Source organism: Microcaecilia unicolor, chromosome 2, assembly GCF_901765095.1.
Source record: "Microcaecilia unicolor chromosome 2, aMicUni1.1, whole genome shotgun sequence".
In the NCBI taxonomy this organism is placed as follows: domain Eukaryota; kingdom Metazoa; phylum Chordata; class Amphibia; order Gymnophiona; family Siphonopidae; genus Microcaecilia; species Microcaecilia unicolor.
This window is the reverse complement of record NC_044032.1, coordinates 60,059,989-61,213,004: the sequence shown is the minus strand read 5'-3', so window position 1 is coordinate 61,213,004 and position 1,153,016 is coordinate 60,059,989. Positions and strand designations below refer to the sequence as shown.

The following is a 1,153,016-nucleotide window of genomic DNA, read 5'->3' as shown; positions in this document are numbered from 1 at the left end:
CCAATGGTTCCCATGAATGGGATGCAAACATACCAGGCTATAATCTATTTAGGAAGGATAGAGATGGTCATAAAGGTAGAGGAGTAGCTCTGTATATGAGAAATGATATCGCAGTGACTGAAATAACAGGGGCCTGGGGAAAGGAAGAAGCGACATGGATCACCTTAAAAAGAGATGATAGAACCTCTGTCCACATGGGTGTTGGCTACAGACCTCCAACACAATCGGAGGAACTAGATAAAGATCTGATCACAGATATTCAAAAGTTGGGAAAGAAGAGAGAGGTGCTGTTGCTGGGAGATTTCAATCTGCCAGATGTAGATTGGAAGGTTCCATCTGCGGAATTGGAAAAAAGTAGAGAGATCGTGGATGCTTTTCAAAGTGCTCTGCTCAGACAAATGGTGACAGAACCCATGAGGGAGGGAGCGACGCTGGATCTGGTGCTCACAAATGGGGATAGTGTGTCAAATGTCCGAGTGGGTGCCCACCTGGGTAGCAGTGACCATCAAACAGTTTGGTTTGATATAACAGCTGAAGTGGAGGGCGGTCGCTCAAACTGCAAAGTCCTGGATTTCAAGCATGCTGACTTTAGTAAAATGGGGGAATACCTGAGGAAGGAGCTGATTGTCTAGGAGGACATACAAGAAGTGGAAGGACAGTGGTCCAGGCTGAAAGAAGCTATAAATATGGCCACAAACCTTTATGTAAGGAGAGTAAATAAAAGCAAGTGGGAGACTGGGCGTCTAAATGGCAGATGACGTTTAATGTGAGCAACTGCAAAGTGATGCATATGGGAAAGAGGAACCCGAAATATAGCTACATCATGCAAGGTTCCATGTTAGGAGTCACAGACCAAGAAAGGGATCTAGGTGTCATCGTTGATAATACGTTGAAACCTTCTGCTCAGTGTGCTGCTGCGGCTAAGAAAGCAAATAGAATTTTAAGTATTATTAGGAGAGGAATGGAAAACAAAAATGAGGATGTTATAATGCCTTTGTATCGCTCCATGGTGCGACCGCACCTCGAATATTGTGTTCAATTCTGGTCACCGCATCTCAAAAAAGATATAGTGGATTAGAAAAGGTGCAGAGAAGGGCGACGAAAATGATAAAGGGGATAGGACAACTTCCCTATGAGGAAAGGCTAAAGCAGCTAGGGCTCTTCAGCTTGGAGAAAAGGCGGCTGAGGGGAGATATGATAGAGGTCTATAAAATAATGAATGGAGTTGAATGGGTAGATGTGAAGCATCTGCTTATGCTTTCCAAAAATACTAGGACTAGGGGGCATGAAGCTACAATGTAGTAAATTTAAAACGAATGAAAGAAAATGTTTCTTCACTCAACGTGTAATTAAACTCTGGAATTCGTTGCCAGAGAATGTGGTAAAGGCGGTTAGCTTAACGGAGTTTTAAAAAGGTTTGGACGACTTCCTAAAGGAAAAGTCCATAGACCATTATTAAATGGACTTGGGGAAAATCCACTGTTTCTTGGATAAGCAATATAAAATGTTTTGTACTTTTTTGGGATATTGCCAGGTATTTGTGGCCTGGATTGGCCACTGTTGGAAACAGGATGTTGGGCTTGATGGACCTTTGGTCTTTCTCAGTATGGCAATACTTATGTACTTATGTACTGACCAGAAAAGAGGACCAAAGCATTGTTTAGACAACCACTCATCCCAATGGAAAAAGGGACTCTCTAGCTTGACTGTGGGAATGAAAAAAAGGCTTTGTGGTTACTGAGAAATTTCATTGGGGATTTCTTTCTTTCTTTCTTTCTTTCTTTTTAATCTCCTGGGGAGGAGTTCCAACTGTCTAGCATCTCCAATTGGAAGGAGAAAGAGTTGGACAGCTATTTCCTAGAGAGAAGGAAAAGTAGCTGGTGACAGTTCCCCACCTGGAAACCTAGGATAGAAGGGAGAGTCCCTGGAGGAACCCAGATGTCATTTTCTGATCAGTGGGTAGTATGCCACTTCCTGGCTAGCAAGGAATACATCTTATCAGGTAGTAGGGACTTACACTGTACCATTCCTGGCTGGCAAGGAATACATCATATCAGGCAGCAGGGACTTACACTGTACCATCAAATCAACCTGGATACTTTCACTGCCCTGCTCCAACACTTCCTCCACACCAGCAATTTGATCACTGATGGAAATTCAAGCAGCACTCTCCTGCACTGCTACACTCAGCAGCCATTTGCTCTGGTTTGCCCCTGCACCTGTAGCTGGAAGTCCCTCTTTGGGGCACGCTGGTCTGGGAACATGACCGAGCAAAGCCACCAGCATCATCGGAGGACTCCGTGCATCTGGACTGAGAAAGATGTCTGCTTCAAGTGGGGCTGTGGGGGGAGGAGTTCACCTCCCACCAATCCTGCCTGCAGCCCTAAATTTGTGCTTGGGACTGCAAATCGATCCATCGGTCCCGCCATGGGAGAAAGAGGAACTTTAGGGTAAGCGCTCTGCTTTCCCCTTCATTTAGCCATAGATTAAGGAAAAATTAGAAATAAAGACACCAAGAAGTTAAGGAGGGAGAGGAGTGACTTTTTTTATTTATTACATTTGTACCCTGTGCTTTCCCACTCATGGCAGGCTCAATGTGGTTTACATGGGACAACGGAGGGTTGAGTGATTTGCCCAGAGTCACAAGAAGCTACCTGAAGTGGGAATTGAACTCAGTTCCACAGGACCAAAGTCCACCACCCTAACCACTAGGCCACTCCTCCACTCCACTTGTGGTGCTTCCTACTTGGATACCTTCTTCTCTGTTCCAAATTTAAGAGCAACACCATGGAAAACTTCTCAGGAATGGAGAGGATGCGTTGGGAATACAGAACATCCCTCAAGGGTTCACTAATTTTCTGTTTACATCTCTGCACTGGGGACAATCATGGTGAGAATTCTAGAATTCTCAAACATGAAAGCATAAGAATGGATTTGAGCTAACCAATAATCCCTGATGCAGGTCCAAGTTGTATATTAGCCCTTATTTCCTACTTCAAAAAAAAACAAAAAAAAAACAAAAACAAGACAGTGGTCGGTCCAGCCACACTTCATTTCCCACTTCTGGACTTGCTGTTGGTTTCTCCATTGGATCTTTCGTGTTCAGTTACCTTTTGGATACTGTCTCTGGGAAAACATGACTAAAGTTGCCAGAAATAAACTATGAGGCTTTAATGAATTCCATTAGAGCAAACATTTTTTATACAACTGGAGGTTAGAAAATCATAGATTAGATAACAAACTAAGGGGCCCTTTAGTAAAAACAATAACATTTTTGGCTTAACACGTTTTGTATAAAAGGATGCCGCCACGTTTGTAGAGAAGGCCAGACGAATTTCATATTTAATATAAACAGTTTACTCATTTGTTTAGTGTACAAGCTGATTACCATCAATAGGGGTAGTCAGGAAGCATTTCTATACTCAAAGCATATCTACACACACAAGCAATTTACAGCAAGCTTAAGGCAAATCAAAATGCTATACACAGACAAAGAAAAATTCAAAAATGCTTACTACCTCTTTGTTTCCCTCTAGTTTTATACCGGGCCTCTGACTAATTCTCTCATACAACATTCCTGTGCAAGTCTCTGAATACCACAAACTGTTAATCATGTGCAGAACATCTGCTTTCTATTACCCCCCTACCTTTTAGCCCACAGACTTTCTGGAGCCTGCCTTTGGCTAATGTTTAATGTCCGTCAAATTTCTCATGCCTCAGGAGATTTGGTTTAGTGTTGAAACAGCTAGCTCTGCATGTTCTTTGAAGCTTTCCACTCCTATTTTTCATGCTTTTATTCAACAAATCTTTCATACTTTTGTTCAACAAATCCTCCCTTTTGAGGCCTGGTATTCCAGGACTCAAACATCTGTTTTAGCTCCAGTCTGTTTCCTTACCTCCCTTCTAAATTTCCTCCCCCCTTTGTTTGTGGCATTCAGTTTCTGCACGCTTTTTCAATATTTTTGGCTGACATATTAAAGTTTTATTTATTCTTGATTTCAGTTATCATTGTTATTTTAAAAGCATCCTGGCACATCTTTGCAAACATGCTAATACACATGTTACACAGCATTAAACAGATTCAATTGTACTAGGGTACAAAATTTATATCTCTTGAGGTATATAATTTATAGGACAGTGAGCTTCATCAAAGGGAAGTACACTGTCATTCATTCTTACTTTTCATTAGCTGATGTGGCATTAAAAATTACACAAAGTAAAAGCATAACATTCATTAAATCAGTTGTTACAACATTCTGCGTGTAAGTGCACTTTATCAGGGGAATGTGTTCAGTTGTCATACTATTAATCAGACACCAACATGATGTCTGTGGGCACTTGTCCATAAGCAATATAAATAGTCTCATTTGTCCAATGAAGGTTTTCATCATCCCTTACACAGGTATTATTGGGATCACAGTCATGGTGCCCACTCAATTTTATCATTGTAGTCCCATACATCATAGCTGGCAAGGACAAGGATGATGTCAATCAGTGGGCACATATGAGACATGATGTTTGTTTATTCTTTGTCCATTTCAATGTTATTAATTCGTCGAATATCTGCTAAATGTATCCAAGAAGTATGACCTTCCAGACGGGCAGCGGTCTGAGTAAGGGCCGTGATAGCAAAAGGCCCTACATACACAGGATCCTTCCATGTTTTATGTGTAAAGTTCTTTCGCAGTACTAGATCACCTACTTTAAAAGCACAAACATCATTAGTAGTCCCTGCCTGTGATGCTACATTTGTTCGGATCATATCACTTGTCAGGTTCAACATAGGTTGTAGCTTTTGCCAGTACTGAGTTGTGCTATCAGTACTTGCTGTCTGCATCGGGAAGAAATGACGTCCTGTCTAAATTTGGAATGGGGACAATTTTGAATCAGGTTATCAATTTTTAAAGTCCAAAATCTTTGTTCAAACTGTTGTCTCATTGTTTCCTTATTCCAATGCATGGTTGCATGCCAACCAGCCAATACCTTAATCGCCTGGCTCATTGGCATACAAGGTAATCCTTCTTCTGCATTAAACCATTCACTTCCCAATTTCATACATCCTCTCTTCAACCATTTTTCACTTTCCTGTCCCTCTGGCTGCCACATTTCAATCTTATCTACATTCGTAAGTGGCCCTTCCTGTGTCTGTCTAGTATTATACAAAATCTTTTCACTTTGCTTAACCACCTCCGTTGCTGCTGCATCAGCCATTGCATTACCTAGTGCTTCAAAGGTTGGCTTTTCAGTGTGGGCCGGGGTCCACACAACTGCAGTTTTTCTACCTTCACGTTCCCTTCTTGCCAAAATTTCAAACAGCAATTTCCAATATGTGTAATGTTGTAAATTTTTACCTGCACTGGTTATCATCCCCCTACGCTGCCATTTTAATATATGATACTGTAGTGAACTTGCAACGTAACCACTATCAGTATATATAGTGACATTTTGAGTCATATCAGTGTGTTGTAAGGCCGTAATAACGGCTAAAAGTTCAGCATGCTGTGCAGTCTGATCAGGAGGGGTTTTATATTGTACTTGCATTATCTTTCTTAGATTCTCATCTACCTGTACGCAGGCAAAGCCTGCAACAGTCCTTTCACAAGCTCCATCTGTAAACCATATTAACCCATCAGATAAAGGTTCAAAAGTAAGACAGTGAAATGTAGGGATTTCTATAGTATCGATCTCACCCTCTTGATCGACAGGAAAAAGCAGATCTATCTTATTTCTCTGTTCTTTAGTTAATGGTATTATTCTTATATCTTGTCCTAAAAGTACTGCTTGATATTTTCCAAATCTAGTGGCTGTCAATGCCGTCTGGCTAGGGCTCAACAGCGTTTTAATCGTGTGGTTGGTATGTATTACAATAGGAACAAAAGGCATTTGTGCTCTCCATTTGCCTACTGCAGCCACTATAGCTGTCAGTAACTTTGGTATTTCTTTCATTCCCTTCTCCACATGATTAAAAGAGCCTGACAAAAAAGCTACTGGTGCATTTACTTCATTGTTTTGATTAATCATAGCTGCCCAACTATTTCCCATGTCTTTTACCCACAAATGCACAGGTGATTGGATATCTATTACTGCTAACGGTCCTGGAGATAATAAATCCCTCACAATCTTAGCCAATACCATCTTATCCTGTTCTTCCAATACAATTAGTGTATTCTTTGGTGTGGCTGCGGGCAGTTTCAAATGTTTATAAAGTCTCATTACTTTTTGTGTATAATTTGGTATCCATTGTCTGCAGTAATTTAACATTCCCAAAACAGCACGTAACTGGGTAACTGTTTGCGGTACCGGAGTCTCATTTAAAATAGATATAACTTCCGGTATAATGACCTTATGTTCTGCTGAAACATTTTGTCCTAAAAAGGTGACAGTAGACTGAGCTATAACACATTTTTCCCTGTTACATTTATATGATTTCTTGTAATCTCATTTAGCTCTCTTAAATCATGTACTATCCTTACACTGAAGGTTCAATAATACCACATTTCAATAATTTATCAATGTGTTCCAGGGTTTTGGATACTAATTTAGGTCGTATGGGGTAAGGGTCTTGCTTCGGCCCCTTTGCCCCTTCTATTAATTCTATCTTATGGGGTTTTGCATTTATGGCTAGTCCATATGGTGAATCACTTGTACTCCAAATATGTTGTGGTAATTCTTCCATAACCCTTACTTTATTTTCATTATTCAACTGCTGGACCATGGTGAGCAAACTTGGTATTTCTTTATTTCCAAAATCTAAACACAATCCTAATTGAGACAATAAGTCTCTACCACACAAATTTACTGGGCAATCAGGTGCCACTAAGAAGGGTACCACAGCCTCCCTTGAACCGTGCGGTTGGCATTCCAAGCGCACCAGAGTCGGTTCTGTTAGCTTTTTTCTTTGTTCTATCCCCGTAAATCCCACTGTTGTTCTATACTGATTTGAAAGCTTAACTCCCTGTGGTTTTGCACACAATACAGAGGTACTCGCCCCTGTATCTATCAAAAATCTCACAGGAGTTCCATATTTGCCAATTGTCAATGTAATAAAGGGTTCCCTTGTGTCTAATCTGAAAATCATTCCCTCTTCCTGACACGGGTTTGCTTCCAGTCAATAGCATTGGTCTGGAATATTCTGCCAAGTTGGAAAAGCATTTACAGTGCCTTGTCTCTGTACTGCAGCCCCTGGTCCCTGTGATTGCATCGCCGGCTGCTGTAAGGCAGTCTGCGGGGCACTCACAGGCATCCCTACTACTTGTGGCATTAATCCTTGCTGCGTCTGCATTTGTACTTGGGGCATTCCTGCATTCTGATAACATTCTGAAGCATAGTGACCAAATTGCTGACAAATCATATTGTTCAGATGTTATTAAAGATTTTAAATCACCTCTTTCCCCTATTAGCCCTACACACAGAACTAGCTAGGACTGTGACTAATTTAAGCCAGATGATCTCTTAACACTGCAGGAATCTCACTTAAAAAAGAGTCAAACAAAGTTAAATTGCAAAGATATTCCACATAGAGAACTAGAAACAGAATAACACATATTTTAAAATAAACAGAGATCAGAATTCCCTATAAGACAAAGAACTTATTTAAATCTAATCTAAAACAATCTTTTAAAAGGAACAAAAAAAAATTTCAGTTCTTTCAGACCTTTCTAACCGTTAGCTTAGCAACAGCCAGACACCGAGAAATCAAAAACAGATGACATTCCTCAACCTTCAGGCTGAACCAAAGGCTGATTTTCCTGTTCTCGCTGTATTTTTTCTACATCTGCATGAAGAAGATCTGCTGCTACAGAAAATAAATTCCAAATTGTAAGATGTTGTTCTAAGCTTTTCTTCTTTTTCTTATTTTCTTGTAAGTAGCTCAGGAGAGATAATAATTTTGGACGATCAAACGATCCATCCTGAGACCAGCTCAAAACAGAATCTTTTCCTTCATATTTGACCCATTTCTCATGTATTTTTTCAATCTGTTTTTTTTCTAATGGGAATAATTCTATGACATGCTGCAAAGGGGAGCATTTTTTTGAACTATCTAAATCTAAATACATAGCATACACAGGAGGCTTTTCTTTCTTATCTGCCCCTTTCCCTTTCATTGTATTCTGACTATTACAATTTCTCCTATAAAGCCACAATCTACAAAAATATACTAGTGCACTTAAACAAAGAAAATATACAAAAAAGAAAACTACAAAGCTAAACAAATATATCGGTAATAAGGCCACAGTGTAAGCTTACTCACGCGTCTTCTTATTTCTCTTTTTAGCAAGCCCAGGAGTTATCACCTGTATGTCCACGTCAGTAGTTTGATCAATCCCACATCAGTGGAGCACAGAAATCATCAGGTTTAAACAACGCTTGCTTTACTTTCAATCCTGTAAAAAACTTCATTAACAACAACTTAATTTGTCCTTCGTCTCGCCTTCTCTTTTCCGTATGCGGCCTACTCCTGGCTGGCTCGCCACTTTTGTATAAAAGGATGCCGCCACGTTTGTAGAGAAGGCCAGACGAATTTCATATTTAATATAAACAGTTTACTCATTTGTTTAGTGTACAAGCTGATTACCATCAATAGGGGTAGTCAGGAAGAATTTCTATACTCAAAGCATATCTACACACACAAGCAATTTACAGCAAGCTTAAGGCAAATCAAAATGCTATACACAGACAAAGAAAAATTCAAAAATGCTTACTACCTCTTTGTTTCCCTCTAGTTTTATACCGGGCCTCTGACTAATTCTCTCATACAACATTCCTGTACAAGTCTCTGAATACCACAAACTGTTAATCATGTGCAGAACATCTGCTTTCTATTACCCCCCTACCTTTTAGCCCACAGACTTTCTGGAGCCTGCCTTTGGCTAATGTTTAATGTCCGTCAAATTTCTCATGCCTCAGGAGATTTGGTTTAGTGTTGAAACAGCTAGCTCTGCATGTTCTTTGAAGCTTTCCACTCCTATTTTTCATGCTTTTATTCAACAAATCTTTCATACTTTTGTTCAACAGTTTCAACCTGGGATTTTCCCATGTACTAAGCCCAGATTTAACATGGCATTTTTGTAGTGTTTTTTTCTTCTTTTTTTTTTGCAGGTCGTGCCCTAATGTTTCCGTTAGCACACGGTACCTGCAAAAAAATTAAAGTAGGAGCACTTACCACCTATTTGTTTGGAGGCAAATTTCCCTGAACCTTTAAAGGTCGTTGAAAATTGTGTGCACAAATTTAGGTATGGCGCTGATTTGCACACTCAATTAAATAACAAGCCAATTAGTGCCAATATTAACAAATTATTAGCACAAATTAAATGTAACTGAGTGTTAACATGTAAAGTTAGGTGCATGATCTGTGCCTAAAATTTACACATGGCCCAAAAAGTGGGCATGGAAAGGGGATGGTCATGGATGCTGCGGAGCAGAACAGGGCATGGTTTTGAGTTATGGGCAACATTACAGAATAAGGGTGCCTTGCGTGTAAATTTAGGCGTGGGCATTTGCATTATGTTTTCGTTGGTGCAAATGGAGTGCCTAAATTTAAGTGTGACCAAAATGCTTTATTCTTTATACCATGCCAAACTTTAGGCGCGGCTTACAGAATAACGCTTAAGCACTTTTTGGCGCCAATTTTTTAGACACCATATATAGAATCTAGCCCTTTGTGTTCCCACATTAACCCCAAGTTATCCAGTTAGCATGTGGCAATCCTATTGCACTAGCTGGATAATGTGGGGATGCCCACTCTCCACCCATGACATGCCCCGTTGCAAAAATATTTTTTTAAAAAATAGGTAACACACAGGTTACTGCATGCAAACAGGGAAAATACTGCAAAACATTTTAACACATACTGCGGTAACCTGTTAGTGTGTGCAAACCACATGTTAAGGGCTTAACGTCCTTTAATAAAAGGTCCCATAAGTGATATTTTGGACCCATGCCATGAAATCAGCCATTCTCAACATTTTAGATCTGCAAATTTAATCATGTTTTCCCAGAGATGGTTGCATATAGCCTTCACAATCCATTGGAAAACCAATAGTATAGCCCTGTTTTCTCCCTTTATTCATAATGAAACATGTAATTGTCTGGCCACGGATCTCCTGTCAAATGCTAGTTTAAATCTCAAAGTTCCTTTTCTAGGGCTACAACTGCAGTATCTGAATATCAGTGGGAAGGAATCTTATGAAAATAAGATATCACCCCTGCAACCCATCACTTTACCAAGGTGGAGTCTGCAATGACATGCACAACCATTATAGATACTTTTTTCAGCCCTGGATTAATCATTAAGCAAAATAAACACATGCTTAGGGCACCAAGGGAAGGGGGCACCACAGAGTTTTTTCCCCTAGTTATCATGCCCTGAGCCAGTATTTCCCAACTTCTTCAAGCCAAGTACTTCCTAACTCAAACAGATTTCAGCTGAGCACCCCTAAACTCTGGCCAGCAGAGATTTTGAAATGGGCATTTTATTATAAAACAGTAAGGGGTTAATTTACAAAGCATCAGTAAGCTCAACGCAGGCTTACAGCATGCTAAATCGGAACTACTGCCAGCCCAAAATGGTCACCGGCAGTAGTTCCAGTTCAAGTGTGCGCCATTTCCGGCATGCCGGAAATTTATTTTTCTAGCGTGGCGCTAACCTGGCCGCAGAGCTGAGCAGTAGCCTAGTGGTTAGTACAGTGGACTATAGACCAAGGGACCCAGGTTCAAATTCCACTTCAACACTTTTTTTTAAATTTATTATTAAATTGTAAGCCCCCCAGAAACAGAAAAATACCCACTGTACCGAAATATATAAGCCATCTACAAGTGGTATACATTTGAGTACAGTAGGTATTTTTCTGTTCCTGGAGAGCTCACAATTACAAAAACAGAGTTAAAGTGGGATTTGAACCTGGGATTTTTGGTTTACACAAACGTTACAGTTCACTCCACTAAACACTAGGCTGGCCCTCTGCTCTGCATGGATGTCTGTGAGGCCAGTTTCCAAGAATGCTGCTATACGAACATCCATGTTCAAAATTTGGCTGTTTCAGTTTGTAAAATGGATGTTCAAGCTGGACGTTTCCAGGTCATAGATGTCCATCTCACATATTTTCGAACAGGCTGTATGTATCCTGTTCGAAAATACATGTGAGATGGACATCTGCTTGGGTTGGGTGATGGAACAGCTCCACCCCACCTCCTCCTGTAAGATGATTGGTTCCCTTTTAAATGCAGGGAGTGGTCTAAGTAACTCAGGTGTCTGTTGCCTAAGTAATACTTTGGAAACTCCCTTCCCTGTTTCTGCAAGTGTTCTTTCACTCACTGTATGCTGTTTTTTTTTTTTTTTTACCTACTGGGGAGTTTTCCTCACTTCTACCTTTGCTTCCTCACATGGCACACCTACATTTACCCATATCATAGTAACATAGTAAATGACAGCAGATAAAGACCTGTACAGTCCATCCAGTCTGCCCAACAAGATAAACTCATTTTACATGGTATGTGATACTTTATACCCGAGTTTGATTTGTCCTTGCCATTTTCAGGGCACAGATGAAGCTAACGTCAAAACCCCTTAAAATTTACACTCCAGCCCACCCATATCTATTCAGTCACGATCGGGGCATAGACCGTAGAAGTCTGCCCAGCACCGGTTTTGCTTCCCAATTACCGGAGTCGCCACCTAATCTCCGCTAAGATTCCATAGATCCATTCCTTCTAAACAGGATTCCTTTGTGTTTATCCCACGCACGTTTGAATTCCATTACCGTTTTCATCTCCACCACCTCCCATGGGAGGGTATTCCACATAGCCACCACCCTCTCCTTGAAAAAATACTTCCTGACATTACTCCTGAGTCTGCCCCCCTCCAACCTCAATTCATGTCCTCTAGTTCTACCACCTTCCCGTCTCCGGAAAAGGTTTGTTTGCGGATTAATACCTTTCAAATATTTGAACCTCTGTATCTTGTCACCCCGTCTCTCCTTTCCTCCCAGGTATACATGTTCAGGTCAGCAAGTCTCTGTGGACTTATGTAAGGTATATGGATGTCAGCCTTGCCTATGCCCCACCCTGCTTCTCTCCTTTCAATGTCCCATTGCATTTACCCACTAAGGGTTCCTTTTACTAAGCAGTGGTAAAAGGTGGCCTGTAGTAGTGTGGGCACATGTTTTTGGCATGCGATGGGCCATATTTTACTGTGGCAGGTTAAAAGGGCATTTTTCAATGGACCAGGAAATGGGCATGCACTAAAATGATAAGTAGCGCATGCCTATTTACAGCCTGAGCCCTTACTGCCAGCCATTGACCTGGCAGTAAAGGCTCACTTACTACTCGCGTGGTAACCATGCAGTGTATGCCAATGTGGCCATGCTGCCGATTACCACCAGGAATGCCCCCCCCCCGTGGTACTACCGATTTGGCATGCACTACCCCCGCGTTAGCCCTACTGCTGCTTTGTAAAAGAACCCCTAAGCCATATGCATGTGTAAATGATGGAATAGCACTTAGTGCACTGCTATCATTTACACCTACACATGGGGGTGGCAATATTTTACAAATTTAAGCACACAGATGGTGCTTACATTGAGGCAACTTGTTATAGAATGAGAGGGAAAACCTTAAACAAAATTCTGGATTCTACTGGCAACCAATGTAATGCATAAAGCACCCGAATATACAGTATTACAATAATCAAGATGACTTAGTACAGTTGCCTGAATTACTGTACGGAAATCTTGAGATTGATGGTAGGGTTTCAATTATCGGGCAACCTTCAATTTTACCCAAGCCTTTCGTGTCACTCTTAGGTAAATGTAGCCCATGTTTTTGGTTTAAATAGGAGGAAAATGGAAAACCAAGGTGTCAGCTCTTCCTGCATTTCCATGTGGTTTCTACTGTTCGCATGAACAGAATGATTATAATGACTGCCTGATTCCTTACGTAATTGGGTGGTCACTGAGGAATACAATCTGTGACTTCATTCTAACAAATAGCCTAATAGAGGTTCAAGGACACAGGCCACCAAGGGGTCCTCTTACTAAGGTGCGCTGAAAAATGGCCTGCGGTGGTGTAGACGCATGTTTTGGGTGCATGCAGAATCATTTTTTAGCACACCTGCAAAAAAATGCCTTTTTAAAGTTTTTGCTGAAAATGGACATGCAGCAAATTGAAAATTGCTGAGCATCCATTTTGGGTCTGAGACCTTACTGCCAGCCATTGACCTAGTGGTAAAGTCTCACGCGGTAACTGGGCGGTAATGACCTACACGTGCCAAATACCACTCGGCGTGCATAGCTGACACGCGCCAGAAAATAAAAAATATTTTTCGGGCACACATAGCGGACGCGCACCAAAAATGAAATTACCACAAGGACCACATGGTAGCTGTGCAGTAACTCAATTTTGGTGCACATTAGGAGGAGGAATTTAAGCAAATACATTTAAACTCAAGCAGTTATATATATATATTGTTTAAAATGGGAGATAACAAAATAGTTTTATGTATCCTCTTTTAAAAAAAAGGGAGTTGGCAAAATCTCTAGATCAACCTAGGGAGGAATGAAGCTTCCCTTCCATGTTCTTTCATGGTGCAGTTACCACGAGATGGTGGTTTTTGGCAACATAGAATACCTATGAATCTGCTAATTCTGTTTGTAAATACCATCATGTTTGTAGTTTGAGACAGCTTTTCAGTATTAATATGTTTTAGGTTGTAGTAATTTTTATTCTTAAGGGTCAGCCAGGCCCAGGGATGCACATTTATCACTAGGGCGTGGTAGACTAATTCCTCAAGCTCCACTACTTTGCCTTTAGGTTTTCTCAGTCTTGTGATACCCTTGAACCTCAATAAACTCCCAAATACCTGGGTGTCCTCAGTGCATCCCAAGGACAGAATAGGAGAGAAAAAGAACACAAACTGTTTAGACAACACCTCCCATTTAGGGAGTGCCTGGGAACACTAAACACTTCTACTCTCTGACCTCATTATTCAGTGTCTGTAAGAATTCCGGCACCTCTCGTAAGGGATATGTGTGACACCTTTTTATTACTTACCAAAGAAAAAACCTTACTTCACAATATATAATATTAGTTTCATAGATAGCATTATAATATTATTGGATTCATCAGACTCGCATATTTCAACCCTCAGGCAATAGCTTAGCCATTAGTAATAGGGAGAATACGTAATTGTCATTGATCCAGGTGAATAAATGTCTAAGCTTATATTAAACTATCAAATTACTTAGCTTTATTTAGAACTCTTCATTTCTCTTTTCCTTTCTTTTAATATTAAAGGTTCAGGCAGGAGACACATCACACCCTTATACTATTATCATACAAGGGGATATTCAGCTGCCAGGGGAGGGGGGTGTAATTCTATAAGTAGGCACCTCCTTGTAGGTGCCCTGATGCCACGCAGTGAGAGTTTATTCTATATGGGCACCTAAGCAGCCAGTTGCCATTATAGAATACTAATTACAGTATAGAAGAAATACAACTTGTTCTGTTAGCAATACCCAGATATGCTATATCCATAAAATATACAAATATCCAGGAGTTCAAACTCAAAACACTCTAAAAATATTATGGTAGTGCACAGAAATAATCAGTGTCCCGTGTTAAAAACCACATCCAGACACCTTATCTCAATCATTGCAGAGAAGCAGCATTCATAATTGGTGTAATAGTATAATCATATAATACTAAAGTCTACACTGACGTGTTTGTCCAAAAAAACCGTTCGCCAAGAAAAAAATTATTTAACACTTATCTTGTGCATTGCTCCAACATCACAATGAGATTGAGAGGTGACTGTAAAAGTGCATTATCAGCCCCAACAAGGAAACTTGCATAAGCTGTCTGGATGTGGTTTTTAAATCACTAGCAGGCTCATTTTCGAAAGGTGAAACCTGTCTACATATAAAATAATGAGTGGAATGGAACAGGTGGATGTGAAGCGTCTGTTCACGCTTTCCAAAAATACTAGGACTAGGGGGCATGCGATGAAACTACAGTGTAGTAAATTTAAAACAAATCGGAGAAAATATTTCTTCACCCAATGCATAATTGAACGCTGGAATTCGTTGCCGGAGAACGTGGTGGAGGCGGTTAGCTTAGCAGAGTTTAAAAAGGGGTTAGACTGTTTCCTAAAGGACAAGTCCATAAACCACTACTAAATGGACTTGGGAAAAATCCACAATTCCAGGAATAACAAGTATAGAATGTTTGTACGTTTGGGAAGCTTGCCAGGTGCCCTTGGCCTGGATTGGCCGCTGTCGTGGACAGGATGCTGGGCTCGATGGACCCTTGGTCTTTCTCAGTGTGGCATTACTTATGTACTTATGTACTTATGAGAAGGGCACCCATCTTTCGACACAAATCGGGAGATAGGCGTCCTTCTCCCAGGGTCACCCAAATCGGCATAATCGAAAGCCAATTTTGGGCATCCTCAACTGCTTTCCATCGCGGGGACAACCAACGTTCACGGGGGCGTGTCATTTCTGAGATGGGCGTCTTCGGTTTCCATTATCACCGAAAATCGGGGACGACCATCTCTATGGACGACCATCTCTAAGGACAACCTAAAATGTGTGATTTGGGCATCCCCAACCGTATTATCGAAACGAAAGATGGACGCCCATCTTGTTTTGATAATACGGGTTTCCCTGCCCCTTTGCTGGGACGTCCAGTGAGGATGTCCTCAGGAAAGCTTGGGCGCCCCTTTCAATTATGCCCCTCCATGGGACACTAATTATTTCTGAGCAGTATCACAATATTTTTAGAGTGTTTTGAGTCTATACTCCTGCATATTTGTATATATTATAGAATACTAACATAAACCAGTATCAGGGCACCTACAGTTACACCGGCCATAGACCTAAATGTAGCAAAGGCATGTGTAACCTACAGTATTCTGTGAGTGGCACATAAGAAGCAGTGACACCTATGCCACCCATAATTTGCCCACATGAACACTCCATTTACATTTATATTCTATGCCAATTATGCACACCCTTATAGAATAGTGCTTAACTCTTTTGCTACCAGTTACATGCATAAATGTACTTTTGTCCATGAGAGTCCAGGTATTCATATTTGCACACACAAGTTGCTCTGAAATGTGGGCTCCCAGTTACAGAATTTCTTCCTTGAACTCCTCCAAAATGTCTTCTCTAAAACCCTCCAAGGGTTATTTGGAAGGCCTCAAATATATTTGAGTACACAAGGAGTTGGAACCTGCCTACATGTTCCAATGTCAGGTTCTTCTCTACCTCTCTTTCCACCCACACGTGACTCTTCACCCACTTATTTGTGTGGCTTTTATTTGCTTCCCTAAGAACCCTACCCAGACTATATTTACTCTAATTAAAAGCATGAGTTACTCCTGCCTACCTCCTATTTTCTCTACATTGCTATTAACATTTCCTATCAGAAAGACGCTGTAGAGAGGTTTTCTGTATGTTTTGCTAATTTTAAGAAAGTAGGCTTCAGAGAAGAGGCAAGAAGCGCGAGTGTCAGTTCCTGTGTGGTCTTCATACGTATCCATTTGTTCTTACATGGGGTAGCTACCACCATGAGTATGTCTACTAAAGACGGTATTATTAAATAAAATAAGCAATAAACCAGATAGCAAAAGCTGTGCAAGGAGTCTTAGGGCTTGATATTCAAGCCAGGCCTGAGTGACATTGGAGTGTGGGAATTCTGCCTATCTCTATAGATAGCTATGTAGATAAAGTTAGGCAAGGAAAATGGCTGTCCTAACTTAAACCACCTACTGTAGCTATCACCAATATATGTAGAGTTAGTGGCAGTTACCGCTGAACATATATATATATATATATATATTTAGGGATGCACACTATCCAGTTGTGGCACTGAATACATGGAATAAATTTAAATATGGCCTGTGTTTAAAAAACACATTGACTACGGCATTTGAATATTGACCTGTTAGTTTAAAACATGCATGATGGCTGTATTAAAAAAGGTGGGGATGCATGGAGGATTCTGTATTAGACCACTTATATGACACATGTGGGACTTCAGTGGCCGGTATCTCTAGCCTTGTTGACCAGTGTAGAAGGCGTTTGTAAGATGATAGGCCATGGCAGCATTGCAGGTGTTGAGGATCGCATGATGTGTAAGGAAATTGAGTACTTGAAACACTGTTTTTTCTTTCATACAAAGGCTGCAGAATAAAGATTGTGTAGTTAAGAACAAGGATTATTTTTATATGGATACATGCTGGCCTTAAGACATTAATCTAAATGTTAAAGAACATCAGAGAGTATAACCTAGTATTATGGCACCAGTATAAATCCCCACTATAATAGGATGGAATTAGTACAAATCCCCACTTTCTGTGCTGGCTTTTCATATAAATCTGCATTTTAAAGGCAGCATTATGCCAGGAATTTGTCCAACAAAACTCTTTTTTTACTTAAGGTAAATAGAAAAATAGCATGGAGCATCTCTGCCATTTTGCTGTGAACAAAAGCACTTTCATGTTGGAAATTTTGGTTGCACAGGCTGGAGTAGGGAGTGTGTGCATACATGAATTCTCCAAGACAAAGCTTGTGAAATAATTCTAAAGTAAAAGAGTAGAAAAAGCAATGGTTGCCATGCAACTTTGATTTTGCTGAGAGATTTTCTCCACGTGTTTCTTTATACAAAACACTCAAAACATAGCATTTCAATGATTATCCAGCCGTGGGCCAGAAATGTAGACAAACTTTCCAAAATTACACTTAGGTGGCAATTCTACAAACTGGTACCAAAATTTAGGATGCCCAATTGCTGTACACTTACTCCCAGATCATATACATGGCACCCAAATGTGTGCACAATCTTGAGATCTGCATGCAAATAAATTAGATAATGAGCCAATAACAAGCAATAATAATTGGCTGTTAACAAGCAATTATTATTCAATATAAATACAGAACCCAGTTATTAAATGTAAGGTTACCCTTCTCAAAAATGGAGGAAAAACGCCTCAAGAAAAAGCTTCTCCCAAAATTGTAAATGGGATAAAAGCTATCATTTCATCATCATGGGCGACACAAAAAACCTCCTTTAATTAATTATTTATATTTTTTACAATTTTATTTATACTTTTGCTATCCCCTTTGCCAAAAAATAGAACAAAAGATTTTTCACCCTGCCATCCAAATTGAAAAATTGAAAAATTTTTTACTTAGCTTGGGCAAACTTTAAACTCTCTCCTTTTGTGACCGAAATAGAACTGTGGTCAACGGGTCCCGTTTCACATTACGCTGCTTCAGGACCACAGCTATTCATTTATTTCTCAAAGGTCTTGTTTCAGCCCGTTCAGTACGCCGACATTCATTGATGCTCATTTGGATTTGCACGTGGATCTCTCTGCATGCAATCGAAAGAGGGGTGTAGCCATGGGAGGGGCATGGGCTGGTCAGGGCATTCAGAAAGGTTACACACAGTGTTACAGAATTCTTGAGATCTGCTCTCAGCTTGTGTGTCAGGATTTACACCAGGTTTTAGTTTGTGTAAGTCCCCGCACCCAAAGTTGGGTGCGTGAATCTCTGCTAGGCACTAAAGGGTGCTCATCCTGGAGCATCCTTTATAGACCAGCACCGAGGGCTGATTTTTCACAGTGCCTATTTTTCAGTACCATTTACTGAATCCGGCCCTTAGTGCCAATTCTATAATGTTATCTGTGCACCAAGATTCTGTTATAGAATACTAACATCAGTTGGCATGGACACACTAGATGCCTAGTTATGCCAAGTCAATGGGCATCATAATTGTTGGCTTCTTAGTTGCCTGTAAGTTGTTCCCCCTCCTGAAGCAGCGAATGTGAAACAAGGGGGCCCTTGGTCGAGGTCATCTGGATTGGAGTTATGAATCAAGTGGACATTGTCTCAGCGAGCGGGGTTGACTGATTCATCCATCGCAAGTTAAGTAAAGCTGACAGTGCATTGGTTCATCTTCCACTCTATTGAAACATATTTTGTGGTTCTGATTTCAATGCATTTCTTCTGTTACTTATTTAGAGACTGTCTGCTTTTTTCAACTGTGACTTTTTTCTCTCAACTACTAAGGGAGTTGTTTTTCCACCGTTGCTTTTGCAGATGCTCTGAAGCCAGTGATAATAACCCCATTGAGGTTTTGTTATAATTAGCCAATGTGGGCTTCCCTTGGGGTAGTTCAAGGCTTCTGTTTTTTAATGTTTCAATGCTTTATGCAACAGTAGCGGATTGCAAATGCTTTGTATCAGCTTCTTGAGCAAAATTCGTATTTTGAGTGGTGGTTTACATTATTTTGCTCTCCAACTGGTTGTTGCTTTAATAAAGCTTCTAAGAGTGCCACGAAGTGTGTGTAACTGATAGTATTTTATAAGATAGGCATTTAACTCAGAGGCATGCCACCAATCTACACAGTGCCCAAGTGTACGCTTCCTCACATTTATGCACTGAGGGGCCCTTTTGCTAAGCTGCGTTAAAAAGTAGCCTGCGCAATGATGAGCGAATGAGTTTCCCTGTGCATTGAGGCTACTTTTAATGTGGTTGTAAAATGGCTAATCTTTCATTGTCATTGATCCAGGTGAGCCCTTACTGCCACCTATTTTGTAGGTGGATAGGGATCACGCACTAACCATGCACTAATTGGTTGATGCATGGCAATGTAGCCGTGCTAACCGATTAGCACTAGCATGTTAACTCTCCGCCCTTAAACACCCCCCCCCCAGAGTTAAAAAATAAAAAATATCTTTTAGCGTGCGCCTGAGCGCACCCCATGGTAGTGCATTTTCCTGCATGGTAAGCACGTGTTAGTGCTTGCCACCACTTAATAAAAGGACCCCTAAGTGATTTTGGTGCATATGACACAGAATAGTACTAAAAGAGACAGAAGAGAGGGTTCAGGAGTACAAAAACACAAGGAGCAAAAGAAAAAAGCACAACTAGGCCTTCACAATGGTGACAAACGGGAATCTTTTATTCTTCAAGACACAACACAGGCTGTGTTTTGATGCAGCAGCACCTGCCTCAGGGGTCAAAAATAAAAGAAGTTCTTGAAGATAAAAACTAACCAGACAAAATATCCTTACGCGGTATTGCAGAGCTTTTAACTGCACATCAAATGACTGTGGTGAACACTGACCTGCCCATGCCCCTCCCACAGCCATGCCCCCTAGAAGCTGATTGTGACAAATTGCACACACATTAGCCAATATTCACAATGAGCTAATCAGCCGGGAATGGCTGCCGACAGATTAACTCGCATATTGGCTATCCGGTCATTTTCAGCTCACTTAGGGGGTCTTTTACTGAAGCTTAGCTCGAGTTCTCTGCAACAGGGCCCATAGGAATAAAATGGGCCTTGCTGCAGATAACTCAAGCTAAGCTTCAGTAAAAGACCCCCTTAACCAGTTAACTTTGCTGAAAATGAGAGGTTATCACCGAACTGCAAGCCCGCTATGTCAGGGGGATTTGGGGGCAGAGTCCGTTTAGCTCCTAATATTCAGAGCTAACCAGCCAGTGTTAGTGTATAAATAGGGCGACATAAATAGCTGTCCTATTTTTATGTGTTAACGAGTGGCAGTTAGCTCTGAATATCGAGTTAACCGGGCATGCTCTAGCTGGCCTTAAAAAAACGGCTATTCAATGCCAGCGACAGGATATGGGCCGGCATTTAATATCCAGTTTCAATGCCAGCAGCAGACATTAACCGTGCTGAATATGAAGGGGGCAGTTTCTAGAATAGTGACTAGGGTCAGTTGCATGTGCATGTGCAACTGCTAATTGTTGTCAGTTGACACCAATTTAAGCCAGTAATTGGCTGTTAACTCCAATTAACAGCCAATTATTAAATTAAGTTGTGCATGCAACTGATCTTTTTTTTTTATAAATTGAGCACTCAATTTTGTGCCCTAACCCCTGGATTCTATATAGCGTGCCTAGAGTTCTACGCTGAAATCTAAGCATATTCTATAACAACTCACGTAACTTAATTGGCTTAACAAGCAAATCAGCATTGTTAACAGCACTTAAAAAGCAATAATGAGCACTAATTGACAATAATTAAAATGTATGCGCTCAAATCGCTAAGTGTATTCTGTAATGCACAGCGCCTAAATTTTAAAGTGTGCAGGCAAAAAGGGGCATAGTTATGGGCGGGGAAATGGGCATTTCATGGGCATTCCAAAATTTACAGATACTGTTATAGAATATGCCTTCTGTGCCTAAATCTACACGCCGGGATTTACGCCATGTGTTCGCTGGGGTAAATGGAATCACATAGATTTAGGTGCTAGGGTGTCACCTAAGCATATTCCATATATCATGCTTAAATTTAGGCACTGCTTATAGAATATGCTTAGCGGAAATGCTTTCCAGGTGGATTTTTAGGTGGCATATATAGAAACCCCTCCAAGCGTAAATTTGGGTCCCCAATTTTATAGAATTAGGGAGTAAATGTACAATACATTTAAAATCAAGCCTGCATTCAAAGCATTATCTGACCATAGAACCACAACCCCACATAAAGCCACATAGCTCCCAGCTCTAGAATCCAAGCCTAGAACCCTAGACACATTATCTCAAACCAGACTTCAAGAAGCATAGCCCTAAATAAAGGAGCTGGATCTGTCTTACTAACCCAGTGGCCTATGCAAAGACCCCACAGCTGTTCCCCATGGTACAATTTCAGAGCCAATACTTGAAGTAAGGTGTCAGATTACTCGCCTCAAATAGAAGTTCCCTCATTATAGCTTCAAACCAAAAAACATGAGTCAAACTTCCAATCAAATTATTGACATGCTGGAGATAGTGGAGGAGTAGCCTCATGGTTAGAGTAGCAGGCTGAAATCATGGAAGCTAGGGTTCAGATGTCACTGATATTCTTTCTGACTTTAGGGATTGGTCTGATCCAGTATGGTTATGCTTATATTCACAGCTGGTCCTCTGGTATTTGCTGTCCTAAACTGGTGTTATTTAAGTGCCATAAATGTTGGTGACACTGGGGAGTCACAGGTCAGTGAAATATATACCTGTGACTGTAAATTACAGGGGAACATAAGAGGGTAAATATTGCTGTTATTAGTTAATGCTTCCCTGTCCTTCTGTAGCTACTCAGTCAAAAGCAGCTATGGCTATATTGTCACATTTTAAAAATTGAAAAAAGAGCTTTGATACAACATATTTGTCCAAGCATTCAAGACTTGATGGTCATAAAAAACATTTCTTATTTTAGAAATTAGAGGCGTCAACATTTTGTCCTTTTCTGTGCGAATAAAGAATTTATTTACATGTTATTTATTTTAAAGATGTGTTCTGTATATTTTATTATTTATTTATTTATTTACTACATTTATAGCCCGCCTATCACCTAAGGGGGTACAAGTAAACATATATAAATAAAATCACAAACTTATTACAACTGTCAATAAACTTACTTCTAATCTCATCCCGACATAACATTAAGCATAAACCTGTACAAAAAATGGTCTCATCTTCTTCCTAAACTATAACAAATTTATGAAAAATGCAGTAGTTTATTTTTAATTCTTTTACCCATCTTATTTATTGTCTAATGTAAATGTACCTGCAGCATTGAGTTACACGCAAAAACAATACAGATTGCAGTGCTTTTAAATAAAATATTCATTGTACTTTAAAACCTATAAATACTCAGACATAACCTTGGTGGAGTGAGTGTATGTGTGTGTAAGTGAGTGACTTTTTTTTCTTTTTTGGTTATTATTGTATCCAGTAATTGGAAACAGTCTGTATTTTACCTGAGTTTTAACTGCAGTAGCTTGAAAATTAAACACATAGGAGGTAGCATTCATTCGGCCACTGGGATTTAGGAAGTTACATTATAGCTGGCCCAGTTTAAGGGCATTGCTGGTTAAGCTAAAGCTGAAAATTGACTTAAATCTAGTTAACTGTAACTCTGCTGTGGATAGGCCCAACATACACCTTCACTGCTAGCATCTTAGGTCCTTCCTCCAACTCATCCTAACCTATCATCTGGATATATCCACTTTTTGAGTGCTAAATATGGCTGCCTTTTCCCCAAAACTATGCCTATTTAGCCACTATTACGGGCAATTTTCTTCCACATTAATCTAGTCAACTAACACCTCTGAAAGTTTCCCCTCTGCTATTTTAAGAATATATTGGGGGGCAATTTTAAAATTGGCTGAGGAACTTGCAGATCTCTGGGGACTTTCAGAGTAGTTTTATAAAGCGATGCCTAGATTTAGGTGCCTAGAGGGTGCCTAATAAGAGCACCTAATAAGGCACCTACTACCTTCCTCTATAGAAAACTAGCATAACTAGCATAACATATATGTGAGCACTTACACAAGTTATAGAGCTGGTATAAATGCCATAACCTAGATGCTGGAGATACACAGGTAATGTGGAGGGGCATTTTCGATATGACGTCTAAGTCTGACTTTAGACGTTTTGCAAAAACCATCCAAAATCTGAATAGAAAAGAAGGTAATTTTCAAAAAAGAAAATCATCTATCTTTTTTTTCAAAAATACTGTTTTGAACAAGGTTTTGTGATTTCAACATTTTGTTTTTTGGTCCATTAAAAAAAAATCTCCAAGTGCAAAACACACAGAATCAAGCCATTGGGATGTAGGAGGAGCCAGCATTTTTAGTAGAATGGTCCTCCAGACATCCCAGGAGATAAATGGGGCACCCTAGGAGGCACTACAGTGAACTTCAAAAATGTGCTGCTAGATACACATCTCACCATTGCTTCCTTATTTTCTCTCCTAGCCCCCCCCCCCCCCAAATGCACCCAAAACCCACTACCCCCAACAGTACACCACTACAGTAGCCCTTTTGGGTGAAGGGGGCACCTATATGTGGGTACAGTGGGTTTGTGGTGAGGTTTGGAAGGCTCACAGTTTGCACCATAAATGTGACAGGTAGAGGGAGATAGGGACCTGAGTCCCCCACGGTGTACTGCATTGACTGCTACACTACTCCAGGGACCTGTATGCTGCTCAAATAGACCTGGCTCTAACATCTGAGGCTGTCATAGAGCTGGGAAGTCATATTTTTATTCACATTTTGGGGGGTGGGAGGGGGTCAGTGGCCACTGGGGGGTATTGGGGGATCACCCCTGATTCCATCCAGTGGTTATCTGGTCATTTAAGGCACCCTTTTGTGCCTTATTCTTTATAAAAACAGGTCTAACTCAAAACATCGTAGTTTTAGTCCTAGACAGTTTTGTTCTACTATGGCTGTAAAATGTCCAAGTCTTAACACACTCCGACACGCCCCCTTGTGTTTTGAATGCACTTCTGATGGACTTCATAGAAAAACGTCTAACACTTTTTTTTTTTTTGTTACATTTGTACCCCGCACTTTCCCACTCATGGTAGGCTCAATGTGGCTTACATGGGGCAATGGAGGGTTAAGTGACTTGCCCAGAGTCACAAGGAGCTGCCTGTGCCGGGAATCGAACTCATTTGGTTTTGAAAATATTGATTTGGACGTTTTTGTGAGAAAAACGTTCAAATGCTGCCTTATGCCACTTTTTAGATGTTTTTCTCTTTTGAAAATGAGCTCCATAGTATTCTATAAGTTATGTGAAGGGCTACTTTAACTGCCTATGGGGCCCTGGGAATTCCAGATCCAGCAGCACCCATCCTGTCCCCCGATACAGCGGTGCCCGGTACAATCCCTTGGTCCAGCAGCACAGGTTTGTTACCCACCTACCAGCTATACTGTGTCCCATAAAACAAAATCAGCATTAAAGTTGTGGAGCCCTCACCTAGGCTCCTGCCCAACTAAATAGCACTCAGCACCCTGGCCAGCGATATTCAATGGTACTTAACTAGGCAGTACTACTAAATATCAACTCTCTGACCTAACTTCCAATTTCTGAGGAAAGACACTGGCAGAACCCTCAGTGGTGCAGCCTGGACAATGATGCCATGCTTTTAATGCTGATTATTTTCACTGGTGGGGTGGGGTGAGGAAGTCACCGTACCAGTGGAAGGGAAAGGTGAGAAGAAAGTGAAGAAGGGAAGGAAAATACAGGACTCCTTGCCCATAAGTAAAAGCAGCTATAATTATGTGTATATGAGTCCCGTCCATGCTCCTGCCAGACTCCATTCATGTGTATCACCACATGTAAAATACATGCTATGGGAAATTTGTGCATACTTATAGAATATTGCGTAGCTAGATTTCTGGCATTTACATGCATGCATATGTGCCAGTATTCTAGTTATTTATGGACACAATAAACACATAAATGTGAACACTTTCTTTATAGAATTACTCCATTGATACTCCAGAAATCCTCAAGTTAATTTCAGTGCGGAGTTTCCTTGCCTTTTGAAAATGTAAGGCTGCTAGGGATTTTGCTTTCTTTTGGGTATACAGTACATGTATAAATTAATTTCTCTTACTCGCTCCTTGTCAATACAGCCAAAAGTACACATTTGGTCATATTGAGGAACGGCAATTTTCACCCATGGCAATCCAGCCATATATTATAATAATAATCCACTTAGAATTTTTAAAAATGATTTTGCAGGATAGCAAATAAAAATGAAATGTGAAATGTGAATACATCCTTTTGAAAACTGCCTTCACTCTGCATACTAATTAAAACATGCTCAAGGGGTCATTTACGAACAATGCATACTAACACCTGTGGAGCAGTATTGTAGAAAGAACTTGCAAATCAGAATTGAGTCATCCAGGTTGGAACGTCTCATATTCTGCTAGTATTTACGCAGGATTTCTCTTCTAAAATACATGGAGAAATGAATGTTTATGCACTGGTTCCATGTGCCATGAACATCCACGATAGAAAAAAAATGTCTTAAATATCAACAGGTTAAAACGGGCACATGGCACATAAACATCTATGCTGTGGAATAGCAATGTACATGTTTACATGCCAGAAAGTTGGGCCTGATATTCAAAAAGAAGAGGAGTAGGGTAGGATAGTAAAAATCCACTAAAAGCCAACAGGAAATATCAGAGTTAAAAACAAGAGGTTTATTGATAAAGCACCACAATTGAACAGACCCGGCATGGGAGCCATGTTTCAGTGAGGCGAAGGTCGCCTGCCTCAAGGGTCACAAAATCTGATGGAATGCTGTCAAATTGTTTGGTGCTGTACTATTAAAAATGGCTTTATGTGCAATTCCAAATCTTATCCACCACAAAGCTGAACAAAAAAGCTGCCTTTCTGATGATGCTGAAGTTTTAAAGCATTCCCCTCCCCCTTACCACCACGCTTTACACCATCTTTACAGAGCAACTGTAAATTTGTTCATAAGCATTTGCATACTAATGAGGCTAGCTGTGGTTTCCTAGTTTTATAAAGGCACATAGACAACTCTGTTGCCCCTAGTGGAGAGTAATTTCATAACAGGATACCTAGGATAAGTGGGTGTGAAGACGCTTACTTAAGTGCTACTTAGCCAACTTAGGGACCCTTTTACTAAGCCGCATAGGCGCGCCAATTCAGAACTACCACCCGGCTACCATGTGGCCTGGGCATTAATTTCATTTTTTATGCACGTCCAATACGCACGCTGGAAAAGCTCCGGCGTGCGGAGCTAACTGGGCAGTAATCGGCAGTGCACACACACTGATGATTACCACCCAGTTAACATGTGAGACTTTACAGCTAAGTCAATGGGTGGCAGTAAGATCTCAGGCCCAAAATGGACATGCGGCAATTTTTATTTTGCCGCTCGTCAATTTTCGGCCAAAAAAGGCCTTTTTTGCAGGTGTGCTGAAAAATGGACCTGTGTGCATCAAATACATTCATCTACAACAGTGCAGGCCATTTTTTTTGGTGCACCTTAGTAAAAGGACTCCCTAGGTGCTTACTTTTCTTTAGAAAATGACTAGTAGACATGTCAGGCACAGACAATTACTAGCCCTAGGACAGGTATAAATGTCCACACCAATATTTGTCATGTACACAGGGAAATTATACCCACTATATAATCTATGCATGGAGTTATATGTTCTACCCAAACTTTCCCTCTGTGCATGCCTACTAGAGAGCGCACACCACCATGTCATGGTACATACTTTTCAACTAGTCAGTGTTCTGTAAGTTGTCATATATTTATGTATATTATCATACCCATGCATAAATGATTAAAACATCCCAACATAGGCCTGCAATTTACCACTTAAAATACTTGCCTCTTTACAGAATTATCCCTATTAAAATAGGAGGTGAATCGATTTTTCACTCATTCAAAAATTACAATGACCAGGGGACACTCTATGAAATTGCATGGAATCAAACATATAAACGGCGAGTGACTGAACTCACTCGCAAATGCGCAGTAAAGACACTCTCTGTCCCGCCCCCGCATCAGTACGTGATGACGGGGGTGGGACAGAGAGGGTCTCTACTGCGCAAGGGGAGGGATGAAACCGCCCGGAGTCGCCACCGCCACCCACCCTCCACCAAGGCCGGGCCCTCGCTCCGCTATAGAAACAGCGCGGGAACGCAGCACACAGCTCAGCTGAGCTGCCCTCGCCTTCCTTCCCTGCCTGTGTCCCGCCCTCGGACACTAGGGCGGGACACAGGCAGAGAAGAAGGACGGCAGCTCATCTGAGCTGTGTGCTGCGGTCCTGCGCTGTTTCTATAGCGAAGCGAGGGCCCGGCCCGGGTGGACGGGGGGACTGTAGCGGTGACCTCGGAGGGGCAGCGGCGAGCTCGGCGGCGGGGGGGGGGGGGCCTTGCAGCGGCGAGGAGAAGGGGCCTTTCAACCCCCCCCCCCCCCCCCCCGTCCTATACATTCCCGTTTTTACGGGCTCAATGGCTATATATTTATAAAACAAATAGGAGGAAATATTTTTTCACTCAAAGATTAGTTAAGCTCTGGAACTCGTTTCCAGAGGATGTTGGAATGGCAGTTAGTGTATCTGGTTTTAAAAAAAGTTTGAACAAGTTCCTGGAGGAAGAGTTCATAGCCTGCTCTAGGATTGGTAGCATGGAATGTTGCTACTAATTGGGTTTCTGCCAGGTGCTGGTGACCTGGATTGGCCACTGTTAGAAGCAGGATACTGGGCTAGATAGACCATTGGGCTGAGTCAGTATAGCTATACTTATGTTCTTAGGCTTAAAAAGGCACATTATAGGACTTTTCAAATAGGTGTTGTTTTATAAAATTGCTTCCTTTTTCTGTTTACATATTCAAATATGTCAGCTTTATGAATGTGAAAATGAAGCAATGTAACATAATAGATGATGGCAAATAAAGACCTGCATGGTCCCCAGTCTGCCCAAAAAGATAACTTATAACATATGGTATGATGCAATATAACATAGGTATACTTGATCTTAATCTGTTCCTGCTATTTTCGGGGCACAGACCATAGAAATCTGCCAAGCATTGGTCTTATTCCCCAGCTACTAAAGTTGCTGTTAAAGCCCACTCCAGTCCATCCAGATCTGTCTAGCCATAATTGGGGCACAGACCGTAGAAGTCTGCCTAGCACTGGTCTTATTCATCAACTACTGGAGTTGCTATCTTAAGTCCCTTAGCTTGTTTTAATCCCATTCTCTTTCCATGTACGAATCATTTGTGTTTATTCCATGCATTTTTGAATTTGGTTACATTTTCCATTTACATTCCAAGCACCTACCACCCTCTCCATGAAAATGTATTTCCTGACGTTACTCCTACGTCAACCCCTTTGCAACCTCAGTTCAAGTCCTCTAGTTCTACCACTTTCTCATCTCTGGAAAAGGTTTGCTTGTATATTAATACCTCTCAAATATTTAAATGTTTGTATCATATCACCCCTATCCCTCCTGCACCTCTGATTTCTTTATATTATCCTCAGTACAGGAAGGGAAATGTATTTCTGCACTGATGTTGCACTATTTATTTATCTAGGGGTCCTTTTACAAAGGCATGCTGAAAAATGGCTTGTGGTAGTGTAGGTGCGGGTTTTGGGCGTGCGCTGATCCATATTTTAGCATGTGCCTGTTAAAAAGGCCTTTTTCTGCTGAAAATGGACATGCGGAAAAATGAAAATTGCCACGCATCCATTTTGGGTCTGAGACCTTACTGCCAGCCATTGACCTAGCGGTAAAGACTCACTACGTGCACCTGAAAATAAAAAATATTCTTCAGATGCACGTATCGGATGCATGCAAAAAATGAAATTACCGCCATGTGGTAGTCAGGCAGTAACTCCATTTTGGCGCACATTGGGCACATGTAGATGTTTACACAGCTTAGTAAAAGGGCCCTTTAGTTATTTAGTTAAAATATTTATAATCCACTCAATCGAAAGAGTTCTAGGCTACTTACAATGAATACATTCACAATATTATAAATAACATGTTTAACACCAAATAAACAAACAATAATCACATTAAGGGCCTCTTTTACTACTACTACTACTAATCATTTTTATAGCACTACTAGATGTACGTAGCCCTGTACACATTATAAGCAGGTACTTTCTCTGGCTGATAGTGGGTTCACAATCTGTTTTTGTACCTGGGGCAATGGAGGGTTAAGTGGCTTGCCAAAGGTCACAAGGAGCAAGGTCACTTTGAATGGGCTTCATTGGCATTGCCGCACCGGAACTGCTAGCATGGCTTGATAAAAGAGGCCATGTGGAGGGGCATAATCGACGTCCCGGTAAAGGGGTGGGGAAACCTGTATTATCGAAACAAGATGGGCATCCATCTTTCGTTTTGATAATATGGTTGGGGACGCCCAAATCTCAACATTTAGGTCGACCTTAGAGATGGTCGTCCTTAGAGATGGTCGTCCCCGATTTTCGGCGATAATGGACACCCATCTCAGAAATGAACAAATCCAAGCCATTTGGTCGTGGGAGGAGCCAGCATTCATAGTGCACTGGTCCCCCTGACATGCCAGGACACCAACCAGGCACCCTAGGGGGCACTGCTGTGCACTTTAGAAATTGCTCCCAGGTGCATAGCTCCCTTACCTTGTGTGCTGAGCCCCCCAACCCCCCCAAACCCACTCCCCACAACTGTACACCACTACCATAGTCCTAAGGGGTGAAGGGGGCACCTAGATGTGGGTACAGTGGGTTTCTGGTGGGTATTGAAGGGCTCGCATTTACCACCACAAGTGTAACAGGTAGGAGGGGGATGGGCCTGGGTCTGCCTGCCTGAATTGCACTGCACCCACTAAAATTGCTCCAGGGACTTGCATACTGTCATGGAGCTGGGTATGATATTTGAGGCTGGCATAGAGGCTGGAAAAATATTTTTTTAATTTTTTTTGACGGTGGGAGGGGTTTAGTGACCACTGGGGGAGTAAGGGGAGGTCATCCCCGATTCCCTCCGGTGGTCATCTGGACATTTAGGGCACATGTTTGTGGCTTGGACGTAAGAAAAAAAGGACCAGGTAAAGTTGTCCAAGTGTTCTTTTTTCCATTATCGGTCGAGGACGCCCATATGTTAGGCACACCCCAGTCCCGCCTTTGCTACTCTTCCAACACGCCCCCATGAACTTTGGTCATCACTGCGATGGAAAGCAGTTGAGGACGCCAAAAATCGGCTTTTGATTATGCCGATTTGAGCGACCCTGTGAGAAGGATGCCCATCTTCCGATTTGTGTCGAAAGATGGACATCCTTCTCTTTTGAAAATAAGCCTGAAAGTCTCCTTTTTCAAATTAATTTTACTGTTAATTTCATTCATATAAACTGTCTCTATATTTTCCAGAGTAATTCAATTTATCTCCATCCAAAGTCACATCAGTCACCAAATGCTTCTTGAAACAATAGTTTTTAACCCCCGCTTAAACTGTTCCATTGATGTCATAATTCTGATATTCACAGGCAATTCATTCCACAATGCAGAGTCTGACTTTTTGGAGTTCCAAGTTCAGATTTTGTTTGAACATTTCTATTTCTTTTTTAAATTATTTATTTATAATGTTTTACAAATACATCACAAGATATCTTGGTGAAGAAATATGGATCAGATTCCAGCTTCAAAAATGTTTTAAAAAGCACCTGCCATAAAAAGAATTCAAACATACAGCTGAATCTAGAACCACATTATACAAGATTAAATGAAGTGGAGAAAAAAGCATTACAGAGTATATCTTAACACAGAAAGACAAAAGTTAAGGAAAAGGCAATAACCCTGGCATCATGTGGAATGCCCTCCCGCGGGAGGTGGTGGAGATGAAAGCGGTAATGAAATTCAAACATGTGTGGGATAAACACAAAGGAATCCTGTTTAGAAGGAATGGTTCCGTGGAATCTTAGCGGAGATTGGGTAGCGACTCCGGTAACTGGAAAACAAAATGGGAGTTGGGCAGACTTCTACGGTCTACGCCCTGATCGTGACTGAATAGATAGGGATGGGCTGGAGTATAAATTTTAAGGGTCTTCGACGTTAGCTTCAGAACTTAGTACAAGAACAGTACTGGACAGACTTCTACGGTCTGTGCCCTGAGAAAGGCAAGGAAAAAATTCAAACTCGGGTATACATATAAAATATCACATACCATGTAAAATGAGTTTTTCTTATTGGGTAGGCTGGATGGCCCGTACAGGTCTTTATCTGCCGTCATTTACTTTCACATTACTATGATCATTCAAGACACATTTTCAAACTCAGAAATGACAGAAAAAGAAGAAAAGATACCAGTAATCTTTTTTTTAATCAAGAAACCCCAGTTGTTCAAGGATGAAGAAAACATAGGGAATTTTTTTTTACTAAAATACACAAGAATCTGGGCTTATCATGCTATAATGCAAGATTTTACCATGTGCTTCGCCCAGATTTAGGGATCCTTTCATAGAGTGGCGTTAGCCCAACACGGGTTTACCACACTCTGATCTAGAACTACTGCTAACCCAATGGGGGCACTGGTGGGAGTTCCAGTCCCGGCACACACCATTTGCCACACTAGGAAAAATGTGTGCCTGGGATGTTATTACCCACTTGTGGTAAAAAGGGCCCTGGCATGCGGGAAAAACAGCCCCCGCCAGTAGCACAGGGGCCTTTTTCCTGCAGCTTGGTAAAAAGACCCCAATCTGAGGTATTTTTTGTATTTGGGGCAATGGAGGGTTAAGTGATTTACCAGGGTCAAAAGGAGCTGCAGTTGGAAATCAAAACCAGTTCCCCAAGATCTCAGCTCACTGCACTAACCATTAGGCTACTCCACCTTCAGCAATATCATTCAATATCCTCATTCTCAATATTTTAAACTCTCCAAGACAGGGCTATCGTAATTGTGTAAATTTTGTAATACAAACCCTTGCATACTGATACATTTCTACTGATATTATTGTTCATATATTATTATTGCTATTACTATTCTACCTTCATGTTATGATTTTGTTTCAGAAAACGCTGTGCATTAGCATTTCTCCCCCTCTTCCCTCCCTCTCTCTCTCTCTCCCTCCCCCCCCCCCTCCAAATTCATTCTCTCACCATTGTTGTTGTAAGGATTTTGATTAGTATTGTTTGCCATAACTTTAATGGACAATCCCGCCGGTTAATGTCATTGATTCCATGTTCTGCCTAGGATGGGTTCCTGTTGTGAAATGTATTGTGAGGGACTTTTTTTTTTTTTTCGTATGAACCTTTAGCCCCTACTCCAAAGGCTGCCCTCTCAAGGCCATTTCAGTAATTCATTTCTGCTGCTTCTTCTTTTTTTTAGGGCTTAATTTCAGCTTCTCTTCTCCTGCCAACAGAATCTGAAACAGGACACAACTGTTCCTTCGCTGAGCAGATATAAATTCACAACTTAGCAGATTTCAGGCTGATTGCTTTTTCTCATGTTGTCGCTGTGTGAATGAGGCATCTCAAAGATGACAGATAACATTGCTTCTCCAAAACATAAATTCTCAGCTAACTACTGTGGCAGCAGCAGAAGTTATAGTGTTTACCAGCCTCACTACCTTACCATTCAATATGTCAAGATTATACAGTCCCTTGGCTGATTACTGTCTTTTGTCATTTTCAGGAGCATTGGAGAATTCCAACATCATGTTACCCATATAGAATTCTGGAGTCTTGTTTTTATTCCTTCTGAATTAGAAACAAAAATGATGGCTTTTTGTGTGGATAAATGTTTTTAAAAAAAATTGCACAAAGCTTTTGGAGTGAATCCAATGACAAGCTACTGACAGCTGTAGGGTTTGGTTTTTTTTTGTTACATTTGTACCCTGCACTTTCCCACTCATGGCAGGCTCAATGCGGCTTACATATTGTATAGAGGTACTTATTTGTACCTGGGGCAATGAAGGGTTAAGTGACTTGCCCAGAGTCACAAGGAGCTGCCTGTGCCTCAAGTGGGAATCAAACTCAGTTCCTCAGGACCAAAGTCCACCATCTTAACCACTAGGCCAAGGAATGAGATTGCGATTAGGCCTTTCTACTTGTTTTGTAGATGTTAGTTTCTCTCTTGGAATGTATACTACTTTTGAAAATGCCTTTCACATGGTAGATACTTCATTTTCAGTGAAAACAAAATCTGCCTTGCAATAAAAATTATTGTATAATTGAAACTGAACATAATAAATTAATAAATTATGGTTTAATTACAACTAGCGTTACAGAGTAAAATGGGCAGTAACATATAGGGCTAGAGTCTACATATCACACCTCAATTTCTACGTGAAAATCAAAGCGTATTCTATAAAGTATACTTTAATTGAGGCAGATGTTGTAGTGTACGCTGAGTGCTGCTCCATGTGACTAAATTTAATCATGGTGAATTACGCCAACTAAAACCTGGTATAAATCCCGATGCCTAAATTAGGTGCAGAGCGTTGGTATTCTATAACAATGCGCATAGATTTTAGAAATGCTCACAACCCACCCATTCCACTCCCATAACCACACCCACACTTCAACTATGCGACTTAGAATTGATGGGTATATTGATATAGAATACACTTAGAAAGTAGTGTGCATAAATTATAATTAATGACAGTTAGTGCTGATAATTGCTTGTTAACACCCAATTATCAGCTCTGATTAGCTTGTTAACTAATTAAGTTATGCACAATGCTATGGAAGATGCTTTGATTTCCACGCAGAAATTAAGGCATGATATATAGAATCCCATTGTTAGGGGGACGTTTTCAACATGGGTTACTGTTAAGTTGGGTTATTTTACCACATCAGGTTATGTTAACACAGCGTCACTTTTAATGCAATGAGACCCTGTGCTAAAGTAACCCAACTTGTGGTAAAATATCCCGACTTAACAGTAGCCATGTTGATAACTTCCCCCCTTAATCTAAAATAAAGTTGATAGTTTTCACGATCCATTTTTATTTACTCTAGTGTCAAATACTGTATAATGAAATCTATTTCTCCTTTTATGTCTTCCAGAGTTTCAAGGTTATAAGAACTGTAACTTATTCATATTTCTGACCCCAAGAGAGGCAATATTCTAGGGTTAACCTGTGTAACCATATGCCAAAAGTAAAGTTTCAGTGCTTTGATTCTCCTCTGCCAGGTTCTAAATAATCACGGATAAACTAACCACTTACCTTTGTTGGTGGCAATTGTTCAATAACAAAGAGTTCTCTGGATCAGCAAAAATGACAGCACAGGAAGGGGGTAATTCTGTAAGGAGTCACCTAAAGCACTTTAATGGCAGTATTATCCTTACTTACATGTAAATGGCCACTTATAAGTGTAAATGACCTCTTATTGAATACTGACTAGTGGAAAAGTGTGTTTTGATGGGGTGTACTTTGCCAATGGGCATGGACATGGACATGTTGGGTAGAGCAGGGGCACGGGCCTCACCAATTTGCTTCATTTCTTTGAAGGTGTGAATAAACATGGATAAAGTAGAGCTGATTGATGTGGAGGGGCATTTTCAAAAGAAACATCCAAGTTGTGATTTGGACGCTCTTGCAAATGGACGTCCATCTTTCGTTTCAAAATACCATCAGAGACGTCCCAATCCTTAATTTTGGACGTCCCTAGACTTGGACATCCCTAGACATGTACGTTTCTGACTTTCGGTGATTTTCAAAACCAAAGATGTCCATGTCAAAAAAGTCCAAACGCAAGCCATTTGGTCGTGGGAGGAGCCAGCATTTGTAGTGCACTGATCCCCCTGACATGCCAGGACACCAACCGGGCACCCTAGGGGGCACTGCAGTGGACTTCATAAAATGCTCCCAGGAACATAGCTCCCTTACCTTGGGTGCTGAGCCCCCCCAAACCCCACTACCCCACAACTGTACACCACTACCATAGCCCTTATGGGTGAAGAGGAGCATCTATATGTGGGTACAGTGGGTTTGTGGTGGGTTTTGGAGAGCTCGCTGTTTCCTTCACAAATGTAACAGGTAAGGGGGGTATAGGCCTGGGTCCGCCTGTCTGAAGTGCACTGCAGTACCCACTGAAACTGCTCCTGGGACCTGCATGCGCTGTCATGGACCTGAGTATGACATCTGAGGCTGGCATAGAGGCTTTCACGACATATTTTTAAAGGCGTTTTTTGAGAGTGGGAGGCGGTTAGTGACCACTGGGGGAGTAATGGGAGGGTGTAGTCTGAGGTGGTTATGTTGGTGGGTTTGTTTGTGTTATATTGGGATGAGAGGATGAGCCTGTGTGTTTTTTCTGCGTTAAATTTTAGTTGAAATGCATTTGCCCATGAGTTCATGATGTTTAGGCTGAGATTGATTTCTTTGGTGATTTCTGTAAGGTCATGTTTGTATGGGATGTAAATTGTGACATCGTCTGCATATATGAAAGGGTTGAGGCCTTGATTGGATAAGGACTTGGCCAGTGGGGTCATCATTAGGTTGAAAAGGAGTGATGATAGTGGTGTTCCTTGAGGTATTCCACAGTCTGCTTTCCATGGTGGTGATATGTTCGAATTTGATTTCAATTGATATGTTCTATTGGTTAGGAAACCCTTGATCCAGCTAAGCACACTTCCACCAATCCCAAAATAATCTAGGATGCTTAGTAGTATGTTGTGATTTACCATGTCGAACGCACTAGACACGTCGAATTGTAGGAGAAGTACGCTTTTGCCTGTTGCAATCTCTGGTTTGAATTTGACTAAGAGAGTAATTAGAACTGTTTTGGTGCTGTGGTTGGAGCGGAATCGTGATTCGTGCAGTATTATGAATCTGTTTATGTAGTCAGTTAGTTGTTTAGTTACCATGCTTTCCATCAGTTTGACTACTAGTGGGATTGATGCTAATGGGCGGTAGTTGGTGATATCATTTGTTTTTTTTTTCTTGGTATCTTTTGGTATTGGGGTGAGTAGGATGTTGCCATTTTCCTTAGGGAAGAGACCATGTTGAAGCATGTAGTTTAAGTGGGATGTGAGGTCTGTTGAGAAGCGGTGGGGAGCGGATTTTAATAGGTGACTAGGGCAGATGTCCAATTTACAATGAGTCTTGGAGAACTTATTAATCGCTTGGTTGACTGCTTCAGCGGTGAGTGGAAGGAAGCTTGTCCAGAATCTGTCCGCTGGATATTCGCCTTGGACTGGCTCCATACAGTCGATGAAATTTCCGATATCGGTGCTGTTCTGGGGTAACGTGTTGTGTAGGTTTACAATTTTTTCTTTGAAGTATTTGGCAATTTTATCCGCAGGTGGGATATCTGTGTTGGTTGTGGTGACCGCAGTGGTGTCTAGTAGTTTGCCCACTAGTTGGTATAAGTTTTTCTTGTCTTTGTAGTCAGGCCCTATTTTGGTTCTGTAGTATTGCCTTTTGGCTTGTCTTATTGCGTATTTGTATTTTCTTTGATTGTGTTTCCATGTAGTGAGTGTTTGTGCATCTTTCATTTTTTTCCATGGTCATTCGAGTCTCCTGGATTGTGTTTTCAGTTTTTTTAGTTCTTCATTGTACCATGGTATCGCGTTGTGCTTACGTGAGGTTTGTGTTTGTAAGGATGCTATTTTGTCTAATATGTTTTTACATCTTTTATCCCAGTCCGTGAGATAGTGTGTGGAGTCCGTTTGTGCAGGCCATTCATTATTGTATATTTGTTGCCAGAATGTTTCCGAGTCTATTTGGCCTCTTATGCTGTAGGTTGTGTGTTCTTGTATACAATATGAGCCCTTTTTCTGCCAGAGTAGGGATAGGTTTAGTTTGTAGTGATCCGGCCATGGTATGTTTGTCCAATTGAAGTCTGATAATATTAGGTTCTGGTCTGTGGCCAGTTTGTGTGACATTAGGTCCAGTGTATGTCCTTTGACATGGGTTGCTTGAGTGTGTGGCCATTTAAGGTCCCATAAATGGAGGAATTCCTTGCATTCACGTGCGTTGGTGGAGTTTGGGTCTTCTAGGTGAAGATTAATGTCTCCCAGTACTAGTATGTTGGGGCTGGTTACACAGGTGTTTGATATGAAGTCCATGAAGTGTGATTGGCAGTTGTTCCAGTTGCCTGGTGGTCTATAAATCAGGACACAGTTTAGGTGGTCAAGAAGGGTGATGTGGTGGATTCTAATTCAGGTGATTTCAAGTTGGGGTGTTATGGACTTGGCGGTGGTTATGGTGGTGAAGTGTGATCGATGGATTAGTGCTAGGCCTCCTCCTTTCTTTTCCTTTCTGTTCCAGTGAGTGATTTTGTATCCCAGGGGGCATAGGTCTAGGATTATAGGGTCCTTTTGATCATGGATCCAGGTTTCGTTGATGAAAAGCAGGTCAAGGTTTTCTGATATGATCCAGTCTGTTATTAATTCTACTTTATTTACTATGGATCTGACATTGTGTACCCCACTTGAATTTTTAGGTACGGGTCATCTATGATTGGTGTTAAGTGGATTTTTGTCAGTTGACGTTTCTTTGTTGGTGTGGGTTTGTTGTGACCATTCTTTCCCTTGTGTTGAGGTTGTCTGCATGTTGATGTTCTTCCTTTGTTATGGTGGTTGTCAGTTTGGTATGGTGTTGTGTGTCTGGTTAGTCTTTGGTGGTTCTGTAGTATGGGTATGATGTTGTTATCAGTGAGTGGGGTGGTTAGTGTTAGGTGGATCAAGGATAGGGAGTAGATTGTTAGGAGCAGTTTGCTGGTATTCATTGTGGTATCAGTTCATTTAGGGCTGTTGGTGAACCGTGTTAGATGGGGTCTGGTCCTCTGTAGTGAGCCCTGGGGCATGGATATACGGGCCCTCTCCTCAAGTGTCTAACATGCCAATCCAACACGATGGACAGCATTGGAACAGTGTGAAGCTAGATCTATGGGATCCCTGGGATCTTCCGGAGCTATTGAGTGCTACCTTAGTACTGGAACGGCTCTTTGTTTTGACGGTCGCTGCTGCAGGGGCAACACCGGTAATTGGGAAGCAAAACTAGTGCTGGGCAGACTTCTACAGCCTGTGCCCTCACCATGACTGGATAGATATGGATGGGCTGGAGTATAAATTTTAAGGGGCTTCCATGTTAGCTTCAGAACTTTTAGTACAAACTTCTACGGTCTGTACTGAGAATGGCAAGGACAAATCAAACTCGGGTATACATATAAAGTATGGCATACCATGTAAAATGAGTTTATCTTGTTGGGTAGACAGGATGGACCATACAGTTCTTTATCTGTCGTCATTTACTATGTTACTATGGAGCTCATTTTCAGAGCACTTAGACTTACAAAGCTCCACACGATGAGCCCAAAGCAATGCCATCAGCCAAGGAGGAGGTGGAGGGCGAGGAAGACACTGTGGGAGAGCCATCACAGGACAATTTCCATCAGCCTGAGGAGATTGCAGAGGAAGACACAAACACTTATGACATCAGCAGCCCTGGGTAGGAGGATAACATAATATCAGAACTAGTTAGTCACATTCATCAGAATGATACCTTGGCCTCTGCATGGACATTCAGGGTCTGCAAGCCATGTAGAAGAGGGAATAGTTGGGCTGTAACAAGAATTGTGAGTTATCAGTGGTAAGCTCCAGACTCTGAATCATACCCAGCCCTCTCTGCCCCCCAGCTAGTTGCACACCATACAACGCTTGGTAAACCCTCATCTGATACCTCTATACCCTTGCACTCTTTGAATAATGTGAAGATGAGGCTATTGTGAAGATGAAGCTCCCACCTCAGGATCCCACGTCCCTCTTTCACTCAGGGTAAGCTGGTTCTCAGTATGCAGATTTTATGCAAATTATTCTACTACCCCTTTCTGCTCAGGGTGACCTGCTTCTCAAAGGCAAACACAGTCAGGTCTCACCAACAGGATATTCTCTTACAAATCTTTTATTCCCCCTTCCTGGGGCACACTTCTTCCAGCTTAAACACCTGGACACACAGTCCTTCCTTGTAACATGAACACCCCAGTCCTTCCTTGTAACCCGGACACCCAGTCCGTCCTTGTAACACACAGTGCTTATACCTGGCACTCTAGGGCCTTCTTACCCCAGCCAGCTTCCTTGCTTTGCACACAGTTCACCACCAGTCCAAAGGGCTCAGCCAGTACTTCACATGGGGACCTCCTGCTTCAGCTACCAGCTCTCTTCTTCCGCTGCTAGCTCTCCTCTCCCCCTCACCAAAATGGCCAAACAGGACCCAGCCCATAACCTGCTGCACCTGTTTCCACCTCCAGGACTCTCCCCGGTCCTAGCGACCTCCAGCTATACCTCCCCTTACTGGCTCCCTTCAGCGACTCACCCAGCCTTCTCCCTGGACATTTTAGGGGAACCGTGCCCTCTAGGGGCCTAACCAGGGTAGGACAGCCTCTCCCTTCTCACAATATCTTCAGTTCATCTCACCCCACCACAAAATGTGCCCCAAGTGGCATAATCATCAGTCTGAGTTTCCCTGACTTCCATGGGGATGCCTGGTTTTCCCCACTTTCATGGTAAGTGACTCTAGGGTGTGGTAACGTAGACCAGACTCTTCTGGTGATCCATCTTATCCACAACAGCCTTTGAATTGCATCACTTACCTGAAAAGTGTGGCCATGGCAGGGGAAAGAGCTTGGGATTGGGAAGCGGTCAGAGAAATGTTCACGGATCATAGGGAAGGTTGGGAAATTGGGGCAGAAAATACACATGAACACAGGGAAGGGAGGATATTTGGGGTGGCAAATTCGTACTATTGGATACACTATTTGTTTGAGGTTTTTTTAATGCACACTGGGGCATTTGTAATAAGTATTTCACTTATGCTCAAGAAATGCATCTGGATAAGTTCATTCCTTGCTACCATTACACACAGGTGGGCCTGTGGGGATGTCAGGTCTTTACGCTGCACAGCCTCCCTCTCTTCAGTGCATCAGTGCATTCTGTTTAGGCATCCATTAGTTGAATAGTGAGGTTGTGGAACATGCAGTAAGCAGAAAAATGTCACAAGCTTTGCCTGAATGTGTAGAAAAGTTTGCTTTCTGACCTGCCCAGTCACCTGAAGCCGGATTTCAAAATCCCAAATTTCCATTCAATGACAACCCTGGTCTTCCTGTGAGCCTCATTAGGCACTCTCTTAAGCTGGGACTTTGAGGAGGACTATGGAGGAAATCAGCCATGTCCTGAAAGGATAGCCTCTGTCATCTGCAAGAGAGAGATAAGAGGCTACATAAGTGCTAGTGTGCCTAGTGTTATGGGGGTTGGCACAGCACTGATGATCCCAGAGCCTCACAGGGCTGGTTGTTGCAAAAAGAGAGAATCATCTATGGGAAGAGAAAAGGCAAGTTAGTGACTAAGGTTATGGGTGGGTGTACTGAGCTCATTCAGAAGCCACTTTCAAAACAGTCATGGATGCCATACTGTGACAGAACGAGGCATCATAACAGAAGCCCGGATATCCAGGTCATACATCAGTTACTATGTTGCAGGTTAAGAGAATGATAGAACTTGCAGTTCCTATAAATTGCTCCTTGCAAGCAGGTGGTATAAAGGCAATGCATGTGAAGTCTATGGCCCCTAGAACTGAGGAAAAGTGTGCCAGCTCAAAGAATTCTATCATAGTTTGGTGTTGCTGCTCCTCTTTTTCAGGGAAGGTATACTGCTATGGATTTACAGCCTGCTTCACTAACACAGACTACTCAGTAATTACTGTGGATTCTTTTGGATTCGTATTAGGTAAATGAGACCTTTATTAGAAGTGCTAAAATCTACAATGATTAAGATATATACAATGATTAAGACATATATACACACAATGATTAGCTATATAACTAAAAAGAAACAATACCTATCTATAAATAATCATTACATCACTGGTCTCTACATCTAAGCAATGCTAAGAGTTTCTAGACTAGGAAAAGAAGCAATAATACACTATATACAATCATCACTAGTCCTTACATCATCTAGGCTCTTATCATCCACTGGGGGGTCCAGTTCACAGTGAAAGCCAGGAGCTTCTTTGATCAAGAAACAAGGTTCTCTGCGCAGTTCGTACGTTACTCACAGATGAGCTCCCGATTTCGCTGTTACAAGCTCCCCTTTTTATTAGGCTTAGAACTCATGTTCAGAGCTAAGGAAAATTACAGAATGCTTGAGAATAGGTAAACAAGCCATACTGTGGGAATGTGGTCACATGTTTCCAAATCCAGGTGGCCAGTCTGAACTTGAAAACAAGCGCCATCCTCCTCTTCACATACCAAATTAATTAGAGCTGTGTCTTATCTACTACATTCCAACTTGTTTTCACACAAAGTTAAACAATCATTTTTAAACAGAATTACTTCTAATCACAAATACAGACCCCGAGTGCACTTGTCGGTCAAGGCAGATAGAGTTGAAAAGCAATCTCTAAAATCCTCTTTATTACAGAAGAGAATGTATTTAGTGTCTCTCCTGAGAAAAGCTTGTAGACAGTTGTGAAGTGACTGGCTGGCTGATGCCTACTGTTGCACCAAAGGATGTCTGAAAGCAGGGGTGTGCTGGTAAATTGTTAACAGGGGGCTCTCTCTCGCCAGCAAAGTAAAAGAGAATTCAGGAGGGGCCCAAGCCCACATTTGGGATCCGTTTGTTAAAGTAGCCATGGAGAACTGGCTCCCAAAATTCTTAAAAACTTAACAAACAGCTCTCGAGAGCCTGTGAGAGCCTGCTCCAGCACACCACTGTCTGAAAGGCTCTATTGGCAAAAATACTATACTAGGGTTGTGATGACCTTCAAGTGCACTGGCAGGGCTTATCCTTTCCAGGCATAGGGCTCTAGGTTCTCCTTAGAGGCCAAGTGAATTTCAGTTTTGGTTTTGCCACCAAAACAAGCCTGAATCCATATTTGCCCTCATTTCGGTTTTGGCCAAAAATGCCAGTGCATTTTCAGCTGAAACAGAAACTTTTGGCTGTGTCCCTCCCTCTCACCCCAGAGGAGCCACGTCCATACCTCTGTCTCTCCTCACTCACTCACTGAACATGAAGAGCGGTCCCACTCTCCTGTGAGAACCTCTCCCCCCCCCCAACACACACACCTCGGGCTTACTTAAATCCTGATGGTCTAGTGACCTAACCAGAACTGGAGTGAATCCCATTCAATCCTGCTCTTGCCATCTCTGCTGCCAAAATGGTTGCCAAGATCTTTTTTTTTTTTTATTATTATTTCTTTATTCATATATTTCCATATATCATCACAATACGTGAATATGCAATCGGCATTTATACAAAAGGCAAAAATAAAGAGAAATATCATTAACAGCCTTTCTGTCCACAAGTTTAGGAAATTTTTGGTTGCCAAGATCTTTAGTGGCAGTCTCATTTTGAGATTGGAACTGGCATAGGCAGGATTGACTGTGAATCACTCTTGCCTATGCCGCCAGCTAAAATCTCAAAATGGCTTCTGTGACCTTCAGTCTCAGCATCTATTTTGATGGTGGAGACAGCAGGTGCAGGAGTGACTGGGGATAGCCCCTGCCTAGTTAGTCCACTAGACTACCAGGGTTTAAGTTAGGACTGGGGGTGGGTGGACTCATGGGTGGATCCAGGAGGAGGACTCTGGTTATGGGGGTAGAACGTGAGGCTCTGTGTGGTCAAAGGGGGGAGGAGCGGTAGGAAGCTCTATCTGGTCTCAGGGAGAGGGAATAGGTGCTGTTCGGGGGTGGGGGCTGGGCTGGTTTAGTTTTGGGTTTAGACAAAACTAAGTAGTGAATTTCAGACACAGATTCCGTTTCAGCTGAAACCGAAAAACCTGGTTTTGGTCAGCCTCTAATTCTCATCTACTTGATTGCATTGGTACACTATAATCTCCATATCAAACCTGAACCTGTGCATGCACTGCTCCTCAGTGGCGTTCCTAGGGGGGGCGGTGGGTGTGGTCCGCCCCGGGTGCACGCCGCTGGGGGGTGCCGCTCGCGCCTGTCCTTCCTTCGTTCCATGCTCCCTCTGCCCCGGAACAGGTTACTTCCTGTTCCGGGGCAGAGGGAGCTTGGAACAAAGGAAGGACAGGTACACGCGGCACTCCCAGCAGCGTGCACCTGGGGGGGGGGGGTTCGCGAGGGGGGGTCCTTTCACCGGGGGGGGGGGGGGTCGCACTGTATCCGGGGGGGGGGGGGGCGCTGCACCTGGGGGGCAGGGAGCATCTAACCATGACTCTCTTACTCAACACCCTCACTTATCACCCCTACCACTGCAATTTCCCCACCCCTAGCTGTCTGTTCATTTGTCCAATTTAGATTGTAAGCTCTGTTGAGCAGGGACTGTCTTTTTCATGTTAATTTGTACAGCGCTGCGTAAGTCTAGTAGCACTATAGAAATGTTTAATAGTAGTAGTAGTAGGTGGCAGCCCCCCTAGGAACGCCACTGCTGCTCCTCATTCACTTGTATGAACTAGGATATATCCTATGCTCAAGAGAGCTTACAATCTAACGGTAACAGACTACGTAGTCAGTGTAGGTAACAGGAATGGGGAAGGTGGTTAGGCGCCAAAAGCAAGGGAGAAGAGATGGGCTTTGAGTAAGGACTTGAAGATGGGCAGGGAGGGCGCATGGCGTATGGGCTCAGGAAGTCTGTTCCAGGCATAAGGTGCTGCGAGGCAGAAGGGGCGGAGTCTGGAGTTAGCGGTGGTGGAGAAGGGTACAGATAGGAGTGATTTGTCCTGAGAGCGGAGGTTACGGGTGGGAACATACGGGGAGAGGAGGGTAGAGAGGTAATGGGGGGCAGCAGATTGAGTGCACTTGAAGGTCAATAGGAGAAGCTTGAACTGTATACGGTAGTGGATTGGGAGCCAGTGAAGTGACATGAGGAGAGGGGTGATATGAGAGTATCGGTTCACGCGGTAGATAAGACGTGCGGCGGAATTTTGGACAGATTGAAGGGGGGGATAGGTGGCTAAGCGGGAGGCCAGCGAGGAGAAGGTTGCAATAGTCAAGACGAGAGGTGACGAGCGAGTGGACGAGGGTTCGGGTGGTCTGTTCAGAGAGGAATGGGCGAATTTTGCTAATATTATAGAGGAAGAAGCGACAGGTCTTAGCTGTCTGCTGGATATGGACAGAGAAGGAGAGGGAGGAATCGAAGATGACTCCGAGATTGCGTGCTGAAGAGACGGGGAGGATGAGGGTGTTGTCAACAGAGACGGAAAGTGGGGGAAGAGGAGAAGAGGGTTTGGGTGGAAAGATAAGGAGCTCAGTCTTTGCCATGTTCAATTTCAGATGCCGGTTGGACATCCAGGCAGCGATGTCGGAAAGGCAGGCTGAAACGTTGGGGCTATAAAGGGTTAGATGAGGGTAGAGAGGATGATGAGTGAAGACTGAACATGAACTAAGATGCCACCCAGCACCAGAACACATGAAACAATACTCTATTTATAAAAAGTGTACATTTGAGCATGTCTTTTACATGCCATCCACATGCCTGACATTTATAGAATTCATACTGTGCACATTGTTTGTGGTTCTGCCCAGTGCACGCCCACTCTCCACTTCAAATACACCACTTAAGTACATAAGTACATAAGTAATGCCATACTGGGAAAAGACCAAGGGTCCATTGAGCCCAGCATCCTGTCCATGACAGCGGCCAATCCAGGCCAAGGGCACCTGGCAAGCTTCCCAGGTATGCACATATGCATACCTGGTTTCCTGACATAGAACATGTCAGAGTGCATTCCCAGCTTTTCAGCAGCCAGATGTTGATCTTGGGTGCACACATGGTACTTAACATTTCTAGAATTGTCTCCTTAGTGGTAATATTCAGTCTGCTATCTGGATAACTTATCCAGATAACTTAGGACAGCATTCCACCTGGATAAGTACTGCTGACTGGGATAGTCTAGATAGTGCCTCTAAATATCCTTATAGATCACCTCTGCACTATGCAGGCAGTGCCTGGGCAAAGAACGGGCTGAGCCCACTGTTCCCTCTAAGCTGAGCAGGAGTCCTCCAACAGCACTGCTGTAGGGGGAGGGGGGGGTAGTGCTTCCATTTATGTGTTCAATTGCTAGGAAGAGGTAGGTTCCCTGGAGTCCTACAAAGCTTGCCTGTCCCTCACTATTGAAAAAGTGAGAGTGAAACAGCACTCCCTACTGGCAGGAATGTAGCTGGAGGGCTCCTGCTCAGTTTACAGAAAACAGTAGCTGAGCCAGGGCAATCCCAGAATTTATGTGGATAGTGAAAAGATTCTACGGGGTCCTTTTACAAAGGCGCACTGAAAAATGGCTTGCGGTAGTGTAGGTGCAGGTTTTGGGCATGCACCTGTAAAAGGGCCTCTTTTTTTTTTGCCGAAAATGTACGTGTGGCAAAATAAAAATTGTCGCACGTCCATTTTGGGTCTGAGACCTTACCGCCAGCCATAGACCTAGCGGTAAAGAATCTGGGCGGCAATGACTGTGCGTCAAATGCCACTTGGCGCGCATCCATTACGCGTGCCAGAAAATAAAAAAATATTTTTCAGACGTGCGTAGCGGACGAGCACAAAAATTGAAATTACCGCAATGGCCACATGGTAACCAGGCGGTAACTCCAATTTGGCATGCGTTCGGCACACGTAGGCACCTATGCGGCTTAGTAAAAGTGGCCCTACATGTCCCAAGTTCTCTTGATAAGTATAGTAATTTTGGGGACTGCTTTAGCTCCACCCACACTTTGCCCAACACTACCACATAGTGCAGAGGCAATCTGTAAGGATATTCAAAGGTACTCTCCAGATAGTGCCTCCATTAAATCCGGCCAGCAGCAGTGATCTGGGTTGAAGGTGCTGTTATCCAGATTAGTTCTTTTGAATATTGACCTCTATATTACTTTCCTGGAGATTTTAAATGTGTATATTTCATTTTTTTTACAGATCTCTTAGCAACTAAAATGGAGTAAAAGTGATAGGCTCTTAAAATAAAATATCTTCTGTTACAGGGAGGCAGTTATTATCATTCTACTTGAGAATGAGTTCACATCCTTTTTGCAGTATATAGTATGATGTTCATTGCCCCTCTCCCAGGTGAACAGTAAGTCTCTGCACCAGTGCTTACAACCTGTAATAATACTGCTACTCGCTCCACTACATGGTCCCTCCGTCATTTTTTCAATTAAAAAAGGACCAGTGCTCTATTAACCTTTTGCTTGCTACTCCATTCTTCATATAGCCTTCGGACTGAGATTGCAAGCCATGTATTAAGAAAGGCATATATTACAGTAAACCATTCCCAAGTTTCCTGTCATTAGAAAGATGAAGTATCATTTTTTCACTTAAAAATATGAGACAGTTTATCAAATTCACAACCTCTGCCACCCACTGAATCTCTTTGTTACTGGTGAAATGCAGCACACCTCTAATAAACTTGGCCTCACAATGCTTTGCAAAAGAGCAACACGCCCTCCCAGTGGTATAGCACTGTGGGGAACAGACTAACGTGCTTTGTGCCATGCTGTAGACTGTAAGAAAATTGCCCCTTTTTTTTGACAGCTGTTTATATGAGAATAAACTCATTCTAGCTGAATAATTTTATTATAGTTCTCTGCTTGGCACTAAATATTAGTAACCAGAACAAATACATATATTTCCACTAAGGAAAAAAAAAGTTCTTACAAGAATGTCTAATTGAGAACAACGCATTTTCATTGGTCCATTCCAGCTGCCCATTTTGTTCATTAAAGGACAAACCGAATATTTTAAGCTAAGCATTCAGTTGTCTAATTTGTGCAGGAAAATAGGCCTAAGTTCCCTTAATTTCCATGAAGCATCCTAAAAAATAAAAAGATGTATTTATCAAGGTATTTGATTCTAGTGTCCCATAATACCTAACGGGGGACATTCAGACATAAAATCCATCTTTGAAAAAATATTTACTATTATGAGTATTTTGTCCATTTTGTATGCAAAAACTGGCCTTTACGTTTTGATTTGTTTGGGCATACCTCCTATGCTCATTGATTTTAAAAGGTAAAGTGGCAGCAGAAAATCTGGGTGAAGGAGCTAGGCACAGGAGAAACACATTAGAAGCTGGGTATTTGATTGATTGCATTTCCTCATACCCCTTTGTACGTTCTGAAAGGAAAGAATTTACACATTTCCCCCCATACCTCAGATCACACACGAAAAAGAGGTCATCTATTTTTCATTCACACACAAATCAATACTCTATCAGGCTGTGTTATGTTCCCCAAGGAATGCACACATATGAAAAGGTTCATGTCATAACGAGGGGGTTTCTAATAGAAGTCAGGAATTTTGTGAACCAAAGGCAACAACAAAGAAAAAAAAAAAAAAGAGAGAGAGAATCTTCAGACTGATGGATTTTCATTGCTACTACAATAGCAGCAGTATAACAGTGCAGTTTCACTCCCACATCCTTCATTGTAAATCATGCGCACACGGGAAAGCTCCCTCACAAGGCATCTGTTTCTGAAAAGAAAATTAAGCAAAGATCTGTCACATGCTATTTAAAACTATTCATACTTGAATTTAATGTTGCTATTTAGTATTTCACAATGGGATCCTTTTACCAAGTGGTAATTAAAGGGGCCCTGTGGGGGCATCGGCGCGCAGGTTTGCCACGTGCCAAGGCCCCTTTTACTGCCACCAGTAAAAGGCTTTTTTTCTAAAAGAAGGAAATGGCTGTGAGTTATGTTAAACACTTGCCGTATGGCCATTTCCTGGGGGAGCCCTGCCCCCACTGCCAGAAAATACAAAAATATTTTCTACTGCCAGGTGCGCAGTGGGGGTCGGAACTACCACTGGGCTTCGTAGAGCCGAATTGCCACAGGCTTGCTGCACTTTAAGGTCAGAAAATATTGTTAAGGAGTTTCCTTAAAGAAAGAATCTGTGAAAAGCTTTTGCTAAATTGACTCCCCCTAACCCCTAAACCCAGTAGGCGTGCTGAAGGATGTTTCCTTCAAACCTGCCTTAGTAATAATGCTCTTACTTTAACTGCATGGAAAGTCTTTCCCTTCCCCCCCCCCCCCCCCCCCCCCCCCTTCATTCTGTTCTTACATGGAAATAACATTTTGGGTAAATTAACTCATTTGCTTCTTCAGAGAGCTGAATGTATTATCTTCTATTGTGAATAAACCAATGCAGTGGACTGACACAGCACGTACAGTATTTGTTGTTATGTGGAAATATATTTGACAATAGAGCTGATATTGCTTGGTGGTGTGATATTTTATTTCATTCACGATAATTTTTATATACAATTTGAACATAATATTAACTCAGGGGCCCTATTCCCAAACTGTGGCAAAAAGTGGCCTTAGCACGTGCATACGTGGGTCATTCCCACATGCTAAGGGCCATTTTTTCTGCATGGGTAAAATGGCTGAGTTTTCTATATTTTTTTTTAATTAATGGGCATGTGATAATTTTCCCATTAGCGCGTGACCATTAGCATGTGAATGCTTACCGACACCTATTTTGTAGGCGGTAAAGGCTCACACAATACCCATGAGCTAATCGGTTAGCATGCAGCGATGTAGCTGCTGTTCATAGCTACTCTCAGACCTGACCCGCCCCAGCGTTAAAAAGTAAGTTCTATCTTTTAGTGTGTGGGAAGCACACGTAGATGCCAAAATCATCATGGGACGCCTGTGCGCACCCTGTAGTAAGGCATTTTAAGCTGTGGTAAGCAGAAATTAGTGCTTACCATAGCTTAGTAAAAGGTCCCCTCAGATAGATTTATTCTTCTACCATTGCCACATTGGGCAATATAGTTTAATAGAAATATTTCACTATACAGCAAAATAGAAAAAAAAACAATACAAATAGAAAAATATAGTAATAAAGGGAAAGTGAACAATGTCTAGCCCTCATGACTTTGGGAAAGGAGAGAATTAACGATAAAAGCAAGAAAAATGAAAAAGCAATAAAGAAAAGGATAACAACCTTCTCATGTGTGCCTTCTACAGCCTAAGCAAATCTAGAAAAAATTACAAAACAACAAATTCTCAATTTGAAATGTAGGTCATAAAACACAAACCTATCCCTTTTAAGGGTGACCAAGTATTTACAGGGAAATCTTAAATAAAAGGTAGCCCCTAGGGCCAACACTTGCTCTTTAATTGCAAAAATGTTCTCCACCTCAGTTGTGTAGAGTGTGCTACATCTGAGAACAAGTATATCTTCTGATCACAACAAGGTGGCTGTTTCCAGGCTGCTCTGTTTGACCAGTGCAGAAATGATTTTCTTGCTTCCCTGTTTTTCACAAGTGTTTGTGCACCAGCATTCTATATACCTCTCTTTGCCTATAGAGTGTTTAATTGTGACCCCCCTGAGTCAGGCGGGTTGTTCCGCCGAAACACGGATCGTGTTGGGTCCTTCTACTGGTGCAGTAAATAAAGTGTTTTTAAGCAACATTTCTTATGGTGGATTTTTTTTGGCCAGCCTCTACGTTCTCCTGTTTGTGAAAACACTGCTTGCAGATTTGCTTCTCCTGTTTGTGAAAACACTGCTTGCAGATTTGCTTCCCCAATTGGTAGTTCTTATGTCAGAGCTACTGCTCTGGTCTGTGCTTCACCCCACTCAATGCTTGATGATGTTATCTGCACTTTGTAACAGGAGCAGCAGAGCACCTCTTTGGGTAGAGGGGTAATGTAACCTTCAATCTTGTCTTAAAAGCTCCATTTTTGTTGATGCCAATTGAAGAAAAAGTGGTTGGGCCAAAGCCCCAGTAGTCTACCCCATCCTAGTACTTATGCTTGGTAAGACAATGGCAAAGGGCAGCTAGAGTTTGCTATGGGCAATAGGGTCAAGCCAGCAATGAAACAAGAAGGCCTGAAGGAATAGGCAGTAGGGCAAGCATACACATGGCCAGAAGTAACACCAGCTTCCTGTGGCATCAAGCAGAAAATAGGCAGTTTATAGACCACAAATACCAGTACTAAGCTCAAGACACAGTATTTGATCCCTTGCTGATTTTGTAAGTTTGCCCACTGACAAAGACATGAGCAGCCCATAATTGAAGGGTAGGTTATTGGTAACAGTGAGAGATAGCACATCACAAATTAAATCCGGAAAATCACATTGTGGAAAGTATATGAATTTATTTGCATTCTGCAGAGGGAAATAAGTATTTGATCCCCCACCAACCAGTAAGAGATCTGGCCCCTACAGACCCAGGTAGATGCTCCAAATCACTCGTTACCTGCATGACAGACAGCGTCGGCAATGGTCACCTGTATGAAAGACACCTGTCCACAGGACTCAGTGAATCAGTCAGACTCTAACCTCTACAAAATGGCCAAGAGCAAGGACCTGTCTAAGGATGTCAGGGACAAGATCATACACCTGCACAAGGCTGGAATGGCTACAAAACCATCAGTAAGACGCTGGGCGAGAAGGAGACAACTGTTGGTGCCATAGTAAGAAAATAGAAGAAGTACAAAATGACTGTCAATCGACAAAGATCTGGGGCTCCACGCAAAATCTCACCTCGTGGGGTATCCCTTGATCATGAGGAAGGTTAGAAATCAGCCTACAACTACAAGGGGGGAACTTGTCAATGATCTCAAGGCAGCTGGGACCACTGTCACCACGAAAACCATTGGTAACACATTACGACATAACGGATTGCAATCCTGCAGTGCCCGCAAGGTCCCCCTGCTCCGGAAGGCACATGTGACGGCCCGTCTGAGGTTTGCCAGTGAACACCTGGATGATGCCGAGAGTGATTGGGAGAAGGTGCTGTGGTCAGATGAGACAAAAATTGAGCTCTTTGGCATGAACTCAACTCGCCGTGTTTGGAGGAAGAGAAATGCTGCCTATGACCCAAAGAACACCGTCCCCACTGTCAAGCATGGAGGTGGAAATGTTATGTTTTGGGGGTGTTTCTCTGCTAAGGGCACAGGACTACTTCACCGCATCAATGGGAGAATGGATGGGGCCATGTACCGTACAATTCTGAGTGACAACCTCCTTCCCTCCGCCAGGGCCTTAAAAATGGGTCGTGGCTGGGTCTTCCAGCACGACAATGACCCAAAACATACAGCCAAGGCAACAAAGGAGTGGCTCAGGAAGAAGCACATTAGGGTCATGGAGTGGCCTAGCCAGTCACCAGACCTTATCCCATTGAAAACTTATGGAGGGAGCTGAAGCTGCGAGTTGCCAAGCGACAGCCCAGAACTCTTAATGATTTAGAGATGATCTGCAAAGAGGAGTGGACCAAAATTCCTCCTGACATGTGTGCAAACCTCATCATCAACTACAGAAGACGTCTGACCGCTGTGCTTGCCAACAAGGGTTTTGCCACCAAGTATTAGGTCTTGTTTGCCAGAGGGATTAAATACTTATTTCCCTCTGCAGAATGCAAATAAATTCATATACTTTCCACAATGTGATTTTCCGGATTTAATTTGTGATGTGCTATCTCTCACTGTTACCAATAACCTACCCTTCAATTATGGGCTGCTCATGTCTTGTCAGTGGCAAACTTACAAAATCAGCAAGGGATCAAATACTTATTTCCACCACTGTACAACCTGAGAGCCATTTCAGGAACAACCAAAAATGCTGCATGTTAAGGATACAGGATTGGCATATTTTACAAGAGATACATATTGGAGCTTTGCCAAATTAAACATACCGCTTAATTGCATTCTACACAAAAAATTTCAGCCGCTATTCCTGCCCCTAGACCACTGTTTCCCAAGTCCAGTCCTGGAGTACCCCTTGCCAGTCAGGTTTTCAGGATATCTACAATGAATATGCATGGAAGAATTTTGCATATAATGGAGAGGCAGTATATGCAAATCAAGTTCATGCATATTCATTGTAGATATCCTGAAAACCAGGCTGGCAAGGGGGTACTCCAGGACCGGACTTGGGAAACACTGCCCTAGACTTCTATAGCTTATTAGAAGATATAACTGACAAGAAAAGTAGAATAAGGCCCAACTGGAGTGTAAATGTGTGAATCCACTTTTTGCGAAATAGGTATATAGCATCATAAAATATGTAGTACATGTTTATTTACATAGGCTGCCCAGTGTGGAGGTCATTCTATAAACAAGGCACTAAGATTTACATACTGAATATGTGCATAAATGATTAGAATACTGTTCGTGTGCACATATGCACAAAAATGACAAACGCACTATTCTGTAAATACACTCATATCTTATATAATGCGTATTTTACAAGTAGGTATAGATATGGGTGGACTCTGAGTTGAGCAGGGCAGAACTCACTTATATATAACTTATAGAATACTATAACTTACATGTGAATCTCCAGCATTTGGGCATGAGCATTTACACCAGCTCTATGGTTGGCGTAAGTACTTGTAATAAATTATAGGCACATATTTTACCTGTTACACTAGTATTCTATAAATGAAAGAAGGTATTTCCTTTTCTTTATAGAATATGTGCCCTCTAGGGGCCTAAGAATTGCCCCCTATTCAGACAAGTCTAGAACTAGGTGCCTCCATTTAGGCCCTCAGAGGATGCACAGTGGGAGCCTATGCTATAATGGCATCTGGGCAAATGTTGCAGCTAGACTAGTAGGGAAAGGGAAATGGGACTTGATATACCGCCTTTCTAAGGTTTTTGCAACTACATTCAAAGCGGTTTACATATATTCAGGTACTTATTTTGTACCAGGGGCAATGGAGGGTTAAGTGACTTGCCTAGAGTCACAAGGAGCTGCAGTGGGAATTGAAATCTGTTCCTCAAGATCAAAGTCCATGGCACTAACCACTAGGCTCCTCCTCCACTCCTACAGTAGAAGGCTGTAAGTGACATGACCACATCACGTCATTTTTGTAAAACGTTCGCTAACTACCAGTGCAATACAGGGTCAAAGTTAAAACTCTATGTTTGTCCTTCAAGGCCCTTAAAGGAAATGGCCCAGAGTACTTGAAGAACAGGATCTCCCTCTACATACCTCCAAGGTCACTAAGGTTCTCCCAAGGAGTATCCCTAACCATGCCTTCTCCAATGGACATCACACGATGTGATACCCACAAGTGAGCCTTCTCCAGAGTAGCCCCCATGCTCTGGAATGCACTCCTTGAAAGGCTTTGCTTAACACAAGAGTGTTGATATTTTCAGGAAGCAGGTGAAACCTTGACTCTTCAACCAGGCCTTTAACGGAAGAAGTAAATGACACATGTTTACTCACCCCTACCCTAGCTAAGATAATGTTCAAGCACCTTTCTGACATCATTTGCAACTTTCTTTAAATTAATCCCCTTATTTTCTTACTCCTCTTACTCTATTTTATCTATTTATATGTTCCATCTTTGCTTATACCCTAGGCTGTCTATGAAAGTGTTTATTATGTATTGTGTTGATATTGCGATGTAACATACTGTAATTGTCTATTGCTTATGTTTGACTTATTCTTGCTGTACACCGCCTTGAATGAATTCTTTCAAAAAGATGGTAAATAAATCCTATTAAAAATAAATAAATAATAAATTATAGAAGAGGTTCTCAATCAGTCCTTGGGACACACGTGGAGGGGCATTTTCGAAAGGTCGTCAAAGTATGAATTAGGACGCCCTCGTGAAGTCGGCCAAAATCAGGTAGGTATAATCGGAAAATAGTATGGACGTCCTTGGACATTCCATTATTGCAGTGCAAAACGCCCAAATAAGGGATGCCCAAAGTATAGTAAAAAGGACGCCTATCTTCCAGAACCGCAAAAGGACGTCCCTAAAGCATTCACTGTACTTGCCAATTTGTCATCAACGTCCTTCACCGGTTCTACGAGAAAGACGTCCTTACTTTGCACTTCTCTGATGTACTTGGTTGTTCCGCAAGTACAGTGCAAGTACTTGCGGACATCCAGGTACGGGAAATATAAGGAACATTCATAAGTGTAAAGTACGGTAACAAGGACGTGTTTCTCACAGAACTGCTGAAGGACGTCCATCTTACTAGGCCCACTGAAGGACAGCGGGCCTGTAAGATGGACGTTCTTTGGCAGTTCTGTGACAAACACATCCTTGTTACTGTACTTTACTCTTATGAATGTTCCTTATATTTCTCGTACCTGGATGTCCGCAACTACATGCACTGTACTTGCGGAACATACAGCTATGGGAAATATAAGGAACATACATGCTGCATGTTAAGGATACAGGATTGGCATGTTTTACAAGAGATACATATTAGAGTTTTGCCTAGTGAGACACTGCAGGTCAGTGAGGTCTAGGAAACTGCTACGGGGCCGGAAAACTCTGGGGCATGAGTACCTCCTGCGGTGCTTCCCCTCTTCCTCCAACCTGTAAGCCACCTGTGCATTTAGTGCCTCCATTTTCCCACACTACAGGTGCAATGCAGTGACACCAGTGCTCACCTCTCCCTACCATCTTGGTGAAACACAGCAGCAACAAACAGAATCTGACACTCTGTCTCCCACCACCGACAAACAATGCGGTCACACACAGCAGAGCCACACTGCAAGCACACTTTGACCCACTACAAACTCTCCTGCCATACCCTCTAGCCACTCACTCTCCAAGCAGCAAACAACAGTCTTCACAAACATGCTGCAGCAGTACAGGACAAAGAGACAAACAGAGACAACAAACAGGTAAGGGAATGAAATATGAACTTGGGGACAGTGAATGGAGAAGAATAGGGAGAGGGGATGGGGGAGATAAAGGAAGGAGTAGTGGTGTCTGGGTTTGGGGGCTTGAAGGGGTAGGGAAAGCTGAAAAGGTAAAACACAAATGAGGCAGGTGAGGGTGAAAACGTTCCAACTATGGCACACAGACAAAGGTAACAGGTACTGAACAAACTCTCAGCTTCCTCTCCAAACAACGATTTAGCTTTCTCTCCCAACAACGCTCTCGCCACTCTCCAACTGTACAAAATCGCTAATGGGTCAAAAGACGACTTCCCCCTTACCCTGGTCTCTTTTATTTCAGGTCTAACTAAGGACGCCCATGTTCCCACCCTTGCAATGCCATTTCGCTATCCGTTATACGCTGGGGGCGCCCATCTCTTAACGCCGCCCATAACACGTGCCTGACCCCCCCCCCCCCCCGTGGGGACGACCATAGATGGGCATCCTCACGCTGAGGGCGACCTTACTGCCCTGTTTCGATTATTGGATTTGGGCGACCTTCTTTCACGGGCACGCCCAATGTGCCTTTTGTGTCGCTTTTTGGACACCCTTCTCTTTCGAAAATGAGTCTGCTAGCCAGTTAGATGTTCAGGATATCTACAATGAATATGCATGACATAAATTTGCATGCATTTTCCCCATTGTATATAGATCTAGAGATGTCTTGAGGACTGGGTTGTGAACCCCTATATTATAAAACACTGGCATAACTCAGTATCAACACACCTAATATTTATGTGCCCACTGTTACAACAGCTATAGACCTGGCATAACTGTGAACATGTAAATGCAGCAAGGATGTGTGTGACTAATAATATTATGTAAGATGCACACGTAAGTAGAAGAACCCCCCCCCCCCCCCCCCCATGCTCTGCCTATGTGGATGCCTCCCTTGCATTTAATTGGCTTAACAAGATAATCAGCATTGATAACAGCACTTAATAATCAATAATGAGCACTAATTGTTAATAATTAGAATTTATGCACAAAACTCCCTAAGCGTATCCTGTAACACACTGCTCCTAAATTTTAATACACACAGGCAAAAAGGGGTTCTGGGCAGGGAAATGGCCATTTTGTGGTCATTTTAAAATAAATATGAATAAAATAAAAAAAATAAGGTGACACCTTTATATTGGACAATATACATGTTTTGACTAATTTTCGGACACCAAAACCTACTTCTTCAGGTCAGGACAGTATACTGCTGTAATAGTGTGTCTAACCTGACTTTAGGAAGGGGGTTTTTGCCTTTAAAAACTTGTCCAATAAAAATGTATCACCTTATTTTCTGTTTTTGTTTTATTTATTATTTTTTAATGTAGCAATTGTAATATGTAAGTTTTTGAAATTTACATCTGTTCTCTTTTTATTTTGCACAGTAGAAAGAGACATGTCCCTGTTTCTGTTTCTTTGGTTTTGCACTGTGTGCAGAGTATGGCTTCTTGGGGGTTCAGTTTAATTTTTGTCTACATATTTCTATTTTTAGTTTGTGGTTACTTATTCTATACTTCATGAGGGGCTACCTCATGTGTGAAAAAGGCTGGGTATTCTGTTAACATCAAGAGTCTGTGTAGGACTAATTGTCATAATCTCACATTTAGACTACTGTAACTCTCTTTATGCTGGTCTTTCTGGATACTCCATCATGCGTCTTCAGCATATCCACTTAACTGCAGTTAAACTTCTCCAATTTGTTCACTGCTTCAGTAATGTCTCTCCACTCATCTGCTCTTAACACTGGCTGCCTGTTTCTATGCATATCAAGTTTAAAATTATCTGTCTTGTTTATAAGTCACGTCTTCCGTCTGCTCCTGCATACCTTCACTCGGCTCTACTCCCTTATGTCCCTGTGCGCTCCCTTCGTTCCTCCACTGCAAACCTGTTAGTAGTGCTCTTTCTCCCTGCTTCCCACCTAATAATTTCTTGGGAATTGTCCTTTGGCTTCCTAGGTCTCATTCTTTGCAATGTCCTCCCATCCTATCTTTGCATGGAACCGTCTTATATAAAATTTAAATCACTGAGACCTGTGGATGACTGTTCAAGATGAGGGCACACCGGTAAATAGTTTGCATCCTGTCTCCAGTTGTGCAACCCCATCTCCTCCTCCTTCTTTATGACATATAGAGATTACCTAGTGCATTTGACTGTGTCCACAACTGGCACGCTATACTTTTACAAATCACGGCATATATAGGCTAGTGTGGTGTTAGCCTGGACCCAGTATACAGCACATGTAAAAAGTGGTTGGATTTCATTTTAAGGATATTATCAATGTGGGCTATCATTAATATGCATTACTAATAACCCCAGTTATTAGTAACTAGCCCTGATTGTATAAAATAGGCCCTGTGCAAAAATAGCAGTAGTTAGGGTAAATATTCAGCTGGAAGTGGTGAGCGTTTCCTGACTGCCACCAGCGTTATTCCCAGATATTCAAGGCTGGGCCATGTCCAGGCTTTGGAACTGAATACCTGGTGTATGCAGTGCTGGCTAACACATAGCCGGTTAAGTCAATATTTATTTATTTGTAGCATTTGTATCCCACATTTTCCCACCAATTTGCAGGCTCAATGTGGCTTACATTTGCCGTAATGGCGATTGCCATTTCCGGTTAACAGAATTACAAATGGTATTACATTAGGATGCATACATATATTGTAAAGAAGAATACATTATGGTATTGCATATAGGTTCCTGAGTGATAGATTGGATTGTAACATACGTTAGGTCATCAACTATAGGGAAATCATTTTCAACATGAGGATTAAAGTGGTAGTGCTTATTCATTAATAGCAATGTGATTGGTCAGATAATAATAAGAGTTCGGTTTTGTCTAGTTCATGTTCAGTATTATTATTTAGTATTTAGGATGGATGTTTATGGTATGCCTTCTTGAACAGGTCAGTTTTCAGTAGCTTTCGGAAAGTAGTTAGGTCTTGCGTTGTTTTTATGTCCTTCGGTAGTACATTCCATAGTTGCGTGCAAATGTAGGAGAAACTGGTTGCGTATGTGGATTTGTATTTTAGTCCTTTACAGTTGGGGTAGTGGAGACTGAGGAATGTGCGTGCTGATCTTTTTGCGTTCCTAGTAGGCAGGTTTATAAGGACTGACATATAGGTCGGGGCTTCCCCGTGAATAATTTTGTGGACCAGGGTGCAGACTTTGAACGCAATTCGTTCTTTTAAAGGGAGCCAGTGTAGTTTTTCCCTTAGGGGTTTGGCGCTTTCGTATTTCACTTTCCCAAATATGAGTCTGGCTGCTGTGTTTTGAGCGGTTTGAAGCTTCTTAATGATTTGTTCTTTGCATCCGGCATAGATGGCATTGCAGTAGTCTAGATGGCTTAGCACCATTGATTGTACCAGGCTGCAGAATATTTCCCTAGGGAAGAAAGGTTTGATTCTTTTAAGTTTCCACATTGAGTGGAACATTTTCTTTGCTGTATTTTTCGCATGGCCTTCGAGTGTGAGATTTCGGTCAATTGTGACTCCCAGAATTTTCAGACTGTCAGAGACCGGAAGGGTGTAATCTGGGGTGTTTATGGTACTGGGTTTGTTTGTGTTATATTGTGAGGATAGGATGAGACATTGTGTTTTTTCTGCATTTAGCTTTAGTTGGAATGCGTCCGCCCATGAGTTCATTATTTGGAGGCTCTGTTTGATTTCATTTGTGATTTCCGTTAGATCATGTTTGAACGAGATGTATATCTTGACATCATCTGCATAGATGTACGGGTTGAGTCCTTGGTTGGATAGTGATTTGGCTAAAGGTGTCATCATTAAGTTAAAAAGGGTTGGTGAGAGCGGTGATCCTTGTGGTACTCCACATTCGGGTTTCCATGGTGTTGATGTTTGTGATTTTGAAATCACTTGGTAAGTTCTTGCTGTTAGGAAGCCATTAAACCATCTTAGTACATTTCCTCCCATTCCGAAGTAATCTAGGATGTTCGAGAGTATTTGGTGACTGACCATGTCAAACTTAACTAGCCATGGTTTGCTGCAGTCCCATTTATTCGGTTACCTTGGCCAGTGAAGTGCTGAATATTGGCACTTAACCGACCAAGTGCTGACTCTACTCCTGAAATGCTCCCCAAATAGCTGGTTTTCACTTAGGTGTTAACTGCTCATTTTCAGCAGTGATGACCGGTTTAGTACTGCTGAAAATTAATGGATAGCCCTGAACAAGTGATTTAACTGGTCAGCGGTCATTTCTAGCTGGTTAAATCATTTTGAATATTGACCAGAGCATGTCTTAATGGTAGCCCACTTTGATAACTGCACCTCTTAGCCTGTTTTTTTTTAGTGTTTTGTTTAACTTGTTTTATTATCTGTTGCATTAATGGTATAAAGGCATAACTTGTCACCGTAGTGACTGTAACTGGATTCAACTGAACTTGAAAGAACAATGTTGCACTCAGACTTTAATTGGGATGGGTTGACTGTTTTACAATTAACACACCTTTAGGCTTGATTGTTTAGTTGGGAGGGAAGCTTTGAAAAAGCTCCTCTGACAGATTAAGCTGAAAAGACAAGGAATAGCTTTGATGGTTTTCTGATGAGCACAATAGTGAATGGATACTCCTGCTGCAGCACTGTTTAACTCACAAGATAGGCCAGACAAACTACAATTCATTTGCGGTTAAGAGGAATGCATTGTTCGATTGGAAGCTAGAAGTTTAATTCTAATCATGTTAGACTCTAGGTTGCGTCCTTAAATACACAACTTCTCAAAGTGGACTGCAGGTGTCAATTTGTAATTTTATTGGGTTAGTGAACTGTGTGAATGGGAGTGGCGACATGCCGAAAGATCTGTTTGAGAGAAAGGCAGAAAAATCCAGTGCAACCTCAGCCTACAATGTTTCCCAGGTGTAGTTCCTTCCACACTATCAAGAAGGCAATCAGAACAAATCCTCAGACCAGCAACTATAATTTAAGAACCACCACAGAATAGTTACCCATTAACACCGCCAACCCCCGGGAATACAGTCAACAGAATATTAAAAAGCTTTGTTCATGTGGCTGCACTAGATACCTGCAGGCAAACTGTGGGTGATCTGTTTGCATCTGTGGTAGCCCCCCCCCCCCCCCAGCAACACCATTAAATAGCAATGGAGTTGCCCACAGCTGTTTTAACTGCGTACTGCACTTCTGCAATTTTCTACTTATTTGCTTTGAAAAGAAGACTCTAATCAAAACCAGGAGTGCCTTTTGCCAGCAGGCACTCTTGCTCATGAAAATCCCAGATGCAGGCTCCCTGCGTTCACAGCCGCCTAACCCTAAACCCTGTATTCCACTGCTAACCTATACAGAGCAGCATTATAAAGCAACAACAAAACATTTTCCTTCTAATGCTGTGCTGGAGAGAAAGCATTAATCCCAAACAGACAATTTATAATATGACTTTAAAAGCAATCTTCAAAGAATAATTCCTAAGGGGGGAAAATACACAGATGATTTATATTTTGCAGGAGACAGCACTGAAGCGTTTACTCCTTCACCCTGTTGTTGCCTCTATAGCATTTTTTCAATGCTGTCTACCATTCCTTTCACTGCCTGTCAGTGCTAAATAACTCTAATAAACCAGGCGGCCAATTGCTACCTACACTCACCCTGGTTGTACTGTAATAAATATTATGTGATCCACTTGACACTCACTGCATGTTCGGTAATGACCTTGATTATTGCTGGGTGACCAAGGCTTAGACATTGTCTCTGTACATTTCCTTGCAGCTTTTTTTTCTTTTAAAGATATTTGTTTGCCCAACACTTGAAGAACCTCACCATTTGCAACAGTGAAGCAAAGCAGTGTACAAACAGGTCCACTTCTGTCTGCATTGCCATTCTACTTGGATGATGTTTTATTCATGCTTTGACAGTTTTTGATCCACTGTGCTAGGTAGATAGGATGAAAAGAAGGAGTGGGGGGGGGGGGGGGGGGGGAAATAAAAACAAAGTCCAGAGAAAGTCATAGATCCCTGGACTAAAAAATATTAAACATAAGTAATACAACAATGACAACAAATAATAACTCAGTTAAAAGAAAATCAGAATCATTTAATCAACAAAAATAAAACCAAAAATCGTTGCCTTCCTTTCAAATCTACCTCTTCAAAAACTACGGGGAGAAGAAAAATATCCAAATCGGGGGGGGGGGGGGGGGGGTTGTGACACTTTTAGGACATTTTTCTCTTTCGAAAATGAGCCCCAATCTAATGCTATTGTGGTGATGATGTATTTATTTATTTATTTCTCCAATTTTCTTGAGGATCCTTATTGGGATTGATATCATAACCTTTTTTTAGGTACAGACATTATTATTTTGTATGTGTGTTGACCACCACATGAAACAAGTGTTTTCTTTTTAAACAGTGTACCATGCTGTGACTCTTGGTCTGAAGCGTTTCGCTACTGCACCAGATATTATAAACAGTGTGAAAGCAACCAGAGAGGTAGGTTGTGTGCTGTCAGTCTCCACCTCAGGGCTTCTTACACTCTATATTATTGCTACCATTGTCATTGGGCTTTTCAGAATGCTCTGGTGTCATTTTGCATGATGCCTTTGGCATATTTGGAAGATTATTGGTTTTGCAGCTTTGAAAATGTGAGGCTTGGTGTGCTTCCCCATTCATTACTTAAGACTGTCCAAAGTCATCCCCATGAGAACGCTTGAAATTTCTCCATTGTTTTGTACTCCAGTTTGCTTTTTATTTAGTTTGACTAATATATATATATATATATATATATATATAATATATATATTATATATATATATATATATATATATATATATATATATATATATATATATATATATATATTTATGGGTAAGAGTTGAGCCTTTTTATGTTAGGTCATCAAATATTTTTTAAGTAAACACCCAAGACCCCCAACCATACAACCCTTCAAACCCCAGATATAACACATACACACCTACTCACCCCCTAAAAAAAAATATGTTTCCTTGTCCCTTTTCCTTCACTTCCTTTCTTTTCCTCTTCTCCATTGAGACATGGGCTGCAGTTCCTACAACATATACAATCTAACACAGTAAGAGGCCAGACAGTCCAGAAGAAGTAGTAGACAAAACCAGATCATCCTTGGACAAAAAGGTTCAGCAAGTAAGTCCAAAGTCTTCTTTGGGACAGGGCGTCACACCTTCCATACCAGGTCAAACATCAAATATGTTTAGTTTCAGTTTTTAATATCAGTAAATTTTTGTTTACACATTCAAATGTGTGCTTTTGTAGATTTGTGTTCAGTATGAACCAAACTCAGATCCGCTTCACTGAAAAATGCTATGAAACTACTCAGATCAAAACCAGTGAAGAACTCTCATTTCAAGGAAGAAAAAATATCTCATAAAACTGCAGCAATCAATCTTGAAAAGATACACTGCTCTTTTTTTTAGCGGTTCTTATGCCCACAGTACAACAAGTAATCAAAGACCAAAAACCTCCTGGAAAAATTATTTTGAACAAAAATTTTTACAAATTTTTTAAATGGAAAATTTTTTGAGTTTTTTAAATGGCACCTTACAAGCACTACTCATCAAAAACACATTGCTTCGAGTCCTGACAATAATGCACAAAGAATATAAAAAATGTGAAACTTATCTGAGTAGTGCAGTTTGTGCAATCAGTAGTTGGCTCAAAACAGTGCGGTCCCAATGGACCCGTTGCAAACAACAACAATTTTCATCTAAGTAACCATACTTGGACTCAAACTCCCTGGTCAGATCACAGTAAACTTGAGTTCTCCCTGTATTGGAGGAAAAATACAAAATCAAAGAAAAATAAAAGTATTATGACTCCTCACAAAACTAGAGGAAAAATACATACCACAACCTTCTGGTCTGATGTCTTGAACAATTCTGCTCTTCCTCCAGCAGACAATAACAACTTTATGATTAAATGGGATGACCTATGCGAAAATGTTTTAAATAACATAGTACCCCTCAAATCTACATCCAAACCAACCCAGAAAATTTCACCTTGGTTTCATCAATCTATCCTTATTCTGCTCACAGGTTTGACAGAATCACACCATTTTTTTCTTAGACTACATTGGCTGCTGATTGAGGCTACAGTAAAATTCAAACTGTGTATGTTAATATTCAAAATTTATATGGCACTATTCCACCATATAGGGTAGATCTTATATAAGTATTTAAGGGTGGTAATATGCACTCTGAGATCAGATGGGATTGCATTTTCCAGCTGTTAATAAACTTAGATCTCAAAAGTTATTAACATTATCTAATGTAATTCCCAAGATTGTCCAAGTCCAAGTCTTCTGGTATATTAGCCACATAGAACTCAATAGGTAATTGTGGACTACGAGAACTGTTATGTAACGCATATGCCCATGAATACATGACATGTGGGTGAAGGGGGGTACATTACTGTGCACAAGTCCTGGGGAGGGAGAAGAAATGATTTATCAAACATATAAAAGGCGAGTGTCGTACTCACTCGCAAATGTGCAATAGAGACTTCCCTCTCTGCCCCGCCCCTGCATCAATACGTGATGAGGGGGGTGGGACAGAGCGGTAAGTCTCTACTGCACATGTCGCAGATGTACTCGCAACCGCTCCGCCCTCCCCCCCCCACCCCCCGAGGTCACTGCTACCCGCTCCCCCCACCCGGAGTCGCCGCCACCGCCGCCTCTCCACACGGCCCGAGCACTGTCTTTCTTATTGAACTTACATCGCACCACGCAGACGCAGCAGGCACATCAGCAAAGCTGCCGTCGGGACGGGCTTCCTTCTCTGCCTGTGTCCCGCCCTCGCCGCGTTACGTCACACATTCCTTTGATAATAAAGATGATGGAAGTAATAGCAGCAGCACATACTATGGACTACCTTTTACATTTCTCCCTACTACACAAATCATAATCAGGTTTCAGACCATGCTATAGCACTGAGACTGTCATTACTACTCTAGTACCAAATCTCAGAAAAGAAATTAGCATAGATCTTAATAATTCAGTTTGATATGTCTAACGCATTCAATGTAGTAGATCATAATATCCTACTAAACATACTAGACAACTTTGGCAAATATAGAACAGTCCACAAATGATTTCAAGGATTCCTGGAATCAAGATCTTACAAAGTGAAGATGAAAGGAACCTTATTCTCTCCTTGGTCACCGGACTATGTCGTCCCTCAGGGCTCTCCACTATCGCCCATACTGTTTAATGTAATGAGGTCACCACTAGGTAACAGACTAGTAACAGCAGGATTCAAAACATTCATATATTCTGACGATGTTACCATATACATAACCTTCAAAAAGAACATTCAAGACATCTTACAAAAGGCAAAACTTGGCTTAAATTTGATGGAAACCTGGGCCTCAGAATCCAAACTAAAGTTAAATAAAGAAAAAACTAAATTTATGGCCATTGCCAATCTATTTGACCAAAATGACTACAACAGTTTCACAACTGACTACATTTCATTCCACATTGACAATAATCTGAAAATTCCAGGTATAATTATAGACAAAAATTTAGCATTTGGTACTCAAGTTTCCTCAGTAATCACAAAATCTTTCAGGTCTCTTTGGAAACTAAAAAGGATCAGACCATATTTCTCATCAGAAACATTCAGACTATTGGTACAAACATTAACATTATCTCAATTTGATTATTGTAATGCCATATATGCTGCCTGTAAGGAGTACCTGTTGAAAAAAAAAACCTCCAAACAGCTCAAAACACGGTTCATATACAAAATCTCTCTTTTGAAAGTGCCTCCCCCTTTTTAAAATCAAATTACACTGGCTTCTCATCAAAACGAGAATCACCTTCAAATTATGTACCTTTATCTTTCAAATCCTGAATGGCACTGCTCCAGACTATATGGTACCATTAATAAACTTACCTCAAAGAAACGCTAAATACGAGGCAAGAAACTATCTCAGAACACACCTCCCAAATTGCAAAAAAGTGATCTACTGTCCACTCTGCAGACATTACTTACCTAGGAACCAAATGGAGCCACTCCTTACCACCCAAAATAAGAAATATACTAGATTCTGCAAAATCCTCAAATTTATTTTATTTATTAAATTAAACATATATTATTATTATTGTTGTTGTTATTATATTGTATTTATATTATTTTAAATTTATAAATGTATTATTTTATTTAACATTCCTCAAATTGTTCCTATTTAAACAAACCCTCACAAAGAACAACCATATCTCAAACAACTAATTATTATCTCAATTGGTTATTACTCTATTTACCATGAACTTTCTCTTTGCTTCATGTACAATTTCTCATTCATAATAGATTTTCTAAATGTTAAATATCCATAGCTATTCTAGTACGTTTATGATACTGTATTGTAAAATTGGATTCTTATAACAAATTGCTTTCTTATGCATTATTCTTTGTTATGTATCCTATACTGTTTATTGTAAACCACATTGAACTCAAACTTTTTTGGGATAATGTGGGATGCAAATGTTAAATAAATGGTGCCCCCCCCCCAAAAAAAGCGCTATTCTATAAACCGTGCTTAAAGGTAGGCATGGTTTATAGAATAGCGCTTATGCTCAGGAATCACAGGTAACTTTAGGTGTGGCCAATTTGCACCAATTGAAGTGTGGTGCAAATGTACGAGCCTAAATTAGGTGCATAGCCCCCTCATTCTATAACAATGCACGAGAATGTTAGGAATGCCCCTGTTCTGCCCATGACCCTCCAATCTCTGTACCCACTTTTTGAACTTGCAATAAAAATTTAGGCGCTGATGTTGCACCAAAATTTACACATGTATATTTCAATCAAATCTAATTAGTGCCAATAATTGGTTGTTAAACCAATTATCAGCATTAATTATCTTATTATTCAATTCAATTACACATGTAAATTGGGCATGTGCCCAAATTTGCAAGCACAATTTTTAGTGACTTTTATAGAATTCGGTGGACTGTGCTTGGAAAAAAAAGTTTGTGAACAGATTAGGATTCTCTGTGTTTTAGCACAGTTTGAATTTTATAAAAAATGTATTGCGTGTATATGCCAGTCTATGTGTGTAATAATATGCCTCTTATAAAGTTACATCTGTGCAAATGTATGCATAATGACAATTTTATGTGTAATTTTACATGTCTCTGGTGCAAGTGTATTTGGGGGAGGATATCAGGTGGATCACAGATAAGGTCATGAGCGAGCCCACTATGAACAAAGAAAGCACTTACATTTAATAAATAGAAACCACTTTAGTTGTATGACAGAAAGACAGTATATCAAATCGATGACCCTTTACCATTGATTTACACACATTCTTTATAAAATAAACATTTTTGTACGTAATGGATTTGTGATAGTATTTTATAAAGACACATAGGGCCCTGTTTACTAAGCCGCACTGTATGGGTGCTAACTTTTTAGCACGTGCTAAAAATGAGCACACACTAATGCTAGAGACACCCATATATTCCTATGGGTATCTTTAGCGTTAGTGCATGATCATTCTTAGTGCGCGCTAAAAAGTTAGCAACCCTACAGTAGAACTTAGTAAATAGGGCCCATAAGCACCTATGGGGTGTTATTACAAAGGTGCGTTAAGCTAATGAGGGTTTCATAATCCATTACCTCCCGGATTCTATATAGCATAAATTATGTTGCGTATACAAATCTGGTCGTATTCTGGATTTGTGTGCACAACTTAATTAGTTAACAAGTCAATCAGCACTAATAATTGCTAATTAACAACCAATTATGATACTAATTGGCATTAATTAGGATTTATGTGCACAACCATCTAAGCATATTTTGTAATGTGATGCACGTAAATTCTCAGTCACATAGTTGAAAAAGGGGGGCATGACCATGGGTGTGGAATGGGTGTTTCTATAATCTATGCACATTAGTATAGATTAAATCCAGTCCATCCCTAATTTAGGTGCCAGCATTGCCCACAACTAAATTTAGTCATGTGGATGGGCACTCGGTGTATTCTATAAAGTATACCTAAATTTAAGTGTACTTTATAGAATACGTCTAGGTGTATTTGTTTCAGCGCCAATTTTTTAGGTATGATATTGTCACGTCTGTGGCCGTGACCCCTTTCAGGCTCACCTTAGTTCCTGTGGTCAGCTTCTGAGCTGGCTTCTGTCTGTTTTTTGTGAGTTAGTTCTGTCTCTCTGTGTGCTGGCTGCAGTGGATTGTCTGTGCTGTTTCCCATTCCAGACTTCAACCCAGTCCAGCCCAGATCTTCCGGCCTGCCTGACCTGCTTGTTTTGTTTGAACCTGCACAGCACCCTTAGTTGCCTGGTGATTGCTGCAGTTGAACCTCAGCTGCTACTGGGCTTATTAGCCATTTTGAAACCTTTCTGCTTTGCCTTTGCATCGCCTAAGGCCCTGGTATCTTGGTGCTTGTGGCACTTCTGCCTAGTTTACTTTCTGGTTCAAGTTCCCTGCCTGATTCTAGTTTAGTCTTTGTGTAGTTTAGCTTGTACTGTCCTAGTCTTGATTCTTGTTTTATTTCTGTGTCTAGTTCTTGGTTCTTTGTGTGTCTTGTTTGGTGGCTGCCTGGCAGTTTTCAGTCATCTTTCTTATCTGTTTGTGTTTTTTGTTTAGTGGCTGTGCTGGCAGCTTTTAGTCCTTCTCTGTTGTGTGTTGCCTGTTGGTATCCTGCCCCTGCCTTGTCCTGCAAAGCCCTGCCGGCCGTATGCACCCAGGGGCTCAACTCCTGGGGAAAAGCGGCTAAGTGCAGGCGAAGACTAGGGTTCCTGCTCTGCCTGTTCCAGCTTGTTTGCCTCTGCTGCAACTCCAGTCCACGGTTCCAGTCTTGTTCTGCCCTGTCCCTGGTTTGAGGGTGGTTTTGCCTGCCGCTGCCGCTCCTCGGCAGTGGCCCAAGGGCTCACAAACCTAGTTCCAGCTTGGGAAACGTGACAGATATATAGAATCTAGTCCTAAAAGTTAGTATGGGCCCACACTAATATTCCTTAAAACAGCCTTAAGAGGTGGCGCAGCCATTCAATGGAAAACAGCTGTAGCAATGTACACCCCAACACATCTCCAATATTCTGATGCCCCTCGACACACAGTTTCTCCAGATCATCCCAACAAAAAGGTCCCTTTCTGATCTCCCTTCTGATTCTCCCAACAAAAATGCTCCTGACAACAAACCCTGTCCCCACCTCAGAGCCCTACCCTCCCCCACCTTGATTCTCCTAGGACCTACCTGGGCATTGCTTTGATGGTCCAATGGCCAAAGGCTGGAGCACTTCACCTCCTCTCCCACTTGGATTTGTACCATGATTCCAAATGGTGCCAATGCCCCTAGCAGAAGTTCACAGTACTAGCACTAGGTGGTATCCTTCCAAAAAAAAGGAGAAATTCTCAGGTTGGAATCTGGGGACTTGCTTTCAAGAGCAGAATTTCTGTTGGGGGATTGGAAGGGTATTTGTATTGGGGAGGATTAGAAAGGGAGGATTGTAAAAGGGCTTTATATAAAGAGGATCGTAAAGGAATTTTGTGTCAGGAGATTGGACGGCAGGAGATATAATGGGAGGTGTGTCTCCAAAGCTGTTATTTATTTATATCAGTGGACCCGCACGTATTATATGCTGTGGCAGACAGCATGGGAGCACTCACACTATCTGCCACTGCATGTAATATGGTGCCCATCTGGTAAGTACTGCTCTGTGATCTGTTTTATTGCCAGAAGTGTTTGTTAAAATTTCTACTCAGGTGCGAATTTGAGAATTTTGATGGATTCTGCCTTGTATTTCAGGCCACAAGTGCAACTATTGATTTGTATTATATACTTTAGGCTGTGAATGTTGAGTAGGTTCAGATCCTTGTTGCCTTGAGCAGATTTTACTAGAGTCTTACAGGCACTGGTGATAAGTGGGCTGGACTATTGTAATGTCATCTATTTGGGATTACCAACCTCTTGTATATAATCGCTTCAAGTTGTCCAGAACTCAGCGGTGAGGTTATTATTTGGCCTACTGAGGACTGAGCATGTTAGCATATATTTGAAGCGATTGCAGTGGTTGCCTGTAGCCAGGGGTGTGCTGGTAAATTTTTAACAACAGGCTCTTTCTCCGGACGTAGCCAGCTCTGCAGTTGGAAGGGCCAGGGGTGGCCGGGGGGGAGCAACACTTGCCTCTCTCTCCTCCCTCCCTTCGTGCGGGCACGCTAGGCATTCCTTTGCTGGCAGCCAATAAATGGACTGCCACCACTCCCAACGTCTTGCTCTGAGCAGCATGCTGGAACTTCTCTCACATGCTCGAGAAGTCTCAGCCTGCTGCCCAGAGCTGGAAACAAGGAGCGGGGAGCAGCAGTAGTCTATTTACTTGGCTGGCAGGGCTCAGCATCCCCACCAGCAAAGTAAAAGATAATTCAGCAGGGGGCCCAAGCCCACATTTTGGGAGCCAGTTGTTAAAGTAGCCATGGAGGGCTCTACTTTAACAACCGGCTCCCAAAATTCTTAAAAACTTAACAACCGGCTCTTGCGAGCCTGTGAGAGCCTGCTCCAGCACACCACTGCCTGTAGCCTACGTATAAAGTATAAGCTGTTATTGATGATTCATTGTACTTTGTATCAAGACTCTTCTTTTTATTTGAAAAATGCAGTGCAGTGGTATGTACCAGCACAACCATTGTGGCCATCTATGGAACTTGACCTTATTGTGCCTTTATTACAGCACCTATGCTTGTAGGTACAATCTCTGTGATTGGTCCAGTTGAGTAGAACAAACTGCCTCTTAGAATAAAAAATGAGTCTAGGTTGCTTGTGTTTAAATGTCAGTTAAGAGACCACTTGCTGTGCCTGCCCTATTATGTTCCCAGTTGAAGAGGACTGTCCTGTGCCTGCATGGTGGTAATTTGAAACTACGCTGGCTGATATTATTGCTTTGTATGCTGTTGATGTGTTATTGTAAATATGATGTGTAGGTATATTTTTATGCATGTTTTATTGTGCTCCCTCTAGATAAGAGTAGATTATAAATAATAAATCTAAATGCACAGCAGATGCTGGGCATGCCCCTTGCATTTACCACATTGGTTTGCATTTACTGCACACTAGATTTTGCTATTAAAGCATGGTAAATGCAAAATGTTATCACACTTTAATATAAAGGTCCCTTATTCTAAAGCGTGCATTCCTTTCCCTTCGGCAACTTCGGGCTATAGCCAAATTCTTGACTTTTGCCTGATACATACTGTTATTCATGCTTTTGTGATGTCTAAGATGGATTACTGCAATGCTATACTTTCTGGTCTCCCTGCATATCAAATCCACCATCTTTAAACCCTTCAAAATACAGCTGTACGTATGCTCTGCAAGACTCGCAAATCTGATTCTATTTCCCCACTCTTAGCTCAGCTCCATTGGTTGCCCATAAAATTTCATATTCAGTTCAAAATCCTTTGTACTGCTCACACAACTCTTTATTTAGGCACCCCTTATCATATCCTACATCCCTTCCCATGCTTTGTGTTCTTTGGACTCTCATCGTCTTACAATCACACCCCCCAAACAGGCCCATTATGAGTTGACCCATCACTCAGCCTTCTTTTTTGTAGCTCCGAAATTTTGGAACCTACCCCATTATTTAAGGTTGAAAATTTATTTTCTGTATTTTAAAGTACCACTAAAGACATATTGTTTTTCCTTAGCTTTTCCGTCACTTACTGATACAACAAGAGATTCCTCCTTCAGCAGTTGGGAATTTGAAAGTATGCCTGCTCTCTTGGCCGTATGTGTCTGTTCTTTGAATTGATGATGTTCCTTTCTCATTTGAACTTTAGTTTTGTAAACTGCTGTGTCCTTTGATTAGTAACAGCGGTGTATCAAATGGAATAATAAATATAAACATAAACATTTATATCTTCTTTTGCAGGTTTAAGCTAATATTGTGTATCGTCATGATTGTTGATTTTGATTGATTTTCTTATTATATATTAGGGCTCTGAACACTGATTTGGGGATATAGCAGGCTATAAGAATATAACATAACAAAATAGGACCTACTTAGAGTCCCAACCTAGACAACCTGTTTTAAAACTGCACTCTTTGTGGAGTAGGGTCCACTTTTGAGTACATACCTTTTAGGGTGGTCATACCTAATGAAAATAGAGGAGTATGCCATTTTACTACTGTGTGGGATAAACACAAAGGAATCCTGTTCAGAAGGAATGCATCCACAGAAGCTTAGCAGAGATTAGATGGCAACCCTGGTAATTAGTAAGTAAAGCTAGTGCTGGGCATACTTCTACGGTCTGTGCCCTGAAAATGGCAAGGGCAAATCAAGGTCAGATATACATATAAAGTAATATATACAAGTTTATCTGCCTTCATCTACTATGTTACTATACTAGGGGGGGGGGGGGGGGCTTTACAGAGTTGCTGTAGTTTCCACCATTTTTACTTGGGTTTCAAGGGAGTAGGACAGATTAAGAGAAATAAAGACTGTAGGGGAGAGGGAGTTTTTTCCTGATCTTATGAATTTAAGGTTAAGGAACAGGCAGTTGTCCTTTACACTTGCTTGAAAGCTCTAAGGGCTGGAAACCTCTGAGTGGCAGAGTAAGAATTTTCATTTTCCTTTAGATTTTGGCATACCTCTCTGTTATCAAAGGCAAGCCTCTGAAGTCGTTTCTATGATCTTTTATCCATAGATCCTTCTATTCTGTAAGCAGTACCTGAAGCAGAGGGGAAAGGGATTTAGAACTTCCCAATGAAAGACTCTCCCAGCAGAGAAACTAGAGCAGATGCCCACCAGATACCAAAGTGAAGAAGTGGAGGAAAAGATAAAATTGAAGTCTGCACTGGATCCCAGGAATTCACCTAACAAGCAATCCAAGAACCAGTGAAGAGACACTGGATTCTAGGAACTAAATCAATTCCAGGGATTAAAAACACAAAGGCTTTAGGGAGTTAAGGTTTCCACTTACTAGACTGGCTGTAACTAATCCATAATATTATTTTTTCTTGTGCCTCTGCATTCACCTCATATGACATCAGTAAATTCATATTGGAATAGCACTTCTGCCTTCAGCATTGGTTCATTGCTTTACCATAAAAGGCCATTCAGGGAATAAGACCTGCTTATCTGTAAACTAATTTAAAGAGCTATATGCTACAGAGAAAGTTGCAGGCTAGTGGCTTGAGGAATTCAGAATTGCCCCCAGTTAAAGGATTTAGGTTGGTTTTGATGAGAGTGCAGTGTTTTTGGAGGGCAGTTCTAGGGTTCTGAAATACATTGCCAGAAAAATTGTAAAAACTTCAGGATTATCTGAGTTTCAGAAAGCAGATTAAGACCTGGGTTTTTTTGTTTGTTTTTTTAATATCATGAAGACGGAGATTGAATTTTAAATGGATATTGTTTTTTAGGTTGGAAGCGGTATGGGGGAGGGTTGTAGGGATTGTTTGTATGTATAACCCACCATCCAGCTTATTTTAGAAAGAGAAAGACGCCCACATTTCGACCCAAATTGGGAGATGGGCGTCTTTCTCCCGTGGGCGCCCAAATTGGTATAATCGAAAACCAATTTTGGGCGTCTCCAACTGCAATCTGTCGCAGGAACAGACAATGTTGACGGGGGCTTGTCGGAGGCATGGTGAAGGTGGGACTGGGACATGTTTATCGGTCGAGGAGAGATGGGCGCCCTCGGCCGATAATCGAAAAAAGAAGGGCGCCAGAAGTGAGAATTTGGGCCACTTTTTCTGGACCCTTTTGTCTCACGAACAAGTTCCCAAAAAGTGTCCCAACTGGCCAGATGACCACCGGAGGGAATCGGGGATGACCTCCCCTGACTTCCCCAGTAGTCACTAACCCCTCCCACCCCAAAAAAAGAACTTTAAAAACCTTTTTTCCCAGCCTGTATGCCAGCCTCAAATGTCATACCCAGCTCTATCACAGCAGTATGCAGGTCCCTGGAGCAGTTGTTAGTGAGTGCAGTGCACTTCAGCCAGGCGGACCCAGACCCATCCCCCCCTACCTGTTACACTTGTGGTGGTAAATGGGAGCCCTCCAAACCGCCCCCAAACCCACTGTACCCACATCTAGGTGCCCCCCTTCAGCCATAAGTGCTATGGTAATAGTGTAGAGTTGTAGGCAGTGGGTTTTGGGGGGATTTGAGGAGCTCAGCACCCAAGGGAAGGGAGCTATGGACTTGGGAGGTATTTTAATGTTTTTTTAACTTGTTGCAAGTGACCCCTAGGGTGCCCGGTTGGTGTCCTGGCATGTGAGGGGGACCAGTGCACTACGAATCCTTGCCCCTCCCACAACCAAATGCCTTGGATTTGTTCATTTTTGAGTTGGGTGCCTTCGGTTTCCATTATCGCCCAAAAAACAAAACCGCCCAGCTCAAATCCGCCTAAATCCGAAGCATTTGCCGGGCACAAACCGTATTATCGAAAAAAAAATGGACGCCCATTTTTTTCGAAAATACGGTCTGGCCCGCCCCTTCACGTACCCGTTCTCGGATATAGACGCCCATGGAGATGGGCGTTCGCGTTCGATTATGCCCCTCCATGTATAGTTGCTAACGAAAAGTGATTGGCTGTAAGTCGGTGTATTAGATGAAATTATATTGTACCTCTACACTGGGCTCTGGACAGTATTCTCTCACTCTTCTTTCCTCCCCATCAGATGACCAACAAATGGGATTGAGTGTATGAGTGAAAATAGAAAAGAGATTTATCCTGACCTTGAGAGATCCCTTGTCTAAAAGAGTTTAGCCAAGTCCAACAGTTGGGGGTAACCAGAGTTTTATATTTTGCCTAGGTGGCTGCTGTATATCCTCATAATCAGAGTATGTATGTGCCTGTATGTTTGGTCACTTGTCTTTTCCGTGGTCTGGCCATCACTGTATACATGTTTTGTGATACTGTTCTCTGTATGATTGAGATAGTGTTGAATGATAAGCATAGTTTTTTCTTTCCTATCTACAATTGGTGTTCCTTTTTGTTGTTTTTGTTTCTAATGTTTTTTATTGTAAACTGCTTTAATTTGCCTGCAGCGAAAGTGGTATAGCAAACTCAATAAATGACCAGGGCTGGGACTGCAACCCTCCAGGAAACTGAATCTCTGTAATCCTACTATTGTGGGGAACAATAGTTCCTTTCAGTTCTCTTAAAGATGTTAGAGGCTCTTCAGAAACTCTGTAGCTTTAGGCTTTGCTGGAAGAAATACACAGATAGACCAGTCACTCCTCAGTATGTCAACTAATAGAGCATATGCTTAAACAGCTTTCTGACACCTATATACTTCTGGGTAGTGCTTGACTTTACAGTACTGGCTTGAATAGCACTGTGTCAAGCCTACAAAATGTCTGGTTTATAAGGTTCAGGCTCAGGCTGGAAGATTCTCCCCATACAACTAGGGTCAGAGGCCGGGGCAGGGCGGTTCAGAAAATTCAAAGACAAGGCATGAAAGATGAATCAAGGTTTTATAGTCAGGAAGTTTCCTTCTGATACAGCTCCCTCCCACAGATTATAATAATACGTCTCTCCAAGGTTTTCTCTCTTTCTGGAAAAGATCAGAACATACACAAATCAGGCATTGTTCTGACTGACCACCAGTGAGGTCAGACAAGAGGTGAAATTCTATTGGTTAAGTAATGGCACTGAGATTCTAGGGAGGCATCCATACTGCCAGATTACCATGGTCGCTCATGATTAGATCTTAATCTAAACCCTGCTATGAGGAAAATGATAACTCTGTTTTATAAACAATTCAGACAATAAGGATATAGTTTGAAAATATTTGTGAACCCTTCACAGAGTGGTAGGTGTGGCTCTAGGCACCTTGTTGGGCAGACTGAATGGGCTGTGTGGGTCTTTATCTGCTGTCATTTACTGTGTTACTGTGTTTAGTAACTAGTGTTACCTTCTTGAGCAGGGAATCCCCTGGAGCACCAATAACTTAAATTAACAATTTCCTGTAAATGTTGATTAGTCACTCACACTATCCTTGATGACTTTAGATCCATTTTTCCATACAGTATTTTCTCAGCTCTGTGACATTTGAGGGTTTCCTTGAATGAGCAGCTCACATCAGGACCTGCCACAATATTTCAACAGAGCTTAAATCCAGATTTTGACTTGGATAATCCAAAGCACAAAACATTCTGCAGTCATTCTGTAGTAGATTTATTTGAATGGTTCCATCAACAACGATGTGCCATTTACTTCCTGATACACCAGAGTAGCCGTATACCATGATACTTCCACCACTATTCTTGACAGTTGCGATAAGGTTCTTACTTTGGTAGGCAGTGTTTGTTTTTTGCTCAACAAAACATTTCTTATTGTGACTGGCCCCTATGCCACTTTGAAAACCACTCCAAACGTTTCAGCTACCTTGAACTCATTCTGTCACGAGGAAAGGCATCTTTGTTCCACTCAATAGATTTCCCATGACTGGCACTATCTTTTGCTTACCCAGACAAGTCAGCTTTCATTAATATTTGAAGTTATAATTCCTAGGTCTTGCTGGAGCAGCAATAATCAGATTTTTCTAGAGATCTAACTGTCCTTAGCAAGGTTATGTAGCAGATTTCTCAAGAAGCCGGTCTTTTATGGTAATATCAAGGGTTACATTAGTGAAGGTGGAGTACTTTCTAGCTTTGGTCTTTGGATCTTGAGGGGGGTGGGGAGATTTGCTTTGAGGTCCTATCTTCACGAGCCTCACTTACTACTTCTTTTAGTCAAAAGGTTCAAGCTCTGGCCTGATTTGGCTGTGTATAGGAAAATATATACTTGAGAGATCAATATTAACACTTCACAGTCTGCATTTGTTTTAAACGTTGGCCATGGCATTTAATTAATACGGGTTTGATATTCAGCCAGTGGCGGTGAGCACTTTGCTCACTGCCAATGAAGCTATTCCTGGATAGTCAAAGCCAGAGCCTGTGCAGGCTTCAGCTTTGAATATCTGGCTATTTTTAAGCCAGCTAAACTGTTTTTGATATGATGTCTAAGTCCAACTTTGGATGTTTTGCTAAACCTCACATTACTTAAAAAACCTAATAGCAAATCATAACATAAATTATAATTAAAATATCAAACAATAAGCCCGTAATACTTCTGAAACAGCCATGTTTTCAAAGCTTTACAAAAAGTAATATAACTAGATATCTCATAAAATTTATCTAAAGAATTCCAAAGGAAAGAACCAGCATAACAGAATGCCTGTTCCTAGTTGTAGTCAATCTAACAAAATGCAAAGATGAAAGTTGCATCAGTTCATACATTTAACAGCTGGTTTTGTACTGTTGGTGCAATTCTATAAGGGTACATGTACTTTAAGCGGTAAAGTACGTACACAATTTGGGGTATTTTAGAGATTGGTTTACTGGAGGAGTGGCCTAGTGATTCGCGCACCGGTCTTGCAATCCAGAGGCAGCCAGTTCAAATCCCACTGCTGCTCCTTATGATCTTGGGCAAGTCACTTAACCCTCCATTGCCTCAGGTGCAAACTTAGATTGTGAGCTCTCCTGGGACAGAGAAATATCCAGTGTACCTGAATGTAACTCACCTTGAGCTACTACTGAAAAAGGTGTGAGCAAAATCTAAATAAATAATAATAAAGTGTGCTTGATTTGGCAGTTACTGTGTCTTAATGCAGAAAATTAATGCACAACAGCAGCAAATCTAACATGACAATTATTGGGTCATGTCCAGCATTTTCCATTGCAGGTCAGGTCATGCATTAATTGTTGCATTAGTATATGGTAATCAGGTTGCATTTAGCACAGATGCACTTAGCACCTCCTATTTCAGAGGCAGTAAGTGGTCCATCGCTGTCTGTAAGTTGGTGCATACATTCCCAACGCCCATTCTCTGACCATGCCCTGCCTAGTTCTGCCCAACACCAAATTCCTTTAACATGCAGCTTAGCACACAAATTTCAAAAACACTGCAAAAGTGGTTAACATGTTTGTGCGTGAGCTGTTACAGCACACTAAACTCAATGTTAACAGCCTAATGCACTTTACTAAAAGGACCTCTTAATTGTTTACACACAGATGTGGCAACATACGTGTTTAAATAACCGCTTACAGAATATAGACTAAACATAGTAACAAGCAGGTATTTTCAAAGTTCTTAGATTTACAAAGTTTCATAGTAACCTATAGAACATTATGAGTCTAAGTGCTTTGAAAATGAGCCCAGATAGTAACATAGTAGATGGTGGCAGACAAAGATCTGTTCGTTCCATCCAATCTGCCCAACAAGATAAACACTTAGCATAAGGTATGAAGTTTACTTGATCTTTATTTGTCATTGCCATTTTCAGGGCACAGACTGTAACAGTCTGCTTGGCACTGTCCTTGTTCTCCAACTTCTGAAGTTGTCATCGAAGCCCTTCTCCAGCCCATCCAAATCTGTTCAGCCACAATCAGGGCACAGACCATAGAAGTCTAGTTGACATGATGGTATGTACTTTGCTGGTAGGTGTGCAAAGGTGGGGTTTGGTTGGATTATGGGTGAAGCACACAAGTAAACATGTAGATTCTAAAATACTATAATTTAGGCATGTACATGACAACTATTTGCATGGACATTTCATCCACCCTGAGACTGGTATAAACTTCTGTGCCTGCCATGTAAGCTAGCATTTTATAAAGAAATGTAGGCATATAAATATCAGCTAAGTAGGCACCTTGTTACCCTCTTATCTGAGGTGTCCAGTTATAAAATTACCCTCCATATGTTGAAATATACCTATTTGTTTATAGCTATCTGTTCTATATCTTATGCATGTATGTGCAATAGCCTGTAAAATGTCAATTTCATGGAATTCCATAATTCAGTATAAAAGTATTCATCTCCCAATGCCATTAACACTTTTCAGCTAATGCGTTCCCATATGTAGACATGGTGTGCTGTCTGAAATAAATCCTCAGCTCCTCCAATTGTAAAGCTACTGACAAGGGGAAATAAGTTTCTATTTTTACACCGAAAAGAAATCAAGGAGATTGCAGTGCAATTTTGCTCCACAACACCAAGAGAAACTACGCAATATGTAATCAGCTGTGACAGGTTCAAGAGTGATCTGATAAAAAGGCAGTGGAACCAGCTATAAACTGAGCCCTGAGTCATGAACAGAAACTATTCAAAATAATTTTTTAAAAGACTCACACCGACTATTTGCTGTATTTCCATTTTTCTCTTCCTCCCCTTTATTTTTGTGGGTCACAGCTCTTTCCATTACTTCTAATAGGCTTTGTCAGTCCACAGATCTCAACTCTGGCATCTAGTGATGAGCGGTCCAGTGCTCTGACCAGGAATGAAATCTGAAGTCTTACATTAAAAGGACAATAAGTTTGCAGGAACTAAAAACTCACTTCCTGTTTTTATATATAATACCCCATGATATGGGTATTACTAAGGAGCTGGCGGACCCTGAGACCCAGGTTACATATATTATTATTATTTGTTGCATTTGTATCCCACATTTTCTCACCTCTTTGCAGGCTCAATGTGGCTTACACGGTACCGTAATCGTCGTTAACCGATTTCTGTATGAACAAATACAAGTTGCGAGTCATATCAAGGTGATATTATGGTAAAGTGAGATACGTGTATGGTAAAGACAATTGGGGAGAACTTAGTGAGGGAAAGGAAGAGTTAGGATATGTCCGCTACGATCTTTGGTTACGTTGTGTCGCAAATGTCCAGGTTTTTTATGTTGGGTCAGTGGGGTATGCCCTTCTGAACAGTTCTGTTTTTAGTGCTTTCCGGAAATTCATGTGGTCGAGTGTGGTTTTTACTGCTTTTGGAAGTGCGTTCCATAATTGTGCGCTCAGGTAGGAAAAGATGTAAGCATAGGTGGATTTGTATTGGAGTCCTTTGCTGCTTGGGTACAGAGGTACATAATGCAATTACATATTCCACTAGCCATTCTGTCTGGGAATAACTGGCAGCATGCCCTATACTGACTGTGTAAGACATCACAATGTCATCCTGAGTCTCTAACTATGGCAGAGGATAACACTGAAGCTTAAGCAAAGCTCATGCATCTTTGATATAAAAGCTCTAAAGTCAAAATACTACTTAAGTCCTTTCATTAGCATGTACTGAAAGTATGTTATTCATTTTGCAAATAATACTAAAAGAAAATGCCACTTTTTACCTTTTTGTGAATATTTTTAACCCTGGGAACATGCAAATAAACATAAGCTAGCAATACATTTTGGTAGAAAAGGGAAAACAGATGATGATGATGAGAGAGAGAGACCTGTCAGCCACAGGCCCTGGCTAAGACTGTGTTATCTGAACTAAAGAGACGTTTCATCTTTTGTTCATGGCCCTGTGATATAACAGGCCTCAGGTTTCTGTTAATAAAGCACTTGTTTCATTTTTACATCTTTGTCCAGCAGTGTTATTGTGCAGGCCCACCCTCGACTCAAGCTCGCTGTATCACATGTGGTGTCTGGAGTGGGATTTTGAGCTTATCCTGCCCAAGGAAGCTGGATTCTTGACCTCTAGTGCAGTGACGATCCTAGGTCGGCTGCCACCTGGGGCAGATTGCCGATGTGCACCCCCCCAGGTGCAGCACGACCCCCCCCCCCCCCCAGCGCATCAATCCCCCCCCCCCCCAAGTGCATTCTTGGCTGCTGGGAGCAGCCGCGCAGCTCTCGGCTCTGCTGGCTCCCTGCTCCCTCTGCCCCGGAACAGGAAGTAACTTGTTCCGGGGCAGAGGGAGATGGGAACCAGCTGAGCCGACAGGTGCGCGGCTGCTCTCTGCACCCCTCCAGCGGCGTGCACCCGGGGCAGACCGCCCCCACTGCCCCACCCTTGGTATTCCACTGCTCTGGTTCTATTGAAGATACCACCCCAGGACATTGTACAAAAGGGGTTAGCCCTGTTCTAGTTAGGGGGGGATGTATAGTTAGTGCTGGACAGGCAGGTTTTATTTTTGTTTTCCTCACACTGTGTTTCTGGCCAAGACTACTCCAGGCTCTAGTGGAAGGCCAGCAGCAGCTCAGCAAGTAGTACAGAGGCAATGGGAGCAACATCAAGTCTCCTGAAGATCTATGGAACCCAGCAGAGCTCCCTGACCCAGGTGACACAAGCTGTGGTGGTATATCAAGTCCCATTCCCCTTCCCTTCCCTTTATTTCCATATGTACCCTAAGTTTGACAGGATTCTTATTTGAGCTGTTACATGAGAGGAGACCTAAAGGAATCTTGGATGTGGTTTGAGAAGCTTGGGAAGAGGAACCCAGCCCGGAAAGGAACCTGGCTGAATATGTGCTCACCATGCAGAAGAGTCTGAAAAAAGCCAGTGGGGCAGCCAAGCTCTGCCTGGAGAAGCCTCAAGTGGGTCAAGTCCAAGCCTACAATCAGGAAGCAGTACAGAGAACCTTCCAGCCAGGGAATATAGTCTTAGTCCTCTTATCCTCCTCAGAAACTAAACTATTATGCAAGTGGCAAGGTCCTTATGAAGTTAAGGGAAAAGACAGAACCTGTCAATTATAAGGTAGCCCAATGGGACAAGAGGGACAAGGTGAAGATATTCAACATTAATTTGTTGAATAAGTGAGTCCCCATGATTGCAGCACTGGTCCAAAGAGATGACTGTGGGCCAGAGGTCCCAAAAAAAACCAGGCCCTTACAAGTTCCATTTGACAACCAGCTGTCCATCTCACAGAAGGCTGACCTAGTACAGTTGGTATGCCAGAATCAAAATTTATTTATTTTAGTATTTTATATACCACCTAGACCTAAGTGGTTTACAATTTTCTTTTTCAGATACTGGTACTGTCCCTAATGGGCTCACAATATAGTATTATATTGTACCTGGGGCAATGAAGGGCTAAGTGACTTGCCCAGGGTCACACGGAGCTGCAGCAAAAATTTGAACCTAGTTCCCCAGGTCTGCAATCCGCTGCACTAACCATTAGGCCACTCCTTCACTCCTCAAAGTGTGTTCTCTGTACTGCCAGGCCAGATCCACCTTGCAACTTGTGACATTCTCACAGAGCTGGAGTGGTAGTCCAGCAATGCACCTATCACCGTGGCAAAGGAGGTCACTGAAATGCTGGAACTGGGTGTCATCCAGAAGTCAACCAGCAACTGTCATCTCCCATTGTGCTGGTGCCAAAGCCAGACAGGAGTATATGGATTGCGTTGATTTCTAGAGGTCTGTATCCAATGCTGAGGGTAGACAAACTCATTGAGCGACTCGGTGGCGTACCAAGGGGGGGGGCGGTGGGGGCGGTCCGCCCCGGGTGCACGCCGCTGGGGGGATGCCACGCGCCTGTTGGCTCTTCGTTTTCATGCTCCCTCTGCCCCGGAACAGGTTACTTCCTGTTCCGGGGCAGAGGGAGCATGAAAACGAAGAGCCGGCAGGCGCGCGGCACCCCCCCAGCGGCGTGCACCTGGGGGGGTCTTTCGCCGGGGGATCGGGGGCTCTTTCGCTGGGGGGGGCATTGCGCTGTTCCGGGGGGGGGGGGCGCTGCACCTGAGGGGCGAGGCGCATCGGCGATCCGCCCCGGGTGTCAGCCCCCGTAGGAACGCCACTGGAGCGACTAGGAGAAGCCCAATTCATCTTGACCTTGGACCTGACTAAGGGATATTGGCAGATACCCCTCACCTTGGCTGTCAAGGAGAAAATGCCTTTTCCATGCCCCAGGGTTTGTTCCAGTTCATGGTGTTACCGTTTGGCCTTCTTGGGACTCCAGCTACCTTTCAATTCCTTTTGGACTGCCTACTTAAACCGCATGGAGATTCCACGGCTGCTTACTTAGACAACATTGTCATCTACAGTAAGGATTGGGGGACCCATCTCATCCAAGTAGAAGCAGTACTGGATAGTCTACGGACCACTGGGCTAACAGTGAATCCTAAAAAATACTTCTTCGGAGGACAAGAAGTCCAGTATCTGGGATACTCATTCGGGAAAGGACAAGTGAGATCCCAGATCCAGAAAGTAGAGGCAATCACCCAGGTGCCAGTACCCTAGATAAGGAATCAAGTACAAGCCTTCCTCGGCCTCATTGTTTATTACTGCTGGTTTATTCCAGGGTTTGCTGAGAAAGCAGAGCCACTAAGTCATCTGCTACAGAAGGCGACTCCAGTAAGGATAGGATACACTGGACTGAAGAGCTAGATGTTGCCTACCAAACCCTGGAGAAGGATATTTGCTCAGAGCCGGTGCTGGTCAGTCCAGACCTCAATCAGCCTTTCATTGTGCAAACCGATGTATCAGTTGTTGACCTCAGGGATGTTCTGACCCAGAAAGTGGACAGGAAAGTGCACCTGGTAACATATATTAGCCAGAAGCTGTTCCTGAGAGAGAAGAATTATGTGGTGACTGAGGAGGTTCTAGTTGTCAAATGGGCCCTTCTCACCGAGAAGTGGGGGAAGAAAGATAAAAATCAAGAGTGAGGGACCAGAGTAGAGGAAAATATGCCATACCAGGGGGAGCACAGAGGAGGTAAAGATGCCATGCTTATGGGGGGGAGAGTCACAGAGGAGGGAAAGATGCCATACTGGGGGGGGGGGGGGGTCACAGAGAAGGAAATGATACCATACCAAGAGGAGGGCATGGCACAGAGGAGGGAAAGATGCCATACCAGGAGGGAGCATGGTATAGAGGAGGGAAAGATGCCATATGAGATGGGGAGCAGGTGGAAAGATGCTGGCTACAGGGTGCAGGAAAAAGGGAAGAGAGGGGATAAGTTGAACATGGAACTATAAAGGTAGGGATTCAGAGGGGCAATGCTGAAAGAGGGGGAGAGAGGGGCACAGAGGGGATAATGCTGAAAGGGGGGTAGATAGGGACATGGAGGAGCATGCTGAAGGAGGCAGATAAGTACACAGAGGGAAATATTGCTAAAACAGGATAAATGGGGCAATGCTGAAAGGAGTATAAATAGGGACACAGAGGGGGCAATGCTAAAGAAGGGTAGATAGATACACAAAAGCAGACAATGTACCTGAATGTAACTCACCTTGAGCTACTACTGAAAAAGGTGTGAGCAAAATCTAAATAAATAAATGTGCCCTGATCAAGGCTGGAAAGATTTGGATGGGCTGGAGAGGGAATTCAATGGCAGCTTCAGTAGTTGAAGAATAAGGCTAGGTCCGAGCAGACTTCTATGGTGTGTGCTATGAAAATGGCAAGGACTACTACTACTACTACTTATCATTTCTATAGTGCTACTAGATGTATGCAGCGCTGTACACTTGAACATGAAGAGACAGTCCCTGCTCGACAGAGCTTACAATCTAATTAGGACAGACAAACAGGACAAAGAGATAAGGGAATTACTGAGGTGGGGATGATAAAATAAGAGTACTGAACAAGTGAGTAAGGGTTAGGAGTTAAAAGCAGCATGAAAAAAGTGGGCTTTTAGCTTAGATTTGAAGACGGCCAGAGATGGAGCTTGACGGACCGGCTCAGGAAGTTTATTCCGGGCATATGGTGCAGCAAGATAAAAGGAACGGAGTCTGGAGTTAGCTGTGGAGGAGAAGGGTGCAGATAAGAGAGATTTACCCAGTGAACGGAGTTCCCAGGGAGAAGTGTAGAGAGAGATGAGAGTGGAGAGGTACTGAGGAGCTGCAAAGTGAATGCACTTATAAGTCAATAAGAGGAGTTTGAACTGTATGCGGAAATGGAAAGGGAGCCAGTGAAGTGACTTGAGGAGAGGGCTAATATGAGCATAGCAACACTGGCGAAATATAAGTCGTGCAGCATAATTTTGAACAGATTGAAGAGGAGAGAGATGGCTAAGTGGGAAACCTGTGAGAAGCAAGTTGCAATAGTCTAAACGAGAGGTGATAAGAGTGCGGATAAGGGTTTTGATAGTGTGCTCAGAAAGGAAAGGGTGAATTTTGGTGATATTATAGAGAAAGAAACAACAGGTTTTAGCAGTCTGCTGAATACGTGCAGAGAAGCAGAGAGAGGAGTCAATGATGACCCCAAGGTTATGAACTGATGAGATAGGAAGGATGAGAGTGTTATCCACAGAAATAGAGAATGGGGGAAGAGGAGAGGTTGGTTTAGGGGGAAAGATAAGAAGCTCAGTCTTGGTCATGTTTAGTTGCAGATGGCGGTGAGACATCCAGGCGGCAATGTCAGACAGGCAGGCTGATACTTTGGCCTGGATTCCTGCTGAGATTTCTGGTGTAGAGAGGTAGATCTGGGAGTCATCAGCATAAAGTGGAGTGGAGGAGTGGCCTAGTGGTTAGGGTGGTGGACTTTGGTCCTGGGGAACTGAGGAACTGAGTTTGATTCCCACTTCAGGCACAGGCAGCTCCTTGTGACTCTGGGCAAGTCACTTAACCCTCCATTGCCCCATGTAAGCCGCATTGAGCCTGCCATGAGTGGGAAAGCGCGGGGTACAGATGTAATAAAAATAAATAAATAAATAAAATAAAGATGGTACTGAAAACCATGGGATGAGATCAGAGTACCAAGGGAAGAAGTATAGATGGAGAAAAGAAGAGGTCCCAGGACAGACTCCTGAGGTACACCAACTGACAGTGGGATAGAAGTGGAGGAGGATCCACCAGAGTATACACTAAAAGTACGATGGGAGAGATAAGAAGAAAACCAGGAAAGAACAGAGTCCTGAAATCCAAGTGAGGACAGCGCATCAAGGAGTAGGCTGTGATCAACAGTGTCAAAAGCAGCAGATAGATTGAGAAGAATGAGAATAGAACAGAGACCTTTGGATCTGGCCAGAAACAGGTCGTTGGAGACTTTGGCAAGCATTGTTTCAGTTGAATGAAGGGGGCGAAAGCCAGATTGAAGTGGATCAAGAATAGCTTGAGAAGAAAGAAAGTCAAGGCAATGGCGGTGAACTGCAAGTTCAAGTAGCTTGGATAGGAAAGGGAGGAGGGAGATGGGGCGATAGTTGGAAGGACAAATCAAGATCTCATCATATCTTATGCTATGAGTTTATCTCATTGGGCCGACTGGATGCATTATACAGGTCTTTATCTGCCCTCGTCTACTCTGTTACTGTGTTACATCTTCTCCCCTTGAAGTACCTTGGGCATGTCACTTTAAACCCCTTTAAACTCCTTAGGATAAGGTTTTGTACCTGTGTACACTTTATTGTAAAGCTTCCCAGGGTAGAACACATTAGGCCTGATTTTTTTCAGCAGCTTCAACCACTGCATAGAATAAAGCTGTGATGTTTTATTTTATTCGTACTTTCAGCAGTGCTGTTTATTTAAATAATGCCACTGAATATGCAGAGATGCCAAGTTACCCAGTTTCAGGCTGGAGATTTTGGGACAGTCCTAGATTTCTGACCACCCCATCCTGGTGCACTATGGGATTTGCAGCACTGATTTGAATGGGCAGGATCAGGCACTACAAATCGCACACTACTTTGGGATGTAAGTTTAAAACCAGGACTGGCCAAAAAATCTCCAGTCTGGGTAACTTGCATCTCTGAATACGTGCTTAAGTGACAAGTGTGTTGCTACTTCTACACGTTAGGTCTGTTTTGTTGCTGACTTAACAAGTATAGGTCATATGAAGAGAGTCAGAACTTCGCCATTCTGTGCATAAGTTTACTGCTGCCCCTGGCCTGCCCAAAGCTGCCAAGTTACTCAGTTCAAGTTTCAAGTTTATTCAACATTTACTACCCTGCTCTATGGGAGTCATCAGGACGGTTTACAATCTAAAAGAAAGCAGGGAATTGATAGTTAAAAGAAAAATGAGGACATTATGCAGTAGGAGCAGGGGCAGAACTACAATCAAGATAGTAAACTTCTTCAGACATGCAGGAAATGATTACTTATAAGCCTCTGCGAATAGGTGGGTCTTGAGTTCTGCTTTAAAATTAGGTAAAGTGGATGAAAGTCTGAGTGAAAGAGGAAGGGCATTGCACAGAAAAGATAGAATCTCTGATGTGTTCATGAATTAGAATGCGATAACTGGGAAAGACTAATTGGTTTTGTTGTGAAGAATAAAATATTTGGTTTGGACAATATAGGATTAGAAGTCGAGAGAGATGCAATGGTTCGTTAACAGATAAGATTTTGAAGACTAGTATAGTAGCAGAATTTTATAGCTAATGCAATACTTAATAGGGAGCCAGTGTGCATCTTTGAGGTGAGATGTGACATGATCAAATTTCCTAACCTTAGTTATTTGTCAGATAGCTGTGTTTTGTATAGTCTGGAAATGCGCATTTCTTTTACTCTAATGCGTTGGTAAGGGGAATTACAGTAATCCAATTGTGTTATGACCAAGGAGTGAATTAGGATACTAGGGTATTAAGTGCAGATGGTGATAACAAAGATTGTATGGAATGAATTAACTGTAGTTTGTAGAAGCAACCACGTACTACCCAAGAAATTTGAGGACGGAAAGAAAGCTCAGAGTCTAAGAGAAACTTGAGGATACGAACTGTATCCGTCGGAGGGACCAGAAAGCCTGAAAGAAGAATGTGAATGAGCAATTGTGGATTTTTGCTATTAAGAAAAGAACAAATTTAGATTTTGAAGGATTTAACACCAGATTATGAAACCAATCCGTAATCATTGTTAGCTTATACCAGTAACTTCTAGAGATGATCAAGTGTCCGGCGGAAAGAGATTTGGATATCGTCAGCATATACATACATTGTGAGTCGTAGAGTTTGTGCCAGAGTTAGAAGAGGGGCAAGAAAGATGTTGGAGAGCATTGGTGAAATAAGGGATCCTTGAGGGACCCCTATTCTGGACCATTAAAGGACTCAGTTCCTAGAGGGAAACGTTTTGCCCAGTCCTGGTTTTCAAATTAAATCCCAAAGAATTGTGGTTTTTGTAGTCCTTTATTCTACTCATTAAAATCAGTGTTGCAGGTCTCATAATGCATCAGGATGAGGTTGGCAGAAATCTAGGACTGGCCTAAAATCTCCTTCCTGGAATTGGGTAACTTGGAAGATCTGCCTGATCATCCTGATGCACTATGAGACCTGAAGCACTAATTTCAACAGGTAGAATCCAGGGACTACAAATACCACATAGTTCTGGAATGTAAGTTCAAACCCAGGACTGGCCAAAAATCTTCCCTACTGGAACTGGATAACTTTTTTCATCTCTTCAAATCTCACCTGCCTGTCCATGACAAACACATATATCCCCATCTCTCTCTCACCCACACACATGCATGCCCCCATGACACACATACACACCAACCCCAATGGCATACAGACACATGCACACAGTGGTGTACCGAGGGCGGGGCAGTGGGGGTGGTCTGCCCTGGGTGCACACTGCAGGAGGGGTGCAGGGAGCAACCGTGCTGCTGTCAGCTCCGCTGGTTTCCTGCTCCCCCTGCCCCGGAACAGGAAGTAACAGCAGAGGGAGCAGGGAACCAGCGGAGCCGATAGCAGTACAGTTGCTCCCTCCACCCCTCCTGCAGCGTGCACCCAGCTTGGAGGTGATGCGCTGGGGGGGGGGGTGTCATGCTGCACCCAGGGGGGATGATGACGCTGCACCGGGGGGGGGGATGCACAGCGGCGATCACACACACATCCCCACAGATACAGCGAAACTATCCTCTTGGTTATAGATATAGAAATCATACCATTGATAGCACAAAAATGCCATTAGTCACTACCCACTACCTACTCAGCCCAACACTCACTCACTCATCCCTTGCTTCTCTGCTGGGACACACTTTAGCATGGCTGTTCTAACTGAGTCCCGTATACAGATCTCCATGAATCTGCAAGCAGAGGAAAGAGGAAATGCACCATTGTGACACTCTGTAAATGTATACATTTCAGCTCATCTTCTTTAATTTTTTCTATCATTATAGCTTTGTGTTTCACTGTCCTGTTGATCAGGAGCAACTGGCACGAGAATCTTTCAGTGTTATGTAAAATTTATGTGTTCTAGTTTAACAATGGCAACATCAGGGAAAAGACAGAGGGGAAAAATTATTATAGAAGCTGCTGCACAGAGTTTTCTTCTAAACAAATGCAAGAAACCACATTGACTTGGAGCACAGACGGGATGCTCAAGAATAAGAAACAATGAGGGAAGAATGGAGCCAAGGCAAAGGCACATTTATGTTTTTGAGATCCATAAATAGAGCCTGCTGCTGGAAAGGGCGACATTTGATAGTGCTAAGCTCTAGGGGTTTTTGAAACTCACTAAACGGAAAAATCAAGAAAGACAGAGTTATCATTATGATTCAGAATGGAGAGACTACAATAATATGATATATAATATGTCTCTCAGCAGTAAAAGGGCCAATTCTCTTGGTAATGAGAATAGAACAAATGATTTGTTCCCTGTGTGGATGGGAGAATGGATAAAGATTCCCTCAGGACTTCCTGGTCATTGCTGAGAGGAAGATGTCTCATTGTTCAGTTTAAGTGTTGTCCTGGAGAGAGAAAAATGTTTTTCCTTTTTGTTCCTATACTATGCTGCATGTACCTGCTGCTCTGCTAACTCACATTTCTTATAAGTGTGCCCCATCAGGTGGGTACCCACAACAATTTATATATATTTTGGCAGTATTTAGAAGGGTTTTTTTTTCATATTTTTACTTCTCATTGTGCGTGTGTGTGTGTGCGCAGTTATTTTTACTATTTAGCAACTCAGAATAGTGAGCACTTTGGTCTGTTCACTTGTGCCCCCCCCCCCCATCCTTTCTTTTCTAGACTAAAAGCTTAGGTGGTCTTTTTATTTATTTATTTATTTGTTGCATTTGTATCCCACATTTTCCCACCTATTTGCAGGCTCAATGTTGCAGGCTCATTGTTCCGTAATGGCGATCGCCATTCCGGAATGAGAAATACAGAGTTATATTGCATTAAGGTTCGTAGGTGACAGAGAGGGGGATAATCGAACGGGAGCGCCCATCTCTAAGGGTGCCCATCTCGAAGGATGGCCCTGTAAAGAGGCGGGGCAACCCGTATTATCGAAACAAGATGGACGTCCATCTTTTGCTTCAATAATACGGTCGGGGACGCCCAAGTCATGAAATTTAGGTAGACCTTAGAGATGGTCATCCCTGGTTTTTGGCGATAATGGAAACCGAGGACGCCCATCTCAGAAACGCCCAAATCCAAGCCATTTGGTCGTGGGAGGAGCCAGCATTCGCAGTGCACTGGTCCCACTAACTGAATGGAAAAAGCTCTTCCCTTACCGATCCGGAAAGGAACGGGCATGCATGAAGGAAATTGCATGCAAATGAGCTGCTCGCACGATTTTAGTGCACGCTTAAATTGGGCACATGCTAAACGTTAGAGAAGCCAATGCATTCCTATGGGCATCGCTAACGTTTAGTGTGCGCCCAATTTTAGCGCGCGCTTAAAAACGTGAGTGCACCTTAGTAAAAGACCCCCTTAGTACTGTCCCACAGGTTATGAACTGGCAGGAAATGCCTTACGCATCTGATAACTGGACACAACTCCTCCCATGATCTCTTACCAACAATCAGAAGGATGTGATGTGAATCAAAATGGCACTGTATCACAGACTACGATGTCAAACATCTGCTTTGGTCAACACATTTACAGAGAAAATGTTTTTTAGTTTCATTATATATTTGAGAAATCAAAACCCACAGTAGCACAGCTTCCAGAGAGAAAAATTAAGAAAGACTACTATAACAATATGTTTTCTACTTATTCTCACTTGCTTAATCTTCGAAGATGCTACTTTCCATTTAACACTAACAGGTATCTCCTATTCCACTATCTACTAACAACGACACATTGTAAGCCACATTGAGCCTGCAAAGAGGTGGGAAAATGTGGGATACAAACGCAATAAATAAATAACATCATCTTCCCCACGGTAGTGGAGTCTGGGAATGAAGACCCCTTCAGATCTCTAGTAGGGGGGTATATTTGGAAATTGAGGGGTACCAGGGGGGTGTCTGTATATGGGTGGATATCTGGGGTCAGGGTTTGTGAGCGGACCAGGATTTTGGTGTATTGGGCATGGGGTACCTTGAGGTGTGCGAGGACATACCTAAGATAGTACAGGTATGTGTAGGTATTTGCTGTGGGTAAGATGCCTGGGATGTGGGGGTAGGGGCTTGTGTATGTCAGGGAACAGTGTTTGTGAGAGATTGCGAATTTGTACATGACACTTGTCAGCATGGGGTATCTCAGGCAGTGGTGTAGTGAGGGTGTATGAGACAGGGCATGTATGTATGTGCATGTTCTGCCCTTTCAGTGGATGTGATTGGCATACTGCTTACACCAGAGTATTGAATGTCACAATGAGAAGACTCAGAACTCTTGAACCAAAATCTTCTTTAATGCAGTAATCAAACAAAGAAAAATAACTTCTCCCAAAAAAGTGGCAGTGGCTGTCTGTTATCCAGCCATCAGGTCTTGAACACACAGAAAGAAAGAGAAAAGCCAGAAATTCAGAGACAACCCACCTGATCCCGAGTGCCGCAGCTGGCATTTCTTTTAAACTACTGGCTGTGGTAATTTCAAAAATCTATCCAGCACATGAAGGCGAATGGTGGCACGGTACGGAGACTGTCAGTATTCGGTCCACTGTCTGGATAACTTAGGCAAGTGCTTTTGCAGTCTGGATAGGTTATCTGGATGATGGACTGAATATCAAACACTATCCAGATAACATGCCACCAGCTTCTCCTTTATAGGCACACAACTTTGGAATTCACTACCCAAAGACCTGAAACTCACAGAAAACATATCTTTTCAAGAAGTCTTTCCCCCCTTGGATCTGCCTAATCCCACACCACCATACATCACGAAAAGTTCAGAAATGGAAAACAATAATATTAACTTCTTTCACAATATGCTAATATATCAACCTAAGCGTTTATTGTACTTCTGTATAATGTACTAGACTTCTACAAATCTACATTTTGTAATCGCCTTTTTAGCAATATGTAAGCCACATTGAACCTGCCATACAGTGGGAAAATGTGGGATACAAATGCAATAAATAAATAAATGTGCTAGACAAGAGTTTCTGTCTTGCAAACTGGTAGTCTGTTCTCCACCAGCTCTCTGTCCATGTAATGTAATAGAGGAGCTGGGAGTAATTCAACAACACGTTGAGTAGAGATGCTGTTTTATACTTTTTCACTGATAAGATGGGATGTTCTGAGGCTACATTGGGCTAAATTGCTAATCCCACTGCAATAGGAGTTTCTCTTTAGTTTAGGAAGGAGGTATGAAGACCCCTGTAAGAAAGGGCATAGGAAAGAACACTGGATGGGGTGGGGGGCATCAGAGTGGAGGAGCTGAGAAGGAAAGGAGAGCTTCCTCCATCCTTCTTCCACAAGAGGAATCAGAGGTGATAAGGGGTCTCCAACAGTGAAGCTCACAAAAGAGAAGTGTAGGAATTCGGTGTATATAGTGGGGTTTTTAAAAATTAATTAGTATTTTTGAGGAGCACTGTGAAAGAGAGGAGAGGGGTTTTTTTTTTTGGGGGGGGGGGAGGTTCCCCCTGGAAATTGAATTAAATAAGCACAACAACCAGATAAGCACTATGATAAAAGACTATTTTTGAGTATAAAAACACTGATTTAAAAGCAGTCTTTTGCAAATTTCCTCTTTATGAAGTATGCAAGTCCTTCATAAACAGATTACTATTTATGCCTCAGTACACGAAACACGATTTTATTTTAGGGATGCTTACAGTAATTATATATGCCTCCATTTATATCTATGCCTCTAAGACTAGCCCAAATTGCAGCTCATGATCACAGACCTGTAGTAGAACATCATCCTGTGCTTTCTAGTATACAAAGGAACATTCTGGAGTCTCTGCTTCTCTATCTGATCTTTCTTTTTGCAGTCATGAGTCAGCCTGCCACTCTTAGGCAGGGGGTGTCTCCTATGATTTTGGAGGGAAGAACATATAGGCCTGCGTGAAGAGAATGGCATTTTTTTTTCTTTTCTCCAAAGAACTCTGTGGAAGCTGGAGAGGCTAAGACGAGGAGACTCAAGTACAGAATCCAAATAAAGAGTTCAAGTTATTTTGCTATAAGCTACTGACTGAAGAGTGCTCATTTCAGAGTGAACTGTGTTTGGTTATCCCGTCAAGTCAGCGTATGTGTAACTGCCAGTTTTGCTCTTTCAGGGGGTTTGAACCTGAACCAGAGTTTCCTGGGGGAGAAGAGGGTTATCCCACCTATTAACACTTCTTTCTCAGGTGGAGGCACTGCGCGCCAAGTGAGTGGCTGAGCAGGGGTCTGATGGAGTCTGCCCGTGGAGGCTGCAGCCCACTTGGACCCCAGACTCAGAAAGTGCCCAGGCAAAGGGGTGTTACATATTTATTCATTTTTGTCTTTTTTTGGTTGGCTTCAGCTTGGGCCCTGAGCATTGCCTCCCTTATTCCCTTTCATCTATTTTGCGCACTGGTACTGCTTTTGCTGTTCTTTCCTATTGTTTTAAAGCACCAGTCACACCATTTTCTTTTTGTGTAGGACTTCCAGACTACCCTCATCTCCTCATGACAAGTTCCCTACAGAATGAATATAGGGGCCCTTTTACAAAGCTGCACCACCCCTGTGGTAATGTTGAAGTTATTTTCTACTGCAAGGGGTGATCCTGGTGGTAATTGGCAGCGTGGCCACATTGGCACATGCTGCATGAATACCGCATGTGTAGCGCTTGAGCTTTTACCGTTAGGTCAATGGGTGGCGGTAAGAGCTCAGGCAGTAAATAGCAATGTGCTACCTTTAATTCTAGTGCATAGCCATTTACTGCCTTCACTGAAAAAAGTCTTTTCTCACAGCCATTGTAAAAAATGTCCTAGCGCATACCAAAAACACGCACCCACACTACCGCAGGCCACTTTTTACCATGGCCCCATAATGATAGTAAACAGTGTATTGAACAAATTTGCATTTCATTAAAACAAAATTTGCCCAAGCTATCCATTTGTAGCAGAATTATAGTCTGCAGTTCAATATTAAAGGACTCAAAATAGGGGAAAACATGACTATATTGTATATAGTTTATTTTAAATTTGCTATGCCGCCTTAGCAGACGTGCAGGACAAAGCAGTGTACACATATGAAAAGAACTATAGTTTATGGATAGGACAGTAATAATACTCAATTGACAGATCAATCATTCCATAAAAGAGAGAGGAGGACGGGGAGGGAAAATAAAACTGAGAACAGAGAGGTGGTGGGAGCAAGAGAAGAAAGTGGTCACAGGCCTCTTATAATCCTTATTAAATACACTATGAACTGTCAAAGGAAGTTTATTCCAAGTGAAAGTCATAAAAAAGAAGGCACAATATCTTGTTGATTCAAATTGAGCAGCTCTAGGGCCTGAAAGAACTAGCCAATGATCATTGATAGAGCGGAGGACACAGGAAACTATGGAATGGTGATGGATGCTAAATAGGAGGAGGGGGGCATAAGTACATAAGTAATGCCATACTGGGAAAAGACCAAAGGTCCATCGAGCCCAGCATCCTGTCCCCGACAGCGGCCAATCCAGGTCAAGGGCACCTGGCAAGCTACCCAAACATACAAACATTTTATACAAGTAATTCCCGAAATTGTGGATTTTTCACAGGTCCATTTAGTAGCGGTCTATGGACTTGTCCTTTAGAAAACCGTCCAACCCCCCAAGCTAACCGCCTTCACTACGTTCTCCGGCAACGAATTCCAGAGTTTAATTACGCGTTGGGTGAAGAAACATTTTCTCCTATTTGTTTTAAATTTACTACACTGTAGTTTCATCGCATGCTCCCTAGTCCTAGTATTTTTGGAAAGCGTGAACAGACGCTTCACATCCACCTGTTCCACTCCACTCATTATTTTATATACCTCTATCATGTCTCCCCTCAGCCGTCTCTTCTCCAAGCTGAAAAGCCCTAGCCTCCTTAGTCTTTCTTCATCCTGAATGCTCTAAAAGCAAGCACCAAAATTTTGAAGGTAATCCGTTTTGGAAGGAGCCAGTGATAATGAGTAGAAGCATAACATAATCATATTTACGAGTAACAGCAACTCAAATTAATTTTTTGAATGTATTAATTACCCAAACGCAACAAACGTTCAATACGGAAGTTTATACCAAACCAACAGACCGTAATACTCTTCTGCATTATCAAAGCAATCATCCACAAGCTACTAAAGATAGTCTACCTTTTTCTCAGCTTCTAAGATTTTGCCGGATTTGTAGTGATACTATCATGACTTTCAAAAAACAAGCAAAAACATTAATACATAAATTTAGAGATAGAGGATACCCAGATAAAACTTTGCAAAACTCATATGTCAGGGCGAAGTACAATCACAGGAATTCTCTATTACAGCCCTGCATTAAAGATCAAGATATGAATCTACAAACTTGTGTCCTTAAATATATGCATAACACCAATGTTGGAGTTCGCATTTTTAAGCAGCACTGGAGAATCTTGCAATCCCATCTCGTCTTCCGCCCTCAGGAGCTTAGAATAGCCTACTCACGGAGAGCAAATTTAAGGGATATTTTACAAACAAAACAAGTCAATAGAAACACAGTAATAATAGGAGGACACAAGCAATGTGGCAAATATGATAAGAACAGACACATTTATAAATCCTAGCGACCAGAAAGAGTATAAATTGAGGTATGATACAGATTGTGAAACGACTCATGTAATGTATATTTTGATCTGTCCTTGTGAGAAACTGTATGTTGGAAAGACAACTCGCCCTTTAAAACAACGTCTTAGTGACCATAAATTTAATCTATGCCACCAGAGAATGGAGGCTCCTTTGGTGGCTCATAATAAAATCACTCCACATGTCTTTGAGGACTTTAAATGTATTGTAATCGATCATATAGCGAAATCTATAAGCGGAGGGGATAGAGATTGTAAACTCCACCAAATTGAACAACGCTGGATTTACAGGTTAAAATCACTATCCCCTTCGGGACTGAACAATTGTATTGAGTGGAATGCTTTCATTTTAAAAAGGTTTTCCTTGTGCCTTTTTGTTTCTAACTAGAGGTAGTTTATTTAGCACTGTCACTTTAAGAAATTAGTCTCTACTCTGATAGGCTAAAAATGGAAGGCATCAGTTTAAAAACAGGCAGCCATTACTCCAACTTGACCCATTTAAAAGGAAGGCAGGATACTAATCGATAAGTGAGAATTGGTGAGATAACGTTGCCATGTTCCGTGTTCCCCTCTCTAATACACAGCTGTATGTATATATATTGTATATATTGGTCTCCGCTCCTTAAGAAGCTTGAAGCGAAACAGAAATTTTCTGTAGAGCATCCCCAGCCGCAGTTGTTGCTTCAGCCCAGATAAGTGTCGCCGTTAAAGTGTGGTTCAATATATTAAAAAATAAAAATTAATTGAAAATATAATACATACTGGTAATAGACAATTAGACCTTGGAGGTTTTTTTAGACTCATGAGGAGCTCATACAATATCCACATCAGAAAGGAATTTCTATATATAGTGGTTACAAGCATTCAATCATTCACTGTTTATTAGATTCAACAGAGAATGTTGAGCATCTGAAGTCTTTTTCCTCCAAGTATAAACTAATTCATGAAAAAGAGAGATATACTTGCTTATTTTAGAGTTAAACTTTAGTTTGTCAGCGAGTACCGTTGTCATTTTGAATTTATAAATGATGTTGCAGCAATCTAGTCTCGAAATAAGAAACCAATGAATTTTGTTGACAAAGAATAAAGAAACTCCAATTATGATTTGATTTACAGATAAGTCATGCTTTGGTCTTTCGGGTTTATGGCATTACTGGCTCACCTTCTTTTCTCTTCAGTCTTCTTATTCCGTATGTTCCTTCTCATACCCTCCATTCCTCCAGTCAGCATCTTCATATTGTGCCTTCATTTCATCTTATCTGGCTTGATACTATCCCTCATTCCTGTTTTAGTCTTGTTGTTTGGTCCCTTTGGAACTCACTCCCAGCTCCCCTTAGGGCTGAATTATCCTACCAGAAATTTAAAACTGCTCATATTTATTTATTTATTTTATTTATTTATTTAACACATTTATACCCCACATTTTCCCACTAGTAGGCTCAATGTGGCTTACACAAGACCGTAGTGCAAGCTACAGTTCAGTAATTACAATTAAACAGTGTAAAAGAAAATAGTAAACGTAAGGAATCAAATAGGACAAAAAGATAAAAACAAGTATTTCCTATAACCTGACTCATGCTGTAGACTTTCCACATTTCTATACTTGCTTGTTGCAGTACACCTTTATGTTTTTATCTACATCAGCTTTCCCTTTACGTGTTTATTTATGGCTCTGTAATTTCGTTTAATTTCTTATCCCTTCTCTATGTCCCCATTGTTTGAGTTTTTGTTTTATTTTGTTCTTGTCTTCTTGTTTGTATTTTAATTATATTTTATTTCCCTTTTAAATATTTTGTTAACTGCTTAGAAGCATATTTTATATGATTTGCAGGATATCAAAAATAAACTGAAACATGAAACATGAAAGTTAAGGTTATGGAGCTCATTTTCAAAAGAGAAAAACACCCAAAAAGTGGCATAAATCTGCATTTGGACACTTTTGAGCCATAAAGGAACAATACAAAATCGTCCAGGACTAAGAGGTTTTGAGCTAGTCCTGTTTTCATAATGAATAAGGCACAAAAGGGTGCTGTACATAACCAGATGACCACTGGAAGAAATCAGAGATGACCTTTCCTTACTCCCCCAGTGGTCACTAACCCCCTTCCACCACCCAAAAATATGATTTAAAACATCACTTGCCAGCCTCAGATGTTATCATCAGGTCCATTAGAACAGCATGCAGGTCCCTGGAGTAGACTAGTGGTGGGTACAGTGCACTGCAGACAGGTGGACACAGGCCCATACGTTCTCCTACCTGTTACATTTGTGGAGGAAAATGTGAGTCCGCCAAAACTCACCAGAAACCCATTGCACCCACATATGGGTGCCCCCATCGCCTGTAAGGGCTATGGTAGTGGTGTATAGTTGGGGGTAGTGGGATATGGGTGGGTTTTGTAGGGCTCAGCAGATAAGATATGGGAGCAATGATGAGATGTATACCTGGGAGCATTTTATGAAGTCCACTGCAGTGCCCCCTAGGGTGCCCTATTGCTTTTCTGGGATGTCTGGGGGACCAGTCTAGTAAAAATGCTGGCCCCTCCTACAGCTTGATTTTTTTTTTTTGCATTTGGATGGTTTTTGGTTTTTTTTTTTTTTTCCGAAAATGGGCCAAGAAACAAAATGTCCAAATCACAAAACCTTGTTCAAAACAGTATTTTCGAAAAAAAATGTTTTTTCTTTTTTTGAAAATGATCTTTCCTATTCAGATTTTGGACATTTTTTTTTTTTTTTTGTAAAATATCCAGACTTAGACGCCATGTTGAAAATGTCCCTCTATAGGATCAGGAGTAATCTAAGGAAATACTTTTGCTATGGAAAGGGTGGTGGATGTATGGAATAGCCTCCCAGTGGAGGTGGTGGAGACAAAGACTGTGTCTGAATTAAGAAAGCGTAGGACAGGCATGTGGGATCTCTTATGGAGATGGGCAGACTGGATGGGCCATTTAGCCTTTGTCTGCCATCATGTTTCTATGCTTCTGTTTTATGTAGTTAACTTGCTCTAATCAATCTAGTAGAAGATGACTCCTGTAATGTACCACCCACATAAATAAATACCAGACCATTTAAAATTTTAAAGGCAAAAGTTTTTTTTTAAATGTGGGCTTCAACTGTCAATCAGTGCAAGCGTAGTAAGAATGGGGTTGCCTTTTCCAATCCTTGTCCATTCAAAATAAATTTCACTGTTACATTCTACATGTCTTGCAAGCCATGTATCAATTTATCAGGCAATCCTAAATAGCAAATATTAAAATAATTGACAGCCAATCATATCATAGCCTAGATTATTTGATGGAAACTAGCCTATGAGAAATAGGCTTTGATTTGTCAAAATAGTCTTAATTTATAATATACCTTTTGTACAACTTCATTATCAACCAAATCCATTGTTAAAGAAAAAGAACATTATCAAAGTCTTTGCTGAAATCCAAGTAGATCAAATCCAGTATGGGCTCCTTGAAACTCATGCATACAGAAACCACTCCTTATACCACAACCCATTTGTCTATCTGTTTGTACAATCAACCAAATAATATATATAAAATTACTATATTAATATATAATAGAAAAATAAAATATATAGCCAAACCTCCCCAATGAGGAGGTGAAAGACCCACCCCCTTACTCATGATATGATACATCTTAAACCACTAAAATCTTTCATACTACAATGTCCAAAAAAGTATCCTCAAATGCCTGCAAATCAAAACTGGAAACTACAAGCTGTAACCATGTCCCCTAGAGCTTTGACATTTGGACATGGTTATAGCTTGCTATTTCCAGTTTTGATTTGCAGGCATTGGCTACTGGTGAAAGTGTAATTTCATTTGAATATCACCCCTCCTATTTTACATTTTTATATACTACCTAAGCTGACGAGAATGCAGCTAAAGAAATTACTATAAGTTAAAATCTAAAAATCTGAATATTTGATCCTCAACCTGATATTCAAACATATTGCATGCATGGTCTTACCATGCATGCTCTGTGAACACAAGACACAAGTTTCTGTCTCTTTCAGAGAAAACTGCAGTGCTTAATATAGATGAAATGTTATGAGCTTTGACCTGTGCTTACTTAAACTGAGCTCTAAAGCTCAGCTGGTCTACAATGTAAAGCTCCTGAAGCTTAACTGGGTACCAGGCTAAATGAAAGATGCTAGCTAGCACAGTATACTCCAAAATTTAAATAAATAAATAAATAAATAAATAAATAAATAAATAAATAAATATATTTCTTTCATAGACATTATTTGCAACACAAGCCAAGTCTCCAGGGACCCAAATTAGCTAAATCCCTGTAAAAGTATTCAATAATAATGGGTATGGGAGTAAAATGAACACTGATGCCAGTATTTATTCACCAGTGAGTATTGCTAATTGTACCATAACACTCAGCCCTCACTGTGCTATACTCCAGTGAAATGCTAATGATCTAGGAAATGTTCTACAATTCAGAGGCCTCAGGAGGATATTAGACTATTGTCTAACAGCTTTGCAGCATAGGCTAATATTAATCACAGCAGATTTTTTTCAATGGACGACAAATTACAATGCTTTCTGACTTGTATTTATTCATTTGTATTTCATCTAACAATTACTTCTTGCTCTTTTGGCCCTCAAATTAAATCAGACCCAACTAGGTCTAATGCTCCTTGAGTCCTTCATTCACAGCTCAGTTGCGTAGCCACAGGTGGGCCTGGGTGTGCCAGGGCCCACCCAACTAGGGCTCAGGCCCACCTAACAGTAGTACACATTTAGTGGTAGCTGGTGGGGATACCAAATTCCGCTAGCTGAAGACTTCCCCCTGATGGTAATGAAAATGCTATTCTCCACGATACTGTGCATGCTCAGTTTTCAGCGCATCCTTGCTGCAGACTGCCAAGGCGGAAAGAAACATTTTCCCGCCATCTGAGATATTTTTTTGGTGGTGTGGGGGGGGGGGGGGGAGAGAACACATTCTGCCCACCCACTTCTTGCCTAGGCCCACCCAAAATTTGTTGTCTGGCTACGCCCCTGTCACAGCTACATGGAGTTTCTCCTATTTTTATTCTCTCTCTCACTCTCTCTTTAACCTACTTATCACAGCTACAGTCAAAGACCACATCTCTCTTTAGAACATGACACATGCTTTGGATACCTGAAAGCTCAAACCCTAGATCCAGTTCGAGGCTCTGATCATCTTGGAGACCATGGCTTTGCCCTCTGATGAAAGTAAGCTGAAAGAAAAAAGAAGTCCTCAAACTAAAGCTTGCTGGCAGAAACCATAATCCTGCCCTTCATAAACAGATTGGTCCTCAGGATTAGGAAAGAGGTTTCTGGGTATGAGCAAGTTGAAGGCTATTGAGCCATTATGGAGCACAGATCAAAGAGATCCATGATACCTGCATTGAAATTGAACAGGTTGTGGGTACTTACTGTCAATTATTTGAGATTAGAATTTAAGAACACTAGAATTTCAATTTGATCTCAGTGTTCAATAATCCACACTTTGGGAGAACTTGCATTTAAGGGAAGGGGAAATGGGACTTGATAATGCTGCCTTTCTATGGTATTTTGCAACCACATTCAAAGTGGTTTATATATGTACAGGTACTTATTTTGTACCTGGGGCAATAGAGGGTTGGGTGATTTGCCCACAGTCACAAGGAACTGCAGTGGGAATCAAACCCAGTTCCCCAGAATCAAAGTCAGCTGCACTAACCACTAGGCTACTCCTCCACTCCACTGAATCCTTGTTGTAAAGAGAACTTGTATACTTGTGCAGTCCTTTTGTTGGTTAAGTAATGTGGTCCAGCAGATTGTGAGTGGCTCAATTGAGGTACCCTTCAATGTGGAGGGCTGACCATATCCCGTTTGTGGTGAAACACTTACCTTCTAGTCATAGAAAATCAAAGGAAATGTTGCTTCATTTAAGGCTCAGACCCATGCTGGTGATTTCAAAGGTAACATAGTAACATAGTAGCATAGTAGATGACGGCAGAAAAAGACCTGCACGGTCCATCCAGTCTGCCCAACAAGATAAACTCATATGTGCTACTTTTTGTGTTTACCCTACCTTGATTTGTACCTGTCCTCTTCAGGGCACAGACCGTATTAGTCTGCCCAGCACTATCCCCGCCTCCCAAACACCAGTCCCACCTCCCACCACCGGCTCTGGCACAGACCTTATAAGTCTGCCCAGCACTAGCCCCGCCTCTCAACCACCAGCCCCGCCTCCCACCACCGGCTCTGCCACCCAATCTCTGCTAAGCTCCTGAGGATCCATTCCTTCTGAACAGGATTCCTTTATGTATATCCCATGCATGTTTGAATTCCGTTACCGTTTTCATTTCCACCACCTCCCACGGGAGGGTATTCCAAGCATTCAGTACTCTCTCTGTGAAGAAATACTTCCTGACATTTTTCTTGAGTCTGCCCCCCTTCAATCTCATTTCATGTCCTCTAGTTCTACCGCCTTCCCCTCTCCGGAAAAGGTTCGTTTGCAGATTAATACCTTTCAAATATTTGAACGTCTGTATCATATCACTCCTGTTTCTCCTTTCCTCCAGGGTATACATGTTCAGGTCAACAAGTCTCTCCTCATAAGTCTTGTAACGCAAATCCCATACCATTCTCGTAGCTTTTCTTTGCACCGCCTCCATTTTTTTAACATCCTTCACAAGATACGGCCTCCAAAACTGAACACAATACTCCAGGTGGGGCCTCACTATTGTCTTATACATAGGTATTCATAGAGTCAGAAGCATTTACGAAGTCCATGTCCACAGATTGTTTACAATGAAGTTACTACATTCAGATGTATTATGAGATAGCAGCAATTTGTTCCCTAGAGAATCTACTAATATGAGACCAAACTATCAGTGCAGTTATTGGACTTCACACCCAATGGCTGAAGTTCCAAACCCCTGAGGGCAAGAAACAGTTTTTTCTTTTCTCCTCAATTTTTCCACATCCAATAATCATAGGACTCTCTATTCAAAGTCACTTTTAAGTTCATGAATGTAGAGATACCCCCATATTCTGTATAGGTCACTGTGATAAGGAAGAGGCTGTCCTACCCTGGTTGGGCCCCTAGAGGGCGCGGACCCCCTAAAATGTCCAGGGAGAAGGGCTGAGTGAGTTGCTGAAGGGAGCCAGAAAGGGGAGGTATAGCTGGAGGTCGCTAGGACCGGGGAGAGTCCTGGAGGGGGAAACAGGTGCAGCAGGTTATGGGCTGGGTCCTGTTTGGTCATTAACCACTTAATACCCCACCTGAGAGGTGAGGGGGAAAAGAAGAGCTGGCAGCTGAGGAAGAGGGCTGGTAACTGAAGCAGTGGGATCCCCATGAGAAGTACTGGCTGAGCCCTATGGCCTGGTGGTGAAAAGACTGTGTCTAGAACAGTGAAGAGGTACTGTGTGTCCCGGATGAAAGGACTGTGTCTAGAACAGTGAAGAGGTACTGTGTGTCCCAGAGGAAGAGACTGTGTGTCTAGAGCTGTGTGCTACAAGGAGGGACTGTGCGTCCAGGGACTGAGTTAGTACTGAGCCCAAATGCCTGTGTGAGAGGGCTCAGGGGGAAGAAATCCATGGATATTGAACTGTGCAAGAAGAAATGTTTAAAAGGGAAGATTGCACTGAGTAGAAAGAAATGAAATGTTTAAGCTGGAAGAACTGTTTAAGCTTGGGAAAGTGTTTTAAGCTAAAAGAAGAAATGGTTAAGCTGGAAGAACGGTTTAAGCTTGTGAAAGTGTTTTAAGCTAAAAGAAGTGTGCCCCAGAGGCTGGAATAAAGAGGTGTTTGAAAATAGCCTGATTGGTGAGACCTGACTATGCTGACTGTTTGCCTTTTGAGAAGCAGGTCACCCTGAGCAGAAAAGGGTAGTAGATTAATTTGCATAAAATCTGCATATGTAGAACCAGCTCACCCTTAGTGAAAGAGGGATCTGTGATCCTAAAGTGGGAGCTTCATCATCACAATAGCCTCATCATTTTCACAATTGGTGGCAGTGGTGGGATCTGCACTGAACATCCACGTGGGAACAGTCGGATTCCAGATCAGACCAGATGAGGGGTTGGCGTGAGATGGAGGTGTCCCTGGAGGTTCCAGAGGCTGTGGTTCCAGAAGCCCGTCGAGGGGGCCAACACTAGCAAAAGCGCTTTGCTCACCTACCCCAGGTAAAGGGTATCTAGGGGGGAGGTGAGAATGGATACGTAAGTGAGAACTGGAGGCTTGGGAGTGGCTGTAGGGGATGGAGGAGGCCACAAACCCCTTCCCAGGAGGGGGGGGCAGACACACAGGGAGGTGCAGCACAAGTGAGGGGGCCAGGAGAGTAAACCGGCCACACTTGGATCTTGTTTTGTGTGATTGCAGGCTGCACCACATCGGACGGCCAGGAAGGATGGATGCCTGAGAAGCCGGGGACAAGTTCAAGCCGGAGAGGAGAAGGCCAGAGCACTCACCGGAGTCAACTACCGCTGGAGAGGATCTATTAAAGCTGGACATTAAGAACCAGGTTTTGGGACTTGCAGGGGGAGGGTCAAAAGGGACCTACTGCAGGAGTCCCAGCCTGGGGAAGCATGGTAGCGGCGGGCACCCTAGTGAGAGGGAAGGGCCCGGGCCATGTGAGGTGCTAAGAGAAGAGTCGTCAGGTGACCCCTTTCTCGGAGGGATCGTGGTGAGGTCGGATGCCCCAGGCGGTAGGAGGTGGCTGCAGTTGGAGGGTCAGATAGGACCTGCTGCGGTTAGGCACCTCAGGTCCCCAGGAATGGGGGGGAAGGGCCAAGCCATGTGAGGTGCTAAGAGAAAGATAAGGGACCTAGGCGAGCTAGGTGACCCCTCCCTCGGAGGGCTCATGGTAGCGTCGGGTGGCCCAAGAGGTGGGAGGGGGCTGCAGGAGAAGAGGGTCAGGTAGGGCCCGCTGCAGTGGAAGCCCCTCAAGGCCTGGTGAATGGGAAGGGCCCGGGGCCATGGGATATGCTAAGAGGGGGATGAGGAGCCTAGATGGGGGGGTTGGTGAGACCCAGGGATAGAAGAGGGATGAGCCTGGAAAAGAGCATGCCCCTGTGTAGAATTGCTGCTCCTCAGTGGAGAATGCTTAGAGAGTTGCTGAGGTTGAGCAGCAATTATCTTAAGGGTGGGGGTATGTGATAAGGAAGAGGCTGTCCTACCCTGGTTGGGCCCCTAGAGGGCGGGGACCCCCTAAAATGTCCAGGGAGAAGGGCTGGGTGAGTTGCTGAAGGGAGCCAGTAAGGGGAGGTATAGCTGGAGGTCGCTAGGACCGGGGAGAGTCCTGGAGGGGGAAACAGGTGCAGCAGGTTATGGGTTGGGTCCTGTTTGGTCATTAACCACTTAATACCCCACCTGAGAGGTGAGGGGGAAAAGAAGAGCTGGCAGCTGAGGAAGAGGGCTGGTAACTGAAGCAGTGGGATCCCCATGAGAAGTACTGGCTGAGCCCTATGGCCTGGTGGTGAAAAGACTGTGTCTAGAACAGTGAAGAGGTACTGTGTGTCCCGGATGAAAGGACTGTGTCTAGAACAGTGAAGAGGTACTGTGTGTCCCAGAGGAAGAGACTGTGTCTAGAGCTGTGTGCTACAAGGAGGGACTGTGTGTCCAGGGACTGAGTTAGTACTGAGCCCAAATGCCTGTGTGAGAGGGCTCAGGGGGAAGAAATCCATGGATATTGAACTGTGCAAGAAGAAATGTTTAAAAGGGAAGATTGCACTGAGTAGAAAGAAATGAAATGTTTAAGCTGGAAGAACTGTTTAAGCTTGGGAAAGTGTTTTAAGCTAAAAGAAGAAATGGTTAAGCTGGAAGAACGGTTTAAGCTTGTGAAAGTGTTTTAAGCTAAAAGAAGTGTGCCCCAGAGGCTGGAATAAAGAGGTGTTTGAAAATAGCCTGATTGGTGAGACCTGACTATGCTGACTATGTTTGCCTTTTGAGAAGCAGGTCACCCTGAGCAGAAAAGGGTAGTAGATTAATTTGCATAAAATCTGCATATGGAGAACCAGCTCACCCTGAGTGAAAGAGGGATCTGGGATCCTGAAGTGGGAGCTTCATCATCACAATAGCCTCATCATTTTCACATCACCCATATTTGGGCACAGATCCTATACCTGCATGTAAACTAATCAATTAGGTATTAACAATGAGTAATTGGTTTTTAGCAAGCACTTAATTGGCAGTAATTAGGAGTTATGCACAGATCTGCCCTGCTCTCTATTCTACTACATGCGCACTTAAATTTCATAGTGTACAACTGTCACTGTCCTCCTAAGTGAATTGCATTCTGTCTTAGAGAGAGCGCAAGTAGCCCTGGTAGTTTCTTTAGATTTATCTGCCGCATTCAACTTAGTGGACCGAGTGCTTCTTCTTTCTCTCCTGCAAAATTTTGGATTACTTGGTACAACCTTGGCTTGGTCTTGGATATTTTTAGCTGGCTGTACTTTATTTTGTTTCCTCTGCTTCTTCGGTTTACACTGATTTTCCTCTACAATGTGGGATGCCCCGAGGTTTGTGCTTTCGCCACTGCTGTTCAATATTTATTTGAGTCCCTTGGCTACTCTGTTGCAAGATTACAATATTTATTTATGCATTCTTGTATCCCACTGTTATCCAGAAACAAGTTTCAGCTCAAAGTGGCTTACAATTTACAGTTTGGTGAAATTACAATAGTGTTTTACAGTTAGGACATGGAACGGACATTGATACCGTATGTAGTTGGTTATAGAATTTTTTGAAGATGTAGGTTGTCAGTTCTTTTCTGAAATGAAGGTAGTTACTAATGCTTCTTGTAGCTTTTGGTATTGAGTTCCACCATTTGGAACCCAGGTAGTTAAATCCTGCTGAGTAGATGGTTTTATAGGTTATGTTTCTCCAATTGGGTAGATAAAGAAGTAGGTAACCTCTGGCTTCTGTGTTTGCATTTCTTGGGGATAGTTCAGTCATGTCTAGCATATATTTAGGTGCCATTCCAAATAGTATATTGAAAATGAGGGTGCAAGTTTTAAAAAGTAGTTGTGCCTTGATTGATACCCAGTATAGTGTTTTCAGCAGTGGGGTAGATCTTTCATATTTTGACTTCCTGAATATCAGTCTTGCTGCCATGTTTTGGATGGTTTGCAATGATTTTAGTGTGTTTTCCTTGATCAAAGCTTCATTCTGTTTCAGTGAGTCTGACGTCCTGCATGTACAACGTGCAGGACGTCAGAAACAGAATGAAGCCTTGCGTGGGAAGCAAGAGGACCTCGGCTGGCGGGGTTTGGGGTCCCTCGCCAGCAAAGGTAGGCGATGACAGCGGTGGCGGGGGAGGGTTGGCGGCAGGAGGGGGTCGAGAGGGTCATAGGCAGGGGGGGACAAAGTTGGTGGTAGTGGCAGCGGCGGGGGGGGTCAGCAATGGCAGGGGGGTCGGCGGCACCGGAGGGGGCTAAAATTTGCCCCCTCACCTGGGCTCTGGACCCCCCTCCCGCCGAAGTCTGGCTACGCCCCTGCTGTAGACAGGTGGACTCAAGCTTATACGTCCTCCTACCTCTTACACTTGTGGTGGAAACTCACCAGAAACCCATTGTATCCACATATAGGTGCCCCCTTTACCCATAAGGGCTATTGCAGTGATGTACAGTTGGGGGAAGTGGATTTTGGGTGGGTTTAGGAGGGCTCAGCAGACAAGGGAGCAATGGTGAGATGTGTACCTGGGAACAATTATATGAAGTCCACAGCAGTGGCCGCTAGGATGCCCCATTGTTCTCCTGGGATGTCTGGAGGACCAGTCTACTGAAAATGCTGGCCCGTCCTATATCCCAATGGTTTGATTTTGTGCATTTTTAACTTATATGGGGTTTTTTTCAAAATGGCCTAAAAAGATAATCACACAAAGCGTTGTTACAAATGGTATTTTCAAGAAAAAAAGATAGATATTTTTCTTTTTTCAAAAATGGGTATATTTCTTATTTGGATTATCTATGTTTATTTACTTATTTATTACATTTGTACCCCACAAAATGCAAAATGTCCAAAGTCCGACTTAGATGCACTATTGAAAATGCTTCTCAATGTGTTAAACTGGTTTAGGGGCTTTCTAGTGTCAAGATTTTATAGAGTTAAGCAGTATGGTGTACTGTGGAGTAATCCCTGTAATCCTCCTCTCTCCTACCCTGTTCAATATTTTTCTCCACACACTACGAGTAGAATTATCTCAAAATTGCTTTACTATCTATAGTTATGCAGATGATATATCAGTTTTAATTCCTGTATATTCTTCTGTAAAACAGGTTTCAGCTTTGGTAAATAACTGCCTAGAATTTATAAGTTCTTGGATGTTGAGATATAAATTAAAATTAAATATGGATAAAACTACCCCCCCCCCCCCCCCCCCCCGTTTACTAAGCTGTGCCAGCGGTGGCCATGCACTAATGCCAACCGTGGCCAATCCAGGAAACAGGATGCTGGGCTTGATGGACCTTTGGTCTTTCCTAGTATGGCAATACTTATGTACTTATGGGCTGTGTCGAGTTTTTGAATACATTTTTTCCTCCATATGCTGGCTCCGCCTTATTGTTTCATCTGTGGCCCTCTACACTTCTATTGCTTCACATTTATCATAGCCTATGCCTACCAAAATCCTAGATGTTGCTGAATGGGTCTGACTGTCATTGCTCACTGCCACAGTTCAGAGCAGACAGATGAGGCCGGCTGGAATGTTGTCATGCAGAATAACATATACTGTATACTATTCTTATTTATTTTCTGGGTCATGTCAGGTTGCCCGGTGCAATAAATAAACATATGATTTTGTCAAAGAAAAGTGGCAAGATTCTGTTTTGCAATCATTTGATCTTATGGTCTTTGACGTCCAAATTTTACCATATTAGAATAATGGAGTAAACTATCACCTACCTGATAACATCATAGTTAGATGTTTCGTCAAATGTCTGTCAGGGGTCAGGGTGTTGTATATGAGTTCCACAATCACAATGGTAAAAATTACACCAAACAAAGCTTCTCATTGCTTTCCTGGTGTGTTGATAATACTATGGGAAGCTTTGCTTGGCGTAATTTTTTCCATTGTGATTGTAGAAATCATATTACAGCACCCTGACCCCTGACGTAGGCATTTGCCAAAACACAAGCCATGTCGGGTCTTTGAATAAATTTGTTTCCTTCGTGTGCTGTCTCTGCCTTGTTGTTTCATCTGTGGCCCTCTACACTTCTATTGCTCCACAATCTTCTATGTTGCTGTTTCTTTCTGATCTACTTGCTATGGTAAATGTGAACCCATTATTTCCAACAAACATACGATCATCCCCTTATCAGCAATGCTAACATTAGTGATTTTACCAAAGCAAAACAAACAACAACAAAAAAACATTTTGCCAGAAATATTTTTTAAATTCTTCATTCAACTCATATGGCTATTCCTTCTATTTTTCAACTTTCAATAGTGAATTCTTTATAGCCATAGTTCAAAATGATTCTCTTTGTTAATATTGAACTGCTTCTTATGAGACTTGCACTTATCAATTGAAGTCACTAAGGGCCTCATTTACTAAGGATTGTTTCTCATTCTGTGTCCATGAGGAATAATGCAGTAAATCAGGCCCCAAATGCCTTCAATTTTCATGATACATGGTTATTTTTATTTATAGATATACCTTCCTAGCAATTATTAGTTATTTTCATTTTCTAAAATTATTCTTGCATTTCTGGGGATTGCCGATCTGAGTGCCATCACTACAGTTGTATACCCACCACTACCCACCCTTCTTATCAAGCCTGAGAACAAGACATTGAGTTAGCCACTGGAGAGAAGGGTTGCATCTTCCAGGCTTCCCCCAATGCTGTTGGGACTATGTGCCTCCCTGACTTCATTGTAACTGGCCTTTCTTTGTCAGCTCTGATCTATAGCTGCAAGCTATCCTGTTGTTCACTCCCCTGCTGACACTCTCCAGCTGATATTGGCTGACAGCATTTCAACCACAGTCCTCCCATTAGTGATTAAAGACTGCAGTAAAGGACAACACACTGAGTTAACTGGCATTTGCTGCAAAACATTGACTCAGGTTCCCAAGGTGATTTTTGTTTTGCTCCACTCCTCAGTCTCATTCTGCTAATTTCTTTTCTCTACCACAGTTTCCTGCTTTGATTCTGTTCTTTTCTCTTCTGCTTTACAATACCAGTCTTCAACACATCTTCTCCTTGCCGTATCTGAGTGGATGCATGAACCCCATCCTCCACTCATGAATTGTGATAGACTGTATATTTCACCATCTCCTTGGCATTCTTTTTTCTTTTTTCTATCGGTTCTCACCTCTTCGTTCCCTGCCTCTCCTGTTCATCATACTGTTTTTTCACCATACATTATTTTTTTTCTCACATGCCTCACCCTTTTAAACATACTGGTCTTATTGTTTTCAACTTATCGCTTGCTTTAATGCCTATCTCCATCCTGTTCAGGACATTCTGCATCAACTGTTATTTCTGGAACTTCAGCTGACATAATAGTGCTCACTAATGATTTGCACAAAGATATCACTGCTTCCCTTTTCTGCTGGTCATACTTATAATGCACCCCTGTGGTTCCCTGGCTTACCCCACTGTCTTTTTTTTTTTTCACTTTGATTACTTCAGGTGTGATCATTCCAAATTCTCTACATTACCCCCAACATGCATTACACTTCATGGTTTCAGCAGCCCAAAAACATGACTGTTTTTCTTTCATGAGGTATTAGTAGCCACACTCTTAACAACATCTAAAGTACAAGATATGTCAATAGAATTTACAGGCCTAGTCTATTAATATACAACCAACTCCTGGAGTCTGGAACACACATCCAAGTTCTATGACTTGGTTGCCCTATGTTCAATGATCTACAAATCCATCTGCAACAAAAAAAATACTGCACTAAATCCCCTGGATTCTATATATGGTGCTCAAAATTGCACATGTGCACAATTTCTCTGCACAATTTCATTGAATAACAAACCAATTAGTGCTGATAATTGGATGCTAATAATCAATTATCAGTGCAAATTGGCAGCAATTAGAACTTATGCACACATTTTGCTAGGCATATTCTATAATGATGTGCGTGTAAATTCTAGTGCGTGGATCTGAAAAGGGAACATGGTCATGGGAGGAACATGGGCATTCCAAGAATGTACACGCACTGTTACAAAATACGCCTGATCCATGCCTAATTTAGGCACAGGGATTTACAGCAGGTTTCAGTTGGGCGTGGCTCCTGGCACTAGGTACTATTCTATAAACAGTGCTCAGCTCAGAGAACCATTTATAGAATAAAGCTTAGCGCTTATTTTTTTCGGTGCCTATTTTATGGTACCATATATAGAATCTAGTTCAATGTGTATAACTGCAAATCTCAATAGGATGTAGAAATTTAGCACAATAGACCTTTGAAGAAATGACATTCCAAATTCTCTACATTCAATGATCTTATTCTATGGAAAATACTACTTTGATGTATATTGTAGATGCCTGCCGCTAGATGACCGAGGGGTAAAAGGGGAACTCGGGGAAGACAAAGCCATAGCAGAGAGATTAATTTAATTCTTTGCTTCAGTCTTCACCGAGGAAGATTTGGGAGAGATACCGGTGCCAGAAATGGTATTCAAAGCTGACGAGTCAGAGAAACTGAATGAAATCTCTATAAACCTGGAGGATGCAATGGTGCAATTTTACAAATTGAGAGTGGCAAATTGCCTGGACCAGATGGTATTCAACCCAGAGTACTGATAGAATAGAAAACTGAACTTGCAGAACTATTGCTAGTAATATATAATTTATCTTTAGTAGAGAGGTGTGGTAGCCGAGTTAGTCCACTTTTAAAGGTAATCAATAGAAATAAAACAAAATAAAACATGGAAAAGAAAATAAGATGAAACCTTTTTTATTGGACATAACTTAATACGTTCTTGATTAGCCTTTGAAGGTTGCCCTTCTTCGTCAGATCGGAAATAAACAAATGTTGGTAGATGACAGTATATATAATTGAAACATCAAAGCATTTTAGTGACAGTCTAACAGGATGGGGGTGGATAGGTGAGAGACCTGGAGATATGCATGGGAACATCAAAGCATTTCAGTGACAGTCTAACAGGATGGGGGTGGATAGGTGAGATATGCATGGAGGCAGAAGGGTGACAAACAGAGCGATACAACTTTATGGTTTACTAGTAAAAAAGGCCCGTTTCTGACACAAATGAAACGGGCACTAGCAAGGTTTTCCTCGGAGTGTGTATGTTTGAGAGAGTGTGTGTGAGAGTGACTCTGTGAGAGAGAGTGAATGTGCGAGTGTGTGTGTGTGACACAGAGAGAGAGAGTGAGACTGGGTGTGAGTGTATCTGTGAGAGAGAGTGTGTGTGAGAATGAGAGTGTGTGCCAGGGGCTCCCATCCCAGTTCCAGGGTCGTCTCCCCCTCCCTCCCGCTCTTCGAGTGCCAGGGTCATCCCCTCCCTCCCTCCGAGTTCCAGGATTGTCCCCTCCCTCCGAGTTTCAGCGTCCCTCCCTCCTAGACCTATGCACTAAATGACACGAAGACCCAAACCTTAGAGTGAAACAGAAAATGACGCTCTACAGTATCCAAAGAGTTGCAATATTTCTGCAGATGGCAAGAGGACCTAGAATAAAGGCAGCGTGGTTGGTTCCTGGGCTAGTCTAGTTGAATGCACGGAAATAAAAGTTAATGTAGTAACCTTTCTTTTCCTGTGAGGAGGCCTGAACAGGAAATTCCACACACAGCGACATCACCGTGGACATCAGAACAGAAAGGCCTCTTCCACCACACCTTGCCACTACTCCCAATCCCCAGCTACAAAAAAATTCCCCGACCCCAGCTGCATGTCTGCGGAGGACCCGTCACCTGGCTCGGCCCCGCCCCCAGGGGTTGTGGATTCTCAGATACTGCCCTGTCCCCTCCTCCATCACACGGCAATTCGGAGACACCTCCCGCCCCCTCCGTCCGGATGAGAGCATTCATTGCTGATGCAGAGGCACTCGCGGTCACCTCACCTTGGAGCGGAGGCGGGAATTGGGAGATCCTGCTTCGCACCCTTTGGCTGAGAGGGGTGGGATTCCCGTCCCTCTCGCTCTGGAGGCGGAGATTCAGAGGCACCGCCCAGCCTGTCCCAGAGCGGTGGGGGTTGGGGCAGAGCCTGCTGAAATCAGGCTGTGTTACGGAGTCTAGCAGACCAACTCCGAAGAAGTCACAAACACAGGCAGCAAGGCCAATAGAACGTTGGAGGAGAGAATTATTATATAGGATAATGGGCTAGAAAACCCAGATCTTTGTTAAGTCCTGTCTGGTGGGTGTCAAAATATTTAATCATTCTGACTTCAAAGGTCTTACGTTCCTGTATTGTTTTAAAGTTACCTTTCAGGATTCTTACTATGAAATCACTAGTACAGTGTTCTGGCTTTGTAAAGGGCAGCACTGTCACTGTCACTGAAATGCTTTGATGTTTCACTTATATATACTGTCATCTACCAACATTTGCTTATTTCTGATCTGACGAAGAAGGGCAACCTTCGAAAGCTAATCAAGAAATGTATTAAGTTATGTCCAATAAAAAAGGTATCATCTTATTTTCTTTTCCATGAATTAATGAGACAAACACAACATGGATTTAGTGAAGAGAATTATTACATTTCTTTGAAGGGGTGAACAAATATATGGAAGTGAGCCAGTCATTATTGTGTATCTGGATTTTCAAAAGACATTTGACAAAGTACCTCATCAAAGACTCCAGAGGAAATTGGAGAGTCATGGGATAGGAGGTAGTGTTTTATTGTGGATTAAAAACTGGTTAAAAGATAGAAAACAGAGAGTAGGGTTAAATGGTCAGTATTTTCAATGCGACCGCACCTCGAATATTGTGTTCAATTCTGGTTGCTGCATCTCAAAAAAGACATAGTGGAATTAGAAAAGGTACAGAGAAGGGCAACAAAAATGATAAAGAGCATGGGACGACTTCCCTATGAGGAAAGGCTGAAGCGTCTAGGGCTCTTCAGCTTGGAGAAGAGACGGCTGAGGGGAGATATGATAGAGATATTGATGATTTTGTGGGTTATAAGATTTGGTTGAGTGAATATCTAGGTCTTAGTGAGGTTGAGAGGAATAATTATTACAGAGAATTGAAGGTGCTTTAAATAGACCAAAAGAGTTGTAGCATACAGTTCGTTTTTTGTTAGATGTTTAAAAGGATTTGAAAGTAAATTCTGGACCAACTGCTGATGAGTTTGTTGATTTTCTGGACCAGAAGTTGAGGGCCTTAGGAGTATGGTTAAAGGACTGTGGGGTGACAGGAGATTCTGAGTCTGATGCTGATGTCACATGGTCAATAAATGTCACTGTTGTAACTGTTGTAGTAGAAGATGTGAAGGATGTTATTGCTAAAGTGACTCTGACAAGGTCACTTTTGGATCCTTGCTCTTCAGGTGTGATTCGATAGCTGGCAGATGCAGTTGCTTCAACTGTTGACAAGTATATTAATAAATCCATGTATGAAGGAGTATAGTATATCCAGATATTTGTAAAAGGGCGACTACTAAACCATTGTTGAAGAAACCGGGACTTGATGTTTTGGTACTGAGTAATTATTGAATGATTTCCGTAGCTCATTTTTTGGGTAAAGTGATGGAGAAAATTGTGTTGCAACAGTTAGAGCAGTTTATTGATGATGTCAGTTGTCTTGATTCTTATCAATTTGGGTTTAGGCGGGCACATAGAATTGAGTCTCTTTTCTATCTACTGTTGGTGGGTTGAGGAAAGGTTTCAATCAGAATATTTGCTTTTGTCTTCTGTCGTCAGATGTGTCTGGGGCTTTTGACTCTGTTAACATTCCATTGTTATTATCCAAGTTGAGTTGTTTAGGAATGAATGGAGATGTATATGATTGGTTTGTGTCTTAAGGCTAGGATCAAGGCATTGCAGATAGTGCAAAATGCTGCTGCTCATTTGTTGCCAGTGTATCAAGATCTACACATATATAACACCAGTTTTGAAGCATTTGCACTGGTTGTCTGTCCAGCATAGAGTACAATTTAAGACCCTGTACATCAGGCTGTATACTTGTCTGCTCCACTATATTTTAAGAAGATTTTCTCTGTTTATCAACCAGGAAGGCGTTTAAGGTCAGAGACTGCAATGTGGTTGTCCTTGGACGCAGTTGTTAAGACACATTACTGTGATACAAGAGTTGCTGCTATTTCCATAGCCAGGACTTTAATGTGGAATGCATTAGCAGGACAGTTACGTCTCTGTGCGGGTGCATCTCAATTTAAAAGGCTTTTAAAGACTCAATTATTTCTGGAAGTCTTTATGTAAAGATGCTATGGATTATGGGTGGGACTAACAGTGGCACTCTCTTTGTACTGAATGATTCTACTTTACATGAGATGATTAAGGGTAGTATTATTTTTTGTGTTTGAGTAATGTTATATCTAGTTATGTTTTTTTATGCTTTGTTTTTTTGTAAACAGCTTAGGTGTAGGCAGTATAAAGTTTTTGAAGATAATTAAAGGGACAGTAGGGACACTTTTGAACAGAGCATTGAAAGACCTCTTTGCTGTGTGTGGTGCATATGCACGAGATATCTTCCCCTAGTATCTGTATTACTAGTGGTATTATGCACACTGAATATACTCCAGGGAATTATATGCCAAAAATATCCTAATGTCCCAACAATAATACAAATTATTAAACAGAATGGTATTTGCAGGTACTTTACAGATAAAAAAAAAAGTGGGAAGTGGACCAATGACTCCAGGACGCAGAGACTGTGATGGTATATAAAGGAGCAAACTTTATTGTAAACTCTGATTCTAAGACCCCTAGGGATCCTTTTAGCTTTACAATAATTAAGCATGGTGTTAAAATGCATATCATTTCTGATAATGTTCTTTTTCAATTGAATAATATCAAACCATAAGTCCATAAGAGTAACAGGTGACTGTGCAGAATCATCTTCATCCTCTTCCTGATGTTGTAGTAAATGATTGAAATACTAGTAAAAGAGGCCCGTTTCAGAGCAAATGAAACGGGCGCTAGCAAGGTTTTCGTCGCCAACACCCCCCTCCCTCCCTGGCCAACCCCTTCGTTGTTCTGCCGTTGCTCCGCCCCCAACATCATGATGTTTGACGTGAGGGCGGGGCCCGGATCGATTTCCCACCCCCTCCCTCCCTGCCTGCCTGCCTGCCAACCCCTTCGTTGTTCTGCTATTGCTCCGCCCTCGAGGGCGGGGCCCGGAGCGATTTTGGTGGCTTCACCACCACAAACCTTCGAACCTTTTTGAAGGAAGTCAGGGCTTGGCTTCACTGACGTCAGTGTCCTCATACCATTGAGGGTGAGTTTTATTATAGTAGAAGATTCTTCGCTGTACAACAGTATATTGTCCCAGCCCTGGGAAGTCAGACCTAAGTGGATAGCCTACCCTGATATTTTGCTCCCTGTACTGGAGCATGACAAAAAAAGCACTGAAAATACTTTTATAGCATACTGTCCTGACCTGAGGAAGGTAGTTTTGGCCTCTGAAAGCTGGCCAAAAATGTACTAAGTTGGTCCAATAACAAAGTATCACCTAATTTTTCCATTTTTGTTTTATTTTTATTAACTTTTAGAGTGGACTATCATGGCTACTGCACTACTTTATCCTGAATTAAAAATAAAATTCTTGTTCTACCTTTCTTGTTTGGCCATTTAATTCTTCTAGCCATGTTGTCCCTAGTCTCTGGTTTCTGCTTCTTCTGCCTTCTCTTAGCTCTCTTGCCAGAGTTTCCTGTTCATTTTTCTATTTTCTCTCTCCTGTCATCTTCACTTTCTCCACTGCATCCTTCTCTGATCTTTCTCTTTCAGCTTTCTTCTATTTTTTATTCCTCTCTGTCTGTTTAGATTTCATTCATTCATTCTTTTTTCACTCAATCTACCTATGGCTTTCCATATCTTTCCCTTACCCAGGCTCACCTATTCCACTTTCTCTTATTCTCCAGTCTTTTGTTAACTGTTTCCTCTTTCCTTTTGCCATAAAACATCTCCTCTCTGTTTTTCTTTCCCCCTGCTATGCAGCATCTCCTCTCTGTCTCTGTCTCTTTCTCCCTTCTCCACCATGCAGCATCTCCTTTCAGTCTCTTTCTTCCCCACTTGACTGCCAAGCAGCATCTCCCCTCTGTTCCTATCTCTCCAACTGCCAATTAGCATCATCCTACTTCTTTCCCTCATTATCCAGCATTGACCTATCTTTCTCTCTTCTCCCAATTCTGCATTACAGCATCGATCTGTCTCTCTCTCTCTTCTCTCCCATACAGCATCATGATGCCTCCGTCTGTCTCTTTTCTCCAGCATCGCTCTTTCTCTGTCTCTCTTCCATCCACCCCAATTCAGCATATTCATTAGTGTCCGCAGCAGATGAATCCAGAGATTTATGGGTTGTGACATCTATCAGTAGGTGGAAATAGAGTGTTGAACTGAACTGTCTTATAACTGAATGCTCCTTGGTCAGTCAGCAGGTTGATGGACGGTCTCTCACAAGCTCCTGGTCTCATCTGATGGTGGCTCCTGTTCTGGGTCTCTCAATTCAGTGGAGCTTTGGGGTGCATGGCTGAGTGGTTCTGGATTTAGGGGGTAAACCTGGTGATACCAGGTCTATAAAGGGCTTAGTAGTGGAAAGGGTCTGAGACTAGCTGTCCTGGTGTGAGTGTATCTTTAAATTTTCTTTCAATTTCGGGTCCATAATGGTTTTACTTTTGTTTTCTGTTAATGGCTGCCAACGTTGTTAAACACTGCTCCAACTGTGGAAGCGGAGACCAGTGTCAGGGCAATGTCCAGGAGACTGTGCTGGCTCTCTTCTGGCAGAAGAGACCATGTTCAGGGAGGCCTCTAAGGTTTTAATCCTAATTGGATTCTACCTCTAGTAAATGCTTATTGTTGTTGACTTTATTTAAATAAGCAGCTAGAGAGATAAATTCACCCCATAGGGAGGCTTTAAAGGCTTCCCAATTAATTATTGAGTTTGTATCTTGAGGATATAAATATAAATATACACATTTTAATGTTTTCATCATTCATGAGTATATTTGAATTCAATCTCCAAAAAGTATTTTTAGTTGTAAATTGAGTTTTGAGTTGTAATTCATTGAGCCTGCAAAAAGGTGGGATAATGTGGGGTACAAATGCAATAAATAATAATAATTATTTAGACGTAGATGTGTGATCTGAGATAGTGATAGAATCTGTTTTGGCATTCAAAAGAGATTCTAATAGGGAAGCAGAGATTTAAAAATAATCGATTCCGGTGAAACTTTGATGAGAACTGGAAAAGAAGGTGAAATCTCTCATATCTGGATTCTTTATTCTCCAGGGATCGGCCAGGTGATATTGTTTAATTAAGGAGTGTAGCATAGAATGAGATTTAAAGAGAAGATATACTGATTTGGATTGTCTGTCTAACCAGGGATCTAAGGGGAGGTTAAAATCACTGGCCATAACAATAGGGTCATGTCCACATTCTGAAATTTGTTTGAATAGTTGGATGAAAAAATTGGGTGAAGTTAAGTTAGGAGAGTAAATATTAGCCAAAATGATATCCTGATTATAAATATGTATTTATAGTATGACTCATCTGCCCTCATTGTCTATATGCTTATCTGTAATTTGAAAAGTAAGATCTTTAATAAAAAGGATAGCTACTCCATTGCGTTTTCCAGATGCTGGAGAATTGAATGTTTGTCCTACCCAACCTGCACATTCAATGAAGGAATGCAGATCAGAGAGGTATGTTCCTTGCATAAAAATGACTTTTGCATCCTGTCTTTTGAAAGCCACATTTTGTTTTCCATTTTATGGGATGTTTCATACTAAGTACATTCCAGGACACTATTTTAAATTTATCCATAGTCAAGTAAAAGAGGAATTATTGAAAACCAAAACTCCAAAACTACATGCATCATAAAGCGCTTTAAAAGTGAAATTGAATGCCTAAAGAGCAGGTGAAAGGGGTAAGAGTTTTGTCACAATATGAGGTATGCACTAGCTAGCTACTTAAGAATAGACAAATAAAAAAAAAAAAACGAAGGAAGTTAATCTAGATATAAGCAGCACAAAGAGCCATAGGCTCTGCCTAAGGGAGGCAATAAATTGGGGTAGAGAAAGAAGACAGAGCACATTCAAGTAATAGTTCACTCCCCCATAAATATTAAAAGATCTCTGGTCTAAAAAAATAATTTAATAATAATAAGATAAGGAAAGGAAAGACCAATATTATAATTATGGAGTTCTTGAATATTTTTGAGAAACTTTCAACATATTAGACAAATTGCACAACATCAAAGTAATGTGCATTAAAGATAACAGAAGTGTTATGAAAACTTATAAACAATTAAGCTTATTAGGGATACTCTAATCTTTATAACTTTTAAATTCCAAAATTAAATTGCATCAAAAAATCTACATATAATTTTGTAGTTAAGAGTATTTAAGAGTTATGCATTTGTTTAACCCAGAATCAACATGGTTAGACAAAGATATTACTTGATTGCATACATTGTAAAAAGAACTAAAGGGTCCTTTTACAAAGGCACGCTGGAAAATGGCTTGTGGTAGTTAGATGCGGATTTTGGGTGCACTCCAATCCATTTTTTAGTGCACCAGTAAAAAAGGCCTTTATAAAATTTTTGCTGAAAATGGACATATGGCAAAATGAAAATTGCCACGCGTCCATTTTGGGTCTGAGACCTTACGACCAGCCATTGACCTAGTAGTAAAGACTCATGTGGTAACCGGGTGGTAATGACTACACGCACCACATGCCACTTGGCATGTGTCAATTACGCACGCCCGAAAATAAAAAAATATTTCTCAGACATGCACGCCAAAAATGAAATTACCGCAAGAGCCACACAGTAATCGGGCGGTAACTCCATTTTGGCGCATATTGGGCACGCATAGAGGGGCATTTTGAAAAGGTCGTCCAAGTCTGAATGAGGATGCCCTCAGGAAGTTGGCTAAAATCAGGTAGGTATAATGGAAAAATAGTATGGACGTCCTTAGACATTCTATTATCGCAGTTGAAAACGCCCAAATCAGGGTCGCCCAAAGTATAGGAAAAAGGACGCCCTTAGACATTCCATTATCGCAGTTGAAAATGCACAAATCAGGGAGGCCCACAAAGTATAGGAAAAATACTGCAAAAATGTCCTTAGTACAGTAACAAGGACAATTTTTGTCACAGAACTGCCGAATGACGTCCATCTTACTAGGCCAACCTAAGGACGGCGTCCCTGTAACAGGGATGTCCTTCGACAGTTCTGTGAGAAACATGTCCTTGTTACTGTACTTTATGCTTCTCAATGTTCCTTATATTTTCCCCGTAACTGGATGTCCGCAACAACATGCACTGTACTTGCGGAACATGCAGCTATGGGAAATATAAGGCGCATACATATTTTATTGTGTATATATGAAGAGGTTTGCACACTTGATAATGATCCATATAAGGAAGGCTCCGCACGTGTGAATACATATTCATTCAAATAAGGCCCCCACACGTGACAACGGTCCATGGACGTCCATACGTGACAGCTGTCCATGTGTGGAGCCATTATAGATGTCATGACGTGCACGTACTGACCCTTCCATATGTTCATGTAAGGATGTCCGTCACGCATGGGCATCCATATAAGGCGATGCACGATTTCCAACGGTTATTCACTGAGAAACATGTCTCTCTGCAGGGAGCCGAACTACAGCGTCGGTGAGAGTCTGCTCCTGGTGCAGCTGTGCCTGAGGCACAGGTGCAACAGGAAGCGGTACAGGCCCAATGTGATGTGATACAGCAGCTTGAACGGCTGGAGCACAGCATCGAGGGCCTACGCCATGACCTGAGAGCACCTAATACAACCCTGATGCAGCAACAACTGGCGTCAACTTCCACCACTGCACAGCAACCACCTGCTAAGAAGTGGAGCTTGAGATCCTCAGCCTCCCCAGCCACTGCTCCAGCAGCCACACACCAGCTCCCCTTCTGGTTCCTCTGCTCAGGTTGCAGGGCAAGCTACAGAATGCAAGGTGACCGGACTTCCACAGGGCAGCCGAGGCAGCAGGCTGCCTTGTAAACACAGAGGAGGAGAGGTCATCAGAGGACTCTCAACAGAGTTCCCCTGCAGCACTAGCTGCAAAGGAACACGGTGGGAGGGGTAGGAGGGAACGGGGCCAGGGGAGGGGGGCAGGGAAAGTGACGGGACATGCTGGAGGGTGAGGGTTGGAGGGAGGGGAATATGCACAGAGAGGGTGATGGTGGTGGAAGGGGGGGGGTGGTATTGGTGTTGGTGTGTAAATACTGTGTGTGCTATAAATAAATGTCAACTTACTCTCACACAAAACTTGTCTCGATCAGTCTTTGCCTGGCTCTGACCCCCAGCTGGTGTGCACTCTGCTCTGCTCTGTGGGCGGGAGGTGGTGGGGGCGCCTCATCTTGTTCATCTGGGGCCTGCTGCTGTGGTGGCTGTGGCTCTTCTGGGAGGGCCTGTCCTCTGCACATTGCCAAATTATGTATTATTATTAGATTGTAAGCTCTTTGAGCAGGGACTGTCTTTCTTCTATGTTTGTGCAGCGCTGCGTATGCCTTGTAGCGCTATAGAAATGCTAAATAGTAGTAGTAGTAGTATGTAGCATGCAGCAGGCCAGGAATATCTTTGTCACCTTTTGGGGGCTGTATAGGAGCTCCCCTCCAGAACAGTCCAGACATAGTAACCTGTTCTTAAGTTGTCCGAAGGTGCGCTCGATAATGCCACAGGTGGTCCGATGTCTACTGTTGTAGTTCTCCTCTGACCCTGTTTGTGGGTGCACTATGGGGGTCATGAGCCAACTCCGCTGTGGGTAGCCTCTGTCACCTTTGGGGAGAAGCAGGATGAGAAAGATGAGTGTGTATTATTTGGAGTGGGTACCTGGTGGGGGGGGGGGAATAGTGCATTGTAGAGTGAGCTGGAGGGAGACAGTGCTGAGGGCTGCCTGTTGGAGGAGGTATAGTTTGGGCAGATCCATGCTGCACTTACCTAGGTGCCATTCGCCGGTGATCTCCCCTCGGTCAAACCTGCGGAAGATTCCTGAGCGCTGCAATATAAAGGCATCATGAGTGCAACCTGGGTATCGGGCACACTAGAATCTGCCCCTGGGCATCACACACAACTTGCATATTCATGGAGTGGAATGCTGTCCTGTTCCTATAAGTGGCCTCTCATGCCTGAAAAGAGAGAGAAGCAGTGATCTTTAGGTGCACAGGGATGGGGTTGTTCCTACGGGTCCTGGGCTGCAGGAGGGGTTGGAGCTGGTCACAAAGGTTCTGAATGGCAGCCCTATCAAAGCAGTACCTAGTGAAACACTGCACGTCAGAGAGGTCTAGGAAACTGCTACGGGGCCTGGAAACTCTGGGGCGTGAGTATCTCCTGCGGTGCCTCCCCTCTTCCTCCAACATGTAAGCCACCTGTGCATTTTGTGCCTCCATTTGCCCACACTACAGGTGCAATGCAGTGCAACCAGTGCTCACCTCTCCCTACCAATTTGGTGAAACACAGCAGCAACAAACAGAAGCTGCCACTCATTCTCCCACCACCAACACACACCCACTACAAACTCTCCTGCCACACCCTCTAACCACTCACTCTCCAAGCAGCAAAGGACAGTCTTCACAAACATGCTGCAGCAGTACACAGGACAAACAGACAAACAAAGACTACAAACAGGTAAGGGAATGAAATATGAACTTGGGGACAGTAAATGGAGAGGGAGAGGGGATGGGGGAGAAAGAGGAAGGAGTAGTGGTGTCTGGGTTTGGGGGCTAGAAGCGGTAGGGAAAGCTGAAATGGTAAAACACAAACGAGGCAGGTGAAGGTGAAAACGTTCCGACTACGGCACACAGACAAAGGTAACAGGTACTCAACAAAGTCTTAGCTTTCTCTGCAAACAACAATTCAGCTTTCTCTCCCAACAACGCTCTTGCCACTCTCCAACTGCACAAAATCGCTAATGGATCTAAAGATGACTTCCCCCTTACTCTGGTCACTTTTATTTCAAGTCTAATTAAGAACGCCCATGTTCCGACCCATGTGAAACCATTTCACAAGCCGTTATATGCTGGGGGTGCACATCACGTAACGCCGCCCATAACACACCCCCTGTGGAGATGACCGTTGACAGTCGTTCTTGCGCTGAGGACGCCCTTACGGCCCGGTGTTGATTATTGGATTTGGGCGACCTTCTTTCACGGGGACGCCCATGTGCCTTTTGTGTCGCTTTTTGGGTGCCCTTTTCTTTCGAAAATGAGCCAGATAGTAAGTTATGGGTTAGATTTATAGATGATATTTTTTTTATTGTGGGATGGAACTGAGAAAGATCTTTTGGAGTTTGTGAATGATCTGAATAACAGCCCTGGTAAATTAAAATTTACATCTCACTGTGATTTCAGTTCCATTTCTTGTTCAGAAAGAAATTAGTGTTCTCTACAACTGTATACAGCAAGCCTAATGATAGAAACACCCTACTAGATTATAGAAGTTGCCACCCCAGAATGTTGAAGGACAGTCTTCCTTTTTCTCAATTCAAGTGATACCGTAGGATCTGCTTAGAAGATTTTGAATTTAAGCAACAAGCATGAGATTTACAGAGAAGATTTCTGTATCTTGGCAATCCTAATTTAGTGGTTAAGAATGCATTTCAGTGGGCAAAGATTAATAATAGAGACCTTTTGTTGTTACCCCAGATGACCCCAAAGGAAGAAGATGAGAAGTTTATATGTGTTTTTAAAACATACCTCTACAGCTTCCCATGTAGCTAAGGCTATTAAGAAATAATGGGGAATTTTGACGACATTGCCATCATTTCCTAAGACTTCTATTCAACTTGCATACAGCAGAATTACTTTCCCCGTCTGAACTCCCTAATAGGGAAGTTACTGGTTTACAAATGGGACCTTATGGAAGTTCAAGGTAACGTGGAGGGGCATAATCGAACAGAAACGCCTATCTCCATGGGCGTTTATCTCCGAGAACGGGTCCGTGAAGGGGCGGACCCAAGCGTATTTTCGAAACAATTAGACGTCCATGTTTTATTCGCCAAGTTGTGAGCTGGGCGTTTTTGCTTTTCAGCGATAATGGACAATGAAATCGCCCAGCTCAAAAACGAATAAATCCAAGGCATTTGTTCGTGGGAGGGGCCAGGAGTCGTAGTGCACTGGTCCCCCTAACATGCCAGGACACCAACCAGGCACCCTAGGGGGCACTTTTACAAAAACAGAACAAAAGGTAAAAGAGCTCCCAGGTGCATAGCACCCTTCCCTTGTGTGTAGAGCCCCCCAAATCCCCCTCAAAACCCACTGCCCACAAGTCTACACCATTACTATAGCCCTAAGGAGTGAAGGGGGGCACCTACATGTGGGTACAGTGGGTTCGGGGGGGGGTTGGACGACTAAGCATTAAGCAGCACAATTGTAACAGGTAGGGGGGGGGATGGGCCTGGGTCCACCTGCCTGAAGTCCACTGCACCCCCTAACAACTGCTCCAGGGACCTGCATACTGCTGCCAGGGAGGTGGGTATGACATTTGAGGGTCAAAATAAAAAGTTGTGAAACATCATTTTTTGTGGTGGGAGGGGGTTTATGACCACTGGGGGAGTCAGGGGAGGTCATCCCCGATTCCCTCCAGTGGTCATCTGGTCATTTAGGGCACTTTTTGGGGCCTTATTCGTGAAAAAACAGGGTCCAGGAAAAGTGCCCTAAATTCTAGCTAAAAACGCATACTTTTGTCCCATTATCTGTGAAATGCGCCCATCTCTGTTTGGCAGATAACCACGCCCCAGTTCCGCCTTCGCCACACCTCTGACACGCCCCCATCAACTTTGTCCGCATCCGCGACGGAGTGCAGTTGAAAACGTCCAAAATCGGCTTTTGATTATACCGCTTTAATCGTTTTTGTGAGATAAACGCCCATCTCCCGATTTAGGTCGGAACTTGGGCGTTTTTCTCGTTCGATTATAAGCTGGATAGTAACATAGTAGATGACGGCAGAAAAAGACCTGCACAGTCCATCCAGTCTGCCCAACAAGATAAACTCATTACGTGCTAGTTTTTTGTGTATACCTTACCTTGATTTGTACCTGTCTTTTTCAGGGCACAGACCGTATAAGTCTGCCCAGTTCTATCCCCACCTCCCAACCACCAGCCCCGCCTCCCACCACTGGCTCTGGCACAGACCGTATAAGTCTACCCAGCACTATCCCCGCCTCCCAACCACCAGCCCTGGCACAGACCATATAAGTCTGCCCAGCACTAGCCCCGCCTCCCAACCGTCTCTGCCACCCATTCAAGGCTAAGCTCCTGAGGATCCCTTCCTTCTGAACAGGATTCCTTTATGTTTATCCCACGCATGTTTGAAGGTGTGGGGACTGTGCAATTTGTAGCATCACCATTGAAACAAGGACTTTTGTTGATCCAAATACTTTAAATGAATATCATTTGAGAGCTAATGCATCTTGTAGAACTGGCTTTGTTGCGTACTGTTATCATCTGCCTTTGCAATAAATTGTATATAGGGCAGACTAGCAGACAGCTAAAGACACACCTATTAGAACATAAATGCCCTATTAAAACCCAGAAAATATCTTCACCTCTAGCTGCACATTGTGTACAACAGTGCCATTGTATTGAATAATTGCTGAGTCTGGCATTACAGAGGATTAGTCCTCTATGAACAGGGGGAGACTGTTATAAGCTTTTGCTTCAACAAAAACAAAGGTGGATCTTTCATTTGAAAATGCTAGAACCAGTGGAGCTAAATACCAGAATTGAATGATGCCACTTTTGATGAACATATTCTGATCCCGCTAAAAGGTTTTCCGATTAGTGGTTTGGTGGTGTCACTATATAAGGGGAAAACATTTTTCTTTGACTGTGTAAGTCTTTAATTAGGGAGTTAGGGTCATGGATTTGATATAGCACCTTTCTATGGGTACAACCAAAGCAATTTCCATATATTCTATGCAAGTACTTTCCCTGCTCTAGTGGGCTCACAATCTAAACTTTGCACCTTGGGCAATGGAGGGTTAAATAAGTTGCTCAGAGGCACAAGGTAGTGCAGTGGGATTTGAACCCAGTTCACCTGGATCAAAGCCCATTGCACCAACCATTAGGCTACTCCAAAGATGGTGTGTTTGTTGACTGACATAAGTTCTGATACCCTTTTATCTCTTCTCTTTTTTTAGTTTAGTTCATGGGCCCTGAAGCAGCTTACGTAAAACGCTGGCCATTGTTGGTCATGGTCTTGTCTTTTTGCAATGGGAGAAGAGCGCTTTGTTTATATTTTGAAGCTTAGTAGCTGATTTTTCATTTTATATATTGAACAGTTTTCTGATGGGAGGGTATTTTTATGCCTATGATGAAGAGTGTATAGCTCTAGGGATGGTTTAAATTTGGAGCTCTTTGAAGCTCTTCCCTCCCATTACTGTTATAAGCAACACTGTTATCTTTGTTTAAAAGATACCTTTGATGCTTTGATTGATTGGAGAACTGTTATAATTTCTTGTATGTGATTACCATTTATAATATCCCTGGACACATTAACAAAAATGGTTTCTTTTTCTTCTGAGTTTACCTCAAAATATCAAGGAAAACCCAAACTTTCAAGTTGAAAAACCTTTTTTTCTTGGTTCTTAAAATAAAGTTTCAACATCCATTCTTTATCCGCAGCTAAGGCAAAGTTACTAATAATGTGGTAGGAGAAATCACTTGTGATTCTGAAGGTTCTAATAAAGCAGATACATCTCCAATTTCAAGAACTTGTTCATTATCAAGACCTATCCAAGACTGACAATCAGTCCTTTTAGTAGGTAGATAACTAACTTTAGAACAAGGCAGCAACTTGTCAGCTGGAATTCTCAATGTATCAGTCATGTACCTTCTCCACAAATCCCTTGCAGATATAGAGGGGCATAATCGAAAGGGGTGCCCAAGTTTTACTGAGGACGTCCCGGCAAAGGGGTGGGGAAACCCGTATTATCGAAACAACATGGGCGTCCATCTTTCGTTTGTATAATACGGTCGGGGGATGCCCAAATCGCAAAATTTAGGTCGACCTTAGAGATGGTCATCCCCAATTTTCAGCGATAATGGAAACAGATGACGCCCATCTCAGAAATGGCCAAATCCAAGCCATTTGGTCATGGGAGAAGCCAGCATTCATAGTGCACTGGTCCCCCTGACATGCCAGGACATCAACCGGGCACCCTAGGGAGCACTGCAGTGGACTTTAGAAATTGCTCCCAGGTGCATAGCTCCCTTACCTTGTGTGCTGAGCCCCCCACCCCCCCCCAAAAAAAATCCACTCCCCACAACTGTACACCACTATCATAGTCCCAAGGGGTGAAGGGGGGCATCTACATGTGGGTACAGTGGGTTTCTGGTGGATTTTGAAGGGCTCACATTTACCACCACAAGTGTAACAGGTAGGAGGGATGGGCCTGGGTCCGCCAGCCCGAAGTGCACTGCACCCACTAAAACTGCTCCAGGGACCTGCATACTGCTGTCATAGAGCTTGGTATGATATTTGAGGCTGGCATAGAGGCTGGAAAAATATATATATATATTTTTTTTTATTATTTAAATTTTCCAATATATCATCACATAAAGTGAATATGCAATGTTGCCACGTCTCACAATGTTATCAAGATTTTCTACCTTTGCACATAATTTCCCCAATCTTTCAACTTCACAGATTGAAGATGTCTAAAAGATTCATATTCTTTCTCCAAGGTATCTACTTAACCAGGGAATTGTTTCAGTTCCATAAATTGCTTTTCAACGTTTCTGTGAATCATTTATACATTTTGAGTCAAATTAATTGAGGAACCAGCACTATAGCCAAGTCTGCAATTACATCCCAAATCACCTCCAGGGTTTACTAGTTAGTGATATCCGTTGGTCAGACCAAGTCAGAATTGTCATGTGTTGGACTGTTGTTGAAACTATATCACAAAATGAGCCTTCCTATTATTTTTCACAAGATGATTATCAATTCCCGGATGTTCTTTCTCTCTGGTTTCTAAATATCAAGATTCTTCAGTGTTATCTCTTGAAGAAGCTGTCTTATATTGGAATACGTCTGTAAATAATACTTTTGAAGAAGTTGCTCCTTTAAAAAAATAAATGTAAGATCCATAAACACTTTGCCCCATGGTTCTCCTCCTCTTTGAAAGTGGAAAAGGGGAAATTGAGATCTTTAGAACATATATGGTGCACTATTTTTATACATCTTTATTTTCTGGAGCACTTTCACATTTGCAGTCACTTTCTCTTTCAGTAAAAAAAGGAGTATTTTGATAAGAAGTTAGTATCCTCGTTTAAGATTTATTCTCTTTGTGAAGATGTTAACTAGTAGTAGTTCTCAAAAATTAGTAGAAATTTCTGCTCAAATTTTTGCAGATACCTTTGCTGCAAAACTACTAATATAATGAAGACTTTTGATTCTTTACTCTTCCCTGTCACTGAGCAATGTTGTATTGATGATCAAAAAAGTGGGAGAATTTTCTACCTGTTTCAAGGAAACAAGTGTCACAGATTATCAAAGGATTAAATAACATATTTGGTAAATTAGATCCCTGCCCGGTTTCTGGTTTTAAGGTGATAAGTGAAACATTGGCTGATTCCATAACTGGTCTTGTTAATAGATCTCTTACCGAGGGGGTGATGCCTCAACGTTTAAAAAGGGCCTCTATTACTCCGCTCCTAAAGAATGAAAAAATTGGATTCTTCTGCACCAAGTAATTATTGTCCAGTTTCTTCTATTCCATTCTTAGCAAAGGTTTTAGAGAATGTTGTTTTTCAGCAATTACAGGATTTCATTGATCAAGGTGAAGGGGCATTTTCGATATGATGTCTAAATTCAACTTTAGATGTTTTGCGTAAAATGACCAAAAATCCAGTAGTGAGCATGGCCATTTTCAAAACAGAAAAATGGTTATTTGCTAGATGTTGTTGTGCTCACTGCATCTATCTTTTTGGACCTTTAAAAAAAAGTCCAAGTGAAAAACAGAGAAAATCAAGCCATTTGGGATATGGGAAGAGCTGGCATTCTTAGCAGACTGACCACATAGACATCCCAGCAGATCAATGGGGCACCTTAGGGAGCACTGCAGTTGACTTCACATAAAATGTTCCAGGTACACATCTCATCATTACCCCTATATATTGTATGAGGAGCCCTCCAAAACTTACCAAACACCTACTGTACCCAACTGTACACTACTACAACAACAGGAAAAAAGTACTTTCTTTATATTATGAAGCTAAGTAGCTGATTTTTCATTTTATATATTGAACAGTTTTCTGATGGGAGGTTTTTTATGCCTATGATGAAGAGTGTATAGCTCTAGAGATGGTTTAAATCTGGTGTTCTCTGAGGCTTTTCCCTCCAATTATTGTTATAAGCAGCACTGTTATCTTTGTTTAAAAGACACCTTTGATGATTTGATTGGAGAATTGATATAATTTCTTGTATGTGGTTACCATTTGTAATCTTCCTGGACATATGAACACAAATGGTTTCTTATTCCTCTGAGTTTCCCTCAAAATATCAAGGAACCCAAACTTTCAAGTTGGAAAACTATTTTTGTCAGTTCTTAAAATAAAGGTGTCACCTATATGTGAATTTTTTTACTGGCGGTTTGTTGGAAGCCATTATCATGTATGGTCACGCTTGGTTTGTTTCGCTGCCAATCTTTACACAGTGCTGTCTTGAAGGACCTTTGAAGGACCTTTTTGGATTTTATTAGCCTTTACTGAGTGTACCAGTTTGACCCCTGAGGTAGGTGCATCGCCAAAACACGGTCTATGTCGAGTCTTTTGATTTAAATGATTCTCCATTGTTCCAGTCTTGGAGGCTCATTTGTGCTTTTCTTATTGTTTTTGTTTTTTGCTTCATTTGTTTGGACTCTCTCCTTTGCTACTTAATGAGTGTCAATTAACATCAATAATTGGCTGTTAGCACCTAATCATTGATGGTTCAGACTAGAGCTCATTATCCAATTTATTTGCGCACGCCCAAAGTTGGGCACACAACTTTGCATGCCACATATACAATCAGGGGGTTAGTGCCAATTCTATTATAATCTATTCATAATTTATACTCAGCCATATCTCCAAAAGGATTCATTGTGGATTACAAGAATAAGAAGCATCTCATACAGATAGAATTACAGCTAAGTAAAAATTATTTTAATTCAGGCTTATTTCTGAAAACCATAGGGCCTTTAACTTTTTCCTGAACAGAAAATAGGACCAAATCAACCTAACCTGCTACTGTACATCATTCCAGATCTTTATTGCTAAATATTGAAAAGAATTACTCAAATATCCCTTATATCTAACTCCTTTAAAATTAGGAAACAACGAAGTATTAAAATGAATAGTTCTAGAAGTTTACCAATGGTCAGTGCTTAACTCGTTGCACAAAGCTTCTGGTGGCATGCCAAAATTTAGGCATGACAACATACACCAGGTGAACGGCGCTCGTAAGCTGGCACTCCTAAGTGTGTCTTGCAATGCATGCATCTGATACTATTGTATAAGATGAACACATTGCTAGGTGGAATGCCTTGACATGCCCACACTCTACCCACTGATACAGACAATTTGCTGTTATGTGCCATGTGAACAGTGCATCAGTTTTATAGAATGGTGCCTAGCAGATACATGTGTAAATGCAAATATGTTGCACTTATATGGGCATGTGCCTACTCTATAAATTAATGTGTGCAATTGGTGGCTAAATTTAGGCATCCTGTATAGAATTATTCCTACATGCTTCTGATAGCGATCCTAGAATTGTAAATATATATGGCTAATCTTTGCCTATCTATTTAGGTTGTGAAACTCTTGACTTATTTCAAATGTACTACCTAGAATTTGAAATGGGTCATATTTGTCAGTCTTTCTTTCATGCAAATAAATGAAATCAAAACGTTTACCCGGCAAAGCTTTGCCTGTTGTTAGAGCTTGCATTAATGTGAATTGAACCAGTGGCTGAATGAGACAGAATGACATTCTTGTTTCTCCCTGGAGAATCCAAATCTCTTCCTCCCAGTATAAAAGCATACAACAGTCTCTAGATTTGCATTTTGCCCAACAACAGAGCCACTTTTTGCATCATCAAAATGTGTTGTCCAGAATGAAGATTTTTTGCAAAATTTCTGAAGCCTATTTGCAACATTATACAACGATAGGCATGAGAGAAGGCAATATCAGTCAGCATGCCTACTGTTCTTCTGAGCCCCTCTCCATGGGGGTCACTCTAGATATTGTTCCATAGTTTGGGTGTAGTTTCTGCTGTCTACTTTAGACAGGCATAGAATCCAGATTTGTGACCTTCCAATCTTTCACTTCTGGGACCATAACAGGGACTTGGGGATTTTTTTTTTGTCTGTTGTTTGGGACCCTTATTTCTAGCTGCTATGCTTTGAAAAGGTCAGCTGGATGTTCAAAAGCTGCAAACGGAATGCCTTTCAACTTAAATAATAAACTTCCTCCACAGTTATTACATCAATTGATTTTAGTACTTTCAAAATTGCAGTGGCTTCCACATTGCTTTATTAGAAGTAATTAATTCAATATTTGATCATTATTAGCTGGCATGTAATAATGAGGCTATATTTTCTTATTAATGTATCATTGAGAGATGTAACCCATATTTTTCTGCTTATTAATTAATCAGATTACTTTTGTTTGATCCAAAATGAAGATTCTCCTTGCGACTCTGGGCAAAACCATCTATTGCCCCAGGTATGTAATATGTAAACTGCTTTTGTAACCACAGAATAGCAGTATATCAAATCCCATCCCTTTTCCCTTTCCCTAATATTAAATTAGAAAACATTAATAGATTTACAATAAATTACTAATCCTACATCCATGAAATCTTTCTTGGTTAAATAATTGCAGTCAAGCTAGGCAATGTTTAACATGGTGGGAAAAAAGTCACATTGGTTAACTTTAAGAAATCTCTGGTACATCTTCCTCATAATTAATAAATGAAAAATGTTATTGCAGCTAATCAATAAAGTTGTTAAAGAGAATTGATCGGATGGGGAACTCTCTTTCGTGGGTACAATTTTTCACCTATTCAGAACAAAAGACTCCCAGGAGTGCTATCAAACTGATAGACATTTAGGAGTCTGACCCAAAAGGAAGAAAAAAAAATAGAAAGACAATTAATTAAAAATCCCTGGGAGTAACATCCACATTCATTTCTGCAGGAGGAAGATCCAAGTGTCTAGGCTGTTAATATTCTACTCCCTGGCTGTGTAATGACAGAATTTAGAAAGCTTTGGGATGTATACCTTGTTTGTCCTCTGATTATAGCAGACAAAAGCATCCTTTTGGTATACACTGGTACAGAAGAAAGTTAAGGAAGACTATAAATGATGCTGTCGTCATATATTTTCCTGTATGTCAAGCTATGAAGAAAGTAGAAAAAAAAAAACAGTAAACATCCTGAAAATGATGTGTTTTTCCATCCTTAATAAAAACAAATAATACATTCAGAATTTCTTCATAACAAACAAATGTCTTCACTGAATGAAAGTATGCTATAACAACACTGAGACATTTACTAAACTGCATTAGTGTTAATGTATGTTAAAGGTTTGAGTTAGTTAATATGATGTAAAACAGACAAGGCTGGTCTTAGGTAAGGGTGAGAGGAGAAGCCTCAAGCTCCCAGGGGACCCGTGATCCTGGCATGTCCCACTTTCTCCACTTTCCTCCCACCACTAGTCCCACTGCTGCCGCTGCTTCTCCAAACCAGCAGCAGTGGCTAAACAAGTTAAAAGCTATCACAGGGCTGACTCTGGATAGAAGCAGCTACTGGTTCCACCTCCCCTTCAATATCACTTCCTTTTCCGCAGCAGAACCGGCAGCTGCACCTTTGCGGAGTAAGCCCCATGATAGGTTTTAACTTATTTAGCTGCTCCACTTGCTGATTTGAAAAAAACAAGAAGAGCAGCAGTGGCAGGGTTATGGGGTGGGGTGGGGGGGGGGAAGAAGAAGCAGATGCTGGACAGAAGAAGGGGAGAGGGGTAAGTCGCTGAATGAAAGGGGAGAGAAGAGGCAGATGCTGATGGAAGAAAGAGAGAAGAGGCAGATTCTAGAAGAAAGAGGGGGAGAGGGGACAGATGCTGGATGGAAGGTTACAGAGTGGGCAGATGCTAGAAGGTTGGATGGAAGGGGGGGGGAGAGAGAGAGAGAAAGAAAGAAAGAAAGAAAGAAAGAAAGAAAGAAAGAAAGAAAGAAAGAAAGAAAGAAAGAAAGAAAGAGAACTTGATGGATGGAAGGGGTAGAAAGAGAGAAAGAGAGAAGAGGCTGGATGGAAGGGGTAGAAAGAGAGAAGACGCTGGATGGAAGGGGTAGAGAGAGAGAGAGAGAAGATGCTGGATGGAAGAGGTAGAGAGAGAGAGAAGACACTGGATGGAAGGGGTAGAAAGAGAGAGAGAGAAGTCGCTGGATGGAAGGGGTAGAGAGAGAGAGACGCTGGATGGAAGGGGTAGAAAGATATATATATATATATATATAGAGAGAGAGAGAGAGAGAGAGAGAGAGAAGAGCTTATGCTGGATGGAAGGGTTCAGAGGGAGAGAGGGAGAGAGAGAAGGGCTGATGCTAGATGGAAGGGTTCAGAGAGATAGAGAGAGAGAGAGAGAGTGAAGGGCTGACGCTGGATGGAAGGGGTAGAGAGAGAGAGAGAGAAGATGCTGGATGGAAGGGGTAGAAAAAGAGAGAGAGGACGCTGGATGTAAGTGGCAGAAAAAGAGAGAGAGAGAGGGAAAGAGAAGACACTGGATGGAAGCAGTAGAAAGAGAAAGAGAAGACGCTGGATGGAAGTGGTAGAAAGAGAGAGAGAGAGAAGACTGACGCTGGATGGAAGGGTTCAGAGAGAGAGAGAGAGAAGGGGCTGACGCTGGATGAAAGAAGGCAGAGAGAGGGTACAGGTGCTCAATGCAAAAGGGGGCAGACACTGGATGGCAGGGAGAAATATGAGTTAGTAAGAAACTGAGGAATAAGAGGAAGTAGAAGAGGGGAGCCAGTGTGAGGGAAAGAGCTGAAACGGCTGTAGTTAGACATGGTAAAAGAGTAAAATTGAAGACTGGATAATAGATGCAGAAAACTAATTTAAAGAAAGCTGAAAGGAAAAGGAGGAATGAGAAAAATGACAAATGAACAGGAAATCTTAGTAAGAGAGTTAAGAGATGACATGTAAAGCAGAAACCAGAGACTGGGACCAACACAATTAGAAAAAGAAAGTGGAGAGACAACAAAGGTAGAAAACATAATTTTATTTTTAGTTTAAAATACAGTAGTGTAGAAGCTGTATTAATAAATATTTATAATACAGTGGTGGAAATAAGTATTTGATCCCTTGCTGATTTTGTAAGTTTGCCCACTGACAAAGACATGAGCAGCCCATAATTGAAGGGTAGGTTATTGGTAACAGTGAGAGATAGCACATCACAAATTAAATCCGGAAAATCACATTGTGGAAAGTATATGAATTTATTTGCATTCTGCAGAGGGAAATAAGTATTTGATCCCCCACCAACCAGTAAGAGATCTGGCCCCTACAGACCAGGTAGATGCTCCAAATCAACTCGTTACCTGCATGACAGACAGCTGTCGGCAATGGTCACCTGTATGAAAGACACCTGTCCACAGACTCAGTGAATCAGTCAGACTCTAACCTCTACAAAATGGCCAAGAGCAAGGAGCTGTCTAAGGATGTCAGGGACAAGATCATACACCTGCACAAGGCTGGAATGGGCTACAAAACCATCAGTAAGACGCTGGGCGAGAAGGAGACAACTGTTGGTGCCATAGTAAGAAAATGGAAGAAGTACAAAATGACTGTCCATCGACAAAGATCTGGGGCTCCACGCAAAATCTCACCTCGTGGGGTATCCTTGATCATGAGGAAGGTTAGAAATCAGCCTACAACTACAAGGGGGGAACTTGTCAATGATCTCAAGGCAGCTGGGACCACTGTCACCACGAAAACCATTGGTAACACATTACGACATAACGGATTGCAATCCTGCAATGCCCGCAAGGTCCCCCTGCTCCGGAAGGCACATGTGACGGCCCGTCTGAAGTTTGCCAGTGAACACCTGGATGATGCCGAGAGTGATTGGGAGAAGGTGCTGTGGTCAGATGAGACAAAAATTGAGCTCTTTGGCATGAACTCAACTCGCCGTGTTTGGAGGAAGAGAAATGCTGCCTATGACCCAAAGAACACCGTCCCCACTGTCAAGCATGGAGGTGGAAATGTTATGTTTTGGGGGTGTTTCTCTGCTAAGGGCACAGGACTACTTTACCGCATCAATGGGAGAATGGATGGGGCCATGTACCGTACAATTCTGAGTGACAACCTCCTTCCCTCCGCCAGGGCCTTAAAAATGGGTCGTGGCTGGGTCTTCCAGCACGACAATGACCCAAAACATACAGCCAAGGCAACAAAGGAGTGGCTCAGGAAGAAGCACATTAGGGTCATGGAGTGGCCTAGCCAGTCACCAGACCTTAATCCCATTGAAAACTTATGGAGGGAGCTGAAGCTGCGAGTTGCCAAGCGACAGCCCAGAACTCTTAATGATTTAGAGATGATCTGCAAAGAGGAGTGGACCAAAATTCCTCCTGACATGTGTGCAAACCTCATCATCAACTACAGAAGACGTCTGACCGCTGTGCTTGCCAACAAGGGTTTTGCCACCAAGTATTAGGTCTTGTTTGCCAGAGGGATTAAATACTTATTTCCCTCTGCAGAATGCAAATAAATTCATATACTTTCCACAATGTGATTTTCCGGATTTAATTTGTGATGTGCTATCTCTCACTGTTACCAATAACCTACCCTTCAATTATGGGCTACTCATGTCTTTGTCAGTGGGCAAACTTACAAAATCAGCAAGGGATCAAATACTTATTTCCACCACTGTAAATGTGAAGACTGTTAAAATGTATCTCTGTTTTAGCATTCTGCTTTCCTATCCTCTTATCTTATTGGTGTGAATGTTTCTCCTGTCATTAATGGAGGTCCTTTTCTTTCTGTGAGTAGATTGTACACCATTCAGCTCTGCCATGATAGCAGGAGTGGTACAGCAAGTTTTAATGAACTATAAAATCAAATTGATGGGTATACAGTATACTGTCCTGACCTGAGGAAAGAGGTTTTGGTCTCTGAGAGTTAGTCAAAAATATATTAAAATGAGTCCAATAAAAAGGTATAACCTTATTTCTATTTTCAATTTATATTTATGGTTTATTAAAACTTGCTATACTACTCCTACCATCATAGCAGAGCAGAGTGGTATACAATCTACTCTCAGAAAGGAATGGAACGGCGGCCGGACAACCCTGGGTTTCACTGACCGCCGTTCCCCAGAGGTTGAGCCCCTAGGTGCGAGCGGCCTGCAGGGCTTACAAGATGGAGCAGGAAGCGGAGTGATGAACGTGACGGCCAGACAGGCAGCAGGCAAGAGAGTGATCCAGGTACAGGCAAGGTCAGTAGGCAGGCAGCAGACACAAGAGAAATCCAAGTACAGGCAAGGTCAGAAGGCAGGCAGCAAACACAAGAGTAATACAGGTACAGGAAAGGTCAGTAGGCAAGCAGCAGACACAAGAGTAATACAGGTACAGGCAGAGTCAGCAACGAAGAACAAAGTAGAGGAGAAGCACACTACTGAGCAAGTAACACCTACCAAAGTAGAAGCCGAAGCAAGGAGTCTAGGGAGAGCTCAGCTGATAAAGTGCTGGCATCTGACATCAGCAGGGAGAAGGGGCACAGCCATAGGACAAGAGCAGGGAAAGGAGGAACCGGAAGACCAATAGGAGAGAAGCAAAGGAAGCCAGGCAGAGGAACAGCAGACCCAGGTGGGTAGAAGCAAAGCAATCAAGGAGCCTGGAAGCCAGGCAGAGAGAGAGCAGAGCCAGGTGCATGGAAGCAAAGCAATCAAGGAGCCTGCCAGAGAATAACTACACACACATGGCTCAGGGTTGTGCCAGTCAAGTGTACGCATCAATAGGACCCTGTGCAGCCTGAGGACGCCGCTTGCGCTGACGTAGGGGACATGACCATACTGTTCCGTTCCCTTGGATTATTGTAACCCAAATGCATGACCCTACATTTCTTAGTATTAGCTCTTAGTTGACAATTTTCAGGCCATTCTTCAAGCTTTGCTGGATCCTTCCTCATGTCATCCACACCCTTTGGGGTGTCCACCCTATTACAGAGTTTAGTATCATCCACAAAGAGACAAACCTTACTAAATAACCCTTCCGCAATATCACTCACAAAGATGTTAGAAAGGGCCAGCCCAAGGACCGATCCCTGCGGTACATCACTGATAACATCTCTTTCCTCAGAGCAAGCTCCATTTACCACTACCCTCTGTCTCCTCCCATTTAACCAGCTTTTAACCCAGTTAGTCATTCTAGGCCCCATTCCAAGGGCACTCAGTTTATTTATCGGTTGCTTGTGCAGAACCATGTCAAAGGCTTTGCTAAAATCCAAGTATACCACATCGAGCACCCCTCCCACATCCAACTGTTTGGTCACCCAGTCAAAGAAATCAATCAAATTCATCTGACATGACCTGCCTCTAGTGAAGCCATGCTGCCTAGGGTCCTGCAGTCCATTCAATTGAAGAAACCTCATGATCCTCCACTTTAGAAGTATTTCCATTAGTTTACTCACCACAGAGATCAGACTGACAGGCCTGTAATTCCCAACCTCCTGCTTACTTCCACCCTTGTGCAGTGGGACCACGTCTACCCTTCTCCAATCCTCCGGGACTACTCCAGACTCTAAGGAGGCATTGAAGAGGTCAGCAGCAGAGGCGCAAGAACATCTCCAAGTTCCTTGAATACTCTCGGAAGTGTGGCCCCAGGGCAGAAATTAAGTAGAGGCACCCTGCTGCCCTCTCCTCCCTGCTTCCTTTCCTGATCTCTTCACCTATCATTCCTATCATACATAAAACAACTTTAAATGACTTCTTCACATAGAAAACACAGACAGACCTTCACCAAATACAGAACCAGAACATTGAATCACAAATAGAAATAGAAATATTAAAGAATAAAATTAAACTGGGAGCCCCAAGAAATTAAACTCGGCAAGAACTTCAACAGTGGAAAACTAAAAACAGAATGCATTTCTTTTTATACTGAACACAATCAGTTGTGTAGCCACAGTGGTCCCAGGTCCAGGTCCCCCAAAATAAGCCACCTCCCTTGCTGTGGCTGGTAGGGATCCCAAAGTGCTCCCAACTGAAGACCACCTCCTCCTCCTCCTCCAGTCTGGCAGACAGAAATTTCTAAGCTCTGCAGCCAGTGGCAGTGTCACCAAGAAGCCATTGACTGTAGAGCTAGAGAATTCTGGCTGCCGGACTGGAGGAAGAGGTCTTCAGCTCATGGGACTTGAGGATTCCCACCAGCTCAGGTATTTATGTTTTGAATTTGGTAAGGGGGCATTGGGGAGGCCAGGAAGAAATATTGGTGCCACCCATATGGGGCTCAGCCCCCCGCCCCTCCCCCCATTCAATAGCTGTCTGGTTATGCCACTGAACACAATATGAAGAGATCTGTGATGCAAATATCCCAAATCTAACATATTCTAGTTAATGAATTCAAAATAAAGCACTTTTTCTACCTTTGTTGTCTGAACATTTTATTTTTCCATCATGTTGGTCCTAGTTTGTCTTTTCTGCTTTCCTGGTTCTTCTGCTAATTTTCTTTCCAGTGGCTGCTGTCCATTTGTCTTTTCTCCTCTTTCCTGTCTACTTTCATTCCCTTACCACACCTGTCTCTGATATCCTGATCTTTCCTTTTTAGCTCTTTCTTCTCTTTTTTGCTTTTCTCCCTTTCTGTCCACTGATATTTCACTATCTTTTTCACCCTTCTTATTTTTACTTTTCAGCTACCTACCAACTTTCTGTTTCCTTCTCTTTGGCTCAAGCTCTCCTATTTCCCATCCTATTCTTTCTACCAGCCTCCTATTCCCTTATATCTTTTATCTACTCCTCATTACCACAACTCTACCTCTGTATTCACTATCCTCTTCTCACTCATCTCCTTGCCACTCCCAGTCTCTACCACATGATTCACCATTTCCAGTATCTCCCTTCCATCCATTCTTATAGTCCAGTATCTTCTCTCCCTGTCCTCCTCCCCCATGGCATGGCATCTCCATGTCCCTTTCCCTTCACTATCTTCCTGTCCCATCTCTCTATACCAGGCTATAATCTATTTAGGAAGGATAGAGAGGGTTGTAAAGGTGGAGGAGTAGCTCTGTATGTGAGGAATGATATCATGGCGACTGAAATGACAGGGACCTGGGGAAAAGAAGAAGCGATATGGATCACCTTAAAAAGAGAGGATAGAACCTCGGTCCACGTGGGTGTTGTCTACAGACCCCCGACACAATTAGAGGAACTAGATAAAGATCTGATCGCAGATATTCAAAAATTAGGAAAGAAAAAAGAGGTTCTGTTGATGGGAGATTTCAATCTGCCAGATGTAGATTGGAAGGTTCCGTCTGTCAAATCGGAAAGAAGTAGAGAGATCGTGGATGCTTTCCAAAGTGCTCTGCTCAGACAGATGGTGACGGAACCCACGAGGGAGGGAGCGATGCTGGATCTGGTGCTCACAAATGGGGATTGTGTGTCAAATGTCCGAGTGGGTGCACACCTGGGAAGCAGTGACCATCAAACGGTTTGGTTTGATATAACGGCTGAAGTGGAGGGCGGCCACTCTAAACTCAAAGTCCTGGATTTCAAGCGTGCTGACTTTAGTAAAATGGGGGAATACCTGAGGAAGGAGATGATGGGCTGGGAGGATGTACATGAAGCGGAAGGGCAGTGGTCCAGGCTGAAAGAAGTAATAAATAGGGCCACAGACCTTTATGTAAGGAGAGTAAATAAAAGCAAGAGAAAAAGGAAATCGATATGGTTCTCCAAGCAAGTGGCTGAGAAAATAAAGGCTAAAGAGTTAGCGTTCCAGAAATATAGAAAATCTCAAGAAGAGGAACACGGGGAGGAATACCGGATGAAACTGAAAGAAGCCAAGAGAGAGGTACGTCTGGCGAAGGCGCAAGCGGAAGAACAAATGGCTAGAAATGTAAGATGGGGCGACAAAAATTTCTTCAGGTATATTAGTGAAAGAAGAATGGCTAAAAAGGGAATTGTGAGACTAAAAGATACAGCGAACCGCTATGTAGATAATGATGAAGAAAAAGCCAATTTGCTAAATAGATACTTTTGTTCGGTTTTCACTGAAGAAAATCCTGGAGAAGGACCGCGAGGGACTGGCAAAAGTACACCTGAGAATGGAATGGATATAGCACCGTTCACGGAAGAGAGTGTGTATCAACAACTTGGAAAGCTAAAGGTGGACAAAGCCATGGGACCAGACAGGATCCACCCCAGGATATTGAGGAAGCTCAGAGAGGTTCTGGCGGGTCCTCTTAAAGATTTGTTTAATAAATCCTTGGAGACGGGAGAGGTTCCGAGGGACTGGAGAACGGCGGAGGTGGTACCTCTTCACAAAAGTGGTGATAGGGAAGAAGCTGGAAACTACAGGCCGGTAAGCCTCACTTCGTTTATTGGAAAAGTAATGGAAGCCATGCTCATGGAAAGGATAGTGAATTTCCTAGAAGCCAACAAGTTGCAAGATCCGAGACAACATGGTTTTACCAGAGGGAAATCGTGCCAAATGAATCTCATTGAATTCTTTGATTGGGTAACTGGAGAATTGAATCATCAACGTGCTATAGACATAATCTACTTAGATTTTAGCAAAGCTTTTGACACGGTTCCCCACAGGAGGCTCTTAAATAAACTAGATGGGCTGAAGATAGGTCCCAAAGTGGTGAACTGGATTAGGAACTGGTTGACGGACAGACGACAGAGGTTGGTGGTAAATGGAGTTCGCTCGGAGGAGGGAAAGGTGAGTAGTGGAGTGCCTCAGGGATCGGTGCTGGGGCCGATTCTGTTCAATATATTTGTGAGTGACATTGCCGAAGGGTTAGAAGGTAAAGTTTGCCTATTTGCAGATGATACTAAGATTTGCAACAGAGTGGACACCCGGGAGGGAGTGGAAAGCATGAAAAGGGATCTGAGGAAGCTAGAAGAATGGTCTAAGGTTTGGCAATTAAAATTCAATGCGAAGAAATGCAAAGTGATGCATTTAGGGAGTAGAAACCCACGAGAGACTTATGTGTTAGGTGGGGAGAGTCTGATAGGTACTGAGGGGGAGAGGGATCTTGGGGTGATAGTATCCGAGGATCTGAAGGCGACGAAACAGTGTGACAAGGCGGTGGCCGTAGCGAGAAGGTTGCTAGGCTATATAGAGAGAGGTGTGATCAGCAGAAGAAAGGAAGTGTTGATGCCCCTGTACAAGTCGTTGGTGAGGCCCCACCTGGAGCATTGTGTTCAGTTTTGGAGGCCGTACCTTGCGAAGGATGTTAAAAAAATGGAAGCGGTGCGAAGAAAAGCTACGAGAATGGTATGGGATTTGCGTTCCAAGACGTATGAGCAAAGACTTGCTGACCTGAACATGTATACCCTGGAGGAAAGGAGAAACAGGGGTGATATGATACAGATGTTCAAATACTTGAAACGTATTAATCCGCAAAAAAATCTTTTCCAGAAATGGGAAGGCGGTAGAACGAGAGGACATGAAATGAGATTAAAGGGGAGCAGACTCAAAAAAGATGTCAGGAAGTATTTTTTCACGGAGAGGGTGGTGGATGCTTGGAATGCCCTCCCGCGGGAGGTGGTGGAGATGAAAACGGTAACAGAATTCAAACATGCGTGGGATATGCATAAAGGAATCCTGTGCAGTAGGAATGGATCCTCAGAAGCTTAGCTGAAATTGGGTGGCGGAGCAGGTGGGGGAAGAGAGGTTGGTGGTTGGGAGGCGAGGATAGTGGAGGGCAGACTTATACGGTCTGTGCCAGAGCCGGTGATGGGAGGCGGGACTGGTGGTTGGGAGGCGGGAAATACTGCTGGGCAGACTTGTACGGTCTGTGCCCTGAAAAAGGAAGGTACAAATCAAGGTAAGGTATACACATATGAGTTTATCTTGTTGGGCAGACTGGATGGACCATGCAGGTCTTTTTCTGCCGTCATCTACTATGTTACTATGTTATCTTTTGCCCCCCCCCCCCCCCCCCATGGTCCATCACCCCTCCCCCCTATGGTCCAACATTGCTCCCTTTCTCTTTCCTTAGTACTTACGCACATAACTGCCAATTATTGGCACCAATCACATGAATAAGTGCTATTATTCTATAAATGTTTGCTCATTATTGGCACCTAATTTTAGGTGCACCTTATAGAATTACCCTTTTAGATAGACATAGTAAGTGATGGCAGATAAAGACCTGAATGGTCCATCCAGTCTGCCCAACTGCCACACTCATTATCAATTCATGATAACATCAACAATGAATGAATGATCATGGTCTTTCTTTGGCATTTCTGGGACATAGACCATAGAAGTCCGTCCAGCCCTGTCCTTATGCTCCAACTACTGGAGTTGCTGTTGAAGCCCACTCCAGCCTATCTGTCTTGTCATTTGCTGGATACAGACTGTAAAAGTCTACCCAACACTGTCTTCAGGTTCTAGCCACTGAGGTTGCTGTTGAAGTCCTTTCTAGCCCATCCTAAACCAGCTTGCCATATATGGGACACATACCGTACAAGTCTGCCTGGCACTGGACCTATTTCATCACAGCTGGAGACACCATCTAAACATCACCTGACACATCCACACACATGCAGCCAAGTTTAGGTTTTTTAATACCATATATTTTCTAATTAGAGATCCTTTGTGTTCATCCTACACGATTTTGAATTCCGTCACTGTTTTTGTCTCTACCACCTCCCTCGCGAGGCCATTCCAGGCTTCAAACACCCTTTCCATGAAAAAGAATTTCTTGACATTACTCCTAAGTCTACCGCCCCAGAACCTCAATTCATGTCCTCTAGTTTTACCGTTTCCCCTTCTCTGGAAGCCATGAGGAAGGTAAACATTCTACACCTTCAGGAAAGGGTAGAAATCCCACAACAGCCATGGGTAGGAGTCAGACTGGGAGACCTGGGAGACAGCTGTCAAAATGGGACCATGGTAACCTTAAGGTTCTGTTGTTCCAGCTGAGGAAATAAGTGCAGCAGAGCCCAATGTTAGTAATTTGATGTTTATCAGTGTGTAACTGAGAAGAGAGCTGACGATGTGGGCCAGTGTTTGGGGCCAATCTGTATGTAAACGCTTGTACATGAATGGTCTACTCTACAGTAAATGATCAGTGCTATATCACTGAAATGAAAACACTGTTTCTGCAAGATTTTCCACACTGTGTAGTTGTTTCAGCCTTTCAGGCAGAGATCTGTGCCAACTGCAAACAGTAGCTTGTCACAAGAATATTTTGCCAAGACTTGCATTAGCTGAGATGCAATCTGACAGTGTCCTGCTCAGTTCAGTAATCTGAAGAAAGTGATGTGAAGAACTCTTCCACTCCTGTCACTTCAGTTCTTTGACAGACATGTGCTTAGGGTACTATTATTTTTCACTGCATCAGCTGCAAAGCCAAATTTAAAAAAACAAACAAAAAAACTCCATTAAACTGACAATTTCATTTCTCAGTCACAGATGAACACATTCACTTCTTTCACAGCACAGGCTTCTAATTTGTTGATCTGTTAGCCACATTGAACCTGATCTGTTTGGGAACATATGGGCTATAAATGATATAAATAAATATATAATCAGAAATTTTGCATGGTAGAGAAGAGTTGACATGATTATTTGCTGTAAACCATGTCATAGCCATATAGGAAAAGGTGGTATGTAATATAGTTAAATAAATCAAATACTCAGATTAAGACAACAGACTCCACTGAGTGCAACCTGAGCCTAAATCGTCTACCCTCACTGGGGTTAGCAATAATACTTTGGTAGCACCCCTATCCTCTGCTATTCATTGAGTAGAATTTGAGCTTGGGAAATAAAACTACACCTGAAATACAGCAAAAAGCTGCCATTGAGTGTTTGAGTTAGATGGTATACATATTTCAATGTATCTAATGATCAATATGGAACGACATTTTAGAAAGGACAACCAACTCTGAATATGGACATCCAAGTCTGTAAATCATAAATAGATGTCTATTTCTCATGTATTTTAGAATAGGATATGCCAACATATAGCCTGTTCTAAAATACATGAACAATGGATATCCATGCACTGGTGACGTCCAGCATGAGCATCCATTTTACAAACCAAAACATCCAAATTTTGAACAGAGCAAAACCAGGGACATGAATGCCTTTGTAACAGCACCTAATGTATACTATTTCAATTATCTTCAGGCTTGAAGGTTTCCTATACGTTCAGGTACAGTAGGTATTTTTCTGTCCCTGGAGGGCTCAAAATGTAAAAAAAAAAAAAAAATCACAAACCACCAAAAATGGGATTTGAACATGGGCCCCTTCACTCTCAGCCTGATGTTCTAAATATTAGACTACTCCTCCACTCTGCAAGGAGGTCAAGTAGCTCATTTTAAAAGATTTTAGTACCATGAACATCCATACATCCTAAAGCTGTCATACAGTTCCGTATCTCTTGCTAGTTGAACATTCGAGAGAAGGAGGGTGCAGCAACCACTGGGGTATTAAGATGACTTGCCTTAATTCTTCCAGTTCACAGCTGCTCAATTAGAGCACCTTTCTGTAACCTGAAAGTGCCAAGTGCCGGGTCTAAATAACAATGTCCATCTTTTTGGACACAGATGTCCTTTCCCCTTCTAAAACTGGAATTGGACATCCATATTTTGGGTCCTTCCTAATCCCGTCCAAAACACACCCAGACCACATCCCTTGACATAAGGATGTACTGCAGTTTTAGTTGTCCATCCTTTAACACTGTAAAGCCATGTATAAGTGCCAGCACTTAGTTTTGGTTTTTTTTTAATTGGGCCATTACACATATATCTCCCCCTCCAACACACACACAATATTTAACCTCTAGGTCAGCATTGCTTTAAAATGCCAACCATGGTGTTTAAACTCATATTCGGAAATTCAGGACTGGACCATCTTTGGCAACCAGAGCTGAATATCTGAGTATAAAGCAGTTGTTAGAAGTTATCCAGATACTGCAGATATACAGTGCCAGTATCTAGATAACTAGCCAGACAATTTAGGAGAGTTATTTTGCATATTCAGGGGCAGATGGTGGGCAGAGTTGCAATTTATAAAATGCACATGATCGCCCATTCATTTACACCTGTTCTTCAGCGGGCATAATATCCACACCTTCAAACTAAGTGCAATTTCAAAGGGATTTGTGCTAATATTTTATTACAGTAGTTAGGTACCTATCTGCCTTATTTTCGAAAGAGAAAGACACCCATATTTTGACCCAAATCGGGAGATGGGCGTCTTTCTCCCGTGGGCGCCCAAATCGGTATAATTGAAAGCCGATTTTAGGCGTCTTCAACTGCAATCTGTCGCGGAAATGGCCAAAGTTGACAGGGGCGTGTCGGGGGCGTGGTGAAGGCGAGACTGGGGCATGTTTATCGGCCGAGAAGAGATGGGCGTCCTCGGCTGATAATCGAAAAAAGAAAGGCGTTTTTAGCGTGAATTTGGGTCACTTTTTTTGGACCCTTTTTTTTTCACGAACAAGTCCCAAAAAAGTGCCCTAAATGACCAGATGACCACCGGAGGGAATCGGGGATGACCACTCCTGACTCCCCCAGTGGTCACTAACCCCCTCCCACCAAGAAAAAAAAGTTTAACAACCTTTTTTCCCAGCCTACAGGCTCAAATTCCATCACAGCAGTATGCAGGTCCCTAGAGCAGTTGTTAGTGGGTGCAGTGGACTTCAGCCAGTGGACCCAGGCCCATCCCCCCCTACCTGTTACACTTGTGCTGCTAACTGGGAGCACTCCAAACCACCCCCAAAACCCACTGTACCCATCTAGGTGCCCCCCCGTCAGCCATAAGTGCTATGGTAATGGTGTAGAGTTATGGGCAGTGGGTTTTGGGGGGAATTTGGGGGGGCTCAGCACCCAAGGGAAGGGAGCTATGGACTTCAGAGGTATTTAAAAAAAAATTTTAATTGTTACAAGTGCCCCCTAGGGTGCCCGGTTGGTGTCCTGGCATGTGAGGGGGAACAGTGCACTACGAATCCTGGCCCCTCCCACGACCAAATGCCTTGCATTTGTTTGTTTTTGTGCTGGGTGCCTTCGGTTTCCATTATTGCTGAAAAACGATACCACCCAGCTCAAATCCGCACAAATTTGATGCATTTGCCTGGCACAAACCATATTATCGGAACAAAGATGGACGCCCATTTTTTTCGAAAATACGGTTTGTCCCCCCCCCCCCCCTTCACGTACCCGTTCTTGGAGATAGACGCCCATGGAGATGGGCATTCGCGTTCGATTATGCCTCTCTATGTATCTTTATAAAATAGGCTAAAATTTAGTGTGTGAGCACTTACTGACACATATTTTGTAGGCAGCAAGGGCTCATGTATTAAGTCTGCGCTAACCAGTTAGCGCAGTTAATGTTGTAGCTGCACTAACTAGGGCAGAAACACCCACTCTCCAATCCTGACACAACCCCTCCATGAAAAAAAATATTGTTTAGCACAGGTTTGTGAGCACAAATGTTAAACTTTCCACAGGATGCCTGAATGCATCCCGTGGTAAGCGCCTGCTAGCTCTTACTACCAGTGGCTTTTACCAAGCTTGGCAGACAGCAGCAATGACCCTAAGCCACTAATGCCGGCACCTCACACATGCTTACTACTACTACTTATCATTTCTATAGCGCTACTAGACAAACGCAGCGCTGTACACTTGGACATGAAGAGACAGTCCCTGCCCGACAGAGCTTACAGTTGCCAACTGCAGAGCTTGGTAGAAGGGAGTTCTGGCCATCTTTGGGGAGGTCCTTAGCTGGGGATGCTTGGGAATCCTCACCAGCTATACAGCAAGGGTCAAAACTGGTGTTAGACCTGCTTGGTCCCAGGTCAGAAAATAAAGGAGGGACCCATTCCCCGATTCCCTCTCCTCCCTGCCTCCTCTCTGATTTCCCACCTGCCATTACTATCACACCAACAGACCTTCACCAAATGCAGAACAAGGGATCACAAATTAGAAATAAAAATATTTAGACAAAAATTGAATGGGAACCCCAAGAAGTTAAACTTAGCATTACTGCAACACTGGAGACATAAAACAGAAATGCATTTCCTTTTCTACTGAACACAATACAAAGACATTTGCTATGCACATTTCCAAAAGCTAACATATTCCATTTAAAACATTCAAAATAAAATACTTTGTTTCTACCTTTGATGTCTAGACATTTTATTTTTCCATCTTGCTGGCTCCAATTTCTCTTTTCTGTTAATTCTTCTTCAAATGACTGCAGTCCATTTGTCTTTTCTCCTCTCTCCTGTCTGTTCCCGCATTACTCCTGCCTCTGACATATTGATCATTCTTTTTTTTAGCTCTTTTCTGCCTCTATCTCACCCTTCTTATCTTCCTTTTTACTTTTCAACTATCTATCAAATTTCCATCTTCTTCTTTCACCCACTAGCTCTCCCATTCCCCCATCTCACTCCTTCCCCAGCCTTACATTCTCTTTCATCTTTAATCTACTCCGCATTACCATATTTCTACCCTCTGTAATCACTATCCTCGCATTCATTTCCTTGCCATACCCCCTCCTGGCCTCTCCACAGAGTTCCACCATTCCCATCATCTTCCTCCCTCCACCATTCTAGCCAGCATCTGAGCCCTCTCCCCCATGGTCCAGCATTTTTACCTCTTTCTCCCCTCACCACCTCCTGTGTACCTCTCCCCCCATATCTGACATCTCCCCCTCTCATTCCCACTGTCCACCATCTCTCTCTCCCTCCTGCCCATGCAGAATCTCTCCCTTCCTCCCCTCTACCATCATGTCCAACATTACTTCCTCACCTCCACCCTTTGTCTAACATTTCTCCCTTCCCTCCACCCCTATGTCCAACATTTCTTCCTCCCTCCCCATGTACCATTTCTCCCTCCTCTCCACCCCTATGTTCAACATGTCTCCCTCTCTTGCCACCTATCCCCTCCACTCCACCTCAAATGCAAGATTTCTCCCTTTCTCACCCCTCCACCCCTTTGCTGCATATCTCCCTTTTCCCCCATGCTACCTCTCCCTCTCCCATTGCAGCATCTTTCCACCATGTTCCCTCCCCCATGCAGCATCTTTCCCCATGCTCCCTCCCCTATGTAGCATCTGTCCCCCATGTTCCCTCCCCCCATGCAGTAGCTTTCCCTGTCTTCCGTCCCCCATGCAGCATCTTTCCCCTTCTTCCCTCACCCATATGCAGCATCTTTCACCCCCTATCCCACCCCGCCCACAACTGTCCTATTGCGACTACGGGTTAGCAGCAACGAAAGCAATTTCTACACGCTGCCTGCTGCTCAACGACCTCCTTGCAGCCACTAAGCGCTAACCCAGAAGCCTCTCTTATGCCGCATCTTGACTGGGCAGAAACCGGAAGTTGTGGCAGAGGAGAGGCTTCCGGGTTAGCGCTTAGCGGCTGCAAGGAGGTTGTTGAGCAGCAGGTAGCGTGTGGGAATCACTACCAGCCTGCGACCAGCGGAGCTGGAAATTATATAAGGGACACCGCTGCTGGGTGGGCCTAGGCCCACCCAGGCCCATCTGTGGCTACACCCCTGCTTATCACAGCTTAGTGAAAAGATCCCTAACTTTGCTATCTAAACAACAATATTCAGCCACTAAGGACTACATTCCATATATGGCGCCTGAAAATCGGCACCAAAAATATTTCCACCCAGGTGTATTCTGTAAACCAGTGGCGTAGCTAGGTGGGCCATGGGGGCTTGGGCCCCCCAAATTTCTTCTGGCCCTGGTTTTGCTGGTGAGGGTCCCCACCCCTCTTCAGCTGAAGCCCTCATCAAGTGGTGGTCTCCGGCGTCGCCGCTTGGCTTTCCCTGCTCTCACTTCCCCTAAAAGGAGCGTGTAGGATGTGAGGGGGAGGGAGGGCAGGCAATGTGGCAGCACAGGAGACCAGCGTTGGATGAAGGCTTCAGCTGGCGGGGGTTGGGAACTTCCACCAGCCAAGGTATTTGCATTGGCGGAGGGGGGGCGGTGAGGCATTGGGGGGCTGTGGCGAGGCGACACACCAAAATGTGCCCCCCACCTCGGGCTCTGTCCCCTCCCTACCGCAAGGTCTGGCTACACCCCTGCTGTAAACTTTGCCTAGATTTAGGTGTGGTTTAAGAACATAAGAACATAAAAATAGCCATACTGGGTCAGACCAATAGTCCATCTAGCCCAGTATCCTGTTTCCAACAGTGACCAAGCCAGGTAACAAGTACCTGGCAGAAGCCCAAATAGTGGCAACATTCCATGCTATCAATCCCAGGGCAAGCAGTAGCTTCCCCATGTTTGTCTTAACAGCAGACTATGGACTTTTTCTCCAGGAACTTGTTCAAACATTTTTTTTAAACCTAGACATGCTAACCGCTGTTAGTACACCCTCTGGCAAAGAGTTCCAGAGCTTAACTATTCGTTGAGTGAAAAAATATTTCCTCCTATTTGTTTAAAAAATATTTCCATGTAACTTCCTCAAGTGTCCCCTACTCTTTTGTACTTTTGGAACAAGTAAAAAAATCGATTCACTTCTACTCGTTCTACACCACTCAGGATTTTGTAGTCCTCAATCATATCTCCCCTCATCCGTGTCTTTTCCAAGCTGAAGAGCCCTAACCTCTTTAGCCATTCATCATATGAGAGGAGGACCATCCCCTTTATCATTTTGGTCGCTCTCCTTTGAACCTTTTCTAATTCCACTATATCTTTTTTGAGATACGGTGACCAGAATTGAACACAATACTCAAGGTGAGATCGCACCATGGAGCAATACAGAGGCATTGTAGTATTTTTGGTCTTATTTACCATCCCTTTCCTAATAATTCCTAGCATTTTGTTTGCTTTTTTTGGCCCCTGGTTCACACTGGGAAGAAGATTTCAATGTATTATTTACAATAACGCCTAGATCTTTTTCTTAGGTGCTGATCCCCAAGGTGGACCCCAGCATCAAGTAACTACGATTCAGTTTAGTCTTCCAATGTGTATCATTTTGCATTTGTCCACATTAAATTTCATCTGCCATTTGGATGCCCAGCCTTCCAATTTTCAATGCTACCATGAGCCACTAAGTACTAATGAATATATGAACCAGCTATGGTTTAAAAAGTTGAGGCAAACACTGCCCCTCTTTCTGGCACCACACATCCTACTGGTGGACTTCTTTTTCTATTCTTGCTATATTGTCTACAGTGGAGGAGTAGCCTAGTGGTTAGAGCGCCAGGCTTAACATTCAGGGGTGCCTGGTTCTAATTCCAGTGCTGCTCCTTGTGATCTTGGGCAAGTCACTTAGGGGGTCTTTTACTAAAGTTTAGCTCAAGTTATCTGCAGCAGGGCCCATAGGCATAAAATAGGCCCTGCTGCAGGTAACTCGAGCTAAGCCTTAGTAAAAGACCCCCTTAACCCTCTATTACCTCAGGTACAAAACTAGATTGTAAGCCCTCCAGTGACAGGAAAATACCTAGTGACCTGGCTTGGCCAGGCCAGTGTACCTGAATGTAACTTACCTTGAACTAGTACTGGAAAAGGTGGCAGCAAATGCAAATAAATAAATACATTGGTGGTCTTCAATGCATGCAAATCTATCTCATGCATATTCACTGTGGGTATCCTGAAAACCCAATGAGACTAGCAGGCTTATTTTCAAAAGAGCAGGGCACCCATCTTTTGACACAAATCGAGAGATGGGCGTCCTTCTCCCAGGGTCGCCCAAATTGGCATAATAGAAAGCCAATTTTGGGCATCCTCAACTGCTTTCTGTTGCAGGGAGGACCAAAGTTCAAGGGGCCGTATCGGAAGCATAGAGAAGGCGGGACTGGGGCGTCCCCAACACATGGGTGTCCTCGGCCGATAATGGAAAAAAGAAGGGCGTCCCTGACGAGCACTTAGCCGACTTTACTTGGTCCATTTTTTTGTTACGAGCAAGCCTCAAAAAGGTGCCCGAACTGACCAGATAACCACCGGAGGGAATCGGGGATGACCTCCCCTTACTCCCCCAGTGGTCACTAACCCCCTCCCACCCTCAAAGAAAAACTTTTTAAATATTTTTCGCCAACCTCTATGCCAGCCTCAAATGTCATACCCAGTTCCATGACAGCAGTATGCAGGTCCCTAGAGTAGTTTTAGTGGGTGCAGTGCACTTCAGGCAGGCGGACCCTGGCCCATCCCCCTTACCTGTTACACTTGTGGTGGTAAATGTGAGCCCTTCAAAACCCACCAGAAACCTACTGTACCCACATGTAGGTGCCCCCCTTCACCCCTTAGGGCTATGGCAGTGGTGTACAGTTGTGGGGAGTGGGTTTTGGGGGGGTTGGGGGGCTCAGCACACAAGGTAAGGGAACTATGCACCTGGGAGCAATTTCTGAAGTCCACTGCAGTGCCCCCTAGGGTGCTCGGTTGGTGTCTTGGCATGTCAGGGGGACCAGTGCACTACGAATGCTGGCTCCTCCCATGACCAAAAGGCTTGAATTTGGTCGTTTCTGAGATGAGCGTCCTCGGTTTCCATTATCGCCAAAAATCGGGGATGACCATCTCTAAGGTCGACCTAAATTTTGTGATTTGGGCATTCCCGACCGTATTATCGAAACAAAAGATGGACGCCCATCTTCTTTCAATAATACGGGTTTCCCTGCCCCTTCGCAGGGATGTCCTGCGAGGACATCCTCAGGAAGACTTGGGCGCCCCTTTCGATTATGCCCCTCTAGGTGTGCCCCAAGGACTAGGTTGGGAATGGCTGCATTAGATTGTGCTAAGCTTTATTAAAAAGGTCCCAGAGAAAGTAGACATTGAAGGAAGGAGGAAAGGGAGAATAGACAAAAAATTACAAGTGAATAAATAAAGGGCCTTCATAAATAGTCACACATAAGAATGCAAATCGCTGTCAGTGTTATCTATAAAATATAATCATGGATACAAAACAAATATTCACACTAGATCAAGGTAGCAAATCAACTTATATATATGTTTTTTAAGGAGAGAATCCCTCAGAAACCTAACGGACAACAGTCCTAGGTTTACAACGAAAAAAGTAAAAACCGTTGTTGTGTTTCTATCATGGAGATTTGGTAAACTCTCCTAGTTTTTTTTTATTTTAACGTGCTCAATGTTAAATTCAAAAATGTAACTTGAATCTAAATGATCTATTTCAAAAGGAAAGCGCCAATTCTATATGTAATGCAACACTTAAGTCCAAAGGCGCCACCGTTTCACCACTGTGCGGCTTCCTCAGGGACTGGTGCTGCTCATTCGGCTTTCCATTTTCTGAAAGAGTAAGGTTCAGTTAGCGATATAATGATGCACTCGATAGAAGATATGCTTTAAGTCACCCATCCACATACTTTCAAGTTTGTAATCTTCAAACAAAATGGCACTCACATGTCACATGCCGTGTGAGCCTTATAAATAGTCCTTCTTGATCAGCTGATCATAGATGGCTGCAGTGTGAACCCTGAATTTCTTAATTGAAAAAGTGTTCAATAAAACGCATACCAGTCTATTTTATTGTTTAAACCATTTCATTATTTGGATTTATATATGTTCACTCATTATATATATATATATATATATATATATATATATATATATATATATATAGTCAATCTTCTTAATGGCTTAAAATAAACATTCATTTCAATCAAAAATCCTTTATTAACTTACCTTTTTGCAGACATAATATCATGTTTTGAAGAAAATCTCTTTGCTCTAGGGCTAATACATACAAAAACAAGGTCCCTGTACCTTCTGATTTTTTTTTATCAGGATATTTGGGGACCGATAATTATATTTTATGGACCACACAGAAAGTGATTTGCTTTCTTTTGTATGACTATTTAGCAAGATCCTTTATTTACTTACTCATGAGTTTAGGCCTATTTGAAATTCTTGTTATTGTTAGACTTTGTTGTTTCAATCGTCTGGAGTGCAGCACTCTACAATGTTCCCATGACTTTTTTGTGCAACTGACTGTGATTTCATTAATTTTAATAAAACTCAGTCAAGGTTTGGAAAAGGAGAGAATGAAGCAGTAGAATTTAACAAGTTGATAGGGATCCATTATTTTATCCTTTCTAATCCTATTAAAACTAGGGAACACTCAAAGAAACTAATTAGTTGCACATTTAAAACAAGTTCAAGAAAGTATTATTCCAGCCAATACATAATTAAGGGCCCCTTTTACAAAGTAGCGGTAAGCCCAACGCAAGCGTACCACTCGCTAAAAAGGAAATACCACCAGGCTACCACAGCAATTCAGCACTAGTTCCCATCCTCAGTATGCCGTCATATCCGGCGCCTCAAAAATATATTTATTTTTGTAGCGCCGGTGTATGCCCAGTGGTAATTGGGCATTTCTTAAAAAAAAGAAAGACCTACCTTTTACTGGCTGCGGTAAAAAGGGGCCTCGGCACACATCAAAAACAAATGCCAATGCCAGCTCAGGCCCCCTTTTGCCACAGCTTAGTAACAGGGGCCCTAAGGTATGAAACTGCTGCCAGAGAATGTGGTCAAATCAAGTAATTTACCACAGTGGAGTTTTAAAAATATTCAGGTAAGTTTCTAAAGGGAAGATCCATTAAATGTTATTGGAGTGGAGGAGTGGCCTAGTGGTTAGGGTGGTGGACTTTGGTCTTGGGGAACTGAGTTCAATTCCCACTTCAGGCACAGGCAGCTCCTTGTGACTCTGGGCAAGTCACTTAACCCTCCATTGCCCCATGTAAGCCGCATTGAGCCTGCCATGAATGGGAAAGTGCGGGGTACAAATGTAACAAAAATAAAATAGATACTATTGGAGATTCTACATGGAATGTTGCTATTCCACTAGCAACATTCCATGTAGAAGGTTGTGCAGGCTTCTGTTTCTGTGAGTCTGATGTCCTGCACGTAAGTGCAGGATGTCAGACTCGCAGAAGCCTGCGCGGCCACATTGGTGATCTGCAAGGGCAGACTTCTACATGGAATGTTGCTAGTGGAATAGCAACATTCCATGTAGAATCTCCAATAGTAGCAACATTCCATGTAGAATCTCAAATAGTAGCAACAGTGGAGGAGTGGCCTAGTGGTTAGGGTGGTGGACTTTGGTCCTGAGGAACTGAGTTCAATTCCCACTTCACGCACAGGTAGCTCCTTGTGACTCTGGGCAAGTCACTTAACCCTCCATTGCCCCATGTAAGCCGCATTGAGCCTGCCATGAGTGGGATAGCGCGGGGTACAAATGTAACAAAAAAAATAAATATTTAGGTAGATGGCTAATCTCCACCTCCTGCTTTTGGGGAAGGAGCAATATGAAATGGATTTTCCTATTTGGGATGTGACAAGTATTTCCAAATGACAAAGTGCTGGGCTCAGTGCACCTTTGATCTAACCCAGCTTGACACTTATGTTAGCTGGTGGGCGTTCAAGCAAGGACAAAACTGACTAACCTTTTTATAATTGATAGTGTAGCCATGAATTGACAGGATCAAGGAAGGGGACTATAGTAGTAATATTTACAAACATGTCCAGAGATGGGTCAGTTCATAATTCATGATCTATGGACACCTAAATATGTGATTTGTGAATTTTTTTTTTTCTAAATAGGCTTCCTGATCATGAAAGTCTGTGATTCACAAATAAAAGGTGCAGCAATTTGCACCTTCTGGATCAGTGGTTTGCAAGCCTGTCCTGGGGGAACCTCAGTCAGTCAGGATTTCTGGATATCCACACTGAATATACATGAAAGAAATTTGCATCATTGCAGATATCCAGGAAACCTGACTGGCTGGGGTTCTCCCAGAACAGGTTTGGGAACCACTATTAGATTGTTTTCAAGTTAGGAATCTGCGCCCTTGAAAACTAGGAGGTCAATATTTAGTGGTTTGGTGACCACATAATGATATATGGATAATTTTTCTATTTGTCTTTTTGTATATTTTTAGCCAGGCTATAGAGCTAGATTTACTAAAGTCTGCTACCATTTTAGCCTTCTCTAATGCCCATTTCCATGCCCCCTAAATCCATATAGAACAAAGAAAAATCATGGCAGATAAAGACCATATGGCCCTATCCAGTCTGCCCATCCATGTCATCTACTATTCTTTCCTCTCCCTTAGAGATTCTTTGTACTTGTCCCAAGCTTTCTTGAATTCAGATACAGTGTTTGTCTCCACCACCTCCATTGGGAGGCCGTTGCACAAATTCACTACCCTTACTTCTGAGTCTTTCCCCTTTGACCTTCATCCTATGTCCCCCCATTAAATTGAAAGAGACTTGCTCCCTGTGCATTTATGCCATGGAGGTATTTAAATATTTCTATCATATTTCCCCTTTCCCAACTTTCTTTGAAAGTATACATATTGAGATCTTTAAGTCTCTCCCCATACATTTTATGGTGAAGACCACTGTCAGTTTCAGTAGCCGCCCTCTGGACCTACTGCATCCTGTTAATATCTTTATGAAAGTGCACTCTCCAGAACTCTACACAGTATTCTAAATGAGATCTCACCAGAGTCTTATACAGGGGCATCATCACCTCATTTTTCTTACTGGCCATGGCTCTCCCTATGCACCCAAGCATCATTCTAGCTTTCAGTGTCACGTTTTCTACCTGTTCGGCTACATTAAGATCATCATATATGATCACACCCAAGTTCCGCTCATCTTTTGTGCACAAAAGTTCTTGACCTACGAAACTGTACTGTTCCCACGGGTTTTTGCAGCCCATGATGACCCTGCATATTTTAGCATTAAATCTTAGCTGTCAAATTCTGGACCATTCTTCAAGCTTTGCTAGGTCATTTCTCATGTTATCCACACCATTAGGGGTGTCTACCTTATTGCAGATTTTAGTGCCATCTACAAAGAAGCAACCCTTTCCAGACAGCCCTTCAACAATACCACTTAAAAAATGTTAAAAGGAACTGGCCCAAGAAATGAACATTGTGGCATTCCGCTGGTAACATCTCTTTCCTCAGAGCTCTGTTCCCTCTAAGCTGAGTGGGAGTCCTCCAAGTGCATTGCTTCAGTATTGTGTTTTCAATTGCCAGGGACAGGCAGGTTCCCTAGAGTCCTGCAGAGCTTGTCTGTCCCTCAGTATTGAAAATGTGATAATGAAGCAGCACCCCCCACTGGCAGGACTGCAGGTGAATGACTCCTGCTCGGTTTATAGGGTACAGTGCCTCAGAGTGAGCTCCATTTACCACTACCCTCTGTCACCTTCCACTCAACTAGTTCCTAATCCAGTCAGTCACTTTAGGGTCTATACAGAGAGCATACAGTAAGGGGCCCTTTTACAAAGGTGCACCAAAACGTGCCCTGTGGTAGTGTGGGCACATGTATTGGACATGCGCTAGACCATTTCTCCACCTCATCTGGAAAAAAGGGGGGTTTGGGGCTGGGAAATGGATCGTGCGGCCAAATGAAAACCCACGTGCATCTATTTATGGCCTGAGCCCTTAACGCCACCCATTGACTAGGTGGTAAGGGCTCATGTGTTACCCATGCAGTAATCGTCCAGCATGCGCCAACTGCCGATTTCTGCCAGGAACGTCCCTGCGGTAGACAATAGAAAATTATTTTCTACCACGGGTTTTCAGCATGCGCCAAACTTGGAATTACCACCAGGTGCATATGCTAGCTGAGCGGTAATGCCGATTTGACATGCGCTGCACATGCGTAGGCCGTTACGCGCCTTTGTAAAAGGGCCCCTTAATTTATTAGTTGTCTCAGTAAGCCAAATCTAGTGCTCTTCCTTGATCCAAACCTCTGGTAACCTAGTCAAAGAAATTAATCATATTTGTCTGAGAAGACCTGCCTCTCGTGAAAACATGCTGCCTCATGTTTTGCAGTCTACTATTCTGTTTTAAAACTGTTTCTATTAATTTACTTACCGCAGAAATCAGACTTATTAGCCTGCAGTTTCAAACAGTTTCCTTACTTCCGCATTTGTGGAGAGGGACCACATCCGCCCTTCTCCAATCCTCTGGGAGCACACCTGGCTCTAGAGAAGCATTGAAAAGGTCAACTAGCAGAGCTACCAGAAATTCCATGGCAGGTTTCTTGGATTTATAGAATTGTTGGGAAAATTTGACCTGTTAATTCAAGAGCATCTTAGACAAATTTCCAGTAAAGAAATTCATGATCACTAGCTTGGCAAACATTTTCAAAATGAGCTAATCCATATAATGGGAAAAGCAGTTCTAGATAACATTCTAGATAACATCAAATAGGAAGTAGTTAATGTGGTGCCGGTGGCCAGACCTGATGGCAGGTAGACATGCAGTGGCAATGAAAAGAGACGCTCCCATCATTCTACAACTGATTTTTAAAGGCAGGGCTAGAGGGAGGAGGGTGAAAAAGGGGAGGAGTTCAAACATTGGCACGCTGTCTGCGGCAAACCATACGCCAGCTCAGAGCTGACATTAGGGTTTGCAAACCATTGGGGAGGAATGGTGAGCCCTGTCCAGCATGTATTTGCATGCTAACAGGCTCCCATTTCCCCCAATGCACCAGCCCCCCACAGGAACCCTGACTTGACCCCTCCCCCAGCGACACAGGAACAGGAGGTCTGGTGGACCTCCGGTCTCCCGACCCCCCCTGACACAGATTCGGGGGGGGGGATGGAGATCCGGTGAGTCTCCAGTCCCCTAACCCCCCTAGCATCCCCTCAGATGACCCTGGTGTCCCACTGGGCCGTGGGTCAATCCCCCCCCCCCCCACCTGGTGGTCTAGCAGCCCTTCCCATCCCCTACCTTCATTGGAGGAGGGAGGTGGCCTCCCTCCTCTTCCATCGGTGCCCAGCCCTGTCCAGTGCATCCTGGGTGCACTGGGTCCTACTGCTAGTGGTGTTTCATGGTAGAGATGCTCTGGTTTCCAGTTACAGTATGGCACCTTGGAAGTCATCCAAGGCGGGACAGTGCAATGTGAGTAAGGGTTCTCCTAGAGTGGCGTGTCAAGCAGCAGCTGTCTGAAGACACAGTGTAGGTTCACTGTATGGTGCTGCTGGTTCTTCTGGACAGGCTAGTAAATGGAAGGGGAAGGGGAAAGAAAAGAGGAAGAAGGCTTCTGGAGTGGGTCGGGGAACTTCATGTGCTGTGTCCCAAGGTGCTCCTGGTGTGGTGGGAGTACCTCATGTGTCTGCTGAGTTGCCTGAGGCAGCTGTTAGGGCTGTTGCTTTGAGCACTAAGGGCCCTGTTGATGGTACTGGTCCATCTTCTGCTGTGCCCATGGTGCACACAGAGCTGACAAACTCCAGTGTGAACCTGTCTGGTGAGTTGACTGGGGTTTTACAGTCGATTATGCAAGGGTCTGGGAGACTGGATAGGGTGTTAGGCATTATCTGGGGAACATGGGGTGTAAGGTGTGAGCGAGTGACCTCATCGCTCTTGGGAAAACATTTGTGTGATAGAAAATTTATGAAACAGCTGTGCCATGTGGTGTGGAGGCAGGATTGTGAAAAATGGCAGTATGGGGGGGGGGGGGGGGGTTCATAGTGATCCTATGCAGGTGTGGGATTCATCTAAGTCATGGGGTTCTTTAGATTCCTTATCATCTCCCTCTTCTTTGGTCGGGCTATCACCCTGTGAGGCTTGTTTAGTTGTGCCAGAGGCTTTACTGTCAGTTGCTACTTCAGCTGCACATGTGCCTAACAGGGACATACTCCATGCGAGATTGCACTGTTTTCTAGCTCAATTTAATGGTGTGAGGGTTTGGCAGGGGGAGCCTGTATCAAATGTGCGTTTGGGTCTCTTTACTGATGCATCAGGAGGAATTGGTTTTGGTGCTTATTTAATGGGGCCTGGTGTGCTCAGACATGGCCTCTATGGTGGAGAGAGCATGATTGGTGTTCTAATGAGGCATTCCTGGAATTGTTCCCTGTGTGGGTGGCATTGGTTATTTGGAGTGAGCACTTACAGGATAGATTTGCATTATGGGAGTTACTCAGGGCTTTTTTTGAGGGGGTACTGAGCACTGGCACCTTTTCCATTGTCTGCTAAAATTGACCCATGGTCCCCCAGTTTAAATGAAAGAGCTCAGGCTCTACACATCAATTCTGCTTTGTCATAGATTCTGGCATTTGAGTACCGGCACCTTTTTTGCTAGAAAAAACAAACTGGACTTACTCATTCCACATCAGGGTAGCTACTTATGTTGCCCAGTGTGGGATGATCGCCTGATTTTATCAGGCGATTGGGGTAGTGGCATTTGGATAGATACTTGGGATATGTGTGTCTTTCCATGTCTCCTCAATATGATTAATTTTCTTTCTTTGTTGTTAGTTTGTTTTCCAGGTCAGCTGGTTTCTAATTTCTGTGTATGGTTATATGGGCACTCCTATATATTCTGGGCCTGGAAGAGGGTGATGGAGTCTCGGTGGGGAGTGAATCTTGGCTTGGCATTCGCATCTGCTAGCTTTGGATTTGTGGTATGTGGTGGGACCAGCTGCTTCCATCCCTTCTTCAGGCAAAGTGTTTTTCTTCACTGGAATTCATTTTGAGTCATCTGGTTGAGAATGAATTATGTAGGGTGGAAGGGGAGGGCTTAATTCAGCAAATGAAACAGGATTTCTTTTTAGCCAAATGTTATTTCCCTACTGACCACCTTGTATGGTCCAATATCATTCCTTGATTGGTCTGGAAGGGTGCTCTGAAGGTTGAAGCTATTGAGAGACTGAGGTGGTGGGTGAATTCAGAGCTAGCCAGGTTTGTAGTGGCCTTGGGAGCATGGTTCATCCATGATTTTTTGACTAGTGATTGTCTGGGAATATATCAGCCAGATGGTGTCCATCTGTTGGGTGTGATATCTTACTGTACAGGATTTATTGGAAGCAACCTTGGGTGGCAGGATTCGCAGTTTCTGTTTCTGTGGAGGCAATGGTGACAAACCTTCTGCTGTCACTGCTTGTGGTGGGATTTTGGGGGTGATTTAAAGAAAGTGAACTGGGAATAGGGGTATTGTGCAAAGTATGTAAGTAACATTTGTGCTTGTGTGACACTACCATGAGTAGTTGGAGGTCCTGCGGCACCGCGGACATCTAGTGAGAGGGGGTTGAGGCTTATATTGTAATTGTAGGGGACGAGGCTAGTTCGGCACTGACTAGCTCCAAGTGGGGAATGACATTATTGTATTGGGGAATTATTTATTTGTTATATTTGAGATAATAAATCTGTGGCCTAGTTATTTTACCACATTAGAATAATTATTGTGGTGTTAATTTGATATTTGTGAGTACGTGGTTTGCATAGCGGAGATGCAATTGCTGATGTTATGCATTTTTTATACTATTTCTAAATTTCAAATTAAAATCTATGCAATCAGTTTGACTTTTCTTTGTGCCATCGGGTGGTTCATGAATGTGTGAATGATATTTTTTATTTGATCCATGTATTCCTGATAAACAAATACATTGGTGGTTTTGACTGAGTTCTAATATCTTTTATTTTCTTTCCTGTTATTTGTTTCTCTTAGTTCAATTGCCCTCATGCTTTTGACATCCCTCTTTAACATTAAAATCACCTGCAATGATGTTTGTCCATATGTTTGTTTGTTTTTTTATTTTCTTTAATGACTTTTTTATAATTCTTCATAAAACTGTTCAGCTTCAATTCTTTCTGCAAAATGGTATCATGCCTGAAAATGAATTCATTTCTCTCCAGGATCAATACAATTTCTAGAAATGTGCACTCCACACAAGGTTATGAAAGGGGATGGAAATGGGGATGGGAAAATGCCAAAGCATCGGGGTAAACATTCCAAAGAGACTTTCATCTTTAATATCCATATAGTACAGGGGATTTCAGTTAAATATGTAACCTGAGTCCTTTTAAAATATAGCCTTCAGAATTCATGTGCTTAAGAGTAGCACTTGTAAATTCAAAAGCTAACCACTTTTGTTCTCTCATAGCTCTAATCCAGTTGTATTCAATGGATTTTCAGACTGCTACATCTTCAGCATACAAAACATGAGGGACCATCCCTGATATTCTGAAGCCTGTCACGACGTAAATAAAGATCCATAAGGAAGTGACAGCATGATTCCTGTGCATTTCTGCACAGCAGAGCTCAATTGATCATGTATATTTCTGTAAAAAATACATGATTGAAACATGAAATGTAAGATGTTTATACATTTTAAAAATTATTCACTGTACAATTATAGTTACACAATGTGATTTTCAAATAGAGTACGCACAGTGGTGCATGGCATTTTCAGACTTTGATGCACAGAAATCTTCCCAGTGTCTGCTTCAACCATTAATGTTCACCTTAATCTTCAAACATTAAATCCATGTAAGTACCCAAGAAGGCTTCTTGTCAATCTATGAGAATCAATGCACAATTAATTACGATCATCAAGTGGTACTCTACTCAAGGAAGACAGCACATTTATATTTATCAATTACTAATTAGTAGTTCTTACCATTTTGATGTCTTTCATGTCTATTAGCCACAGAAAAGAGGGAGGGGGTGGGTGGGTGTATACGTGTGTGTGCCAAAAGGTTGATTTCCCCCTTGTAAGCATGATGCATTCACAAAACATAAACAAAATGCCACTTTTTTATTTTACTGTCAACTGTTTACCAGACAAAGAACATCTCTAATGTTGTATTGCTTCTCTCTTTTTCTTTTCTGTCTTCTTCAGTTGAAGCTCAGATGTAACGGAGACTTTGAAGAAAAAATCCACAATCAAGCGAAGAACTCGAACGCCCCACGGGAAAACACAGATATAGGTAAAGAGTGGGATGTTTGCCCACGGGAAAACATAATCAGTCTGAAAATTTTTTGCACGTTCCATGCTGCGCTCCTAGTGACCCGCTACGGACAAGCTTACCACAAAAGGTCTTTTTCAAGACCCCTTTTGTAATATAGCCAATCACTTTACGTTTGGTTCGTCACACGAACCAAATCATGTTTCAGGCATTTCAGATTCACATACGCTACGTCATAGCGGGAGACTCCTGATGCAGGCCAGTAGGCCGAAACACAACAGTTGTGTCGAGTCTTTTCTTCAATAAAGACGTTTTTATGATATTGTCTCCAGGATTTGTATTTCCGTGGTCAAACATCCCACTTTTTACCTATAACGGAGACTTTGAAGGACATTTTCAATATGATGTTAAAATCTGATTTTGGATGTTTGCAAACAAATGTCCAAAAATCCAGTGCCAAACATGACCATTTTCAAACCAGAAAAATGTCTTTTTGATTCGAAAATCACCCTGTTTTAGACTTTTTTGTGCTCAGTGTGTCTTTCTTTAAGGGCCATTTTGAAACAAAAACATCTAAGGGAAACCCGCTCTAAAACAAGACATGACCACACAGGCATCCCAACAGACCAGTGGGACAGCCTAGGGGGGGGGGACTGCAGTGAACTTCACATAAGAAATCCCAGGTACACCTCATACCATAAACCCCTTATATTGTATGGTGAGCCCTCCATGAATAGTAAGCTAATGTACAGTAACATAGATTAAATGATGGCAGAAAAAGGCCTGTATGATCCATCCAGTCTGAACAACAAGGCAACAAAGGTTGTACCTGCCAGTTAATGCGAGTTACACCCCTGAATCCCCTGATAAAAGTGTGAAGGTCATTTAAGTTTTGTTTTGATTCCATCCTCATTCTATATAGGTATCCTGTGTTTATCCCCATGCATAATATAGGTTAATGTGTGAAGTGTCAAATAATATATGTTACCCCAACAGAGCTGCCAAGGGGGCCAGTTTTTTCAGTGGAAGATTTAGGGCATGTCCCCTGCCTGCCCATAACTTCATCCAGCCCATACAGCTGGAGCTGACTTTTTATTAAGGGGTCTCCTGCTGCCACTGGAAAGGAAAGCTGCTCAGTGGGAGATTTTGGCTCACCAGCAGGAGTCTGGGTGATGACCCGCAAAAGCAGGAGTCTCTGGCTTAATATGGGAGATTTGGCAGGTCTGGCACAACTTAGTAAACAGGCCTCTATATATCTATACCAAGATGCATAAAGGCCTATAATTATGCCTTCTTGCACTCTTTGTTCTCACATAGTAACATAATAACATAGTAGATGATGGCAGAAAAAGACCTGCACAGTCCATCCAGTCTGCCCAACAAGATAAACTCATATGTGCTACTCTTTGTGTATACCCTACTTTGATTTGTGCCTGTCCTCTTCAGGGCACAGACCGTATAAGTCTGCCCAACACTATCCCCGCCTCCCAACCACCAGCTCCGCCTCCCACCACCGGCTCTGGCACAGACCGTATAAGTCTGTCCAGCACTATCCCCACCTCCAAACCACCAGTCCCGCCTCCCACCACCGGCTCTGGCACAGACCGTATAAGTCTGCTCAGCACTATCCCCACCTCCCAACCACCAGCCCCGCCTCCCACCACCGGCTCTGGCACAGACCGTATAAGTCTGCTCAGCACTATCCCCGCCTCCCAACCGCCAGCCCCGCCTCCCACCACCGGCTCTGGCACAGACCGTATAAGTCTGCCCAGCACTATCCCCGCCTCCCAACCGCCAGCCCCGCCTCCCACCACCGGCTCTGGCACAGACCGTATAAGTCTGCCCAGCACTATCCCCGCCTCCCAACCACCAGCCCCGCCTCCCACCACCGGCTCTGGCACAGACCGTATAAGTCTGCTCAGCACTATCCCCACCTCCCAACCACCAGCCCCGCTTCCCACCACCGGCTCTGGCACAGACCGTATAAGTCTGCCCAGCACTATCCCTGCCTCCCACCACCGGCTCTGGCACCCAATCTCGGCTAAGCTCCTGAGGATCCATTCCTTCACAATGATAATAATACATTTATGCTGCCTCCTTCAAGATCTCATCATGAATCCACACATAACTCTGCATTTTACATTCTAGCTCCAAAGCTTTGGAATTCATTACCTAAATGTCTCTGTAAGGAACAATCCTTAGCTCATTTTGTTTTTGTATGTTTTCTATTTTTTAAAAATTGTGGATCATAAACCACTTTGTTAATTGCTTGTTTGTAATTATGGATCTTGAACCACTCTAATATTAAACTAAACTAACCCAGAATATATTGTTGATGCAGACATAAATCAATATGTTATCACTTTAACCTTCTTATCAGTTCAGAGAACAATGGCTAACTATGGCATGCCCTCCAAATCCTTGAGCTAAAATAACTTGCTGTTTGTAATTCACTTTAAGCAGTCAACAAAATGTATAAATCTATCAACTTTGACTTATAAACACATTTTAGTTAATTATTATCAGGTGGCTGATAAAGGCTGGCTCAACCATTAAGAATTTGAACTTTTCAGATAATTGAAAGGATTGCCTTAGGAAAGGCCTTCAGCTGACCCAAAAACCCTGAATTTTTAAACTTAGCCTTTTAAAGGTATCATCCCACTTTCTGCTCACCTAATGGTTACAGCAGCAGGCTGAGAACCATGGAAGCCAGGTTCAAATTCCACTTGGCCAAGCCACTAAGCCCTCCATTGCCATCCAGAATGTAACGTGCCTTGAACTTACTACTACTACTACTATTTAGCATTTCTATAGCGCTACAAGGCGTACGCAGCGCTGCACAAACATAGAAGAAAGACAGTCCCTGCTCAAATAGCTTACAATCTAATAGACAATAAATAAAGTAAGCAAATCAAATCAATTAATGTGTACAGGAAGGAGGAGAGGAGGGTAGGTGGAGGCGAGTGGTTACGAGTCAAAAGCAATGTTAAAGAGGTGGGCTTTCAGTCTAGATTTAAAGGTGGCCAAGGATGGGGCAAGACGTAGGGGCTCAGGAAGTTTATTCCAGGCGTAGGGTGCAGCGAGACAGAAGGCACGAAGTCTGGAGTTGGCAGTAGTGGAGAAGGGAACAAATAAGAAGGATTTATCCATGGAGCGGAGTGCACGGGAAGGGGTGTAGGGAAGGACAAGTGTGGAGAGATACTGGGGAGCAGCAGAGTGAGTACATAAGTACATAAGTACATAAGTAGTGCCATACTGGGAAAGACCAAAGGTCCATCTAGCCCAGCATCCTGTCACCGACAGTGGCCAATCCAGGTCAAGGGCACCTGGCACGCTCCCCAAACGTAAAAACATTCCAGACAAGTTATACCTAAAAATGAGGAATTTTTCTAGTCCATTTAATAGCGGTCTATGGACTTGTCCTTTAGGAATCTATCTAACCCCTTTTTAAACTCCGTCAAGCTAACCGCCCGTACCACGTTCTCCGGCAATGAATTCCAGAGTCTAATTACACGTTGGGTGAAGAAAAATTTTCTCCGATTCGTTTTAAATTTACCACACTGTAGCTTCAACTCATGCCCTCTAGTCCTAGTATTTTTGGATAGCGTGAACAGTCGCTTCACATCCACCCGATCCATTCCACTCATTATTTTATACACTTCTATCATATCTCCCCTCAGCCGTCTCTTCTCCAAGCTGAAAAGCCCTAGCCTTCTCAGCCTCTCTTCATAGGAAAGTCGTCCCATCCCCACTATCATTTTCGTCGCCCTTCGCTGTACCTTTTCCAATTCTACTATATCTTTTTTGAGATACGGAGACCAGTACTGAACACAATACTCCAGGTGCGGTCGCACCATGGAGCGATACACCGGCATTATAACATCCGCACACCTGGACTCCATACCCTTCCTAATAACACCCAACATTCTATTCGCTTTCCTAGCCGCAGCAGCACACTGAGCAGAAGGTTTCAGCGTATCATCGACGACGACACCCAGATCCCTTTCTTGATCCGTAACTCCTAACGCGGAACCTTGCAAGACGTAGCTATAATTCGGGTTCCTCTTACCCACATGCATCACTTTGCACTTGTCAACATTGAACTTCATCTGCCACTTGCACGCCCATTCTCCCAGTCTCGCAAGGTCCTCCTGTAATCGTTCACATTCCTCCTGCGACTTGACGACCCTGAATAATTTTGTGTCATCGGCGAATTTAATTACCTCACTAGTTATTCCCATCTCTAGGTCATTTATAAATACATTAAAAAGCAACGGACCCAGCACAGACCCCTGCGGGACCCCACTAACTACCCTCCTCCACTGAGAATACTGGCCACGCAATCCTACTCTCTGCTTCCTATCTTTCAACCAGTTCTTAATCCATAATAATACCCTACCTCCGATTCCATGACTCTGCAATTTCTTCAGGAGTCTTTCGTGCGGCACTTTGTCAAACGCCTTCTGAAAATCCAGATATACAATACATTTATAGGTTAGTAGAAGAAGTTTGAACAGGATACGAAAACGGATAGGGAGCCAGTGAAGTGACTTGAGGAGAGGGATAGTATGAGTAAAGCGACCCTGGCGGAAGACGAGACGGGACGATAAAAGGCATAAGCTAAATCCACAATCTAAATCTCCTGTAATCAGTTTTCTGACAGAGACAAAAAATTAGAATGATATTGTAAAGGACTGCTTGCCCTACACTCAGACTCTGCTTAAAACTTTAACTGAAAATTATAACCCCCCCCCCCCCCCCCCCCAGGATTGCATTATTACATGGATAACATGAGGAAGGACTTAGCAATGCCAGAGCTGGAATTTTGCAGCTTAGATTTAATGCTAAAAAATGCAGGGTCATACACATGGGCTTTAGAAACCTTAGGGAATGGTACAGTTTAGGGGGGTAAAGAACGTCTGAGCATTAAAAAGGAGCAGGACTTGGGTGTGATCATGTGTGATAATCTTAAGGTGGCCAAACAGGTAGAAAAAGCAATGGTAAAAGTTAGAAGGATGCTTGGGTACATAGGGAGAGGAATGGCCAGTAGGAAAAAGGAGTTGATGATGCCCCTGTATAAGACTCTGGTGAGACCTCATTTAGAATATTGTGTACAATTCTGAAGACTGTACCTTCAAAAAGATATAAACAGGATGGAGTCAGTCCAGAGGGTGGCTACTAAAATGGTCAGTGGCTGGTCTTTGTAAAAATCTCAAATTGTTTACTTTGGAAGAAAGGCAGGAGAGGGGCAATATGATAGAGACATTTAAATACCTATGTGGCATAAATGCACAGAAGAAGAGTCTCAATTGAAAGGAAGCTCTGGAATGAGGGGGCATAGGATGAAGGTGAAAGGGGATAGACTCAGAAGTAACCTGAGGAAATAATACTTCAAGGAAAAGGTGGTGAATTCATGAAACGGCCCCCCAGTGAAAGTGGTAGAGACGAAAACAGTATCTGAATTCAAGACAGCCTGGGACAACTAAATAGGATCTCTAAGAGAGAGATGGGGAGAATAGATGGCATGGGTGGGCAGACTGGTAGGCCGTATGGTCTTTATCTGACCACATTTTTCTATGTTTCTGTTAGTTTAGTAATAAGACTAAACACTTTATTATCAGTTTTGTTAATAATTTTATAAGTTACTCAGAAAACCCTTCGCCTTTCCTTTGTCCTGCCTATTGACACAGTATTCTGTCAACGCACAGATAAGGGTGAGGGTGTGATGGAGTGAGAACTATCCTGCTGTGGCAGTTTCATAGTTGATCCAGTGCCAGGTTCTTTGTTAATGATATGTAGTTGTGTCATGTCCATCTTTTGTCTTCTCTTAATCTGCTAGGTTTAATTGTGCTAATGCTCTACACGTTCCTACCTTGACACGGTGTATGGCTGTATTAATTCTGAACTGACATGTTTAATCCAGCTTTAATGCACTTGCAGCCTCTCCAAGCACATTTCTGTCGAGCACTAAGGGAGAATGTGTGTATGTGTATGTATGTCACGATGGAATAATTTACTACCCTGAGTGAAAAACTAAGACACCAATCTGAAACATGTAACATAGCATCTTACTCATAACAACCCATGGGTCATGTTACTAACATCAAATAATCAGTTACATTTATATCAGAAAACATTTGTTTCCCCTTGGATTTACTATGTGTTACGTATAGAATGTACATTGTGAAAAAATTAGTATATTTTTTAAAAGGCTTTCCACTTTGCGCAGCACACTATACACTGACATCCAGCAATCTATATTCTAACATGTATTCTACTCAGAATGAAATGGAGTGGAGGAGTAGCCTAATGGTTAATGCTGTGGCCTGAGAACCAAGGGAACAGAGGCCAATTCCCACTGCAGCTCCTTTCAACCTACCATTGCCCCAGGTACAAAATAAGTACCTGTATATAATATAAAAATTGCTTAGATTGTAACCAGTGGACAGTGCAGCCTATCCATTTGGCAAAGTAATGGGTCTTTCTGTAAATGTAGAATGTATATTCAGTACTGTGAAATTCACATGACTGCTGAACAAGCGTGTCCCTTGAAGTGATGGCAGCATCATCATTAGCATGAAAATGTGATGAGAATGGTCGCAGATCAGATAATTATTGGCCAGGCATTTATATCATTTTTTTTACTATACTGCAAGTGGACACACAAAATATTCAAGTTGGGCATGCAATTTAATTGAATGAGACATTAATTGGGCACTAACTATTAATTATTTATATTAATTGGCAACAATTTGGCTTTACATATGCATCTTATCACATAGCATTCTATAAAGATGCGGGCATAAATTTTATAGCACACAACTGAAAAGAGGATGTGGCCATGGGAGGGGCATGGGTGGGTCAGAGGCATTCACTAAAGATGTGTGCAGTATCATAGAATTCGGGGGATCTGCTCTTAATTTAGGCATGAGGATTCACACCAAGTTTCAGTTGGAAATTCAGGGGATCCGCGTCCAATTTAGGCGTGAGAATTTACAACAAAGATTCAATTGGAAATTCGGGGGATCCGAGACTAATTTAGGTATGAGGATTTACACCAGGTTTCAGTTGGTGTAAATCCTCACATCTAAAAGTTGGCACGGCACTGAGCGCCTTTTATAGGATATCACTCAGCACACATTTTTTTGGCGTCCAAATGTGGACACCATTTACTAAAGCTAGTTCTAAATGCTTTGTCATAAAAATAGCTATTCAAAATGTTCTTAAATTTCTTAAAAGAAGCTTCCAACCGAAAAGAATTAAGTAAATAGTTCCACAGAGTTGATGCAGTAATGCTAAAATAGTAGAACAAATCATGTTTTTAAGGCACCTATTTGCAGCCTAGTCTACAAAGAAAAGTAGGCATCCATGTAGAACTACAAATGTGTGTACAATTTAGGTATAGCCACTTATACCAGCCATACAGCTGGTGTAAATGTCATGCCTAGATTGCTAACAAATGTTAATAAATTATAGAATTCCATTGTTTGTTTGTTTTTTTAACTTTATTTATTGATTTTAAAGCAACATAATATTTATAAAAACATATAACAGCATATAATACGGAACAATGAAGAAAAAAAAACATACAGGTCAGTGAGCTGATAAAAATAAAACAGAACAGTATGCGCAACATACATTAGAGAGCTAATTCCCTTCACAAGATACATGGAGGGGCATAATCGACCAGAAACGCCTATCTCCATGGGCGTTTATCTCCGAGAACGGGTCCGTGAAGGGGCGGAGTGAACCGTATTTTTAAAAAAAATAGACGCCCATGTGTTATTCGCCAAGGTGTGAGCTGGGCGTTTTTGCTTTTCAGCGATAATGGAAAATGAAATCGCCCAGCTCAAAAACGAATAAATCCAAGGCATTTGTTCGTGGGAGGGGCCAGGATTCATAGTGCACTGGTCCCCCTCACATGCCAGGACACCAACCGGGCACCCTAGGGGGCACTTTTACAAAAACAAAAAAAAAGGTAAAAGAGCTCCCAGGTGCATAGCACCCTTCCCTTGGGTGTTGAGCCCCCCAAATCCCCCTCAAAACCTACTGCCCACAAGTCTACACCATTACTATAGCCCTAAGAGGTGAAGGGGGGCACCTACATGTGGGTACAGTGAGTTTGGGGGGGTTGGACGACTAAGCATTAAGCAGCACAATTGTAACAGGTAGGGGGGGGATGGGCCTGGGTCCACCTGCCTGACGTCCACTGCACCCCCTAACAACTGCTCCAGGGACCTGCATACTGCTGCTTGGGAGGAGGGTATGACATTTGAGGGTGAAAGTAAAAAGTTGTGAAACATCATTTTTTTGTGGTGGGAGGGGGTTAGTGACCACTGGGGGAGTCAGGGGAGGTCATCCCCGACTCCCTCTGGGGGTCATCTGGTCATTTAGGGCACTTTTTGGGGCCTTATTCGTGAAAAAACAGGGTCCAGGAAAAGTGCCCTAAATTCTAGCTACAAACGTATCCATTATCGGCGAAAGGCGCCCATCTCTGTTCGGGTGATAACCACGCCCCAGTTCCGCCTTCACCACGCCTCCGACACGCCCCCGTCAACTTTGTCCGCATCCGCGACGGAGTGCAGTTGAAAGCGTCCAAAGTTCGGCTTTCGATTATACCGCTTTATTTGTTTTTGTGAGAAAAACGCCCATCTCCCGATTTAGGTCGGAACTTGGGCGTTTTTCTCGTTCGATTATAAGCAGGATAGTTGTCTAGCAGCGACCATGCTCTATGGAAAGAGGAGATGCAACCAAATCTTATGGCAGCCATTTCCTCATATCGCCTATAAGAACACAGCAGATTCCACCATTCATGATATGAAACAAGCTGATTATTCTTCCAATGCAATGCAATCAGATGACGAGCAAGAGAAATCATTAAGTTAAACAGTTTGGCATATTTAGGAGGAATTGATACTATGTTCCACCCATGCTCTACCCAGACTCTGTCTATGTAAATGCCTTCCTTCAAACTATGTGTCATCACATTTTAGTGCTATTTTACAGAATAGTTTGTAGCTGGAATATTAGGGCTTTGGCACATGGACATGCACACCTATGCATATATATACCAATATTCTGGTCATTTACGTGCATTTTTGACACCTAAATGTTGATGACCTCTTTATAGAAATACCCCTTTGGAGGGTAATTTTATAACAGGGCTCCTGATTTAAGAGGGTAAGTAGTCACCTACCTAGGTATTATTTTATGAGTACACAAAGTACCGGATATTTATAAAATACTAGCATAATCAGTAGAAATTACATCCATTTTGCATGTGTCAACGATTATATCTGCTCCATCTGAATTTTGCCCTTGATTATGCCTACCATACAAGTACATACCAGCTTGTACTACATGTTTTTTAAGCATGATCTAATTTTATAAGAGCTCATGAATGAACAAGCTCTTTGACCATCCATTACCCCAGGTATAAATTTGAGATCTGTACACTAGGCTGCAGTAAATCAGCATGCTAGTGTGCCAGTTTATTGCACAAAACTTCCATAGTATTAACTAAACTGTGGAAGCATGTTGCTACAGCCAAGAAAACCATGGATATCTGGATATGACAGTACACAACGGCAGCCTCCCATTCTGGGGCTCCATTTTTTTAATGTGGCCACAAGGTCCTGTATAAACTGCTTCCGTCCCTGCGGGAATCCCACAGGATTCCAGCAAACCCCGTTCCCGTGTAGGTCTCTAATCAAGAAATAAGACCAAAACTAAAAAGCAATGTATAAAAAAGAGAGAGAACTACTCCCTGCTTGAACCGGTGCTCTTGTTAGTGAACAGAGTTTGGTTTAGCACACAGAGATGATGTTTTAACTTAGAATACTTTTCTTGGCTACAAACAGTATTTTCACTAGGGTGGGGGGGGGGAGGGTATTTTCTATTGCTCTTAAAAATAACTTTTTCCTTTAGTTCAAATTTATTCTAAAGCATTTTAAACAGTTATTTATTACCCCTGTTGTGCTGAGAGGAAGCAGATATCTGCTCCACACTAATTGAATGCACCTTGGCTTTCATTTTCACCAAATCAAAATGGACCTAATGATGTGAACAATTCACACAGCTGGATCCTTCTCACTTTCATCAAGTGCTCTGTGCTAGAGAGGTGTAATGAAAATATAATGGCGTCTTAGTGCTTTTATTAATATGTTTATCTCTTATCTAATTTGCTGGCCGTTCTTTGTAAGTAGGCCCCCTGGGATGGTAAACACATCTCCGTGCTCTACCTTTTAACCTCCTCTTAACCTCTGTCTTTAGGATTCTAGAAACCTCCAAAGACTAAGGCACCCATGCTCAAAACTCTGATGCTGTTCCAAATAGCACCTTAAAGATAGCACCGGAACAGCACAGAACAACAACTCCCTAATGCTCTATGCAAATGAGATGCAAATAGAGGCACGCTCATAACGTTGAGCATTAGGGAGTTCAGTGGGAGGATTGTGCTTGGTGCATGCACAGAAGATTTCCGTGGTAAGCTCAGCTCCTGTGTGCATGTGCCTGGTAAAGCACAAATGTGAAGCACACATTGGCATCTGTTTTCTATGGCCTAAATATTGCGTTTTTAATTTGTTTTAGCTTGGACGCTTGTATTTAGATGCAGGAATCAGACGCCAATGTGTGTTTTCACTTTGGGCATTTTTAATTTTTTTTAGCATGGAGGCTTTAAACTTAGACGCAGGATATGGACACCAATTAGCGCTTGGGCTTGGCTTGCACGGGCTTCCTTCTGCTTCCAAAAGCAATCAAAAGTGGCTGATTTTGCAGAAAGAATTATGAGAAATCCTCTTTTCCAACACCCTAACACCTGCTCTGACCTGGCGTTATGTTTTGTAGCTGTAAGGCAGTTTTATTTCAGGCGCTGTTTTCTGAGCATTGGGAAGGAATACAAAATGACCTCATTAACATGAACTTGACTACATTAGCATGCTACTTGTGGTATTCTTCTGTGCCCTCATTTCTGAAAGCTTTGATGCGGACACATTGTTTATCTCATCTAAGATATTTTTTAAGACCAGCTACACACTACAACATCTAAGTTATCATCTTTTGGAGATTTATCCACTCACATAGCTTTCAAGACTACTGAGGCAGGCCTGTGGCCGAAACACAGATCTGTGTCGAGTCTTCAATAAATTCCTTCAGATATTTGTTTGTTGCCCCGGTTTCTTGAGTCGTTGGCCCACTTCCCACTGTCTTTTATCTGTTGATCTTTCATGGGATTTTGGTGTTAGTCTACCTCTGGTAGACTCTGTACCAAATCCCGCCTTTAACATGCCTCTGACACACCCCCTTGAGATTTGAATGCACTGCAGATGAACTGCATAGAAAAACACTTGGAAGATGTGTTTCGAAAACACTGATTTAGACATTTTGGTGAGAAAAACGTCCAAATGCTATTTTATGCCACTTTTTAGACATTTTTCTCTTTTGAAAATGAGCCCCTTAATCAAAGATATCATGAAAATGCGGACTTAAGCTAGTATTCTATAACAGAAGTTCCACACAGAAATGCCGTCTACTTTAGGTGCTGTTTACTGAATATACCCCGTTGTGCAATATCATAACTGCATTACTTGCAATTACAGTATAAAAATAAAAGAATACAAAGATAGTTTCCCCCCCCCCCCCCAGGACTACCTTACATTTTTGAGAACAGTCAAAATAGTCAGATGTAACTGGGGATTGCTCCTGCTCCAACTACACTTCTAGACCACCAGGGATTGTTAGATAGGCCTGGAGGGGCCTATGGGTGAGGAGAGGCAGTCAAGGGGGTTTGGGAGGAGGGGTAACTCATTGTCAGGTGGGAGGGAGGGAGACAAATGGGACAATGCACAAATTTGTTGGCTTCCACCGGAAATACATGATTATATTCAGCCAAAACCAAAAACATGGCCAAAAATTAAAATATCATTTGGGCCAAAACTGAAACCAAGCAGGTAAAGGATTTTGGGCCAGTTTCAGTGCCGTAATGAAACTGAAACCGAAATTCGGTCGGCCTCTATTAGCAAGCCCAGTTATCTGTATCTGTATATGCATATAAACTATAAAGTGCTGGCTATGAAAATCAGAGTAAAAAGGCAGAAATGTACTTAAAACCATATCAAATTAAGTTAATGGTAATGTTTTCCTCTTGGAGACTGGTTTAGCCAAAGTTCGCACTGGGTGGTTTGTGAGCTACAATCTTCCAGTCCTGTGGTCCTTCAGTTATTACAGCCACCTCCTGGGGCTCATCCTTTAGGCCTGCATTTTGTGAATTGTGCTGGGAAGTACATGTCACTGTCTGCTGTCTTGGCAGCTACATAGACAGTGCCCTTGTACAGTGTCTGTCACCATTATTCCTGAAGGATGGCAAATGAAAAGTCTGGGTCACTCTCACTACAAGCTCATTCTGTGTCTGTCAGGGGCAAGCCAGCTTCCCTCGTCATGCTGTCTCACCAACAGCCTCCTGGGGTCTCATCCGCCCTCTCATCCTCTTCTTTATTACCCTTTTTTTTTTCTCTTTAATTTCAGTGGTTGAAACAACTAGTTTTGACAACCCTTTGAAAATAATTCTCAAAATGTGTTTTCTCCAGATAATATCCAAGAAAACAGAATCACAGGGTGGGGGCACTTGCTCATCAGTAATTATTTACAGCAAAAACATTAATAGTCATAATTAGTTAACAAATAATAATTTAAATTAGCTACACGTTTTATGACTCAGCTTTCAGTAAGACCCCTCAAACTGATATACAACCATAAAATCCAACACAAATGAAATCATAAAAACAATTTGAAAAAAAAGATATACTGTAGTAATATATAAGGCAAAATTAGCTGAAGGAATTAGATACAAATGAAGGGTAATTTTATAACAGGTTGTCTAGGTGGCAAAGTCAAATAAGCAACTATATTGGATTTCTTTTATGAAGACCCATAGGCACTTATCTTCATGCGTAAAAACAGCTAACATGCACAGGAGCAGCTGTAAATGAGTGCATATTTTGTAAACTACACACATTTCATGACTCCACCTACGCTCTACTCACACTCCTCCCCCCAAACATGCCTAAACTAGGTCACAAACTTGGGACATATGCAAAGGATCTGTAAGGGCATGAAAGGGAGAGTAGATGGCATGGATGGGCATACTGGATAGGCCATATGGCAGTGTGCATGTTTCAAACCTACCTCACCCTTCATCATCTATACACTCTATTTGCCTATACATCATGTTTGTCAATCTGTCACTCTTTGTATACTCTTTGCACTCTTTCTGGTCAACAATCTTTGGACACCTACAGACTCTTGTATGTAACTCATCAGATACTGTTGAAACCCTGTGTTTGCTGTCTATTGTGTAAACATCACACTTTACGTTACTCCCTGTACAAGTGTTTTTGCATTACTGATGCATGCATTCATTCTGCAACACCATTTTATTCACATTTAATACTTTTAGAGATTACTTGACATTATTTTAATATTACCCTTATGGATTTGAAATTGGTTATAATTTTGCTCTGTTTTTTACATCTATGTATGTTCATTTGGTTTTTATTCATGTATATGTTCTGAGATGTTTATTTAGTATATACGTACATTGATATATGTATTTTGTATGCAGTATTTATGTATTATATCTGTTATTAAATTTGTTTTTATAGACTCCTGAGGAAGGCGCTACGGCACCGAAACACGGCTGTGTTGAGTCACCTATTCATAATAAATACCATTGTTTTAACTAATCCTTACGTCTCCCCCATTATTTGAATAGTCTATTTTCCCCACCCCTTCTCTGTTTTCTCCCTTTTGTCCTGTGGGGATCAAGTGCACCTCCACACTCCGTGTGGTTTTTCTGTGACCTGCAGGCACTCCAGCCAGCCAGGCTTTCAGGATATCCACAATGAACATTCATGAGAGAGTTGCATGCACTGCCTTCACTGCATGCAAATCTCTCATGAACACTCATTGTGGATATCCTAAAAACCTGACTGGCTGGGGTGCCTCTAGGACTAGGTTTGGGAATTATTGTCATATGGTCTCTATTTGCCTTCATATGTATGCATCTGCTTGTACGTGTGGCATAGTTTTGAGGCATGTTATGTGAATATATAGTCACATACACAAGAATAATCCTGTATATAACTGCCCCCATTATGGGGAGGGGATTTGAAATTACCTGAGAGACGTTTTGTTCCCATGGACCTGCAGATTCACTAGGTAATTCCCTGTGGATTTATTTGCAGAGCACGTGGAGATTCATCAGGATACACAGATCCCCTGAAGAAGCTGGGAGGTGAAACGGATCCCCGTAAGTGCTTCCTCTTTTTCCTGCTTTGAGGCTTATTGCTGGAATTGAATAGGGAAGATATTAAATGAACATTGAGTTCAAGCAAGGACATAAAAATATTTTAACGATATAGAGACAGATTGAAAGCAAGCAGAGTTGCACAAAGAGTGTTAGTATGGACTTATATAAAAATTTTAAAAGAAAATCATAGCAGAAGAAAAAAATTAAGTTTTTAAAAGGAGGTTTTTTGACTGATGATAAAAACTCTCCTTTTATTATATTCTCTAAGAGATGCCCTCATGGAATACAGCACTTCTCTGCTCATTATGGGCAGAGACTTCAACCTTCCTCTTGACTGTATTCTAGATCGTCAATCTACATGCTCATTTTGTCCTTACAAGACATGGCAGGATTTACATGCTCTTATCAAGGACCTTGGCTTATGTGACCCCTGGAGATCTCTACACCCGACTAGCAAAGAGTTCACATTTTACTCTGCCTGAAATCAATCATATTCTAGAATTGACTACTTTTTTTTATCTCCAAATGCTTATTACCTATGACCAAATCCTCATGCATATATCTCTTCACTATATAGGATCATGCACTGATTGCTTTTCAATTGGATATACATGTCAACAAACCCTCTGGCAGTTGGAGATTAAACTCTGTCCTCCTTACTGAAGCTGACTTTGTGGAAAAGATTTATCTTTTTATAAAAGACTTTTTCTACATTAATACCATTTCAGTTCCATCATTCAATACCACCTGGGAAGCTTTCAAATCGTGCTTGAGAGGTGAGATCCTTAGTTATTCCATTTGGAAGAAAAAACAAGTTCAAATGTGGCTTACTACTCTCAAACAAGAAATTACCCAGCTGGAAGAAGACCATATCGCTTCTGGCCTGCATTCCTTACCTCTGCAGTTATTGACTCTTAAATACGAATTCAATAGATTATGCAGTCATAAAGCTCAACAAGATATTATACTCGAAAATCTGGTCACTATCTAGCCAGGTTCTTGGCCAACTGCAAAGAAAGTTCTAGAACTGCTAACATTATCCCAAATGATGGACTTTCATTAACAAGCTACATCAATTACAAGAAAATTTGAGGCCTTTTATCAGGATCTTTATACTTCCTCTCTACAGGGTTCAACTGATGCTGCCACTCAGTTCATACAACATTTAGATCTCCCTAAGTTCTCAAAATGCTATTTTGGATCCCCAAATATCCAAAGAGGAGATAGAATCTGCGATCAAGGCATTAGCCTCACATAAAGCTCAATGACCAGATGGATACACGGCTGAATTCTATAAGGTTTTTTCTTCTGTTTTATCTCCATATTTGTGTGAACTGTAATGTCCCTAAACTCCAGGTAGATTCACTGAAGCTGAAATCACTGTCAGGCTTATTTTTGAAAGAGAAGGGCGCCCATCTTTCAACACAAATCGCAAAATGGGCGTCCTTCTCCCAGGGTCGCCCAAATTGGCATAATCAAAAGCCAATTTTGGGCGTCCTCAACTGCTTTCCGTAGCAGGGATGACCAAAGTTCATGGGGGCGTGTCAGAAGCATAGCGAAGGCGGGAGTGGGGCCTGCTTAACACATGGGCGTCCTCGGCCGATAATGGAAAAAAGAAGGGTGTCCCTGACAAGCACTTGGCCGACTTTACTTGGTCCATTTTTTCTTGCGACCAAGAATCAAAAAGGTGCCCGAACTGACCTGATGACCACCGGAGGGAATCGGGGATGACCTCCCCTTACTCCCCCAGTGGTCACTAACCCCCTCCCACCCTAAAAAAAAAACTTTAAAAATATTTTTTGCCAGCCTCTATGCCAGCCTCAAATGTCATACCTAGCTCCATGACAGCAGTACGCAGGTTCCCGGAGCAGTTTTAGTGGGTGCAGTGCACTTCAGGCAGGCGGACCCAGCCCCCCCCCCCCACTTGTTACACTTGTGCTGGTAAATGTGAGCCCTCCAAAACCCACCAGAAACCCACTGTACCCACATGTAGGTGCTCCCCTTCACCCCTTAGGGCTATGGTAGTGTTGTACAGTTGTAGGGAGTGGGTTTGGAGGGCTCAGCACACAAGGTAAGGGAGCTATGCACCTGGGAGCAATTTCTGAAGTCCACTGCAGTGCCCCCTAGGATGCCCAGTTGGTGTCCTGGCATGTGAGGGGGACCAGTGCACTACGAATGCTGGCTCCTCCCACGACCAAATGGCTTGGATTTGGTCATTTCTGAGAAGAGCATCCTCGGTTTCCATTATCGCTGAAAATCGGGGACGACAATCTCTAAGGACGACCATCTCTAAGGTCGACCTAAATGTTGAGATTTGGGCATCCCCGACCGTATTATCAAAACGAAAGATGGATGCCCATCTTGTTTCGATAATACGGGTTTCCTCGCCCCTTTGCTAGGACGTCCTGCGAGGACGTCCTCAGGAAAACTTGGGCGCCCCATTCAATTATGCCCCTCTATATTACCTAAACCTGATCAAGACCCAATGAAAATCTCTATAGATCCATCTCCCTTCTAAACTTAGACTAAGATATTTGCTAAGATCTTGGCTTCTAGGCTTGAGAAAGTTGGGTGCTATTATAAACCCAAACCAGGTTAGTTTCATGAAGGGACAATGCTCGCAATTTTCAATCTCTCACTGACTTAGTGCCTAACTATAAGAAGCCTGTAGTAGCCATTTCACTTGATGCTGAAAAAAACATTCAACATGGTAGAATGGCCACATCTTTAATACTCAAGTGGTTTGGTTGTACTGATGATTTTTTAAGTTGGGTTAAAATACTATATACCTCCCCATTTTCTAGACTGAAAATTAATGATTCCCTTTCTACCCCCATTATTCTACACAGAGGCACTAGGCAAGGGTGCATTGTATCTCTGCTACTGTTTAACATAGGTCTAGAACCAACACACAACAGTGGTGGAGGTCAAAAACCTCACACCAAGGCAAATATCAAGACAAATATCATTTACTTGACTCAGAATTCTACCAATGGTGTTGAATCTGACATAGTCTATCCTCATTCTTCAAATCTCATATCACTTGTCCTCAAGTTTCTGAGTTGGTGAAATTATGTATTACTGGCTTGATACAGGGTCACACTACCTCCCTGTTTTATAAAACACTTCTGCCAAGAAATATACTCTTCAACATTACTCTCGTACATTATGGTTCAGTGAAACCTCCTGGTCAGGTGATGACGATTGGAGCTTCTTCTTTAAGAATATAACCCATTCCACAATCTCCACTAGCATTATGCAATCTATAATGCTGTTTAGACTCCCAGTAAATGACACAGAGCAAAATTATCCCCCACTACTCATCTCAACTGGGTGACTTATTGCATATGCTCTTTCATTGTCCCTACATTTGTCCCTTCTGGACCTCCGTATGGCATTAAATCAGGGGTGGACTGACCATTCAGGCAACCAGGCAGTCCCTGAGAGCCCAGAGGCTCTAGGGGGCCAAGAGGCTCTGCCCGGTTGCCTGCCGCCAAACACTACAGCCCCCACGGGGCCCCTGGTGGTCTAGTTGCCACTGCCGCTATTCTCCCTGGTTGCACCGCTGTGTTTACAAAATGACTGCTGATACTCCCGCAGTAGTCTCGGCAGCCATTTTGTAAACACGGCGCTGCGCTGGGCAGAGTAGAGGCAGCGGGTGGGCAGGAAAGATGGGATTTATTTCCTGCCCCCAAAGAAGCCACAGCCACTAGACCACCAGGGCCCTTCAAGGTAAGGGGGGGGGGACAGTGGCAACATGGTGAGAAGGAGGCAGCATGGTGGGGGTGGGGGCACTGGAGGTGGCGACAGCAGCATGGTGGGGGGGGGGGCCCAGGGTAGTCTCAGTGCGTGGGGGCCCAGAGTACTCTCAATCCACCCCTGCATCAAATCACATCTATTCTACCTATAACTGCTCCCATTTCTGCTGATATAATTATTTTCTGTTCATTAACTTTACCTAACATAGTAATGTGTAACATAGTAGATGACCTATCTTAATGAAATCTTAAAAATTCCTAATGAAGCTATTCCTCCAATAAATAAAATATATTATATTGAAAATTCCAAACGGGAAGTAGGAAAAACTGGAGACGCAGGAAATGTTCAAATTGATTTGAATAATATTTCACTTCTACTGGAACAATCATTGGAATATACTACACAAAGAGCTAAGCTTTTAGTCTCCTTCGTATTCGAACAAGACCTAAACTCTGTTATGAGACTATATTTCAAACATGCTAGCTCCCTCTTTGGAGGAGAGAAGGTCTGGATATATCCCGATGTCACTAAACAAATCCAGCAAAAGAGGAAGGCATTTTTGGCTTTGAAGAAGGGAACATTGGAGATCGGGGGTTCCTTTTTCTTAGCCTACCCCTGTAAATGCATTGTAAAAATGGGACTGACGAAATATGTATTTTATTCACCAGATCAGCTTAAGTCATTTCTTAGACGAGACAACTATAATAACACTTTAAACTTAATAATGGGAGGTATGCAGCCTTTCACGGAGAGGGTGGTGGATGCTTGGAATGCCCTCCCGCGGGAGGTGGTAGAGATGAAAACGGTAACGGAATTCAAACATGCGTGGGATATGCATAAAGGAATCCTGTGCAGTAGGAATGGATCCTCAGAAGCTTAGCCGAAATTGGGTGGCGGAGCAGGTGGGGGAAGAGAGGTTGGTGGTTGGGAGGCGAGGATAGTGGAGGGCAGACTTATACGGCCTGTGCCAGAGCCGGTGATGGGAGGCGGGACTGGTGGTTGGGAGGCAGGAAATAATGCTGGGCAGACTTGTACGGTCTGTGCCCTGAAAAAGGCAGGTACAAATCAAGGTAAGGTATACACATATGAGTTAATCTTGTTGGGCAGGCTGGATGGACCATGCAGGTCTTTTTCTGCCGTCATCTACTATGTTACTATGTTTATTAAATATATATGGATGTAATCTTCTCTTTTCATTTAGCCCCCCCCCTAAGAATTTGTGGTCTAAGGAAGCTTGAAAAATGTTTGATTGTTAAGGCTCCGTCTTTTTTTTTTTTCTTTACATATTATGGCTGTATTTCATAACAAGAGTGTTCTTGTTTTATTTTGCTGAAATAAAGAAATATAATTATCAAAAAAAAAAAAAAAAGAAAAAGACCTGCACGGTCCATCCAGTCTGCCCAACAAGATAAACTCATGTGCTACTTTTTGTGTATACCTTACCTTGATTTGTATCTGCCATTTTCAGGGCGCAGACCATAGAAGCATTGCCCAGCAGTAGCCCCGCCTCCCAACCATCAGCCCTGCCTCCCCCCACCGGCTCTGCCACCCAATCTCGGCTAAGCTTCTGAGGATCCATTCCTTCTGAACAGGATTCCTTTATGTTTATCCCAATGCATGTTTGAATTCCGTTACTGTTTTCATCTCCACCACCTCCCGCGGGAGGGCATTCCAAGTACCCACCACTCTCTCCATTAAAAAATACTTCCTGACATTTTTCTTGAGTCTACCCCCCTTCAATCTCATTTCATATCCTCTAGCTCTACCGCCTTCCCATCTATGGAAAAGGTTCATTTGCTGATTAATACCTTTCAAAAATTTGAACATCTGTATCTCAGTAAATTTTAATTAAATCCAATTAGCACCAATATTTGCTTGTTAAGGAACTAATTATCAGTTCTAATTGGCTCATTAGTCAATTAAATTGCATGCTGAAATTTGTGCACAAAATTTTTAGTGACTTTTATAGAATTTGGGTGATAATGTCCAAACTAAGACGTGTGCAATCAAAGCATTTAAAATTGTACATTATACAAAGGACCCAAAAAGTACAATTTCAAATGCCTTGTTTGCACACTTCTTGGTTTGGACATTTTGGGGCCTTTTACTAAAGGGTTGGCATGCAACAACAGGCTTGCTGTGCGCCAATCTGGAACTGCTGCAGGCGTCCAAATCACATAGCGCACAACTAGCATGGGAGGGGCATGGATGTGTGTCAGAAGCATTCTGAAAAGCTACACCAGTTGTTACTGAATAACTCCCTACTTGGGCATCATCATTTACACCAAGTTTCAGCAGCCATAAGTCTGGTGCCCAAATTTAGGGCCCAGGAAGCGTTACTAAGATGTGCACCCTTTATAGAATCGCACTTGGCACCAATCTTTTCCAGCACCCATTTTTGAGCACCATTTATAGAATCCAGTCCCTAGTACGCAAAGGTGCACGCCCAAGTTATATGCGAAACTTAATATGATTAGCTGATAATTGGTGTTAGCTACCAATTAGTCTATAATTGGTGTTACTTGGTGCTAATTGGCACTGATTAGCAGCAGGGGCTTATCTGGACTCTGGCGGTAGGGGGGCCAGAGCCAGAGAGAGGGGGCACATTTTAGCCCCCCCCCCCCAACGACCCCCCCCCTCCACTGCCGCCATTGCCAGAACCTCCCCACCAACGACTCTCCACCCTCCCCCCCCCGCCGTCAACCCTCCCCGTTGCCGTTGTTTACCTTTGCTGGCGGGGGACCCCAACCCCCCGCCAGCCGAGGTCCGCTTGCTGCCTTTTAAAGATATTTCTTCAGCTGGCGGGGGACCCCAACCCCCGCCAGCCAACCCGACGTCTTTAAAGTTCTTCTTCGGCCTCCGTGGCCGTGCTGTAGTTGACTGTTCAATCCAGTTCGGAGTCTGACGTCCCAGCACGTTGTACGTGCAGGACAACGTGCTGGGACGTCAGACTCCGAACTGGATTGAACAGTCAACTACAGCACGGCCACGGAGGCCGAAGAAGAACTTTAAAGACGTCGGGTTGGCTGGCGGGGGTTGGGGTCCCCCGCCAACTGAAGAAATATCTTTAAAAGGCGGCAAGCGGACCTCGGCTGACGGGGGGTTGGGGTCCACCGCCAGCAAAGGTAAACAACGGCAACGGGGAGGGTTGACGGTGGTAGGGGGGTCCAGGGCAAAATCTGCGGGGGCCCAGGCCCCTGTGGCCCCAAGCAGATACGCCCCTGATTAGCAGTTAAGCATGTAACTGCTCTTAGTAGGGATCCTGCAAATTGTGCACACAAAATCCTAAGTGCACACCTGCAGGGGGGCAGGTCAGGGGCATGCCTGACACACACAAGAGTGGTAGAATATTAACAGTATGCATTTAAGTGCCTACAATTAGGCATGAGTATTTACACCAGCCGTTGAGCTGGAGTAGGTGCTCACAACTGAAATTAGGCTGTGTAACCCGGGTCCCGCCAACCAGCTCAGTTGTTCTCCTATGACATTAATATCCTGGTAATTCTAACTCACTCTCCACTCAGTCAGGTTACCTTCCACATTGAGTTGAGCACAGGACAGGGCTGGATAAAAATCCGGAAGGCCTTAGGATTTTAAGATGGGCTTTTGGATGTCAGTCTCCTCAATAGTCTTGAAGTTCACTTTGTTCCTCATTCTCACAAAACATACTCAGCACACCCAAGGATTGTATTTTACGCAAAACTTTACTAAAAACTCTGCAACGCCAATAAATCCAAACTTTGAATTACTTTATATACAGTTAGCATTTGGTTTAAAATGTTTTGATCCAATCCAGCCAAGACTATCAGATCTAGACTTATTTACTGCTTAATGTTTCTCTTTGGGAAATCCAGAATTATGTAGAAATATACACCTCCTCCAGACCAATACCTATCCCTTTGGGCTTTATAATCCAAGGCTGCTCCTGATGCTTTTGATCACAATCCGTTTCCCTCAGGATCAGACATCCCTGTCTATCCTTCTTTCAGTGATGTACTTCTCAGGGCTACACCCTGGCCTTGAACAGGCTTCCCCTTCTCCAGCTCCAGTGCCCGCTCCCAGGCTGGGTTCTTCTTACCCACCCTTCTCACCCTCACAGTTTATGCTCTTAGGGGCAGGAACTCCTCATTATTTCAGTCTTAGATTTCTCTGCCTTTCCAGGATACCCCCTTCTCCTCCTAGGGTCCTGGAGGGGGTAAAGGCAACCAAAGACCATGTGCTTCAACAAACAGGCACTTTTATTACCTTCAAACTTCACCTTACCTGTCAATCATAAACTAGAACCATTTCTTTCTGCAACTTATTGCATGACACACTCCCCTTGGGCTGGACCTCCCTCCCATACATGTATATCCCACATGCTGCCCCCCAGTGACTCCAGGGAAAACCACACACCACTCAGTAATCCCCATATAGGAGGAGATTCTATATATGGCACCAAAATCAATGCTGACTAAGCGTATTCTATATGTGTTACCTAGATCTAGGTGCGGTATTCAGAATATGCTTAGTTGATATTTCAGTGTCTAAAACTACGCACCTTCATTTACATCAAAGAAAACGAGTCATAAATCCCGGCAAGTAGATTTAGGCATACTGGGCCATATTCCATAACTACACATGTAAATTTTGTAATGCCCATTTCCATGCCCATAACCACGCCCCTTTTGCCTGCGCACCTTAGAAGTTAGGAACCACTGCATTACTGAATGCACTTAGCAAGTTGTGCGTGTAAATTCTAATTACTGCCAATTACTGCTCATTATTGCTTGTTAACTATTATCAATGCTGATTAGCTTGTTAAGCCAATTAAGTTAAATGCATTGTTATAGAACATGCTTGGATTTCGACACGGATCTCTAGGCGTGCTATATAGAATCTGGGGGGATAATGGGGGACGACACTAGTATTCTATAATGGCAGTTACACAAGTAACTCCCTTAATAGAGCTGGTACTTAGTGCACATCATCCCAGAGCTTAAATTTAGGTGAGCTTTTGAGAATTACTTCCTATTTGGGGTAGTTATCAAGGTATATTATGATCATAACACATTATTTGCCCCTTAACTTGCTTCAAAAGGCAATGGCGTGTTATTTTACCATAACATGTTAGTTACCGTGAGATACATAATAATGAGATGCAACACTGCAAATGCATACAAAACAGAACTTTTTTTGTCTAAATCAAATAATGCAGTGTGCAGTGAACTCTACAGAGCAGTGATGGGCTATAAAACTTAAGGTGATGCAGAGTGTTGTAAGCAGATTTTTCCTCAGAACATTCCCCGACCATTTTCCTGAATCACAACAGCAAATTTGTTAAATGCTTGGATAGCGACGAGCATTGAAACAAAGTAAGCTTGCTATATAACACTGATTCCAGAAAGAAACCCTCTTAACAACACTATTCTGGGAAACATATTCTTAATTCATATGATTCTAGGGGAAAAGGGATTGTAATTTCAGGTCTTAGGGAGAGAATTATTAGGGTATAATTCACAAGAGCAAAATAGCCATTCTGCAGCACAGAAAGACTCTTTTTGGCTCAACCAGTCTTTGGTCTCGTTCACAACCGTAACACTTGATCATGCCATAGCTTCCTGGATTGTAAATTCAGGTTTCTTCTTGTCAGGAAAGATGTGCTCAATGACTGTAAGCAGTTATTTACTGGAAGTCTGCTGCTAGTCTCAGGAGGGAAATAAAAGTGATAATGGCAATGTGGTATGTTTAGATAATGCCCTATAGAAACTGTGTGGAAGGCCCTAGGTAAAATGCCAGTGGCTTAAGAGAGTGGACTGGGCTATTAAAAAAAAAAAAAAGAAAGAGAAACCACCCTTCCTTTCAGAAAAAGTACTGGTTTTCACTTTCAAATCTCAGCCTCCATTCTAGACCTGTCCTGTTTATTTTCACAAAGGAAGAAAGCTATAAAATACTAGAAGAAAGCAAAGCCTCAGATTATAAACCTGTATCTTTATCATTCCTCTCTGAGTATATAAATGCAGATATTCTGAATTTCTAGGTTAGCAGTTTTCATTAATTTTTATTCAGGGGCTCCCTTGGATCCAAATGGCTGAAGAACCAACAAAGGTCTTCCTGTATGGGGGCCATGATGACACTGCTGACTGGTGTGTTCCAGAGACTCATCACCATCAGTCTCTCCTCTGTTCCCCATCTTGAGCCACCAGTCTCTGACACTTCCTCTTCCTGATATAACCAGTCTCAGTCTCAGTCTCTCTCTTGATCTCAATTAATTTTCTTTGTACCATCATCATCACTCAACTCTTCACCTTTTTATGCCATTGGCCTCTTTTCGTTTTCTCATCTCCATGCTTTTCCATAGCACTACCAGCCTTTCAACCCTGACATACACTGAAGGGTTTAAAAAAAGGTTTGGACAAGTTCCTGGAGCAAAAATCCACAAACTGTGGGTTAAGGTAGACTTCAGGAAAGCCACTGCTTATCCCTGTGGGTTAAGTATCGTTCTACTTTTTGGAACTCTACCAGGTACTTATAGCCTGGACTGGCCACTGTTGGAAACAGGATACATACTAGGTGAAATGAATCATTGGTCTGACCAATTGGAACAACTCTCATATTCTTATGAAGCACTAGTAGCCACTTCTCTAAACTTCCACTCTCCCACTTAGCAGCAGTAGCCACCTCTCTCAACCACAATGTTCTCCCCCCCCCCCCCCCCCCATAGTACAGCAGCCCCTCTAAAGCCCCATGACTATCCCGAATAGCAGCAGCAGGCTCTTACTTTGGGCCTGATCCCTTGGCAGCAGCTTTTGTAGGTCCATGCGACTGCTGACAATGCTTCTAGTTGGTGCAGAACCATGTCTTCATTGCAGTTGCAGTCACCACTTCCTTTTCGCTCTCTCTCCCATTAACCTATCCCTACCTTTCTTCAGCTGACACAGACCCACCAACACCATGTCCACTGACACAACTCTTGCGCCTTCCCTGCTGGTTTTATTGACATGCCTCTTTTAGTCACAGGCATGTGTCTACCCATGGTAATGCTCCCTGTGCCTTCTGTGCTGACTACTGATGCTGTTAGTGAAAAGCACAAAAAGAAAAGAAAAAAAAGATAGTAATTCGGAACACAGAACAAAAATGTCATCAGTTGTGGTATTAGGAGTTTCCAAACTCCCACAGGCTCATGGGCTTATACTGAAAAAACTGCTCTAGATTTTCATTTTCACTTTTTCATTTCATTTATTAATTTTCTAATTTACCCATCTCTCCAATCTAATTACAATGGTCAAAATTCACACGTGGGGGTAATAATCCAAACAGACTTCTGCTGTTCATGCATATACTTGTATGTGTTGGGTTTTGAGTGACATCTCTCCAATCTAGGCAGCTTACAAAATATGTCCACTTACATAAACACCAAAACACTATACGTTAATTGCTGTTGTGACCAAACAATCCCCACAAATGAACAAAAAAGGATCTTCAGAGGTAGGCTTCCACTTAAGGCATCAGCTTTGAGAATAATGGAAGTAGGTGTAACACCCTATCTCTTCATCAATCCAAAACACTTTTGTTGACTTTTTTTCTATTTTCTTTTACTTTATACTTTTTATATACTTCTCTTGTTAATTTTCTTAATATTCAACATATACAAAATATTTTAAGAATAGTTCCAAAGCATATAAGTTGATAAGCTATTAAGCATTACTTATCTGAGCTATAGTTATTCTTTTTTTCTCTTTTCTCAAGTGTCCAAAAATGTGGGGATTATTTGATCACAACAGCAATTAACGTATAGTGTTTTGGTGGACATATAGCTGTTGATTATGCTATATTGTATACATAGAGAGAGTCAAGTATTTTCTTTATGAACACTTACATAAACAAACACATCGATATAAGTATAATACTGGGGTTAATATTTAGCCAATGGCAGTCAGAGTTTTTTTTAAAATACTGGCCTCCACCACCGAAATTATGCATGGATATTCAATGGAGGGCCATGTCTGGATACCGGCATTAAATATCCAGGTATATGCCAATGTTCAGCCCTTAATCAATTAAGTTAAACATGACACCAAGATCCCTTACCTGGGTGGTAACTTCTAGGAGATAATTCTATAAAGAAGGCATCATCATTTAGGTGCCAAGAATGCCATCATTTACAGGTGTATGTGTGCAGGAACTTGTCCAAACCTTTTTTAAACCCAGTTACATTAACCGCTGATACAACATTCTCTGGCAAGATTCCAGAACGTAACTATTCATTGAGTGAATAAATATTTCCTCCTGTTTATTTTAAAAGTAGTACCATATAACTTCCTCGAGTGTCCCCTAGTCCTTGTACTTTTTGAAAGAGTAAAAAATAGATTTATGTATACCCCTTCTACATCACTCAGGGGCCCTTTAACTAAGCCACATAGGTGCCTACACGCACCCAATGGGCATCAATTTGGAGTTACCGCCCAGATACCACATGGCCCGTGCAGTAATTTAATTTTTGATGTGTGTCCATTACGTGCGCCAGAAAATATATGTTATTTTCTGGCGGGTGGCAAATTGGGCGGTAACTCCTCAAATTTGATCCACCCTATCATTGCAATGTAATTTCTATCCTGTTAACAGTGTTCCATTGATTGTCCTCCTTCCACTAGGTCTCAGATGCCTACTATATCTACCTCTTCATTTAGTGCTGTATACTCTAACTCTCCTATCTTGTCTTTTAGGCTTCTAGCATTTGTATACAGACACCTCAGTGTGCTTTTTCTTTGCATCTACAAGTTGCTTAGAAGTTGAAACCTCTCTATTGGAATTCCTTGAACATCCTGTTATAATACTATCCTTCAAGGATACCTAACTCCGAACCATGCGCTTCTGAGAGATTGTGGCTCTCTCCCCCACCCCCACCCTCATTCTAATTTCAAAGCTACTGTATCTTCTTTTTAAATGTTACTATCAGCAGCCTGGTTCCATCCTGGTTAATAATGTGGAGTCCATCCTTTCAAAATAGGCTCCCCCTTCCCCAGAATGTTGCCTCAGTTCCTAACAAATTTAAATTCCTCCTCCCTGCTTTATTGTCTCATCCACACATTGAGATTTTGAAGCTCTGCCTGCCTCTTGGGTCCTACGCTTGAACAGGGAGCACTTCTGAAAATGCTACCTTGGAGGTTCTAGATTTTAGCTTTCTACCTAAGAGCCTAAATTTGTTTTCTAGATCTTCCCTCCCATGTCATTGGTACCCACATGTACCAAGTCAGATGGCTTCACCCCAGCACCGTCTAAAATCTTATCTAGGTGACACATGAGGTCTACCACCTTTGCACCAGGCAGGCAAGTAACTAATTGATCCTCATGTCCACCAGCCACCCAACTATCTACATGCCTAATGATTGAATCGCCAAGTAATACAACCATTCTAACCCTTACCTCCGGGGCAGAAGCTCCTGGAGACACATCTCAGTGTTAGAGGATATTACATCCCCTGGGGGGCAGGTCCTGGCTACAAGGTCACTTCCCGCCTCAGATCCTGGCTACAGAATCACTTCCTGCCTCTCCAAGGTGATGCTTTCCCTTCAGGAGACCTTTGTCCTCCATGGTAGCACAGAGGTTGCCAGACTGGAGGTGGGACTTCTCTACTATGTCCCTATAGGCCTCCTCTATATACCTCTCTGCTTCAGCTCCTCCAAGTCTACTACTCTAGCTTCCATGGATCAGACCCATTCTCTGAGGGCTAGAAGCTTTTTGCACCAAGTACACACATGACCTCTCATCAACTGGGAGATAATCAAACATGTGACACTCGGTGCAAAAGACTGGATAGCCCCAATCTTCTGCTGGACTGCTGTCTGCATCTTATTGATAATTTCTTAATTAAGTTTTTAATGGAGTAGGAATTTGTAGACTGAAGTCCTCTACAATTGTTAGTTATAATCTAGGATTTGCTAATATTTAGGGTTTTTAAAACTTTTTATTTCTATTGTTATTTGTAGGTTCCCCTCTATAGACCTAAGTAGATTATTTCTAAGAGCTAATTACCAGCTGGAGATGCCTTAATTAGCTTTATAGTCTTCTACTTCGTTTGAGGGTCTATAAATCAGAGATATGGCCAAGACTAAGGTTTCCTGCAACTATCAACTCTGCTCTACACTGATGCTATGGTAAACTCTAGAATAGTCCCTTAACTGCTAACCTATGAAACTGTAATAGAGACTTTAAAAACTAAACAAACAAAAAACTATTCCTTAAACTGCCTTTGCTAAATAAGCAGAGTAACTTCAAAATAAAGACACTGAGATTACCTATAACTCTAAGTCTAACTTTCCCCAAGTTTAAAAGCAATTTCCCAGCAAACAACTTACTAGTGAAGTTCTGTCCTGCTCTGGAAGTCCTCTCACAGCACCTCTTCTGGACCATAAGAATGTACTATATCCTTATAAGTACAACAGACTGGCTTGATTTAGTTAGGTATTCTTGATATGGACAGTGGTACACAACTTTAGAGGAGCTGCTGCTGAGATCCTAAATGAGTGACATAATTTTTTTGTTTACCTGTATAAGCTATTAAATGTGCTTTGACTAACATTCCTATTAATGTCACTGAGCAATTTATAAAGTGTTTGAAAGTTCTATCAAGGACCAGGGCTAAAGCAAGATATGTGCGAGTGATGTGGCCAAGAAGCTTGCAAGAGAGGTGGGGGCTTTGACACAGTGAGTGGGGCAGGAATGCGACACACCATGTTGCATAGGGCACATTTCCAGCTCAGGACTCTCATGTCATGGACAACCATTAAAGACATAGGTTGTAGCTTTGATTTGGTGTATACTTGGAGAACAGGTTTTACTTTTTATGCTACCTTTTGCTGATCTTACTAGGGAGTTTCATGGAATAAACCTTCTGTTCTGCCCATCTTTATCCTTTGACATCACTGTTCTTCCTAATATTGCTTACACATGACCTCCATTCAGATCCTATTAACTATTCAATAGTTTACTTTCGCTGAGACTAGTGTCCTTGTACATAGATGGCGCTTTTCATCCTCTGTGCAAAAAAGAAAATAGGGGAGGCCCAATACAGTTCCAACTCAAGGGTAAAAAGCAAATTTATTAGTCAGACTCGACACAGATCTGCATTTTGGCATGAGGTTACCTGCAAACAAATTCATTTGGACACTTTACAAGGCGTGTTAAACAACAGTGCCCTTGGTAATCCAAATATCAACTGAGTGAAATATTGTATGCTGCAACTAAATTGTTCAAAAGAACGTAGTCAAAAGGAACAGCAATGCTCTTCCTCATCTGACTGCTATAGAACTTTCTTTCTGCCTTGGAACTTCAATCCACTGTTAGTAATGCTGCTCTATCATTTCTGCATTGCTTTAGGGATATTTTCCACCTGCAATACAGAAGAGTCATGACTTCTGCATTCCCTAGTCCCCAATTATCAAGCACCCTACAGGATAACAATTCTTAGGCTAACGAATTTTGTACACCCAAGTACACAAGAAGACTTTTGGCTAATATTCATCTGGTTCCAAAAAGCACACATGCAAATGGTCTGCAATGTCCTGAACAGCAGAAAAGAGCAGACCCACGTGATAAAGTTCAACCAAATTTATTCAACACAGATGACTAAAATCAACATACAATTTACATATTGGAGCTTGGAGAAGAGACAGCTGAGGGGAGATATGACAGAGGTCTATAAAATATTAAGTGGAATGGAATGGGTAGACATGAATTGCTTGTTTATTCTTTTCAAAAATACTAGGACTAGGGGGCACGCAATGAAGCTACTAAGTAGTAAATTTAAAACAAACCAGAGAAAATATTTCTTCACACAACGTGTAATTAAACTCTGGAATTCTTTGCCAGAGAATGTGGTAAAAGCAGTTAGCTTAGCAGAGTTTTAAAAAAGATCTGGTAACTTCATGAAAGAAAAGTCCATAAACCATTAGTAGAATGGACTTGGGAGAATCCATGCTTATTTCTAGGATAAGCAGCATAAAATCTGTTTTACTGTTCTGGGATCTTGCCAGGTGTTTGTGACCTGAATTGGCCACTGTTGGAAACAGGATACTGGACTTGATGGACCTTTGGTCTGTCCCAGTATGACAACACTTTTGTTCTTAAATAATCCCAAAATAAATTGCAAGGCTGATTGATCCAAATGCAACTAATCCCCCCAAAAATGTCTGTGTACATATCTATCAAGTACTCATTGATCTTCGAATATCAACCTCACAATGTACAGCATATCCTTTCTTTTTTCAAAAGTAAACATCAGGCCCCTTCTTCTTTGGCCCCTTGCAAATCAAAAGTATTAAGAAGTATGACCTTAAATTAAAAGATTCAGAGGAGCAGAGGGAATGTAGGAAAAGACAAGAGTGATCACAGAAAGAATCAGCAAAAGAAGGAAAAAGGATCCTAGACTCAAATTCAGATTACAGTACACCAACATTAGTTATTAGTCATTCAAAGTATTTCAAATTTATTTCGGGATTTCTTGTTAGGCAAATCAATTTTCACTCATACTGACACTGCAGCATCATTTTAATAAATGATACTCTTGCCTCAGATTCTTTACCCTGAAGAAAAAATTGCTTCATTTATACGGTTAATAGATTCTCTTTTTTCTATATACAGTTAAAAAAAGACTTTCAGATTCTGTAGCTGAAATATACACACACACACACAAACACACACACTCTGTAATGGCCAAGTTTCCTGGCTGTTCAAGCATCATATGAAATGGTGATCTTGACATTTATCATCATTCAGTAAAATGTCTCTAAGGCTTTCCTTACTGGAAAATGCACAGTCAACAATCTCCTATGCAAAAAAAAAAAAGTTTAATGCACTTTCCCTTTTAAACATGAAGTTCCATGTAGAAATAATGGAGCCTACTCTCCAGGATGTATGCACACCCATCACTGTATTTCAGGTGAGGCCTCACTAACCACCTTTACAGGACCATCATCACTTCATTTTTACTGCTTATTATGCCTCTCTCTGTAGAGCCCAACATATCCCTGGCTTTGGTCACTGTCTTATTACATTATTTAACTACTGTCAGATCATTACACTCATGTCTCTCTGCTGGTGCACATCAGCCTCTCCCTACCTATCACATACTCTTTTCTGTAACCCGAATGCATAGCTTAGCTGTTAAGTATTTGACTAGTCTTCCAGGTTTTGGCACTCACTTGTCTATGGTCTCTGGGAGTGTCCACTCTGTTTCAGAGTTTTGTGTCCTCTACAAAAAGGCAAACTTGTAAATTTTCAGCAATATTGCTCACAAAGATATTGAATAGAACCAGCCTAGGACTTTCTTGAGGTTCTCCACTATTCACTTTTCTCTAAACCTTGGTAAAATAGGCATAACACATATGCCTGTGTGTCCTGCTATAAAATTGCCTTTTATTAGGTCGATATTCAACCAACAGCACTCCATGTTTTGCTGACCTCTGCTGGTGTTCAATGCTGGGCGATGTCCGAGCTCCAGCACTGAATTTCTGAATTTATGGAGTCAGCTAAACTATAGCCAATTAAGGAGCCCTTTTACTAAGCTGCAGTAGGGCTAATGTGCAGGCAGCACGTGCCAGATTGACACTACTGTCTGGGTGGCGCGGGCATCCATCAGTAATTTCGAAGTTCATGCACGCTGTTTCCTGCAGTAGAAAATGATGTGCTTAATTGCCCCGGTTTCAAGGTTAGCAAGGATTACCCTGCCTCTTGTACAGTATACTGCATGAATATATCCTAACTATCAGTGCTGACCACTGGCACGATATCGCTTCTTTTCCACTCAGTTTTTGTTTTCTTCTTCCTTGGTTCCTTGCAGAGTCAATGAAAACACAGCACCCTATATTCAAAGCAATTTAAGTGGGCACTCTGTAGCTCATCTGCCAATATTCAGTGGCACTTAACCAGGCAGTTTCACTGAATATTGACACAAATCAACCAGTTTTGTGTCAAGCTACACAGAGGTGTTATGGGGGCGGAGTCAGGGATGAGCTCCCTGACCTAGGCGGATGCTGGCACTGTATATCAGCTGGCACACACAACTTCCAGGTCCTGGTCTAAGTGTGCCAATCACCCTCCCTCCTTACCCCCCAAAGTACATGTAGACCCCCCTCCCTCCTATCCTTCCTGAGACACATGAAGATCTTCTGACCCTTCTCCCTCCCAAACCCTACCAATGTGGCAAGAGACCACCCTCCCAGGCCCATACCCCTCCTAACCAACCCCCACTCAGAATAGGCCCCCTTGGGCCTGAAGTCTTTGGTGGTCCAGTGGAGGTGACAGAGGCCGGAGTGAACCCCACTCACTCCTGCCCCTAGCAACTGCCTCTAGAAAATGGCTGCTGCTGTGACGTCTATCCTGAGGGAGGGAGGGTTCAGAAAGGGTATGGGCCTGGGAGCTGGGAGGGGGTCTCTTGTCATGTTGGGAGGGTGAGAGGGGCTATGGATCTCACCTGAGACGGGAGTAAGAGAAGTCTCTTGCCACATCAGTGAGGTGGGTGGGGGTTATGGATCTAGTCTGAGGAGGGTAGGAAGGGATCTCTTGCCATGTCAGGGGGGGGTATGATCTCAGAAACACAAAGGTACCTTTACAACATTATGTGGGTCCTGGCTGAATATCAGCCGGGAGCTGCATAGGCTCCAGGAGCTACTTCCATCTTAATTAGCCCTGGATATTTAGTGCTGGCACCCAGACATGGCCTGTCACTGAATATCTAAGGTTAATTCTGTCCGTGATGGTCAACGTTTTAAAAAATGCTGACCGCCACGGGCTGATTATCAGGCATACAGGATTCAATATTTAATCCAACACATAGGTCTTCCTCCATGCCTTACATTTCAGTTCTCAAATAATCTAAATATACTAGAGTCTGTGGCCTGAGCAACCAGCTTCCTAGGCTCTCATAGCTTTGTTGAACACTAACCAGCCACAATCAACCTGCTAGTACTAATATGGTTGATTTCTGGAGCACTACAGCCTGCTGGTACTAGGGAAGTATAAATTATATATACCTATAAAAGTGAATGTAAGAAAGAAAGTGGCAATCACTGAGGTTGGGAGAAAGACATGTGAGGAGTATGTTAAGCTGTTCTCTTAGGCTTCTGCAGCTGGCATCATGATTGTTGCCAGTGTCTGAGCCATGTCCGAATAAGTGGAACAGATGTTTACCATTGTGCTGTGGCTTTTTTGAGGGTGTGCTGTGAATTTGCAGTTTGTCTACATTGGCAAAACTGGACAGATCATAGAGGAAAGGCTACAAGAGCATATGAGACACCACAAACTCAGTAATACGAATAGGTCAGCTGTAATGCTCCATGCAATAAACAACTGGTCATATGAATAGATTTGAAGACACAAAAATCTTGGAGAAAGAAGATCATTGGGGTCTGAGAAGAATCAAAGAGGCAGTAGAGTTAGCAAGATACCCATATAACCTCAGTGGAGACAAAGGGCTCATCTTAAACAAAGCATGGCAGTTACATCTTGTAGAAATTAGATGGCCTACTTTTTTTGATAGCTGAACCTATTGAGTGGAGTAGTTTGCCAATTTGAACTAAAAACAGAGATAAACATAGCAAGAAGATCATCCATTTGTATGTAAGGTTTTGAAATATATACAGCCATTTTAAGTAGTTCTGTAAGTGACAGGTTCACTAAAGGAGCAATTCTCCAACAATATGCTTATATATAGTTACCTAGAGGGCACCTGTTCTATAAAGGAAAGTAGGGGCCCAATATTCACACTGTGGGAAGTAGCTGGGCTGCCTCCAATAGTCATCACTGAGCCTAGATATTCAATGCCAGGCCGTTATTTTTGGCCGCTAAGAACACTGCTGGCCAAGCCAATATTCAGCACTGGACGGCTATGTTCGTAGCAACCAAAGATAGACCTGCTATTCATGCAGCCACATTTGATTGCCAAACAACCAGCAATGCACTGAAAACTGGTAGATAGCCAGTTATATTGCACAATATAACTGGCTACTGACCAGGACTACTCAGCAGAAGATAGCCGGCTATCTCCCACTGAATATCGGTGGAGAACCAGCTAAGTGCCATTTAATCTGGAAGATTCAATAAAAACAATTTTGGACACCATCTGTGAGAGGTTCCTCTTTTTGTCTGCTCTGCTGTTTTGAACTTGTAGAACTGAAGCATAACAGGTCAAAAATGCACCTATATTTTATATGCAATCACTCACACCACCCATATGCTTGATGTAAATGCTCACACCTAGGTTGTTAAAGAATGCCTGTAGATCATAGTATTTTAAAATCTGCACAAGTAAAAGTACATCCATCCATGCTTCCCCTATGTGAATGCCCACCTGCAAAATACACACCATCAAATATTGGCATGAATTTACAGAACGTTGCTGGGAAAAGGTCATATAAGCATATATATGTCCATCTATGTGCATTCTTGCCTCCTAAATTTAGGCAGCTCCTCTTAGAATTACCCCAAACCCCCTAATTCTAGAAAGCTGCATGCCCAAATTTACACATACAAGTTACAGAATAAGGTCAGTTGCGTGCATAACTTACTGTAATAATTAACTGATAATTGGCGTTAATGAGCAATAGGCTGTAATTTGTCTTAATTGGCATTAATTGGCACCAATTAGGAGTTGCATGTGTAACTGTCCTTAGTCACTATAAAGTTACATGCTCAAATTTCAAAGTGCACAACTTCAAGAAGGATGTGGACTTGAGAAGGGCAAGAGCAGGTTGGGGGCGCATTGTGTATTATGCACACAGGTTATAAAATAATAGCATTTATGCACCTAACTGCCTACAGTTAGGTGTAAGAATTTAAGCCAGCCATTAGGCTGGTGTAAGTGCTCGTCCCTAAATTTTGGTGCATAAATGCTGACTTATACTAGTATTCTATAACAGCAGGTGCGCAGACAACTGCTGTTATAGAATTTGTGCATAGCACTTACAGAGTGGAGGAGTAGCCTAATGGTTAGTGCAATGGGCTGTGATTGTAGCAACTTGGGTTCAATTCCCACTGCAGCTTCCTGTGACCTTGGGCAAGTCACTTAACCCTCCATTGTCCCAGGTACAAAAACTTAGATTGTGAGCCTTCTAGGGACAGAGAAAGTGCCTGCATATAATGTGTACAGCACTTCATAGATCTAGTGGTGCTATAGAAATGATTAGTAGTATTATCCCAGCTCCTAGATTTTGGCAACCTTTTGAGAATTTACTGCAATGAGTCTAATTTTCATAGGAAATATTATTATCAAGGAAGATTTGCCTTTGAGTGTGTCTTCAAGAAAAGCTGATGTGATGTTATACTTGCTGTTTGTCATAGCAAAAACTTAGCCACTGGAACAGATCAGTTTCACTGAAAGAGTTACACTCATTAAAGTTTGATACTGGGGCATGACTTGAAATTAGTGGTCTGCCACCCCAGGGAGGCAAGAAACTAGCAATGCCTTCAAACTGGAAAATAAGTTCCAGCCCACTGGTTGTTTTCAAAACCGAATGAGTCTGAATTTACTCTGGCCAGTCAGGACACAGGAAGAATGCTACTGTCATTGCAAAATAATGGAAAAACATCTATCCATTAATTCTATACAAGGCTTTCTTAAATTTTTTTTCAGTTCCATTTTCTTCTTCCTAGACTTTTCTGATCTTTTTTTTGAAAACAATATTTCATGGTTATAGACAATGTATTATCTCCTGTCATGGCAGTGCACTGATGGTTTCCTTTCTAAATAAACAATAAGGCAACCTTTCAGAGGTCTGACAAGCTGTGCTGAAGGCAGTCTTCCTCTCCAGAATCAGCATGTCCTTTGGAGTATTTTTCACAGTGTGACTCACATCTCAGGGAAAGACTAATTAACCCTGAGGAAAATATTTCAGAAAGCTTATCAAGTCAACACTATGACCAGATAGTTCACACATGCAAATACAATGAAAATTAATGACATGCCATAACAGCTCATCGCCAACATACTGTTACCAGACTTGCCTTGGCACTTCCACAGACAAAGATCCCCCTGGTATAGACACTCATGGGTATATTGATTCCTAATTGTCCAAAGCACCTACTGTAATCATTAATATGGTGATATAATCAGATCACATTCACTCTTCAATGGAAAGAGAATGGTAAGAACAGGGAACGTGGAACACATCACACTTTTAGAAACAGAGGGAAGGTAGATAACCATAGCTTCTGAATAACAGCATTGAACGATCAAACAAACACATCACCTTACAACATATATTTCATGAGAAACTGGGATGAACTACGTGAAAACATACTGAAGAAAACAGCACCACTCAAAATGAAAACAAGAAGTAAATAAACCACATCCCTGGTTTAACAACAAACTACTAGAGATGAAAAAAAGCTGAAGAAAACAGGAAAGATAGTGGTCCAAAAATAAAACAGTCACGAACAAACTCACATGGAGAAAAGCCTTAAGAACGTACAAACAGAATATAAAGAAAGCCAAAGCAGAATATTATAGAACATATGTGAGCCCAGAACAGGTTAACATGAAAAAAATATATGAACTAATGAACAGTGCAACACCCAAGCTATACTAACATCAAACGAAACACCACCAACAGCAGACAAGCTCGCACAATATTTTGAACAAAAAATAATAAAAACAAGATCTTATCTTGCAGCAACACTTAAAACCCTCACAGATTTATTAAACAAATATGAAACCAACGCTGATCATATCAAGGCAGACAGAATATGGTCATCCTTTACGATACCTACAACCAATACAGTTAAAACACTACAGTCAAAATACACACATGCAAAATGCCTACTAGATAGCTGCCCTAACTACATGATGAAAAACCCAACGGACTGGTTCGTTGAATGCTTTACTGAACACATAAAATACATTTTTTCGAATGGTCACTTCTCGTCTGATAAGGGCAACATTATACAAACTATAGACCAGTGGCCTCAATACCAATACTGACCAAAACAATGGAGGGCCTTGCAGCACAACAATTAATACTTCCAATAATTGTTATGCTACAAGACACATTTCTCAGTCCTACATAGCTCTCAATCAGGTTTCAGACCACTCAACATTACCGAGACAATCATAACAACTCTGATAACAAAATTCAGAAGCCTAATATGGCAAGGTCAGACGATCCTACTACTACAATTTGACATGTCAAGTGCTTTCGATCTAATAGACCACACAACACTAATGATTGACAACATAGGAATAAGCGGCGCAGTGACAACCTGATTTAATGGTTTTCTAAGGACCAGATCCTATCTTGTAAAGATGTCCAATCAGTTTTCAGCCTCCTGGATCCCTGAATGTGGGATACCACAAGGATCCCCAATATCATTCAATATCATGATGGCTCCACTCGGTAACAAATTTGAAAAAATGGGACTTAACCCATTCATATACACTGATGATGTCACAATATATATACCTTTTCACAACATCACGGAAATATTGGATAAGGTTAAAAAGGGCTGTACCTTATGGAAAAATGGGCCACAATCTTCAAACTCAAACTAAATAGAAATAAGACCAAATTCCTGGTCCCATCTAGCTCACACACTCCTACTATCTATCAAACCTTCACAATCGACCAACAAACATACCCAATTGAAACAGAACTAAAAATATTAGGAATCATTCTTTATAAACACTTATCTCTTAATTCAGGTCTCTGCAGTCATATCAAAGAGTTTCAAAACCCTATAGAAATTAAGAAGGATCAGAGATTACTTTCCCAGACAATCATTTTGTCTTATAGTACAGTCGCTGATATTATCCCAACTATACTATTGCAACTCTGCTTATGGTGTGAAGCCCTGCCCAGCGCATCCCAGGATGCACTAGGCAGGGCTGGGTGCCGCCATTTTCAAGGCAGCACTGCTGGAAGAGGAGGGAGTGTACTACCTCCCTCCTCCAACAATGGTACAAGGCAGCAAAGAGGGCCACTAGACCACCAGGCTTTTTTAGGTGGCTGCAAGGTAGGTTAGGGGGGCTGGAGACCCACCAGATCTCCAGCCTCCCGTGAACTTATCTTGGGGGGGTTGGGGAACTGGAGGTCCGCAGGACTTCAAGCCCCCATGTCGCTGGCTTAGGGTGGGTGAGTCGGGGTTCCTGCTTCAGCAGGGGGCTACTTTGGGGGAATGGGGAGCCTGCTAAATGCAAATGCATGCTGGACAGGGCTCACCATTCTTCCACAATGGTCTGCAAACCGTAACACCAGCTCTGAGCTGGCATAGGTTTGTTGTGGACAGCGCGCCAATGTTTGGCACGCTGCTCGCTGATCATTGGAGAAGAATATGTTTAGCATGCATTTGCATGCAACTTGTGCTAAGAGCCCTGTTTAGCATGCGTTTGCATGCTAGTTGCAGTCAGAGCCCGCAAACATGTTGTTTCACACGCTCGGTGGCTTTGATCATGGGGCGGTAGCAAATGCAGGAGCTAGTATGGCGCTAATAGCCTCTTGCGCTTTTGTTTGCTTCTGATCATCGGCCCATATGTTTAGCTAAATACAACTCAACAGAAATAAATATTTCCTGAACTATAAGTCCTATCTAAATTTATTTATTTAAATTCTCTATGCTAACTAACAGGGAGTCTCCTGTTCTTCTGGAAGTTTTACAGCTGCAGCACTGCTCTTGCACAAACAGGCAGCCGCTCGCTCACTCACTTACTCAGTATTCTGAAGAAAATTATTTAAGAAAACAAAATTCAGTTTCCCTCACTTTGGGGCTCTTTTGCTAAGCGAAGAAGGCCTAACGCGGGCCTACCATGCACTAAAAGGGAATTACTATGGGACACACAAAGGCATCCCGCAGGTGTTTCCTGCTCAGCATCCGCTAATCCCGCACTGAAAAATATTTTTTATTTTCCAGTGTGAGAGGCGTGCCCATGGGCACAGAGCAGGCATGCCTGTGCTAATTGGGTACCACACACATATTATCATGCACCACCCAATTTGCATTGGAGTAGTGTGCAAGCCCTTACCACCTCCAAAATAGGTAAGGGGGAATTTAGCATTTGGCTATTACTAAAAAATATGGCGAGGTGGCCATTTTACCACCATGCTAGAAGTGGCTGTAGTACACAGAAAACCCATGTGCTGACATCAGTAGTAAAAGGACTCCTAGTCAGGAAACTAATTGTCTTTTTAATGCAGTTTTTACTTCTAAGAGCTTTCTTACTTGAGTTCTGGTACTTAATACTAGGTTCTTTTTTTCCCTTCTCAGAAAGTAATTAAATTTGCTGACGACACAAAGTTATTCAAAGTTGTTAAATCACAAGAGGACCTTACAAGACTGAGAGACTGGACATTCAAATGGCAGATAATGTTTAATTTGAGCAAGTGCAAAGTGATGCATGTGGGAAAGAGGAACCCAAACTATAGCTAAGTGATACAAGGTTCCACATTAGGAGTCACTGTCCAGGAAAGGGATCAAGATGTCATCAATGATGATACATTGAAACCCTCTGCTCAGTGTGCAGCGGCGGCTAAGAAAGCAAATTGAATGTTAGGTATTGTTAGGAAAGGAATGGAAAACAAAAATGAGGAAGATGTAATGCCTTTGTAGTTGCAAAAACCTGAGAAAGGCGGTATATCAAGTCCCATTTCCCTTTTCCTTTGTATCGTTCCATGTGCAACTACACCTTGAATAATGTGTGGATAACTTCCTAAAAGAAAAGTCCATAAGCTACTATTAAGATGGACTTGGAAACATCCACTGCTTATTTCTAGGATAAGCAGCATAAAATGTATTGTATTGTTTTGGGATCTTGCCAGGCAAGATGCTGGGGTTGATGGACCTTTGGTCTGTCCCAGTATGAGCTCCAGTGTAAAATGTCCAAATTCTGCTTTTTTAATATCGTGATTTTGAAGTTTTTTTTTTTGGCAGATGGTCATTTTGAGTCATCTATGTGCCTTGAAAATGAGCACCACAGTTATTTACACCTTCTCCACAGCAGATGTAAATTTGTGCAATAGGATTTGTGCACTGAAGGGACTGGTTCTGAGTGCCTATTTTATAAAGGTACCCAGGAATAACAGACACAGTTTTTTACATTGTACAAAGGCATCTTGTTATAAAATCAAGTCTGTAGAGTATACACACACAAACATTACTTCTTCAGAGTAGGTGTAAATATGTGCAAGAGCATTCGAGCATGATAGTCACTACTAAAACGCTGAAAAGTGCATGCTTAGTGTGCACAGTGGTGCATTTCCTCTTACTAAATTCATGAGGTCAGCAAGTCTGCCCAGCACTGTTGGGAAGAGAACTGGTAATGTATATCTCACTAGGGTAGCTGGGTGGGCAGTATGGGGGTTTGTGAGAGTGCTATGATGTAGATATTTGTGTCTATCTGGGGAGAGTAGGTGTGAATCAGTGGGGATGTGTGCACGTGAGGGTGTGCAGGGAAGGCATAGTGAAGGACGTTTGAAGGTATGTAACAGTGTGTGTGTTTGGGAGTGAGGATTATGAGAAGGGCTGTATGGGTGTGTAATGAGGTAAATGGAGTGTAAGGTGCATGGAGGGTACCATGTAGTTTATGTTATGGGCATTCTATCCCCCTCCTTCCATGCTCTCTTCTCTGAACCTCCCCACAATCGCCTCTGTTACCCCTGCTGTCATCTCCTCAGCCTCTTAACCATCTGCGTTCTTCTTTCCCCTTTATCACCCTCTCCTCCCCTCCTCCAACCTCTCTTCCATCCACCAAGGACGTGCACTCTCTCACCTCTTCTCCATCCTCTTACCCTTGCATTTTATTTTCTTCCCCTGCCCTCTCTCCTAACCCCTCTTCTATCCTCCTAGCACTAATAATCATCGCAACTACTTATCATTGCTATAGCGCTACTAAATACAAAGCACTGTACAAAAATAGGTAAGAATCAAGTGCTGCTCAATGGAGCTTTCAATCTATTCAAGGCAGACAAACAGAACAAATAAAAGTTTAATTTTCTTTGGGACTGATTAAAACATGTTTAAAAGCACCTCAGAAAAGATTGGGGTTTTAGACTGGCTTTAAATAGGGCCACAAATGGAGCATAATGTATTGACCCAGGAAGTCTATTCCAGGTGTACAATGCAGCAAGATAAAGGAATGGAGTCTGGAGTTGGTGGTGGAGGAAGAGGGCATACCTGATAAACAGAACTACTGGGGAGGGTTGTAAGGAGAGATAAAAGAGGAGAGATGCTGAGGAACTGCAGTTGTAAGTCAGTACGAGAAGTTGGAACTTTCCTGTCTGTCTCCTTCATACTAGCATAGTAAATGTTGGTTCCACTTCTTGATTAAATACATAAGCATGGCTGACATCAACTTGCCTTGCCAACTTTATACGGGCAGTTATACGACACAATCTTAGAATGTAATACCAACAGTATGAATGTCTTGCCCTCCCCCCACCACTAACTAGCATCATTTATTTGCAATTATCAACTTTATGTTTCTACCCTTCTCCCCCACAGAGATACACAGCACATGCAATGATATCATATGCTTTGAATGTGATATGATACATGCATACTTATCTCTCTCCCTGCCAATTTTGGGGCACAGACTTTAGAAGTCTGCCCAACACTGGTTCTACTTCCCAACTACTTGAATTGCCATCAAAGTCCATTCCAGCCTTGATCCTGATATGACTTTTTGCCATTTATGGGACCCAGACTGTAGAAGACTGCTTGGCATTAGTCTTACTTGCCAACCTCTTGAGTTGCTACCTCAATGTATTCTTCTTTACCATGTATGTATGCACCTTAATGCAACGACTTTTGTACTCTGTTACCTGGAAATGGCAACCGCCATTACGGCAAATATAAGCCACATTGAGCCTGCAAAGTGGTGGGAAAATGTGGGATACAAATGCTACAAATAAATAAATAAAGCTCACTCCAGCTATGAAGTAATTTAAGTTTTGTTTTAATTTGATTCCATATCTTTTCTATATATTTTTGAAAATTCTGTGAACAATATTTAAAAATTCTGCACTAAATTTCCCTGAAATTCCCTCCTACCTTTTCCCTCCTCAGGCTCCAGCTTCCCTGTTCCATCTGTCACTCCAAACTGCAATTACCTCTCCCTCTAACTCCCAGCAAAACCCCTAATTCTGTCAGCCCCCAAAGTCTTCTGCAATACCCCACTTCTCATTCTACTTCCCCCCCAGAAACACACCCATACCTCATAAGAATAGCCATACTGGGTCAGACCAATGGTCCATCTGACCCCAGTATCCTGCTTCTAACAATGGCCGATCAGGTCACAAGTACCTAACAGAATCCCAAATAGTAGCAAGATTCATGCTACTGATCCTAGGGACAAGCAGTGGCTTTCCTCATGTCTATCTCAATAGCAGACTATGGACTTTTCCTCCAGGAACTTGTCCAACCTTTTTAAAAATACAGATACATTAACCACTGATACCACATCCTCTGGCAATGAGTTTCAGTGCGTAACTATTCACTGAGTGAAAAAAATATTTCCTCCTGCTCATTTAAAAAGTAGTACCATGTACTTCTTATTCTTCCTCCTCCCCCCCCCCCACCCTGCACACATCCCCACCTCTAATTCTTTCTCCTCCTCTCCCCACCTATCATTGTATCTCTCCCCCATCCTCTCCCATGGTGCACCGTCAAGCTTGATGTCTCCCCACACCAGTGGCATTTCTCTGCCTCCTCCCATCCTCGTGATTTCTCTGCCTCCTCCCATCCCCGTGGTATACTCTCAACTTTCTCTGCCCCCCTCCAAAATCCCATGGCTCACACTCATTTTGCTCTGCCCCTCTCCTACCGCCCTCCTCATGGCACATTCTAAACTTGCTCTGACACCCCACCCTCCCTCCCTATGGCACACTCACTTTACTCTGCCTCTCCACAATCCCCCATGGCACACTTTCACCTTGATCTACCCACTTTCCCTGGCACACTCACTTGCTCATTTCCCACCCCCACCCTCCTCATGGCGCATTAACTATGCCCTGTCCCCTCTCCCTGCTCCTCATGGCACACGGCATCAGCTGTTCTCTTCCCTTCCCCCCCCCCCCCCCCAGAGATCACATGACAGGAGGAAAATGTAGCTGCTGAGGGTCCTGCGAGCTCTACCATTACCCATGGCTGAATACTTCAAGCTCAGAAACAATTAAACTAACCTCATCCCCCTAAAGCTCTTTGTGCTTCTTTTCTTCACCTTGCTTGACCGTTGGAGCTCAAGTTCTTTTCTTCCAGCTTTAGAACCTACTGCCTCACACTTTAAAACAAATCAATAAAAAAAGACTTCCTGTCTAACAATCAGGAACCACCTTAGCTAGTACATAGAGATTACTGGGGCTTTCTAGCTGGTATGTTAGAGTGCTCTGTGCACTGCTACCTTGTCCAGTTCAGTGTGAGTTTCTAGCTTGTTACTAGTAGCTTGGGCATAGCTTTTCTTGTTGGCTTGTGTACAGCTTTACTAGTTCTCCTGTGTGTTATGTTGTGCGAGTTCCTAGCGTGTGACTAGTTAGCTTGGGCTGCGTACACCTTGTAGCGCTATAGAAATGCTAAATAGTAGTAGTAGTAGCTTGTGTACAGCTTTTCTAGTTCTCCAGTGTTTTGCTTAGTGTGAGTTTCTAGCTTGTGACTAGTTAACTTGGGCATAGCTTTCTTGTTAGTTTGTGTACAGCTTTACTAGTTTTCTTGTGTTTAGCTTTCTGGTTTTCCCGTGTGTGTTTTCCTTTGCTTCTGGAGCTTCAGCCCTAGTCCCGTCCGCTGCCAGTACTCCTTGCTACTGGAGCTCAGCCATAGTCTTGCCACTTGACCTGACCATTGCCTGAATCTGACTACTCTCTGCCTGAACCCCGATATTCTCTGCCTGTGGCCAGACCTGACTATTTACGGAACCCGGACATTCCCTGCCTGTCTTCCTTGCTTTCGCCTAGGTGCCTGGGGGCACTTCTGTATCCTGATTCCTGTTGTTCCAGTTCCGGTTTTCCTGTAAGCCCTGCCGGCTGCCCAAACCTGAGGGCTCAACCCTCAGGGAACGGTGGCTAAGCGTAGGTGAAGCCTAGGTCCAGCGGGTTCCGGTCCCGTGTGTTCCAGTCCAGTGGGCTCCACTCCGCTGTATACCAGTCCAATGGGTTCCAGTCCAGTGCACACCCGTCCGGTGCATTCCAGTCCTGTGTATTCCAGTGCAGAACTCCAGTCCGGGGTTCCAGTCCAGCCTTGCCTCGACTCTGCTTTGAAGGTGACCTTGCCTGCCACTGCCGCTCCACGGTAGTGGTCCAAGGGCTCACAAATCCAGTGCTTCCAGGGAACAAGCCTGACATTGGCTCAGAAATCTTATCACACAGTCAGAGTTCCCTCACACACGTCTTCAGCCCCTCTCCCCACTCCCAGGCAATTGCTAAGGGAGATGGTGACTCTGAGACACCAGCTGATCTCCACTAGCCAATCAGGTCTCAGATCACAGGATGTTGTGAAGCATGGACCCTAACTAAATTTTTCGCAATCTCCATTTTGAAAAAGAAATTCTCCATTGAGAATAATAGAAAAGTTACTTTTTAAATAAGAAATACCACAAAAATTATGAAATTTGTTCAAAATGTTTTAACCATTTAACGGGTAACAGAATTCAAACATGTGTGGGATAAATATAAAGGAATCCTGTTCAGAAGGAATGGATCCTCAGAAGCTTAGCCGAGATTGGGTGGCAGAGCCAGTGGTGGGAGGCGGGGCTAGTGTTGGGCAGACTTCTACTGTCTGTGCCCTGAAAATGGCAGATACAAATCAAGGTAAGGTATATACAAAAAGTAGCACATATGAGTTTATCTTGATGGGCAGACTGGATGGACCGTGCAGGTCTTTTTCTACCATCATCTACTATGTTATAACCATTAGGGCCGTCAACCCACACATACTGTTCTGTTTTCATACATTTTAACACAAGATTTAAGGATGTTCACATATTTTTGTCATAAATTACTCTCAAAACCCCCATAAAACCAAAGACATCCACTCTTATAACATTCTGTATCTCCCCACACACACCCCTGAGTGACTCCAGCTCAAAAAAAACAAAAAAAACTTAAAGCTCAGAACTGGCCCAAATTAAAATCTTCTCATTTGACCACAAAAATCATTTTTTTCTTCAAAAAACTTCAAAGTACTAACCCACCTAAAGAGGTTCTCAGGAACCCCAAACTACCATTAGTTTCCCTAAAAAATTAACCCTTTATGCCTTGGCACAATAGGATTAAAAATACATTTAAAAAATAAACCAAAAAAATGTTTGGCCCACCAGGCCCCTTACCTGGTCCCCAGAAGGGTCAGGACATGATTTCGACCTCCAAACTGAGTCCCGGAGGACCCTCCGCGGTAATGGAAAAACACTGCAATTTACCACAGTTACCGTGGAACTCCGCCAGAGCACCTCTAAAATCTAGGCCCCGGCTTTACCTTGAGCCTAGTGCCGGCTTGGGACCACTACCACCCATTTGCAAAAAGTCACGCATGTTCAGAGCCTCCTCTTCACAGGCTGAATCTGGCCATTTCTTTGCTTGCATCCGGCCAGGAAACAGCACAACTCAGCTGGGCAGCATTGGGGGATGTCATGGACAGCACAACCTCCTCTCAGAAGACCCCAGTCCACCTCTGGAGCTGTGACGGAACCCCTCACTAGCCACCAATGACATCATTTGGACGCAAGGATAGTCTGGAATACCCCTGGAGCCAGGGAAGCAAAAAAAAATAAAATCCCTGGACCCCAGGTACATAACTTATAATAATTAACCCACCGAGATATAAGAAGGAAGTGAACCACTGCACATTGGGTCATTCCCTCCTCTTCTGCTGGCTAAAACACAACTGTGTAGGGGAACTATATTCACCTAAACAGTCAGGTGTAATCCAGCAGAGGAGGAAGTGACCAGATGTGCAGTGATTCATTTCTTCCCTCTCCACTCCTTCTGCCACACAATCTCTATGGGGGAGGGGGAGAGACTGAGTACAGACCTGATGACATTTTCTTTGCAGAATTCTACACATTCAGTGGGGATGGTGAATCCTGCACAAATTCTATGCTGTGCAGTTGAGCAGAATTCTCCCAGGAGTAACCAACGCTACTGCTTTTGTCCCACTAGCAGACAGCACACTCTTCACTGTACTGTTGCTTTATTTACCTTTTTCTACCCATGACCATTGGCTCCCCCCCCCCCCCCCCCCCCCAGAACAGACAGCAACACCTCTTCTCCATAACAATGACTTTTCTTCTGTCAACAGGGATCGGGGACCCTGAGAGCATGCCGAAACTGTTTCACCACAGAGCTTCTCTTTTTTGTGACATGGGCCCTGGTGTCTTCATGGTCCTGGCTTTCGTTGATTACCTAATCCTCTTCTGGTGGCAGCACCTAAATTTCCCATCACTCCACTGGCATCTGCTTTCAGCTTTTCCTGCCTTTATTGGTACACATAGGTTGGTTTGCAGTTGCACAAGCGCAAACAAACCTATGAATAGAAACAGACCAGTGGATGGACCCTCCCCAACAGGACCTTTTTCACTTGAGTAAAATGTGCTTATAAAACACTGATGTACCTAAGCACAGGGGCAGTGAAACATCTTCATAGTGGGGGCAAGGGTGCAAACAAACCAGTCTCTGACATGCCCCAAGTCTCTATTTACTGATGCTGTGTTGGGCAAAATATTGATGGGTCATGGACCCATTGGCCTATCTCACAATGTTCCATATTTTCATCCTGTTTCCAAGTCATTGAAAATGTTCTTGAGGGGCACAATTTGTAATTGTGAAGCAGTGACTGCAAAACATGTTAATAAGCACTGTACTAGATTCTGCCCACATACACTTCAAGCTGTTTCTTTAGAAAGTAAGGATTCCAGTATCGTTTAAACATCACATGCATATAATCATTTTTGCAAGTATTAGCAACTGGAAATGAAAACTATATTACACACTGGGAAGGTTTCACAGAAAAGAACACAATGTAAAAAAGATTATAAAATGTCTTTATAAAGGACCAGCTTTGAGGTCTGTCAAAATTGCAAAATAAGTACCTGTATATAATATGTAAACCGCTTTGATTGTAACCACCTGATGGTCTAGCGGCCCTTCCTAATTCCCTACCTTCAGTTGGAGGAGAGAGGTGGCCTCCCTCCTCTTCCATTGGCGCTGTCTTGAAAATGGCTGCGCCCAGCCCTGCCTAGTGCATCCTGGGATGTGCTGGGTGGGGCTTCACACCATATACGTACCTGGCAGAAACCCAATTTTTAGCGCCATTCCATGCTACCAATCCCAGGGCAAGCAGTGGCTTCCCCCATGTCCATCTCAATAAGAGACTATGGACTTTTCCTCCAGGAACTTGTCCAAACCTTTTTTAAACCCAAATATGCTAACTGCCATCACCACATCCTCCAGTAATGAGTTCCAGAGCTTGTGAAAAAATATTTCTTCCATGCAATTTTATAGTGTCCCCTGGTCTTTGTACTTTTTGATTGAGTGAAAAATTCTTTCACCTCCACTTGCTCCACACCACTCTGGATTTTGTAGACCTCAATTATATTCCCCTTCAGCCATCTCTTTTCCTGGTGGGAACTGTCACTACAATTACCAGCCTACCAGCCTAGGTGTGCTGGGGGGGGGGGGGGGGAAGAGAGGAGCATATAAAAATATGCAAAAACAAATCCCTCAATAGTTGCAAACGAAGGCTTATGGCAACAGATCCCAGCCCTACTTTCAATGGAAATGTATGCATTGGAGCAAAAGTAAACTGTCTGTGGTAAATTCTTTATCCATTAATTTTCAGCAACACTATTTCCGGCACTATTCATATCTAATGCGGGTGCCAAGAACTTGTGTACATAACCAGAGTACTAGCATATATGCATGTATGTATGTACATGTGCATAAATGCCAATATTCTGTCTACATGCCATTCTACAAAATGGCACCTAAATGCCGTAGTATGTAGTGTGAGGTGAGCGTACACATGGGCAGAGTCTGGGCACCAATGTGTCCTAAGTCCGGTCCTGGAGTACCCCTTGCCAGTCAGATTTTCAGGATATCCACAATGAATATGCATGAAAGAGATTTGCATATAATAGAGGCAGTGTATGCAAATCAAGTTCATGCATATTCATTGTGGATATCCTGTGAGTGTTGTTCACGTATATTTGGCACCACTGCCTATGCAGATAACATTGTTGAGTATATGCAGTGGTGTGCTGGAGCAGGCTCTCACAGGCTCGCAAGAGCCGGTTGTTAAGTTTTTAAGAATTTTGAGAGCCGGTTGTTAAAGTAGGGCCCTCCATGGCTACTTTAACAACTGGCTCCCAAAATGTGGGCTTGGGCCCCCTGCTGAATTATCTTTTACTTTGCTGGTGGGGATGCTGAACCCTGCCAGCCAAGTAAATAGACTACTGCTGCTCCCCGCTCCTTTTTTCCAGCTCTGGGCAGCAGGCTGAGACTTCTCGAGCATGTGAAAGAAGTTCCAGCATGCTGCTCAGAGCAAGATGTTGGGAGTGGTGGCAGTCCATTTATTGGCTGCCAGCAAAGGTATGCCTATTGTGCCCGCACGAAGGGAGGGAGGAGAGAGGCAAGTGTTGCTCCCCCCCACCCCCACCCCACCCCACCCCTGGCCCTTCCAACTGCAGAGCTGGCTACGTCCGGAGAAAGAGCCTGTTGTTAAAAATTTACCAGCACACCCCTGAGTATATGTGATATGCACTGGTATTTTAGGCAAACTTTACCATGCTTCTAAATACTGAACTGATAGAGGTTCACTGTTTTTCCGTTTTACGTATTTTTAAATTATCAGTTAAACATATATTACCTAAAACCTTTTTGCAGGGTTGTTTTAGCAAAAGAAGAAAACAGTATATTTCGCCTTTTGATTTATTGAGACAGAAAATGAACAAAAATTTAAAGATGTAAGATTGTTTGGGAGCTGAGCCAAAAATTTGGGTTAATTGCAAGATAAGCATGTTTTGTTTTGAGGGACTTTTTGTTCCATAAACTATATAGGCAAGCTTTCCTTTTGCAAATGTTTTATGTGTGTTGGCTTCCTGGGTTACTCAAAATGAGAAAGCATCACATGAATTAATAGCAGCTTTCTCAGCTGAAAATAGATGTATATTTGGCAAGCAACCAGTATTTTATCACTATGGATGTACTACATTGTTATGTTGCCTTAGGAGACCTGTCAAAGAGAGTGAGTTTGCTGGTTTCCATTATAGCAAAGCAAAGAAGCCATCTCTTATTTCAACTATCTGGGAATCAATCACTCTTACGGATTTCTTAGTATTTTTTTTTTTTTTTTGCTCCTAATCACCATTTTCCAGGAGTAATATTGTATCAAAGTGTTCTCTGTTTCTGTAGGACCATGCGAGATCTCCCAACGCATGAATATGATTATACTGATTCCAAAAAGATAGTAGTATCTTTGTATAAGTTAGGGATGCGCACTGCAAACATTTTCGATTTGGTTTGTATTCAGTCTCCAGAGGCTATTTGGTTCACCTACAGATGCCAAATTATTTGCCACTTTCATTTCAATTGAAAGTAAATGGAGGAAGCAATTTTTTTTACTATAAGGGTAGGGTTTCCATCCATTTGTTTAAAACTTACTAGCAGGCATTTGTAACAGAGGTAACATCATTGTCGCTACAAGACATCAAGAGTGGTACAAAGATCCCACAGCACCAATATTGTTTTTCTTACATTTGTACCCCGCGCTTTCCCACTCATAGCAGGTTCAATGCGGCTTACATATTATAGACAGGTACTTATTTGTACCTGGGGCAATGGAGGGTTAAGTGACTTGGCCAGAGTCACAAGGAGCTGCTTGTACCTGCAGTGGGAAACGAACCCAGTTCCCCAGGACCAAAGTCCACCACTCTAACCACTAAGCCACTCCTCCACTAGCAACAGTCTGTGTAGAATCTCCAATAGTAGCAACATTCCATGTAGAAGTGCAGATCAGCAACGTGCAGGACGTCAGACTCACAGAAACAGAAGCCTGCGTAGCTGGGCAGGCTTCTATATGGAACGTTGCTAATGGAATAGCAACATTTTTTTGTTACATTTGTACCCCGCATTTTCCCACTCATAGCAGGTTCAATGCGGCTTACATATTATATACAGGTACTTATTTGTACCTGGGGCAATGGAGGGTTAAGTGACTTGCCCAGAGTCACAAGGAGCTGCCTGTACCTGCAGTGGGAATCGAACCCAGTTCCCCAGGACCAATGTCCACCACTCTAACCACTAAGCCACTCCTCCACTCCAATAGTGGGACAAAGGATACTAAGGAGCTCATTTTGAAAGAGAAAAAAAAACACTTAAGAAGTGTCATAAAGCAGCATTTGGATGAAAATCCTCTCAAAATGTCCAAATCAGTATTTTAGAAACCTTTTTTGAAAACGCCTATCTATGCAATTCATCTGCAGTGCGTCCAAATCACAAGGGGACATGTTGGGGGCATTTTGAAGGCAGGATTAGGGCGGGCCTAACACTTGGATGTTTTACAGCCATAATGAAACAAAACAAAAATGTCCAGGGTGACAACCTAAACACTTTAGTCTAGACCTGTTTTTATTTATTTATTTATAACATTTATATCCCACATTTTCCCACCCACTGGCAGGCTCAATGTGACTTACATCAGACCATAAAGGCAATTGCCTAAACAAACAAACAAAGTATATTAAGGTGAATAGGAAGGAAAGTAATTACAGGGGGCAAGGGAAAAGACGGGGAGGGTAATAGAGTCCATGAGGTCCATAAATAAGTTGTATTCCAGGAATTATGCATGTAAGACGGGTCCATTAGGGTAAGCCTTTCCAAATAAACTGGTCTTAAGAGATTTTCTGAAATTCAGATGATCATGAATAATTCTCACAGTTTTAGGTAATGCATTCCATAGTTGAGTGCCAATAAAAGAAAAGGTGGAAGCATAAGTGGATTTATATTTTAGACCATTACAGGTAGGATGATGGAGGTTTAAATAAGAACGGGATGATCTGCAAGAATTCCTTGATGGCAGATTGATAAGGGTATCCATGTAACCTGGGGCTTCGCCATAAAGAAGTTTAGAATGAATAAGGTGCAATACATGCCCTAAATGACCAGATGACTACTGGAGAAAATCAGGAATGAACCCCCTTTAGTCCCCCAGCAGTCACTGACCTCCAAAAAAAAAAAAATACCAGCCTCTATGACGGCCTCAGATGTTATAGCCATTTGAGCAACATACAGGTCCCCAGAATAGTACAGTGGTGGGTGCAGTGCACTGTAGACAGGTGGGCCCAGGCCCATACCTCCCACTACCTTTACACTTGTGGTGGAAAATGTGACTCCCTCCAAAACTCACCAAAAACCCACTGTATCCACATATAGTTGCCCCCTTCACAGTTGGGGGTAGTGGATTTTGGAGGGCTCAGCAGACAAGATAAGGGAGTAATGGTAAGATTTGTACTTCAGAGCATTTCTATGAAGTACATATTAGTGCCCTCTAGGGTGCCTCATTGCTCTCCTGGGATGTCTGGGGAACCAGTCTACTAAAACTTCTGGCCCCTCCTACATCCCAGCGGTTGATTTTCTCTGTTTTTCACATGTACATTTTTTTTTTAAATGGCTTGAAAAGATTAGCACACAATGCACAAACACTTGTTACAAATGGTATTTTCCCCCCAAAAGTTAGATGTTTTATGGTTTTGAAAATGGTCATGTTTTCTATTTGGGTTTGGGATGTTTAGCGCAAAACTTCCGAAGTCCAATTTGATTGGAAAGAATCCTTAAGAGAGTGCAAAAATAAAATTAAAAAAGCCAAAATATCTCACTATCAGGCTTATTTTCACAAATCGCAAGATGGGCGTCCTTCTCCCAGGGTCGCCCAAATCGGCACAATCGAAAGCCAATTTTGGGCATCCTCAACTGCTTTCCGTCACAGGGACAACCAAAGTTCACGGGGGGGCATGTCAGAAGCATAGCGAAGGCAGGACTGGGGCGTGCTTAACACATGGGCATCTTCGGTCGATAATGGAAAAAAGAAGGGCGTCCCTGACGAGCACTTGGCCGACTTTACTTGGTCCATTTTTTCTTGCGACCAAGCCTCAAAAAGGTGCCTGAACTGACCAGATGACCATCGGAGGCAATCGGGGATGACCTCCCCTTACTCCCCCAGTGGTCACTAACCCCCTCCCACCCTAAAAAAAAAGACCTTTAAAAATATTTTTTGCCAGCCTCTATGCCAGCCTCAAATGTCATACCCAGCTCCCTGACAGCAGTATGCAGGTCCCTGGAGCAGTTTTAGTGGGTGCAGTGTACTTCAGGCAGGCGGACCCAGGCCCACCCCCCCTACCTGTTACACTTGTGGTGGTAAATGTGAGCCCTTCAAAACCCACCACAAACCCACTGTACCCACATGTAGGTGCCCCCCTTCACCCCTTAGGGCTATGGTAGTGTTGTACAGTTGCGGGTAGTGGGTTTGGGGGGGGCTCAGCACCCAAGGAAAGGGAGCTATGCACCTGGGAGCAATTTCTGAAGTCCACTGCAGTGCCCCCTAGGGTGCCCGGTTGGTGTCCTGGCATGTGAGGGGGACCAGTGCACTACGAATGCTGACTCCTCCCATGACCAAATGGCTTGGATTTGGTCGTTTCTGAGATGGGAGTCCTTGGTTTCCATTATCTCTGAAAACTGGGAACGACCATCTCTAAGGACAACCATCTCTAAGGTTGACCTAAATGTTGAGACCCATCTTGTTTCGATAATACCGGTTTTCCTGCCCCTTCGCAGGGACGTCCTGCAAGGACGTCCTCCGGAAAACTTGGGCGCCCCATTCAATTATGCCCCTCTATGCCAAATATATTGGCCAATTCTCTCTAAACACTAGAAAACTCTATGCCCTACTGAACAATCTACTAAACACACAACCCCTAACTTTTGGCAATGAATCAGCTCCTTCTGCTCCATCGTAAGACAGGTTAGTTTTACCCTACTAATGATGCGTCATTGCGATAGTAATCAGGAAGGTTCTACAAGTCTAATCACAATCTTTTCAATATCAAGTCTGCCACATCTCCCAATTGCCTTCCTACAGACAGAATGTGGATTTCCTTCTCCAAACCAACATTAGACTCTGTCAAGCACTACTTACTAAAATATGCATCCTCTCAATGTATATTTGACCCATGTCTCAGCTATCTCTTAAAATCAGCTCCTTAACATCTCAGGTATCCCCTAACTATTAGCTTTGGAGAAACCAGTTTCACTTATTGGCTCAATGGGAGGCTCAGGATGCTCAGGGATCCCCAAACATAAAAAACAATTTCTCAAGATATGGGAGCCTTAATTGAAAACCCTTCACTCCAGGGGCCGTAGTCTCTTGTTAAACACTTTATGAGTGCTGGCATAGAGTGTGATAGTTTAGCATGGGTTCATGACTACACTTCACTTCACGTGGGTGGGGGGTTCCCTTCTTTTTGAAGGCATGGGGGAGGCACAAGAACACCAGTTCTCTATGCCATCCTAGTTAGGCCTTTTGCTAAAGCCTGGGGGAGGGGGTCCCTGATGACTGATTTCTTACCTGTACTACCCATATAGGGAGGGAGAATTTGTAAGGGGGGGACGGGGGAGGAGGTTTGTACATGTAAAAATTAAAATGACTTGGATACTGTTTCTTAGTACTGTTCTGTTTTATTGATAATAAAAATTGTTTAAACATAAAACAGGCTGTTGGAAGGAGTACTGCTGAGTTAATGGGACTACTGAAGTTAAGATAGTCCTATAGTTGCCCTATATTGAAGGAGTACTGTTGAGTTAAAGAGACTGCTGAAGCTAAGATAGTCCTGTAGTTGCAAAGTATAGAAGGAGTACTGCTGGGTTACCCTGTCTGATGAAGCTAAGACTGTGTTTCTGTTGTAAAGTATAATAAAAACTGGTGGCTGATGATCAAAGAGTGATGTTCGCAAGTTGTGTCAGGGGAATATAAGAAGAGCATTAGCACCAAAGCCAGTCTACCCATGACAGTTAACAGACAACTGAAAGCCTGTTATCTTATTAGTACTGTACAAAACAAAAAGCTTTATCTATGTCATGTATTATTTCTCAGGTGGGTAATGAGTGTTTCAGAAAATAATCTACTTCACATTAAAAATAAGCTTATCATCACTGACTATTATTGATTTAAATTAATAACACTAGTACTGTCTAATCTGAGGTAAGGCTTTGTGCTATGCAGGGACATCTCCATGGAATTCCTGTAGGGTAATAGGCCACATTAGATACACACAGCTGAAGGGATACACAATAAGGGTTTTTGATAGTCAAGAAGTAGACACGAAACAAAGAAGTCAATATTCAGATGACAGGCTGCCACATAAAGATAAGTAGATGATTTATGCACTTATCTTTAAGCCCAATATTCAGGAGTCCTAGCCATTTGGTTAAGTCTGATGAATATACACTCCTAAACTAAAATGAATAACTAATCCATTTGAGTTAGGACTGCTATTTTGCAGTGTACTGAAATGAATAAATATATCTGGCTGAATATCGCTGCTATCTGAGTAATTTGTTGGCATGCTACTACTACTAAACATTTCTATAGTGCTACTAGATGTACGCAGCACTGTACACATTATATACAGGGTCTTTCTCTGTCCCTAGAGGCCTCACAATCTAAGTTTTTTGTACCTGGGGCAATGGAAAGTTGTGACTTGCCCAAGGTCACAAGGAGCTGCAGTGGGAATTGGAACCCAGTTCCCCAGGCTCAAAGTCCACTGCATTAACCACTAGGCTACTCCTCTCCAGCAATGCCCTTGATCCCTCCTTTTCTTAGATGATATCTTTTCACCAGACATCGACTAGTGCAGTCAAAAATTATGCATTTAGGGGTAAATTCAAGAAATAGCACTGAAATTTAGGCAGCAGGATGATGCATGCTGAACATGAATTCTATAACGGTGCAGAACTGCTCTTATAGAATACTAGTCCACATCTACACACTTACTCCCTAATTCTGTAAAATTCACCAAAAATTACATGTGCCCAGGATGCCAATACCGGAGCAACCTGACCCCAGTGCGACTGTGCTGCCATGCCTGGATTCTACCAGAGGGAGGAGAGCTTGAGGGACCCTGCTGCCGAGTCCTCGGCCTCTGGCAAGACTGGAGAGGAAGAGGAAGAGAAAGCACAAAGTGACCAGAGCTACATCTGGACATGGATCTTGGAGAGGAGGAGGAGGACCAAGTCCCCAGCTGTGAGCTCCTTGGGGGAAGGCCCCAAGGAGATGGAGGTGGTTGGACCAGAACCGCATAAGCAGGCAAGCCTGAAGATCTGTTCAGGACCTGGAGGCCCGTGTCCACTGGACACACCAAGAAAGAGTTGGGGAAGTGAAGGTAAAGGAGAGCTGAGTGCCAGCTCTCCCCAGATGTCATCATCTGAAACTGTGAGCAGCCCAGAGAGCATCTTGGAATGGATGTGAGGATAAGGGCGGAGGAGATCTGTCAAGAAGAAACTGGTGGTGCCCTTGGAGGGGGTACCACCAGAGGTGAGAGCAGCAGGGGACCCCTGTGCCAGAATATCTCCAGGGGAATATCCCTGCAAGAAAAAAAGACACTGTATCATATGGAAAGTGCTCAAGGGTTTGGAGACGGGCCTTCCAAAACCTGCCACTATGTTGGAGTACTTGTGCTTAGCCATTGGTGTCTGAGTGGGTGGTAAGGAGTCCGGCTCAGAAGCCTCCACATCCACAGAGGCCCAGCTGGTGGAGAAGGAGTAATTATGCTGAGACCTGAGGAGGTAGCTGGCTGTTGGCTAGGAAACCCAGTGCCAAAGGAACTACTGGAGAAGTCCTAGATTGAAAGAGTGAAAGCAGGTGGTGAGAAGCTCCCCAAGGTCAGCAGGGTGGAGAGACACTTAAGAAAAGTGGTTTGGGACATGTGGGGGCTGGGTTACCCATATGTACCCTTGCCTGTGATGTGCATTGTGGATGTGCAAACAGAAGCAATTTTCCAAAGAAGGAGGTTCGACCCAAGCAACCCTATAGAGCTGGAAGACCCCCCGAGTTTGTCACCACATTGATGTATAGTACAGAGACTGCACTATTCGTAAGTCCGTTCGGAAACATCATGTGGAGATTGTAGACTCTTAACAGAAAGCCCAGTTCTATAGTGTGACCAGAATACTGCATGGGGGTATACTGGTGCGCAAATCAGACCCTAAGTGGCACGGGTGAGGACACTGGACTAGAAAGACCCAGGGTCTATAGTTTGTTAAATTGAAGCAGAGTAGCATTTCATGCCTGTGAATAATGTTGAAGGAAAATGTTTACTGAGAAACATGGAGGCTGGCTGGAGAAGAAAGCAGATTATGTTTCAAAGTGTTGGAGTTAAAAATGGGTTTGATGTTATTCATCAGTGGCGTAGCCAGATCTGAATTTTTGGGTGGGCCCAGAGCTAATATGGGTGGGCACTATAGGTGTGAGTAGTGTTTCGTGGGATACTACAAAATAATACCTTAGAATGAACTTGATGATATATTTCTCTACTCAATAGCTGCCCAGCATCAACATAAACCACATACATACTTAAAAGGAAAAAATGATAAATATAGTTACATTATCCCATATCTTAAACTTGATCAGATCATTTGTGATACGTGGAAGCATCTTTTCAAAGGGTAAAGGAAAACATCATGGGAAACATGATGGGTTGGTAATAAAGTGTAGGTTGACTATGCAGAGAAGAAAAATGTAAAGGCTGAGCAGGTTGCTATCTTATCTAGATCCAAGGTATCCTGACTCATGCTGTGATAAAATGAATGGGAGTGTACAGAGAAAAAGGTTTAAGCCGGTTGCCACTCTTGTTATCACCTAGGTGTCCTATCTTAAATGATGAGGTACCAGTTGGGCTTGGCTGGCTGTCTCTGGGATTCCCTTTTTATACAGCCCCCCCCCCCCCCCCCCCCCCACTCTCTGGATAGGTTTGGCTGGCTGGCTAGACCCAGGCCTCCCCTTTTTTTTAGCCTCCATCTCACTCACCGTCTGGGCTTGGCTTGACTGACCTCATTAGGTCAGGCAGGAAGGAAGCCCTCATTGCAGTCCAATGCCACTGCCCTTCGCAATACCACCGCTTTTTCAATATGGCTCCTGAGACTTTAAGCAGCAGCCTCGCAAGGCTGCCGCTTGAAGTCTCAGCAGGAATTTTGAATGTGCCATAATATCAAGGAGAGCAGTGGCAGCAGGCAGGAAAAAGTGGGCTTCTTTCCTGTGAAAAAGAGGCCACCAGACCACCAGGGTACATAAAGGTAGGCTTGTGGAAGGCACACTGAGGCTGGGGGGGGGGGGGGGTGAACAGCCTGCCTTTTATTTTCCCTCCCTCTGCTTGAACCTGATTGGATGCTATGGTCCTTGTTCCCACGGTATCCAATTGGGTTCAAGCAGACACGAGGAAAATGCTTTTTATAAAAAATACTTTCCGTATTTGTACTTTGTTAAAAAGTACAAAAGTACTGCTTATTTGTAATGAGTTACAAGTAAAAAGTATTGCAAAAAAAAAAGTAACTCATTACAAGTAACAGTACTGAAAACTGTACTTAAGAATTGTAACAAAGTGCAAGTACTTTGTTACTACCCATATCTGGCTATAAGTACTAATGCTCATAGTCTGAGCAATAAAATGCCAGATCGCCAAACCTTAATACTAGAAACAGACTTGGAAATTATTGCATCATGGAAATATTTGGTTCAGTGAGTCCCATGGATGAGATGAGGCCATACCAGGGCTATAATCTGTTTAGGAAAGATAGTGATGTGAGAAAAGGCAGACAAGTAGCTTTTATGTAACAACAATGGAAAAGTAGGCAGTGTGGGGAATGGAAGAAGCGCAAGGTGTCATCTTCGAAAGAGAATTTGGCACTTCCATCTACATATGTCTTGGGAAGGATGTCAAGATCTAGTCAGGGTGCTTTATTGTGTGTACGCTCAACGAAGGAGATGGAGGAAGCAGTGCATTTTTTCTAGCAAAAAAGGTGCCAGTACTCAAATGCTAAGCCACCCTTCAGGGGCAGAGTAATTACTGAGGGACCCACCCCATAATAACCAGGCCCCCTGCAACCAGTCACAGAACCTATGACAAGGCAGAACTGGTGTGTAGAACCTGAGCTCTTTCATTAAAACTTGGGGTTCATGTGTCAATTTTAACAGACAATGGAAAAGGTGCTGGTACTCAGTACCCCCAAGTACCCTCTCAAAAAAAGCCCTGGGAGGAAGTATAGAATCATTAATACAGCTCTTTCAGTGACAACCCTCATTGCTACTGTTACTGCATCACAAAAGGAATTGTTTGATATTTCAGAGAACTATTAAAATTTTCTTGTTTCCAAAGGGACTGTGATGCTTAGATGTACCCATTGTGTTGATTGCAATGCGCTGTGTGGAGGAAGGGAGTGAAATGCTTGGTCTGTTTTATTATTTGTAAAGATGTTTGTTCTCTGAAGTGGCTGAAAAAGTAAAATGAAAAAGATTAGCTTTCAAAAAAATACAAAGGATCTCAAATTGAAGAAAAGAGGGAGAGAGATGTAGTAATACTGAAAGAGACAAGGAAAGAAGTCAGGGCACTAAAAACATGAGGAAAAATACTTTTCCAGGCCTGCCAGTGAGAGGGAAAAGACCAGAAGTAGAAAAGAAGAAATGAGAAGAAATGAGGAAAATACAGTAACAGTTCCAACCAAATGTCAAAAAATATGTCTTCATTTTAGAACATCGTATAGCCATAAATAAACTATCCAACAATGCAATAACTTGTATTATAGTAAAAATTAAAAAATAGTGGAGGGTTCTGATGTACCTTTTGATAATTTAAATTTAACTCTGATGATAGAAGACGAAACCATTGGAGACCAGGCTGCTACGTTAATTGTGGATTTTGTTTTGCAACCAGACCACATTGAATTTTGAGGATGTTTTTTTTTGTCATACACAAGAATTATTTTTGAACTATAGAATTTTTCCTGATATTTCTAGACAAACTTAGTGAGGCATCAATCTTTTTTAAAACTGCATCCGTGTGTTTTGCAGTTAGGGGGTATCTTCTGGCTTAATCTTCCTTGTAAATGTGTAATTAGACTACAGTAAGTTAAATATATTTTCTTTGAACTGGTTCATGTGGAGGGGCATAATCGAAAGGGACGCCCAAGGTTTGTTGAGGACGTCCTCGCAAAATATCCTGATGGAGGGGCGGGGAAACCCGTATTATCAAAACAAGATGGACGTCCATCTTTCGTTTTGATAATACGGTCGGGGACGCCCAAATCTTGAAATTTTGGTCATCCTTCGAGATGGTCATCCCTAGACTTGGTTGTTTCTGATTTTCGGCGATAATGGAAACCAAGGGCGCCCATCTCAGAAACGGCCACATGCAAGCCCTTTGGTCGTGGGAGGACCCAGCATTTGTAGGGCACTGGTCCCCCTGACATGCCAGGACACCAACCGGGCACCTTAGGGGGCACTGCAGTGAAATTCATAAAATGCTCCCAGGAACGTAACTCCCTTACTTTGTCTGCTGAGCCTCTCAACCCCCCCTAAAACCCACTACCCACAACTGTACACCACTACCATAGCCCTTATGTGGTGAAGGGGGGCACCTAGATATGGGTACAGTGGGTCTCTGGTGGGTTTTGGAGGGCTTGCTGTTTCCTCCACAAACGTAACAGGTGGGGGGGATGAGCCTGGGTCCGCCTGTCTGAAGTGCACTACACCCACTAAAACTGCTCCAGGGACCTGCAAACTGCTATGATGGATCTGAGTATGACATCTGAGGCTGGCAAAAAATATTTTGAAAGATGTTTTTTGAGGGTGGGAGGGAGTTAGTGACCACTGGGGGAGTAAGGGGAGGTCATCCCCGATTCTCTCCAGTGGTCATGTGGTCATTTCGGCCACCTTTTTGTGCCTTGGTCATAATAAAAACAGGACCAGGTAAAGTCATCCAAGTGCTAGTCAGGGACGACCTTTTTTTTCCCATTATGGGTCGGGGAACGTCCATGTGTTAGTCATGCCCAAGTCCCGCCTTCGCTAAGCCTCCGATACACCCCCTTGAACTTTGGCCGTCCCTGCAATGGAAAGCAGTTGGGGACGTACAAAATTGGCTTTCGATTATACCGATTTGGATGACCCTGGGAGAAGGACGCCCATCTTCCGATTTGTGTCGAAAGATGGGCGTCCTTCTCTTTCGAAAATGAGCCTGCTAATGACCTTCTTGGACTCTAAACAGGTCTTGAATCCTCCTCCTCCATTTTTGGCACCTATGGCTTCTATTCCATAATGTGTAATTAGCTTAGGGCCCTGTTTTCTAAGGTGTGCTAGCATTCTTGTCTCTAGCATTAGCGCACACTAATTCTTAGTGCACGATAAAAATGTTAGTGCGACTACAGAGCGGCTTAGTAAACACGGCCCTTGGTGTAGTCTTTCCACCTTTTTCTTTATTAACAATATTTCTTTGAATTGTGCCTTGCCTTTTACCCCTAATTATGGACTTTAGATACAATTATCACTTTATTGATTTTCCCCTTTTTTCTTATTTTCCTGCTTGTATGAAGAGGATTAAGATGGAACCTTAAATGTAAGTATAATATTTCCCTTTCTTTTTTTGAGTGTAATGTAATTCTTTGTTAATTGTAATATCGTCTCTTTTCTATTCAAGAATTTTCTTGTAACCTATATAAATTGTTAAAAAAAATTTTAATATCCAGAATCAAATTTTCAATGCAACTCTTCACATTTGTAAATACCACAACTAAAAATGTATGCCTGTGTCTTGTTTTAGCCATACTCCATGTTCCAAGCCTTGCTCCAGCCCTGTCTTCCAGATCCAGCCTTGTTTTCGGTCCAGCCTTACCCAGGTGTCTCACCTGCCACCTGTCAGGGCCTAGCTAGCCCTTGGGTTGGCTAGGTAGTGTCAATTCAGCTGCGGCCAAGGAGCCCTGGGTCATGGTATCAAAAAAGTTGACTAATTATTCAAGTCTAAATATATAATCAACCTTCCTACTTAAAAAAAAAACAGCTTTGAATGAAATCTGAGCTCAGCTTGACCTCTTCCTTACTGTTTATTGTTCTAAGGATTATATTTAGCAAGGAGATTATACAACAACTCAACATACTACTAACAACTTTCCAGCGGATTCAATTCCAACATACTACTACCTGTATCATAGGAGCCAACTTTTCAAAATTCTTGGGAGTGCTAAGCCCAATGAAAATAGCCCTCCTTGGACACATACAAGGAATTTTCTCAATATTGAGGGTGCTCAAGCACCCACAGCACCCACAGAGTCGGCTCCAATGACCTGTATCTAAGATAAGTTTTCTGTTTTTCATAATCGATATTTTTAGGCGAGCAATGATGACAAGTTAGTGCCCTCTTTGGTGTTAAGCTTACCTGCAAGCAGTGGCGTAGCCACAGGTGGGCCTGAGTGGGCCAGGGCCCACCCACTTAGGTCTCAGGCCCACCCAACAGTACATAAGTACATAAGTACATAAGTAGTGCCATACTGGGAAAGACCAAAGGTCCATCTAGCCCAGCATCCGACAGTGGCCAATCCAGGTCAAGGGCACCTGGCACGCTCCCCAAACGTAAAAACATTCCAGACAAGTTATACCTAAAAATGCGGAATTTTTCCAAGTCCATTTAATAGCGGTCTATGGACTTGTCCTTTAGGAATCTATCTAACCCCTTTTTAAACTCCGTCAAGCTAACCGCCCGTACCACGTTCTCCGGCAACGAATTCCAGAGTCTAATTACACGTTGGGTGAAGAAAAATTTTCTCCGATTCATTTTAAATTTACCACACTGTAGCTTCAACTCATGCCCTCTAGTCCTAGTATTTTTGGATAGCGTGAACAGTCGCTTCACATCCACCCGATCCATTCCACTCATTATTTTATACACTTCTATCATATCTCCCCTCAGCCGTCTCTTCTCCAAGCTGAAAAGCCCTAGTCTACTCAGCCTCTCTTCATAGGAAAGTCGTCCCATCCCCACTATCATTTTCGTCGCCCTTCGCTGTACCTTTTCCAATTCTACTATATCTTTTTTGAGATACGGAGACCAGTACTGAACACAATACTCCAGGTGCGGTCGCACCATGGAGCGATACAACGGCATTATAACATCCGCACACCTGGACTCCATACCCTTCCTAATAACACCCAACATTCTATTTGCTTTCCTAGCCGCAGCAGCACACTGAGCAGAAGGTTTCAGCGTATCATCGACGACGACACCCAGATCCCTTTCTTGATCCGTAACTCCTAACGCGGAACCTTGCAAGACGTAGCTATAATTCGGGTTCCTCTTACCCACATGCATCACTTTGCACTTGTCAACATTGAACTTCATCTGCCACTTGCACGCCCATTCTCCCAGTCTCGCAAGGTCCTCCTGTAATCGTTCACATTCCTCCTGCGACTTGACGACCCTGAATAATTTTGTGTCATCGGCGAATTTAATTACCTCACTAGTTATTCCCATCTCTAGGTCATTTATAAATACATTAAAAAGCAACGGACCCAGCACAGACCCCTGCGGGACCCCACTAACTACCCTCCTCCACTGAGAATACTGGCCACGCAATCCTACTCTCTGCTTCCTATCTTTCAACCAGTTCTTAATCCATAATAATACCCTACCTCCGATTCCATGACTCTGCAATTTCTTCAGGAGTCTTTCGTGCGGCACTTTGTCAAACGCCTTCTGAAAATCCAGATATACAATATCAACCGGCTCCCCATTGTCCACATGTTTGCTTACCCCCTCAAAAAAATGCATTAGATTGGTGAGGCAAGACTTCCCTTCACTAAATCCGTGCTGACTTTGTCTCATCAGTCCATGTTTTTGTATATGCTCTGCAATTTTATTCTTAATAATAGCCTCCACCATCTTGCCCGGCACCGACATCAGACTCACCGGTCTATAATTTCCCGGATCTCCTCTGGAACCCTTCTTAAAAATCGGAGTAACATTGGCTACCCTCCAGTCTTCCGGTACTACACTCGATTTTAGGGACAGATTGCATATTTCTAACAGTAGCTCCGCAAGTTCATTTTTTAGTTCTATTAATACTCTGGGATGAATACCATCAGGTCCCGGTGATTTACTACTCTTCAGCTTGCTGAACTGACCCATTACATCCTCCAAGGTTACAGAGAATTTGTTTAGTTTCTCCGACTCCCCCGCTTCAAATATTCTTTCCGGCACCGGTGTCCCCCCCAAATCCTCCTCGGTGAAGACCGAAGCAAAGAATTCATTTAATTTCTCCGCTACGGCTTTGTCCTCCTTGATCGCCCCTTTAACACCATTTTCGTCCAGCGGCCCAACCGACTCTTTGGCCGGTTTCCTGCTTTTAATGTATCTAAAAAATTTTTACTATGTATTTTTGCTTCCAACGCTAATTTCTTCTCAAAGTCCTTTTTTGCCCTCCTTATCTCCGCTTTGCATTTGGCTTGGCATTCCTTATGATCTATCCTGTTACTTTCAGTTGGTTCTCTTCTCCACTTTCTGAAGGATTGTTTTTTGGCTCTAATGATTTCCTTTATCTTACTGTTTAGCCACGCCGGCTGACGTTTAGTCTTTTTTCCCTTTTTTCTAATACGTGGAATATATTTGTCCTGAACCTCCAGGATGGTGTTTTTAAACAGCATCCACGCCTGATGCAAGTTTTTTACTCTGCGAGCTGCTCCTTTCAGTCTTTTTTTCACCATTTTTCTCATTTTGTCGTAATCACCTTTTCTATAGTTAAACGCTAGTGTACTTGATTTCCTAGTTTCACTTCCTTCAATGCCAATATCAAAACCGATCATATTATGATCACTGTTATCAAGCGGCCCTCGTATCGTTACCCCCTGCACTAGATCATGAGCACCACTAAGGACTAAGTCTAGTATTTTTCCTTCTCTTGTCAGCTCCTGAACTAGCTGTTCCATGAAGCTGTCCTTGATTTCATCAAGAAATCTTATGTCCCTTGCGTGTACAGATGTTACATTAACCCAGTCTATATGCGGGTAATTGAAATCCCCCATTATTATTGTGTTGCCCAGTTTGTTTGCGTCCCTGATTTCCTTTAACATTTCCGCATCCGTCTGTTCGTCCTGGCCAGGCGGACGGTAGTACACTCCTATCACTATCCTTTTCCCCTTTGCACATGGAATTTCAATCCACAGTGATTCCAAAGAGTGTTTTGTTTCCTGCAGAATTTTCAATCTATTTGATTCAAGGCTCTCGTTAATATACAATGCTACCCCTCCACCAATCCGATTCACCCTATCACTACGATATAATTTGTACCCCGGTATGACAGTGTCCCACTGGTTATCCTCCTTCCACCAGGTCTCAGAGATGCCTATTATATCTAATTTTTCATTTAGTGCAATATATTCCAACTCCCCCATCTTATTTCTTAGGCTCCTGGCATTCGCATATAGACATTTCAAACTATGTTTGTTGTTCCTAAGTACATCATGCTTAGTACTTGACAGTATTAATTGGCAATCTTTTGTCTGATTTTTATTGTTATTTAAAGATACCCGATCTACTACAATCTCTTTTGCAACCTCACTATCAGGATACTCTATCTTCCCTGTTATGGTGATATCTTTGAAAGATACCTTATCCCGAACCATGCTCTTTTGAGCGACTGTCGGCCTTCCCCCCATTTCTAGTTTAAAAGCTGCTCTATCTCCTTCTTAAACGCCGATGCCAGCAGCCTGGTCCCACTCTGGTTAAGATGGAGCCCATCCTTTCGGAATAGGCTCCCCCTTCCCCAGAATGTTGCCCAGTTCCTAACAAATCTAAAGCCCTCCTCCCTGCACCATCGTCTCATCCACGCATTGAGACTCTGGAGCTCTGCCTGTCTCTTGGGCCCTGCGCGTGGCACAGGTAGCATTTCAGAAAATGCTACCCTGGAGGATCTGGATTTCAGCTTTCTACCTAAGAGCCTAAATTTTGCTTCCAGAACCTCTCTCCCACATTTTCCTATGTCATTAGTACCCACATGTTTAGCGGTAGCTGGTGGAGATCCCAATCTCTGCCAGCTGAAGACTTTCCCCTGATAGTAACAAAATTCTACTCTCCTCAATATTGGCACCTGCGCATGCTCAGTTTTCAGTGCATGCCTGCTGCAGACTGCCAAGGTGGAAAGAAGCATTTTCCTGCTAGCTCAGATATTTTTTTTTGGGGGGGGGGGGGAGGAGAACATTTGGTGCCCACCCACTTCTTACCTAGGCCCACCCAAAATCTGTAGTCTGGCTACGCCAGGCACATATTTGCAGGCGAGGGTATACACAAGAGTGGAGGATGGGTGGGATATAGGCGGAGCTCCCACTTACTTGAGTAATTTACAGAATTAAGCACCTACATGTACACCAGCTCTAAGCGGGTGAAGCATGTGTGGAATTGGCATTTTTGTATATCTCACAAAATACACACATAAGTGCAATTTTTATGGATAGTTACAAGTACAGAGTTATTCCTGCCTCAGAGCAGGCCTAATGTTCTTTAGTAGCTTTTGGGGAGGCAATTTTACATAGGTACATTGGCACATATTTTGATTTTATAAAACAGAAGCAACATATGTAGTTATATATCGTCCCAGTCTAGGGTCTCCTTTTATAAAATTACCCTCTCTACGCACAGATACAACCTGTCTCTACCAGTTCTTTATTTTATATTATGTAAATAGAATTTTCTGGTTAATATTCATCCCATGGTTGTCAGCATTTTTTTAAATGCAGGATTAGCCTCGGATATTCAATGTTCGGCCATGTTTGGGCATCAAATATCTGGGGCTAATTTATTGTGTGCTATTCTCCAGACTTTATGTGGGTCCAAATCGATATTCAGCTAGAACCAATATAAGAATTATCTGGCCAGGTCCTGAACAGCCACCTCCACCCCCACCACATAATTTCAATCTCTCCTCCCACCTCACCCTCCAAGAATATCTAGCAACCCCCCAGGATTCCTCTCCCTCCCTACCAGAAAAACATGAATCCCCCCCCCTTCCAATCCCCTTCCCTCCCTCTCACCCTCAGAAGAGAAATGGGACTTGATATACCGCCTTTCTGAGGTTTTTGCAACTACAGAAGAATCTCCTTAACCCATTCTGGATCTCCTCCTTCTAAATGCTCTGAACATCCAGGCATGCCTAAGAGGATCCTGCTTCCTCCCTCCATACTGAAGTACTGCAAGGCAATTGCTATAGGACATGACAGCCATTTTGAAGAGGTAGCTGTGACAGGCAGGAGCAATTGGGCATCACTCCTACCCATTTTCCACCAACGATCAGGCAGGTGGGCTCATGGTGATCCTGGGGTGGGAGTTTGCATGTTCCAGGGGGTGGGAGGGAAGGAAGGGAATTCAGGAGGCTGGATATTCCAGGGATAGGAGGGAGGGAGAGGAGGAGTGGCCTAGTGGTTAGGGTGGCAGACTTTGGTGCTGAGGAACTGAGTTCGATTCCCACTTCAGGCACAGGCAGCTCCTTGTGACTCTGGGCAAGTCACTTAACCCTCCATTGCCCCTTGTAAGCCGCATTGAGCCTGCCATGAGTGGGAAAGCGCAGGGTACAAATGTAACAAAAAGACCTGGATATTTTGGTGGTGGGAGGGAGGGAGGGAGGGGGATCTGGGAGAGGTTCTCGATGTTCTTCCAAAGGGTGGGAGGTAGGGAGGGAGGAAAGAGGATCTAGGGGTGGGGTTGCTGGTTGTTTCAGGAGATAGGAAAGAGGAAGGAGGGGAGCAGCACACTTCAGGCCAAGACCTGGAAATTATGTGGGTGCCAGTCAAGATCCTAAGTTGGCACCCGCATAACTAAATGACCAAAGTTAGGACTGCTATTTATGTGGTTGTATTTGGTGATTCAGGTATGCAGACACTGCCACTGAATATTGTCGGCATCTGCATAGCAGTCAGCCCCTTCCCAATTCCACCCTCAGAACACTACTCTCCGGCCCACTTAAAAATGGCCAGTCAGAGTCAATATTCAGCATCACTGCCCAGTTAAGTGTTGCTGAATATTGGCAGCTGGCCCACTGAGTGTGATTTAAGGAGATAGGAGCCCCCTCCTGCTCACTTAAATTATTTTATATATAATGCAAGCAGTAATTGGATATCTCTTTCCTGACCTGGACACCTTATACAAAATTGAGTTTCATGTAGTCAAGTCTAAATGCAGAAATAACTTTACACAGATTAGTTACCCATTTAAAGTAATGCCAACATTTTCAGCATTTAGCTTTGAAAGTATTGCTCTGCTGAAAAGCCACATAAAGTTATTCAGATAAATTATCCAAATAACTTTCTGCAATTGCTATCCTGCTGAATATTACTTTCACTGTGACATGCTGTCCTCTATGTAGACTGTGCTAAACCTTAAAATGTAATACCTCTCTCAGACCAGGTGTTTAACTTTTTAGCTCACACACCAAGTCAAGGGCTCAGCTGTTAACACGCACTGTGGCTTTAAGGCGGTAATGTACCATCCACTAAACAGACGGCTTGTACTGTATCTAATAATTTCACAAGGTCATTTGGAATGGCACGATTCTAATGATCATTGCTATTATGGATGTGGTTTGCTTTGCAACCTTTGGCTAAGAACAGGTATAGTGTCAAAAACAACGCCTTGAGCTACGAACTGTCCTTTCTTGGCCTTTTGGCTGAGATTGAATGCTGTTGAATATTGCTGGTTAACACCCTGCACTCATCCCCATTGGGAACAAGTTAATGTAATGATGAGGATTAAAACCTCCTGCTCACAGAAGAGGATGTGGTTAGTTTAGCCAAAGACCACTGTAGCTGTTTTGAGACCTGGGCCTAAAGTTACCAGATTTTAAATGTGCAAATTTGGGATACTTGGATCAGGCATATTGGCTTCCACCTTGGCTCCTACCTCCCTGGCAACATTCTTTAGAAAAATAATAATCTACTCTTGTCGCCGCACCTCAAAAAAGACATAGTGGAATTGGAAAAGGTGCAGAGAGGCTTCCACCTTGGCTCCCTGGCAACATTCTTTAGAAAAATTATAATCAATTCTGGTCGCTGCACCTCAAAAAAGACATAGTGGAATCGGAAAAGGTGCAGAGAAGGGCGACAAAGATGATACAGGGGATGGGTCGGCTTCCCTATCAGGATAGGCTGAAGAGGCTGGGGCTCTTCAGCTTGGAGAAAAGGCGGCTGAGGGGAGATATGATAGAGGTCTATAAGATAATGAGTGGAATGGAACGGGTCGATGTGGAGCGTCTGTTTACGCTTTCCAAAAATACTAGGACAAGGGGGCATGCGATGAAGCTGCAGTGTGGTAAATTTAAAATGAATCGGAGGAAATTTTTCTTCACTCAACGCGTAATCTCTGAAATTCGCTGCCAGAAAAGGTGGTCAAGGCGGTTAACTTAGCGGACTTCAAAAAAGGGTTGGACGGCTTCCTGGAGGAAAAAGCCACAGAATGTTATTGAATGGATGAGGGAATACAGTATTTCTAGGATGGGCGGGACAAATTGCTTGATCTTTTGGCCGCTGTCAGTGACAGGGTACTGGGCTCGATGGACCCTTGGTCTGTCCCAGCATGGCGATGCTTATGTACTTATGTACTCAAAATATCCAATTCTTTCATATCTTAAAGTATATTCTTCAAGATTCACACCACAGCTCTCACAAGACTGGCCCCAAACAGCAAAGGAAACTAGCACACTACTAAATGCTGCTTGTGCTGCTGATGTGGAAGGAGGGAAGGGTAATCGAGAGGGCTTGTTCCACATTGGAGTGGCAAGTGAGAGGTGAAAGCCTGAATCTATGCCCCAGTGGAAACTGGGACAGGAGATTGTTGTAGACCACGTGGAGCCAGTAACACTGGTTCAAAATTGGGGCAGTCCCCAAAATCAGGAACATCTGGTAACCCTACTTGAGTCTGAGAGTATGTTCGAGGTCAACAATTCTTTTAGAATGACTGCATTTTGTTTTTGAGAGCTTTAAGGCTCTTTCAGGATGCCTCATCCTGCTGTCCTCACCTCACAAAGAGTTGGCACCATTTGGAAAATCCTCATGACCTGTTTTCCAAATGGTGCCAGCTTTTTCTTTTTTTTTTTTCTTTTTTGTTCTCTTAGAAGCAGGTACCACTGGGCTAATGCCAGGCCTGACCCTAATACTATAAGTTGCTTCCAGATTGTGTGGTCAAATTCAGTGTGCTTCTAAGCCAGAGTGAACAGACTGTCCCGAGGGCAGCCGAGAGACAAAGCCAGGCCCGGAGCAAACAATCTTAAGGGCCCAGTCGCTGCCCTACACACACACACACACCCACACACCCTCCCACCCCCCCATTTTTATAAAAATTGAAGCCCCTGCATACCTTTTAAAACAGCAGTTCTTCGCTGGCAACAACCACGAGCAGCCAGCAACTGTTACATACTGTTCCTGCCAATCCCATAGCCTTCCCTCTGGCGTTCCAGCCTATGTGGAAACAGGAAATTGCATCACAGGGAAGGCTCAGGCTGTGCAGCTGGCACAAGCAGTGTATATCAGTCGCTGGCTGCTCATGCTGAGTGCCAGCAAAGAACTACTGTTTTCAAAGATATGTGTGGTGGGGGGGAACCTCGATTTTTTACAAAAATGACTCAATTTGCTAAAAATAAATCAGTAAATCAATTCAAATTGTGAATCGGACAGCACTAGTGCCAGACCCTCCTTGAAGGCCGGGCCCAGGGAATCTCCCTCCCCCCCCCCCCCCCCCACTGCCTCCCTCTCAGTGGCCCTGTCTGTTCTCTTCCCTGCTATGCCCTCTCACTCTACTCTTTCGAGACCCATACTGAATCAAAAGCAGATGAAAAGAAATGTACAGTCAGGTCTAGATATCTGGTTTGTCCCATTCTGGAACTCCTTTGTCTTTTTAAACTTCTCTTCTGGGGTTTATTAGATCTCCCACTTATTCTCTCACGATTCACAACTTTATAGGCCAGGCTTACTTTGATCCAGTTATGAAGCAATGATATGATGCCATAGGGGAAAGAGAACTGCTTATGCTCCGTTTAATGTGCATGCACTACTTTGTATGGTTTCCTCATGCTGGTTAGTGATCAGATAAAAAGAGTACTTGCTAATATCATGCACATTCTATGAATGCTAATTCGTTTTCCATCTGTATGCCAAATGTTAGTATATCACCTCTTAACTGGTATTTTAAGTGTGCATGTCAAATGTTTACAGATGCACAAATCTTTTAGCATGAGTTTTTAGTGTCATAGGACCCATAGAGTTATCACTTCAAAAGACTGGCTAGGGAAGTGTTGCACGAAAACTATTAATACAGACCATATGCATTCTACAGCTACTGAGCAGCAAGAACAAATTTTGTCTACTGTGCTCTCTTAGGTAAATATTAGGGAGTAATATGCTCTAAGATTAATTTATGTCACAACTGTACAAAGTAATTATTTTAGAATACTGGCATTTTGTGTATTTTTCCCTTTAAAGGCCCTTTTTACAAAACTGCGCTAGCGATTCCCATGCAGCAAATGCGACAAAGCCCATTCAGATGGGCTGCGTTGCTTTTGCCAAGCTGGGAATCACTAGTGCAGTTTAGTAAAAAGGGTCCTGAATGAGTTGTACATCTTAGATTTAGATTTTGCCCACACCTTTTTCAGTAGTAGCTCAAGATGAGTTACATTCTGGTACACTGGCTATTTCTCTGTCCCTGGAGGGCTCACAAACTAATTGCATACCTGAGGCAATGGGGGGTTAAGTGACTTGCCCAAGATCACAAGGAGCAGCAGTGGGATTTGAAACGGCCACGTCTGGATTTCAAGACCGGTGCTCTAACCACTAGGCCACTCCTTTACTCCAACATAAGCCAACTTCTGAAACCCATTCTAACTATAAAATAGTATATATTTCTACATTAAAAAATTTAATTACACATGGTTGATTAACTTTCCTAAAGTTACATCTGTTGCTCCTTTAATAACTTTTAAGAAATATCTATCAGAGGTATTGAAGATCCCAGAGCAGGCCTATCCGCCAGTCTCTAAGATATACTATATTTCACCATATAAAAAGGATAAAAAAGAAAACATCAATCAAGTTGAACAAGGAGCAGAAGTCTCATTTTGATATGTTGAACCTTACACAAATAATTCAAGATGATGTGACGGGTACTATACCAGCAACCCTAATAGTGATTTTTGTATTGGAACCAGATCACGATTGGATTTTGAGACAATTTTTCCGTTATAGGGATGAACTCTTTATGAATTACAAGATTAGAATATTTCCTGATATTGCAAGAGCAACTCAAAAGAGGCATCAATTGTTCCTAAAACTTCGTCCCCGGGTCATACAGTTGGGTGGTTTATTTTGGCTTAACTTCCCCTGCAAATGTGTATTAAAAGTTAATTCAGTTAAATTATATTTTCTATTACCCTACTCATTTGAGTTCCTTTTTAGATTCGAGGGTTGCTTTCAATCTACAGCCAGCAGTAATATTAACATCTACTCCGTAATAGCAATTGATGGCACTTAAGTTCTCCTTTCTATTTCCTAGCTTTAATCAGTGGAAAACATATTTCATGGAATTGTACCTTGTTTTCTCTCCTATATTGTGGACTACAGACTGGAGGGAGGAATAACATACATCTTATAATTTGAATATTTGTATAATTTGAATTTATATTACCTAAGCCCCTCTATTTTCCAAATCAAGAGTTTTCTTGAAATGTTGTGAATATTGTCTTGAATTAAGGGGTCCCGAGCCCCCCCCAAGAAGGCTTAAATGACCTTAATCTGACTCCATCTCTGAATAGCCCTAGAACTGGGGCAATCAGGGGGTTGTGAAGTTCTAAGAGGAGTTGCCACTGAAAGAGACGTTAGATCTAAGAGACCCGCATTAGTCCGCCTCTCAGCACTGGCAAGGAACAGATACCAGCCTTATGACAAACTGGATTTAGGTTACAAGTTATATAATGCAGCGAGTGATAGCCTGATACAGCAGAAGCATTTATACTTACAGCCTTTCATCATTAAGTTAAGCCCACAAATCATCATTTCGAATAAGGATTTTATTTGTACATCAGACTTTAATCAGGTACATTCAGCAGACAGATTCTGGGTACAACCGGACAGAGCTTCGCCGTCTGACAGAAGCTTTGGAGAAGACTCTCAAACTGAGCCAAAATCTGCCATCTTTTATACTCTATCCTCTCCATAGAAGTGAATGGTGAGATACCTAGCTCCTAATATTTCGCAATTTCTGAGATCATACTTTCCCATGCGATCTGCTATCTGATGTGCCCACCTCCTTCCGTTCTCAGCTACTGCTAATTATCAACATGTTTTGGGAAGCGTTGAGATAACAGTTTCACATCTTCCGGCTGCAATACTTTTCATACCTTTCTCATGAACTCTGTATTACCTCTGTATCATTGTATACCAAAACTAATAAGCTCCATTTTATTCATCTGATCTTTCATTACAGATGCTATATTGGATTTAAAAATTGTACCAATTTGTGTCAGAAGTCATTATTCAGACCTGCTTTTTGCAGATTCTCAAATATTAAATCACTTGCTTGTTCTTTGGCCTAGTCAGTACTTTTTCAGTTGTTTTTAGGCTGCATAGCTTTGGCCATCACTATTCCAGTGGTAGCCTTAAAGCTAGGCCATATATTAACATTCCCCTCTTCACCCTATCCCATAGGGTGACACCAGGGTTAACGTACCTTGGTACCATCCATTCCAGAAGGTATTCTATGAGGCCATAAAATTATCTGAGTCTTAAGATCAGCTGGTACAATTTGTTTAGTTTTCGGTTGAGACTTACTCAAACCTGTAGCGAGAAATGTTTTTATGAATGGGACTAATCCATGAGCTCATTTACAAAATCCCATGAAATATAGGTATGCGGGTAATAGCAATTTCAGGTGGATCATACTAATAAACACTTTCAGGTCTTTCTATGGCTTCTATTGTATCTGTAGCATAGTGCATGGGGAGATAATCCAATGTATCTGTCTCAGTGGTCCTTGGAAGGAATAATGGTTTTGATTAAGCATTGTTATGGGCTCAACAAATAGTACTCAGATTGCAGGCTGTTTAAGGTTGTAGGTATTCAGAATCCTTAAACAGGTCGGGATTCCTGGACCTTACTAGTACTCATCATTGGCATCCAATCATGAGCACTAATAAGTGGATAGCAAGTATGAGGTTGCCTCATACAGCAAAAATGGTCAATCCTAGGAAAATTTATATTAACCAAGGTCATGCATGGATCTTGACATATGCATAATGACCTGGAAGTATGGGAAGCATTGTATATATCCGTTACCCCTCTTGGAGCTTAGTCAAACCTACAGAAAGACATGCAGCTTAAGTAAGCCTACACCAAAGTTAAACAATTGCATAACAGGTTGATACTAACAGGGTTTACATCTACATTATGATATCTTAGCCAGTATTAGGGTTTGATTTTACCCTTGTATCTGAGCAATATCAACTTCAATTTAAATTACATAAACAGAAATGACGGGGAAACTCGTGGAAAAACAATTAGAACAATTAAAGGAAATAATAGGAAAATAAAAATAAAACCTTTTCAATATCTAGACAGGATTGTTGCTAAACTGAAAATAAAACATAATATGAATTTATAATGTCCATAAACAGCAACAGTAATTCTCAAATTAAGTATCAGTTCTAAATTCTCTTTCATCGATCATGGTTGAGGCGGTGGAAGCGTTGAAGAATCTGGACGGAGTTCTGGAAGATCCAACAGGGCTGGGAAGTGGCCGGTCTTGAGATGGTTAGGCTGGTAACATCTGGTTCTGCGGCTGAGTAAACACATATATCTTTCACATGTGGTCCAGTAGTTTGCAAGGTGTAAAGATTATTGCCACAACCTTGGGGGATCTAACATCATTTGGACCTTAAAGACGTACTTATGGTGTACAAATTGGGATCTTTCCATGTCTTTATTCTACCATCAACTTAAAATTAAATAAAAAAAATTGGAATTGGGATTTGGAATTGGGATTTGCATAATATATCCCCACTTCTGGCTTGCATAATGTTCGAGACAGATTGGTAATTTTTAGAAAGACATGATCAAATAACAATGGTAAAGTATATGGAACAAAAGAGAAAAACAATTAGAATTTAGAGATGATGGTAAATGTTCAACTATTGATGTATGGAGGGCAATGCATCGCAATCTATCGCCAATAGATATGGAATCTTCACCTACGATGACTACCATTCACCAAGGGTTGAGCCCTCAGCTGCAGGAGGCCAGCAGGACTTACGAGCTAGATGATTCAGAAAGAAGGGTAGATTAGCAAATAGTCATAGTCAAAGTTGCAGACCAATGTGCAGAAATTTAAAACTCATAACTAGTCCAGGTATTGGAAGTATCTTGTGGAATCACGGTCGCTGTCTGTTGTAATAGAGAGCTCATACATAAAGTGCCATGTATGTTCTGGAAAAGATGAGCAGCATGCAAAAATATTTAATATAGCAGAATATTTAAGAGCATAACCAAGAAGGTCTAAATTAAGGACATCATTTGGACAAAAGAAAATTCTCATTGGAGAAGTTGGTGCTCTTTCTTCTTGTCAGAGGTCAGTTGCAGCAGAAGTACTAAACTGGAATAGAGGCGGTAGATCAGGAATTGGATTTGCAGTCTTCAGTCAACCTACAGTACTGATTAAATAGAGATGACATACGAGTAATGCCTAGTATTTAAATCTTAGTACAGGATCATTAGAAAGAAAAAATCAAAGAATGCATTGTTAGTTCCTTGGTGCACCAGTATGTGGAGTATAGACTCAATATATAATATCACAAATTACAAGTAGAAAACAAGTTTTCTCTGAAGAGTTGATGGTGCTGGCACAGGAAGTCAGCAGAGTCTGAGGAAACATTGTGGTCAGAGTCTGCTCTAGGAAAATACAACAGCCTTTAATATGATATTTAGAGAGATAGAGAAAAGCCAATATCAGAAAAGAAAGATGTAAAAACTATATATTTCTATGAGGCCTCCTCACGTGACCTTTACAAGGTTTAAATAGATCAAATGAGACAGACAGTTACCTATAGTCCTCTGTAACAGTTCAGAGCCAATTTGGAAATTGAAAATTATATTAAATTTTAAACTGATCCTTTCTATGCTTTCACAATTTGGGCCCTAAATTATGACAGCATATCAAGATTCACCTTCAGAGGGATAGCTAAAATAAGCTTATATATTCCCAGGAATCAATTTACAATTTAAAGTATATTTTAAATACAGAGGAGGAGCCAATTTATAAGCAGGAGACACGTAGGAGCATTTCTTAAAACATTTTAGTAAAATTCAAGGATATAATAATAATTTTTATTAATGCAATAAATGCATAAATTGACCCTTAGGGTATGTTCATATGGACCAGTATGATAAATGGAACAGCTTGTAAGCCTACATTGTAAATTGAATTCTAAACAAAGTCACAAGGATAACACAGAATCACAGAAAAACCCATCCAGTCATTAAAAATCTGAAACACGTAATGAATTTCTTTATCATATATTGTAAAGATGAACTTTAGAGAAAATAAGAACTACAAGGGTTAATCTCTATCATTCGGTCTTAAGGAAATCATGAAATAACGGTGCTTCCTGTGTCTAATTTGAGTTTACTGCTCACTGCAAGCATTGGACATAATGGTGACTGAAAATAGGTCTATACCTATACCTGACACCAAAGTGGGGGGGGTCAGGCAAAAACTGTAAGTTGAAATTTTTATATTAATACGTCATGCTGGTGTAATTAGTCTTCATAGAATTAATACTGCAGGAGAGGAAAAGGAGGAAAAGAAGGTTATTACTTTATCTGTTTTCCATAGGTACGGGTCTCAATAAAAAGGAAGTTGGCAATTGTAGCTAGTCTTTTCTGAACATAACTTTAAAATAATAGCAAACTGAATTTCTTTAGTTCTGATTTACCAGTTAGTTATGTTATGCAAGGGTTAATCTTTAAACCCTATTGAGAACCAGAAATGCTGGAACTCTGTCTTAAAACCATAAATCTTTAAGAGGCAGGGAAGAAAGTTTGAAAGTTGTAGATAAGACGTGAAAAGAAAAAATTAAAACAGTTAATTCATTCTTACGGAACACATCCCCAATAAAAAGCCTGGAAGTGAACATCAGCACTGGTTATTTTAAACAACATCACAAATAAACAGTGTGTTAGATGGCATATAATATAGAACCTTTTATAGTAAATATCTGGAATAATTATGCAATTTTCAAAGAACTCATACACGGACATACACTTATAAAATTAAAACTAAAGAGTGCTTGCATTGTTAGTGAAAGCAATTTACCAAAAATCAAAAACAATCAGGTATGTAACATCGCGTTATAAATCAAACAAACATTGCTTAAATGAAATAATATACAATCCTGGAAAAAACACTCCTTTGAGATTTACTACCACTGCAGTTGATAGGCAATCTCACAGAGTAACCTTAAAGCACTAATTTAAAACTAAAGAAATGATTCCTTAATAACTAGCTGGTTTAATATATGCTATAGGAAAATGAACTAGATTAGCAATATATATATATTGATTAGATCTAGAACCTAGTACAAGGTCAGTGGTTCACAAGGCAGCTTCAGGGATAGCAAGGAGATCTATAAATGATAATGTGCTAACAGTTTACAAAAACATGCAATGATTATCCTAATAGTAAAACATGCAGAGACATAACACAATCATACTCACGCATCTATTAATGTGCTCCAACAAAGGGATCCAAAATAAAAATTACTAATTGGCGGAAAGCTCAATGCTTTTGCCGCAGGTTAAATAAACAGACAATTGAAAGTCACAAAGGTGAAAGGAGAGTTTAAGAAAATAGTACAAAAATAAATGGTGTCAGCTATTATGTATCTATACTACTCTAATAAAAGAAAACTGTTCCCCAGGGTAGGCTTCTACAATTAGGATTCTGCTCTACTAGCTGCCAAGATGCAGCTCCATTGGCCATGATTCGCTCCAATGGTAGAACCCTCAAAGGAGGGGAGACTACTACCCCTGAAAGTGCTCAGGAAGCTGCGAAACTAGTTCCCTGAACTCGGAGAACAGATACCCTATGGATTTTCGCTGGTTAGGAAGATTCTGCTCTATTCAAATGAAGTTTCAGCTCAATTCGACTAACCTCCACCGGATATTTTAAATATACAGCTAAAATTTTAGACTGAAGATTCTGCTCAATTCAAACAACCAAAATTTAAGAATTTAGATACGCCCGAGTCACCTTGTATACAATCGCAACGAAAGTTATTAGACGTCTCTTTATTAACCCCGCGCTCATCTATACAGGTAACTCATAGGTGGGCAATAATGCCGAAACCGCAGGCCACTCCGAAAATGGAATGGAAGTCTGCTCAAAATCTACTAATTAAGATACTGTCATCCATTGAAGGATTTGTGACCCTCCAATAGGTGTAAGCCCCAGGCATCAGTATCGTCAATGGTTATAGCGTGACATTGGTAAAAGAAATAATAAAAAATTAGAAAAGGAAAAACAGAGAAATAAAATAAAAAGATATATGGTATGTTCCTAGAAAGAATCCCTGAAACCTATTCCAGAGATAGCAAGTAAAAAAAAAATAAAAAAAAGAAATAAAACACATGTAAGCTCTTCGGGGAAGGTACTACCATAAAAAAGTCATTAGTTGGAACACATTAGTCAGAACAAAAAATGTGAAAAATTACACGTTCATCATTCGCTAGACAATATGTTTTCCACTCAATAAACCACGAGAAGGAAACTCAAGAGCATTAAAGAGGACACAAGAAATTGAGCAAGGACGGGGCAAATAATAAAAATAAATTCATCCATACAGTTATACCTGTAGTACCACAGGAAAGTAATTTATATGTAAAGATAAAGTGGAGAAATAAAAAAAAAGTTGTGTAGCAATGACCATAAAATTAAAACACAAAACTTGAGCACAAGCATAAAAGTCTGAAAAATATCTGACATGCAGAATATGGGGAAGTGGGTGGGACTTAGAGATTGATGGACAGGCATTGCGGACCATTAATCAAGCAGCTTTATATTCTCCCTAGTACCGGGGAGTAAAGGAATGAGCAATAAACAAACAAAATAAACATATAGAGTATATATTAAAAAAAGAAAGGAAACAGACTGTGGGGATAACCATATATGTTACTGAAACACCGATTTCAACAAAAGGCAAGAAAGGCATTGTAACATGTGTAGTCCAGAGCTGTACCCCTAGAATAAATGAAATAAAGGAAAATACATATTAAATGCTTTTGGGGCGGGTACCAGATAGATTGGAAGTAGCATCTAAACAGGAAAATATAATAAATTGTGAAACAGGACACCAGAATCGTGGTGCAAATATCACAAGTTAATAGCCATAAATATGACAAATTAATAAACCCGAATGCGATGGCAGGAAACTTCTGTGCCTAAACAGGTGAAAGGGGGAAAAAACAAATTAAAGCATGTGATTCTTACACCAAGAACTTCCAATGATACGGCATAAAACATACATACTAGTCAGTGATTGGAATGATATGTATAAATGATGACAAACAGAACAGCTGCAGCATTAGAAGGAAAGAAAAGGTGGGTTGGGTTATAAAGAAACAACAGGAAATAACTTGAGATGTGAAGCAACGCTGTATTATCATGGCACGCAGCCATCATCTTCTCAAACGGCAATTTCATTACTACCAGCATATTGCTTGATTCTGTTAAGTAAGGGTTAATTTTTAGCTTCCGGACTAAGGCTTCCTAGACGATTACGACAGGATTTATGTGCTAAGAAGCATTGTAATGTGATCACAGGAAACCACACTAGGACAAAGAAGGAGAAAGCTGGTTTTTTTTAAAGGGGAAAGTCAAGTAATGTATGTTTGAAGGAAAGATACCCTTTTAAAACTTTGTAACCACATGGTGTAGCACAATAAGGTCTATCAAGCTGTCACTTGCAGCACAAAAATAAAGAAACCTGTCTCGGGGTTAAAATCATGGCTCAGAAACAGAATGAGAAAGCCTTTGTTTAAGGGAGATGGAATGAAATAGAGAGCAACACCCAAAAGTCAAAGCAGTATGAGCAGTGAATATTGGGGAGTGGGAGATAACGTCCTAATAAAATGACACAAAAGAGGAGAAAAAAGTATGCCCTGATAAAGGAGAATGCAGAGTAAGACTAAGATACAGTGAAAGCAAAGAAATACATCCGTACATTCTTACATGCTCAGAAGTGCACTTACAACGGACTTGGCAGCATGAGGCATGAAAAGATAAGTCATTTTACAATTATGGTGCCTGCTTAAGGAACCAATTTTGAGGGGAAACCGGAGTTGAAAGATATCTGTGTAAAAGACTGTTGTACCACTTCAGCATAGAACAGGGATAAAAACGAACGGAAAAGGGGGAGAGAAAAAAAAATCACTTTATCAAAAAATGTGAGAAAAAGGGGTTTAGAACTTACAACTCTTCGGGCAAGTTTAAATAGATTTACAAAGGCAGATTCGAAGCCCAAGAGGGAGTATATATTTACTAGTAATGTAATAAGCTTTGATCCGGAAAGAGAATCAAACCTCACACCACATGGGACTAAGAAGGAAAAAGAAAAGTTTTCTAGGAAATCAAAAAAATGATTTCTGGTTTGCACAAGAAGCCAAAAAGGTGTATGTAAGGTATCAAGTTACCCCAATTGGTACCGTGCGGGCCACACCCTTATAAATTTTACACGGACCACAGACATATAGTGTAGGAGTCGGTAGAGCATCAGAGAGGAGGGCAGGGAGGATTATTGTGGCAGAAAAAGGGGGACAAGAACAAAATGTTGTGGAGGAAGGGATTCAGATTGGACTTAAGGAAAGAAAAATGGCTATGAGGGTGGGGTAAGAGCACAGGACTGAGCAGCTGTGAAAAAGAGCAATCAGTTGAACTACGCAGTAAATAATAAAGATTTTGACAGGTGGAAATGAGAAATAAGAAAAGCAGAGACGGAACAGGATAGTTCACGCAAAAATACAATTCAGACAGAGTGCAAAGACACACACAAAGATGCAAAAGGAAAAAGAACGGAATAAGAGATACTACGCAGTTATTCATGCTGCACTATGAAAAAGAGCCGAGAAAAGTGTGGACAAGAAGGGGGGGTGTGGGCTGAGTGGTTAGAGAGAAAGCATAGTTCAGAAGACTGAAGGAACTGATTAGATAAGAGGAAAACAGCAGTTGGACGACGGTAAACAGCTACAAAGCTGAACACCGTAATTACTGTTTTTAGCTACAAAAAGAAAGAGAGTTGTAGGAAGTCCAACAGAAAAAGTGAGGAAGAATATTAAAAGGGACAGTCTCGAGACATTGAAAAAACAAAATCTCGTGGATAGCAGTTTCAGCACAAGATCTAGTGTAAGTGGAAGGCAATAGCAGATGTGAAAAGGTGGGGGCTGTCTGTCAGTTTTGAAGAGTGATTATAAGAACAGAGAAACCAGAAGGATTTTAAGGGAGAGAGCAATTTGAAAGCGTGCTGTTCTCCTAGAATAAAGGGACTTCCCCCGATACGGGAACATACAGAAGAGAAAAAGAGCAGGATTAGACCCAGGGGACTAATAGAAAGAGGATTTGAAAAGGAGGGATTCAGACAGAACACAGGGTGGGATTGGAAGCAGAAAATGCGCAATCTCTAAGGATTGTTAAGCGAGAATTGCTAGCATAAAGACCAATCCAAAGATTTTGAACATTGAAATAAACATACAGCAAACCCCAAATCGCAGTCGCCTGGATTCGTAGTTATGCACCAATCACACAACAAGCACAGTCTTGCGCACATCACGCAAATCAAAGAGATGGACAGGATGGGAGAAAGAAAAAGGGGGTGAGAAAGAACAGAACAGAATATTGAAAGACAGTGATGGGGCAAGAAAAGGCAAGAAAAGGACAGCAATCAATTGGAAGATAAAACAACAGAATTTTAGTCAAGAGCTAGAATCAATCCCCACTTTGACAAAAATTCGCATGGCGTGTTTAAATCGAATGCTGGGTCACCAATGTCTTGAATTAAGGGGTCCCGAGCCCCCCCCAAGAAGGCTTAAATGACCTTAATCTGACTCCATCTCTGAATAGCCCTAGAACTGGGGCAATCAGGGGGTTGTGAAGTTCTAAGAGGAGTTGCCACTGAAAGAGACGTTAGATCTAAGAGACCCGCATTAGTCCGCCTCTCAGCACTGGCAAGGAACAGATACCAGCCTTATGACAAACTGGATTTAGGTTACAAGTTATATAATGCAGCGAGTGATAGCCTGATACAGCAGAAGCATTTATACTTACAGCCTTTCATCATTAAGTTAAGCCCACAAATCATCATTTCGAATAAGGATTTTATTTGTACATCAGACTTTAATCAGGTACATTCAGCAGACAGATTCTGGGTACAACCGGACAGAGCTTCGCCGTCTGACAGAAGCTTTGGAGAAGACTCTCAAACTGAGCCAAAATCTGCCATCTTTTATACTCTATCCTCTCCATAGAAGTGAATGGTGAGATACCTAGCTCCTAATATTTCGCAATTTCTGAGATCTGACCAATTTGTGTCAGAAGTCATTATTCAGACCTGCTTTTTGCAGATTCTCAAATATTAAATCACTTGCTTGTTCTTTGGCCTAGTCAGTACTTTTTCAGTTGTTTTTAGGCTGCATAGCTTTGGCCATCACTATTCCAGTGGTAGCCTTAAAGCTAGGCCATATATTAACAATATTTACAAAAAATAAATTTTAAATTACACCATGAAGCTATCCAATGCCATTTTAAGTACAATATTTACAGTATGAATTCATTTGTAAAATAATGGTGCTATATTTAGCTATGCTCATGGGGAGGTAAAGTGTCATGTCAAAGGTTATGACCTTAAGGCCAAAGGTCTAGCTCACAAAGGATTAAGGGTGATTAAACATCTTTCCATAAAGGTGCAGCTTTTGAAAATTAATTTGCTGAAAGCTTTAATTTTTTATTCTCTCTAGAAGATATTTGCCCTTAATTATATCATGTTAGTTTCTTGCAAATGTTCCTTGAAAGTAAAATAAGTTAAAAGTAGGACTTTTTAATGTCTATATATTGTCTGCCTAAAAAAAGAAAAAGAAAAGCTACAGTCACTAGAAATGGGTCTTTTTCATCCACTTGGAGTCCAGGCTGCAGAGTTCTACAGGGGTCCCCATTGTCTACAATTTTATTTAATGTACTTTTTTCTTGGGAAAGAGTTTAAAGTCTTAGGTTTGTCTCATTTCATTTATGCATATGATATCCATATTATTTTCCTTTAACTAGTACTATTCAAAACCTTTTTGATAAAATGAATAACTGCTTTTTGATCATTTTTAACAGGGTGGCCAATCACTGCCTTAAATTAAACTCTGACAAGACAATACTAATATGGGTGAATGGCAAGTCCAGTACTGTACTAGCTGTTAACTCTGTCTTAAATGGTCAAAAAAAAAATTTTTTTTCCAAACTGAGGTTCATATTCTAGGGGTCTGACTGGATACAGAATTGAAAAAGGACCGTCAAATAAAATGATTATCTTTTTCAGGGGCCCTTTTACTAAGCTGCATAGACATGTGCATACGTCTTACATGTGTCAATTTAGAGTTACCACCTGGCTACTGCGTGGCCATGGCAGTAATTTAGTTTTTTTAAGCGCGACTGCTACGTGCGCTGTAAAATAATTTCCTTGCGTGCAGCAGAAACCAGGCGATAATCATCATTCTACACACATAGATGATTACTGTATGGTTACCGTGTGAGACCTTATCGCTCATAGGAGCCGACTGTGGGTGTTGTGGATGCTCGAACACCCACAATATTGAGAAAATTCCTTGTATGTGACCAAGGAAGTGTTATTTCCAGTGGGCTTAGCACCCCCAATAATTTTGAAAAGTTGGCTCCTATGTTATCGCTATGTCAATGGGTGGCGGTAACATCTCAGACCCAAAATGGATGCGCACCAATTTTTATTTTGGCGCACGTCCATTTTCAGCAAAAATTTTTAAAAAGGCCTTTTTTTTATAGGCGCACTGAAAAATAGATCTGCGCGCACCCAAAACAAGCGCCTACACTAGTGCAGCCCATTTTTCAGCGCACCTTTGTAAAAGGACCCCTCAGTGTTTTCCAAACTTCATGTGTTACATTGGATTAAGTCGTATTTTTCATTAGATAACATGCAAAAAATTACTCATGCTTTGATTTTCTCAAGAATCAGTTATTGTAATTCATTATACCTAGGTTTTGACTCCTGTCCCTCCTCTCCTCTAGGTTGTACATATTCAGGTCTTCCAGTCTCTTCTATATGTCTTTTGGTGCAGCCCCCATATCATTTTTGTCACCTTTCTCTAGACAGCTTCAAGTGTTCTTACATCTTTAGCAAGATGCGGCATCCAAAATTGAACACAATACTCCAGGTGGGGCCTCACCAACAACTTATACAGGGGAATCAACACCTCCTCTATACAGCCTAGCATCCTTCTGGCTACAGCCACCGCCTTGTCACACTGTTTCATCACCTTCAGATCCTCAGATACTATCACCCCAAGGTCCCTCTCCCTGTCTGTGCATATCAGCCTCCCACTGCCTAACACACACATCTCCATGGGATTTCTACTCCCTAAGTGCATCACTTTGTACTTCTTTGCTTTGAATTTTAATTGCCAAACATTAGACCATTATTCTAACTTTTGCAGATTTTTTTCATGTTTTCCACTCCCTCCGGGATGTCCACTCTGTTACAAATCTTAGTATCATCCACAAAAAGGCAAATCTTACCTTCTAACTATTTGGCAGTGTCACTCACAAATATATTGAACAGAATCAGCCCCAGTGTTCATAGAGTCTTTAGAGAGAAACTCTGAGGTTAGGGCTCAAAACCTTGGATAAGAGATGGCTGAGGGAGGGTTATGATTGAGTTCTACAAAATCCTGAGTGATGTAGAATGGGTAGAAGTGAATCGATTTTTACTCTTTCAAAAAGTACAAAGAATAGGGGGGGCACTTAGTGAAGTTACATGGAAATACTTACTATTTTTCACTCAAAGAATAGTTAAGCTCTGGAACTCATTGCCAGAGGATGTGGTAACAGCAGGTTAGCATATATGGGTTAAAAAAAAGGTTTGGATAAGTTCCTGGAGGAAAAGTGCATAGTGTACTATTGAAATAGACATGGGGAAGTCACTGCTTACCCTTGTATTGGTAACATGAAATGTTGCTACTATTTGGGTTTCCGCAAGGTACTTGTGACCTAGATAGGCCACTGTTGGAAACAGGATACTGGGCTAGATGGACCATTGGTCTGATCCAGTATAGCTATTCTCCAGATTAGATCAGGTGGAGACTCAAATATCAGAGATAAAATCTTTGGATATGCCTCAGATTAAAGAAAAGACCTTAATGCAGAGATGAATTGAATATTTGGAGAATCAAAGAAGAAATAATTTAAGATTTTTGAACTTTCCAAAATTACCATTAATTTCTCCAGCAGACATGATGAAACAGTATATGAGAGAGATATTGGGGTTACCATTTGATAATTTGTTACCTATAGCTAAGGCCTTTTATTTGACAACCTGCTGGAAAGGTGATAAACTTTGTATGAATGTCTTTAAGAAATGATGCAAGAACATCAAATATGTACAAACCCTTTAACCTTCTTAAAACTAGACAAGGAGGCTTCCTCTCTAAAGACTCGAATACAATGAACAGTCACCCCCAATATGATATTTTCCATGGGGATAACCAGCAGTCTGTTGTGGTAGAGACATATGTCTGTTCACCAAGAATTGCAGCCTGCTTCAGTTTCATCATCTCTTCAAATTGACCTAACTTATTACTGTTATGTTTGACTGGAGACCAGTATTCAGTTCAACAAACACAGGCAACTCCACTATTCACATAAGAAACATGCATTTTCCATGTTAAAATTTACATCTTTGTGAATTAGCCTCATAGGTACCCAAAACTAGGCCAAATTTAAAAACATAAGGGGTGTACTACTACTACTACTACTTATCATTTCTATAGTGCTACTAGACGTACGCAGCGCTGTACACTTGAACATGAAGAGACAGTCCCTGCTCGACAGAGCTTACAATCTAATTAGGACAGACAAACAGGACAAACAAGAGATAAGGGAATATTAAAGTGAGAAAGATAAAATATGGGTTCTGAACAAGTGAATAAGGGTTAGGAGTTAAAAGCAGCATCAAAAAGGTGGGCTTTTAGCTTAGATTTGAAGACGGCCAGAGATGGAGCTTGACGTACCAGCTCAGGAAGTCTATTCCAAACATATGGTACAGCAAGATAAAAGGAACGGAGTCTGGAGTTAGCAGTGGAGGAGAAGGGTGCAGATAAGAGAGATTTACCCAGTGAACGAAGTTCACGGGGAGGAATGTAGGGAGAGATGAGAGTGGAGAGGTACTGAGGAGCTGCAGAATGAATGCACTTATAAGTCAATAAGAGGAGTTTGAACTGTATGCGGAAACAGATAGGAAGCCAGTGAAGTGACTTGAGGAGAGGGCTAATATGAGCATAACGACACTGACAGAATATTAGTCGTGCAGCAGAATTTTGAACAGATTGACAAGATAGCTAAGTGGGAGACCTGTGAGAAGCAAGTTGCAATTGTCTAAGCGAGAGGTGATAAGAGTGTGGATGAGGGTTCTGGTAGTGTGCTCAGAAAGGAAAGGGCGAATTTTGGTAATATTATAGAGAAAGAAACTACAGGTTTTAGCAGTCTGCTGAATATGTGCAGAGAAGGAGAGGGAGGAGTCGAAGATGACCCCAAAGTTACGAGCTGATGAGACAGGAAGGATGAGAGTGTTATCACATGGACTAATGTGTTATTTTACCACACACTCATGTTATTTTAGCACAGTTCCCATTTTTATGAAATGAGACCTAGTTACTAATAACTGGGGTTAACAGTAAAATAATATTTATTTAACGGTAGCCCACATTGATATCTTTGCCCCTAAATTTTAGAAACCTAAATTTAGATGAAAACTTAGGGGTCAATATTCAATGCAATTTTAACCAACCAGTATTGGCTCCTGGCTGGTTAAATCATCTGTTCAAGGCTAACCAGTTAGCACTGAACTCTAAACCGGCTATTTTGGGAGCATTCTGGGGATGGAGTCAGAACTTGCCCAGTTACATGCTGATATTCAGAACTTAATTGGCCAGATTAATTGCATAAATAGGATGGAATAAACATCAGTCCTCTCTTTGGGCCCCTTTTACAAAGGTGCACTAGCATTTTCAGCGCGCTAAAAATAAGCGTATGGAAAACGCTAGAGACACCCATATATTCCTATGGGCATCTCTAGCATTTAGTACCCGCTAATCATTAGCACGCACTAAAAACGCTAGAGTGCCTTTGCAAAAGACCCTCTTTATGCGTTAACCCATAGCTGGTTAAGTGCTGAATATCACACTTAACCAGCTATGTGTTAGCTGGCTCAGCAACCCCAGGAATTCAGTGCTGGTGCCTGGACATGGCCCGGCAATGAATTTTCAGGTTTAGATCTGGCGGAGGTCAACAAAAAACTGATCATCGCCGTTTCAATATCAGGCCCACAGATCATCATGGAGCCTTTGTACTAAAGCAGGTTTTGCACTTGCTATGCATTAGTAGCAAAAACTAACACAGGGTATGTGCAAAGTTGCGTAGTGATTTTTGGAGGAGTGCCAGCAGGTCCCCCCCTGAAGTTACCAGAAGAAAGATTCTTTACCGCGCATTAACAGCACCCGTGTTAACTGCTCTGGTAACAGTGTGAAGTAACATGAGTAACATAGTAAATGACAGCACTTTGGGGTCCTTTTACCAAGCTGCGGTAAAAAGGGTCCTGTGGAAGCGGTGGGAGCCTTTTTTCCCCAGGTGCCAGGGCCCACTAAGTACATAAGTACATAAGTAATGCCATACTGGGAAAAGACCAAAGGTCCATTGAGCCAAGCATCCTGTCCCCGACAGCGGCCAATCCAGGTCAAGGGCACCTGGCAAGCTACCTAAACGTACAAACATTTTAAACATATTATTCCCGAAATTGTGAATTTTTCCCAAGTCTATTTAGTAGTGGTTTATGGACTTGTCCTTTAGGAAACCGTCCAACCCCTTTTTAAACTCTGCCAAGCTAACCGCCTTCACCACGTTCTCCGGCAACAAATTCCAGAGTTTAATTACACGTTGTTTTAAATTTACTACAGTATTTTTGGAAAGCATGAACAGACGCTTCACATCCACCTGTTCCACTCCACTCAATATTTTATATACAGTGGGGGAAATAAGTATTTGATCCCTTGCTGATTTTGTAAGTTTGCCCACTGACAAAGACATGAGCAGCCCATAATTGAAGGGTAGGTTATTGGTAACAGTGAGAGATAGCACATCACAAATTAAATCCGGAAAATCACATTGTGGAAAGTATATGAATTTATTTGCATTCTGCAGAGGGAAATAAGTATTTGATCCCTCTGGCAAACAAGACCTAATACTTGGTGGCAAAACCCTTGTTGGCAAGCACAGCGGTCAGACGTCTTCTGTAGTTGATGATGAGGTTTGCACACATGTCAGGAGGAATTTTGGTCCACTCCTCTTTGCAGATCATCTCTAAATCATTAAGAGTTCTGGGCTGTCGCTTGGCAACTCGCAGCTTCAGCTCCCTCCATAAGTTTTCAATGGGATTAAGGTCTGGTGACTGGCTAGGCCACTACATGACCCTAATGTGCTTCTTCCTGAGCCACTCCTTTGTTGCCTTGGCTGTATGTTTTGGGTCATTGTCGTGCTGGAAGACCCAGCCACGACCCATTTTTAAGGCCCTGGCGGAGGGAAGGAGGTTGTCACTCAGAATTGTACGGTACATGGCCCCATCCATTCTCCCATTGATGCGGTGAAGTAGTCCTGTGCCCTTAGCAGAGAAACACCCCCAAAACATAACATTTCCACCTCCATGCTTGACAGTGGGGACGGTGTTCTTTGGGTCATAGGCAGCATTTCTCTTCCTCCAAACACGGCGAGTTGAGTTCATGCCAAAGAGCTCAATTTTTGTCTCATCTGACCACAGCACCTTCTCCCAATCACTCTCGGCATCATCCAGGTGTTCACTGGCAAACTTCAGACGGGCCGTCACATGTGCCTTCCGGAGCAGGGGGACCTTGCGGGCACTGCAGGATTGCAATCCGTTATGTCGTAATGTGTTACCAATGGTTTTCGTGGTGACAGTGGTCCCAGCTGCCTTGAGATCATTGACAAGTTCCCCCCTTGTAGTTGTAGGCTGATTTCTAACCTTCCTCATGATCAAGGATACCCCACGAGGTGAGATTTTGCGTGGAGCCCCAGATCTTTGTCGATTGACAGTCATTTTGTACTTCTTCCATTTTCTTACTATGGCACCAACAGTTGTCTCCTTCTCGCCCAGCGTCTTACTGATGGTTTTGTAGCCCATTCCAGCCTTGTGCAGGTGTATGATCTTGTCCCTGACATCCTTAGACAGCTCCTTGCTCTTGGCCATTTTGTAGAGGTTAGAGTCTGACTGATTCACTGAGTCTGTGGACAGGTGTCTTTCATACAGGTGACCATTGCCGACAGCTGTCTGTCATGCAGGTAACGAGTTGATTTGGAGCATCTACCTGGTCTGTAGGGGCCAGATCTCTTACTGGTTGGTGGGGGATCAAATACTTATTTCCCTCTGCAGAATGCAAATAAATTCATATACTTTCCACAATGTGATTTTCCGGATTTAATTTGTGATGTGCTATCTCTCACTGTTACCAATAACCTACCCTTCAATTATGGGCTGCTCATGTCTTTGTCAGTGGGCAAACTTACAAAATCAGCAAGGGATCAAATACTTATTTCCCCCACTGTACCTCTAGCATGTCTCCCCTCAGCCGTCTCTTCTCCAAGCTGAAAAGCCCTAGCCTCCTTAGTCTTTCTTCATAGGGAAGTCGTCCCATCCCCGCTATCATTTTCGTCGCCCTTCGCTACACCTTTTCCAGTTCTACTATATCTTTCTTGAGATGCGGTAAGGGCTCCTGTGCTAACTCAGTGATAACCGGGTAGCGCATGGTGCTGCCCAATTACTGCCGGGTAACTGCTGTGCTAGAAAATAGTGCCTATCACGAAACTCCTAGCCAACTGTCTGGGGCTATCCCGTGGCCACTTAGAGGATCTATCCCCAGCACAGCTCAGGTTCGCCTGCACCTGCTGCTTGTGCTCTACACTAGCACCCTCCTCCCACCGACTGGGTCACAACCATCTCTGGGCGAGTCTCCTGCTCTCAAATTATCCCAACTGGGGACAGCATTGTTTTCCGCTGTTTTTTTTTTTTTGCGTGCATGCCTCACGGCTGCCTTTGCTGCCCTACATTCCTCTGAGCTGTCATCCTGTTCAGTTTTATAGTGCATAGTGCACTCCGAGGAATTACTACCTGATCCCTGATGTAGGCGCTTCATTGCACCGAAACACGGACCATGCCGGGTCCTACTGTATCAGCTACAATAAAAGTATTACTGCACACCATTTGCAGTGTTGGAGCCATCCTTTGGGCAGTCTCTACTCTGGCTTGCTGAAATTAAATTATTTTATCACAGGTTCCATTTTACGCAGAAACCTAGTTATTAATAACTTGGATTAACAGTAAAATAACACATCTTAATAGCAACCTATGTTGATAACTTCCCCCTAAATGTTGGTACCTTGCAGTATGGAGGAACATGGAAACAGCAAAGGACTGCTGACACCTTCTGATGGTTTTTTCCCCTCGTTATTGTAAAATATCTTTCTTTCCAAAGCTCCTACTTTTACCATGTTGCCCTATTCATCTGCTGTTATCAGTGTAAACTACAAAAAAGCATAATATGTATGTAAAACTCTTGTTATAAAGGCAATTACAAATTGTTATATGCTTATATCAACTTGTGAATGAAATATACCATGACACTGAAACTCTATATAGGCTTGTCATCAATACTGTATCTACCTCTTGAAATAATCACGTTTCCATTATCTTTGAGCAAGGAGCTTATAGGCAAGTAGAGGTTTTCTTTAAACCAAAAAAATATATATCTATATCTATATTTATATTTATATGGAACAAATGTCACTGAAAATCAGCAATCATGGCATTGCTGTCTAAAGGTTTCTTGTGCCTCTAGTTTTCCATAGTAAGCATTCCCCCAAGGACACGTGTGCCTGACCCTAAACTTTCCCCATTTTCCAAGTCAATGCACTTGATGAGCACTCATCTTCAGGTCCTCTATTTGATTACATACCCTGTAGATCTTTAGTTGCGAAACTGTTGCCAATTCAGTACTGGGTGAATTCATTTCACTTTGCAGTTTTAGAAGACCTGTCACTGCACTGAGAAGTTGGCTGGTAAATGATTTTCCTATGGCTTTTGGTTTCTTCTGCCACATTGATATTTATTTATTTTTATTTATTTATTTATTTCATTTTACAAAGCTGGTAGTGTTCCAGTACCTTCATGAAGGAAACGAGGCTTACCTGTGTGCTCGTAGAGTGACTTTTTTTTGTAGCGTTTTTATTTTACAATTTTTAAGAAAGCTTATAAAAATTGATTGACTTGTGTTCCCATCTGCAAGCCACCTGACATCTTATGAATGATCAATGGAGCCTATCCAGGAACAGGAAAGAAGAGCAGTCCAGCAGCCGACGCAGAAGGCAAAAAAATAAAAAAGAAAGAAAGAAAATGAAAATGTTACAGTTTATCTTCTAGTGATTTGAAGTTAGTTTCATGTGAAATACATTCTAGTTTCCGAAAAGTGTCCAACAGAAAAGAGTAAAGTCAAATTTAGGATAGTTATAAACTGGAGGTTGCATTTCATTTCATGAGTTTAGGTATTAAGGGCAGGGCCGCCAATAGACTAGGCCAGGCCTGGGGCAAGGCGGCCCCCCCCCCCCCCCCGCCGCTGCTGCCCCCATTGCTCCCCCCCCCCCCGCCCCCCCCCCCCCCCCCCCCCGTCGCTCCCCCCACTGCTGCCACCCTCGCCGCTGCAGTCCGCGGTCTCACTTGCCTGCCTCCACGGCTCCGGGCCCCCTGTATTCAATGTGGCAGTCGCAGATCGCCTCTCTTCTGGCCTTCCCTCCCTGTGTCCCGCCCTCATCTGATGTAACTTCCGGTTTCCGCGAGGGCGGGACACAAGGAGGGAAGGCCCGAAGGGAGGCGATCTGTGACTGCCACTTCGAATGCAGGGGCCCTTAGCTGAGGAGGCAGGCAGGTGAGACCAGGGACTGCAGCGCCGGTGGCCTGACCCTGGTGCCGGGCCCCCTCTTGGTAGCCCTGATTAAGGGGACCTTTTACTAGGCTCCATTAGGCACTAATGCATGCCTAACACAGCAAAAAAATGGCCTAATGAGGGATGCGCTAAAGTGTTCCACATTAGTTTTGCCATTAGCACACACTAAGGGCTGGATTCTATATGAGGCGCTTAAAATATCCACGCAGAAAACATTTCTGCCTAAGCATATTCTGTAAACTGCGCCCAGATTTAGGTGCAGTATATAGAATACGCTTAGTCGATATCCTAGCACCTAGAATTATGCGTATCCATTTACACCAATGCAAATGCAGAGTAAATCCTGGGGGCCCTTTTACAAAGGCGCATTAGGGCCTATGCGCATCCGGCGTGTGCCAGATCAGCACTATCGCCTGGCTACCGCGTGCCACAGGCGATAATTCTGAATTTGGTTCATGCCGAAAACATGCGGTAGAAAATGAAGGGGGTTGGATGGCAGGCAGAAGAGAGCAGAGGGTAGGTAGGTGGAGACTGGGAACTGCGGTGCCGGCAGCCTGGGAGCAGGAGAAGGAGGCGACAGAAGTAGCAATTGAGGGGTGGGGGGGGGGCGATCCTTGGGAGGGCGGGTGCAGCGGTGACCCTGGGGAAGGGCATGGCGATCCTGGAGGGGGCACGGCCTTGACCCGGGTCTGGTTCAGTCTCTGGGCGGCCCTGGGCTTGTTAAGTCAATTAAGTTATGCGCATTGTTATAGAATACGCTTGGATTTCAGTGGGGAACGCTAGGCGCACTATATAGAATCCGGGGGAGGGGGGGTAACTGCATGATAATAATTTTTTTAAATGTTTTTGGATGGGCATGTCAGGGGTGGAGAATGGGTGCACGCCAACTGAATTAATGTGGGATCCCTTATACTATACTATACTATACTATACTAGAGGCTTGAATCCTGTCAAATCCCTTACGAAAAGGTGCAAGGTGGGTATCAAGAAGACCCAAGCATAACAATCATATAGGTGCCAAAAGATAAAGTATAACATATGTATAACTATACAAATCAATCTCCTAAATTCACAAAACATACTTTGCAAAAAGACTTTTTCTGGTCATGCAAAACAATTAATACAGAAATCCTTTTATGTGATGCAAAGGTTAAGGGCAATTCGTACATATTTTGAGTTCACTGAATTCAGATTGCTGGTTCAGCCCTAGTATTGTCTAGAGTGGATTATTGCAACATTGTATATATAGGCCCTACTGGAACTTTAGTCAGTAGAATTCAATTGTTGCAAAACACTGCGACTCGAATGATATAGGTAAGAATCAGCAGTTCCTCTTCTGATAACGTTACATTGGCTTCCCATAGAGGCCAGACCCCAGTTTAAGCTTTGTACTTTTATTCATAAAATCTTACATGGGCTGACACCTTTTCATCTCTGTAACTGAGCTAGTGTACTTCATATTAATTCTCCTTATAATCACTCATAACTTGATGTTCCACAGCTTCCATCTGTTAGACAATAGAAAGTTAGGTCTATGTTTAATTCCTCTCTGTCATGTCCCCTATCTCAATGCAAGCGGCGTCCTCAGGCTGCGCAGGGTCCCGTTGACATGCACACTTGACTGGCACAGCCCTGAGCCATGTGTATGTGATTCTTCTCTGGCTGCAGGCTCCCTGATTCCTTTGCTTCCATCCACCTGGGTCTGCTCTTCCTCTGCCTGGCTTCCCTTGCTTCTCTCCTATTGGTCTTCCGGTTCCTCCTTCCCCTGCTCTTATCCTATGGCTGTGTCCCTTCTCCCTGCTGATGTCAGACGCCAGCACTTTATCAGCTGAGCTCTCCCTAGACTCCTTGCTTCGGCTTCTACTTTGGTAGGTGTTACTTGCTCAGTAGTGTGCTTCTCCTCTACTTTGTTCTTCGTTACTGACTCTGCCTGTACCTGGATTACTCTTGTGTCTGCTGCCTGCCTACTGACTCTGCCTGTACCTGGGTTACTCTCATGCCTGCTGCCTGCCTACTGACTCTGCCTGTACCTGGATTACTCTCACGTCTGCAGCCTGCCTACTGACCTTGCCTGCACCTGGATTACTCTCGTGTCTGCTGCCTGCCTACTGACTCTGCCTGTACCTGGATTACTCTTGTGTCTGCTGCCTGCCTACTGACTCTGCCTGTACCTGGATTACTCTCGTGTCTGCTGCCTGCCTACTGACCTTGCCTGTACCTGGATTACTCTCGTGTCTGCTGCCTACCTACTGACTCTGCCTGTACCTGGATTACTCTTGTGTCTGCTGCCTGCCTACTGACTCTGCCTGTACCTGGATTACTCTCATGTCTGCTGCCTGCCTACTGACTCCGCCTGTACCTGGATTATTCTTGTGTCTGCTGCCTGCCTACTGACTCTGCCTGTACCTGGATTACTCTCACGTCTGCAGCCTGCCTACTGACCTTGCCTGCACCTGGATTACTCTCGTGTCTGCTGCCTGCCTACTGACTCTGCCTGTACCTGGATTACTCTTGTGTCTGCTGCCTGCCTACTGACTCTGCCTGTACCTGGATTACTCTCGTGTCTGCTGCCTGCCTACTGACCTTGCCTGTACCTGGATTACTCTCGTGTCTGCTGCCTACTACTACTACTACTATTTAGCATTTCTATAGCGCTACAAGGCATACGCAGCGCTGCACAAACATAGAAGAAAGACAGTCCCTGCTCAAAGAGCTTACAATCTAACCTACTGACTCTGCCTGTACCTGGATTACTCTTGTGTCTGCTGCCTGCCTACTGACTCTGCCTGTACCTGGATTACTCTCATGTCTGCTGCCTGCCTACTGACTCCGCCTGTACCTGGATTATTCTTGTGTCTGCTGCCTGCCTACTGACCTTGCCTGTACCTGGATTACTCTTGTGTCTGCTGCCTGCCTTCTGACCTTGCCTGTACTTGGATTACTCTCATACCGGCTGCCTGCCTACTGACTCTGCCTGTACCTGGATCACTCTCTTGCCTGCTGCCTGTCTGGCCGTCACGCTCATCACCCCGCTTCCTGCTCCATCTCGTAAGCCCTGCAGGCCGCCCGCACCTAGGGGCTCTGGGGAATGGCGGTCAGTGCAGGTGAAACCCGGGGTTGTTCGGCCGCCAAGCAGAACCTGGTCCAAGTACCGGGCTTGGCAGCACTGTACTTGCTACAAGAACTCAAGGTCTGACACTCTCTTTATTACCAGTCTGTGCTTTTGTGGAATTACCTTTGGGAATGCGAATAAATCCCAGCTATTTGATATTTCATAAAACTTTAAGAACTTGGGAGCCCTTTTACTAAGGCACGCCGAAAAGTGGCCTGTGCTGGTATAGGCGTGAGTTTTGGATGTGCACAGGTCCATTTTTCAGCACGCCTGGAAAAAAAGCCTTTTTTTTGTGGCTGAAAAAGGACATGCAGCAAAATTAAAACCAGCACATGTCCATTTTCGGCCTGAGAACTTACCGCCACCCATTGACTTTGCGGTAATGTCTCATGCATTAACCGGCCGGTAATTGTCAGCACGCGTAAACTGCCAATTAACGCTGGGTAAGCACCACATATTTTCTACCATGTGTTTTGGGTAGTAGTTCCAATTTGACGTGTGCTGGACGCACGTAGGCACCTACGCACCTTGGCAAAAGGCCCCTTGATTATTTGAAAAGCATTTTTTTGGTTTAACCAAACACTTTTTGCTGTTTCAAAATATATAATTCCTGGATTTTGTTTGTACAATCTTTTTTATTGTAATCCGCATTGAACTGTTTAGGTATATGCAGACTAGAAGCAATATATAACATAACATAACATAAAGTTTTCAGCTTTCTCCAAAACAGCAAATGAGAGAAAAAACAAATACCCTGTGGAAAAAAGTTCTAAATTCTAAGTAAAGATTGACCATATAACAAACTATTCTTCCCCCCCCCCCCCCCCCCCACCGTTTACAAAGCTGTGCTAGCCACTGCTGAAGCGTATCTATAACTATATATGTAACTTAATTGACTTAACAAGCCAATACTACTACTTAACATTTCTAGAGCGCTACTAGGGTTACGCAGCGCTGTACAGTTTAACAAAGAAGGACAGTCCCCGCTCAAAGGAGCTTACAATCTAAAGGACGAAATGTCAAGTTGTGGCAGTCTAGATTTCCTGAGTAGAGGTATGGTGGTTAGGTGCCGAAGGCGACATTGAAGAGGTGGGCTTTGAGCAAGGATTTGAAGGTGGGCAGGGAGGGGGCCTGGCGTATGGGCTCAGGGAGTTTATTCCAAGCATGGGGTGAGGCGAGGCAGAAAGGGCGGAGCCTGGAGTTGGCGGTGGAGGAGGAGAAGGGTATTGAAAGGAGGGATTTGTCTTGAGAGCGGAGGTTGCGGGTAGGAACGTAAGGGGAGATGAGGGTAGGGAGGGGCTGCAGATCCAGTGCATTTGAAGGTTAGTAGGAGAAGCTTGAATTGTATGCGGTACCTGATCGCCAATCAGCATTGATAGCAGCACTTAACAAGCAATGATGAGCACTAATTGTCAATAATAGGAATTTACACACAGAACTCACTAAGCATATTCTGTAATGAACTGTGCCTAAATTCTAAGGCATGCAATTCAAAAGGGGCATGGCTATGGATGGGGAAATGGGTATTTTGTGGGCACTTCAAAATTTACACACGTAGTTATAGAATATTTATTTGTTGCATTTGTATCCCACATTTTCCCACCTATTTGCCAGCTCAATGTGGCTTACATAGTACCGTGATGGCAATCGCCAATTCCGGTAAGAGAAATACAGAGTGGTCAAGTGTTCATGATCATAGATGACAGAGTATGTAAGTATTCAAGGAGAGAGAGTTAAGTTTTGTCCAGTTCTGGCAGTAGTTTCGATTGTGTTGGAGGGTTCAGGTGTTTAGGTTGGGTCATTCTGGTATGCCTTTGTGAACAGGTTAGTTTTTAGCGATTTCCGAAAGTTTGTTAGGTCATGCATTGTTTTCATGACGTTTGGAAGTGTATTCCATATTTGTGTGCTTATATAAGAGAAGCTGCATGCATATGTTGTTTTGTATTTTAGTCCTTTGCAGCTGGGGTAGTGGAGATTTAGATATGTGCGTGCTGACCTTTTTGTGTTTCTGGTTGGTAGGTCTATACGCTCTGCCATGTAGCCCAGTGCACGTAAATTTACGTATAGGGATTTACACCACGTTTTCATTGGTGTAAATGGATGCATGTAGTTTTAGGCACTGGGATATCAACTAAGGATATTCTAATTACCATGCCTAATCTAGGCACCGCTTACAGATTACACTTCGGCACAAATGTTTACTGTGTGGATTTTTTTAGGCGCTATGGCTCTGATTCTATATGTGGTGCCTAAAATTAACACGTGATAGGCAATCATGCCTAAGCATATTCTAAATACTGTGTGTACATCTACGCAGGGTATTTTCAATATACCTAGGAGTAGTTCATGCACTAAATCTACGCATGTCCATTTACGCCAACAAAAAGCTGGTGTAAATCCCTGCATGTAGATTTTCATGCACTGGCCCATATTTTATAACAACATGCATAGATTTGGGAACGCCGCCCTCGAAACACCCATTTTCACACCCCTAAGCATGCCCCTTTTTGCCTGCTCACGTTAGAATTTAGGCGCAGTACATTACAGAATAAACTTAGCAATGTAAGTGCATAAATTCTAATTTTTGACAATTAGCGCTCATTAATGCTCGTTAAGAGCTATTAGCAATGCTTAATAGCCTGTTAAAACAATCAATCTACATGATTAGATTGATAGCTATAGAATAGCTATAGAATGTGCCCAGATTTACGTGGGGAACCACACAGAACTCTAAGCATGTTACATAGAATCCAGAGCATATATAGAATCTGGCCCATAATGTTTTAAAAAGTAAACAATAAAGTTTAAAAGATTACCTCATGCTTCTATGGGGAGCTAATGAAGACCAGCAAATAATGAGGTCACATGATCAATTCTACTTTTTCTAGAAATCAGCCTAGCATCTCTGACCAGAATAGGGTCATAGCTTCTGTGAAATACCTAGACACAGGACTAGATTCTATAAATGGCACCAAAATATTAGCACTGAGCACTATTCTATATAGAATCTGCGCTCTTTATAGAATAAAGCTAAGCGCATAAATAGCGACTAAATTAAAGCACCGGCAATTACACCTGCTGAAAAAGCAGCACCTAAATAAGTGAATTACAACATTCCAGAAACGACAAAATAACAGCCTGAACCAATAATCTGAAATGCTGAGGAAAAAATAAAGATTGAATTAAACGTAATTGCTTCAATTTAAACATAGATTTTTTAACTACAGCATTAATCTGAGGTTCCATCTTTAAAGATGTGTCTAAAAAAAACCCAAGACCCTGGACTACTCATCCAAAATGGGAGGCAGTAAGTGCTCCCACATTAATTTTTTTTAATGGCCACATGCTAATGCTAATTGTAAGTAGCTGGTATTTTACACCTATGATAAGTTTTATTAAACACTATCCAGCTTATAATCGAAAGACAAAAACGCCTATATTGCGACCTAAATCGGGAGATAGGCGTTTATCTCCCAAAAACGAATAACGCGGTATAATCGAAAGCCGAACTTGGACGCTTTCAACTGCACTCCATCGCGGAAGCGTAAAAAGTTGACAGGGGCGTGTCGGAGGCGTGGTGAAGGCGAGACTGGGGTGTGGTTATCACCCGAACAGAGATGGGCGCCTTTCGCCGATAATGGAAAAAAAGTATGCGTTTGTAGCTAGAATTTAGGGCACTTTCCTGGACCCTGTTTTTTCACGAATAAGGCCCCAAAAAGTGCCCTAAATGACCAGATTACCACCAGAGGGAATCAGGGATGACCTCCCCTGACTCCCCCAGTGGTCACTAACCCCCTCCCACCACAAAAAATGATGTTTCACAACTTTTTATTTTCACCCTGCAGTATGCAGGTCCCTGGAGCAGTTGTTAGGGCGTGCAGTGGACTTCAGGCAGGTGGACCCAGGCCCATCCCCCCCTACCTTTTACAATTGTGCTGCTTAATGCTTAGTCGTCCAACCCCCCCCAAACCCACTGTACCAACATGTAGGTGCCCCCCCTTCACCCCTTAGGGCTATAGTAATGGTGTAGACTTGTGGGCAGTGGGTTTTGAGGGGGATTTGGGGGGCTCAACACACAAGGGAAGGGTGCTATGCACCTGGGAGCTCTTTTACCTTTTTTTTTTGTTTTTGTAAAAGTGCCCCCTAGGGTGCCCGGTTGGTGTCCTGGCATGTGAGGGGGACCAGTGCACTACGACTCCTGGCCCCTCTCACGAACAAATGCCTTGCATTTATTCGTTTTTGAGCTGGGCGCTTTCATTTTCCATTATCACTGAAAAACAAAAACGCCCAGCTCACAAATTGTCGAATAAAACATGGACGTCTATTTTTTGAGAAAATACGGTTCGGTCCGCCCCTTCACGGACCCGTTCTCGGAGATAAACGTCCATGGAGATAGACGTTTTCGTTCAATTATGCCCCTCCACGTAGTAAACTTATGGAAATGTTATTAAGCACTCTGTTGATGGTGATCACAAAATGAAATACACTGGTGGAAGTTATAGTGGACAGTTTAGACTCTCACTGCTTTATTAAGAATATACACATGATAAGTTTTTCTCACATTCACAGGAGTATTTTTATGGTACATGGCACTTATAGTATTTTTCCACTGAGCATTTAATTATATTTTTCACTATAGGTCATTTGACTGTTTTACATTTTCTTGTTTATTGTTTAATGCTTTGTTTTTTGCCCAGCTTACTAACCACCCCCGCCCCCCCCCCCCCCCCCCCCCACTGTTTACTAAGCTACACTAGCAATTGCTGTGTAGCAATGCCAGCACACCCTATTCAAAGTGAATGGGTTGTGTCAGCATTAGTGAACGGCAGCCACTAGTGCGGCTTAGTAAACAGGGGTTAAGGATTTGTCTGCAATAGTCATTACGGAAGCTTGGAGGTTTTATTAGTAAAATAGGCAGCACTATTTGTAGTGGTTTATTTTAGCCTATATATATATATATTTTTTGTTTTTTAACTTTGTATTGATGAATGTACTATGGATTTATTTATTTGTGATTATGATATGTAAGTTTTAGAAGCTTTTTGGTGAACAGTATTAGATATTAGTTATTATTTATTTATTTTGACATAAGTATGTTTTTATGTTCTCTAAGTCCAGCTTTTGGTCATATGATGATATGTCTTTTAATAGTGACATGATTTCATAATTTATTTAATTATTTTTTATATAAGTAGAGTAACGTTTTAGGAAGTTCACCAAGTATGGATTATTTTAACAAAATGTAAATGTGATATGTTTATGATTTTATTATTGTTTGATCCGATTATTTAATGAATATTTATTTAATATCATTTATGTTATTTCAATAGACCCCTAACGCAGGCAGATTCTTGCGGAAACATGGCCTGTGCCGTGTCATTTTTGAATAAACAGTTTCTGATTGTCCAAGTCTTGAAGGCCCTTGTGTGCTTTTTTCTTGTTTTGCAAGTAATATACTAGCCATAATCCCCCGGTTCTATACAACACACATAGCATTCTGCACTGAAATCCAAGCCTATTCTGTAACAACGCACATAACTTAATTAGCTTAGCAAGCCAATCAGCATTAACAGCACTTAACAAGCAATAATGAGCACTAATTGGCAATAATCAGAATTTACATGCATAAATTGCTAAGCATATTCTGTAATGCAGAGCGCCTAAATTCTAATGTGTGCAGGCAAAAAGGGACATGGCTATGGGCGGAGAAATGGGCATTTCGTGGGTGTTCCAAAATTTATGCACGTAGTTATAGAATATGGCCCAATGCCAAAGTGGAGGAGTAGCCTAGTGGTTAGTGCAGTGGACTTTGATCCTGGGGAACTGAGTTTGATTCCCACTGCAGTTCCTTGTGACTCTGGGCAAGTCACTTAACTCTCCATTGCCCCTGGTACAAATAGTAAACCACTTTGAATGTAGTTGCAAAAAAACACAGAAAGGCAGTATATCAAGTTCCATTTCCCTTTCCCTTCCCTAAATCTACATGCCAGAATTTACACCACATTTTCATTGGCTTAGGCAAAAATGTTTTCCGCATGGACTTTCTAGAATCTGGCCCAATATGTACTGTTATTTGAATAATTTTTTTTCTTTAAATTGTTGACTATGTCCAGATTGATCTTGCTATACATCGCCTTGGGTGAATATTTTCTAAAAGGCGGCAAATACATTTTAAATAAATAAGGGGTCCTTTTACTAAGCTGCGGCAAGCACTAACACATTCTTACTGCAGGGTAAAGGAGAACCACTGTGGGATGCGCTCAGGCATACCACGGTAGTTTTGGGATCAGCGCACACTACCCAAGTGCTAAAAAATAAAATTTATTTTTTTTTAGCGCTGGGGGCATGTCTGGGGGCAGAGAGTAGGTGTGTTCTGCACCAATTAGTTAACGCAACTACATCACTGCATGCTAATTAATTTGGGCCCAATTCTATATATAAGGCGCCTAAAATTAATGCGCAGTAGGCAATCATGCCTAAGCGTATTCTAAATACCATGTGTAAATCTATGTGCAGTATATAGAATACACTTAGGCATAGTTCATGCAACTAAATCTACATGCATCCATTTATGCCAATGAAAAGCTGGTCTAAATCCCTGCGCATAGATTTATTTTATTTATTTATTTATTTAGAACATTTATATCCTATAGATTTCCACCATGACAGGCTCTATGTGGCTAACAACATTTATGAAAAGAACATCATACAAATTCAAGGACGGAACAGAGAATAAGGAACATCTTGGGAGGGGAGCAAACAACAGGAGGTACAAACAAGGGCCGGTAGGAAATTAAAGTCTTAAGGGACTTCTTGAACAGGTTGTGGTCGATAGTCTCCTTTAATGTAGATGGTAGAGCATTCCAGTAACGAGGACTCACAAAGCAAAAGGAGGAGGAGAAGAGCAATTTGTATCTCAGATTCCTGCAGCTAGGGTAGTGGAGAGTGAGATAGGTACGAGAAGGCTTTTTGGAATTCCTAGAAGGGAGGTCAATCAGGCTGAACATATAAGCTGGAGCTTCCCCGTAAACGATCTTGTGGGTTAGAGCACAGATTTTGAATTCAATACGCTCCTTTATCAGGAGTCAGTGAAGTTTCTCTCTAAGGAGTGTTGCTGCATCGGCCCATATTTTATAACCACACGTGTATGTTTTGGAATGCCCACGAAACCCCCCACTTCCTAAGCATGCCCCTTTTTGCCTGCGCACGTTAGAATTTAGGCGCAGTACATTACAGAATATGCTTAGCAATGTAAGCGTGAAAATTCTAATTTTTGCCAATTAGTGCTCGTTATTGCTTGTTAAGAGCTGTTAACAACATTTAACAGCTTGTTAAAACAATTATTCTACATGTGTAGTTATAGAATACACCTAGATTTACATGCATAACCGTGCGTAACTCTAGGCACGCTATATAGAATTCAGGCGTTAGCGCATGAGCCCTTACCACCTAGAAAATAGGTGTTAGTAAGCACTCACATGCTAATGGGGAAATTAGCATGTGACCGTTAATGGGTATAATGGAAAATGGAACCATTTTACTGCCATGCTAAAAGAAGCCTCAGTGCACATGAAAGAGCCTCTCAATGTGATGTAATGGTGGATTGTATAATATCTAGAACTGTGCAAGCATGTATTGTATTGATGTTAATAAAGATACATTTAAAAAAAAAAGAGCCACTTGGAATAGTACTGGACACTTTTTAGCGCAGCTTAGTGAAAGGGACCCTAAATAAAAAATTACCACACAGCTAAAACAAAACACAATAGAAAAAGGCTGAGTTTATGGCCATGCTAGAAATGTGCTTAGTGTGTGGGAAAGACCCACGTGAGCGAGCACTAAGCCCATTCGTAGCGCAGTTTAACAACAGGGCCCCTTTTATTACCAGTAGCAGCATGTAAGATAAGAAGATTAAATTGGGCCCTTTTACTAAGACACGTAGGCGCCTATGCGCATACAATGCACGTCAAATTAGAACTACCACCCAGCTACTGCACGCCCCTGGCGGTAATTCTAATTTCTACACACGTGCAAAATGTGCTACAGCAAATAACTTCTATTTTCTACCATGTGGCACTAACCGAGCGGTAATCGGCAGTGTACGCACGCTGACGATTACCGCCCGGTTAACGCCTGAGACCTTACCGCTAAGTCAATGGGTGGCAGTAAGGTCTCAGGCCCAAAATGGACGAGCACTGATTATTATTTTGCTGCACATTCATTTTCTGCAAAAAAAAGGGCCTTTTTTTTTTGCTGGTGCGCTAAAAATGGACCCGCACACATCCAATACACACATCCAATACACACATCTACACCAGCACACTTGGTGAAAGGGCTTCTTTATGCAATGTATCTAAGAGGACTGTAGCTCAGCAAAAAGGAATGTGGGAAGTTTTCATTTTCTATTTCTTTTTCCTCTTTTTCTCTTTTTATCCTGTCATAGGGCCTAACTGAATATTCTTGATCTTTCAACACATTTTACCAGTGTACAATTGACACAAAGCTTTTTCCTATGTTTATTAGCAGACAAGTGAACTAGATGTGAGGAGGCACATACCCAGTAGGAAATACCGTGCGAAAAGAAACAAAAAATTAATGACCAAACACAAAACTGAGGGGTTTTTTTTCCAAGGGTCACGGGGAGAAACTTATTGTCACTCCATGCGGCTAATCTTAGTTTTTAAGAAAACCTTTTCAAGACACACAAAGCAGCAGAGCCAGGCACAGCTATCACCACTGCCATCTGCCAAGCCAACCCTATCCTATAATCTCTTGGTTTGGCAAAAAACTTTCCTCTGCAGTGGTTCATGCTGTGCCCAACAAACAATGAACATTTTAGGCAGAGAAAAACAAGGCTCTGAGCAGCATAACAAAGTGGCACAAAATGCAACTTCCACTTACTTATTGCAAGGAAAGAACAAAGAATTACATATGCATTCCAAAAACAGTTTATTAACAGGAACCATCCAGGGTTATGGAGACTTCTTAAATAACAAACCAAATAATTCACAATAATTTTTGCTCATATCATCTATTTTTCAAAATTGTTTTTCTTATGTTAGCTGAGTAATCTATTTCTCTGTGTTCCCTTGTGAATGCACATGTTAAATAAATGCGTTTAGCAGAGCTTTTTTTGAGGGGGTACTTGGGGGTACTGAGTACCAGGGGCGTAGGCAGACCTGCCATTTTGGGTGGGCCCAGAGTTAACCTGGGTGGGCCCTTCCCACCCCCACCCCTACCCCGAACATAAATTCAATATACTGTTTTTTTTAATGATCCGACGTCTGCCCACTTCTGTCTGAAACCCCTCCCCCAGTCCTACCTCAGAGAGCCAATGCCTGTCGCAATTCCTATAAGCAATCTGTGCCAGCTCTGCAGGCTTCTCTACCACATTCCCACCAAAGAAACAAGAAGTGACATCATTGAGAGCAGGACATGCTGACTGGGTGGACCTGAGGCAAGACTGGGTGGGCCTGTGCCCACCCAGGCCCATCCTTAGCTACGCCACTGCTGAGTACCGGCACCTTTTCCATTATCTGCTAAAATTGACCCATGGTCCCCAAGTTTTAATGAAAGAGCTCAGGTTTTACACACCAATTCTGCTTTGTTATAGATTCTGTGACTGGTTGCAGGGGGGCCTGGCTATTATGGGGTGGGTCCCTCAGTGATCACTCCATCCTTGAAGGGTGGCCTGGCATTTGAGTACTGGCACCTTTTTTGCTAGAAAAAATGTACTGGCGTTTATACTTTGCATTTGTTTTTGTGTCACTGCTATCCAAACCTTTTTGTAGCTACAGGAAGATTGAGTTACCACATATATAAATGAATAAAAATGACACTAAGAGGGGAAGATATCAATTTGTGCAACTGTTAAGATGGATTCTTTTACCACGTCATGCTATTTTAGAGATTAACATACTAAGGGGTCCTTTTACTAAGGTGTGCCAAAAAGTGGCCTGCGCTGGTGTAGATGCATGTATTGGACGTGCGCAGGTTCATTTTTCAGTGCACCTGCAAAAAAGGCCTTTTTTTGGCTGAAAATGGACATGCGGCAAAATGAAAATTGGTGCATGTCTATTGTAGGCCTGAGACCTTACCGCCACCCATTGACTTAGCAGTAAGGTCTCACACGTTAACCAGGCGGTAATTGTCAGCACGCTTACAATGCCAATTAGCACATAAGCACCAAGGGTCCATCAAGCCCAGCATCCTATCTCCGACAGCGGCCAATCCAGGCTTCAAGAACCCAGCAACCCCCCCCCCCCCCAAAAAAAAAAATAATAATTTTTTAATAATGTTCAATGAACTTTTCCTTCAGGAATCTGTCCAAACCCCCCCTAAACTCCGTAAGGCCAGCTGCTGCCACTACATTCTCCGGCAACGAGTTCCAGAGTCCAACTACACGCTGAGTAAAGAAAAACTTTCTCCTATTTGTTTATCAATAGAAATCAAACAAAATAAAACATGGAAAAGAAAATAGGATGATACCTTTTTTTATATCAAGAAATGTATTAAGTTATGTCCAATAAAAAAGGTATCATCTTATTTTCTTTTCCATGTTTTATTTTGTTTGATTTCTATTGATAACCTTAAGAGTGGACTAACACGGCTACCACACTCCTCTCCTATTTGTTTTAAATCTACCATATTCTACCTTCATCTTGTGTTCCCTGGTTCTATTATTGTTTGAAAGTGTGAACAAACGCTTCACATCTGTCCGCTCTACTCCGCTCATTATCTTGTAGACTTCTATCATATCACCCCTCAGCCGCCTTTCTCCAAGCTGAAGAGCCCTAACCGTCTTAGCCTTTCCTCATAGGGAAGTCGTTCCATCCCTTTTATCATTTTCATCGCCCTTCTCTGCACCTTCTCCAATTCCTTTATATATTTTTTGAGATGCAGCGACCAGAATTGGACACAATATTCGAGATGCGGTCGCACCATGGAGTGATACAACGGCATTATAACATCCTCGTGTTTATTTTCTGCCCAATTAGTGCTACGCACTAGAAAATTTGCGGCTTGCCTACTGGACACACATACAAAATGAAATTACCACCCGGACCACGCAGTAGCTGGGCAGTAGTTCCAAATTGGCACATGTTGGGCTCGCGTAGGCGCCTATGCGTCTTAGTAAAAGGGCCCCTAAAGGACTTTTTTTTACTAAAGCTTAGCACGTGCTAGCAGAATTAGGGCACACTTGGTATAAATTCTACATAAGGTGAATGAAAAATCTGCACAGTACAAAAATACAACTAGGTATATTCTCTAAAGTATGCCTAAATTTTATAGAATCAGAATAAATTTCCATGCAGTGTATAAAATACGCCAAGCACCTCTCCACATGACCATATTTGGCCACATCCATTTAGGCCGTGTTTTATTTGGCCTAAATCCCAACACCTAAATTAGGCACGGAGTGGGTGTATTCTATAATAATGCGCATAGATTTTCAAAACACCCATGACCCACCCATTCCACACCCATAACCACGCCCCCTTTTCAACTATATGACTTGGCAAGTTGTGCATGTAAGTGAGGACGTTATAATGCCTTTGTATCGGTCCATGGTGCAACCGCACCTCAAAATTGTGTTCAATTCTGGTCACCGCATCTCAAAAAAGATATAGTGGCATTAGAAAAGGTACAGAGAAGAGCGACAAAAATGATAAAGGGGATGGGACGACTTCCCTAGGAGGAAAGGCTGAAGCATCTAAGGCTCTTCAGCTTGGAGAAGAGACAGCTGAGGGGAGATATGATAGAGGTCTATAAAATAATGAGTGGAGTGGAACGTGCAGATGTGAATCGTTTGTTTACTCTTTCCAAAAGTACTAGGACTAGGGGGCATTTGATGAAGCTACAAAGTAATAAATTTAATACGAATTGGAGAAAATTTTTCTTTACTCAACATGTAATTAAACTCTGGAATTCATTGCTAGAGAATGTAGTAAAAGGAGTTAGTTAGCGGGGTTTAAAAAAGTTTTGGCTGGCTTCCTAAAGGTAAAGTCCATAGAGCATTATTAAATTGACTTGGGAAAAACCACTACTTATTTCTGGGATAAGCAGCATAAAATGTATTGAGCTTTTCTGGGATCTTGCCAGGTATTTGTGACCTGGATTGGCCACTGTTGGAAACAGGATGCTGGGTTTCATGAAACTTTGGTCTGTCCCAGTGTGGCAATAATTATGTAATTATCTTAATTAATGCCAATTAGTGCTGATAAATTGCTTGTTAACATCCAATTAACAGCACTGATTAGCTAGTTAACCAATTAAGTCACACGCATTGTAATAGATTACACTTCAATTTCCATGCAGAAATTAAGGCACGTTATATAGAATTTGGGGGTAAAAGCTAAGAAGCCCATTTTATACCTAAGGGCTTCCAAGCATTTAGCGCACGTTAATTTCATTAGCACATGCCATGCTTTAGTGAAAGAGCCCATTACATTGCATTTTGCAAATGTGTTTAACATGCAAAAAAACCATCACATTCTTTATAAAACTTAGCGAATGCTATTTACCTCTTTGTGCCAGTAATTTAAATTTTGTGAAGTACAACAAATAAGGGACCTTTCCCCAAGTTGCATTAAGCAGGTAGCATGAGTTTTCCGAATGGTAGCCATTAGTGCACGCCCATGCTAAAACCAGACAACATTGTAGATGTCCCACTGGTCATGGATGAAGAAGAGGAGTGGTCACCAATGACATCTAGCATGTGGTCGGTGCCATATATAATTGTCACAACTGTCAATGGCTACACTTCATTCTGATAAGTGACACTCTAATGAAGGCCCCTCCCCCTGAACATGAACTACCCCTTAAGAACAGAACCCTCCAAGAGCTGTACCTTGCCAAATTTGATCCCCTGTCCTGACAGTAAATTCCCCCCTTTCATATAAGGCTGACACCCTTAGCACTAGTACTTCAAGACTCCTGCAAGGGGTCACTGGCACCATTTTGGAACTGGAGTCAGATGGAGTGGAGGCAGAAGGAGGCTGCTCCCACCCTGTTTCACTAGATGTCCATGGACTACTGGTAAGCACCAAGGGTGGTCAGGGAGTTAGGGGAAGGTCAGGTTGGAGCCAAATGTAAGGGGCTTTGTTCTGGGGAGGGGCTTGTAGAGAATTTATGATTGTGGGAGGGGATTGGGGGATCAGAAGGGAGGTAGTGTCATGGGTAATTAGAGTATGTGTGATTGGATCATGGTGGGTGGTACTCTCAGAGGGGATTGGAGAAAGCGGAAGATTGCATCATGTAGAAAGTACTGTTGTGGATTGAGAACAAGGGGGATCGAATCGGGAAGGAGATACTGTTGGGGGGGGGGGGAAGAATCAAGGGGGATAAAATCAGGTGAGAGGTATTAACACAACTAGGAGATGTTGGAGCAAGGGATTAGATTGGGTATGGGGTTAGCGTTTTGAGTGGTCAGCACTGGGTCCACATTATTTGCATGGACAGATAGCACTGGTGAACTCCCATGTGGCTGCCCAGACATGTAAATGGTGCCCTGCAGTGTCTCCCCTCTGTGCAGGGCAGATGCTGGGTGTGTCTTCTGCATTTACGACACAGTCTTTTCACTTAACTATTTGCAAAAAGGGTCTTGATTTCAAAAGAGTTTGCACACTTAACAACACTGCCCACAAAATGAAAACAAAGACTAGCCAAAATAAAACAAACAATGCTGCAAATAAAAGAAAATGAAAAATTTTGGGCTACCGATTCCTAATAGACAGATTATATGATAAAGTAAAGGAGCAGCAGGGGAGGAGCGAGAGAGGATACAGACCTTCAATACTTCCAAGGTATTCATGCAAAAGAACTATAGGACACAACAAGGCTGACTCAGAAACAACATTCAGAAATATTTTTTCCACAGTAAGGATGGTGGATGCCTGGAAAAGGTGGTGGGGTCATAAACTGTATTGGAAATTCAAAAAAGCCTGGGATAAACATAGAGCATCCCTTAAGAGTAGAATTCCGTAAATAAAACACTAGGGTCTTGGTCTTCACCACTCCCTCGTCCTGGAGGGCTGCCAACGAGTTAGGTTTCATGGATACCCCCTAATAAATATGCATGAGAGAGTTTTCCAGACAATGAAGGTAGTAGGTATGCAAATATATTTAATGAATATTCATTAGAGATATCCTGAAAACTTGACTTGTTGGTGGCTCTTGAGGATACTAGCGTAACCTGCCCAAAACAGCAATGGAATGACTTATGTTTGAAAAAGGCTAGGAAGTAAGTTGCATGGACCAGCAATTCCAACTCTAAATAAAGGCATGGTGTAATGAAGTGGCAGTTACAACCCTAACCACCATCTGGGCAGATTGGATGAGTCATTTCCGTCCTTATCTATCATCATCTCTTATATTATTATACTGAAGAAGAACAAATATATTAACACGGAATATAGTATCCAAGCATCATATCTAATCATACCAGCCATAGTCAGACTAAAAGATTTATTTATTTATTCATGTAAAAATTTATATCCACATTTATAAACAATATTAGACAATTGTAAATCAAAATTAAACTGAATGGCAGTATGGATAGTTCCAATCCTGCAGAAAGCTGGTTCCAAACCATACATATATTTTTGAATTTCTCTAAGCTGCAGTTCAGATTGAAATTGCAATGTCACAAGAAGCTTAAAAAATAAGGGAACTTATCTGGGTAAGAATGGCTGTTACCCAGATAAGTCCTGCTCACTGGGTCCATACCAAGATTTTCAGTGGCATTATCCTAATAATCGAAACTGGGGATACTTTGTCAAAATGGATGGGAAAGGAGAATACACTATACAGTTCTTATTCCTATCTAATGCAAAGGTGTAACACACAATACTGACAATAAACTTCCATAAATCAGTCCAAAAAATGTTTTTCATATAAATGTAGGGAGGACGTGCTCATATGTTTCCAAGGGACAATCACAGTCACTGGTCTTCAAAAGACGTCCAGGCATATAATCATAGCACGACTCTACTGTTTAAAGTAATGCCTCCAAATGCCAAATAAAATTTTTTGTGCAAAAAAGTTTAATAAAGCTCACACTTGCTAGGTGAGAACAGTAAAACAGTAGAGTCGTGCTATGATTATATGCCTGGACATCTTTTGAAGACCAGTGAGTCTGTGATTGTCCCTTGGAAACATTATCCTAATAATGCCACTTAAAATCCAGACAGACTGCTTTGACACTATTTGGGTACACAGCACAGTAGAGAAACAGCGATCTGTAAGACATTGTAGCAGGAAACAAACAGCAGACCAGCAATTGTAGAAAAGTGCAATTTCTATAAAACAAAACACCCTACATGGCCACGTTTTGCCTCAACAGGGTGCATCAGGAGTGGGGGCTAGAGGAGATTTTTCTGACCTGTTGACCATGGAAAGTGCTGTTGCTCTGTGTGATAAGCGCTGCGTCTGTTAAGGATTGAGGTCCCCTTTTACTAAGCCATGTAGGTGCCTACGGGCACCCAACGCATGTCAAATTGGAGTTACCGCCCAGTTACCGTGTGGCCCTTGCAGTACTTTCAATTTTGGTGCGTGTCCACTACGCGCGTCTGAAAAATATATTTTATTTTCTGGCACATGTAGCGGATGCACGCCAAGTGGCATCTGACCCACGCATGTCATTACCGCCCAAATTCTTTACCGCTAGGTCTGTGGCTGGCGATAAGGTCTCAGACCCAAAATGGACACAAGGCAATTTTGATTTTGCCACATACCCTTTTTTGGCAAAAAAAAGAGGCATTTTTTTGCAGGCGCACTGAAAAATGGATCTACGTGCGCCATTTTTCAGCACACCTTTGTAAAAGGACCCCTGAATTTGGCTTTAGGGGTAAGCTTTGGTTAAAATCCCCTCTAGCCCCCACTTATGATGCAGCCTGTTGAGGTGAAATGTGGTCACGGCAGGTGTTTTGTTTTAAATAAATTGCATGTTTCTGTGATTGCTGGTCTGCTTCTGGTTGTTTCCTACTACTATCCAGGTACAGCCAGGGCAGAATCTGGCATTTTCTCAGTTAACAGCAATACTAGCTCATTACTTATCTCATTACTTTCTGGATATTGGTCTGAATATAGCTGGTACCAGGTTAAGTAGTACATTCATACCTAGATATTCAGTGTCAGCTGGTACCCATATACTGGTACTGAATATTCAGATAATGGCAGCTGACATTTTAAAAAATGATGATCACTGTTGGGTAGGGGCGTAGCTACGTGGGCCACGGGGGCCTGGGTCCCTGTAAATTTTTGGCCATGGACCCCCCTGCCAACAACCCTCTCGACCCCCTCTCTCGCCGACAACCTGCCATCAACCCGCCGTCACCGTCGCCTACCTTTGCTGGCGGGGGACCCCAACCTCCGCCAGCCGAGGTCCTCTTCTTCCTTCGTTCTGTTTCTGAGTCTGATGTCCTACATGCAGAACGAAAGAAGAAGAAGAGGACCTTGGCTGGCGGGGGTTGGGGTCCCCTGCCAGCAAAGGTAGGTGATGGCGGGGGAGGGTAGGTGATGGGAAGGGGGTCAAGAGGGTCGTCGGCAGGGGGGGGTCAAAGTTGATGGTGGCGGTGGCGGCGGGGGGGGGGGGGCGGCAGCACCGGGGGGGGGCTAAAATGTGCCCCCTCACCTCAGGCTCTGGACCCCCTTCCTGCCAAAGTCTGGCTACACCCCTGACTGTGGGATGAATATGAGGGAAGGAATTAAGATTTTTAGAAACAAAATAACAATAGATTAAGATATCTGCAAGATGGGACACTTTATTTTACATCATCTCTATCTAAGATGTCATTGTAATTTAAAGTACAGATGGGGCAAAGGCTAGTCCAAATGTTTTATCACATTCCAACTCTGCCTCCCTCTTCCCCAAGCAGATGAGGTTTGCATTTAGAAAACCCAAACCAAAAACTACTACTACTGTTAATCATTTCTATAGCGCTACTAGACCTAAGCAGCGCTGTGCACATTATGGGTCCAATTTTATATATAACGCCTAAAATTAACACGCGCTAGGCAATTACGCCTAAGAATACGCTTAGGTGTAGTTCATGCGACTGAATCTATGTGTATCCATTTACACCACTGAAACGCTGACATAAATCCCTGCATGTAGATTTACACACACTGGCCCATATTTTATAACAACGTGTGTAGATTTTGGAACACCCACAAAATGCCTATTTCCACACCCCTAAGCACGCTCCTTCTAGCCTGTATACATTAGAATTTAGGCACAGTATATTACAGAATACACTGTGCCTAAATTCTAATGTATACAGGCAAGAAGGAGCGTAAAATTAGAAATTGCCAAAAATTAGAATTTACATGCATGCATTACTAATACACAATGCATGCATGTAAATTCTAATTTTTGGCAATTAGTGTTCATTATTGCTTGTTAAGAGCTGTTAACATCTTGTTAAAACAATTAATCTACACATGTAGTTATAAATTACACCTAGATTTACACACAGTATATAGAATCTGGGGGTATATGCAGGTACTTTCTCTGTCCTTTGAGGGCTCACAATCTAAGTTTTTGTACCTGGGATAATGGAGGGTTAAGTGACTTGACAAAGGTCACAAAGAGCTGCAGGAAGAATAGAACCCAGGTTGCCAGGATGAAATCCCGTTGCACTAACCATTAGGCCACTCCTAAAACAGAGGGATGAAGGCAAGAAGGGAGGGAGAAAGAGGGTGGATGCAAGACATAAGCAAAGATCAGGATGAAAGGAAAGGCTGCAAGAGAGGAATTCTAGAAGTCATTAGACTATAAAAGTTCATCAAGCCCAGTATCTTGTTTTCAAGATAATCCTGAAGAAAAATGGCATTCTTTTAAATTTTTACTGCTTACACTTGTGGTGGAAACTGTGAACCCCCCCCCCCCCCCCCAAAACTCACTAAAAACCCATTGTACCCACATATAAGTGCTCCTTTCACCCATAAGGCCTATTGAAGTGGTGTTCAGTTGGGGGTAGTAGATTTTGGGTGGATTTTGGAGGGCTCAGCAGACAACATAAGGGAGCAATAATGAGATGCATACGTGGGAGCAATTATATGAAGTCCACAGCAGTGCTCCCTAGGGTGCCCCATTGCTCTCCTGGGATGTCTGGGGGACCAGCCTGCTAAACATGCTGGTTCCTCCTACATCCCAATGGCTTGATTTTGTGCGTTTTTAACTTGTACATTTTAAAGGTAAATGCACAAAGCACAAAGCCTTGTTTGAAATGGTATTTTTGAAAAAATACTTTTCTTTTTTCGAAAATGGCTATGTTTCCTATTTGGATTGCAGATGTTTACTGCAAAACGTGCAAAGTCCAACTTAGATGTCATATTGAAAATGCCCCTCCATCTAACTTTGTAAGTCTCAGTGCTTTGAAAATACACCTCTTTGTGTTTTTATAGAATAACCTCAAAATCGGCACCTATTAGATCTCCCAACCTAGGTGACCAGTTATAAAATTATCCTCTATCCCCCACATTCTTTATAGGCTGCCTAAAATTGCGTGCACAAATCTGGCAGTGTGGCCAAATCACGCATGCAACTTAATTGGTTAACAAGACAATCAGCACCAATAATTGGCCACTAACAAGCAATTATTGCCACTAATTATTTATGCATTTATTTATTGGGATTTATTAAGCACCTTTATGAAGAGATTAACCCAAAGCAGTGTATAGCAGGTACAGTTCAACATAAAATTTGCTATTTTGTTAATAGCATAACGATAGTAAAATAACCAAGAATAAACTAAATACAATAAATAAGGTAAACGTGAAAACAGTAAATTGACATCTAATAATAGAACTACCGTGAAACAGTATAAAAAATATACACATTTAACAGCTCTTGAATTCAAATACCAGAGATATAATACAATGTTAGCATAATACTAATGATACGCCTACTAAGCATGCATTAGAACATTCAACTAACATAGATATGATGCTAAAGAATTTCTACGATACGGTTTACCGTATAGCTGAGGAACCAAGAGCAGATATATGATGGGAACAAGATGTGTGGTACAGTCAGTTGGGATAATTTGATGGTTAGCTAAACTCAAGAAAAGCTCTTTATCTAGTTAACAAGAGATAAGGAACTGATCTAAGTTACAGTGTATGTAGCAAGCTAGTCCAGGTGCAGAATGAGTGTATAGTCAGTCACCCTATGTATTAAAGGCTTCGCAGAAGAGTCAGGCTTTCACCTACTTCCTGAAGTAGAGGTAGACTCAAGTTACACGTAGCCCCTCTGGGAGTAAATTCCAGAGCATGAGGGCTACTCCTGAGAAGGCTTGCTGGAGGGTATCACAACGTACAATTTCTTTTGATGAGGGTACACATAGTGATAATCCTTGAGAGGACCTTACAGGTCTGAAAGGTGTGTAAAGGGATAACTTATTCTTTAAGTACTCTGGCTCATTTTGTCTGAGGACCTTGAAAATCGAACATAGAGTTTTAAGTTTAGCCCTGTAAGATACTGGTAGCCAGTGTAGCTTTTGCAGGAGGGTGTGATGTGGTCACGACACTTGCAGCCTGCTATCAGTCGTGCTGCAATCGAAATTAGAATTTACATGTGTAACTTTCTAACCGTATTCTCAAGCAGGCAGATCTCAAAAGGGGCATGGCCTGATATACTTCCTAATATGGCAAACAGGTCAAGGCTATTTACAAAATTTTATTGTAAAAATAAAGAAAGCAATGAAAATCTGTTTAAATAGGACAGGAACATTCAGTCATACTGACAAAGGAGACATTCAGACATAACACTTGGGGGGGGGGGGGGGGGAGAGGGTGCCCCAGAGAAAGAGTAAATGTATGCATGTACTCGTACCCCATAATTCTATAGTCTTAACCCCAAATTCTATATATATTGCCTTAGTTTCCGCATGGAAATCAAAGCATATTCTACATCAATACGCATAACTTAATTGATTAACTAGCTAATCAGATTGGATGTTAACAAGAAATTATCAGTGCTAATTGGTATTAGTTAAGATTTACGTGCACAGCTCTGTAAGGCCCCTGTTTACAAAGTCACGCTAGCGGCTGGTGGTACTGTACTGCCGACACAACCCATTCACTTTGAATGGGCTGTGTTGGCAATGCCATGCGGTTTTGTAAACAGGGGGGTAAGTGCATTCTATAACGTGATGCATGTAAATTCCAAGTCGCATCGTTGAAAAGGGGGCGTAGTTATGGGCATGGACTGGGCAGGTCATGGGCATTTCAAAAATCTATACACATTATTATAGAATATACCCACTCTGCACCTAATTTAGGCATCTGGATTTACACCAAGTAAAACATGGTCTAAATGGACTTAGCCAAATTTGGTTGCTTGGAGAGATGCTCGGCGTATTCTATATACTGTGTGGAAATTTAAGCTGATTCTATAAAATTTAGGCGTACTTTAAAGAATATGCCTAGGCATATTTTTTTACCGGGCAGATTTTTCAGGTTCCATATATAGAATTGCACTCGCAAATTGGGCGTTCAAATTTTTGGTGACTTTTATAGAATTTGGGAGTAAACGGTGTTCTACAAGCTTAGTGCATGACCTGCAGAGCATAAAACTGCAAGGAAGATGTACCTGTCGGCTCGCTAAAGTGCAACATTTACATGCTAACATTTACTCCTGGCTTTTATATGACATAAGTGGTAGAGCCTAAGTGTTGGCGCACAATCCCCCAAATTCTATCAATGGCACCTTCAGTTGTGCACAATAATTTGGTCACATGGCCAAATTGCGCACACAACTTAATTGATTAACAAGCCAGTCAGCACCGATAATTGCTACTTAAAAACTAATTAGTGGTACTAACTGGCTTTAATTAGAATTTATACACACAACATTCTAGGAGTATTCTATAATGTGGTGCATGTAAATTCTAAAGCGTGCAGCTGAAAGGCATGGAATGGGCTGGTTGTGGGTGTTTCAAAAAACTGCTCACTATTGTGGAATGCACCTGATCTGCGCCTAAGTTAGGCATAGGTGTTTAGGCCTGGTTTTAGGTGGCCTAAATGGGTACACCTAAATTTTCACCAAAAGAATGGCACGTGCGCATATTCTACAAAGTACACCTAACTTTACACATAGTTTGTAGAATCACGTTAACCACTTGGTTCTTTGATGCTGATTTTTCAGGTGCAATTTATAGAATTTGGCCCAATGTCACCTAACACTCTATTCTATAGTAGAATAATGGTGCCCAAATGTCATTATAGAATTTTGTGCTCAGTGCCCAGTATTTTGGACTCAAATTTGGGCAACCTTTATAAAATTGCTCCATTGTGTGTGTACATCATTTTTTATAAAATACATGTTTACATCACAACCCCGCCTCCACTCTGACATGTACAGATCACATAAAATTAAGTGCACACTTTCCATGTGCTTACTTTATACATGCGTACGTGGTCACACTATTGTATAAAAGCCCTATTCTACTTGTAAAACAGGCTTAACATTAATTCTTAAAGCGATAGAGCAAGTCAAAGGAAGTTACCTCAAACCTTACCCAATTTAGGGGTCCTTTTACCATGAGGTACTAGAAAGTGGCCGGTGCTGCAATTAGCTCGTGGATTTGCCGCACGTTCTGGCCACTTTCTAGTGCGGCGGGAAAATTCCAGAATTCTAATTTGGGTCAATAATGGCCGTGCGCTAATTTCACAATTGGCACGCGGCCATTCCCACCTATTTAGTTGGCAGTAAGGACTCACGTGCTAATCGTGTGGTAATCGGACAGTGCGCAGCGATGGCTGTGCGCTGCCCAATTACCGCAGGGTACGCCTACTCCCTGCCCCCTGTGCTAGAAAATTATTTCTATTTTCTAGCACGGGGATCACTGTGCACTGATCATAGTGCACCCAGCAGTGGTGCTGTTTTGCCACACACTACACGTGGGGTAGCCCTACCACCCTTTAGTAAAAGGGACCCTTAATGCATTTTCTTAAATCCCATACATGCATGGGCCGTGCATGCGTAGACTCCCTGGTAGACAATTTACCTGGAAATCTTTGCTTAGAAATGCACTTCCACTTGTAATTCCAAGCAGATATGTTCAATTGTATCTGTTAGTTAGAAGAACACCGCTATTGATAAAGACCAATTTGTCAATTAAGCACTCCAGCTAGATGACAAAAAGATAATTATTCACCTTAGCTGAGTCCCCATACAGAAGAGTGGGTCACCGGATCTTCTATTGGAAGATTAGTTATCTGGCAAGTTATTATGCAGAGCAAGTCTGAAAGTGAAGGAAGATCCTTCAGCTTCCTGTGCAATGTTAACTATTTAGCTCCAAAGGAAGAATTTATAACCTGCCCCTGTCTGAATACTAAACAAGAAGATCCATATTAAAATAATGTAATGAATGTCTGCAATGTGCTTTCTTTGCATTTTAACCAGTGGATGGGCAGTGCTAATAACCTTGAAGAGGGCGATTAATACTACAAGGCAAGCATTTTGGTGCATCTCACCAGAAATAAGTACATCTAATTGGTTGGTATGACTGGTTGTGCTGAATATTTTACCAAAATATATGGGGCAACAACAGGACTAAATTCTATAAATGGCACCTAAAAAATTGGCGAGGGAAAAATTGTGCTTAGCTCTATTCTATAAACTGCTCTTAAAGTTAGGCACCTTTATAGAATAGCGCTTAGCGCCGGGAACCAGAACTACATTTAGGTGTGACCATTTACACCAATGAAACCTTGGCCTAAAATAGGCGAGGATAGTAATGATAGTAACATAGTAGATGACGGCAGAGAAAGACCTGTACAGTCCATCCAGTCTGCCCAACAAGATAAACTCATATGTGCTATTTTATGTGTATACCTGACCTTGATTTGTATCTGCCATTTTCAGGGCACAGACCGTAGAAGTCTGCCCAGCACTAGCCCCACCTCCCACCACTGGCTCTGCCACCCAATCTCCACTAAGCTTCTGAGGATCCATTCCTTCTGAACAGGATTCCTTTATGTTTATCCCACGCATTTTTGAATTCTGTTACCGTTTTCATCTCCACCACCTCCCGCAGGAGGGCATTCCAAGTATCCACCACTCTCTCCGTGAAAAAATACTTCCTGACATTTTTCTTGAGTCTGCCCTCCTTCAATCTCATTTCATGTCCTCTAGTTCTACCGCCTTCCCATCTACGGAAAAGGTTCGTTTGCGGATTAATACCTTTCAAATATTTGAACGTCTGTATCTCAGTAAATTTTAATTAAATCCAATTAGCACCAACATTTGCTTGTTAAGGAACCAATTATCAGTGCTAATTGGCTCATTATTCAATTAAATTGCATGCTTAAATTTGTGCGCACAATTTTTAGTGACTTTTATAGAATTTGGGGGATAATGTCCAAACTAAGAAGTGTGCAATCAAACCATTTAAAATTGTACATTATTAATATAGCAAAGGACCCAAAAAGTACAATTTCAAATGCCTTGTTTGCACACTTCTTGGTCTGGACATTTTGGGGCCTTTTACTAAAGGGTTGGCATGCGGCAACAGGCTTGCTATGCGCCAATCTGGAACTGCCGCAGGAGCCTGACGGTAGTTCCCACCCCCAGCTCACATCATTTCGGTGCTACAATTTGTGGAGCACTGGTGCTTATCCAGCGGTAATCAGGCAACGCATGGTACTGCCAGGTTAGCGCAGGAGCCCTTATGCCACCTCAATGGGTTGCGGTAAGTGCTCCCCCCGAAATGGCTGTGTGGTAAGTGGCATGGCCATTTCTTTTTGGGAAATAAAGACAGCCTTTTACCCGTTGCGGTAAAAGGGGGCCTCAGTGCATTTCGAAAACACGTGCTGATGCTAGCACAGGCCCCTTTTTTACCACTGCTTAGTAAAAGGACCCCTGTGTTTGTTTTTCACTGTTGTTTTTCATTTAGATTTTTTTCTGTGGAGATTTTGTTTTCCTCTTCTGTTTGTGTGCAACACAAATACAAAAAAAAGGTCCCCAAACAGCCAAAATCAGTTCAGATAGTCTTCACTTTACAAAATGTTTATGTGACTCCTGTGGGTTTCATGTTCTTCTACATAGTGTGAGAGGGTAGGTGAAAGGGGATCCGGGAAGGCACGCAGAAGGGGGGTGCAGGCAGCCGGGGAACCCCAACGGGGCAGACTTCATGTGCACAACACCCACATTCAAAAAGCTGCGCTACCGGAGGCAGAGAGGTTGGCCGGGTTAAGGAAGAAGAGGAGGAACTACCAGTCCCAGAATCCCTCTCTTCCCCACCTGGCTGTGCAAGAATTAGGGGAGGAGATAGAAGATTGGGAAATGGTCTCTGAGGGAGATGATGAGGGCCAGCTGGAGAGGTTGGGGGCGGGGGAAGTTGAGGATAAAATGGAGGTTACTGAAGGACTAGAGGAGGAACAGATGGAGATTGGAGCTCTGGCTCAAACCCGAAAAGCGGCTGTAAGAGGGTGGCTAGCTGTGCCTTGGAGAGACTGGTGGAAGACCAGAGGAGAGAGACTGAGGCGCTGGGGGAGATCTCTACTAAAGAGGAAACAGGTGCAGCCCCTGGGAGAGAAAGAGGGCTGGGCACAATTGAAACCCCAGTCTGAACCAGGTGGGACCAAAGCTGTGTAGCTGTGCTGTAAGAAAGACTGTGTAAACTGTTTCATACTGGAAAAGTCTGGGCCTGCAACCTACCAAGCTATGGTGTTTTCTTTCTGATCATGTACTGTTCCCTAAAAGAAGTAATTTTGGCTAAAGTGAAGTTATATGGACTGTTTAAACCCTGAATGAGACTTTGGCAGCAAACCTTAACAATCTGGGAGTAAGGTGTTTTCCATTTGTGTCTTTGCTGAATGGAAGCAAGAAAATAAAGTTTTTTTTTCTATAAACGTTTTGCCTTGATTGAGCCTCTGTGGAAACAATAGAGAGAGGAGGAAGTCCTGCAAGCTCTCAGGGGGTCTGGCGCTGAGTTCCCAGAACAGACCAAGGTGGTGTGGAGCGAGGCAACAGTCGGGTGAAGAAGGAAGCTAAGCAGGGTTGAGCCTGGCTGGGTCCTGGAAGGGGGACCCAGCTACAATAGTCATGTTTCTTGTCATACTAAGCAACAAGTGGATAAGAAAAGGTGGACAGCCCCCCATTTCCAGCCAGGAGATCTAGTCTGGTTGTCTACTCAACATCTCCGGTTAAAGATTCCATCTGCTTGATTCGCTCTTCGCTTTGTGGGTCCTTACCCTCTACTGCGGCAGATAAATCCTATAACTTACCAAATCAAGCTATGCACTAACTTATGGATAGGTAACACCTTTGTATATCCCAACTGAAGCCTATGGTCCTAAGGAAATCCAGCCTGAATCCACCTACCTCATTACCCACAGTGACCTCATCTGATGAGGAGTATGAGGTACAAAGCATACTTGATTTTCAATGGGTACAAAGACAACTGCAATGCCTCATTACCTGAAAAAGGATTTGGACCTGAACACAACTCTGGACAACACACTGTACAAGTACATGCTACTGTGCTGGTAAAGCGCTTTCATTGTCTATTTCCTCACAAACTGAAACCCTATGTTCGGGGCAGGAGGGGCCCTAGAAGAGGGGGTTTTTGTCATGGTCTAACCTTGACCCCGGATCCAGTACCACCCACTGCCGGCAGGCGAATGGGAGAGCCTGTCCACTGCAGTCCAGGAAATGTCGAGACCCACACATATGAGCCACCAGTGTGCCCATCTGCAGCGAAGTCAGACACTGACCAGAAGAAGTAGGAGTGGAGCATTTAACCCCATCGGGCTCATGCTTTGGCCACCCTTGTTGCTCTCTTGCTTCCTGTAGGTCTTGAGATGTCTTCCTTCCTGCCTGCACAACAGATTGCTGACACAATTCCAAATTCTAGCTTCTGTGTATAAGTGGGTTCTTCACTAACCGCTACCTTCTTTGTATGAATGGATCTCTAAGAAGGCATTAGCTTCTATGTGTGAGTGGGTTCCTGAGAAGCCACTAGCTTCTGTGTGTGAGTGGGTTCCTGAGAAGCCGTTAGCTTCTCTGTGTGAGTGGGTTCCTAAGTAGCCGCTGGCTTCTGTGTGTGTGCGGCATTTTGCCATCTTGTTCCTATGCTATTTAGGCACTGCCCGCTTCTGCGTAGTTTGGTCTCTGTATTGTTACTGAATGTAAGACCTGTCTGGACCAGCCACGAATCACTGCTTACGAGAGATTGGTCAACTGTACTTCATATACCCAGATAAACCCAGAGTAAAACAGTTATTATGTAACTTTGTAAGTCTAAATGCTTTGAAAATATGCCTCTAAGTTATTAAAAGTGGGCTGTAACCAAACTCTGCCCCTCTATACCCACAGAGAATGTACACACTATGAAACTAAGCATGCACTTTCACATTAGTCAGTATTTCATAAAATGTCATTTATGGATGTAACTGACTAAAATGTTAGGATTTGCATGGTAGTACCTAAAACCAGGCCTACTCCTTATAAAATTACCCCCATATTGTACTGTAGTCCCAGGCTCTGCTCTGCTACAGAAAATACAATAAAATTTTAGTCCCAATAGGTTTTGTATTTATAAAGTAAAAATGAAGGAGTTTTACTTTTTTTTTTTTCACATAGCAAATTATAATGTTGGTAGACAAAGATTTTGATTGATATCCTCACTGTGGTTGGTGAGGCTTATTTGTATGGACTGTTCATATGTAAATGAGGAATGCTAAATTATAATAATTAAATCTCAGGCAAACTGTGTATTTTCTATGATGTGTGAGCTTCTCTGACTGCTGAACATACAGCTTGTTCCGTCTGTAATTGCTATAGCAAGATGCAGGAAAAAGAAATACAATAGACATTACATTTCCCTAGATAAAACCTGTCCAGTCCCCCCCCCCCCCCACTGCACATAAAGTACATTTATCCTTTCACAACATGCACGGTTTCAACTGGATTGAAAGCAGGCATTCCTAGGTGCGTGGTTAGACTGGGAGAGGAAACAACACATGAAAATTACATTTCCAAATACATACATCACAGTTTGACTCATTCCAATGCCTACAAGGGCAAAATGCATGAGTAGTTTGTACCTTTCTAATTTGTACGCAGGTAGTATCCCTTTGAAAATTAGCTAGAAGATCTGCAGGTACAAATGTAGCACATACTTTGCAGTGACATGGGCTAATGAAAAATTGTTCCACAAAGACTATTGGGTTTAGCCAATTGGCCTATCTTCTTTATCTGTGAAAACCCTACTTAATTCTTGGCTGTACCCAAGATCCCAGGTGTCCTGCATTATCATGGTCCACAAGAAGGACTTCAAAATCAGGCCCTTCCTGCAGGATTCCCCATTTCTTGCAGATTTAATATGGGAGGCCAAGGGATGGAGTGTGCCAGTGGCAGTGGTAGGAGTGGTGGCAGGCCTCATCTTTCTCCCTCTTTTATAGTTTCCTCCAGGGCGCAGAAGACCTACAGGCTTTTGATGGATGCACGAGACGAGCCTCCATTACATCACTCAGCAAAGAACATAATTGGAGCAGAGACCAGAATTTTCCTCTTTATAATTATTGAGGGAGCATATTTGAATTCTGATATATGTGGACAAACATAAGCCGGTTGATACAGTGTATTTGGATTTTCAGTGAGGTGATCATATCTGCAAATGACACAAAATTGTTCATATACTCACCATCCTCAGTGAATAAACCAGTCCCCATTCAGACCAGATTGGTTTATTCATTAAGGGGCCCTTTTATTAAAGGGTTGTCATGTGGCAACCCGGAATTACTGCCAGCCATGCATGTTCCATAGCCATGCCCCCTTTTGGGTTGCACGCAAAAGGATTTGGGCATGGATATTTATATGATTGCATGCAGCCAGATGGAGCACAAATCCAAATTAGAGCCAATTAATGTCAATAATTGATTATTAAGAGTCAATTATTGATTGTTAATGGGCACACTGGATGGACTGTGCAGGCCTTTATCTGCTGACATTTACTATGTTACTATGTAAGGGCTCCTTAACTAATTTATTTGTGTGTGGATCTCAGGATCTCATGCAATATTGGGTGCCCTAATTTGGGCACCCTTTACAAAATCCGGGGTTAGTTTTCATTATAGTTGCATTTGAGTAGACTAAGATCACACAGAATTTACAGCATAGTGTCAGGGTTCAGGGGGAGAAAGGATATTTGTCTGCTCTAGACTCAGTCAAAAAAATCCCAACCCTGGTTCTGAATGTCTGGCCCTATGAATCTTTAAGTTTCTTTACTCCAGTGGACAAGTTCTCAGGCCCTATAGCTTGGAGCGAAAAGATCCTTGTAATCATCTATTCTAGGCCAAAGCCTGCTTTTCCTGGAAATCTCTGTAAAACCGCTGCGATGTCAAAGGCAGATTACCGGAAGAGGTGGAGAAGGTCTGGAGAGTTTCCTGGAGGCCCTTAATGTGATAAAGCTGAAGGTACTTGGAGCAATTTGCTGAATGTTAGTAGAGATCAAGTGTCATTGGCTACTCACAATTTGATATCTTCTACTAGTTTTAATGATCTTAGCCCAGTTTAGACTCTTAAAGAATTGAATGATTCCTTTATTGACATCTTGCACTCCTTTATAACACAGGCTATACATGAACACTTGCTGCCTTCATTTTTAAATAAGAATATAATTTGCCCTGTATTGGGCAACAAATCTTATGTGAAAAGTTATCATCTTGTCACTAGACTACCTTTTTTGACCAAATCTTTTGAATCCCTTATTTACCAACAGTTGAAGGAATTTGTTGACTATAACAACACCTTGAATGAATACCAGCTTGGTTTTTGCTGAATTCTAATACTGAATCATCATGCTAGATCAGTGGTTTTTGAAGCTTCAAGCTAAGTAGCTCTATTTTTACTGTAATGTTATTCAAACAAAAAAGTCTTGAAAAATCATTTTGGATCAATGATGATTCACACTCGGCTGCTTAAGATAAGTTGATTCTACAGTATCTGTGTTGTTATATCTGAAGATCCATATTATTTAAATGATATGTTTGAAAAGTAGTTAAAGATATGTGAGTTGCGTAGGATGATGGGAACTGATGGGAACAATTTTGAATAAGCTCTTACGTCCCTACACAAGTAAGTACTAGGCATTATTTTGTAAAGTATGTGCCAAAGTCGCTTATGTATGTAACTGTGAAGGGGCGTACATATGGGCGGAGCATGGGCAAGCCTTATATAGGTCACCAAGCCATTTGCGTGATTTATAGAATACTATCAATTGTGCACTTTGCACTAAGGTGTGCCAGCTTACACCAGACATTGACCTGTCACAGGTGGGCACACCTAGAGTTTGGTAAATCAGCACAGCTTTGCACTAGTATTCTATAATAGCGATGACCTGTCATTAACAATATAACAACATAAAAAGGAGAGAGTCAAATTACACAAGTCCAGAAAAAAAGCACAATAGGCTCTCAAGAATGGAAAAAGTGTGCTTTATTATGACCCGACAAGGGCTGTGTTTCAGCGTAAACTAACGCATGTTGTTGGGAGCGGACGTTGTATTTTTTTTCTGAAGGGGGCATGTCATGGGTGGAGAATGGGCATAGAAGCATTAACCAGAAAGTGTATTTACATTAGCCTGCACTAACTGGTTAACAATGAATTAATAATGGAGCACTTACCACTTCCAAAATAGGTTCCGGCCAACTGTTGCGCCCCTGGCGATCTATTTCACCAGCGACATTTGATTATGCCCCTCCATGTGGCTTAGGAAAAGGGCCCCAGAATGTAAAAATGTGAAAGGGGATATTGTGTGCCCAATTATTTGTTTCATAGTGGAAATAGCATAAAGAGAGAATGAGAGCCTCTTCTGGCAGAGCAGTGCTGGAGTTAGAATGCTTCCAGTTTAGTACCAGTTACATATGCTGTGAAAATCATCACTATTCTCCAGTTCTGGATGACTGTGTATGTATAAAATTCACCATACTCACAGGCACACATTCTTCTGCATGTGCATTTCATTGCTTTTCATTACACCCATTCTTGAGAGTATCAATTCAAATGTTCTTAAGGTATTTCCATTGTTACAAGAAATAGGGAGGAAACCAAAATTTCCAGGGTCTGAAGACAATTTCTTTTACTTCCTGCCAGATGCAGATTTCAATCAATAAAATCAATGAATAACATTGGCTGGCTGTAAAATGGCTAAGAGGTTGCTTGTGAGTGACCATAAGATGGATGATCAGTGGCACTGGACTGCAGAAAGGTCAGAGGTGACTATCACCTTGAGATATAATCTACAGCTGACTTTCTTCATCCTGACCCCTGAATGTGCTCATATAGGATGCTTCTGTCACTGTTTGGACTAATCCCTTGGAAGTTCCCAAGTGTCTCTCTCGCCTATCAATTTTGTAGCTGTGCAGCATATGCATAAATATACTCATTCAAAATGAAGTTTTTTAAATTAACAATTAGCAATTAACTACACATGCATTTCATTTTGTTCTAATGTAATTCAATCATAAGAACGTAAGACTAGCTGAAATCTTAGTATTCTGTGAAAAAAAACCACTACGAAATACTCTTTGAAATCAGAATTATGTGTAGCTGAACATCAAAGTAATTTTAATGTAGGGAATGTTTCGTAAATATTAGTATGCAAAAAAAACCCAATACACTTGAATTATACATTATTAGTTTTTTATAAATCTTTTTTATTTCAAGACAATGCAAGACAGTTAAATATTCAAAAACCATTCAATACAATAATCATTTTGTCTGAAACATTTTAACATTTCAATCTGTCTCAACCCCCTCTTTCCCCCTCCTCTCCCCTCCCTCTCTTCCTAACCCTTCTAAGTAACTTATGTATTCAATATCTTGCTTCTTGTTACAGGAGTAAGAGTGTCCCAAAAGGGGGACCAGGTACAACAAAATTGGGCACCTCTTTTGGAGGCCAAGTCTTTAATTCCTTTTTTCTCTATAGCACATGCTTGAATCATTGCTGATCTCCAATGTGATATACTCGGCTGATCTGTTACCAACCACAATTGCAGGATGACACGTTTTGCCATTAAAACTGTTCTTTTCAGGAATGCCCTGAATCCTGCTGGAGCCGGCCTCTGTATCTCGAATAAATCAAACAGCTGCCTGGCGGTTGGTTGCCATGTGCAATTCCACATTTGGGATACATGTCTGCTCAACTCAGTCCAGAAAGCGCTAATTGGAGCACAAACCCAATACATGCGCCCCAAATGGGCAGGAGAGTGTATGCATTTTGGACATTCATCAGACTCTCGCATTGTAGCTTTAAATGCTCTGTGCAGTGATATGTGCAGACGCAGCAAAAATTTATATTGTAACTCCCACCAGGCGGCATTATCTGTTAAAGTAGATATGGATTTAAGGCAAGACTGAAATTGTTCCGGTCTCAGGTTAAGGCGCAGTTCCAAGTTCCAAGCTTGTACCACCAGGCAACAGTCCACAGGCTGTGAGGAGTCTCTCAAACCTCTGTGAAAGTAACTTAGAGGCACGCGTGATTGTGCTTCAAGTCCAAGTACGTCATTAAATTTTTCCCAGGAAACATTATTTAAGGAGGTTGCGGGCAGAGAGCTTACATAATGTCTCAATTGCGTATATGCTAACCAATCATTCACACCCAGTCCGTACTCTTCCTTCAGTTCCTCAAACGATTTTAACCCCCCTTGTTCATTCACTACATGATATATGTACTTTATTCCCGCTATGGCCCATCTCTGAAAGGGGATTAAAAAGCCACCCGCCGGGAATGCTAAATTACCCTCGAGCGGTAACAAGGCGGAGACCCTTGTATCCACCCGATAGTGTTTACCCAACCACCTCCATGTTGTTCTCAACGGTGAGAGGATATAGCGGTAGGGCCCCAACCCTGGCAACTCTCTGGAGGGCGCATGGAGCCAATAAGAAAAATGCATTTTTCCCAACAGTGCCACCTCTGCCTCCGTGCAGGAGAAGACGTTAGCAGAGCGGAACCAATCAGACAAATGCCTCATGCCACTAGCCAAAGAGAAAAGTTTTAAGTCTAAGAGCCCTAGCCCCCCTTTTGAACATGGTAAAGTTACTTTAGAAAAAGGTAACCGGGCTTTTTTCCCTTGCCATAAAAAGTATGTTAATTTTTTCCTCAACCAGTTTCCCTCTCGCGGTCTTAAATGAAATGGCAACATCTGGAACATATAAGTCCACTTGGGGAATAGGACCATATTATAAAGCGCAATTCTACCCAATAAAGTGATCGGTAGAGCATGCCACCACTGCAAAGATTCTTCCGCCCGGAGCTTTAACGGTTCCATGTTTATTGTATACAGCTCTGCTAAGTCTGTAGGAATGTGGACTCCCAAGTATTTAATGCTTGATTGTGCGCACTGAAATGGGAATTCCCCCTCCCACTGTTTTGAATTTCCTCTTGAATAGGGAGGGCCACAGATTTATGATAATTTAAAGAGAAGTCTGTCAAACTAAATTCCTCTAAAATTGCCATTAAATGCTGTATCGACGATGTCGAGTTTGTCAGGGTCAGCAGAATATCGTCGGCAAACGCCAACACTTTAACCTCCAGTGATGGCATGCTCACCCCTACAGCATCTGGATCCCTCATAATTGTTCGTAGAAGGGGTTCTAAATATAGCAGAAACAATAGTGGGGATAATGGGCAGCCTTGCCTCGTACCCCTCTGTAACTGAAAGGAATCAGACTGTATTCTATTCACAACTACCCGAGCTGTGGGCCTGTTATATAATGTTGAGACCGCCGCCATAAACCAGCCCCCCACACCTACATATTTTAACACTTGAAACAGATAGGCCCACTGCACTCTGTCAAGTGCTTTTTCAGCATCCAGGCTTACCAACATCAACCGTTCCCCCAGAGCATGGCTACGCGCAATAGACAGCAATACCTTGCGTACATTTACTGCAGCCTGACGGCCTCTAACAAAACCCACTTGATAGTTACCAACTAAGGTTGGCAGATGCTGCGCAAGCCTGTCTGCCAGAACCCAGGCCAAAATTTTTATATCCACATTAATTAAGGATATGGGCCGATAGGCTTCAATAAGATCTGGGGATTTACCCGGCTTTGGGATTAGAGTGATAAGCGCTTCATTTTCCCCTGGTGAAAAATACCCTCGCCCCACCACAGCATCGAAGTAGGAGGCATATTTTCAAAGCACTTTGGGAGGCTAAGTTCCATAGGTTTCTATGGAACTTTGGGAGGCTAAGTGCTTTGAAAATATGCCTCTGTGGGCCCTACCAAATCCGTGCCCAATATTTTATAGTACTCACTTGAAAAGCCATCGGGGCCCGGTGCTGAACCCAATGGCAATGACTTTATAACCTGTTGAATTTCGTGTGCCCTAATGGGGAGAGCCAAAGAGTCTTTAACTCTTGGCTCCAGACACGGCATACCCGCATCTTCCAAATAGTCTTGTATCATAGAGCCATGTTGATCCCCTAGTTGCGAATAAACTCCCTTAAAGTACTCTTGAAATGTGGTTAAGATCTTCACAGGCTGCGAGATCCAGGACCCATCCTGCAAGTGAATATGGGAGATAAATTGATTCGATTTTCAGACTCTAGCCGCCCGCGCTAACATTTTACCAGACCTATTCCCAAATCTTTGAAAATTAAGGCGTCTAGCCCTGAATAAGCTTTGATATTTCTCGTGAATCATCGTATTTAGTGCTACCAGGGCAGCTTCCATGTTCTCTTGGTTTTCCTTTGATGGGTTAGCTATATGGCGTCGCTTTGCCGTCCGATATGCCGACTCTAATCGAATAATACCAGCCGCCAAGTGCTTTGCGCATGCACTCATGAAAGCAATAATCTCTCCCCTGAGCACAGCCTTAGAGGCCTCCCAAAATATTGATGGCGATATATCAGGTTGATCGTTTATCTCTACGTAAAAACGCCAACGTTTTCGCACATGATCTACAAGTATGGAACTTATGAATTACACAGAGAAATGCACTTCTAACTCTACTGGGGGAGATGAAGGTGAGATGGAGTGGGAAGCCTCTTGAAGGACAAGTCCTAATCCTAAAAAGGGGTGAAGCAGGGCAGGCAGCACAGTGGCGAACGGCACTGGAGGAAGACTTCTGCTGGTGGAGCTTGGGACCCCTGCTAGCCAAACAAGCAGACCTTGGAGAACAGGAATTCAATTTGGTTTAGCCCAGCCCCCCCCCCCCATGGCTACACCATTGTTTTGAACTGGATACCCCTTGAAGGGGGGGGGGGCCCAAAGACTCAGAAATTGATTTTGGATTATGGGCTGTGCATTTTGTTTTGGCTTCTTTTGGTTGCTGGAAGTATCGTAACACTTTTTGTTTGAAATAAAGGGGGAAAACCCAGACCAGATCTCTTTATGGCCCTGACCTGGACTTGTGGAAAATACAAGGCTGGGAGAGTGGAGCTACTGCTCAGAGGGCTGAAAGGACTCAGGGTTATCAGAAGGTATAACATTATTCTGCATCATATTTTGTACAGAATATTTCTTTTGTTAAAGTTGGGTTTATGACAGACTTGTCACCATGCAACACTTAGAAATAGCTTTGTTTTTGTGTTCAGCTGAGTGAATTGCCATCTAGCTAACTTGAAGAGATGGTGAGAGGGGAAGAGTGAAGGATGTAATTCCCTTAGGTGAATTCTTCATTTCTTGCGAGAGACTATTCCATTGGGCGATGAATCCTCTATCCTTGAAAGCTTGAGACCAAACCAGAATGGGCTGGCTGGCATATAAAGATGGATTTTTTTTTTTTTCTAAAACTGTGCACTTCAAGATTAAGTAGCAATCCATAGTGCAGTATAATTCAGATACTTCATCTTTCTCTGAGAAAAGATAGTACAGGATTGCTTTATGGAAGCAGAAAGGTATTCTGAAGCAGGGGAGATGAGAACAGGGGTGGGCTTCCTTTCTGTTCAGAGAACTAACTGCAGCAGAACTGTGAAGACTAGTGTAATTTCTAAGACTATCCTCTCCCCATAACTATCAAGTGGACGTTCTGTAAAGGTGTCCTAGTTTAAATGGCTGCAGTAATTTCACTGGGAATGGTACATCTCTGATTTCAGTTTTACCTGTCAATAACTCTGTGACAGTCATTAAGTGGTTTTCATTCATTCAGGCTATTTCATGCTGCAGTTTGGAGATAATTATTGTGTTTATATATTTCTTTACACATGTTTAAACAGGGGAAGAGAGACAGCTGTGCTAAATGCCTGTATGCTTTTTGGTGGCAGCTTTTCTCATTTTCTTTGGAGATAGTTTAGCAAATGTCACGCTAGGCAATATTTCATAGTTTCATGTCAATATTAAGGACGTCTTTTAGCTCATGGTAGAAATCAGCTGGTGGTAAACGCTGAGACGCCCATAGGAACAAAATGGACATCTCATTGTTTACCACCAGCTGATTCCTACCACAAGCTAAAAATGCTAGTGCATCTTAGTAAAAGACCCCATAAACTAAGATTTCTATAAAATGCTCCCAGGGCTCAATTTGTATCCATTAGACTGAAAATGCAAGGTTTGGAACAGTTTTGAGTCTCTAGCTCTATAGAGAGGTTCTAGGGTTCATAATGAAATTGTGGTTGGACTTAGACCTATTTCTTGTTAATTTACTGCTTCTTGATGGCCTACTGGATTTCACATCAAGCAGTGTTGATACCTTAGAGAAAGCTAAACTTCCCAATATAACATAAAGCGTATTATAATTGTAACTGAGGAGGCGCACACACAATACTGCTCTGTGCAGTAAAGGCACGAGGATCCTTCAACATCCAAGTTAAGAACGTTTTTATAATCCTTCAAAGAAATATTCCAGACTCAGATGGAATAGGAGGAAAATGGCTGTAAGATGGCACAATTAAATTCTGAGAAACAGCACCGATCAAGGGGTTGATTACTATGTTTGACTACAAGAAAAATTAACTTTTTACTATGCTGCAAAACTAGATGCAAAGACCCAGAAGTTTTATCATTTTCTTTTTAATGTTATTATATTGATAAGGTCTATTCCCAGGTTGGACAAAAATTGGTGAGTAAAGTAAAAAAAAAAAAACCCTCTTCTAAAATTTCCTGGCTTTTAAAGTTTTCTTAAAACATTTTGGAAACAATGAACCAAACTCAAAATACATCTTTAGGATTAGTAATCATAACATTCAATTACATATTATGAATACGCTTTTTAACAGCAATGTATAGTTATTTGAGACAACATACATCCATCCTTGCTGGTGGTATATGTATGCATGTATACACATAGTCAAGCCCCTTCCTCTCTCTCTCTCTAATGGTGCAAAGATAAAGAAAGTCAATGAACAGAGGATTGGGGACGGAGGGGGGGGGGGGATAGATCTAGTCAAGGGTGACAATTCTGGATGTAAATGAAAGAGAGCAGGGAGAGGATTACAGAAAGAAAAATAAGCATCAGAACTGTTTCTCATTCTAAATGTACCCTCAACTGATTTTTGAGATCTAGTGAAAAAAACTGTAGATGTGAAAACCTATGAAGGCTACAAACTATAAAGAGAGATCCCATTTTGAAAATACTTTAATGATGTTAATGTACTTATAAGAAACATATATGTGAACTGTAAACAGTGCAACAAAGAAATGCAAGACCAGGTTGCAGAATGAAATATCATCATGAAAAATGCTCCTGCTCTGAAGATACCAAACAGAGCATGTCTAAACATGCAAGAATTTCAGGTTAGTAAGGGGTCCTTTTACTAAGGTGCACTGAAAAATGGCTTGCAGTAGCGTAGGCGCCAATCCATTTTTCAGTGCGCTTGTAAAAAAAAAGCCCTTTTTAAAATTTTTGCCTGTTCCCTGTTCAGTGGGTTTCTGAAAAATATATATTTGTTACTTTATGGTACTATACATCTTAGGGTTCCTTTTACAAAGCTGCGGTAAAAGGGGCCCTGTGGTAGCATTGGCACGTGGATTTGCCACGTGCTGAGGCTTCCTTTTACTGCAGCAGGTAAAAGGACTTTTTTTTTAAAAAATGGAAATGGCGGTATGGTAAGTGTAACACTTGTCACGTGGCCATTTCCAGGAGGAGCAATTTCCGCCTGGGGCTTACCCAGCGGGCTGCCCGATTACTGCCAGATAAGCCCCAGGCGATAAAAAAAACAATTTTTTTCAGCGCTAGAAATGGCACACATTGGGGGGGGGGTGGGGTGGGGGGGCAGGCATTACCGCCAGGTGGTAGTGCCGCTTTGTAAAAGGGGCCCTTAATGTAGTTAATAAAAAAACAAGCATTTATTCCTTCTGCAGTTCTACTTTCATCAGAACAAAATCTTCCTGAATAGCAATTTAAGGGGCATGTGGTAAGTGCTCAAAGCCAATGAAGTAGCTGTTGGCATCTCCCTTGCAGTTACCACACAGACATGTTCCCTATTGTGCGTTAATTTCAAGGGCAATTAGTACGGATGCACCTGATGCCAACATTTGACAGCATGTACTAATTACCATGTGCCAACTGTTATGTACCATCTACACCTGATTTCTGCCTACATCCTGCCCTATTCCACATTGAGGAGTTAGTATGGGACTTTTACACTGGCTGTTTTAGCACATGGTAACCACTGGCATGGTTCTGCACTTGCACTTGCCACACGTTAGAAACCTGCACTAACCCAACTAATTCTATAGAAGTCGTCAAAAATTGCATGCACAAATTTGGTTGCACGCCCATTTGAACATGCAATTTTACTGAATAAATAGCTAATTAGTGCCAATAATTGCCATTTTAATAAGCAATTATTGGCACTAATTAGATTTAATTGGAACTTACATGATTAAATTTAGGCACGGGATATGTGCCTAAATTTTACTCGTGAGTAAAAAAAAAGTGCTGAAATGGGAGGGTCCTGGATGGAACAGAGGCATTCCTAGCATTTACGTGATTATAGAAGACGGTGCAAATGGCCACGCCTAAAGTTCGGCGCAATTCCCGGGCGGTAAGCTCTATTTTATAAACTGTGTCTAACTTTAAATGTGGCTTACAGAATAGCGCTTTTTTCAGTGCCATATATAGAATCTAGCCTTAAGTACTTTGCGCACTTTAGTAAACATGTTCCTAAATGTATCTGATATAAATCAAATTCACCTGCTTTCTGATTAGGATTGAAATTGTGATTTAAATCAAATCTGTCCTGAATGTGCCTCAAGTAATTCTATAATTTTATATCTATTCTAAAAAAATGAGAATATACGTAGATATACATGGAAGAAAGAGTGACTGTGTTGCTTTAAGAATGTAGATCTTTTTTTTAAATGTTTTATGAGCAGGGACCGTCCCTCTATGTTAAATTGTACAGCGCTGCGTAACCCTAGTAGTGCTTTAGAAATGTTAAGTAGTAGTAGTAGATCTTTTTTTTTTAATGTTTTAAAGAAATGGTCAAATGTATGAGATCATCTAATTTACAAACAAATCTCTTTGTAAAATAAACAGTCAAAAATATGCCTTCATACACTACATCTAATTTTTGAAATTCTTCTGACTTTTCTATATGACCTTTGCTATTTGTATGTATTGACGCGTCTCTAAACCATTGTACAAAAACACCTTGAAGTGTCAAGCTTTAAAAATGAGTCTTCTTTTCTCTTTCTCCTGTGCAGCTCGGATTATCTTGGCCTTGTCAAAATACATTCTCTAGTTAGAGGTTGGAAATATTTCCCTCCTGGCTCCTAAGTATTGATTTTTCAACACTCAGCTCTGTCTGTCAACTGAAGAGGTGAAAGGTGAAAGTTCAGCCAGCACTGCCTAGCTTTACCTTCCTATTAAAGTCATGGATTGTCCACTTTTGATCAGTTTTTTTTGTGTGATTACTAGTCATACAATCCTGCTACTGAGCATCTTTTGCCTACACCAAAACAACCAGATGAGCAGCTAATATAACATCATAACACAACTCTTGGAATATGACTGTAATTACATCACAACCAACTTGTTTTGAGATGATCTCATTACTACTAAAAATAATTCTGTTACCGAACAGCTGTTTTAATTCAAACTCTTCTGGGTTTTTTTTCTGAACATGGAAAGCTGCTTACAGTTATTATTTAAATTGCAAACTCAGATATACAACGGTTTCAGGTTGTTGCTATAGCTTTAGCTGAAAAATAATCATAATTTCACCTTGGGGACTTCAGTACAAATGTTAATTGAAATGAGAAAATTAATTTAATGATTTCATCTTAATCTCTATATGGATGACAGTCCATGTCACAATATCTCCATGCATAATTAACAATTCTGTACCTATAAGAAAGAGAAAATGGTAGCAAAGAAGAAATGTCTTTCATATTCTGTAAAAGTGATGCTTATTGCTTGTGGTTAATAGTTAATTTTGCTGTGATCATGTAATACCTATCCCATAAAGTAAAACAAAAATTAATAACTAGCACTGTGTAAACACTGAGGCCACATTTTGACAAGACACTGAATTTCTTTAATGTACTTTCCCCATCTTGGGTAAAATTTACAGCCAGCCACATTGCAAAACTGAACCATTCTTCCAGCATCCAATGCAATTTCATATAACACAATATAGGAAAAAGTCATGTTAGTATAATTTTTTATTTCACTCACATTGTACACAGGACATTTAGTAGTACATTATGTATCTATTCAGTAGAATCAGCAAGTAATCTGAGAAAGACATTTCAATCATTTATGATACACAACAATTTCAATCATTTTAACATTTTCATACAGATATCGTATCATGTCATATTTTGCTTGTAAACTGCCAGTGAAGCCATATATGTCTTTACATTTACAAGGGCAAGCCCAAATACAGTATTAACAAATCAATAAAACACTAAAAGCTTATACTGGAATGACAACACAAATTTTACTGCAGCGCTGAAAGGTTTAAACTATGAAGTTTGGGATTATGGGGAAAATCACTCAAAGATTTGTGTCTAATCAATATGTAAATGCTAGTTTGGTAGTCAGATATGCATAAGAAATAAGCACTATTTCCAGCATACAGTCTAGTACAAGGGTTCTCAACCCAGTCCTCGGGATACACCTAGCCAGTCTGATTTTCAAGATACCCATAAATAAACATGCATAAGAAAAACTTGTACGCAAACCTATCTCATGAATATTCATTGCAGGTATCCTGAAAACCTGACTGGCTGGGTGTGTCCTGAGGAATGGGTTGAGAACCCCTAGTCTAGTAATAACATCTCCCAATGAGAATTGTAGAGTAAGTCATTTCTTTCATAATGTTGCTCACTTACTGCCAGATTCTATATATCACACCTAAATCTAAGCATACCTTAATTGGCTTAACAAGCCAATCAGTGTTGTTAATGGCACTTGAAGCAATAATGAGCTCTAATTGGCAATAATTTGAATTTACGCGCATAACTCAATAAGGGGCCCTTTTACTAAGCCGCATAAGTGTCTACGTGCGCCCGAGTGCGAAAATGGAGTTACCGCACGACTACCGTATGGCTTTTGGGGTAATTTCATTTTTGGTGCGTGTCCGATACGTGCAGCCTAAAAATAATTTTATTTTCTGCCGTGCGTATCGGATGTGTGTCAAGTGGCATTTGGCGTGCGTAGGTCATTACCGCCCAGTTACTGCGTGACACTTTACTGCTAGGTCAATGGCTGGCGGTAAGGTCTCAGACCCAAAATAGACGCACGGCAATTTTCATTTTGTTGCACATCCATTTTCGGCAAAAATTTAAAGAAGGCTTTTTTTACAGGTACGCTGGAAAATGATTCTGCGCGTACCCAAAACCCGCGTCTACACTACCACAGGCCATTTTTCAGAACACTTTGTAAAAGGACCCCTAAGCGTATGCTGTAACTTACTGCGCCTAACTTCTAATGTGCGCAGGCAAAAAGGGTTGTGGTTATGGGCGAGGAAATGGGCATTTTATGGGCGTTCCCAAATTTATGGGCGCTGTTATAGAATATAGCCCAGTCTGCCTAAATCTATGTGCAAGGATTTACACCACGGTTTAGCTGGTGTAAATGGATGCAAACAGTTTTGGGTGCTGGGATATCAACTAAGCATATTCTATATACCATGCTTAAATCTTATAGAATATGCTTAGGCGAAAATGATTTCTGCGAGATTTTCCAGTCGCCATATATAGAATCTTCCCCTTAATACTCACTAAATTTATATTTTATTTACTTATTGGCTGTATTTTCACATGCTACACTTGACATAAAGACCCAATCCAGAAATGTAATCTTGATTGACTTAGTTGACTGGTTCCATTACCAGCAGCTAGAATAAGGAAACTGAAATAAAACAGTGCATTCAGTTTTATTAAGTGGAAACTGATCAGCTCTCAGTTGATATGTCTCTTGCCCGAGCCTGGGGAAGGTATGATCAGGCTGTGCTGGTTCTCTTTTTTATCACAGTCTAAGTGGGGGGGGGGGGGGGGGGGGGGGGGGGAAGCAGGGGAAGAAAAGCAAAGTTACTCGCCTGTAGCAGGTGTTTGAGGAAAGCTGGCCAAGTATTCTCACAGCTGGATGGTCATCCAATGGAGACCAGTGCAGATGCTGACTAGCAAGATCAAGAACCTTCTAGCACTATCCCACTGCGAATGCACTGGTGCCTTCCTGCCTGATGTATGAACACGGGTCCCTCAGTCATTATAAAAAAGCTAAAGAATTCAACTTCAAGTGGAGTTGGGAGGGTATGTGAGAATACTTAACCGGCTGTCCTTGGAGAACACCTGCTACAGATGAGTAACTTTGCTTTCTCCAAGGACAAGCAGGCTGTCGTATTCTCACAGTTGAGAATCACTAGCTACCTGGCTCACCGAAAACAAGAATGCTAGGACAATAGGGACTCAAAACATCAAGGCCTAGTTTTCTTCTGTTCCAGGCTGCACATCCACAACTAGTAAACAAACAGACCTCGATGTCGGGCAGGAAGGCACCAGCACATGCTTGGTGGGACATTGCTAGGAAGTTCTTGATCTCGCTATCTCGCTAGTCAGCATCCGCACCAGGCTCCGTTGGATGATGTCACCCAGCTGTGAGAATACGACAGCCTGCTTGTCCTCGGAGAACCTCAGCTTCCAATGACTGTCCTCTCTCTTCCTTGGGAGAGGATCTCCCATCCAATGGTGATTTTCTCTCCACAGATGGCAGGGTTCTAGCAGTCATATTGGTCATGGGAAAACTGGAATCTTCATATGCTGTGCTACCTCTTAGTATGCCAACAAAAATAAGAGGGTGAGGTGAGGAAGGGTCTATATATCTCATCATTCTCTATAGTAGTCCAAGAAAGGTTTTCATACCCCACAAAAATTGTTATTGAATGTATAACACATTTGGGCCATCTGATTTAGAATTATTACAGTGCATTCTTATTTTGCTGAAAACACCACTTTGAAAAACTGAATGAAGGTTTCGTGCATTGAAGTTCAAGCTATTAAGATTAATCGTTTTCTTCTAATTTGTACTTAATTTATGAAAATTCCTCCTACTTGGTCATTGCCACCATTATGAATCTCAGTAAATTAGAATTCTGCTGTGCTGATCCTACTCAGAACCTCATGTAAGTGTTTCTCCTTTTAGAGATGAGGCTCAGTATAATATGAACTGTACTCTATGAAGAGTTTCAAGAAATGTGTTTTGTGTGGTCAAACAAAATATTAGGGCCAGCCCTACCAATGTGCAACAGTGTTTCTTGGAAACGGTCCCACTTCTCAGCTCCTACTGACTTATGCAAACAAGGCCCCACAGTGAGTCTCTGAACATGGCCCCACATTCCTCCATATCACCCACAGGCAGCTCCTGCAAATATATATACTTTTTATTAAAGAAAGCATGGAAATAGAAGACATGTAATACATTGGGATGTAAAAGAAAATGGTGTAGGATAAAAAGAAAACAAACCAACAGAGACCAAAACCAGGCATGTGACTGTAAGCAATCAAGCAAGTACAACTGCATTAAAAAGTCAGAAGTGAAACATCTAATTGCTTGGCTGATACTAGACTGCTAAAATTATAGTTTTCAAAATCAGTGATAGAAATGACTACTTACTGGAAGGCCAGTAGGCTTGGCTACATGGTTAACTGGAACGTTAAATGGAGAAATGAATATTTCTTGTACAGTAAGTTGCCCTCCATATTCAAACAATGCAGTATTTTATTACAAATATGTATTTGCATATGTATCGTAATGTTCCGATACATTTTCATAAATAAAATGTACATGCAAGTTTTATCAGTTTACTTTTTAAAAACCCTGTATTTTGCTACAAAAAGGTTTAACACCACCATACATTATGTCCTTGCAACATTTACCAAAATTACAATTTACAGAAATAAGAGATTCACATTCCTAAATGCTAGTTTATTTAACTTTTATTTCTAAAGGATTTTGTCTTAAGAACACACACTGTACATGTCACCAGAGCACTGGGGATCGTATTTCTCATGAACAGTAAGGTATTTAGCTCAATAATATCAGCTCATCTGAAATGCAAAGCAGAGTGTCTGTTCATTTGTTGCCATTCTTTAGAACCACGACATGGTTTAATTTTCTATTTCAGATTTTTTTGTTGTTGTTGCAATTTTTTTTATTACAAGTTCCTTTATTTTGTTAGTCTTCTGCTAAAAATAATAAAGGGAAAAAACAGCAGTACGCTCATTAGAAAATCAAATGTGATATTTTATGCATTTCTGCAATTCTGATCCCTATTCATGAGGGTGGATAACACCTTGACACAGATATGTTACTAGAAGACAGGATGTAAAGCTACTTTAACACTACTTGAAAGTTAGCAATGACTATCATTTACTAATGAACGAACATAGCTAATCTGTCAATTTCAACAGCACAATCAGGTTTGGGACACTTTCCAAGTCTGAATCTCATGCAAAACTATATGTCACTTTTACACAAATATCACACATGTTAATAACAGAATAGTTAAATGGTAAATAAAAGGTATTTCAGTCTTATTGCTAAGCATGAAATTAAAAAGCTGTTATATACAAGGGTTTAACCAAGCTCATATTAAACACTTGATATTTAATTAGGACAAGATAAGCATTCACTTAACTCTGGTCATTCAACCCTCTTTTCACTGGCATTTGGGGCCACAGATATATTGTTATGCAAATTAGCTTCATGCTGTTTTCAGTGAATGCCAAGAATTATGGTCACATTACCTGCATTTCTATACTAAGTAACAGGCTTTCTGAAGAAGGTTGTGAATATTCTGCCAGAGTTAAGCACCCTATTTTGTTCTATATCTTCCTCATTTCCATATGTATTCATATTGAGCCCATTTGAAATTGTGAAACCACATCTAAGACCTTGTTCAGCCAAATACAAACTAAAAAGATTAAATTGTTTACATAGTAGATACATTCCCAAGTGAAATGCAAAATGGAATATATCATGTCTCAGTTGGTCAGATGTGAGCATACTGCCCCTTTTGTTCCAATACAACAATCGAAAACCCAAGCCAAGGAGTATGTTTCGAAAAGATAAAAGATTGCTTTCTTAAACGTTCTCGTGAAAACTGGGTGAAATCCGATGAAGAGGTAATGACTAAACAGCAGGTAACCCCTAAACAACTGAAGTGCAAACAAAATAAATGTAAACAGAGACATTTTTAAAATTTTTGGTAAACATATCCTTTAAATGCAAAATAATAATGTCTATAAATAAGGGTTCTGTATTACCTTAAAGTAGCCGCTCAGCCCAGCTGATATAAGAGCTAGCAAGCTGGAAATGCTTCTTTAATGTTGTGCACAGTGCTAAGATGGAAGCCAGATCCATGGCAACTAGGAGGAGGAGACAGTACTATGGAGAAAATGTTCTCTTCAAAAAATACTTTCTCTTTAGAAAGGCATATAGTGAAACAATTTAGTGCCATATATTCATGGGCAAGCACTTCAACCTAGGCAACTTTTCAGGCACACAACGTGAAAGGCTGCTTTAACGTTCTACATAAAGTTACGCAGATTAAAGGTAATTTCTGAATTCTCCAATATCTAAAAATGAAGATCTAGTCAGTAACTGCAATCGCACAGGTCACATGATACTGACAACAAAACTAATCAAAAGTATTGTTCTCCCCTCTCCTCTGTGGTATTTCAAAATGACAGAGGGAGATCATGTGAGAATGAAAGTGGGTGTGGCCATTTTTTCTGTTCGTTGGAATGATACCATGGATCAACACTTGCCTTTAGGAAGGTAGACTATCCAGAAGCAAATGTTGGATTGCTTTCAAAGATGACTTTTAGCCATTGGTATGGAGAAACCAGTAATGAGAAAAGAAAAAAAAATTAGTCCAAAACATATTTAGACCTTAGACCATGAACCGATGCTCTTTGCCATCATGCGCCATAAGAATAACATTACGATTGGAAGTCCAAATGAGCCGTGCCAATCGGAGTGCATTGTGCGAGCCTGGTGATGCAGGTTGAACAGGTGGCACCTGATAGGTTTTAATACAGCGAAGTTGGGGTGCGGAATTCAGCATGCCAATGCTTCCCAAGAGTGAAGTATTCATCTGTAGTAAGTCAAAAAAGGAAACAACAGGATCAATCAATTTGCTCATTAAGACTGAAACACTGTAAAAAGCAGCATTTTCCCTTTGACAGCTACACTAAGGGCCTGATTTACTACGGGTTTTCACCCCATTTTGTGTCTGTGGGAAAAAAACCCCCTTAATGAATCTGTACCTACGCTTCAGAGAGACTATTCAACACAAACTATTTCACTCAATTCTCATTAAATTCAGCTATGCATCTTTTTTTTTCTGGATGCCAGAAGTATATTTGCATTGCTATTACTGTCATATTTTAAACACAATATTGCAAGAAGGATAGTGACACAATCTCATAATCATACAAAGCGAATGCTACATACCTGTAGAAGGTATTCTCCGAGGACAGCAGGCTGATTGTTCTCACTGATGGGTTGACGTCCTCGGCAGCCCCCTCCATCGGAAAGTTTACTAGCAAAGGCCTTTGCTAGTCCTCGCGCGCCCATGCGCACCGCGCATGCGCGGCCGTCTTCCCACCCGAAACTGGCTCGAGCCGGCCAGTCCAGTATGTAGCAAGACAATACACTTCAAGGGAAGACTCAACTCCAAAGGGGAGGCGGGCGGGTTTGTGAGAACAATCAGCCTGCTGTCCTCGGAGAATACCTTCTACAGGTATGTAGCATTCGCTTTCTCCGAGGACAAGCAGGCTGCTTGTTCTCACTGATGGGGTATCCCTAGCCCCCAGGCTCACTCAAAACAACAACCATGGTCAATTGGGCCTCGCAACGGCGAGGACATAACTGAGATTGACCTAAAAAATTTACCAACTAACTGAGAGTGCAGCCTGGAACAGAACAAACAGGGCCCTCGGGGGGTGGAGTTGGATCCTAAAGCCCAAACAGGTTCTGAAGAACTGACTGCCCGAACCGACTGTCGCGTCGGGTATCCTGCTGCAGGCAGTAATGAGATGTGAATGTGTGGACAGATGACCACGTCGCAGCTTTGCAAATTTCTTCAATAGAGGCTGACTTCAAGTGGGCTACCGACGCAGCCATGGCTCTAACATTATGAGCCGTGACATGACCCTCAAGAGCCAGCCCCGCCTGGGCGTAAGTGAAGGAAATGCAATCTGCTAGCCAATTGGATATGGTGCGTTTCCCTACAGCCACTTCCCTCCTATTGGGATCAAAAGAAACAAACAATTGGGCGGACTGTCTGTGGGGCTGTGTCCGCTCCAGATAGAAGGCCAATGCTCTCTTGCAGTCCAATGTATGCAGCTGACGTTCAGCAGGGCAGGAATGAGGACGGGGAAAGAATGTTGGCAAGACAATTGACTGGTTCAGATGGAACTCCGACACGACCTTTGGCAAGAACTTAGGGTGAGTGCGGAGGACTACTCTGTTATGATGAAATTTGGTGTAAGGGGCCTGGGCTACCAGGGCCTGAAGCTCACTGACTCTACGAGCTGAAGTAACTGCCACCAAGAAAATGACCTTCCAGGTCAAGTACTTCAGATGGCAGGAATTCAGTGGCTCAAAAGGAGGTTTCATCAGCTGGGTGAGAACGACATTGAGATCCCATGACACTGTAGGAGGCTTGACAGGGGGCTTTGACAAAAGCAAACCTCTCATGAAGCGAACAACTAAAGGCTGTCCTAGTCAGTGCTTTTCAGCTGTACAAAGCTATGTAGCTTGGCCCACCACTATTCCAGTGGATAGATCTTAAACTAGAACGCATATTAACTTGCAGGAAAAGCAAGTCCTTGCTCAGCCAGTCATAGATTTTTAAACCTAGCTGGTATTTTTACAGCCTGAGTCCTAAAATCTGGCCTTCCACCCTTCCGGTGGGCATCCAGTGAGGGCCTCTTGGAAGAAGTAACTTCTCTTAGTGGAGTCTTTCCTGGAAGCAAGCAAGATGCGGGAGACACCCTCTGACAGACCCAAAGAGGCAAAGTCTACGCCCTCAACATCCAGGCCGTGAGAGCCAGAGACTGGAGGTTGGGATGCAGAAGCGCCCCTTCGTCCTGTGTGATGAGGGTCGGAAAACACTCCAATCTCCACGGTTCTTCGGAGGATAACTCCAGAAGAAGGGGGAACCAGATCTGACGCGGCCAAAAAGGAGCAATCAGAATCATGGTGCCTCGGTCTTGCTTGAGTTTCAACAAAGTCTTCCCCACCAGAGGGATGGGAGGATAAGCATACAACAGGCCCTCCCCCCAATCCAGGAGAAAGGCATCCGATGCTAGTCTGCCGGAGGCCTGAAGCCTGGAACAGAACTGAGGGACTTTGTGGTTCGCTCGAGATGCGAAGAGATCCACCAAGGGGGTGCCCCACGCTTGGAAGATGTGTCGCACCACTCGGGAGTTGAGCGACCACTCGTGAGGTTGCATAATCCTGCTCAGTCTGTCGGCCAGACTGATGTTTACGCCAGCCAGATATGTGGCTTGGAGCACCATGCCTTGACGGCGAGCCCAGAGCCACATGCTGACGGCTTCCTGACACAGGGGGCGAGATCCGGTGCCCCCCTGCTTGTTGACATAGTACATGGCAACCTGGTTGTCTGTCTGAATTTGGATAATTTGGTGGGACAGCCGATCTCTGAAAGCCTTCAGAGCGTTCCAGATCGCTCGCAACTCCAGAAGATTGATCTGTAGATCGCGTTCTTGGAGGGACCAACTTCCTTGGGTGTGAAGCCCATCGACATGAGCTCCCCATCCCAGGAGAGACGCATCCGTGGTCAGCACTTTTTGTGGCTGAGGAATTTGGAAGGGACGTCCCAGAGTCAAATTGGAGCAAATCGTCCACCAATACAGGGATTTGAGAAAACTCGTGGACAGGTGGATCACGTCCTCTAGACCCCCAGCGGCCTGATACCACTGGGAGGCTAGGGTCCATTGAGCAGATCTCATATGAAGGCGGGCCATGGGAGTCACATGAACTGTGGAGGCCATGTGGCCCAGCAATCTCAACATCTGCCGAGCTGTGATCTGCTGGGACGCACGCACCCGCGAGACGAGGGACAACAAGTTGTTGGCTCTCGCCTCTGGGAGATAGGCGCGAGCCGTCCGAGAATCCAGCAGGGCTCCTATGAATTCGAGTTTCTGCACTGGGAGAAGATGAGACTTTGGGTAATTTATCACAAACCCCAGTAGCTCCAGGAGGCGAATAGTCATCTGCATGGACTGCAGGGCTCCTGCCTCGGATGTGTTCTTCACCAGCCAATCGTCGAGATATGGGAACACGTGCACCCCCAGCCTGCGAAGTGCCGCTGCTACCACAGCTAGGCACTTTGTGAACACCCTGGGCGCAGAGGCGAGCCCAAAGGGTAGCACACAGTACTGGAAGTGGCGTGCGCCCAACTGAAATCGCAGATACTGTCTGTGAGCTGGCAGTATCGGGATGTGTGTGTAGGCATCCTTCAAGTCCAGAGAGCATAGCCAATCGTTTTGCTGAATCATGGGGAGAAGGGTGCCCAGGGAAAGCATCCTGAACTTTTCTTTTACGAGATATTTGTTCAGGGCCCTTAGGTCTAGGATGGGACGCATCCCCCCTGTTTTCTTTTCCACAAGGAAGTACATGGAATAGAATCCCAGCCCTTCTTGCCCGGATGGCACGGGCTCGACCGCATTGGCGCTGAGAAGGGCGGAGAGTTCCTCTACAAGTACCTGCTTGTGTTGGAAGCTGTAAGACTGAGCCCCCGGTGGACAATTTGGAGGTTTTGATGCCAAATTGAGGGTGTATCCCTGCCGGACTATTTGGAGAACCCACTGATCGGAGGTTATGAGAGGCCACCTTTGGTGAAAAGCTTTCAACCTCCCCCCGACCGGCAGGTCGCCCGGCACTGACACTTGGATGTCGGCTATGCTCTGCTGGAGCCAGTCAAAAGCTCGCCCCTTGCTTTTGCTGGGGAGCCGCGGGGCCTTGCTGAGGCGCACGCTGCTGACGAGAGCGAGCGCGCTGGGGCTTAGCCTGGGCCGCAGGCTGTCGGGAAGGAGGATTGTACCTACGCTTACCAGAAGCATAGGGACCAGTCTTCCTTCCCCCGAAAAATCGTCTACCTGTAGCTGAAGGCTGCCGGCGGGAGAACTTGTCGAATGCGGTGTCCCGCTGGTGGAGAGACTCTACCACCTGCTCGACTTTTTTCTCCAAAAATGTTGTCCGCACGGCAAGGCGAGTCCGCAATCCGCTGCTGGAGTCTATTCTCCAGGTCGGCGGCACGCAGCCATGAGAGCCTGCGCATCACCACACCTTGAGCAGCGGCCCTGGACGCAACATCAAAAGTGTCATAAACTCCTCTGGCCAGGAATTTTCTGCACGCCTTCAGCTGCCTGACCACCTCCTGAAAAGGCTTGGCTTGCTCAGGGGGAAGAGCATCAACCAAGCCCGCCAACTGCCGCACATTGTTCCGCATGTGTATGCTCGTGTAGAGCTGGTAAGACTGGATCTTGGCCACGAGCATAGAAGAATGGTAGGCCTTCCTCCCAAAGGAGTCTAAGGTTCTAGGGTCTTTGCCCGGGGGCGCCGAAGCATGCTCCCTAGAACTCTTAGCCTTCTTTAGGGCCAGATCCACAACTCCAGAGTCATGAGGCAACTGAGTGCGCATCAGCTCTGGGTCCCCATGGATCCGGTACTGGGACTCAATCTTCTTGGGAATGTGGGGATTACTTAGTGGCTTGGTCCAGTTCGCAAGCAATGTCTTTTTCAGGACATGGTGCAAGGGAACAGTGGACGCTTCCTTAGGTGGAGAAGGATAGTCCAGGAGCTCAAACATTTCAGCCCTGGGCTCGTCCTCCACAACCACCGGGAAGGGGATGGCCGTAGACATCTCCCGGACAAAGGAAGCAAAAGACAGACTCTCGGGAGGAGAAAGCTGTCTCTCAGGAGAGGGAGTGGGATCAGAAGGAAGACCCTCAGACTCCTCGTCAGAGAAATATCTGGGGTCCTCCTCTTCCTCCCACGAGGCCTCACCCTCGGTGTCAGACACAAGTTCACGAACCTGTGTCTGCAACCTCGCCCTGCTCGACTCGGTGGAACCCCGTCCACGGTGGGGGCGTCGAGAGGTAGACTCCCTCGCCCGCATCGGCGAAGCTCCCTCCGCCGACGTAGTCGGGGAGCCTTCCTGGGAGGTGGCCGCGGTCGGCACCGCACGCGGTACCGACGTCGGGGACCTCAACCTGGGCGATGGGCCAGCCGGCGCCACGCTCGACGGTACCGGAGACGCAAGCACCGCCGGTACCGGAGGGGTAGGGCGCAACAGCTCTCCCAGAATCTCTGGGAGAACGGCCCGGAGGCTCTCGTTTAGAGCAGCTGCAGAGAAAGGCTGAGAGGCCGATGCAGGCGTCGACGTCAGAACCTGTTCCGGGCGAGGAGGCTGTTCCGGGCTGTCCAGAGTGGAGCGCATCGACACCTCCTGAACAGAGGGTGAGCGGTCCTCTTGGTGCTGATGCCTGCTGGGTGCCGAATCCCTCGGCGACCCAGAGCTCTCGGTGCCGACATGGGGAGGAGACCGGTGTCGATGCTTCTTCGACTTCTTCCGAAGCATGTCACCGGAGCTCCCCGGCACCGACGAGGAGGACGTAGAATCCATCCGTCGCTTCCTCGGGGCCGAGACCGAAGAGGGTCGATCCCGGGGGGGGGGGGGGGGGGGAACACAGACTGCAGTTCTGAGGGCGGTGCTGGGCCCCTAGACACTGAAGACACGCAGAGTGCCTATCAGTGAGCGAGATTACCCGGGCGCACTGGGTGCACTTCTTGAAGCCGCTGGAAGGCTTCGATGTCATGGGCGGAAAAATCACGCCGGCGAAGTCAAAAGCCGAAATGGCGAAAATTGAAGCACCAAAATTTAGAGGGAGAAAAATCTCGACCGAGGCCAAAAGAGGCCTACCCCGACAACGAAAGAAAACTTACGGGGCAAAAACTGAGAAATACGGGAAGGGCAGAAAACCCGAAAGGGTCTTCCGGAACACTACCGGAGCGCTTCCCGAACTTTTTCAAGGAAAAAAAAGGACAAAAACACGTCGAAAAGGACGCGCGAGGTCGACTCTCTGGGCACGAACGGCGTAACACAACCGTACCGAGTGCGGACAAAAGAAGACTGGCCGGCTCGAGCCGGTTTCGGGCGGGAAGACGGCCGCGCATGCGCGGTGCGCATGGGCGCGCGAGGACTAGCAAAGGCCTTTGCTAGTAAATTTTCCGATGGAGGGGGCTGCCGAGGACGTCAACCCATCAGTGAGAACAAGCAGCCTGCTTGTCCTCGGAGAATTCAGCTTTCCCAATCATTTTTAGTTTCATTATTGTTCAAAAGATGAGTTTATGATTTTCAGCTGTCTTATACATGATAAAGTGGGTATGTCTGTATCTTTCTCTAACACTATTTTTCACAAAAAATGTCTGAATCATATGTCTAAAGGTTTAATCATGTACAGCATTGTACATGAAAGAAAAAAAAGGTGAAGAGAAAGCCTCTACGGGATACGTCAACTATATACAAAGAAAGTAGAGGTGGGCCAATAGTCTTCTGGTATAATCAAAAAATGAGAACTCCAGAGGATAAAAGATGAAAACAATTTATTAATGTACAGAGGTCTAAATAAAAATTCATCAAGAAGTGTGCTCACAGAAAGATGTACTCAGATAAACTCATTTTTTGATTGCACCAGGAGACCATTGATCCACCCCTACTCTCTATCCAGCATTTTACATGATCAGAAACTGGCTGATGTAAATTTATAGTCTCCAACTATTTATTGATATTATATTGATGTATGTTTGCATACCTTATTTTATGTAGTGATATTTTTAGTGCAAGCAGCTGATTTGTTAGAGAGGAGTGGGATATCAAGCTGAATAAAAAGAGACCTTGCTGATTCTGAACCATCAGTTCTTGGTAGAAAAGAACTGAATCTTAAATACCAGGGGGGCCCTATTTACTAAGGGGGTCCTTTTAATAAGCTGCAGTAAAAGGGGGCCTGCACTAGTCATTTCGGTGGGAAGCCCTTACCGCCACCCATTGAGATGGCGGTAGGTGCTCCCATGCTAACCCGGTGCTGCTCAATTACTGCCGGTTAAAAAAATATAACATTTTTGTAGTGCCAGAAATGGGGCGCGCTAGGGGTGGGAACTACCGCTAGGCTCCTGTGGTAGCCCGGTGGTAGTTCTGCATTGGTGGGCCCCAAACTAGCAAGACTTTGCAGTTGCAATGGGTTAATGGTACTTGCAAAGCCTTGAAGCTGTTAGTGGAATTCCTACCATTGTACTATCGGGTAAATGCAGAGAAAAGTTCTTCATAATATGTTAAGTGAATAGCAGATAACATGATGCAGTTAGCTGAACCTATCCAGGTGGCATTAACTGAGCTTATTTATCTGCAGGGCTCAATTATTGCATGGAAGCTACTTCCACATTAGCTGTAAGGCAAATTCCCTGCCACCTTCCACACTAGGCAGATAACAGAGATTTAGCACACATTAACTGCTAAAGTGCCATGTTAACTGTTTGTATGCATTTGTTGCTACGTTAACAAGTAACATGCTTAGCAAACAGGCTGCAAAGTGAGATAAAATGAAGACAAACCATTATCACAAAAGAGCAAATATAATATAAAGCAAAAATAAAGCATCACTGGGACAAAACAAATTTTCTGATTTTAGCCAGTCTCTTTACTTCCTCCTTAGCCAAAAGATTTTCGTGAGTAGGCCTATTATAAGACAACACTGATGAAAATATTCCGCTATTATGAGTTCTTTGTGTACAATCCTTAAACTGGTTAGTTCTACTGGTGAATTTAGGTGCAATTCTGGAATTATAAATCATAACTGTATAGCTCAGTGATACATTTTCACATTTGATTTCTTTTACCAAAAAAGAACAGAAAAAAAAAAGAAAAACATACATTATTCTGTTTTCTCAAAACCTGATCACTGCTTTACAAGCTAAATATAGAGAAGTGAATATTTGGACACATCTTCTGGTACTCAAAGTGGGACCTACCTCTATACTTAGGGCAATTCTACAACTAGGTGCCCGAGGGTGGGTGGTAGGAACCTATTCTTAGGTTTCATTAACGAATACTAATGTAACCTGGATTTGGCATGCCTACTACTTAAAAGCTGCAGTTACACTAGCATTAGAGGTGGCATAAATGTGGGTGCCTAAATATGGTAGGGACGCATGTCACTTATAGTATTCTGTAAGGGGCCCTTTTACAAAGGTGCATAGGTGCCCATGCGCGTCCAACACGCGCCAAATTGGAACTATCATCCGGTTACCGCGGGCCCCCGGGCAGTAATTCAATTTTTGACCCGCGTCCAAAACACACGGTAGAAAATATTTTCTATATTCTACTGCGGTAATTGGCAGTTTACGCGCGCTGGCCGCTTACTGCCCGATTAGCACATGAGACCTTACTGCTAAGCCAATGAGTGGCGGTAAGGCCTCAGGCTGAAAATGGACGTGCGCTTAAGTTTTAATTTTGCTGCACGTCCATTTTCAGCCACAAAAAAAGCCTTTTTTTCCAAGCAAGCTGAAAAAAATGACCTGCTCGCATCCAAAACACGCGCCTACACTGGCGCAGGCCACTTTTAGGCGCACCTTAGTAAAAGAGCCCTTAAGTTATCTGTGTAAGTGGGAGTCACCCCTATCTTCTGCCTCTGTGTACACTCCCTTTGCAAACATACATTAAGAGCTCCTTTTACCACATGGCGGTAAAAGGGGCCATGCGGTGGCATTGGCTCGTGGGTTTGCCACGTGCCAAGGCTACCTTTTACCATCAGGGTAAAAGGCTTTTTTTCTGTAAAGGGGGAGCAAATGGCTGTGCGCTAAGCAAAAGCATTGGAACATAGCCATTTACTGGGACAGCCCTTACCAACTCCTATTTAGGAGGTGATAAGGGCTCCAGCAGTAGCCTGGCAATGGTAGAAAATAGAAAACTATTTCCTAGAGCCAGAAAAACTGCTGGGCTCCCCTGACAGCCCAGTGGTAGAGCCAAATCACCATGAAGCAAGCCGGCGCTAGGCCCACTGTGCTTTTGTAAAAGGGCCCCTATGTTAAGCAGATATTTACAGAATGGAGCTTTGGCGCCCTGCTGGCACTTACACGGGTATGTGTGCACATACACATGAAAGCACTAGCATTCTAAACATTAATGTATGTAGTGCGTGTAAACTTCGGTGCCTAGCTTACAGAATTGCCCCTTAGTCATTTTCTTATACAGAAATGAAAGCAATCTGTAGATAATCGTAAAACAATCCTCTCTCGTTAAAGCACTTCTTTGCCCTTGATAAGCCTCTTTATCTCAATGCATTGGGAGCTACAAATTTGTATCTAGTCTTACTGTATATCTTAAGGTTGACGCATGAAACCTGGCAAATCTAAGGACATTTAAGATGTGTTATAGCCAATATCATGTTCTGAATTCTGATCAGTATAAAATATAAGCCATTACTTTTTCTGGTCCTTCTCAGTAGCAGAATGGTGTCAGAGACTGTAAATCACTGCATCTCTAGCAGGGCGCATGCAAGCAACACTGACATTTTCACAATTTAAATCATCTTGAGTAATAACCCTTTTAAGATGACTAATGTTACTGATTTTCCTGCATTAATAATAGTGCCGAACACAACACAGAGGAGAAAAAGAATCACTAGTGCACGAGGTCACAATATAAAATTAAATGGGTAGGTACATTTAACTCTTTACATAGAACAGGTGAAACATTACTACTGTTTACCAAGTACTATCTTATGTAACGCTTCTCATTTTAACCAGTTTATTTCATTTTAGAAGCTGATTTTTGTCGGATCAAAATCAATACCACTGATGGCTTTCTAGATATTCCTATATAGGTAAACTAAATATGTTTGCTGATGGTTGTACACTTTTATAGTTCTCACTCATCCAGGGTTTTAGAAGTCACAATATATGATGATACTACACAGCATTTAGGAAAGTACTTTGTCTATTATGTACAATAGTTCAACTTAAAAAGCTGGGATTATGCTGAAAAGAGTAATCCCACACTGTAAATGCACAAGATGACAAGTGGATCTTTTTCAAGGTCTTGTTTTTGTTTTAGATTTTGTAGTAATAACAGTGTTGCCTTCAATTGCCAAACTCTACCCATTTGATCATCAGTGATCCCTTTGCATACTAACCAAATAATGTTTATGATGATGTGCTGTAAGACAGTTAAGCTAGTGACAAGGTCATTAAGATGTATTAGAGAAAACCACTTTGTGCTACTCCTCACTTCTGCTCATTTCATTATATTCTCTTCTTTAATTGAAACACTGCCCTTTCCTTTCAACTATGCCCCTACCTCTTCCTGCAAAGCTCTTTTATAAACATATGCTATTAATTTCATAGCCCGCCTTTCATTCATTAACATCTAGCCGGTGTACATAATAAAAATATAACTATTGGGTGAAATCAAGGAATAAAGGAGTAAAGAAAAAAGAGAAGAGAATCAGACACCAACATATAACTGAAACAGCAAAGGCATCAGGATTACATCTTGAGTACTGTGTGCAATTTTGGTCACCGCATCTCAAAAAAGATATAGTAGAATTAGAAAAGGTACAGAGAAGGGCGACGAAAATGATAGAGGGGATGGGATGACTTTCCCCATGAGAAAAGGCTAAAGCGGCTAGGGTTCTTCAGCTTGGAGAAGAGATGGCTGAGGGGAAATATGATAGAGGTTTATAAAATACTGAGTGGAGTGGAACAGGTAGATGTGAGTCACTCATTTACTCTATCCAAAAATACAAGGACCAGGGGAGCACACAATGAAGCTACTGAGTAGTAAATTTAAAACAAATTGGAGAAAATATTTCTTCACTCAATATGTTTGCAGGGTTTAAAAACGGTTTGAATAATTTCCTCAAAGAAAATCCACTGCTTATTTCTAGAAGCAGCAGCATAAAATCTGTTTCACTGTTCTGGAATCTTGCCAGGTACTTGTGACCTGGATTAGCTACTGTTGGAAACAGGATACTGGGCTTGATGAATCTTTGGTCCATTCCAGTATGGCAATACTTATGTTCCTTTTTTTTTGTTTTGTTACATTTGTACCCCGCACGTTCCCACTCATGACAGGCTCAATGTGGCTTACATATTGTATACAGGTACTTATTTGTACCTGGGGCAATGGAGGGTTAAGTGACTTGCCCAGAGTCACAAGGAGCTGCCTGTACCTGAAGTGGGAATCAAACTCAGTTCCTTAGTTCCCCAGGACCAAAGTCCACCACCCTAACCACTAGGCCACTACTTTTAGTACTATGCCTTTTAAACTATTAAAAAGGGTACTGCAGTAGTCCAGACAGTTTAGGACTAGTGATGGAGTAGGAGCTCAAGGCCCTTCCTCACCCCCAAATATCTAACAGAATGGACTTTCCTCAAGGCAAGGAAGGAATATATGACTATGGCTGTAACGTGTGGATTAAGCGTGAAAGAGGTGTCAAGATGGACTCAGAGAGTAGTGACATCTTCTTGCAAAAGGCTGCCATTCCACTGACTTTATAGCTAGAGAGTAGAAGAATTTCTCTTAACAAGCCATATGGCTTCAGATTTTTCTGGGATCAGTTTTAACTTATTCGGTTCCAGTCAGAAGACTACTGCATCTAGGAAGTAATTATGGATATCCAAGATCTTGCTTCCAGGGTCAGTATATGCTACAAGTTTGCTCTTCAGTGTAATAGTATCCACTCATCCTGAAGCCCTGTGAAAGAGTGGTAAGTTTAACCAAAAAGGAGTTGAACAAGAATGGGGTCTGGGTGGAATCTTGAGGAATGCTACAAAGGAGATGAGTGTCTGAGGTCAATGAATCCCAATGCACCCAAAAGGCCCTATTCGAAAGAAAGGATATAAACCAAACAGAGGACAGTACCGCAAGGTCAGGTTCTGACAAATGAAGCAAAAGAAGCAAGAGATCAAACAGATCAAAAATGGCACTCAAATCCAGGGTGACAACAATGGCATCTTTACTAGAATCCAGATTGGTTCGGATCTCATTCACCAAGGTGACTAGGGCTGTCTTAGTACCATATAAACTAGATGAAAGCCTCATTGCCTAGACAAATGACAGACATTTTATTCAAAATCAGATAACTGTCCTCCCTCAGGACAAATTTTCATAAATGTTATAAATAAATGGCACATTGGAGACTGGCAAGAAATGAAAGACAGTTGAAGGATCCAAGGAAAACCTATTAATTAGTATGCAGATTGTGACCTCTTTTCAGCTCTCCAAAATCAGACCATGAGCGAGACTCATATTGACAAATGACAGGATGTTATTAAACCCACCATTATTTCTCACAAAATTGGAGGTGAAGGGATCAGCAACTGTGGTGAATGCCTTTATAGATTGTAAAATCTTCTCTAACCTATGTGAGAAAGTGGCTTGGGGAAGAAGCTGGGCAAGTTATCATGGCGTATGGATGATCTCAGGGCTGGCAGAGGCAAAGCAGAAGTCATAGAAACAACATGCAGAAAGAATTCCTTTCTAAGATTAGAGAAATGAATATGCAAAAACATCAGTAGATGGGAAAACTTGACTCCTTATCATAAACTAAAAGGGAACACTGATTTTTACAACTGCATTGAAAAGTTGTTTGGGATAGTCTCATGTGTCTGAATCAATGCATAGTAGTAAGTTCTTTCAGACCATGTACTGTATTTTATCTCTCTAGGAAGCCTGGAGTTCCTTTCACATGTATAATTAAACCAAAGAATTGTTTTTCTACTTCTTGCTCTTTGTGAACTTGTCTTTTTGAAAGGACCCTTTATTCTTTCAAAGGGAGGACAAGGTACTATTCCAATAAGAAACCTGATCAACTAAGGTGAGATTAGGGAAGTCTGGGGGAAGACCTGATAATTCCTTATAAGGGATAGGGGAAAGGAATGGAACTTGACCTACTGTCTTTCTGTGGTTACAATCAAAGCAGTTAACATACTCTATATAGGTTCTTATTTTGTACCTGGGGCAATGGAGGGACTTGCCCAGAGTCACAAGAAGCTGCAGTGGGAATCCAACCCAGTTCCCCAGGATCAAAGTCTGCTGCACTAACCATTAGGCTACTGCTTCTCTTTCTCCAAAATCTGTATCATGTAGTTTCTTGGAAAATTTATATAGAATGGCTTCGGTGGAGGAATAGCGGTAGGAATGGACAGCTGGAGGGACAAGAGAATGGTCTATCCAAGAAAGGGAGGGTGACTGATGCTTTCTTCCTTATTATCAGTGAAGCATTTAGAAGAAAGCAAGACCCAGGATATGGCTGGATGTTTATGGGTCGATGCAAAAAAACAGAAGAAACCAGTCTTCGCAAAAATCAAATGACAACAAAACAGCAAAGATGACTCAAAAATTCGAGAGGACAACGCTTCAAATGTAAATACAGTAAAAACAAATGTATTGGTCGTTAAACAAAAAATAATTAAAACAGAAAAGGTTAAAAATTGCAATAAGAAGGTGAGTGAGACTTGACACAGCAGTGTTTCGGCCTATCAGGCCTGCATCAAGAGTCTTTTTACCATAGCAAAGCTCACTTCTTATATTTACATCATCTAATGCAGCAATCTTTATTTTCGTTTCTTAAAGATGGTTCATATAGTTGTACTGGAGCGTCTTTGCGATCAACTTCTCAATATTCTCTCGGCTAACGTCTAATCAAGAGTGTGAAGCTGGATCGGGAGATGTATACGGGGGCACAAACATAGTTACTGTGAAAAAGTCCAGATTATTAGCTTTTCTGATGTCTGAGTGACTAACTTTTGACTTGGTTGCTGATTTCACTGACCAGTTTAACTATCAACCTTTGTTGTACTTTTCTTATCTTACCACATTTTTTTCCAGTGCGTTTCAGAAAATACACCTTATTACCAAATATGTTAGATACACCACTTGCAGATCTATGCATAAAGACTAGACACTTCCTGTATCCAGCTCTGTGCAGCCATATACATATTCAGAAAATCAGATGTATTTGTGACACTTAAGTATGCCAGAAATGTCAATGCAAGCTTCATTTCCCTAATGGTTGCAGCTAGAAACAATAATTTCTTATATATGTAAACCACTTCAGATTCACAGAAAACCTGCAAAGGAATTTTGTTAAAAGAAAGTATCTGTGGTACTATAGATTCCATTACAGATTCCACTGTGACCTAGCCACTTGCAATTGGCTAAAAGGGAACATGATGAAAGAGAAGGAATGCTAGCCTAACGTTGTAACTACATTTTAGGATCCATGTATTTTCTTTACTGTCCATCTGTTCTCAATCTCTGTCTGTCCTCATTGTCCATCTGTTGACAGGACTATAAGCTTTATTAAGCAGGACTGTCTCTTTTATGTCTATATGTCTGCAAACAGATTGTAGAACTATATAAATGCATAAAAATTGTGAGTTCTACTGCTAGACAGTTATCTGTCTGTAACTATATAATCCACTGGTTCTCAACATTCTCTCAGTCAGGATACACCTGATGGGATATGCTTATATACTTGACACACTGCATACATAACTCTTTCGGCCCTTTGGTCTGACACAGTATGCCAGTTCTTATAAATTAAATGTAAACATGCTCTGCATCCACAGAAACTCTTTATCTCCCCCAACAGGTGCAGATCAGAACAAGCACATTTCTCAAAGGAAGTTCTCACACACACAAAATAAATTATGATTCTCATAGCAACATAAATCTCTCCACTACCAGGCACACTGTAAAACAATACAAACCTGAAAAAAATCCTAACTCAACATACATGTAGCAAACCTACCATTCCTATCATAATTTCCCTACCTGTGAATAGGCAGAACTATAGAATGAGGCAAAAAAAAAAAGTAATCCCCTAGAGTTTTTGCCATTTTCTCAGCAACCGCTTTGAATTTCAACAAGAAATTTTCCATACTTGTTTAGGCATAAGTACATAAGTAATGCCACACTGGGAAAAGACCAAGAGTCCATCGAGCCCAGCATCCTGTCCACGACAGTGGCCAATCCAGGCCAAGGGCACCTGGCAAGCTTCTCAAACGTACAAACATTCTATACATGTTATTCCTGGGATTGTGGATTTTTCCCAAATCCATTTAGTAGTGGTTTATGGACTTGTCCTTTAGGAAACCATCTAACCCATTTTTTTAATCTCTGCCAAGCTAACTGCCTTCACCACGTTCTCTGGCAATGAATTCCAGAGTTTAATTATGCGTTGGGTGAAGAAAATGTTTCTCCAATTTGTTTTAAATTTACTACACTGTAGTTTCATCGCATGCCCCCTAGTCCTAATATTTTTGGAAAGCGTGAACAGACGCTTCACATCCACCTGTTCCACTCCACTCATTATTTTATATGCCTCTATCATGTCTCCTCTCAGCCGTCTCTTCTCCAAACTGAAAAGCCCTAGCCTCCTTAGTCTTTCTTCATAGGGAAGTCGTCCCATCCCCACTATCATTTTAGTCGCCCTTCGCTGCACCTTTTCCAATTCTACTATATCTTTCTTGAGATGCGGTGACCAGAATTGAATACAATACTCAAGGTGCGGTCGCACCATGGAGCGATACAACGGCATTATAACATCCTTACACCTGTTTTTCATAGTTGATAGAGTCTCAACGAACAACTGGACAGCTGGAAAGCTAAGTTTTTCAAAAGTACTTAAAAAGTGATTTGAAGAGCTATAATTAATTAGCCAGGAAATTTTTTGCCAGTGATGAGTCTGCAGGCCTCCCTAAAGTTGATTTATTAACAAAGGAGTGCCATAGCGGTTCGTTTGAGGCTTTTTCCTCCGTTTAACACATATCTTTGCATATGTAGATATCTCGTATTTGATTGACAATTAACAATATGCCAGAATTTCACAGTCACTTTGATGTTCAAAGTGTCTACCCTCAGCTTTAACACAGGCCTTCAGTCATTTTGGGAAATTCTACAATCCTGTTGATTGGTCCCTGTGGTAGGCTGTCCCACATCATCTGCAGAGCTTCCTTGAGTTCAGCAATTGTTTGTGGCTTTGGGTGAAGCTTGTGATAAACCTCCAACATTGCTCCCCAGACAAAAGTCTACATTACCGTAGCATCATTAACAGTAAGCTGCCTTGATTTTCTCTCCTCGATCCGCTTCAATCCGGTTTTTGCCCTCTACACTTGACAGAAACGGCACTCACTAAAGTCTGTAATGACCTGTTCCTTGCCAAATCCAAAGGTCACTACTCCATCCTCATCCTCCTCGACCTATTTGCCGTTTTTGACACTGTCAATCATAATTTACTTCTTGCTGCACTATCCTCATTTGGGTTCCAGGGCTCTGTCCTCTCCTGGTTCTCCTCTTATCTCTCCCACCATACCTTCAGAGTACATTCTCATGGATCTTCCTCCACCCCCATCCCGCTCTCTGTTGGAGTTCCTCAGGGATCTGTCCTTGGACCCCTTCTTTTTTCAATCTACACCTCTTCCCTGGGCTCGCTGATCTCATCTCATGGTTTCCAATACCATCTTTATGCTGACGACACCCAGATTTACCTCTCCACACCAGAAATCATTGCAGAAACCCAGGCCAAAGTATCAGCCTGCTTATCCAACATTGCTGCATGGATGTCCAACCACCACCTGAAACTGAACATGGCCAAGACCGAGCTCATTGTCTTTCCACCCAAACCCACTTCTCCTCTCCCTCCACTCTCTATTTCAGTCGACAACACCCTCATCCTCCCCGTCTCATCTGCCCGCAACCGCGGAGTCATCTTCGACTCCTCCCTCTCCTTCTCTGCCCATATCCAGCAGACAGCCAAGACCTGTCGCTTCTTTCTCTATAACATCAGCAAAATTCGCCCCTTCTTCTCCGAGCATACCACCCGAACTCTCATCCACTCTCTCATCATCTCTCGCCTTGACTACTGCAACCTACTCCTCACTGGCCTCCCACTTAACCATCTATCCCCCCTTCAATCCGTTCAGAACTCTGCTGCCCATCTTATGTTCCGCCTAGACCGATATGCTCATATCACCCCTCTCCTCAAGTCACTTCACTGGCTTCAGATCAAATACCGCATACAGTTCAAGCTTCTCCTACTAACCTACAAATTCACTCAATCTGCAGCCCCTCATTACCTCTCTACCCTCATCTCCCCTTACGCTCCTACCCTTAACCTCCGCTCACAGGACAAATCCCTCCTCTCAGTACCCTTCTCCACCACCGCCAACTCCAGGCTCCGCCCTTTCTGCTTCACCTCACCCTATGCTTGGAATAAACTCCCTGAGCCCATACGCCAAGCCCCCTCCCTGCCCATCTTCAAATCCTTGCTCAAAGCCCACCTCTTCAATGTCGCTTTCGGCACCTAACCATTGTACCTCTATCCAGGAAATCTAGACTGCCCCCAATTTGATTGACTGCACTTTTTTTGTCCTTTAGATTGTAAGCTCCTTTGAGCAGGGACTGTCCTTCTTTGTTAGATTGTACAGCACTGCGTAACCCTGGTAGCGCTTTAGAAATGTTAAATAGTAGTAGTAGTAGTAGTACCCCAAGGGTTTTTTTCAAGTAATGGTTGTTTTATAGTGCAAATATTATGATAATGCTGAAAAACCTGTAACTTCAGTGTGTTTAAAGACAATCTCATTCCACTTGGCATATAAACGTAGACAGTAACAATAAAACTGTAAAATTTCATGTTGAAATTCCAACCAGTTGCTCAGAAAACCTCAAAAACTTCTAGGGGGGTTACTTTTTTTTTTTTGCCCTCACTCTGTACAAATATATTACATTGCACCTTAGAACAATACACCTACTACCAGTAAAACAGAATAAGTGGAAGGTTGCAGAGTTCTACACAGAAACTACATGCAAACAGAAATACCACACCTTGGTCACACCCAAAACAGACAGTCCCTCACCAAATACAGAACTAGGGATCAAAAATTAGAAATCTGAGGAAAACAATTGAACTGTGAACTCTAAGTAGTTGAACTTGGCACATACCACATGGTATAAATAAAAACAGATTGTTATTATTATCCCGCAAAACACTACAAAGTTCACTGCAGGTAACAATAAGCAACTGAACAAGCTTCACTACTTCTACTATCACTACTTATCATTTCTATAGCACTACCAGACGTACGCAGTGCTATACACTTGAACACGAAGAGACAGTCTCTGCTCGAGAGAGCTTACAATCTAATCAGGACAGACAAACAGGACAAATAAGGGATAAGAGAATTACTACGGAGGAACTGATAAAACAGACATGGGTACTGTACAAGTGAATAGGGGTTAGGAGTAAAAGCAGCATCAAAAAGGTGAGCTTTTAGCCTAGATTTGAAGACGGCCAGAGACAAAGCTTGACATACTGGCTCAGGAAATCTATTCCAGGCATATGGTGCAACAAGATAAAAGGAACAGCGTCTGAAGTTGGCAGTTCCTAAGTCAATAAGAGTTTAGAGTGGAGGAGTGGCCCAGTGGTTAGGGTGGTGGACTTTGGTCCTGGGGAACTGAGGAACTGAGTTCGATTCCCACTTCAGGCACAGGCAGCTCCTTGTGACTCAGCTCCTTGTGACTCTGGCCAAGTCACTTAACCCTCCATTGCCCCATGTAAACCGCATTGAGCCTGCCATGAGTGGGAAAGCGCAGGGTATAAATGTAACAAAAGAAAAAGGATACAGATAAGAGAGATTTACCCAATGAACGGAGTTCCCGGGGAGGAGTGTAGGGAGAGATAAGAGTGGAGAGGTACTGAGGAGCTGCAGAGTGAATGCACTTGTAAGTCAATAAAAGGAGTTTGAACTGTATGCGTAAATGGATAGGGAGCCGATGAAGTGACTTGAGGAGAGGGCTAATATGAGCTTAGCGACACTGGCAGAATATAAGTCGTGCTGCAGAATTTTGAACAGATTGAAGGGAAGAGAGATGGCTTAGTGGGAGATCTGTGAGAAGCAAGTTGCAATAGTCTAAGTGAGAGGTGATAAGAGTGTGGATAAGGGTTTTGGTAGTATGCTCAGAGAGGAAAGGACAGGTTTTAGCAGTCTGTTGGATATGTGCAGAGAGAGAGAGAGCAAGCAAGCAAGCAGTGAAAGATAACCCTAAGGTTATGAGCTGATGAGACAAGGAGAATGAGGGTGTTATCCACAGAAATAGAGAATGGGGGAAGAGGAGAGGTTGGTTTAGGGGAAAAGATAGGAAGCTCAGTGTTGGCCATGTTTAGTTTCAGATGGTGATGAGACATCCAGGCAGAAGTGTCAGAAAGACAGGCTGATATTTGGGGCTGGATTCCTGCTGAAATTTCTGGTGTGGAGAGGTAGATCTAGGAGTCATCAGCGTAAAGGTGATACTGAAAACCATGAAAAACAATTTTCTCAGTGGAGGAAGGTGAATAGTGGAGTGTCCCAGGGATCTGTACTGGGGACTGGTACAAGTGAGGTGATTAAATTTGCAGATAATACAAAACTATTAAAAGTTGTTAAAACACATGCAGAATGTGAAAAATTGCAGAAAGACCTTAGGAAATTGGAAGAACGGGCATCTGAATGGAAGATTACATTTAATGTGGACAAATGCAAAGTGACAACATTGGGAAGAATAAGCCAAATCATAGTTACTTGATGCTAGGATCCACCTTAGGAGTCAGCACCCAAGAAAAAGATTTAGGTGTCATCAAAGACAATACTCTGAAATCGTCTGACCAGAAAATAAACAGATGCTAGGAATTATTAGGAAAAGGAAGGAAAATAAGACAAGGAATATTATAATGCCTCCGTATCACTCCATTGTGCTATCTCACCTTCAGTACTGTGTGCAATTCTGGTTGTTGTATCTCAAAAGAGATATAGCAGAATTAGAAAAGGTTCAAAGAAGAGCGACCAAAATGATAAAGGAGATGGAACTCCTCTCATATGAGGAAAGGCTAAAGAGGTTAGGGCACTTCATCCTGGAAAAGAGTTGGCTGAGGGAAAATATGATTGAGATCTACAAAATTCTGAGTGGTGTAGAATGAGTAGAAGTGAATCGATTTTTTACTCTTTCCAAACGTACAAAGACTAGGGGACTCTAGATGAAGGTACATGGAAATAGTTTTAAAACAAATAGGAGGAAATATTTTTTCACTCAGTGAATAGTTGCTCTGGAACTCGTCAGAGGATGTGGTAACAGCAGTTAGTGTATCTGGATTTGGACAAGTTCCTGTTAGGAACAGGATACTGGGCAAGATGGACCACTGGTCTGACCCAGCATGGCTATTCTTATGTTCTAATGTTTATTAACACATTCAAAAAATATCTAAGGTGTCAATATTCAACATGATTTAAGAGGTCAAAAATGGCTCCTGGCTGGTTAAATCACCTTTGAGGGTTAATCGTTAATTTTCAGTGGCACTTAACTGGCTAGCGCCACTGAAATTAAAAAGTTAGTGCCTAACTACAAACTGGCTATTTTGAGGGTGTTCTGAAAGTGCAGTTGTGCCAGTATTCAGCACTAAACCGGCAAGGTTAACTGCATAAATGGGACTGTATAAAAGTTGGGAAGTAATCCATAGCCAATTAAGTGCTGAATATTGGAGCCAGCTCCACAAACCCAGATATTTAAGCTGAAGCCTGGACAGGACCTGGCACTGAATATCGACCCCTATGAGACTGGTTAAGTTGACTTACCTTCACTAAATTCATGATGGCTCTGCTAAAAAGAACACATCATCATCACCAATCAGCTTTTCAGTTCATTTGACCCTAACAGATTAGGGTTAGCAGTGACTAAGAGAACTTTATCAAACCGGATAGCCAAATGTATATTGCACTGCTATGATATGACAAGTGAAGAGCTAAGTTCATCAAACCAGAGCTGTGTGAACTTCAATTGCTCACCTCTGCTCACATTTCACTGAAGAGATCTACAGAGTGGCAACATGGTCTTCTAGTCACATTTTTAATTCATACTACTTGGAGAGACAGTGCTTTGGACATCAGTTCTGTAAGTACTATTCAATGAAACTGTCTACTCCCCTACTTCACTTTAAAATGATCCCCACTGCATTAAGGATCTAACAAAGAGTTTAAAATAGAACAACAATGTGATTCCTCACCTGTGTGGTGCTTCATCATTCTTGTTGATGAAGAAAGCATCTTTGTTTATTTGAAAGAGTTTCTCTAAAGACAGCATAATATATCAGATACTTGTACCCATCCACTGCTCCAGGGAATTGACTCCTAAGCTCTATAGACCTGAGGAGGCTCACAGGGCAGTGGATAAGCGGGAAGTCCTGTGCATTCTTAGAAAAACCTGGACGCTTTCTACGAGCTCTGAGAGAGCCCACATGAGTGCAGCTGAAAGGTGCTACTAAAAAATGTCATCCATTTGTGTGTTTGAATTATCCTGCTGTCTAAATATAACCTCTACTACAGGAAAGCAACTTTCTAAGATTTTCCACAATCTTACAGAAACACCCAGTGTTGGCATCTTATCCCATATGATTTTGAAGAATGCTGATGACTGTGTAGTAGAAACATTTTGTTTTCTAGTTTAATTTACAGTTTTAACAGCCAGCTAATGTCTTATGTTTCTCTTTCTTGAAGAAGTTCATTAACATATACTGAAAAGGACTGAAGGTCATTCAGAAAAAGAGAAATTAAGATGATTTCTTTACAGGGATCTCTATTACTCTCTCAAGGATAGAAAAACCATACTCGTCCTAAGTTTCCAAGGCAACCAGTTTTTTTTCCCCTTCCTCTTTAAAGATAGGTCAGGGCAAATAACTATTTTGTAATACTTTGTAAATACAAGTTGTCTAAACCAGTGCTTCTCAACCCAGTCCTCAGGGCACATCCAGCCAGTCAGGTTTCAGAATATTCACAATGAATATACATTTTAAGATCTGCACACCAAGGAGGCAGTGCATTTATTTTATTTTTGTTACATTTGTACCCCGCGCTTTTCCCACTCATGGCAGGCTCAATGCGGCAGTCAATGGAGGGTTAAGTGACTTGCCCAGAGTCACAAGGAGCTGCCTGTGCCAAGAATCGAACTCAGTTCCTCAGGACCAAAGTCCACCACCCTAACCACTAGGCCAGTCCTGGATATCCTGAAAACCTGACAGGCTGGGTTGAGAAGCACTAGTCTAAACAATAAGTACATAAGTATTGCCATACTGGGACAGACAAAAGTCCATCAAGCCCAGCATCCTGTTTCCAACAGTGGCCAATCCAGATTACAAATACCTGGCAAGATCCCAAAAAAGTGCAAAATATTTTATGCTGTTTATCCCAGAAATAAGCAGTGGATTTTCCCCAAGTCCATTTTAATAATGGTCTATGGACATTTCCTTTAGGAAGCTGCCCAACCCTTTTTAAAACCTCGCTAAGCTAACCGCCTTTACCACATTCTCTGGCAACGAATTCCAGAGTTTAATCACACATTGAGTGAAGAAATATTTTCTCCGATTTGTTTTTAAATTTACTACTTTGTAGCTTCATTGCATGCCCCCTAGTCCTAGTATTTCTGTAAAGAGTAAACAGATGCTTCATGTCTAGCCGTTCCATTCCACTCATTATTTTATAGACCTCTATCATATCTTCCCTCAGCCGTCTTCTCCAAGCTGAAGAGCCCTAGCCGTTTAGCTTTTCCTCATAGGGAAGTTGTCCCATCACCTTTATCATTTTCATCGCCCTTCTCTGCACCTTTTCTAATTCCACTATATCTTTTTTGAGATGCGGTGACCAGTACTGAACACAATATTTGAGGTGTGGTCGCACCATGGAGCGATACAAAGGCATTATTAACGTCCTCATTTTTGTTTTCCATTCCTTTCCTAATGATAAGTTAGACAAGTCAATTAGTTGCTCTGATATATACTGTCTTTTACTGGCAGTATTCCTGAGAAAATATTATTATGTTTGCTTTCTTGGAGATGATAGGGAATAAATGGCCAAATAACCCTACTCTTTTTATATTTTATTGCTCATTTCATGATGCTATGTTAATAATCACCGGTTTACCAAACACGTTACAACATTTCTTTACCTGATAAAATCCAAAGTCATAGTGGAGGAGTTGCCTTATGGTTAGTGCAGTGGGTTGTGGACCTGGGGAACTGGGTTCGATTCCTGCTGCTGCCTAATGGTCAGCATTGGGATGCTGGGAAACCAGGTTCAATTCCCTCTGCAGCTCCATGTAACCCTGGTCAAGTCACTTAGCCCTCCATTGCCACAGGTACAATATACTACTTAGATTGTGAGTCCATTAGGAACAGTGCAAAGTATCTGTGCAATTGTATGTAAACCGCCTCGACTTGTGCTCAAGAGAAGCAGTATATCAGATTAATAAACAATAATTCCATAACGGGACTGCAGTCTTAGTGTTTTCTTACCTGCCAAAATGAGATATGACTGTCCGTGTTTGAGTAAGTTGCAAGATATCGCCCATCAGGAGCAAAGGACACAGCAGTTATTGGGCCTTTATGTCCATGGATAGTCTGCAAAGGAAATGAAAGAAAATTATCTAGTTGAATTGTTATCAACTAGACCAAGGGTACTTACTTGAAAGATACTAGAAGTTCAGGAAATGTATTAACTATTAATGTTTAGATAAGACAATCATTGAGAAAAAATGCAATTAAAGATACAACTGTGGTCATTTTCCCCTGAATTCTATAAAAGTCACTAAAAATGCACTCGCAAATTTAGGTGTGTGCTCAATTTGTGCATGCAATTTAAATGAATGAGCTAATTAGTGCCAATAGGAACTAATTAGATTTAATTGAAATGTATGCATATAAATTTAGGTGCAGGATTCATGCCTAAATTTTACACACAAGTTCACAAAGGGACTGCGGAAATAGTAGGGTCATGGATGGAATGGGGGCATTCCTAACATTTACATGAGTAGTTATAAAATGAGGGGGATACGTGCCTCATTTAGGTGCATACATTTGCATCACCTTGCAATTGGTGCAAATGACTGCGCCTAAAGTTAGCCGCGATTTCCAGGTATGAACACGTCTATAAACCATGCCTAACATTAAGCGCAGTTTATAGAATAGAGCTTTTTCATCACCAATGTTTTTGCGCCATATATAGAATTCATCCCTTTATACTCTTCAGTATACTGTAAGAAATACATCAGTTTACAGCCAAAATTTCATGTTGCCTAGTAGCTCTTAATGTCCTGAGATGGTCTTTACAAGATTTGTTCCATGGAAGGGGGGGGGGGGGGGGGGGGAGGCAAACACCAACTCTGCATGAAAAGTCAAAATACCATCATACTACTGCATATTGCCAAGCATATCTTTACTCCAAATTTATCTCAGTAATTTATCTATCTAATGTTAAATATATACAGATGTGGTACCATCCATACTTAATCACTGAGTGCCTGCTCGTCTAATAAATCCCATTTACAGTTTCCAGAGAAAGGAACAATGGGAATAATTCTAATCAATATAACCAATTCTCCAATGGAATAGCTGGACCATATCTTCCAGTCCCTGATCTGGAGGGTAATTTTTAAAGTGCTAATAGTGTCCTAAACAATTCATAAAGCGTTTTGCAGACTGCTCCAAGAGCCTGAATCTGGTGGGAAATGCACTGGGTTCCCGTATGCTGACAATTCATTTCAACAAAAGTGCCAATTCTACTAACTGTTATTTTATCACAACTCTTGCAATGGCAGAAGGGAATGTCTTGAGGTGGCTCTCCCTAAAGCTCTTCCTGAAACAATCTATTTTCATTCTTCACTGTCTCATATCCACCAGGTATATCCTTGAGGCCCACCTCCTCCTTTCTCTAACTAGAAATGTGGCCTTTATAGAACAGCAACAAGGAAATGAGGTAACAGATTCAACCCATCTAGAACCCGACACGGCTGTGTTTCGGCGTGTGAGCCTGCCTCAGGGGTTAACAATCCTGGAAACGTTTATCAGTAGAAAAACTTAACATATGCTGATGAAATATGGTCCCATTTAAAATTGATCGCAGTGTCCGAAGGCACTCGTGCTTTGCTGAACAGGTTCAGAAAAAAATGGCAGCGTACTGTATGCAAATGATTTTAGAAGCTCTATTCAGGGTATACATTTGTACATACCAGAATTTACAAGTGCACATCAAATACACATGTAAAACTCAATTTCAGAAAGTTGGTATTTACAAGAACATAACTGTGCTGAATGTAGATTGCAAGAAAGCGTGGTTTGAGCGGGGCTTCGAAGGAACCAAAACCTTCATGTGCATTCTCCACTTCAAAAAGGGAATGCACACGTATGTCCCGATACGTGAATGTCAGGATTTATTATAAAGAATACCGGATGCAACTGAAAGAAGCCAAGAGAGAGATACGTCTGGCGAAGGCGAAAGTGCAAGCGGAAGAACAAATGGCTAGAAATGTAAGGAGGGGTGACAAATATTTCTTCAGGTATATTAGTGAAAGGAGGAAGACTAAAAAGGGAATTGTGAGACTGAAAGATGCTGTGAACCGCTATGTAGATAATGATGAAGAAAAAGCAAATTTGCTAAATAGATACTTTTGTTCTGTTTTCACAGAAGAAAATCCTGGAGAAGGACTACGATTGACTAGCAAAAGTACATATGAGAATGGAGTGGATATAGCACCGTTCACAGAAGAGAGTGTGTATGAACAACTTGAAAATCTAAAGGTGGACAAAGCCATGGGACCGGACGGGATCCACCCCAGGATATTGAGGGAGCTCAGAGGGGTTCTGGCAGGTCCTCTTAAAGATTTGTTTAATAAATCCTTGGAGACGGGAGAGGTTCCATGGGACTGGAGAACAGCGGATGTGGTCCCTCTTCACAAAAGTGGTGATAGGGAAGAAGCTGGAAACTACAGGCCGGTAAGCCTCACTTCGGTTATTGGAAAAGTAATGGAAGCGATGCTGAAGGAAAGGATAGTGAATTTCCTAGAAGCCAATATGTTGCAAGATCCGAGACAATATGGTTTTACCAAAGGTAAATCATGCCAAACGAATCTCATTGAATTCTTTGCCTGGGTGACCGGAGAATTGAATCAGGGACGTGCTATAGACGTAATCTCCTGTAGAGAACCGTGTCAAAAGCTATGCTGAAATCTACTTAGATTTCAGCAAAGGTTTTGACACGGTTCTCCACAGGAGGCTCTTGAATAAACTTGACAGGCTGAAGATAGGACCCGATGTGGTGAACTGGATTAGGAACTGGTTGACGGACAGAAGCCAGAGGGTGGTGGTTAATGGAATTCACTCGGATGAGGGAAAGGTGAGTAGTGGAGTGCCTCAGGGATCGGTGCGGGGGCCGATTCTGTTCAATATATTTGTGAGTGACATTGCCGGAGTGTTAGAAGGTAAAGTTTGCCTTTTTGCAGATGATGCTAAGATTCGTAACAGAGTGGACACCCAGGAGGGAGTGGAAAACATGAAAAAGGATCTGCAGAAGCTAGAAGAATGGTCTAAGGTTTGGCAATTAAAATTCAATGCGAAGAAATGCAAAGTGATGCACTTAGGGAGTAGAAATGCATGGGAGATGTATTTTTTAGGCGGTGAGAGTCTGATATGTACTGACGGGGAGAGGTATCTTGGGGTGATAGTATCTGAGGATCTGAAGGCGACGAAACAATGTGACAAGGCGGTGGCTGTAGCTAGAAGGTTGCTAGGCTGTATAGAGAGAGGTGTGACCAGCAGAAGAAAGGAGGTGTTGATGCCCCTGTATAAGTCGTTGGTGAGGCCCCACCTGGAGTACTGTGTTCAGTTTTGGAGGCCCTATCTTGCTAAGGATGTAAAAAGACTTGAAGCGGTGCAAAGAAAAGCTACAAAAACGGTATGGGATTTGCGTTACAAGACGTATGAGGAGAGACTTGCTGACCTGAACATGTATACCCTGGAGGAAAGGAGAAACAGGGGTGATATGATACAGACGTTCAAATATTTGAAAGGTATTAATCCGCAAACAAACCTTTTCTGTAGATGGGAAGGCAGTAGAACTAGAGGACATTAAATGAGATTGAAGGGGGGCAGACTCAAGAAAAATGTCAGGAAGTATTTTTTCTTGGAGAGAGTGGTGGATACTTGGAATGCCCTCCTGCAGGAGGTGGTGGAGATGAAAATGGTAACAGAATTAAAAAATGTGTGGGATAAAGGAATCCTGTTCAGAAGGAATAGATCCTCAGAAGCTTAGCGGAGATTGGGTGGCAGAGCCGGTGGTGGGAGGCAGGGCTAGTGCTGGGCAGACTTCTACGGTCTGTGCCCTGAAAATGGCAGATACAAATCAAGGTCAGGTATACACATAAAATAGCACATATGAGTTTATCTTGTTGGGCAGACTGGATGGACCGTACAGGTCTTTCTCTGCCGTCATCTACTATGTTACCTCTCAGCCCAGCCCTTTACTGAAGGGATTAAGGGAGCTCTCCTCCTTAAACATCCATTGCATATGTTCCCTTTTGGAATGTTGATATAGTAACATAGTAACATAGTAGATGACGGCAGAAAAAGACCTGCACGGTCCATCCAGTCTGCCCAACAAGACAACTCATGTGTGCTACTTTTGTGTATACCCTACTTTGATTTGTACCTGTGCTCCTCAGGGCACAGACCGTACAAGTCTGCCCAGCACTAGCCCCGCCTCCCAACCACCGGCTCTGGCATAGACCGTATAAGTCTGCCCAGCACTATCCCCGCCTCCCAACCTCCAGTCCCGCCTCCCACCACTGGCTCTGGCACAGACCGTATAAGTCTGCCCCGCACTATCCCCGCCTCCCAACCTCCAGCCCCGCCTCCCACTACCGGCTCTGCTATCCAATCTCGGTTAAGCTCCTGAGGATCCTTTCCTTCTGAACAGGATTCCTTTATGTTTATCCCACGCATGTTTGAATTCCGTTACCGTTTTCCTCTCCACCACCTCCCGCGGGAGGGCATTCCAAGCATCCACCACTCTCTCCGTGAAGAAATACTTCCTGACATTTTTCTTGAGTCTGCCCCCCTTCAATCTCATTTCATGTCCTCTCGTTCTACTGCCTTCGTATCTCCGGAAAAGGTTTGTTTGCGGATTAATACCTTTCAAATATTTGAACGTCTGTATCATATCACCCCTGTTTCTCCTTTCCTCCAGGGTATACATGTTCAGGTCAGCAAGTCTCTCCTCATACGTCTTGTTACGCAAATCCCATACCATTCTCGTAGCTTTTCTTTGCACCGCTTCGATTCTTTTTACATCCTTAGCAAGATATGGCCTCCAAAACTGAACACAATACTCTAGATGGGGCCTCACCAACGACTTATACAGAGGCATCAACACCCCCTTTCTTCTGCTGGTCACACCTCTCTCTATACAGCCCAACAACCTTCTAGATACAGCCACCGCCTTGTCACACTGTTTCGTCACCTTCAAATCCTCAGATACTATCACCCCAAGGTCCCTCTCCCCGTCTGAACCTATCAGACTCTCGCCACCTAACACATACGTCTCCCGTGGATTTCTATTCCCTAAGTGCATCACTTTGCATTTCTTCGCATTCAATTTTAATTGCCAGACCTTAGACCATTGTTCTAGCTTCTTCAAATCCTTTTTCATGTTTTCCACTCCCTCCGGGGTGTCCACTCTGTTACAGATCTTAGTATCATCCGCAAATAGGCAAACTTTACCTTCTAACCCTTCGGCAAGGTCATTCACAAATATATTGAACAGAATCGGCCCCAGCACCGATCCTTGAGGCACTCCACTACTCACCTTTCCCTCCTCCGAGCTAACTCCATTCACCACCACCCTCTGGCGTCTGTCTGTCAACCAGTTCCTAATCCAGTTCACCACTTTAGGTCCTATCTTCAGCCCATCCAGTTTATTTAAAAGCCTCCTGTGGGGAACCGTGTCAAAAGCTTTGCTGAAATCTATGTAGATTACGTCCATAGCTCGTCCCTGATTCAATTCTCCTGTCACCCAATCAAAAAACCTCAATGAGATTTGTTTGGCACGATTTCCCTTTGGTAAAACCATGTTGTCTCGGATCTTGCAACTTATTGGCTTCCAGGAAATTCACTATCCTTTCCTTCAGCATCGCTTCCATTACTTTTCCAATAACCGAAGTGAGGCTTACCGGCCTGTAGTTTCCAGCTACTTCCCTATCACCACTTTTGTGAAGAGGGACTACCTCCGCCGTTCTCCAATCCCTCGGAACATCTCCCGTCTCCAAGGATTTATTAAACAAATCTTTAAGAAGACCCGCCAGGACCTCTCTGAGCTCCCTTAATATCCTGTGGTGGATCCCGTCCGGTCCCATGGCTTTGTCCACCTTTAGCTTTACAAGTTGTTCATACACACTCTCTTCAATATATATAGATTGCTGCCTCACTTGACGATTCATGGTTTGTAAGAAGGCAGACCTACATGTATTAGTGCCAACATACACATGTGTATGCTGTGCAATACCAACTTACGTGTGTAAATTGAAACGGTCTCTCGGTTCAATATTTCACCATGTAGAATGGCTGCTCCTGCTGTACATCACAGCAAATACATGTGTACTCTCGTGTATTTTAGAAAAGGCTCTACATTAGAACATCCTTTTCTAAAATGCTACTGAAATTGTACGTATCTCAACCTGGCCATCTCAATTCCACTTTTTACATTCTATTTAAAATGGCTCTCTATTTCTGCAGCCACAAACTGGCATATAACATTAATGTACACATTCTCATTCATATTTGCTAGGGATATTCAAACTATTGGGTCCTTGCCTTCTCTTTCTAGATCCGAGCAAATTGAATGACAGTTCTTGTAAGACAACAAGGATGACAGCTCCCTTCAGAAGCCAGTCTGCATACATTCTGAATCTCATCTGTAGCTGTCTCTATTGTACAATGCTAGGATTTTCTTTGCAGTACGATATACTAATACTTAAAGGTGTTTAAAATGGTGAGCCTTCCTGAAGTTATTCAACATACTCCAACAATGAAAAATAGATAAGCTCAACATGTCAAACATTGTGGCTCATTTATTTGGGACTATGCAGAGTCCTTTTTTCTATATACCATCACTGGGGCTGCATATCTCTGGCAGCATTCCTGCTGTATTTGTGGCGCTGGATCATGTCGTTTGGCAATGCAATACAACTGCTAGTATTGATGGCACTCCATAGATCAAAGCTAAAATAAAGGCATGAAGACCAGAGGGACAGACTGCAGTGGGGAGAAAGAGAAAAAAAGAGGTATGCTTTGGAGGAGGAAGAGGAAGAGAAGATAGATTGGTTATATTAGATATGCACACATATAAATCACCCTAGCTTTGGAAAAATGATGAAAAACTATAGGATGAAACACTTATGCACAGCATTATTATATATACAGTAATAAATCCAAAGATTTCCCATTTCTAAACAAGGATGTAGGCAGTAAAAGATGAGCTATAATATAGTACTGCTTTACAAATCACAGATCTTCACATTCAGTTCAGTCGTGCAAATTTTTGAGAATTTTAACACAAGGGAATCTCAGCACCTTGAGCAAAGAACAAGTAAAAAGTAAAGCAACTGGGATGTATTTTAATCTCTATGAAAGTCAAACCGTCCATTACACAAAGATTTACTTTGTTCTGCAGCAGCTTAATAAAAATAAGTGACATTTTTCCATGAAAAAAGAGATATTGTGGCTGTAAATAATGTAATGCATATATATTTTCTAGTAACACCCCTATTTTGTGCATCTACTCCTCCTCGTCTTTACTATGGTTTTTGAACAATAGAAAATTACATGGATCTACGTTGATTAAGATGAGTGTTAGAATTCTACTACATATGTGATCCACCTGAAAGAAGGAAGGCAACTAAAGACAGCTACAAACATGAATGCTGTACAAATACTGAGGGAGAAATAGGCTGCAATGCAGCAAGGATAACAGAAGAGGAGATGTAGTATATACTTAAAGAGAGTCTGAGTATATTATTACTTATATCAAAAACAGGAAATAATGCTGGATTACACAAGCTCTTTTACCTAATATAACCACTATTACTTTATAATAAAAATACAATTAATTAGGGAATTCAATATATGAAACATTGGAATCTGTATTGAAATCTATAGCACTTAACAGGCAATTAATACTTGTTGTTGAAAAACCTTTGGTAATATGAAGGTGAAAATCAATAGCAACAATGCACTTGTAAGGCTTTATCACTGACATTTTACCCAACTACTCTATCTGACATTCCTAGGGGACCCAAATTACTTTGATGTTTTAATTCAGTGTTTCCCAAGTCCGGTCCTGGAGTACCTCTTGTGAGTCTATTATTGCAGGGTTCTGGAAGGAGCTCAAGTGCATGGCTCCTCTCACTACCTACAGGAGACCCAAATTAAGGTCTTCTGTAATGGTTATAAGCTGACCAAGTATAGGAATACTAGATGCCTTTGGTCATACTGGGATGCCTAGGACAAGGTATTCTGAAGATAACCTAATACCCTAAGAGCAGATGACAAACCAAAGGTGAGACCCTGAACTGGAACTGGATGGACCGAATGTAAGTGTAGGGTTCTACTGGTGTCAAGGATAAGGAAGTGTAGTTGCTGTGTTAGTCCACTTCAAAGGTTAATAGGAATAAAAGAAAACAAGGATGTTATGGAGTACTTATACCCATATGTAGTAGGTTATTAGCATACCTAGAATGGAGAGTATAGCGATCATTGTGAATTTTCATTCATTTTTTAGTTTATTACATTTATCCAAAACAAAATGTTGTAGGTGTAATTTTTGCAAGAAATGAGAGACATATATTAGTACACTAATGCATGATCTTCTTGAATGTCAAACTGTTGTAACTGGAATGGAATGGAGGAGTGGCCTAACGGTTAGTGCAGCAGGCTTTGATCCCAGATTCCTGGGTTCAATTCCCACTGCAGCTCCTTGTGACCTTTTTTTTTTTTGTTTGTTACATTTGTACCCCGCGCTTTCCCACTCATGGCAGGCTCAATGCGGCTTACATGGGGCAATGGAGGGTTAAGTGACTTGCCCAGAGTCATAAGGAGCTGCCTGTGTCAGGAATCGAACTCAGTTCCTCAGTTCCCCAGGACCAAAGTCCACCACCCTAACCACTAGGCCACTCCTCCACCTTGTGCGAGTCACTTAAGTTTCCATTGCCTCAGGTACAAAAACCAAGATTGTCAGCCTTCTAGGGACAGAGATGGTACCTGCTTATAATGTATGAACTTGATGGTTAAGCAGATTATAAATGCCAGAATTAAATTAAGGTTGTATCTCAACACAAAAAACCAAAACTGACATATTATTGGTGATTTATAATAAGCACATTAAACTTCAGGTCTCATTTTCTCTGTTTTGCATCATGCACATACAACACATTTCCTTTCAGGCAATGGATTATATACCAAACATACACTTGAAACAAACAAAAAAAAAAAAGCAATACCTTGCAGAATAAACAAGTACATAGGTAAAGAATACTGACAGACCTTCCGAATCATATACTAAAACTAATGCAACAAGGGTAAGTGAATTTTCCAAACAGAAGAACCAATTGAAATTTCAAAGACCTACTGTAAGACATATGGGGTAGATTCTATATATCACGCATAAAAAAATTGGCACTGAAAAAAAATATGCCTAGGTGTATTCTATAAACTACACCTAAAGTTAGGCACAATTTATAGAATACGCCTAAATCAAGGAGTAGTTTGCAGAATATGCCCAGCGCTCATTTTCTGCGACTATATTTAATCACAACCATTTAGGCCAATGAAAACCAGGTGTAAACGCCGATGCCTAAATTATGCCCGGAATGGGCATCTTCTATAACACTGAACTTTTATATATATAATCATATACTTCTACATTTTTAGCATTGATCTTTATACTAATACATGTATATTTCATCTTTTAAAGACTTTTTTTATTACTCTCATCTCACTGGAGGAATAGCCTAGTGGTTAATGCATCTGGCTTGTAGTTCTGAGGTGGCTGGTTCAAATCCCACTGCTGCCCTAGGTTTATTTATTTATTTTATTTTAATTTTTTCATTTTTATTTTTATCTTTTGGCATTTTGAAATGATATATCCATTTTGCTTGTCACTCTCTTTATCCATAGTACTGGTGCATCAGTTCTACATTTTAAAATTATACTGTCTGATGATTTTTTTCAAACTAGATACCTCTTACTGAGTGCTACTCATTATACTTTAAGCCTGCACAGCTGATTGCTCCTTTTGGCGGGCTTTTTCTCTTATAAAACGGACTTACTGTGAACACGCCCCTTTTGACTTCACAGAAGTGCAATTGAATACGCTGAGCTTTTTTCCTGCATGGGCAGTGGTAAGTCCTTCATTACAGTTTACTTATCCTGCAACTATACATCTAAAGAGTGGATTCTTTGTCTTTGTATTTCTATTTTTTAACATCAGGTGCTGCATCTATTATGATGTTTAGTTTTAAACAGCACAGGATAAAATCTGCACCATCTATTTTGGGTATTCGCATCACAGACTCTTTTATTTATTTATTTTTATCATATTTATATCCTTTCTGAGCACAGAATAACGGAGGTCCTGTGTGCTCACTAAATTATGCATTAATTTTTATAAATTAGTGTTTTTCAACATTTGTGCCATATTATATATTTTTTTCTTGAGACTTTTTTGAAATATTGGTGTATTTGTGGATAGGATGTGCGCAGATATTGTTTGATACTAAACTTTATGCATTGATTTTCTGATATATGCATATACACCCTTTTTATATATATATATTCAAAACATATTCTTTAAGCCTGCCATGTTGCCATAAATAACTGAGCGTTTTCTGCTTCATCTATAGGATTACAATTGTAGCAGAAGCCTTGCTTTCATTCTCTTTGAGCTTAATATTCGTATATTTATATATCACAAGGTCAGTTTATCTATGATACTTAACTTATATGGTTACATCATATATATCATATATTATTTATTAATTGGTTGTAAGTGTGTTTTATTTATTTATTTCACTGTATTTTGAGTTTTTTCTGCTAATTTTTAGATGTCATCCTTCTTTGATTGGTAATATACAACACCTTTATCGTATGTTATATATAATCTAATATTTTTTAATAATTTAAGTATTTATTATATATTTGAAAACTATATATGCATGTATGTTTGAGTATATGTATTTTTACATGTATGGATTTTATATGTCTGTGTATGTATACGTATATGTGTATATATATATATACATATACATGTATATATGTATATATATGTATATGTGTATATATATTATAGCATTTCTGCAATACTACTAATAATTTTTTTACAAAAAATGTTTTTTTTATAAAAAATGTTTTTATTAATTTTTAAATTCTACATGGAATTTATGTTTATCACACATTTAACGTTCTACATTTATTTTACTTTTGTTCTGCATGTTTGTTATATTACCATTGTTTGGTTTTATTTCATAGACTCCTGAAGAAGGCGTCTGTAGCGCCGAAACACGGCTGTGTTGAGTCGAGTGTATATTTAAATAAAGAGATTGTTCCTAATCTACGTCACCTACTAGTGTTGTTCAAGAGCCTACTCCTCCTACTCCCCCTTTCCTTAAATTCAAGGAACACCCATGGCCACACCCCCTTTTCAGATCTGCATCTTAGAATTTAATCGCTTCACTTTATGGAATGCACTTAGACAGTTATCTGTGTAAATCCTAATTAATGCCAATTAGTATCAATAATTGCTTAAGTGACTGGCTGATTGGCTTGTTATGCTTATCAAGGTGCGCACGCAAATCTAGAATACGACTGGATTTGTGCATGCAATTTAGGTCGCACTACATAGAATCCAGGAGATGATGCCCATCCCCCCCCCCCCCCCCCCCCCCCCGCTAAGTATGAGGAATGGAAGTTCTAGTTTCTCACCTGTACTGGAGAAAGATCATAAAGTAATGACCTGAAAGTGGATTCCTTTGTCCAAGAAGCTGTGATGGTTAGAGGAAAGTTGGGGTTATGATATAGGTACATCAGGAAAATAGCCAATACAATTAAAAGCCTAGTCAATATATATTATAGGAAGGAAACATGCCTCAACTATAGATCAATTCCTAAAAACTTGAATTCTCACAGGCAGGGCAGAGGTAAAAAGTAGTGACTGAGAAACCTGTTGATTTGATTAGGGAGAAACTACTGCTTTAAAAAGACCAGTTTGTCCTTACATTGTCTAATGTACATAAGTACATATGTATTGCCATACTGGGAAAGAACAAAGGCCCATCAAGCCCAGCATCCTGATTCCAACAGTGGCCATCCAGGTCACAAGTACCTGGCAAGTTCCCAAAACAGTACAATATATTTTATGCTGCTTATTCTAGAAATAAGCAGTGGATTTTCCCCAAGTCCATTTTAATACTAGCCTATGGAATTTTCCTTTAGGAAGTCATCCAAACCTTTTTAAACCCCACTAAGCTAACTGCTTTTACTAAATTCTCTGGCAACGAATTCCAGAGTTTAATTACACGTTGAGTGAAGAAATATTTTCTCTGGTTTGTTTTAAATTAGCTTTACTGCGTGCCCCTAGTCCTAGTATTTTTGAAAAGAATAAACAAGCAATTCATGTCAACCCGTTCCACTCCACTCATTATTTTATAGACCTCTATCATATCTCCACTCAGCCATCTTTTCTCCAAGCTGAAGAGCCCTAGCTGCTTTAGCCTTTCCTAATAGGGAAGTCATCCCATCACCTTTATCATTTTCGTCGCCCTTCTCTGTACCTTTTCTACGTTCACTATATCTTTTTTGAGATGCGGTGACCAGAATTGAACACAATATTCAGGGTGCGGTCGCACCATGGAGCGATACAAAGGCATTATAACATCCTCATTTTTGTTCTCCATTCCTTTCCTAATAATACATAACATTCCATTTGCTTTCTTAGCCGCAGCCGCACAATGAGCAGAGAGTTTCAATGTATCATCTATGTCGACAAGATCCCTTTCCCGGTCGGTGACTCCTAATGTGGAGCCTTGCATTACACAACTATAATTCGGGTTCCTCTTTCCCACATGCATTACTTTGCACTTGTTCACATTAAACATCATCTGCCATTTAGATGCCCTGTTTCCCAGTCTCGTAAGGTCCTCTTGTAATTTTTCACAATCCTCTTGTGTTTTAACAACTTTGAATAACTTTGTGTCGTCAGCAACTTTAATTACCTCAATAGTTACTCCCATCTCTAGATCATTTATAAATAAATATGTTTAAAAGCAGCAGTCCCAGCACAGGGAACCCCACTATCTACCCTTCTCCATTGAGAATACTGATCATTTAACCCTGCTCTCTGTTTTCTATCTTTTCACCGATTTTTAATCTACAATAGGACACTACCTGCTATCCCATGCTTTTCCAATTTCCTCTGGAGCCTTTCATGATGTACTTTGTCAAACGCCTTTTGAAAATCCAGATACACAATATCGACTGGCTAACCTTTATCCACATGTTTGTTCACCCCTTTAAAGAAATGTAATAGATTGGTGAGGCAAGATTTCCTTTCACTAAATCCATGTTGGCTTTGTCTCAACACATGCTTTTGAATATGCTCTGTAATTTTGTTCTTTATAATAGTCTCTACCATTTTGCCCAGCATCAACATCAGGCTCACTGGTCTGTAATTTCCCAGATCACCTCTGGAATTTTTTTTTTAAAATCGGAATTACATTGGCCACCCTTCAATCTTCCGGAACCGTGCTTGATTTTAAAGATAAATTACGTATTACTATCGATAGTTCTGCAAGTTCATTTTTCAATTCTATCATTACTCCGGGATGAATACCATCCGGTCCAGGAGATTTACTACTCTTCAGTTTACCAAATTGAGCCATTTCATCCTCCAGGTTTACAGAGATTTCATTTAGTTTCTCTGACTCGTCAGCTTTGAATACCATTTCTGGCACCAGTATCTCTCCCAAATCTTCCTTGGTGAACACCGAAGCAAAGGATTAATTTAATCTCTCCGTTATGGATTTATCTTCCCTGATCGCCCTTTTACCCCCTTGGTCAACTAGCGGTCCAAACAATTCTTTTGTCGGCTTCTTGCTTCTACTATGTGTTTTTGCCTCCAATGCAATTTTTTTGTCAAAAGCTCTCTTTGCCTTCCTTATCAGCACTTTACATTTGACTTGACATTCCTTATGCTGTTCCTTATTGTTTTCAGTCGGTTCCTTCTTCCATTTTCTGAAGGATTTTCTTTTAGCTCTAATAGCTTCCTTCACTTCACTTTTAACCATGCCGGCTGTCGTTTGGTCTTCCGTCCTCCTTTTAATACATGGAATATATTTGGCCTGGGCTTCCAGGATGGTATTTTTGAACAGCATCCACACCTGATGTAAATTTTTGACCTTTGCAGCTGCTCCTCTAAGTGTTTTTTCCCACCATTCTTCTCATTTTATCATAGTCTCCTTTTTGAAAGTTAAATGCTAATGTATTGGATTTCCTGTGTGTACTTACTCCAAAGCAGATATCAAATCTGATCATATTATGATCACTGTTATCAAGCAGCCCCAGAACCATTACCTCCTGCACCATTGATTTCGTCAAGGAATTTTACCTCCCTAGCATGCACTGATGTTAAATTTACCCAGACAATACTGGGGTAATTGAAATCACCCATTATTGTGTTGCCCAGTTTGTTAGCCTCCCTAATTTCTGATAACATTTCTACATCTGTCTGTTCATCCTGGCCAGGTGGACGGTAGTACACTCCTATCACTATCCTTTTCCCCTTTACATATGGAATGTCAATCCAAGATGTGTTTGTTTCCTGCAGAATTTTCAATCTATTTGATTCAAGGCCCTCCTTAACATACAAAGCTAACCCTCCACCAATTCTATCCACCCTATCGTTAAGATATAATTTGTACTCTGGTATAATAGTGTCCCACTGGTATCCTCCTGCTACCAGGTCTCAGAGATGCCTAGTATATCTAATTTTTCATTTAGTGCAATATATCCTAACTCTCCTATTTTACTTCTTAGGCTTCTGGCATTCACGTATTGACATTTCAAACTATGTTTGTTGTTCCTATTTACATCTAGCTTAGCAGTTGACAGTGTTAATTTGCAATTTTTTGACTGATTTTTATGTAAGGTCACCTGATCTACTATGGTCTCTTTTGCAACCTCGCTATCGGGATACCCTATGTTCCATTTTTTGGTTTTATCTTTGAGAGATACCTTGTTCCAAACCATGTGTTTTTGAATGACTGTTGGCCTTCTCTAGGTTCTTGTTTAAAAGCTGCTCTATCTTCTTTTTAAATGCCAATGCCAGCAGCCTGGTCCCACCCTGGTTAAGGTGGAGCCCAACCTTCCAGAATAGGCTCCCCGTTCCCCATAATGTTGCACAGTTAATTACAAATCAAAAAGCTTCCTCCCTGCACCATTGCCTCATCCACGCATTGAGACTCTTGAGCTCTGCCTGTGTCTTGGGCCCTGCGCATGGGTTAACAGTTTGGAAAATGCTACCCTAGTGGTTCTGGATTTGAGCTTTCTACCTAGCCTAAATTTGGCTTCCAGAACCTCTCTCCCACATTTTCCTATGTCATTGGTACCCACATTTAACAAGGCAGCCGGCTCCTCCCCAGCACTATCTAAAATCCTACCTAGGTGACGCGTGAGGTCCGACACCTTCACACCAGGCAGGTAAGTGACTAGGTGATCCTCATGTCCACCAGCCACCCAGCTATCAACATGCCTAATAATCAAATCACCAACTACAACAGCCATCCTAACCCTTCCCTCCTGGGCAGTAGCTCCTGGCTACAGGATTACTTCCAACTGCACCAGGGTGATGCTCTCCTTTTAGAAGACGTCCCTCCTCGAAGGCAGCACAGGGGCTGCCAGATTGGAGGTGGCACTTTTCTACAACGTCCCTGTAGGCCTCCTCTATGTACCTCTCTTTCTCCCTCAGCTCCACCAAGTCTGCTACTTTAGCCTCAAGAGAATGGACTTGTTCTCTGAGAGCTAGGAGCTCTTTGCATCAAACACGCACATATGACCTCTTACCAACTGGGAGATAATCATACATGTGACACTCAATGCAAAAGACTGGATAGCACCCCTCTCGCTGCTGGACCACTGTCTGCATCTTAGTATTATAGAGTTGTTTAATTAAAACTTCTTAAGGTACTTGGGATATCAGATGAATATAAAGAGCCTTAAGATTGGTGTAATTTATTTAGTGTTTGCTTCTCAGAAACTAATTAAGTAATTAAAACTCTAATGAAAACTCCCTTGTTGTTGTTGTCCTAATTAGAATAACTGACTATAAATGAAGAGTTGTGCTAGGGGTGGAAAGTAGTATTTGACAGTTAAATGATTATTCTTTGTAAGAACAGTTTTGCTTGGTAAGAATGGGTCTAACAAGGTAATGCTAAGTATATGGGAGTCGAAATCAGTAATAGAAATTAAAAATGCTGAAGAATTCTGTTTCATAGTTCTGTTGTTATAACTAAGTGCAAATAATGCTCTCACTTTCTTCTGTTCTTTTTGGGTTTCTTTGCATAAGGGCATACCCTCTTGGAATGACTATTCATATGGAAGGGAGAAACGGTGCCCAGATGAGTTTGTAGGGGTGCAAAATTCCACCTTCAGGTTTTCAGGCATCCTCTTCAGTTGAGACAAGGTGTGTATTGAATTCATCAGCACATAGCCTCTACTTATTTAGCAAAGTCAGTTTAGACAATAATGTAGCTGTTAAAATCTCTGTTAGTGTTTTAGAGTCTAGTTTAGTATTATAGGTTGCATTTTAGAACTTCGCATAACATCACTTTAGAGCACAGACACTAGTTGAGGGAAGCCTCTGTTTACTATTTAATTCCCTCCCTCACACCGCATCTCCTACCCACGCAAAAGCCGATCTTTGATTTATATGCTCTCTAGCCAATTAGGAGGAGGACATTGTAGACTGAAGTAGATTTGCAACAAGTGTTGTGCCCAATTTATTTATTTTAGGAAAGGATGTATTTAAATTCCAATTTTATTTTGCTGGGATAATTGTTGCTTTATTATTATTATTATTATTATTATTATTATTATTATTATCTTAGTAGAGATGACTTAGTTTAATTTTCTTTTTAAGGAGCTTCTTTGCTTGCTTGACCCAGGATTTCTTTTACCTCCATTTGAAAAGGAGAGGTGACTTAATTAATCTCTTTTGAAGTCCCCAGACTTCTGAGGGTTAGATCTCACACAAAAGAAGAAAGCTGCTTCAAACAGCTGAGAAAAAGTTTGGGACTTTGGTAGGGCTTATTCTGCTTTCTCTTTTCTTTTAACAGGTGCAAACAGTTCTGCAACTGCAATATGACTGGGAGTGCAAATACTTCTGCAAATTCAATAAGGCTGGGAAACCTTGTGTTTCTAAAGCTGTTGCCCTAGTTAAAACTTCTGTTTCCATGCAGACAGACAATGAGGCTTATTTTCAAAGCACTTAGCCTCCCAAAGTTCCATAGAAACCTATGGAACTTAGCCTCCCAAAGTGCTTTGAAAATATGCCTCAATGTGATCCAAGGAGAGGGGCTGGTTCCATGTGCAAGATGTCTTCAGGTTGAATTCCTCATGAAAGAGGTGAAAGAACTGAGAGAGGAGATGGCAAGGTTGAGAAGTATCCACAAAAATGAGAAGTACATCAAATATTTCCAGCAGTGGGGAAGCAGACGTTGTGCTGAAAGAGGACAACTAGACTCAGATCATGAGACCCTGCAGGATCGATACCATGACTTCATCTGCCCTCAAACTGAAGAACAGGTATGCAGCCCTGGAAGTGGAGGAGGTACGAGCATCCCATGGGGAGGAGGAACTGAAGCTTGAAATCGCCAAAGTTGCTGAATCAGTGACCACTAGGAGATGAAAGGTAGTGGTGTATGGTGATTTTCTTCTAAGAGGACACAACATCCATCTGCAGACCAGACATGATGTCCCGGGAGGTGTGCTGTCTGCCAGGTGCCAAAATTCAAGATGTTACAAACAGTTTACGATAGCCTAATGACTATTATCCGATGCTTCTCAAATCCATATTGGCACAAATGATGCTACTAGGTACCCCTCCAAATGTATCAAAAGTGACTTCATTGGGAGAGAAGGTGAAGAAGACAAGTGTGCAGGTATTGTTCTCAACAATCCTCTCTGTCGACAGTAAAGGCCAAGGCAGAAAAGCTTGCATCCTGGTGATGAATTATGTGGCTGTGCAAATGATGTTGTTGAATGCATTTTGGCTTCCTGGACCATGGGATGCTTTTTCAAGGGCTGCTGAGTAGAGATGATGTCCATCTATCAAAGAAGGGAAGAAGTGTCTTCAGCAGCAGACTGACTAACCTATTGAAGAGAGCTTTAAACTAGAATCACTGGGGCAGGGTGATCAAGGCCCCCAGGTAAATACAAGTCCTCAGGTAAGTGAAACGTTACATACTTTTACACAAATGGGAAAAAGGGGCAACATATGGAAAGCAGTATAAATCAATGGCCATAGTACGGGAAATAAGGTTTTGTATCTAGAGGCCGTGATGGAAGAGGTTGATTTGGACTTAGTAGTTATCATTGTGCCATGGTTCACAGAGAATCATGATTGCAATATAGTTATTTTGGGCTATAATCTGTTCTGGAAAGACAGGGTAGGAAGAATGGGAGGGGAAGTGGCCTTATATGTTAATGACAATATGAAAGCTACACAATTGCAGGACTTATAGGGTAAGGAAGATGCACTGTAGGTGAATCTGGAAAAAGGGAATGGAAAATGTATTTACATTAGTATGTTATACAGGCCTCCTTCACAGACAGAAGAAATGGAAAGAGATTTAATTGAAGACATTCAAAATATAGCTGTACATAAGTACATAACTATTGCCATACTGGGAAAGACCAAAGGTCCATCAAGCCCAGCATCCTGTTTCCAACAGTGGCCAATCCAGGTCACAAATACCTGGCAAGATCTCAAAAAAGAAGGTCCAAGAAAACAACAGGGTAACCGATCTGCAAACTCCAATATGGAAAACAACCAAAGCAGATACGTGGATGATAAAACAATATTTATTAAAAATAGGTGGTAATAAAATTAGAAAGCCCGACACAGGCCATGTTTCGCCCAACTGGGCTGCATCAGGGGCTACAAGACAAACAACTATATGTGCATTAATAACTTAAAATTGTAAATGTAATCTCAGCTAATAACAATAAACAGCATGAAAAAATATATATATCAAAATTAGTAAAATATCATCAAATCATATGTACATATATACCACAATATAATCATATTTATGTCATAAACTTAAATATGGAATGGATACATATTATGATAACCGAAATAGTCTTTAAAATTTTTTTGTATAAAAACTCTTATTAAATATTTAATGACATGATTATAATTTAAAATAATGAATTATTCCAATTATAACATCAAATTAACATCAAATTACATGTATACCGTTGATAAAACTAAATATGACCAACATACATATTAAAATACTAGAGGTAAGAGAGGAAACGTATACAGAAGGCAGGATAATGCAACCTCACGAATGGTCACTGAACATGGGCATAGTCCGCAAGATCTTCCGAGCGTCAGATGCCTTTCTCCTACAATGTAGGAGAAAGGCATCTGACGCTAGTCTGTCATGGGGCTGAAGCCTGAAACAGAATTGAGGGACCTTGTGATTGATCTGAGTGGCAAAAAGATCCACAGAGGGGGTGCCCCATGCTCGGAAGATCTTGCGAACTACGCCCATGTTCAGTGACCATTCGTGAGGTTGCATTATCCTGCTCAACCTGTCGGTCAGACTGTTGTTTACGCCTGCCAGATAAGTGGCTTGCAGAAACATGCCGTGACGGAGCGCCCAAAGCCACATCTGGACGGCTTCCTGACACAGAGGGTGAGATCCGGTGCCCCCCCTGCTTGTTGGTGTAATACATGGCAACCTGATTGTCTGTCTGAATCAATATGATTTGGTTGAACAGCCTGTCTCGGAAAGCCTTTAGAGCGTTCCAGATCGCTCGCAATTCCAGGAGATTGATCTGAAGACCTTTTTCCTGAAAGGACCAGGCTCCTTGAGTGTGAAGCCCATCTACATGAGCTCCCCAATCCAGGAGGGATGTATCTGTCATCAGCACTTTTTGTGGCTGAGGAATTTGGAATGGACATCCCATGGTCAAATTGGATCGAATTCTCCACCACTGCAGAGAATTCCGAAAGTCGGTGGACAGTTGTATTACATCCTCTAGGCTTCCTGCAGCTTGGTACCATTGGGAAGCTAGGGTCCATTCAGCCAATCTCATGTATAGGCGTGCCATGGGAGTAACTAGAACTGTGGAGGCCATGTGGCCTAGAAGCCTCAACATCTGCCGGGCCGTGACCTGTTGAGACGCTTGAGCTATGGACACCAGGGACAGGAGGTTGTCTGCCCTTGACTCGGGAAGATAAGCCCGAACTGTCTTTGTGTTCAACAGGGCTCCGATGAATTCCAACTTTTGGACTGGAGTGAGATGGGACTTGGAGTAATTGATCACGAACCCCAGTAGTTCTAGCACCTGAATAGTCATTCGCATGGACTGCTGAGTGCTTGCCTTCGAGGTGCTCTTTACTAGCCAATCGTCAAGATAAGGGAACACATGAACTCCCAGTCTGCGTAGCGACGCTGCAACTACTACTAGGCACTTTGTGAATACTCTGGGTACAGATGCCAGACCAAAAGGCAGCACACAGTACTGAAAGTGCTGAGTTCCCAGCCGAAATCGAAGATACTTCCTGTGAGATGGAAGTATCGAGATGTGTGTGTAAGCATCCTTTAAGTCCAGAGAGCATAGCCAATCATTTTCTTGAATCATGGGAAGAAGGGTGCCCAGGGAAAACATCCTGAACTTTTTTCAAACTAGAAATTTGTTCCGGCCCCTTAGGTCTAGGATGGGACGCATCCCCCCTGTTTTCTTTTGCACAAGGAAGTACCTGGAATAGAATCCCAGCCCTTCTTCCCCTGGTGGAACGGGTTCAACCACAGTGGCCTTTAGAAGGGCGGAGAGTTCCTCTGCAAGTACCTGCTTGTGCTGGGAACTGTAAAATTGAGTTCCCGGTGGGCAATTTGGAGGTCAGATTGAGAGTGCATCCTAACCGGACTATTTGAAGAACCCACCGGTTGGAGGTTACAAGAGGCCACCTTTGGTGAAAAAACATCAACCTCCCCCCTACCAGTAAGTTGTCTGGAATGGAAACTTTTACTGAGGCTTTGCTGAACTGGAGCCAGTCAAAAGCCCGTCCCTTGCTTTTGCTGGGGAGCAGAATGGGCCTTAGTCGCATGCTGTTGACGAGAATGAGCGCACTGGGGTTGAGACTGGGAAGGCTGCCGAGAAGCAGGAGTGTACCTATGCCTAGAGTAGGTTAAGGGGGCACTCCTCCTCCCTCCAAAAAACCTCCTAGATGAGGAGGCAGTAGCAGAAGGCGCCCGGTGGGAGGGAGAATCCATAGCATCATTATGCTTCTTAATTTGATCAACTAGATCCTCTACTTTTCCTCCAAAAAGATTGTACCCCCGGCAAGGAACATCGGCCATCCGCTGCTGGACAGAATGATCCAGGCCAAAGACACGCAGCCATGAGAGTCTGCGCATCACTATACCTTGAGCAGCGATTCTGGATGTCACGTCAAAAGTACCCCTGGCCAGGAACCTGCAACACGCCTTCTGCTGCCTGACCACCTGGCGAAAAGGCTCAGCCAACTCCGTAGGGAGTGCATCAACCAAACTGGACAGTTGACGTATCGAGTCCTGCAAGTGTACGCTCGTGAAGAGCTGGTATGACTGGATCTTGGCAGCGAGCATAGCGGCCTAATACGTCTTCCTCCCAAAAGAATCAAGAGTCCTAGCTTCTCTGCCTGGGGGCACCGAAGCATAAGTACATAAGTAATGCCACACTGGGAAAGACCAAGGGTCCATCGAGCCCAGCATCCTGTCCATGACAGCGGCCAATCCAGGCCAAGGGCACCTGGCAAGCTTCCCAAACATACAAACATTCAATACTTGTTATTCCTGGAATTGTGGATTTTTCCCAAGTCCATTTAGTAGTGGTTTATGGACTTGTCCTTTAGGAAACCATCTAACCCCTTTTTAAACTCTGCTAAGCTAACCGCCTTCACCACGTTCTCCGGCAAAGAATTCCAGAGTTTAATTATGTGTTGTGCGTTGTGTGAAGAAATATTTTCTCCGATTTGTTTTAAATTTACTACACTGTAGTTTCATCGCATGCCCCCTAGTCCTAGTATTTTTGGAAAGCGTGAACAGACGCTTCACATCCACCTGTTCCATTCCACTCATTATTTTATATACCTCTATCATGTCTCCCCTCAGCCATCTCTTCTCCAAACTGAAAAGCCCTAGCCTCCTTAGTCTTTCTTCATAGGGAAGTTGTCCCATCCCCGCTATCATTTTAGTCGCTCTTCGCTGCACCTTTTCCAGTTCTACTATATCTTTCTTCAGATGCGGCAACCAGAATTGAACACAATACTCAAGGTGCGGTCGCACCATGGAGCGATACAACGGCATTATAACATCCTTACACCTGTTTTCCATACCTTTCCTAATACCCAACATTCTATTCGCTTTCCTAGCCGCAGCAGCACACTGAGCAGAAGGTTTCAGTGTATTATCGACGACGACACCCAGATCCCTTTCTTGGTCCGTAACTCCTAACGTGGAACCTTGTATGACGTAGCTATAATTCGGGTTCTTTTTTCCCATATGCATCACCTTGCACTTGCTCACATTAAACGTCATCTGCCATTTAGCCGCCCAGTCTCCCAGACTCGTAAGGGCCTCTTGTAATTTTTCACAATCCTGTCGCGAGTTAACGACTTTGAATAACTTTATGTCATCAGCAAATTTAATTACCTCGCTAGTTACTCCCATCTCTAAATCATTTATAAATATATTAAAAAGCAGCGGTCCTAACACAGACCCTTGAGGAACCCCACTAACTACCATTCTCCATTGTGAATACTGCCCATTTAAGCCCACTCTCTGTTTCCTATCCTTCAACCAGTTTTTAATCCACAATAGGACATTTCCTCCTATCCCATGACCCTCCAATTTCCTCTGTAGCCTTTCATGAGGTACACCTTGTCAAACGCCTTTTGAAAATCCAGATACACAATATCAACCGGCTCCCCTTTGTCCACATGTTTGCTTACTCCTTCAAAGAACTGAAGTAAATTGGTCAGGCAAGATTTCCCCACACAAAAGCCGTGCTGACTTGACTGCTCTGTAATTTTGTTTTTAATAATAGCCTCTACCATTTTCCCCGGCACCGATGTCAAACTCACTGGTCTATAATTTCCCGGATCTCCCCTGGAACTTTTTCTGAAAATTGGCGTTACATTGGCCACCCTCCAATCTTCTGGTACCACACTCGATTTTAAGGCTAAATTGCATATCACTAACAGTAGCTCCACAAGCTCATTTTTCAGTTCTATCAGTACTCTAGGATGAATACCACCTGGTCCAGGAGATTTGCTACTCTTCAGTTTGCTGAACTGCCCCATTACGTCCTCCAGGTTTACCGTGAAGTCAGTAAGTTTCTCCGACTCGTCCGCTTGAAATACTATTTCCAACACCGGTATCCCACCCAAATTTTCCTCGGTGAAGACCAAAGCAAAGAATTCATTCAATCTCTCCGCCACGTCTTTGTCTTCCTTGATTGCCCCTTTTACCCCTCGGTCATCCAGCGGCCCAACCGATTCTTTTGCCGGTTTCCTGCTTTTAATATACCGAAAAAAATTTTTTACTATGTTTTTTTTGCCTCTAATGCTATCTTTTTTTTCGTAATCCCTCTTGGCCTTCTTTATCTGCGCCTTGCATTTGGTTGGACACTCCTTATGCTTCTTCTTGTTATTTTCAGACGGTTCCTTCTTCCATTTTCTGAAGGCATTTTTAGCCCTAATAGCTTCCTTCACCTCACTTTTCAACCACGCCGGCTGTCTTTTGGACTTCTGTCTTTCTTTTCTAATTCGTGGAATATGTTTGGCCTGGGCCTCCAGCATGGTATTTTTGAACAGCGTCCACGCCTGTTCTACAGTTTTTACCCTCTCAGTTGCCCCCATAAGTTTTTTTTTCACCGTTCTCATTTTATCATAGTCTCCTTTTTTAAAGTTAAACGCTAATGTATTTGACTTCCTGTGTATAGTTACTTCAAGGTTGATATCAAAACTGATCATATTATGATCACTGTTATCAAGCGGCCCCAGTACCAAAACGTCCCTCACCAGATCATGCGCTCCACTAAGGACCAAGTCTAGAATTTTTCCTTCTCTCGTCGGCTCCTGCACCAGCTGCTCCATAGTCTCTAGTACTCCTGGCTCTCTTGAGGGCGGAGTCCACAACCATGGAATTGTGGGGTAACTGAGACCTCATCAACCCAGGGTCACTGTGGATCCAAAACTGGGATTCAGCTTTTATCGGGACCATGGGGCCAGACAGAGGGGCTGACCAGTTTCACATAAGGACTTCCTTCAGTACCTTATGCAAGAGGAACTGTCACAGCCTCTTTAAGTGGAGAAGAATAATCCAAGACCTCGAGCATCTCAGTCCTGGGCTCATCCTCAACCTCCACAGGGAAGGGAACAGCAGTAGCCATTTCCCGGACAAAAGAGGAAAAGGACAGACTCTCCGGTGGAGACAGTCTCTTTTATAGCGGAGGGAAAGGATCAAAGGGAATTCCAAAGGACTCATCAGAAGAGAAGTACCTGGGATCCTCATCTGACTCCCACGAACACTCCTGCTCAGTGTCGGATAAAACCTGAGTTAAGGTGCTTCGACACTGGACCTGCCTCAATGCCGAGGAACGATGTCATCTATGGTGATGTCGAGAGGTCGATGCCCTGTCTGACTGCGGCAAAGCTCCCTCCACCAATGTCAAAGGGGAATCGACCTGGGTGGCAGGCTATGGCACTCACCACAGGTAAAGGGCCAGACACCGCTGCAGCAGATGGTATAGAAGGCGCAAGCACCCCCAACACCGAAGCTGACTGACGTAGCAGTCCCTCCAGAAGCTCTGGAAACAAGGCCCAGATGCGCTCGTCGAGAGCCTCCATCGGAGAAGGCTGCGGGGTCGGTGGGATAGGCGGTGTCAGAATCCATGGAGGCTCGGGAACAGGCATCGGGCTGCTAGGAGACCGACGCATTGGCACCTCCTGTATTGAGGGGGAGTGATCCTCTCGGCGCAGACGCTTCTTGGGTGCCGACTCTCTCTCGAAGAACGATGACAGTGCTTCTTAGCCTTCGCTCGACATCCGTCATCGAGACTCCTTGGTACCGATGAGGTCCCGGGGGGCCTGCATAACAGGAGGCCTCTAGGCAGGTGGAGACCCAATCGACGCCTCACTGCTCCCAGCTCTCATAGCAGCCATTACCTCTCTTCCCGATGTCGACGCCGACGACCTCGGTACCGATGTCAAAGGACCGGACCGAGCCCCAAAAAGTTTTCTCGTCGGGCCTCTCGAGACGCTTGGGTCCGTTTCTTCATACGAAGACACAGACTACAAGCTGCTGGGCTATGGTTGGGCCCAAGGCACTGGATACACCAAGCGTGGGTATCGGTACCTGAGATCGTTCTGTTGCAAAGAGTACAACGCTTGAAGCCGCTGGGTGTCTTCGATGACATGGAAGGAAAAACGGCTTCGGCGAAATCATACGACGCGATTGTGCCTAAAAATAGAAAAAGGCACAAAAGAAAAAAGAGGAGAACCTGACCTAAAGGCCTGCCGCGACGAAAAAGAAAGAAAACTTAAAATAGGTGAAAAAACTAAAGGAAAATACGGGAACCTTTTTTTTTTTTAAAATCTTGTAAGAAAAAATACGAAGGAAAAAAGCGAACGAACTCGCAACAAGTGAAGACTCTTCCTGGGCCTGAAGACGAGCAGAAATGAACGCTGCTGCACCTCAATGCGGAGAAAGAAACTGAGGAGGCACGCTCACGCGACGGGTGGGAAGTCATCCGTGCATGCGTGCCAGAAGACTCTAGCAAAACTTTACTTTTTTGCCTGCAAAAATTTGCCGATTGCTGGGCCAACACAGACGTCGACCCACATGTGAGAACAAGCAGCCTGCTTGTCCTCAGAGAATGCATGTAAATTCTGGGAATGCGCTTGTCCACACACCCTTGAAATTATGTGCTATACAAGTTCTGCACACAGCACAAACCGGCCATGCGTGCTGATTTGCACATGCATCTTTAGTTGCCTTATATAGAATCCGGGGGTAACAGCGTAATTTTCAAAACCCTTCTTTACATGCAGAAAAGGGCTTTTATAAAATTACACAACTACACATTCATGTAAAAAGTAGCCACAAAGAACGACTGTGCCTATGCAATCTGTGTGTATGTTTGTTTTGGGAGCCTATTCTATAACAGCACAAAGGCACCGAAGTTGACTTTATAAAATAGGCACCTTTTTGGACTTCTCATGTAGACTTCCTGTTATAAATTTATCTGCCTAACAGATCTCTGGATTAACTGATGCAAAACATGTTTCAGTACCCAGAGAACTTCAGAACACTGAGGGCCCTGTTTAATAAGGCACGTTAGCGTTTTTAATGTGTCTACAATTAGCACGTGTGCTAATCGTGTAAGCGCCTATAGGGATATTGTAGGCATGTACATGGTTAACACACATTAAAAACGCTAACGTGACTATAACATGGCTTAGTAAAAAGGGCCCTGAGTTACTAATTTCTTAGTTGGATCAATCCATGATGTCCTTTTTCGGAGCCCAGGCATTGAATACTTGCTTTAAAGGGCTATTCCATAAATCAACTGACTTTAACGGCAACTCTTTACACACTACCTCTAATTCCCCAACTGCTAAAGATAATGTCCCTTCTCTTCTGATCTGTCCAGCAAACGAGTTCAATGGTAATAGGAACAGAGATTATTTTTGCTTTATGTAATGCAAAAACTAGATCTATAGTACCTTTTTGCTGGAGAACGTGTATACTGATCTACAATCTGAAACAGACCTAGATCTTTCATAGCCATATAAAATTCTCTTGCCCAACTGAACTCTTTTCCAAAGGTAAATTAAAATCATCCAAAATAATAATATAGCCCTTCTTTGAGCTCATCTCTACAATATAACCTAATGTAAGATGTGACTATCAGATTTAGAAGGCCTATAAATCAATAGGAAAAATACTGGCATTAATTCAATAGATCCAAAAAGTAAATAACTATAAACACCCATTTAACATTGCACATATGATTTTAATTGGTAAGATGACTTAAAACTATCTGCTATGCCTACTCCCTTACTTACCAATCTACACTGATAAAGAAGATCGAAAGGACAGCTTTCTGAAAGTCTGACCTGCCATCTCTCTTTTGTCCTTGTTATACTAAAGCATATCTACCATGCTATTACAAAGCACGAGGAGAATCTAGTCAATCTGATACCTAGACTGCTTCTCTCTCTAGTACTACACTCAAGTTTACAATCAAAGGTCACAAATAAGGGAATTACAGCTACATATTTTACTTAAAAAAACCTCATCCTTCATGTCCCATAGTCCTTTTGCCTCAACAGCAAATATTATAGAAAGCACAATTATATTATGTCCCACCACACATGTCAGTAATGGGTTATTTGACATTTTTAGAGGGTAATTTTATAGTTGGCTTTAGACACTCAAGTAGGCACTTATAAAACAGTCCCTAGGGTAAGCGCACATAAAAGCGAGCACTGGGAACACACAGTATCTGTTTTATTGCAATACAGAAGCAGCCAATGTCAGAAGTGGAGAATGGTGGGGGGGGGGGGGGGGGGGGGGGGGGGAGGGTTGGTGGGCACTTGTATGTCAATTTTACAAAATATACATATATGCTGATATCCATTGGTATAACTATGTGCAGCAGCTTTCAGGGAGACAATTTTAGAGGGGTTACACAAGCACCTATATGTTTGTTTGTTTGTTTTTTTAACCTCTTAGGGACTAATTTTAAGAGGAGGCTTTATCAATGTCCAAAAAAGCACCTATAATATGTTTATTGGGGATTTGTGCATGTGTTAGAGTTGGTTATTTTATTAAAGCAACAAGCACTAATATGCCTTTAAAATGGGCTCTACAATGATCTCTAGCAGTGTACAGTTGCCCTTGCACTAATTTACAGCTGTTCCAAAGGTGTAGTTTATAAGACATGCATGTACATGACAATGCCACCTCTCCTTTTCCTAAACTAAGACCCCCGGAGCATCTACGTGTGGTGCATTTACAAGTACCTGTTATCTTGTTGCCGTGTGTAGTTATATAGCATATGCGAATGCTGCCTTGCAATTTTACAAGAGCCCTTTTCTGCATGCTTTACCCACAGAAAATGCTTTATTAAATCATCTCCTTAGTTTTGAGATTATTAAACTTACATACGAAGTCACACAGTTACAAAGCAATTTTCCTCTCTGAGTGCCACATTCACCAATTCATATTTTTAAAGCAGGCACATGTTGCCCACCTAGAGGGGCTTTGTGTGCCTCAAGTCCTGAATGGGCCACCTACGTCTTTTTGTGGCAAATAAATCTCCCAGACAATGAAAGCCTTCGACTGGTTCTCAAAGGACTCCTTCAATTACCCCTAGAAAAAACTACACAGGGCTCAATTCAGATCATCTAACTTGACACTTATATATATAAAAGCACAATACATGCAGAAATAGTTCCTTTATATAGGCGATATACGCTCTAAAATGGTATAAATCAGGTTCTTTGTTGTTTGATACTATCAAAAAATCAAATACTGTGGCAGCATAGGAAACAGTTACAGTACAGCATTTTTATAATAGTGCACGTGTTTTCAACTGTTTCCCCTCATTCCAGCAGAACAAAATATGTTCACGCAAACTAAAATAACCTAATGCTTCAAAAATAAAAAGAAATATATTTGAGCTCATACAGTAATGCGATTTGCAACAAACTTTACCACCACTTAGTATTACAATAGCACTCACATGGTTCTCACAGGCAGCATACAATGAGAAGCACAAAGTGACCTTGAACAGCAGTGTGTAAAAATACATTTATCACTGAAATGGCATGCTGGCTGTCAGTCAATATATGCCTCACATTTGTTAGGAAGTTCTCCTGCTGTGATTCCCTCATTACACTTTTTTTTTCTTACTTCCTAGTTAAATAACCATAAAATAAGGCAGAATCTTTCTTGACCAGACTTAATCTAGAAAAATTAGATGGCAGCTGCAACCAGTCAAGTGTTAAAAGATACCATTTAAAGGTTTCTACAGTGATAAAAGGTTACATGTTACTATCCTGCTAGCTAGGTAACTAATTTGCAACTTAAAACCTCATACTTATTTCAGTCCAATGTGCTATATAACTAGCAATAACTTTACCTGTAATAGCTAAGGGGTCTTTTTACTAAGGTGTGCCGAAAAATGGCCTATGCTGGTGCAGACGCATGTGTTGGGCACGTGCAGGTCCATTTTTCAGCACACCTGCAAAAAAGGGCTTTTTTTAAAGCCAAAAATGGACATGCGGCAAAATAGAATTGGCGCACGTCCATTTTGGGCCTGAGACCTTACCGCTACCCATTGACCAAGCAGTAAAGTTTCACACGTTAACCGGGGGGTAATCATCAGCGCGCATGCAATGCTGATTACTGCCCGGGTTAGTGGTGCATGCCAGAAATTTTCTGGGACGTGTAGTGGACGCGTGTAAAAAATGAAAATACTGCCCGGGCCATGCGGTAGCCGAGCGGTAATTCAAAATTGACGCGCATAGGATGCACATACGCACCTACATGGCTTAGTAAAAGGCCCCCTGAGTGACTAATTTGCAACTTGTTAAAACCCCATACTTATTTCAATCCAATGTGCTATATAACTAGCAATAACTTTACCTGTAATGTGTGTAAAAATTTCAGCTAGCATGAACTTGTTTCTCCTATGAACTGTAAGTACTAGATGTTCATATACTACTATTTATAGTAGACACACCTAAGAAGTAAGGTTGTTCTCGTCCCTACAAAGTGTTTTTAACAGTTGAAATACAACCAAAAAATCTTAGCAGAGTGAAACAGGTCCAAAGTGAATCTATATATAATGCACACAAGAATCCTTGGCTTCAATTGTTTAGAAGTTTAATTGTAAACTTTAATGGAGATCAAAAGGTGTACAATATTCTCACTGGGCTGATAACATTAAAATTTTTTTTTTTACACAGAGTGTCAAGAGAATTGAGATGTCCGGGTCCAGATGTACTCAATTCCAGAGGTATTTTACAAAGACTCTGCTGAATGTGAAGCATTTTGTAAAATACATGTAAGGACATTCAGAAGTACACATGCATTCGCCTGCATGTGCAGTAGGAGCTGCCACATGAAGTTGTCAGCTTCCTCATGGAAGTCCTGGCAATTCCACAATGAAGTGATTATTCAGCTTCCATATATAACTGATCTATTTTATAAATCTAGATGGGTAAATACAACCAACTAAGCAGTGTAGTTGCTATTTTTATTTATTTTATTTCCTTTTGGAGGCACAAATAAGCAAAGAGATTTAGGAGAACAACTCCCTTAATCCTCTGTAAAAAGCCCATGCTGAAACAAGTACTTTTGTAAGATCTGTGGATTGCCTTTGAGCCAGAGTCAAATTTGGTATGGAAATTTTCCCCCAATAAATGTGTATTTCCTTTTTAAATGGGGAATACACATGTAGGGCTAGATATTCAACCGGCAGCAATCAGCTGACTGCCGCCGGGGTCTTAGGCCTGGAAATTCAATGCTGGGCCATGTTCAGGCACTGGCATTGAATTTCAAGGTTTCTGGAGCTGGCTAATGCATAGCCAGATAGGACTGACTTTTATGTGGTCCTATTTATATGATTAAGCTAGTAGCACTATAGAAATGATAAGCAACAGTAGTAGTAGTAGTAGAATATCTGCATTTAACCAGTGCTTACACCTCCCCTGTAACGTCACCAAAATACCTGGTTTTGAGTTGGGCGCTAATCGGTTGTTTTCAGAAGCACTAACTGGTTAAGTGCCCCTGAAAATTAGCAGTTAGCCTTGAACAGGTGATTTAACTGACCAGGAGCTGTTTCTGGCCGGTTAAATCATTTTGAATATTGATCCCGTACATTTTTCTCCTAACCAAAGCATGTTCAAGGCATGCCCAAACCATGACTCCTGAAATCTCTGCATGGTGGGGATCTCCATGTGTAAACACAAGGAGATGCTTCTAACATAACCACCATAGTGAACTATAAGGTTGATGGACTAAACATTTTTTTCTGAAGACAGGGGACCTCATGAAAACTACTCCAGGTTGTAAATGATACTAAAGCACAGAATTTTAAAATGTAAGAGAAAAGATAAAATGAAAGACTTCAGTTTAAAGACGTCTAAAGATCTAATTTAGTAATTAAGGTCCACATTTTTTTTTAAAGCTAAACCTATTCAATGTATGAAACGAATGAAAATCTGAATTATTATTATTAACATTTGTATAGCGCTACCAGACGCACACATGATACTCTTTAAGATAATGAGGTTGATATTCATCACTCTCCTGCTGTATTTTGATCCACCGCCTCAAGCCATATATGGCTGCCCTTCTGAATTCTAGGAAGTTTTGTAACAATTGTACTGATATCAATAGGAGTATATGGTTTATATGTGTCCAATGGTGCTCCCCTATTGTCATGTTTAACCAAAATTGGAGCAGTAATCTTTAAAGGATTATCTTGTAAGCAATCCTTAGCCATTGTAAGACCCTCCATATAAAATTTGTAACCAGAGACTTGCTGCAAATTGGTCCTTATGACATTTTCTAACTGGAACAAATCTGAGAGATGATCCTATGTCATAAATCAGACTCTGCCCAGTTAAATAGCACTGTGCAGCTCAGGAGTTGATATTCAATGGTATTTAACTGGAGAGTGCCACTAAATATTTGCTCTGACTGCTATAGTATTATTAGGTTTGTGCCAGGGCATTCCAGGGATTAAGTCAGGGCAGTTCCAGAAGTTATACAGGCACCGCTGATATTCAGTACCAAAAACCTTGATAACTAACCTGGCAAGTAGGATGGCATACAAAGCTATCCTAGCTACGGATGGATAGTTGTCGTGGTACTAGAAATGAATATCTGAGTCTTTGTGGGCCACCAGAAGTTAAGTGCCAGTAGCTAAATTAGGCCCAGCACTAACTGCCGGATTCTATATGGTGCGCCTAGAGATCCACGCCAATTTCTAACAATGCGCATAACAAGCTTAACAAGCTAATGAGCGCTGATAACAGCACTTAAGCAATAATGAGCACTAATTGGCCCTGGTTATGGGCAGGAAAATGGTGTTTCATGGGCGTTCTGAAATTCACATGCCTAGTTATAGAATATGGCCCAGTGTGCCTAAATTTAAGCGCCGGGATTTACGTCACATTTTCATTGGTATAAATGGGTGCGTGTAGTTTTAGGCGCTGAGATATCAACTAAGCATATTCTGCAATTAGTGCCTATACAAAACGCTTAGTCAGCACTGATTTCAGGGCCAATTTATTAGGTGCCATATATAGAATCTCCCCTTAAATATTTGCATCTAATTTGGCTCCCAAATGGTTTATTTGATATATTTGCTCCAAAGTGCAATTTATAAAGCAAAAATATTTTGAACAGCTCCAAACACAGAATGTGGAATAGAAGCAGCATTTACAATATTGACTTAAATAAATCTTCATTCAATTAATTCTTTAAGGGCCAAACAAGTGTTCAACACTGCAAGTCAGTTTGCCTGCGAAGTTTTAAAACTCACATCTTCTGCTCAAGATGTTCATTTCTTGCAATTTCTGAATGCACAAAACTATTTAAAAGCAGCAGGATAACCATGCTTTGCGGAACAGTTTAACTATCCTAAAGTTGCAGGAACACAAAAAGATGCACACAAGTTGATCTGCACTTTTTTTTTTTTTTTTTACTTTTATTGCCTTTGCATTTATGGGTCCTTGGTTAGAGGTGCTCTTTGGTTTGCATATTTTTAATTTTTGTGTAATTCATAAAAAAATGAATGCTTTTCAGGTTTGTTTTTCAAACCATGCAGTATCAGTGGTCTGCCTAGAATTGGGTTATCACCCATGCATAAACCAAGGACTAGATTCAGTAAATGGTGCTCAAATTTGGGCACTTAAAAAAAAACAACAACCTAGAACTGTGCTATTCTATAAACAGCACTCTGTTTATACAATAGTGCATAGCACTGAGACCTGTGCCCAACTTTTGGATGCAAGGATTTACGCTAACTGAAACCTGGAATAGACCTTGCTCTTAAATTAAGCACAGATCACTCAAGGGCCCTTTTACTAAGCCACGTGTCTACGCACACCAAACGAGCATCAAGATGGAGTTACCGCATGGCTACTGTGTGGCTCTTGTGGTAATTTCATTTTTGCTGCACATCCGATACATGCGGCCGAAATTTTTTTATTTTCAGTCGTGCGTATTGGACGTGTGCCAAGTGGCATTTGGAGCGTGTAGGTCATTATCGCCTGGTTACCACACGAGACTTTACTGCTAGGTCAATGGCTGGCAGTAAGGTTTCGGCAAAAATTTTAAAATGGCATTTTTTACAGGAGTGCTGAAAAATGATTCTGCGTGCGCCCAAAACCCATGCCTACACTATCACAAACCATTTTCAGCGCACCTTAGTAAAACGACCCCTCAAATTGCACAATACTGTGCACATCTTTAGTGAATGCCCCGACCCACCAATGTCCCATGGCCACATCCCCTTTTCAGTTACACGCTAAAACATTTGTGTGCATGCCTTTATAGAACAGCACCTACCAAGATGTGTGCACAAATCCAAATTAATGCCAATAATTGATTTTTAGCAGCCAATTATTGGTACTATCTGGCTCATTACTTAATTAAATTCAACACACAAAATGGGCACACACACAAATTTGCTTGCACAATTTTAAGTGCCAGAATCTGGGGGCAGACACAAAGGAGAGCAGGATGAAAATTATAAATATGCAAGCTAAAGATAGTTTTGTCTTATATTTCTAAATTCTAGAAATAATGAGTGCCAGCTCTCAAGTGACTTTTTTTTCTTCCCAGTAATTCACAATATATTTCAACATAAAAAATAAAACCCGGCAAAGCCTCTGCACCTTTGACTTTTCAGCTCAATTGGACCTCTACTGTGTTCCATGAGCCCTTATTTTTAATTAAGAAAACTCATAAGATCAATTATGGGTGGATAATATTGGCATTGCTGCAGTAGTGCCTATATATATATTTTGTTATGGTGAAGGGATAAAAAAAACGGGTGGTGGCGGGGGAGATATATATTCGAAAGAAGATCATTTAATTATTTTGCAATAGAAGTCTTATCAGGTAAACATAATTTAGTCTCTCTCTTCATTCCTGCAGGTCAATGCAGATGAATAGCATGTAACAAAGCATTATAAAACATCCCGATGACCTTCTGATGTTTCCCTGGACCAATAGTTATAGCATCTATCTTTCTCCTTCCCTACTATTCCTAAAACAAATGTTTTTAATATCAGAAGTGATAATATTCAATGTAAAATTACCACAAAAAAGTGGTCTACTCTGACCATCACTAGTTCCCATTTGCAAAAAGTTATCAAAGATAAACCGTTGAGAGCAAATCTGACATGTTCCCCTTTTCATGAGTTGGCACCTTTCAAGACTCTGTTTCTCAATACTCTTACACATAGTTCCCTATATGACAAAGCCTACCATCTGACACCCTTCCACCACTTTCTGAGACAATGCCTTCTGTGTTGCCTATCTGAGGGGCTCAAATGGAGATCCTGATGGGGCTCTGAGAACTAAATTTAGGTCCCAACATTAAAGGTGCCTTTTACAAAGTGACACTAATGCTTTTAGCTGGCGGTAAATGCTGAGATACTCATAGGAATATAATTGGCGTCTAAGTGTTTACCGCCACCTGATTTTTACCATGAGCTAAAAACACTAGCGCAGCTAGTAAATGTCAGCTGATAAAAAAGGACATAATGTACTGCTACTTTTATGCTACAGGCCATATATTTAAAGTCCAATGGGTATACAAAGAGAGTCCGCCAAGGAGGCAGCTCTCTCTGGAACAATAAGTGTTGATGTGTGCATTAACAGTGAATTTGAGAGAATGAGATAAATCTCCAACATTCCCTGGCACAGAGATGATGATCATTCCTGTCATGATACACTCAAAATTAACCCATTTGGAGGCATTACTCCTGAATGTGGTTTTTTGGAGGGGATTAACAAAATATGTAGCTTGTCGCAGACTACATGCAAATATCTCTCATGAATATTCATTGTAGATATTCTGAAGAAAGCTCTCAAGAACTAGTTTGAGACTCATGAAAGCATAAAAAATAATAGATACAATAAATCACAGGAGCACCAAAAAGTAAAGGTCATGAGTAAGAAGCAAACCAAAAACAAAAGGAATCTACACATGGTTCAAATCTGGATCCTGAAATGACAAACTGAACAACAAAACAGTGGCTGCTGAACAGCAAAAATGTCCTCAATAAAGTTTTTTGGAGCATCTTATCTCTTGTCTTGGATTGATCCCTTGAAGTTGTTTTTCCACTTGTTTTTTTCTATTCTTTTATTCTTGTCAAAACATGCTATAATTTCAAAACGTTCCATAGTAAAGCAGACGTTCATTATTTGTCATTGAAGCTCATACAATGTTAATGTGAAGCTCATACAATGTTAATGTTTCCCAAAGATATTTTATCATACTTAGGAAAGGTTTCTTAACAAAACAAATAAGGGCATATATCATCAAATTATTCAGGCAGGAGATTTATACCGATTTATAAAGTGGGCCTAGCCGAAATAAAAATGAAATCTTCAGGTGGGAGGTTACTCACTTCTGGTCAAAAAAAGAAATCAAACTACAAATCAAAAATACTTAGGAATAAGTAGTGGTATCATAAAAGTAACAGACCCAGGAGGGAAAGAGCAGCTGCAGTAACCTTCCATCAAAATTTGTCTCTGCTGCAGCCAAGGCATCAAATTTATAAAGCTCTGTGAACACATGTAGGGGCATCACAAAAGCAGCTTTGTAAATTTTCAAATATGAGGTCAACCTATTTTCTGCCTATGACACTTCAACAGCCTTAAAAATTACTTTTTATTGAGGTATACTTCAAAAATAATGGATGATGTTTACTGAGAAACAGCAGGTTTAAGCAGCCTGAGGATGGAAGCAAGCAGACTAGAAAATAGTCTAGAAACATGGGGGCTTTAGTCATCAATATTTGACTAGCACAGACATACCCTTTCTTTTGATTTTTCTTAATGGCCTATTGGTTCATTTTTACATGCTATTTGTAAGAAAGTTTAAACAATGTTTAAAGTACCATTTACATTTACGTGAAGTGCACAAATGTAATGTAAGCACAGAAATGTTTTCACATAAAATATATGATCAAATAATAAAGCATAATATATACATTAAAAGCTGTTTATTAGCAAGGAATCCAGTTCTGTCGATGAACAGGAACAAGTTTTTTTTATGCAATTAAAGATTACAAAGACAAAAAGCATATTTGAAAAGAAGCTAGCCTAGAGATAGTCACACACATGATTGAGGAAAAATTATTTAACAAAACATTTAACTACTTCTAAACAAATTAGTCCACAAAATAAGGAGATCTAAGACAAGATCCCAGGGAAATTAGAAAAGAAAAGCAAAGAGAGCGGTCCTTTTACCAAGGTGTGGGAAAGAGGGCCCTGCGCTAGCGGTGGGGGCCATTTTTCCCACGTGCCAGGGCCCTTTTTACTGCAGTTGGCAAAAAGCCCCCAGACAAACATGGCCATGCGGTAAGAGAACTCTTACCACATGGCTGTGTGGCGGGGAGCTCGTACCACCACCCACTGAGGGTGGAAGTACAGCTGGGTTACCCGCCATGCAAGCCATTTCCAAGGGTTTTCTGTTTCCCCTGTAAGTGGCACACGTTCAGGGCGGAACTACCATCGGTAGCCGTGTTGGGCCGGTGGTAGTCCCGATTTAGCATTTGGTAAGCCCGCATTGGACTTACCGACACTTTGTAAAAGACCCCCAAAGAAAAGAAAGTTAAACCTTTCTCAGTGAGTTTGCTGGTTAGATTGTTTGGCAGACACAAAAGAGAGGGTAAAACAGCATGCAAAATAATACAGAAACAAAAAAGCAACACTAGGCCTTCAGGATTGAGATGATCAAAGTCTCTTGTTTATTAATTGACGGATAGACCCGACATGGGTCGTGTTTCGGCGCACTGGCGCCTGCCTAAGGGGTCTAGACATAAAATAACAAAAAACAAACCAATATATATCATCATACAAATCATACATTCATATATAGTGCACATATAAAGCGAACTTATTAATATAGATTACTTCACTCTAGACTTGAGTGTGACATATGTGTAACAAATAAATTAAAATTATACACCTAATAAGAAACATATGCATTCTAAAACATGTATATGTAAAAACATTAATAAGAATGTCTATTTGGTTTGAAACCACATGTGCACATAACAAAATAATAATAAATCAATTAGTTTAAACAACCAACACAATATATTTCAAAGACCGGTCATATCTCTAGGTAGTATAAGTCTGGAAAAAGGAAAGTGTCAGGCTCTCAGGTTCAGAGCCCGGGGGCCGGGCTCTGGAGCAAACGTGAGCCCTTGGGCTGCTGCCGAGGAGCGACAGCAGCAGGCAAAACCCACCAACCAACACTGGGCAAGCACACCGGCAGGGACTGCAGGCACTGCCCAGCGAACCAGAACACATGGACTGGAATCCCCCGGACTGGAGGACACAGGACTGGAACACACACCGGACCGGAACACACTGGACTGGAGCGCACCAGACTGGAACACACCAGACCGGAACACACTGGACTGGAGCACACTGGACTGGTCCGTACAGCTTCACCTGCACTTAGCTACTAAGCCCCCCAGAAGTTGAGCTCCTGGGTTCGAGTAGCCGGCAGGACTTACTGGATACCGGATGACACAGGGACCAGGACTGGAAACAGAAGTACTCCTAAACCTAAACTGATCTACGTGCTCCCAAGCCCTAAACCAGCAGGAGTGTTCCTAACAGTAAACTGACAAAAGGACTTCCTAAGCCCTAAACTAACAGAGAAGGGAACTAAACACAAAGCTAACACAGGTGCTACTAAGCACCAAGCTACAAGCAGAGCTTTACACTAATAAGCTAAACACAGAACTAACCAACTACCTAAGCACTGCTCTAGCAAGCTAGATACAACTAACAAGGTGCTTCCTAAGCACTACTCTGGCAAGCAACCAGAAGAGCTCCTAGCACTAAAAGGGAAGACAGGGGAGCCACAAGGAAAAAGCAGTGAAGCTAACACATAAGCCAAAAGTGCTTCTAAAGCACCAAACACCAACAGCAAAGACTGCAATGCTCCCAATAGCACAAACACCAGAAGTACTTCTAACAGCAAACTCTGCAGAGTTCCTAACAACACCAAACCCTGAAGTACTTCTATCAGCAACAGAGCTTCCAAAGCCCTACACACAGCAATGCTTCCAAAACCAAGAGGGAAAAGCAAGAAAGCTAAACACACAGTCACCAGTGCACACTGCACTAACACTAACCTGGCCCTTAGCAAAAGCAAGCAGGGAAACTAGACACAAAGTCAGAAGTGCACACTGCACCACCCTACCTAAAGCAAACAGCACCGTTGCAAAGGCCCTGAAGGAAACAACACCACTTCCTTATCAAGGCCCTCCCTGATGATGTCACACTCCCTAGACCTAGGCAAAAGCACACTGACCCAGAGAGGCCCAACCCACACCAATGCAAAACCGTGAAACACTTGAAGCCAGTACACCCAAAGAGAGTTAGAGCAACTCAGACTACCCACACAGGTGCAGTATAATGAAACAATTAGAGCCCTGCTGCTGGAAGCTGCAAGCACAGAGAGACAGCGCCAGCTCAGAAAGGACAGAGAAAGAAACAGAAGCCAGCTAAGAAGCTGACTCCCAGGAAAGAGGTAAGTTTGAGAGGGGTTCAGACCCCAATCATAACAGCAAGTTAAGTATTACTACTAGCAGCCAGAACTGGGCTAGAGCCCACACCCATCCTGGAATCTAAAGCCGGACAGGAACTCGAACAGGACTTCAGACTGGACCTTGCCTCTTGGCTGGAGCTGGAACTCAGGAGGGGTTCAACATCTTGGTTGAAGTGGGAACTCAGAGTAGACTCAGCATCTTGCCTGAGACTGCAATCTGATCCGGCCTCAGCCTCTTGGCCGGAACTGCCACTCAATTCGGACTCAGCCTCTTGGCTGGACTCGGTACTCAACGTAGACTCAGCATCTCGGCTGGCACTGGGACTTGCTCTGGACTCAGCATCTTGACCGGGACTGCAACTTGACCCAGACTCAGCATCTTGACTGGAACTACAACTCAATCCAGACTCAGCATCTTGACTGGAACTACAACTCAATCCAGACTCAGCATCTTGACTGGAACTACAACTTGATCCAGCCTCAGCATCTTGACTGGAACTACAACTCGATCCAGACTCAGCATCTTGACTGGAACTGCAACTCAATCCAGACTCAGCATCTTGACTGGAACTACAACTCGATCCAGCCTCAGCATCTTGACTGGAACTACAACTCGATCCAGACTCAGCATCTTGACTGGAACTACAACTCGATCCAGACTCAGCATCTTGACTGCCAATGCTGCAACTCGATCCAGACTCAGCATCTTGACTGCCAATGCTGCAACTCGATCCAGACTCAGCATCTTGACTGGAATTCAAACTCGATCCAGACTCTGCATCTTGACTGGAACTACAACTCTCAGCATCTTGACTGGAACTACAACTCGATCCAGACTCAGCATCTTGACTGGAACTGCAACTCGATCCAGACTCAGCATCTTGACTGCCAATGCTGCAACTCGCTCCGGACTCAGCATCTTGGCTGTCACTGCTGCAACTCGCTCCGGAATCAGCATCTCGGTTGTCACTGCTGCATCTCGCTGCGGACTCAGCATCTGGGCTGGAACTCAAAACAGACTCAGGCACTGGGCTGGAACTCAGTGTGGACTCAGAAGCTTGGCAGACAAAGCCCTTCAGGCTGGACTCAGAAGTTTGTCGGGAAAAATCAGGAAGCCACCTTCTTTCAGCTTGGGCTTCAGGAGTATCCCGTAGGGTTGGCTCCGAGAGGAGTTGGAAGTGATAAAAGAACAGCTTGGTAGAGGGATCAATAGCAGAAACTGGGTTTTCTTCGAACCCAAGCCAGGAGACACGCCTTCTTTCCGCTGCAGCTTCAGGAGTATTCTTCAGGGCTGGATCAGACAAAAGTGCAACCCGGTAATCCTGGAGTGTCAGAAACGGATCCAGATCAAAAATGGGGTTGGAACTGGGATCCAAACTGGTACTAGGAGGCTTGGTTTGACGCACCACTCGAACGGGACTCAGAGACTTGCCTGGAAGCACAGCTTGGACTGGACTCGGAGACTCAATTACCAGCCCCACTCGGACTGGAATAGGAGGCGCAGTCAGCGTTTCTCGGACTGGACTCCGAGGCTTGCGTGGAGGCGCCACCTGGACTGGCACCGGAGGCTCGGTGAGAAGCCCCCCCCCTTCGGACTGGAATCGGAGGCTTGGTCAGCAGCGTCCCACGGACTGGACTCTGAAGCTTTAGTGGAAGCGCCACTTGAACTGGCATTGGAGGCTCGGTCAGAAGCGTCCCTCGGACTGGACTCTGAAGCTTGGCTGTACGCGCTGCTTGACCTGGATTCAGAGGTTTGTCTGGGCGTGCTGCTTGAACGGGACTGGACCCCTGCTGGGCCCAGAGCATGGAATTCCCAAGACGTCTCCTCTCAGCGACAGCTTCAGGAGTATCCCACAAAGCTGGATTCAAGACAAGGCTGCGGCGATACTCTGAGAGCGTGATGAAAGGGTCCATATCTGAAACTGGGTTTTCAGCGATTCCAAGCCACCGGACACGTTTTCTCTCACCTGCCGCTTCAGGGGTCTTCTTCAAAACAGGATGAGACAAAAGTTTCCCACGATACTGACGAAGAGTCATAGAAGGATCAAGAACAACGATGGAGCTGGACCCCAGCTGGGTCAGCTGGGCGGGGGTTCTTGCCGGGCTCATGGCCTTTGCAATCTGTCAGGTTCTCAGGTTCAGAGCCCGCGGGGCCGGGCTCTGGAGCAAACGTGAGCCCTTGGGCTGCTGCCGAGGAGCGACAGCAGCAGGCAAAACCCACCAACCAACACTGGGCAAGCACACCGGCAGGGACTGCAGGCACTGCCCAGTGAACCAGAACACATGGACTGGAATCCCCCGGACTGGAGGACACAGGACTGGAACACACACCGGACCGGAACACACTGGACTGGTGCGCACCAGACTGGAACATACCGGACCGGAACACACTGGACTGGAGCACACTGGACAGCGAATGCTACATACCTGTAGAAGGAATTCTCCGAGGACAGCAGGCTGATTGTTCTCACTGATGGGTGACGTCCACGGCAGCCCCTCCAATCGGAATCTTCTCTAGCAAAATCCTTTGCTAGCTCTCGCGCGCCCGTGCGCACCGCGCATGCGCGGCCGTCTTCCCGCCCGAAACCGGCTCGAGCCGGCCAGTCTCATATGTAGCAAAAGAGATACAAGGGAAGACACAACTCCAAAGGGGAGGTGGGCGGGTTTGTGAGAACAATCAGCCTGCTGTCCTCGGAGAATACCTTCTACAGGTATGTAGCATTCGCTTTCTCCGAGGACAAGCAGGCTGCTTGTTCTCACTGATGGGGTATCCCTAGCCCCCAGGCTCACTCAAAACAACAACCATGGTCAATTGGGCCTCGCAACGGCGAGGACATAACTGAGATTGACCTAAAAAATTTACCAACTAACTGAGAGTGCAGCCTGGAACAGAACAAACAGGGCCCTCGGGGGGTGGAGTTGGATCCTAAAGCCCAAACAGGTTCTGAAGAACTGACTGCCTGAACCGACTGTCGCGTCGGGTATCCTGCTGCAGGCAGTAATGAGATGTGAATGTGTGGACAGATGACCACGTCGCAGCTTTGCAAATTTCTTCAATGGAGGCTGACTTCAAGTGGGCTACCGACGCAGCCATGGCTCTAACATTATGAGCCGTGACATGACCCTCAAGAGCCAGCCTCGCCTGGGCGTAAGTGAAGGAAATGCAATCTGCTAGCCAATTGGATATGGTGCGTTTCCCTACAGCCACTCCCCTCCTATTGGGATCAAAAGAAACAAACAATTGGGCGGACTGTCTGTGGGGCTGTGTCCGCTCCAGGTAGAAGGCCAATGCTCTCTTGCAGTCCAATGTGTGCAGCTGACGTTCAGCAGGGCAGGAATGAGGACGGGGAAAAAATGTTGGCAAGACAATTGACTGGTTCAGATGGAACTCCGACACGACCTTTGGCAAGAACTTAGGGTGAGTGCGGAGGACTACTCTGTTATGATGAAATTTGGTGTAAGGGGCCTGGGCTACCAGGGCCTGAAGCTCACTGACTCTACGAGCTGAAGTAACTGCCACCAAGAAAATGACCTTCCAGGTCAAGTACTTCAGATGACAGGAATTCAGTGGCTCAAAAGGAGGTTTCATCAGCTGGGTGAGAACGACATTGAGATCCCATGACACTGTAGGAGGCTTGACAGGGGGCTTTGACAAAAGCAAACCTCTCATGAAGCGAACAACTAAAGGCTGTCCTGAGATCGGCTTACCTTCCACATGGTAATGGTATGCACTGATTGCGCTAAGGTGAACTCTTACAGAGTTGGTCTTGAGACCAGACTCAGACAGGTGCAGAAGGTATTCAAGCAGGGTCTGTGTAGGACAAGAGCGAGGAGCTAGGGCCTTGCTGTCACACCAGACGGCAAACCTCCTCCATAGAAAGAAGTAACTCCTCTTAGTGGAATCTTTCCTGGAAGCAAGCAAGATGCGGGAGACACCCTCTGACAGACCCAAAGAGGCAAAGTCTACGCTCTCAACATCCAGGCCGTGAGAGCCAGGGACCGGAGGCTGGGATGCAGAAGAGCCCCTTCGTCCTGCGTGATGAGGGTCGGAAAACACTCCAATCTCCACGGTTCTTCGGAGGATAACTCCAGAAGAAGCGGGAACCAGATCTGACGCGGCCAAAAAGGAGCAATCAGAATCATGGTGCCTCGGTCTTGCTTGAGTTTCAACAAAGTCTTCCCCACCAGAGGAATGGGAGGATAAGCATACAGCAGGCCCTCCCCCCAATCCAGGAGGAAGGCATCCGATGCCAGTCTGCCGGGGGCCTGAAGCCTGGAACAGAACTGAGGGACTTTGTGGTTCGCTCGAGATGCGAAGAGATCCACCAAGGGGGTGCCCCACCGCTTGGAAGATCTGGCGCACCACTCGGGAGTTGAGGCGACCACTCGTGAGGTTGCATAATCCTGCTCAGTCTGTCGGCCCAGACTGTTTTTTATGCCTGCCAGATATGTGGCTTGGAGCCCCCATGCCGTGACGGCGAGCCCAGAGCCACATGCTGACGGCTTCCTGACACAGGGGGCGAGATCCGGTGCCCCCCTGCTTGTTGACATAGTACATGGCAACCTGGTTGTCTGTCTGAATTTGGATAATTTGGTGGGACAGCCGATCTCTGAAAGCCTTCAGAGCGTTCCAGATCGCTCGCAACTCCAGGAGATTGATCTGTAGACCGCGTTCCTGGAGGGACCAGCTTCCTTGGGTGTGAAGCCCATCGACATGGGCTCCCCATCCCAGGAGAGACGCATACGTGGTCAGCACTTTTTGTGGCTGAGGAATTTGGAAAGGACGTCCCAGAGTCAAATTGGACCAAATCGTCCACCAATACAGGGATTCGAGAAAACTCGTGGACAGGTGGATTACGTCTTCTAGATCCCCAGCAGCCTGGAACCACTGGGAAGCTAGGGTCCATTGAGCAGATCTCATGTGAAGGCGGGCCATGGGAGTCACATGAACTGTGGAGGCCATGTGGCCCAGCAATCTCAACATCTGCCGAGCTGTGATCTGCTGGGACACTCGCACCCGCGAGACGAGGGACAACAAGTTGTTGGCTCTCGTCTCTGGGAGATAGGCGCGAGCCGTCCGAGAATCCAGCAGAGCTCCTATGAATTCGAGTCTCTGCACTGGGCGAAGTTGGGACTTTGGGTAATTTATTACAAACCCCAGTAGCTCCAGGAGGCGAATAGTCATCTGCATGGACTGCAGGGCTCCTGCCTCGGACGTGTTCTTCACCAGCCAATCGTCGAGATATGGGAACACGTGCACCCCCAGCCTGCGAAGTGCCGCTGCTACTACAGCCAGGCACTTTGTGAACACTCTGGGCGCAGAGGCGAGCCCAAAGGGTAGCACACAGTACTGGAAGTGACGTGTGCCCAGCTGAAATCGCAGATACTGTCTGTGAGCTGGCAGTATCGGGATGTGTGTGTAGGCATCCTTCAAGTCCAGAGAGCATAGCCAATCGTTTTGCTGAATCATGGGGAGAAGGGTGCCCAGGGAAAGCATCCTGAACTTTTCTTTTACGAGGTATTTGTTCAGGGCCCTTAGGTCTAGGATGGGACGCATCCCCCCTGTTTTCTTTTCCACAAGGAAGAACCTGGAATAGAATCCCAGCCCTTCTTGCCCGGATGGCACGGGCTCGACCGCATTGGCACTGAGAAGGGCGGAGAGTTCCTCTGCAAGTACCTGCTTGTGCTGGAAGCTGTAAGACTGAGCTCCCGGTGGACAATTTGGAGGTTTTGAGGCCAAATTGAGGGTGTATCCTTGCCGGACTATTTGCAGAACCCACTGATCGGAGGTTATGAGAGGCCACTTTGGTGAAAAGCTTTCAACCTCCCCTCCGACCGGCAGGTCGCCCGGCACTGACACTTGGATGTCGGCTATGCTCTGCTGGAGCCAGTCAAAAGCTCGCCCCTTGCTTTTGCTGGGAGCCGCGGGGCTTGCTGAGGCGCACGCTGCTGACGAGAGCGAGCGCGCTGGGGCTTAGCCTGGGCCGCAGGCTGTCGAGAAGGAGGATTGTACCTATGCTTGCCAGAAGAGTAGGGAACAGCCCTCCTTCCCCCAAAAAATCTTCTACCTGTAGAGGTAGATGCTGAAGGCTGCCGGCGGGAGAACTTGTCGAATGCGGTATCCCGCTGGTGGAGATGCTCTACCACCTGCTCGACCTTCTCTCCAAAAATATTGTCCACATGGCAAGGCGAGTCCGCAATCCGCTGCTGGAGTCTATTCTCCAGGTCGGAGGCACGCAGCCATGAGAGCCTGCGCATCACCACACCTTGAGCAGCGGCCCTGGACGCAACATCAAAGGTGTCATACACCCCTCTGGCCAGGAATTTTCTGCACGCCTTCAGCTGCCTGACCACCTCCTGAAAAGGCTTGGCTTGCTCAGGGGGAAGAGCATCAACCAAGCCCGCCAACTGCCGCACATTGTTCCGCATGTGTATGCTCGTGTAGAGCTGGTAAGACTGGATTTTGGCCACGAGCATAGAGGAATGGTAGGCCTTCCTCCCAAAGGAGTCTAAGGTTCTAGAGTCTTTGCCCGGGGGCGCCGAAGCATGCTCCCTAGAACTCTTAGCCTTCTTTAGGGCCAGATCCACAACTCCAGAGTCGTGAGGCAACTGAGTGCGCATCAGCTCTGGGTCCCCATGGATCCGGTACTGGGACTCGATCTTCTTGGGGATGTGGGGATTACTTAGTGGCTTGGTCCAGTCGCAAGCAATGTCTTTTTCAGGGACATGGTGCAAGGGAACAGTGGACGCTTCCTTAGGTGGAGAAGGATAGTCCAGGAGCTCAAACATTCAGCCCTGGGCCTCGTCTCCACAACCACCGGGAAGGGGATGGCCGTAGACATCTCCCGGACAAAGGAAGCGAAAGACAGGACTCTCAGGAGGAGAAAGCTGTCTTTCAGGAGAGGGAGTGGTATCGGAAGGAAGACCCTCAGGACTCCTCGTCAGAGAAATATCTGGGGTTCTTCTTCCTCTTCCCACGAGGCCTCACCCTCGGTGTCAGACACAAGTTCACCGGACCTGTGTCTGCAACCTCACCCGACTCGACTCCGTGGAGCCACGTCCACGATTGGGGGCGTCGAGGAGGTAGACTCCCTCGCCCGCATCGGCGAAGCTCCCTCCGCCGACGTAGTCGGGAGCCCTCCTGGGAGGTGGCCGCAGTCGGCACCGCACCGCGGGTACCGACGTCGGGGACCTCACCCCGGGCGATGGGCCCAGCCGGCGCCACGCTCGACGGTACTGGAGGCGCAAGCACCCGCCGGTACCGGAGGGGTAGGGCGCAACAGCTCTCCCAGAATCTCTGGGAGAACGGCCCGGAGGCTCTCGTTCAGAGCGGCTGCAGAGAAAGGCATGGAGGCCGATGCAGGCGTCGACGTCAGAACCTGTTCCAGGCGTGGAGGCTGTTCCGGGCTGTCCAGAGTGGAGCGCATCGACACCTCCTGAACAGAGGGTGAGCGGTCCTCTCGGTGCCGATGCCTGCTGGGTGCTGACTCCCTCGGCGACCCAGAGCTCTCGGTGCCGACGCGGGGAGGAGACCGGTGTCGATGCTTCTTTGACTTCTTCCAAAGCATGTCACCGGAGCTCCCCGGCACCGACGAGGAGGACGTAGAATCCAGCCGTCGCTTCCTCGGGGCCGAGGTCGAAGCAGGTCGATCCCGGGGGGCTGTACCGCAGGAGCCCTCAGGGTAGGGGGAGACCCACCCGAAGGCTCACCGCCACCAGCAGGGGAATGGACAGCCCTCACCTGCACTCCTGACGATGCACCACCGTCCGACGACATCAACAGACGAGGTCCCGGAACCACCGACGCCGATGCAGCTATCCGATGTCTCGGCGCCGATGCAGAGGGCCGATGCCTCGATGCACTGGCGGCCGAGGATGAAGGTCTAGACGCTGACGACGTCGATGCACTCGATGACCCCGGTGCCGATGCCGACGAAGAGCCCGAGAACAAAACGTTCCACTGGGCCAATCTCGCTACCTGAGTCCGCCTTTGTAACAGGGAACACAGGCTACAGTTCTGAGGACGGTGCTCGGCCCCCAGACACTGAAGACACGAAGAGTGCCTATCAGTGAGCGAGATTACCCGGGCGCACTGGGTGCACTTCTTGAAGCCGCTGGAAGGCTTCGATGTCATGGGCGGAAAAATCACGCCGGCGAAATCAAAATCCGAAATGACGAATTTGAGCACCAAAAACTTTGAGGGAGAAAAATCTCGACCGAGGCCGAAAAGAGGCCTACCCCGACGACGAAAGGAAACTTACCGGGGCAAAGACTGGAAATACAGGAAGGGGCAAACGAAACCCAAGGGGGTTTGCGGAGCACTTTCCGAACGAATTAAATCTTTTCCGAAGAAAAAACACGTCGATTTTAACAAAGGATGCGCGAGGTCGACTCTCCGGGGCTCGACACGGCAAAAAAACACAGCCGTACCGAGTGCGGACGAAAGAAGACTGGCCGGCTCGAGCCGGTTTCGGGCGGGAAGACGGCCGCGCATGCGCGGTGCGCACGGGCGCGCGAGAGCTAGCAAAGGACTTTGCTAGAGAAGATTCCGATTGGAGGGGCTGCCGTGGACGTCACCCATCAGTGAGAACAAGCACCCTGCTTGTCCTCGGAGAATGGTCCGTACAGCTTCACCTGCACTTAGCTACTAAGCCCCCCAGAAGTTGAGCTCCTGGGTTTGAGTAGCCGGCAGGACTTACTGGATACCGGATGACACAGGGACCAGGACTGGAAACAGAAGTACTCCTAAACCTAAACTGATCTACGTGCTCCCAAGCCCTAAACCAGCAGGAGTGTTCCTAACAGTAAACTGACAAAAGGACTTCCTAAGCCCTATACTAAACAGGAGCTCCTAATCCCTGCTCAAGAAAGGGACTTCCTAAGCCCTAAACTAACAGAGCAGGGAACTAAACACAAAGCTAACACAGGTGCTACTAAGCACCAAGCTACAAGCAGAGCTTTACACTAATAAGCTAAACACAGAACTAACCAGCTACCTAAGCACTGCTCTAGCAAGCTAGATACAACTAACAAGGTGCTTCCTAAGCACTACTCTGGCAAGCAACCAGAAGAGCTCCTAGCACTAAAAGGGAAGACAGGGGAGCCACAAGGAAAAAGCAGTGAAGCTAACACATAAGCCAAAAGTGCTTCTAAAGCACCAAACACCAACAGCAAAGACTGCAATGCTCCCAATAGCACAAACACCAGAAGTACTTCTAACAGCAAACTCTGCAGAGTTCCTAACAACACCAAACCCTGAAGTACTTCTATCAGCAACAGAGCTTCCAAAGCCCTACACACAGCAATGCTTCCAAAACCAAGAGGGAAAAGCAAGAAAGCTAAACACACAGTCACCAGTGCACACATAGTTTGAAATGTCTATATGCGAATGCCAGGAGCCTAAGAAATAAGATGGGGGAGTTAGAATATATTGCACTAAATGAAAAATTAGATATAATAGGCATCTCTGAGACCTGGTGGAAGGAGGATAACCAGTGGGACACTGTCATACCGGGGTACAAATTATATCGTAGTGATAGGGTGAATCGGATTGGTGGAGGGGTAGCATTGTATATTAACGAGAGCCTTGAATCAAATAGATTGAAAATTCTGCAGGAAGCAAAACACTCCTTGGAATCACTGTGGATTGAAATTCCATGTGCAAAGGGGAAAAGGATAGTGATAGGAGTGTACTACCGTCCGCCTGGCCAGGACGAACAGACGGATGCGGAAATGTTAAAGGAAATCAGGGACGCAAACAAACTGGGCAACACAATAATAATGGGGGATTTCAATTACCCGCATATAGACTGGGGTAATGTAACATCTGTACACGCAAGGGACATAAGATTTCTTGATGAAATCAAGGACAGCTTCATGGAACAGCTAGTTCAGGAGCCGACAAGAGAAGGAAAAATACTAGACTTAGTCCTTAGTGGTGCTCATGATCTAGTGCAGGGGGTAACGATACGAGGGCCGCTTGATAACAGTGATCATAATATGATCGGTTTTGATATTGGCATTGAAGGAAGTGAAACTAGGAAATCAAGTACGCTAGCGTTTAACTATAGAAAAGGTGATTACGACAAAATGAGAAAAATGGTGAAAAAAAAGACTGAAAGGAGCAGCTCGCAGAGTAAAAAACTTGCATCAGGCGTGGATGCTGTTTAAAAACACCATCCTGGAGGTTCAGGACAAATATATTCCACGTATTAGAAAAAAGGGAAAAAAGATTAAACGTCAGCCGGCGTGGCTAAACAGTAAGATAAAGGAAATCATTAGAGCCAAAAAACAATCCTTCAGAAAGTGGAGAAGAGAACCAACTGAAAGTAACAGGATAGATCATAAGGAATGCCAAGCCAAATGCAAAGCGGAGATAAGGAGGGCAAAAAAGGACTTTGAGAAGAAATTAGCGTTGGAAGCAAAAATACATAGTAAAAACTTTTTTAGATACATTAAAAGCAGGAAACTGGCCAAAGAGTCGGTTGGGTCGCTGGACGAAAATGGTGTTAAAGGGGCGATCAAGGAGGACAAAGCCGTAGCGGAGAAATTAAATGAATTCTTTGCTTCGGTCTTCACCGAGGAGGATTTGGGGGGGACACCGGTGCCGGAAAGAATATTTGAAGCGGGGGAGTCGGAGAAACTAAACAAATTCTCTGTAACCTTGGAGGATGTAATGGGTCAGTTCAGCAAGCTGAAGAGTAGTAAATCACCGGGACCTGATGGTATTCATCCCAGAGTATTAATAGAACTAAAAAATGAACTTGCGGAGCTACTGTTAGAAATATGCAATCTGTCCCTAAAATCGAGTGTAATACCGGAAGACTGGAGGGTAGCCAATGTTACTCCGATTTTTAAGAAAGGTTCCAGAGGAGATCCGGGAAATTATAGACCGGTGAGTCTGACGTCGGTGCCGGGCAAGATGGTGGAGGCTATTATTAAGAATAAAATTGCAGAGCATATACAAAAACATGGACTGATGAGACAAAGTCAGCACGGATTTAGTGAAGGGAAGTCTTGCCTCACCAATCTAATGCATTTTTTTGAGGGGGTAAGCAAACATGTGGACAATGGGGAGCCGGTTGATATTGTATATCTGGATTTTCAGAAGGCGTTTGACAAAGTGCCGCACGAAAGACTCCTGAAGAAATTGCAGAGTCATGGAATCGGAGGTAGGGTATTATTATGGATTAAGAACTGGTTGAAAGATAGGAAGCAGAGAGTAGGATTGCGTGGCCAGTATTCTCAGTGGAGGAGGGTAGTTAGTGGGGTCCCGCAGGGGTCTGTGCTGGGTCCGTTGCTTTTTAATGTATTTATAAATGACCTAGAGATGGGAATAACTAGTGAGGTAATTAAATTCGCCGATGACACAAATTATTCAGGGTCGTCAAGTCGCAGGAGGAATGTGAACGATTACAGGAGGACCTTGCGAGACTGGGAGAATGGGCGTGCAAGTGGCAGATGAAGTTCAATGTTGACAAGTGCAAAGTGATGCATGTGGGTAAGAGGAACCCGAATTATAGCTACGTCTTGCAAGGTTCCGCGTTAGGAGTTACGGATCAAGAAAGGGATCTGGGTGTCGTCGTCGATGATACGCTGAAACCTTCTGCTCAGTGTGCTGCTGCAGCTAGGAAAGCGAATAGAATGTTGGGTGTTATTAAGAAGGGTATGGAGTCCAGGTGTGCGGATGTTATAATGCCGTTGTATCGCTCCATGGTGCGACCGCACCTGGAGTATTGTGTTCAGTACTGGTCTCCGTATCTCAAAAAAGATATAGTAGAATTGGAAAAGGTACAGCGAAGGGCGACGAAAATGATAGTGGGGATGGGACGACTTTCCTATGAAGAGAGGCTGAGAAGGCTAGGGCTTTTCAGCTTGGAGAAGAGACGGCTGAGGGGAGATATGATAGAAGTGTATAAAATAATGAGTGGAATGGATCGGGTGGATGTGAAGCGACTGTTCACGCTATCCAAAAATACTAGGACTAGAGGGCATGAGTTGAAGCTACAGTGTGGTAAATTTAAAACGAATCGGAGAAAATTTTTCTTCACCCAACGTGTAATTAGACTCTGGAATTCATTGCCGGAGAACGTGGTACGGGCGGTTAGCTTGACGGAGTTTAAAAAGGGGTTAGATAGATTCCTAAAGGACAAGTCCATAGACCGCTATTAAATGGACTGGAAAAATTCCTCATTTTTAGGTATAACTTGTCTGGAATGTTTTTATGTTTGGGGAGCGTGCCAGGTGCCCTTGACCTGGATTGGCCACTGTCGGTGACAGGATGCTGGGCTAGATGGACCTTTGGTCTTTCCCAGTATGGCACTACTTATGTACTTATGTACTTATGTACTTATGGCCCTTAGCAAAAGCAAGCAGGGAAACTAGACACAAAGTCAGAAGTGCACACTGCACCACCCTACCTAAAGCAAACAGCACCGTTGCAAAGGCCCTGAAGGAAACACCACCACTTCCTTATCAAGGCCCTCCCTGATGATGTCACACTCCCTCAGGGTTGCCAGGTAGAAATTTTTTTTCCAGCCCAATCCAGGCCAGAAACCAGCCCAAACCCCGCCCAAACACAAACCCCGCCCCTGACACCCCCCCCCCCCGCGTCACCGGCCCCGCCCCCGCCATCACCGGCCCCGCCTCCCACGTCATCGGGCCCGCCTCCCCGTCATCAGCCCCGCCTCCCCGTCATCGGCCCCGCCTCACACGTCATCGGGCCCGCCTCCCCGTCATCGGCCCCGCCTCCCCGTCATCGGCCCCGCCTCCCACGTCACTAACCCCGCCCAAAAACGTCACTAACCCCGCCCCCCGCGGCCGAAAAAAATCAAAAAGCCGCCCAAAAAGCCGCCCGGAAGCCCAAAAAAACCGCCCAAAAAACCGCAACCCGCCGCGGGCAAAAATTTCCCGCGGCGGGTCGCGGAAAACCGCCCAATTGGGGGGTAAAACCGGCCACCTGGCAACACTGCACTCCCTAGACCTAGGCAAAAGCACACTGACCCAGAGAGGCCCAACCCACACCAATGCAAAACTGTGAAACACTTGAAGCCAGTACACCCAAAGAGAGTTAGAGCAACTCAGACTACCCACACAGGTGCAGTATAATGAAACAATTAGAGCCCTGCTGCTGGAAGCTGCAAGCACAGAGAGACAGAGCCAGCTCAGAAAGGACAGAGAAAGAAACAGAAGCCAGCTAAGAAGCTGACTCCCAGGAAAGAGGTAAGTTTGAGAGGGGTTCAGACCCCAATCATAACAGCAAGTTAAGTATTACTACTACTACTACTATTTAGCATTTCTATAGCGCTACAAGGCGTACGCAGCGCTGCACAAACATAGAAGAAAGACAGTCCCTGCTCAAAGAGCTTACAATCTAATAGACAAAAAATAAAGTAAGCAAATCAAATCAATTAATGTGTACAGGAAGGAGAGGAGGGTAGGTGGAGGCAAGTGGTTACGAGTCAAAAGCAATGTTAAAGAGGTGGGCTTTCAGTCTAGATTTAAAGGTGGCCAAGGATGGGGCAAGATGTAGGGGCTCAGGAAGTTTATTCCAGGCGTAGGGTGCAGCGAGACAGAAGGCGCGAAGTCTGGTTTTGGCAGTAGTGGAGAAGGGAACAGATAAGAAGGATTTATCCATGGAGCGGAGTACACGGGAAGGGGTGTAGGGAAGGACGAGTGTGGAGAGATACTGGGGAGCAGCAGAGTCAGTACATTTATAGGTTAGTAGAAGAAGTTTGAACAGGATGCGAAAACGGATAGGGAGCCAGTGAAGCGACTTGAGGAGAGGGGTAGTATGAGTAAAGTGACTCTTGCAGAAGACGAGACAGGCATCAGAGTTTTGAACCGATTGGAGAGGGGAGAGGTGACTAAGTGGGAGGCCAGCAAGAAGCAGATTGCAGTAGTCTAAACGAGAGGTGACAAGGGTGTGGATGAGGGTTTTGGTAGAGTGCTCGGAAAGAAAGGGGCGGATTTTACGGATGTTGTAAAGAAAGAAACGACAGGTCTTGGCGATCTGCTGGATATGAGCAGAGAAGGAGAGAGAAGAGTCAAAGATGACCCTAAGGTTTCGAGCTGAGGAGACAGGGAGAATGAGACAGCCATCAACAGAAATAAGAAAACGGGGGGAGTGGGGAGGTGGGTTTGGGGGGAAAAATGAGAAGCTCGGTTTTGGTCATGTTTAATTTCAGGTGGCGTTGAGACATCCAGACAGCAATGTCAGACAAACACGCAAATTCCTTGCTAAGTTCTCCAAGTTTTCCACCTTACAATGGAACAATAGTCTTTCAGCAGCAAATTGAGCCTGATTATCCTGAATCTTTGCTACTGCCAAGTCCAACTAGGTTTGTTTAACCACAAGGAAGTCTAATTGCTTATCTTCTCTCATTTGCACAGCATTATTTAAAGAAACAAAAGATGTGCAAACCTTATGCAGGGATTCTAATGCCATCCAGGTAGAGTCCAATGAAATTTCCTAAGGACTCATCAATGGCCAAAGCACAGTGGAATACAGCAAAGCTTCCTCCGACGTGAAAGCCAAAAGTTGAAGAGATTGAGCAAGTTCCCCCATGCGGGGGAACCACTGACACCAGTGGCGAGACTTGCTGACTGTCCTCCATAGAAGGCTGCAGGGGTCAAACCCACAGCAAAAATATTACAAAAATATCTCTCGACAAAAGTGTGGCTAACGCCTGCTTCTCCAGCAGCTCCTCTGACTTGCTTCCTGCTGTCTTAGGACCTGAATCGGAGCGATCTGCCAGTTGGGGGATAAGAGGGATTGCTGGCTCTTCCAGGATGAGCGACAACATACTCACCAGTCTAGGGCTCTTTCTAGCCTGGAAACAGCAGAAATGCCCATTGCAGAAAATGTGTGGCAAATGTTGCAATGGAAGGGCTGGAGATTTCGGCTTCTGGGGGAGAAGACCCTTCAGCTTCCCCTTCCTTTTCGGCATCTTCTTGTCAGGCTAAGGAAATCCAGAACTAGACAAGAACGCTCCTGCAGCCCATCCTGTCATGTTGCCATCTTGGATAAGAACAAGTTGCTTTCATGGTTCAGTGAATGATGACAAGTCTTTCTTGGTAAAGCACTCGTGATAGCCTGAATACTAGATGATTCCACTTTGCAATTCTGGTAACTACTTTATCATATCTCCCCTGTCCTCCTCCTTCTCCACATAACTTAGAAGAGGGGAAGAACAGGGAAAATATAATGCAAGCATTTGAATACTTGAAAGGCATTAATGCAAAAGAAGCTCTAGAACTAAGGGGCATGATATGAAGCTGCAAAGAGGCAGACAGGAAACATTTTTTCACAGGAAGGATGGTAGACACCTAGAATACCCTTCCAGAGAAGATGGAATATACCACTTGATGTAGAAAAAGAGTCCTTAATGATACTGCAATTAAAAACCCACAATTAAAAACATCTCTGATGGCAACATAAGTAAAAATGCTTAATTAAGGGACTATATAAGACTATCTATCAGTCAGAATATTCAACTAATTCATAACAAAGAAACCCAGAACAACTTCAGAGGTCATCTATAAAAAAACAAAAGAGCATTTTTGGAGCAATGTAGTTTTAGAAAATTAAGCAGCCAGTCTTCCTACTCAAGCTGAAAGTTCTGTAGCACTGCTCTATAGATAAATCAATGGTGCATAATTAAAAATTGTATTTCCACCCGTGTGAACTAACCATATTTTATGAATCCACATGTTCTAGGTATGTTAAAACTATCACTAGTGTAAAAAACCCACCAAGGGCCTCTTTTGCCAAGTTGTGCGGCAATGCCAACAAAGCCCATTCAAAGTGAATGGGCTGTGTCAGCAGCATGGCTTAGTAAACGGGGGAAATTTGTATTCAATAAAACTAGACTTTTGATCAGAACCAGGTTGAAGCCAATATTGTTTAACTGAAAATATGTAATTCAAATATAGACATAGGTGCCAACTCTTTGGGTGCTGTGGGTGTGTGTGTACTCCCAATATTTTCCCCTGTAAGTCAGTAAGATCTGGGGTAGCTAACTTCATGTTGCAGAGCTACAGGAAGTGCGTGCTTCTGTATCCTAGTTACTGCTCCCACCTCCCCCTGCAGCCTGTTCAATTGACTGAAGGGGAGGAGGGAGTTGTTGAAGCCTAGCAGCTGCCACTGGGGAAGGCAAATGCAGCAGACAGACACTGACAAAAGGAACAGACAGATTCAGATAGGTAAATTGTCATGCCAATATAGTTATATTGCAAAAGTAATACCTATAACAATTAAGGTTTAAAACAAACAAACAAACCCCAGAGAGGATCAGAACCAGGTTGAAGCCAATATTGATTACTTGAAAATATGTAATTCAAATATAGACATAGGTGCCAGCTCTATGGATGCCTGAGTATTCCCAATATTTTCCCCTGCAAATCTATATATCTGGGGTAGCAAACTCCAGGCTGCAGAGCTACAGGAAGGAAGTGCTTCTGTATTCTAGTTACTGCTTCCATCTTCCCCCTTCAGCCTGTCCAATAGACTAAAAGGGAGGACAGAGTTGATGAAGCCTAGCAGCTGCCAATGGGGAAGGCAAATGCAGCAGACAGACACTGACAAAAGGAACAGACAGATTCAGGTAAATTGTCATATCAATATAGTTATGTTGCAAAAGTAATACCTATAGCAATTAAGGTTTTAACCCCCCCTCCCAGAGATATCTAGGAGAGGAATAAAGGGTTGGGCTTTTCTAGATAACAAGTTTCCGATATAAATTGGTGTCTTCCTAACCTCATCAATTATTGTGATTGCAAACCAGGATTTAGATTAATACGTACAGCTGCTTTTGTCTTTCTTTTTCTTTTTTAAAAAGATTTTTCTTTTTCTAAGTTTCCTTGTGAATTTCCTTCCAGATATAAGGGGTTGTTCCCCCTATTGTTGAGGACAGAGAATTGTTACTAATATTTGAAAAAAACTTCCCTGATTTTCTTTATTTTCATTTTATAATTTGTATCTTTGCTGTTATCATAATATTTGCTTGTAATATTTTTAATAATGTAATAAAAAAATAAGCAGCAGCATCCTGCTTGGGGTAGTGATATTTTTCTCTTTTATTATGTCTGTAATTTTGTAAGCCACCAAGAATGGCAGATTGTGCGGCATACAAATTTATAAATAAATATAAATATCAACAAAGAGGATACAGGGGAACTAAAATATTTTCAGGCATAAAGATTACAGGATGTGTAAACTATAGGTACACAATACCCTTCAAGTCCTATTCTCCTACAACAAGGTATTTGTATACAAATGTCAGACAAAATTAGAGCTGCCAAATTATCCAGGTAGAGGAGGAAGACTTTTGGCTAGTTCAGGTTTTCAACCTGCATCCTGAAACAATCTGTTATTTGTAATCCTTGATTCTACCAACTGAAATTAGTGTTACATATCCCATAATGCTTCAGGATGGACTGTCAAAAATTCAGGAGCGGCCTAAAATCTCCTGGAACTGGGTAATCTGTTGGTTCTGCAGAACCTGTGAATTTTGTAAGGCTCCGCAAATGTAGCAAAAATTGAACTTCAGGAACCTTAAAGGTTTCCAGTGAACTAATCTCTTTCTACTATACCCTACATGATCGAAAACATCCTTGGATTTGTGATCCTGTTTTCTGTTTCAGATTTTAACTGTTTTTGAGGTCTAACATTCAGAACTCTGCAGGTTTTACTCTGTTTTGCATTTGAGAAGCCTCCTCTCTAATTGGATTATCCTGCTGTAGGTTCTTTGATTTCTAGGGACTACATTGCTTTGAACTTGGTTGCTATAACACCACCTGAAGTCCTTAGCTGTCAGTTTAAACCATGGCTTTTGTCCAATATTTTAGATGCCTGATATTTTGTACATCTATACATAGCAATTTGAAGTATCCTGAAAGCCCCCAAATTCTAAGCAAAACTGTTCCCTATGAAACAATTATCAACAAAAATCAATCTCTCGGCTGAAATAACAGAGGTAGTAATATGAAGGAGAAAATAAGGTTTTCGTAACAGAAAAATATATTTTGTAAAGTACTTTCATTAAAAAAGGAAACTTTGTAAAACAGAGAACTAAGGGGGTCTTTCACTTAGGCGTGCTGGCGTTTTTAGTGTGTGTTACAAATAGGCGCGTGCTAAACACTAAAGACACCCATAGGAATACATGGGCATCTTTAGTATTTAGTGCACGCCTATTTTTAACGCTCGCTAAAAACGCCAGCGTGCCTAAGTAAAAGACCCCTAAAAGTTCTTTTTTTTATTTAAGTCGCTTAGGACCTGTTTTACATGGACGGGCATTTTCGATATGATGTCTAAGTCCAACTTTAGATGTTTTGCAAAAACATCCAAAGTCTGAATAGTAAAGAAGTTCATTTTCAAAAAAGAAAAACGTCTATGTTTTGTTTTTGAAAATACTGTTTCTAACAAGGTTTTGTGCTTTGGACGTTTTGTTTTTTTGGTTCATTAAAAAAAAAAAAAAAAAAGAAGCATCCAAGTGAAAACCATGAAAATCAAGCCATTGGGATGTAGGAGGGGCCAGCATTTTTAGTAGACTGGTCTCCCAGACATCCCAGGAGATAAATGGGGCACACTAGGGGGCACTGCAGTGGTCTTCAAAAACATGCTCCAAGATCTCACCGTTAGTCCCATCTGCTAAGCCTCCCAAAACCCAAAACCCACTGCCTACAACTGTACACCACTACAATAGCCCTTTTGGGTGAAGGGAGCACTTATATGTGGGTACAGTAGGTTTCTGGTGAGTTATGGAGGGCTCACAGTTTCCCCCACAAATGTGACAGGTAGAGGGAGATAGGGACCAGAGTCCCCTACTCCATGGTGCACTGCATTGACTGCTACACTACTCCAGGGACCTGCATGCTGCTCTAATAGACCTGGCTCTAACATCTGAAGCTGTGATAGAGGCTGCTAAATCATATTTGTATTCACATTTGTGGGGAGTGGGAGGGGGTCAGTCACCACTGGGAAGGGGGGTCACCCCTGATTCCCTCCAGTGGTCATCTGGTCATTTATGGCACCCTTTTGTGCCTTATTCATTAGAAAAACAGGTCTAGCTCAAAACGTCTTAGTTTTAGTCCAGGACACATTTGTTTTGTTGCATAATGGCTGAAAAATGTCCAAGTGTTAGGAACGTCCAAATCCCGCCCTTAACACGCCCCTGACAAGCCCCCTTGTGATTTCAATGCATTTCTGATGGATTTCATAGAAAAATACCTAAAAATTGGTTTTGAAAATACCAATTTAAACATTTTTTGTGAGAAAAACGTCCAAATGCAGATTTGTGCCACTTTTTGGACGGTTTTCTCTTTTGAAAATGAGCTCCACAGTAGATGACAGCAGATAAAGATATGTACTGTCCATTCAGTCTGCCCAACAAGACAAACTCATTTCATATGGTATGTGATATTCCATATGTATACCTGGTATTGATTTCTCCTTGCTATTTTTAGGGTATAGACCATAGCAGTCTGCCCAGGACTGTCCTTGTTTAAAATTTCTGAAGTTAACGTGGAAGCCATAGGCGCCCGGTATAAGAGGCTTGGAAAGGCTAAGCCTCCCCCCTGCTGCAGCTGAATGGATCAGCTGTGGAGTCCAGCTGCTCTGAGGGGATTAAATTGTTGATTTACCTTCATCCTCACAGCAGGAGCTGCAGTGAAAGCCCTCTAGCAGTTGTAGAAACTGGTTTATGGTTTGTTTACCTTACTGCTGGGAAAGCAGGGGGGGGGGGGTTGGCTGGAGGTGTCCTGGGTTGCCAGGGAAATATTTAAGGAGGATTACTTCCTGACCTGCACTGAGGACAGATAGCAGCAGAACGGATACTAGGCCAACATGATCAGAAAAAGTCACCAGACAACAAAGGTAGAAAAGATCATTTTATTTTCATTAAAGTGTTTGGAATATGTCCAATCAGGTGCTCAACATTAAAAGTTTATATTTATTTACTTATTTATGGTATTTTATCCTACATTAAACATGAATTAGGGTGTTTTGTGGCTCTACATGAGAATTGTGATGATATGATCCCTTGTTTCATATTGTTGACGGTCTGCATTTTCCGTATCGGTGCTATATTGGTGTATTAGGTTCTGCCCAGTGTAATATTTATGGTACAGTAAGGTTCTGAGTGTGTTTTTGGACAAAGTTGTGCATAGTGTTTTGCAGTTGAGCGATTGTGGTTAGAATATGCTTTGAGCAACCACTTTATTCTTTGACATATGATACAAATCTAATATCTAAATTTAATAAAAGGAATTAATTGTGACTTTTATTTTTTATTTATTTATTTTTCTGTGTGTTATCAGACAATTATGTATTTAAGCTCCACCCCTGGCCCCACCCCTAACCCCACCCCCTTTAGCCTCCCCAAACAGTTGGGCCACCGACCGCCTATGGTTGAAGCCCCTGAAAAGCTCTACTCCAGGCCATCCAAATCTATTTAGCCATGATCAGAATTCTGCCCAGCACTGGCCACCGTAGAAGTCTGCCCAGCACTGGCCTTATTCTCCAACTTCTGAAGCTGAAGCTGTCCAGCCACGATCAGAGCACGGACTGTAGAAGTTTGACCAGCACTGGCTCTGCTTCTCAATTACCAGTGTTGCTTCCTAATCTCCACTAAGCTTCTTTGGATCCATTCTTTCTAAAAAGGATTCCTTTGTATTTATCCCACACGTTTTTGAATTCCGCTACAGTTTTCATCTCCACCATCTCCCGTGGGAGGGTATTTCAGGTAACTACCACCCTCTCCGTGAAAAAAATACTTCCTGACATTATTCCTGAGTCAGCCCCCTTTCAACCTCAATTCATGTCCTCTAGTTCTACCTCCTTTCCGTCTCTGGAAAAGGTTTGTTCGCAGATTAATACATTTCAAACATTTGAACGTCTGTATCATATCACCCTTGTTTCTCCTTTGCTTCAGGGTACACATGTTCAGGTCAGTCTCTCCTCGTACATCTTGCAACGCAAATCCCATACCATTTTTGTCACTTTTCTTTGAACCTCTTCAAATCTTTTTACATCCTTAGTAAGATACGGCCTTCAAAACTGAACACAATACTCCAAATGGGGTCTCACCAACGACTTGTAGAAGGGCATCAACAGCTCCTTGCTTCTACTGGGTATACCCCTCTCTATGCATCCTAGCATCCTTCTGGCCATGACTACCACCTTGTCGCATTGTTTCGTCACCTTCAGATCCTCGGACACCATCATCCCAAGGTCCCTCTGCTGAGCCGAGCTTAACAATCTCTCCCCTCCTATCTGGTATATCTCTTTTGGATTTCTGCACCCCAAATGCATCACTACACTTCTTGGCATTAAATGTTAACTTCTAATAGGGCACACTATCTAATTAATGAATCCAACTATGCATCACATATGAGTAAACCAATTTCAGCAGACAACTTGGTTTGAAGCTGTAAACACATTCATTTATTCATTATCTTCACCGTGACATTAATACAGAACAATTCACACCCGTACACAAATAAACACTGAGTAAATTCATATATCTACTACTACATTTGATGTTATTAATACTTTATCTCAGTCATTAAATAAAGGCACCAAAGACAAACTGCTCTTGTGAAAAGTTTGTTACTTCACTTCTCCAAAGAGGCGACTCCCAAATATGGTCTTCCCTCAAAGGCTCTCATTAGCGGTCAATATTATTTTGGTGATATTTTCTGTAATTGTGTTATTGCCTACCTTGGACTGAGTTTATAGTGGAAGCTGTTTTTGATTATTTCTTGATATTTTGTTGTTGGTTCCCCCCCCACGATGTTCATTTCCACTCACTTCTGTTACAAGATTTCTTTTTTTTTTTTTTAATGTAAAATGTCTCGATTGCTTTAGCTATCATTTCTTCCAGTCAAGTCTTAAATTCATATGACCATCCTTATTTTTCTCATCTTTTCCAGATATTTTTTCCTGCTCTTTCTTTTCTCTGAACTCTTGTGGCTCCTATATTTAAATAGTACAGCATTCCTCAACCTTGGTTAAAGAAAAAAATGAGCTACAATTACCAGTGCTTTTATGTGTAATTTAATTAGGTTAGTTTATAAATCAATAGCCATTGCTTGCCATTTATTCACACTGTAAATACCTCTGTTCTTTCTGAGTGGTTCTATCAATTATGTCTGCCATGATGCACCAAGCTGAAAGCAGATAAGATACATGCATCACTTTGTAAAATCTTAGCATATAAACAATCAAACTGGCAAACATATGGCATTCTGTCTGTCAGTAACCCAGAGACAGATACTTGTACACAAGATTTTTATACAGCTTGGGTGCATTTTAGCTACATTGAAATTTAGCTAAATTGAAATAGGACTCTATATATTTGAGTGGATTGCAGAAAAAGAACCAGGGTATTAGCTATGCAAGTGAGCAATAGATATTGATTTGTAAATTACCCTAAAAGTATTAATATTTGACTCCATTTTTATCTAGTTAATGATATTGTCTATTGAAATAAGCAGCAGAATTTATAAATAATAGTACTTTGATGAAATGCTATTTAATTTTAAGTAACGATGACAAGGTACAAAGTATATTAAGTAATCTATCACAGGAGTATAATAATGAAGTCAAAAAGAAACAATGCTAACAGCAAACTTATCCCACTCCTAAAAGAAAAACTACAACCTAAGCATTTACAAACAAGAAAGATTAATATAGAGTCACTACTACGGAAGGTGTGTTCTTTTCTCAACGAAAGATCTCTTTTCACTAAGAGTGAAATTATACTAAGTGTTTTGACCTACGTACCAGATCTAGTCAACCTAGACACACCCTTGTTAAATACAAGAAAAATAGAAAAGTAACACTAATCTTTTGATTTTGGAATGGCAGCACAAGATAAATAAGCATTTTATGTATGAAGATGTAATGCCTACAGCTCCTGCAGTATTTTCCCTGTGGTACATTTTTAATTCACAAAGAGCTAAGCTAATGTGCACTGCAGCTATTCCCATAAAACAGACGGCCCATCGTATTCTCTCAGTAATACATCATTCTCTAGAACGCTCTTTACTACTGACACAAGCTTGGCTTACAATGACTGTTAGGTTAAAAAAGTGATTATAGAGGCCTGAGCGGCTTAAGTGAAATGGAAAAGAAGCTCCAGAAAGAGCAATTATTTACTTATGAGAATTATTTTTCTCCTATTACAAGCACTATAAACTGAAGTGCAACAATAACAGGTTAACGCTAAGTAAGCATCATTGTGCCACCACATCTGATAAATATGTTTCAATATAAGAAGGCAAAACTATTCCTAATGTGTGAGAAGAAAAAGGAATGCATGCTATATTGTCTTATCTATTTTATACATTTATAGATCGCTTAAATCAAAGCAGTTTACAAAAAAAACATACAAAGCAAAATACATAAAGCACAAACAATAAAACCAATAAAATACATGGAAAGCATACATTACCTGTCACGAAATGCCTAGCTACCCACCTGGCCACTTAGAGGTTCTATCCCCAGCATAGCTCAGGTCCACTTGCACCTGCCACTTGTGCTCTACATTAGCACCCTCCTCCCACCGACTGGGTCACAACCACCTCTGGGTGAATCTCCCGCTCTCAAAGTATCCCCAGTGATTTCTAGGTTACTAGGGCTACACTCCCAGCGGTCCCCCAGTTCCCAGAAAGCACTCATAGGCCCAACACACAAACCACTAGGATTCTTATCAGTCCAGACAAGCAGAGTCAACAAACTAATACTGTTTATTGTCACAACTTGAACAGTGAAAAGAAAATGTGCAATCGACAAATAATAACAGGTAACTGAAATATGGATCAATTATAAAACTATCTAAACATTTGTTTACTTTCTAACATGTACCTGGGGAGATCAGGAAATATGCTACAGAAAGATTATCAAATATAACTGGTCACAGGGTCTCAGCAAAAAGATCTGTCTCTCTCTTCTCCCTGGCTAAGACTGGGGCAAAAGCCAGTACATTCCAAATAAAACTGAGCTCCAGGGACAATCAGAGCCCAGAACAAGAAGTTTAAACAAACAAACAAACAAAAAACTGGCCACATCACTGCAAGTCTGTTCTCTGTAACACCTTTAAGCATAAACATGCACCACCTGCTGGCCAAACTAGAGAAATACATTGCAGGAAAATATCAAAACAATTATCAGAGGCTTAAAACTGTCACACTACCATTGATGTCTCAAATCCATGACTTGCATCAGAACTGCGCCACTGTAACAGTAATCTTTATATAAACACTTCCACAAAGAAATAAATCTAATATAATAATTTGCTCCTCCAACATTCCAATGTGTCTCACTGGGATCGTAACCACCTGCTGACATCACTCCTCCAACGTTCTCCTCCAACGCTCCAATGTGTGTCACTGGGATTGTAACCATCTGCTGACGTCACTCCTCCAACATTCTCCGTCCCCCCTCCCTCCCAGTTCCATGGGACCCTGGAACTGGGAGGGAGGGACAGAGGGAGGGGGGACCCTGGAAATGGGAGGGAGGGAGGGGGACATTGGAACTCGGAGAGGGGAGGGGAGGGAGGGAGGGGGACACGAACTCGGAGGGAGGTGGAGGGGCAGGGGAGAGATGCTGCACATGGATGGATGGATGGAGGGAGCAGGGCACAGAGGACGTTGCCTGTATATGGATGAATGCAGGGGAGAGAGCATAATGCAGGGGAGGGAGGGGACCCTGAAACTCAGAGGGAGGCAGGGAGGGGACGACCCTGGAACTCAGAGGCAGGGAGGGGACGACCCTGGAACTCGGAGGCAGGGAAGGGGGAGGGGACGACCCTGGAACTCGGAGGCAGGGAGGGAGGGGACGACCCTGGAACTCGGAGGCAGGGAGGGAAGGAGGGGACGACCCTAGAACTCAGAGGCAGGGAGGGAGGGAGGGGACGATCCTGGAACTCGGAGGCAGGGAGGGGGACAACAACCCTGGAACTGGGAGGGAGGGGACGACCCTGGAACTCGGAGGCAGGGAGGGAAGGAGGGGACGGCCCTAGAACTCAGAGGCAGGGAGGAAGGGAGGGGACGATCCTGGAACTCGGAGGCAGGGAGGGGGACAACAACCCTGGAACTGGGAGGGAGGAGGACCCTGGAACTGGGAGGGAGGGGGCCCTGGCACACACTCTCATGCTCACACACACACACACTCGCACCCAGTCTCACTCTCTCTCTGTCACACACACACACTTGCACATTCACTCTCTCTCTCACATAGTCACTCTCACACACACTCTCTCAAACATACACACTCCGAGGAAAACCTTGCTAGCGCCCGTTTCATTTGTGTCAGAAACGGGCCTTTTTTACTAGTCTTTAATAACTGCTTAAACTGCAAAATTTCAAAATCTCAATTGGCCTTTAAAGCATTCCATAGCTGTACCCCAGCAACAGAAAAAGCAGATGATCTAGTCTCACAATATATTGTGTGGGACACCAAATCAGATGACAAATTTTCGTCTCAGACCTCAAACTCCTAACAGGACCATACACAACAAAACTATCTTTCAAGTACTTTAGTGCAGATCTATAAACAGCCTGATGACCATAACAAAGAACTTTAAACTGTATTCTACTCTGCACTGGCAACCAGTGTTAATGTTCTCAAAATTTGAGTAATATGTGTTACCTGAGTTACACCTGATACAAACCTAGCAGTAGCATTTTGGACTAACTGCAACGCCCTAACTCTGGTCTTTGCCACTGCAAGATAAAGAGTACTGAAATAGAACAATCATGATAGCACCATACTCTGGATAACCCCACAAAAATAATAGGGCATCAGCATTGCTTTAAGTCTGAACAACAAGCAAAACTGAGAAAAACAAGTCAATGACATTTGTTTCCTGATCTTTCATTGACAGCCCAGAATCTAATAAAACACCTAATAACTTCATAAGATGCTGTATAGGTAATTCAACTTCCTGAAGATTCAAAAAAAGTGGGCCAACACTCCTGCATTATTTTCCCACAATCATTACCTCAGACTTTCCAACACTGAGCAACAAACATGCTGACACATGTCCCCATATCCACGTTCTTATCACATCCACATTGAAATTCTGTTGTTAGAAATGCTGTGATTTCAACATGGATCTCCCAGCAACATTCAGATATCGCTGTCTAAAGAGGAGGTGTGTTAGGGACATGGTAAGACTGGTACAGCAGCATTGAGTCCAGCAGCAATGATGTACAGTACATCAACATGCAAGTCAAGAGGTTTCAGTATCAGTATTTACATATGCTATAAAACATGTCCCAACACTGGCTCCACTTCAGGCTTATTTTCGAAAGAAAAGGACGCCTATCTTTCGACACAAATCGCAAGATGGGCGTCCTTCTCCCAGGGTCGCCCAAATCGGCATAATCGAAAGCCGATTTTGGGTGTCCTCAACTGCTTTCCGTCGCGGGGACGACCAAAGTTCACGGGGGCATGTCGGAGGCGTAGCAAAGGCGGGACTGGGGTGTGCCTAACACATGGGTGTCCTCGACCGACAATGGAAAAAAGAAGGGCGTCCCTGACGAACACTTGGACGACTTTACTTGGTCCTTTTTTTCTTACGACCAAGCCACAAAAATGTGCCCTAAATGACCAGATGACCACCGGAGGGAATCGGGGATGACCTCACCTTACTCCCCCAGTGGTCACTAACCCCCTCCCACCCTCAAAAAATATATATTTTTCCCAGCCTCTATGCCAGCCTCAAATATCATACCCAGCTCCATGACAGCAGTATGCAGGTCCCTGGAGCAGTTTTAGTGGGTGCAGTGCACTTCAGGATGGTGGACCCAGGCCCATCCTCCCCACCTGTTACACTTGTGGTGGTAAATGTGAGCCCTTCAAAACCTACCACTGTTACGTTCCTCACCTGATTCCAGGCCTGCGCGTCTGATTCGCCGGCGAGGTGCGGTCCGGCAGAGCTAGCTGGCTTTTTGATGTTTCTCCAGGATGGGTCGGTTTCAGTTTCCCAAGTCTGGCAGCTGTCATCTGGCTTACAGCACGGGCAGCGGCCATCTTGGCTAGTTCAGGAGGGGGCGGCCATCTTGTATAAACAAGATCAGGAAGGAACTCCATATTTAGTCTTGGGAGGATCTCCTATGGGGGCAGCCATGTTGGCTTCACCTGAGTTTGGTTTGCTCAGATTTCTTCACTATTTAAAGCACTGCCTCCAGGCCTTCATTGCTTCGGCCTCATTTGTTCTGAGGAGTTGCTGTCAGAGTGCTGTTCATCAACTTCCTTCTGTTCCTGTTTTCCAGTGTACCAGATCTTGGCTAGTTATCTCGGATTTCGCTTGTTGCTGCCTGCCTCGACTCTGGACTGATTTGACTATTTCTTTGCCTGTTGGAGTACTGGTTCTGGACTGTGTCTGTTTCCTGCTATCCTGGTCAGCGGCTGTGCAACCCCGCCGGTTCCTGAAGTCCTGGTGGCTGCCTGCAGCTGGGGGCTCAACTCCCGGTGAATGGTGGTCGCTTCCCAGGTGAAGCTAGGGGTTGTCTGGCTGCCTGACCGAGTGCGGTGTCACTCCATCTCTGCCGTGCTCAGTCGGGGCACAGGGGCTCACTACTACCGGGTCATAACAACCACAAACCCACTGTACCCACGTGTAGGTGCCCCCCTTCATTCCTTAGGACTATGGTAGTGGTGTACAGTTGTGGGGAGTGGGTTTTGGGGGGCTCAGCACACAAGGTAAGGGAGCTATGCACCTGGGAGCAATTTCTGAAGACCACTGCAGTGCCCCCTAGGATGCCCGGTTGGTGTCTTGGCATGTCAGGGGGACCAGTGCACTACGAATGCTGGCTCCTCCCACGACCAAATGACTTAGATTTGTTTGTTTCTGAGATGGGCGTCCTCAGTTTCCATTATCGCTGAAAATCGGGGACGACCATCTCTAAGGTCGACCTAAATTTCATGATTTGGGCGTCCCCGACCATATTATCGAAACGAAAAGATGGACACCCATCTTGTTTCGATAATACGGGTTTCTCTGCCCCTTGGCCAGGATGTCCTGTGAGTACGTCCTCAGGAAAACTTGGGCGCCCCTTTCGATTATGCCCCTCCATGTCTTTTCTGGACGGTTGGAGAGCTGATAGCGATACTGTTCACCCAGGTCTGTTTCCCACCTTTTACTATCTTGCATTGTGTACTGTCCCTCCCTGTAACCTCTCTACCATTCCCCTTGCAAACCATTTATACATACCTCTCCCCTGCTGCCCCTCCTAACTCATCTATGCATCCCTCAACCTCCTTCTGAGAACCTACCTTGGCCCTGTCTATGTCTGTCTGGCTGTGTCCTGCTACCTGATAGTCCCCAGCTCCACCTGTAGGCTATCATGTCTGCATGTGTCTGCATGTGCATGTGTCTCTGTCACGCAGAAGAGGAGTTTCATGGCTGTGTGGGCTATGGCTGTGGGTTGGGACAGGCAGAATTATGTACTCCAATGTGTTTGAAAACTAACTTACCATTTTCTCAGTTTTCAAGATTGCGTAGACTGTACTAATTTAGATGAATTTGACTCCAAGGCAGTGACTATGGCTAACAGGTTCGCACAACGAGGATATCCTAGTGAATGTATTTTTGCAAGTCTAAGGAGTGCAAGACTCCAATCTAGGGAATCTCTTAAAGAATAATTCAGAGAAATTAAAGCCTAACATTATATGCATTTTGAGGTTTTCACAATATGCATAAGGACATAAGCATTGCCATCTTGGCTCAGACTGAAAGACCATCAAGCCCAGTATTCTGTTTCCAACTGTTGCCAATCCAGGTCACAAGTACCTGGTAAGATCCTAAGACAGTAAAAACAGATCTTACCCTGCTTATTCCATCCTGCTACCACTGACTCAACTTTCTGTTTCCACTTGAGTGGAACACGTCAGAAGGAGCACTCCAGAGCAGACGGTTTAGGCGTATCACTATGCTGCCGCTCTTCTATAGAAGACAAGTTTGAAGGTACATATTTGGGGGGGGGGGGGGGATTGAAATGCCGAACCAAGGCAGTACCAACTCTTGGCAGCTTTCAATCAACCTTTCCTTTTCAGCAGGTCATTTAAATAAACTCATTTCCACAAAGAGCAATCTTGTTTCCTACCTGCGCCCTTTGAGAATGTCTCGTTCTGTTGTTGCACAAAATTAAGCAGGCTTTCCTCCTTCATCTCCACCTTCTTTGGATTAGGTACTCCAAGTATTTTGGTTTATATAGGTTCAATCCTGAATGTCATTTTCCTAGATGCTGTTCGTTCACCAACCTCTGTAAAGTTTTCTTCAATTCTCTGTAACAGCCTCTTTTGTTAGAAGCCATGCCCACTCTACTCGTGTGATTTTTTTTCCCAATGGACCTTATTATCCCAGCATTCTCTCTGGTGATATGCCCAAGGCATATAAGTAAAATGTAACTTCATACAACTACTACTACTATTTAGCATTTCTATAGCGCTACAAGGCATACGCAGCGCTGCACAAACATAGAAGAAAGACAGTCCCTGCTCAAAGAGCTTACAATCTAATAGACAAAAAATAAATAAAGTAAGCAAATCAAATCAATTAATGTGAACGGGAAGGAAGAGAGGAGGGTAGGTGGAGGCGAGTGGTTACAAGTGGTTACGAGTCAAAAGCAATGTTAAAGAGGTGGGCTTTCAGTCTAGATTTAAAGGTGGCCAAGGATGGGGCAAGACGTAGTCCATGGGATATTTTGGGAGATGTAGTTTGTCCCAGCATTTGCTATGAGAATTTACCCTGGCTCAAGAAATGGAGGAAAATGTAGTTCCTGGCTAGCCTTCCCAAGCCTTTACCTTTGTGGTTATGGCTTTTATTTTACTTTCGACTGAGAAGTTTGGCACAAGCTCCACAATTAAGAATTGGTCATCAGGGATACCAAATAATTCTTGACACTTTAAACATTTTAAATATCATCTGTAATACCATAAGCTACTGTGCAGAACACTTTTAGCAGTTTACTGCTGAATAGCATTAAGAATATAAAATAGAACCTTATCAGTGTTCCTAAAGTATTTCTCATGCTTTTCTTTTTTCTTACTGCTGACTATTCTGTACCAAATTAGCAACCTTCTTAAACTGCAGAGAAAAATTCATTTGTCTTACTCTGTGCTCTCATTTCTCTCCCAAATAATATTTGTAATAAAACAAGGTATAGAGTGGTACAGTTATCATCGGATAATCACACCCCTTGAGGATAAGCGGCTCTCACAGCTGCACCTTGTGCTGGCAACACACTTGGGGTGTCATTAGCTCATGATAACCAGACTTGACGACAAGCAACACAAGCTTAATTAGAGGTTCCTGGGTTGATAGGAAGACTAACTGAAGTCAGATGAACAGCATCTAACATGAACGATACCTTAATCAACTAAAACCAAAAGGCACCTGATCAAGCTATAGCAGTTAAAGTTAATATGAATTAAATTAATGTTACAGTTGCTAAAAAGAATGGATAATTAAAATCCCAGTTTGATTCTTGTGTGTCATATTAATTTTGTGAGGTCTGTCTTAAATCTTATCATATATTTAAAGAATATAAAGGTGACAAGATGTTTAACTTTGGCTTGAGACACTGTATCTTACACTGATATATCATAATCCAAATAAAGGATTTTAGTATGATGAAGTCTGCAAGCAATCTAATCAATAATACCCTGGGTCTTTAAATAACTTTAATCTCAATACAAGCATACTGTAGCATGCTGCTTCCTTTAACTTTGTTTTTCAGCTTGTATTTTGAAACTAGAAAATATTCTTGAAAAGAACGTGACACTGCTGTAGTATATTGTGAGAAATTCATGAATGAACATTTTACTTTGGCTCTTCTTATTGCTCTGTTTTATAAACACTCACAATATCTATGGATTGAACACAGTTCAAGATTTTGTATGTTAGGCACTAGTTTCCAACTCACTGTGAAACATCAATTATCTTTATCATATAAGAGTATCTCATCTTAGTCTATTATCAAGATGGAGTCCTATGTTAGCTGGACTGCAGCCCTATCTGTACATCAAGGCTGACCACAGTGGCTGAGAGTGAGTGAAAGGCTGTGAAGTAATCAATAATAATCATCAAATTGTGGTCGACAGGTTGTGAGGATGGAAGTTTTTGATGAAACCTCAACCTTTTGTGTGTGCACATGTTTGTGCTGAGGATAAGGTTTAACCTCTGCAGTACCTAATCATGAGTATGAAGAAATCTTGCATATGCCAAATAGATGTTTTAAAAGCATTAACATTTAAATGAAGCTTTGCCACATACCATCACATCACATACTTACCTGTCTAGTCATCTTGAAATTTATACCGCCAAAATATTAGTATTACTAACCATCTTGTCACGTGTGCTCTGATGTTTTCAGTCTAAGGGGTCCTTTCACTAAGGTGCGCTGAAAAGTGGCCTATGCTGGTGTAGACGCGTGTATTGGTGTGTGTAGGTCCATTTTTCAGTGCACCTGTAAAAAAGGCCTTTTTTGGTGGTGGGGGGGGGGGGGGGGGGGGCAAAAATGGACGTGTGTCAAAATGAAAATTGGCGTGTGTCCATTTTGGGCCTGAGACCTTACTGCCACCCATTCACTTAGCAGTAAGGTCTCGTGTGTTAACCGGGTGGTAATCATCAGCACGTGTACAATGCCGATTACTGCCAGATTAGTGCTGTGTGCCGGAAATTTTCCGGCGTTCGTAGTGGGCGCGTGTAAAAAATTAAATTACCGTCCGGGCCACAAGGTAGCCAGGCGGTAGCTCTGAATTGGTGCACACTGGGTGTGCGTAGGTGCCTATGCAGCTTAGTAAAAAGGTCCCTCACTGTAGCACTTGCTACAAGCTATTTTCTCAAGCTAGGATCTTGGGATTTTAATTTATAACTTTTTGCCTTAAAACCGAAGCTCTCTCAGGGAGCTTCAGGTTCAGCTGCTGTAGTTGAAGAAGTAAGGAATTTTTTATTTACTTTGTTAAAATGATCGCTCTTTTCTCTCTCTTTATTAGTTCACTTAAACACCAGATATCTTGAATTTCCGAAACCCAGTTGTACTTTTTCTTAAACAAATTGAAATGGTGCTTGTTTTACACCTATACAAGAGGGCTGCAAGTCTCAGTGGTCAGATCTTATTCAACATTTCTTTTGGACAAAGCAGCAACCTACTTGCAAATCTTCATGCTACACTGCAAACCAATACTGTGTTGATATGATTCCTCAAAATCTGTCTTAATTGTTCTTATCCTACCAGTGAAAGGATATTAAAAAAAGTTTTGAAACAATATACAATATCTACACGACACTATCTGCATACGAGAAAAAGATATTTTACACTAACTACAGTTTCTCTAAGCATAAACACAGCAAGCATTTGCCCCAGAAATTACCTAGATGAAAGGGAGTACAGCAAAAGTAATGTCAGCTTCATGTAGATACATTTCTAAACAAAATTCATGATCAACCCAACAGTCATTTCATCATCAGATTTGCTGCTGTGAATGAGGATCATGAAATTTCTATTTGCTAAATCTTTCAAAACTCATTTTACCAGAGCATACCAATAAAAAGATTTTTAAACATTAAGATTTGAAAGTGGGAAATTGAACCCTCTCACAGAGGGCTCAGATGAAACAATATAAGGATTGATACAGCACTTCACCCTCTCATACAATAAATGTTCTCTAGAAATGTTGCAGTTGGCATAAGGCTTCCAGAACTGAGTAGCTTTAAGACAGTATGTTTTATTATGAGTGTCATGGAGACGGTGTGAAAAATCAAGAGCCACAGGCACTAAGCTGCAACGGGTCAATAATGCTCACAGAGACATTGTGTAGATAATCAACAACAAGGCCCTAGGTTCTCTATGCACTGCAAACAGCTGAAGGGCAAATCAATACAGCTAAGGGAAGAACACCACCCCCATCAACTTCCCATAATACACTATTACTGCCATAGGAAAGGACCCCAAAAATAGGAAGGTTTCAACATTTCAAGCATGTGAATTGGGGCTATAGCACCATGACTTGTACTGTAACATGGTTTCAAAGAAAATTAACTCATCCAACATATGAACCCTTTATACTATTAAAAAACAAACAAACAAACAAACTGCTTTGTGTTTAAGACAATATTTGGCAAAGGTAAAATGTTCTGACAACACAGTGCTTGAAAGATGCCATGTATATTTAGTGATTTGTAATGTCTGTTTCCTAGGTAGATGATTCATATATCTATATTTGCATTTGGAACAGATGCAAAATTAGAACAAAACCTATTTTTTAAATCCTTAATAGTAATATTCTAATTAATCTAAAAGCCATTAAAAATAAATAAGATGAGTCCTTTTTTACAATTTAATTTTATTACCTGGAGTTCTTTAAAGGCCTAGGAAAGTGGTTAATTGAAACTTACACTGGCAAACATAGAGGATCTTTTACGAAAGAACGATAGTGTTTTTAGCACACACTAAACGCTAGAGACACCCATAGGACTATATGGCCATCTCTAGCATTTAGTGCGTGCTTATTTTTATCACGTGCTGAAAACGCGAGCACGCCTTTGTAAAAGGACCCTAAAACATTAAAGAAAAATATGTATGCTAGAATACAAAAAGTAGGTTACTGTAGCTGGGGAGGAGGTATTGTTTTGCAGGTCATATTAATAACTGATAATGATTGATATGCTGTTGCTAAATATGAAGCCTATATGTCAAGCTTTTCAGTAGTCTGAAAATGCATGTCTAAAAAAATGTTGATTTATTACTTCTTAAAAGAAAGGTGACTCGGCACATCCATAATTCCTTTAATCATCAGATGTAATTTCTAAGTGAACTACACAGTTTGCACTACTCATTCACTAGAAAGCTGAATCAGAAATTACTCATTAGAAAAAGGAACACAGACAACAACTGCAGCATATAGCTAATCCAGGGACAGCCCTCAATTTGTATTGGGCTATATGTGCGTGATGACTGAAATCCATAAGGCAATCAATTTGGGGTCTCTGCATAAGCATAGCACACTGTGCAGCTGGCAGTTTCCAACTAAATCAAAAAGCATAGTTTTGCCACAGGCACAAAAAGGATAAAACCTCTGGAGTCAATAACACTATATCTTAGGACCTATGTACTAAAGGGAGAAGTGACTTCATAAAGTGCACATGAAAAAGAGCAAAAACCATAACAACAAAAGAATAGCCATACTGGGTCAGACCAATGGTCCATCTAGCCCAGTATCCTGTTTCCAACAGTGGTCAATCCAGGTCACAAGTACCTGGCAGAAACCCAATTAGTAGTAACATTCCATGCTACCAATCCCAAGGCAAGCAGTGGCTTCCCCATGCCTATCTCAATAGAAGACTGTGGACTTTCTTTCCAGGAATTTGTCCAAACATTTTAAAACCCAGATATGCTAACCGCTGTTAACACATCCTACGGCAACGAGTTCTAGAGCTTAGCTATTTGTTGAATGAAAAAATATTTCCTCCTATTTGTTTTAAAAGTATTTCCATGTAACTTCATTGAGTGTCCCCTAGCTTTTGTACTGTAAAAAAAAAAATCGATTCACTTTTACCCATTCTACATCACCCAGGATTTTGTAGACCTCAATCATATATCCTCTCGTCTGTCTCTTTTCCAAGCTGAAGAGCCCTAACCTCTTTAGCCTTTCTTCATATGAGACGAGTTCCATCTCCTTAACATTTTGGTCGCTTTTCTTTGAACCCTTTCTAATTCTGCTATATTTTTTATGAGATATGGCAACCAAGAATGAATGCAATACTCAAGTGAGGTCGAACCATGGAGTGATACAGAGGCATTAGAGCATTCTTGGTCTCATTTATCATCCCTTTCCTATAATTCCTAGCATCCTGTTTGCTTTTTTGGCTGCCACCGCACACTGGGCAGAAGATTTCTGTATAGTCTACAATGACACCAAGACAGTGCTTTTTTTGTAGAAAAAAGGTGCTGGTACTCATTATGGGCGGGGTCACCACATATGGCTCCACCCCTATGATAGCCACACCCATATTAGCCACACTCCTTATACCAGCCATGGTGCATATAAACAGACATCATTGAAAATATACTAGTATAGGAGAAAAACAATAACTTGTGATTTTTTTTCATTATAAATCATTTCTGTAAGATGTTACAGCTCCAGTATACCCAGTGCAAAATAAGGCAGCAGATGTAAATTCTCAAATTGGACAAATTCCAAACACTAAAATGAAAATAAAATGATTTTTTCTACCTTTGGTGACTGTTTTCTGTCCATACTGGTCCAAATGTCTGATTCTGCTGCTCTCTATCTGTTCTCTTAACTCCGCTTCCAGGGCTTCCTTTCCATTTATTTCTTTACTTTCCTCCTTCCATGTCCAGCATTTCTCCTCTCTCCCCGCCAACCACTCCATCCATCCATGTCCAGTAATTCTCCTCTATCTCCTGCTCTGCTCTCCATCCATTTCCAGCATTTCTCCTTCCCCCCCTGCCATTCCATCCATGTGCATCTCCTTCCTATTTTCCCTCCATCCATGTCCAGCATGTCTCCTCTCTCCCCTCCCATGTCCAGTGATTCTCCTCTCTCCCCTGCCCTCCCCTCCTCTCCTATCCAAGTCCAGCAATTCTCTCTTCCCTGCCTTCCCCTTCCATCCATGTCCAGCAATTCTCCATTCTCCTCTCTCCTCTGCCCAGCAATTCTCCATTCTCCTCTCTCCCCTGCCCAGCAATTCTCCATTCTCCTCTCTCCCCTGCCCTGCCATCCCATCCAATCCATGTCAGAATGATTCTCCTCTCTCCCCTCCCCTCCATGTCCAGCGATTCTCCTCTCTCCCCTGCCCTCCTCTCCTATCCTATCCAAGTCCAGCAATTCTCTCTTCCCTGCTTTCCCCTCCCATCCATGTCCAGCAATTCTCCATTCTCCTCTCTCCCCTGCCCAGCAATTCTCCCATTTTCCTCTGTCCCCTGCCCTCCCATCCAATCCATGTCCAGAATGATTCTCCTCCCCCCTCCCCTCCATGTCCAGCGATTCTCTTTTGCCCCATCTTCCCCCTCCCTTCCATGTCCAGTGACTCGCCCAGCCTCCACCTGCCCCCGTGATCATTCAAACCCCAGCCCCATTTGCCCAGCCCCCCAGCCCCACACACACACGCACCCCCAGCCCCACTTGCCCACACACAACCCAGCCCCACTTGCCCACACACAACCCAGCCCCATTTGCCCACACACCACCCCAGCCCTACTTGCCCACACACACACCCCCAGCCCTACTTGCCCACCCTCCCCTGCCCGCTCCCTTCCATTTGCTCCTGGCTGTGTTCCCTGCCTTACAAAACTCGAGGAAAGGAAATGACATCAGAGGAGGGCGGGACGTGCTGAGAATGCAGGGAAACGAAGCGACGCGATGCAAGGAAGCGAGCCTGCCTGCTGTTTGCTTTCTTCAGGCTGCCGGTTCGCAACTTCGGTAAAAAAGAAAAGTTTTACAAGGCAGCGATCACGGCCGGGTGCAAACAGCAGGGAGCGGGCAGGTGAGCCCTCGGACCCAGAAAAAAGGTGCCGGTACACCGTACCGGTGCGTACCGGCACAAAAAAAGCTAGATCTTTTTTCTTGGGTGTTGAATCCCAAAGGGGACCTGTCTTCAGGGAACTATGGATTATTCTTCCCAATGTGCATCCTCTTGTATTTGTTCACATTAAATTTCATCTGCCATTTGGATGCCCAGTCTTCTTGCAATTTTTCACAGTCTACATGTGTTTTAATAACTTTGAATAGTTTTGTGTCATCTGCAAGTTTAATTCATCTTAAATCCACTGTGAAAAAAGTGGAATATAAGACATAAAATAGACTAGAATAGAATAATAACTTTTTTGTAACTTTTAACATTTTATTATTGTAATGTAACCTAGATCACCTTAGATATTTTCCAATTCCCGAGTCCTTTTCTACCTTTACTATTCTTGTAAACAACTTAGATAATTATATTGATGGGTGGTACATCAAATAAAGATGACCAATGACCAACGGCATGGGCGGTTCTGCAACTTACACGCACAACAGAATTCTGGAAGGAGAGTTAAGAGAGGACTGCAGAAACCAAAAACTGAGACCAACATTATTAGAAAAATGAAATTTCCATACAACAAAGGTAGAAAAAAATTTATTTTCAATTTGGTGATCTGAATATGTTGATTTTTAGAATTTAAATCTGATAATTTTATATTTTGAATATTACAGGGACGAGTTTCAGCTCCTATTTCTCTGGTGTTGACTGCATGCAGGGTGTGGTTTCATGATGTTCAGTTTAATTTGTGTATATATCTCTATTTTTAATTTATGGTCACTTATTCTGTACTTTCTGATAATCTATATTCTAAGCATGTGACTGAGACCAGGTATTCTGTTAGCATGGAAATTCTATGTAGGGATGATCAGTAATCTCACTTGTTTAGTTTTTCTCAGTAGGTACAGTGGGGGAAATAAGTATTTGATCCCTTGCTGATTTTGTAAGTTTGCCCACTGACAAAGACATGAGCAGCCCATAATTGAAGGGTAGGTTATTGGTAACAGTGAGAGATAGCACATCACAAATTAAATCCGGAAAATCACATTGTGGAAAGTATATGAATTTATTTGCATTCTGCAGAGGGAAATAAGTATTTGATCCCTCTGGCAAACAAGACCTAATACTTGGTGGCAAAACCCTTGTTGGCAAGCACAGCGGTCAGACGTCTTCTGTAGTTGATGATGAGGTTTGCACACATGTCAGGAGGAATTTTGGTCCACTCCTCTTTGCAGATCATCTCTAAATCATTAAGAGTTCTGGGCTGTCGCTTGGCAACTCGCAGCTTCAGCTCCCTCCATAAGTTTTCAATGGGATTAAGGTCTGGTGACTGGCTAGGCCACTCCATGACCCTAATGTGCTTCTTCCTGAGCCACTCCTTTGTTGCCTTGGCTGTATGTTTTGGGTCATTGTCGTGCTGGAAGACCCAGCCACGACCCATTTTTAAGGCCCTGGCGGAGGGAAGGAGGTTGTCACTCAGAATTGTACGGTACATGGCCCCATCCATTCTCCCATTGATGCGGTGAAGTAGTCCTGTGCCCTTAGCAGAGAAACACCCCCAAAACATAACATTTCCACCTCCATGCTTGACAGTGGGGACGGTGTTCTTTGGGTCATAGGCAGCATTTCTCTTCCTCCAAACACGGCGAGTTGAGTTCATGCCAAAGAGCTCAATTTTTGTCTCATCTGACCACAGCACCTTCTCCCAATCACTCTCGGCATCATCCAGGTGTTCACTGGCAAACTTCAGACGGGCCGTCACATGTGCCTTCCGGAGCAGGGGGACCTTGCGGGCACTGCAGGATTGCAATCCGTTATGTCGTAATGTGTTACCAATGGTTTTCGTGGTGACAGTGGTCCCAGCTGCCTTGAGATCATTGACAAGTTCCCCCCTTGTAGTTGTAGGCTGATTTCTAACCTTCCTCATGATCAAGGATACCCCACGAGGTGAGATTTTGCGTGGAGCCCCAGATCTTTGTCGATTGACAGTCATTTTGTACTTCTTCCATTTTCTTACTATGGCACCAACAGTTGTCTCCTTCTCGCCCAGCGTCTTACTGATGGTTTTGTAGCCCATTCCAGCCTTGTGCAGGTGTATGATCTTGTCCCTGACATCCTTAGACAGCTCCTTGCTCTTGGCCATTTTGTAGAGGTTAGAGTCTGACTGATTCACTGAGTCTGTGGACAGGTGTCTTTCATACAGGTGACCATTGCCGACAGCTGTCTGTCATGCAGGTAACGAGTTGATTTGGAGCATCTACCTGGTCTGTAGGGGCCAGATCTCTTACTGGTTGGTGGGGGATCAAATACTTATTTCCCTCTGCAGAATGCAAATAAATTCATATACTTTCCACAATGTGATTTTCCGGATTTAATTTGTGATGTGCTATCTCTCACTGTTACCAATAACCTACCCTTCAATTATGGGCTGCTCATGTCTTTGTCAGTGGGCAAACTTACAAAATCAGCAAGGGATCAAATACTTATTTCCCCCACTGTATATTGATGTTCTAGAGCCTTCTTCAAAATCGTGTTGATGATCCCTAAAAACAGCAAAGCAGTACTAACACTAGGGTTTTCAAAGTGCCATATAAGGGCTTAGTTCTTTGAGCCCCTTAACATAGTAACATAGTAGATGACGGCAGAAAAAGACCTGCACGGTCCATCCAGTCTGCCCAACAAGATAAACTCATATGTGTTACTTTTTGTGTATACCTTACCTTGATTTGTATCTGCCATTTTCAGGGCACAGACCGTAGAAGTCTGCCCAGCACTAGCCCCGCCTCCAAACCACCAGCCCTGCCTCCCACCACCGGCTCTGCATCATTTTGAAGAAGGCAGCCACTACAGCAAGATCAAGTGGGGATTGAATCTGCCCTCCCCTCCTCATCATCTCTGGAACTCCTGGGATGTCAGGATTACGCAGATGAGCTGACTGGCTAGAAGGGAGCTAATATGGGTGAATGCTAAGGCGAGTGGGGGAGTGCCAATGTGGGGGAGGCACTGTGGGGGAGGAGTATGTGCTGAGGTGGGGGGCAGGGTTGGTTTTAGACATGTTGGGGCCCAGGGCAGAAATTAGGGAGGGGGCCCTTGATCCCGTTTCCTCCCTTCCCCTCCCCTCAATCTACCCATCTGACATTACTACTACACATAAAGCAACTTTAAATGACTTATTCACACATAAAACACAGATGGACCTTCACCAAATAAAAAACAAGGGATCACAAATACAAATAGAAATTGAACTGGAAACCTCAAGAAATTAAACTCAGCAAGTGCAACACTGGCAAAATAAAAACAGGCATGCACTTCTTTTTGTACTGAACACACTGGAGTTCCAGTACCAGGCCCTCCCATAATTTAGCCACCTCCCTTGCTGTGGCTGGTGGAGATCCTGAAGCCTTGCCAGCTGAAGACTACCTCCTCTGATCCGGCAGCCAGAAATCTCCAAACTCTTCTGGCTAGTATCTCTGAGCTGACATCAGACTCAGAGGTTGGCGAGTTCTGGCCACCAGACTGGAGGAAGAGGTCGTCAGCAGGTGAGGCTTGGGAACCCCAACAGCTTAAGTAAATATATTTTGCATTTGGGCAGGGGGCATGGGGGGGGAGGGTGGAGAGAAAATTTTGTTTCCACTGACTTTGGGCTCAGGGTCATAAGAAAATAAGAAAAATAAAAATAGTACTTGATTAACAAGAAGTTTATCACAATTGGAAGGTTTTTTTCTGGCCGATAATGAAGAGAAGATCTTTTTGATCTGGCTAGCTCTGGTAGTTTTATCATCTAGGAGCTCTTTGAGGCCTTTTTCCTTCCAGGAGCTATATGATTCACAAAGGTCTAGCATTGTTATACAGATAGCCTAACAAGGACATTTTTAGTTTGTGGAAATCTTTGATATTTTGTATACATGGATATATATTTATGTATTATCTTAATGTGTTTGACCATTTTTATGTTATTATTTTTCATGTATTCACTTGGTTTATTTATATTGCTTTTGTAGACTCCTGAGGCAGGCTTTTTGGGCTGAAATGCAGCGCCATGTCGAATCCTATGCAATAGCTGAGTGTTTGATGTTATAGCAATAAATGAATTCTTTTGTGTCATATGAATTATTGTTTTACTTTTAAGTCCCATTATTTGTTTGAGTCTTCTTCCATTTCCTGCTTTTTGTTTCTTCATTCTTCTTTTTGAAATGCCCTACCCCTCCCTAAAGGGTCAGAACCGTCTTATGCACAATTCAGATCAACTTTAAAAATGCACTTGTTTCAGACTGCCTTTGAAAATTAGGGGTTGAGGGAGTCATATTTTTATTATTATTAATTTTATTTTTGGCTAGATAAAGGGGCCCTTTTACTAAGCCGTGTAGGCGCCTACGCACGCCCCTGTGCGTCAATTATGAGTTACCACCTGGCTTTCCCGTGGCCCTTGCAGTAATTTCATTTTTGACGTACGTCTGCTACATGCGCCAGAATACATTTTTATTTTCTGGCGTGCAGGTGGTAAACATCATTTTTCGTGCTTAGACCATTATCGCTTGGTTACCGCATGAAACCTTACCGCAAGGACAATGGCTGGCGGTAAGCTCTCTGACCCAAAATGAACGTGTGGCAATTTTCATTTTGCTGCATGTCCATTTTCAGCAAAAATAAAAAGAAGGCATTTTTTTACAGGTGCGCTGAAAAACGATTCTGCATGCACTCGAACACGCGTCTACACTACCGCAGGCCATTTTCAGCGCGCCTTTGTAAAAGGGCCCCAAAGTGTGCTGTGGGCCTGGGTCATTGTCCCTGGTTCCAAAACACTAAGAAAGATTAAAAGAACGTGTGTTCTGAGTGTTCTCGTTCCTATTGACATTATGGAGTTATTTTTGTTCTATTAAAATAATTTATACATTGTAAACCATTTTGACATGCTCTGCATATACCCCTGCATTCTATATAGTGTGCCTAGAGTTATGTGCAATTATGCATATTCTATAACTACATGTGTAGATTAATTGTTTAACAAGCTGTTAAGCATTGTTAACAACTCTTAACCAATAACAAGCACTAATTGGCAAAAATTTGAATTTACGCACATTGTTAAGCATATTCTGTAATGCACTGCGCTTAAATTCTAACGCACGCAGGCAAAAAGGGATGTGGTTAGGGGGCATGGAAATGGGCGTTTCAAACTATATACACGTTGTTCTAAAATATGGGTGACTGCATGTAAATCTACACACAGGGATTTAGGCTAACTTTTCATTAGCATAAATGGACATTCACAGATTTAGTCACGTGAACTACGCCTAAGTGTATTGACCCTACCTGCCCCTCCAACTACCGCCCCATCTCTCTTTTACCCTTCCTTTCCAAAATACTTGAGCGCGCCCGTTCATAGCCGCTGCCTTGATTTTCTCTCCTCTCATGCCATCCTCGATCCACTTCAATCCGGTTTTCGCCCTCTGCACTCGACTGAAATGGCACTCTCTAAAGTTTGCAATGACCTGCTCCTGGCCAAATCCAGAGGTCACTACTCCATCCTCATCCTCCTCGATCTTTCCGCCGCGTTTGACACTGTCAATCATGATTTACTTCTTGCCACGCTGTCCTCTTTTGGGTTCCAAGGCCCTGTCCTCTCCTGGTTCTCCCTCTTATCTCTCCCACCGCACCTTCAGGGTACACTCCCATGGATCTTCCTCCACTCCCATCCCACTATCTGTTGGAGTTCCCCAGGGATCTGTCCTTGGACCCCTTCTCTTCTCAATCTACACCTCTTCCCTGGGTTCGCTGATCTCGTCTCATGGTTTTCAGTATCATCTTTATGCTGATGACACCCAGCTATACCTCTCCACACCTGACATCCCTGCGGAGACCCAGGCCAAGGTATCGGCCTGTTTATCCCACATTGCGGCATGGATGTCCAACTGTCACCTGAAGCTGAACATGTCCAAGACCGAGCTCCTCGTCTTTCCTCCTAAACCCACTTCTCCTCTTCCTTCACTCTCTATCTCTGTTGATAACACCCTCATCCTCCCCGTCCCATCTGCCCGCAACCTCGGAGTCATCTTCGACTCCTCCCTCTCCTTCTCTGCGCATATCCAACAGACTGCCAAGACCTGTCGCTTCTTCCTCTTCAACATCAGCAAAATTCGCCCTTTCCGCTCTGAGCATACCACCAGAACTCTCGTCCACGCTCTCATTACCTCTCGCCTTGATTACTGCAACTTACTCCTCACCGGCCTCCCACTCGGCCATCTATCCCCCCTTCAATCCGTTCAGAACGCTGCTGCACGTCTTATATTCCGCCAAAACCGATATACTCATATCACCCCTCTCCTCAAATCACTTCATTGGCTTCCGATCAGATATCGCATACAATTCAAGCTCCTCCTCCTTACCTACAAATGCACTCAGTCTGCGGCTCCTCACTACCTCTCCACCCTCATCTACCCCTATGTTCCCGCCCGCAACCTCCGCTCACAGGACAAAGCCCTTCTCTCAGTACCCTTCTCCACCACTGCCAACTCCAGGCTCCGCTCATTCTGCCTTGCCTCACCCTATGCCTGGAACAATCTTCCTTTACCCATACGCCATGCCCCCTCCCTACCCATCTTCAAATCTCTGCTTAAAACTCACCTCTTCAATGCTGCCTTCGGCGCCTAACCGCTCGAGAAATATAAAATGTCCCAACCTATCCACCCTATCAGATTAACTGTTCACTCGTCCTCTAGATTGTTTACTTGTCTTTAGATTGTTCTCTTGTCTTTTAGATTGTAAGCTCTTTGAGCAGGGACTGTCCTTCTATGTTTAAATTGTACAGCGCTGCGTAACCCTAGTAGCGCTTTAGAAATGATAGTTAGTAGTAGTAGTAGTAGTAGTAAATACTGCGTGTAGATTTATGCGCAGTATTAAGAATACGCTTAGGCGTGATTGCCTACCGTGTGTGAATTTTAGGTACCATATATAGAATCGGGCCCATAATGCGGTATAGTAAGCCTAAATAAATGATAAACAATCTAATAGTTGCCTATTCCAGAGGGAAAATTCTACAAGATAGAATAGTATCATCGGCATTACCCAATTTAGGGGTCCTTTTACAAAGCTGCTGCAAACAGTGGCCTTAGCTCGCACTTATGCGGGTTTCTGTGTACTAAAGCCATTTTTACTGCAGCCATAAAATGGCCAAGTTTCTGTTTTTTGTATTAATGGCCATGTGCTAATGTTGCCATTAGCTCACAACCATTTAAAAAAATTACTGCATGAGCACTTACCGCCACCCATCTTGTGGGGGTAAGAGCCATGGTATCCCTGCACTAACCACTTAGCACGTGATAATGTAGATGCCCTAACTGTAGAGCATAGGCATGTCCATTCTCTGTCCGTGACACACCCCCTCAAAATATTTTTGAAATATTTTTTAGTAGGCAGTCAGTGCACGTATATTTCTGACTTACTACAAGACACTTGAGTGCACCCCATGGTACTCCATCTTTAACTGCATTAGGCACACATTAGCACCTAACACAGATTAGTAAAAGGGCCCCTTAGAAAGAAAGAAATAAACAACCCAATCTACTCAAGGCTATTTTAAATGTGGTAGTGTTTCTGTTTGCCTGTTATGATGGCAGGAAGGGCCATATATTAAATAAACATAACATCTACCATAACATCACTGTGTAACTGTTTATACCGGAATTGGCGAACGCCTTTACGGTATTATGTAAGCCACATTGAGCCTGCAAATAGGTGGGAAAATGTGGGATACAAATGATACAAATAAATAAATAAGCCATTTAAACATTATCAGTTTTAACACACTACTACAGGCAGGGCCGGTCTTAGGGCGAGGCGACCGCATAGGGCCTCGCGCTCAAGGGGGCCCTGCGCGGCGCACCTCAACTCTGCCCTAACCACCCGAGTTCCAGTCCTCCTCCCTCTGAATTTTAAAAGTCATCTAAGTTACCTCGTTGAGGTTACGGCGGCAGGCAGCAGCAGTAAAAAGCGTGCGAGCTGCTCGGCGCTTCAGGAGCCTTCCTTTCCCTCTCTCAGCTCTGGTCCCGCCCTCCCGGAAACAGGAAATGAGGGCGGGAGTTGGGACCAGAGCTGAGAGAGAGAAAGGAAGGCCCCTGAAGCGCCGAGTTCACACGCTTTTCGCTGCTGCTGCCTGCTGCTGTAACCCGACGAGGTAAGATGATTTTTAAAATTCGGAGGGAGCACAGGAGGCAGGGAGGGAATGAGGGAGGGTGCACTTAGAGCTCAGAGAGAGGGAGGGGAGCCTTGGAGCTGGGAGGGAGGGAGGGTGCCCTTAGAGCTCAGAGGGAGGGAGGGTGCCTTTAGAGCTTGGAGAGAGGGAGGGGGGCCCTGGAGCTTGGGAGGGGGGATGGTCCTGGAGCTCGGAGGAAGCTCAGGAGGGGTGGCGGCCCTGGAGCTCAGAGGGAGGGGGCCCTATCAAATTGGTCTGCACAAGGCCCTGCACTTGCTAAGACCGGCCCTGACTACAGGGTATGGTTCTACATTAAGACATAGGTCAGACTGAAACTCAACCTGTGTTATATATATTATTCAATGTCCATGTGTGCTATTTATGTAGGAAAGACAGTCAGAAAACTGAGAACAGGGATACTTATAATAAGAATGGGATAAGAACAGCTCCCCTAGTAGTACATTGTTTAGAATATGGTCATGTTTTTGAAGATTTATCTTTTTTGTCATCAAAATCATTAAGCCAATATGAAGAGGTGGTGACATTAATTTGATTTACTGCAGGAGGAGCAGAAATGTATTTTTTTATTTAAACATTTTTCAGCAATACTAAATCAAAATATAGATTATATTGTATTTTTTAAATAATTTTAATTGTTGTTCCTATGGGGCACACAGTTGTTAATATCACTACCACAATACTGTATTTAGTTTATATTAAATTATTAATTTTTTCTTTAAATTTCAGGGGAATAATGCTATTTATAATACCAGCTTTTTTGCTAGGGGGCAGACCCTACTCAAATTGTATTTACCGTATATTAACAGCAAACATTAACATGTGGTAAGTGCAAAATCTATGCATCTGCCCTGCATTTACTGCACAGAGCAAACGTGGAGGGGCATAATCGAACGGGCCGCCCAGAGGACGTCCCTGCGAAGGGGTGGGGAAACCCATATTATCGAAACAAGATGGGCGTCCATCTTTCGTTTCGATAATACGGTTAGGGACGCCCAAATCTCAACATTTAGGTTGACCTTAGAGATGCTCGTCCACGATTTTTGTGGATAATGGAAACCGAGGACGCCCACCTCAGAAACGACCAAATCCAAGCCATTTGGTCATGGGAGGAGCCAGCATTCATAGTGCACTGGTCCCACTCACATGCTAGGACACCAACCGGGCACCCTAGGGGGCACTGCAGTGGACTTCAGGAAAAAGCTCCCAGGTGCATAGCTCTCTTACCTTGTGTGCTGAATCCCCCAAAACCCACTCCCCACAACTGTACACCACTACCATAGCACTTAGGGATGTAGGGGGCACCTAGATGTGGGTACAGTGGGTTTCTTGTGGGTTTTGGAGGGCTCACATTTACCACCATAAGTGTAACAGGTAGGGGGGATGGGCCTGGGTCCACCTGCCTGAAGTGCACTGCACCCACTAAAAACTGCTCCAGGGACCTGCATACTGCTGTCAGGGAGCTGGGTATGACATTTGAAGCTGGCATACAGGCTGGGAAAAAATGTTTTTAAAATTTTTTGGGGGTGGGAGGGGGTTGGTGACCACTGGGGGAGTAAGGGGAGGTGATCCCCAATTCCCTCCGGAGGTCATCTGGTCAGTTCGGGCACCTTTTTGAGGCTTGGTCGTGAAAAAAAAGGGACCAAATAAAGTCGGCCAAATGCTCGTCAGGGATGCCCTTCTTTTTTTCATTATCGGCCGAGGACGTCCATCTGTTAAGCATACCCCAGTCCCGCCTTCGGTACACTGCCAACACGCTCTGGGAACTTTGGTCGTCCCCGCGACGGAAAGCAGTTGAGGATGCCCAAAATCGGCTTTTGATTATGCTGATTTGGGCGACCTTGAGAGAAGGATGCCCATCTCCCGATTTGTGTCGGAAGATGGGTGCCCTTCTCTTTCTAAAATGCCCCTGATTATCTCCCTACTTGTCTGACCTTTGACCAAAGCAAGTAACTCTCCATTGTAGCTCTTACTCTTTCGGAGTCAGGAGACCAACTACCAAAAATGACACAGTATTTGTGTTAGTAAGAAGCAGATGTGGCCTCATAACTGCATCTTCTTTGGGATTCCCTATATGGTGCCTTCAAGCAACAGGTGTGCTGGTCCTGAGATAATCCTGGCTGAATTTATAGCTGTTACCGAGGGACAATTTCAAAAGCAAAGATACTTACCTGTAGCAGGTATTCTCTGAGGACAGCAGGCTTTGTATTCTCACAAGTGGGTAATGCAATCCACGCTGCCCAGTCCGGAGCTTATAGCAAGCTGAAAGAGCTTTGTGGAGCGAGAGACTCACTTCACTGTCCAATATTATAGTATATGATAAAAAGAGAAGACAACTCCTAGGGGATTGAGAGAATATAAGGCCTCTTGTCCTCGGAGAATACCTGCTAAAGGTAAGTATCTTCATTTTCTCCGAGAACAAGCAGGCCTATAATTCTCAGGTGGGGAATCCCTAGCAACTAGGCTCACTGAAAACAACCACCTTAGGTCAACTGGGCCTTGCAAAGGCAAGGACATAACACAGGTCAACCTGAAACTATATACAAACTGAGTGAGAGTGCAGCCAGGAACAGAATATAACGGGCCTAGGAGGGTGGAGTTGGATTCTAGACCCCAAACAAACTCTACAGTACTTCCCACTTCTTCCCTGTCTCTACTTTTGTGAAGAGGGACCACATCTGCTTGTCTCCAATCTTGCAGAACCTCTCCCGTCTCTAAAGATCTATTAAATAAATCAGGTCCCGCCAGAACCTCTTTGAGCTCCCTCAGTATAATGGGATGTATCCCATCCGGTCCCATAGCTTTGTCCACTTTCAGATTCTCAAGCTGTTTATAAACTTTTCTCCCGTAAACGGCGTAGTATCCACTCTATTTCCAGACATTTGGCTGCTGAGGGAACATCTGGGAATGGAGTGTTACGGAAGAAAGAGTTTATAAACAGCTTGAGAATCTTAAGGTGGCCCCATCAGCCTTTCCACAGGGGAGGCTCCTGCTTCCGGGGTTTTTCAGGGCTTGCAACAGTACAAGGATATATCTGTTCCCTTCCTCCTTTTTTTCCACAACCAGTTTTGATTAATCTAGGCAGGCAGCTTCAGGCCAATAGTTCCCTACCTGGCTTCAAAGGAATCCTCTAGCGATCCAGTGTGAGGAGGGAGGAAAAAAAACTCACTGTCAGTCAGTTTGCTCTGCCAGAATCTCTTCAGCCTTGCTATACCAGCAAACACCTCTCCCCTGCTGGAGACAGGGCAATACTGACTGGCTTCCTGGATGCATCAGTATTTACATGGGGAAGGCAAACAGGGTTGGCCCAAGGTTATCTGATGCCCTAGGGAAATCTGATGCCCTAGGGAAATCTTCAGCCCCCTCCTCCCAAAAACTGGCTCAAGGGCTCTTCCTACCCTAAAGTCTAGCATCTCTCCTTATTCCCCCCTCACCCTAAGGTGAGCATCTCCCTTTCTTTTTCTAACCCCTTCCCCCAAACCAGGTGCTTAGCATCTGCTCTTCCTTTCCTTACCCACCTACCCAATTTCCAGCATCTTCCCACCTGCTTACTTCATTTCCCTGTTTTAGGCCTACTTCACTCCTCCTCCTCTTACTCATTGCTATTGTGCCATTGCAAAGTCTGCCCAGGCTGGAGGTACTAAACAAAGATCAGATTAACTTGGAGTGTGGGACATCAACATCTATGCATGCTCAAAGCCTACCACATTCTACTCCTTTTTGAACTTCCTGTTTTGGAAGGGGTAGGAGGCTGTAGAGGCCCTTAAGCATGAATAGATATTCATGACCCCATGCACTGGCTGTGCTGACATTTGTTCAATGGCAAGGACTACTGTGCTAGTACTGCCTCCTAACGTGTGCTACCCTAGGCATATAACTAGTAGTCAGGCCCAGGGCCGGTGCTAGGGTTTCTGGCACCCCCCATGATTTATTAGTTGGTGTCCCCTACCCATCCAGCATCTCCTCTCTCTCTCTTTTCTCCTCCCAACCAACACTCCCCCCACCTGTCTAGCACCTTCTCCCCTCCCCTCCCAGAGGCAGCAGAATGCATTTTTTTTTTGGGGGGGGGGGGGGACGGGACAAAGCTCTGCCCCCAGTTTAAATCACATGCACCCTAATTCTATAACAGAGTTCTACAGTTAGGCACCATTTGTGCGCATATATTATAGAATACTAACATTTACATACATGTAATGCACACATATGTGCATAAATGCTAAAAGTATTATTCTATAATTTACACACACAAGTCACTTACCACATAAGTGCAAGGGGCATGCACGTAATAAGTTTTATGCTAAAGTGCCACATTTAGCCGTGAACAGTTATGCATAACTATTCACACCTACATTTAGCTGCATCAATGGCAACTTAGGCTAGTATTCTCTAACGGCATCTTGGTGAACAGATGCTGTTATAGAATTGATGCTTAGCGTGCAGCATTAGTACACCCAAATTGTGGTGCCCAGCTATAGAATTGCCCCTATAGAGTATAATTATTCATTTACATTGAGCATTCCGAAATCAACCAACAACATTTGAAGTAATAGGCAGAGAGCATAAGCATAATTACAAAAACATTCTGTTCAAACTCTGGTGTCACGTGAGTGAGAGAAACTCAAACTCCTCCACTACCAGACACTGAGCATTAACACAAAACCTTGCAAACAGGCACTCAAACTGTATAAATCCTACCTATGAAAGTCAGCACTGCAAATATTGTAAAACACCAGAATACTTCCAATTGGAAAAAGAACACCCGAACATAGAATCTACATGTTAAAACAATCCTTCTCTGTGATTACAATAGCAAAACACACACTGTCACCTAGTTAAAAAAAAAAAAAAGAGCAATAGAGAGAGAGACTATAGATTAGAAACAAATACCTAGACAAAAATGAAATAGAAAACCTAAGAAACCGGATTATGAGCAGTGGAAAACTGAGAAAAGAGAAACAGAAATGCATTTCTTTATGTACAAAATAAAGTAAAAGAAATCCACATTTTCAAAGCTGACATTTCATTTCTCTAAATAGTGAGAATCAAATTTTTTTTCTACCTTTGTCGTCTGACCATTTTTTTCCACTTGGGTTGGTCCTGGTCTGTCCTTACCACATCCTCTTGTTGTCGTTCTCCCGAGTCCTTTTTCAGGATTTAATTTCCATTTTCTGGTTTTCACTATCTATCTTCTTCTCTAATCTTATATATACTTCTGACTCGGATACTTCTGTCTAATTTTTTCTCCATTTCTCTCATCTGCTTTTTTTTTAAACCTATAGGTAGCTAAATTATATTTCTTCCCCCTCCACTATCTTAAGTCTCTGTCATTCCCCTATTTACTTCTTGCACTTACCTCCCTAGTTCTCCCATTCCTACCTGTGTCTTATTCTTTTCTCTGTCTCCTATTTCCAGTATTTCACCCACTTTTAAGTTGCCCATTTCCACTTTCTGTATTCATTGCCTCCCCAGCTTATCTTCTCTGTCTCTCATCCCTTACCAACCTCTAGCTCCTTCCCTGCCAACTCATCCCCTCTCCAGCTGCAGTCCCTTTATGTCTTATCCCCTTATTCAGGAACCCATTTCCCCTTTAACTTTCTTTAGTTCCACCCTTTCTCACTTCCATCAAAGATCTGTCCCCCTTCATTTGTCCTTCATCCTCTTCACAACTCACCGTCTCCTTTGCCCTTTCCCCTATTATCCTTTGCCCCTGCCTCTTCTCCCATACTTCTTTCTCCATCTACCTACCTCTTTCTTCCTCTATCTTTCCTCCACCTTAATCCCCACTACCCATCCCTCTGCCCCCCCCTCCATCTTCACCTTTTCCTGCATATACCCTTGCTTCTCCCAAACCCACACACAGTATCTGCCATTCTCTTCCATTTTCCAGCCTCTGTATCAGCCCCCAACCCTTATCTGTCACTTGTCAGGGCTCAGACCCCTTCTCCCACCCCCAACCCCAGTACGACAGCTCTGATCTTCCATTCTCTTCCCCAGCTCCAGCATCAGTCCCTTCTTGCAACTGCCCCAAGCATCAGACCACTTCTGTCACTCCTTCTCCCACCTCATCCCCAGCTACCTTCTCCTAGAACCTAAATCAGAGCAATTGCCAAGCCTCTGACCCCTCTTTTCAGCCCCCAGTTCCAGCCCCATTATCCCACCTGCCCCTAGTTCCAGCCCCAGCCCATTACTCCCACCTGGCCTCCTTTTTAGCCTCCAGTTTGAACCCCATTATCCCATCAGTCCCCAGTTTCAGCTCCAGCTCCCCTGAGTTCCAGCCCTGACCCCCATTTTAGCTGCTAGTTTGAGACCCAGCTGCAGCCTCTGGTCCCCACCTGCCCATCCTCAGTTCCCTTGCTAGCCCTTTTCTCGTTTCTGCCGCCCTGCATTTTTTAAATCTTTGAATCGGCAGCACCAGCGTTTATGAAGGAAGCAGGCTGCCTTGAGCCTTCCCTGTTTGCCAAATCAGCAGCGCCAGACTCTGTGAAGGAAGCAGACTGCTTTGGGCCTTACCTCACTGTCCTGCCCTTGCAGAAACAGGAAGTTACATCAGAGGAGGATGGGACATAGTGACGCTGGGGTTGCCAATTAGGGACACAGTGAGGGCAGGCCCGAGGCAGCCTACTTCCTTCACAGATGCTGGTGCTGCTGATTCAAAGATTTTTAAAAAAAGTACGGTGGCAGAAACGAGAAGGGGGCTGGCAAGGGCGGTGAGGGTGGGCAGCTGTGGACTGGAGGCTACGTTTGGGACCTGGGCTGGGACTGGGAGCTGCAGGTAAGCATGGCTTGTGGTGCCCTCCTGCCACGTTTACAGTGCTTTACTAGCCCTGTTCAGCCCGGACCTGAAGGCAGGAAGATTTGTTCTGTTTCCATCTACTGGAAAGAGAGCAAATCCCACTTCTCTGGACTGGTCTGACAAGAGTGAAAAGATACTGAACTTTGAGGACTAAAATCTACAAGTCCCAGGAAAAACCTAACTTGCTTGCTGACTTTAAACAATTTGCAGATTAAGCCACCTGGTCACAGATTTAGATACCATGGTTTAAAGATCTATTAGTGCATTATAAATCTGCAGAATGCAAATGAAGTACTCATTTTGAAGAGTTTCATGACAGGAACAGAACAAAAAACTGTGCCTCCACCGCTTTTTAAATCAGACAATTCATTGTTAGTAAAACCTGAATACCACATTCTAATAGTCATTTTCTTGCTAATATATAGACTATATTTTTTTCCTGTGCTCTGACACCTGTGTATATTAACAAATCCAAAGAATAAGTGAATAAAAGATATCCTGTTTTTCCCATGGGTTGAAAAACATATCACAACAGTGAAGTAATACACTTTTAAATATATTCCTCCAGCTTATTATTACATTGTTAGCATCTGACTATCACCACTGAGACTTACAGTGCAAGAATCTCATCTCTGCTCCTGACTAGTTTTAGCAAAGCAGAGCATCACATTGCCACAACAATCACATTATGCTACCTTGCAGATTCTGTTAATAGAAATGGACTTGATTTCCAAAGGTTTAAAACATGAAACTGGTGTGTAAGGTTCTATTAATAGAGAACATTTCCTGCACATAACAACTGAACCAGAAGAATATTTATTGCAGAATAGACAATGATTGGTAACACCTTACTTTGAGCTCTTACTTCCCCAAACAATGGCAGCCCTTCAGTTCCAGTGAATGAAGACAGTAGGACTCTATATCCTTTGAGTCCTTCATTAAACTATTGATCCCCTTACCATTATCCATAATGTTCCAGCAGCTCAGTATGTCAACTGGTACAGAGCTAGTCTCTTTCTTTTCAATAACTTGCACATGTTATAAAGAGGAAGTCACAATGATTTATTTACCTGACATTTTCCAGTCCGGATGTCGTACAGGGCCACTGAACCATGGCGAGCTCCAACTGCTATTCTATGACTCCGCTCACAATAGCTGACCGTGTAGAACCTGAAATGAACGTCACAACATTAAGCAGGAGAAACCTGGCATCCACAGATTTGTAGCAAGCAGAAGTGTTATATTTATGTTTATTTATGTTTGCATAATTTTTAAAAAAAAACCTCAATTTCTATAGTACAACATATACATAATCTATATTTTTAATGGTCTTCCTTGTTAAGATGCTTAAGAATTTTCAAACGTTTGCATGCAAGTTCAGCTTGGAAACTTAAATTTACATTTGCTCTTTAGTACACACAAGTTTTCTATGTTAGTTTACATGCATAAGGTTAAATTTTCAAAAGTATGCCTGTAAACACAAATCCTTCCCTAGCTCTGTCCCCAGGTAAAGTTATACATGTATAGACTCTATGCACATATCTTTACATGCATCTACGGTGGGAAATTTTACAGAATCCTATTTTTGGGCTAAAGCACAGATGTACCTGCAGAAAGGCTTACGAAAATCTCTCTCTCTTTACACATACGTACACAGATACATAAAGAGAATGCACACTCAGGTCTTGATGCAGCAATCAGTGTGTTAGAACAGTGTGCTAAGCTTCTGGGCACAGCGTTCTAACACATGAGCAAAAAAATATTTTACTCTTGATGCAGGAAACTAATGGCATACAAATTATTGCAAAGTTCAAAAGTGTACACTGACAGAGAAAAACATTACATACTGCTGTGGTAATATGCCGTCATTTGCTATGTCGAGAATTATTTATTTTCCTCCCTGTCAGTGCGTGAGCCAATCCTCACTTTTGTACTATCAAGAAGGGAAACATTTTTTTTTTAAATGGCTGCCATACTTCTTTTCCCTAACCCCACCCTGCAATAATTCTCTGATGGGCAAGTGGACACCACATACCACCACACAAAAATTCCTTGGTGGCTCATTGAGGCCCATTAAACCCTAACCCCCACCCCCTCCAATGTTTTTCTGGTTCACGACACTCCTGGCTGGAGCACATGGCACAGGAAGGCCCTTGACCAGAGAAGTCCCAATGGTGGACCAAATCCCCCGGACCAATTACACTTAACCAATCTATGGAGGAGACTAGTGCCATCTCGCTCTTCACACCAAAATGGTGGTCAGGATGCTTTACTAGAGTCAATCTTCCAGATAAGGGAGTGCTTATTGTGGAAGCACCGCCTTATTTGACAGGCTTAGCATTGCATGCTAAAACACAGCTAGGGGTCCGGCACTACCGTTATGAAAGATGGTGGTGCCAGAGTCAGGAGCAAGTGGGCATTGCTCCTGCCTCCCAACTTTCGAGGTGGTTGGGGGATTGGGATCTACCTGGGCTATTGAGGGTTTTGGGAAGGGGATCAGAGATACAAGGGAGCCAATTAGGCCACCAGGGAGATCTTCAGTGGTGGGAGGTCCACTTATGCCATGAGGGATCTTAGGTGAAGTGCCACATTTCCCCTCAGATGACTCTTTTAGTTCCACGGTGCATCTTTACTCTAGACCTGAGCTCCAACAAGAAGAGTAAAAGCCTAGATTTTAGTGTGTGTGTGATTTTAGTGTTTTTTTAAATAATTTTTTACATTTTTTTTTACAGCAGGAGCACTTAGAAATTCAGCATTTTGCATGTCCACCGGCCTACCCTGTAGCAAAGTAGTTTTACAGCTGATTTTCTCACACTAACATTTCTTACTTCTTTGGGAGTAAGATTAGCATGGGGAAATCAGGAGTAAAATACTTCACTAATGGATAGTGCAGTTTACTGCAGAGGAAGTGCTGTGTAATCTTAACTAACATGCATAACACTTTGTGCATGTTAGCTGCTTTGCACCCAGCATGTGGAAAATAACTCTTGAAACAGGACAGAAACCTGTTATCTTCTGGAAACAAAATCAAACTACCTTCCCCTAGGAAGGTTCTCATCAGAGCTTCATTTGCCCCCAGCTGTAGTTATCAAATTGTTTACTCCCCTATTGTTCTCATCGTACCTTGCCCTCTTTCTTGCACTATTATTCTATGGGGCTTATTTTCAAAGCACTTAGACCTACAAAGTTCCATAGCTTACTATGTAACTTTGTAAGTCTAAGTGCTTTGAAAATACACCTCTTTATGTATGAATCTCATGCACTAATGTATTCCATATTTTATGCAATCCTCTTTGTACCATAGCCTTGGAAAAAGGAATATCAAATGAATATAAATAAATAAGACACACCTTTCCTAAACCTCCCTTGGTTTCTTTAATCTCTCATTGGTTTAGCTTTTAACACTGCACAGAAAATTGTTTATCTGTAATGAGTTTCCAGAGGACAACAGGATAAACAATCACATATATATGTGATGCCATCAGGCAGTGCTAATGCATGCAGTAGGAAGAATTATAAAAAAAGGGATCACAGTCTACCTATCTGTCCATCCATCCACTCACACAATAAATCAGAAAAAAGAGATGTAAATTCAGTAAATTTGGCATGCAGGAAGAAATTGTGAATATGCTGGATGAGTTTGAAAATCAGAGGCATGGAAAAATAACTGAGACAGCAGATGAAGGATGGTGCTGAAAGTCACTCTTCCCCACACTTTCAAGCTCAAAGTAAATGTACAACTGTAAGACATCAACATACCAGCAGAAGCTGGAGGAAGGATAGAACGTAGGACTGAAGCTGGATGGAAGGGGAGAGAGGTGGGCAGAAGCTAGATGGAGGAGGGAGAGAAGATAGGCAGAAGCTAGATGGAAGGTAGGAAATACAATCTGCAGTGACTGCGGGGGGGGGGGGGGGGGGGGGGAAGAAGAGACCCGAGAGGAAATGTGTAGCCTAGGAGTGCCATGACCCAAGAAAGTTTGGGAACCACTGGACTAGGCTAAAGTCTTTGAAGGTTGGTGAGATTCTTCTAACATTGAGGAGGTTGAGCAGATCACTGTCTGGGGGAATTTTGCGGTGTAACAGCCACTAATACCTCAATGTTCTAATCAACATGTTCTGACAGCTTAATGTGAACCTCCTCTTGATGCTTTATGTTGGGTGTTCTTGGTTTTGGTGAAGATAAGGATGAATTCTTCCTTCTCTTTGGATGGGAATCAGACAATGTCCATTCCTGAAAGCCTCTACCACACCTGACACTGAGGGTAACTGATACACTCCTAATGTCGATGCATCCCCAGCACCTGGTGCAACTCCTGGATTTCTCAAGACTAACAGTTTTGATGTGAACGTTGACAGACTGAACTTAGAAGCATCAAAGGTTTTATATACTGCTCTTCACATCTCTAAATCCCTCTCTGTCATCTGCAAGCACAGCACTGAGAGGCTTCATGAGTGGGCCTAAAGCATTACAAGCACCAGTTGTGGGTATTTGTATTGGATATGGTTTTGCTGCAGCATATGCATTATTAAAGCCACTGGAGGCCTTTTTAAGGACATACTGCCAAAATATATAACCACTGCAAAATCAAATGACAGTTTTGGTCAATTCAAACCTGGCTGGGAAGTTGTATGTTCAAAGAAGGGTTAACCATGGTTGGTTACGAAAAAGACAAACAATAAGAGTTTATGCGGTCCAAGGAATGAGAAACAAGTCAATGGTGCATAAAATAGTTTATTGAACAGAGACACAACTCAGCCATGTTTCAGCGACTGCCTGCATCAGGGGTCATCATATTCTTCAATAAAGCATCAGAAAAGCATGTGAGCTGAATAATTCATCTCAAAGGCAATTGGAGACGCAATCAGGCTTATTTTCGAAAGAGAAGGACGCCCATCTTTCGACACAAATTGAAAGATGGGCGTCCTTCTCACAGGGTCGTCCAAATCGGTATAATCGAAAGTCGATTTTGGGCGGCCCCAACTGCTTTCCATCGCGGGTTTGGCCAAAGTTCACGGGGGTGTGTCGGAAGCGTAGTGAAGGCGGAACTTGGGCGTGCTTAACACATGGGCGTCCTCGACCCATAATGGAAAAAAAGGGCATCCCTGATGAGCACTTGGATGACTTTACCTGGTCCAGTTTTTCTTACGACCAAGGCACAAAAAGGTGCCCGAACTGACCAGATGTCCACTGGAGGGAATCAGGGATGACTTCCCCTTACTCCCCCCACCCAGTGGTCACTAACCCCCTCCCACCCTCAAAAAAGAACTATAAAAATATTTTATGCCAGCCTCAAATTTCATACTCAGGTCCATCGCAGGAGTATGCAGGTCCCTGGAGCAGTTTTAGTGGGTGCAGTGCACCTCAGGCAGGCGGACCCAGGCCCATCCCCCTTACCTGTTACACTAGTGGTGGTAAATCTGAGCCCTTCAAAACCCACCACAAACCCACTGTACCCACATCTAGGTGCCCCCCCCCTTCACCTGTAAGGGCTATGGTAATGGTGTACAGTTGTGGGTAGTGGTTTTTTTTTTTGGGGTGGGGGGCTGAGCACACAAGGTAAGGGAGCTATGTACCTGGGAGCTTTTTCTGAAGTCCATTGCAGTGCCCCCTAGGGTGCCCAACTGGTGTCCTGGCATGTGAGGGGGACCAGTGCACTATGAATGCTGGCTCCTCCCACGACCAAAGGGCTTGCATTTGGTCATTTCTGAGATGGGCGTCCTTAGCTTCCATTATCGCCGAAAATCAGAAACGACCAAGTCTAATGACGACCATTTCTAGGGACAACCTAAATGTCAAGATTTGGGCGTCCCTGACTGTATTATAGAAATGAAAGATGGACACCCATTTTGTTTCAATAATACAGGTTTCCCTGCCCCTTCGACGGGACGTCCTGCGATGACGTCCTCAGGAAACCTTGGGCGCCCCTTTCGATTATGCCCCTCCACGCCAACCATTATGGATTGTAATAGTGCTGCTGCACATACCTCTCCTCCTTTCCAGTGACTAGAGCAGCACTCCTGTGCTCCATCCCCTACGGCTTCACATCTTGCCACAAAAAAAGACAGAAAACTTGAGAACATCAGGAAAGGGCTAATCAGCTCCATGGAAAAATGAGGATTGAAGAGGCCCCATATAATAATATGAAGTGGGGATGTGCATGAATGCATTTACATGCACAGAGGGTTGATGCTAGACTTGGGAGGGATAGAAAAACAGAAGGGCAATGCTGGACAGAGAATAAGGGATATGGACAGAGAGGAGGTACTGAACAGGAGACAAGGACACAGAGAGGAGGGATGCTCAAGAAGGTGCGAAGATAGGTAAAGACAAAGAGGGGGGATGGTGGACAGAGCCAACAAGGACATAGAAGGAAGACGAATGATGGACATGCAGAGATAAGAAATGTTAAATGGACAAGGAGACTTTTGGCAAGACAGTTAAATGAAGGCAGAGAAAAGCAGGATCCAGAGCCTGGGGCATTTATGTTTTCATTGTTAATAAAGAGACTGAACTAACTAAAAAAAAAAGATGGTACATATTTTTTAAAAATTTTTAATTTTTGGAATGTACATCTGCCAGAACTGGTTATAGCCATGTTGGAACCTTTGAGAGAAATCTCCCTCCCTGGCCTTCAATCTCAAGCATATCGATGGTAAATCTCCAGCTTTGCAATGGGCCATCACTGAGAATGCTGCGGTGGTCAGAGCTCATATTTAGTGGCATTCTCTAGTTAATTGCTGCTGAATATCACCGCTGGATACAGACAGAATGGTTTAACAGTGTAGGAGGTGGGAGGGAAGATGCTGGAGTTGGGATGGGGGTGGGGGTGCAAGTTAGATTTCAAACACTTTAGGGAGTGGAGTAGAGATGTGAGGGGAAGATGTTGGCAACCCAGGGACATAGAGAAAGGAATTGCAGATGGTGATAATAGTAGGGCTTCTGGCCCATGGGGAGGGGGGGGGAGGGGAAAATGGAGGAAGTGGCTGAATGTTCACCTAGGGCATTTATTACCCTTGGGTTGATCCTACATTTAGGCCCTGCATCTAATCCCATATAGTTTGGAAAACCTAATTAGGGAGAAAAAGCTTAGTAAATCAAGCTCCTTTGTGAGTCTATGGAAAAAAAGCTTGGCAAATAAGTCCCTCAATTTTTAACAATAAAAGTGAAATATCACATGTGAGTCTCGTAAAGGAAAAAAAATAGTTACATAAGCAATGGATATTATACAGGTTTGCTCAATTGTCCTAAAAATAATCACAGTTCAAGTGAACTCAAGTTTAAAATATTTTCCCAATTCTGTATTCAATTCAAATCAATTCTTGTATACCGCTAATATCCCCTTTCCAGGGTTCAGTGCGGTTTACATTCTAAGTGAGACAAAAGCAGATAGTGTTAGTGTGAGGTATGAGAAACATTAGAGACCACTGGTGTAATGCATGAGACTAAAAACATTAAGGAAAGGATAATGGATGACACTAGGAGGTAGACATCATGATGGATTGTTATGAAGCAGTCTTTGGGAAGAGCAAGGTTTTTAGCCTCTTTCTGAAGTTGAGGTAGCTGTTTTCTGTTCTGATGGGAATAGGTAAAGAGTTCCATATTTTGACTCCAAGAACGGGGAATAGAGAGCTGAAAATCTTCTGATTTCGAATAGTTTTTTTGTAATAGTGATGCTAGCATCAGTTGTTTTTTCAGTCTGTTATACTGGAACAGACATAGCGAAGCGGTCTTAGCTGTTTAGAGGTGAAGCCCTGTAGGATTTGAAAAACTAAACAAGCAGCTTTGAACCTGAGTCCTTCTACTATGGAAGCCAGAGCAGTTTGTTTAGATGAGTTGAAACACTAGGATATCTATTCAATCTGTATATAAGTCTAGCAGCTATGTTCTATATGATTTGCAATATTTTCTGATATTTGACACTTAATATTGGAGAAATATCATTTTTTTAAATATCATTTACCCTGACAAAGCTTTCCTAAAATGTATGTCGTCATTGCATTTAATCACATTATAGTTACCCATGGCTATGGAAATGAAGTAAAAACTACAAGCCAGAAATATGCTTGATTGGACCTGTCCCCCTTAAAAAAGCAAAAACACCCCCCATCAATGCTTTTTAAAACATTCATTTCCTGAAGGTAGGCAGCCTTTCCTTTATTATCAGTTTTATTTTCTGTTGTGTGCTAATAGCCACAAGAGGCTCTAAACACAAAGAAATGGCATATTTATAAAGCAGATTCCCAAGCAAGCTGAGAACAGAACTAAAATGTCAGCAAGTAGTTTATTAACATGTCAACAGTAAGTCTTTTCCAATTAATTTCTGAAGGTATAATTAGTGAGAACAATTTGGGGACAACAGAAGCAGGTAAATTATGGCCCTTTGGGACACCAGTTATAGAATATCTGTACCTTTTCTTTAAAAGGATTTTCTCCAGCCCCCCCTAACTTGCAAAGTACTTACAAATTAATCCTCCTTCAGCCATATAAATAAAAAAATGGAAAGGAAGTAGAGCAGGAAAGTTCTATGGAACCTTCTAAAGTGTCACACCAAAACACAGCTTCTCTCAAAATAACATTTATAGCAGACCTTTTACTAAAGTCTACAATTTGCAGTTAACGTGTTTTAATCCAGGATTTTATTACACAATGCCTGCATATTTTACCCAGCACTTTTAGAGGGCTTTCCAACCTTTTTAATTTTTGTAGATCATGCACTAGTGTTACCATTAGCATGCAATATCTGCAGAGAGGTAATGTGGGAGCACTTACCATCTCCTATTTTGAAGGTGCTAAGTGCTTCTGTGTTAATTCTATGTCAGCCAGTTAGCGCGCACTTCCATGCCCAGTCTCTACCCATGCCACAATGTGTAGCTTAACATGCAGAACAGGGAAACTACTACAAAATGGCTTAATGTGTTTATGCGGTAGCCTGTTACCACACGATAACCATGTGTTAAGATGCTTAGTGCACTTTAGTAAAAGGGCTCCTTAACTGTGCTACATAGTTTTTCATCTGCAGATGGTATATCTGAAATCACACAAGCAAAACAGAAGAATAATGCTCCACAGCACACAACAGCAAACAAAGCAGAGGAGATGACATGAATAAAAATAATACAAACATACAACCATAACAGTGAATCAAACAACATAAATATAAATAACAATATGCAAAAATATATATATAAATATATATGAATAATAAAATGGGACATCAAAATATACATACAATATATACATCCATCAACAACTAAAAATATATAAATATATGAATAAATCAATAAAATAACATAGATCAACCATTAATTGCAGTATGCAGTGAATAAAAAGCCAAGCCATTGCACATATATATGAAGCAGAAAAAAATTATTGGTCAAAATGCTGCAACACTATTGGTGCAAAAGGTCATATATTATTTTTTTTATCAAATTAGTAAAAAGATTATAAAAAGGAACATACTGTCATATTACTTTCAAATTACATATAAAGAACATATAAAAGAGGAAACAAGAAGGAAGAAGATAAAAAGAAGAAAAAAGAAAAAATGGTGGGGGAAGGAGAGGAAGGGGAAGGGGGAAGAAAAGGGGAGGGGGAAAAAGGTGAAGGAGGAAAGTGAGAAAAAAGAACCATCATTGCAAAACACTGAAAAAGATGAGAAAATGGAACGGTGATGTGAAACAATTTTAGGGACCTGTTTACTAAGCCGCGCTAGAGGCGTGTTAACGTTTTTAGTGTGCACTAATACTTAGTACGCATTTACTGTATAGACACTCATAATATTCCTATGGGCATCTACAAGGTTAGCGCACGCTAAAAATGCTAGCACACCTTAGTAAACAGGGTCCTTAGGGGCTCTTTTACAGAGCGGTGGTAAGCCCAATGCAGGCTTACTGCTCGCTCTTCCGGGACCACCCGCCAGTGGTAGTCTGCCCTGAGCACGCGCCATTTCTGGGAGAAAAAGAAAACTCCAAGAAATGGTTTTCACGGTGATAACCTGGCATTAATCGGATATCGTCACGCACTGCCCAATTACCGCTAGGTTAGCTCAGGAGCTCTTGTCACTACCTCAGTGGGTGGCGGTAAGGGCTCCCTGCCACATGGCCATGCGATAAGAGATCTCTTACCGCATGGCCATATGCACTGGGGGCTTTTTTACCAGCTTTGCTAAAAAGGGCCCTGGAGCGTGGGAAAAACGGCCCCTGCCACTAGCGCAGGGCCCTTTTTCCTGCAGCTTGGTTAAAGGACCCATTAATATTAAAAAACAAATTAATTAAAACCATGCATTAGATAAAAAATATTACTGCACTGTCCTACAGGAGGTGAACGTGTTATAATAATTGAACTGACTGCCAATACATCCAATACAAAATAAATTATGACAGGCTTTAAAACCAATGCAATTTTTTTCCACAAATCCCACTAGTGGGTGTGATTTGTCTATCATGAAAAATGATTTGAAATGGATACCTCCCAGCCCATCAGATGCACTCATTCCTGCATTTAATCAGTGCATTTTAGGAGACATTCAAAAAGTAGAGGAAATGAACCACTGGAATAGCTTTCACAATTTAACTACAGACGAGCATAATGCTTTAACAAGTTTGTCACATAACTGAGAAATTGTCATTAAACCAGTTGATAAGGGATGCAGTATTGTGGTGCTGGCCAGAGATAAATATTGAAAGACAGATCTTGGACACTCAGTATTACATCCAATTAGACTCAGATCTCACCGTTGGTGTTTAGCCAGAAATCACTCACTTAGTGGAACATGTCTTTAAAACTGGATATATTATATCTGAGAGGGATTTTCTAATGGTGAAAATGCCAATTATTCCAACCATTCATATATCGCCCAAGGTGCAAAATCTCTTGTAGACCTCCTCCCAGGGACACCCCATTGTATCGGGCAATGGATCTGTCCTTAAACCCTTGTCTAAGGGGCCCTTTTACAAAGGCATTGCAAGCCCACCGCAGGCTTGCCAGTCGCCAATTCAGCACTACCGCTGGGCTACTGCACGAGCCGGGCAGTAGTGCATGCCTCCGCTGTGCGCCATTTCCAACTTGCTAGAATTTTATTTTGTTGTTTTTTAGTGCTAGGGGCTTACCCCGGGGTAATTGGGCAGCACCACGCACTGCCTGGTTACTGCCGGGCTATGCAGAAGCTCTTACTGCCTCCTAAATAGGAGGCAGTAAGGGCTCCCCCAGGAAATGGCTGAGCGGCAAGTGTTTCATTTACTGCACAGCCATTTCTTTCCTCAGCTGGAAATTGCCTTTTGCTGGGTGGCAGTTAAAGGGGGCCTTAGCGTGGCAAATCCGCTCTCCTTTACAATGATCATATTTAAATACTATCCCAATACACCACAGGTTAAATGCAAACCAAAGGGCAGTTAAGAAGCAGTACAGCTTTCCTGCTCTGAAGGAATGCTTTCAGTTATTTAGGATTAAAGAAAAAAAGTTATTTCCTGTAATGCATTTTTAAAGAAAATTTCAAGAAAAATATGAAAACAAAGAAAGCCCTCCTTACATCTGTGTAGCAAGAGAGAGATCAGAAAAAAATGAACTCTATAATGATGAAACAGAACCATCCCATACATAAAATCCAGTTTTAACATTAAATCACTCTCAGAGCTCCAAGAGGTGGCCACCAAGATACCTTCTTCCTCTGCAGCCTCCAGAAGTTGGGTCAATTCATCAAGAGGTAACTGTGAGGATCCTTCCACAAACCTCACTCTGAAAGAAATTCCTTTAGGGGTCCTTTTACTAAGCAGCAGTAGGGCTAACGTGCACCAAATTGGAACTACTGCTGGGGTAGCGCAGGCGCCCGATGGTAATTCTAAAGTTGCCGTGCGCTGGTTCCTGCAGTAGAAAATAATTTTCTATTTTCTACCACGGGGTGTTCTCAGTGGTAATCGGCAGTGCAGTCACATAGGCGCACACTGCATGATTAACATACAAGTAGCCCTTACCGCTAGGTCAATAGGAGGCACTAAGGGCACAGGCAGTAAATAGCTGTGCGTTTCTTTTAATTTTAGTGCACGGTCATTTACTGCCCCAGTGAAAAATGCCTTTTTTTCCCAAGCCGCGGTACAAATGGCCCAAGCATGAGCCAAAAACATGCGTAAATACTACCGCAGGCCACTTTGTAACCGCAGCTTAGTAAAAGGACCCCTTAATTCTGTATTCTTAGGTTTCTGAAAAGCAGAATCCCAATTTTTTTTGACTTTTTGACTATTTTGAAAGTGTTTATTCATTTCTTAGACACAACATACTCTCCAAAAGGTGATCAGTTTTAATTTTGCACTGGGGTTATGTGCAGAACCTATGGGCCCCTTTTACAAAGCTGTGGCAAAGGGGGTCTGTGCTGGTGTTGGCGTGTGTTTTTGACGCGTGCCGAGGCCCCCTTTTACCGCAGTGGATAAAAGGCAGGCCTTTCTTCTTTTTGAAGAAATGGCTGTGCGGCAAGTGAAGCACTTGCCAAGTGGCCATTTTGGGTGGGTGGGGGAGCCCTTACCACCACCTATTAAGGTGGCAGTTAGGGCTCTCGTGCTAACCCAGTGGTAACCAGGCAGTGCGCGACACTGTTCGATTACCGCCGGGTGCACACAGGCGCTACAAAATATGTATATATTTTTGTAGCGCCGGATATGACAGCGCGCTGGGGGTGGGAACTACCACTGAGCTGCTGTAGTAGCCTGGCGGTACTTCCTTTTTAGTGAGCGGTAAGCCCGTGTTGGGCTTACCGCCGCTTTGTAAAAGGGGCCCTAAGTTCACTAAGATTTTCAGTGATCATAGCCCTATGAAATGAAGAGAAATTGAAAAAACAATTTATAGGGGTATTTTATTCTATCTGCTGAATTAAAATACTGGAAATTATTTATAAAACCCTCCAGTATTATTAATTTACAGCTGACAATTACATAGGTGATGGATATTAAAAGTCTTGTTAACCACATTATGATAAATAGTGTTGTACAACTTGGATTTCCTCCAGAGTGTTCTCATTTACTAAAAACACATGAATGTCATTCAACCCAGTGGTAAATATCACATCAGCTTTCAACTGAGTGCGGCATCATTTTTAAAGTGCCTTTAACTACTGAACATAAAGGCTATTTTTAACTATTTTCTAGAGCTAAATATAATATTGTAAAGTCATAAAAATGAAAAAATTGGTCAGCTCTGTTGCATTGTTAATTTCTCATTTACCCTTACTTTACCTCATTGATTCCCAAATCTGTCCGGAGGGAACCTCAGCCAGTCAGGTTTTCAGGATATCCACAATGAATATTCATGGATCCATTTGCATACCCTGCCTCCTTGGTATGCAAATCTATTTCATGTATATTCATTGTAGATATCCTGAAAACCTGACTGGCTGGGCTTTCCCCAGGACAAGATTGGGAACCCATGCATTACCTTATCAATGTTTAAATGTTATTTCAATAAAGGAAAAAGATAATTTTATGGGATACTAGACCTGAGCAACTCCATGAAACAGAGCATTCAGGGAGTCTTTTACAAAGCAGGGCTAAACCCAATGTGGGCTTATCGCATGCTAAAATGGAACTACTACCAGCCCAATGCCGAAAAAAATAGGAAAATAACATGTTTAAAAGCATATAAGAAAATAAATTACAATCAATGGTAGTAAAAATGAAAGAGAGAAATGTTTCTGGTCACTTACACAATTTTGTTGTGTTTGTTTGCATCTTGATGAAAGCTGACAGAAAAATTTATTTTAGGCTTTCATAGCTTCAAGACAGGATTACTGCAACAATGCTGCACTTCCCCGGTATATGATAAAATAGTTACATACTACACTAAAAACACAGCTGTAAGAAATTTCTCTAATGCTAACCGTATGACTATGTTACACCTCTTCTCAGGAAATATAGCGAATGCTACATACCTGTAGAAGGTATTCTCCGAGGACAGCAGGCTGATTGTTCTCACTGATGGGTGACGTCCACGGCAGCCCCTCCAATCGGAAACTTCACTAGCAAAAGCCTTTGCTAGCCCTCGCGAGCCGATGCGCACCACGCATGCGCGGCCGTCTTCCCGCCCAAAACCGGCTCGTGCCGGCCAGTCTCATATGTAGCAAGACAAAGACTAGGGAAGACTCAACTCCAAAGGGGAGGCGGGCGGGTTTGTGAGAACAATCAGCCTGCTGTCCTCGGAGAATACCTTCTACAGGTATGTAGCATTCGCTTTCTCCGAGGACAAGCAGGCTGCTTGTTCTCACTGATGGGGTATCCCTAGCCCCCAGGCTCACTCAAAATAACAACCATGGTCAATTGGGCCTTGCAACGGCGAGGACATAACTGAGATTGACCTAAAAAATTTACCAACTAACTGAGAGTGCAGCCTGGAACAGAACAAACATGGGCCTAGGGGGGTGGAGTTGGATTCTAAACCCCGAACAGATTCTGAAGCACTGACTGCCCGAACCGACTGTCGCGTCGGGTATCCTGCTGCAGGCAGTAATGAGATGTGAATGTGTGGACAGATGACCACGTCGCAGCTTTGCAAATCTCTTCAATAGTGGCTGACTTCAAGTGGGCTACCGACGCTGCCATGGCTCTAACATTATGAGCCGTGACATGACCCTCAAGAGCCAGCCCAGCCTGGGCGTAAGTGAAGGAAATGCAATCTGCTAGCCAATTGGATATGGTGCGTTTTCCCACAGCCACTCCCCTCCTGTTGGGATCAAAAGAAACAAACAATTGGGCGGACTGTCTGTTGGGCTGTGTCCGCTCCAGATAGAAGGCCAATGCTCTCTTGCAGTCCAATGTGTGCAGCTGACGTTCAGCAGGGCAGGAATGAGGACGGGGAAAGAATGTTGGCAAGACAATTGACTGGTTCAGATGGAACTCCGACACAACCTTTGGCAAGAACTTAGGGTGAGTGCGGAGGACTACTCTGTTATGATGAAATTTGGTGTAAGGGGCCTGGGCTACCAGGGCCTGAAGCTCACTGACTCTACGAGCTGAAGTAACTGCCACCAAGAAAATGACCTTCCAGGTCAAGTACTTCAGATGGTAGGAATTCAGTGGCTCAAAAGGAGGTTTCATCAGCTGGGTGAGAACGACATTGAGATCCCATGACACTGTAGGAGGCTTGACAGGGGGCTTTGACAAAAGCAAACCTCTCATGAAGCGAACAACTAAAGGCTGTCCTGAGATCGGCTTACCTTCTACACGGTAATGGTATGCACTGATTGCACTAAGGTGAACCCTTACAGAGTTGGTCTTGAGACCAGACTCAGACAAGTGCAGAAGGTATTCAAGCAGGGTCCGTGTAGGACAAGAGCGAGGATCTAGGGCCTTGCTGTCACACCAGACGGCAAACCTCCTCCACAGAAAGAAGTAACTCCTCTTAGTGGAATCTTTCCTGGAAGCAAGCAAGATGCGGGAGACACCCTCCGACAGACCCAAAGAGGCAAAGTCTACGCTCTCAACATCCAGGCCGTGAGAGCCAGGGACCGGAGGTTGGGATGCAGAAGTGCCCCTTCGTCCTGTGTGATGAGGGTCGGAAAACACTCCAATCTCCACGGTTCTTCGGAGGACAACTCCAGAAGAGGGAACCAGATCTGACGCGGCCAAAAAGGAGCAATCAGAATCATGGTGCCTCGGTCTTGCTTGAGTTTCAACAAAGTCTTCCCCACCAGAGGTATGGGAGGATAAGCATACAGCAGACCCTCCCCCCAGTCCAGGAGGAAGGCATCCGATGTCAGTCTGCCGGGGGCCTGAAGCCTGGAACAGAACTGAGGGACTTTGTGGTTGGCTCGAGATGCGAAGAGGTCTACCAAGGGGGTGCCCCACACCTGGAAGATCTGTCGCACTACACGGGAATTGAGCGACCACTCGTGAGGTTGCATAATCCTGCTCAACTTGTCGGCCAGACTGTTGTTTACGCCTGCCAGATATGTGGCTTGGAGCACCATGCCGTGACGGCGAGCCCAGAGCCACATGCTGACGGCTTCCTGACACAGGGGGCGAGATCCGGTGTCCCCCTGCTTGTTGACGTAATACATGGCAACCTGGTTGTCTGTCTGAATTTGGATAATTTGGTGGGACAGCCGATCTCTGAAAGCCTTCAGAGCGTTCCAGATCGCTCGTAACTCCAGAAGATTGATCTGCAGATCGCGTACCTGGAGGGACCAGCTTCCTTGGGTGTGAAGCCCATCGACATGAGCTCCCCATCCCAGTAGAGACGCATCCGTGGTCAGCACTTTTTGTGGCTGAGGAATTTGGAAAGGACGTCCCAGAGTCAAATTGGACCAAATCGTCCACCAATACAGGGATTTGAGAAAACTCGTGGACAGGTGGATCACGTCTTCTAGATCCCCAGCAGCCTGAAACCACTGGGAAGCTAGGGTCCATTGAGCAGATCTCATGTGAAGGCGGGTCATGGGAGTCACATGGACTGTGGAGGCCATGTGGCCCAGCAATCTCAACATCTGCCGAGCTGTGATCTGCTGTGACGCTCGCCCCCGCGAGACGAGGGACAAGTTGTTGGCTCTCGCCTCTGGGAGATAGGTGCGAGCCGTCCGAGAATCCAGCACAGCTCCTATGAATTCGAGTTTCTGCACTGGGAGAAGATGGGACTTTGGATAATTTATCACAAACCCCAGTAGCTCCAGGAGGCGAATAGTCATCTGCATGGACTGCAGGGCTCCTGCCTCGGATGTGTTCTTCACCAGCCAATCGTCGAGATATGGGAACACGTGCACCCCCAGCCTGCGAAGCGCCGCTGCTACTACAGCCAAGCACTTTGTGAACACTCTGGGCACAGAGGCGAGCCCAAAGGGTAGCACACAGTACTGGAAGTGACGTGTGCCCAGCTGAAATCGCAGATACTGTCTGTGAGCTGGCAGTATCGGGATGTGAGTGTAGGCGTCCTTCAAGTCCAGAGAGCATAGCCAATCTTTTTCCTGAATCATGGGAAGAAGGGTGCCCAGGGAAAGCATCCTGAACTTTTCTTTGACCAGATGTTTGTTCAGGGCCCTTAGGTCTAGGATGGGACGCATCCCCCCTGTTTTCTTTTCCACAAGGAAGTACCTGGAATAGAATCCCAGCCCTTCTTGCCCGGATGGCACGGGCTCGACCGCATTGGCGCTGAGAAGGGCGGAGAGTTCCTCTGCAAGTACCTGCTTGTGCTGGAAGCTGTAAGACTGAGCTCCCGGTGGACAATTTGGAGGTTTTGAGGCCAAATTGAGGGTGTATCCTTGCCGGACTATTTGGAGAACCCACTGATCGGAGGTTATGAGAGGCCACCTTTGGTGAAAAGCTTTCAACCTCCCTCCGACTGGCAGGTCGCCCGGCACTGACACTTGGATGTCGGCTATGCTCTGCTGGAGCCAGTCAAAAGCTCGTCCCTTGCTTTTGCTGGGGAGCCGAGGGGCCTTGCTGAGGCGCACGCTGCTGACGAGAGCGAGCGCGCTGGGGCTTAGCCTGGGCCGCAGGCTGTCGAGAAGGAGGATTGTACCTACGCTTACCAGAAGAGTAGGGAACAGTCTTCCTTCCCCCGAAAAATCTTCTACCTGTAGAGGTAGAGGCTGAAGGCTGCCGGCGGGAGAACTGCTCTACCACCTGCTCGACTTTTTCTCCAAAAATGTTATCCGCATGGCAAGGCGAGTCCGCAATCCGCTGCTGGATTCTATTCTCCAGGTCGGAGGCACGCAGCCATGAGAGTCTGCGCATCACCACACCTTGAGCAGCGGCCCTGGACGCAATATCAAAGGTGTCATACACCCCTCTGGCCAGGAATTTTCTGCACGCCTTCAGCTGCCTGACCACCTCCTGAAATGGCTTGGCTTGCTCATGGGGGAGCGCATCCACCAAGCCCGCCAACTGCCGCACATTGTTCCGCATGTGTATGCTCGTGTAGAGCTGGTAAGACTGAATTTTGGCCACGAGCATAAAAGAATGGTAGGCCTTCCTCCCAAAGGAGTCCAAGGTTCTAGAGTGCTTGCCCGGGGGCGCCGAAGCATGCTCCCTAGAACTCTTGGCCTTCTTTAGGGCCAAATCCACAACTCCAGAGTCGTGAGGCAACTGAGTGCGCATCAGCTCTGGGTCCCCATGGATCCGGTACTGGGACTCAATCTTCTTGGGAATGTGGGGGTTAGTTAAAGGCTTGGTCCAGTTCGCCAGCAATGTCTTTTTTAGGACATGATGCATGGGTACTGTGGACGCTTCCTTAGGTGGAGAAGGATAGTCCAGGAGCTCAAACATTTCAGCCCTGGGCTCGTCCTCCACAACCACCGGGAAGGGGATGGCCGTAGACATCTCCCGGACAAAGGAAGCGAAAGACAGACTCTCAGGAGGAGAAAGCTGTCTTTCAGGAGAGGGAGTGGGATCAGAAGGAAGACCCTCAGACTCCTCGTCAGAGAAATATCTGATGTCTCCTTCGTCTTCCCATGAGGCCTCACCCTCGGTGTCAGACACAAGTTCACGAACCTGTGTCTGCAACCGTGCCCGGCTCGACTCCGTGGAACCACGGCCATGGTGGGGGCGTCGAGAGGTAGACTCCCTCGCCCGTACCGGCGAAGCTCCCTCCGCCGACGTAGTCGGGGAGCCTTCCTGGGAGGCGACCGCAGTCGGTACCGCACGCGGCACCGACGCCGGAGACCTCACCCCGGGCGATGGACCAGCCGGCGCCACGCCTGACGGTACCAGTGGCGCAAGCACCCCCGGTACCGGAGGGGTAGGGCGCAACAGCTCTCCCAGGATCTCTGGGAGAACGGCCCGGAGGCTCTCGTTCAGAGCGGCTGCAGAAAAAGGCATGGAGGTCGGTGCAGGCGTCGATGTCAGAGTCTGTTCCGGGCGTGGAGGCTGTTCCGGGCTGTCCAGAGTGGAGCGCATCGACACCTCTTGGACAGAGGGTGAGCGGTCCTCTCGGTGCCGATGCCTGCTGGGTGCCGACTCCCTCGGTGACCCAGAGCTCTCGGTGCCGACACGGGAAGGGGACCGGTGACGATGCTTCTTCGATTTTTTGGAACGAAGCACGTCACCGGAGCTTCCCGGCACCGACGAGGAGGACGTAGAATCCAGCCGTCTCTTCCTCGGGGCCGAGGCCGAAGAAGGTCGGTCTCGGGGGGGCTGTACCGCAGGAGCCCTCAGGGTAGGGGGAGACCCACCCAAAGGCTCACCGCCACCAGCAGGGGAATGGACAGCCCTCACCTGCACTCCAGACGAAGCACCACCGTCCGACGACATCAGCAGACGAGGTCCCGGTACCACCGACGTCGATACAGTCGTCCGATGTCTCAGCGCCGATGCAGAGGGTCGATGCCTCGATACACTCGATGCACTGGCAGCCGAGGATGAAGGTCTGGACGCTGAAGACGTCGATGCACTCGATACCCCCGGTGCCGATGCCGACGAAAAGCCCGAGAACAAAATGTTCCACTGGGCTAACCTCGCTACCTGAGTCCGCTTTTGCAAAAGGGAACACAGACTACAGGCCTGAGGGCGGTGCCCAGCCCCCAGACACTGAAGACACGACGCGTGCCTGTCAGTGAGCGAGATTACCCGGGCGCACTGGGTGCACTTCTTGAAGCCGCTGGAAGGCTTCGATGTCATGGGCGGAAAAATCACGCCGGCGAGATCAAAACTCGAAATGGCGAAAATTGGCACCACAAAAATAGGGAGAAGAAAATTTCGACCGAGGCCTAACTAAGGCCTACCCCGACGACGAAAGAAAACTTACCGGGGCGAAAAGCTCAAAATACGGGAAAGGAAAAAATGGAAAAGGGCCTTCCCGAAACACTTTCTCACTTTCTCAGAAGAAAAGAGTCGAAAACGACGCGCGAGGTCAACTTTCCGGGGCACGAACGGCGAAACACGACCGTATCGAGCGCGGACAAAAGAAGACTGGCCGGCACGAGCCGGTTTCGGGCGGGAAGACGGCCGCGCATGCGCGGTGCGCATCGGCGCGCGAGGGCTAGCAAAGGCTTTTGCTAGTGAAGTTTCCGATTGGAGGGGCTGCCGTGGACGTCACCCATCAGTGAGAACAAGCAGCCTGCTTGTCCTCGGAGAACACTGGTTACCCATATCTTACCATACTTGTTATAAGATCCTGACACTGATGCATAAGGTACTTCATAGAGGTACTCCTTCTTACCTAGCCTTGGTCATCACTCTTCACACTCAACCAAGAGCACTGCGCTCTCTTTATGACGGCTGACTTCATATTCCACTGGTCTACCTTGCCCACCTTGAGTCCACATGCCAATGTGCTTTCTTCTCTGTTTCTCCTGTTTTGGAATGCTTTACCACTCGCCTAGCACATTGAGCCTTCCATTACAAAAATTTAAAGCAGCCCTAAATACATTTTTATTTCAGCAGGCTTTAGTCAGTTAGATGTGTAAAGGCGAGCAGTCTGGGTTGGTCATGGCTGTTGGGGAGGGTCCTGGGGTGGGCAGTAGCAGTCTCTTTTTACTGTTCTCTTGGCAACATTCCTTTTATACTGTTTTAAATTATAATATTAATGTAAACCACTCTGCTGCTTCCTTATGAAAGGGTGGTATATTAAGCATCATAAACCATATGTATGCACATGTGAATACAAACCAATATTCCAGCTACATGTTATTCCATAACATGGCGCTTACATGCAATGGCATAAAGCATGACATTGTGCATACACAGGGGTGGAGTCTAGGTAGAGATGGGCCGGGTGAAGTTATGCATGTAAATTATAGAACACTATAATTCATGCACAGTTTTTAGCTATTTAACTATATGCGTTTACACCAGCATTATGGCTTAAGTGGTTGTGCCTAAATTATGCATGCATATTTGCACACTCTACCATGCTAGTGAGGGAAGCAGATGTCTACTTTATAGAATAGGCTCCACATATGTGCCCCTTTATTGAATTGCCCTCTAAATATCACCCATAAGGACAGCACATATGCACTTACTGCCTCCTAAGTAGGAGGTGGTACATGCAACTGTGTTATCTGCAACTTCACTTACCGAGTGTTAAGGGTTTTCTCTGAGCAAGAACTTTATGGGAAGATTCAGACAATGCCCCTAATATTTATCTCACAGGCTCGGCAATTACAGCACAGTAACTGTAATTTTATAAGTGCCTACTTGTAGTGCAGGCTCAAGGGTAGCTAATGCCCTATGTGAACCTTCAGCTGTGTGCCCCCCCCTCTTTGTCCAGCATATCCTCCTTTACCCCCTTTTGTCCAGCATCTCCCTTTCCCTTCCCTTCCCCTCTGTAGATGAGCATCTCCACTTCTCCTCCCTACACCCCTCGTATCCAGCATTGCCCTTTTTCATTCCTATCCCTTCTATGTATCTGGCATTCCCCCTCCTCCATTATTACTCGTGAAGTGCTACTGGAACTGCGCTACCACCTTCCACCAGGGAAGCCCTAACACAAAGCAAAAGTGGCTGCTGCAAGGCTTTGAGCAATCATGCACACTAAAGACCTGACAAGGAAGGCCATGAATGTACATGTCTGTTCAAGACCTCACATAAGCCACTTAGAATAAGGGTTGCCAAAGCCACCTCCAGATTTGTGTTGACCTTGGCAGATACCTAGTCTGCCCAGAGTTAGGGTTGCCCTGCCTACCTGAGCATATATAACCCTGTTCTACTTGCTAAAGTCACTTATGAGTGGAGGAGTAGCCTAGTGCAGTGGCCTGAGAACCAGGGGAACTGTAGCTCATTGTGACTCTGGGCAAGACATCCCCTTCCCCTTACAAAATTACTCCTAATATCATAAAACAAAACAGCTTAGTATACATGGCCATCTCTGATCACTTTTACTTCCACGGAGTACATAAGAATTTATATAGCTATTGCATACTTTCAAAAGGAAATCCTAGTATAGTGTTAGGTGACAAATGTGCCTGGTGGTTAGGTGTTAGTTTAAAAATAGTTTGTAGTGAAACAATCAACATTCTGTCCCTAACCTGCGGGACACATGTAGTTTGTGTCCAGCATCAGGAGCAGTCATGTCAGTTCATTTACCCTCTTTGACAGAACAGGAAATTTAATTATGGGCACAAGACAGATATGCCCAATGGATGGATGAGGAGGGTGAGAAATTTTCTTAGTAGTTTACCAGCAAACCTTTACTTGTGCAAGTGGCATCAAATTAGGAGTGCTCTCCTGGCTGAGTGCTATAACTCTTTATGAAATGATATGAAACTTCCATTAAAAAAAAACCCCAAATATAATTGCTATATTTTCTAAACTTATTTCTGACTACAGATTTACCTGCAGATGGATGGAAAACATTCCTGGAGTCCCTTCTTTTTGACCAAGGATCCTTCAAGACAGTACATGATGATGTCCATCACCTTGGGAACAAATATGGCATATTAAAATAATTGCCTGTTGGTTTAGTTTTATTAATAGACAACTGGCCCCACTGGAACACTCAAAGAATTATGCACGACTCTGAACAACTGCCCCACTTATTGTCAGGGAACAACAAAATGCTGAAAAAAAACCCAAATGCATTGATCAGAATCAGCACCATAGCAAAAACATTAGGATGCCTGTTCTCTGATAACACATATTAACATTGGAAGTAAAAGCATCTGTCAGAAAGGACAATTATCAGTGCTCCCTCTGAAGGTCAAAGTACTTACTTTCGTCTTCAAAATGTTTTTGTTGCATTACTACTACTACTACTTAACATTTCTAGAGTGCTACTAGGGTTACGCAGCACTGTACAATTTAACAAAGAGAGACAGTCCCTGCTCAAAGAGCTTACAATCTAATAGACAAGTGAACGGTCGGTCCGATAGGGGCAGTCAAATTGGGGCAGTCTGGATTCATTGAACGGTAAGGGTTAGGTGCCGAACGCAGCATCGAAGAGGTGGGCTTTAAGCAAAGACTTGAAGACGGGCAGGAAGGGGGCTTGGCGTAAGGGTTCAGGAAGGTTGTTCCAAGCATAGGGTGAGGCGAGGCAGAATGAGCGGAGCCTGGAGTTGGCGGTGGTGGAGAAGGGTACTGAGAGGAGGGATTTATCCTGTGAACGGAGGTTACGGGCGGGAACGTAAGGGGAGATGAGGGTAGAAAGATAGTGAGGGGCAGCAGACTGAGTGCATTTGTAGGTAAGAAGGAGAAGCTTGAATTGAATGCGGTATCTGATCGGAAGCCAGTGAAGTGACCTGAGGAGAGGGGTGATATGAGTATATCGGTTCTGACGGAATATGAGACGTGCAGCAGAATTCTGAACAGATTGAAGGGGGGATAGATGGCTAAGTGGGAGGCCGGTGAGGAGTAAGTTGCAGTAGTCCAGGCGAGAGGTAATGAGAGCGTGGACGAGAGTTCGGGTGGTGTGTTACTGGCAAGATTCAGTGAAGTTCTACTGACCACTGAATCTTGCACATGATTGGCTACTGCTAACATTCTTTTTTTTCCCCACAAGAAACAATCATCCCAGGAAGAAAGACATTTAATAGATGTTCTCCTCTGGAGGAAGTGAAGACCAAAGGCAAATCAGGGACTGTAATCAAATAAATCCACTTTTAGGAATATCTCCTGATTTGGGGCAGGATTTTGTTTTAATTTAGCTCATGCTTTTTTTAGTGGTAGCTCAAGTCAAATTATATAGTAGATATTTCCTTGTCCTTCTAGGGCCCACACTTTATACCTAAAGCAAAGGAGGGTGACATGACTTGCCCAAGGTCACAAGGAGTAGCAATGTTATTTGAACCTTAGCTTCCCTTATTCTCGGCTTTTGCTCTAATCACTAGGCCACTCCATTATTTTTGAGTTTGATCTATATTTGTAATTTTTGGCACCTAGTGAGTCGAGTGTGGACATGGTCCAGGAGAATGCCATATTGGGCAACAGGAAGGGGGTCTCTGTTGCCCAAAATCAGTGGTAGAGGTTCCAGAAACTTCAAGTGAAGTGAGTTCTTCATCCTTCAGTGTAAGGGAGAGCCTTGCCCTCCTCTTGATGGTCATTTGTTTCCCAGACTGTGTCCCATTCAACAGATTGGTTTTGCATGGAGAACGGTCAAGAACAGGGAATTCTAGTGCACCATACTAGGGAAGTTACCAATGTCGAATTATGGAGATTAAACTCTATGATGGAAACAACTTTATCTGGCTACATGGTACAGTTCTCCATGGACACTACCTCGAATTGTCTTCATTTTATAGGAGGATTCAAGGGTGTCATATTGATCTCCAGCCATGACAAGATGGCAATATTAGAGGCTTTCAATATGGCCCTCATTAAAGATAGCATCAATTAATAATTTCCATTTCTTTATTTTCCACTTTTGTAGGATAATTTCTGCTAATGAGATGCTGAAGAAATATTTGTGTGAGAGCTTACGCCTTTCCCCCGATTCCCTTTCTAGAACATCGAGAGCATATTATTTATGTTTCAAGGTCTATGAAATGGATTGAAAGACGGGGGAAAAATATGGATCACTATGCTCGATGCTGGCTTAACTGCTATTTTAGAGATCTCAACTGAACCTATATGTATGTCACTCCTGTGGAACTGTTTATTATAACCTCAGAGATCAGGTTTTTATTTTGCACTTTATATTTAAAATCAGATTTGCTTTCTGGATCTATTGTGAAGGCTTTTCATAATGTTTCTCCTACCACACAGTGAGTAAGGAAGGAGTTTCTTCAATTCAGGCCTAGGCTGTTTTCCTTATTGATTTTTTTGTCAATTCCCTAAGTGGGGGGGGGGGGGGGGGGTGATTAATTTTTAACGCAGGACCTATCTTTGATTTGAACCATCCCAGCTGATTGCACCTTTGCAGGAAAAAATAAGATGGGACAGTTGAGTATATAGCACTAAGGGACCCTTTCACCAAGCGGCGGTAGAATGGGCCCTGTGGTGGCGTCGCGCTGGTTTGCTGTGTGTGAGACCCCCCTTTTACCACCACCCGGAAAAACCAAATTCTGGGTGGGAGACGGAAATGGCCATGCAGTAAGTGAAACACTTTCCGCGCAGTCATTTCCCATGGGGAGCCCTTACTGCAACCTATTTTGGAGGCCGTAAGGGCTCCCACACTACCCCTGGTGGTAACCGGGCAGCACCAGGTAAGCCCCCAGTGCAAAAGAAATCTGACACGTCAGAAATGGCGCATGTTGAGAACAGGCACTACTGCCGGGCTCCCCTAAATGAAGAGGTAGATATAATAGGCATCTCAGAGACATGGTGGAAAGAGGACAATCAATGGGACACAGTGTTATCAGGGTACAAATTATATTGCAATGATAAGAGTAGATCAAATTGGGGTGGGGGTTTTGCTATATAGTCAAACAAAATAAACATTCCACATGAAACAGATAGCAGACTGTGGAATCCTTATGAATAGAAATCTCATGTGTGAAGGGAAGGAATATCCTGGTAGAGGCTGTACTACCGTCCACCAAGACAAAACAGACAGACAGATGAAGGAATGTTTACAGATATTAGGAAAGCTGGAAAACTGGGCAACAGTATAACAATGGGTGATTTCATTTATGCAAGAAACATATACCACTGGTAAGAATGGTATCAAAATCAAAATACTCAATAACCCACTCTCTTCTACTGTGATACTGAGAAAGCTTAAATATTTCAAAATTACTGGAGAAAAAAGAGCTCAGTCAGAGAGCTGTACCACAGGAACAATCAAATCCAAATAGGTAGGCTCACCAAATCTTTTAGAAGAAGTAAGAAAAAAACAATCCAACATCACATTAGGCAGTGTCTATATCATTTCACAAAGGCATATGGTCTGTCTTAAAGGTAACCAGTGACAGCAGCAGTAATGAAATAAAGAAACACAAATACTCATCTGCATATGCCTTGTAGCACTATAGAAATGATAAGTAGTAGTAGTAGTAGTCACTGGAACTTAAAGCCAAATCCCAACCGGATTACTCTGTTTCTCCCAAAATGGCATCATCAGGGGAATGCGACCAGCCTTACAATCTTGGAGCTAGCAGCTGGATTGTAAGGCTGGTCATCTGGAGAATGTTTAACAAATATAGGGACCCTTTTATCAAGCTGAGTAAGCACTCATTTGTGGCATGCTGAGGCGTCCCATGGTGAGCACGTGTACACGCGCTAACCACGTTTTAAAAGATAAAGTTTAATTTTTGGCTGAGGGGGCATGCCTAGGGGTGGAGAGTGGGTGTGTCTGCATTTATTAGTGCAGTCAGATTGCTGTGCACTAACGGATTAACATGTAAGCCCTTATCACTTACAAAATAGGTAGCAGTAAGGCCTCATGCACTACTTTTTGTTAATGGCTGCACATTAATGGCATACTCTGCCAGCAATAGAACAGTATTGAGGATGTATCTCAAAGAAGGTGCCCTTCCAACCCTTGGGCATTCTCCCTACAACCTTCTAACAACACAAAATTCTACATCTATGCTGATGATGTTCCACTACTCGTGCCCACTGAACCAGATCTACCCACAGCTCTGAGTAAACTGTCTGCCTACCTAACCACAACTCAGGAATGGGAAAACAATAACAAACTCTGTCTGAACCCAGGCAAAACAGAGATTCTTTGGGTACCTAACAAAAGTGGACAAATGAATGACTTCAAAATACCTTTGGGGAAATATGAACTTCCCCTACAATCACAGGACAAGAACCTAGGGCTACTGCTAGACTCATCACTCACTCTGATCCTGCAAATTCAAACAAACTGTCTCTATCACCTATGGCAGCTACAAAATCTCGCTCCATATATTGAAAAGACGATTCTGATCACAGTGGGCCATGCCATGATAAATATCACAACTAGACTATTGTAATGCCCTGAACACTGGTCAAACCGAAAAGAGCTTGTATTAAATCCAACTAATTCAGAATGCTGGAGCACGACTGATAGAAGGCTGCAAATGGCATAACCACATCATGCCCTTCTTGCAAAAACTACACTGGCTACCATTACCTTACAGGGCTAATTTAAAACTCTATGTTTGATTTTCAATGCCCTCAGACAAAATGGGCCAGAGTACGTAAAGAATAAATTATCCCTCTACACACCTTTGAGACCTCTAAGATCCTCTCAAGGATCACCACTATATGTCCCCTCATCAAAAGAAATTGTACAATGTGATACCCGCCAGTGAGGCTTCTCAGGAGTAGCACTCACGCTCTGGAATTTACTATGTATAACTCAAGACTACCTCTACTTCAGGAAGCAGGTAAAAGCATGGCTCTTCTCCCAAGTCTTGAATACACAGGGTGACTGACTATACACTCATTCTGCACCAGGACTAGCTTGCCACATACACTGTAACTTAGACCAGTTCCTTGCAACTTGATTAACTGTACAAAGAACTTGCCTCTAGTTTAGCCACCCATTTATTTATCCCAACTGACTCTGTACCATGCATCTTGTCCCCATCTACATGATAAGCTGTATTGTAGAAAAGCATTAGTATCTTAACAAACTTATTTGTATGTTCTAATTGTGTGCTTATTAGAGATTCCATCACTATTATGCTTATATTTATATTTATTTGTACATTTTAATATTGCTATGCTGTTAACAAAATTGTAAGTTTGAGGTTAAATTGCATCTACTGTACACTGCCTTGGGTGAATCTTTCATAAAGGCGGTTAATAAATCCCAATAAATAAAATAAACCTTAACATGATCCTATATAAAAATAGCTACATAATCCCAAACAGAGGCATATATACTTATAGAACTTCAATGCTCCTTAAATATGGCTGAAAATACAGCGAAGTTAAAACTTATTATGCTTGTAGAGTGGAATAAAATGTTCAGCATCTCTCAACAGTAAATAGAATATGAATCTAAAGAACACAATCTGGAGCAAGAAAGTTCATTACTAATAAACCCTGTCAAATACATACCCATCGTAGTGGTGCCAAACAAAAAAGCCCTTATCTTACTCAGAAAAAAATACGAAATATGTTTTCTTCTGATATACAACTTGAAATAATGGTATATTCATGATATATGCCATACCTCGACAAGAAGATCCACAACATCTGTAGGCATTTTCTCAATAAGTATTTCTATTACTCTCAGTATCTCCCCTTTAGCTCGAGCCAGGGCTGTAGTGTGAATATTTTGCTGAGATTGAGTATTGGCTGCCAAAGCAGTATGTCGGTGCACCTAACAAATAATACATACAAAGGATCACTGCACACAATTGCAAACAATGCACGTTGAACAGCTCTCTGAAACATCTGTACATTTATCAGTACTATACCAAGTAAAACCAGAGAGTTTTGTAATACGTTCCTAAACCAGTAGTACTTTCATTTGCTATGAAAGAGATCTATATGGTATATATTTGCTATATCAGGCTATCAGCATAGTTTAAATTTAATAGCAAGTGCAGAAGACTTAGGAAGTAGCAATGAATACTGGTGAATTTAAGGCAAATGTATCTGGAAATCTAAACAATATTTTTTTTCTTATTTCACCTGGAGTTTTGAAAGCCGTTACACAAAGAAGAGTTATATCAAACTTTCCCCTTTAAAATACAGTCTCGAATGAAAAGTTGTCAATAGCTGCAATGCAAAATTTGTAAACATTCATATGATGCAAACTTGTTAGATAGAACCTGCACATTTGTGAACATAAGGTATCTTGGGGAAAACTGCTTATAAAATAAAATCAGTTAGTTATTTAAAGCTGACCCTGATGTTCTTGTCTCTTTGTTATACAGAATCTCCAAACAGCCAGCTCCCATTTTGGTACTTGCTGAAAAATGGAAGCTGCTAGTTTGGTCACTGCCAACAGCAGCTATCAGAACGGATAAGATGAAAAAGGCAGTGTAAAATGAGAAGAAACAATAGCAAACTAAACCTATAGCTGAAAATAGCTAGAATTAATAAGATTAATATTTGACTATATAGCGCTCTACTAGCATATCAATAGTTTAATTTTTGTTTTGAACTTTTCATATATGCTCATTAATAGATGCTAACTGAATTAGATTATGTTCTTATTGGTATAATATTAACTAGGTAAATGTTCTGTACACCTCTTTTTATTTTATCAATATATCTACCATTTTACAACATCTAAAATTACTGAGAGTCTTATGGCTGGTTTAATTCTCCTATATCATGTATGCATTTCAGATACCAGACAAAAGTTAAAGATGGGACTCATGCTAACTACAGATTGCTGATTATAGTGGAAAAGCAAATAACATGGTTTATGTGAAAACACAGCCTTTGCGAGTATGTGCAGGTTCACAAGATCTTTTTTGCTATTGATGGTTGTACCAAACAAATGAAAAGATATCTCTGCATAGCAGGAAAAGGTTCTGTTGGAAGTCCCAAAGACTCTGATCAGAGTTCACGCAATATGACCAGTGATTGAAACAACTATGCTACTGAACAGGTATAATAAATGAAATAAGACAATGGAATTTCAGAATTGTCATCATCATTGTCATCGTCATGAAGCAGGTTTGGGTGAACAATGATTATCTGATCACTTTATCTACTACTACGCCCGCAGCGCTGAACACCTCCCATGATTTATTTATTTTATTCATTATTTAGCCCCTCCTCCCAATAATGCCCAGAATGGGTTACAGAATTACATACAAAAAACATCAGTATTAAAAAAAAAATAAAAAAAATAATTTTAAAATCCTAACAAGTATTTCTTGAACTTAATATACCAACATTATATACTAGACTAGTAAAAAAGGCCCGTTTCTGACACAAATGAAACGGGCGCTAGCAAGGTTTTCCTCGGAGTGTGTATGTTTGAGAGAGTGTGTGTGAGAGTGACTGTTCGAGAGAGAGAGAGTGAATGTGCGAGTGTGTGTGTGTGACAGAGAGAGAGTGAGACTGGGTGCGAGTGTGTCTATGAGAGAGTGTGTGTGTGAGCATGAGAGTGTGTGCCAGGGTCCCCCCTCCCTCCCGCCCTCCGAGTTCCAGGGTCGCCCCCCCTCCCTCCGAGTTCCAGGGTCGCCCCCTCCCTCCCTCCGAGTTCCAGGGTTGTTGTCCCCCTCCCTCCCTCCAAGTTCCAGGGTCGCCCCCTCCCTCCCTGCCTCCGAGTTCCAGGGTTGTCCCCTCCCTGCCTCCCTCCAAGTTTCAGGGTCGCCTCCCTCCCCTGCATTATGATCTCTCCTCTGCATTCATCCATATGCAGGCAACGTCCTCTGTGCCCTGCCCCCTCCATCCATCCATGTGCAGCATCTCTCCCCCTGCCCCCTCCACATCCCTCTGAGTTCCAGGCCCCCCTCCATCCCATTTCCAGGGTACCCCTCCCTCTGTCCCTCCCTCCCAGTTCCAGGGTCCCATGGAACTGGGAGGGAGGGGGACGGAGAACGTTGGAGGAGTGACGTCAGCAGGTGTTACAATCCCAGTGACACACATTGGAACGTTGGAGGAGAACGTTGGAGGAGTGATGTCAGCAGGTGGTTACGATCCCAGTGAGACACATTGGAATGTTGGAGAAGCAAATTATTATATTAGATACCCTAAGCTCCTTTGAGCAGGGACTGTCCTTCTTTGTTAATTGTACAGTGCTGCGCAACCCTGGTAGCGCTTAAGAAACGTTAAATAGTAGTAGTAGTAGTAAGGGTAAATCAACAAATCTCACAAATCATACCATCAAATTCAATTAAACAAATACGTTTTTAAAGTTCTTCGAAACCCTAATAAATCATCTATTAATCTAACAGGGCTTTATTCCACAAAAATAGTATAGAAAACAAATAAGTGCAAGAGTGAGTGCACTCAAGATCTAAAAAATTTGCAGAAGGAAGAAGAAGGCACCTCTCAATCCTAAAAGTGTAAAAACCGCTTAGGAGCAAAAGACTTTAAATGGTAAAATCAGCAATTTAAAAGGCCAATGTTTCTTAACTAGAAGCCAATGCAATGAACAATAGACGTAATGGACTAGATTCTATACAGGGCACCTGAAAAATCGGCGCAAAAAATATTTCTGCCTAGGCATATTCTGTAAACCGAGCCTAGATTTAGGCATGGTATAGAATACGCCTAGTGGCCATGCCTGTGCCTAACTCTAGGTGTATCCATTTACGCCAAGTAAAACTTGGTATAAATACCGGCGCTTAAGTTAGGCACAGAGCAGGTGTATTCTATAACCGTGTGCGAAGATTTTCAGAATGTCCACGGCCACACCCCCTTTTTGGCAGCATGCATTAGAATTTATGCACACCACTTTAAAGACTACATCTAGCAAGTTGTGGATGTAAATTCTAATTAGTGTCAATTGTTTAAATGGCAAGTACTGGTGTTGATTGCCTTGTTAATTATAGTGCACACACAAATCCAGAATACACTGATTTGCAGGCACAGTTTCAGCTGTGCTATATAGAATCTGAGGGAATATGACTACACAATCTAGAATTTGTCAGTAGCTGAGCTGCTGCATCTGAATGCACTGATGTCTCTTTCAGCTCTTAATGGGCAATCCTGCAAATATAAGATCACATAAGCATACAGTAATTGAGCAAAATCAGACACAGCAACTAAGGATAAAACCTATGAAGCTGATGCAAATAATAAAAAGAAGAGCTAATCAAATAAGCTATATGGCTTTTAAAAGGTTGGCCCAGTATCCAAAAGAACTCCCAAGCTTTCAACTTGACCCTCGCCACTATAGTAGATCCGTCCCAAAGCAGGGAAGGATAAGAATAAAGGACAATTTTCTCTGTGAACCCACAAAAATGAGCTCTAATTCAACTGAAGTTTGTTCAAAACCATCCAATTCTTAATTACATTCAGACATGTCAACAGCTTCTTCAATTGATCCTCACGGGCAGAACCCAGAGAAACATATAACTGATTATCATCTGCAAATGTATGAAGATGAATCACATGACTCACTGCAATGTTAATTACACCTTGAAGAACTCCATACAAAAGGGGTTTAGGTTTAGAAAGTTCAGAATTAACCAAAACACACTCATAGCTATCTTCTAAAAAAAGACAAACCATAGCAAAGTGACATCACACATCCATGTTCCAGATTATCTACTCAATAGAATTGAATGGTCAAGCATTTCAAAACCTTCACCTGAATGCCAGCAGGATCAGAAGAACATCAGTCCTTTTATCTAGATATTTCCAGCAAATTATCCACAACATCCAGTAAAACAGTTTCAGTAATATGAAACTTCGTAAAACCAGATTGAAAATCAGAAAGAATACCCTGATCATCCACAAAGTCAAGTAGCTGAGATAAAACTACATTTTCTAATACTTTAGACAAAAAAAAAGCAAATTAGAGACTGGCCTGAAGTTCCCCGGTTGACTAGCATCTAGTGTAGGTCTTTTAAAGAATTGGATGTACAATAGTGGTTTTCCAATTAAACGGGAATACCCCTATTTCAGAGAGTCATTAATCAAAGGTTAAAAGGACACAACCGCTATATTCTTTGCAGCATCAAAGACAAAGGATAGGGATCAAAAACAAAGCAGAAGGACTTAGCGAATATACTAATTCAGAAAGATCATCCAATGAAATATCATGAAACTGGTTTATTATTTTATTTATTGCACATGTATCCCACATTTTTCCCACCTATTTGCAGGCTCAATGTGGCTTACAGAGATCTGTTACGGCATCGCCGTAACAGAGAAGGAATACATTGGTGTTACAAAGGGATAAATAAAAGAGACATGAGGATCAGGTTATGCAGTTATACAGTGAGACATTCTGAATAAAGAGTGTAAGGGTTGTGTTCTAGTCATTATGATTCTCGTGGTAGGCTTTGTTAAAGAGATAGGTTTTCAAAGCTTTGCGGAAGCTATTTAGTTCATTGATCGTTTAGTGAATACTAGTCTCTCTGGCCATTCTGTACTGGCTGCACCAGAATTGAAAGAAATTGTACCATCAGAGAGAATTACTTCATTTTCCAAGTCCAGAGCAGAATTAATTTTTACAATCTTCTCGTGGGAAAAAAATTCACAATTTAATTGATTAGATGATACTGCTGAGTACCTGGAGAAGAAGTAATCACATTTTTTGGTTAATGCAAAAACAGTCCCGAGACTTGTTAGGAGCTTTTGATACCAATTGCACAAAAAACCTTCTTGGTCTCAAAAATCACTAATCTATAATCAACTGCCATCTTTTCCAAATACCCCTATAATCATGAATTTTAGCTCTGTGACAAACTCTCTCAACTTTTTTTATCATTCTCTTCAGATCATGAGCTTTTCATTAAACTAGGGAGAAGAAAAAGTTTGAGAATTGGATTTAATTACTCTTGTAGAAGCCAAATCTTTTTATTTAACAAATGAACATCTGTACTCCAAGATTTAGCTTCTTGTCAAAGTTTGAGCAGCAGAATTCAAATTCAACTGAGAAATACCAAGGGCAAAAGCAATATGCAGTCTGGCTAACTGCAAGGCTAATTCCTATTACATTATTTAAATAGAATGAAACCTATCAAATATTCATTTGTTCTAAATATGATTTTTACCCAGAACATTATCTATAATATAAATTTTGAAAAAAGGAAACCTCAAAAGCCCGCGGTGCTACAGAGATGGTCTTCCCCTTCACATAGTTCTTAACACAAGTTTCAAATAATCCTCTGAAACCAACTTGCAATGGAAAACAACTCCTTAATGGAGAAAAAACCTTGCAGAAAAATAAAACACAAAAATACTAAATGAATAATGTGCCAGGTTAATGTCAAAACCATACTGAAAGGAATATTATATAAAGATAGCATGTGCACTGATAAAAAAAAAAAATCGTTTTCCCTTAGCTGTCATCCCCAGGTGGTCACCACAGCAATTAACTTAGCACATTGGAGAGGCATTTTCAATGTGATGTCTAAGTCCAACTTTGGACGTTTTGCAAAAAAAAAAAAAAAAAAAAAAATCCAAAATCTGAATAGCAAGAAGATCATTTTCAAAAAAGAAAAACGTCTATCTTTGTTTCGAAAATAGAAGGTTTTGTGATTTGGACGTTTTATTTTTTGGTCCATTTTTGGAAAAAAAACCCCCGTCCAAGTGCAAGATGCACAAAAATCAAGCCATTGGGATGTAGGAGGAGCCAGCATTTTAGTACACTTGTCCCCTTGACATTCCAGGAAAGCAATACGGCACCCTAGGGGGCACTGCAGTGGACTTCATAAATGCTCCCAGGTACACACCTGACAATTGCTTCCTTACCTTATCTGCTGAGCCCCCCAAAACCCACTACTCCCACTGTACACCATTACCATAGTCCTTACGGGTGAAGGGGGCACCTATATGTGGGTACAGTGAGTTTCTGGTGAGTTTTGGAGGGCTCACAGTTTCTTCCACAAGTGTAACAGGTAGGGGGAGGTAGAAGTCTGGGTCCACGTGTCTGCAGTGCACTGCACCCACTACTAGACTACTCCAGGGACCTGAGTATAACATCTTAGGCTAGCACAGAGGCTGGCAAGTAATGTTTTTCATCACAATTTTGTGGGGTGGGAGGAGGTTAGTGACCACTGGGGGAATAAGGGGAAGTCATCCCTGATTCCCACCAGTGGTTATTTAGGACATCTTTTTGTGCCTTGTTATAAAAACAGGTCTAGCTCGAAACGTCTTTGTTTTAGTCCTGGATGGTTTTGTTTTCTTCCATTTTGGTTGAAAAACGTCTAAGTCTCAGGAACACCCAAGTCCCACCCTGAACATGCCCCCTTGAGATTTGGACGCACTTTTGACGGACTTCAAAGAAAAACATCTAAAATTAGGTTTCGAAAATGCTGATTTGGACGTTTTTGTGAGAAAAACATCCAAATGCTGCTTTATGCCACTTTTAGACATTTTTCTGTTTTGAAAATGAGCCCAATAGTAACATAGTAAATGACGGCAGATAAAGACCTGTACAGTCCATCCAGTCTGCCCAACAAGATAAACTCATTTTAGATGGTATGCGATACTTTATATGTATACCCAGTTTGATCTTTCCTTGCCATTCTCAGGGCACAGACCGTAGAAGTCTGCCCAGCACTGTTCCTGTACTAAATGTTCTGAAGCTTAAAATTTACACTCAAGCCCATCCATATCTATTCAATCACGATCAGGGCTTAGACCATAGAAGTCTGCCCAGCACCAGTTTTGCTTCCCAATTACTGGCGCTGCCACCCAATCTCCGCTAAGATTCCATGGGTCCATTCCTTCTAAACAGGATTCCTTTGTGTTTATTCCATGCATGCTTGAATTCCATTACCGTTTTCATCTCCACCACTCCCGTGGGAGGGCATTCAACGTATCCACCACCCTCTCTAGGAAAAAATACTTCCTGACATTACTCCTGAGTTTGTCCCCCTTCACCTCAATTCATGTCCTCTAGTACTACTGCCTTCCCGTCTCCAGAAAAAGCTTGTTTGCGGATTAATACCTTTCAAATATTTGAACATCTGTAACATGTCACATCTGTTTCATCTTTCCTCCAAGGTATTCATGTTCAGGTCAGCAAGTCTCTCTTCATACGGTTTGCAATGCAAATCCCATACCACTTTTGTAGCTTTTCTTTGCACCGCTTCCAGTCTGTTTTACATCTTCAGCAAGATACGGCCTCAAAACTGAACACAATACTCCAAGTGGGGCCTCACCAATAACTTGTACAGGGGCATCAACACTTCCTTTCTTCTGCTGGTTATACTCCTCTCTATGCAGTCTAGCATAACTAATAATGAATAATTGGTGTTAACAAGGCACAGCCATGGGAAGGGCATGTGGTTCAGAGGTATTCCCAGAACCTAGGCGTGGTATTATAGAATACCAGCACTTCTGCATTAAACAGCCTTTGGCAGGTGTAAATGCTAAGTTAGGCATAAAATGCGCACTAAGCTAGTATTCTATACAGGCTGTTCCGTGCAGATCATCCATTACAGAATATTAGCTTAGCGTGAATCATCCTGGCACCTAACTTTGGAAGCTATCTATTGAACTGACCCCATGGTTTATAAAATATGCACCTACATACATATTTCACCCACATACACTTACATCTGCTCCAAACCAGATATAACTCTACATAGGTGCATTTTTGCCATGATTGTGCAGGTTTTGTGAGGGTAACTTATAATACACTTAAGTGCCTATGCCGTCTTTACAAATAAGTTGGTACTTGGACTTCCAATCCAGGCTACCTGCTATAAAATTACTCACTTAGGAGGTAATATTATAATAAGTGGCCTATATGTGAAGGCCACACAGATGTCTATTTTAGCTATCTGTCTTTATAAAATGCTAGGAATAAAGTGGAAGAAATTATGGCTAGATTGAAGATGTGGACATTTATGGGAAGAGGCGTAAATGTCAACCCCTAACATAGACACGTATTTTATAAAGTATGTGCATAAATTATGAGTAACTTGTGTCCCAGCCCTGAACACACCCACACATGGGTTGTGTAAAAGCACACACATTTTTGTCATCATACATACTTTTACTTGTACTTCAGGGGAAATTTATAAAAGCATTTTCAACTGCATAAAAGGGTTATATGTATGAACAATCTTTTATAAAATTACCTCTTCCATGCCCACATAAATGAAAAAACTAACAGTGCCTAAAATCAGGTTTTTGGGTTTTTTTTTCGCTACTGCCATTTGAAGCTCCTCCTCTGGAAACTAGCTCTGCATAAAAGACAAACGTTATAAGCTTAACCAACCATTATTCTGGTAGACGTTTTAACATCAAGGAGGCACAAATATCTACCCAGAGATACTTATCCTAACCAAACTAATCCTAATTTCACCCTCTTATGCTAGCATGGTTTAAAATGTGACCAATTAGATAAAGAACTTTATTTTGTAATAGGGAACATCTTTAAAAGCAAAAGATCTTATAAGATTAAGAATATAATCACTAATCACTGGAAATTACTCTTTTTACATTTCTTTTTCTCCCTAGATACTGTAATTCAATTTTAGGCTGGGGAAAAATATTCAAGACAAAACAGTACATTCTGTATTACCAGCACTGAAAACTATTCAAAAATCAACAACGTGCTGTTATAAATACAAACATTGCTCAGTGTATGCTATTATGATACAACACAGGAGTTTTGTGCACTTATGCACAAAACAATCTAATATATGTTACAGAATTACATACTATATATATATATATATAAATATGTTTTTTTATTTCATCTTTTGTTATATGTTGCCAATACAAAAGCCATATTTTAAATCAGTGGAACCATGTTGCTGCTTCAAAACAAAACAAATGGAAGCTCGTTTTGTAGAACACTATTCAGGATATAACTATTCTGTTTCTGAGCTCTTTTGTCTTTGCATAAAACATGTTCCTGTAGATTTTTAAAATAGTGATCATCAGGCATGGATTGACCACTTTTGCAGACCAAATACGTGACCCTGCAGTTTTTAGCATTAAATCTTAGCTGTCAAAATCCAAACCAATCCTCTAGCTTCACTAAGTCCTTCCTCATATTATCAACACCATCAGGGGTGTCTACTCTATTGCAGATTTTGGTATCATCCGAAAAGAGGCAAACCTTACCAGACAGCCCCTTCAGCAATATCGCTGACAAAAAAATGTTTAAAAAACTGACCCAAGAACCGAACCTTGAGGCACACCGCTGGAAAAATCCTTTTCTTCAGAATGAGCTCCATTTACCACTAACATCTGTCAATTTCCATTCAACCAGCTCCTAATTCAGTCAGTCACTTTAGGGCCTATACTGAGGGACTCAGTTTATTAGTCGTCTATGTGGAACCGTGTCAAAGGCTTTACTAAAATCTAAATACATCGCATCTAGCGTTCTCCCTCGATTAAACTCTGGTCAGGCAGTCAAAGAAATTAATCAGATGTCTGGCAAGACCGCCTCAAGTGAAATCATGTTGCTTCGGGTCCTGTAATCCATTGGATTCCAAAAACTTTACTACTGTCTGTTTAGAAGTGTTTCCACTAATTTATTTATCACAGAAGTCAGACTTACCGGCCTGTAGTTCCCAACCTCTTCCTTATTTCCGCTTTTGTGGAGAGGGACCACATTGCTCTTCTACAGTCCTCCTGACTCTAGAGAAGCATTGAAAAGGTCACAGAGCTGCAAGAACTTCCTAAGTTCCTTCAGTAACCTCGGATGTATGCCATCCGGCCCTATCACTTTGTCCACCTTTAGCTTAGTCAGCTCCTCATGAACAGAGTCCTCTGAAAATCATTCAGGGACTAATACCCCTCCATTCCTATTTCTGTTTGTCTTCTGTGGTCATGCTCCCAGCTCTTCGGGGGGGGGGGGGGGCGGAATCAGAGTAAGTGTTGAGTCTAGCTGTATTCCAAGGTTCCTGACTTGTCATTTGAGGGAGAGTTCATATTTCCCAAAAGAGATTTTGATGTCAGGTAATTGCCCACTTGTATTAGGAACCCATAGCAGCTCAGTTTTACCTGGGTTCAGGCAAAGTTTATTGTTTTTAACCCATTCTTGAATTGATGTTAGACATCTACTCAGTTTATTCAGGGCTGTGGGTATGAGAAGCTGCACACCATCCATGTAGATGTAGAACTGACTGTCCATTGACCGAATCAGCTCGGCTAGTGGCTTGAGATAGATACTGAACAAAACAGGTGATGGTATCAATCCTTGTGGTACATTACAGATTAATGCCTATGGTGGCATGAGGGGCTGCCAAACAGAATGGACTGTTGCCTCTCAGATAGGATCTAAACCAAGCAAGTACTGTTCCACTGATAACTGTTTCTGCCAGTTGTGCTAGCATGATATTGTGATCCACAGTGTCAAATGCTGCTGAGAAATCCAGCAGTACTAACGTTGAAACAAATCCCGTCTCAGCCTTTGTATCCCTACTAGATGATCTTAAAAGAAATGGAGACGGGATTTGTCTCAACGTTTCTGTTCTATAACTGGGCATGAAATATTGTTTTTGGTTGCTGTTACGGCTTGGCGGGAGTTTGTCATGTGCTTCCTACAGTTTAGCCTGTCTTCAGCTAGGTGAGATTTAAGCCATCACCTTTCCAATTTCTGTACTTCTCACTTAAGATTCCAAAGTCATCACCTTTCTAGTTTCTGTCCTTCTCGCTTAATGAATTAATTTATTTAGATTTCGCTCACACCATTTTCAGCAGTAGCTCAAGGTGAGTTACATTCAGGTACACTGGATATTTCTCTGTCCCAGGAGAGCTCACAATCTAAGTTTCTACCTGAGGCAATGGAGGGTTAAGTGACTTGCCCAAGATCACAAGGAGCAGCAGTGGAAGTTTCTACCTGAGGCAATGGAGGGTTAAGTGACTTGCCCAAGATCACAAGGAGCAGCAGTGGGATTTGAACCGGCCACCACTGGATTGCAAGACCAGTGCTCTAACCACTAGGCCACTCCTCTATTCTGGAGAAAAGGAAGGCGAGTGTTTGTGAGTGGGCATAAGACCTTTTTTAGTGGTGCCATTTTCTTTAAGGTCTTAGCTAAGTATGTATGCCAAATATCAACCTGTTCTGACATTGTAGATAGTCCAAGACCTGTAGGGAATTCTCAGCAGTCAGCTTTTTCTTGTCTTTCATCTTTTACACTCTGGAAGGTGTCATTTCTTTCAGGTGGTCACTTAGGGAAAACTTAATTAGAAAATGGTCTGTTCATGATAGGGGTGTTATTTCAATACTGCCATCCTGGTATTCTGGGATGTCAACCCCTTTGTAGAATACCAGGACTAGTATGTGACTCTTTACATGGGTTAGAAAATTGATCACCTATGTGGATCCTAGTGCTGTCATTGTGTCCAGGAAGACAGCAGTGGTGGTATCTGGGGTTTCGATGTGTAGATTGATATCTTCCATGATCACCATCCTAGGGTAATTAAGGGTCACTTGTGTAATCACATCAAGGAGTACTTGCACAGAGGATGTGTTGATACAAGATGCTCGATATACCATGAGAAGCCAGATTGGTTTCTCCTTTTCTAGCTGGATTAAAAGAGATTTGGATTCATTTAGCTGGGGAATGACGATTCTGTGCAGTTTGATTGTATCAAAGTTTGAAAAAAGTCAAAAAGCCTCTTCAAACACTGTTGATAGACTCGCTGTTATGTGCTAGCATGCAGAACAGCTAAACATATAATGCCCAGCGCAAACACATATGGTGGGTACTGATATCCAATAGGGTCCTGCCTTCTTCTCTTTCTATGCCATTTAAAACAACAACAAAAAAAGCCACAACAATACCAACAACTTGATGTTGAGAAATGGGGCATCCAATTCAATGATATGGGTCAAGGGAGTGCAAAAAAAAAAAAAAAAAAAAGGAGACACTAAAAATATACTTAAACTTTCCAAGGAGGAAAAATAGCTGAGTGAGGTAGTCACTCAGCAGAAAATATGAAATAAACTGAAAAATATTTCACCTGACTATAGACTGAGAGAAAGACATGACCACTGGGCTCTGCAGAAAAAATAAAGAATGAGAAGGCCCCAAATGACGATGCTCAAGCTGGAATGCCCACAAATGTTCAGCAGTGGACACTCAAAACCTCTTAAGCTTTGTTTATATTGCTTCAAACAGGGAGCCAACTGTTTGTACACAGAGAAAATAACTGCACGTGAGCATGATTTTACTTTTTTTTACCATTTTATATCTTGGCTAACCACAATGCACCAATCAGGTGTCCTGCTGTTAAACAAATTTCACAACTTGGCACCTATGGCAAAAGTTTTATGAAAAAAACTGTTCCTTCTGAAGCTGGAGGAAAGCACAGATATAAACAGGGAAAAATATTTATCTGTCACCCTTTCCTTCCTTGGCCACCTTTTGGGACCCTTTTATTAAGTTGTGCTGAAAATTGGCCTAAGCTATGACTAGTGTGTGGGTTTCCTCATGCACTCAGGCCACTTTTAGTGTGGCTGTAAATGACCACATAATTTTCCATTCACACAGGAGCTGTTACTGACACCTATTTACTAGGTGATAAGGGCTCCTGCGGTAACTGGTTGGCACACAGCAATGTAGCTGCACTAAACGATTAGCGCTGCCTACTCTCTGCCCCCCCAGACATGCCACATGGTAGTGCATTTTCCTTCATGGTAAGCACCCAATAATGCTTACTGCAGCTTAGCAAAAGGGCCCCTTTGTGGGAGAAGAACATGCATACCATTTTGTGCATATGTACGTGCATTAATTTTGGGCTGGGGCATTTTAGCCACCTGATTGTATTTATAATGAAAAGGGCCTTAGAAAAAAAAGGGGGTAAGCTCTGCTAAATGATTATCTTCATTTACTAAGTTGTGCGCTAATGCCGACACAGTCCATTCACTGTGAATGGGCTGTGTCGGCATTGCAGCACGGTTAGTAAACATGGGGGTATGTTAGTGAACAGCATTAATATGATCCCTTTGTCAAAAAAACAGCTGTGTGCATACATAGCATTTTTTTCTTACTCCTGATTCTCAAATAAAATTTAAGCGGTTTGCTTTTTCCTCCAACTACAATTTGCAGTCTTTTCTTAATCTCTTTGTAGAAAGTTACATCAAGATTCTTGAAACTTAGTCTGTATGTAGTTTTATGAGAAGGTTAAACAAACCCTAATTAACCCATATAATTAAAAATTAGTAGGCAATATCACTATACTTTCTACAGCTATTACCTGGATATTATACTACAGCAGCAACTAACTTAATTTAGTTATTTAGTTAAAATCATTATAGCTTCTAAATCCACTACAGTTCTCAGTGGGGTACAGCACACCACCAGTAATACTCGCCAGTGGCATACCTACTTAATATGGCACCTGGGGTGGAGCAGGCACACCCCTCCTCCAAGGAAGGGAGTGCGTCCGTACCCCTTTGACATCAACTTCCTGTTCCAGGGCAGGGGACTGGCAGAGCCGACAGCTGAGTTCCCGCTCTGTGCACCCCCTTGCTGCCGGAATCCGGAGCGGACCTCCCCCACCGCCCCGTCCTAGGTACACTAGATATACTCGCATAAAACCTCAATCACAATAAAAAACCATTTTAATATCATTGTTAGATGTGTGATAGTCTAGACCAGGGGTGTCCAACCTTGGTCCTCACCAGATCGATTTTTCAGGATTTCCTCCAATGAATATGCATGAGATATATTTGCATACAATGGAGGCAATGCTTGCAAATAGATGTCGTGTATATTCATTGGGGAAATCCTGAAAACCCAACTGGATTGCAGCCCTCAAGGACTGATGTTGGACAATCCTAGTCTAGACAATCATGCTGTATTATATTATTATATTTATTACATTTGTACCCCGCGCTTTCCCACTCATGGCAGGCTCAATGCGGCTTACATATTGTATACAGGTACTTATTTGTACCTGGGGCAATGGAGGGTTAAGTGACTTGCCTAGAGTCACAAGGAGCTGCCTGTGCCTGAAGTGGGAATTGAACTCAGTTCCTCAGTTCCCCAGGACCAAAGTCCACCACTCTAAACACTAGGCCACTCCTCCACTACACACAATTTATATCAGAAACATGAAGAACATTCAATTTGTTTATAATTGATATAGAAATAGAATTCATACAAATATTGAGTAATGATACAAACCATATTTAGAAAGTGAGCAAAAGATGCTTATCGTTGTGAGATGAAATAAACCGAAATGACAACAACCATTCATCCCAGGCATCTAATTATAATAATGCTTTTACTGAACTAGGATATGTAAGCTGTTAACTGATTTGTTTGCTGTAAATATGCTGCTATTAATTTAACTTTAGTAAAAAGAAGACTACAATTACCTGGCATTGCTAAGAAATAGCTTGTACACCACTCACATACGTATGAAATGAATGACTACTACTATCCAGTAGAATACAATACAGCTCTACTCAACAAATTCTTTATTAATATTAATTCTGAGGTAACTTTCTTTTTAAAAATACATGTATTTATTCTCTTTTGTTTCCCCACAGATGTCTGAGCAACAACATTTCTTCATTCCAAGTACTTCAGTGTTATCGTTTGAAACTACTGCAAATGTAACATGTGAACCTCCAAGATAATCATTGTTTTGGAAGAGCAGTTCAGAAAGCACCAAAAAGTTCCTACCTCCTTGGCAATAGTAGTTATGAAGGCGGGTGGTCTGGCTGTGGCAATGAGCGAGAGAGCATGTCGTGCAGAGCGGGCAGAATCAGCTGCTGGACTCAGAGGCAGTCCCATTGTAATGCTAAACAGGGATCAGACAGGAAAAAAGAAAACTAGTATTAAAAGTATAGAGTGAAAAGATTAGACACAGCTTATAATGTCAGTTCAAGGTCAATGGGATCACTCAAACAGTTAGAATATAATGGACTTCCAACAATGAGCAGTGATTAGGAGTCAGGGTGTTCCAGCATCAAATACAAAATCGAATAATTAACCATGAAGATTGAAAACAGTATGCATCTGTCCCAAGTGTTGAAAGTGTCTTGTTAACAAATTATGCATCACAAAGTTCACAGTAAGAGAAATAAATTATTTTCATTTCTAATCAAAAGTACGACCCTCTTGGTAAGACTACTATTCCATTCAATTTGATTTTTTAAGACAACACATCAGTCCACTGAAACCTGAACAAGAATGTTGCTGTTATACAAGGAACTAATAATAGTTTTACACAAAGTAACTCCTCAAATGACAAGGCTAAAATTTGAAGAGGATTCTCCCTAAATTAATACATGACAAAAGTTGAGTAGTTTTTCCCCAGATTGATTCAAGACCTTAAAAATGTAATAAATGAATGATATGGTAGTATCCTGAGTGCTATATAGAGGTCTAAGGTTCAGCAGTGATTTTAGGGGCCTTTATACAAAGGTGCGTTAGGCGCTAAGTGCGTGCAGCATGCACCTGAACAAGACAACTGCCTGGCAGTGGAATCATTTGATCTTCTACTAACCTATAAATGTACTCACTCTGCTGCTCCCCAGTATCTCTCCACACTCGTCCATCCCTACACCCCTTCCCGTGCACTCCGCTCCATGGATAAATCCTTATCTGTTCCCTTCTCCATTACTGCCAACTCCAGACTTCGCGCCTTTTGTCTCGCTGCACCCTACGCCTGGAATAAACTTCCTGAGCCCCTACGTCTTGCCCCATCCTTGGCCACCTTTAAATCTAGACTGAAAGCCCACCTCTTTAACATTGCTTTTGACTCGTAACCACTTGTAACCACTCGCCTCCACCTACCCTCCTCTTTCCTTCCCGTTCACATTAATTGATTTGATTTGCTTACTTTATTTATTTTTTGTCTATTAGATTGTAAGCTCTTTGAGCAGGGACTGTTTTTCTTCTATGTTTGTGCAGCGCTGCGTATGCTTTGTAGCGCTATAGAAATGCTAAATAGTAGTAAATAGTAGTAGTAGTATCAGCGCTGAGTCTGCTAATGCAGGATAAGTAGTTGCCATTTATATAATTCTTGATATGTTGTCAGTTTGTATAAGAAGTTTTCTTCTTGATATGAATTTTCAATTTCTTCAATAAAGTATCGATAGCAGTTTCTTGGAGGTTTTTGGTCCAGGGTGGCAAGTGATTGATGCTATACAGTAGGCTCAAGGGTTTGGAATAGCTGAGTGCTATAGGAGACCTAATAGCCTGGCCACTGATACAAATCTGATGCCCCTGGTTCCCTTTTTCCTCCTTTTTCTTTATTTCTTTTTTCTCAACACTACAAGTTCTTTGTTCCCTTTCATTTATGAATGGTAATTTTAGATTTGGCACATGCCCATAACACCTGGATTATTTATTTATTTCCTCCAACGTGCGTCGTTTCTGGCGGTAATCGGCAGTTGGCATGCACCAACTGGTCACTGTTCGTGTAGCACATGAGCCCTTACTGCTAGATCCATGGGTGGCGTTAAGGGCTCAGGCTGGTTTTGGACGTGCACCAGTTTTAGTTTTACTGAATGCCCTTTTCCCGTCTTTTGCAGATGTGGTAAAAACTGGCCCGGCGAGCACCCAATCACGCGCCTACAATACTGCAGGCCACTTTTTACCACAGCATAGTAAAAGGACCCCTTAGTTTGTGTCAATAGTATGCCAGCTAAAGCAAAAATAGTAGTTCAAAATGATTTCATAGGGAGACAGATAATGCCAGCAGCGTAACTGGTTTCGTGAAGGGGCATAATCGAACGGCGCTGGCCATCTATTTGGCCAGCGCTGCAAAGAGCAGTCCCGAACCGTATTATTGAAAAAGATGGCCGGCCATCTTTTGTTTCGATAATAAGGTTGGGGCCGGCTAAATGTCAGAGATCGCCGGGTTTGAGATGGCCGGCATCGGTTTTCGCCAATAATGGAAACTGAGGCTGGTGATCTCAAACCCGGCCAAATCCAAGGCATTTGGTCATGGGAGGGGCCAGCATTTGTAGTGCACTGGTCCCTCTCACATGCCAGGGCACCCTAGAGGGCACTGCAGTGGACTAAATTGCTCCCAGATGCATACCTCCCTTACCTTGGGTGCTGAGCCCCCTAAATCTCCCCAAATCCCACTCCCCACAATTGTACACCATTACCATAGCCCTTAGGGGTGAAGGAGGGCACCTACATGTGGGTACAGTGGGTTTTGGGGGGGTTTTGGAGGGCTTAACATTTACCACCACAAGTGTAACAGGTAGGGGGGTGTGGGTCCACCTGCCCAAGTGCACTGCACCCACTAAATATTGCTCCAAGGACCTGCATACTGCTGTCAGGGAGCTGGGTATGACATTTGAGGTTGGCATAGAGGCTGGCAAATAAATATTAAAAAAAAATTTTTGGGGGTGGGAGTGGGTTGGTGACCACTGGGAGAGTAAGGGGAGATCATCCCCGATTCCCGCTGGTGGTCATTTGGTCAGTTGGGGCACCTTTTTGAAGCTTGGTCCTGAAAAAAAAAGGACCAAGTGAAGCCGGCGAAATGCTCATCAAGGCCGGCTTTCTTTTTTCCATTATCAGGCGAAGCCGGCCATCTCAAAGCACGCCCCCGTCCTGCCTTCGCTACCCTACCGAAACGCCCCCTTGAAGTTTGGCCGGCTCCGCGACGGAAAGCAGTCGGCGCCGGCCAAAATTGGCTTTTGATTATACCGATTTGGCCGGCTTTAGGAGATCGCCGGCCACCTCTCGATTTGTGTTCGAAGATGGCCGGTGATCTCCTTCGAAAATAAGCTGGATACTATTACATACAGCTAAGGTGATAATTTTAGAAAAAGTTTCAGCATCTAAAGCCTTTTATAAAACTTCATGGTGGTAGACGCATATAATAGTACATATGCCAATCAGGGGCGTAGCCACGGGTGGGCCTGGACAGGCCCAGGCCCACCCATTTTCCCTCCAGGCCCACCCATCCTTCGCACGCTGTCGCTGCCCTTTTGTCCCGCGGAGGCAGCGTTCAGCGTTTCCTTCCTGCCCTGTATTTCCCCAAGCTCCGCTGCATCGTCCCTGCAAGTGGAATCCTTCTTCTTTTCGGCCGTCACGCTGCGCTGCCGTTCACACAGGCAGCTTCGCTCCTCCCCTGCCGCGTCCATTCTGGCCCTCTCTGATGCACTTCCTGTTAGGGCCGGATGAACGCGATGCAGCGGAGCTTGGGGAAAAGACAGGGCGGGAAGGAAACGCTGAACGCTGCCTCCGCGGGACAAAAGGGTAGTGGGAAGGTTGTGGATGGGCGGGCTGGAGGGAAAATGGCTGAGCTGCTGGGACATGGGAGGGAGAAGAGGAAGGGAGAGAGCTACTGGGACATGGGAGGGAGAGGAGGAAGGGACTTGAGGGAAGGGAGAGAGCTACTGGGACATGGGAGGGAGAGGAGGAAGGGACTTGAGGGAAGGGAGAGAGCTACTGGGACATGGGAGGGAGAGGAGGAAGGGAGAGAGCTGCTGGACATGGGATGGAGAGGAGGAGGGGATTGGATGGGAGAGAGCTACTGGACATGGGAGGGAGAGGAAGAAGGGACTGGAGGGAAGGGAGAAAGCTGCTGGACATGGGATGGATGGAGAGGAGGAAGGGATTGGATGGGAGAGAGCTACTGGACATGGGAGGGAGAGGAAGAAGGGACTGGAGGGAAGGGAGAAGGGACTGACGGGAAGGGAGAGCTGCTGGGACATGGGAGGGAGAGGAAGAAGGGACTGGAGGGAAGGGAGAGAGCTGCTGGGACATGGGAGGGAGAGGAAGAAGGGACTGGAGGGAAGGGAGAGAGCTTGCTGGGACATGGGAGGGAGAGGAAGAAGGGACTGGAGGAAGGGAGAGAGTGTCTGGGACATGGGAGGGAGAGGAAGAAGGGACTGGAGGGAAGGGAGAGAGTGTCTGGGACATGGGAGGGAGAGGAAGAAGGGACTGGAGGGAAGGGAGAGAGTGTCTGGGACATGGGAGGGAGAGGAAGAAGGGACTGACGGGAAGGGAGAGCTGCTGGACATGGGAGGGAGAGGAGAAAGGGGCTGGAGAGCTGCTGGACAAGGAAGGAAGAGGAAGAAAGGACTAGAGGGAAGAGAGCTGCTGGACATGGGAGGATAGGAAGAGAAAGAGGGGAGATGGATGATAGGATGCAGAGAGAAAGGGGAGAAACTAGAAGGATGTGGAGAGAGGGTGGAGACTGAACAGAAAAGGGTAGAGAGATAGACACTGGATAGAAGGAGAGGGGAGATAGAGACACTAGGAAGGATCAGGAGAGAGGGTAGATGAGTGGAAGGATAAGGAGAGAAAGAGGGAAGACACTGGATGGAAGGGTAGGGAGAAAAAGGAGCTGCTGGATGGAAAGAGGGAGAGGACAGAGTAGGGAAAGACTGGAGAATAAGAGGAAGGGGCATGTGGAGTACAATGGTGAGGAAAAGATGAAAAGCCATAGGTGATGAACGGACAGGAAAACCCTGGCAAGAGAAAGACGAAGGAAAGCAGAATCTAGAGACTGGGAGCAACACAATGAGAAAAAGTAAATGGCCATACAACAAAGGTAAAGAAAATAATTTTATTTTTAATTTAGGATAAAGTAATATGGTCCCTGTGTTAATAAAGTTTCAGAGACCAATACTTCCTTCCTTAGGTCAGGAGAGGATATCGTAACAGCATTATACTGACCCGAGGCAGGAGGTTTTGGCCTCTGAAAGCTCACCGAAAAGTGTGACTAAATTTTGCTGGGGGAGGGGGGTAGAGAGAAAATTTTGTGCCCACCCACTTTGGGTTCAGGCCCACCCAAAATTGGCAGTCTGGCTACGCCACTGATGCCAATAAACTACCCAACATGACCATGTTTCATGTGGCAGCAAGTTATGAAGTAAAATTGGACCTTTAATGTATTTTCTAATGTTTGGCATTTATAAGACCTGTGCCCCTGATGCAGCGTTATTACCTCTTGAAACATGGTCACGTTGGGTAGCTGCTCAGGCAGTTTAAAGTGAAGAAGTGGGATGCTGTCTGGGTAGTAGTGTATGTTGGATTTGGAAGACATTTGCAGTTCACTGAAGACTGTATCAAGTAAAACAAGGTAAGTGTTTGACTTGTTAACTTTTGATTATACTACTTATGGACATTATCCCCTATATTCTATACATGGTGCCCAAAATTGCGCGCCAAGTTGCACCTACATCTTCAGTAATGTGCCATTAACTAGTAATTGGGTGTTAACAACCAATTATTGCAGTTAATTGGCTCCAATCAGGATTTGCGCATGTATCTTGCTAAGTACTATTCTATAAGAATTCACACACAAATATTTTAGTGCGCACCTCAAAGAGAGACGTGGCCATAAGAGGGGCATGTGTGGGTCAGAGACATTCAATAAAGATGTGCAAAGTTTTACACAATGTAGGGGATCCACACTTACACGCCAAGATTTACACCTGGTTTCACTTAGTGTAAATCCTCATGCCCAAAGTTGAGCACAGACCCTAGCACTACACGCTATTCTTTAAAGGGCACCCAGCTCAAAGCGCCCTTTACAGAATACTGTACAGGGCTGATATTTTTCAGCACCGAATTCTGAGTGCCATTTTCTGAATCTAGTCTTATATGGACATTTATGAGTATTTGTGATAGTTAAAAAATAATTTTTTATACCAAACTATGTAGAAAAAATTGGACTGATGATTAGACAGAAGAAGCAATAATGCTGAAATAAGTTTTTGCTCCACATATGATGGTCCTTAAAAAATGTTTCCAAATAATTTAGAATAGAGAATTTGATAGTGCATTATAAAATAGGCTTAAAACAGGCATCTTTTAGGGCTTTTCACCTTTGTCCTATAATAAAATCAGGCTCTAAAAGGCTACACCCGATCTGCCAGTAGTAGAAGCTTAGCCACTTTCAGGATCATGCACCTTACACAAGCCAGTTTTTATTTTTTTAAAATTCATTGGGTCTCTACCATCCTGCATAGATAAACCTACAAATTCCCATAATTAACCCAATTTCCAGACCCTACCCCCATGCATTATAACTTTAGCTATTGCCCAAACATCTGACCTTTTGAGTCACTGTTGACAATGCTAGACAGTATCTGGCCATCATATCCTCCTAGTACCAACCCAGTTTGCAGTCTGTAGTACTAAACTAGCTAACACAAATCAAAGGGGATTGGCTAAGCTGTGCATCCTTTTTTTCCTGTCCTTATTACCTCTCTGCTTCCCTAAGCTCCTAAAGAAATGAAGGGACAGGCAGTCTTCAATACTGCAACTTTCCAACCCTGCTCTTACCGATATCATAGACTATGACAACAGATAACAATTAGGAAAGGCATTTTCGATATGATGTCTAAATCTGATTTTGGACGTTTTGTAAAAATTGTCCAAAAATTCAGTGCCAAATATGGTCATTTTCAAACCAGAAAAATATCTATCTTTTTGATTAAAAAATCACTCTATTTTTGACATTTTTGTGCTCAATGTGTCCTTCTTTTAGGCCATTTTCAAACAAAAAATGTCCACAGGGAAAAACATACAAAAACAAGCCACTGGGATGTCTGGTGGCCTGCAGTCCTACTAGACTGGCCACACAGACATCACAGCAGAACAGTGGGACAGCATAGAGGGTACTGCAGTGAACTTCAAATAAAAGGTCCCAGGTACACATCACATCATATTCCCTTACATTGTATGGCGAGTCCTCCAAGAATAGCAAAAAATGTACTGTACCTAACTGTACACCATTACAATAGCCCTTATGCTTGCAGGTGCCACCCAAATGTGATTTCAGTAGACATTTTGTGGATTTTGGGCACTCACACTTTCCACCACAAGTGTACTAGTTAGAGTGTGATATGGACCTGGGTCCCTTTCTCTACAGTGAACTACACCAACCACTGCTTGCTGCTCTAATAAGACTGGCCATTAATCTGAAGCTGTCACAGAGGCTGGTATGTACTGTCACTTTCACTTCTTAAAGGGGTGGGGGTGGGGGGGTCAGTGAACACTGGGGGATTAAGGGGGCATGCGCCTTTATCCCTCCAGTAATCAGTTTGGGCATCTTTTTGGCACTTAGTTGTTACTGAAACGGGTCTAGCAAAAAGCATCTTATTTTTTGCCCTGGACATTTTTACAGAAAAATGTCCAAATCGTAAGCCCAACCTAGTCCCACCCAAACATGACGCCAACAAGCCTTCTTAAGATTTTGACGAACAGCATAGAAAAACGTCTTAAAAATTAGTTTCAAAAATAGTGATTTGGATGTTTTTACAAAAAAAAAAAAAAAAAACCAACCTGATGCTTCATGCCCTTTTTTGGACTTTTTCTGTTTTGAAAATGAGCCCCCAGGTCACTTTAAGTCTCTAGGCTGTGGATAATATGCTCACCAATAATACTGCATCTTTAATGACCCTGATTTACCAGGAAGAGAGCAGCATGCTTATTCACTCAGATTATACATGTAAAATATCTGAATGTCTATCATATCTACTCATTTTTCTTTTCCTCTGGAAAACCCATATTTAGGTCATTGTCTCATATCACATTGCTTTTGGTGCAGCATGTTCTGGCATCTTTCACTGTTCTTTTGGAAGTATGACCTTCATAAATGGGCACAATATTCTAAGTGAGGTCTCATCAACAACCTATACAGAAGCTTTATTAACTACTTTTTCTGCTAATTATTTTTCTCCATATACACACCAGCATCCTTCTATCTCTGACAGTTGCTTTTAGGACTGTACTGAAAATTCATATTGTAATCGGCCGAATAGTGATTTAAATTCAAATACAAATAATTCAGTGCTCTACTGTGCTAAATCCTACTGAAATAAACATGTGATCTCTGATTTCACATTGCTTCTTTTATTATTTGTTAAGTTAAAGCTCAATGCCCATTATTCATATTCACTATTTGGTCGAATATTTTTCATTATTCGTATTCGTATAAATAGTACAATATGCTAATTGGTACAACTCTAGTTGCTTTATCACACTGTTTTGCCACCTTGAGATCATCAGACAAAATGACGCAAAGGCTTCTCTTGTGATTCATAAGCATCAGTTTTGTAACCCCACTGTGTACTGCTCCATCAAATTTTTGTACCCAAAATGCATGACTATGAACATTTTCTGCATTAAAATCTTAACGTCTGAGCACTTGACCACTTTTTAAGCTCTGGCAAATAATTTCTCCATTTGGGGTGTCCATTCTACTGCAGACTTTAGTGTTCATGCAAAAAGGCAAAGTTTTCCTTCTAACCTTTCTGTTCATAAAGACAATGAACAGAAAGAGGCTCAGGCCAGATCCCCAAAGCACTGCACTTTCCTTAGAGTGAATTCCATCCACTATTACCTTCTGTGGTCCATCAGACAACCCATTTCAAATTCAGGCTGCACAGTTTATTTATCAGCATCCTTTCTAAGACAGAATCAAAAGCTTTTCTGAAATCTAAATTAATCGACATCCAACACATACCCCTTGATCTAATTCTCTAGTCACTCAATCAAAGAAATGTATCAGACATATTTAACAATGTTCATACTTACCCTAGAGGAGGCTATCTCACATAAGAGGGGCTGCAAGCTTTTCCTGCCCTTACTACTACTAGTTACAGCCCGAGAATGTGGATTACCCTTATTGATCCTCTGAGAATGCACTCTGGCTTGATTTGTTCTTAGGAACCCATTCATCCTCGACTCCCTCTATCTAATTCAGGGGTGGGCAATGTTGGTTTTGAGGGCTACAACACAGTCAGGATTTAAGATTTCCTCAATGATTATGCATGAGATCTATTTGCATATTCATTGGGGAAATCCTGAAAACCTGACTGGATTGTGGCCCTCGAGGACCAAGATTGCCCACCCTGATCTATATTAACCCTGGAGTTCCCACTCTACCTTGCCCTTGGATATGCCTCACTTCAGAGCTCCTGAGTACTATACTTCTGATGATCTTCAGTATCCAACCCCTTACCTACCTTATACATACAACCTGCCCCGAATTAGCCAGTTTGTGGACTGCTCTTCTGCCTGCCCTGTTGATGGTGTTCTTGTTCTGAAGCCTACCCTGTTGAGACAGACCACAGGGATCTTGCCCAACACATTTTCTGCCCTCTTCCCTCTGGTGACTGGGATCTACTTGCACTATGAGGAACACTTCAGGCTCATGCTCCAAATCCTGGCAGCCTCTGAGTACTAGAAGACTCAACTTAAAGGAAAAGGAGATTGTTATTAGTAAAACCACATGCCTAGGCTGAGGGTCCTTGGTGTTTACTGTATCATTTGACCCGGCTGTGACAAAGTAGCTCACCCCCTGATAAAACCAAGTTGTCTTGGCTACAACTCACTGGATTCAAGACACTTCACTATCATTTCCAACAGTAGTATCTCCATTCATTTTTCTTACCATGCTTTCAACCTCCTTTCTGTTACTCCTACTGTATAGGATAACAACCACTTTTCCCTAGTTTGCAGGACCACTTCTATCTTCAAATACCTATTGAAAGATCATTTACTAGACCTTCTAGAACTTCTCAAAGCTTCTTTAAATATCCTGGGATACTGTATATCCATCTGACCCTAAGCTTTGTCCAGTTGTGCTGTCTTCATACAAAACCTCTCTTCCATATATGGTGTGCCCAAGTCAAGAATAAAAAGTCCTTCTCCAATGAATAATTAACAAAAGTATGTATCATTTTCACTTTTTCCTCATAATCTTCCACAACAACCTTTTTTCCTCTTAGCCTTACAACCTCATTCTGCACTGTACCTTTCACTGACATAAATAGCTTGCCATCTTGCTTTATCATCTTAGATATTTTCTTCAACTTTTGCATTTGTTGCCCTGGCTAGTTTTCCTGCTTCTTCAAACTAGGAGATATTATTATGTCAAAGTTGAGATAAAACTAATATGCTATTGTAGCAGCAGCCTTAGAAGTGTGCACTCTATGCTAAAAGGGCCTTGTATAGAGGAACTCATGACTTCCTTTCAGCAAGGAATCCAGGGAGGAGTGGCTGTAGTATCCTCTTAGGTACTACACAGCAAAAGATGCTTCATCTGATATGGCCTACTCAGTTAATTCAGCAAAGGATAGCTGTTCACTCACACACTGTCTAGGGCTCGACTCAGCAACTAGCTGAACAAGGAAGAAGGAGAACACAGTTCAAGGATTTTGTAAGAAAAGAAACCATAAATTGAGAGGCTAATAGTGTAGAGGGAAGAGGTAACTGTATGTCCATCAGTTGGTAAAAAAAAAAAAAAGAGACGAACAGATTCATGCTGAGAGGGACTTGTTAACCAGGTACATCCCTGCTTTATACCAGAGAGGACTCAGACTGTGGTGAATGGAACCAGTATTCCAGGTGTATCCCTAACCTCCCAGCCAAGGAGATTGAATTGAGAATATTGCTATTTATGGGGGTCTTTACTAAGGCGTGTTGGCATTTTTATCGTAAGCTAAAACAGGCGTGTGCTAAACGCTGAGACGCCAATGTATTCCTATGGGCGTCTCTAGTATTTAACGTGCACCTATTTTTAGCGTGTGCTAAAAACGCCAGCGTGCCTTAGTAAATGACCCCCTATTTTTCTTACTTGCATGTTTGAGGAGAGCAAGTAAAACCCTAATCCATATCTCAACATAGGGGATTCACCCCTTATAAATTAGAGGGACCACAGAGTTTTGGTGCTTAGTTATCAGGATCACTATTATTTTATTTATTTATTTGTTGCATTTGTACTCCACATTTTCCCACCTATTTGCAGGCTCAATATGGCTTACATAGTTCCATCAAAAGCGTTTGCCCAGTCGGTGGATAACAAATACAAAGTTGTATAGTGATCGTATGAGGTATAAGTGGAGGGTCGGAATGGATGAAGATTGCGTGATGTCCTGTTCGATCATAGTTATGGTCTGTTGGTAGGTGAAGAGGGTTACGTGGGGTCGTTGGGGGTAGGCTTTTTTGAAGAGGTAGGTTTTTAGTGATTTCCTGAAGTTCAAGTGGTCATGTGTTTTCACAGCTTTTGAAAGCCCATTCCATAGTGTGCGCTTACAGTGGTGGAAATAAGTATTGATCCCTTGCTGATTTGTAAGTTGCCCACTGACAAAGACATGAGCAGCCCATAATTGAAGGGTAGGTTATTGGTAACAGTGAGAGATAGCACATCACAAATTAAATCCGGAAAATCACATTGTGGAAAGTATATGAATTTATTTGCATTCTGCAGAGGGAAATAAGTATTTAATCCCTCTGGCAAACAAGACCTAATACTTGGTGGCAAAACCCTTGTTGGCAAGCACAGCGGTCAGACGTCTTCTGTAGTTGATGATGAGGTTTGCACACATGTCAGGAGGAATTTTGGTCCACTCCTCTTTGCAGATCATCTCTAAATCATTAAGAGTTCTGGGCTGTCGCTTGGCAACTCGCAGCTTCAGCTCCCTCCATAAGTTTTCAATGGGATTAAGGTCTGGTGACTGGCTAGGCCACTCCATGACCCTAATGTGCTTCTTCCTGAGCCACTCCTTTGTTGCCTTGGCTGTATGTTTTGGGTCATTGTCGTGCTGGAAGACCCAGCCACGACCCATTTTTAAGGCCCTGGCGGAGGGAAGGAGGTTGTCACTCAGAATTGTACGGTACATGGCCCCATCCATTCTCCCATTGATGCGGTGAAGTAGTCCTGTGCCCTTAGCAGAGAAACACCCCCAAAACATAACATTTCCACCTCCATGCTTGACATGGGGACGGTGTTCTTTGGGTCATAGGCAGCATTTCTCTTCCTCCAAACACGGCGAGTTGAGTTCATGCCAAAGAGCTCAATTTTTGTCTCATCGACCACAGCACCTTCTCCCAATCACTCTCGGCATCATCCAGGTGTTCACTGGCAAACTTCAGACGGGCCGTCACATGTGCCTTCCGGAGCAGGGGGACCTTGCGGGCACTGCAGGATTGCAATCCGTTATGTCGTAATGTGTTACCAATGGTTTTCGTGGTGACAGTGGTCCCCAGCTGCCTTGAGATCATTGACAAGTTCCCCCCTTGTAGTTGTAGGCTGATTTCTAACCTTCCTCATGATCAAGGATACCCCACGAGGTGAGATTTTGCGTGGAGCCCCAGATCTTTGTCGATTGACAGTCATTTTGTACTTCTTCCATTTTCTTACTATGGCACCAACAGTTGTCTCCTTCTCGCCAGCGTCTTACTGATGGTTTGTAGCCCATTCCAGCCTTGTGCAGGTGTATGATCTTGTCCCTGACATCCTTAGACAGCTCCTTGCTCTTGGCCATTTTGTAGAGGTTAGAGTCTGACTGATTCACTGAGTCTGTGGACAGGTGTCTTTCATACAGGTGACCATTGCCGACAGCTGTCTGTCATGCAGGTAACGAGTTGATTTGGAGCATCTACCTGGGTCTGTAGGGGCCAGATCTCTTACTGGTTGGTGGGGATCAAATACTTATTTCCCTCTGCAGAATGCAAATAAATTCATATACTTTCCACAATGTGATTTTCCGGATTTAATTTGTGATGTGCTATCTCTCACTGTTACCAATAACCTACCCTTCAATTATGGGCTGCTCATGTCTTTGTCAGTGGGCAAACTTACAAAATCAGCAAGGGATCAAATACTTATTTCCACCACTGTATGTAGGAGAAGCCAGCTGCGTAAGTTGTTTTGTAATTCAGTCCTTTGCAATTCGGGTAGTGTAGGTTTAGGTAGGATGTTGACGATCTTACTTTGTCTCTTATTGGTAAGTCTATAAGGTCTGTCATGTATCCTGGGACTACGCAGTACATGATTTTGTGGACTAAAGTGCAGATTTTGAAGATGATCCATTCTTTGATTGGGAGCCAATGCAACTTTTCTCAGAGGGGTTTGGCACTTTCAAAGCGTGTTTTGCTGAATATCAGCCTGGCTGCTGTATTTTGGGCGGTCTGGAGTTTTTTTTTTAATGAGTTGTTCTTTGCAGCCCGCTAGATTCCGTTGCAATAATCTGCATGGCTTAGGACCATTGATTGTATTAGGCATCGAAAAGTTGCTCTTGGGAAGAAAGGTTTTAATCGTTTGAGCTTCCACATTGAATAGAACATTTTCTTTGTTACAGAGTTTACTTGGTTCTTGAGTATTTTCAAACTGTCCGAGGTAGAGAGGGTATGTCCTGGAGTATTTTTTGTGGGTTTGTATTTGTTATATGGAGAGGAGAGGATGAGGCAATGTGTTTTTTCGGTGTTCAGTTTCAGTTGGAATGAGTTTGCCCAGGAGCCCATGATGTTCAGACTATCCTTGATTTTGTTGGTTATTTCTGTCAGATCATGTCTGAAGGGGATGTATATTGTAACATCATCTGCGTAAATGCATGGGTTAAGGCCTCGGTTGGATAAGGACTGTGCCAGTGGAATCATCATCATGTTGAAGAGTATTGATGATAATGGTGATCCTTGAGGTACTCCGCAGACTGCTTTCCATGGTGGTGATATGTTTGACTTTGATTTTACTTGATAAGTTCTGGTGGTTAGAAAGCCTTTGATCCAGTTATGTATGTTTCCTTCAATCCTGAAGTGGTCTATTAGGCTGGAGGGTCTCTAATAGGTACCTCAACTATCTAAAGGAATGTTAGAACAGCATTGTAGGTGATGGACCAGCAAGACAGGAGAATCCCAAAGGAAGAGCATTACAGATTATGTCAAGACAATGACTACGAGATTCCAATTCCCTTTAATTATATTGCTTTTGCATATCTTTAGAGAACTGTAAATAGTTATGGTGGATCATCTAAATATTTTAGTTAAACATGCCTATTGGTGTCCTTCTGTATATTTTTCCCTTTTGTCTTTTAATTTTCTCTAGTTTAGACCTTCATATCTGTCTTCCCCAATCTACCAGGACCTTTACTGTTTTCTCCCTATTTACAGCAAGCTATCTTTATAAATATATTTTCTGTAGGGGGCCAGCCTTATAAATATCTTTTGTACTGGGCCTCCAGGGTGACCTTCACCTCCTACAGAGAGGCCGACTGCACTAGTTATTATGAATTTTGTTCTAGGTAGGATCAATACAGCACTTCAATCTGACTTAATGATAAGCAAACCTAAAATGCTCTAGTACAGGGGTTCACGACCCAGTCTGGTTTTTATTTATTTAGTTAGTTAGTTTTCACTTTAACATGAGAGATTTACATACAACAGAGGCAGTGCATGCAAAGTTCTCTCTGCATATTTACAGAACAAGCAGGGTGTAATCAAATCAACCTTTTCCAACCATTTTAGTCACAAATACTAGCTGGAGATTTCTTTCTACAATCCAGTCTTTCAAAAGCTGATGTTTATGAAAACGCAATATAACAAAAAACATAATGAACGCTATTGACAAAAATGGTATGGGGCTTTCACCAGAAGATGTATGAGAAGAGACTGGAAGGCCTGAATATGTATACGCTAGAAGAAAGGAGGGATAGAGGAGATATGATACAGACATGGTATTAAATAGAAACAAATCTTTTCCAGAGAGGGGAAATGGTAATAGAAGACATGAATTGTGTTTGCTGGATGGTAGACTTAGGAGTAAAGTCAAGACATTCTTTTTCACAAAGAGGGTGGTCGATGCCTGGAATGCCAAACCCCTCCCCCCTTCTCAAAGGAAGTAGTAAAGACCAAAATGGTGATGGATTTAAAAAAGGCGTGGGATGATCACAGAGGATCCTTAAAAAACAACACTTAAACAACTACATATGTGTTGATGTGTTGAGATGGCAACTCTGGCTGTAAAGAACTAAGGCCTGTGCAAGTCAAACTTCTACAGTCTATGTCCCTTATATGGAAAGATAATGTAGGATTGGTTGGAGAGGGCTTCAACAGCAACTCCAGTAATTGGAATGTGGAATGTGAGGGCAGTGCCGGAAGCACCTCTATGGTGTCTGTCCTGTATATCACAAATAGAGAGGGTATAACAGCATACATAGAAAGTATACAAACAAAAAAAGCAACACTGGGCCTTTAAGACTGGGACAATTGAAATTCTTTGTTGATGACCAGTAATTGGAATGTGGAATGTGAGGGCAGTGCCGGAAGCACATCTATGGTGTCTGTCCTGTATATGACAAGACAGAATGGGATAGACTGGAGTGGGTTTCGACGGCTACTCTAGTAGCTGGAATGTAAGGATAGTGCTGGGTGGACTTCTACAGTCTATGTCCCAGAAATAGCAAAGAAAGACTAGGATCATGTATTTTATACCACATGTTGGTTTAATCATGAATTGATAATGAGTGTGACTGTTGGGCGGACTGGATGGATGGGCAGCAGGTCTTTATCTGCTGTCATCTACTGTGTTACAATGTTTCTATGAGAGACCATCTAACCGGGATTTAGATAAACTCATCAAAACCCATGTTTACAATTAATCAAAATCAATGAATCTAGTAGGAACCTATGGAATCGAGAAATATGCCATATAATGGCCAACATGGCAAATAAAAGTGAGCATACAATCATAAAGAAAATGAAAATCTAAAATGCTGTAAAGATTGTGGCTGCAATTATTAACACTCCAAGAAGCACACTAAGCATCAAACTGGCTAGCACTGTCTTCTTGGGTCTTTTAACACTGATTCAAGGGAATGATGCCATGAAGGGTAGAGCCTCAATCTGGCTCTCATACGTGAGCTGAAACAATACACACACCCTGCAAGCACACTACTGCTAGTGTAAGCTGAATCAAGAGTAAGAGTCTGCATAGTCCACAAAAATAACAGCTTGCTTGATCCCAAGCAAATTCCCCTGTATTGCTTTTCTAACCCTTCCCCATCCCAAGGAAAGAGTAAGGGATAGCCTGGCCAATCAACACTCCCCTTTGCCTGCCAGGAACTCTCCAAATGCCATCCCAATATATTCAACTAGAAATGGCGGACAACAAAGCACAGACCTACGTCCAGTCCTGTAAACTCCAAAACACATAATACATAGGGTGGGAAATAACCTGGACACACAGATGGTTGATCAGGGCACATGGGATCTTACTCTTTTCTTGGGGTGGTGTTGGGGTGGTTGGGGGTAGTGGGGTTATTTTGGTTACTTGGATTCTTATTCCACTAAGGTGTGAAGGGTAGACCCTGGATGGACCGTTCAGATATTTATCTGCCGTCATTTACTATGTTACTATGGATAACCAGGGGGTAGAATTCCAGGCCATGACAGGTGATACTTTGTGTGTCCCACTAGGATTGGCAGTAGTGATTGTGTCACTGGTGGAAGTAGCACCCACACATGATTTGGTTTTAATGCTGGATTAAATAAAGGCTTTACTCTATTTAGTGAACTGAGTGTTAAATCTATAGATAATGACTGCATTCAAATTAACCACAAATACATGTTGTGTTATATTTCTTGTCATCATCTGTTTTTAACACACTTTACTAAATGGGGCTCTTAGACTGTTACCCAACTAACTACTACTTTCTTATTTTTCATATAGCCATTAAATCTTTAAAAAAAATTGCCCTTTTCCTAAGGTATGTTCCCACAACTCTCTCTAAAGTCTCCCTTCCATTTCTCTTTATTACTTATGATGCATCAGATGTAGTGTGTCCACATTATCAATTAATTTTTTTCTTCTGGTGGTTAAGAAATAATGCTCCTGAAAAGAAACAGGCTTCCTGTTAATTCATTAACATTACCCTGCAGTGGTATGTATAAGCAGAGATTAACCCCCTCCTACAGCTGGGCCAGCTGGTCTGTATGTTCTCTATTAGAGGAAAACTGTATGTGATAGAACAAGCACATTGCACCAAGGTCATAAACCAAAACAAAGACAGATGCAAGACTAGCATTTCACAGTCACTGGGCGCCACCTTAGCTGGGGTTGTGAAGCAGCATGTTTTCTTTGTGTCACTTGACTGGGAGAATCCATTTTAGACCATTGCCATTTCTAATACATACTTTCAGCAAATGTAGAGAAATATAAAATGCTGTAAAACATTATGTTCATTGGAAAAACACATCCACTATAATTTCTTATTAGATAAAATTGCACAATGTTGGAGTCCCATTTTACACAGAATGCAAAGATCAGAATTGAGACATTCAAGTCAGGATGTGCTTAGTTACGATGGTATTTTAGAAAAGATGCAGCCTCTTTTCTAAAGTACCTGTAGCAGTGCATGTGTACATGCCAGTACCAGTGGCATGTGGTGATATTAACATCAGGAGATTCAGTAAATGGGTCAAACAAGAGGAGATCTGTGGCACCGGTATAACATCTCCTACCCTCCCCCCCCCCCAAAAAAACAACAAGAGGGGCTCAGAAGTTGTAAAACAACATCCACTCCCAGAAAAATAACATGAGGAGCTTGGTGGTCTCAATACAACACCTCCTGCTCCAACTGAAACAACATGAGGGGCTAGCCATCCCCAAAATAACAATTCCCACTCCCCCTGGAGACAAGAGAGGCATAGCCGCTGCAAAATAATGCTTTCCGCCCTCATAAAAACACCACTTATATCCCCTCCTAATCCTCTATCCCCCTGCACAGTGCCCGTTTTCTCTTCTCTCTGTCACTCCTTGCGTTTCCACCTGCTCTTTCCTCCCAACACTTCACCTTACACTACCTTCTCACTTATCTTGATGCTCCCTTATCATCTCTCTCTTCCCCACCCTATTCCCATCCACTTTTGCTATACTTCCTTTCTCTTCCTACCCTGACCCTATCTCTTTGCTTTTCACTTCTTGTACCCTGGGCTTCTCTCACCCCCTCTTCCCCTCTCTCTCTTTTCTCCTCCTTTTATCTCCCTCCCTTCTCTCTTCCCTTCTTGCCACTCCAAACTCTCCTCTTTCTACCCCAATCCACTCCTGCTCCATTATCCCCTCTCTTCTCTGTCTTGTCCCCCACTCCTCCTCCTCATTTCAAAAAAGACCCAGCCCCAGCCCAAACTCGCATACTTATATCCCAGTGCACCAATATCTTGTTTCCCCTCTTTCTCCTTGAATTCCCCTTTCACTGCCTCCAGCATTGACCAGGCCAAAAAAATGGGGAAAGGACTTAATGACAAGTCTTTTCTCCTCCTGCCTCTTTAATGATTACCTAGCAAGGTTCTAGCAAGTAGCACTACAGGCACAGACTACAGCATTAAAGCTTACAGAGATGCTGACAGTTAGTAGTATAGTCACAGAACCCAGGAAAGGAGCGGCAGTTGGATCAGTACTGGATCTGAGACATTGATGTTGTTTGGGATAGGAAAGATGCAAAGAACACAGTTAAGGGCTCCTAGCTTGGCTTGTTAATCAGCGATGCAGCTAGAGAGAAGGCATGAGAAAGGACATGAAACAACTCCCCCTCTCCTGCACACAACTCATTGCGGGGGGGGGGGGGGGGGGGTCAAATGTATACAAGTTTCACCATTCTGGGACAGACCAATGTTCCATCAAGCCCGACGCTTCTATCAATACCTTAATTCATACAACTGCACCCACTCTTCTGTGATTAAAAGAAGTCTTCCAAAGCTAAGTTTGGTTAAGCTTTTTTTGGCTAAGTAATGGCACATTGTACGAATTAAGCTATTAATAGAAGTGGTGGTACTATATTTTTTTTCCTTCAATTTTTGAGTCTTTGTAAACCACATAATTTGTTTTGATATGCCATTATAGTGTGTGGTGTTTTTTTGACCAAAGATAACAGCTTGTTGCAATATCTGACCCATATTTCCCATCCAGGACCATACACTCATCGTGGTCTATCACTCACTTTAGAGTCAGCTGGGGAGTTCAATATGCTGTGTAATACGCTGTGGTAGTGTGGTGTGCAATTGTGTGTATTAGAACTCTGCCTCGCTTGGCCCTGTCCTCCTCTGTCTTATGCTTACTGGAGTTCCTGCTATTTCTCTCCTTTCGCTCTCTGTATGTCTTACTGTATGTATGTAACTTACTTACTATTGTTATTTATGATGTGTAAACTGCTCTGAAGGCCTGTGCCCTGAGCAGTATATCAAAACTTTAATAAACTTGAAACTTGCTATTATCATTCATTATCCTTCACTTACGCCCAAGCTGGGCTGACTCTTGAGGGTCATGTCACGGCTCATAGTGTAAGAGCCATGGCAGCGTTGGTGGCCCACTTGAAGTCAGCCACTATTGAAGAGATTTGCAAGGCTGTGTCATCAGTCCACACATTCACATCTCATCACTGCCTACAGCAGGATACCCGACGCGACAGTCGGTTCGGGCAGTCGGTGCTGCAGAATCTGTTTGGGGTTTAGAATCCAACTCCACCCCCCCTAGGCCCATTTTTATTCTGATCCAGGCTGCACTCTCAGTTAGTTGGTTCTATTTAGGTCAATCTCAGTTATGTCCTCGCCGTTGCGAGGCCCAATTGACCAATGTTTGTTGTTTTGAGTGTGCCTGGGTGCTAGGGATACCCCAATCGTGAGAACAAGCAGCCTGCTTGTCCTTGGAGAAAGCGAAGTTACTTACCTGTAGCAGGTATTCTCCGAGGACAGCAGGCTGATTGTTCTCACAAACCCGCCCACCTCCCCTTTGGAGTTGTGTCTTCCCTTGTCTTTTGCTTTCTACTGGACTGAGGAGCACGTTCGTGCTACGGGCGGGAAGACGGTCGCACATGTCTATGCGGGGGCTAGCAAACTTTGTTGCTAGGAAGATCTTCCGATCTGGGGCTGACTTCGGACGTCAGCCCTTCCTTCCTTCTCACCTTTACTTCCCTTACCCGTAACTGTCTCGTCTGTCTGTATTATTTAGATTGTAAGCTCTTTTGAGCAGGGGCTGTCTCTCTTTATGTCAGGTGTTCAGCGCTGCGTGCGTCTGGTAGCACTATACAAATGATAATAAAAATAATACAAATCAGGCAAGGTCTTTTTTCTCACATTTTCAGCACCATTTTAGAAAAAGTCATGAAGTCTGAAAATAGAAGTTTATAAAATAATGTCCTTACTTTAACTAATTTGGTTGTTCTCAAATTTATTAACTCTCAACAGGAGAGCTAAGTACCTAACAAAAATGCCACTCTTATTATTTCATTTTTAGAAAGGGAAGCACATAACACTGAGGAAATGAACATGCTGTCCTTGGGGGAAAAAACTTAAGTTTTTTTTTTTTTTAATTGCTGTTTTGGTTGCGATACTCTTTGTTCAACAATTTAAAGTCCAGTGCTCAATATTTGGTTTCAGTACAATGTTACAAATGCTGTATAGAATAATCTGAAACCATTTATGGACACACTGGCTTGACTGGATTTTGCCTATCAATATTCTTTTGATGGGATAAGAAGAATCAACAGATGAATTAACACTGGTTTGAAGTTTTAGGCTCTTCTAGCCCTAGAAGCCAATTTCAACATCCTTTGTACCTAGTGAGATAGCAGCACAATCTCAAATGGCATTCTCTCAGTTACAGATATGTTTTTCACCTCTAAGAAACCCACTAAAAACCTATAAAGCTGATTAATGAAACACAAAATAAAATGCTATCATACAACAAAAATATGGCTGAAACATTACTTAGGTTGGTGAACAGATGCCCTCTAAAACTAAACTAAGTACAGCAAAGGTAAATAAAATCGTATGTATACTGTAGTTTGTCTGTTATTGTTAACAAGATTGATAGAATAAAATGACCCAAGGGAGTATCTAAGAGAACCATGGTGTTTCTTAAACACATTTCCTCATTGGGACCACTGTAACAGATCAAGGTACAGGGAATTCTGCCAGGAGGGTATGTTCCAGCTAAGGATGATAAAAACCCAGAGTTGGGTATAACTTGGGAAACACAGAACAGGTTGAAGCAGCTCTCCAGACTAGTCCTCTACTACCTATGTTTAAGGAATGTTTGGTTGCTCAGCTATTAGCATGGCCTATAAGATAGGACAGGCTCTGTGTTTTCTGTCCTCAGTAAACGGTGTTTTTTTTGTTGTTGTTGTTCTTAATGGTGCATTAGTTGCTTGTTTACAAGCCTCCCAGAGGCCCAGGGTTTTTACATTTGCCCATAAGTACATAAGTTTTGCCATACTGGGACAGACCGAAGGTCCATCAAGCCCAGCATCCTGTTTCCAACAGTGGCCAATCCAGATCACAAGTACCTGGCAAGATCCCCAAAAAGTACAAAACATTTTATGCTGCTTATCTTAGAAATAAGCAGTGGATTTTCCCCAAGTCCACTTTAATAATGGTCTATGGACTTTTCCTTTAGGAAACCATCCATACCTTTTTTAAAAACTTCGCTAATTGCTTTTACTACATTCTCTGGCAACGAATTCCAGAGTTTAATTACATGTTGAGTGAAGAAAAATTTTCTCTGATTCGTTTTAAATTTACTACTTTATTACATGCCCCCTAGTCTTAGTATATTTGGAAAGAGTAAACAAGCAATTTATGTCTACCCACTCCAATCCACTCATTATTTTATAGACCTCTATCATATCTCCAATCAGCCATATTTTCTCCAAGCTGAAGAGCCCTAGACACTTTAGCCTTTCCTCATAGGGAAGTCGTCCCATCCCCTTTATTACTTTTGTTGTCCTTCTCTGTACCTTCTCTAATTCCACTACATATTTTTTGAGATGCGGTGACCAGAACTGAACACAATATTTGAGGTTCGGTCGCACCATGGAGTGATACAAAGGCATTATAACATCCTCATTTTTGTATTATCTGTCCTCTTATTCAACCTATTTATGCTTCCAGTATGCAAATTACTAACAGATTTGGGTGCTAGTTATTGCTTATACGCTGATGATCTCTAGTTTTATTTTCCTGTTTCATCTCAAATTGAGGAAGGAGTTAAATTGATTGAATTTTATTTTGGAGCGATACTGGCCTGGATGAATGCCAATGTTCTTGCTTTAAATAAAAAACTAAAATAATTGTGGTTGTCTCGCTCTGGGGAAAAATGGCCAGTGTCAACTATTCAAGTTTGAGGACATATCCCTTCCTATATTTGGGTCTGTGAAAAGCTTACGAGTGATGTTGGTTATCGCTTTGTCATTTAAGCAACACATTTCTGCAGTTATTAAAGTTGTATTTTTTTTGAAATACGGCTGGTTGCAAGACTCAAAGACTAGCTCTCTGTAGAGAATTTTCGATCAGTAATGCAGAGTTATGATTTACCGCATCTGGACTACTACAATGCCCTCTTTTGTGGTCTTTCACAAAAATCTTTGAGGGCTATGCAGGTAGCCTAAAACTCTGCTGCTAAGATCTTTGGGATCTAATGTTTTGGAGGTACCTTCGGTAAGTCCGTCATGCTGAAACCCGTGTTTGAATGTTTTTTATAGCGAGGCCAGTTATGTGGAATACACTTCTGTTTAAGATTCAAATTACCTCACTAATGATGTTCAAGAAACAGTTGAAGACTTTTTTGTTTGGTGAGGCATTTTGCTAATGATTTGACATACTTCTATGTTGTGTTCTGCTGTCATTTTTGGGGATAATGTATTACAGTATCGTATGTTTTAGTCTGGTCTAAGTATTATTTTTATTAGTGTACACTGTAACCCACTTAGATATGCTGGATAGGTGGGATATATATGTGATCAATAAATAAATAAATATTGCATCTTTGCTAGGAAACAGTGATCATAACATGATTATATTTGACTTAAACAACTGGATTGAAGTCACTAAAGAAATCTATTGTAGCAGCATTTAATTTTCAAAAGGGTATCTATGGTAAAATGATGAAAATGGTTAAAGAAAAGCTGAAAGATCAGCTGCAAAGGTTAGGACTTTAAAACACCCAAAAGAATATATTTCAAAAAATGGAAAAAGGATCCAAATAAAGAAAACAAGCAGCAACAAAAGCATTTGCAAGTTAGATGCAAAGCATTGATAAAGAAAGCTAAGAGAGAATACGAAGAGAAATTGCCACAGAAGCAAAAACTCATAGTAATAACTTTTTTAGGTGTATCAGAAGCAATAAGCCTGCGAGGGAATCCGTAAGACCATTAGATCATCAAGGAGTACAAGGGGCACTCAGGGAGGACAAGGCCATAGCGGACAGATTGAATAAAGTCTCTGCTTTAGTCTTTACTAAGGAGGATGTCCTGGAAATGGTTTTCAAGGATGATGATATGGTGGAACTAAAAAGTCTCAGTGAACATGGAATATGTACAGCCAAATCGACAAGTTAAAGAGTAGTAAATCACCTGGACCTGAACTCAAACTTTAAACTGCTGATCTGCTGTGATCTCTAACCTGTCATTAAAATCATTCGAAGTGCCTGAAGTTCCTTATATAGAAATATAACCCCAAGAAGCAGTCGTGCAAGACTACAGCTAGGGGCACCATTTTGAAGCTGGCACAGGACTGGGTATCGCTCATGCCTGAAGACCTCTCCTAGACCATCATTGATACCAAGATGTGGGAGAGTGGGGGGGGGGGGGGGGGTCTGTTCTTGTGGCAGGTGATGTGATGTGGGGGGGGGGGGGGGGGTGTGGAAGCCTAGGGGACCCTGATCTGGTAGCCTGATGCTCCTGGAAAGTAAAATAAACCCAGTAAAAAGCTTGGGTTATTTTAAAGTGACTCTGGGCCCCAACGTGACTTGCAGTGTATCACCGTAAGTCACATTAGGGTATTTGCATAGTTATGAGATGCAAAACATGCAGTTGCATATTTTGGATATCATTACTACTTAACCCACAGCAACTTAAATATCATCACAGTATTTTGAGTTAAGCAGCCATTTAAGTCGAGTTAAAGCTTAAATAACGTGACATAAGGCCCTAATGCTTGGTAAATTCCCCTTTAGTTCACTTATTAGTATGACTATTTTTTTCCACTAAGTTCATGAACACGTGTTTAGGAATTAACAACTGCTTGCATTATGAGCATCTCCTTAATATATATCTGTAAGTGTACATGAAATTCTATTTTCTGAAGTCTTTCTCCCATTCTTTTAACAGACATATGAAATCATAGACCATACAGATTAAAATAACCTTCTATATTTGTTCTGAATTCTTTGAATAGCCAATAAGGTTTCATTTTTTTAATTTAACAATATAAATCAAGCTAAGGGGTCTTTTTATTAAGCAGTGGTAAGCACTACTGTGTGATTCCTGTACACCACAATGCACTACTGCAGGGGGTGCGCTATGTTTTTTAGCGCTGAGGGCATGTTTAGGGGCGGAGAGTAGGTATACCCAGAGCTAATCAGTTAGGGCAGTTACATTGCTGCACGACAACCGATTAACACATGGTTAGCATACGAGCCCCTTTCGCCTACTAAATAGGTGTCAGTAAGGGAAAGGGAAGGGAAAGGGGACTTGATATACCGCCTTTCTGAGGTTTTTGCAACTACATTCAAAGTGGTTTACATATATTCAGGTACTTATTTTGTACCAGGGGCAATGGAGGGTTAAGTGACTTGCCCAGAGTCACAAGGAGCTGCAGTGGGAATCAAACTCAAGTTCCCCAGGATCAAAGTCCACTGCTCTAACCACTAGGCTACTCCTCCACTCCTAATGGTCATTAATATAAAAAATGGAAATATGGGCATTTTACAACCACGCTAAAAGTGGCCTCAGCGCACAAGGAAATCCACACGCTAATCATAGCACATGGCCCTTTTTAAAGCAGCTTAGTAAAGGGGTCCCTAAATTTTTACAGTACAAAGAACAAACATTACAGAATACAATGGTCTCAGCAGGTCTCCATGCCCATAAACAAAACTGAATTAATACAAAAAATACTTTCTTAATCCTTATGAATAAGCAGTTCTACCCAGCATGGCCTATACTTTGTAATCTTACATGGTTGGTTTGAATGGTAGAGGAATTATCTAGTGCTCTGCAGCAGGCCTGCGCTCAAATTTATTTTATTCAGTGCAGCAAAAACCCCTGCTGCCTGGGCTTTTTCCCTGTCAATAAATGTGAACTGAAATTAAAAAAAGCACAAGGCTGACATAAAAGCGCCTTCATGCAGCATGCTTAACATCACAGACAGAAGCAAGGCAGCTGTGCGCTGTTATTGTGTACACGGTAAATCAAGCACAAAAAGGGGCAGCCCAGCAGGGTACTAGGAGGGTAAGATGCACGCTTCACCCTTACACACATTGTTGCTCCATTTCTTTCCATTTCAACCCCTTTGTAGTCAGTACTGTACATGTCATGGATGTAACAGGCCATTTTCAATCTAAATCTTGTTATAGATTAATAAGCAAACACTTTCTTGCTTATTACACAATTTATCATGATGAAAATTGCATTGGGCTCCTCAAGGCTACATGCTGATGCATTCATTTATTCAGTGTTCTGGGAACAGAGAGCCGTACTAATCTTTATGACAGCTACGGATGTAATAGTAAGATTAAAAATTACCTTTAGAAAACACATACACACACTCTTGTAATTATGTAGGGGCTCCAAGTAAATACTATATAATCTGATCCCTTTGTTAAGTTAAAAAAACCATGTAAAATATTTACATAAGAACAGTTTCAGAGCAGGACAGAGCAACTGACATTTTTCTTAAATTTTTCATTAGTCCATCTGTAAGAATAGTAGTTTTACCGATTTCTATTCTACACATTTGAAACAAACAGGCTTGGAACAATGATTGGCTAAATGACATAATATTAGAAGATACAAATATAAGCTTTAGAAATTACATTGTTATAATTATTATATTGATATTTTCAGATTACTTGTCCAACCTCTTGTTTTGACCCAATTTGATTATTGTAATTCTATGCAGGGTGTAAAAAATGTGTCTTAAGGAAACTGCAAACTGCCCAAATTCTGTGGCTAGTCTTGTCATGCACGTATCACACTTTGAGGGGGCTACTGATACATTTGCATTGGCTTCCCATTAGGGCCAGGATTGTATTCAAACTGAAATGCGAGAAGACAAAGTTACAAGGGGCAACATATAGTCAGGGGCAATATGAGAGCACAATCTTTGGTGCAAGAGACTACATGCATCTTCATTTTCCTACCTGTAAGAATATAAATCTATATATTCTGCTACTTTTCCATACCAAGGTACTAAATTGTGGAATTCCTTGCCAAAAAATATAAGATCCCAACAAGCTTATTTGTTTTTTTGTAAGTTTTTGAAATCTTTCCTTTTTGTCAATTGATCCTGGTGGTTAATATCCCTCTTCCATTTTCCCCATTATGCTTTATTATTGAATTCTATATATATTTACAATTCTGTCCTTATTGATAGGTGTGGGTTTATGCATTTTGTTTCATATTTTGTAATGACTTCTTTTTAGCTTATTGGCCACATTGAACTCAAAATTGTACAAGAAAATGTAGGGTATAAATGTCATATATTGACTATTGCAATGCGTTGTATGCCGGCTGTAAAGAGCATATCATCAAGAAACTTCAGACAGTCCAGAATACCGCAGCTAGACTCATATTTGGCAAGACAAAATATGAAAATGCAAGAAAGTACAAAGAAACTTCATTGGCTTCCTGTTAAGGAACGTACCATATTCAAAGTTTGCACTTTGATTCATAAAGTTATTCATGGAAATGCTCCGGCCTACATGTCAGACCTCATTGATTTGCCACCCAGGGACGCTAAAAGTTCAGCATGCACATTCTTGGGACTTCATTTCCCTAGCTTTAAAGGTCTAAAATACAAACTAGTACGTGCGTCCTGCTTTTCTTACATTGGCACTCAGCTGTGGAATGCATTACCACTTGATCTGAAAACTATTCATGACCATTAACTTTCGAAAAACACTAAAAACTTATCTAACAAGGCTTACCATAATAATCAATAATAAGAACTCCAATGCCTCACTACTTACTTGATAGTTTGACTGTTTTCTGATTTACTGAATTGATTATAATTATTATGTTACACTCATTTCTTTGTATGTAATCTAATTGTATATTTACTCTTGATTGGCGCCTGCCAAGATGTAATATTGTAAGCCACATTGAGTCTGCAAATAGGTGGGAAAATGTGGGATACAAATACAATAAATAAATAAATACCTAGTTCTCCCACTCCATATAAATACATAAGCAGATAAATATATATGGAGCATAGATACATAGGAGATAATAAATGTGGGACATACATATATATGGGGTATAAATGTCATAAATAAATAATACCTTGTTCTCCCACTCCATATAAATACATAAGTAGATAAATATATATGAGCATAGATATATAGGAAGTAAATAGTCTTTTAAACACTCAAGTAAATACTTCTTGAGTGCATAAAAATAGATGCTCAGAAAACATAGGACCTAATATTCAAAAGAGTTTAACCAGGCAGGAGAGGCTCCTGCCTGGTTAAATCCCACTGAGCAAGCCAGCAGCTGATGTTCAGTGGCACTTAACCATTTAATACCACTGAATGTGTCCGCTAACCTGCCATCCCTTAACTGGATAGGTTAAAGGTGGGACAGGGCTGGAGTTAAGAAAGAGCCTTTCTGAGGTTTTTGCAACTACATTCAAAGCGGTTTACATATATTCAGGTACTTATTTTGTACCAGGGGCAATGGAGGGTTAAGTGACTTGCCCAGAGTCACAAGGAGCTGCAGTGGGAATCGAACTCAGTTCCCCAGGATCAAAGTCCACTGCACTAACCACAAGGAGCATTACCATCCTCCCCCTTTCTAAAGCCGGTCAGGGTTTCCCCTCTGACTCTGAGTTCCAAACCAGTTACAGCTCCCCTGGCGATAACCCTGTAGTGAGAAGGCAATGGAGATACAAGGATGTGGTCTATAGATAGATAAAATTTATATATATATTTTTGGATTCATAAATTTTATCTATTTTTAACAGGCTTGTGTTGGAACTGGTTGTTTATAAATCCATCAGAACATGCGCGTAGGGAGACCAAGATGGCCGACGATTGAGTCGGACGTGTGTGAGAGCTCCTGCGACTAACTGCAATTACCTGTGATGCCGAAAAGAAGAGGCCGGGCCGCTACCGCAGCCTCCCAGCGGCAGAACCTCCCGGTTCGATCCAGCCTTATTGAAGAATTTTTGCAGCGAACTCCGGATCCTGAGTTGTCAGTGAGCGGCCTGCTTGCTCAGCCCGGGGTAGATGGAGGTCCTGGGCAGAACTATGGGCTGGAAGTTTCTCTTAGCTCTGATGTAAGAGCCCCTCCCCCGCAGCCACGTGGAAGCAGCTCCCTGATGGCTGCGTCCTCTGCCCTGGGTGTGGAACGAGCCTCAGGAGCAGAGCAATGGGAGGCAGACTGCGATCAAGAGGGAGTTTCAAGGAGTTTAGAATTACAAACTCCTCCATTAAATGCAGAGGCGGCATTTACAACAACGGGAGAGAGAGGGGCTGCGAATGTAGAAGGAGAAAATTCAGTTCAACCTGTTGAGGTACTGACCACTCAATTTACAGTTTTATTTACTAAACCTCCTGAAGTGACTTTGGACAAACAAGCAAAGATATGGAAGTATCAGAGGGGAAGATAAAAGAAACTGAGGATGGATTAAAATCTGTGAATCAATATGTTCAAAAGCAAGAAAAGGATCTTCAGCAAATGCAATTCTTGCAAAGTAATATTGTTAAAGACTTAACGAATCTAAGGAGGAAGACAGAAATGCTTGAAAATTACTCTAGAAGTAATAATTTACGTTTTATATATTTTCCTCAACAAATGGCTGTCTCCCCTCGGAAAATGTTAAAAAATTATATTAAAGAAATTTGGGGGGTTGAGGAAGGCAATACCCCCCCCCCTTCTCACAGGTCTATTATCTCCCCACCAAGTCTGATGAAAATCAACAAGTTCAGAATAATCAGGTGGTGGATGTTTCTACGCTATTGGAAACATCAGATACAGAACAAGAGCAGCTACCTTGGTGGTCAATATACAGATAAAATCTGTATATTGAAAATGTTCTTCAAAAATAAAGAAAACACTTTCAAGGGTTTAAAAATTCGAATTTACCAGGATGTCTCAAGGGACACACAGAAAAGACATCAGCAATTCCGTCAAATGAAACCAGAAGTGCTTCAGCTGGGAGCCATGTATTTCCTTAAATATCCATGTAAATGTTTGATGAGATACAATTCAGTCAAATATGTTTATTATGAACCCTCCCAACTCGCAGCTTTTATAACATCCAAACAAAATGCTGGAGGTTGATGTTTGGACACATCCGATAAAAATATACTTAGAATTTCCTTGATCTCCATGGTTTAGGAATCTTGGACTCAAATTGTGAACTTGAGTTAGGTTAATAGAATAATTTTCTTATTTTATTTTTTCTTTTATTTCTTGAATGAATATTTCCAATGTAACTGAATTTTTCTGTACAAGTGGATTATTGCTTGTTTAATAATAGAAACGAATAAATAAATAAATAAATAAATGAACATGTGCAACATTTTCACAAGCAGTAAGCTGTTTCATGGAGAGTGAATTTGATGCACTACATAATAGGTGTGTGTTTATTTATTTATTTGTTACATTTGTACCCCACATTTTCCCTATTTGCAGGCTCAATGTGGCTTACATAGTACCGTAAGGCTTTCGCCAAGTCCGGTAAGAACAAATACAATGTGGTGTTGAGGTAGAATGAGGTTCATGTGTTATAGACACATTTGGGAATTATAGAGAAGAGGAGTTATGATATGTCCAAGTACGAGCTTAGGTTTACTTGTGTAGCAGGGTTCAGGCATTTAAGTTGGGTCCGTAGGGTATGCCTTATTGAACAGGTTGGTCCAAACCACTGAATAGGTTGGTCCAAACCATTGATGAAGTTATCGATATCGGTATCAGTGGTGTCCTAAGGTAGTGTGTTGCTTAGGTTTATGATTTTTTCATTGAAGTATTTGGCAAGTTTGTCTGCTGATGGGATGTCTGTGTGGTTTGTGGTGGCCGGGGTGGTGTCTAGTAGTTTGTGCACGAGTTGGTATAGTTTTGGTATAGTTTTTTCGTATATCTATCCTTTGTGTCTAAAAAAAAACATTTTTGTTTTGGTCTATTATGACTGAAAAACATTCAGGTCTTAGGAACGTCCAAATCTCGCACATTAACACTTCCCCAATGTGCCCCCTTGTGATTTGGACAAAGTGTTAACAAACTGCATAGAAAAACATCTAGAAAATGGGTTTTGAAAATGTCGATTGATGTTTTATTGAGAAAAAACGTCCAAATGCTGCTTTATGCCACTTTTTAGACATTTTTCTCTTTCGAAAATGAGCCCCACTGTATCTAATTTTTCAGCTTCCTGTATTATAGGTCTGTTTTTGCTCTTTCAGATGTGTTTGCTTTATATATGTCTATATTGTGGATTTGGAAAATACTGGTAATTAGAGATTCAAATCTACAAAGGTGTTTTTTTCAAACCTCTTTGGATTTTTTATAAAATGTAAAATATCATATTGTGAACACCTTTGTTGGAGACCATGAGAAAAATCAGTCCTTTCCTCATTTGTTATTTACATAATTTATAATTTTGATATTTTTAATGTAATGTTTTTGTTCAGTTTTATGAGATTAATTGTACATATTTTTGCTTTGTTCTATTCAAATATACTTATATATGGCTCCAGTTCACCTAGGTTTGGTCACACTACTGTTGATCTAATGCCTCTTTTCCCGCTGAATGCTACGAGATTCAAAACCTTGACTGGCTCAACTTACTTTATTTTATGTGAAGATATGCCTCACCAAAAAAGCTTGAGGTAACAAGTCATACACATAAATACAAAATATATAATTTGAGTACCAGCCCCTCATGATCTTTAGCCATGGTTGCCATCTACTGACCATGTGGCTGATACTGGAAGGGATTGCTGAAATTCCCTGCTATTTCTGGGAACCAAAAAACAAAGCACAATGGGAATGACCAAACAAAGAAGGGTGATCCAACATACAAATGTCCTTTATTGAGGTATGTCACATATATCTTTGATAGTAAGGTATGTGTGGTCTCGACACGGGTCATGTTTCCGCACTAATGCCTGTATTGGGAATCCCTGAGTACAGAGGGAGAACAAATGGAGTAAAATCTAAGTGATCTTTCTATAAAGTAAAAAGGTGTTATATCTCAAAAGAGTAAATCTCATACAATGATATACCGAAAAAATTTTTTTACTATGTTTTTTTGCCTCTAATGCTATCTTGTTTTCGTAATCCCTCTTGGCCTTCTTTATCTGCGCCTTGCATTTGCTTTGACACTCCTTATGCTGCTTCTTGTTATTTTCAGACGGTTCCTTCTTCCATTTTCTGAAGGCGTTTCTTTTAGCCCTAATAGCTTCCTTCACCTCACTTTTCAACCAGGCTGGCTGTCTTTTCCAATTCCGTCTTTCTTTTCCAATTCGCGGAATATGTATGGCCTGGGCCTCCAGGATGGTATTTTTGAACAGCGTCCACGCCTGTTGTACAGTTTTTACTCTCTCAGTTGCCCCCCAAAGTTTTTTTTTTACCGTTCTTCTCATTTTATCATAGTCTCCTTTTTTAAAGTTAAACGCTAACGTATTTAGCACGTATATGCAGCACCTATGATTGGTCCAGGGTAGAGGAGAGGTGGATGCTCACCAAAGCCTATAAAACCACGCTGCAGACAAAGGAACTCTGAAAAACCAGGCTTGGGGGAGAGAGTTTCAGATCCGTCCAATGGCCTATGGTTTTTCCCGAAGGGATTTGCTTTCCCCCCCTTCGTAGAATCTAATTCTCTATATCTAAGAATCTTTCTTTCTTTCTCTGCTTTCTCTCTATTCTGTGACCTTTGTATGAGGAACAAACTCTTTCCTTCCTTCTTTTTTTCTTCTTTATATAATTAGTCTAATTACTTATAATTACCAGAGGTACTGATGTTAGATTTTGTAACTTTGTTATAACTTGAAACTGATGTCTGATGCTGTGCTGGTGGGTGAGTAAAATTAAAAGACTTTTCTCTCTGATTCCTGTACATTTTTTCTATCTACTATAATAAAACGCACCGTGAACATTCTGAGGACAAAGGTTCTGAAGTCACAGCACAACGATAAAGGGTTCATGGTTTCATGGTGGTGAAGCCATCCCACTGACAATGCCTCCCTGCCCACATAACACGGACCTATCAGAAGGGGCTTGCACACTAACAAAGCACAAATGTTACCAGGCAACGGAATGCGACATAGAACGCACCTATCAGAAGAAAAAACAGAACAAGAAGGGAGGAGCATTCAGCTGTAGAATGCCTCATTGTCTGAGCAGCACAGAGAGCACATGAACGCCGCTGGAAAGAGAGAATATCCCAGCAGTGGGTATGTACAGAAATACACTATATTGTTGTTGACGTGGACCCGGGGAAACGAGTACAGCGTGCCCCTCGCCATCTGCGACGTGCGCCGCCAGGACTTCCTAAGTACCACCTGCAAAAATTCAACCCGACCCAGCCTGCATCACAGACCGACCCCAGGTGGGGGAGGAGTAGGGAAACACGCGGAGCGTGTTTTCCTACTCCTCCCCTGCCTAGGATTCGGTAGAGACTGGCTGGCAAACTCCTTCAATACCAAAAAAATTAAATAAAAGCAAAATATACAAAACCACGGAGGCAACAAAGATCATAAAGAAAAAAAAATGATTCTCACGCACATGCACGTAACTGCAACCCCCCCCCTTACCTTCTCACGAACCAACCCAGGATGTGCAAAACCATCCCCCGCCTCAACAAACCCGTCACCCACCTCGAGGATGCACACAGCACACGGAACAACACCGCGCTGCTTCGCGCTGCGCATTCATCTTACATCGTTCCTAATTGCACCCACGAAAACATCTAAGCCCGCCCGCAACGAAGAACACCGACCAGTGGCACTCAAAAGCACAACAGCCCTCCCGCTGCAACTCTGCAACACCCGACGACAAAAAGAAACAGCTGATCAAAAAGTAGCACTGTGGAAGAAAACGGTGGGCAACAAACTGAAAAACAGGAGAAGAAAAAAATAAAAAGGCAACAGGAACGTCTTCCCCCTCACTCCTAGCGGGAAAAACAAAAGCAAATGACCCTTAATCCATACCACCCTTCATAGAGAAAAACGATCTCTAACACCACCCTCAGAGTTAAAAACAAACCCCACTTTCACACATTAAAAAAAAACAAACACAAAACGAGCAGACAAAAACACTCTCAAAGACAGCTACACTCCCACAGACTTGCAAAACATAACACGTCCCCAAATGATAGCAACAATATATTTCTAACAAACACAAACACACACTGTCTGCAACCCCCCCCCCCCCCGACTATCACACAGAAACAAAAATTCAATATAACAGAGACACACACTGACACTCCTGGAAGCAACTCACACACACACCACCCTCCAAATAGAGGAGAGGGCGGGGGGGGGGGGGGTGTGGACATTGGAGGGCAGGAGAGAGAGGGAGGGGGGCGGTGGTCCGGCAACTGGAAGGGGAGGGGGCGGGGAGCTGGACCTGCAACTTGAAGGACAGGGGGGACTGGAACACTCTGACACACAAACGCCCCACATACACAACCTCTCCCACCCTCCACCCTCCACCCCCCCCCCCCCACACAAACTCTTACCATGGACTAGCAGCATCTCTCTCTCTGCCACAGACAGACACACTCAATCACTGATACCCCACCCCCAGCACCGATGACCCCCCTCCAAGCCCCTCACCACCATTTCCCATTAAAGAAGCATGGACCCTGTCACACTCTCTGTCACGGACACACACTGGCGCAGGATCCCAGTTCCCCCCCTCCTCCTGTCAATCTCACACACACACACACACACACACACACACACACACACACACACACACACACACACACACACAGAGGCAGGACATGGATACATGGACACTCACTGTCTCTCACAGCATGGCCATGCTACTATTTCCTCACTCACAACCTCTCTGTACACTCCGTTCCCAAAGCAGTCACTTACAGCTGCTCTACTCTTCCAAAAAACCTGAACACTAAAGTGCACAATGCACATACTATCATTTTTGTACAACCGATTTGCTCAGAGGAAAGGAAAAAAAATCCGCAAGGATGGAAAACAAGGTTAAAACACTCGACAGAAACACCAACAATCAGACATCAACAGAAGCTTGTGAAATAGATCACCTCAAAAGACATATGCGTAGAACTCTAACTATATAGACAAAATGGCTTCTTTCCCTCCAGTCTGCCCTATATGTAGTTCTCAAAGTTTTACAGTACCTGGATCACTTTATAGCTCCTTTTAGTGCACATATAAAGCATGTTTTACAGCCATAAATTATTTTTTACACTAATAAATCAAAAAGAAACCACACAGTTTGGCATGATTTATTTATATAAGCTATACCATTAAAAAAAATTGCTGTGAGCACAAATCTATGAGTTATGCACAGCAAATCGCACCAGTGTCATTTTTGCAGGAGGCACTTAAATGTATGCACATAAAATTAATCCATTTTTATATGCAAAAAATATGAAGGCCTATTATTTTTCTGCTCTGTGTTTAATATTTCCACGCAAACCCAATGCAGAAAAACTGTGCTGTGACTACCATAGGTTTATGCACACTTTTTAAAGCCACTCTAATATATGCATACTCCTTTTTATTGCACAAAGAGCAATATGGGTATTTTTTAGTGTGGATTAACAAAATCAGGAGCTGATTTTCAGGGCCCATTTTAAACGCACAACTTTTCATACCAGATTTCTATTTTTCATAGCACAGAATAGGAGGAGCTATTCAAAGTATAGCTCTTGCTGATAACGCCACTGAAATATATTTTTGTTTAATAGGTATTTCAAATTGGTTGAGTCTATAACATTTTAGTGCAACTGTTCATAAAGCACTAAAATATAATGCACTGCACTCTGAAAACAAAAGTTTGAGGCTTTCTTCCATGCTTTGGGAATTGCTTTCCTGTGCTACATACCCAGCTGCCCTCTAATGTTCCTACAAAGCCTAGTGGGGAAGTGATGTGTTTAAAACAAGGCCTGTCTCTGCATATGCTAAGCTGTTACTTTTAAATAATACATCTTTTCAATATCTCTTCTATATTTCCATTTATAATTTCCTTTTTTTTCCCCCCTCTTCCCAATCCTCTAATTCCTAGTTGGTAAAAACAGGTACAACCAAGACCTGAAAATGGAGCAGATATGAAGGAGGCCATGTCTCTGGAGAATTTGAAAAAAATACTGAAAGCATTGATCCAGCTAACAAAACAAAAATAAATAAATAAAAATCCCCCTCCCCCAACAACTGGCTCAGGAAGATAGTAAATCAGGTAACATTTTCCAGGTTATGAAAAAAATGTTTCTTCTGTTATGAAAAATGTAGTTCTAACCTACACCAAAGCAAGGTATTTTAGTATATTTTTAAAGAGAAGATTGATGCATCTTTTGGAAACAGGGGATGCCTGGAGGATCTTGGAAAATCAGGTCATGGAATTAGTTGTGGAAAATAAGGAAGATGCCTCTCCTGTTTCTATTCTGTAGGATAGAAATGTTGTGTTATTATTACTGCTATTATTATCCCAATCTTAGCAGAATGGGATTTAGGGCTAGATTCTATATATGGCGCCTGAAAAATCCATGCGGAATAAACTTCTGCCTAAGCGTATTCTATAAACTGTGCCTAGATTTAGGTGCGGTATATGGAATATGATTAGTTGATATCCCAGCACCTAGAACTATGCACATCCATTTACACCAATGGAAATGTCACGCAGAGGGCCATATTCTATAACAGTGAGCATAAATTTTGGAACACTCATTTTCCTGCCCATAACCATGTTCCCTTTTGGCTCCGTGCATTAGAATTTAGGCACTGTGCATTACAGAATACGCTTACCCTGGATTGTATATAGTGCACCTAGACATCCTTCTAGAACGTGCATAACTTAATTGGCTTAACAAGTTAATCAGCGTTGATAACAGCTCTTAACAAGCAATAATAAGCACTAATTGGCACTGATTTGAATTTACACACACAACTCACTAAGCGTATCTGTAACAAAGTGTGCCAAACTTCTAACGCGTGCAGGCAAAAAAGGGCATGTTATGGGAGGGGAAATGGGCTTTTCATGGGTGTTCTGAAATTTACGCGCATAGTTATAGAATATGGCAAAGTGCGTGTAAATCTACGCACTGGGATTTATACCACATTTTCGTTGGTATAAATGGATGTGCATAGTTTTAGGTGCTGAGATATCAACTAAGTGTATTCTATAATCGGCACCTAAATCTAGGCGCCGATTATAAATACTTTTTAGCTGGCACTGATTTCAGCGCTGATTTTTTAAGCGCCATATATACCATCTCCTCCTTACTGACTTATGGCGTAAATTCCAATTATTGCTGCTCAAACAAGGCACCTTTATGTACATGCCTGAAACAGGTCTAAACAAGGACATCCTTCTTTTTAGACATGGATATTTCTTCCCCTTTGGTAATCACTCTTGGGCGTTGAGATTTCAAGCAAGGGGTGGATTAACATTGCTCTGGGCCCCCCCACCAAGGATGCAACCCCACTGAACCTACTTTGAAGAGTCCTAATGGGGACAGGAAAGAACCCCACTCTTTCCTGCCAGCTGCCACTGCTATACCCGATGCTGCCACGTCATCTTAATGGCTGCTGAGACTTCCTGTGGCAGTCTTGCAGGTCTTGGCAGTCTCAGTAGTCATTTTGAAGCTGTGGTGGTGCCAGACAGAGCAGCACAGTGGGCAGGAACAGTGGGGTTCTTTTCTGCCTCTGAACAGGCCACTAGACCACCAGGGCCCTTGAAAGTAGGCCTGGGGAGGTCCACCCTGGCTCAGGGGAGTTTAGTGTATGTGTGTGTGTGTGGGGGGGGGGGGGGGGGATGCTCAGTCTGCCCATTTCAGGCCCTGCCTAATCCCACCCAAAACACATCCCCTTGCTATTTGGGCATACTGCAGAGTTCGACATCTCATTTCTGCCTTTGCAAAATTGGGATTTGGATGTTTCATGCGCATGGACATCCACATGCTTCAAAAATAAGTGCCATAGCCTGACATTTTAGCAAAATATAATGGTTGGACAAGATATTAAATCGAGAACGGCCATGATTAAGGAACAGCAAAGTATAATCAGCATATAAAAAAATAATTTGGGTAATTCCATTCACAATTAACCCCTGAATGTTAATATTACTGGGTACTACTATGGCCAATGGTTCTAAAGCCAACGCAAAGAACAATGGTGAAAAAAGCATCCCACCTCAGAGTGAAACTCTTAGAAGTCTATCTATTAACCAGTACCCTGGCAGGAGCCACATGATGCAAAGAGCAAAGGTAGATGCTAATTAGCTCGGCTCTTAGGCCTGACATTGAAATTTGAGAGACCACCCCTCCCTATTAAAATAATTGATCCCGTGGAGATTTAGCAAGTACACCACAAGTAGAAAACAATAAGAAGTGGGCCAGTCAAAGAGAGAAAACATACTACGGCAGCAAAGCCTTCTTGGCATGATAAGGAAAAAAAACTGAGTGTCTGAAGTAAAAATGGTGGAGCAACAAGGAGTTGGGCAACTCAACTCTCACCAATCTACCATCCATAGACAGTAGCCTAGTGCAGCGAAAGAGGAAACGGCAATCAGGGACTCTACTACTACTTAACATTTCTAAAGCGCTACTAGGGTTACGCAGCGCTGTACAATTTAACATAAAAGGACAGGCCCTGCTCAGAGAGCTTACAATCTAAAGGACAAGTGAGTAGTCAATTCGATAGGGGCAGTCAAATTGGGGCAGTCTGGATATCCTGAAGGTAAGAGTCAGGTGCCGAAGGCAGCATTGAAGAGGTGGGCTTTAAGCAGAGACTTGAAGATGGGCAGGGAGGGGGCTTGACGTAAGGGCTCAGGAAGGTTGTTCCAGGCATAGGGTGAGGCGAGGCAGAATGGGCGGAGCCTGGAGTTGGCAGTGGTGGAGAAGGGTACTGAGAGGAGGGATTTGTCCTGTGAACGGAGGTTACGGGTGGGAACATAAGGGGAGATGAGGGTAGAGAGGTAGTGAGGGGCAGCAGATTGAGTACATTTGTAGGTAAGAAGGTGAAGCTTGAACTGAATGCGGTATCGGATTGGAAGCCAGTGAAGTGACCTGAGAAGAGAGGTGATATGAGTATATCGGTTCTGGCGGAATATAAGATGTGCAGCAGAGTTCTGAACAGATTGAAGGAGGGATAGATGGCTAAGTGGGAGTCTGGTGAGGAGTAAGTTGCAGTAGTCAAGGCGAGACATAATGAGAGCGTGGACGAGAGTTCGGGTGGTGTGTTCAGAGAGGAAAGGGCAAATTTTGCTGATGTTGAAGAGGAAGAAGCGACAGGTCTTGGCTATCTGCTGGATGTGTGCCGAGAAGGAGAGGGAGGAGTCAAAGATGACTCAGAGGTTGCGGGCAGATGAGACGGGGAGGATGAGGGTGTTATCAACTGAGATAGAAAGTGAAGGAAGAGGAGAAGTGGGTTTTGGTGGAAAGACGATGAGCTCAGTCTTCGACATGTTCAGTTTCAGGTGGTGGTTGGACATCCATGTTGCAATGTCGGTTAAGCAGGCCGATACCTTTGCCTGGGTCTCCGTGGTGATGTCTGGTGTGGAGAGATACAGCTGGGTGTCGTCCGCATAGAGATGATACTGAAAGCCATGAGATGAGATGAGGGAGCCCAGGGAAGAGGTGTAGATTGAGAAGAGAAGGGGTCCAAGGACAGATCCCTGGGGAACACCAACAGATAGCGGGATGGGGTGGAGGAAGATCCATGAGAGTGAACTCTGAAGGTGCGGTGGGAGAGATAGGAGGAGAACCAGGAGAGCCCTGGACCTGTCGTTTCTTTCTTTACAACATCCGTAAAATCCGCCCCTTTCTTTCCGAGCACTCTACCAAAACCCTCATCCACACCCTTGTCACCTCTCGTTTAGACTACTGCAATCTGCTTCTTGCTGGCCTCCCACTTAGTCACCTCTCCCCTCTCCAGTCAGTTCAAAACTCTGCTGCCCGTCTCATCTTCCGCCAGGGTCGCTTTACTCATACTACCCCTCTCCTCAAGACCCTTCACTGGCTCCCTATCCGTTTTCGCATCCTGTTCAAACTTCTTCTACTAACCTATAAATGTACTCACTCTGCTGCTCCCCAGTATCTCTCCACACTCGTCCTTCCCTACACCCCTTCCCGTGCACTCCGCTCCATGGATAAATCCTTCTTATCTGTTCCCTTCTCCACTACTGCCAACTCCAGACTTCGCGCCTTCTGTCTCGCTGCACCCTACGCCTGGAATAAACTTCCTGAGCCCCTACGTCTTGCCCCATCCTTGGCCACCTTTAAATCTAGACTGAAAACCCACCTCTTTGACATTGCTTTTGACTCGTAACCACTTGTAACCACTCGCCTCCACCTACCCCCTCCTCTCTTCCTTCCCGTTCACATTAATTGATTTGATTTGCTTACTTTATTTATTTTTTGTCTATTAGATTGTAAGCTCTTTGAGCAGGGACTGTCTTTCTTCTATGTTTGTACAGCGCTGCGTATGCCTTGTAGCGCTATAGAAATGCTAAATAGTAGTAGTAGTAGTAGTAGTAACCCGAATGAGGACAGTGTGGCAAGGAGTAGATCATGATTGACAGTGTCAAAAGCGGCAGATAGATCGAGGAGGATGAGAATGGAGTAGTGGCCTCTGGATTTGGCAAGGAACAGGTCATTACAGACTTTAGAGAGTGCTGTTTCTGTCGAGTGTAGAGGGTGAAAACTGGATTGAAGTGGATCGAGGATGGCATGAGAGGAGAGAATATCAAGGCAGCGGCTGTGAAAGGCACGCTCAAGTATTTTGGAGAGGAAGGATAGGAGGGAGATGGGGCGGTAGTTGGAGGGACAGGTAGGGTCAAGTGATGGTTTTTTGAGGAGAGGTGTGACTACGGCGTGCTTGAAGGTGTCAGAGACAGTTGTAGTGGAGAGAGAGAGGTTGAGGATATGACAGATGGAGGGGGTGACAGTATGAGAGACGGTGTTAAGTAAGTTGGCGGGGATGGGATCAGAGGAACAGGTGGTACTTTTCGAGGAGGAAAGAAGGCGAGCGGTTTCCTCCTCGGTGATGTCAGGAAAGGAGGAGAAGGAGGCCTGGGTTGGTTGGTTGAGGGTTGAAGGGTGAAAAGGAGGAGATGGTTTGGTAGTGAACTCAAGGTTGATCTTTTGCACCTTGTTGTGGAAGTAATCAGCCAGTGATTGAGGAGAGAGTGAGGGGGGGGGGGGGTAGGAGTGGAGAGCACTTTGAGGAGGGAGTTAAGGGTGGCGAAGAGACGACGGGGGTTGGAGCTGAGAGAATTGGTCAGTTGGGTGTAATAGTCCTGTTTGGCAAGGAATAGGGAGGAGTGGAAGGAGGATAGCATGAATTTGTAGTGAAGGAAATCTGAATGGGTGCAAGATTTCCTCCAGAGGCGTTCGGCAGATCGGGTGCAGGAACAAAGGTAGCGGATGCAAGGGGTCAGCCAAGGCTGGGGATTAGTACGCTTTGTAGGACGGGAGGTGGATGGAGCGAGGGTGTCCAGAGCAGAGGAGAGAGTGGCATTGTATGCGGAGACAGCCTTGTCGACAGACTCGGAGATACAAGAGGATAAGGTGGGAGGGTCAATAGCCTGGAGATTCCTGGAGGTAGTGGTTAGAGTTGGACGGGGCTGAGGTGGGGGGTGAAGAAGTGTGAAGGTGATCAGGTGATGATCCGAGATAGGAAGAGCTGAAGTGTGGAAATTGGAGGGGGAGCCGGAGGAGGAGAGGACGAGGTCAAGACAATGGCCGTCTCGGTGAGTCGAGGCGGTGGAGCATAGCTGGAGGTTGAAGGAGGATGTTAGAGTGAGGAACTGAGACGCGTGAGGGTCAGATTAGTCATCAACGTGTATGTTAAAGTCTCCGAGAATGAGTGACGGAGATGAGGGTTCAAGAAAAACGGAAAGCCAGGCATCGAAGTCGGTGAGGAAGAAAGAGAGGGATTTATTAGGGGGGGCGGTAAATGACTGCCACTCTGAGTGGCAATGGGTAGAATAGCCGGATGGAGTGTGCTTCAAAGGATGAGAAGCAGTGAGACTGCGGTAGGAGGAGGGGTTGGAAACTACAGGAGGGCGAGAGTAGTAGCCCGATGCCTCCACTGTGGCCAACTGGGCGGGGAGTGTGGGAGAAGAGATAACCTCCATGGCAAAGGGCCGCGACTGAGGCCGAGTCGTCAGAGGAGAGCCAGGTTTCAGTTAGGTCGAGCAGTTGAAGGGAACGAGAGATGAAGAGATCTTGGGTGAAGGGCAGTTTGTTGCAGACCGAGTGGGCATTCCAGAGGGCACAAGAGAAGGGGAGGGAAGAGGGGGGAAGGAGGGGGATAGAGACGAGATTGGAGACATCACGGAATCGTTTGCATGGATAGGAGGAGGACAGGTGAGGGGGGCCTGGATTAGGATTAATGTCTCCTGCGGATAGCAAGAGGAGGAGCAAGAGAGTGCGGAGGAGGGTGGGCGACGAAGACAGGGTGCACTTAGGAGGAACGGTGATGGGTTAATGGCAGGAAGGAGGTGATGAAGGTTAAGAGCTAGGAAGGAGGAGGGGGACAAGAGAGATGGTGAGGTGGTGAGGGAAGGGGGTGAGTAGGGTATTGCCGTAGCGGGCAGGATGGGAGGGGACATGGGTGGGCAATGAGTTCCAGCGGTAGGCAGCAGTGGGGGGAGGAGAAAAAGATTAGGAAGGGACAGGGCAAGGAAGAGAATGTGGACAGGGGCCATAAGTAGAGATTGAGGTGTAACAGGTGTATGTGTAGTGACTGAGGTGTGAAGCAGATAGAAGGAGCTGAAAAGCTGGAGGCTTGGAGTTGATGGAATTGATGGACTAGAGAGCGGGTAAGTCAATGGTTGACAAGTTGGCAGGCAAGTACGTCAATGGCTGAGAAGCTAGCAAGCAGGAAGGAAGGTTGGTGGGTTAGCAAGGAGGCAGGCAGGCAGGAGCAGGACTCAGGCTAAACTCCAGGAGTTCCAAGCCACAGGACTCAACCTCATACCCAAACCACAAGCTGAAGCCCAGGGAATCAAGTCTACTCAGGATACCCACAGCACTAGCCCTGACCTACCACCTGTTGGAAGTAGAGAAATTCATGAGAGTTCCAGTCAGAACTAACCCTTTATATCGGTTCAGTTTTCCCTAGTTCCATCTGCTGATCAGGAAGGGAGACAGCCAGTTAGTTGGAAACTGCTATAACAAAGCATTAATTCTGTATCAAACTGCTTATATTTTTTATTTTTGTTACATTTGTACCCCGCGCTTTCCCACGCATGGCAGGCTCAATGCGGCAGGCAATGGAGGGTTAAGTGACTTGCCCAGAGTCACAAGGAGCTGCCTGTGCCGGGAATCGAACTCAGTTCCTCAGTTCCCCAGGACCAAAGTCCACCAACCTAACCACTAGGCCACTCCTAATAGCCATTAAGAACCATGAAGATGAGTCAGGGTATAAAAAGTAAAAGAACTAGATAACGTCTTCATCAGACATACACTGCATTATGAATTACTGTTAAAGAGCCAAAAGCAAGGCTTCCCCAATCTATATTGGTGATGTAGGAGTATTTCCCTGTGTGTCTCACCTTGCTGGTCTTGGCCTGTATAATCCTATGACATCAAAATGGAGGCTGTAAACTCTGACCTGCATAACAGTGATTTAGCTAATTCAGCTTTCTGGAAAATCACTAACAGTCTTGTAACACCAAGGACATGCTGTGGGCAAACCAGCCCCCTTTATCTCCCTGAAAGGCTGGCTCCAGCAAGGCGGGTGAGAAACAGAAAATGCATACCAAAATGTAACAACTTGAAGGTCAAGAACAACGGATGCTTCTTGCCATGCAGTGAGCCGAGGAAGATCCAGTTTGGGTTCCTGCAGTCACCGGACCAAGAGGTACTGGGAAGAGCGGGAACAAGAAAGGAGTTAGTCGGAAGCCTTGGAAGAAAGTGGAGGTGGAAAGAAGACCAGTGAGACCTAATAAGGTCCACCAACTGTTGAACTGTGTATCTGGAGGAAAGTACCGTGTGGTTCAGCTACCTGTAAGGAGTGACCTGTGCCCTCCCTGTCTGCTGCAGAGTTCCAGTCCTAGCTCTGACTAAGACTTGCTGCAATCTCAGCTTGAGTCTGTGAAGTATCCCGTGCATTCCCAGAAGACGACCCTGAGGTCAGCCTGGTGAGAAACATGGTGATTTATTTCCTAATAGTCTGGGGTTAGTCAGTGGTAATTACCTGAGCAAAGGACTGGGTATAGTCATACCGTGATCAGGAGATAAGCTGCTAATAACTGTACTACCTCGTAACATAGTGCAACCAGTGTGTAATTTTCTCTGGCAACCAGTAAGAATTAGTGTTTAGTAGTGTGACATATGATTGTAATTTTATCAGCCAGTGATTTTGCATTCAGCCACAGCTTTGCCAGAGTTTCTATTTTGTATACCTTATCTATATTTTCTTATCTATAATAAAAGCTAATATATATTCCAGCTTGCTTTTCCAGTCGCATTCCTTTCTTTCGGAAGTAACTGTATAGGCTCTAATCCAAAGTTCCCGCCCCTAGACCGAGTACTGAGCAGTCTGTGTGCAGATTGTTCTGTTTGGGGAATCTTGGACGCAGATAATTTATTACCTGTGATAACGATCCTACAGTGACCCCACAGATTTTTGAGGCTATTCACAATGAACATATATTAAATTGTGTAGAGATACGATGGTGTTCTGAGGAGATCTGAGTTTGGTGATCTCCTCAGTACAGTATTTAATTCTTGCTCTAATTATGACCAAATGGAAGGGAACTGTTTCCCCTTTTGCTACTGAAGCATACCAAATGTCTGCTGTATCCTTTCTGGTTACTGAACAGCTGTGTTGGAGCAGAACTCAGGTATCTGGGAACAGGAAATTTGTTGTCCTCCAACTTGCAGTAATTCTCTGGCTCCCTGTCATGAGGTTTCTGAACCCTTGAAAAATCTCCAGTAATCTTCCCCTGACTTAGAGGTGGATTGCAGTGATATGCCATTTTTCTGTAACTCCACTCTGTTGGATTTGATGAGGCAAGCTTTGATGATACAGTTGCTATCACAACAGGAACTGATTTTGCCAGTGGATATCAAGGAGGAGTCTGGAAGAGACATCCTTATGTTAAGTAAACCAATTAATTTGCCATAGGCTCCAGTACAAAGTGATGATGGAAGTGACTGTGCACTGCTGCAGAGAGCATAGAGGAAAATGCTAGACATTCCGCCACATTTTTGGGAGGATGTCTGCGGCTGCTGAACTTGCTCTCAATCCAGTGGCTTGCTGTACAGAGTCTCAGCAGGAGTGCAACCATGAAGCTGTAACCATTGGAGATTGATGCTTGGAAACCTGAAGGCACAGGTTACCCCCATGTTCTAACTTCTTTTTTTAATTATTTTATTTTAAAGAATTTACAAATTAATTCAAGAACACATCTTGAGACAGAAAAGATAACAATTATCAAAAAAAGTTCTATCACAAATACTCAGTGTAACTTATTAATTTACTCATCTGTAATGAGAGAGGCAATTCACAATATTAGTGGAAATAGTAAAGAAAACTCTACCAATAAGGATTAGAAGGCTTGAAAAGAGATTCCAGGACTATTACTATTAATTACAGAGTCGAAGTAACTACAACTCTTGGATGTGACGCAGGGGTCATAGCTGTATTAGAATCTAAAAAGGAACTTAATTGTTTAGGATCAAAAAATACATATTTAACTGAGCTTCAATACACATTTACAGGGGAAATTTAACCAGAAAAGACCGCCCAATTGTAAACCTTTTGGGCGTAATTTGAGGAACTCTTGGCGTCTCCTTTGGGCTACTTTAGAAACATCTGGAAACATTCTAACTTTACAATTCTGGAAACATTCTAACTTTACAGTTCAGAAAAAGCTGTTCATAAAGGAAAAATTGCTTCAGTATCCAATCTCTATCGGGCTGTAATATAAATGTCACTATTAACGTTGCTAATGTTAAACCCTCATTATCATCTTCAAGAATTTTGAGTTATATTCAAGTCCAAAGTCTCAAAGGGCACTTCAGTCCCTACTTTTTGATCAGACTCCTTTTTTACATAAGGTAACAAATAATACATTTTTGAAATCGGAGGATATGCTTGTTCTGGAATCTTCAGAATTTCAGTTAAGTATTTTTTAAAAGTTATAACCTGTTTAGGAAAATTTATTAATCTCAATGTGTTAGAACGCTGTTGGTTTTCCAAGATTTCAATCTTATTCTGAAGATACAGGGAATAAGCTTTTGTGAAAAAGAAGTTTCTAAGCCCATTAGAGCCTCCCAGATAGTAAGGTAATTGTAACTGTTTTTTTTTTTTTTTTTTGCAAAAAGGACTTACTTAATAAGCCAAATTCAGCTGCAGTTTCCTTTGACAGCTGTGTCTCCCTCGTCGCACTGTTTTTGTCAAGAGCACTCTCTCCACTATGACCCACAGCTGTCTGTGCGGAAATACTCGGTGTTATACTACTTGAGTTGGAGCCCGCGCCAGGAGGCCCTATCGCCTCTTGGGGACTAAGAGTTTCCTGGTCCCTTCTCGATTCATTTGCCGGCATAGGAAGTGGAATCCATACCTCGGGACTAAATGATATCTCTGCTTCAGGCTGGGGGGCGCGGCAGACCTCTCCCCGCACTCTCCAGCAGCAAAGACATAGATCCCAGTGCTGTTCCTGGACTAAAGAAGCGATCCAACACCCCCACCATGGGCGAGACTAGCACCGTGGAGCTAGCGCTTTGTCTGCCCCTCCTCTTAGGCATATAGAAAAAGTAAAATCATCAACTCTTCAGAAAGGCAGAGGTTAGTTTTAGGAGCGTCTTCTCTTTACTCCCTTCAGGCCGCCATCTTGCCGCTTCTAACTTCTTTTATGCAAAATGAAATTGTGGCAGAGACTTCTACCCCTAGCATCCTGGGGAACTCTATTATGACTATGCAGGAGATTAATACTATTGCTACAGAATATGAGACAGTTTTTGAAGAGTTATTATCTGCTTTATCAAGGCTTAAATCTCTGAACACTGCTAAAATAGACTTTCAGCATAACAAAGATGTTAAATTTGAGTTATTTCTGTTAAAAAAAGAGTATTTCAGTAAGTCAAAAATATGACACTTTCATACAAAATAATATTGTTTTGAATTGTCAAATGAACCGTCTTCTACTGCAACATCACTCTGTATTTGTTCATATTGATATTGGTGATCGCCTGTACGGTACTATGTAAGCCACATTGAGCCTGCAAATAGGTGGAAAACTGTGGGATACAAATGTAACAAATAAATTAAATAAATAAATTCTGAAATTTATCAAGAATAGAAATGTCTTTATTTGAAAATTTCCATGAATGCCTAATATTACTTCTTCAGCCATATTCAAAGTTACTTAAAAGAGATATTATGTATTCTTGATGCTTCATTTTAGCTAGAGGTCAAACACCAACAAACTGGAACCCAGAAACATTGACATCAATAACCTTATATCATTTTAGCTAGAGATCAAATAACAACAAACTGGAACCCAGACAAGTTCATTAATAGTTAATGGCAAGGCTTAAAAATATAAAGCAAAACCATTATGGGTTTGCTTCCACAGAAATGAAAGAAGTCTACTGCCAAATCTAATTTTTGTCTATCATGGCCATTACCACCATGTTTTCCAGTCTGCAACAAGCATACTATAATCTAGCATTTGGTCATTTCTAATGAATGCTGAAAAAGTACCCCTTAGTTTAACCGTGTTTGGTATGTCAAAGCAGAGATTTTTAAGAGATTTAAATGCATACTGATTCTTATTCTTCAACCAGATTCTGAACGCTCTGCAAGGATCCATCAAAAGTACCAATGTAACAATCCACATACCCTCAAAGTCTATAAAAGTTGTGAACGCAAATTTCGGGCATGCCCAATTTAATTGAATAATGAGCCAATTAGTGCTAAGATATTTTCAAAATAATTTTATTGCAATTTCAGGGGGTCTTTTACAAAGGTGCAGTAGAGTTTTTAGCACATGCTAAACTCTAGAGACGCCCATAGGAATTTATAGGCATCTCTAGCATTTACTGCACTCTTATTTTTAACACGTACTAAAAAGGCTAGTGTGCCTTTGTAAAAGGACCCCTCAATTACTTAACTACAAAAGCATTTACAGTCATAAGGAACAATAATTGATACTTTAAGAAATTATTGGTGCAAATTGGATTTAATTAAAATTTATGTGCATAAATTTTATGTGTGGGTCCAAAAAGGGGGTGTGGTTTCGTTGATGTACATGGTTGCACCTAAATGTAGTTGCGATTCCTGGCACTTAGTGCTATTTTTTCTTCGCCAATTTTTTAGGTGCCATTTATAGAATTTAGTCCATAATGTATGAAGCAAGGTATGTCTCATGTGTATGTCTACATTGAACTGCAAATGTCTACTCATGCTAAAGAAATGATAAGTAGTACTAATAATGCTACACTGTGCTTAATACAGAATTTGTTAAAAAGAATTTTTCTTTTTTGATGCTTATGTCAAAAATTTCTTGAATAAAAGACCTAATAATTTTCTGACAGGAGTTGCTGTACTGTAAATCCTGACAAATAGACAATGTGCTCAAAAGAAATAGAAAAAAATGGAGTCTGAAGAATTATAAGTGTCACTGATAATATAATTAATTCATTCATAATCATATTAAAAGATAGATACATTAAAAGGGGGTTATGCCAGATTCTTTACAAGCTCAAATTTCATATGTTGCCAGATGCCTCATCTTGACTGTTGGCTGCCTGTCACTTCAAACTACTAAGCCCTCCATGGTGAGAAAAAAAAAAAGGAACAGAAAATGATCACAGATAAAAACCATACAATCTATTCAATCTGCTCATCTGCACGAACTACTAAGCTCTACAAACCCTTCCTCTCCCTCATAGATCCTCTGTTTGTGTCCCATGTTTTTTAAAATCAGAAACCATCCTTGTCACCTCTGGGAGGCTGTTCCATGCATTTACCAACCTTTCTGTAAAGAATAATTCCTTACACCACCCCTGAGTCTATTTCCTTTCAACTTCATCATATGACCTCTCATTGAACGGCCTGTGAATTTATACCATGGAAGTATATGGATTCATCAAATCCATATGGTAAACTGTACCATGTAAAAAGAGTTTACCTTATTGGGCAGACTAGATGGACTGTACAGGTCTTTAGCTGTCATCACTTACTATGTTACTATGTTATGCAGAAAAGCATTAGCATCATATCTCTGTTATTTGAATGTTCTAGCGCATGCTTATTAGGGCTGCAATTCGATTACAATTTTAATCACAATTAAAGGTATTTATTTTTGTTCCCACTGCAGCTCCTTGTTACTCTGGGCAAATCACTTAGGGCCCCTTTTACAAAGTGGCGGTAAGCCCAACACGAGCTTACCGCTTACTAAAAAGAAAGTAACGCCGGGCTACCGCAGCAGCCCGGTGGTAGTTCCCACCCCAGGAAGTAATCGCAGAGTGTCAAGCACTGCCCGGTTACTGCCAGGTTAGCATGGGAGCCCTTGCTGCCACTTCAATGGGTGGTGGTAAGGGCTCTCTTCCCCACCTCCCCGAAATGGCCACACGGCAAGTGATTCACTTGCCATGTGGCCATTTCCTCAAAAAAAGAAAGACCTATTCTTTACCCGCTGCAGTAAAAGGGGGGCCTCGGAGCGCGTCAAAAACATGCACAGGCCCCCTTTTGCTGCAGCTTGGTAAAAGGGGCCCTTAACCCTTATCTGTCCAGAGTCTCAAGAAGCTGCAGTGGGAACAAAAACAAACAAATATCGTTAATTGCGAGATTAATCATGTAACTAATCGTGATTAAAAATTTTAAGCGAAATGCAGTCCTAAAAATTAAAAAATAAAAAGTAATGAAAAGATAAGAAATACAAACTGAAAATTTACAAGAATCTAAAACAGCATGCAGAATAGCTACAAACAGCCTTACACAGTCCACTTCAGAAATACAGCCCTAGTGCTTACTAGATGTTTCATTAGTAATATACCTCTGTTATTTGAACTTCAGTGCCTTAAGTTTGTATATTTTTGATACTGTTTCATGGTAGTCCTATTATTAGGTTTAAATATGCTGCTCTCAACTTTACCTCATTTATTGCGTTTATGTTTACATTTGGTCATTTTTACTATTGTTATGCTGCTAACAAAATTGTAAGTTTTATGTTAAACTGTACCTGCTTTATGCCGCCTTGGGTGAATCTCTAATTTTATAACAGTTCACCTAGCTGGAAGCAAAATAGGTCCCTATGTGTCTATAAAAAATAGCCTCACAAATGCAACAGATATCGTGGCTACACTCCCATACTTTTAACTCCTGCTCAGCAGCAGGTATAGACATACATTTAAAGTATATATGTAGGTATGTATTTTATGAATTACCCCCCAAATTCTATATATCGCACCTTAATTTCGTCACGGAAACCGAAGCGTATTCTATAACAGTGCGTGTAACTTAATTGGTTAACTAGCTAAACAGAGCTGTCAGATGTTAACAAGCAATTTTCAACAGTAACAGGCTTTAATTATGATTTATGCACACAACTCGCTAAGCATATTCTGTAACGTTTTGTGCGTAAATTCCAAGCCGTGCCGTGGTTATGGGTGAGGAATGAGCTTTTCTAAAATCTATGCACATTATTATAGAATACACCCGCTCTGTGCCTAACATAGGTGTTGGGATTTATGCCAAGTAAAACATGGAATGGTGCTCAGCGTATTCTATATACTGCGTGGAAATTTAACCCTATTCTATAAAATTTAGGCGTACTTTACAGACTACGCCTAGGCGTATTATTTTTACTGTGTAGATTTTTTAGGCTCCCTATATAGAATCTAGCCCTATGGGTCAGATTCTATATATGGTGCTTAAAAATCTGTGTGGAAAACATTTCCAACTAAATGTATTCTATAAGCGGCGCCTAGATTTAGGTGCGGTATATAGAACATGCTTAGTCGATATCCTAGTGCCTAAAACTACGTGCATCCATTTAAACCAATGAAAACATGGCTTAAATCCCGGCACATAGATTTAGGCGCAGAGAGCCATATTCTATAACAACGCAAGGAAATTTTGGAATGCCCATGAAACGCCAATTTCCCTGCCCAAAACCACGTCCCTTATTTCCTGTGTGCATTAAAATTTAGGCACAGTATATTACAAAACATACTTAGGGAGTTGTGCGCATAAACTGTAATTATTGCCAATTAGTGCTCATTATTGTTTGTTAAGTGCTGTTAACAATGCTGATTGCATTGTTAAGTCAATTAAGCTGCACGCATTGTTATAGAATATGCTTGGATTTCGGCGTGCTATAGAGAATCCAAGGAATATGCATAATTTGTAACTCTGGTTGAGTTCCATCCTAACTATGCTCCCAGACACATCATTTAAAAATAGTTGCCTTCTCGTCATCATACATCTTTTTTATGCACATTGTAGTTGCACAATAATAAAAAAGCCTTTTCTAATACATCAAACAGGGTTTACCTTTTGAAAATTCTGTATAAAATTATTCCCTGAAAGTGTAAGTCCAGCTGCTACGCATGCTACAAATACAAAAGAAGCATTAACTGATAGTGTACATACTGAGCAAGTTGCTTTTCAGCATCAGCACAGAGCTCCAAAAGCCCCATCAATACAGCCGACACATCCATATAAGGCTCCCAGACTGTAAAACCACGACCAATCAGATCAATGGCAGTTCTGCGAATGGTACTGTGAGGAGGAAGTTTAGGGCTTGGAGGCTGCAGCAGAAGAAATGTCAATGCCTTGCCTATTACAAGAAAATAGGATACAAAAAAAATCTGTTAATTCATTTTCATTAAAGATGTTTGTTTGCTTCCCAAAATACTATTTTAATGCTTTCTTCATTAGACATTTTTAAAAAGATGTAAAACAAAATAAGATTTTGCTAAAGCATATTCCTCAATTACTCTACAGCACTTTTCTTTCCATGTAACATAGTAGATGACGGCAGAAAAAGACCTGCATGGTCCATCCAGTCTGCCCAACAAGATAAATTCATATGTGTATACCTTACCTTGATTTATACCTGTCTTTTCAGGGCACAGACCGTATAAGTCTGCTCAGCAGGATTCCCCGCCTCCCAACCACCAGTCCTGCCTTCCATCACCGGCTCTGGCACAGATCCTATAAGTCTGCCCTCCACTATCTTCGCCTCCCAACCATCAACCCCTCTTCCCCCCACCTGCAAAGTTGTGGTTGCCCTTGTATGGAATCAAGGATTTCCCTGCATCTTGATGACACCTCAAGCAGTTAGTTTAGATAGATTAACATTCTCACACTGCTTATAACATAAAAATATACTCCCATAGACAAGACAATTCTATATTATGATATTTACTTTTTCAATTTGCTACTTCTCTCTTAACGGGATCTTGATGGTGGTTTGATATTAATGGTTAATTTTCCTTGTGATTTTTTAAATGTAAACTCCATTATGTTTATTTTCTGTATGCTTAGAAAATATTTAAAAACTTCAAAAACAAAAAAAAACATACTCCCATAAATAAACAGCTCTAATTTCAAATTGTATTTGACATATCACCCATTGACAAACACCTGAGCGGTTACTTAGGGGCCCTTTCAAGCTTACCGCAACTTAAAGTGGGCTTACTGCGAGATGCATTCAGTCATCCTGCAGTAAGTTTCAAATCAGAGCATGCTAAAAAATATTTTTAAATTTTTCTTGGAGGAGGCATGTCTGGGGGGCAGAGAGTAGGCCTTCCTGCATTAATCAGTTAGTGCAGAATTACTGTGTGAGCCCTTACTGCCTACAAAATAAGGGCCCTGTTTACTAAGCCACACTGTAGGTGCGCAAACTTTTTAGCACATGCTAAAAATTAGCATGCGCTAATAGACACATCCATAGGAATATAATAGGTGTCTCTATCATTAGCGCACACTAAAAAGTTAGCACGCCTACAGCGCGGCTTAGTAAGCACGTATCACATCTAGAGGGTTTGCTTAGAGATACTTCTTGGGAGGACCTTAGTGACCTTAGAGGTGTGTAGAGGGAGATCCTGTTCTACAAGTACTCTGGGCCATTTCCTTTAAAAGCCTTGAAGATCAGACAGAGTTTTAAAATTTAGCCCTGTATTGTGCTGGTAACCAGTGAAGTTTTTGCAAAAATGGTGTGATGTGATCACATTGCTTACAACCTTTTATTAGTCTTGCTGCAGCATTCTGAATGAATTGGAGCTGGTGCAGACCCCTTTCTAGTCAGATGCATACACCACTGAGACCATGCTTGCCTTCTCAATGTAAGAAGAGAGGCAGTGTAGTTGTCACAAATGAGAGAGGCAGCTCTTGAAGGTTGCTTGGATTTGAGGGATCAGAGTAAGTGTTGAATCTAACTGTATTCCATGGCTCCTGACTTGTGATTTAAGGGGGAATTCATATTTCCCAAATGATATTTTGATGTCAGGTACGTGTAGGGTTACCATATGGCTCCAGAAAAAGGAGGACACATTGATCCACTCCAGTTTTTGCTTCCATTGAAAGCAATGGAAGTAAAACATAGACTGGCTCAATCTGTCCTCCTTTTTCTGGAGCCATATGGAAACCCTAGGTATGTGCCCACTTGTATTAGGGACCTATAGAAGCTCTGTTTTACTTGGGTTCAGGCACAGTTTTTTGTTTTTAGCCCATTCTTGAATTGATGTTAAACAGGTAGTCAGTTTGTTGAGGACTGTGGGTAAGTCAGGTTCAATGAGTATGAGTAGATTCACGTCATCTGTATATATGTAGAACTGAGTGTACATTGACCAAATCAGTTTTGGCTAGTGGTTTCTGGTATATATTGAACGAAATAGTATCGATCAGTGTAGTACCCCAAGATCATGGCCCATGGTGATGATGAAGTGCTACCAAAAAGTATGGACTGTTGCTTTTCTGATAGCATGTGAACCAAGCAAGTACTGTTCCATTGATACCTGTTTCTGCTAGTCATTCTAGCATGATATTGTGATCCACAGTGTCAAAATCTGCTGAGCAGAGTGATGTGGTAGCTGTGTTAGTCCACTTTTTAAGGTAATAAATAGAAATAAAACAAAACATAGAAAAGAAAATAAGATGATACTTTTTTTATTGGACTAACGATACATTTTTTCTAGCCCATTATAAACCATAAAATTCTACTGCTTTGTCACCCTCTTATCTACCATGCATCTCTCCCCCCGTCTCTCATCCACCCAGCTTCCCCCTATTTCTCACCTTACCCACTTCCCCCTCTTCCTGTGAAACTCTCATTGGAATGCTTCGGTGTTTCACTTCTACATGCTGTTAATTATCAACATTTGCTTATTTCTCATCTGAAGAAGAAGGGTTACGTTTGAAAGCTAATCAAAAAATGTATTAAGTTAGTTCAATAAAAAAAAGTTGCTGAGAAATCTAGCAGTACTAACACCAAAGCAAAACCCCTGTCTCAGTTTATGTGAAGAGCATCTAGTAGAGCTATAAAGACCATTTCTGTTCCATAACTGGGTCTGCATCCAGACTGACATGGATCTAGCCAGTTTCTCTCTTGTAGTCAATCGCTGAGTTGAACAGACTGTTCTATACATTTTCCTAGAAATAGGATGTTAGATACTGGCTTTGTAACCTTTCTATATAGATCTGATTACTATTATGCCACATTCTCTGCATGTCTATATTTCACAAGAAATCTCAAGAAAACGTTTGTACACTATGTAGAGGCACTACTCAAGGACATTTCTCTCCCCCCCCCCCCCCACAATAAATTCTTATCTACAAACTTCATATTCCATAACAACAAATATGTCTGCAAATTTGATGCTCCCAAGTTTCACATGAACCAGCTCATAATCTTTCAGTTTCACAGGCATTCTCAGATTGAATAGCTGTGTCCAGCTTCAATGAAGAATCTTAAACTTGATCCCTTATATAAACTCTTGCTTGCAATTGAAGTGCACTTTTCCAAAACTCACTCATTCTATTTTTTGTCAGTTTTGAGTTCTGCGATTAATTTCGTTCATCAAGGCAATATTCATTTACTATATTATTCCTCTGCCAAATCTCACTCAGTCCATGGTATTTTAATGACTTTGTGTTGAATAATGTATGCAAGACTCACTCAGTCCAAAAGCTGATTCCTTTTCTTCTCAAAACTGCTGTTAATGGACTAAGTGTTCTTCAATTATTTGTATCCTAAATGAACTGACTTGGATACAAACATTTGCTATTTTTCAATAACTACATTTTAAACAATTTATGTTGATATATTTCCATTCTGCATGAGCATTATTTCTATGAAATTTGCTTTAGCTAGTTTATTATCAACGGCAATGGGTGCTGTTATAGCTTTCTTGGGAGTTGAGGACATGGAGGAAATCCTGTGTTTCTGCCCAAGGTTCCTCCATCATTTCCCTAATTAAGGGGTCTTTTTACAAAGGCGCTGTAGAGTCTATGCATGTGCAGCGTGTGCCAAAATGAGATTACCACCAGCACGCCCTCTTGGCAGTAATTTCAGATGTGGCACACGCTTATATCGCTGGGACAAACTATTTTTTATTTCCTACTGTGTGCAGCATTTCCAGCATTAATCAACAGTTGGTGCATGCCGACCGGTCACCGTGCGTGTAGCGCATGAGCCCTTACTGCTAGATGAATGGGTGGCATTAAGGGCTCAGGCCGTAAATAGGCATGCGCTGGTTTTCAATTTTTCCGAAACAACACTGGACCACCAGGGCCCTTAAAGGTAGGACCAGGAAGGGCCCACTGAGGATCGGGGTACTGTGGTATATGGGATGGTGGCAGCAGCTGTGGTGGTAGAGGGGCAGCAGTGCAGTGGGGTGTGGGGGCCCAGATCACTCTCAGTCCGCCCTTGTTAGAGTCAAAGGTAAAAATATACTCCCATAGATGAGACAATTCTATATTATGATATTTACTTTTCAATTTGCTACTTCTCTCTTAACGGGGTCTTGATGGTGGTTTGATATTAATGGTTAATTTTCCTTGTGATTTTTTAAATGTAAACTCCATTATGTTTATTTTCTGTATGCTTAGAAAATATTTAAAAACTTCAAAAACAAACAAACAAAAATACTCCCATAGATAGACAGCTCTAATTTCAAATTATATTTGACATATCACCCATTGACAAACACCTGAGCGGTTAGTTAGGGGCCCTTTTAAGCTTACCGCAACTTAAAGTGGGCTTACAGCGAGACGCATTCAGTCATCCTGCAGTAAGTTTCAAATCAGTGCATGCTAACTGCATGCTAAAAAATATTTTCAAATTTTTATTGGAGGAGGCATGTCTGGGGGGCAGAGAGTAGGCCTTCTTGCATTAATCAGTTAGGTAATTCCTCATAGCCAGGAGTATAAAAGATGTAGAAACGCTCTCTTATACCTAACCTTATTGAAGTATTAAAAAAATGTTTAGATGAAGTGTCACTATTTTTAAATAAAATGTTGACTAAGCGTGATATATTCAGAAGCTTGTCCATGCAAAATCAGAAGTACAGTTGTGCAAATTTTGAATATCACCCTAGCCTTTATGGGCAACCAACATAATTTACCCAGTAAGGGCAAAGCTTTGTCAAACCTTGACATCTGCCAAATGAGGTATATTGCAGTGTTCTGTAATATTTGTGGCAACCAGCGTATACCATATTACAGTAGTCCAAACGTGTTAAAATGAAAAACCTGTACAATTACCTGAAATGCTTCAAGTGCAAAAATGGAACATATTCTCCTGTCTCTATAATGCCCTAAACTAGGGGTGTCCAACCTCAGTCCTTGAGTACAGTCAGGTTTTTAGGATTTCCCCAATGAATATGCATGAGATCTATCTGCATGCACTGCTTCCACTGTATGCAAATAGATCTCATGAATATTCATTATGAAAATTCTGAAAATCCGACCTGGCAAGGGCTGAGGTTGCCAAAATCCAAAATATAGAACAGGAAAAGTTCTCTACGATGACGAATCACAGCATTTTCTGTTTAGTGCTATGTGTTTAGTGAGTGGACAACACACATACAAGTAGGACTCCTCGTTTTGCATTCACTACTTGGTGTATTTATTGACCCCTGATGCAGACGCTTTTTTAGCGTCGAAACACGGCCTGTGTCGGGTCGTTATCTTTGATATAATAAAGACTGTTGGACTCACGTCTCCAGTGGTGAATCGTCTATTAGTCTCTACTTTTGCCTTCTGTGAAGGGCTGAGGTTGGACACCCCTATCATACCCAGTATTTTGAACTATTTCTCCAGCAAATGTTGTTTCATTTACTGTGAAACCTTTTAGTAGCAGATGATTTAAAACTGCTGCTCGATACTAGAAACTTAATCTAATCTCTGCTGAGTTTCAATTTAAACAATAAAGCCCAATGTTCCAACATATTCAAATCTCTCTTAATATCTGGCAAAATTACTCCTATTTCTCTAATAAATGGAATATATACTGTTGAAAATTCCACACATTGCTGAGATCAGGCTGGTGTTGCCTTGATCAAAAATTCTCTCAATGATAGGCCTTACTTGGTGGAATCTGTGCTCCAAGCTGTGAGGGATGAAACAGGTAGTTCAGTATTCCATAAGAATGTACAAACTGCTTTATTTATGGAGGAATAAGGGGAGGCATGTGAGATGAGGCTGGTGATGTGCTGTCTTGATCAAAAACTTTTTCCAGTGATAGGCCTTACTTAGTAGAATTCTGTGCCTAAAGGTGCTTCTTAAAAGCTGCTAGAATTACCTAAAGCTGAGGAAGCTTCTCTGTGTGGGCTCAGCCAAATAATATCACCCATCTGTGAGCACTTGCCATCCTGCTTATCCCCAGAGAAAGCAAGGTTCCATGCATACTGTATCAAAACTGACAATGTATCACCCAAGGCATCCTGTAACAAAGTTGACAAAGCCAAATCCGAGCGAATGGAAAAGTTAAATATGTTTAAATTTTATTTATACAAGGCCCCAAAGCCATATTTTTAAACAGGAAATTCACTTTTATTCATCAAAATTGGCAATTATCTTTATGACATCAAATTTTTCAAAATTCAGATTTTGGGTGAACCAAGCTCTTCATATTTTTCATCAAATATTACATTTTTACTATGTACCATTTACTGAACTTGCGTAGCCCTAAGGTACAACACCTGAAGTTGCACCCTGTGATACTGGCCATGAAAATGAACTAGTATTTCTATATAGTGGGAATAGGAAATATTTCACAGCAAGCCAAATTGAAGTGAACAAATTTAAAAATTTGGTTTCATAAGCACAGAAGCCAGCTTCCCTGCTGATATGAAACAGCTAGTTAAAAAAAAAAAAAACAACTGCAGACATCAAAATGCTCCTGGGAATCAGGCAAGTGGATCTTACTAGCTGAAAGAATTTCAATTTGATTCTTTGTATTTGGTCACATTATAAAATTCACACAATAATACGTGGAGGGGCATAATCGAACGCGAACCCCTATCTCCATGGGCGTCTATGTCCGAAAACAGGTATGTGAAGAGGCGGTACAGAACGTATTTTCGAAAAAATAGAAGTTTTTGAGCAGGGTGTATCTTTTTTTTAGCGATAATGGAAACTAAAAACGCCCAGCTCAAAACGTCCTAATCCGAGCCATTTGGTCATGGGAGGGGCCACGATTCGTAGTACACTCGCCCCCCTGATATGCCAGGACACCAGCTGGGCACCCTAGAGGTCAGTGCGGTGGACTTCAGATAACGCTCCCACATGCATAGCTCCCTTACCACGGGTGCTGAGCACCCAACCCCCCTCCCCCAAAACCCACTACCCACAAATGTACAACACTACCATAGCTCTTAGGGGTGAAGGGGCATCTACATGTGGGTACAGTGTGTTTTGGAGACCTCCCATTTACCAGCACAAGTGTTACAGGTAGGGGGGGGGATGGGCCTGGGTCCACCTGGCTGAAGTGCACTGCGGTACCCACTAAAAGTGCTCCAGGGACCTGCATACACGCAGGCCTCTAGGACTTGTTGCTGGTACACCAGTTGACACCTGAAGACTAATCTCTCCGAAAACGTCCTTTATTGGAATAAGCATGCTTACTCACAGTTAACTGTAGATCAGAGGTTGTGCCCCACTGGCAACGAGTCTCGCTGGTACTGAGATTAGCAGTAGGTCCGAGCTGGCAGAATGGTGTACAATGCCCTCTTTCAGCCACATTCAAGGTAAGAACTAAGTTCTGTAATGTGGCTAACATGTGAAAGGGATCTAAAACTGGCTTACAAAAATGGCCACTACCTCATGGACTACCGGAAACAAAACAGGGCACACACTCTGACCCAGTAAGCAGGGGGAAAAGCACCATGGGAGTAGAGCCTACCAACTACCAACATCGTGAGCATTTGCCACAAGCTAGTGGAATCACGGAGCCCAATACCCTACACCCACCACAATGCATTGCTGATGTGACTCTGCAGTGCGCATAACAGAAAAGGTGTCACACTCACCTGAGAGCCACAGCAGAACCAGGGAAAGGCTGTCACAGGATAGAACACATTCTGCTGTCATGGAGGTGGGTACAGCATTTGAGGCTGGCATAGAGGCTGGAAAAAAAGTTTTTAAAGTGTTTTTTCTTTTGTGGGAGGGGGTTAGTGACCACTGGGGGAGTCCGGGGAGGTCATCCCCGATTCCCTCCAGTGATCATCTGGTCAGCTGGGGCACTTTTTTGGGACCTGTTCGTGAAAAAAAGGGTCCAAAAAAAGTGACCCAAAATTGCGGTAAAAACGCTTTTATTTCGATTATCAGCTAAAGACTCCCATCTCTCCTCGGCCGATAACGACGCCCCAGTTCCACCTTCACCACGCCTCCGACACCCCCCGTCAACTTTACCCGTTTCTGCGACGGATTGCAGTTGGAAATGCCCAAAATTGGCTTTCGATTATACCGATTTGGGCGCCCACGGGAGAAAGACGCCCATTTCCCGATTTGGGTCGCAATATAGGCGTTTTTCTCTTTCGATTATAAGCAGGATAGTGCACTAAAAATTCTGTTTATGTCGAGTTAACACAAACACAGAACAAAGAGACAAAAAATTATTAAACCCTGCTAGTGTAAGGCTAAGTGACTGCCAAATGGCTTACACAAAATAGAAACAATATACATAGTATCAAAATATTTAAATGGATACTAGTAGAAACCTAACAATAAACCACAGATGCCTTTAAACTAAGTTATGCTCTTCCTGTCTTTACACTTGCTTATTATCTTTCCTGTTCCAGGAAAAAGGTCATTTGGGTCAGTTGCTGCAGCCATTTTACATTAAGAATCACTATTGAGGTCAACTGAGCTGCTTCAACAAGTCTCAGTAGAGTGTCTGGACAACTGACACTGGCATTTAACAGAATCTTTGAAGGTCATTGTTAAAGGAAGGATAGTTCTCTAATGTGAGGATTTATTTTACAGCTAGGAGCCAGTATGCATTTCATTATCAATGTTAAATCAGAACCAGACATGAAGCGCATGTTTATATGAGACTTACATATAAGTTAACTATATCTATCTTTTTAAGATGATTTCAGAGTACATAAATTACTGGCTAAAGGCTAGGAATATTAACAAGGTCATTGTTTCAAGTCACATATTAAAATTCAAAGTTTAACCTCAAGGGTAACAGTGATGAGGGTGATTAGGCTACTAAATGTGAAATATTTTATAGTGAAATGCTAAAACTTGCTTTCCAAGTCTTCGTTATTCTTACACAGAATAGAAATAATTACTAACCGTATACCCACATTCTATCTCAAGCTGTAGCAAGGAGTGGGTGTTTAGAGAAAGTATATAACAAAAAGTGTTAATTTTTGTAAAAGGCATTTATTTTACAAAAACTTGACATCACACCTCACCAAAAGCCTGAAGCATGTTACAAATTGTAATACAAATAAATATAAAACAAAACCATAATAGAAAAAAGAAGCTAAGGGGCCCTTTTACTAAAATGCGTAGGCGCCTATGTGCATACAACGCGTGTCAAATTAGAACTACCGCCCAATGTGGCCGCCGGTGGTAGTCCCGTCCTGAGCATGCTCCATTTCCAGGGTAAAATAATACCCCTGGAAATGGCTTACATGGCAATAACCCGGTGGTAATCGGGTATTACCGCGTGCTGCCAGGTTAGCGCAGGAGCCCTTATTGCCACCACAATGATAAGGGTTGCCCGCTACATGGCCATGCAGTTCGAGTTCTTTCATTGGGGGGGGGGCTTTTACCTGCTGCAGAAAAAAAGAGCCCTGGTCTGCGGGAAAAATGGCCCCCCCACTGCTATCGTAGGGCCTTGGACATCTGCCCTTTTTATTTGTATAAATCAGCTCCTTCGGAATTTATAGTTTGGCTACAGTCCTCTTTGTCTTATTTGTTTCAACACGGGAAATATCCGACTTCCTTGAGTGGTATACTTTTGACGCCTATACCAAAGGATCCCACTCAAAATATCAGGATTTGTGGTCAGTATAATTAGCTGCTAAGTGATAATTTGCACAAGATAAATTAGTTATATATGTCTCATACTAATAGTTTTATTTATCTAGTTAAATATCAGATATCTTTACCTCTTAGTGATGATCTAGATTTTTGTAGTGCACATATATATTTTTGTAACTTGTTTTGCATTTGCATATTGGTATTTTTATATCTATAATAAATAATATATTCCCATTTGGGGCATTTTTCCTTTCATTGGTGCAGCCAGTCAGCGGAACCTAAGGGCCAAATAGGTACTGCCATATTCCTGAGCAAACGAGTCCAGAAAAATTGCTATTGGGTGATTATATGACATAGAAGTACCTACAGCACCCTAGTTTACAAAATAAGCTATGGATAAGTACCAGCCTATATGACAACCTTAACCAACTTACCAACACGAAAGTCAACACAAGTTGGCATGCATCCATTTTGAGTCAGAGAACTTACCGCCAGCCTTAGTGGTAAGGTCTCGCACGGTAACCATGTGTTAATCGTCTACATGCCTAGAATGACAATTACTGCCCAGTTTCCACCGAATGCAGGAAAATAAAAATTATTTTCCAGCTCACATAGCGGGCGCGGGGAAAAAAATGAAATTACCTCTTCGGCCTTGCGGTAGCAGGCGGTAACTTCAAATTTACACGTGTTGGGCGCTCGTAGGCGCCTATGCAGCTTAGTAAAAGTGCCCCACAGTTCCTTTCCTTCATAGCTGTAATTTTACTTTATCAGGCCCTCCATAGTCTCACCCCAAATACGCCCAGAACATGCCCCCTTGCTATCTAGGCATATTGCAGCGTTGGACATCCCTATTCTGCCAAATTGGGATTTGGACGTTTCAAGCACATGGATGTCTATTTTGGCTTTTTCAGAAGTCTATATGCTTTGAAAATGAGTGCCAAGGTATCTCAGTGGCTCTTTGCTTTCTGGAACAGGTCTTATGCATTAAAATATACAGAAATCAGACTGCGTTGTTTATCATTAATAATGGTCATTTCTGCTTTCTAATTTAACAAAGAAGTTAAAAACATGAATTTGGAAGGTGAACTTTGAATCTTTGAGTAAAGTAACACCAGTTAATCTAGAATTTAAGTAGCAATGATCAGTAGTTTACAAATTAAAATTAATTGCACATTACACACCACATTGGAATCTTCATAGGAAATGATAGAAAAAAATCAGATATGACAGGATAGTATAGATTAAAAGGTCCTGTTATCAAAAGGGCTTTGAGGGTTTCTCCCATGTTGTGTCAGTGGGAGAAGCATTTTAAAAATTAAATCTTGTCTTTGGGAAGCTCAACAAATTGGACTAGATAATAACAAAGGGCCCAATGCAGAAAGCATACACTGATGTTGGCATGGGGCTAGTATTATGTCTGCAAGCAATGTTATGAACGCACAATCCAGAGAACTGCACTACTCTGTGTGTAGGACACCAGTGCACAGCATATTAAAATGAATGTTAATGAAGCTATTAGCTACATCTAGGCGTATTCTATAAAGTATTCCTAAACTTAGGCGTACTTTAAAGAATAAGCCTAAATTTTTGCTCAGTTTATAGAATATGTCAAGCACCCATCTGTGAGACTAAATTTAGTTGCAGGCAGTTACACCAAGTAAAACTTGAAGTAAATGTCGATGCCTAAATTATGCGCAGACTGGGTATATTTTATAACAACGTGTATAGATTTTAGAAATGATCATGACCTGCCCATTCCACGCCCCCTTTTCAACTATGTGACTTTCAATTTACGTGCATCAAGTTATAGAATACGCTTAGACAGTTCTGCATGTAAATTCTAATTAATGCCAATTAGTGGCAATTATTGGCGCTGACTGGCTTAACTAATTAAGATGTGAGTGCAAATCAAGAATATGACTGGATTTGCACGCACAACTTAAGTCACACTATATAGAACCTAGGGATTTATTCCTATTTCTTCAGTTCACTGCAAGCATAACAGTGCCCACAACTTTTTAAAACAGACCAGGAAGTGACGGTTCTGCACACGGGTCCAAGCAGAAAAGGTATTATCTTACATATGTAATGAAAAGTTGTTCTACACATAAATATCAATATGTTAATTTTATACACACATAATTTTAGTGATGCTATTTACTTGCAGAATAACATTCCAGCAATACATACAAATATGTGTCAGCCCTTTTCATTTTGCTCAGACATGTGCACAGTACTAGTTGCCCTTGGCATGCATGCATCTGGTGTGCTCACTCTGAACAGTGCACAGGTTCTGTGCATGTCAAATATGCATACAATTAGCTTATGGAGGAGTAGCCTAGTGGTTAGTGCAGCAGCCTGAGAACCTGAGTTCGATTCTCACTGCAGCTCCTTGTGACTCTGGGCAAGTCACTTAATCCTCCATTGCCCCAGGTACAAAATAAGTACCTATATATAATAAGTAAACCGACTTGATTGTAAGCACAGAAAGGTGATATATCAAGTCTCATTTCCACTCCCTTTACTGCACCAGCAAGCAAAACTTTCACATTATGTTGGCATTAGAAGCCATGCACTCCCCCCTTCTGAGCACGACTCTTAATGCCCCAAAGCAATGATATGTCACATTAGTTTTCTGAGGTCCATAAAACCAATTTTTCTTCAGAAATTTAGTCACGACAATCTTAATATTAATCCCTCTCAATGTTCAAAATTTTAGAATATGGCTTCAATAATTTATGAGAGATGGAGACAAGTATGAAAAATTAATTTCTTTGCTTTTAAAAGCTGTGTGGTTTATTTGATTTGTCACCCAATAATTTCTGGAACTATAAATAAAGTAATCTGTCATTTTATTATATTAAAATATTTGTAGACTACTTTTCTGACCTTTAGTAAAGGCTGCTCAAAGTGCTAAGCAAAGGAAGCTAAAAAACCCAAACAACAAAATAAAATGAATACATAAGACAAATGCAGGGCAGATCTTTTGTCCAATGCAAATTACTCAACCATGAACAGGCTCTCAACACCACTACATAAACGGCTTTTACTAAATTACACATGCCCTTAACGCGAGTATCCAGCCTATGCAAAATATTATAGATATGGAAAAATCTGTCCTAACTGTCCTGACAGAAAGTTAGTTTTGTCTTAAACCAATATCAGGAGAGAATATAATCCACAATGAAGAAGCCATGATAGTAAAAGCTTTAGCTGTTCACCGACGTCTTGACTTTCTCTCATCTCAAGCTATTCTTGATCCACTCCAATCTGGCTTTCGCCCTCTTCATTCAACTGAAAGAGTCCTTGCTAAAGTCTCCAATGATCTGTTCCTGGCCAGATCCAAAGGTCTCTATTCTATCCTCATCCTTCTCAATCTATCTGCTGCTTTTGACACTGTTGATCACAGCCTACTCATGCTGTCCTCACTTGGATTTCAGGGTTCTGTTCTTTCCTGGTTTTCTTCTTATCCCTCCCATCGTACTTTTAGTGTATACTCTGTTGGATCCTCCTCCGCTTCTATCCCACTATCAGCTGGTGTACCTTAGGGATCTGTCCTGGGACCTCTTCTTTTCTCCATCTATACTTCTTCCCTTGGTACTCTGATCTCATTCCATGATTTTCAGTATCACCTTTACACTGATGACTCCCAGATCTACCTCTCCACACCAGAAATCTCAGCAGGAATCCAGGTCAAAGTATCAGCCTGCCTGTCTGACATTGCTGCCTGGATGTCTCAGCGCCATCTGAAACTAAACATGACCAAGACTGAGCTTCTTATCTTTCCCCCTAAACCAACCTCTGCTCGTCCCCCATTCTCTATTTCTGTGGATAACACTCTCATCCTCCCTGTTTCATCAGTTCATAATGTTGGAGTCATCTTCGACTCCTCTCTCTCCTTCTCTGCACGTATTCAGCATACTGCTAAAACCTGTCGTTTCTTTCTCTATATCATCACCAAAATTCGCCCTTTCCTTTCTGAACACACTACCAGAAACCTTATCCACACTCATATCACCTCTCGCTTAGACTATTGCAACTTGCTTCTCTCACAGGTCTCCCACGTAGCCACCTCTCTCCTCTTTAATCTGTTTGAAATTCTGCTGCATGACATATTCTGCCAGTGTCGCTATGCTCATATTAGCCCTCTCCTCAAGTCACTTCACTGTCTCCATATCCATTTCCACATACAGTTCAAACTCCTCTTATTGACTTACAAGTGCATTCACTCTGCAGCTCCTCAGTATTTCTCCACTCTCATCTCTCTCTACATTCCTCTCTGGGAACTCCGTTCACTGGGTAAATCTCTCTTATCTGCATCCTTCTCCTCCACTGCTAACTCCAGACTCCGTTCCTTTATTTTGCTGCACCATATGCCTGGAATAGACTCCCTGAGCCGGTACATCAAGCTCCATCTTTGGCGGTCTTCAAATCTAGGCTAAGAGCCCCCCTTCTGCTGCAGCTTCATAAAAGGACCCCTATGAGAGCTGCAGCATTTATTTCAATGGGTAGATTCAAATCGCAAACTGCTTTGTGATGTAAGGTCAAAAACCGGACTGGACAAAAGTATCCCTCCTGGAATTGGTAGCTCTACCATTCCCTCTCATAAACCTAAACACAAGGGTATAAATCTTGAATTGTACCTCAGGCTTGACAAGGAACTAATGCAAAAGATACACTACTATTATTATTAAAGGATACAATGATCTGGGTGTGAGAAGGATAGATCTATCCAGTTAAGCATCCCAATAAGTTTTTTATGTTATCTCATATGTGCACAGAACATAGGTTATAATCGTTTTCCATTTATACATCACATGACAGGTTTTCATAACATTGGGCATACTAACTGGTACAGGATATTATTTTCTTTGAACATGCATACAAATAAGCAGAAGGAAGTGATCTGAAGTGGGAAGATTGAAAATAATACACAATGAGAAAAGAACCCATCATCCTCATAAATGCTCACTTTTAAGAATACCAATGCCACAAATATATGATATTATGGTAGACATAATTATCATATGATTTAACAGAAAACCATCTGTAATATGATTTGTGATTCACTGGTGTTCAAAATAACAGGGAACATGTTTCAAGATATCAATATTTCACAAAATTGACAGATAATGTCATAAGAAACTGGTTGTGAAGTCATTTATGATGTAATGACAAAGCCAAAGGGTACTGACATATTGGCCGAAGCATCCATATATTTGCATTTTATACAGCTAGCTGATGTTCTTCAACTCTTGTAAACCAGCAGCAACTTGTTTTACCCTAGTCTCTACTATGAAGTCAAAATGTATGAGAGACTGAGGCAGATGAACATTCCCCCCCCCCCCCGCTCCATTTTCATCACCATCTTCAACAATCTGAAGACAGAAGTTGAGATCTTCTACCAATGTAATCTACATTCACTCTGATTAGTCAGTAATGGACTTCTGGGATTATTTACTTGAAGGCTGTGAATATGATCTCTATACCTTACAACCTCACAAGACTGATATCTGGGAACTGAACTGGATAGTGTTTAGTATCCACTACGGTCTTCTTTATTTAAAAATGATCAAACCAATGCAAAATATTTTATGTCACCACTTCTCTATATATTACAAATCACAAAAAGCAGAGATTGTGTTACTTTTATAAAATTAAACTATTTACCTGAAATTTTTTATTTCCTAACAGCAGCGCTCAGTGGTGCTATATATTTTATATTGCTGGACCCCTAGCTTGGAATTCACTGCCCCAAGATTGAAAGGGAGAAAAACTTTGGGTGAGTTCAAAAGAGCTTAAAATGTTTTTATTTTTACAAGCATATGAAGGAATTTGACTGCTCCTGTTAAAATAATGCAGAGGCTATAAAATTTAGAGGAAGGCTATATACAAGAGGCCAAGATGTCAAGAGATGGAAGAATTATTGACTGATTATTATGTGGTGATCCTGTTTAATGTTACATAGTATTTAGTTATTGTTTGGATTGAATTTGTTTTATCTTATTATGTATGTGATGGAATGTAACCCGTCTAGAACATTTGCAATACTGTGGAAAATAAATTTTAAATAAATATATAAAAATTGAAAGTTTCCTAGAGTTTTTGTGCATGCATGGCTGTGTTTCTGTATGCTGCTGACCCAAATGCCAGCTTGTGTAACTATTAGTATAGCTGAGAAACAAACAAGGATGTCCTCTTTGTCTAATTTTATTTAATATTCTTATGTCTTCTCCAGATGTTAAACCAGAAAACGCAGGACTTTTAGTGTTTATACATGTTGACAATATTACTGTGTTAATTCCAAGTTTTTCTAATATATTAGGGTAGGTATTGAGAGTTGCATCTCTTTGATGGCTAATGCTCATTTGAAATTGAATAGTGATAAAACAAAATTTCTTCTTATTGGGGCTACAAAAGATTCAATTCAAGAGCATAAATTTGTGGTAATTAATGTCTTATAAGCTAGAATCATCATTGAAGATTATGGATATCACATTAGAACAAAAGTTAACAATGGAGTTGCAGGTAAATCAACTTGTAAAAAGTTGGTTTTGGTTAATGTGTAATCTCAGAATTCATAAATATTTCCATCAGGACTGATTTAGATTGGTAGTGTAGGTATCAATCTTGTCAAAATTAGATTACTGCAATATCATCTATTTGGACTGTTCGAAAAATGTATTAAGGAAACTACATACTGTGCAAAATACTGCTCTGTGATTGATCTGCTCATTGAACAAGTTTGACAGAGTTACACTTTGGTACAGTCAATTACACTGGTTGCTGGTGGTGGAAGCCAGGATTGATTTTAAATTATATTGTTGTAGATTTAAAATCACCCATGGACTAGCTCCACCCTATTTATATCGACTCATCAAATTTTTCCATTCTAAATTTGGAACTCGCAACCAATTAAAATGAATGTTTCCATCCTGCAAGGGTGTTAAATCTAAGAGAGCATTTCCATGCTATTTTCCTATTGCACAGCTAAGTTATGGAATTTATTGCCCAAGTCTGTGGAACAAATGTATAATTATGTTAGTTTTCACAAACTGATTAAGGCAATTTTGTTTCCAAAATATTTGCTTCCAAATAAGTTAGTCTAATTGCTGTTAGTTTAGTTGTGTGGATGTAAACTGACTGTATTCTGTATATCCCAGAATTAATGTCTATGATTTATCTTTTTGAAATCCATTTCGAATTAGTATTGGCGTAGGTGGAATATAAGAAATGGATAAGTAAAGTAAAGCAATAAGTCCCAAAATGGACGGCTGGTTGTCTGTAAACTGTTGCTGTCAGAGAACAAATACAGCTAAATAATTTCACTGTGTCTCTCTGAGAAAAAAAAAGACACAATGGGAATCACACTAGCTAAGGACTATCTTAAAATGAAACAGGAAAAAGACAGAACAAGAATAGACAATAGCACATAAACCATGTTTTCTTGATACAGTGAACTCTATTTTGTCTTTTATCCTTTTTTTTTAATTACAGATATAAAACACAAGGGCAAGTAGGCAAAGTTTTCAAGATTTGAATTCTGATAAGACTATTATGGCAACAATGAGAAGTGAATATACGAGCACACATTATGTTGCAGGCCTGCAAATTTCTTCTGAGATTGGCAAGAGATATTATGATCACACTGACAGCATGGAGATCTGTCTTGACAAAAGTTGAGTTGCTCAGTGTCAATGTCCTAAACAAATAAAAACCATAATGGTAATATTCAACAACAGACTGCATATACTACCTCATAGAATGGGACAAAAGATGCAAAAGTATACTAGATGAAATAGCACCCTTACGAACAAGAACCTCACGCAGGCATAACTCGATACCATGGTTCAACGATGAACTGAAAAAACTAAAAACACACTCCAGGAAACTTGAATGAGAATGGAGAAAAACAAAAGATGAACACACACTCAACACATGGAAACAAATACAAAGAAAATACAAATACGCAATAAGGCAGACCAAAAGATCTTAAAACTAAAATAGGGACAGATTACAAAGACACAAAGAAATTATACCAACTTGTGAACAAACTCCTAGACACCAACTCAGTCACTACAACAAATATAGACATCCCATCGGCAGATGAGCTTGCTAAGTATTTCAATGAAAAAATTATAAACCTACGCAATACGTTACCTCAAGCCACCACTGACATCGATCACTTCCTTAATGAGTTGGACCCCACCACTGGAGTATACCCGGCTGACCGGACTTGGCTAAACTTCGCCCTCCTTACCGTCGAAACAGTTACCCAGGCGATTAGCAGGTTCTCCAACACTCACTGTAAACTAGATATCTGCCCCATCTACCTAATGAAATCCACCCCTGACCGCTTCATAGAAGACCTCACATCCCACCTAAATTACATGCTTCAGCAGGGTCTCTTCCCCAAGGAAAATGGAAATATCTTACTCACCCCGATACCAAAAGACACCAAGAAAAAAACAAATGAAATCACTAACTACCGTCCAGTAGCATTAATCGCGTTAGTAGTCAAACTGATGGAAAGCATGGTAACCAAACAACTTACAAATTATATAAACAAATTCTCAATATTACACAAATCACAGTCAGGTTTTCACCCCCTCCACAGCACTGAAACAGTACTACTCACTCTCCTAGCCAAACTGAAGCAGGAAATAGCAATAGGCAAAAACATCCTTCTCCTCCAATTCGACATGTCTAGTGCATTCGACATGGTAAATCACAATATATTAATAAGATTATTAGATAAGTATATTTCCACCAATCCTGAACTTAACTAGATCAAGGGCTTCCTAACTACAAGAACATACCAAGTAAAATCAAACTCTAGCATATCATCACCGTGAAAGGCAGACTGTGGAGTTCCACAAGGATCACCGCTATCACCTATCCTCTTCAACCTAATGATGACCCCACCAGCCAAGTCCTTATCCACCCTAGGCCTTAACTCTTTCATATATGCAGACAATGTCATAATATACATTCCGTACAAATCCAAACTGACTGAAATCACCAACGAAATCAAACTCAGCTTAAACATCATGGACTTATGGGCAAATGCATTTCAGCTAAAACTCAATAAAGAAAAAACACATTGTCTCATCCTCTCATCCCAACACAGCACAGATAACCCCACAACTATCAACACCCCTTCCTATCTCAGACAGCCTGAAAATTCTCGGTGTTACAATAGACCATAACTTAATGCTAGAGAGCCAAGTGGCATCCACAACAAAGAAAATGTTCCACTCAATGTGGAAACTCAAACGCTTGAAACAATTCTTCCTGTGGTGCCTGGTACAATCAATGGTACTAAGCCACTTAGACTACTGCAATGGAATTTATGCGGGATGCAAGGAACAGACCTTAAAGAAGCTTCAGACTGCTCAGAACACGGCAGCTAGGCTTATATTTGGAAAAACGTGATATGAAAGCGCAAAACCCCTCCTCGAAAAACTATACTGGCTCCTAATCAAAGAACGCATTTGCCTTCAAAATCTGCACTCTGGTTCACAAAATTATCTACATGACTGACTTGATCGACTTACCAACTAGAAACACATCAGAATCAACACGAACATATCTAAACCTGCACTACCCAAGCTGCAAAGGCCTCAAATACAAATCAACTTACGCATCCAACTTTTCCTACATAAGCACACAACTGTGGAACACATTATCAAAAGCCTTGAAAACGACTCACAACCACCTAAACTTCTGAAAATCACTAAAAACTAACCTATTCAAAAAGGCATACCCTGCCGATCCAACCTAAATGCCTGATCTCTGCGACACAACAAAACTAAAGAACGTAATGGACATAACTCAACTCTTCCGTTGTACGATTCCATAATTGTGACTGCGCCACATGAACTTTATCCTACCACATGACTACTTTGTATTTGTTCTCACCGGAGCCGGCAAACGCCCTCCGGTACTATGTAAGCCACATTGAGCCTACAAATATGTGTGAAAATGTGGGATACAAATGTAACAAATAAATAAAATATTCAGCCCATGGCAGGTTTTTATACATAGCTATTCTGCACAGGGCTGTAACCCTGATACCTATGCTGAATATCGAGATATTTAGATTGGTTCCTGGATAATTACCTCTGCATAAAGATAATAAAAAATAAAACAAACAAAAGAGACATAAGATATCTTTTTATTGGACTAACAACACAATTTTGACTAGACTTCAAAAGCAAAACCTTTTTCCTCTGGTCAGGAATGGACTGTAGCAAAGAATCAGACAGTCCACCAAGTAGATTGTTGTAGTAATTAGTATGGAGATGTAAACTGCATAAGTAAATAACAAGTACTAAACATAAATGAGGAATACATTTTAGTGATGTTATAAAGCTGGAAATAGAAATCAGAGTTGACATTTGAAATGTGAACAAGACTCACAAAAGGGCTGAAATTACCTTAAATGGGTCATACGGGAAAGAACAGGTTCAAGTGGCACACAAAGACTTTAGGCAGAGCCGGAGAATACAAGGGATACAAAATCAAATGGCAGAAAATCAGGATGATGATGAACACAAATAAAAATATCAGTTTCTAATGGATCAGCAAGAAATATTGTGCATGTATCTAGGAAACGAACTGAAGAATGAGGTGGCTCGCTTTGACTCATTAATGACGACAATACAATTTGGTCTGAAAGAAGTAAGGAGAAGTAGAAAAAAGCAAAGAACATTAGGCAGGGTACCTGCATTAGCAGTAGCAGGTTTTGAAGAGCTTCAGGGCATTCATTGGTTCATAACTCCAGCAAATTAATGTGACTTTTTTCTCCCAAAAGTCCTATATGAACTCCCTATTCAAGTACAATTTGGTGCTGTAGCATTCGTAAGAAAAGTTTATTGCTTTATGTTCTATTACATTTATATAATCAAAAACAGGGTCTCATAGAAAACTAATCAGTAACACACTCACAACGATAATTGAATGAGTAAAAACTGTGAAAAAATATATATATAGAAACGGAGGAAAAGTGTTATGATCGTGGTCAGAACCCCTCTCAAACTTACCTTTTTCCTGGGGGTCAGCTTCTTAGCTGGCTTCTGTTTCTTTTGTCTGTCCTTTCTGAGCTAGCTCTCTCTCTCTATGCTGGCAGCTTCCAGCAGCACGACTCTAATTGTTTCACTTTACTACAGCTGTGTGTGTGGACTGAGTTAGCTCTACCTCTCTTTGGGTGTACTGGCTTCAAGAGCTTCACGGTGCTGCATTGGTGTGGGTTGGGCCTCTCGGGGTTTCAGTGTGCCTGGCTCTAGGGAGTGTGACATAATCTGGGAGGGCCTTGATAAGGAAGTGGTGTTCTTCCCTTTGGGGCCTTTGCAACGTTTGCTTTAGGTAGGGTGGTGCAGTGTGCACTTCTGACTTTGTGTCTAGTTTCCCTGCATGCTTTTGCTAAAGGTCCAGGTTAGTGTTAGTGCAGTGTGCACTGGTGACTGTGTGTTTAGCTTTCCTGCTTTTCCCTTGTGGTTCCCCTGCTTTTCCCTCTTGTTGCTTTGGAAGCATTGATGTGTGTAGAGCTTTGGAAGCTCTGTTGCTGATAGAAGTACTTCAGGGTTTGGTGTTGTTAGGAACACTGCAGCTTTGGCTGTTAGAAGTACTTCTGGTGTTTGTGCTGTTGGGAGCATTGCAGTCTTTGCTGTTTGTGTTTGGTGCTTTAGAAGCACGGTTGGATCTGGTGCTTTGGTAGCACTTTTTGGCTTATGTGTTTAGCTTCCCTGCTTTTTCATTGTGGCTCCCCTGCTTTCCCTTTTGGTGCTGTGAGGGGCACTCCTGTTAGTTTAGTGCCTAGGGGCATTCTTGTTAGCTTAGTGCCTGGGGGCACTCCTGTTAGTATAGGGTTTAGGAAGTCCTTTTGTTAGTTTACTGTTAGGAACACTTCTGCTGGTTTAGGGCTTGGGAGCACTTAGGTCAGTTTAGGATTTAGGAGTACTTCTGTTTCCAGTCCTGGTCCCTGTGTCATCCGGTATCCGGTAAGTCCTGCCGGCCACTCAAACCCAAGGGCTCAACCCTTGGGGGGCAGTGGCTAAGTGCAGGTGAAGCTGTACGGACCAGTCCAGTGTGCTCCAGTCTGGTGCACTCCAGTCCAGTGTGTTCCGGTCCGGTGTGTGTTCCAGTCCAGTGTTGCAGTCCAGTGTTCCAGTCCTGTGTCCTCCAGTCCGGGGGATTCCAGTCCGTGTGTTCCAGCTTGCTTGGCGGTGCTGCTTTCGCTCCTCATCAGCAGCCCAAGGGCTCACATTTGCTCCAGAGCCCAGCCCCGCGGGCTCTGAACCTGAGAACCTGACAAAAAGACCTTAGAAGTTGTCTATGGACATAAATATATTGATGCTAATGTCTCAACAGACTCCATTTCAATCATGTCAAAAACATCAGAAACCTTCATGTGCATACCTCCATACAAAGAATGTGATGCAAATAAATCTCTATTGCAGACATAAATACCGAATTCAAAAGCACTACTTAGCCTACCTTTGAAATCCAGACAGGATTCCTGTTTCACTTGAAAAGCTTCGTCAGGGGAAATTCATTCTCACAACCATATATCCAAAAATAAAAATAAATTTAAAAAATGAACAAAATACAAAGGGGTCCTTTAACAAAGGTGCACTAGCATTTTTAGTGCAAACTAAAAATAAGCACGAGCTATTTTAGAGACGCCTGTATATTTCTATGGGCGTCTCTAGCACTTAGCATGCGCTAATCTTTAGTGTACACTAAAAACGCTAGCATGCCTTTGTAAAAGGACCCCCAAGTGACCAAAAACAAATGGAGCCACTGTTCACATTGATCTTGCAGCACATTCATTTTAAAGTTCTCAATATAGTTCAAAATGGAGCCTCACTATCACGAGAACGCCAACCCACTGACAACCAATCAGGGGATAAAACATCAACTGTGGTGATTAATTTATCCAATTATGATTTATCTGCATCAGATAAGCACTTTTGTCTTCAGGCCTTTCTTTCATTCCAGCATTTGGATTTGATGAGCTTCAGTCCGATCTTGAAAGTTTCGTAAGACAACTTCATCTAAGGATTTATTCTGATTAAAAAAAAAATGGTTATGACCATTCTAGAGTATTTCTGAAATCTACTTAGACACTGCCAGAACCCTTAGATCCTGTGGTTAAGGTCTTTAAAGCAGTAGTTACAAGAAAAGTATTTTACCAACAAACGAGGTTTTACTGATAATTTGACCAATGAGGAGGGAAATTCATTGCGGAAGTTAAAGACCATCAAGAGTGTGGTTATCACAAAAGCTGACAAGGGAAGAGCGCACAAATTGAAAAGATTGAAAACTCTGCAGCAAACAAAACAAATCTTAGAATCCCTATGGATTGAAATTCTATGTGTAAATGGGAAAAGGATAGTGATAGGCATGTACTACCGTCCACCTGGCCAGGAAGAACAGACAGATGTAGAAACGTTATCAGATATTAGGGAGGCTAACATACTGGGCAAAACAATAATAATGGGTGATTTCAATTATCCCAATATTGAATGGGTAAATATAACATCAGGGCATGACAGGGAGGTAAAATTCCTTGACAAAATCAAGGACGGTTTTATGGAGAAGTTGGTACAGCAGCCAACAAGAGGAGGAAAAGTTATAGACCTAGTCCTTATTGAAGTGCATGATCTGGTGCAGAAAGTAATGGTGCTGGGGCAACTTGACAACAGTGATCAGATTTGATATTGGCTTTGGAGTAAGTACACACAGGAAATCCAATACATTAGCAATTTCACTTTCCAAAAAGGAGACTATGATAAAATGAGAAGAGCGATGAAAAAAAATTTATATCAGGCATGGATGCTGTTCAAAAATATTATCCTGGATGCCCAAGCCACATATATTCCGTGTATTAAAAAAGGAGGAGGGAAGCCCAAACGACAGCCACCATGGTTAAAACGTGAGGTGAAGGAAGCTATTAAAGCTAAAAGAAAATCCTTCAGACAATGGAAGAAGGACCTGACTGAAAATAATAAGAAACAGCATAAGGAATAACAAGTCAATTGCAAAGCGCTGATAAGGAAGAAAATGAGGGATTTTGAAAAACAAATTGCATTGGAGGCAAAAACACATAGTAAATTTCTTTTAGGTATATTAAAATCAAGAAGGCAGCAAAAGAATCAGTTGGACCGCTAGATGACCAAGGGGTAAAAGGGGCACTCAGGGAAGACTAAGCCATAGCTGGGAGATTAAATGAATTCTTTGCTTCGGTCTTCACCGAGGAAGATTTGGGAAAGACACCGGTGCCAGAAATGGTATTCAATGCTGACAAGTCAGAGAAACTGAATGAAATCTCTATAAACCTGGAGGATGTAAGGAGCAATTTGACAAACTGAAGAGTAGCAAATTGCCTGGACCAGATGGTATTCATCCCAGAGTACTGACAGAATTGAAAAATGAACTTGCGGAACAATTGCTAGTAATATATAATTTATCTTTAAAATCAAGCATGGTACCAGAGGATTGGAGGGTGGCCAATGCTGATATTTTAAAAAAACATTCCAGAGATGATCCGGGAAATTATAGACCGGTAAGCCTGAGGTTGGTGCCAGGCAAAATGATAGAGACTATTATAAAGAACACGCGCTGGGCCACTTTTTACTGTGGCTGGGAAAAAGGCAATTTTTTAATGGGCAAGGAGGTAGCAAATAGTATATATAAGAGAAACATCAAAGCATTACTTTGTCAGTCTGACAGAGTGGGAGGGTGGGGGTATGCATGGGGACATCAAAGCATTTCATTGATATTCTAACAGGATGGGTGTTGGTAGGTGAGAGGAGGGTAATAAACAGAGAAATAAACAGAGAAATACAGCTTTATGGTTTATAATGGGTTAGAAAACCCAGATCCTTATTAAGTCCTGTTTGTTGGGTGTAAAAATATTCAATCATTCTTATTTCAAAAGTCTTACGTTCCTGTATTGTTTTAAAATTACCTTTCAGTATTCTTACTGTGAAATCACTGGTGCAGTGTTCTGGTCTTGTGAAGTGTTGGCCCACAGGGGTGGGGGCTTGACTGGCACCGGCTATTTTCATGTGATGTCTGTGCAGATTGAATCTTGTCTTAAGCATCTGGCCTGTTTCTCCAATATAGCATCCTTCGTTACATTTTTTACACTGAATGATATATACCACATTGGAAGATGAGCATGTAAAATAGTCCTTTATGTTGAATATTTTTCCTTTGTGAATGACTGTGGGGTCTTGTGAAATGTTTTGGCATAGTTTGCAGCTGGCTGTGTTACAGGGAAATGTGCCCTTTTCTTTTTCCGTCTGTGTTGGAAGTTTACTTCTGATCAGCTTGTGTTTTAAATTTGTTGGCTGTCGGAAAGCCAGCAAAGGTGGGGTTGGGAATATCTCTTTCAGTAATTCATCTTCCTGAAGTAGTGGCTGTAGGTCTCTTATGATTTTCCTAGTTTCTCCAGCTCTGGGGTTGTATGTCACTACAAGGGGAATTCTGTCTGTGGCTTTTTTTTCTTTGTACTGTAGCAGATTTTCCCTGGGTGTTTTGAGGGAGGAGGCAATATTCTTGGAGATTATTTTGGGGTTGTAGCAAAACTGGATCCACTCTATACTTCCTCCAGTCAAGTCTGTGGAGGACCCAGCTTTTACCTACGGATGTAGAACAAGAAATGAAGAAGAAAGGAGGAAAGTAAAGAAATAAATAGGAAAGGAATGCCTGGAAACGCCTTTTTCTCTTTTTAAGCATACCCCCCGGTCTCAAAAATTAATCACTTGTTACCTTATAAAAAAAAAAAAAAGGAGACAGACCAATTGGTTGATCAAGGGTCTGGAATACCTTTTGATACCTTGGACTTGAACTTAACACAGACTTTGGAAGATGATAACTTGGGTTTAATGGCAACAACTCTTATAGTGACTTTTGTATTACAACCAGATAGAGATTGGATATTGAAACAAATTTTTCTAACTATAAAGTTAGAATGTTTCCGGACATCTCTAAAGCGACCCAGAAGAGGCATCCAGACTTTCTTAAATTACGCCCCAAAATTATACAATTGGGCGGTCTCTTCCGGTTGAATTTCCCCTGTAAAAGTGTGATAAAATTAAATTCTGTTAAATATGTGCTTTTAGATCCTAAACAATTTAGTTCTTTCTTAGATTCTAAAATAGCCTTGACCCCCTCTGTACAACCAACAACAACAATTACATCTACTCCGTAATTTAAGAAGAAAATTCCTGGAGTTCATTTCCAACCTCCTGTTTCTTTATAGGACAAATTGTTCTTATAATATTCTATTGCTATTCCACAGATATAGTGATATGCCTCCAACTAATTGTGGACTAAAGATGAATACTATGAAAAGTAATATGGAAACATATTATATTATATTCTCCCTTTGCCTTTCTTTGGAATTTTATGATAACCATTTTGAGAATATGGAAATGTGAATAGAATTATTCATCTTTTCTGTATCAAGATGTGCTCTTGAATTTATTATAAATCTGCAAAATAAAATAAAAAAAAACCAAAGGTGATATATATGCATGTAGCTTTATTATACATTTTATTGGTTCAAAGGTACAGTGTAGCAACCAATTTACAAATATTAAAATATTAAATATTCTTTACTGTAAATTCCATATGGCCATGCAACCCCAAGAACCTTTCCCCTCCCTTCCTATAAGCCCACCCGACTGTTTCCACTCAACAAAATAACACAACAGATGTAAAGATCAGTAGGAACCAAAGTAGTACAAAACAAGTAAAGTCATAAGCAACACAGTTTATACCAAATTGTGTAACAACAGACTTGAAGAAGAAATTAATATATACCACAGAACTGGAAAATATTGGCACATTTAGAGACTGACTCTGTACTTCTGCATGAAGGTAGCTCTGCACTCATTATGCAATCTCTCTCTTTTAAATAGTAGTAATAAACAATATTAAGTGCATTTCTATAATAATATACCACTGAATCCCAACTAAACAAAAGGAGCAAGTTCCCACAAACCATCTTTCTCATTTGATCTAGGCAGAAGGAAGAAAAAAAAAAGATTTTAAATGCTCCTAGGTTTCAACCTAATTCATGTTTAAAATGGGATATAAATGTCATAAATATGTAAATAAATAAACAGGTAGAAACTCTGAATGTTGAGCATCTGATTCTCATAACATGATGTCTGTTTTAGAAGCTTTTTACAGGAGAAAAAAAATCTCTGCACGAATATAACAGTGCTAGGGTTGTCCCTAAAACCAGCCTTTCCAAATGACATTTATAACAAATTACTACTGCACCTATGAAAAGTAATTCCATTATTATACTTCCTCTGTGTACATCCATATGCTGCACAAGCCGGCATATTTGAAAATACAAGTGAAATTAAATAAAGAACGACAATGTGGATGCAGCAGCTCATAGGTTTGCTTGCTTTGTTTACAGCGAAGACAGCTGCTTGGGGAAGGGGAAACAGAGACCAACCTAATTAGCTTCAACTTTTTAAAAAAAATATTTTTATTGTTTTAAATATGTAATAGAACAAACATCAAGATATGCAATAGTACAACATAAAGTTAAAAGAAATTAGTTTCAACTTTAGAAATTAGCTTCAAGTTTTTGATTTCATCCCATCCCAAACCTCCTTGCCTAGAGCAAACACAGCATCATCATCTCTCACCTCCACCCGTCCAGAATAGCTCTCTCAGCCTCCCACCTCAGATGATCCATTCCACTCACCAGCCATCCTTTAAACCTCACTACTCTTCTAGTAGCTCTAGCGGTAACATGCTGCCTGGCTGATCCGGAGCCTTTTCTCTGCCATGTTGTGCCTCACTGATGCAACTTCCTGCTTACACGTGGGCAGAATCTGGCAGAGAAAAGGATGTGGGCTGGCCAAGCAGCGTGTTATCACTAGCGCTGCTGGAACAGTAGTGATGTTTCACACACAGCGGTGAGAAGGGATGAACCTGAGAGAGGATATGAGGTGGGAAGCTGAGAGAGGTATGCTGGGCGGGCAGAGGAGGCGGGAGATAGGATGATGCTGTTAGCTAGGGGAGGAGAAAAAAATCCCCAGACATTTCTGTGCTGGCTGCCTGGTTCCATTCAACAACCGGCTCACAAAATTCAGCAAAATTTAACAACCGGCCCAGCTTCAAAACACTACTGTTTACAGACTTTCCCCCTTAGTGTAAATGCGACAGCTTCTTCTTTAGAAATACAGCATGGTATGAAGAGTTGTTACCCTTTATTGGGTTAGTAAGCCACATTTTTCATTTTCTAAAATCCAGGTTCTGTATTTTGTCTTATAAGCTACTTTAATAAACAAATGTCAAACACATACATTCACATATTACTTGATCAGAAAGGCTCTAAAAATATTCCTCCTGTCTACATTTATCTTGCTTAAATTATCCAAGCAAAATAAGATGAACTAAACAAAAGTCATTGTTGCTGCCCATTTCTCAGTCTGGACATCTTTGTTTAAGCTTTGACTTGGCTTAAATGAACAAATTAATATTGACAAAAACATCAACTAAGCTAATGAGTTGTTAGTTAAGGCAATAAACATGTCACATTAGAGTCAGCGCAGTAAAGAGGTAATTAGCTCTGGAAAGGCTCCGCTGATTGGAGCTGTTAAAATCCTTTGCTCTTAACCTTTGAGTCCATTATCTAGTGCAGGACAAGTAGGAATATGCTAATGTGAATTCGCCAATACACATCAGCCTGGTACTGTAGCCAAAGACTGCATTAACCAGCATTAGCAATTCTGTGCTGATATCTGTGTCACACTGTTTATGGCATGCCCAAGAACAAATGCATGTCAGCTCTACTACTGATAGTGGTCAGCATTTAGCACAAAATAAACAAGTGTATAATGGATTTGCTAAAAATATATACATTTTTTTTTTCAAAAAGAACTTAAAACTTGCCTGGGATAGCAGGATTATTCTTCACATAATAAAGATGAACAGGTTTGTACACAAGACTCACATGGTTTGTGTCCAGGGCCTGTACTGACAGTTAAGGGTAAAGGAGGAAAGAATAAGGGGAAAGAGACAGCTACAAGAGTTAAACAGTCCATCTCTCTCTGCATGCAATTCAAACAACAGCACCGACAGAAGTATCAGAGAAGGCCGGTGAAAATTCAAGCCCCAGCGAGGAACTGCAAAAAGCAATAGAGATTCATAAATGCTTTAGGGTATTAAGGTATCTATTTTATTGATATTGCTTCTTTCGCCAAAGAAATTTTGTTAGCTGTTTTTTTTTTTTTTTGGAAGGAAGAGAAAATAATCTCTTAAGGCTCTTAACACATCACAATTCCTAAATGTTTATATTTATAGATCTCCTACAGCTAGTCTCAATCCAAATAATTGTTAATAATACATGTACACAATAACTGATGAACAGATTAAGAAATAAGGAGATAGTGTAAAGATACTTGTGTAAGGTGACATTAAGAAACAGTGTTAGATTGTTCCTTGCAACTATTAAAATTCGGTTTGCCACACATTCCAGGGATGCCTGGATTCCTGGTTAGTTGGAACATTATAATCTGAATACACCTTCACATCACAGTGAGCTTTGGAAAGCCCATCTAATCTAAAGAATAATAAAAGCAAGTTATCCCTGCTCCTACAAGGAGGAGGCTGCCTGAGGGGCTGTGATAATTGACCCCCAAGCAGCTTCTCCTGAAGGTGGGGAGGATGTTATTGGGGATAAGTCAGCATTGAGTGTTAGATAAAATGATACCCAATGCCAATCAAACACAGGGCAGGGATGCCACAGAAAACATGTAGGGCACCAAATCAAGGGAGCTGCCACACTGTCCTTTAGAGTCAGTCCAAGAGCAGGCAAGCCCACAAAGAGAGGGAGCAGTAAAAACAACTCTTGCTCACTATTTTGTGTACTGACTATTCTGTACATGGCTTTATCTCATCTCCTATGGGTAAGGCTTGGAGAGTGGCAGGCTTTCTCGGGGCCCCTCATATTACAGATCAAGAAGCTTTAAGCAATTAAACAAGAATATGGATCCTTTGAGGGTTCTCTAACTCTGATGAGGAATGGATTTTTCTGCTAGTCTTTTTCTACATAATGGTGAATGCTTATGCTTTCTAGAACTCATGGAGGCTTGCCCCAGCCACAGGAAGTATCTTAAATCTGTTACAGGTACAAAGCAGTACCAGCACTATGTTCTATCTTTCAGTCTGTTGTCAGTACCGTTTAACAAATGACTGGCAGTAGCTGTGCTACATCTACCAACCAGAAATCAGAAAAAAAAAAAACTTCATCCTATTATTAATCTTGTGAGAAGAAAAGAATGCAAATCTTTTGTGCCAAAAAAACCCAAAGTGTGGAACTAGACATAAATTTGAGGGATAATCTTGATTAGTCTGCAATTTTGTTGCAACAGAAATGGTCCTGGCAGAGATAGGTTAATTCAAGATTTGCTAGACTCAATCAGAAAGCACCAATTAAGACTGACCATGATCTGGAGGATAGTTTTCAAAAGTACCTTCACAGATTAAACGGCCTGTCTTAAAATTATGTTTGTTATCTTACAAAATCAAAATATAAGGAGTGAAGATAAAGTACAAAATGCTATAATTATATGAAACACTACACATCACTAAAATGTGTTCAGAATCATAGAAGCTAAACAAAACAATTATTGTCAGAGTTGGGCACAGTACCTGCGCTTCTGAAACAATCATCTGCACATCTGAAAAAATGGAAGATAAATACTTCTCAAACATTAAATACTTGTGAACTTGCACAATCCAGTTCAGGTGTGCCCCAGGAAGTAAACTGGGAAGTAAACCCAGCCTGGGACATTTATCCTCTTGACAACTACAGTCAGTTATTAAAAGTTTTTGCCTGGGCAGCGGTCACATGTGAGTCCCAAAGACTAAACATATAATGCCGAAATAATAAAAAGGCAAAGGAGTCCACAGAGGAAAAACCATATAAGGACTGCAATTTTCCTGGAGTCGGCACCCTGCCCTCACCACTCAATGTATCCCCAACTCATTTTAGACCTCTCTCATGCCAAGTATGGAAGATCCCTATGTTTATCTTGGGCAGTAATGGAGAGACAAAATGACTACTACCCCGATGCCTATACAGTTTTTGCCACATTGCCCTCATATACGACCACACTACATAGGTATGAAGTTTGGTATCTATACTGGACATCTTGGCATGTAGTAAGTAGGGATCAGATATAAGGGCTTTCTCCTGTGCTAATGGAATAAAGAGGGAGGTCTCTCTAAACCAGTCTCACAGTTGTCTCTGTCCATATGCTAAGTTATATCTCTGTAAATCTAAGAGGCCAAGGTCGCCTTTCGTTCTCGGCAGTATGAAGGTTCTCAAAGCTATTCAGGCCTTCCTTCCATCTAACAGAGAAGCCCTTGAAAAACCTCTTTAGGTTCCTCTCACATAACCAAACTTTTAGTGTCAATAAAAGGTACAGCCATCGGGGAACAATTAGCATATTATATAGAAAAATTCTCCCTGATAATGCCAGAGGTAGTGCATCATATTTGTATGCAATCCAACGAATTTCAGAGGCAAAGTGTTACATTTAATTCATACACGTTTTGCATATTAGGTGGAACATGTGTCCCTAGATATTCTACTGATCCTTGGGACTCTTTTATGGGAAATGTGTGCCAAAAGATGACTAATATTCAACTATAGATCTGGATACATTTAACATAAAGCCAGGGTGCTTTAATCTTAGCTGCCAAATTCTGGACCATTCTTCAAGCTTTGCTAGATACCTCCTCATATTATCCACACTATCAGAAGTGTCTATCCCTATTGCAGATTTTGGTATCATCCACAGAGAAGCAAACCTTTCTGGACAGCCCTGACTCAATTTTGCTTACAAAAACGTCGAAACGAACTGGCCCAAGAACCAAATCTTGTGGCATAACATCTCTTTATTCAATTAACCATTACATTCTCTTGCCTTCTACTCAACTAGCTCCTTGCCTAGTCAGTCACTTTAGGGCCCATACCAATGGCCCTACAGTTTATTTATAAATTGTCTAGACGGAACTGTTTCACTAAACAGAAGTTTAATGTTTGCAGAGCATATACAAAAACATGGACTGATGAGACAAAGTCAGCACGGATTTAGTGAAGGGAAGTCTTGCCTCACCAATCTAATGCATTTTTTTGAGGGGGTAAGCAAACATGTGGACAATGGGGAGCCGGTTGATATTGTATATCTGGATTTTCAGAAGGCGTTTGACAAAGTGCCGCACGAAAGACTCCTGAAGAAATTGCAGAGTCATGGAATCGGAGGTAGGGTATTATTATGGATTAAGAACTGGTTGAAAGATAGGAAGCAGAGAGTAGGATTGCGTGGCCAGTATTCTCAGTGGAGGAGGGTAGTTAGTGGGGTCCCGCAGGGGTCTGTGCTGGGTCCGTTGCTTTTTAATGTATTTATAAATGACCTAGAGATGGGAATAACTAGTGAGGTAATTAAATTCGCCGATGACACAAAATTATTCAGGGTCGTCAAGTCGCAGGAGGAATGTGAACGATTACAGGAGGACCTTGCGAGACTGGGAGAATGGGCGTGCAAGTGGCAGATGAAGTTCAATGTTGACAAGTGCAAAGTGATGCATGTGGGTAAGAGGAACCCGAATTATAGCTACGTCTTGCAAGGTTCCGCGTTAGGAGTTACGGATCAAGAAAGGGATCTGGGTGTCGTCGTCGATGATACGCTGAAACCTTCTGCTCAGTGTGCTGCTGCGGCTAGGAAAGCGAATAGAATGTTGGGTGTTATTAAGAAGGGTATGGAGTCCAGGTGTGCGGATGTTATAATGCCGTTGTATCGCTCCATGGTGCGACCGCACCTGGAGTATTGTGTTCAGTACTGGTCTCCGTATCTCAAAAAAGATATAGTAGAATTGGAAAAGGTACAGCGAAGGGCGACGAAAATGATAGTGGGGATGGGACGACTTTCCTATGAAGAGAGGCTGAGAAGGCTAGGGCTTTTCAGCTTGGAGAAGAGACGGCTGAGGGGAGATATGATAGAAGTGTATAAAATAATGAGTGGAATGGATCGGGTGGATGTGAAGCGACTGTTCACGCTATCCAAAAATACTAGGACTAGAGGGCATGAGTTGAAGCTACAGTGTGGTAAATTTAAAACGAATCGGAGAAAATTTTTCTTCACCCAACGTGTAATTAGACTCTGGAATTCATTGCCGGAGAACGTGGTACGGGCGGTTAGCTTGACGGAGTTTAAAAAGGGGTTAGATAGATTCCTAAAGGACAAGTCCATAGACCGCTATTAAATGGACTGGAAAAATTCCTCATTTTTAGGTACAACTTGTCTGGAATGTTTTTACGTTTGGGGAGCGTGCCAGGTGCCCTTGACCTGGATTGGCCACTGTCGGTGACAGGATGCTGGGCTAGATGGACCTTTGGTCTTTCCCAGTATGGCACTACTTATGTACTTATGTACTTATGTCTCAATTTCAAGATCTCACTCCTATCCTGATCATCTCCTCCTTTCACATATTCTGGTGTTAACATCTGATTCTTAACAAAATAAATACTCTCAAATTTAGCTCCCTTCTTCAGGGGTTAACTATTAATACAACTCATGGTATCTCTAAGTTTAACGATCTTATTTTGAAAAAAATATACTAAGATAGGATGGTATTAATCCATAATCCCATAGATTACATCCATTAGATGGCAGCTTCTGACTGAAGCTCTAATCAAGATTCCCCTGATTTTAAGCTTTGATAGTGTGTCCAGAGCATATTGCCTCCCTGATTGCTTTGTTCCTTGAACCTATCACTTCCACGGACCTGACACACACTTGCAGCAATGTCGAAATGCTGCCAGAGCAAGATAAAACAATATTTCTCCTCTCAACCATGTGAGGACTCTTGCGGACCAGTGGCTGGATCTAATCCATTTGCCCCAGTTTCAGAGAAGGAGAGTTTGATGGAGGATGCTGGCAACGAGCCATCTCACCAAGCGCAACTTCCAGCAGCTGTTGCAAGAGCTTAAAGCAGCTTTTCAGGTCGATTCTGCAGCATGTATGGGAAAATTAAAAGCCCTTATTCAAGGTCTTTGTGGTGGATTGGAGGATTTGGGAGCTCGTGTGAAGGAGGTGGAACAACATATGGAGGAGCATGCTGACTGATAGGCAGATGATCAAAAGCCCCATGCTGTTCCAAACAGCGCTCTAAAATAGCGCTGGAACAGCACGGGGCGCTATTAGACCTATGATCAGAGATAATGCATGCAAATTTAAGCAGTGCAATTATCTCTGATCATGGGGTAGAAGTGCGGGTGAATTGTGCCTGAGCATGGGCTGTCAAAAGCCCAAATTTGTCAAACACAGGGGCTGGAGGTCCATGGGACTACCAGGCCCTGACTACCCCTGCCCCGAGCAACGGGGGCTGGAAGTCCGGCAGACTTCCGGTCCCCCCGACGATCCCCCCCAGGTTCAGGGAGGGCTGGAGATCCGGTGGGTCTCCAGCCTCCCCAAACCCCCAGAAAAAGGTCCCTGGTGGTCCAGTGGCCGCTGACCAAACACCCCCCGCCCAGCATTGTCTGCTGAATTCCTGGTGGTCCAGTGTGAAAAAGAACCCCCTCATGGCCCCCCTACCTTAGTTGGAGGAGGAAGGTAGCCTGCCTCCCTCTTCTTTCTTGGGTTGACGCCGCCGCAAAATGGCGGCACCCAGCCCCACCCAGTGCATCCTGTATGCTGATCAGGGCTCACCATTCCTCCCCAATGATCTGCAAACCCTAACGCCAGCTCGGAGCTGGCGTAGGGTTTGCCACGGCCAGCGACCCAAATTTTGGTGCGTTGACCGCTGATCATTGGTGATGAATGCGCTAAGCCCTGTTTAGCATGCATTTGCATGCTACTTGCGCAAAGAGCCCTCGAGCGTGTTGTTTCATGCGCTCGAGGGTTCTGATCATGGGGCGGTAGCAAACGCCGGCACTAGTATGGCGCTAATAGCCTCTAGCGCCGGCGTTTGCTTTTGATCATCTGCCCCTGAGTGAGTACCATGCAACAGAAGCTGACTAACACCGCAGAAAACGTGCTATCTTTAACCAGAAAATGGATGATTTAGAAAATCAGGCCCAATGTTCCAATATCCAGTTCCAAGGTATACCAGAACCGAATGGTGAAGAAAATTGTAAGGAACTTGTGCAGGAGATTTGTTTTTAGCTTCTCCGGCCTACTTCTGATGATTCATTGCAGGTAGACGGTATTGTACTGGATTGAGCGCACTAGGGCACTGAGTATTCCAAAAAATAATAAACCCCCAGATAATCATCGCCTGTTTCCATTCTTACTCTATTAAAGAAAAGATTCTGCAAGAGGAACGAAAGGCAGGAACTGTTAATTATCATGGAATGGAAGATGCAGTGTACCAAGATCTTTCTACTACCACTCTAGAAAAGCGAAAGATTTCTTCGGTGTTACTCAGATATTGCAACAAAACTGAATCCACTTTAAGTGGCTTTTCCCTTTTGCTCTCTCCTTCTCCCTGGATGGGAAGAATTATAAGATGAAGTTTACTGAAGAAGGGAGTGTGTGCCTTCACAAAGCTGGGCTTTGGAAAGATTCAGCCTCCCACCGCCACTGTCTACACCTGCTCCTCGGGCGCTGCTTCCGGGATGGTGCCAGGTCTCCACCTGTAACAATCTTCTTAAAAGACAATCTGTAGGACATGCAGTACCTTTATTTCCCTCTACTTGACTTACTGTGGTTAAACTGCTGTTTTGCCTTTGTTCAGGGTGTAAGGTGTCCTGGTCACTGTATATTCTGTGTGCATACAAGGGATTCTTGATTGTATTAGACTCCCATTTAGATATGGTTACTGTTGGTGGTGGTGGTGGGGAGATAGATGGATTGGGATGTTATTGGTGGGATTGTGAGTTCTCTCCCCTCAACGCTGGGTTCTCAATTACATTTTTCTCCTTCCTTCTTTGGTGATGGTTTTTGCTCTTGACTCTCTTTTCATGAGCTCTCTGGTTACATTTTACCCCTCCAGAGATGATGGCCCTTAATATTCTAACTTGGAATGTTTGCAGAGTAAATTCCACTATTAAGCTGAAGAAGCTCCTGATGGATCTCCATCGAGGAACTGGGGTGGTCCTGCTCCAAGAGACCCATTTAACTGCTATGGAACATCAGAGCGCTGCGTACGTCTAGTAGCGCTATAGAAATGATAACAGAATGCCGCAGCAAGACTAATAGAAGGTTGCAAGCAATGTGACCACATCACACCATTTTTGCAAAAGCTTCATTGGCTACCAGTACAATACAGGACTAAATTTAAAACTCTGTCTGATCTGCAAGGTCCTTAAAGGAAATGGCCCTAAGTACCTGAAGAACAGGATGATCCTCTACACACCTCCAAGGACACTAAAGTCCTCTTGAGGCCTATTACTAGCCACACCCTCTCCAAAAGACATTACACGATGTGATACCTGCCAGCGAGCCTTCTCCGGAGCGGCCCCCACACTCTGGAATGAACTCCCTGAAAGGCTCCGCTTAACACAAGACTATCTCTACTTCAGGAAGCAGGTGAAAGCTTGGTTCTTCAATCAGTCCTTTAATTGTATTTATTTTTATTTGTTGCATTTGTACCCCACCCCGTGTTGTCCAGTACGATCAATGTTATGCTGTGTTGCTGGGTGAAGAGGTTTACGTGGGATCGTTGGGGTGGGCCTTTTTGAAGAGGATGGTTTTTAGTGATTTCCTGAAGTTCTGGTGGTTGTCGATTGTTTTCATTGCTTTTGGGAGGCCATTCCATATTTGTGCGCTTATGTAGGAGAAGCCGGATGCGTAAGTTGTTTTGTATTTCAGTCCTTTGCTATTTGGGTAATGTAGGTTTAAGTAAGATCTTGATAGTCTGACTTTGTTTCTTATTGATAGATCAGTAAGGTCTGTCATGGATCCTGGGCCAATGTCGTATATGATTTTGTGGACTAAGGTGCAGATTTAATGGAAGAAGTAACAAACTTGTTAATCTTACGCACACACACGAGTGACATGGGCTGCACATCTGCAGCAGGACATGTTTATCCACTTCTACCCTAGCTGAGATAATATTTAACCATTTCTCTGATCTCATGTGCACCTTTTTAAAATTAGTCATCTTATGTTCTAACTCCTCTTACTCTATCTATATGTTAACCATCTCTCTGACCTCATATGCAACTTTCTTTACATTAGTCACCTTACTTTCTAATTACTCTTACTTTTACCTATCTATATGTTCCATCTTTGCTTACACCCTACACTGTCAATTAAAATGTTCTATTACATACTGTGTTGACATTGTAAATAGTACACTATGCCATACTTTGTATTATTTGAATATTTTTAATGCTGTAATTGAATACTTTTGCTGCTGTAATTGTCTACTGCTCTTGATTTACTGTTACTGTACACTGCCTTGAGTGAATTCCTTCAAAAAGGCGGTAAATAAATCCAAATAAATAATAATAATATAACGTCACTTGTCATTTACTCATAGTTAGAGACTGGTTTTTTTTACACCTCCTCTTTTTGTGACATTGTATTTGAAACTATATCTCCAGACCTTTCTCTAGCTTATGTGATACATGCTAGTACCTAGGAAATGCCACTGCAACTGAGAAACCACACCTTGGTCAAAACCTTGCGATGGGCCTGGTATCACTTTCGGAAGCATTTTCACTTGCCATCACGCTGCTCAAAATACTTGCCCATTGTTGGCAATGCAGACATCTTATCAGGCTTGCTTGATCCCACTTTTAGAGACTGGGGAGCTCAAGGCTTGACCGTGTTGCAGCATTTGGTGGATGATGATGGAACAGAGCCCCTTTCCTATGAATCAGTGCGCAGTGCCTATGATCTGTCTTCAAAGGATTGGTATCACTATATGCAATTGTGTTATTATGTCACTTCTCAGCCTCAGGACTTTTGCTCAGCGTTCACAGACTGAGTTTGATGACCACTGGCCTCTTTCAGATTTTATGAGAGGTCTTGTTTGGTCACTAATATGATGCTCTCAAAAAAAACCACAGATTCTTCACCCTTTGCATCAGGTGATGGCTCTTTGATGATTTTGGATACCAGGATATTAACTGGTTTTTGTGTAGTTTGCACTCAGCTCCTCTTTAGGCAGAGTATCCAGTTGCAAGAACTTCACTACAAATTTCTGCTATGCACGTATATTCATCCTTCCAGAGTAAAAAAGTTGTGGTTTCTCACTACTGGCAATTGTGTGAAATGTGGGGCCGTGGACGCATCTTATAAACAATGTATTTGAGAGTGTGTCCCTATCCATGGATGCTGGTTGCCACTATAGACTCACTAGTGAATATTTATTAATTTAACAAAATTTATAGCCCGTACATCGTAACATCTGAGCGGGTTATAACAAATATAATCATAATCACAAATATCATTAGAACAGACATTAAAACTATATAAAACTCTAAAATAATAAAAAGATAAAAATTAAAATGCAAACTAGTTCTACAAATAAAAAATGCAATCATTGCTGTGACTGCACTTAGCTAGCGCAAAACAATCAAAACAGTCTAAACTCCCTGCTACCTAGAAAAAGCCTTACCAAACAACAAAGTTTTCAGTTGCTTTCTAAACAAAGACAAGGAAGAAATATGACGCAAAGACAGAAGACGAGCATTCCATAATATTGGCCCAACAACAGAGAAAACATGAGAACGAATCGTTTGCAAATTAACATTATGAAGAAAGGAACTTGCAACAATACTTCATCTTGAGACCGAACAGGACAGTCAAGTCATGAGACTGCAGAGAAAATTAAAGAGTCATGGGATAGGAGGCAATGTTCTGGTTTGGATTAGGAATTGGTTGTTGACAGAAAACAGAAGGTAGGGTTAAATGGTCTTTTCTATCAATGGTGAAGGGTAAATAGTGGAGTGCCACAGGGATCAGTACTGGGACCAGTGCTATTTATAAATGATATGGAAATCGGGATGACAAATGAGGTGATTACATTTGCAGATGACAAAACTATCCAAGGTTGTTAAAACACATGTGGCCTGTGAAAAATTGCAAGGAGACCTTAGAAAATTGGAAGACAGGGCATCCAAATGGCAGATGAAATTTAATAAGAACAAGTGCAAAGTGATGCACATTGGAAAGAATAATCAGAATCATAGTTACCTGATGTTAGGGTCCATCTTAGGGGTTAGCACCCAAGATAAAGATCTAGGTTTCTAGATAATATGCTGTAATCTTCTGCTCAGTGTGCAGCAGCAGCCAAAAAAGCAAACAGGATGCTAGAAATATTAGGAAAGGGATGTTTAATAAGACCGAAAATACTATAATATCTCTGTATCGCTCCATGGTGCAAACCAGTATCCTGTTTTCCAAATAGTGGCCAAGGTAGATCACAAGTACCTGGCAGAAACCCAAATCGTGTCAACACTCCATACTACAAATCCCAGGGCAAGCAGTTGGTTCCCATGTATGTCTCAATAACAGACTATGGACTTTTCCTTCAGGAACTTATCCAAACCTTTTTTAAACCCAGATATGCTAACTGCTGTTACCACCTCCTCCGGCAAAAAGTTCCAGAGCTTACCTATTCGCTGAGTGAAAAAATATTTTCTACTATTTGTTTTAAAAGTATTTCCATGTAACTTTCTCGAGTGTCCCCTAGGTCTTCGTACTTTTGGAACAAGTAAAAAATCAATTTACTTCTACTCGTTCTACACCACTCAGGATTTTGTAGACCTCAATCATAGTTCCCCTAATCTGTCTCTTTTTCAAGCTGAAGAGCCCTAACTTCTTTAGCCTTTCCTCATACGAGAGGAGTTCCATCCCCTTTATCATTTTAGTCGCTCTTCTTTGATCCTTTTCTAATTCCACTATATCTTTCTTGAGAAATGGTGACCAGAACTGAAAACAATACTTAAGGTGCAGATGTAACATGGAGTGCTACAAAGGCATTATAATATTTTCGGTCATATTCATCATCCCTTTCCTAAAAATTCCTAGCATCCTGTTTGCTTTTTTTGGCCGCAGCTGCCACACACTAAGCAGAAGATTTCAGCGTATTATCTACAACGATACCCAAATCTTTTTCTTGACAGCCAACCCCCCAAGGTGGACCCTAGCACCAGGTAACTGTGATTCAGATTATTCTTTTTAATGTGCATCACCTTGGATTTGTCCACATTAAATTTCATCTACCATTTGGACGCCATTTGGTTTACAAGGGAGCTAAATTTTTCGACAGGTTTTTGATGTGGAACAAACGTTGAATATAAAAATCTGTATTATTTTGTTTGAGAACTCCAGTAGATAGGATATTACATGTATCTATGCACAAAAAAAAGCTTCAAGGTACACTGTAGAAATCTGTTTTAGATTATCACAATATAGTACAATGGAAGCAGAAGCCCCCTATAATGCAATTTCATAGCAATACAAAAAAAAAAGCCTTGGCGGATATGAATCAACTTATAATAATACATTTCAGAAGTCTGATTACCTTCCTTTGACCTGGTGCATCATCACAGACATGCAGGGGTAAGACAACTTATATTCTCAATACAAGCTCTTGTATTACTACCACACTTGGATATAAGAATACACAATAAAGTTTGAGTGAACATGCAATTTCAGGAGTCAGGTGTGCAAATCAATGATCTGTATGCCAAAGAACTTTGTCGCTGCTACTTGCTGGTCTCCTTACAGGGCCCACCTAAGAGAACATCTTACCCTCTATAAAAAGTGTACAGTATAAAAAAGAATATTTGAAAGAGAATGGAGGGTACAGGAAGTGAACTAAGAAGCTGTACAACAAAGATATTCAATTCTACATTCATACTTCATGCTAGGTTGGAAAATGCTTCATAAACAAAAATTAATCTCGTCACCCATCACAAAAAAAAAAAAAAAAAGCTGTTTAGCTGTACTTTATTTTTTGTATGCAATCTCTTATGACGTAATACAGCTATAACCTGTTAGTCATCTGCCTTTTAACAGGTTCAGATTAGAATAAATTTCAAAGAGAATTATTAAGAACACATGCACTGAAAATAAATGTTTGGAAAATATTAACACAATGAATTAACTGGCTGAACAAATACTTCTATATGCAGAAGAAAAAAAATAACTCAGGTGGAACTCTCCATTAAATTTACAAACATCTGTAACCTGGCTGTCATCACCGACTCTTCTCTTTCCTTTAACTCTCAGTTTGATTCTGTGATGAGTTCCTCCTCCTATTCCCTAAGCAGTATTAAGTTGGTTAAGTTGTTCCTTTCTTTTGGCTAGTTCAGTATTCTGATCATACCTCTAGTGATTACCCAAATTGATTATTGTAACACTAATAGTTTTCCGCTATCTTCCCTTAAATGACTTCAGCTCATTCAGTCCGCCACTATCAATTCCCTTCTTGGTGCCCCCTTGCTATTATCATGTTTCTCTCCCCATCTCAAATCTCAGTACAAGCATCTTGTCTCCATGAAATCAAATTCAACATTTTGACTTTAGTTCATCGTGCCTTGTGCTTTGATACTCCTCCCCATCTTTCTTGTTTATTTAACATCATACATTTCCTCTTACTCTGCTTCTTTCAGATTCCCTTGCTCTCTTTACTCCCTCCATCCCATCTCTGTTTGGATACATCTCATACTTCAGCTTTTTCTTATTTGGGCCCTTCACTTTCGAAATCTTTATCTCTAAATCTGTCAGGAAACCTCTTTCCATAAGTTTAAAAAAAAACTGTCAAAACTTGGCTTCTCAAACTACATTTGACAAGCTTTGGTGCAGAAAGGTGATGAGGCCTGTTCCACTTATTCTTCCTCCCCTTTGTCTTCTGTTCATACTATAGTTTTAGCCTTTTTTAAACTATTTTTTTTTACTGTACAAACCACCCTATGTTTTCTGTGTGAAGGGCAATATAATATCCATAAATAAATAAATAAATAATTTACAAGTTGTTGTATATGTGAAACTCTATAACTGAGTATCTCATGAACCATTTTGTAAGGTGAACAAACAAATAATGCTAGATGTCAATGTCTTCATATGAATGCTGAATGAATTCTAGTTATACTGCTATGTGTGTGTGTATATGAATAGATAGTTAGGGATGGGCTTTAGTGTAAATTTTAAGGGGCTTCGACGTTAGCTTCAGAACTTAGTACAAGAACAGTGCTGGGCAGACTTCTATGGTCTGTGCCTTGAGAAAGGCAAGAACAAATCAAACTCAGGTATACATATAATGTATCAAATACCATGTAAAATGAGTTTATTTTGTTGGGCAGATTGGATGGACCATACAGGTCTTTATCTGCTGTCATTTACTATGTTACTATGTATGTGGTGTAAATAAGTTTTTGTGCATGTGTATACCTCTGTGTCATGTGTTTTGTCTGTGGGTGCTATCTGAGTGTATGGCAATAGCAGGGAGGTTTTGGGAAAGGCAGTTGTGGGACAGGGGAGAGGGTTCGAATATGGTGGCAATTTGCAGGCAGATGGGGCAATTTGAGGTACTGGGAGGGTAGAGAACAGCGAGAGATAGTTTAATAGGAAAAATTCCCTAATTGCTATGTTTCGTTATATGCAAATTTCTATGTTTCAGAATTTTGAACTCTGAGCATTTTTTTCATTGGCTTTTCCTACATGCTAAGTTATATACCATTCCTTTAAATTTTCATAATCATTTTGCTCCCAGACAGACGGACAGACATTTTTGATCTCTTTTGTATTAACTCTTTCCTAATTCCACTGGGTTGGAAAGAATAAAATGCAGCAGTGTACATTTACAATAATCACCAATGCATGGCAAGAAACTAACAGTAATTTTCAAGTCAAACTGCTTTTCCTTTAAAAAGCATGTATTCTAGAATTTATGAATGTAAACAAAGATTAGTCAGTACTAATGCACAGATACGGTATACATATTCCCCCAGATTCTACAAAGGTCGCCCAAAGTTGAGTACTGATCCCAGATGCATGAAGAAACTAGTCAATCAGGTGCCAACAACCAATTATTCATAAGTAATATTTTGATATCTGGAGACCATCAGATCTAACTGCCTCACACAGCCATCAGAACATGCATATGTTCTATCGCAATAAGCGAAATGGTGTGGTGCAAATCCTCATCGGCTCCTCCCATTATTCAACACCTGTCCATTGCATTCTTATATTTCTTTTTTGCAAACCATATATATCTCATGGAAAAACTAGTGTTTTAAAAGACACTTACCTTAAACGATAGCAGCTTAGAGATATCAGAGATATCAAAGATATCAGGGAACTCCCTGATATCTTTGATATCTCTGATATCTCTAAGCTGCTATCGTTTAAGGTAAGTGTCTTTTAAAACACTAGTTTTTCCATGAGATATATATGGTTTGCAAAAAAGAAATATAAGAAATATAAGAATGCAATGGACAGGTGTTGAATAATGGGAGGAGCCGATGAGGATTTGCACCACACCATTTCGCTTATTGCGATAGAACATATGCATGTTCTGATGGCTGTGTGAGGCAGTTAGATCTGATGGTCTCCAGATATCAAAATATTACTTATTTATGACCTGTGCTTCATATTGATGTTTGGGACATGTTTATGTATATTATTCAATAGTCCCCACATCTTCTTCTTTGGTGGTTTTTTGTGAAGAACAACCAATTATTGGCACTAAATTAGGAATACTTATGTTATGTTTTCATCTGTCCTACACCTTATTCTATAACATGGGCACCTAAATTCCACTGCCTGCAACTCAAAAGGGGGCATGGCCAGGTCAAGAGCATTCCCAGAAATTAGGCACAATGTTAAAAATATTTGGATTTCAATTAACTGCCATCAGTTGTTGGATGCTGGGATTTACATCAGGTTTCAGCAGGCATAAATCTTAGTGCCCAAAGTTAGGCACAGAAATTCGCTCTAAGTGCTACTCCATTAAGGTCTCTTGGCGTGCAGCGGCCTTTATAGAATACTAACTTTGGGCGTCATTTACTGAATTCCATCCACTGTCCTTCTGCATTATGTTTTGTTTTCAACTACTACCTGAAAAGTTTGTTTTTTTAAATCAGATTTACTTTAGAACAATGAGTGTACTATGCACTTCTATAAAGAAAATACTACCCTACCTTTATTATCTATGTAGATTCATAAAAGTGAAGCAGTAAGTATATATTTCAAAAATTAGTTCAATTTTCTTAGAGTTAATAGTGATATAGTGCAGTCCCAACACTGGCTTAGCTATGAAAAATGGTTCAACATGGATCATCCCACACTCTAATCTATATATATAAAAGGCAAGACCAACGTTCTATGAAGCCTCCAGCCGGAAGTGTGAAGCGCCAGAGATATCCGGTTTCCCCATGAGTGAAGGAAAACAGCACAGCACGAAATCTCACACAGTGAAGGACTCAGAGGGGGGAGGGGAGAGAGATGCCCTCACTCTCTCTGTAACAAAAACACAGAACAGCAGGAAACTTAACACTGAAGGACTGGACTCAGAGGGGGGAGGGGGAGGGAGAGAGGGCAGGGACACACACTCCCACATGCACACTCTGAAGAAAACCTTGCTAGCCCCCATTTCATTTGCATCAGAAACGGGGCTTTTTTACTAGTATTAAATAATATCTAGTGAAATTTGTTCTTATCTGCTGATTCCCTTTACTTGAGTACTCCTAGACCAGTCCCTATGAGTAAGCTATGCCCCCCGACTGGCACATGGAGGCAGAGAACACTGATATTTTAGTGACATCATCACCAGTATAAGGAAAGGTACAGTCCTGGAACTTGCAAGTATACTATAGACAAAGCAGATCTAATGCACTTGAACATCATAGAGCAGCATTAAAACATTGTCACTCAACATACTACTACTACTTATCATTTCTAAAGTGCTACTAGACGTATGCAGCGCTGTACACTTGAACATGAAGAGATAGTCCCTGCTCGACAGAGCTTACAATCTAATTAGGACGGACAAACAAGAGCTAAGGGAATATTAAAGTGAGGATGATAAAATAAGGGTTCTGAACAAGTGAATAAGGGTTAGGAGTTAAAAGCAGCATCAAAAAGGTGGGCTTTTAGCTTAGATTTGAAGACGGCCAGAGATGGAGCCTGACGTACCGGCTCAGGAAGTCTATTCTAGGCATATGGTGCAGCAAGATAAAAGGAACGGAGTCTGGAGTTAGCAGTGGAGGAGAAGGGTGCAGATAAGAGAGATTTACCCAACGAACTGAGTTGCACATCATGGAGCAACCTCATGGAACACCATCATTGAGCAACATAATAGAGCATCAGCATGGAACAATACAATGGACAACATAATGGTCCCACTCTATAGACCAAGACAATGCCTTACCACTAGAAACCAACATTATGGATCAGTAGAATGGGCATCAATCAGGATCTGAGACTCCTAAAGACTTAGAAAAGTTCCTTTGAACCATGCCTAAGAAAACACAAGAGGTTCCTGAGACACTAAGGGGCTCATTTTCAAAGCACTTAGACTTACAAAGTTCCACAGGTTACTATCAGGCTTATTTTCGAAAGAGAAGGGTGCCCTTCTTTCTACACAAATCGGGAGATAGGCATCCTTTTCTCAGGGTCACCCAAATCAACATAATCGAAAGCCGATTTTGGGTGTCCTCAACTGCCTTCCGTCGCGGGGACGACCAAAGTTCATGGGGGCGTGTCGGAAGTGTAGCGAAGGCGGGACCGGGGCATGCCTAACACATGGGCGTCCTTGACCGATAATGGAAAAAAGAAGGGCATCCCTGACTAGCACTTGGGCAACTTTACTTGGTCCATTTTTCAGTTCTATCATTACTCTGGGATGAATACCATCCTGTCCAGGAGATTTGCTACTGTTCAATTTGTAGAACTGCCCCATTACATCCTCCAGGTTATAGAGAATTTGTTCAGTTTCTCAGACTCGTCAGCTGGCACCGGTATCTCTCCCAAATCTTCCTCGCTGAAGACCGAAGCAAAGAATTCATTTTAATCTGTCCGCTACGACTTTGTCTTCCCTGAGCGCCCTTTTTACCCCTCGGTCATCTAGTGGTCCAACCGATTCTTTTGCCTGCTTCCTGCATGTGTTTTTGTCTCCAATGCAATCTTTTTTTCGAAGTCCCTCTTAGCCTTTCATTTCACATTCCTTATGCTGTTTCTTATTATTTTCAGTCGGTTCCTTCTTCCATTTTCTAAAGGATTTTCTTTTAGCTCTAATAGCTTCCTTCACCTCACTTTTTAACCATGCCGGCTGTCGTTTGGTCTTCCGTCCTGCTTTTTTAATAGGCAGAATATATTTGACCTGGGCTTCCATGATGGTGTTTTTGAAAAGCATCCATGCCTGATGTAAATTTTTGACCCTCGCAGCCGCTCCTCTAAGTTTTTTTCTTTCTTTGCCTTCCTCTTATTTATTTGTATTGTCTTTAACTTTAATGCATCAGAATGTTTGTAAATACAATACTGTCCATCTACCCCCTCCAAACATTCACTCCTCTCAAACTGTTAGCATTCAACCTCTTCTTAAACTTACTCCAGCACTCAGCCTCTTTTGACTGCAACAACTTTTATGCATTCCCACCTTCTCCCTCTTCACAAAACATTTAAAGTTACAGTATCCTCTTCAGCATACAGTATCCTCTTCAGCTTGAGCACAAAGTGGAGCAGCTCTTCCCTCTCCTAGGGTATTTGCTCCAGGAACCCCCCCCCCCCCCCAATTCTGTTAACAAGGGAAAAGAAAGGAAAAGCTGGAGTACAGAGTGGCTTATCTCTGCTATGTTCATGAGCTCAGGTCTACAGCCATCTGTGCAGTTAAATGGGCAAATGGCCTTCGGATGAGGCTCCACAGGTAAAACTATGTTGTATATTGGTTTAAACCAATAAACACAATTTGCACACTTGAGGGGAGGGGCAGGGATTATTGGATTTTATCAGTTTAAACCAATACACAGAAGCCATAAATATTATTCATGAATATAACCCTGCATTAAAAAATCTATATGAGAAGAGAAACATGAATAATAAGATACTTACAGGTATGTCTAGCCAAAGAATAGTTTGATCCTCCACTGGTGAGTCCAAATCCCTCTGGAATCTGACTAGAACTGCGTGGTCTAGTCAACAGCTTTGGAGGTTCAATTTCAGCACCAAATTCTGCTCCAATTACTCCCAGAAGAACAATTGCAGTAGCTTGCTTGCGTCTCTCTTCATAAGAGGAAGACACTTTCTTCATTTGTAAGAGACCAGCTAGATAACCCAAAACATAAGGCAAATAAGGCTTAAATTAAGACTGCATTTCTGAAGTAGGCCATGAAAACTGTAAGGCTGTTTATAGCTATTCTGCATGCTGTTTTACATTATTTAATTAGTAATTTTTCAGTTTATATTTTGTATTTCTTATTTGTTCACTACTTTTTGTTCTTTAATTTTTTAGGGTTGCATTTCAATTAATCATATGATTAATCACACAATTAACAGTGTTTTACTTATTTATTTTTGTTCTCCCTGTGGCTCTGGGCAATGGACGGTTAAGTGACTTGCCCAGAGTCACAAGGAGCTGCAGTGGGATCAAAACTAACTCCCTTGTTTACTAAGAGGCATATTTTCAAAGCACTTTGGGAGGCTAAGTTCCATAGGTTTCTATGGAACTTTGGGAGGCTAAGTGCTTTGAAAATATGCCTGTAAGTCAAGCTAACGGGTTGTGTTGGCATTGTCTCCCGACTTAGTAAACGGGGGGGGGGGGGGGGGGTTAATAAGTAACATGTGATTAATCATGATTAAAATTTTAATAAAAAATGCAACCCTTGTTTATTTGCAAAAAAAAAAAAAACTAGCACTACACATGAACACAGATTTGTCAAATTTAGTGTGTATATAATTCATATATCACAACAAAATGGGAAAATGTGAAAGTAGTTAAAGGCAGTCAACAGCTTTGTCTACATATGTATTCCAGATGTTTACCAAATCACATAAACATCTGCTTTAACAGCTCTGCATATATATGATAATATCTTCTGTTTAGTAGATATGCAGTATTACATTAATAAATTCTTCTTCAGGAACACTGCTAAAATCAATAAAATTCACTATAAATTCCAAGCTGCATCAGAGTTTTCTACAATAAATGTATATTTAACATCCACATCCCATCCCATTTTAAGTCCTAAGAAATGCAACTTTGTAATGCCACCAAGGCAAAAACGTAAACCTTAACAATGCTAAAATGGAAAAAAAAAATCAATAGTCACACCTTTCCAGTAGCAAACAATGAAAATACAGCATAATTCCACAAAATGTAATGCTTAATGGTTTTCAAAATATTTTCAGCACTTACCTGAAAAGTAACAATCTCTAAACAAAATAATACACATTCACTAAAAACCACAGCATTTAACAGGGTTTTGTGGAGTTGCAAATAGTTGCATGCATGAATTGTTCAGCTGCTATAAAAAAAACCCTAAAATTAAAGATTATGTGGCTTTCCATTTTTGTTGAACTTCAAAATTTATGGCTAATAGCTCTATACTATAAACTTCTATTATTAATAGAATATACGGATAGCTCCCTCTTTCAAATATAGAACACAGCAATATAAAATGTTAGAATAAAAGGACACATACTCTGTGACACACAGAGCAACTTGCCTACCTGTGAAAGGGGTTCTCCATAAACAACAGAATGAATTAGACATACAAGTGAATGATGGTATCCAACATGCTGATACAGATAGCTCTCTCTCACCTAGCCAACTTGTTTATGAATTCAGATTCAACTTTGGAGGAGGGGATTATTTTTTTTTTAACATTTTTAGTGGGCAAAGCGAGGTGAAGGGAGAGTCAAGCAGTTTGCATCTAGAGACCTGAGATTATGGTTGGGAGTGTAAGGAATGACCAGGGACGAGAGATACAGAGACCTTAATGAAGAGTTTTATGGGTAAGACATAACATTTTGAAAATTGGTCAATAAGAAACAGAGAACCAGTGAAGTTTTGCCAAGAGAGGCATGGCATGATCGTATCTTCGAGCGGTTAGCATATCTGGAGGAAGTCACTGTTTGCCCTGGGATTAGTAGCATGGAATGTTGCTACTAAATGGGTTTCTGCCAAGTACTTGTGACCTGGACTGGTCACTGCTGGAAGCAGGATGCTAGGCTAGATGGACCACTGGTCTAACCCAGTATGGCTATTCTTATGTTCTTATAACAGTCTAGCTGCTGAATTCTGAAGCCTGTGCGACAAGGACTTAGAAATTTCACAGTAGACAACATTGCAATAGTCTAAATGTGTTATCAAGAAAGCAAGGACTAATGTATGTAAGGCATTGGAATCAATGTAATTGCAAATGGATCTTAACTTCCTAAAGGGTGAGAAATCCAACATTTACTAATCAAACTATCTGAGGGGCAAAGTTTAAATTAGGGTCCAGGATAATGCCTAGATAATGAAAAGAAGTAGCTGTAGGAATAGGTCTGTGAAAAAAGATTGGGGTAACAGAAGGTGAGGGATGGAAACCCATGAGCCAAGATGTTACTGTTCTAGAAGGGTTAAGAACTAAATTATGTCTTGCTAACCATTCAGCATGAGCATCAAGACTGTAATACTGTGACAAACACAGAAGAACAAAGGACCCTCATACAGGTCAAAGCAAGCAGGCAAACACAGTGAAGGTGACAACAAAGATGATAAACAAAATGTAATGGACTCAACACAAATCGTGTTTCGCCAAGGAGGCCTGTCTCAGGAATCCCTGTAGTGTGCAAATATTAAATTTCTGAGCGTTCTATAACGTCTGAGAATAGCGCACCTAATAACAGATGTAAAAAACAGGAGCGTTCACAGTCAATCAAACTAGTATATCTTTTCTTGACATTCTGGTTAAAAAGGAGGGAGAAATCAAAGATAAATTCTTTTTTGTAATTCAAGTTGTCGTCTGCAAGCTTTAGAGAGTTGTATTTGTTCAGAGTTTAAGGAGAATAAGAAACAAGCCCAGGACCTTTAACAATGCTTAATATCTAGAGGATATTCCATGAGGACAGACCTTGGGTGAGGGAAAAAGAGGATGGGGAAAAATGTCAGACAATGGGGAATGGAGATAGGGGCACGTGTCAAGTTGTGTGTTGGGGGGGGGGGAGGCTGTGGAGAGGGGAACCTGACAGGTAGTGGCGGTGGCGGCAGGGGTGAGGAGAGAGGAACAAGTCAGATTGTAGGGGGTGGGAGGTAGGGGGTGGGGAAAGTGTCAGACTCTGGGGAAGGAGGAGAGATACAGCTACATAACCCCAATGCTATCTTCCTTCTTGGGTTGTGTAGGTGGTAAAAGTTATCAGGCTTTCATTTCTGGAGCGCGGATTGCTGTATCGGTATTCGTGTAGTCAACATCTCCTGCTGCCAGGCTGGTTTTTCTGCTGCTACCTTCCCCTTTGAGCCGCTGCCCTGCTGAACACTGAAGTTGCACTTCTTTGGTGGTGGGGTGGGGTGGGGTGGACTGGGGGGGTTAGAGGGGCACAGAGCTGCTGGGCCATAAGGGGAAAAGCAAAAGAGAGGGGGGGACATGGAGTTTCTGCATTATATAGGTGGGGGGAAGGGGGAATGGATAAAGGGAGAGAGAAAGAGGGGGGAAGGGCGATGCTGGACTATAGGGGCAGAAGGGAGAGAGGGGTGGGCAAGCAGGGTTGTCGTTATACCAAACCTTGAACTCTGACTTCTGGAAAAAGTGAATTGATGGGTAATATTAGGCTTTAAATGTTTTGCCTGGATGTAAAGTACTGGTAAATTTAACATATAGGTAGGTCCAAGACAAAAAAAAATCTATATAAATATAAAATGATAAATTTACCACATATAATAATATTATAACTTCTTACTTTGAAGCTGGGATCAGTCTCAGTACATTTTTACTGACTTCAACTCCAACTCCACAACCCTGATGGAGAGGACAGGGAGATGCTGGGCTACAAGTGTGGGTGGAGAAGGAGAGGAAATGCTGGACTACAAGAGTGTAGGGAGGAAAAAAGGAGATGCTTGGCAAAGTGGAAACGTGTGAGAGACCAGAGGGTTTCTCAGGGGAGATGAGTGAGAGGATAGTGAATACTGAGAGTAAAACTATAGTAATAGGAAGTGACTGAAAGAGGACGGAATAGGAGGCCAGTGAAGGAATGAGACAGGAGAGCTAGAGGAGGAGATGGAATGAGAGGGTGAAATTTGAGTGAGGACACAGAAAAGAGAGGAGGAGGAAATATGTCATAGACTGATGTACTGAGGGTACAGAAGAAGATAGGCAGAAGTGAGAAAGGACAAATGGATGGTACCCACTGGAAAGAGAGCAGAAGACTGACGAGAAAACAGAAGAGAGAAACTGGGACTAACATGCTTTGAAAAATTAAATGTCTAGACAACAAAGGTAGGAAAAAAAAGGGGGTTATTTTAAATTTATTTAGTGGACTATGCTAACTTTGGGAAATGTTCAAAATGGATATGTCTGTATTTTGTTGGAAATGCATTTCTGGTTTTATTTTCCTGTTGTGATACATGCCTAATTTGACTTCTTGGGCTTCTCAGTTCAATTATTGTCTTCATATTTGTATTTAAAATTTGTGATTTTCAAGATGTTTTTCTGGTTGCAAAAGGCCCAAAATTGGATTTGGACGTCATATTGAAAATGCCCTCCACAGGACTGTGAGGGTCATGTATGAAGTGTGTCACATATGTAAGCATTGTTCATCAGGTGTGTCTCAACTGAAAAAATACTGTGAACTACTGTTCTATATGTGTGTGTGTTTACAGACACACACATTTACTTTTTGCTGATTAAATTTATTTTCATGCACAGAGGAACAATTTATCTTGTGGTACTCTACATTTGAAACAGGATATGCTTCCCCCCCCCTCTGCAAACCCGGTTCAAGCAATAAGCATGCTCCACAACAATAGTTCAAAGGAAAGCTCCATTCTGCAGTTGCACTGATTGTTCTGTCAGCTGACCTCTGCAGAAGGGAATTGCTAACCACTGGCCTGCTCCTTAGCTGACAAATGAATGATCACAGCTCCATCTATTTTCACTATGGCTGCCTCCAGCCCAGGTGCTCAGACAGAGAGCCCGGTGTGACATCTCAGATCAAGATGAATTGGCACAAACTCCTGATCCAAGATTGTTTTATACCATTTAATTTAGTTTCTTTCCCTGCTTGGATGAGCACAGCTCTGGTTATGGATTTCTATTCTAATGTACTGAAGCAGGCACTGAAAGAAGCCAATGAAGCAGATGCTGGAGTAGGGGACAGCAGGGATACTGATCAATAGGCAAGGCACTGACCCCAGCAGCTCAGCCTCTGCACTGGCCACTGCTTAAAGGGGAATAAAACACATGTGCTGTTTCCAGTAGGAAATTAAACAATGAGGACACTTGCTGAACTTCTTTTATTTTTTTGTTACATTTGTACCCCGCGCTTTCCCACTCATGGCAGGCTCAATGCGGCTTACATGGGGCAATGGAGGGTTAAGTGACTTCCCCAGTCACAAAGTGCTGCCTGTGCCTGAAGTGGGAATCGAACTCAGTTCCTCAGTTCCGCAGGACCAAAGTCCACCACCCTAACCACTAGGTCACTCCTCCCTTGCCAAGTTCCTCTTCCTTTTGTTCAATTTTAGAAACACAGTATTGTGTATTGTAAAATGAGAATTATTATCTATAAATGCAAATTTCAATCATTCAAATTTTACTTTTGCTCTGAAAATAATAAAAGCACAAGTTTCAATGATATTTGCTCTTACGTGTAGAAGAACAGTTAGAATACCTACCTTCAAACTTTTAAAACCTTTACAAATATACAGATTTCTTGCACAACATACTTGGGATCATTTAAAATGTTTTGCTTTCTACTGCTACTGCAGTAAGAATACAACTAGGATTTCTTCATAGTGACGCAATAAAATTTAAGTTTGTGAGGCAAGAGCACTATAAATGTAACATAATATGCTAATTGCTTTTCTAAATCCTTGTCACCACTGGTTTCCCAGTCTAAAGTGGTATATGTGATTTTGTAACCTCTGAACTGTGCTATATATTAAAAGTATATCCAACAACAGAAATAATCTGCATTAATTACAAACTTTACTATATTTTTAAATTCCCTAGATTTCTCTCCTGCAGTAGTACTGAATCCCTGAGCTAAAACTTCAATTTCATTAGTAACAGAAGTCAACATTAGACCAATCACAGGTTGAATGAGGGAAGCCAAGTTTAATACTCCAGATAACATGGTCATTCTGAGAAGTTAAGGGAAATTGCATGGTATCTGCTAAAAATTTCACACACACTGATTTATCAGTAACATATTTAAATGATAGAGTGGGCATTTGCCACCTGTTACACTATCTTCTAAAACAAAGCAAAGTACACAAAAGATAAAACTTGCCAAGACACAAGCTATAGCTTAGTCGTACTGATTCTTTTATATAAAAAAACAATGGGAAAAGTGATTTTGATGGCTGGATACTGCCGTTGAATAATAAACTAAATAGCCCAAATTGTTTCTGTTTTATAGTGTTTGGGGGGCCCTTTTACTAAGCTGCGTAGGTGCCTACGTGCGCCCAACGCTCGCCAATTCGGAACTACTGCCTGGCTATCGCATGGCCCGGGCAGTAATTTCATTTTTTATGTGCGCCCACTATGCATGCCGGAAAAGTTCTGGCATGCAGTGCTAACCAGGCAGTAATCAGCATTGTACGTGTGTAGACGATTACTGTCCGGTTAACATGTGAGACCTTACCGCTAAGTCAATGGGTGGCAGTTAGGTCTCAAGCCCAAAATGGATGCACACCAATTTTCATTTTGCTGCATGTCCATTTTCGGCCCCCCCCCTCAAAAAGGCCTTTTTTGCAGGTGCGCTGAAAAATGAACCTGCATGTGTCCAATACATGCATCTACACCAGTGCAGGCCACTTTTCGGCGCACCTTAGTAAAAGGACCCCTGGGTTTTTTGAGCCCATTGCAAAGAAAAGAATTACATAGCTTTTTCTGGCTCAAAGTTATTTCTTACACAATAAACTGATAACTGCATATTTTGAAAATGAAATAAAGCCTACAAAAGGAGTTCTCTCTCTAGTTTCATTTGTCTCAAAAATTTGGTATTTTTTCAGAGCAGTGTGCCTACATTTTATCATGATAAAGGGTGACACACAAATCCATTTTCTTGACAGGACAGTTGATCACCCTATCACAGTAAGAAAATTAATACCCTTAGATACCTATGTGGAAAACCCAAGGTGCGCCAGTGAAAGAATGAAATGTTCTGCATTTGAAGTTTGTGATGTTTGCAGTTTCAATATTATGCACAAAAAAGAATGATATAGGTGACAAATATATTACCTCTAAATTAAAAGAGCTGTAAATACAATAACAGACTATACTAGGATAGAGCAGATAAATATTAAATAATTTTCTAAAGCATTTTCTGCATATAAACATGTTTTACATGTGCAAAATGACTATTATAAAATTGCACAGGGGCACACACACATAAAAAATGGATTCTCATATAAATCACTTTTTCTTTTATGCAAAATAAACATATAGGTGTTCCTGAGAGGCACAGTTTGGATTACAGCAGAAGCAGGGTTGCAATGTATGCATGTACTTTAAATATCATGCATGTATCTGCACCTGCTTCATAGCAGATAAGACTAGGTTGTTGCCTAGGGTAGCGCTTTCAGGGGGGAAGGGGGGCAGCAAACGTCGATGCAGTCAAAGCAAAGATATAGATCCTGACATCCACACAAATTCAAAAGAACCACTGGCCCCTACTTTTATGCAAAAGGAGCATGGGAATGTCCAAACAGCCTATTTACCCATGTAAAATGGTTTTGGAAATTGCCCTAATTAGATATATTATAAATAAAGTTTAATATTTAATCATGCATTTTTCCAGGGTTGTACTGAAAGGAATTACATTGAGGTGATTATGACTGTTGAGTTAGTTCATCAAAATCTCAAGGGGTGGGGGTGCATAGGGGCCTTGAAGTTAATCGAGGGGGATGCAAGGCTGCAGAGCACCTAATACCCTTGCACCAGCAACATCGTTAATCAGAAGGAACTAAGTAACTCTTGGCTCAGATCCCTAGAGAAAGCGGCAGTGAAACGGGTGTCCGTCGGGATTTACCGAGCCAGAACATAAGTACTGTCTTGTATTGTCACTGTTTTCATGTCTATTGCCAGTCACTCAGCACAAAGGGGTCCTTTTACTAAGGGATGCCGAAATATGGTCTGCGCTAGTGTAGGCACGTGTTTTCGGCGTGCACATATCCATTTTTCAGCACACCTGTAAAAAAGGCCTTTTTTAAAATTTTGGCCAAAAATGGACATGCGGCAAAATAAAAATTGACGTGCGTCCATTTTGGGAGATCTTATTGCCAGCCATTGACTTAGCAGTAAGCTCTCACGTGTTAACTGTGTGGTAATCGTCTACACGCGTAGAATGACGATTACCACCCGGTTTCCGGTGTGCGTAGTGGACGCACGTCAAAAATGAAATTACCGCAAGGGCTTCGCAGTAGCTGGGTGGTAACTAAAAACTGACGTGATTTGGGTGCGCATAGGCGCCTACGCGTCTTAGTAAAAGGGCCCCTTCAGTTGCTTGATCAAAAAGATTAACACATCATTTTAAAAAATGTATAAAATATTCAATAAATATGGACAAAGGGGGATTTTGTCAAAGATTATAATAGTCACCAATGGGCTACATTGAATAATTCAGTCCTTAGAGATTGGTGGGTTATGACCCGGTGACAGATGAGACTTTTTTCCCCTATCTGTTTTTGCATATATCAGTGAACTATAGGTCCATTACATGTTGAGATGATTTTATAAAGCCATTCTCACACATGTGGTCATGGGTAAATGCCTCTTATAAAATATCAGTTGGTGTTTATTTTGCTGGTAGGAATATACAGGAGAAGAGTTAGGGCACAGCACACACATAGATTATAAAATACACCATTCTATGCATACCTAAAAATTATAGGCATGGACATTTACAATTTCTCCAGTGCAGGTATAAATGAACATGCCTGGAATGTAGGCACAATTTCTGCCACTTATACTACTAAAGACATGTGGGTGTCTACTTGTCTTTACAAAATATCATCTATGTAGGTGCCTACTTGCTCTCTTAGACTAGGCACAGCTTTATAAATTTACCTTCTGTCTCTTCACCTACCTTTGTATCAGTATTGTAGCTCCAATGCAAAGATGTAAAAGCACTGTACGTAATTTGAAATTCTACATCAAAAACCTTTAAACGTGCTAGATGTAAATATTTCAACACTATCCATTAGAATGATTCTGCCAAATTCTTTCAGCCAAGAAAACTTGCATGTCTATGTCTATATTACTGTTTGCAACTAGATATACAGATAAATAAGTGAATTAAAGTAAATGTGTTAAAAAGCACAATACTGTCAGAAACTTCTATACTATCTTTTCTATATATCTGACCAAAGCTTTTCATCACTAACCTTATGGCAAAATCTATACAATTTACACAGCTTTCTTCCCAAAGATAATTGAATTGGATTTGGTTTTTAGCTCACGCCATTCTCTGAAGCTCAAGGTGAGTTATACATAGGTACAGTACGTGATTATCTCTCCTTGGAGAACTTACAATCTAGGTTTGTCACCTGAAGCAATGAAGGGTTAAACGACCTGTTCAAAATCTCTCAGCCAGCCCCCTGCTGTAACCATTAGGCAACTCCTCCAACTCCATGCTTCTGGTTTTGCCTTTAGGTCTTCCTGCTATGGTACTACTGGCTTAAAAAAACCCAACAACAACTCTCATATATATCTACATCTATAGATAGGTAAAATATATTTTAATTTCTTATATACTACCTGCAAGAACAAAGATAATCTAATGAAAGGGTAGGAAAACTGCCAACACATTTTCTTGAAAAAAAAAAGCCATAAACCCTCTTTGCAAAAACCAACTTCTGTAAACATCAAAACATAAGTATAAATTTTACTCAAAAATATTTAAAGGGAATGAAAAGTAAATAAATACATAAATAAAATTTGTTATAACTAAGTGGATAATAATATAAACATACAAATATAATCAATAAGAATTGTTAGTAAAAAAACAATTAACAAAAAAACAGTAAAAATTAATGAACATTAATAAAAACATGGGTTAAAACATCATATTCTCATTCACGCCTCAGGTTTTCACTGCAACCCTTTGTTGTTTCAAATAGGCACTCTATGTGCAGTACTTCTACGTTTTTTTTTTCACTTTGATTGAGGAAAGTATAGTCCATTCCTTTTTATTACACAGTTTTTATTCCTTTGCAGCATTGAATGTACAGTCACATTTCCATGTTTCGATCGGTGTGTGCTTTCTATGTTTATTATAAAGTACAATGAATTACAATTGTGCTACTTTTTATTGTATCTTTCCCAAATAGATGGTACGGTGTTTATGTGTGTTTCTAAACAGTACAACGGATTTACAGGTCCAATTGGTATGTCATTATATCTTTTGTAATACATCTATCATACTGCTTTTTAATAATTATTGCAACTCTTGAATAATCACTAGGTTTTAGCCGTTGATTCCTAAGTACCTATTGGTGATATTTTAACCCATATTTTTATTAATGCTGTTAATTTTTACTCTATTTTTTTTTATTAACAATTGTTTTTTTTTTACTAATAATTCTTATTGATTTTATATATACAACTATCCTCTTAGTTATAACAAATTTTATTTATGTATTTATTTACATATTATTGTCCTTAAATGTTTTTGAGTAAAATTTAAGTTTATGTTTTGAAGTTGTTTAGAGAAGTTGAGACTCATGAAGCAGGTGCACTGCGCACTGTGATAAATAAGAGGCTGTCCTAGCCGGAGCAGGCCACTAGATGGCGCTGTTCCCCTAAAAATGTCCAGGATGTCCGGGGTAGGCCACTAGAGGGCGCTAGGAGAATAGGTGGAGGTCGCTAGGACCGGGGAGAGCCCTGGGAGGTCCACAGGTGCAGGCGGTTATGGGCTGGGTCCTGTTTAGCTATTAACCACTTTATACCCCACCTGAGTTGTGAAAGGAAAGAGAAGAGAGCTGGTAGCTGAAGAAAGAGGAGCCCCCTGGAAAGAACTGGCTGAACCCTATGGACTTGTGGTGGACGGTGTGCTCAAGGAAGAAAAACAGGCTGGGGTAAGAAGTCCCTAAAGCATTAGTGTTGGACTGTGTAGCCTCAGTACTTAGAGGAACTGTGTGTTCAAAGAAAGGACTGTGTGTCCAAAGGAGGGGGGGGGGTGTTCAAAGGAGGGGGGGGGGTGTCCCCAGTACTGAGAAGCAGGCTGCAAAGCCTGGGGTTAGAAGTCCCCAAAGTATTGAAGTTAGTGCTGAGCCCAGGACTCTGTGTGGGGAGGCTCCGTGAGAAGATATGTAAATGTATAAAGTATTTAAGCTAGAAGAACTGTGCCCAGGGGCTGGAATAAAGAATTGCCTGACTATGCTGTTGGTAAGACCTGTTTAATTTTGCCTCTGGAGAACCAGGTCACCCTGAGCGTGAAAGGATAACATGATAATCTGCATACAATTTGCATACTGAGAACCAGCTCACCCAGAGTGAGAAAGGGGCCCAGGAGCTTGAGGTTGGATTGCTCAGGATGCTGGGAAGAGACTGTTTGGAGTCCTGTTCTGAGGCCACAGGCCAGTGAGGCCTGCTGGAGAGTGGGAGCAGAAGCCTCATCTTCACAGCACTGAAACGCAGGATGGTGTTGAGTCTTGATATTCTATTTTTTAATGGATTTTATAGATCTCTATGAACTGTATGTTTATTTTAAATGTGATTTTTAATAAATATCCCTTGTTTGGTATTTCTCTGGTCATTCCCTTTTTTGTTCTGTTGTTTTTCCTTAACACATTTTCTTGATCTGCCTTTATCATCAAAATCAGCCTGTCATCACTAAGGGCTAGATTTGCTAACGTATTAAGATATTAATAAAAGTTAAATCACATCAATGCTCTCACACATCAATGTGCATTAGTCAGTCTAGCTCTGACCTCCGCAAGGGCCAAGAGGACCACCATTTCGCAGACCCTTCCCAATCCAGTCAGAGCTCCCCAGTGTGGCCCTCTGGCCAAAATGTTTGGCCACCCCTGGTTTATAGTTTTGAGAAAACCAAATTACTTTTCTACAGCTGGTGTTCCCTCTGGACAGCAGGATACAAGTCCACACAGCATGGGTGATGTTACTGATGGAGCCCGAGGAGACCATTTTCAAAGCACTTAGACTTACAAAGTTTCATAGCAACCTATAGAACTTTGTAAGTCTAAGTGCTCTGAAAATGAGCCCCATGTAGGAAGCTTCTCTAGCTTAGAATACACTTCAAGCTTTTAAAGTCACTTCACCATACATGCTCACCATTTCTCACTTGCCATTGTCACATTGTGCCACCTCAGTCTATATACTTAGCTTAAGAATACAACTTTTTGGGGTACTGAGCAGTTATTTGAGGACCTGCATCCTGCTATCCACGGAGAACACCTGCTAAAAGTAAGTAAATTGGTTTTCTCCAAGGACAAGACCAAGGACAAGAAAGATGGCAAGTCCTCAAAGCATGGGATTTCCTAGCTACAGGATGCCTTCAACGGAAAAATGAAATCAGTAACAAGGTGTTGCACAAAGATATTTTTGTTACAACTTGTACAGAAAAGAAAATGTGTCTAGGTGGGATGGAGTTGGGATTCTAATCCTCAAAGATATTCTGGAGGGCTGACTGATCAAACTTAACATGTCTGCAATCCTTTTCTAACCAGTAGTGGGCTATGAATGTAACTTTCAAATGTCCTCCAATTAAGCTGATCAAGTGGGCTACCAACGTTGCCACATCCCTCTGTGACAGGGTTTATAGGACGTTGCCCCTCATCCTTAAGAAAAGTCCCTCTTTAATTAGCCTGAGTTACCTTAAGAGTGCAGATTCTGCCCCAGGAGGAAGAAAGTCGGGAGGGGGCAAACTCAATACCGGGAAGTTCAAAAGACAGGCAGAAGTTAAGTAGGACCAGGGAGGAAGGAACTGAAGCTCAAGCCTGTGCCCTTATTGAAGACATATAGCCGCTGTGACTTGGCTGAGGTAAGCCATTGCTAATACTGAACTGAATATTGCACATTTGTTTTAATGTCTGGCTGAAGCAAGACCTGTACTGCTGAGAGAAGACAAGAACTAAAGGCTGTGTTTGTGGAATGGCAACCCCAGCAGTCACAAACTTTGTTAGGCCTGCTGCTAGAGGCCTGTTTAATAACTGTGGTTCAGAACCGAAAAGGTTCACCCACGCTATGACTCGGGCTCTATGAAGTAACAGGCCCAGGGATTCCTGTAAATAAATACTTGCTTTTGTGTGCACTCCTGCTGTCCAGCTGTGTTATTCCAGTGACCCACTCCCTACCCTTGCTCAAAGACTCACAACACCCTGTCATTGTGAACCGAAATATGATCCTCAAGCCATCCTGGGCATAAATGAAGAAAATGCAGTTGAACTATGGCTAATTAGATAGACAGTGTGCATTTGTTGAACGCAGCCATCATCCTATTTAGGTCAAAAGAAACAAATGTTGGGTGGATTTTCTAAGTCCACTCCAAATAGAAGGCCAAGGCTCTCTTGCAGTCCAATATATGCAATGCACTTTCATCTTTATGTGCATGAGGCCAGGAAAAAGAATTTGGCAAGATGATAGACTAGTTAAGATGGAAATCCAACACTCTTTTAGGAAGAAATTTCAGATCAGTGTGCAGAACCACTCTATTGTTAAAGAATGTAGTATAATGTGGATCAGTTAATAGAGCCCAGAGCTCAATCATTCTGCTTGCTGAACTTACCACCACCAGAAATAAGGCCTTCTAAGGTCAGGTGCTTTATTTCATAAGTATCAAGCAGCCCAATGGTTAACAGCATGCTGAGGTCACATGACACTGTGAGAGGCTCAGTGGGAGGTTCTAGGAGAAGTTTGCCTTGCATGAATCTAACAAATAAAAGCTGTATAAAGATGGGTTCCCCTTCTACATACTGCTGATAAGCTTCAATTAACACTAGTGTACTCTGATGGAGTTAGCTTTCTCAACAGCTTTCTCGACATGACGCAGACATATGTAGAAGGCATTCAAGCAGAAAACGAGGTTAGGGCCCTTCCATCACACCAGATGGCAAACCTCCTCCATTAATCAAAAAATCTCAAATTGCCCGGAGTGCAATAAAATATCTCAAAAACACAAAAATCACTCCTATTATATACAGTCTATAGAAGAGCACAAACACCTGAACTATGATAAAGAATTTTGTATAAATGAAATAGCCTCAATAGCCCAGGGAACCTACAATTAGGACTCCACTGAATTGGCTAACATCATGGGCTCTCACTACTTTCCGAAAAAACCCATAGATAACAAAAAAACTCCCTAGCTAAGGGAGAAAAAGGTTCTGTGAACAAAAAACGGAAAGCGGAGTATTATCAATTATTGAAAGACAGTCCAAATCAATGTGCCCCACTACAGAGAGTACTAAATGGATATAGAAATTTTGTAAATTCGCTTCATAGACCTCTTAATAAAATGAACCGGAAAGATACAAAAATAGAGCACAAATACAGTGTCTACTATTCAACAAATGGCTGGTACGTTGCTTCCCGTCAAATGTTTGCACCGGTCATGAAGTTAAATCAAATCCAATTTTTCACAAAGTGGGTAGTGATGGGTAGTCCTCCACACTCGCAATGTCTTGCAAACTTTAACTTCATGACCGGTGCAAACATTTGACGAGAAGCAACGTACCAGCCATTCTGAAATCTCTTCTCTGCTGAAGTTTGGAAATTTGGATGTTCTAACTTCTGAGGCAAAAATTATCGCTTCAAGCTAAGTGATTGTATTTTTCGAATGTCATGGCTGATTTTTGTTGAATAGTAGACACTGTATTTGTGCTCTATTTTTGTATCTTTCCGGTTCATTTTATTAAGAGGTCTATGAAGCGAATTTACAAAATTTCTATATCCATTTAGTACTCTCTGTAGTGGGGCACATTGATTTGGACTGTCTTTCAATAATTGATAATACTCCGCTTTCCGTTTTTTGTTCACAGAACCTTTTTCTCCCTTAGCTAGGGAGTTTTTTTGTTATCTGTGGGTTTTTTCGGAAAGTAGTGAGAGCCCATGATGTTAGCCAATTCAGTGGAGTCCTAATTGTAGGTTCCCTGGGCTATTGAGGCTATTTCATTTATACAAAATTCTTTATCATAGTTCAGGTGTTTGTGCTCTTCTATAAACTGTATATAATAGGAGTGATTTTTGTGTTTTTGAGAAACCTCCTCCATTTAAATTTCTAAGACCTTCTAGTGGAATCTCTCCTGGAAGCCAGCAAGACCTGTGCCTCACACTATCTGACAAGTTCAAAGAAGCTATTCTCACCTTTTCAACTGCTGCCCGTTTAAACTGCGAGTGCGAGGGACTCGATGTTGATGATGTGTGATCAGTGATTGGGAATTTCCCCATTTTATGGGTCTGCTTCAGCCACTTCCTTCACACTATCAATGAATGAAAACTCTTCTGGTGGGAATTTTCTTCTTACGTGGGGGAGATGGGTATGATGGTAAGCCAGTTGAACCCTCTTCAGATAAAACATCTGGCTCATAATCAGCATCCCAGAAGCACTCAGTCACACCTGTAAAAATATTGCAGAGGATAAGTCTTGATCTACTGACACTGAAGTCAGGCCTCGAGCATGGGTTTTGAGACATTGAGGATCCACAATGCTTCAGTGAAACTTCCTCATGATGAACTGCAGATTCACAAGTGTATCAGAGTCTGATTCAAAGCCCTTTCAAGATCTTGGTGTCAATGCCTACCTCCACTACAGGCAGTATATGATTCTTGAGCACCAGCTGATGTCCCTCTTCATTGACATCAATAGAGTTGAGGCTGCAGCATTGTGCCATGCAAAGTTGTGTTTCATTTGCTCATCAAATCTCCTTGTGAGCTGCTCCTTGAAGGCTATCATTGACAATGGTATAGGGAAACCACAGTAGGGATGGACACATCCTCATAAGCCCATAGAAGAGTAACAGAAGCCAGGTCCTGGGCTCTTTACACTACATTACACTCTGTCTTTGGGTCACATATGTCAAGAGAACCAAAGCATTTCCCTGGAATATCAAAGTAAACTCAGAAAAGAAACCATAATTAAGAAACACATTTTCTAAATAGATCAGTTTTTATATTTTTCCGAAAGGAGAGGTACGATGAAAATTGCTCAGCAATATCCTTCCCAAACATGCTGTTGCACTCCCTCCAATACTGAAGAGGATGAGCAGTTCTCATATCAAAGGCACGATGAGGACACCATCAGTGCTATAGTGCTCTCAACACTGTGTCCAATATGGTACAATGGCAATGACACCCCAGCCTCTGTCTGATGTATGGCATCACAAACATTTTGGCATCTAAGACAAGGATGACACATTCTTCTTCTTTGGAAAGGATCTGAATGACAATTGGCCATGATGACCTTTACTAATGCTTGATGTTGAAGGTGAATGGTGCAGTCAGAATGCCAATGCATGCCCAGCATCCGATGCAGTTTCGGGACCCATGGAGACCAATGCTTGAAATGACAACATCAATGGAATCGATTTTTCATTGTCAAAAATAAATAACTACATAAACATTGCCAGACTGGGGACCGACTGAAGGTCCATCAAGCCTAGTATCCTTTTTCCAACAATGGCCAATCCTGGTCACATGTACCTTGCAGGCGCCCAAAATAGTAATAGATTCCATGCAGCTAATCCCAGGAATAAGCAGTGGATTTTCCTAAATCCACATTAATAACAGTTTATGGATTGTTCGTCCAGGAACATGTCTGAATCTTGTTTAACCACTACTATGGTAATGCTTTTAATACATTCTTTGGCAATGAATTCCAGAGCTTAATTATATGTTAAGTGAAGACATATTTTCTCCTATTTGTTTTAAATATACTAGTTACTTCATTTCATGCCCCTGCCCCCCTTTGGACCTTGTACTTTTTGAAAGAGTAAAAAAGCAATTCATGTCTACCCATTCCACTCCCCTCATTTTATAGATTTCAATGTCTCCCTTCAGCTTTTCCTTTAAGCAGAAGAGCCCTAACTACATTAGCCTTTCCTCACAGAGGAGTTGTTCCATCCTCTTTGTCATGTTGGTCGCCCTTTCTGTACCTTCTGTAATTCAGTTACACCTTTTTTCAGATATGGTTAACATAATCCTACCCAGTGATTGTCTTCTCTACCCTGCCCCCCTCCAGCCATCCATAGCCAGCGATTCTCTTCTCTCCCCTGCCCACCTCCAGCCATCCATACCCAGTGATTCTTTTCTCTCCCCTGTCCCCCTCCATCCATCCCCAGCGATTCTCCTCTCTCCCCTGCCCTCCCCTCCTGCTCCCATCCATGTCCCGTGATTCTACTTTGCCCCCATCCTCCCCTCCCATTCATATCCGCCTACCTGCCCCTCTTCTCCCCCCAACATCCCCCTTTTTCTTCCTGCCACAGTTGGTTTAAATCTTTTTTATTACCTCCGTCGAAGCAGCCGCGTCATTGAAAGCCCTGCCCATCTCTAGCCTTCCCTTCGTGAGTTCGTTCCCTCAGAGTCCCACCCTCGCGGAAAGAGGAAATGACGTCAGAAGGTGGGACTCTGAGGGAACGAACTCATGAAGGGAAGGCTAGAGATGAACAGAGCTTTCAATGACGTGGCCGCTTCGACGGAGGCCATAAAAATGATTTACCCCCCCCCCCCCCCATGGCAGCGCAGGCAAACGAGGGCAGTGGTGGGAGGTGAGGTAAACGGGTTAAGCATGGCTTGTGGCGTCCTCCTGCCATGCTTACCTCATTTACTGGAGCTGGCTCGCCCTGCAGAACAACCGGCTCGCAAGATCTTAAAAAATACTCTGGGGTATATATCATTCAGTCCAGGTGATTTGCTATTCTTTAGTTTGTCAACTTGCCCTATTATGAGGGTTAAATTAAAAGAAATGTCTCCACCTCCACAATTCATCAACAGCGCCAGCACTGATGTACTACACATGTTCACTTGTTCTTTAAAATCTCTTTCTTCACTTGGCAAGAAGTGTCTATGTGAAGAGGCTGTTTTGCTATTCCTTGTGAAATGGAAGCATGCAGTGAACACTTGGTTAGATTTCAGCAACATGCTATGACAGAATTTCTGAATGTTAAAGGGGTTCTTACAATTAAAATTCACTGCTGCATGCAAATTGTTTATGGTGATAAATGCACTGATGTGAGTACTGTGCATTGCTAGACCAAAAAAATGTGGACCAGGAAGGGCTGATTTATGTGATAAAAAATTATGTGGATGACCCATGACAGCAACGGAATGGTCTCACATGAGAAATGTTGACAAACTCAAAGGACAACTGGAGGCTCACTCATAGTGAAAAGCTTATATTTAAGTACAGAACACATATGCCAATGTGTGCTTCCATTTCGGTTTGGTTCGGACTTCCACACATTTGTTCCTCACTACCAGAGCTCAGAGGCTTGCATGGGCTTCTTTTCTCTTTCAAATAAAATAAAAACTGGCAGATTTTAAAAGGAAAATCATGAGATTTTTTATTTTCTAGCCCCGTAACGTGATCTCGAAGCTGGCTGTAGGATTCCAGTTTTAGGGCAGGGTTTTTTGAGCTATGTTTCTCTAAGCATTGAGCGGGAATAGTTAATGACCTCATTTACAACCATTTGCCTACATTTAAATGCCATCTGTGCTAACCTTTGGCGCACACATTGTTTTCTGCCTGTGCTAGAGCCTTCTGAGCATTCTGGTCACATTAATGTACGCACTCATAGGCGTAGTTTGACTGTTTTATTTGGGGGGCAAGGGATGGGGCGGAGCATATTTGCATATATACATATGCAAATGAATATGCTAATATGGAGGAAGGAAGGGAAAAAGAGCTGGCTTTTTGGGGGAATAACCATAATGAATATGTATACGATATCAAGCCAGCTCTTTCTCCCTTCCTTCCTTCTTTCCTCCTTACCCAGCACTCTCTCTTCATCTCCAGTAGTATTTCCCGACCCCCTTTCCCATACCATACCAGTGTTGACCTTAGAAATGCATAGGCTCTATATGTAGATCCTTCAAGAGGTAGTGTGTCGTGATTTAGGCTCTACACCCTTTCTGATGTTTTGGTGCCACCTCAGTAAGGCCAACACACAATCTCTCCACTGCAAAACGCTATACACAAACTTGTACAAAAACACACTCATATTCTTACTAAACCATAACAGCACTAATTCCAAGGACAGACTCAGCATGCAGCAATACCAGAAAAATTGAAACTTACATGCAAAATATCACAGATACACATTTCCAAAAGCTGACATATTCCAATTAATAAATTCTGAATAAAATACTTTTTTCTACCTTTGTTGTCTCATCATTTAGTTTTTCTATTCGCTTTGGTCCCAGTGTCTTCTGTTTTATGCAGTGCCTTCTTTATGCAGTAGCCCTGTCTCTACCCTTCCTCGAGTTTCAGTATCTGCCCTCAACGTGTCCCTCACCCCAATCTTCATCCTGTTATTCCTGTGTTTTTTTGTTAATTCTCCCCTCTTCCAGCACCCTCTCTTTCTATTTCCTCCTTTCTATACAGCACCCTCTCTCCCTATTTTCACTCCTCTGACCAGTATATTCTCTTTCTCTCACCCTCTTCTGTCCAGCATATCCTCCTTCCCTTACTTCAATCCAGCATCCCTCCATGTCCCCTTCCCTTCCATGTCAGCTTCTCCATTATATCATTATTTCTCCTATGTCCAGCATATCCCCTCTTTGTTCCCATCCCCATACAATGTCTAGCACACCCCCCCATCATTTTCTTACCTCCCCATTTCCAGCATCTCCCCTGTCTTCTTACTCACCCTATGTCCATCATCTTCCAATATCCCTTTGTCCAGCATTGTCCCTTTGTGTCCCTGTCTCTATGCTCCCTCAATGACCACAATCTCGCTTCTCTGTCTCCCTGACACTCTCTTTTCTCTTCCCTTCCCCCTTCTTCCCTCCTACCAGCTAATCCACATCTAACAATCCCTTCTCCCCCCCAATCCATCACCTCTTCCTCTCTGTTCATCATCCCCCCCCCAAAAAAATATCCAGCACAGCAGACCTGCACCTCTCTCCCTCCATCCTGTAGATCCTCCTTCTGCCCTCCATTCACCCCTACCCACATGGTTCCATCACCTCGCTCCTCCCAAAGGTGCAGCTGAACAGTACCTCCATTTTTCTCCTTTTCTCACCCCCCCATCCCGGTTCCAGCGTCTCTCCTTTTTCCTTCCTCCTCACTCACTTGCATTGATCGCTGCCGGTAGCGGCACTGCAGCCAGCCAGCAATAACAGCAGTCTGCCTCGGCCTTCCCTGCTACATGTCCCGCCTCCTCTGGTACAACTTCCTGTTCCGCATAGGCGGGACGTGTGGCAGGGAAGGCCGAGGCAGACTGTTGTAATCGCTGCAACGCCGCTACCAACAGCCCCTGGTACCGAAGTTGAAGCGGCGAACGGGCGGCCGGCAGTAGTAAAGGCAGCAAGTAGCAGACAGGCTCGACTCCGCTTTCCTGCCCTCTCTGCGTCCCGCCTTCCTCTGATGTCATTTCCTTTCGGGCGGGACGCAGAGAGAGCAGGAAAGCGGAGTCGAGCCTGTCTGCTGCTTGCTGCTTTTACTACTGCCGGCCACCCGTTCACCGCTGCGGGTCGTCGTCATTAGGGGGGGCAAAGCCCCCCCCCCGCCCCCCCCCCGTCTACGCCCATGTACGCACTAGTCCAGCGCTAATTGCCTCTAGTGCCAGCATTAGGTTCTGAGCATCTGCCCATGAGTTAGCTCCAAGAACTCAGGGAAGCCAGGTGGGGCTTGCCCAGCCCTTGTTCCCCCAAGTGCTGAAGGCAGGATGTGCAAAACTGACAGAAGCCTGAGAGGTCTGTGTTTATTCCTTTTTCTTATAAGCTGCTCTGAGACTAAGCAGTTGTTATCAGCAGTGAAACAGGATAGCTATGAGTGTGGAAAAGGACAGTCTAATGCTACCTGCAGTGACCTTAGGAAAAGGCAATGAATAAGAAGCAGTCATGCACAGTAAGGAAGTTTGGGTGTGTGCTCCAAGCTACCCATGAGAGAAGGGGGGAGGGCAGTGTAACTCTGTTGCCTAGAATTCAAGTGAGAAGGAAGTCTCTGAACATTGCCTGCTGTTATAAAGGGGGTAACAGTCCTAAGGCCAAGATGCACTAAAAAATCGTTAAAGCCCTTCCCTTACCAATTCCCCTAGCTAATCGGTAAGGGACAGGCATGCATCATGGAAAAGGAATGCAAATGAGCTGCTCGTTGTAGCTCACTTGCATTCTCTATTCCATCGGTAAACAGTCAGGCACTCGGCCGGTCGAGCATGCGCAGAGCAGCCAAGCGTTATGCTGGCTGCTCTGCGCATGCTAAATACGCCTCTGTGCCGCCCAAAAGGAAGACGCCGCACCGCTCACCCCCTCCACGGCCTGCTGCAGGAAGGCTCCAATGCGGCTCGATCGTAGCAGGAGAGCGCAGTTGAGGACGACCATCCAAAAAGACGTCCTTTTTGGACATCCTCCCCCCACCCCCCCAAAATAATAAAAACGTCCTTTTTGGATGTGCTTCACTCAGCGGAGAGACCTTGAAGTCTCTGAGCCAATCACAACGCGTTTAGCTATTGGGGGGGGGGGGAGGACGTCCAAAAAGGACGTCTTTTTGGATGGACGTCCTCAACTGCACTCTCCTGCTACGATCGAGCCCCATTGGAGCCTTCCTGCAGCAGGCTGTGGAATGAGTGAGCGGCGCGGCGTCTTCCTTTCGGGCGGCACAGGTTTTTATTAAGTGAAGGATGTCCAAAACGAACATCTTTGGAGTGGGGTTTTTTTTCAGGTGAAAGACGTCCAAAAAGGACGTCCCTGACGACATTTTTTTCTTCCGATTTGCCCCAACGAGAGGTATAGACCTCCCATTAGGTTTTTCACGGTAAGGGGATCGGAAAACCATAGTGCATCTCATTATAATAGCCTTTGGATCATCTGCATTCCGTTTTCGTTAGCTGCTACCATGATCGGAAAATGGCTCGGAGAAGCCTTTAGTGCACGCCAGGGTTTACTACTTGCTTGTTAATGGCTCGTTAAGTTTAGTACATCTTGCCCTAAGTCCCCAGAATAACAGCATCTGTAAGCTTTGTAGCTTTAAACAACTTTGACACCTGTGTGAATAGGTGAAGCTACTTCCTGACTTCCCTAAACAGAGGGGGAGGGAAGGAAAACATGTTAAGGCGGCATTTTTCAACTGGAGTGCCGCAGAAGTTGAGGGTCAAAGTTTTCTTATCTCTAGCGGTTGGCAGCAGCAGGCAGTAATTCATACAGCTTGTTTGTGCCAACCATGGAGCCTTCTCTCTAACATAACTTCCTGCTTCCTTATGGGGGGAAGCATCACAGAGAAGGATCCAGGATTGGCACGAGTAGGCTGTATGAACAGTTGCTCGCTGCCGCCGAGACAAGAAAACATTTTATGAGGGGGTGGGTGGAAGTCGAGAGGGGGCAGATACTGAACTATTTGTGAGGGGGAGGGGGAAGAGAAAGTAAGTGGATTTTTTTTTTTTTTTAGGATGAGGGGGTAAGATTTGGTAAGTGCTGGACTATTTGTAAGAGTTGGGGGGGGGAGGAAGAGAAGGTAAGTACTGACTATTTGTGGAGGAGGGGGAAGAAGGTAAAATGCTGGACCATGTGTGGGGGTCTGCCTTGACAATTTTAGCACCATGTAAGTGTACTGTGAGATGAAAAATGTTTTACCTCTGAGTTACGGTGATATTAGGGAATAACTAGTGTGCTGATACTGAAAATATGGAAGTGTCTAGAACTAAAACTAAGACCTTTTGAGCTAGACCTGTTTTTATAACGAATAATCACAAAGAAAAATCCCACTGTCTTTTGAAAAGAAGGCAAATATATATACAAAAACCAACACTGAAAATAGCTAACAATGATTTAAACCCACACTATTAAACAGTCCACTAAAGTGTTAACTTTTTTTCTCTCTTTTTCTTAAGAGTACCCTCAGTAAAAACCACTACTTTCAGGCAAACACATTTCTATTGCTCAGTGGCATAGCATTTCTTTCATCGGCCTACTCTTTTTATATTATTTTGTGTGTATGTGCTATTGCATACCATATAGTGATACTGCTACAAAATGAAACTACATCAAAATCAAAAAACGTGAACTTATCTTTAAACGTTTTGTCGGCGCTCTGTAATTGAATCCTTACATTGATTTCTCAAGGTACCGAAACCACTGATGGGTCTCCGACTTCCTTACCCTGAAAATGCTCGACACCGTGGGTTTCAAAAAGTCTTTCCTCAGGGACTCGGGTTAAAGCCGTCTCTTCTTCAAAGATGTGCGACAAGGATTCAATTACAGAGTGCCGACAAAACGTTTAAAGATAAGTTCACATTTTTTTTATTTTGATTTAGTTTCATTTTGTAACAGTGGCTTTTACTGAGGGTACTCTTAAGAAAATGAGAACAAAAGTTAACACTTTAGTGGACTGTTTAATAGTGTGGGTTTAAATCATTGTTAGCTATTTTCAGTCTTGGTTTTTGTATATATATTTATAATGAATAAGGCACAAAAGGGTGCCCTAAATGACCAGATGACCACTGGAGGGAATCAGGGATGACCCCCCAGTGATCAATGACCCCCCTCCCACCCCACACAAATGTGAATACAAATAGGATTTGGCAACCTCTATGACAGCCTCAGATGTTAGAGCTAGGTTTATTAGAGCAGCATGTAGGTCCCTGGAGTAGTGTAGTGGTCAGTGCAGTGCACCCTGGAGTGGGGGACTCTACCTGTCACATCTGTGGTGGAAACTGAGCCCTCCAGAACTCTAAAACTGTGAGCCCTCCCAATTTACTCAAATTTAGGTGCCTCCTTCACCTATAAGGGCTATTGTGTACAGTAGTGGTCAGTGGGTTTTAGGGAGCTCAGCAGACAAGATGGTGAGATGTGTACCTGGGGGCATGTTTTTGAAGTCCACTGCAGTGCCCCCTAGGGTGCCCCATTTATCTCCTGGAATGTCTGGGAGACCAGTCTACTAAAAATGCTGGCCCCTCCTACATCCCAATGGCTTCATTTTCTACTTTTTTCAGTTGGACTTTTTTTTTTTTTAAAATGGACCAAAAAACAAAACATCCAAAGCACAAAAACCTTATAAAAAACAGTATTATCGAAAACAAAAAGACAAACGTTCTTCTTTTTGTAACTAACTCAAGCATGATATATTTTGAATCCCTTCTAACATTTGTGAATCATGCTAAATATATCTGAATTAAAATCTGATCATTCTTCCAGGAATCTGTAACCAAACATTTTAATGATACAGTGCAACCGGTTAAGACAATCATTTTCTGCTGTACAGCAGGTGCTATTCTAAACCAATGGCGTGTTTAAATCCACACCAATGAAATCAATATAGCACTGTTCTATTGAAGGTGAGACCAAATAAACCTGTCTGAGGCTTTGAGAAATAGGCTTTGCAGAATACTCTGAGCACTAAGTGCCTTTCAGACCAGAGGTCTGTCATTAAATAATCATTACCCATCATTCAGTCTTCCTAAAAAGCTTAATGTCTAAACTTGTTCAGTATCCAATATAGTATTAGGATAGACTAACACATACTCATTAACAATGAGAGATGCTAATACTATTGAGCAATGTGCTAATTCAACCACAAACTACTGGTTTTAACTAATTACTTGCTATCTAATCTGCCATGCCTAACAATTTGCAGTGAAGAGAGCTCAAAAGATGGCAAACAAGTTTTCCAGGCTTGTGGTAAGAGTGTGAGGTTACTTACAGGGTCTGCTTTTTCTCTAAGACTGTTTTAGTAAAAGCACTTTGATAAAAAATGAAAATAGAAGATCTTTCTCATTCCCAATTTAAAAAGAAAACATCAACAATCCCAATTAATAATCCTCCTTAGCAAAATGTGGATCATAGTGCCAATAATTCCAATAAGTAGATCGTCCCTAATTGAAAACAATTTTATACCATAAGAAATTAATACCTTCACATTTTCAAAAACATAAATATTCGGTTAAAGAACATAAACCAATTTATCCTGTGTTGTATTAGCGAATGCCTTACATCACAGCTTTCCCCTAATACATGCATTTTTCACATTCAGTTATCATACAGTTTATTTACTTAAAACAGTGTTTCTCAACCCTTTCCTGATATAATGCCAAAGTAATGACATTAAACATAATTATAACTATTAATTGCAAGAAACTAATTTGTGGACTTTCAGCTTCTTTTCATGTATAAACAGAACAAACTCAGAAAACTTATCTACCCCAACTTGACATTTCGTCCTTTAGATTGTAAGCTCTTCCGAGCAGGAACCGTCCTTATTGTTAATTTGTACAGCGCTGCGTAACCCTAGTAGCGCTCTAGAAATATTAAGTAGTAGTAGTAGTAGTATCTGGCCACAATTATTTCAAGTCAGATCCTAGTGAACATCACAAGAAAAGAATCAATGTTTTTAAAATGCAACTCAAGCTCAGATGTTCAAGTCACACTAAGTCCAGTTTGAAATTAATCTTTTATTTTTTTCACTCATAAGCGACTATTTTTGCTCTTTCAGATGAGATACAGGAAACGCATTAATAAAAATATTTCTGTATGTAAAGCATGTTTTACACAAGGAAAAGGTCTCTTATAAAATTGTGTAAGGTAGACGCACACAAAAAATAAGCACACAGTGTCTACTTTTACACAATCCCCCCCCCCCCCCGGATTCTATAAAGGTCGCTCAAATGTACGCATGGTCCTGGAATGTGTGCACAGTCTCACTGATTAATGAGCCAATTTGGATCTATTAAATTCCACAGAACATAACACAAAAGGGGGAGTGGCAATGGGAGGGCACAGACAGGCCGGGGGTGTTCTCAAAAGATGCATGCAATGTTGTAGAATTCTGGGGATCCATGCTCAGCTTACATGCCAGGATTTACCCCAAGTTTCAGTTGGCACAAGTCCTCATGCCCCAAGTTGGGCACAGGAATTCCCGCTAGGTGCTATACTATAAAGGGTGTTCATCCCGGAGTGCCTTTTATAGAACAGCGCTGAGTGCTGATTTTTCCTGGTGCTTATTTTTCGTGCCATTTACTCAAGCCGGTTCTCTGTGCACAGGCATTACTGGAGACAGATTTTGGGTAGTGCATACATGTATTGCTTAAAATAAACATGTACATATCAGGTGGGCCTGGGTGGCCTGGGGCCCACCCACTATGGACTCAGGCCCACCCAAAATTGTGACACTCTTGCTGTGGCTGGTGTGGATCACCAAACTTTGCCAGCTAAAGATTTTCTCTCCTTGGGCAGCCCTTGCTCTTTCAAATGTCAGCCAACAGCACTTGCCAAAACGGGAGGGGGACCGGGGGGGGGGGGGGGGGAGTACATATACAAATTTATTACTTCTATGGAGCAGGTGCAAATTTGTTTGAGACCATTTGTGCACTGGGCCTGGAAGCTTCTTTGATAAAGGCACATAAGAAACTAAATTGCCTTTAGAAAGCAGGCTTACAGGTAGCACCTTACAGGCATATTGTTCTCAAATTAGCCAGATAATCTATTATTCAAACCAGTTTAAGCTACAAAAATATGGACATTTATCAGACAGTATTCTTATATTTACAGTAAATCATTCAAAGTTCCATAATAAATACCGTATTCACTACACATATTGCCTCACAAGAAAACTTAAACTTAAGATTTTCTGCCAAATTTCCTATAATAGATAATATGCAGTGGCACCAGCACAAAGCAATAGCATGGCACTGGAAGTATATTTAGAATATGAAATAAAAATGGGTCCTTTAACATAAAATGGGATGTCCAGAAGAACAATTCAGTTCTATCCAAATAAATTGCATTCAACAACTATCAAACTGAGTGCATTTTCCGGTTGATATTACAGAAAGTTTTGCATTAGTTATTTTTAAAATAAATTTTATAAGATCAATAAACATACCACAAGTATAGATCTTATCATGCCTAAAGTAAGTAGAGATCTGTCATCACTCTGTTAAATAAATGCTTAAAGATGCAGGGTAAGTGCTGCACAGATTTATGACGTATCTTTCTCTGCACAATAGATAGCTGAGTGCATCATATATGGCTTTGCCTTTTGGAGCTACCAGAACAGTTTGAGCTACAAATAAAATAAAGGGAAAAATTATCAACGTGGGCTACTGTTAAGATGTGTTATTTTACCAATGACATGTTATTTTAGCACAGGTCCCATTTTATGTAATGAGACCTAGGGCCCTGTTTACTAAGGTGCGCTAGCATTTTTAGTGCGCGCTAATGCTAAAGACACCCATATATTCCTATGGGAAGAAAAGCAATAATTTCTTAGTATGAAATCTCTCTGGGCATTGGTTAATCTTAAATAACATCAGTAGTACCATGATTTTACATGTTGAAGCCTGATTACCTCTATAGAAAAGGAATTTAAGAATAAAAAAAATATTTTAAATTGTGAAGATTTAAAAATAGATTTGCATCTTATACTGGTTCTTATTTATTAATTTATTATTACATTTGTACCCCGCACTTTCCCACAGAAGCAGGTACAATGCGGCTTACATAGTTAACAGAATTACAATTATTAGATTCATTAAGAAGAATATTAAGAACTATAATGTAACAATAATAGAATGCTTTATGTTAATTAACATGGGAAGGAGAGACTAGGTTCATAGGAAATCAATGAGGCAGCAGGTAAGCAATGTTGATCACTTATAATAGATGTTTTCCATGGACAACCTAATGGTCACACAGTGTACATTTCTAATAGAGTATAACTCTCTGGTAACTGATACATAGTTCATGTTGTTTTATCCATTATGCAAAGAGAAATAAATAGAAATAGAACTGAAAACACAAAGGAATAGTAGCCCAGAGGGTAGAGCAGTAGGCTAAAAAGCAGAGAAGCCAGAGTTCAAATCTTGCTTCTCCCATAGATGCTTCAGGTGATCTTGGGCAAGTTACTTCACTATCCACTGCCTCAGGTACATCAATTTCATGCCTCTGTGGGCAAGAAAATAACTCATGCACCTGAAATATAAATCACCTTGGGCTCAGATTTGGAAAAGATAAATAACAAAATCCAAATCAAAAATTATTTAGATTTGAGACTGACACACTGTGCTAAAATGTCATAAAATCAACATATATATTCAAAGAAGTGAATAAACATGGAAAATACTTTTAAAAGTGAAAACATGAAGAGACAAGCTATTGCTTTGAACAATTAATAAAACGAACAAATTCAAATATAAAATAGATTAAATTGCAGTATTACTGAGGATTAAGAGTACGCTGTGTATTTTTGAGGAGGCTTTGTGGTGGTATCAGTAGGCCTCTTGACTACAGCACTCAGGACTTCAGATTCTGTGTTAGCATGGGATTTCTGTCAGGTAGCTAACCTCTAGCTAACTCAGCCACCTATCTACTTTCAGTGGGTACATGAGTACCCAGCCTTAGCCAGGGGTGTAAAGATGAAAAGGAAGACAGTAGCAAACAACCCCACTGATAATCTTCCAAGAAGTGGTCATGCAACTGTCATTCATGGCTTTGTACTTGTGTACAGGGGACTACCTTTATCTTTTTATGATTAATATTTTTTTTTCTGAAAATGATGCTTACAGTATTAGTTCACCAGCATTCATTAACGAAACTACTGGACTTAACACTTGAGCAATAGTAGGCAAATAACTCGTTTTACAGTATGTACTTTTAAAAGATATTTCAATACAAGCAGGAAATCATTGATATTAAATATGTCCCTGTAAATTCAAAATATCACATGCACAACCAGCTGAAATATTCCTAACATTTATGTATTCTGGTGCCCAATACCATAAATTATTCTATAGAGCAATGCATGTGAGATCAAAACACACTGTTTAATATTTCAAACAACCTCCCTTTAAAGTATTCCCAAAGAAATTTGCTGCGATCAATATTTCATCGGCCATTTTAATTCTGGATCTTTCTAAAGTGCAAAATACTAACCTTCTCTCAAAAACTCTGGAAGCCAAAAAATCATATAAAATATACATAGCTATAGATAAATAGATAGATATTGCGGTGCTTAAGGAGTGGACCCAGTGTACTCATTCCCTTTTCTCCCCACAAGTAGCAAAAGGCAGCCACAAAAGTGATTGAGAGCTCAGGAAGGGAAGAAAACCCAGAGCAGAATCCCAATGATTAGAAAGGGGTTTAGTACCCCAATGGACCCCATGACAAAGAGGAAAATGTTTCTGTAATGAAGTTAAAGTCCCCTAGGAAACAAGGAAAACACCTGAAGGGGAAAAGCTTCCAGGTCCCCCCCCCCCCCCCCCAGCTGCCAATCAAAGGAAGAAGTGGTCCCAAGGGAGGGATTTAAGAACTGCTGCAGAGGGCCAGATGCACTAAACTTGATTTGGACGTCCTCGCATGTCCCGATCCTTGGGCGGGGGGGGGGGGGGGGGGGGGGGCGCAAGCTGAAAACAACCTTGGAGGGGACTGTTGAGAGAACTGTGGTTGTGGTCAGTTCAGGCAGGTAAGAAAAACAGGGACGTCCTTTTTTTTTCTTGTTGTTACATTTGTACCCCCGCTTTCCCACTCATGGCAGGCTCAATGCGGCTTACATGGGGCAATGGAGGGTTAAGAGACTTGCCCAGAGAAGTCCTTCCTAATTGCAGGTTAGAAAAGCACATCCAAGAAGGGCGCACATCACAAAAGCTGCAGGAAGACTTCCAGCTTTTGTTAGACGCCCCTGAGGAGCACTTGGATTTCTTTTTTTTCTTCAGAGAAGTCCTTCCTAATTGCCTGATGTAAGCCTGCCTTAAACATGCAAAGCAGTAAACAATGGAAATGTTACACAACAGAGCAACATACTTAGCATTCCCCTCAGTTGCATTTATCATCTTTAGTAACATGAATGATAATGGTAACCAAAGAATATATTAGTTGAATTAGATATTCTCTTTATGTACTTTTGGGGGCAATTCTATAACTTGGTGCCTCCACTTAGGTGCATCGATGCAACATACTAAATGCCAATTCTATAATGGCACCTATGGTATGTGCAAAGATACAGATATAGAACACTAGAGTAAAGCCAAACTGGCATGCTTACATTAGGCTTGGCCATTTATGCCAGGTCAATAGCAGGAGCAAACAGATATACCTAAGTGTGCCATGCAACACTCGTAATTTATAGTATTCTATAAGTTACATTAATAAGTTGGAATCATGCCCATCCCCTCCAATACAGTTAAAGACCTGAACGGTCCATCCCCTCCAATGCAGTGCACTAAGGCATTTACATGTTGTGCTATAGAATAGTACATAGTAAGTGACAGCAGATAAAGACAAGAACAATCCATCCAGTCTGCCCAACTGTCACACTCATTATCAATTCATTATTAAATCAACAATGAATGTGATGTAAAATACTTGGTCATGACCTTTCTTTGGCATTTCTGGGACACAGACCATAGAAGTCTGCCGAGTCCTGTCCTTGCGTTCAAACTACTGGAGTTGCTGTGAAAGCCTACACCAGTCCATCCTAAACCAGACTGCCATATATAGGACACAGACCATACAAGTCTGCCTGGCACTGGCCTTAGTTCATCACACCCGAAATCACCACCTAAGCATCACTCGACAAACCCACACACATGAAACCATTTAAGTAAAGGTTTTTTAATACCATTCCTTTTCTAATTAGAGATCCTCTGTGTTTATCCCACGCCACTTTGAATTGTCACCATTTTTGTCTAAACTACCTCCCTCAGGAGGGCATTTCCAGGTGAGACCTCATCAATGACTTGTACAGGGGCATCAACACCTCCTTTCTTCTGCTGATTATGCCTCTCTCGATGCAGCCTATCATTCTTTTGGCTACGGCCACCACCTTGTCACACTGTTTTGTTACTTTGAGATCCTCAGACACCATCACCCCAAGGTCCTCCTCCCTGTCTGTGCATATGTTTCCCTTTGATTTCTACTCCCCAAATGTATCACTCTGCACTTCTTTGCATTAAATTTTAACTGCCAAACATTGGACCATTCTTCTAACTTTAGCAGATCCTTTTTCATGTTTTCCACTCCTTCTGGGGTATCCACTCTATTACAAATCTTGGTATCAACCGCAAAACGAAAAACCTTACCTTTTAAACCCTTTGGCAATGTTGCTTACGTGTGCAAAGTGCATGCAACTACAGGCCCCCCAGTTATAGAACTGCCCTGCAAATATTTAATTATGTACAGCTGGTATCATCATGAGTCTGGCATTTCTTATTCTTTTGGTTTATGGCCACAAAAAAACAGAAGAACTATGTCAGACTATGGCTTAATTTTGGATTTGGACTAATATAAGTATAGGGTGGGGGCATGAATTGGGAGTTCATAGTCTCTTCTCATTGAACGGACACTGGAGAAAGTATTCCTAAGAACAAATTATGAATACTTTACATCGATCATGAAGCTATACATCAATACCTATGGCTGGATTCTATATATGGTGCACACATTTCCACGCATACAACTATGTGCTATCCTGAGATGCATGTGCAACTACATTGGCTAACAAGACAATTAGTGCTAATTGGGTGCTATCAATTATTGGAATTAATTGGCAACGTTTTTTTTTATTTACGCGAACATCTTGCTAAGCTGCATTCTATAAAGATCTACGTGCAAATCTTACAGTGCACAACTCAAAAGAGGCATGGCCATGGGAGGGGCATGGGCAGGTCAGGAGCATTCACTAAAGACGTGCACAATATTACTGAATACTGGGGATCTGGGCCTAACTTAGGCACCAGGATTTACACCAGGTTTCAGCTGGTGTAAATCCTTTCCCCACAAAGTTTGGTGCCGTTCCCGGAATTATAGAATAGCACGTCACAGTATTCTATAATGAGCGTCAATCCCAGAACATCCATTATACTATTCCGTGTCAATTTTTTTCGGTGATGAATTTTGAGCACCATTTACTGAATCTATCCCACGGTGTATTTTTTTTTTTTTTTTTTAAGGAAAAAGGTACCAGTATTCATGCAGAGCCAATCTTAGGGGTCAGGGTAACCAGGACTTTTTTCCCCAGCTGCTATGGTGTAAGCAGCCATGTAACCCAGAATAGATCTACCTTGAAGCTGGCTGCCTCGGAATCTGAGAGTCACAGGTTTGAGGATGGCTGGTGCACCAAAGGGGGAGGGGGAGCACGATGGGAGATTTCGAGTGAGAAATGTAACAGAGTAGTTAAGACATTTCTGGACAGTAGGAAAAAAGAGGCTGGCACTCTGTACCAGTGCACACCAGCTGACTAAAACTGCATGCACATTTCTCTATTCATTGTGAATATCCTGACAACCTGACTGGCTGGGTGCCTCCAGGGCCAGGTTTAGGAACCACTGGTCTATCCCCATCCCGGACCAGGTATATTCCTGAGGATTGCACTTTCCTCATTTCTTCTTGGGAGTAAGGCTCCTCCATGCTCACTACTGTCCCTACATAGGGTGTCCTTTTCCGCCAGGCACGCCTCTCCTCCTGACTCCTTGATGGAAAGATTCTAACCAGTCTCCTCTGCCTATTTGGCAGGAGTTAAACCAGGTCCAAATCTTTCAGGATTTTACTGGCTTCCCTCCGGGATTTCCCCTTGGTTCCTCAGGTCTTGGCAGGGGCTGGGCAACCAAAGACCCTGATCTCCTACTCACAGCCCTTTTTATTTACTTCTCACACCGCCTTAAGAGACCAGGCTCCCTCCGTCACCACCCACAAGGCAGGTTCTACTAGCTCCATACTCTTGTGACCCCCTGGAAATTTCTCCTGCTCTCCACCCACAGCAAGGGCATTTTCCAGAGGGGGGGGGGGGGGGTTCACACCAAGCTTGATTAAAACTCATCTCTCTCCCTCACAGATGTGGGTCTTACTGCAGCCCAGCAAGGGAAAGTTGGCCGAATCAGGCACATGTATGTTTACCCCTCCAGTGTTGTTGTCTGCTCAATAAACTCTACTTTGGACTACTTTGGTCTACATTTTGGTTTGCTCACCTGTTTGCCATGCTGCTTATTCCTGGCTCAGGTCATTATCTTGTTGCACTGTTTTCCTACTATGAAATTATGAGATATAATCACTCCTAGGCTTCTTCTTCCTTCATGGACGTTAGCATCTTGCACCTTATATCACCTACCCTTTAATTTCTGCATCCAAAAATACTTAATTTTGCATGTTTTTATGTTGAAAGCTACCAAGCACTAGATCACTTCCTCAAGCTTTCTTATACCACTTTTCATTTATTTGCTTCCTCAGGCCCTTCTACCCTTTGCAATATTTTTTTTACAAAGGTATTTAACTAGATCTGCCCCAAGATCAATTCCTATGGTATATCCACTAATCACCTTTTTCTTTCCTCAGAGTAATTCCATTTACCACCACTCTGTCATCTATCACTCAACCACTTTCTGATCCAGTTTATCGCCTTTGTACTCACCCTCAGGCTGATCAGTTATTTATGAATAGCCTATGGTGATTATTAAATTAGTGAATTAGATTTATATTCCTTTACACAAATTTTGAAGGTTTTCATCTTTTATCAAGAAGAGAGTCATAATTATTTTTGAACCGAGACACAGTGCTCACAATCTGAACAGTTAAAAAAATATCTTATAAATTGCTCAGAGATCCTTTCAAAGATAAGGAAATATAGAGCAACAAAAAAAATTAGAAAAGGTGATTCAATGCAAAGAATCTGGGTCTGTACAATACTACAACTATCACAACATCACAGGATGTCTGAAACCAACAAACTTTCAACTAGAAGAGCTGCAGAGTACCCGGAAGTAAAACATTCACAACAGATCAAAAACTCCGGATATCCAGTGCATTTACAGTTCCATGTACTGAATGCAACTACCAAATTCCTGAAAGGCTTCTCGACCAAAATGAAGATGCATTTAAAAAAATACCAGTTATGAGAGATCTTATGATGTATGTGATTTGATATGCTACATGGCTATGTCAAAGTTCACATCTGCGCACACATAACAGATAAAAAAACCCAGTCTTCAGATATTAATAATACATAAAAAACATGAATCAATAATTTCCTGATGATGTTTTCCCCACAGAGAACAACCTCCAAATAGAAAGGCAAAGTACCTATAAATAGATTAATTTTATTTTCAATAAGTAGTTTGCTAAGCACATAAATACAATCATTCCATTTTTCAAAAGCTATAACTTACTTATTGCATTAATCAATTGCTGATTCCTAGACCCCAAATTCTTCTATGCAACAAACTTACTACATAACATAGCAAATAATAATAAGTTTAGTTTTCACAACAAAGCAATGAAATCAATAATGTTTCTCATTTTCTTGTTTATCAGCGTATGTTTCAAGCACTATTATCAAACACTTGACGCCTTATTATATCCAGATAAACAATGACACAAAGGAGAATACAAAAATATCAAAATAACTACCAAAGAAATTAAGGCCTTGACCAGATAGCTAAAAATTACACTACAATCTCTGTAACAGTATTACAGCAGGCCCTTCTCTACTGCAGAGACTCAATGTTGGACTGCTGTGGCTGTGTGAACTCCAAAGAGTGTTAACCTGGTGTGATAAAAGAGGTGACAAAGCAATTCTGACTGTGCAGTACTGCTAAGTTGAAGGCTAATAGGAGAACAGGGGGGGCCCAATCACTGTCTTTCAACATGCACAATTTGCACATGGCTTCATCAATAGCCTTAGTGCTGAATACAGAACACTCTATTTAGCTTTCAGTCAATTAAGCTTTAAGCTGTCAGCAAACAAGACTTTTAAGTTAATTTTGAATCGCCGCAAATCAAGTTGAAGGTTGTGAAAGGGCGCACTCACAAGCCGGCATGAAAAAAAGACAATTTAATTGCCTCTGAATAGCTATTATATGCTACAGTTGGCCTATTGAATCTCAGATGATCTATTTATTTACCACAGTGCAACCAATAGGAGGAAAAGAGTGAACCATCTGAAAACAAGACATTTTTAAATACCTTCTAAGAAGTTCCATTTGAAATATTTCCTTGTATAAAATGTCAAATGAATGAAAAGTTTACCTTCATCAGTTATGTGTTGCTGTATTTATATCACCTACACTACACAACTGTAGATTACTGAACAGATCAGTGCAATGACATAAAAGTATAATATCAGAGCAAAAAAGGGAAGAAAAGAAATTCTTCAGGTCAAGATTTACGACCATTTGCTATACTGGATGCTTAAAGGTCTAAATCTGTACAGCACATTGGTGAAGAATGGAATTTAATGAGGATTTTAATGAAAAATAGGACCCCTTATTTGCATACTTTACTTTTACAAGACTTAATAGCACACTTCATCAGAAAGCCTGAAGCATGTAACAATACCAAACATTTGAAAAAACTAGTACCACCTCTCTCTCAACCCAAAATAATTACTTAGGGGGTCTTTTATTAAGGTATGCTAGGGTTTTTAGCGCATGCTAAACACTAGAGACGCCCATAGGAATACATGGGTGCCTCTAGCATTTAGCGCATGCTTATTTTTAGTGCACGCTAAAAACACTAGTGCGACTTTGTAAAAGGACCCCTAAACAAAAGGGGGGATGATGCTCAAAACTCTGGCGCTGTACTAAACAGGGTGGGAAAAAATACTGCCACAACAATGCGGGGAAGGAACTCCCTAATGCTCAACGTGTAGGATGGAGGGAAAACAGCAACTACTACGACGCGCTGATGATGCGACCTGGAGAGATGATCAGCTGAGCAACAGTGAGCGGGTGCCCGTGATGGCGCGACGTGTAGGCTACTGCACTGCTGCAGTCAGTGAGTTGTGTGCGCATGGGTGGGTGGGTGGGTCTGAGCCGCCGAAATCGGGCTGGCCTGGAAAGATTAAGGAACCTGAAGAGAGCTGAGCGCGAGCGGGTGCCGTCTCCGTGGTATGCGCTGCTGGCTGCTGCAGTGTATGTGCGCTTGGGTGGGCGGGCCTGGGCCGAACTTGGGTGGCCTGGGCCCACCCGTAGCTACGCCCCTGGGTCACACTGTGATATCTTCAATCTAATTTCTGTTCCTCTCCTCCCCCCTTCTTCTCTGCCTTTCTCTTTTGCTCTGTGGAATGCCCGCTCTGTCTGTAACAAACTTTCCTACATCCATGACCTCTTTATCTCTCGTACTCTCCATCTGATTGCCCTAACTGAAACTTGGCTTTACCCTGAAGACTCTGCTTCAGTCGTGGCCCTATGCCATGGAGGTTATCTTTTTTCCCATACTCCTCACCCGGTTGGCCGTGGAGGTGGTGTCGGGCTACTATTTTCACGCTCTTGTAGATTTCAACCTCTTCTTCCACCTCAGTCTCACTGCTTTTCTTCCTTCGAAGTTCACTCCATCCGTCTATTTGCTCCTCTGCCTCTCCGAGTAGCAGTCATTTATTGACCCCCTGATAAGTCCCTTTCTTCCTTTCTCACTGACTTTGATGCCTGGCTTTCCTTCTTTCTTGAACCTTCATCTCCTTCCCTCATTCTTGGGGATTTTAACATTCATGCTAATGATCCCTCTGACTCCTATGCTTCTCAGTTTCTTGCTTTAACATCCTCTTTCAATCTTCGACTGTGCTCCACTGCCCCTACTCAAAAGAATGGCCACTGTCTTGATCTTTTCCTCTTCTCAAACTGTTCACTCTCCAGATTCTGTGCCTCAACTCTTCCCCTCTCTATCATCTGATAACTTTCACACTTAAACACCCTCCTCCCCAGTCCGGTCCAATCTTAACCAACACATTTAGGAATCTTCAGGCTACTGACCCTTCTACTCTGTCCTCCAGTGTTCCAAATCTCTTCTCTACCACTATGTTATCCAAGTCTGTCAATGAGGCTGTCTTTTCCTATAATACTATTCTCTCCTCTGCTCTGGATACTCTCGATCCTCCCATTCCCCCTTCTGTAAAACGTACCAATCCCCAGCCTTGGCTGACCTCTAGAATCCACTACCTACATTCCTGTGCCCGCTCTGCCGAACGCCTTTGGCCGAAATCCTGTGCCCATGCTGACTTCATACATTTCAAATTCTTGCTGACCTCCTTCCAGTCTGCTCTTTTACTTGCCAAACAGAACAATTACATCCAGTTGACAAATGCTCTTGGCTCAAACCCTCGACGTCTCTTTGCCACACTGAACTCTCTCCTCAAAGTGCCTTCACTTCCAACTCCCCCTTCACTTTCCCCCCAGACTCTGGCTGAGTACTTTCATGATAAGGTTCACAAGATTAAACTTGAATTCTCAACCAGGTCACCCCCACCTCTCCTTCCCTTAGTCCATTCTCTCAGCCCTCCAACCCCTGCCTCCTTTTCTTCCTTTTCTGAAATCACTGAAGAGGAAACTACACATCTTCTTTCTTCCTCAAAACTACCTGTTCCTCTGATCCTATTTCCACCCATCTACTTAACACTAGCTCTCCTACTGTCATCTCTTTTATCTGTCATATCCTCAATCTTTCACTTTCCACTGCGACTGTTCCTGATGCCTTCAAACATGCATAGTCACACCACTCCTTAAAAAACCTTCATTGGACCCTAACTGTCCTTCCAACTATCGTCCCATCAACCTCTTCCCTTTCCTATCCAAGATACTGTTCACCGTAGTTGCCTTGGCTTTCTTTCATCTCAAGCTATTCTTGATCCACTTCAATCTGGCTTTCACCCCTTTCATTCAACTGAAACAAAGCTTGCTAAAGTCTCCAATGATCTGTTCCTAGCCAGATCCAAAGGTCTCTATTCTATCCTCATCCTTCTCGATCTATCTGCTGCTTTTGACACTGTTGATCACAGCCTACTCCTTGATACGCTGTCCTCACTTGGATTTCAGGGCTCTGTTCTTTTCTGGTTTTCTTCTTATCTCTCCCAGCGTACTTTTAGTGTATACTCTGGTGGATCCTCCTCCACTTCTATCCCACTGTCAGTTGGTGTACCTCTGGGATCTGTCCTGGGACCTCTTCTTTTCTCCATCTATACTTCTTCCCTTGGTACTCTGATCTCATCCCATGGTTCTCAGTATCATCTTTACGCTGACGACTCCTAGATCTACCTCTCCACACCAGAAATCTCAGCAGGAATCCAGGCCAAAGTATCAGCCTGCCTGTCTGACATTGCTGCCTGGATGTCTCACCGCCATCTGAAACTAAACATGACCAAAACTGAGCTTCTTATCTTTCCACCTAAACCAGCCTCTCCTCTTCCCCCATTCTCTATTTCTGTGGATAACACTCTCATCCTTCCTGTCTCATCAGCTCATAACCTTGGGGTCATCTTCGACTCCTCCCTCTCCTTCTCTGCACATATCCAGCAGACTGCTAAAACCTATCGTTTCTTTCTCTATAATATCACCAAAATTCACCCTTTCCTTTCTAAAAGCACACTACCAGAACCCTCATCCACACTCTTATCACCTCTCGCTTACACTATTGCAACTTGCTTTTCACAGTTCTCCCACTTAGCCATCTCTCTCCTCTTCAATCTGTTCAAAATTCTGCTGCACGACTAATATTCCGCCAATGTCGCTATGCTCATATTAGCCCTCTCCTCAAGTCACTTCACTGGCTCCCTATCCGTTTCCGCATACAGTTCAAACTCCTCTTATTGACCTATAAGTGCATTCACTCTGCAGCTCCTCAGTACCTCTCCACTCTCCCTACACTCCTCCCCAGGAACTCCGTTCATTGGGTAAATCTCTCTTACCTGCACCCTTCTCCTCCACCGCTAACTCCAGACTCCATTCCTTTTATCTTGCTGCTCCATACCCCTGGAATAGACTTCCTGAGCCGGTACGTCAAGCTCCACCTCTGGCCGTCTTCATATCTAAGCTAAAAACCCACCTTTTGATGCTGCTTTTAACTCCTAACCCTTATTCACTTGTTCAGAACCCTTATTTTATCATCCTCACTTTAATATTCCCTTATCTCTTATTTGTCTTGTTTGTCCTAATTAGATTGTAAGCTCTGTTCAAGTGTACAGCGCTGCGTATGTCTAGTAGCACTATAGAAATGATAAGTAGTTGTAGTAGTAGTAGCTAAAGACCTAAGAAGCCTTGAAGCGGTCCAGAGAAAGGCGATGAAAATGATATCAGGGTTGCACCAAGAGAGATGAGAAAATTGGAAGACCTGAATATGTATACCCTAGAAGAAAGAAAGGATATAAGAGATATGATACATACATTTAAATACTTGAATGGTATTAATCTAGGAACAAATCTTTTCTAGAGACAGAGAAGTGGTAAAACTAAATAACATAATTTGAGATGGCAGGGTGGTTGACTTAGGAGTAATGTCTGAAAATACTTTTTCACGGAGAGGGTGGTGGATGCCTGGAATGCCCTCCTGGTAGAGGAGGTGGAGAAAAAAAAAAAAAACAATGAGAGAATTCAAAAGTGTGTGGGATATATGCAAAGGATCCCTAAACAGAAAGAGGAGGCTGATCAGCTAGAAGTTTGTTTATGATGCACAGGAGTGGTGCTTAAATGCCAGCTCTAGCAGTGGGGAAGTGAAGCCAATGCTGGACAGACTTTTATGATCAATGTCCATATATATAAACACAGATCAGAATGGGCTGGAGTGGGCTTTGACGGCAACACCAGTAGCTGGGAAGTAGGGCCGGTGCAAGGCAGACTTTTTTTTTTTTAACTCTCTGAGCCCTGAAAATGGCAAGGACGGACCAGAAGCAAGCATACATATTTTATACCACATTCATATCGTATTGTATATCTCAGTGGGGGAGGGGACTGCACCATATAGTGGAGTATAGCGAGTAAAATGTTGCATTAATGGATTGTTGGTTCAACAATGTTTTGGTAATGAATGAGACCGCTGACAGACTAAATGGACCATGCAGGTCTTCATCTTGTCACATTTTACTATGTTATTACAAAGAATCTGAGATACATCTCAGTCACAGAAGTGTATCTCTATGTGGGTGTAAGCATCATTTACGTCGAAAGAATTTAACTAGTCTTCTATAGGAAGAAAAGAAATTAGAGTGCCCAAGACCAAGAAAATAATCCTGAACGCTTCTCTTCTTAGGAACCTGTTCAGGGCCCTTCGGTCTAAGATAGGACTGGGAAGTCTTGCAGTCCATCTGCATATTCCTCCCAGCATCCTCTGCAGTGGTTCCCAGGTCCACTTTGATCCACCTCAGCTCTTGTTAACCAGTGCTCCTTTCAGCTACCTGCCAGGTGCTGGAGAGGTTACATTACATTCAGTCTCTAAAGGTTTGTATTTTCCTTTCTACTTCCCATGGCTTTACAACACTTTCTGTTCCTAAATCTAAGGGGCTCATCTTTGAAAGTGAAAAATGTTTAAAACGTGGCATAAAGCAGCACTTGGATGTTTTGCTTGCCAAAACGTTCAAGCCACTATTTTCAAAACCTATTTTGAGGACGTTTATCTATGCAGTTCATCTGCAATGCATTCAAATCACAAGGGGCCACGTCGGGATCATATTGGGGGCGAGATTTGGGCGTTCCTAACACTGACGTTTTCTCAATAGTGGAACAAAACCAAAACGTCCAGGGCTACAATCTAAATATTTTGGTCTAGACTTGTTTTTATCATGACTAAGTCAGTAAAAGTGCCCTAAATGACCAGATGACCACTGGAGGAATAAAGGAATGACCCTCACTTTACTCCCCCGGTGGTCTCTGGTCCCCTCTCTTCCCTCCACCCCTCAAGATGTGAATGAAATAATACATACCAGCCTTTATGACAGTTTCTGATATTATGGGACAGAGCAGCAAGCAGGTCCCTAGAGCAGCCTAGTGGTCGGTGCAGTGCACTGTAGAGAAGGGGACCCAAGCCCATAACACAATCTAACTGTTACACTTGTGGTGGAAAGTAAAAGCCATCGAAAATCCACCAAAAACCTACTATAACCTCATATAGGTGAAAATGTAGCCATAAGGGCTATTGTTGTGGTGTACAGTTGGGTATAGTAGATTTTTGGTGGGTTTTGGAGGGCTCACCATACAATATAAGGGGGTAACGTGTACCTGGGAGCTTTTATGTGAAGTTCACTTGCAGTGCCCCCTAGGGTGCCCCACTGCTCTGCTGGATGTCTGTGTGGCTAGCCTACTAAAAATGCTAGCTCCTCCTACATCCCGATGGCTTGATTTTGTGCGTTTTCACTTGGATTTTTTTTATTTTTTATTTTATTTTGTTACATTTGTACCCACGCTTTCCCACTCATGGCAGGCTCAATGCGGCTTACATATTGTATACAGGTACTTATTTGTACCTGGGGCAATGGAGGGTTAAGTGACTTGCCCAGAGTCACAAGGAGCTGCCTGTGCCTGAAGTGGAAATCGAACTCAGTTCCCCAGGACCAAAGTCCACCACCCTAACCACTAGGCCACTCCTCCACTTCAAATGGTCCAATGGATAAAGGTCCAAAAGGATAAATGCACAAAACACAAACATCTACTAAGTGGTCATTATATATATATATACATACACACAACACATCTCTTCAACAGAGCCTACAAAAGTCCCCCTCAATGAAACAAATCATTCCTTAAACCACCCAAGTACACCAAAACACCTCTCACACGACCTTACCTAACACCTTCTACCTAATTTCCTCTTTCACCTCAGCTTATGACCGACTGTTTTCTTATATCATGTAAAGACGTTTTCATTTCCATAAGAGCAAAAGGGGAACTCAGGGAGGACAAGGCCATAGCGGAGAAACGGAATTAATTCTTTGCTTCGGTCTTTATGGAAGATGATGCATAAATGTCTCTGACAATCCGTATCTGAAACCTAGCAATCAGGCACGTGGCAGAAGCAAAAGGGGCAGGGGTCCTGGATTCATCTGCTGTGACAAAAGGAAAGAAAATCAGGTAAGACATAATTTTTCCTTCCTTAGCATCAGCAGCAGATGAATCCAAGAACTAGTGAGATGTATCAAAGCAATCCCCTAAACAGGATGGGAAGCCACCCGAGTGAGCACTGCCGCCTCAAAATGGGCATCTCTCCCCACCGCCACATCAAATCTGTAATGCTTAATGAAAGAATTTCGAGAAGCCCAAGAAGTTGTTCAACAAATGTCGTCCAAAGAAAGGACACCAGTTTCTGCCCAAGAGGCTGCCTATGCTAAAGACAAATACACACAAAGCACCTCTGGAGGAACCTGACCTTTTACGAGATACGATGAGACAATGGCTTCCTTAAGCCACTGGGCAATTGTCACTTTGGACGCAGCATAACCTCGCCTGGGCCCTGACAACAGCACAAAAGGATGATCCGAGCAATGGAATTTGTTAAACAACTGCAGATACTGGAGGAGAGTGTGATGAACGTTCAAAAGCCAAAGCTTGAGAAAGTTCTCCGGAAAGTCCAATCTCCGGGAAAGAGGGAAGAAAAAATGGCTGATTCAAAATGAAAAGCCAACACAATTTTTGGCAAAAAGGACGGTACTGTCCGCAGAGTCACACCTGATTCCAAAAATTGAAGAAAAGGTTCCCGACACGACAGTGCCTGGATTTCAGACACCCGGCGCGCTGAGGAAATAGCTACCGAAAAAAACCTGTCTTCAGCATAAGATCTTTATCAGAAGCCAGATGCAACGGTTCAAATGGTGTGCAGCGAACTAAGCACCAGATTCAACTTCCAAGAAGGGCATGGACAACACATCGGAGGTCGAAGGTGAAGCAAACCTTTCAAAAACAGCACCACATCCAAATGAGCTGCAAGGGAGGACCCTGACATCCAACCTCAGAAACGGGCCAGGATCACAAACTACACCCAGAGAGAGTTGTAGGCCAAATCCTTCTGCAAGTCCTCAACATCTGCGAAATGGAAGCGTCAAAGAAGGCCCAAGCACAAACTGCACACCACACTTCAAAAGTACACCAGACTCTGGCACAAGCCGTCATTGTGGAACGCTTCTGGGCTCGAAGCAAAGTGGAAATGACCGAATCAGCACAGCACTTTTTCCTCAGCCTCGCCCTATCAAGAGCCAAGCCGTAAGACCAAAGCGGTAGGCGTCCTCCATCTGAAATGGACCCTGATGTAGAAGTCCGGACATGACCGGCAACCGTAGAGGAGGTTTGACCAGCAGTAGAACCAAATCCACATACCACGGATGGCGTGGTCCTCAATGATGTCTCATCCATTGCAGAAGACGCCCGATTAGAGGCCATGGAGGGAAGACGAACAGGAGGCCTAACTCCGGACAGGGCAACAGAGCATCCAATCCTGCTGACTCGAACTCCTTTCTACTGCTTAAGAACTTGACCACTTTGACGTTCGCTCTGGTCACCATCAGATCCATCGGTATTTATTTATTATTTATTAGTAGCATTTGTATCCCACATTTTCCCACCAATTTGCAGGCTCACTATGGCTTACATTTGCCATAATGGCGGTTGCCATTTCCGGTTAGCAGAATTACAAATGGTGTTACATTAAGGTGCATACATACATGGTAACATACATGGTACATAGCATATACGGAACTAATCATGGTGTATATATATATATATATATATATATATATATACACACACACACCATGTGCATACATACATACATAGTAAAGAAGGATACATTAAGGTGTTGCACGAAGGTTGCGTTGGTTGTAACATACATTTGGTCATCGACTGTAGAGAGACCCTATTCGACATAGGTTTAAGGTGGTAGTGCTTGATCATTACTAGCAAGAAGGCTAATCAGTTCTTGTGATGAGATTTTGGTTTAGCATAGATCGTGTATAGCGTTATTATTCAAAGTTTAAGATGGATGTTTATGGTATGCCTTCTTGAAGAGATCTGTTTTCAGTAGCCTTCAGAAGATGGTTAGGTCTTGCGTTGTTTTTATGGTCTTCGGTAGTGCGTTCCATAGTTGTGTGCAGATGTATGAGAAACTGGTCGCGTATGTGGATTTATATTTTAGCCCTTTACAGGTAGGATAGTGGAGATTGAGGAATGTGCATGATGATCTTTTTGCGTTCCTAACAGATCAGACAGAACGCCTCTGTTGACAGCTGCCATTCCGCCAAATCGAGGAGATGACGGCTGAGAAAATCCACTTGAACATTTGGACTGGCCTGCAATGTGAGCTGCTGACAAGCAGAGATGAGTCTCCGCTCACTGCAGAAGGCCAGTGGCCTGCGTGGCCATTGCCACACTTTAAGTACCACCCTGGCGGTTGATGTAAGCCACAGCTGTGGTGTTGTCCGAAAGAACTCAAACCACCCAACCTTCCACCAGCTCCTGAAAGTATCTGAGGGCCTTCACCACCGCCCTCAATTCCAGATGGATGATGGGCCACGTTGCCTCCATCTCTGACCAACGGCCCTGTGCCACATCGTGGAAACAATGAGCTTCCCCACCCCTTAAGGCTGGCATCAGTGATTACCATCACCAACTTTGACGACGCCAAAGGTATTCCCTTCCATAAGTTGTTGGCACACGGTCACCAGGCTATGCTGTCCCTCACCTGAGGAAGCCAAGGAAGGCGGCATTGATAATCCTGTGACAACAGAGACCAGCGGCGCAAGAGCATGTACCAGAGCGGGTGCATATGATCCCTCGCTCACGGTACCACCTCCAGAATGGACGTCATCGAACTCAGTACTTGGACATAATCCCAAGCTCGAGACTTGGAGATCGCAACAGGCAGCAAACCTGAGAACAGAGCTTGAGCCTCCTGCCTTCTGGTCAGAAGACATGCCCCTGAGCCGAGCCGTGTCAACAGCACCCCCAGATACTCCAAAGACTGGAAGGGGAGTAAGCTTCATCAACCCAACCCAGGGGACTGTAAGAACACCAAAAACTCGTTCGGTTGCCAACCGGCTATCCTGTTCTGACTCCACTCGAATCAACCCATCACCGTAAGGGTGAACCTTGACACCCTCTTTCCGGAGGAATATTGCAGTGACCACTATCACTTTGGAAAACATGCGAGGAGCTGTGGCGAGCCCAAAGGGCAGAGCGCAAAATTGAAAATTACAGCCTAGCACCACAAATAGCAGATGCCTCTGATAGGAAGGCCATATCGGGATGTGCAAATAAGCCTCTTTCAGATCCAGAGCTGTGAGAAACTCTCTCAGTTGCACAGATACCACCACTGACCGCATGGTCTCCATGCAGAAATGTCGTACCCGCAGACATTTGTTCACTTTTCTGAGGTCGTGAATAAGTCTGAAAGAACCTCCCATTCAGGGGAACCACAAAGTAAATTGAATAACGCCTGGTCTCACCTTGGCTGGCGGTACCAGAACTATCGCCCCGATATCTGACAGTGTCCTATCATCTGGCAACACATGTTTCCCACTGCGGAAACGGCGAGATCCACAGTGGAAACATCTTTTTACAGCTTCCGCCGCCATAGCGCGGTCTGCCCCGCCTAAAGGCACAAAATGATGAAAGAGGCTCACAGGACAGCTAGGGAATTCTTGAAGATGGCAGCAGCAGCTCTTAGAGGGAGCCCCAAATGGCACTCCCACTTCCCACAGCCTGACAGCCACTTGCAAAGACTTTTTTTTTTAAGCTGGATGGAAGCTGCAGCGTTGTGAAGATTTTTTTTTTTTAAAGGTGAGGAAGGCAAAGCAGCTCAGCGACAGCACCCCAGGGAGCACTCAGAGAGCAGGGGGAGATGGGGTTGGACAAGGACCTAAAGACCCAGTATGTCCCCAAGGGTGGCACCATCAGCCACACCACTCCCTCGCTCAACTTGCCGAAAAGACCCCCCCCCCCCCCCCCAAGCAGAATCCAGGAGCAGGAGGGAATCCATCCACCACCTGCTTAAAGCAGTTCCTTTTTAGTAAGCTTACTCTTTGATTAAGTGTGGTGGAGCATTTCATTTGGGGAGCAGTAATTGCACAATATGTTTTGTTTGTTTGTTAGATTTGTTATGAGTTTGTTTTTCTGATTTATTGTGCATGTTTTCTTTGTAAGCCACCTAAATTTGTAGATATTGTGGGATCCAAGAATTTTAAATAAATAAAATACAAAGTAAAGAAAATCTGTCTTCTGCTTTTAACACTGTTGATCATCAGCTACTCCTTGATATACTGTCCTTACTTGGATTTTAGGGCTCTGTTCTGTCTTGGTTTTCTTCTCATCTCTCCCATTGCAAGCTCTGAAGAATCCTCCTCCACTATCGTCTCATTATCAGTCAGTGTATCTCACGACTCTGTCTTATGTAAAACATGCTTTATATACTGAAAAGACTTTATAAAATTACCTCATATGTACTATTTTAAAGCTGCTCACAAATGTAATACAGAAATTTACTACCAAGGAAATGAGAATGGCCTATTAATGTCACTTAAGATAGCTATTAAATACATGTGACAAACAGTGAATAGGTTAATGTGAAAGATGGTCAGGAGAGAGAGAGAGCAAGTGTTCATCCAAAACAGTTGACAATTTTGTAATAAAGATATTTAGTATGAATAGATTCATAAACTAGGATGAAGGGAATAAAACCCTACTAAAAAAATTATAACGGATGTATTTAGTATATATGTTAGACAAGACAAAAATGTGGGAGAAACTGGGCACATTTTTTTACATAGTGCCAGTTAATAAATCCTAATAAATAAACAAATTTTCAAACAGGCCACCTAATTGCAAAGTAGTTAATTTTTTTTATGAGAAACTACATTTGGAGCAACAAGTATATGCATTTAAAAAAGGGGTGCATGCATAGCTCCTGACATTTTACCCCAGCTGAGCAGAGGTAAAAATCAAGTGTACACATATAGATTTTCTCCCTCACCTAAACACACCCACAAAAAGCTTCTTTTATTTTTTTTAATATATTAAAAGTATGCATGCTATGGAAGCCTATGTGTGCTTTAAATCTGGCAGAGGGCTACAATTTTTAGCCAAGTCAATTGCATCAGTAAATTGCTATGTATCCAGGAAAATGGATTTGGAAATTGCCCTCTTAACTATCAGAGCCAAAAGGGTATACCATCAGTAGTGAAAAAAAAGTATCATCTGAGCTTTGATAAACATTAAAGAAGGGTCCAGTGTGATATCACTGAGGAAGGAAAGAAAACAACATAAATAGTTTAGTAGGGGAAAGTGTACAGCCTTTTGCCAGGATGCTGACAAGTTATTAAGAATTAAGCTGTGAACAAAAAAAAAGATGTAAAAGCATTGAACAATGTATTGTCATCATAAAAGGCTGAAAAAACTTAGAGATTAATCAGCATATTCAGGCTGCTCAAAAGCATTTTGCATTATGCTGCAAAAAAAAAAAAAAAATCTGCAACTAAGCTCAACTTCAAACAACAAGGCAAATAACTTCAGAATGGACAACCATCTGCACCCTAAGACAAAGACAACCATCTGCACCCTAAGACATAAAGAAAAATAAATTTTTTTAAAAAACTGCTATTCCCAGTTTACTAATAACTCATCCCTTTTCCAGACTACCAGTGTCCAAAGTATTCTAACCAGTCCTAATCGCGACACCATATTCCCAAGAACTCTACTGCAATAAAATATCTGGAGTCATCAAGAATTTTCTTTCCCTACTTGAAAACTGGACTTTTTTTAGATGTTATTCTAAAGACCTCAGTCACTAAAATCTTTTTTTTTAAGCCACTTCATTTATTCGTATTCATGAGAGAATAAAATGGCTGATAAAACTAACATTAAGACCCTTTCCTTCTAATGGACTCCATTCTGGTCAGTTGCTGCTCACCTGTATTTGATGTTTTCTGTGGACAGCAAAACAAATCATGCATGTGAGGTGATGCAATCAGATAACACTGAAAAAATAACATTTACTAGCTAAAGATACAAAATCTTAAGACTTCTACTTATGCACATAGGTCATGAGAGGGTTTGTGTGACTGATTCAGCCTGCTGTTCACAGAGAACAAAGTTTCAGAGACGCACTTTATTTTCTCCATGGACAAGAATTAATTACTTCTATATATGGGGACACTCACACTAAGGCCTCTCATGAAGTCACCTAGCCATACTTTCCTTAACACAATATACAATGGGTGTTTTGAAAAAAAGTCAGTTTAGAAATAGATTTCTTACTACTGACATCCCTATGTTACTGTCATGTCATGATAAAGAGTCAGCATCTAAGCACAAGTGAAAGGTAAATATAATGCACTGAACTCCATTCAGCAGACTTACACATCTTCTCAAATGATGTACAACCAAGGTGTGCAATAGAGGTTGCCACTATTACATAAAAACATACTGGTCAATATTCAGTCTACAGCAGTTAACATGTTCTTAAACACGAGCCACCGTGAGCTGATTTAGACTGGATATTCAGCGCTGGGCTACATTCAGCTGCCCGCACTTAATATTAAGTAGCTGGGTGGCCACCAAAGTTATTTGGGTATCACCAATATACAATGGTAAGCCGCATTGAGCCTGCCATGAGTGGGAAAGTGCAGGGTACAAATGTAAAAAAAAAAAAAAAAGATAGTTACTTGGTTAACAAGGCCAGCCCTTTATCGGTCCTAAGTTAACCAGATAGTTATCCAGGTACAGATGTTGAATATTGGTGGTGCCCTGATAACTTTGCACCTGGACTTGCTTGCAGCACATGCACACCCTGTAATTTTGACCAGTTCCTCATATTTTGTTTAACTGTACAAACATTTTGCCTTGGGTTTAGCTGCCCATCTATTTATCCCAATTGACTCTGTACGAGTTGTGAAGTTTAAAGAAACATCGCCAACCCAAATGCTATCAGACATCATCATCCCGGGGCTCATTTTTTCGAAGCACTCAGACTTACAAAATTCCATAGGTTGCTATATAACTTTATAAATCTAAGTGCTTTGAAAATATGCCTCTATGTAACTTTGTAAGTCTAATTGAGTTGAAAATGCGCCTCCCATGTGTGAGGCCTAAATCCTGTCTGTCCTCAGAGAAAGAGACTGCCACCTCTGACTTACAAGTTTAAATTCAGACCTAACATGAAACAGGCACCATAGTGCATCTGTTTAGTGCTATGCATCTACTGAACTAACAGCCTCTACCTAGATCCCAGAGAAAAAGCATTTACATCACTGAAACCAGCGCAGTGCAGCTGAAGATAAATGTAGAAATGGTGTTACATACATCAGAAAGGGCCATTTTAGAAATATTAATGCTCAACAAGAAAGCATCACTATAACAGGGATATCAATCAATTTATATAAATGAGACGTGACCGACTCACCTGCAAATGCGCAGTAGAGACCGAACGTTGATAGAGTCCAAGCCCCGCCTCCACCCGCAGTACAGCCCAATAGGGAGCAGGTCTTGGACATGGGCGTGAAAATCGGAGGAGGGAGGGAGGGAAGGAGGGGCGGAACTGAGAGGGAAACGGACGGAGCAATGGAGGCAAACTAATGACAGGACTCACGGGAGGTAACACAGTGATGGCAGAAAGAGGGGGATCGACGCCGGGGGGAGGGGGGGGGGGTAAAAGGTGGTGGCGCGAGTGTTGCGCCACATCATGCCCGATGTTACTGGGCGGAGCCGCTTGCAGCGAGCTGGGTGACGCTAACCAATGGAGAGAACCGCGATGTTCCTGGGCGGAGCTGGTGCGGCGAGCTGCACGAGGCTAACCAATGGAGAGAAGAAGGCTCCTGGGAGGAAGGGAATTAGATGTGAAAAAAGAACGACCAATACTCGCCCGTTTTAACGGGCTTAACAGTTAGTATACATATAAGTGACAACATAGCGACATACATGGTGATTTGCTACATATACAGTAGACGCTCGTGTGTATATGTGGCAGATTTTCTAAAACTGCATGTACAAGAATAGCGGTTCAGTCAAACATATCCCAATGGAGGTGGATTTGAATGTTAGAGAAATGAGCACATGTCTCTGCCTAAGCACTCCAAGTAGGGCAGTCCATAGAAGAATTAGCTGACAACAATTATAAATGCCAATGGGTAAAAACCTCTGAGGTATACCAAAATCTCAATGGGTTTATAATGTAGATGGAACAAGATACTGATTGGGTTACATAGAAACAGAGATGAGGTCAAAAGCAGCACTTGGAAAACAGAAAAAGAAAAGGACTGAGGTTTTTGAAAGTGGAGGGAGAAAGGGCTATGAATAGGAATGGTACAAGCTCCAAAGATAACCAGGGAGAAAGTACAGATGAAGGAGGCTTTTAAGGAAACAAAGGAGACAGAGAGAAGAGAGGCTTAGGAACAAGATGAGAACTGACATGCTCCTAAGTAATGCAGGATGCTAAAAGAATGTTTCAAATATTTGAAATAAAATGGGAAAATGTGGATTCTCTGAAGAAATCTAAGATGGAGAATATAGATTAAAGTGTTTTTATAGCAAAAAATAGTACTGGAGTAAATTTTAAAAGCTTCAAAGCACCATTTGCATGTATAAAACAACATATTAAAGTAGCAGCTTTAGAAACGCTATGCTTTGAAGTAGAACATGGGGAGGCACCTTTTACTAAGCAACGCTAAAAAGTGTTTTGTGCTATCCCCAGTGGGGGTCTTTCCTGCACACTAAGGCCACTTTTAGCGCTGCCGGAAAATGGCCAATTTTCCTATTTCTGAAATAATGGCCATGTGGTAATTTTCCCATTAGCGTGTGGCAATTAGCGCATGAGCACTTACAAAATCTATTTTGTAGGAGGTAAGAACTCACATGCTAATCAGTGCACAGCAGTGCACACATGCTAACCGATTAGCATAGCTGTGTCCACCCTCTGCTCCCAAACACATGCAAAAACTATCGCAGGCTGCCTGCGCACACCCCGTGGTAGTGCATTAGTGCTTAAAGCGAATGCTACATACCTGTAGAAGGTATTCTCTGAGGACAGCAGGCTGATTGTTCTCACTGATGGGTGACGTCCACGGCAGCCCCTCCAATCAGAAACTTCACTAGCAAAGGCCTTTGCTAGTCCTCGCGCCCATGCGCACCTTGCATGTGCGGCCGTCTTCCCCGCCCGAACCGGCTCGTGTTCGTCAGTCCCATATGTAGCAAGACAAGACAAGGGAAGACACAACTCCAAAGGGGAGGCGGCGGGTTTGTGAGAACAATCAGCCTGCTGTCCTCGGAGAATACCTTCTACAGGTATGTACCATTCGCTTTCTTCGAGGACAAGCAGGCTGCTTGTTCTCACTGATGGGTATCCCTAGCCCCCAGGCTCACTCAAAACAACAAACATGGTCAATTGGGCCTCGCAACGGCGAGGACATAATGAGATTGACCTAACAATTTATCAACTAACTGAGAGTGTAGCCTGGAACAGAATAAACATGGGCCTAGGGGGGTGGAGTTGGATTCTAAACCCCGAACAGATTCTGAAGCACTGACTGCCTGAACCGACTGTCGCATCGGGTATCCTGCTGCAGCAGTAATGAGATGTGAATGTATGGACAGATGACCACGTCGCAGCTTTGCAGATCTCTTCAATAGTGGCTGACTTCAAGTGGGCCACTGACGCAGCCATGGCTCTGACATTGTGAGTCGTGACATGACCCTCAAGAGCCAACCCAGCCTGGGCGTAAGTGAAGGAAATGCAATCTGCTAGCCAATTGGATATGGTGCGTTTCCCCACAGCCACTCCCCTCCTATTGGGATCAAAAGAAACAAACAATTGGGCGGACTGTCTGTGGGGCTGTGTCCGCTCCAGATAGAAGGCCAATGCTCTTTTGCAGTCCAATGTGTGCAGCTGACGTTCAGCAGGGCAGGAATGAGGACGGGGAAAAATGTTGGCAAGACAATTGACTGGTTCAGATGGAACTCCGACACTACCTTTGGCAAGAACTTAGGGTGAGTGTGGAGGACTACTCTGTTATGATGAAATTTGGTGTAAGGGGCCTGGGCTACCAGGGCCTGAAGCTCACTGACTCTACGAGCTGAAGTAACTGCCACCAAGAAAATGACCTTCCAGGTCAAGTACTTCAGATGGCAGGAGTTCAGTGGCTTAAAAGGAGGTTTCATCAGCTGGGTGAGAACGACATTGAGATCCCATGACACTGTAGGAGGTTTGACGGGGGGCTTCGACAAAAGCAAACCTCTCATGAAGCGAACAACTAAAGGCTGTCCTGAGATCGGCTTACCTTCCACACGGTAATGGTATGCACTGATTGCACTAAGGTGAACCCTTACAGAGTTGGTCTTGAGACCAGACTCAGACAAGTGCAGAAGGTAGTCAAGCAGGGTCTGTGTAGGACAAGAGCGAGGATCTAGGGCCTTGCTGTCACACCAGACAGCAAACCTCCTCCATAAAAGAAGTAACTCCTCTTAGTGGAATCTTTCCTGGAAGCAAGCAAGATACGGGAGACAACCTCTGACAGACCCAAAGAGGCAAAGTCTACGCTCTCAACATCCAGGCCGTGAGAGCCAGAGACTGGAGGTTGGGATGCTGAAGCGCCCCTTCGTCCTGCGTGATGAGGGGTCGGAAAACACTCCAATCTCCACGGTTCTTCGGAGGACAATCCAGAAGAAAAGGGAACCAGATCTGACGCGGCCAAAAGGGAGCAATCAGAATCATGGTGCCTCGGTCTTGCTTGAGTTTCAACAAAGTCTTCCCCACCAGAGGTATGGGAGGATAAGCATACAGCAGACCTTCCCCCCAGTCCAGGAGGAAGGCATCCGATGCCAGTCTGCCGTGGGCCTGAAGCCTGGAACAGAACTCAGGGACTTTGTGGTTGGCTCGAGATGCAAAGAGATCTACCAAGGGGGTGCCCCACACCTGGAAGATCTGGCACACTACTCTGGAGTTGAGCGACCACTCGTGAGGTTGCATAATCCTGCTCAACCTGTCGGCCAGACTGTTGTTTACGCCTGCCAGATATGTGGCTTGGAGCACCATGCCGTGACGGCGAGCCCACAGCCACATGCTGACGGCTTCCTGACACAGGGGGTGAGATCCGGTGCCCCCCTGCTTGTTGATGTAATACATGGCAACCTGGTTGTCTGTCTGAATTTGGACAATTTGGTGGACAGCCGATCTCTGAAAGCCTTCAGAGCGTTCCAGACTGCTCGTAACTCCAGGAGATTGACCTGCAGATCGCGTTCCTGGAGGGACCAGCTTCCCTGGGTGTGAAGCCCATCGACATGAGCTCCCCACCTCAGGAGAGACGCATCCGTAGTCAGCACTTTTTGTGGCTGAGGAATTTGGAAAGGACGTCGCAGAGTCAAATTGGACCAAATCGTCCACCAATACAGGGATTTGAGAAAACTCGTGGACAGGTGGATCACGTTTTCTAGATCCCCAGCAGCCCTGAAACCACTGGGAAGCTAGGGTCCATTGAGCAGATCGCATGTGAAGGCGGGCCATGGGAGTCACATGAACTGTGGAGGCCATGTGGCCCAACAATCTCAACATCTGCCGAGCTGTGATCTGCTGGGACGCTCGCAACCCGAGAGACGAGGGACAAGAAGTTGCTGGCTCTCGTCTCTGGGAGATAGGCACGAGCCGTCCGAGAATCCAGCAGAGATCCTATGAATTTGAGTCCTCTGTACTGGGAGAAGATGGGACTTTGGATAATTTATCACAAACCCCAGTAGCTCCAGGAGGCGAATAGTCATCTGCATGGACTGTAGAGCTCCTGCCTCGGATGTGTTCTTCACCAGCCAATCGTCGAGATAGGGGAACACGTGTACTCCCAGCCTGCGAAGCGCCGCTGCTACTACAGCCAGGCACTTCGTGAACACTCTGGGCGCAGAGGCGAGCCCAAAGGGTAGCACACAGTACTGGAAGTGACGTGTGCCCAGCTGAAATCGCAGATACTGCCTGTGAGCTGGCAGTATCGGGATGTGTGTGTAGGCGTCCTTCATCCAGAGAGCATAGCCAGTCATTTTCCTGAATCATGGGGAGGAGGGTGCCCAGGGAAAGCATCCTGAACTTTTCCTTGACCAGATATTTGTTCAGGGCCGTTAGGTCTAGGATGGGACGCATCCCCCCCTGTTTTCTTTTCCACAAGGAAGTACCTGGAATAGAATCCCAGCCCTTCTTGCCCGGATGGCACGGGCTCGACCGCATTGGCGCTGAGAAGGGCGGAGAGTTCCTCTGCAAGTACCTGCTTGTGCTGGAAGCTGTAGGATTGAGCTCCCGGTGGGCAATTTGGAGGTTTTGAGGCCAAATTGAGGGTGTATCCTTGCCGGACTATTTGAAGAACCCAACGGTCGGAGGTTATGAGAGGCCACCTTTGGTGAAAAACTTTCAACCTCCCCCCGACCGGCAGGTCGCCCGGCACTGATACGTTGATGTCGGCTATGCTCTGCTGGAGCCAGTCAAAAGCTCGCCCCCTGCTTTTGCTGGGGAGCTGTGGTGCCTTGCTGAGGCGCACGCTGCTAACGAGAGCGAGCGCGCTGGGGCTTCGCCTGGGCCGCAGGCTGTCGAGAAGGAGGATTGTACCTACGCTTACCAGAAGAGTAGGGAACAGTCTTCCTTCCCCCATAAAAACGTCTACTTGAGGAGGTAGATGCTGAAGGCTGCCAGCGGGAGAACTTGTCGAAAGCGGTATCCCGCTGGTGGAGCTGCTCTACCACCTGTTCGACTTTATCTGCAAAAATGTTGTCCGCTCGGCAAGGGGAGTCCGCAATCCGCTGCTGGATCCTATTCTCCAGGTCGGAGGCACGCAGCCATGAGAGTCTGCGCATCACCACACCTTGAGCAGCGGCCCTGGACGCAACATCAAAGGTATCATATACCCCTCTGGCCAGGAATTTCTGCACGCCTTCAGCTGCCTGACCACCTCCTGAAATGGCTTGGCTTGCTCAGGAGGGAGCTTGTCCACCAAGCCTGCCAACTGCCGCACATTGTTCCGCATATGGATGCTCGTGTAGAGCTGGTAAGACTGAATTTTGGCCACGAGCATAGAAGAATGGTAGGCCTTCCTCCCAAAGGAGTCTAAGGTTCTAGAGTCTTTGCCCGGGGGCGCCGAAGCATGCTCTCTAAACTCTTAGCCTTCTTTAGAGCCAGATCCACCACACCAGAGTCTCCGAGAATGAGGGGATGGGGATGAGGGCTCAAGAAAAACGGAGAGCCAGGCATCGAAGTCGGTAAGGAAGGAAGATAGGGACTTATCAGGGGGGCGGTAAATGACTGCAACTCTGAGTGGCAGCGGGGTAGAATAGACGGATGGCGTGAACTTCAAAGGATGAGAAGCAGTGAGACTGCGGTAGGAGGAGAGATTGAAAACTGCAGGAGGGCGAAAGTAGTAACCCGACGCCGCCACCGCGGCCAACTGGGCGGGGAGAATGGGAGAAGAGATAGCCTCCATGGCATAGGGCCACGACTGAGGCAGAGTCACCAGGGGTGAGCCAGGTTTCAGTTACGGCGAGGAGTTGGAGAGAATGGGAGATGAAGAGGTCATGGTAAAGGAGAGTTTTGTTGTAGACAGATCGGGCATTCCATAGGGCGTACGAGAAGGGGAGAGGAGGGGAATGGAAATGAGGTTGGAGACATTCCGGAGTGGTCTGCATAGATAGGATGAGGATTGGTATGGGGGACCTGGATTGGGATTGATGTCCCCAGCGGATAGTAGGAGAAGGAGTAAGAGAATATGAAGAAGGGTAGGGGAGGTAGGGCGACGAAGGCAGGATGTGCATAGGAGGAATGGAGATGGGTCAACAGCAGGAAGGAAATGTTGAAGGTTGAGGGCTAAGGAGAAGGAAGGGGAAAGGAGAGAAGGTGAGGTGCTCCTTGTGATCATGGGCAAGTCACTTAGGGGGTCTTTTACTAAGGTGCGCTAGCATTTTTAATGGGCACGCTAAAAGTTAGTGACGTTTAGCGTGTCCTAAATATTAGCGTGTGCTAAAAACGATAGCGCATCTTAGTAAAAGAGGACCTTAACCCTCCATTAACTCAGTTACAAAAATTATATTGTAAGCCCAGGCACAAGAAAATACCTAATGTACGTGAATCACCTTGAGCTACTATTGAAAGAAGAAGCTCTGAGAGAAGAGGACATTTCTCTGGTAAGTGAACACTATTTTGCTTTGTGCTTTGGGAACTTAAAGATTGGGGTTTAAAAGGGGAACTGTAGGTTACTGATAGGCAGAATAAAAATATAAAAAAGCAGATTTTGTCAACTAATCTGCATAGACTTTTTCCCTTAGTTTTAAAACTTGAACTTTGTACCACAGCATTAACAGATAGCCTCCAGCAGCCACTGCAGGATCTTTGTGCTTTGGGAACTTAAAGATGGGGGTTTAAAGAAGGAATTGTAGGTTACTGATCGCCTGGTGATTTGCATGCCTGGTGTGAAGGTGGCAGACATCACGCATCACCTAGATAGGATTTTAGATAGTGCTGGGGAGGAGCCGGCTGTCTTGGTACATGAGGGTACCAATGACATAGGAAAATGAGGGAGAGAGGTTCTGGAAGCCAAATTTAGGCTCTTAGGTAGAAAGCTCAAATCCAAAACCTCTAGGGTACCATTTCCTGAAATGCTACCTGTTCCACACGCAGGGCCCAAGAGGCAGAGCTCCAGAGTCTCAATTCGTGGATGAGACAATGGTGATGGGAGGAGGGTTTTAGATTTGTTAGGAATTGGGCAACATTCTGGGGAAGCGGGAGCCTATTCCGAAAGGATGGGCTCCACCTTAACCAGGGTGAGACCAGGCTGCTGGCATCGACATTTAAAAAGGAGATAGAGCAGCTTTTAAACTAGAAACTGGGGGAAGGCCGACAGTCGCTCAAAAGAACATGGTTCTGGATAAGGTATCTTTCAAAGATACCACCAAAATAGGGAAGATAGGAAATCCAGATAGTGAGGTTGCAAAAGAGACCGTAGTAGATCAAGAGGGGCATAATCGAACGCCGATCTCCATGGGCGTCTATGTCCGAAAATGGGTATGTGAAGAGGCGGGACAGACCGTTTTATCGAAAAAGATGGGCGTCCATCTTTCATTTCGAAAAGACGGTTTGGACGGACCAAATGCCATGGATTTGGTCCCTTCTGAGATGGGCGTTTTTTTTTTTTTTTTGCGATAATGGAAACTAAAAACGCCCAGCTCAGAAACGTCCCAATCCAAGCCATTTGGTCGTGGGAGGGACAAATGTACAACACTACCATAGCTCTTAGGGGTGAAGGGGGCAACTACATGTGGGTACAGTGGGTTTTAGAGGCCTCCCATTTACCACCACAAGTGTTATAGGTTGGGGGGAAGGTATGGGCCTGGGTCTGCCTGCCTGAAGTGCACTGCAGTACCCAATAAAGGTGCTCTAGGGACAGGACTTGTTGCTGGTGTATAACCTTGGCACAGCAGTTCACATCTGAAGACTAATCTCGCTGAAAATGTCCTTTATTTGAATAAGCACGTTTACTCACAGTTAACTGCAGATCAGAGGTTGTGCCTCACTGGCAACGAGTCTCGCTGATACTGAGATGATCAGTAGGTCTGAATTAGCAGAATGGTGTACAATGAAATCCTTGGAGACAGGAGAGGTTCCGAGGGATTGGAGAATGGCGGAGGTGGTCCCTCTTCACAAAAGTGGGGATAGGGAAGAAGCTGGAAACTACAGGCCGGTAAGCCTCACTTCGGTTATTGGAAAAGTAATGGAAGCCATGCTGAAGGAAAGGATAGTGAATTTCCTGGAAGCCAATAAGTTGCAAGATCCGAGACAACATGGTTTCACCAAAGGGAAGTCGTGCCAAACAAATCTCATTGAATTCTTTGACTGGGTGACGGGAGAATTAAATCAAGGACGTGCTATGGACGTCATCTACTTAGATTTCAGCAAGGCTTTTGACACGGTTCCCCACAGGAGGCTCTTGAATAAACTAGAAGGGATGAATATAGGACCCGAAGTGGTGAACTGGATTAGGAACTGGTTGACGGGCAGACGCCAGAGGGTGGTAGTGAATGGAGTTCGCTCAGAGGAGGGAAAGGTGAGTAGTGGAGTGCCTCAGGGATCGGTGCTGGGGCCCATTCTGTTCAATATATTTGTGAGTGACATTGCCGAAGGGTTACAAGGTAAAGTTTGCCTTTTTGCGGATGACACCAAGATTTCCAACAGAGTGGACACCCCGGAGGGAGTGGAAAACATGAAAAAAGATCTGAAGAAGCTGGAAAAATGGTCTGACGTTTGGCAATTAAAATTCAATGCGAAGAAATGCAAAGTGATGCACTTAGGGAGTAGAAATCCAAGGGAGGCGTATGTGTTAGGTGGGGAGAGCCTGATAGTCACGGACGGGGAGAGGGATCTTGGGGTGATAGTATCTGAGGACCTAAAGGCTATGAAACAGTGCGACAAGGCGGTGGCCGTAGCGAGAAGGTTGCTAGGCTGTATAGAGAGAGGTGTGACCAGCAGAAAAAAGGAGGTTTTAATGCCCCTGTATAAGACATTGGTGAGGCCCCACCTGGAGTATTGTGTTCAGTTTTGGAGGCCGTACCTTGCGAAGGATGTTAAAAAAATGGAAGCGGTACAAAGAAAAGCTACGAGGATGGTATGGGAGTTGCGTTCCAAGACGTATGAAGAGAGACTTGCTGACCTGAACATGTATACTCTGGAGGAAAGGAGGAACAGGGGTGATATGATACAGACGTTCAAATATTTGAAAGGTATTAATCCACAAATGAATCTTTTCCGGAGAGGGGAAGGCGGTAGAACGAGAGGACATGAAATGAGATTGAAGGGGGGCAGACTCAGGAAAGATGTCAGGAAGTATTTCTTCACGGAGAGGGTGGTGAACGCTTGGAATGCCCTCCCGCGGGAGGTGGTGGAGATGAAAACGGTAATGGAATTCAAGCATGCGTGGGACAGGCATAAAGGAATCCTGTGCAGAAGGAATGGATCCACAGAAGCTTAGCTGAAATTGGGTGGCGGGGGGAAGAGGGGTTGGTGGTTGAGAGGCTAGGATGGGGGAGGGCAGACTTATACGGGGTCTGTGCCAGAGCCGGTGATGGGAGGCGGGACTGGTGGTTGGGAGGCGGGAAATACTGCTGCACAGACTTATATAGTCTGTGCCCTGAAAAAGACAGGTACAAATCAAGGTAAGGTATACACATGAGTTTATCGTGGGCAGACTAGATGGACCGTGCAGGTCTTTTTCTGCCGTCATCTACTATGTTACTATGTTTTCAGCAACATTCAAGGTAAGAACTAAGTGCTGTAACGTGGCTAACACAGGAAAGGGATCTAAAAGTGTCTTACACAAATGGCCACTACCTCACGGACTACCGGAAACAAAACAGGGCACACTCTGACCCAGTAAGCAGAGGGAAAAGCACCATGGGAGTAGAGCCTACCAACTACCAACATCGTGAACATTTAACACAAGTGGAGGAGTGGCCTAGTGGTTAGGGTGGTGGACTCTGGTCCTGGGGAACTGAGGAACTGAGTTTGATTCCCACTTCAGGCACAGGCAGCTAATTGTGACTCTGGGCAAGTCACTTAACCCTCCATTGCCCCAAGTACAAATAAGTACCTGTATACAATATGTAAGCCGCATTGAGCCTGCCATGAGTGGGAAAGCGAGGGGTATAAATGTAACAAAACAAAAAAAAGCTAGTGGAATCATGGAGCTCAATACCCTACACCCACCACAATGCATTGCTGATGTGACTCTGCAGTGCCCTTAACAGAAAAGGTGTCACACTCACCTGAGACCTACATCAGAACCAGGGAAAGGCTGCCAGAGGATAGAACACATTCTGCTGTCATGGAGGTGGGTACGGCATTTGAGGCTGGCATAGAGGCTGGAAAACAAAGTTTGTAAAGTGGGTTTTTTTTGGTGGGAGAGGGTTAGTGACCACTGGGGGAGTCAGGGGAGGTCATCCCCGATTCCCTCCGGTGGTCATCTGGTCAGTTGGGGCACTTTTTTGGGACTTGGACCTGAAAAAAAAGTGTTCAAATAAAGCGGACCAAATTCTCGTAAAAAACGCCCTTCTAGTTTCGATTATCAGGTAAAGATGCCCATCTCTCCTCAGCCGATAACCACACCCCAGTCCCGCCTTCGCCACGCCCCGTGATATTTGTTCATCTCCGTGATGGACTGCAGTTAAGGACGCCAAAAATCGGGTTTCGATTATACCGATTTGGGCGCCCACGGGAAATGGACGCCCATCTCCCGATTTGGGTCGAAATATGGGCGACTTTCTCTTTCAAAAATAAGCCTGCAAGTGTCCTTAAATAAAAATCAGGCAAAAGATTGCAAATTAATACTGTCAAATACTGAGCATGATGTAAAAAGACTATGTTTGTTGTTCCTAATGTCTATATGTGAATGCCAGGAGCCTAAGAAATAAAATGGGAGAGTTAGAATATATTGCACTAAATGAAAAATTAGATATAATAGGCATCTCTGAGACCTGGTGCAAGGAGGATAACCAGTGAGACACTGTCATACTGGGGTACAAATTATACTGAAGTGATAGGGTGGATCGAATTGGTGGAGGGGTAGCATTGTACATTAAGGAAAGTCTTGAATCAAATAGATTGAAAATTCTGCAAGAAACAAAACACATCTTGGAATCACTATGGATTGACATTCCATGTGTAAAGGGGAAAAGGATAGTGACAGGAGTGTACTACCGTCTGCCTGGCCAGGATGAACAGACAGATGCAGAAATGTTAAAGGAAATTAGGGACGCAAACAATCTGGGCAACACAATAATAATGGGTGATTTTAATTACCCTGATATTGACTGTGTAAAAGTAACATCAGGGTACACTAGGGAGGTAAAATTCCTTGACGAAATCAAGGACTGCTTTATGGAGCAGGTGGTAAAGGAGCCAACAAGAGAAGGAAACATTCTACATCTAGTCCTTAGTGGAGCGCATGATCTGGTGCGGGAGCTAATGGTGCTGGGGACACTTGATAACAGTGATCATAATATGATCGGATTTGATATTAGCTTTGAAGTATACATAGGAAATCAATTGCGTTAGCATTTAACTTTAAAAAAAAGGAGACTATGATAAAATGAGAAGAATGGTGAAAAAAAAAAACTTAGAGGAGCGGCTGCGAGGGTCAAAAATTTACATCAGACGTGGATGCTGTTCAAAAACACCATCCTGGAAGCCCAGGCCAAATATATTTTGCTTATTAAAAAAGGAGGATGGAAGACCAAACGACAGCTGGCATGGTGAAAAAATGAGGTGAAGGAAGCTATTAGAGCTAAAAGAAAATCCTTCAGAAAATGGAATCAGGAACGAACTGAAAATAATGAGAAACAGCATAAGGAATGTCAAGTCAAATGCAAAGCACTGATAAGGATAAGGAAGGCTAAGAGGGACTTCGAAAAAAAATTGCGTTGGAGGCAAAAAACACATAGTAAAAATTGTTTTAGGTATATTAAAAGCAGGAAGCCGGCAAAAGAATCAGCTGGACCACTAGATGACCGAGGGATAAAAGGGGTGATCGAGGAAGACAAAGCTATAGCGGAGAGATTAAATGAATTCTTTGCTTTGGTCTTCACCGAGGAAGATTTGGGAGAGATACCGGTGCCAGAAATGGTATTCGAAGCTGACGAGTCGGAGAAACTGAATGAATTTTCTATAAACCTGGAGAATGTAATGGGGCAGTTCTACAAATACCAGATGGTATTCATCCCAGAATACTGATAGAACTGAAAAATAAACTTGCGGAGCTGTTGTTAGTAATATATAATTTATCCTTAAAATCGAGCATGGTACCAGAAGATTGGTGGGGTGGACAATGTATCGCCATTTTTTAAAAAGGTTCCAGAGAAGATCCGGGAAATTATAGACCAGTGAGTCTGATGTCGGTGCTGGGCAAAATGGTAGAGGCTATAATAAAGAACAAAATTACAGCATATATTCAAAAGAATGGATTAATGAGACCAAAGTCAACATGGATTTAGTGAAGGGACATCTTGCCTTACCAATCTATTACATTTCTTTGAAGGGGTGAACAAACATGTGGATAAAGGTGAGACGGTTGATATTGTGTATCTGGATTTTCAGAAGGCGTTTGACAAAGTATCTCATGAAAGACTCCAGGGGAAATTGGACAGTCATGGAATAGGAAGTAGTGTTCTATTGTGGATTAAAAACTGGTTAAAAGATAGAAAACAGAGAGTAGGGATAAATGGTCAGTATTCTCAATGGAGAAGGGTAGATAGTGGGGGTTCCTCAGGGGTCTGTGCTGGGACCGCTGCATTTTAACATATTTATAAATAACCTAGAGATGGGAGTAACTAGTGAAGTAATTAAATTTGCTGATGACACAAAGTTATTCAAAGTCGCGGGAGGATTGTGAAAAATTACAAGAGGACCTTACGAGACTGGTCGCCTAAATGGCAGATGACGTTTAATGTAAGCAAGTGCAAAGTGATGCATGTGGGAAAGAGAAACCCGAATTATAGGTACATCATACAAGGTTCCACGTTAGGAGTCACCGACCAAGAAAGGGATCTAGGTGTCGTCACTGATGATACGTTGACACCTTTTGCTCAGTGTGCTGCTGCGGCTAAGGAAGCAAATAGAATGTTAGGTATTATTAGGAAAGGAACGGAAAACAAAAGTGAGGACTTTATAATGCCTTTGTATCGCTCCATGGTGCAACCACACCTCAAATATTGTGATCAATTCTAGTCGCTGCATCTCAAAAAAGATATAATGGAATTAGAAAAGGTGCAGAGAAGGGAGACAAAAATAATAAAGGGGATGGGATGACTTCCTTATGAGGAAAGGCTAAAGTGGCTAGGGCTCTTCAGCTTGGAGAAATGGCGGCTGAGGAGAGATATGACAGAGGTCTATAAAATAATGAGTGGAGTGGTACGGGTAGATGTGAAGCGTCTGTTTATGCTTTCCAAAAATACTAGGACTAGGGGGCTTGCGATGAAGCTACAAAGTAGTAAATTTAAAATGAATCGGAGAAAACATTTCTTCACTCAACGTGTAATTCAACTCTGGAATTCATTGCCAGAGAATGTGGTAAAGGCGATTAGCTTAGCAGAGTTTCAAAAAGGTTTGGACGGCTTTCTAAAGGAAAAGTCCATAGACCATTATTAAATTGGACTTGGGGAAAATCCACTATTTCTGGGATAAACAGCATAAAATGTTTTGTACTTTTTTGGGATCTTGCCAGGTATTTGTAACCTGGATTGGTCACTGTTGGAAACAGGATGCTGGGCTTGATGGACCTTTGGTCTGTCTCAGAATGGCAATACTTATGATCTTATGTTAATATAAAAATAGAGTATCTTAAAAATATTAGGTTAATGACTGTAATATGTTAACCTATGAATAAATGAACGATTTCTGTGTATTAAAAAGTTCTAACATAAGTTTAAAAAACTCTTATTAACAAAAAAGTTTTCAATGAATCAAAAAACATCTACAAATAAGGAAAAAGTCCAAAAATGGCCAGAAAACAAACTTTTTAAAAAAAACATTTGCACATACCTAATAAATAGTATATGTTTGATAGCATGGGTTTTTGATTAATTTACCTAGTGTATTCTTAGTGCATAAATAACCTGGTCAACACTTGAAAGCACTCGTTTAGATAACTACATCTCTTATCTGGATAAGTGCTGCCAACTGGGTTATTAGAGCACTATCTGGATAGTATCTCTGAATATCCTTACAGACTACCTTGGCACAAAGCAGAGTATGCCCGGGGGTGGGGGGGGGGGAGGCTAGAACTTATCCAGATAAATTAAAACAGATAAAAGGTCATCTTAAATTAACCAGATAAGTTATCTGGATAGCTGAACTGAATATTGCCACTATCTAGATAAGTTCTGCCACTGACTGCCTTATTTGACTATTCAGTACAAACAACCAACTGGATAGTGACACTGAATATCCAAAAATTTTTTTGATTGCTACTGCTTTGGCCAGTGTTTTAAAAAAAAACAAATCAAAATCGCTGACCATGGTGGCTGAATATTGACCTGACGGAAATCAGAAATAGCTTAAGAGTGACTATAATATATTTAAAACGAGCTGTAGCCGTACATGGGAACTTGTAAGAATGAGACCTGGGTCTGCCCTTTGTGACACTGTTCCAGGATTTAGAAATCATATACTCAACAGTTAAAATTCACTAATTTTAAAGTCTCTCAATTATTGCACATTTTAAATAATTCTGAGGATCTGACACCATTAAAAGTGTTTTTCTCTTTCTTTGATGAAGTCAGTTCCTAAGAGAACAAACCTGTGCAACCAATTAAGATTTTGATAGAGAACCACTTGAGAACTGGCATCCTTAGCATATAGTTAGAGGATTATCTACCCAACTAACACAAACATTTTAAAGAAGTCTGCAGGTAAAACAGATTGAACAACATGCTGCGTGCCATATCCATTTTCTACTCAACATCTTAGGTAGTGACAGTGGTTCATCTCATTCTTCAGTATTTCTTTTGAGCAATATATGGATGCACCAACTAACAGAGAAGCATGTTTTTGAAGATGGCGTACTTACACAGCCCTTTGTTTTTTTTCACCCTTGCTTCCATCAGATGTTCATTTAGCAGGGTATTAGGGCTATATGTTTGATGTCCTGTCATTTCTTAAATGTAATGTCTGCTTTTCCTGCTCCCAAAACATTTAAAATGTAATTTATATAAAATCTTATTTTTTCTTTACTACATGGTTTAGAAATATTCTCACGTACATGTTTTTTAATAACAAAACTTGGAAAAATGAAATGAACAGCTACTGCAACCAGTTTAGTCATTTGTGGAGCCTACCTATTTGCTTACTTTACTGAGCCTCTGAAGCTAGCCTTAATGATTTACCCCAACTCTATTTTATTATTGAGGCTTGGCTTTAATTTATTTTATTTTGAAATGAAAAAAAGACAGATGCAACCATGCATTACTTCCTTCTCATTTCTAGCCAGACAACCCCCAAAATTTGTTAGAGAGTGGAGGTACACAACAAATAAAAACCATCTGTCACCCCCAACAAACAGTGACCCACTGTTCAATACAATAAGGGTGCCAAAAGAGTCAGTCTCTGGATAAAGTTCCTGCTGAGTTCCATTTATGGAAGTTAAACGAAATCTGAGAACCTTCCTCAGACCCTGTCAATATACATTTTGGCATGTGGTCTCACATAAGCCTGTCATACAGAGATCAAAGGAGGTTTTAATTTGTATTTAATCACTGCATGAAAAATCACCAAATCTTATGTGTTGTTAATTTTTACTGTCATTCTAAACAAGCCTGTGTTCACTGTTCGGCAACTATGATTGATAATATTGTATTGTTAACGTTTTTATGCAATGATTTTGTATGTTTGTTTGTAATCTGCTCTAGTTAAGGGCAGAATATACATTTTAATAAATGCAATGAAAAATAGAGCAGTGCTTCTCAACCCAGTCCTCAGGGCATGCCCAGTCCATTGGGTTTTCAGGATATCCACAATGAATATGCATAAGATAGATTTACGTGCACTGCCTCCTTGGTAAGCACATCTATCTCATGCATATTAATTGAGGATATCCTGAAAACCTGACTGGCTGTGTTGAAAAGCACTGCTATAGAGGCACCTGTGCACCTAGCAGAGCAGCCACTTGGTGGCAATATACCAGGGAAGAAACCAAAATGCATCTGACTTCAAACCCAAATCATACTTGACAAGTCTCCAGCATTCAGCAGGAGACTCTCACTTTCTAGGTCATCTCTTGCCCTCCTGCTGAGGGAAAAAGAGAGCATGGTAACGGATTCATGGGAAAGGCAGAGGGAAAAAGAGGGCATGGTAATGGACTCATGGGTGAGGCTGAGGGAAAATGAGGGCGTGACAATAGACTCAAGGGGGAGGTTGATGGAAGAACAGGGAATACTGCTGGATTCACAAAGGGGCTGGGGGAAGAAGAGGGAGCAGTTTTAGACTCAAAGTAGGGCTTAGGGAAGAAAAGGGAGAGGTCCTGGACTTAATGGCAGGGGGTGGGTGAAGGAAGATGTGCTGGACCCTTGGGGGAAGGAGCAGAAGTGCTGGACCTGCAGGGGGATGGGGACAGGAGAAATGTCAGACTATGTGTGAGGGATCCAGGGAGAGAGGAGGAAGATGGCATACCACTGGGGGGGGGGGGGGGGGGTGCTGGGCAGAAGGGGATATGGTAGACCATGGGGGAGGGACAGCATGAGTAAAGGGAGAGAGAGAGCAAAGGGAGGGAAGAGATGCTGGACCCACAGGAGATGCAGCTACACAAACTCTGATGCCGTGCTCTTTCCTGGGTTGTGTAGATGGTAAACCATACATAGCAGGCTTTCATTTGAAGTGTGCAGTTTGCTGCCTACAAAACGTGGGAAAAAGCACAGAATTGGGATTTGTGTAGCTGTGTCTCCTGGTACCAGGCTGGGTTTCCTGAGTAGACTCTCCTCTTTGAGCTGCTGCCCTGTTGAACATTGAATCTGCACTTTTTTGGGGGGTGGGGAGTGAAGAGAGGGGACAGGGAGCTGTTGGACCATAGGGGTGAAGAGGAAGGGAGAACGGACAGAGACTGTAGAGGTAGAGGGAACGTGAAAGGGAGAGGGGACAGGGAAATGCTAGACCATAGTGGTGGAGGAGGGAGAGGGAGGAAGGGCTATACTAAATGCTTAGCATGGTAGAACCATGTGGGAGAGACCATGGAGGTTCTAAAGGAGATAAGTGAGAGGAAGATAGTAAGTACAGAGGGGAGAAGTATAGTAATGGGGAGTAGGTGAAAGAGAAGGGAACAAGAGGCCAGGAAAGGAGTGAGACAGGAGAGATAGGGGGTGAGAGGAGGTGATGGAAATATAGTTGGAGGGCTGAACAGTGAGAAGGTGAAATTTGGGGGGGGGGGCAGAAAAGAGAGAAAGAGGAAATATATCAGATGGATATAGGTAGGGAAAAGAAGAAAATAGGAGGAAAGTGGAGAAAGGACATATGGACTGCACCCACTGCAGAAGCAGAAGACAGGAAAACAGAAAAGAAGAAACTGGGACCAACATGCTTGAAAAATAAAGTACCCAGACAACAAAGGTAGAAAACAATGTTTTATTTTGAATTTATTTGGTGGAATATGTTAGCTTTCAGAAATGTACTAAACAAAATACAAAGACATCCATGATGCAGAAGAGGAAATGCATTTCTATTTTTATTTTTCCTATGTTGTGGTGCATGCCTGGTTTGACTTCCTGGTTCCCAGTTAATTTCTGACTTTATAGTTCTATTTCTAATTTGTGATCCCTTGTTCTATATTTGGCGTGGGTTTGTTTGTGTTTTGTGTGTGACTATGGTGTGTTATTCTGTTTGCAACTAGTTTCTGCATAGAATTCTGTAGCAATCTATTTTATCAGTAGTAGATGAATTGGTGTTCTATGGTCCCGTGTGATATTTGTAGTGTTGCCTGTTCTTAAGCAGGGTTCTTGTTTAGATCATAGAAATCAGTGCTAAGTGGGTTGTTCTATGGTAGATTTGTTACATGTATGTTGAATTACGATTTTTTCATGTTTTGTGTTATTTCATAATGTGCCCGGTAGTGGAGAGAATTATTTCGCTATTACTGAGATGACATGAAAAACAGACTTTTTTTTGTATGGTACCTTCTATGGAAAAACTGTGCAAGTTATGATTTGTACCTTTTGTTGGGGGAGATACACCTTTGTCTGATACATTACATCAGTTATGTATTAACATGCTCTGCATTGACAAAAATCCTATGAGGGTCAAGTATGTAATGTGTCAAGGATGCAAACATTGTCCATCAGGTGTATCTCAACTGAAAAAAGGTTCAGATGCCACAGACAAAAGGAGGAAAGGGGGGATATGATACAGACATTTAAATATTTAAAAACTATTAATATGCAAACTAATCCTTTTCAGAGATGGGAAAGTGGTAGAAGCAAAGGTCATGAGCTGAGGTTGCAGGGTGGGAGACTTAAGAGCAATGTCAGGAAATACTATTTCCCAAAAGGATGGTAGACGCCTAGAATGCCCTCCTGCAGGAGGTTGTGAAGACAGAAACAGTAAAGGAATTTAAGAATGCATGGGATAAACACAGATGAACATGAATTAAAGCAAAACGTGACCTTAAATGTTAAAAACTTCAATGCTTTGGAAACCACCTAGAAAGAAGCTTTTTTTATGGGGCAGTATATCAAAATGTTAATAAACCTGAAACCTGACCTCATAATTGGAGTGAGCTTTAACGGCAGCTTCAGAAGCTGGGAAGTAAGACCAATGCTGGGCAGACCTGTATGGACTGGGTCCCGTAAATGGAAAAAACCAAAATAGGATCAAGGCTAGAGAGGGATTCGATGGCAATTCCAGCAGTTGAGAAGTAGGACTAGTGCCAGGCAGACTTCCACAATCTATGCCCCAATATTGGCAGGCTCCGACAAAGTTTATGGTGCCCATTTTCAAAACACACAGACTTCCAAAGTTACATAGAGAGGTATTTTTGATATGACGTCTAAGTCTGATTTTGGACGTTTTGCACAAAACATCCAAAATCTGAATAGGAAAGGAGGTCATTTTCGAAAAAAAGGAAAACATCTATCTTTTTTTCTGAAAATACTGTTTTGAACAAGGTTTTGTGCTTTGTACTTTTTTTTTTTTAAGCAAGGGAGCATCCTAGGGGGCACTGCAGTGGACTTCAAATAAATGCTCCCAGATACACATCTCACCGTTGCTCCCTTATCATGTCTGCTGAGCCCTCCAAAACCCCAAATCCCCAACTGTACATTACAATAGCCCTTATGGGTGAAGGGGACACCTATATATGGGTATAGTGGGTTTCTGGTGAATTTTAAAGAGCTCACAGTTTCCACCACAAGTGTAATAGGTAGGGAGAAGTATGGGCCTGGGTCCATCAGTCTACAGTACACTGTACCCACTACTACACTACTCTGAGGACCTGCATATAATATCTGAGGCTGGCATACAGGCTGGCAAGTAATATTTTAAATCACATTTTTAGGGAGTGGGAGGGGATCAGTGACCACTGGGGGAGTAAGGGGAGGTCTTCCTGATTCCCTTCAGTGGTCATCTGGTCATTTATGGCACCTTTTTGTGCCTTATTCGTTATAAAAATAGGTCTAGCTCAAAATGCCTCAGTTTTAGTCCTAGATGGTTTTGGCTGAAATATCGTAGGAAAACCCAAATCCCGCCCTTAACCCCCCCCCCCCCCCCACCCCGACACACGCCCTTGAGATTTGGATGCACTGCAGATGAACAGCATAGGAAAACGTCTAAAAATAGGTTTTGAAAATACCAATTTGGACGTTTTTGTGAGAAAAACATCCAAATGCTGCTTTAAGTCACTTTTTAGACGTTTTTCTCTTTTGAAAATGAGCCCCGTAGTATTCTATGTAACTTTGAAGTCTGTGTGCTTTGAAAATGAGCCTCTAAATATACCAGTGTTAAATCATGAAGAAGTGGAACCTGTGCAGAGTGTTAGATTCAACTCTTACCACCTTGTTGTGCAGACTGGATGGACCATGCAGGTCTTTATCTTCTGTCATTTACTAAGATACTATGTTTAAGATTTTGTAGAACACAAAGTATATGTATGTGAGAAAAAAAAATATATAGTATATACTCATGGATATACTGTATATATATCATCTCTACCTATCTATATCTATGTATTTTTTTAAATAAATTCACTGATAGAATAGAACTTTGTGTACTCCTAAATTAATTGGATGCGGATTTCATGACGAGTCATTATTACAATCTGAGTTCTATTAGAAAAAGTATGACCTAAACCAATCAAGACCACCACCACCAATTCCAATATTAGGCCATCGTCTCAAAAAGAATGTTATGACTTAATGTATCATAATGTATCACTACTCATGATGTACTGTAAGCCACATTGAGCCTGCAAAGAGGTGGGAAAATGTGGGATACAAATGCAATAAATAATAATAAGACTTCCACAGTAATCAGAAAACCAATCAAAAAGCAGAAGGAAGTAAATGTTTCCAAGAACTCCAATAGTCCGTTGCTCTTCAAAACAAATATTTTATTCTCCAATAGAAATAGCCAATGTAGACAGGACCGAACACAGGCCGTGTTTTGACAAACAAGCTTCATCAGGGGTTCTCACAATACAATTAAAAAACAAAATAAGCATAGCAATGAAATAATATACTACAGTTGAAAATGTTATTATGATACATAATGAATAGAACTAAAAAGATCTCAAAAATAATCTAATCCCACTGTGAGGGCTACAACCCCAAAATTCATATCCACAGTGGGACATGAATAATATTAGGATAAAAACAAACTAACATATGTAAAGTGAGAAAAAAAAGAGGTAAAAACTGTGAGGTAAGAACAGTGAGTTAAAAATCATAATATGAAATGTTAAGAAACATAAAATAACATGCATAGTGACTGTATATGTGTATGATAGAATAAAAAATATAATATAAAATTATGCTACAATAACATCAAGAGTGATATAATAAGTAACATACGTGATGATAAAAAGAAGTGCTGAGAAATGTATAAAGAAACTGTGACCATATCATATGAAAGGAGACTATCCAGCTCATAATCGAAAGTGAAAGACGTCTATATTTCGACCCAAATCGGGAGATGGGCGTCTTTCTCCCGTGGGCGCCCAAATCGGTATAATCGAAAGCTGATTTTGGCCGTTTCCAACTGCAATCTGTCGCGGAAATGGGTAAAGTAGACGGGGGCATGACGGGGGCGTGGTGAAGGCGGGACTGGGGCATAGTTATCGGCCGAGGAGAGATGGGAGTCTTTAGCTGATAATCGAAAAAAAGGCGTTTTTAGCGCGATTTTGGGTCACTTTTTTTTTTACCCTTTTTTTTCACGAACAAGTCCCAAAACAGTGCCCCAACTGTCCAGATGACCACTGGAGGGAATTGGGGATGACCTCCCCGGATTCCCCCAGTGGTCACTAACCCCCTCCCACCAAAAAAAACCCCACTTTATAAACTTTGTTTTCCAGCCTCTATGCCAGCCTCAAATGCCGTACCCACCTCCATGACAGGAGAATGTGTTCCACCAAGTCTCTGAGATGCCTACTATATCTACCTCATCATTTAATGCTATATATGCTAACTCTTATTTTTTAGGCTTCTAGCATTTGTATACAGGCACTTCAAAGAGAATAGAGAGGGGAAGATAGTGAATAGAAGGGAGAGGCAATGAAAGGGATAGAAAGAGGGGGCAATGGTGGCAAGAAGGGGAGACACTGGATGGAAAGGAATGAGATGAGAGATGCTGCAAAGAGAGGGAAAATGACAAATGAAAAAGGAAACCCTGGCAACATTACGGAAAGTAAGATCACAAAAAACACACACTACCCAAGGAACAACAACTAACAAAAATCCACACATCATCAAACTTAGCACACCCGTACTAAAATATCCAAGTGGGCTACATCAATGCTAGGTCTGTATCTCGTCAGAAAACCTCAACCTAATCTTCATCAACGAAACATGGATCCGCAATCAAAAGGACCCCATAATCCTCGACCTATGTCCTCCAGGATATAAAATCATCCATTGGACCAGAACGAAAAAGACAGGAAGAGGCATAGCTCTAATCTATCGAGACCAATTCACTACCGAAATCACTGCCGAATCCTTAACACCCAAACTTGAAATTGCCTCGATTAGAATCTATAACAAATCCTTGGTCGACCATCTGAACTGCGTCCTGTTTTACAGACCACCTGGTAACTGGAATGACAGCCAACCAATCTTCACAGACTTCATCTCAACTACCTGTGTAAACAACTCCAACACATTAATCCTAGGTGACATTAATCTCCACCTAGATGACCCCAACTCTACCAACGTATGTGAATGTAAGGACTTCCTACACTCCTGGGATCTCAAATGGCCTCACATGCAAGCTACTCACACCAAAGGACACACACTAGACCTTCTATCACAGAAATTGCCCACAGACCATAACCTATTACTAGCAGATATCAAATGGTCAGAAACACCATGGACCGACCACTACAAACTGAACTTATCACTAAACTGGCGGAAGAAGGGATTAAATTGCACACCAGAACAAACATCATACAGTACTAAGGGCAAATAGACCCAGAAATATTCTGGCAACAGATATACGACAACGAATGGACAGCACAAACAGACGCCATACATTACCTCACAAAATGGGATGATAGATGTAGAAGCATACTAAATGAAATAGCACCCTTAAAAACAAGAACATCAAGAAGACAAAACTCGATTAAAAAAGACTCAAAACACAATCCAGGAACCTTGAACGAACATGGAAAAAGAGGAAAGATGAACATACACTCAATGCTTGGAAACAAATACACAGAAAATACAAATATGCAATAAGACAAGCCAAAAGGAGCTACTACAAAACCCAAATAGGACCGGATTATAAAGACATGAAGAAATTATTTCATCTCATAAATAAGCTATTAGATACCACCCCAATCATCACAACCAAAACAGACATCCCATCTGCAGACAAACTTGCTAATTACTTTAATGAAAAAATAACAAAACTACGCAGTACACTTCCTCAGCACAACACCAACATCGAAAACTTCATTAACGGTCTGGATCTAACTCCTGATGGATGCCCAGCTGACCGTACATGGACATTTACTCCCCTCACCATTGAATCAGTTACACAAGCAATTCATAGGTTCGCCAACACCCACTGCAAACTGGATACCTGCCCCAGTTATCTACTTAAATCCGTCCCTGACCGCTTCATAGCAGACCTCACATCCCACCTAAACTTCATGCTACAACAAGGTCACTTCCCCGAGGAATATGGTAACATCCTTCTCACTCCATTACCAAAAGACACCAAGAAAAACACAAATGATCTCACCAACTACCGCCCAGTTGCATCTACCCCACTAGTAGTCAAATTGATGGAGAGCTTGGTGACCAAACAGCTTACCAACTATATGGAGGAGTGTGGTAGCCGTGTTAGTCCACTCTTAAGGTTATCAATAGAAATCAAACAAAATAAAACATGGAAAAGAAAATGAGATGATACCTTTTTTATTGGACATAACTTAATACATTGGTTGATTAGCTTTCGAAGGTCGTCCTTCTTCCTCAGATCGGAAATAAGCAAATGTGCTAGCTGACAGTGTATATATAAGTGAAAACATTCAAGCATTACTATGACAGTCTGACAGGGTGGGAGGATGGGTGTGGGTAGGAGGTATGCATGGGGACATCAAAGCATATCATTGATATTCTAACAGGATGGGTGTGGATAGGTGAGGGGAGGGTGATCAACAGAGACATACAGCTTTATGGTTTATAATGGGCTAGGAACCCCAGCTCCTTGTTAAGTCCTCTCTGTTGGGTGTTAAAATATTCAATCATAAGACTCCTTGCCCACTTCGGGATTGATGGTAATATACTTTATTGGATCAAGGGTTTTCTAGCCTCCAGAACATACCAAGTTAAATCAAGTACAAACATATCATCACCGTGGAAAGCAGTCTGCGGAGTACCTCAAGGATCACCACTGTCACCAACACTCTTCAACATATTGATGATCCCACTGGCAAAGTCCTTATCCAATCAAGGACTCAATCTGTTCATCTATGCAGACGATGTTACAATCTACATTCCCTTCAGACATGACTTGTCAGAAATAACCAACAAAATCAAAGCAAGTCTGGACACCATGGAGTCATGGGCTAACTCATTCCAATTGAAACTGAACACTGAAAAAACCACATTGCCTCATCCTCTCATCTAAACATAAGAACAAACCCACAACCATAACCATAACCACCCCAGAACACACCCTCCCTATCTCACACAGCCTCAAAATACTGGGCATCACAATCGACCGCAACCTCACTCTTGAGAGCCACATAAACTCCGTAACAAAGAAAATGTTCTACTCAATGTGGAAATTCAAATGCATAAAACCTTTCTTCCCGAGTGAAATATTTCTAAACCTAATACAATCAATGGTTCTAAGCCACGCAGATTACTGTAAAGGAATCTACGCGGGGTGTAAAGAACAACTCACAAAAAAACTCCAGACTGCCCAAAACACAGCGGCCAGGTTGTTATTTGGTAAAACACGTTTCGAAAGTGCCAAACCCCTTCGAGAAAAGTTACACTGGCTTCCAATCAAAGAACGGATCACCTTCAAGATCTGCACCCTTGTCCACAAAATTATATACGGTGTAGTCCCAGGATACACGATAGACCTCATAGACCTTCCAACCAGAAACAGATCCAGATCATCTCGTGCATACCTAAACTTTCACTACCCAACTTGCAAAGGACTCAAATGCAAAACAACCTATGCAGCAAGTTTCTCCTATATAAGCGCACAAATATGGAACGCTTTCCCAAAAGCTGTGAAAACAATCCATGACCACTAAAAACCAACCTCTTCAAAAAGGCCTACAATACAGATCCAACTTAAATCCCCACATCCAGCCACACAACTAAACCAAAGACCGTACTGGACAACATACAACCTCCCTCCTTTCGACCCTAATAGAGCTTGGAATACATCTACCTTATTCGAACATAACATAACCTTGTATCTGTTCTCTCTACCGGATTTGGAAAACGCCTTTACGGTACTGTGTAAACCACATTGAGCCTGCAAATAGGTGGGAAAATGTGGGGTACAAATGCAACAAATAAATAAAATAAAAGCAGAAACCAGAGACTGGAATCAACACAATTAAATGACTAGACCACAGAGGTAGAAAAAAGAATTTTATTTTTAATTTTAAAACTAGCATATTACAAATAGTGCAAAGTGGAAAATAAGGTGATGGTATTCTATAGGACAAAGTGAATACAATTTTCAGTTAGCTTTCAAAAGCCTAAACCACCTTCTTCTGTATACCACGCTTATGGGTCCTTTTACTAAGCTGCGTTAGGTATAAAATGGTCATCTTAGCATTTAGCGTAAGCTAAATTCATTATCGCACCTTAGTAAATAGACCCCTTAATTTGTAATGTAGTATATATAGAATATATCAGGTTTTGAAATCTACACCAGCTGTCTTTATATTTTGCACAGTATGAGGGAACACACTACTGTTTTGTTTTTTTTGGTGTATTGTGTGCAATGTCTGGCAGCTTGGGATTTCAGTTTAATTTTTGTCTACATATTTCTATTTTTGGTCTGCGTGTGTGGAAGAGACCAGGTATTCTGCTAGCATTGAATGATCAATCTGTACTAATCTGGCTTGTTCAGTTTTCTAATAGGTGTACTAATGTTCTAGTTCAGCTTTTCTTAGGTAGGCCCTTCTTATGGTGCAGCTTTTTCTTAGGTATGCCCTTCTTGTGTGACTCCTGGAAATTAGTGCCATTTGTGGGGTTTTGTATTAATTTAAAATATATCTGATAGTAGATTTTGGATTTGAATTTAGATTACGCCTTTCTCAGTAGTAGCTCAAGGCAAGTTAAATTCCGGTACAGTAGCTATTTCCTTTTCTTGGAGGGCTTGCAGTCTAAGGACCCTGTTTACTAAGGTGCGCTAGTGTTTATAGCGTGTGCTAAAAATTAGTGCATTCTAAATGCTAGAGACACCCATATATACCTATAGGTGTCTCTAGCGTTTAGTGTACACTAAAAACACTAGCGCGCCTATAGTGCAGCTTAGTAAACAGGGCCCTGAGTATGTACCTGGGGCAATGGAGTGTTATGTGACTTGTCCAAGAAATCAAGGAACAGCAGTGGGATTTGAGCCCTGGCTTCCTTGGTTGGCAGCCTTTTGCTCTAACCATCAGGTACAGCTAATACAGATGATATTTATTCCAAACATGTTTGGTAATCCAACAATAAACTAAAGGTTGGAAGATCTGAATCCTGGTGGCTATTCGGTAACTTACTAGGGAAATCAGTTTATGGTTGCTGGAAACCACAGGATTTCTGTTACAGTGCTGCCGAACATTACTGTTCACATGGCCAATAGGAAGATGCTGGACTGGGGAGCTAGAACTGATTGCTAGCCAAGTTTTAAAGTACTGTACCTGCACATTTTACTATAATACTGCAAATACTATTCTGTTTAATATTTGCTTCCTCCACTGTGTGGTGCTGTATTATTTTGCTGTACATTATTTAGATTTGTTTTGGCACATAATTCCCTGGAGTGGTGTTCAGTGTGCATATAATCAGTAAGAGAAATAATTAGGGGTGGCAACTGTTGACTCTGCACCAGAGTGATCTTAAAGGGGTCTTTCCTTACTGTGCTCAAAAATGCCCCTACTGTACCTTTACTGTCGATGCAGGAGTTGCCCCCCCCCCCATAAGGATTTTAAATTACCCTATCTCACCTCACCACCTTAGTCCCACCCATCTGAGCCTCCCGAAATAGTAGAGTCATTGACTGCCCATGATGGATTGGAGGATGAAAGTGGAGATCAGCATCAGGAGCAAGAAAATTGGGAAGCTGTTGTGCAAAACCTTCAGAGAGAAAAGAGGATTTGGAAGGGTTATTTTAAGGGCATTTCTATAATAGGACACCTATATTTATTTATTTGTTACATTTGTATCCCACATTTTCCCACCTATTTGCAGGCTCAATGTGGCTTACTTAGTACCGTAGCGTCGTTCGCCTGTTCAGGTCTGAACAAATACATAGCGTGCACAAGTACAAGGTGTGATTGTGGTAGAATATGGTTCATATACGGTAGATACATTGGGAAACATTAGGTAGGAAGAGGGAGAATGGGGTGAGTTCATTAAGTTCTTGGTGTTATTGTGTAGCAGGTTCTCTGGTTCTTATGTTTTGGAACAGGTTAATTTTTATTTTTTTTTCCGGAACTTTAGGTAGTCGTATGTTGTTTTTACTGTTTTTGGTAGTGCATTCCATAGTTGTGCACTTAAATTGGAGAAGCTGGATGCATATGTTGTTTTGTATTTGAGTCCTTTGTTGTTTGGGTAGTAGAGATTAAGATATGTTCGAGCTGATCTTGTTGTGTTTCTGGTCAGGAGGTCTATGAGGTCTTTCATGTATCCTGGGGCTTCGCCGTAGATGATTTTATGGACCATGGATCAGATTTTGAATGCAATACGTTCTTTGATTGGGAGCCAGTGGAGTTTTTCTCGGAGGGGTTTGGTGCTTTCAAAACGCGATTTTCCAAATATAAGCCTGGCTGCTGTGTTTTGAGCGGTCTGAAGTTTCTTTATAATTTGTTCCTTACAGCCCACGTAGATTCCATTGCAGTAGTCTGCATGGCTCAGTACCATTGATTGTATCAAGTTGCAAAACATTTCCCTCGGGAAGAATAGTTTCACACGCTTGAGTTTCCCCATTGAGTGAAACATTTTCTTTATGGTGGATTTCGCTTGATTCTCTAGTGAGAGATTCCAGTTGATTGTTACTCCAAGGATTTTCAGACTGTCTGCAATAGGAAGGGTGTGGCCTGGGATGTTAATATTTGTGGGTTTGTGTTATATTGGGATGAGATTTGTGAGACAATGTGTTTTTTCTGTGTTGAGTTTTAGTTGGAATGCGTTTGTCCATGAGTCCATGATGTTCAAGCTGAGCTTGATATTACTGGAGATTTCTGCCAGGTCGTGTTTGTAGGGGATATATATTGTGATGTCATCTGCATATATAAATGGGTTGAGGCCTCGGCTGCCTAAGGACTTGGCTAGTGGGGTCATCATGAGGTTGAAAAGGATTGGTGATAGAGGTGAGCCTTGCGGTACTCTGCAGTCTGGTTGCCAAGGTGATGATATGTTTGTGCTATCTTTCACTTGATAAGTTCTAGTGGTTAGGAAGCCCTTGATCCATTTAAGTATGTTTCCACTGATTCCGAAGTAGTCAAGGAGTCTTAGTAGTAAGTTATGATTGACCATGTCGAATGCACTGGACATGTCAAATTGTAGTAGAAGTATACATTTACCTATTGCTATTTCCTGCTTTAATTTAGTTAAGAGGGTAAGTAGTACTGTTTCGGTGCTGTGTAAGCGACGGAATCCCGATTGTAATTCGTGTAGTATTGTGAATTTGTCTAAGTAGTCATTAACTTGTTTGGTTACTAAGCCTTCCATTAGTTTGACTAGTGGGATGGATGCTACTGGACGATAGTTGGTGATGTCATTTGATTTTTTCTTGGTGTCTTTTGGTACTTAGGTACCTGATAGGAGCCTATTCTTTGCAGAAAAGTAGGTGCCTACCTTCCTTTATAGAATTGGCTTCTATCAGTTGTCTAAATATAGGTGCTGTGTTATAGAATTGCTATGTGTGTGTGTGTGTGGGGGGGGGGGGGGGGGGTGTGTGTGGAAGTTGTAGGATCCCCGACCCCTTTTATGCTGTTGTGGGGAGATGGAATATCAGGTGGTTGGGTTGCTGAGCCCATTTTGTGGTGTGGTCTGGTGTTTTGCTAAGGTATATTTTCTGCCTATGGATTTGTAACAGTCCAACTTGTTCTGTTTTCCCAGTAGGAGGTGTACTGATATTCTAGAGAAGTTTGGTGACTTTACAACTGGAACAGTATCTGAGCACATTCTCTGTTTTACATTTCTCTCAATTAGAGTTTTGGCCCATTTTTATTACTGAAACTGTTATTAATTCTTTGGAAAATCATGTTAGGTATTTTCTAAGTGAAGGGAAATGTGCATTGCTGCTATAGTTTGATCTTTCGGTAGCATTCGTCCTGGTGGATTATAACATTATCCTACAGATGCTTGAAGAAATTGGTACTATTGGTTTAACTGGTTTGGTGAATTCTTAACCTGTTCTTATAGGGTTAAGATGAAAGATGTTTTCTCTACACCACAGCAAAATACATGTGGAGTCCCACAGGGATCCCCTCTTTCGCCTTTGCTATTTAATGTTTTCTTGCAATCTTTAGGTTTTCTATTAGAAAGTAACAATATTTTACATTATATTTATGCAGAAGATATTTCTGTTCTACTCCCATTTAATTCTACATCTGACATTGATTCTTTTAATATCAAACATTACATATTTTTATTAGAAAACTGGATGTTATGTCATAAGCTAAACTCAATAAGGAAAAAGCAAACATTACATGTTTTGATACTAAATCAGAGAATATCCCTAAGACAATTTGTATCAACTAGGTCACTTTTGAATTTTCTCTAGTTATTAAGATTTTGGGCTTCATAGTTGATAGTGCCCTTTCCCTGGAGAATCAAGTTTCCTCTTTAGTTAAGAGGTGTGGTAGCCATGTTAGTCCACTCTTAAAGGTTATCAATAGAAATCAAACAAAATAAAACATGGAAAAGAAAATAAGATGATACCTTTTTTATTGGACATAACTTAATACATTTCTTGATTAGCTTTCGAAGGTTGCCCTTCTTCCTTAGATCGGAAATAAGTTTTCTAGCCCATTATAAACCATAAAGTTGTATTTCTCTGTTTATCACCCTCCTCTCACCTACCCACATCCATCCTGTTAGAATATCAATGAAATGCTTTGATGTCCCCATGCATACCCCCACCCTTCCACTCTGTCAGACTGTCAAAGTAATGCTTTGATGTTTCTCTTATATATACTATCTGCTACCACATTTGCTTATTTCCGATCTGACGAAGAAGGGCAACCTTCGAAAGCTAATCAAGAAATGTATTAAGTTATGTCCAATAAAAAAGGTATCACCTTATTTTCTTTTCCATGTTTTATTTTGTTTGATTTCTATTGATACTCTTTAGTTAAGAAATGCTTTCTTTTAATGAGGAAACTACATTGTGTTCAAAGTTATTTTGAAACTGATCAGTTTAAACTTTTATTACAGGCCCTTTTTATCTCCCAATTAGACTATTGTAATCTTGCATATTTGGGTTGCAATAAGGTTCTTAACTAGAAGGATGTAAACCATACAAAATACTGCAGTCCATTTTATTTTTGGTTTAGCCAAATTTGATAACATTTCTCCTAACTTAATAAAATTATATTGGTTGCCCATTAAGGCCAGAGTAATTTTTACATTATCCTGTTTTCTCCTTAAAGTCATGCATAGATTTGCACCTAATTATCTTTAAGATAATTTCCCGTTTCTTGCTGCTAAGAGGGCAAGAAGAAAGGAGTGTGTGGTCTTTTCGTTCCCCTCGGCGCCTCTCTGCTAGGGGGAAGAGGAGACTACACTTATTTGAATTAACTCTGGCCTTCCAGGCAGCCAGTCACTGGAAGGATCTTGCTGACATTTTTCATTCTTCTCATTCGTATTTCATTTTTACGAAAAAGGTTAAAACTTTTCTATTTCAGAAATTTGTCTTGCATCATAATCCCTGATTGTAATAATGTTTGCTTGTTCTCAATTCCCATTAGATTGTTCTGTTCTCTTGTAATTATGTTACCTGCTTTGAACTGTGAGGTATTAGTGGGATATAAGAACAGATTATCATTATCATTAATTGGAGAAATCTGAGCCAAAATATTAAAAAGTTGGAAATTCTAGTCCTTCACCATTGTTTTAATATCTAAGCACGTATAATGCTGGAACATACCTCAGTTACATGATTGATAAAGGAAACAATATTAATCTTACCTCTCCCTAATATGCCTTTGATTTGTGAAATGTTACTTTTAAGAAAACCTGAAAATAACATCTTAAAATCAATCTTAAAATGACCTGACTAGTTCAACTGTGGACAAAGGTCATCAAACAAGCTCTTATCAATTGTAAAGATTATGCAGAATAATTCCACTGCATATTTTATATGTTCTGTATGACCTCAGATAATTCAAGGAGATAGCAAGTCAGTGAAAGCAGCAAAAGCTACGAAAGATGCCCTCTCCAGCTTTTCTATTTATGATCTATGGCCCACCTGTGTAGGATATATAGAGTTAACACAGTGAAAGATGTGTAAGTAGATTCCATGGATGGTGGTGTTTGCCTAATCTTGTTGCTGGCATATGATCACAGTCACTGATATTGTTAATCTGTCCAAAGACCACAGTGGGCATTCTGAAGTTTGATTCAACAACAATGGCATCAAAAAATTCTTTGGTCTCACTGTTTTGGTTTCAGCTGTTAACTTTCAGCTTGCCTAGTCTTGTTGCTGGCATATGATCACAGTCACTGATATTGTTAATCTGTCCAAAGACCACAGTGGGCATTCTGAAGTTTGATTCAGCAACAATGGCATAAAAAAATTCTTTGGTCTCACTGTTTTGGTTTCAGCTGTTAACTTTCAGCTTTGAAGTCCTGACCCAATATTACAGCATTATCTCAGAGAGGTAAATAATCAGAGGACAATGCTCTCCTGAGTCAGTATAGCCAGAGTCTTCCCTGGGTCAATCCTTTCTCTCACCAACCACATCCTCTTATTCTACTCTTTCAAGACTCTTGGCAACACAGAAGAGGTGGAAGCAGAAACATATGTTCATGTCTGGTTTGCCCTCTCTTGCAACTCTCTTCTCCTTTAACCTTTTCTCTTGGGTTCCAATAGCTCTTCCCTCGGCACTTGCATACAACCCTATGTGCTATGATTAGTGTGATACAGTTGTGAAACAAAAACATGGACCCAGGGGGAAACAGAATTGTGTATGTTCCATTTAGCTGTGCTCTTATGCGCTGTTTGGTGTAGCAGCATATGCTACATTGCTCTCAGGCAAAACTAAGTAGCAAACAGATCCTATATTTTTTGCATCCTGAAAGATATTTTGCTTCATGAAGGCCATGTTTTTGACATGCATATTGCAAATTTTAAATGGCACTGTAGTATACTACATCTCTTTTAATGCTAATTTTAATACATAAGGCTGTATATGTTTCTTACTGTTTCCAGTCACATGAACATCTAAAGCTGCATGCTATTTTGATGTTGCAATAACTGTATTTTCATCTGCTGGAAAATACCATTCCACATACAAGTTTTGTCTTTTTAAAACCAAAGTATTCAGTTCACAAAATGCTGAACAAATATAAACGTCAATAAAATCAAAGGCATAACTGACTGATCTATCACTAAATTTATCAGGTAACACAAAGGCACAAGGTCATGCTACCATCAGCAAACAAATATTCTTTTTTGTCCTATTTTATGAGATTTTCTCTTCTTTCATGCCCCTGGCAAAACTCTTTTAAAACCAAATTCTCTATTTAATTTAATAGAAAAAGAGGTATATACCTCCTTATCTTAAGCAGTGCAGTTGTCATAGTTCAGGATTACAGGTTCCAAACTGGTATTAATTATTATTTCTGATACATCAGGGTAATCTCCCTATCTTTAGTTGGGCATTAGATTACCAACCATGGACAAACAAAATACAATAGCCATGCATAATAAACATTTAAAATACTTAAATTGTGCTGGTTATATATATCAGCAATTATTATATTTATAAAAGGACTGATTTCAAAAATGCATAATGTACTCCAAGGCTTCTTCTAATTAAATTATAAAGTGGTTTTGTGTGCAGTTTACCCTATGGAACTACAAACCTGAACAGCTATAATCCCAAACACAACCATGAACAGAAAGCTTATCTTTCATTTAAGAGACCCTATGGGGGCAATATATATTTATTAGAAGCAGAGAAACATAGCATCAGACAGCAGATCTAGTCTGATTTTATTTCCTGGTATAGTGCAAAAGACCCCAGTTAACCTCTGTATTTAAGTAATTTTAATAAAATTGAAAACTATTTTATTCTAATAGCAATTACATTGTGGAACTGTGCCACTTCATGGTTTATTCTTGCTAAAAAATAAGATGGTTAAGAATGCAGTGCCTTTCAAGCAAACCAATTGGCTAAGGGGGTAATTTTATAACTGCACATACTTTTCCCTGTGTGGGTACCTGTACATTTTCAAAATGAATGGATGTGTGTAGTTCTGCTTTGAGAACTACCCCAGGGAATTTATGTGCATATATTTACTAGGGATATGTATTAGTTCGAAATGACATTTCCTGTCATTTCAAAAATAAAACAACAACAAAAAACCCTGATTTTTTTTCTATCATGCCATCAATTGTACATGTTATTGAAAACCATGCACACTGACAACATGGCAACCTAAAATGAAAATTTATTTTACAACAAAACAAATAGAAAATATATGATAAAAGGAAAACAACAACAAAAAAACCCATTTCTCAATGCACACTTCTAATATTTACGCCTAATCTTTGGCATACACAAATTTGCTAACGTACTTTATTTGCACACATGTGTATTTCATAAAGCATGTATATTGACATTAACCACTCATCAATCCTGCTCCCAGGAATGCCTCCACTTGGTCTGAACAAAAACAAGTACATACCTGCTGTATAAGCATAAATTTACACCCATATCCAGAGCAGGAAATGTTTCAAGAACAAAGCACCAAACAGAAATCACAAACCACTTAAACCATGTTTGCTTGAACTGTTCTATTGTCATGATATTTACAAACTGCAAAACTAAATAACACCTAAGCAACTTTGCACTATTGCTTTAAGCCTTTCTGATGCTAATAAGCTATCCCTTCCCCCTCAACTTTAGTGATTTCTTCATAAAGGGATGTTACAGCAGCTTAAACTAGTTCACCTAAATCATCCTCCTCTTTTCATGCAAAATGGACCCAAGTTGGCTATTTTATGGCCTGCAAGGTCAAAGTTCACTGATGCTGTCAGAAACCACAGGCTTCTCCTTTCATCAGTATTTCTGCTGAGTCTGACAGCTTGCATTGTTGAAAAAAAAGGGCTGCAAAGATGGAAAATTGAAACACTATCTTTAATAATTAAAGATAGCTCGGCACGGTCCATCTGTATGTGTACTCTGTCTTGAGGCAATGAAAACAGAATCTCAAATAAATATCTACTAACATTAGAAGAAACTATATATTTTATAGGGGATTAGAACAGGTTAGAAAAAAGAGGAAAGCTATATTTGGCTATTATAGGGAGCAGGTTGGAGGGAAAGATAATGCGTTACCTCACATTTTGCAATGAGATCTGAAGCTGACCAGGTTAATGAACTTTGGAATGTCTGACAATAAACCACTACACAACAGAAGTATTTTAGGGTTAGATCAAAGGTTCTCACTTCACTCTTCAGAAACATACAGGCAATTGGATTTGCAGGATGAAGGCTCTGTTAAGAACTATTGTGTCAGATCAGCAATTAAAGGGGTTAGCAGTATCATATAACACTGTATTAGTATTCTCTTGTTTTGAAAGGTTCCAAGAATTCCCGTGCTTGGATTTATGCACAGCCAATATAGGCATATGCCTCCAGTACTAAAGATTTCATCTGGGCCTGCTACTACTACTACTACTTGACATTTCTAGAGCGCTACTAGGGTTACGCAGCTGCTACGGCCTTGTTGCCAGGGATGGCTTAAAGGCAGGAGGCAACCTAGGAATACATGCTGATGGTGTCCCCCCATCTCCCCTAAAAGAGAGGGCAGGTTATGACAGTGGGAGGCTGCACCACCACATGGCACATCTGGTTTACCTGTACTTGGGGCATGTTGGTCTGGTAGGTGACAGTGCCTGGTCAGGGCTACTGGGCAGCCACTCTTCACCTTTCCTACCCAAATTAGACTAAAGCTTGTCCTGTTCAGTGATGAAGCAAAGATATTCACCTGTAGCAGGTATACAGCAGGCTATTCATTCTCACATGTAGGTAATGCCATCTATATCGCCCAGTGCAGAGCTTAAACAAGCTATTACAGCTTTAAGAGCACGAACATCACCACTGCACTTGAGCAAGAGCCTTCCTGCACTCCGTGAGAGCACGGGACCATAAGTACAACAACACAGTATGGAATCAACTCCAAAGGAGGGAGGGTACGTGAGAATGAACGGCCTGCTGTCCTCAGAGAATACCTGCTACAGGTTAAGTATCTTTGCTGTCTCCGAGGCAAGAATGCTATAGTCTCACATGTCCCTAGCTACCAGGCTCACTGCAAACAACAAACACTGATCAACTTGGCCTTGCAATAGCGAGGGCAAAACAGTAATTAACCTGAAACTATATACAACTGTGCAAGAATGCAGCCTGCAAGAGAACAAAACGGGCCTAGAGGGGTGGAGCTGGATTCTAGACGCCAAACAAATTCTGCAGGTATGTCCAAACTGACCATCATGTTGGGTATCCTACTCAAGGCAATAGCGAGATATGAACGTGTGAACTGAAGACCATGTCGCAGCCTTTCAAATTTCTTCCATGGAGGATGACCTCGAGTGGGCTACTGATACAGCCAATGGCTCTGACATTGAGAGCCTTGACATGACCCTCAAGGGTCAGCACAGACTGTGCATAAGTGAATGAAATGCAATTTGCCAACCAATTACAGATTGTGCATGTCCCAATGTCAACCCCGATCCTTCTGAGATCAAAAGAAACAAAATGTTTGGTGGTCTGTCTGTAGGGCCTAGTCTGCTCCACGTAAAAGTCCAATGCTCTCTTGCAGTTGAAGGTGTGCAGTGCGCTTTTGTCAGGAAGGGCATGAGGTTTGGGAAAGAAGGCTGGAAGAATGATCGACTGGTTCAGCTGGAACTCTGACACAACCTTAGGTAGGAACTTAGGATGCATGCAGAGAACTACTCCGTTATGATGAAATTTAGTGTAAGGTGGATCCGTCACTAGGGCCTGACCCTGCAAGCTGAAGTTAACAGCCACCAAAAACAAGATCTTCTAGGTCAAATACTTCAGATGACAGGAATCCAGTGGGATCAAAAGGAGCTTTCATCAGCTGAGTGAGGACGACATTGAGGTCCCATGATACAGGCAGAGGTTTGATGGGGAGCTTTGTCAAAAGCAAACCTCTCATGATGCAACAACTAGAGGCTCTCCAGAGATGGTCCTACCCTCTACATGGTGATGGTATGCACTTATCACACTAAGGTGAACCCTTACAGAGTTGGTATTTAGACTAAGAGAGGTGTAGAAGGTATTCAAGCAGGGTCTGTGTAGGGTAAGAAAGGGAGTCTAGGGCCTTGCCCTCACAACAGATGGCAAACCTCCTCCATTTGAAAGATTTACACCTCTTACTGGAATCTTTCCTGGAAGCTAGCAAGACATTGGAGACACCATTAGGAAGATGCAAGGAAGCAAATTCTAAGCTCTCAACATCCAGGCTGTGAGGGTTAGAGATTGGAGGTTGGGATGTAGAAGAGATCCCTGCTCAGTCTATGTGCCAGGCTGCTGGATTTGCCCATCAGGTAAGTGGCCTTGAGGAGAAAACCATACTGGACTGCCCAGTGCCACATTCGGATAGCCTCCTGACATGGTGGGCATAATCAGGTACCCCCCCTCCCCCCCCATTTGTTGGTATAATGAATTGCAACCTGATTGTCTGTTTGAATGAGTACAATTTGGTTGGACAGCCGATCTCTGAAAGCCTTTAGAGCGTTCCAGATTGCCCGAAGCTCCAGGAGGTTGATCTGGAAATCTGATTCTTGAGCTGGCCAAGCACCCTGGGTGTAAAGCCCTTCCACATGAGCTCCCTAACTCAGACAAGATGCATCTTCATCAGCACCTTCTGGGGCTGCAGAATTTGGAATGGAAATCCCACAGTCAAATTAGACCAAAATTGTCCACCAAAGGAGAGAATGAATCAACTTTGGCGTTACTTGGATGACATCTGCTAGGTTTCCAAAGGATTGGCACCACTGGGAAACTAGAATCCACTGGGCAGTTTACATGTGAAGATGTGCCACAGGCATGACATGGATAATGGAGGCCATCAGGCTTATTTTCGACAGAGAAGGGCGCCCATCTTTCAACACAAATCGTAAGATGGGAGTCCTTCTTCAAAGGGTCGCCCAAATCGGCATAATCAAAAGCCGATTTTGGGCGTCTTCAACTGCGGGGACAACCAAAGTTCACGAGGGCGTGTCGGAGGCGTAGCAAAGGCGGGACTGGGGAGTGCCTAACACATGGGTGTCCTCAACCGATAATGGAAAAAAGAAGGGCGTCCCTGACGAACACTTGGATGACTTTATCTGGTACTTTTTTTCTTACGACCAAGCCTCAAAAATGTGCCCTAAATGACCAGATGACCACCGGAATCGGGGATGACCTCACCTTACTCCCCCAGTGGTCACTAACCCCCTCCCACCCTCAAAAAAATTAAAAAAATATTTTTTTCCAGCCTCTATGCCAGTCTCAAATATCATACCCAGCTCCATGACAGCAGTATACAGGTCTCTGAAGCAGTTTTAGGGGGTACTGCAGTGCACTTCAGGCAGGCTGAGCCAGGCCCATCCCCCCTACCTGTTACACTTGTGGTGGTAAATGTGAGCCCTCCAAAACCTACCAAAAGCCCACTGTACACACATCTAGGTGCCCCCCTTCACCCATAAGGGCTATGGTAGTGGTGTACAGTTGTGGAGAGTGGGTTTTGGGGGGCTCAGCACCCAAGGTAAGGGAGCTATGCACCTGGGAGCAATTTCTGAAGTCCACTGCAGTGCCCCCTAGGGTGCCTGGTTGGTGTCTTGGCATCTCAGGGGGACCAGTGCACTACGAATGCTGGCTCCTCCCACGACCAAAGGGCTTGGATTTGGTCGTTTCTGAGATGGGCGTCCTCGGTTTCCCTTATCACCGAAAATCGGGGACGACCATCTCTAAGGACGACCATCTTTAAGGTCGACCTAAATTTCACGATTTGTGCGACCCCGACTGTATTATCGAAACAAAAGATGGATGCCCATCTTGTTTTGATAATACGGGTTTCCCCGCCCCTTCACCGGGACGTCCTGCAAGGACGTCCTCAGGAAAACATGGACGCCCCTTTCGATTATGCCCCTCCACGTGGCCTACCAATCTCAACATCCTCCAAGCTGCAACCTGCTGGCTGGCTGGGACCTGAGTGGCAAGAGTGTCCACCATCGGCACAGGAAGAAAAGCCTGCACCTGCTGTATGTCTAGCAAATAGTTCTCCGCATGGACTCCTGAGAACTGTCCTTCGATGTACTCTTCACCAGTAAATTGTCTAGATAGGAGAACACATAGAGACTCCCAGTCTGTGTAGCAACACTGTGACAACAGCAAGACACTTGAACGCTCTGGGAGCTGACACAAGGCCAAAAGGCAACATGTGGTACTAGAAATGATGTGTTCCCAGCTGAAACTGAAGATACTTCCTGTGTCCCAGAAGTATTGGGATGTGAGTATAAGTCCAGAGAGCATAGACAATCATTTTCCTTAATCACGGGGCAAGGAGTGCCCATGGAAACCACCCTGAACTTTTCTTTGACCAGGAATTTGTTCAGAGCCCTCAGGTCTAGGGTGGGATGCATCATCCCTATTTACTTGGGCACAAGGAAGTATCTGGAATAGAATCCCTGTCCTTCTTCCTATGGTGGAATGGGCTTGACCACTTGTACAGACAGCTGAAGTGAGATGCTCCAGGTGGGCAATTTAGCAGTCATTGACACCAATGCAGGGCATAACTGAGACAGACTATTTGAAGAACCCACCGGTTGGAGGTTACAAGGGGCAACCTTTCTTGTAAAACATTCAGTGTACCCCCAACTGGTAGGTTGTTCAGGATGGACACTGAGTGCTGCTATGTTCTGCTGGAGCCAATCAATAGTTCATCCCTGGCTTTGATGGGGGAGTTGGCTGGGCCTTGGGCACATGTTGACGAGAACGAGTGTGCTGGTACTGAGCCTGCTGAGGCTGGCGAGAAGGAGCGTACCTAAATCTCAGAGTAGTAGGGACCCTTCTTCAACTTGCCCAAAAATCTCATGGATGAGGAGGAAGGTGCAGAAGATGTCTGGCGGGACAGAGTGCCAATGGTGTCAGTGTGTTTCTTGATAAGATCACTTGGTTTCACTTGGGTATATGAGAAATTAGAGCATAATGGCACATTTGGTTATTTTAGTAATTTGTTTTCTCCTTAATTTAATGCTATGTGAACATTTTTACACAAATGGATTTTTTATTGTACCTATTAGGTTTATTAAGCGGACCATTTTACTAGATGCAGTTTTACACACCAGTTCTACTTCCATACGGTCACATGATATGTAATATCACACCATAAAGAGAGGATACTTTTTAAATTTTTATGTATATTTATCTGCTTATTCTAATTACTGTGTAATATTTGTGATATTTATTAATGAACTTTACACATTTATTATGTTTAGTTTTTAATTAAGTGTATGTGTCTATGGGGCCCTTTTACAAAGGCGTGCCAAAAAATGGCCTGCATGTATTGGATGCGCGCTGGACCATTTCTCCACCATGTCTAGAAAAAAAAAAGGGGGGGGGGTTTGGGCTGGGAAATTGACATGCGGCAAATTAAACCCAGCATACGTCTATTTACGGCCTGAGCCCATAACACCACCCACTGACTTAGCGGTAAGGGATCACGCGCTACCCTTCGCGGTAACCATCCAGCACACACCAACTGCCAATTGCCGCTGGGAACGCCCCTGTGGTAGAACTATTTTCTACTGCGGGTTTTCAGTGTGTGCATGCCAAACTCAGAATTACTGCCAGGTGCATGCGCTAGCCAAGCAGTAATGCCGATTTGATGTGCACTGCATGAGCGTAGGCCCTTACGCACCTTTGTAAAAGGGCCCTTAAGTAATTTGTCAACTGGTTTTTAGCGATTATAATTTATATTTTGATGCTGCATGTGATTATATATATATATTTTTTTTTATTATGAGTTATGCTGCTATGTTTATTTTACTTTATTTTAGTGTTTTATCTATACAAGACATCTGATGCAGTGAAATGTGACCAAGCCAGTCTTTTAATTTCAATAAACTTGTCCAATGACAAACAACTTTTTGTTTTCTTATTTTGGCACCATTTTTCTGACTACATTACTGGATAGTACCAGCCTCTTTGGTTTGTTGTTGTTGTAATCTAGTTTCATTATACTTCTATCATATTCTGGCATTCTAAGCAAATTAATCTATCCAAAGCGGTATTTTGTCCGTTTCTGACCATGTCAGTAACTTTCATTCTTTAAAGATGCATTGCTTTCAAAACATCATCACACTCTTGAATACTGTCCACATTCAGGACTAAATTCTATAAATGGCACCTAAAAATTTGGTGTCTAAAAATTAGCACTTAGTGCTATTCTATAAACAGAGCTTAAAGGGGGTCTTTTACTAAGCCACAGTAATGTTTTTAACTCACAATATAAATCAGACACCCATAGGAATATAATGGGCGTCTCAGCATTTACCGCCAACTGATTTCTACCGTGAGCTAAAAAACGCTACCGCAGCATAGGAGAAGACCCCAAAACTTAGGTGCCAATTATAGAATAGTGCACAATTTTTTGCGACTTTTATAGAACTTGGGGGTCAGTGTCTAAAAATGCAATTCAAAATGAATTAAAGTAGAATTTCTTTTCAGTGATCTACACAAGAGCATATAATTATAGAATTATAGAAATTACAGAAGAGCACTTTTCCAAAACTCACTCAGTCCATTTTTTGTCAGTTTTAAGTTATGCGATTAATTTCGTTCATCAAGGCATGATTCATTTACTGTGATAACACTCACTGTCCATGGTATTTTAAATGACTTTGTTGAATACTCTGCATAACTCAGTTCAAAAGCCGCTACCTATTTTTCTTAAACTGCTGCTGATGGACTGATGAGTTTTGGAAAAATGCTCTTCAATTGTTCTTTCATGTTTAAAGTGTACAGTATGTTGTATAGATCCATAAAACAAATTCCTGCTTCAATGAATTTTGAATTGTATTTTATAGATAGCAGAATGTTGAAAAAATGTCAAAAAATTGGAATTTGTTTTCCATTTTCCTCACCAATATCCTCGCACCTCAATTATGAAACGAACTACACTGCATTCTTGCACATAAAATAAGTATAAAGCATACTGTATAAAAACCCAAAATGATCATAAAAAAGCTGAAGGGGGGGGGGGGGGGGGGGGTTGGCATTATCTTCTACTTAGAAAAATCTATTCACCTTTCAATAATTAGAATATCTATTGTAAAGCACATAGGTTGCAATTCTATAACTTGGTGCCTTCATTTAGGCTTCCCAAAGATACGTAGTAAGAGCCTATTCTATAACAGCATGTGGATGCCCAGATTTCATTACAGAGTAAAGTGAAGATACTTACCTGTAGCAGGTATTCTCAGAGGACAGCAGGCTGATTATTCTCACACGTGGGTCGATGTCTGTGTCGGCCTGGGAACCGGCATTTTACCATAGCAAAAACAAAAAGGTTTTGCCAGAGTCTTCTGGTGGGTGTGCAGCGCGCACCGCACATGCACAGACTGACTTCCAGCCCGCATATGTGAGCGCTTACCTCAGTTAAATCAAAAAGCATCTCTCTATATAAAACGCACCTCCAACGTTCTAATGAAGCCGGAACTTCCATAGTTGTGTAGATCGCTTTTGCCCTTGAGTGTGTGCCCCGCCCTCGCATTACGTGATGACGTCAAGGGCGGAGCACTCACACTCAAAAAACCCACTGTCGCAGGGAGAGAAGAGGGAGGGTGGGGGATTACCTTGCTAGCGCCCGATCGTCATGATGTCGAATCGCAACGCTCAGACGTATAACAGACCTATCCACCACCTGAACAACATCAATCGCCGGCACAGAGAAGAAGAGAAATGTGGCTGTCGTCAGCACAGGTACGCGACGGCGAAGAGGGAGGGTTTTCTGCGGGAAGGGGGGTCGACAGGGTCGCGGCACAGGGGTCAAAGGGTCAGTAACGCCGAGGGGGGGTGTTGAAATTGGAAGGAGGGGGAATCTGGAACTCGGTGGGAGGGGCGGGAGGGGGCCTTGAACTGGTAGGGAGGGAGGGGGGTCTGCAACTTGGAAACAAGGAAGGAAGGAAGGAACGAAGGGAGGGAGGGGGGTCTGGATCTCAGAAGGAAGCAAGGGAGGGAGGGGAGTCTGGGAGGGGGGGCTGGAACTCGGGAGGGAGGGGGGGCTGGAACAAGGGAGAGGGGTCTGGAGGGAGGGAGGGGGGCTGCAATTCGGGAGGAAGGGAGGGGGGTCTGGAGATAGGGAGGGAGGGTGGGTGGGAGGGAGGAGGGGGGAATACCTTGCTAGCGCCCGTTTCACTGCCTACCGAAACAGGCCTTTTATACTAGTAACAAATAACTCCAAAGGGGAAGTGGGAGGGAATGTGAGAATAATCAGCCTGCTGTCCTCGGAGAATACCTGCTACAGGGTAAGTATCTTCACTTTCTCCAAGGACAAACATTCTGCTTATTCTCACACGTGGGGTATCCCTAGCATCCAGGCTCACTCAAAACAATGAACATTGGTCAATAGGGCTTCACAACGGTGAGGACATAAAGCGAATGCTACATACCTGTAGAAGGTATTCTCCGAGGACAGCAGGCTGATTGTTCTCACTGATGGGTGACGTCCTCGGCAGCCCCTCCAATCGGAATCTTCCTAGCAAAGTCCTTTGCTAGCTCTCGCGCGCACCGCGCATGCGCGGCCGTCTTCCCGCCCGAAACCGGCTCGAGCCGGCCAGTCCAGTATGTAGCAAGACAATATACTTCAAGGGAAGACACAACTCCAAAGGGGAGGCGGGCGGGTTGTGAGAACAATCAGCCTGCTGTCCTCGGAGAATACCTTCTACAGGTATGTAGCATTCGCTTTCTCCGAGGACAAGCAGGCTGCTTGTTCTCACTGATGGGGTATCCCTAGCCCCCAGGCTCACTCAAAACAACAACCATGGTCAACTGGGCCTCGCAACGGCGAGGACATAACTGAGATTGACCTAAAAAATTTACCAACTAACTGAGAGTGCAGCCTGGAACAGAACAAACAGGGCCCTCGGGGGGTGGAGTTGGATCCTAAAGCCCAAACAGGTTCTGAAGAACTGACTGCCCGAACCGACTGTCGCGTCGGGTATCCTGCTGCAGGCAGTAATGAGATGTGAATGTGTGGACAGATGACCACGTCGCAGCTTTGCAAATTTCTTCAATGGAGGCTGACTTCAAGTGGGCTACCGACGCAGCCATGGCTCTGACATTATGAGCCGTGACATGACCCTCAAGAGCCAGCCCCGCCTGGGCGTAAGTGAAGGAAATGCAATCTGCTAGCCAATTGGATATGGTGCGTTTCCCTACAGCCACTCCCCTCCTATTGGGGTCAAAAGAAACAAACAATTGGGCGGACTGTCTGTGGGGCTGTGTCCGCTCCAGGTAGAAGGCCAATGCTCTCTTGCAGTCCAATGTGTGCAGCTGACGTTCAGCAGGGCAGGAATGAGGACGGGGAAAGAATGTTGGCAAGACAATTGACTGGTTCAGATGGAACTCCGACACAACCTTTGGCAAGAACTTAGGGTGAGTGCGGAGGACTACTCTGTTATGATGAAATTTGGTGTAAGGGGCCTGGGCTACCAGGGCCTGAAGCTCACTGACTCTACGAGCTGAAGTAACTGCCACCAAGAAAATGACCTTCCAGGTCAAGTACTTCAGATGGCAGGAATTCAGTGGCTCAAAAGGAGGTTTCATCAGCTGGGTGAGAACGACATTGAGATCCCATGACACTGTAGGAGGCTTGACGGGGGGCTTTGACAAAAGCAAACCTCTCATGAAGCGAACAACTAAAGGCTGTCCTGAGATCGGCTTACCTTCCACATGGTAATGGTATGCACTGACTGCGCTAAGGTGAACTCTTACAGAGTTGGTCTTGAGACCAGACTCAGACAAGTGCAGAAGGTATTCAAGCAGGGTCTGTGTAGGACAAGAGCGAGGAGCTAGGGCCTTGCTGTCACACCAGACGGCAAACCTCCTCCATAGAAAGAAGTAACTCCTCTTAGTGGAATCTTTCCTGGAAGCAAGCAAGACGCGGGAGACACCCTCTGACAGACCCAAAGAGGCAAAGTCTACGCTCTCAACATCCAGGCCGTGAGAGCCAGGGACCGGAGGCTGGGATGCAGAAGAGCCCCTTCGTCCTGCGTGATGAGGGTCGGAAAACACTCCAATCTCCACGGTTCTTCGGAGGATAACTCCAGAAGAAGAGGGAACCAGATCTGACGCGGCCAAAAAGGAGCAATCAGAATCATGGTGCCTCGGTCTTGCTTGAGTTTCAACAAAGTCTTCCCCACCAGAGGAATGGGAGGATAAGCATACAGCAGGCCCTCCCCCCAGTCCAGGAGGAAGGCATCCGATGCCAGTCTGCCGGGGGCCTGAAGCCTGGAACAGAACTGAGGGACTTTGTGGTTCACTCGAGATGCGAAGAGATCCACCAAGGGGGTGCCCCACGCTTGGAAGATCTGGCGCACCACTCTGGAGTTGAGCGACCACTCGTGAGGTTGCATAATCCGGCTCAGTCTGTCGGCCAGACTGTTGTTTACGCCTGCCAGATATGTGGCTTGGAGCACCATGCCGAGACGGCGAGCCCAGAGCCACATACTACTACTACTACTACTACTACTTAACATTTCTAGAGCGCTACTAGGGTTACGCAGCGCTGTACAAATTTACAATTAAGGACGGTCCCTGCTCGGAAGAGCTTACAATCTAAAGGACGAAATGTCAAGTTGGGGTAGATAAGTTTTCCTGAGAAGAGGTGAAGTGGTTAGGTGCCGAAGGCGATATTGAAGAGGTGGGCTTTGAGCATTGATTTGAAGATGGGTAGGGAGGGGGCACGGCGTATGGGCTCAGGGAGTTTGTTCCAGGCGTGGGGTGAGGCGAGACAGAAGGGGCGGAGCCTGGAGTTGGAGGTGGTGGAGAAGGGTACTGAAAGGAGGGATTTGTCTTGAGAGCGGAGGTTACGGGTAGGGACGTAAGGGGAGATGAGGGTAGAGAGGTACGGAGGGGCCACAGATCGAGTGCATTTATAGGTGAGTAAGAGAAGTTTGAACTGTATGCGGTATCCGATTGGAAGCCAGTGAAGTGACTTGAGGAGAGGGGTGACATGAGTATATCGGTTAAGGCGGAAGATAAGACGTGCGGCAGAGTTCTGGATGGACTGAAGGGGAGATAGATGGCTACGTGGGAGGCCAGTCAGGAGTAGGTTGCAGTAATCAAGGCGAGAGGTAATGAGAGAGTGGATGAGAGTTCGGGTGGTGTGCTCGGAGAGGAAGGGGCGAATTTTGCTAATGTTGTAGAGGAAGAAGCGACAGGTCTTGGCTATTTGCTGGATGTGCGCAGAAAAGGAGAGGGAGGAGTCGAAGATGACACCAAGGTTGCGGGCAGATGAGACGGGGATGATGAGGGTGTTATCAACTGAGATAGAGAGTGAAGGGAGAGGGGAAGTGGGTTTGGGTGGGAAAACAATAAGTTCAGTCTTAGACATATTCAGTTTCAGGTGGCGGTTGGACATCCAGGCAGCAATGTCGGATAAGCAGGCCGAGACTTTGGCCTGGGTATCCGCAGTGATTTGTGGTGTGGAGAGATAAAGCTGGGTGTCGTCGGCATAAAGATGATAGTGGAAACCATGAGAAGAAATCAGGGAGCCTAGGGAAGAGGTGTAGATTGAGAAAAGAAGGGGCCCAAGGACAGATCCCTGAGGAACTCCAACAGAGAGCGGGATAGGGGAGGAGGACGCACCATGAGAGTGTACTCTGAAGGTACGATGGGAGAGATAAGAGGAGAACCAGGAGAGGACAGAGCCCTGGAACCCAAGGGAGGACAGTGTGTCAAGAAGTAGGTTGTGATTGACAGTGTCGAAGGCGGCGGAGAGGTCGAGGAGGATGAGGATGGAGTAGTGACCTTTGGATTTGGCGAGGAATAGGTCATTGCAGACTTTAGATAGTGCTGTTTCTGTTGAGTGTAGGGGGCGAAAGCCGGATTGAAGCGGATCAAGGATGGCATGAGAGGAGAGAAAATCAATACAGCGGCTGTGAACGGCGCGTTCAAGTATCTTGGAGAGGAAGGGTAGGAGGGAAATGGGGCGGTAGTTGGAGGGACAGGTAGGGTCAAGTGATGGTTTTTTGAGGAGTGGAGTGACCACAGCATGCTTGAAGGTGTCCGGGACCGATGCAGTGGCGAGTGAGAGGTTAAGGATATAACAGATGGTGGGGGTGATGGTAGGAATGATGGTGTTGAGTAGGTTGGTGGGGATGGGGTCAGAGGAACAAGTGGTGGCTTTCGAGGAGGAGAGGAGATGGGTGATTTCCTCTTCGGTGATAGCAGGAAAGGAGGAGAAGGAGGCCTGGGTAGGTTGGATGACAGAGTGAGATATAGGCTGAAGAGGAGGAGAGGGAGTAGTGGAGAATTCGAGGTTGATCTTCTGGACCTTGTCACGGAAGTAGTGGGCTAGAGATTGAGGAGAGAGTGAAGGTGGGGTGGGAGCAGAGGGCACTTTGAGGAGGGAGTTGAGGGTGGCGAAAAGACGACGAGGGTTAGAGCTGAGGGAATTGGTCAATTGGATATAGTAGTCCTGCTTAGCGAGGAATAGGGAGGATTGGAAGGAGGATAGCATGAATTTGAAGTGAATGAAGTCAGTAAGGGTGCGAGATTTCCTCCAGAGGCGTTCAGCCGAACGGGCGCAGGAGCGGAGGTATCGGGTGCAAGGGGTCAGCCAGGGCTGGGGATTGGTACGTCTTGTGGGCCGGGGGGTGGACGGTGCAAGGGTGTCAAGAGCAGAGGAAAGAGTGGCATTGTAAGTGGAGACAGCTTTGTCAACGGATGTGGAGGACAAGATGGAAGGGAGGAGATCAGAGATAGTAGAGGATAAGGTGGGGGGGTCGACAGCCTGGAGATTTCTGGACGTAGTAGTTAGTGTTGGGCGAGATTGAGGGGGAGGGTGCTGAAGTGTGAATGTGATAAGGTGGTGGTCGGAGAGGGGAAGAGGTGAGACGCAGAAAGTGGAGGGTGAGCAAGTAGAAGAGAGGACGAGATCGAGACAGTGGCCAGATTTGTGAGTAGGGGTGGTGGGGCTCAGTTGGAGGTTGAAGGAGGAGGTAAGAGTGAGGAACTGAGAAACATACGAATCGGAAGGGTTGTCAATGTGGATGTTGAAGTCACCGAGAATGAGGGATGGGGATGAGGGCTCAAGAAAGACGGAGAGCCAGGCATCGAAGTCGGTAAGGAAGGAAGGAAGGGATTTCTCAGGGGGGGCGGTAAATGACTGCAACTCTGAGTGGCAGTGGGTGGAATAGACGGATGGAGTGAATTTCAAAGGATGAGAAGCTGTGAGACTGAGGTAAGTGGAGAGGTTGGAAGCTGCAGGCGGGCGAAAGTAGTAGTCCGACGCCGCCACCGCGGCCGACTGGGCGGGGCGAATGGGAGAAAAGATAACCTCCGTGGCATAGGGCTGCGATTGAGGCAGAGTTGTCCGGGGTGAGCCAGGTTTCAGTTAGGGCGAGCAGGTGAAGGGAATGGGAGATGAAGAGATCGTGGGTGAAGGGAAGTTTGTTGCAGATTGAGTGGGCGTTCCATAGGGCACATGAGAAAGGGAGGGAGGAGGGGGGGAGGAGGGGAATAGGGATGAGATTGGAGATATCACGGGATCGTTTGCATAAATGAGATGAGGATGAGGACAGGTGTGGGGGACCTGGGTTGGGATTGATGTCACCCGCTGATAGCAGGAGAAGGAGCAAGAGAGTGCGGAGAAGGGTGGGTGATGAAGGGTGACGAAGGCGGCGAAGACGGGATGCGCTTAGGAGGAAAGGGGAAGGGTTCATGGCAGGAAGGAGGTGTTGAAGGTTGAGAGCTAGGAAGGAGGAGGAAGACAGTAGGGATGGTGAGGTGGTGGGTAGGTAGAGGAGGGTGGAAGAGGATAGGGATGGGTAGTGAGATCGTGTGGAAGACAGCGGTGAGAGGAGGAAAAGATTAGGGAGGGACAGGGCAAGGAATAGAATGTGAATGGGGGCCATGGGTAGTGACTGAGGTGCTCAAAGGGAAAGGTGGGCTGGGAAACAGGCAGGTGAGGCTAAGCAGTCGGGCAGGAGAGTGATGAGCTGGTAGGAAGATGGGCTGGGAGGCAGGGGGGTGGTAGACAGTCAGGTGATTGGTAGAAAGTCAATGATTGGCTAGTAGTCAGGTTGAGAGGCAGGCTGGAGTGGTTTTAGGCGGGTTGGAACAGCAGGAGCAGAAGTCTGGAGAGCTGGATCAGGCTGACTGGTGCAAGCTGGATTAGGCTGGAGTAGGCGGGCTGGAACAGCCGGAGCAGGTGGCAGGAACAAGCAGGAAGCGCTGGAACCGACGGAGGCTGGAGTAGATGGACTGGGATGAGTAGGAAGAGCTGGATCCGACGGAGCAGGGACGAGCAGGGGGAGCTGGATCAGGTGGGCTGGAGCAAGCTGGATTAGGCGGGCTGGAACGCGCAGGGGGAAGCCACATGCTGACGGCTTCCTGACACAGGGGGCGGGATCCGGTGCCCCCCTGCTTGTTGACATAGTACATGGCAACCTGGTTGTCTGTCTGAATTTGGATAATTTGATGGGACAGCCGATCTCTGAAAGCCTTCAGAGCGTTCCAGATCGCTCGCAACTCCAGGAGATTGATCTGTAGATCGCGTTCCTGGAAGGACCAGCTTCCTTGGGTGTGAAGCCCATCGACATGAGCTCCCCATCCCAGGAGAGACGCATCCGTTGTCAGCACTTTTTGTGGCTGAGGAATTTGGAAAGGACGTCCCAGAGTCAAATTGGACCAGATTGTCCACCAATACAGGGATTCGAGAAAACTCGTGGACAGGTGGATCACGTCTTCTAGACCCCCAGCAGCCTGATACCACTGGGAGGCTAGGGTCCATTGAGCAGATCTCATGTGAAGACGGGCCATGGGAGTCACATGAACTGTGGAGGCCATGTGGCCCAGCAATCTCAACATCTGCCGAGCTGTGATCTGCTGGGACGCTCGCACCCGCGAGACGAGGGACAACAAGTTGTTGGCCCTCGCCTCTGGGAGATAGGCGCGAGCCGTCCGAGAATCCAGCAGAGCTCCTATGAATTCGAGGTTCTGCACTGGGAGAAGATGGGACTTTGGATAATTTATCACAAACCCCAGTAGCTCCAGGAGGCGAATAGTCATCTGCATGGACTGCAGGGCTCCTGCCTCGGATGTGTTCTTCACCAGCCAATCGTCGAGATATGGGAACACATGCACCCCCAGCCTGCGAAGTGCCGCTGCTACTACAGCTAGGCACTTTGTGAACACCCTGGGCGCAGAGGCGAGCCCAAAGGGTAGCACACAGTACTGGAAGTGGCGTGTGCCCAACTGAAATCGCAGATACTGTCTGTGAGCTGGCAGTATCGGGATGTGTGTGTAGGCATCCTTCAAGTCCAGAGAGCATAGCCAATCGTTTTGCTGAATCATGGGGAGAAGGGTGCCCAGGGAAAGCATCCTGAACTTTCTTTTACGAGATATTTGTTCAGGGCCCTTAGGTCTAGGATGGGACGCATCCCCCCTGTTTTCTTTTCCACAAGGAAGTACCTGGAATAGAATCCCAGCCCTTCTTGCCCGGATGGCACGGGCTCGACCGCATTGGCGCTGAGAAGGGCGGAGAGTTCCTCTGCAAGTACCTGCTTGTGCTGGAAGCTGTAAGACTGAGCTCCCGGTGGACAATTTGGAGGTTTGGAGGCCAAATTGAGGGTGTATCCTTGCCGGACTATTTGGAGAACCCACTGATCGGAGGTTATGAGAGGCCACCTTTGGTGAAAAGCTTTCAACCTCCCTCCGACTGGCAGGTCGCCCGGCACTGACACTTGGATGTCGGCTATGCTCTGCTGGAGCCAGTCAAAAGCTCGCCCCTTGCTTTTGCTGGGGAGCCGTGGGGCCTTGCTGAGTCGCACGCTGCTGACGAGAGCGAGCGCGCTGGGGCTTAGCCTGGGCCGCAGGCTGTCGGGAAGGAGGATTGTACCTACGCTTACCAGAAGTATAGGGAACAGTCTTCCTTCCCCCGAAAAATCGTCTACCTGTAGAGGTAGAAGCTGAAGGCTGCCGGCGGGAGAACTTGTCAAATGTGGTGTCCCGCTGGTGGAGAGACTCTACCACCTGTTCGACTTTCTCTCCAAAAATATTGTCCGCACGGCAAGGCGAGTCCGCAATCCGCTGCTGGAGTCTATTCTCCAGGTCGGCGGCACGCAGCCATGAGAGCCTGCGCATCACCACACCTTGAGCAGCGGCCCTGGACGCAACATCAAAAGTGTCATACACTCCTCTGGCCAGGAATTTTCTGCACGCCTTCAGCTGCCTGACCACCTCCTGAAAAGGCTTGGCTTGCTCGGGGGGAAGAGCATCAACCAAGCCCGCCAACTGCCGCACATTATTCCGCATGTGTATGCTCGTGTAGAGCTGGTAAGACTGAATCTTGGCCACGAGCATAGAGGAATGGTAGGCCTTCCTCCCAAAGGAGTCTAAGGTTCTAGAGTCTTTGCCCGGGGGCGCCGAAGCATGCTCCCTAGAACTCTTAGCCTTCTTTAGGGCCAGATCCACAACTCCAGAGTCGTGAGGCAACTGGGTGCGCATCAGCTCTGGGTCCCCATAGATCCGGTACTGGGACTCGATCTTCTTGGGGATGTGGGGATTACTTAGTGGCTTGGTCCAGTTCGCAAGCAATGTCTTTTTCAGGACATGGTGCAAGGGAACAGTGAACGCTTCCTTAGGTGGAGAAGGATAGTCCAGGAGCTCAAACATTTCAGCCCTGGGCTCGTCCTCCACAACCACCGGGAAGGGGATGGCCGTAGACATCTCCCGGACAAAGGAAGCAAAAGACAGACTCTCGGGAGGAGAAAGCTGTCTTTCAGGAGAGGGAGTGGGATCAGAAGGAAGACCCTCAGACTCCTCGTCAGAGAAATATCTGGGGTCTTCTTCTTCTTCCCACGAGGCCTCACCCTCGGTGTCAGACACAAGTTCACGGACCTGCGTCTGCAACCGCGCCCGGCTCGACTCCGTGGAGCCACGTCCACGATGGGGGCGTCGAGAGGTAGACTCCCTCGCCCGCATCGGCGAAGCTCCCTCCGCCGACGTAGTCGGGGAGCCCTCCTGGGAGGTGGCCGCAGTCGGCACCGCACGCGGTACCGACGTCGGGGACCTCACCCCGGGCGATGGGCCAGCCGGCGCCACGCTCGACGGTACCGGAGGCGCAAGCACCGCCGGTACCGGAGGGGTAGGGCAACAGCTCTCCCAGAATCTCTGGGAGAACGGCCCGGAGGCTCTCGTTCAGAGCGGCTGCAGAGAAAGGCATGGAGGTCGATGCAGGCGTCGACGTCAGAACCTGTTCCGGGCGTGGAGGCTGTTCCGGGCTGTCCAGAGTGGAGCGCATCGACACCTCTTGAACAGAGGGTGAGCGGTCCTCTCGGTGCCGATGCCTGCTGGGTGCCGACTCCCTCGGCGACCCAGAGCTCTCGGTGCCGACACGGGGAGGGGACCGGTGTCGATGCTTCTTCGACTTCTTCCGAAGCATGTCACCGGAGCTCCCCGGCACCGACGAGGAGGACGTAGAATCCATCCGTCGCTTCCTCGGGGCCGAGACCGAAGAGGGTCGATCTCGGGGGGGCTGTACCGCAGGAGCCCTCAGGGTAGGAGGAGACCCACCCGAGGGCTCACCGCCACCAGCAGGGGAATGGACAGCCCTCACCTGCACTCCACTCGATGCACCACCGTCCGACGACATCAGGAGACGAGGTCCCGGTACCACCGACGTCGATGCAGCTATCCGATGTCTCGGCGCCGATGCAGAGGGCCGATGCCTCGATGCACTCGATGCACTGGCAGCCAAGGATGAAGGTCTGGACGCTGATGACGTCGATGCACACGATGACCCCGGTGCCGATGCCGACGAAGAGCCCGAGAACAAAACGTTCCACTGGGCTAATCTCGCTACTTGAGTCCGCCTTTGTAACAGGGAACACAGACTACAGTTCTGGGGACGGTGCTCGGCCCCCAGACACTGAAGACACGAAGAGTGCCTATCAGTGAGCGAGATTACCCGGGCGCACTGGGTGCACTTCTTGAAGCCGCTGGAAGGCTTCGATGTCATGGGCGGAAAAATCACGCCGGCGAAGTCAAAATCCGAAATGACGAATTTGGAGCACCAAAACTTTAAGGGAGAAAAAATCTCGACCGAGGCCGACAAAAGGCCTACCCCGACGACGAAAGAAAACTTACCGGGGCAAAAACTGGAAATACGGGAAGGGAAAAAAAGACCCAAGGGGGTTTTCGGAGCACTTCCCGACAAATTTACAGAACTTTTCCGAAGAAAAACACGTCAATATAAAACGGACGCGCGAGGTCGACTCTCCGGGGCTCGACACGACAAAAAACACAGCCGTACCGAGTGCGGACGAAAGAAGACTGGCCGGCTCGAGCCGGTTTCGGGCGGGAAGACGGCCGCGCATGCGCGGTGCGCGCGGGCGCGCGAGAGCTAGCAAAGGACTTTGCTAGGAAGATTCCGATTGGAGGGGCTGCCGAGGACGTCACCCATCAGTGAGAACAAGCAGCCTGCTTGTCCTCGGAGAACATAGGTTAACCTGAAACTATATACAGCTAGCTGAGAGTGCAGCCTGGAACAGAATAAAAACGGGCTTAGGGGGGTGGAGTTGGATTCTAAACCCCAAATGGATTCTGCAGCACTGACTTCCCAAACCAACTGTCATGTTGGGTACCCTGCTGAAGGCAGTAGTGAGATGTGAATGTATGGACTGATGACCACGTTGCAGCCTTGGAAATCTCTTCAATGGACGCTAAATTTAAGTGAGTCACCGACACAGCCATGGCTCTAGCATTATGAGCCGTGACATGGCCCTCCCGAGTCAGGCCAGCTTGGGCATAAGTGAAGGAAATGGAATCTGCTAGCCAATAGGAGATTGTGCATTTTCCAATGGTGACTCCCCTCCTGTTGGGATTGAAAGAAACAAACAACTGGGCGGACTGTCTAAAGAGCTTTATCCGCCCCACGTAAAAGGCCAATGCTCTCTTGCAGTCCAAGGTGTGCAAGCTGCTTTCACCAGGGTGGGCATGACAGGGAAAAAATGTTGGCAAGACAATTGACTGGTTCAGATGTAACTCAGACACCACCTTCGACAGGAACTTAGGGTGCGTGCGGAGGACTACTCAGTAGTGGATGCACCTTATACTAAGTTTCATCACAACAAAGGTCTGAATCTCACTGACCCTACAAGCTGAAGTAACAGCCACCAAGAGAATGAACTTCCAGGTCAAGTACTTCAGAAGCAGGAATTCAGTGGCTCAAAAGGAGCTTTCATCAGCTGGGTGACGACGACGTTGATATCCCATGACACTAATGGAGGTTTGACAGGGGGCTTTGACAAAAGCAAACCTCTCATAAAGTAAACAACTAAAGGCTGTCCAGAGATAGGCTTACCCTCTACACGGCGATGATAAGCACTAACTGCACTGAGATGTAACCTTACGGAGTTGGTCTTCAAACCAGACTTACAAAGTGAAGAAGGTATTCAAGCAGGGTCTGTGCAGGATATGAGAGAAGATCTAGGGCCTTGCTGTCACACAAGATGGCAAATTTCTTCCATTTGAAAGAGTAACACCTCTTTGTGGAATCTTTCCTGGAAGCAAGCAAGACTCGGGAGACACCCTCCGAAAGACCCAAGGAGGCAAATTCTAAGGTCTCAACATCCAGGCCGTGAGAGCCAGAAACTGGAGGTTGGGATGTAGAAGCGACACCTCATTCTGAGTGATGAGGGTTGGAAAACACTCCAATCTCCACGGTTCTTTGGAGGACAACTCCAGAAGAAGAGGGAACCAAATCTGACGCAGCCAGTAGGGTGCAATCAGGATCATGGTTCTGCGGTCTTGCTTGAGTTTCAACAGTCTTCCCTACTAGAGGTATGGGAGGATATGCATATAGAAGGCCTGTTCCCGAATGTAGGAGAAAGGCATTTGACGCTAGTCTGTTGTGGGCCTGAAGCCTGGAACAGAACTGAGGAACCTTGTGATTGATCTGAGTGGCAAAAAGATCCACCGAGGGGTTTGCCCCATGCTCGGAAGATCTTGTGGGCGACGCCCATATTCAGTGACCACTCGTGAAGTTGCATTACGCTGTGCAGTCTGGCGGCCAGACTGTTGTTTATGCCTGCCAGATAAGTGGCTTGGAGAAACATGTCATGACGGCGTTCCCGAAGCCACATCTGGATGGCTTCCTGACACAGCGGGCGAGATCCGGTGCCCCCTGCTTGTTGGTGTAGTACATCACAACCTGATTGTCTGTTTGAATCAAGATAATTTGGTTGGATAGCCGATTTCTGAAAGCCTTCAGAGCGTTCCAGATCGCTCGCAATTACAGGAGGTTGATCTGAAGACCTTTTTCTTGAAAGGACCAGGCTCCCTGAGTGTGAAACCCATATATATATGAGCTCCCCACTCCAGGAGGGATGCATCCGTCGTCAGCTCTTTTTGTGGCTGAGGAATTTGGAATGGATGTCCCATGGTCAAATTGGATCGGATCGTCCACCACTGAAGAGAATTCCGAAAGTCGGTGGACAGTTGGATCACATCCTCTAGATCTCCCGCAGCTTGATACCACTGGAAAGCTAGGGTCCATTGAGCTGATCTCATTTGTAGATGTGCCATGGGTGTTACATGAACTGTGGAGGACATGTGCCCCAGGAGTCTCAACATCTGCCGAGCTGTGATATGCTGAGATAAACTGTGGACACCAGGGACAGGAGGTTTTCTGCCCTTCTCTCGGGAAGACAAGCTCGAGCTATCTTCGTGTCCAGCAGTGCTCCAATGAACTCCAATTTTTGGACAGGAGAGAGATGGGACTTGGAGTAATTTATTACGAACCCCAGTAGCTCTAGCACCTGAATAGTCATCCAAAAGGACTCCAGAGCACACTCCTCTGAGATAAGGAAACACATGCACTCCTAGTTTGAGTAGTGACGCTGCGACTACCACTAGTCACTTTGTAAACACTCTGGGCGCAGACGCCAGGCCAAGGGAAGTATACGGTACTGAAAGTGCTGTGTTCCCAGTTGAAATCGAAGATACTTCCTGTGAGCTGTGAGTATCGAGATGTGTGTGTAAGCATTTTTTAAGTCCAGAGAGAATAGCCAGTTGTTTTCCTGAATCATGGGAAGAAGGGTGCCCAGGGAAGCCATCCTGAACTTTTCTTGGACTAGGAATTTGTTCAGGGCCTTCAGGTCTAGGATGGGACGCATCCCCCCTGTTTTCTTTTGCACAAGGAAGTACCTGGAATAGAATCCCAGCCCTTCTTCCCCTGGTGGAACGGGTTCAACCACATGGGCCTTTAGAAGGGCGGAGAGTTCCTTGGCAAGTACCTACCTGTGCTGGGAACTGTAAGAATGAGCTCCCAGTGGGCAATTATGGAGGTTTGGATTCCAGATTGAGGGTGTATCCTAACTGGACTATTTGAGGAACCCACCAGTCGGAGGTTACAAGAGGCCACCTTTGGTGAAAAAACATTAACCTCCCTCAGACCGGCAAGTCGTCCAACACGCACTCTTTTAGTATGGCTATACTTCGCCATTTTCTGAACCATTGTTCGCGATGGATTGAAAGGAAACATATTTTTTGTTTTTCAACATTTCTCCTGACGAAGATTGCGAAACAGTGGGTCCCTAGCTGTCGGGAAATTTAGTAAGACAACGCGAGTGAGAGCAATACTTTTCAGTATTGCCCACTTTGAAATGATTTAACTTTACAACCGGAGTTATGTGTGATTTAATACATTGAACATAGGAAATGAACTTCTCACTTGTTGACAACGTGGAATCAGGTCATCTTGGATATAGAAGAGACAAAAGCATCCACGTTTCAAGATAAGTGTTTGTTTTTGAATGCTGGAGTGGATTCTAATTGATGAGTCCACTATATAATTGTGTTTCCATTTAAAAAAATTATTTCCACACTACTAAAAGGTTTTCTGAAGTGACTATATAAGTTTTTTTCTTCCATTTAGTATTCTCTGTAGTGATGAGCATTTATCTGGACTTCTTAATAATTAATTGAAATACTCCACTTTCCGTTTTTTGGTTCACAAGGCCTTTTTCTCCCCAAGATAGGGAGTTTTTTTGGCACTTGTGAGGTTTTTTCGGAAGGTAGGAGGAGCCTATGATGCTGGCCAATTCAGTGGAGTCCTAATTTAAGGTTCCCTGGGCTATTGAGGCTATTTGATACACATATATATCATATATTATAGTTCATGGTTTTGCATCAACCTACAGAGCATACAGCAGGAGTGAATTTTTGTATTTTGTTGTATATTATTGCACTCCAGACAATTGAAAAAATTTTTTGTTACTTTGCTGGAGCCAGTCAAAAGCCCGTCCCTTGCTTTTGCTGGGGAGCAGCAGGGGCCTTAGGCGCATGCTGTTGATGAGAACAAGCACGCTGGGGTAGGCTGTTGAGAAGCAAGAGTATACCTATGCCTAGCATAGGAATAGGGAGCACTCCTCTTCCCCCAAAAACATCTCCTTGATGAGGAGGTTGTAGCAGAAGGTGCCTGGCGGGAGAGATAATCCATAGCATTAATATGGTTCTTGATCTGGTCAACAAGATCCTCTACTTTTTCAACTATACCTTGAGCAGCGATTCTGGATGCCACATCAAATGAGTTGTAAGCGCCCCTGGCCAGGAATTTACAATACGCCTTCTGCTGCCTGACCACCTGGCGAAAAGGCTCAGCCTGCTCCGGAGGGAGGGCATCAACCAAGCAGTTGCCTCACCAAGTTCTGCAAATGTACGCTCATGAAGAGCTTGTAGGACTGGATACGGGCAGTGAGCTTAGCGGCCTGATAAGTCTTCCTCCCAGAAGAATCCAAGGGTCTAGCTTCTCTGCCTGGGGGCGCCGAGGCATAGTCTCTAGTACTCTTGGCTCTTTTGAGGGTGGAGTCCACCACCATGGAATTGTGGGGTAACTGAGACCTCATCAACCTAGGTTCACCGTAGATCCGATACTGGGAATCAGCTTTCTTCGGGATCATGGGGCCAAACAAAGGGAACGACCAGTTCCGTATAAGGACTTTCTTCAGTACCTTATGTAGAGGAGCCATCACAGCCTGCTTAGGCGGATAGGGATAGTCCAGGACCTCAAGTATCTCAGCCCTGGGCTCATCCTCCACCTCCATAGGGAATGAAATAGCTGTAGCCTTTTCCCGGACAAAAGATGTAAAGGAAAGACTGTCAGGAGGAGACAGTCTCCTTTCATGTGGAGGGGAAGGTTCAGAGGATATCCCATACGACTCATCGGAAGAAAAGTATCTGGGATCTCCTTCTGAATTCCATGAATGCTCCTCTTCAGTATTGAAAAGAACCTCTCTTAGGGAACTCCGAGATTGAGCCTGCCTCGATGTCCTCGATGGCGTCAAGAGGCCGACGCCTACATAAACTGCGGTGAAACTTCCTCAACCGATGTCGAAGGGGAGTCGACCTGGGTGGCAGCCAACACCGGTGCCGCAAGCGGTACTGAGGACGGGGACCTCACTGCACGTGAAAGGCCAAATGCTGCTGTAGCAGATGGCACGGAAGGCGCAAGCACCAACGATACCGAAGCAGATTGGCGCAGCAGTCCTTCCAGAAGCTCTGGAAGGGCCTGGATGCGCTCGTCGAGAGCCACCATCAGTGAAGGCTGCAGGGTCGGTGGATCAGCCGGTGGCAGAATCTGCTGAGGCTCAGGTGCAGGTACTGGGCTGCTGAGAGGTTGATGCATTGGCACCTCCTGGGGGAGTGATTCTCTCGGCGCCGACGCTTCTTGGGTGCCGAATCCTTCGACGCCATGGAGCTCCCGGCACCGTGTGTCAAAGGAGATCAGTGATGGTGCTTCTTTGTCTTCGCTCGGTGCCAATGAGGACGCCATGGAATCCTCACGTCTCCTCGGGGTCGGGTCCAACGATGATTTGTCTCGGGGGGGGGGGGGGGCTGCAGAGCAGGTGGACTCGAGACAGGTGGAGACCCATTTGATGCATCACTACTCCCAGTGTGTTTTGGCCTCAGAGCAGCCATTGCCTCTGCTCCTGACGTCGATGCAGCCCTCAATGTCGACGTCGCCGACCTCGGTACCGAAGTCGATGCCGACGTCAAAGGACCAGACCAAGCCCCAAAATGTTTCTTGCGTTGGGCTTCTCGAGCTACTTGGGTCCGCTTCTTCATATGAAGACACAGATTACAAGCAGCTGTGCTGTGGTCGGGCCTAAGGCACTGGATACACTAGGAATGGGTATCGGTACCTGAGATGGTCCGGTTTCACTGAGTACAACGTTTGCAACCACTGGGTGTCCTCGATGACATGGAAGGAAAAACGGCTCCAGTGAAATCAAAGGACTCGATTGTGCCAAGAAAAAGGGGCACAAAAAGGAGAAACCTGGCCACGTCGAAAAAACAAAGAAAACTTAAAAGATAGAAAAAATGTGAACTAAGGGGAAACTAAAAAGAATCCTTTTTTTTTTTTTTTTTTTTTAACAATCCTTCAAAATATGCAAAAAAAGACACAAAAAAAAGAAGACTCTTATCCTGGGCCTGAACGAGGAGAACAGGAGGAACTGCCGCACCTTGTCGTGGAAAAAAGAGAACTGAGGTACTCGCTTGCGCGGCGGTCAGACAGTCCGTGCACGCGAGCCAGAAGACTCTAGCAAAACTTTTTTGTTTTTGCTACGACAAAATGCCAGTTCCCAGGCCGACGCGGACGTCGACCCACGTGTGAGAATAAGCAGCCTGCTTGTCCTCAGAGAATCTATTATTGATGTGCCTTACATTTACATGCCTGCAATTATACCAGCCATAGATCTGGCATAACTGCAGGCACATAAATGCGGCAGGAATGCATGAAACAAACATATGCACACAAGTGGGAGCCCTGCCCGTTGCCCACTGGTCCAATAGAAAATGTCACAATTTACAAAGATGCCAAGTAAAAGTGAAGCTTTATTAATTTACGAGACTTACAGCTAGATTTACAAATGTTCGCTACCACATTACCATACTAAGCATACCACTAGTAACTAGGTCCCATTGCATAAAATGGGATCTGCAGAAAAATAATGTTTATTAAGGGTATTAGTGCACACTAATATGGCAGCACACATTAATAACTCTAGCTATTAGTTACCAGTTTTCAAATGTCTTAGCTCTGATTTGAGAAAACAGTGGGTTTTAAGTCTGTAAACTGTATTAATTATTTCTTGAAGTATATTTCTCTAGTTTGACCAGCAGGTTGTGCATGTTTATATTTAAAGCTGTTACAGAGAAGTGACTGTTCCTTCTTTAGTTTAACACAGAGAAGACGTTAACCTGCAGTGATGTGGCCAGCTACTTTTAAAATTTGCTGTTCTGTGCTTTGATTGGCCCAGGAGCTCAAAATCAGCCAGGATGTACTGGCTTTTTGTCCAGTCTTAGCCAGGGAGAAGAGAGAGAAAGAAAGATCTCTTTGCTGAGGGTCTGTGAACAGTTATATTTGATAACCTGTGAGCAGTTATATGTCCTGAACTCCCCAGGTACTATTTAGAGAGTAAACAAATGTTTAGATAGTGATATTTCAGTTACCTGCTATTGGTTGTGCTGATTGCACTTTTTCTGTCACTGTTCTAATTTTTCATGGCAATAAATATGTTTAGTTTATTGCCTCTGCTTGTCTGACTGACTAAGAATCCTGGTGAGTTGTGTGTTAGGTCTGTGAGTGCTTTCCAGGAACTGTGGGACCACTTGGAGTGTGGCCCCAGTAACCTAGAAATCACTGGGGATAATTTGAGAGCAGGAGATTCGCCTAGAGGTAATTGGGACCCAGTCGGTGGCAGGATGGTGCTAGTGTAGAGCACAAGCGGCAGGTGCAGGCGGACCTGAGCTGTGCTGGGGATAGACCCTCTAAGTGGCCATGGGGTAGTCCCAGGTGGGTGGCTAAGCATTCTTTGACAATGACATATAAGCTTATGTATGTTTCTTATGTAACTATCAGAAGAAAGCTTCATGTACAAAAGTTGCAATAATATTACTGAAACACCAAATGGTGTACAGCAGGTACACTCAGACATACCAAAAAAATATTAAAAGCTTAAAATTCTTGAGGCTCACCATCAGGCGTTATATTGCATTAGGTTGTTGTCACGAAATGTCTAGCACCTGCCTGGGGTTAACTCTGCGGCCACCTGGAGGGTCTGTCCCCAACACTGCTCAGGTCCAACTGCACCTGGGCACGTGCTCTATACTAGCACCTTCCTCCCACCGACTAGGTTCCACTTGCCTCTGAGTGAGTCTTCCACTCTCAGGTTATTTTCAGGTGATTTCTAGGACACTGAGACCACATTTCAGGGGTCCTACGGCTCCCAGAAAGCACCTACAGACCCAAGAACACAAACCAGGATTATCAGTGAGTCAAGGACAGCAGAGTCAATAAACTAAAAAAGGTTTATTGTCACAGAACTTGAACAGTGAACAGAAAAGGGTGAAATCAGCAAACAATAACAGGTAACTGAATATGGATCAATTATAAAACTATCTAAACATTTGTTTACTACCTGGGTAGTACCTGGAGTTCAGGAAATATAGCTGCTCATAGGTTATAAAATATAACTGCTCACAGGATCTCAGTAAAGAGATCTTTCTATCTCTGCTCCCTGACTGAGACTGGGGAAAATCCAGTACCTTCAGGCTAGATTTGAATCCAAGGCCAATCAGAGACCAGGGCATCAATTTTGACAGTAGCTGCCCAACGGTACTGCAGATTGCCTTTCCATATGCTTAAACTGGAGAACACAAAGTCTTTTTTCTGCAACAGCTTTAAAACTCAAAACAAGCACCATCTGTTGGCCAACTAGGAGAAATATACTTCATGAAATAATTAAAACAGTTTTCAGGCTTAGAAACCCACTGTTTTGTTACATTTGCAAATTATTACAGCCTTGAATGTGTTTGTGGGAAGTAATGCTACACCATTAAATACTGTACTGCACTATAAAGGTTTCCCAAACAACCCATGGGGCGAGACTGTAAGACTTTTCTTCAGCAGACACAACTATCTGACTACTTGAGACCAAAAGTGTTGTCCAGACTAGAGACCAGAGTGCGTAAGCCAAGGTGCCCTCCCCTGTGCCACACTTGAGACAAGTCAGGGAAGAAGTAAGTCCCATGTGAAATGCTTGTGTGGTAGAAAGATAAGCTCGGGTCAATGTGCGAAAGTGGCATTCTCCGACACTAGCCCAACAAGAGAAAGAGGGAGTCCTGCTAATAACTGAAGGAATTCTGCATTAGTTATGTTTATGCCCAATTTACTGTTCCAACATCTAAGCATCTCCAAATAATTGGGGAGGGGGGTAAAAGGGCAGAGATTTGCCTATGTAGCATAGAGATGGCTTGGCAGTCCACAGTTCCACCTGGAAAAACTCTCTTAAGCTTCCAAAATACCCTGCTAGTAAAGTTATCTGCTCGCAGGGAGACCATATAATGTTCCAACTGTTTGTATGCAAACTTCATGTTTCATGTCTCCTTTGTACCATGTCCCCTTTGTCCCTCCAGGAAAATCCCTCCTGGGTCGTGCAACACAGTGTTGTCCTGAAGAATTTGATGAAGAAAATGGAAGCCTGACCGAGTCCATCTCTGGAAGTTCCTGTTATCCATACCCGGCTGAAAGGTCCCATTACCCATAAGTGGGAGGAGATCCGTAGCAAAGGGACTGCATCCCAAAGCTGCTTGAGCTTCTACATGTCTCTTAAGTAGATGTATTAAAACACTTGTCCACTAATTCAGGAAGCATCTGAGGATGGCCATGCAGTACATAAACAGATGAAAGGGATCAACCAATGCCTGCTCTGCGGCCAAAGGGGTGTAGGTAGATGTCTGAAGAACCAGATCTGAACATGGCATAAGAGGCATGCCTGAGCGTATCATTTAAGATCAGAAAGACCCAGTCCCCCACTCCTCCAGAGACCATATAATTTATCCGCCTGCCAATTTGGGTTTTTTTTTTTTTTTTAATTTCCCCAGCTAAATTTGACTAGCAATCTATTAAGTACCTTAAGATCTTTACAGAGGAAGAGAATAGGCAGAGTCTGAAGAAAATAAAGCCACTTAGGGAAGATAGTCAATCTTATTTAAATTAATTTGGCCACTAATCAATAGAGGCAAGGCCTTCCAATTCTCCAATCTGTGCTTCATAAAACTTAGCAGCTCTGAAATATTGTGTGATATAACTGTTGGGGGTTCGCCAGCTACAAGATAACGAAAGCGAGCTTCCACCCAATGGGGAGGAAGCCTATCCCCCCAGGCAGAAATTAGGGAGGCGTCGGTAGACAGAGCCTCTAATTTGTGATTAATTTAAAGCCAGAGAAATCACCAAATTCCTCTATCTACTGAAAAAGGGGTCAGGAGGGAACACAGTGGAGCCTCCAAATGCACCAAGAGGTTGTCTGCAAACATGGTAACCTTGAATTCAAGAGGACCAAGAGCACCCCCTGAACTTCTGGGTTGCCCCAATCTCCCTAATAAGAGGGTCTATTTTAATAGAAAGAGTAAGGACAGGCATGGGAAGTAATGCTACACCTTTAAGTACTGTACTATAAAGGTTTCCCAAACAACAACCCAAAGGGCAAAACTGTAAGACTTTTTCCCCAGCCTTAGTGGGTCCCTTGTCTAATTAGGAAGGTCTTAGAGGCCCTCGGAGAGTGGTATAGGATCTGAACTGCATCAAGAAACTGCCCTGATAAACCGTTGCTCTCAAGAACACCATACATAAATTTCTAGGACACCCCTGACAAACGCCTTCTCCACATCAAAACTCACTACCAGAGACGAGGTCACACGGTGGCAAACTGCTTCCAGGGAGGCCAGTATAAGACTGATGTTCCTAGAGGAGTGATGGTCATTGGACAAACCCTACCTGCAGATCAGCCATGAGCCCAGGTAACACTCTAGCCAGATGGTTTGCTAGCACTTTCGCTAAGACTTTGTCTCACAACAAAGGAGAGAGATGGTCTTTAGGACTCTGGGGCTGTCGGGTCCTTTCCTGGTTTTGGCAAAACTATAATTTGGGCTTGACGCAAAACACTAGTTAAGTTCTGTTGATCTATCAGGCATTAAAGTGAGATCTGAGTGGATCCAGGATTTCTGATTGTAGCAACTTATAAAATTCAGCTCGGAAGCATTGGGTCCAGGGGCCTTCTCCAGGGTGCTATGTTGAATCACCATTAAGACCTCATCCTGCATTATAGGAGCATTCAGCATCTGCTGTTGCAGCTCTCTCAAAGAGAGGAGGGGCAACCAGACAGATAGGATGCACTATCCAAATCATTGGTGTATCTTCCTCATATAAAAGGCAAAAATGATTCACAATGCCCCTCTCGGAGCGAATTATGGGCTTCTTTTACTAAAACGGCAGTAAGCCCACACGGGCTTACTACTCGCTATACAGGACGTACTGCTGGGCTACCGCAACAGCCGGTGGTACTTCCCAATCCTAGTGCGCCGTCATTTCTGGTGCTACAAAAGTTTATTTATTTTGTAGCATTGGAGTGTACCTGGCGGTAATCGGCAGTGCCGCTCGCTGCCCGGTTAACATGGGAGCCCTTACCACCACCTCAATGGGTGGCGGTAATGGCTCCCCTCCCCCCAAAATGGCCTTGGCAAGTGCTTTACTTGCCACCCGGCCATTTCCTGTAGGAAAGTGAGACTTCCCTTTTACCAGCTGCGGTAAAAGAAGGCCTCGGCGCGAGTGTAAAACATGTGCCGATGCCAGCACCGGCCCCCTTTTGCCGCAGCTTGGTAAAGGGGCCCTATATGTCCGGCTTCATCTTTTAGATCAGGACCTTGCCAGGACCCCTCCACTGTTTGACCAGATGTGCCAATAACCTGAAAGACTTATTACGATATCTATACAGCTGGTATTTATAAAACTGAATTGACTTGTATGCCCTGTGATGGAGGAGCTCATTAAGAGCTGTCTGTGCCATTAATAACTGTGTTTTATTGTGAGAGGATGGAGAAGCCCCACATTGCTGCCTCAGAAATCTGAGATGATGTTTGAGAATGAATCTCCCTGTCCCGTTGTTTCCTTTTATGGGCTGAATGGACTATCACCTCTCCCCCCCACACACACACACACGAGAAGTGACTTAGCCGCCTCCCAATATAGACTTGGATCTGCCCCTTGAGCTTGGGTTATGGTGTTTGTATTCCTTCCACTTCTGAAGTAGGTAATTGTCGTTGTAATAAAGTTCAGGGGGAAATGCCAAAAGAACGTTCCCTAGGCTCAGAGTCCAGTCCATCCTGAGCCAAAGGAACACATACATGATTAGATATTTCTGTGGGACCCATCTTGGCCTCCAACACCCAGAAGCATATGTAATGAATAAAGTTTACAACCCTATAGGATGGGTCTAGCTTTTCTTTATTTTCCACATTGGATACTGCAAACCACTTGTCTTGTTGTTTTATCATAACACTCATAAATGCAAATTTCCTGAACTGATTGCTTTCATGGTAAATGATAAACCATAGAAAGAAACATTTTGTAAACATCCATGTTTAGTTGCTGGACCAGTAATGAAAGGTTCATGTGATAATATTAACAGGCACATTTAAATTTATATTCAGGGGGAAATGCTACAATGAGTTTTTTTGTGACTATGAAAGTGCAGTATTTCATTATCAGCTTATTTTTGATGGTCAATAATTATTAAACTCTCTTTTAAGGGTAAGCTTATTGTTTGTTTGTTTTTTGGGGGGGGGTTACACATGGATTGTATGTTAGCAAATAAAGAATTTTTCTTGTAACAGTTTTCAGCATATTTTTTTTTTTACTGTCTAAACTAAAATGCATTAATTTTTAATAGGATTATGAGAAAGAGATCCTTTTAAAACAAATACATAGATAAATGAAAGTGTTTGTGAACCTTAAGTCAAACCAGATAAATTCCTGTTGACCACTGCACACACAGCATTACTTCATAAAGTTGATCGATAGATATTAGCTTTAGAAAAGACAGCTATAGAAAGAAAATGCATCATATTTTTAAAATGACGAGGTGAGTTAAATTGTCTGATTCAACATTGTATTCTTTTCTGTTTCCTGCTTCCCAGCTGTTGTCTTTCTTTTAAAACTATTCATTTGAAATAAATCTAACTGATTTCAATTGATTTTAGACTATGTTTACTTATCAATACTTTCAATCTTTTATTAACCAATCAGCTGTTTAATATCTAAACAAGTGTATTAACAATTACCACCATGTGTGAGCAATACTTAAAATTGGTTTTATATTCCTATGATAAAAACACAGAAGCTAAGTTTTTACCACACACAACACTGAATAATTTCTGATATAAGTATATTATATCAACATATTAATACACTAAAGCAAAGATATCACAGTAACCCTATACTGAGCCTAAAATAAAAATGTGAGAAAGGAGATGTGAAGAATATTCTCTTAATGAGAAAAAAAATTAAACATTATTTGGTGGATATTGCTAAAATTAGGCAGATCAAGAAGGTTAATGGATATATAGGAACCTTTTTTCCTTAGTGTGCTCCACGGCAACTAATAACCAAAAATAAAATTACTGTACTTCATACCGGTTTCTTTCAGCCTGCCTATCAGATATTTCATAATGTAATTTATACAAGCTTCTAGTCAATAGAAAGAAATACAGTTTTCTTTTAAGGTCCTCAAAAAAATCTATAAACAGCTCAATTGAGTCTCAGATTTTAAAGGTGGCTTACTCAGTGTACTGATAAAGGTTGCAGAATGCTGACCACTCCTTTAGCATTTTAACACTTAATCTTTCAAATAAATATAAAATGTCTTAGATATTTTAAGAACATAAGAATAGCCATACTGGATCAGACCAATGGCTCATCTAGCCCAGTATCCTGCTTCAACAGTGGCCAATCCAGGTCAAAAGTACCTGGCAGAAACCCAATTAGTAGCAACATTCCATGCTACCAATCCCAGGGCAAGTAGTGGCTTCCCCCATGTCTGTCCTCCAGGGATTTGTCCAACCTTTTAAAACCCAGATATGCTAACCACTGTTACCACATCCTCCGGCAACAAGTTCCGAGTTTAACTATTCTTTGTGTGAAAATATTTCCTCCTGTTTGTTTTAAAGTATTTCCATGTAATTTTATTGAGTGCCCCCTGGTCTTTGTACTTTTTTGAAAGAGTGAAAAATCGATTCACTTTTACCTGTTCTACACAGTTCAGGATTTTATAGACCTCAGTCATATCCAACCCCCACCTGTCTCTTTTCCAAGCTGAAGAACCCTAACTTCTTTAGCCGTTCCACATATGGGAGGCATTCCATCCCCTTTATCATTATGGTTGCTCTTTGAATTTTTTCTAATTCTGCTATATCATTTTTTCAGATCGGCAAACAGCACTGAAGCACCATGAAGCGATACAGAGAAATTATAATATTCTTGGTCTTATTTTGCATCCCTTTCATAAAGTGAAGATACAAACCTGTAGCAGGTATTCTCCGAGGACAGCAGGCTCATTGTTCTCATGATTGGGCCGTCGTCCGCGATGGCCCAGGAGACCGGGAAAACATCTGCACAGCAAAAACAAAGAACTTTCCAGAACACTCCGTCGCGCGAGCAGAACACTCCACGCATGCGCGAACGGCTTCCTGCCCGCAACGCGAGCATGCCCTCCTCAGTTAAATAAAAAGCAAAATAGAGAACTGGAACAACTCCAAAGGGGAGGAGGGCGGGTTTGTGATAACAATCAGCCTGCTGTCCTCAGAGAATACCTGTTACAGGTATGTATCTTCATTTGCTCGAGGACAAGCAGGCTGCTTGTTCTCACATGTGGTATCCCTAGTCCCCAGGCTCACTCAAACAATGAACATTGGTCAATTGGGCCTCGCAACGGCGAGGACATAACATAGATTGACCTGAAATGAACAGAACTACGTAAGAGTGCAGCCTGGAACAAAACAAAATGGGCCTAGGAGCGTGGAGTTGAATTCTAAACCCCGAACAGATTCTGCAGCACCGACTGCCCAAACCGACTGTCGCATTGGGTATCCCGCTGAAGGCAGTAGTGAGATGTGAATGTGTGGACCGATGACCAAGTTGCAGCCTTGCAAATCTCTTCAATAGAGGCTGACTTCAAGTGAGCACTGACGCAGCCATGGCTTTGACATTATGAGCTGTGACATGGCCCTTTGGGCATAAGCAAAGGACTTCCAGGTCTCTCAGCTGAGTGAAGCAACGGCCAAAAAAGACGTTTTATTACTGCGGGGGGGGGGGGGGGGGGGGTGACGGCCAAAATGGACGGGTTTTTTTTTGGATGGGTGTCCTAAACTGCACTGTCCTCTGGATCGAGCCGCATTGGAGGGGGTGAGCAGTGCGGCGTCTTTTGGTGGGGGGGGGGGGGGGAAATGACGGCCAAAATGGCCTTTTGGGGGGGATGGGCATCAACTGCACCGTCCTCTGGATTGAGCTGTATGTAGGGGGTGAGAAACGCGGCGTCTTGGGGGGGGGGGGGGGGAATGACAGCCAAAAGGGACATTTTTTTTTTGGTTGGGTGTCCTCAACTGCACTGATCGAGCCGCATCGGAGGGGTTGTGAGCGGCGCGGCGTCTTTGGGCGGCACAGGGAGGCGTATATGGCATGCACAGAGCAGCCAGCATAACGCTTGGCTGCTCTGCGCATGCTCGACCGGCCGATTGGCCAACTGTTTAACGATGGAATAGAGAATGCAAGTGAGCTACAACGACCAGCTCATTTGCATTCCCTTTCCTTAATGCATGCCCGTTCCTTACCGATTCGCTAAGGGAAGGGCTCTAACGATTGTTTAGTGCATCTGGCCCTTAATCACCTCACTTGTTCCGATTTCCAGATCATTTATAAATATGCTAAATAGCACTGTTCCCACTACAGATCCCTGTGACACTCCACTATTCAACCTCCTCCATTGAGAAACATGGCCATTTAACTCTACCCTCTGTTTTCTGTCTACCACATTTATTGGCAACATGTCAGGAAACAGGAAGATCTAAATATACTCTTTCAGATTGCTAATCTCTCTATATAAAACGCACCTCCAACGTTCTGAAGTCTCCTCAAGTCCCAACGTTCTAAATGCATGGTGGTGAAACCAGGAATTCGCCCATGAGTGTTGGCCCTGCCCCCCACATAAAACGTCATGACGTCGAGGGCGGACCAATGACACTCAACCAATCGCAACGCGAACCCGTTACTAAGCGACGGAACGTGACATAAGACACATCGCGGAACAATGAAAACCAGCAGCACACAGTTGCTATGCGACGTCAACAGCAACGCTAAAAGAACCATATAGATCTCTGCTCTCCACACAAACAACGGACATGGAGGGCATATGAGGGAAGGAAAAAAACCAGCACATACAAACACACTCTCACTCTTAACTGGCTATAATGAGCAACTAACCTGCCACTATCACAGGGACTACTAGCACCTCTCTCTCTCTCACACACACATACACATGGGACACAGAGGGGATGGAAGACAAGGAATGAATTGTTGGGTATGGAGGGGGCGGCAGGGGAGATAAGGCAATAACTGCCTCAAATGTTTGTGCTGTGCTATGTACAATTATAATGCTGTCTCTTCATTTTGACCCTACCCTTTCACACTCTCTTTCACACAGACGCACACACACACACTTACACTGTCTCTATCTCACACACACCCACACCCACACACATATACACACTCTCTCACACAGACACACAAACACACCTCAAATGGTTCAGCTGTCCTATGTAAAATTTCACTGCTGTCTCTTCATTTTCACCCTACCTGTGCACACTCTCTTTCACACAGAGACACACACACACACTTTCTCTGTGTCACACACACACAGACACACATACATATACACACTCTCACTCTATAGCCTTGCTAGCGCCCGTTTCATTTGTTTACGAAACGGGCCTTTTTTACTAGTAGATACATAAAAGGCAATTCTATAATCTAGGTGCCCACATTTATGCACATGTTACACGATAAATGTTTAGAATACTACACATATATGTGTCCACGTACCTGATAAGTACTAGCAGGGTGCCTAAGCACTGTTCTCTAAATATCACTTAACTTACATATCATGTATTTACAAGGATGGCATACATAAGGGGTGGAGTATGGGTGGGACATGCAGGACTCTCATAGCAGCTCTATGGCTTTCGTTTAGTGCAAGCCCTAAATATTAGGCATGCAGATACCATTTATTTATTTTCAAAACTTTGTATTCTGCTTTAAATTCAAAGCGTTTTACAATACAAAACATTCATAATAAAAATATAGCAAACAAAACATTGAATCATAGACCTTATTCAATATAAAGCAGTACAAAGCAAAACAAGGAAAATCTGCCAGAGATAGCTTGAACAAAATAAAGTTTTCAGGAATTTCTTAAATTGTTTGTAATCGGCAGAAAGTCTTAAGTAACTGACAAGAAGTTCCACAAATTCTCTCCATGTTAGTTAGTATCGTATAACATCACCTAGGTTCCATTATAAAATAAGCTCCTTCCACTCGGTACTGGGATGCCTAAAAAGAGGCAAGCAGTTATAGAACTGCCCCCATATTATTGTACATAATTAATATATCCAAGCAAAGCAAATTTAATAAAGACAAACTATTATAAGCTTTGTATGTTCGTATCATTATTTGTATCATTATTCATTCCTTGGCCTTATCTAGATCAGATTATTGTAATGCTCTGTTTCAAGGCACTAGACTTCAGGATATCCGTTATCTCCAATTAATTCAGAATTCTGCTGTACATTTACTCACAATTCCAGAAAATATGACCATCCAGCTTATTTTGAAAGAGTAAGATGCCCATATTTCGACCCAAATCGGGAGATGGGCGTCTTTCTCCGTGGGCACCCAAATCGGTATAATCGAAAGCCGATTTTGGTCGTCTTCAACTGCACCTCCGTCACAGGAACGAACAAAGTGGACAGGGGTGTGTCGGGGGCGGGACTGGGGCGTGGTTTATCGGCCGAGGAGAGATGGGTGTCTTTAGCTGATAATTGAAACAAGAAGGGCGTTTTTGACGAGGAATTTGGGTCCGCTTTATTTGGACCCTTTTTTTTCAGGTCCAAGTCTAAAAAAAAGTGCCCCAACTGACAGATGACACCGAAGGGAATCGGGGATCACCTCCCCTGACTCCCCCAGTGGTCACTAACCCCCCTCCCACCAAAAAAACCCCACTTTACAACTTTTTTTGCCAGCCTGTATATGCCAGCCTCAAATGCCGTACCCACCTCCATGACAGCAGAATGTGTTCTACCCTCTGACAGCCTTTCCCTGGTTCTGATGTGGCTCTCGGGTGAGTGTGACACCTTTTCTGTTATGCGCACTGCAGAGTCACATCAGCAATGCATTGTGGTGGGTGTAGGGTATTGGGCTCCGTGATTCCACTAGCTTGTGTTAAATGCTTACGATGTTGGTAGTTGGTAGGCTCTACTCCCATGGTACTTTTCCCTCTGCTTACTGGGTCAGAGTGTGCCCTGTTTTGTTTCCGGTAGTCCATGAGGTAGTGGACATTTTTGTAAGCCAGTTTTAGCTCCCTTTCATGTGTTACCCACGTTACTGAAAGTGGGCATTGTACAGCATTCTGCCAGCTCTGACCTACTGCTAATCTCAGTACCAGGGAGACTCTTTGCCAGTGGGGCACAACCTCTGATCTGCAGTTAACTGTGAGTAAACGTGCTTATTCCAATAAAGGACGTTTTCGGAGACATTAGTCTTCAAGTGTCAACTGGTGTGCCAAGGTTCTGCAGCAGCAACAAGTCCTAGAGGCCTGGAGCAGTTTTCGTGGGTACCGCAGTGCACTTCAGGCAGGCGGACTCAGGCCCATCCCCCCTACCTGTAACACTAGTGCTGGTAAATGGGAGGCTTCCAAAACCCACTGTACCCACATGTAGGTGCCCCCTTCACCCCTAAGAGCTATGGTAGTGTTGTACATTTTGTGGGTAGTGGGTTTTGGGGGAGGGGGTTGGGGGTTCAGCACCCGTGGTAAGGGAGCTATGCATGTGGGAGCTGTTTCTGAAGTCCACCTCACTGACCTCTAGGGTGCCCAGTTGATGTCCTGGCACGTCAGGGGGGCCAGTGTACTACGAATCCTGGCCCCTCCCACGACCAAGAGGCTCGGATTAGGACGTTTTTGAGCTGGCCGGTTTTAGTTTACATTATCGCTAAAAAAAACCCACCCAGCTCAGAAACGAACAAATCCATGGCATTTGGTCCGTACAAACCGTATTTTCGAAACAAAACAAAGATGTCCATTTTTTTCGAAAATACGGTCTGTCCCTCCTCTTCACGTACCCGTTTTCAGACATAGATGCCCATGGAGATAGGTGTTCGCATTCGATTATGCCCCTCCATGTCACCCCTCTTCTCCAGCAAGAACACTGGCTTCCTATTGCACACCGTATCAACTATAAAGTTGTACTTTTAATATTTAAAAGCAATGCAGTAGGGCCAACCTCTTTATCGCTCTCAAGTGTTAACCTCTTGAACACCTTTGCTCCACATGTCTAAACCTCGTATCAGTTCTCTCCTTGCACCTCATCTATTTTGATTCCATTCAGACCAGAATTTTCACTGTGAATGACCCTACACTCTGGAATTTGGCGCCCTCACATCTTCATTTGGAACACGTTCTTGATAGTTTTAAAAAGGATTGCAGACTTTCCTATTTAATGATGCCTTTGCATCCAAATCTGCTTAGTGTCTAGAGGTTCTAGCCAGCTCTGCTATGCCGGTCTGTGACTCAACTTGTTCTCTCCACTTACTGTCTATTCCACGATCCTGTTCACAGTCCTTGCCTTATTTTCCTCTGTCCTATCAACTATTGTAGTTCCTTTTCAAGTGATTGCATTTGTATATTGTATACTGCTCTGAAAGCATACTTAAGAAACAGTATATCAAATAAAATGAACCTTGAAGCGGGCAAGCTACAGTTGAAGCAACAAATATGATACAGAATCTAGGCCAGCAGTACTATGGTGAGCCTAAGCAGTTGCCTAGTATGCCAGAATTGGGGGTGGGGTGGGGGGCTAAACTGTCTATGGAACTGGCAATGTGGATCAGAATGGCTACCAGAGATCCTCTTGTCCCGACAGCTGAAGATAGACTTGAGTCAGCTGAGTAAAACTCATTAGAATCTAAGCAACCGTGGAATTCACATGTGTACACAGCTGCATTGAAAAATCTGCATCTACAAGTATATGTTTTTACCACTGTATATGACACACAACTGTATGGTGCTATATGAGAGGTAATTTTAGAACTGTTTTAAATGACCTCTCATATATTAACATAGCACCATTTCTTGCTTTATAACTTACCAAATCAGAATATTCACATTTGTTGCTGAACAAGCAACATGATTAGCATATAAAGCAGCCTACATAAATGCCACGTGTTTTGGTCTTGAGGAAGGCACAGTAGTCTTCTGGTCCCTGAACACAAATGCCTAACCATCACATAAACTATAAGAAAGGCTAACAATCCAAAATATACTTTACAGCTGCATATTTTCAATGTAAATTCAGTTTATATTTCAGAGATGAACATACTGCAGCAGAAATTCGTCTACAGCAGTGGTTCCCAAACCTGGTCCTGGAGGCACTCCAGCCAGTCAGGTTTTCAGGATACCCACAATATTCATGAGAGAGATTTTCATGCACTGTCTCCACTGCATGCAAATCTATCTAATGATTATTCATTGTGGATATACTGAAAACCTGACTGGCTGGGGTGCCTCCAGAACCAGGCTTGGGAAACACTGGTCTATAGCATATCAAATTGCAAGAATTAACCAGATATTGGCATGAATTGCAAAAGAAACTATAACCCATGCTATGTCACTGGCATATGCAGGCAAAACTGTAAAAAAATTTCAAAGTGATTTGCATGGGTAAAAAGCATTTTACCCATTTGAACTGGCTGGTAGTTAATTGCCCTCTGCTTAGTGCGATGAAAAACCTGCATGTTATTTCACAACACACAATGCATTTAACTAGCTATGTTTTTGCTTAGATATGGCCCGGCACTGAGCTTCCAGATATAATGCCGGAAGTGGTCAGCAAAACGCTGATCGCCAATAGCTGAATATCGGGCCCAACATATATATATTGTGATAAGGAAGAGGCTATCCTACCCTGGTTAGGCCCCTAGAGGGCGGTGTTCCCCTAAAAATGTCCAGGGAGAAGGGCTGGGTGAGCCAGTAAGGGGAGGTATAGCTGGAGGTTGCTAGGACCGGGGAGAGTCCTGGAGGTGGAAACAGGTGCAGCCGGTTATGGGCTGGGTCCTGTTTGGCCATTAAACACTTAATCCCCCCCACCTGAGTGGTGAGGGGGAGAGCAGGAGCTGGCAGCTGCAGAGGAGAGCTGGCAGCTGAGGAAGAGGGCTGGTAACTGAAGCAGAGGGATCCCCATGAGAAGTACTGGCTGGGCCCTTTGGACTGGGGGTAGAACTGTGTGTTCCCAAGAAGGAAGCTGGCTGGGGTAAGAAGGCCCTGGAGCATCAAGAATAAGAACTATGTGTTCAAGGAGGGACTGTGTGTCCAGGGACTGAGTAAAAGACTGGGTGTCTAGAACAGTGAAGAGGTACTGTGTGTCCCAGCTGAAAAGACTGTGTGTCTAGAACAGTGAAGAGGTACTGTGTGTCCCAGCTGAAAAGACTGTGTGTCTAGGGCAGTGAAGAGGTACTGTGTGTCCCGGAGGAAAGACTGTGTGTCTAGAACAGTGAAGAGGGACTGTGTGTCCAAAATGAAGAGACTGTGTGTCTAGAGCTGTGTGCTACAAGGAGGGACTGTGTGTCCAGGGACTGAGTTAGTACTGAGCCCAAATGCCTGCGTGAGAGGGCTCAGGGGGAAGAAATCTATGGATATTGAACTGTGCAAGAAGAAATGTTTAAAATGGAAGATTGCACTGAGTAGGAAGAAATGAAATGGTTAAGCTGGAAGAACTGTTTAAGCTTGTGAAAGTGTTTTAAGCTAAAAGAAGTGTGCCCCAGAGGCTGGAATAAAGATGTGTATGAAAATAGCCTGATTGGTGAGATCTGATTATGTTTGCCTTTTGAGAAGCAGGTCACCCTGAGCAGAAAAGGGTAGTACATTAATTTGCATAAAATCTGCATACTGAGAACCAGCTCACCCTGAGTGAAAGAGGGACCTGGGATCCTGAGGTGGGAGCTTCATCATCACAATAGCCTCATCTTTACAATATGTATAACTTTAGGGGAAAACCCCTTTAGGATGAAATTTCATTTGGATTTCAAGTTTTTAAGAATGTCACTATTAAAAAAAAAATCATTAGGAATTAAACCTTAGGAAGGAGAAATGCTAAAGATATAGCACTGCATTAACTTGGTAAATGTGTATATGCTTACCTGCTGTGATGTCATCATCCACAAGATCATGTTCTTCTTCCTGAACTTTGGCTTCCGACCCTGCTGAATCTGGACTTGCACTGCCAGTTTGAATGGATTCTGCTGTCACTCCAGCTGAAACAAATTAGATTATATAAAAATCAAGACCAAATGTTTTTGTTTTCAATTGATTTTTAAATAGAAAAACAATCAGTTGATGACCTATTCTTGCACAAGGGAATACCAGTGAAATTATATTTTATATATTACTGAAGATGTGCAACTATAAGGGAAAGCAAATTTTAGCAGCAATAAGAGAGAGAATTATCCAGAAACATCTATTTCACTATTGTGAAAGAACATTCCAGAAATAGAATGTCAAAGTTTCCAAACAATTTTTAACAATGTAATTCAAGTAACCCCCCCCCCCCCCATTCCCCATCATTAGAGATTATATGTAGCTATTCTGCCGCATATTCTGTCCTACAGAGTGGAAGTTTTTTTCATTATGTCCAGGACTGACAGTTAAAACTGGAGAATCAGTTGGGAAAAAAAATCACTATAATTGCCCCAATATAAGGTAGCTAGAGTGAAACCATTCTCAAAGGAATAGTGATGGTAGACATTGTAGGGAAGACAGAAGTAAACTACTTTGCTGTATAATTTATAAAAATGCACTCCCTACAGAACTGCTGTTTCAAAGCAATGGATCTTCATATTACCAGAAAGTATTTTGCAGTAAAGGAGGGTCTTCTTAATGGATTTTCATCAAAGGGGAGTCAGATATTCCGGGCAAACCAGCCTTTTACTAGAGAATGACTTATAATAAGTCATCTTGGTATACATGATATGTATTATGTACAACAGTATATAATATGGCCAAAATGATGAACTAATATTCAACATTCAGAACAGTAGTAAGAGTTGAACTCTTCATCATTATTAGTAAAAAAGGCCCGTTTCTGACACAAATGAAACGGGTGCTAGCAAGGTTTTCCTCGGAGTGTGTATGTTTGAGTGTATGTGAGAGTGACTGTGTGTGAGAGAGAGTGAATGTGCGAGTGTGTGTGTATGTGTGTGTGTGTGAGAGAGAGAGTCTGGGTGCGAGTGTGTCTGTGCGAGAGAGAGTGTGTGTGTGAGAATGAGAGTGTGTGCAAGTGCGTATGTGAGAGACAGTGTGAGAGAGAGAGTGTTTCACACAGATACAGTGTGTGCGAGAGAGTGTGTGTGAGACACAGACTCTCTGTGAGACTGAGTGTATGAGACCAAGAGAGTGTGTGAGTGACTGTGTGACACATAGAGAGTGAATGTGATACAGTGTGAGACAGAGTGTGTGAGAGTGAGAGAGAGAAAGACATTGACTGTGAGAGAGAGAGAGAGTGTGTGTGTGTGACAGAGATACCTCCCCCCCCTCTCTGGTGTCAGGCCCCCCTCTCTCGCTCCCTCTCTCTGGTGTCAAGCCCCCCTCTCTCTCTGGTGTCTGAGCGTTACTGTGCAGGACGCTGAGCTCTGGCTGTGCTTCAAGGAACTGACCAATCCTATTTAATAGAATGCATCTGCAACATTCTGAAGCCGAGAAACCACGTTGTTCACTTCTGCTTGTGACGAACCCGGAAGTACATGATGTCAATTCAGGAGATAGCAGGAATGCCTCAGCCAAGCAGTCAGCTTCAGAATGTTGGAGGTGCATTTTATTATATAGGATATTTACTACTACTACTATTAAACATTTCTATATATTTAAGTAACTTCTATTGTATTTGATTAATCATCATTTCAGATAACATAAGTTACAAATTTAACTAAGTTATATATGATCAAGCAACAATTATTACTTATGTAAGGATCCTTTCAGGACCCTCATTCGCCCAGTGTGCTCCTTACCAACTCGGTATACAGAGAAGATAATATCAATTGGCTACTGCACAACCTTCTCGGATAGCTCCTTCTTGGATAGCTCCAACAGTACTGGTCTGCCTTATAAAGGCCAGAGACCCTTAGGGGATGGTGGGGATTCATATGTGGATTTCTGGATAGTTGTGTGAACTGTGGTTGCTTGCCTAATGTTCAGTCTTTGGGCCTAGTTTATGTCCAGTGTGAAGCCTCCCTTGAGTTATGAGTTTGTGTCCAGTGTGAAGTGAATGTGAGAGTCAGAGATTTACCCACTTCTGTTGCGATAGAGTTAAGGCGTGGTATAATTGCTTGACACTAAATCTGAAGGAACAAGGAAAGAGAAGCCCCATTCAGGAGCAGGACTATTGGAGGAGGTATTGTGTGCAAGATAATTCTTGCTTGGAAAGATACATGTGTAGAGGGATCATAGAGAGAAAAGACTATGCCCAGGAAACTCTTGACCCGAAGAGTGACAAATCAATTTACACTTACCCATTCTACACCACTCAGCATTTTGTAGACCTCAATCATATCCCCCCTCAGCCGTCTCTTTTTCAACCTGAAGAGGTCTAACTTCTTTAGCCTTTCTTCGTATAGGAGGAGTTCCATCCCATTTATCATTTTGGTCGCTCTTCTCTGAACCTTTTCTAATTCCACTATATCTGTTTGAGATACCAGAACTGAACGCAATATTCAAGATGAGGTCGCAACCATGGAGATGTAAGAGGCATTATAATAGTCTTCATCTTATTCTGCATTACTTTCCTAATGATTCCTAGCATCCTATTTGCTTTTTTTAGCTGCCGCCATACACTGGGCAGAAAATTTCAGCGTATGGTCTATGACAACACTTTTTCTTGAGTGCTGATTCCTAATGTGGACCCTAGCATTAGGTAATTATGATTCGGATTATTCTTCCAATGTGTATCACTTTGCATTTGTCCACATTAAATTTCATCTGCCAACTGGATGTCCAATCTTCCAGTTTCCTAAGGTTTTCCTGCAATTTTTCACAATCCGCATGTGTTTTGGCAACTTTGAATAGTTTTGTGTCATCTGCAAATTTAATCGCCTCACTCGTTGTTCCAACTTCCAGATCATTTATAAATGTTAAATAGCACCGGTCCCAGTATAGATTCCTGCGACACTCCACTATTCACCTTTCTCTACTGAGAAAAATGGCCATTTAATCCTACCCTCTGTTCTCTGCCCAATAACCACTTCCTAATCCAGAGGAGGACACTGCTTCTTATTCCGTGACTTTTTAATTTTCTCAGGAGTCTCTCATGAGGAACTTTGTAAAAAGCTTTCTGAAAATCTGGAAACACTACATCAACTGGCTCACCTTTAGCCACATGTTTATTCATGCCTTCAAATGAAAAGCAAATTGGTGAGACAAGACCTCCCTGCAACTGAAGTCAGGCTTACCAGTCTATAATTTTCCGGATCACCCCGGAACCTTTTTAAAAATGAGAATTACATTGGCCATCCTCCAATCTTCAGGTATTCCGGATGATTGAATGATTACAGATCAGTGACAGCAGATCAGCAATTTCATGTTTGAGTTCTTTCAGTACCTTGGGATGTATGCCATCTGGTACAAGTGATTTATCACTCTTGAACTAGTCGACTTAGCTCAGTACATCTTCCAGGCTAACTGAGATTTCTTTCAGTTTCTCTACATTTTCATTCTTGAAATCCATTTCTGGTATAGCTACATCTCTTACATTTTCTTCCATAAAGACCGAAGCAAAGAATTTGTTCAATCTCTCCACTATGGCCTTGTCCTCCCTGAGTGCCCCTTTTGCTCCTTCATGATCTAATGGTCCCACGGATTCCCTCACAGGCTTTTTACTTCTGATGTACTTGAAAAAGCTGTTACTATCTTCTTCTATAGGTCAAGCCTGATTCGGCTAAGATTTAAACAGATACCATGACTGATTTTTACCTATTATCCTTTTGGTCCTGGATTTCAAACAGGCTGACTTTAGTAAAATGGGGGAATACCTATAGAAAGAGCTGATGGGCTAGGAGGACATACGAGAAGTGGAAAGGCAGTGGTCCAGGCTGAAAGGAGCTATAAATATGGCTACTGACCTTTATGTAAGGGGAGTAAATAAAAGCAAGAGAAAAAAGAAACCAATACAGTTCTCCAAGCAAGTGGCTGAGAAAATAAAGGCTAAAGAGTTGGCATTCATGAAAAACAATTTCAATAGAAACAGTGAATCATAATGCAAACACTCACCTCTTCTTTATGCAAAAAAATAAAATAAGGGAGGAAAAAAGACCTCATAAAACTGTGGCACATATTACAAGGATAAAGAGCGCTGGATCAGCAATTCCATATGCACACAGTTAAAAACATTAATCATAGGTCAAAAAAACCTCTGCTTAAACAAATGCTTAAAGATGCAATCAAAATTTGAAACTGCAATCAAAATGTGAAAAAATCTAAAGAGTAACATTTCTTCAACTCAATGTGTCACGCAGGTAAAGTCACAAAATAAGGACACTTATCTTGTCTTAATGAAAAACAGAAAAACTCAAGAAGAGGAACACAGAGAGGAATACTGAATGAAACTGAAAGAAGCCAAGAGAGAGATATGTCTGGCAGAAGCGAAAGTGAAAAACAAATAGCTACAAATGTAAGGAGGAGCGGCTAGAATTTTTTTTAGGTACATCAGTGAAAGGAGAAATACTAAAAATGGAATTGTAAGACTGAAAGATGCTGTGAACCGCTATGTGGATAATGATGAGGAAAAAGCAAATGTGCTAAATAAATCTGTGTTCACAGAAGAAAGTCCTGGAGAAGGACCACGATTGACTGGCAAAAGTACATATGAGAATGGAGTGAATCTAGCACCATTCACAGAAGAAAGTGTTTATGAATAACTTGAAAATTTGAAGGTGGACAAGACCATCAGATCAGATGGGATTCATCCCAGGATATTGAGGGAGCTCAGAGAGGTTCTGGCTGGTCCTCTTAAAGATTTGTTTAATAAATCCTTGGAGACAGGAGAGATTCCGTGGGATTGGAGAAGAGTGGATGTGGTCCCTCTTCACAAAAGTGGTGACAGAGAAAAAGCTGGAAACTATAGGCCGGTAAGCCTCATGTCAGTGACTGGAAAAGTAATGGAAGCAATGCTGAAAAAAAGGATAGTAAATTTCCTGGAATCCAATAGGTTACAAGATCCGAGACAACATGGTTTTTACCAAAGGTAAATCGCACCAAACGGATCTGATTGAATTCTTTGACTGGGTGACCAGAGAAGTGGATCAAGGATGTGCACTACTATAATCTACTTGGATTTCAGCAAAGCCTTTGACACAGTTCCTCATAGGAGGCTCTTGAATAAAACTTGACTGGCTGAAGTTAGGACCCAACGTGGTGGATTAGGAACTGGTTGATAGACAATGCCAGAGGGTGGTGGTTAATGGAATTCACTCAGAGAAAGGAAAGGTAAGTAGTGGAGTGCCTCAAAGATTGGTGCTTGGGCCAATTCTGTTCAATATATTTGTGAACGACACTGCCAAAGGGTTAGAAGGTAAGGTTTGCCTTTTACGGATGATACCAAGATTTCTAACAGAGTGGACACCCCAGAGGGAGTGGAAAACATGAAAAAGGAACTGCAAAAGTTAGAAAAATGGTCTAATGTCTGGCAATTAAAATGTAATGCAAAGAAGTGCAAAGTGATGCACTTATGGAGTAGAAATCCAAGGAAGACGTGTGTTAGGCAGTGAGAGACTCATATGTAGGGAGAGGGATCTTGGAGTGATAGTATCTGAAGGTGACGAAACAGTATGACAAGGCGGTGGCCATAGCCATGAGGATGTTAGGCTGTATAGGGAGAGGTGTAACCAGCAGAAGAAAGGAGGTGTTGATGCCCCTGTACAAGTCGTTGAGGCCCCACCTGGAGTATTCGGTGTTGGAGGCCATATCTTGCTAAAGATGTAAGAAGACTCGAAGTGGTCCAGAGGAAGGTAACAAAAATTATATAAGCCTTGCACCAACAGATGTATGAGAAGAGACTGAAAGGCCTTAATATGCATACCCTAGAGGAGAGGAAGAAAAGGGGAGGAATGAAACAGATGTTTAATTACTTTAAAGTTATTTATATAGAAACAAATATTTTCTAGAGAAGGGAAACTAGTAAAACTAGAGGACATGAATTGAGGTTGTAGGGTGGTGGACTCAGGAATAATGTCAGAAAATTCTTTTTCATGGAGAGGGTGCTTGATGCCTGGAATGACCTCCACAGGGAGGTGGTGGAGAAAATAAAACTGTGACACAATGAAAAAAGGTGTTGGATGGACACAGAGGATCAATAATTAGAAAATGAATGGTACAAAAAACAAAACTTAAATGGCTGCATATGTGTTTACATGCCCAGTGGTGTTTAGATGGTAACTCTGGCTGTATCAACTAAGAATGGTGTTGGGCTGGCTTGTAAGGTCCGAATCCAGCATACAGCAATCCAGTTGTCAACTCCAGTAGTTGGAATATAAGAACAGAGTCAGTCAGACTTCTATGGTCTTTGTCCCAGAAACACCAAAGAAAGATCATGACAAGTATATAATATCAGGTTCATTGTTGATTTTATCTTTAATGAATGTGACTGTTGGGCAGACTGGATGGACCATTCAGATCTTTATCTGCCATCACTTACAATGTTACTATTCTTAACTTTCAAAATGGGTGATCAAACTGATTCCCATTTCTTCTTCTTGCCTTTTTTATTGTGCTACAAATTTTCTATATGATGTATATTCCACAGTTTAACCAACCATTTATGAATAGATGGCATATATATTTCTCAATATGAAGTTGCTAGAGTTAACTTTGCAGCACTAAGGCAGTACCAAATCAATTTTTTTTCTGTTCTATCTTGATTCTTTTAATAGCCTTGCCAAAAAAAAAAAAAAAAAAACAAGACAGGATTCCAAGGATTATGGAGGCATGTTATCAAACTTTTCACGGAGAGAGTGGGAGATACTTGGAATGCCCTTCCGCGGGAGGTGGTGGAGAAGAAAACGGTAGCGGAATTCAAGCATGCGTGGGATAAACAAAGGAATCCTGTGCAGAAGGAATGGATCCTCAGAAGCTTAGCCGAGATTGGGAGGCGGGGCTGCTGTTTGGGTGGTGGGGCTAGTTCTGGGCAAGACTTCTACGGTCTGTGTACTGAAAATGGGGCTAGTTCTGGGCAAGACTTCTACAGTCTGTGTCCTGAGGTAAGGTATACACAAGAAGTAGCACATATGAGTTTATCTTGTTGGGCAGACTAGATGGACCGTGCAGGTCTTTTTCTGCCGTCATCTACTATGTTACTATGTAACTAGTTTTGCACTGCATAGACTTCCAGTATGCTTTGGACTCTCCAGATTTGTGCCATAATCATCTGTTCCCCACACCTCCTCCAAAAATCAGTCAGGTTTACAAAACTGTATTTCAACCCCAAAGGGGTGAGATATCAATATATACATTTTTAATTATTTTGTAGCATATTACTAACAATTGACACCTTGGCCAAGTGAGACTATCTGGTCCCATTGTTTGTCGTCACAGGGTACTACTTAGTCCCATTCTCAGTGTCTTGTATATTGTTATACTGAGCTTAAGAGTCCCAAAGACATCTGTACAAATCAGAAATCATGCCCCCAATATCTGTATATTTATATATATTTTAATATAACATAACTTTATTCTTGCATTCTGGAAATACCTTGCAATTTGATATGGCTCACAATAAAAGAGGCTGGTCACATCCGGGAAATACAATACAATAATAAAATAATCATAAAACATTGTCAAAACCCCCACAACAAATCATAATCCTCAACTAACAAATTTCTCAAACAGATTTTCAGGTGCTTCCTAAAATCCAAATACCTCCTAGCAGATAACAATAACCCAGTAATTTCTTTCCCCCACCTTGTGGAGAGCAGGTTGATATAGTGTATCTGGATTTTCAAAAGGCATTTGACAAGGTACCTCATGAAAGGCTACAGAGGAAATTGGAGGGTCATGGGATAGGAGGAAAAGTCCTATTGTGGATTAAAAACTGGTTGAAGGATAGGAAACAGAGAGTGGGGTTAAATGGGCAGTATTCACAATGGAGAAGGGTAGTTAGTGGGGTTCCTCAGGGGTCTATGCTAGGACCGCTGCTTTTTAATATATTTATAAATGATTTAGAGATGGGAGTAACTAGCGAGGTAATTAAATTTGCTGATGACACAAAGTTATTCAAAGTCGTTAACTCGTGACAGGATTGTGAAAAATTACAGAAGAACCTTATCAGACTGGGAGACTGGGCGGCTAAATGGCAGATGACGTTTAATGTGAGCAAGTGCAAGGTGATGCATGTGGGAAAAAAGAACCCGAATTATAGCTACATCATGCAAGGTTCCACGTTAGGAGTTACGGACCAAGAAAGGGATCTGGGTGTCGTCGTCGATAATACGCTGAAACCTTCTGCTCAGTGTGCTGCTGCGGCTCGGAAAGCGAATAGAATGTTGGGTATTATTAGGAAAGGTATGGAAAACAGGTGTGAGGATGTTATAATGCTGTTATATCGCTCCATGGTGCGACCGCACCTTGAGTATTGTGTTCAATTCTGGTCGCCGCATCTCAAGAAAGATATAGTGGAATTGGAAAAGGTGCAGCGAAGGGCGACTAAAATGATAGCGGGGATGGGACGACTTCCCTATGAAGAAAGACTAAGGAGGCTAGGGCTTTTCAGCTTGGAGAAAAGACGGCTGAGGGGAGACATGATAGAGGTATATAAAATAATGAGTGGAGTGGAACAGGTGGATGTGAAGTGTCTGTTCACGCTTTCCAAAAATACTAGGACTAGGGGGCATGCCATGAAACTACAGTGTAGTAAATTTAAAACAAATCGGAGAAACTTTTTCTTCACCCTACGCATAATTAAACTCTGGAATTCGTTGCCAGAGAATGTGGTGAAGGCGGTTAGCTTGGCAGAGTTTTAAAAAGGGTTAGACGGTATCCTAAAGGCCAAGTCCAAAAACCGCTACTAAATGGACTTGGGAAAAATCCACAATTCCGGGAATAACAAAGCCTACAAAGAGAACCCATAGCCTCACAAAACTACCTCACCAATCCTTCCAATCTCTAAAGTCCACCTTCCATACTATCCTGCCTAACACCTTTCTTCTCTCTTCCCTTACTTAATCTCTATACAATACTAAGTGTATGTGATATCATGGAAAGCGAATGCTACATACCTGTAGAAGGTATTCTCCGAGGACAGCAGGCTGATTGTTCTCACTGATGGGTGACGTCCACGGCAGCCCCTCCAATCGGAAACTTCACTAGCAAAGTCCTTTGCTAGCCCTCGCGCGCCCGCGCGCACCGCGCATGCGCGGCCGTCTTCCCGCCCGAAACCGGCTCGAGCCGGCCAGTCCAGTATGTAGCAAGACAATACACTTCAAGGGAAGACACAACTCCAAAGGGGAGGCGGGCGGGTTTGTGAGAACAATCAGCCTGCTGTCCTCGGAGAATACCTTCTACAGGTATGTAGCATTCGCTTTCTCCGAGGACAAGCAGGCTGCTTGTTCTCACTGATGGGGTATCCCTAGCCCCCAGGCTCACTCAAAACAACAACATTGGTCAATTGGGCCTCGCAACGGCGAGGACATAACTGAGATTGACCTAAAAAATTTACCAACTAACTGAGAGTGTAGCCTGGAACAGAACAAACAGGGCCCTCGGGGGGTGGAGTTGGATCCTAAAGCCCAAACAGGTTCTGAAGAACTGACTGCCCGAACCGACTGTCACGTCGGGTATCCTGCTGCAGGCAGTAATGAGATGTGAATGTGTGGACAGATGACCACGTCGCAGCTTTGCAAATTTCCTCCATGGTGGCTGACTTCAAGTGGGCTACCGACGCTGCCATGGCTCTAACATTATGAGCCGTGACATGACCCTCAAGAGCCAGCCCAGCCTGGGCGTAAGTGAAGGAAATGCAATCTGCTAGCCAATTGGATATGGTGCGTTTCCCTACAGCCACTCCCCTCTTGTTGGGATCAAAAGAAACAAACAATTGGGCGGACTGTCTGTGGGGCTGTGTCCGCTCCAGATAGAAGGCCAATGCTCTCTTGCAGTCCAATGTGTGCAGCTGACGTTCAGCAGGGCAGGAATGAGGACGGGGAAAGAATGTTGGCAAGACAATTGACTGGTTCAGATGGAACTCCGACACAACCTTTGGCAGAAACTTAGGGTGAGTGCGGAGGACTACTCTGTTGTGATGAAATTTGGTGTAAGGGGCCTGGGCTACCAGGGCCTGAAGCTCACTGACTCTACGAGCCGAGGTAACTGCCACCAAGAAAATGACCTTCCAGGTCAAGTACTTCGGATGGCAGGAATTCAGTGGCTCGAAAGGAGGTTTCATCAGCTGGGTGAGAACGACATTGAGATCCCATGACACTGTAGGAGGCTTGACAGGGGGCTTTGACAAAAGCAAACCTCTCATGAAGCGAACAACTAAAGGCTGTCCTGAGATCGGCTTACCTTCCACTTGGTAATGGTATGCACTGATTGCACTAAGGTGAACCCTTACGGAGTTGGTCTTCAGACCAGACTCAGACAAGTGGAGAAGGTATTCAAGCAGGGTCTGTGTAGGACAAGAGCGAGGATCTAGGGCCTTGCTGTCACACCAGACGGCAAACCTCCTCCAATGAAAGAAGTAACTTCTCTTAGTGGAGTCTTTCCTGGAAGCAAGCAAGATGCGGGAGACACCCTCTGGCAGACCCAAAGAGGCAAAGTCTACGCCCTCAACATCCAGGCCGTGAGAGCCAGGGACTGGAGGTTGGGATGCAGAAGAGCCCCTTCGTCCTGCGTGATGAGGGTCGGAAAACACTCCAATCTCCACGGTTCTTCGGAGGATAACTCCAGAAGAAGAGGGAACCAGATCTGACGCGGCCAAAAGGGAGCAATCAGAATCATGGTGCCTCGGTCTTGCTTGAGTTTCAACAAAGTCTTCCCCACCAGAGGAATGGGAGGATAAGCATACAGCAGACCTTCCCCCCAATCCAGGAGGAAGGCATCCGACGCCAGTCTGCCGTGGGCCTGAAGCCTGGAACAGAACTGAGGGACCTTGTGGTTCACCTGAGATGCGAAGAGATCCACCAGGGGGGTGCCCCACGCCTGGAAGATCTGTCGCACCACACGGGAATTGAGCGACCACTCGTGAGGTTGCATAATCCTGCTCAACCTGTCGGCCAGACTGTTGTTTACGCCTGCCAGATATGTGGCTTGGAGCACCATGCCTTGACGGCGAGCCCAAAGCCACATGCTGACGGCTTCCTGACACAGGGGGCGAGATCCGGTGCCCCCCTGCTTGTTGACATAGTACATGGCAACCTGATTGTCTGTCTGAATTTGGATAATTTGGTGGGACAGCCGATCTCTGAAAGCCTTCAGAGCGTTCCAGATCGCTCGCAACTCCAGAAGATTGATCTGTAGATCGCTTTCTTGGAGGGACCACCTTCCTTGGGTGTGAAGCCCATCGACATGAGCTCCCCATCCCAGGAGAGACGCATCCGTGGTCAGCACTTTTTGAGGCTGAGGAATTTGGAAGGGACGTCCCAGAGTCAAATTGGAGCAAATCGTCCACCAATACAGGGATTCGAGAAATCTCGTGGACAGGTGGATCACGTCTTCTAGACCCCCGGCGGCCTGATACCACTGGGAGGCTAGGGTCCATTGAGCAGATCTCATGTGAAGGCGGGCCATGGGAGTCACATGAACTGTGGAAGCCATGTGGCCCAGCAATCTCAACATCTGCCGAGCTGTGATCTGCTGGGACGCTCGCACCCGCGCGACGAGGGACAACAAGTTGTTGGCCCTCGCCTCTGGGAGATAGGCGCGAGCCGTCCGAGAATCCAGCAGGGCTCCGATGAATTCGAGTTTCTGCACTGGGAGAAGATGGGACTTTGGGTAATTTATCACAAACCCCAGTAGCTCCAGGAGGCGAATAGTCATCTGCATGGACTGCAGGGCTCCTGCCTCGGATGTGTTCTTCACCAGCCAATCGTCGAGATATGGGAACACGTGCACCCCCAGCCTGCGAAGCGCCGCTGCTACCACAGCTAGGCACTTTGTGAACACCCTGGGCGCAGAGGCGAGCCCAAAGGGTAGCACACAGTACTGGAAGTGGCGTGCGCCCAGCTGAAATCGCAGATACTGTCTGTGAGCTGGCAGTATCGGGATGTGTGTGTAGGCATCCTTCAAGTCCAGAGAGCATAGCCAATCGTTTTGCTGAATCATGGGGAGAAGGGTGCCCAGGGAAAGCATCCTGAACTTTTCTTTTACGAGATATTTGTTCAGGGCCCTTAGGTCTAGGATGGGACGCATCCCCCCTGTTTTCTTTTCCACAAGGAAGTACCTGGAATAGAACCCCAGCCCTTCTTGCCCGGATGGCACGGGCTCGACCGCATTGGCGCTGAGAAGGGCGGAGAGTTCCTCTGCAAGTACCTGCTTGTGCTGGAAGCTGTAGGACTGAGCTCCCGGTGGACAATTTGGAGGTTGAGAGGCCAAATTGAGGGTGTATCCTTGCCGGACTATTTGGAGAACCCACTGATCGGAGGTTATAAGAGGCCACCTTTGGTGAAAAGCTTTCAACCTCCCTCCGACAGGCAGGTCGCCCGGCACTGACACTTGGATGTCGGCTATGCTCTGCTGGAGCCAGTCAAAAGCTCGCCCCTTGCTTTTGCTGGGGAGCCGCGGGGCCTTGCTGATTCGCACGCTGCTGACGAGAGCGAGCGCGCTGGGGCTTAGCCTGGGCCGCAGGCTGTCGGGAAGGAGGATTGTACCTACGCTTGCCAGAAGTATAGGGAACAGTCTTCCTTCCCCCGAAAAATCGTCTACCTGTAGAGGTAGAAGCTGAAGGCTGCCGGCGGGCGAACTTGTCGAATGCGGTGTCCCGCTGGTGGAGAGACTCTACCACCTGCTCGACTTTTTCGCCAAAAATGTTATCCGCCCGGCAAGGCAAGTCCGTAATCCGCTGCTGGACTCTATTCTCCAGGTCGGCGGCACGCAGCCATGAGAGCCTGCGCATCACCACACCTTGAGCAGCGGCCCTGGACGCAACATCAAAAGTGTCATAAACTCCTCTGGCCAGGAATTTTCTGCACGCCTTCAGCTGCCTGACCACCTCCTGAAAAGGCTTGGCTTGCTCAGGGGGAAGAGCATCAACCAAGCCCGCCAACTGCCGCACATTATTCCGCATGTGTATGCTCGTGTAGAGCTGGTAAGACTGGATCTTGGACACGAGCATAGAGGAATGGTAGGCCTTCCTCCCAAAGGAGTCTAAGGTTCTAGCGTCCTTGCCCGGGGGCGCCGAAGCATGTTCCCTAGAACTCTTAGCCTTCTTTAGGGCCAAATCCACAACTCCAGAGTCATGAGGCAACTGAGTGCGCATCAGCTCTGGGTCCCCATGGATCCGGTACTGGGACTCGATCTTCTTGGGAATGTGGGGATTAGTTAATGGTTTGGTCCAGTTCGCAAGCAATGTCTTCTTCAGGACATGGTGCAAGGGAACAGTGGACGCTTCCTTAGGTGGAGAAGGATAGTCCAGGAGCTCAAACATTTCAGCCCTGGGCTCGTCCTCCACAACCACCGGGAAGGGGATGGCCGTAGTCATCTCCCGGACAAAGGAGGCAAAAGACAGACTCTCGGGAGGAGAAAGCTGTCTCTCAGGAGAGGGAGTGGGATCAGACGGAAGACCCCCAGACTCCTCGTCAGAGAAATATCTGGGATCTTCCTATTCCTCCCACGAGGCCTCACCCTCGGTGTCAGACACAAGTTCACGGACCTGTGTCTGCAACCTCGCCCTGCTCGACTCCGTGGAACCCTGTCCACGATGGGGGCGTCGAGAGGTAGACTCCCTCGCCCGCATCGGCGAAGCTCCCTCCGCCGACGTAGTCGGGGAGCCTTCCTGGGAGGTGGCCGCGGTCGGTACCGCACGCGGTACCGACGTCGGGGACCTCAACCTGGGCGATGGGCCAGCCGGCGCCACGCTCGACGGTACCGGTGGCGCAAGCACCGCCGGTACCGGAGGGGTAGGGCGCAACAGCTCTCCCAGAATCTCTGGGAGAACGGCCCGGAGGCTCTCGTTTAGAGCGGCTGTAGAGAAAGGCTGAGAGGTCGATGCAGGCGTCGACGTCAGTACCTGTTCCGGGCGTGGAGGCTGTTCCGGGCTGTCCAGAGCGGAGCGCATCGACACCTCCTGAACAGAGGGTGAGCGGTCCTCTCGGTGCCGATGCCTGCTGGGTGCCGAATCCCTCGGCGACCCAGAGCTCTCGGTGCCGACACGGGGAGGAGACCGGTGTCGATGCTTCTTCGATTTCTTCCGAAGCATGTCACCGGAGCTCCCCGGCACCGACGAGGAGGACGTCGAATCCACCCGTCGCTTCCTCGGGGCCGAGACTGAAGAAGGTCGATCTCGGGGGGGCTGTACCGCAGGAGCCCTCAGGGTAGGCGGAGACCCACCCGAGGGCTCACCGCCACCAGCAGGGGAATGGACAGCCCTCACCTGCACTCCACCCGATGCACCACCGTCCGACGACATCAGCAGACGAGGTCCTGGTACCACCGACGTCGATGCAGCTATCCGATGTCTCGGCGCCGATGCAGAGGCCCGATGCCTCGATGCACTCGATGCAGGGGCGGCCGAGAAAGATGGTCTGGACGCTGACGACGTCGATGCACTCGAAGATCCCGGTGCCGATGCCGACGAAGAGCCCGAGAACAACACGTTCCACTGGGCTAGTCTCGCTACCTGAGTCCGCCTTTGAAGCAGGGAACACAGACTGCAGTTCTGAGGGCGGTGCTCGGCCCCCAGACACTGAAGACACGACGAGTGTCGATCAGTGAGCGAGATAACCCGGGCGCACTGGGTGCACTTCTTGAAGCCGCTGGAAGGCTTCGATGTCATGGGCGGAAAAATCACGCCGGCGAAATCAAAAGCCGAAATGGCGAAATTCGAAGCACCAAATTTAGAGGGAGAAAAAATCTCGACCGAGGCCGAAAAAAGGCCTACCCCGACGACGAAAGAAAACTTACCGGGGCAAAAAAGCTGGAAGTACGGGGAGGATTTACACGAAACCCGGCGGGGGGTTTGCGGAGCACTTCCCGACAAGGACAAAGCTTTCCCGAAGGAAAAAAACACGTTCAAACAAATTGGACGCGCGAGGTCGACTTTCCGGGGCTCGACACGGCGAAAACACGACCGTACCGAGTGCGGACAAAAGAAGACTGGCCGGCTCGAGCCGGTTTCGGGCGGGAAGACGGCCGCGCATGCGCGGTGCGCGCGGGCGCGCGAGGGCTAGCAAAGGACTTTGCTAGTGAAGTTTCCGATTGGAGGGGCTGCCGTGGACGTCACCCATCAGTGAGAACAAGCAGCCTGCTTGTCCTCGGAGAATGACAATGTCATAACAAACTCTGTAAGCCACATTGAGCCTGCAAATAGGTGGGAAAATGTGGGATACAAATGCAATAAATAAATAAATAACATGTATAGAATGTTTGTACGTTTGGGAAGCTTGCCAGGTGCCCTTGGCCTGGATTGGCCGCTGTCGTGGACAGGATGCTGGGCTCGATGGACCCTTGGTCTTTTCCCAGTGTGGCATTACTTATGTACTTGTTCTTTGGAAAGACATTCCACACATTTCAGCTTTTTCCTACCTCTTATTGAAGGATAAGTAAAAGTTACAAAGTCTCTGAGATGTAGAATGAGATATAATAATAAAAAAAAAAGAAGCCAAACAATACACCAGATAAGGTGCCATACCAAAAAGGGCCTTATTTAATAGACAAGAAAATCTGAAAATAACTCAGGCTGGCATCAACAACCAATGAGTTTTAACAAAAAAAGTATCGTCCTTCATTCATTTCTCCTTAATGTTCCTTTTTCTAAGTAAGTGTGCAATTTTCAAATATACATAGAAATTAGGCTGACGTATCTAATACCTTTGTCTAACTCAAAGGTTAATAGGCTTTCTCCTTCCATTATCTTATCCCAATGTCACAAAACCCATCCTTTCCTACTGTAAACTCCATATCCAACTGCAGGAGCATATTAATGCTAGCTTTGATATCTGTTTCATAGGGTTATTAAATAATGGATAATGAATAGCAAATTTCACCATTATAATGAAGTACAAAATTCACATATTTATTTTCCATGAGGAAAAAGACCACAGATATGGCTTAATACCAGCATGCTAATATATATGTTCCTCAACTGTCAATCATGGGTCTAAAAAAATCTCCTGTCTCAAAAGTTCAGGAGCAAACGTGTTGTCCATAAATTCAAAGACGCAGCAGTGAGAAACATTCAAAAGTAAACAAAACTTTCTTTCTCCAATGCGCTAAGCAACCCTGTAGGTGTTTCACCAGAAGCCGCCTTAGAGATTCACAATAAATTTCTCCTGGAGTTTTTTCCCCAGTCTGTCTTCAGCTTCCTTTTCTAACTGCATTGGCTTTACAGTGGAAGCCAACAAGCTGCTTCACCTCCTTTACAGAACTACAAAGACTTGAGGCAGTTTCTGGCAAAACACCTACACTTAGGGTTGCCAACTTTTTGCCAAAGAAAAATTCGACACCTGCCTACAGCATCATGCCCCTTCCTTATCTCACCCTCATGCCATGCCCTCCAGTCCCTTGCCACACCTACTGCTGTACACTTCTCCCGCCCCAACTACTATTATGACGTATCATTTCTATACAACCAACTGTCCACACTAGGGTTGCCATCTCAAATGAAAAAACTGCTAGATGTACATACGTTCTATGATTATTTCACAAATTTACACTCCAGTAACCAAACTGTACAAAATGTACACACATTCTGGACTTATATATTGTATAAAGCCAGTTATAACAAAGCAGCACTAATGTCCAGGACAGGGCAGAGAAGTAGCCTAATGGTTAAACCAGCAGACTGGAAATCAGAGGGCCCAAGTTCATAATCCCACAATAGTCCATTCTGGCCTTAGGCAAGCCATTTAACCCTATATTGCACCTTGGAATGGGTAGAGGGTGGCAGTGGCAACCTCACCCCATTCAGGATCTGCCATCAACCATCACACTTGCAGTGGCCCCATAAACATTTCACAGCTTGCTCCTTGTGGGCAGCAGAGACTTGAAAGACAGAAAGTCTAGGACTCATACAGTAACAATCCTACCTATAAAGAGGCAGCATCCTAGAATACCAATATACTTCCTACTGAAAATACAGAACACGTCAGACTGCTACAGATTCTTACACAGAAAATAAACACTAGCAGACCTTGGTCACATGCACAAAACACACACAGAGACCCTCAACAAATATGAAACAAGGGACCACATATCAGTAATAGATATATGAAGATAACAAGACTGAACTGGAAACCTCAAAAAGCCAGGTGCCACATATACAGCAATACTAGAGAAAGAGAAACTGAAATGTAAGATATCACAGAAACACATTTGCCAAAATTGACATATTCCAATTAATAAATTCAGAATAAATATTTTTTTAACCTGTTTGAGCATTTTATTTTTTCCATTTGCTTTTGTCCCAGTGTCTTTTCTGCTTTTCTCTTGTCTGCTCATTTCACATTTTTTCTCTCTCCATGTCCACCATCCATCTTCCCTCTATGTCTCTAATGTATCCTGACTAGTATCTCCCCACTATGTCCCTAATGCGTCCTGTTCAGTATCTCCCCTCTATGTCCCTGCCTCCTTCCTCCCCCAATGTTCATAATCTGCCCTCTCAGTGTCCCTATCCCTCCATCTGTGTCCAACATTGTCCCTCTTTATCCCCGTCCCTGTGCTCCCTCCATGCCTAACATCTTTTTTTCTATGCCCCTGTCTCATCCCTCTCTTCCCCTTTTCCCACACCCTGCAACATTGGGTAGCATCTCTCCTTCTCTCTCCCTTGACTCCCCCAGTTTGGCATCTCTTCTGTCTTCCCTGATTCCTTGGTCCTCTCTCTCTCTTCCTTACTCTACCTCCCCCCTCCCCCGAGTCCAGCATCTCTCCTCCTTTCTTCTTCCTCCCCACACTGGTTAAGAATCGCATCTCTCTCTCGCTCCCTCCCCTCACACAGGTGTATTTCTTCCTCTGTTCCCCTCCCCCATGGGTCTGGTTTCTTCCCCCAACATGTATGGCATCTCTTCCTCTCTGCTCCATACCTGTGTGGCATTCCTCCCTCTCCTGCCCACAGTCCTCCAAAAGCAATGAGTCACCGGCATCTAGGAAGGCACACTATTTCCTGCTGCCTGGGGCTTGCTATGGGTGAGGCAGCAGCAGAGAGAAGCCCCAGGCAGCAGAAAAAGTGTCTTTTCCTGAATGCCAGTGACTCACTGTTTTGGAGGACCATGGGGTAGAAGACAGGAGGGAGAGATGTTGCTGAATCTGCGGGCACCTGGAAATGAAGAGAGAGGTACACTGAGAGCTGTCAGATTTGACTGTGGGGGCAGGGAGATTGAAGGCAGAAAAATAAATGTTTTTCTAATGCCGGTTTTACTGCTCTGCTGGCAGCCGGCCTGGCCATTTAAAAATTGGCTAGGCCAACTTGGGAACCTTACCTACACTGTCACTTAAGGCACTGCAAATTAAAGTTTGGTTTCCTCAGAATGTTTCTCACTGGCTTGTCTTAAAAATCCAAGATGAATGATTAATCTTTTTCATGCACAACTTTTGAAGAATTAAGCACAACCAGGGGGGGGGGGGGGGGGGGGGGGGCAAGGGTGAAGGCTTAACAAAAAAAAAAAAACTGTGCAGGGACCCTTCTTGCAGTGTTATGTGTTCACATGTCTGCTGTTTGGGGCGGGGTGGGGATGAAAAAAATATTCAGAATTATATCTACTGAATATAGTAGATGACATTTTGATAGGCTCAGCTGCAGCAGTTTCATTTATATGGAAGTGTTGTGTCATTGTTAAAAGGTGCAAATTGATCCAAAGCTTACCTGAAAAGCTATCAGATCTGACTCTGTGGAGAAACCAGATGCATATATTTTTAAGTAGGTGAGATGTTGGTTATGACTAGGATATTCATGGTAAAGATGTCTTTTAATACCATAATACGCAGTGTTCTTGCAAATACTACAGTTATTTAAAGCATATCTTGGATGTTCTAATGGAGGATGGGGGAAACCTGTATTATAAACAATAGTGATGTGGGGGGGGGGGGGGATGAAGATGATGGGAATGGGAGGAGAGAAAATGCAAGAGACATTTGGATATAATCTCTGTGTGTGGTCATGTGCAAGGGTTACTAATGGTTTCAATGTTCTGTAAATGAACCATGTTTGTTTGAAATAAAAGAGTTAATTAAAGGGCACATTTACTAGAATTAAAGTAAAGTTTTGCTGTTGTCATGTGATAAGTTCCAAGATTAGTACATGGCAACTGCAAAGCCCCTGCAGAAACTTGGGGAGTTCTCAATATCTGCCCATGTAGTAGCCACAGAGGAAAAACCTTTAAAGAGCATTCATTAACAAGATGCAGTTACCACCTCCTATTAAAGTGGCATTAAATAATCTTCCTTATCTAGTGTGGCAACAGTTAACCAGTAGTAAGTTATTGTGCACTAACTATTCCCCAGTCTATGGGTGCACTTCCCTTTGTCTCTGCTCTTAACTGTTTCCAGGGCCTCCTTGTCCATTTGATGTATCTTTTTTTTTCCTTCTTCATTTTCTGCCCTATATCCATCTTTGACACTGATTTTTGATATTCAGCTTTCTTTCATTTCTCGGCCTCCTTCTCAAATCTCTGTTGCCATCTCTTCCCTTCCCATCTATGTGCACCACCTCCTCCCTTTCTCTTCCATTCCTCTCCATCCATGTGCACCCTCTCTCTTATTATTTATCCAATAGCAGCATCTCTTCCTGCTCTTCCTTTTCTTCCATCCATCTGAACCATCTCCCCCATCTCCCTTCCCCTCCCCTGCACCCATGTGCACCATATATTCTCCCTCTCTTCCTTTCCTGTCCCCTCTATCTATAAGCATCTCTTCCCTCTCTCTTGCCTTCCCTTCCCCTCCATCCATGTGCATCATCTCCTCCCTCTCTCTTCCATTCCCCTCCCATGCATCCATGTGAACCATTTCTTCCCCCTCTCTTCTCTCCCCTTCCCATCTATCCATAGTACTACTACTAATAATCATTTCTATAGCACTACTAGATTATATGCAGGTACTTTTCTCTGTCCCTAGAGGGCTCACAATCTAAGTTTTTGTTCCTGGGGCAATGTGCACTCTCTCCTCTCCCTCTCTTTTCTTCCTCTCCCCTCCATCCATGCACAATCTCCTCATTCTCCCTTCCCCTCTACTGTATCCATGTGCACACCTTCTCCCTCTCTCTTTACTTCCCTTGCATCCAGCATCACTCTTCTGTATCCCTGTCTCACATGTCCAACAATGCCCCTCCGTATCCCTTTCCCTATGCACTCTAACCACTGAGCATCTCTTTGATATATTTATTTATTTTTATTTGTTACATTTGTATCCCACATTTTCCCACCTATTTGCAGGCTCGATGTGGCTTACATAGTACCGTGAAGGCGATCGCCTAGACCGGTAGAAACAAATACAGATGATATAGCGGTTGAATAATGGTGCAAGTGCTTTAGGTACAATGATACAAGTGTTTTACGTACAATGGGGATCGAGGGGAGGAAGGTAATATACTGTCCATTACGAGCTTTGGCTTTGCTGTGTTGCAGGATGTAGGTCTTTATGTTGGATCGGTGAGGTCTGCCTTTTTGAACAGGTTGGTTTTTACTGATTTCCTGAAGTTTAGGTGGTCATAGGTTGTTTTCACAGCTTTTGGCAATGCATTCCATAGTTATGTGCTTATATAGGAGAAAATGGATGCGTAGGTTGCTTTGTATTTAAGCCCTCTCTTTCCCTACCTATGTCCAGGTTCTCTCCTCTCTTTCCTTCTTTTCTCTCACACTGCAGAAAGCAGCCTCCCCCCATGTCCAGGTTCTCCTCATCCTCTCTTTCCTTCTGCATCCCATGGGAGCAGAATGAGTGATTTAATTTAATTTGGCATTTATAACCCACTTTACTGACAAGTTCTAAGCGGTTTACATTTAACAGTATGTTTTGAAAAGATCAGCTGATGCCAGACCGTAGAAGATTGGGGGGAGAGGGGGGAGGGCGAGAGAGCGATGTCCAATATTTGGCAGCAAAAAAAGAAGAAAGATTCTGAGAGCCACCCAAGAGGTTCCTTGGGGCAGCCAATGGCTCAACGGCCTTGCATTGGAGAACACTGACTTACGCCATGTCAGAGGCTGATGTAAATGGTAATGCTTAAAGTTGGCAGTTACATGTGTGACAGTATTCTATAACTTACGTGCCCAACTACAAGACACGCTCCTGATCTGCCCAGGGATGTGAAATGTACTAAGTAAAATCCTTGCTATTAAATTTATCAAACACTTTTTCAAAAATATACAATAATTTCTAATGATTAGTATGTAATAGTGTCACGGTTGTGGCCGTGCCCTTATGCTCAGACCTACTGTTTCTCTGTGACCTCTCTAGTCTGCCTTTTTTCCTATTGTTGTTCTTCCTGTTAGCCAAGCCTCGCTTTGGTCTCCCTGCTTCTGCTTCATTTCCTGTTATTGTTCTTCCTGTTAGCCAAGCCTCGCTTTGGTCTCCCTGCTTCTGCTCATTTCCTACTTGTGACATCATCAGCCTACTCCTTTATAAGGCCCCAGGGAGCTTTCCTACATTGCCTTTGCAAGAGGTCTCTTAATCTTGTGTTACTTGTTTAGATCATATCCATGCTTGGCTTTGCTCCTGAGTGTTTTACTCCTGAAAGTCTGTTCTGTGTTTCCCTGAGTTTTGTGTTTTACTGCTTTGTTTTGTTTCTGTGAGTTTGCTTTTGAACCTTGATCCTGAAGGTCTAGCTCTAGAGCCACACCCTGCCCTTGGTGTCTGTGTCTGTTTGACTTCCCTTGGCTTCTGTTTCAGTCTAGTCCTGATTTTGACTCTTGCTATAGTTAAGCTCCACGCTTAAGCCAATCTCTGTTCCTGTTTTCCCTGTTCTGTTTCCTGTGTGTGTAGCTCGTCTGTTAATTCTGAAAGTCTGTAGAAGCCAGCACTGTTCCTAATTACATCTGTTGCCTCTCAATCTGCCTGGCCTTTCCCTTCCAGCTGTGGATGTTGGTAAGCACATTGCTTCTTTGTTTGTTTGTCCTCCCATAGTCTGCTTAATCCTTTGCATGCTATGTTTGCTTCCTGGCTCTTGAGCTCTGTTTCTGCTAAGTTCTGTTCCTGTTGTGTGTTTGAGCCAGGTTCTGCACCTGCTCTATGTTTGAGCTAGTTCTGGCCCAGTTTCCTGCTAAGCCAAGTCCGTTCCAGAATCCTGTTCCAGTCAAGCCAAGCCCGTTCCAGAATCCGGTTCCAGTCAAGCCAAGCTAAGCCCGTTCCAGAATCCGGTTCCAGTCAAGCCATGCCTGTCCCAGAATCTGGTTCCAGCCAAGCCTGTTTGAGAATCCTGAACCCTGTTTGAGAATCCTGAATCCTGTTCCAGCCAAGCCTGTTCGAGAATCCTGAACCCTGTTTGAGAATCCTGAATCCTGTTCCAGCCAAGCCTGTTTGAGAATCCTGAACCCTGTTTGAGAATCCTGTTCCAGCCAAGCCTGTTCGAGGATCCAGAATCCTGTTCCTGCCTTGTTTATTGTCTTGATTCTGTTATTCTTGTTGCCTAGCTCCTACCCTGTCTTGCCTGTCTAGTTGTGCTGTGTCTTGTCTTTTTCAGTCTAGTCCTGTCCGGATCCAGTCCTTGCCTTGTCCTTGTCTTGCCCTTTTCTGGACCCAGTTTTAATCTACTTCTGTGTTTTGCCTTGTCTTGCATTTCTGGGTCCCAGTCCCAGTTTTACTCCAGTTCCAAGTCTTGCCTTGTCCTGTCTGGGTTCCAGTTCTGGCCCTTTTCCTTCTTTTCCTTGCCTCATTTGGATCCGGTTCTTGTGTTGTCCATTGTGTTTAGTTACCTCTGTCCCACCTTGTTGAGTCTGTTAGTTTATCCTGGTCCAGTCTGTTCTGATTCCTGCCTGTGCCAGCCCAGGTGATTTGTCTGCCAAAGCTCCGGATTTGGTCCAAGGGCTTACCATTCCTGACAGTTGTGACAAATAGTGCCATGTAGCAACATGCAGCACATAATAATGTTGTTATTGTGTGCTAAGCATTACCAAATAAAGGGGACAAACCTTGAGTATCTAACAGATATGAAGAAATAATGGTAAAATATTACTCCCCCTGCTTACCAAGCCGCACTAGTGGCTGCAGAAGGCAATGCAGAGAGCCCATTCAAAGTGAATGGGTTGTATCAGCATTAGCGAACTGCAGCCACTAGCACGGCTTAGTAAACGGGGGAGGGGGGTAACTTTTGGTAAACCATTTTTCTAGAAGGATATAAAAAAGAGAAAACTAGGATTTCCAAGATAAAAACATCAATTTAAAAAATCTACAATATATTTTGACAAATTAATTCATTTTATCTGGGTTTCAGACAATGAAATAATTGGATTTTTTTCTGCTGTTGTAATTTTTCCCTCATCAGAAAGACTGTGATTATTTGAGGGTGTAAATAAGATTGACAATGATTGACGTGCATAAGAAACACTAGTGCTTTGGTTCAATTGGAACACTATTAAATACAGAGTATATTAAATTATAAATTTATTAATATCTATATCTCTTAGAGGTCCTTTTACTAAGGTGCATTAACGGATTTAGGCAACATTAATAATTAGCGTAAGCTATATGCCGCACATCTATATGGGCTGCATAGCACTTAATGCACACTAATTCGTTAGCATGTCCTAAATCCATTAGCACACCTTAGTAAAAGGACCCACTAATTTTTATGTGTGTGTGTGTGTTTAGATAGACAGAAAGACAGATATAGATATATACACCTACACACAAAGCAAATATAAAATGCAGTCAAACCAAATGTGTTGTTTTGTAACAAAATATGAATAACTTCTTAACAAATATACTGCCATATATTTCCATCAATATTTGTATTTATATTGATCCAAAAAAAGTTTGTATTTTTAGTCCATCATTTTCAAGTTGTTACATTTTTTCCTTTCAAGAGGCCTAATTAAATAAAACATGGAGGCAAACAATGGATACAAAGCATTGCAGTGAGTGAACTAGGGGTATAACAATATGGGAATATATGAGTGTCTATACCATTTATTTTCAGACAGTAGGTTTAAATTTATGGGAAAGAGATTTCTGCAGTGAGTGCCCAGCGCTGCCCCACATTCCCTGTAATCCTTATGACAGACAGACTGCCTGCCTCACATTAATTCACTTCACACCACTTGTATCGATCCACAGCCAGTTCCCTAGTCTCTCTGCACACACTGCCTGTCTGGCTGCTTGTATCCACATGAGCACATACACACAAAGCCATAGAAAAATAACCTTTTCCTTCCCATTAAAGATACAGTATCCATCTTTCTCATCAGCAGTAACACTGGAAATTTAATATGCAATTGCACTTCAATTGCTTGTTGCTTTAAACCACACTGACAGGTATTAAATACATTTACATTCAAATCAAACAACAGTATCTTTAAAAGAAAAGGCAGTATGTGAAAACTGCAAGACATAAAGCTAATGCCTACACAACAAGAAAATTAGTAGATATATATGTTTAGGCTTCTAGAAAGTGGCCTTTTTTTTTTAAGGGTAAAGGGTCATAGACTTGATATACTGCATTTCCAAAGCTGTATACATACTCTATGCAGGTACTTTCTTTATCCCTACTGGGCTCACAATCTGTTTTTTTGTACCTGGGGCAATGGAAGGTTAAGTGACTTTCCCAGGGTCACAAGGAGCTGCAGTGGAAATTGACTACTACTACTAATAATCATTTCTATAGTGCCACTAGACATACGCAGAGCTGTACACTAGACATGAAGAGCCAGTCCCTGCTCGACAGAGCTTACAATCTGATTAGGACAGACAATCAGGACAAATAAGGGATAAGGGAATTACTTAGGTGAAAATGATAAAACATGGGTACTGAACAAGTGAGTAAAGGTTAGGAGTTAAAAGCAACAACAAAAAGGTGGGCTTTTTAGCCTAGATTTGAAGACGGCCAGAGATGGAGCTTGATGTACCAGCTCAGGAAGTCTATTCCAGACATATGGTGCAGCAAGATAAAAGAAACGGAGTCTGAACTTAACGGTGGAGGAGAAGGGTGCAGATAAGAGAGATTTACCCAGTGAACGGAGTTCGTGGGGAGGAGTGTAGGGAGAGATAAGAGTGGAGAGGTACTGAGGAGCTGCAGAGTGAATGCACTAATCAAAAAAAAAAAGAGGAGTTTGAAATGTATGCGGAAACGGATAGGGAGACAAATGAAGTGACTTGAGGAGAGGATAATATGAGCATAGCGAGACTGGCAGAATATAAGTCATGCAGCAGAATTCTGAACGGATTGAAGGGGAGAGAGATGGCTTAGCGGGAGACCTGTGAGAAGCGAGTTGCAGTAGTCTAAGTGAGAGGTGATAACAGTGTGGATAAGGGTTCTGGTAGTGTGATCAGAAAGGAAAGGATGAATTTTGGTGATATTAAAGAGAAAGAAATGACAGGTTTTAGCAGTATGTTGAAAATGTGCAGAGAAGGTGAGAGAGGAGTCGAAGATGACCCTAAGGTTACGAGCTGATGAGACAGTCCACTGCACTAACCATTAGGCTACTCCTCCAGCTGTGTATGTACATGCCAGCTGACTTATGTGGGGGAAAGACAATAGGTTGTGTGGGATAGGGAAAGGTAGCCCCATGGGCTTGGAACAGTTAGCAATCCACAGCCACATGGGCTGGACAGAGGCTCAAGGATGATCAGGAAATTATTAAAGAAACATTGAAACTTCCAAATTGTTTTTAGTCTTCAGTCAGTGTTCATTTTAAAAAGAAGAAGTAATGAAGCTTTTCTTGGTATTGTCACAGGGAGAGAAATTGGCTGTCAAGGCACATAATTACATGTTGAAGTTATTTTATAAAAGGCATCATATGCAATTATAAACTTTTATAAAACAGTCTACTAAAAGCTTTATCAGGTTACACCTGTCAATCCTGCCCCTGGCTCCACCATTTTTTGCTCCTGGGAATGTCTACATGTATCACATAAAAGCAGGCACCATTTGTTCTGAGCATCTTACTTTCATGTATGTGTGTGTATATATATATACTAGTAAAAAAGGCCCGTTTCTGACACAAATGAAACGGGCGCTAGCAAGGTTTTCCTCGGAGTGTGTATGTTTGGGAGAGTGTATGTGAGAGTGACTGTGTGAGAGTCAGAGTGAAAGTGTGAGTGTGTGTGTGTGAGAGAGAGAGTGAGTCTGGGTGTGAGTGTGTTTGTGAGAGTGTGTGTGTGAGAATGAGAGTGTGTGCAAGTGTGTATGTGAGACACAGTGTGAGAGAGTGTGTGTGTGTGTTTGTGTGCGAGAGAGAGAGTATGTGTGAGACACAGATTCTCTGTGAGAGTGTGAGTGTATGAGACCAAGCGAGTGTGTGAGTGACTGTGTGGCACATAGAGTGTGAATGTGATACATTGTGAGACAGAGTGTGTGAGAGTGAGAATCAGAAAGACATTGTATATGAGAGAGAGAGTGTGAGCCTTGCCCTCCCAATCCATGCCCATCTGTCCCCTGCCCCCTCCATTCATCCTTTTCCAGCAATTCCCCTCTCTCCCTGAGCCCTGCCCTCCCAATCCATGCCCATCCATGCTCCTGTCCCCTGCCCCCTCCATTCATCCCTATACAGCAATTCCCCTCTCTCTCTGAGCCCTGCCCTGCAATCCATATCCATCCATGCCCATCTGTCCCCTCCATTCATCCCTATCCAGCAATTCCCCTCTCTCCCTGAGCCCTGCCCTCCCAATCCATGCCCATCCATGCTCCTGTCCCCTGCCCCCTCCATTCATCCTTATCCAGCAATTCCCCTCTCTCCGAGCCCTGCCCTGCAATCCATATCCATCCATGGCCATCTGTCCCCTCCATTCATCCCTATCCAGCAATTCCCCTCTCTCCCTGAGCCCTGCCCTCCCAATCCATGCCCATCCATGCTCCTCTGTCCCCTGCCCCCTCCATTCATCCCTTTCCAGCAATTCCCCTCTCTCCCTGAGCCCTGCCATCTCAATCCATGCTTCTCTGTCCCCTGCCCCCTCCATTCATCCTTTTCCAGCAATTTCCCTCTCTCCCTTCCATGACCCCCCCTCGCATCCATGCTCTGTCTCCCATGTCCCAGCCTGTCCCGCCCTCTTCTTCCCCCCCCCTTCGCATCCTTGCTGTCGTTTCTCCTCTGCCCTCCCGCTCCCATTGTTCAACTGCCCACCCTCTTCTCTCCCCCCAACATCCCCTTTTTTTTTTTTTTAAATTTACCTCCGTGGCGGCGGTTCCGGCAGCGCAGCGTCAGGGAAGGAGGCGGCGCTCCCGACGTCTAGCCTTCCCTTCGTTGTGTTCCGCCTTCTTCTGACATCATCCTTGATGTCAGAAGAAGGCGGAACACAGCAAAGGGAAGGCTAGAGACGTCGGGAGCGCCGCCTCCTTCCCTGACGCTGCGCTTTGTTTGTTTTTTTTCCCGCCCTCGACGTCATGACGTTTGCCCTTGACGTCATGACGTTTGACGCGAGGGCGGGGCAGGGACGGCTGGCAGCCTGGCTGGCTTCACACCACGAATCCACGAACCCTTCAAGGAATGTTTGAGTGACTTCAGAACGTTGTCTTCAGAACGTTCACGGTGCGTTTTATTATATTAGATATATATATATATATATATATATATATATATATATATATACACACACACACATATATATACACACACACACATTTTCTTAAACAACCATTATTAATTATAAATCTTTATTCAAATATTGCACATAATTCACATTGTTCAATAAATCACTATTACTATCCTCATTTAAACCAACGCTTCTTCATGCTTACTACATTCTCACTATCATTCTCACACTAACTAAAACCTTCTCTTATTTATAAAAACACTTATACAGACCGTTTTCATTACATCTCATCATATACTACATAAATCGCTATCAGAGATAACAAAACCAGTTACTTCATGAATCGTCACAGGTAGCAGCGGCAGTGTAGGGTCTTGATGTTGAAACTGCATTGCTCGAATGTATAACCAGTAACGACTTCTGTTGAGAACTACAGTGTTATAAAGTTTACATGACCTACTGGGTGGAACTTATATACAAGTGACAATCGTCTGATGAAGAGAGGATCGGGTCCCTCAGTAATAATAAGAAGGATATAAAAGAGCAGATTATCGTTTACCAAGTGGAGCGGTTTGGATCTGTAGCAGCTGCTTAGTTGCATACATGCACATTCTAAAACAAACGTTGTTTATTTAATTGTAAATCTTTATTCAAATATTGTACTTACACATTTACATTTTTATCCATTAAATCATCATAAAAATCCACTTTATAAACAATCACTCTTCACACTCACTCCAGTCACTCTAACCTACATACATACCCTCTCAAATGACACAAAATTTCATAATATTGCTACCTATGTACAAATCGCCATCAAGGATAGCAATGGCCACATAGCCAGACATAACCATACTATAGAGCGGTGTGCTTGTCAGCTACATGTATTTAAATGTTTTATCAGGTGGGATACAGTCACTCCTAATGGTCTTAACAAGGAAATTGAATGGCTGAGCCTCTAGATGGTGATGGTTAAATACTGGGTCCTGCCTTAGCTTGTACGCACGTGCGGGCATCCTGTGTGACGACCTTGTGAGCGACTGGTTCTCGAGTACCCAAGAGCCTGCGATAGCCGGTAAGCATGGTAAGTAAGGGAGATTTTGTAATAGAGATTTAATATTACACTGTTGTTCATTTAGAATTTGACTCCTGAATACGCTCAAAGGAGCGAAACATGTATGTGTAGGGTCTTGCTGATGAAGAAAGTGCATCGCTACAAAGTTAAAACCAGTAACATCTTCAGTTGAGAAGAACAGTGGTATTTAGTTGATATGGCCTGCTGATTGGAATACATATACAGCGGAGGATTTTCTTATGAACCATGTAAATATGGATTGAAGTTTTCCTGCTTAAGGACACAAAAGGAGAAAGTATCATTTATCGAGTGAAGCAATTTGGATCTATTACAGCTGCTTGAGGATATAGTCTTTACTATATTGAGTGGAACGTTGGTTTGACTTGAGCTCCTAGACTGTTCTGGGTGCATTTTTGGCTAATATTTGGTCACTAATTGGAAGAAATTTGATATAAACATTTAAATATATGTAGCTGACAAGCACACCGCACTTTAGTATGGTTATGTCTGGTTATATGGCCATTGCTATCCTTGATGGCAATTTGTGAGTAATGGAATAATACATAGGTAGCAACATTATGAAATTTTGTGACATTTGAGAGGGTATGTATGTAGGTTAGAGTGACTGGAGTGAGTGTGAAGAGTGATTGGTTTATAAAGTGGATTTTTATGATGATTTAATGGATAACAATGTAAATGTGTAAGTGCAATATTTGAATAAAGATTTACAATTAAATAAACAACGGTTGTTTTAGAATGTGCATATATATTTATTTATTGCATTTGTAGCCCACATTTTCCCACCTATTTGCAGGCTCAATGTGGCTTACAGTGTCCTGTTATGGCTTTGTCATTCCAAGATGTCAGATGAAAGGCTGCATATTAACTGTGAAACCTTCTGAATGCTGGAATGGAAAAAAAAATGAAGCTCTATTACTTAAAAACCAATGCCCTTCATTCTGTCTCCTCTCATGCCCCCAAAAATTGCTTCAAGGGTTGACCATCTGCCATAATTATAATTTGGCAGTACATACCTAAACATTTTTCTTTATTTTCACTCTGTAATGGGAAACAATAATTTAGTAGACTACAAAGACATCATTTTCTGTTGACAAGTAAGATTGAGTCGGGCATACAAGTGGGCAGATTCACCAAACATTATCAGGGTGCAACAGCTCTTATTTTAAAGTTCTGAGAATGCATGGCCATTACTGTGTGCAATGATCTCCGCTCTTCCTCAATTTTCTTCTTTCCACTCAGCCAATGGACACTAAGCAAAACTCTCCTGATCATTCTTTTTTTGACAAACTTCTGTATAATTATGGTACAGCCAGAGACACCCCCCCCCCCCCCCCCCCCCCCACTGGAATGGTGGCGGGCCCAGTCATAGAGCTCAGGCCATTACAGACCTTGGCTGAGTCAGAAATCTGATGGCTGACATAACTGGGAGCTTACTGGAAAAGTATGGCCTAGTTTGTAGCCCGGATTGAGGCCTAAATAAGCTAAATTAGGAAATGTTAGGTCAATAGATATGGAAACAAAATGGAGGATTTCAGCACAAAATGGAAGCCGTATCTGTTGCAAAGTGGAATTTTCTCTAATGTAAGTTAGAAAAACAAGTTGAGAAATGAGACTTTCCTGTGAGCAGGATTGTGGTCAGCCATGGTGTGAGAAAGGAAAGGTGTAGCTGGATGCAGGGTCTTGCTTAAGATTTGTGGTCAAGCGAGCTAAAGACAAAACCATGTTAGCAAGATAGAAGCTACTCATTAGCATGAGCCAATCAGTGACAACCATGACATTAGCATAGATCCAATCAGGTATATCTACTGTCATATTATCCATATCCTGAGGGCACCTATAAAAATCAGGGTATTTCCTGGTTTAAGTTAGAGAGAAAAGGGTTGCCACTCTCTCTCTCCAAGGGAAACCAATGTGTCCAGCAGAATTGACAAATTACCTAATTGCTTTCCCTTGTAAAACCTTTAATTGGTAAGAGAAATTATAAAAGATTAGGAGCTAATTAACACCTGTTTGCAGCTGAATTATTATATTCCTATAACTAATTGATTGTACGTGCCTGTTGTCAATCACTGATTTGACTTGTACCTTGGCAAATAAACTCCTCATTCCAAATGATGATTTGTGGACTTCACTTTATGATCAGAGGCTGTAAGTATAAATGCTTTTGCTGTATCAGGCTGTCTTTCACTGCATTGTATAACTTGTGACATAAATCCAGTTTGTCATAAGGCTGGTATCTTTTCCTTAGACCTAACATCTCTCTTGGTGGCAATTCCTTTTAGAACTTCACAACTCCTTGATTACCCCAGTACTAGTGCTATTTAGAGATGGAGTCAGATTTAAGGTCATTCCAGCCTTCTTGGGGGGCTCGGGACCCCTCAATTCACAACACTTCCAATTATTATATGATCTGAAAAAAAAAAGTTGGTTTAGTTTATTTTTCATTTCTTCATGTCACCAAAGTCAGGGTTCACACCCTACCCCCAGAGTGGAGAGATTCAGAATTTTTCCACACATTCAAAATGTCTAATGTGTTTGGATGCAAGCCGCAACCAGAGCACATGCAAGTATTGTTCTTGTAGGTCTCCTTGAACCTGCAAGGATTAACTGAATCATCTCCACAACAACTATGAAGCTGAGAAAAGGCTGCTTCAGGTTCAGAAAGACCAAAATAGATTTTTTTTCTGCACAGAATCAATTGATTCTGAGTATTCAAAGATTCATTCTTTGAACCGTCCTTAATCTCCCGATGCAATGGCTTCAAAAGCCCAGTCACCCAACATGACAATCAGGCAATACCGAAACTGAAACATGGATCTCCAGAGGTTTTTGCACCCATAGTGCAGCTGCTTTCCGAGTGCTCGCATAAGCCTGAAAGTAAAGCAGTTTAGACCCCTTCCAAAGCGCTTAAAAAAACAAAAGCATAACAGTGCTAAGTAACTCGCACAGAATCTTGTTGAACAGTGCTAAGACTCTTCAACAAGATTCTGTGCGAGTTACGGCACAGCTCTAGCACAGATTGCATACACACTGCCGATAGAGCGTAAGAATTCTTCAGCTCAAATAGTGCAATCCCAGGGTAGACATCACCTGTTCCTCTACATACATCTGTGCAACAGTCTTTGTCATGAATTCCAGTGCTAGTGAGGGTTGTGGATGAATCACCACCACTTTCACTAATCCTTCCAGAGCAGCCACATTCATTTATTTATTTATTTTTTTTTATCACTTTTTTAATTACATTTATGTCATATACATAAATTCAGAATTAAAGAAATCATAAATCTTAGGAAAATTTGAACAAGTACAATACAAATTTATATATTAGTCCACATTAATTGATCCAATAACCAGGAACTTAAATTAACCAGTCATAATGACCAAGAATTTAAATCTCAAAACAAGGGAGGGCAGATACTCAAGTTGACGCAACCGATTTAGCGTTATTATCCAAAGCTAACATCACGTTACTCCTTACTAACAATAAATTCTGTAAGCTTTCCTGGGTAAAAAAAAATATAATTACTGAATTCTAAAGAAATATAACATTTACAAGGAAATTTAAGTATAAAGGTCCTCCCCAATTGTAGGACCCTTGGTTTCAATAGTAAGAAATCTTTTCTTCGTTTTTGTGTTTCTCGTGAGAGATCCGGAAAAACTTGAATTTTTGAACCCAGAAAAGGTGTAGTGATATGGCGAAAAAAGAGTCTGAATATATTATTACGGTCCAGTTCTAAAGCAAATGACACCAGCAACGTTGTCCTTTCTGTAATAACTTCCATTGAGCTTTCCAAGAACTGTGTTAAATTCAAATCAGTCTGAGGCACTTGCAAATTACCAGTTCCAGCACCAGAAATGTAGAACACTATAGTCAATGGAGGAAATGTGTCCGAGAGAATACCCAGAACTTCAATAAAATATTTTTTCAACATTTCTTTAGCTGGAATAAGGGGGAACTTAGGAAAGTTCAAAAAACTGAGGCTATTCCTCCTCAATTGGTTCTCCATACAGTAAACTTTTTTTCTTTGGAAGTTATTATCTTTTATAACTGTTAGTATAGACGCTTTAACGGATTTTACCTCGCTTTCTAAGGAGTCTGTTCTGGTTGTCTGCTCAGTAACCTTACCCGCTAACTCAGTCTGAGCTTGAGATAATTTCCCCATATCTGCACGCAAAGATTCAGCTACTTGTAGTAACGTGTTGTTCAAACCTTGGATTGCTTCCCATATGGAATCCATTGTGACAACCGTCGGTCTTGTAATTTTCCCGATTCTCACGGAGGGTTCGCCCTGGATATGCACAGGCTGAAGACCAGGTTGCACAGTTGTTTGAACCGGGGACGAAGTAGCTATGGGGTCTCCACCACTAGCTGCAGGGGTTTCACTTCTGGGAGTTCCCGTTGGTTGTCCAGCCACAGCTAACAATTCTCCTCCAGGCCTCGAGGGTGTTGCCATCGGAGGGGGACTAAAAGTCACTCCCTCGACGCTGAGGTCCGGTGTCTCTATCGGACCCCTCGAAGCGCCATCCTGAGTCCTCTGCGGCAGCAAGCCTGATTCTTCCAACTTTGCCTGTTGGGTGGAAACAGTGTTTACCCGACCTGTGGAGCTAGGTACGTTGGGTTTGCCCTTTCTCTTCCCCATAATACAATAGGGAAGGTTCTCACTCAACGTTCCCCGATAGTGAGTCAGAAACTGCTGCTCACACGTCCCTCCCAATCACCATCTTGGATCACCTTTAGCCTTATTTATTTATTTGTAGCATTTGTATCCCACATTTTCCCACCAATTTGCAGGCTCAATGTAGCTTACATTTTCCACAATGGTGATCACCAATTCCGGAACAGAAATACATATTTAAGGTGAAGGAGACAGAGAGGATTAGGTATACAGTTACAGAAAGTGCATTTTCATAATCAGAAATAAAGGTGTTGGATTAACTTCAATCGTGAATAGATTAACTTGGACAATTGGGAATATTAAACTTCAATCTTATTGATTAGTATGGACAATAGGGAAGTACAGAATTATGTTTAGTGAAGATTTGGTGTAAAATTTTGATTAACTGGTATTTAGGATGGATTATTGTAGTATGCTTTGTTAAAAAGGTTGGTTTTCAATAATTTACAGAAATTATTTATGTTGTGTGTTGTTTTTATTGATTTAGGTAGTTCGTTCCATATTTGCGTACCTACCGTATATAGGAGAAACTAGATGCATATGTTAATTTATATTTCACTTCTCTGCAGTTGGGGTAGTGAAGGTTCAGGAACGTGCATGATGATTTAGTAGAGTTCCCGTTTGGTAAGTCTATAAGGTCTGTCATATAACCCGGAACTTCACCGTGTATGATCTTATGAACCAGACCTTGAACGTAATGCGCTCTCTTAGTGGAAGCCAGTGTAGTTTTTCTCTTAAGGGTCTGGCGTTTTCATATTTCATTTTGCCAAATATGAGTCTGGCTGCCGTGTTTTGTGCAGTTTGGAGTTTCTTAATAATTTGTTCTTTGCAACCGGCATAAATTGCATTGCAATAATCTAGTTGGCTTAATACAATTGATTGTATCAGTCTGCAGAATATTTCCCTTGGGAAAAAAGGTTTTGGACCCATTCCTGCAATGTATTTAATGAGTATGTAAAACGGTACTACAAAGACAAGCTAAATTTACAGTACCAATAACCCAGCATCAAACCATTACATTAACCCATTAGTGCCCAATGTTCCCATAATAAGTGCCCATATGGGAACACTGGGCACTAATGGGTTAAACAGGCTTAACCCCGACACAGACAGACATATGTTCATCTCAAGACCTACAGTATGATCTACTTTGGCGTCAGAAATGGAATCGGCACATTCCTGGTTCCCCTCCTCTTCAAGATATATTTTTCAAGGGAGCTAAAAGGAGTATTTAGATCCAAACTTAAGTCCTTCAGAATCTTCCATGGATATGGATCCTAGTAAAAGCTCTTGCAAGAAAGTATTTCAAGGTGCCACGCTTTCTACCTGCATAGCAGCTCATCAGCTTTATATGTTCCAATACATTCCTACTATTTTCCAAAACATATGCGTGTTTTCACCCAGCCTTTCAGTACAGGCTTAGATTCAGCTAGCAGTCATTTTAGAGGAGGGTGATAAGTGTGGCACTGTATTGTATTGCATTAGCAGATTTATATTCTGCTCTTTAACATAAAGCTTCTAGGCAGATTACAATCAGTAAGAACTTCCCATATAAGAAGGGTTTACTAATCAAAATGAGTAGAAACTTTCTAATATATTATCGTTACTATCTAACAAACTAATAATACAATTACATTCCGCATTAAAAATTAATCCAATCTTTGCCTTGAAAACAAGTTTTAAGACCTTTTCTAAATAAAATATAGGAGAGACTACAAAACAACTGAATCGGAAAACTATTCCAAATTTTAACGCATTGAAAAATAAATGAATGTTCCCAGATCAATCTACAGTTCACATTCTTCGTAGAAGGAAAATTTAAGAACAGCCTTTCCTTGCTACTTGAATTAAATCCATTGCCTGATACCGATAAAAATTGAGTTATCACCAAGTATAAGCCATAAAGGCCTTTATAAACTTGGTAAGGATATGATAGTTTTGAAACTTCTTCCAGAATTTCCACTTATGCTATTGCCGCCAGATGCCTAACATGGTTGTGCGCTTTTGGTTTATGTGAAAATGTCAATACCCAATTATCAGATGCTCTTTGCACAGGAGACTTGTTGTTTGGACAAACGGTAAAGAAGACAGTGAATATTATAAAAGATCATCCTACAGCATCTTTCTGCAGTTCTTCTGCCAACTGATTGGTCCTCTAGGCATAACAGCTCAACTTAGCACTGCAGAGAATTTTAAAACTGCAGAAAAACTTGGTACCCTTATCAAAGGCAATCTCAACAGGCCCAATGTCCTTTATTGTCAAACCTCAACAACAAGAAGGACTTCAACTGAAACACACAATGCTCCTCAACCAAAACAGCAGTCTTCTTTTTGACTATGACTAGCCAGTACCTCTACATAACATACAACTTGCTCTGAGTCAGATCCATTTTTTCGTTCCATTCTGGAAGATCACTACAGACTTCTACAGCCTCAGCACAGCAAAAACAGGCTACCAGATCTGGCTTCTTATACAACCTCCAAGTCAACCTTTATACTAGATTAACTTGTCCCCCATTAATACCTGACTGCTACAAGAAGAAGCCAACCTCCTCCTTCAGTTCAACACCATAGCGTCTTTCCCATCACAAGAAAAGTATAGATGTTTCTACTCTAGGTATTTCCCCAATCCAAAGAGGACTGGAAGCTTGTGCCCCATCCTAAATCTCAAACAACTCAATCTTACTCTATACAAACAAAACATTCAAGGTAAATACTCTTCCCTCCATTACTACTACTACTACTATTTAGCATTTCTATAGCGCTACAAGGCGTACGCAGCGCTGCACAAACATAGAAGAAAGACAGTCCCTGCTCAAAGAGCTTACAATCTAATAGACAAAAAATAAATAAAGTAAGCAAATCAAATCAATTAATGTGAACGGGAAGGAAGAGAGGAGGGTAGGTGGAGGCGAGTGGTTACAAGTGGTTACGAGTCAAAAGCAATGTTAAAGAGGTGGGCTTTCAGTCTAGATTTAAAGGTGGCCAAGGATGGGGCAAGACGTAGGGGCTCAGGAAATTTATTCCAGGCGTAGGGTGCAGCGAGACAGAAGGCGCGAAGTCTGGAGTTGGCAGTAGTGGAGAAGGGAACAGATAAGAAGGATTTATCCATGGAGCGGAGTGCACGGGAAGGGGTGTAGGGAAGGACGAGTGTGGAGAGATACTGGGGAGCAGCAGAGTGAGTACATTTATAGGTTAGTAGAAGAAGTTTGAACAGGATGCGAAAACGGATAGGGAGCCAGTGAAGAAAAGAGATTGGCTGTGTACACTGGATATTAAGGAAGGCTTATATGAATATTCCAATTCATTCTCATACAGAAAATATCTTTGGCTCCTTCTCCATATGGACCACTATCAATACAAGGTCCTTCCTTGCAGTCTTTCTTTGGCTCCAAAACTCTTTAGTGTCTTGTAGTGGTAGCTGTTCAACTTCACAAGAAGGGCACCTAGTCTTTCTTGATACTGTAACTGGCTCCTGGGCAGCTACTTCAGAAAACTTTGTGAAGCCTTCAGGAATGAGACAATCCACCAGAGTCTGGGCTTCTTTATCAAATTTCCACTGAAGGTGGTCCTAACTAATCTCACACCAGTCTGAATATCGGCTGGTACACAGTTAGCTTACGGGTGCAGAGTGATGCACTTGGTTTGCAAATCCAAAGGAGATGTACAAGATAGGAGAAGAGAGATTGATAAGCACAGCTCAGGAGAAGGACCTCGGGTTGATGGTGTCTGAGGATCTCAAGGTGACGAAACAATGCAACGAGGATATTAGGCTACATGGAGAGGGGTATAACCAGCATGAGGTATTGATACCCCTGTACATTGGTATGGTCCCACTTGAAAGTATTGTGTTCAGTTTTGGAGGCCACATTTTGCTAAGAAGGTAAAGAAACTGGAAGCAGTTTGGGCCACAAGATGTATGAGGTGAGACTTGATGACCTGAAGATATACACCCTGGAGGAAAGGAAAGACAGGGATGATATGATACAGATATCCAAATATTTGAAAGGTATTAATATACAAACAAACTTTTTTGCAGAGGAAGGAAGATGGTAGAACTAGAGGACATGAATATAGAATGCAGGCAGGGGGGCTGACTCAGGAATAATGCCAGGAAGTACTTTTTCAAGGAGAGCGTAGTAGATGCCTGGAATGCCCTCCCGCAGGAGGTGGTGGAGATGAAAACAGTAACAGAATGTAAAAATGTGTGGCATAAACTCAGAGGTATCCTGTATGGAAGGCATGGAACCAAACAAACTTAGCAGTTATTAGACGGCAACACCAGTAATTGAGAAGCAAAGCCAGTGCTGGGCAGATTTCTATGGTGTGTGCCCTGATCATGGCTGGACAAATTCAGCTTCAGTAGTTTAAGAACAGGCCAGTGCTGGGCACACTTCTACAACCTGTGCCTTAATATTGACTGGAGAGATTTAGATAGTCTGGAGTGGACTTTGATGACAGCTTCAGTAGTTGAAGAATAAGGTTAATGCCGGGCAGATTTCTACAGTCTGCGCCCTGAAAATGGCAAGGAGAATTCAAGATCAAGTATGCATATGTAGTATCATATCATACTTTATGCTATGAGTTTATCTTGTTGGGCAGACTGGAAGGACTGTACAGGTCTTTATCTGCCATCATCTATTATGTAACTATATGTGACCACTGTAACCTGAATATTCAATGCTGGAGCCTGGACATGGCCCTGTACGCGGCTTAAAAAACACTTATTGCCATGGGGCTGAATATTGACCCCATAAGCGTTTTTTTTCATCCTCCTTTTAAAATTATCACTTTGATAGAGAAATCCACCCAGGATTTGTTGGTGCACTCTAAGCAAGGAAACAGGGCATCCCTAAATTGTAGATGTTATAGGCGGAAAGAGAAAAAGCAAAAAGCATAAGCACCAAAGATAAAGGCAGGATGTAAATTTAATAAGGATGAAGTAATAGCAAAATGATGACAGCAAGAGCAGTGAGCAGCAGAAAACTGACTGAGTTACAGCAACTATGACATGCAGGGATGGAGGAGCCAAGAGATTGCTACAGATAATGACTGTATCCAATAATACTGTAGCAGGGATTTTCAAGCTGCTTAACTTACAGGTCACAGCCTTTCTGCTACATTAAGGTTTCAGCAAAGAACCTTTATTTTAGCGACACTAAAGTTATTTAATCTTGGTTCCAGTAAGCAATTAATACTGGAGCGGAGGAGTAGCTTAGTGGTTAGTGTGGTGGGCATTGATCCTGGGGAACTGGGTTCAATTCCCACTGCAGCTCCTTGTGACTCTGGACAAGTCACTTAACCCTCCATTGCCCCAGGTACAAATAAGTACCTGTATATAATATGTAAACCACTTTGAATGTAGTTGCAAAAACCACAGAAAGGCAGTATATTAAGTCCCATTCCCTTTCCGTTATGGGAAAATGACATATGTTAGCAAAGCTTTTAAATTGTACTTATTAATTCTCAATCTTTTCTACTGAAAGTGTTTCCTTTCTGCAGTTTACTGGCTAGATACCAAGAGATCAAATCATTTTAAAACACACAACACTGAAGAAGCAAATAAAAAATCCCTACATTACCAAAATTAGAGATCACAAGGTTTATGTTCCAAAACATGCATGTGATCACTGGCAGGGTCGACCACATAAAACCCAAATAGATAATTCTGGATGTATAAATCAGCACTGACTCCAAATTATCCATCCAAAAAGGGGGGGGGGGGGGGGGGGGGGGTCAACATTTGGTGTGTTCTGGGGATGGTGATACTTATCCATCTAACTTATACAACTAAGCAATGATATTTAACTGCTAAATATATGTTATACATCAAATGATCTACACAAATAGCAGGTTTAATTGAAACAGATTAGAGCCCGACTGAAATTTGGTTTCAGTTCTGTCAAAACAGACCCGGAAAGCTGTTTTCGGTAGGTTTCTATTTCTGCAAAAAATCCTTCTGCAGGGTATCTATTACGGCTGAAACTGGTCACTTGTTTATGGGGGTTACCAAAAAACCTACCCCACCCCCTGGCCCTGGAAGGGGAGTTCATCTCTGGAAGCAAAAGGGGCAGCTCACTGGCTTTGGAAGCAAAAGGGGCAGCTCACCAGCTCTGACAAGGCCTAAATTTCTCTCAGCTAAAGCATCCAAGATTTTTAGCTTCACTGCTTCTGGGTCACGAACCATGTCTTCTAGGCAATGACAGCACCCACAGGTGTTACACACTAACTGCAACCTTTGAGTCTCATCGATGGGACCAGTCACAGGTGCTCCACAGTGGTGGCATCTGCTAGTATTTCACAATGTCACTGACCACATTCCATGTAAGCAAGCAGTGATGGCAATCACTTGTGATGCACGATATTAGCACCTGCATGTGTTTCCCTGTGGTAATATCCACAAATGCTACACAGCTAAAGCTTCCATATGTCCTGTGCTATGACAACAACTACGTCTGCTCTTCAGCATCAACTGGTGCTGGGTGGTCACAGCTTCGGAGAATGCTATGCGGTGTGATATGCAGTGGCAGAACACATACTGTAAAGGGGCAGTGCACTGATAGCAGCTATGTGTGCTACGCTGGAATACTGCCTATTGGTTCCATTATGTCAGCTGCATGAAAATATGCTTCACAGTGCTCACTATCACACGACTTGCCTAAGGTCATTGCTTACAGCTACAGCCACTAGCTTGGAACAAGGTGTCAGTTGAAGGCGTTTCACAATTGTGGCAGATGCACACATAGCTCAATACCATCAGCCACAGGTGGTGCACAATAGTGACAGATGCTGCCATTTCACGATGGCTTCAGTCAAAGCATTGTGCAATGACAATGATCTCAGGCATTCAATACTGTCAAGTTGCAACTGTTGCACACCGGCAGCAACCTTGTAGATGTTGGGTGACTCTGTTATTTTCTACTGCACCATGGAAGCGGATTGGCCACTGTTGGAAACAGGATGCTGGGCTTGATGGACCTTTGGTCTTTCCCAGTATGGTAATACTTATGTACTTATGGCCCTTTCTTCGGCTCATGTCCAGATTCTTTGTACCGCTCAGTATTGGCATGCTTTAAACTGTGTAATACCAGCAATCTTGTAAGCACAGGGACTGCAACATCTAGTGTTGCTCTGAGACTAAGCTAGGGCAGCACCCTTAGTGCTGCACTTCGACAAGCCATTAGTGTTGCACTAGAATAACATCCTTAGTATTGCTTTAGGGCTGTGTGAGATCAGCAACCTCAGTCCTGCACCGAGTCTGGATTTTTAGTGCTGTGCTAGGGCAGCAACCTTACTTTGGCATTAAGGTCAGTGACCTTAGTGCCACACAAGGCAGACATCTGTAGTGCTGTGAGAGGCCAATGACATTGCTTTACAGGAGTAGCACCCTCTGGTGTTGATTGGTGGTAATTTTCCCTTAGACTGCTTAGTGCCAATGACCTCCTGCGCTGTGAAGGTAGCAGCTGCTTCAAATATGACCAATGTACTCCTGTATCTTTGCACTTGTGTCAGTTACTTAGTGGCTTTGGTCTCCTGAGTTTCAGCATTCAGTTATCAGCTGAGCCACTTATCTATATTTATCAACTGTAGCAGCTTTACTCCATCGCCAACTCCAGACTCCGTTCCTTTTATCTTGCCGCACCTTATGCCTGGAATAGAATCCCTGAGCCATTACGTCAAGCTCCATCCCTGGCCGCCTTCAAATCCGGGCTAAAGGCCTACCTGTTTGATGCTGCCTTTAATTCCTAATTTGTCACCTGCTCGTAACCTTTATCTAGTCTTCCTCCCTTTCCCCTTATGTCGTATCTGTCTGTCCTACCTTATCCATTATTTGTCCTGTCTGTCTTGATTCAGATTGTAAGCTCGTTTGAGCAGGGACTGTCTTTCTTCATGTTAAATTGTGAAGCGCTGCGTACGAATGGTAGCGCTATACAAATGATTTATAGTAGTAGGTTGCCTTTTGGAATGGTTGGCGTTCTTCTAGGTGACAATTTCTGAAGTTGTTCTTCTTGTTGCTGGTCTGCAACTTCCACATCATGTTTCTATCATCTTGCCAGTATTCCTCAGCTGGGCCACCTAGGTATGTCCTAGGCCAGAATTCACAGAATTCTGTCACCCTCTTTTCTAGGATGCATATCATAGCTGCCTCAAGCTGCCTGTATCTTCTCATGATCTTACTGGTGTTTAATGAATAGATCTGTAAAACTGTATTTAAATAATTTGGGCATATATGTGTGAGTTATTACAGAAAGTGGCATTTTAGCGCAGGGGTTTATAGTCTGTATTATGCTTTGCTTGTCATGGCCTCCGATATTCCTTCCTGCTGGGTACAGTTTTTATGGCTGTACTTCAGCCCTGAGGGGATATAATGATGGTTAGGTTCATGAGTGCTTCATCCTTAACTTCTGGAGCCTCCTTCCACCAGTATTGTTGGGTTTTGGAAGGCTTATGACTGTGCCACCCTCAAGCATAGCTTGAGAGGCATCCTACACATTCATAGCTTAATTGGCAATGTCGGCATGGGTGATTTCCAGTGCGACGACAATGGGCATGGCTTTTTATTCAGCATCCACAGGAGGGGTTTCAGGTATAACAGCCACAAGTATAGCTTCACCTGCTTCAGCCTCAGAAGGTGCCTCGAGAGCATCCACTACAGGAGTGATGGCCGGTGCTATGATTACAGCACCTATAAATTATGCACCATTAGCCTGTTGTATGCCATCAGTAGCCAAAAACTGTTATTTCATTCTCCTATAGCCACTGCGTGTTTCGGCAGTCATTTCTATGCTGCTGGATTCTAAAGCTTCCTTTATTAAGTCACCTCACATCCACCTGTATGAACTTCTAGTTATACCTGCCTATACAATGCCAACAGCCATGTTTCCTTTCTTTCACATTGTCTGGTGCTACAGTGCCATCATTCTCTCCTCACATGCTATTCTTGACCCACTACAATCTGGTTTTCGCCCTCTACACTCAACCGAAACTGCGCTTACTAAAGTCTCCAATGACCTATTACTGGCTAAATCCAGAGGTCAATATTCCATCCTCATTCTTCTTGATCTTTCCGCTGCTTTTGACACTGTCGATCACAGCATACTTCTCGATACCCTGTCCTCACTTGGATTCCAGGGCTCTGTCCTTTCCTGGTTCTCTTCCTAACTCTCCCTCCGCACCTTTAGTGTTCACTCTGGTGGATCCTCTTCTACTTCTATCCCTCTGCCTGTCGGCGTACCTCAGGGTTCTGTTCTTGGTCCCCTCCTCTTTTCTATCTACACTTCTTCCCTTGGTTCATTAATCTCATCCCATGGCTTTTCCTACCATCTCTATGCTGATGACTCCCAAATCTACCTTTCTACCCCTGATATCTCACCTTGCATCCAAACCAAAGTTTCAGCGTGCTTGTCTGACATTGCTGTCTGGATGTCTCAACGCCACCTGAAATTAAATATGACCAAAACCGAGCTTCTCATTTTCCCCCCCAAACCCACCTCCCCGCTCCCCCCGTTTTCTATTTCTGTTGATGGCTCTCTCATTTTCCCTGTCTCCTCAGCTCGAAACCTTGGGGTCATCTTTGACTCTTCTCTCTCCTTCTCTGCTCATATCCAGCAGATTGCCAAGACCTGTCGTTTCTTTCTTTCCAACATCCGTAAAATCCACCCCTTTCTTTCCGAGCACTCTACCAAAACCCTCATCCACACCCTTGTCACCTCTCGTTTAGACTACTGCAATCTGCTTTTTGCTGGCCTCCCACTTAGTCACCTCTCCCCTCTCCAGTCGTTTCAAAACTCTGCTGCCCGTCTCATCTTCCGCCAGGGTCGCTTTACTCATACTACCCCTCTCCTCAAGACCCTTCAACTGGCTCCCTATCCGTTTTCGCATCCTGTTCAAACTTCTTCTACTAACCTATAAATGTACTCACTCTGCTGCTCCCCAGTATCTCTCCACACTCGTCCTTCCCTACACCCCTTCCCGTGCACTCCGCTCCATGGATAAATCCTTCTTATCTGTTCCCTTCTCCACTACTGCCAACTCCAGACTTCGCGCCTTCTGTCTCGCTGCACCCTACGCCTGGAATAAATTTCCTGAGCCCCTACGTCTTGCCCCATCCTTGGCCACCTTTAAATCTAGACTGAAAGCCCACCTCTTTAACATTGCTTTTGACTCGTAACCACTTGTAACCACTCGCCTCCACCTACCCTCCTCTCTTCCTTCCCGTTCACATTAATTGATTTGATTACTTTATTTATTTTTTGTCTATTAGATTGTAAGCTCTTTGAGCAGGGACTGTCTTTCTTCTATGTTTGTGCAGCGCTGTGTATGCCTTGTAGCGCTATAGAAATGCTAAATAGTAGTAGTAGCTGCTGTGTGATGGCAGTGTTGCCTCTAACATAGCCATATTTATAGTATAAGCTTCAAAGACAGCCTCAAAAGCTCTACTTCAGCAATTGCTTTCGTGGTTCTAACTATATTCTTGGTGCTTGTCTTTATTTAAACGTACAAATAACAATGTAGAACAAGCAAACTTTCTCCGTTGCCTAGATAACCATTTAGTAAGTAGAGGAAAAGACTTCAGAACTCCACAACAGCTGGTCCAAATTATAGCAGGACCGCTAATTGCTCTGCTCTGCGTGGCCAATTATTCAGCTCACGCTGGCAGGGATCCTCATCAGTCCAAACCCTCTAACACACTAGCATTAGCAGTAATGTTTTTTACATTTTTTCAATTTTTCTTATACATGCTGTGCAGTATACATATGGTTCTAGCTGCTTGGTCAGAGATTAATTTCTCAACTATTTTCTCTCCTTTATGGTACCTCCTACAGTGGCGCCTCGGTGTCTTACCTCTCCAGTCTTCCGAGATGGTTGTACTCTTCAACCTTGGGTTTTCCTGGTGTCTCTGCTTGTTCCCTTATCTCGTTTCTTCTGGTCACTCGCCTTGAGAAGTACCGGTTATTCCCAATGACACTGACCACTTGATTGTAGATGATGAGGTTTTGCAGAATTTGCATAACTCCTATGTGACATAGAGGCTGTGGCCATCAAGGTTTCATGTCTTAAGAGCCCACGAGTTACTCATGTTATTTTATTCTGGGCTTCATGAGCTCCCCTTCTTTCTTATTGCTCCTCTATGTCACTTAAATCTGAGGTTGGTTTGCACATCCTCTCTCTTAGTGTCATCTTATGGTTGTCTTAGCTGTGTAAGGCATTCTATCTGAACATGTCGCTCTCTAGACATTCGCCTTTACTTTGGCTATCTTCTCTTGTCCATGATGCTTTCATCTGCACCTCTAGAGCCTCCTAAAGGATTACCTCTCTTTTTTCCTTCAGCAGTCCCATGCTCAAACTCTACAGTTTGAATCTTCTGTTGCATCTCTCATGCCTTCAATTTTCTCGGTAATCACTGAAAGAAACTGGATCTGTGTTTCCTTCGGAACTCTCCCTTTTCTAATACTTTGCTCCCACCCTAATAGAGACACTGCTTTGCCACATCCTATTCATTCTAGACTGGTCTGATATAGACAAAAAGGAAGGAAAAATTATTTTATGATAATTTTCTTTCCTTTAGCCCTAACAGACCAGTCCAGACTCTCTCCTTGTCTCGTTTTCCTTATATATTATATCTTTGCAGATGTTTTTCTTTGACTTACCATCTCCTTACTTGGTGAAATATCTGTAGGTCAGTTGAGTATGAGCTTTACTACAGGTTCAAGCTAAGGACTGGCGGCCTCATTGACTGTCGAGTTCTCAATATTACCATGGAAGTCTTCAGCACTACTGCTTGGCTGTTTGAAATATTGAATGTTCCAGGCTGCACAATACCTTTAAGGTGCGAATTACTTGGAACTACTTTTTTTTCTCTGTCTCCACTCCACTGGTGGCTGTAACACAATGGAGACTGAAAGAAAACGTACACACTGGAGTCCACAATAATGGTACGAATATGGTCCGTGCACCGTGAAGAGCTGAGATTTGCAAGATTGGCTGTTTGGCCTATACACTACAGTTAGTTATTCATGATGCATTGTTCACTGAAGCATCGGTTGAGACTCTGATCAAAAAAAGCCCACAATATTATTTGACATTTCAAGCATAGGAGGCAGGAATACAGAAAGTTTACCATGAAAATACGTTTTGCCTGTGTTAAAAGAAGCTTCTCACACCATCGCTGCCAAGCTTCTGGATCAGTGTTTCAAAGATGCACACCTTACCAGGCAGGAAGCAATGGCTGCTAAAGTAGAAATTCTAGAATTTCTACAATCAGCGACATCCAAACCATCCAGAGATGATACAAACATTGTGGAGCATGAGACATCATTACCTAGCAGTCTGAGTCTGTATCAACATCAGCAGGCCTGTGGGATACACATGACAGCATGCCAATCACTGCAGAGCCAACACCACTGGAACTGAACAAGAACCACTGTATGAAAATCAGCTAGAAGCATATTTACAATAGCCACGTGTGCCCTATTTCACCAACATATTTGGCTATTGGCACTGCAGTCAGTTTCCAAGTCTGGAACTAGCTGCCAGAAAGTACCTGTCTGCTCCACCAACTACTGAAGCAACCGAGCAGCTGATTAGTTGAGCAAGTCAGCTGTATGCAGATCGGCACAGTAGTTGCTTGTGGAGAACGCTGAAAAACTATTATTTTTGGCTTACCATATTCACTTGTTTGACTTTAGTTATTAACCCTACTGAAGTATATATGGACATTGTAGAAAACTTATTGTCAACTGAACATTAGTTTAAATGTTTTTATTGTATGGATGTTTTATTTTCCTATTGTTTTAATGGGGTTCTTTATCTTGGAAATCCCAGGGAATAGGATGCTACTAGAGGCAGGAAAGTGGAATTGTCACATACCTATCTGGAAAGTATATTCTCTAAGAAATAGACCATGGTTCAGAACTTAACAGTAGTATATGGTTTTCATCCAGCTAAACTGAGGAATTCATACTCCAAGACAGGCCTTTTTAGTTCTGGTCCACAAGGGCTGCAACCTTGTCTGTTGTTGGGGAATAATCAGAATATACAATATAGAGGATAACTTTAAAAGGCATTTCTACAGGTAAAACAATGGTTTATGCACAGAGAGATTTCTATAAAACTGTACACCCAATATGCACAAAAGTTAATCTGGACTAAGCAGAGATGGGAAAACATTAGTTTTATATGTACACTTTATAAAACATAAAGGTGTGCCATAAATTAAGCTGGTAAACGGGTATATGTCAAAGAGCAGGAGTGATTTTATTTATTTATTGCCTTTTTGAAGAAATTCACCCAAGGCAGTGTACAGCAAGAATAAGCCAGACATAGACTGCACATAAATTCCCTATAGTATTTTTCAAAGCAGAAGTACATGATATTTCCATTTTGAAAATTTGCCAATATTTGTACTCAGTTGTTTAAAAAAATAAATAAACCCCATAACATTTAGTATAGTTTATTCCTGTATTTGATTACAGTTTCCTAACATCTTGAAGTGAAGAACAATTATTTTTTTTTAAAAACTATAGGTCTGATATTTAAAAACTTAGGCGGCAGTTATCCGTCCGAAATCGGCACTTAAGTGGCTATATAAGCCATAACCAATTAAACCTGATATTTAGCTGGTGCAGCATAGGCACCTATATAAAATAAGCCATTATTTTGCATAGGTGCCTATGCTGCACCAGCGGGGGCATAATGGGGCATGGCTTAACGGTTGGCACGCAAAGTTGATATTCAGAAAAGAAAAGAAACTCTGGATACTTTACGACGTATGACCATTTAACTTTAGGACAGTGTTTTCTGCGGTTTTCTTATAGCCTTTTAAATATTGGTGGCTATCCCGGCATTCATGTGGCAAGCTGCTGTTACAGTCAGTACTATTTTCCACAAACCTGAAACATGTTGTGCAGTACAGGAGACGCAGGAATAGGGCCCCCAGGATCTACAGGTCACAGTTGAGTTTTTAGGGCTCACAGAGGAGGAGGTGTTCCAGAAAACCCGCTTTAACAAGACCACCATTGCTGACCTCTGCGAGCTGCTCAAATATGATCTTGAGGTGCCGACTAAGAGAAGCCATGCCTTGCCTGTGTAAGTCACCAATATGCTAACCTTCCTTGCCACAGGTAGTTTCCAGCATGTTGTTGGGGGCCACCGCTGGCATTAAACAATCTGCCACCAACTATTTTATAACATCCTTCCACAGTGCTCTGCTGATAAGGCTGCTGGATTATATAAGCTTTCTGTGCAGCCAAGAGAAAAGAGAGCAAACCATGAGGGACTTCTATGGCATTGCTGAGTTTCCCTCAGTACTGGGAGTCATAGAATGCACACATTGCCCTAAGACCACCTGGCCAGAAAGAGAGAGCATAGAGTGCTCTGCTGAGAAGGCTGCTGGATTAAAAAAGCTTTCCACCCAGCCAAGAGAAGAGAGAGCAAACCATGAGGGACTTCTATGGCATTGCTGAGTTTCCCTCAGTGCTGGGGGCCATAGAATGCACACATTGCCCTAAGACCACCTGGCCAGGAGGAGAGAGCACAGAAACCAGAAACACTACCACTCCATGAACATGTAGGTAGGGTGCAACACGAGGTTCCTCATCAGTGATGTGTATGCTACATTCCCTGGGTCCTGTCATGATGCCTTTGTGCTGTCACAGTCAAGGCTGTTTTGAGATTGTGAAGTTGGACTACTAGGGGATGCCTGGCTGTTCAGTAAGGGCTCCAACAGCATACTTAGGCCCCACTATGCCTCTTCAAATACATCATGCACAATTCACATGGCAGCACTTTCTCTGTCACATGCTGGTCCCTTCTGTACACAAACATACCACTGGAGCTCTGGCTGCCCACAGGGGCACAGTATTATATAGCTACTGCAACAATGCTCACACATTGCCTGCACCACATACTCCATCTTTTCCACACTTTCCAGGCCTCAACAGTGCAGTGAAAGTGCTGACTTTTTATCTCCTGTCTATACTCTAACTGACAGGGGCTATCCCCTGAAGACCTGGCTCATGACACCCATCAGGCAGTCAAACATGCCTCAGGAAGAGCATTACAACAGAGGCCAAGTCCAACATAAAGCGAACCTTCAGGTGCTTTGACAGGACAGGACTAGAGGGGATCTACTATACAGCCCTCAGGTGTGTGATGCTGTATGTTGCACAATATCACTACCCAAAGAGGGAGTGCTCTTCCTGAAGAGGAGATCCCCAAAGACCATGACAGGGGATTGGCCTCAGCAGATGACTCTCCTCCCCACCCTGGCAGCAACAGCGGCTGTTTCCAGAAATAGACTGATTAGAGAAGCCTTTTCAGTTCAAAAGATGAGTATTTATTAACAAATGTGAAAAACAACAACAAAACAAATAGTGCCAAAACAAAGTATTGTATTAATATGCCTGTTTAGAACCCTTCCCCCTCCCCCATGTGGAAATTTCCCCATCCATGCGCTTCATCTTAACTGTACAGGCTGTGATGGTTTGCTCCCCTCTCGCCTAACCTGTGAGTGTCCAGGCAGGGACCTAGTGTCATGAAGGACAGTCAGAGGGTCATAGCAGCTTTCCCTTTGACCAGCTGCTGACTTAGTAATGGGTGAAAGATGTTGTGAAATCCTCTGTAGGGAGGCAGCAATGCAGACCAGATGTTGGGCCTGCTCTCGCTGCAGCACTAGATGTTCCTGCTGGAGGTGATATTGTGCTTGTTGTGCTCATGCTGCAACTCTAACAATTCTCGTGTCAGTGATAGCTGGTCCTGCTGCAACGCGAGGCTCTGCAACTGCACCTCTAGCTGCTTCCTGATGGCCCCCAGATCTATTGCTGGGATGTTTGGGGAGGCCATCGTCTCCTGCACCAGCCATAGAAGGGCATCCTCATCCTTCTCTCCATGCTCCCCATCCACAGCCCCCTCATCTGGATATTATAGATGAGGGAGGGTGCAGTGATGCCGGGCTCTCTGCCCAACCCACAGCTAATACAGCCTCCTGTTAACACGCAGGTGATGGCTCCTCTCGCTGGTCTTTGGAGATAGAGGTTCTCCCACCTCTCCCTTCTAGGGGTGTACATTCCTCAGACTGCCCCTGCTCTGTCTGTTCCACTTCTGGTTGTCCCTCAGGTGGTTCTGTATCTTGTTGCCTGTTTCTGCAGATAAGGGTGACAACAGGAAAACAGCCCTGAGTCACATTCTGAACACACTAATCGTGCATGTTTCAGATATGCTGTCTGGAATATCTACCTGATGTTAAAACACCTGCTATTGGTAAGCAGCCTGTCTGTGCACTGTTTTTTCAGCTGTCATCTGTCCTGGGGGGGGAGCTTTATACCTATGACAATATGGGTCTACATGCAACGGTCAGATACAGTTGCCAAACCCCAATGATACCCTGAGGCATATCCCTCCCTGATCATCTTGAACGACACATTCGCTCTAACAATATGTGCCCTACAAGTTTCATCATTTGCCTGGATTGGCATCAGAAAGTACCTATTCAGCAGGTGTTGGTCCACTGCAAAACAGAAAACTCTACTTCTTGATCCCCCCTCCCACCTTAGCTACAGCGAAGATACTTACCTGTAGCAGGTATTCTCCGAAGACAGCAGGCTGATTTTTCTCACATGTGGGTCGATGTCCGCGTCAGCCTAGGAATGGGAATGGGACAGCATTTTGCAAGCAAAATATAAAAAAAATGTTTTGCCAGAGTCTTCTGGAGCGCGTGCAGCGCACACTGCATGGACTGATTTCCCGCCTATCGCGTGAGCGCGTTCCATCAGTTAGATCAAAAAGCATAAAGAGAAGCAAATAACTGCAAAGGGGAGGTGGGCGGCTTTGTGAAAACAATCAGCCTGCTGTCCTCGGAGAATACCTGCTACAGGTAAGTATCTTCGCTTTCTCCAAGGACAAGCAGGCTGCTTGTTCTCACATGTGGGGTATCCCTAGCAACCAGGCTCACTCAAAGCAATGAACATTGGTCAATTGGGCCTCGCAAAGGCGAGGACATAACATAGATTGACCTGAAACCATAAACAACTGAGAGTGCAGGCTGGAACAGAACAAAAATTTGTCTAGGGGGGTGGAGTTGGATTCTAAACCCTGAACAGATTCTGCAGCACTGACTGCCCAAACCGACTGTCGCATTGGTGATCCTGCTGTAGGCAGGTGTATAATCACTAGTATTCATGAAATGTGGAGAAAAAAAAGACTTCAGAAACCATGGAGAATACTCATTATACAGGAACAACCTTTCAATTTTTAGAATACTCCTCTTCTTCAATCACTAGTCTTCACAAAAAAAACTCCACTCTTCTTATTCATGCAATACATGCACATACACCTTCCACAATACTCAATGGTAGAGGCTTATACCAACTATATACTTGTACATCCGGTGAAAGAATTGTTACTTAACTTGAATGTTCTTGTTGCTGTCAATCCGTACTGTCTTCCACAGCATACAGTATTCATGAAGCCCAACAGGAGACCCTGTTTCGCCACTATCAGGCTGTTTCAAGGGCCAAAACTTTATCACAGACAGCTACCTCCCATATTTCTTACTTCACCGCGTTAAACTGCCTCGTATTGACGTCCTAAATTCAAACCAGACTTCCCTCCTAGATATACGTCATTTCCTTATTCCCTGACGTACCTTCCAATAACAGTATCCACAGCAAAAACTTTATTGACAAACGATCATCTCACAAAAAAGCTTTCCACTCAATTGAAATATTCAGTCCCTTAGGGATTACGGTTTGCAGCATGTATATCCATCTTTGTTCTCTCTGTCTTAACTTCTTCCTTATAGCCCCTCTACATTCTGAAACCCAAATTTGCTCCAGAACTACACATTGCAAATCGCAAAAATCATGTTGTTTCAAAAGGCAATGAGAAACCAAAGGTTCGTATGTCTTCTTAGCTTGTATACAATGTCTGTGTTCAATTAACCTCATCTTTAACATCCTAGAAGTTTGTCCCACATAGTATAACTCACAAGTACACTTTAATAGATAAATCATATTCTTTGATTGACAATCCGTCAAGGATTTTAAATAAAAAGACTTGCCAGTGTGCACATCCGTGAATCTATCCACTTCTAGCATGTTTCGGCACACTGAACACTGACCACATGTTTGTGTTGTCCTATCCTGTCAGCAATATTGTTTTCACGATTCCACGTGTCAGCAGCACATAACAAGTCATTCAAATTACTCTGTCTTTGGTAAGCAAACAAAATCCTTAAATCACGGAAACAAGGATAAATATGTAGCATTGCCACATGTTTTTTAATGATTTTCACCATTCTGTTCGTATGTGTGTTATATTTTGTTACAAAAGTCACCGCCTCTTGTTGCTCCGTTACATTTGTATCAGGATTGAGCAGCCATTCTCTGTGATTGAAAAAAAGCCCGTTTCCTTGCCCGAGACACCAAGGACCTAGGATAACCTCTCTCTTCCAATTTTTGCTGTAAATGAGATGTCTGATGAAAATATCTCTCAGTAGTTGAACAGATTTTACGATATCGCAAAAATTGTGCAAAAAGAATGTTCGTTTTGCAATGACTCGGGTGCATACTTTGAAAATGCAAGGTGGTGTTCCGATCAGTAGATTTCACAAACACAGACGTTTCCAATTTTTTCTGAACTATATTAACTTGCACATCCTAAAAAGAAATAGTGGCATCACTGTGGGTACATTCAAATTTAATAGTCTCGTGGCACCCATTCAAATATGTCACAAATTCATGTAGTTCAGTAGAAGTACCATCCCATAGGACAAAAACATTGTCTATGTACCTCCACCAACTTTTCAAAAAATGATTCCATCTTGATTTATACACCCATAGACGTTCAAAATGTTCCATAAACAAATTCGCGATAGTAGGCGAACAGGCTGCTCCCATGGATACTCCCGTTTTTTGTATATAATATTTTTTATTAAAAGTAAAATAATTTTCAGTTAACGTGATCTTAATCAAATTCAATACAAAATCCGTGCGAACCAAATGGGGCCGTTCTCTTCTGTCCAACACCTGTTCCAAAATCTCAATCGCTTCATTTTGGGGAATCGAGGTATAAAGCGAACAGACATTTAACGTCACCAACAACGTGGTGCCATAAATTTCAGATCTCTTTGTCTCCAACAGTCGTAAAAAATGAGAACTATCCTGTACATAAGAACCTATGTCAGACAAAAAAGGTTGCAAAATTTATATATTGAGCTGGACGTTCTAATAACGACCCCCTAGCAGCTACTATAGGGCGCCCAGGTGGTTTAGTTATACTTTTGTGAATCTTTGGTAAAGTATAAAAATATGGGGATTTTAAAACCACGATAGTCCAAAAATGCAAACTCTCTCTTAGTCAGAAATCCTAAACTCCTACCCTCAACCAACAGATCTTGAAGATGAGCTTGTATCTGAATCGAGGGGTCTTCATCCATTTCTTCATAAGTATTCGTATCAGAAAATTGTCGTTGTATTTCTGCCATGTAATCAGATGTATCATGAATAACAACTGCCCCACCTTTATCAGCCTTACGAATAACAATGGTGGTATCATTTCTCAAATCCCTCAAGGCAGTCCGTTCTTTGGCATTTAAATTTAAACCCCACTTTGGTAAAATAGCCTCCTCTCTCTCTAGATCATAAAGAATACATTTTTTGAACGTGGCTAATCCCGCATCTAGAACCCCCAAAGGGGTCCATTTTGAAGGTTCACTTACAATTGACCTATCTGGTGTCTGCTCTTGGTCTGACATAGAAAAAAAACAATTTCAAATTCAACTTTCGAATAAATTTTTCCACGTCCATACGTATTTGGACGGCATCATGAAAACTGGTCGGTACAAATGTGAGTCCTCTGCTCAACACACTCATTTCCTCCATATTTAATACTTTAGTGGATAAATTTACCACTGCTGGCTGTGCCGCTGTGATCTCGTTTGTGGCCGTTGACCCTGGCCTCTGTATCCTCTTCCTCGAGCCCGCCAACCTTTGTTCCCCTGCCTTCCTCGCATGCTGTTCTCCTTTTCCCCGGACGTCTCATCTGCATCCTCCCCACTGCTGGAACTGTTGGAAGTAAATTGAAACCTGGTCTCTTTTTTTATTGCCTTTATCTATTTGATCTTTTCTCATCCATGGGTATACATAGCCTTCCCCGTAATCACGTTCATCACGTTGAAATTTTTTTATTTGTTGCATTTTTAATTCTTTCTGACATTTTTCAATTTTAAATATTAACTCCTAATGTTCCTCTATTACCCCAATATTGACTGGGTAAATGTAACATCGGGACACGCTAGGGAGGTAAAATTCCTTAATGAAATCAAGGACAGCTTTATGGAGCAGCTGGTACAGGAGCCGACGAGAGAAGGAAAAATTCTAGACCTAGTCCTTAGTGGAGCACATGATCTGGTGCGGGAATGCTGCTGGGGCCACGTGATAACAGAGATCATAAAATGATCGGATTTGATATTAGCTTTGAAGTATACATAGGAAATCAAATACGTTAGCGTCTAACTTTAAAAAAGGAGACTATGATAAAATGAGAAGAACGGTGAAAAGAAAACTTCGAGGAGCAACTGCGAGGGTCAAAAATTTACATCAGGTGTGGATGCTGTTCAAGAACACCATCCTGGAAGCCCAGGCCAAATATATTCCGCGTATTTAAAAAGGAGGTTAGAAGACCAAACGACAGTCGGCATGGTTAAAAAGTGAGGTGAAGGAAGGAGCTAAAAGAAAATACTTCAGAAAATAGAAGAAGGAATTGACTGAAAATAATAAGAAACGGCATAAGGAATGTCAAGTCAAATGCAAAGCGCTGATAAGGAAGGCTAAGAGGGACTTCGAAAAAAAGATTGCGTTGGACGCAAAAACACATAGTAAAAATTTTTTTAGGTATATTAAAACCAGGAAGCTGGCAAAAGAATCAGTTGGACCACTAGATGACCGAGGAGTAAAAGGTGCAATCAGGGAAGACAAAGTCGTAGCAGAGAGATTAAATTAATTCTTTGCTTCAGTCTTCACCAAGGAAGATTTGGGAGTGATACCGGTGCCGGAAATGGTATTTGAAGCTGACGAGTCGGAGACTTAATGAATTCTCTGTAAACCTGGAGAATGTAATGGGGCAGTTCTACAAACTGAAGAGTAGCAAATCTCCTGGACTGGATGGTATTCATCCCAGAGTACTAATAGAACTGAAAAATGAACTTGCAGAGCTATTGTTAGAAATATATAATTTATCCTTATAATCAAGTGTGGTACCGGAAGACTGGAGGGTGGCCAACGTAACGCCAATTTTTAAAAAAGGTTCCAGAGGAGATCCGGGAAAGTATAGACTGGTGAGTCTGATGTCGGTGCCGGGCAAAATGGTAGAGACTATTATTAAGAACAAAATTACAGAGCATATTCAAAAGCATGGATTAATGAGAACAAAGTCAACATGGATTTAGTGAAGGGAAATCTAGCCTTACCAATCTACTACACTTCTTTGAAGGGGTGAACAAACATGTGGATAAAGGGGAGCCGGTTGATATTGTGTATCTGGATTTTCAGAAGGCGTTTGACAAAGTACCTCATGAAAGACTCCAGAGGAAATTGGAGAGTCATGGGATAGGAGGTAGTGTTCTATTGTGGATTAAAAACTGGTTAAAAGCTAGAAAACAGAGTAGGGTTAAATGGTCAGTATTCTTAAGTATGGTAACATTTAACTATTGTCACACATTGCTATTTCAGAAGAATGTCAGGGCACAATCAGCTGCATGAAACAACTATATTCTTACAGAGATTAAAGGGACATAAAAACTACGGATGATCCAAGAGAATGTTACTTAAAAGCAGCGGCATAGCCTACAGGAGGGGCTTGGGGGCGTCCCTCATACACACTTTGGACTTAGGCCCCCTCCAAAAGTGCAGTTCCTGTTAAATGGCTGGCAGGAATGTCAAAGCCCCACCATCTAAAGAAATTTGTTGCTGAGCTGCTCCCTCCTTCTCATGCTGCTGCAGTACAAAAGAAGTCAGTGGCATGCCTCCAGCCACTGAAGCCGGAACTCCTCACTCATGCTTCACACAAGAACTGAGCATTGGTGGCTGGCAGTATGCTGCCAACTTCTTCTGTATTGCAGCAGCGCAAGGAAGCGTTTTGGCTGGCAGGGCTCCATTATTAATTCTGACATGCCAAGGGAGAGGAGGAAGGGAGGGGGGGAATTCATTGTCCCTCCAGTCCACCTCTGGGCTCCTCCCAAATCGGAGGGCTGGCTACACCCCTGCTTAAAATGAAGCTACTTAAGCAGGTGTTCTCTGAGGACAAGCAGGACTCAAGCCTCACTTATTGGTGTCATCACCAAAGATCCCGGCATGGGAAACAGTACCCAGCAACTTTTTCTAGAAGTATTTGATCAGTCTCAATGCACATGCACGCCTGCTACCACCTGTCCTGTCACATGGGACCTTCTCAATCTTTTACTAGCTAAAGGAATACAACTCCTTGGGGAGGTGGGAGGGTTGTGAGGATTCAAGACCTGCTGTTCTTGGAGAGCACCTGCTACAGGTAAGTAAATTCATTTGTTTGCTCCAAGGACAAGTAAGACTGCGAGTCCTCACTCACAGGACTCTCTAGCTTCAGGCTGCCTTCAACAGAAAAAAAGGGGGAAAACCTACAAGTAGTGTAGCATCAGGCAGGCCCCAATATTCTTTTTTGGTAACAGGCAAAAAGGCAGCCTGGAACTGCAAGAGAAGGGCCTAGGAGGGATGAGTTTGATTCTATACTCAAAATATATTCTAGAGGACTGTCTGGCCAAATCTACTGTTCTAGACAGTAGACAGACATGCAGTGGTGTGCAGTCAAGGTCTTCAAGCTGTGACACTGTCAGGATGTTTTTCTTATTGTAACATTTGCATCATCTTTTTCTCTTCCTTCCTCTCTACCCCCCCCCCCCCCCTCTTCACTGTGGGCCTAGCATCTTTCCTATTCTGACTTCCCCCCTTGATCCAGCACCTCTCCCTCTTACTCCTTCAACTTCAGGGGAGGGAGGCAGGGAGGAGAGGAAGAGTTGCTAGATCCACAGATGTAGGGAGAGATGCTGAACCCAGGTAGGAGGGGGATGAGAGACAAAGATGCCAGTCTGTGGGGAATGGAAAGAACAGAGGGAGAGAGATACTGGACAACAGAGGGGAAGATACTGGGTGGGGGAAGGGTGGATAGGAGAAAGATGGATACTGGACTATGGGGTGGGGGAAGAATAGGAAAGATTCTAGACTATGTTGTATGAGAGGGCACAGAGAGGGCATTAGTGTAGAGCGCAAGCATGTGCAGGCGGACCTAAGATGTGCTGGGGATAGACCTTCTAAGTGGCCACGGGGTAACCCCAGGCTGGTGGATAGGTGTGTTGTGACAACCAGAAGGGGAGGTTTCTTTTTCATACAATTAGTTATGCTGTGTACCGTAGGAGGGAGAGCAAGATCTAGCTCTACGTAGTCAGATTAACCCTTTTCAAAGGGAGTGAATATAGACACGGAGAGAGGAAAAGGGAAGACGGGTTGTTTGGGAAGACTCCTGTCACAAAGGATTTCAAGGTCCAGGAGTTTGTCTGTTTGCCTGAGGTGGATTAAAACTGGTTGAAATTTTACTGCATAAGTTATTGATGTGGACACTATCAAGCAGAACTGCAAGAGTACCTTTGCATGACCTCATCTTGGGACCATCTAAGCATAGAATGCCGTAGGGGTAACAGACAGATGTCAATGTTCCAGCCCTGAAAATCTCTTCTATGGAGGCTAATCTCAAATGGACTACCAAAACTGTCACAGCTCTGTCATTATGAACCAGGACATGACCCTCTAGATTAAGCAAGGATGAAATGAAAATGGAGCACACTAGATTCTGTCCAGCTGGGCAAAAGTGAAGGAAATGCAGATTACTAGCCAACTGGAAAATGTTTGCTGATAGCAACCCCCATCCTGTTTATACTTTAAAATAAAAAAAAGCTTTTCAGTGAGCGTTCTATGAACTTTAGTCCACTCCAGATAGAAAGTCAAGGCTCTCAGGCAGTCCAAAATCTGCTGTCCACTTTTACCTTTATGTGCATGTAGTATAGGGAAAAGGATTGGAAAAAAACACTGACTGGTTAAGATGGATCTCTGATACAGCTTTAGGAAAGAACTTTGAATGGACGCACAAAACCACTCTTGGGCAGATGATCAAAGGCAGATGCAGGCACTAGAGGCCATTAGTGCCAGACTAGAGCCAGCATTTGCCTGCACCCTATGATCAGAACCAGCGATAGTCTGTAACATCAATTCAAGAATGGGCTAAACACAACGAACTGCCTGAACCCAAGTAAAACCAAGCTTCTCTGGGTCCCTAATACAAGTGGATACATACCTGACATCAAAATCTTTTTTGGGAAGTACGAACTCCCTCTCAAATCACAAGTCAGGAACCTTGGAATACAGTTAGATTCAACACTTACTCTGATTCCCCAAATCCAAGCAACCTTCAAGAGCTGCTTCTACTATTTGTGACAGCCACGCTGCCTCTCTCCTTACATTGAGAAGGTAAATCTTATCCCAGTTGTGTATGCCATGTTAACATCAAGACTGGATTACTGCAATGCACTATACAGTGGTCTGACTACAAAGGGCCTGCACCAGCTCCAGTTGATTCAGAATACAGCAGCAAGACTCATAGAAGGTTGCCAGCGACATGACCACATCACACCATTTTTGCAAAAACTTCATTGGCTACCAGTACAATACAGGGCTAAATTTAAAATTCTATCTCTGATCTTCAAGGCCCTGAAAGAAAATGACCCTGAGTACTTGAAGAATAGGATGATCCTCCACACACCGCCAAGGACACTAAGGTCCTCTCAAGGACTACCACTAACCACACCCTCTCCAAAAGACATTACATGATGTAATACCCACAAGCGAGCCTTCCCCAGAGTAGCCCCCCCCACTCTGGAATGCAGTGCCTGAAAGGCTCCGCTTAACACAAGACTATCTCTACTTCAAGAAGCAGGTCAAAGCTTGGCTCTTCAACCAGGCATTTAATGGAAGAAGTAACTAACTTGTTAGTCTCACTCACTCACACAAGGAGCGACTTGGGCTGCACATACTGCAGCAGGACATGTTTATCCACTCCTACTCTAGCTGAGACAATATTTAACTATCTCTCTGACCTCAGGTGCAACTTTCTTTAAATTAGTCACCTTACTTTCTAACTCTTCTTACTCTCTTACCTATCTATATGGTCCATCTTTGCTTATACCCTTCACTGTCAATTAAAATGTTCTATTACGTATTATGTTGACATTGTAAGTGGTATACCATGCCATACTTTGTATTGTTATTTGAATATTCTTACTGCTATAATTGCCTATTGCTCGTTTGATCTAGTCTTACTGTACATCTCCTTTAGTGAATTCCTTCAAAAAGGCAGTAAATAAATCCTAATAAATAAATAAATAGCACGCAAATACATGCTAAACAGGACATTAAGCATTCTGCCCCAATGCTTAGTGGACAGCACACTATATTGGCACTGCTCCCATGGCAATCCCTACACCACCTCAGAGCTGGCGTTAGGGTTTGCAGAGCATTAGGGAGGAATGGGGAGCCCTATCCAGCATGCATTTGCATGTTTACAGGCCCCCCCATCCCCCTAGACAGAAGGGGCTGGAGGTTCGGTGGACCTCTATCCCTCAACCCCCACCTGGACACAAGGGGGATGATGGTCTGGTGGACCTCTAGCCCCCCCCCAAAAAAAAAAACACAAAAGGTTTTCCTGGTGGTCCAGTGAGCACCCCTACACCACCCACCATGGTGGCCTGGTGCTCCCCCCCCCCCCCCCCAAGCCCATCAAACCCCACCCCCGGCACCTTGAAGCAGGCGGAGGGAGTCGCACTCCCTCCTCGTGTGTGTGCCGCCTTTAAAATGGTGGCACTCTGCCCGGAGCATCCTCCCTTATATGGTTCTAAAGCCCCACCCAGTGCATCCAGGATGCACTGGGCAGGGAAGGGCACCAACCAATTTGAAGGTGGTGCTCGCAGGAGGGAGTGTACCACCAATTTGAAGGTGGTGCTCGCAGGAGGGAGAGTAACTCCCTCCTCCTGCTTCAAGGTACGGGAGGGGTTTGGGGGGGGGCACTAGGCCACCAAGGCGGGTAGTGCCCACTGGGCCACCAGGGAAACCTTTTTGTGAGGGAGGTCCATCACCCTTGTGTCCAGGTGGGAGGGATGGAGTTCCACCAGACCTCCAGCCCATTGTGTTGGTCTGTTTGAGAGGTCCAGGCATGCCCAGTCACAATTTTCCCACAGAAGTGCCCCGATGATCTAAGCTAATGGTGTGCATAAATTTGCATGCTATTAGCTTTGATCATCGGGACTTTATTTCTCCGTGCTGTTCTGGCAGTAATTTTAAAGTGCTGTTCAGAACACTGCAGGGAAATTGATCACTGGCCTATCTATTAGTTAAAAAAAATTTAGTACAAGGTAGATCAGTTACTATAAAAATGATAAACAGTAGTGGTAAAGGCATTAGAGGATATCCAATGTTTCTGCCCTGTACTACTTCTCCATCATCAGTCTGAGCCACTTCCCATATAAAGTCAATGAAAGAGAGATCCTCCAGATGGAGATGTACCTTCCTCATGTGGTGGGGAGTGATATAACAGGAGACCAGAGGACCTCTCCTCCGAAAAGCTCCCAGGTTCCTCATCAGAATTCCAGCAGCACTCTGACTCAGATTCACAGAAGTCAGCTGTTGATGTCTGAATTCTATATATCTAGCACTACTGACAGAAGTCAGGCCTCCTACTACTGCATTGAGACACTGATTCCTGGTGCCTCAATGAAGCTTCCTCCCCCAATGTACAGGGAATGGACACAGATGCAGCCAACCTAAAATCCAAGCCCTTACCAAGTCTCCATGTCGAGACATTTTTCAGGAAGGGCATTGTCCTCAAGTTTCAGCTGGATCACTCATGCTCAACATCAACAATGTTGAAGTTGCATTATCCTGACAAGTGAAAAAGCACTCCACCTGCTTCTCCAACTTCTGCATGAGCTTGTCCTTAAAGGTTGCCTTCAACAAAGGGCATCACAGTAGAAACAGCCAAGTTCTCCTGAGTCATTTGAGGTGTATCGGTACTGGGGTCTCAGGTCCATGGAGGATGGCACACTCTTTATGATGACACCAAGGATAAGCAGCCTTGACATTGAGGATACTTTGAGGACACAAGCAACCTTGGTGTCTCAGTGTCACGCATAGATAGGAGGAAATATCAAGACATCTCACACTCCACCCGATATGAGCTCCCTCAGCACAGATCAAGATAAGGTTGATTCCTTCCTCTTCTTCAGGTGCTCACTGTCGAGGGTGAGTGACCAAGACACTCTCTACGTCGATGCATCCCCTGCATCTAATGCAACTCCTGGACCCTTGGAGACCAATATTTCTGGTACCTATGTCAATGGACCAATCTTATTATTGAAAAGCTTTTCTCTCACAAATCCTTCTCTTTCACATCTATGAACAGAGAATACAATAAGCGGACTAGTCCCAGGCACCATGACTAAGTATCCGTAATGGACTTAGTCTTTTTCACTTGAAGCTGCTGGAGCTCTTTTTTTGGGACATTTCATCCAGCAAAATAGCCATAGTGAAATCAAAGAACTTGAGAGTGACAAAAAGGCTGAAAAATGGCCTACACTGAGCTGACACAAAAAATAAATAAATAAAAATAAAATTTTGGCAAAAAAGCTAAGGGAACTATTGAATAGATGGGAAAGACCGTAAGACAGCAACAAGGCTTACAGTTTTGTAATGAAAATAAGTTTTGAGCCACAGATGACAGACTTATTTTGGCTGTGGAAGTCATTCGTTGTACAGCCAAAATTATTCTATATAAAAGTGAGGCAGGATTGGGGACAAGGCAATAAATTATATGAACAGTATAACTATTCAGATACTATCAGTATCACATACGTGTTCAAATATGAACACAGAACAGCAGGCCTAACTTATATGAATAGTTTTCTCATATACTCACTGATTACATGCATTAAAATATGCAGATAAACTATCCATACATCTTTATGCAGTTGCTAAACCACTGATTACTGACCCTAAAGATTGTAATGAAAACTTTTAAACTGAATGGCCTGTGACTTGGTGGCACTGCAGCACTTTGTATTGTAGGAACCAAGGTTTGGGTTTTCTGCCCTCTGGGGCTTGAGGGGTTCAAGCACAAACACAAATCATATATTCAAGCGACTGTAGAACCCCATAAGTAGCCACTAGTACTAAGAATGCAGACTCCAAGATGACATCCCTTCAAGTCTTTGATAAGTTAAGAGGACTTTAAAGGCTAAGGTATAGTTATCAATCAGAAAAAAATGAAGTAAAACGGGGTAAAACCAGTATGGAAAAACAAGCGCACTTCTAATTTTTATGGTCTGTGCTCCCTAGTCATTTCTAAGTGGAGTACCTCTATGAACTGTTTAGTAAAATATTTCTACCATCATTTTATAGAATTCTTGTTCTTCAGCAAACATGTATTAGATAAAACAGCTTTAAATCAATCAATCAACACTGCCTTCATGATTGCAAATACTAGATTAGTTACATTGAATCTAGTAAGCATTTAAAATCATGCCCATTCAGCCAATGAAGAGAATAAGTACTATCACTTTTGACCAAACAATGCTTATATCAAGGAATACTATCCCAACTACCTAATTTCCTAAATCTCTGTAATTTGAACCATTACTTAAAACTTGGGAAACAAAGGATACATATCAGTCTAGATTGCTTAACTAGATGCTGGATATGCTATTTACAGCAAGGTAAATTTCCATTTGTTCAGAAAAAGAAAACAATAATTGTTTAAAGGTAATGCAAACTTGAAAAAGGGGCACATATTTCCCTTCAAAGTTCCTGAAATACAAAGAATGAATTAAATGTAACCTCCAAACACAGGAGTATCTGGGCATTCTCACAACACATTTCTAAGAGGAAAAGAACAAATGAAATCCCATGCTGCCAGAGAAAGGCAAAGGGACCATGACCCCAGTGACCCTTCACTAAGCAAGTTAAAATGACAGAGATTCAGCCAGAACAAAGGACTGTGCATTCACCAAAATGCACTAGTTCTAACGCTGTCCATTTTCCCACACATTGCTCGGGCACAGGAAATTCAAAATATTCTGTAGACATCAATTGAAACTACAGTCCAAAACATTTCAGGTTTTACACAGAGACAGTCCTAATCTTATAAAGGAGGCTGCACTTCTGTGTGTCCATCTGAAATACATAAATGTGCACGACCCTGTACATCAGAAAGGTCATCCAACCTCACTGAAGAAAGGAAATTATCAGCCCTCAGTAGTTGCTATAGCAGCCACTTCTCTTAATAAAAGGTTAATGCCGCTGCATTCTATAGAGGAGTAGTAACTGAGCACATGAACTGCCACAAATTAAATATACACAAAATGTTACCATTATCAACAAGATTCTTCAAAAGATAAGCTGCATGCAATGGTTTAAAAACTCATAAATAAAAATAATTATTGGGCCGATACTGAACAGGGCATCCAGGAAACAATTTAAAATGTCTAATCTAGACGTTCTAAATTATATCTTTACTGGCAGTACATAATTATTAACTGCCACTGCAAACAGAAGTATATGCAGACATCCAGCCCATCTAAATGTGCTGAACATTACTCGCTGCATGTATAGATTATAAATTTAGTACTTAATTTTTAGGAGCATGGCAAAACGTATAATCAGAATATCAGCGCTTATACATACAGACTGTGCCATGTACAGAAAGCTCCCAACATAACCCCTTTTTACTTATGTATAATTCTAAACATATAATGCATCACACATTTGAAATTATACATATAATGCTGGAAGTCTTTTTATTTTTTAAGCAACAAGGGGACAATTTATAAAGGGAGCAAAAATGTTAGGCACCAAAAATCTGTGCCCTAAGATAACACTTTATAACTACATCTGGGCACCCAGATTCCATTATAGAATAGAGCGTACGTCAATATTTGTGCACCATCATTTTGGCACTATAACTTACGCTATGGAAAAGGCAGGTGTAAATGTTAGTGCCTAAAGTTTGGCATTTATGCATAGAATTTACAATATTCTATAAGGTTTTGCACATAAAAGTGTACAACCCACCCATGTCCTGCCCACATGCCCGTTTTCTTGCAGTTATGTACTAAGCATTTAGACGCTACCTTATAGAATAGCGCCTATGTGCAGTTACGCATGTTAACTGCTGTTTACTCCCACTTTGGTGCTTAACATCTGTTTGAGTACCAAAGATTAGGTGCCTAACTTGTTTCTCACTAAATAGAATTGGGGGGCAAATGTATAAGTGTTTTTGATTATTAGTCCAGTTTTGTATTATAACATTTATTAAGCATGCACATCTAAAAAAAAATTTCTGTGGATACATCCTGTTTTATATTTGGAAAGGGACTTTAACTTTCTGTGACTACATATCTATGTACAATTACTTGTGACAAATCATAACATCACTTTATGCAGGCATGTTCAGGGCACAGTGGGAACATGGGAGGTGTAGTGAACTACAAAATATGCATAGTTCACCTCCCAAGCAGGTGAAAATGCACATGGGTGCATTTTACCTGCATTTGTCAGGCTATTTTACAAAGAAATGAGAAGCCCCATTTTGCATAGGGGCTCCACAAGGGAAACAAGACACTCAGGTTGGGATGTTCACATTTCCCCATGTATTTGATGAAAATGCACAGCCTTCAGTAAAGCACATATAAGGAAACAAGCAAATACACATGTATTTTCTGGCATGTAAAGTAAGAGCAGTGTTTAAAAAAAAATACAGCAGCATCATTTGGCAGCATCCACTACAAGTGCTAGGACTTTTATATGTGGAAATGGTGATTTTTGCAAGTTCCACGGTAAGTGCTGTCAATTATACATATAAAAGGGCAATTCTAAAAGGGTGCCCACATTTACACAAAAAAACCTAAATGCATTAATGTACAGAATGCTAGTACTTTTGTGGGTAAGTATACACTTGTGCGCATAAGTGGCCACAGGGCGACTAAGCTTTATTCTTTAATGCAACTTAAGTGGCATAGCACATAAATGTAAGAGAACATTCATATTGGTGAAGCATGGAGGGCATGGACAGGGCTGCCACTTATGTGTGTAACTTACAGAATACTGTCAGTTATGTGCACCCCTGATGCATTTACACAACTGCAGGTCTACAGCTGGTGTAACTGTGGGCACATAATAGGTGATGGCAGATAAAGACCTACATGGCCCATCCAGTCTTCCCAATAAGGAGGAATAAAATACACATACTTGATCCTGATCTATCTTTGCATTTTAAGGACACAGACCACAGAAATCTGCCCTGTCCTCACTCCTAGAGGTGCTTTCTAAGCACACTCCTGCATGTGGGGAAAAAGAACCCGAATTATAGCTACGTCATGCAAGGTTCCACGTTAGGAGTTACGGACCAAGAAAGGGATCTGGGTGTCGTCGTCGATAACACACTGAAACCTTCTGCTCAGTGTGCTGCTGCGGCTAGGAAAGCGAATAGAATGTTGGGTATTATTAGGAAAGGTATGGAAAACAGGTGTGAGGATGTTATAATGCCGTTGTATCGCTCCATGGTGCGACCGCACCTTGAGTATTGTGTTCAATTCTGGTCGCCGCATCTCAAGAAAGATATAGTAGAATTGGAAAAGGTGCAGCGAAGGGCGACTAAAATGATAGCGGGGATGGGACGACTTCCCTATGAAGAAAGACTAAGGAGGCTAGGGCAATTCAGTTTGGAGAAGAGACGGCTGAGGGGAGACATGATAGAGGTATATAAAATAATGAGTGGAGTGGAACAGGTGGATGTGAAGCGTCTGTTCACGCTTTCCAAAAATACTAGGACTAGGGGGCATGCGATTAAACTACAGTGCAGTAAATTTAAAACAAATTGGAGAAAATTTTTCTTCACCCAACGTGTAATTAAACTCGAATTCATTGCCAGAAAATGTGGTGAAGGCGGTTAGCTTAGCAGAGTTTAAAAAGGGGTTGGACGGTTTCCTAAAGGAGAAGTCCATAAACCGCTACTAAACGGACTTGGAAAAATCCAAAATTCCAGGAATAACGTATAGAATGTTTGTACATTTGGGAAGCTTGCCAGGTGCCCTTGGCCTGGATTGGCCGCTGTCGTGGACAAGATGCTGGGCTCGATGGACCCTTGGTCTTTTCCCAGTTTGGCATTACTTATGTACTTATGTACTTAACTGCCATGAAATCATTTTTGTTCTGAATCCATCCACTTTCTATAAAGGGATTCTCCGTGTTTATCCCACACATTTTTTTTTATTTCCACCACTGTTTTTTGTCTCCACAACCACCACTAGAATGGCATTCCAAGCATGCATCACCATCTCCGCAAAAAAGTACTTCCTGATGTTGCTCCTAAGTCTACCATCCTGTAACTTCAGCGCATATCCTCTACTTCTACTACTTCACCACTGATGGGCAAGATTTGTTTGAACATTAATACCTTTTAAACATTTAAACATCTGCAACAAATCTCTTCTGTCCCTCCTTTCCTCTTGGGCAGTGGTTCTTAACTAGTGTTGCAAGTACCCGGGAGATTTGTTGCAGGGCTTTGCCAGACAGCAACATTTTGGAGGAGAGAGTGGCAGCAGAAAACGCAGCTACACTAACGACAATGCCGTGCTCCTTCTCTGGATTGCCAGCAGCAAACTGCATTGACCAGGTTTTCACTTCTAGAGCAGAGAACCACCAAAAATGATAGCCTGCTGCATGTGGATTGTTGCCTACACAAACCATTAAAGAGAGGGGTGTCACGGTTAGTATAGACACATCTCCTACAGTTAGGCTGGGTGTCCTGCTACCGGCTCTTCCCTCCAAGCCACTGAACAGTGAAGCAGGAACCTGCTAGACCGCAAGGTTGGAAGAGAAGGGAGAGGGGACAGGGAGCAGCTGGACCACAAGGTTGGCCACAAGAATTGCTGCTATCCCCATTGTTATTCAATTTGTACTTTGGCAAAGACGGTTGATAGTTGGAATGTCAAATTTCATCTTTTTTGCAGATGATGTACAGTTGATCTTTTTATAAAATACAATCAAGTAAAAGCAGTAGATGATTTGAATACCAAGTTAGATGATTTACATGATTGGATTTGTAAATGTGATTTTTTGTTAAATATTAAATCTTCAGCTATGTGGCTTTCACTACTTCAAATGCCCCTAGAGTTTCTACCTAAAATTCATGAAATTTCTCTTTCACTTCTAGATGAAATAAATACTTTGGGCTTTCAATATAATAAATCTAAATTTTACTTCACAGATTCAGTGCTGTAGCAAAATCTTTTTTTTTTTTCAGATTAAATTAATTCAACAACGAAGAACTTTTCTATCTAAATCCAACTTGGTTAAAATTGTCTATGCTTTAGTTACGAGTCTTTGAGATTACTGTAACTCATTATATCAAGGATTATCAAAGAATAGTTTGAGTAGGCTCCAAATGGTGCAGAATACTGCAGCCAAATTAGCATCAGGAAATGAAACAATATGATCATGTGACACAAATCCTGGTTGATTTACATTGGCTACTAATTGAGCTACAATTTCATTTAAATTGTTTTGCCTTGTCTTTTCATATGGGACTACCAAAATATCTGTTGGACAATTTAGTAAAGTACATGCCTTCACAAGCCTTGCGTTCCTCTCTAAAATGTTTGATACATCTTCCTTCTTTGCATTCTGTCAGATTAACAACTAACGGAAATAGGACATTTTCTTATGCAGGTTCCCTTCCTTGAAATTCGCTGCCCACTGAAGTTTATGTCATTTCTAGTTATACTGTATTTTGCAAAGCCTTGAAACCTTGGCTATTTAAAGATAGTTTTAAAGATAGTTACAGCCTTTTTTAAGGCTCAAATTCTTTTTATTAAAGAATTGCCTTATGTAATTTATGTTTTATTTTCTGTTTAGGTTTATATTGTGATTATGTAATGTTTTTATATTTAATTCTAGTACTATTTACATTTTTTATTGTAAATTGCTTTGACACTTTACTATATTAGTGGTATATCAAATTAATAAATCAAATCAAGGGTGGAGGGGCTAGGAAACCGCTGCACCACAAGGGTGGAGGAGAAGAGAGAGAGGACATGGAGCTGCTGGATCACAAGAGGAGAAGGGACAGGGAGCAGTTGGACCTCAAGGATGGAGGGGACAGGGATCTGCTGCACCACAAGATGGGAAATTGAGGCAAAAGGGAGCTGCTGTACCACAAAGATAAAGGGGCCAGGGACAGGGATCTGCTGCACCACAAATGTGGAATAGAAGGGGGAAGGGATAAGAAGCTGCTGCACCACAAGAGTGGCGGGGAAGGGAGAGGAGACAATGAGTTGCTGGACTTCAGGGGTAGAAAAGAGGAGAGTGGAAAGGGAAATGCTGGACCATAAGGGTGGAAGGGAAGAGAGAGGGGACAGGGAGTTGCTGGATCATTGAAGAGGAGAGAAAAAAGGAAAGGAAATGCTGGACTACACCCATAAGGGCTATGGTAGTGGGTTTTGAGGGGGTCTGGGGGGGCTCAGCACACACAGTAAGGGAGCTATGTACCTGGGAGCAATTTATGAAGTCCACTGCAGTGCCCCCTAGGGTGCCCGGTTGGTGTCCTGGCATGCCAGGGGGACCAGTGCACTACAAACACATGGACGTCTTTGGTTTCAAAAATCGCCGAAAGTCACAGACGTCCATGTCTAAGGACGTCAAAATCCAAGGACGTCCTTGGTATTTTCGAAACGAAAGATGGACGTCCATCTTTTTTTTTTCGAAAATACGGTTTTCCCCGCCCCTGGATTTGGACGTTTTACAAAAGCATGCAAATCTCAACTTGGATGTTTTTTTTGAAAATGCCCCTCCACTTACTGTAGGCTTTCTGAAACAAGTCTGTCTTTAAAGAGATTTTAAAATTACATTATACAACATAATTTAGCCATTTACACGACATGTAGTCTAAGTACATAAGTACACAATTTTTTTTATACAAATGGGTACCTACTTACGTGAAATAACACTGTCAACATATTGTGGCAAATAAGGAGCCCAAGAATCAATGGTTTCTTTTCGTCCTATCTGCCCAATTCTTCTCAGTTCTGCAAGCAACAAGGCTTGAGCAGCTTCTCTCACCTTGAAAACAAGAATGGTCAAAATGTCAATAAGCCAAATGCTCCAAATCCAGACCTGTAAAATGAAATTTGGACTTACTTTTTTTTTTTTAATTTCCTTTCCTTGAGTCCTGCCAGATCAGTCAGGTTATGCCACCTGACTGCAGATGGAGCCAGAGAAAAAGATCTCAGAGCTGGCTTCACTGCCCTTCTAGGGACAAGTACTATCTTCAGCTGCTCACTATTTCTCTGGCTTTAGCAGATGGTGCAAAAAACATGAGTAGGCTGTTCCTGAGATGGCTGTAGGCCCCGATTCCTGGTGGAACAAGAACCAAATCCACCAACTGCTGGAAACAAAGAGATACTGAGGAGCTGGCAAGGGGGACATAGTGGGGAAATTCTAAAAATCATGCCCACTCAACCATCTTTAATTTTGTCTAAACTTTGGGAATATGTTCTTGGAGGTCTCAAACTACAGACTGTAAAGTTTTACAACACAATTCCTTCTAGTTGCAGAATTAAGGTCACTAGAATAAGCAACTTTCACAACTATGCATAGCTGTGCAATCATAATGCAGTCTCAAACTCTTTGAACAACATTTAGCAGCCTGAAATTCACCCATTTAGGTAACCGTTTGGTGTTATCTTCCATTCACTAGGTCTCAGTTATATCTATCTTTTCATTTAGTGCAATATATTCTAACTCTCCCATCTTATTTTTTAGGCATTTGCACACAAACACTTTAAATAATGATTTTTATTGCTCAGCAGTTGACAATTTGCAAGTCTGTTTGCTCTTTTTTGATATGATGTCTAAGTTCGATTTTGGACGTTTTACACAAAACATCCAAAATCCAAATAGGAAAGATGGTCATTTAAAAACAAAAAATGATAACTTTTTTTTAATACCTATCTGAACAAGGTTTTATGCTTTGTACTTTTTTTTTTGACCATTTTCGAAAACTAAAAAAGTCCAAGTGAAAAATGTAGAAAATCAAGCCTGGGATATAGGAGGAGCCAGCATTTTTAGTAGATTGGTTCCCCCCCCCCCCCCCCGACATCCCAGGAGAGCAATGGAGCACCCTAGGGGACACTGCTGTGGACTACAAATAACTGCTCCCAGGTACTCATCTCACCATTGCTCCCTTATCTTGTCTACTGAGCCCCCCCCCCTCAACCCACTACCCCCAATTGTACACCACTACAATAGCCCTTGTGGGTGAAGGGGGTACCTATATGTGGGTACATTGGGTTTCTGGAGAGCTTTGGAGGGCTCACAGTTTCCACCAGAAGTGCAAAATTTAGGAGGAGGTATGGGCCTGTGTCCACCTGTCTACAGTGCATTGCACCCGTCTCTACTCAAGGGACCTGCACGCTGATCTAATGGACATGAGTACAACATCTGAGGCTGGCATAGGGACTTGTAAATAATGTTTTTAATCACATTTGGAGGGGGTGGGAGGGGGGTCTGTGACCACTGGGGGAGTAAGGGGAGGTTAAACCTGATTCCCTCCAGTAGTCATCTGGTCATTTAAGGCTTCTTTTTGTGCCTGATTTGTGCTAAAAACAGGTTTAACTCAAAACGTCTTACTTTTATTTATTTATTTTTATTTATTTGTAGCATTTGTATCCCACATTTTCCCAACAATTTGCAGGCTCAATGTGGCTTACATTTGCCGTAATGGCGGTTGCCATTTCCGGGTAACAGAATTACAAATGGTAATGTGTTAAGTTGCATACATACATGGTAACATACATGTAACATAACATATGTGAACAGATCATGGTATAGATATATATCATGTGCATATATATGTTAAGGAAGAATAAATTATGGTAATACATGAAAGTTCCTGAGTAAGAAATTGGAAGAATAAGTTATAGTAATACATGAACGTTTCTGAGTACGAAATTGGGTTGTACCATTCTTCAGGTCATCGACTATGGAGAGACCATATTCGACATAGAGACTGAAGTGGTTATGCTTATTCATTAGTGGTAAGGAGGCTGCTCAGTCAAGTGATAAGATTTCATTTATGTCTATGTCATGTAAAGTCTTATTTTTTGGTGTTTAAGATGGGTGTTTATGGTATGCCTTCTTGAACAGATCTGTTTTCAGTAGCCTTCGGAAGATAGTTAGGTCTTGCATTATTTTTATGGCCTTCGGTAGTGCGTTCCATAGCTGCGTGCAGATGTATGAGAAACTGGTCGCGTATGTGGATTTATATTTTAGTCCTTTGCAGTTAGGGTAATGGAGATTGAGGAATGTGCGTGCTGATCTCTTTGCATTCCTGGAAGGCAAGTCTATAAGGTCTGACATATAGATCGGAGCTTCCCCGTGAACGATTTTGTGGACCAGGGTGCAAACTTTGAAAGCAATTCGTTCTTTTAGTGGGAGCCAGTGTAGTTTCTCTCTTAGGGGTTTGGCGCTTTCGTATTTCCCTTGCCCAAATATGAGTCTGGCTGCTGTATTTTAAGCGGTTTGAAGCTTCTTAATGATTTGTTCTTTACATCCTGCATAAATGGCATTGCAGTAGTCTAGATGGCTTAGCACCATTGATTGTACTAGGCTGCGGAATACTTCCCTTGGGAAGAAAGGTTTGATTCTTTTAAGTTTCCACATTGAGTAGAACATTTTTTTTGCTGTATTTTTCGCATGATCTTCAAGTGTGAGATTTCGGTCGATTGTAACTCCCAGAATTTTTAAGCTGTCTGAGACCGGGAGGGTGTAGTCCGGTGTGTTTATGGTATTGGGTTTGTTTGTATTATATTGTGAAGACAAGATGAGACATTGTGTTTTTTCTGCGTTCAGCTTTAGTTGGAATGCGCCGCCCATGAGTTCATTATTTGGAGACTGTGTGTGATTTCATTTGTGATTTCGGCTATATCTTGTTTGAACGGAATGTATATCGTAACATCATCTGCATAGATGTACGGGTTGAGTCCTTGGTTGGCTAGCGATTTGGCTAATGGTATCATCATTAAGTTGAAAAGGGTCGGCGAGAGCGGTGATCCTTGTGGTACTCCGCATTCAGGTTTCCATGGTGTTCACGTTTTTGAGTTTGATATCACTTGATAGGTTCTTGCTGTTAAGAAGCCTTCAAACCATCTAAGTACGTTTCCTCCAATCCCGAAATAATCCAGGATGTTTGAGAGTATTTGGTGGCTGACCATGTCGAACGCCTGGATGGTCCTGGATAGTTTGGTTTTGTTGCATTATGGCTGAAAAATGTCCAAGACTGAGGAACGCACAAATCCTGCCCCAACACGCCCCCTTGAGATTTGGATACACAAATGAATAGCATACAAAAACACCTGAAAAATAGGTTTCAAAAATACCAATTTGAACTATTTTTGAGAAAATCATCCAAATGCTGCTTTAAGCCACTTTTTAGATGTTTTTCTCTTTCAAAAATGAGCCCCATGGTCTACTATACTATTGGGATGCCCTATCTTCCCTGTTTTAGTTATATCCTTCAAACATACCTTGTTCTGAACAATGCGCTCAAGCGACTATCGGCCTCTCAGTTTCTAGTTTAAAGGTTGAAGCCCTTTACTGATGAAAAATATTAAATTGTATTATATAAATTTTTTAGCCTACTTTCAGTTTATTTAGAAGTGAGAGCTTAAAAATGCTAAAATGTTGCCTTGGTAGCTAGGTTACAACCTATTGTATGCTACTGTTCAAATGTAATAGGATAATGAAGTTGGCAATTTTGTCACATTGCTTCATATATTCGCAATGTTGTCTTTTGTCTGTGGCCTACAGTTATCCAACTAAGTGGCCCTTTTACTAAGTTGCGGCAAAACGTAGCCTTAGTGAGCAACTTTGTGCAGGTTTTTCCTGTGTGCTAAGGCTATTTTTACTGCAGCCATAAAAATGGCCTTTTTGTATTAATAGCCATATGCTAAAATTGCATCAGCCTGTGGTCATCTGAAATAATAGCATGTACGCACTTACTACCACCCATTTTGTAGGTGGTAAGGGCTCATGCACTACCAGTAGTGTGGTATTGTTGCTGTGCTGATTAGCACAGGAAAGCTGACTCTCCACCCCAGATACAGCCTCTCCAAAAAACGTTAACTTTTTTTTTACCCACGGTTAGCTTGTGCGCATATGGCACTTACCACAGGACACCTAAGCATGACCCACAGTATGCCATTTTAAGCTGTGTTAGGCCTGTGTTAGCACTTATTACAGCCTAGTAAAAAGGACCCTTTCAGATCTCTGTTCCTGAAATTCTGCACCTTTTAGTTTGAAACCAACTAGAACATTGATACAAATTTTAGTCAAAATTGGACATGGTCAAATGGGGACCCCTGGTCCACTTGTCATGGACTGACCCTACAGACACCTATAAATTAACCTCCTACAATGAGCCAGTAGTAAACAAATTTACACCAACTCTAAAAAAGATGTAAATGTATGTACAAGATTATTTTTAAAAATACATATATACATTAAAACTTTGCTTACATGCCTACACATAACAGTACACATGATCTTGTTTGCATATAAACCTGTATGCACATATTTTTCTGCACATAAAAAAGAATCCTAAATAATATGCAAATATTGGAGAATAAAAAGTATGTAAATAAAATAAAAATATTGCAACCTAAAACTCTCAATAATGTCTAGTTAATAATATAAGCATTTTTACCAAAACATTTCTAGCATTACCTCAGCACAAATCCTTTAAAAGGAAAAGGATAACATTTCAATTAAATATAGACTAACAAAGTTACTCGGTACAAATTTTCATTTTCAGTTATGCAATCAGATTTCTCAACTTCCAACTGTCCCAGTGCTATTTCTCATATCTTTCTCTGAAAGCTGCAGATTCGACAACATTTTTGCCAGAGCAGCATAGGTACAACGTCAAGGCCATCTAGTCATTTATCAAACAAGAGGTGCTAACCGATACTCTAACTGCATGCATGTCAGAAAACAGAATTGCTCAGCATTGCCATATTTGGAACATCCCTTACAAAATTCTGTCCTTAAAAAAAAATAAAAAAAGGAATTCAGAAAATGTGTAAACTTAGGGCATCGAATAAAACAAACCTTTGCTAAAGCAAGATACATCTTAAGTCATCTTACAAGAACTGAATCTGCAGCAGCAGGCAGGTGGGAGGGATGTAGAAGTGATGCAGGAGGATTGTGAAAGGAGAATGGGAAAAACAAAGGAATATATGGTGGAGATGAAAAGCTATGAGCATAATGGAAAAAAATTGAAGCATATGGAGTGAGAGTGGGTAGAAATGGAGGAGAGACAAGGGTGTATGGTATAGATGGGCATTAGAGAATTTAAGACATTCAGTGGTATAATACTTGCATATAAAGCCCCAAGCAGAAAACTACTCTATCCATTTCAATATATCATCCTGAAAGGACTAGCAAGTATTCATAGATCAGGTCCTACTACTCTGTATCACCTAGGCCGCAATAATAAATTGCTGAAGCCCAGGAAATTTGAAAGGAAAGCAATTAGAAGCAATTTTCAGGTAAACTGGTCTATCTGAAAATCTCCTGAACTCAGTCTAACTAAAATAATATATGTGGGCAGTACTATGGTTGTCATTCTTCTTTACTTCTTTCAAAATAGGTCAAAGAAAGAATAGTTGACAGCCAAACCTCTGATTCCCATTTGAGAATCTGTTGACATGCATTTTTAATTCCTACCTTATGGTGACATCTAGACATAGATCTGTAGGAGAAACACATGAGAATGGTGCAGATTCATCCCCTCCTCACCTAGGAGACAGGGGCGACCTTATTATTAGTCCAGCTGAGGCAGGGGCCTCAGGTAGGGTTTTTCAAGGAGCGGCATCTTGCCGCCACCAGCCAGCCTAGTGGTAGCATCCCTCCTAGACCAGAATCTCTCTTCATGCATTCTCATACAATGCTCTGCCACAAGCACCGGACTTTTCTCTCGTCTGCTGCCCGCCTCTGAATAAACAGGAAGTTACATCAGAGGCAGGCCACAGTAGAGAGAAGAGGCCAATGCTAGCAGGAGGGCAGCGTATAGGAATCACTGCTAACACCATTAACGTTTGGAAAACAAGGAAATAGACTCGGGGAAGGAGGTTGAGGAAGGAAGGGGGAGATGCCAGACTGCAGCCAGGTGGGGGGGATGGGGGGGGAGAGTGTGTGAAGGGAGAGATGTTGGTCTCGGGGGGGGGGGGGGGAGCTAGGAAAAAGGGAAAGGGAGCTAGAAAAAAAGGGAGGGAGGGAGCGAGAGAGCGAGAGATGTCGGATGGAGTAATGGAGGGGAAGGAGGGAGAGATATTAGATTGTAAGCTCTTTGAGCAGGGACTGTCTCTCTTTGTTAAATTGTACAGCGCTGCGTAACCCTAGTAGCGCTCTAGAAATGTTAAGTAGTAGTAGTAGTAGATATCAGATTCAAGAGAGAGGGGCAGATGTCAGATTCAGGGGAGAGGGCAGAAGAGGGTAGTGGAAAAAGGGGAAGAAGGAGAGATGTCAGACTTGAGGGGTGCAGAAGGGGGAGAGGGAGAAAAGGATGGGGAGGGTTTGGGGAGAGATGGACTCAGGCAGAGCAGAAGGGGGAGGAGAGATGACTTAGGGGAGGGCAGGGGAAGAGGGGAAAAAGGACAGGGGCAGAAAAGGGATAAGGACAGATGGACTCAGGAAAGCAGAAGGGGGAAGGAGAGATGGACTTAGGGGAGGTCAGAGACAGAGATGAACTCGGAGGGTGGAAGACAGGGAGGTGTCAAATGTGGAGGGGCAGAAGAGAAAAAATGAGAAATGTCATTCAGGGACAGGAAGAGAGGGAGGGAGGGAGATATCTGGCTTTGGAGGAGTGCACGGACTGGCAGGAAGGAGAGATATCGGACATGGGGGGGAATGAGGGGGAGAGATCAGGCTTCAAATGTTTGGGGGGTAAGAAAGAGTGAGGGAGGAGATGTTGTGCTACAAGGATGGAGCAAGGGATAGGGGGAGATGCTAGGTATGGTGGATCCATGTAGGAGAGGACATAGGAGGGTTGTCAAGGAGTTGAGTAACAGGAGTATAGTGAATGCAGAGGGTAGAAATGTGGTAATGGGGAGAAGATAAAAGATAAAAAGGAATAGGAGGATGGGAAATGAATCAGATGGGAAATGTGAAACCTAGGGAATGTAGGGAAAGTTGAGAAGTAGATGAAAAGTGAAAAGCAGTAGAGTACGAGGGTGAAATTTGAGTGGACAGAGTCAAAAAAGAAAAAAAAAAACAGAGGTGAGAGCTTTAAGAGAAAGCTCAATATGTCAGAGACAGGTATAGTAAAGGAATGCAACAAGACAGGAGGAGAGAGAATAAAAAACAAATGGACAGTGGCCACTGGAAACATAATTAGCAGAAGACAGGAAAACAGAAAAGAGAAACTGCTCAGACACAAAGGCAGAAAAAAGTGTTTTATTTTTAATTTATTAACTGGAATATGTTAGCTTTGGGAAATGTGCATCACAGATGTCTTTGCATTGTGTTCAGTACAAAAGGAAATGCATTTGTTTTTGTTTCTCCAGTGTTGCAGTATATGCTCAGCTTAACTTCTTGGGGGCTCCATCATATTTGTATCTCTAATTTGGGATTCCTTGCTCTGTATTTGGTGAGGGCCTGTGTTTTGCATGTGACTGAGGTGTGATATTTGTTTGCATATAGTTTCTGTGTTGAAATTTGTAGCAGACTCACTTGTTCTATTTTTGTAGTAGGTGTTTCGGTATTCTAGGGCCCAGTGTAATATCTGTAGTCCTGCCTATTCATAGGTTACTCCTGGGGGAATTTTGCGCCACAGCGCATTTGCATAATTTGCAGAGAATTCTGTATGGGCCTTGCAGAATTCTGCACAGGGAACAGAAGGCAGAAAAATTATCAGGTTTCTGATCCTCTTACAACACACACCCACACACTGTTCGTACAAATCTCCCCTCCCCCACCCGGCTTACCCTGTCCTCCGGCTCACATCATATAAGGGAGAAACAAGCGGCTATACATCAGACCACTTCCCCCTCCTCTGCAGGCCTGGATCCTACTGCTGTAGAGTCCCTCATGGATCAAATAAGCAGTGGGCCGGGCCAGCAGAGGAGGAGGCAGTGCTCTGTTGTGCCAGCTGCTTGTTTTTTCCTTACCCACAGTATCCAGGAGGAAAGCATGGTAATGTGGAGGAAAGGAGAGAAAGAATACTACTACTACTACAGAGAGGTAGGGGATGAAGGCTAAGGGGAGCAAGAACTAGGGGGCAGAGAAAGCTGGGGGAAGGGAAGGGTTCAAGCTAAATCAGGGTGTGGAGGGTAGAACCTGAAGCTAAGTTGGAGTGAGAGACAGCTGGGCAAGCTGGAACCTGGAGGGCAATATTACTGGTGAAGGAAGAAGCTGGGGGAGTAGTTAGGCCTTATGATTGGAGAAATTCTGGAAAAAAAATTACAAATAAAGATGCAAACTTTTAAAATACTGCGCACAGAATTTCCAAACTTTTTGTGCAGAATTTTTCATTTTGTGCCAAATTCCCCCAGGGTTATTGATCTGAGGCTGGAACTTTCTTGGTAACTTTTAAGCGATTACTTAAAGCCCATTTTTTTTGGCATGCCTTTCTAGTTAACCCGTGATTTGGTTTTCTTGGGGGAACACTGGCAGAAGGTTGTAACTATATACCAGGGCCTAGAACTATGGTTATACAGAAGACTCTTTTGGGTATTTTTTTCTCTTTTTTCTTCTTCTTCTTTCTTTTCTTATGTTCTTTTCTATTAACAGTTGGCATTCTTTACTGTTTTTAGTGTTAGATTTTCATTAGTTTTTTTTACTCTGCTTTGATGTCTATCCTTAAGCAGTTAATCAAATTAAATAAACCTGAACCAGTTTGCTAAATGTATCTTGAGTTTGGATTTTCTTTAAGTTTTGTATTGCACAATGTACCTGGTAAAGAGATTTATGTTGCTATTACTTCGATGACATGAGAATCTGAATAAACATATTGTGACTTCCATGAAGAAATGCCCTTGGCGGGGAGGGGGGAGAGAGGTTTGACTTTTGTGGACGCAGAGCAGGGTTACATTTAACTCACAAGAACTGCTATATTGTGTCAAACCAAAGGTCCCTGAGAGTCATATATGAAGTGGGTACGTGGTGTGTCCTAACTGAAAAAAAGTTGAGAATCATTGTCAGAGTCTCTGCAGCATTTAGAAAGCTAAACATGCAGATCCTTCCAAATTTATACCCCGGATGCAGCAGTAGAAAATCTTACTCATTGCCTTCAATAGTCATTGTAATGGGGAATTTCACTCTTTGGGATGGGCCACCCCAGTGGTGTACTGGAGCAGGCACTCATGGGCTTGCAAGCAGGGGCGTAGCTACGGGTGGGCCTGGGTGGGCCCAGGCCCACCCAATCTTGGCTCAGGCCCGCCCAAACGACGACAACTGGAACGGCGACTTTTACCCGAAGTTGCAACAACAAACGGGCAGGCAGCGCTGCGATAGTAAAAGCAACAAGGAGACTGGTTCGACTCTTCTATGCACAAACTCTTCTATGTTTGTGCAGCGCTGCGTATGCCTTGTAGCGCTATAGAAATGCTAAATAGTAGTAGTAGTCCGTCCTTCACTTCCCTCCCTCTGCGTCCCGCCCGAAAGGAAATGACGTCAGAGGAAGGCGGGACGCAGAGGGAGGGAAGTGAAGGACGGAGAGTCAAACCAGTCTCCTTGTTGCTTTTACTACCGCAGCGCTGCCTGCCCGTTCGTCGCTGGAACTTCGAGAGTAGACTGGAACAGAAGTTGGCTTGGAGATGCTGTGAAGGGGGAGGGGGGACACGCTGGATAGAAGGGGGAAGGGGATGGACAGAAACAGCATTGATAAATCCCTCCTTTCAGTACCCTTCTCCACCACCGCCAACTCCAGGCTCCGCTCATTCTGCCTCGCCTCACTCTATGCTTGGAACAACCTCCCCGAGTCCTTACGCCAAGCCCCCTCCCTGCCCGTCTTCAAGTCTTTGCTTAAAGCCCACCTCTTCAATGCTGCATTCGGCACCTAACCCTTACCGTTCAGTGAATCCAGACTGCCCCAATTTGACTGCCCCTATCGGACCGACCGTTCACTTGTCTATTAGATTGTAAGCTCTTTGAGCAGGGACTGTCTCTCTTTGTTAAATTGTACAGCGCTGCGTAACCCTAGTAGCGCTCTAGAAATGTTAAGTAGTAGTAGTAGGATGGGCAGGGGAGAGAGGAGAATTGCTGGACAACAGGGATGGATGGAGGGGAAAGGGGAGAGGAAATTTGCTGGAGATGGATGGCTGGAGGAGAGGGCAGGGGAGAATGGAGAGTTGCTGGACATGGAGCGGAGGGCAGGGGAAAGAAGAAAATTGCTGGACATGAATGGATGGAGCGGAAAGGGGAGAGAGGAAATTTGCTGGAGATGGATGGCTGGAGGAGAGGGCAGGGGAGAATGGAGAGTTGCTGGACATGGAGCGGAGGGCAGGGGAAAGAAGAAAATTGCTGGACATGAATGGATGGAGCGGAAAGGAGAGAGAGGAAATTTGCTGGAGATGGATGGCTGGAGGAGAGGGCAGGGGAGAATGGAGAGTTGCTGGACATGGAGCGGAGGGCAGGGGAAAGAAGAAAATTGCTGGACATGAATGGATGGAGCGGAAAGGGGAGAGAGGAAATTTGCTGGAGATGGATGGCTGGAGGAGAGGGCAGGGGAGAATGGAGTTGCTGGACGAATGGATGGAGGGAGGGGAGAGAAGTCAGGAAGGAGGTGCACATGGATAGAGGGGATGGAAGAGAGGAGAAATGCTGGACATGGATGGAGTGGAGGGCAGGGAAGAGAGGAGAAATGTTGGGCAAGGATGGAGTTAAGGAAAGACAAAGGAAGGAGATGCACATGGATGGAGGGGAAGGGAGAGAGGAGAAATGCTGGACATGGATGGAGGGGAGGGAAGACAGTGGAAGTAGATGCACATGGATGGAGGGGAGTGAGGAGAAATGCTGGATATGGATGGAGGGGAAACTGCTGAGTTTAAGGGCTGGTTTGGAATACGTTGAGGGCAGATACTGAAACTCGAGGAAGGATAGGGGCAGAGCTACAGATGGTAGACAGGACGCATAAGGACACAGGAGGATGGTGGACATGGTGAGTGAAAAAATATCAAATGGAAAGAAGACACTGCGTAAAACAGAAGACACTGGGACCAAAGTGAATAGATCAGACAACAAAGGTAGAAAAAAGTATTTTATTCAGAATTTATTAATTTGAATATGTCATCTTTTGGAAATGTGCATCTGTGATATTTTGCATGTAAGTTTAAATTTTTCTGGTATTGCTGCATGCTGAGTCTGACTTCTTGAGTTAACTTTCCAGTTCAGTATTTTGCCTTCATATTTTTTCATTTCTAGTTCCTTGTGTCATGTCTGTTGTGTCATGTGTTTTTCAAGTGTGATCAAGGTGCAGTATTCTGCTAGTATGTAGTATTCACAGCCCTTTTTGTTTTGCTTTTTTTCACGAGGTAGTGTATTGGTGTTTTAGAGCCTAGTGTAATTACAGTTCTGCCTTTTCAAGCATAAGGTTGTAGCTCATCCTGTCCTTGGAATTAGTGCTGTTATGGTTTTAAAGATATGAGTGTGTTTTTGCACAAGTTTGGGTATAGCATTTTGCAGTGGAGAGATTGTGGGATAATGTAATTATATTTAAAAATATCAATTTTTCCATTAAATATGTATGTGGTTATACTGATGCAGGGCAGCTGTTGGGCAGACTACTTAGAAATCCATCATCAAGTGAATTCTTAGGCATTATTTTGTAGGATCCCAAGAGACACTACTCATACTTATATAGACAGTGCGTGCCCACCCATATTAGCTCTGGGCCCACCCAAAATCTCAGGTCTGGCTACGCCACTGCTTGCAAGAGCCATTGGTTAAGTGTTTTAAGAATTTTGGGAGCTGGTTGTTAAAGTAGCCCCCCCCCCCCACACCATGGATACTTTAAAAACTGACTCCTACAATGTGAGCTTGGGCCCCCTCCTGAATTCTCTTTACTTTGCTGGAGGGGATGCTGAGCATTGCCAGCCAAGTAAATAGACTCCTGCTGCTGCTGCTCCCCACTCTTGTTTCCAGCTCTGTGCAGCAAGCTGGGACTTCTTGTGCATGCATGAGAAGTCCCAGCATGCTGCTCACAGCCAGAAACAAGCAGCAAGGAGTGTTGGTAGTCCATATATTGGCTGGTGGAGGCTCAGCATCACTGCAAGCAAAGGTATGCCTAGTGTGCCTGCTTGAGGTGGGGGGGGGGGGGGGGAAGAGTGGTATGTGTTGCCCCTGCCAGTCCACCCCTGGCCCCTCCAAGTTGAAGGGCTGGCTACACCCGGAGAGCCCGTTGTTAAAAAATTACAAGCACATTCCTGGATAGGATAAAATGAGCTCTATAACAGAAAAAAAAATAAAACATAAAACAAAATTCACAATTAAATTAGGGACGAAGGGGGGAGGGAAACTGGGGGGTAACAGGGGGAAGGAATTAAGAACAACTGGGTCTCTGGTGATCCCAGTTAGCCCGAGGCTCCATATGCTTGGCTAAATATCCAGGTTTTCAAACCCAACTTAAAATTCTTAAATGAAGAGTTATTTCAAAGGGGTAAGGGGAGATTATTCCAGGTACAAGATGAAATAAAATAACATGTCCTAAGCCTAGTGGATTCAAGTTGAGCGGCTTATGGACCTTGAAGGACAAGGCGGTGGTCGTTCAATGATTGAAGAATATGACTAGGTGGATATGGGATTGTAAATTTGGAAACATAATCTGGTGTACCTCCTCTGTAGGCCTTAAAAGTGATGGATACTATTTTAAAATCCTCCAAAAGTGCTGCATTAAATCTGGACTTTGTGTGCACTAAAATCCCAGATTCTAGCAGAGTAGAAAAGTAACCTAACGGTTAGTGCAGTGGCCTGAGAACCAGGTCCATCTTGCACTCATCGATCATCACAACAGAACCTTCTAGTCGTCCCATCCTTTAGACAAATTTAATATGAAACCACCCGCTGCTCTATTTTTTTCTGTCACTGGCCTCACTGTCTGTAATGTGCTGCCCCCTCCACCTGTGCTTACAAACTCTGTAACATAATTTAAATATGATCTTAAAACATTCCTGTTTGAGGACGCCTATACCTAATCCATTTGACTCTCTCCAGCGATGGTGCCACCTCTCTGTTCCTCTCTCCTACCTCTACCTCTATCCTATCATAAATTGTACTTCTATCTTGCCCATTCACTTTCCTTTCTTCTTTAACCTCTTCTCCTCCCGCTGTCCTTTCTCTTTTCTCATTGCATTGTAAAGCACTCAGATAACCTGTTTGATGTATAACAAACACTGAAAAGAAACTTGGAACTGTACTGGATTCCCACTGCAGCTCCTTCTGACTCTGGGCAAGCAACATAACCCTCCACTGCCCCCAGAAACAAAATAAATACCTATATATAATATGTAAACTGCTTCGATTGTAATCACAGAAAGGTGGTATATCAAATCCCATCCCCTTTCCCCTTTTATTGGGACTTACAAGTACCCAATACGCAACTAACACACAAAAAAGGACACACACTTGATATCATAACAAATAAATTTGAACCGGATTCAACCATCACAATTACTGACACAAGATGGACACCTACGTTATGGTCAGACCACCACAAAGCAAATGTCTCTCTCTGCTGGTGAAAAACACACATAAACACAAGCAATAAACAGGAGCGAACAACATACACAACGAGAGGAAAAATAGACCCCACAATATTCTGGCAACAGATCTACCAGAACGAATGGCCAACAAACGCTGACACCATCCAATTCCTCCAAGAATGGGACAATCAATGTACAACAACACTAGACAAAGTCGCCCCAACCCAAACCAGAACATCACACAGGAAAAAAACAAATCCATGGTTCACCGAAGAGCTGAAAAAACTTAAAACACAAGTCAGGAAACTAGAACGAGAATGGAACAAAAAGAAAGACGAACAAACACTAAACGCATGGAAACTACTTCGGAGAAAATACAAATACACCATAAAACAGACCAAAAGACTACATTACAAAACAATAATAGGACCAAACTACAAAGACACACATAAACTCTTCAACCTTGTGAATAAACTGTTAGACACCACACCAGCTACAAACAACGGCAAAGATGTACCAGATGTGGACAACCTTGCGAAATACTTCGAGGAGAAAATTATACAACTACGACTCAAAATACCCGCAAGCCCTATAGAGTACGCCACACTCTTAGATTGTCTTGACCCAGAAGAAGGAACATACCCTGCAGACAGAACATGGACCGAATTTGAAACACTATCAGAAGACCTCATCTCTGAAACTCTCAAAAAATATGCCAAATCCCACTGCAAACTAGACACGTGCCCAAACTACCTCATGAAATCTGCTCCTCAACAATTCATAATAAACCTAACGAGCCATGTGAACTTCATGCTACAGAATGGACTCTTCCCAAAAGAAAAAGGAAAAATCCTACTCACCCCAATCCCTAAAGATACAAAGAAATGCACGAGTGAAATAACCAACTACAGGCCAGTAGCATCCATACCACTAATAACCAAAATAACTGAAGGAATGGTAACCAAGCAACTTACAAACTATCTAAACAAACACTCAATACTGCATGACGCCCAATCAGGATTCCGGTCGAATCATAGCACAGAGACAGTATTAGTCACCCTTATGACTAGATTTAAGCAAATAATTGCAACTGGCAACAATATACTCCTCCTACAATTTGACATGTTAAGTGCCTTTGATATGGTTGACCACGGAATCCTACTACACATACTCGAATACTTTGGCATTGGAGGAAATGTCCTGAATTGGTTCGAAGGGTTCCTAACCCAACGTTCGTATCAAGTCACATCAAATTCGACCACGTCTAAAGCATGGACACCTGAATGTGGAGTTCCACAGGGATCACCTCTCTCACCAACCATCTTCAACCTAATGATGATCCCGCTGGCAAAACTCCTATCAAACCATAACCTCAACCCATATATATACGCTGATGATGTGACAATATACATCCCCTTCAAACAAGATATTAACGAAATCCTCAACGAAATCAATCAAAGTCTACACATCATGAACACATGGGCAGATGCATTCCGTCTGAAATTAAACGCAGAAAAAACTAAATGCCTAATACTCACCTTCCAATACAACACAAAAGAATTCACAGCCATAAACACACCAAACCTGAACCTTCAAATCTCAGAAACGCTAAAGATCCTTGGAGTCACTATCGACCGCCACCTAACGCTCGATACTCATGCTAACAACACAACTAAAAAGATGTTCTACAGCATGTGGAAACTTAAAAGGATAAGACCATACTTCCCAAGATCCGTCTTTCGCAGCCTAGTACAATCCCTCGTGCTCAGCCATCTGGATTACTGCAACTCACTATACGCAGGTTGCAAAGAACAAACACTGAGAAAACTTCAAACAGCCCAGAATACGGCAGCCAGACTCATCTTTGGAAAACCAAAATATGAGAGTGCAAAACCATTACGAGAGAAACTACACTGGCTTCCACTAAAGGAACGCATCACTTTCAAAGTATGCACATTAGTCCACAAAATCATTCACGGCGAAGCCCCAGCCTACATGTCTGAGTTAATAGACCTACCACCCAGAAACGCCAAAAGATCATCCCGAACCTTCTTAAACCTCCACTTCCCCAATTGCAAAGGCGTGAAATAAAAAACGCTACATGCATCAACCTTTTCTCACATGAGCACGCAGTATTGGAATACACTGCCACGCAACTTAAGAACAATCAACGAGCAAGCTTCCTTCCGCAGATCACTGAAGACCCATCTTTTCGAAAAGATTTACGGAAAGAACCAAAACACATAAAGTCCACACCTACTATTCACGAATGCATCACACATTCACCTCGGAACTCTCATTCCCGTAATATCACATCATTCATAACTTCAATCACAGAAAGATATATATCATATGTCTTTATGCCTTCTTATCGCCCTCTAAGCTCCCATTGTTTACTCCCAATGTTTCAATGTTTGTGCTCCATTGTTACACTCCCAAGGACACTCCAATTGTTTCACATAATTATGCAAAATGTAATCCATAACCAATCTGTAACAAATTGTATTTCCAATATTTAACTCATAATGTAAGCCACACTGAACCCGCAAAAAGGTGGGAAAATGTGGGATACAAATGCAATAAATAAATAAATAAATAAAATATTTAGACTTTGCTCACACCTTTTTCAGTAGTAGCTCAAGGTGAGTTACATTCAGGTACACTGGGTATTTCTCTGTCCCTGAAGGGCTCAAAATCTAATTTTGTACCTGAGGCAATGGAGGGTTAAGTGACTTGCCCAAGATCACAAGGAGCAGTGGGGGGATTTGAACTGGCCACCTTTGGATGTCAAGGCTGGTGATCTAACCACTAGGCCACTCCTAAAAGGGCCCTAAATTTAAGGTACGGAATTGTTCCTTTCAAACTGCCTTTCCCCATTCCCTTCTCTCCCCACTGCCAAAATGTATCCACCTAGTGGTGTGCTGGAGCCGTTTGTTAAGTTTTTAAGAATTTTCGGAGCCACTTGTTAAAGTAGCCCCCCCCCCCACCCCTCCATGGCTACTTTAAAAATTGGCTCCCAGAATGTGGGCTCGAGCCCCTTCCTGAATTCTTTTACTTTGCTGGCGGGGATGCTGAGCCCCGTCAGCCAAGTAAATAGACTGCTCCTTGCTTTCAGCTCTGAGCAGCAGGCTGGGACTTCTCTTTGCGCGAGAAGTCCCAGAATGCTGCTCAGAGCCAGAAACGAGCAGCAGGGAATGGTGGCAGTCCATTTATTGGATGGTGGGGCTCGGCAACCCTGCCAGCAAAGGTATGCCTAGCATGCCTGCATGAGGGGAGGAAGAGATAGGCATACGTTGCACCCCAGTCCACCCCTGGACCCCCCAAATTGCTGGGCTGGCTATGCCTGGACAGAAAGCCCGTTCTTAAAAATTTACCAGCACACCCCTGACCAACCCTTTTCATAATGCTGTGTGGACCAGTTTCTTTTGGTTCCACCAAAACTGTGCCAGCTTCTCCTTTCCACTACCTGCTTGGTCTGGCACCACTAAATCAACTACAGTTTGAGAAGCTCCTTTTTTCGCTCCAGATGCTCTGGCTGCCAGCAGTACAAAGCTGCTAAAAATCAGATAATCTACTTTCTGTTTCATGTGTGGTACAGGAAGTATTCGTCCTCTACATTCAATTCTTGTGTGGTGCCAGCAGCTAGAGTGGCTTGAGCTAAGAAAGGAGCTATATATGGTTTATGTATTTTTATGATTTTATAACAAACTTAAATTGCTTGGCTCCTGTCAGTTTGTAGTTTTCTATCACTCCCAACCACCTTACTTCCTGATTGTAGCTCTGAAGGTGTTGGATGGGGGGGGGGGGGGGGGGGGGGTAGGATGCCAGGGGCGTCATCTCATCCCTTGCCTCAGGAAGCAGATTACTTTGGGCTGCCCTTACCTAGAGGCTGTTCAATTCAGACCTCAGAACCCCTCACCCTCTTCCAGAGAGCTTCTTCCAACCAGATGCTCTGTCAGCACAGGCTGTACAGCTTGGAAAATGAATAACTGGTACCAGGGGAGCCAGCTTTTCAAACTTATTGGGGGTGCTAAGCTCAATGAGTATAACCCTTGCCTGTACACATACAAGGAATTTTCTCAATATTGGGGGTGCTCAAGCACCTACAGCACCCACAAAGCCGGCTCCTGTGACTGGTACCTTCAAAGGGGTGAGAAGCTGTGAGATAGCGAATGCTACATACCTGTAGAAGGTATTCTCCGAGGACAGCAGGCTGATTGTTCTCACTGATGGGTTGACGTCCTCGGCAGCCCCCTCCATCGGAAAGTTTACTAGCAAAGGCCTTTGCTAGTCCTCGCGCGCCCATGCGCACCGCGCATGCGCGGCCGTCTTCCCGCCCGAAACCGGCTCGAGCCGGCCAGTCCAGTATGTAGCAAGACAATACACTTCAAGGGAAGACACAACTCCAAAGGGGAGGCGGGCGGGTTTGTGAGAACAATCAGCCTGCTGTCCTCGGAGAATACCTTCTACAGGTATGTAGCATTCGCTTTCTCCGAGGACAAGCAGGCTGCTTGTTCTCACTGATGGGGTATCCCTAGCCCCCAGGCTCACTCAAAACAACAACCATGGTCAATTGGGCCTCGCAACGGCGAGGACAAACTGAGATTGACCTAAAAAATTTACCAACTAACTGAGAGTGCAGCCTGGAACAGAACAAACAGGGCCCTCGGGGGATGGAGTTGGATCCTAAAGCCCAAACAGGTTCTGAAGAACTGACTGCCCGAACCGACTGTCGCGTCGGGTATCCTGCTGCAGGCAGTAATGAGATGTGAATGTGTGGACAGATGACCACGTCGCAGCTTTGCAAATTTCTTCAATAGAGGCTGACTTCAAGTGGGCTACCGACGCAGCCATGGCTCTAACATTATGAGCCGTGACATGACCCTCAAGAGCCAGCCCCGCCTGGGCGTAAGTGAAGGAAATGCAATCTGCTAGCCAATTGGATATGGTGCGTTTCCCTACAGCCACTCCCCTCCTATTGGGATCAAAAGAAACAAACAATTGGGCGGACTGTCTGTGGGGCTGTGTCCGCTCCAGGTAGAAGGCCAATGCTCTCTTGCAGTCCAATGTGTGCAGCTGACGCTCAGCAGGGCAGGAATGAGGACGGGGAAAGAATGTTGGCAAGACAATTGACTGGTTCAGATGGAACTCCGACACGACCTTTGGCAGGAACTTAGGGTGAGTGCGGAGGACTACTCTGTTATGATGAAATTTGGTGTAAGGAGCCTGGGCTACCAGGGCCTGAAGCTCACTGACTCTACGAGCTGAAGTAACTGCCACCAAGAAAATGACCTTCCAAGTCAAGTACTTCAGATGGCAGGAATTCAGTGGCTCGAAAGGAGGTTTCATCAGCTGGGTGAGAACGACATTGAGATCCCATGACACTGTAGGAGGCTTGACAGGGGGCTTCGACAAAAGCAAGCCTCTCATGAAGCGAACAACTAAAGGCTGTCCTGAGATCGGCTTACCTTCCACATGATAATGGTAAGCACTGATTGCACTAAGGTGAACCCTTACAGAGTTGGTCTTGAGGCCAGACTCAGACAAGTGCAGAAGGTATTCAAGCAGGGTCTGTGTAGGACAAGAGCGAGGATCTAGGGCCTTGCTGTCACACCAGATGGCAAACCTCCTCCAATGGAAGAAGTAACTTCTCTTAGTGGAATCTTTCCTGGAAGCAAGCAAGATGCGGGAGACACCCTCTGACAGACCCAAAGAGGCAAAGTCTACGCCCTCAACATCCAGGCCGTAAGAGCCAGCGACTGGAGGCTGGGATGCAGAAGTGCCCCTTCGTCCTGTGTGATGAGGGTCGGAAAACACTCCAATCTCCACGGTTCTTCGGAGGACAACTCCAGAAGAAGAGGGAACCAGATCTGACGCGGCCAAAAAGGAGCAATCAGAATCATGGTGCCTTGGTCTTGCTTGAGTTTCAACAAAGTCTTCCCCACCAGAGGTATGGGAGGATAAGCATACAGCAGACCCTCCCCCCAGTCCAGGAGGAAGGCATCCGATGCCAGTCTGCCGTGGGCCTGAAGCCTGGAACAGAACTGAGGGACTTTGTGGTTCACTCGAGATGCGAAGAGATCTACCAAGGGGGTGCCCCACACCTGGAAGATCTGTCGTACCACACGGGAATTGAGCGACCACTCGTGAGGTTGCATAATCCTGCTCAACCTGTCGGCCAGACTGTTGTTTACGCCTGCCAGATATGTGGCTTGGAGCACCATGTCGTGACGGCGAGCCCAGAGCCACATGCTGACGGCTTCCTGACACAGGGGGCGAGATCCGGTGCCCCCCTGCTTGTTGACATAGTACATGGCAACCTGGTTGTCTGTCTGAATTTGGATAATTTGGTGGGACAGCCGATCTCTGAAAGCCTTCAGAGCGTTCCAGATCGCTCGTAACTCCAGAAGATTGATCTGCAGATCGCGTTCCTGGAGGGACCAGCTTCCTTGGGTGTGAAGCCCATCGACATGAGCTCCCCATCCCAGGAGGGACGCATCCGTGGTCAGCACCTTTTGTGGCTGAGGAATTTGGAAGGGACGTCCCAGAGTCAAATTGGAGCAAATCGTCCACCAATATAGGGATTTGAGAAAGCTCGTGGACAGGTGGATCACGTCCTCTAGACCCCCAGCGGCCTGAAACCACTGGGAGGCTAGGGTCCATTGAGCAGATCTCATGTGAAGGCGCGCCATGGGAGTCACATGAACTGTGGAGGCCATGTGGCCCAGCAATCTCAACATCTGCCGAGCTGTGATCTGCTGGGACGCTCGCACCCGCGAGACGAGGGACAACAAGTTGTTGGCCCTCGTCTCTGGGAGATAGGCGCGAGCCGTCCGAGAATCCAGCAGAGCTCCTATGAATTCGAGTCTCTGCATTGGGAGAAGATGGGACTTTGGATAATTTATCACAAACCCCAGTAGCTCCAGTAGGCGAATAGTCATCTGCATGGACTGCAGGGCTCCTGCCTCGGATGTGTTCTTCACCAGCCAATCGTCGAGATATGGGAACACATGCACCCCCAGCCTGCGAAGTGCCGCTGCTACCACAGCTAGGCACTTTGTGAACACCCTGGGCGCAGAGGCGAGCCCAAAGGGTAGCACACAGTACTGGAAGTGGCGTGTGCCCAGCTGAAATCGCAGATACTGTCTGTGAGCTGGCAGTATCGGGATGTGAGTGTAGGCATCCTTCAAGTCCAGAGAGCATAGCCAATCGTTTTGCTGAATCATGGGGAGGAGGGTGCCCAGGGAAAGCATCCTGAACTTTTCTTTTACGAGATATTTGTTCAGGGCCCTTAGGTCTAGGATGGGACGCATCCCCCCTGTTTTCTTTTCCACAAGGAAGTACCTGGAATAGAATCCCAGCCCTTCCTGCCCGGATGGCACGGGCTCGACCGCATTGGCGCTGAGAAGGGCGGAGAGTTCCTCTGCAAGTACTTGCTTGTGCTGGAAGCTGTAAGACTGAGCTCCCGGTGGACAATTTGGAGGTTTTGAGGCCAAATTGAGGGTGTATCCTTGCCGGACTATTTGCAGAACCCACTGATCGGAGGTTATGAGAGGCCACCTTTGGTGAAAAGCTATCAACCTCCCCCCGATCGACAGGTCGCCCGGCACTGACACTGGGATGTCGGCTATGCTCTGCTGGAGCCAGTCAAAAGCTCGCCCCTTGCTTCTGCTGGGGAGCCGCGGGGCCTTGCTGAGGCGCACGCTGCTGACGAGAGCGAGCGCGCTGGGGCTTAGCCTGGGCCGCAGGCTGTCGGGAAGGAGGATTGTACCTACGCTTACCAGAAGCATAGGGACCAGTCTTCCTTCCCCCGAAAAATCTTCTACCTGTAGAGGTAGATGCTGAAGGCTGCCGGCGGGAGAACTTGTCGAATGCGGTGTCCCGCTGGTGGAGAGACTCTACCACCTGCTCGACTTTTTCCCCAAAAATGTTGTCCGCACGGCAAGGCGAGTCCGCAATCCGCTGCTGGAGTCTATTCTCCAGGTCGGCGGCACGCAGCCATGAGAGCCTGCGCATCACCACACCTTGAGCAGCGGCCCTGGACGCAACATCAAAAGTGTCATAAACTCCTCTGGCCAGGAATTTTCTGCACGCCTTCAGCTGCCTGACCACCTCCTGAAAAGGCTTGGCTTGCTCAGGGGGAAGAGCATCAACCAAGCCCGCCAACTGCCGCACATTGTTCCGCATGTGTATGCTCGTGTAGAGCTGGTAAGACTGGATCTTGGCCACGAGCATAGAAGAATGGTAGGCCTTCCTCCCAAAGGAGTCTAAGGTTCTAGGGTCTTTGCCCGGGGGCGCCGAAGCATGCTCCCTAGAACTCTTAGCTTTCTGTAGGGCCAAATCCACAACTCCAGAGTCATGAGGCAACTGAGTGCGCATCAGCTCTGGGTCCCCATGGATCCGGTACTGGGACTCGATCTTCTTGGGAATGTGGGGATTACTTAATGGCTTGGTCCAGTTCGCAAGCAATGTCTTTTTCAGGACATGGTGCAAGGGAACAGTGGACGCTTCGTTAGGTGGAGAAGGATAGTCCAGGAGCTCAAACATTTCAGCCCTGGGCTCGTCCTCCACAACCACCGGGAAGGGGATGGCCGTAGACATCTCCCGGACAAAGGAAGCGAAAGACAGACTCTCAGGAGGAGAAAGCTGCCTTTCAGGAGAGGGAGTGGGATCAGAAGGAAGACCCTCAGACTCCTCGTCAGAGAAATATCTGGGGTCTTCTTCGTCCTCCCACGAGGCCTCACCCTCGGTGTCAGACACAAGTTCACGGACCTGTGTCTGCAACCTCACCCGGCTCGACTCCGTGGAGCCACGTCCACGATGGGGGCGTCGAGAGGTAGACTCCCTCGCCCGCATCGGCGAAGCTCCCTCCGCCGACGTAGTCGGGGAGCCTTCCTGGGAGGTGGCCGCGGTCGGCACCGCACGCGGTACCGACGTCGGGGACCTCAACCTGGGCGATGGACCAGCCGGCGCCACGCTCGACGGTACCGGAGGCGCAAGCACCGCCGGTACCGGAGGGGTAGGGCGCAACAGCTCTCCCAGAATCTCTGGGAGAACGGCTCGGAGGCTCTCGTTCAGAGTGGCTGCAGAAAAAGGCTGAGAGGTCGATGCAGGCGTCGACGTCAGAACCTGTTCCGGGCGAGGAGGCTGTTCCGGGCTGTCCAGAATGGAGCGCATCGACACCTCCTGAACAGAGGGTGAGCGGTCCTCTCGGTGCCGATGCCTGCTGGGTGCCGAATCCCTCGGCGACCCAGAGCTCTCGGTGCCGACACGGGGAGGAGACCGGTGTCGATGCTTCTTCGACTTCTTCCGAAGCATGTCACCGGAGCTCCCCGGCACCGACGAGGAGGACGTAGAATCCATCCGTCGCTTCCTCGGGGCCGAGACCGAAGAGGGTCGATCCCGGGGGGGCTGTACCGCAGGAGCCCTCAGGGTAGGAGGAGACCCACCCGAAGGCTCACCGCCACCAGCAGGGGAATGGACAGCCCTCACCTGCACTCCTGACGATGCACCTCCGTCCGACGACATCAGCAGACGAAGTCTCGGTACCACCGACGTCGATGCAGTCGCCCGATGCCTCAGCGCCGATGCAGAGGTCCGATGCCTCGATGCAGTCGATGGAGCGGCAGCCAAGGAAGATGGTCCGGACGCTGACGACGTCGATGCACTCGATGCCTCCGGTGCCGATGTCGACGAAGAGCCCGAGAACAAAACGTTCCACTGGGCTAATCTCGCTACCTGAGTCCGCCTTTGTAACAGGGAACACAGACTGCAGTTCTGAGGGCGGTGCTGGGCCCCTAGACACTGAAGACACGCAGAGTGCCTATCAGTGAGCGAGATTACCCGGGCGCACTGGGTGCACTTCTTGAAGCCGCTGGAAGGCTTCGATGTCATGGGCGGAAAAATCACGCCGGCGAAATCAAAGGCCGAAATGGCGAAAATTGAAGCACCAAAATTTAAAGGGAGAAAAATCTCGACCGAGGCCAAACTAGGCCTACCCCGACAACGAAAGAAAACTTACGGGGCAAAAGTTGAGAAAATTTACGGGAAGGGCAGAAAACCCGAAAGGGTCTTCCGGAACACTTCCGGAGCGCTTCCCGAACTTTTTTAGAGAAAAACAAGGAAAAAACACGTCGAAAAGGACGCGCGAGGTCGACTCTCTGGGGCACGAACGGCGTAACACGACCATACCGAGCGCGGACGAAAGAAGACTGGCCGGCTCGAGCCGGTTTCGGGCGGGAAGACGGCCGCGCATGCGCGGTGCGCATGGGCGCGCGAGGACTAGCAAAGGCCTTTGCTAGTAAACTTTCCGATGGAGGGGGCTGCCGAGGACTTCAACCCATCAGTGAGAACAAGCAGCCTGCTTGTCCTCGGAGAACAGTGGATAGGAGTATGTTTCCCAGAGAGATATACCACATATTATTTCAAGCAGAAAGCAGCTCTCCAGCACAGAGAAGTAATAGAGACAAGTCAGTCTTTGAAGTTAGCCCAGGAGTAATGGTTTGTACTGCCAAAGAACTTATTTTGACACACTTCTAGGGTACTTTATGTAACGTAATGATCTCCACATTGCACAACATTATTGTACCTCCGCCAAATTGTAAATTGTAAGCCACTTTGAACCGAAATTTATTTTTGGATAATAGCGGGATACAAGAATGCATAAATAAATAAATTTTAAAAACCCACTAGACCAATTCCTCAGAAGTCCACAAAAAGACCCAAAGAGATTTCCCCAATCCTTATCTTGGGTCCCAACCACATTTTCAGGACAGAAGTATTTAACCCCAGCCAGAAGTATTTAACCCCACTCAAGGTATGAAGGGACTCTGATAGGGGACATATTTAGTGTACCTCTGTATATATAATATGCTGACTTGTTATTATAAATTCTTTATTGATGCAGAGGTATGTTGTTCTTTTAGGTAATTCTTTTTTTTTTTTCCATGTTATCCTTCTTTGGTTCTCCCTCCCCTCCAATGCTTATTTAATTGTAAGATTCATTTCTTTACTTTTTTTTTTCTTGCATTGTTTTACATTGTATGTTGTAATTAATTATTCTTGAGTTTCAGAAAATCTTAATTTAAAAATGTAAAAAAGAGGCAATCTTGGGGAAAAGATGTGAATATTTAGACTACTACTACTACTACTTAACATTTCTAGAGCGCTACTAGGGTTACGCAGCGCTGTACAAATTAACAATTAAGGACAGTCCCTGCTCGGAAGAGCTTACAATCTAAAGGACGAAATGTCAAGTTGGGGTAGATAAGTTTTCCTGAGAAGAGGTGAAGTGGTTAGGTGCCGAAGGCGATATTGAAGAGGTGGGCTTTGAGCATTGATTTGAAGATGGGTAGGGAGGGGGCACGGCGCATGGGCTCAGGGAGTTTGTTCCAGGCGTGGGGTGAGGCGAGACAGAAGGGGCGGAGCCTGGAGTTGGAGGTGGTGGAGAAGGGTACTGAAAGGAGGGATTTGTCTTGAGAGCGGAGGTTACGGGTAGGGACGTAAGGGGAGATGAGGGTAGAGAGGTACGGAGGGGCCGCAGATCGAGTGCATTTGTAGGTGAGTAAGAGAAGCTTGAACTGTATGCGGTATCCGATTGGGAGCCAGTGAAGTGACTTGAGGAGAGGGGTGACATGAGTATATCGGTTAAGGCGGAAGATAAGACGTGCGGCAGAGTTCTGGATGGACTGAAGGGGAGATAGATGGCTACGTGGGAGGCCGGTCAGGAGTAGGTTGCAGTAGTCAAGGCGAGAGGTAATGAGAGAGTGGATGAGAGTTCGGGTGGTGTGCTCGGAGAGGAAGGGGCGAATTTTGCTAATGTTGTAGAGACTGGGGAATAAAAAACACCACGCATACAAGGAAGTATGTATACATTTAACTTCTTTCCCCTCCCCCCTAGCTACCTGTATGAATAGGAGATGCAAAGGATATAGGTGCATTTTAATGCATCTCCTTTACGCTATCCAGTTTTCAGAAACAAATTACCTGGGTACATTCTATTTGACAATCAGCTATAGGCTGCACACAGTAAGATTACCCATGTACTTTTCAAATACGTGGACTATAAGAAAACTGTCTCCTCAAAAAATATAAGGAAATGCCGTAAAATATCCATCCAACACATTACCACACATGATTTTCAGAACAAATTTTTTTCAAGGCCAAATGAAAGGTAAACTCAAAGTGTTTTTCTGGAGTAAATGTGGCATCTAGTGGCTGTTAATATAACACAAATTGCTGGCATATATTTGAAATTAATAGTACAATTCTGTAAACAGACATTTTAAAAGCATCAATACCACAATCTTTTTAAATTAATCTTTTCATCCTCCTTGCTTCTTTTTTTTCAAGTTTTCATTTTATTCCTGAGCTTTAAAAAGAGTTTGGCAATTTTAATAGCTCCTGCAATTTAGCTCCGCCTGGTCCTCCGTATTTAAACCAATGAGACCTCTGTTCATCTGTAAACCACTAAAAGCTTGGATTAATATAATTTAATATATTTAGAAGTTCAAATGAAAACAAATTGCCAGCATATAAGATTTTAAATCAAGGAGCACATTAGACCAGAATAAATAGTTCATGAGCCAATTATTAGTACCAAATCTGGGAAAAAAGAAAGTAAAAACACCACTAGTAAAAGAAATACCCCAATGCTCCCTACTAATTAAAAATATATATGAAACTTTTCTTTCATGTTTTCATTTAAATGTGTTGTTTTGCAGATATATTCTTGCTCATTTGTATTAAAAAAAAAAAAAAACCCCAAAACAACCAAACAGAGTAAGGGCAACCCCACAGTTTGGTAACAGATATGAGGTATGAGTCTCCTGCATACCAATTTTAGTAGAGGAGGATACTATTAAGGTGGAATGCTCATGACTGAGTGGGAGTGGGTGCAACTGCAACTACAGGTGTGACCCCTGCTGGCAGAGGAACATTTACTCAGGGTTCAGTCTTAAGGGTTTCTCCATCACCCCTAAATCCATAATGGAATCAGAAGATATTGGGGGTCAGTCACCTGGTTGAGTAAGGTGAGGGGAAAATTATGTCTTACCTGATAATTTTTCTTTCCTTTACTCACAGCAGATTAATTCAGAGACTTGTGGGTTTTCACCATCTACCAGCCATATAGGATGGTATGTTCCTTGGTCAGTCAATATTTCTCATAACAAAGCAGATGGAATACCAAGGCAAATATTTCTCTCTCCTCATAGAAATGAGGCATAAATTTGTCAATTAGCAGAGCTATGCACAGGCAACCCCAGCAAGAAACCTAAACAGAGGAACAGACTGAATTGATAGTGTCAACCTCGTGAAAAAGTGGAACTCTGAATTTGTCTGCTGTGACTAACAGAAAGAAAATTATCAGGTAAGACATAATTTTTCCTTCCTTAGTCATCATCAGCAGACAAATTCAGAGACTTGTGGGATGTAGCAAGCAGTCAGTAACAAAGCAGTCTGGACAAGGTCTGGAAAACGTGTCACAAAGACCACATAGGAGACCCTTCATAGAAGAGAATGAAGAGGAGAGAGGCCCAAGCAATAGGCACCTGACCCCAGCGAGATATGGATCCATGAGGCTGCATTGCCCCGACTGGGGCCCACCAGTAGTAGGAAGGGAGACTACACCCAGACATCCAATGGTGGTCTGAAGGGACCAGAAAGACCCATAGCGACCATATTAAAACAGCAGATGGAAACTCCCAGAATGATTTTCCTCCCAAAAAATGGAGGAACCAATGACCGATTAATGGAAATGAACATGTGGATACTACCACAGGCAACAATGGTGGGACCGTGCTGAGAGTCACCCTTTACTCCAAGACATGAATCAGGGATCTGCACAGAATCTGTCAGGACTTTAAATCAGTGATGGATCCAAGAAAAGAAATGCTGATCTGGAGTCACGCTGACCATGCAGAGATGGAGCCAGTTCAAGCATGAAGGCACAAAAGAGAATTCCAACATAAGAAAGAGAGGATCCTGTTGCATGATAGGGCTGAGGCCCAACATAGGGTGAGACTGCACCCCAGGCTCGGAGCCAAGCAGAACTCTATAGACACAGAATGAGCTGAAATACGGCACACAGAGAGGGCTGAGCTGTGCACTACAAAACACCAGAGGTGTGCTCCCAAGCTAGAACAGATTCCTGCAATGAAACCTCACCCCACACTCAGAGGGTGGAATTGGGCATAAATGCAGAGAAGGAACAGTGCCCCAAAACCCAGGAGGAAGCTGTGCCCAATAGATAGACGGAGCCAACTGTACTGGAGTGATACAGAAGCAGTGGAAATGAAACCATGATCTCACCCTGAGATAGTGCTGATTATTCCAGATGCAGCAGTGCTCTAAAGACTAAGATGGTGCTGTGCATTCAGAGATGGTGCCGTGTTCTACATGCAAAGAGGAAGCTGTGCACTAAATTCAAAGAAAGAGCTTCACTAGACATACAGACATGATACAGATACATTCAAAGATGGAGATGTGCTCTACATGCAGAAACGGAGCAGTGGTCTTCATTCAGTGACAGAGCTGGGTTCAACATGCAGAGACAGAATCATGCTCACCAGGCAAAAATGGAGCTGCATCCAACTGGCATTATAATGGACTTGCTCAACAGTTATAAATGGAGCTGTACTCAACAGGCATAGAAGGCTCAGCACATAAACATGAAGTCATGCTCAACAGGCAGCGATGCAGTTGAGCCTATTAGGCGGAGATAGAGCTGCACTAAGTCATCAGAAATGTAACTGTACCTCACAAAGAAGCCAAGGCCACCAGGCACAGGCGGTCATGTTCAAAGTCAGGAGTAGGGCTGCGTTCCACACACAAAAAAGGAGGGGTTTTCTCCCCATTCAGATGTGGAGCCGTTCTAATTGACAGAGAGGAAACTGGGAACGGCATCCCAAGGCGGAACCGAACTGAGACTGGGACCAGCAAAGCATGAGTGGACCATGTTAGATATGGTGATGTGGTCACCAGGTGTAGTCAGAACCATGCCCTATAGCCAAATACCGAGCAAGACAGCATGTGGAAACTGTGCTGTATAGACCGTGATGGAGCCATGCTCCACATGTACTAACTGAACCAGGAAACCCAAACAGAAACCAGAGAAGCAGAAGAAACCAGGAGCTTGTGAGAGACTGTCCACCACCTGCTGGAGACAAAGAATACTGACTGCCCAAGGAGCATACTGTCCCTATGTGGCAAAGTTCAGTTTGGCACTCTATCTCCACCTGCTCGTAGATGGTCATAAGCCACAAGTCTCTGAATTCATTTGCTGCCAATGACAAGGAAAAATAATTAAGAAAGAGTAACTGTAGAAAGCAAAAAAATCTACAAACCTGAAAGGAAAAATAACAAGAAAAAATGAAATTCCAGAAATGTTAACTACATCACTAAAGTCCAACACATTTTTTAGTCACAAATAGTCATTAGGGACAAAGGTATTACCTCCAAACATCGATCCTGCCATCTGCGAGCCAGCATCTCAAGAAGCGGAGGGTGGAATTTATCCAGTCCCAAGAGATCAGGCAGCATGACACAGTGCATTGCAGCTAATTGACTCCATCCTAAAAATAAGCAGGATACTGAGTTTATGAACTGGGTCAAAAACTGCAAGGCATATATTTAAACCATCGTAGTATAGTCTGTAAAATCTTTACTTTTGGCATATTTTGAAACACTAGAGGGTTTTTCTTTTTTTGTTGGGGGGGGGGTTGCAATTAAGAGCTATGTCTTTTAATTTATGAGAAAGACAGTTGCTCACTAAACACACCCCTTAAATAAATTAATTAAATGGGAAACTATTCAGCATAAGCATTATGCCAAAAACTCTTTTGCCTGCATCTGTTCATCACAATAATAGATTATTCAGTAACAGAAGTATATAAAGCATATGAAATGTAGGAAACCTAAAATAACTGTAGCAGCAAGTTTGTAACCATCTCCAACAGACATTAAAAAAGTCTCCATGTAGAGATTATTGGATTGTCTAGTTCCAGTTAAAAATACAGCCGTCAGTATGCCAATGTTACAATAAAATGCTTTTCCAACACAGAAATAAAAGATGAAACTCCAATTAGAATATAAGAGCCCTTCTGAAAACAGGAAGTTGTGTCAGAAGGAGATGGACAGGTCAGAAGGAAACGCCTGGTGAAGGACTTAGGCAGCCTCTGAGTATGGCTGCCACTGGCGCTGCAGAGCTGAAGTCTTGCTTGCTTTTCAAAAGGTACACTGGGCGGGAGGGGTGAGGAAGGACTTAAGATACAGAGCTGCGGGTAGGTTCCAGAGGGGAGGGAGAAAGAGGAAACTTGAGAGCTGCAGGCAGGTCTGGGAGGGAGGGAATTGAAAGAGAACTGTGGGCAGGGCCAGGAGGGGAGAAAGAGATGCTGGACCGTGCACAGAGGGGTGAGGGGGGAAATAGGGGAGAATTTGAAATAAGGGAGAGAAGGATGGAGGGAGAAGGAGAGGGAGAGATATTGGGCTCAGAGGGAGGGTGGGAAGTAAGAAAGAAAGAGAGCTAGTAAACCTGGGGGTGGAGAGAAGGAAGAAAAAGACAGTGCTGGACTCGGGGGTGGGGGTGGGGAGGAGAGATGGAAGAGAGAAATAATGGACCTGAGAGTGGACGGGAGGAAGAGAGAGTTGGACCCTGGGGCAGGACAAAGAAAGATACTGGGCCTTTAATCAGTGGCATACACACGGGAGGCTTGGGGACCTGGACCTCACACATTAAGCTCAGGCCCCCTCCAAAGCTGCAGTACCTGTTTAATGGCTGGTGGATAGCCGAAGCCCCCCCCTCCCCCCAGTTGAAAAAATCCACTGCCAAGTCGCCTCCTTTCTCCTCATACTGCCTCAGAAGCGAGGAAGTCAGCGGTATGCCTCCAGCCGCTGACACTTGCACTCCCCAAGCATGCCCAGTTTGTGCATGAACTGAACATGCTTGGGGACTGCCGGCATCGGCAGGTGGCGACACCCCACTGACTTCCTCACTCCTGAGGCAGTACGAGGAGGAAGAGGACAACTCAGGCAGTGGATTTCTACAGGGCTTCGGCATCCCTACTAGCAAAAGTATGATTCTTAATGTGTGTGTGTGTGGGGGGGGGGGGGGGGGGGGGGGAGAGAGGAAATATATGGCTCCCTTGTCCACGCCTGTGCCCCCCCCCTCATGGGCTCCTGGTTATACTCTGCCTTTAATCGCGTGATTAAAAATTTTAATCAAAATGCAGCCCCAATTTTTACCACTAAATTTTAGTTGATTAAGGCTCTTTTTTACTAAACTGTGTTAAGGAATTAACACATATTTTACTGCCCATGCATTAACTGACCGCCCTGTGTTGTAAATGCAAGACGGGCCCCCTTCATTTATCACACAGGCTTTGTACTTATTTACCTGACCTTAAATTTTTGTTTTGTTTTTTAACAAATCACTTAAAATAAAGTTGAATAAAACATTTTGGATCATGTTTAAAAGCTCTTAATGGGGAGACATAGCATGAGAGTCGGACACCATAATAGTTCCTTTTGCATGAACTGAGCCTCTTGCATTCAAATATATGCAATGTCCTGATCTGTACTATTCCAGTACAAGCAAACAGTATATCTAGACTGCACTTAATCCTGTGAACTCTGACCAACAGCTGCAGCATTTATTATTGGCCTGAATTTTTAACAGAACATCTATGCGAGAAGCCCAAAAAAGGAACCTATGTGAAGCCTATTTTTAAAGGCAATATGCAGGCCTACGTGCCTTTATAAACAAGCTCCCAGAGCCAACCTCATCAAATAGCAGTGCCCAAGTTTACATCTGATCCAAAGCAGGTAAATATTTATGCATGTACTCTATGCATTAACTCACTGATTTTATAAAACACATCCATATATTGCAACTCCACCCCTGCTCTACCCAAGCTACGCTCCTGAGAATGCTAACATGTGGCATGTATAAGTATGTTCCAGCTTATCGGTGTAAAACTTATACATATGTACTAAAGAATGACAAGGGGACGGGGACAAAGCGGGGACAGATCCCACAGGGACGGAGTGGGAACGGGGACAGAGCACACGAGGACGGGGACAAGCTTTGTCCCTGTGTCATTTTCTACTTTGAAGCCTGTTAATGAACTGGACTGTTATTTATGTTTGAGTGATGCAGACAACGCTATATAGATTTTTTTGGAAAAACAAGCAAACATGCAAAATTTGCATGGGGGATCCTGTACATTCCTGCTATCAGCACATCTTCTATTGCAGGAAGGACTGTGGAAGATGGGAAAGCTAGACTGAATCCTGAGATTGTTGATGACTTCTTATTCATCCACAGATTTAAAAATCATAACAGTGCTTCATAGGGCATATTTCTCCCCTCTAGGGCATACAGAACAGGTTGTATTTTGTACCCCTGGACATTTTAACAGGGTGGATTAGGATTCCTTGGAGTAGTGGAAATCAGCTATTGTTGGGGTTGGAAGGGTAGAGGGTGGTGGTTAGAAGGGTTATTACAGCTGCTCGTTATTATTATTGTTTTCTATTTGTAATTTATACTCAATAGTTGCATAGCATATTGTTCCTTTTTATACTTTAATAAAAAAGATTTAAATATAAAATCATAATTGTTTGAGGCTTCTGCAGATGAGGACAGAGCCCATGGGGATGGAGCAGGGATGGGGACAGGGACAGGGCCTGCGGGGATGGGACGGAGACAGATCCCACGGGGACGGGGTAGGGATGGAGACAGAACCCACAGGGATGGGGCGGGAAAAATCTTTGTCCCCGTGTCATTCTCTAATATGTACAATACTGTGCAATTTCATTAAAGGCCTTTTCCTTGTATAAAATAGGTCTTACACATGGAAATATCTTTGTAAATCTACTCCTTTTAAGTACAGGAATCAATGCAAGCAAAATATGCACTTAGGATTTCTAGTAATAATAATGGTACGTCAATACCCGCACTTTGAGTATCATTTGCAATTTTCTGGACTAGTAAGCACTCCAATTTAATAAAATCTACATGATTTAAGCATTTTATCTGTTCATCAACTGACTACCTGGGCTTTTCCAGGTTCATGAAACTCCTGTATGCAGCTGACAGGCAGATAAGAAGTTTGAATTAGGGCTTAGGTGATAATGAGAGCGGACAATCTTTACTCTCCCTCCCCCCCCCCCCCCCCCCCCCCCCCCCCCAAAAAAAAAGGAAAAAGAAGGTTCCAAAGAGAGACATTTTCAGGATCTAAGCAAAAGTAATAATACACACCTTAACAAAATATCACAGCAAGACCAAAAGCACATTGACTGAGAGAAGTGAATTAGAAACAAGAAATCAGAGAGCAAGAATACCTTCATTGACTGAGAAACAGGAATGTAAAGCAGGGTCAGAGCCGTAGCAAGTGGCTTCAGGGACAGCAGAAACGGCAGGAGTGACAGCTTGCAAAGGAGACAATAGGAGATAAAGAGAAAAGAGAAAGTGAGGTACAGAAGTTTCTGAAAACTAGATCAGCATTATTAGAGAGTATAACAGTAAAAAAAATGAGATTTTATTATAAGAGATGCATTGTAAGAAAGAGAAAAGAGAACAAGCTGCAGAAAGCAGACAGCACACAAAAAAAATCTCTTTTTCTTGCAATTCTATATAAGCCAGCAATAGTCCAGGGCTAAATATGTAATGTGTTATTCTACAATTCTTGATTTTTAGATATCATGATAGGATGTTAAAGCTATGATTTAAAAGCTTTAAAACTATAAAATAGGAAAAGTAATTTCAAAACAGGACACCTAAGTAAAAAAACAAAAACAAAAAACAACACAACATATAGGCACAAATGCTGCATCTATTTTAACAGGTAAGAGAGTACAAATCTGATTATATGGTTTATGCATCGGTCGGACAGTATTAGCAGATTTGTCTGAATTTGAGTGAACCTTTGGATGAATATTTATATATGCCAATTTATAGACCCCTGAAGAAGGCCTCTTTGGCTGAAACACGGACCGTGTAGGGTCTTTAGAAATAAATTTGGCTTTTTTACATTTGCGATTTTAGTTTGGTCTTTCTGTATATCTTCCGTTGTTGTTGTTGTTTTCTATTTTAACAGGTAACATATATACCTATGTGTCTATATAAAATAGCCTATCCTAAAGTTCCCAGTTACACCTGCTCCAAGGCAGGAGTAACTTTCCGCATGTATATGCCCGTAGCAATCAGCACATATATTTCTATTTTAGAAAATACAAGCCAGTCAGTCCCATCCCTGCTCTGCATGAAATTAAGTTACATAGAAACACAGAAAATGCCTATCCAGTCTGTCCATCCATGCCAGCTCCAAATCTGTACTATCCCTTCCTCTCCATTAGAAATCTTTTGTGCTTCTCCCATGTTTTCTTGAATTTAGATAGTCCTCTTGACTTCTAAGAGCCTTTTTTATGTGCATTTACCCCCAGGCAATTTTATAAGCACAGACTTGATAATATAAAATGGTGTCTAACACACTCAAGTTACATATGAAACTACCCCCATAGTCTATCGAAACAGCAAAGTTACTCACCTGTAGCAGATGTTCTCTGATGACAGTAGGCCAAGTATTCTCACATCTGGATGACATCATCCAACAGAGCCCTGTGTGGACACTGACTAGTGAGACTAAGAACTTTCTAGAAGCATCCCACTACACATGCGCTGGTGTCTTCTTGCTCGCCAAGTCAGAGTGTGTGTGTCCTTCAGTCATATATGACAGCCAAAAAATACAACTCCAAGTGAAGGTGAGAGGGTATGTGAGAATACTTGGCCTGCTGTCCTCGAACACCTGCTACAGTGAACAACTTTGCTTTCTCAGAGGACAAGCAGGCCTTCACATTCTCACAGCTGAAAATCACTAGCTACCAAGCTCACCAAAAACAACAATCTAGGAGAATAGGGACTCCACTAATCTGAAAACATGTACATACCAGTTGTGAAGGTGCAGCCTGGAATAAAACAAAACTGGGCCTAGGGGGTGGAGCTGTGTTCTAGGCACCAAACAAATTCTTCAGGATTGCCTACCCAAACTGGCCGTCTCGTTGGGTATCCTGCTCAAGGAAGTAATGAGATGTGAATCTGCGTATAGATGACCAAGCTTTGCAAATCTCCTTTATGAAGGCTGAACTCAAATAGGCTACTGACATAGCCAGGCTCTAACATATGAGACTTGACATAACCCTCCAGAGTCAGCCAAGTATGGGCATATATAAAGGAGATGCAATCTGCTAGCCAATTGGAAATTATGTGTTTGCCAATGGCTACTCTCATCCTGTTTGGGTCAAAAGAAACAAAAAGCTGAGTGGACTGTCTATAGGCTTTTATCTACTCCAAATAGAAGGGTAAGGCTCACTTGCAGTCTAAGGTATGCAAAACGCTCTCTCCAGGATGGGCATGTGGTTTTGGGAAAAATGCTGGCAGGATGATTGACCGATTAAAATGGAACTCCGACACTACCTTAGGAAGGAACTTAGGGTATGTGTGAAGAACTACTTTATTGTGGTGAAACTTAGTGTAAGATGGATCTGCTGCTAGGAATTGAAGCTCACTGATTCTACGAGCTGAAGTGACTGCCCCCAAAAACACAACTTTCCAGGTCAAATATTTCAGATGACAGAAACCAAGTGGCTCAAAAGGAGCTTTCATCAGCTGGGCAAGGACAATGTTGAGATCCCATGACATGGTCAGAGGTTTAACAGGGGGCTTTGTCAGTAACAAACCTCTCATGAAGCGAACTAGAGGCTGCACAGAGATGGTGTTACCTCCCACATGGTGATAACCACTGATTGTACTTAGATGAACCCTTACAGAGTTGGTTTTCAAACCAGACTCAGAAAGGTGCAGGAGGTATCCAAGCAGCTTTCGTGTAGGGCAGGTGAGAGGATTTAAGGCCTTGCCCTCACACCAGACGGCAAACCTCCTCCACTTAAATGAGTAACACCTCTTAGTGGAGTCTCTCCTGGAAGCAAGCAAAATGCAGGAGACTCCAGCCGGCAAGACCAAGGATTCAAATTCTATGCTCTCAACATCCAAGTCATGAGGGCCAGGGATTGGAAGTTGGGATACAGGAGTGAGCCCTCATTCTGCGTGATGAGGGTCGGAAAATATTCCAGTCTCCATGGATCTTCAGAGGACAACTCCAGAAGAAGAGGAAACCAGATCTGCCTCAACCAGAAAGGAATGATTGGGATCATAGCTCCCTGACCTTGCTTAAGTTTCAGTAAAGTCTTCTCTATGAGAGGTATCAGAGGATATGCATACACAAGTCCCTTCCCCCAATGTAGGAGAAAGGCATCTGAAGCTAGTCTGCCATATGATCCAAGCCTCAAACAGAACTGGGGGACTTTGTTGTTGAGATAAGTGGCAAAAACATCCACAGAGGGGGTGCCCCATGCTCAGAAGATCTTGCGGGTTACACCCATGTTGAGAAACCACTCTTACATTTGCAAAACCCTGCTCAGTCTGTCTGCCAGGCACTTGTCCTTTCCCAGTAGGTATGTGGCTCGAACTACCATTCCATGAAGGGGGGCCCACTTCCACATTCCACTGCTTCCTGATACAAGGGGCAAAAGCCCGTACCCCCCTGCTTATTTACATAGAACATTGCAACCTGTTTGTCTGTTTGATGAGAATAATTTGATTCTGTAGCCAATCTCTGAAAGCCTTTAGAAAGTTCCAAATAGCCCCCGGTTCTAGGAGGTTAATATGAAGTCTGCCAGTGCCGGGCAGACTTCTACGGTCTGTGCCCTGAAAATGGCAAGGCCAAATCAAGATCAAGTATACATATCATACCTTATACTATGAGTTTATTTTGTTGGGCAGACTGGATGGACCATACAGGTATTAATCTGCTATCTCCTACCATAAAGCTCCATTTCCTGAGCAAACCAAGTTCCCTGGGTAGTAGGATATAAGTGTACAGATGTTCTTTTTGGATTGTTGAATGGATATGTTATGTTTATGTATGCAATTTTGTGGTTCTTATTGTGTATTTTCAATGTATGTTCTCCTTTATTCCCTGCCCTAGATAAGGGCAGGTTATAAATAATACATCTAAATCTAAATGAGATCCCCATGCCAGGTTGGATACCTCCATTGTTAACACCTTCTGAGGAGAAATGATAGCCCCACAGTCAAATTTGATTGAATTGTCCACCAGAGAAAGGAATGAGTTAACTAACAGAATCTGGATTGCATTCGTTGGAAGGGTCCAATGGGCTGCTTTCAAATGGAGCTGTGCCATTGGAGTGACATGCACTGTTGGGGTTGTGTGGCTCATCAATTTCAACATTTGCCAAGCTATGACCCGCTTGCTGCTACGGACCTCCAATGCTAGTGCTATCAAGGTGCCTTAGCCTTGCTCCTGGGAGAAAAGCCTGAGCTTGCAATGTATCGAGCAAGGCTCCTATGTACTCCAATAGCTGAACCGGAAAAAGTTGGGATTTCAGGTAGTTTATGACAAACCCTAGGAACTCCCAAGACCTAAATAGGGGAAGGGGAAATTGTCCAGATAGGGAAACACAAATACTCCCCGCCTGTGTAAATATGCCGCTACTTCAGATAGATACTTGGTGAATACCCTGTGAGCCGACACGAGGCCAAATGACAAAATACAGTACTAGTAGTGGTATTTCCCTATCAGAAATCTGAGGTATCTCCTGTGACTGGGAAGTATCAAAATGTAGGTATAAGCATCCCTCAAGTCCAGAAAGCAAAGCCAATCATTTTCCTCAATCATGAGGAGAAGGGTGCCCAGGGAAATCATCCTGAACTTCCCTGACCAGGAATTTGTTCCGGGCCCTTAGGTCTAGGATGGACAAAATCCCCCCTTCTTTTTGAGCACAGGGAAGTACCTGGAATAGAATCCCTTCCCTTCTTGCCCTGGTAGCACAGGTTCGACTGCACTGGCCTGTAGAAGGCCAGAGATTTCCTTAAGTATCTGCTTGTGCTGAGAGCTGGTGTACAAAGCTCTTGGTGGGCAATTTGGTGGTCTTCAACACCAATGTAGGGCATAACCGAGATGGGCTATCTGAAGAATCTACTAGTCGGAGATTACAAGAGGTCTGCTGTGTTGGTAAAAATTCATCCTCCCCCCTACCGGTAATCCATCCAGGATGGTTACTTTGAGTGCAATTATGCTCTCCTGCTTCAAGGGGAGCCAGCTGGGGCTTCTGTTGGGACTGGCGAGGACAAGCATGCTGGGGGTTCTGGGCAGAACAAGAAGGTGGTGAAAACCTATGGCTCTTGAGTGTAACAGGCTGCAGCTGCAAGTTGCCAAGAAACTTTGCATGGTATCTGTATGTTTCTTGATGAGGTTCATGATGTCTTCTACCTTATTTCCAAACAAGTTGCCACTTTGGCAAGGAACGCCCAACAACCTCTCCTGAACCACTGGTTCTAGGTCCAAAACATGCAGCCATGAGAGTTTGCGCATCCCCACACCCATGGCGAACAGTCTGGATGCTATATCAAAAGCACAACCCTGGCCAGATACTTCTGACACTCCAGCAGCTTACTGGACAACTGGAGAAGCTCTGTAGCCTACTCCTGTAGGAGAGAATCCACAATTCTGAAATTATTATTCCGTTAATATGATTGCCATCATAACCTTATGCACCTTATCTGTATCTATATTCTGAAATTCTTATTCCATTAATGTGAGTGTCGTTGTAACATTTTGTAAGCCACATTCAGCCTGCAAATGGGTGGGAAAATGCGGGATACAAATGCAGAACATAACAACCAAAAAACAGCGGATATTTCAAGTCGATTGTGAATAAATAACGGAGGGGGAGAGGACCTCAGACCAGTGACACTTTTTTAATCAATTGAGATTATATTCGTGTGGTCACAAATGTGTAATCACTGGTCCTCTACCAACCTCCTCCCTCAATATTCGTTAGTGCGATTTTAATATTTATTCATGCTGAATTTCTCAGACATATTCAGTGAACATTAAACACCACAGCTACTTAGCTTAGCTTATTGCTGCTCCAACCAAGAGCTCCCCAACGGTCCCGTTTCGCCACACAGGGCTTCGTCAGGGAAAGAGCACCCTGCAATGTTGCACTGTGGTAAAAATCCGGCAAGCCGATGTAGCCGCCGCCAAAATGTGCCGGATTTCTACCACAGTGCAACACTGCAGGGTGCTCTTCCTCTGATGAAGCCCTATGTGGCGAAACGGGACCGTTGGGGAGCCCTTGGTTGGAGCAGCAATAAGCTAAGTAGCTGTGGTGTTTAATGTTCACTGAATATGTCTGAGAAATTCAGCATGAATAAATATTAAAAGCGCACTAACGAATATTGAGGGAGGAGGTTGGTAGAGGACCAGTGATTACACACTTGTGACCACACGAATAGAATCTAAATTGATTAAAAAAGTGTCACTGGTCTGAGGTCCTCTCCCCCTCCGTTATTTATTCACAATTGACATGAAATATCCGCTGTTTTTGGGTTGTTATGTTCTATAATCCAGCGGAGTGATCCCCTTTTATTTTGGATACAAATGCAGCAAATAAATAAGTACAGTGTCCGAGCCTCTCTACCTGGGGGTGCCAAGGCATGAGTCCTGGAACTCCTAGCTCATTTGAGAGCAGATTTCACCACCAGAGAGTGATAAGACAACTAGGCCCTCTTGAATCCGGGAGCCTTCTGGATACGATACTGCGTATCCACCTTCTTAGGTGCCACCTGCACTGAGAGGCGAGATTCCCAGTTCTTCATCAGTGCATCTTTAAGGATAGGGTGCAATGGTACTGTGACCTCTTTCTATGAGAGTTAATATTTCTGCCCTAGGCTCTTCCTCCATCTCCAACTTAAATAGGATGGCAGAAGCCATCTCCCTAACAAAACCAGCGAAAGACAGACTCTCTGATGGAGGTTTACTTTTCTCTTGAGGTGGTGAGGGATCAGAGGGTATCCCATAAGACTTCTCCTCTTAGAAGTACTGTGGGGTTCTCCTATTGGACCTGCCGTGCTCACTCTGTCCTCAACCGCATTTTTATTTTTTTTTTAATTCTCTTTATTAATTTTTAACAATCATAATAACTCTTATGAGTGTTTACACATATATGTAATATCATAAAAAGCAAAAAGTAAATTCAAATCTAAGGTTTCATTTCATCGACCACAATATTATTAAAGAAATGATCCAAGAAAAAGAAATTAAACAAAGGAAAAAACTAAATTAAAGAGAACATCTTGTCCCAAGTGGTCACTCCAAGCTGTCATGCAGTATTACATATGTGACTATGTTACCACATTAACCTCCTCTCTACTAATCAGGAAATCCTCTAGCTGACTGGGTTCAAAGAACTGGTAAGATTTAGACTGGTGCAATACTCTACATATACAGGGAAATCTTAACAGGAAATTAGCACCTATAGCAAGCACCCTAGGACGCAGGGTTAAAAACATCCTGCGTCTCTTTTGTGTGTCCCTTGATAAATCCGGGTACACTCGTATCTTTGAACCCAGGAACAAAGAATCTAGATGTCTAAGAGAGAGTCTGAGCACAGCGTCCCTATCTAATTCCAGTGCAAAGGTAGTTAACAAGGTTAGTCTTTGAGTTATCACCTCAAGTGAGGATTCAAGAAAAGTGGTGAGATTCATTGCCTCCTCTTTCTGGGTTTGCAATTTTTCCTTAACTTCTTTAGTATTTGTTTGCAAATAAAAAGCCCGGGTTATTGGAGGCAATGAGTTCTCAGACATACCTAATATCTCAATAAGGTATTTTCTAACCATTTGCAATGGAGTAACTAGTGGTGATTTAGGAAAATTTATAAAACGTAAGTTCAATCTTTTTTAAACAGAGAGAACAAGAGTTAGGCTCATGTTCAGGCCCAAGGCACCCGATGCACCAAGAGTGCACATACATCATAGAAATCACCTGATTATATTGGGTGCACCTCTTGAAGCCACTGGGAGTCTCCTGGAACATCAACAAAAGAATCACGGCCAAATTAAACTCCTCAATTGTGAAACAAAAAAAGGGACAGCGGTCAAATTGAGGTCGCTGCTCTGGACTAAATGAGCCTAGCAGCTCTTGAAAAATAAAGGAAACTTTAAGAGCTGAAAAAACTATATTTTAAAAAAGGGGAAAGAAAAAAAAGAATAAAATAATAGCTGACAAAAGGAAAACTACCCGTATGGGAAGGGCACTGCGAAAGAGATATATACACACTGAGAACACAAAACGTGTTCTCCCTGCTCCACAGAAAAAATGAGACTGAAGAACCTGGATCCATGCTTGCACAGTGGGCAGGAAGGCACCAGTGCATGCATGGCGACACACTTCTAGAAAGTTCTTAGTCTCGCTAGTCAGCAACCGCACCAGGCTCCATCGGATGGAGTGGAGGAGTAGCCTAGCGGTTAGTGCAGCGGACTTCGGTCTTGGGGATCTGGGATTGATTCCCGCTGCAGCTCCTTGTGACTCTGGGTAAAGTCACTTAACCCTCTGTTGCCCCAGGTAAATCGCTTTGGATGTGGTTGCAAAAACTGTAGAAAAGCGGTAAAAGCGGATGACGTCACTGTTACATTCTGTTACACTCCTCCAGAGGTGCAGCCTGCTTGCGCAGGGTATGGGCATTCGAGGATGCGGTGGCCATCTTGGATGTGGGCTAGGGCGGCCATCTTGGAGATGGGCATCTCAGGTTGTGGCAGCCATCTTGAAGTTGGGCAGCTTCAGGAAGGGAGCCCATATTTGGGCGTTGAGCATCTCCTCTGATGGGGACAGCCATCTTGGAACAACTGCACTTGTTTGAGCCTAATTCCTATACTATTTAAAGCCCTGCCACCAGTCCTTCCATGCTTCGGCTTCTAGTGTTTAGAGGTCGTGGTCTACGTCTGTGTTCTACAGCCGGCTATCTTTGTCCCTGTGATTCCTGTGTACCTGACCCTGGATTGTTGCCTGCCTAGACCTCGGACTGTTTCTCTGACTATTCGCTGTGCTGCTGATTCCTTTACTCCTGGACGGTGTCTGCTCTCCCTGCCTGTCGGGTCAGTGGCCATGCAACCCCGCCGGTTCCAGAAGTCCTGGTGGCCGCCTGCACCTGGGGGCTCAACTCCCGGGGAACGGCGGTTGCTTCCCAGGTGAAGCTAGGAGTTGTCTGGACTGCGGTGTCACTCCATCTTCGCCGTGCTCAGTCGGGGCAAAAGGGCTCACATGGGAGGGCGGTAGAACGAGAGGTCATGATATGAGAGTGAAGGGGGACAGACTCAAGAAAAATGTCAGGAAGTATTTTTTCACGGAGAGAGTGGTAGATACTTGGAATGCCCTCCCGCGGGAGGTGGTGGAGATGAAAACGGTAGCGGAATTCAAACATGCGTGGGATAAACATAAAGGAATCCTGTGCAGAAGGAATGGATCCTCAGAAGCTTAGCCGAGATTGGAAGGCGGGGCTGGTGTTTGGGTGGTGGGGCTAGTTCTGGGCAAGACTTCTACGGTCTGTGTCCTGAAAATGGGGCTAGTTCTGGGCAAGACTTCTACGGTCTGTGTCCTGAAAATGGCAGATACAAATCAAGGTAAGGTATACACAAGAAGTAGCACATATGAGTTTATCTTGTTGGGCAGACTAGATGGACCGTGCAGGTCTTTTTCTGCCGTCATCTACTATGTTACTACATACTATTACCAGACATAACAGTCCCCCAGCTGTGAGAATATGAAGGCCTGCTTGTCCTTGGAGAAAAGTATATTTAATAACAAAATAATATACACAAAAGGTTTGATTTTATCAAGGTCTCTTCCCATAGCCACTGAACAGAAAAACCATCTTAGTAAATCAGGCCCAAAATGCTTGTATGCTATCTTGAAAAACGTTTATCAATCCACACTTTGAAGTAAGACTTAATATGCATAATTTTATGATTTGTATGTTTGTAATTCAGAAATTAAAAGGCTGTAAGTTTAGGATTTCCATGAAGTATTTATTTTAAATTGAATATACCACTTCCAACATAGACATATATATCAAAGCAGGTGACAATAAAATCCAAATAATACTGCATAACTATTTCACATAATGTTAATTCAAACAAAAACTAATATTCTACCATGGCTAATGCACCATGACTTGAATTAACATGTGAAAAGGCATGCAGCCTGTATTTTGCACAAGTTCTACAACTGGAGGTCAATGTGAAGATTTAGAGGTCACTACTTGACACTCACTCTCTTTAGAGAAATTGCCATATGTCATGCACAAGCAGTTGCAAATTAATCCCTTAACATTATTTTGCTATGGAACAACAAAACCTTCACCCTCTTGTACAGATTAAACATTGTATTTTAAATGGTATGCTTGTCTTCCATTCAATGCACCCTTTCTTCACCTTAGGATATCTGCATGAAAATTCTTTTTAAAATTCAACATAAATGTATCATAATGTCACAGACACACATGCGAGGTGACAGAATTCTGGAGCATAAACTACAGTTTAATATGAATATAAAATCCCACCACATAAACAATACACCTCAAACACTCCAACCTTATTTTATTATCATAAAACATTTCAGATGATCATATCTAATTATTTATCTGATCATGATTAACTGAGATGTTTAGGAAACACAAAATTGTAACTATTCTTCATAAAACCTGAATACAAAACCTCTGGCACATTACAAATTTAAAACAGTCTTACTAATATATGTGATCATCTCTGGGGAAAATGTGACTAAAATAGCAGATCCAAAATGTTGAGAATGGTCAATTTTTCATGTCATGGATCCATAAGCAGCCTAAAAAAAATTATGGTGCTTATTTTCAAAGCACATAGACTTACAAAGTTACATAGTGGCTCATTTTCGAAAGAGAAAAATGTATAAAAAGTGGCATAAAGCAGTATTTGGAAGTTTTTCTCACAAAAATGCCCAAATCAGTATTTCAAAAACTATTTTTAGACATTTTTCTATGAAATCCGTCAGAAGTGCATTCAAATCATAAGGGGGTGTGTCGGGTGGCATTTCAAAGGCGGGATAAGGGTGTGCCTAACACTTGGACATTTTACAGTCATAATGGAACAAAACAAAAACGTCCACGACTAAAACCAAGACGTTTTGGTCTAGACCTGTTTTCAGAATGAACAAGGCACAAAAAGGTGATCTATCTGACCAGATGACCACTGGAGGGAATTGGGGGTGAACCCCCAATTCCCCCCCCCCCCCCAGTAGGCACTGACCCACTCCCACCCCACCAAAAATGTGAATAAAAATATGACTTACCAGCCTCTATGACAGCTGCAGATGTTACAGTCAGATCTATTAGTGCAGCATGCAGGTCCCTGGAGTAGTGTAGTGGTCAGTGCAGTACACAGTGGGGGACCCAGGTCCCTATCTCCTTCTACCTGTCACACTTGTTGTGGAAACTGTGATCCCTCTCAAGGTCACCAAACCCTACTGTACTCACATATAGGTGCCCCCTTCATCCATAAGGGCTACTTTAGTGGGGGACAGTGGGTTTTGGAGGGCTCAGGGGACAAGATAAAGGAGCAAAGGTGAGATGTGTACCTGGGAGCATTTTTATGACCTCCCCAGCAGTGCCCCTAGAGTGCCCCATTGTTCTCCTGGGATGTCTGGGGGACCAGTCAACTAAAAATGCTGGCTCCTCCTACATCCCAATGGCATGAATTTCTACATTTTGCACCTATTCATCGTTTTTTTTCAAAAATGAACAAAAAAACAAAACAGCCAAATCACAAACCTTGTTCAAAAGGGTGCGATGATGGTTCTCTACTCAGCCAGTCACGTTTCATTATGACTGACGTGTGAACTGAGCACATTTTACAATATATTTATATTTATGATTTAATAGTAGATTATATTTTTATGCATATTTTGGTAATATTTTTCCTGAAAAAGATTCATACCTTAAACATATATAATTGGATTGAGAGGTATAAGTTTATTTGTTTAATTTCCTACTGATATATTTTGAGAACATGGTGAATGACAGCACATGGACATCTAAATGCCCCATGCTGTCTGCCAAGTTGACTTCTGCACTTTTGTAGACACATTTATAACATTTGCTATACTGCCTTTCTAATATTATTAAATATTATTAAATCAAAGCAGTTTACACAACAGTCTAGTATAAAACTTTGTATATAAAATTATACCACACAACTAGTTAAATAAATGGTTCAAAACAATTCCCATTTAACCTGAAACAGCCTCTTATCCTCATGTGCCTGTCTATAACTCTCCTCTGTTGGTCATACCGCCAGAAATTCCATCTTAAAAAAGCCTTTTTAAAACACTCAAAATGAGCTTCCATCTGAAAGTGTTGTTGGAGAGAAAATGGCTGACTCTCTTGTAAAGGCCATCCTTGCTGCTGATAAAGGTGGAGTAACTAGTCAATTTGTTCCTGTGATTCCAACATGGGGTACAAGGAATCAGCTAATCAGGGCAACACCAGGGTAATCCTGAATAAAACACCTTAAGAGATAACACTTAGGTTCTACATTCAAGCAATAACTGCATGACAACCAATGAGCTTCTTTTAAATAAGGTGCTGTGTAATCAAATTTTCAAGCCCCCATAATAAGCATAATAGCTACACTCTGAACCGTATGTAATCACTTAATAATATAGGGCTCCTTTTACTAAGCCTTAATAGTGATTCCCAGCGTGACATATGCGATGAAGCCCATTCAATTCGTATCACAATTGCGGCTTAGTAAAAAGAACCCATAATTTGGAAGACAATGAAAGAGAGAGTTTCTGTAATCTAGTCTACTCAACCAATGAATGAATCAATTTATGCAAGGACAATTTATTTACAAATGGTCAAACTGCTCTAATCAATCGCAATGCCCCCCCCCCCCCACAAGCAAGATCACATTTTAGAGACTGTATGTGAAGTTCTCTCTAATTTTCCTAGTAGTTTTCAAATTCAAGTGCAACCTAACACAGGTGATACAGTAAATAACAACCTATCAATTGTCTATATCGCTTTAGATTTAGTTAGATTCAACTTAAGACAATAGTCAGCTAGGCAAGTAGCAACTGCTTGTAGATCTAAATTGAAATCCGCTAAATCAGAACCCTTTAAGTCAATATTATTATTATTATTTGTAGCATTTGTATCCCACATTTTCCCACCCATTAGCAGGCTCAATGTGGCTTACATTTGCCGTTATGGCGATTGCCATTTCCGGACTTTAGATATGCACATGATTTTGCAATCAAGTGCGTGCATACATGGTAGAAGAATGCATTGTGTGCTTGCGTACTTGTTAACACGTGGTTTTGCAATCAAGTGCGTATGTATGTGGTAGAAGAATACATTGTGGTCTTGTGTAGGTGTCGGCTTTATGTAGTTGCTTAGATGATGGTATTATGGTGAGAGTAATAGTGTTGGGCAGTGGTTTTGTCATTTCGGTCTTATTCTTCGTTGTTGTTGTTTAGAAGTTAGGACGATTGTTTGTTGTATGCTTTTTTGAATAGGTCCGTTTTCAGTAGTTTACGAAAGATGGTTAGATCTTGCGTTGTCTTTATGGTCTTCGGGAGTGCGTTCCATAGCTGTGTGCAAATGTAGGAGAAGCTGGTTGCGTAGGTGGACTTATATTTTAATCCTCTGCAGTTGGGGTAATGGAGGTTGAGGAATGTACGTGCTGATCTTTTTAGCATTACTAGCAGGTAGGTCTATGAGGTCTGACATGTAGGCCAGTGCTTCTCCATGTAAAATTTTATGGACCATGGTGCATACTTTGAACGCAATTCATTCCTTTAGTGGAAGCCAGTGTAGTTTCTCTCTTAGCGGTTTGGCGCTTTCGTATTTTGCTTTCCCGAATATAAGTCTGGCTGCCAAATATAAGTCTAACTAGCCGAATATCATCTGCAAAACATATGCTGAGATTGCCAAGGTTTGGGTCAAAAGAACTAACGTGTTCAAAAATAGATTAAAAAATAAAGGCGAAAGGACCAAGACTTGCGGTACTCCATATGTTAAAGACTGTGCCTCTGAAATCATAGAATTCTATGGCACAAATTGTTTGGACAAAACAAGACTAAAACCACTTGTGTAGTATTCCTCCAAGCCCAATGTCTTTTAAATGAGGAAAGAGTAAATCATGATCCACTAAGCTGAAAACATCTGACAAATCTAGGAAACAATCCGAGTTGCCTTACCCGCTTATCAAGGTACACATATTTTCCTTATTAACACAACCACGGTAGTTCCTGTACTATACATCCTCGTCGTTCAGGCTTTAGGAAAATTAAGTACATTTTAATTCTCTACAAGGCTTTGAATTGTACAGTAAAAAGTCATTTTTCAACAAAATAAAAATAAATACCAGATTATAAACATTTCTGTAATTTTCCAGCGATGATGGATCTAACGATGTTTCCCTAAGTACAGGTTTCACCACTAAAGTTTTCTACAGTGGTAGCAAGTATCCTAAATATAGGCTAGTGTTTATCATAGAAAATAGAAAGTAATGGTTGGAGTCTTGGAGACTGCATTACCAAGTACCTAGAAGATCTGTCTGTTTCAAAAGCTTATCCAAACTAAACGTGGACAATAGATTAAAAGCAGTCCAATGAGTACACAAGTCTTGAAGGCTCACCTGCTCAGATTCAATGAGACAAAATAATGAAGAGGTCCCCGAAGGAAAATATTTTCATAGTATTTATCTGATCTACTGTTTCAGATATTTCTTGACAGGAAAAACTTTTGGGGCTCATTTTCAAAGCACTTTGTAAAGACTTACAAAGTTCCATAGGTTACTATCAGGCATATTTTCAAAGCACTTTGGGAGGCTAAGTTCCATAGGTTTCTATGGAACTTTGGGAGGCTAAGTGCTTTGAAAATACGCCTCTATGGGGCTTATTTTCAAAGCACTTAAAGTTCCATAGGTTACAATGAGGGGAATTCGCAACGTGACGTACAAATCCGACTTTGGACATTTTGCTCAAAACGTCCAGAATCTGAACAGCAAATATAGCCATTTTTGGAACAGCAAAACATCTATCTTTTTTTTTTTTTTTCAAAAGTGGCTATTGGCTAGATGTTTTTTTGCTCTATATATTTATCTTTTTGGTCCATTTGTTGAAAACAAAAATCATCCAAGTGAAAAACGCACAAAATCGAGCCATTGAGATGTAGAAGCCAGCATTCTTAGTAGACTGGCCACACAGACATCCTAGCACAGCATTGGGTCACCCTAGAAGGCACTGCTGTGGACTTCACATGAAAGCTCCCAGGTACACATCTGACACCTACCCTCTTATATTATATGGTGAGCCCTCCAAAAACTTACTGTACCCAACTAAACACCACTACAATACCCCTTATATCTGCAAGTGTCACCTATATGTGGGTTGAGTAGGTTTTTAGTGGGTTCTGGAAGGCTCACAGATTCCAAAAAAAGTGTAACAAATAGATTGGGCTATGGGCTTCTCCACAGTGAACTGCACGGACAACCAGGCGAATCCAGAGACCTGCTTGCTGCTCTAATAGGACTGGCCATAACATCTGAGGCTGGTATGTACTGTTTCTTTTCATATCTTTTGGGGGTGGGAGGAGGTCATTCCTTTATTCCTCCAGTGGTCATTTAGGGTACTTTTCTGTGGCTTAGTCATTATTAAAATAGGTTTAGACCAAAATGTCTTAGTTTTAGTCCAGGACGTTTTTGTTTTGTTCCATTACGGCTGAAAAACATCCAAGTCTTAGGAAGTCCAAATCAACAGGACTAGGCCAATTTGGACTTTAACTATTTTTGTTTTTCCTCATTTGTAATCTCCTCAAGTTTTCTAAACCACTCCCCCAGATAACTGTCTCTTTTGTGGTATAAGGAAGAGTTAATAATGTTACAACTTGTAAGTTTTTCTTTTTCTTCTTATATATTAATTTCTCTGTATTGCCTAACAAACTTTTATTTGTTTGTAAAAATTAAAATTCAATAAATAAATAATTAAAAAAAGGAACGTCAAAATCCTGCCCTTAACAACCTCCCCCCCCCCCCTCCATATGCCCCCTTGAGAATTGGACGCATTGCAGACAAACTGCATAGATAAATGTCTGCAATATGGGTTCCGAAAATACCAATTTGGATGTTTTGGTGAGAAAAACATCCAAATGCTGCTTTATGCCACTTTTTAGACGTTCTCTTTCAGAAATGAGCCCCTATGTAACTTTGTAAGTCTAAGTGCTTTGAAAATACGCCTCTTTATGTATTATATGTGACGATTTTATTTTGGTGGAAATGAAAACGGTAACGGAATTCAAACATGCGTGGGATAAACATAAAGGAATCCTGTTCAGAAGGAATGGATCCTCAGGAGCTTAGCCGAGATTGGGTGGCAGAGCCGGTGGTGGGAGGCGGGGCTGCTGGTTGGGAGGCGGGGATAGTGCTGGGCAGACTTATACGGTCTGTGCCAGAGCCAGTGGTGGGAGGCGGGGCTGGTGGTTGGGAGGCGGGGATAGTGCTGGGCAGACTTATACGGTCTGTGCCCTGAAGAGGACAGGTACAAATCAAGGTAGGGTAAACACAAAAAGTAGCACATATGAGTTTATCTTGTTGGGCAGACTGGATGGACCATGCAGGTCTTTTTCTGCCATCATCTACTATGTTACTATGTATTTTACAATTTCAAGTGATTATATTCTCGTCCTGGTTTTATTTCCAGCTTATTATTGTAATTCACAGTGAACTTATGGTATTTAGTGGAATAGAAATGGATATATTCTATTACATAAGAACATAAGCATTGACATACTAGGACAGACTGAAGATCCATCAAATCTAGTGTCCTGCTTCCAGCAGTGATCAATCCAGGTCACAAGTACCTGGCAAGATCCCAGAACAGTAAAACAGATTTTATGCTACTTATCCTTGAATTAAGCAGTGGATTTTCCCAAATCTATCTTTATAAAGGCTTATGGACTTTTCTTTTAGGAAATTATTCAAACCTTTTTTAAACCCTGCTGTTTTTACCACATTCTCTGGCAATGAATTCCAGATTTTAATTATAAGTTGAGCGAAGAAATATTTTCTCCTCTTTGTTTTAAATTTACTACTTAATAACTTCATTACGTGCCCACTAATCCTAGTATTTTTGGAAAGAGTAAATAAGCAATTTATCTCTACCTGTTCCACTCCATTCAGCATTTTATAGACCTCTATCATATCACCCCTCAGCCATTTCTTCTCCAAGCTGAAAAGCCCTAGCTGCTTTAGCCTTTCCTCATAGGGAAGTCATCCCATCTCTAACATTTTCACCACGCTTCTCTGTACCTTTTCTAATTCTGCTATATATATATATATATATATATATATATATATTTTAGATGCAATGACCAGAATTGCACACCAGTATTCGAGGTGCGGTCGGCTGAGAGGGTTGAACTTAGGGCCCAAAGTGGGGAACTGGTTTGGAAACTTGTTGACCAACAGGCAACAGAGGATGGTGGTAAATAGAATCCACTCAGAGGAAAGGAAGGTGAGCAGTGGAGTGCCTCAGGGGTTAGTGATGGGACCGATTCGGCTTAATATATTTGTGAGACATATTGCTGAAGGGTTAAAAGGAAAAGTTTGTCTTTTTGCGGATGACAAGAAGACAGCCAATAGAGCTGATACCGCAGAGGGAGTAGAAACCATGAGAAGAGATCTTCAAACATTAGAAGAATAGTCAAAGGTCTGGCAGTTAAAATTTAATCACTAATAACTGGACTATAAAAGCAATGTACTCCTGTGCTTCTACTATATACCAATACCAACTAGCACAACAAAGAATATATGAAGAATATGTAAAATTGTACAAAACATATAAAAGTTGATGTGAAAGTGTTTAAATTAAGCAAATCAATCCACTGTAACCATTAGCATAACAAATAAATGCTTTAAAAAAACAACATTTATTCAGTACACTGGATATCAACTACAGAGTGCTATGGATCTAATCAATTCCAACATTGAAAATGCTATAGAAAAATCCTACGTGATGACCACAGTACTTAAAAGTAATTATCTAGAGCTCACAATGGCAAATATTCCCAAATGAGGTCCGGCTCTCTGATGCAAATGTCCCAGAAGAAAATTCATTAAAAGAGCTGACAAATGTGTTGCAAATAATGAAAAGGGCTTACAAACAGGCAAAATATAAAAACAAGGATCTCTTACTGCATAACATCACAGAACGGACATCCACAGAAGTTTATCAAGCATGTGTACTCAGTTTTAACTCAGAGAACAGACAGTGCATTAAAGTTCTTCATAAATATTGGAACATAGTTCGAAGCCATCCAGTTTTTAACAATACAGATCTAAGAGTGACTTTTGCTAGAGGACAAAATTTAAAGAACTTTTTATGCCCATTATCAGATCATCTTTAACATATTGATACTTTCAATGGCCGTCATTACAAATGTGGTAATTGTTCTAATTTGTAACATCACAGATGAAGTTACCCAATTTCAAAATCCTGTAGATCAAAGGATTTATAAGCTGAAGTATGAGACTACCTGTTTGAGTGATTATGTAGTATACATCATTTGGTGCCTTTGTTACAAGTTTTATGTTGGAAAAACAGAAAAAAATATTTAAAACAAGGGTTACTGAACATAGATCTTGTCTTAAATGTAACAAGCAATATTCTTCTATAGTACGGCGTTGTATAGTAATGAATTGCGGGATATAAAACAAAAAGTGAGGAGAGTGGATGAGGATACCAACAATTATATATTTATTCACTTGAAAAATAAAAGATTAAAAAATTAAAAGATAACAATATATTTCACAATTGTAGACATCTCTTCAGAGAGGAATATTACAAGTCCGTTCTGTTTTTTAATATATATTTCATATATATCTTTTTGAAGAGAGGAGACCTGAGAGGATTGTGTCTTGTTATTTCCCTCGGAGTACACATCCCATGTTACATCTTCTGAGGTTACAAAGACCCCTGAGGCAGGCCATTGGGCCGAAACACGGCCGTGTCGGGTCATTTTTATGTACATTGTTATCTTTTAATTTTTTAATCTTTTATTTTTCAAGTGAATAAATATATAATTGTTGGTATCCTCATCCACTCTCCTCACTTTTTGTTTTATATCCCACGGTTTCGTGAGGGTTTTTACCTCCTTTTTTGTTTTTGCATAGTAATGAATTGCAGCATATTCGATTTGAGATGTTTTGCAATAGACCAGGTTAAGGATACGATAAGGAGAGGGGACCTGGGGTAAAAAAAACTGCACCAACTTGAACAACGCTGGATCAATAGATTACAAATTGGCATTTTTTTTTATTTAAAAAGCTGCTATTGAATGACAGGTATTTTTTAGGTTCCATGTTATGTTTAACTTTATATACTTCTGGTTCCTTTGAATAAGCATTCATACTACTAAAAGTACCATTTTGAAAAGAAGGAATGTAATGCTGTCGCTAGCTTGAAATAAGTTAAAATGATTATCAATCCATTTGCTGTTTCCAGTCTAATGCTTTTGTTAAAAGCTTATCTTTCATATTGTTAAAAGTTTATTTTCTATATTTTTTAGGTAATAAATACCACGATTTGGGAACCACACTGCTTAAGCAGTGGGTTTCAGCTCTCTAGTCCAGTAGTGGAAAGTTGACGGGCTTGCTCCTGAAGAAGCCGTCACTGATGAAACAGACAGCTCCGTAAAGCCTGAGAGCTTGAGCAGTAGTTCTTAAGATAAGTGAAGTAGTTTGATAAGATGCGTTTAAAACATTTATTGATAAACAGATGGATATAAGATAAATTATTGAAAGTGTGCTGTACAGTATATAATTCATTTGAACAATAGAAGAATAAGAACACACTATATATTGCACAATTTATTTAGATAATAGATGAAGGTTTGAATGTAAAGTTCTTCCATGGTCTCCTTGTTATGGAACCGTGAGAGCCAAGTCTTTTTCCTTCAATTCTACAATATTTCAGTTAACAATCCAATCAACTTGTTTTAGTCTTCCATTGTCTAATAGTACTGTTTTTTGCTATTGATTATGAATTTTATGAGATTATTGCTTTTGATTGGTTTTATTTGATATGCAGATGCTTTATCATCTGTTTCATTGTTTTATTTTGTGAAATTGGCAGCTTACCTGATCTTGCTAAGTATGTTATCGTTTTTTTTACATGATTTTAAATATCAAACCATCTAACTTGTTCTAGTCCTCTATTCTCAAACTAATGTTTCTTTTTTATTCTTTTGTTTTTTTATTATGAATGTGATGATTTGCCATTGGTTTTATGCAAATGTTTGTCAGCAATATATGTACATTTTTATATATGTAATGCCTGTTTAGATTTTTATTCATGTTCATCATTTTTAATATGTTTTTTATGTTAGACCTCTGAGGCAGGTATTTGTACGCCGAAACACGGCCCGTGTCAGGTCATTTTCAGATTAAAGGACGACAGTTATCTCTATCCTGAAGGCCCAGTGTTGCTTTTTTTTTTGTTTCAATAAATGTAAAACATACAAGATTTTTCGGCTTTAACAGGCATTATAGGTTGGAATCAGTTTGTGAGTTGTATTATTATAGTTGGGCGATTCCTTTAGTTCATCATTTTTGTAATTGGTTTCTGACTACTACAGAACAGACTGTGAGAGATTTAGGAGTTTGGATATCTCCCAGTTTTGATTTTGTGACACGTGTTCAGTGAATAGTTAAGGTAGCTGATGGGAAATTGTGAGGGTTAAAGGAGTTAAAACCTTATCTATCATTATAGGCTGTGACTAGTGTTGCTGTTTCATTTATATTATCGTCATTGGATTAGTGTAATGCTGTATTGTTAGGACTTCCACCCAGGTAAAATATCACAGAAACAGCATTAGAAGAGCAGGGGCAGACAATTTTATTTTCAATATTAAGCATAGTTGGCTGTGTCCAATTTATGGCAGAGCAAAATGGGTAACTTACTCTTACATTTTTTGACGTATTTGGCATCCAAAATGAGTCAAAATAGTTAGACAACTAAACTTTCAAGTCCAACAGGAAATTAGGAAGAACACATCCCTGTCCATATTAAATATGTTTCATGATACTCTCTCTATGCATCAGAGTAGAAAGTCTATAGATAGATACATATATACATTTAGGGTATGTATGTATGTATATATATATATATATATATATATATATATATATACATACATACAGAGAGAGAGAGAGAAATATATACACACACACATATATATATATATATATATATATATACATACATATATACATACATATATATATATACATACATACACACACATACACACACACAGACCATAATTATTTATTCAATTCCCAGAACAAAATATTAAGCAGTAATACGAGAAGCATTTGAAATTGAAGTAAAACTCTCAAGTATATTCACCTTAATCGCAGCTAATCTCTCCAGCCACTAAAGACAAAAAGAAGCTCATACTTTGAGGTTTCCTTAATCTCTTTGCTGGAAATTCTTTTCTACATTAAGTATGGGCCATGGCTCAGCCACAAGATAACTCCCTGAGCAATCTGGTGAGAATATAGAAGTTCTGGGAAGAGTCCAGAATTTGAAGCTTCCTGGAATCTCTAGAATGGTCCCAAAAGAATGAAATTACAAAAGTAGTATTGCCATGGTTAGGTAACATTTGTAAAAAGGAGCCTCGCATCTGCTAGCAGTTCATTAGTTTACCATAAAACTAAGCCATTCACCTTCAAATCTGAAATCAGAAGTGCATTTCCCTTTCTTCGCTATACTATTATTCAACATGTCTAGCTACAGAGTTGAATTTCTTTCATTAATTTATTCTAGCAAGGAAATAATCTACTTTATACTCTATTCCTATTCTCATTTAAATCAGGCATTTCTATTTTTTTTTTTTTTTTTTGCCCAGCAGAATCTAGATTCTTCTTTGGGTTTTTGGTATCCTCAGTTCATGTGAAGCTATCCATTTATTTCATTTTATTCCTTCTTCCCTCCCCCTTCTAGACCAACCACTACAATTTAGTTCTTATGGTGTGAGATCAATTTTAGTCCCAGTATTAAATAATTTTATGATGCCCATATGTAGTGTTCTGGAAGGAACTAGTTTTAAATTTAATTTCTTGAAAACATTCACTCCTGTTTACTAAGCCGCACGATAGTGCCAACACAGCGCATTCAAAGTGAATGTGATGTGTCGGTATTAGTGCACGGCAGCTGCTAGCACAGCTTGGTAAACGGGGGGGTGGGGAGGGCTTCTGGGATAATATTTTTTCAAATTAACACCTGATTGGAAGAGGTTGCCTACTACCTAACAACCATCATTTACTTTTAAATGTTAAGAAACCTGCAGGGCTTTGGAAGGGGGAGGGTTACATTGATCAGCCTTTCCCTTTCAGGATTGCTGGTGAAAAGCTACCATTGAAACATTCTGATAAAATTGTGGATATTTGGTTAAACGTAACCTGTCATTTGAGGTACATATAAATCCCAGTTAGTAAAAATTATTTTTTTAAATTTTGTTACAGATGATTAAACAAGGTGGTTCATGCTGTGATTCCACCTAGAATTGATTATGGCACTTTCCTTGTAGTGGGGATGCCAAAGAAATCCTTATATCATACCCAAATATTACAGTATACAGTGGCTCATTTGATAAATTGCCTAAGAATTAATTATTTGGATTTATTTGGATATCTCACCATAGAAGATTCTGCAGTGGGTACCTGTTGAACAGTGACAAAGTTTTAAAATTTTGACTACGGTCTATACCGGGAGTCTCAACCAGTCCACCTAGCCAATGAATATGCATGAGATAGATCTGCATAAAATGGAGATAGGGAATGCAAATCTATCTCATGCATATTCATTGTAGGTATCCTAAAAACCTGAGCAGCTAGGTGTGTCCCAAGAACTGGGTTGAAAACCCGATCCAGACAGCAAGGAGGGGATTAGGTTCAAAGTACCTTTCTGATCTTTGGTACCTACCATCCAGATAGTATACTGAGGTCATCATAGAGAATGTTTTACTCAACATCTTCTAATACAAACTTGCTTACAGATCTCTAGGAAGCAAACATTTCCATTAACAGCACCATCTCTTTGGAAATTAATTATCTAATGGGCTCCAAGAAGAATCTGATTATTTACATTTTCATAAGGCTTTAAGTCCTGGCTGTGGGGGTAAAATGTATGATTGACAGAGTGATTGGATCTCGCTAATTAGTAGTTTCTATTTGCTTTCACTTTTTGTTATATTTTCTATGTTGTATTTTAATGCATATGTTTTAATTGTATTATATATTGCTTCAAATTAATTTATTTACTTAACACATTTCTACCCCACATTTTCCACACTAGTTGCAGGCTCAATGTGGCTTACACAATAACAAGGGTAGGCTACAGTTCAGTATAATATCATTAAACAATGTCATAGTAAAAAATTAATCTTAAACGTATCGTCTAAAACAACAAAGATAATAAAAGATAATGGAAAAACATTAGGGTCCATAAATTTGCTGAACAAATAAGGAACAAACTAAGTAACGTCTGGATGGTACGCCTTCTTGAACAAAGTGGTCTTCAATAATTTCCTGAAGTTTAGATGATTTAGGGCTTTAATAGTTTGAGGACATTATTAGTTTTACTTTAATAACCATCTCCGTGTGTTCACTAGAGTGCCTGGGTATGTTGAAAATAGGGCCTAGGTTGATAACAGTTACCCCTGTTACAAGTTAAAACCATCAACTAAATACCAGGGGCTACCAAACAGCTTTGAGGATAGTAATGATGTCCAGGCATGAGTTGCAGATAAACAAGTAACTTAGGTGTGGAATGTAGTCTAAAACCATGGCAGCCCATTGGGTCATTCAGCTACATAATATATTGACCAATTTTAGATTTTATTTCCTTCAAAAGCTGCCTCCCTAAATGGAAGCACTGGTAGTATTGTGAAGACAGAGAAAGATAGTGTGACTGAACAGTGTGTTTTAAGCCTGTGATAATTATTTTGATACTAGTAAATAAGGCCCGTTTCTGACACAAATGAAACGGGCACTAGCAAGGTTTTACTCGGAGTGTGTGTGTGTGAGAGTGACTGTGTGTGAGAGAGAGAGTGAATGTTCAAGTGTGTGTGAGAGAGAGAGAGAGACAGTGAATGTTCGAGTGTGTGTGACAGAGAGAGAGTGAGTCTGGGTGCGAGTGTGTCTGTGAGAGAGAAAGTGTGTGTGTGAGAATGACAGTGTGTGTGTTTGAATGAGAGTGTGCGCGAGTGCGTATGTGAGACACAGTGAGTGTGAGAGAGTGTGTTTCACACAGATAGAGTATGTGTGTGAGAGAGAGTGTGTGAGAGAGAGTGTGAGAGAGTATGTGTGCGATACACAGACTCTCTGTGAGACCGAGAGAGTGTATGAGACCGAGTGTGTGAGACCGAGAGTGTGTGTGATACAGTGTGAGACATAGTGTGAGAGAGAAAGACACTGACTGTGAGAGAGTGTGTGTGTGACAGGGATACCTCCTCCCTCCCTCTGTGGTCTCAGGATCCCCTCCCCCCTCTGGTACGAGGACACTCTCCCCACCTCTGGTCTCAGGATCCCGTCCCCTGTGGTCTCAGGATCCCCTCCCCCCCCCTGTGGTCTCAGGACCCCTCCCTCTCCCCCCTCTGCATGGTTGGCAGCACCGTGTGAGTGTGTGTGTGTATGACAGAGAGTGAGACTGGGTGTGAGTGTGTCTGAGAGAGAGAGAATGTGTGTGACTGTCCTCTCTCCTCTGCCCCCCCCCCCCTCCAGCCACCTGTACAGAAAAAATGTACTTGTTAACCACCGTATGCCTATGTGAAGGCCTTAGTGGTATTGAGTGGCTCAATTAAAGCCCAGACCTGAATCCAATAGAAAATCTGTGGCAAGACTTAAAAACTGCAGTGCATAGATGCATAGGTGTTGGAATAGGGCAGCCACAGGTGCCATGGCATCACCAAAAATAGCACAATGCAGCCATTGCTCCTTCCTTGGGTTTAATAATCAACAGGCAGACAGAAATATGACATATACCGTCTAACCCCCTGCTGATTGCCTTGTGTACTCGGTCTGCTGCCTCTGTGTCTGTATGGATCGAAGCGCTGCCACCAGCTCCCTTCCCTCTGTACCTTTACCCACGTCCATTCTATTCTTGCAGTAGGTGCACATCTGCACCACTATAGCTTACATTTTCACAATGAGCCACAATGAACCACCCCCCCTTCTACTTTTGCTGCAGTGTACCTCTGTAGACAGCACTGGACTGCTAGGACCCCACCCCACTTCTGCTGCAGCCCAAAGAAATATGCAGCCAGCTTGATTTAAGGCAGTTGGGTGAGGAAGGGCTGGAACAGAGAACATCGGGCAGGAGAAGTTAAAAAAGAATAGGGTGGGGGGATGGCAGGGGGAGGCCTGCAGTCTGGAGAAGGCCCGATAGCCATGCAGTAACAGCCAAGGGTGGGTATCTTTACTGCAGGATCCCAATCCTGATTGTGGGTTTCTTTACTGTAGGATCCCAAGCCTGATTGTGTGTTTCTTTACTGCAGGTTCCCAAGCCTGCCTTCTTCAGTTACTTCATCATTCTGAAAGCATCATTGATCTGCAAGAGAACGGTTTCAGGGAAACTATATTGCCGACCAGATGATGTCACTGATGGAGCTGGAATAACAGCAATGATAAGTTGTTCTGGGATCCAGCAAGTATCGTGTCTTACCGGCCAATAAAATGAAGTAGCGGGACCATGAGGATGCATAAAGCTTATGAAAGCATCTTTCTGTTCAACTGATGTTTCACAAACGTTTCCAATCCACCATAACAGTGCACAATAAAAGACTGGACAATCAACGAATAAAATACGAATGAGTAGTCCTGATAAAGTGAATGACATATTCATCAACTTCAACTAGTATGGAAGTTAGCTGATGTTTATCTTGCAAAAAGAGTACTGGTGAGAAAGTATGCACCATGATGGTGTGCATGTATTGCACCATATGGAAGCGGTGAGCAGTTATTCTTGCAGAGAGCAGAGCTGCTTGAAATATTTTCTTTCCAATATGGTCAACTCTCTGCTTCTCCTCTCAACCTCCCAATTCCTCCTCTGCGCATCCCCCTTTAACAGACACACTTGAACAAAATTTTGGCACCTTGTTTTACCATGTAACTATCTTTTCTTCCTATCAAGCTTTCACTGTGCCTCTCTCAGCTTCATCAGACACTCTCATAAGAACACAAGAATAGCCATACTGGGTCAGACCAATGGTCCATCTAGCCCAGTATCTTGTTTTCCAAACAGTGGTCAAGTGACCTTGCAGAAACCCAATTAGCAGCAACATTCCATGCTACCAAACCCGGGGCAAGCAGTTGCTTCCCCATATCTGTCTCAATAGCAGACTATGGACTTTTCCTCCAGACATTTGTCCAAACCTTTTTTTAAACCCAGATACGCTAACCGCTGTTACTACATCCTCTGGCAAGAAGTTCCAGAGCTTAACTATTCGACGTGTAAAAAAATATTTCCTATTTGTTTTAAATGTATTTCCAAGTAACCTCCTCAAGTGTCCCCTAGTCTTTGTACTTTTGGAATAAATAAAAAATTGATTTACTTCTACTCGTTCTACACCACTCAGGATTTTGTAGACCTCAATCATATCTCCCCTCATCCATCTCTTTTCCAAGCTGAAGAGGCTTAACCTCTTTAGTCTTTCCTCATGCAAGAGGAGTTCCATCCCCTTCATCATTTTGGTCACTCTTCTTTGAACATTTTCTAATTTCACTATATCTTTTTTGTGATATGGCGACCAGAACTGAATGTAATACTCAAGGGGTAGTCGCACCATAGAGCGATACAAAGGCATTATAGCATTTTCAGTCTTATTCATCATCCGTTTCCTAATAATTCCTAGCATTGTTTCCTTTTTTGGACACCTAGATATTTTTCTTGAGTGCTGACCCCCCAAGGTGGACCCTAGCAACAGGTAACTACGATTCAGATTATTCTTTCCAATGTGCATCACGTTGCATTTATTCAAATTAAATTTCATCTGCCAGCCTTCCAATTTACAAAGGTCTTCCTGCAATATTACACAGTCCGTTCATGTTTTAACAACCTTGATTAGTTTTGTATCATCTGCAAATTTAATCACCTCACTCGATGTTCTGATTTCCATATCATTTATAAATATGTTAAATAGCACCGGTCCCTGCGGCACACCACTGTTCACCCTCCTCCATTGAGAGAAATACCAGTAATAATTTCTATAGTGCAACTAGATATACACAGCGTTGTACACATTATATGCAAATACTTTCTCTATCCCTAGAGGGCTCACAATCTAAGTTTTTGTACCTGGGGCAATGGAGGGTTAAGTAATTCACTAGAAACAAGAGAATAAAGGATAGGTTTTAATGTTTTAAAAATGTGCTTGAGAGCAGGGACCACATGTGCCTAATTGGATAAAGATGCAAAAAAAAAAAAAAACATGCATCTGCTCAGAAAACAATCTCTCTATATAAAACGCACCGCCAACGTTCTATGAGGCAAACTTACCCAGCATTCCAAGTTAAGTTGTCATGGTCCAGATCAGTTTTCCACCATGAGTGCTTGCCCCGCCCTCACGTCACAACGTGATGACGTTCGGGGCGGGGCTATGACACTCAACGAATCCCCAAGTTCCACCGCCCTCCGATGCTCCACCCTCCCACGCACACGGAAAAACTGGGACCTATGCAGATCCTCCACCCCACCCCCCCACGGAGTGCCGTCCGAACATCTGATCCGCCACCATCACTACGGAGGGTAAGTCCAGCAACAAGGGGAGGGGGATGGTAAGGAAAGCGCCTTGCTAGCGCCCATTTCATTGGCCTCAGAAACGGGCCTTTCTTACTAGTCTACATATAAAAGGCCGGAAATGGTATGGGTGAGAGATGGAGGGTGAAATTCTAGGTAGATCCACATCTCTCCTTCTATCCTTCCAAACCAGTCCTGAATTCTGATACCAATTCATCTAAAAGTCACAAATAACTTGAATTCAAAATGAGGCATAAAAATATAAACCACATTTTTTTAAAACAGAGTCATTCCACTGTAGGTGTTTTCTGTTAAGGGAACTACCTTTTAGGTTTTGAGTACAACAGATATTTAATATCAGTTTTCTTTAGAAAAATCTGTTTATCTTTACTATTCACTTTTTCACACTTACACTCTTACAAATAAATTGCATCTGTGGTACACTTCAAAACTAGTACTCTTCTACCATTCTTTGCCAGACAAACCTTAGAAAATATTTAGATTCTGGGGCCAATGTAACAAGCTGAACATTATAACTACGTGCTAAAACATGACCTGAAAAAATTATTCCTGATGCAGTAAGATAATAGAATGTAAAAATGTATTTAACATTGCACAGGGATTGGCTCTTGCTTTGAAAGGAGAGAGAGAAAAAGAGGCTTCTACTCGTTGCAGAATATAGCAGCACGTTATCATGGGAATATGCACATTAAAACTTCCACTACATCAGGAGTAAGATCAGCATGGAGAAATAAACCATTGCACTCAAGAAACGTTGGCCCTTCAATTACAGCTCTGCACCATCAGTTTCAAGTGTAACAACTGATCAGCATTATTATTTGTTATCAAACTAAATAATCTGACAATGAAAAGTAAAATAAAATACCAATATGACTACACAGAGCTATAACCTATTTTACTTGGGGCCCCCTTTTACAAAGCTGCAGCAAAAGGGGGCCTGCACTGGCGTTTTGGCATGTGTTTTTGATACATGGCGAGACCCCCATTTACCGCAGCTGGTAAAAGGGTAGTCTTTCTTTTCTGCAGGAAATGGCAATGTAGCAAGTAAAGCACTTGCCACGCAGGCATTTTGGGGGAGGGGGGTCCCTTGCCGCCACCCATTGAGGTTGCTGTAAGGGCTCCAACGCTAACCTGGCGGTAACAGGACAGTACACGGCACTGCACGATTACTGCTGGGTACAACCCAGCGCTACAAAAATAAATAAATTTTTCTAGCACCGGATATGACGGCACGCTGGGGCTGGGAAGTACTGCGGTACTTCCTGTTTAGCGAGCGGTAAGCCCATGTTGGGCTTACCACCGCTTTGTAAAAGGGGCCCTAGGTTTCTTATCTGATGGCAAAGCTGTAGTAGAAAAACTGTTCATTTTGATCAGGAAATTATATAACATGGAATGCTTTGAAACTTTCTTTTATACAATTGGCTTTCCACCATTTACGCTTCAGTCAATATTTTTAATTTTTTAAAACAAACATAGTAACATAGTAGATGATGGCAGATAAAGACTTGTACGGTCCATCCAGTCTGCCCAACAAGATTAACTCATTGTATGAGCTACTTTAAATGTATACCTGGCCTTGATTTGTCCTTACCGTTTTCAGGGCACAGACCGTAGAAGTCTGTCCAGCACTAGCTTTGCTTCCCAATTACCAGTGTTGCCACCCAATCTTCGCTAAGCAAGAGGCACTAAACCACATTGATATACTTGTCCTTTACAGAATTCAAGTGTTATACTGAGAATGCATTCATTATTTAAAAAGCCACTTGATATTCTACCTTGTTTAATTTGTCCTTGCACAGCACTACTGGAAATCTGTTGAGAAGTCTTCCCCTTATTCACCTCTGGGGTTCCAGGCTTAGGAGGTCTGAAAAATTAAAGCAAAAACGAACAAAAAAAAAAACCCATGAAAACAAAATCCTGAAAATTATTAAAATATTAAAGATTAGTGAAGAATTTTACAAGATAATTGTCCATTCAGAAATCTTTACACAAAAAGGAGCATATCATGGGGCTTAATTTATTATCCATTTCCTCTATTTTGTGTCTATAGCAAATCTGTTTGATAAACTGTACTCAAATTTCCTTAGAGACATAAAATTATTAAAGTGAGAACAAATTTCTATCAGATACAGTACCAATTCCTCCTCCTTACTGATTCCATTTCCTTCAGATTCAATTCTTACCAGCTCAGCTGCTATAAGCCTACACTCACCATTTTATTCCCTAGCCCAACCACTGCAGCTATAACCTTCAACTGAGAGCCATAGACCATGATTTCCTCTAACCTGCCACATACTTGTTTGATGATCCAGTCAGGAAGCACTGATGTGTGCAACAAATCAAATCCTTCCCAGACCAAGCAAACAAATAGAGCATAAGCCAAGTCTAGGGCACTGCTGGACTATCATAAGTTCATAAATCAGTGTTTCCCAAACCTGATCCTGGAGGCACCCCAGCCACTCAGGTTTTTGGAATATCCAAGATGAATATTCAGTGGAGGCAGTGCATGAAAATATCTGTCATGAATATTCATTGTGGCTATCCTGAAAACCTGACTGGCTGGGGTGAAGCCGAGACCAGGTTTGGGAACCACTGACGTAAGTACATAAGTATTGCCATACTGGGACAGACCAAAGGTCCATCAAGCCCAGCATCTTGTTTCCAACAGTGGCCAAACCAGGTCACAAGTACCTGGCAAGATCCCAAAAAAGTACAATATATTTTATGATGCTTATTCTAGAAATAAGCAGTGGATTTTCCAAAAGTTCATTTTAATAATAGTCTATGGACTTTTTCTTTAGAAAGCCATTCAAACCTTTTTTAAACCCCACTAAGCTAACTGCTTTTACTACATTCTCTGGCAATGAATTCCAGAGTTTAATTATACATTGAGTAAAGAAACATTTTTTCCGTTTCGTTTTAAATGTACTACTTTGTAGCTTCATTGCATAACCCCTAGTCTTAGTATTTTTGGAAAGCATAAACAAGCGATTCACATCTACCCGTTTCAATCTACCTATTATTTTATAGACCTCTATCATATCTCCCCTCAGGCATCTTTCTCCAAGCTGAAGAGCCCTAATCGCTTTAGCCTTTCCTCATAGGGAAGTTGTCCCATCCACTTTATCATTTTTGTCGCCCTTCTCTGTACCTTTTCTAATTCCATAATATCTTTCTTAAGATGCGGTGACCAGAATTGAACACAATATTCAAGGTGCAGTCACACCATGGAGCGATACAAAGGCATTACAACATTTTCAATTTTGATTTCCATTCCTTTTCTAATAATACTTAACATTCTATTTGCTTTCTTAGCTACCGCAACACACTGAGCAGAGGGTTTCAATGTATCATCAACGACAACACCTAGATCTCCTTCCTGGTTAGCAACTCCTAATTTGGAAAATTGCATTACGTAGCTATAATTCAGGTTCCTCTTTCCCACATGCATCACTTTGCACTTGCTCACATTAAACGTCATCTGCCATTTAGATGCTCAGTCCCCCAGTCTGGTAAGGTCCTCTTCCGATTTAACAACTTTGAATAACTTTGTGTCGTCAGCAAATTTAATTACCTCACTTGTTACTCCCATCTCTAGATCATTTATAAATATGTTTAAAAGCAGCGGTCCCTACGCAGACCCCCGGGGAACCCCGCTATCTACCCTTCTCCATTGTGAATACTGACCATTTAATCCTACTCTCTGTTTTCTATCTTTTAACTAGTGTTTAATTCACAATAGGCCACTACCTCCTATCCAATGACTCTCCAATTTCCTCTTGAATCTTTCATGAGGTACTTTGACAAATGCCTTTTGAAAATCCAGATACACGATATTGACCGGCTCACCTTTATCCACATGTTTGTTCACGCCTTCAAAGAAATGTAATAGAATGGTGAGGCAAGATTTCCCTTCACTAAATCCATGTTGGCTTTGTCTCATTAATCCATGCTTATGAATATGCTCTGTAATTTTGTTCTCTATAGTTGTCTCTACCATTTTGCCCAGCACCGATGTCAGGCTCACCAGTCCTATTTCCCAGATCACCTCTGGAACCTTTTTTAAAAATCGGTGTTACATTAGCCACCCTCCAATCTTTCAGTAACATGCTTGATTTTAAACATAAATTACATATTACTAATAATAGTTCCGAAAGTTCATTTTTCAATTCTATCAGTACTCTAGGATGAATATCATCTGGTCCAGGAGATTTGCTACTCTTCAATTTTTCAAATTGTGCCATTACATCCTCCAGGTTTATAGAGATTTCATTCAGTTTCTCTGACTCATCAGCTTTGAATACCATTTCTGGCACCAATATCTCTCATGAATCTTCCTCAGTGAAGACCGAAGCAAAGAATTTGTTTAATCTCTCCGCAATGGCTTTGCCTTCCCTGATTGCCATTTTATCCCGCGGTCATCTAGTGGTCCAACCAATTCTTTTGCAGGCTTCTTGTTTTTAATGTATCTAAAAACAATTTTTACTATGTGCTTTTGCCTCCAACGCAATCGTTTTTTCAAGGTCCCTCTTTGCCTTCCTTATCAGGCTGCAAAAGGATAACAGTTACCTGACACTTAGAGACCACAGAGTGGGTACAGTCTAGACTAGGGTTTGGATCTCCCCTACTATACAGGGTGAAGCTTGCTAGGGGACATTCTGTTAGTTGCAGACATGCTCTAATTAGGAAAGCCTGAAATACTACCAGGACGAGTAGTCAGGTGTTTGCTGTTCCGAGCCACAGTTCTGTGCCTAAAAGCAGGATATTCTGATAACTCTCAAACTTTCGATGTCAGAAAAGTGTTCATATATTTTTCTGCTGCTAAGAGACTGCTGGTGTATTACCTTTCATTACTGCAAAGAAACGTTTTTTTAACCTTTTACTGAAAAGCTGTAGTTGGGTTTCATGTTTTGTTGGATGCCAAGCAGGGCTGAAGACCCAAAGGCTCCACAGCTGCTTGGCCCTAAATAAACCCTTATTATGATCTGTATTTGTGTGACAGAATTTGGCTGTTCTACATCCACACTCACTCTCTATGCTGGTCCTGATCACATGTATAGGTAAATCAGATATATTGTTAATTTTGTAATTGCGGATGAAAGCTCAATGTGCTATAACCCCACCTAGGGCCAACTTCAACACAATTGGAAGCCCAAAGAATGAGAAAGAAATTGCCTGTTTTAAAAATAATTTAAAAACTAAGCAAAACTAAATGTAATTTCAGAGTACATATAACTTGGTTTTGCTCTAAAGACAGTTAGAAGGAAGCTGTATTCTTTGTGCCCTGTGCAGTATTTAAACACAAGGCAATTACAAGATATAAAGATATTTAATCTTTATCACTTAGGGGCCTTTTACTAAAGAGTGTTGAGCAGTTAGGGTTAGATTCTATAAATAACTCCTAAAACATTGGCGCCGAAGAAAAAAACGTACTTAAGCAGTATTCTATAAGCCGCATCTGTTCACAGTTTATAGAATACACACTTCATTGGAGAGTCGTGCATAAATTTAGGCATGGTCATTTGCACCAATGAAAATATGGTGCAAATGCCCATGCCTAAATTTACGTGCAGAGCATCATTATTCTGTAATTACACATGTAACTTGAAGCCATGCCCCCATTCCACCCTGAAATGCTCATGACCGTGCTTATTTCCATGCCCCCTTTCTTGTATCACGCGTAAATTTTAGATGCAGATCCCGTGCCTAACTTTACGCACGCTAGTCCCAAATTTGATTAGTGTCAATAATTGTTTGTTGAAAATCCAATTATTGGTACTAATTGGCTTGTTATTCAATTAAATTACACACATAAATTGGGAACACATCTAAATTTGTGCAAGCAGTTAATCTGTTACAGTGTGTTAAACTGTGCATTACTGCATTTTTCTGAATGGGCGTGGAAGTGTTAGACAGCTAGCACATTAGCACATGTTAACTGGCTAAAACAGGTACTGCACACTAATGGTTATATTAATGCATGACCTGCAATACAAAAATAGAGGAAAGACCCCAAAAGATGCCGCATTACATCTGACCTTAGCACATGGTAAAATCCTTTGCTGCGATGTGTTAAGCTCAGATTTTAAGTATACTTTAGTAAAACGGCCCCTTAATGTTGCCACCATAAAACACCATGTTCAGAAGCATGTTAAAAACATTACACAGAATAGGATGAACTAATTATTGACGGTGATGCTTAAAGAGGTTAATGATTATATGGAGGGGCATAATCGAACGCGAATGCCCATCTCCATGGGCGACTATCTCCAAGAACGGGTACGCGAAGGGGTGGGACAGACTGTATTTTCGAAAAAGATGGGCGTCCATCTTTTGTTTCGATAATACGGTTGGTGCCGGGCAAATGCATCGGATTTGGGCGGATTTGAGATGGGCGGTTTCGGTTTTCAGCGATAATGGAAACTCAAGGCGCCCAGCTCAAAATCAAACACACCCAAGGCATTTGGTCGTGGGAAGGGCCAGGATTCGTAGTGCACTGGTCCCCCTCACATGCCAGGACACCAACCAGGCACCCTAGGGGGCACTTGTAAAAAGTAAAAAAAAAAAATTAAAATACCTCCCAAGTCCATAGCTCCCTTACCTTGGGTACTGAGCCCCCCAAATCCTCCCCCAAACCCACTCCCCACAACTCTACACCATTACCATAGCACTTATGGGTGAAGGGGGGCACCTGGATGTGGGTACAGTGGGTTTTGGGGGCAGTTTGGAGGGCTCCCATTTACCAGCACAAGTGTAACAGGTAGGGAGGGGGGATGGGCCTGGGTCCACCTGCCTGAAGTCCACTGCAACCACTAACAACTGCTCCAGGGACCTGCATACTGCTGTGATGGAGCTGGGTATGACACTTGAGGCTGGCATACAGGCTGGAAAAAAAAAGGTTTTAAAGTTCTTTTTTTTTGGTGGGAGGGGGTTAGTGACCGCTGGGGGAGTCAGGGGAGGTCATCCCCGATTCCCTTGGGTGGTCATCTGGGCAGTTGGGGAACTTTTTGGGACTTGTTTGTGAAAAAAAAGGGTCCAAAAAAGCAGCCCAAATTCTCGCTTCTGCCGCCCTTCTTTTTTCCATTATTGGCCGAGCGCGGTCATCTCTCCTCGGCCAATAAACATGCCCCAGTCCCGCCTTCACCACGCCTCCGACACACCCCCGTCAACTTTGTTCGTTCCCGTGACAGATTGCAGTTAGAGGCGCCCAAAATCGGCTTTCGATTATACCGATTTGGACGCCCATGGGAAAAAGGCACCCATCTCCTGATTTGGGTCGAAATATGGGCGTCTTTCTCTTTCGAAAATAAGCCTGATAGTGATTTTAATTAGTACAAAGCGTAAAATATTACTGCTTATCTTGGGCACCACAAAGAAAATAAATTTTCTGTTTTAAAAAGATTTATCCTCTTTTCTTAAAATATATATTTTCACAGTGAAAAGCTAAAAAAAAAATCACAAATTGCAGTGCCCCCAAAACAAATGTCAATATACTGAAAGCAATATTCAATCCTATGAACATCCCATGGAAAGCAGCAATTAATGAAGTTTGTTACATTATGATAGCATTAGTTCACCTACCTCAACACTCATTTCTTACTGCTAGTTTTTTTAAATGGTCATCAATAATTAATTTTAAATAAATAGAAAAAAACTTTGTATTCAACCATTTGAAGTATGACCCTCACTTTGTGCAAACTAAAAGGCAGTGTGAAAATTAGGCTACAGATAGCTTAACACATGCTGCTCTTGCTGGTGCAGCTGAGGCTTGCTCCTGGGATCCCAAGGAAAACTTTTCCTTTGTTTAATGGTGGATAAGGATTAATCCTCTTGCTTTGGCACTGGCCATTATATCACTATGTCCCCAGAGGGATTGGATGACAAGGCATTAATCCCCTCCCTTCCATATCATACAGATTTTTTAATCTCAGCTAACAAGCCAAGAAGAGGCCATCCTCAATTTATGGCTCAGACCATGAAGTTTAGTTCTCTTCTCCCCCCCCCCCCCCCCCCCCCCCAAAAAAAAAAGAATCTAACAGTATTACTGCATTTCCTTTACTCTGAAGAAAAACTGTGATAGACTGCAGTATTATTGCCTCCTACCAGCTGAATGAGCATTGCATATATCTCCATACAAGGAAGGTGGGGTTAACTGTATTTGTAATTTACAAAAAAAAAAAAAACACTTTGATAAGGTTAATGAATGTTTGAAGTTAAAAACTTTCGGCTTATCAATGTTCTTTCCCAAATCAGTATAATCCCAAAATCTCCAATCTTTAAAGCATTACTCAAGTATTTGCTAATCACCTTTTTATCTCGTGTGTGAGTGTTACCACAGTATTCCTTTTTTCTATAGCTCATTTAAGCAAGACAAAATCTGGGTCTTAAAGCAAGTAGATTGTTCAAAGTTAACAAGTCCTAGTTGCTAAAAGAAAAAAAGGCCCCACTTAAACTAATCAAATTCATAAACCCCAGTTTACATTATTAATAAGGTTACCTGTTCCTCAAGTCTGTTCATCGAGGGGATCTTTTACAGGGTGACAGTAGCAGTTCCGCCCTGAGCATGCGCCATGTCCAGGGAAAAAAGAAAACACCGGGAAATGACTTGTGTGGCGATAACCTGGCAGTTATCAGGCATCGCCGCGCACTGCACAGTTACCGCCGGGTTAGCACGGGAGCCCTTATCGCCATGTGTGCTGGGGGCTTTTTACTTGCTGCAGTAAAAAGGGCCCTGGTGTGTGGGGAAAATGGCTTGGTAAAAAGGACCCGAAAGTGGGGGGGTTTTTTGCTTTTTAAAGTTAAATCTAATATAATTTGAATTTTGGGTAATTTTTAGAAACTTATTTTGTGTTTTTAACTGGATTTAACTCTAAAATCAGTTAACTTATTTTTTCTTATTGCTTTTTAATGAGACAATGCAAGAAAAACTATCATCACTGTAAGCCAAGTTCAAAACAAAATAGAAAAGAAAAAAAAAACACGACTAAAATAAAGCCACAGAAATCCTTTAACACACCCCTCCCCCCCAAATTACTATTATAAAAAATGATAGTGATTCCACAGGTTTAATCATACCATCCAAATGTGAAGGACCAAGAAACATATAATCCTTCCCAAATGTCTTATTATTTAATTTAAAAAATTTATATATATATATATATGTATGTATACACACACACCCACACACATTTGTACCTGGTTGGAGCTTTCTTCATATGATCCCCAATAAAAGTTGCATTTGTCATGCTCATCAAGGTATTCGCAATGGAGATGAGAGAGAGGAGATGCTGTGTGGTAACAGCACGTGACACTCCATATGTGCCTTTTCCCAACCCTTCAGTAAGGGATATTTTCCTTCCTGCTTCCTCAATTCCCTCTTGTGGTTTATAGACAGGCTGGTTAAAACCAGGAAGCATCAATGACATGTGACCTCCTCTAGAAAGCAGACCAAATGAAACAGGACAATGTGGCTTTAGCATACCAAGACGGTTGAGACATACTTCATCTAGGGCTTCATTCAAACCCCAAGCATGTAGGCAGGACATGAAAAGCTTTGCAGTGTCCAGAGTCAGGTTATACTCTAATAAAGTTAAAGGTTTAGATTTGCTCGAGTGGTACTCTGGATCGCTTTCTTCCCTCTTCTGTCTCCCCATCTCATCCTCCTCCTCATCATCATCATCAAGGAGATGTTCCTTAATGTTCTCTTTGATTGTTTCTTTGACCTGATGGAAAAGATCTGCTGCTCTCTTGCCAGCAAGAAAAGAGCCCCCTTTGTCAGCATTGCCAGCTGCTTTCTGTAAACTCTCTGGGGAGATAAGTGTAGTATTAGGCCTGGAGGCTTCTTCAGTAAGGAGCTGAATAATCAGTGCTTCCACATCAAAGAAAAGCAGGTGTATATCAGGATCTGTTAAGTTGGTCTTTATTGCTTGAACCATCAAAGAGTTATGAGAGTACTTTGGTAAATTACCCTGTAAAAAAAGAAATTAATAGATTATACAATTTAAGAGTAGTTTTTAATTTTTTTTTCAATAATTCCAAAAAACACACTACCATAACACACAAAAGTTCCAGATGTAAGGTTAACAGATTATAAATATTAACCATAAAGACAGAAGTGAAAAAGAAAGCTAAAAGTCTTTGATCCACTGAACACAACATATACATGTGGCTTACATCTTAATTATTGCTCACAAAACACTAACCCCCCCCTTTTTTACAGAACAATGCTAACCGCCCTGAAGCAGGCAGTGGAAAAACATCGAAACCTGGACCAGAGTCGACCGTGACAATGAAAGACTGAGCGTTAAGGAAGAGCAACGAGTCAAACCTAAGATAAGTGCAGTTTGGACTCTATATAATATATAAACAATAAACGAAGAGGAGGTTTTTGAGCCTGTGATGACAGAGAGAACTCCGTAGAATTGACAGCCATAGAGCTGAGTTTCAGGAGTCTGTTGAGGCTTTTTCCTCATAGAACAGCACATAGGAGTTTATATCATAGGAATTATATAGAGATACACTACGTAACTGATCCTATGTTATGCTATATTTAAGTGAGTTAATATTCACATTATGTCAGCCTTATAATATCTAGTGCTTGTTTTGTGAGATATTTGTAATGTCTGGTCTACTCATTCTACTACAGTGGCCTTCTTAATGCACTGAAGATTATTGTCAACTTGTTGAGGTAAATTAAATCTATCAAGCTAAACTTGAGACAAATTAACAGATTTGCTAAAATGAATTACAAAAGAATTTCAGAAAGAATATCAATTTTTATTGCAGTGCACAGAAGTGAAAAATATCCCCCATTTAAATGATTTTGAAATCCTTATTAACATTAGTTCTTGCATCCACTCACTGCTGCCATATATAGCCCTAAACTTCTGTCAAGTTAGGCTTTTTACCCTTTGTTTAATAAGAAATCTGTTAAGCACCATTCAAAAATTACATAAAAGATCAACTGTCTAAAGACAAACACCTCCAACGTGTACTGAGGCTCGACATGGAAAATAGGACATCCATGTCAGAACACTCATTTCCCTGGCACTTTATAGAAGGCTGTACAATACCAACAATTTTGCCACTTCCACATATAAATGCTAGCACTTATACATATAGGAGGGAATTCTATATATGGCACTCAAAATACGGCACCAAAAAAAAAAAAATTCAGCGCTGAATGCTATTCAATATATGGTAGGTTGAGTTGTGCGCCCTTTATAGAATAACACTCAGCGGGTGGAATTGCACACCATTTAAAGAATAGCACTCAGCAGAGATTCAATAAAGGACACTGGATCGATCTATACACAAGTTTTGAAAAGTAAAGCATGATGTCATCATGTGTGCGGGGACAGTGAGAAAAATGGAAATGTGTAGGAGGCAGTCAAACATTTCAAAGGAGGAAAGACTCCTGCTTTTCAGGCTCATAATGGCCAGGGAGAGGAGATATTTTATGATCCCTGACCACAAGAGAAGCTATAACAGCTACAGGAGGGCATGGCAGAGGCTCACTGCCTCATACAATGAGCAAGTCTTCTTCCCTAGGGAAGTCACTGCAAAATGCAAGCAAGGTACAGTGCACAAGCTCCTGACTGCAGTCAGCCAACTGTGACCCCAGTACAATAAAGCACTGTTTGCATGCTTATTAAGTACCTGCAATAATGGAGGGTGAAAGTGAACTGCTCAAGGTGATGGGTAGCACTGCTGAGATTTGAACCTGGCACCCTTGAATGTCAAGTCAACTGTTCTAACCACTAGGCTGCCACCTCCACTCCCCCCCCCCCACATTGTGTCAGATATCTGTACAGATCTATTAGGAAGGCAGCATGTTTATGTCACAGTGTAAGACTGCCATTTCCATATATGTCATGTCCTAGAAATAAAAACACTGATGCCACCACAACAGCCTCTTCCTCCATGTCATGCGGCAAATATACAGACAACAGCATGACAATCTACACTGCGGCATATGGGAGTGGAAGAAGGAGGAGTAATCTAACAAGGTAATATCAATCTCCACCATTTATAACTATGTAGCATTGTGAAACATCTGTCATGTACCTGCCACTCAACCTCCCTCTTCCTTCCCTCCATATAGACTGATGATTTGAGGAAATACAGCTGGTACCTGCAGCAACACAAGCAGGACTATCTCCAGGGGAGAGATGCCAGCTGGAGGCACAGGCAGGTTAACACTGCAGTTCAAAATGCATGCACCATGGGCTCCCTCTTCACATACTGCTCATATCCAAGGTCCCCCAATATGGTAAAGGTCCCCCCTCCCAGATAAAACGCAAACAGTGCCACAGGTAGCTGTAGGCAGCAGGCTCACATTCTGGAGGAAGGAACCTACTGAATGAGCTGTCATCATACATGAACAGTCTAACAGCGTTACTGGAAACAGCAGGTGGCAATGTATAACCAATAGGCAAAGGTTGGTCACTAACCCTATTAACCATGGTCAACTCTCAAACTATAATGCCCACCACTCAATATGTAGTAGTCAAATGTGCAGCTGATGGAGATCCACCAACTGCAATAGCCCCTTGACCTGCTGCAGCAGGGCCAGGCCCAGTGGCCCCTACGAAAGGGGGAGGAGGACTACAAAGAGGAGGACATGGAGGAAGAAGAAGAGGGGGAGGTGCAGGAGGCTGGAGGTGATAAAGAGAAGGATGAGGAGTAGCTGCAGAAAGCAGCAGCCCACACAGCACCAACTACCACTGCCCCCCCCCCCCCCCCACCTGCTCACCCAAGTAACCATGTGCCACCCCAGGAGCAGCTGAACCAGCCTCAGGAGAGAACTGTCATCTCTAAGGAAGAGAACAATTGCCTCCTGAATCTTTCCCCATTTGCCCCAACACAGAGACCTGAGGGTCTTGCAGTTCCAAGGGCAGCTGCAGCTGCACCATTCCCTACATCTGCCACTGGAACTGAAGCTGTACTGGAGAGGATGGGATTAATGTTCAAGGCCATTGAATGGTGACAAACGGCCCTGTAAGATGCTGTGGCCAACATCAAACATGCTCAAAGGCACATATTATCTGCCTTTGAGCACGCTGGGATCCTAGGACCTGACCCCTTCCAGGACCCTTAGGTCTGCCCCACATCCTGAGACAGCTCTGCAGCTCTTGGGGGGGGGGGGGGGGCTTCCTTTCCTTCCCCCCTCACCTTACCCTTCTTGTTAACTGCAAATGTGTTATATTTTAGTTGCATTTTTTACCTCCCCCTTCCCTAACCCCTCTGTAAATATCTTTTCATTTTAAAGATTATTTTAAGGTATGCACCAAAAGATTTAATTTTATATAAAATTTGATTTTGACATGGGTGTCCTGTGTTTTCATGTCAATGCCCATGGTTGCTCTCTCTGATATCAAGCGTCCGAGACTAATACACTAAGACCCCTTTTACCAAGCTGCAGCAAAAGGGGGCCTGCGCAGGCATCAGCGCATGTTTTTGACATGAAACCAAGGCCCTCTTTTACTGCAACCAGGTAAAAGGCAGGTCTTTCATTTCTGCAGAAAATGACAATGCAGCAAGTAAAGCACTTCCCACTCAGCCAATTTGGCGGGGTGGGGGGGTGGGGGGAGCCCTTACGTCACCCAATGAGGTGGCAGTAAGGGCTCTCGAACTAACCCAGCGATAACCGGGCAGGACGTGACACTGCCCAATTATCGCTGAGTATATGACGGCGTGCTGGTGATAGTTCCTTTTTAGCAAGCGGTAAGCCTATGTTGGGCTTACTGCCGCTTTGTAAAATGGACCCTAGTTTTCTGCCCATTGTGAAGAGCAGAAGGGAGGGATAAGCAGTGCTGCCACTATGTCCTGTCTGATGCATGTGTGACCTTCAGGGTTTACAAGTACTTTCACAGTAGCAGCACATGCTAGATCCAGGGCTGGTGTGAACCCCTATCGTGTCTTATCCACATTTCCCAGGTAGGCAAAAGGGCAACAATACCAAACACTAGTATTTATTTATTGGGATTTCTTAACCGCCTTTATGAAGGGATTTAGCTGCAGCAGTGTACAGCTGGTACAGTTTAATATAAAACTTTATATTTTGTTAACAGCATAACAATAGTAAAATGACCAAATATAAACATAAATAAAATAAATGAGATAAACTTGAAAACAGCAAATTGAAAACTAATAACAGGACCTACATGAAACAGTTTGTAGAACTGTGTGTACTGTCAAGATCCATGCTGAACACTTAGTCGTGAGGATTTAAACAAACTGACACCTGGTATAAATCTTTGCGCCATGAATTAAGCGCAAATCCCCCAAATTCTATAATACTGTGTGTATCTTTAGTTAATGCCCCTGACCCGCACATACTCCTTGTATAGCCACACCCACTTTTCATAAGAACATAATTATTGACATACTGGGACAGACCAAAGGTCCATCAAGCCCAGCATCCTGTTTCTAACAGTGGCCAATCCAGGTTACAAGTACCTGGCAAACAGTTCAATACATTTTATGCTGCTTACCCTAGAAATAAGCAGTGGATTTTCCCCAAGTCCATTTTAATAATGGCTTATGGACTTTTCTTTCAGGAAACTATCCAAACCTTTTTTAAACCCTGCATAGGTAAGTGCTTTTACCACATTCTCTTGCAACGACTTCCAGAGTTTAATTACACGTTGAGTAAAGAAATATTTTCTCCGATTCATTTTAAATTTACTACTTTGTACCTTCATCGGGTGTCCCCTATTCCTAATATTTTTGGAAAGAGTAAACAAGCGATTCACGTCTACCCGTTCAACTCCACTCATTATTTTATAGACCTCTATATCTTTTCCCCTCAGCCGTCTTTTCTTCAAGCTGAACAGCCCTAGCCACTTTAGCCTTTCCTCATGGGGAAATCATCCTATCCTCTTTATCATTTTCATCACCCTTCTCTGTACCTTTTCTAATTCCACTATATGTTTCTTGAGATGCGGTGACCAGAATTGCACACAATATTGGAGGTGCGCTCACACCATGGACCAATACAAAGGCATTGAAACATCCTCATTTTTGTTTTCTATTCCTTTCCTAATAATACATAACATTCTCTTTGCTTTCTTAGCCACCACACACTGAGCAAAGGGTTTCAACGTATCATCAATGATGACACCTAGATCCCTTTCCTGGTCGGTGACAACTAATGTGGAACCTTGCATTATGTAGCCATAGTTAGGGGCAGACTGAGGGTGGTATGGGCCCCCCACCCAGCTGCCAGCCCAGTCCTACTTGAGAGGTCCTGGTGGCCTCTGCGGGGGAGCATGTTCTTTCCTGCCTGCTGGCGCTGCCATGTTTTCAAAATGGCGGCCAAGACTTCCCGTGGCAGTGTGTCGGGTCTCAACAGTCTCGCGAGACTTCAGCAGGGAGTCTTAGCCACCGTTTTTTAAATACAGTGGTGCCGGGTGGGGGAAATAGCAGCAGCCCAGCGGGCCAGGCAGGAAAAAACATGTCCCCCCATACCCCACTGCTGAGGCCAATAGATCACAGGCAGTGCGCCGAGCATCCGGGCAAAGCCTCTGGGGCCCCTACAGCCTCTAGGTTCTCAGGCACTGCCCAGTTGCCAGAATGGTCAGTCCGTTCCCGGCTATAGTTCGGGTTCCTCTTTCCAACATGTATCACTTTACACTTGCTTACATTAAACGTCACCTGCTGTTTGGATGCCCAGTCTCCCAATCTCATAAGGTCCTCTTGTAATTTTTCACAATCCTCTGGAGATTTAACAACTTTGAATAACTGTGCCATCAGCAAATTTAATTACTTCACTAGTTACTCCCATATCTAGATCATTTATAGCAGCGGCTCAGGACAGACCCATGTGGAACCCCACTATCTACCCTTCTCCACTGAGAATACTGACCATTTAACCCTACTCTCTGTTTTCTATCTATTAACTAGTTTTTAATCCATAACAGAACACTAAGTTACTCACTAAGTGAGTCTTCTACTAAGGTGTGCTAGCATTTTTAGTTGAGCTAAAAATCATCTGGTGCTAAAGACTGAGATGCCCATTATATTCGGATGTGATTATAGAAGCGCAGCAGAGCTCAAGCAACCGAGCGCTGGGCTGGATGCACTTGTCTCTGCAGATTCAAAAGGGTTAGGGGGCAGCTGCCTGCACCGCAACCTCTCCGATCCCCACCGCTCCACGGGGCAGGGAGGAGGGAGATCACAAAACGGTCCAAGACTGTGTTGCTGCCTGCTTTGATGCGGCGGTCAAATCAGTTCTTGCTTAAATTGGAAAATCCTTCCATCAGCCTGGATAACATACCAAGGAGCAGGAATTTGTTATCAGAATGAGGAAATGCCGCCTGGAAGAAAAGACCAGCTTTTTAACACCTGTGAATCTGAAGTGACGTCAAGGTGGGAGGTTTCAGCATGTAGCCATTGATCGGGCGCCTTTAAAAGCCTTGCAAGTGGAACCTTTTTAAAGGACTGCAGTTGGAGTTGGAAATAAGGAGGAGTAGAAAGCCGCCTTAACCCTAGTCCCTGAAGAAAGAAGAGTGAAACCCATGGCGTCGGGCGTGTTCAGGGGAAGGCGAAGGACTAGAATGTGATCCCCAGTTATATGGTGGAATAAGGAGATATATACTCTGACAACAATGCAGCCATGATGAGCAGTTCCAGAGGCACGACTCAGATAAGTGATTGTTTATGTTTAAATAGTAGCTGCTTGACACCATTACATATGTTGAGATAACAGCATTTATTAATGAGGCAGTGAGCACGTATTTTTGGACTGGTGGGGTATTAGAATTTTTATTAAAAAAGAAAAAACAAACATATATATAAAAAATATTTGCACCAGGTCTGATAGCACTTTTATTGGGACATGATGCTTCTAACAAAATAAAAATAATAATACACAAAAAAACAGAGCAACCGGATGAATGAAGTGCTACACCGATATACTGTGTGCTTATTATAGTGGGAATATCTGAGGGTGCTCTTCAACAAAAATAAAAATTTTGTACTATACTAGCGTTATACTAGGCTAACGTTTTCCTGGTTTTGATGAGATAATTGGGACATACTTACCAGAGATTAAAGGATACACAATAGTTATACGATTCCATTATATTCCTATGGGCATCTTGTGTTTAGCACCAGCTAAAAGCACTAGCGCACCTTAGTATAAACCCCTTAAGAAATTTATAGGCACATCTTTATAGAGTAACATGTAGCTAGAACAAAGCTGACATTGGGAACACTTTAAATGCTGCCCTTTAAAAATATGTTTCTGCCTTGTTCTCAAAATATCTGACGGACTGACCAATTCTTTCAAATTGGAATTTCTACTGAAAGCAAACTTATTTGAAAGAATTGGTCAAACTGTCAGATCTAGGCATAAGAATTTACACCAGCTATAGGGCTGGTGTAAGTGGTCGTACCCAAACACAGACAGGTTCTCTGCCACTTGCATTGGTATTCTGTAAAGAAAAGTGGGCACCTCCTTTTCTTTACAGAATATGCTCAAAACAGAAACCATAACCAGTACCTACAGCAAGAATTACTCTTATAGTGATCCAATTTTATAAAAATATAAAAAATTATCCTCTTAATCCCTCATTTAAAGCTGACTAAAACATGAATTTCTATGAAACCTCTGCACGCCTGAAAGTGGTGCAAAAGCCAATGGGAAAATTTTATTAAATATATGTACACTGTCATCGTAAAATAGGAATTGCAAGTATGAACGTTTGACCCGCCAAATTCCCCTCCAAAAAAAATCTCTTCATCCCATCTATCTACACATATCAATAGTGTCTTTCTGATATCACCATTTTACACATGTAGCCAATCTACATCTGTAAATGCTATTTACACATGTAAGTGCTTCTAAAATGCCCTCCAAAATTTCTCACATCCACCCCTTCTAATGACTCTACAATGTTTCATGATCAAGGACAGAACTGACTGCAGTGTTTCATTGACAGTGGGACTAAGTAGGCACATATTTACGGTCCCCAGCTTCTTTTTCAAATATTTGAAAATAATTTCTGTGCAGCCTCAAATGATTTTTGGGGGTGAGGGAGGATGGGAGGTTTGTAGGGTGAAATAGGTTTTTATTAGTTTAATTTTTCATTTATTGTGAACCAATTTGTTTGACTGTAATTTTTTTACCTGGAATTTTAAAGATTTAACAGCAAAAGCCTTCATAGAAAACAATAATATGACATAATATAGCTGATGGGAGGGAATAGTGCATGACCATAATGAGCCATGTAGACAGTATAAATGTACCACAACATTTGTTTTTTAATTTGGCTGCTATCACATCCTATAAAAAATCCTAGAACAATATGCACTTCTTCAATCAGAGATCAAGACGTAAATGATTGATGTCCTACACCCTATAGTTGTAGAATGAAATGTGCACTACAAACACCCTAGTTGCCAGTGTTTTTGATTGAATAAGCTTGCAAGCTATGTCATATATTTTAACACTCTTTATTAATAAAAGTATATTCCACAGACTTACACTGTATTCATTTGGCTACAGAAAACTGTAAATAGCTAAATTAAATTTATCAGGTAAGACATATTCTATCAGAGGTAACAAATTTTGCTATGTTAATAAGGAGCTATATTCCGAGGGGTCCTTTTACTAAGTTGCACTGAAAAATGGCCTGCGGCAGTGTAGGCCCAGGTTTTGAGCATGTGCAGAATCATTTTTCAGCGCACCTGTAAAAAAGGCCTTTTTTATTTGTTCCAAAAATGGATGTATGACAAAATGAAAATTGCCGCACGGCCATTTTGGGTCTGAGACTTTACCACCAGCCATTGACCTAGCGGTAAAGTATCAAATGGTAACGGGGCAGTAATGACCTACGCATGCCAAATTCCACTTGGCGCGCGTCCGATACACACAGTAGAAAATAAAAATTATTTTTCGCATATCGAATGGGCGGCAAAAATGAAATTACCACAAGAGCCATGCGGTAGCTGTGCGGTGCGTTGGGCGTGTGTAGACACTTACCCAGCTCAGTCAAAGGGCCCCTGACTGACCAAAATGGAAATCAGGAATATACCTTCTAGAGTATAATACTTAGAGGAGCATTTTTGATATGATGTCTAAATCCGAATTTGGACGTTTTGCTGAAAAGATCCAAAAATCGAGCAGCGAACATAGCAATTTTTGAAACTGAGAGAATCTATGTTTTTGTTTTGAAAATGGTCATTTGCAAGATGTTTTTGTGCTCGGTGCATCTATCTTTTTGGATGTTTCTCAAAAAAAAAAAACCCTGTCCAAGGGAAAAACACACAAAAACAAGCCATTGGAATGTATGGGAGCCAGCATTCTTAGTAGACTGGCCACACAGACATCCTAGTAGAGAAGTGGGGAACCCCAGGGGCACTGCAGTGGATTTCATATAAAAGGTCCCAGATACACATCTCACTGTTATCCCCTTTTATTGTATGGTGAGCCCTCTAAAACCCACCAAAAGCTACTGTACCCAACTGTACACCATTTCAATAGCCCTTATGTCTGCAGGTGTCACCTATAATGTGGGTACAGTAGGTTTTTGGTGGGTTTTAGAGAACTCACACTTTCCACCACTAGTGTAACAGAGTGGGCTATGGGCCTGAGTCCCCTTCTCTACAATGACCTGCACCAAACATTAGGCTACTCCAGGGACCTGCTTACTGCTCTAATAGGACTGGCCATAACATCTGAAGCTGTAATACAGCCTGGTATGTACTGTTTCTTTCACATTCTTGGGGAGGGGGGAAGTGACCTCTGGGGTCATCTGATCATTTATGGTACCTTTTTGTGACTTAGACATGATTAAAACAGGTCTACATCAAAACGTCTAACTTTTAGCCCCAAATATTTTAACTTTGCTCCATTATGGAATAACAACATCCAGGTTTTGGGAATGCCAAATCCCGCCCCCAACCCCACCACCCCTTCGTGATTTGGACACACTGCATATGAACTACGAACTACATAGAAAACAGTCTTAAAAATGGATTTCGAAAATAACAATTTGGACGTTTTAGCAAAAACAAAAAGTCCATCTGTCTCTTTTTGTGCCGCTTTTTGTGAAATAATCAATCAAAAGAAGATCATTGTCATCACGAATTGTCTGCACTCTAATAACTTACCTCTCCCCCTTTTATAAAGCCACGCTAGCATTTGCCAGTGTGATAATGCCAACACAGCCCATTCAAAGTGAATGAGCAATGTTGGCATTACCACGCGGCTTTGTAAAACGGGGGAGAGGGTTATTCTGACATTCCTATTAAGATCAAGTGTAAAGTTTATTTGGCAAGAGTTACCATATATATTAATCCCTAAAGATGTAGATTGTTTTTAGAATCTAGAAAGCCATTTTTTTTAACACAAGGTAGAAATACAGAAGTGAACTCTGCGGCTTGAGATGTTATACATATTTCAAAACAAACACCTTGCCAACTCATATCAATCCCAAGGGTTACACAAGTTGATTAGACTTGGGACTGGATGTTGCCAAATGATTACTTTTGACCATATCTAGCTTCTGGTCAGGCATTTATGGCATCCTTTGACACAAAGGTATGATGTCTTTTTATCAAGAAAATATATCTCAAGATGAGTTATTCCTTTGTAGAATACACTGAGCTATTTGTCTTTGTTGCCAGAAACAATACTACTACTTACACAGAAGGTTATGTGAAATAATATTAGAAATGGTCCCTTGTACCCCACACACAAAATGATAGATATTCTCTTCTAGAGCTCCTTGAGAAAGACTTCTAAAGAAATAACTGCATTCAAGATTTTTAAAATTTATAGAACCACCACCTTAATATAAAAGAAAATGTGTTACACAGCATACAGAGAAAAACAAACTACTAAGAAATACTAGTACATTATTAGACCACAATTCGATCATAAGAAAATTTAAACACTTCATGTTCTAAATACATGTATACCACTAATCAGCTTTCAGAGCTCATGTAAGCCACTGCCTGATCTGGCACCTTCCTCTGCTTCAGAAACATTCAGTTAAGTTCATAGAATATATATATACAACAAATCTAACTATGAAATTTGTCCCAAAAAAGAGGACTTGTGCTTTCTTCACAAGATTTTCTATTTATTTCATTAATGGCTGTGTGCTGTTAGAACATAAGAGCTGTATTAATAGAAAAATCCAAAGTGCTTCAGCTGTTAAACATTGGCATTCAGCTGCACATTCTGTGAAGGATGTGAAGTTTTCGGTAACTAAGACACTGCCAATAAAATGGAGGCATAACATAGAGGTGCATTTTCAAAGCACTTAGCCTTACAAAGTTTCATAGAGGGGCATAATCGAACGCAAACGCCAATGTGTAAGAACGTCCATCTCCGAGAACAGGTCCGTGAAGGGGTGGGCCGAATTGTATTTTTGAAAAAGATGGACGTTTATCTTTAGTTTTGCAAATACGGTTTGTGCCAGGCAAATGCATTGGATGTGGGCGTTTTTGAGATGTGGGCGTTTGTTTGAGCTGGGCGTTTTCGTTTTTCAGCGATAATCGAAACCGAAGCGTCCCAGCTCAAAAACGACCAAATCCAAGGCTTTGGGTCGTGGGAGGGGCCAGGATTCGTAGTGCACTGGTCCCCCTCACATGCCAGGACACCAACCGGGCACCCTAGGGGGCACTTTTAAAAAAATAGGAAATAACATTAAATTACCTCCCAGGTGCATAGCTCCTTTACCTTGGGTGCTGAGACCCCCAAATCCCCCCCAAAACCCACTCCCCACAACTCAACACCATTACCCTAGCACTTAATGGTGAAGGGGGGCACCTACATGTGGGTACAGTGAGTTTGGGGGGGGGGGGGTTAGAGGGCTCCCATTTACCACCACAAGTGGTACAGGTAGGGGGGATGGGCCTGGGTCCGCCTGCCTGAAGTGCACTGCATTACCCACTAAAACTGCTCCAGGGACAGGACTTGTTGCTGCTGTATAACCTTGGCACAGCAGTTCACACCGTAAGACTAATCTCACTGAAAACGTCCTTTATTTCAATAACCGCGTTTACTCACAGTTAACTGCAGATCAGAGGTTGTGCCCCACTGGCAACGAGTCTCCCTGGTACTAAGATTAGCAGTAGCTCAGAGCTGGCAGAATGGTGTACAATGCCCTCTTTCAGCAACACTCAAGTTAAGAACTAAGTTCTGTAACGTGGCTAACACACGAAAGGGATCTAAAACGGACTTACAAAAATGGCCACTACCTCGTGGACTACCGGAAACAAAACAGGGCACACTCTGACCCAGTAGGCAGGGGGAAAAGCACCATGGGAGAAGAGCCTACCAACTACCAACATCATGAGACTGTAACACAAGCTAGTGAAATCACGGAGCTCAATACCCTACACCCACCACAATGCAATGCTGATGTGACCCTGCAGTGCACCCGAGACCCACATCTGACCCAGGGAAAGGCTGTGAGAGGATCAAACACATTCTGCTGTCATGGAGGTGGGTACGGAATTTGAGGGTGGCATAGAGGCTGGGAAATAAGGATTTTGCAAGTGGGGGTTTTTTTTGGTGGGAGGGGATTAGTGACCACTGGGGGAGTCAGGAGAGGTGATTCCCGATTCCCTACAGTGGTCATCTGGTCATTTAGGGCACTTTTTTGGGACCTGTTTGTGAGAAAAAAGGGTCCAAAAAAGTGTCCTAAATTCTCGCTAAAAACGCCTTTCTTTTTTACATTATCGGCCGAGCGCGCCCATCTCTGCTCGGCCGATAACCACGCCCCAGTCCCGCCTTCACCATGCCTCCGACATGCCCCGTCAACTTTATTCGTTCCCATCATGGAGTGCAGTTGAAGACGCCCAAAATCGGCTTTCGATTATACCAATTTGGCTGCCCACAGACGCTCATCTCCCGAACATGGGCGTTTTTCTCCTTTCAAAAATAAGCAGGATAGTAACCTATGGAACTTAGTAAGTCTAAATGCTTTGAAAATGAAAATAGGACTTGATATACCGCCTTTCTGAGGTTTTTGTAACTACATTCAAAGCAGTTTACATATAGTCAGGTACTTATTTTGTACCAGGGGCAATGGAGGGTTAAGTGACTTGCCCAGTCACAAGGAGTTGCAGTGGGAATCGAACTCAGTTCCCCAGGATCAAAGTCCACTGCACTAAACACTAGGCTACTCCTCCACATAGTAGAAGGTGGCAGATATGGTCAATCTGTGTGCCCAACAAGATAAACTCATTACATATGGTATGAAGTGATACATCATAAGTATACTGGATGTTGATTTATTCTAGCCTTTTTTAGAGCATAGAAAAGTCTGACCAGCAATGGCTTTGATATAAAATTTCTGAAGTTGTCAAAGCCCCTGAAAAGCTCCACTCCAGCCCATCCAAGTCTATTCAGCCTCAATCATGCACAGACTGCAAAAGTCTGCCCAGCACTGAATTTCCTACCTAATCTCCCCTAAGCTTCTTTGGATCCAAACCTTGTAAACAGGATTCCTTTGTGTTTGTCCCAGGTATTTTTGAATTCTGTAATAGTTTTCATCTCTACCACTTCCCGTGGGAGAGCACTCCAGATATCTACCATCCTCTCAGTGAAAAAAATACTTCCGGGCATTATTCCTGAGTCGACCCCCTTTCATCTTCATTTCATGCCCTCTAGTTCTACCACCTTCCTGAATCTAGAAAAGGTTTATTTGCTGATTAGTACCTTTCAAATATTTGAGCATCTGAGTCAAATCGCCCTTGTTTCTCCATTCCTCCAGGGTATACACGTTTAGGTCAGCAAGTCTCTCCTCATAAATGTTGCTATACAAATCCCAGTGCCATAGCTATGGGTGGGTCTGGGTAGGCAAAGGCCTACCCATTCTTGCCTCAGGCCCATCCAGTCTAGTGGCGGTGTCTCACTCTCCTCTCTCCCTCCCCACAGCCCAGCATCTGCCCATCTGTCTCTGAGCCCTCTCTCTCTCTCACCCACTCCCCGATCTACCTCAGAGCCATTGGTGGTGGCAATTCTCACAGGTAACCTGTGGCAGCCTTGCTGGCTTTCCTCTACTGCATCCCACCCTTGATGATGTCACTTCCTGTTTCTTCACTGGCAGGGACACGGTAGAGGGAAGCCTGCAGGACCAGTGCAGGTTGCATATAGAAATCGCCACCAGCAATGGTCCTGAGGTAGACCAGGGGGCAGGGGGTTTAGACAGAGATGGGCAGATGAGGGTGGAGTGGAGAAGCAGATGCGATGCAAGGGAAGAGAGGGGAACAGATGGATGCATATTGGAGGAGAAGGTTAAAAAAACTATACGCATTTACGGGGGTGGGGGTGGGAAGGACCCACCCAGGTTAACTCTGGGTCCACCCAAAATGGCAGGTCTAGCTATGCCCCTGGCAATCCCCCAACCATTCTCATTGCTTTTCACTGAACCGCTTCAAGTCATTTTACATCTTTAGCAAGATAAGACCTACAAAACTGAACAAAATACTCCAATTGGGGCGTCATCAACAACTTGTACAGAGGTATCAACATCGCCTTTTTTCTGCTGGTTATACCTCTCTCTGTGCAGCCTAGCATCCTTCTGGCCGCAGCCACCACCTTGTCACACTGTTTTGTCACCTTGAGATCTTTGGACACCAACACCCCAAGGTCCATCTCCTGAGCCAAGTTTACTAATCTCTCCCCTCCCATCCGGTACATATCTTTTGTATTTCAGCACCCCAAGTGCATCACTCTACACTTCCTAGCAATACTGGTGCAACTGTTTAGTTTATTGATTTACCAGCACCAGCTGACACACAAGTGATCTCTAATAGACATTGTGAATACATTTTAACTGCCAGACCCTTGACCGTTCTTCTAGCGTTTGGAAATCCCTTTCTCATGGTTTCTATTTCCTCCAGGGTATCCACCCTATTTTGCGTCATCCACCAAAAGGCAAACTTTCCATCTAACCCTACAGCAATGTCTCTCACATAAATATTAAACAGAATTGGCCCCAGCACCAACTCCTGAGGCACTCCACTACTCACCTTTATTTCTTCAGAGCCAAATTCATTTACCACCACCCTCTGCTGCCTGTCAGTCAACCAGTTTCCAATCCAGTGCACCACTTCGGGTCCTAAGTTCAGCATTTTCAACTTATTCATGAGTCTTCTGTGACGGACTGTATCAAAGGCTTTGCTGAAATCCAAGTAGATTACATTTAGTGCAGGACCATCATCCAGTTCATTGGTCACCCAGTCAAAGAAGTCAATCGGATTCGTTTGGTCGGATTTTCCTTTGGTAAAGCCATGTTGCCTCAGATCTTATAACCCATTGGCTTCTAAAAAGTCAAATATCCTTTCCTTCAGTAGCGATTCCATTACTTTTCCTACCACCAACGTGAGGCTTACCGGCCTGTAGTTCACCATTTCTTCCCTGTCTCCACTTTTGTAAAGAATGGCCACATCAGCTCAGTTCCAATCCCTCGGAACCTCTCCCTTCTCTAAAGAACAATTTAAAAAAAAATTAAAATGTCCTGAGCTTATTCAGTACATAAGTACATAAGTAATGCCACACTGGGAAAAGACCAAGGGTCCATCGAGCCCAGCATCCTGTCCACGACAGCGGCCAATCCAGGCCAAGGGCACCTGGCAAGCTTCCGAAACGTACAAACATTCTATACATGTTACTCCTGGAATTGTGGATTTTTCCCAAGTCCATTTAGTAGTGGTTTATGGACTTGTCCTTTAGGAAATCGTCTAACTCCCAAGCTAACCGCCTTCACCACGTTCTCCAGCAACGAATTCCAGAGTTTAATTATACGTTGGGTGAAGAAAACTTTTCTCCAATTAGTTTTAAATTTACTACACTGTAGTTTCATCGCATGCCCCCTTACTCCTAGTATTTTTGAAAAGCGTAAACAGACGCTTCACATCCACCTGTTCCACGCGACTCATTTTATATACCTCTACCATGTCTCCACTCAGCTGTCTCTTCTCCAAGCTGAAAAGCCCTAGCCTCCTTAGTCTTTCTTCATAGGGAAGTCGTCCCATCCCCGCTATCATTTTAGTAGCCCTTCGCTGCACCTTTTCCAATTATACTATATCTTTCTTGAGATGCGGCGACCAGAATTGAACACAATACTCAAGGTGCGGTCGCACCATGTAGCGATACAACGGCTCACACCTGTTTTCCATACCTTTCCTAATACCCAACATTCTATTCGCTTTCCTAGCCGCAGAAGCACACTGAGCAGAAGGTTTCAGTGTATTATTGACGACGACACCCAGATCTCTTTCTTGGTCCGTAACTCCTAACGTGGAACCTTGCATGACGTAGCTATAATTCGGGTTCTTTTTTCCCACATGCATCACCTTGCACTTGCTCACATTAAACATCATCTGCCATGAACATCATCTGACCTGAACATGTATACCCTGGAGGAAAGGAGGAACAGGGGTGATATGATACAGACGTTCAAATACTTGAAAAGTATTAATCCGCTAAAAAAATATTTTCTGGAGATGGGAAGGCGGTAGAAGGAGAGGACATGAAATGAGATTGAAGGGGGGCAGATTCAAAAAAGATGTCAGGAAGTATTTTTTCATGGAGAGGGTGGTGGATGCTTGGAATGCCCTCCCGCGGGAGGTGGTGGAGATGAAAACGGTAACGGAATTCAAACAAAGGAATCCTGTGCAGCAGGAATGGATCCTCAGAAGCTTAGCCGAAATTGGGTGGCGGAGCAGGTGGGGGAGGAGAGGTTGGTGGTTGGGAGGCGAGGATAGTGGAGGGCAGACTTATACGGTCCGTGCCAGAGCTGGTGATGGGAGGCGGGACTGGTGGTTGGGAGGCGGGAAATACTGCTGGGCAGACTTGTACGGTCTGTGCCCTGAAAAAGGCAAGTACAAATCAAGGTAAGGTATACACATATGAGTTTATCTTGTTGGGCAGACTGGATGGACCATGCAGGTCTTTTTCTGCCGTCATCTACTATGTTACTTAGCCGACCAGTCTCGTAAGGTCCTCTTGTAATTTTTCACAATCCTGTCGCGAGTTAACGACTTTGAATAACTTTGTGTCATAGCATATTTAATTACCTCGCTAGTTACTCCCATCTCTAAATCATTTATAAATATATTAAAAAGCAGCGGTCCTAGCACAGACCACTGAGGAACCCCACTAACTACCCTTCTCCATTGTGAATACTGCCCATTTAACCCCACTCTCTGTTTCCTATCCTTCAACCAGTTTTTAATCCACAATAGGACGTTTCCTCCTATCCCATGACCCTCCAATTTCCTCTGTAGCCTTTCATGAGGTACCTTGTCAAACGCGTTTTGAAAATCTAGATACACAATATCAACTGGCTCCCCTTTGTCCACATGTTTGTTTACTCCTTCAAAGAATTGAAGCAAATTGATCAGGCAAGATTTCCCCACACAAACCGTGCTGACTTGGTCTCAGTAATCCATGTCCTTGATTGTGCTCTGTAATTTTGTTTTTGATAATAGCCTCTACCATTTTCCCCGGCACCGACGTCAGAGTCAGCGGTCTATAATTTCCCGGATCTCCCCTGGAACCTTTTTTAAAAATGGGCGTTACATTGGCCACCCTCCAATCTTCCGGTACCACGCTCGATTTTAAGGATAAATTGCATATCACTAACAGTAGCTCCACAAGCTCATTTTTCAGTTCTATCAGTACTCTAGGATGAATACCATCTGGTCCAGGAGATTTGCTACTCTTCAGTTTGCTGAACTGCCCCATTGTGTCCTTGGACAACACCTGTACAGGTAAGAATCTTCACTTTCTCTGAGGACAAGCAGACTCCAATATTCTCACAAGTGGGGAATCCCTAGCATAAAGCTCACCCAGAACAACAAATATTGGTTAACTGGGCCTTACAACTGTGAGAACATAACACAGATTAACCTGAAACTATATATAACTGAGTGACAGTGCAGCCTGAAACAGAATAAAATGCCTAGGAGAGTGGAGTGGAGTTGGATTCTAGACCCCAAACAGATTCTGCAACACCGACTGCCCAAACCAACTGTCACGTCGGGTATCCTGCTCAAGGCAGTAATGAGATGTGAATATGTGGAATGAAGACCACGTCACAGCCTTGCAAATTTCTTCAACAGAGGCTGACCTCAAGTGGGCTACCGATGCAGCCATGGCTCTGACATTATAAGCCATGATATGACCCTCCAAGGCCAGGCCAGCCCAGCCTGGGCATAACTGAAGGAAATTCAATCTGCCACCCAAATTTAAATGGTGTGTATCCCGATAGCGACCCTCCCACCCCCCACCCCCACCTCATCTCTAGGGCATATTCAAGATGGACTGTTTGAAGAACCACCAGTCTGATGTTATAAGAGGCCACCTTTGTTGAAAAACTTTTTAGCCTCCTCCCGACTGGCAAGGATAAGGATAGAAAACAGAGAGTAGGGTTAAATGGTCAATATTCACAATGAAGAAGGGTAGATGGTGGGGTTCCTTAGGGGTCTGTGCTGGGACCGCTGCTTTTTAACATATTTATAAATTATCTAGAGATGGGAGTAACTAGTGAGGTAATTAAATTTGCTGACAACACAAAGTTATTCAAAGTTGTTAAATTGTAAGAGGATTTTGAAAAATTACAAGAGGACTTTATGAGACTGGGCATCTAAATGGCAGATGACGTTTAATGTGAGCAAGTGCAAAGTGATGCATACGGGAAAGAGGAACCCGAACTATAGCTACGTAATGCAAGGTTCCACGTTAGGAGTCACCGAGCAAGAAAGGGATCTCGGTATCGTTGTTGATGATATGTTGAAATGTTCTGCGGCGGATAAGAAAGCAAATAGAATGTTAGACTCTTCTAGTGGCCTGATACCACTGAGAAGCCAGAGTCCATTCAGCTGCTCTCATGTGAAGACGTGCCATGGGTGTAATGTACACTGTGAAAGCCATGTGGCCCAACAATCTCAATATCTGCCAAGCTGTGACCTGCTGAGAGGCATAAAACTTGGACGCTAGTGAGACAGAAGGTAGGCTCGAAACATCTGCGTGTCGAGCAGGGCTCCTATGAACTCCAATTGCTAACCAGGGTGGAGATGGGAGTTGAGGTAGTTTAAAATGAACCCTAGTAGCTCTAGCACTCAAATAGTCATCCGCATTGACTCCAAGCACCGCTTTCTGAGGTGCTCTTCACCAGCCAATCGTCAAGATATGGGAACACATGGGCTCCCAGCCTAAGTAGCAATGCTGCAAGTACTGCTAGACACTTGGTGAAGACCCTGGGAGCTGACACAAGGCCAAATGGCAACATGCAATACTGGAAGTGATGTGTTCCCAGCCAAAACTGAAAACTTTCGGTGGGCTGGAAGTATCGGGTTGGGAATATATGCAACCTTTAAGTCCAGAGAGCATAGCCAATCGTTTTTCTGAATCATGGGGAGAAGGGTGCCCAGGGAAACCATCCTTTCCTCAGACTAGGAATTTGTTCAGGGCCCTCAGGTCTAGGATAGGACTCATTCCAACTGTCTCTTTCTGCACAAGGAAGTACCTGGAATAGAATCCCTGCCCTTCCCCCCTGATTGAACGGGTTCGACCGCACGGGCCACTGGAAGGGTATAAAGTTTCTGTACCTGCCTGTGCTGAGAGCTAAAAGAATAAGCTCTCGGTGGGCAATTTGGAGGTCTGCAGAGCCAATTGAGGGCATATTCGAGACGGACTGTTTGAAGAACCACCAGCTGGAGGTTATAAGAGGCCACCTTTGTTGTCCTCCCGACTGGCAAGTTGTCCGGGACGAACACTTTTACTGCGGCTATACTCTGCTGTAGCTAGTCAAAAGCTTGCCCCTTGCTTTGATTGGGGAGCAGCAGGGGCCTTAGGCTCATGCTATTGACGTGAACAAGTGCGCTGGGGCTGAGTAGGTTGATAAGCCACAGGAGTGTACCTACGCCTAGAATAGTAGTGGGGACCGCTCCATTGCTTGCCAAAAACACTCATAGATGAGGAGGTAGATGCAGAAGTCGTCTGGCAGGAAAGAGAATAGATGGTGTCAGTGTGTTTCTTGATCTGGTCAACAACCTCCTCAACCTTCTCTCCAAAAAGGTTATCCCCTCGGCAAAGGGCATCCGCCAACCTCTGCTGAACAGAATGTTCCAAGTTAGAAACACACAGCCATGAAAGTATGCGCATTGCTATACTTTGAACAGAGATCCTGGATGCCACATCAAAAGTGTCATAAGTGCCCTTGGCCAAGAACTTTTGACACGTTTTTTGCTGCTTGCCCAACTGGCAAAAATGCTCGGCCTGCTGATTTCTTGAAGGGTCCAATGTTTGCTCTCCTCCTAGTTTCCACGACTCCTCACTCCGAGTTGCGACATCATCCCGCGAGAAAAAACTACATGGAATTTGCTCTTTTGAAGCTCCAGATGTTCCAGCGGCTAGATTAGTACTTGCAGTGAATTTGCCTCCTGGGATTCAGACATCCACATGTGATGGTACACAATGTTCTAGTGGGTGAAGCGGCCTTGGTAGCAAGTCTGCTTCCCAGTCCTTAGAGCTTCTCGTGCCTTGCTCTGCGGTATGCAGGGACACTCCCTCTCAATCTTGTGCTTCAGTGGCTCACAGGCAGGGCAGGGCGCACATCTTTGGCTGGGCAAGGTTAAGGCCTCCCTTCACCCTTCGATCCTGGTGGAGGTCATCAGTTGGGCCGGCGTCGGTCGGTCGGTCTGGGTGTGTACACATGTCAGGGTCTGGAATGGTTTTGTCAAGGATAAGGCTTGTCAAGCCTGCGGAGATTGCCGAGTCTGTTGGTCACCACCTGGATGTGTGCCCCAGTGCAGCACCAGTTGTTTCAGCCAATTTCTGACTAGGTCTGTGGGCCAGACTGACAGGCTACATAAACGCACATATATCCAGTCAGTACACGTTATTATGAGCTAGCAAACTTACTTTAAATAAGGTGCAATAATTGATGTATATTTGAATAACCAGCATGTTTAGAGACATCCTATTGAAGACTCCTGAGGCAGGCTGGTGTAGCCGAAACACGACTTGTGCTGAGTCTTTGAATGCTTTAATAAACTCCTTTTATTTTGGACATCATCCAATTTGTTCCCCCCCCCCTTTTTTTTTTGGCAATTTCGCTGTTAGACAGATCTTTGTGATTGTGAGGGCTTTTGTTCTTCTGTGTGTTGCTATGGCCTGAGGCCTGAGTATGCACCACAAGATGAAATCTTTTGAGAATATGTTATTAAGAAATTTAAAGTTTCTTAATGTTCCTATTTTGTTTGAAGCATTTAGGAAGGTTTTATACCAAGTTAATCCCAATGATTTCCTTTTCTAAATGTCTTTGTCTAGATCCCTTCTGGCAAGAGAGAGGCCAGGTGAAGTTGGTAAGAATGGGTTCCCATCTGTGGTGGACCTTTCAAGTTTTTGGAGAATTCACAAGGAATAATAGAGTCCTTTGCTTTTGTCCTGGTCACTTTTCTTTCTGAAAGGGATAAACTAGACCTATTTCAAAGTAAGGAGGATCTTCATTTTGAGGATATTCCCCCTCATTGTATAATCTTGCGCACTAATTTCTGCTCCTTGGGCACACATTTGCATGTATAGATTATAGAATAGTACTAGATATGTGTGTAAGTTAATTGCTTAATTGGTCTAAAATTGGAACTACCAACAATTGAACTTAATTGGCTCTGACACTAATTTGCAGTTGCACACATACCTGTACTTAGGTGCTATTCTATAAGGTTAGTGCCTAAATTCTACAACATGTAACTTGAAAGGGGTGTGAACCTAGGAAGAGCATGGGCAGGGTGGGGTTTTAGAATACTGCCTGTTACATATGCACCTGTTGTGTGTAAACGTGGGCTTATGCTAGTAATCTATAATGACAATTACATAAATAATTAGAATTATAAAATTAGCGCTTAGCGCACACACTTTAAGTACCTAAGTTTAGGAGAGCTGTACAGAATTACTCCCATTCTGTTCAGATTTTACCAGATGCTTCTTGCTCCACTAAATAGCACAGAAAGCAGTTTCTTCAACAGAAGTCCAGGGTGTTGCAGACAGATTTTTTTTTTAAGAAGTATCCATAGGTGCATAGGTGGCATTCTCTAACTTGGCATCTCAAGTTATCCTATAATGGTAGATGTACTCCAAGATGCCATTACCGAATACTAGTTAAGTCAGCAATGGTGCACCCACACTTAGGTGCGACCATTTATACCAGGTCAGTGGTAGGACTAAGTGCACCATGCTATACACGTAACTATATACACGTAACTGATAGCATTTTGTAAGTTATGTGCTTAAGTTGAAAATACGCCCATGCTCCTCCCTTGCACTACCCACATGTATGCCCCTTGCAGTTACATGTGAAGGCACTTACACGCTACCTTATAGAATTTTATTAACTGCCAACTGAGGTACAACGTATGCATACAAGATACACAACTCCATGTGCAAACTTATAGAACTGCTAGTGGCATATCAGGCTGAGAGTTGTATTTTCTTAGACCTTCTTCAGTTTGACTATCTTCTTCATGGGTATCAACAGAAGGATTTTGAGGCTTATAACTGGCTTTGGCTCTGTTGATTTGGATATCGTTCTCTAGATATCTTTCCTTGTTTCTTTTTTTTCTTTTGTTCTTTTTATCCCCAAAATACAGACTGTTGCTTGATAGATTTCTTCTTTTTTTATAAGACATTCTTAATTTCTTGATGATTTCATTTTCCTTTATGTGTCATCTTTAAAAATAATTAAAACTTTTCTCAGTTTTTTCAGCTCTGGATTGTATGTCAATACAAATGCTTGGCCAGGCTGCTTTATGAAATCCAGTAGATGTCTGCAGCAGGTCAATGTAAGTGACCTGTCAGAGACAGAAAATAGTTTTATCCAAGACAAATATGTGCTGTAAGACATTGCCTTCTATCCCATGGTTTTTTTTTTTTTCCTCAAGAGTCTCTCTTGAAGGATTTTATCAAATGCCTTCTGAAATTCCAGATATATTAAATCAACTGGCTCACACATATCTATATGAGTGTTAAGATTGGATTGTAATCCGCTCATTCTTTGACGGGCAGGAAAGTCCCTAAAAAGCTTGGAAACACTTTAAAAAATAATATAACAGATTATAACTCCTGAAAGCAAGCCTTCCCTCTGCTAAATCCATTTTGGCTCTGATTCATTAACCCATGTCTATCCATATACAGTAGAACACCAATTATCCGAACGCTGATCATATGGTTTTCCAATTATCCGGACCCATTATCCACCAATACCTTACCAGTCTTTCCTTGTGGTCCATGCAGAAAAAAGCCCTGCCTTTTCCTTTTCCGGCCCTTTCCTGACTCATACGCAGCAGAAAAAAGCCCTTTCTGCTTTGCTCTTGTGGGGACATGGCAGAGGAAACAGCCTTACTATCGCTGCTTGCGGGGACGTGGCAGAGGAAACAACCTTGCTATCGCTGCTTGGAAATGGTAAAAAAAGCGAAAAAGGCATGTTTTGTCATTAAAATAGAAAATTTATATTGTGGAGAAATTAAGAAAGGGAGTGTCGGGGAAAAATTTGGCAATGTTTTTCAAAAAGCAACTTCAGGGGGTTTCACACTTCAAAGCCAGCCCTGGATGGCTTTGAAATTTCAAGTGCAGTAACATAATACGGCAAATTGAAATACATGGTGAGAAACTTTCTGCAAATTTGCCAGAAGCTTAGCAGCAATGGCTTGGCTAGAAAAGCAGGAAAAAAGCAGTACAATCCAGCAACTTTTTCTAAAAAGACTACGTGATCTTGCAGCAGAAAAACAAATATCGACCTAGAAACAATTAAGAATTACTTCCTTTTTTTAGTGTGCAGTAGTGTATATACAGTATGAACAAGAAATAAAGCACTGTACTTTACTTTCACAAATAGTACTTTTTGATTAGAACTACTTTTTTCTGCAAATTGATGAAAATAAAACTAATGTTTAATATGCAATGCTGTAATCTTGTTTTCTTTACAGAAATTTGATATGTCCAATTATCCGGATTTATGATTATCCAGACCACCCTCTGCAGAGGATAGTACAGATAATCGGCGTTCTACTGTATTCAATAATCATTTTTATTTTCAGAATGTTATTTTGACCAGCACTGATGTCAAGCTCATTGGTCATTAATTTCCTGGGCCCTCAGAGCTCTTTTTAAAATATGGTATTACATTATCTACTCTCCAATTCTTGGATATCATAACCATTTTTTAAAGATAGATCACAGATTGCTACTGATAGATTTGTAATTTCATTTCTGCATTCTTTCAGAACAAGAGTATATTTCATCTGATCCAGGTGACTAGCTACTCTCTAGTTTGTCAATTTTCTCTATTACATATTCCAAGATTACCATGACTTGCATCAGTTCCTTTGAAAATCACCATTATCAAAGACTGTTTCCAGCGTCAATATCTCCCCAACATTCTCCTCAGTAGAAAACAAGACAAAGAATTCATTTAATGTAAAACAAAAGAAAAAAATGGCTCATTATTGAAAAAGTTGTTTCAGCATCCATTTGGTAGAGCAGATGAAAATTTATACTCCACCAACAACCCAGGCAGATTATAAAAAACATACAATATCAACAATAAAGCAAAACAGCACACTTTCCTGAACAGCAGTCCACTCAAATTGCCCACAGATAAAGACAGTTAAACACCTAAAAATGCCTGTACATATATGTTTTCAAAAGCTTTTTGAAATGCATGGTGCTATTACAATCCCAGGGAGTGTATTCCACAAAAGTGAGCCAGCTACAGAAAATGTGGTAACCCGAGTTTCAGAGATCTGCTGTATCGACAGACACAGATACTGTTGTCATGTGCAATAAATTGCCAGAGCCTGAACCACATACCAAGGAGCAATTGAGTACATAGTCTGATCAATGATAATATCTTAAACTGTACCCTAAACTGAATGGGTAACTAGTACAGCAGCTTCAACACAGGAGTGATATGGGGATGTCAAAATTTTCACATACTCTTGCATCAATATTTTGAAAAGTTGTAACACCCTATACCTACAAAGAGAAATCCCCAGGTATAGGGCACTGCTATAGTTCACCCTTGAAAGAAAGTCTGGACCATGGCCATGAAATCATTTCCAAATAACACAGGTTTCAGCTTAATCAATAAATAGAACTAAAAAAAAAAAATGACCTCACCACTTATACAACCTGATCTTGCATAGCCACATAAGAATCAAGAATCACTCCCAGCAGCTTAATCCTAAACTTCCTGTCCCAAGTGACGCTTCTTGAAGTATTCAGATTTTTGGGCTGCGCTGTAGCTGAACTAGACTTTTCAAGGGCAGTACAGTACATTGTAAGCTCTTTGAGCAGGGACTGTCTTTCTTCTATGTTTGTGCAGCATTGCGTACGCTCTGTAGCACTATAAAAATGCTAAATACCTTAATTACTATGGGTAGAGTCGACATGGGGCAGAAATGTAAAATAGAATGTCATCCGCAAAAAGTTCAATCTTGTGCTCCCGTCCTCCCATCCGGACCCCCTGAATATCTTTAAGAGAGCGTATCCGTTGGGCCAATGGTTCTATAACTAGAGCAAAGAGCAGTGGGTATAGCGGGCACCCCTGACGTGTACCCCTTTGTATACAAAATTGCTCAGAGTACCCCCCATTAACCTTTATTCTGGCTACTGGGTTTGTGTACAACCTCTTCATCCATTCTATAAAGCTTCTTCCCATCCCCATTTGTGTCATAACCTCTCACAGGAAACCCCACTCCACCCTATCGAAAGCTTTCTCTGCGTCAATTGTAAGTGTCCTCCATGTTGGAGGAATTAACAGATAAACGAAGGGGGAGGTACAATTCTGAAGCAGAGGAATGGAAGCGTTTGGAACAGATATTTAGGCACGAATAGATGGGAGGTAAGGGACAATTAAAGGGTGGAACGGGGGGGGGGGGGGGGGGGGGATGAAAAGAGATTTTGTTATACATTCAAGTTATCATGTACAATTCCCAAGGGTGGGTTCGGAGAATATTGGATGGTTATTGTACAAAATGGTTTGGATTTGTACTGCTGTTTGAGATATATTTCAATAAACTTTACAAATATAAAAATGCTAAATAGTAGTACCCTGTTTCCCCGAAAATAAGACATCCCCTGAAAATAAGACCTAGTAGAGGTTTTGCTGAATTGCTAAATATAAGGCCTCCCCCGAAAGTAAGGCCTAGTAGAGGTTTTGCTGAATTGCTAAATATAAGGCCTCCCCCGAAAGTAAGACCTAGCAAAGTTTTTGTTTGGCCCCGATGGGACATGGACACAGAAACCTTAATTTTTTTCACTGCAACCCAAAGACGAAATGACATTAAAGAAATGCAAGAAACAAGACTGAGGTGGAAAATCTATCGTCCAGCGGACTCCTACCATCCTCCTTCATGCTTTTGTGAAGATCAACTACCGGTAAGTGAGCCCGGAGAGAAAAGAAACATCCCCCTTGCAGAAATAATAAAAGAAAAAAAATGAGTAACCAAGCCCTTTCGGCGCGGCTCCATCGCCCAAGGGCTAAGTCAGAATAGAAGGATGGAAAGTGTTGCAAATGTACAGGAGGAGCGCATAAAGCGCCACCAACAGGGAACGGAGCTACCGTAGAATTTTTTTTAACAGTTGTAATATGGTAGGGATGATCCTGCGCCCTAAGCCCTCTAACAACCTCCCGAGACCCCCAGCCAGAGCAGCCCTGTTGCAGGAATTACCACTATTGTTAGCAGAATCTGTGGTACTTCAGGAGTCAAACACCACACACCAGAATGAGAGAGAAATCTTCTTTATTTGCCAGCAAACAAAGTAGGACATCAGCACTAGGTCTCTCCAGCTCCTTCTCAGCTCCTTCTCCTGTCTGTTGTCTCTCTCGTCTCAGCTCCTTCTCTTCTAACGTAAGCTGCTTCTGCTCTCAGTTATATAGGGTCCTACACCTCTCTAGCCCCCCTTTCTCACCAGATGGTAAAGAATAGATTGATTACCCTGTCTTGAACTAATTATTACTTACACATTACTTAAAAATATCAGTTACATAGGTTTCAGATATTTCCTAAACTGACCTATGACCTGGGGCCTCTCAAACTAGACAATGTGGCACCTATCTCCTGCATTTTATTATTATTAAATTCCCAGCTAACTTCATAACTTAGGTTCATTGAGGGGCTAAGGGGCCAGTCTTGCTTAATGGCACACAGACATGGTTTGTTATTACTTTCAGAAGACCAGTCCTACATTTAGCTATTCATCAAGGAGAAGAGAGTTGACTTGTCCTGACCTCTTTCACCTATTAGTTTCATACACAAAACTAGCTAGGACTGTGGATAATTCAAACCAGATGATGACCTCTTAAACTGCAGACAAAGCTCACTTGAAAAGTCAGACAAAGATGTAACACTGAATTGAAAAGATATTTTACAGGGAGAAATAAACTTATTAATTAAACAGAATAAAACATATTCTAAAATAAGCAGAAATCAGAATTCCTTATAAGACAAAATCTAAATCATCTAGAATTATTTAAACAGCATTCAGCCTACTCTTTTAAAACTGCAGTATGCCTTACTCAGAATGGCATCCAGATGTGGTAAATAATACCCATGAACAATCCATCACTCAAAAAGGGACAAAGAAAGTTTCATTTCTCTCTGACCTTTCTAACCTCTAGTCTAGCAAAAGCTAGACATTTGAGCAAATTAAAACCAGATGGCATTCTACCACTTGCAGGACTGAACCAAACTTTAAACAGAATTAACAATTAATATAATTTCTCTGCCCAGGCTGCCTCAGCCCGTCCCCACATTCCATTACCTTCCCTAGTGCATACCCCTCCTCCATTCCCAGCCCGGCCAGGGCGGCTCTGCTCCGCTCGAGTCCTGCGGTCACTGTGGGCAGATAGGCGAGCTGCGGCCTACTCCTGCAGGATACCGCCCCCCACTTCAATACTGTTCCCGACCGCCACAGTCCCCCTACTACTCCCGAATAAGACATCCCCTGAAAATAAGACCTAGCGCATCTTTGGGAGCAAAACTTAATATAAGATACTGTCTTATTTTCGGGGAAACACGGCAGTAGTAGAACATGAGGCCCAGAGACTTCACTAAACCCCTTGCCCTGAGTTAAAACACTTATTTTGCTTCAGCCAGAAATACTTGTCTAATTTACTCCTGAATTTTGCCTAAGCAAAGAATGAGAGCTGTGGCCTGTGAGAATCTACTGCTTATTTTTAGGATAAGCAGCATACTACTACTACTACTACTACTACTATTTAGCATTTCTATAGCGCTACAAGGCATACGCATAAAATGTATTGTACTTTTTTGGGATCTTGCCAGGTGCTTGTGACCTGGATTGGCCACTGTTGGAAACAGGATGCTGCTGGGCTTGATGGACCTTTAGTCTGTTCCAGTATGGCAATACTTATGAGAACTACACTCAACCAGTAGGAATTATATAATTTATTTACCTGCCTGAGCTGGAACAACCAAAAGTCTTTATTTCATAAAACTTACAGACCACAAAGTGGCGTGAACAGCAAAATATTCATAATAAAAACATTTTAAAATATATTAAAAAAATCATCAACAAAAATAATATAAAGTGTGTCCCTACTATTCTTCCATTAGCTACATTTATGCAAAAGCCTGCACATTAAAAAATAAACCTAATCTGCTTTCAGAATCACATCTCCCTCCCCCCCAACCCATCTGGTAGAGAATTCCACAGCAGAGGGCTGCAACAGAGAATGCAACATTTGGAGTTATGCTCCACCTAGCCTCCTGCACTGAAGGCATTCTCAGCAGGCTCTCTGCAGCAGAAAGCAACCTCCACTGTCAAAAAAAGAAAAGATTATTTTACAATTCATAGATCAGATTGAGCTGTCTCCCTTACTTCAATTCCCAGTCCTTTGCCAGTCCATCACAGCTATACAATGATGAAGAACAGGATTTGAAAGGTTCATCTACTTAGATTTTAGGTATGCCTTTTAAAATCTGAACACATTATTTATGCAGTCACCTTCTATATAAAGCAGTTGATATTACTGCAAGAGAAGAAAAGACTGCTCACTCCAAAAAACAAACAAGTGAAATGTCAATGAACTGAGAAGAGAAAAAATAGATAGTTCTTAAGATGAGTCACAGAGATATAACAGAAATGGGTATCTGCTGCCCTCTGCTGCAGTAATCCTCAAAGCATATAAAAAATGGATCAAAAATATGCTTTTTTTTACCCAGCATTCACATAGAATTTTCCCAGTTCGACTGCCTTACAATTTTATTTTAGATAGCAAGATGTGAGCAGGGTGTATTACTCAACATACTCTAAACACTAACATTATTCAATTATTGGACAGCCATGCATAAAACATTTTATGATGTTTTAAATGACTCAAGTAGCTCATTTTTGTAATATTCCTCATATTTTTAGCTCAAAAATAAATTCTACCTCATACTGTCAACACTATGGGACTTATGCAACAAAACTTGTGCAAGTGTAGGCATAAAAACACATTAAAAGTTATCTAATGAGTGATGCAAAGATTTTGCTTGCTCTTTGTAAATACATTTAAGAAAAAGCATGCCTAAACTAAAATCATCCACACTGATGCAAAAAACACATTGGCTAAACAGTGTGATCTTGTCATAGAGCCCGACCAAAATCAGGATCTTTGGTTTCTGCTCAAATTGAACCTGCAACCAAAAATGTCTATTCATTTTCAGCAAAAAATAAAACTGCCCCCCCAAACAGCCCCTACCTCCTCCCCATCCAACCAAAAAATCCCCCCCCCCCCCCCCCCGAAGTCCATTCACTCTTGGTGGCGGTTCCACACACTCTCCACCCCACACCACCCCCATCCCTCTCAACCACTTAGAGGCCCTCCCTGGGCCTACCTTAAGAAGCCCTGGTGGCCTAGTGGCTTTACAAGACTGCCGTGGGAGGCCCTGACAGCCATTTTGCGATTGGAACTAGCACGAGCAGGAGACTTACTCCTTCTTGTGCTGGTTCCAATTGTAAAATGGCTTCAGGGACCTCCCACAGCAGTCTTGGCAGCCATTTTGAAGGAGCAGCAGCATTGGACAGGAAAGTGTGGGGTTCGTTCCTACCCCCAAAGGGGCCACTAGACTACTAGGTCTTCTTAAGGTAGGCCAGATGGGTGATTGGGCAGGATGGTGGGGCAGAGAGTGATCGCAGGGTGGGGGTGGGGGAGGGGGGGGAGAGAGTTTTGGTTTCAGACAAAAATGCACCAGATTTTGAGCTGCTTTCAGTTCCCAATCTGAAACCAAAACCAAACTTTGTTCAGCCTCTAGCTTATTACTTTTAAAGGGTACATTAAACAGTATAGGATCACTAATGGCTAAGTATACTGAACTGAGTATATTCAGCATCTTCTCTATGACTCCTCCTGCTGGTTCCCAAGGAGTATCACAAAAAATCTTATTATTATTATTATTTATTGCATTTGTATCCCACATTTTCCCACCTATTTGCAGGCTCAATGTGGCTTACATAGTTTTATTATCATTGTCGTTCCAGGATATCAGGTACATTTAGTAATGTGCAGAGATTAAGTATAGGAAGAAAGAAGGGAGTTATTAGGGTAGGTATAGAAGGTGGGCTTTCATAGCTGAGTGGGTTGGATGAGGTGTATTAGTGAGGTTGTAGGTTCTCATTGTAGACCTTATTGAAATATGTCTTCAGAGATTTGCGAAAGATAGTTTCGTCGATTGTTTTCAGGTCTGTAGGTAATGCATTCCATAGCTGCGTGCTCATGTAAGAGAAGGTAGTGGCATGCATCAGCTTGTATTTTAGTCCTTCACAGCTGGGGAAGTGCAGGTTGAGAAATTTGCGGGATGATCTTGAGGTGTTTCTGGGGGGTACGTCCACAAGGTTTAGCATGTACCTTGGGGCCTCTGCGTGAATGATTTTGTGTACAATCGTGCAGATCTTGAACGCGATGCGTTCTTTAAGTGGGAGCCAGTGTAGTTTCTCTCTTAGGGGGTTTGCACTTTTATATTTCATTTTTCTAAATATGAGTCTGGCGGCAGTATTCTGGGCTGTTTGGAGTTTTTTGATAGTCTGTTCTTTGCAGCCAGCGTACAGTGCGTTGCAGTAGTCCAGATGACTTATTACCATTGACTGTACCAGGGTACGGAAGATGTATCTCGGGAAGAAAGGTTTTACTCTTTTGAGTTTCCACATGGAGTAAAACATCTTTTTCGCCGTGTTCTTCACATGGGTATCAAGAGTGAGGTTTCGGTCAATGGTAACTCCAAGAATGTTCAAGTTTTGTGAGACAGGAAGAGAATAGTATGGTGTGATTATGGTGGAGAAGTTTTTTGTGTTATGTTGTGAGGTGAGTACAATGGATGTAACAAAAGAGAGGGAACAAAGTACAAACTAAAGTCCAAACAAAAAAAACAGCACCACGGGCCTTTAAAAATGGAACACAGTTCTTTAATGAATGAGCCTTGACAAAAAGACCCGACACGGGCCGTGTTTCGGTGACTAGCACCTGCGTCAGGGGTCACAGTGATGACGTGGAAAACTTGGGGAATAACTCGAATATATTCCTCTACAATATATTATTCCTTACCCCACGTCTCATGTAGTAAAAGCTACAAAGCACCAAGGCACTTTCACTTTCTGTATCAAAATCCATTTTGATACAGAAAGTGAAAGTGCCTTGGTGCTTTGTAGCTTTTACTACATGAGACGTGGGGTAAGGAATAATATATTGTAGAGGAATATATTCGAGTTATTCCCCAAGTTTTCCACGTCATCACTGTGACCCCTGACGCAGGTGCTAGTCACCGAAACACGGCCCGTGTCGGGTCTTTTTGTCAAGGCTCATTCATTAAAGAACTGTGTTCCATTTTTAAAGGCCCGTGGTGCTGTTTTTTTTGTGAGGTGAGTACAAGACATTGTGTCTTTTCTGTGTTAAGTTTTAGTTGGAATGCATCTGCCCAGGTGTGCATTATTTAGAGGCTTTGGTTGATCTCATTGGTGATTTCATTTAGGTCATGTTTGAACGGGATGTAAATTGTGACGTCATCTGCGTATATGTAGGGGTTGAGGTTTTGATTGGCTAGAAGTTTGGCTAACGGTATCATCATTAGGTTAAATAAGGTTGGTGAAAGGGGGGATCCTTGGGGGACTCCACATTCAGGTATCCATGGGGGTGATCTGTCCGCGTTCATTGTGACTTGGTATGATCTTGTGGTCAGGAATCCTTTGAACCATTTGAGAACTGTGCCTCCTACTCCGAAGTATTCTAGTATATGTAATAGTATTCCATGATCAACCATGTCAAAGGCACTGGACATGTCGAATTGTAGGAGGAGTATGTTGTTACCAGTTGCAATTGCTTGTTTGAATGAGTTCATTGCGGACACTAGAACAATTTCGGTGCTGTGATTTGACCGAAATCCTGATTGAGACTCGTGCAGAATTGAGTGTTTATTTAAGTATTCAGGTAGAGAGATGTGGTATCCGTGTTAGTCCACTCTTAAAGGATATCAATAGAAATCAAACAAAATAAAACATGGAAAAGAAAATAAGATACCACCTTTTTTATTGGACATAACTTAATACATTTCTTGATTAGCTTTCGAAGGTTGCCCTTCTTTGTCAGATCAGAAATAAGCAAATGTGTTAGCTGATAGTATATATAAGAGAAACATCAAAGCATTACTTTGACAGTCTGACAGAGTGGGAGTGCAGCCACATCTCCTGCAGCTGGGCTGGGTGTCGTGCCGCCGCTCCCCTCCGAGCTGCTGAACAGTGAAGCAGGGATCTGCTGGACCGCACGAAGGGAGAGGGAACAGGGAGCAGCCAGTAATATTATATTAATCTGCTTCACACGTAGCCAGACCGCCATTATTTTTTGGGGGTGGGGGCACATTTTTCCACACCTCCCTGCTGCTCTCCACCCCCCACCGCAACCACACATCCTGGGCTACAGAATTATTCCTCCAGCGCTGTTCATTGCCACGCTGCCTGCCCTGCTTACCCCCGCAGCAAGCAAACTCAATTTCACTAAAACTGAGCATGAGTATGGGGGAGTGGGGAAGCAGAGCAGGCAGCTCGGCAGCAAACAGCGCTGGAGGAAGCCTTCTGATGGCATGGCTTAGTGACCTCTGCCAGCTAAACCAGCACACTGGGGGGCCCAATGTCACGCTTCTCCCGGAAGCACTGGGTTGTGAGCCCTTGGACCACTGCCTTGGAGCGGCAGTGGCAGGCAAAATCACCTCCAAACCAGAGACAAGGCAAAACAGGACTGGAACCCCGGAATGGAGTACTGAACTGGAACACACCGAACTGGTACGCACTGAACTGGAACACACTAGACAGGAACACATCGGACTGGACCTAGGCTTCACCTACACATAGCCGCCGTTCCCCGGGGGTTGAGCCCCCGGGTGCAGGCAGTGGCAGGACTTGGAGGAAAACTGGTACTGGAACTAGCAGGCTGGAACACCAGGAATCAGGATTCAGAAGTGCCCACAGGCACCTAGACCAAAGCAAGGCAGACAGGGGTACAGGGCTATGGCTGGAGCTCCAGTAGCGGAGAAGTACAGGCAGAGACCAGGACTATGGCTGAAGCTCCAGTAGCTGAGAAATACAGGCAGGGAGCAGGGCTATGGCTGGAGCTCCAGTAGCTGAGAAATACAGGCAGGGAGCAGGGCTATGGCTGGAGCTCCAGTAGCTGAGAAATACAGGCAGAGAACAGAACTATGGCTGAAGCTCCAGTAGCTTAGAAATATAGGCAGGAAGCAGGGCTATGGCTGGAGCTCCAGTAGCTTAGAAATACAGGCAGGAAGCAGGGCTAGGGCTGGAGCTCCAGTAGCTGAGAAGTATAGGCAGGAAGCAGAGCAATACTGAAAGCTGCCAAGCAGCCACTAAGAAAGAAACCCAAGACAGGAATACAGACCAGAGACAAGACTAGGAAAAGCAATAGAACCAAAACTAGCTACACACAGACTAACTAGAATAAGCTACACACAAGCTAACAAGAATAAGCTATACACAAGCTAACTAGACACAAGCAAGAAACTCAGACTAGAACTGGACTAGGCTGAAGTGCACAGAGCACTCTAACATGCCAGGGACCTTAGACGCAAACACAGAAGTTTCTAGGTGATTAATAAAGCCCATCAGCACCTGAGGCTCAGCTGCAGCAATCTCAAGGCAACTACGGGTGCTGTTCAGGCACAAACAAGAAAGACAAGTCTGGCAGCCTGGAAGATCCGGACCGGACTGGGCTGAAGTCTGGAATGGGTAGGGACAGCAAGACAGTCTATGGCAGCCACCAGTTCTGGTCACCAGAGGGCGAGGGGAGCACAAACCAAGAAGCAGGCAGAAAGCATACTGAAGCACAGAGAGGCTCAACACACACAGGTGCAGTATAATGGAGTAATTAGAGCCATGCTGGAAGCAGCCAGCACACAGAGACAGAGCAAACTTAGAAAGAACAGACAGAAGCCAGCTTAGAAGCTGACCACCAGAATAAGGTAAGCCTGAGAGGGGTCATGACCACAGACGTGACACCCAAATCCAATTTGGGGCGGGCCCAGACCCCCCTCCCCATGGCTACGCCACTGGCATAGACTATGGTAGGGATTCTTCAAGGAGAACTTTGCTAAAGACTAAGTTTTTTTTTTTTTTTAAGTGCCAAGAAGCCAGCAACACTCTAATAAAAGTTAGAAGACAAGCCATCAAAGCCTGGAGACTTGCCAGGTTTTAGTCTCTTAATTGCATCTGACACTGTATCTCCCTGTCCACGGTCTCCTTTTGTTGATCGGTGAGTCTTGGTAACCCTGCTCCTAGTAGATAGTGATGTAAATCACAAGATGAAACAAGAGCTTCAGATAAGTACAACTGTTGATAAAAATCCAAGAAACATTCTCTATTTTCATCAGGATGGTTATGCACCTTCATTTGTCCACCCTGCATAGCAACAAACTGTGCCTGTGCTCTCATGTTTTTTTTTTTTAATTGTAAAGCCAGAAACATCCTAGCCCTGTTCCCTTCTTCAAAAACTTGGCCATCTGTAAGTTATGGGTAACTTTCTCTGCCCAGAGCTGCTGAAGTTGTTGGCTGCAATTGTGGGAAGCTGTTGGGGGGCTCGGACCCTAAAAAGGGACCTGTAAGATTTATCTTTATCTCCCCCCCCCCCCCCCCCATAATTATTCTCCTCTATAATTATTCTGTTTGCTGTTTTCAGCCCTGGCCTGCAGGCTGCAATTGTGAAATAACGTAAAATATCTACAGGCTTCCACATGTCCCTTATCAGACTGGGTCCAGTCATGTTTACGCATCAAAGTTTGACCATTTGGACAGCCATGGGGTGGGGGGGAATTGGGAAGTGGGACTTTTTACAACAGGGTGCAGGTGGTATTAGAAGGAGTTTGGAGACCGTTATACAAGAAGTTTGCTCAAGACAGGAGAGGGACAACAAGATGTGAAAGGAAGTTGTACATTCATGTATTTCTACTGATATGGCTTATGTAAGGGGTCGTGACCTAAGACTTGACATTATACAAGTAGGTTACTGATTCTATTATATGTTGTCAAGAAAAAACAAAACAGGAGTATATTCATTTAGGTGAAGTTATTTTTTATGAGATTATTGTGCTTAGGCCTATACTTTACATGATATTACTTTATAATATTGATTCCCTCTGAAAAAGAATATAAGTACATAAGTAATGCCACACTGGGAAAAGACCAAGGGTCCATCGAGCCCAGCATCCTATCCACGACAGCGGCCAATCCAGGCCAAGGGCACCTGGCAAGCTTCCCAAACGTACAAACAAAAGATTATCCCGTGGGACGTGGAATCAGTCAACCTCTGCTGGACCGCTGGGTCCCAAGTCAGAAACACGCAGCCATAAAAGTCTGTGCATCACTATACTCTGGGCAGAAATCCTAGAGGGCATATCAGAAGTGTCATAGGCACACCTGACCAACAACTTATGACACACCTTCTGCTGTTTGACCAGCTGGCAAGAGTCAGCCTGCTCCGCACCAAGGACCGCAAGTACAGGCTCGTGTAGAGCTAGCACGATTGGATACACGACATGAGCATGAAGCCCTGATACATCTTTCACACAAAAGAATCTAGGATTCTGGCTTCCCTGTCAGGGAATGCCAAAGTATGGTCCCTAGAACTCCTGGCCCTTTTGACCATGGATTCCACTACTAGGGAATGATGAGGCAACTGGGGCCTATCAAACCCAGGGGAAAACTGAATCCGGTATGTGGTGTCAATCTCTTTGGGGGAAGAGAAGGACCGACAGAGGGGACTCCCAGTTCTTCACTTGAATGCTCCATAAGATTTTGTGAAGTGGCATCGGCACAGCCTCTCTAGGAGGAGAGTCATAGTCCAGGACCTCAAATATGCTAGCTCTGGGCTCGTCCTCCACTTCCAAAAGAATTGAGATGGCAGCTACCATCTCTTTCACAAAAGATAGGGAGAAAGGGGTCTTAGGAGGAGACTTCCTCCTTTCCTGTAGAGGGAAAGGACCAGATGGTATGCCATAGGACTCCTTCAAGAAGTACTGTGGATTCTCGTCAGAGTCCCATGAGCGATCCTCGTCGGTGTAGGCCAAGAACTCCTCGTGGGAGGGCTGAGATTGAGCCCACCTCGATGAAGTAACATGACCCCGAGAGCGGCATCGAGGTGTCAGCTCCAGCAAACCTTATCCACCGACATCCAGGGTGTGCCAACACAGGTGGCAGTCGACGCTGAGACCACACGTGGCATTGGCATTCGAAACCTCAACACAAGAAGGTGGCCATAAGGGACTGAAGAGGTATGGCTGGCGCAAGCACCCCAGATGCCGATGCACTCTGCAAGAACCCCAACAAAAAGCTCAAGGAGCAAGGCCCAGAGATGCTCATTCAGGGCCGTCACTGGGAAAGGCTAGGGTGCCAGTGTAGAAGCATCAATGCTGATGCTTCTTCTGATACCTGGCATCAACTCTCCCCAGTTCCAAAGAGGATGACCCGGGAAACTTTCCTGGGTTGCCTTTGCAATAGGTCTATTTCCCTTTTCTTGTTATAGTTGTAACTGTGTTTGAGTCTGAGGGAACTGGTCCATCTTGTTAATAGTGCCTCAGGGCACAGCCTTGAGTTCTGTTCCTGCTCTCTGTTTAAGCCAAGCTCTGTTCTTGCTCTCTGTTTAAGCCAAGCTCTGTTCCTGCTCTCTGTTTCCTTGTGTGCGCGCTTCTGGGTTAAACCTGAATGAATTACTTTCATGTTGGCTGTGCTCTCCAGCAATGCTCTGTTCTGTTTCTCCGTGTGAGTGGTTCTTGTTTCTACTTGAATGGCCTACTATTTCTCAGTTACCTTTGTTTTCAAGCTCTGCCTGTACTGTTTCTGGGCATGTGTAGTTCTTGTCAGTTTGTTCTGAGAGTCTGCAGTGCCTGCCTCGTCCCTGATTACTTCACTGCTGTGCAGCTGTGTCTGCTGCCTCTCTGATTGCCTTGCCTTTCTCTACCCAGCTGTGGGTGCTGATAAGCACATTGCTTCTTTATTTGTTCAGTCGTCTCTTTAGCCTGCTTTAACTCTTGGTCTGCTGTGTTTGTTACCTGGCTATTTTGAGCACTACTCCTTTGCTGACTTGTGTATTAGAAGCAACTTTTCCTTTTAGTCTGCTTTTGCCCTTTGTGTGCTGTATTTGTTACCAGGCTCTTATGAGCACTACTCCTTTGCTGACTTGTGTATTAGAAGCAGCTCTTCCGTTTAGTCTGCTGTGTTTGTTTCCTACTCTTTGTTAAGTCAAGCTCTGTTCCTGCCAAGTTCTGCTCTTGCTCTGTGTTTGAGCTAGTTCTGTTCCTGCTCCCTGCTAAACCAAGTCTGTTCCAGAATCTGGTTCCGGTCAAGCCAAGCTAAGTCTGTTCCAGAATCCGGTTCCAGTCAAGCCAAGCCAAGTCTGTTCCAGAATTCCTGTTCCTGCCTTGTTTGCCTGTCTAGTTGTGCTTGCCATGTCTTGTCTTATTCTAGTCCCATCTGTTCTGTTTCCTGCCTGTGCCAGCCCAGGTGGCTTGTCTGCTAAAGCTCTGGCTTTGGTCCAAGGGCTCACCATCCTGGGTTCCGTGACAGATTTTGTGGCCATGACAGATATATCTAAAAAAATAAGGGTTCTTATATAACAACAACACTGGCATTTCATATGAGAAACTTAAATTGAGGGCTTCTGTGATGATAGATAACAGTGACCATGTTTTGGTGAAGGACACAATTGTTTTCTGAGCACATTCACTTTTTTAACAATGTATTTTTATGATATAATTATACTGTATAAATAGATGTGATGATTATTTAAATTCATAAGAAAACCTGAATACATATATATTTTGAGAAACCACGTAGTGTTAATTCAGGGTGGAAAACAAAATAGACCGATTCCCTTGAACTGTTAGTGAAACCTCTAGTAGAATATATGCAAACCAGACGACATGAATTTGATGATTTAAGATGCACCATAGTGCACAAATTAACCCAACATTGGAGAGGGGGGAACCTCAATAGGATTCTGTTGCAGGACGAGAAAAGGTTTATTTTTAAATTCAACACTGTGACACCTATCTATAAGACTGAATTTAGAACCCGACATCAATATTTTTGTAGTAGCCTAGTGCATACCTTTATTTTTTTTTATAGTAACCAATGGGACACAATTTTAAGTATTGAACACATTAATAAGCACATGTGTGAGTTTTTTTTTTAATGTGTTATTAATTTTTTGTTCTATCTGTAAAAAAACAAAATTGTTATTTACTCTATTAGTATAATTTTAGTATCTTGATATTGATTTGTATTTCATTGTTTTTATTTGCATTAATATTATATTGTTTACTTTTATTAAGTTACTCATTTATTTATATGATTTGATATTAATATGTGGAAGTTTATTTAAACCACTAAGGGCCCTGTTTACTAGGCCATGCTAAAGGCACGCTAGTGTTATTAGCGTGCTAATGATTAGAATGTGCTAAATGGTAGAGACAGCCATAAGGGGCTATGAGAATCACGGTTCTCCCATCTTGTTTGAACTTCAGAATGGTTCATGCTATGAGGTATATTAGAGGATATGCATAAAGACCCTTGCCCCAATGTGGGAGGAAACCATCCGAGGCAAGTTTGCTAAACAACCACATCCTTGAGCAAAACTAAGGTACTTTCTTGTTGAACAGAGTGAAAAAGAGATCTATTGAGCAGGTGCCCCACTCTCAAAAGGAAAATAATCATATAAGTATAGCCATATTGGGAGACCAAGGGCCCATTAAGCCTAGTATCCTCCAACAGCAGCCAATCCAGATCACAAGAACCTGACAGGATCCAAATTCATATTAGCTATTCCTGACCAAAGAGCTCCTCTGCTCCTCAAACCTCTGAATGAACTACTCCGTGAAGGCTGATATCAACAAAGGTATGGGTATCATTGTAGAAGTGGCCACATCCTCCTGAGTCACCTGAGAGTATCAGAACCGAGGACTCAAGTCAATGGGGGTTGGCGCACTCTGACAACACAAAGGATGAACAGTCCTCACATCAAGGGCACTTTGAGGACTCCAGTGACATCAGTGCCTCAGTGTTCTCAGTCCTTCATTTTGATAGGAAGTGAGGACCAAGACATCTCAGCCTCTGTTTGATGAGTTGCATTGTGTTCCCTCAGCATTGAAGGATGAATCCTTCCTTTTCTTTGGGCAGAAACTGGATGATGACTGCTCCTGATGGACTCTGCTGCTTTTGGATAATGATGGTGACCAAGACTCTCTTGATGTCAATGAATTCCCAGTGTCCAACGCAGCTCCTACACTCAAGGAGACTGATGTGTCCAATGCCACTGGACCAGTCTTATAACTAAAAAGACTCTGTCACTGACATATGTAAACAGATAGTACAATGAGAGGGATCATGTTTGGGACCCAGGCACTGCAAGCACCATGAGTGGGTATCGGTAATAAATATGGTCCTGTCACACTAGGAATATCACTTCAATCCAAGGTGGTTTTATTTTGGAACGTTTTGGGCAGAAAGTTATTTACCACAAAATCAAATGACTCGATGGTGACAAAGACCTAATAATGGCAAAACTGAGCTGACACACAAAAAAAGAAAAAATTGGTGAAAAACCTAAGGAACTATCAAAATTGATGCAAAAGACCATATGACAGTGACAGGACTTACAGATTTTCAAGAGCAAAAATAAAGCTGTGAAGTGCTAAGCTGACTATGATAGAAAAACAAATCTGATCGGCTCTGTGAAAAAGATTAGAAGAAAAAGGTCTCATGTGACAGTAGCAGATGGGAACAGGCACACAGATACAGTAAGACTGCCCAAACCCTTCAAGAAAAAAGTTGGAAGAGTATTGTTTCCCTTCAGTGATATCACCCACAGGTAAAGATTCACAGTCCTTTTGGTTGCTGGAGAACACCTGCTACCAAGTAACTTTGGTTTTCTCCAAGGAGAAGAAGGATAGCACACCTTCACAGCATGGGACTCCCTAGCTACAGGCTGCCTCCAACAGGAAAAGGGGGATAATGACAAGGAACTGCAACAAGCAGGCACCAATATATTTTTTGGTGGCAAATGCCTATCATCACTTTATGGGTGTTTGTTTGGTTTTTTTGGAAGGCAGCCTGGCACAGAAGATATAGTTGCTAGCACATACAGTGGAACACATGTACACAGGATTCTGCAACCTGTATGTGTACATGCCACAACGTATATACCTAAATGTCCAGGAAGAGGCAATAAGAAATGAACCTACAAAACTAGCAGCTTGAGTTACTACTGTGCACTACCACACAAACATAAATTGTTTTACTATGTCCCACCTAGTTATTAGTAATGTTCTTTAAAGGTGTTAGCACATAACTCCAGCTGTAATCTGGACATATTAAAGGGCATTTTTAATGCCAGAGAAATAACCACAACTGCCCCCTCTATCATACCTCCAAAATCCTGGTCCAAGTAAGTTTGCTGAGTGGCCCAACGGTTAGAGCAACGGGTTAAGAACGAGGGAAACCTGGCTCAAATCGCATTGTGGCTCCTCGTGACTTGTGCCTCTGCAACAAACTTAGATTGTGAACCCTCCAGTGACAAAAGAATACCTACTTTACCTGACTAACTTGCCTTGAGCTACAACTGAGAAATGTGTGAGCTAAAATCCAAATAATTTGCATGACCTGTAGTGGGTATAAATGGAGGTGTAGTTGAACTTTTCAAGCCCACCTAATCACACACACATTTTTTTTTAATTTGAGATATCGCTGTTCAGAAGTTCCAACAGTTTGGCATTCAAGATAATCTTAACAGTAGTGCTTCGAAATACGTCATTCATTTCATGCAAAACTGCACATACGTGACTTTTGCTTTCAGGATATACGTTCAATTATACAGCCTTCTACATTGCTCTTTCAGTTACCTGAGCTAACTACTAACAGCACTCTTATCGAAGAGGAGACTTTTTGAAAAGAAAAACTACAAATCTTTTTCCAAAGGTTCAATAAAGTCGATGTTGGTAACTATAACATACTTGGAGGGTGGACAGACACACATGTACTGTATAAGGATTATGTGACAATTCTTTCTTTTTTTAATCAATACAGTCTTTTGCTAAAAGCTTATGATTTTCCACAATTCCTGTATTCCTTAAAAGTTAATAAAGTCTATGAAACACACACACAAAACATAACACTAAATACTCTGAGGAATACTAATTTTCCAAACAGATTTCCAGTATTCAGCACTGTCCATTACATCTCAGTACTAAATTATTAAATCTACTGGAAAAAAAATTGCGATTACCAGAAGTTCCCTATTAGGCTCCCCCAACCTACACACATCATTCCTGACAGATGAAATGCAGAGTTTTCATTTTCAAACTGATGTCTGAAAGTCTCATTTGCCTTAAAATGTGCTATGTCTTTTCTTTCTTTCTTTTTTAATCACACATGCCTGTTTGCATACAATATGCCGCAATCCATTCTATCAGCTATTTTTGTGACCATCATTTTATTATAAAGCTCATTCTCTTGCAAGGTCAGGAAACTGATGTCATGAGGAGGGTGCTTCTCTTCCATGAGTTATCTCTGCGAGACCTGCAATCTCTGCACAGGAGAGCAGTGAGAGAAATCCCTAATGATTCTGTCAGCATACATTTTTCATAAAGTGATTATCCCCTTTGCAGCCTCAGCTTCTTAAGCTTTTTATCCCTTCTATAATTGTTTTCCTTGTAGACTAGGCAACAATTACCACTGCTACAGAACAGAGTATGTTCATAAGCAATATATTTTACAATACATAGGCATAGAATCTGTGATATCTAGTGCTATTATCACTAATTGCACTATAAAATGTGCTATTAAAACTGAAACAAACAAGATTGTAAAATCACATAATGGGCCATAACCACTTACAACAAGACTTTCATAAATGTTACAATAGAGCCTATTTCTCAAACTTCCAGTCATAACAAAATGCCTATTTGGCACAGTCATGTTCAAAAGAATTCAATCTGTGTGTTGTGAAAAACAGGCATTAAATTAAACAATGCACCAATATGCATTACTCTAATTAACCCCTTCCCTAAACTTGATTCAGAAAAAAAACACACTTTAGAATCTAAAGGAGAATGGGTCAAATTTTTGCTCGTAAAGCACTTTAATAAGAAATATTTATTAGGCAAAGAACATAAATTATGTTTAGCCTGTTTTATTCTTACATCAAATAAAAACATCAAAAACATCAATATATCACACAAATAATAATGTTGCAGTTTAAAGTTGTTACACAGATAAAAATAAAGTTGGCCCTAATTTTCATCCTTGTTCATTTTTCTTCATAACAAAAATGGAGAATACATAAAACAAAAAGGTAAAAAAAAAAGGTCACAGCACAAAAATGTTATATAAATTAGTAATTATGAAGGCAATTCTATAAATTGGTATCATTTTGGGCACCAATTCCACAACTGCTTAAGGATGTGCATCAGCACACCAAAAAGTAGGCACACCCAATTATGAAAGGTCAACGGGTGGCATAAGTGAGTGTGCCTAAGTGCACCAAGCAATGCACACAACTGATACCATTTTATACGTTGCAAGCGTCGTTTGGCGACATGCACATGCACCGCCCACATATACACTCCCTAAAAGTTGTGCACTAACCTCTGGGGATTCTATAGATCATGCCTTAATTTCTGCATGGATATCAAAATGTATTCTATAACAGTGAGCATAACTTAATTGGTTAACTAGCTAATCAACGCTGTCAACTGGATGTTAACGAGCAATTATCAGCACTAATTGGCATTATGATTTACATGCACAACTCGCTAAGTGTATTCTGTAGCGTGGTGCACTTAAATTCTAAGTCACATAGTTGAAAGGGGCATGGCCACGGGCGGGGTGCAGGCATTGCTAAAATCTGTTCGCTTTGTTATGGAATATACCCGCTAAATTTGGTTGCGAGAACAGGTGCTCAGCGTATTCTATATATTGCGTGAAAATTTAAGCCAATTCTATAAGATATAGGCGTGCTTTAGAGCATACACCTAGGTGAACTTTTTTTCCACATGGAATTTTCGGACGCCATATATAGAATCTAGCCCTAAGCGATTAAGGCACGCTATTTATAGTATAGCACCTAGAACTCACACACATAACTGCCAATTATTGAAGCCCAACAAGCTCGTAAGTGCTACTATTCTATAAACTAGGCACACTATTGGCACCTATATTTAGGCACCAGCTTATAGAATTGCCTTTTATATCTTTTGTGGTGGTTTGTAAACAACAACTGACACACATTATGGGAAACACAGCATTGCTTTATTAAAAGTGCCTAGGGTGAGTATCTGGGGTTACCTCAAACATTCCATTTCTGTTTTCCTAATATAGATAGTTTTATAGTATCCATTCAGTTCAGGTCATCATATCTCAAAAAAGATATAGCAGAATTAGAAAAGATTCAAAGAAGAGTGACCAAAATGATAAAGGGGATGGAACTCCTCTTGTATGAGGAAAGGCTAAAGAGGTTAGGGCTCTTCAGCTTGGAAAAGAGATGGATGAGGGGAGATATGATTGAGGTCTACAAAATCCTGAGTGGTGTAGAACAAGAAGAACAAATCAATTTATTACTTGTTCCAAAAGTACAAAGGCTAGGGTACACTCAAGGAAGTTACATAGAAATACATTTAAAACAAATAGGAGGAAATATTTTTTCACTCAAAGAATAGTTAAGCTCTGGAACTCTTTCCTGCAGGATGTGGTAACAGTGTTAGTGTATCTGGGTTTTAATAAGGTTTGGACAAATTACTGGAGGAAAAGTCCATAGTCTGCTATTGAGACAGAGATGGGAAGCAACTGCTTGCCCTGGGATTTGTAGTATGGAAGTGTTGCCACAATTTGGGTTTCTGCCAGGTACTTGTGACCTGGCTTGGCCACTGTTTGGAAAACAGGACACTGGGCTAGATGGACCACTGGTCTGACCAAGTATGGCTACTCTTATGTTCTTATGTATCAACCTATACATGCACCTTAATACTGCAAGCTATATGTGTTGCATGATGCACTTAAGCATGGTCATTTACACCTGCCATTGACCTGGCATAAGTTTTCGTGCCTAAATATAGGTGTACCAATTTTTATTTTTTGTTACATTTGTACCCCGCGCTTTCCCACTCATGGCAGGCTCAATGCGGCTTACATATACAGGTACTTCATGTTTACTATAGTATTCTGTAACAACATCTTGGCGTTCAGTGCACAGTTTCAGTGCGAAGTTATAGACTTGCCTCCCTCCCTAGTGTCCACCTGTTTAGGCGGGCCTTGTGAGATGTGCTCAAGGCTCAGAAGATTAAGATTTCCAACTGCCTGGCTTTTTTTAGAAGTCAGCAGAATTTTACTTTAATTTCCACAAAGGTAAAATGATAAGATATTATTTCTGGACATTTTTCAGTGTTTAAAACCTCTGTCTGCAATCCCACCCTCCCTTCCAAACCTCTTCCCATGTGAGTCTCCCTGCCTGCCTCCAATGTAACTAGCAGCCCAGACTTATTGGTAGGATCCAGCCAATGGAAAGGGGGTGGGGGACTGGAAGGCAGCTCTAGTCAAAGGATGGAGAAGGTGATCTCAAGGAAATTTCTGTGCTGTAGAAGTGAAGTTTCTGCATCTGGTGGGAGGCAGAAAACAAATGGACCTCCTCCAAAAATATCACAATACATTTCTTTGGAGAGGCAGTTCCAACAGCTGCAGCATACATTGCAATTAAGGAACTGAATCTTTCAGACTGCCTTCCCTTCTCATTTCCTCTCTTGATCAGACACAGAGAAAGCAAACACACATATACCAAAACACAAATGCACACACTCAAACATGTATCCCCTTCCCCAAACATGCATAGGGTCTGGAAAGAATTCTACGAGCCATGCTGTGCACACTTTCCTCACTTGTCTAGTTATAACAAATGATTATACAGCTATATCCTTATTGCACCTTATTATAGTAACGTGGAGGGGCATAATCGAACATCGCCGGCGATCTATGTTGGCGGCGGCGCTACAGCTGTCCGGAACCGTATTATCGAAAAAGATGGCCGGCCATCTTTTTTTTCCGATAATACGGTTCAGCCCGGCCAAATGCCGTGGAGTTCGCCGGGTTTGTTTTTCAGCGATAATGGAACGTTATTGTCAGCCATCTCAAACCCCGGCCAAATTCAAGGCATTTGGCCGTGGGAGGAGCCATCATTTTTAGTGCACTGGCCCCCCTGACATGCCAGGACACCAACCAGCCACCCTAGGGGTCACTGCTGTGGACTTCAGAAAAGCTCCCACGTGCATAGCTTCCTTACTTTGGGAGCTGAGCCCCCCAAACACCCCCCCCCCCCCAAACCCACTACCTATAAATGTACTGCACCCACTAAAATTGCTCCAGGGACCTGCATACAGCCTCTAGGACTTAACTGCTGCTGTATAACTTTGGCACACCAGTTCACACCTGAAGACTAATCTTTCTGAAAATGTCCTTTCTTGAAATAACCACGTTTACTCACAGTTAACTGCAGATCAGAGGTTGTGCCCCACTGGCAAAGAGTCCCCTGGTACTAAGATTAGCAGTAGGTCAGAGCTGGCACAATGGTGTACAATGCCCTCTTTCAGCACCATTCAAGGTAAGAACTACGTTCTCTAACGTGGGTAACACAGGAAAGGGAACTAAAACTGGCTTACAAAAATGGCCACTACCGCATGGACTACAACAGGAAACAAAACAGGGCACACTCTGACCCAGTTAGCAGGGGGAAAAAGCACCATGGGAGTAGAGCCCAGTACCCTACACCCACCACAATGCATTGCTAATGTGACTCTGCAGGGCACCTAACAGAAAAGGTGTCACACTCACCCGAGAGCCACATCGCAACTAGGGAAAGGCTATCGGAGGATACAACACATTCTGCTGTCAAGGAGGTGGGTACGGCATTTGAGGCTGGCATACAGGCTGGCAAAAAAGGTTTTGAGTTTTATTTTTTTAATTTGGAAGGGGATTGGTGACCACTGGAGGAGTATGGGGAGGTCATACCCCATTCCCTCCAGTGGTCATCTGATCAGTTGGGGCACCTTTTTGAGGCTTGGTCGTGAAAATAAAGGACCAAGTAAAGCCGGCGAAATACTGCTTAACGCCGTTTTTCTTTTCCATTATCGGCGAAAGCTGGCCATCTGGTAGCCACGCCCATGCCCGTCCTTGTCCCGCCTTCGCTAATCTACTGACATGCCCCCTTGAACTTTCGCCGGCAAAGCAACAGGAAAGTGGCAATGCTGTCAAAAATGCCGCTTTTGATTATACCGATTTCGTCACTTTTAAGAAATCGCCAGCCATCTCCCGATTTGTGTCGGAAGATGGCCGGCGATCACTTTCAATTATAAGCTGGATAGTAACATAGTAGATGACGGCAGAAAAAGACCTGCACAGTCCATCCAGTCTGCCCAACAAGATAAACTCATATGTGCTACTTTTTGTGTATACCTTACATTGATTTGTATCTGTCATTTTCAGGGCACAGACCGTATAAGTCTGCCCAGCACTATCCCTACCTCCCAACCACCAGCTCTGGGACAGACCGTATAAGTCTGTCCAGCAATATCCTCGCCTTCCAACCACCAGCCCCGCCTCCCACCACCAGCTCTGCCACCTAATCTCAGCTAAGCTTCTGAGGATCCATTCCCTCGGAACAGGATTCCTTTATGTTTATCCCACGCATGTTTGAATTCCGTTACCGTTTTCCTCTCCACCACCTCCCGTGGGAGAGCATTCCAAGCATCCACCACTCTCTCCGTGAAAAAATACTTCCTGACATTTTTCTTGAGTCTGCCCCCCTTCAATCTCGTATCGTGCCCTCTAGTTCTACCGCCTTCCCATCTCCGGAAAAGGTTCGTTTGCGGATTAATACCTTTCAGATATTTGAACGTCTGTATCATATCACCCCTGTTTCTCCTTTCCACCAGGGTATACATGTTCAGGTCAGCAAGTCTCTCCTCATACGTCTTGTAACGCAAATCCCGTACCATTCTCGTAGCTTTTCTTTGCACCGCTTCAATTCTTTTTACATCCTTAGCAAGATACAGCCTCCAGAACTGAACACAATAATCCAGGTGGAGCCTCACCAATGACTTATACAGGGGCATTAAAACCTCTTTTCTTCTGCTGGTCACTCCCCTCTCTATACAGCCTAGCAACCTTCTACTTATGGCCACCGCCTTGTCACACTGTTTCGTCGCCTTCAGATCCTCAGATACTATCATCCCAAGATCCCTCTTCCCCGTCGGTACCTATCAGACTCTCCCCGCCTAACACATGCGTCTCCCATGGATTTCTACTCCCTAAGTGCATCACTTTGAATTTCTTCGCATTGAATTTTAATTGCCAAACCTTAGACCATTCTTCTAGCTTCCGCAGATCCATTTTCATGGTTTTCCACTCCCTCCCGGGTGTCCACTCTTGTTACAAATCTTAGTATCATCCGCAAGGCAAACTTTACCTTCTAACCCTTCAGCAATGTCACTCACAAATATATTGAACAGAATTGGTCCCAGCACCGATCCCTGAGGCACTCCACTACTCACCTTTCTCTCCTCCGAGCGAATTCCATTTACCACCACCCTCTGGCGTCTGTCCGTCAACCAGTTCCTAATCCAGTTCACATCTTCGGGTCCTATCTTCAGCCCGTCCAGTTTGTTCAAGAGCCTCCTGTGGGGAACCGTGTCAAAAGCCTTGCTGAAATCTAGGTAGATTACGTCTATATCACATCCCTGATTTAATTCTCCAGTCACCCAGTCAAAGAAATCAATGAGATTCGTTTGGCACGATTTCCCTTTGGTAAAACCATGTTGTCTCGGATCTTGCAACTTATTGGCTTCCAGGAAATTCACTATCCTTTCCTTCAGCATCGCTTCCATTATTTTTCCAATAATCGAAGTGAGGCTTACTGGCCTGTAGTTTCCAGCTTCTTCCCTATCACCACTTTTGTGAAGATGGGACCACATCCGTCGTTCTCCAATCCCACTGAACCTCTCCCGTTTCCAATGATTTATTAAACAAATCTTTAAGAGGACCCACCAGAACCTCTCTGAGCTCCTTTAATATCCTGGGGTGTATCCCGTCCGGTCCCACGGCTTTGTCCACCTTTAGCTTTTCAAGTTGTTTATACACACACTCTTCCGTGAACGGTGCTATATCTACTCCATTTTCATTTGCACTTTTGCCAGTCCATCGCGGTCCTTCTCCAGGATTTTCTTCTGTGAATACAGAACAAAAGTATCTATTTAGCAAATTTGCTTTTTCTTCATCATTATCTACATGGCGGTTCGCAGCGTCTTTCAGTCTCACAATTCCCTTATTTGTCTTCCTCCTTTCACTAATATACCTGAAGAAATTTTTGTCACACCTCCTTACATTTCTAGCCATTTTTTCTTCCGCTTTCGCCAGACGTATCTCTCTCTTGGCTTCTTTCAGTTTCCTCCGGTATTCCTCTCTGTGTTCGGCTTCTTGAGTTTTGGTGTATTTCAGGAACGCCAACTCTTTAGCCTTTATTTTCTCGGCCACTTGCTTGGAGAACCATATCGGTTTCCTTTTTTCTCTTGCTTTTATTTACTCTCCTTACATAAATGCTTGTGGCTCTATTTATAGCTTCTTTCTTAACCACTGTTGTGAAGAGATCTACCTAAGGCAATGTACAATGGATATAGCTTAATGCAGGCAACTTGTAAGCACTAATAAGCAAACTTCAAAAATCAGAAGTTGCTGAGAACTTATCGTAGATACTTACATATAGGTCAGTTTCACGTCTATGCCGCATCCTAGCTTTCATCCCTAAATAGTGATAAAATGTGATGACTTGTGTCTAGGTTGCATTTGGGGGCAATGGTGTGGCAGGAGAGCATCCTTCTCCCATTTCTTTCTCTGGTCCAGCATCTCATCTCCATTCCCTTCCCAATACAGCTGCTGTAAAGTCTACCTCTTCTAGCATGTCTAATTGAAAAGGGCAAGTGCTTATTCCACTATGGTACATGTGCACCAGATAAGATATAGTCAATGGGACTTTATTAATAACAAAGTTTGTCTTATTTATATATGTGCAACTGTTTACTGTAACCCATTGAGGACAAAGTGGATCATGCGGGATAAAAATATTTTAGACAGATGAAATTAATAAGTCAGAGGAACTTTGTTTTGCATCCATTCATCAGAACAGTAAAAACGAAACTGGAGTGACTGAAGAGACTGCTGTGCACAGGCAGAAGGTAAAATTATATCTTACCTGATAATTTTCTTTCCTTTAACGCAGCAGATGAATCCAGAAACTAGTGGGTTAAGTCCACCTACCAGCAGGTGGAGATAGAGATAAACTAAAGGCAGTGATGCCAGACGGCCAAGCTCCTTCCTCAGTCAGTATGTCATTCGTAAGCATTTGCCAAGGCCAAAAATATGAAACAAATAACAACCAGAAACCATCCTCACTATAAAAAAACAGAGAACCAAATAAGAACTTTGAAATAACTGCAACTTATTCCAGAAATCAGAATCTTTTCCATATTCCCATATCTGTCTAAACTCTGCAAAGGAAAACCTGGAAGGAAAAAATAGCCACACTGCGCGGAAAATAAAAAAACCGTCGGCTGAACTAGGGAGAGATCCTGGATTCATCTGCTGCGTTAAAGGAAAGAAAATTATCAGGTAAGACATAATTTTACCTTCCTTGTCGCTTGCAGCAGATGAATCCAGGAACTAGTGGAATGTACCAAAGCATTCCTTAAGTAGGGTGGGAAGCCGACGCTCCCCGAGCCAACACTCCCGTCCCAAAACTCGCATCCTCCCAAGCAGACACGTCTAGCCTGTAATGCTTCGCAAAAGCATGACGGGACGTCCAAGTAGCCGCCCGACAAATCTCTTCCAAAGATAAGGACGACGTCTCCACCCAAGAAGCTGCCTGTGCCCGAGTAGAATGCGCCTTCAGGGCCACTGGAGACACCCGCCCTTGTAGCAGATATGCCGCTCCAGTGGCTTCCCTAATCCAGTCAGCAATGGAAGCCTTAGAAGCTGCTTCACCTCTTTTCGATCCCGACAAGAGCGCAAAGAGATGATCCGAGCGTTGAAACTTCTTAGAGATCTGCAAGTACCGAAACAAGACTCTCCGCACGTCCAGGAAACGTAGCGAGGTAACCTCCCCCTGATAATCCTCTCTTCTAAAAGACGGAAGATAAACCGCCTGATTGACATGGAAAGTCGAAACTACTTTAGGTAGAAACGACGGCACCGTCCGGATCGACACCCCTGCTTCAGAAAACTGCAAAAAAGGATCTCTGGAAGCAAAGCCTGAATTTCAGAAATCCTCCTAGCCGAAGCAATGGCCACCAAAAACATTAGTGTTAGATCCTTCTCAGAAACCTTATTCAACGGCTCAAATGGTGGGGCCTGGAGGGCTCGCAGTACCACATTCAAATGCCATGCCGGGCACGGCTGCTGCAGAGGAGGCCGAAGCCGAAGAGCCCTGCTTAGGAAACAGACCACATCAAAGTGAGCTGCTAAAGAGGAACCGTCCAGTTTGCCCCTAAAACAAGCTAGCGCGGCCACCTGGACTCGAAGGAAATTACATGCCAATCCCTTTTGAAGGCCATCCTGAAGGAACTACAGAATAACCGGAATGTCCACCCGAAAAGGCAATTCAGCATGCAAAGCACACCATGGCCGATGCAGCCCTATACGGCAAAGAACTCTCCCTATCAGAGGCCACGGAGGAAAAACATACAGTAGCTGTTGTTCCGGCTATGGCTGGAGAAGAGCGTCCAATCCTGCGGATCCTGGCTGCTGTTTGCGGCTGAAGAACTAGGAAACTTTGCCACTGCAAGCCATGGCCATGAGATCCATTACTGGTCTTCCCCAATGATGACAGATCAGCTGAAAAGCCGAGTCCAACAGCGTCCATTCCACTGCGTCCAAAAGAGTCCAGCTTGAACATTGTCTTGACCCGCAATGTGCGCTGCTGACAGACTCTGAACATGCGCTTCCCCCATACTAGAAGACGAGACGCTTCCACTGCCAAGGGAAGACTGCGAGTGCCCCCCTGCCGATTGATGTAGGCCACCATCGTGGTGTTATCCGAGAATACACGAACCGCCTGCCCCTGCAGAAGGTCCTGAAAACTCCGCTGCGCATTCACAACTGCTCGCAACTCCAGATGATTTATCGGCCAAGTCACTTCGAGAGAGGTCCACGATCCCTGGGCTACTCGATGAAGACAATGGGCTCCCCAGCCCACAAGGCTGGCATCTGTCACGACTACCACCCAATTGGGAGATGCCAGAGAAACACCCTTCTGCAAATTGGCTGACCAGAGCCACCACGCAAGACTGTCCCTGGCCTGGCTCGACCAAGGAAGGCGTCGTCGATAATCCAGCAATGCTGGCAACCATCTGCTCAAAAGGAAATTCTGAAGAGGCCAAATGTGAGCCCTTGCCCATGGAATGACCTCCAAGGTCGCCGTCATGGAACCGAGGAGCTGAACATAGTCCCACACTTGGGGAGCACGACAACTCAACAAGGTCCGTACCTGAGAAAGCAATTTGATCCTTCACCCCTCGGGGAGAAACACCTTCCCCCGCTTCGTATCGAATTGCACTCCAAGATTCTACAGACTGAGTAGGAACCAGATGACTCTTGTCCATATTGACCACCCAACCTAAGAATTGCAACTCCACAATCACTCGGTCGGTGACCACTCGACTCTCCTCTGCTGTCTTCGCCCGAATCAGCCAGTCGTCGAGATATGAATGCACTCAAATCCCCTCCTTTCGCAGGAACGCCGCCACCACCACCATGACCTTGGAAAAAGTGCGTGGGGCAGTGGCCTTTCCGAAAGGAAGGGCCTGAAACTGGAAGTGCTGACCCAGCACCGCAAATCTGAGAAATCTCTGATGGGGCTACCAAATGGGAATGTGCAGGTAAGCTTCCCTCAAATCGAGAGCCGTCAAAAACTCTGAACAGCAGCAATAACTGCCCTTAATGTCTCCATGCGGAACTGACAAACCCGCAAAAACTGGTTTACTTTTCTGAGATCAAGAATAGGCCTGAAAAGCCCCTCCCTTCTTTGAAACCACAAAGAAGGTGGAGCACCGACCTGTGCGCCTTTCGAGAGGAGGAACAGGCACGATAGCCCCTATCCTTAGCAGGTCTCGCAAACACTGCAGAACTGCTGTCCTCTTGGCCCGCAATATACAACGGGACTCCAGAAAAAAGTCTGTGACGGGACAGAAGAATTCTAGCTTGTAACCTTCTCACATCACACGAGGACCTACTAGTCCAAAGTAATTCTGGCCCACTCTGGAAGAAACAGAGAAAGCCAACCACCGATCTGCTCTCCTCCCAAGTGGACCTGCGCCCCATCACTCGGAGGCCCGAGAAGGAGCCCCCAGAGAGAAGGGGGTCCAGCCGGAAGCTTCTTGTTCCGAAAGGAAGAACGCTGCACTGGACCGCCCTGGGCGATACCATCGTGTCTCTCTGAAACGTGACCTCGAGGCTCCCTGCCTAGAAGTAGACTTGGGTCTATCCTCCGGAAGACGCTGAGATTTGGAATCCCCCAAATCTTTAACAATCTTTTCTAGGTCTTCCCCAAAACGCAATTTCCCTCGGAAAAGCAATTTAATGAGCCGTTGCTTAGAGGCCATATCTGAGGCGCAATGACAGAGCCACAAAAGACGCCGAGAGGAAACGGTCAAGGCCATGAGTTTGGCCGAAGCATGGACCAAATCATACAAGGCATCCGCCAAGTACGCCAGCCCAATATCCATCAGCAACATCTGAGGAGTTCCCGGCATATCAGACACCGAAATCGAATCCATGACAGAATGTAGCCAACTGAGACAACCTCTAGCCGCATAAGAACTACAAACAGAAGCTTGAAGTGTCAAAGCGGTCACCTCAAAGGCACGTTTTAAAGAGGCCTCTAGCCGTCTGTCTTGCGTCCTTAAGTGCCACACCACCTCCCACTGGAAGAGTAGTCTCCTTAGTGACCGCCGTCACCAGGGCATCCACCCTAGGTAGAGCAAACTGCTCTAAACGGTCCGCTGAAACCAGATACAGCCTGGCCATAGCCCTGCCTACTTTCAGCCCCCCATCCGGATCCGCCCACTGGGCCGAAATCAACTCTTCAATAGTGTCATGTACCGGAAAGGCCTTAGAAGGTCGTCTGGTACTAGCCATCTTGGGGTCGACCACCTGAGAAGCCACAACCTCAGGGTCCTCTATATTCAGGGCTTCCAGCGCCTGAGACATAAAGGAGGACAACTCCTCCTTATGGAAAATCCTCACGGCGGAAGAGTCCTCTGGTTGGTCAGTGAGGACACCGTCCTCTACCCCCCGTCTGCTCCGAGAGAGCCACCACGGAGGAAGCTGCAGGCAACCATATGCAGGACCCCTCCTCAGACCCCAATGAAAGCCTAGACATTTTAAGGGAGGAGAAATCCTCTGGGGGAAAAACCCCAAATCTCTTGATTACCCCCAGACCCCCTGAGAGAATCAAAGGCCGAAGCTGTCGCAGCCGCATGAGGGGGGGGGGGGGGGGGGGGGCAAGGCCCTTTTCAACAAAAACACCTGATGGAGTAGCAAAATAAACTCTTGCAAAACACCCTCTCCCGCAACAGAGGAGGTCGCAGCCATGGCACCTGCACCACCGCCCACAGTGCCTGATGCCCCCCCCCCCCCGACTCCCCTACCAGCGGAGAAGAAGCTTTGCCCAAAACCGCTACTGGAGCCAGCTCCTCGACCGATCACAAAATGGTGTGAAAATCGCCAGGCTCTGGGCGGAAAAGCACGCTCTCAGGGGGGCCACCGCTCTGTCGAGTCCTGCCAAATCAGCGCACCCCGCGCTGCAAAGGCCCGCCGCCAAACGCCGTTTCCCGCATTGGGAACAGCGTTTTACCGCCTCCGCTGCCATCGCCCGTCCCCCAACAGGAACCCAGCAGGACTTACCCCGGACCGGGAAAGTGCGGTAACCGACAGCTGAGCCAAAGAAAAAAAAAAAACCTCTCCGACTCCACTTCGAGGCAGGCTCAGACAAGCGGGCAACAGAAAACAGGACTCGGACAGCAGTAACACAAACCTGCTCTCAGCAAAAACACACTTCCCTGTGCTACTGTTGCTCTTTTAAATAAATTCTATGGTTTTTTTTTTTGTTTGTTTTTTTTTAGGTGAGGAGGCAGAAACAAACAGGGAAGGAAAGGAACAGCAAAAGCCTATTCAGAGGGAATTTGAGGTGCAGCACGGACCCAGCAACTGCGTATGCTGCCAAAGGGGACACCACCAGTCCGCCACCCCCGGCTCAAACTGGCCACCGGCCCAGGAGCACCCTCAGAGGGCTTGAACCCAGGAGCTGGAGAAAAAGCCGTCCACCACCTGCTGAGATAGAGACATACTGATTGAGGAAGGAGCTGACCGTCTGGCATCACTGCCTTTAGTTTGTTTATCTCTATCTCCACCTGCTGGTAGGCAGACTTAACCCACTAGTTCCTGGATTCATCTGTTGCAAGTGACAAGGAACTATGCATGCTTAGAACTTTCCACCATTTCTGAAAGGGAAAGTGGTTTTGTCTTGATGCCGTCTGATGACATCACCTTCTTGTGTAACTGATTCAATTTCGCTTGTCGACAGAGAAAACATATTTAGAGAAACCTAAAACTTTCAATCCAAAGGTCACTACTCTAGTTTCCAGTTGGCTCAGGAACTCTGGATATAACTGTATATTATTATATATCCTAATGTATCTATGTTCTCCCACTGTTACCTGTTATTCCTAAGGTTGGCAAGAAAATATAACATTACATATATGAAACCTAAGTTCAAAAACAAAGTTGAAAAAAAAAACCTACTTACTTTGTCAGATGCCTCTGAAGCTAAGAGGTTAGTGGCAAGAGTCTGAAGTTTGTGATGTGCCATATTTTTAAGAGCAGCAAGGCTGCGCCTAGTCATTGCTTGTTTCAAATTGACAGCTGGATGACTAAGAGAATCCACTGCTGCAGGAACCACCTCATCACAGGCATTCAAGATCTCCACAGCTGTGATACCCATTACACAACGATCTAAAGCACCTTTAATGTATGGAAAAAAAATAATTAGTAATAGGCAAGAGGATGGTTTCTTACACCATGGCACTTCAAAATAAATACAAATCATAAAAATAATGAAATATGAAAGATAGAAGATATAGACACTGATTATATCTTACTATGATGGTTTACTAATACAAGTGGAAGAATGTTTAACAGCACCTACCAGTTCCTAAAGCAATTGAGTGGATAAACTCAATTTTAACACTTATGAATGCCAACTAAACATTGATTTTAAATGTTCTACTGATGACATGATCAGTACTTAATAAGCACTGATAAATTCTTAAAAACATAATCTCCAAAGTTTTTCATATTAGTGCTCATATTTACAATGTAGTCCTGATTTGTCTTTCTTTCAAGTTTCACACACACTTCGTTTAAATTCCAAGCTCAACATTGTAAATCAAAAGGAATGAATTCAATTCATTTGTGGAAAAGTCAAAATGAGGACTGCGCTGAAATTGTGATGACTATAATCTCTTTTTATAAATATATCAACAGGAGAAGAATTTCAGCTTGTTTTTTGAAGCAACAACGCCTTTCCATTACTACCAACATCATGGAGATGCTTAACCAGGCAACTGCCAGATATTCTTGCATCACATATTAACTCTGTAGGCAATGATCATAAGGTGCAACTTTTGGGGGCTTAGGAGACAAGAGTAGATACAGGGTATGGATAGATCAAAACTGTGTTTACCCTAGGCCTGTGGATAACAGAAGGTCACTGTGAGCAGACTCCATTCTGACCCTCAAGAATCCATTTTTATTACAAAGCCAAAAGAGACTGTTTGCCTGTTTTGCTTACTTTGAAATGTAGAACCAGTTGCATATAGAAGCAGAACAGAGCTAGATGAAAAAGGGAAGTACAAGGTTCCTCGGTAGCAAGGGGGAATGAAGAGGAAAGCCCTACCAGTGGTGGGTGGACTCCTGGACTTGAAACTTGTGGGTCTGACTGATTGCAGGTATTTGCAGAACTATATGGCTACCAGTGTCATGTGTTAAGCGAGCGAGGGCTGGGACTTGTAAGGCCTTGGAAAGTCATGTTGATCCACCCAGAAACCCCTCCCATGACTACATCATGCAGAGCAGGGCCTGCTATGGAGAAAGATGAGATAACACCAGCAGGAAAAGTTAAAAGAACAAAAGAAAATGTCAATCATGAAGAAACCCCTCCCATGACTACATCATGCAGAGCAGGGCCTGCTATGGAGAAAGATGAGATAACACCAGCAGGAAAAGTTAAAAGAACAAAAGAAAATGTCAATCATGAAGAAGGCATAGAAAGGCTGCCTGGTATTAATTATATATATTTTGGGGGGTGGGTTAGAAATAGTAGTCTTTGGAGGTGCTGGGGTAACTATCCTGCTTATTTTTAAAGGAGAAGGGCGGCCATCTTCCGACACAAACTAAAGAGATGGCCAGCCTTCTCCTAATGCCGGCCAAATCGGTATAATCGAAAGTCAATTTTGGCCGGCTTCAACTGCTTTCCGTCGCAGGGACGGCCAAAGTTCAAGGGAGCATGTCGGCAGTGTATCGAAGGTGGGATGGGGGCGTCGTTAAGAGATGGCCGGCCTCGGCCGATAATGGAAAAAAGAATGCCGGCCCTGACAAGCATTTTGCCGACTTTGGTCCCTTTCTGTTCATGACCAAGCCTCAAAGAGGTGCCTGAAATGACCAGATGACCACCGGAAGGAATCGGTGATCACCTCCCCTTACTCCCCCAGTGGTCACCAACCTCCTCCCACCCACAAAAAAAAATTAAAACACATTTTTTTGCCAGTCTCTATGCCAGCCTCAAATGTCATACCCAGCTCCATCACAGCACTATGCAGGACCCTAGAGCAGTTTTTAGTGGGTACTGCAGTGTACTTCAGGCAGGTGGACCCAGGCCCATCCCCCCCTACCTGTAACACTTGTGGTGGTAAATGGGAGCCCTCCAAAACCCAATGTACCCACATCTAGGTGCCCCCCGTTACCCTTTAAGGACTATGGAAGTGTTGTACAGTTGTGGGTAGTGGGTTTTGGGGGGGTTTGGCTCAGCACCCAAAGGTAAGGGAGCTATGCACCTGGGATCAATTTGTGAAGTCCACTGCAGTGCCCCCCTAGGGTGCCCAGTTGGTGTCCTGGCATGTGAGGGGGACCAGTGCACTACAAATGCTGGCGCCTCCCACGACCAAATGGCTTGCATTTGGCCAGGTTTGAGATGGCCGCCATTTGTTTCCACTATCAGCGAAAAGCAATGGCGGCTATCTCTAACACCGGCAATCTGTATGGGCGGCCGAAATGTTGAGATTTGGCCGGCCCCAACCGTATTATCAAAACGAAAGATGGCCAGCCATCTTATTTCGATAATACAGTCGGGTACGTCGCTTGACGGGGCCGTCATTAGAGATGGCCGCCACCGTTCGATTATGCCCCTCCACGTCACCAAAAATCCATAATATGTATTTATTTCTCTTCTTATTATCATATCCATTGTAAGAATTCTCTGTAATAACTGACTTAAAACTTCACAGAATAAAGAAATTAGACCTTATCTGATAATTTTCTTATCTTGAATCCCTCCAGACCAGTCCAGACCAGACATCTGGGTTGTCTTCTCCTACCAGCAGATGGAAACTGAGAACTACTAGACCCTGTGCAGCTAGTCACTAGTCAGTATATAATAGCATAGTAGCATAACATATAAAGACCTGTACGGTCCCATCCAGTCTGCCCAACAAGATACCATATTTAATGAGTTTATGATGCGATACTTCATATGTATATCTGATCTTGATTTGTGCTTGCCATTTTCAGGGCATACACTTTAGAAGTCTCCCCAGCACTGTCCTAAATTTCTGAAGTTGTCAAAGCCCCTGAAAAGCTCCACTCCAGCCCATCCAAATATATTCAGCCACAATCAGGGCACAGACCGTAGAAGTCTTGCCCAGTCCAATTATCTGTGTTGCTACTTAATCTCTGCTAAGCTTCTTTGGATCCATTCCTTCCAAGCAGAACTAAGCAGATCAAAGACACTAACTTTCCAGAAACCCAGGAACAAAGGACAACCAAAACTCAACAAGAACATACAAGGGCCACAATGAAACCCAATGGCTGTGACACCAGGGTCAGAATAGCTAAACACATGCAAGCAACCACATTCTTTAGATTTTTCTTAACATAAGGGCAGCTTCTAGACTGGTCTCAAGGAAAGAAAATTAGCAGGTAAGGTCTAATTTCTCTATGACTCTGGGAGAATAACCTTGCTTCTGCAAACTTGTCTTCTCAAGAGCCAAACCAGAAGACAGAATCGAGATGCCTCTTCCATCCAAACTGGACTCTGGGTCAATAGTCCTTCCCAGTCTGGAAAGCCAAGGGGATCTTCTATGAGTAACTGTCTTCGATCCCCATACCATGGGCTCCTTGGCCAATTTGGAACCGCCAGAATCACTTTTATCCCTATGAGGAAAGGCTGAAGAGACAGCTGAGGGGAGATATGATAGAAGTCTACAAAATAATGAGTGGAGTGGAATGGGTAGACGTGAATCGTTTGTTTACTCTTTGCAAAAATACTAAGACTAGGGGGCATGTGATGAAGCTACAAAGTAGTAAATTTAATATGAATCGGAGAACATGTTTCTTCACTCAGATTTTAATTAAACTCTGGAATTCGTTGCCAGAAAATGTGGTAAAGGTGGTTAGCTTAGCGGCGTTTAAAAAGGGTCTGTTCAGCTTCCTAAAGGAAAAGTCCATAGACCGTTATTAAATTGACTTGGGGAAAATCCACTGCTTATTTGTGGGATAAGCAGAATAGCAAATGAAACATACCTGTAGCAGGTGTTCTCCGAAGACAGCAGGCTGATTGTACTCACGACTGGGTTGACGTCCACGGCAGCCCCCTCCAACCGGAAAACTTCGCGGGAGGTCCCGCACGCAGGGCACGCCCATCGTGCATGCGCGGCCGTCTTCCCCCCCGTGTGCGACCGTTCCTGCTCAGTTGAATGACAAGCAAAGGAATGAGGAAAACGCAACTCCAAAGGGGAGGGAGGGAGGGTAGGTGAGAACAATCAGCCTGCTGTCCTTGGAGAACACCTGCTACAGGTATGTATCATTCACTTTCTCCGAGGACAAGCAAGCTGCTTGTTCTCACAACTGGGGTATCCCTAGCTCTCAGGCTCACTCAAAACAAGAACCCAGGTCAATTGAACCTCGCAACGGCGAGGGCATAACAGAAATTGACCTACGAAGAACAACTAACTGAGAGTGCAGCCTGAACAGAATAAATCGGGTCCTGGAGGGTGGAGTTGGATTCAAACCCCAAACAGATTTTGCAGCACCGGCTGCCCGAACCGACTGTCGCGTCGGGTATCCTGCTGAAGGCAGTAATGTGATGTGAATGTGTGGACCGATGACCACGTCGCAGCCTTGCAAATCTCTTCAATAGTGGCTGACTTCAACTGGGCCACTGACGCTGCCATGGCTCTAACACTATGAGCCGTGACATGACCCTCAAGAGTCAGCCCAGCCTGGGCGTAAGTGAAGGAAATGCAATCTGCTAGCCAATTGGAGATGGTGCGTTTCCCGACACCGACCCCCTTCCTATTGGGGTCGAAAGAAATAAACAATTGGGTGGACTGTCTGTGGGGCTGTGTCCGCTCCAGATAGAAGGCCAACGCTCGCTTGCAGTCTAATGTGTGCAACTGACGTTCAGCAGGGCGGGTATGCGGTCTGGGAAAGAATGTTGGCAAGACAATTGACTGGTTAAGATGGAACTCCTACACCACCTTTGGCAGGAACTTAGGGTGAGTGCGGAGTACTACTCTGTTATGATGAAATTTAGTATAAGGAGCATGAGCTACCAGGGCTTGAAGCTCACTGACTCTACGAGCTGAAATAACTGCCACCAAGAAAATGACCTTCCAGGTCAAGTACTTCAGATGGCATGAATTCAGTGGCTCAAAAGGAGGTTTCATCAGCTGGGTGAGGACGATGTTGAGATCCCATGACACTGCAGGAGGCTTGACAGGGGGCTTTGACAAAAGCAAGCCTCTCATGAATCGAACGACTAAAGGCTCTCCAGAGATGGCTTTACCCTCTACACGATAATGGTAAGCACTAATTGCACTAAGGTGATTCCTTACTGAGTTGGTCTGGAGACCAGACTCTGATAAGTGCAGAAGGTATTCAAGCAGGTTCTGTGCAGGACAAGAATGAGGTTCTAGGGTCTTGCTCTCACACCAAACGACAAACCTCCTCCACTTGAAAAAGTAACTCTTTTCAGTGGAATCCTTTCGAGAAGCAAGCAAGACACGGGAGACTCCCTCAGACAGACCCAACGAAGCAAAGTCTACGCCCTCAACATCCAGGCCGTGAGAGCCAGAGACTGAAGGTTGGGGTGCAGAAGCGCTCCTTCGTTCTGCGAAATGAGAGTCGGAAAACACTCCAATCTCCATGGTTCTTCGGAGGACAACTCCAGAAGAAGAGGGAACCAGATCTGACGGGGCCAAAAAGACGCTATCAGAATCATGGTGCCGTGGTCTTGCTTGAGCTTCAGTAAGGTCTTCCCCACCAAAGGTATGGGAGGATAAGCATACAGGAGGCCGTTCCCCCAATGGAGGAGAAAGGCATCCGACGCCAGTCTGCCGCGTACCTGTAGTCTGGAACAGAACAGAGGCAGCTTGTGATTGGTCTGAGAGGTGAAAAGGTCCACCGAGGGGGTGCCCCACTCTCGGAAGATCTTGCGTACCACTCTGGAATGGAGTGACCACTCGTGAGGTTGCATGACTCTGCTCAGCCTGTTGGCCAGACTGTTGTTTACGCCTGCCAGGTATGTGGCTTGGAGAAGCATGCCAAACTGGCAGGCCCAACGCCACATCCTGACTGCTTCCTGACACAGAAGGCGAGATCCTGTGCCACCCTGCTTGTTGATGTAATACATTGCAACCTGATTGCCTGTCCGAATTTGGATGATTTGGTAGGACAGACGATCCCTGAAGGCCTTCAGTGCGTTCCAGACCGCTCGGAGCTCCAGGAGGTTGATCTGAAGATCTTGTTCCTGGGGGGACCACACCCCCTGGGTGTGGAGCCCATCGACATGAGCTCCCCACCCCAAGCGAGATGCATCCGTCGTCAGCACTTTCGTGGGCTGTGGAATTTGGAATGGACGTCCCAGGATCAAATTGGTCCGATTTGTCCACCAGTGCAGCGAAGCGCGGCAACTGATGGACAGGCGGATGACATCTTCTAGATTCCCGGTGGCTTGGCACCACTGGGAAGCTATGGTCCATTGAGCAGATCTCATGTGAAGACAAGCCATGGGAGTCACATGGACCGTAGAGGCCATATGGCCCAGGAGTCTCAACATCTGCCGAGCTGTGATCTGCTGAGACGCTCTGGTCTGGGAAGCGAGGGACAGGAGATTCTGAGCCCTCGCCTTGGGAAGATAGGCCTGAGCCGTCTGTGAATTCAGCAGAGCTCCTCCTGGAGATGGAACTTCGGGTAATATATCACAAACCCCAGCAGCTCCAGAAGGTGAATAGTACACTGCATGGACCGAAGAGCTCCTGCCTCTGAGGTGCTCTTCACCAGCCAATCGTCGAGATACGGGAACACGTGCACTCCCAGCTTGCGTAGGTATGCCGCAACCACCACGAGACACTTCGTGAACACCCGTGGTGCAGAGGCGAGCCCAAAGGGTAGCACACAATACTGAAAGTGACGTGTCCCCAGACGGAATCGGAGATACTGTCTGTGGGCTGGCAGTGTCGGGATGTGAGTATAAGCATCTTTTAAATCCAGGGAACAAAGCCAATCGTCTTTCTGAATCATGGGGAGAAAGCATCCTGAACTTTTCTCGCACCAGATACTTGTTCAGGCCTCTCAGGTCTAGGATGGGGCGCATCCCCCCTGTTTTCTTTTCCAGAAGGAAGTACCTGGAATAGAATCCCTGCCCTTCCTGCCCGGGTGGCACGGGCTCGACCGCATTGGCGCTGAGAAGGGCGGAGAGTTCCTCTGCAAGTACCTGCTTGTGATGGGAGCTGAAGGATTGGGCTCCCGGTGGGCAATTTGGTGGAGTGGAGACCAAATTCAGGGTGTATCCGCACCGCACTATTTGGAGAACCCACTGGTCGGAGGTTATAAGAGGCCACCTTTGGTGAAAAACTTTCTACCTCCCCCCGACTGGCAGGCCGTCCGGCACGGCTACTTTGATGGCGGCTATGTTCCCGGGATCGAGCGTGTTGACGGGAACGAGCGTGCTGGGACTGTCCCTGTGCCTGAGGAGGCCTTCGGGCCGGCTGGGTGTACCTACGCTTGCTGTAGGTGTAGGGTGCAGCCTGCCGGGCCCGGGAAAAACGTCCACCTACTACTACTACTACTACTATTTAGCATTTCTATAGCACTACAGGATGCTGAAGGCGCCCGGTGGGAGAGCTTGTCGAGAGCGGTTTCCCGCTGGTGTAGTTGGTCCACCAACTGCTCGACCTTCTCGCCGAAAATGTTATCCCCCTGGCAAGGGACATCCGCCAGCCGCTGCTGGGTACGGTTGTCCAGGTCAGAGGCACACAGCCAGGAGAGTCTGCGCATCACTATACCTTGGGCCGCAGCTCAAGATGCCACATCACAGGTGTCATAGATACCCCTGGACAGGAACTTTCTGCACGACTTCAGCTGCCTGAACACCTCCTGAAATGGCATGGACTGCTCCGGAGGGAGCTTGTCGACCAGGTCCGCCAGTTGCCGCATATTATTCCGCATGTGGATGCTCGTGTAGAGCTGGGTATGATTGGATGCGGGTCATGAGCATGGAAGATTGGTAGGCCTTCCTCCCAAACGAGTCCAGAGTGCGAGACTCCCGCCCAGGGGGCGCCAAGGCGGTATCCCTCGAACTCCGTGTTCTTTTGAGAGCAGAGTCCACGACCACCGAGTCATGAGGCAATTGAGGCCGCACCAACTCTGGGTCTGAGTGGATTCTGTATTGGGACTCCGCTTTCTTGGGGATGGTGGGATTAGATAGTGGCTTCAACCAGCTCCGAAGCAGTGTCTCCTTAAGGACATTGTGCAACGGCACCGTGGAAGACTCCCTAGGTGGTGATGGATAGTCGAGGACTTCGAACATCTCCGCCCTCGGCTCATCCACAGTAACCACGGGGAAGGGAATGCTGATAGACATATCCCTGACAAAAAAGGCAAAGAAGAGGCTCTCAGGAGGCGAGAGCTTCCTCTCCAGTGAAGGAGTGGGGTCGGAGGGAAGGCCCACAGACTCCTCTGAGGAGAAATATCTGGGGTCTTCCTCCTCACCTCACGAGGCCTCCTCCTCGGTGTCAGACATGAGCACTCTCAGCTCAGACCGCAACCGGGCCCGTCTCGACTGCGAGGAACCACATCCTCGATGATGGCGTCAAGCGGTGGACTCCCACGCCGGCGGGGACGAAGCTCCCTCCATCGATGTCAACGGGGACTCCACCTGAGTGGCGGTCGACACCGGTGCCGCAAGCGGCGTCGGAAGCCTCAGCATTGGGCCAAAGCCCACCAGCGCCTCTATCAACGGCGCCAGGGGCACAAGCACGCCTGGTGCCGGTAGAGCCTGGTGCATCAGCCCTTCCAGGATCCCGGGAAGGATGGCTCAGAGGCATTCGTCGAAGCCCGCTGTCGGGAAAGGCAGGGGGCCGGTGTGGGTGCCGGTGCTGGAAGCTGCTCGGGTCCAGGAGACAGTACCGAGATACCCGCGGACCGGCGCAGCGACACCTCTTCGACCGAGGGGGAACGCTCCTCCCGGCACTGCCGCTTCCTGGGTGTCGAGTCGTCCCTCGATGTCCCGGAGCTGCCAGTCTCGTGCGTCATGGGCAACCGATGATGGTGCTTCTTGGCTTTCTTGCTTTGCCCGTCATCGGCGCACCGCGGATGGGACGAGGAGGAGGTGGAGCCCCCCCCCGGCCTTGAGGTATAGGATCCGACAGGGTTCGGTCCCGATGGCCCTGAACAGCGGGAGTGGCCGGGACAGACTGCCCGTGCGGCCGCTCACCACCGCCGTCGCCGGCAGGCCGGCGGGCCAAAGGTACCTGTGCTCTTGGGGTCGATGCCATAGACGGCGCCGACGCCGTCGACATCGGTACCGGCACCGAAGACCCGGCCGTCGACACCGATGCCGTCGAGGTCGACGTCGAAGGGCCGGCGCAAGTTCCAAAAAGACGGTCCCGCAGAACTTGCCTCGCCACCTGCGTCCGCTTCCTTAAGCCGAGACACAAGGTGCACGTCTTGGAATTATGATCCGGGCCGAGGCACTGGAGACACCAAGCGTGAGTATCGGTCTGCGAGATCTGCCGGCCGCTCCGACCACACTTCTTGAATCCGCTCGGGACCTTCGAGGACATCGACGGAAAAATCACGTCGGCGAAGTCAAAATCGTCGATGGTGGCGGTGAAAAGCACACCCAAAAAAAGAAAGAAACGATCACGTGGCCACAAGGCTGCGACAACGCACCCTCGCGACTAGGAACTACGAGGAAAACTCTTTTTTCATTTTTTTTTTAAAGAAAAAATAACGCGAACGCATACACTAATAAAGAAAAAACACAGGCTAGGCCGCAATCCGGTTTCCGGGGCTGACTAAGAGAGGGACGTGAACACGTCTCTCTCCAGCGCGGAAAGGAAAAAACTGAGCGGGAACGGTCGCGCACGGGCGGGAAGACGGCCGCGCATGCGCGGTGGGCGTGCCCTGCGTGCGGGACCTCCCGTGAAGTTTTCTTCCGTGGACGTCAACCCAGTCGTGAGAACAAGCAGCCTGCTTGTCCTCGGAGAAAAAATGTATTGAGCTTTTTTGGAATCTTGCCAGGTATTTGTGACCTAGATTGGCCACTGTTGGAAATAGGATGCTGAGCTTGATGGACCTTTGTTCTGTCCCAGTGTGGCAATACTTATGTACTTATCAGTGGCGTAGCCAGACCTGACATTTTGGGTGGGCCCAGAGCTAATATGGGTGGGCACTATGTATATACGTATAAGTAGCATGTCTCGGAACACATACAGAACACAGCTAGAATGTTTCCTCTAACAGCTTTCCATAGGAAAAGTATTCAAATTCTGGTAGCACCTCAATAATAGCAACACAGAATCCCTTTACTGCCAGGTACTTTGTGAAGTAACACTATATCCTGCAAATAAGCTTCTTAGAGCCTATGCTGCAAACCTTAACACCAATTCTGAACACGAATACCAGTAATAGTACCTTTAAAAAGGCAGCAGTCAATATGCACAACAGCAATATACATCCCATTGGAATAGGCAGACAAGTCAGACTCATAGATCCTGACACAAAGCACATGCCTGCTCAGTCACAGGCAGAACACAGACCAACCTTAACAATTACAAAATAAAGGACCAAAAATTAAAAATTGTCCTGTAGTCCTTCCTTTCCCTACCCCCCTCCCATCCATCCCCGTTGCCCAGCATCAGCCCTTCTCTTTCCCACCATCCTTCCCATAGCTAGGCATTAGCCCTATCCTACCCCCCACCCCCACCCCTCCCTATAGCCCTGTCCTACCTCTACCCATTCCCTGCCCTTCCCAATCTCCCCCTCCCCCATCCTGAAACACAACAGCATTAAATAAAAAAACATTTTGCTTTTTAAGGTCCTGGGCACTGGCGATTGCACCCCCACCCAGAAACCTGCCTACATTAAATATAAAACCTTTATCATTTTTCTTGTAATGTATTAATCACAACAAATTGTTTTTCTTAAATTTCCGAATTTATGTATATACATGAATGTGAAATGTAAATTCATAGGTTAAAAAAAATTAATATAAAACCTATTTTTTTTTTTTTATTTTAACCTGGGCACTGTAGAGCCCACCACAACCCAGAAACTCACCTTTATTAAATATACAACCTTTTTTTTAACTGGGCACTGAGCCCACCCGGACCCAGAAACCCACCAATATTAAACTTTATTGTTGGTGGGTTGCCATTTAAAACATTTACCATGTGAGCACTTGCCACCTAAGGTCTTCTGTCCTAACCAGTTGGCAGGAACGCCTATTCCTGCCCTTGCCTCCCTCAAAAAATCCCAGAAAATAACTTGCGGTTATTATGTGCAGGTGCCAAAAGTAAAGCTTGAGGCTTCAGCACCTAATGGAGTTTAAGGACCCCTAAATATTTGATTTCTTTTATTGGGGGAGGGGTATGGAGATCGTGTTGTTCATGAGAAATTTAAGTTAAATATCAAAATACCTACACAAGATAGATCTTTTGCTGACGAAATTAAAGGAATTGATGATTTCACCACCGAAAACAGGTCTTCACAAAATAAGTTACCTAGAGTTGCACCTTTTGCTTTTTTTGCAGTCTATAATCTATCATCTACAACGCAGCCATGCTCACTGAAATCCTTCATGAAACCGGAAGCCATTATTGAGTCCTTATCGGGGGACGCATTTCAAATCGGATCCGTTGTAGCGCCAGTATAGGTGAAGGTGGGGGGCTCAACTCAAGGCTGATTGAGCGAGCCAGCAAGGACCCAATAACTTCTCCAGCTACTGCTGGCATGGTGGAGGACACCCGGCCAGCCAAGCTGCAGCACTGGCGGCATCAGATTTTTTCTGAGCATGCCATGGGAGTACGGGGGAGGGGGAAGCAAGCTAGGCGCCCTGAGACCAATGGTCAGAACAGCCTGTGTACCAACTTGTAAGCAGCGACGGCGAGCACGCATCCTTAGCTTTAGAAAGTATAATAGACTGCAGGCCAGCTCGGAGTGAGAACACAGAACTGAAGCAGTGGCGCTAGAACGGCCAACTTCCATTCCGACCCGGATTCTCACAAAAAAAAAAATTAAGGCACTTACCACAGGTAGGAGAGCTGCTGTCTATTTTTGCTGCCAGTGCCGGCTGGTGGCTGCCTAAATGTATGTAGTTGCGCAGCGGCAGAACTGACAATGACTTCTAGCACCTAGAAGATCCTCCTGATTGGAGGATTAGGACAAAGTGGGTGGGCCTGAACAGAGATTGGGCGGGCCTGGGCCCACCCAGGCCCACCCGTAGCTACGCCCCTGGTACTTATGTAACAGCAGGCTGGGGAAGTAGAGATGGGAAATAGGACAGCTAGAGAATAAGAGAAGAATATGGAAAGCTGAAAAGTTAAAAGAAGGAGAAGGGTGAGAAAGGAAGTGAAATCTGAGTGGATAGAGAGGCTGAAAAGAAAAAACAATAAAGGAAGGATCAATATGTCAGAGACAGGTGTAGTGAAGGAATAGAACAAGACAGGAGACAGAAGAAAAGACAAATGGACAAAAATCACTAGAAAGAAAATTAGCAGAAGATAGATGAAAAAACTGGGACCACCACGATGGAAAAATAAAATGTCCAGACAACAAAGGTAGAAAAAAAGGGTTTCATTTTTAATTTATTAACTTGAATATGTTAACTCTGGGATTTGTGTATCACAGATGACTTTGTATCGTGTTCAGTGGCGTAGCCAGATGATTGATTAAGTTCAGCCCTGCCTTCCTGCCAAATGTGGGTGGGCACCAAATATTCTCCCTGCTGTCTGCCCCCGCCTGAACAAAAAATATAAATACCTGAGGTGGCAGGGATCTCCAGGTAAAGACTTCCTCTTCCTTTGCAGTTCCGACAGCCAGAACTCTCCAAGCTCTGCAGCCAGCAACACTCAAACTGCTGCTGGCACTGCTGACCCACCCCTGTTAAAGCTTTGTTTTTCTTCATACATTGGTGAGGGGGGAGGGACAGAATGGTGGCAGCAGCTTGAGGACACAGCCACCAGCTGCAGAATTTGGAAAGCTCTGTCTATCGGACTAGAGGAGGTGGTCCTCAGCTGGCACAGTTTGGGGATCCCTGCCAGCCACAGCAATAATGGCTAATTTTGGAGAGTCTGAGTCCAAAATTGGGGGGGAGGGGAGACCTAGGCCCCCTGTGGTGATGCCAAGTTTCAATTCTGGTGTTCATATTTCGGTTTCTAATTTCTAATCCCTTGTTCTACATTTGGTGAAGGTCTGTGTTTCATGTGTGAAGAAGTCATTTAAAGTTGTTTTACGTGTGGCAGTAATGGGGGGTGGAGAGAGTGGGGGAGAGGGCCCCAGCCTGTCTAAAACCAAAGTTGGACTTGGGAAGATAACTAAGTGATGACAGTTTGAAGACGACTCAAACACTGAGATAAGTGTTATTACTTAAAGTTTTTTGGAATAAAATATGGTTAACTACAGAGGTTTTTTAAGCCTATGATGACAGTGAGAACTCCTGTAACTTAAGAGCTGTATAGCCAGATAGTAGGGTCTGTTGAGGCTTTTTCCTCTGTTTCAATGCATGTTGTATGCTTATGTTTACAGTTAGGATTTTAAGAAGATAGTACTTGGGTAACGTGATCCTAGCTGACGCTCATTTACATTAAGTAACTTCCTGCTACACCAAGGTGATATTCTCTTCCAGGATCAATCCTGGCAACACTCCTATTCTCAGAATGAATTCCATTTAATACTACTACCCTCTGTCACATCCCATTCAACTAGTTTTTAAATTAGTCAGTCACTTTACAGCACATACTAAAGGAGCTCAGTTTTTTAATGAGTCACCTATGTAGAACTGTGTCTAAGAGCTTGCTGAAATCTAAGTACACCACATCTAGTATTCTCTACTGATTTTAATCTTGCGTCACAAAGTCACAGAAACTGTCTGACAAGACCTACCTTTAGTAAAATCATGCCACCTTAGATCCCGTAAACCACTGGATTCCAGAAACTGCACTATTCTCTGCGTAAGTATCCTTTCTATTAATTTACTCATCCCTCAAGATGAGACCAGCTAGCATCCTGCCAATTGTGGAAAAGCACTAAATCCACCCATCTCCAAACCTCTGGGACCACTACTGATTCTATAAAGTGTTAAAAAGGTCACACAGTGGAGCTACCAGAACTGTTCAAAGTTCCTTCAATATTCTCAGGTGTGTCCTGTCCAGTCTCACTACTATCTATTCTCATCTTAGCTATTGCCTGAGGACCAGTGTCTTACGAAAATCATTCAAAATCTACCTCATTTCAATTGTTATTGCCACTTGTTTTCATACCACTCTTCCTCTCAGGTATCAAAGCAGTTTACTATAAAATCAGTAAGCATATAAGATATACAATGAGAATACAATATCGGTATCTACAATTCATAATAATACTGTTAGCTGAACAATACAGACACATACACATTCATATAAACATTAGTGTTTGTTACTTGAAAATCTACCCCCAGACCTTCGTCTGTGAACACAGTAAAAGAATACTATTTAAACATTTCAATCAGTTTACAATGTCCTTACCAGTATCCATCTGCCAGACATACACAGAGCCGTCTGAACATCCCACTATGAGATAATCATCTGATGGTCTCCACTTTATTACTTGAATAGGGAAGAGATGGCGAGATGCTAACATGATGCATTTTCTCTCACGTAAACTCAAGAGTCCCACTGAATGGTCACTGGCTACAGAGCAGATGCAATGCTGGACTCTTGCCTGAAATGAAGTTATTAAATTATTCAGTTAGATTTATTAATAGGCTATTTAAAAAAAACAAATCCTAGAATAGAAGACATGTGCCTCAAGTCTCCCTTCACCACAATCAAACAACAAACTGTTACTGAAAAATAAAGTCACAACTTTAGTAAAGGCATAAGAAAACAAGAACATGTAGTTTTAAATAATTTTTCATTGTTTTTCATTTGTCCATAATATCTCCACAACTTTACTCAAAATAATTTGGATTAAAAAAAATAAACATGGGATAAAGTTTGATAAGTTTTGACCCACTTCAGAGCAAAATGTATTCAGTTTTCAAATAGCAGTTTTCCCATTGAAAATGCAACAATATTTCTATCAGTAAACCTGTAACAGCAAAACAGGGACAATGGTGTCTTCATGGTCATGGCACCCTATCAACATGGGGTACCTCAGGGCTCAGCCTTCTCTACATACATCCTTTACGTGTTATTAGGGCCCATGATCTTTATCATTTTTATGTAGATGACATTTTATTATGTGCACCTGATACCCTGGGGGATGGCTCTTATGGTGACCAGTTCTTTGACAGTTACGGTGCTATTGTTTTTTGGCTGGCTGGTAATGGTTTGGTACACCGTCTTAAAACTAAGGCCCTCTTTGTGACATGAGGTAACACTTTTCTTCTACCTCCTGTCGTTCGCCTAGCTGGCGTGGACATCAAGCCCAGCATCCTGTTTCCAACAATGGCCAATCCAGGTCATAAGCACCTGGCAAGATCCCAAAAAAGTACAAACCATTCTATACTACTTATCCCAGAAATAGTGGATTTTCCCCAAGTCCATCTAAAAATGGTCTATGGACTTTTCCTTTAGGAAGCCTTCCAAACCTTTTTTAAACTCTGTTAAGCTAACCGCCTTTACCACATTCTCTGGCAACGAATTCCAGAGTTTAATTACACATCAAGTGAAGAAATATTTTCTATTTTAAATTTACTACTTTGTAGCTTCATTACGTGCCCCCCAGTCCTAGTATTTTTGGAAAGAGTAAAGAAGCAATTCCATCTACTTGTTCCATTCCACTCATTATTTTATAGACTTCTATTATATCTCCCCTCAGCCGTCTCTTCTCCAAGCTGAAGAGCCCTAGCTGCTTTAACCTTTCCTCATAGAGAAGTCGTCCGATCCCCTTTATCATTTTTATCACCCTTCTCTGTATCTTTTCTAATTCTATTATATCTTTTTTGATATGAAGTGACCAGAATTGCACACAGTATTCAAGGTGCGGTCCCACCTTGGACCGATACAAAGGCAGTTTAACATCCTCATTTTTGTTTTCCATTCCTTTCTTAATAATACCTAACATTCTATTTGATTTCTTAGCCGCCGCTGCACACTCAGCAGAGGGTTTCAATCTATCAACGATGACAAAAAAAAAAATCTCTTTTCTGGTCGATGACTCCTAATGTGGAACCTTGCATTACGCAGCTATAATTTGGATTCCTCTTTCCCACATGCATCACTTTGCACTTGCTCACATTAAACGTCATCTGCCATTTAGACACCCAGTCTCCCAGTCTCGTAATTTTTCATAATCCTCTTGCAATTTAACAACTTTGAATAACTTTATGTTATCAGCAAATTTAAATTACCTCATTAGTTACTCCCATCTCTAAATTATTTATAAATATGTTAAAAAGCAACAGTCCCAGCACAGACCCCTGGGGAACCCCACTATCTATGCTTCTCCATTGAGAATACTAACCATTTAACCCTACTCTCTATTTTCTATCTTTTAACCAGTTTTTAATCCACAATAGTACACTCCCTCCTATCCCATGACTCTCCAATTCCTCTGGAGTCTTTCATGAGGTACTTTGTCAAATGCCTTCTGAAAATGCAGATACACAATATTGACCAGCTCACCTTTATCTACGTTTGTTCATCCCTTCAAAAAAATGTAACAGATTGGTGAAGCAAGATTTCCCTTTACTAAATCCATGTTGGCTTTGTCTCATTAATCCATGCTTTTGAATATGCTCTGTAATTTTGTTCTTTATAATAGTCTCTATCATTTTGCCTGACACAGACGTCAGGCTCACCAGTCTATAGTTTCCCAGATCTCCTCTGGAACCTTTTTTAAAAATTGGCATTACATTGGCCACCCTCCAATCGTCCGGTACCATGCTTGATTTAAAGGTAAATTACATATTACTAACAATAGTTCTGCAAGTTCATTTTTCAATTCTATCAGTACTCTGGGATGAAAACCATCTGGTCCAGGTGATTTGATATTCTTCAATTTGTCAAATTGTGCCATTACATCCTCCAGGTTTATAGAGATTTCATTCAGTTTCTCTGACTCATCAGCTTTGAATATCATTTCTGGCACTGGTATCTCTCCCAAATCTTCCTCGGTGAAGCAAAGAATTCATTTAATCTCTCCGCTATGGCTTTGTCTTCCCTGAGTGCCCCTTTTACTCCTCGGTCATCTAACAGTTCAACTGATTCTTTTGCCAACTTCTTGATTTTAATATACCTAAAAAAAAAAAATTACTATATGTTTTTGCCTCCAATGCAATCTTTTTTTTCAAAGTCCCTCTTTGCCTTCCTTATCAGCGCTTTGCATTTGAATTGCCATTCCATATGCTGTTTCTTATTATTTTCAGTTGGATCCTTTTTCCATTTTCTGAAGGATTTTCCTTTAGCTCTAATAGCTTCCTTTACCTCACTTTTTAACCTTGTCAGCTGTCATTTGGTCTTCCTTCCTCCTTTATTAATACACGAAATATATTTGGCCTGGGCTTCCAGGATGGTATTTTAGAACATCCATGCCTGATGTAAATTTTTGACCTTCTCAGCTGCTCCTCTAAGTTTCCATCCACATGTTACCTCTGTAAAGAAGAGCTCTTTCGACAAGCTAAAGATAGTTAGACGCCTGCATCCTATCTCAGCAGAATCTGATTTCCCTACTGTAATTCAAGCACTACTTATGCTCTGTGTGGATTCTGAGAACATAGGGGCTCTTTTACTAAGGCATGTGTAGGCGCCTAACGCTCATCAAATTGGAACTACCGCCCGGCTACCTAGTGCTCCTGGCGGTAATTCTATTTTTGACATGCGGTTGAAAATATTTTCTATTTTCTACCGCATGGTTATCTGGTGGTAATTGGCACTAATGTCTCAGTCCGAAAATGAATGTGCGCTGGTTTTAAATTTTCCGCATGTCTTTTCGGCCACAAAAAAAGGCCTTTTTCCCCAGACGTGCTGAAACATGGACCTGCTTGCATCCAAAACACACGTCTACACCAGCGCAGGTCACTTTTCGGCGCGCCTTAGTAAAAGGGCCCCATAATGTTGCATGGCTTGCCTGCTTCTACTCTTCTGTCTTTGCTGTTGGTTTTCTACAGGTTATAGGGTCATGGCTCACTCAGATCATATCACCCCCAGCTCTGATATGGCTTCACTGGTTGCCCGTTGAGCAACATATGCAATATAAATTGCTTATGTTCTTGTTTAAATCACAATAATATTTGTGTTTTGCTTGTTTAAATTTGCTTCTTCAGCCACACATACAGTCAGTCATCATGTATGCGTTCCTAGTCTACATACAATTTGGTTCTTTGGTCAATGGTAGGCTTACTCTAACCTGTACATGCACCTTTTCTTTTTATGCTCCTCCCCTGTGGAGCATGCTATCAGTCACATTACGTAACACAAATGATGGTTTTTCACAGGTTTTTAAAGGCCTATTTGTTTACAAATGCTTATTTTTGTTACCCCTTATTTTCAATGTGTTTCTTCTGAGTTTGTGCATTATTATGCTTTTGTTTATATAAATGTTTGATTGTACCCCTTCTTGAACTATGGTGATTTGGTGAGTTATGAGCTTTGTAAATAAATAAATCCTATACTATACTACACCTCTATTTCTACCTGGGTACGTTATTTATCCTTGCATCCGTTATTCTTTTTTTTTTTTTTTTTTTTTTACATTTATAAAGCTGTTTTATTATATATACATTTACTTGTCTTCTGGTTTGTTGAAGCAGTATGTCAGACAGCATTTGCCACAGTAATGCCTGTCAAAGTGGCTGGCCATGAAGACTCCAGCACCACACTCCTCGGCGGGGCACTCACGGCGCAGCCGATGGATCTTCCCATTCTCATCAACCTTGTAATACTTGAGTACAGCAAGCTTGACCTTCTTTCTCTTATGCTTATTCTTCTTGGGAGTGGTGTAAGACTTCTTCTTCCTCTTCTTAGCACCACCACGGAGTCTCAGCACAAGATGGAGAGTGGACTCCTTCTGAATGTTGTAGTCTGACAGAGTGCGACCATCTTCTAGCTGCTTGCCAGCAAAAATCAGTCGTTGCTGATCAGGAGGAATGCCTTCTTTATCCTGTATCTTAGCTTTGACATTTTCAATAGTATCTGAACACTCGACCTCGAGAGTGATAGTCTTGCCCGTTAGGGTCTTCACGAAGATCTGCATCCTGCCGCCGAATCCACCTCCTACTATGGCGGACCGGGAGAAAGAGCTGCATCCCTTATTCTTAACTATTTCTTTATTGCATATATTGTAATGGGTCCCTTGGCTGTGTCCCCTCACTGGAACCTCCTTAGGTGCTTCTCGCTTCCTTGGCATACTGGGATGTGGGAAACAGTAAAAAAAAACAGAAAAAACACTGCTATCCAGATCCCGATCCAGCCTGGGATCCTTTTACTTCTACTCAAGATACCTCCCCCCGAGCAAAAAGGAAGATAAAAAAAATAATAATAAATAAAAAGTTCAAGTAAAACCAGTGTAAAACACCGTTCCCCTTGCCTAGTAGCTATAATATCCTTGGCACCACACAACCCTCACAATTATTTCTTGGTATATGCAGTCTGTTGTAATCCACACAGCTTGGGCAGTGCACTGTCTACAAAAACCCTCATGGAAGAAACAGAAAAGAATGCACTGTACCCCTCCCCTTCAGGTGAAGTTCCAGCAGTAATCAGTTCAAATCCTCATGTTCAGCCAAACATAAAACTCAGGAAGGTTTAAATTTCTTCCTACCGAAAGCATAGCTCAGTCAGATTGAAGAGAAATAAAAAAATAAAAATTAAAAAAAAAACACTCACACAGGCGAAAACAGTCAGTTTAAAGTTCACTTGGATTCCTCCACTTACTTGGTAAGTGGAGGAATCCAAGTTCACACTTCTTCAGACAGACCCAGTGTCTGTGCAACTCAGCCTTGTCCCTCTACCCTCATACTGGCTCACTGGCAAACATCTGGTACCACTCACTAGGATGGTGTGAATTCACAATAGCTTCAAGGCAGTTGAACACTGACCTGCTTGTTTAATTTATTCTATATTCCTCTCCTCCAAGGAAGGGTAACCCTGAGGCAGTCTGAAGCTCTACCTGTTCCAACCAGTCCATCTCAGCTTGCTCACCTTCTGTCTCAGAATTTTTCTTGTCAGCCCATGCAGGCCCCTCCTCCCCCCAGCCTTGATGTGAATTCATACTATATTGCTTGGTGAGCCAGGGATACTGGGTTAACTCTGCATCCAAGCTCGCCACCACAGACTGACTCTTGGGCTTCCGGGGAATGACTATATGGCTGGGTTCCCTTCCTTTCCAGGGCCTTTCTGGGTTTTCAACCTCCCTTGGGGTTCTGTACCTGGGCTGGTGAGGAAAGGTGTCAGCTCTCCTACTGTTTTGCTTATCCTGTTGGAGCTGAGCCTCAGAGCCATTACAATAGCTATAATGTTTATAACACTATGTATATGCAGTGTGCAACAATGGTCATCTCATACTGTTACTGAATTAAGTTGTTGGTTTGTTTATTTATCTGTAAAACTAATAAAGTTAAACTTAAAAAACAGGAAAGGGTCTAGAGCAGCAGCAAAATGTATAAAACCTAAACCAAAAAGCAGTACATAGATAAATTAATAAATTAATATATTCTAAATTCCTGGTCTATTTCAATAGCATGCCATACCAATCGTAACTCTTAAAAACTATCTGTAAAAAAAAAAAACTAAACAAAAACTAAACTGAAGGTTTGTAACTTATTCATTCCAATATCCCATAAAGTATGGCATCTTTAAGTTGTTCCTGACACCCATCTGACCTTTAAGCTTCAGATAAAAGCAGTGGCCTCTGTAGTTTTTTTTTTATAAGCCTAGATTTATTGGACAGTTGGAAATACTTTCTGGATCCATACAATTTTTCTTTATTTTAAAATATCTTTATTGAACACGACACAACAAAACAGACAATGTACGCCAAACAGAAACCATCCCTTAGCAATCTATACAACTACAAGCACTGCCATAGACTTGCATTACAGAACTCATAACATTTAGTACAGTTCACAGCACAATTTTACCTGGTCAAGGATCGCAAATACTAATACCTCAGGACCCCTTTTACAAAGCAGCGGTAAGCCCAACATTGGCTTACAGCTCACTAAAAAGGAAGTACCGCTGGACTAATGTAGTTCCCACCAACAGCGCGCTGTCATATCCGGCGCTACAAAAATATATTTATTTTTGTAGCACCGGTGTGTAACCAGCTGTAATTGGGCAGTGTCATGTGCTGCCCAGTTACCGCCAGGTTAGAGCGGGAGACCTTACTACTACCTCAATGGACGGCAGTAAGTGCCCCCATTTGCCGCAGCTTGGTAAAAGGGGCCCTAAGTTAGTTATAATCACTTTTCTGTTTTTCCCCTGTTCCCGGGTCTTCACCCAGTTCTCCCAACTGTCCCCTTCACCCTCCTCCATTTACCTGCCCCCTCCCCCAATATGCTGGATATGAAGTTCTCCCGTACAGCCATATCCCATCCCCTCCCCATAGTTGTAAGGAGCCCACATAGTTTCCAGGAATTTGAAAAAAAAATTTTTTTAGAGTGTTGCAAATTGAAATTGTTTTTCAAGGATGGTTTAGAGAGAGAGAGAGAGAGAGAGAGAGAGAGAGAGAGAGAGATCAATCTATTGTGAAAAAGAAATCATTATGGATACCTCCAGGACCTATTGATCCAGTGTTATTAACTTAAAAAAAAATTAGTCCTAAAGGATATTGAAGATTTAGAACAGAAATCTTCTAGGGTATTTTTCAACTGTACTAAAGAAGATAGTCAATTTATTTCATCATTGACACAATCCAGATATGATTATTCGTAAGGCTGATAAGGGAGGTGCAATAGTGTTGCAAGGTAGAACAGCATATGAAAATGAGGTATATCAGCAGTTGTCATGTGTATCAAATTATCAACTCTTGTCAGAAGGTCCTACGCCAATGCTGCAAATACAGATAATAGAAGTAACTAAGACAGCTTTAAAGGAAGGAGTGTTAACCAAAAAAAAAATTTGAGTATTTGAATGTGTTGAACCCTGTTATACCAGTGTTTTACATTTTACCTAAGATACACAAGACTTTAGTAGATCCACCAAGACATCCTATTGTGTCAAGTAAGGGGTCTTTACTAGAACCTATTTCAATCTATGTAGATTAATTTTTGAAACCTTTAGTTCAGAAGGCTAAATCATATATTAAAGATTCCTCATATATAAAGACTCAAAATAATATACAACGGGTTTTACTAGTGACATTAGATATTATGTTGCTGTATACTGTAATTGCACTAATAGAAGCCTTGAAGGTTTTGAAATATTATTTAGACAAATGGGAGGATCAGAAAGTGCCAACAGCGTTTACTTTAACTTTAGCAGAAATCGTGATGTCCAAAACTTTTTTCATGTTTGATAAGATCTTCCAAAAAATCTCAGGTGTAACGATGGGAGCAGCTATGGCGCCTTCCATCGCTAATCTGCTTGTGACATATTTTGAAGAATCTGTAGTATAGAAGTCTTCTTTATTTTGGAATATCAATTTATGGACAAGATTCATACATGATATATTCTTTTTATGGGATAATTCGGTGAAGGTTCTCGAAGAATTTATTAATTAGAATCAACCTGCATTAAAATTTATGGTGCAACAGCACGAGATAAAAATCTCCTTTTGGATGTACAAGTTGTTAAAACACTGGGTACGTTAATGACTACAGTATCAGTTCCTGAGATATTGAAGATTATGTTCAACTGATGAGGAATTTAAAGTGCAGAGTGGAGTACTGAAGAAAAGATTATATGACAGAGGATACCCACATTCAGTAGTTAATCAAGCTTTAAAAAACAGTAAAATACAATGAAAGACAATGGCTAATACATAGTAATTCTAGTAACATAGTAGATGACAGCAGATAAAGACCCGTACGGTCCATCCAGTCTGCCCAACAAGATAAACTCATATGTGCTACTTTATATGTATATCTGACCTTGATTTATCCTTGCTCTTTTCGGGGCACAGACCGTAGAAGTCTGACAAGTACTTGCCCCGCCTCCCAACCACCGGTGCTGCCACCCAATCTCTGCTAAGCTTCTGAGGATCCATTCCCTCGGAACAGGATTCCTTTATGTTCATCCCACGCATTTTTGAATTCCGTTACCGTTTTCATCTCCACCACCTCCCGCGGGACGGCATTCCAAGTATCCACCATTCTATCTGTGAAAAAATAATTCCTGACATTTTTCTTGAGTCTGCCCACCTTCAACCTCATTTCATGTCCTCTAGTTCTACCGCCTTCCCATCTACGGAAAAGATTTGTTTGTGGATTAATACCTTTCAAATATTTGAACGTCTGTATCATATCACCTCTGTTTCTCCTTTCCTCCAGGGTATACATATGTTCAGGTCAGCAAGTCTCTGCTCATACGTCTTGGAACGCAAATCCCATACCATTCTCGTAGCTTTTCTTTGCATCGCTTCCATTTTTTAACATCCTTCGCAAGGTACGGCCTCCAAAACTGAACACAATACTCCAGGTGGGGCCTCACCAATGACTTGTACAGGGGCATCAACACCGCCTTTCTTCTGCTGGCTACACCTCTCTATACAGTCTAGTATCCTTCTGGCTACGGCCACCGCCTTGTCACACTGTTTCGTCACCTTCAGATCCTAAGATACTATCACCCCAAGATCCCTCTCAGTGCCTGTACATATCAGAATCTCACCGCCTAACACATATGTCTCCTGTGGATTTCTACTCCCTAATTGCATCACTTTGCATTTCTAAGCATTGAATTTTAATTGCCAAACATTAGACCATTCTTCTAGCTTCTGCAGATCCTTTTTCATGTTTTTCACCCCTCCGGGGGTGTCCACTCTGTTTCAAATCTTGGAATCATCCGCAAAAAGGCAAACTTTACCTTCTAACCATTTGGCAATGTCGCTCACAAATATATTGAACAGAATCGGCCCCAACACCGATCCCTGAGGCACTCCGCTACTCACCTTTCCCTCATCCAAGTGAATTCCATTAACCACCACCCTCTGAAATCTGTCCGTCAACCAGTTCCTAATCCAGTTCACCACGTTGGGTCCAATCTTCAGCCTGACAAGTTTATTCAAGAGCCTCCTGTGAGGAACCTTGTCAAAGGCTTTGCTGAAATCTAAGTAGATTACATCTATCGAATGTCCTTGATTCAATTCTCTGGTCACCCAGTCAAAGAATTCAATGAGATTCGTTTGGCACGATTTACCTTTGGTAAAACCATGTTGTCTTGGATCTTGCAACTTATTGGATTCCAGGAAATTCACTATCCTTTCCTTCAGCATTGCTTCCATTACTTTTCCAATAATCAAAGTGAGGCTTACCGGCCTGTAGTTCCCAGTTTCTTCCCTATCACCACTTTTGTGAAGAGGGACCACAGCCACTGTTCTCCAATTCCCACGGAACCTCCCCCGTCTCCAAGGATTTATTAAACAAATCTTTAAGAGGACCCACCAGAACCTGTCTGAACTCCCTCAATATTCTGGGATGGATCCTGTCTGGTCCCATGGTTTTGTCCACCTTTAGATTTTCAAGTTGTTCATAAACACTCTCTTCCGTGAACGGTGCTATATCCGCTCCGCTCTCGTATGTACTTTTGCTATTCAATCGTGGTCCTTCTCCAGGAGTTTCTTCAGTGAAAACAGAAGTATTTGTTTAGTACATTTGCTTTTTCTTCATCATTATTCACATAGTGGTTTGCATCATCTTTCAGTCTCACAATTCCATTTTTAGTCTTCCTCCTTTCATTAATATACCTGAAGAAAATTTTGTCACCCCTCCTTACATTTCTAGCCATTTGTTCATCCAATAGACAAGATGAAGAAAGAAATGGACCACTTATGTGTATACCGCAATACACCACAAAGGCCAATTCTATTGTTAAAATTCTGAAATGGCTTGGAGAGTGATGCTTCCCACCTTTGAGAACACCACATTGAGGGTAGCTTTCAGTAGAGGAAAATTTTTCAAAGAAGTTTATGTCCCTCAAAGATTTGCCATAATTCTGACGAACAGGAACCAGTGCCAAGGCATGCAGCATGTACGAAATGTTCAGTTTGTAGCATCATGGTGAAACAGTCAGATTTTTTGAATGATAGGATTATTTCTGAATTGACAACAAATATGAACTGCATCATTTGTAGTATACTGTATTTGCTATCCTTGTCAGAAATTATTCGTAGCCAGACTAAGAATGTTAAAAGAGAGATTGTTAGAACAATTGTCACGTGCAAAGAAACATCCCATTAGCAATAAATTGTGTGAAGGAGAAACAGTTTTGGATCATTAAAATGCACGGTTTTAGAACAGAGGATTCAAAATGGGGGGGGGGGGGGGAATAGAAGCCGATTTTTGCAAGCGGAACAATGATGGATATTTAAATTGAATTCCCTTGCACAAAGAGTTTTAAATGTGAAGATAGAATGGAAACATTTCTTTTGAAGTTTGAGTCGATGACGATTAATGGTGGAATGAATTGAGGAAGAAAGTCATAGTAGCTGCACTTTGATTGGGACATCAGACGCTTAAGAGAGAGTGTAAGCGAAGGAGCGTGTTTGAAGTCAGCTCCCTGAGTTTTCGAAGTAAGAGAAATAATGAATGGTGTTTATTTTGTGTTTTAAAGATTAATGACAGTTTTGTTCTTGATTTCAGACTATGATCCTGTAATACCAATATCGCGAATCCCTGATGCAGGAAGTGAAACATTGGCCACCACTGGACTCAAGCAGTGGTGAATAGAAAATACGAAAGCTAAGTAATTTTCTATCTAAATGACTGATGATAGAGCATTAATCTTGAGAATAAAGTGCACATGAGGTTTTTTTTCATGCCGATGATTGCAGACACTGGAACCCTTAGATGCCTTTGAATAATTAATTGGCAAGGTCCAACTGAGGCTTTTTCCTCCTAGTGCTTAGTATTATTTATTTATCTTCTTATTGTAGATATATTGTTGTTCTCTTGAAGGAAAACCACATCCATCCCTTCACATTTAAGGTAAGAAAGCAACTTGGTGTATTTAATTCAATGTGAGAATTTTAAGGTTAACTCCAAGAAGTGGTTTACAAATATGTGGTAATAATCATTTATATGGGACGGAGGAAGAAGCCTCTGTAACCCCAGTCAAAAAAACTCTAGTTGTATTGACACACGGGGCGGTGTTCTTCATCAGCTGAAAAAACCTCCAAATTATTTTCAACTTTAATTTTAATTTGAAGTCTTATACTTGTTATAGCAAAGCATAAAGCGACGGGGGTCCCGTTTCGCCGTTAAGGCTTTGTCAAGGAGCCAGACCTCTTGTCTTGCATAGCTTATGCTAATATCTGTGAATTAGAACCACAATAGTGAGCCAACCTCCGGTTCTCCAGTAACTGATCTGTTACTGAAAATATGTATAAGATACGTTATAACATTTACAAGATACATTATAGCATTTCTTTGAACTAAACATTGAAAACACTTACTGAAAATTGTGTGGTTGAGTCCCTGGTTCAGTGAAAGGTCCTTTAGTTATATGGACTACATGGCCACCTCCTGGAAGACTGGCTTCTGATTTTCAGCAGAAGCAGCAGATTTATTGAAAGATACGGATACATTCAAGATCAAATCTGGATTAAAAACCCTCATAACTAAACCATTGTTGTTGCTGGCCTACCAACCTGACACCAGAGGGTTCCGAATCTGGCAAATCAGATTTGCAAATATGTGCTGAATTCCAGGCTGAAATGCCAAAAAAATTAATCTCTCACCTGACAAGCTGGCACCCCAGTAAGATTAGTCAGTGACACTGGCCACAATAATACAAGACTTATAAGTCACAAAAGGTACGTTGCAGGTTCAAGTAGAGATAACTCAAGTAATGAAAAAAGAATTGTAAACATTACACTAGGAGAGTAAAAAGAAAATTTTTCAGTCTGGGATGCTACAAATGTCAATTAAATTAACTAAAGAAAACAAAGGGAATTCGCTGGCAATCATCTCCACTCTTAACATTATGGCCCTACTTTACATCCATGGTTATATTAAAAATCCCCCCCCCCCCCCCCCCAATAACTTCATGTTTAACAAAGGGCTCTTAAGCCAGTTGTTTTTTGTTTTATTTTTTTTTTATTAATAAAACTCATTTTGATTTGTGATAGGTGCATATATATTAATGAGTTACTTCCCTCCCCTGAATGTAAAGGGGTAAAGGGTCAAGGGTCATGGTTTTGATATACTGCCTTGTACAACCAAAGCTGTTTACATTTATTATATGCAGGTACTTTCTCTATTCCTAGTAGACTCACAATCTAAGTTTTGTACCCGGGGCTGTGGACGGTTAAGTGACTTGCCCAGAATCACAAGGCGCTGCAGCGGAAACTGAACTGAGTTTCCCAGGTTCTCAGCCCACTGCCCTAACCACTGGACTACTGAACGTCACACACCACCTTTCTCATCTTCAAACACCTTTTCAAACTGAAAATGAAAACCTTTTCTAAGTAAGATGGCCACTCCTGCTCCCTCCCTTCCCCCATCCACCAACATTACAGAAAACGTGGGCATATTCTTTATTACACACCAATTGTTCATCATGAACCCTTAAATGTGCTGCCTGCTACATCACAATAATCTAATCCAGCCTACAAACCTCCTTGAATACCAATTGTCTCTTTCTGAGATTACTCAGCCCCTTAACATTCCAGGATCCCACCCCTTTAGCATTTCTCAACCTCCATTTAACCCAACACCTCCCTCACTCGCAGCTCTAGCCGCCTCACTCCCCCTGCCCATCCCAGCCGCTCCTTACCTACACCCTGATCACATACCCATTTACAACCCCTTACCCCCACACCTCATCCCCCTCTTTTCACCTTACCCATCATCCACCCAGCTCCTTAATGTCTTTTCCTTTAGAAAAATCGACTCCCTAGGGCAAAAGTCAACTGCTCCACACACTTATAATCCATCAGTCACCAACTCACACCCAACCACTTCTTACCCACACATCCATGAACACATTTTAAAATACCAAAATTCTTCCCAACCCAAAACGCTCAACCACAACAAATAAAAACCCATTGACCCTATCAAACGCTTTTTCAGCATAAACAGCCACATAAGATGCAGGATACTTTTAATATTGTCTACCACCTGAAACTCTTGAATAAATCCAGTCTGGTCAAATCCTGTGGCTACTCTTTGTGATCTTACGCAAGTCACTTAACTATCCTTTGCCTCAGGAATAAATTTAGATTGGGAGCATCTGAGAACGGGGAAATACCTTGTGTCCCTAAATATAACTAATCTTGAGCTACTACTGAAAAGGAGTCAGATAAATTCAAATAAATAAAATAAAACATTAATTAAATTTAGCATAACTCCCCACACACACACACACACACACACTCGTCCATCCTTATACTCTTAAATAGCCCTAACACACCATCCCTCTTGGGTGAGAGATTCACCAGCCTTCAACTAACACACCTCACCATCATGTGCTGATCAATTGCCTTCATTTTCATCTCCCCATTATCCTCCAAGTCCATTCAAATACCATTCCCTCTGTTGGAGTAATAGCACAATGATCACACCGTCTCCTAGTGGACAATACACATACAGATGTGCAAACCAAAGTCTATTATGCACTCTGGAATTATTATTGAAACCACATCACAGATTCTGAATTCTACCCCGAATCTATGTTTACACTACCAGGCTAACAATATAAAACTGAGAGGAAATGGAATAATAGAGTTTATTTAGAGTATATAATAGAGTTTATAGACTGATTTGGAAACACATGATTAAAGACAGAAATACCTAGGCTATTAATGTCTAATGAATCACAGAATAAAAGTAAAGAATATCAGTTCTTTTAAAATCACCAAACATAGACTGGATCAAATACGCACATCCCTATACAAAATAAGTATCACCTGTTATTACCAGCGAGTGGTTACAGGGCTTGGCTGAGTACCAGAATCGAAGTCTGTAGCCTTCCCGGAACAGCAGACAAGCTCAGGATGTGCTGTGTAGACCAACAGCTGTGAAGATCAGATGAATGGGTCAGATTTCTCCTTCTTCGTCTCCCTGCTCTTTTCTTTTTATGAGCTGAGCTGATGCTTTATACTATTTGGTTACCAGCACTCTTCCGGATAGCTTGATAAGATTGTGAAAGGTGATTGGCTAGTCCACTTTTGTTATCATTTCAGTGATCACAGGAATGTCTTAACATTATTCCTGGAACGTTTCTTAGAATTCAGGTTATAAACAGTCTTGGACCAGCCTGACTACACTGTCCACATTCCTTGCATCAGTCAAATGATGACACAGGTACAAGCAATGGCAGAAAAGGTAGGCAAAGGCTTTTCAAAAGTTCATACCAGGACAAGTTTTAAGCATAGCCAAAGTATCTGCTTTCTTGGAGCATCAGCACTGCATAATTGGATTTTGTAGCACAGGTGTATACTCACTCAGGCCCTGTAATGCACTGCTTCAATGTAATAAGGGCATACACTCCTATGCCTCACTAGATATAAACGTCCCACCATGGCCTACAGACCAGACAACATTGAGTTCTGACAACTTTGAATAGTTGTGTGTCATCTGCAAATGTAATCAGCTCACTCATCATTCCAATTTCCGGATCATTAATAAATACGTTAAATAGCACCGGTCCCAGTACAGGTCCCTGTGGAACGTCAATATTCACCCTCATCCATTGAGGAAAAACGGCCATTTAACACTACCCCCCCTGTTTTCTACCCAATAACCAATTCCAAATCCACAGATGTTTCATAAAGGGATTAACAATTTGGATTTTAGCAAGCCGCTCCCCATTTGATACTCAAAGCAAGCGTCTGAGAGAAAAGTCTGGGAAGTGAGCCTGCTCCAAAACAACCCCCACCTTATAAGGGTTGATCTCCCACTCTGATAGCTGATGCAGTTGTGCAGCTCAATAGTACTGCATAAAATTAGGAAAAGCTCTACCTCCCAATTCCACCTGCTGCCAGAAAAGATGCCTAGTCAAACGAGGTCATGTGCTCCCCAAATGAACACAGAAACATTCCTCTGCACCTGATTCAAATCCCCAATGGGAACTGCTAGAGAGAGAGTTTGGAATAAAAATAATGATCTAGGTAAAATATTCATTTTAACCATTGTTATGCAGTCCTACCAAGACAACCATAGCCCCCTTCCACCTAGCCAGATATAAACAAACTTGCATAAAAATCCTCCCATAGTTATTCTGATATAGTTAACCGAGATGCCAGGGAATCTTCACTCCCAGATAGCGAATCCACTCTTTAGCCCACTTAAACGGAAAGGACCCCTGCAACAGCTCTTCCTCCCCCTCCTTCAGTAGTAAAACCTACTTTGATTTGTCAAAGTTCACCTTAAACCCAGAAACAAAACCAAAATCCATTAATTCATGCAAAATTATAGGCAAAGTTAGCTGGGGAAAGGTAACATAAAAAAGGAACGTCATCTGCACAAAGCTTTTTATAGGAGCTATCTCCCACCTGGTAACTCCTGATATCCCTATTCAACCTGACCCTTTAAGCCAAAGGTTCTATAAAAAATGTAAAGATTAAAGGGGACAAGGGACAGTGTAGCCTCCATTGACTTTTATACAAGCTGTTGGTGCTTCATATAATTTATGAATCCACAAACAAAAACGGTCACACACGCTCACCCTCATCAACACCCGGGATAAAGGGGCCAGCTGACCCTGTCGAAAACTTTCTCCACATCCACACCTAACAAAGCCAATTTCAACTGGATCAACTGGGCCTCCCACATAACATTTAGGGTATGACAGACTTAATCAGCTACCTGCCTTCTGGGAATAAACTCCAATTGAGCTGTATGAATCAGATCCAGCAGAACCCGTGCTAGATGGTGAGCTAAAATCTTGGTGAGTAATTTAGAGACCCACACTTTTCTTAGGGCCCAAGCTCTGATGAGCTCCAGCAACCTCTTCAGCAACCTCCTCCATTTTATCTTTCCTATCAGCAAGTAACTTGCTAAATATTTGCTGTACTATTTTCACACAATCCTATTTTTCTACCTCTAGAAGCCCCCAGATTCTTGTGCCTCCTGCCTTGATCAAGTTTATCTATCTAGTTATTCATCTTGTTTGACCTCATCAGCCTGCTTCTGAAGATCTTTTTTCACTCTCTCTGATGCTCCTCACAACATCCAAGCTCATCAATCCTTTTTCCTAACTCCACCATAACACTCTAACACTTCTGGCAACTCTAATCTCATATTTTACCAATGCTATATTCTGTTTCAGGTCAGCTATCCACCCTCTCCTCTTCACCTTCATAAATACCTTCTCATCTTCTCTTTCATTGCCCGTTTGTTTGGTAGCCGAGTCAGACTTGAAAGCCACCACATGGTGCTCCATTCTTGCACTGTGTGTGTCCCTCTCCCCGCTACCATATTTAAATGCCTCACTCTTCTTTTTTTCATTCTTAGCACAGCTTAATCAAGTGGATTTGGACAAATCCTAGTAGACAGAATGCTTTTTAAATATTTTATTTAACTGCCCTTCCAGAACTAACCAGTTATGCTTCCATTGCTCATGGCTGGTATCTGGCTTCCAAGGGTGTATTTTTAAATGTCCACGTATGACGTAAACTTTTAACCTTTGCAGCTGCATCTTTTACATTTACTGTTTTTTTTATTTATGTTTTTTACCATTTTCCTCATTTTATCATAGTCTCCCCTTTTGAAAGTTAAATGATAATGCAGTTTATTTCCTGTGTGTCCTCATGCCAGTTATATCAAATTTGATCACAATACAATTACTACTGGCAATTGTCACACTAGAACAAAAACAAACAAACAAACTGAAATACATATGTGAATCACTAAAAGGCAATCCATGAGGGATAGAGATTTATTTCCAATTGCGTGCGTGTATGAGTGACCTCTTATATATAATTCCTTACAACATATTGGGCTGACAAATGTAAAAATGGTTAATTTCAATCCTTACCTGAAATATGAATTTCTGCATAAAAGCCAGTGAAAAATTAATACATTTGCAAGTAATGTCAACTTACGCTGCAATTTTCAGGTGGAACTAACAACTGAGTAATCTCTCCACCATGCACACAGAAGATGTGCTTCATTTCTCCTGAAAAAATGTCCCAAACAATCACAGAGAAATCTACACCTCCTGATATCAAGTATCTCTGGTCATAACGAGCTGACACCTGGTGAGGATACAGGAGGCATGTGACTTTGTTCCGATGACCTCGCAGTGTTCTGTGTGGAGGCCACCCTGTAAATTAGAAAACAAAAAAGTAGGATTTCTTTTATACCAGCACAAGTACCATGTTAGCCACCAAAAATAAAAATCTGTTTAAAACAATGGCAACAAAGTAGTCAGAGATGATAGCTTTACAAGGATAACAGATATTTTTCAAGACTAAGGGCCCTTCATAAGTTCACATTGTCCAATGAAAGGTAGTTTAATAGTCCAAATGTCTATATCTATCCACATTTCTTATCCGCACAATATCATCATTTCAACCCAAACTGCTTTACTGGTTTTCGTTAACGTAAGTATATTTAACAGCATCAACAATTTCAAAGATGTTCTAGGGCTTGGTCACAGAACTGTAGCACAGAAGATAAAAAGATTTATATGTTGAGATGACTTGTACATGATTAAGATGAGAAGGATTTTGAGGGAGGGAAAGGAAAGTTTTCCATGCTACACACACAGCAAAGCTGATAAACACATAAAAGGTGTTATCCATGGACAGCAGAATTAACACTACCATATGTGAGCTGACATCATTCTCCATTTATGGTGCTGTGTGACATCTGCTCACTGGCTACAACAGCCTGAAAGGCTTTGCACAGGTGAAGTAGGAACACCACCAAGAAGCTGTAAGGGAAAACCCTTCAATCTACAAAAAAAAAAAAATCTAACAGAATGGAAAGTGATTAAACTCTGTGAGGAGGTGAGAGAAAATATGGGACCGTTAATAATGGGCAACATAACAAATATTAAAAGAAGCAACGTGAAATCAGATATTAAGTGTTTATTTCAGTATGATTTACTACAGTGCTGCCCCAGATTATTCATATTCAAATTTAAATAATGTATTCAGGGCCAAATCAAATCTAAATATTCATTACAGCCCTAAATGTATATAACTATATACATTATAAATGTATATATTAATATTATATATAGAAATATAACTATACATGTTTATATAATATACATCAAGCTATTACTACTGACCTTGAAGGAATAACAGATGAACTAAACTGTTCCCTCTGTAAATTACAAAAGATATCTAATATCAATAAAAATACATATAAACTAATAGTTAAATAAATTAGAGAGGGTCTCTGGACTGGTCTGACAGGACTAAAGGAAAGAAAATTAACAGGTAAGAATAATTTCTCTTTCCTTAGTATTCTTACTAGATCAGTCCAGAACCTGTGGGATGTTGCAAAGCAATCCTTATGAAGGGTGGGTGGAACTGTAAAACCCTTGGTAAGTCACTTTTCGTTTATCATTTATTTCATTTGCTATACTGTTTCTCTTGTAATCAAATCAAAATGGTTTCAATAAGTGAAAACTTATAACACAACAAAACTTTAAAATATAAAGACAAAAGGAACACCATAATTTGATAGTAAAGTTTTTGCTTCAAACAGAAGGAGGCGTATTTTCAAAGCACATAGACTTACAAAGTTACAAAGAGGGGCATTTTCAAAAGAAACGTCCAAGTTGTAATTTGGACGTCTTTGTAAAACGTCCAAATTCAGAGGCAGGGAAGAGGTCATTTTTGAAAAAAGATGGATGTCCATCTTTCGTTTCGAAAATACCAAGGACGTCCTTAGATTTGGACGTCTTTGATTTTCGGCGATTTTCGAAACCAAAGACGTCCAAGTCTAAAACGTACAAATGCAAGCCATTTGGATGTGGGACGAGCCAGCATTTGTAGTACACTGGTCCCCCTGACATGCCAGGACAGCAATCAGGCACCCTAGGGGGCACTGCAGTGGACTTCATAAAATGCTCCCAATTACATAGCTCCCTTACCTTGTGTGCTAAACCCCCCCAAACCCCACTACCCCCAACTGTACACCACTACCATAGCCCTTACAGGTGAAGGGGGCACCAATATGTGGGTACAGAGGGTTTCTGGTGGGTTTTGGAGGGCTCGCTGTTTCCTCTACAAATGTAACAGGTGGGGGGGGGGGGTATGGGCCTGGGTCCACCTGTCTGAAGTGCACTTCACCCACTAAAACTGCTCCAGGGACCTGCATGCGCTGTCATGGACCGGAGCATGACATCTGAGGCTGGCATGTAACATTTTTAATAATGTTTTTTGAGGGGGGGGGGGGGGGTGTTAGTGACTACTGGGGGAGTAACGGGAGGTCATCCCCGATTCCCTCCAGTGGTCATCTGGTCATTTCGGGCACCTTTTTGTGCCTTATTCGTAATAAAAATAGCTCTGGGTAAAAACGTCCAAGTTTTAGTCTTGGACGTCGTTAAGCCATAATGGAAAATAGCAGAGACGTCCAAGTCTTAGGAACGGCCAAGTCCCGCCTTCACCACACCTCCGATACGCCCCCCCCCCCCCCATCAGATTTGGACATCCCTGCGATGGACTTCCACTAGTGACGTCCAAAATCGGGTTTCCATTATACCGATTTGGACGTCTCTGAGAGATGGACCTCCAAGTGCCGATTTATGTCAAAAGATGGACATCCATGTCTTTCGAAAATGTGCCTGATGGTAACCTATGGAATTTTGTAAGTCTAAGCGCTTTGAAAATGAGTCCCAATATGTGTTTGTGGACCCCCCCCCCCCCCGCCCTCCACTGAGGCGAGTGTGTTTTGCAAAAATAAGAGCTAGCAGATCTCAACTATTCAGATCTCTAGAGTAAGTACCAGTCACTGCTTCGCTCAGGAATTCACCAAAATTGTAGTGGAATGTATGAGAATACCTGAAAAGACGGCTTTCTCTTCAAATGAAAATGTGATAAAACTGTCTCTTAATGGTAATGGGGATTAGTAGCTTAACAGCTACTTCACTCTTCCTTACTCCTAGATAGAGAGCCTACAATCTGACAGATTCCAACATCAGAAATAGATGTAGATACATGAGGGGCATATGACACCTAGCTAGCAAAAGCACAGATTTAAAAAAACTCATCTGCACAAATTATTCTACAGAGGCAAGTAGGAACAAGAACTTAATTTATATGAAAGAAAGACAGTTCACACAGAGAGAAAGACAGAACCATCTGGATGGAAACTTCCGCTTTTGTATTAAAAAAAATAGATACCTCTGGTGGAAAAGACTTGTAATCAGCGACTATGAAGGGGATACGAAATGGCTAGAAAACATTCTATTAAGGAAGAGATGCTTCATTGTCTCCACATATAGCACCAATCTTAAGCGCTTCAGATATGGTGACCAAGCCAAAATATGCAGATAGGCCTCCACAAGTATCAGTAGTCACACTTCCCTGGATACAGAAATTGAATTATAGCTCTAAGGCTTCAACTTACAGTCCTTAGATCTACAGGAAAATACATTTCTCTTTGGAACACTGATTGAAATGTACATTTGATAAACCACACTCAGAGCCTGGAAGAGAACTTTAACGACCGTAGGTCAGAGCATTTTTGCAGAGTGTTTCTCACTGGCACTAACTGTCAGAATCCAGTAGAAAAGTGTTATTTGGACCCTTTCCTCGACTAGAAGGGTATGGATGCTCACCTATCTGGCTAATAGGAAAACAGTGCCCGAGAACATCCTTATGGCAGAGAAAAAAAAAAAAAAAAAGATAGATGTGCACGAACAATGGCTCTTACTCTCCTAATTGCTGTGCTGAACATTGATCTCTTGAAAGAACTTCCGCTGATGGATCCAGATTATTCTGGAATATATCTTGAGATCTAAAATTTAGTTCTATATCAAAATTGTCATGAGGAATATGCCTATACGTGAGAAAGAATGTTGTTTCGGCTCTCCCTAGTCTCTAACTAACTTTGAGAGCTGGCATGATGAGTTTTAAAATAACTAGCTGCAGACTAACTTCTAATCTACAAAAGTTGTGATGCAAAAGTTACTAACCTAATGACCTGGCAAAATTCAGATAAGGAAATAGACAGTATCCACTGAAATGTTTCCCTTGATTGCTCACTTCCCACAATCAAAAACTCCCAATTTCAATTGAGACAAAATGAGGGTAGTAGCAAAACAGACACTACATACCATCACTAAACACACTAATGCAATGACTTAAAATGACTTAACAGGACTCCCCAATGTGGTCCTGCTCATAAGCACAGAGCTTCACCAAAAGGGAGAGTAGCCTATTAGTTACTATCATAATCAAGGCATTTCCCAGAGGCAAATCAGCTTCCCTTTTTCATAGGGAGAAACAGACAAAAGTTTTGCAATATAGAAAAGACTAGAAAGACTAGAAAGAGTTTCTAATGCCTTCCAACATAATATTCCTTAATGAAAACTGCTGCTGAACTAAGGCTTCAGCAGTACACATCACAAGAAAAGAGCAACGCAGTCTAATAGAAAGTTCTTGTCTAAAAAGACAAACTTATGTGGAAACATTTCACTAAGAGAGGCTGAGAAGGCTAGGGCTTTTCAGCTTGGAGAAGAGACGGCTGAGGGGAGATATGATAGAAGTGTATAAAATAATGAGTGGAATGGATCGGGTGGATGTGAAGCGACTGTTCACGCTATCCAAAAATACTAGGACTAGAGGGCATGAGTTGAAGCTACAGTGTGGTAAATTTAAAACGAATCGGAGAAAATTTTTCTTCACCCAACGTGTAATTAGACTCTGGAATTCATTGCCGGAGAACGTGGTACGGGCGGTTAGCTTGACGGAGTTTAAAAAGGGGTTAGATAGATTCCTAAAGGACAAGTCCATAGACCGCTATTAAATGGACTGGAAAAATTCCTCATTTTTAGGTATAACTTGTCTGGAATGTTTTTACGTTTGGGGAGCGTGCCAGGTGCCCTTGACCTGGATTGGCCACTGTCGGTGACAGGATGCTGGGCTAGATGGACCTTTGGTCTTTCCCAGTATGGCACTACTTATGTACTTATGTACTTATGTACTTATGTACTAAGCCATAAGTAGGTTCTTCGCTAACAACCCTGATGGAGGTGGTGCCTTAAAAACAGGGGTATAGCCATGGCAGGCCTGGGCCCACCCAGTTTGGCATCAGGCCCAACCAGCAGTAGTGCACCTTTAACATCGCTGACATGGAGGGGAACAAGTTAGGTGTCACGCTTCACACGAAACCCAGGATAGTGAGCCCTTGGGCTACTGCCGAGGGGCGGCAGCGGCAGGAGGAACACCCACCAGGAATAAGGTCCGGACTGGAGCGGCAGGACCAGAACAGAAGCCACCGCAGAGAGCAGGAAAATAGTCCACAAACCCGGCTGAACCATGAACAGGCAAATAAAAAGCAAGGTCCAGGCTAAGGTTCAGAGGCAGGCGGCAAGCAAAGTCAAAGTCCAGGTCCAGGCAAAGGTTCAAAGGCAGGTGGCAAGCAAAGTCAAAGTCCAGGTCCAGGCAAAGGTTCAAAGGCAGAGATAGGCAGAAACTGAAAGTAGCAAGGAAGCACAGCAACAAACCATCGCAGAAGACACACCTCTGAAGAGCTCTGTTGCAAGGCAAATTAGGGAAGCCTCCAGGTACGGAAACAGCGTAGTTCCAAAAAATCTCAATACCAACTGGCAGGCTAGAAAATCCGGACCGGCATGACTTCTGGAACCGGGAAAACCACAAACAGACAATCCATAGCAATCACCAGGTCTGACCACCAGGGGCCAAGATGAATGAGAGTATGACACCGGGGCAGAGTCATAACACTAGGCTCCCACAGCTATGCACCTCCCTCCCTTAAGCATCGCTCTTGCATAACCGAGTTCCCCAGGTAGCAGCAGCAGTGATTTCCACACGCTGCATGCCGCTAAGCCGAAAGCCTCCTTTCTGCCTCAACTTCCTGTTTCTGACTAGGTGCTGGCAGCCTATGGGAATCGTTGTTGCTGCCCCAGACCTGTTCAAGCAAGAGCGATGCTTAAGAGAGGGAGATGCAATACTGCAGGCACCCAGCTTGCTCCCCTCCAAGATGCCGGGGACCTGTTCATACAAGGAGTAGAGATGTGAGGTGGTAGAGAAGGAGAGATGCTGGACGGGGAGATGGGGGTGTGATAAAAGAATTGTTGGACATGAGATAGGATGGGATGGGAAAATTATTGAACATAAGGACGGAGGGAAAGGTGAATGGCCACATGGAGGGTGAGAGGCGTGAGAGAGGGAAAAATGTTGAACATAAGGGTGAAAGGGGAGGGAGAGATGCTGGCTGGAAGATGAGAGGGATGAGAGAAAGAGAGGTATTGTTGGGCATGAGATGGGGAGGGGAGAGAGATGCTGCATGGAGGGTGAGAGGGATGAGAGAGGGAAAAGTGTTGGATATAAGGGTGAGAGAGGGAGAAAGGTTGGACATAAGGGTGAGAGGGGAAGGAGAGTAAGAAATGTTGGACATAAGGGTGAGAGAGGAGTTAGAGTTGCTGCATGGAGGATGGGATGAGAGAGGGAGAATTGTTGGACATAGGGATGGAGGGGAGGGAGAGATGGTGCACAGGGGAGAGAGGCAGTAATGTTGGACAAGGCAGTGGACAGGAGGAGGAGAGATCTGGGGCACAAGGGAAGGAAAGAGATTTTGGACATGGTGGTAGATGAGAGGGAGAGAGAGATACGCAGAAGGTGGAGAGGAGAGAAAGAGGGAGATGTTGGATCCAGGAGCAGAAGGGAGTGATGTGAAAAGATTGAAAGAGACGGTAGTTGTACCTAGGTCATAGATCCAGCATGTAGAGGTCTTGACTCTCCATGCTGAGGCAGTAAACTACTCCTTGTTTTTTCCTCTCAGGTTAGTGCAGGGGCGTATCTGCGTGGGGCCACAGGGGCCTGGGCCCCCGCAGATTTCGCCCCGGACCCCCCTACTGCCGCCAACCCTCCCCCACCGTTGTCGTCGCCTACCTTTGCTGGCGGGGGACCCCAACCCCCGCCAGCAGAGGTCCGCTTCCTCCTGCCGCTGCCGGCTGCCTTTAAAAGAATTCCTTCAGCTGGCAGGGAACCCCCAACCCCCGCCAGCCAAGCCGGGGTCCTTTCATTTCTTCCACTGCAGTCTTCATTCTGTTTCTGTGAGTCTGACGTCCTGCATGTACAACGTGCAGCGACGTCAGACTCAGAAGAAACTTTCAGCGCCAGCTTTGCAGACTGCAGTGGAAGAAATGAACGGACCCCGGCTTGGCTGGCGGGGGTTGGGGGTCCCCCGCCAGCTGAAGGAATTCTTTTAAAGGCAGCCAGCAGTGGCAGGAGGAAGCGGACCTCGGCTGGCGGGGGTTGGAGTCCCCTGCCAGCAAAGGTAGGCGACGGCAACGGCGGGGGGGGGGGGGAGTTGGCAATGGCAGCGGCGGGGGGAGGGGGAGGCAATGGTAGTGGCGGTGGCGGGGGGCTATAATGTGCCCCCTCACTCTGGCCCTGGTCCCCCCTACCGCCGCAGTTCAGATACGCCCCTGGGTTAGTGATTTTTTTTTTTTTAACCTGTGTGACTGCTCCATGGTTACCAGTGTGGCTGCTGCAATTTCTGTTAGTCCTGTGTTTCAGTACTCAAATTACCAGGCATTGACAATTTCTCCTCGCAGGAATAGAGGCTAATCACAGACCTAGATTCACTCTGTATGTACAGAATCCCTAATCCGTCACAACCTAACTGTAATTGATTTGCTTTATCTCGTCATCAACTGTATTAAATATAAAATGGGATTAAGGATTGGAGTCAATTCTTGGTAACAAGCAGCCCCAGGTTTAAGTCTCTGAATAGACTCGGGTCCACATCACTGAGTTTAGAAACATGCTCACTACATAACACTGAGTTACATTCAGAAGAATACTGCTTAAGTTAAAATTAAAATTACCCATTCTGGAAAGGAAGCTAAAATTGCTTTGCAGGCTACTTGTGGCCCAGCATAACATAATGGACCATTATGTCCTTGGCCCAAAGATTCTGCCACATAAGCATTGCACATAAGAAAAGTGAAGCACTGATACCCACTACACATGGGAAGGGCTGTGCATTATCTGAACTTTATACTTAGTTATGAGCTCTGGAAGAGTTGTTCCATCCCGACATTGTCAGATGATGTCACCCATTTGTGTGCCTGACTTGTCAATGAAAAATGATCTTGGACTTCTGTGGTCCACTCCAGATATTTTGCAGGATGCTCAAAGTAAATGTATGTGCATACTTTTGTTTTGAAAATTATCTCAAGAAAAATACCCACACAAATTTACATCTGCCAATATCTATTAATACCTCTGTGGCACTATTAATTGATAGTATCGATTCTAAGGAGCACTATTGTTGAAGTGTAATCCGCCAATATCTGCAAATACTTTTTGTGAATTAAAAGTATGGGTGTGGTTTCAAACTCCATCCCTAGGAATGCCTCTCCCTGTATAACTTTTATACAGGACAGAGAATTTTATAAAAGCTCATTTCCACAGATTTTACCTGCACAACTGATTTCTTTCCCCTAGAAAATACCATTAAATCTTTTTATTAATTAACTTTCCAATTTCATTTTTGTGCACTTTAGAAGTATGGATGCTGTAACTTAATGCAAAACATAACTAAAGCCTCTAATTTTTCTGTATTTAAACATCTCAGTTGGATGCACAGGCATCTGAAGTAAATGAACAGATTAACCAAAAAACATATATGGTTATACTTTGTCCCTTTATATGGGTACAATTAACTTCTAAGTTAACATTACAATGTCACATGGCTTTATTCTGTTCACTTAAGAACAAAGCAAATGCTAGAATACATAAAAGCAATACTAAGTAAAATATTCATCACTTTGGGCTTTTACAAAACCGCGCTACTGATTCTCGGTGCAGCAAATGAGAGGAAGCCCATTCAATTCCTATAGGCTTCCTCTCATTTGCCGGATGGGAATCGGTAGTGCAGCTTTGCAAAAGCAGCCCTTCCATTACTTAACTAAAACTTACAAAAATCTGTTACTATACCTCTCCTTAGCATGTGCTCTCCTTGCAGAAGCTGAACTATAGCTGTCTGTGTTGCAGGTACAATAATGATGCTGCCATCCTCTCGGCCACAAACCAGGCGTCCATGCAAAGGGATATATACACTGGCTGTCACTTTAAGAGGTTCACTGAGGTTGGGGATCAAACTTAGCTGGTCTATGATTCCAGCAGGACGATGAGCAAGCTTATCAAATGCTTCCTGTAGGCAAGTTGATGTTGTCATTTTTAGCCCTACAAAGAAATTGAGATTTACTATATCTTTATATTCAAAAAGCAGTATACTTTTATTATAGACCAAGATAGGGCTCTCCAAACCTGCCCTGGAAACATTCACAGGCAGTCAAGGTTTTTAGGACATCCACAATGAATATGCATGAGAAATCTGTGTGTCTTGTGTTTTCCAAAAATGTAAGTTTATCTTCTGCATACTCATTATGAATTATCCTGCAAACCTAACCAATTGTGCAGGTCCCCATGACAGGTTGGGAAATCAACCTAGAAAGATAAAGCGAATGCTACATACCTGTAGAAGGTATTCTCCGAGGACAGCAGGCTGATTGTTCTCACTGATAGGGTGACGTCCACGGCAGCCCCTCCAATCGGAAACTTCACTAGCAAAGTCCTTTGCTAGCCCTCGCGCGCCCGCGCGCACCGCGCATGCGCGGCCGTCTTCCCGCCCGAAACCGGCTCGAGCCGGCCAGTCCAGTATGTAGCAAGACAATACACTTCAAGGGAAGACACAACTCCAAAGGGGAGGCGGGCGGGTTTGTGAGAACAATCAGCCTGCTGTCCTCGGAGAATACCTTCTACAGGTATGTAGCATTCGCTTTCTCCGAGGACAAGCAGGCTGCTTGTTCTCACTGATGGGGTATCCCTAGCCCCCAGGCTCACTCAAAACAACAACATTGGTCAATTGGGCCTCGCAACGGCGAGGACATAACTGAGATTGACCTAAAAAATTTACCAACTAACTGAGAGTGTAGCCTGGAACAGAACAAACAGGGCCCTCGGGGGGTGGAGTTGGATCCTAAAGCCCAAACAGGTTCTGAAGAACTGACTGCCCGAACCGACTGTCACGTCGGGTATCCTGCTGCAGGCAGTAATGAGATGTGAATGTGTGGACAGATGACCACGTCGCAGCTTTGCAAATTTCCTCCATGGTGGCTGACTTCAAGTGGGCTACCGACGCTGCCATGGCTCTAACATTATGAGCCGTGACATGACCCTCAAGAGCCAGCCCAGCCTGGGCGTAAGTGAAGGAAATGCAATCTGCTAGCCAATTGGATATGGTGCGTTTCCCTACAGCCACTCCCCTCTTGTTGGGATCAAAAGAAACAAACAATTGGGCGGACTGTCTGTGGGGCTGTGTCCGCTCCAGATAGAAGGCCAATGCTCTCTTGCAGTCCAATGTGTGCAGCTGACGTTCAGCAGGGCAGGAATGAGGACGGGGAAAGAATGTTGGCAAGACAATTGACTGGTTCAGATGGAACTCCGACACAACCTTTGGCAGAAACTTAGGGTGAGTGCGGAGGACTACTCTGTTGTGATGAAATTTGGTGTAAGGGGCCTGGGCTACCAGGGCCTGAAGCTCACTGACTCTACGAGCCGAGGTAACTGCCACCAAGAAAATGACCTTCCAGGTCAAGTACTTCGGATGGCAGGAATTCAGTGGCTCGAAAGGAGGTTTCATCAGCTGGGTGAGAACGACATTGAGATCCCATGACACTGTAGGAGGCTTGACAGGGGGCTTTGACAAAAGCAAACCTCTCATGAAGCGAACAACTAAAGGCTGTCCTGAGATCGGCTTACCTTCCACTTGGTAATGGTATGCACTGATTGCACTAAGGTGAACCCTTACGGAGTTGGTCTTCAGACCAGACTCAGACAAGTGGAGAAGGTATTCAAGCAGGGTCTGTGTAGGACAAGAGCGAGGATCTAGGGCCTTGCTGTCACACCAGACGGCAAACCTCCTCCAATGAAAGAAGTAACTTCTCTTAGTGGAGTCTTTCCTGGAAGCAAGCAAGATGCGGGAGACACCCTCTGGCAGACCCAAAGAGGCAAAGTCTACGCCCTCAACATCCAGGCCGTGAGAGCCAGGGACTGGAGGTTGGGATGCAGAAGAGCCCCTTCGTCCTGCGTGATGAGGGTCGGAAAACACTCCAATCTCCACGGTTCTTCGGAGGATAACTCCAGAAGAAGAGGGAACCAGATCTGACGCGGCCAAAAGGGAGCAATCAGAATCATGGTGCCTCGGTCTTGCTTGAGTTTCAACAAAGTCTTCCCCACCAGAGGAATGGGAGGATAAGCATACAGCAGACCTTCCCCCCAATCCAGGAGGAAGGCATCCGACGCCAGTCTGCCGTGGGCCTGAAGCCTGGAACAGAACTGAGGGACCTTGTGGTTCACTTGAGATGCGAAGAGATCCACCAGGGGGGTGCCCCACGCCTGGAAGATCTGTCGCACCACACGGGAATTGAGCGACCACTCGTGAGGTTGCATAATCCTGCTCAACCTGTCGGCCAGACTGTTGTTTACGCCTGCCAGATATGTGGCTTGGAGCACCATGCCTTGACGGCGAGCCCAGAGCCACATGCTGACGGCTTCCTGACACAGGGGGCGAGATCCGGTGCCCCCCTGCTTGTTGACATAGTACATGGCAACCTGATTGTCTGTCTGAATTTGGATAATTTGGTGGGACAGCCGATCTCTGAAAGCCTTCAGAGCGTTCCAGATCGCTCGCAACTCCAGAAGATTGATCTGTAGATCGCTTTCTTGGAGGGACCACCTTCCTTGGGTGTGAAGCCCATCGACATGAGCTCCCCATCCCAGGAGAGACGCATCCGTGGTCAGCACTTTTTGAGGCTGAGGAATTTGGAAGGGACGTCCCAGAGTCAAATTGGAGCAAATCGTCCACCAATACAGGGATTCGAGAAAACTCGTGGACAGGTGGATCACGTCCTCTAGACCCCCGGCGGCCTGATACCACTGGGAGGCTAGGGTCCATTGAGCAGATCTCATGTGAAGGCGGGCCATGGGAGTCACATGAACTGTGGAAGCCATGTGGCCCAGCAATCTCAACATCTGCCGAGCTGTGATCTGCTGGGACGCTCGCACCCGCGAGACGAGGGACAACAAGTTGTTGGCCCTCGCCTCTGGGAGATAGGCGCGAGCCGTCCGAGAATCCAGCAGGGCTCCGATGAATTCGAGTTTCTGCACTGGGAGAAGATGGGACTTTGGGTAATTTATCACAAACCCCAGTAGCTCCAGGAGGCGAATAGTCATCTGCATGAACTGCAGGGCTCCTGCCTCGGATGTGTTCTTCACCAGCCAATCGTCGAGATATGGGAACACGTGCACCCCCAGCCTGCGAAGCGCCGCTGCTACCACAGCTAGGCACTTTGTGAACACCCTGGGCGCAGAGGCGAGCCCAAAGGGTAGCACACAGTACTGGAAGTGGCGTGCGCCCAGCTGAAATCGCAGATACTGTCTGTGAGCTGGCAGTATCGGGATGTGTGTGTAGGCATCCTTCAAGTCCAGAGAGCATAGCCAATCGTTTTGCTGAATCATGGGGAGAAGGGTGCCCAGGGAAAGCATCCTGAACTTTTCTTTTACGAGATATTTGTTCAGGGCCCTTAGGTCTAGGATGGGACGCATCCCCCCTGTTTTCTTTTCCACAAGGAAGTACCTGGAATAGAACCCCAGCCCTTCTTGCCCGGATGGCACGGGCTCGACCGCATTGGCGCTGAGAAGGGCGGAGAGTTCCTCTGCAAGTACCTGCTTGTGCTGGAAGCTGTAGGACTGAGCTCCCGGTGGACAATTTGGAGGTTGTGAGGCCAAATTGAGGGTGTATCCTTGCCGGACTATTTGGAGAACCCACTGATCGGAGGTTATGAGAGGCCACCTTTGGTGAAAAGCTTTCAACCTCCCTCCGACAGGCAGGTCGCCCGGCACTGACACTTGGATGTCGGCTATGCTCTGCTGGAGCCAGTCAAAAGCTCGCCCCTTGCTTTTGCTGGGGAGCCGCGGGGCCTTGCTGATTCGCACGCTGCTGACGAGAGCGAGCGCGCTGGGGCTTAGCCTGGGCCGCAGGCTGTCGGGAAGGAGGATTGTACCTACGCTTGCCAGAAGTATAGGGAACAGTCTTCCTTCCCCCGAAAAATCGTCTACCTGTAGAGGTAGAAGCTGAAGGCTGCCGGCGGGCGAACTTGTCGAATGCGGTGTCCCGCTGGTGGAGAGACTCTACCACCTGCTCGACTTTTTCGCCAAAAATGTTATCCGCACGGCAAGGCGAGTCCGCAATCCGCTGCTGGATTCTATTCTCCAGGTCGGCGGCACGCAGCCATGAGAGCCTGCGCATCACCACACCTTGAGCAGCGGCCCTGGACGCAACATCAAAAGTGTCATAAACTCCTCTGGCCAGGAATTTTCTGCACGCCTTCAGCTGCCTGACCACCTCCTGAAAAGGCTTGGCTTGCTCAGGGGGAAGAGCATCAACCAAGCCCGCCAACTGCCGCACATTATTCCGCATGTGTATGCTCGTGTAGAGCTGGTAAGACTGGATCTTGGACACGAGCATAGAGGAATGGTAGGCCTTCCTCCCAAAGGAGTCTAAGGTTCTAGCGTCCTTGCCCGGGGGCGCCGAAGCATGTTCCCTAGAACTCTTAGCCTTCTTTAGGGCCAAATCCACAACTCCAGAGTCATGAGGCAACTGAGTGCGCATCAGCTCTGGGTCCCCATGGATCCGGTACTGGGACTCGATCTTCTTGGGAATGTGGGGATTAGTTAATGGCTTGGTCCAGTTCGCAAGCAATGTCTTCTTCAGGACATGGTGCAAGGGAACAGTGGACACTTCCTTAGGTGGAGAAGGATAGTCCAGGAGCTCAAACATTTCAGCCCTGGGCTCGTCCTCCACAACCACCGGGAAGGGGATGGCCGTAGACATCTCCCGGACAAAGGAGGCAAAAGACAGACTCTCGGGAGGAGAAAGCTGTCTCTCAGGAGAGGGAGTGGGATCAGACGGAAGACCCTCAGACTCCTCGTCAGAGAAATATCTGGGATCTTCCTCTTCCTCCCACGAGGCCTCACCCTCGGTGTCAGACACAAGTTCACGGACCTGTGTCTGCAACCTCGCCCTGCTCGACTCCGTGGAACCCCGTCCACGATGGGGGCGTCGAGAGGTAGACTCCCTCGCCCGCATCGGCGAAGCTCCCTCCGCCGACGTAGTCGGGGAGCCTTCCTGGGAGGTGGCCGCGGTCGGTACCGCACGCTGGGTACCGACGTCGGGGACCTCAACCTGGGCGATGGGCCAGCCGGCGCCACGCTCGACGGTACCGGTGGCGCAAGCACCGCCGGTACCGGAGGGGTAGGGCGCAACAGCTCTCCCAGAATCTCTGGGAGAACGGCCCGGAGGCTCTCGTTTAGAGCGGCTGCAGAGAAAGGCTGAGAGGTCGATGCAGGCGTCGACGTCAGTACCTGTTCCGGGCGTGGAGGCTGTTCCGGGCTGTCCAGAGCGGAGCGCATCGACACCTCCTGAACAGAGGGTGAGCGGTCCTCTCGGTGCCGATGCCTGCTGGGTGCCGAATCCCTCGGCGACCCAGAGCTCTCGGTGCCGACACGGGGAGGAGACCGGTGTCGATGCTTCTTCGATTTCTTCCGAAGCATGTCACCGGAGCTCCCGGCACCGACGAGGAGGACGTCGAATCCATCCGTCGCTTCCTCGGGGCCGAGACTGAAGAAGGTCGATCTCGGGGGGGCTGTACCGCAGGAGCCCTCAGGGTAGGCGGAGACCCACCCGAGGGCTCACCGCCACCAGCAGGGGAATGGACAGCCCTCACCTGCACTCCACCCGATGCACCACCGTCCGACGACATCAGCAGACGAGGTCCTGGTACCACCGACGTCGATGCAGCTATCCGATGTCTCGGCGCCGATGCAGAGGCCCGATGCCTCGATGCACTCGATGCAGGGGCGGCCGAGGAAGGAGGTCTGGACGCTGACGACGTCGATGCACTCGAAGATCCCGGTGCCGATGCCGACGAAGAGCCCGAGAACAACACGTTCCACTGGGCTAGTCTCGCTACCTGAGTCCGCCTTTGAAGCAGGGAACACAGACTGCAGTTCTGAGGGCGGTGCTCGGCCCCCAGACACTGAAGACACGACGAGTGTCGATCAGTGAGCGAGATAACCCGGGCGCACTGGGTGCACTTCTTGAAGCCGCTGGAAGGCTTCGATGTCATGGGCGGAAAAATCACGCCGGCGAAATCAAAGCCGAAATGGCGAAATTTGAAGCACCAAATTTAGAGGGAGAAAAAATCTCGACCGAGGCCGAAAAGAGGCCTACCCCGACGACGAAAGAAAACTTACCGGGGCAAAAAAGCTGGAAGTACGGGGAGGATTTACACGAAACCCGGCGGGGGGTTTCCGGAGCACTTCCCGACTAGGACAAAGCTTTCCCGAAGGAAAAAAAACACGTTCAAAACAAATTGGACGCGCGAGGTCGACTTTCCGGGGCTCGACACGGCGAAAACACGACCGTACCGAGTGCGGACAAAAGAAGACTGGCCGGCTCGAGCCGGTTTCGGGCGGGAAGACGGCCGCGCATGCGCGGTGCGCGCGGGCGCGCGAGGGCTAGCAAAGGACTTTGCTAGTGAAGTTTCCGATTGGAGGGGCTGCCGTGGACGTCACCCTATCAGTGAGAACAAGCAGCCTGCTTGTCCTCGGAGAATAGCAAGTAATAAAATAAACCTTTCGTTAAAATAAAATTGAGGCTGTCACACTGTAAGACTTTAACACCTCTACCATTCAAGTTCTGTTTCATGCAAATTTCTAAATATCATTTTATTTTATTCTTTTAAACATTGCAGAATTAGTCAGAGGAAAAATCAGGTTGTGTGCTTTCTTTACAAAATAACTATATGTCACCAAGATGACTCAAACTGAAATCAAAATCTTAGAGGTCTTTTACTAAGAAGCGATAGAGTTTTTAGCTCGCGGTAGAAATCAGCTGGCAGTAAATGCCGAGATGCCCATAGAAATATAATGGGTGCCTTGACGTTTACGGCCAGTTGATTTCTACTGCGAGCAAATAAAGGTACAGTGGCTTAGTAAAAGACCCCCTTATTTTCTTACAAGCAATGATAAACAAAAGAAAAAAAGCCATTTTTCTCTCCTGAGCAGAGAGCACCTCTAGCGGAGTGAGACACTGGCTAAGCTAAGGGAGTTCTGTTGGGTTACCAAGAAATATGAAGCTGCTTATATAGTCCCTATCTGTATTCTTAATTGAATTTAAAAACTTGGAATAAAATAAAGGATGTTACACATTTCTAGCTTGAATTAAGAAATTATACAGTTTGCCATAGCACGGTATTATAGTGCCAACATAATAAACTGTGCTAATCACACTGTAATGCTTATTGCCATTTTAGCAATGACAATAAACAGACCAATCTTCATTTGGTATTGATTACTGACAAGGGACTGGCTCATTCACTGACAGGAAAGAAAAGCAAAAAAGCAAAAAACTGTGGCACATTTACCGCAGTTGTGAACATAGCATTTCATATCTACACATGCCATGGTAATATGCATTCCATTAGTTTAGGGCATCAGGAGTAACATTCTTTCGTATCAAGTGCTTTAGTAACCTGCTCTGGAGCTCAGCACAGTTTTAACACAGAGCTCATTTTTCTGGCTCCTATCTGGAGTTGATTATATCTCTTGTCCTAGGTCAGAGGCTTCAAAAGAATACACTGTAGGTGGAGTTCAGGTCTAGTTAGTAAAATAAATTAAAATCTCTCTGAAAGCCCTCTACTCTGAGCAGAATGCGATGCTAGCTGAGAGCTGGATTACTCAGAGAGTTAGGCTCATAGGGCCATGCAATACTACTACTACTACTACTTAATAAGGCTATTAAACCCAAATAATATTGAAACCTTGAAGGGACAGTTGTATTAAATCCTTATTTATTTTATTTATAACAGCATTTATATCTCACATTTTCTAAAGCAGCTTGGTTTAACGTGGCTTACAGTAAGGTTAAAATAAAAACATTAATATATTGTTGGTCATGTTTACATTACTACAGCGGGGGGATAGGTCTTGTCCAGTATTTTAAGATTTCACTAAGTACATAAGTGTTGCCATACTGGGACAGACCAAATGTCCATCAAGTCCAGCATCCTGTTTCCAACAGTGGCCAATCCAAGTTACAAGTACCTGGCAAGATACCAAAACAGTACAATACATTTTATGATGCTTACCCTAGAAATAAGAAGTGGATTTTAACCAAGTCAATTTTAATAATGGCTTATGGACTTTTCTTTTATGAAGCTAGCCAAATTCCAGAATTTAATTACACATTGAGTGAAGAAATATTTTCACCGATTCGTTTTAAAATTATTACTTTGTAGCTTCATTGCGTGCCCCCTAGTCCTAGTATTTTTGGAAAGAGTAAACACGCAATTCATGTCTACCCGTTCCATTCTACTCATTATTTTATAGACCTCTATCATATTCTCCCTGAGATAACATTTTCTAAACAGGTAAGCTTTGAGCTGTTCAGGGTTCTTAGGTCTTGAACATCACCATCTGGTGTATTGATAGGAGAATCTCACCACATACACTGACTTATATATGAGTTTCTGGCGCCTTGGATAGTGAAATGTCAGAAAGTATTTCTCAGTGGAAGATTAATCCATTCATGTAGGCTGGGGTGGTACCAAAGATTATTAGGTAGACCATGGTGCATAATTTGAATGCAATGCACACTGATTGGGAGCCAGTGCAGAGCGTGCTGTAGCGGACTGGCTTTGTCAAAACGTGATTTTCTCAGTCTTGCAGCTGTGTTCTGGGCGTCTACAATTATTCAGAACTTGTTCTTTGCAGCCTGCATAAACTCGGTCACTGTAGTCTATATTAGTGAGTACCGTTTGCACTAACATGCAAAATACTTCCCTGGGGAAATATCCCGATACTCCTTAGTTTTCAGATCAATTGGAACATCTTAGATACAATATTTGCAGCTTGTGTTTCAAAGGTCAGTTTTTGATCTATAACCCCCAAGGACTTTCAGGTTGTCCAAAAGGAGGTACACGGTCACATCTATGGTGATATTGGAGTAGGAGACTATATGGAGACGTTACAACTAGGAACTGTGTTTTGTCTTATAGAATGAGTATAGGTCTTGCCGGGGGGGGGGGGGGGGGGGGGGGGACTACAGCAGCAGACAAAGTTATATGCAAAATAACACACAGTAAATGATGACAGAAAAAGACCTGCATAATCCATCCAGTCTGTCCAACAAGGCGGCCATTGCATCATCTCCCAGGGGATTTTAGCGATATATAACACCTGATATGAATTGAATTCTATGCAGGTTACAGTTACACAGAAAACCATCAGGGACATAGTAGAGCTGTTCTGTCTCTACCTGACAACCCCTAATCTGCTTTAGAGGACAAAGGTCACCTGAAAGGGAAAGCATCACTTTGGAATGGCAAGAAATGATTTAGTAACTGGGACCTGCTTTCCAGACAATGCACTTTCCTTACGAGCAGAGAATGTATCTCCAAGGATGTGTGCCCAAGAGGGTATAGATAAGGCTGCCATTAATTTGCAATTCAATTAGTAGGAATACAACTAGGCAACTATTACCTATGGGAACTGGATGGTAATTTGGCTCGCGTAAGAGATACAACGTGCCACTAACACTGGATTTAGAGAGTGCTGGGAGAAGTAGGCTATCATGGTACAACTAGGTGCCAATGATATATAAACATGCAGAACACGAGGTTCTAAGAGCCAAATTTAAGCTTCTACATGGAACATTAAATTCAGTACCCCTAGGGTAGCATTCTCAGAAATGCACCCAGCTCTACCTGAAGGGCCTCACCACCTGGTTGAAGAGCTAACATCTCAATAGATGAATGAGATAGTGGTGCAGGGAGGAGGACTTCAGATTTTTATTTTTTAGGAGACAGACTAGGCTCCCCCTTCCACAAAACATTCTCTAATAGCCTTTGTTCCACCTTAAGCAGAACAGAACCCTACTACTGACAACAGTAATTTGGAAAAAAAAAGAATAAAGATCTTAGGGGAAAACGAACAGTGGCTCTGGTGCATATGGTTTGGATTGAGGTATCTCAATAGATATTGGCAGAACAGAAAAATAAGAATAACTTTAAAATGACCCATATTAGCCACCATCAGAGACAGAATGTTGAGGTTGATGGACCATTGCCTGACCCCCACATGGTTCTTTATATCTTCTTATTTTTTCTACAGTATCTACACATAGCAAAACCTTGCAGTGAGGAAGTAGCCTAATAGTTACAGCAATGGGCTGAAAACCAGAGAAGCCAAAGATCAAATCCCAATGACATTCCTTGTGATCTTGGGCAAGTCACTTAGCCCTCCATTGACTCGGGTGCAAACATAGGGACCCGTTGCGCTAAAAACGCTAGCGTGTCTTAGTAAACAGGGCCCTTAGAATGTAAGCCCTCAGGCGATAGAGAAAAACATATTTACCCTGTCTGCAACTCAATCGGCATGAGCTAAATCCAAAATCCTTGATAAACTAATATTTATTTATTAGAATTTATTTACCACCTTTTTGAAGGAATTCACTCAAGGCAGTGTACAGTAAGATTAGATCAAACATGAGCAATAGACAATTACAGCAGTAAAAATATTCAAAAAACAATACAAAATATGGCATGGTATACTATTTACAATGTCAACACAATACGTAATAGAACATTATAAGTGATAGCAAAGGGTAAAGCAAAGATGTAACATATAGAAGGGTAAGAAAGTAGGAAGAGTTAGAAAGTAAGGTGATTGATTTAAAGAAAGTTGCACATGAGGTCAGAGAAATGGTTAAATGTTATCTCAGCTAGGGTAGGAGTGGATAAACATGTACTGCAGCAGTATATGCAGCCTGAGTACTCCTTGTGTGTGTGAATGAGACTAACAAGTTAGTTACTTCTTCCATTAAAGGCTTCCTGAAGTACAGATAGTCTTGTGTTAAGCACAGCCTTTCAGGCAATGCATTCCAGAGTGTGGGGGCAACTCCAGAGAAGGCTCGCTTGCGGGTATCACATCGTGTAATGTCTTTTGGAAAGGGTGTGGTTAGTGAAAGTCCTTGGGAGGACCTTAGTCTTTGGAGGTGTGTGGAGGATCATCCTATTTTTCAAGTACTCAGGGCCATTACCTTTCAGGGCCTTGAAGATCAGACATCGAGTTTTAAATTTAGCCCTGTATTGTACTAGTAGCCAATGAAGTTTTTGCAAAAATGGTGTGATATGGTCACGTCATTTGCAACCTTCTATATGACTTTAATATGACACTGAAAACAGAAAGGGTAAATACCAGAATAATATGATGCTTCCATTGTTCCACACAACATTTTACTTCATGATAAAATTCTGATAAATGATCATTTAATATACGTGTGTGTGTGTGTGTGTGTGTGTGTAAATTTTTTTAGGCTTGCTTTTCTGAAAAAGGCTGTGAAAACTGTACGGCTGTTTATAGATAGTCTGCATGCTGTTTTAGATTCTTTCATTTGTAATTTTTCAATTTGTACTTTGTATTTCTTATCTTTTCATTACTTTTTATTCTTTAATTTTTTTAGGGCTACATTTCGATTAAAATTTGTAATCATGATTAATCATGCAACTAAAGGGATGTTATTTATTTCTCCACTGTAGCTCCTTATGACTGAGTAACTTGCTCAGAATCACAAGTAGCTACAGTGGGGACAAAAACAAACAACATACCTTTAATCGCGATTACAAATTTTAATTGAAATGCAGCCCACATATATATACACATATATACACAGTATTTTTTTTTGCACTGGTAAAAAATGTATCAATGAAATATTATATATTTTAAAAAATTCAGCAAACATGCTGATATAAACACAGGGATTCAACTACCTTCTGTACTGTCTAGTTGTTCAACTGAATCCGGTATATTCCAAATGCACAGCCTCCCTGAGGAATCCCCCTGAATTAGAAGTTTGTAAAAGCATTCTCTGCGCCCATAGAAGAACCGAGTAACAGGGGGACAAATTAGTAACTGCAAAATAAGAAGAGAATAAAACAATTTCAGGTGTGTAACATATAAAGGAGCATTTTTGATATATCAAAATCTGGTTTTGGACATTTTGCAAAAAAAAAAAAATACAGTCCAAAAATCCAGTGCCAAATTTGATCATTTTTGAACCAGAAAAACATCTATCTTTTTGGTTTCTATTTTAGACAGTTCTGTACTCTGTGAGTCTTTCTTTTAGAGCCATTTCCAAACAAAATGCACTAAAACAAGCCATTGGGATGTCTAGGGGCCAGCAGTCTTACTAAACAGGCCACACAGGCATCCCAGCAGAGCAGTGGGGCAACCTTGGGAGGCACAGCAGTGAATTTCACATAAAAGGTTCCAGCTACACATCACATCATAACCCCCATATACTGTATGGTGAGCCCTCCAGGAATAGCAAAAAATGTACTGTATCCAACTGTACATCACTACAATAGCGCTTATGCCTGAAGGTGTCACCTATATGTGGGTTCAAAGGTATTTTGTGGTTCTTGGGGCGTTTCCACTTTCCACCACGAGTGCACTAGTTAGAGTAGGATATGGACATGGGGCCCCTTTTCTACAGTCCACTGCACTGCCCACTAGGCTACTCCAGGTACCTGCTTGCTGATCTAAGAGGAATGGTGATTATATCTGTAGCTGTCATAGAGCCTGGTATGTAGTATCACTTTCACCTCTTAGGTGGGTGGGAAGGGAAGGGGCCAATGACCACTAGGGGATTAAGGGGGTGTCATGCTTATATTTGGTCATTTTACTATTGTTATGCTGCTAACAAAATTGTAAGTTTTATGTTAAATTGTACCTGCTGTACACCACCTTGAGTGAATCTCCTCATAAAGGTGGTTAATAAATCCCAATAAATAAATAAATGCCTTTATCCCTCCATTTTGGGCACCTTTATTGAAACAGGTCTAGCCAAAAACTTCCTATTTTTTGGTCTGGAAGTTTTCACAATGTTCCATTATTACAGACAAACGTCCAAATCGTAAACCTGCCCTAGTCCTGCCCAAAACACACCTCAAACATGCCCCCTTGTGATTTAGATAAACTGCATAGAAAAATGACTTTAAAACGTTTCTAAAATAGCGATTTGGACATTTTTGCAAAAAAAAAAAAAAAAAAGCCCATTTGCCGCTTTGTGCCATTCTTTGGATGTTTTTCTGTTTCAAAAATAAGTCCAATAATGTAGAAAGCACCTTACTATAAATCAGTAAGCCATGCTTCAGATTAAATAGAGAATAATCTTATAACAGGACATCTAAACTGTGTGGCAGTATACACATTAGTTATAGCAACTTTCTAAATGAAAACTTGCACATACATTGTCTTAAGAAAACTACCCTAAGAGACGTGCATGGTCACCCTCAAACTTATTTCTTGGCATCCACAGATTTCCTGTTTTATATTATTCATGTATTTAATAGGATTTATTTACCGCCTTTTTGAAGGAATTCACTCAAGGTACAGTAAGAACAAATCAAACATAAGCAATAGACAATTACAGCAATAAAAATATTCAGATAATACAAAGTATGGCATAGTATACTATTTACAATGTCAACACAATATGTAATAAAACATTTTCATAGACATCATAGAGTACAAGCAAAGTTGGAACATATAGATAGGTAAGAGATTAAGAGGAGTTAGAAAAGGAGACTAATTTAAAAAAAGTTGCATATGAGATCAGAGAGGTGATTATTTATTTATTTATTTATGCATTCTTGTATCCCACTGTTATCCAAAAACAAGCTTTAGTTCAAAGTGGCTTACAATTTACAGTTGTTTGCATTGTTTATTCCTCCGTTATGACATGGAAAGGACTTCTGTAGACTATAGAGTTTTCTGAGGGGCTCTTTTGAAGGAAAGTAGGGAGGTAGTTGATGTGGTTATCTGAAGAGTTTGGATGAGGTAGGTTTGTAGAGGTGGTAGGATGATAGTTTGTTTGGTTTTCTGAACAGTTTTAATGAGGTAGATTTGTATAGTTAGATTTTTAAATGTGGGACGTTGATGACTTATGTATTTAGTTGTAGAATTTTTTGAAGAGATAGGCTTTCATTTGTTTCTTGAACTAAAGGTAGTTGGTGATGCTTCTTGTGGCTTTTGGTATTGAGGTCCACCATTTGGAGCCCGTAGCTAAATCTGCTGTGTAGATGGTTTTTTAGGTGATATTTCTGCAGTTGGGTAGGTGAAAAAGTAGGTAGCCTCTGCTTTCTGGACTTGTGTTTCTTGGGGATAACTCCATCATATCTAGCATATATTCTGGTGCCATTCCAAATAGTATTTTAAATACGAGGGTGTGGAGCCAGCGTTTTGTTTGACTTCAAAGCGGCAGGAGAAGGACAACCCTCGGAAGCAAAGGAGACAGAAATTGCATCTCTTAGTAAGTCTTATTTGCCTGAGAAGCCTCAAAAAATCACCCTTGATACCATATGGGAAGCTTTATTGGGCTTGGAAACTTCTTTTCACAAAAACTGATTGCTGTGAGCCAATGTGCTAAGGCTCCTTTAGAAAAAATAGCTATGTTGGAAACAAAAGTTGTAACTGTTGAAAAAAATATTGAATCTAATATGGGAAAAATAGATAATCTTCAACAAGTTCATATGAGCCTTATAAAGGAAAATAAATTGTTGCAATATAAAATTGAAATGTGGAAAACAGAGAGCTAATACTCTGCATTTGATAAAGTTTCCTAAAATACCATCAATAATAGCTCCTCTTATCACCTTTAAAAAAAATATTTGCATGAGATACTGAAGATTCCTGAACAAGCATATCCACCAACCTCCAAGATATATTATTTGCTACCATATAAAAAGAAAGATACAAGTCAACCTATTGTGGAAGGAGCTGATGTTTCCTTTGATACTCTAAATCTCACACAATTGATTGAAGAAGATGAGCTAGGTATTAAACCAGCAACTCTAATAGTAACATTTGTTTTACAACCTGACCGAGATGTTTTATTTTGTTTGATTTCTATTGATAACCTTAAGAGTGGACTAACACGGCTACCACACCTCTCCAACACAGGGAAAAACTTTTCAAGAACTATAAGATCAGAATGTTTCCTGATGTTGCTAGAACAACCCAAAATCAGCGTCAACTTTTTCTCAAGCTTCACCCTAGGGTTTTGCAAATGAGTGGTTTGTTTTGGCTGAACTTTCCCTATGTGTGTATTGAAAGTAAATTCAGTTAAATATGTATTATATGATCCAACACATTTAACCTCCTTTCTAGATTCAAGGGCTGTGGTGTCTCCAGCCGCACAACCAGTAATATCCAAGGTGTGCAAACTGCTTTCGCCAGGGTGGGCATGACATTGGGAAAAAAATGTTGGCAAGACAACTGACTGGTTCAGATGGGATCAAAAGAAACAAACAACTGGGCGGACAGTCTGAAGGGCTTCGTCCGCTCCATCATCTACTCCGGCATATTATATGAATGGTCTAAGTCTCTCTTCTATTTCCTTTACTTATTTAAGTGAAATTCGTTTCCTGAAATTGTACCTTGGTCTCCCTTTTATTTGTGGACTAGAGATCAGAGAGATTACTTATTTCTTCTATAATTGAGCAATATGATGTTAATATATTTATTCTTTTTTTGTATCTTTTCTTTATCAAGAGTATTCTTGATTAATTTGTGAAAATATAAAAAATAAATAAAATAAAAAATAAATAAATATGAGGGTGCTCGTTTTGAAGAGTAATCTTGCCTTGATTGGTAGCTACTGCGATGTTTTGAGCAGTGAAGTTGCTCTTTCATATTTCAACTTTTGAATATCAGTCTTGCTGCAGTGTTTTAGACGGTTTGCAGCAATATTAGTGTTCTTTCTTTGCACCCTACGTATGCTGCGCTGCAGTAGTCTAGTTGTGATAGTACTGTCGATTATACCATTATTGGGAAGGATTGTCTAGGAAAATAGTCTCAACCTTCTCAGTTTCCATAGTGTGTTGAAGCATTTTGATATTATTATTATCTCAGCTAGGGTAGGAGTGGATAAACGTGTGTGTGTGTGTGTGTGTGTGTGTGATTGCAAAGCCAAGCTTTTACCTGCTTCCTAAGGTACAGATAGTCTTGTGTTAAGTACAGCCTTTCAGGGAGTGCATTCCAGATTTTGTACACAAATGCATATTTTAGAAATTGGGGGCTCCTTTTACTAAGGTGTGCTAAAGGATTTACTGCCTGCTAACAATTAGCACCACTAAATGCTAACACACCCATAGGAATAAAATAGGCTTTTTCAATTCTCTATGTATATATCCATTTTACTTGTTCATTGATATGCTTTTATTTGTATTTGTGCAAACTCCTGAGGACGGCACCCCTGTGTGCCATGGTACCTTGTTGAGTCATTTATTAAAGTTTATTACCCTTATCCAGCTGTCACACCAGATGGCAAACCTCCTCCATTTGAAAGAGTAACACCTCTTCATGGAATCTTTTCTGGAAGCAAGACTCAGGAGACACCCTCTGAAAGGCCCAAGGAGGCGAATTCTAAGCTCTCAAAATCCAGACTGTGAGAGCCAGAGACTGGAGGTTGGGATGTAGAAGTGACCCCTCGTTCTGGGTGATGAGGGTTGGAAAACACTCCAATCTCCACGGTTCTTCGGAGGACAACTCCAGAAGAAGAGGGAACCAAATCTGGCGCGGCCAGAAGGGTAAAATCAGGATCATGGTTCTGCGGTCTTGCTTGAATTTCAGCAAAGTCTTCCCTGCTAGACGTATGGGAGGATACGCATATAGAAGGCCTGTTCCCCAATGAAGGAGAAAGGCATCTGATGTTAGTCTGTCGTGGGCCTGAAGCCTAGAACAGAACTGAAGGACCTTGTGATTGATCTGAGTGGCAAAAAGATCCGCCGAGGGGGGGGGGGCTCCACGCTCGGAAGATCTTGTGGGTCACGCCCATATTCAGTGACTACTCATGAGGTTGCTTACCCTACTCAGTCTGTCGGCCAGACTGTTGTTTACACCTGCCAGATAAGTAGCTTGGAGAAACATGCCGTGACGGCGTGCCCAAAGCCACATCTAAGCAGCTTCCTGCCACAGAAGGCGAGATCCAGTGCCCCCCTGCTTGTTGGTGTAATACATAGCAACCTGATTGTCTGTTTGAATCAAGATGATTTGGTTGGACAGCCGATCTCTGAAAGCCTTTAGAGCATTCCAGATCGCTCATAGTTCCAGGAGGTTTATCTGAAGACCTGTTTCCCGGAAGGACCAGGCTCCTTGAGTGTGAAGCCCATCTACATGAGCTCCCCACCCTAGGAGGGATGCATCCATCGTCAGCACTTTTTGTGGCTGAGTAATTTGGAATGGTCGTCCCATGGTCAAACTGGACCAGATTGTCCACCACTGAAGAGAATTTCAAAAATCGGTGGACAGTTGGATCACATCCTCCAGATCCCCCACAGCTTGATACCACTGGGAAGCTAGGGTCAATTGAGCTGATCTCATATGTAGATGTACCATGGGATTTACATGAACTGTGGAGGCCATGTGGCCGAGAAGTCTCAACATCTGTCGAGCTGTGATCTGCTGAGATGCTTGAACTGTGGACACCAGCGACAGGAGGTTGTCTGCCCTTATCTCAGGAAGATAAGCCCAAGTTGTCTTTGTGTCCAGCAGTGCTCCAATGAATTCCAATCTTTGGACAGGAGTGAGATGGGACTTGGAATAATTTATTACGAACCCCAGTAGCTCTAGCACCTGAATAGTCATTCATATGGACTGCAGAGCACCTTCTTCCGAGGTGCTCTTCACCAGCCAATTGTCCAGATAAGGAATCACATACATTCTCAGTCTGCGTAGCGACGCTGCGACTACTGCTAGACACTTTGTAAACTCTCTGGGTGCAGACGCCAGGCCAAAGGGCAGTACACGGTACTGAAAGTGCTGTGTTCCCAGCCAAAATCGAATATACTTCCTGTGAGCTGGACGTATCGGGATGTGTGTGTAAGCATCCTTTAAGTCCAGAGAGTATAGCCAATCGTTTTCCTGAATCATGGGAAGAAGGGTGCCCAGGGAAACCATCCTAAACTTTTCTCGGAGTACAAATTTGTTCAGGGCCCTCAGGTCTAGGATGGGGCGCATCCCCCCTGTTTTCATTTGCACTAGGAAGTACCTGGAATAGAATCCCAGCTCTTCTTCCCCTGGTGGAACGGGTTCGACCGCATGGGCCTTTAGAAGGGCAGAGAGTTCCTCTGCAAGTACATGCATTTGTGCTGGGAGCTGTAAGAATGAACTCCCGGTGAGCAATTTGGAGGTTTGGATTCCAGATTGAGGGTGTATCCTAACCGGACTATTTGAAGAACCCACCGGTCGGAGGTTATGAGAGGCCACTTTTGGTGAAAAAACATTAACCTCTCCCCAACCGGCAAGTCATCCAGTATGGACACTTTAACAGTGGCTATGCTGAACTGGAACCAGTAAAAAGCTCATCCCTTGCTTTTGCTGGGGAGCAATAGGGGCGTTAGGTGCACGCTGTTGACGAGAACGAGTGCACTCGGGTTGAGCCTTACTAGGCTGTTGAGAAGTTGGAGTGTACCTACGCCTAGCATAGGAATAAGGAGCACTCCTTTTCCCCCCCAAAAAAAACCTCCTAATTGAGGAGGTTGTAGCAGAAGGCGTTTGGCAGGAGAGAGAATCCATAGCATCATTATGTTTCTTGATCTGGTCAACAAAATCCTCTACTTTTTCACCAAAGAGGTTGTCTCCCCGGCAAGGTACATCCGCCATCCACTGCTGGACCGAATGATCCAGGTCAGAGACATGCAGCCATGAAAGTCTGCGCATCACTATACCTTGAGCAGCGATTCTAGATGCCACATCAAAATAGAGTCATAAGCGCCCCTAGCCAGGAATTTACGACACACCTTCTGCTGCCTGACCACCTGGCAAAAAGGCTCAGCCTGCTCCGGAGGGAGGGCATCAACCAAGCTAGACAGCTGCCTCACCGAGTTCCGTAAATGGACACTCGTGAAGAGCTGGTAAGACTGGATTCGGGTGGCGAGCATAGCAGCCTAATAAGTCTTCCTCCCAAAAGAATCCAAGGTCCTTGCTTCTCTGCCCGGGGGCGCCGAGGCATAATCTCTAGTACTCTTGGCTCTTTGGAGGGCAGAGTCCACCACCATGGAATTGTGGGGGTTCTGAGACCTCATCAATCCAGGTTCACCATGGATCCGATTTTGGGAATAAGCTTTCTTCGGGATCATGGGGCCAGACAGAGGGAACAACCAGTTCCACATAAGGACTTCCTTCAGTACCTTATGTAGAGGAGCCATCACAGCCTCTTTAGGTGGAGAAGGATAGTCCAGGACATCGAGCATCTCAGCCCTAAGCTCATTCTCAACCTCCATAGGGAATGGAATGGCAGTAGCCATTTCTCAAACAAAAGAGGTAAAGGACAGACTCTCCGGAGGAGATAGTCTCCTTTCAGGTGGAGGGGAAGGCTCAGAGGAAATCCCATATGATTCATCAGAAGAAAAATATCTGGGATCTCCCTCTGACTCCCACGATAGCTCCTCTTCAGTATCGGATAATACCTCTCTCAGGGAACTCAGAGACAGAGCCTGCCTCGACGCCGAGGATCGATGTCCTCAATGGCAATGCCAAGAGGTCAATGCCCACATGGACTGCAGCGAAGCTTCTTCCACCGACGTCGAAGGGTGGCAAGCAGCACAAAGGACGGGGACCTCACCGCAGTCAAAGGGCCAGACGCTGCTGCAGCAGACGGTACGGAAGGCGCAAGCACCTCCGACACCGAAGCAGACCAATGCAGCAGTCCTTCCAGAAGCTCTGGAAGCAGGGCCTGGATGCGCTTGTTGAGAGCCACCATCGGAGAAGGCTGCAGGGTTGGTGGAACAGCTGGTGGTGGCAGAATCTGCTGAGGTTCAGGAGCAGGTACCGAGCTGCAAGGCACCTCCTGTATAGAGGGAGAGCAGTCCTCTCTGAGCTGATGTTTCTCGGGTGCCAATTCCGGGTGCCCCAGAGCTCCCAGCACTGTGTGTCAAAGGAGATCTGTGACGGTGCTTCTTCGCCTTCGCTTGATGCCCATCACTGAGGCTCCTCGTGCCGAGGATGACGTGGAATCCTCACATCTCCTCGGGATCGAGTCTGATGATGGTCGGTCCTGGGGGGCCTGCATAGCAGGAGGCCTTGAGAAAGGTGGAGACCCACTCGATACCTCACTGCTCCCAGAGCAACCTGGTCTCTCAGCAGCTATTACCTCTGCTCCCGACGTCGATGCCTCCTTCGATGTCGATGCCAACGTCGCCGACCTTGGTACCGATGTCGAAGGACCGGACCGAGCCCAAAAATCTTCTCTCGCTGGGCTTCTCGAGACACTTGGGTCCGTTTCTTCATACGAAGACACAGACTACAAGCAGCTGAGCTGTAGTTGGGCCCAAGGCACTGGATACACCAGGAATGGGTATTGGTACCTGAGATGGTCCGGTTGCACAGAGTACAACGTTTGAAGCCGCTGGGTGTCCTTGTTGACATGGAAGGAAAAACCACCTCGGCGAAATCAAAAGATACAATTGTGCCAAAAAAAAAGGCACAAAAAGGGGAAGAAACCAGACTGTGTGGCCTAAAGGCCGGCTGCGTCGAAAAACAAAGTAAACTTAAAACAGGACAAAGAACTAAAAAGAAGGGGAAAACTCTTTTTTTTTTTTTTTAAACAAGATAAAAAAAAACAAAAACAAAGAAACTCGCGAAAATCACTCAGAAAACTCTTTCCTGGGCCTCAGCGAGAAGCACAGGAGGAACCTGCCGCACCTCGTCGCAGAAAATAAAAAACCTGAGTACACGTTCGTGCGGTGGGCAGAAAGTCAGTCTGCGCATGTGAGGTGCACACACGCCAGAAGACTGTAGCAAAACTTTATTTTTGCTTTTGCAAAATGCCAATTCCCAGGCTGACGCAGACGTCGACCCACATGTTAGAACAAACAGCCTGCTTGTCCTCGGAGAAAATTTTTTTTAAAATGAAAACACAAAGCTTATATTTACATCATGCCTCAATAGGTAGCTAATGTAAAGATCGCAAGAGAGGAGTAACGTGATCAAACTTATGTCTCCCCCAAATCAATTTTGCTGCTGTGTTCTGCAAAATCTGTAAATGTCTTAACAATGAACGAGAGCATCCAACAAAGTGGATTACAATAATCAAGCTGAGACAGTACCAACGTCTGAACCACAACCTGAAAATTTGATTTACTCATCAGACATGTAATACGTTGGAGCTGTCTTAACCTGAAAAACACTTTCTTAGCTAATTGTGAAATTTGAGTCTCCGTAGTTAAATGGGTGTCCAAACAAATCCCCAATACCCTTAATGAAGTTTCCAGAGAAAAATTAGAACCCTGAATATTCAAAACCAAATTGGATAGAACCCTAGTAGAAGGGAATAAATACAAAATTTTAGTCTTGGCTGAATTCAATTGTAGCTTGTAACAAGAGGCCTACCTATCTACTATAATAAAAAGCACCTCCAATGTTCTGAAGCTGACTCCGTGGCAGTGAAAGGTTGTAGGGTTTGTACTGCCTGTAATGCTGTATCCATCTCCTGTTGTGACGTTAGCGTACTTCCTGGTTTGTCACATGCATGAGGGTGTCGTCGTCCCTCCCTTCCTCCCTCCCACCCTTCCAGTTCCAGGCCCCCTCCCTCCGATTTGTAAAAGTCATCTTCACTTACCAAGTCAGGGTTACGGTGGACGGCAGCAGCAGCGGTAAAATGCGTGCAGACTCGGCCCTTCTCTCTCTCTCAGCTGTGGTCCTGCCCTCATTTCCTGTTTCCGCAAAGGTGGGACCACAGCTGAGAGAAGGGCCGAGCCTGCACGCGTTTTACTGCTGCTGGCGGCTGACGTAACCCCAACGAGGTAAGTGAAGATGACTTTTAAAATTCGTAGGGAGGGGGCCTGGAACTGGAAGGGAGGGAGGAAGGGAGGGACAACGGAACTGGAAGGGAGGGACGACGAACCTGGAACTGGGAGGGAGGGACCCTGAAACTCGGAGGGAGGGGGGACAACCCTGGAACTCGAAGGGAGAAGGGGCGCCCCTGGCACACATTCTCAATCTCACACACACACTCTCTCACAGACACACTCGCACCCAGTCTCACTCTCTCTCTGTCACATACACACACTTGCACATTCACTCTCTCTCTCTCTCTCTCTCACACAGTCACTCTCACACACACTCTCTCACTCTCACACAGTCACTCTCACACACACTCTCTCAAACATACACACTTCAAGGAAAACCTTGCTAGCGCCCGTTTCATTTCTTCCAGAAACGGGCCTTTTTTTACTAGTTGTTCCATAATCTCCAGATAAGTAGAGATTTCCATAATGCTATCTTCAGTTGTTTTTGTTAATGGAAATAGAATTATACGTCATCTTCTTACAATCAAACACTTATTTTTTGAAAAATCAAAAAATGTACCCAGTCATCATCAAAACATTAAACAAAATAGGAGGTGGGGGGAACTATGTGGGATCCCCACTATGAGCCTCCAATGGTTGAGATATTATTTATTCTTTAGAGACCCTCTAAATTCTATTTACCAAGAAGCCCTTAAAACACTGGATTACATATTCCGCAATTCCCAAATCTCTTAAAACATCCAAATCAAATGCAGATGGCAAGTCAAACTGCAATATAATAACTTGATAGCCTTGTGACAACAAATGTTTAGCTTGAGCCTCTAACGAATTCAAAGTTTCTGTACTGAAACCCTGTCAGAAGAGATGTGCAGTTTATTAAGCAATCACCCAACATGGCCACATTTCGCATCTAGACAACCTGAACTCGCACGATACAATCCAATTTCTAGATTTCCTCTGTCTATGGGATCTAATCTGCCCTTTCGTTGGCCCAACTCATGCTAAAGGGCACACATTAGATCTCCTCTCATTTAAATTCCAAGTTGACTCCAATTTTCTTTTAACCAATATTAGATGGCTTGAAACACCCTGGTCTGACCACTTCAAATTACAATTCACATTGAGTTGGCTAAACGCAGGTCCTCCCTAGCCTGGTAAAGTCACCAAGTAGTTCTCAAGAGGTTTAATCAACCCGGAACAATTCTGAAACTGTTTATACAACACTAATTGGGCGGAACAAACTGACTCACCCCACTTTCTCTTGACTTGGGACGACAAATGTAAGAAAGTGCTTGATCAAATTGCGCCCATGCATCTCAAAGCTTCTTACAACCGCAGCTCAGCTCCTTGGTTCTCTACTGAGCTAAAAGGCTTAAAAACCAAGACAAGGAGGCTGGAAAGAGCCTGGCGTAAACGGAAATTAGATACAGCGCTTGAAGCCTGGAAAAATTGTCACCGAAAATACAAGTATGCAATTAAACAAGCAAAATGTTCATACTTCTCTCAGAAATTGTTGTCTGTTGGTAAGGACCCCAGAAAACAGAATCAATTGCTTGCCTCCTTCCCAGATACTAATAAGAAGGAAGCCTGTAGTGGTGATCTTCCTCCAGCTGACCAGCTTGCAACCTACTTCAATGATAAAATTTTAGCTCTAAGGCCTACTTCAGTTAGTTGTCTATTTGCCGTGGATGACTTCCTTAGTTCATTGGTACCATCTGCTGACCATTGCCCGGCCGACCGCATTTGGACAACCTTTAGTGATGTTCCGGTTGAAACTATATCCAAAACATTGCGAAAGTTCTCTAGCAAATACTGTGGCCTGGATGTTTGTCCCAATCATTTGTTCAAAAATGCACCACACTGCTTTGTAGTTGACTTGACAACTAATCTCAATTATCTGCTATCAAAGGGTTTGTTCCCTCCTGACCATGGTCGCATACTTCTCACGCCTATCCGGAAAAACCCTAAGGTTAAACCTGATGTCATCACAAATTACCGTCCCGTAGCTTCCATACCTCTGTTGGTCAAGGTCATGGAGAGTATAGTCAACACTCAATTGAATGAATTCCTGACGAACTTTGATATCCTGCACCATTCGCAGTCTGGATTCCGCGCTCAGTACAGTACCGAAACTGTGCTGGTAACTCTCCTGTCAGAATTCAAACGTGAGATATCGGTTGGAAAAAAGATTCTTTTACTGCAGTTTGACTTGTCCAGCGCTTTTGATATGGTGGATCATGAACTCCTATTACACCTACTTGATACATTTGGAGTGGGCGGTTGTGTTTTGCACTGGATTAAGGGTTTCCTGTCGTCAAGATCTTACCAAAACACAGCGGCGAGATTAATCCTGGGAAAATCTCGTTTTGAATATTCTCACCCACTGCGTTTCATTCTCCACTGGTTGCCTGTGAAGGAACGTCTCTCTTTTAAAATCTGCTCATTAACTCATAAAATCATTTACAGGCAAGCTCCAGAGTATATGCTTCGCCTTATCGACCTCTCACCCAGAAACGCAGTAGCCACCTCGTGTTCGTATCTCAACCTGCACTACCCAAATTGTAAAGGCATCAAATACAAAACAATCTTCTCGTCTTTCCATTACTCCTGTGCTAAGAAATGGAGTGTTTTGCCGAAATACTTGAAAATGCAAATGGCGCACCAACTGTTCAAGAAGCTGCTGAATATCTCAATATTGCTTAACCTCAAACCCTCAAACTTTCTTTACTTATTTTTTAAGATTTAAATTATTTTAACAATTACTCATCTGAGTTAATGTTCCAATGCCGGGTCAGGGACACAATCCAACATGACGCGTGATGGAGTCTAGTGCCAACTTAACCAGTCAGTGTTTTAAAAACAGGCATGTTTTTGGACGTCTCGTATCAGAGTTTTAGGATCACTATGATGAATATGCAGGAGATAGATTTGCATATATGTATCAACATATGCAAAACTCTCTCATACCTATTCATTGTGGTCATCTTGAAAACTTGACTGGTTACATGTGCCTCCAGAAGAGGGTTGAAAAGCACTGTTCCTATGTCCCAAGTGATTTGTAGCCACAGGGAATGTAAGGACCACTGGGCTTGCTTCAGCCTCAACATCTTCCATGCTACTTACTATTATTTCTTCTACAATGGAAGAAGAACTTTTGCTCAAGTCATGTTTAGCATAGCTCCTACGAATTACAATTGACATGGTTATCTTAAGCAGGATTTAGAGTAATATGTAATGAATTCTAGCAACTCCGACACGAGGCTTTGTGCATTGATTCTTTTGTACTCTCCTGAAAAGTGACTATGACTGTTTTATCCAGTGTGAATGCTTACTTGTACTTTAATTAGGTGCCCTTTTACTAAGTGGCAGTAAGCCCAATGTGAGCTTACCATTTGCCATTTCGGAACTACTGCCAGGCTACCGCAGGAGCCCAGCCATAGTTCCCGCCCCCAGTGTGCGCCAGTTCCGGTTATAGAACTGGTGCTTACCCGGTGGTAACTGGGCAGCGCCATGTGTTGCCCGGTTACCATTAGGTTAGCATAGGAGCCTTTGCCGTCATCTCAAAGGGTGGAAGTGCTCCCCTCCTCCCAAAATGGATGCACGGTAAGTGGTTCATTTACTGCATAGCCATTTCTTTTCAGGAGAAAAGACGGCCTTTTACCCGCTGCGGTAAAAGGGGGCCTCAGCACGTGTCAAAAACATGCGCCAATGCTAACACAGGTCCTCTTACTGCAGCTTAGTAAAAGTACCCCTTAAGTAATTAAGTGGATTAGAAATGCTTTAAATAAGTAATTTATCACCCAGGATAAGGATATATGCATAGCCGCCGAGGGGTGAGGGGGGATCAGCACAGGGGTCTCTCTCTCCTGGCTCCTGACGGGACCCGGGTGATCGTGTCTTAACAGGAGCAGAAGACAGAAAACTTCAGCACCAGGCCCCCCTTGCTCTGCCTGCCTAGCAGCTGCTGGGTCCTCAGGCTGCACATGCTCAGTTTTGAGACTGCACATATGCAACCTAAGGAAAGCAGCCGCAGAGGAAGGAAATGCTGGGCAGAGGTAGAAGCCACGCTGCCTGCAGCTGGCAGGGCCAGCTGTAAGTAATTCGGGCAGGCGGGCATGAGGGAGGGGGGCGGTGGCGATGAAGATTCTGCCCCAAGCCAGCAGCAGCGGCCCTGCCCCAAGCCCGGCTCAGTTTCTGGGTGGCCCTCGATACATGTGCACTCCTAATTTGCACAGGTGTGCCAATATCACAACAACAAATATTGAGAATATTCATGGTGCTAAGAGGCAATATACAATACTGAAAGTGGTACTTCCAATTAAATCATTAAAACATAATAATAGCCATACTGGGTTAGACAATTGTTCCATCTAGCCCAATATCCTGTTTCCAACAGTGGCCAATTCAGGTCACAAGTACCTCGCAGACCCAAATAGTAGCAACAACCATGCTACCTATCACAGGGTAAGCAGTAGTTTCCCCATGTCTATCTCATGGACATTTCCTCCAGAAACCTGTCCAAACCTTTTTTTTAAACCCAGATACACTAATCCCTGTTACCACATCCTCTGGCAATGAGTTCCAGAGCAAAAAAAATATTTCCTCCCATTTATTTTAAAGGTATGTCCATGTAACTTCATGGAGTGTCCGCTTTTGAAAGAGTAAAAAATTGATTAATTTTTACCTGTTTTACGCCATTCAAGATTTTGTAGACCTGTCTTTCTCCCAAGGAAATCTAGGCTATGAGTAAGTCTCCTGGTGTCACCAAGAGTGGGTTCTCATCCATGTCCTTCTTGTGGGGTTGAGCAGGGAAGAGGGGAAAGAAAGAGGAAAATTTGACTATAAACCAGTGATGAGTACCATTTCTTGAATCTAGAAACTTAGGATCCAAGATGGCCAGATATACCCGACACACTGTGGCTTCTTGTTTATGCCTTTCAATTTCACTTTTCTTTTCTCCATATGGTCAAGAATGGGGGAATGGCTTCTACTCATCCCCCTTGGCAAAGTCAAATCCTTGCATTGTACCCAATTGACAAATTTTTGGAGAAGCCTGGAGCACCAAGTCAACCCTTGGAAGCAAATCCACTTCAGACATTGGCAGGCAGTGAAGGTTCAACCACGTCTCTTGAGCCAGAGGTCAACTTGAGCCCCAAAGCTAGAGCCTTGCCTTTCAATTTCACTTTTCTTTCCTCAATATGGTCAAGATTGGGGGAAAGGCTTCTGCTCATCCCCCTTGGCAAAGTCAAATCCTTGCACTGGGTCCTACTGACAAATTTTTGGAGAAATCTGGAGCACCAAGTATACCCTTGGAAGCAAGTCCACTTGAGACGTTGACAGGTAGTGGAGGTTCAACCATGTCTCTTGGGCTAGAGGTCAACTTGAGCCCAAAAGCTAGAGCCTTGCCTTCTCAGCTAGAATTCTGCAGTTCACTCATGGAAATTCGGGCCGTGCTCCTAGCAAATGCTGCCAGAGACATCTCTAAATGAGAGAGGAAGCAAGATCTCATGGCTGACACAGCACGGTCCTACTCTTTTGAGTGTCATGGTTTACAGATGGAAGTGGAATATTTTTGTGGAGGTATGATGGCTAGCAAAGTTGTGGGTGAGCAAGCTCTTGAAAAACCACACATTTTGATATCAGTGACAGAACTCCCACAATTTCTTTTAACTAAACCTGCTGAAATTACTCTAGATGTTAACTGGCAAAAAAATATTGAACTGAGGAATACCATGATTCTTCAAACCAAAGCATTAACTCAGAACATGCAGAATCTGGAACAAAAAGTGACTGAAGTCTCCTCAGAACTAAGGAACAGACTGAGAAAATGGAAGAAGATATACAGTTACAGTAAATTCAATTATAGCGTCTTTAAACCTTTCTTAAACATAGTATAATTGGTAATATTTCTAAGATTAACTGGTAAAGGAAACCAACAAGGAGGAAAAAACCTCAAGAAACCGTGAGAAACAGAATCAAACCAGTGAGGTAGGTCCAAAGAGGAAACTTTATTGAAATTAAAAAACAACCCGACACGGCCATGTTTCGGCCCAAAGGCCTGCCTCAGGGATCTTGTAAAATCTACATAAAAACAAACATAATATATGTAAACGAATAAATAATGAAACATATAGGGAAATGCATAATGTGACACATGAAAATTGTGTAAATGAACAAAGCAATATACAATTAAAAAGATAACCATATAAATAAACAATATGCTAAACAAAGATTCCTTTAGAAAATAATGCTTGGCTCAATAAAGTTCCAAAATTTTGCAGCTTCAAAGGCAAACAAATTAGTAACATCTTTAGGACTCGGGAAATCAAATAGTGAAGATTTTCGGAAGTTATATAAATAAACTCGCCAATGAATAATGCACAAGAATAGTCATACATAATGGAACTTGTCCAAATGTAATTTCCACAACAAATAGCCCAGCTTAAAAAGTATCCTCGCCTAAACAGTCTTAATGAGTCTTAATAAAGTAGAGAGTAATTCTGTCTGTTTTTGGTAAGGAGAAAATTAGGCATAAAGCCACATTTTGAACTGTTTGAACTTTTCTCAATAGATATTTTGGTAAACCCAAGTAGATTATGTTACAATAGTCGAGCATGCTAAGAATCACAGCCTGCACCACTAATTGAAAGAAACCTGTTAGATATTTGCAAATTACTCTTAATTTTATCATACTGAAAAACACACTCCTTACTATAGAATTTATCTGATGCTCCATGGATGATTTATTACTCAGTGTTAACACCCAAAATTTTTATGGATTTGTCAAGCGCAAAACAATTCCCATCAATCAGCAGATTTGATCTCAGTTCTTTATTGTGTTGCGCCCCTACTAATAAGAATTTGTTTTTTGTTTTTTTACCATCACTAGCTGGATGCTATTCCATCATCTGAAATTAAATAAGGAAAAAAACAATGAGAAACAGTATCAGTTAGCGTCTGCAAAGTAGCGTTAACAGGGAAAATTAAAGTAATGTCATTAGCATAAGTAAAGTTTGTTAGCCCTCTTTCTCCAAACTGTGACCCAAGGAAGACATAAATCTTCTCGAACATATCTCAATCTTCATCTCCCCAACTGCAAAGGTCTCAAATACAAAACCTACTACGCATCCAACTTCTCCGTCATAGGCAGCCACTCTGGAACGCCATTCCTCGACACATCCGAACAACCAAAGAACACCTACCCTTCCGAAAGCTGCTGAAAACTTACCTCTTCAAACAAGCCTACCCAACCGACCAAACTTAATTCTTGAACCTAAACCACACCACTAGTACTACACATACTCCAACACTTTCCCCACAACTCTCCCGATTGCTCTACTCTGCATAACTATGTTATCTATGTGACACTTTGTACCATACTTTGCGATATCCCTATTGCCTTACTCTACATAACTATGTCATCTATGTTATACTTTTTACCACACTGTGTTATCTCTGTGAAACTTGTACCATACTTTGTAAGCCGCACTGAACCTGCTATTGAGCGGGAAAGAGCAGGATATAAATGCTACAAATAAATAAATAAAATAAATAAGAACACTGAATTAAACTGGCGATAATGGTGAGCCCTGGGGCACCCCCGATGCTGGGGACCAAATCTCCAATATTTCTCCTTGAAACTTCACACAATAAGACCAATGAGTTAGAAATCCTTAAACCAGGATAAGACATTACCATACTGGAATCTGAAACAATACATGCATAATTATTAAAGATTAATAAAGTTGAGCATAAAATGTGAAACTTTGGAGAATTCCTCTAGAAGCTATAATTTTCCTCATCTTTCTATGGTTACTCCAAGGGATATGCTGAAGTAGTACCTCATAGAAATACTGAATGCTCCTGAGGGATGTAGTCCACCATTTACTCAAGTTTATTATTCACCTGTGTTTAAGAAAACAGAAGATAAACAACTAGCTGACGACACAAAGTTGTTCAAAGTTGTTAAATCGCAAGAGGATTGTGAAAAATTACAAGAGGACCCTACAAGACTGAGCATCTACATGGCAGGTGAAGTTTAATGTGAGCACGTGCAAAGTGATGCATGTGGGAAAGAGGAACCCGAATTATAGTTATTTTATGCAAGCTTCCACATTAGAAGTCAGTGACCGGGAAAGGTATCTAGGCATCATCATTGATGATACTTTGAAACCCTCTGCTCAATGTGCAGCAGAGGCTAAGAAAGCAAATAGAATGTTAGGTATTATTAGGAAAGGAATGTAAAACAAAAATGAGAATGTTATAATACCTTTGTATCGATCCATGGTGTGACTGCACCTCGAATATTGTGTTCCATTCTGGTCACCACATCTCAGATAAGATATAATAGAATTAGAAAAGATACAGAGAAGGGCAACGAAAATGATAAAGGGGATGGAACAATTTCCCTATGAGGAAAGGTTAAAGAAGATAGGGCTCTTCAGCTTGGAGAAAAGACAGCTGAGGGGATATATGATAGAGGTCTATAAAATGAGTGGAGTGGAATGGCTAGAAGTGAATCGCTTGTTTACGCTTTCCAAAAATACTAGGACTAGAAGGCACGCAATGAAGCTACAAAGTAGTAAATTTAAAACGAATCAGAGAAAATATTTCCTCACTGAACGCTAATCAATAGAAATCAAACAAAATTAAAACATGGAAAAGAAAATAAGATACCTGTTTTACTGGACATAACTTAGTACATTTCTTGATTAGCTTTCGAAGGTTGCCCTTCTTCTTGATTAGCTTTCGAAGGCTGCCCTTCTTCGAAGAAGGGCAACCTTCAAAAGCTAATCAAGAAATGTACTAAGTTATGTCCAATAAAAAAAGGTACCATCTTATTTTCTTTTCCATGTTTTAATTTTGTTTGATTTCTATTGATTACCTTTAAGAGTGGACTAACACGGCTACCATACCTCTTCACTGAATGTGAAATTAAACTCTGGAATTCGTTGCCAGAGAATTTAGTAAAAGAAGTTAGCTTAGCAGGGTTTAAAAAACGGTTTGGATGGCTTCCTAAAGGAAAAGTCCATAGACCATTATTAAAATGGACTTGGGGAAAATCCACTGCTTATTCCTAGAATAAGCAGCATAAAATGTATTGTACTGTTTTTGGATCTTGCCAGTACTTGTGACCTGGATTGGCCACTGTTGGAAACAGGATGGACTTGATGGACCATCACTCTGTCCCAGTATGGCAGTACTAATGTACTTACTACTACTACTACTACTTAACATTTCTAGAGCGCTACTAGGGTTACGCAGCGCTGTACAGTTTAACAAAAAGGACAGTCCCTGCTCAAAAGAGCTTACAATCTAATGGGCGAAATGTCAAGTGTCAAGTCTAGATTTCCTGAGTAGAGGTATGGTGGTTAGGTGCCGAAGGCGACATTGAAGAGGTGGGCTTTGAGCAAGGCTTATGTACTTACAGAATATATGGCTACAACTTCCTTAGACTCTAAGAAAGCAGTTAAATCTAATCTGTCCTGAGAAATAGGGGATGTACCCTCTACCTTTTCAGCTGAAAGTTTTTTCTTTGCAGTAAGTAAATTTAAAAAAAAAAAAAAAAACTCTAGAAACAGGAGGAGCATTTGAGATGGAATTTTCAAAACTTGAAGGATATAATGTTTAAACATCTCTTGAGCCGAAATACCAGGTATGTGCGGAAAGTTAATCAGTCTAAGATTCCTTCTGCAAACTATATTCTCCAAATTTTCTGAAGTTCTATTACTTTTAACTAATGAAGCAGATAAAGCATCCACAGACTTCCAGTGAGTTTCTAGCACTGGACTAGAATTCTGTACTGCAGTCAGTTGGAACTCATAAGAGTTCAAATGCTGCCCTGTTTTACCAATTTTAACAGAATCAATAGCCGTCTGATTGTCCCAGTGTCACTATCATCTTCCAAATCTCTTCAAGGGTAAAAATAGCTGGCCTTACCAGAGGAAAAAAAACCAAAACTAAAGTTGGCAGCACTTCACCTATTTCCGATGCTATACCAGGGGACTCAACAACAGTGCCATGATTTGTGTTTCTGCCAGGTACTGGTGACCTGGCTTGGCCACTGTTTGGAAAACAGCATACTGGGTTAGGTGGACCATTAGTCTGACCCAGTATGGCTACTCTTATGTTCTTATGAGTCGATGGGCCCACTGGATGTCTCTGCTTTGTTAGAGACTTTGGATAGTGAATCTCCACTTGTCTCTAATTTAATTGTAGTTGTAACTCTTGCTCCAGATAAGCTTACAAGACTTTTTTTTTAAGGAACAAAGAAGCCTTTTTATGGTTTCAAGATCAGAGTTTTTCCAGATATCTCTAGAGAAACCTAGAAACTTTTAGGGAACAATTTCTACCTGGGAGACCTGGGGTAATTCAGTTGGAAGCTACAATGTTCCTCAAATATCCATGTAAACATATTACTAGATATCAATCTTTGAAATATGTTTGCTTTGATCCATGTCATCTAACTACTTTGCTAGCCACTAAACAACTCACTGTGAAGTCCCTCCATAAAGTGGATGGGACCAATTGTTTAGCCTAGCAATATGGAAATATATTTTCTGTGCTTTAGCAGCAGGACTATTTCCTAGATTTTCTGCTGTTCTGATTATTCCTTACTATCCTCCAATTTATAAATCCTGAATTCTTTATTTGTGGACTTGAATGAATCAGTAATTCAGAATTTTGCTTATTATTGTTTTCTATTTTTCAATTATTGATCACTTTACTCTAGAAGTGTTTTTGCTGGGTTGTAAATGGTTTAAATTGCATAAATAAATTTTTTAAAAAATCTTGAAAGTTTATGAAATTGGTACATACCATATATTCTCAACTATAAGTCAATCTCATGTATAAGTCGAGAGCAGTTTGAGACTAAAAATTGCCAAAATTAGTGAGACCTGTATATAAGTCAAGGCCACACACAGTCAAATTGTACTCCCCCCCTCAGGCAACAGGTCTTTCTCCCTGACACACATAGACTTGTCCCTGCCTTACTCATACCCCACCACACAGAGTCAGCATTCCCTCTCTGCTGCCCCCACCAGCTAAGGGTTGCACAAGTACAATTTGTTTTTCAAGCATAATTATGCAAGAACTAATCCTATTTCACAAAGGCAAGATGGGAATGGCAGCACCTTTTTTACTGCAGTTACACTGGACACGAATATATTTTAGAATACTGTTAAAATGTGTTTACCAGTAGTTTTCAAATTTTTACATAGCACAGTGGTAAAAATACATTTTTAATGTACCTTGCCGGGTCCCTGTTTCTTCCCCCTGCCTGTAGGAGGTGCCCAATTGTGAGGATGGTACAGGAGCACGGCCAGGGCTGCCTGGGGCTGCCAATTCACTACTGTGAACCCGGAAAAAAAAAATCACAAGTGTGCATATGCCATGGTGAAAGAAGAGAGGAGCTGCAGGAAGGCTTGCGGCTGCAGAGGGCCAAACCTGTTGGGACTGGATGCGTGCTTGATGACATCATTATGCGCATGACAGGGGTAAAGAGAGGAGGATTAATTTTGTTAATGCTACTGGTGTTACCTGTAAATAAGACATCAATTTTTAACAGCAATTTTTCATCACAAATTTCTCAACTTATAGTCAAGTATGTATGGTAAGTACACCTTCTTATTTACAAAGTGGGACAGAGAATGTGGACTCCTACACTGTTATCTGTGAAACAAGAGGATAACCAGGAATTGTGCTTTGGTTTATCCTTGTTCTTCCAAGGAAACGGAAAGATTTGTGGACAATAAAAAAAAAATGTCACGTGCTCAGCTGGACATCTTCTGGAAGATCTAAGCTTTGCATATAAAAAGCGTTGGCCCAGGTTGTCCTAGTTTATTTGTCCCTTGGAGCAATGTACAATAAACCATACTATATTAAATTTCTCATACAAAACCACCACTCCTGTGATTGTCACATACTAACATAAAAGAAACTTTGAACAATGTTAAATATAGCATTGAACTGTGACATCATTCAATTAGGCACCAAAAAAGGACTCTATTTAGGCAGGTTAGAACTACAGAACACTTAAGAGTAAACTCATGCATCACACAAGCAAACCCACCACCAACTGACTAGTTTCATAAGTTAAAGCCTAAATATTGTTGGATTTGTTTATGGGCAGAATGCAAAGGCCATATGGTCTGTCATCATTTACTGTTTTCCTGTGTTTATGAGACCTGCAAAAAGTCTGCAAATTAGTAATACTAAAAAGTGATTTTCTACTTTCAATTAAATATATAAGCCATTCACTCTCAATTTATATACTGGAAAAAAGCTTAACTGTGTTAAGTATCAGGGTGGAGGAGTGGCCTAGTGGTTAGGGTGGTGGACTTTGGTCCTGGGGAACCGAGGAACTGAGTTTGATTCCCACTTCAGGCACAGGCAGCTCCTTGTGACTCTGGGCAAGTCACTTAACCCTCCATTGCCCCATGTAAGCCGCATTGAGCCTGCCATGAGTGGGAAAGTGCGGGGTACAAATGTAAAAAAAAAAAAAATTTGCATTTTAATTCATGCATAAGAAATTATAAAGTTCATATAGGAGGGAAAGAATGAATGAACAGCAGCACTGCAAGTCAAAGAACTTAACTTTTTGCCACTATATAAGAAGTCCACAATACCGCTCATATATAAGAATACTTTGGTTTTTGCCAGTTTTTCGTGGCTAATCACAAAGCCTTGCATGGTACACTTCATTTCAGTGTTTCTTCATAAGGAAGTAACTTGGAAGATTTGCAGAATATTGATGCAGCTCCCTTTGTATAAAAATTTATTTTGGAGTTATTATAAATTCAAAAAGTCATACCCAATTGATTTGTAAAGCATAATTCTATAATATATAAAAGAACTGTAAACATTACAGAATTATAGAATTGTAAATATTACTATAAACAGGCTTATTTGGACAGAACAAACTTTGAATTTTAGCTCAATTTAAAGCTGATAAGAGTTTAGCACTTTACCTAATGAAATTTATAGCCACATACAAACAGGGAAAAAAGTAAACTAAAGTTACAGTAGCAAAATGTCAAAATTAGGACCAAAGTTATAATATCTTTATGAATATCAAAACATGGAGATGACAGAAAAATCCCCACTACATACAGTACACACAGTGTTACACAAGCCAAGCCAAGAAGCAGCATCTTACTATTGTATCAACGGGCTGGATGTGAACTAAAATCTGCGGAGTGTACAGTTCTAGAGCTTTGCTTGTTTCATAGAACTGCTCAGAATAAGGAATCAGACTAACAGCTTCTTCATCACAGTCCAGTTCTACCTGTTACATATTTGAAAGGGAGAGAAACAAATAAGGTTGGAAACGGAACACACAACAGAAAAAACTAAAAACAGCTATGAGTGAACAAATGACTTACAGAACGAAAAAGGATGCAAACTAAGGAGAGTCAATTATTAACAGCACATGCATATTATTTGCAACAATGAGCATTTTTAGCAATGGGCCCTGCTGCACACAATACAAATTAATGGGATTAGTGCATGCTATTAGTAAATGACTAATCGGGCTCATTTTCAAAAGAGGACGTCCATCTTTCGACACAAATCGGAAGATGGACATCCTTCTCCCATAGACGTCCAAATCAGTATAATCGAAACCCGATTTTGGACGTCTCCAACTGCAGTTCGTCGAAAGGACGTCCAAATTTCAAGGGGGCATGTCGGAGGTGTAGCGAAGGTGGTACTTGGCGTGCCTAACACTTGGACGTCTTTGGCCCATAATCGAAAAAAACAAGGACGTCCGTGACAAACACTTGAATGTTTCTCCCGGACGTGTTTTTATTACGAATAAGGCACAAAAAGATGCCCGAAATGACCAGATGACCACCGGAGAGAATTGGGGACGACCTCCCGTTACTCCTCCAGTGGTCACTAACCCCCTCCCACCCTCAAAAAACACCTTTACAAATAAGTCATACCAGCCTCAGATTTATTTATTTATAGCATTTATACCCCACAATATTCCCACCCATGGGCAGGCTCAATGTGGCGTACAACAGTCTATAAAAACATACAACAATTCAACAAACAAATCAATCAATGTCGTAAAAGGAAAAGGAAAATAGCTAGGGAGGGAAAAGGGGAAAGAGTAGTGGTGAACAATATGTCGCTACGTCAGTTGGCATTCAGAAGGAAGAGATGCCAGGCAGGTTTGAAGCGTATGCTCTACCAAAAAAGAAGGTCTTGAGGTGCTTCTTGAAGGTCGGGTGATCAGGAGTAAGTTTGACCAATTGAGGCAGCCCATTCCACAATTGAGTGCTGAGATAGGAGAAGGAGGATGCATAGGTGGTCTTATATTTGAGGCCACAAAAAACTGGGTAATGTAGGTTTAGGTACGAACAAGCTGATTTGTGAGAATTCCTAGGCGGCAGGTTAATTAGGGTGTCCATATAAGCCATACTCAGGTCCATGACAGTGCATGCAGGTCCCAGGAGCAGTTTTAATGGGTACTGCAGTGCACTTCAGACAGGCGGACCCAGGCCCATAACCCCCCCTACCTGTTACATTGTGGAGGAAACAGCGAGCTCTCCAAAACCCACTGTACCCACCTATAGATGCCCCCCTTCACCCGTAAGGGCTATGGTGGTGGTGTACAGTTGTGGGTAGTGGGGTTTGGGGGGTTTTGGGGGGGGGCTCAGCACACAAGGTAAGGAAGTTATGTTCCTGGAAGCATTTTATGAAGTCCACTGCTATGCCCCCTAGGGTGCCCGGTTGGTGTCCTGGCATGTCAGGGGGACCAGTGCACTACAAATGCTGGCTCATCCCACGCCCAAATGGCTTGCATTTGGACGTTTTTGACATGGACGTCTTTGGTTTCGAAAATCGCCAAAAGTCAGAAACGTCCATGTCTAGGGACGTCACAGGAGTGTGTGCAGGAACAGCAACTGTATAATAAAAGCAATGTTAAAGGTGTATTAAAAAGTTAATCCAAACATTAAATGTCCCATGGCTATAAGGCATACAGTCATGGATATGAATCAGAACGATACATGGATACAATAAATAAAGGATCAATGACACACAAAAAAATTCTGCTCTAACTTTGATGACTTCAAACTACAAGCCCAACCTATGTCAGACAGATTCACAACCAGGGGATACCCAGTTGTACATATTGCCACAAGCCTAGAAAGGGCACAAGCTTGCAACAGACAAGACCTCCTGCAGACCACAATCACGAGAGACCGTCCAGACATTATTTCTACACTTCAATATTCCTTCCTTGCCTGACGGATGCAGAAAATCATACGTCAACATTGGCATCTTCTGGAAAATTACGACTGCTTCCAAAACAAAAGACTAGTGGTAGCATGCACCAGAGGACAAAACCTAAAACAGTATCTGATTCCCTCGATGCTTCCAGATTTACAGTCCGCACCAACCAACATCCATTTGGGCCATCTTAGATGCAGACACTGCAGAGTATGCAAACATGCCTGTGAAACATCAGTGTTTGTACATCCAACCACAGGAAAAACATTCACTCTCCAGCATACATCGGACTGTACTACCTCCGGAGTTCTTTATATCATCCAATGTCCTTGCCATCTCCTCTACATCGGAAAGACAAACAGAATGATTAAGACCCGGATCATCGAGCACCGCAGTTGCATAAAATGCAATGTTGAGAGTGCACCCATTGTTACCCACTGGAACACTGCTAACCATACAATAAAGAACCTTAAATTTCTGGTATATAAAATTATCATTCCAAACAACAGAAGAGGGAACTTGGACAATATACTGCTCAGAGAAGAACAGAAACTGATTTATGAATTCAATAGTCACCCCTTCTGGATTGAATGCAGAGTTAGACCTGCACCCCTTTCTATAAACAAACATCATGACCCACCATTTCCCCCCCCCCCCCCCCCCCCCCCCCCTTTCTTATTGTCCCCACCACATATTAATATATGCTGATAAATATGTTTGGCCATATACTGTTTGTCTTTTTCTGTTGACTTCAGATTTTACACCATTCGGATACTGAGCAATATTCATTATAGAATTTTTACATTTTTTACTTTTTTTTTTTTTTTACTATATTTTCATTTTCCACATATGTAACCTAAAATATATATATGTAACTCAATACACCTATGTATCATTGCTTTTATTATACAATGTTCCTTTACTTTACAGTTGGTGTTCCTTTTAGAGCCACAGTTTCACAACACATACTCCTGTGACCTGGTACCTTTAAACGGACGTGTTCAGTCCACACACTGTTTAATCTATGATTGTCCGTGTTATGGCTGTTCAAGCTTTGTGTGTGTTAAGCCCCTTAAGTTCATGAGAATCGTGCAGCTGAACCATTCTGTAAGCAGCTGTATTCAATGCCGTATTTGTGTATCCATTGTGTACTGATGTTTCAGCATCTAGCTTTTACCTTTTATATATTTATTTACTCAATTTGTATCCCACATTTTCGCACCTCTTTGCAGGCTCAATGTGGCTTACATTATGCCGTAATGGCGATCACCATTTCCGAAAGAAGAAATACAGATTATTGCATTTAAAGTACAGAAAATATAAAATAAATTAGAAGTAAATAGATATACAAATCATTTCAGGTGTAAGAGGACAAGGGTAATAATGTGTAACGTTCAATAATGACATTGTGATTATAGTAAATAATTAGAAAGAGATCAATGATAACTTGTTCTGGTAAAAGTTTTGGTGTCAGTTCATTTATGAAGGATCTTTTCGGAAGGTTGCCAAATTGTGTGTTGTTTTTATGGCATTTGGTAATGCATTCCATATTTGCGTGCAGGTGTAGGAGAAGCTAGATGCATATATTGATTTGTATTTGAGTCCTTTGCAATTGGGGTAATGGAGGTTCAGGAATGAGCGTGATGATCTTTTTGTGTTCCTTGCTGGTAGGTCTATGAGGTCTAACATATATATCGGGGCCTCGCCATGAATAATTTTATGAACCAGGGTGCAGGTTTTGAATGTAATTCTTCTCTGAGGGGTTTGGCGCTTTCATATTCCACTTTTCCAAATATGAGTCTGGCTGCAGTGTTTTGGGCTGTCTGGAGTTTCTTAATAATTTGTGCTTTGCACCCGGCATAGATGGAATTGCAGTAGTCCAGATGGTTTAACACCATTGAATGCACCAGATTGCGGAATACCTCCCTTGGGAAGAATTGTTTTATTCATTTGAGTTTCCACATTGCTTGGAACATTTTCTTTGTTACATTTTTTATGTGACTTTCTAATGTGAGATTTCGATCAATTGTGACTCCCAGCAGTTTCAAGGTGTCTGAAACAGGAAGAGTAAGGTTTGGGGTATTTATATTGGTATGATTAATCTTGTTAAATTGAGATGAAAGAATAAGGCATTGTAGAGTCTTCCCTCAATAAACTTAAACTTCAAATATTGGATGTCTTCAGTCTGTTCTTTGAATAGCCTGGTTCTGTTCCCATTCCTCCTCTGCTCCTGCATATATCTAGGCACCAATTTATATGTCATTGATCCTTTATTTATTGTGTCCATGTTGTTCTGATTATAAAACTGATGCTTTTATAATTTACATTCATATCCACGACTCTATGCCTTATAGCCATGGACTATTTAATGTTTGCATTCATTTTTTAATACACCCATGTAGCATTGCTTTTACTTTACAGTTGATGTTCCTTTTACAATTGATGTTCTTTTTCAAGTCGCTGTTCCTACACACACTCCTGTGACTGGGTACCTTTCACAGACATGTTCAGGCTATATATTTTCAGCCCTATTATTGTCCACGTTATGGCTGTTCAAACTTTATTTGTGTGAAACCCTTTAAGTTCATGAGAATTGTCCACTTTATGGTCTTCCAAGCTGAACTGTTCTGTATGTAACTGTATTGAATGCCCAATTCGTGTACCCATTATTTGCTAATCTTTTACTATTTCACAATATCTATGGTGTTCATGCACCATTGTTTTCATTATGAAATTGATGCTTTTATAGTTTACGTTCATATCAATGACTGTCTCCTTGCACCGTTGTCTTTGATTATGTAATTGATGCTCTCATGGTTTACATTCATATCCACTACTTTGTGACCATTATGTTATATAGCCATGGTTTATTACATTTATGCAACGATGTCCTGCACATCATATTCATACAACCATACCTTGTGCTCTACATCCTGTACATTTCATAGCCACATATGCTTTTCTTTCCACCTTTCACTATATATCCTTTTTTCCAATATGTCTACATTATGCACATATTTTCCCGTGCCACCACACACTCCACATTCCACACACTGGTTTATACACTCTCTCCCCTTTATTTTCAGTCCACTTTTTTTAGTAGTTTAGAAAATAAATGAAAAATCGGGAATTATTGTATTATTATGTTTATTATTCATTTTATTTCTACACTTTTATCTCTCCAACTTCACTTGTATAAGTCTTACCATTGTTCCCCCATCCTCTATGTCTAGTTGCTTCACAATGCTCCGTGCCGTATTCTACCACACCATCTCCGACACATGCGCCTCCTTTTGGCACCTTTTTGTATCCTTTTAAACCCTTCCACATACAGTACCTGGTTTTCTTCTATGACTAGTTAGTGGCGTCTAGCAGCTACATTTTCCACTGTGCCCCAAGAATCTTTTTCAAGGTATGCATGCTACTACTTTTTATTTTTATTCGTTTACATTTCTAGACTTTTCTTCTTTCTAGTCCCGCTGCATGCTCCACCACTGTTCAAATACCCGTCTGTCACTTTACCTGCTGTTCACTTTCTCACCTTATCTTTTTTATCCCCTTTACTTTGTCAAGCAACCAATGTTTATACATTTTGAACTGATTTTGACTACTATCTCCTTCATTAGCCCTTATATCATAGCCAATCTCGTTTTCCTCCTGTTTTCTACATATTGAGTTTTTTTCTATTTAACCCGATTTTATCCATTATCTACATACTCTTAGTTTTGTTCTCACACACACGCTTCTGTTTTAATCATTTTCGTCAACCTCTGTCTACTGCCGCGATTCATTTTAGTTCTCCGCATAGCGCCATGTCCACTTACCTTTCTAGCCACAGTCAGTGCGAGCACTCTCTCTCTTTCATGACAACTATTTCCATGCATATTTCTTTCAGACCAATACTTCATCCACCAGAGTCTCTATCCCAAAATGTTTTGTCCACTAACTCTTGGAAACAAAGTATCAAGGTTAGTATTGACACCAACTATCTTTATAGATGTTTCAAGGCTGTTCTATATACTGTCTTCCTTCTCCCCTTACACATGCCATATATACAGATTACTGCAATATATTTTTACTGTAGTGCTCTGAATTTCTTATTTATTGACTGTACTGATTGTATTTACTAACTGCACTTTAGTGATTATGTTCTAATATTAAGACATTTTCAAATGGTATACTATATTTTAAATGTCAAAAGGACACATTTTATTTCTCATTGTATATATATTTTTCTCATTGCATTTCTACAGTTGCTCCTTGTTATAATTGTTATTTGTTTTTATTTATAGTTCATTAAGATGTTTTTTTGATTCCTTATATTTATATAGACTCCTGAAGGCACTTCTTGAGCCAAAACAGGGTACCTTGTAGAGTCTTCCCTCAATAAACTTAAACTTCAAATATTGGACGTCTTCAGTCTGTTCGTTTAATAGCCTGGTTCTGTTCCCAGGCCTCCTCTGCTCCTGCATATATCTAGGCACCAAATTATAGAATTACCTCCTATATGTTAATGGGCTCAACAGTGGGGCCAAAAGAGTATTTGAGACAACAAATGGGAAAGGATTAATGTACTTTGTCTCCAAGAAACACATCTGAAGTGGGAACAATAAATAAATAAACATGAACAATCAACATTCAACTCCAAGTATTCTCACTAATTCTAGGCAACTGGCACTTTAGAATATAGAAAAGAGGTATGGGGATACTGATGACAACAGACTGCAAAGTGAACATTCTAGAACCAGAAAAAGAAAAGGCAGATATACAATCTTGGTTTTATGCCTGAATAAAACCAGTAGGTTCATATTTGTAGATTCAAGAGTATTTTTTTTTAATTTTTAAAATGTTATAGCCCGCATACTCCTAAGTAGTTTACAGAAGAAAAATACATTAAAAATTCAACATAAAACCATCACATCTAAGGAAATACGTTTTTACAGAAAGGGTAGTAGAAATGTGGAACAGTATCCCAGTGGAGGTGGTGGAGCTAAGTCTGGATATGAATTCAAGAAAGCTTGGGAAAAGCTTGTGGAATCTCTAAGGGAGAGGAAGAGATGGAGGTTTGGATAGACAAGACGGGATGGGCCATTTGGCCTTCATCTATCATCATGTTTCCATATGGTCCCAAAACAAGGAGTTTTTTTGAGAAGTTGGGAAATACAGTGTACCTTAAGCAGCAGGAGCCAGTAGTTTACACAGAAACATAGATGTAGGCAGATAAAGACCATATGGCCAATCCAGTCTGCCCAGCCATTCCATCTACTCTCCCTAACACTCCCTTAGAGATCCCATTTACTTGTCCCAAGCTCTCTTGAATACTGTTTTAGTCTCCACCACTTCCACTGGGAGGCCGTTCCACGAATTCACCATCCTTTCCATGAAGCAGTAGTTCCTCAGGTTACTTCTGAGTCTGTCTGTTTTAATCCGAGACATCCTATATAATAACTAGCCATTAAGCCCGTAACAACGGGCTAGTTTTTTTTTTCTATGGCCTCCCCCATCCACCAACCCTGCTTTCTCCCCTGCCCTCCCCCCATGTCCAGCAACCCTCCTCTCCCCCCTCCCAAGCACTTGTACAGTGGCATTTAGATTATCACCTCTTTTTTTCTGCTGATTTTGCATATCACCAGGCAGTGAAGTATCTTCTGTCCTTGGCCACTACCTTGTCACATTGTTTTTTGCCACCTTGTGATCTTCAGGAGCCTTGACTTTTATCCATGGGAAGGTTGAGCAGTTTACAGAGTAAATGTCTTTTCAGAGATTGTTGATTTATGTTGAGACAAACTTTGAGTATCTGACAGTATTGATGTCCAATTATGTGTTCTTCAGTATTGTTCTGCAAATGGTGCTGTTGGGATCATCATGATTGTTTAAGTTTAATTATTAGTTGTCAAAAACTAGGGGAGAGGAAGGAGCAGGAGTGAAAAACAGCGTCTTCTTGACCATCGAGGGAAACAAAGTCTTGAGAAGCCGGAGGAGCGCGTGCGCGCCGGAGTTCAAGCTGGAGGGGCGGAGGAGTGTGGCGAGCGAGCTCGTGCATGGATGCGGGCAGTGGGAGAGTATGCCATCGCTCAGACGCAACTACGGGACCTCACGCGTTCGTTGAATCGGTCCGTATTCGGTGGCGGTTAATAATAGTGTGTGAGAGCAATAGCGGAGGTGTAGGGAACATTTGGGTCACAGCGTTACTTTTCTTACGGGATGGAAAATCTGCCCACCGCCATTATTGCCTGCAACCTGGAGGAAGGTGTCTTCTCGGGAGGCGTGTGCAGGGTAAGTCCGGGGCAGATGGGCAGGGACTGCTGCCAAGGGCCACAGTTTACAGCAACAGACGTAGGGCAGGAGTGTCCTCAGAGCCCTGGTTTGGTTAATTGATTGGGATATTGTATGTAAATGTGTGACCAGGATTTTCATCCTTGTGCGGATTTCTAATTCTGTGTTTCCCTCAGTTCCGCCCCCTCCTCCCCTCCCTGCTCCCTCCTCCTCCGATTTCCACGCCCATGGAGGCGGGGCTTGGACTTCTACACTCTCAGCATTCGGACTCTACTGCGCATTTGCAGGTGAGTTGGTCACTTGTCATTTATATGTTTGATTCTCACCTCCAACGTTCTGACTTGCTGCCTGGGACCGTGGCTCATTCCGAGTTGGTCTGCTAGGCTCCGTTGATCAGGCTGACATCACAGTAGCCATTATGATGTCAACTTCAGAACCCGGGGGGGGGAAAAAAAACATGCCTCATAGCTGATCCATGTCGAGAGGAGGGTCGCTGGACATGGGTGGCTGGAGGGGGGCCGAGGAAAACCTTGCTAGCGCCCGTTTCATGTGTGTCAGAAACGGGCCTTTTTTACTAGTATAAAATATAATATTCCAATGGACAATTTTTTGTTTACGAAAATTATGTACTACAGTGGTTGAATTTAAGACTCAAGCTGGGAGAATGTGTCAAAGAATTTTGGATTGAGGAAATCCTTGTTATGTTGTGAAAAGGGCTGACAAAACAGCCCTATATGCAGAATGGAATTGGATATTGTTACCTAAATCCAATAATGTCAATTCAGAATTAACCTGTGTTCTACCATATTCAACCAAGATTTTTGATATTAAGCGGACTGGTCAGTACTGCAATATCATTCTCAGTTAAGCTATATGCCTCGATTTGTATAAAAAAGAAGTAACAATATGGGGATAAACTGTGCTAACTTCTAATCAACTGGATGAGATACAAGTTTCAGTGGTCATTGTGCATGCGGGAAATGTAGTTATTGTGATCTGGCATAGATTAGAACACAAATATTGATTCATGGACAGAATAGATATTTTCATTTGAAAAATGTATACAGATTGCAACATATCCTGTGTAGTATATTGTGTGAAATGTCCTTCTGAGAAATACTATATAGGTCAAACCATGCATAAGATTAAAATTAGACTGGAGAACATCAGACATATATGTAAGGCGGTGCCATTGGTTGCACATTGGCACTTGATGAAACGTCATATGTGGGATCTTAAATTTGCAATATTATTTGTCCTCCAGGGTGTTAGGGGGGAAATATAGCACAAGTTTTGTTAAATAAGGAACAGCAATTTACCTATGAATGGAATACACTGATCCCAAATGGGTTAAATAAAGACACTGAATGTTTTCATTATGAAGTAACAGTGCATATGTGTAAATTGACTTGATTTGTGTTCAGAGGCTCAGTGTTTTTGTTCCCCTGAGCGCCATCTTGGAGTGTCACAGTACACTCCAGTTCCTTAAGTCGTACTAATCATTTAGAAACGAAGAGATGTATTTTACAATGAGTACTGATTTAAAGGATTTTTGTTTCATTATCCCCTGAAGAAGCCATCGGGTGGCGGTTAAACTTGGATCTGAGTCAGGATGTGAAATATATATTAGAGAAGATTTGCAGTCCTGCATCTGTCACTATATAAAGGCTCCTTAAACTAAGCTGAATGGAGCTTGACATGTGAGACTTTACTTGCCAACTAGAGGATGGAGTGGAGGCAAAAATAGGCTTAGGAGACTTCCCCACACCTAGAAAACGTTTAAATTAATCTGAGTCAAGAAAAACATGGAATTTAAACATATGGAATCTAATTAAAAAAAAAAAAAAAACATGTATACAGAATCTAAAGGAAAAACGGCCCTCCCAGAGCCCACAATTCAGATTTAAGGGCTAAAAAAGTTCTCTTCTGAGTTGAGTGGAACTAAAGAGTCAGAAAAAATTTGAACTTTATGTCCGAGAAAATCCATACCTTTATAACAAAAATATAAACTTAAGAACCAGTTCCAATCTGGCTCTAAAGCAAAGGAAGAAATCAATGTAGACCCTTCTAGAAAACCAGGAAGGTCAAAACTGTCTGATGAATCTTTTTTCTTGCTTCCTTTTGGGTCTCCTCTCATCAATTCACATAGTAAACCCAAGATGTTGGTGGTAATGACTCTCTAGTCACCTGCAGTACCTCCATTATATACATCTTAAGCATATCTGATGGTGAAAAAACTGGAGATTTAAGAACATTAGAAATAGATAGAAATAAAATAAAACAGACAGAATAAAACAAGATGATGCCTTTTTTATTGGACAAACATAATACATTTTTGATTAGCTTTCAAAGGTAATCCTTTTTCTTCAGAAGGGTGCTATACTGGAGAAACCAGCCAGATGCTAAAGAAGAGATTTAATTTACAGAAATATCATATGAAAAATGCCAGTGCCAATCAGGACGTCACCTATGTGGGACAGCACTTTACAAAACCAGAACACTGTATCAATGATTTGAAGGTGAGAATACTAAAAGGACACTTTAAGACAATCCAGGAATGTAAGATCTTTGAAGTCAAAATGACTAAATATTTTGATACCCACCAGACAGGACTTAACATACATCTGGGTTTTCTAGTCCATTATAAACCATAAAATTCTACTGCTTTTTCACCCTCTTATCACCATGCATCTCTCCCTGTCTCTCATCCACCCAACTCTCATGTTTCTCACCTTACCCACCCCACCCTCTTCCTGTGAGACTCTCACTGGAATGCTTTGATGATTCACTTATATATACTGTTATTTATCAACATTTGCTTATTTCTGATCTTGAAGAAGGATTACCTTCGAAAGCTAATCAAAAAAATGTATTAGTCCAATGAAAATGGTACCACCTTATTTTCTTCTCTAAGTTTTATTTTATTTATTACCTTTAAAAGTGGACTAACACAGCTACCACATTACTCTACTCAAGAAAATTAGTGAACTGCGAATTCAACCACCATTCATAATTTTCCAAAATCTCAAGCTTCTGATGAGTAATAGTATGAACCTTGACCAAGGTACCTTGTACTTCTCTCATAGCAAACAAATCTTTTTCCAGCATTTTCTGATCTTTCTCCAGCACCAAGGCTTTCTTTTCATTTTGAACCACCGATTTATCATGGTGGGTTACCTGAGATTGCAGGAAGTCCCTCCCATGCTGAAACTGCTTCAACTTCACAAGCAGAGAGTCCTCCATATTCTAAAGAGCATTCCAAAGCTCCTCCAAGGTGATCTTATCCAGCCCTTTTCTCCTCACTACACAAACGAGGACTGAGGATTGAGTGTGCTTCAGTCTGCAGCTCCACACCATCTGCAGATTCCAAAGCAATATCGAGGGACATCTCTCCCTCCAACGTCCCATCCTCAGGGCCAGTGGTGGCAGCATCTCTGGCAGTCAGCAGCCACGCACTTCCAGTTCTGGGTCAGGAAAGTGTCTAGCATTCTGGGCTCAGGATCAAGTCAAGGACGCTGTGCTTTGCATCTCCTTCCAGAAGCATTCCCATCCAATCTGCTACACTGGCTGAAGGCACAACAAAACCTAAACTCTTCTGCTGCATTAGGGCCAAGTGACCGCCGGATTCAGATTGGTAAGTCTGGTATTTCTCTTTGTGCGTCATCATCACTGACCCCACAGGCTCCAGAAGCAGGAACAGAGGGTCTTCACTCAGCACCATCTTGACCCCTCCTCCAGATGTCAAATCTTTGTTTTTATTGGATACTTTTACAGCACTGTTCAGGTTCCACTTTCATCTTTGTTCCAGTTCTTGTAACTTGGCAGTCATGCTTTTAACACAATCTTTCACATAGGAACTAAGTAACCAGACAGTTACATAAATCTCATGCATTACCTGCACACCTAAGGTTTATGTTATACTTTAAAGAAAAGAATATAGAAAAAGACAAGAAGATACTGCATTCCCCAATGATCTTTTCCCCAAAATACTGCTAGAAAAAGCATAAAAGTAAAAGCCAATACCACACAAAATCTGTAAATTTCCTAGTATACAAGCAAAGTAAAAATTACTTACCTGTTTATCTGTTCTGTCTACCACACTATAAAGTAGGGGAGGGACTGCATTTTCTATAGCCTTCCCAACATTGCTACGAAAAGAGTTGCTGGCTGGCAAACAACTGAGGGAAGAAAGAAGAAAAAGCATACACTTGTCTGTCAGCTGCAAACAGCAACAGGTAGAAAACTAGTGATTTGAGACTATAATCCCTATCTCCACTTATTACTGGATTACTGGAGAATTAAGAGAAAAGTAGGATCATGATCTTGAAATGCAAAAATGCAATCTGAGAAAATGCGGTAATTATTATACAGAGTCACAGAGTCTCTAGATACAGCTGTGTACAAACATTTAAGCACCCCTGGTTAAGCCATATGTTTCAATGAATACCTGAGTGAACAGAAGTCAACACAACCTCTGCATAGTACAAAGTTAAACAAATCATCTTTCTGCAAATGTTAATGCATTTATTTAGCTGGTTAAAAATATTTATAACTTGCAAAACTGGTTGAAACCAATACAATAAACATATGTAAAACAGCTAAAACATCAAATAATGCTACATTACTAAATATACATAATCTAAAACCACTGGACCCAATATTCATAATTACCATATATTTGCAGTTTATTTTTTATAGGTTCAAAACAAGATAAGTATGTACACCCCAAGGAATTACATTACATGCACAATTTTCAGCATAATCCTGCATAATATGAGTGGAAGTAACACAGCCCAAAAGGTGGCCTGACACCAAATGAAGGTCTAGATGAATGCCAGGAAACAGGAAGACAAGACTGGAAATCATCCAAAGACAATCAGGCTGCTGTGTTCTCCTGTTAGTTGGCAGAGGAGGGATTAGCATAATTTCACTTCTGAACAGATGATGCAGAGTCACTCTGTGACACAGAAGAGCAGAACAAGGAAGCAGCATTTTGGCCTGTTTGTGCTCCCAGTGCACACCTGTACACCTAAGGCTTACGTTATAGTTTTAGGGGAGTACAGAAAAACACAAGATGATACTGCATTCCGCCAATAAATTATTTCCCCAAAATGCTGAAAGAGAAAACGTAAAAGGAAAAGTATTATCACACAACAAAATTTACTTGGAGGATGCTATACCCTCCTAACTTTATGAAGACTTGCATGGGCAAAGCAGCAATTGGCTGGCCTGCACGGTATGCAAGAAGGTCACCTGATCACAGAGGGAAAAAGAGAAGTTTGGAAACACCTTGATGAAGGCCTACTGAAGGAAAAAAAAGGGGGGAGACATGATTCTGGAAAGTAGGAGAAATGAAGAACAAGGGGTACCTCATGGGGAGGGGAGGGGCAGGGAAGAGTAGAGCTAACTGATGGGAAAGGAGAAGGCCTAATGGGGGAAGAGCAAAGTCATTTTATGGAAAAAGGAGAAATTCACAGGGGAAAAGGGGGAGACAGTGGAGATGCTTGATAGGGAAGGGGGGAAGAGAGGAAGAAGGGGAACTTGATGGGAAAGAAGAAGGCTTCCAGATGGGGAAAGGGAGCATCTAATGGGAAGAAGGGCACTTGATGGGGAATAAGGGGAAAGAGATGGCTGATAGGAGAGTGGTGAGGGACAGAATCAGATCAAGATGATTTAGGGCAACAATATAGTGGAAGAATGGAGAGCGTCATATATGGAGGATGGAGAGGCAGCAGGGTGACGGGAAGAGAGAGTAGGTGGCTGCAAAGAAAAGAAAAATGCTATATCACATATATTCGGAAAAATCCACACTAATCACTTACAAATTTACAACACACAGACAGACTCAAACTACACACTTGTAGAGCCAAAGAACCCCTGCCAGCAATCTATACTATACTACTATGCTATATTCAGGCTTATATTACGCATGTTTTGGAGACAATTCTAAGAGATCTCAACAATTGAGGGAAAGTACCATATTACAAAATTCAGTGCTACAAATAACATTTGCAACTAAAATCATGCTTGCAAAAAAACAAATATATTTTTAGAGTTTTACGGAAAACATAATAAGAGGGCAATACTCTAATCTGTAATGAAAGATTATTCCAAATTCTAACAGATGATTCTAATTGTTTTTTATACTGAACATTTTTCATTGCAGTAATTTCTGAGTATTCCTTGACGTAAGCCAATTGCTAAGTAAAGACAGAATTTCAGTTAGGCTTTTAGAATTTAAACCATTAAAATGATTGATAAATCAAACAAAAGTTTAAATTCAACTCTTGTTAACTGGAAGCCAATGCAATGTGGCCAGCAGTAGAGAGGCCTGCTCAAACTTGCCCAATTAAAACACTGACCTAGAAGCGGTTTCTGCAAAAGTTGGAGCCTTTCTTGCACTTTAGAAGCTCAGCAGTCCAACTGCGGAAATAATATAGATTGAGTAATAACTCTAAAACTATATTTACTAAAGTGAGAATTTAATTGCCCATAGTTCGTGTAGCTTAAAGAATTTTTTCACCAGATTATTCATCTGTGACTCAAAAGTTAATCTAGAGTCTAAAAGAATGCCCAAAATTCTCTCTCAATTTTCTGAATTTCACCTGATGCTAATGTTAATCCCCTAACAGGCATAGATTCATAATCCCCTTGGATTTGTTTAGCAAACCATTTTCATGAGTCCAAGTATCTATCGAAGATACCAATGTGTTCCACCCATTTCCACTCAGCCATGAACAAGCACAAAAGTCCACTGCCTCAATCTGAACTTAGCCCCCCACCCACTGAATCCAGTTGATCTCTCACAACTTAGGATGGTGAAAGGTTGTTTGCAGTTCCAGAAGGTGTGTACATGTGTGTCTCAATCCTTCCAGAGACCTTGCGCGCACAGATGTAGAAGGTGTTACCCCCCCCCCCCCCCACCCCCCGACACACACACACACACCCCTAATCCTGTCATGGATCTCTAGTTAGGATCAAGTGGTAATAGGATTGTTGAAAGTGGCATCCATTCCAAATATTAAATTTCATTTGCCAACAAGAGAGCTCATTTCATTCCCTGGGCGACAGTGATCCTTGCTGCCATGTATCCCAAGACTCAAAGAATGGGGAAGGCAGAAGCTGGATTACTGTAATTAACGCTGCTGGCACAGGGCTATGAGAGTTGTCTGACCATCACTGGGCAGATAAGCGTTGGTGCTTTGTGGCACCAGGTGTGTACTTATGAACAAGATGTACTACATTGGGATTAGCAGGAAGCCTAAATTGCAAATTGCGTGCAGTGTTTTCTGTAGTGCTTTTTGGATTTCTGCGGATGATTTTGTTTGAAATTTTAAAAATCATTCAAATAAAGGTAGAAAAAGAATCCTTTTTTTTTTTTTTTTTTTAAGGTGGACCACTGCTAATGCTGGCTATTCCAGAAAACACAGGATGGTGATGAAAGGCTGAAAGTAAGCACCCTCTGTTGGTATTGGTTCCCTTTGTAAATGAAATGCAGAAGCTTCTACTTTTTTTTTTAATTTATAGAAGTCTTTATTGAACGTTAAGAACATAACACAGAACATAGTTAACACGGCTCGTTACATCATATTCCAAGTGAGCCAAACACCAGTATGAATAGTAATCAGAGGGTACCTATAATGTCATTGGTCCCACCATAACCACAATATGTACTTCATATTTTTATGCCAATTTTTATTGACCTCCCCTCCCTTCCCTCCTCTATACCTACCCCTATACCTAAGAAGCTTCTACTTTTGAGGCTGGATGTGTATGTGCATGCAACTATTTTTGAGATCCAGCAAGGCCTGCCACTCACCTTGTCAAAGGAGGGGCAATATGGTCAACAATGAATTCATTTTCAGTTTCTCTATCTTTAAAAAGAGATCTATGAGGTCCAAAACAGGTCAAAGGCATTCTAACTACTAAGGAATGAAGAAATAACTAGAATACGAGCTTGCTCTCTATGTTGGGGCAGCACTTGCTTGACATCTTGCACTCTTCAGAGAGAATATATCTCTGTTTCCAGGAGACTGAGATGGTGATAAGGATATGTCGGGGGGGGTGGGGGGTGTTGAAAGAAATTGAATTTCTGTAAAGGATTAAGATTGAGTACCCATTGTACTTGACTGCCAGGCTTCTCCCCCTAAAAAAGCCTCCCCCTTACATGCAGGAAGACAAAAACTGGGAACAGATTTCTGATTGTTATTAGCAGGAGTAGGCTGCTACTTCCACTCATGGCCTCTGTGTTTGTCTGAATGGTTGGATTGCTTTATGTTTAAGAAGTAGATGGCTGTAAGGCTCTAAATGCCATCAGTTATAAAGTAATGCAACTAAAACACCTGTCTACAATATGGTGACTGAGGTCTACAGGTCAATGTTGACTTGTCAGCTAGTTGAGAGCAGAGCTCTCTCAGTGTAGAAGAAAGGACTTTGATCAAGGTTCTTTGTCTTTGGCTTTCTCCAAACAAACTGGCTCCAGACATGGTACATCAGCTAATTTGTCATAGAGATCCTCTTGAAATCCTGACCTTTGGAGCCATGAGATCCATTGTGCCTCCATATCTATTACTGCCGAGATGCCATACTGTAAGAATCATATGAAGCATAACAGATAACAACATAAGCGTTGCCATACTGTGACAGAGCAAAGGTCCATCAAGCCCAGCATCCTGTTTCCAACAGTGGCCAATCCAGGTTACAAGTACCTGGCAGGATCCCAAAACAGTTAAATACATTTTATGCTGCTTATCCTAGAAATAAGCCATGGATTTTCCTCAAGTCCATCTTAATAATGGCTTATGCATTTTTGTTTTAGGAAGTTAACCAAACCTTTTTTAAACCCCGCTAACTACTTTTACCACATTCTCTGGTAACAAATTCCAGAGTTTACTTACACGTTGAGTGAAGAAATATTTTCTCCGATTTGTTTTAAATTTACTACTTTGAAGCTTCATTGCATGCCCCCCATCACTCAGAAAGTGAATCTGGTTTTCCTCAAGATCATACAGTACAGGTAGTATACTACTAGATAATTTTATCATTTGTAGTTGGCATGATGGCACACAAACACTTTTCTTCCCACCACATCCAACATTGAGACCTTTGTCTGGTGGGATATTTATGAAAGAAAGACTTTGAAGTTTTAGCTCACTTTAGCGCAGCTTCAATCATCACTGACTGCAGAGAGAACAGGATGTGCTTGTAGAATAGTATTAAAAGATTTGTCTAACTATATCTTTGGAAAACAGGGGGGAAGAGTACCTTGGACAGTATTAAGAGAAATCAAGGGGCCTTTTTACTAAGACGTGCAGGCACCTATGCGTGCCCAACACACGTCAATTTTGAATTACTGCCCAGCTACCGCATGGCATTTGCAGTAATTTCATTTTTGATGCGAGTCTGATACGCACGCCAGAAAATATTTTTATTTTCTGGCATGTGGGCGGTAATCGTCATTCTACGCGCATAGACCATTACAGCCCATTACCGCATGAGTCCTTACTGCTAGGTCAATGGCTTGCGATAAGATCTCAGACCCAAAATGGATGTGCGGCAATTTTCATTTTGCCGCAAGTCCATTTTCAGAAAAAATTTTTAAAAAGCCATTTTTTACAGGTGCGCTGAAAAATTATTATGTGCGCGCCCAACACACACGACTACACTATCACAGGCCATTTTTCAGCACACCTTTGTAAAACAGCCCCCAAGTGTAGTAGTTTTCCCCATAATCTTCTTGTATTAGGAATCTCCAAATTCCCCATACATTCCTCTACACTATATGGAAAGAGTTCTCACAGTCTACTCTACTCTCCAGGCTCCAGTAGATAGTCAGGAGGGGCCTCTATATAATCTGAGCAATCAGCCTCTAGGGACTACCAACATTCAGTGGATAACTCAGGGGAATCCTGGCAATGATGGAAGTCCAATATGAGGTCAGCAGTTTATATGCCAGAAGCCCTCTTGAACAACAGTTCAAGAGGGCTTCTTTATGTACTTAACAAGTGATGAGATATTTGGGCATTGCAAAGTAGATTGGGTGCGACAGAAGGCATTTGACAAAGTACCTCATGAAAGATAGGAGGTAGTGTTCTATTGTGGATTAAAAACTGGGTAAAAGATAGAAAACAGAGAGTAGGGTTAATATACAATGGTCAGTATCTCAATGGAGAGGGGTAGTTAGAGGGGTTCCCCAGGGGTCTGTGCTGGGACCGCTGCTTTTTTACATATTTATAAATGACCTAGAGATGGGAGTAACTAGTGAGGTAATTAAATTTGCTGAAGACACAAAGTTATTCAAAGTCGTTAAATCGCGGGAGGATTGTGAAAAATTCCAAGAGGACCTTACGAGACTGGAAACTGGGCAATTAAAAGGTAGATAACGTTTAATGTGAGCAAGTGTAAAGTGATGCATGTGGGAAAGAGGAACCCGAATTATAGCTACGTCATGCAAGGTTCCACGTTAGGAGTCAAGGACCAAGAAAGGGATCTAGGTGTCGTCGCTGATACGTTGAAACCTTCTGCTCAGTGTGCTGCTGCGGCTAAGAAAAAGAACGTTAGGTATTATTAGGAAAGGAATGGAAAACAAAAATGAGGATGTTATAATGCCTTTGTATCACTCCATGGTGTGATCGCACCTCGAATATTTTGTTCAATTCTAGTCACTACATCTCAAAAAAGATATAGTGGAATTAGAAAAGGTGCAGAGAAGGGCGACGAAAATGTCAAAGGGGATGGGACAACTTCCCTATGAGGAAAGGCTAAAGCGGCTAGGGCTCTTCAGCTTGGAGAAAAGGCGGCTGAGGGGAGATATGATAGAGGTCTATAAAATAATGAGGGGAGTTGAACGGGTAGATGTGAAGCGTCTGTTTTACGCTTTCCAAAAATACTAGGACTAGGGGGCATGCGATGAAGCTACAATGTAGTAAATTTAAAACTAATCAGAGAAAATTTTTCTTCACTCAACATGTAATTAAACTCTGGAATTTGTTGCCAGAGAATGTGGTAAAGGCGATTAGCTTAGCAGAGTTTAAAAAAGGTTCGGACAGCTTCCTATAGGAAAGGCCATAGACCGTTATTAAATGGACTTGGGGAAAATCCACTATTTCAGGGATAAGCAGTATAAAATGCTTTGTACTTTTTTGGGATCTTGCCAGGTATTTGTGACCTGGATTGGCTACCCTAGAGGATCTGGATTTGAGCTTTCTACCTAAGAGACTAAATTTGGCTTCCAGAACCTCTCTCCCACATTTTCCTATGTCACTGGTACTCTTTATATAGTTTTGAATCTAAGGGGCCTTTTTTGAACAGGCTCTTTGAAGCTCATGTAGCAACCTATGCAAGTATTCTACTGCCCCACACCTTAACTAACACTTTATTGAGGTCGCTGGATGTGCTACCTCTCCAGCAGCCAAGGAACAGAAAATAACTGCCTTTTAGAACAAGAGTTTTTGGCTGTTTAGTTTCTACCTCTAGAAAGGGTTTCAGTTTAAAACTATGGGAAAAGGGTTTGTACACTATGGCAACTAGTTAATCATTATTTGTTACATTTGTATCCCACATTTTCCCACCTATTTATTTATTTGTTACATTTGTATCCCACATTTTCCCACCTATTTGCAGGCTCAATGTGGCTTACATAGTACCATAAAGGCATTCACCAATTCCGGTATGAACAAATACAGTAATGTAGGTGGTAAAATAAGGTTCGTGTGTACAGACACATTAGAGAATCGTAGAGAGGAAGAGTTATTATATGTCCATTACGAGCTTTGGTTTCGTTGTGTTGCAGGGTACAGGCATTTAAGTTGGGTCGTAGCGTATGCCTTTTTGAACAGGTTAGTTTTTAATGATTTCCGGAAGTTTAGGTGAACCTAAGTTGTTTTCACGGCTTTTGGTAATGCGTTCCATAGTTGTGTGCTTATGTAGGAAAAGCTGGATGCATAGGTTGATTTGTATTTGAGTCCTTTGCAGCTTGGGTAGTGGAGATTTAGGTATGTTCGAGTTGATCCTGTTGAGTTTCTAGTTGGTAGGTCTATGAGGTCTGTCATGTACCCCGGGGCTTCGCCGTAGATAATTTTATGAACTAGGGTGCAGATTTTAAAAGCAATACGTTCTTTCATTGGGAGCCAGTGCAGTTTTTTCTCGGAGGAGTTTGATGCTTTCGAATCGCATTTTTCCAAATATAAGCCTGACTGCCGTGTTTTGAGCGGTCTGAAGTTTCTTTATAATTTGTTCTTTGCATCCCGCATAAATTCCATTGCAGTAGTCTACATGGCTTAGTACCATTGATTGTATCAAGTTGCGAAATGTTTCCCTCGGGAAGAATGGTTTGACGCGTTTGAGTTTCCACATTGAGTGGAACATTTTCTTTGTTGTAGATTTCACTTGGTTCTCTAGTGTGAGGTTACGGTCGATTGTAACACTGAGAATTTTCAGGCTGTCTGACAAAGGGAGGGTATAAGCTGGGGTGTTTATGTTTGTGGGTTTGTTCGTATTGTATTGGGATGAGAGGATGAGACAAGTGTGTTTTTTCTGTATTGAGTTTTAGTTGAAATGTCCATGAGGCCATGATATTCAAGCTGAGCTTGATTTTGTTGGTGATTTGTCAGATCACGTTTGTAAGGGATACATATTGTGACATCGTCTGCATAGATGAAAGGGTTAAGGCCTTAGTTGGATAAGGATTTGGCTAGTGGGGTCATCATTAGGTTGAAAAGGATAGGTGATAGTGGTGATCCTTGAGGTACTCTGCATTCTGCTTTCCACAGTGGTGATGTGTCTGAGCTTGATTTCACTTGATATGTTCTAGTGGTTAGGAAACTCTTGATCCAACTAAGTATGTGTCCGCCAATCCCGAAGTAATCTAGGGGTCTTAGTAGTATTTTATGGTTTACCATATCGAACGCACTGGACATGTCGAATTGGAGGAGAAGCATGCTTTTGCCTGTTGCTATTTCCTGCTTGAATTTGGCTAGGAGAGTAATTAGTACTGTTTCAGTGCTATGGAGGGGGCGAAATCCTGATTGTGATTCATGTAATATTGTGAATTTGTTTATATAATCAGTAAGCTTGGTTACCATGCTTTCCATCAGTTTGACCACCAGTGGGATTGATGCTACTGGGCGGTAGTTAGTGATTTTGTTTGATTTTTTTCTTGGGATCTTTTGGTATTGGTGTGAGTAGGATGTTGCCATTTTCCTTAGGGAAGAAACCTTGTTGAAGCATGTAGTTTAAGTGGGATGCAAGGTCTGCTATGAAGCAGTGGGGGGTGGATTTTACTAGGTAGCTGGGGCAGGTATCCAATTTACAGTGAGAGTTGGAGAACCTATTAATCGCCTGGGTGACTGTTTCCGGGGTGAGGAGAGCGAAGTTTGACTAGGTTCGGTCCGCTGGATATTCACCAGGGGTTCGGTCCAAGCTAGTGATGAAATTTTCGATATCGGTGTTGTCCTGAGGTAGCGTGTTACGTAGGTTTGCAATTTTTTCATGGAAGTATTTAGCAAGGTTGTCTGCAAATGGGATGTCTGTATTGGTTGTAGTGACCAAGGTGATGTCCAGTAGTTTGTTCACGAGTTGGTATAATTTCTTTGTGTCTTTGTAATCTGGCCCTATTTCAGTTTTATAGTATGACCTTTTGGTCTGTCTTATTGCGTATTTGTATTTTCTTTGTATTTGTTTCCATGCATTGAGTGTGTGTTCGTCTTTTATTTTTTTTTCCCAAGCTCGTTCGAGTTTCCTGGATTGTGTTTTTATTTTTTTCAGTTCTTCGTTGAACCATGGTATTGAGTTATGCCTACGTGAGGTTCTTGTTCGTAAGGGTGCTATTTCGTCCAGTATGCTTCTGCATCTTTTATCCCATTCTGAGAGATAGTATATAGAGTCCATTTGTGCTGTCCATTCGTTTTTGTGTATCTGTTGCCAGAATGTTTCCGAGTCTATTTGGCCTCTTGTGCTGTAGGTTGTGTGTTCTAGTATACGGTGTGAACCCTTTTTCCGCCATTTTAGGGACAGGTTTAGTTTGTAGTGGTCGGTCCATGCTGTTTCTGTCCTTTTAATTTCTGTTAATATTAGGTTCTGGTCTGTGGACAGATTGTGTGAGATGAGGTTGAGTGTGTGCCCTTTGACATGGGTTGCTTACATGTGTGACCATTTAAGATCCCATGAGTGGAGGAATTCCTTGCATTCTTGTGCGTTGGTAGAGTTTGGGTCTTCTAGGTGGAGGTTAATGTCTCCTAATGCTAGTATATTGGAGTTGGTTACACAAGTGTTTGAAATGAAGTCCATGAAGTTGGTCTGGCCTTCGTTCCTATTACCTGGAGGTCTGTAAAACAAGACACAATTCACATGATCGCGTAGGGTTTTGTTGTGGATTCTGATTGAGGCAATTTCAAGTTGAGGTGTTATGGACTCGGCAGTGGTTTCAGTGGTAAAGTGGGACCGATAGATTAGTGCTATGCCTCCGCCTCTCTTTTCTGGTCCAGTGTGTGATTTTGTATCCTGGAGGGCTTGCATGCTTTTCTCTCTCTCTCTCTCTTTTTATTCCCCTTAATACTAAACTAGATCAGATTCTGTTAAATCTGTGGTACAAAGTTTTTAAAACTAAGTGGCAAAAGACTATGGAGATTAGTTGATAAAATTTGCCTTTTACACTTTTATTTTGCCTATCACTAACCTACAATTCCTCCTTTAAACCCCAATCTTTAAGTTCCCAAAGCAAAATAGTGTTCACTTACCAGAGAAATGTTCTCTTCTCTCGGAATTTCTCAGAAAGGAAAAGAGAGTTGAAGTGGGATTTGAACCTGGGTCCCTTGTACCACTTGACCACTCCTCAGATCATTTATAAATATGTTAAAAAGCAGCTGTCCCAGCACAGACCCCTGGGGAACCACACTATCTACCCTTCTCCATTGAGAATACTGACCATTTAACCCTATTCTCTGTTTTCTATCTTTTAACCAGTTTTTAATCCACAATAGGACACTACCTCCTATCCCATGACTCTCCAATTTCCTCTGGAGTCTTTCACGAGGTACTCTGTCAAATGCCTTTTGAAAATCCAGATACACAATCAAGCTCATTTTCAAAGCACTTAGCCTCCCAAAGTTCCATAGAAACCTATGGAACTTAGCCTCCCAAAGTGCTTTGAAAATATGCCTCAATATCAACCAGCTCACCTTTACCCACATGTTTGTTCACCCCTTCAAAGAAATGTAATAGATTGGTGAGGCAAGATTTCCCTTCACCAAATCCATGTTGGCTTTGTCTCATTAATCCATGCTTTTGAATATACTCTAATTTTGTTCTTTATAATAGTCTCTACCATTTTGCCCGACACCGACGTCAGGCTCACCAGTCTATAATTTCCTGGATCTCCTCTGGAAGGCAGCTCCTTGTGACTCTGGGCAAGTCAATTAACCCTCCATTGCCCCATGTAAGCCGCATTGAGCCTGCCATGAGTGGGAAAGCGTGGGGTACAAATGTAACAAAAAAAACCAACACCTTTTTTAAAAATTGGCGTTAACATTGGCCACCCTCCAATCTTCCGGTACCAAGCTCGATTTTAAAGATAAATTACATATTACTAACAATAATTCTGCAAGTTCATTTTTCAATTCTATCTGTACTCTGGGATGAATATCATCTGGTCTAGGAGATTTGCTACTCTTCAAAGGTTTGTGTAGATGTGTAGATTTCTGCAGCATGCCCTTGCACAAAGATACCCCTGCCTCGAAACAGCTTTATTTTTATGCAGCAATTTTCAGGGCGGCAATAAAGACACATAGGCGTATGGGTTGCCTTCATAAAACAAGAACATGTACAGCTATATGCTTTCATAAGCTATGAGCCCTATTACAAAATTACTCACCCTATGTCCACTGATTTTGTCTAATACGGAATGTGTCAACTAAGAAAAATGAACAGTTCACGAATGGACTCTCTTCACCATGACCAAGAAGAGTATAGCAGAGCCCCAGTGAATCTGATTTGGGGTAAGAGCCTTAGGTCTGACTGTAGGTAATTTATCAAAAACCTAGTGATTAGAGCAGTCTTAAATCGATCAATGCATCCAAGTAAGGAAACACATGAACCTCCAATCTGTAGTGATGTCACATCTGCAAGTCATATCCAGTCATGCAATGTTGAAAGGTCAAAAATATGGCTCTTGAGGTGGTGTTTCGTCACTAAAAATCTGAGACATTATCTGCAACTGGGATATACGTCTATGTGAATAGACAGTCCCCTTTGTGAAAGCTAAAACGGTGCACAGGAAAATCATTCTGAACCTTTCCTTCAAGAGTTACTTATTCATTAATCTATATTCAAGACCTACAGATCTACATATGATGGAATTATCTTATTTTCTTTAGTACCAGAATGTACATGGAACAGCTTTGACCGTTTTAATATACAAGAGAGCAAAGAGATCTATTTCCAGCAGCTATTGATAAAGAAAGGAAGTCAATGACCCCTTTGATGGGAAATATTAGAGAATTTATATTTACTTAAAATTTTCTATTCTATATTATCTAAAATCCTAACTGGGTTACATCTTCACACACACAGGGCTTTATTCTATAAAATGTTATGCTCCTAAATTTAAGCTCCTACTTTATGAGCATGATTTATGCTCCTAAATTTATGCTCCTAAATTATGATCTTCCTATTTTGGAGCATAGAATATGCTCCTAATTTAGAAGCATAAATTTTAGGAGTGTAAATTTAGGAGCATAACCTTTATAGAATAAGGCCCACAATAAGTAAATTCTAAATAGGTGTAATCTGTAGGCCACTGTAGTATTATATACTATCTATACCTGTTTGTGTGCATAAGGCCTGCATTAGCCTAACTTAGGCCTATGAATCAATCTGTGAGTTGTATCACAACCATCCTGTCATAGATTCCTAATACACTAAATGATAGACTTTGCCAAAGATATGTTTGTGCGAACGCAGAATAGGCCTTTGTTCACTGTTCTTTGTGTGAGCAAGGGGGCTGAGATTTTCCATAAGATATTTTTGAGCCCATGTTCTTGATCAGCAACACTAGTCACACCAGCCTAGACTGGTTAGATACCAGGGATGAGCATGGTTTGTGTCTTCTCCATCTGAACCTCAGCCATTGCCCATAACCTTTTCCCAGCATGGCAGCAAGCAATGAAATCTTAATGCCAGCCAGCATTCCATGCTACTAATCCCGGGGCAAGCAGTTGCTTCCACATGTCTGTCTCAATAGCAAACTATGGGCTTTTCCTCCAGGAACTTGTCCAAACCTTTTTTTAAACTCAGATATGCTAACCGTTGGAGTTCCCCAGGGATCTGTCCTTGGACCCCTTCTCTTCTCAATCTACACCTCTTCCCTGGGCTCGCTGATCTCATCTCATGGTTTTCAATATCATCTTTATGCTGATGACACCCAGCTATACCTCTCCACACCTGACATCACCGCGGAGACCCAGGCCAAGGTATCAGCCTGTTTATCCGACATTGCGGCATGGATGTCCAACCGCCACCTGAAGCTGAACATGTCCAAGACCGAGCTCCTCGTCTTTCCTCCTAAACCCACCTCTCCTCTTCCTCCATTCTCTATCTCTGTTGATAACACCCTCATCCTCCCCATCCCATCTGCCCGCAACCTCGGAGTCATCTTCGACTCCTCCCTCTCCTTCTCTGCGCATATCCAACAGACTGCCAAGACCTGTCGCTTCTTCCTCTTCAACATCAGCAAAATTCACCCTTTCCTCTCTGAGCATACCACCAGAACTCTCGTCCACGCTCTCATTACCTCTCGCCTTGATTACTGCAACTTACTCCTCACCGGCCTCCCACTCGGCCACCTATCCCCCCTTCAATCCGTTCAGCATGCTACTGCACGTCTTATATTCCGCCAAAACCGATATACTCATATCACCCCTCTCCTCAAATCACTTCATTGGCTTCCGATCAGATATCGCATACAATTCAAGCTCCTCCTCCTTACCTACAAATGCACTCAGTCTGCGGCTCCTCACTACCTCTCCACCCTCATCTCCCCCTATGTTCCCGCCCGCAACCTCCGCTCACAGAACAAAGCCCTTCTCTCAGTACCCTTCTCCACTACTGCCAACTCCAGGCTCCGCTCATTCTGCCTTGCCTCGCCCTATGCCTGGAACAATCTTCCCTCACCCATACGCCATGCCCCCTCCCTACCAATCTTCAAATCTCTGCTTAAAACTCACCTTTTCAATGCTGCCTTCGGCGCCTAACCGCTCTAGAAATATGAAATGGCCCAATCTATCCACCCTATCAGATTAACTGCTCACTCGTCCTCCAATCTATCCACCCTATCAGATTATCTGTTCACTCGTCCTCTAGATTGTTCACTTGTCTTTTAGATTGTAAGCTCTTTGAGCAGGGACTGTCCTTCTATGTTTAAATTGTACAGCGCTGCGTAACCCTAGTAGCGCTTTAGAAATGCTAGTTAGTAGTAGTAGTAGTAGTAACCGTTGTTACCACATCCGTCCATGTAACTTCCTTGAAGGTCTCCTAGTCATTGTACTTTTGGAATGAGTAAAACAAATCAATTTACTTCTACTCATTCTACACCACTCAGGATTTTGTAGACCTCAATCATATCTCCCCCCTCATCCATCTCTTTTCCAAGCTGAAGAGCTCTAACTTCTTTAGCCTTTTCTCATACGAGAGGAGTTCCATCCCCTTTATCATTTTGGCCGCTCTTCTTTGAGCCTTTTCTAATTCCTCTATATCTTTTTTGAGATACAGTGACCAGAACTGAACACAATAGTCAAGGTGCAGTCACATCATGGAGCGATACAGAGGCATTATAGTATTTTTTGTCTTATTCACCATCCCTTTCCTAATAATTCCTAGCATCCTGTTTGCTTTTTTGGTCACTGCCGCACACTGAGCAGAAGATTTCATCGTATTATCTACAATGTCATCTAGATCTTTTTCTTGAGTGCTGACCCCCAATGTGGACCCTAGCATCAGGTAACTATGATTTGGATTATTCATTCCAATGTTCATCACCTTGCATTTGTCCACATTAAATTTTATCTGCCATTTGGATGCCCAGTCTTAAATTTCCTAAGGTCTTCCTGCAATATTTCACAGTCCACATGTATTTTAAGAACCTTGAATAATTTTGTGTCATCTGCAAATTTAATCACCTCACTCGTTCCGATTTAGAAATTCAGTAGATGGAAGATCATTTAAGTTAAAACAGAACACCAATTAAGTAGTACACATTTTGAAATGTGCGTGCCAAAAGTTCTATGTGGGGAAGACAAGAAGAAGTTTACATCAATTATGCACCAGCTTCTTTAAATACCTGCTCTGGAGTATCAAGCTGTACATTCTCTATGACAAGACAGAATAAAGCATAGAGTACTTTCACATAAAGCAAACATAAATGACTCACACAAATAAATATAACAAAAGAGAGGGAACGAAGTACAAACTAAAGTCCAAACAAAAAAAACAGCACCATGGGCCTTTAAAAATGGAACACAGTTCTTTAATGAATGAGCCTTGACAAAAAGACCCGACACGGGCCGTGTTTCGGTGACTAGCACCTGCGTCAGGGGTCCCCACGTCTCATATAGTAAAAGCTACAAAGCACCAAGGCACTTTCACTTTCTGTATCCAAATGGCCCGTGGTGCTGTTTTTTTTTTTTTTTTTGTTCACACAAATAAATAAAAATAAAATAAGGTCACGTGATGCAGTGAGCAGCTCCAGACACATTTTCTGTGAGCTGTTCGGGTTCTCATCTCTAAACTATTGTTTACTAGTGTCATCCTCGCTTGGAAGAACAAATTTATCCTCCGAGACACTTTCCTACTTTATGAACAAATACCTCATGAGATCGCAAATGACATCGGCCTCAAAACCACCGAAGAGAAAGGAAAAATGCAATCGGATGATGGAAGGCAATTGGCAGCATCCCCGTCCATGCCACAACACCTTCCCGAAGATGAAACATTAATCTCTGATTTGACAGAATTCTTTGCTCTTTCCAGTGAGGGCACTGGACTCCCAATTTACCCAACTATCAGAGCAATTATCTGGAATAACAACACTTACCTCTGAGCTCACTCGCAAAACAGGCGAGTTGGAGGTGTGCGTCTTAGAGGTGGAGGACATCCAGCAGTGCCAGACCACACATTTTGCCCATTTGGAACTCTTACTTAATGAACAGTATGAGCAAGTGGATGACTCTGAAAATCGTTCCCGGAGAGAAAATACTCGATTCGTGGGACTGCCAGAGTCAATTCCAGACCAACAATTACAGCAAACTTTGGGAACTTAGTTACAGGCAAATTTTCCCGAGGCAGGAATAAGTCCAGCCATTCGCCTTGATCGACCTGGACCGCGGCGCCAGCAGGATCTGCATCTATGGGTGGTGATAACTAAATTTCATTATTACTCTCAAAAAGCCCAACTGCTACAATCATATTATCGAGATGGCTTTAAATACGATGGGGATAGAGTGAGACTTTTCCAGGATTATTCAGCAGCATCAACAATGAAACGCAAGGCTTTTGCCGCAACCTGCACCAAGTTAGTTGAGAAGCACTGCCACTTTGTATTGCAGTACCCAGCTACCTTAAAAGTGCATAAAGACGATCAATGGTTAATCCATGCCTGAAGCTGCAATGAACTGGTTGAATAGCACAGAGCCCGCCTGAGGTCCAAAAGCAACAAGATTCCGCCAATCGGGCTAGGCACAAAAGGAAGGTACGCAACCTTGAATTTGAAGTAATATGGTCAGTAAGACACCTTATATTTTGATTTGGAGATGGAACCCTTGCTCACATAGCCTGTGACCCCTTACTAAACCCAGTTTATCTGGGAGAAGTTAAAATGATATTGGCAGTGGAAGGGGAGGGTGGAGGGAAGGGTGAGAAGAAGATCTTACAGGGGAAGATAGTAATAACAGTGTTTTATTTCCTCGCACCAGATATACGTTTTTATTTATGTTATTGGAAACAGACAATTCGACTGTATATGGTTGACCAGGTAGTCCTACTATTGAGATGGAGACAGCATGCGGGCGAGGCTGGGTACCCTGATGTTCCTCCTGGTGATATCCTCATTCAGTTTTCTGCTGGCCAGGTAGAAGCAAAGGCTGATGTCCTGTAGGCTGGCCACTTGGAACATAGGGGGTGGGGTAATACTTCCCCAATTAAATGTTCTAAAATGCTGTAAAAAGCTAAAACATCACAGGATAGATGTGGCGTGCCTACAGAAGACCAGATTGACAGATAGAAATACCAGAAGCTCTGAAAGAAATGGGTGAAAGAGGTATTTTATGCCTCATCCAGGGGTAGGAGGGAAGGGGTGGCGACAATGTTACATGAAAAAAAAAATCCACACAAAGGCTGTATCTCAAAAGTGCAAAAAGCAAACACTGACCAGCAGTGCTCCTTCTTCCTCATTTTTGTAATACAGCTTGTGTGTGATTTTTACTACCATCTGCTATTAGGAGTTAAGTGCTCTTTGGGACCCTAATAGTATTAGCCCCTGCTGCAGCCATTGGTCATTGCTATCTCTAGAATTGACTGGAATAAAATTAGAAGACATGTGTTCTGGTTTTTGTGACCTGCTTGTTTCTTTATGAGGTCTGCGACCTCCTCCACCGTGACCCAAAGAGAATGTCTTCTCAGCAAGGTATGTCCACTAACTTCTCCTTAACCGCTGGTTCCAGGTCACAGACACACAGCCATAAGGAGTCTGTGCATTCCCCACATCCATGGCAGAGAGTCTGGATGCAATGTCAAAAGAATCGTAAGCACCCCTGGTCAGATACTTCCTGCACTCCAGCAGTTTACTGAGCAACTGGCGAAGCTCTACAGCCTGCTCCTGTAGGAGAGAACCCAAAGACTAGGGGCTTCTTTTACTAAGTCATGCTAGCGGATTTAGTACATGCAAAAAATTAGTGTGCTAAACGTTAAGATGCCCATTATATTCCTATGGGTGTCTTGGCATTTAGCGTGCGCTAATTGTTAGTGAACGCTAAATATGCTAGCACGCCGTAGTAAAAGGGGCCCTAAGTGTAGTATTTATCAAAGATTGTAAGTAAAGTTTCATGTAGCGCTGGTAGAACTGGATGAGAGCAATAAGCATTGAAGACTGAAAAGTTTCCCTCCCAAACGAGCCTAGTATATGAGTCTCTATACCTGGGGGAGCCAAAGGCACGAGTCCTAGAGCTCCTAGCTCGTTTGAGAGCGAATTCGACAACCAGAGAATGGGGAGGCAATTGCACTCTCTTGAATCCGGAAGCCTTCTGAATACAATACTGCATATCCACCTTCTTAGGCACAACCTGCACTGAAAGAGGAGATTCCCAGTTCTTCGTCAGTGCATCTTTAGGGTTAGGGTGAAATGGTACTGTGACCCCCTTCCTTAGGGGGCGACATAGTGCAGAGCAGATAACATCTCTGCCCTGGGCTCTTCCTCCATCTCCAACTTAAATAGGATGACCGAAGCCATCTCCTTGACAAAACTGGTGAAAGACAGACCGTCAGGTGGAGATTTACGTCTCTCTTGAGGTGTGAAGGGATTAGAAGGTACTACATAAGACTCTTCCTCCGAGAAGTAATGAGGGTCTTTCTTCTGACTCCCATGAGCTGGGCCAGTCAGACTCCTCACCATACTCAGACCGGACCGACTGAGTCTGTGCCTGCCCTGGCTCAATGGAACCACGTCCACGCCCCAAACAGTGCAGAGGTACAGCCCTACCCTCAGACTCCAAGGAAGTTTCCTCCACCGACATCAAGAGCAGTACTTCATTAATCAATGTCGACACCCTTCGAGGTGCTGGCACCAAGGATTTCTCCACAGGCATGGATGGAGCCTCAGGAAGAATCCGGGGCTGATCCGTAGTTGGCACAAGTGCCCTCACTGCCTGAGCGTATGGAAACTGCAGTATCTGTGCCAGCTCCTCCCTGAGCATGGCTCTGAATCGCTTATCAAAGGAAGGCATCGGCAAAGGTGGGGCAGCTGAGAGAGAGGCAGACAGAAGAGGTGTCGGTGCTTGGAGACTTGCACATCAGTACCTCTATAAAAGAGGGCGAGCACTCCTCCTCGTGTCTGTGCTTCTCAGCTACGGCAATGCCAATGCCCCGGAGCTCCCGGCACTGTGCATCAAACAGGACCAATGCTTATGCTTCTTAGGCTTCCCCCGATGCTCAGCACTGCAGTCCTTCAGTGCTGATGAGGACAATGTCAAACCCATACACACCCTAGGTGTTGGGTCCAATGCTGACCGGTCCCAGGGCCTACCTTCAGCGTCAGACGTCAAGGGAGATGAAGATCTCCTTGATGCCGGAGCACTCCCAGTGGTAGTTGGAAGCCAAGACCTGTCGCTTCTTCCTCTATAACATTAGCAAAATCCGCCCTTTCCTCTCTGAGCACACCACCCGAACTCTCATCCACTCTCTCATTACCTCTCGCCTTGACTACTGCAACCTACTCCTCACTGGTCTCCCACTTAGCCACCTAGCCCCCCTTCAGTCTGTTCAGAACTCTGCTGCGCGTCTTATCTTCCGCCTGAACCGATACACTCATATCACCCCTCTCCTCAAGTCACTTCATTGGCTTCCGATCAGGTACCGCATTCAATTCAAGCTTCTGCTACTAACCTACAAATGTACTCGATCTGCAGCCCCTCCTTACCTCTCAACCCTCATCTCCCCTTACGTTCCTACCCGTAACCTCCGCTCTCAAGACAAATCCCTCCTTTCAGTACCGTTCTCCACCACCGCCAACTCCAGGCTCCGCCCTTTCTGCCTCGCTTCACCTCATGCGTGGAACAAACTCCCCAAGCCCATACGCCAGGCCCCCTCCCTGCCCATCTTCAAATCTCTGCTTAAAGCCCACCTCTTCAACGTCGCCTTCGGCACCTAACCTCTACTCCTCTACCCAGGAAATCTAGACTGCCCAACTTGACATTTCGTTCTTTAGATTGTAAGCTCCTTTGAGCAGGGACCGTCCTTGTTTATTTTGTACAGCGCTGCATAACCCTAGTAGCGCTCTAGAAATGTTAAGTAGTAGTAGTAGTAGTATTAGTTGGAAGTCTTAGCAGTCATCAAGGTCGATACTGTAGTGGCCAATGTCGATGGATCAACCGTCAAGGAGAAAAAATGTCTCTCCTGTTGGACCTGCCGCACATTCTGTGTTCTCAACTGCGTTTGTTAGCATAGAGAACAAGAGTTAGGCTCAAGGTCAGGCCCAAGGCAACTGATGCACTGAGTGCAGGTCCATCATGGAAATCACGAGATTACACCGGGGGCACCTTTTGAAGCCAATGGGGAGTCTACTTGGACATCAAGAAAAGAATCATGGCCAAATTTAACTCCTCAATTGTGAACTGTAAAAAAAGGGCAGCTTTTAAATTTAGGTCGGTGCTCCAGCCGAAGCAGGCAAAGTAACTCATGAAAAAAAAGGAAACTTGAAGAGCCAAAAATACAAAAAAAAAAAAAAAATTCAAGGGTAATAGAATAAAATAAGGATATAATAACTGCAAAAGAGACAAAAATACCTGTAGCACAGAGAAACACTGTTAATGCAGAGAAAAAAATGCTTTGAGAGAACACAATGACATGTCCTCCCTGCTCCGTAGAAAAACAAAGACTGAGGGACCTGCACTCGCGCATCAACCGGGAAGGCACCACTGCATGTACAGTGGGACGCTGCTAGAAATTTCTACAATCATCTCGCTAATCAGCATCCGCATCAAGCTCTGTCAGATGACATCACCCAACTATGAGAATACAACTGACCTACTTGTCCTTGGAGAAAAGCCTTTCCAAACAGAGGAAAGCAGAGTAATTCATTAGTACATTTCCTAGCTGTGGAAAGGACGAAGGGCCTGCTAACTCTTACATTCAGTATGGCTGACATATTAAGAGAAGGCTCCAAGCAGGAGGATACAGCCAGGGCCCAGATGGCACAAAGGATGCTACTTGCACAGGGTAGAAGACGAAGCCCTGGGAAAAATGAAACTGGCTTCAGTGAGGACAGAAGTGACGTCAGCCTCCCAAGAAATGTGCTGTCTGCATGGAAGAAAGTGGCATCTTGAAAGGAGGCCCAGTGGCCTAATGGAAAGTGGCCCACTGGCCTCCTAAGCCTAGACTTGTGGTTTCAAATCATACCTGAGCCAGAAAGACAGAAAAAGGACAGTGCACATAATAACCCTGGTAAGCAATAATAGAAGAGGAAAAGTAAAATGCCAATTAACAAAACCTTTTTTTATCCTGGGGACGGTAGTTCCCTGGGCACAGACACCCCAAAGGAAATGACAGGAAGGGGCAAGAGTTCATCTAAGGTGACTAAGGGGCTCATTTTCAAAGTACTTAGACTTACAAAGTTCCATAGATTACTATGGAAGTTTGTAAGTCTAAGTGCTTTGAAAATACACCTCAAAGTGTTTGGATGTCTTATATTAAGACAAAGTGAAAAGCCCTAAGAAAAGTAGTGAGAAAAGGATATTGGGTTCGATTCCCACTGCAGGCACAGGCAGCTCCTTGTGACTCTGGGCAAGTCACTTAACCCTCCATTGCCCCAGGTACAAATAAGTACCTGTATATAATATGTAAGCTGCATTGAACCAGCCATGAGTGGGAAAGCGCAGGGTACAAATGTAACAAAAAAAAATATGAATCCCAGTTGTCTCATTTGGGAAGAAAAACCAATTGCATTACTGAATGATGAAAAAATATCCTAGCTTCATTTCTTTAGGGAAGTAGCATCTTGGTTGAGCTTCTGTTTGTAAAGGAAGGGAAGCATCCTGGTACTTTCTTTTTGGTGAAACTGAATAAAGAGCACTTGTAGAATATTCTGGAATCTCGCTGTCTACTGGGGCACAGGGACTAACTGAACCCAGGGAGGGATCCTAAACTCAGATAGCAGTGTTAGGGTGCAGACAAAGCTCTCTTGGGAGCTGTTCTCCCAAAGCTGAGCTGGCTCTCAGCCAGTGCAACACCACCTAGACCTACAATGGTGGGCCCTGTATAAGGGGGCACATCATAGTGATCCTCTGACACTATAGACAAAAACAAACTGAAGTGGCTCAGTAAGAATTCACGCGCACAGAAAATTTCACCAATGTCCAGAATAGAGCTTCTCAGTAGAGGTGGTGGAGACAAGGAAAGCTTTTGAATTCAAGAAAGTATGGGGGATATCAGGGAAAGAAAGGGATTACAGAGCTGAATAATTAGTACGAATGGGCAGATTGAATAGGCCATACCTTTTTATGTCCTATCAATTTTTGATGCTTCTAGAAAAGTCTGGAAAAGCTTCTCCAGAACTGTTAGATGACATCACCCCCAACCATAGATAATTTATTCTTCTAATCCTCCGAGAATACATTTCCAAGGTAACTGATTTGAATTTGAAATCCTATGTACAAGTTAATTATTTTAATATTTGTTAATAAATCTGAAGAACATACCTATATTTATGTTTACCTTAATTCAAAATACCACACACACATTTGTCTATATTTTCTTAAATACCTTAACTCAGAGTACATTACCTCGCAGGTAATTTGTAAATGAAACTCTGTCCAGCTTCTGTCCATAAGATAACTTTATCTGCAGAAATAAAGTCACCTCCAGTCCACGTTGCCCCATTCTCACTGGGAACTGAGCACAAAAGAGAATAATCCCCAGCATCAAATACCTGAGAGAAGACATGGCAGGAGAAACAAAAATTTAAAAACACCTTGTGATTATCATTACAAACTAAAGCATATAAACAATTAAAACAACAATTAAGAACTCCTGATGAGACCCGGCACATGACAATTTATCAAAAATATTTTTTCTTATATTTGCCAGACTCATATTGTAATCAAATACACTATAATTTATTGTCTTGCATGCTATCACTATTTATTATAATTAGATCTATAACATATTTAGCAAAGGTACTTTACAAAATATAGCCCATTCCAGAAAATATATAAATATAGGGAGATCTACATTCATTGGGGACACCTAGTGCATCAAATTTGATCTTCCTTGCCTTAACATCCAGTCTGGATTTGACCCAACACATTACCTTTCCTACCCATAAAGCTGGCTAACACTCTAGATTTTGCTTTTTCTTCTCCTACGCTTACTATCCCTGCCCAGTCCCTTCCTGTTCTGTGGTCAGATCTTCATCTGATTATTTTTCCATTAGTCCTGTCAACTCACCTGTCCCCCCCCCCCCCCCCTCACATTCCTACAGATCATTTGACAATACCCCATCAGCCATTTCTTCAGCAGCCACTCAAATCTCTCTATTTTCCCCTACTCTTTCTCTGGATGTTCGTGCTGCCTCGTTGGATCATTCACTGCATTCTCTCCTTGATGTCCATGCCCCCATGGTCTCCAAGTGTTCAACCCACCTTCACTCGGCCTCCTGGTTTTCTCCTGCTCTCCATGCTTTCCATGCTCAGCTACGTTCATCCGAAAGGTGCTGGCATTAAAAAAAAAACGTTCTCCCTCAATGCACTCGTTGCTTTGTGCTCGTTACTAAGAATACCAAAAAGCCCTGCGTTCTGCGAGATCTATGTACTGTGGTGAAAAAGTTGCCCGAGCCTGCAACCAGCCCCAGGCCTTGATCCATGGGCTTCATGAAACTGCTCCAGCCTCAACTACTGCTTCAGACTATGACCCTTCGGTTAAGTACATAAGTATTGCCATACTGGGACAGACCAAAGGTCCATCAAGCCCAGCATTCTGTTTCCAACAGTGGCCAATCCAAGTCACAAATACCTGGCAAGATCCCAAAAAAGTACAGTACATTTTTTGTCATTGAATTCTTTATCTTCTGCATGGCAAACAAATACCTCTAAGCTTCGTTCTGCACTTCTTCCCTCTACCGGAGTCATCTAACCCCTGCTTTGTTATGTATCCTTCTTTGTCTGGGTCTTCTTTCAATCTACCCTCGGTCTCTTTTCTTTCACGCATTCTCAGTTCCCTTACTTTCCTCTTCCTCATCAGACGCATGGCCACCAAGACTAATCCAAAACCTTAGTCAATAATTATCCCATTTCTCTACCCTTTAATCTCTTCATCTCTCTCTTTTGCTGACCCAGATGCACCAGCTGCCTATCCATCTTAGGTTCTGTTCAAATTACTGACATTGGTTTACAAGTCTATCTGAGGGAAACTGCCTTGCTTATTTCAGTAAACGAGTTAAATCTATTCACCACTGAATTCATTAAGGTCAGAGAATGACAACTCTCGGAATACACATTCAACAAACAATCTGAGGCAACACTGAGGGCCCAACAACTCAAGTTTGGAATAAGCTTCCAAAAACTGAAACTGGAAATGATCCCCATATTCATGAAAAAAAAAAAAAATCTAGGAAAATAATCGGCTCTACTTATTCATTACAATACATAGATTTTATCTATTTAAACATTTATATACTGCCTTGTAAACCGAATTGTAAACTGCTCTAAATGACCTAAGTGGACAAAGAGATGGGGGGGGGGGGGGGCATACAATGAAGTTGAAAAGGGACAGACTCAGAAGTAACCTGAGAAAACACTTCTTCACGGAAAGGGTGGTGAATTTGTGAAACGGCCTCCTAGTGGAGGTAGTACAGAAGAAAACCGTATCTGCACTTAAGAAAGATTGGGACAAGTACATAGGATCTCTAAGGGATTGAAAGGGAGAGTAGATGGCATGAATGGGCAGACTGGATAGGCCATATGTTCTTTACCTGCCTTCATTTTTCTATGTTTCTATATTAAAGCAACCAAACAATACAAATACATTTAAAATGAAATTAACACCTACATGGTGATAAATACTCAACCTCTCCAGAAACATCCACTTTCCCAGTCATCAATAGGATCAAACACGATCAACCACCACCACTACCTATCCCAAGCTGCAGTTTAGGAACAAATAAGTTTTCAGTTTCTAAATGGCAGTGAAGGAGGTCTTACCGCGAAAACCACGTTTCTCTTCCTTTAGAGGAATGTGAACTCCTGTCAAATGTGAACTCCTATTGGTTACATACCACACCAGTCGCTCCAGCAGAAGATTAGGGTGTTGATTATTCAACACCTTGAAGACTACTACCATCAATTTAAATTGCATGCTCTTTCATGGGCTGCCTGTGAAGTTTCTCTAATACTGGATAAGCACTTTCTCATCTAGGAATACCTGGCAAAATTCTAGCTGCCACATTTTGGATAACCTGCAGCCTCCGCAGACTCTTCATAGGCAGCCCAATATAGAGTCTGTTATAGTAATCTAAAATACTGCCAAGCATGGCTGCATGACTGATCGAACTGTAGTATCTATATTTTTTATTTTTGTTACATTTGTACCCCGCGCTTTCCCACTCATGGAAGGCTCAATGCGGCTTACATGGGGCAATGGAGGGTTAAGTGACTTGCCCAGAGTCACAAGGAGCTGCCTGTGCCTGAAGTGGGAATTGAACTCAGTTCCTCAGTTCCCCAGGACCAAAGTCTACCACCCTAACCACTAGGCCACTCCTCCAGCCATATAAGAGGCCTTTTTACTAAAGTTTAGCATGCAATACATGCTGTGCAATCCATTTTATACCTAAGGGTCATATAGCATTTAGTGCACACTAATGTCCATTAATGTGCACTAAGCCATAGTATAAGGGCCCCTAACATTTGGAAAAATTAGGTCTTACCTGATAATTTTTTTCCCATTAGTCCTTCCCACTATTCTAGAATCTGTAGAATAGTTGTGCCCATTAACCAGCAGGTGGAGATACAGATCTGAAAACTGAGCTGAGACATCTCTCTCTCCTGGCATCCAGTCCAGCAATATTTACATAGACAAGCAGAATAAACACAACCACTTTAAACAACTCGCTAACCTAACAATAACTAGATGAGTAAACGTGTGGCCCTCTCTCACCTCTGGACAACTTGTAGAGAACAAAAGATAGCAGGAAGCACCATACACAATGACAGTTATTATTTGACCGATTACCTCCTGACAACGAAACATCTCAGAAACCTCGGAGAGGCCTCTGGAATAGTTGGAAGGACTAATCTAAAGAAAAAGTATCAGGTAGCTTCCCACTATTCCAAAATCTGTGGGATGTTCAAAAGTAATCCCAAGAGTGAGTGGGATCCTGGCAGTGCTGCCGCCCTGAGGACCGAAGCCCCAAAACTGGCTTCCAAGTGCGCCACAGCGTTCACCCTGTAGTGCATGGAAAAGGTATGCAGCATCATCCATGCCGCCGCCTTCAAATATCCGCCGGAGACAGTAAGGTAGTCTTCATCCAGGATGTCACTGTACGCCTCACAGAATGAGCCCTCAAGGCCTGAGGAGCCTGCTTCCCCACAAGCGAATAAGCTGATGCAATAATCTCCTTCAGCCATCTAACAATTATGGGTTTGGAAGCCATGAAGCCAAGCCTCTGTTTACCAAAAGCACAAATGGTCTATCCAATTTGCAAAACTCAATCGTGACTTCCAGATATCTAATGAGGACTCTACGCATATCGAGAATATTCAGGGAAGAATACTGAGTCTCTTCGTCCTCTTTGTGAAAGGAAGGAAGCTCCACAGATCCTCTGAGATGAAATGTTGATACCACTTTCAGAAGAAAGGAAGGAACTGTGCTCAGGGAGACCCCACCACCGAATAGCGAAGAAAGTGATCCCGACAAGAGACTGCCAGAAGCTCCACAACCCTATGTACGGACACAACAGCCACCAAGAGCACTGACTTTAGCGTAAGATCTTTCAAGAAGGCCTTCTGGAGTGGATCAAAAGGAGAGCCCTCTGAAGAGACTGAAGAAATGAATTAAGATTCCACTCTTCACAAGGAATACGAAAGGGAGACCAAAAGTGGCCTGCTCCCCCACAAGAATCAAACAATATCCAGGTAAGCCACAAGACATGTCTTCTGTAGTCGGCCCCTGAAACATGCCAAAGCCGCAACCTGAACTTTTACAGAACCTAACGCGTTGGAGAAATGTTAGGACGTGTGAATTCTGAGCAAAGAAGGGAGAAAATCCAAGCTCAGAACACCAGCCATCGAACATCCTCCATGCCCTCACATACGCCATGGATGTAGAGCATTTCTGAGCGTGAAGCAAGGTAGCAATGAAAGAATAACTTTTTCATCTCAACCGAGCCCTTTCAATGGCTAAGCCGTAAGACCAAAGGGGCACAGAACCTTCATGAGCACCAGACTTTCTTTCAGTAGGTTGTGTACCTTCAAAAGACAGAAAGGACCCCGTCCAGCAATAGAATCAGGTCCATGTACCACAGCCTCCACAGCCAATGCAAGGCTACGAGAATTATTCGACCCTGGTACAATGCGATCCTTTTCAACATGCAGCCTATCATGGGCAAGGGGGGAAGACCGAGTAGATGTGTCTCCGGCCAGGGCTGCAAGTAGGGCATCAATCCCCATAGAGCCTGGTTTTTTCCAATAGCTGAAGAACTTGGGCACTGGCATTCCTTTTCGTCACTATCAAGTCCAGAAGTGAAAAACCCCAATCGATCCACTATCAGCTGAAGACTCTGGCTGGATAGTTCCCATTCTGCTGGGTCTGTGGAGTGCCTCCACATTCAAGGACCCAGCTATGTGAGCTGCCAACAAGCAGAGATGATTTTTCTGCACCCAAACTCATGACAGAGGCCACCTTCACAACCATCAGATAACTGCAGATCCTGCCTTGCTTACTGATGTAAGCCAGTGAAATCACATTGTCGGAGAAAACTCAGACCAAGGCTCCTGCCAGAAAGGGTGCGAATTCACATAAGGCATTCTGAACTGCCCTGAGCTCCAAGCAATTTATCGATCACTGAGACTCCTGTTCCATCCAGGTACCCTGTGCCAGATAGAAGTTGTAATGAGCTCCATGAGGAAGATCCTCTCCCGTGCTGTGTCAAATAGAACACCCAAACAATCCAGTGTCTGCGATGCAGTTAGTCTGCTCTTCTCAAAATTGATCACCCAATCTAACAACTGCGATGGCCAACTTTATCCATCGCCATCACGCTGTCCAAAAAGGATGACACACGAATGAGCTAGTCGTCGAGATACAGATGAACTCTGATTCATTGGCACCAAAAGAAGTACACCAACACCACAGCAAACGTTCTTGGAGCCATGGCAAAACCAAAGGGCAAAGCCCTGAACTTGAAGTGACAGCCCAGCACCGCAAAACACAGAAACCTCTGATGTGGCAGCCATATTAGTATATGCAAGTACGCCACCTTGAGATCAAGGCTATGACTGCTCTTAGTGTCTCCATGCAAAAGCAGGGCACTCAAGAGGAAAAAGTTTAGACTTTTGAGATCTAAGTTCAGACGAAAGGTGCCTTCATTCTTTGGGATAATGAAGTAGATGGAGTATCTGTTTTGTCCCTGTTTGGTCTGGAGAACTGGAACAATGGCCCGGAGCGCCAGCGAAGAATCTACGATGGCCTGAACCTCAAGCAACCTGGTTCCCTTTCGACAAGGAGACTGCAAAAAGAGAGGAGCGGCTGAACAGAAGAACTCAAACTTTCAACCTTCTGTAAGACTATCCAGAATCTACTGGTCTGATGTGATTTTGGCTCACTCCTCCCAAAACTCCTAAAGACACCCTCCCACCAGAGGAAGAGAAGAGTGGACCAGCCTCGTACCGTTGGAGGCATTGGACGCTCTAGCTGACTGTCCACATGAAAGGAAGATCGGCAGCCTGAAAGCAGAACTTCTGACTACATTGCTGACAACCAGGCTGAGACTGTCTGATCTCAAAATTGAGATCGCGAGCCCCCTGAAGGTGGACAACCAGAGGCTTTCGGCTTATCCTCCGGTAACCACTGTGGCTTACTTTTCCTCAGTTCTTTCACCAAATTACAGAGATACTCTCCAAACAGCCACTAACCCCAAAAGGGCAGTTTATCTAAATATGACTTTGGACACTGAATCCACTGCTCAATGCCACAGTGCCATTACAGCCAAAGACATACTGTGGGCCGTAACCCATAACATGTCATAAATAGCATCCGCCAACAAGGCCAACCATGCTTCCAGCTGAGCGTTATGGTGCCCATCTTGTGTTGCCAACTGCTGCCACCACCTCTGATGGAAAAAACTGAGCCTCCACCCTACCTGAAGGTCGTCTGGGACAGTTACTTGGAATGCGTCTATGCTCTCTTGGAGCCAGTCATAAGCCCGTTCCCTACTTTGATTGGGGAGTCGGCTGGGGCTTCCAAGGGCGAGAGTGCTGGGAGTGGGGCTATTGGGCAGAGTGAAAAGGCAGCAAAATCTACGCCTTTAGAGTAGTAGTTTCATCGCCTAGGCCCACTTGAAAATCTCCTGGTTGAGAAGGATGCAGCTGGAGGCTGCCAAGAGAGGGACTGGATGGTGTCAGTGTGCTTCTTTATGAGGTCAGTGACCTCATTCACCTGGGTGCCTTGGTATACCGTCCACTGCACTAACCACTAGGCTGCTCCTTAGACTTACTTTCAAACAAAACCCACGTCCCCTGCTACATATGTACCTGTCAGAAACATCCACAATAGGAATCTAACCAACATCCCCTGCCCTGAGGTGGGGAGGGATCAGAAGAGACCCCATAAGACTCCTTCTCCGAAAACTAATGAAAGTCCTCCTTTTGAATCCCATGAGTGGTCTCAGACAGACTCCTCAGATTCAACAGAGTCTGTACCTGCCCCAGCTCAGTGATATGACACCATGCCCCAAAGGGCACTGGTGTACAGCCTTATCCTCAGATTCCGGGGAAGCTTTCTACCTGATATCAAGAGCAATGCTTACATTGATACCTGTCTGGGCACTGAAGACTACTGCACAGGCAAGGTAGGAACTTCAGGAAGAAGTTGGGGCTGAACCACCGCTGGCACAAGTGCCCTCGATGCCTGAGCAGTGTGTAGCTGTAGCATCTGCGCCAGCTCCTGCCCGAGCATGATTCAGTATTGCTTAACAAAGATGGGCATCGGCAAAGTATGGGGAGCCGGTGCCAAACCAGAAGCAGGAACCTGGCAGCCCAGAGACTGGTGCACCAGTACTTCCACCAAGGAGGGGGGGCACTTCTCAGATACCGGTGATGCCAATGTCACGGCGCTCCCAGCACCATGTGTTGAAAAGGACTGATGTTTGTGCTTCTTGGGCTTCCCCCAACGCTGAGCATTTCAGTCCTTCGGTGCTGACAAGGACGATGTCGAACCCGTACTCGTCCTTGGGTCTAAAGCTGACTGGTCCCTGGGCCAACTATCAGCATCCAATGACGAGGGAAGTGGTGACATCCTTGATCCCAGTGTACGCCCGGTGGTAGCCGATCTCTGGGCAGCCATCTAAGTCAATGCTTTCAGTGCCAATATCGATGGATCGGCTTAAGAGGAGCCAAAAAGTCTCTCTTGCTGGACCTGACACACCCTCTATATCTTCAACTGCATTTTCAAACAGAGAGAACAGGAGTTGGGGTCATGGTTAGACCCAAGGCATCCGATGCACAAAGTGTGTGAGTCCATCACAGAAATCACCCAATTACATTAGACGAACCTCTTGAAGCCACTGGAGGTCTTCTTGGGCTTTGAAAAAAAAAAAATCACTGCCAAATTAAATTCCTCAATTGTGGACAACAAAAAGGGGCAGAGCCCAAATCAAGGTCAATGCTCAGGCCTAAGCAGGCCTATGGAGCCGCGAAAAGGAAGAAAACTTTAAGGGACGAACAAACTAAGAGGAAAACTAAAAAACAATAAAATTAAAGACAAAAATGAAGAATGAGGGAAAAACACCGTCACAGAAAGGCACTGCAAAAGCAGAAAAAAAGCACTGTGGGGAGACTACAAAGACATGTCCTCCCTGCTCCAAGGGACTTGCGCTTGAGCGGGAAGGCACCTGCGCACATGCAATGGGTCACTGGTACAATTTTCTTGAAACATCTATATGCTAGCCAGCATCCGCAACAGGCTCCGCTGGATGACATCACCCACATATGAGAATACAACTAGGCCTGCTTGTCCTTGGAGAAATAGATTTTACTTATTCTGTCTTCTGAACCTTAATAGAGAATGAATATAAAATCCTCTATAAATATTGCACTCCATATAGATTACGTTGGATATTCCTGCTAGTCTAGTGATATGTCTTAGAGGACTTTTCTCCATATTTGGTGGTACTGTGCTAGAGCTTAAACAGATTGGAATCAAGTGGTATGGGCTTATTAAATAAATAGTTAAGATTGATATTCTTAAAAACTATGTACGCCAGCTCATAGCCCTAGCCCACCACAAACAGCAACTGATAGGATGCTTCCCAGTAGCAGCTTGACAAGCATTTGCTAAGGCTTGGAAACAAATAAATATGCCACCACAAGAAACTATTTTAAAGAGATTATTGTTGGTCTTTCTAATGACTAAATTAACAGCTTTAAAACACCACTGGATTGACAGTTTTGAGAAAGCGTGGACTGACAGTTTTTTTTTTTTTCAAAAGGTAGCACAATACCAATACTTCATAGGGGTGCCATTCCTGATTTCTATAATCCCCAAATGACCCACACATACTCTCAGCTATGTTCAGTCACACTATAGAAATCATTACACAATATGATATATCACCTCATCTGTACAAGGGGAGGGGGACCGAGTTACTGCTGGGAGAGGTTATGAAGTAAGCATATATATTTCTTCATTGTACCTAGATTAACCTGTGTTGTGAAAGCATCATTTGGATTAACCTGTTTTATGAAAGCATCATTTGGGCTGACATGTTGTAAAACATAACTTAAAAAAAAGTCTCATTGGACATGACCTCTGACTAGTTTATGCAGGATGTGTGCTACCATATCCAACATGGATCAATCAGATACAGAATAAGGTAATTTACATCTTACTAATATGGATGGATGCCCCCCCATCCCCGAGTTTCTCAGTATTATCTTTGAAGTCTGCACATATCAAGGAGTATCAATTGTTAGGCAAGCTTTTGAAATAATGAACAGTTGATGAAAGACAGTTCTCTTTTAAGCAAATCTTTAAACTGCATCGGGCACAGATCACCATTACTTCAGGAATTCTGAGCTGGATTATGGTTGAAGAAAAAAAGAATAAATATTCAAACCACATTCTGAATTTAGAAGAGGATATATTAAAGCACAAATCTCAAGGTGCACAACCCTCTTTCACTGAATGGAAAATCAAAATAATATGTTACTGGAGTGCTTTAATAATCTCCAAATAATGTTTTAATCATGTCAAGCTCATGACACCTTTCGTTAAGTGGTTTTCCTTACCCTCCAGTATTTGGAGCACACCACCAAAAGTGATCTTTGGGTAAATGCACAGAACGAAATACTTTGACAGTTCTGACAGTAGATTGGTTTTGACTCTTCCTCAAACACTGGTTCCATATCCTAAAAAAATAAAAAAGAAAATAAAACAAGTTTTTCTGGATATTACTTAGCAAATTTCATAGTAAAAGGAGAAGTAATTCTAATTACTTTTATAAAGTAATCCAAAGGCTACAGACAGATGATATAAATATATATATAACATGCTATCCCTTTGTGAATTCCTTGGTGTAATTATTCAGGTGTTCTGGTATTACTTAAGGTCAATCTATCAGGTTGTAAGACGTATACTATGTCTTCGTCGTCCATAAAGCCAGTGTTTATCTAAGATTTCCAGCAGTGGGGAAGAAACTGTGCTGAAAAAACAACTGAATTAAGAGCACAAGACTCTGCTGGATCAATACCATGAGTCCACCTGCTCTCGAACTGAAGAACTGATATGCAACCCTGGAAATGGAGGAGGTGAGAGCATCCCAGAGAGAGAGGAGGAATCACAGCTTGAAATCCCCAAAGTTGCTGGGTCAGTGACCACTAAGAGGCAAAAGCTAGTGGTGGTTGGCAATTCTCTTCTGAGGGGTACAGAGGCATTCATCTGCAGACCAGACATGATGTCCCAGGTGGTGTGCTATCTACCAAATGCCAAAATTCAATATGTTACAGAGAGCTTGATGAGATCAAGCCTAATGACTATTATCCAATGCTGCTCATCCATGTTGGCACAAATCATACTGCTAGGTACCCCTCCAAACCTATCAAAAGTGATGGAATGGCTCTGGGAGACAAGGTGAAGCAGACAGGCGCGCAGGTGGTGCTCTCGTCGATCCACACTGTTGAAGGTAAAAGCCAAGGCAGAGAAGTTTGCATCCAGAAGATGAATATGTGGCTGTGCAGGTGTCAAAGAGTATTTTGGCTTCTGTAATGGAAGATGTAAAGGATTGCTTTTCAACCCTGCTTTGATCAATAATGAACTCTGAAATTTTCTGTCTGACAGAAAGCAACTTTCCTTGTAAATACAAAAACAAGTTGGAATGCAGAAGATAAGACATAGCTCTAATTAAATTTGTTATGTGAAGGGAAAGACGGTTCTTGTTTTCGGAAGTTCAGCCTGGCCACTGGACATGGAAAGCATGTTACCACGTTCCCACAGTATGGCTTGTTTACCTAAACAGAGAAGCATTCTGTAATTTTCCTTAGCTCTGAACACGAGTTCTGAGCCTAATAAAAAGGAGTTTCTTTCAGTGAAATCAGGAGCTCATCTGTGAGTAACATAAATACTGCGCAGAGGATCTGTTCCTGGTCTAAAAAGCTCCTCGCTTTTGCTGTAATGGGCCCCCCCAGCTGATAAGAGCCTGAATGATGTAAGGACCAGTGATGTATGTATGTATTATTGCTTCTTTTCCTGGTCTAAGAACTCTTAGCATTGCTTAGATGTAGAGACCAGTGATGTAATGATTGTTTATATAGCTAATCATTGTATATACCTTAATCATTGTAGAATATAGCAGCTCTAATAAAGGTTTCATTTATCTAATACGAATCCAAAAGAATCCACAGTAATTACTGAGTAGTTTGTGTCAGTGAGACAGACTGTAAATCCATAGCAGTACAGCTTCCTGGACCATGGGGTGCTTTTCCAAAGGCTGCTGAGCAGAGATGGTGTCCATCTATTAAAGAAGGGAAGAAGTGTTTTCAGCAGCAGATTGGCTAACCTACTGAAGAGGGCTTTAAACTAGAATCGTTGGGGTACAGTGATCAAAGCTCCCAGATAAGTGAAGCATTAAATACCTCTTCACAAAGGGAAAAGGGGCAACGTCTGGAAAGCAGTATATACTAATGACCGAAGTATGAGAAATGAGGTTTTAGATCTTGAGGCTGTGATGGAAGAGGCCAATTTGGATTTAGTGGCAATCACAGAGATAGAATTCACAAAGAACCATAACTGGGATATAGTTATTCCAGGCTTTAATCTGTTCAGGAAAGACAGGATACGAAGAAAGGGAGGGGGAATGGTATTATATGTCAAAGATAATATTAAAGCCACACAATTGCTGGACCTACAGGGTAAGGAAGAGTCACTGTGACTCAATCTGGAAAGAGGGAATGGAAAGCATATTTACATTGGTGTAATATACAGGCCTCCTTCACAGACAGAAGAGGACAGAGATTTAATTGAAGACATTCAAAATACAGCTATGAAACGGGAATTACTACTAATAGGTGATTTTAATATGCCAGATGTTGAATGAGGTATCCCTATTGCAGGGTCTTTTAGAAGCAGGGAGATACTGAATTCTCTACAGCGGGAACTACTCCAGCAGTTGGTAACAGAACCCACGCAAGATGGAGCCTTACTAGACAGTATTTATTAATAGGGAGAGTGTTTCTGACACTATAATAGATGATCATCTGGCATCCAGTGATCACCAGATGGTGTGGTTTAATATTAAGAGGATTCATTCAAAAGTAAAGATTCTAGACTTTAAAAAAACTAACTTTATGCAAATAAGGGGTTACCTCAAGGAACATCTGGAAGAAGCTGGAAAGCAAAGCTAAAAAATGAAAGGAAAGCAAATAAAAGTAAGAGGAAAAGGAGTCTGCTTTGGTTCTCAAAAGTAGTAACTGAAAAAAGGTAAGGAAAAAGAGGTTAGCCTTTATAAGCTACAAGAAATCACAGAAAGAGGAAGACAGGCGACAATATCTGGAAAGCTAAAAGAAATTGGTAGAGCAGTCAGGAAAGAAAAGATGCAAATGGAAGAAAAAATAGCCAATACAGGGGAGGGGGGAACAAGACATTTTTTAGATATATTAGTGATAGGAGTAAGTTCAAAAGTGGCATTGTGAGACTCAAAAGTAAAGGGGAGGAATTTACAGAAGCTGATAAAGATAAGGCAGAATTGATTACGAAATATTTCTATTCTATGTTTACAGCTGAAGGACTGGGAGCAGGAATGCAGAAGAAAAAACACAAATAGGAATAAGGGGGTGGTAATCCTGGAACAATTTCAGAGGACTGTGTTCGTGAGGAACTGGCTAAATTGAAGGTGGACAACGCGATAGGGCTGGATGGCACACATCCAAGGGTACTGAAGGAACTTGTTATAGTGGTCCTGCCAGCTGACCTTTTTTCAATGCTTTTCTAGTTGGGAGTCGTCCTGGAGGACTGGAGAAGAGAAGATGTGTTTCCTCTCCACAAAAGCAGAAGGAACGAAGAGGTTGGGAACTACAGGCCAGTAAGTCTGATTTCTGTGGTAAGTAAATTAATAGAACTGCTTTTAAAACACACAAATTTTTAGACTCCAATGGATTACAGAATCAGAGGCAACATGGTTACACTAGAGGCAAGCCTTGTCAGACAAATCCGATTAATTTCTTTGACTGGATGATCAAAGAGTTGGATTCAGGGAGAGCGCAAGATGTGATGTATTTAGATTTTAGCAAAACCTTTGGCATTGTTCCGTATACATGACTAACAAAAATAAACTGAGTGCTCTCGGTATGGACCCTAAAGTGACTGGGTTAGAAAATGGTTGAGTGGAAGGCGACAATGTGTAGTGATAAATGGATCAGTGGGGTGCTACAAGGATTGGTTCTTGGTCCGCTTCTTTTTAACATTTTTTGCCTCTTTGTGGATGATATAAAAATCTGCAATATGGTAGGCACCTGGAAGCTGGTTGTTAAAGTTTAACAACCCGCTCCAAAAAAATCTTTAAAAAATAACAAACAGCTCTGGCGATCTGGTGCGAACCAGCTCCAGCACACCACTGATCCCAAGCTTTAAGTCAGCAAATCTTCAACAAAATAGTATTCACTCACAGAATGTGTCTTCCTCTTTGTATCATTCCATGGTGCGTCCGCACCTTGAGTATTGAATTCAGTTCTGAACACCATATCTCAAAAAAGATATAGCGGAATTAGAAAAGGTTCAAAGAACAGCAACTAAAATGATAAAGGGGATGGAGCTCCTCTTGTATGAGGAAAAGCTAAAGAGGTTAGGGCTATTCAGCTTGGAAAAAAAAGAGATGGAAGAGAGGAGATATAACTAAGATCTACAAAATCCTGAGTGGTGTAGAACAAGTAGAAGTAAATCAATTTTTTACTCATTCCAAAAGTACAAAGACTATGGAAGACTTGAGGAGTTACATGGAAATATTTTTAAAGCAAATAGGAGGAAATATTTTTTCACTCAACGAACAGTTAAGCTCTGGAACTCTTTGCCGGAGGAGGTGGTAGCAGCAGTTTGCGTATCTGGGTTTAAACAAAGGTTTGGACAAATTCCTGGAGGAAAAGTCCATAGTCCGCTACTGAGACAGACATGTGAAGCAACTGCTTGCCCTAGGATTTGTAGTATAGAGTGTTGCCACGATCTAGGTTTCTGCCAGGTACTTGTGACCTGGCTTTGCCAATGTCTGGAAAACAGGATACTGGGCTAGATGGACCATTTGTCTGACCCAGTATGGCTACTCTTATGTTCTTATGCTCTTTTCTCAACTCCTTCAAACCTACACTCTCCCAGAAGCATTTTAATATGGATGACTTTCAGACTGCCATATACAAACGCTGACCCACAAAACCAAAAGGAGGAGACATTTAACCTCTGAGTGCTCAAAAACCCAATAGTAATTATCAAAACGTAAGTAACCAGATGTAAAATGTCTTACATCACTGCACACGAAGGTTTCAAACAATGGCACCAAACATGAAAGTTTCCTTCCTTATCAAAAATCCCAGTATTTAATAACTTTTTATTTACAAAATATAGTAGCATCAATAATAAATGTAATATATTTTTGAACTGCTCAAAAATTAAGCCTTTAAAATCTGCTTTTGATTTACTTTATGAAGTAGTAAGCAAAAAATAACTTTGTTTGGCACTGTCAAGTTTAATATCTTACCTGCATACGACTAATGTCTGCAGTAACAATCCACACTTTCAAAATACCAGTCACCGAGACAGCTACCACAGTATCCTCTGAAACAAACAGTCCAGCATTATTCCCAAATACACAGCATCCATCAAAAGAACACCTTTTACCATTAAAGAAGTACTTTCTCATTGCAATGGATTAATTATAATAAAAACTCTTCCGCTACCAAATGATCTTATAGGCAACAATAACCCCCTTGAAGCAAGTCCACTTGATTTGTTCTACAGTTAACTTGCGTAATTAACTAATAAATCATAATGGCTTCAATGGTCTTTTGGATAAACAACAAAATAAAATAAGTTGTACAACTACCCCATAACTATGAACAATTTACACTGTAAATACTTTTTCTGTTGAATGAGAAACTAGAAGCCAACATAACAAGACAAGAAAAAAAAAAAAGGCAGCTCTCAGAAGACCAGCACTTCATAATATATTTTATACAGTTAAGTGCCAGCACTTATACATGGAAGCTGTCAAGTGATGCCACTCTGAGTCTTCATCTATATAATCACTGCTCCTCCTGTATATGCCAGTGTCTAAGTTTATATGACTTTTATAAAAGGCTCCATGTTCAGCAAAGTTTTTTGTAAAATGTCAAGAATATTCTCAACATGGATGTTCCAGGGGCTTCCATCTGGGCAAAATGTAAAAAAAAAAAAAAATCAAACCATAAACCATAAAGAATCATGGATTTGATATACCATTTTTTTGTGGTACATCCAATGCGGTTTACATATATTTATATTTGCTGCATTTGTACCCCACATTTTCCCACCTATTTGCAGGTTCCATGTGGCTTACACTATGTTGCAAAAGGTATAATCATAAACAGAGTAAGAGGTATGGTCTAATTTAACATATTACTGTGTAAGAAATTAGGTAGATAGGTCAGTAGAATTATTTACATAACACAAAGTAAAACAGGTAAGATATAATGACCAATAGTGATAATGTGATTAACATAATCAAATTAGAAGGGATCAGTACTAGTTGGTTTAGATATAGAATGGAATCAAGTCATTAAGGAGGATTTTTATTGTAAGTCTCTTCGAACAGGTACATCTTCAATAACTTCCGGAAGGTTGTCAAGTCATGTGTTGTTTTTATATATATAATATATATATTATATTATATGCAGGTACTTTCTCTGTCCCTACTGGGCCCACAATCTAAGTTTTGTATCTGGGGTAATGGAGAGTTAAAGTGACTTGCCCAGGATCACAAGGAGCTGCAGTGGGAATCAATCTACAGTAATGACCCAGGTTTTTAGCCCACTGCACTAAGCATTTAGGCTACTCATCAATAAACTGTAGTGACTTGAGTTCATGTTGAAAGTGGATTGGCCCCACTAGAAGGAATTGTGCCTGCAGTAAATGAGCACATTAATGTTATCAAAAATTAACTGCAGCTTAGTGAATAGCCCTCCATGTTTTAAGGGAATAATGCATAATTAGTAGCATGAATTAAAGGAATAATGCATAATTTTTGCCAGATGCCTCATGTAAAATGCCAAAATCATACATTATTTCCTCGTAATGCATATTGTTTTAAACAGTGCTAGCTAAATAACAAAATGTACAGCATGCAAAATATCTCCGTTTGCAAACTGAATAACCCAGCTTGCATTTAACTTCACAATGCTGCATTACTTGTAGAAAAGTAACATCAACTTTAAGCTGAGATTAATTTTTCATTCTCGCGAATGTCAGGCTGCTAACACATAGCAGATGCTCCTAGGAGCCATCTTAAAAGGGACTGGAGGTAAATCCCATACCCACCCCTGATACCCCCTCAGCAATTTCCTTGAATGTTTTTTTTTATTTCAATAAATTTAAAAAAAAAAGGCCACCAAGCTTATCAGACCATGTTAGCAGTCCAATGATTCCAGGGAGGAAAAATAATGCAGCTTACGAGACTGAATCCAAGTTGCGCTACTCAATTACAGCATTGATCCCTTCAGCTGATACTCTCGCAACATTTACGCAGAAGATCTCCTTGCTTGTCACCACCCTTCCACATTCCCCTATTGATTCCATTTCTCTGCAAGCCCATTCTCCTTAGTCTAAAAACAAACCAGCCCTGATTATTTAACTCCATTTCTTCCTTCCCTACATTAACAATGCATTCTCTCAAAGAACATTTTTACAATACAAAATTGATTTTCTGTCCACTTACTACTACTACTACTATTTAGCATTTCTATAGCGCTACAAGGCATACGCAGCGCTGTACAAACATAGAAGAAAGACAGTCCCTGCTCAAAGAGCTTACAATCTAATAGACAAAAAATAAATAAAGTAAGCAAATCAAATCAATTAATGTGAACGGGAAGGAAGAGAGGAGGGGGTAGGTGGAGGCGAGTGGTTACAAGTGGTTACGAGTCAAAAGCAATGTCAAAGAGGTGGGTTTTCAGTCTAGATTTAAAGGTGGCCAAGGATGGGGCAAGACGTAGGGGCTCAGGAAGTTTATTCCAGGCGTAGGGTGCAGCGAGACAGAAGGCGCGAAGTCTGGAGTTGGCAGTAGTGGAGAAGGGAACAGATAAGAAGGATTTATCCATGGAGCGGAGTGCACGGGAAGGGGTGTAGGGAAGGACGAGTGTGGAGAGATACTGGGGAGCAGCAGAGTGAGTACATTTATAGGTTAGTAGAAGAAGTTTGAACAGGATGCGAAAACGGATAGGGAGCCAGTGAAGGGTCTTGAGGAGAGGGGTAGTATGAGTAAAGCGACCCTGGCGGAAGATGAGACGGGCAGCAGAGTTTTGAACTGACTGGAGAGGGGAGAGGTGACTAAGTGGGAGGCCAGCAAGAAGCAGATTGCAGTAGTCTAAACGAGAGGTGACAAGGGTGTGGATGAGGGTTTTGGTAGAGTGCTCGGAAAGAAAGGGGCGGATTTTACGGATGTTGTAAAGAAAGAAACGACAGGTCTTGGCGGTCTGCTGGATATGAGCAGAGAAGGAGAGAGAAGAGTCAAAGATGACCCCAAGGTTTCGAGCTGAGGAGACAGGGAGAATGAGAGAGCCATCAACAGAAATAGAAAATGGGGGGAGCGGGGAGGTGGGTTTGGGGGGGAAAATGAGAAGCTCGGTTTTGGTCATATTTAATTTCAGGTGGCGTTGAGACATCCAGGCAGCAATGTCAGACAAGCACGCTGAAACTTTGGTTTGGATGCAAGGTGAGATATCAGGGGCCTGATCCAACTCTCCAACTCTTGACCCTGCTCCCCCTAGTTGGTACTCCATTCCCTCCCCATGATCTTCTTCCAAGTGTTCTTGAGAGGCTTAATAAAAACCTCTCTCACAGATTAGTCCCTGAAAATTTGGGCATACTAATGCGTGCTTTCATCTTTAAAAAACCCTACTGATCCTATAAATTACCTCCCCATCTCAAATCTGTGTTTTCTTTCAAAGCTTCTTGAACATGTAGTTTATTCTCACCTTTACACCTTTTCTGAAGGCACTTCAATTTTTCATCCTCACCAAGCAAGTTTCCGTCAACATCATAAGTACATAAGTATTGCCATACTGGGAAAGACCAAAGGTCCATCGAGCCCAGCATCCTGTTTCCAACCGTGGCCAATCCAGGTCACAAATACCCAGCAAGATCCCAAAAATGTACAAAACATTTTATACTGCTTATCCCAGAAATAGTGGATTTTCCCCAAGTTCATTTAATAACAGTCTATGGACTTTTCCTTTAGGAAGTCATCCAAACCTTTTTCTAAACTCCGCTAAGCTAACAGCCTTTACCACATTCTCTGGCAAAGAATTCCAGAGTTTAATTACACATTGAGCGAAGAAATATTTTCTCCAATTCGTTTTAAATTTACTACATTGTAGCTTCATCGCATGCCCCCTAGTCCTAGTATTTTTGGAAAGCGTGGACACTTCACATCTACCCGTTCAACTCCACTCATTATTTTATAGACCTCTATCATATCTCCCCTCAGCTGCCTTTTCTCCATGATACTGAATCTGTTTTAACATCTCTACTTAGCAGCCTACACTCTACTCTTGATAAACACAAAATTTTGTTAGTAATTTCACTTGATCGATCATTCACATTTGATGTTGTCGATCATTCTCTCCTTCTTCATCATCTCTGAGGATGGTGTTTCTGCCACTGCCCTAACATGGTTTTCCTCTTTTCCATCAGACCACTCATTCTCCGTCACATCATCCACTTCTGCTCCCACACCGCTTCGATATGGTGTTCCCCAGGGTTCTGTTCTCTCACCTCTCTTGTTTAACATTTTTCTTAGTCTGCTTGCTTCACTTCTCTGTGACCTCAATGTCAAATTTTACATCTACGCTGACGATATTCTTAGTTTTTCCTTTTTCTCCATACCAAATTGATCTTTCTAACATCCAATCCTATCTTAACTTTGTTTCACTTGAATATAAACAACATACAACAATCCCCACAAAAAAAAACAGTTAAGAATGTGTGAAAATCCGACACTTTGAGGTTAATGGGAGGAAAAAGCCTGCTCTTGACCAACAGGTCTATAGAACTAAGTATGATCCACCTGACCTATGCTATGGCTCACAGAACACAGACTAATTCTTAACCCAATAGAGGTCTATAAAATAATGAGCGGAGTTGAACGGGTAGATGTGAAGCGTCTGTTCACGCTTTCCAAAAATACTAGGACTAGGGGGCATGCGATGAAGCTACAATGTAGTAAATTTAAAACGAATCAGAGAAAATCTTTCTTCACTCAACGTGTAATTAAACTCTGGAATTCGTTGCCACAGAATGTGGTAAAGGCAGTTAGCTTAGCGAAGTTTTAAAAAGGTTTGGATGGCTTCCTAAAGGAAAAGTCCAAAGACCATTACTAAATGGACTTGGGGAAAATCCACTATTTCTGGGGTAAGCAGTATAAAATGTTTTGTACTTTTTTGGGATCTTGCCAGGTATTTGTGACCTGGATTGGCCACTGTTGGAAATAGGATGCTGGGCTTGATGGACCTTTGGTCTTTCCCAGTATGGCAATACTTATATACTTATGAAGACTACCACATGCTAGATCACTGGTTCTCTTCTTACCCCTACGTGTTCTCTGACTCTTTTTAATCAATCAATACAACCCGTTAATGCCTTGCACTATTTAGGTGTCATTTTGGATTCACACCTTTTTCTCAACGTATTTCTTTTTCTCTTAAATCAGGATTCTATTCCCTCCGTCGACCCCACTCTATTCATTCTTACTTTGACTCTGCATCATTACACTCTCTGGTTCATGCTTTTGTCATTTCCAAAATCAATTACTGCAATTCTGTATTCGCAGGCCTCCCAAAATCATCAACTGAAAAGATTGAAAACCCTTCACAATTCAGCTGCTCGTTTTCTCTACTGAAAAGATTGAAAACCCTTCACAATTCAGCTGCTCGTTTTCTCTACAAGGCCAAATGCTCAGAATGTGTCACCCATTTGTTTCTTCGACTTCACTGGTTGCCTTTTCCTTATCGGTCCTTTTTTAAGATTCTCCGTTTAGTTCATAAGGCTTATCACACTAAGGCTCCCCTCTTTCCTCTCCTCTGTGATTATCCCCTACACAGCCACTAGAATATTACACTCACTTGACTCTCATCTTTTGGTTCTTCCTGCTCCAAAGTTAGCACATTTGGAATCTACTCATCACTCTGCCTTTTATTTCCTTGGCCCTAAACTTTGGAATGATCTTCTCCCTTTTATACATTCAGAATCCTCTATAAAAAAAAATGTAAGCCCCATCTTAAAACACACTTTTTCTCCATCGCATTTGGTATGAACTCCTAGTGAGATTTCATTTTTTGACGAGGGTTTCCACTGTGATGATTATTATTTAAGGTTTTGTGTATTCTTGTTTGGCATGTTATCTTTTCTATTTCAATGGAATTCATTTTCCTTTTCCCATCTATTTGCTTAAAAATGTATTATTTTGCTTCTAGTTTTGTAAACCGCCCTGGCCCGTCTGTTCAGATAGGGCGGTATAGCAAATTTAATAAACACAACCATAACCAGGAGTCATTAAGCTGCTGAACTGAGTTACCACAGATTAGTGACTCTCACAGTAAATGAAGCTGCAGAAAAACATGGTATTTCACAGCAGCTTAGTAACTACTCCTTTAAATCAATTAAAAAAGGACAATATTCCCCTCTAACCAAAGCTGTAAATTTAGCCTTCCTAAATCCCTTACCTTCAGCCTTTTACAAATATTTAGCTTAACTGTTTACAAATGATGTAAATAAAATGTATTGTGCTTAACCCAGTACTTTTATGGCAGCAGGATTTAAACTGTATGCTTCTACATCCACATAAATTTAAAAAATCCAGTCAACTACTAACCTTGTGTTCTGTGAGATCTAATAATACTCATGGAGCTGATCCAGTCAGGAGATATCTTGGATACCAAAGAATAAAGGACCTCCAAGCTGACAGCATCCACAACAAGAATTTCTGGGTAATGTCCATGGCACAAGAGCCTCCCTTCTCTCTGAGTCCCAACAGAAAACTGATAGAACTATTAATATTAAAACAAATAACTGCTCTTAGGTTTTGGTCAACCAGTATTTACATTAAAAATTACATGCTTTAAATATATTAGAAAAAGTATGTATACCAACCTGTATACCAGTATGTGTGAATGCTAATTTAGTAAACTCAATACATCTCCCATCACTGACATCCCACAGGCACATCTCCCTATAAGAAATAAAAGGTAAATTACTCATTGTTCCAAAATTAAGTGCTTGCTATTAAAAGCACATACTTGTTTGTCAGTTTCAGGCTTTTATTTATTTATTTATTTATTTATTTATTGCATTTGTATCCCACATTATCCCACCTTTTTGCAGGCTCAATGTGGCTTACAATGTATCGTATTTGGTGGTAATGGATTAGAACATAACTTATTGTTACATAGAGATTTTGAGTAACACGGTAGAAGTTTAAAACAAGCAGAAATTATAAAAATAATTACATATTGTTACATAGAGAATTTGAGTAACACGGTAGAAGTTTAAAACAAGCAGAAATTATAAAAATAATTACATATTGTTACATAGAGAATTTGAGTAACACGGTAGAAGTTTAAAACAATCAGAAATTATAAAAATAATTACATATTGTTACATAGAGAATTTGAGTAACACAGTAGAAGTTCAGAACAAACAGATATTATAAAAATAGGTCTGTGTAAGGTAAAGGAGATGTATGCATTTATATTTGTTGTTCTGTGTGGATAAGTGATTCTGATTATATTTGTGCCTGGGAATGAACCTGGAAAAATATACACATATATAAATGGTTGAAATCCATCCATCCATTCGCAAGTAGAGACTCGTGTAGAGCTGGTATGACCGTATGAAGGATATGAATATTGAGACCTGATAAACTTTCCACCCAAAGGAGTCCAGAGTTCAAGCTTTTCTGCCTGGGGGCATCGAAGCAAAGTCTCTAGAATGCCTGGCCCATTTGAGTTCGGATTCCACCACTAGGGAATGTTGCAACTACGGCTTATCAAAACCAGGTGTACTCTGGATCTGATACATGCTGACAATCTTCTTGGGGAAGTCAGGGACCAATAGAGGAGCCTACCAGTTCTTCACCTGAACGTCACGCAAGATCTTGTGAAGAGGGACAATCACAGCCACTCTACGAGAAAGTCGTAGTCCAGGAACTCGAACATCACAGCCCTGGGCTCGTCCTCCATCTCCAAATGAATTGGGATGGCAGCCCTCATCTACTTCACAAAAAGTGAAGAGGCGAGGCTCCCAGATGGAGACTTTTGTCTCTCCTCTCCTCCCCCTCGAAGTACCTTGGATCTTCATCAGACACCCATGAGCAGTCCGCATCAGTATCAGTGAAAATCTCCTCATGGAAGGGCTGAGACCGAGCCTCTCTCAGGTAGGAGGAACTTAATCCTTGTCTGGAATGGTGTTGAGATGCAGGCTCCCCTCTCGACTCTAGCGAAACTTCCCCCTTCAACATCAAAGGGGTATCCACATGGGCAGCTGTTGTCGCTGATACTGAATGTGTCAGCAACGTCACCACAGCCTGAGAGCTCTGCAAGGCAGCAGGTATGCCTTGTAGCGCTATAGAAATGATTAGTAGTAGTAAAGACACAGCTGGCGCAAGCACCCCTGAAGCCAATGCATGCCTGGATCTGCTCAAGGGTCAATATTGGGAAAGGCTGGGGCGTCAGGTCACAGATAGCCTGCTGAACTGAACTGCCAGTGTCAACTTGGGTACCTGGTGACTCCCACGCTAGCATCTCCTCGTTGGAGGAGGAGCACTTCTCGGATACTGGATCTTTCGGGTGCCCTGGTGCTCCCAGCACCATGCGTCGAGGGGAATCGATGCTTGTGCTTCTTGGGCTTTAACTCAATGCCAAGCATCGACACTCCTCAGTGCCAACGAGGATAACATCAAATCCCCACACCGCCTCACTGTCGGGTCCGATGCTGACCATCCCTGGGGCCCTGCACAGTGGATGGCCCCAAGGCTGGTTGTGCTTGGTCCTTCAATGCCTTCTTCAGTGAAATCCAAAACAGATGCATTTGGCATTTATGCTTTTTCCTCATCTCCACTCAAGTCTTACAATATCATCTTTGAACCTTCCTTCTTTTACTGATATAATTCACAGAAGTCTTTATCTTGTTTTCTCTCTTCGGTTATTTTTTTATTCTAGTTGTACTTTAGTTATCATGACTTATTTCCTTGCTTCTTCCAGCTTTATCATATATTCTTAATTTCTTTCCTGCATCTTTTTGAAATCTTTTATACATTGTTGCCCTTACTACTTCAGCCACAACTTGAAACCACTGTACAAAATAAGAAATACATGTGTATGTCTCAGCCCAAACCATGTCCATCTCAATGGGTCTGATTGTATGAGATTACAAGCCAAATTTTTTTCTCGTTAGTTTCTCACCTGCTTCTCATAAACGTAATGGTTTAGCTATTTTAATACGTAAATCTTTACAGTTTTTTTAATTGAAAAACAACTGATAATGAAGACAGATGGGTAATACTTAAAATATCTTTACAAAATGTTGGTCATGGGGTCACGTGATGCGGTGAGCAGCGGAAGACGTGCTGAGAGAGAGCTGCTCAGGGGACTCCCTCCCGCCGTAAAATTACCTCCCACGAACCGCTTATAAAAGAAACTTGCCGTTACTAAAGGGGAGAGGAAGCGAATGGACAAATTTGTGGCCAAATCCGAACGGCAAATGCCGGCGAAAACGCCGAGAAAAGGACCGGATCGCTCGCGCCTTAGCGAGGACAAAATGGCGGCTTCCTCCCCACCGGCTTCGCCGGCACTTCCGGACTTTATTCCCGAGCTAACAGACGCTGTGGTAAAAGCACTTGACTCCCGCTTTGTGCAGCTATCGGAACAAATAGCAGGGATGGTTCAAACAACTGCAGATCTGTCTCGGCGGACAGGCGAACTTGAATGCAGAGTCGCGGATGTGGAGGACACAGCACAGGAGCATGCAGAGAGTATTACCGCACTGAAAGCCCTTACAGAGTCACAGCAAGCCAAAATCGAAGATCTTGAAAATAGAGCTAGAAGGGAAAATCTGAGATTTGTGGGCTTCTCAGAAACTATAAAAGACACAAACTTACTGACATGGCTGGAAGGCTGGCTGTTGGAAAATTTCCCAGAGGTTGGGGAACAGGGCCTGATCCGCCTGGATAGAGCACATAGACTTGGACCGGTGCGGGCCTCGACAGACAGACCAAGGATTGTGATAGCGAAGTTCCACAGCTTTACTCAAAAAGCGCATATTCTGCGTTTATTTAAATCTCAAAAAGAGGATTTACAATTTGAAGGCCGGTCGATTCGGATATTCCAGGACTACTCGACAGCATTAACTCTAAAACGCAGGGCATACTCAGGAATATGTTCGCAGCTGGTAAAGAACATTCGTTTCTCAGTGCAATATCCAGCTACATTGAAGCTGCAGCATAATAACAAGTGGCACTCTTTTAGCTCCCCGGAAGAATTCCGAACCTGGGTGAGCACACAGGATGGAATGAGTGATATGACCTGAGAGTATAGATTGTCAGACACTAGGTAAAAGGCAAGTTTTAATGCTGTTATCTGTTTCATGTTAATGGAGGTATGTGTGTAAGCTTTGTAACCATTTAGCGAGGGGGGGTCGTCCCCGCAAAGCATAAGGAGTGACCCGTGGCCCGCTCTTGATGGGGGTGGAAGCCAGAGTTAGAGAAGGGGAAGGGGATCAAAGGGAGGGGGAAGGGGGAAGGGTGGGGATAAGGGGGAAGAGGGGGAGATCAATAGGACTGCTTGGAGTGAGAGGTATACTAAATGGAGTGGGAGCAATTAAGAAGATGGAGGAAGGGAAAAAGGTGATAGGGACACAGGGGACAACAGGCTGGGGACAGATACCCCTGGGGGAGGCTGGGCTTCCGGGGGTTGTGTATGAGAAGAGAATCAGGAGAGAACAGAGTTACCCCAACATAGATGACGGGTAAACGTCACTTGAGAATATTGTCATGGAACGTAGCAGGGATTAACTCACCAATTAAACGTTACAAAATTCTATCCCAACTAAAGGCGCATGGAGCTGATATCGCGTGTTTACAAGAGACGAAACTCTCGGATATCGAACACGTGAAATTATCTCAACAGTGGGTGGGAGAGTGTCACTACTCCTCTTCCGGGAATAGTAGAAGTGGTGTGATTGTTCTACTCAAGAAAGGCCTCCCGTGCCAGTCTAAATTAATATATAAAGATTCAGAAGGAAGGGTGGTGTTAATCCATTTAAATTTCCGGGGACAACAGTTTTATCTGTGCACAGTATATGGGCCCAATAATTATTGTCCTAATTTTTTTCAAACTTTAACTGCATTGGGAATGCAATATGCAGATGCCCCCTGGGTATGGACCGGGGATTTTAATCAAGTCATGGACCCAGTTTTGGATAGGTCCTCCCCAGGGGCAATAGCTGCATTGCGAGGAGGGAAGGGTCTTCCAGCACTATGTAAATCACTGCAATTGGTAGACCCTTGGCGCCTGCTCAACCCTGAGACCCGAGATTATACGCATCAGTCAAAGGCCCACCAAACGTGGTCACGTATTGACTACATATTAATGACACACACATGGTTTTTCAGAGTGGGGAGGGCATTTATAGGACCCACAGAGATCTCTGACCATGCCATAATTGGAATAGATTTGGATCTGAATTCTGGAGGGTTGACTAACACTCATTGGCGCTTCCCATCCTATCTCTATCAGGATAGACAATTTATAGATCATGTGAAATCGCGTTGGCAGTTTTATATAGATACAAATGCTCAACCTGATACGTCACCAATAGTGTTATGGGAGGCTTCTAAGGCAGTCCTCCGGGGGGAAATAATCGCATTTACGAGTGCACGCACTAAACGATTAGCAGCAGGTATAGTTAGACTAGAATCGGCCTATAGAGCCGCAAAGAGATTGCACCTAGCTAAGCCCAACAAGGAAAACCAAGAAAAAATGGCAGCTGCCCTGGTAGCTTTGAACATGATGATCCACGAAAAATATCAGAGACTTCTGTATGCTAAACGATTAAACTTCCAACGATTTGGGAATAAATCGGGCAGACTGTTAGCACATGTAGCTAGAGCCCAAACAACCAAAAAATTTATTCCCTATATAAATTCTCAAAAAGGGCCGCAGCTCTCTAAACCTGAAGAGATTGCAAACGCATTTAAGGAATATTTTGAGGGGTTGTATGCCCAAGGACAGGGGCAACAGGGCTCTCTGATAAAAGACTACCTGGAAGATGCAGGTATGCCGCGTTTGGGACAGATGGTACAGGAGCAGCTCTCTCTTCCCATAAGAGCACAGGAACTTCAGACAGTTATGAAATCTATACCTTTAAGATCAGCTCCAGGCCCTGATGGGTTTTCAGGCGAATACTATAAAATTCTGAGTCTAGATTTAATGGGACCTCTTATTTCATATTATGAAGCAGTAATAGAACGCGGACATCTTTCTCCGGGGGAGAATGAGGCCTTAATTACTTTGATCCCTAAATCGGGTAAACCCCAAGATCAAGTAGAATCTTACAGACCAATATCCTTGTTGAATGTGGATATAAAAATCCTGGCGAGAATATTGGCAGATAGATTAGCACAACACTTACCGACATTAATAGGAGACCATCAAGTAGGGTTTGTGAGAGGCAGACAGGCCACAGTAAATGTGCGCAAGGTTCTCATGTCGATAGCACGTAGCCATTCCACAAAAGAACAGCTAATTCTGTTGAGCCTTGATGCGGAAAAAGCATTCGACAAAGTACAGTGGGAATACTTGTTTAAAGTACTAACCTATATTGGTCTGGGGGGCTGGTATATGGAGGCGGTTGCAGTATTGTACTCGAACCCAACTGCACGTGTAATCACAAATGGTACTCAATCTGCAGCCTTCCAATTACAAAGAGGCACCCGGCAAGGTTGCCCACTATCCCCGCTGTTATTTTTGTTATACATAGAGCCACTTCTCCGCACAATTATTAAAGATCCAGATATTGTGGGGATCACTATGCCCTCACTGGCAGTTAAAGTATTGGCGTTTGCTGACGACATCCTCTTGACCCTGACAAATCCTAGGTCCTCAACAGGGTACTTGATGGCAGTCCTAGATGAGTTTAGCTTCCTTACGGGATTCTCTCTAAATTATCACAAATCAATGGCACTACCAATTCAATCAGAAATTCGAGAGCAATGGGCAGGTGATTTCCCCTTTCAATGGGCACAATCTAAAATTAAATACTTGGGGGTTTATATCCCTGTAAATCTTTCAGAGCTCTATAGCTTGAACATTACCCCCCTGAGACAACAGACCAGTGAAGTTTTGCAAAGATGGCAAGCGCTTCCGATCAATTTATTGGGACGCATAGCATTGTACAATATGGTCCTATTTCCAAAGTGGACCTATGTGTTCCAAATGCTTCCACTACTATTGCGGACCAATGAGGGAGGTTGGCTAAAGAGGAAGATAAACTTTTTTCTGTGGCAGGGGAAAAGAGCAAGGATGCCATTATCTAGAGTGATGTTGCCGCGCCCAAAGGGGGGACTGGGATTGTTAGATCTAAAACTGTTTTCCATGGCTAGTAATATGAGACATCTGTCAGACTGGTTTCGCACTACCAGCTATTTTTCTTGCACAGAAGCAGAAGTGACAGTTCTGGGTAAAATGCATTTTTCATATTGGCTCCATGCGCCCTCAAGGGAACTACCTCAATTAGGGCACTACAAATATATTCTTTCCCCGATGCGTGCTACGTGGAAGGGACTAGGTAAGCTCCATCACATAGATACCAAAGTCTCAGTATTATTGCCAATCAAGGGGAATTTGGCCTTTCCGGTGGGAAGTTCCTCCATTTCTTTCCAGAATTGGGCTGCAGCAGGGGTTAAGTATTTATTTCATGTGGTCACGGAACAGGGGGTTATAAAGTCCTTCGATGTGTTAAGAGAAGAGTATAAGTTGGGAGCAAATGAATGGCTAGCATACAAACAACTGCAACACTATACAAATTCCTTACCCACTACCTCATTAAGTGCCGCTTCTTGGGAGAAGCTGAATGAACTGCTAGGACTGGATGCACAATTACGAGTGCCACTGCAATATTTTCATCGCAATTTGAGGGATTCATTGAAGGCAAATGATTATCAGACGGTGGTACTCGCCTGGAATACAGAACTGCGCACCAACCTCAAGTCAGAGCAAATTGGGGTGTGCCTCAAGTCTTTATACAAAACCACGGAGAATGCAGCGTGGTGGGAGATGCAGTATAAATTTTTGCTCCGACTGCACATATCCCCCCATAGAGCATATAGAGCTACTCTTAGAGATACAGACACTTGCCCAAAATGTAATGGTACTAATGCGCACTTGGGGCATATGTTTTGGACTTGCACATTGATAAATCCTTTTTGGATTGAATTGAATACACACGTATCTCTGATATGGAATAATCAGTGGAAACCATCACCACGGCAATTGTTTGATCTCTTTGGAATACAACAACCAGCGCCAGTGGGATTTAAAGCATTTTTGAAAAGAGCAGTTTTGATGGCAAAACGTGTCATTCTGCAGCTGTGGTTGGTAACAGACCGCCCCACTATATCTCACTGGCGCTCAGCAATGATCCAAGCCTGTGCGATAGAGAAGAAAGGAATAAAGGACCTGGCCTCCAAGCGAGGCGTACAATTTTGTGACATTTGGTCTCCATTTTGGGACACACTCACTCCAGTAGCAAGAAGTAAAATATTGAACTCTTAGATAAGGGGGGGGGGGGGAGGGGGGAAAGGGAGGGAAGGGGGGGGTTTAGTTGATGTAATGTTGTTAAAAAAGTTACGCAAATCAAACGCTGTACTTGTTTTCTGTTTCATTTGAGATTGATGTATACAGATAGTGTTTGGCTTGCAATAAACAAGAATTATAAAAAAAAAACAAAATGTTGGTCATGTCATGATAATAATGGTAATTTCTCTCACATGATTTTCTTCTGTAAAAACGTAAGAGCATACTGGAATCTAATTTGGTCTCGTATTCTCCTTATATTTCAACTACCTATGATTCCCGCCATTACCTACAAAATTGTAATTCTGCGTTCATCTCACCCAGAAATTTATCTCCCAATCTCTGAGCAAAAATTATTTGATACAATGTTGTCTGTAGCTACTTACTTTATAATCTGTAATTGCAAAAGCAACTCTAATTTGTGTTTTAATGCGTGGTGGAGCTAAGTGTGTATAATTAGAAAATATGAAACCCTGTTAGCATACAAACATTGTAGGGTCAAAGCAACCTCAAAGATCTGGGCTCTTTTAGACTCTTTTCGCCTTAAAACTCAAGTCGATTATGAAGGCTGAATCTCTTGTATCTTCAGATTATCCTTTATCTAGGATTTATAATACGTGATGATGCATATGTTTCTTATAGTTATAGTGCTGTGGCCAGTGTTCACTATTTTATTTTTTGGTTCTTCATTCTCTGTAATTGTTTAAACTCTCAATAAAAATATTTAAAAAAAATTAAAAAACCTTCAAAAAAAGAAAGTTCATGCCACACATATTCCTTTTCATTTTAGAAAAAGGGTAGTAGGCCCTATCTTAATGAGTTCTTCAAAAATTGTCTTTAAAACTGAATTTTAAATTTTTTTAGAATATTTTTAACTGTTCCCTAATAGAAAGTGAATTCGTAACCTGCCATTTTTTCTAAGGTGAGAATCCCCTTTTTGATCCTTTTTTTAAATGAATATAATCCATTTAGTACTATGAGCATAAAAACAATTTACAGGAACGTTGTTATTTCAGTGTAAGAACTTAATTCCTTTTGAGAACACTTCTAAAATTATATTTAAAAAAAAACCTTAGTGACAGTATTGCAGAGAATGATGGCTTTGATTACAATACTCACCCACTTTCAGATGCACTGACTATATATTGTTTTTCAGTGGAAGCACATGCTTTAGATAAGCAGGTAACAGAAGCTGTATGACCAAATAACAGGGCTCGGGGACTGATCTAGAAATGACAAAAGTTACAGAAAATAAATATACCACAGATACAGGCTATTGTACATAATGGATGTTCCTTTCTAGAATAAAATTACTTAAAGCCTCTCTTCTTTCTGAGAAGCTCTGAGAGAAGAGGACATTTCTCTGGGAAAGTGAACATTTTTTGTACTCTGTGTTTTGGTGATTTAAAGGTTGAGGTTTAAAAGAGGTAAGGCAGGTTTGTTGATAAAAGATAGAATTTAAACTTGCAAACTTTATTAACTAGTCTTCCTACCCTGTTCCCCATAGTTTCTAAAACTTGAACCACAGCACATAGAATCAACAGGTCTAGTTCAGTCTTAATTCCCACCCAACCTTCCCAACTTCTGCCCACCACTATCACATCTGTTCATTTAGTCTTAACTAACAGTCAATTATTCTAATTAGGATAACAAGAGGGGAGTTTTCATTAAAGTTTTAATTACATTTAATTAGTTTGAAAAGTGAACACTAAATAAATCACAATATACCATGTAATCTTAAGGTTCTTTATATTAATTTAATATCCCTAGTACCTTAACAAGTTAAAACAACAAAATACTATTAATATGCAGACAGCAGTCCAGCAGCAAGAGGGGTGTTAACACAGACTTTTGCATTTTCTCACATTGGTGAGAGGTTATATGTGTTTGCTCTATGCAAAGAGCTCCTAGCTCTCAGAAGATGGGTCCGTTCTCTTGAGGCTAGAGTAGCAGATTTGGAGGAGCTGAGGGAGACAGAGAGGTATAAAGAGGCCTACAGGAATGTTGTAAAGAAATCCCAATTCCAGTCTGGCAGCTCCTGTGCTGCCTTGGAGGATGGAGGTCTCCTAGAAGGACAGCATCACCCTGGTGAGGTAGGAAGTAATCCTGTAACCAGGACCTGCCCACCAGGGGAAGCAATATCCTCGCACACTAAAACTTGGTCTCCAGGAGCTTCTGCCCAGGAGGGAAGGGTTAGCACTGCTGCTGTAGTTGGTGATTCGATCATTAGGCATTTAAATAGCTGGGTGGGTAGTAGAAGTGAGGATTGCCTGGTCACTTGCCTGTCTGGTGCGAAGGTGACGGACCTCACACGTCACCTAGATAAGATTTTAGATAGTGTTGGGGAACTGATACATGTGGGTACCAATGACTTAGGAAAATGTGGGAGGGAGGTTCTGGAAGCCAAGTTTAAGCTCTTGGGTAGAAAGTTGAAATCCAGATCCTCCAGGGTAGCAGTTTTGGAAATGCTCCTCATTCCACGTGCAGGACCCAAAAGGAAGGCAGAGCTCCACAGTCTCAATGCATGGTTGAGGGATTTAGATTTGTTAGTAACTAAACAACATTCCGGGGAAGGGGAAGCCTGTTACGAAAGGATGGACTCCACCTTAACCGGGATGGAACCAGGCTGCTGGTGCTAACTTTTATAAAAGGAGGTAGAACAGATTTTAAACTAAAATGGGGGGGGGGGGGGAGCAGACAGTCACCCAGGAGTGATTAGTTCAATGTGGTGTATCCTAGAAGGATACTACTGAACCAGAACATTTAGGGAATCCCAATAGAGAGGTTTCAATAATGGTGAAAGAAAGTTAGGAGTGATTAATGAAGAAAAGAGTAAAGGATGCAAATTATCCCATCAACTTCAAAGCAGCTTGTAGATGCCAGGAAAAAACACAATTTGAAGTGTCAAATGCTCGAAGCCTAAAAAGATGGGAGAGTTGGAGTACATAGCACTAAATGAAGAAGTAGATATAATAGGCATCTTAGGAGACCTGGTGGAAGGAGGACACCGTGTTATCAGGGTAAAAGTTATATAGCAAAGATAGAGTGGATCAAATTGGAGAGGGGGTTGCGTTATACATTAAAAAGAGAATTGAGTCAAAAAAAATAAATATTCTACATGAATTAAATAGTAGTATGGAATCCTTGTGGACAGAAATTACATGTATGAAGGGAAAGAGTATACTGGTAGGGCTGTACTACCCATCCGCCAGTACGGAACGGACAGATGAAGAAATATTAACAGAAATTAGGAAAGCTGGCAAACTGAGCAACGTTATAATAGATGATTTCAATTACCACAATATTGACTTGATAAATGCTACATCAGAGAGCACTAAGGAGGTAAAATTGTTAGATGTAACAAATGACTGCTTCTTGGAGTAATTGGTCCAAGAACCGACAAGAAGGGTGCTATTTTAGATGTAGTCCTTAGTGGAATGTAGGGCATGGTACAAGTGATAACAGTGTTTGATTCATTGGGAAACAATGATCACAATATGATCAAATTTGAGCTGATATCTGGAAAGTCAATAAAGAAATTTACTGTAGCAGCATTCAATTTTCAAAAGGGTGACTGACAAAATAAGGTAAACGGTTAAAAAGAAGCTGAAAGGGTTGGCCGCAAAGGTTAGGACTTTAAATCAGGCATGGATGTTGTTAAAAAAGACCATCACAGAAGCCCAGACCTGATGTATTCCACATTATTAACAAAGGTGGAAAGAAGAGCAAACGACAGCCAGCGTGGTTAAAAGGTAAAGTGAAAGAGGCTCAGAGCCAAAAGCGCATCCTTCAAAAGATGGAAAAATGATCCGAATGAAGAAAATGGCAGTGTCAAACTAGATGCAAAGCACTGATAGAGAAAGCTAAAAGAAAATATGAAGAAAATCTTGCCATGGAGAAAAACTCATAGTAATTTTTTCAGGTACATCAGAAGCAGAAAGCCTGCAAGGGAATCCGTTGGACAGTTAGACCACAAAGAAGCAAAAGGATAATTCAGGGAAGACAAGGCCATACCAGACAGACTGAATGAATTCTTTGCTTTGGTCTTTACGGAAGATGTAAGAGATCTACCGCTACCAGAAATGGTTTTCAAGGGTGAAGTTGTAGAGGAACTGAAAGAAATCTCAGTGAATCTTGAAGACGTAGTGAGACAAACTGACTAGTTAAAGAGTAATAAATCACCTGGACTGTATGGCATACACCCCAGGGTACTGAAAGAACTCAAACATGAAATTACTGATCTGTGGTTAATGATCTGTAACCTGTCATTAAAATCATCTGTAGACCCTCAAAACTGGAAGGTGGCCAATGTAACGCTGATTTTTAAAAAGGGGTCCAAGGGTGATCTGGGAAATTACAGACCGGTAAGCCCAATTTCAGTGCCGGGTAAAATAGTGGAAATATTATAAATAACAAAATTACAGAACACAGACAAATATGGTCTAATGGGACAGAGTCACCATGGGTTCAGCCAAGGGAAGTATTGCTTCACTTCTTTGAAGGTGTAAATAAACGTGGATAAAGGTAAGCTGGTTAATGTAGTGTATCTGGATTTTCAGAAAGCTTTTAACAAAGTTCCTCATGAGAAACTTCTGAGAAAATTAAAAAGTCATGGGGTAGAAGGCAATGTCCTGTCGATTAGGAATTGGTTATAAGACAGAAAACAGAGGATAGGGTTAAATGGCCATTTTTCTCAAATGGAGGAGGGTGAATAGTGGAGTGCCACAGAGATCTGTACTGGGACTGGTGCTATTTAACATATTTATAAATGATCTGGAAAACAGAATGATGAGTGAGGTGATTAAAATTGCAGATTATTTTTTTATCTTTATTGTGACCTAGCAATCCATCATCAATTCAAAAGAAAAACTTTATTAACACAAAAAGCATAAGGAAACAATACAAACAATATTTTCCGTCCACAATTAAAAGATGATTCCAAGAAAAGGAGAGAAATTTTTAAACAAAGTTACAAATTAATAGACAATTGCCACCTCTGTGCTCAAACTCCAGCCTGCTATGTGGGAGGACATACAACTAACACTTTAACTCTAGCTTCCAAGAAATCTTTAAGCTTTTTAGGGTCCACAAATTGAAACTGTTTACCCTCAAGCATTACTTGGCATATACAAGTTAAACGTAATACAAAGTTTGCTCTCAAGGCCTCAACTCTGGGGCGCAGTTCCAAAAAGGCCTTGCGCCTCATTTGTGTTGGCCTAGAGAGATCAGGATAAATTCTAACCTTGGAACCCATAAAAAGCCTATCTAAGTGTCGCAGGGAAAGTCTTAATACAGCGTTCCAATCTGGCTCAAGCACAAAAGTGACCAACATAGTCATCCTATGAGTAATGACTTTCAACGAACTTTCCAGGAAGGAAGATTCATTTCTTCACCCATCTCTCACTTTGGGAGGTCTCCCAGAGTCCCCACACTGTCCCAGATGTAATATGCCCGAGTTATGGGGGGCAATGAGTCTTTATCCATTCCTAGAATGTCTATCAAATATTTTTTTACCATCTCAATCGGAGGAATTAAGGAATCGAAGATTAAGTCTTCGAGCCTGGTTCTCCAGGTATTCCAGACGTTTATGCAAAAAGTTATTATCTTTAATCAAAGCAGATTCCAAAGTCCCCATTTCTTGAATTTTGGTATCCACTTTTTCAATCTTGGAGGACTGCTGTGCAGTCACTTGGGCCTGTATCAGAACAGCTTCGGAGAGAGTTTTAATGTCATTTAAATTTTCTTTTAACATGCTTTGCATAGAGGAGTGTTGTATACCATATCGCACAGTGACTCAAGCGTCACAATAGTGGGTTTACTTACTCCACCTGATGGTAAAGAGAAATGAGGTGGGGCCCCAGAACAAGAAAGTTTTGAAACAATGTCCTTTGGCAATACCTTTAAAGCCAATTCGGTCAAAAGTATTTGATCCTGGGTCCCGCTCCGATTCGCTGCCATCTTCCCCTGTAAAAGTTGCGAATCCACCCCTTCAGTGTCCGTTTTTGGTAGGGCTGCTGCGAAAATCTCACTCCCCAGCTGTGGTGGTGCCCTGTATTCCCCGGGGCTCAGGGAAGCCCCATCTCCGCTTCCTACCGACGTCAACGTGTCGGTAGCTGCAGAAGGAGTCGATGTACACAGAGGTCCCGGTTGCAACCTAGGAAATTGCAGGGTCGACTGCTTCAGCGTCGAAGAGGGTCCAGGAGCCGAGGGAAGCTCCTTTACCTTCCCCTCTGCTTCCTCATCGCAAACGAGGAGCCGAAGTCCCGCTAGTAGCGTCTCTCTGCAGCGTCTCCACGGAGCAAACACAGGTGTGTGCATTCAATGCGCCATCTTGGAATCGAGGAAAATTGCAGATTAAACTCTGCAATTCTCACTTGTCTTGTTGATATACCACTGCTGTGGCATTTTCAATAAAGACTCAGCCTGTCTTCCCCTGCAGAGATCTAGCAAATGCAAACAAAGCTGTGGGAATGAATGATCTACCAGGTTTCTTCAGTTGATGTCCACTTGCCTCAAGCCACCTGGTTCTGTTATAAGCCCTCATCCAAATAAGCCAGCATCCATGGTGATCACTATCCAACCCCATAGTCAGTGAGACCACTCCTTTCAGGAGACTGATCAGTCATAACCACCATTTCATGCTGAAACTCACCCAAGTAATCTACGAAAGGCTGAACTCATAGCTCTAAGCAACTGGGGACCACTGGCTGAGAATGGAGTCCTGTAGGAGTCTCATATGGGCTCTCACCCAAAGCACTACTTCCAAGATTGCAGCCATCAACCCCAGTACTTGCACGTAGTCACAGACTTAAGGGCTTTGCTGCTGTAACAGAAGCGCAATTTTTAACTGGAGATTTTGAATTCTGTGCTTCAAGAAAAATACCTTCCCCCTCTGAGTATTGAATAAAACCCCCAATTACTCCAACAACTGAGTGGGTTCCAATTTATTTCTTGTTGCAGTTGAGTACCCAAGCTAGCGAGAGGCTAACGCTCTTGAAGTTGCTTGCAAACTCTCTTAAAAAGTAGAGGTCCTAATATGAGTGGACCCCAATTCCTTTGGGATGAAGATGGTCATGGTGGCTGTCGCAGCCTTTTAAAAAGGTCCAGGAAACTGTGGCCAGTCCAAAGAGCATAACCTGGAACTGATACTGATAATGACAGCTTAAACCTACAAACCTCAGAGATCTCTGAGATAAAGACCAAATCAGAATAAAGCCTCATTGAGATCCAGAAATTCACCCAGACAAAATGATGCGATTAGTTATCAAAGGATTTCCATCTTTAAATGAGATACTCACAAGGAACAATTTACACTTTTGAGATAAGCAGCATAAAATCTGTTTTACTGTTCTGGGATCTTGCCAGGTACATGTGACCTGGACTGGCCACTATTGGAAACATGATACTGGACTTTGATGGACCTTCAGTCTTTCCCAGTATGGCAATACTTATGTTCTTATGGATGTTATGCGGTCCATTCCTCAAGAAAGTTAGATAGGCATCCTCCTATTAATGGACTTAGATCCCATCACTGGCTGGCGCAAGAGGCATTTGATGGCTAACTTCCCCTCTCATATCTTGAAAGGAGGGCCATCTCAACTGGAAAATGGAATGCTGAAAGTAGCCTGAATTTCCAGCCACATACCGTTTAGCATCTCTAAATCTAGTCCAGTTGGATAAGGAATAAGCGGAAGTCTTAAGCCTCAAAGGTTACATCAGTACATAAGTATTGCCATACTGGGAAAGACCAAAGGTCCATCGAGCCCAGCATCCTGTTTCCAACAGTGGCCAATCCAGGTCACAAATACCTGGCAAGATCCCAAAAAAGTACAAAACATTTTATACTGCTTATCCCAGAAATAGTGGATTTTCCCAAGTCCATTTAATAATGGTCTATGGACTTTTCCTTTAGGAAGCCGTCCCAACCTTTTTTAAACTCCACTAAGCTAACCGCTTAGGTTTCCTGTAGACAAGGTTTCCTGCAGACAAGCCTAACTTCAAGGTCCTCATCAAACAACTCCACTTCTGAAAAACATGTTTATTTACTGCACATCTACACAGTATAAGTCTGGAGCATGAAACTTTCTTGGCTCATTGTCCTCCTGAATTTCATGATCTTCCTTTAACAACCCAAATACATTTATGGAATAATATTCTACAATCTGCACTGGATAATGCGGCTCCTTTATGGCCAAACATGTGTATCCTTGGTTACAGCAACTGAGACAGTTTGAATGACAATGGCATTAGTTCTCTAACTGGCAGTTTAAATGATTGATCTGCTTCTTGTAGACTGGCTTTTCTAAATTTGATCAAAATAGCTCTAATCCGCATCTCAAGAAAGATATAGTGGAATTGGAAAAGGTGCAGTGAAGGGCGATTAAAATGATAGCGGGGATGGGACGACTTCCCTATGAAGAAAGACTAAGGAGGCTAGGGCTTTTCAGTTTGGAGAAGAGACGGCTGAGGGGAGACATGATAGAGGTATATAAAATAATGAGTGGAGTGGAACAGGTGGATGTGAAGCGTCTGTTCACGCTTTCCAAAAATACTAGGACTAGGGGGCATGCGATTAAACTACAGTGTAGTAAATTTAAAACAAATCGGAGAAACTTTTTCTTCACCCAACGCGTAATTAAACTCTGGAATTCGTTGCCGGAGAACATGGTGAAGGCAGTTAGCTTGACAGAGTTTAAAAAGGGGTTAGACAGTTTCCTAAAGGACAAGTCCATAAACTGCAACTAAATAGACTTGGGAAAAATCCACAATTCCAGGAACAACATGTATAGAATGTTTGTACGTTTGGGAAGCTTGCCAGGTGCGCTTGGCCTGGATTGGCCGCGGTCGTGGATAGGGATGCTGGGCTCGATGGACCCTTGGTCTTTTCCCAGTGTGGCATTACTTATAATCCTTCAAGGTTGTATAAATTTGTACAATGTATGATGAGTTCTTCCTCTCATTCCTGGTTTGTTTCTCTAAACGCTAATCAGCTTGCTATAAGTTTTAGAGATAAGATTCTCACACATCAGGCTTCTTTGTTTGGTCCTTGTATTGTTACAATGACATGAGGTTTCTTCTGATGATGTCCCAGCCTCTGGCTTTGTTCACTTCCCGCTCCCTTCCTCTCTTGCATTGACTAGGGTGGTGTCCAGTTTGCATTCCTCTACTTCTCTGCTGCATCCTATACTTACCTCGTTACTGAAGCGTTTTCTTCCATACCTTTACTCTATAGTTACTACCAGCCTATATGATTGAAACTTGCATCTGTCCTACCACATATAAAAGATGAGAAAGCTGACTTATCAGATCTCTAATTATCATCAGATTCTACTCTTCCATTCCTCTCCAAAATTACAGAGAAATTAGATGTAAATGAACTATATTCCTAAACAGAATGTATTAATGCCTTTCATACAAGACAGACCAGATTCTGTGCATCCTACTTGAACACCAAACTTGCGCTTTCTGATTTTATCAGGTTGACATTTGACAAAGGAACTGATGTCATTCTCTTGTCACTGGACCTCTCTGCAGCTTTTGACCTAGTAAACTATCCTTCTTCAGCATCTGGTGGATCTTATTTCAGATACTGTTCTTCAATGGTTTCATTCTTATCTGTCCAATAGGTATTTTGGGGTTCACTAGGCAAACTCTGTTTCTGCCTCAATTCCATTCAACTGTGGTGTTCACCAAGGGTCCATTCTTGGTCCTATTCTTTAATGTTTGGCTCCTTTGTCACTTCTCATTAAATATTTGGGTTATTCGTGCAGATATACAACTGCTTCTTCCAACAGACTCATATTCAGCTTTTATGTCAAATGTTTCTATGCATCTGGATATGAAATTAAATTTAAAACAAAAGATAGTATAAGGTTGTTGGAGGTTTTTTCCAAGAGACCATATTCCACTTTTAGTAATGACTCCTATTTGAGGTACACCAATTTCTTGTAAGAATACTTTCAAAATATTGGGAATTGTCTTTGGAAATCATTTATCCTTTTCTGTATAGATCTCTAGAAAAGAAATCATTTTTATGTTAAGCTAATTGAAAGCTATTTACACTCATTAGTTAATAGGAAAGCATTCTGTCTCTCCCTTCACTTCTGTCACATTTAGACTACTGTAATTCTTTTCTGCATGGCTTACTCCAGGCACAACTTCATAGGCTTCAGATTACTCAAAAAGCTTCTATCATATTGCTCTGCGGAGCCAAAGAATATGATCAGGTATCACCATTGCTTTCTAAAGAACAGTGGCTCCCAATTTCTGCATACCATTTAAAATCTTTATACAGGCCCATAAAGCTTTCTATATGGGTGCTTCTCCATTTCTGTGTAACACTCTTAATTTATATGTTCCCTCCTAATCTCTTCACGCCTCTCAGAAACATTTACTGGAAGTTCCTACACACATGCAGGTTCACTTGGATTCTATTTGTCATTTTCAAGTTCTGACACCAGAACTGTAGCATGGATGACCCCTATGCATCCATTCTGAAACATCTTTTGGCAAATTTAAAACAGCACTCAAAAAACCTATTATCACAATCAATCCTTTTCCTCTGACTGAATCTCTTGGGCACACGGCCTTGTTTGCAGTGTGGTCCTATGGCAGTCTCCTTATCTTTGCTCTTAATCACTGGAGTCTTGATATTTGCACTCTTTCCTGGTGTTTTCCCCCTTTTCAAAATTTAATATAGTGCTATCTATGCAACATATTGGAAAAAATTGTAGCTTTTACTCCTTTTGTAATCCCTAGTCTAAATCTTTTATTTTAACTTTACTTATTTTATTTCCTTCGATGGTCTTGTAAAACATTGATTTTTTTTTTAAAGTACATCTAATAAAGTTGATGTACCCCAAAGTTGTTGTTGATGATGATGAAGAATTTACTTCTAAATAGAAGCTTGCTAAAAAAGAGGCTTAGAAGCCAAATCCACTGTCCAATTTCTTAGCCACAGGAGGTGCCCTTACTGTTACTGAACATGCCATTGCTCACGCCAGAGTGTGAATTAAATCATAAAGAGCATAAGACAAGTCTGCTTCAAGCCAAGAAACCCACTCTAGATCCTCTTGATCAAGCTCCTGATGCAGACTGTTACCTCGTTGAACACATCCAAGATAGGATCTGGCTACATAGGAAACACAGATTGAGGCTTGGATGCCCAAGGAGGCCACATTGAAGGATTCTTCAAGAGCCACCTCTATATTATGATCTTGAAGATCCTTAAGGGCTTTGTCTACCCTCAACTGGAATAGTGATCTTCTTAGTTACAGTTGTTACTAAGGCATCCACCTTCGGTTGTTTGAATTTATCTTTTTCTTCAGGAATCAATGGATAAAGTTTAGACATGACATGCCTGACAGAACTCTGCTTCAAGGGAATCCCATTCAGCTGTACCAAGAGTCTGGAAGGCTTAATGGATGGGAAAAGCCCTAAAAGGCTTTCTAATCAAATCTGGAAATGTAATTCATGGAACTGAGGGTTCCTGAGCTGAGAAAGAACATATACTAAGAACCTCTAATGCCTCAGTAATTAGGGTCAGGAGCTTTTCTTTATGAAAGAGCCAAAGAACTGTGGGATCACCATCCTCTTCTACTGGGATTTCACCTTCTTCTAAAGGGAACCTGAGGAAGGAAGACCTCAAAACTAATGAATGTGCCTTCTCAGAGGGAATCGATGAATGCAAGGACTCTTCTGAGAAAGATTTGCCAAGAACTCTGAGGTTTTTTGTTTTTTTTTAAATATGTATGCTTGGTGAATCAAAAGCACTAAGTCTGGGGAGAAGAGAAAATTGCCTGTTAAGCCTCAGCTGTATCCAGAGCTCAAGACTCCATGACACTTTGCAGCTCTACTGCTGAGGAATGTGAATTATGTGGTCCCCGAGACCATGGGAAGTATACATAGAAAATATCATTAACCAGAGTTTTGGTGATCTTAAATTATTGTACAAATATTTGTTTTTAATCAATTTTAGTTACATTTTTACTTGTCACAGAAGGTCTGTGGAGCTCTATGCATTTCCGGTTCCAACAATACATAATGTTGCAGCCCTTTATAGGTAGTACTAAGATTCATGTGGCCCTCTGTGTACAAAAGTTGTCCACCCCTATTCTAAACAATACTGAAGAATAAAGACATATAGTAGTTGACTGCTAAGGCAATGTTACTAAGCCAGGTAATACCACTGCTGGTAATACTGAGGCAAAGTCCCTGAAAGCAATACCCAATCTTAGGATTTCTCGGGGTGCCTGAAAGGAGGGAGCCTGCAAGGTAATCTCACCACTGATGTCTTCTCTGCTAGATTTCACCACCTCGTCTTGTTAACTTGGCTCTTTGGCCTTTCAACCAGCACCAGGAATGAACATGGTGATAGAGAAAAGGGGAGGAAGTAGAAGGACCAGACTCCTCTGGGTATACCCCCTAAGGACTAAGATCACTCCTAAATGTATTTCCCCTGATAAACTGGGGACCAGTTAACCAACTGGTCCAGGAGCAGGCCTCACTAACCAATCCAGGAATTACACTAAAAACCATATTCAACCTGCTGGAGCTAGAAAAATATTCAACTGCTGGAGCTATATAGTGTCCTTACAGAGCAGATCACAGTTCTGTATTCTCTACCTCCACCAGCTGCTCGATGGATGCAACTACCACAAGTTCTGGACTAGTATAGTGAGAATGCTAAGAAAATTTCAGTTTTTATGTTTAGATTATTTTTATATGAAAAACAAACCTCACATCATCACCAGTGAGGTGGGAAGAACCACTTGTCATCACTGTTTATCTACTAGCTCAGTACCACACTGAATCTGTAATTTCAAAATCCAGTCATCAATTACATTAATCTCAAGAAAAGCTTATAACACCTATCTGGCCAAACATGAATTTCAGTAAATATAAATGCTCTTTTATTAAAACTTAAGTATCTGATGTATTTCTAATTACTACATTTGTTACAATCTTTTGAACCTGTTTCAGATAGCAAGTGAAACCACAGTAACTGGTAACTGAGGAAACTTGCTGCAAAGTGATTGAGGTGCCATCACTATATAAGCACCGCAAGGTGCTTTAGGGCTACAACTGTAATACTGCACTTACAAGAGATATACACCAAGTTCATGCCTACTTTATTTTTTAAAATAAGGGACTATTTAATGCTGACATACAAAAAGTCAGCATTAAATAGTCCCTAATTTGTCTGAATGATTTACCTATTGAAATATAGCATAGGCTAGTGTTACATATCACAAGGGCTCTGTCAGAGGGGTGTTAGCATGGGCTAGTGTTACATGTCACAAGACCTCTGTCAGAGGGATGTTTCCTGAAGTCTTCAGCCACACAGTTCAGAGTCTGTTTTCTAAAGCTAACTGCTTGTATTTAAATCAGAGTTCTAGTCATCACCTTCCTATCCTGGCTAAATTAATGGAAGAAGTGGTAGTACTGGAATTCAAAGAGCATCTGAAGTTGTATGACTTTTTTGCATGCATCTCAATCAGGCTTTAGAAATCTTCAGAGATATTATTAGCTCATTTGCTTTAAGAACCATAATTTATACTGGACAAAAAGAGATAAGTGATAAGTCTAACTTCATGACAATCTGCTGCACTCAGTTTAACCAGCCATGACATGTTATTGGCTAAGTTTAATAGTCTGGGTTTTATTGGATCTGTAACACCAATTGTCTGACTAAAAGAACCGGTAGGATGAAGTAGGGAAGGGAAATTTGTTTTCATGGAGGATCAACTGTGGAGTCCCTCTAAATTTAACACTGTCCCCCCCCCGTTTTATTTAACACTAGTAAAAAAAAAGGCCCGTTTCTGGAGCCAATGAAACGGGCGCTAGAAAGGCTTTCCTCTGCCCCCCCCCCCCCCACCGAACGCACCTTCGTTGTTAGTGACGGCATTGCGCCACCCTGGCCGCCGTCGATGTGAGTGAATTGCTCTGCCCTCAACGTCATAACGTTTGACGCGAGGGCGGGGCCCCGAGACTGTGATTTTCTTGGCTTCAGAGCTTCGAACTTACGAACCTTGGCTTCACAGACAATAGAACGTTGAGGGTGAGTTTTATATATATAGATTATTCTTTGTTCTTTTTTAAACAGGTCTAAGGCAGCTGAGGGTACTATCATTCTTTTCTCATGCTATTTTGTTACTGGTTCCTTTCATAGCATTTTGGAACAAACATATCACTTGTTAGTGAATTGCATTTGTAGCACTCAAAAGGTGGATGATTAGTAATAAGTGGAGGAGTAGCCTAGTGGTTAGTACAGTGGGCTTTGATCCTGATGAACTGGGCTTGAGTCCCACTGCATCTCCTTGTGACTCTGGGCAAGTCACTTAACCCTCCATTAGCACAGGTACAAAATAAGAACCTGAATGCAATATGTAAACCATCTCAACTGTAACCACAGAAAGGCGATATAATCAAGTCCCATCCCCTTTAGCTTAAAATTAACCAGAAGACAAAATTTTACACGAACTGGCAATAAAGGCCTTGGCAGCACAGACTGAACAGTACAAACCACTCAGGTCCTTGCACTCATCAAAAGGGTCTTCTGGAAATTCCAGTGGGCATAATTCTGACAAACAAACAAAATGTTCCTTTTTTTGTGTGAGCTATGTACGCTAGAACAAGCTTCCAGATGAGCTAAAAGATAGCCATGATATACTGTAGTTTCACAATGTAAGTCATGGCTTTTTGTGGCTACATGTTGTGGGTGATGGGCTCAAGTTGAGGAATGTTTTCTTATAAATGGTATTCTGTGTATTAATTTTATACTGTGAGCCATCTTGTAGCCTCTTAAAAGAGATGGTATACAAAAATAATAAATACATAAAATAAACTGTGGAAACTATGGATAGGTGGATTGGGCAAGACACGCCCTCAGAAAAATCTTAACTTTGAGTCCTGAGTCTTCATGTTTAAATCCTGACATTTCTGATAGTCATACTGGACTCCGCTCTTTCAAAGGAAATTCAGGGGGGGAATGTGGTTAGGAATATTTACGACAAGCTTTAACTTATCAGGCAAATATAGTCCTATTTGCCATTGAACAGTGTTCAATAGTCTGTACCTGCTTTCACTCCTTTCACAGCTAGATTCAGGGGTGTAGCCACGGGCGGGCCTGGACGGGCCCAGGCCTAGCCACTTTCCCTGCAGGCCCGCCTACCCAACACAGACCTGCCAAGTCCCCCGCGAAACACCAACTATATTCTTAACCCTGGTATGACAATGCCATAACAGTTCTTTGTAAGCCACATTGAGCCTGCAAACAGGTGGAAAAATGTGGGATACAAATGCAATAAATAAATAAATAAACCGCTGCGCCAGCTCCCATTTCCAGCCACTGCTGTTTCTCCTGTTGAGCAGCAGTGGCCGCTACAAAAACAAAGGAGGTAATTTAAACAAGCAAAAATGTTTTTACAAAGCAAGCATGGCACCGCAGGCAGCCATCAGGCATTGGCTGTCGGCTCTGCAGCCACTCCTCTTGCCTCTCACATCACTGCCCCTGGAGTAAGACCCCGGAGGAGCGCAGCGACGTGAGAGGCGAGAGGAGCAGCTGCAGAGCCGACAGCCAATGCCTGATGGCTGCCTGCGGTGCCATGCTTGCTTTGTAAAAACATTTTGCTTGTTTAAATTACCTCCTTTGTTTTTGTAGCAGCCACTGCTGCTCAACAGAAGCAGCAGTGGCCGGAAATGGGAGCTGGCGCCGCGTGTTTCATGGGGGTCTTGGCAGGTCTGTGTTGGGTGGGCGGACCTGGATGGAAAGAAGGGGATAGAGAGACTAACACTGCTTTTGACTCATAACCACTTGCCTCCACCTACCCTCCTCTCCTCCTTCCTGTACACATTAATTGATTTGATTACTTTATTTTTTTTGTCTATTAGATTGTAAGCTCTTTGAGCAGGGACTGTCTTTCTTCTGTGTTTGTGCAGCGCTGCATACGCCTTGTAGCGCTATAGAAATGCTAAATAGTAGTAGTAGTAGAGAGGGGGGTAGATGGATGGAAGGATGGGGAGAGAAAGGGGGAGATGGATGAATGGATGCAGAGAGAAAGGGGAGAGATTGGAAGGATGTGGAGGGAGAAGGGACACTGGAGAGAGACATTAGATGGAAGGATCAGGAGAGAGGGTAGATGGGTGGAAGGATGGGGAGAGAAAGAGGGAAGACGATGGATGGAAGGGTAGGGAGAAACAGGAGACACTGGATGGAAGGATGCAGAAAGAAAGAGGGGAGACACTGGAAGGATGGGGAGAGAAAGAGGAGAGCTGCTGGATGGAAAAGGGGAGTAGAGAAAGACTGGAGAATAAGAGGAGGTCAGGAGAGGATACCATAACAGCATTATACTGACCTGAGGCAGGAGGTTTTGGCCTCTGAAAGCTCACTGAAAAGGGTGTTAGGCTATTAAATAAATTATTTTCTGAAACCTGATGCACTGATAAGCAGCACTTTACCCCTGTGTGACAAATGCATCTGATGTGTGACTAAATTTTGCTAGGGGAGGGGGGTAGAGAGAAAAGTTTGTGCCCACCCACTTTGGGTTCAGGCCCACCCAAAATTGGCAGTCTGGCTACGCCACTGGCTAGATTATCGTAAACATATGCTATTTAGGAATATCTGGGAAGCAGCTGAAGAGTCTACAAAAGTCTGTCAAAATACAGCTACACAAGTCATAATGGGAGGCTGTCAGTGGCAGCAGATGACTGAAGGGCTGGCCCAACTATTAGACAGAATTAGGCAGTCACCCCAGGGCACCAGCTTCTAGGGGTGCCAACAAGCATCTGCAGTCCTGACAATCATACAAACTCATAGAAACAGGGAATACTTTTACCAGCGGCTAAGGTGGGCAGTTGTCAAATAACCCATTATTCAGATTATTCTGGGAAAGCAGATATTGGGTTAATTATGATTGCAAGGGGGCCAAGGGGCCTAAAAATTTAGTGGAGTGGAAAGCTGAAAGTTCGCCTAGGGTACCCGGATACTCTTGAACTGTACCTGAGGGACCTCTTTTTAAGACATTTACACCGGATACCAATGGAGGCTCATATAGTGTTTAAATGATTTGTACTAGTATTCAAAATTATCTATGGCATGGCACGAGCCTGCCTTTGTTTAGCTCTGTCAGAACTCTGAGAACTGCAAACGCTGTTAGGCTGAAACTCCCAGCACCCAAACAGTTCTGATTGAAAAACATGATAACATTTTAAGCTACAGAGCACCAACTGAATGGAATAACTTGCCAGATGCCATAAGAAATGCAAATTATTATTTGATATTTAAAAGAATTTTTAAAAACATAGTATTTCAGAAATATTTAATATATTATTTTGATGCATTTGCTGTATGCGATTGTTGACTTGGAGGGAGATGGTTACTAATGTTCATTTAGGGATTAACACCTAACATTTGCCTCTTAACACATGTTAAATGGCAAAACTATGTTAGTTTAAGTTACCACTTGCTACATAATAAGATGCAAAGAATGTAAGTGCATACAAAATACCTCAGTATTATGTGCGGCCTGATTCTCCCTATGAGCCTCTCTCAATGGGGTCGGCACAGTAAATTAAAAACCTAGGTCCCCCGCCTCCTGCCTGAACATACTCCCAATCACCCTAACCTCACTCTCCCAAAGACAGACACTCATTGTTCAAGCCCTACCCACACCACCTGGTGGAGTCCCCCAGATCCCTTGACAAAGAACCCCCACGCATAGGTCCTCCCAGGCCTATCTCAAGCAATTGCTTGTGGTGTAGGGGTATGGGTATGGCACAGGAATGATCCCCAGTTGTTACTGCCCTTGAGGGCACTGGGTTCAAACTGGTGTCCATCACTTCTAGTGGTAGTCTTCAGGTACTAGGAAAAGTGGCCTGAGGGGGGGGATATGTCCAGGGTAAAGTCTTTGCTGAGGAAGAGAGAACCCAAGAACCCCAGACTGGGCCAGCACTTTTAAGAGAGGGTCCTGGGATGAATAATGCAGATCTCTGTTACTACAGGTTAGTGACTACCATTGTAAACTAACTTGAAGTAAAATGCTGGATTTTACCACAAATTAGTGTGATGACATATATTGCAATCTGCCCTGAACTGGTCCTGGCAGGGGAAGACTAAAATGATTACATGATTTTGGAGGGGGGAGGGGAGTCAAGTACCTCAGAACACTGTACCATTTTCTCATTTTGAGGTCATTTACTAACAGCACATGCTAATACTCTTAAAACACATTACTTACCACAGGCTCACTGTATAAATGGGCCCTGTGGTGCACAGTGCACATTAATGATTATTGCAAGCAGTTAGTAAATGACTCCCTTGATATATAGGTACATTAATTGCTTTTATAAAATAATATCAAGCACTGTATACTAGCCATCATGAATCAAAATAAAAGCATTCATTTCATTATAATTATTACCTGCCTAATAGTCTAAGCAGGTAACAATCATCATAAACTACTACTACTACTATTTAGCATTTCTATAGCGCTACAAGGCGTACGCAGCGCTGCACAAACATAGAAGAAAGACAGTCCCTGCTCAAAGAGCTTACAATCTAATAGACAAAAAATAAAGTAAGCAAATCAAATCAATTAATGTGTACAGGAAGGAGGAGAGGAGGGTAGGTGGAGGCGAGTGGTTACAAGTGGTTACGAGTCAAAAGCAATGTTAAAGAGGTGGGCTTTCAGTCTAGATTTAAAGGTGGCCAAGGATGGGGCAAGACGTAGGGGCTCAGGAAGTTTATTCCAGGCGTAGGGTGCAGCGAGACAGAAGGCGCGAAGTCTGGAGTTGGCAGTAGTGGAGAAGGGAACAGATAAGAAGGATTTATCCATGGAGCGGAGTGCACGGGAAGGGGTGTAGAGAAGGACAAACAATAAAACAAAATGCAAGGCAATAATAAATCACACTTTCATAGTTGGCTCTGCTTCCTCTCAAACTTAAACTTTGGTCAGTTTAGTAAATAAAACCTTTTTTTTAGTTAATCCAATTATTTTACCTACAAAATCTCTGTTATTGAGATGGATATGGGGGAAGCCACTGCTTGCCCCAAGATTGGTAACATGAAATGTTGCTACTAATTGAGTTTCTGCCAGGTACTTGTAACCTGGATTGGCCACTGTTTGAAGCAGGATACTGGGCTAGATGGACCATTGGTCTGACCTAGTATGGCTATTCTTACGTTCTAACCACAAAATGTCCCTAACTGACCCACACAGTAAATGTATCAGGTGCCTCGGTCAGAAGCATGATGTCAGAAGGTGTGTCGACTGTGCTCAAATGTTACCTACAGCATTGAAGATATGCAAGTTAAAATTGAGAGATCACCTGCAGTCTTCCACTACCGAAGCGTAGCCTGCTAAATCTAAATCCTCCACACGTTCCTTGAGGCCGGGAGAGAGATCCCAAACTCCCTCGTTTCTACCTCCAAAGAAAGCACCAGGAAGAAGCCCATGAAACAGCCTCCCTCGCACTCCACCTCTAATGAACATGGAGCTCAGGGCAGGCAGACTGTAGTGGATGCCACTCTTACAGAATCAAGAGCCCCGGTGTTCGACTCAGACTCTCTTCGAGGCATGTAAGCATTACCAACTGCTGACATGATGGAGCTGACCAGGGTAGGAGATTCCCTGACACTGAAGCGCATCAGGCTGCACACCAGATCAAGTTCCATCCCCTGCATATCATGAACAAGCAAGGTCAGCCCAGATAACAGAAAAGGATTCCCTGGCTCCAAAGTCAACATTGGCACCTCACAGGAACACCTTTCAACACCATACGCATTCCTCTTTTCACCATGGCAGGCACAGCAGGTCGAGTTCTCACCACTCTCACACTTCCACACACAGGTCTCATCATTCAACCTCATCACAGTATTTATTCCAAAGACGCTCTTCATCTTCTATTTCTCCACATCTACAGGTGCAGACTTCACAACAATCTCCGTCACACATTTGTTCGGAAATGCTTCTGCTGTTAAAAAATTTTTTACAGCAGGAGCAAGGTCACACTCACAATATGGAAGGTTTCTCTGTTGGAGGATGACTTGCCCTGTCTGTCTCCTCCTTCACAGAGGCACACATGGTCTACTTCCACTTCTGAATCTATGGAGGCAGAAGCCCTCTCAAATGCCAATTCTTTATCCTCAGGAGTGCACAGTCGACCTTACACTGTCTCTCCAGACGGTCATCCAGCAGATGTACACCGGGTGTAGGAGCAAAACCAGCCCTATATGTGTATTCCTATATAATGAAAATATATAGGAATATAATACATGGCATTGTCCAGTATCAATAACCTGACTTTCATATGCAGACCCAGCCTTTCCATCTCTAAAGCCTCGACCTTGCATACAAAGACTGCTGACAAGATTCTCAGTGTACTAAAATAACAAGGTTGTTATGCTGAATCGACATCATGGCCAGAACAGCAAAGGACCCATGGAATTACCCTTGCAGCCGGAGAGATACTGTGGAAGGCAAAACTTCACATTGTTTATGACTAACATAATAGTAACATAGTAGATGACGGCAGAAAAAGACCTGCACAATCTATCCAGTCTGCCCAACAAGATAAACTCATATGTGCTACTTTTTTGTGTATACCTTACCTTGATTTGTATCTGTCATTTTCAGGGCACAGACCGTATAAGTCTGCCCAGCACTATCCCTGCCTCCCAACCACCGGCTCTGGGACAGACCGTACAAGTCTGCCCAGCAATATCCCCGCCTCCCACCACTGGCTCTGCCACCTAATCTCAGCTAAGCTTCTGAGGATCCATTCCCTCGGAACAGGATTCCTTTATGTTTATCCCACGCATGTTTGAATTCCCACGCATGTTACCGCTTTCCTCTCCACCACCTCCCGTGGGAGAGCATTCCAAGCATCCACCACTCTCTCCGTGAAAAAATACTTCCTGACATTTTTCTTGAGTCTGCCCCCCTTCAATCTCGTATCGTGCCCTCTAGTTCTACCGCCTTTCCATCTCCGGAAAAGGTTCGTTTTCGGATTCATACCTTTCAGATATTTGAACGTCTGTATCATATCACCCCTGTTTCTCCTTTCCTCCAGGGTATACATGTTCAGGTCAGCAAGTCTCTCCTCATACGTCTTGTAACACAAATCCCGTACCATTCTCGTAGCTTTTCTTTGCACCGCTTCAATTCTTTTTACATCCTTAGCAAGATACGGCCTCCAGAACTGAACACAATACTCCAGGTGGGGCCTCACCAACGACTTATACAGGGGCATTAAAACCTCTTTTCTTCTGCTGGTCACTCCCCTCTCTATACAGCCTAGCAACCTTCTACTTACGGCCACCGCCTTGTCACACTGTTTTGTCGCCTTTAGATCCTCAGATACTATCACCCCAAGATCCCTCTCCCCGCCTAACACATACGTCTCCCGTGGATTTCTACTCCCTAAGTGCATCACTTTGCGTTTCTTCGCATTGAATTTTAATTGCCAAACCTTAGACCCATTCTTCTAGCTTCCGCAGATCCTTTTTCATTTTTTCCACTCCCTCCCGGGAGTTACAAATCTTAGTATCATCCGCAAAAAGGCAAACTTTACCTTCTAACCCTTCAGCAATGTCACTCACAAATATATTGAACAAAATCGGTCCCAGCACCAATCCCTGAGGCACTCCACTACTCACCTTTCCCTCCTCAGAGCGAATTCCATTTAACACCACCCTCTGGCGTCTGTCCGTGAACCAGTTCCTAATCCAGTTCACCACTTCAGGTCCTATCTTCAGCCCGTCCAGTACAGTACAGTACAGGAACTTTCTCTGCTTGTAGTGGGCTCACAATCAGTTTTGGTATCTGGGGTAATGTGGCATTGTAGGGTTAAGTGACTTGTGCAGAGTCACAAGGCGCTGCAGTGGAAGTCAAAAAAAATCTCAGCCTACTGCAGTAATCATTAGTCTACTCCTCCACTTGCCAATATCAAAATGTGCTTTTTTTTTGTCGGGAATTGGTGACTGGGATGGGGGGGGGGGGGGGGGGCTTTGGATTTCTTCATGGTGGGTGGGAAATGGTTTTACTGGCTTGTAAATAGTTAGTTACTGCTTTTTAATGATGGGGACACTGTTTCTTGTTATTAATTGTCATGGTGGGGGGGGGAGAGGTAAGTGGGATCCCTTTGTTCTGAGGGTGTTTTGGTCACTTATTACCTCAAATATGGAACATTCGTACATAACAAAATAAATGACATGTCAGTCCTGAAATTATGACTCAATAACTTTTGACTTTGTGCAGCATAAAAAGTGATGTAAAACAAACAGATGTTCATTTGTGGGACTCTGTACTTTGCATCTGGCAGCCAGCGAGACAATCATGTGGCCCCAAAATTCACAACAATAGGGATAACAATGTTACGTGTACATCATCCACGAGGAGAGAGTGTGTATCATCAGTACAGCTGTAGTCCGTGATTTCTCTATAAGGGCTTTCGTGAAAGACAGCGGCTGCTGTATCAACATACTACCCAAGCAGCAAGCCAGTGTCGGACCAGACTGACCATCTGAAGAACACACTGCCATCTAGAGGTCTGCATCAGGTTGTATATGTGCCATGTACCTTTGTGTTATTGCTCTATGGGGATACAGTAGCCTGACTGGAGTAGAACTCCATCTAGGAATCTATGTGTGTTTACTCTAAGCTGTTTCCATAACAGGACTGCCTCTGTCTTTATTCTTACCTTTTTTGCACATCATCTTTTCTGCTCTCATAAATAAAAATAAATTGCTCTATTTTTATTATACTTGGTTGTGGAGTTATTTCTTTCAGTGGTCTTTGATCTAAGGAGAAGGGGAACACATTTGCTTCTTACACTTCACTCACTAATGTTAGTTTTCTTTATGATTCATTATTTCAGAATTTGTACCAGGTGTCAGGGACCCCAATAACATCTCAAAAGTCTATTATCTGTATTGCGGCTACACCGGGTATTCCCTCTGACCCCTCACCACCGGAGGATACCAACTGTCCTAAGTTTTTGCTCAAAATGGCAAAATCACTGGATATTGTATCTGCCTCAAACCAGATCCCAGGGTAAACTGCCTAAGAATTTTGCATTATTTAGATGCACCAAAGGAGATAATTGTGCTCCCTCTCCATGAAGTCCTCCAACTCCTTACACATCAAGAGCTATAAAGAAGAGTTTAGATGTTAAATAATCAAGTACAAGACGCCATGGAACATGGCAAACAGCAGCTCTCCCAGTTATAATAAAATCAGCAATGAGAAAGCGTAACAGTTCCCGCGACTTCTCCAGTTTTTCACCTATCAAACATCAGTAGCTCTTGGATCAAATGGGAAAGCACATTTATCAAAATTCTATGTTAAATGCACATATTGAAGTGCATCAATTCCATTATATGCAATATCCGTAAAAAATCATGGAAGAGTTGCATGCATCCATTGACACTATTTACCTCCATGAAATCTACTTTTAAGTCATTAATAGCAGAATTGGAGGAATACTCCAAAAACACAATTAGGATATCACATGACATGATACCGCTACTCAAGGTGCAGCAGTGGCTATTTCTTCACATTGTGTTGCATGGCTTAGGGCGTCAGCACTAAGGGATGACATGCACGGGAAGGTGGCAGATGCGCCATGTACAGCTGATTCACAATTTGGAGGCAAAGTTTAGGAGAGTGAAACCATCAAGGATGATTGCACTATGCTGGATGCTCTAGAGGATGACAACACAGAGCAACCAAGGAATTACATTAAGTAATTTTCCTGTAATTCTAAAAAGAAATACTCCACTCAGAAGACTTCTTGGCAGTTTCAACAGCCACAGAATCAAGCATAAATCGAGACATAAGAAGGCGCAGAAGTCAGCTCAATCTCAAAATACAAGCTAAGTACTAGTTTTTGACAGAATACCCAATCCTGAAATTCCATTGGTCATCAATAATCATGGACATGTGGATTTTGAGCATTGTGAAGAACGGTTACCATCTAAATTTTCTAAAGAAGCCACCAACCAAGAGAAGTCGACCGTATGGTTTACTGTCTCACCAACCTCTTCAGCTACAGAAAGAAATAGATTGTCTGCTTTTAGTTGATGTGATTGAGGAAGTTCAGCCTCACCACTACAACAAGGGATTCTATTCCAAATGCTCCCCGAATCCAAAGAAGAAGGGGAGTTTAAAGCATACCTTAGATCTGTGGGGCCCCAACAAGTATCTGAAGAAAGAAAGATTCAATATGAAATTCTTTTGTACAATTTTACCTCTTATGGACAAAAATTGTTAGCTGGCTTCATTAGATCTGAAGGACGCCTACCTTCACATCCCAATTCACCCTACCTACAGGAAATATTTGTGATTCTCTATGAGTCTGAGTCACTATCAGTACAAGGTATTCCATTTTGGTCTATCGGCAGCTCCAATGTGTAGTGGCAGTGATGGCACATCTCCACAAGATGGGTCTTTATATCTTCCCATATCTGGACAACTGGCTCATCATGGCATCGGCCCCCTCCCAAGTACTCCAGGCATTAAACGCAACTCCTCACTGGACTAGGTTTCATCAACAACAAAAAACCTACATTAATTTCCACTCAGATATTAGAGCTTATTATTATTACTCCTCAAATGATAGCAAAGCTTCTGCAGGACAAAACAGCAGTAATAGCACCATTTGTCCATCAACTATCTGTTCTTCGAGTCACAATGGCAAGATCCATCCTCATCCTGTTAGGGCACATGGCAGCAGCGGTTCATGTAGTGCCTCTAGTCAAGCTTCATATGAAGCCCCATCAGTGGCATCAAAAAGATCGTTGGTGCCAGTTTAATCAGTCCCTATATCTCACTGAATCACAACATCAAGGCTGCTCTTCAGTGGTGAACTTTACCAAGGAATACCGTGAAAGGCACTCTCGTCCACCAGACTCAATTATTCAAATCATAACCGATGCACCACAGAACAGTTGGGGTGCACACTTGAACGATTTGCATACACAAGAATGGTCAATGCAGAAGTGACACAACAATATCAGTCTCTTACAGCTGATGGAAGTTCAACTGGCTCTTCAGGCTTTTCAATCTCATTTACACCACCATGTCATCCAGCTGCGTACAGATAACCAGGTTGCAATGTTCTATATCAACAAACGGGGGGGGGATGAGGTCTCAGACACTCTGCAACTCTGCAGGAAAGCTCTTCGGATATGGACATTTGTAATCGAGCTAAAGTCCCATGTAATTGCAACATACTTACTGGGGAAGCAGAATACATTAGTAAATTCCTTAAACCACCAGTTGGAGCCACACAAGTGGTCCTTGAAGACCACTGTTAATCGGTACCTTTTTCATGGGCAAGCCTTCAATAGATCTCTTTGCACCCCACACAACAGCAAATGTCAATGATTCTGCTCCAGGTTTCCAGATCTGAAGAGAGTCACAGAAGATGCATTTCAAATCCAGTGACATCAGGACCTCCTGTATGCTTATTCCCCCTCCCCCTCTCGTCCTTCTCATTTCAAGGACTCTACAAAAGGCAAGCAACAAAGCAGCTCAACTAATTTTAGTGCTGCCCTATTGGCCAAGACAACCATGGTTCCCTCTGCTTCCTCAGAAGTCTTCTCAGTCACTAGTTTTTTTACCGCAACTTGGTAACGCAGAGCTGGCAAATTCCTACATCTGAATCTCACATCTCTTCGCCTAACGGCATGGTTGATCCAGCTACAACAGTAAGTGGCCTTAGTTTCTGTTACCATTAAGTACTTAGGTTCTTTTAGCCTCACATAAAGATTCCAAGAAAAGATCTTATGCATCAGAATGGAGATGTTTACATCACTGGTGTGTACCACGTCAGTTCAACTCATACTCATGCCCTTTCCGGATTATTTGCTGCACCTCTTCAATTCCGGTTTGTCTTATAATCCAGTCAAGGTTTACATTACAGCACAGTCTGTTTTTCAAAATTCCATCAATGGTATTCATTGATAAAATATCCCACTGTCAAACTTTTTTGGGGTTTTTTTGTTAGGCCTACTACACTTGCACCCTCTAATAAGATGTGAGCCCATGACATCTTCCGATCTCAAATTTCTCTCCTGGAAGACATTGTTCCTGGCAACACTAACATCTGCTTGAAGAATTGAAGAAATACAGGCACTTGTGTACGATAAGCCTTAAACCAAAATACTTCACGATAAAGTTCTTTTACAAACACAACTGAAGTTTTTGCCAAAGGAATTCCTATCACCTAATCAATTATTCTTTCAATCTTCACTACCTCCTCACTCCAGTGACCGCAACAGACTACTCCATACATTAGATTGTAGAATTGTTATCTCCTACTACGTGAAGCGAACTTCATCTGAGAGAAGACTTTCACAACTTTTCCTCTCATACAGTTCACCTAACCATAGGCTATCAGTAACAAAGAGAATTTCTAACTGGATAGCAGCCTATATCCGATACTGCAGACACCTTCATCGCCAACATTCCACTTTACAGCCCGTTCTCTGCAAGAAGTGGTGGCGACTCAGGCTCACTTGCAGAGATCTTCACTTCAAGATATTTGCAAAGCAGCAACCTGGTGAACGACCCATATTTTTACAAAGCATTATTGCAAAGACCAGATCTCTCAAAGTAAATATCTTTATTAGAAAATCACCTGACGTGGTCCACATTTCACCCAGTCCTGGGCTGCCTCAGGGATATAATAATTACAAAAATCATAAAAACACATTAAAATATATAGAGAAATATCAGTAAAAGTCACACCAAAAAACATCACACAACATACAGAGTGTAAGGCCAGCTAAAATTGTGTACACTCACCATAAACCAAACAACCTTAATCACCCCAGTACACACCCTCCCCATCTCAAACAGCCTGAAAATACTCGACGTTAAAATCGACCGCAACGTCACTTTCACGAGCCAAGTGAACTCCACAGCAAAGAAAATGTTCCACTCAACGTGGAAACAAATGCATAAAACCTTTCTTCCTGAGGGAAATATTTTGTAACCTAATACAATCAATGGTACTAAGTCACGCAGACTATTGCAACGGAATCTACGTTGGATGCAAAGAACAACTCACAAAGAAACTCAAGACCACTCAAAACACAGCAGCCAGGCTAATATTTGGCAAATCGCAATTCGACAGTGCCAAACCCCTCCGAGGAAAATTGCACTGGTTGCCAATCAAAGAACGTATCACTTTCAAAATCTACACCCTGGTCCACAAAATCATTTACGGCCAAGTCCCAGGATATATGACAGAACTTATAGACCTACCATTAAGAAACACAACCAGATCATCTCGAACATACCTAAACCTCCACTACCCAAACTGCAAAGGACTTAAATACAAAACAACTTATGCATCCAGCTTCTCCTATATAAGCACACAACTATGGAACGCACTGCCAAAAGCTGTGAAAACAACCCACGACCACCTAAACTTCAGGAAATCATTAAAAACCTACCTGTTCAAAAAGGCATACCCCACCGACCCAACATAAATGTCTACACTCTGCAACACAGCATAACCAAAGCTTGTAATGGACACTATATGATCTTTCCTCTCCTTGATCCACATTGTAACTGAAACACGTGTAACCTTATTCAACCACAGTATCACCTGTATTTGTTTCTTTATCGGACATGGCGAATGCCTTTACGATACTATGTAAGCCACATTGAGCCTGCAAATAGGTGGGAAAATGTGGGATACAAATGTAACAAATAAATAAATTATATGAATAAGGAGCAAAAACATGCACGATAGTCAAACATACATACCATACTTTAAAAACACACAATTGAAACCACAAGCTAAGAAGTGGGCAGACTGTGCAGTGTACAATCAAAAACTGTATTCTAATAAACACTTGTAAAATAAAGTGGAACAAAATGAGTGTCTGTGGTGCAAAAGAGCACCTTTTTAGTTCAATTTTACTGCTTTTCTGACTACAACCTTTAGCTTGGGAGTGGAGGAGTAGCCTAGTGGTTAGTGCAGTGGACTTTGATCCTGGGGTACTCAGTTCGATTCCCACTGCAGCTCCTTGTGACTCTGGGCAAGTCACTTAACCCTCCATTGCCCCTGGTACAAAATAAGTACCTGAATATATGTAAACCGCTTTGAATGTAGTTGCAAAAACCTCAGAAAGGCGGTATATTAAGTCCCATTTCCCTTTCCCTCTTGTGTGGCTATAAGATCTAGCCTGTCTAAGGAGAAAGCAGAGTTGCTTACCTGAAATGGTGATTCTTCATAGACAGATGATCATACAGCCACACAATCCCTCCCCTCAGCAAAGCTGAAGCAGGCATTTGGATCAAACTGACAGTTCCAGTAGTTACAGTAGAGCCAGAATCCAGGTACAAGCACAGAAAACGTTTCTACAGTTTTCTGTGCTTTGTACTGGCCGGGTCCGGTTCCATCAGCGTGACATCAGCCATTTATGTGGCTAAGATCATCTGTCTACAGAGAATCACTGTTACAGGTAAGCAACTCTACTTTTAGGCTGTATATGAAATGAAATTATAAATGTTTTCCAGCTGTTAAATGCATTCATAGCCTTCAACCCATGTGCTTTTTTTGCTGCACTCAAATACACACATCAAAATGTCATTGCACATCTTCATACCACCTTCTTGAAATCAAATCTAATATTTTTTCTGGTAAATGTGATATTAAGTATTACATAGTTCCAGTATAGTTAATACGACCCTATAGAAGAAAATAGACATTATATCGGGTCCCCCTTACCATGGGTTCTCAATTTACTTGTTTTCTCTCAACCCCCCCCACCAGTCACACTCATTTCCCCTGCACTGCTCCCCCCATATTTTGATTCATAGCCTTCTCCTACCATTTCACCTTTCCATAGGTATTAGGAAAACTGCAGTGCGTGGTTGCGGTGGCAGTAACAGTTTGTGAGTGAACATGAGGACCAGACAGACATATGTTTCAAATGGAGTTGCTTAATGTTACAGCTGGAGAGCCGGAACAGTTCCAGGAGGGGCCAGTCCTGGATTTGTGACAACCCTATCGTGCTACATTATGGGATCTGCAGCATTGATTTCAGTGGGTGAAATCAGGGACTATAAAGAGCATACAGAATTGGGATATAAGTTCAAAAGAAGGACTGGCCAAAAAAATGCATTTCCCTACTGGAACTAGGTTACCTAGCCCTAGAGCACTAGACTGAGAAACTTGGGAAGCTGAGTTTGTACTAGAAGTAATGGAAGGTGGAAATTACTTGCCTATGATGCCAAGGATGGACCGTCCCAAACAATGAGATTTACGAGCAATATGTCTAAGTATAAATTTACAAAAAGTTGTAAATGTGAGAAAAGTTTTACAAAATGGAAGAAGCAAAAGAAAATATGTATCTTTCTTTGGCATTTTTGATAGGATATAGGCAGAGTGGAGGCAGTACTGTTACTTGGGCATATTTCTTTGAAAATTATCTCAATAATTATCTTGGTAAATTCCCCAGGCTGAAATTTTCCTTCATTTAGGATGTGCACAGGTACCTTTGTAGCAGCGGATTTCTCCACTACAGCATAAATTTATATGAGAGGCTGTGCCCATCAGTCACAGAAAACATGCATATTCACAACACACATACTTCAGACACATGCATACTCTTCCGCATCAGATAACACACGTGTACACTCACTGTTCAGGCACACATACACATATTCTCTCTCTTCTGGTGCTATGCTGCTCTCTGCCCTCTTATGTAAAGTTCTTGCATTTGCTTTCAGCTCTTTTTTCTCAGCCTACAACAGCCCCTCACATTTCCTCTATTCCTCTTATACTCCTACCAATTGTCAGCAATCCCCCCTCCTCCCCAGGGCACTCACTGGTTCCAATTACATTCTCTAAGGGTTCATATAGAGCTTAGAATCCTCCTTACAGCACTTCCGCAGGAACTTGCCCCAGTTCGGCTCTGTTTCCCTGTGATTACAGCAGCCTTCCTATTGTCTGGATCCTATCACAGTCTCCGCACTGGAAGGGGAAGGGGGAGTGGGCGGGCACAGGAGAGCTAAAGAGGGCTAAACTCTGAAAAATATCCAGACACTTTAACCATCTTTCTAGCTTTGAAATACATAATTTACAAATCTACAGAACCCAGAAAAAAAATCCAAACTATTGGCAATCCTAGCCTTCTGAGACCTGCGCCCATCTGCAAAGGTCCCCCTAAACATTTGAGCCCTAGGTACATGCCTAGTTTGCCTATGCCTTAATCCAGCTCTGTTCTTCCATCTAAACTAAAAATATTCTGTGCACTTCAAAATGACTGGGGGTAACAAGCACGATAAAAAGTACTCCTCTTTAGACACAATAAAGTAGCAACCACAGAGCTGGCTCCTATAACTCTGCATGTTGCAAACCCCAGAAATTATGTCCATAGAAAATATAGTACACAATATACTAGATACAGCCTACCCTTAGAAAATGTTAAAGTCATGGCAGATAAAAAAATATTTTTAAACATTAAATACAATAATTAAAAGACCACACTGATACACAAAACCTGAGTTTATAAAAGGCCTGCTCATCTAAAAAGGGATAGCACTACTTCCTTGTCATGCTCATACTTGACAAAAATATTTTATCAGCACCACATGAATCATCTTTCCACAAATGAGACACAGCTCTCTTTTCTCTGGCCTTCTATGAGCAGTAATTTCCCAAATTAAATCCTTGATTTTATACAGACAAGATGTAGTGACTTGAGCACTACTTATTAAATATACCCAACAGTATTCTCATTCACAGCCTGCATTACTAGCTTGATTTGCCCAGTCTACAAACCAGTTGTAGGATTCTTCAATGTCCTGCACTGCTCATTAACTATATTCTAATCCCCAGAGATAAAAGCTAGATCTAGCTCTATGTTAGCAGAATGGGTGTAGCCTCAGCTGGGCATGGTGGTTCATGCCCTCCCCCCTCCACTGTGAAGTCCGGCTCACCCTGTCAGTGGCAGCAGCACAAGCCAATGAGAGAAGAAATGAAGACAATGTCAACATCTGCACTGCCTAGTGATCACCCATGTTAACCTTAATACACTACCAAAAAAAAAATAAAATTAAAACTAGCTACATTAACAATTACCAGAAAAATTTAATCTAGACTCTCCTTGCATGTTACATTACATCAGGGATCATTAAACCATGACTCCCATGCCTCATGCATTTCTTAGTATCTGAATAGGACTCCAACTGCCGGGAAAGGATGCCCTCAGAAACCCAACTCAAGGAGGTGACATCTTCATTAGCACAGGATACAGGAGGTCCATATGAGCCCATGCAGCCTCAAATGAAAGAGTAGAGTCTTTGGCTGCACCCACTTCAGCAAGAGTTGGTACACATCAGCCCAAGTGATAATAGCTAAAGAAGGCAGTCTCCAGCCAATGCTAACCAAAGATCAGGAGGCAAAATGCTCTGCTGGCCTGGCATTATCTGTTGGAGGAAGCCTAAAGCGGTATCACCAGAAGGAAAAGGTGATTGTGTTGTCAGTCTCCATAAAGTAGAGGCCTTAGATAGGGACTAGGCTGTTGGAGATGAGAGAGGACTACAAGAGAGTGTGTCTGCTGGGGATGAAATGCAGAGCATGATGGTGGATTGAGAGAGAGACCATGCTGAGGATGTTTAGGGATTTACAGATAGACAAAGAGACTGAAGAAAATGAATGCGGGACTAAAAGTAAATGACGACTGGGGATGAGGGTGAACAAGTAGAGAGCTTGACTGGTAGGGGGAAGAGGATGTGGAGGCACTTTACATGAGTGCCCTGAATGATAGGGTTGTTGCTCTCAAAATATTTTTGACAAAGAAAAAGCCAATGAAATGACTCTTTTGTTCAGAAACGTTGCAGATCATTTCACTACATTCACAAAACAACCACTACACTTTATTCAAAACATTTCTAACTACACCCAGTAATACACATAATCTTAGGCCATTTATTATAAGTGCTTCTGCCGCCTGCATTCTCATCCATTAGAGATTAATTGAAAGATTTATGAACATTTTATTTACTGGAAACTAGACTTTAAAGCATTTTACACTTACTTCTAGTGCTGAAGAAAGATCCCACAAGCATATCTGTCCATCATGGCATCCAGTGACAACTGTTGCCAAGTTATCCATCACTAGTACTGTTGAAATGCAATGTGTGGGGGCTTTGCGACCCCAGAGAACGATGGGAAGAACGAGAGTATTTCCTGCCATTTCTTGCCCACACCTGTATATTCAACAGCATAAATAAGTGATTTAAAAAAATTATATTTTATAAACATTCTGCTTAGCTCAAAAGAAGTCATATCAGCAATAGGAGTCCCATTACTTGATCACTAAAAGGTTAACTGAAAACATTTTCATTTTGAAGATACAAGGTGTCAGCAAAGAAAATCTTTTATACCATCATTCCCAAAACATTTAAGCAATGAGCTTAGACCAACTTTATACATAAATGGTGTGCTAGGTTAAGCCCTGTTCGGTGTGGAATCTCCTTGAAGGATACTATTGAAATAGGATCTTTAGAAAATCCCGATAAAGAGGTTTCAACAATGGAGAAAGAAAGCAAGAAATGTTCAATGGGAGAACAGAGTAAAGGATACAAATTATCCCCATTAACTTCAAAGCAGCCTGTACATGCAAGGAAAAAAAAGACAATTTGAAGTGTCTATATACAAATGCTAAAGCCTTAAAAATAAGACAGGAGAATTAGAGTATATAGCAGTACATGAAGAGGTAAATATAACAGGCATTTCAGAGACCTGGTGGAAGGAGGACAATCAATGGGCCACTAAGCTAGGTACAAATTATATCGCAATGATAGAGTGGATCAAATTGGAGGGGGGGTGCGCTATATGTTAAAGAAAGAATTGAGTCAAACAAAAATAAACATTCTACATGAAAGATAGCTGCGTGAATCTTTATGGATAGAAATTCCAAGTGTAAAGGGAAGGAATATACCAGTAGAGCAGTACTTCCGTCCGCTGGGACAGAACGAACAAACAGATGAAAATATGTTTACTAGTGCTGTGCAATTCACGATTCAAATCGATTTGTCGATTCGTTTTCAGAAAAAAAATCGGGAGTCCCGATTTGGGATTTCCTCACCTCCCTCCTTGCTGTCAACCAAGCCGCTTCCCTCCCTCCTGCTGCCACCCAAGTTGCTGCTGCTTCCCTGAACACGCAACAGCAGCAGTGAAAAGATGATCAACCCTACTCACCATCACCACAGGGGTGCTCCCTCTTGGAACAAGCTGCCGGCTCTGCCCCGGAACAGAAACTGACATCAGGGGGCGGGACCGGCAGACGCACCAAGCTACCAATGCAAGGAGGTTTGATTGAGAACTTGCACATGGAGAATACCAATTAAGTTAATGCCCCTTTCCCTCTCTCTCACTTATATTTTCAAACATGCCCAGTGGCATAGCTAGGGGAAGGGAGGGGGGGGGGGAGCGCAGGAAGAGCGGTCGCTCCCCCAAATAGGTTTGTAAAACAAACGGCGCTTATGCGCATGCGCCGCCACCTTCCTGCGGTGCCGCCTATGCGCACGCATACGCTGCCACACCACCTTCCTGATTGCAAGCCACGCAGTGCCACTGCCAGAATGCGCCGAATCAGATCGTCGGCGTTGCTATCGCTTGCTTGCCACCTGTAAGCCGTCCGCACATTCCCAGTCTCCTCCTGGCTGTCTCCCGTGACAGGCCCAGGTTCCTCTGCATCAAGGAGGTTTAATAAACAGGAGCCGAAGAGACGTCAAAACGTTGAATCCAATTAGGTCTGTCCAAGTTTTCCCTTCTCGCGCAGCCGTCATCCCCGTACACTCAAAACAAAGCAAGTAAACATATGAGCTGGTGCGTGCACGTTGTCGTTCTTTATTGTAGCATTTTTATTTAATCTCACTTATATTTTCAAACGTGTCAGCTGCTTGTGCAGCATACGGATTTACACAGATGATGTCTTTTCATATATTAAAATAACTTTAAAAATATAAGTATATATGTTATAAAATAATTTTTCATTAGTAGAGTAGTAATCTATCTTCTATATATATAATTCTCACCTCCAACGTTCTGTCCTGCCTGGGACCGTGGCTCCTGTGGTCTGCTAGGCACCATCATGACGTGTGCCCCTCCCGCCCCTCCACCGAGTTCCAGACTCCGCCCTTCCTCCAATTTCAACACCCCCCGCGTTATGGAACCCTGGACCCCCCCTGCCGCGACCCCCTGGACCCCCCCCTTCCAGACGAAAACACTCCCCCGCCACCGTCGCGTAACTGTGCTGACGACGAGGGACCCCAACCCCCGACAGCCAAAGTTCTCTTCTCGGCTGCGCCGGGGCGTTTCTTCATGAATGATCAGCTGTTCAAGTTTCTGTGCGTGCGTCTGACATCAGACGCACACCCAGAAACTTCAACAGATGATCATTCAGCAAGCAACACGCCGGCACAGACGAAAACAGAACTTCGGCTGTCGGGGTTTGGGGTCCCCCGTCAGCACAGGTACGTGGCAGGGGAGTGTTTTCGTCGGGAAGGAGGGGGTTGCAGCAGGGGGGGTCCAGGGGTCCGCAATGCGGAGGGAGGGTTGTTGAAACCGGAGGGAGGGGGAGTCGAACTCGGTGGGAGGGGCGCGAGTGGGCCTTGAAATGGGTGGGTGGGAGGCTGGGAGGCCTGTGTGGGTGGGTGGAAGGGAGGGGGGCCTTGAACTGGGAGGGAAAGAGGGAGGGAGGCCTTGAACTGGGAGGGAGGAGGGAGGGAGGCCTTGAACTGGGTGGAAGGGAGGGAGGGTGGCCTTGAACTCGGAGGGGACAGAGCGAGACAGCAAGGGAGGGTGGGGGATTGCCTTGCTAGCGCCTGTTTCATTTCATAACGAAACGGGAATGTTGAGGGAGAAATCTTTAGAAAGAAAAAGAATTTGGGGTATAATGCTGCCTTTACGTGCTAGCCAAAGTATCTTAGTTTTATCCTCATTTAATTTAAAAATATGAATGGAACTTAGATGTTTGATCTTGTTCATACAACTAGCCGCCTTTGAAACAGTGTCAGACAGTCGATCACAAACTGAGATAAGCAACAACATATCATCAGCATATGAATACAAATTAACTCCCAAAGAGGAGAAACCAAAGTCCATAAAGGTCAAATAGATGTTAATACTGGTGATAATGGGGACCCTGTGGGACTCCGCAAAGTGGTGTCCAGGGAGCAGAAAATTAATTTTAACAATATAATAATACATGACACTTGTGTCCCATTTCAGTGTGGCTCACAAAAGAGTAAACTGGACCAACTCCAGGAATATTACACACATGATGATCAACTTAACCATCAAAAAAAAAAAAAAACCAACATAGTCACATTCAAAATTTCTTAAACGTGGTTTTCAACAGTTTAAAAAAAAACTCATATAATCAGATTGCCTTTAGGTAATTCATTTGAGTGGCTAGCTGCCAAATAAGCAAATGTGCCAGAAAAAAAACCTGCTTATAAACCAACCATTTTGGATCTGGATTTTGTAAGTAGAAAACATCTAGATCCAGGTGTAATATTTCTATGCAATAATTGTTATCAGACTTACCATATACTCTGGTACTTCACCATGCACAATTTGAAAAACAAGGCAACAAAGCTTAAAGACAACTCGCACTTGCATTAGCAACCAATGCAACTGTATCAATAATGGGGAAACTCTGTTAAATCTAGAAACCCTAAATATTAACCACACAGTGGTATTTAATAAAGTTTGATGTTTTTTAACTACATCCTTACAATCTAGGTAAATAATGTTACAATAATCGGTATGCAACAGCCTCATATATAGAATCCGGGGGTTATTGTTGGGATTCTGAGAATGCTCAGGTTTTTCTCCTGGCACTGAACTTCACAAGGTATGTGTGGGATATAAGTGTCCAAAATAATGTAATCATCTACTATGTTACTATGCAACTCTCAGCACAATGGCACAGGGGAAAGGAGAAGACATTCAAGCTATTTGCATGCTTGTACCTCCAATCTATGTCCCAAAATAAAGCTGAAATCCACTAATCTGATTCTCTAAGCCTTTCCTGATGAACCTGCATACATAGTTCTGTGTTGATAGATACACTTATACATAGGGAAACTACATTAAGTCCTATATGTATGTTTGGCAAATAAATAATGTGAACCAACCAGAAAAGAAACATTTTAGTTCCAAGCTTTACCTACCTATGTATAACTATTTCTCAGCTTTCAAAACATTAACACTCTTGCTTTCTACCAACTTTATTAACATTCTGGAAGAACACAAGTGCTTCAGTTTTAGAACTTTGTAGGGAATTCAAGAAAACAGCTTGTTACCAGAAAGCAAGCCCTAAAACCAATGGTTTAAATGGGTTACCTGCTTTCTTCTATTCTTTTAGCGCTATATTTCCAGAACTTCATTAACTTTTTCATTCTTGTGCTCGGTCAGACTATCCAGCTGGTAGCACTATGCACAGTGTCAACAATATTGTTAGTGCTTACTGAGCTCTCCGGGCACAGCCTTCTCCAGCAGGAACAAACCAAGTCAGCAGAACTAGAAGGCAAATAATATTCCACCTCAATGATTACAGAGCAACAAACAAACTCTCCATTAGCTAGTGTTTTCACATAATATAAAGCACGGTGTCCCCTTACCCATTTTAATATTTATGCCCAGTTTGAGGAAGAGAGGTTAACGCTGAGTGGCTCACAGTATTTTGAATAGAAACAAAACTTTATTTATTAACTTAAAAAAGGTAAACAATTAAACTGAACTACTTAACTTGTCACTTAGGTAGTAATCTTTGTACAGTCAGACCTGAGTGCTCTAATCCATCTTGGCAATGTGACAGGTACCAGATCTTTCTGGCTTATATTTCAGCACAATGCTGTGTCAGACTAGATCTTCCACATTAACATAGTAACATAGCATAGTAGGTGATGGCAGATAAAGACCTGAATAGTCCAGCAAGTCTGCCCAACTGTCTCATTCATTCTCAATTCTAGATTAAATCAACAGTGAACGTGATATTATATACTTAATCGTGGTCTTTCTTTGTTCTTTCTGGGACATAGACAGTAGAAGTCTGCCTGGCTCTGTTCATCCGGGTTATAGGTAGGGCTATTCTGGGTAGCGGACTCAAGGGGGCATGTGGAGGCGGTCTATCCGCCACCTTCTGGCAAGTTGGGCAGGACCGGCAATATCTCTCCACCTCCTTATACACCCCCAGCCAGTAAAAACGGTCCAGCACCTGTGCCAGTGTGGCCGGAATACCCTTATGCCCTCCCATGGGATGGTCATGAGCTAACCGAATTAACAAGGGTCTAAACGCTCTAGGAACCACCAATTGCTTCTTACTCTCCATCTCTTCCCATGCCGGTGCCCTCCGATACAATACCCCTCCCTCTACTACGAACCCTGGCGCACCCCCACCCCTTCTTGGTGTGTCCCTTCCCAGGCATACTCCAATGTGGGATCCGAGGTCTGCTCCTTGGAGAACTGAGGAAACTGTGCCTTAAGAACCTCTGCATCTACTAGCAGAAAGCTCTCTCTTTGTACTCGAATAAAGGCCTCCCTTCTCTCCTTTTTCCCTGCCCTCCTTTGGCCTCTCCCCTTCCTAGTCTTAACTGGCACCCCCATAACTTCCTCGTGGAAAGGAAAGATATTGGCTAAGTTCCACTCCCCCTCCTTGTCCTGCTGAGCTTGAGCTCGGGTGCTTACCAGCACCTCCTTGCCTATTAAGCAGTCTATAAACGGGGGCCAATCTCTCCCCAGAATAATATCCTGGGGAAGTCGGGGTAGGACCGCAAACGCTACCTTTACTCTCACCGTGGGCTCCTTAATGCTCACCCTATGGAGGGTATACCGGGTACTGGCACCGTGAATACACTGGATGTTAACATCCCCTTCATAGGTCTCCTCCCTGTTTCCTTTCCTCGCCACCACCCTCTTCCAAAAAGCTCGCAAAATCATTGATTGGTCCGCCCTGGAGTCCAATAGGGCTCTCACCGGTATCTCCACCTCTACTTCCTGAGTATACTAGGGTTTGACTCCATGGGCCACTTGCGAAGTCCAGCCCACCCTTCCTGCGCAATTACTCCTGAAATGCTCCCCCCTTCCACAGCGGTAGCATAGCTTGTCCCCTGGCCTTCCCCCCTCCCTTTTTCCCCTCTCTGGATCCAGGGAACCCCAGGTCGGACGGGAGTAACCCCTGACCAGATAGTGTCCTCTTCCCACCAGGATTGGGGCCCTGGGGCATGGCTAACGATATGGGCCCGGATTCCCCTACTTCCCTCCCTTGGTCTTTCCTCCCCCTTCCCCAGTGTTGGGACTCCATGCAACACTCCAGGCCCCTAATGGCCTCCTCCAAGGTTTTGCACCCCCTTCTTACTACCAATACTCTTATGTCCCCGGGTAGTAAGAATTGCTCAACCACCAACTCTTGCAGTGTCTCTGCAGTTGTTCGTCGTTCAGGCTCTAGCCACCTTTTGGCCAGGTCCATCAATTTATTTACCAGGGCTCTGGGAGACTCCCCCATTTCCCACTGGGTTGCCCTAAATCGCCTCTGATAGGTCTGAGCACTCAGCCCATACCTATCCCTAATGGCTTCTTTTAGCTTTCCATAATCCGCAGCATCAGATGTAGACAAGTCTCTGAAAGCTGTCAGTGCGTCCCCTGACAGAGAAGGGACCAGCCGGATAGTCCATTGCTCTGGGGGCCACCTTGTGGCACAAGTCACCCTTTCAAATGCACACAAAAAGTGGTACAAAATACTTCTAACCTTAATAAGTGTTTCAGTGGCTTGGCTGCTATACTGCTACACCAATGCCAAGAATGGCCCAACCCAAAGCTGGAGATATACCTCTGCAATGCTGGAGATTTTTCTCATAAGCCCTAGCCATGTCTAAAACTAGTTCTGGCAGATGTACATGCCAAAATCTGACATATTCTAATCAATAATTAGAAAATTCCCAGGCCAGCAACTCTCTCTCTTGCCCCTCCCCCAGGGGTCCAGAAAGTGTTTCTCTTTCTTCTATCTCTCTCTTGTGGGTCCAGCACCTCTCCCTCTTCCGTCTATCCCACAGATCCTGGTATCTCTCCTTCCCCCCCCATCTCAGTATCTCTTCCTCTCCTCTTCCCCCTCCCCACCATCCTGACTTCTCTTCCTCTCATCCTCCCTTTCTCCATCATCCCAGTATCTAGTTTTTTCTCCTCCCCTCCCCCACCATCCCAGCATTTCTTCCTCTCCTCCCCCCATCGTCCAAGCATCTTTCTTTCCTCCCCCCCCCCCCCCCAATTCTTTTTATAATTTATTTATTTATTCAATTATTGAAATTATTACAAGAATCATCTTGTTTAGGAAGTGTCATACATATGCATAAATCTTTCTCAGAAAAACTTAATCACGAAAAATAAAATAATTTCGCTCTTCATAAGAAATTGACATTCAAGTCCATAAATCAGGAATCCAAAATGTAGGAAAAATACTGGAAACAAACAACAGTAAAAGAAAATATAACTGGATATCGCACTACGTTAAGTGGGGTTGCCTAATTTATTTATCGTTTGTCCAATTTTGCTGAGGCTATAAGTGCAGAGACATGAGCAGGTTCCATAAATACATATTTTTTACCCCCAAGCCTTATTATGCACTTGCAAGGGTATCTTAAAAAAAAGGTACCCCCCAAGTGCAATACTTCAGGCTTTAGGAGTAAGAATTGTTTCCTCCGCCGTCTAGTCTCCTTAGAGACATCTGGAAACAGGAGAATTTTAAACCCTAGAAAAGGCTTTTCTTTATTACGGAAAAACATGCGGAATATCCAATTCTTATCTGGCAATAATGCCACAGTCGCCACCAAGGTGGCGGCTGAGGCAAGTTCAGAGTCAGTAGTTTCAAGCAAAAAAGAAATGTCTATTGGTTTTTCAGGTATCTGATTCAGGTCTTTCCCAGGAATATAATAGACCAAGGTAAAGGGTGGAAGATTCTGTTCAGGAATGTCCAAGATCTCACGCAAATAGCGTTTTAACATTTCCTGAGACACCCCCCCCCCCCCCCCCCAATTCTGATATTTCTTCCTTTCTTCTCCCTCCGACACATTCTTTCTCTGTCTCTTTCCTTTCACTATTTCCCCTGCCTGGCATCTCTCACTTTCTCTGCCTCCTGCCCCTCTGGTCCTCCAAACTTGCTTGTGCTGGTAGTGCCGAAGAGACACTGCTTTCAGCTGGGCTGGTGTCTTCTCTCTGCTTTGCCATGCCTCCAGAAATCGGAAGAAGCATTAGAGCAGGCTAGACATAGCAGAACAAAGGCCCCACGCTGACTGGAAGCCACGTGTCTGCAGTGCTACTGGTACAAGTAAATTTGGAGGACGACGGGGGCAGGGAGCAGAGGAAGTGAGAGAAGCCTGGCTGGGGAAATAGTGAAAGGAAAGTGAAGCAAGAAATGCCAAAGCACCGGTGGGGAGCCAATACATGATTAGGATGGATAGCATATGAACTAGAGAAGGGGCCTGAATGCATGTGCCACACACCTAATACTTCTGACTTGGCATGTCTGCTGTCATATGCCTATAGGCTTTATAGAGCATCACCATTTCCTTAAAAGATGCTGAGATTGGACTGTTACAAAATAATACAAAAAGATATCCAGAGGTTTAAACATGGATGACAGGCATTAAAGAGCTATATGTCATGGCCTTTGCCATGCCTCGAGTCTCAGGTGGCACACTAACCTCATGGGATCTGAAGGCAGGGGTCTACGGTGTCCCTCAGTGATCCCGGCTCAATGGTGGGCTTCTCTTGGTGGTGCTCCAGGGTGCCTTGTGGGTAACGCAGGCTGTGCTGGTTTGGCTGCACTGGGGGCAGGGCCTCCTTTGTGGACTTACAGGGTGAGGAGCTTTGGGACACTCTGAGCTGACATCCTATTTTGGGAAGCAGCACTGTTTTTCCCACTGCCTTCACAATGAGGTCTCTTGCCTTGCCTGCTGTGTCTCGTCTTGGCTCCAGCCTGCTTTGCTTGGTCTTCCTGCCTGCCTTGCCTCCAGTCCACCTTGCCTTGCCTCCAAGCCCAGCTTGCCTGCCTTGCCTCCAGTCCACCTTGCCTTGCCTCCAGCCAGCTTTGCCTGTCTTGTCTTCGGCCAGCTCTGCCTGCCTTGTCTGTTCCCAGTCCAGCCTGCCTTGTCTGTTCCCAGTCGATTCCAACCTGCCTTGCCTATCTCCAGTCCAATGTAGCCTGCTGTGCTTTGTCTCATGTTCCCTCTGAGCCTAGTGTCTAGTCCTATCTGTTCTGTGCCTAGTCCAGGTGACTTGCCTGCCACCAGTCGGGGCCCGGCTAACCCTCAGGTTGACCGGGTAGCACCCTCTTGGCTGTGACCTGAGAGCTCACCTTTCCTTGAACTGTGAAAGATTGCAAAGGCCATGAGCTCGGTCGAGTCACCAACCTTGCAGCTGCTTCAGCAACTGGCTCTCCAGCTTCAGCAAATAACTGATTCAGTCCAGAACCTGGCTTTGCGCATGGACCAGTTCCAGTAACTTTTGGATGTTGTTCTGGCTCTTGACAATTGCCTGGACCATCACCTGCTATCAGCAGAACACCAGGCCTCGATCTCTGCTCCTCCAGATCCAGCCCCAGCAGCTCTGTCCATAACTCTAGGTATTCATTTCATGGCTCCACCTAGATACGATGGGAACCCCAAGGACTGTAGAGGGTTCATTAACCAGTGTTTTATAATATTTGAACTCCAAGTCAGAGATTTCCCTTCAGATAGGGCCTGGGTGGCTTACATTATCTCATTGTCAGGCCAAACTCTGGTATGGGCGTCTCCACTCTGAGAATGGAACGACCCAGTGCTCAATGATCTCCACAACTTTCTGTTTCAGTTCAGAAGAGTCTTTGAAGAGCCTGGGGAGGTCACGTTGGCAGCTTCTGAGCTACTTAGATTCAAGCAGGGGCTACAAACCCTAGGGAATTATGCTATACAGTTCCACACCCTAGCTTCAAAACTAAGCTAGAATAATGAGATCCTGGTCATGACCTTTTGGCAGGGGTTGGCACCCCAAAGCAAGAATGAGCTGGCAGGACGGGATGTCCCTACAGCACTAGATGACCTTATCGGTCTCTGCAATCTGGTAGATATACAGTTCCAAGAGCGGGCCCGGGAGTGACTTTTGCTTGAGAAGACAGCCCACCGTGTGCCCGGCTATCAGTGAACCTCTTGAATTCCAAGCCCAGGAGGGCCCATCTCTTTATCTCGAGGAACCCATGCAGGCGGACTGCCCCCCACCTCTGCACAGGAGAAGCAGAGGCATCGGACTCTGAATTTATGCCTCCTGTGGTGAGAGTGGACATTATGCACTTAAGTGCCCAAACAAATCTGGATTTTCATGCCTAGTTCTAGCTGGGGGCGCGACACTGGAACTACCCCCAGGGACTCCATGCACCTAGTTCCTAGTTCTGGCAGTGCTTGATCTAGTTCAAGGGGAGAAGAGTGTCAAGATCCTCTTGGATTCTGGAGCAGGTGGGAATTTCATTGATGAAGCTTTAGTTCGGCATTTCAAAATCCATACCCAGGATTTGTCTAAGACCACTCCAGTCTCCTCTGCTTGTGGGAATATTCAGGGACATCTTAAAATCCAGACAGTTTCTCTACACCTCAGCATAGGTGACTATAGGGAGGACATCGCTCTTTATGTCCTCCAGACATCCATGAAGCTCATCATTTTGGAATTACCATGGCTTCAGAAACACAACCTGACTTTAGACTGGGAGACAGTGACTGCCTAGAGGGAAACCTGTTTCCAGCAGTGTTTGGACACTGTGATACCTGCTGTTACCCTAGCCATTACTACCATTCTAGATGAGTTGCCCCAGACCAGTGGTGTTCAGGCCAAGGTGTGCCTTGAGCAGTAGGCAGAGACACGTCTTCCTCGTCCGAAGAACAAAGATGCCGTGAATCTCCTATCAGGAGGGAGGCTTCTTCAGGATCAAACTTGCTTGCTATTTGCATCCATATCCAGGCTAGGGCTAACTACATGGCTAGAGATCTTCTAGAGGAACCTTCTCAACCTACTGCTTCTTGTATCATGCGTGAAGAACCGGATCTTGGGTGCATAGTCCAGGACACCCTTGATTCCAAGAATGCCAACAGCCTTGAGAACAGTTTGTGGGAGGCTGCTAGCCACCGCCTTGTTCCATTGCTCCTGAGAAGGTTACCTTGCCTGCTTCCCCATAGCCTCAATCCCAGACCGAGGAGAGGAGTTCCTTTGAGGGGGTACTGTCATGGCCCTGGCTGTGCCTCGAGCCCTGGGCAGCACACTAATCTCATGGGACTTCAAGGCAGGGCTCTATGGCATCCCTCGGTGATCCCCACTCAATGGCGGGCTACTCTCATGAATTAGCGTGTGCAAACTGCCATGCCACCACAGTAACAGTTGGCACACTTACGCAGAAGTGGTTAACGTGCTAATTCATGCATTAACTGCTTAGCTCACTTTAGTAAAAGGACCCTTTAGTGTTAGCTACATCTTGCTTAGACTTTGGTACCTAGCAATGTGCAAATATTGGATTTCCTGAGAATCCCACTATTTAATTGATCCCTCACATGAACTATAACACTGTGACATGCTTTCAGGTGCAATGTGAACAAAATGCTTTATATATTTTGCTTTTAGTAAGATAAATGATCGCTACAAAGAGAGGAGCTCAGTAGGTTCTAAGCAAGATAGATTGATTCTAAGAATCATTTTTATATAAGGAAGAAAAAAATTCCCTTTTATTAATCAAAACTGTCTTACTTGGTCCTCTGGGATTATCAAAGCCACTCTGCAGGAGTTCTTTTTCCTTTGTTCTCCACAAACTTTGTAAAAAAGACAGGCATTTCTAAAGAAAAACCACTGTAGAAATGGGTGCATAAGCCACCTTTTTCCTTATCACTCTACTTCAATGGTATTCACTTTGAGGGACATTTTTGATATGATGTCTTACTCTGAATTGAGATGTTTGCTGAAAACATCTAAAAATAAAAAGCCTAGCACACAACCATAATCGAACTAGAAAAACATCTAAATTTTTGTTTTGATTATTGTTTTGAGCTAGCTGTTTTCATGCTCAACACATCCATCTGCAAGTACCATTAAAAAAAAAAATCCCAGGGAAAAACGAGAAAAACAACCATAGGGACATTTGTATTGCAGCCTTCCTAGGGAATTGGCCACACAGACATCCCAGCAGTGCAGAGGGGCAGCCTAGTGGTCAGTGCAGTGGACTTCACATAAAGTACAAATCCCACCTAAACCTCTTCGTTTTGTATGGTGAGCCCTCCAGGAACAGAGGAAACCTATTGTACCTAAAGGTGCAACATTACAATAGCTCTTGGGCTTGCAGGTCACTTATATTTAAGTACAGGAGGTATTTCTATGTTCCAGGAGGGTTCACATATTTGTTCTGAAATGAAAGAATTAAAGTGGGAATTGAACCTGGGTCCCATTGTTCACTGTACTGACCACTAGACTACTCCATCCATTTACTTGTTGCTTTCTTAGGAATGGCTATAATATCTGGAGCTGTCATAGAGGGCCAGATGCACTAAACTTAACGAGCCCTTAACAAGCCATTAACGAGCAAGTAGTAAACCCTGGCATGCACTAAACACTTTTTTCCAATGACGATAGCAGCTAATGAAAACGGAATGCAGATGAGCAAATCGTGTAGAAACCCTCTTGTAATGAGATGCACTAACCTTTTCCGATTGCCTTAACGCTGGGAAATCTAACGAGAGGTTTGTACCTCTCGTTGGGGCTGCACGGGATTAGAAAAATTATTAAAATGTAAAAAAAAAATTGGGGGGGGGGGGGGGGGGAGCTAAAACAGCCAAGTGCTTGTCATGGACAGCCATTATGGCCATTCTACACCCGAAAAACCGCCCAAGTGCTCATCACTTTATTGATAAATGTTCAATAAAGACTTCATACAACTGGTATCTACTGTCACTGTCACATCTTTGGGGTGTGGGAGGGGCTCAGTGACCACTGGGAAATTAAGGAGGGGTCATGCCTTCATCCCTCCAGTGATCAGTTGGTCAGTTAGGGCAACTTTTTCTGACTTAGCGTGACTGAAACAGGTCTAGATAAAAACATACTTTTTTTCACCCTGGACCTTTTTTTCTGTTCCATTATTGCTGAAAAAGTCCAGATTTTAAGCCTGCCCAAGTCCCGCCCAAAGCATGCCACCCACAAGCCCTCTTGTAATGTAGACAAACTGTGGCATTAAACGTCTCAATTCTTAGTTTTGAAAATTGCGATTTAGGTGTTTTTGTGTCACTATTGAGACATTTTTCTCTTTTGAAAATGAACATTTTCGGGTCCATGACAGCTGCAAATGATTTAGTTTTCAGGATCTCCCTAACGAATATACACGAGGAAGATTTGAATACAATGGGGGGCAGAGCCACCCAGGGCAGGGTTGCCGCTGCCACCACCCCCTTACTCGGGACACATGCAGCTGTCGCTTCCACTCCTCACGCACTTACCGCCTTAATTTCGAAAGAGAAAGACGCCCATATTTCAACCCAAATCGGGAGATGGGCGCCTTTCTCCCCTGGGTGCCCAAATCGGTATAATCGAAAGCCGATTTTGGGCGTCTTCAACTGCAATCCGTCGCGGAAACGGCCAAAGTTGACGGGGGCGTGTCGGAGGCGTGGTGAAGGCGGGAGTGGGGTGTGTTTATCGGCCGAGGAGAGATGGGCGTCCTCGGCCGATAATCGAAAAAAGAAAGGCGTTTTTAGTGCAAATTTTGGTCACTTTTTTTAGAACCTTGTTTTAGAACCTTGTTTTCACGAACAAGTCCCAAAAAAGTGCCCTAAATGACCAGATGACCAACGGAGGGAATCGGGGATGACCACCCCTGACTCCCCCAGTGGTCACTAACCCCCTCCCACCCAAAAAAAAGAACTTTAAAAAACTTTTTTTTCCAGCCTGTATGCCAGCCTCAAATGTCATACCCAGCTCCATCACAGCAGTATGCAGGTCCCTGGAGCAGTTGTTAGTGGGTGCAGTGGACTTCAGCCAGGTGGACCCAGGCCCATCCCCCCTCTACCTGTTACACTTGTGGTGGTAAATGGGAGCCCTCCAAACCACCCCCAAAACCCACTGTACCCACATGAAGGTGCCCCCCTTCAGCCATAAGTGCTATGGTAATGCTGTAGAGTTGTGGGCAGTGGGTTTTGGGGGGATTTGGGGGGCTCAGCACACAAGGGAAGGGAGCCATGGACTTCAGAGGTAGTTAACTTTATTTTTTTAATTGTTATAAGTGCCCCCTAGGGTGCCCGGTTGGTGTCCTGGCATGTGAGGGGGACCAGTGCACTACGAATCCTGGCCCCTCCCATGACCCAATGTCTTGGATTTGTTCGTTTTTGAGCTGGGCGCCTTCGATTTCCATTATTGCTGAAAAACGATACCATCCAGCTCAAATCCGCACAAATCCAATGTATTTGGCTGGCACAAACCGTATTATCGGAAAAAAGATGGACGCCCACGCCCCTTCACATACCCGTTCTCGGAGACAGACGCCCATGGAGATGGGTGTTCGCGTTCGATTTTGCTCCTCTTAGGCTGTCACCCCCCTGCCCCCTACTTTCCTGTGACAGTGGGTCTGCTTCTCCACAGCCTCCAAGGGGGGGCCCAGCTCCGGGATCTGTCTCTCTCCTGCACCTGTAGGCCAGGCCTGGGGAATTTTGTCCCCCTCCCTGCCCTCTCTGCAGCCCATTTGTAATTCAATTATATGGGAGGAAATACTCTTTCACAAGCAGCAAGAGTGATAAGCTCAGTCCTAGAGAAGATCTGACAGTTGTGCACAGCATGAGCAAACAGTGCAGAGCCATAATTTCTGCCATATGAGTCAACTTTAAGGAAGGCTTCCTGTCAAGCCTTTAGCCATCTGTGAATTTATCATGTACCATCATTACCATACAGAAAAAAATAAATTACACATATAGGCACATCTGAACCTGTATTTGTTTCTGGTTAATGTTTTATCTCAGATTTGGGTAGCACTGACTGATACAAATGCAGAGATAATTTGGAAATGACTTTCTTCCCCTACATCCCCATTTCATTGAATGATTTCTTGTATGGTTTAAATCTGCTTTTTTTCAACCGGTGTGCTGCGGTGGCTCCCCAGGTATGCCTGCCCTTCCCTGGCTTTGCAGCTGTGTGCGCTCCCTGCTTTCTTCCTCTTTGCAGCCCTGAGTGGCTAGCACTACTGTCAGTATGCAGCAGCGGTTGGGGGTGCTGCTGCCCAGCTGGCAATGAAAAGAGGTGTGGACAGGTGCTGAGGCCTGGGGGGGGGGAAGTGCTGTGACCCTGAGGCAGGGAAGAAGCTGCAGCCAGCTCTCAACACCGATTTGGCCAGGGTTCAGCAGCGCTTTTTGCTCCACCTCCTCTGGGAGTATACAAGACTCTCGGTGACCACTTACCTACCCAGGGTCCTCCAAGACATCCAAGTACCGCTAGCTCCTTCTCTCTTCAATAGTTTAGCGCAGCTGCACTTGCTCTCTGCCCGGGCTGATGCAACAAGGCACACACTGACACAGGCATGGGCCAGCAGCATCAGAGATCAGCTGATCTAATGGCGCATGTGTGTGGCAACCTCCACGTGCAGCTGGCCTGTGCATATGTCAAAGTGAGCCTTGCTGCGTCAGCCCAGACAGAGAGCAAGTGCGGCGCTGAATTATTGAAAGGAGGTCTTGGAAGATTTGCACAGTGGTTTGTCACCAAAGTTGTAAATGTTTTTTTTTAATAAACTTTATTGAAATTTTAACTATACTCACAAGCAATAATCATACTTGCATGGTCAGCTGGAGGAGTTGGGCCGAGATGTTGCAGCAGCACACTGGGGAGCTGGAGTTGCAAGTCAGGGAGGTTGAAGGGGCGCACACTCACCTACAGAAGGAGCTGGAGCATTGTCAGGCGAAGCTGGAAGACCTAGAGAATTGCTCTAGGCGAAGTAACTTGCGTCTGGTGGGTCTTGAAGAATCGGTAATGGAGCCTGAACTGATAGGCTTCTTGGAGGCCTGGTTCCTGTGGGAGTTGGGACTGTCATTGCACCTGGGCTCACTCCGTATCAAGCAGGCCCATTGCTTGGGCTCACGGCAAATGGTTAATGGATGGCCCGGGTAGTGATCATTAAGCTGCTGAACTATGCCTACAAGATGGCGATCCTGCAGGCCCCGAGGCTGGGAAATTTTTGAGCTACCGGAATAAAATGATTTTGTGCTTTCAGGATTATTTGGCGGGGGTGTCCTCCAAGAGGTGCAATTTTGCTCCCTTCTGTTCCCAGCTGTTTGAGCAGAAAATTAAACTTGCACTTCTGTACCCTGCACAGCTTCTTGTGGTGGCCTTGACACTGCCGAGGAGGCCAACATTATGTGGATATGCTGCCCACTGTGGCGGCCTCTTCATCCTCTGCTGTGGGTGGGCACTGATTGCTATCCTGCAGTTGGGCTGCCAGTGGTACTGCCAAGGCCTCGGTGTCCTCTGCTGGGAGCGGGTACAGATCACGGTCTAGGAGGTAGTCTGCCTGTTGAGATTGCCTGGGCGTGGCTGCTCCTTATGGCTTGCCAGGGGCTCTCGGACCTGCTAGACTCTTCTTTTGCCTACACTGGGGCAGCTTGTGTTCCCTGGGGAGACAGAGTTGGCTGCCTGGTTTGTTTGGATGAACTTTCACCAGGAGCTGGCAACCTGCAGAGGTGGAGGCCAAATGGATTGTTCTGGACTGCTGGCTCCATTCTTTGGGACTTGATGTTTTAGGTTCTTTAAACATGTTTGAGTGTTTGTGGGGTTTAGGGGAGTGGTTGATATGCTTGATATGAGGTTGATGGGGGATGTTTGTATGTGGGGGAGAGGCGTCTGTGATGGATAGGGCAGTAGCAGCTCTGGGGGTGAGAGTGGATGACTGAAAGTATAGGTGACCTCCTGTAGCTTACTGCTGAATCCATCTATTATAGGGGGTTCTCTGCAGCGGCTGTTAGGGTTTGGCTAGCCCTCCTGGACTGTGAAGGTGTGTGGTGTGGGGCGCCTGACATTACTGTCTCTGGAGGGGAGTGGTTGGTAATTATTCTGAAGTGGTGGATATGTGTCTGGAGTGTTCAGCTGGGTCAGTTGAGAGTGGAGTGGTAGATGTGTGCATTTTTTGTGTTTGTCTTTTCTGTTGTCTCGTTTGCTGGGTTAGAGAGGGTGGTGAGGTTCCATGTGATGATCCCATTTGTTGGGGCAGTTCAAAGGGATTCTGGGAGTTGGGGAACTTGGGAGTGGGTTGGGAATGTGGAGAGAAAGGGGAGAGGGGAGACGGAGGGATGGAGAAGGTTGGGGGGGTCTGCAGCGGGGGCTGGGGGATGGTTGTGGGGAGGGTATTTTGTATTGCATATCGGTTTGGCAGTTTCTTCCCACTTACTTCTATTCCAAGTTTATTTGAGGAGAGGCTGGTGGCTGGGGCGGCCTCTGCCCTGCACCGGAGACCATGTGTTTTTGTGGCTCACTTGCAAGCTCATTTTCAAAAGCACATAGACTTACAAACTTACATACTAACCTATGTAACTTTGTAAGTCTATGTGCTTTGAAAATTAGCCTCTTGGTTTACTAGGGTTCTATAATATGCGGATTTTTACTTGGAATGTGGTTGGTATAAATTCTCCTGTGCAACATACTAATATACACCAGCAGCTCCAGAGGGCCATGGCGGATATTGCTCTTCTACAGGAAACCCATCTTTCCACTGTGGAACATGCTAAATTAAAACGATGGTGGGTGGGCAACTGTGTGTCAGCTGTGGCTGGGGGGAAACATGGTGGGGTCATTGTACTGCCCTGGAAGGGGGTGCTGACTGTAGTTCAAGCGGTGGTGGTGGATCCAGAAGGCCTTTATGTGATATGCTGGGTGATGGTGGCTTATCCAGAGCTTCTCATATGCTCAGTATATGTCCCTAAATCAGTATAACCGCCTTTTTTTTTAAACAAAAGGTTAACTCAGTAGCTGTTACCTTTTCACCCTATGCTCCTTATCATGGGTGGTGACTTTAACATGGCGTGGGACCCCTCTTTAGACAAGTTTTATAATCCTCGTTCAGCGACCGTCAGTCTCACCTGGGCTTTACCCAAATTGTGTTCTGTATTGGACGTGATTGAAATGTGGTGGGTTTTACATCTTACAGACAGGGATTATACTTGTTTATCGTGAGCTCACTTGACTCAATCGCGTATTGATTATATTTTGCTTTCCTCCATTCTCTTCTATCCAGCAGCCTGAGATTGGCTCTTATGCCATTTCCGATCACATTTGGATCTGGTTAGATTGGCAGCCTGCTGAGGGAGTGGGATACGAGGTACGCTGGACTTTTCCTTTGGCATTGTATACTGATGTGGGGTTTCGGGACCGGATTCACAGCTGTAGGTCTGACTATACGACACATAATGTTGCTCTATTGGGAGGCGGCCAAGGCGGTCCTTGCGGGGAGATCACCAGCTATTCTAGACATGTTAAGAAGGCACAAGACAGGGAGATATTACAGTTGGAGGCTCATTTTCAAAGCACTTAGCCTCCCAAAGTTCCATAGAAACCTATGGAACTTAGCCTCCCAAAGTGCTTTGAAAATATGCCTCTCTTGGAAACGTTACTGCTGTCTCAGAGTAAGCAATTTGGGTGTCCTCATGCCCAAGCACATAAACAACAATTACATAGTAACGTGGAGGGGCATAATCAAACGCGAACGCCCATCTCCATGGGCATCTATGTCCGAAAACGGGTATGTGAAGAGGTGGGACAGACTGTATTATCGAAAAAGATGAGCGTCCATCTTTCGTTTCGAAAATACGGTTTGGACGGACCAAATGCCATGGATTTGGTCCCTTCTGAGATGGGCGGTTTTTTTTTTTTTGTGATAATGGAAACTAAAAATGCCCAGCTCAGAAACGTCCCAATCCAAGCCATTTGGTCGTGGGAGGGACAAATGTACAACACTACCATAGCTCTTAGGGGTGAAGGGGGCAACTACATGTGGGTACAGTGGGTTATAGAGGCCTCACATTTACCATCACAAGTGTTACGGGTGGGGGGATGGGCCTGGGTCTGCCTGCCTGAAGTGCACTGCAGTACCCACTAAAAGTGCTCCAGGGACAGGACTTGTTGCTGGTGTATAACCTTGGCACAGCAGTTGACACCTGAAGACTAATCTCGCTGAAAACGTCCTTTATTTGAATAAGCCCTTTACTCACAGTTAACTGCAGATCAGAGGTTGTGCCCCACTGGCAACGAGTGTCGCTGGTACTGAGATTAGCAGTAGGTCCGAGCTGGCAGAATGGTGTACAATGCCGTCTTTCAGCAACATTCAAGGTAAGAACTAAGTGCTGTAACATGGCTAACACATGAAAGGGATCTAAAAGTGTCTTACACAAATGGCCACTACCTCATGGACTACTGGAAACAAAACAGGGCACACTCTGACCCAGTAAGCAGAGGGAAAAGCACCATGGGAGTAGAGCCTACCAACTACCAACATCGTGAGTATTTAACACAAGCTAGTGGAATCACGGAGCCCAATACCCTACACCCACCACAATGCATTGCTGATGTGACTTTGCAGTGCCCTTAACAGAAAAGGTGTCACACTCACCCGAGACCCACATCAGAACCAGGGAAAGGCTGTCAGAGGATAGAACACATTCTGCTGTCATGGAGGTGGGTACAGCATTTGAGGCTGGCATACAAGCTGGGAAAAAAAATTTGTAAAGTGGGTTTTTTTTGGGTGGGAGAGGGTTAGTGACCACTGGGGGAGTCAGGGGAGGTGATCCCCCATTCCCTCCGGTGGTCATCTGGTCAGTTGGGGCACTTTTTTGAGACTTGGACCTGAAAAAAAAGGGTCCAAATAAAGCAGACCAAATTCTCGTCAAAAACGCCCTTCTTATTTCGATTATCAGCTAAAGACGCCCATCTCTCCTCAGCCGATAACCATGCCCCAGTCCCACCTTCGCCACACCTCCGACACGCCCCAGTGATCTTTGTTCGTCTCCGTGACGGACTGCAGTTGAGGATGCCAAAAATCGGGTTTCGATTATACCGATTTGGGGCGCCCATGGGAAACGGACGCCCATCTCCCGATTTGGGTCGAAATATGGGCGTCTTCCTCTTTCGAAAATAAGCTGGATAGTAACATAGTAGATGATGGCAGAAAAAGACCTGCATAGTCCATCCAGTCTGCCCAACAAGATAACTCATATGTGCCACATTTTGTGTATACCTTACCTTGATTTGTACCTGTCTTTTTCAGGGCACAGACCGTATAAGTCTGCCCAGCACTATCCCCGCCCCCCCAACCATTGGAGACCCAGGTGGTCCTTAATGAGCTTTTGCAGGAAAGGACATGGAAAGCTTTTTTACTCAGGGTAACAAATCTGGTAGGCTGTTGGCCCACTTAATCTCTTGTCGCGAGGGCGCGACTTGTGTTTTATCGCTTAGGGATTCTGGGGGGGGGGGGGAGTGTGCATGGTTACTACTGATGCAGCTATACAGGATATCTTTGTGCGGTATTATAGAACTCTCTATGTGGCACCCCCTGAGGAGGGGCAGCAGGCATCTCAATTCTTGGATAACATCCAGGTGCTTGAGCTTACTCCTGCTGAACGAGCAGTGTTGAATCAACCTTTGAGTCATGATGAAATCTGGTTGGTGATTAGACAGAGCCCTTTGATGAAAGCTCCTAGCCCGGATGGGTATAGGACAGAATTTCATAAAATCATGGGAGAGGCGGGGGCGCTGCTGAGCAGGAAGAGTGATGGCAGCTTGGTAACCGAGCTCCTGCTGATTTACTGAATATAATCAAGCATCCAGCGACATTGCATCATAATCCTCCTTTTTAACATCAAAATTCAGAATGTGCTAACTTGCATGTATCATGTCAGCGAACTAGACAGGGAAAAGACACAGAACAGAGCCATCATCACCAAAAAAAGGTGACTCCAACAATACAGAAGGTGAGGCCTCTGAAACACTACTAGAAGAAATTCGCTTCTTAAAGGAAATGCTACTATAAAATAAAGAAGACTTACAGGAGATAAAAGAAAACGTCTTCAATAAAATCAATTCAGATTTCATATTGAAATATTGGAAAATAAACAAGATGCTGCAGACAATAATATCAAACAATTACAAAGACAATACAAATGTATTGGGATCCTTGAAAGAGAGACTGAAGATATGAATAATTGTGCGAGAAGAAATAACATCAGAATTTTGGGAATACCAGAAGCGGCTGAAGGTAATATCTACTATAATAAAAGGCACCTCCAACGTTCTGAAGCTGACTCCGTGGCTTCACTCAAGGGTTCGTGGGTTCGTAACGGTGTAGATCGCTCTCTGCCTATGTCTCTCTGCCCCGTCCTCGTGTCTAAACGTGATGACATGACGTCGAGGGTGGGTTAAAACACCGCAACGAACCAACGAAACCTTCAAGGAAGCCACGGAGTCAGCTTCAGAATATTGGAGATGCTTAAAGTTTGACAAAGGTATGAGGAACACCGCTGGGTGGCTGCAGGGGAGAGAGCAGAATTACTGGGTGGCTGCAGGGGGGGCAGAGGAGAGAGCAGAATCGTTGGTTGGCTGAAGGGGGGCAGGGGGCAGAGCAGAATCGCTGGGTGGCTGCAGGGGGGCAGGGAAGAGAGCAGAGTCGTTGGGTGGCTGCAGGGGGGCAGGGAGACAGCAGAATCGCTGGGTGGCTGAAGGGGGGGCAGGGGAAAGAGCAGAATTGCTGGGTGGCTGCAGGGGGGGCAGGGAAGAGAGCAGATTCACTGGGTGGCTGCACGGGGGGCAGGTGAGAGAGCAGAATCATTGGGAGGCTGCAGGGGGGGAGGGGAAGAGAGCAGAATCGCTGGGTGGCTGCAGGGAGGCAGGGGAGACAGCAGAATAGCTGGAAGGATGGAGGGGGGCAGGGGAGAGAGGAGAATTGCAGCATGGCTCGAGGGGGGGCAGGGGATACAAGAGAATTGCAGGATGGCTGGAGGGGGGGCAGGAGGACACAGGACAATCGCTGGGTGGCTGAAGGGGGGCAGGGGAGAGAGCAGAATTGCTGGGTGGCTGGAGGGGAGGTAGGGGAGATGAGAATCACTGGCTGGCTGGAGGGGGGCCAGGGGAGAGAGGAGAATCACTGGCTGGCTGGAGGGGGGCAGGGAAGAGAGGACAATCACAAACACACACACACACACAGTCTCACTCTCAGTCACACACACACACTCGCGCAGTGCTGCCAACCACGCAGAGGGGGGAGGGGGTCCTCAGACCTGAGAGGGGGGAGGGGGTCCTCAGACCACAGAGGGAGGGGGGAGGTATCTCTGTCACACACACACTCTCTCTGTCACACACACTCTCTCACAGTCAGTGTCTTTCTCTCTCTGTGTCACATTCACTATGTGTCACACAGTCAGTCTCACACACACTCTCGGTCTCACACACTCACTCTCATACACTCTCTCAGACTCACAGTCTGTGTATTGCACACATACTCTCTCACACTCTGTCTCACACACATTCTCTCTCTCACACACAGTGTATCTGTGTGAAACACACTCTCTCACAGTCACTGTCTCACATACGCACTCGCACACACTTTCTGTCTCACACACACACTCTTTGTCTCACAGACACACTCGCACCCTGACTCACTCTCTCTCTGTCACACACACACACTCGCACATTCACTCTCTCTCTCACACAGTCACTCTCACACACACTGTCTCAAACATACACACTCCCAGGAAAACCTTGCTAGTGCCCGTTCATTTGTGTCAGAAACGGGCCTTATTACTAGTTACTAAATATTTGGAATCCTTCATACCTTCACTTTTGGATTTACAATTTGAATGATGCTTTGAAATAGAAAGAGCTCATCGGGTTTCTGTCGCGGCGTATACCACAAAACAAATACCCCAGGCCTATCATTATGAGAGTGCTCCGATATGAAGACATGGTGTAAATCCTCATGTCTAATAGTTAGGCAAGGCTCCTGGTGCGAAGCGCTATTCTATAAATGGCACCAAACTCGGAGCACCATTTATAGAATAGACCTTATTTTTTTGGCGCAGAAGTTTTGGTGCCATATATAGAATCTAGTCCTAAGCGCAAGCTAGTGCTTAACACAGCTTAGTAAAAGGATTGCTAAGTTCCTTCTACAACTCTATTTTGCTCTAATTTTAATTCTAAAAGTCACAAATGAAAGCTGTAGCGTTGTTTAGAAAGCTGATTTATGATTTGTCTTGCTCTGTGTTAAATATCAAAACTATTATCATAAAAATACACAAGCCTGTTGATAACAGAAATAGCTAAAATCCTTTCAGTAAAGAAAATAAAGTTGTAACACTAAGGAGCTCATTTTCAAAAGGGAAAACCCATCTCAAAAATGGCATAAAGTGGCATTTGGATGTTTTTCTCTGAAAAATGTCCAAATTGTGATTTTCGAAACTTGGATTTGAGATGTTTTTCTCTGCAGTGCGTCTAAGTCAGAAGGGGGCGTACTGGGGTGGGACTTGGGTGTCCCTATATTGAACAGTTTTATGCCATAATGGAACAAAGCAAAAATGTCTATGCTGCCCTGCTGGCGACCCCTTCTCTCTTATGGCCCACCTCTCTGATGTACTTCCTGTTTCCTTGGAGGTGGGGCAGGCTGCAGTAGAGAGAAGGGGCCGGGGCCAGCGGCAGGGCAGTGTATGGGAAAACCGCTTTGGAAAACCAGAAAGAAGGTAAATTTGGGGAAGGGAAGGGGGAGATGTCACACTGGGGGGAAAGGGCAGAGTGGCAGACCATCCCCACCACAGGTGGCAGACTATTTTGGGCCCCCCTGGGGGTAACGATTAGATGTGGACCTGGGACTTTTTATGTAAAGTCCACTGCAGTGCCCCCTAGGGATCTCTGTGTGGCCAGTCTACTAAGAATGCTGGCTCAGGGCCCCCCATACATCCCAATGGCTTGTTTTTGTGTGTTTTTCCCTCAAAAATGGTCCTAAAGATAGATGAACTGAGCACAAAAACATCTAGCAAATGACCATTTTCGAAACAAAAAGTTGGACACTTTTCTGGTTTGAAATGGTCATGTTTGCTACTGGATTTTGGATGTTTTTCACAAATCATCCATAATAGATTTAGATATCATATTGAAAGTGCCCCTCTAAGGGTCATATATCCCAAACGGTTTCTCAAATCTGTGGCTGTGGACTAAAGTAGTAGGCTAATGCTAAGAGAACTACATGCAGTGCATCCTCAGCTTTTAAAATGTGCATTTATCTTCTAGAAAGTACTTCCTCTTTATTATCATGAGCTCGCTGCACCATATGATGGGAAAAAACAAGATTTCTCACTATTCTTTTTCATCATGGGATGTCTGCTCAGAATTTCTCAAACCTTTCTTCATTTCAGCTAGCATGTTCCATTGCATTGCAGAGAGGATGGTGCCCACAAGACCTTTGATAGGCGAAATGAGCTCATTCCCAATTAGATATTTATTTTTTTACCTTTTGTAACTTAGGTAAAATGTCTCTCAATAGGGGTGCTTGTGTACTCCAACTTAGTCATATGTAGTACAAAAAACAGAAGAAACCAGTCTTCGCAAAAAAACACCCAAAAAAGCAAAACAGCGAAGATGACTAACAAAAAGAACAATAATCCAAAATTAAAACAAAAAAGATCAAATTTGTATTTAAAATACAAATACATAAAAGAATTAAAAAATGAAAAAGATGACACTTGTTTATAAAAAAAATTAAAACACTTTATTAACTAAAGGATAGCAGGAGGGAAAGGGACTCGACTCGACACAGCTGTGTTTTCGGCCGTGCAGGCCTGCGTCAGGAGTCTTCTCACCGTATGCTGATTTTTAATTCTATCCAATTATAAGAAAATATGTGTCTCTTTTTAAAACTGTAGCGTTAAATGATCCTTGTAACAAAGTGAGGCAAAAAGCATCAGAGCAACGTCTCGTCTCTGTGAAATCAAGTTTTAGTCAAACAGTTTTACCTTAGAGCTCATTCCAGATGTTAACATTTCCAGGCTCTCATTCTAGCTACTCGTTCAAAATAATTTGCAAAACATTTTTAAAAAGTATAATGTGCCACAAGTTAGAGATAAACTTAAAAGAGAATGGAATAGAAATATTTTTTGCAATTTCATTAACTATGCAGAAAACGTATTTGGCTAATCATAAATCAAAGGCTACATAAGACAGGAAAATACCTGTTCAGTTGGTTCTATTGTTTAATCATTTTGTTTACTTCATACTGCTATGAAATCCATGACTGACATTTTTATGCAGCCTTTCTCTGAGGACAAACAGGATAGCAGACTAAGCAGAAGGTCAGCTTGCTGGTTGCACCAGTCTACCCAACATATATGAATTCTACTAGGGGCAGAACAGCAACTTTTCTCTTGGAGGGGCCAAACAAACCAGCTACCCTGGGAAACATTGGCTGCTGAGATGGGGGGGCAGGGGGCAAAATTCCCCAGACCCAGGCCTCCGGGGGGGGGGGGGGCAGGCAAAGGGGTCCTCTCTCTCTCTCTCACCTGTTCCTGACGGGACCTGGGTGATTGAGTCTGACAGGAGCAGAAGAGAGAAAACTCAGGCAAAGGGCCCCCTTGCATTGCCTGCTAGCAGCTGCTGGCCTCAGGCACGCATGCTCAGTTTTGAGACTGAGCATGTGCGACCTGAGGAAAGCAGCCACAGGTGCAGGCAATGCTGGGCAGAGGAAGGAGGCACGCTGCTTGCAGCTGGTGGGGCTAGCCAAGGTATTGCGGGCGGGCGGGCGGCGGTGGCAGTGATTGATGATTTGGGGGGGTGGCTGCGATGACAATTCTGTCACGGGCCTGGATCAATCTCTCGTCGGCCCTGCTGGGCAAATTAAGATGACAGAGCCATAGCCCTAGTGTCAGTGGCCCACTCCATTCTACTGTCAGAGTGCTGCACATGCACCTCTTCACAAGGACAGAGTTGTTGAGATGCCAAGGCAGGTTTGAGCTTCTTAGCATTCAGCACATGCTAAGCTTTAGGAAAAGGGCCCCATAATTCTTTAAAGGCATCAGGTTCTCTTGGTCCAGCCATGGAAGTGTTATTTAATCAACATTGGCTTTCGATTTGAAGTAGGATTAAATGTTTTAATTTTGATGATTGTTCATTGTGCATTTACTATTCAGTGTCCCTGTTTATTTGATTCTCTCTCATTGTGTATATTCACAAAAGTTTCTTTACGATCTTCCTAAGTTACCTACTCTATCTTGGTCATACCAACAGCAGCTAAACTGATTAGATACTTCACACAATATAGTAGCTCCTCTGGCATTCATTACCATCTGATCTCGGGCAAGAGAGAGTCATATCAAAGATTTAAAACTCGAGTGAAATCTTGGCTCTTTAGCCAAGCATTTTTTGTTGATGGTAATGATTATTGGCTACAATGTGACTATCAGTGTGTTTCTGATTTTCCTGGCATCCTCATAATTCGAGTGGTAATTACCTTTGCCCTTTCTTTGTGGTATTTCCCTTACTGTTGTCGCCATATTTGTATTTTTCTTTTTTTAAGATTTTGTGTTGTTTTATGCATTCCTCTTTATATTCCAATATGTATATTATCTTACATACATAAGATTTGCCATATTGGGACAGACCAAGGTCCATCAAAGCCCAGCATCCTGTTTCCAACAGTGGCCAATCCAGGTCACAAGTACCTGGCAAGATACCAAAAAAGTACAATACATTTTATGCTGCATATCCTAGAAATAAGTAGTGGATTTTCCTCAAGTTCATTTTAATAATGGTCTCTAGGGACTTCTTCTTTAGGAAGTCATCCAAAAACCTTTTTTAAACCCCACTAAGCTACTGCTTTTACTACATTGTCTGTGTTTTTGTTTACTATTATAGTGTTATATGATTTTCCTGATACTGTACACCACTGATTTCAGAATCTTGAGAAAGCAGAGAGAGGTTCTGGTGGGTCCTCTTAAATATTTGATTAATAAATCCTTGGAGATGGGGGAGGTTCTGCAGGACTGGGAGAAGAATGGATGTGGTCCCTCTTCACAAAAGTGGAGACAGATAAGAAGTGGGAAACTATAGGCTGGTAAGCCTTCCTTCAGTGATTGAAAGGGTAATGGAGGCACTGCTCAAGGAAAGGATAGAGAGTGTCCTGCAACGGGTTTCAAGATCCGAGGCAAACATGGTTTACCAAGGAAAATTGTGCCAAATGCATCGATTGCCTTGGATAGTGGTCATGTGCTGGATGTAGTCTACTTGATTTCAGTAAGGTCTTTGACACATAGGAGGGCTCATAAATAAAACTCAGTGGGCTAAAGTTAGGACACATAATGGTGAACTGGATTGGTTAACTGGTTGACTGACAGAGGGTAGTGGTAAATGGAGTCTACTTAGAGGATAGAAATGGAAGTAGTGGAGTGCTTCAGGGATCGGGACTGGGGCCGATTTTATTCAACAATTTTTGTGAGTGACACTGCTGAAGGGTTAGAAGGAAAAGTTTGCCACTTTGCAGTTGACAGGTTACAAACAAGATCTGCAGCAACAGTAGACTCCCAGAGAAAGCAGACATCAAGAAAAGGAATCTACATAAAATTAAAAGAATGGTTGAATGTTTGGTAGTTAAAATGTAATGCAAAGAAGTAAAAACAGTGATGCACTTGGTGTGTAGAAATCCAAAAGGGCAGTATGTAGTGTATGGGGGTGAGAGACTGAATGCATAGACCCAGGAGAGAGAGAGCTTGAAGCAATGGTGTCTGGGGATCTCAAGGCAGCAAAACAATGGGAGAAGTGTGATGGCTGTTGCCCGTAAGGACTGCTTAAGCTGCAATTCAGACAAGAGAGGTGATAACCAGCAGAAGAAATGAGCATTGATGCTCCGTGGTAAGTCCTTGGTGAGTACCTACTTGAAGTTACTCTGTCCAGATTTGGATGGCCTTATTTCTGTCAAGAATAGTGAAAAGACTTGCGTTGGTTTCAGAGGATGGTGACAAAAAATTGTACAGGTTTGTGCCAATAAAGTATGAGAAGAGGACAGGGGACTTGTAATATGTATAGGCTAGAGAAAAGGCTGAGAGAAGAGGTGATATGATACAGATATTTAAGTGATTGAAATGTATTAATATACCAACAAACCTTTTCTAGAGATGTATGGTGTGGGCTAGAACTAGATAACATGAATGGAGGTTGCAAGGAGGTCTAGACTGAGGAGTAACATCAGGAAATACTTTCAGCAGAGAGGGGTAATAGACACCTGGAAGTCCTTCCAGGAGAGATGGTAGAGTAAAAGAATGATGAGCAAATTAAAAAATGCGTAAGATAGACACATTTTCTACGTAGAAAGAGGGATGGAACACAAACATGGCTTCGTTGAGGTGTTATCTTGGGCAAGAGTATTGGGAAACTGAGACCGATGCCAGACAGACTTCTGTGTCTCACAAAGTGGCAAAAAACTGAACAGAAAATTACCAATCTAGCTTGGGGGAAACTGACGTCTATACTGGACAGACTTCTACAGTCTGTGCCCCACAAATGGCAAAAGATTGAAAGAAGATTAAGCATCTCCAGCATTGGGGGAACTGAGACTGATGCCAGACAAACCTTGGCGATTTGTGTTCCGAAAAAATGGCAAAAGACAGGATGAAGCTTCGGCAACTCCAGTGTTGTAGATCACTTTTTATTGTCATATGCTGTGAGTGAGGGGAGGGGAAGGACATTTAAATGGTAAGTGAATACTGTCAGAAATACTTGGAGTCTTGGCTTCTAACCATATATCATCTCCATCATGTTTGGCTGCCTATATGGTTGGCAAGGTGGAGACCCGATAACCAGAATTTAAGCATGGGTGTCTGAAGCTCATGCACAAAGTGATGGGCGCAGATCTGGCTACCTTGTTGGGCAGACTGGATGGATCATGTAGGTTCTTATTTTGCTATCATTTACTGTGCTTAATTATATTACTGTGTGATTTTTATTTCTACTAGCAGTATTAACTGCAAGCTACATAAATTAATAAATAATCTTGTAGCACTAATAGGACAATGGTAAGGTGTGTGAAAAGCATTTGGGATCCTATTTACTAAGCTATGTTAGATGAGTAATACTAAGGAGAATGTGCTAATTATCCTGTTTTGTTTTTTTAATTTATAAAGTTTAAATTACATTCAAGCAAATTACTGGTACAGAAAAGTGACAAAGAAAAAATAATAAAAATAAAATATAATATAAAGAAATATAAAGAGATGTTACTCAAGTCCACAATTACAGTCCAAGACTATAAAAAGAGAGGCTAAAAAGAAAAAAACCTTTTAGGAAAAATTAACCTGAAACGCTGGACGGGTATACAGTATTCCTGAAGAGCTATTGAGTAACACTCTGATTACCCACTGTACACTTAGCCACTAAGAAGGCAGAGATATGAGAAGGCTCGAAGAAAACATACTTAACAGTTTGATATCTAACCACACATTTACAGGGATATCTAAGGAAAAAAGTAGCTCCAATCTGAAGCACCCCTGGTTTCATCAATAAGAACTGTCTGTGTATCTGAGAATCCGTAGAGACATCTGGAAAAATGTGAACTTTAAGACAGGAATAGCACCTTGCAGTTAATGAAAGGGTCATTACTTCATGTTAATTGTTAATGTGGCCAATAAAAAGGAGCAGTTAACAGAGACATAGCTAACTGCGTTCTGCATTAGTGACCTTTGCCCCATACTAGCAGCATGGTTACCTTTCACTAAGTGCCAGGAACATCCCTAACAGTTAAGGGAAAGGGATGGGATTTGATATACCACCTTTCTGTGGTTACAATCAAAGCAGTTTACATAATATATATAAGTACTTATTTTGTACCTCGAGCAATGGAGGCAATGTACTAATTTTGCTGGCCCATGTGCACAAGTTTCCAGCCTCGACTCAATGTGTGCAGTATAGTCTATGTTCACAATAAAGTCAACAAAAAGTTTGCATGTGCAGTTGATAGGCATGTGCGATCTCTTTCTGACCTGTGTGCCTGCGTACATGCGCACAGCTAAGAGGGAACACTGAACAGAGGGTTTAAATGTCTTGTCCAGTGTCACTAGGAGGGAGATGAGAAAGGCTTGCAAAGCCTCACTTGGATGTCTGAACTTGTCCTTCTACCATTAGTGTAATATTTCAGCATGCAAGAAGCAAACTGCATGCAAATTTTACGCACGGCAAATGTGGGAGGAGTATGTCAGACATATGTGCACAAGATTTTGTATTAAGCACGGCTTCTTGTGCACCTGTCCAACCAAAAACAAAAGTGTCAGCACAATCGGTGCTTGTTTTTCTGTGCCTAAATATGAGCCTTGCAAAAACCATTTCCACTTGAAATTTTTGAGAGGCCGTATTTAGGCGCAGAACAGGTGCCGATACATGCTTTCACTCTCAGTTTTCTCACACAAGCACATGTGGGATTCATTTTGCTTGCATAACAAGACATAAATCAGCACTTAATGTGAAAGATAGACAAGAAATTCTCTCTGCAAAACTTCTATTCTTGCATTGTACACATGTTAAAAGTGGGCAGCGTAATCTGGAACACCTAAAGTTCCACATCAGCATACATTTTAATACAATTTGCAGTTGTTACTACTGCACAAGTTAACATCTGTGCATAAGTTCTCTCTGCATTCCTCAGAGTGTACAACCAGTGTCTAACCCTTGGTAACCCTGCAGGTGATTTCTGTATTGGGCCCAAGGAGCTGCAGTGGGAATCAGACCCGGTTCCTCTGCTTCTCAGGCCACTGCACTAATCATTAGGTTACACCTCCAGTTAATCAGCTGTAGGGTGAATGAAATCGTGCAGTATGGGTGCTTGTGTAGATTCTCAGTGCTTCAACTAGAAGTAATGTAATTTTTCCCCTTTGTCTGGCACAGGGCCGTAGCTACGGGTGGGCCTGGATGGGCCCAGGCCCACCCAATTTCACCTCTGACCCGCCCACCCAATCGCGCACACACACGCCCGCCCACTTTTCCTCCAGGCCCGCGCCAGCCCCAGCTCCCATTGCGGCCACTGCTGCTTTTCCTGTTGAGCAGCAGGGCTGGCACTACAAAAGAAGCACTCAGCTGAGCTGAGCGTCAACGATAACGAGAAAAAATGTAAAAAAAAAAAAAAGCGCGGCACCGCAGGCAGCCTTGAGGCATTGGCTGCTAGCTCTGCAGGCTCCTCCCGTCTCTTACGTCACTGCCCCTGCTTCGCTCCAGCCAATGCCTCAAGGCTGCCTGCAGTGCCGCACTTTTTTTTTTAAACATTTTTTCTCGTTATTGTTGGCGCTCAGCTCAGTCAGCTGAGTGCTTCTTCTTTTTGTAGCGCCGGCCCTGCTGCCTCAACAGGAAAAGCAGCAGTGGCCGGCAATGGGAGCTGGGGCTGGCGGGCCTGAATCGGGAGAGGGAAAACAGATGGAAGGATGGCAGAGAAAGAGGGAAAACAGATGGAAGGATGGGGAGAGAAAGAGGGAAAACAGATGGAAGGATGCAGAGAGAAAGGAGAGAGACTGGAAGGATGTGGAGAGAGAAGGGACACTGAACAGAAAAGGGTTAGAGAGATAGAGAGACACTGGTTAGAAGGAGGTAGAGACATTAGATGGAAGGATCAGAAGAGAGGGTAGATGGGTGGAAGGATGGGAGAGAAAGAGGGAAGACGCTGGATGGAAGGGTAGGGAGAAAGAGGTGACACTGGATGGAAGGATGCAGAAAGGAAGAGGGGAGACGCTGGAAGGATGGGGAGAGAGAGGGGAGATCCTGGAAGGATGGGGAGAGAAAGAGGAAAGCTGCTGCATGGAAAAGGGAAGTAGTGAAAGACTGGAGAAGAAGGGTGAGAAAAAGATGAAAAGCCATAAGTAGATGAAGGAAATTAAAGAATGGATAGTAAGAATGAATTAAATCTGGACAGAGAGAGAGAGAGGCAGAAAATATTGAAGAAAGCAAAGAAAAAGGAGAGAAAATGACAAATGGCCAGGAAACCCTGGCAGAAGAGTTAAGCAAAAATGAAGGAAAGCAGAATCTAGAGACTGGGAGCACCACAATGAGAAAAAGTAAATGGCCATACAACAAAGGTAAAGAAAATAATTTTATTTTTAATTTAGGATAAAATAATATGGTACCTGTGTTAATAAAGTTTCAGAGCCCAATACTTCCTTCCTTAGGTCAGGAGAGGATACCGTAACAGCATTATACTGACCTGAGGCAGGAGGTTAGGTTCGGCCTCTGAAAGCTACTGAAAGTGTGACTAAATTTTTGCTGGGGGAGGGGGTGGTTGGGTAGAGAGAAAATTTTGTGCCCACCCACTTTGGGTTCAGGCCCACCCCAAAATTGGCAGTCTGGCATGCACTGGTTCTGGCATCAGTGTTTGCAAATACAAAAAAAAATCCTGGGACTATTGTAGATACAGCTAACAATATATTAATTTTTTTGGACATGATCCTGATTAGGGGTTATTTTTGTCTATTCAGAAGTTGCCAGGCAGAGTAATACATGTGCTTGGGCATTCTAGCCTCTTCCAGAAAGAGAGAGTAGCTAGTATTCCCATATTACAATAAGGAGGGAAGCGTTTGGCAGGCGAAAACACCCCCCTAAATATAAAATCTCCTGACTGCATTCAAACAGCAGTTTTTGGCTTCCTGGTCTCTGCCCATAGCATAATGGAGAAGGCCCTTCATGCCTGAGTCTTAGTCATATAGATCCCAGAGAGTTCTACAGACTGTTTATTGTGTTACTCTAGTTGGTATAATAAGGTCAATAAGTGATCCAGGAACAAGCAGGTGATAGAAGCCGCTTAAGCATCTGCCCTGTTGGGCATTTGAGGGAACCGGAATCCATTTACTGGATAATGGACTACATGTGGAACCACAACAAGGCACAACTCATCTCACATATCCCTAGTAATTCTTCTCCCCCCCCCCCCTTTTTTTTATACTCACTCAAACCAGTACACCTTGAGCTGACTAAGTAATCAGTGCTCTCCACTAAATTGACAGCTAACTTCCTCATCAGTGAGATAAATCATGAAATCATCAATTCTGCATCTAGAATAAATTACTATAATTTCAAATTTCTCTGAAATGGCAGGATCCTGATATTCAAGCAAAATCCAATTTAAGAAAGATTCAGTCCAAAGAAGCTGTGATACAGAAGTATATGCTTAACTACTATTCAAGCAGTGTTTTGTGAGCAAAAGTAAGTCGAACAAATGGGGATGGGCTCAGTTTTTCATCTGTCAACCTTCAAGAGTGGCAGAAATCTAGAACATGAGTACAAGAAATGGTCAGCTAGGTGCTAAGCTAAAGTCACTCAGAAAGACAATAGAGGCTGAAAGTGGACAGCCAGCTTATCATCAGTTCTGCATCATGGGGTCTCATCAGAGGCTCCTCGAGGGCAACAAACTGTAGGAACCTAAGAGCCTAATCTTAACTAATAAGCAGTCACACTTGGAATAATAAAACTGCTACAGTCAACAACCTCTAGGCGGGTGTACAGTTTGAGAGTAAACATGCTAAACATAGAAGTCAATCAAATTTTGATTTGCCAACTCTTAAAATAGGCAAAGTTACTTTGCCGGCTAACAATACTGTTAGGGTACTAGGAGTTATATTGGATTCTACTCTCTCTTTTAAAGTGCATGGTTCATTTATTTATTTATTTACAGCAATTATATCCCACAATTTCCCACCCAGGGTAGGCCCAATGTGGCTTACAACAATCTACATAAAACAAACAGCAGGCAAGGTCCAACAGTTAATGTCCTAGAAGTATAATGGGAAGGACAGAAGCGAACGTGAAGAAAAAGAGAGAAGCAGAGGTGGTAATATGACAGCGGGGAAGACAGTCAGAAGTTAGAGATGCCAGACAGGAGTGATGCGTCTGCTTTGCCAAATAGAAAGGTCTTGAGGTGCTTTTTTGACGGTAGGATGATCAACGGTAAATTTCACTGACTTAGGCAGATCATTCCAGAGATGAGCACTAGTGTAGGAGAAAGTGATGCATAGGTTCTTTTGTATTTAAGTCCAGAATATACGGGTAATGGAGGTTTAAATACGATCATGCAGACCTATGAGAGTTCCGTGGTGGCAAGTTGATCAGGGTGTCCATGTATGCTGGGGCTTGCCATAGATGAATTTATGTACTAGAGCGCAAATTTTAAAAGTGATACAGTCCTTGATGGGAAGCCAGTGCAGTTTCTCTCGCAAAGGTCTTGCATTGTCAAATCTGGATGCACCATGAATTAGCCTGGCAGCCGTATTCTGAGCTGTCTGTAGTTTTTTCAGGAGCATGTCTCTGCACCCTGAATAGATGCCATTGCAATAGTCAAGACGGCTGAGGACCAGTGATTACACTAAAGTGACAGCACAACAGAAGGTATAAACATCATTGGATTAAGCAGAAGTTCAAGGCCTTCACATGTTGTTTACACAGTGGCACAGTGCATAGAGAGATGCTATTCCTCTGTGGCTGCATCAGCTATATAGCACAAGCTTGGCTAGAATATGGTTCATCTGTAATTAAGACCTGTTTTTTAAATTTGCGGTGAATTAGACCAGTACTATCGCTGCATTTGTCATTAACATAGTGCGCTTTTGAAGGGGGTCAGACAGAGAGATCAAGTGACTGCAGTTAGTACAAAATACTGCTGTTAAACTGTTGTATAATGCAAATAAATTTGATCATGTGATTCCATTGTTGTAACTTGAGCACTGGCTCCCAGTGGAATATTCAATTGTTTATAAGATTTTGCTGTTGATTCATAAGTCTGATTTCAGGTACTCCTTTATTTTTGTCATCTCACCTTATTCCATATGTTCCAATAAGGGTTCTGCGTTCTACTCAATAATGCTTGCTGGTTGTACCTGCAGTTCGAGATGTACATAGCGAGCATCAATGTTTAATATAGGGAAAGGGGAAATGGGACTTGATATATCGCCTTTCTGAGGTTTTTGCAACTACATTCAAAGCGGTTTACATACATTCAGGTACTTATTTTGTACCAGGGGCAATGGAGGGTTAAGTGACTTGCCCAGAGTCACAAGGAACTGCAGTGGGAATTGAACTCAGTTCCCCAGGATCAAAGTCCACTGCACTAACCATTAGGCAGGCTACTCCTCCACTCCACTCCACTCCACACAATATAGTGGGCCTTACAATGTGGAATGCCCTTCCGATGGCATTACACATAGAGGGCACTCTTTCTAAGTTTAAGGTCATGTTAAAGGTTCATTTATTTCGATTAACTTTTAATCCTTAACTTGTGCTATTTGTGGTGCAAGCTGTTTCAAAACCCGGGTCTGTTAAAGCACAACAGTATTGTAATGTTATTTGTTGTTCTATTTTATGTTATTTTTGGATTGTAATTTCTATTTTATTTGTTATTACTATCTTTAATCTTCTTTGATGGTTTGACCCTAAGTGGACAATCAAATAAATGCAACCTTGAAATAATCTAACAGGACAAATATTGGGAAACATAATAATTTAAAGGCAAGAAATTATGAAACACAAGGCAAGTCTCTTTACCAAAAGGGCAGAAAGATATATTAGGGCCTCTCCTCCTTCCTTCATCTATTTTGAGGGATTGTAGAAAATCCTACCAAGTATATTTTGGAAGAAGGCTGTTCCTTCATTTTCAGATTGGTCAAATCTCAAAAATACACAAAATGTCAAACTGTTTAGCCTATACTAAATCTTGTCTTTTACTTCTCCTAACTTATAATGTGTGACAGCATAACAGAAGGTATAAACATCATAGGATTAAGCAGAAGTTCAAGGCCTTCACATGTTGTTTACACAATGGCACAGAGCATAGAGAGATGTTATTCCTTTGTGGCTGCATCAGCTATATAGCACAAGCTTGGCTAGAATATGGTTTTTGCTGCCACTTAGTGGCTGTACCCAACATTACATATTCAGCTGAATAAATATCTTCCCTTCACTCTGAGTGACAAATATTCAGATATCAAGAGGTTGAACTTAGGTGTATGAAACCTTACAAAACCAATAAGAATGGCAGCCAACAGCACAGGAGGATACTTGACATTCAACAAGTGCATTTATAGATATTCCATCTGATAATGGTTCCACAAATTCAGGCAATTGTTGAACTGAACTGGAGTTGGTACATCTAATGGGCTCACTGAATGAATATTTAAGGGATAGACAACATGCTTTATTATGATGGTCCTATATGGTTCATAGTCCTAAAGCTGATTCATGTGGTGACGGTAGATTGCTAAATTAAGTATTCTTGCGGTACATGAAACAGGTCCAGTCAGCTTGATATTTGTACTGGTGTCCACTTTTGCCCAAGACCGTAGTTTTGCACAAAGAATGAATCCTCTTTTTAGATGTTTAGTAAATAGTAGTATCATGCTCCTTTTTTAGATCTGTAGTAGAGAGTTGCACACCGACAGAAATTTCACCCATCCCTGCCCTCCCTCACTGGAATCTAACCTGTACCTACTTGTACCCGCTATGATCCATTCCATACGCCCCCATCCCTACCCATATTCCACAGATTCCAGAATGTATAAACATATAAAAAACAATGGAAAAAACAACATGTATTTATTAACTGAAAGTAGTTATTTCTTGTCCATGCAGAAACAGAAGTCTACAGTATGTAATTCTAACTGATCATTTATCCTCAAGAAGATGTTCTGCTGTTAAAAAAAAGACCATTCCATTGTGTGAGAAATATGTATAATATATTGCTTTTTCATTTAACATAATTGCAAAAATAACTTATGCCCTGGTAGAATGGAACTCTTTAGGGATGGGCTATACTTCTGTAGGCCCTTCCTAACAGGAACCACCATATTATAGCTTTTTAAAATCATTAACAAAAGAAACTCTGTTAGTTTAAGGTAATGTGTGCAAAATGATAAAAGTGCTGAGAGAGAGAAAAAAAAGGAGGAGTAAGAAGCCCACAGAGCTGAAACAACAATGTATCTAAGCATGAGACCATGAAGCTGTAAGACTATGGACAATGGGGAAGATGGAATATGCCATGTGCTGAACTATGCAAAGCTCTCTCACATAAAGGTTTAAAGACACAAAAATGCAGACCAAGCAGAACTAACAATGGATAGGGCTCAGCTGCTAGGGTGATGGCAAATTTTTAGAGGACTGTTATATAATTAACAATGATGTATTAGGGGTTGGTAAATGTGATCAATATCCAATGAAAAACTTACGAGCAGATACTTAATGTAACTAAAAAGAAAGGGTATAAAACCTGTAAACATTAAGAAGGGGTGTGCCTCTTGCTTCTAGAGACAACCATCTTTGCAAAGGTGTATTTTGAAATAATACAGTAATTAAGATCTGTTTCACCAAATCTGGTTTTATAAGTTCTTTTTTTTTTGTATAAGTTCTCAGGTTATCTGGGGGCTGTTTATAACACATTGCCATAACAGAAAATTAAATGCTACATCATGGTGACACACTGCAGGTGTGGTGGATTGAAAGCAGGCAACCAGATTTAAATAGGGCTTTCTTTAGAAGCAAAAGGATCAGGTAATTAAATGCACTTTCCTTTGAAGGAAATGTTGAGGGGCATTTTTGATGTGACATTTAAATCCAACTTTGGATGTTTTGCTCAAAACATTCAAAATTCAAGTGGTGAATATAGCAATTTTCAAAAACATTTATCTTTTTGTTTTGAAAATGGCCATTTGCTAGATGTTTGTGTTCAATGAGTCTATCTTTGGACTGATGTTTTTGTGCTCAATGCGTCTATCTTTAGACTATTAAAAAAAAAAGCCAAGAGAAAAACGCACAAAAACAAGCCATTGAGGAGTATGAGGGGGCCAGCATTCTTAGTAGTCAAACAGACATCCTAGCAGAACAGTGGGGAACCACAGGGGGCACTGTGGTGGACTTCACATAAAAGGTCCCAAGTACATATCTCACCGTTACCCCTTATATTGTATGGGGATGTCACGTTTTTCCAAAAGCAGGAACTAGGATCGTGAGCCCTTGGGCCACTGCCGAGGAGCGGCAGTGGCAGGCAAAACCACCTCACACAGGGATAAGACAGAACTTGGACAGGGACGGCTAGACTTCACCTGCACCTGGCCACCCTTCCACAGGAGTTGAGCCCCTGGGTGCAGGTGGCCGGCAGGACTTGTCGGACAGGGCCGGAACTGGATACCAGCAGGATACACACAGGGACTAGAACACACAGGGAGGCTAGCAGAATACTAGACTAGGACTCTCAGACAGAACTGAAAGCTGCAAGCAGCCACTGAAACAGGGAACAACCACAGATAGACAAGAGACAGAACTGAAAGCTGCAAGCAGCCACTGAAACGGGGAACAAACACTGATAGACAGGAGACAGAACTGAAAGCTGACAGGCAGCCACTGAACAAGAAACACAGGCAACTAAGAACTAGACAAAGACATACAAACAAGAAGCAAGACTGGGAAACAAGCAATACAGAACAAGAAGCTACACAAAGACTAAACTAGAATCAGGCAAGAAATACAGACTATAAATTGGACTAGGCAGAAGTGCACCAGCACCCCAACATACCAGGGACCTTAGACAATGCAAAGGCCAAGCAGAGAGTTTCCAAATAGCTAATAAGCCCAGCAGCAGCTGAGATTCAAGCTGCAGCAATCACCAGACAGCTACGGGTGCTGTGCAGGCTCAAACAAGACAAGCAAGTCTGGCAGGGCCGGAAGATCCGGACTGGACTGGGCTGAAGTCTAGAACGGGAAACAGCACACAGACAATCCAATGCAGCCACCAGGTCTGGCCACCAGAGGACAAGAGGAACACTAACCAAAACACAAGCATAAAGCATACTGAAGCACCGAGAGGCTTAACACACACAGGTGCAGTATAGTGGAGTAATCAGAGCCATGCTGGAAGCAGCCAGCAGACAGAGACAGAACTAACTCAGAAAAGAACAGACAGAAGCCAGCTCAGAAGCTGACCGCCGGAAATAAGGTGAGCCTGAAAGGGGTCACGACCACAATCGTGACAGGGGAGCACTCCAAAACCCACAAAAACCTACTGTACCCAGCTGTACACCACTACAAAAGCCCTTATGGCTGCAGGTGTCACTTATATGTGGGTACAGTAGGTTTCTGGTGGGTATTGGAATGGCTCACTCTTTCCAACGGAAGTGTACTAGTTAGGCTGGGATATGGGCCTGGGTTCCCTTCTCTACAGTATACTGCACCGACCACTGGCTACTCAAGGAACTTGCTTGCTGCTCAAATAGGCCTGGCCATAACATCTGAAGCTGTCATAGAGGCTGCTATATACTATTTCTTTCACATCTCGGGAGGGGGAGGGGGTCAGTGACCACTGGGGGAGTAAGGGGGGATCATTCCTTTATTCCTCCAGTGGTCATCTGGTCATTTGTGGCTTAGTCATTATTAAACAAATCTAGCTAAAAAGGTCTTAGTTTTAGTCCTGGAAGTTTTTGTTTTGTTCCATTATGGCAGAAAAATGTGTAAGTGTTAGGAACACCCAAATCACGCCCTTAACATGCCCCTAACACGCATCACACGCCCCCTTACTAATCATATCCAGTGAGGTCTCCACATAAACAACCATGGTTTTTCACCAGGCTTGCAGTTGTTGCTGCAACAGGCTAGGATTGCGGAACACAATGGAGGAAGTATGGGACTCCTGAGGCACTGAATTTCTGCAAAATCAGGCAGAAAACTTATAGTCTAAGAACTGCCCGTAGATCCTATTATAATAATCATATTAGATCCTCTGATAATCCTACACATTCTATGTTTTTCTTGGTTGCTCAATTGACACAATGGGGTCTTCTGGTTCCTCTGAACCTCCTCCCATCAGTAGAGATTCTAGAGCAGTGCTTTTTTTGATAAAAGTAGGGCCCTGCAAGGTTCTTTTGGTAAGGCTGTTCCAAATCAATTATATAACTGGTCAATCCACTGAGTGAGTCTCTTCCTCTGGTTCCCCTATCCCACCGATGGACTATTCAGCTGTCTCTCAGATTGACTACATGCTTTTTAGATCCAATTCCCTCTAACTGGATCAATATATCTAGACATGGTCTGCTTCCTTTGGCTCTTAATGTCATTTCCAGTGTTCTTTCTCTTGGACAAGTTCCCTAATCTTAGAAGATGACTGTTGTCTGGCCAATCTTCAATCCTTCAGACCCCACAAACTAAAGACCTGTTTAAAATATTTGTTTTCTTTCAAAGAACACAGAAAAACTTATCTGTCACCAGTTAGTAGAACAGGTTGAGAGGGTCTGTGCTCTGCACCCCCATCAATTCTGGAATCAGGGTAGGACATAGCTGTGAAACAGTTTTGATGTTGGGGGGGAAGATCTCTCTCACCAGCAATTTTCTAAATCTGGTCACCTGCTCATTGTGCATTTAATTTAAACAATTACGTTTTTTCACTTCTGGATTGCAATGTCTACTAAACCATATAAAATGATGCTTCATTTTCTGTGCATTCTGCAACTAAATGCTCAAAGCCACTCCCGCTAGACAAGAACATCATTGTGGAGGATTTAAAGCTCCCAGAAAGATCTTATGCAACAAAATCTTTAAAATACATCTGATATTAAATCAGACATAGCAGTGATGTCTACTCAACTCACTCACTCAATTAAATGTGAGGTTGGAGTTACTCGAGGAATGCGTGTCAGTACACGACATGCAGGTCAAAGAGGTCCAAAGGCGACTGAATAAGACAGATATACTCAGAATGAAATTGAGGCCATGGCGAACAGAATGAGAAGGAATAATCATCTGCTGGGTTTCCTGGAACATCCTCAAGGTACAAACATGACTAATTTCTTGTCAACCTTGCTGCCTCAACTCCTGGAGATAAAATTTGACCCTCCTTTAGAGATGGCTCACGCCCGTCAGGTCCCGTCTAGGTCCTTGAATGGTAAACAATATCCTTGGCCAATCGTCATTACAATGTTGCAATACACGCAGGCTTTAAAATTTTGCAAGCTGCAAAAGCAAAAAAAGACTTATGATACAATGGTTGTAACTTGTCTTTTGCTCCTGACTTATTGAAAACTGCAAAAAAGTATAAGCCTTTTTTTGGATCTAGGTCCCAAACTAAAGGCATTGGGAGCAGCTGGTGATGGAGTCTCTATTTGCTTCTGCTAGTTGCATGTGAACCTGAACATTTCAGTGTTACATGTTTTCTTTTATTTCAGTTTCACTGTTGTTTCACTTACATGGGTCGTGTTTTTCAGAATGATGCTTTTTTGAAATTGCACCAGTTATCATTTTTAAACACTTCTATTATAATAAAGGTTAACTTACATCTTTAAATGTTAAAGGCATTTCTAACCCTATAAAAAGGAAGAAGATCTTTCTATATCTTAAAAGGCTCAACTTTGACATTTGTTTTCTGGAAGAATCGCATTTGAGTCAAGAGAAAACTAATAAACTCTCTGGGAAGTGGTTTGATCAATGTTATGCTGCACCAGCCTCTGGAAAGTAAAATGGAGTATTATTCTCATTGGAAGTCTTTTCCATTCCAACTCTCTACTTATGTTTAAGACCCTAATGGATGTTGGTCTTGGATAGATGGAGAAATTCAAGGAAAAACCAATAACTCATAAATATTTATGCTCATAACAATGATTCATCTTTTTTCCACAATTAAGCTCTTCTGGTAATACCTCACTTTCTGCTCACACCTTACTTGGGGAGACTTTAATTCCCTCTGGACCCTATACTTGATAGATCATTCCTCAATGCTGCCTGGCCAAATAAAAGTGAGAGCTTCCTTTCTTAACTTCACTCATACAATCCTATGGCTGGTCTGATCACTTCAGACTAGACATGACCCTTTACTGGAAAGAACTAGGAACTCGTCAACCACAAACACGAACCTCATAATAAACAAGAGGAGCAATTGACACAAAAACATTCTAGGACTCCATTTCCATCATGCAAGGTCATCCTGGTGTGTCCGGTCCATTTACATCGCTTCCAGCCGACAGAGGTTCAGCCTACTCCAAGGATTCATTATATAACCTGAAGTCCTCCTAACAACGTGTCTGCGGACCATTTTAGACTCTCTTCTCCTTTCCCTATTTTCTTCTTTCTTCTATTCTGTCAAATTTAATTGTAACCTTATCACCGCTGATCTGGCGATAGTCTATCAGTCTCAATACAAATATAGCAGAGTTTTTTTGTCCATGAGGGAAACGTCTCAACAACTACGGCTATATTTTACACACTTACGTGTTCATTTATAGTCCGTAGAAAAGTCATCACTGACTCAAAAACCCTCAGTTTTCCTGCTTGTTTAAATTTTTATTTACTTATTTACTTTATCAAAAAAAATATATAATATGTGAAAATATAGAATCACTTATCTTGCCAAATGTTCATATGAAAGGCGCTTAATCCAATTAAATCATGAGAAATGCAATGGTTCCTACGGTCCCGTTTCGAATCTCTTCGTCAGGGAACCTTCTTGCACCTAAAACATTGCGCCAAAATGGCTAAATCAAAAGCAAGAAAATTCAAATCATATACTATTGTCTTCGACTTTTGTAAACTTGTATTGTAATGATAATACCTCACAGACAAGTCTATCAGCACATTGTAAGCCACTTTGAGACTGCAAAACTGTGGGGAAAACGTGGGTATAAAATGTGCAAATAAATAAATAAATAACCTGTTTACTGATTCCAGAAAAGCATATCGAGACAGCTGTATTTTGCATATTACCGTGCTAGAAAAACGTCTCAATGAAACTTTTTACAGCTACTAGGAGGCAGAGATCGTTTGCGCTTGTAGCAGGCAGGAGCATCCCCGTAAACTCATGTAGTAAAAAAAATCAATAACAAAATTGATAATCTATATAAATCATTTTCCATTGCTATCACCAGATGATAAGTACATAAGTAGTGCATACTGGGAAAGACCAAAGGTCCATCTAGCCCAGCATCCTGTCACCGACCAGTGGCCAATCCAGGTCAAGGGCACCTGGCACGCTCCCCAAACGTAAAAACATTCCAGACAAGTTATACCTAAAATGCGGAATTTTTCCAAGTCCATTTAATAGCGGTCTATGGACTTGTCCTTTAGGAATCTATCTAACCCCTTTTTAAACTCCGTCAAGCTAACCGCCGTACCACGTTCTCCGGCAACGAATTCCAGAGTCTAATTACACGTTGGGTGAAGAAAAATTTTCTCCGATTCGTTTTAAATTTACCACACTGTAGCTTCAACTCATGCCCTCTAGTCCTAGTATTTTTGGATAGCGGTGAACAGTCGCTTCACATCCACCCGATCCATTCCACTCATTATTTTATACACTTCTATCATATCTCCCCTCAGCCGTCTCTTCTCCAAGCTAAAAAGCCCTAGCCTTCTCAGCCTCTCTTCATAGGAAAGTCGTCCCATCCCCACTATCATTTTCGTCGCCCTTCGCTGTACCTTTTCCAATTCTACTATATCTTTTTGAGATACGGAGACCAGTACTGAACACAATACTCCAGGTGCGGTCGCACCATGGAGCGATACAACGGCATTATAACATCCGCACACCTGGACTCCATACCCTTCCTAATACACCCAACATTCTATTCGCTTTCCTAGCCGCAGCAGCACACTGAGCAGAAGGTTTCAGCGTATCATCGACGACGACACCCAGATCCCTTTCTTGATCCGTAACTCCTAACGCGGAACCTTGCCAAGACGTAGCCAACCCCGATCTAGACGGAACGCTCCTGCTGCTTTACTAGCTTAAACCACATCAAAACTGCCCGCCCTCGCCCTACTCTAGCCGTTATGTTTCTAATTTAAGCTGTGCCTTTAAGCGAGCGAGAATGCGCGGTGCCTGCTGGGTACGTTCTTTCTTACGCTCTTTGCTGCGTATGCGTAGTATCCTGAGCCTTGGCGTGACTCGGCACAAGGAGGTTAGATTGAGACTCGGTATTAGCATTGGCGAGGCGTCAGGCGAGGCCGGCGGACCCATAACCGGAACCGGAAGTGGAAAAGAGTGACACAGCTGGATTTGTATAGAGCCTAGGAGGAGGAAGCGGCATACTGAACCAGGAGGACGTAAGCCGGAGCCCCAGCGGGGACCGTGATATTCCACCTGTGGCTAGGTCTCTGCTGCTTTCCCCTTCAGCCTTCTGCGGTGGACCATGGTGGGTGTGAAGGTGATCGCCAGCGATCCCGAGTTTCAGCCCGAGCTCGGCGGCGCGGGATCCAGGCTTACCCTGGTCAAGTTCACTATGAGAGGGTAAGGAAGGGCCAGCCTGCCGCAGAGGCTGAATCTTCAGCAGCCTTTTTCTTTCTCTAACGAAACCTCTTTTGCTGAGCAGATTAGTACTAGTCGTTGAGAAGACGAGGAAGTGATCCGAGGTTTCCCTTCTCTAGCAGTGTGAGGGGGGGATCTCGACAAGGTACGATTTTATGGGAAACCGATGTCTTATGCGTGACTACCTTGTGGGGGGGGGTAGTTTCCTTTGATCTTTGAGTTTCGCAAAACGGTTGGGTTTTCAGGATGCCATGATGACTACGTGTGAAATGTATTTGTATGCTGTACCTTCGTTGGTGTGCAAAGCAATTAACTATATTTATCATGGGTGTTTTGGAAATCCAGTCAGCTTGTGCCCTTTGAAAGTGTAGAGTTGTCTATCCCCTGGAGTGGAGGATGACATTACAAAAAAGTCTGGCTAGGGATACAGAAACAATGTTGAGCATAGGATTTATTTTTTTATTTTTATTTTATTTTTTATTTTATTTTATTTATTGCATTTGTATCCCACATTTTTCCCCACCTTTTGCGGGTTCAGTGTGGCCTTACAATATGAGTTGAATGTTGGAAATACAATTTGTTACAGATAGTTAGGGATTATATTATGCAGGGTTAAGCGAAACAATTGAGGTTTAGGTTTCTTTTAGTTCAAATTTATTTATTAAGAAACGTACAATACAGTTCACTAATCAAGGGATGTATTAACATATATTTCTGTTCCAAAGAAAAGAACAAAAAGACACTCTTAACATAAACATAGATTTTTCTCAATGTGTGCATTCTATATGGCCAACTAAAGTGTGATATCGTACGGAGCAAAAAACCACCCACTGGGGCCCAGATTTAACTGTGGCATTGTACCTGCACCTTTTCTCCACTATTGCTGCTTATGGCAAAGACAGACTTGTCTCCACTATTTATAAAGGTATCTTGTATATTGGCTTTCTCAGTTTTTTAAAGTTAACTTAATGGTTAAATCTAGCAATGTTGTTCATTAGGGTAGCTCTTTCATTAGGAAGAAAATTGGGGAGCCCTTTCAATTTCCATATATTATCAATTTCTAATTAGTTCAGTCAGTTCCAAATGGTCGCTTATTCAGTGTCAGACTTGTTCCTAGAAGTGGTTCAGAGTGTTGCAGTACAAACGTAGATGTGCAAGGATATCATTCTTTTACTCCACAAGACCAGTGTTGATTGGATTGAGTATTGGAGATTTTAGCCAGTTTTGACTACATTATACAAAGATTGAGTTAAAGCACCTGAAAGAGTATACCTTATAGACTTAAAATCATAGGCCATCCCAGTGTTTGTCCATAAATTATATGTTCAGTGTTCCATATGTTCTCTCCCTATACTTCTAATATAGTGGAGTAAAGGAGTAGCCTAATGGTTAGTGCAGTGGCCTGAGGAACTGGGTTCAATTCTCACTGCAACTCCTCATGACTCTGGTAAGTCACCAGGTACAAAATAAGTACCTCAAATATATAAATTGCCAAGATTGTAACCACAGAAAAGCGGTATATCAAATCTTTTTTCTAATCTCAATATGATACATAATTATTTTATGGAACTTGGAGACTGTCATAGGGAGTGTAACTTAGAGGCACATGAGATGGATAGTTACCTGGTGGTAGGGTCCACCTTGGGGGGTCAGCACCCAAGAAAAAGATCTAGGTGTCGTAAACAGTATGCTGAAATCTTCTGCCCAGTGTACACTGGCGGCCAAAAAAGCAAACAGGATGCTAGGAATTATTAGGAAAGGGATTCAAAATAAAACCAAGAATACTATAATGCCTCTGTATCACTCCTTATTGCAACCTCACCTTGAGTACTGTGTTCAATTCTGGTTGCTGTATCTCAAAAATGATATAGCAGAATTAGAAAAGGTTTCAGAGAAGAGCGACCAAAATGATAAAGGGGATGAAAATCCTCTCGTATGTGGAAACGCTAAAGAGGTTAGGGCTCTTCAGCTTGGAAAAGAGATGGCTGAGGGGAGATATGATTGATGTCTACAAAATCCTGAGTGGTGTAGAATGTGAATCGATTTTTCTTTTTCAAAAAGTACAAGACTAGAGGGATACTTGATGAAGTTACATGGAAATACTTTCAAAACAATAGGAGGAAATATTTTTTCACTTTAAAGAATAGTTAAGCTCTGGAACTGTTTGCCAGAGGATGTAGTAACAGCGGTTAGCTTATCTGGGTTTTAAAAAATGTTTTGAACAAGTTCCTGGAGGAAAGTCTATTGATACAGACATGGGGAAGCCACTGCTTGCTCTGGGATTGGGTAACATGGAATGTTGCTACTATTTGGGGTTTTCTGCCAAGTACTGGATTGACCACTCTTGGAAACAGGATACTGGACTAGATGGACCATTGGTCTGACCCAGTATGGCTATTATGTTCTTATGTAAGTCTTTGACACTCTTGGAAGTTGTCATGCTGGTGAGATAATGCAGAGGCATGGGTTTGGTTTGGGCCTGCTCCACTAACAGCAATTTTAGTCTTTCAGTCCTCTGCAATTTCAGTGAACCAGAGCCTGACCTCTTGCAATGAGGAATGCTTGATGGTAAACTCTAAAATTAATAGGCTTCTTGTACTATGCACCTTCCCAAGTTTCACTGTAGTCTATTGTTTCTTGTATCTACCCTAGTTATATTGTATCTACTGTTTTTATGTAATCATTCCTGTTACACTGTAAGACCACTGACCCAAACAATTGCTTGAATAATGTGGGGTATAGGAACAATACATGAAATGAAAATCAGGAAATGTACTCCTTCAGGGACTTGTTCTTCAGCTTTTGTAATGTAATCTGTGGCACATTTTTATTCCATAAGAATATACCTAAGACTTGTTCAAGACTTTCATATATTGAAGTTGGAGGCAGAATTGGCAGCTGCCAAGAATGTAATTTATTTTAGGTGAGATCGCCATCTTTATGGTTTCCATGCAGCCCCTACCATATCATGGAGAAAGGTGGCCATTATGTAAACCAAATTCTGAACCTTTGAAAGCAGTTAGAAATGTGACCACCTAAGTATCACCATACCAGAACAGATTGAAGGGTCCATCAAACCCAGTGTCCTGTTTCCAGCAGTGGCCAACTGAGGTCACAAGTACCTGGCAAGATTCAAAAGAGTAAAATAGATTTTATGTGGAGTTTCTCAAGTCCTCCTTGATGAAACACAGAAACATAGATTCCGTATGGCCTATCCAATCTGCCCACCCATGCCATCTCTTCTCCCTATCACTCCCTGAGATATTCTATGTATTTCCCTTAGCTCTCTTGAATTCAGATACTGTTTTCATCTCCACCGCTTTTACTGGGAGGCCATTATTCACCACCCTTTCTGTGAAATATTTCCTTGAGTTACTTCTGAGTCTATCCCCTTTACCTTCATCCTATGCCCTCTTGTTCCAGAGTTTGCTTTAAATGAAGACTTGCCTCCTGTGCATTTATGCCACATAGTATTTAAATGCCTGTATCATATCTCCCCTTTTAGGAACTTGGTCTAAACCTTTTTTAAAACCCTTCTATGCTAACTGCTTTACCACAACCTCTGGCAACGAATTCCACATTGAGTGAAGAAATATGTTCCCCCTACTTATTTTAAATTTACTGCTTAGTAGCTTCATTGTGCGCTCCCTAGTCCTTGTATGTTTGGAAAGAGCAAATGAGCAATTTATGTCTACCTGTTCCACTTCACCCAGTATTTTATAGATTTCTATCACCCTCAGCCGAGAGCCCTAGCCTCTTTAGCTTTTCCTTATAATAAAGTCATCCTCAAAACAAAGTCATCCTATCTTCTTTATTATTTTCATTGCCCTTCTCTGTACCTTTTCTAATTCTGTTATATCTTTTTTTTTTAGATGCAGTAAGCAGAATTGCACATAATATTTGAGATGTGGATTCCTTTTTAAAAAAAAATAATTCCTAACATTCTGTTTGCTTTCTTAGCAACTGCTGCATTCTACACAGGAGCTGCTAAACCAGGTACCAGGTTTCAAGATATTTATAGGTCTGTTAGACCAGTGGATTGGATAGGTCTGCAGGTCTTGTCTGGTGACATACTGGTTTAGTGGCATAGCAAACAAACTTTGTCCAGTTGGCTTTATAATCTGCTTGTCACGTTTGTGACTGTTTCCTTGTTTGTGCTCACCTCGCCCTCTGGTGGCCAGAACCGGTGGCTGCTATGAACTGTCACCCATTCCAGACTTCAGCCCAGTCCTAGTTAGTCTGTGTGTAGTTTGCTTAGGTTTATTGCTTGTTTCCTACTCTTGTTCTTGTTTGTATTCTGTGTGTAGTTTGCTTAGGTTTATTGCTTGTTTCCTACTCTTGTTTCTTGTTTGTATTTCTGTGTCTAGTTCTTGGTTGTCTTGCTTAGTGGCTGCTCTGCAGCTTTCAGTCCTGTCTCTTTTCTGTCAGTGTTTGTATCCTGTTTCAGTGGCTGCTTGTCAGCTTTCAGTTCCTGTCCTTTAGCTTGTCCATTTCCTGCTTTGTGTAGTATTGTCTGTCTGTGAGTCCTAGCCCAGTTTCCTGCCGTGCTGCCCATGAATATTCCTTTCCCCTCTGACCCTCAGTCTCTGTTCAGCCTAGTTGGTATTGTTCCTGCCCTGTCCGGTAAGTCCTGCCGGCCGCCTGCACCCAGGGGCTCAAACTCCTGAGGAACAGCAGTCAAGCGCAGGTGAAGTCTAGCTGTTCCTGTCAGAGTGCTGCCTTGTCTCTGGTGTGGGATGGTTTTTTGCCTGCCACTGCTGCTCCACAGCAGTGGCCCAAGGGCTCACGAACCTAGTTTCTGCCGTGAAAACCTGACACTGCTGTGTGGCGGATGTTCTAAAGGCTAGAATATGTGGAATAGAGTTAGTAGTAAGCATACCTCATTAGATCATTGACATTAATGAAGTTTAGTCTTTCTAAATTTGGCTTTTATACAAAGAATTCATGGGTTAGCTCTCACTGCTATTGCTAAAGGCTCCAAAGCAAGATTTAAAAAAAAAAAAAACAGTAAAAGTGGTCAAATCTATCTGATACCACAGTGGAATTGAAACGATGTCGTCAATGTGCCACTGACTGAATTTTTCCTTCTGGTGCAAAGTACCATGTCACAGTCGTGCAGATTAAGTTGGGTCTTATACCAAACTATTCAAGAATATATGACCATTTTATATAAGTTGTCGAGCTGAATGATGACTGAATATAGAGTAGCCCTGTGCTAATTTTGGAGGCTACCATCTGTCCTACAGCTGTGAAGATTTGTATTGTGCACATGATTTTTTGAACTGTTATTTGTTATTTCGTTTTTGGGTATTTTTGAGTGTAGTAATGTCTTTTGGAGTATTAGCTTATCTGCATGAGTGTAATGTTTGCTGTTCAGTTTTTGGGAACATAGTTTTTTTTTTTTTTCTCTTTGTTTTTGAGAGTTGTTTCCTGTGTTCTTTTTTTCCAGAAACGCCAACTGAACCTGTGATGGTAGCTGTCCTGAATTCTATGTAGTGTCTTCTGAGGCAGTTTAGGTTTCATTTGTCTAATGCAATTAGTTTTTTGCAGGGAGCTAACACTCACTGGCATTCTTTAGCAAAAAGTTTATTTTTGAGAAATTTGTATGCAATGGAGATCTATTTCTTGAATGTTAATGCAAATTTCCTTGTCATCAGCAGCAGATGAATCCATTAACTGATGGGTTGTATCTGCCTACCAGCAGGTGGAGATAGAGAACGCTGAAAAACACACAGTGACCCTTGGACGGCTAGCCCCCAACTGCCTTCAGTATTTCTCTATCTCCCAGCAGGTGTGGACGTAGCTTGATCAGCTCCTGGATTTCAGACTGCCTGGGTTGGCTCCTGTGCTTTGCCAGTTGAGCAGGGTTGTTGTGGCTGGTGGTGCCACTTTAAAGGCATATAGGTTCGCCCTTTCCCTGCCTTACCCATTCCCCCCGCCTCCTGGAGTCTCTCTGTTGCTGCCTGCCTCCAACTTTCCTCACAGCGTTAAAAAAAAAAAAAAAGCGCGCTTTTACTGCTTGGCTGTTCTGAGGCTATTTCCAGAGACTGTGGTTCTGTGCAACTTGACCGGAGCTCGTTGACTCGGTCCTTCTGAGGTGAGAGTGGTGCCCAACTCCTCCGGGGAGGTCCTGCGGATGCCGTTCCGAACGGGGTAAGTTTTGGCGCAAAGCCGCCATTTTATTGCCATTATTTCCCGTCCTGGTCGGGTGATGGCTGCTGAGGGAGTTAAGGCTTGGCTATTGAGAGGGCGTAATCGAGAGACAAGGGCTACTCTACAGATGTCATCTCCACTCTCTTGCAGGCCCGCAAGTGGTCCACCTCCGCAGCTTATACTCGGATCTGGCACAAGTTTGAGGCATGGGGTGGTATTTAAAGTCGATCACACCCACGGCGGGCTACAGGCTCTACAGTGCTGACTTTTTCAGAAGGGCTTACAAAGAGGCTGGCTTACAATTCCCTGCAGGTGCAAGTGGCAGCATTATCATGCTATCGAGGGAAAGTCGCTGGCTTGACACCTTGCTGCTCATCCGGACATTGCCAGATTTCTCAGAGGGTGCTTAGGCTCCGTCCTCCCGTCGGTTGCCCTGTCCGGCCTGGAACCTGGGGATGTTTTTGAAGTCTCTCCAGTGTTCGCCCTTCGAGCCGCTTACAGCGAGCTTCGGAGAAGGATGTGACTCTCAAGACAGTCGTTTTGGTGGCCATTACATCTGGCTAGACGTGTGTCCTGAGCTGCAGGCGCTGTCCAGTCGGGACCCCTTTCTGCAGTTCTCGGAGTCCTGGAGTAACGGTGCCTACAGTGCCTTCCTTCCTGCCTAAGGTGGTTTCAGCGTTTCACCTGAACAAGCCCATTTTCTTCCTTCCTTTTCTAGGAAGAGTTCCAGACTCCTTTGGGCAGTTACATCTTTTGGATGTCCGCAGGGCGCTGTTGCAGTATCTACAGATGTCAGATGACTTCAGGACTTCTGATCGCCTTTTGTCTTGTTGTCAGGTCCTTGGCGTGGAGACCCCGCCTCTAAGGCCACTAGCCCCTGGCTCAGGAGTCATTTTTTCTTGCGTATCTGCTTCATGTCGGTCTCCGCCTGAAGCGTTTAAGGCGTATTCCACGAGAGCGATTTCCTCTTCGTGGGCTGAAACGGTGCACTCACCTCTTCAAGAGATCTGTAGTGCTTCTCAGCTCTTATTTGTCCGGCATTGCAGGCTGGATGTTGCAGCTAAGCAGGACGCTGTTTTGGAGTACAAGTGCTTGCTCGCGGTGTGGTCTGTCCACCCTAAGTAGGGAGTGCTTTTGTACATCCCATCAGTTACTGGATTCATCTGCTGCTGCTGATGACAAGGAAGGGAAAATTAGGTTCTTACCTTGGTAATTTTCTTTCCTTTAGTCACACCATGATCCCTCCCTGTCTGACTTTGTTTTTTGTTCAGATCTTCATGCAGATAAATCTCATTGGGAGAAGTTGGAAACCAGTTCTCAGAATTTCTACATGATGTTCTACTGCAGGAGGTTGAGATCGTCCCTCCTTTGCATGGTTATTGCTCCTGTTCTGGGGCGTTTGTTCGCTGTGAGGAAAGTTTATGTTATTATACCTTTATGGTTCATTCTGCTTTGGAAATCTCAAATACTGAAGGCGTTGGGGCTAGCCGTCCAAGGGTCACTGTGGTTTTTCAGTGTTCTCTATCTCCACCTGCTGGTAGGCTGATACAACCCATCAGTTAATGGATTCATCTGCTGTGACTAAAGGAAAGAAAATTACCAAGGTAAGAACCTAATTTTCCCTTCCTAAAACCCTGACTGGCTGGGATTCCCTGGGGAAGGGTTGGGAACCCACTGGTCTAATGTATTGTTTTAATTTTGATTTTGTGTGTGTGGTTTTTTTGTTTTTTTTTTTTTTGGCAGATGTGGTCCTTGTTTACGATAGCGCCTGCATTCAGTGCTTTTGAGTAATAAAATATCCCAAGCAGTCTTTTTGGAAGTTGATGTACATCAATGCCAAGTAAGTTACTGGTTAAATGATTTATTTGTGCTCCCAGACCTCACAAGGGCTGCCCATAGTGGAGGGCATTTAAACATAATCTCTAGTAATAAAGCACAAAACATAAGACTTTCCACAGTACACTAATGAAAAAATATCTTCATCAACAGCAGACCATGTAAACAGTAAATAATCAAGGTAAGAGAGCAACCATAATTGTACTTGCTTGCAAAAATGTGAATAACATTGTGCTTGCCTAATGAACTCAGAAGGTCATTCCATAAAGAGGGGACTATCACAAAGAGTGCTCTACCCACTGACGTGGGTGCTCTTAATACTCCAGAAAGTTGGAAGAATCAACATAGTGCCCTGGCTTGAGTGTAGCTGTGGGGGATAGCTTTGGACGTATCAGAATCATGGTAAACTCCCTGTTCTCATGAAGCTCCATTAGCTTCCTGTAGATTGGAGCACCATGTTTAAAGTGTTTAGTAGTTGCATCAGTTCATACTATGTTGTCTTTCTCAACATATGAAATAATATGAACCAGGATGGCTCTTCTTTCATCTCAGCAGTGATTTATTAGACGATCCAAAAATAAGCAGGGGTATGACTGGTAGCAGTTAAAAATAAGCTTTTACTTTGGGATCTGTAATTTGTGCCCTCGCCTTTTTGTTTGCATCTAGAATAGGATTTGTCATTTTGTCAAGTACTTAAAACCTGGATGTTTATACAAGCTTTTCCAATAGCTGTGAGAAATGAATTAGAATGCAGTCACAGTTACATAATATGCCTAGATCTGTGGTCAGTATGGGTAATAGTTTAAATATATTGTTTTAATATATTTTGTTGATATAGTAGCTAGACCAAAACATTAAACAATAGCTGATACATCTTACCCCACCATCTCCATTGTCCCAATGAAAGTTCAAGAGAAGGAGGGGCATCCTTTCAAAGATTTCAGGAGCTTCATGCCTGTCCTTCCCTTCCTCCCCTGAATTATCAAATTTGAAATTAAATGTAAGATTAAAATTGCCCTCTTCCATTAATATCCCTTCCCAATATCACATACTTCCTTTTCACTAAATGAAAGTAGCTAAACTTTTCTTGATGTTTGAAACATATATATTATATTAATCAGGGTATATATGCTCCCATTGTTTATTGCGGTCATCAACAAAATCTACCTTTCCCATTTTTATAAATCTGATCTATTCCACCCTCGGCTTTTTTGAAAATATCCCTTCTCTTTCTTTCTTTTTGTCCCTGTCCTATTTGATGTCATCGCAGTGTGTGGGTAAGACTTGCAACGTATCCTGTGTTCATTTTTTTTTATGTTGTGGGTCTCCTGTATCCATGCATCTTTTACCCTCTTTAGTCTCTTTGATTATTTTTTTTTTATTTGAAAAATGTTATTAAACACAACATAAGAAAAAAATACAATGCTTGCCAGTGCAGCCAACAGACTGCTCTGATGTTCCAAACAATTAAAGTCCAACATCAACTGTAAATCATATCATTTTTGATGATTTCTCCCTACCCATCCACCCTCCCACCCAATTCAACTCCCCCCCACCTTCCCCTGCTCACAACTTACTCCGTCTTGGCTAAATCACCTGTACAGGTACATCACTACTCCATAATCGTTCTATTTGGACCATTCTTTCGCATCAGGCTTATATCTGCCTGTCTTTTGTCAGTCAATTGGTTCTAGGCCCACAATGCTCTTGATTCTCATTGTCCAGTCTGCGTTGTAGGGCCCAGTCTTTGTTTCCAATGGGCTGCGATTTCCAGCTTGGCGGCTGCCAACCCAATCTTTTTAAGCCGCTTCTGGCCCCTTTTATTTCCCCATCCCAACAAACACCACTTTGGTTCCGCCGGGAACTGGCATGTCCAATAGTCCGTGTCAAATGCATAGCAACTTCCACCCAAAAAGTCTGTATAAGGGGACACGACCACCAGACATGTAAAAAATTGCCTATTTCTGCTTCACACCGCCAGCATCGATTAGATATCATAGGATACATTCGCTTTAGCCTATCCGGTGTGTAATACCATCTACTTAAAACTTTGTATGCATTTTCCTTAATTAGCACACACACCGATGCCTTTTTCACCTCTAAACACATCCGCTCCCACTCCTTCACACTCATTTCCATATTTAAATCACGTTCCCCTGCTGTCATTAGGGCAATTTAAGCATCTTATCTCCCCTAATGTATTTGTATAACCTGGAAGTTCTTTCCTCCTCCTTCCAGGGTTACCCAAATATTTTCCAATAGCTCCTTTTCCCTCGGATCAGGTTGTAACCACCCCTGTCCCGTCATGAAATGTCTAACCTGTATGTATGCAAAATAATCAAATTCTGGTAGATCAAATTTCCTCTGTAGATTCGTAAAGTCTCTTATTGCCCCATCCGACATAAGATCCCTAAATCTCCGCAGGCCCTTTCGATTCCACTCACGAAATACCGCCCCCCCCCCCCCTGTTGTCCTGCAGGAAACTCATCTTCATGGTAATATGAGCAAAAGTAGAGGTTTTCACCCCCTTCCGGAATTTACTTTTTAATACATCTCAGGTATGTTGCAAGTGAGCTATAAAAGGACTAATATTCCCCTGAGGTAGGCTATACATCTGTCCAGACCCCCATACTCCTTTCTCCAAATTACCCCTTGGAACCAGGTTTTGCTCTAAGGTCGCCACTGGTGATCTATCTCCTTTGCTCCACTCCGCCACTTGCTTTAATTGGGCTGCTTGATAGTACCATATTAAGTTGGGTAGCCCTCTTCCCCCCTCTTCCACTCCCCTCCACATATTCTCTCGATGTTCTTGCTCTCTTACCCCCCCCATACAAACCGTGAAATATCTGACTGTAATTTGTTCAAAACCACTGTGAAACGTCCAATGGCAAACGTTTGGAAGAGAAACAACATCCGCGGGACCAAGTTCATCTTGACCACCGCTATCCTGCCCACCAGGACAGCAGACCATTCTTCCATCGACTCATGTCTGTGCGCAGTTCCCTAAACAGGGGAGCATAGTTTAAACCATATAACTTTGTCAGATCCCTAGTAATCCATATGCTCAGATATTTAAAGCTCTCCCGTGCTTGCCTGAAGGGAAATTTTTCCAACATAGCTCAGTATCAGAGGGAGACCCCGCTATACCCAAAACTTCTGATTTATCATAATTAACTTTAAATCCAGACATTTCCCCAAAAACTCTGATCTCTTTGCAGATGTTTGTTAACGACACTTCTGGTTGACTCACATAAAAAAGAATGTCATCTGCAAACAAAGCTATTTATGCTCCCTATCTCCCACGTAGAGACCCTTTATTTGAGCTGTCTTCCGAACCTTCTGCCGCAAGAGGTTCGATCGCAGTAGCAAAAAGCAAGGGAGAGAGGGGACAGCCCTGTCTGGTACCCCTTTGTATCTGTACTTGTTCCGAATATCCTCCATTCGCCTTTATCCTGGCCACCGGACTCGCATATATCCCCGAAGCCAAGATAGGATCCCTGGACCAAACCCCATGACCTTTAATACCTCCCACAAATAAATCCACTCAACCCGGTCAAAGGCCTTTTCTGCGTCAGTTGTTAAAAGCACCAAGGCCTCATCCCTATTTTGACCCTCCCAGACAATATTTAGGGTTCTCCTAATGTTGTCAGCTACTTGTCTCTTAGGTATAAAGCCTGCTTGATCGGTGTGGATTAACTGGGGAAGGAATTTATTAATCCTCTCTGCCAATACCTTGGCCAATATTTTAATATCTATATTTATAAGAGAAATCGGCCTATATGAACCACATATTGTTGGGTCTCGCCCAGGTTTGGGAAGAACTGAGATCCCCGCCTCATACATGCTCCTCTGCAGAGTCCCTAATTTGAAGCATTCGTTCCCTACCCGCACTAAAAGTGGTCCTAGCTCCTTTCCCAGTATCTTATAGAATTTAGCCGTGTACCCGTCAAGTCCAGGTGCTTTAACCCCTTTCAGACCCTTAATAACTTTATCTATCTCATCTGACGTTATGGGTTTGTCCAGAAACTCCCTCTGCTGCTCAGTTAAGCTGCGTAGTCCTATCCCTCCTAGATATTCTTGAATCCCCTCCGTAATTTTCGCTTCTGTAGAGTACAGAGCTGCATAATATCGGGCAAAGTGTTCCCTAATTTCTTTGTCCTGATACATCAGACAATCTCCCGCTCCCTTTAATTTAGTTATAGTATTTCCCACTACCCTTTGTTGCAAGCTGCGCGCCAGCATCCTTCCAGCTTTATTACTGAACTCAAAGAATTTTTGTCTTATTAGCTTTCTATGATATTCCATCTGTCAAATTTTGTATTTGTTGTAGCTCCGGCCTACACTCCCGCAGCTCCCTCAAAGCTTCAGGACACCGCCCTCCCTGATGTTGGGCTTCCAGTAAGGCCAATCTTTGTCGTTCCCTCAATTCCTGGATTTGACCCTCTCTTTTCCGTTGACTACCTTTCCTAATCAATGAGCTCTTACTACCACTTTCAGGGCATCCCATAGGGTCCCGTCAGATACATCCCCTGTATCGTTATGCACTATGTATTCCTGTATCACCCTTCAAATTTCCCCGCAAGCCTCTGTAGTATCAAGCAAGGATTCATTTAATCTCCAAAATGTTTGACCCCCGCTCTCTCCCCAATCCCCTCCATGAAATCCAGATAGGGGCATGGTCCAAAGTATGTATGCTCCCAATATCAGAGTCCCGAACCTTACCCCACAAGTTGCGGGATCCCCAGATTGTGTCTATCCATGTGTAAATGTTAAGTAGTAGTAGTAGTAAGTGCGCTGCGCATGAGAGTAGAAAGAGTAGGTCCGCTGTCCGGGATGCTGCATTCTCCAAACATCGATTAAGTCTAGCTCCTTGACCAATCTTAATAATTTAGGCGTATTAGCCTGTCTACCACCCTTCCTGCCCTAGAGTGGTCCAGATCTGTCAATGCCCAATTGAAATCTCCCCTAGAATTACATTTCCTGGCACAAATTGGAGTAACTATCCTCAGGGCCTCAAAAAATGCCCCCTGTCCTTCATTAGGTGCATAGATATTCACCAAGGTAATCAGCTGGTTATTGATCTTACCTTTGACCGCGATGCACCTGCCCTGGCCTTCTAAATAGGTTTATTCGTGAATAAAAGGGACCGTATCGTTTATGTAGATTGCAAGACCCCCCTTTTTCCCCCCTCTAGGGTCAGCCAAAAAATAACTCACCCCCATATTCTTATACTGTATTAACCGCTCATCTTTCTTTTGAATGTGTGTCTCCTGCAGCATACTGATATCCCATTTCATTTTGCGAATTTCCCTATATATGATACTTCTTTTTTCAGGAGTATTCAAGCCATTCACATTCCCCGAACCAACTGTTATCCCTCCCCCTCCCAGGAAATCCCCTCATCTGTTCACTAGCCTTAGCTGCCAGTGATATCCCTAAGGAAGTGTCGTTCCGATGGGTTCCCTATCCACATTTTATCCCCAACATACCCCATCACTCGTCAGCATACATCATTTTTCCATTCATTCCCCCAATTAACCCCTATACACCAATACCGTTTATAAATCTTAACATTAAGTCACTGGTTATAGAAGTGCATTTACCCAACAGTAACTCCGGGCCATTGCCCTCCAGCAGTTTTTCTTTCAGGTGCCTGCGGCTGTTTCAGGCTCATTGTTCACTCATGGTGGACTCTTGTTAGCTCTTCCTCCACCCTGCGTGTCCAGCCCCCTTACTATTAGAGGACCTGTCTTTGCTGGAATTCTGGAAAACTCGGATACCTCCGGCAAGTCTGTACATCCTAGTGCAGCCAGAATCTTCCATGCTCCCTCAGGTTGCAGTATTTTCTTTGTCTGGCTTCCCACTGTTAGCAACAAACCTTTAGGATATATCCACCTGTAGCGCAGACCCGCCTTTTGCAAGTATCTCGTGATATCTTTAAAATCTCGTCTCTTTTGCAGAGTAGATCTCGCCAAATCTTGAAAAATCTGCACTTGCACATTGCGCCATTTGATTTCTCCCAACGCACGTGCTTTCCTCCACACCGCTTCCTTCACCTGAAACTCGTGGAAGCATGCCACTATGTCTCGAGGGTAATCCCCCTGCTGTGGCCCCAAGCTCCGATTAGCTCTATCAATTTTTATTGCAGGTCGTTCCAGTCCTTCTTCAGATTCCTTTCCATGCTCCAGAATAAAGTCACAAATCTCTTGCACAACTTTCTCTGCATCCCTAAATTGTACTTCTTCAGGGATGCCTTTAACTCGCAAGTTACACCGCCGTGAGCGGTTTTCCAAGTCCTCCAGACGCTGCTCCATGATGTTTCGCTCTTGCTGTTCTTTATTAACACTCTTCCTCAACGTCTGCAGCTCTCCCGCCATCGTTTCAATCCACTCCTCCGTCTCGACTATTCCTCATATCCTTCACTTCTTCACGGAGCTCCGTTACTGCAGCTTGGATGCTTTTCTTGGTATTAATCATCTCTGTTTTAAGTTCTTTAAACCATCGTATAATTTCGCTCCGCTCGACTTCAATCTCACCAACGACTTGCTCCTCATTATCATTATCAGACTCCATATCGTCCAGCGCCATTTTTGCTCCACGCTGGGGAAGTGGTGTTTTCGCCTTACTCGCTACCCTCGGCGATTCTGCTGCAAATTTGAATTTCGCCAATTTCTTTTTGGCCGCCATTTATTATAGCTCCCTTCTTCTTTTGCGGGGAATCCCTCGCGCTTTATAGGGGTTTATCTCGCTTTTTTAATCTTTAACCCGCGGAGCTCTGCAATCAGGCTACCGACTACATTGGTGACGTCACTTCCTCCAGTCTCTTTGATTATTAACTTATACCTTTTATGCGGTGAATTTAGCCACTGCTCATTCAAATTCGTACTCATTTTTTGCTCAGTACCCATCGTTTTAGAGATCTTTGTCAAAGCTGATTGATTCAACAGTGCAGCACCCCACACTCCCTCTTCTTTCCATGCCCTTCCTTTTCCATTTTCTTTGGGTACACTATCCAGAGTTTGTTGTTGATCCTCCAAGAGACATCCCCCACTCCCCTCCCCAATAACCTTGTCTCCCCATCCCCAGCTCATTCACCTGTATGTATTGCTACATACTTCCCATCACATTTCTTCATCAACAACTTTGACCCCTCTATCCCTTCTGTATGACTTCACTGTGCTCCCCATCAGTAGCTTACTGTTGATTATTTTTTCTGTCTTTGCAGTCCTCTTTTTTTCAGGCTCCCTTCTCTCTCAGGTATGACGACTCACTTCCACATTGCCTCAGCCGTTTTCCCTTCTCTACTGATTCTTTCCCATCGGTTGGTTCCCTCCTGCTTGCTTGTTGCCTTCCCAAGTCAGTTGACATCTCAGGCACATCTTTCAGTTATGCTTTGCACAACTCTTGGAGTACCTTTGCCACCGTCCTTACTGTCACCATCACCTCATTGACTGTTATGGCAAATCCAAAGAGGAACACCCACCAATATTTTAGCTTCTCAGCCCTGTGAAATTTTGTGATATCAGCAAACAATTTTTTTTTTCAGTGTGGCTGACCACATGTCCGCTTATACTTGACTACATATCTATCCCACAGGCATTTATCAAGCACCCGCTCAGCTACATAGACTGCCTCATTGTATGTTCCAAGAAGCATTCTACAGTATCTCTCAATCTGCTCTTTTGAGATAAGCCCTGTTCTCCATGCACCTTCTCAGTTCTTCTTTTTGCTTCTTCCTTGGTCCCTGACTGCCCTAAGCACTTATGCACTACTAATTCACCATCTTGATAGGTGGGCTCCTCTACAGGGTCCCTTAGATTGAAGCACGTTAGCCTATTCTCTAAGGCCTCTACTGATTTCTGGGTTCTCTCCAATAATTCCACGTATTGGACTAATAATTTTATCTTGTCCTGCTCCTCTCCCAGTTTGCTTCCAATCTCCTTCATTCTCTGCACAATATCACATAGCTCCATCAGGAGCTCACTTATAAATTCCATGTATATAGGGTTTTTTTTTCATTCACTATTGCTTCCGTTAGCTGTTCAAACTAATATTTATCTCTTCTGGGTCATTCTTCTTGGATTCCCCACATGGCTTAGTGCTCTACTTCCCCCTCAACTCCATCCACCATCTTGGAATTGTCATATACTGTGCTAGGCTTTGATCCCAGCCTGCCACTCCCCCAAATGAGGCCCACCACTATTTTATTTTACCTCCTAGCATCCAGCACTCTTTCACCACTTCTGAATTGCCAGAATCTCAGCTTTTGGCTATCAGATAATTGCTGATGTTGACGGGGAAGTCCAACCTGGAGCGGTAATGGAGGGAAGGCTGCCACCTTGAGTTGTGATGTCATTAAACCCCTGGGGATATTTTTTGGGGTTGGAATGATTTGAAAGGTGGATCTGTGGGGTTGGATTGGTGTAGGAGGCAGGTGCTGGGGGCTAGTATTTGGGGATGGGACAGTTTGGAAGCAGGGGAGAGTGGAGAATAAGGTGAAGCAGTTTGAAAGAGATTTCCAAGCTGTTTTGCTCTATGCAAGATGTAGTTCCAGAAGGTAGAACTGCATTTTCCATAGAAATGTACTTTTTATTGAGGGGCTTATTTTTGTGAAGCTCCTAGACCAATATAGCTTATTTTTTGAACTCTGTATTTTCACATTTTCCCCCATGCTAAGTTTCATACCATTCTGTTTAATTTTCAGAGTTATTTTGCCCCCAGACAGATGGACAGACATTTCTTTTGTATAATTTTTTCCAGGTTTCATTGGGTTGAAAAGAATAAAAATGGAGCAAATCATTTAAAATATCACTGATGCAATTATATTTTTTTATTAATTTTTTACATTTACATATTAAACATAAATGTATAAACAATATCTGCAATTATTTACAAGGAACAAAAAAAGAAACATATACAAATATATTGTGGAAAATTTTCCCCTTTAACTTTATCCACAAATGTTTAGGTCCAGATACTAGGCAAAAAGAAATAACTACTTAAAACAAACAGAAATATTATGTATCATTGGAGCAGTTGGGAGCTGACTAATACTCACAGCCAATTAAACAGCATAATTAACTAGTGGATGTAGCCAAGGGAACCTTAGCCCTTTCTTTAGAACTAATAAATTCTAGCAATTTCTTTGGGTTAAAGAAAACATAATTGATCAAATCAAGAGACACAAGGCATCTACAAGGAAATTTTAACTAATAGGCCACCTAAGTTGAGATTTCTTGGTTTGTATGCCAGGAATTCTCTCCTTTTTTGTGTGTCCCTTGCTAAATCAGGAAAAACCTGGATTTTAGACCCCAAGAAAAGTGCATTTATATGGCGGAAGTAGGAATGAAAAATATTATTTCTGTCTGGCTCTAAGGCAAAAGTCACTAAGAGAGTAGTTCGTTCTGTCACAACGTCTAAAGAACTTTCCAGAAATTTAGTCAAATTTAAATCAGGCTGAGGTTGTTTGTTTATTTATAGCATTTATATCCCACATTTTCCCACCTGTGGGCAGGCCCAATGTGGCTTACAACAGTAAAGGGCTGAAAAGGCATACATTAATTTGGCATAAACAATCAAGTACATGGAAGTAGGAGTGATCAGTAATTACAGAGAAGGGGAAGGGGTAAGAAAGTGGAGGATGTCATTAAGATAGGTACAGTTCAACAGTTAGGGATGCAATGGCGGGACTTTAGCGTAAGCTATTCCAAATAAGGTGGTCTTGAGTGCTTTTCTGAAGGTCAGATGATTGGGAGTAGTTTTTACAGATTTAGGTAATCTATTCCACAAAATGAGCACCAACATAGGGGAAGGTGGCTTAAGTGGGTTTATTCTTGAGGCCAGAACATGTAGGGTAATGGAGAGTTAAGTACGAACGAGATGATCTGTCAGAGTTCCTAGGTGGTAAGTTGATAAGGCTATCCATATAAGCTGGAGCTTCCCTGTAGAGGATTTCATTCATAGATCTTGTAATCCCCTTTATATATTGGGCTCTGACTATGGGTGGATAACCCTCAGCCGGAATTCCCAATATTTCACCAAAATAGTTTTTTGAGCATATCCAAAGCAGGTATTAAAGGTGATTTTGGGAAATTTAGAAATCTCAAATTATTTCTTCATCCTTGGTTTTCTAGATATTCAAGCTTACGAGCTTGAGGTAACACTTTGTAACTGTGTAATTTCCCCTTCTAATGCGTTAGTTTTATTAAGTTGATCTTGAATATTGTCAGACAATTTTTGATGAGGTTGTTTAAGTTCCAAAATCTCTCCCTTAAAGGAACTAGATATCATCAATAGCAGAGTAGAATTCAAACCTTGGATAGCATCCTATAGTGACTCCATCGTCACCACAGCCGGTCTTATCAAACCTCCATTTCCCCTGGAAGCAGAGCCTTGGGTAGGAGAAGAGGAGAGCTGAACCACCTGCATCTCCTCCGTTGTTAATCCCCCTGGGGATGAAGTGCTGACGGGTCCTCCTCTCTCAGCAAGTGAAAGCTGATCCACTCTGGGTGCCTCCATTTGCTGGAACCCCGCCGTCACAAAATTACTTCCAGGTCACGGGGGGGCTGTGCTGGAGGGAGGGCTCAATGATATTCCCTCTATGCTGTGGTCCGCGTTGAGAGACGCGGAACCTATTGAGGCGGACGTCTGCTCCCCGAGCGTCCTCACTCCAAAGTTCTCCGTAGTAGTTTGTCGAGAAGAGGGGGTTCCTGCCAGGCTCGAGGAGGTAAGTGCCTTAGCTTTCCCCTTTCTTTTCCCCATCACCAAGACTGTGAAAGTTCTTAACGCCAGGCTCCTTCAAAGATATTCAAGAGCAGAAAAAATGCGTGACTGCTCCAGTTGCCATCTTGGATCAGCTTACTGATGCAATTATTAAAGACAATGTCCTATTTGATCTTTATTTGTAAGTGAGACTTGGACTTCTGAAATCAGTCTAGTCTATTTAAATTTGTGCTTGTTTTCTCTTGGAACATTATTGGAAATTTGGGGCATGAGATGTCTTCTTTAGCATAGTGCTTCTCTGCTGTTTTCTGGGGGCATGTGTGACTAGTGAGGTTTTCAGGATCACCACCATGAATAAGCATGAGAGAATTTGCATCCACCGGGTCTCCATTATCCTGAAAATCTTTCTGGCTAAGTGTGCCTTTAGGTTTGAGGTGTCCACCTTTGGCCCTCGCCAGGTTGGGTTTTCAGGATAGCCACAATTAATATGCATGTGCTCTTTTCATAAAATGAAGCAGAATATCAACAATTAATGTGCATGCGCTCTGTTTTCATACAATGGAGCAGTGCATTCAAATAGATCTCATGCATATTGATTGGGAATATCTTGAAAATTCTGGCTGGGTTGCATCCCTCAAGGATCAAAGTTGGACATCCCTGAGGTCTAGAACAAAGTAGAGAAGCAACGCTTTAGAAATTTGTGCCCTAAATTTTCAGTAAGCATAGTAGGCTGGTGACTTGTCATTTTACTTAACATAAGTGAGATATGTGAGATATGGGTCCATTTATGTCTCTGTTCCTGGATGAGGTATATCATATTTTAGCAGCCTTTAAGTAAACAAAAAGTGGGATTTAGTTCCTTTAAGAAAATAACTGTTGCGCAAGAACTTACTCTTTTCTTCAAAAACACACACAAGTTGATATTCTAAAAATACTGAGCTCCTAACTTTGTCCCCTATTCTCACCCAAACTTAGGAGACATGGAGGGTTTTTTTCAATACGATGTCTAAATCCGATTTTGGATGCTTTGCAAAATACATTAAAAAAAAATCCAGTGCTAAACATGGTCATTTTTGAACCAGATAAGTGTCTCTTTTTGGTTCGAAAATTGCCCTATTTTAGATGTTGTTTTTTTTTTTAGGACCATTTTCAAACAAACATCCAAGGGAAAAACTCCCCAAAAGAAGCTATTGGGGTGTCTGGGGGCTTGCAGCCCTACTAGATGGGACACACAGACATCCCAGCAGAGCAGTGGGGCAGCCTAGGGGGCACTGCAGTGAACTTCACGTAAAAGGTTCTAGGTACACATCACATCAGAATTCCCATATATTGTATGGTGAGCCCTGCAGGAATAGCAAAAAAAAAAAAAAAGTTCTATACTCAATTGTACACCACTACAATAGCCCTTATGCCTGCAGATGTCATCTATGTGTGGCTTCAGTAGGTATTTTGTGATATTCAGGGCACTCAAACTTTCCACCACAAGTGTACTAGAGTAGGATATGGGCCTGGGTCTCCTTCTTTTCTATCCACTGCACGACCGCTAAGCTACTTCAGGGACCTGTTTGCTGCTCTAAGTGAAATGGCCATTATTTCTGCAGCTGTCGTAGAGCCTGGTATGTACTATCACTTTCACCCTGTTAGAGGGGTGGGGGTCATCTGGTCAGTTTGGGCAACTTATTTGGTACTTAGTCATTATTGAAACGGATCTAGCCAAAAACATCCTATTTTTTGCCCTGGATATTTTTACAATGTTCCATTATTGCAGAAAAATGTTCATATTATAAGCCCTCCTTAGTTTCACCCAAACGCACCTCCAGTATGCCCTCTTGAGATTTAAATGAGTTTCAAAAATATTGATTTGGATGTTTTTACGAAAAAACATCCATCTGCTGCTTTGTGCAGTTTTTTGGACGTTTTTCTATTTCGAAAATGAGGCCCCTAAGTTTACAGCTGAAAGTTTTACTAAGTTTAGGAGTCTAAAGGTTGTGCTCTTTAATTTAGGCTCATCACTTATTTGCCTAGATATAGGAGCCCAGTTTAGATGCCTAATGCTGAAAATCAGTGCTAAGTTCCTAAATCCTTTCTTAAATCTGCCCTTGTTACCAGCCACATTTTAAGCTTCTAAATTTAGTGAAATTAGGAGTGCAGATTTTCAGAGGTCAAAAGTTAGGAACCTAAACCCTATAAATATAATTTCACTTTGATAGGTTTTGTTGTGTAAATCTGAGGTTTCATTTCTTTGTATTTCAGGGAACTGCTGCCACCTGTAATATCACTGCAACACCTACGTTTCTCTTCTTTCGAAACAAAGTAAAGATTGACCAGTATCAGGGAGCCGATGCTACAGCATTAGAAGAAAAAATTAAACAGCACCTAGAAAATGACCCAGGAAACAACGAGGATGTGGATATTCCAAAAGGATACGTACGTAGTAGTTGAGAATTCTTAGAGAAAAAATGTATGGGGGAATTCAAACATACACATCGCCAGGTAATCTGCTTAAAATGTTGAATACAGTCCTTCCGACGTGTTTAATTCTACAGCTCAAGCTCAGAGATAACACAGACTCCACTGCAACATAAGTACATTAAAGGTACATATTTTAAATACATGTTCATATCAAAAGAGTTTAATTTTAAGTTCACATATACATTTATATGAGGGACAGTTTTTATATTGCTTATACAGATAGTGGTGATTTGGTAAAAAAAAAAAAAAAAGACAAAGCCATGATGGGCTTCTGGAGTGCTGAACTTAAGGGCTCGCACCCTAGAGAAGGCACTGATAGGGTTGGAGGATTTTGGTGGAGTAGAGAAACGGTGGATGAAATGAAAAGGGACAATTGTAAAGACAACAATCATTTCACATCCGGGAGGTAGATGGCTAAGATAGTAAGTGCAAAAACAGCATCAAAGGTGTCCGACTTCATGGAGAAGAGAACTGGGAAATGTCATTCAAGGCTGAAGAAAGAAGGAGAAAAGTGAAGGCTGTAAAAGAAAAATATATGTATATAGGTTAGTAAAAGGAGGAGTTAGGTTGGGATATATTGAGAAGTAAGTAAAATGTGCAGGGCAGCAACAAAGAGAAGTATGAAACAAGTACTTCTGTGCAGGACTCTCTGGAGAAAAGCTTAGAATTGAACCAGAGTTAAATGTTAGAAATGTTACTGGAAGAGAGATTATCATTTTGTGATCAGGTATACCCCAACCTATTTACAGGAGAGAGAGTTGACCAGGAATTAGCAAAACTGAAAAGTAAAAGGCAGTGGAAACAGATGTTAAGATCCTCAGGGAGTTTAGAGAGGTACTGGTAGTAGCACCGTGACTTTGTTTTTAATGGTTGCCAAAGACAGAAGTGGTTCCAGAGAGCTATAGATGACCAAACAGATTGGCAACTAGAAGTCAGTTAGCTTGACCTTAATATTTCTGAGGTGCCATTAGGATGTGTGTTTGGGATTTTTTTTTTTTTTGTGGATTGCACTACTATCTGCAGCAGGTTGGATGCTTTAGAGGAAATGACGGTGTGGTGGAAGGTGATGAAAATGAGATGTTATCTGTAAAAACATTGAATAATAGTCCTTGACTAATATGTAATGTGAAACACCATGGTTATGCATTCAGGGCAGTAAAGTAACAGTACATGATGGGGGGTGGGGAGGTGAATGAGAGGTAAGGTGCTGGTGGGCATAGTAACATACTGGTTGATATTCAGCCGGCAACAGTGAATAAATGTGCGTGGGTTTTGGGGGTTTTTTTTTTTTTTAATATTTCTTCTGATGGCCTAATTAGATGCAGATATTCATTGCCATGCTGGGTCTGGGTACTGACTGGCATTAAGTATCTGGGTGAATGTCAATACCCAGAAGTTATGCATATATGGCCACATAGCTAAACCGGACAAAGTTATTGCTGTTATTTAAGCAGTTCTACTTGCCCAGGGGCTGATGCAGAAAGCTGCGTATTTGAGCACTGATGGCTGCATGCACAGCTTCATGTGAGCATACTTCAAAAGTTCAGTGCAGGGGTGCCCCAAACCTGACCTGGGGGAAAACCCCAGTCAGTCAGATTTTCAGAATATCTACAATGAATATTCATGAGAATGATTTGCAATCACTTCCTCCTTGGTATACAAATATATCAAATGTATATTCATTGTGGATATGCTCAAAGTCTGACAAGCTGGGGTTCCCTGAGGACAGGTTGGGAATCACTGGTTTAGTGCCTTGATGACGTAAACAATGAGCATGCAAATTACTGGCACATTAAAAAGTGCGCGTGCTCAGAAAAAACAGTGCACGCCATCGCAGTAATCTTCTGCTCATTGTTAAAATGTCCTCTTTCCTGTCTGTGCATGAGCTGACTGACAAAAAGCAGTTTGAAAAAAAACAAACAAACAAACCTGCTGGATCTGCATTTCTTCTTCCCCACCCCCGACTTACATAGAGCCCTGATGGTACTGGATCCCCTTTCCTCAAAAAAACCTTCATTGGACTCCAGTCTTCCAACTGTCACCCCATCTCCCTTCCCGCCTCCCTTTCTTATCAAAGCTAGTTAAACATTCTGCTCACCGCCATTGTCTTGGCTTTTCTTTTCATCTCATGCTATTCTTGATCCACTTCAGTCTGGCTTTCACCCTCTACATTCAACTGAAACAACCCTTGCTGAAATCTCCAATGACCTGTTCTTGGCTACACCCAAAGGTCTCTATTCTCATCCTTCTTGATTTATTTATTTATTTATTGCATTTGTATCCCGCATTTTCCCACCTATTGGTAAGTTCAGTGTGGCTTACATGGAACAATGGGGGTGGTTACAAGGTATCAAGTGGGGTTAACAGTTCAGTAGAGACAGCGAGAGTTTATAGAGGTCTCTCGCGGAGGTACTGAGCCAGGTTAAGACCTTAGGTTTACTTGCTTCATTGTTAGAGAATTACAGAGAGAGTTGATTAAGGTCACAACATAGTTGAATAGGATTGCATCATTGGTCAGGCTGGGCCTATATGATGCGCTAAAAATTGCACATGCAAATTTTGGAGTGTGCTCAATTTGCGCATGCAATTTAATTGAATGAGCTAATTAGTACCAATAAATGGCTTGTTAACAGTGGAGGAGTGGCCTAGTGGTTAGGGTGGTTGACTTTGGTCCTGGGGAACCGAGGAACTGAGTTCGATTCCCACTTCAGGTACAGGCAGCTCCTTGTGACTCTGGGCAAGTCACTTAACCCTCCATTGCCCCTTGTAAGCCGCATTGAGCCTGCCCTGAGTGGGAAAGCGCGGGGTACAAATGTAACAACAACAACAACAACAATAACAATTATTGGCACTAATTAGATTTAATTGGATTAAATGTATATAAGTTTAGGCATGATTTCAAAAAGGGAGTGCGGAAATGGGAGGGTCATGGGAGGAACAGGGACATTCCTAAAATTAACACTGGTAGTTATAGACTAAGGGGGAAACATGCTTAATTTAGGCATGAAAATTTGCACCACATTTCAGTTGGTGCAAATGGCTACAGCTAAGGTTAGGTGTGATTCCTGGGCATAAGCACTATTCTATAAACCACACCTAACTTTAAGTGTGGCGCTTAGAATAGCGCTTTTTCAGCACCATATATAGAATTTACCTATATTCTGGTACTTTCTCTGTCCTAGTGGGCTCACAGTCTAAGGTGTTTTTTGTACCTGGGGCAGTGGAGGGTTAAGTCGAGGGTCACAAGGAGCTGCAATGGGAATTGAACCCAGCTACCCATGATCTCAGTCCACTGCACTAACCACAGTCATTGAGTCAGTATGTAGATTGCTTTCTTACAGCCCAAATATTAAGAGTGTGCAAAAGCTTTCTGCTGCTTGATACTGTTGATCACTACCTACTCCTTTATATACTGTCCTCACATGGATTTCAGGGCTCTGTTCTTTCTTGGTTTTCTTCTTCTCTCCAATAATACTTTTAGTGTATGCTCTGGTGGATCCTCATCCACTTCTATTCCACTATCAGTTGGTATACCTTAGGGCTCTGTCTCAGGACTGCTTCTTTTCTCCATCTAGACTTACTCGCTTATTGTTCTGATCTCTTTCCATGGTTTTCAGTAGCACCTTTATGCTGATAACTCCCAGATCTACCTCTCCACATCAGAAATTTCAGCAGGAATGCATGCCCAAGTGTCAGCCTGCCTGTCTGACATTGCAGGAATGCATGCCCAAGTCTCGCCACCATCTGAAACAAAACATGGCCAAGATCGAGCTTCTCATCTTTCCCCCTAAACCCACTTCTGCTCATCCCCCATTCTCTATCTCTGTGGAGAACACACTCATCCAATGTCTCATCAACTCGTAACCTTGGGGTCATCTTTGACTTCTCTCTCTTTCTCTGCACATATCCAACAGAGTAGTAAAACTTGTCATTTCTTTCTCTATAATATGGCCAGAATTCATCCCTTCCTTTCTGAGTATACTCTCAAAACCCTTATCCACAGTCTCTTTCACCTCATGCTTGGACTTCTGCAGCTTGCATCTCACAGGTCTCTCACTAAGCCATCTCTCTCCCCTTCATTCTGTTCAAAATTTGCTGCATGACACATTCCGCCAGTGTTGCTACACTCATTTAGCCCTCTCCTCAAGACACTTCATTGGCTCCCTATCCATTTCCACATACAATTCAGCCTGCAGCTCCTCAGTACCTCTCCACTCGTATCTCTCCCCAGGAACTCCGTTATCTGTACCTTTCTCCTTCACTGCCAACTCCAGACTCCGTTCCTTTTATCTTGCTCCACCGTATGCCTGGAATAGACTTCCTGAGTCAGTACCTTGAGCTGTCTCTGGTCGTATTCAAATCTAGGCTAAATGCCTTCCGTTTTGAGGCTGCTTTTAACTTCTAACTCCTATTCACTTGTTCAGTACCCATTTCTGTTTTATCATTCCCACCATAAGTAATTCCCTAATCTCTTATTTGTACTGTTTGTCTCTCCAATTAGATTGTAAGATCTGTCGAGCAGGGACTGTCTCACATGTTTAGTGTACAGCGCTAAAGAATTTAATAGTCGTAGTAGCACTTTCCTCCCCTCCCCATGACAGGCCCTCCCTACTCATCTCAGAAACTTGAAAGGCAGGAGCGATGGTTACTTGCTCCTGCTTCCAGTGCTACTGCCACTCAAGATGGCTGTGACTGACCCTTAGCATTGTATTGGTTCCAATGGATGCTAGGGCCAGCCTACTAAATAAGGCAATAACTACTACTACTACTACTTAACATTTCTAGAGCGCTACTAGGGTTACGCAGCGCTGTACAAAATAAACCAAGAAGGACGGTCCCTGCTCAAAGGAGCTTACAATCTAAGCATTGATTTAGTTGGTAGGCTGCCCCCAGTGGTGCATTGCTTGCCATATTTGGTAGTCTGACCCTATTGGTGCATAGGAATGCACTGCTAGGGGATCAGGCATCACTATTTTGAATGACAGTGGTGGTAGAAGCAGCTTTGGGGAGAGGAGGCTGATACATTAGACTACCAGGGATTTATTTTTCTATGGCAGGCTGAAGGAGGGGTGGGGAGGTCGGAGAGTCCACTAGACTACTAGGGCTTTCCTTGTGTTGGGGGGAGGGTCCACTAGACCATGAGTTCTCTCCAGAAAATTTGCTGGTGGGGAAAGGGGTGCTGTGCAGTATTATAACCTTCTTCTGTTAATTTAGCCAGGTGGTCAGTAAAATCAGCCAGTTTGCAGGCCCATTCAAAAGATCATAGGGAGAACAGTGCATTCACCTCAGATGACCCTTTAGGCAAGTTGTATACCAACCCAGACTTGGTATTACAGCCCTGTTGTTGCGCTCAACCTGTCTGTCTTCTCCACATTTCTTTGCATCAGTGTGGTTTAGTTAACCGTATTTCCATTGATTTAAATATTGCAGGCACTAAAGGTGAGACTTTGCTTAGGTTGTCTTCTATGTTAAACACTTCTGTGCATCACACAGCCATGAAAAATGTGTGCAGATGTCTCACAAACTGTGCACTTCTGCCTGCTCTAGCTTTCTGGTTTCGGTCCTCCCCCCCCCCCCCCCCCCCCCCCCCCCAGGCTACCTATGTGGGCATCAGCATAAACTATTGTTGGTGCCTGAACAACTTTTGGAGAGCATCCCAGTTCTGCTGCTGAACTGAAATTGTGCTGCCTGGACAGTGCTGTGGCAGTCAGAGGAGATATTCAGTGACACTGCCTGGTTAAATGTTGCTGAATATCCTTTCATAGCCTGCACCTGCTTGATTAAACCCTTTTGAATATGAGACCTTTAGAAGATAGGCTCATCCACTGAGCTCAGTTGTCTTCCTCTCTGGTCCTGTACCACTTTGGGTAGATGAAAATATTATAAATCTATATTTAAGCCACCATCTCCTATGTCTTACCCTCCTGCTCAACCATATTTCTCCCACCCATTTAAATTTAGTTATGCTGGCTCCACCCCTTCCAGTAGTAGGATGTTTGAGGCCTCATCAGCTTGATTTAAGTCCTGAGCTTCATCAAGCATTCCGACACCCTCATGTCTTAAAGCCAAGGATTGTAATAATCCAGACAGCTACCAAATTAGTAAGGCTGTTGCTGAAACATCCAGCCGTCTCGTGCTCATTGATTCTAGACTAGGAACCATGGCCAGTCTGTTCAGGTTACTATGGAAGCCTGATGCAGGCACATCGTTGCTGTTAGGCTTGTAACCATAGCAACTGTTGAGGTTATCCGAGCCTTCTTAGAAGCTTCATGCACTTGTACTTTTCCATAACAATCTGTAGTTTTGAAAATGTAAAACTATGCCCATAATGTTCTCCCCTGACCTAATCCTGCCTCTGATCCTGTCTGTTTCATCCAAGGATAGAAGTATGCACATTGTTGACCCCTAGGGGTGGGACATTTTTCAGACAGCCTATGTACCAAGGTAAATCTCACTCTTATCTTTCCACGTGTTTTATTTTATTGGTTTGGTTACCTTGAAGTCATTTGCATTGGTAAAAGGTCTACAGCAAAAGCCCTATAAGAGCATACATATGTATAGAGCTGGGCTGGCCAGCCTTGGTCCTTGAGGGCTGCGGTCCAATTGGGTTCTTTCATTGTTTTCTTTATAACCAAACACCACATGTATGAAATTCTTGATAGACAAGGTAGGCTTTCACTTGCTTCCTGAAATAGAGGTAGCCTTAAGATATTCATGCCTGCCCCTCTGGGAGTAAGTTCTAGAGAAGGGGTGTCCAACTTCAGTCCTCGAGTGACACATTCCAGTCGGGTTTTCAGGATTTTCCCCATGAATATGCATGAGATCTATTTGCATGCACTGCCTCCATTGTATGCAAATAGATCTCGTGCATATTCATTAGAGAAATCCTGAAAACCTGACCTGGCAAGGGCTGAGCTTGGACACTTCTGCTCTAGAGAAATGGGATGATACAGACATTGAAACCTCAAAGGTATAAATGATGTACAAGAAACACATTTGAAAGGGGTTGACTCAGGAGCAACATCATAAAATTTTGTCTCAAAAAGAGTGGTGAATGTATGAGATGACCTTCCAGTAAAAGTGCTTGAGGCAGAAACAGGATAATTCTATAAAGTAGGCATTAATATACAGTAGTTATATGTGTAAATGTGTAGAATACTGGCATTTCTCCAAAGACAAGCAGGCTGATATTCTCACAAGTGGGTGACGCCACGTCGGCCCCGGAGGATTTTAAAGCAAAATCTCAAAATCTCTTTACGGCGTTCCGACGCGCGAGCGATCGTACTGCGCATGTGCGCACACCTCTTCCCGCTCGCCGTGCGGACACGCCCCTCAGTTTTTCTTTTTCCGCGTCTGAGGAGACACGGAGTTCGTTAGGGCTTCGTGTTTTCTTCAGGTCTTCGGAGTTAAATATTGTTATCTGTGGGCTCTCTCTAGCCAGCAAACTAAACAAGCCCACATTTTTATGATCCATTTTTTAAAACTTTACAAACGGCTCTCCAGAGCTGTGACAGCCTGCTCCAGCACACCACTGTCTTTAAACCCCACAAGTGATAAAAGGTGTATGTCACAGGAAAAACCAGGAACCTAAGCAGGTGCATCCCTGGTCAGCCACTGAATGGGCAACCTGGTGACACAATATCAGTGGTGTAACCTTTGAAGTGAGTCTCCACCCGCCTCGGCGCCTCCTGCTCTGCAGGTCATCCGGGCGCATCGGAGGATGTGTCTTGGGCCGGATCATCTCCCTGTGAAGCGCAAGTAGTGTCTCAAAGAAACGAGACGTATTCTACTCTGCCAGGGATGCCCAAAGGAGATCATTCTGGAGTCCGACAGAGACCGATGCACGCTGGGTATAGTTATGCATCGAATAGGTCTCCACCTGCCTCGGCGCCTCCTGCTTGGCAGGTCATTCGGGCGCATCGGCGGATGTGTCTTGGGCCGGATCATCTCCCTGTGAAGCGCAAGTAGTGTCTCAAAGTAACGAGACGTATTCTACTCTGCCAGGGATGCCCAAAGGAGATGCCCAGAGCTTTGCTCCCTCGGTTATGGAGGTATCCGGGCTTCAGACATCAGTCGGTGCCGAGAGCGTTGCTCCCTCTGTTATGGAGGTATCCTGGCATTGGACGTCGATGCACCGGTACGTCGGTACCAGGTATCATCGGTACCATGGGTCCCGTCGGCACCGGGTATCATCGGTACCATGGGTGCCGTCGATGCCGAGTGTCATCGGTGCCATGGGTGCTGTCGGTACCGGGTATCATCGGTGCCATGAGTGCCGTCGGTACCGAGTATCATCGGTGCCATGGGTACTGTCGGTACCGAATATCATCGGTGCGTCGGTACCGAGGAGTATCGATACCAGGAACATTGGTACCATGATCGGTGTCATGGGTCCCGTCGGTACCGGGTATCATCGGTACCATGGGTCCCGTCGGCACCGGGTATCATCGGTGCCATGGGTGCTGTCGGTACCGGGTATCATCGATGCCATGAGTGCCGTCGGTACCGAGTATCATCGGTGCCATGGGTACTGTCGGTACCGAATATCATCGGTGCGTCGGTACCGAGGAGTATCGATGCCAACTACATTGGTACCATGGTCGGTGTCATGGGTCCCGTCGGTACCGGGTATCATCGGTACCATGGGTCCCGTCGGCACCGGGTATCATCGGTACCATGGGTGCCGTTGATGCCGAGTGTCATCGGTGCCATGGGTGCTGTCGGTACCGGGAATCATGGGCACCATCGGCACCAGGTATCATGGGCACCATCGACTATCGGTACCAGGTATCATCGCCCATCGGTACCGAGTATCATGACTGCCATCGGTACCATACTATCAGGTATCGTCGGTACCGTGGATACATGGGTATCAGGTATCATGGATGCCGTCGGCACATGAGTACCATCGATACCAGATATCATGACCAGGTACCATCGGTGCCATGGGTGCCATTGGTACCAGGTGTCATGAGCACCGTCGGTGCCATGTGTACCATCGGTACCGTCGGTGCTGTTGGTGCCGGATATCAGGGGTACCATTGGTACCACATGTCATGGTTACCATCGGTACCAGGTATCATGGGTACCATCGGTACCGGATACCATGACTATCATCGGTACCAAGTACCATGGGTACCATTGGTACCGGGGTCCATCGGTACCATGTGTATCATCGGTACCGTCGGTGCCATGGTCTAGCAGTCTGGTTTCGATTCCCTTGCATTTCCAGACTTTGTCCTTGGCTTCGGGACCATGGGTACCATTGGATGCCATGGGTGCTACCGCCTCCTGCGGCATCTGGCTTTTCACCTGGTCTCCTTCACCGATGCTGCCTCTGGTATGGGTGTTCGCACCCTACTGGGGCAACTTCTCGACCCATATTAGCCTCCATATCGGACGTGTTTGGATCTGAGCTGCTCTGTTTGAGTAGTTAGTTCAGTTCAATGATGGTCATCTGACATTACAGTGGAGATTGTGAATCCCAATGCCCAGATGCTAGAGGTCCTGGACTACTATCTTCACCTGAGTCTTCTGCACTCAGAACAGATAGGAGTTCTAAGAACTTACTTTGGCGCCCCCAGGGCCAGAGCATACATCCTTAGCCTCTTTTGGAGAATGGCGTACCAGGCTGGCATGATCGCATCCCAAATCAAGTCTTGTCAGATCTTTACGAGCATTCCCACCGGAATAGGCTAGACCTTTTCACCAAGTGGTCAGGTAGCACACGGTGTGTCGCAGGTTCCTGTCCAAGGGCATTTTCGACACTTGTAATGTAACACCTAGATTTCTGCTCTAGGTACAGTGACAGACTCTCATGACTGTGTGCCTCTCTCCTGGAGGAGGAGACTCAGCAGAAAACTATAGATATGCTGTACATACACTTCCTCATCTTGGAAGTTCTTTAGAGAGAGGAGTAGTTTTCCTTGTGCCTTAAGGGGTCGTACCTATACTCCTACTTCTCGACAGCCGGTTCGGGCTATGCCTCAGCACGCTCGTTCTAGTCAGCGGCGTGCACCTAATCAGGCCCCTGCAGCTATTCCCCAGGAAACAGAGGGGTTTTTGACTGGCTCCAATTCAGTATAGCCACTAAAAAAAAAAAAAAAAAAAATGTCCGTACCGGCCATTCTGCCTGTCGGGGGGGGGGGGAAGTTTACATTTTCTCCACCAAAGGTGACTTCTTTGTCCTCCAACCGGTGGGGTTTTTCAACTAGTCCGGTTAGGATACATTCTCAATCTGGAATCAAACCCTCCACATTGTTCATTGGAAGCTTAATCCTTTAGCTTCCATCAACAGTGAGTACTTGCAGAGGAACTCTCTGCTTTTCTCAGCGCCAATGCAGTCGAGCCCGTTCCACCAGGGCAAGAAGGGTTGAGATTCTATTCCAGGTCTTCTTTGTGGGTTGCGTCCCATCATAGACATAAGGGGCCTAAACAGATTTGGTTCAGGATGCTTTCCCTGGGCATCCTTCTTCCCATACTTCAGGAAAACGATTGGTTATGCTCTCTGGATTTACAGGATACTTATACTCTCTTTGCATCCAGAGTATGTTTTTTTCCTAGTGCCTGGCTGTTGTTGCAGCGTATCTTCATGGACTGGGAGTGCATGTGTTCCCTTAACACGATGATTGCCCGTCTCAACAGATTACAGCACAGTACATATTGAGACTTCTAGACACATGGCTTCCGCAGTTCATGTAACTCCCATGGCACTTTCGCACATGACATCCGCTCAGTGCATCCTAGCTTCCCAGTGGTATCAAGTTTAGGGTATCTAGAGGATGTAACCCGACTGTTCGCCAGTCTTCGGTATTCCCCTCAGAGGTGGTTAATTCTCTCTATTTTGATTCTGAGGCATCTTACTCAGTCAAAAGCTGCTGACGAAGGTTGCATCCCTCCTGGCTATCCAACCAAATTATTTTAATTCAACCAAACAATCGGGTTGTGATGTACTCGATAACAAAGGAGTACTGGATCTTGCTCTCTGAGTTAGGATGCCATGCAGATGTAGCGGTGGGCCCGCAATGCGGCATGTTTTCTCCAAGCCACTTATCTAATTGGTGTAAACAGCAGTCTGGCCGACAGGCTGAGCAGGATAATGCTACAGTTGAGCATGCCTATAGTTCGAAAGACCCCTCAGTGGATCTTTTTGCTACTTAGTCCAATCGCAAAGTCCCTCAGTTCTGTTCCAGGCTGCAGGTTCACGGCAGGCTACCATCGGATGCCTTTCTCCTTCTTTGGGAGACAGGTTTTCCGTATGCGTATCCTCCCATACATCTGGTGGAAAAGACTTTGCTGTTTCTCAAGCAAGATTGTGGAGCCATGATTCTGATTGCTCTTTTCTAGCTGCGTCAGATAGGATTCCCTCTTCTTCTGGAGTTGGAATGTTTTCCAGCTCTCATTACGCAGAACGAGGGGGCACTTCTGCATCCCAACCTCAAATCTCTGGCTCACACGGTCTGGATGTTGAGAGTGGGGTTTCGTTGAGTTTTCCAGAGTGTCTCCCGACTCTTGCTTGCTTTCAGAAAAGATTTCACAAAGAGGTGTTATTCTTTTTCAAGGAAGAGGTTTGCCGTCTAGTGTGACAGCAAGGCCCTAGATCCTGCATCTTGTCTTATACAGACCTTGCTTGAGTTCTTTCTACACCTGTCTGAGTCTGGTCTCAAGACCAACTCTGTCAGTATTCATCTTTGTGCAATAGAGCTTATCATCAACGTGTGAAAGGTCAGCCTTTAGCTGTCCACTTCACGAGAGGTTTATCTCTCCCCCAATATTGAGAGAATTCCTTGTATGTGTCTAGGGGAGATTATTTCTGTTGGGCTTACCACCCACAATAATTTTGACAGTTGACTCTTATGCTTCGGTCAGAGTTCCTATCACTCCTTATCCAGTATCTTGGGGTCCCAATGTCGTTTTCATCCAGCTGCTGCAAGCTCAATTCGGGCCACTGGATTCCTGCCATCTGAAGTATTGGACCTGGAAGGTCGTTTTCCTTAGTGGCTGTTCCTTCAACTCGTAAGGTCGGTGAGCTTCGGTCTCTAGTAGCTCAAGCGCCTTACCTTACTTCTCATCTTAACAGAGTAGTTCTCTACATGCAGACAAAGTTCTTACTGGCGCTGGTATCAGAGTACCAGCTGATCCAGTCAGTTGTCTTACCAACATTCTTTCTCCCTCATCTTACAAGCCCTGGCGAAAGCAAGCTCCGCACTTTTTGCGTGGAGCAGACGAGCTCCCTCGGACGGTCCGCCCAGTTGTTTATTTCTTTTAATGCCAGTTGCTGTCGGAAACTGCATAATTTCTTCTTGGATAGCAGAGTGCATCTCCTTCATTTTTGTCCAAGCTGGACTGACTCTAGAAGGCCATGTCACGGCTCACAAAATTAGAGCCATGGCTAAGTCGGTGGCTCATCTAAGATCAGTCACTATTGAAGAGATCTGCAAAGCTGCGGTGTGGTCATCAGTCCACACATTTTCATCTTACTACTGCCTTCAGCAATAGCCGACTCGTCAGTCGGTTTGGGCAGTCGGGGCTGCAGAACTTCTTTGGGGTTTAGAATCCAACTCCAACCCTCCTAAGCCCATTTTTGTTCTGTTCCAGGCTACACTCATTTAGATATTTCTTCTTTTCAGGTCAATTTTATTCTGGCCTCGCCGTTGCGAGACTCAATTGACCACTGTTTGTTGTGTAAGCCTGGAAGCTAGGGATACCCCACTTGTGAGAATATCAGCCTGCTTGTCTTTGGAGAAAGAGTAGTTACTTACCTGTAACAGGTGTTCTCCGAAGACAGCAGGCTGCATATTCTCACAAACCCTCCCACCTTCCCCTTTTGGAGTTGTCTCCTCCATCTTTTGGATTTAACTGAGGGGCGTGTCCGCACGGCGAGCGGGAAGAGGTGTGCGCACATGCGCAGTATGATCGCTCGCGCGTCGGAACGCCGTAAAGAGATTTTGAGATTTTGCTTTAAAATCCTCCGGGGCCGACGTGGCGTCACCCACTTGTGAGAATATGCAGCCTGCTGTCTTCGGAGAACACCTGTTACAGGTAAGTAACTACTCTATATTTACATGTGTGCATATATGCATGTACATGCTGGATATGCACCATTCTTTAACTATGCGCATATCTCCAGCAGCATGTAGTTTGCAGCTGAGCATACACATGAATGAAGTCTGAGTGAAGGATGAGTGGGGCACATAAACAACTTATAAGTTATCCCTGTAGCTGCGGAACATAGGTGCACATACTTATACTAGCTCTGTAACTAGTATATGTGCTTGCGTCTGGCTAGAAACAGGTGTATGCGCTTAGTTACATTAGTATTCTGTAAAGGAAAGTAGGCATCTATTTTTATATATAATATAATTATCTTGCTGTAACATTCAAGGTGTATAAAAAAAAAAGTCGCATAATCCCACCAAAACATCCACATAACTCCTCCTTCTTATCCTAATATCTCATAGAACAGAATTTTGCCAGTATTGAACCTTAGCTACCAGTCGCCAATTGCATTAATTTCAAAATTCTATTTTTGACCCACAAAGCATACTACACTGGACTTGTCTTAAACGTGGCAAACCCTCTTATTCTCTTATCTAACAAGAATGCAGACTGCAGGTGTCTGCCATTTTCCCTCGGCATTTTGTGCACAACTTGATTCTGCATGCCATGCTCCCTTCTTTATCTTGCTTCCATTTCTCTGGAACTCTTTCCCATCTTATCTGAGGATTACCTGGATTGCTACTCAGCTCTACTCCTCCTTGTAAATCTTATATATACCTACAATGTGCTAACCATTTGTAATATTTGCCTTTTTTTTTGTTTGTTTCTGTCATATTATATTCTTAGCACTATGTCGGTTTTGTTTATTTTATTCTCCTAAATATTGTGAATCTCTGTTTTTCCCTATATCAGGCTGTATAGGAAATACAAAAATAAAAACTAAATTAGTCTGTCCATAAAATCATTCCTTTAACTAATACAGCAGGGGGCTCATTTTCAAAAGAGAAAAACATCCAAAAAGTGGCATAAATTTGCGTTTGGATGTTTTTCTCACAAAAACATCCAAATTGGTATTTTTCAAAACCAATTTTTAGATGTTTTTCTATGAAGTCAGAAGTGCCTTCAAATCACAAGGGGTCATGTCAGGGGCATATTAAGGGTGGGATATGGGCATTCTTAACACTTGAATGTTTTTCAGCCATAATGGAACAAAACAAAACCATCCAGAACTAAAGCTAAGATGTTTTGAGCTAGACCTGTTTTTATAACTAATAAGGCACAAAAAGGTGCCCTAAAGGACCAGATGACCACTGGAGGAAATCAGGGATGACCTCCCCTTACTTGTCCAGTGGTCACTGACCCCTTCCCACCCCCCCAAAATGTGATTAAAAACATTACTTACCAGTCTCTGTGCCAGCCTTAGATGTAATACTCTGGTCCATTAGAGCAGCATGTAGGTTGCTGGAGTAGTCTTGTGGTTGTGCAGTGTCCTGCAAACAGGTGGACACAGGCCCTTACCTTCCCCCTACCTGTTACACTTGTGGTGGAAATTGTGAACCCTCCAAAGCTCACCCAAATCCTACTGTACCCACAATATAGGTGCCTCCTTCACCTATAAGGGTTATTGTAGTGATGTACAGTTGGGGGTGATGACTTTTGGGGTGATCAGCAGACAAGATAAGGGAGCAACAGTGAGATGTGTACCTGGGAGCATTTATATGAAGTCCACAGCAGTGCCCCCTAGGATGCCCCATTGCTCTCCTGGGGGAACAGTCTACTAAGACTGCTGGCTCCTCCTACATCCCAATGGCTTGATTTTGTGTGTTTTTCACTTGGGTGTGTTTCTTTTTCGCAAATGGATTAAAAAGATAAACGCACAGAGCACAAAAACATCTAGCAAATAGCCATTTTTGAAAAAAAGGAGATGTTTTTCTGTTTTGAAAATGGCTATATTTCCCACTTGAATTTTGGACATTTTGAGCAAAACATCCAAAGTTGGACTTAGACGTCATATCGAAAATGCCCTGCCACATAATCTCTTTACTTTATTTAAGAATATGTCTCACCAAACAGTTTGAGGCACATTAAAATGTGTATTAAAAAAGTGAATATTGTACATAATCAAAATATCAAATTAAGCAAACGCCATTTGTTTTTGTGATTTGATATTTTATTAATGAAATTAATAGACCTCAAGCCTTTAGCTGTTTGTTATAGGAATTACAGTATGGAATCCTTTATACATCCATAATATCGTTCCAAAAATATGGGAAGACATAGGTAACTTAATTCTATTTGGAATTTGAAGCAGACGTTTCTGAGACCATTGTAGCATCCTGGAAGGTTCATAGGGCAGCAGTAAAAAAATTTTTTTTTTTTTTTTGTAATACAATTGGCCTTTTCTGATAGAGGGCACACAATATTAAAAATTCAATCAACATTCAGCAGTCTTCGGGGCACAACCAGCCAGCCAGGTTTTCAGGACATGACATAGATCTGCTTGCACTGCATTCTTTGTATGCAAATCTCTGTCATTCATATTCATTGCGGTGGTTCTGAAAACCTGACTGGCTGGGTGTGCCCTGTGAACTGGATTGAGAACCACTGCAGTAGGCAACAATGTAATTCTTTCAGATCGGTTTTGTTTTGAGTTTTGCACCAACTACAATCTCTTTAGCTGATATTTAGGCAAACCACATTAGAGTTACTGTAATTTGATCTTGCTGTCTCACAATCCCTTTGATCTGATAAAGATCTTAACCTTCTCCCAAGTCTCTTTTTAAACTTGCAAAAGAGGCCTAAACCACAGAGATCATCTGTGGTCTGATGCTCGAAACTTAATGCTGGCGCTAAGAGACAATTAACGCAGGCATTAGGATGCACAGAATGCTCTAATGGTTTAAGTACTGGCCCGACCCCCTGGTGGTCTAGTGGAATCCCACCCCCTCAAACCCCTCCACATACCTTGCCATAGGAGGCAGGAGGGATGCCTACTTCTCCAGCCTCTGGACCTGCCCTCTTCAAATTGGCGGTGCCTCACCCATTCCCAGTGCATCCTAGGAGTTTTTCCTTATATGGTACTTAGGCCCTGCCCAGTACATCCCAAATGCACTGAGCAGGAGCGGGATGTACCATTTTGAAGCGAGCAGGCCCAGAGGCAGGAGGGAATAGGCATCCCCCCTGCCTCCTACAGCAAGGTGTGTTGGAGGGGTTGTTTTATGTGGGGGGGGGGGGGGGGGGGGAATTCAACTAGACCACCTAGGCCAGTGGTGACTAGAGGGTTGGTCTCATCTTGTCTCCATCTGGCTGGGGTCCACCGGACTGGGCTGGTGGGGGTATGGAGACACTGGACCACCGAGTATTCTTTTAGGTTTCGGAGGGGGGTCCTGGAAGGAGCCACCGGGGATTTTTTAGGTTTTTTTGGGGAGGCTTGGGATTGGGAGGAGGGGCTGTGGCATTCTGCACTGCACTCTTCATTTTGTTGTTGTTTTGACTTTCCTGTTAGTGCCTGAGCCAATCAGCACTCAGACACTAACAGGAAAGTTAGCCCAGAGTAATGAGCAGCAAATTACTGCTGCACAGTTTTAATGCGGCATTAATTTGCATGCTCATTACTTTGAGCATGCTGCACTGTTTTTCCTGTACTGGATTCACGGTAGAGTTCCTTCTACCGTAGATTTTTTGAGCATCCCTTGAGTCTTCAATTTATGAGCCAACCAGACTCCTAAATTGTTCTCCTTACATGCCCACCCATAAGTTGCTTATTTTGGCCAAGTAACCAGGTCTTTACCTTCTTTCTAAATGTGATGTCTGTGATCTCTCGATGAACCTCTGAGGCATTCCATAATTTAGGACCTTGAGCTGCACAGGCGCCATGGGATATGCACTGTAATTAGATCCCTCTGGGGACAATTAACAGTAGCTTTTGAAGATCTGAGATTTTTCCCAGCATACACTTTAGCAAAGACTTCAGATAAGTTGGTCCCTCATATACAATACTCAGAAAACCAAAGTATGAAGAAAAAAAAAGGCCTCACTGGGAGCCAGTATAATGCTGCTAAGATTGGGGAAATATAACTACTAGACTTATTTTTTAGTAACTGCATGGCAGTGTAGGGCACAGGTTGTTAAGGGAGTGATTCCCAAACTTGTCCTGGGAGAACCCCAGCCAGTCAGATCTTCAGGATCTCCATAATGAATATTCATAAAATTAATAGATTTTCATACCAAGAAGACAGTGTAAGCATATCAATTTCAAGCACCAGGACCAGTTTAGGAACCCCTGTGTTAAGGTTTCAGTTGATATTTAGGAAGGCTGCAATACAGAGCTGTGAGGTACTCGGTCACAATTCGATTCAGACCGATGCATGATGTGTATCACTTTGGGCGTTGTGTTTTCTACTAAATATATTTTGCATGATTTCATGCTTTTAAAAGTAATACCTGTTGTTGGTTTGCAGATGGATTTATTGCCATTTATAAATAAAGCTGGCTGTGAATGTCTTAATGAAAGCGACGACCATGGCTTTGATAATTGTTTACGAAAAGACTCCACATACTTGGAATCGGACTGTGATGAACAGGTAGGAAAATTGATATAACTTTATGGTTTTATTTTTTTTAATTTCAACCTGACTGCATATTAATGTTAGTGAACTGTATATTTAACAATTTTACAAGTGTGGCAAGGGTAATGGACACCTTGTTGAATTTTTGGCTTCTGATCCTCCCAGTGAATATTCAGGCCCATAGGCCAGGTCAGACCCCTCCCTCAAAAGAAAATGTAATAAACTAAATAATCCTACAAAGATATAATTGGACATAAGAGGGAAATTTCAAAAGCTATTTATGTGAGTACGTATTAATTTACTCTGGTAAAAAGACTTCTTGAAAATTGCCCACCCTATAAAATGCCTGCAGGGTGTGCATGGTTTTCAAGTTTCACAAGCCGGTCAAGTTTTCAGGATATCTATATTGAATATGCATAAGATACATTTACAAGTACTGTCTCTATTGTGTGCAAATGCATGTCGTGCATACTCAATAAAGGTATTTTGAAAACCTAACTTGCAGAAGTTAAATTGCCTACCTCAGCTATATGGCAAACCTGCCATACCAAAACAGCATGAACTGCCAGCGCTCGGAGAGCAAGAATCCTACATGGGGAAAAGGTAGAGTGCAAATATCACTGTAGGGCTTAAAACACCAACATACCAACCACTGGCAAAACAGAAGAAGCTGTACTTGTATAGATTCATGCATGCTAGCAGTACGGACAGACCCTCACCAAATACAAAATATGTAACCACAGAGAGTGGATATGGAAATGTGCAGACAAAAACTGAAATTGAAATAGTGAGAAACAAACAATAGAAAAACAAAGCCACCATTCCACAACAAAAATTTAAATACATATACAACATCATAATGCTATCGTATACATAGTTCAGAAAATAGTAAACAAAGTAAGTCAAGAAATATAAAATACCTTAATTGAAAAACATACTAATAAAATAATAGAAGAACAATAAACTCCTCCCCCCCAAACATCAATATAATATTTAAAAACAGAAGACATATCCAACAATTTTAAATGAACCAGGATGAAAAATCTCTCTCCCTTCCTTTTCACCCTGTGCCCAGCATTACTTTTTTCTTACCCTACCCAGTCCCTACAGTATCCAGATTCCCCTTTTTCCTCTCCTCCACACCAACATCCACCCATTCTCTCATCCCACAGTGACAGCAGTATTCATCTGGGATTCCTTCCACCTTGGGCATTCTCAGCAAAAGCACTGGAAGCCAACAGCAAAATTCTTACCTGGGGCCAGCTTCTCTAGTTAGACCAAGGATTCTGGGCTGCACTGCACCTCTCGTGTGCTCTCCACTTCTGCAAGTTCAACACGCTTGGTCCTATGGTGATCTCTCCTGCATTGTTACATGGATATTTTGCCTTTGACTTGGGGGTGGGTGGGGATGACATCCCTATTGGTTTAATGCCTTTGTATTGGGCTGCAAATCAATGTGAGTTACAGCTGGTGGAAGCAATAGGTCCTGCTGCTGCCCTGAAAATTGTGGTAATCTACAGTAGGCAGCACCTAATGCTTCCACTGGCCCTGCAAGATGTTATAGCAACACTTTGACTTGTAGCGCTATAGAAATGATAAATAGTAGTAGTAGTAGTATTTAAAAGGGATCAAGGAATTTTTTTGTGTGTGTATGTGGCATCTAGCACTTTATGAAAATTTTGGAAAAAAATGAGAATTTTTTTTTTCTTGCTTGCTTTATCTGGCACAAGACTTTCTGAACCACAAGACTAGACACCTTACCTATTAAGTTTAATTGTAAAAGAAAGCCACTAAAATAAATAAATATATATATATATATATCAGCTGTCAAGCCAGACAAAAGACTCAAACCTAAACATCCTATCCTACAAACCTAACCATCCTGTGCTACAAACCTTGCTTTTAAGTTCATCCATTTGCAAGGTTGTTAAAGGCTGTCAGCCAGACATGCTTCCCTTATAAAGGCAAAGTTGTTTATTCTGCAGCTGTGAACATTCCCTCCCTCAAAAACAGTGTCTGGGAGTGGGGAGGGATAGGTTGTAGGTTTTGTTTTGGTGGTTTGTGGGTTTTTTTTTTCTGCATCTTGTTTATCTGGAGATAAACAGCAACCTCCCACCACACCCCCCTAAAAGCTTTTCTGATCTAGATATGCCTGTTAGTAGTAAACCAAATCTCATAACCTTATTTTGATGATTTCTTCCTTTAAAGCTTAACAATTTTTTATTTCTTCCATTTCCTGCTAGTTCAGTCAAAATGCCTGGGTTTATGCTACCCTACCAGTAGATGGAGACAGAACATGGCTTTTCCAGCGATGACATAGCTAGTTTACGGAGTGATACAGTCCTGGAACTTGTCAGTATTCTTTGTCTCTAGTAGATGGTGGCATGTCTCAGACTAATGTAGCAAAATATTTGGCTAGGATCACTGAGGTTCTGCTTGTGGGATTTTTCTTAGGTTAGAATGGATCTTGAGGTAGTCGGTGGCTCTTGGAGATCGGTATAATGACCTTTTCCCAGGCTTCGGTCTGCAGGCATCTGACTAGGCAAAGCCTGACCTGGTGTATAGCAGACCTTCTTGAGATTTCTACCAGGGAAAAGGGTGGGGAGAAGTAGATATGATATCTGGTTTTAGGACTTGGGCTCCCCTTTCCACTTTCCTTGCCTTTTTGCTTTCTTGTTCTAAAAGGTTATGGTAGGGTATTAGGTATTTTTCCTAATAAAGCTTATTTGGAGGGCATAGGAAAAAAAAAAGCAGTGGCTGACTCGGGGGTGTTTGGGGCTTGAGCAGATGTCTTCCCCCATCATGTGTGGAGGTAAGTTCAGAAGGGAGCATGCCTGATGGGTGTTGTGGGGGCCTTCAGGAGCCAAGGGTTAATAATGGGATTTCCTAGGCATCTGTGCTGGGACTGGTGCTTTTTAACATATTTATAAATGATCTGGAAACAGGAATAATGAGTAAGGCGATTACATTTACTGATAACACAGTTGTTCAAAGTTGTTAAATCACAAGAGGATTGTGAAAAATTGCAATAGAACCTTATGAGACTTGGAGACAGGGCATCCAAATGGTAGATGTTTAATTGTGAACAAGTGCAAGGCAATGCATGTAGTAAAGGGGAACCCGAACTATTGCTATGTGATGCAAGGCTCCACATTAGGAGTCACTGCCCAGGAAAAGAATCTAGGTGTCGTCATTGATGATATATTGAAAACCCCTGTTGATTGTGCAGTGGTGGCTAAGAAAACAAGTAGAATGTTAGGAATTATTAAGAAAGGAATGGAGAACAAAACTGAGAATATTATGATGCCTTTGTATCGCTCTATGATGCGACCACATCTACTACTACTACTAATAGCATTTATATAGCGCTACCAGACGCACGCAGCGCTTTACATTTGACATAGAGAGACAGTCCCTGCTCAAAGAGCTTACAATCTAGGTAAAACAGACAGACAAGACATTACTCCCGTGAACTCCGCTCACTGGACAAATCTCTCTTGTCATCCCTCTTCTCCTCCACTGCTAACTCCAGGCTTCGCTCCTTTTCTGTCGTGGCACCTTATGCCTGGAATAGACTTCCTGGACCTATATGTCTAGCTCCATCTCTACCTGTTTTCAAATCTATGCTGAAAACCCACCTTTTCACTGCTGCTTTTTAGATCCTAGCCACTACTCAATTGCCCTCCCCTTGTCCCTTCCTTCCTTCTCACCCATTACTTCCCTCACCCGTAACTGTCTTGTCTGTCTGTATTATTTAGATTGTAAGCTCTTTTGAGCAGGGACTGTCTCTTTGGATCAGGTGTTCAGCGCTGCGTGCGTCTGGTAGCGCTATACAAATGCTAATAATAATAATAATTACGGGCAAGGGAATTACAGGGTAAAGAGGAACAGGGGAGGAGGAGGGCAAATGAGTAGTGGTTAGGAGCCAAAGGCAGTAGTGAAAAGGTGAGCTTTCAGCATAGATTTTAAAAAAGGCAGAGGTGGAGCTAGACGTATGGGTTCGGGAAGATGGTTCCAGGCATAAGGTGCCGCAAGATAAAAGGAACGAAGTCTGGAGTTAGTGGTGGAGGAGAAGGAGGACAACAAGAGAGATTTGTTCAGAGAGCGGAGTTCACGGGGAGGAATGTAGGGAGAGATGAGAGAGGAGAGGTAGTGAGGGGTCATAGAGTGGATGCATTTAAAGGTCAATAAGAGGAGTTTGAACTGTATACGGAAGCGGACAGGGAGCCACTGAGGTGTCTACTATGTTGGCAATCTTCTTGTCATCTGTAAAAAGGCGTACTTTTTTCCTTTTAACCCTTTGGCAGTATCACTCACAAATATATTGAACAGAATCAACTCCAGGATGGATGCTAGAGGCACTCCACTTACTCATTTTTGTTTTGAGCAAATTCCATTTGCGACCAGTTTACCACCTGGGATCCCATCCTCAAGCCACTCAATTTATTTTTGAGCTTATATGAGGAACGTCGAAATCTAAGTAAACCACATCTTGTGTATGCCCTCGATCCAGTTCTGTAGTCACTCAGTCAAAGCAATCAATTGGATTTGACGACGTAATTTGCCTTTGGTATCGTTTATCGTTTATTCATTTTACTATACCGTTTCAAATTGTGGTTACAAAACAAAAACGGTTTACATGGTAATGTAAAATCATAATAAAACAATCATATATCGTTTATCGTAATTTGCCTTTGGTAAAGCCATGTTGCTTCGGGTCTTATAACTCATTGGATTGTAGAAAGTTGGCCTTTATTTCCTTGAGCAGTGTCTTCATTACCTTTCCTATCACTGAGGTGTAAAGGTTCACCAGACTATTATTTTTCACTTTTCTCTGTTACCACCTTTGCAAAGAGGGGCCACATTAGACTTTCTCCAGACCCAAGGTTTTTCTCCAGCCTTAAAGGATCTATTAAACATATCCTTTAGAGCAGTGGTTCTTAAATGCATATGAGAGGTTTGCATATAATGACAACAGACATGCAAATCTGTCTCATGCATGTTCATTAGGGATATCCTGAAACCTGACTGGCTGATGGTTCTTCCCCCCCACCCCAATCAGGTTTGAGAACCACTGCTTTTGATGGTCTGCCAAAACCTGTCTAAGGATGTAGAGTTTTTGTTCTATTGCATTGCCATTCATATGCTGTCAAGTTCCAGGGCTGTACCACTCCTAATGTTAGCGATAGTATAACTGGAAGTTGTGTTCTCTGTCTCCATCTTCTGGCAGGATAACATAAACCCACGCATCTGAAAGGGTCCTTTTAAAAATATGTATTTGTTTTATGATGGAGCCCCACGGAATACTCTAAACCCCCCCCCCCCCCCCCAAAAAAAAAAAAAAAAAAAGAAACAAAACTCCGAAAAATCTTAGATTTAGTTTTCATTAACCTGGTAATTTAATGTCTCTTGCTGAGTGGCAGACTGTAAGATGTGATTATTACTTATATTTGCGTATTATGTCATGTATAACAGCATCAGCTTTGCTTTTGTGATGTTTAAAACATTTTTTGTGAGATTTTTGAATTCATTACATGTTTTGTGTATTTTACCTGAAGTTAAGGTAGATTCTAGTTTTATTTAATATTTTTATGAAACCCTTTTATTTAAATATAGAACAGAAAGTGAAAACAGAAAAGGACGTAGGCTTAGAGAGAGAATCTGTATAGGTCATTTCAGGTAAATGCTTGTCAGGATTGGAGGCCTTCATCTGTAAGCATAAAATATTGAGAATCTTTAGAGAATAAGTTGGAGTCTGTAGCTCTACTTACCACATTTATTGTACAGATGAAGCTCTGAAAAGGAAGATGGTAACACATTTAGCTATTGATTTGGGGTGGGGGGGGGGAGGGAGAAGGATGCATTGCACCTTGAAGAAATGAATTGCAACTACACAGGCAGAAATAGATATTTAGGCAACACTACAAGACTTTAAGTACTTTGAGAAAATCCCCAGAACATACCTAAACCTCCTTGGTTTCAGGAATGTAAGTGAAATATATTAATCATTTTTTCCTGTAGTTCTCTAGAAATACAAATCTTTTATGGATTAGAGTAGTAGTTTTATCTTCAGTTACGTGCTCTGAAACTTTAATTTATCTCCACAGCTGCTTATGACTGTAGCCTTTAATCAGCCTGTTAAGCTTTATTCTATGAAACTTCAAGGACCAGAGAATGGTGAGTAAGTCAAATCGGTCTCTCTCTTTTACCTTCATTCACAATGCTCTTGAGGAAGGAAAGAAAAGTAGCTCACAAGACAGAAAATCAGATTCACTATGAAATCTTTCTGTTCACTAGGTTATGAGCCTCATTGTTGCAGTTGGACTGCCCTACCCTTTGTAGCGTTCTGTCTTATGCATTGTTCATTTCTCTGTTATTCCCAAGGGTTAAATGTAACATTAGACTTAGGCTCATATTATTTTGTGTTAGGCTGTTGAAAGGAAACTGGTGGAATAATTATTTAATATACTTGTGTCCTTTCCACCTCCCATCCTGAGTCTGTGTGGGGGAAAAGTTAACATACATAACCAGCTGAGCCTTATATTGAATGCCTGACTTTTCCCTGAAAGTGTATTGGTATTACAGGGAAACAGACTTCATGAGTTTACCAAATCATTAGTTTGTTGGAGGCATAGAACCAGTGCTTTCTGTTTTCTCCCTGGCAAAAAAGAGATACTTTATTTAACACACATGCAGGGCTGCTTTTAAGGGGTGGGCTGATCATAGAGGGACTCGCCCCCATGATGGCCTCAACCCCTGTAACCAGCCAGAATCTGTTAAACAAAACAAAAAAAAATAAACAACCAAACAAATAAAAAAAAAAAGCAGCATTGCAAATCAGTCTGTAAAACACACTTCTTGTTGGGAAAAGAACTAACCAGGCTGCTACAAATCCCTACACAAACTATAGGCTTATGAAATACACCTCAATTTGGTCCCATATGCAAAATATGGATAAAGCCTAACCAAATAACAGAACAAATGACTACAAATATTCTGTGCCGAAGAAACTGAACTGGCAACCCCAAGAAACTGGATCCTGCCTGCAGTACAACACTGGAGAAATAGAGAAGTGGATTTCCTCCTCTACTATATAAAATACAAACGGATCAATATTAATCTAATCTAATCTAATCTAGCGCTCATTAACCGCCATATCCTAAGAAGATGGTGTAGAAAACTGTAAAAAACAAACCCCAATTAGAATAAATCATACAATTTAAACAAAGTTACAAATATATATTCGTTAAATAGAAGTTAGAAGTAGGCATTCATGAAATAAAAAGGTCTTAAGATTTTTACAAAATAAAGAATATGAATTTTCAGGTCTTAATTCAATCGGCAGAGAATTCCAATGAAAGGCACCCTGAAAAGGGTATAAACGTTCATAACGTCTCTTTGATACTAGACGTTGAACCAGAGGATAAAGAAAATTATCATCCTTAAATCTGAATGTTAACTTAGAAAGAGAATGAAAAAGTAAATCATGTACATAAACAGGAGTCTGGTCATGAAATTTATTTATTTATTACATTTGTACCTCGCGCTTTCCCGCTCATCGCAGGCTCAATGCGGCTTACATTGTAACAAGAGAATACAATCTATAGTAACAGAATCAACAAAGGGGGTATGTGGTATGACAAATGAACAAGGAGTAAATGGGATAGAAGAGGTATGAGAAAAAGGATAGGGATAGGTAAGGCGGTGGAGCGATTAAGTAGAAGATGGGAAGAGCATGAAATGATTTAAAAACTAAACAAGAAATCTTGTGAATAATCCTAGCTTTCAACAGTAACCAGTGTAAATCAATTAAACAAAGGACTGACTCAAATATCATACTTATTACCTCAAAAAATCATTTTAGTGGCAGTGCTCTGCAATAATTGTAATTTATCAAGTTGCTTCTGTGGAAGTCCAACGTAAACTGAATTACAATGATTCAGCTGAGAAAGTATAAAAGGTTGAACCAGAAGATCAACATGCTTAAATTGGAACAAATTCATCTCAATTGTTTCAATTTAAAGAATATTTTTTTTTCGATAGACTGTTGATTTGAGGTTCAAATGAAAGAGTAGAATCAGAAATAATGCCTAGGACTTCTGATGTTTGTACCACAGGACGAGATAGATTGCTGTAGTGAAATCAAAGGAGGACTAGAAGTAAAAAAAATTACTGAACCATAAAACTTTTGTCAGCATTAAACTTCCACATATGTTTAGTAGCATAGAATTTTATGTTGTTAATACAGAAAAAAAATAGCAGATAAGTCAAATCTAGGCTATCTGATATAGGAAGACAGATGAAAATATTAAGCTTGTTAATGCCCATTGTTATAGAATCTGCGCCGATATCGGGGATATGCTTTTTCTTTTTTTTCCCTATTACTTAATTATGTACTCCAATTGATATTTTCTCTGTCCCTGTTTTGTATTGTGGGCTAAATTGAAGTATCTGGATTTTTGTGTTATATTTTTTTCTTATAATATTATTTGCTTTTAATTTTTATCATTATTACTTCGCCCTGTATGTTCTGTTTCTGTAAGCAAAATTTCTTGTGATGATTATGTTTAAATTCTGTAAATAAAATTAAAAAAAAAAAGAAATTTAGGCTTACTTTATAGAATGCGCTTAGGTGAATTTCATTTCGGTGCCAATTTTTTTTTAGGCGTGATATATAGAATCTAGATCTATGTGTATGAGAGAGTTTACGAACTATGAAAGTGATTATCATCATACGATATTAAATCAAAAGATGACCAGAACAGACCTACAAAAATTTGATTATGCAAAAGGAAAGATAATACTCTATTCATTACAATGAGAGATTGCATCTTTTCTAATTCCATTCTTACCAGCTTTAGAAAAGAAAAAGTCCACAAGAGATTGATCATCCGGCTGTATAGCTACAGCAGCATCACTTGGTTTAGGGGTTATATTAATTGGTTGACTGTCTGAAAAAGTATCGAGGATTTCCAGGACTGCTTAATATCCCAATTATTAGACTTCAGCCATGTTCTAGACGACATTCCTGGGGGGCCCTTTTATTATGCTGTGTAGGCACCTACACATGTCAATTTGGAGTTACCACTCGACTACCATATGGCCCTGGCGGTAATTTTGTTTTTTACGCGCGTCCACTACGCATACACTACGTACGACTGGTAGCGCTATAGAAATGATTTATAGTAGTAGTAGTATTTTCTGGTGCACGGCGGAAACTGGCAGTAATTCGTCATTCTACGTGTGTAGGTGATTACTGCACGGTTACCGTGTGAGACCTTACCGCTAAGTCAATGGGTGGCAGTAAGGTCTCAGACCCAAAATGGCCGCGCGCCAATTTTTATTTTGCCGCATTTCCATTTTTGGCAAAATTTTTTAAAGGATGGCCTCGTTTTACAGGCGTGCTGAAAAATAGATCTGCGCACACTCAAAACACGTGCCTATACTAGCACTGCCCATTTTCCAGACTACTTATCCAGGTAGCTATCTGGATAAATTTAGCACAGTCCTTTTTCTGTCCTAATTTTATCCAGATAGCTATCTGATTAAGAGACAACACTGCTGCTTACTAGGTAACTTTGAATTCTGCTCTAGCTGTTCCCATGGACTTCTTTGACAATATCCGGATAGCACAGAGGCAGTTTGTAAGGATATTTAGTGGCACTGTCCACAGAAAAGCCTGACTAAACAATATATCCAGATATTGGTGGCCACTACCTAATTAAATGGCTTTGAACATTGCCCAGAAAGAGATGAGTCCCAAAACTGCCATCTCAAATCATTAACCCAAAACTGAAACATTGTACTTTCAACCTCTTTATTGTCTGGATGGGTCAGCCTCTGTAGTCCATACCTTCCACATTTTTTGCAGGGCCTGAGCTGCTGCTATTATTTATTTTTGATATTTTATTTTGTATTTTAATATATATGTTTTTTATGGAAACCACTTAGGATATAGGTGGGCTAGAAGTATTTAAAATAAATAAATGTGCTGAGTGTAGCACGCATCTTTACATTCTCCCATGGGCCTGCAGGGATTGGCTGGAGACACTGTTTCTCCCGTGGGGGACGTACTCTGTGTGGGTTTGGGGAATGCATAGCCTAGGCCCTTCATTAATAGGGATCTTGGGTCAATTTTAGCAGACAATGGAAAGGTGCAAGTTCTCCTGAAATAAAGCCCTGCATAGAGAGTATTGTACTAGCATTTGCTGGAGTTGTTTAGCCTAGAGTTCTGGGCGGCTTTCCTTCCTGCCATTCTTTGATTTGGTAAAAGTAGCTTTGTATTCTGTGCCTTCAGTGGTAGTAGTCTGGTGTTGGCTGTGGCTTTGGTGCTGTTTGGTAGATTCGGCCTCCAAAACTTGGCTTAACAAACTCCTGTTTCAGAAGTTGCTCTTTGGAGAAAATCTTGAGAAACTAGTCAAGGATCTGGGGGAGGCCAGGTCTTAGAGGTCTCCAGAAGGTGGATCTCCCCCCAAAGGTTTGTAAAAGAACTTAAATCTTCTAGAGGCCTACTGTAAATTGCAGGTGATTTGTTTTGCATTTTTTTGGGTGGGAGTGGGGGGAAGAAATTATCTGAAACACAAGTCCACATTTTATCTGACCAAGAGGAGCACACCCTAGACCAGTGTTTCCCAAGTCCAGTCCTGGAGTACCCCTTGCCAATCATGTTTTCAGGATATCCACAATGAATATGTATGAACTTGATTTGCATGCACTGCCTCCATTATATGCAAATCTTTCATGCATATTCATTGTGAATATCCTGAAAATCTGACTGGCAAGGGGTACTTCAGGACTGGACTTGGGAAACACTGCCTTAGACTCAGAACAAGGTATGCAGACATTAGGTACATATGGGAGTTTTACGTTTGCTGTAAAAGCCTCCTATGCAATAATGAAATCCATGACAGTTTCAGCCCCCTGTAATAATACTACTAAAATTATACAATTGGCAGCATTCGCTTAGCACTGGGGGAGTAAAGTTTGTGGTTTGTCATTAGCCCAAAAGTATACAGAAAAGGACAACTGCGATAGAAACTCTGCACTTTTTCGTCTGTAAATAAACATTGTGCACCCACTGTAGAGCAAAAGAACTAGGATATTTCCCATTGACACTTGCCATACAGAAAAATATTTAAATTCTCTTTTGTCATTTAACAGCAATACAAACTTTTTCATTTAGGGCACTTCATAAAATACGACACAACCCTGGGAAGCAAATTGAAGAAGTGTACACTTACTTACACCTTCCTTGTATTACACTACATTTCCTAGTCATCTTTTGTTTTTATGCTTTAGTTTCTTTGCATCAGCAAAACCAGATTTTCCATCTCTTCCAATGTATCCATCGGAAGCTGACCTGAATGGATTTGATTGAAATTGGCATTTAAAATTACTCCTACCTAATACAGCCACTTTCCATCCATAGAGAACCCATAATAGATGCATATATGTGAACAATTGGTGATGATAAGGGTGCTTTGCAATGAAGAAGCATGCTTTAAAAACATCTTTGACTGAGGAAGGGGAAGAGGGACATGTTTAAACTTTATACATTCAACTGCAATCTAAAATAAATTGTTATTGAAGACATTTAACAAGTTGCAGCTCCCATCTGATACTGATTACAACGTTTAATATATATTTAGGACTACCTGTATCAAGATGTCAGCCGAAATCCAGGCCAAAGTATCAGCCTGCCTGTCTGATATTGCTGCTTGGATGTCTCGGCGCCATCTGAAACTAAACATGAGCTTATCTTTCCCCCTAAACCAACCGCTCCTCCTCCCCCATTCTCTATTTCTGTGGATAACATTCTCATGCTTCCTGTCTCATCAGCTCGTAACCTTAGGATCATCTTCGACTCCTCCCTCTCCTTCTCTGCACATATTCAGCAGACTGCTAAAACCTGTCATTTCTTTCTCTATAATATCACCAAAATTTGCCCTTTCCTTTCTGAGCACACTACCAGAACCCTTGTCCACACTCTTATCACCTCTCACTTAGACTATTGCAACTTGCTTCTCATAGGTCTCCCACTTAGCCATCTCTCTCCTCTTCAATCTGTTCAAAATTCTGCTGCACGACTAATATTCTGCCAGTGTCGTTATGCTCATATTAGCCCTCTCCTCAAGTCACTTCACTGGCTTCCTATCTGTTTCTGCATACAGTTCAAACTCCTCTTATTGACTTATAAGTGCATTCACTCTGCAGCTCCTCAGTACCTCTCCACTCTCATCTCTCCCTACATTCCTTCCCAGGAACTCCGTTCACTGGGTAAATCTCTCTTATCTGCACCCTTCTCCCCCACCACTAACTCCAGACTTCGTTCCTTTTATCTTGCTGCACCTAGACTTCCTGAGCCGGTACGTCAAGCTCCATCTCTGGCCGTCATCAAATCTAAGCTAAAAGCCCACCTTTTTGTTGCTGCCTTTAACTCCTAACCCTTATTCACTTGTTCAGAACCTTTATTTTGTCATCCTCACTTTAATATTCCCTTATCTCTCGTTTGTCCTAATTAGATTGTAAGGTCTATCGAGCAGGGACTGTCTCATGGTCAGATGTACAGCGCTGCTTACATCTAGTAGCGCTATAGAAATGAGTAGTAGTAGTAGTTGCACATTCATACCTTTGGTGCTGGGCTAGTACTGCTCAAAAAGGTCTTTGTACAGACAGTCCTGCTACTGGCTAAGACAGCCCAGTGCCAGATTAGTTCAAATGCATCATGCTTTGAGAATAGAATAGCCAATCTGTAATTTTGAAAGCTGTGCTTTATCTATGGCTTGCTTTTTCACCCTTTTGAATTTGGATTTTAGATTCATTACTCACCTTTTCCAGATCTGAGCTAGAGGCGCATTGCATTCAGGTACAGAAATTATTTGCATGCTCAAATGGGCTTTCAGCATAAATTGTACCTGAGGCAATGAAGAGTGAAGTGACTTACCCAAGGTCACAAAGTTAGTGAAAGATACAGGATTTGAATCCTGGCTTCCCTGGTTTGTAATCCACTTCTCTAACCCTTGTCAATTATCTCCTGGAGGGCACACCTAGTCATTTGTTTTCAGGATTAGTACTATGAATATGTATGAGAGAGATTTGCATGCAGTGGGTCTTCAATAAGGTGCTAACCCTGAAAACCTGGCTGGCTAGGTATGCCTCCAGCAGAGGCTTGGGAAGCACTCTTTTAACCACAAAGTTTCTCCTGTGCAATTTTTCTCTGTCTCTCCTTTTTTCTTTGTATCTTATTTAAAAAAAACAAACCAGCAATGTTATAAAAGGACTTATGCTCTTTAATCCAGGTCAGGGTCCCAAGTTTGTAAAGATTTTTATCAATCTTCCTCGCTCAATGGATTTTGATGAGGCCATGAGAAGTGAACCAACCCAAGCTGTGGAACTAACGCAAGATGATATCAAAGAGGATGGAATCATTCAGCTGCGCTATGTCAAATTTCAGAATGTTAATAGTGTAACTGTAAGTTATGACTCATTTTATCAATCAGCCGTACATCAATGCATAGAGTATTTACGTAGCTTAATTCCTCAGCCGATAGATACTATATAATCCTTTTCTTTAGAAATTAGCCAAAGACAGAGAGGGAAACCAAAATACAAGATACAAACCAAGAAACACAAAAAGTACTAGGGCTTCCGGAGCTGGGATAGCAAGATACAGTTATTTAAATCAAAAGCCTGTGATACCGCTGAGTAAGACTCCAGCACTGGAGTCTCACGCTGTGATGTCACAGGCTTTTGATTTGGATAGCTATATTTTAGACCCCTGCGCAGGCACAGATGCCGAAACACGACCTGTGTTGGTTCTGTATGGCCTATCCTCGACCTCAAAGGGGTCAATCGGACCTTGAAAGTTCGGCACTTCCGAATGGAGACTCTCCGCTCTGTTATAGCGGCAGTGAAGGCAGGGGAGTTCCTGGCATCCTTAGACATCAAGGAAGCTTACTTGCATATTCCCATCTGGCCTCCTCATCAACGCTTTCTGCGTTTTGCAGTCCTGGGCCGACACTTCCAATTCAGAGCCCTCCCGTTCGGGTTGGCTACTGCTCCGCGGACCTTCTCCAAAGTGTAATGGTGGTCATCGCAGCCTTCCTACGAAAGGAAGGAGTACAAGTCCATCCTTATCTGGACGACTGGTTGATCCGAGCCCCCTCTTATGTAGAATTTCTTGCCATCCCAGCTCTGGAGGCCTCTAGTGCTTTTTGTTTCTTTCAAGAAATTTATCAGTGATATCTGCTTTGATATGTCTCCCATTAATACCATTTCTGACCAGTAGCATCTGTTCCAGTTTGTGGGTAACAGCTACAACTTAAAGGGACATCTGCTTTTCTTTTCCACCAATATGTACCCATTTGCTATATTTCATATTTAAACATTTGTGATTTGTATAGGTAAATGTATCAGTACAAGCCAGAATGAATATTTACCATGTGTTCATATGTGAATGACCTGTTTAAGACACTTAAAAGAATCACGTTGGGAAACGCTGGGCTAGGGGACAGCCAGTTCACCAGAAAGATTCATTTCTAAATATTTCCCCCATCTGCTTCATTCTCATGTAGTTCCCTGCTTGGGATTCTAGTTGAGGAAACCTTGCAAGTTCAAGTAGCAGGAGTTAGAGCAATTATGTTAAAAGCAAAATTAAAATAAGACACACACCCCTTTTTTTTTTTTTTTAATCTGTTGCACTTGTCATATGCCCTTCCCTTTCTGAATTGCAGAGTTGGCTGCAAAGTGTTGGTCACTGCTGTGCAAGACCTGGGTTCCTGTCCTCTGTGGGGTTAGATTTAAAGAAATTTGGATGCTAGGGCAGGAGAGGTGGATGAATGCTTGCTGTAGAGGCTGACCGAATTTCAGATTCGGCTTCAAAACCAGCCTGAAATCCAGGTTCATATTTAAGCTGAAAATGCCCTCATCTGTAGGACCTTCCCAGGCCTACCTTCTAAAATACCTGGTGGCCTAGTGGCCTCTTTGGAGCAGGAGCAATCCTAGGTTGCTCCTGCCTCCGCCTGCTGCATAGTCAAAATTGTGGCCGTGACTTCCCACAGCAGCTCACGCTACCATTTTTTGGCATTGGAACCAGCATGGGCAGACTATAAAAGATATACTCAGGGAGGTCAGGTTTGCAGCAGGGGGTGGGGCAACAGTTTCATTTTTGGCTTCGGTTCCATTTGAAATCAAGCAGTGAATTTTGGCAGCAGATTCAGTTTCATTTGAAACCACAAACCCTGGTTTCAGGTGCCCTCTGGCTTGCTGTATAGTTGGTCTAAAGCATCATACTTAAAATGGGGATTTTTGAAAGTATTTTTACTTTGACATTCTAGTTAAAGGAAGAACTTTTTATTTTTAAATGAATAGAAACTTAAGGCAATGTATAATTAGGACTACTATTCTATTTCTTAAGCTATTTATCCAGTCAAATCAGAGTGATGAAGAAACAACGAAAATTACATATTTCACATTTATTGGAACTCCAGTTCAAGCCACAAATATGAATGACTTTAAGAGAGTAAGTAATTTTTGCACCATGACAATTTGTACTAATTTTCTCTGCCTCGTAGGATGAATGACCGCATTATGCTGGGCATTGAACCTATGGTGCTATTTGTTCCTTCTTTCTCTAAACATTCCTTAATTGTAAAGTTTTGTGCATGAGGTTTTAAAACTTTACGTTATAGCAGCATTTTTAATTCTGATGATCACTTCTTAAGAATATCTGATTTTCTGTTTGTATACTTTAGTATGTAGCTGAAGACAGCAATCAAGCTAATGGTAACCCTAAAGTATTCAAAATGTGTTTCTGTGTGTAGCAGCCCTTGATAGACTAGGAACGACTAACAAGTCTTTTTAAACTTTTCAGTGTTTGTCATACCATCAACTTTGTTTATAACGTGTTAGTGGAGGTGTGAGATTAGTGCTGAATTTACCCTGGTGTACTGGAGTAAATGTACTCTCTGCAAGTTTTTTAAAAAAAAATTCATTACTGGGATCTTTTTTTCACAGTCTTCTAAAAAATACAGTTCAAAGTGCATTGTTTTCATCGATCTACACAACAAACTCCACAATTTTAATGTTAAAGAACAATTAGATAAATATTCTAAAATTATTTGAGAATAAGAAACCAAAGGGCCCTTCTACTAAAGGGCTTATATACACTATAATACAGGATTTAGTGCAAGGCAAGCACAGAACTAGTGCATCATGAAGAGGTATTCCCAGGTTTTTTTTTTAATTGCAGGTCGTGCACCAATATTCAGATTAATACATGGTACCTGCTCCCAGTAAATGTGGAAACACAATAGGAGGTGGTAAATGATCTCATGTTAACTCTGTTAGGCAATTAGTGCATAAGTGCAACACGTTAACTGCCAAGAATCTAAAGTGTCCACTCTGCTCATGCCATGCCCGCTGACAGAGAAATTCTGAAAAATGAAGTAATGCCTGGTAACAGGCAACTATCGCAAAATCTATTAATCTGGTCTCATGGTAGCTGTCTCTCAGCAGGAATTCTGTATAGGTCGACAGGCATTGGGATGAGCTGAACTAAGTTAGTATTCTATAAAGGTCGTTCCATGCGGAATGGCCTTTATAGAATATAAGCTTAGCACTCATTTTTGCTCCTAACTTTGGGCGTGAGTATTTGTGCCTGCCAAAGGCTGGCGTAAATGCTTGCGCCCAACTAATGAGTTACGTGTGGAAATGACAGTATTCTATAACTACGTGCCTAAATCCTGGGAACGCCTCCGACCCACCTGTGCCCCTTTTGGAGTTATGTACAGGTTATAGAATAGAGGCATATGTCCGATCTGCATGTAACTACTAATGACTGCCTAATTAGTGCTTGTTAATTCCAACAATCAATTAGTTTGCGCATGGATCTGCTAGCTGCACCCAAAATTGTCCAACTTTGGGCGACCTATACAAAATTTGGGGCTAAAGGCTTAACACACTGTAGTAGATGGGTCCCAAAATAGTATTAATTGCATAAGTCTTCACATCCCTTGACTCAATACTTAGTAGAAGTAGCAATAACAGCCAAGAATGGCATAGGACAGAGCTTCTCAGAATGGGGGTCAGGACCCCAAATGAGGTCATGAAACCTGTGTTTAGGGTCAAAACCAACCAGGCGCCTCCATAGGATGTCATGTGAGGCACTGCTTGGGGGTCGTGCTTTCCACAGCAGTGTGATTTGCAAGTTGCGGCTGCAAGAAGATTGGTGAGCACTGGCGAGATGGTACAGTTGTTGCCCTCCCTTAGTTGTCTTCATGAAAGTGCATTTTCTCCCCAGTCCTAGACCTGTGGCAGGCTAGAACAAGTTTTCTTTCCCATTCTGCCCGTACATTGCAACATCCATCTTTCCCTAAATCTTCACAAGCTGTAGCATTCCCACAATTTAATGTTTTACTGTAGAGATGATGAGAGGATAATGTGCTGTGTATTTCATGCCACATATCACTTAGCATTAAGATCTATAAGTTTTGCTTTGGTCTTATTATACCACAGAACTTTCCCCATACATGTGCAGAGTCCCCTAAGTGTTTCTTTGCAAATACCGTGCAGTACATCCTATGATATAGCTGCAGCTATGACTTCCTTGCCACTCTTGTACAGGCCATGTTTGTGGTTATAATTTTGAAGTTCTTGAACAGTCGACATTTTTTTACCAGGCTTGGCTAGAGACCTCTCTACCTTTTTTTCTAAGTAATGTTTGGTGTTGGTGACCTTTCCTCAGCAGTTTCCTAACCCAGAGCTACTGACTCTGAAGGGACAGTCTGACTGAGACAGTGGTGAAATTCTTTCCACTATAGAATGATGGCTTCCAAGGGATAATCAAACACAGAAATTTTCTTATAGCCTTCCCCTAGTATGTGCCTTTTTAAAATAACTATCCTAGAATTCTTGTGAATAACTATCCTGGAATTCTCTGTGTTTGGCATGTTTAGACCTTTGCTTCATGTTTACGTCATATAACAGTGTTTGATTCTTCATCCAGAAGTATTTAGATTAGAGCAATTACTGTAATTGTATACAGATGGGTTCTATTTAACTTATGGGGCTTTGTTAAGGCAATTTTTGAAACTGGAGATAATTTACGTTTACTGTGACAAAGGTGTAAGGACTTGCACAATCCAGACTGATTCTTAATTACTTTTTGAGTATTTTCATAATTATTCTTTGAACATCTAAAGTGTGGGGTTGTTTGTCTTATTGATCTAAGCTCCTTTTAATGCATGATGAGCAGTATGTTTTAAACAAACTGAAAAATGTACTTTGGATATGAAAACTCTTGCAAAGCACTGTAAATAATAACTAATGTCCATATTCTTTGCTTAGTGTTGTCTTCCTTGTGAGCATCAGCATATTTTCCTCACTTAAACAGTAGCATAGTTTAATTTGATCAGACACAATCTTAATTTTCATAAATAAACCAAAACTTAATTATAAAGCTTATGCAGAAATGCTTTATGTTTTCATAATTCTATAAGTGAAATCTCCTATAGGACTAATCATGTAGACCAGATTGCTGCTGTCCATAATTTCCTTGCTTTAATCAATAACTGCCTTGAACTAGTTAACTGACCTAAATGGTTTAAAATGCCCTTTTAAAATCAATTAAATGGCATCCTCTGTATCAGGGGAAATACCAGTTGCAGAAAAAATTAACTTGAATTTTAAAGTATGATTTATTTTTCTGCTTTCTGTCTCTCAGGTTGTAGGCAAGAAAGGAGAGAGCCATTAAAGGAAGCAAAAAGACACAGGAAGACCTTACTGCTGTGAGATGGACTCTTCATTTTACTTACAGCCCCCAGGATAACTGCTTTACTCTCGCTAGAGACTATTGATCTTTCAATTAATGCCATTACCAGGAAATCATTGCTTTTGTTAAGAGGTTCATTAGTGGTTTTACTGTAATCTGGTTCCATGTATTTGTAAATAAAATTCATTACTTTTGGCAAGCTGATGTCAGTTTGGTATCTTATGCACTTTTTTTTCTGTTGATCTATTTTTCCTTTTATAGGCTACTAGGGTTCTCCGAAAGTATATAGAATATCCTGTATAATAATTCTCACCTGGAACATTCTGAAGCTCACTCTGTGGGAGGGAAACACTGAAGGCTAGGCTGTCAGCAACTCTCACTCATGCACCACTCACTGTCACTCAGGACCCGCCCTCAGCCACGCCCCTTCCGGACATAATTCGCAACCCCAACATTCTAAATGAAGCCTCAAAACCGGAACTGTGAGGCGCCAGAGATATCCTGTTTGCCCATGCCTGGAAACCGAAAGTCAGAACTGTGACATCTCCCCCTGCCCCAAAACCTTGCAGTTTTGCCTGTAGTCGTAATCGAACAAGAGGCAGAGAACAGCAGCACAAGAATTTCTAGAGGGGAAAAAAAACCCCGTTTAGTTTGCCTACTACAAAGAGAAGGTTTCAGCTCTTCATTCGCCAACACACAGCACAGGAAAAGAGTCTCAGCAATTCGCTCACACAAAAGAAAAAAACAATAGAGCACTAAAAACTTCCTCTTCTTTGCAACACATTGACAATTTTGCCTGCAGTCGTAATCGAACAAGAGGCATAGAACAGGAGCACAAGAAAAAACCGGTTTTGTTTGCCTACTACTATTAAACATTTTTTTTCTATAGCGCTACTAGACTTACGCAGCGCTGTACAAATTAACATGAAAAGACAGTCCCTGCTCAACAGAGCTTACAATCTAAATTGGACAGATGAACAGACAGCTAGGGGTGGGGAAATTGCAGTGGTAGGGGTGATAAGTGAGGGTGTTGAGTAAGAGAGTCATGGTTAGGAGTCGAAAGCAGTAGCAAAGAGGTGGGCTTTAAGCCTAGACTTGAAGACAGCCAGAGACTGAGCCTGACGTACTGGCTCAGGGAGTCTATTCCAGGCATAGGGAGCAGCGAGATAGAAGGAACGGAGCCGGGAGTTAGCAGTGGGGGAGAAGGGGGATGACAGGAGATATTTACCCAGTGAACAGAGTTCACGGGGAGGAGTATAGGGAGAGATGAGAGCGGAAAGGTACTGAGGAGCTGCGGAGTGGATGCAGTTGTAGGTCAAAAGGAGAAGTTTGAACCGTATGCGGAAGCGGATAGGGAGCCAGTGAAGCAACTTGAGGAGAGGGCTAACGTGAGTTTAGCGACTGGCGGAATATAAGACGCGCAGCAGAGTTTTGGACAGATTGAAGAGGAGATAGATGGCTGAGCGGGAGACCAGCGAGAAGCAAATTGCAGTAGTCTAGGCGAGAGGTGATAAGGGTGTGGGTAAGGGTTTTGGTAGCGTCCTTGGAGAGGAAAGGGCGAATTTTGTTAATATTATATAGAGAGAAACAACAGGTTTTGGCAATCTGCTGAATATGAGCAGAGAAGGGGAAAGCGGAGTCAAAGATGACTCCAAGGTTGCGCGCAGACGGGACAGGGAGGATGAGAGTGTTATCTACCGAAATAGAGAACAAATACTACAAAGGGAATGTTTCAGCTCTTCGTTTGCCAACACACAGCAGAGGAAAAGAGTCTCAGCAATCCGCTCACAGATACAAGAACACTTTGACACCGTCAACACTTGGACAACCTAAAAAGCAAAACGGCAAAGGGACCTTTTCTTTCACATTCATACATTTGCTTTTCCTGTATGTGCCACATTGCAGCTGCAGGACATTGGCATACATTCACATCTGGGGCTGGGTTTTAACTTTTTTTTTAGGAGACAGGGGCAAAACGACCCTGAAAATGGGAGGGAGGAAGGGAGAGATGGGGGGGGGGGGCAATGACCCTGGGAGGGAGGGAGGGGACTGACCCTGGAACTTGGAGGGGGGTATGCACGGACCCTGCAACTGGGAGGGAGGGGTAGAGGGCAGACCCTGGAACTGGCAGGGAGGGTGGTGGGGCACTCTCATTCTCACACTAACACTCTCGCACCCAGTCTCACTCTCTCTGTCACACACACACATTCACTCTCTATCACACTCACTCTCACACACACTCTGTTAAACACACACACTCCGAGGAAAACCTTGCTAGCGCCCGTTTCATTTGTCAGAAATGGGCTTTTTTCACTAGTATATTATTAAAGCTGCAGCACAAATGTTTAAAGTTGCCAAATTGATGGGCAGAAGTGGAGACTATAATGAAAGGAAGACTGCAGTGATGTAAGGAGGTGTGTGGGCTGAGTAGGCTTCATAAGCACAGCCAGATATGGTTTTAAAAATAAACCCAAAAAGCCTTTAATATTCTGATTCAAATAGAAAAATATATAGGAATCTGTTCTCATAGGCTATAGCTCAGTATTGCACATAAGCGACTGGGAGTGCAGTAACAACCAAACAAAATGGGACCTAGTTCTTACCAGACCACAGAGAGGTTCCAGTGTGCACAGAGTTAGAAATAAACAGATTTCCTACCTCATGGTTACCCCTCAGGCCTTCACAGCTATCTTGTATAAGCATCCTCTGTGGAGGTGTGCTTTTTCCTGCCCTGGACCTCCCTGGCTTTTTCACTTCTGGAGTTTTAAGTACCCTGAGTGAACCCTCCATACTAAACGCTCTAGGGTCCAACATTTTAATGTGGCCCTGTGAAGGAGTGTGTTTAAGGGGACTAGCAGACTCTATCACTAAAGGAACCACCAGGAAACATTTGGATTAATGATCTAGAATAGAGGTCATTGCTGTAAGGGTAGTGATCTCTTGTACCCAAATATTTTTCAGCATGCTAGTTGATAAACTGGTTCAATATAAGAAAAATGAGTGTCAAAGGATGACAGTTGGAAAAACAAATATGAAGATCACTTCATACATGTGGAAAAACAACACTCAATTTGCTTTCTGTTTTCATGACTTAGGGTTCTGTTTACTAAGCAGCGTTATAGGCGCGTTAACATTTTTAATGCGCATTAACCATGTACGTGACTACAATATCCCTGTAGGCACGTACATGGTTAGCACGCTAAGTGTAGGCGCGCTAAAAACACTAACGCACCTTAGACAACAGGCCCCTTAGTGAAGAGAGCTAATATTTCTGAACTGCCCTATTGTGTCTGTCTGCCAAAAATATGAAATATTGGGAAGGGTGACCAAATAGAAAGAGGCTAACAAAGCAGGTGATTACCTTTTTATTGAATTAATATACTGCTTCTGTGACTAGCATTTGAGTTACCCTTCCTTCATGGGTAATCGCACTGTGTCCTTATGCAACTGATGCGGGGAGAATAGCTCTGAAAAGGTAACCACAAACGTCATCACAATTCAATGAAAATGTATTATTTACAACTTTGTAAACCCTTATTTCTATATCTGCGTGTGGACTCAACTGGTAACCACCACACTTAGCTTAATTGAAAGTGATGCCATTGCCTGATTTTTGTGCTATCATTTAATTGAAGAAATAAGATCAAAGTCTACATCTCTTTACTAAATCAGGAAAAAAATTGGTGGTATTGCTGCATTTGCTAGATACCAACAGGCTGGCAAGCTGACTCTTCATGCCTGCCACCATTCATTAGATCAGGCTTGTCCAAGTTCAGTTCTTGAGGACCACAAACAGGCCAGGACTATAGGATAACCTTAATTAATATGAGAGAGATTTGCTTTTTCCCCTTACATTGTGCATGCATGTGCGACATGAGGGGAAAAGCAACCGCAGGGCAGACAATGTGATGGAGAACAGTGCTGGAGGAAGTCTTCTTCTGGCGGGGCTTGGGGACCCCTGCTAGCCAAAGCGGAGGCCCCAAAGCCCTGTGTCTGCTCCTCCCCAGCCTCTAAGGGGGGCCCATTGCCAGAGTTTTCTCATGTTGGGAGAGATGGACCCCAGCGCCGGGCCCCCCTTGGAGGCTGGGTCTGGGAATCTTGGCCCCCCCTGCCCCCACTCTCAGTGGCCCTGCCTCAATATCACTGAGAGTGAAGAGTACACGGGCCGAGGGTGCATCCCTGGTTATATGCTGATGACATCAAAACAGGACCCTTGGATAGAAGAAGAGGAGTTGCTCCCTCCTCAGCCTCAGGGAGAACGAGTTCAGTGGAGTCACTGAGCTTTCCACCAGGTAGAGGTTAGAGTAGTCTCTGACAGAAACTGGCAGTGGTTACATTGGATGCCATATGGGGAGACTTGACAATGATGGACAATTTTGTCTAAAGTTACCTTAAATTTCCATTTTTTGTCATCTGATTTGAAAGTTCTTACGCAAGGTGAAGGGGTCTGCTCCAGGGAAGTTTCCACAAAGCTGGATTCCCTGGAGGATGACTTATGGGTTTTTAAAGCTGTGAACAGTACTTATCATTATTCAAAATAAGATCTTACTAGCTTGGAAGATAGAGCAGTTGGAAAACTCTTCTAGACATATAAAGCTTCATCTCTTGGTTTGTTTGTTTTTTTTCTAAAATGGCGGCGATGAGTCCCAGAGAAACGTTTAACAGGTACTTGAATTTATTGTGACTTTGAAATTGAGCACCTATGTGTACACATGCATAAAACTAAGTTTAATATGTAAAATTAAGGTTCAATTACTTTTATAGTATTGATGTGAGAGGATCATAATTGTTAATTTTAAGGATCAAAATTTTGGGGGCGATTTTAAGGCTGAAGGCTTACTTGAGGTATCCAATACCTTTGTACCAGGTCTACCCCAGATCCCTTGGCATGGGGGGCTGTGGGAGGGGGGGCATGAGGGGACTGGCTGATCCTCACATTACATTCCTAAGGATCAGAGCTTCACAGAGGAGGGAACGTAAACATTTTGTCCTTGTATCAAGATTCACTGGACCACTAGGAAGTTGAGCTCCTCTGGGGAATAGGTCCAGGGAACCCTCTGATTTGGTCTGGAGGGCCAAGCGAAGGGTTCTTGAAAAAGTACTTTCATGTGATGTCACATTCAGAAATGCATGATGTTCCTGGCTATGGCAACACATGAGAAATCTGAACGAAGTTTAGCTAAGGATGCAAATTAGACAAACGCTCAGGTGAATCTCTTTGCTAAATTTCACAGAACATTTTAATGTGTGTGTTCATGGGTCCTTTTGATCGTTTTCTAATATGTAACCATTTAGTTACTGAATTTCCCAAGCAACACCAGATAGCTCGGCTAGTATTTACTAAAAGCATAATTAGCAATTATACTTTGCAAAGATATATATATATATATATATATATATATATATATATATATATATATATATTTTTTTTTTTTTTTTTTTTAAACAGGAATCTTTATTGAATGAATCCACAAGACATACAGTAGCAAACATTAACAGTGGAAAACCACATGATAGGATATACAGATTCATTACAGCTGAGGAGCCCACCCAAAGTAGCTGCATCTTATACATCAATACCATTCCTGTCTTTTTGTATTTAAGTGAGATGACGACAACAAAATGAAAAACGAGCAAAAACAAACCCCCAACTCCCTTTGTAAAGATACTTTAAGTAATTTGAAAGCAGCTGTTATGAAATGTTGTTTTGCACTAGACCATTAGATGTCACTAAAAGTATATTTAGAATAGTAAAACCTTCATTTTATTTGTCTAAATAATTCTCCCCTTTTT

The 1,153,016-nt window shown here is 42.8% G+C and overlaps 3 protein-coding genes across 5 annotated transcripts; 1 reads left to right on the top strand and 2 right to left on the bottom strand.

Annotated features, from left to right (window-relative positions):
* Window positions 1-295,793: 295,793 nt before the first annotated feature.
* Window positions 295,794-1,050,009, bottom strand: WDR7 (WD repeat domain 7). 3 transcript variants are annotated; one of them, XM_030192974.1, is made up of 28 exons: window positions 1,049,777-1,050,009; window positions 1,045,458-1,045,629; window positions 1,014,518-1,014,624; window positions 1,005,702-1,005,780; window positions 1,005,424-1,005,598; window positions 999,061-999,137; window positions 994,112-994,231; window positions 984,398-984,543; window positions 961,936-962,038; window positions 949,504-949,632; window positions 926,304-926,445; window positions 914,347-914,595; window positions 905,299-905,519; window positions 887,682-887,877; window positions 873,149-873,363; window positions 816,927-817,699; window positions 809,507-809,595; window positions 776,416-776,534; window positions 747,205-747,328; window positions 678,662-678,775; window positions 554,551-554,763; window positions 507,641-507,827; window positions 456,811-456,928; window positions 441,795-441,944; window positions 436,085-436,167; window positions 414,913-415,012; window positions 323,611-323,715; window positions 295,794-300,299 (listed from the first exon to the last, which is right to left on the bottom strand). In XM_030192974.1, the coding sequence occupies exons 1-28, from the start codon at window positions 1,049,830-1,049,832 to the stop codon at window positions 300,096-300,098; spliced, it is 4,566 nt and encodes a 1,521-aa protein (XP_030048834.1). In that variant the 5' UTR covers window positions 1,049,833-1,050,009; the 3' UTR covers window positions 295,794-300,095. The 3 variants fall into 3 exon arrangements, with proteins under 3 accessions (XP_030048834.1, XP_030048835.1, XP_030048836.1); XM_030192975.1 differs by lacking the exon at window positions 1,049,777-1,050,009 and adding an exon at window positions 1,046,624-1,046,761; XM_030192976.1 differs by lacking the exon at window positions 949,504-949,632 and having other exon boundaries at window positions 1,049,777-1,050,008.
* LOC115462898 (ubiquitin-40S ribosomal protein S27a) lies at window positions 891,866-892,398 on the bottom strand. Its single transcript, XM_030192977.1, has one exon. The coding sequence runs from the start codon at window positions 892,351-892,353 to the stop codon at window positions 891,883-891,885; it is 471 nt and encodes a 156-aa protein (XP_030048837.1). The 5' UTR covers window positions 892,354-892,398; the 3' UTR covers window positions 891,866-891,882.
* Window positions 1,050,010-1,086,181: 36,172 nt separating the features above from the next.
* Window positions 1,086,182-1,147,427, top strand: TXNL1 (thioredoxin like 1). Its single transcript, XM_030191913.1, has 8 exons — window positions 1,086,182-1,086,239; window positions 1,089,508-1,089,686; window positions 1,110,669-1,110,842; window positions 1,128,347-1,128,469; window positions 1,134,562-1,134,631; window positions 1,141,753-1,141,925; window positions 1,143,870-1,143,974; window positions 1,147,176-1,147,427. The coding sequence occupies exons 1-8, from the start codon at window positions 1,086,182-1,086,184 to the stop codon at window positions 1,147,203-1,147,205; spliced, it is 912 nt and encodes a 303-aa protein (XP_030047773.1). The 3' UTR covers window positions 1,147,206-1,147,427.
* Window positions 1,147,428-1,153,016: the final 5,589 nt, after the last annotated feature.

Coding starts and splice junctions, on each gene's coding strand:
- LOC115462898 (XM_030192977.1), bottom strand. CDS start 892,353: ATGCAGATCTTCGTGAAGACCCTAACGGGCAAGACTATCACTCTCGAG.
- WDR7 (XM_030192974.1), bottom strand. CDS start 1,049,832: ATGAAAAAGTTAATGAAGTTCTGGAAATATAGCGCTAAAAGAATAGAA. Junction 962,039..984,397: donor ATTTACAAATTACCTGCGAG/GTAATGTACTCT, acceptor TTCTTCCCTCAG/TTGTTTGCCAGCCAGCAACT. Junction 554,764..678,661: donor GGATGATGACATCACAGCAG/GTAAGCATATAC, acceptor TGGGTTATCTAG/CTGGTCTCTTACAAATGAAG.
- TXNL1 (XM_030191913.1), top strand. CDS start 1,086,182: ATGGCGAACAGAATGAGAAGGAATAATCATCTGCTGGGTTTCCTGGAA. Junction 1,110,843..1,128,346: donor TGGATATTCCAAAAGGATAC/GTACGTAGTAGT, acceptor GTTGGTTTGCAG/ATGGATTTATTGCCATTTAT. Junction 1,143,975..1,147,175: donor ATATGAATGACTTTAAGAGA/GTAAGTAATTTT, acceptor TCTGTCTCTCAG/GTTGTAGGCAAGAAAGGAGA.